At 38.4% G+C, this 1153433-nt stretch overlaps 1 protein-coding gene, 1 long non-coding RNA gene and 3 pseudogenes across 9 annotated transcripts; 4 read left to right on the plus strand and 1 right to left on the minus strand.

Annotated features, from left to right (window-relative positions):
• Window positions 1-32231: 32231 nt before the first annotated feature.
• LOC121136958 lies at window positions 32232-32762 on the minus strand. The gene is made up of 2 exons (XR_005874150.1): window positions 32674-32762; window positions 32232-32550 (listed from the first exon to the last, which is right to left on the minus strand). It is a non-coding gene; the product is annotated as an uncharacterized LOC121136958 (long non-coding RNA).
• A 346-nt stretch (window positions 32763-33108) lies between these two features.
• On the plus strand, window positions 33109-33670 carry LOC110340170 (annotated as a pseudogene).
• A 5671-nt stretch (window positions 33671-39341) lies between these two features.
• Grm7 (glutamate metabotropic receptor 7) lies at window positions 39342-925344 on the plus strand. Of its 8 annotated transcripts, none has more exons than XR_001196215.3 (12): window positions 39344-40202; window positions 353175-353391; window positions 501888-502029; window positions 509053-509207; window positions 611867-612007; window positions 640971-641171; window positions 652225-652364; window positions 753678-754613; window positions 860488-860734; window positions 865420-865511; window positions 871079-871197; window positions 874483-874663. XR_001196215.3 is itself a non-coding variant. In XM_005066169.4 (11 exons), the coding sequence occupies exons 1-10, from the start codon at window positions 39684-39686 to the stop codon at window positions 865488-865490; spliced, it is 2769 nt and encodes a 922-aa protein (XP_005066226.1). In that variant the 5' UTR covers window positions 39344-39683; the 3' UTR covers window positions 865491-865511; window positions 924141-924261. The 8 variants fall into 8 exon arrangements, 4 of the variants coding, with proteins under 4 accessions (XP_005066226.1, XP_040594506.1, XP_005066227.1 ...); XR_005874149.1 differs by lacking the exon at window positions 39344-40202 and adding an exon at window positions 43129-43229; XR_005874148.1 differs by lacking the exon at window positions 753678-754613 and having other exon boundaries at window positions 39342-40202.
• On the plus strand, window positions 138349-138448 carry LOC121137390 (annotated as a pseudogene).
• A 68931-nt stretch (window positions 925345-994275) lies between the features above and the next one.
• Window positions 994276-995576, plus strand: LOC101832856 (annotated as a pseudogene).
• Window positions 995577-1153433: the final 157857 nt, after the last annotated feature.

Raw genomic sequence — 1153433 nt, forward strand, 5'->3', positions numbered from 1 at the left:
TCTTTTTAAGTGAAGTGACAAATCACATAGATTGTGAAGCAATCAAAAGTTATATTTTTCTTCCCATCTTTTTTATCTTTATTCCTTTATGTAGTTCAATAGGACTCTCCCCAATTTGCCTTTATTAATATTTTGAGAGCAATAAACAATTTTCATAGAAACTGCTCTTTTGCATGCTCATAGTCCATTAAATTGTATAAATAATGAAATAAGTAATAAAAAGTATACTTGTAACAAAGAAAATTCAGGCAGAGGCACAGATGATTCTCAGTGAACATATAGCTTGCTTGGTGATGGGGAAAATTAAGAATAGTGGATCCTAATCAAGTAGCCATAAGAAGTCCTTAGGAAATGGATAGAACTTGAAGACTTTGTGATAGAAACTGAGTTTCTGAGTTAATTTGAAATGTTGATAGGATAGAGTCCATGGGGGGGGAGTCAAATAAACATTGCACCATATTTAAATATTTTCTATGATTATTATGTATCAGGCATATTTTACATGCTTTATCATTCTTTTAGTTTAGCATAGTTCAAAGGCCTTCCAAGTTATCAGGTCAAATGCTCTACTACTCATGAGCAATTACAAGCTTAAGAAGGACTACTCCCTGAGTACAATAAGGGCTTAAAGAGATGATAGTGAATGCAATGCTTACTTATAGTTCTTTATATTAAGTTTCATGAGGAAAAATTAAAGGTATAAGGCTTCAACTATTAGAAAAATCCCTTTCCTCATATTTATTCATATCAACTTGTGTTTCAAATTTTTATTATATAATTTAGATTGAAATTATTGGAAAACTGTTTCTTCATCACTGGTTATTGATATAAAAGTTGATAGTTACCTATTTCCTTTGTTATGTTCTTCAATGTAATGTAAGAATATTGATGGAAAATCTACCTGGGCCTCATAAAACTTCTGGTTTACAGATGTGTCTCTAAGATGCTGTGATGATCCATGGCAGGATAGAGCCCAGGGATTTTTTTTCAAGTTAACTCTTGAATCCCAGGCTGATGGCAGGGAATCCAGCATGGGGCTGATCAAGACCCCCTGAATGAGGGTGTCAGTGAGGAGGCATAGGCAATCCATGGGGCCTTTGGTAGTTGACCAGTATTTATTCCTGGCATACAAATTGACATTGGGTGCCCATCCCACGATGAGAGATGCACTCTCACCCTGGACTCTTGGGGGGAGGCTCTAGGCCCTGTCCTGGATGAAATGACAGACTATGGACAACCCCATGGAAGAACTCACCCTCCCTGGGGAAAGGAGGAGGTATTGGGTGGGTGGTGGGAGTGGGTGGGAGGAGGGGAGGGAAAGGGAGAGGGATATGAGATTGACATGTGAAAGAACCTTGTTTCTAGTTTGAATTTAAATTTAAAAATAAAAATTTTAATAAAAAAAGAAATAGCTGAACCTAGCACAAGCTCTGAAGGAGAAAGCAAAGTAACGGAAAATGGGGTAGGAAGAGACATGAGGCAAAACTGATGAACTGGGGGAACTTAGCAAAGCCTGTTCATTCAGGGTCCCTCCATCTTTGGAGATAAAGATGAACCAGTTTCCTGGGTATAGGGAGGCCAAGTTTATCAGGAGGGTTTCTGACCTTCAGGGAAGTATCCCACAATTCTTCCTTCATGTGCAATTCATCAAAGTCCCATATTCAGTTCATACCAAAACACCAGATTTGGAGCTAGTACAATTCTAAACCCTGGCACCCCATCTCCATTTGAAATTATCTCCAAGAGATTCCCTGGCTGAGAATTTGAAATGCAAGATTCTCCTATATCCCAGTGGGCTGTCCTCAGTTTGGGGAACAGGTCAATCCACTTAGAGAGTTTTGCCTTATATCTATAGATGGTAGTGTGGATGCAAGTGTGCCTCTGCCAAAAGTAGGACTATATATAGTTTTAAAAAATGATGCAGTTAAGGGAAACTTCCATGAAGACAAGAAAAGCCATAAGCTAAGGGTTAGGGCCAGCTGTTGACTTTGTTTTTGATTCCTCAAAAGAGTCGGAAAGGCCTACAGATGTTGAGCCTGACAGATGTCCAGATGAGGGTGTGAAAACAGTGGGAACTGGCAGCAACTTGCCAGTTCTAAGACTGAATGCTCTAGTGATGGCTCTGTGGCAGATATTTCACATAGCAAATGAACCAGTGCTCAGTTGCAGCTTACAATTTTATCTCATCATATACTGTTTTATTATCATCTTCTTTCCTTTCTGTTTTCTTTCTCTTTCCCATTTTATCTTCCTAGTTCTCATAAAGTTGCCCAAGCTGATGGTGAACTTAGAATCTTTCTATCTCAGTGGCTCAGTCTGAGATAACAGACTCACCACACCTGTTTAGATAATTTCATAAAGGATCTGGACCATTAGTTTTTACCTCCAGTGGTAGCAAATTATATGGATGGAAGGATTATGTAAAAATATTCTCAGATTCTGACTGAAATAATTGATTAGGCTTCTATACAGTTTCTACAGGTAGCTTAAGGAACTTCAAATTTTTGAACACCTAGAACAAACTCAAATAACCCACAGGATATGTTAGGGATATCTCCAGAAACATATCTGCCTTTCTCCAAAAATCATCCCATTTCTTCTAAAAATAGACAAGATATAAATGATTTGTCTGTAAGAGAAATCTACCCTAAACTGACTTGGATATCACCTAAACATTTGCATACGTGTGTTAAGATCAGTAATTTATTATAGCCCCATCCTTTAGTTTGCTTACTAGAACCTGTTTTTATTCTTTTAGAATTTCACAGAAGATATAATGTTCATTCACAAATCCACCCCTACTCCCTCACTTCCAGTTTCATCCATGCCTCCCATCACTTTCCCTCTATATTTCATATGTTCCTTTATTAAATGGGATGGGAAGGATAGCCAGTTTTCTTCTGAAATGTGGTTTCTGATAGGCTGTTCCTGATCCAGCAGATGGCCCTACACCCATACACATAAATGCAATACTAAATGGACTCAGTAGGTTCATAAAAGATTTCACTGGATATTTTCATAAGAAGCTTTATTCTTGACTTGAAAGAGATTTTCAAGGCTATGAAGGTGACACAGGAATATAAAATTAGATTCCTGTACCTTCAATAAACTTGGGTCAATGCCTATCTCTTCAGAGTGTGAAGCATATCCTAAGATTAGTGGGCTGGTTTGAAAGTGACTTACTCACCTTAAGGCTGGCAAATGAATAGATCATTTAACAGGCTAATCTAGAACATGTCATAGGTACTGGGGATATCAACTTACTCTCACTTACATGAAGTTGCCTGTCAGTATCTGATTCTATACAATCAATTATCAAATGTTAAGATAACCAACATTACTAATTCTGTGTTTTACAAGGAGAGCAGAATCTTGCTGAATTTTCCAAAAAGAAAAAAAAAACCCACTAAATTGCAATGAAAGCAACAGCTTCAGAAACATAGGAGAATCAAGTAGTAAGAAAGGATAAAGGTTTTATTTCTATTTACAAGATATAATTTACAAAAGAGCTGTGAGCTATAAATAACTTGAGGCAAAAGATTTCAAGGACGCCTGGATTCTATAAAGCAAACATTGAAGAACAAATCAAGTTTTTGTTTTGACTTATTTTTTATTGAAAATTGTATTAATCTCCATATTACTGTAACCAAATACCTAACAAGTTGTAACTTTAGAGAGGAATATTCTTTAAAATTATTTTATTTTTAATTATGTATGTGTATATAGGTGCATAAGTATGTGTACATCAGTGCAGGTGCCCATGGAGACCAGAAGGGGCATCAGACTTCCCTAGGTCAAGGCAGTAGCTGTGAGCTGTCCCATTTGAGTGCTCCAAACCAAATTCAGGGCCTCTGTAGAAGCAGAACACACTGTTAACTCTCTAACACTTGACCAAAAATATTTTCAACCAAAGATCCCTAATTCATTCCTCCAACAGGTGATTTTAAATGCATGCAGAATAAAACCAATGTGAAACTCTATCCAAATAACAGAGAATTAAAATGATCCTAGTTGAAGATTTGATGAAAATTCCTGCATTCATATATTACAACATATTTGCTCTGATTACTAAGCTTATGATAGATTATATGGACAATGGGTAGAAAGGCCAATTTCTAGGAACTTATGATACTTTCTGAAATGCACTTAGCTAGCACATATCCTTAAATAGTCACTTGAAAGCTAATTATCAATGCTTAATTTATGCAGTTTGTATGTGGCTTGCATATGAAACCATCTAATTAGTTTAAGATCTCTCCTTCTACATGGTGAGGAAACAATTCTTTTGTGTTTTTCAAAGAACACTCTGAACATACTCAGTGTGAGTTTGAAGTCAGAAAGACTATTTACAATTGACTTTAGGAAGCTTTTAAAAGTACTAAAACATTTGAATACTTGGTTAATTAGGATGGTAACTTAGTGTTAATGAGTTGTCATCATTTAACCAAAGTGATAGTGAATTGTTTTTATTGTAAATACAAAAGTGGCATAATTTTACAAAACAAAAACCATGTAGTTCTTTTACTATTCAGAAGATTGGTAGCTTCCTTAAGTTATCAATAACTTGATAAAGATAACCTGAAGAACAAGTTTGGATAAAACTCAGGATCGTAGTTTCTTAGGTAAATTATTTAACAGGTAAATCAAGCATTTCTAAAAGTACAACAACTCGGGGTCTTTTAAGAGAGAAAGAAAATTAAGATCTAGTTTTGCATGGACACACTATTGACCTTAGAGCTCATTTCAAACCTTAAAATCAATCTATTTAAATTCAGCCCCCTAACAGCATGGGATATGATCATTTCTCTATAAGCCATTTATATCTTTGCATTCAGGACTTGTTTTTATTCTCAATTTGGAACAACCAGGATTCACTTTCCTTCCCGCCTCTCTCTTTCTGTCTCTTTTCCCTCACTATCTCTCTCCCCATCTTTCTGTCTCCCTCTCTCTCCCTCATTTTTGTCATTTCCTTTAATTTTTGTCTTAATCAAAATCAATAAATAGACAGACAGATAGATAAATGCAACAATCACCTAAGACACAAGCAATCATCCTTCACATCTTATTTATGAGCTATTTGGAGGCAGGAAGATCAAGAGTTCAAGGGCAGCCTCTGCAATATAGTTAGATGAAGCCTTCCTGGGCTGTATCAACAACAATAACAATAAAATAATGAAATTAAAAGAAAACACTGTAAAAAGAACTCACCAAAACAACAGCAAAAAACAAAACAAAACAAAACAAAACACATGAGCCTGGATCCTTGTGTATTCAGTATACATGTTATTTCCTATGAATTAGTGGTTTTATTTCATGCAGTGGTAATAATTTTTAGTCATTATTCAATTTTTGTAGAGGAAAAATATAAACCAGACAAACATGAAATTGTATGTCACTAACATTCTGTTGCAGACTAGCAAATTTTATGTATATGTATATCCTGTGTTTTGCCACAGGCTTATGCTTCCTCATAGTTTAGTTTCTCATGTTTGTTAACAACCATACATAATTTAGTTCCTCTATACTGTGAAAAGCAAGAAGTTAAACCATCTAAACTTAAACTTGGTGATTAATATTTTAGTAGTTTGTTTTAGAAGTAACCCAGAAATTCAATTAATTTATAGTGTGAAGGTGGGTTTAAAGGAGTCCACAAGAATCAGATAAATGGTTAACATATATTTATTAGGGGAGCACTTACCTAATTATAGTAAATAACTACTGAGGTATTCCTGCTCCTGAAGATGCAGGCTCTGCCTTTCCAGATGTGAGACCACAGCCCAAAAGAGCAAGTCTGCCCCTCCTCTTTCTTTTAAAGGGTCACATTAGCACAACTGAAGCCATGCACCTAAGATGTGGTGACTATCACAAATCCACTGGTGGAAGATGATGCCACTACACTAGTGCTTAATTTAGTTCATTACAACTTCAATTTTTCCTTCATTTTTGTTTTATATGTATGTATTCATTGCTCATGTAGGTCATAAGGGGGAATTACATACCTTGAATTAGAGTTACAAATTGTGAGCTGCCATGGGAATACTGGACTCAAACCATGGTCCTTTAGACCATGCTCTCTTAAAAAATGAGTCATCTCTCCATCCCCAATATAAGTTGAAAAGACCAAGCTAATGAATAGGCTTGGAAATTTTGTTGATGTTCATTTATGCTAGCACCAATTAAACTAGCCATTGCCTGGGCTTCTTTCTATTTTTAATTTTTTAGCCTCACTAATAAACTCATGAAAAATAAAATATATATGTCCATAACATACTCAATACTGATGAACAGTACATATTTTCACTTAATTAAGCTAATATTATGGAATGAACTTATTACATAGGTAACAAAGTCACATAGACTCAAAATTCATTTGCTGTTGATCCTATATTTCTGAGATAGTTACAAATATTTCGGTTATATGTGTTTATTTAAACTTAGCCAACTTAAAAATTAATTTAGTTGTACAATCCAGATATAGTATATGTTTTGTATACATAAGAAACATAAACATAAAGACAGATGTATAGATCTTATATAATATTTGCACTAAATCCTAGCTATGAGCTAAACATGAATATACATATATGAAAGAGTTGCTACTTAATATATTAATCCTAATTTTGTCTTATATTTTGGTACATAGGACAAATTAAAAATACCTTCTCAACTGTGAGCACAAATTTTATTTTAGACTTTTAAAATGTATTCATGTGTATGTGTTTGTATAGGTAGTCTACCTGGAAATTTTAATTTAAAAATTATGTTGGGCATGTATGAAATGCCACATAGTCCAGAAAATGGCATGAGATCCTCTTAGCTCAAGTTACAGGAGGTTGTGAGTTGAATGTCAGTTGGTGTTGGGTACTGAACTCAAATCCGCAAGAAGAGAAAATGTTCTTAATAGCTGAGATCACCAGTCCCCACTCTTTCTTTTTGAGATATTGTTTTTCCGTTGATATAGTAATATGTGGATGTCCACTAAATTTCCCTAAGAATTATTCCAAGCAAGAGTGCAAGAAAATATCATGTGTTCCCAAAGATCCTCCTTCATCTCCCCTTTGAATTACTAGAGTTATCTCTTTGGATATTTGTATTTCAGAGAAAGGATAACATTTCAAACTCCAGAGAAGAAAATGTGTGGTTTTCCTCTAAGGAGGGACTTCATAACATATCTGCATATTAAAGGAAATCTGAGATGATAATTTATTACCTTTTCTTTTCTTTGAAAAGTGTATTATTTTTAAGTTCAATGAATATTTGTAATATACTTTACATGGGAAGTCCATGAGATAAAGGGGATGGATTACAGCATAGTGTATAGTATAGAATATAAGTGGTCTTACCTTGTATTTGCCCTAAAAAAATTGAGATACAAAGATGTTGAATTTGGGGTCTGCCTGGTAAATGTAATGAGAATGCATCTCAAATAACTAGTAGGATATGCAGGTGTTATTCAAGTTCTCTGGACTTTGTCAATGCTACTTTCTGGCCATCAGTATTTATATGAGTCTGAAGGAAAGACTTTATTAGTGTTTGTTCTCAATTTGATCTTGTAACTCGTCAAGATAATTGTTTCTGGTTTTCCTCATACCAGCTAAGAATTCTACAATCTCATCCCTATCTTCTTTGAATATGATCTTGCCATAGGTACCAATAAGGCATTCCTCTTAGGTGAAATCTCAAGCACAAACAACAGCAACAAAGACATTTGAAGTATAAAATTGCAAAATTTCACAGGCATGCATGTTCTCCTTGTGACCCAAATCTAGAAACAACAACTTTTAGAGCTTAGCTGGAGACACAACACCCCCCCAAAAAGGAGATAAAGAAAAACAACATCATTGTGACCAGGAGCCAATGCTCAACAACAAAAGACTTATGCAGAACATCATGACTTGACAATAAGCAATAGTATTTCAGATGTTGGGCTATAACTCACATTTCTATGCATTCCTCTGCACATCTAGAGGTTTCAACCCACTGTGGGCCTACACATATGTGCACAGACACCCAGAATTTTCCTGGTAGCAGAAGGCAAACATTTTATAAAGGCAAGAATACAGGACACACAATTAGACAAATAGGAAAGCAATTGCTGTCACTCAGGGAGACAGAATCGATAACTCATGAGTATTCAGAATGAAATTCAAGAGAGACAGAGTCCAAAGAATTAATTCTGAAAACATTTTTTCCCTTCAGTGTGTCTAAATTTGGAAAAAGAGTCTTTCCCAAACCTATTGAGTCTGAATCTGTAGGGAGATATAGGACACTGAGTTTGGTAGGGAGTTGCCTTTTTGCTTGGCTTTCTCACAAGTCACATCTGGCATCTGGAACTTCAGGGAAGAACAACCTGAGTTCCCTCCTAGCAAATGGATCTTGCCCTTATCACCAAACTAGCAGGAAGGTGAAGTGCCACCTGATTTGTACCCTATTAGACGTGACCTGTAAAAACAACAAATTAAAAAAAAAAAAGAAAGTTTAAGCAAGCTATGTGAGCCTTCAGAAGGAATGAAGACACAAAGAAGTTGGCAAATCTGAGTGGTTTGTGTTTGTTGATTTGTGGTGATTGTTTTGTAGTGTGTGTGTGCGTGTGTGTGTGTGTCCATGTATGCATATGTACCTAATTGTGGACATCTAGAGATGAGGACTTCAGTTGTCCTCTCCCATTATCCACATTATCACCATGAGACTGGACTTCCTGCTAAATCAGAAGCTTTCATTCAGCAAGGCTAGCAGAACAGCCAAATTCCAGGACTTGCCTATCTCTGCCACCAACTCCCATGACAATGGAGTTACAAGCATGCCTGACCATACCATGCTTCTTCAGGGTGCTAGGGATTCAACTGAGGTATTTATGTTGCAGAGTAATTGCTCCTACCTACTGAGCCATCTCCCTAGCTTGTAAATCTGAGTACTTTTATACAAGCTTAAATAACAAGCAGAAAGCCATGAGAGTGCAGTAGGATAAAGGGATAAAAGGCAAGATTAGCAAGCTAAGGGAAACTTATCAAGAAACCTAAGCAGAACAGTAGCTGAGCAAGCTAGAGGGAGCCAGCCAGTGAGCATGTTCCTCCATGGACTCTGCTTCACTTCTTGCTTCCAACTTTTTGCCTTGCATTCTTGTCTTTCTCTCCTTTCAGCGATGAACCTGGAGGAGTAAGATAATTCATGCCGAGTTGAACTGCTTTTGCTCAGTGTTTTGTCACAGTAACAGAAAGCAAACTAAGAAACTCCATGTATCAGACAATCACTTTTAGGAAGGATTGCATATGCCACTTTTTTTCATAATTTGACAGTAGAAAAATCCTATTGTCACCACCTAAAAATGCCACCTCTGTTAAATAGGGATAATGTTTGAGGTGGTAAGATGTAAAGTGAATCTTGATTACCCTCTGTGATTATCTCGGAAATACTCCTGTTTTGATGGTATCTAGGACCATTCAGTTATTTCATGAAGTTGAACTTAGTGTTTTCTTGCTGTCAAATTTTTGAGAGAAAGAAAAAAAAGACAGACTTGAGCTTAGAGTTTCAGAGACTCTAAGCGGAGCTTTCTGAATGCAATAGTTTCTTAGTCGTTGGTGAGACAGACCATCATAGCAGAAACATTCTGTCAAAGCAAACCCTCTTATATCCCACAGCCATGAATAAGAAGAGACAAGAAGGGATCAGTGATTCAATAAATCCTTCAGAACCACACTCCTGTGACCTTATCCCTGCCCTTCATTTCTGCCTTCTTTGTCTAATACTTCTCTGTACTTATCATCAAATTTTAGTTAGACGATTGGTGAATAAGACTACTCATGGTCTATTCAGTTCCCCAACCCAAGTCCAGTTTGAATATACTTGTAGCAAGCAAAATTTCAAAATATTAGCCTTTGGGGGAACACTGCATATGGAAAGCAGAACAAATTCAAACTTTACTAAAGAACAAAATATTATTAAACTGGACCTTGGATAGGTAGAGTATGTCTTGCTCACCAAATACTAAAGCTTCGTAGAAAGCACAGGTTACTGAATTAAGCAATTCATGAAATGAATTGAGAAGAATGGCCTCTGGTGCCACTCTGGGGCAAGGAAACAAATTCATCAGTAGAATGCCTGTTTGCCTGATTTTCTTCCATCAAGTTGTTTGTTCATATTTCTTTTTTCATTTTTGTCTTCATTGTTGGATTAAAAGAATACATTAAAAGAATGATATTGGTAAATACCTTATATGTAATAAATAGAAAATAAGTTTCTAAAGGATGAAATGAGACCTTTTTGAAGTCCTGACTTTAATAAAAATGCAATAGGAATCAGAACCAGGGTTTCTCCAGTTTCCATCTGTCAAATGTCTAGGAACCCAGATTCCAATGACATAGCAGGGCATAAGGCCTTGACAAAACAGGACAATAAATGAGTTATGAAGAGGAAGAAAGGCATTGCTGGCACTTCTCTATTGCATCTGTCTTCATTCAGTCCTTTCCTTAACCTGTTTGAGTTTACTGTGAATTGCAAAGTTAGTGATAACAATCTCTAACAGCATTATACAAATTTGGGAACTGAATATGCTTTGTGTATATAGTCCCATGGATGGGAAGGGTATATTTTAATTCTCTCTGGCTTCAACCTACAGTGTGTCAGAAGAGATTTCCCACTTTGGACAGTAACAATTATTCCAAAGTAAGCCAAATATCCACTGGAGAGCAATTTTGGCCCTAGTGATGAAAAAAAGGTTTAGATAAAATAGATTCACATCTAAAGTAACATTACCATATTTTGATTTCTTGTGTCCTGACATTTTTGTTACATTTTAAACAATAGAATGCATTTAGAAATTCTGAGGAAAATTCTAGGAGCTATAAGACATGTTGCAATAATGAGAATTGATAAATTTTACCATCACCATGGTCTACTATAGAACTGATAGTTCTATCTAGGCACAAGAGACAGATATACAAGTCTTTTACTGCCATGCATTTGTGAGGCCGGAGAGAAGTTATCAAAGAACTGTGTTATACTGAATTAAAATATTAAGCATTTCTGTTGACTATCACACCAAAAGAGGTGCAGCCAAATCACAGGAAGCCTATTTTATCTCTTTGTAATAAGCTGTGGCTCTTATACTTTTATCTCAGTCTGTATTCTGCAGGAGAAAGTGGAAATGCCATGGAGAATGGGTTGTTTGACAGAGTCACTTACAGCATGCTATGCAAATTCTGTCATGCATATGTCACTTTACTACACACATCCTAAGCAATCTATGCATGAGCTTCGTGTACTGCAAATAAAAGGAAGGTGTTTGTGCTTGGTTTTTACTTTACATTGAGTCAGCACCTGCTATTTACAATACAGCATAGCTCCTCCATCCCCATACGCTTTTGATTAGTGCATAAAGCCTTGTAGCTGATGATGTCCTGAAACATGACTCCATTTATTCAATCCAATTATTTTTATGGTTCCTTTTGAAAATATTGTTTTGTAGAATTAGCAAAGAGAATTCTATTATGTTTAGATATTTTCCCGTTAAAGATACTTCAGAGCAGCTCTTAATGCATGCGTCTTTCTTGTTTAGCAGTACTGAGAAATGAGTCACAGCAGATCAAAAAGTCAAAGATCCTTAAAGACATGTTCTTATAGCTTTTGTTACATAAATGTTCTGGTATTGCACAGGCTAGCTTCTATGTGATAGAAGATGACCCTGAACATCTGATCATTCTGACTTTAATTCCCAGATTCTGGAATTATATGCATGCCCTAACACCCTATTTTTTGTGGTGGTAGGTATCAAAATCAGGGATTGATGCATGCCAGTCAAATACTCTCCCAGTTGTGCTATAACCCTAGTCCCTCATAACTTCTTTTTAAAAAACTAAGTTATATTTCTATGGGTCCACACAATTAGGTGGACCTTGCTATGAGGGTGAGGTGATGTTGGATCCCTTCAAGCTGGAGTCACAGGCAATTGTGAGCTGTCTGATATAAGTACCAAAAACAAACTTTGGTTTATAAGAGAACAGTGAGTACTGCTAACCACCAATTCATCACTCCAGCCTCCATTCATGGCTTGTCTAAGCTCCTAGAACTAACATCTGTAGAAACCTGTTTATTTTCCTATAGTGTCCATCAACATAAGTCAGCAAAAATAATTTGTTGCTTAATGTTGCTTAATTTTATTTCTGTAATTTATAGTTGAAGGAGATCTACAGATTATAGACAGTGTTTGTCTTTTTGAAAGTTGTCATAGAATAATATGTAGATATTTTACAATACCAACAGTTAAAATAAGGAATAGAAAATCCTTGGAACTTCAGTGAAGAAATGATACACACACAGAGAATATATGTGTAATCGTGTACACATTTTTCTCATGGGTGAGAAATGCATCAGAGAAAAGTAATCTGAGTAGAAATAATGAAAAATTATAACAGAGAAGGAGAATAACTGTAAACAAACCAAGAGCTTTGCCTTCCTACATTTTGCAGATCCTAATGATTGGTTACATGGCTCAACCTAACCGTGTAAAAGCTATGTGATTTGTTTTCAGTACATGGTTAGATATCATCCACTCAGAATGAGGAAAACTAAATTGATACAAAGATAATTTTTTTCAATTAAGACATCCCATCTAGTTTAGGAAGGGGCTAAATGGTAAAGAAGTAACACACTGTATGAGAACTATTGAAATGGAGATGGCATGATGTTGGTCATACTTTGTGCTGATGCATAGCTGATGTCACCTGTCCAAATTCATGAAACATGTAAGATGACTTTGAATATCAGATGATCTTTATCCTTTGGGGGTTAAAATCAAACATAGAAACAAACAGTCAAGCTAACGTGTTTGTTTAAGTAATTAAAACAATCAAACAAAAACCAGGATGGCAAAATGGTTCACTTGGTAAGGGCATCTACGGTCTAATTTGATGTCCTGAGATCAAAACCCAGGAAGCACATAGTGAAAGGGAGGAGTTGACACCCACAATTCCACCTATGACTGTCTGCACATCAAACAACACTTATTACCTGCACACAAACATGCACATGCATGTGCACAGAGAAGTCTGGGTGAGAGGGAGGGGGGTGGACAGATAGGGAGAGAAAGACTGACAGAAACAGACAAAGACTGACACAGACAGAGGCTCTTACCTGGGCCTCAGACCAAAATGGATGATCCTGTCTCCAGGAATCCTCAGAGTGCAATGAATACTGCACTGTTCTCCATCAAGCCTGAGACTGCAATCCTCTGAGTTCCTGACTCCCCCTGCCTTATATCCCTCACTCTGCCCAGCCATATGTCTCCTGTCTCCACTTTCCTAGTGCTGGGATTAAAGGCAGGGTATCACAAGTATGAGATCTCCCTTGTGTAAGGTATTCTCTTTTAGACTGGCCCAATTTCATGTATCTTGTTGTGGCTTTGAACTAACAGAGGTCCATTTGCCTATGCCTCTCGAGTCCTGGTATTAAAGGTGTATACAACCACAGCCTGGCTTCTATGGCTAGTTTGTATGACTGCTGGGATTAAATATGTGTATCACCAGTTCCAGTGCCTGGGGATTGCCTGGGGAGTGCCACAGAGATTCCCATCCCCATGGGAGCCAAGCACCCCAGATCCCAGGTCTTCTCTCCCACCAAAAGGACCAGGGGATGAGTGGAACCAGAGGGACCAGTGGGACCAGTGGAACCAGTGCTTGGGGACTGCCACAGAGCCTCCAATCCCAGAAGGATTCAGGCAACCCAGATCACAGGTCTTCTCTTTCACCAATGAGACCAGGTGACCAGGTGTCAGACTACCCACGACAGATTCCTGAGCTTCTTCTCCACCCACAGGACCAGGACTAGAACAAGGAAGAGAAGAACTACCAGATTATTCGACTTGCCATGAAAAGACCAAATCTAAGAATAACAGGTATAGAAGAAGAAGAAAACCACCTCAAAGGCCAGAAAACATATTCAACAAAATTATAGAAGAAAACTTTCCCAACCTAAAGGAAAACATGCCAATGAAGGTAAAAGAAGCTTACAGAACACCAAAAGTCCCCTTGCCACATAATAATCAAGACCCAAACTTTCAGAATAAAGAAAGAATATTAAGAGCAGCTAAGGAAAAAGGCCAAGTAACATATAAAGGCAAACCTATCAGAATTACACCTGACTTCTCCATGGAAACTCTGAAAGCCAGAAGGGCCTGGATAGATATGCTATCAACATTAAGAGACCACAGATGCCAGCCCAGACTACTATACCCAGCAAAGCTCTCAATCACTATAGATGGAGAAAACAAGATATTCCATTAAAAACTAGATTCAAGCAATACATATCCACTAACCCAGCCCTACATAAAGTTCTGGAAGGAAAACTCCAACCCAAGGAAGTTAACTGCAACTAGAAAAACATAGGCATTAGATAATCCCACTTTACCATCAGCCAAAAGAACAAAGGGGTGGAATTCCACACATAATTCCACAAAAAACAACCATTCCAAATCAAAGAAGTATGAGCAATAAATGGTCATTAATATCCCTCAATATTAATGGCCTTAACTCACCCACAAAAAGACACAGGCTAACAGAATGGATTCGAAGACAGAACCTATCCTTCTGCTACATACCAGAAACACACCTCACACTCAAAGACAGACATTACCACAGAGTTAAAAGTTGGGAAAAGATTTTCCTATCAAATGGACCCAAGAAACAATCGGGGTTAGCAATCCTAATATCTAACAAATTAGAATTTAAAATAAAATCAATCAAAAGAGATGAAGGAGGTCATTACTTACTCATCACAGGAGAAAGCCACCAAGATGAAGTTTCAATTCTGAACATCTATGCCCCAAATACAAAGGCATCCACGTTCATAAAAGAAACATTACTAAAACTCAAATTACACATAAAGCCCCACACACTTATAGTGGGAGACTTCAGCACCCCACTCTCACCACTAGACAGGAATACCAGACAGAAACTTAACAAAGAAGCAAAGGGTCTAATAGAAGTTATGACCCAATTGGGATTAACAGACATCTATAGAACATTCCATCCACATAAAAAGAATATGCCTTCTTCTCACCACCACATGGAACCTTCTCAAAAATCGACCACATACTTGGCAACATATCAAACCTCAGGAGGTACAAAAAATTGGAATAACTTCATTCATCTTATCAGACCACCATGCATTAAAATTAGAATGCAACAACAGCACAAATTGCAGAAACCCTACAAACTCATGGAAATTGAATAATGCACAATTGCACCATTCCTGGGTCAAAGAAGAAATGAAAAAAAGAAATTAAAGACTTCCTAGAATTCAATGAGAATGAAGACACAGCATGCCCAAACCTATGGGACATTTTGAAAGCAGTGCTTTGAGGGAAGACCTGGAATTGACATGTGAAGCAACCTTGTTTCTAATTTAAACTTATATTTAAAAATAAAAAAAAGATGTGTATCACCATTGCCTGGCTCTATGGCTGTGGTTTGCTTTGCATTTTGATCCCTGCTGGCTTTATTACATCAAAAACAATAGATCGCCACAAAGGTTAATGTGTTTCCTTCTTTTTGTCCATATATTACAATTCCAGCTCTAATTTTGACTGCTCATAATAAACAGTCTTAGTTGTCCTGGAACTCACTTCTGAGGCCAACCTGCCACTGTCCCTGTTTCTACCTTTTCCTCTACCTGTGAAGGGCTTAAAATAAAGGCATGTACTACCATGTCTGTCCCTTGACAGAGTGACTAATTACATCCCCTTTCATTTCAAAAATATCTTGATTTAGACAATGAATTATATGAATATATTGCCTCCAACACATTAGACACACATACATATACTCATGTATTGTATGCCTTTTTAAATTTATGAGTCATTTTAAACACACATGTTAATGGAATTCTGTGTGATATTCTGCATGTCTGTATTTATTTTACCTGTATTTGTGTGTGCCTTAGTGTGTGTTTGTGTGTGTGTGTGTGTGTGTATGTGTGTGTGTGTGTGTGTGTGTAAATATATGCAGTTCCAGTGAAGGTTAAAAGAGGGCTTTGGTTCATGCAGAACTGGCTGTTGTGAGGTGTTCCATTGATGTGGGGAACCCTACCCAGGTATTGTCCAAAGCAGTAAATACTCTTAATCACTGAGCCACCCAGCCATCAACAAGTATGCAATTTTATACATGTTTATACTGCACATTCATTATATCTGATCATCCTTCTCACACCCTCATCTCCCATTGTAATGGGTACTGCCTTTGTGACATCTCTCTTTCAGCTTCTACTCAGGGTATTGGATATGCTTTTCCTTTTTGTACCTTTCTTTTTTGACATAATATCCTACATGCCTATCCTTTCCTTCTGTACCTTATATTATTCCAGAACTCTTTATACTTATATATCACTTTCCTGAGTATGTATACTGCATTTTCTTCATGTGCCAGTGTGGTGATGAGCATCTACGCTGACTCTTAGCAACTGTGAGGCATACCAGAATAAGCACAGCTGTATAGGGGCTTTACTTTGTACACTCTTCATTTCCTTTGAAAATGAAGCCCTGACTCAGACAGCTGGATCATGTTGTAATTCTATTTTCAGTTCTTAGGAGAAGGTTCACACAGTTCTCGGCAGTGTCTAGACTTATTTATATTCCCACAAATTGCAGTGTGAATGTTCTGTTGTTGCCATTGTTATTGTTTATCCATTTATAAATTCTAACCTGGGTATTTGTGTTTTAGTCTGTTTGCTTTTGGTTTATGTTTGTTTCTTTTCTTTTAATAATAACCATTCTAAGTATGATGAGATATTCACCATTTTAGTTTTGATTTTTATTTCACTGGTAAATAATGGAATTGAGGAAAATATTTTATATATATATATATATATATATATATATATATTTACTGGTCACTTATATCAGTTTTCTTAAGGTAGTTTTTGCAAGTGAACTTTTCTGTCCCACCAGCCAGTTCCCAAATTACAACACTGAGATTTAGTGTTAATTATAAATACTCAGCCAATAAGTTAGGCTTATTACTAACTAACGGTTACATTTTAAATTAACCCACATTTCTTAGGTACACTCTGCCACACAGCTTGGTATATGTTATCAGGATGGTTCATCTCTTTCTGCATCTCGTTGTGATTCTTTGACTCCATCCACCCTTCTTCCCAGCATTCTCTCTGCCCCCAAAATACTGCCTAGCTATTGGCCAGTAAATTATATATTAACAATGAGAACAAGACATATCTACAGTGTTCAGAAAGATTATTCTACACCATTTCCTCCTGTTTTCTAATTAAAAAGGAAGATTTTAACTTTAACACAGTAAAACTACATTTAACAAAAACAATTATCAAGCAAAAAATACATTTGCAGTACCCATTCCATTTATATTTGGCAAATTTAGAGAAAATATTGTATTATCTATATTATCTTTGAGAGTCTGAGGTTTTATACCTAATTTACCTTTTATCATAAGTAAGAAAAACTTTAAATCTAGTTATTTATTCTATAACTCCAGCAAAGAACTAATGTTAAAATCATCTGGCTGCCTGGAAAGTTGCCCAAAGTTTTTCTATAACACTGAGGCATCCATCTTTGGCCTATAGAACTAGTATATATGATAGACATTTCTGTAAAGCATGAATTTTGAATGACTGTCCTGCCTTGACTTGGCAAAGTTTAGCAGAAAGTTTTTTCTGTGCCCTGCTTGTCCAATTTGGACAGCATACTGTCAATAGTTGAGACAGGGGCAGGTTCTTGCCCAGTGGCAAATATTTGACCACAAAGAAAGTGAATTCCATATGGAGTTTCTTTGATGCCTATCATCTTCTCTGATGTAGGTTGGTGCTTCCAAGAGAAGACAAGTCTCATTGTCATAAAAGCCTTATATTAATAAAACATCTTAAATGACATATTCTGTTGATTTCTGAAGTATCTGAAGAAAACCTGTATGTTTGAAATATATCTCTGTTGGATGTTGAAAACATACTTTATATGAATACAAGTTTGATTGTAATAGATGGCTAACTGCTAACCTGCATTTTTATTATAAATGACATTTTTAAATGAGCAGAATAAGCACAGTACCCCAAACAATAGTAGAACATAGAGTATAACAAAATTAACTTTAAACTTATATCAATAAACCAAAATCCATACCAATATAAAATATTTTGAGATTAATAGTTGTTTTTGAAATAACGTAGATCCAGTAATCTATCCTTTTATTTAATCATTTTTATATCATATCCCTCTTTTTTCCTTTAGAAAGAGATCTTTGAATTTAACTCATTTGTTTAGCTTTTTTCTGACTATGACCAATAAGAACTTATAATCAATCTCCCTAAACAATGACAAACATCCATAATCCATTTAATAACCAAAACCCACCCATACCCCATCTCTTGGTAATGTGGGAATCATTCTCTACACTACATTCTGTTGTTTATGGATGCTGGTATCTTTGGAGGAACCATGAGAATACCAGGATAATGGTCATGTTCTGCTCCATTGGGTATGTGTGTGGTTTTTAGAAACTTTTTAAAACTTTCTCATTTCTTAGTTTTCATATAGTTGCCTCACCTTGGACACCATATATAGGTGGACTTTTCTATCCCACAGGCCAATTTCCAAAGAAACACACTGAGACTTACTAACTATAAATATTCAAACAATAGCTCAGACTTGTTACTTGCTAGCTCTTACATTTTAACTTAACACATATTTCTTATCTATTGTCTGCCAAATAAGTGGCTCTTTTCTCATATGGCAAGTTCATCTCTTTCTCTCTGTATCCCCTTACAATTCCTTGATTCCATCCTTCTTATTCCAAGCTTGAGCTCCAAAAATACTGCCTGGCTATTGGTTAGTCAGTTCTGTATTAGCAATGAGAGCAATACATATTGAAAAGGTTATTCCACCACAATTTTTAGTCAGATCTATGTACCCATCTTTCAAATGTTTGCATTTTTGTATGACTAGATTTTGAGTTCTTTATACTCCCAAATATTAACCCTCTGCCAGATGAATTCCTTGACATACCAGAGTTCTTGTGTTTTACATAGTCCCGTTTGTTAAATTTTGTGTCTGTAGCTGAGATTTTGGGGATTCTATCAAGAAAAATCATTATATATACCAACATGTTGGCATATTTTCCCATTTCTAGTAGTCTGAGGTTTTAAAGTGACTTATCCATTTCAAGTTGAAGTCAAGAGTAAGATCAGCTGAAGTTTTAGTCTTCATGTGGCTATCCAGTTCCTCCTGTACCCTTTCTGAAAGCAGCTGACTTTTCTGCAGTGGGCATTCTTGGCTCCTTTGCTGAGAATCAATTGGTTGTAGAAGCATGGGTTTACTTTAGGTACTCTATTCTGTTTTATTTAACAATTTTTTGGATTTTGATGCCAAAAACTATGCTGGTTTTATTACTACATCTCTGTATTATGTCTTAACATGAGGCATCATGATGCCTCCAGCTTTGCTTTTTGTGATTCCTGGTGAATAATAGGACTGTGTATCCTAGTTCTTTAAGAACAATCATTGGTATTTTGATAACAATTGAATTGTATGGAATCCTTAGGGTAGCAAAACTTCTTTAACAGTATTGTTTCCTATGAACTTGCGATACCTTTCCCTGTTACAGGGTCTTTTTCATAAAATCTTTAATAATAGTTTTGTAACATACTTATGAGATCATCTAGTTCTATACTTAAGTTGATTAATATTTGTCAGTTCTAACAGGCATTTGGTGATGTTTTTAGACTTTGTATGTACACAATCATGCCATCTACAAACAGAAAATTTAACTTCTTTACCTGTTTGTGTGCCTTTCATTTCTTCTTATTATCTAATTCTACCATGATACTGAATAATTGTGGAGATAATGGACAAATTACTGTCCTGATTTTAGAGGAAATGCTTCAAACAATCACTTATCAATTCATCTACACACACACACACACACACGTATGTATGTATGTATGTATGTAAAATCAAAGTATTATAAACAACATCTTCAGTTAAGGAAAAAGAGCTTTCAGTGTACAGAAAATACATGGAATACTGCAGCATTCTAATGCCCCCATATTCACCTTTCCCTGCCATTTTCAACATGAATTACCTTATCATAGTCAATGAAATACAGCCAATGCATTAGCACTAAAGGAAGTACATATTAAACATTTAAATACTATTTTAATTGATGTCCTTCTAACAAAGGAGTCCATGTAGAATGGCACATTATTTTTAGTTATCCTGACTATGTAGTTTCTCTTGGGATGGTATTTTAACAGATTTTGTTGTTGCTGTTGTTGTTGTTTTGGAGACATGGACAACTTTGAAAAGTACTGAATTGGTATTTCATGAAATGTCCTTTAATTGGATTTTTCTTAGTTAAAATGAGGTTATGAGCCTTTGTAAGGATATCCATAGTAATAAAGTAATATTTTTATAGAGTTTTCACTATGTAGCTCAGGAGCACTTTTGCAGGTCAGAGGACAACTTTCAGGAGTCTGTTCTCTCATTCTATTATGTGAGTTCTGGGGATCAAATTCATGTTGTCAGATTGGCCAAAAGTACCTTTACCTTCTGATCCATCTTGACAGACTGAAGCAATAAAATCATGTGGTTTTTTATATTCAAATTTTTATAAAGGCTATTTTTCATGTGTGTTTCAGCCCACATATTGTGTGCACATGCTTGCACAGGTTCAGACACATGTATATTCAGGTGGATATGCATGTTTATATGCACCTCTACATATATTTGTATAGATTATATTTGATAGCAATAATCTGTCACAGAAACTGGAGCTCACTGATTCAACAGGGCTGGCTGGCAGCCCCAAGTATCCTTCACATTCTATATTGAAGTTACATGTTCATACATCATACTTGGATTTTTACAAGGGTTTGGAAAATCTGAGCAGGTATTCATGCCTGCACAACAAGTTTTTTTATTGATTAAGCCTTGGCCTCAACCTGGAAGATCTGCTCATTTTGTTTAGATTCACTGACGTTTATAACATGATGTTATGATACAAACCTCCCAACATTTTCTCTGTATTGAGTTTTATAAATTAGTATTTTATCAATGGTGTCAGTTACAATGTTAGTCACGATCTATTTTATTGGAAAACATTGTATTTTAAAAGAAGCAAAGCATATCTAAGAATAAGATTTCTTGAGGAGACACGACACAACTTTTTACCTTATTAGTGATTATAAGAATCATGGCATGCAATTAAGACTCAGAAAGCTATGTTAAGAATCAAAGGTATAATATACTCTAGATGACAGAGTGTTTTGTTTTGCATTGTTTTGTTTTAAGTTGAGGGGCTGGAGATGGTTTATCCAATACTTGCTGTTCTTGCAGAAGATGTAATTCAGTTCCCACCAATCACAATGGAAGTTCACATCCATGTATAGCTCCATCACTATGAGATCCACTTCCTGCCTCAGTGGGCATCCACAATCATGTGACAATACATACCTTTAGAATCACACATCAATGAAAATTTAAAAAATCTTTAAAAAGGAGTTGACTCATTTATTTAGATTTCATTTTTTAATTTTTATTATGCTTTACTTTTGAGGTAAAATTTAATTATATAAAAGTGCATTCATTGCAGGCAAATGAATGGAACTAGAAAAAACCATCCTGAATGAGGGAACCCAGACCCAGAAAGACATACACAGTAGGTACTCACTCATAATTGAATGATAGATATAAAGCAAAGGATAACTATCCTATAGTCTCTGACCCCAGAGAAGCTAAGTAACAAGGAGAACCGTAGGAGACGCATACATGGATCCCCCTGGGAAAGGGAAATAGACAAGACTGCCTGAGAAAATTAGGAGTGTACTGTGGGAGAGAAAGACAGAAGGGGAGGAGAGAAGGGGAAATAGAAGAACATGTGGGAACTGGATGGTGGAGATGGGGGAAGGACAAAGAGAGAGAGAGAGCAAGTAAAGGGACATCTTAATTGAGGGAGTCATTATGGGTCACTAAGGAAATTCCAGGGAATCCACAATGATGACCCCAACTAAGACCCTAAGCATTATTGGAGAGGATTCCTGAGCTCGCCTTCCCCTGTAATCACATTAATGACTCCCTGAATTATTATCATAGAACTTTCATATAGCAACTGATGGAGGCAGATGCAGAGACCCACAGCTAAGCACTGGGCAGAGCTCCCAGAGTGCAGTGGAAGTGATGGAGGAGCAATAATATGAACAAAGGGGTCAAGACCATTTTGGGGATACCTACAGAGACAGCTGAGCTGAGCTAGTAGGAACTCATTGACTCCAGACTGACAACTGGGGAATCTGCATGGAATTCTGAATGTGGGTGACACTTGTGTTGATTGGGCAGCCGGTGAGGCCACTGGTAATGGGACTGGTATTCATACCTAGTGCTTCACCTGGTTTTGTGGAATTCATTCTCTTTGGAGGGATACCTTGCTCAGCTTAAATATATGGGGAAGGGACTTGGTGCTGCCTCAAAAAGATGTGCCAGACTTTGTTGACTCCCCATGGGAAGCCTTAACCTCTCTGAGGAGTGTATGGGGTAAGATGAGGGGAAGGTAGGGAGAATGGAAGGAGAGGAGAGGGTGAACTGGGATTGGTATGTAAAATGGGAAAGGATTGTTTTAAAATAAAAAATCATGTCAAAAATATATAAATGATCAGATAATCTCTGGGGTAAATGCATTTAGTTTAAGTACATAGATTGATGTTTTCATAAGCATATAAACTAAATATTAACCCTCACATATTAACAACTACCACAGTCAAGACATTGCATCTGCATCACCATGAAAATGTATCATTAACCCCTATTTTCTGGGTCCATTACCTATATTCAGACCTCGGTTGATCAGCTTTCTCTGTGTGTTAATTTACTGGAATGTCAAGTAGAAGATATTTGTGATACTTGGCTATATCCCTGTCTACTTCCATGTAGATTAGTGGTTTTGAGATTTTCTGTGCCAGTGTCTGGTGTAGTTGTTACCTTCTGATTGAAAACTTCCCTCTAAGAAGGAAGAGGAAGGCTTACCAGCTGTATGAAACTCACAAGACTCAGGAGTTCATGAAGCTTAGAAGGCTCATTTGGCCTTTCCTATTGGTTACAGAAAATTACTGAGGAGAGTATCCTGGTCTGTGATTTTACTTCCTACAAATTATGAAAGGAACTACAGCAACACCAAGTTTGTGAGTAGTCACTCATGACAGGATAGACTTTTATGTCATACAGCTGACTTTCAGTCACCCGTGCTCCTGTAGGTAACCCAGTAAACATTGATTCATCAGGCTGGATGTTGGGGGAGCTGTTTCTTCATTTTGTGGTTGCTCCCTCCATCTGAAATGAATTCATCCGGATTCCTCAGAGTTGGAGACGTGGACCATTAGAGCACTGACTGCTCTTACACAGGACTTAAATTCAGATCTCAGACGCCACATGGTGACTCACAATTGCTTGTAAATTAAGTCCCAGGAAGATCCAGTGCCTTCTGCTAAACTCTGAGGGCACACACATACATGTATGTATGCATGCATATATACAAACATTATATACATATAAACACAATTAGATATCATTATGCTAAAAGAGAAATAGATTAACCATGAAAATTTAACACTACAGCTTTTACTGATTTTCTTTTTTAAACCCCCACCCCCCACTTCTTCCCAGATACGTATTCCCTTCCCTACCCTCTCTACATTCTATGTTCAGTTTCTTCTTTTTCACCCACATTGAGTTCAAATTTTGCTTCCCATAAATTCTTGGATATATGACCTTATCCACTAGAGAGTGATGGTTGACATAGGGACTACAGTATTAATGAAAACTTATTGTCACTATTTCAACAATATCAATTTTCAATAGATCCTCAAGGGTGGAACTTTATTTCACTTCCCTGCTCTACCTTGGGATTTGGCCTGACTTGAACTTGAATAGGTCTTTGCTGTGCTGTCATATTTCTGTGAGTTTATACATGCCTCTGCCTTGTTTTATCAAGGAGGAATTGTTTCTTTGTAGTCATTCATCACCTCTGATTCTTACATTCTTTCTGACCCCACTTCCATGATGATTGCTGAGCCTGGGGAGTGTGATCTACCTGACTCCTTTTATTGCTGAGCATTTTGTAGTCTCATATTTTGCACATTGACTAGTTGTGGGTATCTGTATTTGATTGCTTGATTGTATGGCTAGCTCAATCTGTTTATGCTATAGAAATGCATTGACCGAATGTTATTGACAGATACCTGTTGAATTGCATGGCAGGTAACTCAATACATCTAAAATAAATTGATAGAGATGTTTACAGTGGTCATACCACTTCATATTCTGTTGAGCAATTTGTTAAAGTATAAAAGTTTTGATTCTTGCAATCCTGGCTAACATTTACTGTGTTGAACAGTTTCAATTTTAATTATTCTAAAGGCTAGTGGTATTTCTTTGTGGATTGACTTCAGTTATTCATGGTAAAAACAATATTTAGCATCTTCTCACATACCTGCTTCATGTGTATATCTTCCTTGGTAGACATATACATACATGCATACATACATACATACATGTATACATTCTTACTCTTAATGTGTATGTATGTGTGAATTACAATGTGATTTATATACAAGATCATCAGATTGCATGTATTATTAATTTTTTTACATTCTGCTCTTGTCTATTTCATGTTTTGAAAAGGCTTGTGAAAAATTGATGCCTCCCCGTTAAATGTTTGATTATATCATCTGGATCTGGAATTTTCCCTCAGGGAAATATTTTTAAAACATATTATTTCATATATCTTATTTCAAACGTCTTTATTGAGATACATTTTAGTTATGAAAACCATCCATTTCAAGTGTACAATTTAATAATTTCTACTAACTTTACCAAGTTGTGTAGCCATTACCATAAATCAGTTTTAGAATGTTTCTGTACCTTTAATAAGATCTCTTGTGCCCTTTTCCAGTTAATTTCTATTCCCACCACCTGCCACAGGCAACATTTTGAAAGCTTATGGTCATAAAATAGACGTGAGAGGCATAAATCTTGCTCACACAAAGTTTTCCTTTTCTCTTTGAGTCAGTTTTGGTAAAGTGGGACTTACAATGAATCTGAACATTTCCTTCGGTTATGCTGTTTTAGAAATGAAATAATTCACATTTTATTTTAGTGTCTAAGGTCAAGACATGGTCTCTCCTTTTATACTGACAACCTATTGCCCCCCTCCCCTGTCTCTTGTTGCTGGTCATCTGTATAGTCACAGAGTCAATTTTACAGAAGAAATTCTGGCATTTCAGGTTATCTGTATTTTGTCTAATGTTCATTTCATTATGCTCTCTATTCTCATTTTACTTCCTTGGAGTTTCATCAATTTTAAATCTTTCTATGTTTTAATGTTCGTATGATTGGATTTAATTTTTTTCTGAGTTAGGGATGTAGCTGTCAATATATCCTAAATATCTATTAGTCATATCTACAAATATAGAAAACAAACATGCCTTTGTTTTCAGTATTACAAAATATTTCCTTCCTTGTATTTTTGCATGGCTCTTGGTTTGGGGGAAGGTTTTGCTGTTTCCTTTTTAAACATAGGTTAATTTTCTAGGTAACACTATTACTGATTTTACTTTAATTTCTTTCCTGTCAGAATGAGTTCCATACTTTAAAATGCATTAAGATAAGATGCAGAGAGTAATATGGTGGAAGGGGCTGTTATATTCCAATTAGTGTTCTATGAAACTTCAAGATTATTTCTCTCACATTGTATACCTGCTACTACATAGATACTTTGGACTAAGGATGCTGTATTGTATTTTCTGTTGTGTTTTTCATCTCTATACATTGAATTATTTGTTTTTATTTAAAAGTATTTTCAATTATCTCACCATACTTATCTTTTTCAAATTGTTGAACCTTTGAGGAAGTTGTTTATTACATTATTTATGATAGAGTCATATGTGTAGAAGTCAGAAGGCAACATGGAGGAGACAATTTTCTCCTTCTAGCATGTGAGCCTTTGGGGAGGAGAGGTGGAATCCAGGTCCAGTTGCTTGCAGGCAAGCACTTTTAACAACTGAGTAACCTCACTATCCAATAAAATGTGCAATGTTTCAAAATAAGTTTTGTATTAGTTCCCTATTGCTATGTTTAAAACACAAAATATTTAATGACGCAAATCAACAAAAATTTACCTCGCTGTTCTGTATGTCAAGTATGGTGTATTCAGGTCCACAGATTCCCTTCTTTGTATAACAAGGCTTCAGGTATCAGCTAGCAACCTATTATCCAAAGGCTTTTGGGGAAGAAACCACTTCCAGAATTCTTTAGATTGTTAGTAGATGTTGGCTCCTTTAAAAGTTGGGACTACTGTACCTGCCTCCATTCTGGCCACCTTCCAAGGGACACAGAGTGCTCAGACTCACCCATAGGTCCTTGTATTCATCCCTTTCTCTTAAAATGAAATTATTACTTGGCTGAAACTCCTCTCATGCTTCCAATGTCTACATTTTTCTTTTGAAATCAAAGTATTTCCTTTTTAGGGTTTTATGTAGGTTCCATAAACTCAATGGATAATCTATCTTTGGGAGAACTGATTAATGTTTTCTTTAATCACATCTGCAAAAGACTTTTCACCATATACTTTCAATGATCATAGAGGAAAATTTTGTATTCTGTTTCACTTGCCATTTTATTGCACTTGTGAGCTAATTCCAAATTCATAATTCCATATTCTATTTTATTAACTAGGTGTTCTCTGCATTTTATAAATACCCTCATTATATTCATTGAATCCTTAATGGAATAAATCTCTCATTGTTAAGCAACTGCATTTTCTTGTCATCCACTAAAGAACATTGAATTTGTAGAGTGCTTGCTCAGAACAAGAGCCCTGTGGTTTATCCCCAACACTGTGAGAAACCAGGCATGGTAAACTACATAATGTTAGTACTCAGGAGATCGGAGACAGGGGTACCAGAAGGACAACAATGTCATCTTCAGTTATTCAGAGAGTTGAGGAGTTCCTGAGCCACATATAAGTTAAAAAGTAAAAGCAAGGACAAAACCATCTTGTTGAATTTCTTTTCTTGGCAATAGTGTTTAGCCCTACCAATAAATAATATTTTCTGGACTCTCCTCCAGATGTTATGAGTATTCATCAAGATCTCTTCTATCTGGAAAGTCAAATTTTGAATAATCCAAAGATCTGTGTGAGCTCTGCAGCCATTCCTTAAAGTTGGCTAACCCCACCCTGAGTTTCCAGCTACTCAACCTGTTTACACATATAGTGTTCAGCAGAAAGTCAGAGAAGTTCCATGAAATTTTTGGCAAATGTAGACAGAAAGAAACACAGAAAGAGAGAGAGAGAGAGAGAGAGAGAGAGAGAGAGAGAGAGAGAGGGTGGCTAAGTGGTGTGTGTGTGTGTGTGTGTGTGTGTGTGTGTGTGTGTGTGTGCCTGCGCATGCACGTGCCTGTTTTTCTTAGCCTCATTGCAGGCTGATCTCTGTCTTTTCAAATTAGTTCATCTACCGCACTCAGCATGGGACTGAAATGTGGGACCTGGCAGAAACTCATGCCATTCACAGGGCTCCCCTCACTTGTTCCTTCTCTTTGAACATTGAAATCCTGAGAAGTTCATTAGCAAATGTCTGAGAAGCTTCTTTTATTCTGATTTTCTGATTGGCAGCAAGTCATAGTGTAAGTTCATGACCAATTAGTCCATCATGGATGGAACAGATGTACTAAGTCAAGTGTAATTGGGTGAATTAAGGTCCAGTAAATATGCTTCCTGGTTTTTCTCCTAGTAATTAGACTACAGAGAAGAAATTCCACATTTCCACACCTAGATGAAGAGTTAAATTGGCCAAAGACCATTGAAAAGGGAGAATCAGATTCCTCTACAAATTAGTCCATGAATAGGTTATCCAATACCACTCTGGAAATTCACAATATGTATATATGGATATAAAATATAAAACAATAAATAAAGAAGAGATGATGAATTTGGGAGAGGGACATGTAAGGCATTAGAGGATGGAAGAATATATATAACAATAATAAGTAGGCTATCATAAATTTGAGATGGGGAGGAAAGGAATAAAGTTGGAAGGGAGAGGGATTGGTGAAGATGGTACAGATGAAATACTGGTTTGTGAAATTCCAACAATCACATAATCTTATTTTAAATAAAAAAGAAGAATGAATTAGAACTCAATTCTCTTAATTTATAGATATCTTTTGGGGGAAGAAGCTAGTGGGTTTGGTCTGAGTAACTTAAGAATGGAATCATAGAAATATATGACTAAGACTAATTCACTACTGCATTGGTATCAACTCTCCCTATCCAGATTCAGTGCAGACAGGAAGTTGAAGGCCAGAGACACAGAGCAGAGAAGCAAAGCTCTAAAAATTATTCAAAAAGAACTTAAGACGCATTGCTTCAACCTTAGAGTGTGGATGTTAATCAAAGGAATGGACATTGTCTTTTGATCTAGTAAGAAAACCACACCGAGAAGTGCCCAATGTTTTGAATATGCTAAAAGTAGGCATATGACATTGTGTTTGACTATATTAAAGGACACAAAGCTAATTCAGAAGGACAAATTTTAAAACTGTGAAGAGAGATTATTTGGAATTCAGATTATTGCTTTTTTGAGAACGTCATGCATGAGTACCATATTTGTATCATTTTAGCCACCCTTCATCCACTTCTTTTTTCTATGCTCCCCCACTCCTTCTAAAATTTACTTTATCTTCTTCTATAATTGTTATTGTTACACATGTATGTGTGTTTGTATGTGTACATATGTTTTTATATAGCCAACAAGCCCATTTTGTATTACTTGTGTTTAAGGCTGACCACCTAGGATTAGATGACATGTTAAGGGACTGATTAAACAGGACTTTAAAAAAAACTCGAGTAACATTAACTGAATCAATTCATAAACAAAAAAGAAAATATTCCTTTGATTTGCCGCTGTTAAATTTTTACAGTTGAATTTCACGCTTCATATAAGCAAATGTTGATCTTTGAATTTTCAAGGCTTTAGGAGTGGTTGATTGAAGTACATCATTAAATCACAACAGAGTCCGGTCACATTATAAGGGGCCTGATACGGACAAGCAGCTTGTTCTAGGCCAGAGGTGCCAGGTGCGTGTACCACCAGATGAAAACCGATAGGGCAGAGGCATACCGCCTTCCTCTCCTTCCTTTCTTCCTTCCTCCTTTTTCTTTATTTCTTTCTTCTTTCCTTTTCTTCCTTCCTTTCTTTTTTCCTTCCTTTTCTCTTTCTATCTTTCTTCCTTTCTCTTTCTTTCTATATTTCTCCCTTCTCTCTCTCTCCTTCCGCAATCTTTCTTGCTTGCTTGCTCCCATTTTTTCTTTTTTCTTCCTTTTTTCTTTCTTTTTCTTTCTATCTTCCTTCCTTCATCTTTCTGTCTTTCTTCTTTCCTTCCTTTCTTTCCTCCCTCCCCATTTCTCCTTCTCAATCTCTCTCTTTCCTTTTCTTTCTTGCTTCCTTCCTCTTGCTTCCTTCTTCCATTTCTGTATTCCTTTCTTGTCTTTCTTTCTTCATTCCTCCATTTTCTCTTCCATTCTTCTTTCTTTCTTTCTTCCTTTTTTGTCTTCCTGACTTCCTTTCTTCCCTCCCAATCTCTCTTTTCTTTCTTTCTTCGTTCCTTTTCTTTCTTTCTTCCTTCCTCTTTCTATCTTTCTTCCTTCCCTCTCTCTCTTCCAATCTTTCTTAATTTTCCTTCCTGCCACTTTCTTTGTTTCTTTCTTGCATGTCTGATTCCTTCCTCCCTTTTCTCTTTCTTTCTTCCTTCCTTTCCTCCTTTTTCTTTCTTTCTGCCTTCCTCCCTTTACTATTTCACTCGTTATTCCTTCCTTTTTCTCTTTCTTTCTACCTTCCTTCCTTCCTCTTTCCTTCTTCTTACCTTTCTTCACACCTCCCCTCCCTTACCCTCCCTCCAAATCTCTCTCTCTCTCTCTCTCTCTCTCTCTCTCTCTCTCTCTATATATATATATATATATATATATATATATATTTCTTCACAAGCTGTGTATCCCTGGCTGCTCTGGATCCCACTAAATAGCCAAGACTGCCTTGAATGCATCTTCTGTTTCTAAAATGCTGAGATTGAAGCTGAAGGTCACCATGATCAGACATATCCATGTAACTTTGAATAATTGGGACATATGATTCACCAGATGTGTGATTCATATGCATTTTCTAGGAGTAAAAGTTCTGGAAATACTCATTCCTATGGATCAGCATTTTGTTGGTCATGGAGGTATTTGTTTTATTCCTTGGTTGTTTTGAAACAATACCTCTCTGAGGCTCCAAATGACGCTGTAACAATAAACGGTACACTTACTGAAAGTAAAACTAAGTATTTATTGTAGAAATTACTCACAAGATACCAAACAAGTATCCCAGATGAGCCAAGTAGTTTTCTGCTGCCGAACCGGAAGCCGAAATCCGGGAAAAGAGACCAAGACTTCCTTTGTGCTGTCTTTTATGCCATCCCCGTAACGCCCCCTAGCCGTGCCCAAAAGTGGGCCTGGCTAGTGATGTAGTTCACCGCCTACGTACGTATATGTCTTTATGTCTGTCCATATACGTCTTTAGTCATGCCTAAAGTGGGTGTGGTTAGCGGTGTGGTAAACCGCTCTTTTATTACCTCATCTGTATGTGCCTCTAGTAAGTCACATGGTTAATGGCGGCATACAGGCTTCCTCCTACACCTCTCCATATATCTCTTCCTAGTTTAGAGCATTCTACGTGGAAAAGACTAGCCTCAAATTTACAGTGCTTCTTTTGGCTTTTCCCCAGACTATTGAGTAGGTATCCTGCCCGGGACATTCTGTTTATACATAGGAAACAACAGAGGGCCTGGTGATGCCTCTGTTTATAAAGTGTGTCACTGATGCAAGAAGACTTGAGTTCTGAACCCAATAACTCATATAACAGTCTAGGCATTGCAGTCAGGCATCTTAAATCCAACCAGTGTAAAGGTGGCAACAGGAGGATCCCTGGAGCTCAGTGGCCAGTTTATATAGTCAATTTGAAGTTCTGTAAGTACAGTGAGAGACCCTGTCTCAAAAAAAAGGAAATAAAGTGGACAATGATTGAGAAAGACACCTGGTGATGAAACCCTCTAGCCTCCTCATATACATCTACACACCCTCACATGTTTGCTGTACACACACACACACACACACACACACACACACACGATTTTGATAATTTAAAGCATGCCTACAAATACACATGGGTGTAATCTCTGCCTTTCTAACCCCAAGGGAACAAGTCAGTTCGAACAATGACTTGGGAAGGAGGCTTCCTGGCTTCAAGCAGGGTTCCAGCACTTGATTCAAGGAACATGAAGACTTCAAGCAGACTGCTTAAATGGCTCATTACTCCAAGCATGCAGGTCTCAAGAATAAATGGTCATGTAGTTTGATTCTTTCATTCCCTTCCCTCTCCTTTCTCTTCTCTTCCCTTCTACTTTTCTTCCTTTCCCTTCCTTCCTTTACCCTTCTATGTCCCCTTTCCTCCCTTCATCTCTAATTCTCTCCCTTCCTTTCCTTCTTTCTCCTCTCCATAATCTCCTCACCCATCTCTTTTCTACTTTCTTCTTCTTTGTCAAACAAGGTCTTTTTGTTTTATCCAACTGACTTTAAAGTAAAAACCCTCCTGCCTGTATGTCCGGGGTACCTGGGATCATAGGAATAGAGCACAATGCTGGCTTCTGGAATGGCTGTGACAATAAATCTCCCTGCACTATTTTTGAATTATTGATAGATTTATATTAAAAACATATCCTTCATCAGAGACACACACATGCACACACATGAAACATACATGTGCACACAAACCTATTCTATTAGTATATATGTTTCTATGGATGAGCATAATACATTGTATGCTTATGACTACTTAAAGACTTATTGCCTGGACTTGGTCCTTACTATTTTTTCATTTTATTTCCCCTAAAATGATCATTTGGTGCTTGCCATTATGTTCTCAAGGTCAGTAATCATATGGACAGCTAACATGAAGGCCACTGCCCCCTATTATCAAAAAGTTATAGATTCAATAATTCATTCTCACAGAAATCTAATAAGCAGTATCCTCTTATACATTTAATTATCCGCTTATCTTTAAGCTCTGTCAAAATTAACACCCTTGATTATGAGAGAACCAACTCAAACTAGCTTTTCAAAAAGATGGGACAGCCAAAGTGGTGAAGTGTGTCTGTAATTGTTGCACTTAGAAGACAGGAGGAGGATCAGAAGTTCCATGGCATTGTCACCAACATAGCAAGCTCAAGGCAGGTTTGAGATACATGGAGGTATACATCCAATAAATAAAACAACAAAACAGATGGATGTTGGTGAGTAGGAAGTTGGATCTCAGTGGTAAATGGAGCTGGAAGCATGGCTGGACTCAGCATCTCAGATGACCGTGCTGAGGTTCTGATCTTTGCTCCTTACCTTAATCTGCTTCCCTCTGTGGTTTCATTTCTTGTTCATACTGTAGAAATGGCAGCTCCTGGACTGCCTTTGGGTATAAATAGCAAAGAGACATGCTGTTTTGAGTTTCATTATGTCAAAATCCGAGTTTCTCTCTTGTCTCTATTGTATTTAAGGACAACAAAACATGACAGGGAAGGCTTAGCATTACCTGGAGAATCATGTTTATCACTGGTTTTCTCTAAATCCATCTCATGATCTCACCAAGAAGGCAGATGAAAGTCTTCTCTCTCTCTATTGAAAGAAGAACTGAATCAGATCATTGAGGTCTCCTTTGGTTCTGAAGTTAGATTCTGTTTGTGGTTTCAAAGCCTCTACACCCAGACTGGCCCATGAGATGTGAGAGTTTTAACTAGTGAGATCCATGAATTAAGCACATTGGATAAGAGAGTGTGCATGTGGGGCATCTTAAGGTCAGGCAGAAGGCACAAAAGCTGAATGGCATGTGCATAACTTGGAAGGCAACCCAAAGACACTTAGGAAATTAAACAACACCCATTATCCTATGTCCAGTCTATATCCTGGTCAATAAAAATAATGTTAATAGGAGTGTAACATGTTAAATATACATATCTTGCCTCCTGTGTGGTGGAATCCGGCAGCTCTTTTGCCAGAGTCCTCGAACTTGGTTTCTTTCCTCCCTTGCTGTAGTGCATCACCAGCGTGCACCATGTCAGACGCCACCGTGGACACCAGCTCTGAGATCACCACCAAGGACTTGAAGGAGAAAAAGCAAGTTGTGGAGGAGGCAAAGAACAGAAGAGACGCACCTGCCAAAGGGAATGCTCAAAATGAGGAAAATGAGAAGCAGGGGGCTGACAATGAGGTAGATGAAGAAGAGGAAGAATGTGTGGAGGAAGAGTTGGAGAAGGAATAAGGCGATGGTGAGGGAGGGGATGGAGATGAAGATGAGGAAGCTGAGGCTTCTACAGGCAAGCAGGTAGCTGAAGATGAAGAGGACAACGATGTTGACACCAAGAAGCAGAAGACGGATGAGGGTGACTAGACAACAGAAAGGAAAAGCTAAACTTAAGGCCACCGTGACCTACCCACCCTCCACTTCCTGTCTCAGAATTTAAACGTGGTCACCTTCGATTAGAGGAGCAGGCCCCGCTTGCCCATAGCGAGCCCACAACATGAATTTGCAGCAGGGGAGAAAAAAAGAACCCAAACTTCCAAGGCCCTGGTTTTTTTCTATAAAATACTTTAAAAGGAAAATTTGTTTGTATTTTTATTTACATTTTATATTTTTGTACATATTGCTAGGGGTTCAGCCATTTTTAATAACGGGTGACCAAGCCAACCTTCAGAGCATTCTATGTCCTACTTCTGACCTTACTTGTGGTGTGACCATGTTCATTATAATCTCAAAGGAGAAAAAAAATCCTTGTAAAAAAAAAAAACCAACACAACAAAAAACCAATCTTATTCCGAGCATTCCAGTAGCTTTTTTGTGTATGTACCTAGCTCTACTATAAGTGGTTGGTTTGTATGAGATAGTTAAAAAGGCCAAAGATAAAAGGTTTCTTTTTTTCCTTCCTTTTTTTTGTCTATGAAGTTGCTGTTTTATTTATTTTGGCCTGTTTGATGTATGTATGAAACAATGTCCAACAATAAACCGGAATTTTATTTTGCTGAGTTGTTTTATATATATATATATATATATATATATATATATATATATATATATATCTTGAGGATTAGGTTGACCTGTACTAGAAACACATGAATAACAAAAGCTCATGGTAATACTCATCCATAGAAAACATTCAACCTTAACACAAATATATTAATATAATATTTCGTTAATGTTAAAATAAATTTAATATATATATTTCTTTTTCATTTTGTGCATCTGAGTGTTTTACATGTTTGTAGGTATGTCCACCATGTGTCGGGCTCTAAGGAAGTCTAGACGAAGTAACTTGAATTTGTGGAACTGAAGTTACAGATATTTGAAAGTCACCCTGCTGGTGCTCAGAACCTACCACAGATCTCCTCAAAGAGCAGGAAGTATTTTTAAATACTGAGCTAAGCCATTCTTCTGTAGCAATGCATGTATAGGGTACACATACATACATAAAGGCAACATTCAAATTCATAAAATAATTTTTTTTATATCTAAAAACCTGGAGCTGAGTTAGAAATCAAAATTGAACAACAATAAAATTCAACAACACAAAATAGCATGGAATTTGTATTCAGTTAAATATTTTTTTGTGAGGCCATCAGTGAAGATGGATGCTTCAACAGAATCAAGCCTGCAGACATTTTTTTGTAACGTATCATCTCTGTGACCAAAACTAGATTCTCATTCTTTTGCTAAGCTTGTCCTTATAATGGTGGTTATCTCAGTTATACCTGAAATTTTCATATAGTGAGATTTTACTTTATATACTCAGTGAAAAATAGAGTGCCTAGTATGAAGGGTTGGACTGTCCACTGTGGCTAAGTATACAAAAATGAATGTGATGCTATGAGTTCTAAATGCATAGTGATTCTGTAGGCTCGGCATCACTAGTTTCTCAAATAACAAACTTCACTTTGTGTGTACTTCATGTGTGCTAATGTCTACCTACAAAATCAAGCTCAGTGTCTCTCAACTCCTTCATGCAGCCTATGGTAATAGACTCAGGTTATTGGTCTGAGAGTGAGGTCTTAACTCCAGAGAAACCAATCTAAGCTTTCATGAAAGTTGATCAGTTGCATTAAGGCTAAGTTAGGCTACCTCAGACTTCCATATTTTTCTATGCAAGAGTATTTCAAAGACATTTATTATTCATTATATTCCAAAAGCCATGAATACTTACTAAGAGCTGATCAGTTTATGTGTTTATATTTCTTCTCTATTTATTTTAGGTTCTAGTCACTGTCAGTAAAGACAGCATAGTAAGAGAACCAGTTTTGATTCACTCAACACATGAGCAAATCTTAGACATAGACACCATTGAAAACTTTGTCCTGGATGAAGAGATCACTAACACCCCAGTTCATATCCTTAACAGTCTTACAACTTGTCAGGGAAAATAACAAATATATGCAATGGTGGCTGCCAGATGTTTGGAGAGATTGACAGAGAGAAGAGGGATTTCTTAGGATTACTATTGTGATAAAGCATGATGATCAAAAGAAAGTTGGAGAAGAATGGTTTGGCTTACATACTTTGGCTTACACTTGTACATCATAGTCCATCACTTAAGAAAGTCAGTAACAAAACAGTGCAAAAATCTGGAGGTAGGAGCTAATTCATTGTACATGGAAGGGTGATGCTTACTGTGCTGCTTACTGCCTTGTTCCATGTGGCTTGCTCAGCTTACTTTCTTATAGAACCCAGGACCACCTGTCTGGGATAGACCCACTCACAGTAGGCTTGGCTCCCATACCAATCACTAATTAAGAAAATGCTTTCACTTGATCAGGTCAGCTGTTTCTGTGGGTTTCTCCAGCACAGGCTTGACCCATTTGCTTATCACTTCACACTCTCTACAACTTGATTCCAGGAGTACGACTCAGTGCTTAGCTGTGGGTGTCTGCTTCTGCTTCTGTCAGATACTAGAAGGCTCTAGAATGAACTCTAGTCATAAAGCTGTGGAACCAGCATTGGGCTAAACTAAGTTCTGTGAATGTGGGTGCCAGTTAGGAGGCCTAGGCAGTCTAATTGACCTCTGACAGTGGAGCCAATATTTATCTCTAGTGCACAATAGACTTTGGAAGCCCATTCCCCCCATGGAGGAATACTCTCTCAGTTCAGAAACACAGAGGAGGGCCTAGACCCTCCCCCAAATGATGTGACACATTTTGATGATGCTCCAAGGAAGGCCTCACCCTCCTTGGGGATTGGATGATGAGTGAACTAAATAAATAATTTTAATAAAAAGAAAAAGGAGAAAATGCTTTACAGGCCTGCCTACAGTCCAATCTTATGGAGGAAATTTCTCAGTTGAGATTCCCTTCTTTTCAGTAACTGTAACTTGTATCAAGTTGACATAAAACCAGTCAGCAAGAACACCAAATTAGGCAAACTTTAACAGATGGCTAAAATATATTCATTGTGCTATCATCGGATGTTATAGGAGGGTAGGAGAAAAGGACATGGATGAATACCTATACAGGTGAAGACTGGATGTAACTTGTTATTCATCTCTCTGATTGCTCTTTGATATCAATTTCCTAAAACATGGTATGAAATTAAAAGAAAAACAAGGAAGGATTCCATTTCTGCCAAAGACAGACCAGGATACTGGTGTTTAAAATTAGGGATTCTTGTCCTTGTATCCTCCTATAATATGCCTTTGATTTGTTTCACTTGCCTTTTCTTCTCTTCCAATTTAGAGGATTATTTCTTGACATTCAGTGGTTCGGTCTAGAGCATTACAACAGAAAAGTAACTACAGACTGTTGTAGATATCAAACATAGAAAGAAACTACCATTAAATGGAAAGTAACAGAAGCAATCCTTCAAGTGTTCTTGGGTCTGGAGCAATTGTGTACTTTAATAGAATGCCTTTCTTTCTATCTCTCATTATATGCTTTTCTCTATGTGTTTCTCTGTCTCTGTCTCTAACTTCTCTCTCCTTTCCTTCTTCCTCTCTCCCCATTCATGTCATTGCCATCCATATTCATTTTATCGATATGTATCCTCATTTCTCTTTCTCTACCACACACCTACCCCACCATACCATGTCATCATTGTTCTGTATCTCTTATTCCAGGATTCAAGAAAGTCCCTGTTCCATAGTGTAAAAAACAGGAGCTAGCCTCAAAGATACAGACTAGCAGCAAACAGCAGGAGCTTTCATGGAATAAAGCTATGTTTGGTGTGCATTTGTGTAGTAAGACATCAAGTCTGAGGGTGACTGATGTGCATATTGGATATAATTTGCATATGAATCACAGTACAGTTTTGGGGAAGATGACAATAAAATATCTTGTACTTACAAAATCAGAAGAGCATAATAGTTTTTCAGAAGAGAAATGTGAATTGTGTTGAGCAGAGGGCCCAGTTTTTACTAACACATAGAGATGTTTCTATGTCCAGTGATCTCTACTCCCAACCCCAACCTCATGTCCCCATCCTGGCTACCCCACCAGCATGAGTTCTGCAGGATTCTGGTTGATCTTTATTCCCTCAGTTGATCTTTGCAGTATAGCTAGAAGGACCAGACAACTAATAAGCTACACCTACATTATAGGAAGAAGGTTCAGTTCTCAAACCATAAGCATTGAAATGAGAGGAATAGATTCCAAAAGAAAGGACTGTCTCTATGTGAAGAAGAATAGATAGCAGAAGCACCTGACCTAACCAATAAAATCCTCATCATCAGTAAATATTGACGATGGGGTATAGAGATGTCTGTGCTGGTTTCCTAAGCATAAAGCAACAGAGACTGTTGGCCTAAAAAAGCACCGTAGCCAAAGGGACATGGCCTATTTTAACAAAGGATTTGAGTTAAAAGATAACTTGGAGAGCATCCAACTCAATCTCATCATTTTCCAGATGGGAAAACTAAAATTCAGGCAGAGGCACTAAAATGCCAAGGACACACACACACACACACACACACACACACACACACACACACACAGGTAGGTAGTTGCTGGTAGAGGCAATGTAACAGCATTGTATGTGATAGTTTTCCCATCGACAACACAAAATACAGTCTTGTTTTCACCTTTCTCTCTGCCCTCAAATCTGTATAATATAGCATTAATACACTCCAGCAAAAGTATCACCAATAGTTGAGTTAAGGTCCCAGAGAAATTTTAAATTTCTCTGTAACAAAGCTAATTCCACTTGTTGCTTTAATGGGCTAAGTTTCAGCGGGGTTACCTTACAGGAGGCACTGCAGTGGAACCTGCCTTAACATCCCGGCTTTGTTTCCCAAATTCCCTGCAGAGAAAGAGAAAATAACATCTCTTGTCTTCTAGGAGACTTCTGCAGTTCCCTTTTCTTCCTCCTACCCTCTCCTCTTTCCTGATATTTCCTAATCAGGGGAGAAAAAACTGTCACCAACCCAGAAGTGTCTCTGGAAATAGGTAGGAGGGAACCTTACAACTGTCAGCGCTAGGGAGGAAAGTGCTGGAGTTCTCGGGGTTGTTCTCTTGTTGCAAAGCAAAGAAATGGCACGGATTGAACCCGAGGTTTTTACTGCAGACCTGCTTAAGAAGGTAGTTAGTTTGGCCAGCATTGGTCCTTAGGAAGATCCAGGGTGCATCCCTTAGCTTTCATCCTGGTTTCGGCTTTTTTTCCAAGCTAGAGGGTGCCTGCTCCCGGAGAAGCTGCTGGTTAAGTCATGAATCAGGCTACTGAATGTCCTGTATTTTTCTTAGCATAAGCTAGCACAAGAGGGCCAGTCATGGAGACTGGGGTCCCCTCTCCACTCCCTTTCACTGGCTGCTCCACTTCTGGACTTCCTTTCTTACTGCTAGAGCTGAGATCAAAGTCTCAGACTGGTGGCTCCGGATCAGTCAGTTCCCACATCCCCACCTCATCCCAAGTGTACCTCTGCAGTTCCTAGAACGTGGGCGTGGGTGTTGGTAGACCAGAGGCTTCCACCCCAGAGTTGGGGACAAGACCTTAGCTTGCTATACTGTTATCCTGAAATCCATAGATTCCCTGGGGACCACGAAACTCCCCTGGAGAGGCAACCTCCTTGCTCCCGGGCCACCCACCCATTCCTCCTCCACCACCACCCCCCTTACCTCAGCACGCAGCCCCTCCCTGCGTGATGATGCAAACCGGTGGGGAGGGCGGGCGCTGGAAGGGTGGGGAGAGATGGATAGCAAGCAAGGGAGGGAGAGAGGGAGTGGGAGGAGGAGGAGGAGGAGGAGAGGGAGCCCAACGACCATTTAAAGCGATAGCAATCCCTGCCCTCTCCCCAGTGCTTGGCTGTTGGAGAGCGCGAGCCGCAAGCAGGGGAGCGCAACCTCGGTGCGCGGGCCAGCAGAGCCACAGCGCCAGGTACCCAAGGCTGGCTGGAGCCCTGGGACCCCCCCACCCTCTCCCGCTGCACCTCCTTCGGCTCCTCCACCCTCTGTGCCTACAGAAGTCCCCGGGCTTCCCCCAAAGGAGCTCACCTCGAGAAGCCCCGACCAGGGAGAGCCCACCAGCATTCCCTCAAGCGCCTCCGCCGCCACCGCAGCAGCATCCGGAGGAGCGGCATGGTCCAGCTGGGGAAGCTGCTCCGCGTCCTGACTTTGATGAAGTTCCCCTGCTGCGTGCTGGAGGTGCTCCTGTGCGTGCTGGCGGCGGCGGTGCGCGGTCAGGAGATGTACGCCCCGCACTCGATCCGGATCGAGGGGGACGTCACCCTTGGGGGGCTGTTCCCAGTGCACGCCAAGGGTCCCAGCGGAGTGCCCTGCGGTGACATCAAGAGGGAGAACGGGATCCACAGGCTGGAAGCTATGCTATATGCCCTAGATCAAATCAACAGCGATCCCAACCTGCTGCCCAACGTAACGTTAGGCGCGCGGATCCTGGACACTTGTTCCAGGGACACTTATGCGCTCGAACAGTCACTCACTTTCGTCCAGGCGCTCATCCAGAAGGACACCTCCGACGTGCGCTGCACCAATGGCGAGCCCCCGGTTTTCGTCAAGCCAGAGAAAGTAGTTGGAGTGATTGGGGCTTCGGGGAGCTCCGTCTCCATCATGGTAGCCAACATCTTGAGGCTTTTCCAGGTAGGGGGGGCGCTCCCTTTGGGGAGGAGCATTTTGTGGCTCCCTGCGCTCTAACCTTAAAAGCTGGTTTGGACTTCGTGGGTTGCAGGGGTCAGGCCAGCACTCCGGCATTTCTTCCCAGGAGATCCTGCCGAATCCCTCCCACCCCACCCAAGGAGGTATCTTCCTTGCTTAGTTTACTCCTCATTTATGTCTTCCCCTGTCCATGCTCCACTCCATCTGATCTGACTCCCCGGATTTATGGTCCCATTTACAAGAAGCAATCTTCGGAAAAACAAGGCGATGATTTAAATGGGTTTGCATTAGAGTGAAATATGGTCGGAAACAGGCTTGTAAACCTGCCTGGGCTCCTAGGGAGCAGGTTAGGCACACGGAATATGAAAAAAAAAATGAGAAGATGCTTTGAAAAATGGCATTTCTCAACTCCCCTGCTTCCCATGCCCGAGCCACTTAGGAAACCTCGACTCCACGGAAATATTCGCGAAGACCTCAAGAAGCCCCTTCTTCAACTGAGGGCTGGGGTTTACCCGCATGTGGATGTTAATTGCCCATCTGTTTGGGGTTGAATTTCTGACCTGTAGCCGGTCTTCATAAGAGGCAGGGGGTACCCGCCCCACTGGGGAGACCCCGCCTGCTGACGTGATCCCCGCAGAGTTGGTTTCCTCCTGGCAATTTTGTGCAACACCTAAATTGCATTTGCAGTCCGGCCAGTGGCAGGAGCTGGGCGATCAGCTAGCTTACTGCTGCCACTTCAGACCTCAGCTGGGGATGAGCTCATGCTAACTGCGAAATAAAATCGCTTTCACTGACTGCTCCCTCTGCTCCTAGTCTCCCTCCCTCACTAATACAGCCCCACACCCAAATCCCAGGCTCAGCTGGGAGACTGTGTCTGCTCGGCCCAGGAGCAGTGGGGTGTTCTGGAGTGGGGGGATGCAGGGCATGCAGTTCTTATGTCCTGGGTTCCAAACTGGCGGAAGGTGGATCCAGTACTGATGAGCAGTGGGTCCAAGGGCAGTGCTCTGCCTCTGGCCCTGCAGCCTCTGTTCCCTTGTCTCCTCTGCTGCACTAAGTAGAAATGAATGGCTTTGGGTGTTAGAAATTGAGTTTGGAGAACTCTGAATGCTTATTTGCTTGTTTCTTTCTGTTTACTTGTTTGGCTATCTTTTTTCTTTCTTTCTTTTCTATACCCCATCCCCATGGCCCCATCTCAGGCCGTTTCCTCCTTCCCAAGTTCTTGACTCAAATCAGTTCTGGTATGAGTCTCCTTAACCAGGACTCGCTGCCTGTTTGGTGATTGCCAAATCCAGTCAATCTCTTCCCTTAGATGTGCAAGATGATCCCTTCAGGACTGTGCTGCCCAGCCTAGAAAGTGACTCTTGCTCATGTGCTTCTTCTCCTAAGGGTGTGAGTTTTATAAGGGGCCTGCTGTTGACAGTCAGGCCAGCACAGAACTTGCCACATCTCCAGGAGTGGGAAGTTTGTGGTCAAGCAGTAGAGGTACTCAACTGAAGCCAGCAAATCCCCTCTGATCACTGGAACACCCTGATACCTCCTGAATGTGTCAGCATGGACACTTCTTGCTGCTTGCACTCCCTTAAAGTGATTGGAGGGTGGCCTTCACTCTAGGTTGCTTGCATTCTAAAAGGGCCCCAGGCTTTTGTCATGGAAACTCGAAAGAGTTACCTTCACCTCTGAGCTTGAAACTGGACAACTTGGGGGTGGGGATGCTGCAGCTACAGAAAAGGTGAAGAGAGGAGCAGAGACAATACTGAGAATCTCTAGTGTGTGGGGAGGGGCGGGAGGGTCCTCCCAAATCTTGAAGGAGGGCTGCTCATTCAAGATTTAGCATTTTAGTATAATTTCTTTGTTTTTCTCCTCAGTGGGAGCATGGGCATCATCCCAGTTGAGCCTTGTCTGCAGAGTGAAATACTCAAGTTAAGAAAGTCATTGCAGATGAAGCTAGGGACAGTGTGCAAAGGACTCCAGGGGGAGCTGATTTCTCTTCGGTAGCATTTAAAACTGAGGCAACTTCCAAAGAAACAAATGTCTGGTGTTCTATTCCCCTTCCCATTCTCTTAGCTGGAAAAGGATGGGACCCAATGCCAGTGTGAGCACTGTAGGTTGGGACTAAAACCATTCAGAGAAAACACTGTCATTTTCCTCTAATTTGCAAATTGCTGCTATTCATGCTGGATTGTAGAGCTGAGGCAAAAGAGGCCCTGATTCTCACCTGCAGTTGCTGCAAAGAGGCTGCTAGTGAGAGGGCTGCTCCAACTTGTGGCTTATGCTGCAAGCTGGGCATAGCAGTTAGTGTGTATGCTTCTTTAGCCATTCCCCATGTTGAAGTAAGTGTGTGTATGCACGAGCCCATGCATGCACATGTACAGATATGAATATATATCTTAATGTGCTTCTCTGTCTCTATTTCACGTAGATATCTTTTAGTGCCGTTTTTTTTTTGCATGTGATTTCAGAAGCCCGTAGCGTGCATGTTCCACCACTTTTCCAGCTTCTGTCAACCTCCAAAATGATTAAAGAGAAGAAAGATACAATAACAGTGGGCACCTTCAAATAGAGGAAGAGGGAAAAGTGAGGAGACAAATCTCCCCTAGGACCACAGGGTTGTGTTCAATTAAAATTGTCCTATATAAAATAAACTCTCTCTAAATGATTGAATTCTGAGCTTTACAGTGATTTGAGATTTCTTCTTTGCTCTGTTCCTCGTGGGTGGCAGTAGGGACCATGCCAAACTGATCACTTGAGATACGAATTTATAGTGAGATGAGCTTGTAGCCTGGGGGAGGAGATACTTACAGACTAAATGAGGGGATGCTGAGTGCTGGGGGCCAGGAGGAAGTAATGAGATAGTCAAAGATACAACAAATGCTGCTACTGCCAGAACATCCAGGGTGGAAACTGTAAAATGCAGACAAGACAAGGGATGACTACTCAGATGTAAATACTGTCTTTCACTGGGAATTCTCCTCTTACTGGTGTGCAAGGCCAGAGATAGGACTGGACAGTCAGGTCAGTCTTCTCTCTCTCTCTCTCTCTCTCTCTCTCTCTCTCTCTCTCTCTCTCTCTCTCTCTCTTCACCTCCCTCCCTTCTCCCCTTCTCCCTCTCTCTTATATCTTTCCTGAATAGGTTAGCAAATGACATGTCTGAGAACAAGAATTAGATCTAGTAGGTTTTTTCAAATCCAAGAGTTTGAGGCTAATGAAATTAGCTTGTGGCCAGTGCTCTGCCAAGTAGAATTAAATCACAGCAACTGACCTGTGATGCGTTTGCAGCCTCAAAGAAGCATTGGGGAGGAATTTCTGGAGATTTGTTCCTAAGCCTGGGCAGAATAATACTCTCTTAATGCTCGGAGAGATTAAAAATAAATTATTACTGACGAGGAGTAACATATTTTTAAAAACTAATCACAGGATAGGGATGGCTTAAGTGGGGAGGTTACATAATGTGGTGGCCGGAGGTTGAATCTTCCCTGAACAGTGTTTTACAGCCATATGTGAGAGACATAACAGCATAGAGGAAGATCATTGCTGATTAAGGCTCCTCTTTCACTGACTTAAATCCTGATTCTAAGGGAATACTATTTGTGTGTGTGTGAGTGCTTTGACATTATCTAGGCTGTAGGCACAGAATTTCATGGCATCTGTTCAGTGTGTGTGTGTGTATGTGTATAGTTTTTTTCCAGAAATAACTAGCTTGCAAAATTGTAACCTCATTGACTGTAATACAAATCTAAGCCTATAAACTTTGTACCATAAATGAAATTCATGTGCAAATTTGTCAATGGTTTTCTGCCATTCACAGGAATTGCATATGATATTTAGCCATTAGAACACTATTTTATATACTTAGATGCTTACCTTCTCTCTCTCTCTCTCAGATTAATTTATAGGGAGTGTATTACTATAGGTGGCAGGGGCTCCGATTTAAAGCAGCTCTAATCTGTTCTTTAAAATCACATAAATATAGGTAGCACTGCCATTTGGAATCATCTCTGAAAGTCTCTGCCTCCACATTTACTGTGTTTTAGGAAATTTACCTAACAGATGGTGAGTGGGAAATTTTTAAAGGGGCATTTTTAAAAGAGCAGAGAGGGAAGAAATGAAGACGTCCACATGCTATATTTGAAGATACCTTCATGTATATTTTATGCATATACAGTCCACTTAATTAGGATGTCTCTGGGGTTTTTCAATTAAAATAATTAAAGGGAAGATGACTTTTGGGTTAACTTCACAGACATTAGGGCTATAAGAAGTTAAAAGTTAGAAGTGTTCTGCATTCAACATATGTACAGGATATATATGATTTGAAAAGACATTAGGTGAATTACACCGTGTTTTCCAGTGCTATGAATGCCCTTCTTCTTACCCTAAATATGTCATTTAATTTGCATAGGCTTTGTTTTCTTCATCTGGATTGTATTTTTGAAATGTGATTTCTAGGAGATGGGAAGATGGCTCAGTGGGTAAAGTGATAACTGTGCAAAATTGAGGACCTGAGTTTGGATCCACAAAACATAAGTCAGGCATAATGGTGTGTCTCAGTGAACTCCACATTCAAGGAGAGACCCTGTCTGATAAAAATTAGATGTAGATGATTGAGTAAGACATTTAACTTCTACCTTTGGTCTCTACACATATATAATGTGTGCACACATACTCCCGCACACATGAACATGTGCACATTCATGTGCACGAAGCACATATACAGCACACTCAAGTTTATGGAAATTTCTATTCATCTTGTTTAGTTTATGTCAAACTAGCTTTTAGAAACACCCATGACATCATTTTTGCACTTCCACAACTTCATCAATACTAGTCTAGTTCATTGACCACATCTAGTACTTTCTTTATGTGCCTTCTTTCTGTTTACTTTTTCTTTAAATGAGACTGCTGTACAGTGGGTTATATCAAAGATCTTGTTAGGTAAAAAAGACCTTTTGTGTCAATTTACCAAAAATCATAAGGGCTTATAGCAGCAGTTACATCTTTGTCCAGTATCCTATCCTATCTTGCCTTACTGTAACTCTAAACATCTTTGTTTAGGAAGGTGTCAGATAATGACATCCTTGCAATGTCCAATATTAAGTCACAGGGCTTTGGTAAAATGAAGTAAACGACTAGTTTATTTGTGGGCAACTGGAGTTACACATATTAGAATCTTCCCCAAGAATTTTCTATCAGAAATTATGAGTTATCCTTGGTTGCTCAGGACTAAGGCATTGAGAGGTGGCATGCATAGGGTGATAGGGCATCAACACCAAAGACTTAACAGCCAGAAAGAAAAAAGCAAGGTGGGGGAGAAGACAGACAGTCTCAACTTGCTCACCTGGAGCTCCTAAAGTCAATGTTGTCTTCATCTAGATGTTTTCCTGAATTTCTAGAAAAAAAAATTTAAATAGGCTGGCAAGACAGCTCTGCTAGTAAGATCCTTCCCCTGCAAGCCTGGTGACCTGAGTTTTAATGCATGTAAAAGAGAAAGGGAACAACAACATCTATGAAGTTGTTCTCTGACCTCCACAAGGGCACTATGGTGCACAGACACACATACATCACACACACACACACACACACACACACACACAATTTTAAAAGCAATAGAAAAAGCACAATTATTACCCTTGAATTGAATTTGATTTTTGCTACCTATACTGGGAGACAGCAACTTTCCTGTAGTAACTGGCATTTATTATGCTAAAATTAGTATGAGATGTTTTCTTCATGCCCATCTTTGAGCTGTTCAAAAACACTGTATTTCTCCTCAGTCTTCTTAATGAGAGTGGTGGTTGCAGTTGTTTTTATTATTTGCAACTGCTTATTTACTGTCTATACACAGATGAGAAAGAAGGCATATACTTTGGATGCAAACTGTAGTCCGTAGGCCTCCTCTCTAGGAGCTGTGGAGCCTCACTCAGTTCCTTTCATTAAAGCAAATCTTTTGTTGATATCCCTAGGGCACAAAAGCATTTTCATTCCATAATGGAGTACAAAGTATATTAAACTCTCTGGTCCCTGTACAGTAAGCAACACGCCTGACTCCACTCTTCAGACCCTTTGACTTTAAATAGGTAATTAAGAATAGTTGCAAACTCATGCTGCCAGGACCTAAAATGCATACATGATCAGTATTTAGCAGGACAACAATTATGCAATGTAAAGTAAGACTAGTTAATAATGAATCTTTCGTGAACTGACAAAGCAACATAAATGTTTCTGTGTTTTAACAAATCATAGAAATTAGTCCTTCTAAAAGAAAATATTTATCTGAGAGAAGTACCATTGCATGGTTCTTAATATTATGAGATTTCCGTGTCTGAAATTTAACTTCTTTGCCACTATATTTACTATTAAAAGTTTCCTGAGTCAAGCTACTATATCACATCAAAAATTATGTCTGTGACTTTACAATGATATAGGTTATATAGCCCAGTTTGTGAGAAATTCTAATTTACTTTCAGCATTGGTAGTAAGGTAGTATTGTTTGAGTTCTTGGTATGAGTCACTGTGCCATGTACTTCCAAGAATGTCATCTCATTTGGTTGCCATAGTAGTTCTTCATGCCCATATTCTTATACTATTATGCATTTTTAAAAGGGATTCTTCCAGCCCAACGCCACTGGTAATAAATCACTCTTCATAGAGTTCAATTGTTATACAAATGCAAAAAAGCTTAAAATTAATTATGTACTTCCCTACTTTTAAACCACAATGGCTTAAAGATATACCAATGTCAATTGCTTACCTATAGCTGTGTATAGAAACACTAAACTCAATTGTAGAACAAGATTGTGTAAAACTCAAACAAATGCTTGTCTCCCAATGAAAGATGTCTCTTCTCCATTCTTTAACCAGTAGCTAGGCAGGTGGACACAAATACACAGTAACTGTCTCTTATTAAATAAATGAGAAAAGTTGTTTCCTCTTGTTTCAATTCTGTACCTGTCATTGTGGATTGTGATGGCACATACTAAGTTTTATTTCATTCACACCACTCTCTCATGACCTCAAGTGAGGAAATCCATCATTCAGATACATGTGCAAACTGAGAGGACTGTATTAATACAATTGCAGAAATCCAAGTTGATGGAGCACAGGAAGTACATTCTAATAAATGCAACACTAATGTTTGTGTGGGCTTTAGAAGGAAGGGTAGGAATTTCGAGTTTAATGGATTATTTTGCCTCTTGCTCAGAAAGTGCTGCAGCTTAATAGTTTTATAATTGGTCATTTGCAGAATTCTCCATCTCTGGGTGTTGTGCTTTCTTCATGGCGTAGCTGCTGCTGCTTGTTCTGGGTGCTGAAGGTATCAGTTAAGCCACATAGAAAGGCTCAGCCAAGCAGCAGTACTACTTAAAAGAGACTGTTTCTGTTTGCTAAAACAGAGATCAAGCATTTTTCTTGTGTTTTCAGCTGGACTTCTGTGAAGCCAACAGTTCAGGCTGACATCATAGCAATGGTCCTCATTAGAAATTATAAGGCCCTTCTTGTCTCTGCCTGTCCACATAAGAGTAGACAGTCAAGTTCAAGAATTAGATCTAAGGGAAAATGTTTATGTTCCCCCTTTTTTCTCCTGACTTCCTCAAACAGGAATCACTTTTATCATCAAATTATCTTTCAAATGAGCATAAGAAAAAACATTTCTGGGCCCACTAGATGGCTTACCAGGTATAGGAATTTTCCTCCAATCCTGATGACCTGAGAGATCCCTGAAACCCACATGGTAAAAGGACAGAAGCAATTCTAACAAGTTGTTCTTTGACCTCTACATAAATATCATGTCATGCACTCACCCACACACTTGCATATGTCTACACATTATATATATAATAATAAATAAATAGTTTTAAACTATCTGATGGAGTAATTGTGAGTATTTCATGAATAGGTATGTAAATCGTTTAGTACTGAGTTTAAAATGCCTTGTGTGCTCAGTGAATTTCCTTATTGTTGTCATATATGAAGTGTTGCTATTGCCAAATAATCACAATTGATATATTTGCTACAGAATAGCTATACTAACAATAATGTGTGCACTTTTCACTATTTTTCACTGGCATGTCTCTATATAACATTATTTATATTGTATTATGTACGGACACAGATATATATATATATATACTTGTATACTTAAATGTATATACATATACACTCACACATATGTATACATGCACACACACATATATATACATAAACATACACACACATATATAGAGAGATTTTAATAACTCATCTTGGGATTTTAATGATTGAATTCAATAAAAACAATTTGGTATATTGATTAAAATGAACTATGCATTCTATGAAATTTTAAAATTTCTTTCCTTTTCTCTCTATTTCAGTTAGTTTTATTTTGAAGACAGGATTTCTCTATGCTGTCATAGATGACTTGAAACTTACTATGAAAACCAGGCTGATCTCAATCTCTCAGTTGTCCTCCTGCCTCTACATCCAGAGTAGTGAAATTACGGACATGTGTACCTTCCCCATATAATTGTGTTGCTTTAGGATTATAAAAGAGTTAATAGTGGACATCATTTACCTCTAAGTTCAAATTCTATTACAATAGTTAAATGCTTTCAGTTTTATTTTTGCTTTGTCTACCTGTAATTTTATTCAGAAATATTTACTAAGACTCTTTAGTGTGCACACATAAAAAGTATAAGATCTCTTTCTTTCTCTAAAATTTCTCTGTCTCAGTGTACATCATCAGTATTCATAGAAAGAGGTGGTGTAAATGAATTCGATAACATGTTCGAAACCCAACAGTGTGCAAAAATAATGTAGAACATGCTAAATATGGTTTAGGCAATACTAGAGAAGGGATACAAAAGGAAGGTTCTAATTATAAAAATGATATTCAGGGTAGAATTGAAAGTTGATATTTGAGCAAACACTGGGAGTCATACATGAGCAGGCATACATCTTTCGAGGGACACTGCCACCCAGAATCTGGCATGACCCAGTGTTACAGCTGTTAAGGCAGAGGCATGGCACTGATATGTTGGGTGATAACATGGGGTGGGAGAAGCATAATCAAGATTATGGCCAAAGCTCTATGAACAAATTATCAAAGGCCTTGACGATTGTCATAGGCATTTTGGTTTTCCTCTAAACATACCGAGGCCATGGTGGGATTTAAACAGTGGTATGGGATAATCTGTGTTCTGCTTCAATAGGCTAACCATGTCTGTTGTGTTGAGAATGAGAGCAAACAGCAGAGTCAAGAACAGGTAAAACAAAAAAGAGTAAAAGGTGGTGTTGGGTTGGCAGTTTTACCCATTGTGCTACCAGGACAGGTTTCAAGAAGAGTCATTTTGAATCTTGATGTAAGATTTCCTATTGAGTATTATGTTGGGTATGAAGGCAAGAAAAGAAAAAGGGTTGAGCCCAAAATTTGAAACTCAGACATCTAGAAAAGCAGGATTATTGAGATGTAAAAACAAATTAGGTAAAATAAGAATCAGCTTTGAAAATAGAATATTTCAGGTGCTTGATCACCACATAGAGACATTGAATGCACAATTGGCTGTATAAGTCTGGAGTTCTGAAGTATTTGGATTACAGATGCAATTATATGAACTGGAGATACTACATGTAACTTCAGGGTTGAAGGTGTAGCTCAGTGTTCGAGCACTTACTTGCTTTTTATGTTGTATGATCCCCAGGATAGCAACAACAACAAAGATGTTAACACAGTAAAAGCATTTAGAAGACACATTTTGGTTTTCCATCTTTCTCGTTGTATTAGTTGCTTTTCTCGTTGGTGTGATAAGATACCCCGACAATGCAACTTAAAAGAGTAAGGGCTTATTTAGGCTCATACTTCATTATATCCTGATGAAAAGAGTTTGTGGCAGTTGTCCACATTGCATTTCAGTGACGATGAAATGAATGTTCATGTACTGCTAGCTTTCTCCTTTTCATTGGTTGAGGATCAAACACGAGGAACAGTAGTTATCACCCTCTTTTAGAAATGCTGTCAACCTCAGTTACCTAATCAAGATAAACCTTTATAGGTATTCTAAGAAGCTAAAAGAATCTCAGTAATCCCTTAGAGGTGTGCCTGCTGGTTGTCAGGTTGACAGTTCTCTGATAATGTAATTATAGCAATATTTTATAAGACATTGATTGTATTTGGGTGCCACTTTAATTCATAAGTATTTTGTATTCAAATATTTATCATTATTTCATACCTTATCAAATACATTTGAGAAATTGCCATTTCTGATATACATGTTGAAGTTAAAAGAAAATTACCCAGGTGTTCAAGGAAAACAAACAATGAACTTGTTCTAAAATATCCACATGATTATTTACTTTGAGCAGTTCTACCAGGAATTTCATATCTTTGCTTACCTTTTAAACTATTACATTAATTTTTATTTATGTTTTGGTGTAAGAGATGGAATCTAGGGTATTGTTCATGATACTCTACCCTTAAGTCACACCCATAGCTTTTCATTTGACTATCAAATTTTTTATTCATTTTTATTTTATATATTTTGTTGGTCTACATGCATGTAGATGTACCACACGTGTACCTGGTACACCTCAAGGCCAGAAGAGGACATTGGACTTATATTGATGGTTGTTAGCTACAACATGGGTGGTATGTACTGAACTCAGGCACTATGCAATAGGAGCCAGTGTTCTTAACTGATAAGTCATCTATCTCTCCAGCTGCCAAAGTCAACTTTTAATCTGAAAACATGGGATTAAATTTATCTCACTGTTTTTACACTTGCTTTAGATATTAGGTATTTGAATGCTACCAAATAATCTCTTTGGCTAAACCAAAATCATGTTTAGTTTTGCATTGAGCTACCATGTTTTGCTGTGAGCATGCATTGTACTCAAAATGCATGGCCATGCTGTCTCTACACATCTATAATTTTATTTTAACACTATCATTATGTAAGGTATATTTCTATTGTAATTATAATACATCTCATATCAACACATCCATTTTTAGTACTTATGAGGAGAGCAGCATGTAGTGAATTTTATCAAAATACAGCATCTGAGGAACAGAACAGAGGGTAATTTTATAATTCTCTATTCATCATAATTAAGTTGGATGAAGTTAGCATAATAGAATTAAGATAAAACATAAACCAACCACACAGTGAGACATCAAGGCTCCCTCTCACTCAACCCTTTCACATTTGAGATTATATATTTAACATATTTATGAATAAATCCTAAATCAGGACGGTAGATGAATGGCAGGACACAGAAAAGTTGATTTACAGAAATGAAATGCTGCTGTTTGATTTGTGATTTAGAGACTTTCTAGCTTAAATAACAACTGGAACCACTGTTTTCTGGAAGAGATATGCTTCAGTGCCAAATATGTTGTTTCATCAGCCTCCTGGGGCCACATGTTTACTGCCTCCATTTTGCTTGCTGATTCTTGATAACTGGTGAAGAAGTGTAACAGGACGGTGTCACAAAGCAAATAACTTGATTTGAAATGATCAGTATTCCCTCACCTGCCACCACTCTAGCCTTCTCCAAACACTTCCTGGCATTTGTTTGACACTGGAAGAAAATAATGGCTTCTGGTAAATTTGACTATTATTTCAATGAGAACGAATAGAGCATTGAGTTAAAGCTAGCTGGACATAATGGGACATGCTTACTGCCCCACCTCTGTGGAGCCTGGGATGGTGAGATGGTAAATTCATGGATCGCATGAACTACACAGTAAGACACTGTCTTAAAAGTGTTGTGGGTGTTTAACATAGTTGACCTCCCTCTTTTGTTAATCATGTGAGCTTGGTTACTCACCTTAATATCTAGGGTTCATGATTTCAATCATTAAGTAGTAATATTAGTCCTATTCTTAGAAGACTTAAGATGTATATATAATAATTCATGTAGGCACTTAGCTCGATGCCCATAGCACAAAATATGTCATTGATAGTGTTGGTCTTACTCTGGAATTTTGGGACCTTATTGCACTATCCCATAACTCATCCCTGCCATGTCTGTGTACTGGGGTTGGGATGCCATTTTCCTTGGTATCTGTTTTAAAGCATGACTCTGACAGTACCAGGCTGCTAGACACAGGGGTATATTCTATGAAAAGAATATGGATATAGAAGCAAAGTAGATTCAAAGAGATTCAATCATCACTCCTCTTCAAGTGAAAAAGGTGATAAAATAGGCAGGCCTCAGAATGAGAATAGAGCCAAGGGCAAAATGTTTGATATTATTCTTTAGTTACTGAGCAGCACTCAATGAGAAAGTTTGGGTGTATTTTTATTGTAATGGCAGCATAATCTTAGATGTTATAACTTCTATAAGCTTGGGTCTATATATAAAAGAAAATAACAAGATTAGAAGCTGTTACATACTGTTACTATGAAGAATAAACTGTACACATGACTTGGCATATAATAAACGCTAAATAAATGTTCCTAAGGTGACTCAATCCACCACTAGTGTCTTCACTAAGTAGGTGAACACATGTAAAATCCTTCCCTTCTAAAGTTGTACACAATCATTTGACAGATAGCCTAACTTTCTAAATATGCTAGAACTGAGACATCCATTACCTATGCCATGTTCAGAGCCAGAGCATGGGCTATACCAGTACAACCATCACTATGACTCTCACTGTCCTTACCCTCTTCTCACCATTCTCCTGATTACCCTTAGAGCTTCCTTTGTGTTAGAGGCCATCTTATCTCTCTGCTTCATATCAGTTTGTTCTCCTACTTGTATAGAGTAAATCATTATTTTATGCAGATAAAGACACTAAGGTATTAAGATAAGCAACATGAGTCATTGTAAGAGATGGAGCCAGGGTGTTGCAACTTCTGCCTCTATAACCTCAAGAGGCTGTCACTCTTGTTCTGCACCCTTCAAGAAGTGAGATTCTCATCCCCTCCTGTAGGGCCAGAGAAGATACTAGTCTCTGTGTCTTTCTTGTGCTATGCCAGCTTCAATACCAGGAGGTAAAGGGAATCACTTCCAAGACTGAAACGTTCCTATTCTCTTCATTCTTTCTTCTATCAAATAACCATTATTCTGCCTATGTCTTTAAAGTCCCTCATGTTTATTTGGCACTTAACCTTGATCTTTTAGAATTTTTACATTCCAGGCACTGACTCATCCACTCTATTTAAAGTTAATTTATCTGAGGTCAAGTGTGGAGTCTTTCTCTTCCTAAGTACAATCATCTCTGGTGGCATCTGACTCCATACATTTCATCTTGCAGGGCTTCTGCAAACATTTATTTCAGTTTTGTTGAACTGTGCTCTCCAAGGGCACATGGAAAGTTTGACACAAATCACTTTTGCTGAAAAGAAGCTTTCTAAATTAATTCATAGATTTACACAAAAACAGATCCATTAAAGAGTTCCTGATTCTCGGTGCATTGCTGTGTCCTTTTAGAGTGCATATAGATTGAGCATACCTAATTCAAATATCTGAAATCTAAAAATGTTCCAAAACATGAAACTTTTTAGTGTGCATGTGTGCTTGTGCATGCACAATGTGCATGTGTATGACTATGTGTATTAGTGTATAACATGACTTGCATGTACCATGATGCACATGTGTATGTATTGAGGCCAAACTTGGATGCCACTATTTACTACTACCTTTTTTCAACTACACTACACTAGCTGGATGGTAAGTTTCTAGGTATTCTCCTGGCTCACCTCCAATCTTGACATAGGAACTCTGGGACTGTAGAAGTGTACAGCTATGTCAGGCTTCCTCTTTGTTTCTGAAGGTTTGAATTCAGCACCCCAAGCCTGAACTGCAAGGGTTTTATTCACTTAGGTATCTCTCCAGCCTAAAACCCGAAACTTTGTGAGTGCCAATATCTTACCATGAGTGGAAAATTTTATCTGCTCTCATGTGACCAGTCATGGTCAGATTGTTAACACATTCAAAATACCTTGTAAAATCACCTTCAAGCTCTTCATAAGGTACACAAGAACCATAAGTGAATATGTAAACTTTAAAAAATCTGAAAAACCAATTGAAAATATGATTTGATTCTTAAGTGTTTTAGATGAGGGTTGTTTACCATGAACAACTTCTTGTTATATGGGAACCTACTACTGATAAACCTGAGTATTCTCTATCAATCCTGTGAGCAGTCACCTACTTGTAGCATAGCTCATTGACTAAATCATTGACTAATCAATTTGCAATGACATCATTTGATCATGACAGAGATAGAGAGTGTTTGGAAGGTGGAAGGTGCATATTAGAGATAAAAATTAATTTCTGGAAAAGTAGCATGATGAACTATGGTTGTTTCAAGTTTGTTCACCTTCTTTCCTTCGGTCAGCTTCTATTTATTCATTTAAAAATGGTAACTTTTTATATATGTTTACTTATTTTGTAGGTATGTCCATGTGTGATGTGTGATATGCATGTATATGTGTGTGTTGGCACTCATGTCACAGTACAAATGTGAAGGTCAAGGGAAACTTTTCAGGAATCATTTCTCTCCTTCTACCATACTGGTCCTGGGGATCAAAGTCAGACTATCAGACTTGGTGGCAAATTCCGTTACCCACCAAGCCATTTGAAAGTCCTACACAAACACACACAAACACACACATGCTTAGTTAGTTAGTAATTATTTATTCTAATGTGTGTGTCCATGTGCCTGTGGAGGTCAGGTGTTGGATGACCTGTTGTTGTACTAAGAGGACTTTATGAGTCATGTGATGTGTATGCTATTAGCTACAATCAGGGCTTCTGGAAGAGCAGCAAACATAGGTAAACTATGAGACATCTCCTTAGCCCGAGTTTATTTATTTTTGACGCATAATCTCAGTATATAAGCCTGAATGTCCTGGAACTTCTGGAAATTTTCCTGCTTCTAGTTTGCTTTCTAAGTGCTGCATCAGAGGTTTGTATTACCACACTAGACTCTCCCATTATTTTTCAAGGGCCGAGAGAAAAAGAGGTAGCAAGAGAAAGAGAGGATCAGTGAATGGAGAAATGTCATGAACACATGATGCAAGGAGGTCTTCTGGATTGGAATCAGTGCCCTAAGTATTTTGCTGTTTTGCCTATCTGTACAGAATTACTATCTGCTGCTGCCATGAGTACTTGCTAGATAGGTCTTTGACAGACTTCTGTGACTGGATTTTGTCACTTAATTCCATGACACATAATGAAAACTCTGCTAGTGTGATGTCTCAATCTGTGCATGTGGGACCAAGCCTCTCATGTTAATGAATGGTGGAGGTAAACTTTGAATTTAGGTCTCTGTGATTAACAAATCAGAAGTTCTTCCTGAATTAAAAATTGTATGATTCTATAAGAGTGGATTAAATATACCTGTTCTGCGGCTCTTCTAATAATTTAGTCTGATTGTAAGTTTGCAGGAGTTAAAAAGACTTCCATCCTAATGAGTATTATTGTCTTCAGGTACAGATAAGGTCTATTTTATAGCAGCACTTCATTCATTTAAGATTTCATTGACTTAAAATACACAAAGGCTCTCTGATGACAATTGGCATAGTCACCAGTCTGATTACAGGAGATGGCCAGTTCAAGCTGCATATCCACTATTGCTAGGTCTTTGGAACCTATTACTCATCCTGAATTGCCTTGACCAGCCTTAATACAATGGGAGGTGCTTAATACTACCACAACATGATACACCATGATTTGTTGAAATGCATGGGAGGTTTGCCCCTTTCTGAACAGAAGCAGAACAGGGGTGGATGAAGGGAGGCTGAGGAGATGTTGGGGGAAGCAATGGTAGGAAGGGGAGAAAGGAAACCATGATGAGGATGTAAAATAATTAAATTAATTAAATTTTTATTATTTATTTTTTTTATATAATTTTTTCTTTTTTATTTATTTTTCAGTTTAAATTTGGATTAGAAACAAGGTTGCTTCACAAGTCAGTTTTAAATTAAAAGCATTCTTATTTTACATATCAATCAAAGTTTCCTCTGCCTTCTCTCCTGCAATTCCACCAACCATCTCCTCATCTCACCTCCATCTACTCCTCAGAGAGGGTGAGGTCTACTATGGGGAATCATCAAAATCTATCACATCATTTGGGGAAGGACTGAGGTCCTCCTCCCCCAAACCTTGTTTGAGCGAGGTATCCCTCAGTATGGAATGGGATCCAAAATACCTGCTTATGCACTAGAGGATGAATAAAGAAAATGTGGTACATACACACAATGGAGTACTACAAAGCAGTAAAAAAATGAAGGACATCTTGAAATTCACAGACAAATTGATGGAACTAGAAGAAACCATCCTGAGTGAGGTAACCCAGACACAGAAAGACAAACATGGCATGTACTCACTCATAAGTGGATATTAGACATAGAGGAAAGCATAACTAGTCTGCAATTCACAACCCTAGAGAAGTCAGAAAACAAGGAGGACGCTAAGAGAGACATGCATGAACCCCAGAAAATGGGAAAGCTACAAGATCTCCCAAGTAAATTGAGAGCTTGGAGGTAGGGGAGAAGGAGGTAGGAAAGAAAGGAAGGGAGAAGGGGAGCAGGGAGGAGAGCATGGGAGAGCAGGAAGATCCAGTTGGGGGAAGTACAAAGAAGGAGTGTAAAGAAATTTTAAAAAATGTGCAAAGGCACACTAGTACACTAGAACAGGGTGGTGAACGACCATCTTCAACCTGATGATCCCTTACCAGTCAGGGGGTTCTTAGGCAGATTTATTTGTAATATGGGGGTAGGGCATGGTCCTGGGATCCTAGCTCCTTCTCATACTGATCCCACTAAGATGCATTCACAAGCACTGGACTCTACAGTCTCTCAAGAAACTTGGCAAATGAACATGTGTTGAGCCTGAGAAGTAGGTGTATTTCTGGGCTCATTGATCTTATATATGAAGGGACATCAAGCATCATATGTTTGCATCTACCTGACACTGCCCACTACTGTTTTTTTGTTTGTTTGTTTGTTTTTTGTTTTTTTTTTCTTTGGTTTTTTGAGACAGGGTATCTCTGTATTGTCTGGGAGTCTGTTCTGGAACTCACTTTGCAGACCAGGCTGGCCTCAAACTCACAGAGATCTGCCTGCCTCTGCCTCCTGGGTGCTGGGATTAAAGGCGTGTGCCACCAACGCCTGGCCCACTACTGTTTTTAACAGTTCACACAGTGCCTCCCATTTCTACTGTGGTTAAGCACGGATTAACGTTCTGGTGGTCTAGGAGTCCCTAGTAACTAGCTTATCGGAAAGAGCAGTGTTTTTTTATTCTTCAAATATGCTTCTTGAAAATCCTGAAAGATTGCCTTGATACTTCATTATTGAAAGAGTTGAAAACTATACTTTTTTCCAATTCATGGGAACAGTAGGCCACAGGACAATTTTTTTCCCAACGAAAACAAGAGTGTTGACATGAACACACTATTTCCAGTTAGAAATATTCTTTTGTCTTCTCCTAAGAAGCAGCAAATGTAACCATGAGTAGATACATACAGATGTATATATTTGGAGAAATACTTATATTTAATCCAGTACCCTGATTTTTTTCAAGTTTGTGGTTGTATTTAAAGGAAACATTTCTTCCAATTTCTACAACAGAATTTCATTTTTTAAGACCAATATTGAGTGTCCCAAGTATCTTCAACCTCTTTAATCTTTAATAGTTTCAGAAGGATATGATTACAAACTTACCCAAAACTCACTTGAAATTTTAATTATTTAAAATTATTTCATAGTTATTTACATTTGCCAATTTTGGAAGGTAAATATTTAATTGCATTTGTTTCTCTCTTTCTGACTGGAGATAGCAAACACTGACTGAGAAACAAACCATTAAAATTAAATATGCATTATTTGGAATGACCAAAACTTGATAAATGACAAAAATATTCGTATTATTAAACTTCCAAAGCTGCTTTTTCATTAACATAACATTTCTCTCCATGAAGTAATTCATCTTAAAGATCTTCTGAGTCTTTGGGAGAAGGTAGCTTAGTGAGATGTTGTTATTCTATGTCTGGGACTGTACTCTGCTAGTGATACTAGGTATGGATATAAAAAGTGACAGTAATTCCAATCACAGTGACAAATCCTCTCCGACAAGGAAGAAAACAGAACAGGAAATCATTTATTAGAAATGTCAGAGATGGGTCTGGGAAGATAAAGTGATTATCACACAATCATGGGGATGTGTGGGGAGATCCTCAGATCCCAAACAACCCCCCCCCCAAAAAACCTCATGCACAGTATTGCACATCTGAACTTCTGGTACTGGGGAAGAAGAGGCAGGCAGATTCAGGGAACTCATTGGCCATCCATCTACATTCAGTGAGAAATACTATCCCAAATTAACTTAGAGTAGCCAAGGGAGACATCTGGGGCCAAGCTCTGGCCTCTATACACGTAGCATGCATATGTACACACACACATGAACGCACACATACACATACACATACACATAACACATGCACATATAGAAAAGCAGTTACTTTTACTCTCAGAAATTCTGAGACTTTAATGTAATAAAAAAAATCACTTGACAAGCATGTCTTTTCAGCAAGTTCCACTACCTTTTCTCCACACAGTATGTTTGTTGATTATCTTGAGAAGAATCTCACATTTTTATCTGTTTATACTGGTTGTCTGATTTTAGACTGATTTCAATGCATGTAAGATTCTTGCTAAAAATGAGTATTGGGCTCTACCCCCAGAGGTGGGTGTCCACTAGGTTTGTATTTCTCAGTGGCATATACATGTTTTTGAACCAGTTATCACACTTTGAGAAATAGCAGTTGATAGAAAATTTCTTCAGTGGAAGATTAAGGGGCTTATAAATAAGGTGTTTACAAAGAACCTCGGGAAAATAAAGGACCTTTTTCCAAAATCATTTAAAAGACACAATAACAGTTACACCATATTATGCATTAAGATTATAATATTGTCATCCACAGTAATCCACTTAATGTTATAAATACTTTAGATAAGTGTTCTTTACTGTCCCTACCTGATGGAATGTCCAGAGTTGATCATTAATTTGCCTAAGACACACAACTTTAATTTCCCTAAGACATACAACTCAAGAAGTGGCAGATTAAGAATTCTGTGACGAGTGCTGTAATCCCAACACTAGGGAGGCAGAGGCAGATGTGTCTCTGTGATTTTAAGGCCAGCCTGGTCTACAGAGCAAGTTCCAGGACAGGCTCCAAAACAACACAGAGAAACCCCGTCTTGAAAAACCAAGAAGAAAAAAAAGAAAGAAAAGGAATTCTGATTGTCAAGTCCATGTTCAATATTATTTTTAGTTGATGAATAATAATTGCATTGCATTCATAGAGGATAAAGCACTAATATCAATGTGGATACTCAAAGCAGGCTAATTAGTGAATCTATGACCTCACTTCACCCTTTGTGGTGGTATTTTGAATTCAGTCTCTTAGTTGCTCCGAACCATTTTGCTTTATTTACTGTGTTTAACTATTCTCTGTATAGATCCAAATCTCCATTTGGGTTTCAGACCCCTAAATAAATTTGGACAATAAATGAACATAAAAGTATGAGTATTCAAAAAGATTTTATGAAGATAATTTTGGCTTCTAGAGGAATTAGCCTCCTCTCAAACTCAATCCAATCATTTCTGATTAAGGATTTAAAAAAGAATAGAAACCTGTGTTTCTGGTAGGTGGCATCTAGAGTTGCAACTCAGTTTCCATTTGTAGTGAGTTTGCCTTATACAGGAAGCAGAATACAAATGACTCTCATTACTTCCTTTTGTGATAAGTTTAAAGATAGTCTCTCTTGTATTAGTTCAGCTGCTGAAGGAACTGGATCCCTCTGTCCTATCTCCATCCTTCCTTGTGTGACTGCCACTGTACGGTCCCCATAACTCGAAGACAACTTGGAATCTCTGATCTGCCATGTTCATAACTGTTTCAGAAAGAAAAGAAAAAAATGATAGAATAAAAAGCAAGCAGTAAGTAAAGGAGTCCAAAATGATCATCATTTTCCCACTTCAGCCCAATTAGTCATAGTAAGGGTCTGGTTGTGTAGGACTTCAGAATATATGGGAGCTGCTAAATTTTGGGTGTGTGAGCAAGGGATATGTGAATTATATAAGACAGCTATATCATACTGTCTCCCCAAGATAGCTCCAAGTCACCCAAAGAAAATCACACTGAACTGTTTTAAATCATATATTTAACTGTAAAGAATGTAAATAGCCACTTATAAAGGATATAATCATATAATTATACAACTACCTAGGGAACCTCTTTCTTCTAAAAATCTCTTAGAAAAATGTCAAGGTTAAGGGCAGTTTGATCTTAATTTAGCAACTTGCAGTTGATTATCCTGGAACGACATCCGTTCTTTGCAGATGTTTTGTCAGGATTAATAAAGTTCTAGAAGAAGTTAACAAAAGATTGTTTTAGTATCACAAGTAAACCATATTAACCTTTTAAAAATAAAGTGCATTTGGAGTTCAAAAAACACAAAACTGTTATCATATTTTCCTTTTCCACATTTCCACAAATTTTATTCTCTAGAATACCTTCTTGAACAAATCTGTTTTCTTTCACCTGTCTCTTTCTGTTTGACTTCTTTATTAGTAAGAATTATTCAGGATTCCACCTCTCATTCCATTCTCTGCCAGAAGGTCTCTCTGGTTCTATAATACCTTGTCTTCCTCCTATTTTAACTCATTTCTTAAACTGGAGGAATCCACTGTGGACCCAGGCTTGCAACCCAGCACTTAGCAGAATTGTGACCCTAGCACTTCAGAGACTAACAAGCTCAAAAACCGAGCAGTTCTTCCTAAATAAATGAAAAAATAAATCATACTAAATAAATGTGATGCACTATTTAGAAGCTTAAGAATTTTCTTTAGAAGCTTAAGAATTTTCCTTTTGGGGGGGAAATGATGACAATAATCACCCTAAAATGCAAAGCAACCCATGAAATGGTTCATAAAATTAATATATATATATATATATAAAATCAGTTGAAGATAATTGTATTGATTTCATCTGGGCACATTTTCAAATAAACAAATTTAAGTTCTAAAGACTGTAATAAATAAGAACCAATATAATGATGACCCTTAAGTGTCAGTGGTATGACACATTAAGAGTTTATTGCTTTTTTACTAGTATTTAGTGTGAACTTGGTTGGTCAATTGTCTGCAGAGTGCCTAAGGTGTCTGGTGTCTTCATCAGAATAGAAAGAATCCCGGGCACATGAACTGTTAAGGCTGTTTGGGGTAGAGGAAGCAAATAATTAGTCACATGATAACAATTGAACACAAATGGAGATGTTCTACTTGATCCTGGAATTGTTTGTATAATGTGGAGGGACTTCTAATATGCTATACACCATTGGTCAACACTGTTACAGAGAGATGTAAGCCTCAGAGAGTGGAACAATTGTGTGTGCGCGTGTGTGGGTGTCTGCATGTGTCCATGTGTGCATGCACACTCGGGTGGGTTTTTGTGTGTTCATGCACACATGTGCTTGTGTGTATGTGTTCATAAGAAATACAGTATAACCTTATTCTTTCATGCTTCTATCTTACCAAAGGTCATTGATCCAACTGCTTGTTATTCCAGTCTTTCTGAGGACACAGTGACTACTGTTTTCCTTCACTTGCCATGGACCTATGTTAGGGTCACTGGGATGAAAGTTTCAAAGAAATTATCCAGAGTCTCTATCCATTTGGAGAAGGGTTCAGCATACGCAGGTACCAACTTGTTTGTGCTGTGCAATATTTACCAATTTGAAATAATAAATTTATGGGAAATACATTTTAAATAGTGCAAGAAAAGCACTAGTTTTTTCTTTGTACCAATAGCTGGAGTCAAGTTGCTAACACTTGGTAAATAATTTCACCAATAGCTTGAACCATAGTACACATTGTTTGGAGAATTATAGAAAAATTCTTGTTCAAAGTAATTATTTTTAAAATTGCAAAAGTAACAAACTCTTGGTTGGAAGTCTAAAAGTGATGATTTTATAAATAAAAGACAAAATAACAAAAATCCACTGTCAAAAAATGATCATTGTAAGACTGGACGTGGTGGTGCCCAGCACTGGAGAGGCAGAGGAATGCAGATGTCTGTGAGTTTGAATCCAGCCTAGTCCACAGAACTAGTTCAAGGACAGGCCCAAAAAAGTTACACAGAGAAATCCTGTCTCAAAAAACAAACAAACAAACAAAAGGATCATTATAGGTCTTCAGATTTCTAGCATACACAAATACAACACAAATATATGGTATCATTAATTGCATTAATAGTTAGGTCAAACTAATGAACTATTTGGTAGCTATTGTCACTAAATAATGTAGTATGAGTGGCCCTTCATGATACTTAGCAACTACCCCCTCAATCGCTTTGTAATTTAGTATTGTTCTCTTATTTGGATGACCATACTCCATTTCCACTGCTCAGTAGTTGGCTTGCCTCTTCATTGGCAACTACAGACAAAGGTATAACCTTTCTTGTTCATTTGCCCTTGAGCACCCATTCATTGTTTTATTCCTTTACAATAAATTTGTAATAATAGAATGACTCTTTTTCATGTTAGTAGATATTATGTGTTCCAGAAAGGTGACTCAGCCTTAACTTGTTCAATATCAGGTTTGGTGAATCATACTCTCGCCAATACTGCCATCTTCCATTCATTTCATTGATTTCATTCTGCTCCTTTGTTTGTTTGTTTGTTTTTCAAGACAGGGTTTCTCTGTATTGTGTTGGAACGTGCCCTGGAACTCGCTGTGTAGACCTGGGAACGTTCTTGAACTCACAGAGATCCACCTCTCTCTGCCTCCCAAGTGCTGGGATTAAAGGCATGCGCCACCAACACCAGGCTACTCTGATATTCTTAATTGTATTTCTTTGTATAATAAATATGACGGTGAGAAGAACATGGTGTCACAAGCTTGTAACACTAGCAGTTTGAAAGTGGAAGCAGGAGTGTTAGGTATTAAGGGCATCTTCCTTTATTGTATTGCAATTCTGAGACCTTGTCTTAAATTTTTTTGCTAGGCTGACTACATTTCCTATTTTGTTCATGGTTTTTTATGATTTAATGACGTTTATCCATGTTCTGTAATGGCTTACAACAACTTTTAATCTATTAGCATATTCATATTGTATGGTTTTGTTCATAATTGTTGTCTGTGTTCTCTAAATTTATTAATTATAATTTTATACTGTAGACTTATTTTTATATATTTCACCTCATTTCAAAGCATTAATGAACACAGATACGAAGAAAATTTATTATAATTTATTGCCTTTAGGGGAGCATACAAATTCAATTCTCTTATTTTGTGATGCTGAAGGACTATATCTACCCTTAAAGAAAGAACTAAATGTTTTTCTGTTAATTCTTTACATTCTAATCGAAGTTCCCTGGCCCTCCTCTCCTACTGCTCCCCCTACTACTCCCCTGCATCCCATCTACTCCTCAGAGAGGACAAGGCCTCCAATAGGAAGTCGACTAATTCTGTCCCACCATCTGGTTGAGGCAGGACCAAGGCACCTCTCCACTCCCCACACCCTTGTGTCTAGGCTTAGCAAGGTTTCTCTCCATATAGAATAGGCTCCACTAAGTCAGTTTGTGCATTAGTGTTTGATCTTGGACCCACTGCCAGGTACCTCATATATTGTCCTAATCATGCCATTGTGGCCTATACTAAGGGGGTCTAGTTTGGTCTTATACATGTTCCCCTTGTCCGCCCTGAGTCAGTGATATCTCATTAACTCGAGTCAGCTGATTCTGTTGGTTTCCCCATCATGGTCTTGACTCCTTTGTTCATATTATCACTCCACCCTCACTTCAATTGTACTCCATGAGCTGGATCAAATGGTTAGTTGCGAATTTCTTCATCTGTTTCTGGAAGAGGGTTCTGTCTTCTCTGGGGTTGTGGATTGTAGGCTGGATATCTTTTGCTTTCGGTCTAGTATCCACTTAATAGTGAGTATATACTATATTTGTCTTTCTGGTTTTGGGTTACTTCAATAGGGATGTTTTTTCTTTGTCTGTCCATTTGCCTGTGAATTTTAGGAAGTCATTGTTTCTTACCACATTTTCCTTATCCATTCTTCAATTGAGGGTCATCTAGGATATTATGAATAATGTTGCTATGTACATAGTTGATCAAATGTCTTTTTCTGTGAATGTGCCTCTTTTGGGTATATGCCCAACAGCAGTATTGCAATGTCTTGAGGTAGGCTCCCAATAGCAATGGAGGATTGTTCCCCTTTCTCCACATCCTCTTCTGCATAAACTGTCATCGATGTTTTTATCTTAGCCATTCTGATCAGTGTAAGATAGAATATTAAAATGGTTTGATTTACATTTCCCTGATGACAAAGGATGTTGAGCATTTCTTTAAATGTCTTTCTGCCATTTGAGATGGTTCTGTTGAGAATTCTCTGTTTAGATCTATACTGCATTTTTAAATTTGATTATTTGGTTGTTTGATGTATAGTTTCTTGAGTTTTTTGGAAATCAGCCCTCTGTCAGATGTGGGGTTGGTGACTAGCTTTTCCCATTCTGTAGGAGCCATTTTATCTTGTTGACTATTTTCTTTGCTTTACAGAAGCTTCTCAGTTTCAGGAGGTCCCATTTATTAATTGTTACTCACAGTTTCTGTGTTACTGGTGTTTTATTTAGGAAGTGGTCTCCTGTGCCTATGCATTAAAATGTATTTCCCAGTTTATATTCTATAAGGTAGTGTGGATGTATTTATATTGACGTCTTTGATTCATTTGGACTTGAGTTTTGTACATGACAATAGATATGGATCTATTTGCATTGTTCTACGGTTGACAGCACCATTTGTTGAATATGTTTTCTCTTTTCTTTTTTATATTTTTAGCTTCTTTGCCAAAAGTTAGGTGTCCATAGGTGTGTAGATTGATATTGGTGTCTTGGATTCTATTCTATTGGTTCACCTGTCTGTTTTTATGCCAATACCAAGCTGAAAGAATAAACTACATGTTTCTTAAAGGAAGATGTGGTAATCAAAATAAAGGAATTGACGCTAGGGAAATAGCCCAGTGATCAGTGATAGAATGTGCTTCTGAGTTTAATCCTTATCAGCACACATACACTGCACACCACACCATGCTATGCCATGCCATGCCTTGTTACATCATGCAACATCACACAACACTAGACTGCCTGTGCTTATCTTGTTTCTGAAAGTAAAAATTTAGGTTGCATATGAGCTCTCAGATTAGGACAACTCAATGTTAATATTAACAAGAGCAAACTAAGCCTAACAGCATGAAGCAAGTAGGAGAAGCAAAAGGAGCAAGGACTACCAACTCTCTATTTGTAATTGTGGTCTGGATGCAACCACTTGTTTTCAGGGAGGGTGAGTTGCTTGATAGGTCCATGAAGTTGGTTGTAGTCTTCTCGCCAGGAAAGGAGCAACTACGGTGTGCAGCACAGCTGCTTAGCCCATAGATAAGGAAGATGGGGCTCATCTGTGCCCTTCAAAGTCAGTGTGTGACAAAATGCCAATATATGTTGTACTGGTGACAATATCTACAGAGTAACATTTTGTCCTTTAAATGCCCCAACATGTTTCTGCAGTGTGCCATCCATTGGTAAATGGACAAGGTCATTTGACAGATCTATTTGGCACAGTGGATGAATCTGACACTCACATTTTGAAAAATTGAAATTGTGTCCATTTGTCAAGAACACTAGCTACATGTTCTGTTTTATCCCTCTGGATAGAAAGAGATGATAGTGCAGGTAGCAAGATGTTATCCCTTCTGACCACTGGAGGTATTTAATCACATAGCCAGCCCTGTGTCACCAGCAATATTAAAGCTTGTTGGCATGTTCAGGAAATCAAAGGCTCTATTTTTTCTATTTAGGCAATTAGATTACTATAAAAATTATAGCAATATGTTAGCTAATACATTCATTATGCAATATATAATATAGTTATCAATGAAATTAAAACTATATTGTATACAGTTGAGGCATGTCGAAGGATGTATGAGAATGAACTCTAGCAATACATTAGGTATTCATTGTTACTTCCATCGTTAGGTCCACATGTAATGAATTACTTTCCTTTGACTGGTCCACACTGCTGAGAATCAATGTGAAGATTCAATCACACCCAGAAAGTGAACAGCTTTGGATGCCCTCTCCAAATGAATGACATTTGCTATGTTCACATTATAGAGGAAGTGGATAGGGAGGATGTCCAACTCACTGAGATTATGGTTATAAGCTAAAATTCTTCACCACCTGTTACACTGATCCATAGCTACCGATGGGGGCATTAAGTTCTTGACAAGAAAAACCTCTCTCTCACACTCTCATAGAAGTAAATCCATCATATATATACACACACACACACACACACACACAAACGCACTCACACATACACACACAAACACACACATATATTATAAACAGATGCTACTTGAAATTACTGTAGAGAGCACAAGTGCTTAATGAAAAATAAATACCCTTGATTTGTTTATAGGACTATGGGAAACAAGAGTCCCTGGTCAAATCAAGATCATAAATTCTACCCTAATATTAAATATAAAGCACCTACATTATATTATACAATCAAAATGAGTTATGGTTATAATGAGTACTGCTGATTTAATGTTCCTAGCACAAAATATTTTCTAATAATGACACATCATCAATCATAATATATTCAGACATGAGGAATTTTTAAACTTTAATGAAACGGCACTGATAAATAAGAATTGCACATATTTATAACATGCAACATGGTGTGATATGTGTTATCAAACTATTAGCACAATTAAATTACTTAGCACATCCATCATCACTCATGGTTAACATTGTGCGTGTTTATATGCATGTGTGTTTTTGTGTAGTGAGGACACTTATGATCTACTTTTTTTTAACAGACTTCTAGTAAGCAATGCAGCACTACAGTCATGGTATGGTGTTTGTTACTTTGACACTACACAGTTAAGGGTAAGACATCAGTTATTTGGTAAGATAATCCTCACTTGCTTGAAACTGAAGGGATTTTGATTTATAGTGTAGGCTTTATATTTCTTAGGTTTTTTTCATGAAAGCAGTATTGCTATAGTCTGATAATGTGAAATATATGTTGAAGCAACAGATGCTCAGCTGAGATAATAAATATAGCAGCATCATATTAACATTTATCATCATTTTCTCTATGGATCTTTGCAGTCCTTCAAGTATTCACTGACAACAGTAATAATAGTGATAAACATGCCGGGCGGTGGTGGCGCATGCCTTTAATCCCAGCACTCGGGAGGCAGAGGCAGGCCTCTGTGATCGGTCCAGCCTGGCCTCGATCTCTGTGAGTTCGAGGCCAGGCTGGACCGACAGCTTCCAAAACAATACAGAGAAACCCTGTCTCGAAAAACAAAACAAAACAAAAAATAGTGATAAACACTTTCATGAACTCTTTGGTGTGTGCCAAGCACTTTACAAGAACTATCTCATTTAATCTGCACAACAATGTTAGTCTGTTGATATTATCAACCCCATTATTTTCTTTGGAGAAAACTGAATAGCTCTTTCGAGACACAAACTTAGTTGAGAATCACTGCAAACACATGTTTTAAAGTATACATGGTCTATAATACTACTTCTGAGCTTGTTTGTTATTCTTTTTAATGTCTGAGCATCTATTTGAAATTACATACTTGGGAAAGTTTTAGTTTTGTGAGTCTTCTCATTACAAAAGTTGAGGATGTCACATGTATCATTAAGATAGTCATTGACACCATTGACTCTGTTCACATGTGTTTCTCTTAGCCTTTGGGATAGGAATACAATAGATGAGATGACATGATTATGGGTGGACAGTGTTAGGAGTTCCCTGTGCATCAGCATTGCATTGATAAGTGGATCAACAATAGTATCCTTTTCTTCCTGGGTCAGTGGGGAAAACAAGGACATTACACTGTATTTTACTATGACTATATATTAAGAATGGACTTCCAGTTCTTCAATTTTTGCCTAGATAAATGAAGCTTAGATGATAACCTTGAAAATTTTTCCTTTTATCCTCCTAATAGCCATACCAGTTTCCTGTGTCTCCCAAACAAGAATGTTCTTTATCTACTCAGTGACCCATCTAAGCATCCAGGTGTAACATATTCCTATTCAGGGACAAATAGCAGGCAGATTACTCGAAAATTTAAAAGTAGGAAGAAGAAGAAAAAAGCTGAAGAAAGTTTTGTTTGTATTATATCACTACTCTCCAACTAGTACACTATTTCACACCCCACATCCTAAGCACCTCTTACACTTATATTGTCACAATAGCTGAGACAAACCTCACAGGCAACTCAGAAGTCAGCTGAACTGTGCCAACGGGATTCCTGGAACATGAAAGCCCTTACTCAATGTCTTTCTTATTTGACATTTTTTTCACATCCCTCCTCAGGGAACAGCTTTTTCTGAGTACAACAAGACTGTACTAAACCAAAATGTGGATGGACAAAAGTGAAAGATGTCAGAATTAGGCAGAAAGACAGCATAATAACTTGTAATTTCAGTTACCTAATGGCATTCAGAAAAAATGTGTAGCATAATTCTTGTAGAGAAAGGTGTACATGGCTCAGGGAATGTACTCCTGTGTCTTTCATCTGCTGTGATTGTAATAGTGGTAGTGATGATTGTTGTTATAATATTGGTGGTGTTATAGTGATATTGGTGGTTATGTTCCTGAAAATGATCAGTAAAAGTTATAGATTTTTCCTGGATGAAGGGTATATAGTTGTAATAACCATTTATTACTTCTAAAATTTGTGAAATGGCAAAAGTATTATTCCAGTTTCCTCAGTCTTAAAAAATACTAAGAAATTTACCTTAGATTGCAAATGGGTTCTGTACAACAAACACTGAACACCAGATCTATAAAATTCTATTGTACTATGCATAACAATTTAATCACAGAAAGAGCAACAGAACAAACCAAACCTTGAGACATTTAAACAGTGCACAGAGGTTATTGAAGTACAGTTGAATGGTACAAAACTAAAGTACCTTTCTAGTCAATGGAAACCCAAAGAGAAATATCTCTGAAATATACTGTCCTCTTGAGTTTCATTCTTGTTTCTTTGGTTGGTAGTAAGGACGACTACTGCATAGCTTACTAACTAGAATCTAATCAGATATTGAACTCATCTCTTGTGTAATGTTTGATCTCACTGAGGAAGTTGCCTTTGTTGTTTTCAAGAGGTATAAAGTGATTATGCAAAAATACCTACAATATTATATGTTTATAAGGGTTGGAAAAGCACGAAAAAAAGATAACATAAATTATACCCTCTACATAGGAACCCAGGGATCATTTTTCCAGCTTTTGTATTGATGAACTTATATTTACTAACTCACCATACTATACATTTAAAATACAGTAATTTCAATTGACAAAGAATTATATGCCAGGTCATTGTTTATACTATGTTTTTGAATAATTATAATAATAATAATAATAATTATAATAATAATTATAATAACAACTCAGACAATTAAAAAAACTCATCAGACTTTTTATTTCCAAACACTGAAGAAACTTTACCATGTTTTCTATGAATAGGAATAGGGGGATAGCCTTATATCACCCCCTAAGTTATTATGTTAAGATATCTCTCTCTCTTTGGGGACATATGAGTAACTTCTTATTTTTTTTAATAGCTTGTTTTACATGTCAATCCCACTTCCCTCTCTCTCCCCTCCTCCCACACTCCCCCACCATGCTCCCCATCCTCCCACCCTATTGCCAATTCCTTCCGCTTAGGGGATATCTAGAGTCTATCATTTCATTCAGGGTAGAGTCCAGGCACTTCTCGAATACTAACAGACATCGTGTGTCCATAACACAAAGAGGGTTGCTCTCTCTGCCTGGACTCTTAGGGAAGTGCATATGAGTAACTTCTATGAAGATACATGCCAATCTCTAGGGAATGCCTCCAAAGGAAAACCAATACACACACACACACACACACACACACACACACGCACACACACACACACACTTGGGCACACGTGCATGCATGCACATATGCAGGTGTCCACAGATGCCCATAAACATATATGACTGAATGATACGTATTTATAATCTATCTATGAGAGACAGGTTATCATGTTTTCCAATCTATATTCAAACTTAATGTATAGTTGAAGATTTACTTCAACTTTTGCTCTGCCTTTACCCATCTCCAGAATGTTACGATTACGGGCATATGCCCCTACACCCATTTGTTTATATTGTGCTGGTATCAAACCCAGGGTCTTAAACATGCTAGGCAATCAGTTAACCACTTGAGCATCACCACATTTCTGAAAGCACATATATTGTGACAATGAAAAAGATTTTTAAAATGTCAATAACTCTAAGGTCTGTGGTAGAAAATTATTTTAAGTACAAATTCAACTCCTCGGCAACTCCCAAATTTGGGTAAATTTTGCTAGTAGGGATTTATACTGGCTACTCTTATTTCATTTCTCTCTACATTTTTCTTTTTATCACACTAAGATCATTGTGTCCCATATTAAACACTCTAGGAAATGGATATAACATTAGATCTGAATCTCACACATAAATTTAGATACAATGAAATTCGCATCAGAAAAAACCCTGCAGTATTCTTATTTCATCAAATATACTGCAATAATGAATGCCAATCTTATTTCTAGCTAACAAAAAATAGTTCCTCGGTGACGTTATATTATGGTCCCAAACAAATTTCTATCATCTGCTCTGTGTACCCTACAAATGTTGGAGAGCAAGAAGCGGTGAACCAAACTTACCAATTGGGATTAAAGTTGTAATTTTTAGTGACCCACTTTTTAGTGAGCTTTCTAAAATAATTGGGCTCACTTAATTTTGCCACTAAATTCAAAATAGTGATTTAAAGTGTTTTATCAATTATTAAAATATTACTCTCCATATTTCCTACCACAATTTGTACAAATAAATAAATATGTATAACAAAAATGCACAAATAATATATTGTGTACTGTGTTTTTGTATGTATTAAAATGTTATACATTCAGGCTTATTTATGTGTTTATTGGATAAATATTTTTCCAGCTATTTTATGTGGCAATTGAAATATTGTATTAGCCATGGAATAGGTTCTTGCCTCTTTGAGCTGATTTTGTGAATGTGTGAAACACTAGATTATGAAAAGTCAAGATTCTATGGAACTTGATATATTCATCATAAGCAGAACTATGAATCTCTATGAAGATATGGTGAACATTTGAGGTTATTTGAATCCTCTTATTTATGGCTTATCTCCTAGGACTCATTTTGCAGAGGACACACATTGAGAGACAATAATATTACACAATGAGCAATAAGTAGTCTTCTGTTAATTAGCTATATAATTAGTATATATTATTAGTCTCAAAACTATAGAATAATCTAACTATGTAAATGAACTCTGGGATTTAAAGGAATCAGGTTAGTAAGGCTGAGACCATACAGCCAAAAAAACAAGGTAAGACTTTATAGTTTTCATTGGGTCCCAAAGACCACAGCCTTAGGCCTTTAAAAATGAAGTAATTCATTATAGTCAACTTAAATGGGTACATTAAAAATAAGGCATTCATTAATGTGGGAAAGTCTATCAAAATAACTGGATAAGTACTACAAGAATTAAGTTGTATGTAGATAATTATCTTCATCTAGTACCGTTATTATTATAACTATTTAATGAAATTTGACTTATATCAGTGCTTGAAGTATGTTTATGCATTAAAGTATATATCTTGATTGCAAAATAAATATGATATGTTACCCAGGTAACATTGCAGTGCCACCATCTCATAGCATCCCTTTGTAGCTCACCAAGTCATCCAAAGCGACAATTTAAAAATATTCGAAGCCTATAATATATGCAGCTATCAAGCTTATTTCATATTGATATAAATAATATTTTCATATGCTCAACCAAAGCTAAATTATAACAGGCAGCATAAGATTAATGTGTCATTTTTTTTCTTCAGGACATTGTTAAGGGACTGAGTTTGAAAACCATTCAGAAGGATGTCTACGGGAGCTGTGCTAAGCATCTAGAATGGCACTCCAATTTTATCTGGGTATTCTCACTCCTGATTTATGCATTTAGTTTCTTGGGAAAGGACGGAACGTTTCCTGGAAAGAAATCCACATGTTTCTCTGTTGGCTCTTTTTCTATGTGTAATGGGATTAAATAATTAAGTATTATCTTCACACAGAAAAGAGCTGTGGATTTTGCCTAAGGATTCTGAATATGAAACACTGGCTCTAAAGTGAGGTCAGACTCCTGGGTCAACTCTTTTTAGTTTTTTTCTTTGTTTCTTTGTTTCTTTGTTTTTCCAGACAGTGTTTCTCTGTATTGTTTTGGAGGCTGTCATGGAACTCTCTCTGTAGACCTCACTGGCCTCAAAATCACAGAGATCTGCCTGCCTCTGCCTCCCAAGTGCTGGGATTAAAGGCATGTGCCACCAATGTCTGACTGGGTCAACTTTTTAAAAACAATTTTTTTTTATGTCTTAAAACTAAATTTTCATATATGAGCACTGTCACTGTATGACTCGCACCCCTCCTTCAGGCCCTCTAGTCATCCCCATACCACATACAAAATTCCTAATCTTTTAATATTATCATTACATGTATATAAGTTGTTTACCTGTTTGCATGTACATATACATATGCATGTATATACATAAATATATATATATTGCTGAAACCACTCAGATTGACTTGTACATTCATGTCTATGGCTAACCAATTAGAAATAAACAACCTATGTCAGTGCTCATCGTGGGAAGAGACTGATTCTACCACTCTCAGCAGCCATTGACCATCTGTGGCATTTTCCAGGAACGGAAACATGTGAAATTTTCCCTGTCCATGGTGACATTTCAACAGGTGTTGTTATTATGTTCATCACGTTCAGTCTCACTTCTGTGAATATGTTTTACCTGAAACCAAATGGGCACTCACCATGTTTTCCAAAATATGCTATACATTGAGTTCTAACTGATAAACATAATCAAAGACAAGATATCTCCAGGACTGGTACTAGAACCAAATCCTTTAAGCATCCCTGATACTGAGTTAAGTATCTAGTACTTAGGGCATGCTTAATATTTCTGCTAAATTGTGTGCAGTATGATGAGCAAAGATTTATTTCCCATCATTGGCAAAAGCCAATACATCTATCTACACTGTCTTTCTATGCACATTGGATTCCAGGAAATTGCCATATTGCTCTCTACTTCTCCAAGTATGGTGCCCAGTCCAATGTATCAGTTTTACCTGGGAATTTGGAAGAAAAAAATTATTGCCCAGCAAGTTTGCTCACTGGGCTGTGGCACTTTCTGCCAAAACTCTCAACCTGAATTCAATCTATAGACCCAAGGGGTGGAAGAAGAGATCTGGTTTCTGCTAGTTTTCCTTTGAACTCCGTGTGTGTGTGTGTGTGTGTGTGTGTGTGTGTGTGTGTCTTTCAGTCTGTGGGTGAGTGCAATACATGCACACACATACACGCACAGAGAGAGAGAGAGAGAGAGAGAGAGAGAGAGAGAGAGAGAGAGAGAGAGAGAGGGTGGGGGAGAGTGAATACAAGTGAAAACATTTTTAAAATGAAAGTTTTTGGTCTTGTAATCTTACACCAATAAAGTCATATTATATACTCTGAGACTGAGGGGCAGTGTCTGTCTTTTGTTTGTTTCATCATCAAATTCAGGAATTCATTATTTGGACCTCAGGTTACACTTTGCAAAGACAAACTTGCCTCCTATAGTGTACTCAGCCACCATGGAGAGCTAGAATAAGTTACTTCTAACTCCTTACATTATTTATGCTCACCAACTCAACACATTCCTCACAAATGAGAAAGCTTTGCAAATATTCCGTAAATGCTATCCATTACCATCATCATCATTCTGAACTCAGTGATTCATTCTAAAGACACACTTCTAATAAATGTGTAATATGCATTGCTACACCAGCAATCTATAGAAACATTAATATATTTACTGGGTTGGTGGAACATCAGCAGAAAAGTCTGTGACACACTGAAATACATTTGAGTAGTGTGAAGAGAAATAAGAGCTGATATCGAATTTGTCTTAAGGAGAAAGAAGAAAGGTATTATAATTGGAAGGGGGAGCAGCAGATATCTGGCAACAACACAACTCGGGAAGAAGCAAAATGAGTTAAGTCCTGGTCCACTATTATTTATCATCCCTAACATCCAGTGGGTTTTCTCCAGTGGGCAACTCAAGCCAAAAGACAAGTATAGCTTTTGGAAGAAGACTTGGAAACTCCACAACACAGAGTTACCTGGAAATAGGTCATCAAAGGGCAAAGATGTCAGAAGTGAAACAGACTTAATATTTCAATACCATTGGAGTCCGTCCTTTAAATTCAGTTTCAACATTCTACCTACTTTACCAAAACCAGGATATGCAAGTAAAATTCATTTGAAGAGCAGAGAGATAAACAAAATAAAGACTAGATAACTTGATAATGTCTGGTGACACTGAATAGATGATTGGCTTCTGTTATCCTAGCAAACCCCAGATAGACCAATGTTTATGACAAATTTGGACTTCAGTTGAATTATTTGAACTTTCCAGACTTCATTATCCCTATCTGCAAAAATGTTGGAAAAGGCAGTTTCTTCAAAGGTTGCAGTAGAAGTGTAATGCAAACGGTGATAATAGTCCAGTGATGAGGCTTCAGGCAGTGACTGATGGTAAGAATTATAACCTCGCATCTTAAGCCATTGACATGTGCCTTATATGCTGTTACTGTTTTCTGTATCTTTCTTCATTTGACTCTATCTTCTTCTAAAAGAAGCACAAATAGATGGCCCAGTTGAGAAGGATTTATCAAAGGGAAAATACCACAAAATCAGTTTGTAGAGAATCTGTCACCTTTGTAGCACACTGGATCAGTGCAGGGTTTGGCACACAGTTGTTCATGATATTATTCTCTATTTTACAAGCTAGCCATAAAATCTTAAAAAGGAATCAGTTGTGGGTTTTGGAATTTGGGGATTGCATCTGGACACTAGGATTAGTGTTCTCTCTTTTGATAATTTGACAATCTCCAAAGGTCAAAGCAGTACCACAAAAGAGAAAAGAATTTCTGTGAAACTTGTGTGGGAAAACCATTTGGCTATGATTTGAGGAGACAACTCTGTTAGAAGCCACAGTATTCAAAAGCATTGATTATGAGTTCATGAAGCGTATTTACTGTGGTTGGGTTCCAGCAAAAGAAAACCACTGACTTCAGAAATGGCAATTGTGGGGTCTGCATAGATGGCTTGGCAGTTGAGTGCAGACTGCATTTGGAGTTCCCAGTATTCATGTTAGTTTAATTGCCTGTACCTCCAGCTCCAGTAGGATCCAAAGCCTCTAGTCCCTACTTGCACCATGCACAGACCCATGCATAAAATTAAAAATAAAATAAATCATTTTTATAAAATGGTAATTTATTTTAGATAAACTTACAAGTGATTAAAATTGAAGACAAATCAGGTATTTTTGATGTTCAGTAACAGAAAATGTTAAAAAAATAACTACAAGTTTATGTAACACACATCTAGTGGTGTGTGTGTGTGTATGTGTGTGTGTTCATTTTCATGACTGCTGATGTGTGGGCACCTCGTACACGTGTGAAAATCTGCAGAAAGCCTAGTGTGTTGGTTCTCCCATTCTACATTATCTGGGACAGGTTCTTTGGTGTTCACTGCTGTATATGACAGGTAGTTGGTCCCTCAGGGAACAAAGATTATCCTCTGTCTCCCATTTCTCTGATGGAACACTGGGATTGCAAACACATGCAACTTGGCGTAGTATAACATTGATTCTAGGGCAATGAACTCAGGTTCTCACCCTTGTGGGGCAAGGATTTTGCACTAGAACCATGTTTGCTTTGGGTGTGGATACAGTGTCTGAAATGGAAAGGAAATTTTACCTTAGGGCAGACAGTTAAGAAAAATTCTGCATGAGGCACAAACCAACTTAAAGTTTTTGACTGTCTAAATTATGATGGACCTACTTCAGATTAAATGCCAGGGAAAAAAACAAAACAATTAAGTGAAAAAGGATACTGAACTAACAGCTACTTTAAGAATCAAATACTAGATATAAAAAGAAATGAAGTAATTATTGGATAAGACACTGTGTAAATAAACAGTCAGGTATGTCACTTTGGAAAGGAATTTACTCTGAGGGTAAACATTTAAATGACAAAAAACTGTGGACCCTAAGAGAGAGTTTATCATTTGAAAAACAATTGGAAGGATAAGATATGGGGCTGATAAAGCTGTATCCAAAAGAGTGTTCCAGAAACATGACATCACTCTAAAGTGATGATTCTTAGTATTTAAACTGATTGGAAGCATGAAGGGAGCTGTTTTAAAAGCACAGGTATTAATTTAATCATTTAGTAAGGACTACTTTTCTGTTACATTAATTTTTGCACATAGACACATCACAATACTATAAATGAACAAAAACATATCACTCACTGCTATTTATGAGAGCAAAAAGAAATTCTTTGCTGTAAGTATTCAGGTTAATGATGAGCATAGAGTAATTTAGGAAGACAGCATCATTGAAAAACTCATGCCTACATTTTTTTCTACCTGCTACAGTTTTAATATGTGATGATATAAGAAAAGAAATAAGCTATTGATTTTTTCAAAGGTAATGTGTTGACCAAAAGAGAAGAGAACACTTGGGAGACCTGAAGTGTTCTTTTATGGATATATTTGAATGTCATTTCAAAAAATAAACACATTTCCCATAACAATACAGGGAGGTTAATGGAATAATGCAGGTGAAAGCTTTTTGGCTCAAAGGAGTTCCATCAGGGTAACGTATTATTGTTTAACACACCACGACCCAGACCTGTGATTGCCAGGGTGGTGGCTATTTTTACACAAGCCAATGCAGTATTCACAGAGTTCCTGGCATAGAACCCAGTCTCCAGCATTGTGTTTATGCCTTCATGATGCCTATTCTAGTCAAAGTGATTAATACCTGCTGTCCTGAACTAGAAAGCAACTTTCTTTTTCCTTCTTTTTCACTCCATAAACTAAACTTTATACTCCATGTTAAGCTTCCCTTTTAGATCTCTGAAATTAATAATCACAAATATCTACATGTGCTTTTGCCTACCTGTTAGATAAGGATATATGAGATAATTAACTATGAGCTAACAACAGATACCAATAGTTAATCTACAAACCTGTTTGCTTTTAAAATCACACAGATTACTCTGTGAAGATAGTAAGCTGGTAAAATGCTACCTGTCCAAGCATGTGGACATGAGTTTGATCCCTAAAACTCACCTAAAAAATCTCCAAGTGTAATGGAAAGACAGACACAGATGGAATCCTGAAGCTCAGTGAGTAGTTAACCTAACCTAACTGAGATCTCCATGCCAGTGAGACACCCTCTCTCAAAAGAATAATGTAGGCAGTCCCTGGAGAATGGCATTCAAGGTCAATCTCCATGCCCAACAGCCAGGTGCACTTCCAATCCTCAATGTACGAGTCCCCCCACACATACACACGTGCATCACATCACATAACATGTATTTGAGCACACATACATCACATCATGTAACATGCATTTGACAACTCCATCTGAGTAGCAAAATCATTAATGGCTAGAATGCAGTTGTTTAGAAATAAGTTTTATCCCTATCAGTTTAGTGATAATCAGATTAAAATAAGAAATTGCGGTGTTTTTTTTTTCACTTGTGAAGTATGTGGTGGAATCTTTTTGAGATTTTGGTAATCGCAAAAAATAAATGGGCATTTAACTTTGTATTGATGAGTATTGTTCTTGATTTCTTCTGCCAGGATTTAATCTTCAATGCCCCATTTGTCTTTTCATTTAGAAATAGTTTGTTTTTCTCAGGAATGCAATCCCACTGCAGACTCTTATACTTTGATTTGTCAAACACTCTTAGATTACTAGTGCTTGTTTTAATTTTCTACACGTATGAGAAGAACTTCTTGAACTCTTTATATTTTTAATTGAAGCAGAATTTATGGTAATTTCCCTGAGATTAGATTACAAAGAATGAATAACTTATATATATAATGAGAGGCTTTGTCACAAAATGAGTTAACATCCTATATGTATTTGAACTAGTTTATACATCTCAATTAAATGACATTTTCTTGACTTCCAGATTAATGAAAATCACAAAATGTATAATCAGTACACAACAGTGCCTGCATTCCTAAAGTCCAGAGAATTTGTTTTTAGTTTCCTGATGGAAGATATCAGTATTTAAAGATGTAATATTTTTTAATTCTTTGAGAAGTTTGTATGACCCATTTTTATCATAGTCACCCTCCATTGCAATTCTTAATTCCTCCCATATTCATCCCCAGCCACCTACCCTTTCTCAACTGCTTCTTACTTAATTTTTAATAACCTAACAACTTCAATCTATACAGTACATGCACTCATGGGTATAGGGGCATCCTCTCAATTTATGGTTAATTTATCAGGGCCCACTCCTTAAAGAAACTTTTTCTTCTCCAAGAATTCAACAACAGTCAGTAGTGCCTTAGTTAGAACTAGTGCTTGCAATACCCTCCTTGCTGCATGATAGAATGTTAAATTGCTTAATCCTGTGCAGGCCTGACACTGGAAACAATGGCTGCTGTGAGTTTATGGCTGAGCTTCATTGCCCTGTCATACCCAAGCTGTTCTTTTGTTTCCAAACTTTTGACTCTTAAAACTTTTCCGCCCTCTTTTCAACAGTGATCACTGAGAATATGGGAGTTATGAGAATGACACAGATTGCCCTATTTGTGATTGAGCATAAAACATTGACTTTAAATTTTTTTTCAATTTTATATTCTTATTTATTTTGTGTATTTTTGTATGGGCATGCATGTCCCACAGTGCATATGGATGGACGTCCATTTTCTCATTTAACCTTACGGGTTTCAGCGATGAGACTCAGGTAGTCAGGGTTGGTGGCAAGCACCTGTAGCCATGCAGTATTCTCACTAGCTCAGAAACTGTACATTGTTTTAATAAACGCTATCCAAAGAGAAAGTTATTAGCGTAAGCCCAATGTCTTTGTTAAACTATTTAGAGAGGAATTTTGAACTCCACAACCCAAATCTACAAGATTTTAGTGTTTTAATTTCATGAGTTTCCACTAGAGAGAGAATAATTTGAGATGCTGAATGTCTAAGTTACTTTAATTCAAAGTTTAGAAGTAAAATCTCACTACCTCAAATACTTGGCTAGTCATTTTGTTATCTTGTGGTTTGATACTGTGGTGTCCTTCCCATCGCGTACAAAATGATGAGACTCTCCATTTCCCAGTAAGAAATTAGACATATCTTCAATTTAAAAGAACTGAGATTGTCTACACTGATCTGGTGATTATCTAGTGGTTTGCAATCTCACCCATGTGGCTTCTACCTGTTTGCTACTGACCTTCAGTTTACTCAAGAGCTGCTAGAGGACAGTAGGATATACACTGTGTACTGAAGAATATGAAAGACACACATACACACACACAAACACACATCACACAATTTCTTTGAAATCGAGAATGTTGACACTTAAAACTTCTGTGAGCTTTTGAATGAAAATGAACTACTATTTTACTTGGCTACGTAACTAGCATTTCTGGAAAATATAAAATTAAAGCAGTTTAAAATCATATACTTAAAAGTGATATGGCATTACAGTGAAGTGAGTTTACTTTCTCCTGCAACTTTACTTTCTACTTCTTTTTTTTTCTTTTTTCACTTCTAATTACAGATCTTTGATTTTATTTGAGATCAGATTGTCAGAGGACTGTTCTTGCTGCCAATTACCATTTTTTATATTTGCAGATGTAAAGAGATTGGGCTGTTGAATCATTAATTCTAAAAAAGCTAATTTGTGCTTGCTTCTTTAGCAAGTGTGGCAACAAGCAAGACAATAGGTACAATAATTCTTCTCATTGTTTCTTCCGTACTTTTTTTAATCACCAAAGCATAAACTGGATATTGGTGAACATAGAGTCTGGGGCTATAACTTACTCGATAGAATGCTTGATTAGCATGCAAGAAGAGCTGGTTGTATCTCCTTAATGGCACAACAGCTTCACATAGTAGGACATGCTTGCAATCCTAGTATTTGAGAGACAGAGGCAGAATGATCAGTATTTCACCATGATTGTTACCTACATAAGGAGTTCAAGTACAAGTAAGGCCCAGAAAAGAGACTCTGTCCAAAAATAAAACAAACAAAAATGTTTTGTGAGCTTTTGGTGTCTTTATAAAAATAAAAACAAAGGACAAAGGGAAATTACGTTATCATCTGTGTCTCATATGGAAGCTACCATGCCATCCAGCTATCAATTTAAACATGACAGTGAGAAGGTAGCTTAGTGATAAAGAATGTTCCAGGTCTTGGGTTCCATTCCCATAACTATGGAAATATATGATATTAAATGAAAAATAATTCTAAAAATATATCCATAGTACATTAGAACACTAAATGGTTTCGTTAAAGAAAATGAGGAATAGTCTGATCTCAAATATAAAAAATGGTAATTTTCAGCAAGAACAGTCTTCTGACAATCTGATCTCAAAAAAATCAAAGATCTGTAGATAGAAGTGAAAAAGAAAGAAAAACAAAGAAGTAGAAGAAATCATTGAACCCAATCTCATAATGTTCATATGAAGAACTTGAAAATTATGAATGGTTGAATGGTCTGTAATTACTTTTACTTAATTCCAGAATGCTATTTCAGCTTAGTTTAAATATGATAAAGAGTGACATTACAGAAAGGATTAAGATTGAATAAGGACATTTTGGTTTTAGGGAAATTTGTAGGAAGAAAGATAACTTATTTTTATCATTTTCTGGTTGACAAGATTGATAAGACCATGTGTGCCATTCTAAACACATTTTTCATCAGTTATTTGAAAATATTGTAAATATATATATGTATATTGTGTTTTAATCATATTTATCCCTCATTTCTCCTTTTAGCTCCACTGGGATCTACTCTACCTACTTCCTCTTCACTCCCACACTCATGTCCTTTATTTTATGTATAACCCACTGACTCCAGTTTGTGGTGCTGCTATAGGCATGTGGGTGAGGCCACTGGTTAATGGATAAGCACCCAGGGACCATATTCCTAAAGAAAGTTGACTCCCTCTCCATGGACAGCATCAATTTCCACTACCATCAGCCTGGGTCTCAACCCAAGGTCTCATGAGTCCCATTTTTTTTTTTACTTTCCAATTTAAATTTAGATAAGAAACAAAGTTGCTTCACAAGTCAGTACGAGGTCCCTCTCCCTTTCCCTCCCCTCCTCCTGTGCCCTCCCCCTAACCCCCCCCCCGTTATCCCCTCATTCCCCCAGGGAGGATGAGGCCCTCCATGGGGGTGTCCATAGTCTGACATTTCATATAGGGCAGGGCCTAGACCCTTCCCCAAGAGTTCAGGGTGAGAATGCACCTCACATTGTTCTATGGGAGTCCAAAGTCTGTGTGTATACTTGGGATGGGTACTGATCTGCTGCCCAAGGCTCAATAGATTACCTAGGCCTCCTCACTGACACCCAGATTCAGGGGGTCTTGATCAGTCCCATGCTGGATTCCCAGGCTGATGCCTGGGATTCAAGAGTTAACCTTTGTCTGGTCAGCTGTTTCTGGGGATTAAACCAGCCCAGTCTTAATCCCTTTGATCATCAGTCCTCCCTCTCTGTTACTGGCTTTCTTGAGTTCAGCTCAGTACTTAACCGAGGGAGTCTGCCTCTTCTTCGATCAGCCACTAAACGAAGTTTCTGTTTCCCAGACTCTCTGGCAATATGATTGTAGGCTGGCACTCCCCAGATCTATGTCTTTTATGTTTGAATGTTGACTGGATTGATCTTGTGCAAGTTATGAGTTCAATGGTCCTGTTATAACCAGAAGATAATACTTTGCTCTTGTCTTCTCTGGACTCTGGATCTTACAACATTTTTGCACACTTCTGGGATATTCCCAGAGACTTGAGAGAGGGAGTGTTAGGTGATCTAGATGTCTTTTTTATGGTTGATCACTGCACAGAAAATTATTCTCTGCTCTCTGACTATTTGTGAGTTTTAGTATTACCCTCCATCCACCGAACAAAGAAATTTCCCTGTTGAGAGCTGAAGATTGCACTAATCTGTGTTAAAAAGAAGTGTGCGTTTATGTAGCAGTTTGGTACTGTGTTTGTACAGGAAAATACTAGTAGTAGGCTCACCTCTTGGTGCTTTGTGCTCCCCAAACATGGGTTCATGGCCAGATTTATACAAACAGATGTATTTCCTCATATGTAGTAGTTTTAGAATACAATCAGAAAATATTTGGTTGACCCCATAATATTCATGCCACTGTAGTACCCCGAGATATTTCTTACCATGGCAATTGTTACTGTGGATGTCAAGATTCACACCTAGGTAAGATTACTCATAATTATTCTCTCACAGCAGCCAAATAGCATCTTCCAGTACTTTGAAAGCTAGCCATCACTAAGAAAGTTTCGTGGTCAGGACTGGATAAATTTCTATATGTTCTATAAGTCAAGTGTGTGGCATCTTCAGCAATAGAATAAGATCAACCAATTCTTCAAAGTAAATGAAATACGGACAAAATACAGAAAACTACAATATTGCCCTTACTTTTAATATTCTCCAGGACAATCATTGTGAGAGACTTTGTCTTAAATGGAGCATTTTACAATTATGCAAAATTGATATGGTTTACTGTGATTTTTCCATATATGATTAAATCTGTTGAACATTAATTGATCATGTCAATACACATATAAATTACCACTACTACTCTTGGGCCTTTTTCTAGATAAAGTAATCCCTTTTACTTTTGAGTTGGTTTACTTATTTTTTTCTTTTCATTTCTGCATATGAGAAAGAACATGTGGTGCTTATATTCCTATGCTTATTTCTTGGTGTAGTTTTCTTTTTTAATTTTTTAAAATTTAAATTAAAAAGGATCTTATTTTACATATCAATCCCAGTTTCCTCTCCCTCCTATCCTCCCATGGCCCATCAACCCCCATCCCACCACATTCACTCTGTGGGGAGGGTGAGACCTCCCATGGGGGATCATCAAAATCTGTCACATACATCATTTGGCACAGCTTACACCCTCCCTCATGTGTCTAGGTTTGTGTATTTTCCTTATTCCCATCCATTTCACTGGAAATAAAAGGATTTCCATCTTATGGTTGAACAATGCTTATAGGTATTATATATTACATGCATGTAATTTTTGTCCATTTACCTAAATGTGGGTACATAGGCTAACTCCAAGTCTTGTATATCATTATTAATGCTGCAAGCAAAACTCAATATTTTCTTTTATATGAAGACTTAATTATTTCTTGATTTTAGCTAGAAATGGTATACCTAGATCAGAAGCCAGGTCTTTCTCTTATTATTATTATATTCTGTTTTTCAAAAATCTCGATAATGAGGCCTTCCATGGTGGATCTTCAAAGTCTGTCATATCATTTGGAGCAGGGCCTATACACTCCCCCAGGCGTCTAGGCTGAGGGAGTATCCCTCTATGTGGAGTGGGCTCTCAGAGTCCATATGTACACTAAGGATAAATACTGTTCTACTACTAGAGGTCCCATAGATTGCCAAGACCTCCAAACTGACAGCCACACTCATGAGGTGTGGGTCAGTTCTATGGTGGTTTCCCAGATATCAGTCTAAGGACCATGTGCTCCCTCTTATTCAGTTCATCTGTTTCTGTGGGTTTCTTCAGCCTGGACTTGAATACTTTGTTAATCACTCCTGCCTCTCTACAACTGGATTCTAGGATTTCAGCTTGTTGTTTAGTTGTGGGTGTCTGTTTAAGCTTCTGTCAGCTCAATAATGGCTAAATACTTGACATATTCATCAACCAGGTGTGACATCACAGGTGCCATTTCTTTTCTTCTACTTCCTAACCAGCATATTTCTTTCTTTATATATTTATAAAGATTTAAGATCATTGCCATTCTAACTCTAATAACATATCATCCTATTTTGGTTTGGTCTTGCATTTCTCTGACTGTAGTGATATCAAGCATATCTATGGAGAGAAGAGAGAGAGAGAGAGAGAGAGAGAGAGAGAGAGAGAGAGAGAGAGAGAGAGAGAGAGAGAGAGAACCAGAGAGAGAACCAGAGAGGGCTGAAGAGATAGCTCAGTTGCTTGAGTGTTGCCATGCAAACAGGAGGACCTGATTGCCTATATGTGGGTACTAATCCTAGGTCTGTGGAGGAAGAGACAGGGAGATCCCTTGTGTTCACTGGCCAGTGGGCCCACTGCTATGTGGCCTACTACTGTGTGGGCCATTGAGAGATCCTTTCTCAAATAACACAAGATGATGAAGAGAAGCACTAAAGTTTTCACCTGGCCTCCGTGTGTGCCTGCACTCTAGCACATCTGCACATATACAAACATGCACACACACTCTCAGAAGAGTGATTGAGGTTTCTGTTTTCTCTCTGCCCTAACACTGATTCACAGCGCAGTTTCCAAGGTGATTCAAGCTCTTTTTTTGAATTCAGCAAAGATAAATGAGGCTTTGTTCCCAAAAGAGCACTCAGCTTACGTGGGTCTTTCACAAGGTTATCTTCACCTTTGGTAGTGAAGAACATTGAGAAGAACACAGTGTAGTTAAATGACGTTCTTTTCCTTTTCACATTCTCAATGCACTGCAGCCCACAGCTTTCACCCATTTAATTCTCCAGCAGTTCTGAAAGGGAGCAGAGACGCAAATGTCCTATCTCTTATTTCACCAATGAGAAAAACGAGGTTCAAAGAGGTTAAATGGCTTATCCAAGGTAATCCTTTGAGTTGGTGCCAGCACCAGGAATAGCACATCTGTCTGTTCAGTCTCTCATGTTATTCTCTCTCCACTGTCATAGCCTGATGGATAAAATGCATTGTCCTTCTCTCTGGCAGAGAGTCCTTTATTGGGACATGAAGACAGTGTCAAGACTGCATAGATACAAAGAATGCTATCTAAGGGATGATCTCTTCTGTTGACTCTCTTCCATGAAATTTCATGGTTGGTCAAATGAGCAACTTGAGACACCTATTAAGATCATATTTCCATTAGCTCTAGCTTCTGCTGTATTTTGCAGTAATTAGAGATACATCTTGTGGTCTGACTGCTCATATGAGTGCCCCAGGAATCAGTGATACATTGCTGCTTGGGTAGGTCAAAATGCCTTTTGCCAGTTGTTTTTACCCCATTTCATAGGCATTTAGAATTCAGGATAAACACTATAAATTATAATTCAGTACCATTCATCATCTGTCTTGCACATATTTTCAGGAAAGCAAGTTGCCAAACTCATTAAATACTCTCATGATTCAAGTCTTATGACCTTACGTGGTAGCCCAGCACGTGGCTTACTAAGTATATTAAATCATCCTTCTTGTGGGCATAGGAGAACTTGACCTCTAACTTACCACACTGCTTTTCATGAAGTGGCAATGGAACACAGGGCCTATGGAAAATGTTAGAAGACATCAAGCTAATAGTTATTCAATGAGATACACATTTCTAGCTTCTGAGCTTGCCTCTTGAGGAAAAGTTACAATGTTAGGGGCTGGAGAGATGGATCAGTGGTTAAGAGCATTGACTGCTCTTATGGAGGTCCTGAGTTCAATTCCCAGCAACCTCACATGGTGGCTCACAACCATCTACGATGAGATCTGGTGTCTTCTTCTGTGTGCAAGCATACATGAAGAAGACTGTATACGCCGGGCAGTGGTGGCACATGCCTTTAATCCCAGCACTTGGGAGGCAGAGGTAGGCGGATCTCTGTGAGTTCGAGGCCGGGCTGAACCAATAGCCTCCGAAACAATACAGAAAAACCCTGTCTCATAAAAACCAAAAAAAAAAAAAGACTGTATACATAATAAATAAATAAAATCTTTTAAAAAACAATACTGATAATCAAACTCTAACACTTCATCAATATTATTTCTGCTCTCTGTTTCTCAAGCACACTATAAATCAAATCTGCCATTTGACTCTCTAATCATTCTGTGTCAATTACTATTCATGAATACCTCTAGTGTTCCTCTTTGCGGCTCTTCAGGACAAGTCTCCATTTTCTCTGCCTTTCTAGCCAATAGTTCATGAATAGTCCAAATTAAGGCCTCGGTTTGATGTAGAGATAGATTGCCAGCACCTTTCAGTATGTAAATAACATACACTTTCATTCAGGGTAAAGAGGAAAGGGCTTTGTCAGGGAAGTAAATTCCTGGTATATTTATAACTACTTTTCCTTCTCATGTTCATTACAGCAGTTACTAATATATCATAACACCAGCCCCTCTAGGAGTGAGCATGCTCTCAAGTGCTGACTTCACAGTAGAATCCATCTATTACTTTTCATTTGAACAAGAATATAAGAGGTATTATATCGCTTAGCATAAGATACTAGGAAAGATACAAATTTTCATGTGCTAGGAATGGAACCTAGGACTGTGCCTTTCAAGCTTTCTGTTACAGAACTACATACCAAGCACATAAATTTGTATGGGTACAATAGAAGAAGGAGCTTTCAGAAATTGATTTAATACAGACTTCAGGAAGGAAATGTACATGTAATTAAGTATGGAAATTTTCTCAGTCAATCACTTTTCCGCAAAAGTTACACTGAGTTTGATTTTAACTGTATAAGTGAACCTGCATAAGTTATGAGGCTTACCGACCACAGCCCTTGTACTAATAAAGTTGATCTTTATGGCCTTAACTTTCAGGCATTTGTCTGCATAGGTGAATAATGCCAGCTTCCTTACCAAGCAGTTGGAATGGAGAAAAAGAATACATAGAAAGGCATAAAGGGTAGTTTTAGGTTTCCATAGTCTCAAGAAGCAAGATGTGGATCTAGGGAGATAGTTGGCAGTAAAATGTTTGGCAAGCAACAGTGGAAATCTCAGTTTGATCTTCAGAACATACATGAGAAAGTCAGACATGATAGTGCACATTGCAATTCTAGCACCGGGGAGACAGATATAGATGAGCCAGTGGGACCCTATGTTGTCAGTCTCACCTGCCTGGTAAATTATAGGCCATTGGGTAACCATCTCAAAAACAAGTGGATGACCCTCCTGATGAATCATGCCTGAGGTGTATGTATACACACACACACACACACACACACACACAAACATTCAAATTGTAAATGTGTCTGATAAGCTGAACAAATGAACTAGAGATTATAGTATGGGTTATTATTGAATAGACTCTTCAGTAGTCTATAACTATGTCACTTTAGGAATTAATTCCTCATGGTGGAGAATAGGCATAGTAAGTGATTTTCAGCCCAAGTGATATAAATAAACATGTTGCACATGACAGAAGTCACTGTGGATCAGGAACTTCTTAGCAGATTATTGTCAATTAGTAGTTAATGAGTCCATGACTGTTCCTTCTTGGCATTCCTTTGTCTTAGACACATGACCTCCAAAATTATTACCCAATAGAATATGGTCAGTAGTGCATGTCACCCTAGCTAGGCTCCAAGAAATAGATTTACTTCCTTTTGACCTCTGTGAAGAAACATGACTTCTATCTCTGTGTCAGAGAGCCTGCATAAAAAGGTTGTTCTAGACTGGTTCCAAAGCTACACAAAGAATTCCTATATCAGAAAATTGAGAACAAACAAACAAACAAAAAGGTTGTTCTCTGAGTCCATGAATATGAAAATATAATGGGTCTGTGTGGCTAAGGCATTGCACTTGACTAATAAATGGCAGGATGTTGAGTGAAGAATGAAGCATATGGATTTCTTAGTCATTGAATATCACATTCTACTTTACTGAAATAAATTAAGACTTCCATTGGAAACAATCAATTTAGTTTGAGAAAGATGATGAGATGTATAGTCTTGCTATTTATTTATCAATTCAATGACTGTTTGCACTACCAGGCACTGAGGTTGCAAAGCCAATTTATTACTTTATGTCTTGGCCCACTACCATCTCTAGTGCTTTTAACCAAAAGGTGAGTAATAAATCTGTGTAGATACCAGCTCCCTCATGGGATCATCTTACAATGAAATGCAAAGTGCTGTACTTACTGCTCTCTTTCACAACTGACCCTTAAAATCTAACATTTGAAGATATATATTCACATTTCTCAGTCTGCTTAACATTAGGATTATACTCATCATAATTTCAGTCAAAGCACAAAATCAGAACCAAGTATGGCAGTTTACATCTATAATTCCAGAACTTGTGAGAATGAGGCAAATGAATCCCCCATGAGTTAAAGACTATCCTGGGCTACATGACAGGTTCCAGGATAGCTAGGCCTACAGAGTGAGACTCTCAGTCTGAAAAAAACTAAACTGAACCCACATAAGACAAAACTAAGTCTACAAGCAGATATTCTTGAATCTGCTTCTGTATAGGATAATTTGTGTGTTTGTTCATATTTGGGAATAATTGATACAGTCCTGTATTCAGTAACAATATAATATAAAAAAAATAACCCATAGAGAGTTTCGGTGGAGATTCTGTTCATTCACTCAATTGTCTTCACAAGGATGACCCCAACTAACAATCTAAGCAATAGTGGAGAGGCTACCTTAAATGTCCTTTCACTATAGTGAGATTCATGACTTTCTTATATGACATCCTAGAACCTTCATGTAGTAACTAATGGAAGCAGAAGCAGACAGCCACAGCTACACACTGAGCTGAACTCCTGGAATCCAGTTTCAGAAAGGGAGGAGTGATGAGCAAAGTGGTCAAGACCAGGCTGGAGAAATTCACAGAAACAGCTGACCTGAACAGAGGGAAGCTCATGTACCCCAGACTGACATCTTGGAAACCAGCATAGGAAAGAGCCAGGCCCCCTCAATGTGGGTGTCAGTTAGGAGGCCTGGGCAGTCTATGGTGTCTCTGGTAATGGAACAGTATTTATCCCTAGTGTACTAACGGACATTGGGAGCCCATTCCATACAGAGGGATAATCTATCAGCTTAGATATACAGGAGGAGGGTCTAGACCCTGCCTCAAATGATGTGACAGACTTTAATGATCCCCCATGAAAGGCTTCACCCTTTCTATGGAGTGGAAGGGGGATGGGATGGGGGATTTGTGGGGGACATGGGAGAGAGAAGGAACTGGGATTGATATATAAAATAAGATTGTTTCTAATTTAAATATAAAAGGGAGTAAAAAAGAACATTCACAGTTTTTCTAATTGTCATAATTTCTTGCATGTCTGTTATGGACTTGATAGACATATGCTCATGGATGTATATATTTAAAAGGTTGTTATGTCACTAAACCACAGAATCCAGACACTGAACCAAGTCTTCTATCTTGGTGTTTTATTTCCCAATAAATGAACTACTCACTACAGACAGATGTCCTGATAATCAATGAGTTATTTATTTTCAAAATCAGATGTAGGAAGGTATTATTTTTATGGCATTGAAAAGTTATGATTGAATTCTTGCTTTTTCCAACTAACTTGTTTTTAAATTTTCTATTTTTAAGATTGAAAAATGATTGGTAGTTCTATTTAGGTGAGGGCCAAAGTTTTTAAGATAGAGAAAACTGATACTCTTAAAAGGAGGTTTGTTTTATGCTTAGAGAAATGGATATGAAAATATGAATATGACGATCATATGCATAAAAATTTTCAAATGTATTCCTTCATGTTGGCTACATTCTTGTTCATCAAATTTAAGCAAAGCCATCAGATAATTTAGAGAATTTTGCATATTGATTAAACTGAGTTATTAAATAAATTTTAATTTTAAACCTTATTCTCCATTTCTAAATATGTTCTACAGAACACATTAGTTTCTTCATCATTCTAATTTGTCATCTGTCTAATTGTCTAATGTCATTTCCCTAATTAACATGGGTTAATACATAACTAATGTTTCCATGGGACATTAGTTGATATTCAGTGAGGGAAAAAATGAAAGAGGATTTCGTATTAAAATATATTCAAGCTATGGTGAATAGAATAGAATTAAATTTTTTAATATAAGACTTTAAGGGCACAGAAAGAAGAACGCTATGCCTTGTTGGTTTCTTCCTTAAGGAGGTTTTAGTTTGGATACATTTTCCTTCATTTGTAGAATATTTTGGAGGACTCATATTTCTAGTCCTTTCAGAAAATTGGGTTCTTCTCAGTTGTGCTACCACAGATTTAGCTGTTGGAGGGAGGCCCACCAACAAGCTCAACTGAATTCTGAATACTGAAGTCTACCCTTTATCTGTATGATGAGTTCATTTGCCTGTGAATATTCTAGAAACATTCAATAAAAACACTCATGCTGAGGACATAATTCAGTTGTTAGAGTTCTTGACTAGTAAATGCATAAAGCCCCAGATTCAGCACCTAGCACCATGGAAAGTAGGTTTGCTATTGCATGCCAGAAATCCCAGCACTTAGAGAATGGAGGTGGGTTGGTCAGAAGTCCAATACCACATTGAGCAGTCCATATTATGTTTGAAGTTTTCTTCTCTTGGGAAGTTTAAATACAGACTTATACAGCTGCAACTATTAAAACTTGACTCTTGAATATAAAAGTAATTGCTGAACTCAAGAAAACCTTATTACAGTAAAAGAACAGTTTGTTCCCAGAAAAAAACTTCCTAAAATTATAAATACTGACTAAGATTAACTTTTTAAGTAAGTTTAAATAACAATATAAATGTTTGTTAAGATCAGTCATTTTCAAATAAATGAAACTATCAAATTTTTCTCACATATAGAATTGGAGCTAAATTATAATTTTATACAGCGTTTACAGTGAGAAAAATTACCTAATCTTTGCTGATAATGCTAAGAAACCTGGATTATGCAACAGAATCCTGTTCTTCCTCAATTCTGAACAAAAAAAAATTCTGGTAAGACGTTCTGTTTATCAACTTCTGTAGTCCTTTCAACATTTAACACTCAAAGCTTTGAGCTCAATTCTGAAATATCTTTCACAAGCCCATGGTTTTACCACTCATGTATCAGTTACTAGGTCTTTTTAAGTGTGTGGAGCCTTTAGAAAAGGAGGCACGCTTAATGGAAATGTGCCTCCTGACATGGTCTTTTGAAGGTTATACCTGGCTCTGTTACCAACCAGTGTTTCGTCTTGTCTGATCCCACCATTCCCTCCCCCACAGTGATGAGTAGCATACTCAGAACCATGAGTTAAAGCAACCTTTTCCGTCTGGTATGCTATTCCTATCAGATATGTGGTTTGCAGTATATGGTGTATCTTTTACGTACTCTCACTTAGCAACTCTCCAAGGATGGGTGTTTTGGACAAACTGTTCATGAGGTGATGGACAATAAACATTTGAATGACAAGAAACCTGTGAAAGGAAAGTCCATATCAATGAGTTCCATAAGTGTCATGCCTCTACTCTTTGTTTCTGTTCTACTACTTAGTTATGTAGTTCCTTTTGTTCCATTTACATGTGGTATGTCTGTGCATGTTCATATGAGTGTTCTCGTTGACTTTTTCTGTTGTGATAAAAACCATGACCAAAAGTAATTTAGGGGAAAGGTTTTATATCATTTTCCAGGTTACAATCTGACTACAGTTACCTAGGCACTCCAGCACTAAGTATCAATCAATAAAATGCCTCATAGACATGACCACAGACTGATAGGATGGATAAAATTCCTCAGTTAAGGGTTCCTCTTCCAAGGTATGTCAAATTGACCACCAAGATTAGCCCTGGCATGAGGAGCTGTGTGTGTGTGTGTGTGTGTGTGTGTGTGTGTGTGTGTGTATAGGCAGGAGTTAATGTCAGATATCTTTCCCCACTATTCTCTACCTTGGATACTGAAGTAGGGTCTCAGTTGAATCCAGACAACACCTGTCAAATATTCAAGCTATCTAGTGTATCTTGGCATTCCCCCTGTTTCCACCTCCCAAATTCTGAGGTACATGTGCTCCACTATATTCTTCTGGAATTTATACAGGTATTTGGGATTTGAAGTCAAGCCTTCCTCTTTGAATAGCAAGTGCTTCACCCACTAAACCATCTCACTAAATATGAAGTCCATATTCTTTTCTGTTGGAATCCTGGCTATTTTTAGGCTTCCCCATTTTTCAGCTCAGCTTTGATGAACATTTTGATTCTTCCTTGGCTTGTGAAGTAGAATTTCTACTAAAAACATCAGATTGCTCTAAAATTTCAGTAGTCTTAGTCTTAACAGATACAGATGGTGCTGAGTGATGCATGATCTGCCACCTTGCCATACTGCTTATCAACTTCACTCAACAGAAATGTATACAACCAGGCAACATGGTAAAATTTCTGACTTTTCCCTGTAGTTTCCTTCTCAGCTGCGGCCTCATAAGCATGCTATTCTCCTGGAAAATAGCCTGCAAGATAAAACTCTAATTGATAAGACATTAAGTAATTTTCTCTTCATATACTATTCACTTCAAGCTGTCTTCTCTACTCATTTCCTTTATGTATCCCTTCATTAGGGACCTCCTCAATTATCTGTGGAAATAGTTATTTTTCTTCTCTTATGTTCCAGAGTATTCCCACTTCATCTTCAGAGTCCCTGCAAATGATTTGTAGACATAAATCATACTTGACTTATAAGAACTTTGAAAACCTCCCTTACTGGATTCACCAAGCCACTCAATCAATAAACTATTAATAGCCTTGTCCATTACTTCAAAGAAATTTCTGCTTTGCTCTGAATATAGTTGTTGATCACTAACAATGATAGTTGTACTGTTCTTGGTAATGCACTTACCATCTTTTATAACCGAGTATTAAGAAGATATTGAAACACTATATCACAATGTATTTATTTGAAAGTTTTGATATCCCTAAGACAATATCAGTTTATATAGCTGTACACTACACTATTTCAATGTTCTAATCTTGTGTTCTTCTATGATTAAATGCTCAATAAATTTGAATTTTACTTCTTAGAGAATAATGAAAGTCTCTGGTCCTCCTTTTCTCTATTCAGAACTGTTATAATCCTTTTGTTTGCCCAATATTATTTTATTGTAATGGCTGTGAGTGACAGGAGTACAGGAGATTAAAAGCAGTTTCTGTGTATTTCAAGAGTGAAACCAGTGTATACTATTGTATACTATATTGTTGTACACTATTTTTACTCAGAATCATGGATATAAATTACTGTGAGTGTATGGATGTGTGTGTTTGTGCATGTGCATATGCTTGCTCATGGATGTGTGGGCTCATGTGTGTGTATGCTGTGCTTCGGTTATATGCCGTATTATAACTAGGAACTTATGGGATAACTTTTCTTAGACTTCTACTCTGTTAATGCCCACAGTACTTTTAAAATATTATATATAAATACTAATTTTATAGAAGTACAATAATGCTTATTCTACTCTAGCCGTGATTGTTTATTTGTTTCAGTGTTAGCCAACAAATCAAAGTGCTATGGTTGTGAGTTGTTGCTCATAAATTCTCTGCAAATAATCTGTGAAATTTCTATGTATCACTTTACATTTTACCAGGTATCAAGGCAGTATAAGTGAATAAACGAGTATAGTGTCATCTTGCCTTGCCAGTGAACTTGTGGTGGTGGTCACACACTATGGGTGTGACCTGACTCCTTATAAGTTAGAGGAAGGGATGGTTTTCACTCTCTTTGGTTGCAGTGAGAGAATTCAGAAGGGCAGAGACTGCATCTTCTGGAGAAGAAAGACTGCAGTGGTTATTTACTCTTATCTATGTAAGTGCTTCATTAATATATACCTATTTATCATTTACCATGTGTCTGATGGACTCATTTAAAACCTGCCTTCAGATGAGCTTAACCTAAAGGTATTCATTTCAAAATTCAAGTATAAACTAATGATATGGAAGGAATGAATTTTCATAGCAAATGTGCATGATGCTTCCATTCCATCCTTTACTAAAGTAGATGTAGATGATCTCACCATTTTATTCTATCTAAAGCTCAACCAGTGAACTAATTCATCTAAATGTATCATTTATTTCAACCCAGTCCACTAGCTTTAGCCTGTATGTAGAAAGGTTCTGGGAAGAGATTCATAATAGATTATTTGGCCCAACATTGTTGTTTATATTACAATCAACGAAAATCATTACTTCAGTCACACATCTCTTTCTTCTTACCAAGTCCTTTATTGAACACTTCCTGGAGACTTTCTATATGTAGATACTAAAGATACAACTAGAAGCAATATAGACACAATCCATGTACTATTTGATAATCTTTGACTTTTGACCAGACTGAGGAATGAATGGTTAGACAAGTACTTTTATCATCAAATTAGTTATGACTCATTTTACAAAGTACATAAGATAAAGGGATTGGATATTAAATATTCACACAAAAGTGAAAGGTGTAGTTCACATTGACATTATGGGTGAATCTATTAATTGTCATTAGGTTTTCCTACATGTCATTTGAATTAAAGATGGATAAATGTGTTGGTCAAGCAGTGGTAGTAATAGAGGAAGTCATGGATACAAGCAATGAAAAGAGATTACTTTTGTCTTTTAAAGCTGATAAACAAAACCCCTGAGGCTGAAAGTTTTATCATTTTATTTAATGTTTATATACACATATAATGTATCAGGTTCAAATCTTCATTTTCAGTTCTCCATTATTCTTTTACCATCTTTCCTTCCCTTCTTCCATGCTTCTGTATTTTAGTTTTGCTTTGTTTTTTCCATTGAAGCCATTTAGTGCTACTTATTTATGGATGTGCTACCACCCACTAGAGCTTGGATAGCCACTCAGAGACCAAATACCTGAACAGAAAACTGACTCTCCACTCACCCCTTGCAGCCATTAATTACAAATAGCTCTTCAAATAGTGCTTTTTTTTGAGTGCTTGATTCTCTGCAAGACTTCTACATGTAAAACTTCCACTATGAATTCATGCATACAACTACGGTGTCATGCCTGGCACATACTACTTGACTCCAGACAGTTATTCACTCTGGATCTCACAGCCTTTCTGTTTTCTCCACTGGAGTAATTCTTGAGCCTTGGATGCAGGGGTTGTGAAAGAGATGTCCCATTTAGAGATGAGTACTACACAACCTGCCACTCTCTGCAAACTGAGCAGTTGTGAATCTCTGTATAAATTGCTATATATTGCAAAAAGAAACTCTTATGAAGAAATGTGAGAGCTGTGTTAATCTTTGTGGTATAAAGAAGGTAGTTTATCACTATAGCCACTAAGAAGATTATTACCATTACTCAGGCTGCATAATTTGTAAATAATAGAAATTCTGTTCTTATGGGTTTGAAGTCATGAAGCCTAAGGCAAAAATGCCAATAGACTGGATATTTAGGAAGAACTTTGCAATGTACATGTGTATGAAGGGCTTGGGGTCAAAGTCCCTACTGTAGCAGTGCTAATAAGCTAAACCCAGCCACCCATTCCAACATCAATTAAAGAGTCAAGTAGTGGGGTAAAAGAAAAAAATCTAGTCAGGATTTTGGAAAGAGGAACAAAACAAGGGTCCATTGAAAACAGCCCCCACCCCCCGAGTCTTCAAAAACTAACACAAGCTTTACATTTGCATAAAGGAAAAGTTCAGGATATGGGGGAAGAAGCATGTTAAATTAAGGAGACAATTATGAGTGTGGTCGTGCCCATTAATCTCAGTTCTGCCAGGTTATCTGATGTATTGTTAACCTGCTAATCCCTGTCACCACCCTAGCTGACTGACTAATATGGTCCCTTCAAGATTATCTGATATATTGTGTCACCTCTTCTTGTAGGCAATTGCTCCTATCATATGAGTGGTCTGTTCTACTTTTTCACAATTACTATGATGGAGTTTTCATTTTAAATTTTTTTGTCACAAAGCTGCTTAATGATCAGTATTGTGTTCCTGTAGTCCAAGGAGACCCAAAAAGAAAGCATGAGGAAATGACTTATGTATATTCCTTCAGCCTTGAAGGGGCATGAGGCAGATTAAAAAGCTCCTTGAGTAATCACCATTCTTGTGTAGCAACATTCTCAGATGGAGTGAACTGAACAACCAGACCCAAAAGAAAGTAGATGACAGACTTTAATACTGCTTTTACCCACCTTGTGATCCCAAGTGAGGAGTCAATGCTTTCCAGCCATCAAAGCTTCCATGTGTCTGTCCCTTTCCACATGGTGCCTCCTCCTGAGGGTAATTCCTACTGCTATTACATGAAGCATTAGATTTTAGCATACAAATACAGGGTATAATTAAAAACAGTATTTTATTAATTTTTTTCTTTTTAAATTCCTTGTATACCATGTGTCTATTTCTTTTCTTACAGAAATGTAAATATATGATATTATTTCTTCAAAATTTGAGTAGTCTCTGGTCCTGAATAGAATAGAATGCTGCAAGGTGAAACTATCAGAAATAGTCACTGTAAATAACTCTTATGATAGCCCAGAACTCCTATGAAGATAACTTCTTGGCACTGGTTACTAGAAAGAATTAAAGAACCTCCTAGGGATGATGGGAAACCCATTTGTACCAGTAACTGGTTTTATGACCTAGGCAAGTTGTCTAACCTTTCTTTGATATTGTCTGTCTACTGTCAGTAATGATTACACTAGGAAGTACTTTATAGAGTTCGTTGAAATTTTTATTGTAGCCTGGGGTATTAGTTGCTTTTTTTCATTTTTGTAACCAAATACCTGGCAGAAAAGCAAGTTAATGGGGGAGTTCTTATTTTGACTTATACCTTGAAGGAATATAGTCCACCATGGCAGAAAGGTGGTGGCTGCTATAGTGTGACTCAGCAGGTCACGCTACCTTCAAGCAAGGAAGCAGAGAGGTGACCAAAAATGGGGACAGACCATTCTACAACCAGGAATCCTCCTTATGTAGCAAGGAGCCACCTCCCAATGGTTCCACAAGTTTTCAAAATAGAACCACCTTCTGGGGACCAGGTGTTCAAGCACATGAGCCTGGAGAGGACATTTCACATTCAAATCATATTGCATATATTTAAACTCCATATACATATCAGACCTTCTACTTAAATCATATATTTTCCCATCATTACTGAATTAGTAGTAATGTGATAAAAATAAATGTAATTAACTAATGGTGAGTGCTAACAGATTTTTGTTCAAAGTAAATAAAACTACTAAAAAAGATCAGACAAGGATACAAAATGCATTGAAAGAGAGGAAAAAGATACCGTGGTACTGATTAAAAATATGTTTGATAAAATGACAACTAGGAAAACTGGAAATCAATGAACTTTTGTTAATTGCTAGTTTTTGGAAGGGAGAGATGGACATTTGTAATAATCATAAATGAAAGATTTTTTTAAAATAGTTCCCTTGGAACAAGGAGGCACACAAACAAATGTTCATAATGTTGTGCCTTGGGTTGAAGTATTTCTCAAATGTCCTTGAAAGTTCCCAAGGACAATCTTTCCTCAGGAAAGTATTTCTCCTGTGAGTAAATAATGTTCTTGCCTAGAAATGAAATGCAGGTAATGTATTACATTGCAAGCAAGCTGATAGCGAGGCTAAAAGAGGTTCAGGGAAAATGTCATATTGCAATCTTGAGCAGAATTCTCTGTTTCTGAATTGGCTTTCATATTCATTCAGAATAACCCAGAAAGGTGTTTTGATTGCTTGCTATTTATCCATTACTGAGATTTATTTGAAATTATTATCACACCAAGAATATCTTACCTTAAATTTTGTAAAGCTTAGCTGCTCAATTGACAAGCTAAAGTTTCTTTTACCAGAAAATGGTCCCTCTTAGACTAATGACATTTAAGATATTTACTGGCTTTGGAAGAGAGCTTTGTGTTTTTCCAAAGTTCTTTATATGCATCCCTATGAGTTAGCTACAGTAAGTTCTGTCACTGGTGTTTTTACAGGGGGATAAATGGAATCCAGTGTAGAGAGGCTAAGACAAAAAAAAAGTGACCACAATTTTGAGGCCAGCCAGGACCACATAGTGTGTTCAAGGTCAACCAGTGATAGGTACATAGAGAGGACCTGTTTTCTTTAAAGAAAAACTATTTGATCAAGGTCGTTCTGCCAGTGAGACATGGATTTCATCACAGAAATGACTCTATGTTCAGAAGGGAGTGTAGCCAAGAAAACTTAAATTTTAGTTCTTTTGTTCCTAGAATTGTTGCCTACCATTTTTAAGGTACAATAGAAAATGATGTTATAGATTTTCTAGTACCCCCTTCATGTCCCTTTTATATTGAAAAGAGCATTTTTATGTTGTACATATTCTATTTTTATAAAAAAACAACTGACTATAATGATGCTTTGTTACATGAGATTTAGAATTTTAATTCAATAACTTACTGCTTGCATAACCATATAGAATGATACATTTCAGAGCTTATATATTCTTTTACTGTCACTTTTGATACTGTCAAACATATTTACTGATGACAGATTTATTTATTTAAAACTACTGTTTTGGTTCTTAATGCATGTCAAATATTGTGCTAAAAGTTACTCCATTTTCTGAACAGGAAGAAAGTATTTTCAACTGAATAAGGAATACTTAGGTAAAACGAGCTGGCCAGAGAAGACATGAGTGTGTACAATGCATGTCTATGCAGGTCAGAGAAAAAATTGCAAAGTCTGTTCTCTCTCATTTTTTTTTATTCTGTGGGTTCTCAGGATCAAATTAAAGCTGTCAGGCTTGGTAACAAGTGACTTTACCCACTGAGCCACCTTGCTGGGTTGCCTTCAGTTAGTTGGCTTTACCTGCTGAACCATCTTGTCTGACTCATGAGGTATTCTTTAAAAGTAATTAATAATATAATTAATGTTTACCACCTCTACTCGCACCCATTATTTTATCACTCTTTAATTTTCTATCTGATTCTAGACATGGAACCATGATTTTATATGGTCATTATATGAGGCATCCATTACTCTTTCAATGGGTCTGAAGTTCTTGCCTTCTTCATCTAATGAAACTAAATGCTGGTTCTTCAGGAGTATTGGCATAAATGAGGACATCTTTTTTTATATTTTATTTTCCAATTTAAATTTAGATAAGAAACGAGGTTGCTTCACAAGTCAGTTCCAGGTCCCTCTCCCATTCCCTCCCCTCCTCCCGTGCCCTTCCCCCAACCCCCCCCCATTATCCCCTCATTTCAGCATGGGACTGATCAAGATCCCCTGAATCTGGGTGTCAGTGAGGAGGCCTAGGGAGTCTATTGAGCCTTGGGCAGCAGATCAGTACCCATCCCAAGTATACACACGGACTTTGGACTCCCACAGAACAATGTGAGGTGCACTCTCACCCTGAACTCTTGGGGAAGTGTCTAGGCCCTGTCCTATATGAAATGTCAGACTATGGACACCCCCATGGAGGGCCTCACCCTCCCTGGGGGAATGAGAGGACATCTTAAAAAGAAGTATATTTTTATTTTATGATTCAAACCACAAAAATAATACTTTGTTATTGGTCATCCTACTCATGAAGCCTCTAACCATCTATTTTAGCAGGTGCATTTAGAAGAGACAAAATGAAGAAATCACTAACATTTTATTTCATTTGTAAGATCGTAAGAGCCACTTCTCATTTGACTTATATTTATGTTAATCATAAATTTTAGGGCATATAATATAGATAAAAATAATTCCAGATCATTCAAAATTATTGTATTCTATATAGTTTATATTGAGATCTGGCAGGATGCTATAATATGATAAAAATGTATTTATTTCATTTGAGATGCCTAAACAGATGAGCTGTGTAGTTTGTTTTGTTTTGTTTTGGGTTTTTTGTTTTGTTTTGTCTCTTTTGTGGTTTTTTAAAGGACTTGAGTACATTCCAGGTATTGTGGCACATGTCTGTAATCTCAACACAGGGAGGCCTCATAGAAGGTCCTACTCTTGATTGTAAAACATATGAGATTCTTACTTTAGAAAAAAATGAAAGAAAATAGTGGAGTATAATACAGATTTTAAAGTCAACTAGGGCCAGGGAAAGGGCTGCTTAGAAGCTCTTCTTGCTTTCACTGGGCACCTGAAGTAGGTTATCAGCACCCATGTGAGACATATTACAATCTGCTATAACTCCAATCTAAGGGACCTTACCACCTCTTCTGGTCTTCATGGTTACTCCATACAGCACACACACACACACACACACACACACACACACACACACACAGAGAGAGAGAGAGAGGGGGGGAGAAAAGATCAGTTCTGACCATGTTGTATTTGACTCTGAAATAATTGATAAAACTTCTATCACTACTTAAAACAAAACTAAACAAAACAAAAAGATAAATGTGAGAATTTTCTTGTCTCATATGGACTTTTGAGAGAAGTAAGCTTTAATTAGAAGCAAAATAAAAACACATTTTATCAAAGCATAACATAATAAATTGGACAATTTTTTTCAAAATTTTACAGGGCACACAATTCTATTCAGTACCTCTTAAGCATTCGCTGGATCTCTTTCCTTTAGTCCCTCCTATATTGTCCACCTTGTTTCATTCATGAGGAACACTCCAAGTTTCCAAGCACTAGGATGGAAGCTGCTTCTCCCTTTGGAAATTTTGACCTGTTGATGTATTTCATGGGCTTTAGACATAAGAGGACTGTGTTTCTTAGATGTAATTTCTGTAATGTTACACATACCGTTTCATTTTCCTTGAGAAGATGCCGACATTTTCTCAGAATCATATATGACTAATCCTTTTATGATCATAACTTGAACCAGAAAGAAGATCATGATCTAAGATATATTCTGGAAACTTTAGAAAAGTCCAAAGAGGCAGATAATTTAAAAGTAATTACAAAGGTCTCTATCACATTGGCTTAGAAAAATTGGTCCCTTCATCACATGCAGCCTAAGTTGTGTCCTTTCTTTGGCTTATCTTTGTAATTTGTTCTATTTCCCAGTGGGAACAAAAGCTTTGGAGAGAAGCAACTTGTTTGGCTTGGGAGCATGCCCAGTGTGAAAAGTTTGCAGGCAGAATCAGAAAGAACAGCTGCAAGAGGGAAGCTGGAAGGAGATGACAGCTAATGATTCAGAAAGCGATTTGCATTCAAACCTTCTGCTGAAGCAGGATGAAGCCATGCCTGGGTGGTGGTTTGCCATCCACTGCCAGTATGGTTTCAACAAACTGAGCCCTTCAGTCAGTACCTTGGTCTCAAGAGTATGCATTGGTCAACAGCTCCTCCTTACCTGAAGTAGCACAACCATCTCTTTGGAATTTCAAAGATTTTTTTCCTATAAAATCATGTAAACCTATTACATCCCAAGGCTGAGAATCACATACCTTATATAAACTGATCCAGCATAGTCCAAGTGGAAACTCACAGCCATTTAATATTGTTTAATAGCTGGTGGAACACCAGACACCATATCCTGTGTTTACAAGTAGTTCTTTCTTTCTTTCTTTGTTTCTTTGTTTCTTTGTTTCTTTCTTTCTTGAGGTTTTCGAGACAAGGCTTCTCTGTATTGTTTTGGAGACTGTCCTGGAGCTCACTCTGTAGACCAGGCTGGTCTCAAACTTTATTTAATAGCAGACCTTGAAGTAGCTATTGAATTGTACTGATCAAGGATCTGTGTATAAGGAATGACAGCAGAAACCACTAAAGCTTCACATATTAATAGCAGCATGACCCTGTTTCATAATTTTAGAATTCTCCAAAAAGTCCTCTGTGTCTCTTCTCTCATACTTTCCTAAGAGAGCATTAATAGGTCTCAGAATGAACCCGAGATCACATGAGTTGGTTACTGGCTCACAGGCTCAGATGACCACAAGACACATTTACTAATTTTTAGTGCATTAATTACACTAGATGTCATTGCAGACATTGACCAATAACATTTGCGGTTCATCTAAGAATGGACAGGGTATTCATTACTTTTCTACTTAATGATAAAAAGCACGAACAAACAGGAAGAAAAGATTTATTCTAATTTACGGTTCCTGAGGCCATTATGGTAGAGAATGGCACAGAATCGAGGAGTGTGCAGGCAGCACTCTGATCTTTATTTCCTAGGCAAACAGGAAAGAAAGGAAGAGAACAGACAGTTGGGCAAGGTTATAAACACTCAAATATTGCCCCTAATCCAGTACTTCCCTCCAGCAAGGTTGCCCTAACAGTTTCATCATTCTTCAAGTGGAGCTACCTATAAGAGACCAAGTGTTTACATATATGAACCTACAGAAGCATTTCCATTCAAGCCCCAACAGACAACAGTGGAGTTAAATGCACTATTGCTTCCCAAACTTGTGTAAACAAGAATTAAACTCTTTCGTAGGTTTTGTTATTTCTAACTCTCTTTAATAGATATTCAATGGGAAAGGATGACACATCCAAATCATGTGATCTATACTTTCAACTTCTGTATCATAATGCTTGTATCTCCTTGGCTTCCATTTTGACCTTCTATCATTAAAGTCTAAAAAGGTGACCACAGTGCAGGGTAAAGATATACAATCATAAATATGTCTGAAATATACTTACACCTCTATTGCCTAATAAGGACTTCCAAGAAAGGCTTCTACATTTAGTGGGCATGTCTAACTGGTTATTTGGTTTATTTGATTAATACTAATGGGAATTCTATGTGTACCATGTCCCACTGAAACAATCTGTTTCTTTAAGACACATTTGTGCTTGGAGAATTCAATTATGAATCAAATAAGTTTCTGGCTTTCATAAACCAAATAGAAGTCTTTAGTTTGAAAATATAAGAAGTCTTAATTTTCCCTATAAGCAGTTGCTATTGTTGGACATAGGGAATATAAACCTATTCTTTCAAGAAAAGACACATTTTAGAAATTGTAACCTGCATGTTGCATTGAGCTTCATGTAAAGACTAGGGAAAATAATCTTCTAGAAAAATATATTCTAAATCAGTATTGAAGTACACAGCTTAATGTACAATAATTCATTTGAAGAGAGGCTCGGATTATAACTGTCCCTTAATGTTCTCTCAGGCAATGAAATCACTATTGGAAGATAATATGCTGACTGTCATTGTAATGTTCTAAGTCCAAACACCAAGGTATTAGTTTTGCTTAAATAGAAAAAAAGTGTTGAATAATTAAGTAAAGAGAATGTAGGAAGTCTGCATTCTAAACTTGTCCTGGCAAGATTATGGTTCTTAGACTATTACACAATCATTTGTTAACTTTATTTTTTATCAGTAAGGTTAGACAATGTATTAGATATTTCCTTGCAATTTAAGAAATGGAAAGTTCGCTTTGTTTCTGAGTTTGAAGAGATATCAGCCATCATAGCATGGAAGGCATAACTGCAGGAGCATAAGGCAAACAGCTTGCAATGTGTCCACAATCAGAAATCAGAGATAAAAGAATGTCAGTACATGGACCATTTTCTATTTGTATAAGTATTTATTTAGCCCTTGGGATGTCATCACACACTTTTGGGCTGGGTATTTCCTCTTCTGATGAACATTGCTAGGAACACCTTCGTAGGTATACCTAGAGGTATACCTCCTATGTAATTATAACTCCACTCAAGTTGTTAGTGAAGGTAAATGATCAATAAAAGACAGCATAGTTGTTTACAAAATACTTGATCTCTACTTTCGTAGGTCTTAAAGCATCTGAATTTTACTCTAGCAAGAAAAAGCTTTTGTTTGCTTTGAAAATGACCTTAGGGTTTGACAAACAGTAATCAAAAGTTTTCTCTTCTTTCCTTCATGCATGCTTTCTTTCTTTTTTAGAGGATTATTCAAAGAATCACCTGATTTAGAATTCATCCTCACTGTTAGTTTTGTCATTTGTTTAACCTTTACTCCTTTTATTATAGTTTATATTCATCCCCGACACCTGGACTTGCAGAGGCTGTACTTTTGGATAAACTCACCCCCACTTATTTTAGAGCCTTTGTTATGGGAGCCAGCTTGGTGAACTTTGTTCTGTCTATGAATTATTTATTTCATTGCATGTGTTTTTCCCAGAATTCATAGCATTTCCCTTTGTCATGTTGTTTCTTACCATTTATGGAACTGTAAATACAGCTGACTGAACATAGCCAGTGGCCAAACCCATTGTGGCTTTTGTGTGAAGTGCCTCAGCTTTCTGTTCACAGACTTCATCGTTTTCATTTGCATGTTTTTCTTTACCCAAAATAAAATGTCAGTGGTGTTATAAGATGAATGATACCAGAAATTTAACTACATTGCATTAAGAAGACAAGAGAAAATTCTTCTTTCTGCTTATTTGCCCCACTTGTGGTAAGGTACAGTTGCTTTATCTTTTTTTCTGAATGCCAGTCATCTTTCATGACATGGTAATATTGGTGTCTACTGAAAGTGCAATTAGAATGGAAATAATATAACATAAATTTCCTACATCTGCTACCATATTGGGTGAAATGATTAAAATGATTTGCATCACTTTGGAGGTTTGTTTTAACATGGTCTGTTTGAAAATGTTGACAACATATACAGGACTGTGTAAATTCTATGGCAGTACCTCAAAGATATGAATGCATAGTTCCAAGAGAGTCAGAAAGGAAGAACAGAGTCAACTTAGGATGTTTCTCAAAGGGATCATCTATGAATTTAGTGTTGTGAACTTTGGCTAACCATTGCAATCTCTTGGGAGAAATCTTTAAATTCTTAAAGCTCAGTTTACAACTTACATCCATTCAATACTAATTTCTGAGGAACTTGACCAGGAGCTAGGAATATTTAAGGCTCACAAGTGATTCCAAGTTGGAGTGAAGACTGAGAACAATGGGCAAGGAATCACAAGAGGGATGCTTCTGCAAAGCAATGCTGTCTCATCCATGGAAACTGGGGGAGAGTGCAGACAACAATTTTTTTATTTTCATTTTTGTTTTGGATGTTATTAAGTGGTCACTAATTATATATGTGAAAAAGAATTTTACAAGAGCAAAAGACACAATTAAAGAAAATGTATTAAGTCTACATCTCCAACATTCTACTTACAACAAGACATTTGTTGTATGGTGTGTGTTATTCAGCAGCAGGATCATTGAGATAAATTAGGGACAGCCACAATTTCAGGGATTCCTCATAAGACATTGGGGGAATCATTATTTTTAGATTCATTGACTTTGGTTCTTGATGCATGACAAGGGACCCCTAGTTATATAAAACACCAATGTCTATCAGTTCATTTGTCTTAGAAATAAGTAAAACAGTTTCTTTGATGAAGGAAGCCAAGACATAAGTAGAAAAGATGAGGTAAAGAAAGAGAAGCAAACATACTCTGTATAACTTAAGAGGGGTGGGCTAGGCCTGTGACTCTATCTACCCCATGGGAGGTGGCCATATGAGAATCAACAGCTGAAAGCCACTGGGATAAATGAGAGACCCTGACTCAAAACAAACAAAAAAAACAAGTTATCTCTGTTACTTTGGGTGAGGAAATACTCTTATAATAATTACGTTTGTATTTCCTCTTTCAAAATATATCCCATAAAATATCCTGGGAATTTTCTGACTCATCTTTCACAAATTTAGATTCCATTAATAAATTAATTTCAACTGGACTTCTGTTCTACCAGATGCCAGAAACTTAGCACTGTCTCTCAGAAAGCATTCTCTGGCTAAACGTATCAAAGAAACAATCAATCATATCTCAGTCTCCACTTCCTTCTCAAACTGGGAAACTGCTTTTTACTACAACCTAGAAGGTTGGACTGCCAAGTTATTTCTCAAAGGGAAACACGATCTTTGTTTCAGATATAGAAGTATTTTCAATCACCTCACCAGATGAAAAAAAAATTGCTACAGAAAACCAGATCATTTCTAATCTTGTCTCACTTTAACCAGTTCTAGTGACCTAACTGTACTACTTGATAAATGGATAGCTATAGCTACTACAAAGCACTTCCTTACAGCTGCCTCTCTTAATACTCTCACTCATTGGACTTATTTAGCTGGGGCATACTAAGTAGCATGCATAATGACAGCTACAACAGTTGTTTAGAGCATCGTCACACTTTAATGTCTTTTTCTCAGTGTTTCTTGCTTTGAATCACTCTATTCTTGAATCATATTCTCAACCTCTTTTTGCCCTTGCTTTTGTGGTCTAAAGTGGTTCCTAAAATGTGCACATGTTAGTATCTAATGCTCTGCTATATCACAGTCAAGATAAAAACAGCACCATACCTTCTCATATATACACGGAAAAAGGTATTTCTGTTAAGTATAATCTTCTGAGTAAAATCTGAGTGTTTATTGAAAACTTAAGAACAATATAACTCATCATAAAGAAAATAAAAGCATTCAAAATTATTCATTTCCTGCAAGAAATTTATTTTCTGAACTTTTAGATCCGTTTATCTTTATTCCTTTCTTATCCATGTATACTTATATATTTATTTGTATGAATATCAGAAAAATTATGCATGTACGTTTACCTAAATAAATATACAGTGTTTTAAACATCATTGTAAAAACTTATTAAAATGGATAGACATTATTTGCTGACTAGAATTTAAATTCTGTACCAGTGTTCACAAATATATGATTATTGGTAAAATGCAGAACAGATATTTCATTTCCTCAGGAAACTGAAGAGCATGAAGAAAACAGAATATTTTGTAAGCTTCTGTTTGAAAATAGGTAACATGATGACCCTGACTTAGCACTTGAATACCAAAATGATGAATGATATTTATATTTGTCTATACCAGGTAAGCATCCTCTCTCCAAAGTACCTGATTTTATTTTCTCATTGCTTATAGACATCCTGTAATAGTTGCTCTATGTTTTATGTTCCATGCACACCATCATTTTAATTGTTATACATTTATATGTAGTGGAGTTTCCAGACTCTTTTTATATGTACATTTTTGATATAGACCTTAATGTTGGTTACATGTTTTTCTTAGTATGACAGGGTTGCAACACATAGTTTTCCATGGCATATTCACTCAGACTTTAAAGATTACTTGTGAACAAATTCTAAACTGGATGGGGCATTTTAGGCTAAAGTAGACTCTCATATGTTATTTTAATAAGATTTATTTTATTATGTATTTATGTGCATAAAGGTGTGTCTGTGTATTTATATGTATTGAGGAGGTCAGAATAGGCATTAGATACAGTGAAGTTGCAAACAATTTTGGTGATCCATGATGTTTCGGTGAGCCAAAGTTAGGTTATCTGCAAGAGTTACAAGTGCACTAGACAGCTGAGCCATCTTTCCACCTAACAGAAATTTTCAAATTAAGAACGGTCTTTGATTGTTGCCATTTGGTCCTCCAAAACCAGCCTGCATTTTCTACCAACACTGTATTAAATAATATCTGACCACTGTGTATATGAAAATAAATTTTAAAAATGAGATTTTAAAGCTTCATGCTGTATTTCTTAAACACAGGTAATAAACATAAATAAATTTGTATAAATTTTAGTAAGACATCTCATAGTTGCTTACACAAAAATTTTACATATAGAAAAATTCGGGAAAGATATGTACTTTTAAGAAAATGAATATGAGTATTTTAATTTAAGTTTTCTTCACATTTTATGTATGCATTATATATGTATATATAGTATATAAGAATATGCATGTATATTTATTTTCTGTATACATACTGTTTAAAGATATCTAAGTATACTATTCAAATATAACTTTTAGTTATATTACATTTTTACTGAGACTTCTAAGATGCCAATATCTACATAGTCTAATAGTCCCTATTTGGCTAATTTTCAAGTTTTTTAATGTTCTGACATGCAAGATTATTTCTTAAATAATTCCCCATTTGGAGGAAAATCAGTTGTTTCAGTTTTTATTGAAAATTTTCTGATTAATCCCATAGACTCACTTGACCTTTTCTAGGTACATAGAACTAATTTCTAAACATGTTGTCAATAGTAGTCCAAAGGCCCAGCATGGCATCCCACCATAGAGAGTGGGCTCCAAAAAGCCAGTTCATGCACTAGGAACATATCCTGGTCCCACTGTCAATAGATGTCCAAACAGTGTCTCCTCCAGCTTAACATCTCCCCAGTCATTCATTCTTAGCCTAATGTTGGTGCCAACTATAGGTGTCTTCTTGTTGAGTGACCATTAATTCCAAACAAAAAGTAGTTGGTTACTCCCATGGTGTTTGTGCATGTCTTGCAATACCCGTAATTGTTATAGCTCTCAGGGTTCACATTAGGTATTACTAATGTTTATTTTTCTCTCCCACCTTCCAGCACTATGAAAGTGTCCAGCATATTCTTTATGTATCTTTCTGCTTCCCACTTTTTCTTCTTTGAAACTTTAGGCTCAAGTTAGGAATTAAGTGAACAATTGGTTAAAAAGTCCCTTGAATTTCCTTAAACATAATTGTTCAATGTTTATTCCATGAACCAGTACTGAAAATGCTGTTGCCATGGTTTGTTAGCACTTAGATAGAAGAGTCCCTATTTGCCCCAAGAAAGCATACATTTTCAGATTCCACAGGAACATTGAAAGATGTTTGGACAGTGAAGTTGCATTGATATTCCTTATATACATCAGAGAACATGAGAAAGAAAAATCTCTATGCATACTGAAAATGTGAAAATATTTATGAAAGTGATAAATAGTATTTATTATTAAGTATAATTGGAGGTTGCCATCACATCTTTTATTTTTCTGCAACTCAGAGTGCCACATACCATTCAAAATAAATGCTTATAATTAACAATATTAAGATGTGGAAAAACATTTCTCAACTTTTTCATCATAGCTCATATATTGATAGGCAAACAACTTGATAAAATCAATGGAAGCTTCGTTTAGTGTGTGAAAATCTCTTGCCCGATAATTCATCACTAAATGGCTTTTCCATGGATTGCAGGCATTGAAAGATATTAATTGTAGTTCTGTGCTTTATTTACTGTTAGAATTTTTCCATTGAACTGAAGCATGCTGTGCTAACAAGTAGTGGGTCTGTGAACATTTGTTTGTCTTTCACTGTGGTCATACCCAAACCACCATATTTGAACTGACTGATACAATGCCAGTTGTGTTATTTTAAGGTTGATTTTTCCTCTTCCCTATTTCCCTTTCTGGTTAGTTAGTTCATGCTTTTAACTTGGGATCCCTTAACAAATAACAGAGCTGTTTGTATCATTCAAAGCCTGTGCAGAAAGCTCAGAGAGAAAAGTGGGAGAAGACAGTGATAGCCATAAGACCATCAATCTGGTTAATCCAGCAATGTATTATTCTAGCATTGGTGAGTTTCCAATAAAAATCAAAGTGAAGACAACAGTTCAGGGAGAGGAATGAAAAGGGGGCCATTATAGATTTATAGTGTTTCTGGCTTGTGTGATAATTCATATTCACCTCTCGACATGCACAGAGCATCCATCCTCTTACTTACCCCATCATTAAGTCTACATATTTTCTTGACCACTTCTCTCATCTTACCAGCTGCTCCACTAAGAGATTTTTTTGAAATATATGCCAGAAAGAACTCTTAGAACACAAGTCTCAATATCTTCATAAGATAGATCATTCTGGGGGTGGAGAGATGGTTCAGTGGTTAAAAGCACTGACTGATAATCCAAAGGACACTGATTTGATTTCCACACCCACATGGTGGTTCGCAAATACCCATGACTGCAGTGCCAGGGAATATGATGATCTTTTGACAGCTGAGGGTATGTCACATGCATTTAAAATACATTAAATAACTTTTAAAATTGACTAAATGGATCAATTTTATAAGCCACAAAATTTAAAACAGTATAAATAAAATAAATGATAGGGTTGTGAGCTGAATTTGAGTATTTATTCAGTGGTACCCTGCTTAGGAATATTCAGCACCAGATTATGAACCACTACACGTGTTTCTTTTTTTCCTTTCTTTTCAAGAAAATCAGAATGCTTTTGACTCTACTCCTGCCTCAGATGAGAGTGCTGTCTGTTGATGATTAAGAACTAAAACTAAGAAAGAGGACACAAATGGAATGTTTTTATACATGGAACATTTGATTGTCTATAGACAGATGGGGGTTTGTGCTTCATAGTGTTTACAAATTGAGGGCATTTATCAGAAAAATTAACATTTGTTAGAATCAATGGCATGAAGATATATAGAAAAAGTGAGGTGCTAATTCCACGCTGCTCAAAGAATCTGAGAAGTTTAGGAACTCAGAGCCATATATGAGCAATCATGTCTTCTCAACATCAGATGAGAATATCTCTGTAGTTTACACTTATCACCCATTCCTAGACCTTATGATACAGTCATACACAAATATAATGTCTGAAGTCATCCTCTGATTTTTCCCATGCACGTGTAGCTGTGGGTAGAGATACAGGCAAACAAAGTACAGTGAACATGACCGAAAATCAAGAGTAAGGTATAATCTCAATTGTATTGTTTATTTAGTTATATGTATTAAAAGAGTTCTTTAATGTATCTAAAGTGTATTTGCTTTATCTATAAGAGATAAACAGGGTCAATCACTCCTGAGACATTGTACACATTAGAAATGATATGTTCAAAGATCCCAGAGGTGAACTAACATAAAAAGGTATGATAGCAATAGCTATTATCATCACCCATGGAAAAAAATCTATGCAATGTAGACTATCCTGAAGAGAACAATTTAGAGTTAGTTCTACTGGCTATGTTGTGATCCATGGTGAGGTTTAATATATCAGTTCACATCTAGGAAGATTCTCAGTGGGAAGTACAGGCAAAATGTTTCAAATATATGTCATTATAAGAATTGGGGCTTTGTTATTCTTTGATTATTTACTGTTTGATTTTTAAATCTTAATAATGTATTATATTACATTTATACCTAAGTATCAAACAAATTTTTCCAGTGCTAATGGAGGAAAAAAACATTTTGAACATGTTAATTTTGGTTTGCTAGTCTTCTGGAATCAGGCTATATATATGGTGATGCTGTCAGAACCAGTACCTGATCATTCTGAGTCATGCTTGTGTCAGATACAGGTACTAATTTCTAGTCACTATGTATACTTAAGATGTTTTGTATACACTTACTACTTGGTTATTTTTGTAACCTTTAGGATTAGTGTCAAGTGCCAACAACCATCAGTTGCTGTGATATTCCACAATTCCACCTATCAGCACCCTTATTAACAAACTTGTTTTAATATCTAATTCCAACCAAGTGTCAATAATGAGCTAGGCTTCATACCTATCTACACCAAAAGTCATTTAATCAATATCAGTTCAGTCTGTGCTGCCTCTTCTCTCTGTCTCTACAGATATAAATACATCATTCATTTGGTATGCCATATTGGATCCTTATATCAGGAAGGGAAAGGCAATAGAATCCAGAGGAACGCTTTTGGTTGATTTGTAAAGACTAATGGCTGCCAGAACCTGTGGTCAGACTTTCTTTTTGACTGCTAAACTTCAAATAATGACACTTAGACTTATTATTAATTATAAAACCGTGGACTTTAGCTCAGGCTTGTTCCAAACTAGCTCTTATAACTTAAAGTGACTAGTTTCTCTTAATCTACATTCTACCACATGGTTTTTAATGTCTCTCCCACTCTATATGTCTGACTTCTTCAGCTTCCTCAGTGTCTTGCTGGCATCTCCTACCACACCAGATTCTAACCCTGAGTCCCTCTCATGAATGTGGGCATCATATTGTTAAAATTATTTCCTGTTGTCTGCAGGATGATAGCATCTTTAGGAGACTCTGAGAAAATTAAGAGAATGGTCAAGTCCTGGAAGAGCTAGCTGTTGTCCAGTCTTGGCATGATGGAAAAGTGTAGAGCTTGTCTGAATTCCTGGCTGGGTAATCTGTGAGACTGCATTCTCTCAGTTAGACACTTTGAAGTTTTTCTGGAAGCATATTTTTCAGGAAACTGCAACAAAGGCATTTTTGAGAGGCTGAATAACATGGGCTACTTGACTACTTGTCTTCATTTTATCAGGTCCTTTTATTATGAAAACACAAACTTTTAAAGGTTACATACATACCTTCATTAACAAAAGTATAGAATGTGAGGTGTGCAGAAATCAGCTAAAGATGCTTTTCTGTTCTATGTTTGAGGAGGTAAAACCAACTTTATGAGTCCATTGGGACTTCATAACTAAACTGTAATATAAATTTCTACCATGTCATGGGATGGCATGTAATAATAAGTCATGAGGACTCTGTAATCAACAATATTTATCATGTCTATTTCAGCCTCAGAGCTTCCCCCATGTCAAGGGACAAGCATATATGTCTTCGTGTTTGTAGTCAAGATTTTCAAGATGCCTCTTTATAGCTGCCAGCTATATTAAACCAATCTCAGTGACACATCTTCACACTGTGTACAGATATCATACAGTAAGAACCACTACTGTTATAAGAAGTGCTGAGAAAAATTCTGAGGTTTTTTTTAACCCTTCCTAGAGAAGAAATTGTGACTGACTAGCAACATCTGCCTTGGGTGAAAGCAGAAAAAATTAGAGACAGGAGGACTAACACAGAGGGCAGAAAGGACTATACTTCTCAAACTCCTTTCACATCCTTGCTCTATATAATCTATCCAGAAACTGGGGTCTTGTTACCACATTTTCTCATGCCTCTATGCAGTTCATTTTCAGACTATCAAATGAGAGAGGCATACATTCTTCATTATGTATATTCCACTTTATGTTGTAGGCATGATATGAATTTACTCTGTGTGTGTGTGTGTGTGTGTGTGTGTAATTTTTTGAGGCAGAGTCTCATATATTCCAGGTTATGCCTACTGTAAAACAAAATAGGCTACATTTTGCTGACATGTCTTCCTAGAACTACTTGGTAAGAAATAAAGTCACCAATCGTAGGGGATCCACAGTGATAACCCCAACAAAGAATCTAGGCAGTGACCTTTAATGCCTTTCTCCAATAATAAGATTGATGACTACCTTGGTTAGCATTCCTAGAACCTTGACCCAGTAGCTGATCAAAACAGAAACAGGCACCCACAGCTAAACACTGAGTCATACTCCCGGAATCCAGCTTTGGAGAGGGAGGAGAGATGAACAAATGAACCAAGACAAACTGGAGATACCCGCAGAAACTGTTGACCTGACATAATGAAAGCACACAGACCCCATTTATAAAGCAGGGGAACCAGCATTGGATTGAACCATGTCCTCTGATTGTGAGTGTCAGCTAGGAGGACAAGGGAGTCTATGTAACCTCTCACAGTGAAGCCAGTGTTAATTCCTAGGTCACTTTGGGACTTTGGGAGCCTATTCCCTATGGAGGGATACTATTGCAGCCCAGATATGGAAAGGAGGGTTGGGCCCTCCCCCAAATGATGTGATGGACTTTGATGATCCCCCGTGAAGGATGTCATTATCCCTAGGGTGTGGGTGGATGGTGGCTTGGGGGGCTGGTGGGAAGCATGGGAGGATGGAAGGGCGAGGGAATGGGGCGATGGATATGTAAATAAGTATGTCTCTAAAATAAAAAATGAAAGAATGTCACTATCAGTGATTCTCAGACTTGGGCATGGTATTGTGCCAAGTGGTCTTCAGGGTTTATATCACCATTCCCTAACGATAAAGACAGAAGTTTTATTTATTTATTATTATTCCAGCATACATTGTAGGCAAAATCAACTTACAGTCTTATTTTTTTTCAGTCAAGTGACCAAACAAAAGGTAAGTAAGATCAGAATAAAATGTTAAATTAATATTGTGAACTTTGCATGTGTTCTTATGTTTAATGAACTATAAAAATAATGTACTGAATTAATATTAACATATTGCCTGTTTAATACTTATGATATGCAAAGAAAATCTTACTTTTTCACTTTATATTCTGGAAGTATGATGAAAAGCAAAAATTAATATGTGAAATTTATAAATCACATATAAAAGGTCCATTCTTACATTTTCATATACAGTGTTTGGGCCCTTTTTTGTGCATCGTCCCTTAGATCTAAGTTCATTCATCCTTTTTTTACTTGTTCTATGAAAACTTATCTAGGCCCTTTAAGATTTTCTTTGTCAAATGCTATTATATCAAGCTTGATCAAGACATGACAATAGAGACACATTGCAGTAGGACTGGAAGGTCAGTCTCTGCTTCTCTTTTCTGGTATGTTTTCTATGACTTATCCTGGTGTAGAACCTGGGTCTTCCTCAGTATTCAGTTCTGCAATGCAGTTAACTTTTAATTAGCTCTTGGAGCTTCCTCAATTTTCTACCCAATGATGCTCATCATATCCCTAGCATTTTCACCCTTGATGCAGAGGTAGGGTATCTTCATGAAGAAGCCACCTCATGAGTAGATTTCCCCTGAGGCATAGAAGAAGAATATTCCCTAAAAGTTCTACTTGCACCATCAAAATAGTTCTGTCGTCCAACAAGTTCCAGTCATATTGTCTCAATCCAGGTCTAGTTATTTCCAATCAGGTCTGGATTTACTCCCTAGCTTGAAGAAGACTGACCATTTCTTCTGTCTGTGCATCCATATTTTAGAGTCATATTTACTCATCATTATCCATTCCATTGTGGTTGTAGCTAACTGTTGTAATTAATATTCCCTGTAATTATATGGTCCATGCTCACAATGTCTGGACCAGAATGCTAATTTGTAAATCCTCTAGTCTAATGCTCAGGGCATGCTATTGTTTTAGTTTTTAAAAAATTAATGAACACCTCACCTTTAACGGCATTCTTTCAGCTTATACCCTGTTTTAATGTTAGCAAAATAGTTATCGTCCTAAAAGCTGATTCTTTTTGTCCTTTCTATCCTTTATTCCTAGATATATTTTCTCACTTTTTTCATCAAGCACATGTACCTATCCTCAGGTTGGTGAATATCCTTGAACTTAAGCTTTTGATTGCATCCGTAGCGAGTTCTCTACAATTCCTTCACTGCCATTCTAAACATTATTGTCAGAGACAAAGGAAGTTCAACAACATGTAAAGTGCTGGCACATTATTGAAAGGTGTGATTGAAACAGAAAAAGAAAGCATAAGACAGTATAGATCTGGGCGTTTTTTATCTCCTGTGAATATTTCCTAGCAAGAAAATGAAACTCTCCCAAGCACCACAAAAACTGACACCAGGTTTAAGATGGAGCCATTAAATATCAATTATCCTAAACCACTTCTGGCTGCTTCTTTGATTAAATGTTTTTCTTGTTTTTTACCTTTGGGGAATCCACCTCATCAGAAAAATGAAGAATGGGAAAGATTAAATGATTCAGAATCATTTTTTTTTGCAAAGAAATACTTTGGGAAAGAAGGCAAAATGTTAACCTGAACATCATCTTGCAAATTGGGTTTGGTTACTTTCATGTGTTTACACACAAGCTCCCTTGTTGACTCAGATGGAAGCTCTCACCTAATCTTCCAGTAGCATTAATTTTAAAATTAGTGTGTGGGGGGGCGTGTGAGTGTGTGCATGTGTGCCTGTGCTTGGTATGTGATGAGTGGGTACATACTAAGTTGCATATGTTACTGTAAGAGAACAACTTCTTCCCACTAGACATGACTTCTTGGACTCATATCCAAGCCTGCAGATTTGCATGACATGTGTGCCTTTATCAATTATGCCTTTTTTTCATGCCATAACCCACACCACTGTGGTATTTCCCTGGCACAACTTTATCCCAGGTATATATAACATTAGATTTCAATGTAAACAGAGCCATCTCTCAGTTCTATCTGAACCAACTAGGTTGTGATTTTGACTGACAACCAATGCAAATCCTCTGTGATCAGCTTGGACATGCAGGCAATCCTGTTCATGCTTCAGAGACCACCTCTAGAAGTGCTCATCTTCTTCCAAGTTTACTTATAAATGCTTCCTGAACACACTGGGAAAAGATCCCCCATTCAGTGAGCTCTTTGGCATTTTATCAGATCTGCTGTGTTAACCTGAAAATAAAGAGATGAGACATACATTATTCACTGTCCATCACAGGATAACCATAATGATAGGTAGGCATGTGGTATCCTTGTTGCTATTATCATGTCATTAGCATCACCAACAAGCTACTGTTACATATTGAGTGCCTGCTGTGCACACAGTGTGCCTCTTATTTGCTAATTTTCAAAACTGCTTAGGAATCAAGGGTCCTGTGAAAATTATATAACAAGTAACTTTTATACTACTACTACTACTAATAATAATAATAATAATAATAAATTTAAGTGGTGTGTGTGTGTGTGTGTGTGTGTGTGTGTGTGTGTTGCCCTGCTGCATCATATATCAAACATGTATGGAGGGCCGATGACAAGTTTCTGGGGTAGGTTTACTCTTTCTATCATGTAGGTCCTTAGGACTGAACTCAGATTATCAGACATGGCATCTCATTGGTCCCAACATTCATGTTTTATATATAACTACTGTGAGGGAGGAAATTTGACTGTAATCATAGTTACCTATGTGTTCAGCCAGTGCAAAAATTTAGAGACTTGACTCCAAAGATAGCAGCCTAAGCACCATGCAACCCTCAATTGTGTAGGATCTCAAAAAAATCTGGAAATGTTAAAGACAAACTTCTTCCATTTTCATTCAGCTTCCTTTGGCTTTTTATTTAAGTGGAGAAACAATTGTAGGGAACTCTTGTCAAAATAAATGATTACAGCTTGCCTTCGTAGATTCAGAAGAGGGATTGTTTGCATTTATTGTATGTTTTATAATGCTGTGTAGTCTAGAAGAGTTACAACCAGTATCTTTCTACTTGAAGAGGTGAAATCCACACCTGTAGTATTCTGCTATGTGCCTATCCAAAAGCAATGAGTAAAGAAAATGGTGCAGCGTTTCCACCTCATTTCTGTGTTCTCTGTCTTTTGTTTTCCAATAACCCTCGCATCTCTATTGAGACCAACAGTCCAGTAAAATGAGAGTGATGTGATTGCTTGACAAATATCTACTGAGAATCCATGACAAGCAAAGGGCTTAGTCACCAAGATGGGCTATGAGGGGATTAACAATAATCAGACAGATGAATAGAGACAGGCATTGTCACCATTGACAAAATCACTTCAGTCACAAGTCAAGGAAGAAGGAAAGGGAGAGAGGAGAGAGACATGCCAACAGATGCTGAAGATCCCCCAACCCCTGCACAGATGTCTTAAATGGACTTCTGCTCTTTAAAGATGAGCCGCCCCTGAGTAATTCTTTAATTTTTATAATTTACTTTTAGAGGGATGGAGGATGAGAGAAGACACTTGCCATCAGGTGTGTGTGTAGAAATCAGAGCTCAATTTTAAGGAGTAAGTCCTAAAAATACCAGTTGGATTCCAAGGATCAAATTTACATTATCAGCCTTGGTAGCAAGCACCCTTATCACACTGAGCCATTTCACTGGGCCCCTGAATAAATCTTTACTATAGAAGGTTTTCCCAGTTATTGCAAAACATTACAGAAAAGAAAGGGAGAGAGAAAGGGATGGTGGCGGAGGGGAGAGAAAGGAGGCATTGGTAGTCTGGAGGTAATATGAATTAAGAGTGGGTAGCAATCATAAAACTGTCTTACAAAGAGGAAACTTCAATTCTACCTCTCCCAAACCTGGGAGATTTGTTGATGTCTGGTCATAGAATAGATTTTCTATTAGGGTCCATGCTGTTTATTCATTAGTAAGAAGTATAGCATAAAATCACTGTAACTCAGGGTACCATCCCTCTTCAATTTTCCTTTAGATGTGTAGTTTGCATGCTGCTAGAATCCTGGGTATTTTCCAGTATTTTGGGGGCAAGTTGTATGGGGTCATAAAATCACAAGGCACCTAACAGCAATCAATGAATATTAAATTACAACTTTTTATTGAAATGAAAAAATTATAGTTCAGCTAAGAAAGCTAACAACCTGTGTGTACCTCACTTAAGAAACTGTAAAGAAGACAGAGTCAGAAACACCCACACTTCCCCAGACTATGTGATTCAGCTATCTTACTATCAATCAAAAACTGACTTTTCAAATAAACGATACATTAATTTGGCTTCATAGGATTACATGTGTGTGTTTGTGTGTGTGTGTGTGTGTGTACGTGTGCCCACATAGAAGTTGAAGAGGGAGTGGAGCAGGAAAAGGAGGAGAAGGAGGAAGAGGAATGAGGATAAATGAGCAAACAATAACAAAATTACAGTAAGTAAGGTATAATTGTCCAGAGTTACTATTATGGCTACTTAGGCTCAGAGCAATAGTTTGATGCCACAGTTATCAATCTTCAGATATCACAAGCCCTGTGAAAAAATGCACATTTTATAATAGTGAGATGTCTGAAATTAATTTCTGTCCTGCCTTACAAAGCCCATGGTAGGCAATTAATGCATAAAGCACCAGAGATCATTGCCCTCAGGGCTGCACCATCAGATGAAATTGCATATCTCACATCCCATCATTACCCTGGTATTTACTTTTTGTTTGTGTGGTCTAGGGAGAAAATAGTCTTAAATTGAATATTTACCTCATCAGCAGGCTCGGGTGTCTTCTAGTCTCTGCCCTCTTCTAATCTGGCACACAGTGCATAGATATCTATGAATATTAATATGTTGTTCATGTAACAGGCTACCATTGCTTTGTGGTTTTACTTCACAGAATGGATAGAAAATGATATTACTTATGTCACCCTGAGGTAAACTGGAGACCTGAATGGAGCTTGGTGACACCTGCATTATATATCTTTATAATAAACAAGTGAAATAAAAGCAGCATGTAAAATACTTCCAGACATTAAACACTTTTCCCCTATAACATTTTCAATACTCCCTTGAATTTTTCCAAATATGTTCCTGTTTCTATCAACATAGATTTGCCCATCAGATCCTGTGCTTGGCGTGAGCGCTACAATTCTGATCAATATGCATGATGGAAAGCTACCTTCCAATGTTTGGATAATCATATGCAGTACAAATTTTTACTCATTTTCACAAACATTTCAAAATCTTCAAGTTAATTTTTTCCCAAGGAATCTACATTTTCTCTTTTCACACATAATGTGGAGATATCTGATTGTTGGTCAAGTTCCTATTTTCTCAGTCATGTCACATAACAATGCTGCTTTGTTTCTGAGAAGGCAAGACCTATGTTATTCAGCTTGGACATCAGCTATTTGCACACATTATATCTCCATGAGGACAGATAAATGAGGCAGTCCCCCAGTGTCTCCAGGGACTGCTGTTCTTATACCTTGTAAGGATGTCCCCTCCATAATTTTCAACTGCAGTGCATACCAGCAATTTCTGTAGCTGCCAGTTGATAAGTGGTGATGCCCAGGTACTTGAATGTTGACCGACCTGTGGTAGACTCACAGATGTGAATGTTTCTCATTTCAGTGCCCATGTGTGCACTTCCATTACTCTCTGTCTTTCCTGGGTCATTTTCCTGTGTGACCCTGAAGAGGCTGATTATAGATGGATGTAAAGAGCTACAGTAATCTGATTAAGCTACTTTTTTTCTAGAATCCCAAGACAAGTTTACCAAGTGTGTCTCCAAGCTGCCTGGTTGGAACATTTTGCTTTAGGTTTTGACTCTACTATGTTCTGTGGCTGTGGATTCAACAAGCTCTACACGAATTATTTTCAAATAAAATTGCTTCTGTAATGAATGGACACAGGCTGATTTTTTTCCTAACATTATTTCCTAGCAAACAGAGTTCGCTAGCTCACCCTGTTATTATCTAGCTAAATTTTCAATTTCATAGAAGAACGCATTGAGATTCTTAACTGAAAACAAATTTAATTTTATTATGTGTTTTTTATTTATTTGTGATGTGTGCATGTGTGTACGCATGTGTGTGTGTGTGAGAGAGAGAGCATCTCTGTATATGCCTATATGAGCAACTACTGAACTACTTTTCAAGATCTGAAAACAAATTTATTATTTGTCTTTCATTCATGATCTTAGGCAGAAAGGAAATATGTTAAAGATGAAAAGAAAAATCCAGTTTAGTCTGTGTTTGACCTCAGTCTGAGAGGCTCATGTAAGGTGAAGAACACATGAGCACAGGTTTTCTTGCTGGATTCACACCATAATTATTTGACTACTTTTATTATTATGAGCTTATTTAGATACAGCCATATGTAAATAAGAGCACAGGATGATATTCCTGAGTAAAATGGAAATTGCTGTAGTCCTGATGTGAAATAATAGTTTTAATCTTTGTATACCTCAGCCCAGGTAGTCATTCACTATTCTTCACTCGGTTCACTCATTCCTACTGAGCTGACAGGGGATGAGTTGCTGTGGCCCTGGTGGGTGGTTTTGACCTAACACAGTGGACAAAATCAGTAAATGTATCATTTTCTTTATTTTGTAAGGTGTCTCTGTCCTCACATATGTTAACATCTAACAATCATGGATTGCACAACTATCTTTGTGATCACAGGGACAGAATCTGAGAAGAAAACAACTCTACCCAGGCTTGTCATATATTTGAATCTGCTTTTTCAACTCGCAAAGCATCTTAGTGATGGTGTGAATTTGGAAAGGCACAATCCACGTTTTATGAATTTTTTATTATTTATTTTTAAATTTAAATTTAGATTAGAAACAAGGTTGCTTCACAAGTCAGTTCCAGGTCCCTCTCCGTTTCCCTCCCCTCCTCCCATTCTCTCCCCCAACCGCCCCCAATATCTCCTCATTTCCCCAGGGAGGGTGAGGTCCTCCTTGGGGGTGTCCATAGTCTGTCATTTCATCCAGGGCAGGGCCCAGACCCTCCCCCAAGAATTCAGGGTGAGAGTGCATCTTACATTGTTGGATGGGAGTCCAAAGTCCATTTGTATACTCGGGATAAATACTGATGTACTGCCCAAGGCTCAACAGATTACCTAGGCCTCCTTGCTGACACCCCCATTCAAGGGGTCTTGATCAGTCCCATGCTGGATTCTCAGACATCAGCCTGGGATTCAAGTGGTAACACTTGTCAGGTCAGCTGTTTCTGGGGGTTAAACCAGCCCAGTTTTAATCCCTTTGGTCATCAGTCCTCCCTCTCTGTTCCTGGCTTTCTTGGGTTCAGCTCAGTGCTTAGCCGAGGGAGTCTGCCTCTTCTTCCATCAGCCACTGAATGAAGGTTCTGTTTCCCAGACTCTCTGGCCATGGGATTGTAGGCTGGCACTCCCCAGATCTATGTCTAAAATCCATGTATGAGAGAGTACATGCCATGTTTCTCTTTTTGTGACTGTGTTACCTCACTCAGGATGGTTTCTTCTAGTGTCATCCATGTTCCTGCAAATCTCAGGATTCCATTGTTTTTTCTGCTGAATAGTACTCCATTGTGTAAATGTACCACATTTTGTCTATCCACTCTTCAGTTGAGGGGCATCTAGGTTGCTTCCAAATTCTGGCCATTACAAATAATGCTGCTATGAACATAGTGGAACAGACATCCTTGTTGTATGAATGGGCATCTTTTGGATATATGCCTAAGAGTGGAGTTGCTGGGTCTTGTGGTAGGTTTATTCCCATTTTTCTGAGGAATCTCCATACTGATTTCCACAGTCGCTGAACAAGTTGGTACTCCCACCAGCAATAGAGGAGTGTTCCCCTTTTACCACATCCTCTCCAGCATAAATTGTTGTTGGTGTTTTTGATTTTAGCCATTCTGACAGGAGTGAGATAGTATCTCAGAGTTGTTTTGATTTGCATTTCCCAGATGGCTAAGGATTTTGAGCACTTCCTCAAGTGTCTCTTGGCCATTTTAGACTCCTCTATTGAAAATTCTCTATTTAGTTCTGCAGCCCACTTTTTAATTGGTTACTTCGGTGTTTTGGAGACTGGCTTCTTGAGTTCTTTGTAAATTTTGGAGATCAACCCTCTGTCAGATGTGGGTTTAGTGAATATTTTCTCCCATTCTGTGGGCTGCCTTTTTGTCTTGCTGACTGTGTCCTTTGCCTTACAAAAGCTTCTCAGTTTCAGGAGGTCTCATTTATTAATTATGGGTCTCACTGTCTGTGATACTGTTTTATGAATTTTTACTTACATTTTTTTCTTTTATTTGTTTTGAATGATGGAATACTTAGACTACAGGTCATCATACATCTAACATATACTTTTGCCTGTTTCTAATTTACTCTCCTTATTTTCTCCTTTCCAAGTGTGGCTTTCACTTCTGCAAAATAGCAATATAATCATAATCATTAAAAGAAATATTGTATGATCAGAATATATATACATATATATACACATGTGTGTACGTGCATGTATGTAGCTTTTTAAATACTTTGAGAATAAAATTGGTTGCATGTAATTTAAATACAAAATTCAAACTTTGACTTATGTAGTAATCTGCATAATTGATCCTGTTACCTTCATATCCAATATTCATGAAAGTTCTCACCTATTTTTCCATTAATGGAGATTAGTTCATAATTTATTTTTTCATATGTTTATTTATTGTGTGTGTATGCTGGGTATGCATGCAATGGTGTGCTAGTAGAGGTAAGGGGACTGCTTGTGAGCTACAGTTTCTCTCCTTCCACCGTGTAGTACCCACAAATTAACTCAGGTTGTCAGGCAGTTAAGTTCCTTTACTCAGAGAACAATATGGCACTGGTTCCTAAATTCTAAACTGTCAGAAAGAAGTAATAATGTATGTCATTTTAGGTATTTTTATCAAACAATTATTTTCATACTCATTTGTGTATTTATTCATGTATTTTACTATTTATTCCTTTGAAGTAATAAGTACTATTCTATTCCCTTATAAAGTTATACCACAATACATATATTATCTCTCTTACTAATGGCAATATGGGTGACTTTCAGTTATTTTAGCTATTACAGTGTCAGAGCTGCTACAAATGATGAGTTACAAGCCTTTGACTTCTTCATTCTTCTGAGGTAAATTGTGTGGCTTGCAGCACTCTCCAACAGCCTCCTTTATCTGGGGTCACCAACTTGGAAGACAGTGAAGAGCCTGGAAGTGAATTGCTCCTGGAGTCTGAGTCAGTCTCCCTCATGAACTCCAAAAATCTGACGAAACCATCACCTTAAATCCATATTGTACACACCAGCTACTTAATTGTTTACCTAAGCAGACTAGGTGTGTCTCTGTGTTTTGAGTAGTCAGTCATATGTTATGGACACACCTAACCTATTAGGAAAATGGCAGACTGATATCCACAGTTCCTCTACTATTTCTCAGCTTATCACATTGTGAGAATACGCCACTTACTCTGCATTCCCATCCCACTGAGCTGTCAGTCTTTCATGGTTTTATCCATTCTGAATGTGTATTACATAATTGTTCCAGGTGATTTGTATCTTAATTTCCCTGATGAATTATTTTGATTGTCTCCCTAGAAATTTTATTATCAAAATGCCTTCTGATTCTGTTTAGATCTTTGTTGGCTTTTTTCTCATTCCCTTATTGTTGAGTTTTGAGACTACTACATAAACGTTTTCAAAGACAAATCCTTAATCAGATATATGCTTTGCCTTTTTCTTTCAGGCTATATAGTTTATCTTTTTAGTAGAATCTTTCAAGAAGAATTATCTTTTTTCCTTTTCTTTTTAATTTTAATTAGAAACAAACTTGCTTCACATGTGAATCCCAGCTCCCTCTCTCTCTCCTCTCTCCTCCTCCCCTGCCACCCACCAACCTCCTAAACCCCCACCCAATCCCCACTCTGCTCCCCAAGGAGGGTGAGACCCTCCATGGGGGATCTCCAAAGTCTGTCATATCTTCCAGGGTAGGGCCTAGATCCTCCCCTATGTATCCATACTGAGAGAACATCGCTCCATGTGGAATGGGCTCCAAAATTCCATTTATATGCCTGGGACAAATACTGGTCTACTACTCAAGGTCCCATAAATTTCCAAGGCCTCCTCACTTACACCCAAATTTAAGAAGTCAGGATACATCCCATGCTGGCCTCTCAGGCATCAGCCTTAGGTCCTTCAGATACATGCCTTGTGTTTTTCTTTCAGAACATATAGTTTACCTCTTTAGCAGAATCTTTCTAAAAGAATTTTCAATATACATACACATATCTATATTCATATCCATATCTATCATATCTGTCTACCTATCTATCTATCTACCTATCTATCACCATTCTAGTTAGTCTTAATTTTTACTTTGCCATAGTGTAGATTTATTGAAAGGAGAAGCCTCACTTGAGTAATTACCTACATCAGATTTGTCTGTGAGCATGTCTATAAAGGATTGCCTTGACTATTAATTACAAAAGGAAATGTCCAACCGACTGTTAACAGCACCATTCCTTAGGAAAGTAGTACTGTGTATTTTACAAAAGCTAGATAAGAGTTAGCAAGAGAGCAAGTCAGCGAGCAGCATTAATTCGGTGTTCTAGCCTTTATATTCCTATCATGAATTCCTGTCCTGACTTATCTCAGTGATGGATTATAGCCTGATTATGTAAGACAAATCAACTCTTTTCTCTGTCTTTGGTCATGGTGTATTATCACAGAATCAGAAACAAACAAGAACATATATACATACGGTATGGGATCTAGGGTATCTTTAACTCTACCTAGGTCTCAAGATTTTCTCCTGTGCTTTGCCTTAGATGTTTCACAAAATGTACTATGGTCTATGCTTTGTTCATAGTGTGTTAAAGAATAAACATGCAATATTGTGTATATAAGGAAAGTTCATTTTCTAGCATTATTTGGGAAAGACTTTTATTCTTCATTGGTCCCCCCCACCCCATTAGGAATCTATAAGCGGCGTATATGCACATCAGTTTCGACTTTCTGCTGAGTGTACATATTACTTTAACTTTATGCTCATTCTATATTCTGTCAACTATTCAAATGAGTGTATAATCAGGCAACATAAATCCTCTAACTTTATTTTTAAGTTTTTTTTCAATTCTGAGTACTTTGAATATCTATGTGAATTTTAGAATAGCTGCTCAATTTTTCCTATGTTAACTGGCAACTTATATTTACGATTGCATTCAATCTATTGAGCAGTATGAGGAAACTTGGCTTCTCAATGGTACTTAGCTTATTGAATCCTAAAAATTATTTCTCTTTCTATTCGGGCTTTTTCAAAATTTTCAGTGTTGTTTATGGCATTTGTTGCTCAGATCATATATATCTTTTCATACTTTTGCCACCAAATAATTACTTTTTATTCTATAGGATATATTTTTGAAAATCTATTTTCAATTTTAATTGTTTCCGATATGTAGAAATATATTGATTCTGTATATTGATCTTGTATTTCTTAATCTTTATAAATGTGCTGTCTGTGTTATAAACATTTTCATAGATGCTATTGAATTGTGTGTGTGTGTGTGTGTGTGTGTGTGTGTGTGTGTGTGTGTGTGTGTGTGTTTATACTTATCTGTTGGATTTGTTGGGGGGCGTTACCACATCCATCTACAAATGAAGCCAGGTTTACACATTTGCTTGTAATTTAGATAATTTATTTATTCTCTTTGCTTCATAATGTTATATAGAATCCACAGTAAGATGTTGACTAGACAAACAAAGAGAACTTCATTGTCTTATTCTTGATTTTAGGAGATAAGTCTCATCTCCCCATTATGTTTTCTTTTGATTTTCATGTGTATAAGTGTTTGCTGCATATGTGTATGTGAAACACATGCATGCAGTGCCTTCATAGGCTGAAAGAAAATGACACATGCCCTGGAATGAGAGATGGGATGGTTATGGGCTGTCAAGTGGGTGCTAAGAACCAATACTGAATCCTGTGCACTCTGCAAGGGCAGCAAATGCTCTTAACTGCTGAGCCACCTCTTACATCCTTCAGCTTCTCGTTGTTAGGTACAATATGTCATCTAGTTTTCATAGTTTCTTTGTTAGATTCAGGAAGTTCCTTTCCTCTCCTATTTCCTCCATTATCAGGAATGGATGATGGCTTCCTTAACTAAAAATTTCTACATCAGTGGAGATGATTATATGATTTTTTCTTGTTTAGCCTGTTAATATGTCAAATTACACTGATTGCTTTTTGAATGGTAAATCAGCTTCACATTCTTAGGATAAATCAACTTGGTTCTGATATGAGATCCTTTTTGGTGCATCTTTGAATTTAGCTTCCTAAATTTTATTTAGAACTTTTTCATCTGTATTCATGGGAAGTATTAGATGATCAGTTCATTTTCTTAGAATGCTTTCCAAAAGAATTTTCATTCAAAGAATAAATTTAGTCAATTAGGAAAAAGAAACATTAAAAAATATAATCAGCGTAAGGTTAGCCTCATAGAATAAGGGTAAGAAGTATTCTCTCTTCCTAACTTGGGATGTTATTTAGTGGGTAGAATCTGCCAGGGAACACATTTGGATTTGAATATTTTGTCACTCGAGATGTTTGCTCACAAATATGATTAATTTTGTAGATACTGGTCTTTTCTGTTGTTTTTGCATCTAAAGTTTGCTCTGGTGACTTTTGTCTTTAGTGTATACCATCAATTTATCAATATGTTATTCTAGAAATATCTGTACATTAATTTATATCACCACTCATTTCTGACATTGTCATTATTATCTTCTTCCTTTTCTCGTCAATGTGCCTAAAAGGTTATTTGATTTTATTGAGTTTTCAGAGCACGGTTTTGCCTGATAGATTTTTCAGTTCATTGTTTTTAAAAAGATTTCTGTTATTTTCTATTTATTTATTTATGAATTTACTAATTTACATATAACTTTCTCTTCTTATTTTAGTTTCAGTATTAAGGACACTGAATTTTTAAAAATATTTTCTAGTATACACATTTTCAGTATAAATACACTCACTAAATTTTGTGTTAGTGGTATCTCACAAATGTCTGCTATATTTTCAGTAAAATTTAATAAAAACTGATGTCATGTCTCTCAGATTAAAATATTCTAGTTGATTTATAAATATTAAGATTTTTCCGGAGATGGTTTTCTCTTATTAATTTTTAATTTTCATAACTTTCATTGAAATTTTTGGAATCTTTCAAGGTTTGTTTGGGGCCATAGCTGTAAACTGTCTTTTTAAATATTCCAGATGTTCTTTCAGAACAGAAATATATGTATATGTTTTGCATTTCAGGGTGGAGGATTCTGTGAGGATGTAGCTGCTGCTTCTTATTTGAGACTCCACCAGATCCTCACTGGCTTTCTGTCTTCTTTTTCTACCAGTTGCTACACTATGCAATTTCAGCTGTGAATTTTCCACATTGGCATTATATTATTTTGTTGAGCTTTTCCCTTTACCATAAAATTACCTTCCTTACCCTTGGTGATATGGTATACTTTGAAGCTCACTTTTACCTGTTTATCAAAGAATCACTAAGCTTCCCTTTTTTTAATCAGTGATGATTGATACTGTCAGCTTTTTAAACTCTTGCTGGTTGTTTTCTACTTATTCAATTTGAATATTTTATTCTCCATTTTGTTATGTCCTTGAGCGTTTTCTGAGACACAAGGATGCTACCTAGAAACAGTTCCACTTTTCTGCTCATTTAATATTGGTTAGGAAGATCAGAGCCACAATTAAGGCTAATTATCCCCCACCAGTGAGGCAAGACCCCTCTGACTTGTTTCTCTAGAATTTGAAGAATGGTTAGCTGCTTTGGATTCTGAGTGTAAAATGAGTTCTCTGCTAGGCTTATGTGTACTGGCTCAGTTACACTGAAACATTTTTCACTAATTACTCTCTGACTTTTGAGTTTCTTTCCTAAGATACTTCATCAGAACTTTGCTAAATTCTTCAGGAAACTCCCTGACTAATGTCTGGAACCCTATCAGTGCATAGCTCTCTCCTTTCTGAGGTTGTGTTCTATGAATTCTAATGCCATTATCTCTTCTGATTCCTGGTGGTATCTTCTCATCTCGAGGAGTCTAATGGGTTCTTTCTTATTTTCCTTCCATACTCTTGGCCACAAATTTTGTCTATACTATAAGCTGAGGCAATCTCTCATTCACATATCTCAAGACAAATCTCACTTATAGTCACTAAATGGGTATAATATACTTCATATGTCTTTCTTTCCTTTCCCCTTCCCTTCTTCCTACCCTCCCCATCCTTCCCCCTGTCCCTTCTTCCTTTCCTCCCTTTCTCCTCGCACCCCATCTTTTCTTTCCATCTTTTCTCTGCCACTGCCTCTCTGTCTCTCTCTGTCTCACCTCCCAATTCCTGCCTCATGAGGAAGAAGGTAAATCCAGCCCCTTATTACATTTTAGCTAGACAGCTAAGCTAGAGAATGCATGAGAATGTAAAATTGAGATAATGACAGCATATGACTTTCCCTCTCTTATTGTTTTGTTATCACCATCCTCCTGGTTAAAATGAAGCTTCATGTGTCCCCAGTGGAATTTTCTAATGTAGTCCTGATGCAAAATTCCTACAACAATGGATAATTGACTGAGCAATGCAACATCTGCTCTTAATGAAATAAAGAAGAATCACAGTTCCACATGATATCCGTGAGTGTGATAGACACTGACAACACAGCAGTTCAAACATAATGGTTTACTGTGAAAAGGGTTCATTTCCTGTCCTGGGTCATGGTGTTGCTAATTTGCTAAGGCTTTAAGTCACTCAGAGAATAGGCTTCCTTCATTTCCTGAGTGGATTCTTTTCTATCTCTGTCTCTGTCTCTGTCTCTCTCTCTCTGTCTGTCTTCTCTGTCTGTCTCTCTATCTGTCTCTCTCTCTCTCTCTCACTGTCTCTGTCTATCTATCTATCTATCTATCTATCTATCTATCTATCTATCTATCTATCTGTGTGTGTGTGTGTGTGTTGGTTTTTGCTATTGTTGTTGTCCCTTATTTTAAATCTGAAAGACAGTGAAGCTGAATTACAGAAGTCATAGCATCCTTAATTACCTTAACCTGGAAGAAAAATTTATGATGTCAGGTCAGCTTCCATTGGCTAGCTCTAGATGCAGGACATTCTGGAAAATATAAGTTTGCAACTCATTCTCTAGCAGAGCTTTATACAAATTCTTTCTTCAATTGCTCACATAAACTTTTGGAATTTATTATGCTTCATTTTCCTCCTTCTTTCTACTCTGACCATGAGTATCCATCTAAATACTACTTCCCCACCTCCTCTTGTCTTTCCTCTCTTCCTCCTTTTTAATATTTTAATATATATGGATCCAAGTGCCTTCAGAGCCAAAGCGGCTATCAGATCTCTTGGTGCGATTACGGCAGTGGTGAGTGACCAAATGTGGATGCTGGGAATCATACTCCAGGGCTATGCAAAGGTAACCAGTGCTTGTTTTTGTTTGAGAATTTCACACATGCATATAATATGTTTTGACCAAATCTGCCTCCCTACTCCTAACTCTTTCATTTCTGCACATACTCCTCATTCTGAGTAATCTCTCCAGCTCTAGCTCCTGCTTCTCTTTTTTTCTTTTTCTTCTTTTTCCTTTTGTATCAAAAAACATAGCAATATAGATTTCTTGTTACAGCATATAACCCACATTTTTCAAAACCATGTAATAAACCCCTTCATGTTTTCTTAATAACCTTAAATTGATGGCATCGATAAAAAATGAAAAAGAAGAAAATATTCAATGTGGTTATACGGTCAAGATGTTGACCTTCCCTACCAGGGAAGTAGGAACTGCTGGAATTCATTGAAATTTGCATACTGCTCCCCTAATTGACAAAAATGATTAACTAAATAGGATGGTTATGAGGATTAAATGAGATAATATATGTGAGGTGCCAGGCATGGTCCTGAGCACATATTAAAAGCAAAGCAATTACTCTTAGAAGCTTTTGTAATTTTTGGTTCAAGACTGGGAAATGTAATCTTCTTTTGGGAAGATGGTTATAAACTTTTTTGAGGTTATAATTATTTCATTTTTCTCTTTCCTCCTTCTAAACGCTCCTGTGTACTTTCCTTGCAATCTTTCAAATTCATGACTTATTTTACTTTTAAATATATAGTATATATGTTTATAATATACACATATTACACACACATAAATATATACATATATATGTTATGTATTATGTTTTCAGGGATATATATATGTATCTCTAAGCCTTAGGTACAGTATTTGTGTTATAGATGTATCAGTTGAGACTGAGCCTCACAACTCTGTATTTTGATTGCAAGGCCAACTTTTAATAAGTCTTCACTGTGTGCACGCTGTCTGATTCCCTAAGGGAGTGGGTTTCTTCCTCACTTAACTTACAGCTATCAACTGACTCCACCTTAATGATTAGATCACCCAAGGAGAAGCAGTAAAATACACTACTAGGAAGCTTTGATTCTGATCCTGGAGTTCAAATCCTAGTTCCTTTACTTCCCATCAGTGTGGGCTAAGCAGCCTTTGTTTCCCATCTGCAGATAGGTTGGAAACTCATAAGAGAAACAGTGTCACACAGCAGGTTCTTGGAACAGATAAAATGATCATAATAGAGCATAGTAGGCAAAATATTGGAAACTGATGATATTTGCATATTATTTTTTTCGCCTCAGTGTTTGTTGTAGTGAGCCTATCATAAGATACATGAAAGTTGGTAGAACTTTGCTGAAACTTTGTTTATAGCACTTGTGACCTTAGATTAGTTTACCTTCCTTGACTGAAAATATGATTTCTACTTGGCCTACAATTGTTACTATTGAAATGTACTTTTATCAATTATAAATCATAGTACTATATATATTACATCAGTATTTAAGAACAGAATAGCATTCTCTGCTTGAATATAGCATACAGAGAAAATGTGTATTTTTGGATTTGTGCATACAGGGTTTAGCATGTCATTCATATATTTAATGATAAAAGAAAAGGATGTGTTGTTATTTGTGATCTTGTAATCCTAACACCAGCTCAACTTCAAGATCATCAATAAAGGAAAAATTCCATTATGAAATTCAGTACCCTATTAGAAGATATCCCATTTCAAAAGTTTAAAAAGGAAATAAAAGCTTGGAAATAGGTGAAAGACAAAGAACACCATGTCTCCAGCCATTCGAAAGGGAAAATGAATCCTGAAGGCAGAGACAGAAAATAAGTCTCATCTAATAGACTAGCCTTCAAACACTGTTGTACTAAGAATGATTCTAAGGCAAAGTCTGATAACTCAGATGGTGTTCTTGCAAAGGACCAGAATTCGGTTCCCAGCACTCAAACCAGGTGACTCCAATTGCCTGTAACTGGACTTCCTCTGGATCTGATACCCTTTTCTAGCCTGTTCAGGCACCTGAATCCATATCCATATAGCTGCACACAGAAACATGAGCATGTAATTAAAAATAAAATATCATTTTAAAAGAAATTTAATCTAAACAATATTGGTAGTAAGTATTATTGGAGACTGATAAAGAACAACTTAGTCATATTCCTGAAGTCTTCAATGGTTTCTCATACAATTTGCCTCAATGGTCAGTATCCATAAGACTCAGGACAAATTCAGGTAAGATTATTTTTTTAATTTTTGGATTTTTGTAGAAAAAGGAACCCTGAGAGCTTTCTAAAGTATCTCTATCACACACTTTATTGTGTCACCTATGAGGGTGCCTTTATCTCTCTTCTTTCACTTTCTCAGTCTCATATATCTTTCAAGGACTACCTCTAAGTCTATCTCTTCTGCTCTGCCCTGCTCACCTGATCTTTCTTTTGTGAACACCAAAAATTTCACTCATTCAATTACAAAATTATTTTCATGTTCTTTTGCTATGTTCCGGTATCACAGAGTCCAGGGAAACAGTTTGAAGAAAGAAACTGATTCTTGAGGGTAGGCACAGCTTATGTCTTAAATTTCATGATCATCATAAGTAAACACAAATTCAATTAAAGTAACACGCAGTGAAGGTTTGCAGGATTTTTCTGGGAATAACATCAAGTTCACACCTCACCGATTATCTAAAAATAGCCAGATAACTGTGATCTTTTTACTTGCCCATTAGAATTTATTTTTCACACTGTGATTCTTCAATGTCTTCAGAGAACTCTCTTTAGCCCCTTGGGTTACATTTTGCTATAAACACTAAACACGATCCTAAATATTTCCATAAAAGTTGATTCTTAGATTTATGTCACAAGTGTTTTCAATTTACTTAAAATTAATCTCTCCGATCTAGCCATTTCTCCCAGGATTCAGAATCTTCCACCTCAATCAAGGTATCTAACCTGCCAACTTGCAGAGGGCAGTGAGCTCAGAGTCTACCTCAGTCGATGGTAGCTGAAGCTCAGGATGATTTGGTACATTACTTTTTTGCAGAAGGAATCCTTCCCAAGGACTACATCTAATATGTACAAATACTTTCTCTACTCTTGAGCTTCCAACAATGGTACAGAAATCTAATTCTTGTTCTTTATTGTATCCAAGGCATAATACAGGCGTAGAATAATTTTTAACTTATATAACATCTCCGTTACTTCTCTCTCTCTCTCTCTCTCTCTCTCTCTCTCTCTCTCTCTCAGTGTGTGTGTGTGTGTGTGTGTGTGTGTGATTGCTTTTGAATGTGTACCAAACTAAAGCATCACCAGACACCTAACTCATTCACCATTTTGATTATCCTCTCATCTCTGGCTAACATTCCTTAGTACAGTAAAGAGACACATTTCCTAGTACTACTGCTAATCAATACCCAGCTGCTCTGTCCTCAAAGAAAGTGGCTTAACAATATGACAAATTCCCAGATATTTATTGACTGAGTGCAACTCTCAGTATCTCAGTCATTCATTTATTATACTAAATCTTAAGAAACACAGTCTCAAGAGGAAAAATAGCCCTGCCTCTTCAGGGCTGACAGTCCAGAGGCAAAGATGTACTTCATAAAACATAATTTTGTTCACTATATAAAAGTTAAGCAAGGATTCTATTGATATGACACAAAAAGGGACATGACCTCAATTGGTTTGGAAGGCGAGGTCAGGGCATAATGAAAAGACATTTTAACATAACTTTAAGTAAAACATACATGTTTTACATATTATGCAGAGACAGATATAAAAATGGTTTTGAGATACAGTCTTTCTCTGTTACCAGAAAGTCTGGGGACTCATTATTAAGTTCACTATGACTTCAAACCTTTCTCAATCAATGGCAAAAACAACTTCAGGAAGAAAAGTTTTTGTTTGGCCCAGAAATCCAGAGGGATAAGAAATTCATTGTGGTAGGGAAGGCATGGCAACACACGGGCATGGATTCAGGGCCAGGGAGTTTGCTAATCTTATTTTATCTTCACAATGGAAGCAGAGAGAGAAGAGGGTCAAGGCTTTCAAGTCTCAAAGCCCCTTTAATTATGTACTTTCTCCAGTAAGCTCTGTGTAACATGAGTTCTAATAGGTCTTAGAAATGAAAGCCAGGAATCAGATATAGGGGGTGAAGGTTGATACACTGGAGAAGAAAAACAGTCATCCACTAGAGCTCTTAGCTCTATGAAATCCTCAGACTGAAAAGAGACTGAGCTGCTGTCTCATCCCGCATATATTCCTCTCTCTGCCCAACCATCTCACTCCCTGTCTGTCTGTACAGACCTCCAGACCTCTATGTTTAGTTCCACTCTCTGATCTTCAGGCAAGCTTTATTTGTTAAAGTATAAACAAGCACAGCTCTGCCTCCCAAAGATTCCATAACCTCTTAAAACAGTGCCACGAACTGAGGATCAAATGCTCAAATATGTGAGCTGATAGAGACATTTCTCTTTCAAACTACAACAGTTGGTGAAGTACTGTTATGAAAGACTAAGGCATGAGTTTGAACCCTATTTTATGTCCAAATGTGGATCATCTCATGACTGTAGTCTTTGGGATGAAAAGTCAGAGATAGGAAGATTATTGAGGCTTTCTGATCAGTGAATCTAAACAAAATGGAGACCTTAATGTTCATTGAAATATGGAAATACCTGACTAAAGAAATAAGGTGGATCAACCGGTCTGTAGAGATGACTTTATGGTCAACAGAACTTGATTACAGAGGACTGGAATTCAGGTTTTTCCATCCTTGTCACACCTACCTGTTCCTGAGGGTTTGATGCCTTTCTCTGGCATTCATCAGCTCTCTGCATTCACAGGTATACACACATACACACACACACACACACACACACACACACACACTTTTAATTAATTATGTATGGGTGTTTTGTGTGCATGAATGTATATGTGACATGTGTGTACCTGGTTTCCTGGCTACGTAGAGAAGTTGTGTCAGATCCCTTGGAACTAAAATTCCAGATGGTTGTGAGTCACCGTGTAGGTGCTACGAATTGAAACCAAATCCTCTGGAAGAACATATAGTGCAAATAACTACAGACTCATCTCTCCATCTCCACATTAAAATAAAACATAAACAACAAAAATCTTTAAAGAAGTAAGATAGAGAGGAATTAACAACCACAGCCAGCATTGATCCACAAATACCAATATACATGAAATTTGAAATAAAAATAAAAATGAAGGAGAAAATAACTAGTGTCACTAAACACTAAGTATTACCAGTTCTGAAGTTTACCAGTGCCCCTGTGCCAAGCTTCATACTTCCTACATCTTACTTGTCTCATGTCAGTTTGTATTTCATTGATATTTATAAAAATACCATACTAGCGCTGTCTGTCCCTCTTAGCATCATGATTTTAAGGTCTACCTTGGGCCATGTATCAATGGTTTGCTTACTTTTAAATTAATGATTGGCCTATCGTTTATTTATTGATGAAAAGTATTATGTGATAAAGATTTTCCAATGTTTCACCTTCTCATGGACATTTGTTGGTTTCCAATTTATCTCTTGTAAACAAAGCAGCCGTGAACATCTGTGTACAAGTCTATGTAACTCTTACACTTACATTTCCTGTGGACTGAAAGTGTGAGGCCATGTTTTCTTGAAGAAGACATTTGGTCATTGAAAAAGTGGTGATGACAGTGATCTGGGCCTCATATGGCAGATGCCTGACACATACCTGAGAAGTGCTGCCGAGTTAAACTGAATTCATGAAAGATTTCCCAATAACCAATATGGATATCACCAATTTCATACTCCAAATTCCGTGGCCTTGCTCATAAAAGAGTCCCTCTGGCTTTCATTCAAAATCTATTTCATACTCTTCATAGTTATAGTAAATCTAGGAGCCAGGTTTCTTATATCAGAAAATATCAAAGGCATAAAATCAAATGGCTGAAAAGAATTAATGCAATTGGGCAAAAGCATACATCTCTGTAAAAAGTCTCCATAATTAAGTACATGGAATGAAAACCTGTACTGTGTGTACTGCAGGACCACTGGACACATGTGACTCTGGAGGCACGAGGCACCATTTTTTATTGTGGTTAAGGAAAATTGTTTTAAAGGTTTATTTTGTTCAATGTGGATGGGTGTTGACCACAGTGTACATGTAAAAATCAGAGGACAGCTTGGAGGACCCAGTAGCCTCCCGCTGCTACTAGGGCTCACAGGATTGAACTCATGCTGACAAGCTTGGTGGCAAGTACCTTTCCCTGCTGAGGCACCATGCCATCTACAATGCTGAGGAAAATTTTGATTGCACTAATTGCAATGCTGACCAGGTGAGGCTGAAGATAAAGACAGCTAGTTAGACTGTGTACTGTGCTCCAGAATCAATTCGAAACATTCTCTAGACGTTATCTCTAGGCTTTATCTCATTTAATATACATAGAGACTGTATGGGGTGGCTATTGGCACATTTGCTGGGGAAATGAACTGGCTTGGCCTTGGTTTCAGTAGTTTCTGCTCAAGTACCAAGCTTACCCAGTCTCAGGAACCAAGATAACCCTAAAGCATCTTATTTTTACTTGTGTAAGGAAATTCTCCAGTTTGAAAGAATTATATAAAAAACTATTTTCCTTCAAATTTGGCAGTTATAGGGATATAAAACACAGAGAATAGAAACAAAGGAAAAATTCATTCCCTGATTATGCCAAATAAATAAAATTTTCTTTCCACAGACTACACTAATCTCTTCAATATAATAGAGAGGTTATGGGAAGAGTCTAGCAAACTGCTTCCTGAGAAATGAAAAGAGTGCAATGCTAACATAGACAATGTATTGCACCCTATGGGCTCATTAAGGGGCCCAGTTATCATCTTTAATTACAAAGAACATATATCCCTCAAATGAGTCCATAGACTTATAAAATGGTAAATGCCAGAAGCGTAAATAGTCCACCACCAGATCCATTTACAACTCATTTCTCTTTATAACTACATATTATAGATCATCAGCCTGTGATCACAGATCCCATCAGCACTCATGGTCCTTATGTGGGATTGAAAATGCAGTGTCTCTACTGGGAGAGCACTTTTCCTTCCTGGTGGTGAGTAGTGGTCTGCTGCAATCCTAAACATACTTCTCTTGAAGAAGGCTATCCAGTGTTGCACTGAGCATACATGATTCCTAAACTCTGCTGAGGAGTGTTCTATGCTCAAAGTATACTCCATATATTTTGAAATGAGCTACATCAGTCTCTTCCTCTGTTCTCAAAGCCTCTTCATCTTTGTTGGCTTATAATATTCCTGCTATTTTCATATTTTTCACACCTGGACATTAGGGCACATGGAATTTTTTAAGTATTTTTAGTGATTTTTTCAATCATTTCTGCATGCTGGAGGCTGGAAGCATGTATATAATCCATGCTTTCCAAGGTGTGAGTCAGCATTCACCTCCCTTTCATTTCTAATCCACTTGTCATATTACTATGAATCTTAAAAGAAAAAAATATCTTTGAGTTATAAATACCAAATGCCCATCACTATAAGGTCTTTAAACACATGGTTAATCCTTAGGACAAAAGAAGTGAATTACCTATAAACTGATAGATTTTTACATTTCTTTTTAGGACTTCATTCTTTAGAAAAGCATGATCTACCTATTATAATATGTCCTGTCATTACAGATACACAGTATGTAATACTTTCTCTTTCCTCTCTCTTTTTATTCATAATGACCAAGTGTCTTGTGATGACTCAACTTCCTCAGTGTCTCCTGAAAAGCAGACAGAAAAATATCTGCCTTTGTCACTTTGCCTATCAGAGGCCAGAGATTAGTTAGCCACACCTTTTGTACTGATCACCACTTACAAGGCTGTTAACAGATGCTGACAAACTGTAAAGTCCTGCTTATTGTAGATGCTCCTTTTTCATTGTCCATTGTCTTTCACTTCTTTGGTACTTTCATTTGCTGCCCTAGGTCTGTCACAATTATAAACAAGGCTATTTAAGAATCAACATGGGGCAACTGGCCTGGATCCCTTTGTCAGCTTCTCCTTTTCTAAGTACATTTAATGTTCTTTCTAGTTCCAGTCAATCCAGTATTGGAACTTACTCTAACTTGTCATCCAGTAGGAATGCAGTTTCCCAGTTCCCAGGTCCTAATCTCATGCTGTGACAACCATCTAACACTCTTCCACATCACAACAACTGCACCATTGTTCCCAGTTCCCAGGTCCTAATCTCATGCTGTGACAACCATCTAACACTCTTCCACATCACAACAACTGCACCATTATCATTTCTCTCCATGTTCACTATAATTACGACTGTCCTCCTCTCACATCCTTGCTTACATCTTCAAGTATTTTCTCCTTTTCTCTCTATTCTACTTTGCAAACTAATTGAATCCTAACTTTTTCTCTTTAGGATTCTTGAGGCTAAGCAGTGGGACCCATATTGAGAAAAGTTCAGAGTGCTGAGTCAGCTCTCGCACTCCTGTCTCCTTGGGTGGCCACATTGCTGGAGGATATTACTCCATACCTTCTATCAATCATTCCTTCCCCCAGTCTTAAATATCCACCCTATCCTTCTTCCTCCCACCTCAACAAACCTGCAGCCAAACCATCCATAGCTGTACTGCAGTCCTCCAACTTTCCTCCCCTTGAAAACTGCACTAAGACAATCTCCTCTCTCCTGTATGTGCAATATATGAGTCTTTACCAGATTAACCTTACTGTAAACATGCTGTACTATGTCATCTTGTGTAAAAAGCAAGCTAACTGCAAAGTTCTTGCAGGTAGGATCCTGTCTCACTTCCCCCTTATAATAGAATTTTAATCCCCACTCTTTCCTTAGTGCACAACAATAGAATTTCTGTCTCCAAGTCTTATATCTTGCCAAATGTGAGGGCTAATTTTCATTTGTCACTTTACGCAGACTCTTAATGTCATTTGAAATAAACCTCCCCTGGTGTATATTTCACTGTATTAGAGAACTATTTGTCTAATCCTAGTTAAACTTTTTGGAGCACAAAACTTGCATAGTAATTTTCACTACATCTGCACAGCCTTGTACAACTCTGGTCTACAGTAGAAGCTGAACACATTTTCATTGAATAAATGAATAACAAAATGAAAAGTGCTCTCCCATTGAGTAAGGCTAGCTATAAAAATTACATCAATTGCTTCTCAGTCTTTGGGCTAAGGTCAAGTGCAGTATCTGTCAGTGTAATTTCTGATATGTCCTCCAATAAACTGTCTGGGGGACAAATGGAACTAACAGGAAGGGTTAAGAGGGAAAAGTTACAGTAAAGATGCTGGAAAGGAGAATATGCTTAAAATACAAATATATGCCTAGAAGAAAACCTTTTTAAATTTTATATCTAACAACTAAAACTTTAGAAATATTTAATTTAAGAAGTTGGAGAGCAGTGAACGTGAGAAAATGAAATCTGTGGGCAGTAGTATATTAAAATCAGTTAAAATGATAACAAAAACAGATGCACACAATGTAAAAGGAACAAAATATCTAGAAATGCAGAGATAAAGTCAGAGGAAGATGAATGATGTAAAATAGTCTGCAACAGTTCAAATGGACAAACTGATGTTGAAATGACAGTTATGGCATGACTCCTTCCCTTTTATAAAAATTAATGTCCATGATAAGGAGGTAAATATGACAAACCTCACCAACAGTTTCACAAGGATCCTATAAGAAATAGCAACAAAAGTGAGATTCAAAGCCAGCCATGAAAGTACAAGCCTATAATATTCATGGCTGGGAGACTGACAAAGAGGACCACTGGGAGTTCAAGACTAGACTAGACTTCATAGTAAGATCCTGGCTCAAAAAACATAATTAAGGTGAACCACCAGAACTAACTATGTTGCTGTTTTTTCATAACCACCATCCCTCCTTCAGCAGTACATACATTCCCAAAGCAAGGGAGGAGGGGATGACTCAGAATTTCAGCTGGAAGAATTACCTCCCTACAGGAAATAAAAAAGCATAGTGTTTCTTCCTTTAAAAAAGTAAATAAAAATAAAAAAGGAGTGAATGCTGTAATCATTTTACACTTGATGTCTGAGCAGTTTTCTTGTCTCCAGCTATTATCAATCATGATGGGATTGTGAGGAAGTGTACTTCAAGGTTAAATGCAGGGGACACTGTCTTCCTCTCTGGAAATCTGCCAAAACGTCCGGTGTGTGCTTCATCCCTCTGCAGGCATAATTGCTGCCTTTATAAATAAGATTAAAAAGAGCCTATATCTTCTATGGAAGTACTGCTTTTCTGTGGGGCTGTTTTTCAGGTGGCTAGTGTTCTGCAAAGTGGGCATAGCTGCTGCTTCAGCACAAATGCAAACCCCTGCAATTTTGCCAGGAGAAAGGTAAATTATTTGCCAAAATAGAACTGCATAGGGAACTCAGAAGTTGAAGGTGCCTCAAAGCTTTTATTGGCTCACACTGTAGCTTTCATTAGCTCACACATTGCCAAGAATACTGTACCTGTGTGACAAAACTACCAGAATCCAGATGTTCGTGAAGCTGTTTTCTGTGTGGGTGTGTGAGGCCAAGAAGAGTGTTTGTTTGCTAACGATATAAACTGACTGGAGAAGAAAAGCTGCAATCCCAATACTAAATAACATTCATTCCCAAATGCATGCACACACTAGTATGATTTGAAGGGCTCCACAAGAGTTCTTACTGAATTTAATGTTAACTGTGGGTTATTAAAAAAGTGATGCCTTAATCACTTGGACTAGGAATCTTTTTTAAGTTAGTTGAGATTAAATGGGGCCTGGAGGGAGTGATCTTGATCAAGTGAAATTGTCACATAGGAAAAATCCTACAGAACAAGAGGAATGGCTCAGTTCTTTCCCCATGTGATTCTCTGAGCTTCCCAGGCACACCAGGTGAGTCCCTGCTGGTAAGGGACCTGAATCTGTGCAATAAGTAGATTTTCCCCTTTCTGTTCACTCTTCTGAGTTTTGTAAGGGACATTATGGGTGCCTTGTTTAATGATGAGCACCTAACAGTGACTTGACTTTTGTAGTTTGATAAAAATAATAATCTCTTCATTAACTGCCATTTGTGCAAAATGAAACTTATTTGATCAAAGCTGAGGACAGCACTAGACTATGGGAATAAATATACACAATGCACAATTAGGGGCCAGTGTGACCATGTGTTCATTCTGCAAAACAGAAGTAATAGGTTCAGCCCTAGTGCTTACAGCAACCCTAGTCATTGGCCTTTAACCGGGTCTATAATACCTGACATGAACTCCCTCTTACATGGACCTCAGGTCCAACCAGAAATCAGTCAGCTATATAACTTTTATCCAACTATTGTACCAGTAACTAACTCTTGCTTGACAAGTTTGGATTTTAGTATATATGCTCCAAAACTAGAGAAGACTGCTTACCAAGCAACTTCCTATGCTCTAAAGGCTAGCCAGCAGTGAGAATGCATCTAGCTCAGTGTCAGAATGACTATTTTCTGTTCTGTAACCAAGGTGTGTGATTTCTTCATAGGTAGGTTTTTTTTTCCATATAGTTCTGATAGGAAATAAATGTCAGTGGTCATAACGTCTATAGCTTTGGAGGCCACTAGGGCCTTCCTGGCCAACATCTCCAAGAGCTCTATACCTTGAACTGGGATAGTTTTCTTATTAACTTATGATTCTGTCTTCAACTTTGTTCATTCATGCATGGTACCACCATCCAAAGTCATTTTACAATTATGATTTAACTGGCTTATAAAATAATGAGTTTCCACATGACATCTTCACACAGCCTTAGTTTAAGTTAGTCCTTCACATACCCATCTTCTCAACAAACACAGCCATTCCTATTTAAATCTTGTCAACCCCTAGTAGTCACTCTATTTTATATTACATGGGCTTTACCTTCCTCAGTCCTATTAAGCTCTCCTCTCTACTTTATACTGTCCATTTTATGCTTACAAATATAAACTTTCAAACTTGTGAACTGTACATATTTTTGTTTTATCTTCCATTAATTCACAATAATTGTACACATTTGTAGGTGTAACATATAATTTCAATACATAAATACTATGTGTAATGATCAAATCAAGTCAAGATAACCAATATTTCTAGGTAAATAAACACATTTCTTTATGCTCAGAACTTTGAAACTCTGTTCTTTTGTTTCTAAATTTTATGATTAATTGTTCTGGGTTGTGGATACCATTAGAACCCATTACTCCTGTCCAATTTCACTTAGGTAGCAGTTCTTCAGCCCCTTCTAACTTCCCTGCTGCCCCTCTTCCTAATCTCTACTCACTGACCAGTAACTATTAAAGTCATAAAAATTCAACTGAATCTGGTACAGTGTACTGAGAGGCAGAAATGCATTTTAGAGAAGTGAGATTTTGTACACCATTATAAGAACATACACGGAATATGAATATGGACAGATTCTGCCTATTTTTCCACATTGCAGTAATCCAGTCAGACATGGAACTGATATTTGTCGAGTATCTGTGTTGTTATGGGCCTTGTGCTAACAATCAGAAGAAAATAATGACCCTGCTGTAATTACATGTGCCCTAGTGTTTCATAGAGGAAGCCATTATTGTCCAAATGTGCATAGATATAAAAGCAAAATGTAAGGGCTTAGATTTATTGCTCTGATTTACAGGGATAGTTCCATGCTTAAGCAAGACTTTGTTGACAACATGTCGGTTTAACTGAAATCAAATGAATATGAGGAGAATTGGATTGGTAGAAAGCTGAAAAAGAATGTTCTCAGCATTGGTAATATACTGAAAAAGCTGCTTAATGGGTGGTAGGGTCCATGGCCCTTGCCATTTGAAAGAAGCACATTGAAAACCATCTCTGGAATAGCAAAGAAATATTCTGATTCAGAATAGTCTTTGTCTTTGTCTTCATGACTCTGACTATAGATCTCTCTCTCTCTCTCTCTCTCTCTCTCTCTCTCTCTCTCTCTCTCTCTCTCCTCTCATTCATTCTTGGAAATTTCAATTTGATTTCCTATTTACACCTGACATCCCAGGTAAGATTTCTCAAATTAAAATCTTTGATTACTCTTAATTTCTCTCAATCAATTTTCACACTGCAAAAAATGTGTTTTCTTTTCAGAGTTTTCTAGATGAGAAACATCATTGTGCACTTGTAAACTAGACTGTGCTTCCATGCATGGATCTCCTATCTATAGATGAACAGGTACATAGGGAAGGGAGACAGGCATCCAATCTCAAACTTTATAAGTAGCATCCATGTTCAGAAACATAGCCATGCCAATGAGATGTAGTCTTTTAACTATTCTCAGGACAACACCCTATAATTTCACTATGATGATCTGAACAATTTTCTGATCTGGAGTACAAATTCCTTTATAGGAATGTCCTACAGGCATAAATACCATCATTGAATATGTTCAGGACCCTTTTGAATTCTCTCCTAAATATCAGAAATAACTTATGATGACCCCACCAGTGCTGGCTAGATGCAGAAATTTTTTTGTACTCGTGAAATATGTTTTATGTGTTTTGATGAAAAGGTTTAATTTCCTTCTCTACCAGACCACATAATTAGAGTAGGCAGGAGGGGAAGGCATTGTGACAATATAATCTTCCCTCACATTTGATTGTTCTCTTTTGCATTTCAAAATCAAATAACCTTAAATAGGAAAACTAATGTGTAAGGATGCAAGAGTGGGTCAGTATCTCTGAGAGAGTGTAAACTGGAGATTCTCTGGTGCTCCAGCAGTTAAAAGAGGACTGTAATTTACATATGTTTTTCTTTCAAAGAGAACAAAGGCAGATTTTACTAACATGTAAACCTTCCAAATTCTTTATTAGTTTCAATTCTTTCAAGATTTTATAATCCCATTTCCCTCTACTCCAATTACCTTCCTGCAAAGACACTGTTAAAAAAAAACAGCTGAGCATGGTGGCTTAAGTTGATAACCCCAGCACTAGGGACTCTGAATGAGGATAACCAACCACAAGTTGGAAGCCAGGCTGGACTACATTGCTTCATAAATAAACATATAAATAAATGTCAAAGCCCACATGTGTATTCAAAATAGATGGCGAGATTCATACATGTATTATAAACTTTTTGATTTTGCTATAACAGAAAATAAGTTAAAGACAAGAGTGGTTTGAGGTAAGATGCTTAAATTTAAGTGTGGGTAACCTTAGCAATCACTAATCAGCAATAGCAGAGGGATTTTGTTTCTGTATTTGTTAATAAGATAAAGTAGATGGAAGTCAATATATGGTGATGACGGAGTGTGGAGACTTAGGTTATCTAAATTTGTTTTTGTTATTTATGATTTATGTGACCATTACACAAGAGACCCCAAGCATTTCCCCATTAAGTATGTTGCCCCTAAAGAAGGATAGCATCAATACCTTACTAAGTGTGAGACTTCAATTTGATTAAATGATACCTGGTGTGTAAATAAAGGTACCGCTTACCTTGTTGACTCATTCAGTATTAGTAATTGCCATAGATACTGCTGTATATTCCTATGGTACAAAAAACCCTCATCCTTGATTTCCTGTAATGAAGTGAATCTCTTGCCTGATGCAGATGTCTTCTCTTGTCATTCATGGATGGCAGAAAGGGGAAATGTACCACACATCATGTTAGCATGATCTCATCATTCAAAGAAAAGATGCAGTTTTGTGGTGGATTACTTTTTTAAATTTTATGTAACCACAAAGGATGGGCAATATTATATGTTGACATAAAATAAAAACTCATACCAGGTATATTTACAATGTGGAATTTCAGTACATTATTTCCAGAAAGATCAGGGGTCAAACAGCCATTGTCGACATATCCGTTTTGCTACTTCCTGTAGTGGTTCTCAAACCTGACTGAATGTTAGAAGCCATATAAGTAACCCATAGCAGATAATCTGGAGTGGGGAATAGAAAAAGACCTTAGGATTAGGTAAACATATTTGTTAATAAGCAAATGAAAAGACCTAAGCCTTCAGAGGTGAGGATTCAATAAAGATATGAAATACAGCTATTAATTTAATCTCTCTGGGAGTCACTGAGTTAATTTCCTAGGGTGACTGTTACAAAGCTCTACAAATGCATGACTAAGAACAAGAACAAATGCATCCTTTTATGTGCAGATATTGAAGGATCACTTGATGTTTGACAGCTCTGAGGAATATGCATGTCTCATGCTTCTCCTGACTTCTTTGAGACTCTGAAATCCTTTACTTTTAGATGGTTACCTTTTCTTCCCATGTCATCTATCCTATGGGTATACCTTGGCTGAAATTTTCTTCTTTATAAAAATGCCAGTCATACTGGGTTAGAATACAGCCTTCTGAGCTATTTTATTTTGATGTTTCTTTAAAAGATCCTATTTCCAGGTAAGATTATATTTTGATATATGGAATGGGTGAAGTAAAACTTCAAGTATCTTTTACCACTATTTTGCACATTTTAAATTAATTATTTTTATTTAAAACTTTTTATTTTTATTTTGATCATCTTATTTCCTTTCTCAAATCCTCCCAGTTCCTCTTCACCTTCTTAAATTCCCAATTTCATTTATCACTCTCTCAAAAAGATTAAAAATAATAATGAGTGAAAATCAAAATAGACAAACTTAAATAAACATACCAAAATAAAGAAAAAGGTCAACACACACACAACAAAACAAACAAACAAACAAACAAACAAAAACACGGAGTCAGTTTTATGTTGGCCAACTACTCCCAGACATGGGACTTGCCTTGGAGTATGCTTGATATCAATTTCAGGAACAATTTTCAGCCTATAATACAGTATATGACTGTAGAAAAGGAATAATAAAAGCTGTTTGACTATGCTCTTGATGGAATGAAGGCAGCTATGAATATAGAAGGTGTGTTGTGATAGCCTAAGATAGTTCGTTTAATATAAGCTGTATGTCTAGGTCATTTATTATGGTATATTGTACCCATTATTACAATTTACTTTGTTTTCCTTTCGTATCCCTAAGAGAATTAACTGGGGTTTTATACTCCTTTGGATCTTGTGAAGAGTTTTGTTTCACCTTCTACTTTGGAGAATCTGACTGAAGACAGTTCCTCTTCCTTAAGCTGTAAGATACTATAAAAATAATCCTAAAGCAAAAAACATGACTGAGTGGACTCATTCTACACATCGGCTAAAAAGCATGTGCTGTCAGGCAAGACAACACAGGATTGTCAAATTCTCCAATTCTTTTAGGGACACATTTAATTTTTACTTAAAATTTATTCAAAATTAAGTGCTAAACAAATTCCCATCTTTTCATCTCCAGAGTAGATGATGGCGCTTTGTAGAAAATTAATAATTTTTGAGTGTGGGTGTGTATGTACATATACATGTGTGCACCCATAGGTAAATTTGTTAACATAGCTCTATATTTGCTTTTCTTTTGTTTCTAGCATGTGTAGTTAGTTGACCTGAGGATAGTTAAGGATAGGTAATATGTATTAAATGTCATAAATATTTTCTACATTTTCCTGAGTAAAGTGGGTCATACGAATGTATTGCAGTTCTGGGAGATATATTTAGCTGCCTTATCTATTTTACTCTTCACAAAACAATAGCAGGTAGAGATCATTATCTCCATTAGAGAAATGAAGATACTATTTAGAGAGGTCAGTTCTACTTTCTAAGGTCCCACTGAGTGAATGTTTGATAAATATGTGGATACAGACTTGAAGCCAAGACTCCATGATTCTCAGTCCCATATTCTGTCCACTGTGTTTCCTTTGCTATTTAGGGTATCGGAAAGAGCTTGGAACTATGGGGAGCTGGAAGATGAGTGTTTTTAATTGGCATGAGTAGATATTGAATGAATGTGCCAGGTTGAAGTAACTGGATTAGCTCTTAACTTGTGCATAGAAGTCATCTTAACTACATCTTATGTCCTGAGGAAGTTAGGAATTCCACTCAAGACAGCTTGAGACCTTTGGTGATCATGAGTCATAGCTGTTTGCTTGGGGTTTCAATGGACCTCCAGCCTCAAATCAAATTGGTTCTTTGTATTTTCTGGGAGATTGCAGTATTGGGGGTGAGTGATGTTTTCACCTTTTGTTTCCTTCCTGCCACCTTGAGAATGTGTAAAACTGAAGTGCAGGTTTCCCAGTACAGGATTAGAAGCAATTTTCTCCTGCCTTAGGTGTGAAGAAACATAAGCATTTCCTTCATATGCAGCCCACTCCTGCCCCTTGAACAAAAGTTAACTTTCCCAAATGGTACATTAGATAGATGATAGATAGACAAATAGATATAAGATAGATAGATAGATAGATAGATAGATAGATAGATAGATAGAGATACTTTGAGGGGTGAGGTAAAGAGACAGAAAGAAGGGGAACGGAAGGAAAAAGAGACAAATGAACTTAGGTTCATCTGTCTCCTAGACTCTTGTGGCTCAGGACATCTTCCAGCTCAGAAAGTCAGCTTCCTTGATAAAGCCCAAGGCTTTCCCTTCTGTTCTATAGGATGGAACTCATGTCTGAGATACGGTGGTGTAATTAGGGGCTGCTAGTCCATCAAATCAGACCTCCCTAGGCCTCCCAGCTAAATCACTGTGTGCAAACTTACTATTTTATCTTCAAAGCTAATTACTGTGTTTAAAACAAACTTACATCAAAATAACAATAAAAGCCATTACTAACAGATTCTATTAGGATATGTTCTAAAAGCAAGCTACCTTACCAATCTTAAGCAACAGTAAATGAAATGTCAATGAGTAGGTCACTTTTTATACCATCATCATTATGTTTCTTATTACTTTGAAATAGATACTTGCTACCTTGCAGAAAAGTTGCAAGCATTGTCTATACCTCTTAATGATAGGAGGTAAGATCTGAGAAGTATAGCTTGTCCACTCTCTCACTGCATGAACAACATAGTGCACTTATGCAAATAAAGGTGGTTACAGTGTCACTTCATCATTTTATGGAGTAGACATTGTATCTTAGTAAGTGATTGGTCAAGGTGTCATTATAGCTACATGACTAGGTTAATACATTTTCTTCCTGGGTCATATGAGAGTGAGTTGACTACCTCATACTAGTCACACACTGTGGATATTTTAGAGGGAAAGTCTCACAAAAGAGGACAAGTCTCCTGTAAAACCTCAGTATAACCATCAGACCCAGCATGATATAGGGAGCTGCTAGCTCTCTGAACTTCATGCCCAATTCAAATGTAAGCAAATAGTTTCCATGGTGTTCTTTTCACTATAGGAATCCAGTTTATGGGTCTCTCTGGCTAACCAGTTGAGTTTAGTATAATATTGTGATAGCTAATCTTTGTCGTTTCAACATACCTTAGAGGAGAGGATCATTGCCTCCAGCATATTTGTGTGTGGGCATATCTGTGGAGACATTTTTCTTGAGTGCTAATTGATGTAGGAGGACCCAGCCCACTGCGGACAGTGCCATCACTGGTCTACTGAAAGAACAGCAAGCACTCTTCACTGGTGAGTCTTTTCTCCATCCCTTATACCTCATTTTTTGAATTGGAATGTTTCACTGAACCTGGCCAGCAAGTTGTAGGACTTCTGTTATCACCTTCCCAGGTCTTGTGTTATAGGCACAAGCCTGGCTTTTTACATGGATGCTGAGAATCCAATCTCTGGTTGTCTTTTTTATACAGCAATCATTTTTACCAATTGAGCCATCAAAGCCCCACACTGAGCTTTGTATAATGTGTTATCTCATTTAATTCCCACACAAACCAACAGGGAGGCATTACTGTTGCTATTTCTGTTTCACAGTTGAGATAGCTGCATGTCTATGTGCAATCATTTCACGGAAGCCTGTATCAATGTATTCTAAGGCATCAGTGAAAATTTTTGAAAAATATGTTTAGTGTATGAAGTGGTATTTCTCATTACAATGATGTCAGAACATGAAATACTATTCATTACCTTTTAACAAGCATGTGCCTGATATGACAGGGCAAGAAGAAATTCAGATTACACGGCCTACCCCTGTGGCTTTTCTCTGAATTTGGTTTTGAGCACATGGTCCCACACTCAAAACTCTACAACATTGGGATATACCATATTGAAAGATTTCTGATTTTCTACAACACAAAGTCTTTTGTTAGAAAGCAGAAGATGGGAGTCAGAAATAAGTAATTCTCTCTTGCTGGACTTCCTAGAAATGTTCTTTGATTTGTGTGTAGAGATGATGGTTCTTCTCTTCCCTTGCTTTCACCCCATGTCATTCCTTGTAGTCATTGATACAGGTTTGGATTCCCTTGGGAAGTAAAAGTGGAAATGAAGCTTATTATATAAAACATTGATTGGGAAAATGGCTACAAAAGCAAAAAGAGGTTGCAGGATGGTAGGATGACTAAGAAGTGACAGTGTTTGCCAGGATAACAAAGAAGTCTTGGGCAAAGGAGTCACTGTGTTACAGGGAGAAATGACGTGTTTTCTCTAACCACTGATCAGCAAAGCAAATTGGTCTCAACTGAAAAAGCTGAAGGGACCCCTTCTACAGAAATGTGTGAAGTCTTTAGCAAATCATGCTTCTCACAGCTGGGCCACAAGTCTCCTCTTAAAGGGGAATCCCAGAGGTAAATTAATGTGTCTGGCACAGAATGACATATGCATAAGATCTTTTGGAATTCAAATTATAATCAAACGATAGGAGTTTCTTTGTTTACTAGTTGAGAATCTTGAAATAATCTGAGCTTAATTTTCTCCTCTGTGAAAAGGGAATATAGTATGTATCAACCATACACGGGTAACACTGGAGACAGTAGAATGCTTTGAAGTTAATTATTTTATCTTCATCATTGTCATCATTGCCAAATAACATCCATTCATTTAAAAAAAGACAGATCTCATTGACACAGTGAGACCTGTATTGGATAGGAAGGTAGTTAAACAACCCATGAGGGTTATTGGGCAGGGAATGAGAAAGAAAGAACAACAGGTGTAAAGATTCTGAGTGGGCATTGCCTAAAATGTTCAAAGACCAGCAAAAAGTTGAAGGCTGGATTTAAATGAGTTCACCAGACCAAAGATAAAAAATAATTGGTGGAACAGAAACCTTCATCTTCAAAGAGTTACATGTGGTTAGACTGAACAAAAGGTGCGTGAAAGGAGACAGACACAAGGATAATGAAGGTGCAGACCATGTAGAACTTCACTTGCTATACTAAAGACATGTGTTTTGTTGATGGAAGGTAACGCCATTGCAGGAATCTGTAAATAGTTAGACATGATCTGATTGTCTTGTGAATTAAGAACAGATTGCATGAAGGTGCAGATCTGTCAAAGAACCCAATTACACAGATGTACAGTGATTCAGGAGGTACACACTGGTGGTTCAGACTAGGGAACATACTTTAAGTTTGAAACAAAATGACTGGATTATATGATTCATGTATGTTACAAGAATTTTGCAAGGAAGAGGATATGCATTATGGGGTAAGAAAGGACAAAGACAATTCCATGGCTTCTTCAGTTTGAACAACTTGAATGAGAGTTGTTGGGAGAGATAGAAGATGGTCTGAGGAGAAGCATGTTTCAGGAGTGGGATGTTGAGGGAAGAGTATGGGGAATCATCCAGATCTCAATTGCAAGAAATACATTGGAATAAGTCCATCTCTCTCTCTCTCTCTCTCTCTCTCTCTCTCTCTCTCTCTCTCTCTCTCTCTCTCTGTGTCTCTCTCTCTGTCTCTCTCTCACACACACACATATGTATATATATATGTGTGTGTATATAAACACATACATATATATTATAGTATATATAGTATAGTATACTATATATACATATATATATCAGATAATTGAACACAAAACATGGTGTGGTTTCACTTTAGAAACTGTCAGCATGAAGAAGAATATGACATGGCTGGAGCATTCAGTTGTTAAAATTTTTCAGGGAATGTGTCTGGAGTTCAAATTCATATGTGAGGATAGATCATAGGAATTAAGCATCAAGCTGCCCATAGAATGAGGTAGCATCAAGAAAGTATTCTGAGAAATTTTTTTCTTTGCGAGGAAAGAACAAAAGATAATGTGATGTCCTCGAATCGGGGTAGAGGGAATACTCTGAGGTGGCTACTTTTATGCGCTGGGAAGATCTTACCAGACAAGTAAAGATCTAAATTGAATTCCAAGACTCTGCATAAAGGTTGTGCATAGTTCTGTGTGCCTGTAATCTCAGCAAGGGTTAGTTGACAGAGAGACAGAACAGCTATCCTGGCTGACCTGGTGAAGTCCTAGGACAGGAGAGACTTTGTTGCAAACAAAAGATAGAATGTATATGAGAACTTAAATCCAAGGTTGTGTGCTAAACCACCACATATGTACCATGTACATGTACCAGAGGATGAGAGAGAGAGAGAGAGAGAGAGAGAGAGAGAGAGAGAGAGAGAGAGAGAGAGAGAGAGATTTCTTCCCTGTTAGTAAGACAAGGGTAAGTATTATCTGAGTGGATGGATCAAATTCTTCTGGATAGAGACAGAGGGAATAAGGTAATGGTGGTGGGAGATATAAACTGCATAGGATGTTCTTTGGTGTCACATTGGAAAATCTTTGAGTATGAGTATACACTGATGTGTTTCATGTAGTGGAGTCAGATGCCACAGTGAAGAAAAGAATGATGACAATTTTTTTAGAGAAATGGTCAAATAAGCACAAGCATAGGGCCCGCATTAGCGGCAAGGGATGTGTATTTCGAGGGTGTGTGGTTGCAATGTGGAAATTTGTGGATTAGCTCGTGGCTTTCTCTATCATCAGGAAATGTTCATTACAGAGAACTAGGTGGAAGAAAAAAATTGAAGTTTGAGGAACAAAGATAAATTATCAGATTAAAATCTACCAAAATCTCTCACATTCCCTGCAAGATCAAAAAGTGTGAGGTCATTTTCATGTTACTACAATACATACTACCTAGAGTAATTAGATGATAAGAGGGCTTATTTTGCATCATGCTTCCAGAGTATGCAGTTCATATTATATTGGCACTGCTGTTTTGTGCAAGTGGTAAAACAGCCATGATGACAGACATCATGGGTAAAACAGCTTACATCATAGTGGCTGGAAAACATGGGGTGGGGGGATACTAGTGTTCCACAATCCTCTTTGAGGGGACACTTTCAGGAACCCAAGGTACTCCCTCTATACAACACCTCTTTAAAGGTCCACTACTGTGGAAGAACTTCCCCCAATCAGACACACCTCCTGACAGCCCCATACCCTTCAAACAGTTCCACAAGCAGTCCTGAGGATCAAGTCACATGGACCTTGACTGACTTCTAGATGCAAACTACAAGATAAAGTAATTGCTTAGATTCCATTCCTTTCCAAAGGAAGGCTATAAGAGATTGCTTCAAGGGGAGTTTAATATGAGCTTCTCTTCTATTCTTCCCATATCCTCCCAGTATGAATTAGGGGAATTGCTCCCTCATCCAAGGTCTCTGATTGTTTGCATATGAACATGTGGGAATTAGTCAAGGATTTATGGATTGTATCTGGAATGTCCTTCAGCATTCTTCTTTTAAATGATGAGTCCCAAGCTTGTAGGACTGTTTAGAAGGCTGTCAGGAGTTGGGTCTGCCTGGGGGAAGTTCTTCCAAAGCAGTGTGCCTTTGACAAGTATGGTCTATCTCTCTGTGCTTTCTAGTTTACCATGTGAGGAATCTCTGAACCACAATCCCTTCATCCTGAATTCCATCCCACCCTTTCCACAACTATGAACTGAAATCTATCTGACACCATGAGTCAAATAAGGCCTTCTTTTCATATGTTGTTTCTGTTGGGTGTTTTATCACAGCAACAGATGATAACTAATGTAATGTTTATTTGTCCAAGATTCTCCTCATGACATTTCACACACACACATATATATATATACATATATATATATATACATGTATAATACTAAAACTGAAGTTTAAACAATGTTCTTTATTTTATATGTGTATATACATAAATGGACATATAGATGTATACAATAGTAAAAGTAGCAAGAGTATATATATATATGTATGTATGTGTATAGCAACAAGAATATATATGTATATATTATATATAATGTTCTCTGGTATTTACTTTTATAAAAATTCACTAGTTGTAATGCATTTTATTTTCATTTTCCTAGTTCTGTATATTTAACCTGTTTATTATCTGAGAGAGAGGGGAAGAGAGAGAGAGATTTAGGATATAGACCAAATTGGCCTAGAACTCATAGCAATCCCCCTGCTTCTGCCCCAGTGTATGAGGCTTATAAGCCTGTACCATCATGCCATGACATCTTTTCTTTTTAACTTATTTTAACGCTTGCTTATGTGGATGTTATCCAATACATGGAGCACTCACAGTTTGCAAAGACACTGTCACAAGTATCTCTCAATTCCTAATTGTGAGGCTTTAAGAACGCTTCAGGAACAGGGAGGATAAAATAACCTCATCACAGCAGGCACATGGTGACCATGTGATCAGAAACTAGAATGAAGTCAGGTGCTCATTTTACTTCAAAAATGACCTACTAGGGATGTTAAAAAGTGGGACGGTGTCTGCAACTTGAGTGTCTATTCTTGCAGAACATCAGAATTGCTGGTCATGGTCTGGTGTCTCCTTGAGTTGTCAACTTTGTTTCCTCTTCCTGTGTCTCGTCCTGGTCATTCCATTGGTCACTGGTTCCCTCCCTCTACTGTAGCTTCTGCACTTTACCTACTGAAGCATAACTGTGAACACCTTTCAGTCAGTCAGTGTTTATTGACCACGGGAAGAAGCACCTCATTTGCTACAAGTGGTAATGAAAAGAGGAATTTCTAAATAAATTCCTTTAGGGAAATTAAAATCCACTTCAAAGATTTCACTCAGTTTCTTACCAATAAACAAGAACTTATCACCCAGCTGAAACTTGTATTTCAGAAAAACCTGCCTAAGTGGGAAGTTATGCATCACAAGCTTCTAGTGACAATCCTTGTTTCTATTGTCTAATTAAAATTACTAATATTAACAAGCCTTTATTCTTCCTCATCATTTAACATGTATGTTTCCCCCAAGTAAAGATTAAGCCTTTTACATTTTTTTGCTTTCTGATGCCCAGTTCTGAAATTATTGCTAATAGTATTGGTTCCTCCTTTGGGCAGTAGGTTACAGGAAATAGTCTCATTCTCAATACCAATTCTCAATCTATGATTTCCTTTTTTTAATCAGAATTCTAACCTTCTTACTCTATAAGTATTCTGAAACAAAATCTATTTGTCCTACCACCACATCCTTAAGTAACATGAATTCTAGCACTGTTTAAAAGCATAGAAGAATTCCAATCTTAGGCCATCAATATCTGCTCATATTAATTCATATTTTCCCCTTTGGTTGTTTTCAAAAGTCTGCTTTACACCCTCTGAATGTAGTCAAGAGAGGCTAGACAAAGCCTAAAGATGTGGCATGAAATAATTAGAATTCAGGGTCCCAACTACAGTATTACTTCCAAGAATGACTCCAAAAATCTATTCAAGAAACATGATGCATATCTTCCTTCAGTTGTTGGCCATGCAGGATGGAATCAAAGTACAATTGTTGGCTAAATAGGAAAGCACACGAAATTGAGGAGCAGCTGCTACCACTTGTCTCTTTAGAATTACAAGCTTGCAAGGAAGGCTGGAAATGACTTTACCAGAAACAATAGCTCAGTTACAGCTTATTCTCACTCTCTGTCTTGTACTGAGATAGTGTGCTTATATGTGTAATGACTGACACTACACTGCTGTGTGAATTTTCTATCAGATAAATGATTGAAGTAAGTCCTGGAAGTACTCCTCCCACATGTTTATTCCATGTTTAGAATAAAAAAGTACAAAATAATTTAGAATAGATTGTGTCGTGAGTTGGAGAGCAGCTACAATATTAACTAAACATGGCATGAACAAGTAAGCCAACCATGCAACCAGAAATGTGACTTTTAATCAAGCCAAGCTTTCTTCCCTCAAAGGCAAAGGAATATACAGCATATATTTAGTAGATTTTTCAAAAATAGGTCAAAGGATAGAAAGAGGTACTAATAATAGTAAAGATATAAGTGTGACCAAGTACTAGACTTACACCCAACTTTGGTGATTCAAAGGAACAGTTTCTTAAAGATTTTTATGATTTATTTTTATTTTATGTATATTTTCAATATTTGTGTAAAAGACCATGTACACATACTGCCTGTGGCAGTCAGAAAGACGAATTAGGTCCTCTAGAATTGAAATTTCATTTAGTAGTGAACCACCAAGTGGATTCTGGGAATAGAACCTGAGACTTCTGTAAGAGAAGCAAGTGCTCTTTGCTGCTGAGCAGCCCCCAAGATGCTGCTTTGTTTTGTTTTGGGAGTCCCACTAGTCCTATAGGAGGATATTTGAGTCACTTCCAGAATATTTCTGAGAAATAAAAGGAAACACACTTTGAGAAAATTTTAAATGGAAATTAAATCTCTACCTTTACTCAATAGTAATAAGCTTAGTAGAATTTCTTTGACAGGCCCCAGGTGAGCAAGAATAATGTACTAAATGTCCTACCCCCAAGAGATGTCCATTTTCTAACACTTACACTATGTGATAATTCACTTATTTCTTACATCAATGAAAGGGGTTGTTCCAAACTTAATTATGGATCATCATGGGTTATCTGAGTAGATACAAAATCCAGTAAGTCTTCTATCAAGACTGACACTGATGGAGATACACAGAGAAAAGAAGCTCATGAGAAGACTGAGGCAGAGATGAAGTTACAGAAAGTCTAGGAACTCCTGAAGCCAGGTAAACCAATGAAAGTCAAGGAGGCAACTCCCAGAAACTTTCAGAGTTTAGAGCACTGTCATGATTTGAGGTCTCTAGTCTTCAGGACTGTGAGATAATGAATTTGGTGTGTGTATTTGTGTGTGTTTTAATGTCTGCTACAGTAAGAAATTAATACAATCCAGGCCTTGGTGCACACACCTTTAATCCCAGCACTCAGGAGGCAGAGGCAGACAGATCTCTCTGAGTTTTAGGTCAGCCTGGTCTACAGAGCAAGTTCCTGGGCAGGTTCCAAAGCAAAAGAGAGAAACCCTGTCTCAAAAACATAAAAGAAAAGAAAAAAGACATTAATGCAGTGGGACCATTGTGAATAACCTTTTTCAGTCCTTCCTACTCATTTGATCCCAAAATGGCTTTGAGCACTGATTGGGCACAGATCTTCTTTCTTTCTCTGGAATGATTTTCTATCAACAGAGAAGTTATTTAATCAAAAGAATTCCGGGTTAGACAAAATTATATTGCAAAATGAGAACCATTTCCCAGCTTTTCCCTATGTGGGGAAAGGGTAACTTATCTACATTGTTTCCATTGCAGAAACATATAGTAGCATGACAGGAAATTAAAAGACCTCTTAGAACATTTTCCCTTATTGAAAAATAACTGGCAAGACTTTGTTAATAAGTTGAAGCATTAACCCAGAGTTCATGTGTCTGTTATGAATTCACTTGACATTATTCTTCTAAACTGGAAAGGCAGGTTTCCAAGGACTCAGAAAGCTTCATTCATCCTTTATAGTAACAGAAGATGAAAATGAGGCCCCAGAGAGAAGACATATGAACATCGAATCATTCCTCTATAACCCTTCTTACTTTAGTAAGAAACATTTAGGAAAGTTCTCCATTTTTAGCATCACCACTCTGGCCAAGAACATCTGAGGAATAAAAGGTGGATCAAGTACTTCCCATATATACATGCAAAGAGGATTTTGTATATACGTGAATTTTCATGTTTCTGTTCTACAACAAAGACTAAGGAATAGGCTTGCTTGTCTTAGCTATAGAAGAAAAAAGGCTGAAGTAAACAAACATTCAAATTACCTGTAATTACCAAATACTTTTCTGTTTTCTCTTGAGATGTTGCATTCTGTTGATTTATATGCTCATACTCAGGATAAAAAATGAAGGCATGCAAAATCTGGAGAAGTTAAATATCATCACAAACCAATAAAAAGCCACAGGTATCCTTTACCATTTAAAAATGTTTGATATAAAAGCTTGCCAAATTAATTACTGAAGAGAGAGCAATGAAAGTGAGTGACAAATATGACAACTACTTAATAGAAGAGAAGTCAAGTAGGATTTTCCCATGCTGGGTGTGAATGAAACAGGACCTGTCTTTGTCCACAAAGGATAACTCCTAAGATATTTGTTCTAAGAAACTTTGAGGGGGGGGAACATTGGTCGGACATGCCTTTAATCCTAGCAATTGAGAGGCAGAGGTAGGTAGATCTCTGTGAATTCAAGACCAGACTAATCTACAAGAGGTAGCTGGTAGTTTCAGGACAACCTCTAAAGCCACAGAGAAACCCTGTCTCGAAAAACATAAAAAAAAAAAACAAAAGGAAAGAGAAAGAAAGACAGACAGAAACTTTCAGAGGTTGGATAGGAAGGAGAATCCCTCTCCTTCTGTTTTTAGAGACTTTTAAAGGTCATAAAAGAATAATTAATTGATATCTTAAACTGGATATCTACTGCATACCTGGTTATTAATTATTATACTTCTATACATAAGATTTCATAAAAGTACTTTTATTAACCTAAAACAGATTTTGAGAATTTAATTTGAGTACTATATTTACATATAGTAAATCATATTTTACATATAATAGATCATATTTTCCCCTGCTTCTCATCCCTTTAATTCCTTCTGTGCCACGCTCTTCTCTCTCTCAAATTCATGGGCTCCTGTTACTTAATTATTGGCACACACATATAATATAAATACAACCTGCTGAGATCATTTAGTATTGCCTGTGTGCATTTAGGGTTAATCTTTGTAGGACTGACTAACCAACCAGATCTCATCTCTGGAGATGACTGAGTCTCTTGTGTTTATCAATTAATTACATAGAGTTTTTTGTTTCAGAGTGAAGCCTTATGAAAATACTCTCATTCCTGTTGGCATGTCAATTGGTAGTGCTAGTTTTTAGGTCTTCTTAGGCAACCCCATTGTTGAAATTTCCTGGGTCAAACCTCCCTGTTATATACAGACGACACTATGTTGAAGCAGGTGGGCTGCCCTGTTATTCATAGATTATCATTGAGCCTTAAATGTAAAGGCTGCATTCTAGATACAGTTGGTATCTGGCTGTTGGTGCTGGCTACTCAGCAATCACTTGTTCTTTGTGTTTTGACTACTTGTGGCTTTCTGTCATTATCTTCATCTGTGGTTAAAAGGGAGAAAGAGAGAGAGAGAGAGAGAGAGAGAGAGAGAGAGAGAGAGAGAGAGAGAGAGAGAGAGAGCGCTTCCTCAATGAAGAGTGATAGCTTCTTTTGTCGGTGGGTATAAAAATAAGGACTTAGAATGAGGTTAGAAAATATACTAGTTTATTGAAGTGACAGTAGGAGGTGCTCTTTTAGGGTACATGGCCTTTCCTGTCATAGATAGTGGTTAGTCGGACAGTGTCACATGCAAACTCCCATTTACTAAGCTGGCTTAAAGTCCAATTAGATAGATGTTGGGTAGTTCTGGGATATAAATGTCACTGCTGTATCTATTGAGATATCTGGCCATTGTTGTTTGCAGGGATTACAGATGGGTAGGACTATTGATTGTTCCTTCCCCTTGGCAGCTTAAATAGTTCATTCTAGTACTACAAGAGATACTCCATAGGGAGAGAAAATCCAGATCAGTCCCAGCTAGATTCTCCCAAGTAACCTAAGGTTTAAGATGTGAAATTCCTGTTTTGCCAGTCCACTACAAACTTTAAACTTGATGTTGGATATTCCTATCTTCTGCCTGGACGATGAGTAAATAAATGCAGTTCCTCTACAAGCTAAGAAGGATAAAAGAACCTCATTTTTCACCAAAATCCTACTTAACTGTATTACATGTTTTCTAAAACTTTACCCTCAGATGATCCTTCAGTAGTTTTTCTTTTTGTTCACTTTAGTCTCCTCTATAGAAACGAATTTGCTAGAGTTCATAGGAGCCCTATCTAACAACCATGATTTTTTTTTTACCCAGTATTCTTCCTGTTAATCCCACAGAGGTAAGGAGAAAGACATCTATTCATATCATCATGCCATTAAGGCAAACAAGCAAGGTTGCTTTGTTGTTGTTGTTCTGTATATGCACATGGGCTGTTCAAGAGATCAGCATTGGACACGGAGAACAATAACAATTTTTATAGTTCAGGAGTAGGAGGTCCCCAACTGGTAGATTTGGCAGACAAATATGCTGGGTTACAAAGCAGATCATAAACATAACAAGTTGGTCATAACAACTTGCTGAAACAAAGACATGATTGCAAAGTGATCACAACAAGTCAATCATAAAATGTGATCATCCTAACAACCTTTTTAAGCAAAGGCATGGTGGTTGTATTCTGGAACAGGCATGCGGAACAATTGGTAGTTAAGGTCATAGGTGGAGCATAACCCAATCCTTGAAAAGCAGATTTAATCATAAGCAGGTATGAATATAGTTTGTTTTTACTACAAAATGGTTTTCAAGCATAAGATGGAGGCAGAGTAGACCTAGCTTCAGCCACCTAGAGGTAATGAATGATTTGAAGTACCACTACTTAAAAGTATCTCTTCTGTTTCTATCCTAATTTTATCCTGAAGGTCTTTGGGGGGATTCCTTAAATACTGATATTTACTCTAAGTATTTCTCAGTAGTTATTGAAAAACTGGTTTTATTGGCATATCAATTTGTAGTTAGTAGTAGGTCCTTGTGATTGAGAAAGCTAAATGTATGAGACCAGTGAATGGGGAAAGCAGTTGCTATTCTTAATGTTTTGCAAGTTTGCATCAATCATACAACAGAAAGAGAATGAAGGAGTTGGGAGTCTCCATTCACACAAGGCTTACTACTTCATCAAAGCAATTAGTGTATCTTTAATTGGTAATCCTTCAGGCTTACTTGTATCCCCCAACATACTGGAACGATAATCTCTTACAGTAACAATCTTTAAGTATGATTGCCTGATTTTTATTGCATGATTAATTACATCAATATTTACTGGACTAATGTGTAATTAATGATCCATAGACATCAAAATGTAACTATGATTAAAGTATACCATATCAATGTTAGAGAAATAAATTATTTCCTTCCATGAAAATGTTTTCCCACCTCACAACAAATTTAAAAGAATCTGCCATACTGTGTTGCATAGCTAGGGAAGACATTAGATATTTTAGTTACGCTGTGTGTTTCTATGCCTTTTGTGAAGCTGAATTGTCAGACCCCACATTTGGCTATATAATATAACCCAATGATATAAAGTCAATGTGCCAGGATATGAGGCATAGCAAAGCTATGGTATTAGACTATTAATATGTATTCCTGGAGTAAAGGAAAACCATTTCATATTGGGACTGAGTGGTGTGGCTGCCAAATTAGGGTGTTATTGGAAAGAGATATAATTTTCCCAATTGGTACTTATGTTTAGCCACTATGGATAATCAGTCCATCACATCCATTAACCTTTTTTTAGTCTCAGACAGAGCATGAAGTCATGAGTCCTGCTGTGGGCCAGGCATAAAATCCCAATTTTTTTTATTGTCATATTCTGTGTGTGATTATCAGACTATACCAGGATCATTTTGTTAATAGGGGTGCCCCATATATATCGTGTTATGATTGAAGAAATGCAGGGACCTCAGAGGGATGAACTGACTTGCCAAATAACACAGCTGATATGAGGCAGAACTTGAGTGTGAGTTTATATTTTTAGATAAAAAGCCAATTTCTTTTCCATTACTATATAGCAAGTAGCCTTCAGGAGAGACAGAAAGAATTCTAGTACTTGACACAACATGAACAATGGCTGGAAGAAAGCATCAGATTCTGTGGAACTTCAATTAAAGATGGTTGACAGCCACCAACTGGGTGCTCAGAACCATCCAATGCTTTTAACTACTGAATCGTTTCCCTAGTCCAAAGACTTTATTTCAGCTGCCATTCTCCCACCAGAGAATGGGATGCTTTAACTGATATTTCTTCATCCTCCATCTTCATAACTCCAGCTGTCAGCACGGCATCTGTCTTTTGTTACGTGATCTTAAATACTAATTGAAAGAAGGCAATATTGGTGCATTTTCCAAAATTTTATCCTGATTGTTTCACACACTAAGTTCTTACTGCTCATTAGTGGTCTGCCTCTTACTCTTTATTGATCCTTTTATTTTCTAGTTTTCTTCACTTCATTTTCCTTTCCTTTTTCCTCCGTCTCTGATTACCTTTTTTCCTTTTCTTGCCTCCATTTTGTCTTGCCAAGGAGTGTTTTTTGATTACATATTGCGTATCGGGGGCCACTGTATGTTCCAAGAGCAGTTATAAAAATGTGTCTTTCTTCATGAGAGCACTAATGACAAATAAACAGTAAATAAAATAGTTGTTAGTGCTGTGGAGATGATGCTGAAGCTTCAGAAAGCATCAGTATAACACTGAACGAGGAAGTGTGAAAAGACTTCTGTTTCTGTGGGAAGAGCCATGTGAGTTGAGATACACAGAAGGACACAAACTGGTTTCCCAGTGCAGAGAAGAGCAAGAGCAAAAGTCTAATCAAAAGCTAGGGCCATACAAGAGGGACAAGGAAGTGAGCTGAAGAGACTGAAGGTCAAGAAGTAGTCCCAACTTGGTCATATTAGTTTCTCAGAGGTTATTATTTTCAAAGAATAGTGTCAAACCAGCATACATGGTTTAAAAAGGACCAGGGGTTTGTATATGATGAGTAGAATATTAAGCCCTGAGAATTTTAGACATTATGGAGGTGGCTAGGGTTTTGACCTATGGAAACCTGACTGTGATCTGATGGAACAGTGAAACAGAGTTAAATATTGCCCTTTTCATATTGTGGCCATCTTTTTTCAAATTCTTTATTCTTTATTAAAAACAGTATAGCTCATGCAATATAATCTAATGATGCTTTTCCCTCCCCCAACTCCTCTGAGATCCTTCCCATCTCCCTTCCCATGCAAATCAATATCATTTCTGTCTCCCCTTAGAAATCAAACAGGTACCTAGAAAATAACAATAAGATAAAAAAAAATGAAGACAAGCTGGGGACAAAACAAACAGAAGAAAAAGAGCCAAAGCAAAAGCAGGAGAAACATATAGATGCAGAGTTACATGTTCGTACATATAGGAATGCCACAAACTACAAAACTAGAAGCCATGATATATATGCAACCTTAAACAATGATTGCAACTCTTTAGAGGGGAAATAGAATCTGCATTGCATCTTCGGAAGCTGAGTCCCTTCTCCACTTACAGCTTATCATGGTATGGCCTTTTAGAACCTAAATGCTGGATCTTTGTGGCCCAACGGGTACCAGACATACTTTTCAATGAGTTAATCAGTTATCTTTTCCAAATCACTGTATTTATCATATAAATGTTTGTATATATATATATATAATTTAAATTAGAAACAATTTTATTTTACATATCAATTCCAGTTCCATCTCCCTCCAATCCTCCCATACCCCCAATGACTTCCCCATCCTATCCTATTCCCCATCCACTCTCCAGGGAAGGTGAGACTTTCCATGAGGGATCAATAAAATCTTTCAAGTCATTTGGGACAGGGCCTAGGCCCTCCCCTGGGTATCGAGACTAAGAGAGTATACCTCCATGGGAAATGGACTTCCAAAGTTCGTTTGTGCACTAAGCATGCATCTTCGTTCCACTGCTAGAGGCCCCATAGACTGCCCAGTGCTGCTAAATGACACATTCACAGTGCCTGGTTTGGTCCTGTGTTGCTTCCCCAGCTGTCAGATTGGGTTCATGAGTTCCCACTTGCTCAGGTCAGATGTTTCTGTGAGTTTTCCCAGCTTGGTACTGACACCTTTGTTTGTCACTCTTCCCTCTCTGAAACTGAATTCAAGGAGTTTGTCTCAGTGCTTAGCTGTGGATCTCTGCTTCTGCTTTCATCAGCTACTGGATGAAGGTTTTAGGATGGCATTTATGGTAGTCATCATTCTTTATCTTGATACTGCATCTCATAGTGGCCTGTCTTGATGTTGTCTTTCTAATTACCAGTATTATACTTTGGGAAATCAGCAATTTTCATCTATATCCCAGGTACTTGCTGAGAAATATGCTTAGCATTTGTTTTCCCCTGTAATAAAATTTCATGTTATTTTATATCACTTTGTCAATTTCACTTGATATCAAAAATAGATACTAGGGTTGTAAAATTTATTTTTCACTTGCAAATGTCTCAAATACTAGCATTTGTGCTGTGTTAAAATTTTCATTTGGAATGTAAACTCCAAACTATCTATATTTTATATATTTATATCTGAATCATAACCCATCTTTTCCTCTTCATTCTTGCCACACGTCCAAAAGTAGATTTATTCATAGGTCATGAAAGGAAATGATCAAACGGCAGTGTGTCTCAAAGGATCAAGTTCATTCTTGAGATATTAATAGATTTGAAAACACACCAAGCTCCCAATTGCCTATCATTTTTCTCTTGATACAATCAATTGTATTGGATGAAATTTCTTAAACCCTTCAAGATGGAGATAGAGTATGAAGCTATATACCAAGAGAGAAAGGTGGGGAGAATTTACCAAGTTTCTCCAAGTCACTTGAGAAGTCTCTTTCATATCTTGAATTTAAAGTAATATTCTACTAGGAGATTTCATCTGAAGGTATTCTTGTATATACATAGAAGGCTGACAAATCATTACAAAGGAAACTAATTTCTTTCTACTGTTTGATATTTTGGCTAATGATTTTAAAAACCATATAAACTATGAAATCTGGAATTATTTAAGACTCTGAACCTATTAAAAATGAGCAATGCAGCCATTGTGGTGTGATAAGTTTTTAGGTCACATTACAAGGGTAAGTGCCAGTATTATAATCTTTACTCATGTTTTTAACTGCTAGGCTTTCAGCTACCACAGTAAGCAAAAATCTATTCTCATCCCAGACTTATTTTCTAGTCTCATATCTGAATTCCCTTTTCCAAATCTTACCCATGGTGATACAGTTTGTGAGTTACCTTAGTAAAAAAAATAAAACATTTGACTAAGCAAAGGGTATTATAAGGAAAAGTGATGCTTTCTAGAAAGAGTTGGCTGTAGGTATATAAAGGAAGCCAAATTCAAACCTTCAATTTGAAAAAGAATTGCATGACTTGAGCAATGTAATATAATTGGGTAGAAGATAGAGTGTCTTTACTGATTACTCATTTGTTACACAGTATCAGTATAACCTGGTCAGGATAGTGCTGAAGTTCCTTTTAGATCCATGAAGTGAAATGCAATGTCTAGTGAAGAAGAGAGAGAGTGATTTCTCGGTCTCTTACAGGTGTATCACTTCCTGGTATATTGGCTGAATTCTCAGAAATGAGGACAGCATTGCTCCTTTTCATCTGTGTCATGGCTTTCTCTTTTTCTCTCTTACTTTCAAGAGCACAGCATGTTACAGTGGCCTCTCCATTCCTTTCACAATTGCAGCTTGTCCTCTATGTGTGCAGGCTTATGTCTAAGGAGGCCGCTTACTATTTTGTACTGAATAGGAGCATCCTGTTAACTTACTTGATGCTAGAAATAGCCTATTTCCCCAACTACTTTGAAATTACAATGAAAATGAAGACAGGATTCTACATCAGAAAGTTCTTTCTCTGAAGAATGTTGATTCTTTTGCTGTCTTGTCTCCTCTATGGCTTCCCTAGTTCCCTAGTTTATTTAGCAAAAACTAACTAACTAAATAAATAAATAAATAAAATCCTTAGAAGTAGAAAAAGAAGCAAATCCAATTCAAAAATGTTACTTCATAAAGGGGTAATGAGAGAAAAGTTTGGTTGGTATTGGCTTTGTTTACACTTTTGATATTTGTTTTTTTAATATATTCAGCTTTTATTAATGTGTGTATGTACTAATAAGTACCTGGCTCGGTGTGTGTGTGTGTGTGTGTGTGCATACATATATGAGTGCCTGCATTGGCCAGAAGAGGGTGTGAGATCCCCTGGATCTGGCCTTTCAGATTGTTGTGAACTGCCAGCATGTGTCCTGGGAACTGGACTCTGATCTTTTCCAAAGCCAAGTATTAAACACTAACCAATCTCTCTCAAGTCCACTGTGTATTTTTCTTCTCCAGGGCCTCTAATTTTAGGTTATGAGACTGCTGTTGGGAAATACATAAATACAAAACATGAAAGGAATTTTAATTTATTTTCGGTAGTTAGACTCCAGATATACCAGCTTTTAAAGTTTCAAACATTCATGTTTTTCTAGAAATATCAATAAACACTTAGCTTTCACTATGTTCTTATTTAAAGTGATACTGCAGAGGTAGATAACAATGAGAAAACATGGAGGTAAAGCAGAGGGATTTTATTCACACGAGGCAAAAACAGAAACAAGGTGATGAGAGAATATGTATGCAGTCACCTCTTAGCAGGTGTGCGTCTTTCCAACATGAGCTTTTGTCCAGAAAATTATGCTTAGTATCCCTCCTTTGCTCGGTTATTGCGTTCTGTGCTCTTTGTCATGATTTCCTGCTGTTAAGTACACTGAAACTCACAAGTATTTATTGAGCCAGTCCATAATCCAAGTTGTATATTGACTCTCTGGAACCTCCAAAAGCAAATATTCATTCAGAGCTTACTCACAACCAAAAAGAGGAACAAACACACATATAAAAACTGGAATGTAATGCACGGTAGGACACAGTCACAAATGCAAGAGCAAATTGCCTTTGGGGAGTGCTAAGTGGATCCTGTTACCCCTTCATTTTGCAAGGTTGTCAGCAGGGGACAGAATCCAATTCAGATAGTTCTGGGATCCTTATTAAAGGGACTACTCACTGAGAGAGGAGATGGTTTCCGGGCAGCTCACTAGGGAGTGTGAAGGTGCAAAGAATAGCAACCATAGGAAGCTGTTAACCCATTAGCCTGAAAGGAACCAGCTGAAGGAAATAATGTTGCTGAAGCTCAAGGAGGGACGGAGACATAGCAGAATGTGCTGCAAGAGCTCTACCTAGGGAGGAAACAAGTCAAAGTCTGGAGGGAAAAACTCCTAGAACAAGGATGAGAAAGAATTTCCCCACCCCACCTCTTCCCCCACCTTTTGATCATCCACTGACTTGTACCATTGACAAAACCAAGCTTAAAGTTCATGGAAGCAGAAAGGCTGGATTGTGGAGTCACTGCATGCAATAGAGCCTTCTAGGACTCAGACTATGGAAGGCAAAGACCAAAGAGTAAGAATGGGGGTATAAGTAGTGACTGTTTATTTTGACACAAGAGGGAACAATTCACATACCAACAATAGCCTTGGGGCACAATATCAATGTTAATACCATGATAGCATCCCCAGGCATGTGAAGAGATTGGGGAAAATGGCAAAAACGGAAAATTAAAGACATTCAAGTCAACTTGATGATACCACATATGTCCAAGAAGTGATCTCAAGATGGGGGCAGCAGTAGATGAGATGTAAAAGGAAAGTAAGAATAAAGGCTGTTATCAATGTTATTTTTAACTACTTTATGTTCTGTGCATGAGAGCTGGCATGCATTTGCCACACGATGCATATAGAGGTCAGAGGGCAACCTCTAGTGTTGTTTGAGAAAATGTTCCTTGTTTAGTACTGATCACACCACACTAATGGCCTATAAGCTCCTGGGTTTCCACCTCTGTTCTCACTGTTCTTGGATTAAAAACACTTAACCATGACATGTAGCTTTTTACATGAATTCTGGGCTTTGAAAGTCATAAGCTCACACTTGCACAGCCAGTGCTTTACTCACTGAGATCCCTCCTCATCTTCAAATAAAGGCTTTTCATATGCATTGTTACCCGACATGGAAAAGGAAGTCTGCTATATGAGGAAGTGAGCGAGAAACAACGGAGCTAATACCAATTCTGTCTTCCGTCTAGTAGAGGACAGAGCACTGAACCATACTTCCAAGCTTGATGAAAGGAAAGCTCTTCCAAGCTCTTGGGAAAGGACTCACTTTCCAAGTGATCATGTTACCAAGAATAGAAAATAATAATGGATTTATTATTAATAATAATGGCAATTTGACAAATCACATCTCAGTAATGTGATTACATAAAGGGATCAATACAAGATGCAGGAAAGGTATATTTTGGGGTCAGAGAAGAAAGGGAGAAAATACTGGTCCATTAGACGCCAGGCAAAGAGGCATTTTCAAGGTAAAACATTTCTACAGAGAACCAGGGCTGAGAAAGACTATTGAGAGTGGACAATTACGCAAATTACTCTTCCTGGACTCTGACAGAGAAGGAGCAGTATGGAACAGACAATGTGCTGGGACTTGCCTGATCAACAAAGCTCTTTGCTGCCCAGTAGAGGAGTCTCAACTCTGTTACAAGGGAGAGAGGGAAAAAGCCTCTTCATTTCGGGTGTCCTGACTGATTCTGTGATAATGAAACCAGGCTTGAGTTGTCTTTAATAAAAGTTAATGACAATATACCAAAAGTCCACAGGAGGGAGACACAAGTTTCTAAAAGTGACCCAATGAATAATTAAATTGCCACAGTTCCTGATGCCTAAAGAGCAAAACTGCAGCTCTTAGTTTCTTTCAAGTATTATTTCTTTCAGATGAAAAATTTCAAAGACAGGTATGATGAATTTTGTTATTGTGGTTTTTTAAAATCTGCGGGTTTTATTTTGTGTTCATTGACCACTGATAAACATAAAATTGTTTTCACTATCATGTAACAATTATGATAAATGCTTCAAACTTTTCTATGAAGTTGTCTAAAGTCTCTTTTTCCCTCTTTGTCTCTCTCTAGATAAATTTGTCTTTATTTTTATGTGTATGAGTGTTCTTCTTGTGTGTTTACATCATGTACTTGCCTGGTACCCAAGAAGGCCAAAAGAGCACATAGGATCTCCTAGAAATGGAGATACAAATGATTAAACATGTTGGTGTCAGAAATTGAACCCGGATCCTCTGAAAGTGCAGCAAGTACTATGAATGATTGAATAACTATTCTAGTCTCTCTTCTTTTTTTTTGTATGCTTATGTAGGGCATGGGTGTACACTACCACTGTGTGTGTGTGTGTGTGTGTGTGTGTGTGTGTGTGTGTGTGTGTGTGTGTGTGTTCATATGCTAGACGACAACCTGTAGTATTGCTACTTAGGTACCACCCACTTTATTTTTTCAGGTCTTTCTCTGGTCTGAAATTTTCCAGGAAGGTTTGGCTGGTTGAGCAATGAACACTAGTGATGTATCTGCCTCTACCTCTGTAGTGCTGGGATTATAGTCAGGCTACCATGCCCAAATTTCTTCAGATGGGTCATAGAGATCCAAGTCAGTTATTCATGCTTTTAAGAAATGTGCTTGACTCACTGACCTGAGTCAGCTCACTGTCCTGTTTTGCTTGTTTTTGTGAGGAAATATTGTAGCGTGAATAATAGAAACCCAGAGACAGATATTGGGGTTCAAAGTCAAGATCAGAAAAACAAAGCAACCAATTATTAGAGAGTATTCTTACCTCTACCAAGGCTGGAGTGATTCTGTCCTCACCTTGACAAGAAACTGAATGCTAAATGAGACCCTGAGCTCCTATCTTATATGCCTCTCTATTACTGGGATTAAAAGGATTAAAGGCGTACACTACCACCATCTAGCCTTTTGGCTATCTAGTGTGGCTGCTGGAATTAAAGATGTGTGCCACTACTGACTAGTCTCTATGTCTGTGGCTAGCTTTGCATTCTGATCTTCAGGCAAGCTTTATTAGATCATAAACAATATTTCACCAACAAAACATCTCATACTATAGCTCAGGCTGGCTTGGAACTCACTTTGTTGTCAACACAAATCACTCACAAAATTTTCCTGTCTCGACTTCCCAACTGCTCCGATGACAGGAGTGAGTCACCATATTTGTAGGCAGAATTTTCTGTCCCTCCAGGCAGCTCCCAAATAACCAGATGGAGATCTCTTATTAATTACAAAAGATCAGCCAAAAGTTTGGGCTTTTTTTCTAACTTATATCTTAAATTAATTCATTTCTAATAGCTAACTTTCTGTCCAATAGCTTTATTGCCTTTCCTCTGAATTACCAATGCTGCCTCCTCTGAGTCTCCTCCCAACTCCACCCTTTTTCTTCCCAGTGTTCTCTCTGCCCTGAAAGTTCTGCGAGGCTATTGGCCATTCGGCTTTTCATTAAACCAATCCAAGTGACCCATATTCAAAGTACACACAGAAATTATTCCACAACACAACGCTCACTGTTTTTCTAAACTTTTTGATAGTGCTCTTCCAGGTTTATATTGCTGAGTTAACGTGTGCTTTGTATTTCAATGTTGAAAACTAGATTTGTTTCAGAATGCAGCACTGTTGTTTCTTGTTCACAATAAACTACACACTTCTACCATCCTGCATTTAAACACACACATGGTTTGCTTTCATAATGAAAGCTAAGTAGGAAGGATTAACGTAAAAATGTGTGTACGTCTCTCTAAACAGTTTTTTGCCCTAGTAGCAAGTCCTTCTTGTCAATCTGAGAGTGATAAGTCATTCATCCTAGATCCCTGAATGACACAGGGAACATCATATCCCAGTCAGAATGTCATAAGATATGAGTAATTAATAAACACCAAAAGTATAAGCAGAGTTTTCCAGACTTCATAGGTTCTATATAATAGTTCTTCAACTATTTTATGGAATTAGCTCTTCTAATACAAAAACCAGTTGTAGACAGAAAAATAAAAAATTTTCATGACTATGTTCTAGTAAAACCTTATTTATAAAAGTAGATGGCTGACTTATTAAACCCACGGACCTTGTTTATTGACACCTTCTATAAACCTCTGAGTTGCTGAAGATGTTATAGCAGCATAACCCAGATTATACTATGTGTTATTTCACATTGCAAAGGAGTTGTGTTTCAGAACTGAAGATGTGCAAAGATGATTGTTTGTTTCCATGTAATAATCTTGAATATAAGAGCACAAAATAAAAATTGGCTTGAGTTCAGAAGTTTAAGCTAACTGAGTCATACCAAGAATGAACAAAATAGGGTCACAAGAGCTACTTGATACTGGGGAGATGGCTCATTTGGTAAACTACTTGGCTGTACACACATAAGGACCTAAGCTAGACACCCAGAACCCACTATGAAAAATGTGCATCATAGCATATGTTTATAACCCCAGCACTGAGGAATCTAAGATGAGGCCTGAAACATACTAATTAGCCAGCTTTGCAGGACTCCAGGCAGAGGCCAATGAAAAGGACTGTCTCAAAAAACAAGATGGGTGGCATGTGAGTACTGACACCTGAGGTTGACACACCTCATACACATACACATGTACACATATGCTTCTGCCCACAGTGTTACACATATATATGGGCTTCTGCCAAAAACTACTTGGGGCAGTCACTTGAGTAAAAGTGGATCATATAGAAATTGAATGCAAAAAATAAAAATAAAAAGGAAAGGAATGGAATGGCTGCTCCTAGATATGGTGGAAGAGAAAGCTTATTGTAGATAAAAGGGATAGCATACTCAGAGGCAGAGACATCTGGGAGAGTCCCGAGTGGACATGACCAGCCTGAGTGGACATGACCAAACTGAGCTGGGTCATGTGGGGAGAGGAGGAGAAGAAGAAAGAGAGAAGAAAGGAGAAACAGGTATAGCAGCCAGGAAGCTGCAGGAAACCAAAACCTTTGGATTACACAGGGAAGAGCATCAGGGGGTAGAGCAGCCCAGTCAGTCCCCAGTCTGGAGAGTTCAGGGTGGGGATAGGGTATGCCAGGCAAACCCTGTAACAGGTAGAGAGTGAAGGATGCTAGGGGAACTGGAGGCCAGGTCAGCTTTGATATGTTGAATAGGCACGTCAGCCTTCTGTCCTGAATTTGAATCTTAACAGAAATATTCCTCAGTATTGAACACTCAAGAAAAAACCAAAACAACAACAAAAACAAATAAACAAAATGAAGCCTATAAGAAGTCTCTGAAAAGCTACAGTGAAAAATGATACCTAGAGAAGACATTATGTCTAAGCAAGGGAGAGCGGGAAGATGTTTCTTGACTTTTTTTGTCACTTGAATACTAACATCGTATTTAATTCTATAATTATTCATACAGGGATTTTTTTCACAGAGAAACTCTGTCTTGAAAAACCAAAATATAAAACAAAAAGGCAATAGTTAGACCAGAGATATTAGGAATTTTCTGTTCCTTGTGTTCTTTCTTGGCTGCGTAGATTTCCAAGCTCTGTGATATGCATCTGGCTGCCTGCTTGTTTCCATTTCTGCATGGATATTCTACTTCACGTAAATAGTTTAAAACAAGCACACACACACACACACACACACACACACACACACACACACACTTTAGAGGCTGAGATCAATTCCTGAAATGTTACATAATAACCTCACAGTATCTTGTAAAGTGTGATTGGTCCTTCAGTCAAAGGCAGCTTTCTATAGGACAGTCCAGAGCTCTTGTGGTTGATACATTGGAAATTTGTTGGGAAACATCTTTATTTTATAAAAATTTATATCTTTTAGGATACAACATCACAATGTGTAAATGCTGAGAAAATATCCTTCTTCTGCTCAGCACCAAGGAACACCCAGTCAAATACATTGCATTCCTGGGATTGTCTGTCACACAAGCCCAGAGCACCTCCCATCCCTGCAGCCTTTTTGCCTTCCTTATCCCCCTCTGTCATTCATGGAGCTGATTTCCTGCTTCATGCAAATGAAAACCTGAGCCAAGCATTTCTTTTGGGAACTGAGGAGGTCTTAGGCATCAGCATCAAAATCCCAGGCTTACAAATCCAGCAGCTCTCAGAAAAGCCAGGGAACTGGCAAGCACATACCAGTCTTCTGGTAGGAAAAAATATCCATCCAGTTCCCTGACCTACAAACAGACAGAATGCAGATGAAACGCTGAAGGATAGAAAGTCATTCAACCTGCAATGTAATAAAAAGCTGTTTAAAAATCCACATCTGATGTGTTAATGGTTTTAGAATCCAAGTTTTGTCTTTTTTTTTTTCATTCTGTATTGGGAAGTTAAAATTTAATATGGATCTACCTAATTTATTATTCCAAAACTGTTTTCTCTTATTTCATTGCCCCTTTTTGGTTAATTTTAAGACTAATTGTATTAACTGTTTTGGACAATTGTATTTTCTTGGTTGGTTGCCTCCATCGCGACTGTCACTCTGCTGGTAATGGTGGTTTAACTACTGTTTAATAGAAACCCCAGGTTAATATTGTAAAAGGGTATTTCAATATGGTATTGATAGTTAAAATAAAGAGTAGATGGCTTTCAAATTAAACTTCAGACCATATAATGTACTTCCAGTTCTGAATTTGTAGGATTCTTTACATACTATCTAACAATGGCAAGGACTTTGAACATTATAATTTTGGGGGGAGTGTTTCCATTTTATTGAACACTTATGAAGATAATTTTTGTCATCCATATAATGCAGTTCTGGGGGAGGGGAGGGGCACAGAACATCATAGACATGCAGTTATAAAACTGGATATTCACAACAGGTTCAACTAAGCAATTTTTCTCATGCAAAGGGGTTGTGGCTTATATATATATATATATGTATATATACTTATATACATATATATATACTTATATACATATATATTTATATGTATTATTTATGTTAGAAACAATCTTTCTTCACATGTCAATCCCAGCTCCCTTTCCCTCCCCTCCTCCCCTGCCCTTCCCACCAGGTCCCCCAGGCCCCACACAATCTCTAATCTCCAGGGAGGGTGAGGCCCTCCATGGTGGATCTCCAGTGACTGTCATTTCATCTAGGGCAGAACCAAGCCCTCCCCCAAGAGTCCAGACTGAGAGAGCCTCCCATATTGTCGCATGGGCACTCAAAGTCTATTTGTACACCAGGAATAAATACTACCCAAGGCCCTATAGATCACCTAGGCCTCCTCACTGACACCCACATTCAGGGGGTCTGGGTCAGTCTCATGCTTTCCACACAGCCATCAATCTGGGGTTCAAGAGCTCTCCATTGTTCACGTCAGCTGTTTCTGGGGGTTAAACCAGCCCAGTCTTGACCCCTATGCTCATCAGTCCTTCCTCTCTGTTGCTGGGTTCCTTGAGTGCAGCTCAGTGTTTAGCTGTGGGTGTCTGCCTCTGCTTTCATCAGTCATTGGTTGAAGGTTCTGTTTCTCAGATTCTCTGGCAGTGGGATTGTATGCTGGCACTCCCCAGATTCATGTCTAAAGTCCATAAATGAGTGGGTACATACCATGTTTCTCATTTTGTGAGTGGGTTACCTCACTCAGGATGCTTTTTTCTAGTGCCATCCATTTGCTTGCAAATTTCAAGATTCCAGTTTTTTTTCTGCTGAATAGTGCTCCATTGTGTAAATGTACCACATTTTCTCTATCCACTCTTCAGTTTAGGGGCATCTAGGTTGCTTCCAGGTTCTGGCTATCACAAATAGTGCTGCTATAAACATAGTGGAACAGACATCCTTGTTGTATGAATATGCATCTTTTGGGTATATGCCTAGGAGTGGAATTGCTGGGCTTTTTGGTAGACTAATTCCTATTTTCCTGAGGAATCTCCATGCTGATTTCCAAAGTGGCTGTACAAGTTTGCACTCCCACCAGCAGTGGAAGAGTGTTTCCCTTTCTCCACATCCTTTCCAGCATAAGCTGTCATTGGTGTTTTTTATTTTAGCCATTGTGACAGGAATAAATGAAATCTCAGAGTTGTTTAGATTTGCATTTCCCTAATGGCTAAGGATAGTGAGCACTTTCTCAAGTGCCTCTCACCCATTTTAGACTCCTCTATTGAGAATTCTCTATTTAGTTCTGTACTCCACTTTTTAATTGGATCCTTTGGTATTTTGGAGACTTGCTTCTTGAGTTCTTTGTAAATTTTGGAGATCAGCCCTCTGTCAGATGTGGGGTTAGTGACTCTTTTCCCAATCTGTGAGTTGCCTTTTTACCTTGCTGACTCTGTCCTTTGCCTTATAGAAGCTTCTCAGTTTCAGGAGGTCCCATTTTGTTAATTGTCCATCTTAATGTCTGTGCTACTGGAGTTATGTTCAGAAAACAGTCTCTTGTACCAATTTGTTCAAGGATACCTCACACTTTCTCTTTTAACAGATACAGGGTGACTGGATTTATGTTGAGGTCTTTGATCCATTTGGATTTAAGTTTTGTGCCTGGTGATGGACTTGGATCTATCTGCAGTCTTCTACATGTCAGCCTCCAGTTACGCCCACACCATTTGTTGAAGATGTTTTCTTTTTTCCATTGTATAATTTTAGCTTTTTTGTCAAAGATCAGGTGTTCATATGTGTATGGGTTAATGTTGGGGTGTTCCATTTGATTTTATTGGTCTATCTGTCTATTTTTGTGACAATATCAAGCTGTTTTCAAGACTATAGTTCTGTAATACAGCTTGAAGTCAGGGATGATGATGCTTCTAGATGTTGCCTTGTTGAACAGGCTTGTTTTAGCTATCCTGGGTCTTTTATTTTTCATATAAAATTGAGATTTGTTCTTTCAATGTCTGTGAAATATTATGCTGGGATTTTAATGGAGATAGCATTGAATCTGTATATTGCTTTCAGTAAGATTGCTATTTATACTAAGTTCATCCTACCTATCCAAGAGCATGGGAGTTCTTTCCATTTTCTGGTATCTTCTTTAATTTCTTTCTTTAAAGACTCAAAGTTCTTGCAATACATGTCTTTCACTTGTTTGGTTAGTGTTACCCCAAGGTAGTGTATATTGTTTGTTGCTATTGTAAAGGGCGATGTTTCTCAAAATCCACATATAGTAATAGCACAGAATTAGAGAGTTTTCAATAAGATCTTTCTCTTAGTAGGGTCCATCAGAGGTAAGCTGAAGTTTTATTTCTACATTTGTTTTGTGATGCGGTTGCGTTAATAACCATGAGCTTTAGTTTTCATGTCTGTATAATGGGGAGGGAAAAATGTGATCTCATACAGCCATTGTTTTAAAAAGGATAAGAGGCAATTACTATCCAGCACTTGTGTCGCATCTGCTGCGCGGCCTGTGTCCGAGAACGTGCGGAGGGTGTCGGGGATTGACAACACAGAGACTCGTTCAACGATGTAAAGAAAACTTTAAACAGGCTCCAAAAAGGTTCAAGAAAACTTCCTAAGAAAGGCTCCCACCAGAGAAGCTTCTGCTCTCTCCTCTCCCCCTGGCTGGTTCTGCTCTGACCCCAGAAACTGATCTGGGCGTGGCAGAAGAGGTGGTTAGTCTTTGGACAAGGTCGAGGTCAGGGTGGTTTCTGTGGGCAGGCCTTTTCCAGGAACTTAATGCCCCCAGGCATTGTATTGTTTTTTAGTAAACATTGTCTTACAGCTGCCTACTCCCAGGCAGAAGGGGAAGTGGGTCTCTGCTCAAGGTCTGGTGTTCCCACAATTCACCCCTTTTTATTTTTAAATGAGACACTCCTGGCTTAGGTCAAGTAGGGTCACCCTCCCTTTCCCGTCCTTGGGGGACCTTGAACCATTGTCTTAGGCGGGAGGGGTCTTCCCCACAGGTTGCCCGTCGTCGGAGACACCCCAACCTTAAATCATCTGTAACCAACCTTCATGGCTATCGGGATTGCCATGGGCTAAGCTAAGCAATACTTGGTTACGGATCTCTTGCCTCTGGAACAAGGCACGTTTGAGCTTGGCATAAAGCCAGAATGCCTGCCGCCACTGCCACCATTTCCAGGACCCCCATTGACATAGCACCTCTCCATCACCGTACCCATCACCAGATCTGGGCCATAACATTCTACTAGCCTTCGTCTGTTAAAAGGGTAACCCACACATGATTTACATTCTGTTACAAGAGTAACCCGCATGTGATTTACATTTACAATTTGATAAAGTTACAATTGTTCCAAGATCTGCTCAGGAAAGCATTTAGAAAGTGCACTTGCACAGATACATTAGGTACAATCATTGATGCTACACATGTAGCATTATGAAAAATATGAACAATAGGCTTGTTGCACTATCCACAGAGCACCAATTTGTTCCTGTGGTGATGCAGTTTGTTGATTTAACGTCAGCTGATTATGCGACTTGAGTCAAAGTCTCCTTTTTGTCGCATTAGGACAAGTTGCATCTCTCTAGAAAAATACACTGGCCTAGTCGTGATTCCAGAAACAGGAACCATCAAGTCTGATATTTCAAGTGACCATGTCCTGTTCAATTACTTAAAAGAGGCTTTTGCCCCTCATCACAGTCCATACCATGTCCAAATGTTTTAAATGGGTCCTTTTTCTCTGTTGGCTTCACGATGAAAACTCATCGGTCCGGAAGGTTGATGCAGCAGGTCTGTTGAGAAACTGGAAATCTCGAACTGACTGTTTTCTTTCTTTCTTGGGCTCTAGATTCGATGACATCAAGGGTCAGGAACACTGATTTAGGAGATCTCACTCAAACTAGCTTAGGTAGGCTCCCATGGTCTCAGGTGCAGTTTTTCTCTGCTCCATGCTGAAGCTTTTATTCTTTTCCTACAAGAAAACACAAACATGCCCTCGACTCCAAATTAGGGTCTTCTCCACTGTTTAGTGCATGGATGTCTTCATTTGACCTGAGCAATGGTTGCTCAAGTTCCATCATGCCAGAATCTGTCTGAAGCTCACTGGCATTCACATTATAAAATTTTTAAATGAGGAGTGTATTATTTGATGAGTCATATGGGGACTGGGGACATTATTCCCCCTCTTTTATTTTCTAAAAAAAATTTTTTTTGAACTGTTGAAGCTGGACCATAATAGTAGAAGGATTTGTCTACCCTCCTTGGTTGACTATCTAGGTAAATTGGGGTCACTACTTAGATTATTTGTAGATGCCCATTAAAAAGGACATATCCATTAAATATTTCCCAAAAACTTCTGAAAATCACTCAAAGATTGTAAACTATACTGTGTCCAAATAACTTTTGAAAATTATTTGAAGTCTGTGATCAGTCTTTCCCAATCTAACCTGTAGAGCTCTCACTAGCTGACAAGGCCTCATTTGCATCTTAAATTTTTCTGTTAAAACATTAACAGACTGGCTGGATGTTCCTTTTGTCTATATTTAAAGCAATCTTGGTAGCTTCTGAACTATTTTTGAAGGGATTTAAGTATCCTTTTAATCATATAAACAGTTCACACTTACGCATTCACAATCACATTTCATACATACCGGTGTGGCCACACCATACATTCAGAACATACATGCATCTTTCAGTCATCCTTTTTCACTAGGTCATGATTAGTCTGTTGCAATGAAGCTTCCTTAATTGAAATCTATGTAAAAGAACAACTCCAGCCAATCCTTGAACTAAAAGGGTTAAAAAGTCCTGTATGTTCTTTATCATTCCTCCATTTGAGCTACAGTCATGGGGTACAGCCGTACCTACTCCTTGTAACTGTAGATGCAAGGTGGAGAGGCCAAGCTTTTGGCCAAAAGTTTTTAGAGATGACTCACAAAATAGAACTTAAATGTAAACAAAAATTTCCATTCTATATACCTTTGTCTTTTTCTTTTTCTTTACTTAATACCAGTACCTCTTTACTGTTAAAAATTTTTTTTCACCCATTTTTTTTAAGTCAGGGTTTCTCTGTATTGTTTGAGGCTGTCAGTCCAGCCTGGCCTCGAACTCACAGAGATACGCCTGCCTCTGCCTCTCAAGTGCTGGGATTAAAGGCGTGTGCCACCACCGCCCATCTTGTTACCAATTTTTTTTTCTCTGTATTATTTGGAGGCTGTCTTGGAACTTGCTCTGTAACCCAGGCTGGCCTTGAACTCAAGAGATCTGCCTGCCTGTGTTTCCCGAGTACTGGGATTAAAGGCGTGTGCTGCCAACGCCCGGCTATTCACCCATTTTCAATCCAACTTTCAACCCAGGATGTTCCCTCATAAAGGCGTATTGGGATTAAAGGCTTATGCCACTGGGATTAAAGGCGTATGCCGCTGGCAATCTCTTGGGTTTCCCTACTTCTTGACCCTGGTATGAGGTTTAGGAGGGGGAAACTCAGAATGTCTAGTTTCTGACTTTTTAATCTCATTGGCGGCAGCCGCTCCCAATGTATTATTGGTGTTATAAAATTTGATGAACAGGGAGCTGGAATGACTAACTGGCATCAACATGGGGGGGAATCCTCACCAACACCCATATTTCCCTTACCTGAGTGTTCAACAATGGTTGGATCATCTTTATCATGGTGAGCATTCCTAGTATCCGGAGTAGTATTGGGGTCGACATGCCTGATGCACCGTTCGGGGACCAAAATAGGCTTCTCACTTCCTGGAGGGAAAACACAAACAGCCCCTCGGACCCTAGCTAATAGGGGGGTGGGTGGCTGCCATTTTCCTGTAATTAAGTCCTTCCATCTGACCTATCCCAAGGACTGGGAGGGTTTGTTCCAATGTCTCTCCATAGCAGACAAATTATTATGGTCTATGGTCAAAAAATTTAAAATGTAAAGTATGGTGGATAACTGAATATTGGGGGAGGTAACATACTCCCCCTTTTTTATTTTCTTAAAATACTGTTTGAGAGTGGCATGTGTGCGCTCCACAATAGCCTGTCCCGTGGGGTTGTGAGGAATACCAAAAGAATGGACAATGTGATGTTCCCTGCAAAAGGCAGCAAAGTAATTGCTGGCATAGGCAGGGCCATTGTCCGTTTTTAGGGCATCAGGAACGCCCATGTAGGCAAAGGCCTGCAGGCAATGAGAAATAACATCTTTAATTTTCTCTCCTGAGTGGAGAGAGGCAAAAATCAGTTGCGAATACGTATCCACTGAGACATGCATATATTTTAATTTCCCTGCCTGCGGCAGGTGAGTGACATCCATTTGCCAGAGATGGTTGGCCCTGAGTCCCCGGGGATTTACCCCCTCATTGGGAAAATTATGATAAGGGGCACAATCAGGGCACTGAGAGGTAATCTGTGTCGCTATGAATAAGGGGCACCCAGTGTGAAATTTAATCGAGCGGGCATTTAGATGATACCGCTCATGGAGCTGGTGGGCAAGCTGCTCCTGAGTAAATAAGACCCTAGGGCGGGTCAAGGAGTCAGCAATTTGATTGCCCTGGGCAAGGGGTCCTGGAAGGTTAGTATGTGCACGAATAAATCCCACATAAGCAGGGTGGATGCGCTGCCAAATAAGATGTTGGAGCTGAACTAATAAGGAACGAACCTGGGAGGTTGGAAGAACATATGGAGAAGTTTCTAAAGGTCTAACAATGTTGGCAACATAAACACTATCAGTATATAAATTAAAGGGCTCTCCCTCAAACATTTGGAAAGCCATCAAGCAAGCAAACAACTCGGCGGCTTGTGCTGACATCTGCCCTATGGGTACCCTCTTCTGCACCTGAGAAGAAACCACCACCGCGAAACCCTTGGAGGAGCCGTCTGTAAAGACTGAGCGAGCTCCAACTAGAGGGATCTCCTTTAAAATCTTGGGAAAGATCACAGGGTGTTGTTTGAATAAAGACATCAAGGGGCTGTTGGGATATTGGTTATCAAACTGAGCGCCTGTAGATGTAATAAACAGGGTCCACCCATCATGGAAGATCTGTAGATGTTCTACCTCCTCCTTACCATAAGGAAGGATAATTTTATCAGGACTCTTTCCAAAGGTTTGAATGCTAAACTTGTGCGCCTTCCACAACAATTGTAAAATGAGATCATAGTAAGGGATCACTACCTTCTTAGGGGAGGCTGACAAATGTATCCAATAAATAGGACCAGTCTGCCAAAACACGGCAGTGGGCGAAAAGCTAGATGACAGTACAACCAGAACAAGGGGCTGCCCATAATCTATACGCCAAAGGTGGGCTTGCTCTATACTTCTTAACAACAATTGTAGGGCTTCCCTGGCCTCTGGGGTAATCTGTCTAGGGGAAGTTGGAGCAGGATCCCCAGGAAGAATATCATAAAGCGCTTTAAGAGCCCCTGTTTTAATAGAAAGAGAAGGACTAAACCATTGCACCTCTCCCAAAAATCTCTGCTAATCATGAAGTGTTTTTAAATTTGAACAATCGATCTGGAGTCTTTGTGGCCGGAGGCCAGTTTGTTGAATTTGATGACCCAAATAAGTATAAGGGGGTCTCTTTTGGATCTTTTCAGGAGCCAAAATAAATCCTCGGGCCTCCAGAAGCTCCTGTATCTCTGCAAAGGCTATGTTACATTGTCGTTCTTCGGCTGCGGCCAAAAGAATATCATCCATGTAGTGGATAATGTAAAGGTCAGGGAACTTACGTCTGAGGGGATCTAAACAGGCAGATACATAAATCTGGCATATAGTTGGACTATTAGCCATCCCTTGGGGGAGCACCACCCATTGCAAGCGAAGGGCAGGCTCCCTAAAGTTAATCGCAGGAAGGCTAAACGCAAACCGAGGACTATCTTGAGAATGCAAGGGAATAGAAAAGAAGCAATCCTTGAAGTCAATGACAATCAAATGCCAGTCTTTAGGAATGGCCACAGACACGGGCAAGCCAGGCTGCAGAGCCCCCATAGGCTGCATGGTCGCATTCACAGCCCTCAAGTCTTGTAGTAACCTCCATTTCCCTGAAGATTTTTTTATTACAAATATAGGGGTATTCCAAGGGGACATGGAAGGAACCAAATGACCTGCCTCCAATTGTTCTTGAACTAGCTGGTGAGCCGCCTTTAGTTTCTCCGCTGGTAAGGGCCACTGTTCCACCCATACCGGATCATCTGATAGCCATGTGATGGGTATGGGGGCTGGCGGCGCAACAGTGACCCTCATCAAAAATGGCCAAAACCCTTCCTATCCCCTGGGGCCCTGTTCTCCAAAGGGAGGGATGACACAGGGCAAACCTCTCCCTGTTCTAGTTTACCTAGTTCCCTCCCCGGGCTCCAGCCCCTCCCTTGCGTCATCTGGGGGCCCCTGCTTTTGGACTTGGGTGCCTGGGTGGTGAGGACCACTCCCATTTCTTGCATGAGGTCCCGTCCCCAGAGGTTAATAGGGAGGCCAGGCAAAACATATGGCTGGAAAAGCCCTGTGTGGCTCTCAGAGTCTTGCCACTTTAGGATTCTGAGGCTTTTTTGGGGCACAGCCTGTCCTATTCCCTGGAGGGTCACTGTCCCTTCCTCTTTCGGCCAAGCGGGGGGCCAGAATTTATCTGAGAGGACAGAGAAATCTTCCCCAGAATCTAAGACGCCCCTAAAGAACTTGCCTTCTATCTTTAATGTAAGCTGGGGCGGTTCTCCATAGTGGCTACCCAAAATGCTGCTGGGCCGGTACTTCCAAAACCTTGGTTGCCCCTTTTCTCTTTAATTTTTCTAGCCTCACAAGGAGCTGTAGGGAGAAGGAGTAACTGAGCAATCCATTCTCCTGCAGGGATGGCAACAACCCCACTGCCCACTGATGTCATTATTTTAATCTCCCCCTCACTATCCTGGTCTATAACACCAGGGTGTACCTGGATGCCTCGAAGAATAGTACTGGACCGTCCCAAGAGTAGTCCGACCGTGCCTGGGGGCAATGGCCCATGCACCCCAGTAGGGAGGGCCTGGATCCACATTTCCCGTGTTAGGATTGCCCGGGCAGAGGGAGCGAGGTCCAATCCTGCACTCCCCGAGGTGGCTCTAAGGAGGTCTGAGATATGAAGGGGTTGCTCTGGGGAGAAAATGAATCCTGCCACTGCCCGGAGCAGGGGTCATTGCCCCGTACACATTGGTTTTGGGGCCCTGGGGCGGGGCCCTCCTCCCGTTTCCCTGATTATTATTAGCAGGAAGGAAATTTCCCTCCCGGTCAGTTTTAGAGTAATAGTCTTTGGCCCAATGATATCCCCTTCGGCAACGGGAGCATAAACCAGGTCGCTTGAGACCCGTAGTACTATTTTGAGGGCACTCTCTACGGAAGTGTCCCTCCCTACCGCAGCTGAAACATGTTTTTCTCCCTCCCAGAGTAGGTCTTTCTTTCCCCACATGGGGCCGAATGGCAGCAGCTAACACTTGGCCCTGGATGAAGTTCCCATCAATGTCCCTACAAATCCGAATATAGTCATTTAGACTTTTATTGCGATAGGGGCGAAGGGCTTCCTTACAATACTTATTTGCATTTTCAAATGCCATCTGCTTGATGACCAGCATCGCAGGCCCAATGCCCCCAAATATTCTTTCTGCTACCTGACTGAGACGGTCTACGAAGTCTTGAAAAGGTTCAGAGGGTCCTTGAAGGACTTTGGACAGATGATCCCCTCCTTCCTTGGAAGGCAATGCTTTCCAAGCCCCTTGGGCCACTGCTGCCACTTGGGCATAGACTGCACTGTCATATTGCATTTGTTGCTGAATAGTGTCGTATTGACCACTCCCGGTAAGCATCTCCACATTTCTCTGGGGCTGTCCGGCCTGTGCATTTCTTTGGGCTGTCTGGCTGCATCTTTCCTGAAACTCACCTCTCCAAATCAAATAATCTCCCCCTGATAAAGTCGCTCGGCAAAGCTGCTGCCAATCACTAGGTGTCAAGTTAAGAGACGCAAAAGATTCCATTAAGGAAAGTGTAAAGGGAGCCTGTGCTCCATAATTTAAAGTTGCCTCTTTAAGTTGTCTTATATCCTTAAAATTTAAAGGGTTATGATGCCGAATGACCTGTCCAGAATTGTTCTGGTCTGGAACTTCCATTACTGGGGCCACCACCGGGCAGCATTGGACCCCTCCTCTGGGTCTTCCCTCCAGGTCCGAGAAGGACTGAGTTATCTCATAGGAGGAGTCCCTTTTTTTCAGAGTATGGGGAAGGGTTTCTCTCCCTGTCCTGTCTTTCCTTAAATCGAATCTTTTTTGGTTCTTTTTTAAGGGCCGCGATCTCAGCAAGTAACCGTTCCTTTTCAGACTGTGACAAGTCTGAGTCTGAGCTACTTCCATTTTCTAGGTCTGATAGAGAAGGATATAACCGATTCTGACCGGAGTTCTTCTGTTTGGGTCGCGCCCGGAGATCTCTACCCGTTTTTTTTTTGTTGTTACTAAGAGACTCCCCTTCATCCTCACTAACAATGGAGCTTCTAGTTTCAGTCAGGGTCCCTTCAGATGATTCATCATCACTCTCTGCCCCTGAACTCAAGGAGGCTTGAGTCTCTTTTGTGTCCTGAACTACCTGGCGGTGACGAACCTTATCTGTCAAAAGTGCTCCCCTCACTAATCTCCATAAGGAGAATGTCGTAGGGGGTAAGGACTCAGATTCCTCTTTTCATAAAAGTCTATGAAGATCACGGCGAACCTCCTCCCAATCTGGAATATTTAAGTTTCCTCCAGTAATGAACCATGGACTGGCTCGTTCGATCGATTTTAGAAAGCCTTCTAGGGTTTTAGACTTGACTGCAGTCCCATGTTCTTTAAGTAACTTTTTTAGTTGATACTGCAATGATTCTAGCTTCCCGGAACTATTCCCCATATTTTCTTAACCCCGTCCACTTACCTCGCTTTCACGATCTCGGTAGGACCTCCAATTGTCGCGTCTGCTGCGCGGCCTGTGTCCGAGAACCTGCGGAGGGTGTCGGGGATTGACAACACAGAGACTCGTTCAACGATGTAAAGAAAACTTTAAACAGGCTCCAAAAAGGTTCAAGAAAACTTCCTAAGAAAGGCTCCCACCAGAGAAGCTTCTGCTCTCTCCTCTCCCCTGACTGGTTCTGCTCTGACCCCAGAAACTGATCTGGGCGTGGCAGAAGAGGTGGTTAGTCTTTGGACAAGGTCGAGGTCAGGGTGGTTTCTGTGGGCAGGCCTTTTCCAGGAACTTAATGCCTCCAGGCATTGTATTGTTTTTAGTAAACATTGTCTTACAGCTGCCTACTCCCAGGCAGAAGGGGAAGTGGGTCTCTGCTCAAGGTCTGGTGTTCCCACACACTTGCTATTCTCTTTCAAAAGTCTTATCTCATTTCAGTTTTACAAATGGCTCCCATTCCATTTCTTCATGGAATCCTTGTTCTCTTTTGAAGCATCTGAACTTGGCCTCCTTTGTCTATCTTTCTCTTAATAGTCTGTTCTTCCCACATTCAAACCAGAAGAGCTGATTGAGTTCTGCTTACAGCCAGCATTCTAGAACTTCTCTAGCCTAAGATCAAGCTTTTCCATCTTCTTGTCATAAAATAGTTCCACGGGCTGATGAAACATCTCAAGTTTATTGTAGCAACATCTCTCAATTTTCTGCACTGGTTATCTTTCCCACTGTGGTGGCAAAACACCTACAAAGTAACTTAAGTAAGACATAGTTGATTTGGGCTCACAGTTTGAAGATACTGTCCATCATGATGGGGAAGTCATGTTGGTAAAAACCTGAGGTGTCAGATGATATATGTCTGTAGTTGTTAGCAGGCATGAAAGCTGGAGCTCTACTCACTTTCTCTTTTTCATTCAATATGGGTGTCCATTCCATGAAGACATTCAGGATTGGTCTTCTCCCCGCAATTAAATATCTGTGAAAATGCCATCTTAGGCAGTTCCAGAAGTGTGTCTCCTATGTCACTCTAAATTTTATCAAGTTTACAATCAAATTTGACCATCACAATCTGTGACCTGTGACACTGACAAGGATTATTCAGATGATGTGATGGCCAATGTTGGTTGTCAACCGAATACAACCTGGCATGTGGGAGCATCAGCTGAAGAATGCCACTTGATTGGTCTGTGGGTATGTCTTTGAGACATTTTCTTAATAGCTAATTGGTATAGGAGGTCCCAGGCCACTCCAGAAAGTAGCATCCCTGGGTGGGCCTGAACATTATAAAGCAGGTAACTGAATGTGAGGCTGAAGGCAAGTTAATAATCAGCACTCTTCAGTGGTTTCTGCTTTGCATTCCTCTATCTTGGCTTCTCTTGATAATAGATTTAACTTGTAATATGAAGTAAACCCTTTCCTCCTCAAATTGCTTTAGATTTTGGTGTTTTTCACAGCAACAAAAATCAAGCCAGAACAGACTGCTTACAACAGTAGAGAAGAAGGGAATATATGAATGAAGAAAAACAGAATATTCTTCAGTGATGTTGCCAACCAAGAGGTCTCTTAGGGAATTCATGATCTTGGCTGAAAAATCATACTTAAAAAATCAGTACTCTAGCCCTCTGGAATGGCTCAAAAGGTTAAGAAGGAAAAAAAATTGGGAGTTTAAAATCAGGATAACCCTTTTTAAAGGAGACAGCTGTGCCTGCATGAACATAATATAGTTAGGAAGTACAGCATCCAGGGTAAACTCACCTATATGAATTTTACAGACAACTATGAAATTGTGAATTTATCTGTAGATCTGTTACTATCAACTGCAAAATACACCTATTTGTAAATTGGCGAATAGGGGCTTCCTGTTTTTCAGCTTTTTAAATATAATATGATTAAGTTTAAATTAAGTTGAAAAAAGTAAGTTACACATAAATTGAGTTACTGGAGTGGTTTCACTTTTAAAAACTGAATTAAGGGTTTTGAAATTAATTTAGTTTTGAACAGAATGTGCTCAGTGGAAGTTTTGTGTATTAATTTGCCTGTGCACTAACTCTTTGGAACAAAAAGAACAAAGCAGTTTCAAGTTTATTTTCCATATTTACAGCCCTGCATCAAACTTTTCTCGGCAATAAACATGAATTATACACCACTTGCAGGTGGGAGACCCATCTGTGCATGCCTTTTCTCCTGAAAACAACTCATATGCTCATGGAAACTTCCTGCAACAGTATTACATCCCCTTCCTTCAGCTAATTATATAGTAGAAATGTTTAATTCATTTTCATCTTTAATTATATACTTATGATTAATGGTGGAAGCACTCCTAACTTATAGTCTCAAAATTCTATTTTTATTAGTGAGAAACATTCCAGACAATTTGGAAGACTCTTTATAGATATATTGTTTTACTTTAAAAATATCCAAAAGTAGTAAAAAGTCAATTCTCTTTTAGATTGAGTCATTAATAATTTGGAACGAGGCTAATACCTTAAAGCTGCAATGCTTACAGAACCCAAGCTTAGAATCCAACAGGTCTGACTCAGTTCTAATCTCACTCTGTGCTTTCCAGAGCTGTGTCTGGAGAAATGTTCACAGACTTTATCACGTTCAGATTCTTAATCTGAAGAACTAGGTTAACCATGAATTCACTCTGATAATTAAATTAGAAATGGTTGCCTAGCAGAAAGTGTTGCTCATTATAGCGAGGTTTTTTATAGTATGCTCCATTTAACAGATTATATGAATTCAAAATTATGTATTACTGGTGGAGAATCACTAATATACACTAATATGTACATATATAATATACGTGCTTAATTTTCTGTTTTGAATTCAGGACAGGAGAGATGGTGTAGTGGGTAAGAGCACTTGCTGCTCTTCCAGAGGACAGGAATTCAGTTTCCAGTAGATACACTGAGTAAATTAAAACTGCCTGTAAGTCTAGCTCCAGGAAATCTAATGCCACCTTCTGACCTATATGAGTACCTCTCACAGGTACACACACACACACACATATGCACAAACACACACACACACACACACATACACACACTAAAATAATATATAAATAAAAATAAATATTTTAAATCTCTAAATGAAAGGATATAATGTCCTCAGAACTTTGTTACCTAGTCCTTGGGGGATTTTGGAGAGTCAAAGTCGATAACAGAGTTATTAAATCATAATGATTTGTAGTGAACACATGCAACACACCACTGTGATGTAGTAATTTAAAATTTGGGGTAATAGTGTTAAGAAGATCTTGCCAAGCAAAACCTTTCAATGTTGATGTTGGACAACTGAGACATCTGCTCACTCCAAGACCAATAATGAAAACTGACTTTCCTGAACCTTTTTATTGTTTGTCATTATGTTTTGCCTTGGTTGTAGTTCAGATTTTTCTTTTGACTGCCAGCTCACAAATAGCAACATGGAGATTCATTATTAATTATGAAAGCTTAGCTTTACTTTAGGCTTGTCCCACCAGTTCTTAAAACTTAAATATTTTTAATCTATATTCTGTTTCATGGCTCGTTACCTCATCTCTCCATTCTTTCCATACTGCTTCCTCCACATCTGGCTGGTGACTGCCTTCCTCCCAGAGACCACTCTTTGCCCAAACTTCTGCCTATAACTCCTGCCCAGCTATTTGCTGTTCAACTTTTTATTATAACAATTACAGCAATTGACTTTCACACACTGTACAAATATCCCAGAACATTTAGTTTCCTGTTGCTGTGATACCATACTTAGACAAAAAAATCCCAAAAATGAATGGTTGGCTTTAGTTCACAATTCAAGTTATGGTCTATCATGGTAGGGAAGTAAAAGCAACAAGAGCTGTGGCTCACATTACTTCCCAATCAGAAGAGTAAGGGAGCTTGCTCTCTTAGTTTTATAGTTCAGGATCCTCTGTTTAGAGAATATACGGCCCCAAAATAAAAACTTAGATGGGTCTCTGTGTATTAATTAAAGTCATCAAGATAGTTTGTCACAGGCATCCCCAGAAGCCTATCTCCTTGGTAATTCTGTGTTCAGTCAAGTTAGTGATAATTACTGAGTTTCACATGGCTCAATCTAAAATTCGTACTTTGAGCTATGTGCAGTTATTGCTAATATAACAATAGTCAAGGCACAGTAGTATTATAATAGTGACATAATCAATTGATGCTACTGTCTATTATTATGTAACAAGTTCTCCTTATACCTTAAATGTAGTAGTTTCAAGCAATAATACATATACTATTCTATGCCTTTTATGTGTCAGCGATAATTGGATGAGTTGGACTCCCTCAGAATGGCTGATGGGGTTTGAACCAAGATGCCAGCTCTAGCTGAAGCCATCTGAACTGTCAGTGGGAACTGAAAGTCCACTTCCTAGATTGTAATATCATCTATTCTACAACGTAGCAAGGATTGCAAGAAGAGTTCCCTTTCCTTAAGTCTCTCTTTAAGGCTACATGAATTTTTTTCTGTGAGACAATCTCAGATCTCATACTCTATGTCCTATTTTGGGTTATTATTGCTATGATGGAACAGCAAGGGCATGATGAGAAACAACTTGGAGAGGAAGTGGTTTATTTGTTTATACTTCCATATTTTAGTTCATCACTGAAGGAAGTCAGTACAGAAACTCAAGCAGAATAGGAACTCAAAGGCAGGACCTGATATAGAGGCCATGGAATGGTGCTGCTTATGGCTTACTCTTCATGGCTTTCTCACACTACTTTCTTATGAAAATGTGGTTAATTGCTTCAACTTGTTTCTAACTAGCCCTTATAAATTAAATTAACCCATTTCTATTAGTTATGCGCTGCCATTTGGCTCATAGCTTGTTATCTCATCGTCTACATGTTGTGTTTCCTCCCTCCACATCTCGCTGGCAACTCTGCCTTCTTCTTCCCAGCATTCTCTCTGTCCTGAAAATTCTGACCATCTATTAGCCATTTAGAATTTATTACAGCAATCACAGTGACATATCTTTACCCAGTGTAAAGGAATATTCCACAACATTTCCCCCTTTTTGTGTAAATGAAAATGAAATGTTTAGCTCTAACATAGAAAAACTATATGCAATAAGAACAATTATCAAGTAAAAATTGTGTTCTTATGTCCAAAACATTTGTATTTGTCAAATTCAAAGATACTATTGTATTATTAATCCTGTCTTGGTGAGTCCAAAGTTCTGAATCTAATTTACTTTCTATCATAGCTAAAGAAATTTATCAAAATAATTGTCTATTCTACAACTTAACCAATGATATCAGAAAGATGTAGTATTACCTGAGTAATCGGGATACTTTCAATCCTATAGAAATGACTGACATCTGGCTGCATGGACAGTCACCCAAGGTTCTTCTGAAATATTGGGGCATCCAATCTTGAACTTAGAATCCTAGAATATCTGGAAGACACTTTTATGAAACAGAAGCTATGAAGGACTCTCCTGCCTAGTCTTAGCAAAGTTCAACAGTTGCTTTCCTTTGTGTCTTGATGAATGTCTGGCAGACTTTTAGATGATGCAGGGATTTTTAAGAACTGTCCTACCTTATCTTGGAAAAATTCAGCAGTGTTTTCCTTTGTGTCCTGCTTGTCCACTTTGTGTAGCATGCTGTAAGCAGTCAAAGGAGCTGTTTCTTGCTCAAAAGGCTAGTTTTGTCACAATGAAAGCAAACCCCATGTGTAGGGTCTTAAATGCCCATTATCCTTTTATGAAGTATATTGCTGCTGCCAGGAGCAAACATGTCTCACTCTTATGAAAAGTCTCAGATTATTAAAGATTTTAAATCATATTCTGTAGGTCTTTGAAGTTTTTGAAAATCATTTATCTATTTAAATATATGTTTAATTTTGAAAACATATCTAACTTGACTATAAGTGTATTTATTATAGATGACTAAGTATTAACCTGGATTTTTTATTATCCTAAATAGTTTGTAATAACAATTTTAAGGACTAGAAATTTACTTTACAGTGTTAAATGAACTGCATAGTACAATACCTTAAATAAGAGTACAAACATTAGTACAGTATGTACAGTATGTTTTAATAAAAATAGCCTTACATTTGTATCAGTCTACAAAAATACATACCAGTGTAAAATATCTGAGTCTAGTGTTTGATCAAAAGTAAACTCAACAATCTACCCTTTCATCTTATCATTTTATACCATATCTTCCCTTTTTCTTCTTAGAAAGAGATTCCTGATTCTAATTTCCTTTGTTCATTTTTTTTCTGACTGTGACCAATAACAATTTGTGACCAACCCCCCTAAACAATGACAAACATGCATAGTCCACCAAATGACCAAAAACCTCCTACCCCACCTCTTGGGAATATGGGTGTTGTGTTCTCTAGATGTCTTCCTATTGTCCGGAGGCACTAACATCTTTAGGGGACTCTGAGAAAATTAGGATAATGGTAAAGTCCTGGCTAAAACAGTCTATAAGGTTGGGCCATCTCAGCAAGAATTCTTGAAGCTGTTCTGGATAAAAGAACTCTGAGAAAACAACAACAGTGTCACTCTGAGAGGCTTGATCACCTAGGCCACATGTTTTCATCGGTGTACAGTCCCCTTGCTCTGAAAACACACAAAAATTCAAAGGTAAAATGCATATCTGTATTACTACAAGTATGGACTGTACATTGTACATAAACCAGCCAATGATGATTTTTTTTTGTTTGAGTAGGTAAAATATGCGTTACCTGTCTTGTAGTTTTTCTAGGTTTATTTTTTATTTCTTTATTTCTATTGTCAGGATTTTAAAGGGGTCTTCCTGGATGAAATCTTATCTCTATCAACTCCCCAATTTAACATATTTATTGAGTTCCTTTTTTTTGGCTATATGAGACAAGATTTTTCTATGTAACAACTTTGACTGTCCTGGAACTCACTTTGTACACCAGGCTGGCCTCGAATTCACAGAGATCTACCAGGCTCTGCATCCCAAGTGCTGGGATTGAAGGCATATGTCACCACTGTCCAGTGAGTTCCATTTCAATGTTAAGGCATTCTCAAAGTTTCTAAGATGACTTATTTCAGAAATCCCTATCATAGCCCCATGTCTCCCAGCAGCTGTCAATTGTTTATAAGTGATCCAAAATTTCAAAGATAACACAGTAACTTATAGGATCCAGACTCCCTGTGCACTTGCCATCTCTATATGGTTTATTCTTTTTTATTATTATGACTATACTCCTCCTTTGAAGACTTTCTATTATTTATTCTCATGACTATCTATATGCTTTTTATTTTTTTCTTAAGCTTATGTACATTGTTAATCACACTGCAACCTGTTTTGAAGGTTTTGTTTTTATTTTCCCTCTGAACCTGCTTTACTGAATATCTGTAATACTTTCTGTCTGCATGAGCAAAACTTAAACTATCATGTAGCTGTGCAGCTTAGCGCACAGCATGCTGGCAGCTCAAGCACACAGGCAGTGGCCAGAGACATATATCTATACTGCAGCCTGCATGAAAGACTGCAGGATTAGAATGCCACATTTGACTCTTTGTGTGTGTGTGTTCTTGAAACCTTTTTATCTGATTTTTTAGGTCTTATGTCGAAATACACGCCCCCACATTGGATGCCATTTGTAGGGAATCTTCCTCTGTCCCACCATTCAGCTCCCAAATCAATGACACTGAGGCTTCTTATTTATTATGAAAGAGTGGCTGATAGTTTAAGATTGTTTATAACTAGTTCTTACAACTTAAATTAACCTATTTCTATTAATTTATGTGTTGCCATGTGTAGGGAGAGAATTTAGGTGACTGTGCCGCTGACCATGCACAAGGCACACTTGATGAGGGTATAGGTAACTATTGTGGAAAGCACTTACAAGAGAAGCTGGCGACCAAGGTGAATCAGCAGCTTTCAAACGAGAGCATGCATGTCTTCTGCACTGCCTACATCTGTACGTACTTCTAACCACACGCAAATTTGGCGTGGTTAGCTGCACAGTCACCTAAATTCTATCCCTACAGCCATGTGATTCATGGCTTGTTACCACATTTCCTACATGTCATGGTTCCTTTACATCTGGCTGGAGATTCTGCCCTCTTCCCAGAGTTCTCTATGTCACAAAAATCCTGCTGAGTTATTGGCCATTTGATTTTTTATTAAACCAATCGTAGTGTCATATCTTCACACAGTATAAAGGAATATTCCACAACATATATCACTGTAGTAAAGTTAAGGTAGAAACTTCAAACAACTAATCTTATGAAACAGTAGAGAGAAATGAATGGACACATGCTTGCACTACTTGCTTGCTTGTGCTCAGCGTGACTTTTCCATTCTTATGCAGTTCAAGACCCCATTTGCCTAGGGAATTAGGGCCACCCACAGTGAGCTGGCTTTTCCTACATCAGTTAACATAATCCTTACCCAATAGGCCCATAGAGTAATCCACTATAGATAATCATTCATTAAGACTCTTCCAATGTGATCTGAGTGTGTCAAATTGATAGTTAAAGATAACCATTGTAGTAAATGTGAAAAATTATGAAATATGAGTTATTTACCCATTTTAGAGCCTGGGAACCATAGGAAAAATAAATATTATATACACATGACATTAAAATTAACTAATTATTTGGAAACATACAATTGACATTTAGTGAAACTGTCACCGTTATCATTTTTGTCTCTGTAAAACTGTTTAGAAATATAGACTCCAAGTATTAGGACATAGGACATATATGAAATATTAACTTGGATCAAACTCCAAAATGTTTTAGTACATTGTTAATGAGAAATCTGTGCTTTCTTTTGAAAACAAAAACACACACTTTAAATAAAATTTTTGTTTGAAATTGTTACATAAAATTCTTGATCAAGACTTAACTTGACTGTCTCTTCAAAGTCTTGATAAATATCTTCAACAAAAACTTCATTCATGCAGCTAGATATTATAATAATGAAAATACTTTATAACCACTTAAAATTTATATTGGATTGTTTAAAACTCTAATGGATCTTTATTTTTAATGTATTGTGAAAATGTGAATGGATTTAAAATCCAATCCATCTTTTCTTCAATGACTGTTTCAAAATAATGATGAAACTCTAATTTCAAAATGAATTCTATTGTTAGATTAGAGACCCCAATTTTGCTCCAAAATACCTTATCCGAAAAATGCCTCTGAAATGCATATCAGACAATGGACAGACAGATCCATGTATGAGGAGGTTAAGATTTTAGACTACTGATCGCAATCAGTCCTTTGCATGTCCAATTAGTACCAACTGCACAGGTTCTTTTATACATGGAACTTTAGATTTGAAACAAACTTTGTGAGAAGCTACCTGAAGGCCTGCATTGATCAGTAGCCTCTTGAGATACATGGGAACTCACTTTATTCTGCCTTGTTAGCACATCTATGCAGAGCAACAGACACTGAACATTAGTCATCATCTTTTACTGCTGGGGAAGACCCTACTCTTACTTGATAGTCCTTTTCAAGCATGAGGCCTCAGTATGCCCACATCTGGAAGCCACCATGATCAAGAAGAATTGGTTGTCACCTCTTCGTCTCATCACTTCATTTGAACTTGAGCTCTCATAAACCTGTAGGTCAGGCATAACCTGTACAACAAAGAAGTTCCTGTTGCTGGGTAATGCAGTCATGGTGAAGTCATAACAGGAGGTTTGGTCCACACAAACCTCCTTTGATGCTATATATATATATATATATATATATATATATATATGAAAGTATAACAATTCAAGTATGTACTTGGTGGTGGTACTTAATATCTAATAATGTTAATAAATGACTAGATGGCTGGTTTACTTATTTATTATGCTGTACATTTTACCATAAGTTTAAAGTGCACTCATTTGTGCAAGAAAATAATATCATAAAACAGTATCTGTGATACTCCTGTAGCAATGCCATGCACATCATTTATTAAGTCTATGGATTTTGCAGAGGGCCCGTATGGCCATGGACCTACACCATCTGGCTTCCTGTAAGTATACCCTATGATGTTCACACAATGGTGAAATTGCCTAGTGATGCAGTAGTAAAACAAATGCTCATCCTCAGCTGAGGAATGATTACTTATTTTGTGTATGACACAAAAACTTCATGCTGGTATCTTTATTCTTATGAAAATACTTCCAGGTTTTAAAATTTCAGTGATACCTGCCAGTGTTTTATGCATGAATTTATGTTGAGTTGTGATGTGTGCTGTTTAGTGGAGCTCAGCAAATATCTTAGGATGTACTTCAGGAGAATGTTTCACTCATTTTTCTAAGTTGATTTGGTATGAAATGTGACTGTGAAGATTTCTTTGACTGATTTCAAGGTGTTGCTGATCTGCTACGTTGGAATCTTGCAGTAGGCCCTGTCAACATTAAATTTAAGTTTAAAAGCCCAGAACTCCTTCAGATATGAGAAAATCCAGAAACACTGAAAATCATGCCAGCTAACTGACAAGCACTTGGTATTTCTATTTGTTTTTCTACTTATAGGAAGCCCCCAGACTAATTTTCTGTATTCCCCCCACATTTAGCATGGTAGGGTTTTACTTTCCTTCTGGCTCTAATGTAGTACTCTGTGTTGAGCCTCATTGCTGCTGAGCCAAGCAACATGGTCAGTAAAGAGGAACTGCTTCATGTAGCTACTCATGCAAGGAAGAGAAGAGTCAATCCCATTTAGGCAACAAGATCAAGTTTTGAAAAATGCAATATTCCTCTAAGGAGAGAAAAAAAGTTGTAGTCAGAATGAGTACGTGTGTATGTATGAATGAATATATACTAATATATATTAATACATACATACAAAACATGCACCATTCATCCTCTTGTCCAAATCTATTATATATACTAATATGAATTTCAAATCCCCAGGGTTTAGGATTTATATTATATTTGAAAGAGTCTCCCAGAATGTAATGGTAATATATAACATGTCTTTCTCATTCTTTTAAAGCATATTTATTTATTTATTTTATATGCTTGGGTGTGAGTATCTGTGTGTGTCAGTATATGTATATAGGTGCAGATCATGTATACATGAGCTTACAGAGAAGAAAAGATGTTCATATATTCCGTAACTGGACTTATAGATCATTGTAATCTACCTGATGTGGGTGCTAGGGGGAAATCCATGTTCTCTACAAGTAGCAATTGCTTTTAACTACTGAGCCATACTTTCATTTCCATTTTTATCATTTCTATATGAAATACTTGGTAGGAAGCTCTTCAGCTCATTAATGCCTAGTTGACTCAGTACACACCCTGAGCTTCCAAGTTCCAGCTAGAGCACAAGAAACTTTGTAGAGTACATGTCTCTTTGACTGATTTTATTAAACTTACCAAATGTTTCTCAGTGGGAATGCCCATAGGATCAATTACAGCTAACATTTATTGATGCATTAACATGCTTCCTTTTGTTAGATCAAGAAGATTGTTTATCTAATTGTATTTCTCTTTTGTCATCCTGGCTTTAAGCAAGCATGAAAGAAAAGTCTTTGTTTTATCATACAAATATTAATCCTTGTGGTTTTTATGTCCTTTCTCTCTTTTTTGTGTATTTGTTGTTGAATGTATACTTTTATAATAGTAGTATAAGTTACACTAAATAATACTGGGAGAAGTAAGAAAATGTTTGTTAACCTTCATGTTAGGAAAAATAACTCCTAGAAATAGGACACAGTTGCATAAAATCATGTTTGTGTACATTATAGATTTGTAGAACATGTAAACATGTCTTACATATGGCAGGTATATATATGCACATTCCATTCATAAGCCTGCAGTGTTTCTAATAAATTAAGTTTCAAAACTTTTTGAGTACCTACTATGATTACGATTTGAAAAACAAGTGAGACAAAACTATAAATGGCGTTTCTTTGGAAGAACTAAAAATTAATGATGAGAAGACATATTTAAGTGACTACAGTACAGAACATCTTAGGGAGCACAGATAAAACTGTCTGAAAGACAATTTGAAGGAATTAATTTAGCAATTATTCTGGATAATGACAGATATTGGCACTGGTTCCACACAGTTATACTTTGCTACATCTCAAACTTAATGTTTTAAATATTCAGTGAAGGTATAGCTAAAGAAAACCTGAGTCAGTTAACTTGCTTTTAACTTTTGACTCTGCCATCTGTACTCTGTTGGATGCCCCTCAAAAGTTCCTTTGACCCTTTGACCTCCATCAATAAATGGAGATGATGGATCCCAACACAGCTTCTAGGGTGACTGTCATTGGAAGAGTTTCTATAGAAGAGTAACTGATATTGTTTTTCTGAAAAGTTTTCTATAGTCATATCCTCTCCTTAACAGATTTTACTTCCCCAAAATAGAAATTGTAAGTGTTACCTAAGAAATCACAATCATGCATATCACTATAAGCAATTGTCTCTTGGTACCTGAAGTAGTTCAAAAAATTATCTCATGTTTGCTTTTTACACATACATATGCTTATAATTTGTCTCATGATCTAAGATGGAAAGTTTGGAATTATCATTTCCTGTCTGTGCTTACAATGTCCAGGAAATCCTGAATCATATTTTTGTCTTACTATGAATTTGGATGGTAGTACTGAGAGTTAATTATCTGATGTACCCAAAATGTTCACAATCATATAAAGACTCTTTCTCAAGGAAGAAAACATTTAACATGTGACATACAGCAGTCACAATTAGCTTCAAAAAAAGCCAAACTGAATTGATAGTGTAATATTGAGTGACCTTGATATAGAGAAACAAGCCACCAATGGATGTTTGGCTCAATTGTCCCTAAAGAACTATGAACACAGGCATGTTTGTAACATTCTTTATGAGTCTTGCTAGTCACACTACATTTATAGGAAATCGAGGCTTTTTCTATGCTTCAAGACCTAGGATTTTATGAAGAGATGCAAGATGGTACATAGTCTTCTGAATCTGTACTTTCCCAGACCAAGCTTATGATGGCTAGACTCTTTCATTTTGATAAGGTACTATTCTGACCCAAAAGTTGTTATAGATTTCATTGGCTTTTGAGCAGTTACACCATAACCCAGCATGTCAGAAGAATTTGTCTTCTTAATTGTTTCATAACTCTGTGAAACTGGCCTACTTATATCCTTGTTGAAGATTCAATTTTCATCCAGTGTGTGGGGTGCAGTCCATAAGGAAATCACTGGATATTCAAACCAAACACACATGACTGTTTGGAAAACTCTGATGACAGCTCTCTCCATTCATCATGGGAGGCATTAGATCTGTATTGCATTACTTTGTCAAATGTATTTACATTTAATTAAGACAACTCTGTTCAACCAGGAAAAGTTGCTGTGAAACTAGGTTGTTTGGAGATTTGCCATCCTCCAATATACACACAGAGAAGGAAAGCAAATTAAAATACCATCTCATGGAAGGAAAATTGTATGCAGAAAGACAAAGGAGAACACCTCAGCTAATCCGTGAAGATTTCATATCTCCTTTTAATTACAATTTCATAGCTCCAATTTTCTGTGAAGTGTTCTGTTGTGTTCATCTCATTTTAGACCTAGAAGTGGCCTTCAGAGCTGTTGTGAGCTTATTCTCCAGCTTCCCATCATTTAAAAACATTTCATCAAAATTTTCACTGTTTCCTCCTTCATTTTTCACGTTTCTTCCTTGGAATCAGAGCCATATGGCTGGACTCAAGTTCTGCCTGTTTTGCAAATTGGTAATATGAGTTTATCCCAAACACCTAACAACTCTTAGCCTCACTGCTCCCACTGTCTTATCTGGAAAAACGTGCAAGGTGAGAATATTGACTGTTTCATAAATTTATGAGAGGACTGGATGAAATTAAGAATAAAAAGACACTTTCTACAAAGTTGTATATCTTTACTATGAGGAGCTGCTATCTCCCAGAAAAAATTTCCCAACTGTTAATTTTTGCTTTCATGGAGACATTTGTCTTTTAGAATGAAAATTAATTCTGTATCGCAAGAATTTTGAGTCTTTAAAGAAAGAAATTAAAGAAGTCATCAGAAAATGGAGAGATCACCCATGCTCTTGGATAGGTAGGAACAACACTGTAAAAATGGTATTCTTGCCAAAAGTAATCTACAGATTCAATGCAATCCCTATTGAAATCCCAGCACAATTCTTCGCAGACCTTGAAAGAACAATTCTCAACATTATATGGAAAGACAAAAGACCTAGGATAGCCAAAACAACCCTGTTCAATATGGCAACGTCTGGAGACATCACCATTACTGACTTCAAGCTCTATTATAGAGCTATAGTCCTGAAAACAGCTTGGTATTGGCACAAAAATAGACAGGTAGACCAATGGAATCAAACATAAAACCCTGATATTAACCCACACACATATGAAAACTTGGTTTTTGACAAAGAAGCTAAAATTATACAATGGAAAAAGAAGGCATTTTCAACAAATGGTTTCTGGCATAAACTGGATGCTGACATGTAGGAGACTGCAGATTGATCTGTGTCTATCACCATGCACAAAACTCCAACTGGATTAAAGACCTCAACATAAATCCAGTCACCCTGAACCTGTTAGAAGAGAAATTGGGAGGTACCCTTGAATGAATTGGTACAGTAGACTGCTTCCAGAACATAACACCAGTATCACAGACACTGAAATCTGCTGAATTAATTAATTATTGGGGCCATCTGAAGCTGAGAAGCTTCTGCAAAGCAAAGGACACAGTCAACAAGTCAAAAAGGCAGGCCACAGAATGGGAAAAGATACTCATTAACCCCACATCTGACACAGGTCTGATCTCCAAAATCTACAATGAATTCAAGAAGCAAGACCCCAAAGCACCAAAGGATCCAATTAAAAAGTGGTCTACAGAACTAAATAGAGAAATCTCAATAGAGGTATCTAAAATGGCTGAGAGACACTTAAGAAAGTGATCAACATCCCTAGAAATCAGGCAAATGTAAATCAAAACAACTCTGACATACCATCTTACTCCTGTCAGAATGGATAAAATCAGAAACACCAATGATAGTTTATGCTGGAGAGGATGTGGAGAAAGGGGACCACTCCTCCACTGCTGGTGGGAGTGCCACCTTGAACAGCCACTTTGGAAATCAGTATGGAGATTCCTCAGGAAAATGGGAATCAGTCTACCACAAGACCCAGTAATTCCACTCTTAGGCATATACCCCAAGATGCACATTTATAGAACAAGGACGTCTGTTCCACTATGTTTATAGCAGCATTAGTTGTAATAACCAGAACCTGGAAGAGTGGATAGAGGAAATGTGATACATTTACACAATGGAGTACTATTCAGTGGGAAAAAAACAATGGAATCTTGAAATTTGCAGGCAAATGGATGGCACTAGAAGAAACCAACCTGAGTGAGGTTACCCAGTGACAAAAAGTCAAACATGGTATGTACTCACTCATATATGGATATTACACATGAATCAGGGGAATGCCAGTCTACAATCCCACTGCCAGAGAGGCAGGGAAACAGAAAGGACCCTAAGAGAGATATACATGGTACCCCTTATAAGATAGAATGAGGCAAGACCTCCTGAGCAGATTGGGAACACGGGGTGATGGAAGGGGAAGGGAGCCAGGAATTCTGTCTTATAATTTTAAGACAAATCCCTAACATTCTACCCTCAGATCTAAATCTGGTACCCAATCTCCTCCTATATTAATATACATAGAACCACGTATTTGTCATTTTTTTAGCATATACTGAATATGTATGGTAAATAATGAGCTATTTAGTAAAGTTTACAATGGTGCAAGGACTACAGATGAGAAATGATAACACTGGGTTTGTTAGAAGTTACCCTAGGTCACCTAGGTTTCAGAAGCAGAGAACAGGTCTATTTTGAGTTCCCTATGTCTTATTCTATATATATGCAATCTGCTTCAGTTCTTAGAAAGGATTGTCACTTTTAGGATAAGGCCTGTAGAGTGATCTAAAGAAAGAGTTCTTAAAAGAAGGTCTCCAGAAGACCTTTGGATTAGTTTGGGATATCTGAGGGATCCCTATAATTAAACAAACTGAATTTGAGTAGTTGAATCACTTTAGAGAGTCTAACGCTAGAAACGTTGAACTTTAAAAATAAATTAAGTAAAAAAGTATCAAAAAACCTACTTTGAAAACATCCAGATATTTTGTACTTTATCAAGCACAGCCTTTGCCCAAATTCAGTATTGACACCTGAAAACGCAGACATGTGTTACAGAAGATATTGTTATGTAAGAAAGACTTTACTCATGACTGTAGTGATAGATGTAGTGACCCTAGTATTAGGATTTGCAGTATCAGTAGGAAAGATGTAGTCAACTCCTGTTACAAGGAGAAGTAGGGGTTTTATAACCTAGGATCAGGTGTTAATCAACCTGTAGAAACTCAGTAAAAGGAAACACCATGCATAAGAGGAGATGGACTAGTTCAACAGGCCTGAGGACTACCATTGAAGGTTGGCCCAGACAGATCAGACATAACTAGGAATGAGATGATGAAGAGTCTGATAGCATACCAAGGTGTTCACATTTTGGTGAGGAGGCTTCTTGCTACATGATGTAGCAAAATTAGTGATTATGTTGAACAAAGAAAACAGCCTCAAAGGGAGGTTCTAGTTGGGAGAAAGTTCACAGAAGCCATAGTGCAGTTCGGTAAGAGATGTTTGACACTTGGAGAATGGAGTGTAGTAGTGGTATCAACATCTGATCTTTGCAAAGAACTTTCTGAGCAAACATGGATAGTTTGAGATCAGGTCACTGTTTGGAAGTGAACACACACATATGCATAAACCCATCCACAAACATGTGTATACCATTTTTTCCCCTATGACATTAGAAAGTCAGGAAATGATAACTGGTACAGTCAATGGAAGAAGAGTCACCCAATTCCTCATGCCCCATTTTCACTGAGATATGACTCTGTGCTCTGCTGAGATCCCTAGTCCTTGACTGGAAAAGCTATTAAAGGTTTTAAATACTGGGGAATTTTTGTGTAATTTAGTTTAACTGATCCATATATATGACACAAATACATATAAGTTTCTAATAGCAATAATAATGACAATAAAATAAAAGACATTTAAAATGAGAATATATTTGAAAGTCTCTAAATAAAAGAATATCCACAAAGAAAAGGAAATAACTAGGCTTGGGAGCTGGCTGCCTCTCTATAATTCTCGGGCAATTCTTGAGTTCTATACTGAGAACATAAGTAAAACAATCTAGTCATGGGGCTGGTGAGATGGTTTAACAAGTGTAGCCACTTGCCAACAACTCTAAGAATCTGAGTTCTAGCCTCAGGACCCACATGTAAGAGAATACTACCACTAGTCTGACCTCACATGCAAGCTATAACCAATTTCTCTCTCTCTCTCTCTCTCTCTCTCTCTCTCTCTCTCTCTCTCTCTCTCTCTCTCTCTCTCTCTCTCTCTCTCTGTCTCTTACTCCATTATAAAACAAAACAAAAACAAACAAATGCAAAACAACAACATAAACCACACATGATGGATCACACTTTTAATCGCAGGCCCAGGGACAGTGAATATTAAAAGTTTCTGCAATTTACTCTCAGCCAGCCCAACCTAGTTGGCAAATTAAAGCCAGTGCCAAACACTGCCATCAGAAAGATGGAGATAGAGATGATACATAGACAGACAGACAGATGATGCTGGCCAGTTAGCTAGCTAGACAGATGAATGTAAATAGACAGACAGATTAGATACATAGATAGATACATAGATAGACACACAGATAGATGATAGATAGAAATATGAAGAATGACACCCTAGATTTTCCCTGTCTTTCACATGTACATGCAAACACAAACATACAGCCACATGCATATCCATGAATGTGCATACATATGCACACATACTCAAAAATGGAAATAACCTTTATTAGCATTGATTAATGCATATATTTGATGTTTTAGAGTCATGCGTATTTTTAAACCATTTATCAAGCTGATCTGCTTATGTCTAACTAAGTAATGGTCTGAACTATTTGTGCCTTTAATAGAACTGGACCACCAAAAGGTGAATTTTTTCTTTCCTCCTTTCTTTTTTCTTCTTGTGATTTTAGTCTTTGTATGCATTTTTAAACCAAAGCTTAAAGCAGAGTATAGCCAGAGTAATTATCTTCTATTTTTCATTTACATAGCTATCACTCAATGCCAGTGGCTTTAGCAATGCAGGATCTGTTTTATCTAAAATAGAATCCATTTAATAACACCAAGAACTTATTCCTATAATTGACTAACAATTGAAAGCAAACCTAGTAACAGAGAAAGACAGAGTTACCTAGACCGAGAGAGCCCTGTGTGCTAATGGGGTATGGGGGGATTTCTGTTCTTGAGTTCTGAGGGATTAAAAAGTCATTTTAGGATGTTAAGTGAATTTGTAATGGAAGCAGTAGAGAAAGTATCATTTTATAGTTGAGCTTCCACAAAAGCTCTAGGAAATGGCAAATCAGCCTTTTGGGTGCAAGGGCTCATTTTTATTCTGTCCATTGTCTTGTAAATGAAGGCTCTTAGAAGAGAGCTTTCCTCTAAAATAAAGCTGTGAATTAACCTAGGGAAGAGGTTAAACTGCTGAATCAGATCCCCTTGTCTCCGGCTTCTGTTTCTGGGGCTTCATTTCTTTGCTAGAGTCCTTGAGAAGCTGGGTTTCTGGAGATTTGACAAAAAATTATTTCCCCAGAAATCACCTGCACTTAGTAGTGCTCAGGAAGTAATTTTATCAAGGAAGCCCGAGGAACATGGTCCTCTGAAACAAGGTTCTTTTAGTGATGAAACCCTGAGTTCCACACTCAGAACCCATATTAAATAGCCTAGCATAGAGGTTCTTGTTTGTAATCCCAGTGCAGTCCAGTTTCACACAAGCAGATCTCTGGTGCTTACTGGATGAGGCCCAGGCCAGACTGAGAGAGACAATGGTACAGAAAATAAAAAATAAAAACAATGGATAGCACAATGGAATTTTTAAGGAAAATTTGAAAACTTAGAAATTTTCTCTATGGGGATGGTTGAGCTAGTGACTGAGTTTCTGTCACTGTATTAATTAAATAATAAGTGATGGGGACTAGAGAGGTGACTCAAGTTTAAGAGTGCTTACTGCTCTTCAAGAGGACCCAGGTTCAGTTCCCAGCACCCATATAAAGCAGTTTACAACCCCTGTAACTCTAGTTCCAGGGGAGCTGACACTCTCTGGCCTTTCCATGTACCTACACACATGTGGTACATATAAGTTACACAAAGACAGACAAACATATGCTAGAATTTTTACCACATAAAATGAAAACTATTTAGTAAAACTCTGTATCTCCAGTATTCACAACACCTTACCCCAAATGTCACTTTGGCATGTTAAGTATTTGAAGGAATCTGAAAAAATGGAGACATATAGACCTTGTGAAATTTTCCTTCTCTTTTTCCCTCAAGTAGGCCCTAAAGCCTGAGTTATGTTTCTGAGCTCTGAAGTAGACCACAAAAGGTCTTCCTGAGAGGTGGCCACTTAAGTCCAGAGTTAAGAAGCCTCCTTCTTACCTCTGATGGTGCAGAGACAACCTGAGTAGACATGCTGTGTCCCCTGGTGTATTAGCCTTACATAGTACCATTTCGGCATTATAGTTCTGCGTTCGCAATAACTATTCATCATATCTACTGTTAACCAAAATGTTGGTGGTGGGCATGGAGCTGGAAGAGATGGCTTAGTGATTAAGAGTTCTTACTCTTCGTATAGATTATCTGAGTTCTTTTCCCACAACCCATGTTAGGGAAATTCATGACAACCTGTTTTTCTAGATCCAGAGGGGAGCAAGACCTCCAAGGATTCCTGAATTCATTTGCACATTCACACATTGACACGCGCACGTGTGTGCGCATACACACACCCTTAAAATAGTAAAACTAAATCTAAAAGAAAGAGAAACAAAACAAAAACACTCAAAATATCCCATGTCACTGTTTTCTTTACTTCCCTGTGAAGATCCTATGCAGTGTTCAGTTTACAGTCATTAGGCTGTGTGCTATTTTCCTGTCTCTCTACCTTCTATTTTGTGGACCTCCATCAGGAGCCTAGAAGGGCGAATTCCTTTCAATCTTCTTCCATTAAAAATCGCGTCAATTCATGGTGTTTCTTGGCTTTTTCTTTTCTCTGCATTCATTATCATTAAGCAGACTCCAGACATTATTTTGTGAATACCTAAAATTTTAGTACATTCCTATGGATTTTGAGGGCTTTAAAAAACATTCCAAATATTCATAGTTCCTAAAAAAATCAAGTGTATCATCAATCCTCACATTTTCATTGTTTTGCATGAATATATTTTCCCCCATTTTTTCACTCCTTTTATGAATTTGCTTCTATTGAGCGTCAAATAAAAGCACTACATAGTGGTGATTTCTGTCTTATGTATCTTTTTCTAAATCTATTCATACAGCCCTTTTATCTCACTGACTTCATTTTTTTAGATTAATCTGCTCAACACCATTATTTTATCTGTATGTTTAACCAAAATTTGGATATATTTGGAAATATATCTGACATACTTGTCTCTCCCTTGAAACTTCAGTACATTAGAACTAGATGAAGAGGCTTAATCTATACTGGTCAGGCAATTTGGGGTTTTGTTTATTTCCCTATGAGGAGTACATGTATTTTGCTAAAAAAATATATGTACAACTACCTATAATTTTGTGTTTCCCTATGCATACATAAAATGTATGGATGCATCTGTTACTGATGTTGCATCAATCAATACCATTGTTTAAATTTATTATTTTACTGCAGAAATAAAAAAGTCTCTTGATAATTCTATCATATTTTGATTCAACTCTGTCTTGAGCTTCCCTGCTTACAGTTAACTGGAAAAGTCTGTAAGTAATATTTGGCTCCTTGTGATTAAATCAGTAAAATTAGCATATGTTTAATAGTAACTAAGACTTCACTTTATTTACTGTGTTCTATTTTTTGTTCATTTAACAGTTAGTTGTTAAACACTAACTTCTCTCTTTGCCCTAATAGTGATTTCTTTATGGATAGTTTGTGCCATGCTTAGTCATTATATTGGCAACATCTAACAGCAGCACTTGAGAGTTTGCAGATTCTCAGCAGATCCTGGGTGGATATTAGAGTGGAGAGGTAATTTGACGCATAAATGGATTAATGCATGCTTTGCCAGGTACTAAACTTTCGGTCTATCAGAGCACACAGATAAGTAAATGATGCATTAATTATTTTGCATATCAAATTACTTGCTTACAGGAAGGATTTGTTATCCATTTCTCTAGGAGAGGGGTTTAGGTTAAACTGAACAAGGATACTCCAGTAGAGATGGTATTGTAGATGTACTGTTTGGCTGTACTGCTTTGCAGTCTTGGCTGCAGCAAGAAATATTTCTAATATGACTCCCCTGAATGGTAGGTTACTGTTGATGAAAGTTTCTGTCCTGCCTGGTCCCACAGCTGTTTAGTTCCAAATAAACACACAGAGGCTTATATTAATTATAAACTGTTTGACAGGTAGCTCAAGCTTCTTATTGGCTAGCTCTCTCTTTACTGTTAACCCATTTTTATTGATCTGTGTATATCCACATCTTCTTGGGTAACTGATGATGCTCATGCCTCTTACTTCCTTGGCAGCTACATGGCATCTCCTGACTCCACCTACTACCTTTCTCTATCCCTATTTGGATTTCCCACCTGGCTGAATCCTGCCTGTTCATTAAATGAAAAAGTTTTATTCATCAACCAATACAAAAAACATATATTCACAACATACAGAAGGTCGTATCCCCTCAGTTGATAAGAAGTCTCATTTCTCTGTAACTGTTGGGAGGAAGCCACATTCCTTGATGATACATGTGACCCTCCAGAAGGCTGCTTGAGTGTCTTTCTAAGATGGTGGCTCACTTCTGAGAAGTGTGGTTCACAAAAGAGCAAGCAGAGCAGAGTGTTTTTCATGATCTGATCTCAGAAATCTTGCATTGGTCTTCTGTCTTATGTTCTCATGAAAGAACAATTGCTAGCCTCAGCTCATATTCCATGGGAGGGCAACTGTATTATACTTTTGAAGGAGATGCTAAGAGATTTTTGGTAATATTTTTAATCACTATGAATAGTTGTTACTATTGAGTACAAAGTTCTCTTCACCAAAGGCAAGATGGAGAGAAGCCCAAAGTGATGTAACAGTACATGGAATACTGCTGCATCACAATGGGAAGTTAATGGATGATTTGAAATATGGATTAAAATCCCAGTTAGATATGCTGCTACCTACAGTGGCCTTAGGTAAGCTAGTTTCCCTTTCAGTTACACTCTGACACTTGGAAAACTAGGAGAGGGCACTTCTCCATGAAGAAGATCACAATAGAATAAAGTCACTTATGTAAAGTGCCTACTATGGCAGCAGTACTCTATGTGCTGTCCATGAGGTGCTTATTTCAGTCCTCATGGCAGCTTGTTGGTATTATCTTAGAGCTACAGAAATGGAAACCTGAGGAGACCTAATAATTTTTCAAGGCCACTCACTGGTAAGGTAGAACCCACTCAGGCAATTTCCATTGTCATGTGTTCTATTGTCTTGCAACTTCTGTTGCTAACATCTTTAATGCCTGTGAAGCAGTAGCATTAATCTCACCTGGAAGCCTGCAGGGAAAGCAGAATCCTGGACCATATTTCAGACTAGATGTGTGAGGATATGTGTGGGGAGATACATGTGTGCATCCAGGTGTACACTTGCAGAGATTGGAGAAGGCCTTGAGGGTCTTCCTATATCACATATTGTCTAATTACTTTAATGTAGGTTCTCATTGAACTGAGGAACATGTTTTGGTCTGGGCTGGCATGGGAAGTGCACTGTTAAGTTCCAACTGTTCCTGTTATCCAATGCTGGAAGCACCCGTAGCTTTGTCCAACTTTATATAAGGTTGCTTTCATGGGGTTGTATCATTATGGGGACAAGTGAAGTACTTTTACCCACTGAAAGGTTCCCAACCCCTGAACATATGTATTTTGGCAGGGGCCCCAGGTAGCTCATAGATAGTTTAAATTGGAGAATCACTTCTGCAGGAAGTATGCTCTAAATGTTTCTAGTCATAAAGTTATTCTAAATTTTGCACATGTAATCATCAGATTACAGCTATATACATAGAAGTAGAATTCTGACCTAATTTATACAGTATTGGTGCTTCGTCAACTTACCTCTTTCAGCCAAATTGAATACTATTCAGATTTTTGTTTTCTGGTTTTTCGAGACAGGGTGTCTCCGTGGCTTTGGAACCTGTCCTGGAACTAGCTCTTGTAGAACAGGCTGGTCTCAAACTCACAGAGATACACCTGCCTCTGCCTCCCGAGTGCTGGGATTAAAGTCGTGCACCACCATTTTTAAAAGAAGAACTATATTGTGTGTGTGTTTATGTATGTGTGTGTGTGTGTGTGTGTGTGTGTGTGTGTGTGTGTGTGTAAATGTGAATCTGGTACCTATGTGTTGATACCTGTGTAGGCTACAAAAAGTGTCAGAACCCATAATCGAGTTACAGGGGGTTCGTTATAGGCCTATAACTTGGATTCTGTGAAATGAACTTCAGTCCTCTGAACAAACAGTAAGTGCTCTTAGTCTCAGAATCATCTGTTTCCCTAAGGGAATGCTTTTCATTGGGCTAGAAGTAATTATTATAGTGCATAGCTAATCAAGCTGCACCCCAAAGAAAGAGAAAGCTATCTTTACATCTACGAAGAGATGTAAAGTCTATAGTTGAGGCCCACCAAATATCAACAAGCCATGATCAAGGCAAAGATGTGAGTTTTGGAAATCCTTGCTGACTGGTCCTGAATGAGCTGAGAAAATATTACAGTATTTGATGCTCAGAAATAATAGTGTAGAAGTGACTATCAGTTTTTCATAGACATATATGTAGTTATGAGTTGTGATCATTATTTTCAACCTCTTGTGAATGACAATCACCCGCTATGTTTTTCTATAATATTCTGTCCTGTTCCCTAAAGATACCAATTCATTTTGCTGTGCAGTCCTATCATCAAATGCTTTTAAAAGCCCCCAAGTAATCTCAATCTGCAGTCATATTTGAGGACTACTGATTGGGAGAATTACTGTGAGTTATGATTTAACTTTATGCTTATTGTTTTCTTAGTTAACTTATTGAGCATAATGAAGACTTAATAAACAATAAGCTACCACACTTATCTGTTCTAATGTGTTTACTGCTTAAGATATTGATTCTGCCAGAGGAGGTGGCACAAGTCTTTGAATTCATGAGGTAGAGGCAGGGAGAATCTCTCTGAGTTCAAGGCCAGTCTGGTCTACAAAGTGGGTTCCAGGACACCAAGGGATGTTACACACAGAAACTTTGTCTTGAAAAACCAAAGAGGGGGGCATATTTCACATAAGGTTTCAATATTGGCATACACTCAATGCACCCTATGGGATATATATATATATATGTATATATATGCATATATATATATGTACCTAGCATTATAGTTTCCCACAGAGTAGATTAATTATCCTGAAAATCATCTCTGCCCCACCTACTCATACCTTCCTCTCTGCCAAACCTTAACAAGCACTCCTTCTTTGACTGTCTCCATATTTTACCTTTCTCAGAATGTTATAGGGTTAGAATTATAGTATACAGCCTTTCAAATTACCTTCTGTCTCTTAGCAGTATAAATATTGGTGACATTGATTCATATACTATGGTATAATGAGGGAGTGACGTGCATTATGAATTTTTATAAGAACAACAGGTACTTTTGCCAGGTGTTGGTGGCGCACGCCTTTAATCCCAGCACTCGGGAGGCAGAGGCAGGCGGATCTCTGTGAGTTCGAGGCTAGCCTGGTCTACAGAGGGAGTTCCAAGACAGCCTCCAAAACAATACAGAGAAACACTGTCTCGAAAAATCAAAAAAAAAAAAAAAGAACAACAGGTACTTTTGATGAAAGGGATGCTATGGAACTTCTGTGTTATGTAACACAGTTTGGAAAGAGATGCAGATTATCATTGTTGAGGAAAGTGTGTTCTGTGCCCTGGAAACACTAGTCTCAGTATGGAAACCCCAGGCCCTGCTCAGCTGCAGGGCATGAGAGCTAATACCTTCACATGACCTCCCGTGATTCATAGGCATGGTAAAGTGTCAGAAACACAGCACTGACTGATTTTCTGCATCAAATCATTCATTTAGGAATCTCTGATGATCATTATAAGATGGTAACATAGGCATCTAAAAATCAAATCTATATATTTTAAATAAAAGAAATACATTTCTGAAAAATAAAATATGACTTAGATATTCAGTCATATGCATCAAAAAAGAATGTTTTATTATAACATTGAACTTCATTACCTAACTGTAGATTACTCTAGTTGATCCCATACCTGCTGACATCAGATTTCATAAAATCTGGAGTCTGAGTTTCATAAAAACTGCCCAAATAATTAGCATACCCAACAATTTTTAAGAACCACGATTTTAAGAAATTTCATAAAGCTTCCACTAAAGACTTTGTCTCTACCTTCCCCTTCCCTTTTTCCTTAACTCCCTCCTCTTCTTCCTTTCCCCTCTTCTCTTTTTGCCTTGATGTAGGGTCTCACTATGTAGCAAAGGCTGATAAATTCTGATGAATTAACTAATTGTGTCTAGCTGGGAAATAAAAGAGCAAACCCTGAGTGCATTTCAATTACATAGTTTTTCCTATATGTTTGCTCTTTTCCATAATTGGTAAATGTCTTAATTACTTTTCAGTTACTGTAATAAAATGCACAGACACAAACAACTTAAGAAAGGAAGGCTTTACTTGGTGGGCAGTTTGGGGGTAGAGTTTGTTGCAGCAGGAAAGGCAGGGCAGCAAGTCCATGAAGCAGCCAGTCAGACTGCAATTATAAACAAGATGAAGAGATAAATGTTTAGGCTCAGCTGGCTTTTGTTTTGATATTCAGTCCAGGAGCTCAGACATGGTATAATGCCACCTATAGTCAAGGCAGGTCTTCCACTTCAATTAACCTGATCTAGATAATCCCTGGCAGGCATGCCCAGAGGCTTGACTGCTAAGTGACTCTAAATCCCATCAAATTGACAAGATTAACTATCACAGTAAATATTCCTTGAATGTCTGCCATATACCATAGATTTTTTTTCCTATGCCTTTACAGTGGTTTTCATTCAGCATGCTAGTGTTGCTTGGTATGTTACTGCTCTTCAAGAGATTTTTCATGCAGAAATAAATATCACAAAACATTACCCATATAGACTGCCATATATGGCATGATATCAGGGGAATTAGAAAAGGGTTGCATACTTAAAATAAGCACTACAACATGATATTGATCAGTCATTCCAACTCAGAAAGTCCCAGCCTTCCAACTTTTACTGAACCAGGAAAGATTAACTGACTAGTGAGAGGAAGTATGTACCTTGGGAATCTAGGTGCTTAAGAACAGTGTTTTAACTTTACTTAAAATGAAATTCAGGTTGAAATACTTGAACACAGACTATGAATAAATTTATCTCTGTATCTATGCTGTTATGCATGTGACATAAATATATTTGGGGAATATAACCTTTCACCTTTTTATCAGTGCTTGAGATCAACCTGGAGCCCCATGCATAGTAGGGAGATACTCTCACATAAAGCCATGATTCTTTCACAGTTCTTAAGATAGTTGATAGTAGAAGTAGTCTATGAAAGCAAAAATGCCTGGAGTCCATGGAAGTCACCACATAACTATGGCAGAAGAAATGGCTGTCCCTATTTTTGCCTGGGTGGGTTTCTCCTTCTTGGCCAATAAACTTTCCTTTGAAGACTGAATGTTAATTTCCTACGAATGCTGTCACAAAGTACAAAATCAAGGAACCCCAAATGTTAATCCCTCTTGAAAGAGACCCAGCATCTTGTGGCAGAAGGAAGTTCTTTGTGTTCCCTGAGTTAAAAACTGCATGTCTTTGGAGTCTGTCACTGCCATCACAGATCTCTTTGTTTTTTCCTAGTTGTCTTCTCAGAAGGACCAGTCATGTTGAACTAGGCTCCATTCTAAAACTTGCATCTCAGCTTAGTTTCTTTGACAACAACCTTAGTTCTCAATAAAGTCACATTCACAGTCCTGAGGTTTAGTAACTAAACTTATCTTTTGAAGGGGACTCATACAACCCATATTAGAGTGTTTGTATGTGGTTTCAGGAGAGTGGCCAACTGTAATGTGGTGGTATGACAGCATCACTCCTGAGCAGCAGTCACTGAATGATGCTAACATTCATTGTTGATGGAGGACTATATTATAACCCTTAGGCAATCTATTGGGCATTCTAACCATGAAGACACAGAGCCAGAAGGTATTCCCACTCATTTATGAAGTGACATTTCAAGTGACTGTAATAGCTTCTACCCAACATCTTTTCAAGTTTGGAGAAATCATACTTCATCTTTATTTATAACAGGGGTGGTCCCTCCTCAAATCCTCTTTTTGTCTTATTTACAGCAGATTTATTTAACTCCAAGCCTGAATGAAAAAAATGAGTTTTCTCTCATCTAGGTCAGGGAAGGCTTAATGCTTAAACCTTCCTCAGGAGGGAGGGATTCACTCCCTGTTCTCTGCTAAGTAAGGAAACAAAGGAAACTAAAACATTCAGTCAAATCTACTCTGTTTTCATGGCAATTCAAACTGATCATGTATATTGTTCCTGTGAACATTAGGTTTGTGTCACAGAGAAAAGTTAATTTTTGACAAGGTTAATGTCACGATGGTAATCATATAGATGTAATACAGTTCCTCATGGTGTGGTGACCCCCCAGCCACAAAATTATTTTATTACTACTTCATAACAGTAACTTTGCTACTGTTATGCATCATAATGTAAATATCTGATATACAGGATACCTGGTATATTGCCCCTGTGAAAGGGTCATTTGATCGCCAAAGGGGTTGCAACCTACCTGTTGAGAACTGCTGATGTAGGTGGAAGTGATGGACTAGGGCCCTCAAGGAGAAAGGATTGCTGGGAATAATAGATTAATAGTTTACATAGAATATCTAAACAAAAACCTTAGCATTGCTAGAGGTTCAGAGGATGAAAACCCATGCATAACATTGCCTAAAAATGTCTGTTATGACCATGGGTCACATAGAGGAAGGTAGGAGTATATTGTAAGTTATTGGTGACATTATAGGGAGTTACAGGACTCATTCCTTAGCACTAGCTCTGCTGTGGAAAACTCACTGTATTCAATTGACACTTTAGTACAGAGACTTTGGAAGAGGAAGAGTGTAGTGTATTAGTCAATTATGACTGTTGCAACAAATGTGCTATCTCACATTTCTTGAGATCACAAATGGAAATGTATGCCATTGGCTAAGTCAAAACAAAATCTGTATGTAGATTCTAGGGGTGACTAGTATCTTGCCTTTCCACCATTTAAAGACTGTTTTCATCCATGTTGAAAGGCAGGAATGGATGGTTTCCTCCTCACATTCTGTCTGTCTGTCTCTATTTTACCTCCCATCTCTATTTAAAGAGGTCTTTATGATTGCATTGGTCCCATGTGGATCACCAGGATAATGCTCCTATCTCAAAGTGACTTCATTAGCAGTCATAATTTTACATATGACTTTAATTCTTTCTTGCCAAATGGGCAACAAGTTCATTCATTCCAGGAACTATGATGTGGACATTTTCTGCATGCCCTATGAAAATAGTGAAAAGCAGCTTGAGGTCAATACACCTCTGCTATGAGACGAACTCAGGGCACTTAATTTTAGGGCTTTAAAGGAGCCTGAGTGGATGATTGAAGATGTGCTTTGTTTATGTATTGCTGAGGGCATATCTGGAAAAGTATTCTGAACAAAGAACATCAACTATTCTCCAGGACTCTTCTCCATCACTTCTGTAATGTCTGGGCCACCAGATCCATAAGTCACACACAGGACCATGTGCATATGTTTCCTGAACAGACTCTATTGTAATCTTATAACATATCTTTTATCTCATTTTCTCCTTTATATTTTCTATTGGGGGTCTTCCAAAATGCATGACTTACTATGCCTGAATTTTTATTCTAACATTAACTTCATATAGTCTCAGAAATTCTTCATTACTGATTCAATGGCATCTTCAATATTTTTACTTGAAAAGCAAACTCTACTAAACCAGCCATTTAGTTACAGGTAGTAGGACTCTCTAGAATTTAGAGTGTAATGCATTGATGTATTTATATACTTCCTAGCTCATAATCCCAATCTTGTATACCCTTACATGGTTAAAAGAATGCAGCCAGATGAGTACCTGTGACCATTTACCATCCCCACTATGTTCCCTGAAAATGACTAAACAACAGCTTCTTAAAGTTGATCACCTACTTTATACCCTAATCAGAAGGGGATGGTGGGAGAAAACATCCTGCCAGTCATATATCAAAGATCATGATGACACTTGACACAACCCAGTGATCTCAGGACTATGACTCATGCAGCATTTGTCTATGACAAGCTGAATAGCTTTGTAAGTGGTTGCTGAAGTCATTAACTCCTAGTACAACCTGTATTTTTCCTGCCACCCTGTGTCCAGTGGGTATAGTAGTAACACTCTAGGCTGTTAGGAGCTCTTCCTGCTGTGTGTGTAGCTGTAGCCTTGACTTTCAATAAAACGTGCCCACATCCTGAGTAACATGTTTCCTTCCGGTGCCTGGCTTTTATTATGTCTTCTAAATGCATCTGGGAAAAAAGGGGTTTGTAATGGTTAATATTCAAGAGTTATTTTCTTTTTAATGATAGAAGATGTTGTCATCACTCCATTATTTCAAAACCCCCATCTCTCAGGTTTTCCATTGAATTTAGAGAAATTGCATATTCATTTCAATCTCCTCCCTCACTCTGACCCACTTCCAGGTATTAATTATGCATCAGCTATTACCTATTTGCTTCAACTCTCAGGCATTTCCATCTTCAGACTTTTTTCTTAGTTGACTGTTTTCCATCTAGACTCCTATATGCCTGGTGGTTACTTCCACTACTTTGTTCTTTAAATTTACTGAAGCAACCCAGGACATTTACTATGTTTTTATCACCTAAATCATAATTTGTTTTCTGCTTGTTTAAAGCTATCCTTTTTAGCAATTTAGATAACGTACACCTCTTCCAGTGGAATGTAAACTTCAGGAAACTGGAGATCCTCTATGTCCTTTCTCCCCTTTCCTGCTGTTTTCTCTGAGCCCAGTGAAGAGCAGAAAATATATGGGTGAGTGACCACTCTTGAATCAGCTCAGTGACATTTGTCTCCGCCTGACTCCTGGCTTAGAACATCTTAAGATATGAACCGGCTCTGCTGCTTCCAAGTAAGTGTGTTGTAAGAGCACCTTTTACCTTACCTTTAAAAAATAAAACACTACCAATAAGTAGCACTGGTCCCTTTACAGACATTTAGTAGAAAATCAATAATCATTGACTTTCTTTAGTGGTTTCCATTTGCTGAAAAAGAAACTTCTTTGCAGAGAGACAGTGGCTTCACTTACTTGTGAGTATAAGGGTAAGTATTAAGAATACAATCAGAGATTATATTTGTCTAGAAAAGTGACAGTAGTAATTTTCCTCCAGGTTCCATGTTCTAACAAGCCACATGCCAGGTATGAACTCCCTCCAATTAGTAGTTGTTGTTTGGCAGGAGTCAAAATGTAAGTATTCTTTGGGGATATCTTGCCATTTTGCTCATTGTGGTTATTATTAGGTACTGCAGCTGGATAGGACTCTTAATGACCTGAAAGCTAGTCCACAGGGAGGAGGCTTCTAGGTCAGATACAATTTGATTCCTCAAAATCTTGTGTCCAAAGTATGTGGTGTCTTTAACAATACAGTCCTACCTTTTTGGGTAGGTATTTTTGGAGGAAACCAATGGTAATAGAAGTAACCTATATGCTTTGGAGATCTCTTGGTTTTCCCTGAAAATTTCATTATGGATGGCACTGGGAATTTGTAAAGATCAAATATCTTCTTAAATTATATATATATACACACACATATATATGTAGGCTTATTATATTTTTTTTTAAATTTATTTTTCAGTTTAAATTTAGGTAAGAAACAAGGTTGCTTCACAAGTCAGTTCAGGTCCCTCTCCCTTTCCCTCCCCTCCTCCCATTCCCTCCCTCCAACCCCCCCCCCATTATCCCCTCATTTCCCCAGGGAGGGTGAGGCCCTCCATGGGGGTGTCCATAGTCTGTCATTTCATACAGGGCAGGGCCTAGACCCTCCCCCAAGATTTCAGGGTAGAGTGCATCTCACATTGTTGGATGGGAGTCCAAAGTCCATGTGTATACTCAGGATGAGTACTGATCTACTGCCCTAGGCTCAATAGATTACCTAGGACTCCTCACTGACACCCACATTAAGGGGGTCTTGATCAGTCCCATGCTGGATTCCCAGGCTGATGCCTGAGATTCAAGAGTTAACCTTTGTTAGGTCAGCTGTTTCTGGGGGTTAAACCAGCCCAGTCTTAATCCCTTTGGTCATCAGTCCTCCCTCTCTGTTACTGGCTTTCTTGAGTTCAGCTCAGTACTTAACCGAGGGAGTCTGCCTCTTCTTCGATCAGCCACTGAATGAAGTTTCTGTTTCCCAGACTCTCTGGCCATGGGATTGTAGGCTGGCACTCCCCAGATCTATGTCTAAAATCCATATATGAGAGAGTACATGCCATGTTTCTCTTTTTGTGACTGGGTTACCTCACTCAGGATGGTTTCTTCTAGTGTCATCCAATTGCCTGCAAATCTCAGTATTACATTGTTTTTTTCTGCTGAATAGTACTCCATTGTGTAAATGTACCACATTTTCTCTATCCACTCGTCGGTTGAGGTACATCTAGGTTGCTTTCAAGTTCTGGCTAATACAAATAAGGCTGCTATGAACATAGTGGAACAGACATCTTTGTTGTATGAATGGGTATCTTTGGATATATGCCTAAGAGAGGAGTTGCTGGATCTTGTGGTAGGTTTATTCCCATTTTTCTGAGGAATCTCCATACTGATTTCCAAAGTGGCTGAACCAGTTGGCACTCCCACCAGCAATGGAGGAGTGTCCCCCTTTCACCACATCCTCTCCAGCATAAATTGTTGTTGGTGTTTTTGATTTTAGCTATTCTGACAGGAGTGAGATAGTATCTCAGAGTTGTTTTGATTTGCATTTACCGGATGGCTAAGGATGTTGAGCACTTTCTCAAGTGCCTCTCAGCCATTTTAGACTCCTCTATTGAAAATTCTCTATTTAGTTCTGCAGCCCACTTTTTAATTGGGTCCTTTGATGTTTTGGAGACTTGCTTCTTGAGTTATTTGTAATTTTGGAGATCAACCCTCTGTCAGATGTGGGATTAGTGAATATTTTTTTCCCATTCTCTGGGCTGCCTTTTTGTCTTGCTGACTGTGTCCTTTGCCTTACAGAAGCTTCTCAGTTTCAGGAGGTCCCATTTATTAATTGTTGATCTCACTGTCTGTGCTACTGGTGTTATGTTCAGGAAGCTGTCTCCTGTACCAATTCGTTCAAGGATACCACCCACTTTCTCTTCTAAGTGGTTCAGTGTGGCTGGATTTATGTTGAGGTCTTTGATCCATTTGGACTTAAGTTTTGTGCATGGCGATAAACATGGATCGATCTGCATTCTTCTACATGCCAGCCTCCAGTTATGCCAGCACCATTTGTTGAAGATGCTTTCTTTATTCCATTGTATATTTTTAGCTTCTTTGTCAAAGATCAGATGTTCATATGTGTGTGGGTTAATATCCGAGTTTTCAATTCGATTCCATTGGTCTACCTGTCTATTTTTGTGCCAATACCAAGCTGTTTTTAGGACTATAGCTCTATAATAGAGCTTGAGGTCAGGGATGGTGATGCCTCTGGACGTTGCCTTGTTGAACAGGGTTGTTTTGGCTATCCTGGGTCTTTTGTTTTTCCATATAAAATTGATTATTGTTCTTTCAAGGTCTGTGAAGAATTGTGCTGGGATTTTAATTGGGATTGCATTGAATCTGTAGATTGCTTTTGGCAGGATTGCCATTTTTACTACATTGATCCTACCTATCCAAGAGCATGGGAGGTCTTACCATTTCCTGAGGGCTTCTTTAATTTCTTTCTTTAAAGATTCAAAGTTCTTGTGATACAGGTCTTTCACTTCTTTGGTTAGCATTACCCCAAGGTATTTTATGTTGTTTGTGGCAATTGTAAAGGGTGTTTCTCTGATTTCTTTTTCAGCCCTTTTATCATCTGTATATAGTAGGGCTACTGATTTCCTTGAATTAATCTTGCAGCCTGCCACTTTGCTGAAGGTGCTAATCAGCTGTAAGAGTTCCCTGGTAGAGTTCTTTGGGTCATTGATGTAAACTATCATATAATCTGCAAACAGTGAAAGTTTGAACTCTTCCTTCCCAATTTGTATCCCCTTTATCCCCCTTTGTTGTCATATGGCAATGGCTAGAACTTCAAGTACCATGTTGAAAAGGTATGGAGAGAGTGGACAGCCTTGTTTTGTTCCTGATTTTAGAGGAATTGCATTGAGTTTCTGTCCAATTAGTTTGATGTTGGCTGTTGGTTTACTGTATATAGCTTTTATTATGTTTAAGTATGTCCCTGTTATCCCAGATCTCTCCAAGACCTTTATCATGAAGGGTTGGATTTTGTCAAAGGCTTTTTCAGCATCTAGTGAGATGATCATGTGATTTTTGTTTTTCAGCTTGTTTATATGGTGGATTATGTTGATGGATTTTCATATGTTGAACCATCCCTGTATCCCTGGGATGAAACCTACTTGATTGTGGTGAATGATTGTTTTGATGTGTTCTTGGATCCGATTTGCCAGTGGCTTATTATATTTTTAAATGAAGTTATGCCACTCAATGTGTGACAATAAAATTTACTCTCTTTGTGTGTGTGTGTGTGCATGTGTGTGCACATGCGTGTGTAATGCATCTTTGTATATATTTACCTTTATATAGGTTCCAGGAATGTCAGCCAGGCTGCCAGTCTTGTGCCCATACTTCAGGTGCTTTACTCAATGATCCATCTCTCAGGGCCCATGAGATTTGTGAAGTTCATTGTGTTATAGTTATAACAACACAATTCTTAAAATAGTACATTTAGTACAATAATACTGAACAATATTTATGGTCACAAGTTGATCTTCTTATCTAAAAGCCATTGCTGTTTATGAAGGGCAGGAGCCAGGACTTGCCTCCTGTTCACAGTAGTCTGAGCAAATGAATCCTGGAAATCACTGGCTTTAGGAGATTGAATGTATTCAGGGTCCACGTATCTTAATGAAAATTAATGATAATGATTTGAGATTTAATGAATTCCTTACAGTATTTCTGAAACCTAATAGAAAATGATATAGTATAATTTGAAATCAATTTAAATTATCCAAATGAATAATTAATATGCCTGATGTAAAATTGTCTAGCATCTATTATTTAGAAGCAAGTGGTTCAAAGTCAGGTGTGCCTAATGCTTTAACTCTGGGACAGTACCTGCCTCACTGGACTGTGTGTGGACTGTTCATGACACAAGGACAAAAGAACAACAACGACATGACCCTGTGTTGTCCTTACCAAAAAAAGAATTATAAAATCATCTAGTTAAAATTTGTTCAGGGCACATTCATAAATATAACCTCATTATTCTTTTATAAAAGTTTATGAGAGTTGTAGCACCAAGTCATAATGGAAACATCTAAAAAACAGCCCCTAATCCTAAGGGTCAGGAAACATTTTGGAAGAGGGAGTGGAAAGATTGTGAGAAGCAGATGTAAGGGAGTTTTCTGTGAGATTGCATCTCCTGTAAATCTCAGAAACTTCACCCATAAATTTTCACCAATGTGACTGTCTAAACTTGAGATGAACAATAATGACAAAGAATAACCAAGTCAAAGTGGATGAGGAATGTCCAAGACATATCGGCCCTACACTTGAACTACAAGCAACTAAAGAATTCTGAGAGTGGAAGAAATAGTTGTCCTTAGAGAAGAGTGTGCCAGCTGGATATCCATTACCAAATGGTCAGTCCTGAAACATGCATAAAGACTAACATTATACAGACTGACCAGTCTGTATTTACTTATTTAGGAATATAAATGTTCATATATATGCTTTTATGTGTGCAACAATTAATGTAAAAGGAGGCCATGAATTTGAAAGAGAGCAAGGAGGGTGTGTGTGTGTGTGTGTGTGTGTGTGTGTATGTGTGTGTGTGTGTGTGTGTATTTGAAGAAAGGAGAGGGAAAAAGTAAATAATGTAACTATAAAATTAAATATAAAAAAGGCAAAAGTAATTTTTGTATATTTTTGTTTTACCTGTGTGTATGGTTATGTACTACATTTATAATGTGCCTGTAGGGGTAGAAGAAGGTGACAGATCACCTGGAAATAGAGTTATAGAAGTGTCAGTTACCTTGTAGATATTGAGAATAAAATCTGGTACTTCTAAAAGAACAACCTGTGCTCTTAACTGCTAAGCCATTTCTCCAGGCCACTAATTTTATTTTAAATTTCTATATTTTTATGTTTGTGCTTTTTTTGAGAATTCAATATAATTTGACAATATACTTTCCCCTCTTCCAACTCCTTCCAGATCCTCTCACCTCCCTGCCCACCCATTTTTTTGTTCTTCTTTCATTGAACAACAACAAAAAAAAATCAAACCACAAAACAGTACAATACAAAACAAACAAATAAAAACAAGGACAAAACCAAGGCAAAACAACCCAAAAAATTGAGTCTTGCTTGTATTGGCCAACTACTACAGAGCATGAGGCCTGCCCTAAAATGTGGTCACTGGAAAAGCCTGGTTTTCCCTTTATTAACAGCTGTCAACTGCAAATAGCTTCTTGACTAGAAGTGGGACTTTGGGCCCACTTCCCTTCCTCTAGGTTGAGATTTTGACTGGCTTGAACCTGTGCAGATCTTTTCTGTGTGTTGCTATAGTCTCTAGGAGTTCAATCAATCCTGTTGTGTCTAGAAAATGTCAGTCCCTTGAAGGCATCCACCACCTCTGGTACTTATATATTTGTCCACCTCTGGCTCATTATTCTTTTATTTTTCCTCGATATTTGTTTTTGTTTAAATTAGAAACATGCATGCTTCACATGTCAATCCCAGCTCCCTCCACCAGCCCCACCAGCACCCCACCCAATCCCCACATCATTTCCCAGTGAGTGTGAGGTCCTCTTTAGGGGGATCACCAGATTCTGTCATTTCCACAAGGGCAGGACCTAGGCCCTTCCCCATGTGTCCAGGCTAAGAGAGCATCCCTCCACGTGGAATGGGCTCCCAAAGTTTATTGGTACACCATGGTAAACACTGATCTACTACACAAGGCCCCAGAGTTTTCTAAGACCTCCTCACTGACACTACATTCATGGAGTCTGGATCAGTCCCCTGTTGGCCTCTCAGCCATCAGTCTAGGTTCAAGAGCTCCCCCTTGTCCCATCAGCTGTCATTGTGGGTTTTACCAGCACAATCTTGACCCCTTTGCTCATCACTCCTCCATCTCAGTCACTGGGTTCCAGGCGTTCAGGTCAGTGTTTAGCTGTGGGTATCTGTCTCTGCTTCCATCAGTCACTTGATGAAGGTTCATTGTTCTTAAGATAAAAAGAGTTGCGAAATAGATATACATCTGTCCTGTTCTCAGAGATGTGAAAGCTTCAGGATCTACTATGTACATGTGATTACATTGACTCTCTTCTTGACGTGGCTAGCCCCTCCTTTCTTTTTATGCATTCATTTTTTTCCTTTTTACCTTCCATAAACTTGCTAATTTCTCTCACACCTAACACAGCTTACCAATGCTTCTTATGTTCTCCCTAGAATGCATTTTTTTTCCTTAACTTCATTTGGATGTTTCTTTCTTATCCTCACAGTGATCATACTTAAATCCTGTTGCAATCTTCACTCCAAATAGCTTTTGAATAATGTTTCCCTAAAGACTCTGGGTTATAGCTCTTTTCCTTTATTAGCATTGCATTTGCTAATACCTGGTGTTAATTAAACTTTAATGTTCTAACAGCAAGGTGTTGCTGTAATTTATAAGTAACAAAAATATATAATTACATGTTACTCATTTTTGTGTCCCTTGTGTGCCTTATGTCCTGCCTCCACTTTGTTTACTAATTTATTCCTAGTGTGTAGCTCAGAGCTTAGCTTAACAATATGTCTTCCAAATATATTATGAAGATAACCAAATCAATCAAACAGAGATAGGATTTAGAGACCTAGCCAAAGAAACTCAACTAAGAATTAACACTCTTCTGACCTATGTCCTACCCATTAACCTACCATTGATCTCAGAAGTTCAGCGAAGTAGTAATCAACATTTCTGCGTCTCAGGGAAAGATCTACAGATGAATATTACATGCAAAGTGCTTGATTTCCTAAAATATGTAGAGGGCATCTCCCATAGATGTCAGCAGCAATAGGAGTTAATTCAGCAAGTCAGCTTGTGGAACAATATGCTCTTATACTTTGAGTGATGACTTTGCTATAGAAAATGTATGCATGCTTTTTGCTGGAGAAGAATATGTAATTTAAACTTCACTCACTAATGCATAGCAGATTAGGTAGCCCTGGAAAAGTATGGCTTTAAGCCCAGACTGCCCTGAGTTGCTCTAGAATGTACGCTGAGAGTTATTTGGCAAAGCATGAGAATAGTTGCAGACTATGTCTTCCTATTTCATGAGGCTATGTGAAGATTAAAGGAGACAATAGATTGAAAGTCTTAAGGGATATAGATTCTAATATTTGTTGGAAGTGTTGATTCTAAGTTTTGCCCTTGAAGGAATGAAAGAAATTCCCCTTCCACCCACTGGAGATTTTCTGCTTTAAATGGTTCAAGATCAGTAAGGAGGGTGGGAGACAGATTCCTGGGGTGGGGGGAAAAGGCAGGATTCCAGCTTGGGGCAAATCTCAGGAGTTTGATTATTCAGGAGGCTGCTGTTATTAGGACTTATGCTCCCCAGTTTCTATGGCGGGGTGGGGAGAATGGGCAATGGAGACACTTTACACACGAGTAGTGGCAAATTTTAAGGAAATTCAATGGGTTAACAGAAAACACAATGAGAAGGTAGTCAAACCACCATAAACACACCATGTTATAAAGTAAATAAGGTTGGTTTTAGTTCTTACTTGGATGGGAAATCATACAGTAGCAGAAGACAAAGGTGGACTTCAGAACAAAAATAATGTGTCATTGATTCCTGTGGAATTGAGATAGAGGACAATGATATATGCCAAGTCTGTCCAGGTGTGTTTATGGTCTTTTGTCTTTTGCTGTGATATGTGTTTCTTCAATGAAAGCTCAGTTTCCTCCTACTTGACTGGTTCACACCTTAAGCACTTAATGGAATTTTAGAGAAATGCCTCTCACTGCCTTAGAAGAAGGAGAAATAAGCAAAGGTCAAACGGAGTCTGAACACGCTTTGAAGGACTTTTAATTTTCCTTGGTCAAATTACTCAGAATATGAGGAGGGCAGATTTAAGGAAAGCCTGGGAGAAACTTGCAATAAACACAAATTAGAAAGACACACCTCCCTCCACATCTGATGACACATATTTTTACATCTCAGCTTAGAGCTAGGGAGATGGCTCTGTATGTAAAGTTTGCCTCACTGATTATAGACCTGAGTTTGGATTCCCAGTACCCAAGCAAAACGTATGAGTCTGAAACCTCGGTGTAGATCCAAGGAACTCACTGACTATCTAGCCTAGCTGAGTGGATAAGGTTCCTATTCAGGAAAAGAGTCTTAAAAAATAATGTGGAGGGTGCCTGAGGAAATCCCTTGATGCAGGCCTATCTCTGGCAAGGACATGTGGGTTTACTTACATGCATACAGCCTCATGCATTACACACACCCACACATACACACACACACACACACACACACACACACACACACTCAATTCACACAGACACGTACTGGGAGAGGCATAGACTGACAAATTTTAGAATGGAGTATAGCTCAGATAGAATACTAGCTTAAGCATGCATGAAGCGCTGGTACTGTTTTGTAGCATATCATAAAATAGGCCTGTAATTCCAGAACTCAGAGGCAGAGGTACAGGCAGGAGGATTGGAAGTGTTAGGTCATCATTGTCTCTATGTCAAGTTCCAGGCAAAACTGGCCTTCACATACCCTGCCTTAAAGTAAAAATTATCAGTAAATTCCCTATGTCCTGCTTTTATTTTCAAATAAAAGAGTTATAATTTTAAATTACTTGCTCAGAACTATTATTACATGAGCTGCTAGTGTTAAGTGATTTGTCAAACTATATCTATGATGATAAAATACTCTGAAGCAGTCTATCATATTCAGGTTCCACAATACCAGGGTCATCTCTGAACATCTTCCTATTCTACTTTCATTCATGACTCAGCATACTAGGAACTTAACATCCAGGAAGCAGCATGTTCAGAAAACCAAAATGGGTAAGGGTAAAACTGGGATTATTTCATTCTGTTTAAATCATAGCATGAGTAAATTACTTTGACATGTTAAAATGGATCATTAAGAATTTGAAAACCAAATATTCCTGGTTTTGTGTTATTTATGGCTAAATAAAAAAACAATTGGTGTGTGTGCCCTCAGTTTGGGGAGAGTCTTAGTCTCTTAGCAAAAGGCTTTCTTTGAACTTCAAACTCAAATATTCATTCATTTGAATATTCAGCCTTCCAGAACAGCTGGGAATACAGCTTAAAAGCAGCAACACTTGTGAAAGTGTAGATATTAACCTGAAGCTTCTTTCATGCTAAACACCTATACCTGGGGGCTTGTTTTTTCCTTTCCATCTAGATTCTTTCTAAAAGTAGCCTTATATGAAATATTTCTGAAGTCACTCTTAAATCTGCAGGTGTTCTTCTCTTGTCATGTCACCCTTATATTTGTATTCATTTCCTCATATTTTAAATTTCTTATATTTACAAGAGACCAACCATCACACATATCCCAGTGTCTGGTATGGTGACACTTTCTTTGTGCTTTAACAAATAAAGCTTGGGTGAAGTTCAAAGTACAGAGGCAGCCACACTAGTTAGCCATAGAGACTAGGCAGTGGCGGTGGCACATACCTTTAATCCCAGCATTAGAGAGACGGAGGAAGAATCTGCACTACACAAGATTGAACCAGTCTTAAAGAGGAACAGCACTCACACCTTCGATTCCAGCATTAATCCCAACACTAGGGAGCTTGAGACAGGAGTGATATGGCTAAACGGAAAAAGGAATATAAGGCAGGAGGAGACGGGAACTCGAAGCAATCAGACTGAGGATTTGTAGAGACAGAATCGCCTGTCAGTCTGAGGAGTCAGGAGGTAAAAGTCTCTCTAGTGGCTGGCTGCTCTGCTTCTCTGGTCCTTAAGATTTCACCTCCTAATATCTGATTCTGGGTTTTTATTATAAAGACTAATTAGGATTGTGCTTCAGTCTGGAGTTTAGCCCAGCAACCCTGGTATTCTTAGAAACCTTTCTATGGCAAAGTGGGATAGTGGAGGTCCTCAGAGGTAAGTGATTCTACAAGATGAAGTGATGACATGAGCTAAATACTACTTATCCATGAATTTGTCATGTTTCTAAGATTTCAACTTTCTAGAAATTGCCTTGCATCATAGCAATGAGTAATTGTCCATAAGTTAGGAACTTTCATGTGCATTGTGGATTTGATTATCCAAGCCTCGTTCTCTCTTTTGCTCCACAGTCATACAATAAAGTAAAGGGATGTGTCAAGGGTAGATAAAGGGGAAAGATTGTCCTCTAAGTGAAACTGCAGCATGTTCCTCCAATGATCACATTTCGTCGTTGAGCATTTGTTTCTAAATTGGTCTCATTATCCAAATCATCTGGGAGCCATTTTAAGGGGAGGGAAATAAAAAGATTTTCTGACCCCAGTTTAATAGGTTTCTGGTGGAGAGTAGAAATTTGTGTTTATCACTGCTTCCCCAGGTGATTCTGAAGATTAACCAACTTTGAAAAGACTAGTTTCAAACTGCTGAAGAATTTGACCTTCAGTTGAATTACCACAACAGAACCACCACAACGGAATTGTTTGGGTCTTTTAAATGATGCTTTTCTTCTAGATGTGGAATTTTCAGAGGATAGTGGTGATGCCTCCCTGTGACTCTATAGAGATGGTAGACATGTAAAATAAGCATATGCCAAGGATTGGAGAAAGTGGAGGAAAGTCTGAGAACCACTTTTTTCAGTGTCTTGAATAACATGCCCAGTCATTTGGCACCCAGCACACACAAAATGAAGTTTAATATGGAGCTGATGTTTCCTTTCTGCCAATGTGTGTTGAGCGAGTATTATACACTGAACATTTACTAGGCCTTGTTGCTAAAGTCATGGCATGTGTCACTCATTCTATTTTGTTCTTCACAAGAAATGTTGGTAACTTTATCACTACTCAACAAGTAAGAAAATGGGCTGAGAGAAATGATTTAACTTGTGTAAGGTCAGGGAGCATGGGCAGAACACATCTTGAACCTTAACCTAGGCTTCCCAGACTCCAATTATTCTTTTATAAGCTGTGTTTTAGCCGCTGTCACATTATAACTTATAAATGTGGTGACAAATATTCCTGAAATGGGAGATAAGATGAGGCTGATCCTGGAATCTTGGTCAGTGGTTTGGAGTAGTCTTGAAGAGAAGGGAAAGTAGCAACAGAAATAGGAACTATGTTAGGTTGCAATTAAAATGCAATTTCTACAGCTACAGCTATAAATATTTATGGGAGTGGAGTGATACAGTGGCTTTGTGGGCCGAGGATATGTCTTATGCACCTTGATTACTATGATTGGTATTTTGAAAGTAAGGGGAGATCTAGGATATTAATCTTCAGGGAATGATTATAAAATACAGGTGATCATAGAATCTCTACCTTTTACATCATTAATATCAGCTGAGAGAGGGAAGGCAGTGGAGTGCCATTCAATTTTAACTAAGTGAAGAACTAATTGAATATAAAGTGGACGTTTTATATCCAAGGTCTATATGCTTTAATTTCACTGAATGAATGGAAAGGATTCCCAATTTTACAAGGAGATAGTACAAGTATTTAATTTCTTTCTTAGTGCTCCACAATTTTGTGATGTTAATCACCTCTCCTTTGAATTTTTAGGAAAGTTGACATCACTTATTATTACACTAAATAGCAATAACGGACTCAGCCCCAAAGTGTGAATAACATACAGACTAAACATGAGCACTTCCATGTTTCAAATGGATCTGACCATAATCATTCTTGAAATTTACTCAATGAAGAGCACAGACCAGAAATTCTGCTTATTTGAGGAGTGGACCTCCTTGGGTCTCTGATTTTCCATTCATGAAGCTATTTCATACTGTGCCCCTTTAATAACTTGAGTGGAGTTGGCATGGAAGCAGAGGTAATCAGTAGCCAAGTATCTTACAGGATTAAGATATATATCAATATTTGTAGTATTGATAAACCAAATACGTAGCTGCATTATTTGTCTCAGGTAAATGTCTAGAGATATTTAAGTATAAATATTAAATGATGTGTAATATATTAAATATTAGTAGATATATTCATGTTTTCCTGTGTGTATGTGGATGCAGAGAGCTATTTTCAACCTCAGGAATCATTCTTCAGTTGCAGTTTTATTTTTTGAGATTGTTTCTGTCACTGGTTTAGGGCTGGCTGATTTGATGAAACTGGCTGGATAGGAAATCCTAAAGACTCACTACCTGTACCTCCCCAGCACTGGGGTTATGAGTGTGTGCCATCATTTTGACTTCCTCACAAGTGTTTTGGAGACCAAAGTCTGGTATTCATTCTTGTGTAGCAAGCATTGTATGAATCGGGCCATCTTCCCCACTGTAGCTACATGTGTTCTTATAAATAATACACTTTTTAATAAGCAGCTGACTGGATGTTTATCGGTTTTCTTTTATTTCCATTGGAAGAAAAGGAGATAGAAAAATCAGGATGCTAAACTACATGTTTATCGGTTTTCTTTTATTTCCATTGGAAGAAAAGGAGATAGAAAAATCAGGATGCTAAACTACATGTTTATCGGTTTTCTTTTATTTCCATTGGAAGAAAAGGAGATAGAAAAATCAGGATGCTAGACTACATTGGTTTAGAACCTAGCTGTGTTACCTATGAGAAGTGTATAGATGGACAAATTAATCTGCTGGGGCCTCCACATCATCAACGCAGAAGTCCTGCTACTACATACTGGAATTCTCAGACATAGTGAGTTCATGTACTTAAAGAATTTTAAATGGTGCCTGAAACTTGGTGCGTGGCCATGCTCAGTTGGCATCACCTGATACTTTTCCCCTGTCTTAGAACTGAGGTACTTCTCTACAGAAACATGAAATAGATCTCCCTCCACATCTTTGAGGACATAGAAAGAACATTAAATAAACCACCTCTGGATGAGAGAAAAAAAAACTCACACACCAGGAAGTTGCTCAATGCCTGTAAGAATAGGGAAGATACATTTGGTAAAAATTGTTTCAATTTTCCAGAAGTAGAATCTGTTACTGGAGCAACAGCCACATATCTGATTTTAATGTGCTATAAAATAAAGGGGAGCGTCATCATAGAAACCACAAAGGGGAGATTGTACTCAGAGTAGGAAGCAGATTTTCAAGTCTCTAGCTATTAAATAATAAACCAGGACCTCATAAGCATGGAAATGCATTCAAAGCATCAAGTACTCCAGTTCAGCTACACTAATTTAGATGAAGTCTAATTGCTTTCCATATTAAAGAGGTAGCCACTTTCCATTCTGCTAGTGAATGATAATAAATAACATCACTTCAGTCACTAAATTGGAATGCAGAATAATAAAAGTTTACACTCATAGAAGACCCCCTGATGACTAATGGTGCATTGTCCTTAGAAACTGCAGCATCTTAGCTCTATCCTCATGGGATGCTAGGACCTGAATAAGGTAATAGAGGATATTCATTTTTTTAATCATAAACTCTCGGATTGTACTTTAGAACCATCTTGTTTCATCTGGCTTCCACTGTTTAGCTGTCTGAGCAAGAAAGCTCAAAGGTCTTCATTAACACAAAATCTCACTGACCAGCCTTCTTGCAAATCTGGATGTTTCTTCTACAACCCCTAATCCCTCCTTACCTGGGAATCATCAGCAGGTTTCCCACATCTGTGTCTCTTTCCCTTGGCAAAACTCTCCAACAGATTTTCACCACTAGGTGAGAGCCAGAAAAAACAGAACTCAATTACTTTGCTGCTGGAAAAAAATAACTACTGGGTCAAGACTCATGAATAGTTGGGGAGGGGCTTTACAGGTTGAGGGGCTTCTAAAGTAGGTGTGTTGTCTTAAGATCACTCCATGACCCCAGTGGGTAGTACCTAAATGATCCCATTACTGTAACTACCTTTCATAGGTTTGCATTGGCTACTGTTTTTCTGTTCTAAGCATTTTTCTAATTCTTTCAATAGTAAGAACAACAAGAAAAAAGATAATTGTCAAATTGTTTTAATATTTAAAAACTAAACTGTGGCTTAGAAAAATTTAGAATTTACTTAAAAGGCATTTTATGTGATTCATCAAAAGAAGTTTATCTTGACTTCTGGTATGGAGGCTAAAAGTCTAAGCTCAGACAGCCTGAGCTATTTGGCATCTGGTAAGAGTCTTTTCTCTGTGTCATACCATGGGGATGGCATGGGGAAAACACAAGAGAGTTAAACAGAAAATTTAGAATGTTCACTGTGACCTAGTTTTATTTTTTTGATTATTTATTATATGCATCTGAGTGTGTACTTGATTGTATGTATGTGGGTCACATGCATGTAGGTATCACATGCATGTAGGCCAGAAGAGGACATTGCATCCTGAATGAAACTAGTGTTACAGGTTGTTCTGAAACAAAACCTGGGACCTCTGCAAGAGAAGCAAGTGCTTTTTGTCTCTGAACATGTCTTCAGCACCCGAGCCTGGCTTTGTAGCACTGTGCTCTAGTACTCAGCTAATTAATTAATTAACTAGTTGGTAATTAATCTGTTCCACAGAGACAGTACAGAAATAGTCATTTCATTATTTTTCTGTAGTGACTTTCTTCTGTGCACTACCCCTTCAAGTGTTCACCAAGTCACTGACCTTACATTGGGGAGCAAGCTGCCAGCACACAAACTTTTGTAGAATATATCACACCCAAATAAAAGCAGACCCCTGAACCCTGTTGTTATTACTAATCCCAACACCTGTATTAACCTTGATGAGAGTGGAGTTTCCAACATGGATGACAGCATAGGCCAATAATCTATTCTTCTTCTCTTGGGAGTTGGAAATGTAACATCTCAGGCTAATGCTAGGGCTGAGGCTTGATGATAAGACACAGGCACACGTGAGTTCCTGGCCTAGTTGTCCAAAGCATCAAGTCACAAGGAGAAGTAAATCAGATGAAATTCCCAAGGTTGCATCCTGGACCCACTGAGTAAGGGAATATCATTGGCCCAAGGACTTGTAGCTCACTAAATTCTCCAGGTCTCCCTGATAGATTTGAAGTTTAAGGACCTCTTACTCATGTAGTGCCTCAGTTTTTATCTGAAAGGATTGACAAATGGATACGCAAACCCAGGCTCACTCACTGGGTTTAAAAAAAACTGTGACAAGGGAGTTGTCAGAAAGAACTTGAAGAAAAACGACTTCTTTATTCCTGTCACATTGTAGCACGAGGCATGCAATGCTAACCATATATGAAAGCAAATGACATGGAAGAAATTGGCTTAGTGTTAAATGGAAATGTAAAGGTTTTCCTTTTTATGTTCTGTGACAGGTATTATATGGATTAAGAAATTCTATTTATATCTTTATTTCTGTAATGAAGAGCACTGAGGTACAAAGTGGCTTTCTCTTCCTGAGCATTTGTGACAGCCTATTCCCTTATGAGGGCAACTGCATTTCATTTGCTAACAAATTACTAGTGGCGGTCTTCTGCTTGTGACAATGACAATACAGAAATCACAGATTGTGTAGGTCATGTTGGACCTACCCTAATAAGAAGAAATGGGAGACACAGGATTCCCAACTAGGAAGGGCCATTCACTCCAAAGGTGACAGTCCAGAAGGAATGTTTTCCTTGCAATTGTCTGGCATCAGAACAAGAAATTAACATTTGAAAATCCTAGACAAGGCAGATTCTAGTCTGTTTTGCTGGCTCTGATCTTAGTTTCTAATGTGTCTTCTGTAGCTGTAATGCCCATAAAGGTACAGCTTCAAGATTTGGGAAATTTTATGAGTGGGAGTGAATATCAGGTTCCATAGAGATGTCTACAATATTGACATTATGTGTGTGTGGTTTATATGTGTTCATGTCATGTATACCTATGAGTGTGTATGTATTCATGTAATGTGTACCTATGCAAATGTGTGAACCTGCATGGAGGATGAAGATCCTTGTTGAATATTTTGTTGCATCACTCTTCAACTCATGTGTAGAAATCAGGACTCTCACTGAGTTTGGAGTTTGTTAATTGACTAGACTGGATGGACAGTAAGAATCAGGGATCCATCTGCCTCTGCTCATCTCCCACCAGACTGGGGGTGCAGAGGTGCACTGCTACACTGACCTTTCACTTGGGTTCCAGGAATCAACTCAGATATTTGCACTAGAGCAGCAAACACTTTATGTCTATGACCTTTAAAGTTATGATTTTCAGTGAACTGCATAACCCAGCATACAATAAATGTTCTATAAGTATTTGCTAATGGATGGGTGATGTTTCTCTCATTAGTTAGGAATTTTCCCCCATTGCCCCATGTTTTTCTCACTAGTCTAATAGATCTCTTCCAGAGCCATAGTCCAAACATGGCAGTTTATAAAACTCATTTAGCTGAATTTTGATGGGTCTTCAAAAGTTTGCCTTGGAAGGAAACTTAAAAACATTCTAGTCTTAACCCTTCTCCTACACATGCAAATGACTCTTGAGTGACTAATGAGCTTGGGTACTTCATGTAACAGAAAATGAGATCTCTCACAGTGGGTGTGCTTCTTGATTTCTGTATCTATATAATCATTTTTGGCAAAACAAATTTTTCCTTTCTTATTCAAATTAGAAACAATTTTGTTTTACATGTCAGTCTCAGTTCCCTCTTTCTCCCCTGTGCCCCACCGGCTCCCTATCCTATCCCCTTTTTGCTCCAAGGGAGGGTGAGGCCTTCCATGGGGGATCTTCAAAGTCTGTCATATAATTTTTTATTTAAAATTTTCTCATAGTAGTTCCAGTTACCCTCCCTCCCCTTCTTCCATCCCCCTTCCCCATCCCACTCCAATGGGGAGTCAACAAAGTCTGGTATACAACTTAGGCAGGACCAAGTCCCTCCCACTTATAACAAGGCTGAGCAAGGTATCCCATTATAGGAAATGGGTTACAAAAAGCCCATTCATGTACACAGAATAAGTCCAGGAACTACTGCCTGACAGAGACCCCCCAACAGATCAAGAAACAAAACTGTACCCACAATTACAGTGCTTAGTTTGGTCCCATGCATGATCTCCAGCTGTCAGTCTAGAGTCACTGAGCTGCCATTAGCTCTGGTCAGCTGTATCTGGTTTTCCCAATCAAGATCTTGATCCCCCTCTTGGTCATATGATCCCTCCTCCCTCTCTTCAACTAAGCTTCAGGAGCACAGCCCAGTGTTTGTGGATTATTGTATCTGCTTCCATCAGTTGGTGGATGTAGGTTCTATGATAACAATTAGGGTAATCACTAATCTGATTATAAGAGAAGGACAGTTTAGGCACCCTCTCCACTGTTTCTAGGAGTCTTATGTGGGGTCATCCTTGTAGATTCCTGGGGATTTCCCTAGCATCTGGTTTCTCCCTAACAAAACAATGGCTTCCTCTATCAAGACAACTTTTTCATTCATCCCACTCTCCATCCCTCTCCCAACTCAGCCATCACCATTTCTCATGTTCCCATCCCATATCTCCTCCCTTTTACTGCCCTTCTCAGGAAATCTTGACTATTTCCCTTTTCTGGGACCTTCCATTTGTGTCCATTTTAGGGTCATTCTTTTTATCTAGCTTCTCTAGGGTTGTGAATTGTAGCCTAGTTATCCTTTGTTTTATGTCTAATATCAACTTATGAGTGAGTACATACCCTGTTTGTCTTTCTGGCTCTGGGTTACCTCACTCAGAATGTTTTTTTTTCCCCTAGTTCAATTCACTTGTCTGTGTATTTCATGATAGCATTTTTTTTTACCACTGACTAATACTCTACAATGCAAATGTACCACATTTTCTTTACTCATTCTTCAGTTGAGGAACATCCAGGTTGTTTCCACATTCTGTCTATTACAAATAGTGCTGCTTTGAACATAGTTGAGCAAATGTTTTTTAGACATCTGAGTTTCTTCTGTTGAGAATTCTAATTAGCTCTGTACCATATTTTTAATTGGATGATTAGCTATTTTGACATCTAGTTTCTTGAGTTCTTTATATGTTTTGGAGATGAGCCCTGTGTCAATGTGGGGTAGGTAAAGATTTTTCCCCATTCTGTAGGTTGCCGTTTTGTTTTATTGACAGTGTCCTTTGCCTTACATAAGCTTTTCAGTTTCAGGAGTCCTACTTATTAATTGTTGCTCTCTGTCTGAGATACTATTGTTATGTAAAAGAAGTGGTCTTCTGTGTCATATGTTCATGGCTACTTCCCACTTTTTCTTCTATCAGGTTCAGTGTAACCAGATTTATGTTTAAGTCTTTTATCAGTTTGAATTTGAATTCTGTGCATGGGGATAGATATGGATCTTTTTGCATTCTTCTGCATGTTGATATCCAGTTATGCCAGTATTATTTGCTGAAGATACTTTCTTTCTTTCCATTGTAGAATTTTTGGATTCTTTGTCAAAAATCAGGTGTTCCTAGGTGTGTGCACTAATATATTGGGTCTTCATTTTGATTCCATTGATCTGCATGTCTGTTTTTATGCCAATACCAAGACTTTTTTTTATTATAGCTCTATATTAGAGTTTGAAGTCAGGGATGGTGATACCTCTGGAAGTTCCTTTGTTGTACAGGATTTTTTTTGGCTATTCTGGTTTTTTTTTCCATATAAAGTTGAGTATTTTTCTTTCAAGTTCTGTGAATAATTGTGTTGTGATTTTGGTGAGATTTGCATTGAATCTGTAGATTGTTTTTGGTAAGATTGCCATTTTTACTATGTTGATTCTCCCTATTCAAGACCATGGGAGGTTTTTCCATTTTCTGATATCTTATTTAATTTCTTTCTTTAAAGACTTAAAGTTCTTGTCATACAAGTCTTTCACTTGTTTGGTTAGAGTTACCCCAAGATATTTTATTTTATTTGTGGCTACTTTAAAGGGTGATGTTTCTCTGATTTCTTTCTCAGCCCAGTTACCATTTGTATATAGGAAAGTTACTGATATTTTTCTTTGAGTTAATCTTGTATCTTGCCACATTACTAAAGGTATTTAGGAACTGAAGGAGTTCTCTGGCAGAGTTTTAGGAGTCATTTATGTTTACTCTTTGAAATAGCAAAAATTTGAGTTCTTTCTTTCCAATTTGTATCTCCTTGATCTCCTTTTGTTGTCTCATTGCTCTAGCTAGAACTTCCAATAATATATTGAAAAGAAATGGAAAGAGTGGACAGTCTTGTCATGTTCCTGTTTTTAGTGGTATCACTAAATGGAGTTTCTTTCCATTTAGTTTGATGTTGGCTGTTGGCTTCCTGTATTTAGTCTTTATTATGTTTTTGTATGTTCCTTGTATCCCTGGTCTCTCCAAGATCTTTGTCATGAAGGGGTGTTGGGTTTTGTGGAAGGCATTTTTAACGTCTAGTCTAATGAGATGACCATGTGTTTTTTTATTCTTTCAGTTTATTTACTTTTTAAATTTAAATTAGAAACAAGCATGTTTTGCATGTCAATCCCAGTTCCCTCTCCCTCTCCTCCTACCCTGCCTCTCATCGACTATCTATCCCATCACCTATCTGCTCTCCAGGGAGGGTAAGGCCTTCTATGGAGGATCTTCTAAGTCTGTCTTATCATTGGTCAGTTTATTAATATAGTGGATTACATTGACTGATTTTCGTTTTTGAACCATCCGTGTATCTCTGGGAAGAAGCCTACTTAATCATGGAGGATAAATTTTTTCATGTTCTTGGATTTGGTTTGCCAGTATTTTATTGAATGTTTTTGCATCAATATTCATGAGAGAGATTGGCCTGACATTCTCTATCTTAGTTTTATCTTTGTGTGGCTTGGGTATCAGGTTAACTGTTGCCTCATAAAAAGAGTTTGCCATGTTCCTTTTGTTTCTATTGAGTGGAACAATTTGAGGAGTATTGGTATTAGTTCCTCTTAGAAATTCTGGTAGAATTCTGTGCTGAAACCATCTGGCTCTTGTATGTTTTGGTTGGGAGAAATAGGTTGGGACCTATTTCCTTAGGGGTTATAGGTCTATTTAAATTGTTTATCTAGTCTTAATTTAATTTTGGTATGTGGTACTTATCCAGAAAATTGTCCATTTCTTTTACATTTTCTGCTTATGTGGAGTACAGGTTTTCAAAGTATGACTTAATGATTCTCTGGATTTCCTCATCATCCATTGTTAAATCCCCCTTTATATTTCTGATTTTTATTAATTTGGATCTTTTTATCTGCCTTTTGGTAGTTTGGATAGGACTTGTCTCTCTTGTTGACTTTCTCAAAAAAGCAAGTCTTTGTTTGACTTTCTTTGTGTTGTTCCCTTTGTTTCTATTTTATTGACTGCAGCCCTCAATTTCATTATTTCCTGGTATCTGCTCCTCCTGGGTGAGTTTGCTTCTTTTTGTTCTAGAGTTTTCAGGTGTGGTGTTAAGTCACTGGTGTGAGCTTTTTCCATGTTCTTTATTATGCATTTAGTGCTATGAACTTTCCCCTTTAATAGTGTCCCATAAGCTTGGGAATATTGTGCTTTCACTTTCATGGAATTCTAGGAAGTCTTTAAGTTCTGTCTTTATATCTTCTTCGATACAGTGATAATTCAGTTGAGCACTGTTCAATTTACATGAGTCTGTGGGCTTTCTGCAATTAGTGCTGTTGTTGAATTCTAATGTTAAGCCATGGTGATCTGACACGTTAAAGGGGATTACTAGTGTTTCTGTGTCTGTTGAGATTTACTTTCTTACTGAGTATGTGGAAAGTTTTAGAGAATGTTCCATGAGCTGCTGAGAAGGTACATTCTTTTGTGTTTGCTGTAATGTTCAATAGATAACTGCTAAGTACATTTGAGTCATAACATCTGTTAGTTCCCTTATTTCTCTGTTAAGTTTCTGTCTGGCTGACCTGTCCATTGGTGAGAGTGGGGTGGTGAAGTCTCCCACTATTAGCACATAGTGTTTGGTATGTGATTTAAACTTTAGTAATATTTATTTTACAAATGTGGGTACCTTTGATTTTGGGACATAGATGTTCAGAATTGGGACTTCATAGTGATGGATTTTTCCTGTGATGAATATTTAATATCCTTCTCCATCTCTTTTGATTAATTTTAGTTTGAAGCATGTTTGGTTAGATATTAGCATAGCTACACCAGTTTGTTTCTTAAGTCAATTTGATTGGAAAATCTTTTACCAATCCTTTATTTTGAGGTAATGTCTATCTTTGAGGTAGATGTGTTTCTTGTATGCAGCAGAAGAATGGGTCCTGTTTCCATACCCATTCTTTTAGCCTGTATCTTTTTAGGGGTGAATTGAGTCTCTTGATATTAAGAGATATTAATGACCAGAGATTGTTAATTCCTGTTAGTTTTGGTTTCATTCTCTTAGATGGTAGTGTTTGTGTGTTTTCCTTTTTTTAGGTTTGACTGATGTGATATTTTCTATTGGCTGTATTTTCCTGGGTGCAACTAACTTCCTTGGATTGGAGTTTTCTTTCTAGTACTTTCTGTAGGGATGCATTTGTACCATGGGTATTGTTTTCTCCATCTATGGTGATTGAAATCTTAGCTGGGTATAGTAGCCTGGGCTGGCATCTGTGGTCTCTTAGTGTCTGCAGAACCTCTATATAGAACCTCTGGTTTTCAGAGTTTCCACTCAGAAGTCAGGTGTAATTCTGAAAGGTCTACCTTTATATGTTACTTGGCCTTTTCTTTTAAAGCTCTTAATATTCCTTTTCATGATGCATGTTTAGTGTTTTGATTATTATATGATGACGGAACTCTTTGGTCCAGTCCATTCTGTGTTCTGTAAGATTCTTGTACCATTACAGCCTGGGAAAGTTTTAGTCTATGATCTTATTGAATATAATTTCTGTGCCTTTGAGCTGGTATTCTTTTCTTTCTTTGATCCCTATTATTCTTATGTTTGGTCTTTTCAGGGTGTCCCAGATTTCCTGGATGCTTTGTGTTAGGAATTTGCTGAATTTAACATTTTCTTTGATGGATGAATCTATTTCTTCTATTGTGTCTTCAGTGTCTGAGATTCTGTCTTCCATCTCTTGCATTCTGTTAAGATTGCATCTGTAGTTCTTGTTCATTTACTGAGATTTTCCATTTCCAGAATTTCCTCAGTTTGTGTTTTCTTTATTGCCTCTGTTTGAACTGTTTCCTTCAATTATTTGACTGTTTTTTCTTGGTTTTCTTTAAGGAATTTATTTATTTCTTCCAATTTTTGTTTGTCTTTTCCTCTATTAAGGGAATTTATTACTTCCTCTTTAAGGGCTTCTATCATCTTCATAAACCTTTTAAAGTTATTTTCTTCTGCTTCATGTGTGCTGGGATGTTCAGGTCTTGCTGTTGTAGAACCACTAGTTTATAGTGATACCATATTGGTTTTTATGTTGGTGAATGTATCCTTACACTGCCTTCTACCTGTCTTTCCTTCATTATTGCAGGTGGGGTCTGTGCCCCCTGTGGTCACTCTTCCTCCAGGTGTAGGCAGGGTCTGTTGCTCTGGTGGCCACTTGTGTGGTAAAGGATGTTGGTGGTAGACAGAGAGGATGCTGCTGCCTGGGTGCTGGAGGTGCCGCATGTGGTCTGTAGTGCAAGATGTGTCCCAGGGGCTAGGGCCAAGAAAGCAGGCCTGTCCAGCCAGTAGCTTAGATACTCAACTCTTCTTCCAGGTGTGTGTGTGAGTATGGGGGGGGGGCGGTGAGGCTCTGGTGGTTGCTGATTGGTCAGAGGATGGTGGGGGTGGGCAGGGAGGATGCTTTTACCTGGGCCTCTCTATACAATGTTTACCTGGTTTCCTGTTTATCTTGTGTAGAGTCCTGAGCATGAATCTGATTCATCATTACTTAAAAGGAGCCTCTTGTGAATTCCATAGCTCTCATCTGACAATATGCTAGAAATGCAGAAACTTAAGCACCACTGGACTAGGAATATGTTCTTTAGAAGGATTCTTCAAGCCGAAATCTCCTGGATATTGCCCATCAGAAAGTTTAAAACAACTTTGTCCAGTTTTCATAGAAGCAAACACACTTAAAGTTTGAGTGTACACATACCACACTCACAGTAACGATAATCCCACTATTATCCAGAGATTCCTTGTCACTCTATATAATTTTTTGTCCTCAGCTCCTGCTCTTTCCACACCATCAAGTAGTTCATTGTTAAATAATTAATTTTAAATTTCATTCCAACCATAGTTCTTCCATCCTGCCTTCCACCCATCCTCCCATACCTCACCTCCCTTCCAGCCCACTCCTTATCCACTCCTCCCAATGGGTAAGGGCTCCCATGAGGAGTATACAAATTCTGGCACAGTTTGGGTCACAACCAAGCTCCTACCCACTGCATTATGGCTGAGCATGGCATCCCAACATAGGGAATGGTCTCCAACAAGCTAGGTCATGCACGAGATATAGATCTTGGTCCTACTGCTAAGGGTTCCTCAGATAGTCCACGCTTCACAACTGTCTCCCACATATGGAAGTCTAGTTTGGCCCCATGGAGGCTCCACTGTTGTTGATCTAGTGTGCATAAGTTTCCACATGCTTGGTTCAGCTGTCTATATAGATTTCTCTATCACAATCTTGATCTCTCTTGCCCAGATATTCCCTTCTCCCTCAGTTCTTGGCTGCAGGCTTTACCACACATTCAGGATCTGAGGGTTTAAAATTCTGTAAACTCTTTAACTGGGACAAATAAGGAGACCTTTTTGACTCATTCTTATCTTTCAGAGTAGAAAGTGCTTCATTGCTTATGGTGCAGAATTGAAAGGATATTCTATATGATTTTTTAACTTTTGAATAATTTCACAGGAAAAAAAAGTCACATCTTAGCTCATCTTGGGCAAGAACAGAGATCACATACAAATGAAACAGCGTACTTTCTTTCTCTGTTTCTCCAGATCACCCTGAACATCATTAGATTGAGCATTCACAGATAAGGCCAATGATACTCTCCCGTCATGACCCTCATGCTATTTCACATCCATTCCCCCCTGCCTCCCTTCCTCCCTCCTTCCCTCCTTTCATCCCTCCCTCCATCCCTCCCTCCCCCTTCCTTCCCTCCCTGCTTCCCTCTTTCCTCTTTTCTTTCTCTCTACATGGTGTCTGTGTATGTGTGTGTCTGTGTGTGTGTGTATTTAAAATCCTAACATGTGACCTCATATTTGATTTTCCTATAATCTTTTCTCCTCAGCCTCACTGGAACCAGAGTTACAATTCTTCACCTGACCATCTCCTTCAGTGTTCAGTCTCATCATTCAGACATCTCAGTGCTGTCTTATTTACTTCAGTTCGTTATTCTAAGTGCTCAATACAATTTTGGAAAATATACTGTCACAATATTGTCAGAATGACTGACATCAATATCATCACAAAACACAAGATGCCAAGTTATAACATCAGCAAGTCACAGATAAAAATATTGACTGGGATAGTTCAGGGAACATTCTGCTGGGACCTTAGTTCAGACTGGCATTGATTCAGTAATCAATACTTTACATCTACTCAGTTAACCAATCACATACTTGCTAATGTATGGCTATTCAATTTATATTTTCAAATATCTTAATCAGGTATCTGCCATGATCAGAAACCTGAAATATATTTAGAAATATTCCATGTTTTTAATCCATATAAACATGGACAAAACAAAATTAAAATGAAAGTTCTCTTCTAGTAAGAAGACAAAGGTGATCTTTCTTATTTTAATGTTTCTGCACTGGGATATTCCTCATGACAAAATATATACTTTATTGAGAAAACAAATTTTAAATTATTTCTCTAATTTTGGCATTCCATAATTCACCAGAAGTATCATTCTTTGAAATTAATTCAGGAGAAAGTTCACAGTGACTTTTTATTAGCCAATCCTGACTAATTCCCTATTATCTACTTTCAATTTAAAGGGCTTACAGCCTATCCCTTTAATCATCCAATTCAGAATCTTTGCTGCAGTGCATCTGTTTCTACTTTTCAAATGTGGGAGGGTGTTGATCTCATATCTCAATTTAATGTAATTTTTCAAGTTTTCCTGAGCCTGAGAACTTTCACATTTGAGTTCTCAAGGCAAACTTAATCTGGCACAAGTACTTATAATCCCCAATATTCTATCATCTTTCCATTCAATTCTCAATTATATTTATTTTTGGTTGAAGTTTTTAACACACCACAGGTTGCAGATTGTTTTAGAAAGTGCTGTTTGTTGACAGGCACTCTTGAGGTGGAATCAACTGAGGAGTTCTCTTCTTACTTTGTTAATATTGACTGTCGAATAATGGCAGAATGGCCCATTTGTCCTTTCTTTATTTTATTATAGAAATTCATCTCTTTACAGATGAAGTTTCTTGAGAGCTGTGATCACTAACTGTGAATGTTGGTTGATATGGGAAAAAGCAGCTGCTTTTGATCTGTGGTTGGCATTGCTCATGACCATTAAATATTTAAAGTTTGCTTTCATAAATTGATTTATGTCAGTGCTGTTGATACTTCCTTTGATGAACTACAAAATCTCTATGGCACAGTACCAAAATGCATATAGACCAATCAAATGCTTCATTGTAATTTTCTACATATAGGACAATCTTAGGGTATCTCTTTCTGAATATTATACATTTCCGTATGTGAAAATCAGAGTCTTATTCACATAACCTGGTTCACAGCTGTCATTCTAGTCATCAGAAAGTTGAACATGGACATGAGTTTGAGATCTGCCTGGCCTACATAATGAATTCTAAGCCATCCTGGGCTACAGATGATACTCTGTCTCAGGAAACAACATCAAGAGCAACAACAACACACACACACAAAAATAAATAAATGAAATTAATTAAACACAAAAAGTCTTCCATCCTGAGTGGAAGAAAGCATGGCATTCCTTTCAAAGACAGAGAGACTCAAGGGCAGCTTGCCACATTCACTCAGGGTTAGGGAGTGTTTTTAGATGGCTCTTAGTGCTTTATACTTATTCTTGCACTTTCTCTGAATTTCTAACATGAAGCAATGGTTATTTTCTCACTGCTCTGAGAAAAGTCTTGATAGAAGCAGCTGAAAGGAAGAAAGGTTTATTTCAGTTTAGAGTTTCTACAGCCAGGAAGGCATGGCAGACTGCCAGGCTTCTCATATTTTAGTGGCTCAAGTAACAGAAGACATGGGTCCAAATGAGAGCTGATGTAAGCTTCAAGGTACATTCCCAGCCATCTACTTTTGGTAACTAGGCCACATGGCACAAATGTTCTACAATCACCCAGCCATTCACTATCAGCAGCTAATAATTGCCAATAGCTTCTCCACTAGGGTGAAATTAATGCCCATCTCCTCTTGCCATGCTGAGATTTGTTCTGGCCAGGGTATGTAGAGTCTCCGTGCATACTGTCTCAACTACTGTTATCTCATTTGTACAACAGCCCTGATGTGTCCATAAGACACCTTTTCATTGTTCTCATCCACTGTACCAGCATTTTTATCCTTTTCCACACCTGCTTCCTCAATGATCCCTGAGACTTGGGAGACAGAGCGCAGTATGTATACTTCATTTAGGTTGGTCATTACATAGCCTCTTATATTCTGTGTCTTAGTCAGTGTGGGTCTCTTATATTAATCCCATCTTCTATTACAAATAGAAGCTTCTTTGATGAGTACTAAGAGATGCATTAATCAATGATTATAATAATAAGTGATTAGGAGTTTATTTAATACTATATTCATTTAATAGAATAATAATATTGGATTCTTTCCTGGAATTGTGAAGTGTTTGGTCATAAGTTCTTAGCCTTAATAATGGTGTCAGTTATGGGGATGGTGAAAAGTGGAGGATGCACCAAGCAAAGTGAAGTGTCTGTGTTTCTAAGGTTCTAGGATGGAGGGATGGAAGCATGGCTAATTCAAAAAGATGGTGTATCACCGCTTTAGCTAATTACAAGAAGAGGGCATTACTCTAAATAGAGATTGTATTATCCTAAGGAGTTTTGACTTTGTTGTGCAAGTAAAAGACAACCATTTAAAAAGTTTTCATACTATCTATATTTGACATTGGAAAATACTGCTCCTGCAGCTAGTGTGGTGGTGAATGGAAACAGATGAGAATTGGATGAGGCTGGACACATTCTTGTTTGTGGATGATTCACTCTTCTAATGTATAGTATCTGCTACAGATGTGATGAGATGGCTCCATTCATAGCCCTGGGGTATTCTATAGACTCTACATGACTGACCTTTTGTGAGCTAGAAAACATCTACTTTTAGTTAAAATTAAGACTGAAGCTAATATAAAGTATAATATATAACTAATTATAAGACAATTCCACTTACATCTGAAGTAGTCCAGCTTGAATCTCAAAGTCAAAGCTTGATAGCATAGAAAGAAAATTTATCCAACAGTGTCATTAAGGGATAAGGATTTTTTCTATCCATCCATCCATCCATCCATCCATGCATCTATCTATCTACATATCTATCATATTTCTATCTATCTATCTGTCTGTCTGTCTGTCTGTCTATCTATCATCATATACCTGATTTATCTATCTCATTGGTTTGTAAAAAATTGGTCTTACTATGCAATTAAGGCTTGCCTGGAACTAAAGCTTGCTTTCATGTGTGTGTGTGTGTGTGTGTGTGTGTGTGTGTGTGTGTGTGTGTGTGTGTGTGTGTGTGTGCTGGAGGGGGTGTTAGGCATGCCATGGAGAATGTGGAGCAATTAGAGGACAACTTGTTGCAGTCATTTGTGAGAATTACAGTTGAATTCAGATCCTCAAGCTTGGAAAGGTGCACTTTTACTCTTTGTCATCCCTACAGTCCTTTTCTAATGTAAACTGAGGAAAATGAGAACTCTAAAGAACTACTTCTCTTAGTTACTTTGTCACAGGACAAAATCCCTGACAGGAAAAATATAAAGAAGTGGTTTTCCTAACATTTAGCCTAGAGACTGTAGTTACTAGTGTCCAAAAACCCATGAATTTAGAATAGGTTCCTCCTTGAGGCATCAGGAGAATAGTTTGGCTAGTCACATTATTGAGGTGGTCAGGGAGCAGAATAGGCTAGACTGGGACCCAAGGTAACCTATAACCTGGAAGGACTCACCCTTAGCATTTATGACATTTGTTCTTGTATCCTAATGTTCTACATCCCCTCAAATAGCACTTTTAGCTGTGGATCTCGAGCCTGTTTAGGACATTTCCCATTTCCCATACTGACAGACGTATCAGTTCATGACTTACTATGAATACTGCTAAAAACTTATGAGACAAGTTAAACCACAACTGTGCACACACAGAGAGGAAGCTACAAAAGCCTGTTTGCACAGACCATTCCAGTGTTTTTTATAGTGGAGATTTTGTATGACCATCACCATATAATGTGGTCCTTAGTCCATTCTTGGGAATGTATGTACAAGGAGAATCACCAAAGTCTTAGTGTGGTCAGATGATTCACCTTATAAATAAATGCTTTATTCTTTTCCCCTGGTGCTTTATCAACACCAGAAATCAGATTTAAACTTGTTTTCTAGCTTGTTAAATCTGCCACATTATATAAATTCACTGGCATATATACAAAATGACCAAAACTTATTTTTCTCATATTTGAATTCATTAATATATTTGTTTTAGTATGTTTAATATATACCTGCTTGCACATGCTCGCGCACACACACACACACACACACACACACACATATTTGCTTAGAAATTGCACATCACTTTAAGGTTAAGAATCAGAGATTTTTTGCAGTAAATTACAAAATTAAGAGCTGTATCTTCTCCTTTATTATTGAAGATTATTCATGAAAACACCCTCAATTTACCCCTCATTCTTACCAAGGCAGTTTGACATTGACATATATGTGAAAATAGTGGTTTATCTGACTTCAAGGGTAGATTGTGTCCAGTTGTGCTGATGTGTTTTTTCTACATTGAAATATTTTCACTTTGGAGGAGGAAGATGTAGAAGGGTCAGGAAACTAATCAAAAAGCCCAGAAAATGACAGGATTCACACACCCCCTTTCTCCATGGAGAAAGCCACACAAAACAAGAGAAGAATAAAATGTCTCACTCAGAATGACAGGACAGCATCATTCCTCACAGGATGTTGGGCACATTATTGTAAGGAAGAATGCCAGTCCCTATGCCCTTTTGTTTTTCTCCCTCCTTCTTGGATAGTATTTCTTTAGTCTGAAGAGACTCTAGGGTAGAACATCTTTCAGTCATTGTGTCCTGACAACTTTTTTCTATTTAATGGAAACCATTGGTGAACATATTCAGTAAAGGTTGATTGACGTCATTTAACTATCAACTGTCTTCGAGACTCAGAAAACCAAGATAATTCTTTCCCTACCTCAATGTCTGTAAATGTAAAACATTTTAGTTTCAATTTTCAGAGATCTAACAAAGTCAACAATTTAAAATTTCTTTTGCATTCAAAGTTCTCTTTTTAATTATTTTATCTTTTTAAATTTAAATTAGAAACAAGCTTGCCTCACATGTCAACCCCAGCTCCCTCAGCTACCCTCATCTCCCATCTCCCACCAAGCCCCCAACCCCTTACCCAATTCCCATTCTGCCCCCCAGGGAGGGTGAGTCCCTCCATAGGGGATATTCAAAGTCTGTCATGTCATCCGGGTCAGGGTCTGGGCCCTTGCCAAGGTGTCCAGGCTGAGAATCCCTCAGTGTAGAATGGACTCCCAAAGTCCATTTGTATGCCAGAAATAAATACTAATCTACTACCCAATATCCCATAGATTGCCAAGGCATCCTCACTGACACCCAAATTTAGGGGGTCTGGATCAGTGCTGGCCTCTCAATGATCAGTCTGGGGTCCATGAGCTCCCCCTTGTTTAGATCACCAGTTTCTATGGGTTTCACCAGCCTGGTCTTGACCTCTTTGCTCATCACTCCTCTCTCTCTGCAATTTGGTTCCAGGAGTTCAGTTTAGTGTTCAGCTGTGTGTGTCTGTCTCTGCTTCCATCAGCCACTGGATGAAGGCTCTAGGATGGCATATAAGGTAGTCATCAATCTCATTGTCCAGGAAGGGCATTTAAGGTAACCTCTTCACTATTGCTTAGTTTGCCAGTTGATGTTATCATTGTATATCTCTGGAAATCTCACTAGTGCCAGATCTTTCATCAAACATATAATGACTCCCTTTATTATGATATCTCTCATGCTGCTCTCCTCAAGTTCTTATATTCTGTGTTAGATTACTGATTTCAATCAGGGCAATAGTTTTAGAAGGTCCTAATGTAGACAAGGAGGACAGTAAGGTGATGGAGAGAGATGATTCTATTGTTAGGAGCACCGGCTGCTCTTGTAGAGGACTTCGGTTTGGTTCCCAATAAACATATAGCTTACTGTCATCAGTAACTCTAATTCCATGGATTCTAATACCTACTTATCTCCATGGGCACTAGACATGCTTGTGGCACACATATCTATAGCAGACAAACACTCATACATACTAAAATTAAAAAAAATTAAAAATCCAAGAAAACTATGACAAAAATGAACATTACAAACTAGATGGGGAGAAACCCACAAAGCCTTAACCCTATGCAAAAATTATAGGCAAGTGAAGAAAACTTGGATCCAGAAAGGTGACCTTCCTCAGAAACACACCAACTCGTCATCCAGTCCCAAACAGTCAACTGTGAAAACACTTATTTATATAGGTAGCATTATAAGGACTGAACAGATTATATTCAGGAAAATAATCATATACATTGTGTATTGTAAAAACAGTGACAAAAGAGGCTTTGAATTTGAAGGAGACTAGAGAGGGGTGTATGCAAGTGTTTGCAGAGGGAAAAGGGAAGGAAGAAATGCTATAATTAAATTATAATAATCAAAAATTAAAAAGATATGTTGACCTGCTGGAGTAACATATAAAGTCTGCACCAATGGGTAATTTTATTTAATAATTTAGAAACAACATGAAACTATTTTAACTTACTCATTTAGCTGTGAAATGCATTCATATGAATCCTTCTATGAGGTGATAGTTGTCTTCATATTCACAGAAGTAGCATGTTCTTTTGTAAATTTCACTGCAACAAAAATTGGAATACTCACCTAACAACAATAAATCATATTAGGTAAGGTCACCTGATGGCTATAGAATTTTTTGTCTTGCATTTTACTCCAGGTGTCAAATTTCAAATCCCAAACAACAGAGAAGTAATATTTGATACTTGAACCAAAGAGTTTTATGTATGAGTGGTTATTTTTCTTTGAACATGCTATGATGGTCTTGAATTTTTAATTCAAGGGTATAGTTTTGTATAGAAATCATTTCTAGTGAGAAAGTTTTATCCATGCTGCCCAACGTTGAGCTTCATGGTGGTACTTAAATACTACCATACAGTCCTTTATCCATTCCTCCCTTTAAAAATGTTCCAGATTCAAGCATTTCATGTGTGAGTAAGTATACATGTATTTATGCATGTCTGTGGAGGTCAGAAGTCAGCCTCCAGTATTGCTCCTCAGATTATTTCACCTTGATCTTTGCGAAAGGGACACACTGAGTAGTTTAGAGTGCCTGACCAGTGAGTCCTAGGGATTCACCTGACTGCAATTATGAATGTGTTTACTAAGCCAAGAATTGATATGTGATTTCTAGGGATGAAGCTCAGGTGTTCATACTTGCACTGTAATGACTGAGCCCAAAATGCAAACATTTAAGAACAATTACTTTATTTTTAATTTGTGTGTGTGTGTGTTTGTGTGTGACTTGATTGAGTTTGTTCTCTCCTTTCTCCATATGTGATCTAGGGTGAACTCTTTACAGTTCAGCTCCAATAGCCTTTTTTTACTGAGTCATCTCACTGACTCGAGAACAATTAACTTTAGAGCGTTGAATTTTCCTATTTTATTTGTATAGTTGGGCCCCAATTTACATACAAATTCAACAATTTATTCAACAGCCCTACATTTTGGAATATCTGATTCATCACTACAATTAGGAGGTACAACTTTTCTGTCATTCCTCAAACTTATTTGTCGTGTGCCCCTATCTTATGTTTTTCCTATACACACAAAATGACCACAACTGGTCAGCTTGCCGATGTTGTTTGGATTTCTATTCTTTCAGAAATGGAGTCAAAGAGTGATTTTCAATAGTCCATTTTCTGGTTAAGATATCCATCCATGTTTCATCACACTTTTTGTTATTGATGATGCAATGTTTCATAGTGTTGCTGTGCTTGGATCCATCATAATTTGTGTATATCCCTAGCTGGCAGACATTTGGGTTCCTTCCAATTCAGGGATTAGAAACCATTTGTGAACTCGGTGGACAGGTCTTACATCCTCTTGGATTTATATTAGAGTATATTTAACCTCATGAAAAATCATTACTGTATTGTTGAAAGTACTTACATAGATGTATATGTCAATCAACATTGTGTAAGAGTGCCTGTTGGCCATAAAACTCACTGACATAGTTTTTTGTCTTCCTTTTAGTCTTCCTAGTTGATATTGATTGGTAGTTTACTGTAGTTTAAATTTGAATTTTGTTATAATGTTGGCAAGAAGCTCATGCACTTACTACTCATATATCCTTTGTAGCCAAACATCTCTTCAGGTCCCCAAGCAATTAGTTTAATGTGATTTAATAAATATACTTTTAAAATCATTGATAGGGCTGAAGAGATGGCTCAATACTCAAGACCATCTGCTACTTTTACAGAGGACCTAGGTTCAGTTCCCAACATCCACATGGAGGCTTCAATGGATTAAGTTCAGTTTCAGAAAATTCAATAACCTGTTCTAGTCTCTGTAGACACTGCACACACGTAGAGCACATAAAAACACAGCCATCCTAGAGGGAAAAAAAACAAACAGTGGCAAAGTCCATTTTATCTTTGTTTCCCTGTTTTTGCCTGTTGAAATGGTTTTCCTTTCTGACCTAACTCAGTATCCCCATGTTTTCTCTAGATGTTTTATAGTTTTATCTCTTAAGTCTAAGATCCATGTTAAATCAGTTTCCTCTCATGATGCATAGAGAAGACCAAACTTAATTTAAAAAGTGGTATGTTTTCTCTTGTTTTTGTTTGGCTTACTTTGCTTTGATACAGGGCCTCACTATGTAGAAAAGAATGACCTTGAACTCATAGACATTATCTGCCTCTGGCTCCCGAGTAGAGAGATTAATGGTGTGTGCTACTATGCCCAGCTAATTTTCTTTCCGGATGATACTTGGTTGTTTCAGCAACATTTGTGGTTTCACATGTTGTCAATAGCCAAAAAGCAGTTCAAGAAATATGCTGAAGGCCAGCTGGCTTTCCTGAAGTAATTGTTTTTCGATTGTATTCAGCCTGGTATACCAGCCCGAGGATAGGAGCTACCCACATTGAAGGTTTTCCTTCATTCTGCTGTTAAAACTATCTGGAGTCTCTTATACAGACATGCTCAGAGACGTACCTCCTAGGGCGTTCCAAATCCAGGAAAGCTGGCAATCAAAACTGACCATCTCATGATTTCAGTACACTTAATTTTCAATAATATATGTTACTATCTGTTCACTTTCATTAATCATCTTACAGCTTTTAATTTTATCTCATCTCTTTTCATCTCACTCACAGTTTTTCTAAACAGAATCTATTTAATCTTATATATTTTAAATTTTCCTTTATCTGTGCCTGAACTTTGTCTTCTTGCATACATGGAGAATGTTTGTAAGAGCATAGAACCATCATTTCTGGGACTGATTCTTCTGCTCTTCCCTTCATTTCCTAATTATGAATTATGCAAATTGATTGTTTCTCTTTGCTACTATTCTGAGTATTGAACAGATTGTGATTTGAAGATTTGGAGTTTTCCTTGTTGGTGAGTAGATTAATTGTATTCTTTGTGTTAACTATAATATTATATTCTGGTATTAACATTTGCATATTAGGTCATATTTGTTGTAGCCATTAGCCTAGGTCTGATTAGGCTGTCCTGCTGAGGCAGTATATTGCTGGTGGTTCTTTCCCATGCCCTGTACATCAGGGACACAGAGCATCCTCAGTTCTGCTGTGAGCTTTAGACAGCTCTCATCTGCTTGTTGCTTATGACACTTTTCACCAATTTGTTAATTTTCACACATATACTTTTAGATCATGGCTTGGTCAAAGCTTCAAGCTGACTTCATTATCTCTCTCTCTCTCTTTTTCTCTCTATCTCTTTCTCTCTGTGTGTGTGTGTCTATATAAATTTGTTCATCTGTGTGTCTGTCCCTCCAATCTTTCTTCACTGCAGTGACTTTTCTCTTCTCATACTTACAATTCTGTGAATCTTGGCCTTCCCTAATTATAAACTCTGAAGTTTTGTTTCAGTTAAATTCTTTTTTCTGCTTTCTTTTTTCATCAGTATATATTTTTATTTAAATTAGAAACAGGAACGCTTCACATGTCAATCCCAGATCCCTCTTGCACCCCTCCTCCCTTGTCCCTCCACAAGCACCCTTCCTGCCCCCCACCCAGTCCCCATATCATTCCCCAGGGAGGGTGAGGCCCTCCTTGGGGGGATCTCCAGAGTCTGTCATTTCATCCAGGGCAGGACCTAGGCCCTTCCCCATGTGTCCAGGCTGAGAGAGCATCCCTCTATGTGGAATGGGCTCCAAAGTTCATTCATATGCCACGGTAAACACTGATCTATTGCCCAAGGCCCCAGAGATTTCTGAGGCCTCCTCACTGACACTACATTCATGGAGTCTGGATCAGTCCCCTGTTGGCCTCTCAGCCATCAGTCTGGGGTTCAAGAGCTCCCCCTTGTCTGGTCAGCTATCTTTGTGGGTTTCATCAGCACGGTCTTGACTCCTTTGCTCATCACTCCTCAATCTCTGTTGTTCCAGGAGCTCAGTTCAGTGTTTAGCTGTGGGTATCTGTCTCTGCTTCCTTCAGTCACTGGGTGAAGGTTCTAGGATGGCATATAATGTAGTCATCAACCTTATTATCATCAAGGAGGGGCTGTTAATGTAGTCTCTCCACTAGTGCTTAGTTTGCCAGTTGGAGATTTCACTAGTGTCAGCTCTCTCCTCAAGCCTATAATGATTCCATCTATTATGGTATCTCTCATCCTGCTCTCCTCTATTCTTACCTCAAATTAACCTTCCTGCTCCCCCATGCCTTCTTCTCCCCTCCTCTTATCCCCCTCTCTTTTTCCTGGCTCCCTCTCCCCTCCGCCCAATGTTCCCAATCTGCTCAGGAGATCTTGCCTCATTCCACTTCTCTGGGGTATCATACATCTCTCTTGGGAACCTCCATGTTTCCCAGACTTACTGGCATTGGGATTGTAGGCTGACAATCCCCCTGATCCATATCTAAAATCCATATAAGTGGGTACATACCATGTTTGTATTTTTGTGACTGGGTTACCTCACTCAGGATGGTTTCTTCTAGTGCCATCCATTTGTCTGCAAATTTCAAGATTCCATTGTTTTTTTCCCCTGAGTAGTACCACATTTTCTCTATCCACTCTTCAGCTGTGGGACATCTAGGTTGCTTCCAGGTTCTGGCTATTACATATAATGCTGCTATGAACATAGTGGAACAGACATCATTGTTGTGTAAATGGGCATCTTTTGGATATATGCCTAAGAGAGGAATTGCTGGATATTGTGGTAGACTGATTCCCATTTTCCTGAGGAATCTCCATACTGTTTCAGTTAATTCTTAAGTTCTGTTCATGTTCCTCTTCACTAGACCATGTTCTATAAATTGCCTTCAGTCAGTAAGGAAACATAATCACAAGATTCACTGAATTTGTTTTTGTATCATTGCGCTATCAATCTGATTTCTTTTATTCCCATTATGATGCCAAAGTAAATGTTAATTTATTGGAGGAAAGAAAACACAATTTCTTCAGCTATCTTCAGCTATCATAACCATGTAGCTGAGAAAAATTCCTACAGCAAAAGACTGATCAGAAAGAAACAGACTTGTATATCAGTCCATGTCCTAAGCATCATGTAACAGAAAAGGAACTCCAAGAGGTGACTGGGGAGGTCTTTATTTAAAATTTTTATTGTAGTAAAAAGTTGTAGAGAACTGACAGAACAAGAGAAAAGAGATTCATGGGTACAAATACTGAGAAATGATCTTAAAGCAAAATTTATCAGGGGCCCAGAGTCTACTCACAAATCCCTGTAACGTTTCCAGCTTTTATCTGGTGAATGAACATTGTAAAGACAATTTAGAACAAGAAAAAGAGACTTTTGGGCTTTGTGAATCTCTATCCTAATTTTAGGCAAATAGAGAAAGGTAAGAACTCTGCCTTTTAATTCCTTTTTATGTTGTTTTCTTGTGAATAATCATTTGTACTTTGGATGAACTATTTTGACATCCTTCAAAAGAAATTATACTTTTTATTATCTATCTATCTACCTATCATCTATTATTTATCTGCCTACTTTAGACCAAATACAAATATATTGCTTTTGGGTCATGTTTCTTAAGGTTCTACTTCATACATTTTGTCACCTCTTCCTTCCTGAAACCGAGGAAAACTCTTATTTTTCATGATTAATTTTTCAGGTTTATTTTATTGTCAGTCAGTATATAACCTTAAGATTTCAGCATGCTACATGAGAAGAAGCTGATGTCACATCCTATTTTCATTGAGCTGACTTCTGAGTGTGGCACTATGTTGTTGTCCTCCCCTTTTGGACATTGAAGTCAAGAACTAGACTATTTATTAGGGTAGGAGATACAGCATGGTGCTGAGCAGCAATTGTTCTTGTAGAGAACCTAATAATGATTCCCATCACACACAATGGGCAGTTCATATGGGCCCTTAACTCAAGCTTCAAGGAGATCCAATGTTTCTGTTGGTCTCTGAGAGCATCTATATACATGATGTACACACACACATACACACACACACACACTTACATAGACAAATGAATATACACACGTATACATAAGCACACATATACACATAAACATACATACATAAATATGCATACACACATATGCACACATAAATGTATACGCACGCATAAATACTCACATACATACAAATACATACACATACATACACAAGCACACACACACATGAACACACACATACACATACTAAGATTATTGTAATATATTTGGTATGCCTATGAACAGAAACACTCCCTCTAGCAGCTGACCAAGAGCTTCAATGGGCTTTGATAATCACATCCATTGTGCTACCCTTGGAATAAGTCACATCCAGTAATTCAGCTGAGTTGCAGCTCAATGGTACATTAGAATCTGTAGTGTGTATTAAACTTTTTCTTAGGTCTACTTACCACCTCATTTCTCTATATGGAGTCTTTACCCAAAATTTCTGTGTGAGTGTCATAGCGCTAAATTTATCAGGTATACATCAAAATTTGTTTAAATCCTTATTTGTATTTTCACATACTAATATAATAAAGACTGAAAACTATCATGATATTTTGATTTGAAAATATTACATCATTTGCTTATACCAGAACCTGCACTGAACACATATATTACATTACTTACCCAAACCGAGAGTTTTGTTTGACCATAGAATTCATGTATGCCCTTCTTAGATATATTAGAAATGCTTCCTTTTCCCAATTTAATCTTCTCAGTTATTTCTCAGTACAATTAAACAGTCTAATTTAAATTTTCTAGGGAACATCTATTTATGTGGAAAGAATTAATGAAAAAATGAAGAGGAATTCAATTAGGTTCATGTCAAGACTATTCGATGTGAAAACCTGGGTTAGTTTAACATTGCCGGGATGCATACTTAGAAATTTGTTGGAATCAGTAGATTAGAGTGATTTCCAATTAACACATGAGTTTTTCTATGCAAATAGAGGTTCCTAAGCTTTAATGGTGTTCTATGAAAAGTCTATTTAATCACAATACCTGTGAGCGTATCTCCTATAATCTATCCACCTCTGCATTTGTGCTTATGTTTCATTTTGTGAAAGAGCACCCTTTTCAAAGTGAGGTCAATGGTTATTCCCAGATCTAGGATTATAGGTGCATGCCACCACGCCTGCCTTTTTGTGGGGGTGCACAGTATGTACTAAAGTTTTCATACTTGCAGGACCAGCTTTTTGCCATTTGAGTAATTTTCCCAGCACCTAGTAAGTGACTTTTAGTTCTGTGACTTTTGATTAGTCTTTGATCAGTTTTCCTGCTCTGACTTAATTAAATATACCAGAGATATTTTGATTGTTTCATTTGTTTTAGAGTGAGTTAACCTTTGTATCCACAGTCCATGCTATCTTCTTTTAATCTACATCTTTTCATAGAAGTGCAGAAATAGATATTTGGAGCCTTTGTACCATGGCTGATTATTCTTGATTTTATTTCTCTCAGTTAAGTTTAATTTAGAGAACCAATTCTTCAAGGTTTCATAAATTCTCTCTGGAAAATCTCAAACTGTCTATCTGTAGATTTATATTATAAGCATTTCAAAATTTGGATTATTTGAAAGAAGATGCACTAGTTTTCTAGTCTGTGCTAATTGGTTACATTGAACTGACTGGTATTAGATGCTTAGATTTGGAGAGTATTTAGTTTTATGTATGAGGCATGCAATATTAACACGAGATGCTTCAAGATTCCATGGTATTTTTTGATAACATGTAAAATTGTCATTTGTTTAGTTGGATCATATCTTTATATTTTTGTATTATTATATTCAGATAGTTTTTTAGGGTCTGGAGAGTTGGCTCAGTGGTTAAGAGCTCTGACTGTTCTTCCAGAGGATTGGTTCTAGCCCTAGTACTCACATGGCATCTCACAACTGTCTATAATCCAATTTTCAGTTGATCTGCCACCTTCTTCTGGCCACCATGAGCACCAGATATGCACATTATACACAGACATAAATACAGGCCAAACATCAATACACAAAACATTAATAAGTAATAAATAATAGTGAATCCACAGAAAGAGAAGCTAAAATTTACTTTATATTTTTGCAAAGGTTTATTTTCATTTAATATGTATGAGTGTTTCTCTCCATGTATATATGTGTAACATGTAGTGTTCTCAAGCACTAAGTTGTCTCTCCAACCCCTATATTTTTGTTTTTAAATATTATAAGCTTTCTTTCTATAACAGCGAACCATATCTGAAGAGACCTGTGTTGACTTCTGCCTCTTCTAACTCACCCTCTTTTTAGTTTTCAATATATAATTCAGAAGCTTTTGCTAATTGGAAAAGTTTCTGCAAAAACTCCACTCAGTCCCTTCAGTGTGAAATCTGAGAAGACTAAAATCTTTACTCATTCTTGTTTGTTTGTTGATCATGCAAGTACTAAATCATATACAGAAGATGTTACATATTGCAAGCAGTAACTAAAATCTACTCCAAACAGTTTCTTTTCTATCTATATAGTCTACCGGTTTATGGTCCCTCACTAAATCAATGTGTTAAAATCCTAATCCAATCCCTAAGGTAATAAAAGTAATGAGAAGGGAAACCTTTGTAAAATATAGTATACATAAAGGTGGTACCCTTAGGAACAGAAATTATATTATTTAAAACAGACAAAAGAGTTTATTTTTGCTCTTTTTATTTTTTAGATGGTACTGAGTTTAAAACCTTGGGTCTCTTGTACATAAGGCAAGTGCCTTACTGATGAGCTAATCTCTCAGGACCAAGCTAATCCCTTCTATCCTGTGAGGACTCAACAATGAGGTGCCACTGAAAATTGCCATTATGAGCCACCAAATGTGCTAGTACTGTGGTCTTGGATATCCCCATTTCAACATCTAGGGCAGATATATTTCTACATACATATATATATATATATATATATATGTAGATATATAAACTACATACTCTTCGGTATTTTATTATTGCAGCCTGAAGGGATAAAACAATAATTAGAAAAATAATAGTGTGCTCATTTTCTAGAGGATGTATAGTACCTCTCCATATATATATATATTCTGTCAATGACTGAGAGTTAAGGTAATGTTGCGAGGGGAGGTGAAATTCTAAGCAGACATTCCCTCATGGGTACCTTCCTCTTGGAATTTTCTTTTTGTCTTTTAGTCGTTTTATATATTGACCAGGGTTTTTGTTCTCATTTTACGAGTGTCTTTTTCATTTTATCCAAAAATTTTATATAAAAAGCCCAGCATCTACCATGCCTCAAGATCCCTTTGATTTGAAGCAAAACATTGGAGATGATTTCCTGATGTAGTATGACTGCATTATTCCATAGTAAGATTATTTATTTAGTGTTTGCTGACTTCTTAGAAGCAGAAAGGCTGCCACTGCTGGGATAAGATGCTGACAAAGATGTTTCTTTCCTAATTGTCCATGACCTCCTTTCTCCCTTCATTGAGTAGGAATATGTGTCTCAGATGTCAACTTTACATACTAGAAGGGATTTCTTGGCAGCTATGTGTGAAGAAGAAATACATGTTGTGAACTACTACTAAAAAAAAAAGTAAAATTATGGTATATTATGCCACTCTAGTTTGGGTGTTCTTTTTTTTTCCTTTTATCATTTTTTCTTTTAATTTTAAATAGCTTGTTTTACATGTCAATCCCAGTTCCCTCTCCCTCCCCTCCTCCCGCACTCCCCCCGCCTGCCTCCCACCCTATTGCCAAATCCTTCCACATAGGGGATATCTAGAGTCTGTCATTTCACTCTTGGTAGGGTGCAGGCACTCCCCTAAGAGTCCAGGCTGAGAGAGCATCCCTCTTTGTGCTATAGGCACACGATGACTGTTTGTATTCCAGGGATAGACACTAATCCACAGCTCAGGGCCCCATAGGTTACCCAGGCCTTCTCGCTGACACTCACATTTGGGGAGTCCAGATCAGTCCCATGCTGGCCTCCCCGCTGTCAGTCTGGGGTCCAAGAGCTCTCCCCTGTTCAGATCAGCTGTCTCTGCTGGTTTTGCCAGCTCATTCTTTGCCAATTTGCTCATCACTCCTCTCTCTGTCACTGGGTTCCTTGGGTTCAGTTCAGTGCTTAATTGTGTGTTTGCCTCTGCTTCCATTAATCATTGGATGAAGGCTCTCGGATGGTTATAGACATCAAGTTCATTATCAGGAATGGGCATTCGAGGTGGTCTCTCCACTATTGCTTAGCTTGCCAATTGGTGTTAACCCTTTAGATCACTTGAGGTTACTCTGGTGCCTGATCTGTCTTCTAACCTATGATTCCCTCTTCCCCCTATTCTACCCCCACCCACTCAACTTCCTGTTCCCCCATGACCTACTCTCTCTTCCTCTTCTCACCCTCTCTTCTTCCCAGCTCCCACTCCCCCCCCACCCCTCGCCGTGTTCCTCATCCATTCAGAGGATCTTGTCTCAATCCTCTTCTCTTGGGTACTATGCATATATGTATATCTTTTAGGTTCTTTCCTGTTTCCCAGACTCTCTATCAGTGAAAGTGCAGACTGGCACTATCCTGATCCATGTCTAAAATCCATATATGAGTGAGTACATACCATGTTTGTCTTTTTGCGACTGGGTTACCTCATCTTGAAATTCGCAGGTAAATGGATAGCATTGGGTGTTCTTTTGATAGGCTGACATAAATCAGTTTTGGATTAATCATATCTAATAAAAATAAAAAGCTTATTTTGTTTTTTTACCATGTGGATGTATTCCTGTTCCTATAAATGAATAATAAGCTCATGTTGAAGTAACTAGGAACATTTTTAAAATACGAAAAGATAAAGGCAGTATTTTGGAAGCATATGTGAGTATTTATGCGATATATCACTGTTCATATTTCAAGCAATTTTTCCATCTCATAGGAGATTCCTCAGTCCCTTTGATAGTACCTATTGCAATACTGGGTGACTGATTTATATGATACATCACCCTTGAATCCATAAGTGTCTCCCCAAGTGCATGCAATTTAATGCCATTTTAATTTTATTTAGAACTCATTGTCAGGTTAGTACAGGCATTTTATGATGTTCTTTCATAAAGGTGTTAAGAGGGACAAGTGGTCAGATTCCTTCATGAATAACACCCTACATGTTAGGATTTGGGGAAGGAATATAAGTACTAGCAAGGTGCTGCATGAAGTCCAGCATAATATGCAACCATTCCTTTTTTGTTTTCTGGTTCTTAGACCATTACAGAGTAACTCATAGCTATAAATGTAACTAATAATTAATATATATCAATATTAATAAGTAATGATATAATGACTAATAATAGCTAAAGCAGTAAATCGCATTATTTAAAACTCTCCTGTGTCACAAGATATATAATTTTCAGACTTGAATTGGTCTTTGTAGGAAACATTTGAAGTAATACGCTGTCACTGCTCTTGCATGCTAAAAAGTAAAAACGAGTTATTGCTTGTACCTCCAGGTCAAGCTGGCCTTTAAATTTGCATATGGCTGTGATTTTATTCAACACATAATTGTACCTCACAGTTGAGACTTGAGAGTTGTGATAGAGAAGAAGGAAATACTGATAACTTGGCCTTCCTTAATTGAAATAATCAGCAAAAATATTAAAACATAAAATTAATCATTAATGCAGAACACTTGACCATATATGATGATTCAGCTTGCACATTTTTAATTTTACAATCGTGCAGAAACCATTATTTAGTTTCATTTGTGTGTGTGCATGTGTGTGTGTATGTGTGTATGTATTCATGTGCATGTGCATATACATGTGCTCAGAATTGAAATTAGAATCACGTATGTTTTAGTCATGCTCACTATCACTGACCTGTACACCTGGCACTTATTTTTGAATCTTCATTTTTTCCTATTGGGTGGTCAATATGCTATAAGGCACTCTCTAGTAATGATGGCAAGAAGTACCGATTACCTCCTTTATGTTGACTTCTTGACCATTAGGATAATTAATCAATTCTCTTTAGTTTATTGTTTTCTTAAACTATTATGTCTGTAATGTAAGGTTATTATATACCTTATGCAATTTCACATTCATTTTTTGATGGGATGTGAACTGAAGACACTGACAGATCTGTAGTGATATACTGTCTGTGTATCACAAAAGATGAACAAGAATTAACATGAAAGAACATTTCAGCCATTATACATAACATGTACAACCATCTAGTGTTTAGCTAGCAAAATAAACTTCATTATAGATTTCCAAAGCAAGGCAGATTGTGGAGTTTAAATAACTTGTATCTGTTCCAAGGATATGAAGGAGCTATTGTGCCATTTAAAATAATGTGGCTGATGACTGAACTTGCTTGAACCCTTCTGCAAATAAAGGAAGAAACAGAAATCCAATCTACAAGATGAGTTTTGTTCTAAGAGGAATTAGAATAAATGAAGAGATATAATACCAGCTATATATACAACATTAAGAAAATATAAGTAATATAAGAAACAAAATATTGTCCTTCTTTTTAAAGGCCTTAAGTTTTATGTGTTGACTCAGGGACTTTGACAAAACACCATCCAGAAATAATACCAAAGAGTATAATCTGTTAGAGTGTAACATGTATTCTTTCCTGACAGCTGCCTGGGTCCTGCCTCTTTCTCAGCCCCCAAATAACACGCAAGACACTATATTAATTTTGAAGCTGTTGGCCATTTGCTATGAGTTCTTAATGGCTAGCTTTGACTTAATTATTAACCCATAATTGCTAATACATATTTTTATAAGATCTTATCTTACCAAAGATGCAGCTTTATGCATCCTTTCTTCCCGGGATCACATGGTGACTCTCTCCTCTTGACTACATTTCCCAGAATCCTCCTCAATTCATAGTCCCACCTATCTTGCTTCCTTATTGGACAACAGTTCTTTATTTATCAATCAATAGGACAACATATGCACAGAAAGACTTCCCCCATCAATAGAGACAATCAGCAATTCAGAGTTAATATTGACTTCTATCTTCTCTTTCTTCTCCTGCATAAATTATTAAAGATTAAGTGATGCAAAAATGAAATAACCCATGCAAATATTATTAATTGACAGCCATCATAAAACTGCTTCAACATTATAGTGATTTGAGACATTGATAATGAATAAATGATTGAATTTCACAAAGAATTTGCTAGCTGTTTCTTCACAGCAAATTAATTCTATGAGGAACTATGTTACTAGACAATTGCACCAAATCTTCTAATTGAAATGAGTAGTAATGGTACACAGGTGTTATAGAGCACCATTGAAGATAGTAGATTAGTTTCCTGAGTATGAAGCTATACCCATGATAGCTCAACAGTATGGCTTCTGTGTCCTTTCTAGGAGACATCATCTCAGAACAGAATACCTGGTCCTTTGGCTACAAACCCCCTCTCTCTTTTTTCCTCTCTCTCAATGGTCCCTTAGGTGAAGGGGTTGTATTGTGTATGTATCAGTTGGAACTGGGTTCCCTATAATACACTGATCTTTGTATTATAACTGGCTATGGTTTTCTATAATGATATACATTTCTTGTAAAAAAAGGTTCTTTGGTGAAGTATGAGATATACATTTTTCTATGAGTATAATGATAAAGTTTAGAATGCATTTAGGAATTATGATGGTCTGTTAAAATGGTAGTATTAGATTCCCTTCTAATAGCCATGTACTCATTACCCAAGGTTGTTGTCTAGGTTTCTATTATCAGGAATGATTCCCCTCCTATTTAATAGGTCTTGTATCCAAATAGACAGCTTTTGCTACCAACATGAGTACCACAGTTGCACCATTAAGTATATCTTGCTAGGTTTGTCATTGCTATAGCTAATAGGCATCAAGCTGAATAGAACTCTTGCTTACTTCTCTCTATTGGCAGCTTGTGTATTATTTTCTGGCACTATGAAAGTGATGCCATTGGAAGAGGCCTTTCAGGTAAGATATAACTTTAGTCTTCTGAGTCCTGTGTCTGAAGTGTGCAGTGTGTCAGCAATAAGAATTTACATTCATCCTTGGACAGGCAACCAATAGGCATCAATAGCCTATATTGTTTTGGGAGTCCATTGGACTACCCTGCACAACAACCTTAAATGATTATTTCTTATGCCTGGTACTGATGTTTTCTTAGATGCTTCTGATGCAGATAATCTCTAAAGCATAAGTATGGATCATATGACCAAGATGTCTTTAACCAAGAGCAATTTGTCTAAGTGAGAAAGCATCACTAATTCTAGGTCACTAGGCACAATTAAAATGTGTCATTAGGCTCTGCTGAATCCAAGATTAGTTATGTTAGACCCATCCGCATTAATTCATGTTGACTTGTCCACATCTTGAACTTAGAAAATGCTGTTCCATGATAAGTGTGCTTGTTTGATTGGTGGCCATGTTACAACATGAGCCTGAAGAGTTAGTGAGTAGATGAAGTAGGTTGATTAGAGACAGAACAGAAGATAAACAGGAATAGCTGAAGCAGGAAAAAAGCTGCCATTTAAGATAGACTAGGTTTCTCAGTTGCTGACAGTACTTAATTTCTTTGTACAAGGCTCATGATTTTATTCCAAATTCAATGAAAACCTTTTTCCTTATAATCCTCTTTTGATTTGAAATGAGTAGGGCAGGTTTATATTTCTAGAAACAAAAGGATCTTAGCTAAAGCACATATGCAGAAATAAAGGTAGATGGTATGTAGGAGTAATTTCTGTTCTGGCATACCCCATGTCAGTTCCTGTTCCATTTGACAGCTTAATAGCCAAAAGGTAGCAGCGCAAGGAAAAACGTAAATGCTCCCTGCCCCATCTAGACTGTAGTTTTTCAGTCTATTGCAATGTTTCCACATGTGTTAAGGCTGTACAAGCTTCCATAATAGATAATTCTAGAAATCTCTGGTTTAAGAGATTGAAATTTAATTCTGGTTCACATAGAACAATGCATTGTAAACATGCAAAGTGGCAACCTCTGTTCCACACAGTCATTCAGTAAACAAAGCTTTTAGAGGATCCACCATTTGTAAGTCATAACTCTGAATGTTGGCAGGCAGCCATTGGAAAGAGAAAGAACAGAAGAGGACCACAAGTGTTAGAACTGAGAAAATCATGTATTACTAGAGTCGGAAAAAAATCTTCTGGCCAAACTACAGTTGTAAGTATATACATTGGTCATAAATTTCATTGGAACACAACCAAGTTATGTGCCTTGTATGATGGAGAAGTCAAATAATGAACAAGAAGCCCATGTGTACCCTGCTGCTCTCAACTTGTAGTATTATATTATCTCAAAGTACCCTCTCTGTTAAGCTGAAATATAATATTGAACATATAAATAGGTTCTGTGTATATTATCTTCTAATAAAAGCATATTCAGCCTATACCCCAGCCAACTATTCAGCACAATTGCTCTCCTAAGATGTAGTTACTACAAAAAACATAGGTACTCATTTCACCTTACTCATGGTATAGAAAGTCACTGCAAGGGTCTGTACGACTAATCATCTCAGACAAAGCATTTGTATGGAGTTTGAAAACACATGGACATTTTTAAAAGTACTTAGAGGTAACTATTGTTAAAGATAAATATATAGTGTGCCACCTTCTATGGCCCCAGTAGAACAGTTAAGCAGAGGTTTAAGAAAAATAAGATAGCTGCATAGAGGTGAGGTATACCCTAGTAGAACAGGTTTCCTCTATGAGAGCTACTTGGAAATAAGGCAATGATGTCACCACAATGTGGAAGTCATATTCATTCATGATATTTTTCCTCAGTCCATTAACGTCCTATGCCATAAAGGCACAGTTAAACACAAAATACCCTTACTTCACAGCTGGTAATAGCAGTTTTTTCTACTGTCCCAGATATTCACACTTGTATTGCCTATCACCTTCTCTAAGAACCGGTTTTGATCATAAACATTGTCTCAGCTATGCTCTGTGCAACACTACCTACTGTGGTGTATTTATGTTGGAAATACATCTTCTCTCTTCAGCCAAAATAATATTAGGATTGCTTTCTCTAGTGAGTGAGACAAAGAATAGCAGTTGTACAGATTTTAGATGTTTTGCCCTCAATCCTATTTTTCTCATAAACCTTATTATTTTTATTGATGTTGCAGAATCCGTAGTTCTCAGCACTGCATATATTTCATTACAGCTGCTAGACTTCTCTTTTCAGTTTCAAATGTCAAAAACCCAATCTAAGCTACCTCAGAGAAAATGAAAATATATTAAATCATACACCTAGAAGGCCCAAGGTTTTCACTGACTTTAGGCATTGCTATAGCCGCGACTGAAAAATGACTTTTAGGTAGCTATCTTTTTCTATATCATTTAGTGTTATTTTTATCAATTAGCTTTATTTATGTTAAATATATAGTTTCTATACAAGGTGCATATGTAACTGGTCATTATCAAACTAAAGCGTGTTCTCATGGTGTTCCAATATACATTAGCCCAAAATACATGGTAGAAAACGATGGCATGGTCAGAAAAATGATTGTATGTCTACTTAAAATTTAAAACAATTTTAAGACTATAATTTAATTACATTTCTTCTTTCCCATTCCTTCCTCTTAACTCTCCCATATAATCTTCCCTAATCTCCTTCAACTTCATGACCTCTTTTCAAACTGATTGTTACTGCATGCATATATGTATATGTGATACATATTTTGAAAGTGATATATATATATATGTATATGCATACATATTTCTAAATATAACCTATTTAGTCCATACACTGGTGTGTGTGTGTGTGTGTGTGTGTGTGTGTGTGTGTGTGTGTGTGTGTATTTTCAGGGTTAAACATTTGGTACTAGACAACCAATTTCTGTGCTCTTCCCGGGAGAAGGACACTATCTCTTCTACTCCCAGATTTTTCTCAGTTGCTTATAGTTCTTTGTGTAGAGTTGATGCCCTGTGGGCTTTCCTCCACCCAGTTTGGCATGTTCATTGATAGAATCCTTTCTCAACAAATCTTTGGGCAGTCATATGGGTAAGACTTTATTGGGTAGAACATTTAATATCAAAAGTATTTGCAAGTTTCAGGCAGTGGGGGAGAATTCCATCCTAGCAGAGAGGTGATTCTTAGAATTCCCAAGGTTGATAATTAAGTGGAAGGACTAGTTATGACAGCTAGTGAATGAGTCTTCTCAGCTATAAGAGCAGACTGGAGACCTGGAGCTACACTTCTAAGAATGAAAACAGACTGCATTCCAGGTAAGACAGAAGTGAGGAAACGAATCTTCCACTTTTCTCCCCCTCCCCGTCATGGCTTCTCTTCTTCTTTTTATTCTGATCATCAATGGTCTCTTTTCACTAGTAACTTTTCTATTTTTTGTGACGAAAATAACCATCTAAGTCAAATTAGTGGAGGAAATGTTCATTTAACTTATAACTTAAGGCAACAGAGTCATTATACTATTGGGAAGTGCATGGAAGCATATATGGCTTCCAGCTCTGGCTACAAGAGCTTGCTTACATTTTGACAGAACAGTAAATAGAGAGAAGAAAATACTGGTACATATTTAACACTCTTCTTTTGAGTTCACACTCAGTCCCAGATTCCAGCCCATAGGATGGTTACTGCTTGCACTCAGCGTAAATCTTACCCTCTTAAATAACTCTCTATGTATAAGTTCTCAACTGTAGACCCCAATGTGTCCCTAGATATTTATTAATCCAATTGACTTGACATTTGGGATTTACCACCATGCTCCTATAGTTCAAAAATAGCTATATCTAAGCTCTAGCAGCTGGTATACTCCATGGGGGGTGGAGGAGCCTTCATCTTTACAGGTAGGTAAGAACAAAGCATGTAAAAGAGAAAGGAGAAAAACAAAGTTCTATATGTCCATTTCAGTAAATACATTGAGTTTCTCCAGGGGTCTTCTGGAAGTTTTAGAGAAAGTCATTACTGATCAAGCTTATATCATATGTGTCCACCTGATAGCCAAATACAATCAGTGTTCTACCTTTCTGTCAATATGGATGATAGTAGAATAATTAGCACCATAGTCAAGAGATAACAGATGAGGGAGAAATTTTCAGGCAAGACTTTTGTAGATATAGATATATAACATTGGCATGATTAAAACCAATACCATGTGGCATATCTGGTTCTAAGACATAAAATTTCATTTGCTGGTGACATAGTTATATATTTTCCACATATGCTTTCCACTGGCACCAAACAAATGATTCACCTCCCACAGGAAAAGAAGAAGGAATACTGAGAATGAAATAGTACATGATTATCACAGTATGTTTCCTAAGGCAAAAGAGCCAAGTATTTGCTTATAGAATACATGCAAGATGGAGGAAGAGAAGACATCTAGCCTACTCCCTCACAAACACATTCTGAAAGCCTATAACCAAATCTAGAAAGAACAGGTGGTCAGTGTATGTTTCATAAAATTATCAAAAAAGAATGTCTATATTAAATGTTATGTAGATTTCCCACAGGTAGGTGATAAAAATGGAAAATAACCTACCTGCAAGGGTATAATATAAAGGCCATCTTCCACATGCTTAATGCTTTCACCTCATGGGAGGCTTGCATTAACTCTAAATAAAAGCTAAGGAGGTAAATAATATGCTGCTAGTAAATATAATTTGATTGGATGATTCTTGCTTCAGAAAAATGTATCAGTATTGACAGATGGATGCTCTACCAAGAGGACAACATGACACATTGTTTCTCATGGAAGATCATTGCATTTTGTTTGAAGGAAATTGTCAGCCATATGACAAGGAGTTGTTTTTGAAAAGTCATCCTGGGGATATACCGAATGACAAGCTGATTTCTTCCCCTATTCCCATTCCTTCATTTGTTCCCACAAGAATTTATACTTGAAGTCAGTTGCTCATAATTTTTGTTTGTTTGTCTGTCTAGCTTTATAGGAACAGGAGTTTCAATAGTGAAGTATGGGAAAACAGAGCAAATGTAGTACTTGAATATTATACCAATATATCACATACCTGTAATATATCACACACACACACACACACACACACATATATATATATATATATATATATATATATATAGAGAGAGAGAGAGAGAGAGAGAGAGAGAGAGAGAGAGAAGGATAGACAAAGATATACAGAGAAAGAATTCTCTTTCATTTTTTTGAGTGAACAGAAATGACTTGGCAGGTCTGACTCAACACAGTGCTGCCTCTTCTTTGCTTTGAATTTGATTATGCATAGATTTTCTTGTAACTACATTTACTTTGATTATATTTCTACCATCAAACAGGCTTGGAAAGAGTTAATAGGGTGAAATAATTAGCTTATATCTGACAGTGTTAGAATAACTTTGTCCTTCCTATCAAAACATTCTCTAGCCTCAGGGAGGAGCTACTCACCTTGGAATAGTATTATTTCCATTATTGTAAAGATAAAACTCCTGTAGCTTTTTGCTATGGTTGGTATGTTAGGCTCTGTGCTCAAAGCCTATTTTTGTATCAAAGGAGCACAGAATATGTCACCATGTCATGGTATCATACAAAATACCTATATATATGCTTTTATAGTATATGAGTCACTGCTTGGTTAGTCAGGGTTTAATTTTTGGCCAAAGACAACTGTACATCCAATATATCCCAAAGAAACCAAAAAGTTAGACATCCTTTTATTACAAGGAGAGTGGGTAACTACCAAGGAATAAGGCCTATCTTCAGTGGGTTAGGTCTCAAAGAGTAGACTAGTTCCCATGACAGCTATGCACAATCAAAAGGTGACCCTGGGGCCTTCTGGTTTCTTGCTTCTCTTCCAAATACACACTTCTTGTTCTCGATAATTCTTCTACTATAAGACCCCTTTGCCATGGTGTGACAACCATATGACCTTACCAAAGGCCAAAGACATAGGGATGGCTATTTTCATGTTCTCAACCTCCAAAATTGTCAACCAAATACAGTTGTCTTCCTTTACAAAAATGTTCTACCTCATCATTTTGTTTAGGAACACAGAACAAGATCTGAAACACCATCCCAGATCTTGAAGAAACACCTCTGCATTTTTCTAAACATTCTCAGAATATTTGTATACACATAACTACAGAATAGACTAACATCTGCTGTTCCACACACTTAGGATAGAGAGAAGTGTCTTAAAAGAACCAGAGTATGAGAATTCACTGAGCCTAAGTTCCTTACAGTGAGTTTGGCATATAAAATAGTTTCTAATTAGCAGTCACAAAAAACTCTCAATGTTGACAGCTATTGTATTAGGTATTTTTGTTATCAGTCTGTTAATAAAATTGGGCATATGACAATCTATGGGGCCCTGGGCAGTAGATCAGTATTTATCCCTGGCATACAAATGAACTTTATGTGTCCATACCACAAAGTGGGAGGCTCTCTCAGCCTGGACTCTTAGGGGTGGGCCTAGGCCCTGCCCTGAATGAAATGACAGACTCTGGATATTCCCTATGGCGAAGGGAGTAGGGGATAGGGTGGGAGACTGTGGGGGGATGTGTGAGGAGGGGAGGAAGATGTAGCTGGGATTGACATCTGAAGCAAGCTTGTTTCTAATTAAAAATATAATAAATAATAATAAAAAATAAACTGAGCAAGTGAGGAAGAGCAAAAACATTGGGTACTATGATAAGCTGATTGACAAAGTCTTGTAATAGTATAGAAATGAATCTCATTGGAATCTATCACTGCAATAGTAATATTATCATTAATATATAGTACTATTTTCTATGCCTTATATTTGCCTTTTCTTTTAGTTTTGAGATTATAATGTAATTATGCCATTTCTTCCTTCTATTTGTATAATGACAAATATTTAGAGTAGGTAAGGATCATTCTGTTTTACTAAAGTAGTGATAGTTTTCTTCTCCAACATCCATGATTTTGCTTCAATAGTTCTATGTAATGGACAAATAAGTTTTCTGTAATTCTTAATCTCAAAAACTGTCTCCCGAACTTTGAGTAAAATGTTCAATTCAGTTCCATTGTTACCATGGCAAATGCAAAGAAGGGAAGAAATCTGACTTTTCATTGATGGATTCATATTATGTCTTAGTATTGGTCTCCTTGGTGCTCCTGCATCACTCCAGTTCTACTGAGGAGAATATTAAATCTACAGCATCTTAAGCAAGTGACCATGGTGTAGGTATATTAATCTGACTACTTAAGCTATTTTACTTACCCAACACAGCAGAGTAGGAAACGACACTTTTCCTACAGACACTTTCTGAACTGTCTTGAGTCCTCAAATAACTTGGGTAAATTATGGTCATTGTGATGCTTAGTTTGACACACTATCATCAGAATGTTCATTTAATTTCTGGATTAACTTTATCTAAATTCCTTATTTCAAATTACTAAAGTTGTGAAAATGTCTCTCAATTCTTTATATCTGTGAAAGTTACTTCATGCTCGCCTTAGTTGTTTCACTGTTGCCGTGAGCCATCTACAATGAGAGCAGTCAAAGTTTCAGTCATAATACTGAGCAGTCCTTAAGATGCATGATGTCCTGTCACTGCTATAGATGATCTAAGTAAAGGACATATTTTAAACAGAGACTTGGGAGGAATCCCAAGAAAATTATAAAGGAAATTTATTTTTACATTTTGTGTAGGGGCATTTTGACCTATATGTATATATTTGAACCATATATGGGTAAGTGCCTAAAGGGGCAAAAGCGGGAATTTGATTCCCTGGAACTGGAGTTACTGATGCATGTGAGGGTGCTAGGAACTGATCCTAGGTCCTGTGCAAGGACAGGCAATGCAATTAACCACTGAGCCACCTCTCTATCCCTCTAATAATCACTTCTATGGCATTTGACTTAGCAAGAATGAGACATTTTTTATATCAGTTGTTACCCAAAACATTTCTTAATTTTATACATTTCATTATTTTCCTATGACAATTATTCATGTCATAGTTATATTTTCATGCCAATAGCATTATGTGGATAATCAGTGTGGTAAGGGTTCATTTCTGAATGATTTAGTGCCAAAATATTTAAATGTACTCAAAATATGAAGAAAAACAGTTTGAATATCTTACTCATTTTATTTGAAAATAATTAAACTGTGTGTGACATCTGTTACCTTGTCAAAATGTGTGTTTCTTATTCAGAATAGTGGCTCATAAAATCCATGTGATCCTTGAAGCTGTAACCATCTCTGTCTAATTAATTCCCTTGCTTCAGAAAGGTAGCTTAGACACTTAGCATTGCAAGCTAAGTGCAATGTGGACAGTTTAATTTTCATTCTAAGACAAACAGCCATAATCTGGCCTAATAACTGATTATCAAAGTACAGTTCAATAATAATTTGATTTCCATTTAGAAAATTCAACATAGAACTACAACATTGTCGTTATTTACAAAAATAAAAATGTTTGAGTAACATGTTAGATTTAGTTCTTCTACCATTGTGAGAACTGCTGTAGATAGATTCTATCATCATATAACCAAATGGTGAACTGTAGTTTGTCTATGCTACAATGTCCAGTTTGGAATGTGCTGGAAGTTTACCTTATTAAGTATGTGTAGAAAATAATTTATCTAGGACACAAGCAGTTCTTCTAGTTAAAGTGGAGATGAGCCATGTATCATTTACTTACCTTCGTGGATGAAAACATGAGAAATAGATAATCCATATTATTTTAAAGTAGAACCATCCAATTGCTGTGAGGAGGATGGAAAGAAATATTATAGAGGTCAGTAAAGGGAATGTTATTGGATAATGTAGCAGTTTCAAAGAAAAAAATCACTGGATCATCAGTCCTCAACTGGAAAGTTATTAGAAATAGATACAGGTACATAAGATTGTATGTGTGTACATATATTTCAATATACAATAGATAAAGACATTTTTATTTTATTAGTGATGTTAAGACCAACAAATACTTGATTGTTTCTTATAAATTTCGATGTCTATTTAACATTTGGCATGTGTTTTCTTACTCATAACAGTTTGCAAAATAATACTGTTGGGTGGTGCTATTGTGATTCTAACAATTTAGTCAGGGAAAATAAGGCTTAGACTTATAAGCACTTACTTGAGTTAGCACTAGCGATGCTCTCCATAAAGCCTAGACTCCAACTCAGTGATCTCCATGAGCCTGGGTGTGGAGTTGACTTATAAGATACTTATAAGAGATAGCAATGAGATTTATAAAGAAAAGATTTATTTGCTTTTATGTGCATGAGGGCTTGGCCTGTATATATGCATGTTAACAGTATGTGTTCCTGATATCTTCAGCAGTCAGAAGAGGGCATTGGATCCCTGGGCACTGGAGTTAATAGATGTTTGTGATCTGGCATGTGGGTTCTTGGAAGAATACGCAGGTCTTCTGGTGAAGCATTGAGTTCTGTGAAGTACCTAACCTTAATTCCCCTTCAGTAGGTTTTTGTCTTTAAGGGCTCTGCTGTTAGATACTGCTCTCAAAGACCTTTTCTGGTCTCAGGTGCTTTTCTCACAATGGGGAGCATGGGACTTTTAATAGTGTGTGTGTTTCTCTTATTAGGATACATACTCAAAACTTTAGCACACACCATCAAACTTCCATAAGACTTTCAAAGGAACAGTTACTTCTGTTTGAGCTAATAGTGGTATTTTGAGTGGTTTTTGTTTACTACCTATAGCATTTTTTTCAATAATATGTCATGATGTTTTAGTGCCCAATGACAGGTAGAAAAACATAAAAATAAACAAAAAAACCCCGAACTTATTTTTTCTTCAGGCAGCTGGTTCCGTTAGCTTCTACTACTTTCACAGTAGGTTAAATATCTTCTCCAGGGGTATGGTTGCCAAATTTGCAAGCAAGAACATAGTAGTTAGTATCTCCTTCTGTGCTCTCAGTACATGGTAGATTTTCCATCAATGCTAACTCAACATGTTACTTGAAGAATAAAAGCTCAGAGCTACAAAACAACCCTGTCACCACTTCTCACTCCACTAAATATTTAAGTCCCAGGAAAGAGATTCAAGTGGAAATTAATTTTTCTCTTCTTTTTATAAGGATCAGTCATTTTTTGTACCTCACTTCCATGAATAAAGAGGCAAATTCAATAGAAACATCCTATGTCATGAAATTTGTGCATAAAAGAGATTTCAGAGGACATCTTGCCTTGGAGTCTCCACAAAGTCAGAAGTTTTCTGTAGTAGCTCATAGTGAACAGGAATCTTTCGGGTGATGATTCTAGATCTAAAAGAGAAGAGGGGCTCTGGGGTTCAACACCCAGGACTCCCTACCAAGCAGATTATGAAGCAGCTCGGAAGCAACAGTAAAGGTTGCCTTCAAATAGAGCTCCTTACTGTGTCTACTTGGTTTCTCCTTGTAGATGTGTCTGTTTCCTTTCCTCACTGGCCTCCTTCAGCTCCACAAGGTCGAGGTACTTCTTCCTCTTTGTTGTTTGTGAGGAAGAGTCTCAATATACACACCAGCAAGACCTTTACTTGTGGACATCCTCTCACATATGCCCAAACTTGTTTCTAAGTGTTGGACCTCATGGAATGTCCTAAAGGGAATCTTTATTGGAGTATTTTGGTCCAAATGCTACCTACTGTTTGAGTAACCCTCTGTCCCTCAAGCTTACACAGAAGGCAGACTTTCCTCATATTACTTCCAAATTTTTCTTTCTTTTCATGCTGAAATCTTAATGAAAGTTATATTTTCTAGGTTTTTAAGGAAAAGTGTGAGGAAATTATTAAATTAGTATTTTGTTAAGGCACAATTTAGGCATATAAAATATTTGATTTAGCTTGGGAATTACAAATATAGCTTGTGTACTTAATAATTATTGGGAGCATCAATGTTGGGATGCATTTTTGGTACACATTGCCATTCTCAAGCATTTGAAAATGCCAGTTTAAATAGAATATTCTAAAAGCAAATACCAATAGAAGAGCTCTTCTTTTCTATACCCAATTAAATGTCTTGAATAAGCCATTGGCAAGTGAATCCCACTATCTTGAAAATTGTTGAGCCTAGCCTTTAGCATAGCAGCTGAGTCAAGCATCTTACCTGGCTCATAGGAACTAACAGAATCTGAACCAGCAATCAGGAAGCCTGCATGGGACCAGTGTAGAATATGTATGTATGTATGTATGTATGTATGTATGTATGTATGTATGCATACATGCATATGTATATATACACATACACTGTGTGTGTTTGTGTGTGTGTGTGTGTGTGTGTGTGTGTGAGTTGTTCAGTTTGGTCTACTTGTGGGACTCCTAACAATAGGAATAGGGGCTGTCCCTCATGCTTTGGCTAGCTTTTGGGAACCTATTCTTCATACTATGTTGCCTTGCCAAGTCTTCATACAATGGCAGATGCTTAGTCTTTTTACAACTTGATGTGCCATGCTTTGTTTATATCCAAGGAAGGCTGGAACCATTTTGAATAGAAACCAAGGAGGAGTGGATTGAAGTGGGGTAGTGGTAGGGTGGGCAGGGTGTTTAGGGAATGGGAGGAGAGGAAGGAGGTGAAACTGCAGTCAGGATGTAATATAAATAAATTATTTTAATTCAAAAAGAAAATTACTCATACGCATAAAATAAAATAAACAAATCTTAAAAAAATATACATTCCAGGCAATGTCAGGTAAGTATAACATAGTAAAGTGAAAAATAACTTTGCTTTGACCTAGTAGATTTTAAACATCCATTTCTCAGTGCTCTGCATGGCCTTTAGACTTAGGATGATTAATATGATATAGCGCAATAACCAAGAGCAGAGAACAGTCAAATTTTTGATTAGGACCAGGCAATAGAAAGTTTGGTCTTTCTGGGCCATACTGGATGGATGCAGCCTACACAACAGGTAAAATGTCAGGCTATTGTGCACACTACCTATGGACACCACTGAGATGCCTGATGATAATAGACAGCAATTGAACCTACTATTTAACATTGTTGAGTTGCCTGATTAATTGAAATGATGCACCTAAATGAAATTAAATACTTCCACATCTTTCCTATTTTAAATATATGCATATGATGTATATTATATGTATCTGTGGGTGTTTTATTGGTGTGACAGTTTATATGTATGTGCACATGTATTTAGAGGCCAAAGGACAACATGGTTGTCATTCCTCAGGAATGCTGTTTACCTTACTTTGTGTGTGTGTGTGAGCATACTTTCCTTTATTATGGTACACACTTGTGATTTGCATATGGAAGCTAAACGTTGACACTCAGTGTCTTCCTTGATCAATCTTCCCTTATATATTGAAAGACTCATTTGAAGAAGAGTTTGTATGTTCCGCTAGTCTAGCCAATGAAATTTCCCCCAGAATCCCACTGTGACCACCGAGCACTAGGATTACAGGCAGGTTGCCACACTGCCTGGCATTTTGCATGGGTGATGGGAATCCAAACCCAGGTCTCAATACTCACAGAGCAAGTGCTTTACTCCCTTTGCTATCTTTGCAGCCCCTGACTATGTTATTTTGAGAAAATGTCCCTCATTGGCTTGGAGCTTCTTAATTATGCTAGACTAGCTGGCCAGAAAGCCCTCAGGTCTGCCTACTGCTGCCTCCACAGCTCAAGGATCTGCCACTAAACTCTATTTTTCTTTTATTGCTAATATTTATTATTTTATATGTAGGTGTGTGTACTGAAGTTTGTGTATGGTGTGCCATGTGTGGGGGTGCTCCAGAAGAGGGAATCTGGTCCTCCAGAAATTAATTTGTGTGCTATTGCCACCCTCCTTGTGTGGATGAGGGGATCTGAATGTGGCCACTGAGGAAGAGCAGCAAGCACTTTTCTGTTTAACCAACGAGTCATCTTTCTAGTCTCGTGAAACTAGAAACAAATGTCTACTGCCATATGCAGCTTTTTAAAAAAAATTAGTGTGCTGAGATCCAAACTTAGGTCCTCACCCTTGAACAGTGAACATATTATGCACTAAGCTATCTCCATGGCTTCCTGGATTTTACTTTCAGTGTGGGTCTTGGGAGATTGAACCCACTTCCTCATGCTTTCAAGGCAACCACTTAATTAACAGAGTTACTCCTGCCTTTCAGTTATTTCTATTATATTTTGCCCACTCATGTTCAGAATCAAGTAGAAGTTAGGAAGGTATTATGTACAATTAGCCTGTAATAGTAAATAAGTATCCTTATGAGGGGTTAGTAGAGATAGAATTCTGGAATAACCACAAAGCATTTAGCATATAAGCCACTGCTATACTGTAATTAATTAATTAGTACATGGATTTTATGTGATCAAGTAAAAGAGAAATTTGTCTCACTTCCTGTTAGCATTATATTCACCACCTTGGGATTTGACAAAGTTGCATTGATTTGCTGTGATAAGTAGAATTAAGAAATGCCATTGGGATGAAGGTAATTGCTTTCTTTTTAAAAGAAAGAGGTTTAAAGATGTAATAACCTATTTAATGTTCTTTTTAAAACAGACCAATAGTACCAGGATATCATAAGTTTAAATACATATAAATGCTACATTCTATTCATATGTTTCATAATCTATAATATAATCAATGATGTTGCTTGATAACTTGCTTGATTGTGCTAAAACAATGACCTATACCCTTTGTTAAGAGTGCTAGTCACAATTTGAGCATGTCTTTCTCTCAAGAAGTGCTTGTAACTTAAAGAATTCAACAGAGTAAGGTCACTGCTAACGAGAGTGTAAAGAAACATCATCTGAGAGAATTACTTCACCTTCTGTGACTGTTTTGTCAGCCGTTAAGTGAGAATAATGTCTGCTCTTCTGCAGGTACTGTGAGGACAGATGATAAAGGTCACCATGCTCTTTGAAAGAGTGATTCCATTCAAACTCTGCTACCTTATTCACCCTTTTGAGAGGTTCCAATGACAATTACAAGTAAAAGGGAGGACCGATATAAGTGATTGTGGATTTCAAACAGTTTACATCATTCATATTTTCTCTGGAAAGTAACGATTAATTGGAGAACATTCTCCAACCATAACTAGACAATCTCCCATTATGACTTCATTTGCTTTAATCAATGATGTAATGTAACACTGAGGAAAAGACTGGAAGTTCGCAAGAATAGGGCTTACCTGGTGCAAAGAAATTTCACAGCAACTCTAATCTGCCCTTATTAACTGATTACAGTATGTTTATTTTTGTTCTTTTCAATGCATTCCACAAATTCCTTCAAATTATCCCCATGCACCCATAAAGAACAGTATTTTTGAGGTCACTGTGCATATTTTAAGGCACTAATCTCAGTGAGTTACTCAGAACTTCTGAAACAAGTATTTTTCATTCCATAAAATGTTTTTTCTTAATATTGTAATTCCACAATTTCATTTTCCCACAGCTTAACTTGTCTTTTTAATATTCAAGTCATAAAATCAGGGCCTAGTGATATGGCTCTGTAATTAAGAGTGTTTACTAATGTTTCAGAGAACCTGAAATTGGTTCACAGTACAGCTTCCTACAATTATAGCTCAAAGGAATTTGATGCCCTCTTCTGGCCTCCATAGATACCTACACACTTGTTGACACACAACCGCATACAGATACACATAATTAAAAATAAAAACAAATCCTTACACATCATGAAGTTATTGATCACCTGTGATTTTATCAGTATAAAAAAAGCACATTTCCTAATAAGGTTTTAATTTGGAGCTTCAGAATAATTACTTAGGATTCTCTCTTGGATCATTTTAGAAAACAGTACATAGATCAGGTTTAAAGTAAATTATTTTCTTGAGCACAGTATCCTTATAAACTATAGTCTCCTGGGACAGTAACATCTACCTTAGTTTTACCTTGTAATTGTGTGTGTGTGTGTGTGTGTGTGTGTGTGTGTGTGTGTGTTTGTGTGGTGTATATTACCTTCTGTGGTTATAATACTGTGATTATTATACAAATATTATAATATGCATGTACATGTATATAAAATATATTATTTTTCTTCTAACATTCTGTACAGAGAATTCATTTCTCTTAATTATCCTTCTATTCCATATACTTAGACAAAGGATTGTATTTAATTAACTTGAAATATTTCCAAAAATGAATTTATTTAGTTTAATTCAGTCACTGACTAAGAAGTGAAAGGAATCTAGTCTTAAATACCAAGTAACAAGTCCTCATTTTAGACTTGTAAGCATCTATTTGTATTTGTGTTAGTTAGCATGGTTGTGTGCTTTCTCTGCCTCTTGCCATCCTAGTACATTTGTAAAATTGGCTGCAGTGCTGACTCTCTATATTGGCATAAATAATGTCCTCGTGTTATGTAAATATTATTTATATGTAGATGTCTTGTACCATTTTTTATGCTAAGACACAAATGTTCACTCCTTTAGGACTGTAATCACTTACTTCCCCACTGATAGACTTAACAATTTAAAAATACCAACTCTGTTGGAATTATGTTTCCACATCCTGGAATCCAGTGGGCCAATTTTAGGCTCTTGCAGTTACTTAGATTTTCATTGAAGGAACCAGACAAGAAGCAAGTAAAATTATCAATTAGAAACAAGTCTTTGCAAGCATAAAAGGGAATAAAATTCTGTGTTATAACGTGGCTCTTGAGTGTGAAGAGAGAACACATTATGTCAAAGTGATACAGGTGAAATTTCTAGCAACCTGAGACATGGAGGAGGGACAAAATATGGATTTATTGAAGCATTTTATAGGGTACTTGGGGAAAATATTCTAAAGATAGATAGATAACAGGTGAAATTGATTTTTTTGGTCCTTTAAATCATTGAAGAGACATAAGTTGCTCTCTGAGTAAGATAGCAAAAATGACTAGGAACAGTTTACATGGAGAAATCATGTCATTTAATTTGGGATTCAAGCAAATCATTTTGGTTGTGCCCTGGAGAACAATGATTCAAAGGGACCAAGCAGAGAGAAGCCCACAACTAACTAAGGAAAGCAGTAATGATGGCTCACCATGGACCAGTGGTCCCTGAGAGTAGTCCCTAGACTAGCTATGTCAACATTACCTGGGCCTTCTTCTAGCTTTTTGTACTGAATATTGGAGTGAGAGACAAGGCACAGAAGCCCAACTTAAAACTAGCTTTCATTGAAATGCCACCATTTAGATCCACCATGGAGGGCCTCACTCTCTCTGGGGATCAGAGTGGAGATTGAGTGGACTGGGGGGCCTGGTGGGGAGGGAGAGAGAGGGAGCTGGGATTGACATGTGAAACAAGCTTGCTTCTAACTTAAATTAAAAAATAAATAATTAAAAAAGAAGAGGAAAAAAAAGAAATGCCAGAATTCTACATAATTTTGTAGCAACCACTACAAGACCATCTCAAATTGCAGTGTAGTAAGAAATGAGCATCTTATTCCCATGTATTAAAGTCAGAGGTAAGTGCATTAGCAGCTGTTTATATGAGCCAAGTATGATGAGAGCACAGGTGTGAAGAACCTTCTATTGTTTGTTTGTCATTGATAAATTAAAAAGTTTAATCCAGTTACTGTGTGCTGAGATTTCTTGGAGGACCTGTTAGCACAGGGATCATTGGAATTCTAAGTGTGTTCATTTACGTGTGTTTTAAATAGAGTGAGTGGTCAGTTGAATTGCATGCTGAAACCTTGTGTCTCTCTGTAATACATCTCTTTAAATTCTTGTATCTACACTGATATACTGCCCTACTGGATTTCTCTGCCCACAAAATGAAATTAGAAGATGATCTATAGAGAATAAGGAACTAACCAGAGCAGCATTTTTAAAATTAGCTCAAGAAGACAAGTGAATCTCTCACATTTTCCCAAGACAAATTCCTTCAGCCTGTCATGTGCTGTGGATCACCTAATAGAATATCTTAAATGACTAAGTACATTTTAATGAGCCTAGAAATTAAAATCATTCCCTTATTACTTCGAAAGACAAAGATGTCACAAGCATCTCATATCCTTAGGTAGTATTCTATGTCTGAGTTAATAGCTCACTGAGGGCCTGGGTTTTTTTTAGAAGAGCAGAGATGACATTTTATTGGAGAATAATCCAGAAACAGTAAGAGTTTTTCTCACATCAACCCTGTCAAAATTTTCTCTACCTAATTCACACCAATTAATTTAATTTTGATATACCCAGGCTCAAAATTATATTGGCTGCTGATATCTCACCCCTTTTTATATAATTCAGATACCTGTATCATATACTGTTGTGTTTATTTTCTCCTTTGTTTGAAATACAGCAGGTATTTCTATTTAAAGCATCAAAATTTACTTGCCAATCTATACATAAAGGAGATAAGTAGTCTTATTTTAAATTGTTACTTAGTGAAGAGTAGATGTTTGATTTGCTCCTCGGTATGTTTAAAAGATATGTCAGGAGTGTTCAACATTTTGCCAATGTCAAATGAGGTTCATGCTAAAGGAGTGCACAGCTGAGTTACTCAGAAAACCCCCATAATGTTTTAAGTAAGTTTGTGCCTTTGCATAGAGCTGCATTCACAGCTGTCCTAGAGTGCATGAGGTTCTTGTGCTGCAGGCTAGGTTTGTCGGTAACAGCTTCAAACATTACAAACCTGTAAGAGTTGGAAAGCATATTTAGTGAAAAGTTAATTATTCTAGTGTGTTGGGAATTAATCAAAATCCTGAAGATTTATGGAAGTGTTTTCCCAACCTAAGGAGTTGGGATATTAGGAGCTGAACTAAGTGTCTTTGGGCTGCTAAGACCAAATAAATACCTAACAATAACTTAAAGGAAGGAGTTCCTTGGTTTTTTTTTATTCTTAGTTTGGCAGGGTTTGGTTCATGTTCATTTACCTGTGTGTTTCTGAGCCTGCAGAACATATTGAGGATGTATGTGGAGGAGACTTCTCTTTACCTCACAGTGAACAATCAGCATTATAAGTAGAGTACAGGAAGACACTCCAGGCAAGGCATAAGCAACAAAGACTTGCTTCACCTAACTAGGCTCACTTCCAAACATTTATCCATCTTAGAATGCCATTGTATTATGGATCTGTTCAGAGATTGACCTATCCATTATGCCTGTCCTCAGGAACTATTTTTTTTAAAATACCCACATATGCACTCAGAGCTCTGGTTTACTAACCCATGAAGCATTTCATAGTCCAGTTATGCCGATAATGAAAACTGACCATTTCAGAGACATACTTCATTTTAAGACATGAATGAAGACACTTCATTTAGACAAGGAAAAAACTCAATCCCAGAACATGTATTTTAGTTGTCTGAAGTCATAAGGGCTATTTAAATCCAATAGAAATGCCATCATACTTTAAATATAAACATTTATGAGTCAGGAATGAACAATGAAAAATGGCTGTGTAACTAATAAAACACATGGTTAAAAGCAAAATTATGGAAAGCATTGAGCTTCCCTGAGGCAGCTTTGAGTCTGAAAGTAGAGGCCAGTTCACATTAGCATAAGAATAGTTTCAAATTTAAACAGAAATATACACAAGTGTGGTTTGGTTAATGGTCTGTTTCCAGTGTCTATTTGGTAATCTGTACTATGAAACTATGAAGGGGGAAGGTGTGGTCTGTAATAGACAAAAAGCTTTGGAGTGGGTGTCTATTGTTTTACACAGAGCCTAATACCAAGGTAACAGGCAAGCTTTTTTCTTTTTTTGTTGCTTTGTTTTTTCCTCTTATTTTATATTTAAATTAGAAAAAGCTTGTTTTACATGTCAATCCCAGTTCCCTCTCCCTTCCCTCCTCCTCTGTCCCCCACCAACTTCCTATTCCATCCCCTTTCTACTCCCCAGGGAGAGTGGGGCCTTCCATGGGGGAATCTTCAAAGTTGGTCATGCCATTTGGAGCAGGACCCAGACCATCCCCCGTATGTCTAGCCTGAGAGAGTATCCCTCTATGTGGAGTGTGACCTTGGACTGTAAACTATGGTACCTTAAGTCTTGTAATAGAAATGGAGAAGATGATGTTGAAGGTATGAGTTTATCTTTAAAAACTGATCTTTTGAGTATTGAACATGGAAGTTATTCATGTATAAATCATGAATTTATATCCCACATAGAATTAATATATATGTATACTCATATGTTCCTATTATATATTTTTTCAGATATATATTTTAAATGCTAAACCTTAACTACAAATCAATTGGAATGTATTTCAAATGGATGAATTTCAGTTGGCCCAATACTTAAGAGCTCTTATTTCTCTTGTAGACAGCCTTGGTTTGAAGCTCACACCACTCACATGATGCTTACTCAGTGCAAATGAATATGTATATAAATGTGATAGGCAGTTTTTTGTTACTCTAACAAAATGCCCTGGATAATTATTTTATAAAGCTACAAGGTGAAACTTCAACTCATAGCTTTAGAGCATAGGGACTGTGGTTAGGCAGCGTACCATGGTGTGAGTGCACAGGAGAACAAAGCTCAATTCCTGATGAGCCAAGGTGAAAAAGCAACAAACAGGAAGAGTTCAAGGTCTTTATTCTCGTATTCAAGTCTATACTAACAGTGAATGGTGACTCCAACCCTTAATGCTCTATTAGGTCTTAAAAGTACCATCTTTCGTGATCGAAGCTTTCACAGGAGAAGAGAGAGAGAGAGAGAGAGAGAGAGAGAGAGAGAGAGAGAGAGAGAGAGAGAGAAAGAGAGAGAGAATATTATCTCAGGCCACCAGTCAAGCTTAAGCTTGAAAGTGCATGAATAGGAAGGAGCATGGCTAACTTGCAGGAATACATGGGCCACAGGGTTTCTAGATGGCCAAAGAGAGGACTCCAAAAAGGAAAGAAAATGTAAATGTTGCAAATAAAATGTTTCACATGCTTAGTCAAATTGTTCTAGTACAGATATTGTTGGCTTGAAGTTGTAGATGGTGTTGGCTAACTGCTATCTCATTTGTGTTCATTTTCAACTGGAGTCTCTGAAATCATGTAGCTGTAAGACTTTAGCATTCATCCATGAGCTGAAAGAAATAAAAGGATCATTTTATTTTGACCTTCTTTAATGGAAACTAGGAAGAGAAATGATCAAGAGTGAAGCACTCAGGATAGGATATTAGCCTCACTCCAGATCACTCTGTGGTCTTGGCAGAGGTCAGATGCAAAAGTCATTGCTTCTATGTCTGGTGGTGATCATAATTTCAGTTTGTGTACATGTTATAATGGAAATTCCTGCCAATAGTCATTAAAGACACAATACAGACATATGTCCTGGATGTACTTATGGAGACTACATAAGAAAGACATTATAGGAGGTCAAAATGAATTTTTAGGCAGGCAGATCTTTGCGAATTCGAGATGGACCTGGTCTACAAGCGCCAGTTGCAGGGCAGCCTCCAAAGCCACAGAGAAACCCTGTCTTGAAAAACAAACTTACAAAAAAAAAAGAAAAGGTTTTTCTTAGGCTTAGGAATAGACTCAGAAGGTCATACTTACATGTTTTGTTATTTTTTTAATTTATATGTATCAGAAATTGTCACGTCTGCTGCTACGCGGCTTGTGTCTGAGAACGTGCGGAGGGTGTCGGGGATTGACAACACAGAGACTCGTTCAATGATATAAAGAAAATTTTAAAAAGGCTCCAAAAAGGTTCAAGAAAACCTCCTAAGAAAAGCTCCCACCAGAGAAGCTTCTGCTCTCTCCTCTCCCCTGGCTGGTTCTGCTCTGACACCAGAGGTGGATGTGTGTGCGTTTTTGAAGGTACGGTTAGTCTTTAGACAAGGTCGAGGTCAGGGCGGTTTCCATGGGAAGGCCTTTTCCAGGAACTTATTGTATCGTTTTTAGTAAACATGTTTTTACTAAACATTGTCTACAGCTGCCTACTCCCAGGCAGAAGGGGAAGTGGGCCTCTGCTCAAGGTCTGGTGTTCCCACAATTCACCCCTTTTTATTTTCAAATGAGGCACTCCTGGCTTAGGTCAAGTAGGGTCACCCTCCCTTTCCCATCTTTGGGGGACCTTGAACCCCTGACTTAGGTGGGAGGGGTCTTCCCCACAGGTTGTCCGTCATCGGAGACACCCCCAATCTTAAATCATCTGTAACCAACCTTCATGGCTATCGGGATTGCCATGGGCTAAGCTAAGCAATACTTGGTTACGGATCTCTTGCCTCTGGAACAAGGCACGTTTGAGCTCGGCATAAAGCCAGAATGCCTACTGCCACTGCCACCATTTCCAGGACCCCCATCGACATAGCGCCTCTCCATCACCATACCCATCACCAGATCTGGGCCATAACATTCTACCAGCCTTCATCTGTTACAAGGGTAACATGCACGTGATTTTCATTTACAATTTGATAAAGTTTCCAATCGTTTCAAGATCTGCTCAGGAAAGCATTTAGAAAGTGCACTTGCACAGATACATTAGGTACAATCATTGATGTTACACATGTAGCATTATGAAAAATATGAACAATAGTTGTCGCATTAGGACAAGTTGCATTTCTCCAGAAAAATACACTGGCCTAGTCGTGATTCTAGAAACAGGAACCATCAAGTCTGATATTTCAAGTGACCATGTCCTGTTCAAATACTGAAAAGAGGATTTTGTCACTCATCATAGTCCATACCAATGTCCAAATGCTTTAAATGGGTCCTTTTTTCTCTGTTGGCTTCATGATGAAAACTCATGGGTCCGGAAGGTTGATGCAGCAGGTGTGTTGAGAAACACACCTACAGTCATGGGGTACAGATTTCCAAATCTCGAACTGACTGTTTTCTTTCTTTCTTGGGCTCTAAATTCGATGACATCAAGAGTCAGGAACACTGATTTAGAAGATCTCACTCAACTGGCTTAGGTAGGCTCCCATGGTCTCAGGTCCAGTTTTTCTCTGCTCCATGCATCTCACTAAATGGTCTGACAGCTGCCAAAGCTTTATTCTTTTCCTGCAAGAAAACACAAACATGCCCTCGACCCCAAATTAGGGTCTTCTCCACTGTCTAGTGCATGGATGTCTCCATTTGACCTGAGCAATGGTTGCTCAAGTTCCATCATGCCAGAATCTATCTGAAGCTCACTGGCACTCACATTATAAAATTTTTAAATGAGGAGTGTATTATTTGATGAGTCATGTGGGGACTGGGGGCATTATTTTCCCTTTTTTATTTTCTAAAAAAATTTTTTTGAACTGTTGAAGCTGGACCATAACAGTAGAAGGATTTGTCTACCCTCCTTGGTTAATTATCTAGGTAAATTGGGATTACTACATAGATTATTTGTAGATGCCCATTAAAAAGAACATATCCATTAACTATTTCCCAAAAACTTCTGAAAATCACTCAAAGATTGTAAACTATAATGTGTCCAAATAACTTTTGAAAATTATTTGAAGTCTGTGAGCAGTCTTTCCCAATTTAACCTGTAGAGCTCTCATTAGCTGACAAGGCCTCATTTGTATCTTAAAATTTTCTGTTAAAACATTAACAGACTGGCTGGATGTTCCTTTTGGCTATATATAAAGCAATCTAGGTAGCTTCTGAACTATTTTTGAAGGGATTTAAGTATCCTTTTAATCATATAAGCAGTTCACACTCATGCATTCACAATCACATTTCATACATACCGGTGTGGCCACACCATACATTCAGAACATACATGCATCTTTCAGTCATCCTTTTTCCCTAGGTCATGATTAGTCTGTTGTAATGAAGCTTCCTTTATTGAAATCTATGTAAAAGAACAACTCCAGCCAATCCTTGAACTAAAAGGGTTAAAAGTCCTGAATGTTCTTTATCATTCCTCCATTTGAGCTACAGTCATGGGGTACAGCCGTACCTACTCCTTGTAATTCTGTAGATGTAAGGTAGAGAGGCCAGGCTTTTGGCCAAAAGTTTTTAGAGATGACTCACAAAATAGAACTTAAATGTAAACAAAATTTTCCATTCCATATACATTTTTCTTTTTCTTTTTCTTTACTTAATACCAGTACCTCTTTACTGTTACCAATTTTTTTGAGTCAGGGTTTCTCTGTATTGTTTGAGGCTGTCCTGGAACTTGTATAAAGGTGTGTTGGGATTAAAGGCGTATGCCGCTGGCAATCTCTTGGGTTCCCCTACTTCCTGACCCTGGTATCAGGCTTAGGAGAGGGAAACTCAGAATGTCTAGTTTCTGACTTTTTAATCTCATTGGCAGCAGCCGCTTCCAATGTATTATTGGTGTTATAAAAATTGATGAACAGGGAGCTGGAATGACTAACTGGCATCAACATGGGGGGGAATCCTCACCAACGCCCATTTCCCTTACCTGAGTGTTCAACAATGGTTGGATCATCTTTATCACGGTGAGCATTCCTAGTATCCGGAGTAGTATTGGGGTCGACATGCCTGATGCACCATTCGGGGACCCAAATGGGCTTCTCACTTCCTGGAGGGAAAACACAAACAGCCCCTCGGACCCTAGCTAGTAGGGGAGTGGGTGGCTGCCATTTTCCTGTGATCAAATCCTTCCATCTGACCCATCCCAAGGACTGGGAGGGTTTGTTCCAATGTCTCTCCATAGCAGACGAATTATTACGGTCTATGGTCAAAAAATTTTAAATGTAAAGTATGGTGGATAACTGAATATTGGGGGAGGTAACATACTCCCCCTTTTTTATTTTCTTAAAATACTGTTTGAGAGTGGCATGTGTGCGCTCCACAATAGCCTGTCCTGTGGGGTTGTGAGGAATACCAAAAGAATGGACAATGTGATGTTCCCTGCAAAAGGCAGCAAAGCGATTGCTGGCATAGGCAGGGCCATTGTCTGTTTTTAGGGCATCGGGTACGCCCATGTAGGCAAAGGCCTGCAGGCAATGAGAAATAACATCTTTAATCTTCTCTCCTGAGTGGAGAGAGGCAAAAATCAGTTTAGAATACGTATCCACCCAGACATGCATGTATTTTAATTTCCCTGCCTGCGGCAGGTGAGTGACATCCATTTGCCAGAGATGGTTGGCCCTGAGGCCCCGGGGATTTACCCCCTCATTGGGAGAAGTATGATAAGGGGCACAATCAGGGCACTGAGAGGTAATCTGTGTAGCTATGGATAAGGGGCAGCCAGTGTGAAATTTAATGGAGCGGGCATTTAGATGATACCGCTCATGGAGCTGGTGGGCCAGCTGCTCCTGAGTAAATAAGACCCTAGGGCGGGTCAAGGAGTCAGCAATTTCATTGCCCTGGGCAAGGGGTCCTGGAAGGTTAGTATGTGTATGAATAAATCCCACATAAGCAGGGTGGATGCGCTGCCAAATAAGATGTTGGAGCTGAACTAATAAGGAACGAACCTGGGAGGTTGGAAGAACATATGGAGAAGTTTCTAAAGGTCTAACAATGTTGGCAACATAAACACTATCAGTATATAAATTAAAGGGCTCTCCCTCAAACATTTGGAAAGCCATCAAGCAAGCAAACAACTCGGCAACTTGTGCTGACATCTGCCCTATGGGTACCCTCTTCCGCACCTGAGAAGAAACCACCACCGTGAAACCCTTGGAGGAGCCGTCTGTGAAGACTGAGCGAGCTCCAACTAGAGGGTTCTCCTTTAAAATCTTGGGAAAGATCACAGGGTCTTGTTTAAAAAAAGACATCAAGGGGCTATTGGGATAATTGTTATCAAACTGGGTGCCTGTAGATGTAATAAACAGGGTCCACCCATCATGGAAGATCTGTAGATGTTCCACCTCCTCCTTACCATAAGGAAGGATAATTTTATCAGGACTCCTTCCAAAGGTTTGAATGCTAAACTTGTGCACCTTCCACAACAATTGTAAAATGAGATCATAGTAAGGGGTCACTACCTTCTTAGGGGAGGCTGACAAATGTATCCAATAAATAGGACCAGTCTGCCAAAACACGGCAGTGGGTGAAAAGCTAGATGAAAGTACAACCAGAACAAGGGGCTGCCCATAATCTATATGCCGAAGGTGGGCTTGCTCTATACTTCTTAACAACAATTGTAGGGCTTCCCTGGCCTTTGGGGTAATCTGTCTAGGGGAAGTTGGAGCAGGGTCCCCAGGAAGAATATCATAAAGCGCATTAAGAGCCCCAGTTTTAATAGAAAGAGAAGGGAGAAACCATTGCACCTCTCCCAAAAATCTCTGCCAATCATGAAGTGTTTTTAAATTTGAACAATCGATTTGGAGTCTTTGTGGCCGGAGGCCAGTTTGTTGAATTTGATGACCCAAATAAGTATAAGGGGGTCCCTTTTGGATCTTTTCAGGAGCCAAAATAAATCCGAGGGCCTCCAGAAGTTCCTGTAGCTCTGCAAAGGCTATTTAACATTGTCTTTCTTCGGCCGCAGCCAAAAGAATATCATCCATGTAGTGGATAATGTAGAGATCAGGGAACTTATGTCTGACGGGATCTAAACAGGCAGCTACATAAATCTGGCATATAGTTGGACTATTAGCCATCCCTTGGGGGAGCACCACCCATTGGAAGCGAAGGGCAGGCTCCCTAAAGTTAATCGAAGGAAGGCTAAACGCAAACCGAGGACTATCTTGAGAATGCAAGGGAATAGAAAAGAAGCAATCCTTTAAATCAATGACAATCAAATGCCAGTCTCTAGGAATGGCCACAGGCACGGGCAAGCCAGGCTGCAGAGCCCCCATAGGCTGCATGATCGCATTCACGGCCCTCAAGTCTTGTAGTAACCTCCATTTCCCTGAAGATTTCTTTATTACAAATATAGGGGTATTCCAAGGGGACGTGGAAGGAACCAAATGACCTGCCTCCAATTGTTCTTGAACTAGCTGGTGAGCCGCCCTTAGTTTCTCCGCTGGTAAGGGCCACTGTTCCACCCTTACCAGATCATCTGATAGCCATGTGATGTGTATGGGGGCTGGCGGCGCAACAGTGACCCTCATTAAAAATGGCCAAAACCCTTCCTATCCCCTGGGGCCCTGGTCTCCAAAGGGAGGGATGCCACAGGGCAAACCTCTCCCTGTTCTAGTTTACCTAGTTCCCTCCCCGGGCTCCAGCCCCTCCCTTGCATCATCTGGGGGCCCCTGCTTTTGGACTTGGGTGCCTGAGTGGTGAGGACCACTCCCATTTCTTGCATGAGGTCCCGTCCCCAAAGGTTAATAGGGAGGCCAGGCAAAACATATGGCTGGAAAAGCCCTGTGTGGCCCTCAGAGTCTTGCCACTTTAGGATTCTGAGGCTTTTTGGGGGCACAGCCTGTCCTATTCCCTGGAGGGTCACTGTCCCTTCCTCTTTCGGCCAGGCGGGGGGGCCAGAATTTATCTTAGAGGACAGAAAAATCTGCCCCAGAATCTAAGATGCCCCTAAAGGACTTGCCTTCTATCTTTAATGTAAGATGGGGGCGGTTCTCCATAGTGGCTACCCAAAATGCTGCTGGGCCGGTACTTCCAAAACCTTGGTTGCCCCTTTTCTCTTTAATCTTTCTAGCCTCACAAGGAGCTGTAGGGAGGAGGAGTATCTGAGCAATCCGTTCTCCTGCAGGGATGGCAACAACCCCACTGCCCACTGATGTCATTATTTTAATCTCCCCCTCACTATCCTGGTCTATAACACCGGGGTGTTCCTGGATGCCTCGAAGAATAGTACTGGACCGTCCCAAGAGTAGTCCGACCGTGCCTGGGGGCAATGGCCCATGCACCCCAGTAGGGAGGGCCTGGATCCCCATTTCCGGTGTTAGGATTGCCCGGGCAGAGGGAGCGAGGTCTAATCCTGCACTCCCTGAGGTGGCTCTAAGGAGGTCTGAGATATGAAGGGTTTGCTCTGGGGGAGAAAATGAGTCCTGCCACTGCCCAGAGCAGGGGTCATTGCCCTGTACACATTGGTTTTGGGGCCCTGGAGCGGGGCCCTCCTCCTGTTTCCCTGATTATTATTAGCAGAAAGGAAATTTCCCTCCCTGTCAGTTTTAGAGTAGCAGTTATTGGCCCAATGATATCCCCTTCGACAACGGGGGCATAAACCAGGTCTCTTGAGACCCGTGGTACTATTTTGAGGGCACTTTCTATGGAAGTGTCCCTCCCTACCGCAGCTGAAACATGTTTTTCTCCCTCCCAGAGTAGGTCTTTCTTTCCCCACTTGGGGCCGAATAGCAGCAGCTAACACTTGGCCCTGGATGAAGTTCCCATCAATGTCCCTACAGATCCGGATATAGTCATTTAGACTTTTATTGCGATAGGGGCGAAGGGCTTCCTTACAATACTTATTTGCATTTTCAAATGCCATCTGCTTGATGACTGGCATCGCAGGCCCAATGCCCCCAAATATTCTTTCTGCTACCTGACTGAGACGGTCTACAAAGTCTTGAAAAGTTTCAGAGGGTCCTTGAAGGACTTTGGACAGATGATTTCCTCCTTCCTTGGAAGGCAATGCTTTCCAAGCCCCTTGGGCCGCTGCTGCCACTTGGGCATAGACTGCGATGTCATATTGCATTTGTTGCTGAATGGTGGCATATTGACCACTCCCGGTAAGCATCTCCACATTTCTCTGGGGCTGTCTGGCCTGTGCATTTCTTTGGGCTGTCTGGCTGCATCTTTCCTGAAACTCACCTCTCCAAATCAAATAATCTCCCCCCAACAGAGCTGCTCTGCAAAGCTGCTGCCAATCGCCAGGTGTCAAATTAAGAGATGCGAAAGATTCCACTAAGGAAAGTGTAAAGGGAGCCTGTGCTCCATAATTTAAAGTTGCCTCTTTAAGTTGTTTTATATCCTTAAAATTTAAAGGGTTATGACACCGAATGACCTGTCCAGAATTGTTCGGATCTGGAACTTCCATTACTGGGGCCACCACTGGGCAGCATTGGACCCCTCCTCTGGGTCTTCCCTCCAGGTCCGAGAAGGACTGGGTTATCTCATAGGAGGAGTCCCTTTTTTCAGAGTATGGGGAAGGGTTTCTCTCCCTGTCCTGTCTTTCCTTAATTCGAATTAAGATTCGAAGATCTTAATCTTCGAAGGATAGAGAAGGATATAACCGATTCTGACCGGAGTCCTTCTTTTTGGGTCGCGCCTGGAGATCTCTACCCGTTTTTTTTTGTTGTTACTAAGAGACTCCTCCTCATCCTCACTAACAATGGAGCCTCTAGTTTCAGTCACGGTCTCTTCATCATCACTCCCTGCCCCTGAACTCAAGGAGGCTTGAGTCTCAGTCTCTTGTAACTCTTAAAAAGCCTCTTTTGTGTCCTGAACTACCTGGCGGTGACGAACCTTGTCTGTCAAAAGTGCTCCCCTCACTAATCTCCATAAGGAGAATGTCATAGGGGGCAAGGACTCAGATCCCTCTTTTCGTAAAAGTCTATGAAGATCACGGCGAACCTCCTCCCAATCTGGAATATTTAAGCTTCCCCTAGTAATGAACCATGGACTGGCTCGTTCGATGGATTTTAGAAAGCCTTCTAGGGTTTTAGACTTGACTGCAGTCCCATGTTCTTTAAGTAACTTTTTTAGTTGATACTGTAATGATTCTAGCTTCCTGGAACTATTCCCCATAGTTTCTTAACCCCGTCCACTTACCTCGCTTTCACGATCTTGGTGGGACCTCCAATTGTCACGTCTGCTGCTACACGGCCTGTGTCTGAGAACGTGCGGAGGGTGTCGGGGATTGACAACACAGAGACTCGTTCAATGATATAAAGAAAACTTTAAACAGGCTCCAAAAAGGTTCAAGAAAACCTCCTAAGAAAAGCTCCCACCAGAGAAGCTTCTGCTCTCTCCTCTCCCCTGGCTGGTTCTGCTCTGACACCAGAAGTGGATGTGTGTGGGTTTTTGAAGGTACGGTTAGTCTTTAGACAAGGTCGAGGTCAGGGCGGTTTCCATGGGAAGGCCTTTTCCAGGAACTTATTGTATCGTTTTTAGTAAACATGTTTTTACTAAACATTGTCTACAGCTGCCTACTCCCAGGCAGAAGGGGAAGTGGGCCTCTGCTCAAGGTCTGGTGTTCCCACAAGAAATAGCTAAAGAACAGAAGTCTGTAAATCTTAGAGGAATGGGTGAGCAAGAGAAAGCTAGAACAGAACATAGGGAAGGTAGATTATAATGATATAATTATAATTTAACTAAAAATAACCCAAATACCTGATTGGTAAGTGTGATAGTTAGAAGGAAAATGTGTCCATTAGACTCATACACATGAATAACTGATCCTCAATTATTGGGACTCTTTAGAAAAGACTGTGAGGTGCAGCCTTCTTGGAGGCAGTATGTCCCTAGAGGAGGGCTTTAGGATAAAAAACCTGATAAAAACACTGAAGGAATAGAAAGGCAGAGTTTTGTCTTTAGTCTCTCATAATTTTGTTCACAGAAGAGAACGTTGGAAACACAGTAATATGTCCATTCTACTCTGGTTTCTAAATATCTGAGTATGGAAATGACAGAAGAGAGCTCTCACTCATCCTAAAATTCCCAGGGCAGTGGTCCTTTTGATTATAAGGATCTGTAGTGTTAGGCTTATTAAAGTAATTTTTTGTCTTTAATGTAGAAATGAGAGTTTGTCTATACATTTGCAGATGGTGATAATAAAATGATTCTGTAAGTGCAAAATGGTTGTACTAACACTGATATGAAAGGACTCTATCTGTGGTTTAGCAATGACTAATACATGTAAAAGCAAGCATTGCTTAATCAAGAAACAATGGAATACATAAAGTAGTTTTATAGCTACATGGGTCCGTATCTTCCCCTATTTATAACTGTACACTTGAGTGAAATAGTCATAGTTTTGATTTTTACTTATTCTAAAGATAAATGACCCTTAGTTATCAGCCAATCTGGACCCCTGAGTACAGATTATTTAGCAGTGAGCCTGTGGATGAGCACTAAAAAGAATTTTGTTTCCCAGTGCCCCAGGTTTCAGCACACTTTCTCCACTACTAGGACATAGTCTGTCTGTGCTTCTACATTTATGGTGGTGTGTGCTGAAAGGGAAACTTACTAAATGTTGACAAATTTGGAAAATACATGGAATTATTTGCCAGGAACAATTAGCTCAAATACACCTTGAATTGGAAGCTAAGAGAACCTTCAAGTCATAGAATCTGCTGAAAGACATTAAAATATACTAGGATATTAAGAATTTGACAACTGAATGGAATTTTAATATGACATATGACATAAATGGTATATTATGGCTCATTATATGGTTCAGCATACTAAGGCACTTGCTGTCAACCCTGATGACTTCAGTTTGATAACCTGACCTTACCTGATAGAAACAGAAAAGCCTCTTCCTCAAATTGTCCTCTGACCTCTACACATGTGCCTTGGTATTCTCTTTTGCATGTGTGCATGAATAAACACACACACACACACACACACGTATGCACACAGAGTAAATAAATTTAATGCAAATCACAAATTGAAATGATACATGAACACATTAACAACAAATCAAGAACTACCTAGAATAACCCTTCTACCACTGATGACTATGATGTGATCACAGGGGCCAGCAATGGTGTAAATGACTCACCTCAGAAAACAGTTAGTTAGAATTTCTCCATTGAAAAGTCAGTCAGTTCCTGTTGGTCAATTTTATTGTTCATTCTTTGTGCCTACAAAAATTGTCCAAAGCCACAGGGTAGTTCGTACTGTTGCTGACTGCATAACTGTACCAGCAGAACCACTAGAGACCGTCAAATCTCCTGGCTTAGGTAACAATACCCCCATCACCCACCAGCATATCTGTCTTTTGGATTCCAAGATGTTAGGCATTAGAGACTTTTTTTACTTAATTTTTAAATTAAAAACAATCTTGTTTTACATACCAATTCCAGTTCCCCCTTCCTCCTGTCCTGCCATTCCCCTCATCCACTCCTCAGGGAGGGTGAGGCCTCCATGGGGGGATCATCAAAGTCTGTCACATCATTTGGTGTAAGATCTAGGCACTCCCCTGTGTATCTAGGCTGAAAGAGTATCCCTCCATTCGGAATGGGCCCCCAAAGCCCATTCCTGCACTAGGAATAAATACTGGTTCCACTGTCAGAGGTTCCATAGACTGCCCAAGCCCCTCAACTGACACCCACATTTAGCGTCCTGTGGACACTGTTTCTTCTGGTGACTGGTAGAACATGAGGTACAGGTCTGGAAAAAATTTAACTGACATTATAGATGGCTTATACTCACTAGTTTGCAAGTATGCTTCAGTGCCTGCACAGAGTTATCCTTTTAAAAGTCAAGCCCCTTCAGTTTCCAGTTTAGTTAACTTAGGAGACAAAGGCTAACTTTTCACAACCAAAGACAAATTACAGTTATGAAAACTGTTTGTGTACTTTCCACAACTTTTGGTTTACCCCCTCAGGTTTCTGATGCTTTTGGTAAAAAGCCCATCTTTGGGGAAATTACAATTTCATTTGGTAGAGTGATTTTATTTCAACCAGTATGCAAGCAGTTCTTCACAAAATCCAATTGTACCATGGATAGCATAAAATCTATGGGAGAGAAAATAAGATAAATATATATTATAAATAAAACATCAAGTCATAAAATCAATGAAGAAGGTATAAAAGCATAGACTTACAGTATTATGCAGTTTTCATGCATTGGCTGCAGGCGATTTGTAATGGATTGTTTTCTATCTCTACTTTCTTTGCCTTAATTTTCCAAACATGCAGTGAAGAGATATTCTCTCTCATCTAACTGTGTTCATTCAACCAGGATGCTGACTGTTATCAGTGAGGCATCTGGAAGGAATTCTCTCTCGCTATCTATCTATCTAACTATCTATCTATCTATCTATCTATCTATCTATCTATCTATCATCTATCTACCTATCTAAATATATATATATATATATATATATATATACATATATAGTAATTTTGGGGAACTCATGCACAAGAATATTAAAGTTGAAAGTAATGATTGTTGCTATGAGCATTGGGTGGCATGTCTAGGAAGGAAGGAGTCATTATGTGCAGTCTTGTACAGGTTATTCCTAGCTACAATTTTGAAGATGTTCTGTTTGTATTAGAAACATACCAGTGCTTTATGAGCTGCCATTTGGGAAATGGATGCTTTTCTGGGAGTTTTATACGTTTGCTCTGACTAGACTAACAATAGTCAGAGCTAATCTCTCAAATATTGAATTAAAGTCAGTTCATTTTCTGCAAAAGGTATGTGATGAATTGGATCTGAGTGATGAGTTAAGCATTTTTACTGTAGTTTTTGGCCTATTTACATGGATGATCAGCAGCTATAGTAGAATGAGTAGAATAATGTGATTTGAGGATGGAGTTGTCTGGAAATATTCGCCTGCTAGGAAGTTATGAATGGAGTCTTGGCATAAACTGGGGTTTATGTATGAATAAGGTTAAATTCCTAGAACATAGTATTCATTCAAAACACAAGAGCAGTCCCAACATTAGTGCTACTAGAGGCCTCCAGTCTTCCTATACTAAAGGTTTTGACCAATGTACTCATGGATGATGACTCTTAATTCTTTAATATTGACTAAGTTTTCATATTGTACTAATTCAAAACAATTTCATTAGTGTGGCATGGAGAGTTGGTATTTTTTCTCTTCAACGGTAAGGGAGAAAGGGATGTGATTTCATCAGCTTGTAGGCAGATAAGCCGTATTTCTTCCATTTTGATTTTCTCCAAGAAATTCAAACTAGAGTACTGGAATTAAAGAGAGAAGAAACTCTGGGAATTAGAAAATGATCCTCTGTCTCTGTGGGCTATTAAGGAAAACATTGTCAGCAATGAGACTTTGATATATTGAAGTAGTTGAGCTTAGGTTCTTAGAACAATGTCTTAGGCTATTAAGGGATCCGATCCTACACCACAGCATTTTCAAACAATTGCTTAAGAAAACTCTGTGAAGGCTCAGAAATAGAATAGATGAGAAACACTGGCTAAATACTGAAACTCTGACTTGAAATGGACAACATAGTGAGTTTATCTGTGGTCTGTTGCCCCAAGGCATTGAATACATACAGAGTACCTGGAGTGGCCTGTTGGCCTCAATGTATACACTGTGCATGCTTCCTAATTCAGAGCCTTCCCTGAAATTTGAGTTGTGTAAAATTTAAAATATGTAAAAATGTTGAAACCGCAGACAAACAGTTGAAGAAATGATTTTTATGCCTAGCAATGGTGTACCTCAAACACTTCGGATACTGTGGCCTTAACTCTTTAACTGTTCATATGAAGACCTATTCTTGAGATTTAAAAATTCTTCATATTTCCCAGATAAATGTGAATCATTAAAGAGGATACCAAAAGCTTAAGACAACATTTTTGCTATTTGTCATAAGGTCTTTGTGGTTTTAGTCCAACACATCACATAAAATGACTTATGACTTGTTTATACTACTGCATTCTGAACACTCCCCTCTGCTGCAGGCATCATGAAATGACCTTTTTGGCAGCATCTGCTCCCTTTTGAATTTGTGTGTCTTTCCCAAGTGCCATTATCTCATTAAATCATTTATGTACAGGAAGAGAAAGGCTGCAGTGAATACCAAAACCTCACAATTTGTTTTTGATATGCTCTACCTTTTCTGACAAATGCATTTAGAGTAAAACCTATATAAATATCTTAATTAAGGCCAGACATTTAAAGTTAGGGATGAGTGTTTTGACAGGATGGCATAGATGGAGTTTAAAAACTCAGACTAATTTTAAAGCTTTCAATGACACCAACCTGATTTCTGACACTTTGAACTTCCTATGAAGTTATTGCTTTACTGTAGTGTAGAAAAGCCGTTTCTGACACCTGTTGTCATTGTCAAATTCTTGTGGGTCACATGGCATCAATTTGCTGATTACTATGACCTCAATACTTTATGTGTAAAATAGAGGATGCATTGAGTGTTTATTCTATAGATTTCCTTTAATCTGAAAAAAAATGATTAGATGGACTATGAAATTGGAATCAAGTCACAGCCTAGGAATTAACTTCACCTGTGACTCATTAGCTACATTTAGGACAAAATTCCCAATAGACATAGTGGCTTATTTGACCATATGTGTGGCACAATTAATGTTCTACCTACAAAATTCATAGCAGACGTTTTAGTTATGACTTCTTAGTTTAATCCTGGACTCATTATTTGTTTAATTTGTGATATCAGGCAATTAATGTTTCTGTAGTTTAGATTTATCTATAAAATGAATTTATTGGAAAGCTTAATGAGATAATCAATGTTAAATGTCAAACCCTGTTTGTCAGTGAGCTTTCCCAAATAGGGCTTCTTATTTATTTTTTGTTGCTGTTTTCAGTTTTAACAATCATTGAATGTGAGTCTTTATGAGATGATCAGTCCCTTGAGATCTACAAGGCTCATAAAATGGTTTCCCTGTCACAACTCTTAACATTTGTGAGACATAGCAAAAGCAATAGGTACAAGAATCCCCAGGAATGTTTGAGGTTAACCACAGAAGTGGACCTTCTACTTCTGTCTCCTAACACTAGGAATTTAATAAATAAGTGTCTCATTTATAACTGATTTAAAAGGAATATACAGAACATGCCCAGTCACTTTGTACCACGTAGAGCCCTCAGATATTTAGATAATTTAAATATTCAGGATGAATTTAGTAATTGACTTTCCAGTTTCCTGTTAGGATCAATTGAGAATCTGTTTGGTAGTGACTTTCCAAAATCATAGTCACAGGAAATGATAGAGAAGCTTTGATGGCATGGGAGTATATTTATGCAGATATTTGTGTTGTGACCATGTGTGTGCATGCAGGTGCTTACATGTATGTATGCATATACATGTGTATTTATTGAAGAACAAAGTCTATTACAATTTGGTAAAATTGTGTTTTTTTAAGATTAAGATTTTGAAATACAGAAAGATTCATGATGAGTTTTAAGAAACCCATGCTGAATACCTGTCAACAATATAGTGTTACCTGGGATTATCACATTTCAAGTACCATGAGTAACAAAAACTAACCAACGAGCACAATATCAATATATAATAGTCAGGACAGTCTATTTACAGGATGAAATCATATGTAGATTTTTTTCTGTATGTACACTAATTGGATGATTTAAATCAACATTTCACCTTATTATTAATCTTAACTGTTATTTACTTAATTATTTATTTTTAAAGCTGATTTTGAATGGGTAATATGGAATTATTGAAGTAATTAGAGTGAATATATATTAATTAATATCTAGGTAATAGGGTTCTATAACATTACGATGCTAGGGTTTCAGCAGCAAATATTTTATTTTGCTTCCAAAAACCTAGCAGTCTAGTAAAAATACACACTTAAGCTAATATATCAAATGGCAGGAATATGCATCCTATTACATAAATCCACAAATGGTAAAATTGCAGAGAAAACAACTAACCATGCTGTGCGAATCCCTATTGATACATCTATAGTATACCTAAGCCTCAGGAAACATCACAAGCAGAAGCAGATGGATTATAAAAGTCCGAAGAACCCTGTCTCAAAAAACCAAAATAAATAAATAAATAAAAGTCAGAACAACTACTGTAGTATAGTATCATATATATATATATATATATATATATATATATATATATATATGGAAAACTGCACCCATAAAATCTGAACAACATGGTACCTTAAACAAGACCTGGATAATGACTAAATAAGTTGATAAACCAATGAGAATGGAGAAATCTCACTTGTCCCCACCACTAGATGAAAAGCTATAGATAACAAATGATTGCTGAAGGATGGAGAATCAGTCTTCCCCTGCACTGAGCCCCTGATAGATTACGTACCCCAAGTGGTCAGCTCTAAATACATATACATGCAAACAACACAAGATAGACTCAGTAAATGCACTACTGTACTTTAATTGGGCAAAACCAGAAAGATAAGTAGTAATGTAACAAGGGTAAGCACATGTCTTTTGTCTCTTCTATGTGATATACGCTTATCCCCCATCCCTAAATAAACCTCTACATGGGCTATTATTTGTCCCCAAATGCAATGAAAAGTTAAATTACGTAGTATTTGTATGTAATATAGCTATTGCCATAGGTTGTGGAGGTTATATTTTCTTTCTGCTACCTCTGAGTGATATAATTTGAAACAAAATAATTGAACATGATGAGCTTTCATTTCCTAATTTGCAGAAGGGGAATAATAAAAATGTTCACTAATTATAATTTTGGAGAAAAATGGTCAATGCATTTAAGTCACTTAGCACAGTCATAGAAGGTAAGTGTTAAAAATGGCAAGATTTTCATTTTTCAGGGAGGCTTCATCAGCACAGTGGAGTACTTAGTAAACAGGAGGCATTCATTAATGTTTGATGAGTTAGCGTTGCAAAATGGGACTTCCTCTGACTATCAAGAGGGTTTGTTCTTTTAGTGCCAAGAGTCTGGTAACCAATACCTATACCCATTTATGTTAGTTTGTGCCATGCCAAGTATGTATTCATGGTCTCCAGGTTAGATATGGGGAAATGTTTTGTTCTGTAGTGTGGATTTACATAAATGTGCAACCTAATAAATTCACAGAGCACACTTGCTGAAAGTAATCAGAGGAGTTCTCACTTTTAACATACTTTAGGAAATTGGCCATTCTTTCCTAAGCTTCTCAAAAGTAGGCAAATTGCTTTAATCATTTGACAGCTGGAGAAAGGGGAGCAATGAGTCCCTAGATCCCCCCACACACATAATATTAAGTGACTTGACTTCTTCTCTAAACTCATTAACTTATTAATGCTTACTGCTTTATTTTCAAAGCGTTTTCTATTTGAATGTCTCTAAAATAAAGATATCCTCTTGAGTGTAGGGAGGGGTGTATGGGCATGGGTATGGGTGTGGGTATGAATACGGCATGCGAGTCTATGTGTCCTCAGAGGCCAGAAGATGGTGTTGGATGCCCTGTAGATAAATTTACATGTAGTTGTGAGCCACCATACTTAGGTGCTAGGAACCAAATTCAGATTTTCTAAGAGAACATCAAATATTCTTAACTTCTGTACCATTTCTCCATGCCCCTCCTGACACCACTTCTGACACCAGGAGGCCAATGTAATATGGAATATAATATATTTATTTACATGCAAGTTGAAAGGATGGAAAACGTGGCAGGCATCCAGGGGAGAAGAGAGCTTTGTTTTCTCTTTTACATTCTTTTATCCTCACCTGTGCTAAATTTCCCTATTCCTGCCTTTATGGTCATGAAGAGTTTTGTGGGCTCACCCCTACACCCTCCTTGGAAAGTCTTTGTGAACAATTAAAGGACTAACTTAATTTGCTTTTCCTTCTGTTACTTTCAATATTTATTTTCTACAAATGGACCAGTTGACACAGACATTATACATGTTTGGGGACCTCCCACTCTGGGGAATGAGGTAAATACATTTATCTTCTGATTACTTAAACATATGCTGATGTTTTCTGCCTTATTAGAAATATACATTGTAATATTTCATAATTATTTGGAATATAGTATTCTATATTATGAAAACAATATATAGGAGTAAAAATATAAAATGTCATTATAGAATATGGCTAACCCTTGGGTTGAGAAGATATGTCTTTTCTCCCATATATATCTGTGGGGGCACAACCAAGATACTTGCAAGCTACAGACAAGATGCCCTAATTTTTTTTTAAATTTTATTTTCCAGTTAATTTGAGGTAAGAAACAAGGTTGCTTCACAAGTCAGTTCCAGGTCCCTCTCCCATTCCCTCCCTTCCTCCCGTGCCCTCCCCCAACCACCCCCCCGTTATCCCCTCATTTCCCCAGTGAGGGTGAGGCCCTCCATGGGGGTGTGCATAGTCTGTCATTTCATATAGGGCAGGGCCTAGACCCTTCCCCAAGAGTTCAGAGTGAGAGTGCACCTCACATTGTTCTATGGGAGTCCAAAGTCCGTGTGTATACTTGGGATGGGTACTGATCTGCTGCCCAAGGCTCAATAGATTCCCTAGGCCTCTTCACTGACACCCATCTTCAGGGGGTCTTGATCAGTCCCATGCTGGATTCCCAGGCTGATGCCTGGAATTCAAGAGTTAACCTTTGTCTGGTCAGCTGTTTCTGGGGGTTAAACCAGCCCAGTCTTAATCCCTTTGATCATCAGTCCTCCCTCTCTGTTACTGGCTTTCTTGAGTTCAGCTCAGTACTTAACCAAGGGAGTCTGCCTCTTCTTCGATCAGCCACTAAATAAAGTTTCTGTTTCCCAGACTCTCTGGCCATAGGATTGTAGGCTGGCACTCCCCAGATCTATGTCTAAAATCCATATATGAGAGAGTACATGCCATGTTTCTCTTTTTGTGACTGGGTTACCTCACTCAGGATGGTTTCTTCTAGTGTCATCCATTTGCCTGCGAATCTCATGATTCCATTATTTTTTTCTGCTGAGTAGTACTCCATTGTGTAGATGTACCACATTTTCTCTATCCACTCTTCAGGTGAGGGACATCTAGGTTGCTTCCAAATTCTGGCCTAATTTAACACATCAGCCATACTTTAATGCTTCCTAGACCACTTGTGCTTACGACAAACTGACTCGGTTTAGAGGTTCCCATAATCCTATTAGGTTCAGCAATTCTCTTGAGTAATGTGCATAATTCAAGAAAGTCCTGTACTTGGACTCTAGTGTCAACAGTATGGAGCCCAAAAAAAGTTTATTTATCATCTCCCCCACTTAGACTGGCAGTCAAGCAGCAAACTGAATGTGTGTGGAGATACCAGACACTCTGAAAGCTGCCCACAACTGTTTTCAAAGCCATTAATGTCAACCCAGAATTATGGAATACTTGATGGCAATGAGTTGTACCTATCAGGCCCATTGCTTCCACATCATGTCCTGGGTGTAGTCTCAGGAGACCCACAAGCAAAGTCTATTGCATTGTCTTCTCCTGTGAAGTAGTGTCTACATGTCTCTCCTCTGAATACTTGGAGAAATTATCAAACTCATTCACTAACCCCTAATGAGCACTAGTTTGGACAACATTCTAAGATAGAAAAGCATTAGTTTAGTGTTCTAAAATACTAACATTGTCGCTATAATAAGGAAGCTGTCATTCACTTTATGAAAGTTAACACTTGATCACAGTACTCATTCCTCATAGATCCTTGTTAATTTGGTCTCCACAGTCTTGGCTGTACTGAAAACGTCTCAGTGATGTTATCACAACTTCTCAGTTGGAAAATTCTATGGCCACATCTCACACATTAAAATCCATCCTCTTTTGCCTCATTTGACAAAAGTACCACTCACTTAGTCTGGAGAACTTCTCTTAAGATATTGACCAACATAATTTGAGTGTGCAGAAACCATTTGGGAGCCATCCCACCAAAAGGATGGGTGGTCATCTCAACTGCTATATATCTTGATGGTGAACATTAAAATGGTGATGGGACACAAGTCTGTGTTAAACCTGAGTTAAATAGAGTCTGTGTTGTCAGTAGCTGTTTTTTTTTTTCAGAAAAGGAAACAGTTCACCCAGAATGAATTTAAACATTTCTACAGTTCTCTTAATCTAATAACTACTGTTTTCTTGGGATTCAATTTTGTGTGTCATGAATGGTGAAATGAAGTATCAAAAACTGTAATCTATGAAACTTTGAATCTTTTGGTGTTTGAATTAACAATTTCAATTTATGCACCCAGATACTTGGTAGATTCTTTACTTGTTAAACTCTTCTTAATTAAGGTGGAAGTGGTAGCTCACTGGTAACCATAGCAGTCAGGAGTTTGATTCAATAGGATTACCACACTTTCAAGGAGTACCTTGGCTACTGAATGAGACTGAGTCTACCTCAATTGAACAAACAAACATACTTATATTTGCATCTAAATATAGTAACATGGAAACATGATCAGGGCAAGCTTTAAAACCTGATTTATTTACTTGAAATGACATAATATTCTCATAAGTTGTCTAGTTATTTCTAGGGTCACTTTTTATCATGAAACAAAGAATGCTGCTGCTGCCTGGAAATACCCATTGTGATGGTTAATAATAATCATCAACTTGGAAAATCAAGAATCACTTGGGAGACAACCTGCTGGAGGGCAATGCCTGTGGGGATTATTTTGATTGCATTAAGTGAATTGTGAAGATTTATCTTGTCAGTCAATGGGACTCATCCCTAGAGAGTGGATGCTGGTCTGTACAAAGTAAAAAGTGCCAGATGAAAGCTTCTTGACTGTGACAACCATCTGAGCCCTGCTGCCTTGACTTCCTTCCCATGATGAACTGTACCTTAAATACAAACCAGAATAAACCCTTTCTTCCTTAAGTTGATCCCATGAGGTTGTTTTTATCACATTAGGAAAAGAAACTAAGACACCCACCAGTACTGAAATTTAAAATTAGCTCTGATGTTTTACTTTTTTTCTTACCTGTGGGTTAATTGCACCATGTGCTTGTCACATATATTTATACAGCCTACCAAACAGCCAGGAATGTTGCTGAAACAACTTCAAGGTGAAAGTATCCTTCCTTGGTTTTTGCTTTAGTCTCTGGTAAGACTATAATTATAACTTGAGGGAAAAAGCTGTTGGGGAATATTTTTAGGTGTCATTCATTTAAAAAAAAGACATCTAAGATGGGTACTAACCATATGATGCCATTTGTTTGTGGAACAAGGGGGTGTCTCAATCTGTTGTGGCTACTTAGAGTGTTGAATTTTGCTTAGTACACATTTCCTAATGCAAGATAAGATGAGACCTGGTGTGCATATATATGAGATAAACCATGTCTTATTTCTTCCATTGAGAAACAGTGTACATGGACAGCTATATTTAAATAAATGACACATATGATCTCTAGTGGTCAGAATCTTTCTTTATTCTAGACCTAGCCATAAACCTTTAACATTACATTTGGAGTAAACTTTAATTGCTTTAGGCTAAGGTTCTTTTCTTTTTCTTAACATTAAGACCTTGATCTCATTTGTGCTTCGACTTGTTTAATGATTAATTTTTCCCTTATAGTGGTAACTCAGTGTTGTGGTTTGAGTAAGTGATGTGTCCAACAGGTTTATATATCCTATACCTTGAAATACTGTAAATTTTAGTAAGGGCAGCTTGTTTGAATGTGGTAAGTCAGTGAATACACATACCCTTGACAGAATGTCTTGCATTTAGCTTTTTCAGATCTCTCTGTTTCCTGGTTACCACAAGATAAGCAGTTCTTCCATACCATAATACCCTTATGGCTTGATGTTCTGCTTCACCACAGCCAAAACAACAATGCCAGATCCCCATGTACTGAAAACATGAGCCTAGATAAAACGTCCCTTGTGTGACTTATCATTGTCAGATATGTTATTTTGAAAAAATATTTAACATGTTTAGTGACTCAATGGATGTGCTAAGTGTAGACTGCATTAGTCTGATAGATATTAAAATTCTTAATTGCATTTCTGTCTGTAATTGCATATGTATACCTATGTATGTATGACCATATAGGTATTTACATATGTCTCTCTGTGTAAGAAATACATTATTATGGTCTGTTTTCATTATGAGATATGCTTGTAATTCATCATAATTAAAGACAAGTGGAGGTGTGAGGTCTGAGGTATGTGTCCCTCTATCAACTGCAGAGCAGCAACTGACCTTGGTTTCTCAGAACTCTTAGAACTGGAAAGTTATTGAAGTTGGCTAAGAGACTGAGAACATGATCAGGGAGCAGTTTCAAGTCTCAAATTATTCATTCAGTAAGGCTTAGGGACCTAAAACAATAAGACTGATAATTTGGAAGGGCACAGGTACTGGCTTATGGAAGATGATGTCAGGGACTTACAGAAATCAGGAGACTTTAAAAACTGCTTTCTTGAGTCAAGTTAGCACACTGGCCATTAAAGCCTTTTGTCTATTCTGGCATCCCTTTGTGTAGAGTTGTATCTTACAAACTGATTTGTTGCCTGACATTAGTCTCTTCAACATTTGTTTGAATATAGTCTTGAGACACATCTGTATATTCTTTACCTGAACCACAGAAGGTGATAGGCACATACTCACCTCTTAAATCTTTAATATAGAGATGAAAATGCTAATGGAGCATGTGGCCAGAATTAGAGTTCAGACTCCATGAACTTTAGGATTTTTGCATCATTCTCATTTCTTTGAGGTGGCTGTGGAAGTAGGAGCTGGGTAAAACAGCCTGCATTTCATAGACAGTGTGCATGTTTTGTTGAAAAAGCTCTAGCTCTGTAAGTTGAGTTCAGCACACCCTCAAACTGTGTTAATTGGCACCCCTGCAGGGTTTCAAAAGCTTGATACTGCTTCCCAAGGGACCCACTGCCTTTTTCCTCCACAGAAGGCAAAGTGTATAAAAGGAAGATGTTGTAATGAGACAATAAAAACTAGGTAGTTTTTCATAGTCAGAAATACCAAGTGATAGTAAAAAATTCATGTCAGACTTTAACCTTCAGTAGTGTAGCATGGAGTGTGGGGAAAAGAATAGGGGCACAGAATTAAATGACATTGAAAATTCTAGAATTCTTGGAAATGTGATTTTTCTAAATAAAGAAAAATCTACTTGTGGTAAAATTCTTAGGTCTTAAATGAACAACTGTATGAGTTTTGATAGTGACTGACTCTCATATAGCCAGTATGTGTATCAGTAGACAGAAACTTTCTATCAACACAGTTTCTTTCTGTTTTGTCTGTCAAGCCACCCTTGTACCAAGGCTGATCACTGGATTTTCATTACAATAGATTGAGCTGGACTCCTCTTGAAATTTTAATAAAGAAAGAATATTAGTCACCTTTCTAATTTCTGCAACAAAAGTAATTTACAAAAGCAAGTTAATGAAAGAGGGAAGGGTTTATTTAGCCTCACAGCTCCAATGGTTGCCATCCATCAGATGAGGGAAGTCAGGCAGCAGGAGGCATCTATGCACAGTAAACAGAGAATGATGGATGCTGGATGCATGCACTCTGCATGATTTCTCTCTTTTTTTTTCACTTCAGAACACTAGCTCATGGAATGGTACCACCCATAGTTATAATGTGTCCTCACACTTCAATTAATTTAACCTAGAAGCCCTCACAGACACACCTACACATTTGTCTCCATGGTGATTATAAATCTTGTCAAGTTGGAAACCAAGATCTACCTTCATAGGGAGTAATACATTATAAGCTTTCATGTCTGAGTTTTTCTGCTTATTTTATGCTTTTGAGATTCATCTCTATAGTTTCATGATTAGCAGCTTATTCTTTCCCATTGCTGAGTGTCATTATGTCTTATAATATACCCCAATTTGTTTATACCCATTCCTCAATGATGGACATGCATGAAATTTTCAGGTTTTGTTCCTTGTGAATAAATGCATTTCAATTTCAAACATATTTTTACAAGTCATTTGGTAAACATATTTTCTCTTCTTCGTCTTCTTCTTCTTCTTCTTCTTCTTCTTCTTCTTCTTCTTCTTCTTCTTCTTCTTCTTCTTCTTCTTCTTCTTCTTCTTCTTCTTCTTCTTCTTCCTCTTGTCTTCTTCCTCCTCCTCCCCCTCCTTCTTATCTTCCTCCCCTTACTCTCTTACTCTTTCTCTTTTCTGTTTCATTTTCTTATTTTCTTCTCTCGCTCTGTGTGTGTGCGTGCGTGCTTGTGTGTGTGTGTGTGTGTATGCATGCGTGTGTGTGTGTAATATGCACATTTGTATAAGCACATTTGTGTATACAGCTATGCATCAATATATAGAGTCTAGAGGAGGATATTGAGTGATTTTTATCATTCTACATCATATTTATTTCTTAAAGATACTGTCTCTCACTAAATGTTAAGCTGGCCAGTGAGATCCTGGGATTTTCCTGTCTCTACATTACTGTTGGATACTGGTGTTATAAGATACACATGATTGGGCCTGGTTTTTTATCTGGGTCATTGGAATTCAAACTCAGATTCTTAAACTTGCACAGCAAGCATTCTTACATAAAAATATATCTTCTCAAGCCTAGCATATGTTTTGTTTTTCCTTGGCAATAACTTAGGAATAGAATTGCTGGGACTCAGAGCAGCTTTATTCTGTACTCTATTAAAATCTTCTGAACTGTTACTATCAATAGTCATATCATACCCTGAAAGAATTCCAGGGAGTTCTTTCTCATAGCTGCTTCAGCTTTTGGCATTGTCAGCCTTTTTAATTTTTATCTTTTTCATGGCTGTACATTTTTATCTCCTTTGAATTTAACCTGAAAATTTGAATATATCATATTAATATATATTGTTGACACTTTGTTTGAGTTGTGGATGTGTTTCCATTTTCTCTACATGTCTTTAAATTTTATGGACAGATCTTACTTGAGATCAAATTATGTCTTTGTATTGTTCTTAGTTCATTTGAGGTTATATTTGGTTTCCATTTTTGTGACAAAGTCTCTCATTTTTATTAAGATAGTCCATCAGAGATTTTAATTTTTTACTACATTTCTGTCATGTCTTCTACTATTCAAGAAAGTATTCTTTAGATTGATTTGAAGTTTCTTGGCTGAACTACTTTCAAGACTTTTTGTTTTATCATCCATCGTAAATTTATTGATCTTTCTAAGGATAGCCATCTGTATGTCAATTCATTACAGTTAATTCAGAGATGATGTGGTAGATCGTATGAGAACTTTAAAGAATAGAGTAAGTTCATTTAAATCAGCTCTATCCTACAAAATAATGTTGCCAACTATTTTTATTCATATGATACATTTCATAATATCCTGATATTATTTACCTAGTATCCTGTTATATTTTCCTGTAATGAACAAAATTCATTTAACATTTTACTTTATGATCCTTTAAACATATAGGGAACTCTGTTGTCAGACAACTATTCTGGGCTTAATTTTTCTGATAATTTAGTAATTGTGTACTTGTTTTGCATGTTATTTGTATTGATTTCCTCCAGTAACCTATGTCTAGAATTCTGGGTAACAATTCTTCCTATAAGAACTGCAACACTGTGTACCCATCAGGTGATGATGGCCATTTGTGGTTGATGAGAAATCTGTGTACCTAAATGCAGCATTTATTAGTTTATATGGTGCTAATTTTCTCTGGCTTTCTCATAGATTTGTGGGGTTTCTCAGGTTTTGTTAAGTTTAGGATATACTAGGTGTGCTTTCATTTTTATATAACCTTCTTAGTGTTTTGTGAGCTTCATGAGTCTGTAGGTGTAGTTGGTTTTTGATGAAGTGAGGATGATATATCTAACGTTTCTTCATGTCTTTTGTGTGTGTGTGTGTTTGTGTTTGACAGAGAGAGAGAGAGAGAGAGAGAGAGAGAGAGAGAGAGAGAGAGAGAGAGAGAGAGAGAGAGAGTGACAGAGACAGAGAATTCTGTTTATTCTGTTTATTTTACTCTGGAGATTCCAGTAAGAGATATACTTGATTGACTGTCATGAAGGTCACTAAAGCTTTGCTTATTTTCTTTTCTACCATTTGGTCTCTTCTTTGTAAAAGCAAAATCTTTTCATCATCTTCCCTTGGTTCAATGACTCATTCTTTGACAGTCTTTATAGTTGTGTTAATCTATTTCAAAATTTTTGTCTATTAAAACAACCATTTCATTGCTGTTGAATTTCTCTGTCATTCATATTTGCTTTTCTTTGCTCTTTTGAAGTTCTCCATGTCTTCTCTTATGTAACCATGTTTCTTTTGAGTCTTAATTCTCTCATACCACATGCTTCACAGACTTTTCTCATTAATTCTAGTGGCTGTGATATTCAGAGACAGTCTATTTCCATTTTCCTTTTCTTGACCACTGATGCTGATTCATACTCATGTTTATTTGTGTATTTATTTTCCTTTTTAAATTTTGTGTTCAAAATTAATAATGTTGTTGTTCAGGAACTCTGAAATCCACTTTATTTTTGAAAAGACTGTTCATTTTTTCAATATACTCCATAAAACTATAGCTCATTAGCTTGAAATAGGAGGACAGTTTTGGAATTGAGTCTAAGTATGATCATTTGTTTGTCACTATGATATACCATTAAGTATTTGCAAAGATTTGTAATCTGATGTGATTCAAATTTTGAATTCTCTCTTTTTGACAGTATATGAAAATTTTATCCTTGTTTAGCATTTTTCTGATTTCTAGATATTGCCTCTTCTAGACCAATGAACTTTTCCCCATGCAAAATTGTCTCAAGAGTCAGCATGGGTTTAATGCCAAAATGATATTACTCAGGCTTGTGATTCCAATGACGATACATTGCATCTCACTAGTGTGATCTTTCCAGACATTTGAGTCTCAGCAGTGTCTCTTTATATAGTTTTCCTTTGTTTTATACTTTATTTTATAATAGATATAATATATTAGCATTTAATTACAGTGTTGTCTTCTGCTGATCCTCAGTCTTTGCATGTTTTCCTGTTTCATTTATTTATCTATTTATGTATTTATTTATGTGATAGGAGACTGCCATTATAATTAGAATCTGGGATGGATACAGGACCCCCTCAAAGTAAGGATGTTCTCTTCATGACTTCAGGCTCCAGAGTCATTATGTTATTGGTATTTGTTGTTACATGATTTTGAATATTAGCACTGCATGAGCCCTTTCCTTTGTATTGTTTTTCAAATTATTTTATCACTTTGCTATGGACTATCTTGTCTGTCTTGTGTGGCCTCTATCATAGCAATATGATATAATCTTATCTGACAGTGTAAAAGTGTTTGAAGATGTAGTCTTTAGGGAACAATTATTCTTAAATTAAATTCATGAGGATGGAATTAATTCTTCATGAGAAGAGATATATGAAAAATTCCCTGTCTTCTCCTTCCCTCTTCCCTGAGTCTCCTATGTAGGGACACATTTGGGAGGTAGTCTACAACAAGAATGGAAGAAGGAGATCCCTACCTAGAACCTGAAAAGGCAAACAACAATGACAAAAAACCCACAATACCCAGAGTAAACAAATCCACCACACAGAGAAAAGAAAAAAGCAAGAAAGACACTATTATCTGATGTTACAGTATTGAAAATTTTAAAAAGTATAGTCCTGGACATGATAACAATCTGAAAGGAAGCAGAAGTGAACTCCCAAAGCTGCAGCCAATGATTTTATTTTACAGAGGTAATAAGAATTCACAGTATGGAAAGGATAGCCTTCAAAGAAGGAAGCTGTTAATATTAACTATAAACATGCAGAAAAATGAAACTAGACATCCCCATGGCCCACCAGTTAGGAAGATTAAAACAAAATGCAACAAATACTTGAAAAAGAGCTACAAAATCAACAAAAGTAAGCCTATGTTTGAATTCATCAAGACTTTAGAGTGGGCATGCATTGTTAGATGATATCCAAAGCACAGAAAATAAAGCAAATAAATAAATAGACAAACAAATGATAATGTATTATTTATAAAGACTTCTGTATAAGAAAGGTCTTGGCAACAAATTGAAAGGACAACTTACAGGGTGATGTAAAATACTTGTTACCAGCTCCATCCACAAGAAGTTTACAATTCAGAGCATACAAGGGATTATGACAATTCAATTAAAAGTAGCAAACAATCAAAGGAAAAAACCAAGCCAGCAATCTTGTTAGAAAGGGGCAATAACTCTAAATGGAAGAAGACACAGACATGGCCATCAGGTATGCACAAAAATGTTGAACACAAGTCATCTCCAGGCAAATAAATGTCTTCTATTCACTAACAACATTGACACACGTTGCTTTGTTTTTCAAACAATCCAATTTGAAATCATGTGTGTATTTACTGTTACATTTTTATTATCCAAGTTGTAAAAGAGTTCCACATCAAAATTTATGAAGTTCAAGCATTTGGGAGATAGAGGCAAGCAGTTATCTATGAGTTTTATATGAGCCTATTCTACAGTGTGAGTCCTAGAACATCCAGGGCTATACCAAGAAACACTGTATCAAACAAACAAATAAGATCAAAGAAACAAAAAATGAAGTCCTCAAAAACTCTGTTTGAAAAATATATTTTAACTTTTTATTATACCTCCAAATAATTCCAATTCGATCTGCTTTTCTATTTACCCTGTTGTCTAACTAATATTTATAGAGTGCAAATCATTTAAGTGGCTAAAATATGTCATTTTATATCTCTACTATAAATATAAATAAAAATTTCTTTAAAAGTTAAATTGGAGGTCTAGCATATTTAATGAGGCACTTTTTTATTTTCTAGAATTTGATGGGACAATTCTGCTTTTGTATTGATCCTAATTATATTCCAGTTCTTTTTTCATCAAATGCCTTGGTTTCCAAACTTCTTGGACATCACTATATGAGCCAGCTACCACAAAAAGTGAATGATAATTTTTGGGACAACAAAGCTGTGAATGAATGGGGTGCCTATGCACTAGGAAAATGGGGCAGCAATCAGCACATGAATAAGGACCACAGCTGAGCTGGAACAAATACGGAAGATCCAGCTGAAGTAAGACTACAATTGGACTGATTTGGCATTAGGTCCATTTTTGTAATGGCATTTGGATCATATTTTGTTTCTTCTGGTAACCCGCTTCCACCTGCACCTGCCATCCCTGTGGCAGACTCCTGACAAACTCTTTGTGAGATGAACGTGTCATAGTGATCTGAGTGAAAGCAAGCAGATGTCTTCTACAAGGCATGAGACTTTGTGGCTGCCAACGGAGGGAACAACCTACCTGTTGTTGCATCCCCAAGATAACACCCAGCAAATGAGAAGAGAAAACTAAGTCATTCTAGGATAAATTGGATTTGAATGTAACTCAAGAGCAGGTGGGATTCTAGTGATATCATGATGAACGAAGCAAACCACTGTGAAGGAACTGAGTTAAAGAATTTAATACACATAAGCTCCTTGTGTCTGTGATGCGAGGACTGAGACAAGATCACCACTTTTGAATTTGGCAAAAAAGGGCAGACTCACACCACAGAACATTTGTTTCTTCTCTACAGCTAGTTATTGATGAGCACACATGAGAACAGAGATGCTCTTGGGTAGTGAGCAAACAGGAGAGGACAAAATGTGACAAAATATTTCCAATTTATTCCTGGAGAACACAGTGGGTAGTCATTCTACAGAAATGACTAGGAAACTTTTCTGAGGTAAGCCTGCTCCATCTTCTAAGATGGACTTTTCAAGACAACCAACAAGAAGTTTACTTTGTGCTTTTCTCATATTTGGAGTAATACTCCAAAAAATGTGCTCCAAATAGGGTATTAACACCACCAGAGTCCAAGCCAGGTAAAACCAGCAATGTTCACAAGAAAATATTATGTAATACTCTGCAATCAATGTTCCGGAAGACCCTGTGGCTTAAAACAAGATGCCCAAACATGAGCTGTTTGTGGAGTTTTGTTCATGAAGTATTTTCAAGGGTCTAGCCTGGTGGGATGGTTCACTGGGTAAAGGCATTTTCTTCCAAGCTTGAGGAACTGAATTCAATCCCTAGAACCCACATGTTAGAGGAGCGAACTGACTCTTAAAAATTGTCCCCTTACCACATACACACACACATGCATATACCCAAATAAAATATAGTAACTTTTAATTATTATAAAGGAAATTAACATTCATTTAATAAATCTTAGGGAAGAGCAGGCTAGCACATTTGCTATTCTGTACAAATGTCTGACAAATGAAAACTGAGAGATAAAAGAAATCATATTTCTCACCCAGGAGCAAATTGCTCGTTTGCTAGGCTCACTCCAGTTTTGATACTCTCTTAAATAAGATTTCAGATAACTGTAATAAAAGATGAGGAAGGAGATAGGTCTGGTGTTTTGTGTCTGTGATATTGGTGAGTGACAACAAGGTGGGGGGAGGGCATGGAAGCTTGAGTGTTTGTGAAAAAGGAAATAAGAGTGTGTATGGTACAGCCCCTGTCTAATAAGGATCCATGATAGCAAGCTATAGCAGTGCTTGACTGACTCATTTGTAATCAGAAATGATGTTTGTGCTACAATCAGAGTTAGGTAAACTTTATCAGTAACTTTTGCTTCAGAGTGCTCATCACACCCAGGATTCTTCCTATTTCAGAGTCAAAACTACAATGGAAGGGAACTGTGTTAGAGTCTGATCAAATGAAAAAGTGTTTAGATGGCTATGGACAATATTGGAATCTGGAAATGTATACAGAAAGATTTTTAGAGAATTATAAGCCTTTGTCACTTTGTATTGGCTCTGATGATATATGTCTAGAGTTATTTCTCATGGCTGTAGCAAAATACCTAAGACAGAATGATGCATAGAAAATGGACTTTGTTTAGCTCTTTTGAAAATGTATATATGGAACTGGCAGGTACTTGTGTCTAATAAGGGCCTCATATATGGTTGTAGCATGGTAAGAGAGTGCAAGTGAGCCAGGAGAATTTACTTTTTGTAACAAGTCACTACTCCTATGGTGAGAACCTATTAATTCATGGACCCATTTATCTGGGCACGAGTTCTCTAAGCTCTTCATGAAGACAAAGACCTTACAATCCAGTTGCCACTTAAAAATTCCATTTGTCTGCACATATCAATACCCCATCATGGAAATTAACCTCTAACCTGAGTTTTGAAGTTTGGGTGGATACCCTCAAGCCTTAGCAAGACCATTTGCTTCTGGTAAGATTTATAGCACCTTGGACTCTGTTGGGGAAGTCCTGTGCATTTGTCAATAAAACACTGTCTGGCCAACAGGGAATCTAGATAGCAGGGACTAGGAGTACAGAAGGACTCTGGGTAGGAGAAACACTGGAGGGCATGATGTAACCTCCAAGGGGTAGGAAGCCCGGAACTATTCTCTGGTAAGAGAAATACTTAGATTAACATTTATGGGGTAATTAATTAAGTCAGAGCTAGCCAGTAAGCAACAAGCAAGGCCAACAGCTTCATAATGAATATAGCCTCCTGTGTGTTTATTTGGGACTGATGCGGTGCTAGTACCAGGCTGGCAGGAAGGCTCCTCTCAAGGAAAAAGCTTCTCTTTATAGGACTCAACTATTTCTAATACATTTTTCTTTGTTTCTTGTCCTGTTGAAATACCTGTTTGCTTGCCATTCTACATTTTTCCAGAGACCTCTCCTCATGACCAAAATGATTGGCACAGTCATTCCCCATTCATTGTGCCATCTCTTTTGACTTCTTTGACAATACCAAAATGGAGGCTGCAGGGTTCTGATATACTCCTGGAAGCTAAGTAGCCTCCTGATTCAATCCTTGTGTTCATAAGCAAAAGCTTCATATGTGAAGGCACAACCAAGGTCATTTCAACAGAATGAGACTGCAGTCACCTTAGACACCTGTTTTCAGTCCAGTCAAAGTTCCTCAGGGTCCTTGAGGCTGTTAAGATTCTATATGTTAGGACTCACACTAAGATTTACTTCACAGAAACTATGCCCTTGGAAACTCCTGATACATTTTCCTCTAGAACCATGTCCAGTTTTTCTTGTTTTCATTTTGAAATTTCTCTCAGAGACCAGTAAATAAGAAAGGGCTAATCAAACAGCAAACTTGGCACATGTCTATGATAATATCTGATCAGGAGTCATTGTGTTGGAATGTGGACCACTCTTCCTGACTTTGCCTTTTGCTGAGGAACAGTGCAACTAGAATCTAATTAGAAGGATAACTCAGCACGAACTTAAAGAAGGGAACACACCAAAATTCAATTAATGAGACAAATCCCCCAAAACAGGAGGTGAAAATTATTCTTTGCTTTAGCTTTGTTTAGCTTACACTTCGTTATTTGTGGCACAAAGATGAATATGTTTATCCCAAGTTCAATGCCAAGCTTAAGAAAGGCATTACACCCTCCTACCACTCTACAGAGCCACTGTCTATAATTAGGATTATGTTCTTTCTCAACTTCTCTGATACCTAGCAAGCTTGCTAGTTATTTTTCTCTGAGTGATAGGAGAACCATAGAGGAAAATATCAATGTCAGTAAACTACTGCTTAGGAACCATTCAAGTTGGACTCTTGAAATTTCATTTGCTAATGAAGTTATATTGTTACATAAAAATGATAGGAAGTGATCTATCCTTTAACTACCCTCACTAGTTAAAGGAAACTTTTATCTATGTGTTTATTTTTGTCATAGTTTTAAATTGCATGCAGATGGTGCCAACTTGGAGACAGGCAGTATCATGACAAGAAATTATAGCAATTTTCTCAATCCTGCTCACTGTTGCACAGAACTTGTCTATAATTCCTTTAGAAACATAACCTTCTCATCTAGAATTTATTCTATTCTTAATGTATTTTATCTTGCACTTCTAAATTAAGTCTGTTTATCTGTCCTTGAATTATATGATCAAACATCAAAGCTAAGCATTTTTACCTGTCGATGTATTTCTGTATCTCTAACTGTAAATAAAAATATTTTCAAAAAATATTGTGTAGGATATGAAGATTTTCTCCATCAGAAGCTATTTTATGAATTAATTTTTATGTAAATTAAAAACAATCTTTTTTTACATGCCAATCCCAGTTCCCTCTCCACCCTGTCCTCCCATTCATTCCACCAACCCCTCATCCCACTGCCCATCCACCCTGAGGGTGAGGCCTCCCAAGCAGGATCACCAAAATCTGTCCCATCATTTGAGGCAGGGCATAGGTGCTCCCCTGTGTATCTAGGCTGAGAGAATATCCCAAATGTGCTCCCAAAATCCATTTGTGCACTAGTGATAAACACTGGTTCTACTGCCAGAAGCCTCATAGACTGCCCAAGGCCCGCAGCTGACACCCATGTTCCTGGTTCAGTCTTATGCTGGTTCCTCAGCGGCCAATCTGAGGTCCTTGAGCTCCCACTTGCTCAGGTCAGCTGTTTCCGTGGGTTTCCCCAGTATGCTCATCACTCCTCCCTCTCTACAACTGGATTCCAGGAGTTTGGCCCAGTGTAGAAGCTAAATCTCATTATTTATTTTAAGCACTGAAGCCCTAAAACTTCATTCTATTGATTAGAAAAATCATCAATAGGCAACTCATTTAACATATGCCGAAATCTACAGTTTTTGATTACTGTTAAAAGTTTTAAAATATTATAATGCCAACTAGTTAACTAATATCTTACTTATGCATATTGATATTTCATTCATTATAGGATTTTATTATGCAAAATAGCATACTGGTTTACATAAGTAAATAAGAACTATGCCAGAAGTCTCATAAAACGTACTTAACATTATCTTAATAATCTTAGGTTATACAATATAGTCAAGTTTTTGCTAGAAAGGCCCTTCCATAGCAACAAACATTTTGACATAATTTCCTTTCAAAAATATTAGTAGATTCCCCTAAAAATATCACATATTTAGTTAGTAATGTCAGAGTAAATGAAGCATATAGAAACATTTGATGAACAGTTTTGAAGAGGCAAATCTACACAAGTGTAAGCCCAAGTGTAAGCACAAGTGAAGCTATCTGTCCAGTGGACTATGATAGCTGCAGTCCTGGAAAGAGATTTCCTTGGTATAACGCCTGGGGTTGCTATTGCAATGCAAACACTGAACCAGGAGAAGCAGAGAGGGAAACCTAGAGAGGTAAAAGACAGTGGGTTGACTCCAAGAAACTATTATTTTTTAAGTCAGAGAAACATGAGATCAATCACAGGCATGGATTTTACATTGAGAGTCATGGATTGGGTGTTTGGGGCATATGATGGAAGGTGACTTAAGCAGAAGTGCTAGAATACACATGATCAAATATTGGACTATGCTAAGGATTAGCTAGAGAGACAGTTTGGGGCAGAGTCCCACATGGACTGAAATACCTTTGAATTTTTTACTTTGAGGTATTTGCTTATAAAGATCATTGAAAAATAGGCAAGACTTAAGGCCACAACTGCTGGCCATACATGACATTTTGAGGACTACAGAAGTAACTAAAGGGGGAGTTTCATATAGAGAAGCATTTTGTGAGACAAAAATCAGCAATGTGTGGTATTAAACAAAAGATAGGTAGGGAGATGTGGAAAGGAGTTAAAAGCCCACTTTCAATATGAGTGGGGCTCTGCTTCTAACTGATCGATTAGGAGGAACAGAGACTCAGTAACTAACTCTATCCCTGACTGATACACAGAATGACTGGACAAATTATTGTTGAATGGTTTTCATTTAATTTCAATTATATTTTCCTTCAGAACAATTAATGGAATTTTGTTGTGTTTTTAACAGAATAGAGCATGTTTGGTAACACACAGTTTTACTCATGGCTACATAATTGTCTTTAATTAGGGCAAAGTATACAACAATAAATTTATTTGCATACAGCTCATATTATATCTTCCAAAGTGAGCATAACTATGTTACTATTTCTTGACCCAAGATACAGAATGTAACACCTACCATATCGTGGTTCATTCTATAGTTAAGTCAAAGAACAACTTTCTGTAAAAATGATATTCCCCAGGATTCCGAGCATATTTTGGCAAGAACTAAAAACTGATGAAACTGAAATATAAGTTGGCAGCAGCACAAAGGCAAGAGATTTATTGACACTGTTAATACAGCATGTGGCAAAGATCATATCTCAAAAAAGCAAGTGTCATGCAGTTATCGTATGAAGGAAAAGCAGAGTAGAACCAACTTGCCATTTTTTATGAAAGAGGGTTTGTTTCTTATTAATAATTTTAAAGCAGAGATTCTAGCTGTCACTATTTAAAATTTTTATCACCATTTCCACCCATTTTACTGAGGTAAATGCCAAGTTATAGCCACAATCAACTGGTGATTGACAGCCCTTGCTCTGTACAGTCTTTGCCCCTGCACTTATGCATTTGTTCTTGGCCATGATGGCCATCACCTTAGTTCTGTGTATGGTTAATGTGACACATACTGCTATCACATGCTATGCAGTGCCAACAAAAGCAAGAAGCATTGTCCCCTCCCTCTCAGTGGAAAAGATATTTCAAAGTTATATTTGTTAGCTGTGACTAGTTCCATGAACTGCAAAGCTATTGGTAAGATGACAAACAATAGGGATACTGAAACTTGCTAACTTTGAATAGAAGTACCTTCACTCCTAGAGGCCTTCGACTTTATATGACAAGAAAGAATATTAACTTCATTCGGATAAGAGGAATATAAATATAAGAAGTTGAAAAATTAGCTTAAATGAACATTCTACAGACAATAATGAAACACAGAGAGCAAAATTTTTTAGGGAGAGAATTGCAGGGAAGACATGAATGCAAAATCTGATTAAATTTTAGGAATTGTATTTCTTTTTCCTCTATTGTTTAATTTAAATTAGAAATCAATCTTGTTTTACATGTCAGTCCCAGTACCCTCTCCCTCCCCTCCTTCCCTACCCCCCACTAACCTCCTAGCCCATCCCTTCTGCTCCCCAGGGAGAATGAGGCCTTCCAAGGGAGATCTTCAATGTCTGTCATATCCTTTAGAGCAGAGCCTAGGCCCTCTCCCATGTTTCTAGGCTGAGAGAGTATCCATTCATATGCTAGGGATAAATACTGATCTATTACCAGAGGCCCCTTAGATTGCCCAGACCTCCAAGCTGACACCCACGTTCAGGGGATCTGGATCAGTCCTATGCTGGTTTCCCAGCTATCAGTCTGGTGTCCATGTGATCCCCTCTTGTTCAGGTCAGCTGTTTCTGTATGTTTCACCAGCCTGGTCTGGACCCCTTGGCTTATCACTCTTCCCTCTCTGCAACTGGATTCCAGGAGTTCAGTTCAGTGTTTAGCAATGGGAGTCTGCCTCTGCTTCCATCATCTACTGGATGAAGGCTCTAGGATGGCATATAAGGTAGTTCCTTCAATACTGGGGAAGGACATTTAAGGTAGCCTCTCCACTATTGCTTAGATTGTTAGTTGGGGTCATCCTTGTAGATCCCTGAACATTTCCCTAGTGCCAGATTTCTCTTTAAACCCATAATGGCTCTTTCTACTATGGTATCTCCTTTCTTGCTCTCCTCTATTCTTCCCCAACTCAACCTTCCTGTTCCCACATGTCCTCCCATGCTTTCCTCTTCTCCCGTTCATTTTCTCCTAACTCCCACTCCACTCCCCCTTCCTCACAATTTGCTCAGAAGATTTTGTCCTTTTCCCCTACTCCAGGGGAACATGTATGTCTCTTTTAGGATCCTCCTTGTTTCCTACCTTCTTCAGCAGTATGGATTGTAGGCTGGTAATTCTTTGCTCTATGTCTAAAATCCATACATGAGTGAGTACATACCATGTTTCTCTTTTTGTGACTGGGTTACCTCACTCAGGGTGGTTTCTTCTAGTTCCATTCATTTGCCTAGGAATTTCAAGATTCCATTTTTTCCCCGATGTATAGTACACCATTGTGTAAATGTATCAGTTTCTCTATCATTCGTCAGCTGAGGGTCAGTTGCTCCTAGGTACCGGCTATTAAAAATAATACTACTATGAACATAGTGGAATAGGCATTGTGTTTCTTTAAACTTTTACTCATACATTCTAAGAGTGTTATTGGAATATTTCTTTCAGTAAATATGAAAACAATCCAAGTTAAAATGATAACTGGTTGTCATAGCTTCATTACAATGTCTTTTATTTCTAAGCCCAGACTTGAAATCTTCAGTAGTATTATAACAATATTGAGCAGAAGAGATTGCTTTTATACTTATTGTCCCTACACATACAGTGTTCTTTACCACAGTTTCTCATGCCAAAGACATACATTTCTCACAATGGGTAAAACTGCATAGTCAGGTTACTTGAAGTCTATTTTAGCATTATTTCTCAGGATTGCACAGCCTTTGAATCTAGGTAACTTCATATTTATGATATTTTCAGATCATTATGTTATTGTTGTATTTGATTATATGGGAATAGTAGTACATATTATAGTATATTGTGTCAGAAATAATGAAGCTAAATATCCTATGGCTACAGTCTCAAGTAATGATGTGCCACTGGAATTATAGGCTGTCTTTCCACCATGTGTTAGTCTGTGAAAAATATGGGTTGGTTGTAGGCCAACGTGAGTGTGGACAATCAGAACTGGGTTCACTGTCAGAGTACTGTGCGCACATAACTGCTGAGCTCTAGCACCTATAAATTAAAATATCATAGTTTTGTATAGTAAATCATCTCATAAAATCCTCAGAGACATAGTTGGGTTTCAAATGCATGTCTCGTTTCCTGAGCAACATATTGCCATTTAGGTAAGATCGTAGGTCGCAAAATTATCTTTTTTTTTTGAAACTCATGGCAAATGTAAATATCCAGCTTAATGAAAAGAAAATTTTGAAAGATTTCAGGAGTTCATTGACATCCTGTTTGGATTCCGTAGAATGGGTGTGAATAAGATACCCTAAGTGGAGCTGACCCTCTGCAGGTTGACCCTTTGATATCCCCAGTCACCAGTGAGATGACCAAAGTGATGCTAGTCAGTCAGAAAAAATTCTATGTCTTCACACACTTCAAAGCTGATTTGTTAATGGAGATGAGTAAGTACACAGTACATAACCTATACCTGCATGTAGCTGTGGTTTATATGTTTGTATCTAGTGATCCTTCTAAAATTAGGAGTTGCGCTGTAAAACCCATGAGAACAAAGCCTATAGATGCATTTACTAAGGATTTGATGTTCACATTTAGAAAACAGTCTCTGGGGCTGAATGGATTGAGTATTTGCAGAGAATCTACAGAGCCTATAAGCAGCCCCAAGTTTTATTACAAGCAGAATGAGAGAAGAAGATAGACAACAGAGAGATGTAGAGTACAGGATACTCCCACAAAGATATTTCTCCTTATCTCTAACGTCATAAGCTGATCAAACTAATTAATGGAATGACTTAATATAAACATAAATTATAAGATCTATTGTTAGAAACACACTGCTTCACCTGGATCCATTTGAATCTACATAGCTTTTATATTTCCTGGCAATATTTAAACCATTCATTTTGCAAGTATGGGGTGTACCACTAATTAATACCAATTTTGATATTGGTAAAAATGGTTGCAAAACGGTAAGTCTGCTGTTAAAGTAATAATCAGGCCTGAGCAAAATTCTGCACTTCAGGGTTGTTTTTATTCATTGCTGTTCCATTCAAATGTGATGCTTGTCATCATATGCCCTTGTTTTATTCTTTCTTATCACTAGTGTGCTGTCAGCCTTAGTTTATACATAAGTAGCTGTATTGAGAATCAGATAGTGAGAATCCCCTATTTGGTGTGTGAAGAATAGAGGTGACTTGCATTCATCATATTTATTATTTTGTGATTTGTTCTTATCACTCCATCTTCCAGACATACATGCATAGAGAAACTATCCCATTTGTGTAAGATCTCATACATAGCTTACTGCCTCCTGATGTTTCATATCTTACCTATCAGTCTACAGAGCAGGAATCACAGCCACAATATTATATTTTAGAATATAGATTAGTCAAATAGTGGTTGGTGGGTAGCTGCTACCTCTTGCTAGATTTCTGTAAGCAATGTGGTGTTTGTTACGATTTCCACATCATTATCAGTAGCTTTATAACTAGTAGTAACATATTTACCAAAGTCATATAGGTAAAAAGTAAAATAACAGAATCCTAACAACCATATCAGCATCTACAAATTCTTTAGTGCTGAAGACCTACTTTCTCTCCAAGGCTCCTCTACTCAAAGAACTTCTGCCCTTGTACCTGTAGTGAACTTGCATATGAATGCTAGAAATTTTACAAGAGTATTTTATTTCTATGACATATGAACACAATCATGTTCATATGCTAGAAGAATGGCTAATTCTTAAAAAAATAGTCTTTTCTGGGGACTGATACTGACACTAATGGAACAAGTAATTGAAAAAGTATCTCTCGACATCATCTGAAGAAATGATGCCCATTTTGGTGACTCATGAAAAGAACCCAAATAAAAGTGTAAAATGTTTTATTCAGATTAATTTCTGATGATTCTGAAAATGAAAGGTAGACTTAAAGGTATCATGGATTAATAAAAGTGTATGAATCTAAGGAATGAAGTGAATCTTTACCCTCCTATACCAGCTTAGCTCTCACAAATTAATAATTGGCCATTGTTTTTTATTTAGACACAAATAGAAGTCTATAAACTATTTTTTAAAAACCTCTTGTTTTAAAAGTCTCATCATGTATCCCCTAGCATGTTGGTTGGTCACGTGTGTCTCTCTCCCCAACAATGGAATTACACATGTGTACATGCACCTAGCTTTTTTATGTGTCCTATGGGGGTCAAACTTGGGTCTCCTGGTCGATTCTTCCAGGAGATTATTATGTAAGGTTTTTGGCAATAAGTCTGCTGTAGTAGTGGCTATTCTGGATTCATGACCAGGAAGTTCCAGGGAAGAATTCTTATTGCATTGTGTTAAGGGACTCCAAAACAATCCTAGATAAACAAGCAACATTGTCAAAAGTAGCTTCTCCCTCTTAATACCAGAAGGTATTTCCTTGGTGTTTACATGGGCAATTAGGTGACTGGCTACTTCTCTTCATGAGTTACCAGCTTTAATACAAGCTGAGAACCAGGAATGGCAAAAGTATTTGAGATATAGCCAACATGAATGGAAACAGTGACTGAGAGACTATCATGGCTACCTGAGTTGTATGTGACAGCTGGATGTGTCAAAACCCCTTTTTTTTCCTGACTATGCTGATGAGGAAACCGAGGTTCAGTATGAGTGATGTTGAAAATAGAAAAGCCTACAGGCATAATACTTGAGAAAAAATTCTAATCCATACCTCTTACCTGCTATATTTTTTATGCCCCTATTTTTAAGGTGCACTGCCATTGTATTCTTAAAGAAGCAATATTGATATTTATATTCCTATTACAAAAAGAGAGTAGCTTTGGGAGTAAATAGAAAAGAAATTACTTGGACCAATGCCAAGGAAGAATAATTCCCTCAGTTATTGTACATTGTAAATTTTGGTCATTGGAGATGACATCTAAGCCTTCTTATTCAGAGGATTCTCTATTTTATTTCTTACTTTGCAAAAAAAGGCAGCACTTATTTTATTGTGAAATAACTTTCCCACCAAAATGTAATATTACAATATTTGTAGCTTTTGATAATGGAATCAGTTACAACTGAAGCTCTCTCGCTTACTGTCAAATTTTGGTTGCTATGATAACAGATCATGTCTTCTATCAATCAATATTTGGATAATGAATGCACAAACTAATTAGGGTTTTAATACAAATTTCATTAAAAAAACACAGCTTGGACTAAGGCAATTCAGGAGTTTGCTGCTATGGTGAACCTCATGGCAGAAACATAAACAGACTGGAGAACATGGAACTGACCACTGATAGTACCACCTGCAGGGGAATGTGCCTAGCTCAGGAGCAACAGAAAATAGGAAATTTTGTCCTTTCAGGGTTGAGGAGAAAGGCAGTGTGGAGGGAAGAGAACTAAAGTACTCAGCTTGCTGCTAAGTTGGGCAAGACCATTGTAGGTTCCAACATACTGGTACTCATAGCATGTGAAGGTGAGAGCACTTCCTCAGCTTCCTTTCCCTTTGATTTCATAGAAGTACCTGAGAATAGGAAACAACAATACAGGTTTTGCCTCTATAAACCCTTGGGCTCCATAAAGCTCTCAAGACTTTGACCTTCTGTACCTTCTGTGCAATAACCCACTCATAACCTTGATGCTGTGGGGAACTCAAGAAAACTTCCCTTCTTTTCAACAATTGCTTCAGCTGGAAAATGACTTTTGATTCCCTCATTGGGTGGGTTAACCTGTCCTATAACCTTGTCATCCTCTGAGGTATTAGAAGACTTAAAAGTGAGCAGAGCACTTTTCACCACATACCCATAGGGACACTTACTCCATCAGTTCTTCAATCACCCCTATAACAAAGACAAAACAATGTTACAGATCAGTTAAAACCTCTAGTTTAGAAATAAGAATTTTGTAGCCCAACTGTGTATGAAGCTGAGTATATTCTTAGTGTGGGCTTCAGGGATGCCTTTGTTCAAGGCATCCTTAGTTAATGGCTACTATGGTTATTAAATCATTGAGCAGTGTTTCTCAAATATCAGGTCCATTCCATTGAAGTCCTTGGATATAAATCTTTTGCTTTATTTTCCTACACTAAACTAAAGCTTCAGATTTCCCCTTTTGTTTTATTTGTCTTTTATCTAAAGACATGAAAGATAGTTTTAATTTCATTTTGAGTCACATCTTAAGGTGGAGAGTGTTGTAAAAGTCATTTATGAGCATAATAGACAAAACCTCATTCTTACCATTAGGATTATAAAGTTATAAAGAAAAAGTAAGTCAGTGTGCAGTGTGTAAGGAGATGTCACAGTCATTCAGGCACCTGGTGAAAAAGCTCATAGACCCAAGTTTGACCCCCATAGGACACATAAAAAAGCTAGGTGCATATACACATGTGTTATTCCATTGTTGGGGAGAGACACACACATGACCAACCAACATGGCCTACTCCAAGAGCTCTGGGCCAATAAGAGAGCTTATCTCATAAAATAGGGTGGGTGGTTTCTGAGGAACAGTAAGTAAGGTTTTCCTCTGGCTTCTATCCATATACTGAAGTATGTAATCACATGAAGACATAGCACTCACATATACTGTATACATATAAAATTGATAACAGCATGTGAAAGCAAAATTATCCAGAAAAATGTATAAAGAATGCTATTATAATATCCAACTATTTGAGATTAGTAAGGAAATTTAATCTGGTGTATTCTTTAGCTCCCTCCCCACAAAATATTACATCAAAAAGAAGTTTATTATGATATAGCATAAAATAGCATTATATGTAACTAACTTGGGTAATGGACTAATTATATACTTCTAATTTCTGAAAACCTGGAGAGATTCATTGTAAAATCACCCCTCTCCATAAATTTTCCAGAGATAGTTTTTTTCTTTTCATGCCTCAAAATATGAATAATAAAAATGTAAAGGAGTTTATTTTCTTAAAGTTGGAAAACCACGGATATCTCTTTCTCCTCAAGTCTCTTCTCATTACTATATCATTCTAGTTAAAATTACTTTATATAAATGGAAAATGTGGTGCCTTCCCTTTGCTTGACTAAAAACAACTAGTCTCCATTTCTATTTTTTACATAGACATGAAGTCTAGCAACAGTTTCCAAAGGTAATGCCATTTTAAAGAATCAGCTACTTTCTTAGACTTTCTAATGCTGTGAAGAAACATCATGACGACAGAAACATTTAATTGGAGTGGCTTCCTTTCAGTTTCAGAGGTTTAATTCATTATCATTCTAGTGGGACATGGCAGCATGCAGGCAGACATGGAACTGGATAAGGAGCTTAGAGTGGAAAAGGGGCTACATCTCAATCCACAGGCAACAAAGAATTGAAACAATAGGCATATCTTTAGCAGCGGAGATCTTAAGGTCTTCCTCCAACAAGGCAACACCTACTGTAGCAAAGCCATACCTCTTAATAGTGCCACTCCCAATGAGCTTATCAGGGCCAATTACACTCAAACTACCACAGCTACATTTGCCCCTTTTTCTTTACTTTTATACCTTGTAATCTGAATTTAGAAATTGTACAACCAGTCCCATGATTCTGGAATGCCAAGGTCATTCTACCTTTTGAATAATATCCACTTTGTCCTTACATTTGTCCAGTATTGCTCTTGTGTGTTATAGATACACATTTTCATGAGGTAGGATTTGGTTCACAATTGATTTTACTGCCCTTGAGTTTTTAAAAAAATAACTCTTGAGGAGAAAATTACTTGGTGATCTTGTTGATGCTTTATTGAAGCTGTGTATTTGCTAGGGTTCTTTAAATGGTCTTTGCCTGATGGTTGCAGTCCACATCATGAGATTTCATATAATTACACTGGTAATCCATTTCATTTACCTTGGAAAGCCTTCTATGATAGTGATACCTGGATGTAAAACAGTGAAGTTAGTACATAGTCCAGATATAAAATGAGAATGGATTACTTAAATACTTTCTAAAATCTGGTAATCAGAAGCTGGCTACTTGCTGTAGTTATCATTCATGCCTTATCAAATCCAGTGCATTAAAGGATTAACCTAATTTTTTCTCTGAGCTTCCTCTCTGTCCTGGTAAGGATGTGGAGTTGGATACCTCATCAATGCTAAGTTTTCCTACTTTTTAATGATTTACTTTTAAAAATTTTACATGTATGGCTGTATTGCCTAAATATATGTATATGTACCCATGCATGTGATGCTCTCAAAAGCCAGAAGAAGGCGTAGGATCTCCCTGAACCTGGAGGTATAGGTAGTTGTAAGCCACCATGTGGGTGCTGAGATTGAAACCCAGTCTTCTGCAAGAGCAGCAGTGTTCCTGACTACTGAGCAGGAATCCAACTCTAGTTTCCTTATTTTGTATATGAACTCACATTAATCATATTCAAACTCTAGTAAAATCAGGTCAGTTCCTTAGGAGACCACAGAAGGGTACTTTCCAAGGTGATAGGTGCTTCAGATTGCCATAACTCATTCCCTCCTGTAGTCAATCTGTGTTTACATGGGCTTTATGTGCTTTAATTTAATATGACTTCTTCTTGTAAGGATTTGTAGAGATGATAATCTTTCCTTAAATTAGTATGATGACAACTTTTCTCTCCCATAGTCTCAAAACTGCCACTCAAGAGATCAATTGATAAAATAAATATATAAGGTCCCTGATAATATTAAAAACAACCTGACAGCCTAAGAGGTACTGAGTCTCCGAGAGAAAAAGTTACTATTAGTGGAATAAAAAGTTGGTTCACATGGAAATTGAAGTGTGTGTATCAGATATCCCACAACAAAATGACAGCTCTATGACTAAAATATGAAAAATCTGAGGTTTTGTATAGGACTAAAATCCCTTATATACAAAACATCAACTTGAACCACTTACATAAAAATCTAATTTGCATATTATTTTAGGAAGTTAAAAGACTAAAAGATATAGGGTGCCCATTTTCTGTAAAAAATATAACACTATCAATTTTAGGCTTTCCTAGAAAATTAAGCACTGCAATGTTCTTGCAGAGGTAGTGAGTAGCCTGAGGTAACACTTTCTATCTGGAAATTAATAGTGTTGTGAACATCATGAGATCTATGTAATAATTAAATCATTGAATATCTGAAATGAGATTACACCAAGGTTCTCCTGCATACATTTTCATATATTTTAAAAATATATGTTCCACATTAAATTGCAATGATTTTGAACATGTGTGGACAAAAGACTATTTTGCATTTCGAAAATGCAGCCAAAATCCCAAATCATAACCTCCTTGTCAGAAGTATTGAATATGCAACCATACAATAGTATTAATATCTGCATGTATGTGGCTAGTCATGTCAGAAAAAAATTGTGAACTTAATCTCCAAGAAAGTAGTATTTATTTACTGGAGCTGTTCAAATTGAAAAACCAAACCAAAACAAAACAAACTAGCAAAGGGAAATCTTTTTTTTTTCAGAATAAAGAGTTTATTTTGGCTGATGGTTCCAGAGGGTTAGGGTTCATGAGGAAAGAGAAGAGGCATGGTGGCTGGAACAGGAAACAGAGACCTCACACATTCAAGCCACAAGCACAAGGCAGACAGACATCAAACTGCAAATGGTATGAGCCCACTCCCAGTAATATACTTCCTTCAACAAGAGCACAGAGCACATGTCTCAAACCTCCCCAAACAGTGCTATCAACTAGGGACAAAATGTTCAAATTGTCAAGACTATGGGGGGGCATTTCTCATTTAAACCAACACAACTTACTAACAGGAGACACAATAATTTTGCTCTTTCAGGTTTTGAAAGAATGGCCACTATCACCACCAACCAGGCTTAGGGTTTTGACTTGGAGTTGCAGTGAGATGGTACAATGGTCCAAGGAAGCTATTTCTAGAAATAGTAGCATGATGCCCCATGATGTCAGCAGGTTGCAGCTTCAGCCCAGGGCCTTGGGCTTTGCAAAGGCAAAGTCAAGGGCTGAGGTAAACAATACTGACTTGCCCTGCATGAAGTTTTTGTACTGGAAGATAAGTCAGATAGGAGAGCAAGGAGCAAAGGGGATTAATGACTGTTCTTCCTGCAACTCAAGGGAGACAGTCCAGCTTCTATCCATTCCTAAATGAGACTTCTCTGGGCCCAGCATCAAAAATGGCTAAATCAAATGGATTATAGACCATATCACAAAGGGAAATCTTAAATTGTCACCAAGTCATGTCAGTGTCACAGTTCACATACTTTCCACTTGGCTTCCATTAGCATCCTGAATTACCCAAATGACAAGAGGCTCATTACATGTCATTAGTGTGACTTTGACCCACTTCTTCTCTTCCAAACTGATAGATTAAGCCCTTTGGCCCTCACAGTGCCTCAAACCCTACCAGGATTACTCATATATGAAAATGTAAATAAATATTGAGTTGAACTGTAGGTGAAAGGACCATTCTGTTACTGTTAATAGCAGTTGCTAGGACGTGGTTCAAGAACTTAGTGTCCTCCCAAAGATTTTTACATTTTAAAAAAAGTGACTGACTGTGGGTGTCAGCTGCCCTATTAGAAAGCAGGACAATTTACACTTGCTGGAATTTTATAATCTGCTATTTTTCATCTATCTTTTCATTTTTAAAGAATTGCATTTATGATGCTATTTTATATGCCATATGGCATGGATAATGAATTATATATAAAAGCATCTGTGCAGTCTCTCTGAATTACCTCTTCTGAACCCAAACCCAGGCCAATGTATTTAATTACCAAAGTCAAATCTAGATTCAGTTACCTAAATACCCTGACATTTAGATTCAAACAGGTTTAGCTCTCCCATTCCCAGCCCACCCCTGCCAAATCTAGCTTGCTGAATTAGCTCATATTCAAAGAGTGACTGAATACATATTACTAATCTGTGGACATGAAGACCCTTGCAAGTGCCATAATGCAAAGATCAGTGTAAAAGATGATCTTATGGTCAACTTTATTGAATTTAAAGACATATTTATTTTATGGGTATGAATATTTGCCTAAGGGTTTTTATAAGCACCATGTGTATGTAGTGCCTGTCGTGGCCAGAAAAGGGCATCAGATCTGTTGGAGCTAAGTTCATTAAAAGAGCAACTAGTGGTCTTAATCACTGAGTCATATCTCCAGCTTCAACTTGATTGGGAACACACTTTAGAGTGTATCTAGGAATGTGTTTCCAGGAAATTTAACTGAGGGAAGAACAGCCTTCATGTACATGGCACCATCCATTGATTTGGGATTCAGAGTTGAAAACAAAGAAAAAGGGCAGCCGGACACCACCTATCATCTCTCTCTAATTCCTGACTGCAGACACAATGTAAACAGCGGCCTTAATTGCTTCGCTGATATGATGGACGGTGCTCTGAAACTGTGAGCTGGAAGAGACTATTTTTTCTTAAGTGGCCTTTGTCTGGTATTCTGCCACAATTCCTAGAAAATTAATACAGTCTGTGGGCAACTTAAGGTAAAATTAAACATAGCAGCAATGCCTAGAGACCAAACCCTAGGCTTGAAAAAAAAACTGGTTCGCAGGTGACAGGAGGCACCCTTAGCAGGAAAAGCACTGTGCAGTGTCCCATTTTCACACGTATCTGCATCTCTTCAGTTCCTTCTCTGTGTTCACTATAGTTTATCCATATCATATTCCTTTGCTCTGACTTAGGAAGGAAAATAATGAAGAAGGTATGAACAAAAATTTAAAAACTAGTAAGATAAAATGTGATGAAAAGTATATATAATAAATATGAGCTTTTCATAGCACAGATGAAAAACAAACCCTTAATTCTGAGAGATAAAACAACTAAAATTATGTAAGTGGTAATCAATCAAGAATTTGGTTTTGAACACATGGGCTTACACAGGATTGTTCTCATTGTCTCCATTTATATACACAATAAGTAGAAGCAATGTGGTTATCCATCAAAAAGGAAATGGATAATCAATTTGCCATATATTCATATAGTGGAATAATACACAACAATGTAAAGAAAGAACATGGATGAATCTTACTAATGCAATCCTGAGTGAAGGAAGACATGGAGAGTTCCTACTGTCAAATTTTATTTACATGAAGCTATTAAATGCAATTCTAATATATAATAATCCAGACAGGTGACTTTGTGACTGGAGTGTCTGGGATGAAATTAGACTGACTGATAAACTCAAGGAAAAATTCATGTATAAAAAAATCCTTTGTGTTAACTACAGTGACATGTGTGATTACCAGCAAAATAGTCAAAATACACTAATAATTATATACTTAGAGTGCACATTAGGCTGCCATAAATCACACTTTAACTTATTTCTTTAAGTAGAGTCCCCAGGAAGTCAGAAGAGGGTGTCAGATCCCCAGAAACTGGGGTTACAGATGGTTGTATGCTGCTATTTGGGTTCTGGGTATCAAATCCAGGTTTTCTGGGAGAGCAACTCTTCACTGCTGAGCCATCTCTTATGCAATGCTTACTATTACTAATTTTTAATGAGGGGCTAGAGAAGCAATTCAGTGGTAGATTGCTTCTCTAGAATGCTTGCAGACATGGGATCAATCCTTAGAAACTCAAAAGAAAACATAGTTTAAATCAGGGTTTATCTGTTTTTTATTTTTAATTAATAACTACCATTATTATTATTGCCAAAATTATTATTTGTGAGTGTGTGTGTGTGTGTGTGTGTGTGTGTGTAAATGCACCTCAGGCTTTTTGGAGTAGGGTTTCTCCTTCTATGTTTACATTGATTGTGGAAATAGAATTCAGGTCTTCAGTATTATACAACCAACAATTTATCCACTGGGCCACCTCCCTACCCCTTATTTATTTTTAATAAGATTATCTCTTCAAGCTTCAGAAACTATAATTTTTAGGTTTTACATATGCATGCTTGTTGGTAAAGTGTTTTCTGTGAAAGCATGCACATTTGAGTTGTATCCTTGTAGTCCACCTAGTAAAACCTGGGTCCATTGTACAGTTCTGCTATCACACACTATGGAACATCGACAGATAGAGCTCTAGGGTGTATTTCCCATCCACAGTAGCTGAATCAGAGCTTCAGATTCACTGAAAGACTGTGAGTTCCATAATTAGTTACCCAATATCAAGTGATCAGCTCTGAAATGATACAAATGCAAGCAGCACTAAATGCACTCTGAAAGTTATATTTATGTAATTGTGTATATATAGTATATATTTAGTGGTTAAGTTAATATGCTCAGTGGTTAAGAACACTGGCTGTTCTTACAGAAGATTTAGGTTTGATTCACAGCATTCACATGGCAACTCACAACCACATTAGACACCTGACTTAGGGATTTGGTGCCTTCTTCTAGTCTTTTCTGGAACTGAACACATGTGTGTTGTATACACAAATGTGTGTGTGTGTGTGTGTGTGTGTGTGTGTGTAGCAGTAAAAACTGAAAAAAATGGAGGCAGAGGCAGGTGGATCTCTATGAGTTTGAAGCCAGCCTGGTCTGCTGAGTTCCTGGAAGGCTCCAAATCAATACAGAGAAACCCTGCCTCGAAACAAAAACAAAGAACTGAAAAAAAGGAAGTCAGAGGGCGTAGGAGGGGTGGGGACATTGGAGAATTTGGAGGGAGGAAAGGGAAAGAAAAACAATGTACTTACATTTTAATCTGAAAAAAAATTAAAATTTAAAAAGCAGGATAGATAGAGATTGCGGATGATTCCCAAAGTTGACTTTTTGCCTTCACACACATGTTCAGCCCTGTCAACACATAAAAGAGGAACACATACACTAAATATTTTAAGCCATCCATCATATGTTGCTAACAAACAGCACATTTTTGCAGAAAATAAAGTATGCTATTAAATGTAGTTGGCTTGCCTTTATAGTAATTCCCTAACTCTTATTCTACTGTCAAAGTCCTTATTAGAAAAAGATATTTTGGTGCTAGCATCATTCTAATTTGTGGAAAACAGAATGAGAACATTTTCTGCATCTAGCATATATTATTTAGGAGACATCTGTCAAGGCAGGTACCTGCCAATTCGATATGAATTGTTTTCTAAAGGTGATACTTGTTTTTCAGTCCAGAATAAACCAGACAGGAGAACTGCTAACAAGTCCTTTGCAAACACTCCTGTGTTTAACCTTGAATGTGATCAGGAGGAGAGCCTCGGATCCATGGAAAATTTTACTTGCCTAGGAATTTGGGGAAAGTCTCATTTTCTGTTAGGATGCAGTAGAAAATCAGTGAAACTAGTAAACTGGAGGGACGGTCAGTGGAAACGTCTCTGAACTTGGTAAATGAACAATTTATAAATAGGCAGAAATGATTTCTCTGTTTTACACTCCTTTTCCCTCCCTCTGCCTATATTTAAATTCATTCAGTCCATCATCAGGAGAACCTTTGCCAAGACTGGTGAGGATGAAATATTCGATGTTAGGTGACAGCCAAATAAGTGTTGCTGTTGTGTGTTCACCTTTCAGAGGTGAGGTATGTACTGAAGGAAACTGTGAAAAATCATCTCTGTGACATTCTGATGAGACTCAGTGGCCCAGTTATATATACAACCAGGATTCCTTTTTTTCTTTCCTATCTCCACTCAATGATCATCCTTTGTTGCCTCTGCTACTCAATTCAACTGGGGCTCCTCGGGCAACCTCTGTCTTTAGACTTGGTGGTCAACACCTCTTAAATCTCAGTGCTACTGAAAGAATGGTATATTTTCCTTGTGATGTTGACACTCTACCCCACTGAAAACCTCTGTCTTGACTCTTGTCTGCTGATATGTAGGTTAGTCATCATTTCCTGCAGACTGATTGCCTGCTCTGCCTCCCACCTGGAGTTTTTAATCCCCTTGGTGCTCAGTCCTACTTTACATATAATCTGACCCTTTCTTAATGCATCACATCCTGGAATTTTTATTTTGTGAGATGTGATGTATGTGATTATCTCTCTTTTTCTAAGTGCACACATGCACATGTCATGTGTGTGTATGGTGTGTGTGTGTTTGTGTGAGTGTGTGTGTGTATGTGTACACCTGTGGACAGAAGTTGTCAGATACCTTGGAGATAGAGTTACAGTGCGTGAAGGTTTTTGTGAACAGCTAATGTGGATTTTGGGAATGTGGAACTGAACTAAGGTCCTCTGGCAGAGAAGGAAGCTCTCTAAACCACTCAGCTATGTCTCCAGCCTTGCATCCCAAGCTTATTCTCCTTAGCATCCTGTTCCACCAATGTCTTAACTTGTTTCATTAACCAGTTTCTAGTTTGGTGTTCTTTCTACTCTCTCTCCTCACACTGTTCATGCCCTGGTGTAATATAGTGGCCATCTATGATGGAGCTGTCATAAATACAATTACTTTTGTGGTTGTTCAAGGCAAAAACAAAGTGCTAAATGAGAAACTACAGCTTTTACCAACAACAACATTCCCTAATTCTAGCACTAGTTTTGCTGAGGAAGTGTTCCAGTCTGAGGAACTGAATTGAAACTGAAGCCAAGAATCATTAGATTCAGAGAGGCAAAAAAGAACTACAGAAGAACTGAGAGATGAAAAAAGAACTTCAGATAACACAGAACTTAGAGAATAAAGTCAAGAATAGAGTAGGAGGGCGCTCTGAACCAAAACATTTGGACTAGGAAGACAGGTGATTTTATAAAATCTCCTGCTGTCTGTGAGAACCTGAGTTCCTAGCACTAGCTCCCAAATGAAAGTAACCACCGTTGTTTCTCACTTCCATAACCCTAGTGTTAGGAGCAGAGAGTCATGTCTAATTTTGACCATCACACACACATGTACACAGCTCTACACATACATGCACTACAGACATAATCTCACACACAAATTTAAACCTTGGTTATCTATCAACACCTGTGATTAAGGCTTTCTAATAATTGACTAACAAAAAATACTTACATGTTGGTCAGGATGGATACAAAAAAATTTAGCCCTTTTTATTTTCTCACATTTTAACAAGTAAACATTTCTTTTTTTTTCCATTTCCTTTTTTTTTTTCGTTAGTTTTTTTTTTAAATTTTAAATAGCTTGTTTTACATGTCAATCCCAGTTCCCTCTCCCTCCCCTCCTCCCGCACTCCCCTTCCACCCTCCCTCCCACCCTATTGCCACATACTTCCACATAGGGGATGTCTAGAGTCTATCATTTTACTCTTGGTAGGGTCAAGGCACTCCCCTAAGAGTCCAGGCTGAGAGAGCATCTCTCTTTGTGCTATAGGCACATGAAGACAGATTGTATACCAGGAATAGACACTGATCCACAGCTCAGAGCCCCATAGGTTGTCCAGGCCTTCTCACTGACACTCACATTTGGGGGTCCAGATCAGTCCCATTCTGGCCTCCCCACTGTCGGTCTGGGGTCCAAGAGCACTCCCCTGTTCAGATCAGCTGTCTCTGCTGGTTTTGCCAGCCCATTCTTTGCCAATTTGCTCATCATTCCTCTCTCTCTGTCACTGGGTTCCTTGGGTTCAGTTCAGTGCTTAGATGTGTGTTTGCCTCTGCTTCCATCAGTCCCAGGATGAAGGCTCCTGGATAGTTATAGACATCAAGTTCATTATCAGGAATGGGCATTCGAGGTGGTCCTTCCACTATTGCTTAGCTTGCCAATTGATGTTATACCTTTAGATCACTCGAGGTCACTCTGGTGCCTGATCTGTCTTCGATCCTATGATTCCCTCTTCCCCCTATTCTACCCCCACCCCCTCAACTTCCTGTTCCCCCATGACCAACTCCCTTCCTCTTTACCCCCTCTATTCTTCCCAGGTCCCACTACCCCCTCGCCCTGTTCCCCATCCATTCAGAGGATCTTGTCTCCATCCTCTTCTCTTGGGTACTATGTATATATGCATATCTTTTAGGTTCTTTCCTGTTTCCCAGACTCTCTATCTGTGGAAGTGCAGACTGGCACTATCCTGATCCATATCTAAAATCCATATATGAGTGAGTACATACCATGTTTGTCTTTTTGCGACTGGGTTACCTCACTCAGGATGGTTTCTTCCAGTGCTATCCATTTCCCTGCGAATTTCAAGATTCCATTGTTTTTTTCTGCTGAGTAATACTCCATTGTGTAAATGTACCACATTTTCTCTATCCACTCTTCAGTTGAGGGGCATCTAGGTTGCTTCCAGGTTCTGGCTATTACAAACAATGCTGCTATGAACATAGTGGAGCAGATGCCCTTGTTGTATGAACCTGCCTCATTTGGATAAATGCCTAAGAGTGGAATTGCTGGGTCTAGTGGTAGATTAATTCCCATTTTCCTGAGGAATCTCCATACTGATTTCCAAAGAGGCTGTATGAGTTGGCATTCCCACCAGCAGTGGAGGAGTGTTCCTCTCTCTCCACATCCCCTCCAGCATAAATTGTCTTCGGTGTTTTTGATTCTAGCCATTCTGACAGGAGTAAGATGGTATCTCAGAGTTGTTTTGATTTGCATTTCCCTGATGGCTAAGGATGTTGAGCACTTTCTTAAGTGTCTCTTGGCCATTTTAGCCTCCTCTACTGAGAATTCTCTATTTAGCTCTGTACCCCACCTTTCAAGTGGATCCTTTGGTGTTTTGGAGACTTGTTTCTTGAGTTCTTTGTAAATTTTGGAGATTAGCCCTCTGTCAGATGTAGGGTTAGTGAATATCTTTTCCCATTCTGTGGCCTGCCTTTTTGTCTTTTTGATTGTGTCCTTTGCCTTACAGAAGCTTTTTAGTTTCAGAAGGTCCCATTTGTTAATTGTTGATCTCAGTGCCTGTGCCACTGGTGTTATGTTTAGGAAGTGGTCTCCTGTACCAACTCGTTGAAGAGTATCTCCCACTTTCTCTTCTAAAAGTTTCAGTGTGGCTGGATGTATGTTGAGATCTTTGATCCATTTGGACTTAAGTTTTGTACAAGGCAATAAACATGGATCTATCTGCAGTCTTCTGCATACCACTACCCAGTTATGCCAGCACCATTTGTTGAAGATGCTTTCTTTTTTCCACTGTACAGTTTTAGCTTCTTTGTCAAAAATCAGGTGTTCATAGGTGTGTGGGTTAAAATTAGGGCTTTCGATTCGGTTCCATTGGTCTACCTTAAACATTTCTTTAATAATGGACAAGATCTCAGCTACTGGTTAATAAATCCACTTATATGTGAGCTCTTTCCTCTAAAAATGAACAACTTTCTGTGAAGATAAAGAAAATGGATGAAAAAGAAAAATCATGATATTTTCAAGAAATAGTGAAATATATATTGCATGTAAATTCTGTATAAGGATTTTTATATGTATTTGCCAATCAGACTGAAATAATAGTGCCTTTTGCATCTGATTCACAAATATGCTAGTCTAAGTTGAATACTTTTCAGCTTTATCATTTTCATTTTTTTTTGCTTCATTGTGCTTCTCTTTCTACACTTGGTGTAGTACACACATACAATAAAGATTGCCTGTGGTGGGAAAATTAATCTGAAATTTAAAAATATCCTCTTAGGTAACAGATTTTAGAGCTTTACTCCAAATGACTAAAGATAAGAAGGTTATAATATGTTTTTGATCCACCCTATGCTAAACTCTCAAGCCAGGCTGGCCTTTATAAATATTCCTATCACAAGCTGCCTATTTGCTTATTTTCTGCCTTTTGAACACCTATTCTCATTTAGTACTGAGAATCCTGCTGAGCTACTTTTTGATTTGCTGACATTGCTGCTTTAGTTGGGCTTTGGAAGGATATTCTGCAAAATGGCTATTTAGGTACCATATCACTCTACACCTGTATTAGAGGCTTGTTGGCCATGACGATATTTACAAGGCTCACATTTTCTGCTACCATGGTCACTGTCATCTTAGCAATTGTATTCTTCTCAGGGCAGTGAACCAGCTAACTGCAGCATCTCCTCGGTATCTATTTTGAGAGTGAATCATTTGTGATGGTTGAAATGGGATTTATCTATAAAAGCGAACAACTGAATTGTCACCTTTCCCTTGGGTGTTTTTCTAATTATAATTTGTTCTGTGCAGTGTCAGGAAATGGTAGAATAAAAAAATCAGACTCTCATGTGTCTCTGTGAAACAAGCGGGCTCTGCGCATCCTGGAAACTTAGGAAAATGGGCCTAGGAATAGCTCAAAACAACCAACCAGTCCCTTGGGAAGATGTGACATTTGAACCCATGAGGTTGAGACTGCCCTTAGCCTTACCTGAATTTGAGTAATGATGAGTCCAGTGATTTCTATTCCAACATAGGTGGGTGCTCCAATACTTTCAAATTTGAAAGGGGCTCTCTAAAGATGTTTTCCAATACCATGACCACAAAAATCCCACTATGAGTATCAATAGGAGTGAGACACAGCGTACTGAGACAGAGTAAATTGGAAACTAGGCACCACTGATCACAGAAAACTCTGGGGTTTGTTGGCTTTGAATAGAGAGTGGTCAGGTAAAAGGAAGAATGCTGATCCTTTTGACATGCCTAGACATTGCCATGCCATCTCGTTTGTTCTTTCATATACACCCATTCACTGGAGCTTAGGCTAGGAGAGAAGGAGATAGACTGATTATGTTAGCAATAACTTCATACGGAATTTACACTATCCATGATTGACACAGGCATGACTATGTCAGGAAACTATTTGGGATATCCTTATTTCTGACTTCTCTTTCTGTTTCTTCCTTTCTACACTTCTTTGTTTTCTTTCTCCACTGTTAATATTGTCAGTTTCTACTGTAGCCCAGTCTCTGTCACTACTCTCACTCACTCCTCCACACACACATATATTTTCCTCATGGCAAGTAAGCTAAATTTGTTAAGAAATGCATTTGGGTGAGGTCTAAACTTATCTGTTGATATAAGCATAAACATTAAGAGTGTCATTGGTCATTGTGCTCTTTTGGAAAAAATGGTGGTTTCAGGTTCTCCTCCAATATACATTATTTACTAGCCTTGGGTCATTGGCTAGGTACCTGATATAAGGCATGATTTTCCTGATATTGATTGGGTTTAAATTCAAGTAAAGAGCTGCTGGTTACTGCCGATGTATGCATGACACTATTTGGTTGTTACTATGCATCATGACTATACATCATGACTATAATGTCATGATGGCCATTGTTGTGGCTGATCAGCAACATAGCTGGGTAGGACTGTCCTGCTTCCCTCTTTTGGAAGACTGCATGGCAACTTCTAGTACCATGAAAGCTAGTCCTCAGGTAGGAGGTTTTTAAGGCAGTTCTAATTCAGGGCCGTCTGGATTCTCTAAAATGTTTGCTTTATAGCACCTAGTAGGGTTGTTCTGAGTTTCAGGTCTAAAGTCTACATCTTCCATGTAGGCCTTGGGTAGCAAACTTGCAGTGCTGTGGATGTTAGTAGCTCTGATGTGGACATTGGAAGTTGGTAGCCATTCTTTGGTAGCTGTTATCAATCTGCCTTCCTTGTGGATTTGAACATCAGAATTGCACAGCAGTGTTGTAGCTCATGATCACAAAGACCTGGCAGATCTCTGAAAATCTTCTAGCAATGAGAGCTTGCAATTTTTCTTTGCTGACTCTTCACACATGTTAAATTCTAGGTGGATTATTTGTATAACAGTATTATACTCCCCCAAATCAATTCATGTGTGTGTATGTGTGAACTCTTAGTATGCCTATGTATTCAGGTTTCCTTGTGTGCACATAGACACATGAATTTATGTATATGTAGATTCAAAGTTGTTGGATCCAGAGAACTGGAATTACAGGCACTTGAAAGCTGCCATGTGGCATAGGCAGATTTTGTGGGGGGGCCACAGCTCACAAAAAAATGACAGGGAGACTAATTATCAAAGTTTGGACTATACCTTAGGCTTGTCCCACTAGCTCTTATAACTTAAATTAACCCATTTCATCTACTTGTTGCCACATGGTTCATGGCTTTTACCTTCCCTCCAGAATGTCCTGAGTCTGACTGGTAACTTCTCCTTTCTTCTTCCCAGAACTCTGCATCTCCAGGAGTCCCACTTAACCTCTTTTTTCCTAGCTAATAGCCATTCAGCTCTTTATTAAGCCAATCACAGGGACACATTTTCACACTGTATAATGGAATATTTTACAACAATGTGGGAGCTGGGAACTAAACATAGGTACCCTGAAAGTGCATCAAGTGCTCATAACCAATAATTCTTCTCCAAACCTTAATTATGACTTTAATTCCTCAAAATGATATAGATTAAATTATCTATGGTTTCAACAAATAGAAGAACAGCACAGAAGAAAAAAAAACCATGAAATTCAGTAACATCTTAAAATGTAGCTTGAAGTGTCTCTTCCATCCACCAGTTCCCAAATAACCACTCAGAGGCTTATATTAATTACAAATACTTGGCTTATGGCTCAGGCTATTGCTAATTAACTCATCCAGCTTAGATGTTTACCTATTTATATTAATCTGTATATCATCATGTGACCACAGCTTACAGGTGATATTGGGACCTCTTTCCCAATTGGAGGCTGTGTGGCATCTCCCAGACTCCATCCTTCTATAGCTGTATTTCCCACCTAGTTATATTTTGCCCTACCATAAGCCAGAGCAAGCTTTGTTTATCAATCAATAAAAGCAACACATATTTGCAGCATACAGAATGGCATCCCACGTCATTAAGTTTTCTTTAAATTTAGAAGTAAACAGCTTTTGCATTTTTTATTTATTCACTTACTTGACAGGATCTTGTAATGCAGATTGAAATGGCCTTATGTTCACCATTCCTGCAGTTCTGCCTCCTGTGTGGTTGGTTTTTAGGTGTGGAACATGATGACCAGCTCCATGGATGCATCTTAAATTTACTCAGTACTTAATCATTTAAAAGAGTCTTTAGCACAAGGTTGAATTATGGTGAACAATTGCAGATACTGACAGAAAAGAGCTTGGCACAATAAAGGTCATGTCACTATGTCCAGGACTTTCATTCCCAGAATTTGCTAATGGAACTAATACCATTATTCAGAATCAGCCTCCAGTTGTAACAAGGGGAGAATTGGCTGCTAGCTTTGACTTTTTGCCTTCTGTGTAGTTATTTTGAAGGTTGGCTTAGCCAGTCTCAAACATCAACTTTATTGACTTGAGAGTTCCCAGCCTGGAGCAACATTCATCCATTTCTAACCCACCTTCAGTATCTGTGACAAAATATAGCTACTTTGTTTGTAAGTGTTTTTTATCTTTCTTTTCTTTCTTTACTTTTAAAATGTATTCATTGAAATTTTCTTATACTTATATAAAATGAAATATGATTCTATCTACCTACCCTATTTCTTCCTTCCATATTCCCCAAAATGCCCCTACCCAATATATCCCACTCTAAAATTCATGTTCTCTTTTCATTATTGTTGTTGTTAGAACCCAATAAGCCCAATTAGTACTGTCCATGTGTGCACAGGAGTGAGCTATCTTTTTCTTCCTGTTAATTCTTTATTGGATATTTTCAATTCCTGAGAGGTTAACAAAATGCTTGACCAAAAATTAGACCTTCAAAAAATGACTCTTTGCAACTAGGTATGCATCAAGAGGCTACACTGGAGAACGACACATAAGTAAAAGTATTGTGTGGGAAACAGAACAGTGTCTGAAAATGACAGCTCTACAGGGGTGCACTTGTTTCTTTCCCACATCTCCAGTCTCTGCCAGGACATCCATAGTCATTGGTGCTTCAGCAGAAGTCCAGGACTTTGAAGGATACTGATGGTAAAATAGATGTGCCAGGATAACAGAGCAGATATATAAAATGTGGGTTCTTGAGAGTCATGGTTGCCATGCCAGCTATGAATTGCTAGCTTATCAAGCAGACTGCTGATCTTTGAGATTTTTCTATTTCTTTAACACTGCTTAAATATACTGAAAGAGACATTAAAGTGGTGGAAACTAAAACATGAGTGGGATAATAGCTTATGTGGTTTGGGAAGTGAAGTGTAAATGTTATAAAAAATGGGAGCTAACTGGTTCTTGAGTTTAGATAAATTGTTTTTCCTCTCTAAGCATCCATTGCTTCTACAAAGGTAAAGATCTGAATCCATTAGCAGGAGGATCCCATCCTTGATCTTTTAGCATTCCAGATGCAACCTTAGGTCTGAATGACAAGGTCAGAAAGAAGGCAGAGCACCCAAGTCCAGCTAAGACTGCCCTTTAATAAAAACCTGTGCCTCACAGAGGTTTTCATCTCTTTTCCAAACTTGTTACAAACACAACCAACTGAGCTGCCATGAACAAGACTCCCTGTCTCCCTCACTCTCTAAGGGGAAGCAGTCAAGCAGAAATGCAATTACATGTTAAAAAAAGTAGCAATCATACTAAAGTAATTGGAAGATGATATTGTGGCAGGAGATAAGATACCAAAACTTGAGACTGCAAGATCTGAGGAAAGAGTGTTGAAATGAGAGAATCTAGAACAAATCAACAATTCTGAAAAGGAGAACCTACTGGGATAATACAGCTTGAAAATTTACAATGGAGTTTTGTGCTCTTCTACCCCCCTCTCACTCTCTCTCCATCCCTTTTTATGATTTCTCTCTTCTTTTGTCTATCTCTCTATCTCTATCACTGTTTCTCTGTCTCTGTCTCTGTCCCTCTCTCTCACACACAAACACACACTAATATGATCAGAATCTATCAGCTAATATTGTGTATTTCTTTGGCTAAGATTTTGCTTTGCCAAAAGTTTTACCATTTGTATCCTGTTCCCTTTATTCCCTTTCTGTGCTTATCTTCTCACCCAGGAGCTAAGAAGGAAAGCAAAGAGAAAAAATAGCTGAACACCTGCTAAACTTTGTTGTATTCACTAGTACTAGTGATCTGCAGGTGACAAGGATCTTTTCATCAAAGAGAGCCAATCCTCTTGTCAGAAGCATCTGGGAGTGGTCTACTTCATACCTGCAAGGAAACAATGAGAACCTTTTGTTGCAGACCTTGATGGAATAACCAGTGATTCTCTCTCTAATTGAATCCTTGCTGAGTGATGCCTGTAGCTAATGAAGGTTATTCTTGGGGAGTTATTAACCAGAAGTATTGGGATTTACAAGCTTCTTGAGTGTAAGTTAGTGTATATTAGATAGACTATGCTTGTTTATTAGGAAGAGAGTTTATTATAACATAAGAATCCAAATGAATTTTGATGATAATGTTATTCATTTTATTGTGTTGTCACATATTCTCCTCTGTATGATCATCAAGTGGAATCATAGATTCTACTTTCAACCCAAACAAGTTGGCCCAGGTCTTCTTTGCTCTCCACATTCATCTTCCCCCTTTCTCTTCACTGAGAAGCACATTTGCCCATGGCTAGGAGAAATTTACCTTCTTTCTCAAGCTCAGCTTGAGGAAAACCATCTCTGATATCTTTTACAAACTCTCAGCCTTCAATCATTATTCCAGTCTCTGTGACTCTTTGTATGCTGTTTAGGACAGTACTTCCCACTGAAGGATTTCTGAAGAGCAGTGGCCATAAAATTAACATAACATACTGTGGGAAGAAGAGACCTGGTCAAATATTACCTTGAATGATAAGTTTTCTATCCCACATACAGCACAGGGCAGCAGGATCACGTGCTCTCCCAGAACTACTGACACATCCTTTAAGTCCTAGGGGCCCATGGACTTGTCTAGATCCCATCGTTAGTGTGCTTTTGTGTTTAATATTTAAAAGTTAAAACAAACTTGGCTACCACACTGATATTATAGTACATTATGGGAAATAAATGACAGGGTGTTATTTCTCATAAAGTCTTATGACTTACCCTTTCTGCATTAACAGACAAGACCTGTTTTTTGCCTACATTATGCGCCTTTCAAAGTGAAAAGAAAAACAAAAAGTAATTTGTTTTTATGAGATAGGAATTAGTGAGTAAGTAACTCTAACAAGTAAAACTTTTTCTTTTTCTGATAATATAAGGGTCAATGCATTCTTGCCATTCCCTTCTAGAACACTGCTTATTTTTTTAAATGAATTGACTTGGCCATGGTTCTTCCTGACCTCAAATTGGTTTCTAATACATTATAATGTTAAATCTCAAACTAGGAACAACAACAAAAAAGCTAAGGCACCTATTTAACATATCAAAGTTGGGCCTGGCTGTTATAGGGCATAACTGCCATACCCTTCCATCTACCCTCAAATTCCCAGACTAATGGCTGGTCTGTACTTCGCACAAAGAATATTCCCTATATAATCCAGACATTTTGGTACCTGCACTTTTGTACCTATGTACCTATGTACCTAGCTGCTATGCCTCATTCCCCTCTTTCCCTTATCCCTCTGCCCCACCTCCCCACATGGCCCAGCTCAGTTTGGTCAATTCCAATATGGACTCTCCCAGATGTCCCTGCTTTTGACTATGCTCTCCCTTTTATCTATAATGAATTTTCTTCTCCACAGTACCTATGCTTTCCTTTCCTTTTATTTTTTATTTTTTCATTTATATAGGAAGATTATATGGCAACCATAACGAATCAAGATTATTTTTCCCTTTCAACTAGATCAAACTTACAAAGTTGCTGGTCGATTTCAGAATATCATCTGGGTTTAATTCCATTCTCTTCAATATATCTTCTCAGTCAGACAGTGGTGGTACACGCCTTTAATCCCAGAACTTGGGAGGCAAAAGCAGGCAGATCTCTGTGAGTTCGAGACCAGTCTGAATCTACAAGAGCTAGTTCCAGGACAGCCTCCAAAGCCACAGAGTAAAACCTGTCTCGAACCCCTCCCCAAAACAAAACAAAACAAAATGAAATATCATCTCTTCATTTTTAAATATTCCTCGATGTTTACCTATTAGCGACTAATGATTTCAGTGAGTTGCTGTGGTCCCTTCCTCTAGGGACCAGATGAAAAAAGTGAGGTGAGAAATACATGTAGCTGATAGTTGAAAGTAATCACAGTAGAACACAAAATGTAGAAAATTCACTACAAGGCGTTAAAAATGACTTATTTTTCATTTATACTTTGTGACTTTGGTGTCATGGTTGAAATTGTGTGATTGTCTTGACTTATAATCTTCAGCCTTGTGATGACCAAATGACATGGCATTATGTTGCTCACCCATTCCCTCTCACCCTCTACCCATAATGGAGCATTTTTGCATTTTCCTGTGATTGCCTCCAACTCCCTGATGTATGCAAATCAAACTAGGGCGTGGTGTACAAACCCTTTATTACTGACCAACATCCTCAGTCCCTAGACACATATGAATTATGACAACTGGTGAACATGTTGCTGGCATCTAGAAGATACAGGTTAAGTGATACCCTACTTTATAATGGGGAGCTCCTCTGTTCCCCACACATGAAAGTGGAACTGACATTCAGAAATCTTAATTATTTGACATTGGCATTGCTAGTGGCAGTCTCAAAATTCAACCTTCAGCGTCTATGACACCAAATTCCTTCTGATGGGACTTTAGTTTTGAAACTTGAATGAGATCTGTATAGGCAAAGTTAATAACAGTATAGAGCACAAAAATAAACCCTTGGTTTAAGTTGGTTTTCTTTCTGTTTATTATGGTTGTCTAAGGACAAGTCCCATCCCACACAATGAGAAAAACTGTTGTCAAAGCTGTAATGTTCTGCCCTTTCATTCCACATCTCCAGAATATTCATAGCATTGGTAGCACCACATTAGGAGAGAAAAGGTCCTCAAGGAGCTTATACTAAATGATGTGTGAGTTATGGGCACACTGTGTAGTAGAAGTACTTTAAGAGCCCATTTCACACCACATAGACAGCCCCTACAGATAAGGAACTATAGAGCCTAGCTCAGTGAGTAACACAGTGGGGTGTATGAGTAGGGGATGTGTAATTTCCACTTTGTAGCTTTTATCCTGGCATGAATATTGGGGTCATTTGGTTGACCTCTTCCATGGGTAGGAATTTGGTCCTGGGTAGCATGGTTAGCTTGATGGCACCATAGCTGCAATTGTTTTTTTAAAATATGTGTTCATACCAATGAATCTTAGATATTTCATTATTTCTTAATTTTGTAATAAAATTATGTTATACAGCAAGTTCTGAGGCTTGTTTTGTTTACTTATTTTAAATTTGTGTGTGTGTGTGTCTGTGTGTGTCTCTGTGTGTTTGTGCCTGTGATATCTGTCTATTTGTCTCTGCCTGTACATATATGCCATATGTGCCCAGTGCCTTCTGAAGACAGAGAACAGTTCCAGATGCTCTGAAGTCAGAATTACACATGATTGTAAGACACCAAACATGAGTGCTAGAAACCTAAGTTGGGTCTTTTACAAAAGTTGGAAGCATCTGAACAGCTGAGCTGTCTGTTCAGTTCCAGATCTTGATGCTATTTTATCTCTGGCCTTGTGTCTCACATTCCTCAGCTCTGAGTGGCCACCTACATTTGTCTCCCTTACTCTGGCAAAAATCCTTCTATTGACACTTCATCACTCACCATAGCCTTGCTCCAATCCTGCTTGGTCATTTCAGGAAAAAAAACATAACTTGTATTTGTTTAAGTATTAAAATTATACAGTCCCCCCCCCAGCTATCTTGTTCACAAGGTTCATATTAAGCTAGATGATTCCCCCTGCTTTGTAAGCTCACCTGAATCACCTATGTCAACAATAGAATTCTGGATATCTGAATATGTCTAGAAATGGGGACGTATCTGGGTAGGGAGTGGGAGATGGTCCTCAATGAAAATTAGAGAGCTATCAATGAAAATAAATGGGGGGGCAAAGAGTGAGTATTTTACTAATGCTTTAACTCAATAAAGTTGCTGAAAAAATTTATGAACACACATACACACTTGTGTGTATACACACATAGCCTAAAGAACTTAGAAAAATTATAGAAGCATCAATTACCATATTTCTCAACATGTTCTGTGGAACAACAGGATATGTAGCATTCCCCATACCCAACAAAACTTCTTGGGCCTCAAGAGAATGAATACCAGTTAAGCAAATATTGGAGATTATTAATGATTTATAATTGAAACAGTAAACATTGCATGGAAGAGGAGTCAGAGAAACTGGCAGTGATCTCTATCATGAGTGAAGTTGTGTAAAATTAAAGAGTTAAAACTAAGTGTGAATTTAATCATCTTTCAGTACTTGGACATCAGTATTGCTAAGACTCAAGAATCGTTGCCTGGCTGTCCTAATAGGAGAAGAGATGGTATCTGTAGAGTATATAATTATAAATTGAAAGGAGTGATGCTTCAAGGAATAAGCCTGAAAGGATTATTCAACAGTTTTCCCTTTTGGGGGGATCCATATCAATAAAGCTTAATAAGAAATAAGAGCAAAATTACTGCTGACTGGGAACTTGATAATGCCCCACTGGGAGTTCATTAATATCTCTACAGGTACACTGGAACATTATCTTAATTGCACATGATACTTTTAAAAATTGCCTTTTTACACCATTTGTGGAAATTGCCCTCTGGAACAAGTATTCTTACATTTTGTATTGCCTTCCCTGGCTATGTAGAGTCTCCAGGAACAAAGAGACTTCATTCAAATTCCCAGAAATATGATGTTCCCGAGATGGTTGACCTTGTTAAGGGTACTGTCCATATTATGTTAAGAGGAAGGATAGAGTATTAGAGAATGTAAGTGAATGTACAGGAACAAAAATCCCAAACTGTCTCCCTCCCTTGTATTTTGAATAAGTGCAACTGTACTTTTCCTGATATAAATACTTCCAAATATGTTTTGATGAGAATTAAGTTTATCTTGGAGTCATGGTGCCCATTTAGATTTTCAAAACATGTGTATTAATATAAGCAGAAGGGCATCTGGACATGTCTTAAGCTACTTTAGCAGATATTGACAATAAGATAATGATTGTAGGGAGATGTTACCAAGCCAAGATCAGTTTGACTAGCTGTTGATTATATAGGAATTTTGGGATAGAATTAAATTTGAAAGGACTCAATCTTACCCACACTTAGAAAATTGAAGTATATCATATACCCATTATACTTGATTTTGTGTATTTTATGTATGAGAGTTATTTTCTTTAGATTGCTTAATGTATTCCATCTTTAATTCCTTCTCTTTTAAGTTTAGAGGAACAATGCTGACAACAAGTAAAAGCTAGTACTGAGAACCCAGGATCTCAAATACCATTTTTTTTCTGTTTGTGTCTGATGACTTGATTCTTAGGTGTAAAGGAAAATTCATGACAGGACCAACCTATTTATAAAACAAACCCAATTAAACACTAGACTACGTGGAGATGGGGGAGCCTGCAGACACCATAACACCTGCTCCCCATAAATAGGACAAAAATCTAAGAAGGAAACCAGAGGGAGGAGGCTGATATACGCCTCAATCTATATCTTTGTTCTTTAAACCATTAGCATCCCAGTTTTCTTGTTTTATATTCTAATGAGAAAGAAAGAAACCACAATAAAAATCTCTATGAAGAAGAGAGAGAAAAATTGTTTTTCTTAGTGCCTATCACTGGACATCACTTGCCTGTCCTTCAGGGAGTAGTAATTCCTGGTGCTTTGCAGCCCTGTGACCAGAGGAACCATGTGCGTGAGGGACATGCCAACATATAGTGTGCTCACAGCATTATCCTATCCATTTATTTTCTGTCTAATTCATTCATGAAAGATTGATCCTGTTCCAATTCTCTCTCAGTAGAATGCGGTCCAGTGATGAAGGGGTGATACATAAGGACCTTGCCCTCCAGGAGGTTAAGTACTCTGAAGGAAGGAGAATAATAAACAGACTATAATGAACATAATTGTTTAATTAGAATTGTGAAGCTTGATGCCACAAAACAAAACAGTTCCAGCAAGGAAAAAAATCATCTCTTAACTTTCCAATAAACCATTATTTTCCAGAGCAAATAATAGAACTGGGGCAAGAATTTAAAGCATGTCCTAGTGGTGATATGTGACATTAACTGTGGTTACTTTATCTATTTATTATTATTCAATATCTAAAATCACTCAAAATCTGTAATCACTTTTATTTGTGAGCTATGAATACTGGTGTTTTGAAAGTGTTCCCTAATATGTGCATGATGTGAGTTATTTAAATATTCAGATTTAGAACTAGAGAATTGGCTCTATATATAAGTGCTTCTTGCACTTCTTGTAGAAGACAGAGCTTTGTTTCCCAGACTCCACACAGTGCCTGACAACTCTCCATGAGTCCAAATCCTGAGTTTCAGGGGATCTGATACCCCTTGTGAGCACCAGGCACACACATAATGCATGCGTGTATACACACACACACACACACATACACACACACACACACACACACGGCTCATACACTTGAAAGAAATAAATCTAAAACAATTTTAAAAGCAACATTAAAAATAAATAACCAATTTAATTTTAAAGTTGATTTCTGCTGCCTTTTTTTCCCCTTTCAAGTGGGATTTGTTGAACCATAAACATGTCTTCTATTTGGTTTTATCTTAAGTGTAAGGTATGGATTTGAGAAGTGTTATACCTGATGAATTGAGGAATGCGCCTTTTTCCTGCTGGTTTTTTTGCCTGTTTATTTTCATATTGTTTAGAAATTATCACAAAAGTTCATTTAAACATAAATTTCATTTTGAAATATGAGACAAGTTATTCTCAAAATTTAATTTCATCATCAGTGTCAACTGACTTGGGTCTTGGAAGATATCATTGAAGTTATAACAGAATATTATTTTATTGTTATTTTTATGAAGATGGTCAGGAGATAAGGAGACCATTCAGTGGTTTGGAAATACCTCCTCTAGGGATAGAACTTATTCGTCTTTCACTCAGCTGTGAAAGGAGAAAAGGCCCAGGGGACCATGGGTGTGAGTTTGGGCTGCACAGAGCTTAACTGTGGTTGTCTGTTAAGAAGAGCCAAAGGTATTGCTCTACACCAACTTCTTAGAGGCAACATGAATGCCAAGAAAAGTTAGGAAGGTAGTTCTTGTCATTCACATGTTGAAAGTCTGTTTAGTTGATTATACTTTGTATACTAAGAAATTATTTCATACTTAATGCTTTCAGATTTTCATATGTGATTTTATCATGCCTCCAATTCTTCCCATGTCTACCCCTTCACTTACTGACCCTATTTTGGAGGGTTGTTTTGTTTGTGTGACCCTTCAAGACCAATTTATGCTGCTCAGACTCACTTTGATGTGTGATCTTCCAATGGAGCATGGATGACCTACCAGGAACTATACAAACTTGGAGAAAAGTGTCTCTTCCTTTCCTAGTACCTAGTAGTTGCCAATACCTCCACAGCTAGTGATATAACATAATTCCCATCTTCCCTCTCCAAGCTTGGATTTGGTTTGGCATAGGCATACAATGTGCATTCTGTCAGTACATATGTGCATCTGCCTTTCTGTGTTCAGAGATAATGTCTTCTTGTAATCATCTACATGCTCAGGCTTGTGCATTCTCTCTGGCAATAAGTACTGAGACTAAGGAGGGTGTATATTTGCAGTATATAAGGCAGTATATTAAGGGTCCAGAAGATCTTTGTTCCCCTCTGTGAAAAACTATTCAGTTATACTTTCAATAACTGTTAGACTAACTGTATTTTGCAACATAGTATGGATTAATATGAGAAGGCAAGCAACATGAGTCTGCTTCAAGGTTCATATAAATTAAGAATTAGACCTAAGATCTAGGGGGTTAAGCAAAATTCTTTGTAAAGTCCTGAGGCACATGTGAAATGCATAGGCTCATATGGAAACAAATATACACCCTCTTTCCTAAATGAGCTAATGATCAGTTTATCAAACTGAGAAGTAATACTTCCAGTGACCTGGAGATATCCCAGTAGAGAAGATGGAGCTTCTTTCAAAGCTAATTTACATTGCATGTAAACATGTGCAACTTTTATATAAGCATAGTGGATTTTATAAACCATCAGAGGGGTTAACTTTACACCCATATTGGGAGCTCACAACAGTTAGAACTCCTGAGAATATAATGTGTATAGCCTCTATAGGTCCTTGCATTCATGTTTAAATACTCCCACGCATATTCATACTCATACTCATAATTCAAATAAAACTAAAACCTGTAGAAGCTGCACAGTAATATACACTTATAATAAATCACAATAATATATTTTTATGCAAATGATTCACTGATTAATACTTATACATTCCCTGTTTATATTAAGTAAAGATACACACAGTTATTTTATTGTAGAAGACATGAAGGGTGTGTGGAGACATTATTTTATTCAGGCAAAGAGAACTGAGTAATTAAAAATGTTATATCAGAAAGTAGCTATTATGAATACATAGTCTTGTTCACCAACATGACACAGAATGAGGCATATATATATATATATATATATATATATATATATATAATTTGAAAGACCTGTCACCTTGTCTTGCACATAGCTTCCTTTCCTGTAAAGATAAAATATTAATATGCACATAACTATGATGAGACTGTAAATGTACATTTATAACATTTAGTGGCCAGGCATTTATGAAAATGGGAATCAATGGATGAATTTGTTAAATTTTGTGTACTCTCTTTCACCATACGTACTTAACTACTATAATTTACTATCACTTTCAATATGTTCTGTAGTTTGTTTTGGTCTTGTGGTATGTGTATGTGAGCATATATGTGTCAGGGGATGGGGAGTTTTACCGAAGTAGATTTTAACCTGTGGTGTCTGAGAAAATGTTGATTTTAACACAGATCCCCACTAGAAAATAGATTTCTCCAGAGGAAAGAGCTTCAGTCTGAAAGCATGAATCAATACATAGTTATTTATAATGAAGCTATAGAATAGATGTGTATATAAGTTCATGTGAAGAAATAACATGAGATTCTCAAACAACAGAAACTCTGATCCCTTGACACATTAGCAATTTTAGAGAAGTCTTTTGACTTTGGCCTTAACAAAGACATGTTACTGTTTTAGATGTTGCACTCAAAGCTCAGAATACAAAAGCAAAAGTATGCAAATGCACTTCCTGGAAACTGAAATGCTTCTAAAACAAAGCAACAAGGTATGGAGAAAACCTAAGAGGAAGTGTTTAGAGAAAATGGCCAGGCATCTACAAGGATGACCTCAACTAACAATCTAAGCAATAGTGGAGAGGTTACTTTAAATGCCTATCTCCGATAATGAGATTGATGACTACCTTATATGCCATCCAAGAGCCTTCCTCCAGTACCTGATGGAAGCAGAAACAGACAACCACAGCTAAACACTAAGCCGAACTACTGCAATACTGTTGCAGAGAGGGAGGAGTGATGACCAAAGGGGTTAAGACCAGGCTAGAAAAACCCACAGAAATAGCTGACTTGAACAAGGGGGAAGCTAATGAACCCCAGACTGATATCTGGGAAACCAGCATAGGACTGACCCAGACCCCCTGAATGTGGGTGTCAGTAAGGCGGTCTGGGCAATCAATGGGGCCTCTGGTAGTGGATCAGTATTTATCCCCAGTATACGAATGGACTTTGGGAGCCCATTCCACATACTCTGTCAGTCTAGACAAACGGGGGAGGGCCTAGGCCCTGCTATAATATGACAGACTTTGAAGATCCAGCATGGAAGAACTCACCCTCCCTGGGGAGCAGAAAGGGGATGGGACAGGGGATTGGTGGGGAGAAGGGTAGGAGGGGAGGGAAAGGGAACTGGGATTGACGTGTAAAACAAGCTTGTTTCTAATTTAAATAAAAAATTAAAATAAAAACTTTGAAAAGAGTAAAGAAAAGCAAGGTAGAACACAGGTTTCTTCTTTCATCTTTAAAAATAAATTTTTTTAGGCTGCCACCTGATGATAGTGCCTACATTTATGATTGGCATTCTCACTTCAAATAACCTGATCAAGAAAATCTCCCTAGAGTGTCCAATGACTTGACTGTTGATTTTAAAACTGGCCAGTTTGTCAGCCAAGATTTACCACAACAATTTCCTGTATTAATATTATAAGGTAAGCTTTCATACAACTTAGTAGTGGTAGTGACAGACACTGGATAAGGTTCTATTGACTGTTGTCAAATAAAGTGATAGATTTATATATGAGGAATAGACTGTAGGTTAGGTGACTTAGAAATTCTTCATCAATGTTGAAAGTCTCTTTCTAATGCATAAGGAACATAATGAGTTTTAGATAATAAACTTTGGTCTTCATTAATGATCACTACTGAGGAATGAGAAAAGAAATATCAGTTTGTCTTATATTTGTCTTATATCACTATATCTTTATTTTTCTAAAACTTTTAGATTATATGTTAAGAAAACAAAATAGGAGCACAGATATATGATTCAGCAATTAGGAGCACATACTGTTCTTTTTTTCATTATATTTTATTACATTTTAAAGAAAAAAGTTTGCTTCACATGTCAATCCTAGTTCCCTCTCCCTCCCCTCCTTCCACACCCCCCACCCCCCCATCCTCCCATCCTATCTCTACTCCCTTCCAAATAGGGCATATCCAGAGCCTGTCATTTCATTCAGGGCAGGGTCGAGGTTCTTCCCCAAGAGTGCAGGCTGAGAGAGCATCCCTCTTTGTGGTATGGACACACAAATTCCATTTGTATACCAGGGATAAATACTTATCTACTGCCCAGGGCCCCATAGGTTGCCCAGGCCTCTTCACTGACACCCACATTCATGGGGTCTGGATCAGTCCCATGCTGGCCTCCCAGCTGTCAGTCTGGAGTCCAAGAGCTCCCCCCTTGTTCAGATCAGTTGTCTCTGCTGGTTTCTTTCTTTACCCCTTTGCTCATCACTCCTCCCTCTCTGTCACTGGCTTCCAGGGGTTCAGTTCAGTGTTTAGCTGTGGGTGTTCGCCTCTGCTTCCATCAGTCACTGGATGAAGGTTCTAGGATGGCATATAAGGTAGTCAACAAACTCATTATCAGGGATGGGCATTTAAGGTAGTCTCTCCACTATTACTTAGTTTCCCCATACTGTTCTTTCAAAAGATCAGAGCTCAGTTTCTCGGAATCCCTGTAAAGTAGCTCACAACCACCTGTAACTTAAGCTCCAGGGCATCTAATGCCCTCTCCAAGACTTTTTGGACACCTTACCACTTACGTGCTCATATCCACACACAGTCAAACACATTTGTACATCCTCCAAAATAGGATTTAAAAATAAAGAAATTATTATTTTATGACTTGCTTACTTGGAAATCCAAGGAAAATAAATTGAAAGCTATTCAAACGAATAATAGTTTTAACAAGGATCCAAGTTATATTATTAATAAGCAAAATTAATGTACTTGTGTGTATAAGCAAGAAAGATGAGAATACCAATTTTTCCTCATACATAATGCAATGAAAACAAAATTATTTTCAAAGAAAGCTAATAAGCAATGTAAAAGCCTACATAGAGACAATTATTTGATTATACTAGGAATAAATATTGGAAATAAATGAAAGATAATTTTGCAATATAATATTTTTATTAATTCTTTGAGAAGTTACATGTGCATACATTGTTTTAAATCATATACAATATGCATTCTTCCTCCTAACTCCTCTCACTTCCATCCTCCATAGGCCTACCCCACCTTAATTTTATATTTTCTTTTTTAGGCTACCAACTCCAGTATTTGTTTACCATTACTTAAGATTGTTTTACTGTATAAATAGAGCTTGACTAAGTTACTAGAAGCAATACCATTAAAGATAACTAATTTTCCCTCCCTCAAAAGCTATCAGTTGTGAGTAATTCATCAGCTCTTGTAAGTCCCTCCCCACTAAATATTGGAATGTTACTTGCTTGATTTTACTCAGGGTCTTGTGCAGACAACCAAAGCTTTAAGAATTCATCAGTACAGGGATTCTCTTATATACAGAAAGAACTGTTTCAGCTTGTTCATCCCTGACCATTACATTTTATAATCTCATCTTTCCTCTCCCTCCTTTACAATGGGACCTGAGCCTTAGCAAGAGGGATGTAATATTTGTAAGAAGTCTCCCTTTATGTCTGAGAATTTGATGGAACTTATTTTTTGCACTTTGACCATCTGTGAATTTTTGCCTGAACTACCATCTCCTGCATGAAGAAACTTTTCTGGTAAGAACTGAGATCACCAAGAATCTCTGGGTGGAAATACATGAACTTAGAGGGCACTTTGATACTATGCTTCGTTAGAAAAATAATGGAGCCTGTGAACTCACCAATATGACTTTGTGGCCAGATGTACAAGGCACAGGTTTTCACATAGAGTAAATGCTTACCCCTATTAAAATCTATGCCACTATTACACCCTTGGGCACATCTTGCCACAATGGCCCTTTTTGTAGGTCACAGTTCACAGCTAGGTAAGACTGTTTGATGACTTTTTTCCTCCTCAGAACCTGACTAGTACCTTCTTGCATTCTGAAAGTTAGGCAGCAGAGAAGAAACATCAGCATCAACACTTTATTTTTTCTTGTCCTATGAAAAAAGCGAGTAGTATCTCCAATACCAGAGTTTTACCATTAAGTTCGTGTGAACCACTAAAGCAAGGGCAATAAACTGTATTTTTTAGAGGATTTCAGGGCATGGCTGACAAAAAAGTCATGTAATATCTTAGTGTATTTTCTATTGCCATGACCAAAACAAACAAACAAAACAAAAAGTTATGATGAAGGCAACTTATAGAAGAAGTGTTTTCATTAGCAGCTTACAGTTTCAGAGGAGTACATGACCATCACAGTAGGCAGCATGGAAGGAGGCAGGCTGGCACAGCACAGTAACAGTAGCTGAGAGCTCATATCTGACCCACAAGCAAGAGGCAGAGAAAGAGAGCTAACTGGAAATGGCACGGGTTTTTGAAACCTCAAAGCCAATTCATCCCTAATGACATATCTCCCCCAACAAGGCAACACCTCCTAATTATTTTCAAACAGTTCTACCAATTGGGGAGCAACTATTCAAAAAAATGAGCCTGAGAAGACCTTTTTCATTAAAACCACCAAAAGGAAGTACCCCATACCTGACACTCAACCTTTTACTTTTAAACCAATAGTTTCTGGGAGGAACATTATATCATGTGTATGCTATCTATGATTAAACTATTTCACACAAATAATATGTGCTGGCCCAAGATTTGAAAGCTAAAAGCATGATTTAGAAGTTATATTTGAAATATCAAAGGATTAATTCAGGATTTACTATTTGTAGGTCAGTGAGATGGCTCTGAATGGCACTTCACACTCAAGCTGCTGACCTGAATTCAATCCCTGAAATCCATGTAAAGGTGGAAGAAGAAAATTCCACACAGTTGTCTTCTGGTCTCCAAATGTGGACTCTGGCCTGTGTGCCCACCACTACTCCCCAACACAAATGAATTAAAATGAAGGCCTTTTCATATAATAAGAAATAATAGTCTTCTCTGGAAGCAAAGCATGATAAATTATGCAGTGGTTCTCAATCTTTGTCATGCTATGACTCTTTAATACAGTTTCTCATGTTGCGATGATCCCCAATTGTTGTGGGAAGTCCTTCTAGGTATATGTCAATAAAGCACTGTTGGCCAATAGGGAAGCAAGATAGGTGGGACTAGAAATCTAGGAGGATTCTGGGATATGTAGTGAAGAGTGTGATTGTCATGTGATCTCCCAGGAGCAATGGGCAACTAAGGAGTGCGTTCTCAAAAGGATAAGTCCTTACAAACATATATTACTAATTATGAGTGAATAATCAAGTCAGAGCTAGCCTTTAAGAAACCAAGCAAATGGCCAACAGATTAATAATTAATATAGTGTCTTGTGTGTTATTTAGGGGCTGAAACTGGGGCATGACCTAGGCAGGAATCCCACGACACCCAGTTATAAAATTACTTTCATTTCTACTTCACACTTTTATCACAGGTGTGTATTCAAATTCAAAGACAAAGTTACTAAAGAGATTTAACAAAACATTACTTGAGATTCAGGGATTAAAATTATCTTGTGTTTTTAGTTGTCATTCTCTGCACTTTTCAGAAATATTATATCATTAATTTTCTAAAACAGAGCAGAAACTCTTCCCAAATTTCATTTGGTATAAGTAGGTTACAGTTACTTCTAATCCTATTTTATACTTATTATTAACAAAACCATTCTGTGATGAGAAAATTTTCATCAGGAGAAAAGAAGAATAGAGTAAGATACATTTCAACTCTGTGAAGAAATATTAGAAATGTTCTCAAAAGAATAACTAAATAAACTTGAAAATCTGCTTGATAGCAAGAAGCTGAAAACAAGGACTATCATACTGTATAAATTGGCACCATCATGTATCACAGGTTATAGAAATTCCTCCATTCTTTCTTCTCTAATACTAGAAGGATTGTTTCTATGCAGTGCATTTTGATCTCAGAAGTTAAACCCATTTGATCTTTGATTCTTTATTCTAGGATGATTACATGCCAGGTGTTGGCATAAGTAAAATATTGAAGAGGAGGTGTCCATGGTACTGAATAGAAATTTGGGTCTTAAACCAGGGGCTGCTTATTATGTATCCTGGAAGAGATAGACCTCAGATAGCAATAATCATCAAAGGATAGGTGAGAATGGGGAAAGGAATCTAGTTTTCCAAGATTTTCATAGCTGTAATTGGTGCAAAGTTTAGAAAAATGCTTTTACATTGTGGTTTCCTATAATTCTGATGTTTCTCCTCAGCAATGCAAATGAAACTCTGAGAAGTAGACTGGATACATCTTTGTTATCACACTTTCATAGGTGGGAAGAGATTTGGGTAGGGACAATATCTGTCCATCATCATGAGTCGTTTACATTTCATCAAATGAAAATTAATGACAGTGTCTTGACATGCCTTGCATCGTGTCTTTTTATTTCTTGTAAGGAAATTCCTATAAAGTCCCACTCCTCCTTCCCCATGTTTCTCTTTAAAGCTTTATTAATGAAGATTTTCTTTCCCTAAGAATTAAATCCTTCAAAGTGTAAACACATACATAGCCCAGACTGGTAAGGTGTTTGTAGGAGCTTCACCAAGTTGTTTAAACAAATTTTTTGAACAGTCGTCTAAGTATGAGCTGCAAATTGACTTTCTGTGTTAATGCTCTGAACAGAAATTCACTTAGACTCTAATAAACCCGTGACTTTCCTTTTTATGTTTATTATTACATATTTTAGTAATTTTTTAAATTAACATAATTAAGAGTTCAGTTGTTTGCATAGCCCATTTTGAGGCTTGAGTGAGGATATTAATTTTAAAGCTCTGTGTTCTGAGGTCATGGTTGAACTCTACAGCTCAGAGACTATTCCCTTCTTAAAATGAGCTAATAAAAATATAGTACCATGTAGTATAATCTAGTATATGATAATGTAGGACACTAAAAAATAATTCATGGTGACTAGATGATGGATTCCCTTTGAAACTCATAGAAAATGATGTGTATGTAATAAAATTTCAGAATATAAGAAATGTTGTTTCTAAAGAAGTTGTTATTGTAATAATTGTAAAACTGTTATCTTGCTTCAGAACACAGAGAAGAAAGCTAACCTGTGCTGTAGAGAATTTTGGAAATTGTATTAGTTATTTTTCTGTTGTTTTGATAGTGTACCCTGGTAGAAAACAACTTTGGAGAGTAAGGGTTTATTTGGGACTGGAGTTATGGAGGGGAGTATTATGGGAAGGCCAAGGGGCCATCCAGGGACCCAGGCAGTCAGGAATGGGAGAAAATAGGAAGTAGGGCCAGGTTATAAGACTTCAAAAATCACTTCCAGTGATGTACTTCCTCCCTCAAGGATCAATGTCCTAAATGGCCCAGAACCTTCCCAAACAGTGGCACCATCTGGAGAGCAAGTGAATTTTGCTTTGGCTTATTTGTGGCAAAACAGATGAATTATTTGATCAGTTTAAGAAAAGAACAAAATATATTTAGATAGCTGAGAAAATATGATAAAGGGATAATTTTCATACAAACTATTGTTAGTTTACTATTCTTGTACATAATGATGTGCACTGCTAATTGTAGGTTACAACCCTATAGAAGTCAAAGAGAGAAAAAGTGGGCACATTGGAAGTGGGGTGGAGTACATTGCAGAGGTAATTAACATGGGGGCCCTGATGTCATGTCCCAGGCCATGTTTGTCATCAATAGGGTCTTTGTAACTTTCCTTAGGGTATTTGAGACTGTGTGTGTGTGTGTGTGTGTATTTATGTATTCGTATGCATATATACTAGTCACACATATAGTTAACAAAATATAACATATATTTTAGTTTGTTGCTAACTCATAACTGTAATTTTGCTGCTATTATAAATTGCAATGTGAATATCTGATAGGGAGGATATGTGATATGACTCCCAAAGGATTCTCAAGCCACAAGTTGAGAACTGCTGTACTAGCATGAAGTGCTTGCACCAGGGAGCTCCCTTATCCAGGCTGGGGACACTACTAAGAAATACTGTAATGTTTTTGTGGAATGAGTTATCACATAGAACTCACTGGATGTGTTCTTACAGGTCCTGAAGACTTTGTGTTAATGCCTCATGATGTTTATTGGCTACACTGATTTCTAAGTATAAGGCATTTGGGCTGCTATTACTTTTGTACCTGTTATAATACTTGGTGATATGAAGCCTCTGTTTTTAACCATCAACAATGGTTACCAGAGTGTTCCCCTGCTATCCTAACTCTCCTTTACTAAGGAGAGAAAGTAGAACAAGAAAACACAAAAGAAAATGCCCTTTACTTCTAAGAATGGTCTGGATACATCTAGGTGGTGTGGAGTTGTAGAATGGTAACTGGGCAGAATACTCATCCAGTAGAGTCTTCCAGCTTTGACTTTTGAGTGGCTTGTCCTAAGCGTGCAAGAGTATGTCCCACACTCATGGTGTCTTCTCACTTGGTATTTTCTTGTCATTTCAGATACCTCAGATTAGTTATGCGTCCACAGCTCCTGAGCTCAGTGATGATCGGCGCTATGACTTCTTCTCTCGAGTGGTTCCACCTGATTCCTTTCAAGCTCAGGCCATGGTAGACATTGTAAAGGCCTTGGGCTGGAATTATGTGTCTACTCTTGCATCTGAAGGAAGCTATGGAGAGAAAGGTGTGGAATCCTTCACACAGATTTCCAAAGAGGCAGGTAGGAAGTGATTGTATTGTCAAACTTACCATCTTCAAACATCTGTGTCTTACAGAGTTTTCCTGGGTTATTCTTAAATAAACAGTACATATAGTCACCACCATGTCTCTCATCTTATATTCGCTGAGTCCTGTGACTTCATCTTTGAGGTCTTAATCTCCAGCATGTTGTAACTTTTGAGGGGATTTTGAAAGGTATGAAACTGCAGTCTCTTGATACCAACAGGCAATGTGAACAGAACAAACACCGCAATGGGTACCTAATTTCTGCCTAAGAAATGTGGAGGAGAAATGCAATAAGTTTATAGATAGTGAGACATTTTTGTATATAATGAACATTGGAATTCATTTATCATTCTTTTAATGAACCCCCCAATTTGATGGCTTTCCTTGTAGCTGAGGCTATCCTTGAACTCACTCGAGCTAAGACTGAACTTCTGATATCCCTGTGTCTGTCTTCCAAGTGCTAGAATTATAGTTAATAACACCCTGCTGGGTCCTATGAAGTTATACTAAGATAAAAAAATCAGCTATGTTTACAAGAATTTTATTCAATCAAAATGGTAACTGACTGGTGTAGTCAGCTGACAGGGAATGGGCAGAAGGTCTGTTTAATGAGGAAAGGTGTCATTCATCTTGATAACAGAGACATGAACAACACCCTTCACTACAGTCAAACTTTGTGGATGTGGCTGATAACCCTGCACATGAGTGTGGAGAGAAGTTTCTCTGAGAATCTCGTATTTTTAACTCATAGCATGACCAGTTGTTATAATTTTAAGTGTCACTGGCTATCTGCGTCCATCTTACTTTCTGACTTCTGACTGAGCTGCTCCTGTTTCTAAGTATCTCTAGCTGACTCTTATAAATCTTGGACAATAGTCATCTGAAATGTCATCTCTCAGTTCATACAGATATGCAAACCTTTCCCTGTTGTTTGGCTTTGCCTGGTGTTTCTAGGTCGTCATCCTACAGCTTTAGTCATATCCCCAAGACACTTACTGGAGAACATGTGTTGCTCATTCCCTGCTGTTACTCTAACTGCTGTGGTCCTAAGGGGAAAATGTCTACTGTAATTCAGTTAGAAACCTTCCGACCTGGCAGAAAAATTTAACTCTGTCCTTATGGAAGGCTGTGATATGTAGAATTCATTAGAAGTAGATTGCATAAGTCCTCAAAGAGATACCAAATCATTGTAATGACTATTTTTATCCCCTTCTCTGTCTCTTCCAATCTTGCTTTGATAAAAATAAGATTGACATAGAGAAATGTCTAAAATATCTGGGTGGAAATAAGTAAGTTAGGCATGTAAAATTGCATGTAAAATAATAGCTCATAAATAAAGCCCAGCCACCATCTGAAATATTTACTTGCTAAAAAATGGTCCCAATTTTAACATTGAACTTTTTATTGGATAAAGCAGAGAAAGTGCTCATCATTCTTCCACAAAGTCTCAGTGTTTGTATGGTCACTAACATGTTGAATATTCAGTTAAAAAGAAAAATCTGCTCTTCTTGCATTGGAATCAAGATAAATGCTTATTACATAACATTATAAGAGACTGTGTTTCGACAGGTCTCAGGGAGACAATTATATGGTTGATATTCCTGTTGTCATTGGTTGGAAGCATAAGTAAAATATGATATTAGAGTTTCTTATATAATGCAAAAAGGAATGACTTTTAATACTGCATGCATGTTCCAGAGTATGCATTTAGCTAACAATATCTTGAGATGATCAGCTCAAAAACAAGACTGTAACAGGTACAGTGATGCCAACTAAAATATTTAAACCTGAGAACATGTTTCTGTGGGACAAGAGTCAAAATCTAGTCATTTGCTGCTGCAGACACAGAGGAAAACATGGGTGATTTGGGTGAAATGTAACGATTAGTACTACGTAATGTGTTCAGAGTATGGTTATAAGCCATCTGTGCTATAGCACAGGTGTAATTAGTAACAGTAAATTCAATAAGTCCTTCGTAGATACCCTTGTTTGATAAATAAGGAGAGGAAAAGGTTAGTCTGAAGAAAAATTTATAGTTTAAATGGTATGGACTAAGTTCATCCACTCAGACTTAGAGGAAAGGTGAGGTTAAAATTAAATTTAGTTGTTATGGGGATACTTTATTTCTTCATTTGCTTGTGGATGGCTGCAAGCTTGTATGTATATTTGCATATGTAAGCACCCACATGTGGGTGTAACTCTGTCTTTCCTTTTCACTGTGTGTGTGTGTGTGTGTGTGTGTGTGTGTGTGTGTGTGTGGTGTGTGTGTGCGTGTGCTTGGGTGCGTGCATGAGCACACACTACACTCAAACTTGGCATCAGCCAACTTTCATGATCACTCTGTACTTTATCAAAGAAAGAAGAAATATCTTTTGGTGAACCCAGAGCTCAGATTCCCTGAGAGTCTTGTTAGTAAGCTAGCCTTGAAGTTTTCTGTCTTATGACTGATGTCATTACATGCAGCTGCCACTCCTCCCCATTTTATACATGAATCTAGGACGTTCACATTCCTCACACTCCAGTGCTTTACCCATTGATTCATACTCCCTGTCCTTTCATTTCTGTGGACTTCTGAGAATGTGTCTTCCTACTCACAATGTGATATCGGTATTTAAGGGCACATAGTTGTATTATGTGTTACAGCTTCTAAATTAGGCCACTTTATCTAGTATCCAGTCAAAGAAACAGTGACACATTCTAGCTTTGAATATATTAATTATATTCAGAATTCTTGAAAGCGTACTTATTAGAGAATTGGGGGAATTGTGTACCATCAAATACCACTTAATTTTTCATCTACTGACTCTAGAACATGATTTGTAAAAAGGCCCAAGGCGTATATGTATACAAGTGAAGTGTTATGTCACAGAAATAAGGAATCCACTTACAAGGTGTCAGTAAGTGCTGTATTTGAGCGATGGACTCTCTTTCCTCAGCATGATAAACAACTGATACATGATTTACCACTTCAGTCCTCAGCTTCTACACAGAAAGAATGATATTTATGAAGGGTGCTTCATTGTGGTGATGTAACCAATGAGATGCTGTTTCTGGGAGCAGGTAATACTTAGTGGTGCACTACTGTAAGTCTCTACAAATATTTATTTTTTTAATTCAGAAAGTTTGAAAATGACTGGAATAGATAGTCTGTTTTCAGTCATAATTGCAAATTATCTTTGTATCAGAATTACTTCTCTTAATAGGCTTTTACCTTATAAGGATGAGGAAAAGAAATGAGCTAGAACCACACACACACACACACACACACACACACACACACACACACACACACGCACACACAAAAGGATAGGATATATGTAGATGTACAGGCTTCAGTCTGGTAGAATTCATTTTAGAATGCTAAGATACCCTTAATTCTAAGGCAGAGACTATTCTAGGATGAAAGCATGTTTCCAGCGCTCATAGTGGCAAAGCAGGGTTGAGATCTTCAGTAATATTGCTTGATAAATGAAGATATTTTCATTGGACGGTAAAATCCACAGTTAATTTATATGTGTATGGGGAGTTTGGCAGCATGTATGCATACACAACATACAAGTCTTGTTCCCTAGGAGGCTTAGACAGGATATCAGAACGCCTGAGACTAGAGTTACAGAGATATAAGCTGCTTTGCGGGTGGTGGGAATCAAACATGAGTCCTTTGGAAGCCCAGCCATTGTTCTTCACCAACAAGGACCCTTCACATCTTTTCTTCTAAATTGTTAAAGTAAAGGCCTGCAAACTTTTTCTTTAGATTGGTTCTGGGAGACTTACACAGGTGTAGATACTATATCATGTTAAGACTGAAAAAAAAACTAACATGATTTTCCCCAGTGATGACATTCTCATAAAATAGTCACATTTCCATAAATGACCCTGTAATGCTTATTCATGTAGGGTCAACAAAAGCTGGTTTTTGCCTAATATTGCAAGAAACAAGATAAAATCCACTTCAATTATAAAAACAAACAAACAAAAATATCCGGGTCAATGTGATAACTTAAATGGTCTAAATTTCAGCTAAAGGCTCTATTTCCTAAATATAAGCAAAGGTTAATGTTTATGATCGCATGCATCACTAGTCATCCCCAGATCATTTGGAGCACATTTGATTTGAGGACTGTAAAATAATTGATTACATCAAACACTGATAGCTGTGTAGAGTGTTTCTAGGATAATTCAAAGATAATTTCTTCATGATATCATTATCATTAACATTTTAATGACAGTGCTGAACTACTAGTCAACTTTTTAAAACCTAAAAAAATGTTTGAACTACACTTTTGGTATTTCATGGTATTTACTGGAAACTGTTGCTTCATTTAGTACCACAAGTTAGTTATTTCCAACAGACGTTAGATATTTTTATGTGGAAAGGAGAAATTTCATGTGGCCTGAGAACTAAAGCAAGAACTATAGGCAACTGATGACTGTTGAAAGAGGGGGAATTAATTTTCCCAATGAGGTGGCTCCTAACTGTCATTCAGAACCAAGTGTTCAGCACTGACATCCAAGTTACATATAAGTAACACTAAGCAGACTCAGCCAGTTACGGTCATATCTTTATACATTCTGTATGTACATATGAAACATAATTATCAATGAAAAAGAGGCAATGAAGTTGAGAGGGAGGAAGTAGAAAATACGGGATAGCTTGGAGGGATGTAAGCACAGTTTAATAAAAATGAAAGTGTAAAATCAAAGTATCATTATTTAGATAAATTATCAATCTTCTTTAAAGTTATCAGTTTAACTTATGAATATTCTCTGTGATATTCTTTTTGGTGTCATGAATTTTGTGAATTTGGTGCCAAGGATTGCATGTAGCTTCTATTCAGTCTTCAGGGATTTAGACCTTGAGAATGTGGATTGCTCATTATGGATTTTTATACAGTTAATTAGGTCTCTGTGTAGTGGGTGATACATTTATATCTGTGTGTATTCCTATAGAGCCATTCACTTTTTTTTGAGACAGGTAATTTCACTAGCAATTGAAAGTGTCCCTGATCAGAGGGACATACTAATCAGTGGGTCCCTGTGATCCTTGTGTGCCCAACTCCCCAGTGCTAGGTTTACAAACACCTTCCGATGTTTATTTTTTAATTAGATGCTAAGCAAACAAGTAACGCAGGTTCTCATGCTTGCACAACAATCACTTTACCCACAGAGCTTTTTCTCCCTTACCCTCAGTACTGGAATTTACAGCACTGAAAACCTGTTGCTGTCCTGGCTGAAAAACTCAGTCTCATTGCCTATGTTTCTAATCATCATGGCTAAGTTAAGCCTGTGCTCATATCATCTCACTGAAGTCCTAGTCTGCAGAAGTCATACAACCAGTATTCAATAAGAAGAAGTGAGGGGAAAATAGCAGTTCCTCTTCTTGCTTTTCAGGGAGAAACAGAAAATTATATTTTTCTTTTAGGTACCCTCATATTTATACCTAGATTTGTTTGCTCTATCTTGTTATGGGTTCCCTCTTGACATTCACATGGAAAATCAAGTGTTATGTAGTAAAACATGTTACACAAGTCAGGACTGTGAGTCCTTAAGTCTTGAATATCTAATATCTATGTTTTATACTTTAGATAGAATCTCCTATATAGCCCTAGATGGTCTTGAACACCTTATATAGAAAAGGCTGGTCTCCTGGGTGTTAGAATTAAATGTTTATACTTCAGGGCCTATTAAATCTTAACAGCCTGCTTTGTTCTCTTACTTAGACTACTTCATACAATTAGCTAACTTTCACCTCAGAACAAGTTCAAGGTAAAGACTTGTAAATAGATTAAAAGTTTGAAACCTTACAACAACTATGTATAAGGTCAGAGTCACAAATGTCCAACCAAGGTTACTAAGCATGCCTAATCTTCACTTGCCAATCTATTAACAATAGATCTGTGTTTAAAGTTGTCACTGGGCACTGTGCCCTCCCTTGTCTGGTTGCAGTTTTGTTCCTATAGCCTTGGGACTTTATGCTGCCATGGCATGGCTATACATCTGCCTTTGTCAGTTAGCTTAGAAATATGCTCCTATGCAATGAAAAACTACCTCTGTAATTCTTATCCTTTGATTCAAAGCTCTGGGGACTGAGTGATTTGGAAAGAGGAGACTAGAGAGGTAATGGCTGGAGAGAGAAGCTGACAGAAATTAGAAGAAGTGTAAAAGGATGAGAAAAACAAGGAAGTAGGAAAAAGGTGAAGAGAAGAAAAATAAACATGGAGAAGTTAGAAGCAGGACAGGATCATTAGCGTAGCAACAAAACAACAAAGAGCACATGAATAGAAAGAATGAGATGTGAGAAGATTTCTCTTCTACAGCCCTCAAACTTAAATCCTATGGTTATTGTGGTATCTGTTTGTGAATCCTGAGTGAAAGCTATCAAGGCATGATCTTGAGAGTTTTTGATATTATACCAGAATACTTGGCCTAATATCTACATATAGTATAGGGCCACTAAATGCCTCACAAGGTAGGTACTCTGTGTAAATATTGAAAAGGTGCTAGCCTTTTTACATACACCATTATAGAAAAGAAACAATAACAACAAATTATTTCAAGATGGTATATTGAGATACAATCATCCTTATTTTTATGTTTTTGCAGGGAATTTTAACTTAGATCCTCAGGTTTGTACACCATACATTCTTTACCTACCTGCTGAGCTATCTACTCTGTCCAAGAATCCTGTTGTATACAGCAATGTATGCATTTGTCTGTATAATAACACACAACATTCCAGTATATTTGTGTATGCTAATAACAAAAGACTGTATGCAGAACTTTCAAGAGGGAGTTTGCCTGTTTATCACAGTAAAACAACCAATACTAAATGTTCATAGTCCTAGATTCACAGGTATAATTTGCTAACCAAGTATAACTGCTATAAATGAATCAAGCCCATTTTCTTGACACCAGCACTGACCACAGCAGCAGTATCCATTTATACCAGTAGATGTACCTTTTGCTACAGTTTCTCAATCTCTGGATCCCTATGTCCAACAGAGCCTACAGTAGCATCAAGCCAGCCTGGTGAGGGCTCTGATTCTGGCAGACTTACTTCTCTCCCTGTCTACCAACACTCTGATTTCAATTCTCTAGTCTCCCCAGTGACTCAAAGAATTGTCCAACATCATTTAAATAATGTCTCTTCTTAATTTAGGCATGTTCATATTTTGTTTGTCTCCAACCTTCATTAACACAGGTAATGAAGAGCTACTTCTCATCTGGGTTTCTTAACATCCCATGTGTACATCTGTGACAGAATTGCTTACCTTTCTTCATTTCCGTTTCCCTAGCTTTCCTCTCATTAGAGACAAGTTTATAGAGGATAGCATATTGTGTCTGACTTGTAATATTGTTTATTCAGAACAGTGCCCGGTAGAAGACAGGATCTTTAAATTTTTTATTATTTTATTTATTTGCTGGCTGAGGAGGGGGCAGAGGACAATTTTCAACAGTCAGTTCTCTCCTTTCACCATGGGTTCTAGGGACCCAATCAACTGGCCAGGTTACATGGTAAGTACTTTTATCCACTGAAGAATATTTTGGGACTCAGACCATTTTTTAACATTAGCAATATCATTATGAACACAAGGTTGTAATTGATGAAGTGCAACTATTTCTAATTCTGATTTTCTAAAGTGACAATTACTTTCTTATGATAAACTGACTTCCTAAGAAATCCTGGAACAGGAAGCTAAACCATGAGTATTATGATCACACAGAATATATGTGAAAAACTTTATTGTAGTAAGCACTGTTTATGAATTATATTCATGACAAAAGATTATTGGCCTTAAAAATTATGAAGAAGGAAATAAATTAACATAAATTGAGAGATGTTTCAACACAGGTCTCTGGGAGAAGGTAGATACTTGCCTAACCCCAAAATGAAAAGAGAAATTGAACAGACAATGTGGAGGAGGACATTCTAGGAAGAGGGAAGTGTGATTGAACCCCAAACTATATGGGCAGTGTTTGAAGTGCTCAGTGTTATAGGAGAAAAACCATTTTGTTGAAAACAGAAAGACTCCCTGATGGATGCAATTCAAGGTCTCTCCCATGCAGCATGTTTACCATTTCTCAATATGAGCTTCAGGTTCTGACACTAACTCCAAAGGCCAGTACTGTGAATCAGCATCCAGCTCCTCTGAATTGTGAAGTCATCAGTATCTATTGAGAAAACTCATGTCTCTTCACTCGGAAAATTCCTAGATATGAACCATTCATAATTGCTAAGGATGAGTTCCTCCAAGCAGCCAGACTGTCGCTGTTGGCACAGGGTGTAGAAATAGATGACAGACTGCTACTGTGATGTGGAAGAAACAGACAGTGGGCACACATATATCTCAGCAACACTTTCTCCCTTTCCACCCAAATTCACAGCACTTGAAAGCTATAAGGTGGGATGGGAGACTGAAAAGATCTAATGGTAATGGGAAGTCCTTCTTTGCTACCTGCTTGTCTCTGATAACCTACTGATGTGTGAACTCAGAAAGGAAAGAATGGGAGATTTTATATTGAGTGAAAAACATAGAGGGGAATAAGAATTCTTGGTTTTAAATAAAGGAATAGATCCTCAAATACAGATAATTCTGTTGAGTAGTAGAATTTGTTAGTTGAGGAGGGAAGAAAGAATTCTGTGCTAACTTCCTGAGAAAGTGACAACACTTTTGTTGTAAATTCAAAATGAATAAATTTAGAATAAGGTGTTCTCTTTTCTTTCTATCTAATGAGGCTGCGTGCAATCTTAAATATCTTCAAATCCCTATTTTCAATATTTACAAAAAATTCATTGTGAGAGTCACAGTTCAAATTTCTGAAGGCTTGACCGAATAGATGCTAGCAAGAGATACATTTCAACAAGTGTATTGGGATACCAATTTCCTTATGGACTAGAGAGAAGCACATAGAACAACTTGTACTGATGACCAAATTTTGCAGCTAAAAGCTTCTGAGTTGTAAGAATTACTTAAATGTCTAGTACCATTAGAGAAGTACAGGGCAAGTGAAATGTCCTCCACTTTGCCTTGGATGTTAGAATCTCATCGGGAAAATGAATTAGCTATAATGGCATGTACCAACATAAGGGTTAAGGGAGAGTAGAGCATAGCCAGGGAAGACAGATTTCACTTAAGTTAGGTGCTCTGATCAAACTTGATGGTCAGAGGCTGTGACAGACTGTTATTTTGGTTTCTGCTTTTAGAAGCTTCCCAGAATGCTATTCAACTGCAGTAGGCAAGCATGATGGTGGAAGTCTGAACTGTACCTCACAGAAAATGCAGTAGTCATTTAAACACATACAAGAAAACAGTCAGTGTAATTAGTCAACTGGCCAGTTTTTTCATTTAGACAACCCAGTACAAGAATCATTGAACAACATTTGAATGCTTACCATATATCTGCTTACTGGCTTCATTGCCTTTTTAATTTATTGTGCATTTTGAACAGCTTAATGCATGTAAATGCAGACTTTTTTGACAAGGAGATCTGTTTTTTTATAATTTGGCTAATGGATACCTTATGGTAATCTTTGAGTAGATTATGGGGAAATTCCACGAAGCCACATATGGGCTGTACTAACACTTTCAAGCAAGTATAGTGCAGACAAGGTACCAATAAAGACAGTAGCTCTCCTGAACACACAGCCTAGTGGCTTAATTTGAAAGATTCTGTCTTCCATGCTCTATTGTTGCTAATTCACTTTGTTTGTTCTCTTTGAGTGAATTAAATATCTCACACTTAATTTCAATCACCATTAGATAGTACTTTACCATTACAATAGTACTCTAGAGTTAGCATTAGTTGAATCACAGCTTCCATATATCCTTTGGGACAGCATTACAGTCTTTGCTCCATGATATTAAGATTGTTCCATGTCACTGAAAAATTAGAATATACATTACAAAAAACAATTTACATGTAAGAGAAAACACTGAAGTCATCTTCATCATCTTAGAACTCTTGTGGTAAAAAGAGCAATACATTAGACTCAAGTACAAGAGAAGAATTATTAAAGCATTATTCCCATAAAGAGTCAGTGATCAGTTTAGACATAACCAAGATTTGCAAATACAGGCTAGGGTGGAGTTCACTTCTTAAGTACTTTGTCAGGATGTGTGAAACCCTGGATTCCATTCCAGCATTGCAAAATAGCAGCATGCACATACAGTGGGTATATATATTTTTATCTCACACATATCACATGTTACTTTTGTAACAGTTGATACAGTTTCTTCTGATAGCAGAAACTATGGCAAATATCTAATAACTGCATATGTATAGCTTTTAAACATATATAAGTATGCATATATGAGCATGTATCTGCATGATAAACATGTAATATACACATACACATATATATGTTTACACACAATGTCTAAATGCTAGTGCATACAGACATTATTGATGCTTTTGACCATTTCCTTTTAGAAGCAGATACAAACATTTAGTTCCATATGAAGATCTTGAATAATATTTTTACATGTCTATACATGATAATGGAATTTATATGCATTCTTTCCCCCACATTTTGGTATAGCATGAATTATTATTGGTCTTAATCATAAAAACTTGGAATCAGATATTAGGGGGTAAAAACTGAAAGATCAGAGAAATAAAGCAGCCAGCCACTAGAGCTCTTACCTTTACAAAATCCTCAGATTGAAAAAACGAGCTGCCCTTGGACCCCAGATCTATAGCTGGGAGACCAGCATGGGACTGATCCAGACCCCCTGAGTGTAAGAGTCAGTGAGGAGGCCTGGGCAACCTATGGGGCCCTGGGCAGTAGATCAGTATTTATCCTTAGCATACAAATGGGCTTTGTGTGTCCATAACACAAAGAGGGATGGTCTCTCAGTCTGGGGGAGGGTCTGGACCCTGCTCTGAGCGAAATGACAGACTCTGGATATCACCTATGTGGAAGGAGGTGGGGATATGGTGGGAGGTTAGGAGGGAAGGGAGATGTAGGAGGAGGGGAGGGAGAGGGAACTGGGATTGAGATGTGAATCAAGCTCTTTTCTAAAAAAAGTAATAAAAATAATGAAAGAAAAAAAGAAGAAATGCAAAAAAATGAAAAAAGAATGATTGAAGTCATAAGGTTTATTTATAGAAAAAAAGTAAGAAAAACCGAGCTCCTGTCTCTTTCCAATTTATATTCCTCTATCAACCCAGCTATATCACTTTCTGTTTGTCTCTGACCTCCATACCTTTATGATTAATTAGTGGCGAACTATGCTCTCTGATCTTTAGGTAAACTTTATTAGAGAAAAAAGCAAATTCACCACATTCCCCATTTTTGTCTTGGCAAAGTTCAACACTGTCCTGCTTGTCAAATTTGGACAGCCTACTGTCAGCCATTGAGGCACTTTCTTGCCCAGTGACTAACTTTTGCCACAAAGAAAGTAAACTCCATGTGGTATTCCTTCCATGCCTATCCCCTTCTCTGAAGTAAACAGATATTGCAAGGAGCAGACATGTCACATTGTCAATAAAGGAGAAAAGAACCTATGTTATTAAAACATTTTAAATTCTATATTCTGCAGATCTCTGAAGTGTTTGAAAACAACCTGTCTATCTAAATAGATCTCTGATTACCTTGAAAAATTACCTAAGATGACTACAAGTTTGATGGTAATAGGTAACTAATTGTAGTGTGCATTTCCTTATTTTACTAAATAATTGGTAATAGTAAGTTTCAGGAGCTAAAATTTGCATTAATGTGTTAACTGGTCAATTAACTCCTTTTCTTGGAAATCTTTTTTCTGGATGATCTATCCTTTTTCTTCATATGCCCTAATTGTCCAGTAGTATTCAGATTCCTTAGTTAGATGCCTTCATTTTCCTGTAAACACAAAAACAAAGCACTTCCCCAACCCTAATTTTGGGCAAGTTCCCCTTTGATAAGTTATACCTGATCCAGTGAAGAGCATTTGTTGGTTTTATGTGTTAGTTTAGATTCCATAGCCATGCTGTTTGATGAAATATGATCTCTTCTAACTAAGAGGTTGCTCTTCTTCAAATCTAATCTTTATCAATTTTAATTTATATTCAAACATCCAGAGCAGTATGTTTTCTTACAAGAGAAATTAGGTTCTTTAATTAATCTGGGAAGGAGTTTCCTCCACGGTGACCAGAAACAACGGAACCAGATTTGACAAGGGTGCTTGTGAGAAGCCCTTCAAGGCATTTTCCAATGACAAGGGGCTACCTTGACTGTCCCTTGTTGATCTATATTCATTAGCCCAATGCCTGCCATTTCCATACCTTCTGCATAATCCAGAAGGGAAGATCATTCTGCTTGGATTATACTTAGAAAAAACATTGTTTCTAGGAATGACCTGTTTACAATCCCTTTTTAGGTGACCTTGTTTGCCACAATTGAAACACTTGATATTTTCATTTTTCTTCTAACCTGTGGAAATCACCTGTCCTATCCAAGCATCATCATGGTCATGAGACTCAATATTGATTGTATCTCAGACCCATTTTTCCAAGGGGGCTAATCTTGCCTTTAGTGGTCTGATTACCACCTTTTCATTGGGCATTAGCATTTCCAAAACCCAGAGATTCAATCATTATTTGTCTAAATCCTGGATTTGGTATCATTCTATTTATTGCTGAAGTCAATCTTTGCAAGAAATCCATGAAGGTTTCTTTTGGGCCCAGTGTAACTTTATATATAATGACTCAACATCCTTTCCTAATTTTTCAATTCTGCCCTAAACATTCAAAGTTTCTGTTTTGCATGAAGTCCGTGTATGGTCATCGTATAGAGTTGCCTTTGTAGAAAAGCATACCCCCCCTTCCAAGAAGTTGTTTTGGGGGATTTCCATATCTCTAGTCCTATTTCCTTGTTCAATGGTCTTAGTTTCATTTTTTATACCGGGTCCTCCATTGTAATTGAGGACCAGACTCCAAGACAACTATAACCAAGTCTCTCCAGTATTGAGGAATAAGTCTATTACAACTAGAAAATGATTCTAAACTCTGCTTCACAAAAGGTGAATGCATGCCATACAAGACTAGCACCTCTTTGAATCTCCTTAAATCTAACATTTCTATAGGAATCCATTATACTTTTGGAAACTTTAGGGATATCTATCATTTGGCAGCTTTTCTTGTAAGGTGACTAGATAAATTAAAGTTTATAGTTTGAATACCTTAAGCTGTTCTTCTCTATCCTTATAATGCAATGCTGCGATTGGTTCTCCTTTAAGTTCCTTTTCCCTTCAAAGAAACCTTTCTCTTCCTACAATCAGAGTCTGTGGGAGCCATAGTCCTAACCTTACACTTTCCCATTCCCACTGTCCCTCCTACCATGTTGGAATTTTGACTGGGTTAATCTACACTTAACCACATTTGCATTAAGTTGATCTGTTCAGTAACCATGTCCTGTTCAGAAGACTGCATGTGACAGCTCTCTTCTCCCATCCACCCCACCTGATCTGAATTTCTTTTCTTCCTTTCTTCCTTGAAGTTGCTGTGCTTTGGATGGTAAGAGATGTTGTACAACTGAGCACAAAATGTTATTTATATTCATGGTATTTTAATAAACAGGAATACAATATTATTATCTTATTTTTAAGTTTGTATGTGACTGAAGTAAATATTAAGATTCTATTCCCAAAATGTGTGTGTGTGTGTGTGTGTGTGTGTGTGTGTATGTGTGTATCTGGAGGTTGAACTCATTTCCTTGTGTATGCTAGGCAGTTAGTATACCTCTAAGATGTACACTAACTTTTGAAATATTTCTATTTCCAAATTAAATCTGTTGTTGAGAAAGTGAACAGAAGATGCTGGTGGCAGGCTGTTATTTGTGATAAAACACTATAGTTAAATTGTATTATAAGATATGAACATGAGTGGAAGAACCCTTGGCAGAGTATAACTAGGAAATGAGGCCCTGTAATAAATATAGTTGCCAATTTTCTTTAGATTTCACTATTTTCCGAACTGCACTCTTCATGTTGTTTAAAAAATAATATCCATTTCCATATACAGTAAAGGTAATATATATATTGAGCTTATTTTCTCTGTACAAATTCACTCAACCTCAGGTTACTGCATTCACGTTAGATAAATGGTTGTGGGCAGCAACTGGATCAATAGTCAGGATGTTTCTACTGAACTGTCTGAGGCCAAGTTTGACTATCTTGACTGGTGATTATTATTTGCTACTTGGCTGGTGTCCACTCCCTTTAAATAGAAAACTCATTCCCATATCTATTATATGAAAACATAAAAACTTCTTTACAGATCAGTGTGTGCAAAGAAACAGCTTCAACCTTGAAGCTGGCCACCTAAGTAGAACATGCACAAGCCAGTTTATAGGAAAATAATAACTATACACATTTCCGTGATGCCCTCATCTGGCTCTAGAAGGGCAAACAGCTACCATACATTATGGCAGTATAATTGTTAAGTTGCTTCTATTTAATTTATTATATTTTGCTTGTGTATATATTTCATGTACATTCATATGTGTGAGTGCAGGCATGTGTGTGGAAATCAAAAGATAACATCCAAAGTCAATGCTTGCTTTCCATGTTGCCTGAGACTGGTTCTCTGTGTTGTTCACAGCTATGTGTGTCAGGGTAGTTGACCTATAGGCTTCTAGAATTTCTACAGGCTTTGCCTCCCTTATCCCTCTAAGATCCACCATGACCATAGAATGCAAACTTCTATGCTTGGCTTTACCTGTTAGGAATTCAAATACACATCTTCATACTTACACATTAAGTGCTTTACCCATTGAGCAATCTCCACAACCCCAGATGATACTTTTCTTCTGTTTTATTTCTAAATTTTATTTGTAGTAAGTCTTCCTTCAACCCCATCTCTCTTCCAAATTCATCTTCTCTTTTTCTTTGTATCTATCAGCAACCCACTGATTCCAATTAGAGCTTTCCATATTCACATGGGTGTGTTGCCAACCATGCAGTATAAATTAGCAGCCTCCAAGCCCTAAAAAAGAGTGGTTTTGCTTCCCTCGGCAGGTATCCACTGCAGTAACTCCCCTGATTGGGATGGAGTCACAAGGACCCTACTCATATCCATGCTGCAACTTTCTTTATATTCAGAAGTTTTTCTAAATTAAAAACAAGACCACAGAAGACCACAGTAACACCATTACAACATATATGTGGAAATATCCACAACATGCTGAGAAATGGGAAAAATCCCACCCTGCTTTATTATCAACTCACTGAGGAGGAATGTTCTAGCAAAGGGTTTCTATATAGCTGTGTGATATTTCTGTCATGAGTCAATGCCCACAGGGAATAATGTGTAAGTACCAAGTAAGGACATTGTTGTTTCCACTATAGAGAAAAATGGAGAATGAAGGAATAGTTTTGGAGCTGTGCAAGACAGTAAATAGAGAGTCTCATTGATGAATTAGGTAAATTGTTCAAAAATATTTTAATATTACAAATAATGTAAACAATCTGTACAAATTTCACATTCTTTACCAAAAAATATATTGTAAAAAAGAACGAAATTCATGGGAAAATTATGAGAGAATTCACAGAATTAGGAGAAGACTTAGGGTCCTAGGTTGCTGAGGTGGCTAGAGACCACTTTAGTGAAGCCAGGGCCACATTGGGGACAAGTTGCATACAGCTCTATCCAGTGCTTCACTTATCTACTCTAAGCTCAACTTCTGCTGAGAAAGCATGCTGATGATGCTAGCCATCAATTTTGTGGTTTCACCTTGGCCAATGGAGTTTGAGACAATTGATTGGCCATTTTAAAAGGTACATGTTTGAAGTAATGAGCAATCCAAGACTAGTCTTGGATCTTTATTAGCAAAGACAAATGACAGGAAGGAAAGGATGAATATGTGAAACAAAATGTGATTGATCTTTCTCTGCCACTGTAATGTATACAAAAAGCAAACGACTGGATTATGAAGGAAAAATATTCTATGTGATGAGAAATGTTTAAGAATAAAAGTTGTTAGCTAGGCGTTGGGGTGCACACCTTTAATCCCAGCACTCGGGAGGCAGTGGTAGGTGGATCTCTGTGAGTTCAAGGCCAGTCTGGTCTACAGAGCGAGTTTCAGGTCAACCTCCAAAACAATACAGAGAAATCCTGTCTCAAAAAACCAAAATAATAATAATAATAAAAATAATAATCATAATAATAAAAGTTGTTTCTCCCTTTCTTTTCCTTTAAGCAATGGCCAAAAGGAATCATTTCAACTTAAATATTTATAGAAGGTTACTCAAACTACCAGTTTTCTAAGCAGACAGGAAATGTGTTTTTCCCAGCTTTACAGCAATGACTACATTCATGAAGAGCCTCATTTCAATTAAGTGATTCCGTTAGTTCTATCATATCACATGACTTCAGGAGTGAGAATGAAGTATGAGGATGATTTGTCAAAAATTCTACAGTATACAAATTAATATGTGATAATCTATTGTGATAATCAAGAAACACATTTTTAGATGATAGGAGTACTTTTAATTTTTTAACTTCAACAGGTTGAACAGGTAACTTTTTTCAACCTGAGGACATTAAGTTTGAGGTTAGCTTGCATTCCATATTTCAAGGCCATTTGGGAAAGCTTAATGAAATACTACTTCAGACTAAAAATGTCTGACCACGTAGCATACTGGTAAAGTATTTTCTTAGTTTCAATGCCTTGAACATAAATAAAAAATAAACGTTCATACATAAGTAGTTCATAAACTTAACTGTCATTTTTTGAACACTGCCATGGACACCTCATGTTGTGTTGAGATTCATAAACTGTTGCATCTGGTTGAATATATGGTTATAAATTATTAATGATTTTGTAAAGCTTGCCTTAGTATTCAGAAAGTAAAGATAGCCTCAATCTGTAAAGATCAGGCAGTGGTGGTACTCACCATTAATCCCAGAATTCAGGGAGGCAGATGGATCTCTGTTAGTTCAAGGCCACCATGGCCTACACAAAGGTGAAGAGTAACAGAGCTCATGTCTTTGGTTCCAGCACCTAGAGTCACACGCCATTAATCCCAGCATTAGGGAGGTATAAGAAAAACAGCAAGGACTCAGAGCTGGCATTCAGTATCAGGCATTTATTCTCCACCCATATTGAGGGTATGAAGACACTGAGTCTCAGGATTTTCTAACCACACTGAGGAGAGCCTAGAAGTCTAGGATTTCAGTCTGAGGTTTGATGGAGCCAGGATCACCTTTCAGCCTGAACTAGAGTTAAGAGTTAGTGTACCAATGCTTTGCTTTGCTGATTTTCAGTTTAAAGCTTGAACCCCAGTATCAGTCTCTGGGTCTTTTATTTGCTGTGTTACAGGAAAACACATATTTCCTATGTTCTTAAGGTTGTTTTAGCTACAAAGTTATGATAGATAAGAAAATTTATACAATTTTAACCCTAGATTTAAGATTGTAGTATTAGTGATTTTCTTGTCGTTGGTGCTTGTTAAAGCAAGACCTAATGTAATTATGTTATTATGTTGTTTAAAATGAATCTTAAATTAACTCAGCTCATAGCTTAGAGAGTTTGTTTTATATTTTAATGCACAGAGCAAGCTTTCATAGATTCTTTTAAAACATGAGTGTGAGAAAGATAAAGATTAGAATAGAAAGGCAACTTGATAAGTGCTTTGAACCATAAAATTAGGAAGAAGTTGGTTCTGTTGAGTTGGGAGATCAAAAGTGAATATTTTGTTCTTGATTCTAAGGATTATAGGTTAACCTAAGAAACAAGAAAACTCTAAGCTTCTTATGAAATATATTGTGCCAGCAATATGATATTCTTTGAGATCTCTTTGCTTTTAACTTTTGTACTGCTTAAGCTATAAAAATTTAAAGTAAATACGACAAGCAAGACTCTAACTTCATTTTCTTTACTTTTTCTTACTTCATAAATGTGTCACTTTATTAAGAGAACACAAGATAGGCATTTACCTCAAACATCCGTGAAAACAAAGCACACAGACATGCTCATACAATATTTTTTGTTTAAAACTTATTTTCAGCGTCAGTGTAAAATAAAAGTTTGCACAGATGAATTGATGTAGATTTACAAGTGGTGATGAAGGAAGACTTGGTCACCGAACGGTGCCTTATTGATGCTAACCGGTGGTGCCAGCCTCCCTAGACACATGAAACTAACCGGGACTGTATTTCTGATTTTCCTCAACAAGGATATTGTCAGGAGAAACCTCAGCTGTATAAAGATGGTTTGGAATAGACTGTTTCCCACAGCATAATTCAAAAGGGTGCATACATATATGCCAGTATCACCACCAGTCACCTCAAGAAGTAGATCTACTTATAAAACAAATGAAATGAACTTCCAAGTGCTGCTCAGTTTATAGTCAAGTGGGCAGAGGGAGTAACCACTGTAAAAGACATATTTCATGGAGCTTAACAGAACCTCAATATAATATTGTCTCTTGTCCAAAGAAAGAGACAACTTAAAACCTCTTTCCAAATATTGAGTAAAACTGTGAGGTTCACTGTGTGGATGCCTAGCTTAATTTTCTTATTCTCCCCTCCACTAGTAAATAGGATTAGACTGGAAGGAAAATTGATCAAGCTTCATTTTAGTTTTCTAGAATCCAGGAATTGTTACCAGGAGATGAGCAAATATTTAATGCTCATTAATCAGTTTCCCCACTGTCCTTCTAATTCCTCTGACTTCCAAAACCAAGAATCAGCAGACAATACGTTCATTACTCTGTCCTAAGAGTTAAGATGGTAATTGAGGACCAGATGTAGCTAAGTTGAAATCTAAGCTCAGTGCATATAAAAATATGTAAATCTTTGCATGTCTGAAATATATCCAGATGCCATTACTGAACCAGCAGCTGGGTGTAAAAAATAAAATGTAAGAAGCATCTTCTCTCTGCAATGGAGATCATAATTTGAGATCTGTCAGTGTGTCAGTGCTATGTAATTCTAGAGATAGTATGCAATCACTCCAGCCTGTAGGATGCTTAGGAATGTAGTCAACAAAAATATTTGAACATCTAGAATTATTGACAGATACAGAAACATGAGCTAAGATGTGCACAACTACATATTATTCTTAGGAATCAGAAATTATGAGCTGAAGTTCAAACATTAGCAGGTATGAAAATGAATCATACTATTTTGTGGTCTGGAAGTCATCAGTGACTTTCAAAGAGACCCTAGAGTAAAAAGATGCAGAAGAAGATAGAGTAGGTTTATTTAAAATAATATGTGTAAAAAGTAAATGAATAGGCAATACACTAAGGGGAGGTCCTACTAGAGATGAGAGAAGTGGTATCCTCAGAGGTTTTGTATTAGTTGTGGTGATTAAGTTGGGGATTATATAATGCTTCCCTTTTTACATTTTTCCAAATGGAAAATTATTTTCTTTTAAAATGTAAAACTATGTATATACTTGTGTCCTCATACACATGAGTATGGTGCCTACAGAGGGCAATAGAGTATATCAGAGCTCCTAGAGCTGGATGTTGTGAGCCACGAGGTATGCATGGTGGGAACTATGCCCAGGCCCTCTACAAGAAGATTATTTGCTTTTATCCACTGAACCATCCACCCAGCCTTCCTCCCCCACTCTGTTAATTATTCTTATTCACTTTTCCATATTGTTTCCCTTTCTCATTTTTATTCTTCCTCTAAATGATTGCTATTCTGTATCATTCTGGGAAAAGACAGAAACATGTAAATACTTGAAGAGAGAGGAAAGAAGTGAGGGTATGAGTCGCTTGATGATGTGGGAGAGGGGTTCATCCCAAGGATGCAGGGATGGTTCAACATATGAAAATCCATCAACGTAATCCACCATATAAACAAGCTGAAAAACAAAAATCACATGATCATCTCACTAGATGCTGAAAAAGCCTTTGACAAAATCCAACACCCCTTCATGATAAAGGTCTTGGAGAGATCTGGGATAACAGGGATACTTAAACATAATAAAAAGTATATACAGTAAACCAACAGCCAACATCAAACTAAATGGACAGAAACTCAACGCAATTCCTCTAAAATCAGGAACAAAACAAGGCTGTCCACTCTCTCCATACCTTTTCAACATGGTACTTGAAGTTCTAGCCATTGCCATATGACAACAAAGGGGGATCAAGGGGATACAAATTGGGAAGGAAGAGGTCAAACTTTCACTGTTTGCAGATGATAGGATAGTTTACATCAATGACCCAAAGAACTCTACCAGGGAACTCTTACAGTTGATTAACACCTTCAGCAAAGTGGCAGGCTACAAGATCAACTCAAGAAAATCAGTAGCCCTACTATATACAGATGATACAAGGGCTGAGAAAGAAATCAGAGAAACATCACCCTTTACAATTGCCACAAACAACATAATGTACATTGGGGTACCGCTAACCAAACAAGTAAAAGACCTGTATCACAAGAACTTTGAATCTTAAAAGAAAGAAATTAAAGAAGCCCTCAGAAAATGGAAAGATCTCCCATGCTCTTGGATAGGTAGGATCAATGTAGTAAAAATGGTAATCCTGCCAAAAGCAATCTACAGATTCAATGCAATCCCCATTAAAATCCCAGCACAATTCTTCACAGACATTGAAAGAACAATAATCAATTTTGTATGGAAAAACAAAAGACCCAGGATAGCCCAAACAATCCTGTTGAACAAGGCAATGTCCGGAGGCATCACCATCCCTGACTTCAAGCTCTAGTATAGAGTTATAGTCCTGAAAACAGTTTGGTATTGGCACAAAAATAGACAGGTAGACCAATGGAATCGAATTGAAAACCCTGATATTAACCCACACACGTATGAACATCTGATCTTTCACAAAGAATGTAAAATATACAATGGAATAAGAAAGCATCTTCAACAAATGGTGCTGGCATAACTGGAGGCTGGCATGTAGAAGAATGCGGATCAATCCATATTTATCGCCATGCACAAAACTTAACTCCAAATGGATCAAAGACCTCAACATAAATCCAGCCACACTGAACCCCTTAGAAAAGAAAGTGGGTGGTACCCTTGAACCAATTGGTACAGGAGACAGCTTCCTGAACATCACACCACCAGCACAGACAGTGAGATCAACAATTAATAAATGGGACCTCCTGAAACTGAGAAGCTTCTGTAAGGCAAAGGACACAGTCAGCAAGACAAAAAGGCAGCCCACAGAATGGGAAAAATATTCACTAAACCCACATCTGACAGAGAGTTGATCTTCAAAATTTACAAAGAACTCAAGAAGCAAGTCTCCAAAACACCAAAGGGTCCAATTAAAAAGTGGGCTGCAGAACTAATTAGAGAATTTTCAATAGAGGAGTCTACAATAGCTGAGAGACACTTGAGAAAGTGCTCAACATCTTTAGCCATCCGGGAAATGCAAATTAAAACAACTCTGAGACACCATCTCACTCCTGTCAGAATGGCTAAAATCAAAAACACCAATGACAATTTATGCTGAAGAGGATGTGGTGAAAGGGGAGCACTCCTCCATTGCTGATGGGAGTGCCAACTTGTTCAGCCACTTTGCAAATCAGTATGGAGATTCCTCAGAAAAATGCGAATAAACCTACCACAAGACCCAGCAATTCCACTCTTTGGTATATATCCAAAATATGCACATTCATACAATAAGGATGTCTGTTCCACTATGTTCATAGCAGCATTATTTGTAATAGGCAGAACTTGGAAGCAACCTAGATGCCCCTCAACTGAAGAGTGGATATAGAAAGTGTGGTATATTTATAAAATGGAGTACTATTCAGCAGAAAAAAAAACAATGGAATCCTGAGATTTGTAGGTAAATGGATGACACTAGAAGAAACCATCCTGAGTGAGGTAACACAGTCACAAAAAGAGAAACATGGCATGTACTCTCTCATATATGGATTTTAGACATAGATCTGGGGAGTGCCAACCTACAATACCATGGCCAGAGAGTCTGAGAAACAGAAACTTCATTCAGTGGCTGATGGAAGAAGAGGCAGACTCCCTCGGTTAAGCACTGAGCTGAACTCAAGAAAGCCAGTGACAGAGAGGGAGGACTGATGATCAAAGGGATTAAGACTGGGCTGGTTTATCCCCCAGAAACAGCTGACCTGGCAAAGGTTAACTCTTGAATCCCAGGCAGCAGCCTGGGAATCCAGCATGAGACTGATCAAGACCCCCCTGAATGTGGGTGTCAATGAGGAGACCTAGGAAATCTATTGAGCCTTGGGCAGTAGATCAGTACTCATCCCGAGTATACACATGGATTTTGGACTCCCATCCAACAATGTGAGATGCACTCTCACCCTGAACTCTTGGGGGAGGGTCTAGGCCCTTCCCTGGATGAAATGCCAGACTATGGACACCCTCATGGAGGGCCTCACCCTCCCTGGGGAAATTAGGGGATAATTGGGGGGGGGGGTTGGTGGGAGGGCACGGGAGGAGGGGAGGGAAAGGGAGAGGGACCTGGAACTGACTTGTGAAGCAACCTTGTTTCTAATCTAAATTTAAACTTAAAAATAAAAAAAAGAAGTGAGAGTATGAGTCTCTTGATGATGTGGGAGAGGGGAGCTGTTCTGTGCAGAAGAAGCAGTAATGTTCAAGGATCTGAATGCCAGAATGTCTTCAGGCCTTACAAGAAAGTACCTTATTGTATAAGAAAATGTACCTGAAATCCTTGTGTCTTGAACAAAAAGTTTAGGATGCTTTTTAGAATAATTGAAATAAATTTTCTAAGGTACAAAGCTACCTTTGGTTCTAGTGCTTAGGTCATCTTGGACTGACCATATCACAACTTCCATATAACTCCTCATTTTAATTTTATTGACAGTATTATCTCACAACAATTCATTTCTTTACTTCAGTGCTGACCAAATCAGCTTAATATCAAAAATTGCTTCTGAGACCTGTATAATAAAGGGGCAATCAATATCAAGTCTTCTCAAGTATGCATCTCTGACAAGTCATGATACACATCCTAAGCCATCTATCCCATAGGACATCTCTTTTCGGGCTAGTACCATTATTTACTCTGCGTCTGAGTTTCATCATTCTAAGTCCAATTGTTTTGCCAGGTCATCTCCTCTCCTCCTCATTCTACTAGTGTTGCCATTGCAGTCAGGCAAAAGTTATTGTCTACAAGCAACAAAAACTAAATAAATATGGTGAAATGTGTCACAATTAACAAGAGTGACATAGCTGAAAAGAATCAGAAAGTTTTAGCAAGAGTAATCCTCTTCCTCCTAGATTTGCATAGAATGTATTAACTCAATCATGCTAAAGCCTTGTTAAGCCTGTGAAGATTCAATGTAAGAAAGAGGAACCAAAATGTAGTTTATAAATACAATAGCGCATTTTTTCAGCTCTAAATACTGAAGTTACATTATTTGCAAGGAAATAATTTTGGCTGCTGATAACCATGATAAGTGAATTAGGTCACTTTGGGGACGATCAATAGAGCATGCTTGCTCTATTTGTGATTCCTAGATGTTGTAGATACATAAAATCTGTTCTGTACAAGTAACATGAAAATAGAAAGAAATGTATGTGGTGCATGAATAAGAATAATGGAATGGAGAGGTTGAAACTAGAGAGAGGGTGGGCATAAGAATGAATATAATCAAGTTTGTATTTGCTTATAGAAGGCATATTTCTGGCTCCCTGGAGGTCAAATAACTTGTAGGAGGTCAAACATTAAACTATAAATATAGTGTGCAAAGGCATGCTTTTATCATATTTCTCATTTTCTTACTATAGGGCTATAAATAAAAACATTTATTTTGAAATATATTTTAGTTGGATCAGAATGTATTTAATTCTGTTTAAAATTATTTGTTTTGTGCCTGAAGAGATGGCTTAGGGATTAAGAGTATATGCTGCTCTTTCAGAGGGCCTAAGTTCACACCCCAACACATGCATTGGATTTCTCATAATTACCTATTACTCTAGAGAAGCCAATACCATCTTCTGGCTTCTGTGTACCCATCTAGTACACACACACACACACACACACACACACACATACACACACACACACAAACAAACACATAAACTCATACACACATGCACATGCACACACATGCACACACACACATGTACACACACACATACACACATACACACACACACTTCTCATGAAAAAGTAAGTCTGCATTTTTGCCTACAATAGTGTTCTCTAGAGAAAGTAGAGGAGAAAAAATGTCTTCCAATAACAGCAAAGTTACTAAATATATCAAGTAGGCACAGTGCAATATAACTAACAAGCATGTGTTCTATACAACTTGTCAAAATACAAGGGCTTCAGTACAGAGATATCAGAAAAATACTAGTTTTTATAAGTACCATTAGGAAATTTTACTTAAAGACATTTACCAATTTATTGACATCTTGTACTAATAAATTCTTTGTAGAGCACTATCTAAGTAACTAAAATTTCAGCTGTACCATCTGGCTTTAAAATTTATATTCTACCATGAATAACTGTATTATATATTTGTTATTGTCTATTAATTTTCATTCATTATTGCTTTTATCTGAGTATTTACAAATCAAAATTTGTTTAAAAAGTAATGTCAGATTCTTCAGCATTATGAAATATCTCCTTAATTGATGTTTAGTATCAAAGAACAGAACCATACTCATTAACACATTTTTTATTTATTTTTTCAAAATATGACATATTGAAAGTTCATTGATTCTTCTTAAGGTTTCCTGTGGTAAGATATTGTTTTTGGTCTAATAATGCTTGCCTGGAGATCAGAATGAAAAGCTACCTACAGCCGTAGAGACCAGGCAGTGATGGTACACACCTTTAATCCCAGCAGCCATACTGGTTAGCCATGGAAGCTGGGCAATGGTGGTGCATGCCTTTAATACCAGCACTAGACAGGTATATAAGACAAGAGCAGAGTCTCAGACTGAGCAATTAGTCTCCAGACATGTTGAGACAATTAGTCTCCAGACAAGTTGAGGATAAGATCTTCAGCCCTGGTAGAGGTAAGGGCTCTCTGGTAGTTGGGCTGCTTTACTTTTCTGATCTTCAGCTTGAACCCCAATATCTGTCTCTGGAATTATATTATTCATGCTATAGTCACCATTGCTAAACCTAGGGAAGTGGGAAGAGACTTATGTAACTTTATAATTAGTGGGATCTTCATGCTCAGGGCAAAGAAGTTAATTGAGTGTTCCAGAACACTTGACTTTCTTTTATGTAGACAAGCCATAGCTGAAGTTTAAAGGCGGTACAGGTTTCTGGAATATGTAAGACTGACACCTGTACACTTTTGCCCTAATCTCATGCTTATACCATTTTCATAGTTCTGGGATGGAAGAATTCCAGGGCAAATTTAGGTAGAAGCTATCTTTAGTGCTTTGGATAATGAATTATGATGTATTTCATAAACCACAGAATTCCTTCTTTACAGTTAGTATATGAGTGAATAATTAAAAAATGAGCAGTAGATGTTCTTTGTGATATGCCAAATTGATTGAACTTTTCTTGTCCCCTTTTGCCATCACCTTCCCCCACATTGGGAGGTTGTGTGGGTCTCATATTAACTCACTTTCATTCCAGGACAGCTTGAAGTATCAGTGACAAACCTGGGACTCAAGCCCAGAAATTTGGATTCTCACTTTGCTATTCCTAACCTCTGTACTATGTTAGCTCAAATCCCTGCCTTATCTAAGCCAATTCCAGGACAGCTGCTCATTAACAAACAGATGTCACTTGATGACAGTGATATCCATCAGAAAAAACGATTCCACTTGAATCAGTCCCTGGGAAGTACATAAGTCAAAACTATTAAATATTGTCCCAGAATTTCTGTTTGTTGATTTATTAATAATAAAAGTCCATATTGCCCTGGCACTTATCTGATTTTAGAAAATGAATAAAATTTGAACTATTTGGGTTGGACTGAAATGTCTTGTAAATCAGGATACCTTTGTACATTTCAGTTATTATGAAATGAGGCAAGCTCTACCTAGTTGAATGGGATGCAACCTCATTATATCTTGAATGAAGGGTTAAGCGATAGAATGGTTTTTTAATATCACATACAGCTTGGCTACTTGTAGTTTAATACTCACTATTAGTTTATAGTGGAATGTTAAGAAACTGATTTAGTTTCCAGTCAATCAAATATTTTCTCCTTGATTCTCTAAGCAAAACAACTCTAGCAACTCCTCTTTTTTATTATTGCTACACAAGAAACACAATTTCTGATAAATGTAATTTGCTTTGGCCTCACTAGCTAAACATTTGATTTTAAAACTGATCAATTACTCTGTTCCCATGACAAGTTATTCTAATCATCAGCATGCTGTGAAGGTAACTGGTTTTTTCTAGTCATGCGACCCACATTATTTTTCAAACTTCCTCACTTATATATGCCTTTTTACAATGATGTTATGATTAGTTAAGAGTCATTTTGTAAGAAATTATTATTGCTAGGTGCCTTAGTCACTTTCCTATTGCTGAGAAATCACAACCATGGCAACTTAAAAAGGAAGAGTTTATTCGGGGCTTATGTACAGTTCCAAAGGTGAGCCCATGACCATCATGGGAGGGGATACAGCAGGAGATAAGCACATATGATGTTGGAGCAGTAGCATTAAATTTGCATTTGAAGCACAAGCAGCCAGCAGAGAAAAACAATTGGAAATGCCTCTGGTTTTTGAAATCTCAAAGCCCACCCCTAAGTGACACACCTCATGCTACAAGGGCACACCTTCTAATCATTCCCAAACCATTCCATCAACTGATCACCAAGCAGTCAAATATATGAGTCTACAGAGGCCATTCTCATTCAAACTACCATTTACAGGAAGCAATGAATTCATTGAAAAGGGATTGGTGTGGGTCAAGAAAGGCAGAGATCAAAAGTGATTTGGAGAAGAAATTAAACCAAGCTATAATGACGTATTGAAGATTCTGTGATGAAACCTATTACTTTGTATGCTAACACCCAACGCCACAAAAAAAGTAAAGATAAGACAAGAATGAACATCTGCAAAACTGGTGTTATTGAGTAGATTGTATAAATGATGTGTCTTGATTTTGGATTTTCTAGTCTCTAAGACTGGAAAAAATGGTATTGGTGGGTCAAACCACCTTTTGTGGTGGTCCCTTATAAATATCTCTAGATACTTGAGAGACTTTAAGACATTTTCTGGAAGTGGAATAATTACTGGGGCTGGAGAAATGGCTCAGTATTTAAAAGCACTCTTGCACAGGACTTGGGTTCATTTCCCAGCACCCACATGGTGACTAACAATGGTTTATAACTCCAAATACAGGGATTTAATGCTCTCTTTTGGCATTTGAGGACACTAGCAATCACATGTTACACATCCATACTGGAGCCAAAACATTTGTATGCAAAAAGATTTTTGATGTCTTTTATATTTTTAAATTTAAATTAGAAAACAATGTCAATCCCAGGTCCCTCTCCCTCTCCCTCCCCTTTTCCCACGCTCTCCCATCAACTCCCCCATCCCCTCCAAATCCCTACTCCTTTTCCTAGGGAGAGTGAGGTCCTCCATGGGGTGTCCATAGTCTGTCATGTCATCCAGGGCAGGGCCTAGGCTCTCCCCGAAGAGTCCAGGCTGAGAAAGCATCTCTCACTGTGGGATGGGCACCCAAAGTCCATTTGTATGCCAGGGATAAATACTGATCTACTACCCAAGGCCCCGTAGATTGCCTAGGCCTCCTCACTGACAGCCACATTCAGAGGGTCTAGATTAGTCCCATGCTGGATTCTCAGCCATCACTCTGGGGTTCAAGAACTCCTCCTTGTTTAGGTCAGCTGTTTCTGTGGGTTAAAAAAGCCCAGTCTTCACCCCTATACTCATCAGTCCTCCCTCTCTGTCACTGGGTTCCTTGAGTTTAGCTCAGTGTTTAGCCATGGGTGCCTGCCTCTGCTTCCATCAGTCATTGGTTGAAGGTTCTGTTTCCCAGACTCTCTGGCCATGGGATTGTAGGCTGGCACTCCCCTGATCCATGTCTAAAATCCATATATGAGTGAGTACATATCATGTTTGTCTTTTTGTGACTGGGTTACCTCACTCAGGATGGTTTCTTCTAGTGCCATCCATTTGCCTGCAAATTTCAAGGTTCCATTGTTTTTTTCTCCACTAAAAACCCAGCACAATTATTCACAGACCTTGAAGGAACAATAATCAATTTTATATGGAAAAACAAAAGACCCAGCATAGCCAAAACAACCCTATTCAGCAAAAAGTTTTATTTTATAAAGATAAAATCTTTAGAAACTGTCAGGTTGAGTCCTTCATTTACATGATAATCAGTATGGACTTTCTGGAAGGAGGGACATTGTTGCCTTAGGTTGTCAATGGAATAGATGCCTATTCCATGCCCCCTTAATATCCTTGCATTTATAGCCACTTTTTTTATAAATACCTACCATAGTACTCAGTTTCTTGTCAATATCAAGTTAAAGTCTCACTGTTGTTTTGGTGATCGTTACATGATTTCTATGGATGAAGTTATTCACTCCTCCTGTGAATTGAAATCTGTCCCTCCCAAATCCAGTGGAAAATTTTTACCCCTCTGTTATGGGAAAAGATTATGTCTAGAGGACATTATGAGGGTGGGACTTTCATAATGGCATTAGCTTTTAGTAATAGACTAGAATTAACTCTGTCTTTTCCATAGGAAAATCAGGCTTAAGGAAGCCATCCGACAAACATGAAGATAGGCCTCAGCAAATCTTAAGTATGCTGGCACCTCAGTTTTGGATTTTCCAGTCTCCAGAATGGAAAGAAATAAGCAATTTTTGCTTCTGCCACTTAATGCATAGGTGTTTGTTATGGAAGCCCAAGTTAAGCAATAATGTTATTTAAGCATATTCCTTTAAACATGATGCAAATATCTCATGCAGTGAGTACACAGTTTAACTTGAAGAAGAGACTAAATTCAAACATGAGAATATAGAGTACTCTTTCCCAAACTCTTCATGATGGGATTCCCACCCTGTGGGTACATCTTTACTTTGTACACCTGTACATACATTGCTCATATGTGTGTGTGTTTTCTAAATGTATATATATGTATACATATATATGCATAGAATTTATAAGTTCATCATAAAACCAATGTCTAACTAATGCCCTGCATTTTTAACCTATGTGTAGGACACATTCCACACACTAATTATTTGAGATTAGCCATCTGACTTCTCCAATGTCTGTAATCGTTCTTTTTCCTGTAGCTGTAACCAAACATCCAACAACAGTAGGAAGGGTATGTTTATTTCTGATCACAGAAGATAACATCCATGTAGGTGGAGAAAGCAAGGCAGTGGGACTTTAGGGAGATGGTGACATTGTATCTGTAGTCAGGAAAGGAAGAGAGGAATGCTGGTGCTCAGTTTTTATTAACTTTATTCAGTCTGGAAGTGCATGAAATGATGTGATCTATATAGCAAGTGAATCCACCTACCTCAATTTATCCAATCCAGAAAATATCTCATAAATAAACCCTGTTTTGTTATGTTCTAGGTGATTCTAGATCCATTCATGTTGTCTTTATTAACCATGGCAATATCTTTACCTGGGGTTTGTATCTTTACCTGGGGTTTGATTCAACCAAATCTCTCCTTCCTACAAGAGTCTTTTCTGACTCATTATCTCATTCTGGGCATGAAATTAAAACAATATTAGAAGTTTTCCCTGGCTTCCCTCCTCTAATTCAGAGGATATATTTTGCTTGTACATCTTTTATCCCTCTATTAATAATGGCTACTTATACATCCATTGAAGGCAATGGCTCCTCCATGCTGTGAGGAGCTATGTAGCAGAATGGTTCTCTCCATCATCAGCTCAGTGGCCCAATCATAGAGTTGCCTTGTAGGAACATTAGCCACATTAATCCTTCCCTTACCAAACCAGGTGAAGAACACATGTGATGCTTCTAAAGTGGGTGATTGGTGAAAATAAGGAGATCGTGCCTTTGAGGGAGAAAACTGTGGTGGGGTTGTATTAGTAAGTGATAAAGGTAGAAAGATTTCCACATATAACTCTAAGCTAGTTTCGTCACATATATTCCTTAGGGAGAGGACTTAACATGAATCAACTTATGACATCAATTTGGTGTATACAATTCTTGAGTGTTTGGTGAGGTCAGAAAAATAGTTACATGAATATATTTGCCAATAATTAAGAAATTGTATCCACCATACCTGAGCACTGATATTCTAAATCAATAAGGTGCAGTTGCTCCTCTAGGGGCATGAAACACTGATAAGAAGAAAATGATTGTTAATATCAAACTTTAATAAGAACTTTAATCCACCTTAGAATCACGTAGAGAAATTGTTCAGACACAGGATCATGTTTCATCACTAAATGTAAGGCATAGTAGTTCTGACCAAGAGCCTGAATGTGTGTTCTGTTATGGGATTTTCTCACGTGGTTCCCACAACTGCCTTGCCCCAAATAAACACAGATTTTAGACTCACAAAGATAGGATAGATGATAAAATATTTTCTTTAAATCTTGCTAAATGTTAATGGACTAAATATTGTAACTATAGTTCTTGCTTAATAAATGTTTGTTATATATAATTTTACTATTTAAAGTTAAAACCTTTCTTTTATTTAAACAGAAAAGAGGAGATGATGGGAAATGTCCTTCTGTATATATGTTTGTCTTATTGGATGATGAATAAAGCACTGTGTGGCCAGTGGCCAGATGGGATCCTGCTGGGCTATAAAACCCATGCTTATATTGCTCTAGATTCATTTTATAGTGATAGAAGTCCTGAAGATCACACTGTTGGATTTACTACATAGACACCTGTGTGAGGGTGTTACAGTGTCACTTGTGTGACTACTTTTGTTTTTCATTGGGGAAATCATGGAATATTTTCCTGGGATCATACACCAAACCCTACCATTCAACTGTCATGATGACTATATGGCTATAAAAACTGAAACATACAATAATTGCCACTCTTTCATGGTTAATGGGGACTGAAACATGGTGCAGACTTTGTTGTAATTGTGCCCACATTGATGTGACTTTTTGAAATCATCATGGGACCTGAATGTCAAGTTGTTTTCCCTGACTCTTAGACTTTATGTAGAACCTTATTTATCATGTTGTTGAGTTTTGAAGAAAGTTAACATTATAAGGAGACAGGTGGGCAGGGTTCTTGCTTTCACTTTAAGTGTAAAGAAAGGAGGGGAAGTGATTCAGATGGACTTTGAAACATATTGGTACACAGTGTGTGTATAAAAATGACTTGGCATGAAGAAGAGCAGGTCTACTGTAGGGAAATTTTATAAATATCATCTGGTTATAATTGGATGTAAGGTATGAAGGTGAACTATCAGACTGGGAGAAGAAGTAAGACCAGATTAAGATGCAAGAGGAAAGCTGGTGTGGCTTCTTGTGACCCTACCTGAGAGTCATATTCTAGCACCATTTGGTCTCTTGTTTTCTCCCAATCCTTTACCTCTAGAAAGTCCATATAGTTTTCAAAGCATCTTATTCAGAGATATGTGCTTTGTCTCTGAAGAATATCATTTTATAACTTTTACTGACCTCATTTCTCCCTCTCTTCTTTCCCTGGTTCTTCATTCTACTAACTTGCAGTCTTCTTTTGAGTTCTTGCCTGAAGCCCCTTACTGCCATCATAAAATGCTTTAGACTTGGGGGCTTAGATAAGGAAAATAGATTATGTCCTAGTACTACAGACAGGATGTCTGAAATCTTCATTTTCAGGTTCAGTACCTTCTGAGGACTGACTGAGGAATCTCTTCAGGTCTCCCTCCATGTTTTGCAGAAGACCAACTTGCCTGCATATCATCTTACGTCTTTGTGTACTTTTCCCACTTTTTAATAGATTCCAGCCATACTCAATTGACTATACCTCAATGAGTTAATTGTGGATTATTAGGATTCATTAATTGTACAACATACTTGATTTCACTATGGCATTTTATGCATGTGTATATTAGATTTTGATCATCTACTTTCTATATTTACTCTACTTTGTTCCTTTTCTTTATATTATTGTTACATGATAAATACTTATAAATATATATATACAAGCTACTTATTCCATTTATATATAACAAATACATAAATGTATAAATCATATGTTTATGAAGACATACACACAAGCACACACACACACATACACCACATGCTTTTAGAGCTGACCACCTGGTATTATGAAAACCATTTAGAGGATAATCCCTGGGGAAGATTGATTTTTCAATCTTTAAGCAGTCACTTGCCTTTAGCTCTTCATTTAAAGGTGGGACCCTATGAGATTTTGCCCATCCTTGTTGACATGTCAACTGTTATTGTAATACTCAGTTCTTGTTTAGGGTATCATAATGTTTTATTTTAATTGGTATAGTAGATTCCTTTTCCTATATAGAAGACTCAGTCTTTGAGCAGAGGTTCTGGTCATTGGTCTCTTATAATCTTCTGCCCCACTTCCAAGGTGTTCTCAGATTCTTAGGTGATGAGCTTGCATTGTAGTTGGGCTGGGAATCCAATGCTAATAACACATTTTAGGAAAATTAGGTCATATTCTAATGTACACTGTGGTCAAGATATAACATATTTATTTAAAGACACAGTTCATTATAGAGAACTGATTTCATGAAGCTATATATTTCTACTTGAGAATATATTAGTGTTATAACTTCTCTGTTATTTATGTAGATTTTCAATTATTTGTCTTCCTTATGACATTGTACTCAAAGCCAGCTATTTAGAAGTACCGATGTTCAGTAACCACTAGAATTACAACCTGTATGGTAGACTAAGTTCTTGGTGCTATGAGACACCCTGACATGACCTGATGTGAATTGTGATTCATAAAACTGGAACAGCACATTTTACTAAACACGAGGAAGGAGGAAATGCTGTTGAGGCAGGGTTATGTGCAGTCAAGCAAGCTTCACAGTTTAAAGCATTCTTTCCACAGCCTCCCTGGGGAAAATAATGCATTAGCAATTGAATGAAAACAGCTTGCTGAGTCCTGGTGCACTGACTCCCCATGTGAAGGAGCCAATCTCCTCCAGTACTTTTAAACCACCAACTTCTGTGTCTTGCAGTACTTCTGAAAGAAAAAGACTTCTATGTTGGTATTAGAAGCTGTCAGTGTGTTCAGTTTCTGCATACATTCTTTCAGCATAGGACATCCAAAATAATATATCAGTAACATGAGTTATTAAATACTCAATGGATTTGCAGAGGGGTCACAGGTAATGCCCCCTGGGCTTTTAAATGGCAGTCCTCTGCTTTTTTATTTTTCAATAACAAATTGAAGAGCTAAATGGGAGGGGGTAGCAACATGATCCTCATCTTTCCTAGCTTTTAAAGATTAGATATAGTCCTCCCAAATGAAAAGTGTTGAACAAGATGATTCCTTAAAACTCTTTATCTATATCCTGATCTTACCATCTTATCTTGTTTTTTGAGAGGTAGGATAGTCTGTTCTCAGGAGGAGATTTCAAACAATGACCACATCTGCTATGGTCACAGACCCCATGACTTACATTAAAGTTGAAAGGTATCTTCATACATTGCATGATAAAACATTACAAGTTTCTTCCAAATGGCATCACTGAGCACTATGCCAATGGCTATAAACTTCCTTTAGAGAGTTTATTATTGATTCAGAGTCTCATGTAGCCCATACTAGCCTTGAACTTGCTGATTTATCAGGATGGCCTTCAGCTACTGGCCTTCCTGCCTTTCCCTCCTGAGTGCAGAATTTACTGTATCTATAATGTGGTACTATGATTTCATATATATTAGGAAAGTACTGTTTTAACTGAGCCTTTCTCCAAGCTCTTTAAGTCAAATTTCTACTTTTATATTCTGATAAGGCCCATAAATATTGGATGTTTGTTAGTAGACAATAAATGCTTGGAGTTCTAGTACAAAACTGGTACTTACTTTGAAGGAGGGCATAGACTAATAAATTATAACTATGTATGTATTTATATCAAGAATTATTAACAGGAACACAATTGCTAAGAGAAGATGAAACTACACAGAGATAGGCTGTAGCAACAGTAACAAATAACATTAACATATGCATATATATTTGTGTGCATGAATATAATATACATGTATAAGGTTATATTAATATATTTTAATAGTATCGAGGTTAGACACATGTTAATTTTCCTTTATTCTACTGAGGATATTGAGACTCAGGATACTGTCTCAGGTTGCAGAACTGGGAAGTGATAGAGCCAGTGTTTAAATCCTGGAATTTCATTTTTCTTACTCAGTATGTCCTTTTAATGTATGACCATATCCTCTAAAAATGGAATCACATAGAATCAGAGAATCACCAATTCTCACACTCTGTGACTTGCAGTCTTCTTGGACTGAACCATTTTCTACTTCTGATGTTAACATCTTTTTTTTTTTCTTCTTTGTTTTTTTAATTTTATTTTCTAGTTTAAATTTAGATAAGAAACAAGGTTGCTTCACAAGTCAGTTCCAGGTCCCTCTCCCATTCCCTCCCCTCCTCCCGTGCCCTCCCCCCAACCCCCCCATTATCCATCCCCCTCATTGCCCCAGGGAGGGTGAGGCCCTCCATGGGGGTGTCCATAGTCTGTCATTTCATATAGGGCAGGGCCTAGACCCTTCCCCAAGAGTTCAGGGTGAGAGTGCACCTCACATTGTTCTATGGGAGTCCAAAGTCCGGGTGTATACTTGGGATGGGTACTGATCTGCTGCCCAAGGCTCAATAGATTACCTAGGCCTCCTCACTGACACCCAGATTCAGGGGGTCTTGATCAGTCCCATGCTGGATTCCCAGGCTGATGCCTGGGATTCAAGAGTTAACCTTTGTCTGGTCAGCTGTTTCTGGGGGTTAAACCTGCCCAGTCTTAATCCCTTTGATCATCAGTCCTCCCTCTCTGTTACTGGCTTTCTTGAGTTCAGCTCAGTACTTAACCAAGGGAGTCTGCCTCTTCTTCGATCAGCCGCTAAATGAAGTTTCTGTTTCCCAGACTCTCTGGCCATAGGATTGTAGGCTGGCACTCCCCAGATCTATGTCTAAAATCCATATATGAGAGAGTACATGCCATGTTTCTCTTTCTGTGACTGGGTTACCTCACTCAGGATGGTTTCTTCTAGTGTCATCCATTTGCCTGCGAATCTCAAGATTCCATTCTTGATTCAGATCAATTTCATATTTCACCTGAACCACAAGGTGTTGTGTTTCATCCTGTTCTCTCCATGCCGTCTTCTACCTCTATTGACCATGTTATATGGTACTCATGACCACATAAAATGAATTTCTTGGACAGACTCAATCCTATCCACCCTTCAAAGTTTAGTCATGGGAAGGTACAGTGTTCACACCTGAATAGATTTATTTGGGTACAAAATAGGTGAGAAAGGAACATCTCAAAACAATTTTGGAAAAATTTTGAAAAAATCAGGTATAACTAAGGAGCTAAATGTTATATACTTATTCTTTACTGAAAAAAAAACCCTGAAAATTGTTAAGAATAACAATGAAATCACAGTGATTTAGTAAGCATTATTTGACAATAATGTAGCAAAAAATCGGTGGTACAGAGTCTGAGGTACTTTTCATCTTTAGTTTCTGATTGACCTCAGACCTCAGAAGTTGTATTTCATTTTAGTTTTATTTAAAGCAACACTTTTCACAACAAACATCCTCAAATATTGTGACTCAATAAAAGAAAAAATTATTTCTGTCTGGTGTCTATTATTGGAGTCCTTTGTAAATCATCTTTAGACTTGTTTTCACAAGGACCTGAAAATTTCCTAAATCCTTCCCTAGGCTTCTTCAGTTTCCATTTTCTTTCACTTCTCAATATCTGAAGGTCAGAATCCAACCAATTCTTCAGGTATTTGGAATTAGTATAGGAAGATAATGACTATGTAAGATAAACTTCCTGAATTCTGATCTCAGCTGTATTTTCTTTTGGCATTCCAGTAGAATTGATAACTTCATTTGCGTTTCTGTAGAATTAAACATTTTTGTTGCTAAAATATACCCCCTAAATTGCATGGACTTTAGAATTACTTGAAGTTGACATATCAAATTATGTCAAATACAAGAAACATGTTTTTATTCTGTGGAACAGTGATGCTTCTGGTTTTCTATAATGACAGATAACATTTTCTCTTTAAGCTATATGCTGGCATTCTCTTTTCTGCACATTAGTCATCTTTTACTCTCCCTCCCATTTTTTGATGGGAAGAGCAGTGTTGTACTTGTGCTTGGTACCTTAATCATCTTTTATGGAGTACCTTACTAATCTGTTATTCATATCTGGTTGAATAAACAAATGAAGAAAGAAATTAATTAAAAGAGGGATGGGGAAGAAAGCTTGGAAGGGAGGAGGAAATAATGTTTTTGTTTTTGAATCTTGAAAATCATGACATAATGTGTATTTTATACTGGTACTTATTAAACCACTTGTCTTAATGTATGCTCTTAGGACTCATGAGTGTCACTTTCTTATCATTACCTATAATTGGCTCTTACTTAATGAAGAGCTCCAGTTTGATTAAATCCCATCAAAGAGGAAAATACTTTAAGCAGACATTTTCATTTCAGGGGTGATATTCTTAGTTCACTGGAAAATGCGCCTCTTACATGTTACACAAAGTACCTGAGTTATTTTGACTGTGAAAACAGCTTTGTTTGCTCATTTTGTTCTTGCCTTTGCTCATTTGGTTGATTAATTGTCTTCTTGGTTAGCAAATGATTCTTTAATGGAATTAATATTTTGATTAAGCATATCTGTCAATGAATGTGTATGTAACAATTCTTAAAGAATCTTTTCTGTCTACTCTATCAAGGCCAAACTCCTACCATCTAGACTGACCTCATTTATATATTAACTGCAATCGTTCTAAAGGTAAAGCATGTAATACTTTACATAGGGTGAGACAACAATTAACTGAAACATCGTCGGTCTTCAGTGGCTTTTTTCTGCTATTTTCTCCATATTTCATTGCACTCATTTTGTTTGACATTACATTATATTAGCAGATATTGACTCCACATTAAACTTCTTATTTGATATGAACCAAAGTCATAGGTCAAAAGACCAAGCGATTCTCTCTATAGTCAATATAATTTGGATCATAAAACCAGGTGCACTTTTGTTAAGCACATGGAAACACATAGCTCCTTATGAAACTTGTATGATTAGCACACTGAACATTTTAGACTTTTCACACAGAATTGGAGTTAATGGGAAAGTTCCTGGGTGCTGGACACACTGAGTCACCCTGCCTCAATATAATTTTTCTGCCTCAATATTTTACTTAAAGAGAAAAGTAATTGTGAAAAGTAGAGAAAGTGGACCACATTGGAAATGTGGCCACAAGGGAAACTGTAAGATATAGGGGTCAAGTGACATATATGGGATGTTGCTGTGAGTCTTATATATAAATAGTGGAAGAAATGGTCTAAGGAGTAATATGTGTGCATAGGTAATTAGTCCTTCTTTCAAAATAAAAAGCAATTCTTACTTCAATAAGACTAAGAGATAGTTTGTTTGGTGTCCATATATGAGTGGCCATGACCTAGGAACATGTGTTCAGATTACCTCAAATACCATGTTCTAATGTAAAAATTGTTTAGTGAGCATATTGTATAATTACTAAAAAAATAAAGTCATAAAAAAGTATTTCTAAAATGTATTGATGGAAACATTGGATGGGTGGGTTACAATAAAGAAGGGAAAAGTCAGCTATTTGTTTTTGATACTATTGATACTATTTTATGATATTTCTTACTTTGGGTATTTGTAGAAGTTATTGATCTTTGAACATTAATATATTCCTAAAGGATTTACACAATAGTCAAAAGGATGTCAAGTCAACAACAGGGCTAAAAAATGAATAGCTTTCAAGTCTCATTATAATTGGCATTCCAAGCCTCTATAATCCTTAAGGTATAATCTATCAATCAACTATGTAGAATCTTGAATAAGGGTGTAACTGTTTCTCTGGAAACTTCAACTCACAGTTCCTCCTCATGTTTGTGCATGCAGAAGACAAGTAGAATTTTGTGTCACTATCATGCCAAAGAGATTCATTCCTAGGATTTGATTTTTACAAGATTGAGTATGCAGAGAACAATTTTCAAGGGAGAGAAAAGGATGATAAAGCATTCAAGGGATAAATTCCCCAACTGTATCAACTTTCCTACTCATTGAAATCTGAGAATAATTTTATTCTTCCCTCTGTATCTGATATAACATTTATATGTGACATGGAAGTGGCACATTACATCAACAACAGCACAGTATGATCTAAAAAGAAAAAAAATTCCCAGATGAAGTACCATAACCAGTCAAACCATAATTCTTATCCAAAATGAAAACAAATTTGCCTTTGTGTTCATGATTATTTCTATTTTGTGAAAGAAATCTTTGGTATATTGAAATATTTCATCCTCATGTATTGATTCCGCCAGCTCTTACCTCATATGGAGTGACTATTTTTGATTTTAGAAAGCATTAGTGTTCAATATATAAATGTTTGCAAAATTTATTACTAATATTGTATTTGTACTATTAATTTTATATTTCATCAGGTTTCAGTTTGTTGAAATAACTGGATAGTCATATTATAGAAGAAATCACATAATGATATAGTGACACTCTGAAGTTCTGTCTATCAAAAGTGCCATTTCTGCATATTCCAAATATTTAACAGGAACAGAACCATGAGGCTGGAGCAGTGAAATATCAGATTTCCAGAGATTCTTTTGTTGTTTGTTAGGTTTTTTGTTTGTTTGATCTTTTCTTTGAGGAGTCAGAGCCCAATCTCAATTTGTATTTCATAATCAGAAATGTGAGTGGTATGACAGTATAAGCATTATATAATATTATCCATATTCTTCTCATCAGCAGAGTATAAATATTATTTGGTATGCTTTAATCCTTGCTGATTGAACTCTAGGACATACAAAGACTAGTTTAATTGGGAGATTTAAGCTCATAAGGTGTAATCACCACGAATGTCGTTGTCATATGAAACTGATTGCTTTATATGGATCAGATATGAAAGTCAATGAAGTCACTGAAAGTAGGAAGATGTCATTATGTCCGGGGTTTTCAGGAGCTTTGAATTGCTTGATTCTGAACATTTTAATATCAGTAACAATATGGTAATACAGCTGGTTGACCCAGTTAGTAGTCTTCTTTTTGTATAAGCAGAAAAAATTCTACTGTTTTCTACTCTGAATAGTAGATTTAAAACAAAACTACAGGCTCTACTTGCCACTACATCAGATGATGCAACTTCACTTCCAAGCACATCTCATAGCTCACAACTGCCTTTAACTTCAGCTTCAGATAATCCAACTCATCATTGTAAACTCCTAGGACAACTTCATTCACCTGTTCATACCCCTACAGAGACAAACCTGTACAAATAATTAAAAATTAAATTAAAATTGTGATAAATGGGAAATAAAATATTTACCTTAACACGGAATTACTTTTTAGTAATTTAAAATACATATTTGCCAATTTATCAGTCATATTTATGATATGAATTTTATCAGATAGTGTGAGAACTATTTTATGAGGATAGTGAAAAGTTTAAATCTGTAAAAAAAAAAAGAAGACTTAAGGTAGGAATCCTGGGAAAGCAAGAAGTCTTCAAAGAAACATGATCAGTAAGAAGACATAACAGCATCAGCCCCATTTTGTAGTGTTATTAAAATCAATGTTATCATTATTTTTATCATGTAGGAAAATTTACCAAAGAAAATCCCAAATACTTTAGACAATGTACAAATACGCCTAGCTATGCAATAATTTAATAATATCAAAGATAGCAGCGATTTTGTTGAAGGTGTTTATAAAGGTTAGGAGACCTGTTCCAACCCCTACCCAGGTTGAAATGCTTCTCATGAGCAAAAGAAGGGGTAAGCGATTTCTATAGTAAATTCACACAAAATATGGGGGGCATGCTCTTTGTTTCCTGTGTTCTTTTGTTCTGTATCTACTCTAATAACCTTTCCTACTTCTAACTTCTCCATACTTCTTTCAGGTTCTTCTTCTATTCTAAAAACTCTTCTCTTTCAGGAGCCTTGAAGTGATAAATTAATTTTTCCCATTGGTCAAAAGCATATTCCTAGAGGCAGTGATAAAGAGCTGAGCCATTTACCATGGCAACACAAGTGTCCAAGGCCATAGATGCAAAACTTTTGCCAGACAGGGAGGGCACAGTGCCCAGTGACAATTTTGTTGGTAGACAGGCAAGTGAAGAATGGACATACTTTTCTTATTAGCCTTGGTAGACATCTGTGACTCTGACCAAAAAGTTATCTCTCAAAATTTCACAACATAGAAGATGATAAGGAATATCTCACAGAGTCACTCCCATCCATACTTAAGCCATTCTTGTATTTGGTTTCTTTTCTATTCATTTTCTAGAACTTCATTTCCAGGGAGCTTACATGTGAAATACCACCTGGTTCTGAAGCTTTAGTTACCACAATAATGTCTTCTAATCATGTTTAATGTTTATTTTTAGTAGAGATGGTTCACAAATTCATTGTCTATTTTTAGAAGATCCCCAGTAACCATTTCATAAGGAGATTATGGGTGTTTTCTAAAAAGGAGACAATGTTAAATTTATAACACTTCATCCTGTGACTGATGGAAGCAGAGGCAAACACACAATTAATCACTGAACTGAACCCAAGGAACCCAGTGACAGAGAGAGAGGAGTGATGAGCAAATCGGCAAAGAATGGGCTGGCAAAACCAGCAGAGACAGCTGATCTGAACAGGGGAGAGCTCTTGGATCCCAGACTGACAGTGAGGAGGCAAGTATGGGACTGATCTGGACCCCCCCAAATGTGAGTGTCAGCGAGAAGGCCTGGGCAACCTATGGGGCCCTGAGCTGTGGATCAGTGTCTATCCCTGATATACAAACAGTCTTCGTGTGCCTATAGCACAAAGAGGGATGCTCTCTCAGCCTGGACTCTTAGGGGAGTGCCTGGACCCTACCCAGAGTAAAATGACAGACTCTGATATCCCCTATGTGGAAGGATTTGGCAATAGGGTGGGAGGGTGAGGGGAAAGGGGAGTGGGGGAGGAGGGGAAGGAGAGGGAACTGGGATTGACATGTAAAACAAGCTATTTAAAATTAAAAAAATTGAAAAAAAAAGAGTGCTTTGAACTAGTGAAGCCAAATGGTTTTGTCAGTTTTGACACTTTTTAATAATTATTTGTCAGTCTACTTGTTTAATGTGTGGGAACTTGTTCTAGTTACAAGTTGTGTAGTTGTTTTAGTTATGAGTTGACTGTATTGCTGTAACCTATACACACATCTTGTAGTTTCTTTTGCTCTTGGTTTTGAAGATTTATCAGTCATTTTTATGTGCATATGTCTGAGTGTATTGTATTACAGTACATGGGTGCAGGTATCCCCAAAGGCCAAAGAAGACACTAGATTCCCTGGCATTGGCGTGATAAGTGATCTCCAGCAGCCTGATACAACTCCTGGAACTCAATTCTGGTCCCCTGCAAGTTCAGCAAGCTCTCCTAAGAACTGAGCCATCTCTCCAGCCCTATAAGTTGCTTTCTTTCTGCATAGGCCAGTTTAGTACCTGGGGAACTGGAATATACCTATATCCAGGGAAGAAGTGTGCTCTGTTGGTATTACTGGTTATGACATAATAAAGACAGCAGAATGCTAAGGAGTAGGGGTGACATGAATGATACTCAATTTAACTCTAATTAAGAAATTTCCCACAAAAATAAACATTTTAGAAATCTTGGAGATTAAATTCCTTCCCATATTTTCTCTCTCCATTAAAACCGCAACAATCCTTAAGTTCTGAATAGAAAAAATTTAAATTTGTTAACATGCAATTATTTAGCCTAGGAACCCATACCCTTTTTCAGTTTTAATTGTTATCTAATAATGCTGGAATATATTTTTCGAAAACTGTCATAAAACTAATAGTCTAGAATTTTTTTCTTTATTGTTCTTTTGTTTTTTTTAGATATTTTTAAATTTAAATTTAAATTACAAACAAGGTTGCTTCACATGTTGATTCCAGGTCCCTCTCAGTTTCCCTCTCCCCCACCCATGCCTTCCCACCAACCCCCCCCAATATCCCCTCATTTCCCCAGGGAGGGTGAGGCCCTCCACGAGGGTGTCCATAGTCTGTCATTTCATCCAGAACAGGGCCTGGACCCTCCCCCAAGTGTTTAGGGTGAGAGTGCATCTCTTATTGTTGGATGGAAGTCCAAAGTCCATTTGTATACCCGGGATATATACTGATCTACTACCCATGGCTCAATAGAATACCTAGGCCTCCTCACTGATACCCATATTCATGGGGTCTTGATCAGTCCCATGCTGGATTCCCAGGCATCAGTGTGGGATTCAAGAGCTAACCCTTGTCAGGTCAGCTGTTTCTGGGTGTGAAACGAACCCAGTCTTAAAGCCTTTGCTCATCAGTCCTCCCTCTCTGTCACTGGAATTCTTGAGTTCAGCTCAGTGCTTAGCCATGGGAGTCAGCCTCTTCTTTCATCACCCACTGAATTAAGGTTCTGTTTCCCAGACTCTCTGGCCATGGAATTGTAGGCTTGTACTCCCCAGATCTATATCTAAAATCCTTATGTGAGAGAGTACATGCCATGTTTCTCTTTATGTGACTGGGTTACCTCGCCTAGGATGGTTTCTTCTAGTGCCATCAATTTGCCTGCAAATTTCAGGATTCCATTGTTTTTTACTGATGAATAATACTCAACTGTGTAAATTTACCACATTTCTCTATCCACTGTTCGGGTTAAGGGGCATCTAGGTTGCTTCCAAATTCTGGCTATTACAAATAATGCTGCTATGAACATAGTGGAACAGGCATCCTTGTTGTATGAATGGGCATCTTTTGGATATATGCATAAGAGTGGAGTTGCTGGGTCTTGTGGTAGGTTTATTCCCATTTTTCTGAGGAATCTCCATACTGATTTCCAAAGTGGCTGAACAAGTTGGCATTCCCACCAGCAATGGAGGAGTGTTCCCTACACCACATCATCTCCAACATAAATTGTCTTCGATGTTTATGATTTTAGCCATTCTAATAGGAGTGAGATGGTATCTCAGAGTTGTTTTGATTTGCATTTTCTGGATGGCTAAGGATGTTGAGAACTTTCTCAAGTGCCTCACAGCCATTTTAGATTCCTCTACTGAAAATTCTCTACTAAGTTCTACAGCCCACTTTTTAATTGGATCCTTTGGTGTTTTGGAGACTTGCTTCTTGAGTTCTTTGTAAATTTTGGAGACCAGCCCTCTGTCATATGTGGGGTTAGTGAATATTTTTTCCCATTCTGTGGGCTGCCTTTTTGTCTTGCTGACTGTGTCCTTTGCCTTCCAGAAGCTTCTCAGTTACAGGAGGTCCAACTTATTAATTGTTGATCTCACTGTCTGTGCTACTGGTGTTATGTTCAGGAAGCAGTCTTGTATACCAATTAGTTCAAGGGTACCTCCCACTTTCTTTTTTAAAAGGTTCAGTGTGGCTGGATTTATGATGAGGTGTTTGATCCATTTGGACTTAAGTTTTGTGCATGGTAATAGACATGGATAGATCTGCATTCTTCTACATGCCAGGCTCCAGATATTCCAGCACCATTTGTTGAAGATTCTTTCTTTTTTCCATTGTATATTTTTAGTTTCTTTGTCAAAGATCATATGTTTATATATGTGTTAGTTAATATCAGGGTTTTCAATTTGATTCCATTGGTCTACCTGTCTATTTTCGTGCCAGTACAAGCTGTTTTCAGGACTATATAGCTCTATAATAGAGCTTGAAGTCAGGGATGGTGATGCCTCCAGACGTTGGGAAAGCTTTCTTCTATGATTTTGCTGAATATGTTTTCTGCTCCTTTTGAGTTGGTTTTCTTCACCTTCTTCTATACCTATTATTCTTAGGTTTGGTCTTTTCATGGTGCCCTATATTTCCTGGATGTTTTGTGTTAAGGATTTAGTGGACTTAAGATTTTCTTTGGTTGATGAATCCATTTCTCCTAGTGTGTCTTCAACACTTGAGATTCTCTCTTCCATCTCTTGTATTCTGTTGGTAATGCTTGTATCGGTAGTGCCTGACTGTTTGCCCAGCTTTTTTATTTCCAGCCTTTCTTCAGATTGTGTTTTTATTTATTGTCTCTATTTCAGTTTTCAACCCTTGCACTGTGTGAATTGTTTCTTGCAATTTTTGGTTTATCTTTTTGTCCATTTGTTGCATTTTATGAATTTTTTGGTTTGTTCTTTCTTCCATTTCTTGTATTTTTTTGGTTTGCTTTTTCTTCCATTTCTTTAAGGGATTTTTCTATGTCCTCTTTTAGCCACTCTATCATTTTCATGAAGGTGTGTTTAACGTCATTCTCTTCTCCTTCATTTGCATTGGAATGTTGAAATCTTGCTGGTGTGGAGTCTCTAGAATCTGGTGGTGTCATATTTGTTTTTCTGTTGCTGATTTTGTTTTTTATTGTCTCTTTCCCATCTCTTCTTCTACTTGGTGCAGAAAGAGCCCCTTACTGGTCTGGTGGTTAGGGAACCAAAATTCCCTTTAGTGGGTGCTAGCAAATCCAATAATCTGGTAGTTCTTCTATTCTTCATCCTCGTTCTGTTCCTGTGGGTGGAGAAGAAGACCAGGAATCTGAGGTGCTTAGCCTCCCACCTGGTCTCCTGGTCCCTTTGCTGGAAGAGAAGAATTGGGATCTGGGGTCCTCCCGCCAGGATGGGAAGCTCTGTGGCTGTTCCCAGTCACTGGAAGGCATGCCCAGGATGTAAGTCGGGTCCTTGCTTACCTGGATCTGCTGGTTTCCTGGTCTCATTTGTGGAGAAGACCTGGAATCTGGGGTGCTTGGCTCCTGCCAGGATTGGAAGCTCTGTTCAGTTCCTAGGCAATCCCTAGGGACTGGAATGCAGGCCAGGATTCAAGACCTGTTTTACCTTGTCCTGCCAAACCAGCTGGTCCCCTGGTCTCCTTATTGGAAGAGAAGACCTGTGATCTGGCATGTTTGGCTCCTGCAGGAATGAGAAGCTCTGCGGCCTTCCCCAGACATGCCAGGATGCGGGGGGTGGGGTAGCTTAGATTTTTTTTTTTTTTTGGTTTTTACGAGACAGGGTTTCTCTGTATTGTTTTGGAGGCTGTTGGTCCAGCCTCGCCTTGAACTCACAGGGATCCGCCCGCCTCTGCCTCCTGAGTGCTGGGATTAAAGGCATGCGCCACCACCACCCGGCTAGAATTTTTAAACAGTAAATAACTTTTCAAGTATTTTCATTCAAACTCTGATGATAATAAGTCATTCTGTAGTCTAGCAAGCAACAAATTCCTTTGCAAATATAAGCAATCATTTTTTTGTTAATTTGAGTTAGTACCATAGCAAAATTGATGTTGAATAGCTTCTTCAGAATCTGTAAGGACAGTGGTAGGATTTATAGATGGCCTGGAATGCATGCTATCCTGATGTGTGGCAGCTTATACTTACATCTTCTGTTTTCGTAGCAATAGGACACACCCTACTTATTCATCTGTGACCTGTAATTGACTGGCTGCAAAAGATTATAGACAACAATAACTCTGTAGAAACAATGGGCTAACATCTTCCAGAGATTACCATCCAGTTCACTCTACAGGTTACGCCTGCTCTGCAGGTAGCATTTGCTCCCTTTACAGCTTAAATTGGAAAAGGTGATTTCAAGTCCAAGCTGTTTTGATTCCAGAGTTAAAAGTAATTTTCTGACATGCCCCATCTTAAGCCAAGGATGTAACAAGTATTTCTGTGAAGCGACAATATAATTTTCAGAAAATTCATAACTATCTATTTCTCTTTAGAATCTAAGTCATTATAGCATTTGAAATGAATTCTGTATTTAAAATGCAGAAAATAAAATTTCCATTTGGTATTTATATCCATACATCATCTTTACAATGCTTGGTCATTTGTCTATTTCATATATTACAATATTTTTTTTAAATTCTTTCTAGAAGTCTACAGCTAAGCATTGGTTTACCTGTTGCAATTATTTTTTTGCTAATGAATGTTTTGGTCACACTTTTACTATCATTGAGCTTTAACTATTAAGCTACTGTTTTCTATACTGTGTTCTCACTTCATTACATTTCTTTTCAATAAATTTGCTTTTTCTAGAGTCAAAAACATTTTGAGATGTAGGATCTCTTTTTGCTACCCAGGCTACATTCAAATAGTTATAGTCCTCCTGCCTACTTTTTAAGCTCTTAGCAATACTTAAGATTTTAAGACACAGAAGAGGAATAAGAAAAGAGATACCTTGATAGAGGGAGCCATTGTGTGGTTAATGAGAACCCTGGCAATAGGAAATTCCCAGGAATCCACAAGGATGGTCCCAGCTAAGAATTTAAGGATACCTTAACTGCCCTTCCACTATACTCAAATTGATGACTACCTTAATTGCCACCATAGAGCCTTCATCTAGTAAGGATATAAGCCGATGAAGAAATCCACAACTAAGCACTGGGTTGAACTACAGGAGTTCAGTTGTAGAGAAGTTGGAGTCATAATATGATGCAAAGGAGTCAGTTCCATGTTGGGGACACCCACATACATCCCAAGCCAACCTGCCTTGGATGGCATCACCAACAAAAACAGACTAGACCCTCCTATATCAACTAGTAATTAAAAAAATAATAAACCATCATCCCCACAGGCTAAACAGATGGAGGGAATTCCTGAGCTGATGGTCCATCCTTCCAGGTGTATCAAGTTGACAACAAAGATTAGCCACTCCAGCAAGCAAAAGTCTGTGTTTCATAGTTCTGCTATATCATTGCTGAGACAGGGAATATCTTTTCTCCTGACTCTTAAAATAATATTTTCAAGATGGTATTGAAATGGTATTAAATAATGTAAAACTTAAGTTGCAGTATTTTATCTTGATACATATAAGTGCATAAAAACATTTAAGAATAATGTTGAATACTTTCACTGTTTAAGTTCAGGGTTGATGGATACTAAAAGCAAAAAGTGGTGAGGTGTTGTCCTATTTTAACCATTCTCTGTGTTGGATATTGTTCCATATTCATTTGTCTTTCTTCTTACACACTTTAGGCATTGCCATTCATTGGGTTGTTTAAGTAATAAAAAGTATTTTTTTCTTAGAATTTCCTGATAATGCGAAAATATAATGATTTAAATGAAAGAGAATGGTAATATATTTTAACCTTGAGGTAGCCTTAAGCCCTCTGTTCTTTAATGTGCTAGTACAGCAGCAGTTTGTAACATCAACTGCCCTGTAATTAGTTACTTTGAAGAATTTGCAACTTTTTCTCCCTCTAGTAATTCTTTTGAAGATTTTAAAATCTTCATTGTTTAAACAGAAATCTTTGGATAAGACTGATTTCTTTTTTTAATTTTTTGCATTTATATGTTTTTACCTTTTGTTCTCTGTTTCTAAATGAAGAAAGAACTCGGGGGGGGGGCGGGTAGGGAGAAATAAGTTAACAATTGCATACATCTAGCAATTCATACCTCTTACCTTGGTGAACATTCTAAGATGTAGAATTCTGAAATGGTACTGGGTCCTACAAAGTGAATTTGTATGATAATTTTTCTAGCTAATTAGTAAGTAGGAATGATTCAATTTGTATTTAAGAATCTCTTCTGAGGAATAAAACACTTCCCTAATCTCCCCAGAAACGGGGGAGAGGGTAAGAATATTACCCTTTGGAAAACCATACAAGTGATAATTTCTACTAATCCTGAACATCACAGGGGAGATAGACCATTTTATGAATCTATGGACAAGTTGATGTAGCAAATTTTGTTGTGTCACTATATGCATTGGATCTTAGATGTAGGGTAAAAGGGAGATGCTAGAAAGGTCAACACAGTGTTTTAGATCTTTCATGGGGAGCGCAGACAGGATAGATGAGGCAGATGACTGAGTCAGTCTGGTCACTAAAATGAATTGCTAACCTGTTATAGTCTGGAAAAGTCTCTCTTGGAGGCTGCTGAGAGCTTGCATCCCAAGCCATGGTGCTACAGAGAAATGTGGGACTTTTTGTAGAAAAGGCCTTGTAGACTGAGAAATCACATCATTGTCAATTAGCCTTTGAAGGTCATTGTGGGACTTCAGAACCTCATTGTTTTGCTTCTTTATCTTCTGGATCCCATGAAATGAGATGATAGTTCCACCCTATTCTCCTGCTTGGTGTACTTCCTAAGCATAGAACTAAGGGAATGGTATCAACCAATGATGGACCATGCCCTTTCAAACTGTGAGAGAAAGCGTTTGCTCTTTTTATGTTGGCCTACTTCAAGTAGTTGGTATAGTATCTAAAAGCTGGCCTCTACAAGTCACATTAAACATACAGAATTATGGCTTGTTCCATGAGATTTGGTTTCTCTCATTCTAGGCTGTTTCACCACACACAAGTATTCCCATACATACTTAATATAGATTTGTAGACACATGTCAACATCATGGCTGTTGGCATCAAAGATTCCAAGTTGGGAAATATTCATAATTAAGGCATAAGTATTCTCTATTCTAGTTTTATACAAAACAACATCCTTTGTGACTTAATACTTAGAGTCTTGTATGTAATGGAAATAGGAAAACAGATGGTACATGGGAGATACTTACAATCTGTAAAAATTAATTTCTACTTTAAAATGTTTATAAATGTACTTCTAAGAGAAAATGCCACTTAAAATTGGTTGACACCATTTTCTTAGGGTCTATGTTTAGGAAGTACACCATGCTTTGGAATAATTATTTTTATGGCATGAGAAGGCAACCAAAGACAAAAGCAAGAATTCAGAGATGGGAAAGAGCAAAAAAAGAAGAAAGTGTAGTGTAGTATATACAGTACTTTTATAAAAGAAAATGGAGCCCATGTTTAAGGAAATGACAGCTCTAAAAATGTAAAATTTGTCAGTGTGTTAGATCTCCATCTTTTACTGGATAATTGGTCCGATTTTGGACCTCTGTTTTGTAATAGAGCTTCTTGTATAGTATACTTTAATTAAATTTGTTTAACAATTGTTAAAATTGAATCAGTTTCTCTAGATGTCGTAGCATGTGTCTTTAATCACTACCATTCTGGAAGCAAGGTTAGACGGATCTCTGTGAGTTCCAGGCCAGTCACGGTTATATGGTGAGGGCCTGTCTCAAAAAACCCTGAATTTGTTTTTCTGATTTCTAAATAAAAGCATACATGTGTATGTGTGCAAACATATATATGCATATATATGTAAATTCTATGGGTAAGAGTGTTTTACCTACATGTAAATATGTGTACCATATGTGTGTCTGTTAAACTAGGAGGTCAGAAGAGGCCACTGGATTTTCAGGAACTGGTTACAGATGGTTACTATACACAATTTGGGTGCTGAGCTTTTCCCCTGTCCTATTAAGAAATATTTATGTATTCAAATACTTTTTATTTTAGAATCTCCATTATGGTATATTTCTCTTATATTACATGTGTGATTGCCTGATGCTGCCTTGGTATCTCTCTTCTTCATCTCTTCTCATCTTTTTGTAGGTTTCTCAGTATTCTGACTCTCTGCACACCAGGCAGATAACCATACTGACAATAATCAAAAGAATAACAGAGCTATGAAAATCTAACTTTTATTGAACAATTTTTTTGTATCGGTTACATGATGAATATTGTTACACATTGACAAATAATCTTTAAAAATCTTATTTATTCCACACATGTACACAATACATTATGGTTATATGCATCCCCCATTTCCTACTCTAACTTTCCTACGACTATGCCAACAAGCCCACGTCCAAGTTTATGTCTTCCTATATGTCTCACCTGTCACTGAGTTCTACTAGTAATAACCATATGAGCACTTATTGATGCAAGGGCAACCTATTAGGAGTCACAGTGCCAATGGAAACAGGCTATCTTTCCTGACACTGTCATTGAAAACCAATAGCTGGTCCTCAGCTAGTGGTAAGACCCCATGGGCCTCTCCTCCATCTGTGCATTCATAGGTAGTATTTCCAGAATTTTATAGGTAAGGAATAGAAGCAGAAGTCAAAATGACCTGGCAAGCATAAAAGTTCAGTAAGATGTATAGATGAGTTTTAAGCTGTGTTTCCTATGCAAGCAGGTACCACTAGCTTAATTTCTATGCAGTGTCACACGAGGAACAAGAAGGAAGTTTATCTTTTGGAGCATGATCTTCACCTCTCCTGAAATAGACCTCTTTGCCTTCAGAGTGGGTTTGAAGGAACTAGAGCTGTTTCCTGGTGTCACTGCCAAGAGGAATTCAGAAAGAACACTCTCTGGCCTTGGTTGTAGCATTTATTCTGGCCAGAACTCACGACTATAATCTATTTACAGAACCCAAAGAAGAACCTAAAATACTCTCCAACCAAGCCAACAGAATCTTTATGGCATTGTAATTAGACTTCTAAGGTTACTTAGCAGCTAATCAGAGATAGTAAGCCTGTTTAAAAGCTGGGTTTAAAAATGCAATCTTAGCATTCTATTATTGAAGTAATTTTTGAAATGTTGTTCTTAGAACAACAGTATATCTCTGAGATTCTTTACAGATGCCGGTCCTCTGTCTTCATGTGTCACCTGCTAAGTCAGGAACATGTAATGGCATCAGAAACCACTTTGAATGACCACCCTACACTCTGCCTGCCACCAGAGAGATCCAGGTACATGTAAAGTACACAAAGAAATGGGTATTGATATTTATATGTCCACCTAGGCATATGTATGTTATTGAGAGGAAGATCTTAAATCCTTACCTGAAAATTAAGCAAATTGTACTCATTAGGCTAATGTTGGTTATATACACTCCAACCCATCTTTGACTACCGAAGTCATTTAACTGATCTACATTTAACCAATAATACCTTCTTTTGTGAACCAAAAAGTGAAGGTCTTTAAACATTCATAGTGGCATGTGAGTTTCTCCTTCTGTGAGTTGAAAAAGAAGTCTTTAGTAAGGGCACTTCTCAGTTAACAAGATCTTTTTAAGGCAAATCGTGTGTGTGTGTGTGAGTGTTTGTTTGTCTGTTTGTGTGTCTGTGCCTATGTATAATACAAAATACATATGGAGGAAATGAGGTCCATATTCACCTATCACCTAGTCTGAGACAATATCTCCTACTGTTCACTACTTTGTATGCCAAACTATCAGGAATCTAGAATTATACTGTCTCCACCTTCAATCTTATAGAAGTACTGACATGCCAAATAGATAATTATCATCTTGTCTAGTTTTATAAGGAACTGGCAAGTCTGAACTCAAGGCCTCTAATCCATCTCAACAGGCTTGAGAAAAATCTCTTATTTTTCATTTATTTTTATTATTTTTAAAACATGTGTATATATTTTACCAGAAGAGGGCATTCGATTTCCTGGGACAGCAGTTACAGGCAATTGTTAGCTACCTGAAGTGAGTGCTGTTAACCAAACTTGGAGTCCTAGAAAATAGCAGCAAGTGCTCTAACACTGAGCCATCTCTTCATTCACCCTGAGATGAATCTTAAAAATTTAGTACCTCTTCCAACATTCCTCTATACAACAACATTTTAGAGACTCTATGCAGCAAACTCCATAGTCATTCAGATTTCATGTTGTAATTTGCTTTTAATCTTTTATACTACTCTGTACCAATAAAAACAATGAACTGAACCCTTGGTAGATACAGTTACTTTTTTCTTTTTGCCCTTTATGATATTGGAGGACAGGCCATACTTTAAAGTTTTTTTTCTCTAGAGTTGATTTAAAAGTTGCCATAATGAATATTTCATTTTCCCTTGTGTAATAATCTAGATACTGCATCCTGTTTAGAGTTAGTGCCAGGAAAAAATTGCCTGTACTGATTACCTTGGTGTCAATCTTGTTTGTTTACTAAAACCAGGAAGGTCAGGAATAGTTATAGATAAAAATAAACATCTCATCAGAGACTCAACGTTTTCTAGTAAACTAATTCCTTTTCATGTATCCGAGGGTAATATCGGCCTATCTCTTTGTAAACCCAACTTTCAATCTGTTACATATCCATGCTGACTACTGTGTACTTCAGTGACTTCATTTGACACTGTGATCATCTTCCTTAGCTCATTTGAAACAAGATTCCCTCTTCTGTAATATTTTATAATCTTATTCCTATTTTTCTTGAAATTGAAAACTTCAGGTTAACAATTGACATGATCTAAATTCTACATCATCATCACATAAATGCATTTATAAAATATAAGTCCAGAAGAGAACACATTCTGCATTCATACACACACACATTAAAACACAAACACACTTTTCTCTAGATAATAACAAATTGTACCTTCACAACTAACAAAAACAAATATCATACAGTTGATCTACTTCAGGAACTTCCTCAAAAATATGCTCAGAATTTTATTCTCATGATGATTCAAAATTCTATCAACTTTACCAATCCTTGTCAACCACCACAAGTGATGTATACAGTGTGGAAACAACAGGTAGAAGAGTCATAATGTCCTGAATGGCATGAATGTGACAATAGGGAGGTTCCTCAGAATAATATGATCACCAGCATGTGGAGTATTTATTTGAGAATTTTCCACAGCCATGATAAAAGATGGAAATCTAAATTTTGTATAAGGGATAACTAATGCTTGCTCAAATAGGCTCTTTATCTCTGTACTCTGATTCCCATTAGAACTATGCATTTACACTGGCTGTTTGTCTTCCTGGAATTCATAAGCTTATTGAAAGCAGGATTATAGTATATACATTGTTTGAGTCTTAATAGATAGAAATTAATAAGGCTAGATACTGAAGAATCTCAATAAGTACAAAGAATGAAAATAAAGAGATCTTCTGGATCACAGACCAAAGATGATGCTAGAAAGGTTAAATTATTGAGATTTTGTAGAGGATGTAAAATGGGCATTGGTTGATTTTTCTTGACCTTAGTGTTACACTTTGGTGGAAAGGCTGCATAGAACAGGGAAAGGAAGAAGAATGTGGAATTGGCACGGGCTGACTTCTCATGACCTTAGTGCTACACTAGGGTAGAACGGCTGTACATAACATGCAAGGATGCAGAATGGGCAGGTATTGATTTCTCTTGACCTTAGTGTTAAAATTGGGCAGAAGGGTTGTACAGAACAGGGACAATGTGAGAGAAGAGAGTAGGAAAAGGAGTACAGATGACCAGAACCATAAGTAGAGGGTATTTATACTAGGTAAATTAGAAAGTACAGATACCATGAGCTTTATGAGTAGGTAAGTTGATAGGAGAAGTCTTTTTGTGTACATGTTTGTCTGATTGGTATAAATAAAGAACTGTTGGCCAGTAGGGAAGCAAGATAGGTGGAACTAGGAGTCGAGAAGGATTCTGGGAAACTGAGGCACAGTCAGTCATGATGTAGGATGCAGGAGAAGTAAGCGATACGGACCTTTTCTCCGGTAAGAGAAGACCACGTGGAAATATTCAGATTAGCAGTTATGGGTTAATAATTAAGTCAGAGACAGCCAATAAGAAACCAAGCAAGCAGCCAAAGCTTTATAGTTAATATAGCCTCCTGTGTGTTATTTGGGGGCTAAAGTGGCTTTGGGACCCAGGCAGGAATCCCACAACAAATGATGGTGGCTGTTGGAAATACTACACATTACAGTAAGTGGTAGATGGTGATATATAATTCAAAGTCTACTCTAACAAAAGTCTAGGTCAAGAATTGACAAAATATGGATTGAGGAGTTGACCCAGTTGGTAAAATGCCTGCTATGTGAGAACATGTACCTGAGTTTAGAATCCTAGCTCTCTTTTAAAAGTGAGGTGTGTGGCCTGGAGATAGGCAGATTCTAAGCTTTATTGTAAGTAATTTTAGCAGAATTGGCTAGTTTCATGTTCAGTCAGAAATTCTTTCCTGTTAAAAAAGTTTGTTAGGACCATGAGATAGATCAATGGCCAAAGGTGCCACCAAACCTGCTGGCCTGAGCTCAAACCCTAGGATCCCGATGGGGAAAGGAAAGAATTGATTTCTGCAAATTTTTCTCTGGCCTTGCTTGTGAGTTACAGAAAGTAATTATCCACTCAACCATGTCACAGTAAATAAGTAAATAAGTGGGATTGAGATAGGAGAAGGAAGACAACATACAGTTCTGGCCTGCACTGTTGCATGCACGAACAAGCATATCCACACACACATGCAAACAGACACATACACATGAAATAAAACACACAATACATGTCTGTTATAAATAACCACACACTATGGTCTTTAGGTCAAATACAACTCATGACCTACTTTTCTATGACACTTGAGTAAATATTAGTCTTAAAAATGTTAAAGGTTTACTCAATTGAAGTGGAAAGTATACAAAAGATGTCTGGCCCTCAGAGCAAAAAATATTCACTCATTAGCTGTCCATTTACAAAGAAAAGTCAATTCCTAGTCACTTCATGTGGAAGAGGTGGGGGATGATGGGTAAGGAGAGCAGAATAAGGACTTACTTGAATGTAGAAAGGAAAAGCAGGGAACAAGGATCTCTCTCAGTTTTGGCGGCCAGCACAGACTTTATGTGGTTTCATGTGTTTTTCCTGGAGGAGTTTTCTTCCTCCTGGGGATATCAGGACTCAGTCTCCTTTCCTCCTGTGGCCCTGACACTCAGCAGTAGTAGCTCATCATTGCTGCAACCAGCAGTGACCCACCTGCTGCTTAACAGCCTTGGCTTTGATGTGCTGCATATCACAACACAGCTTGCTGTTTGTACTTGATGGTCATTTGCTCCTAATCTGGAAACAAGGGCATCAGGAAGCTGTATTTCTTGGCTGAGTGCTCCCTTCCTAGGAAGCAACTTCCAAACCAGCCATTTCTGGTCCAAGAATGCTGCCTGTGTGTCCTGATTCCAACAGAAGCATAGAAGTACTCTGTGATTGCTTCCCACAGCAGCAAAATGGAAGCCATAATAAATACCTCCTGGAACTGTATTTGTTTACATGCATATATCTTAATATATGACTTTATGCATACTACATATACCTACATGAGCACTTATATGTATTATAGGCTCATAAACATATTCCACAAAGGATTTTTAACATAAATATATTAATCTTTCTATATGGTTTTTGGTCAATGTTATTTATGTTGGTTGTGTTCCTCTATCTTCTCTCTTTTTTCTTCCATTTTTTTCTTCCTCTGCTCTTCTTTTTCTTTTTGTTTTGAGACAGCTATATAGATCAGGCTGACTTGCTGATTGGGAAGTCATTATGTAGCCCAAACTGACATCAAACTTTCAGCATACCTCCTGCCTCTGCTTCCCAAGTATTAGTAACAAGTAACAGTTTTGCTCTGTGTGTGTGTGTGTGTGTGTGTGTGTGTGTGTGTGTGTGACCATGTCTTCACATGCATTTGGAAGCAAGGATTTATATTGGTGTTCTCTACATCTTATTTTGAATGACAGGTTTTCTCACTGAACCTGAAATTCACTGATCACCTAGGCTATCTGGTCATTAAGCTCTAGGAATCTATCTGACTGTTTCCATTCCTCTTCACTCTTGTGCTTGAGTTTTATATGGAATTATGAGGATCTGGACTTAAATCCTCATTCTTGTAAGGATGATGCTTTTGCAGCTGAGTCATCTCTTCCTGTCAGGTCCTCTCTACTTTCTCAATGATCTTGTTTAGAATGTCCAGTTTTAGAATCAACAGTGAGTACAATGAAGCACTAGTCTGGCATACATTTCATATTGGTAAGGCCTCTTATTCCTTGACAAACTTAAAGCCATTCAGCAGTTATTTTCAGCATGCCTTGTTTCTTCTCGTGCTGGGCCAAAATATATTGTCTTAGTCAAAAATAAAAGGATTCAGAAACAGATATCAAAACAGATGTGGTTGATTTTAGAGGCTTTGACCTCCTGGGTTTGTTTCTTATTTTTAAAGCGAGGGAGACTGTGAGGTCTCTTGTTTGACCCAGTTTGGAAATGAGTTCAGACAGTTGTCCGTGCCTTCCCCCGCACGTCCATAACAACTTTATCCTGTGGTCTGTGGACAAATACTCAACTAACAAGGTGCTTTGATTGTGCAAGTTCAGATTTCTGGTTTGGGACACAGCTCTAGGGACCATTATTTTCAAGTTGTTTGCCATTTTGTAACTGCCCTTCCTGTTAGTCACTTATGGCTATTTTTGTTTGTTTGGGTTTTTCCCTATGGTCCCCAATCAGACAGCAGGCAGTGTGGATGGAACCTCAATTATCACATGACACTCAGTTGATACATTCCCAAGGGGACAGGTGCCATTGCCAATTCCTCCTGCCAGGGACAAGATACTGTATAAAGTGAGAAACTGCTTTCTTGTGATTCTGAAACCTTACTTTCACTAGTCAAAACTGGCTTGAACCTGATCTCATTTTCTGTAGAATAGCAACTTAGATTAATCCCCTCTAGCCTATATTCCATCATGGTATATATCCACGATACTCCCTTTATGTTTCACAGTGTGTTTACTAGCTGCATAGTACATATTTATCTTTGGAAGGAGTTGTGAAAAAATATCAGTTAAGTTTTTGTTTTTCTTTTCCTGATTTGTCATGTCTTTGCTATCTATGTGGTTCATTTTAAACTCAGCAAGTTAAACTTGAGAAATAAATGCCATTAGCTACTGAGACATCTTACTGGCCAGAGTCATATACAATGCTGGCCACGGCCAAACAAAAGCCATTGGCGAAGAATTGTGCTCTAGGTCACAAAGATGTTTTTCCTGAATGCTAGGGACATTTGGATTGTGGTAGTATGTGGAGATGTCTGGAAACATTTATGCATTTATAAATGTCACATGGAGAAGTATCTATTTGGTATTTGGTGAGGATGGTCCATGAAAGTTGGTAAACATCCTACAAGCTGTACAAAACAGTCTCCTTCCTAGTTTTTGGTCCCAAGATAAATACATATGATGGTTGAAACACCCTGCTACAGAGTAGTATTCAAAAGTTATATGGTACCCACCAAGGAGTTATTCTTACAGTCATGCTTATTTATACTGCATGATCATCTTGTCACATTAGGATCATGCTATATATTCAATTTGTAAAGTCATCTGGGATCCTCATTATGAAAGTGTCCTGAGAAGTTGTTAGGGGGTATATCGTCATTTTGTTCGAAATGTTGGAAAATACCATCCTAGACCAGGACTTCTCTGATTGTAATGTACATAAGTAATTAGAAAATCTTGATTAAATGTAGAATCTTTCATTTGGAACAGGGTGAAAACCAGAGTTGCGATTCTTAACAGGCTCCCAGGTATGGTCTGAACTGTGTTATTTAACCTGTGTTTGATGTAGCAAGGTTCTGGAACAATGGCAATGTTGCTCAAACTTGGGCACACATAATAATCTCCAACAAGACCCAGACTGCTGGAACTCCTATTGATGTCATTTTTTTCTAGTCTATGATGAGGTGTGGGAGTTTGTATTTCCTGCAGATTCCCAGAAGATACAAATGGCAATTAGTAGTGGGAAGATCATCGTGAAAACAGCAGTTCTAGATTGCTAGTCCTTATATTCCAGTGTCATAAAAACTGAGCCCAGACCTCTGCAAAGCTCTATGTAACTCTACCACATTCTTTCTTCAGATTGGGTGGGAAGCCTAATAATCTGTATTTCGTCGAAGTATCCCTCCTAGGGTGATCCATGTGGTAATGATCTAGGGTGATATTCATAAAATACTGTTCAAGGAGAAGGTGTGATAAGAACTTCATGGAGAAGAAGAATGTGTTTTAGTTAATCACAATAAGTTACATAGTTGATTATATTATCATTATATGCATCTAATTATTCTCCGCTAATTCTGAATTTCACATAGCATGCAGATAACAGAGGGAGAATTTTGTCCTGTTCAAAGTTAACAATAGGTTAAAACTAGGACCAGAAATATTGCAGGGAAAGGTGGTATTGTTTTTCCCTTGGTCAGTCATCCAGATCTTTCTGAAACTGTGTAATCACATTCTCTGTTGGAGATACAAGTTGAATGTTATTGCTGACTTAGAGACAAGACATTATAGTAATAGCCACAGCTTCAGATTCTTGAATTGTTGGGATACAGCAAGCATTGTGTAAATATATTACCAATGCAATTTTCTGTAAGACAGCAATGCACCCATCCCTTCAGAAACAGATAGTATTTATTTTCCTCAGTGTATCATGAGAACATTATGCGCATGAGCTCAATATATTTCCTCAAGATCATGTAGGTAGCTAATATCATGGCAAGATTTTTTATGCCATCTGGCTAGTACACATCTGTTTTCTCAGGAATAGGAAGCAGGCATTTAAATGTGCCTTGATGGGGCTGGAGAGATGTCTTCAAAGATAAGAGTGCAAGACCATCTTGCAGATAACCCAGCTTCAGTACACAAAACTCATATTAGGCAGCTCACAACTCCCTGGAGCCCCACTTCCAGAGGCTTACACCCTCATCTGGTCTCTAAGGGCACCTGTGTGTGCATGTTGTCCATAATCATGCAGATATACACACATATATTCCAATAATATTTTAAATCAATTAGAAATATACTTTGTGACTTGTTAGTTGAAGCTGTCGTTCAAATATAAAGTTATGCATATTTAAGAACTAAATGAAATGTTTGGGAGTAAGATTTGTTTTCTTGATAAGAGGGCCTATCAGAGACTGCTTTTAGTATTTCTTTTATTAATTTTATAATCAGTTCTTTTTAATTTTGTAGAATTTCAGAATGTTCTTTGGACCCTTCTCAGAGAATGTGGGACGCTTGTTACTCTATAATTTCTAGTAGCTAGAAAAGCCTACAGTCATGTTAAGTGACTCTAGATACACATATAGAATATTTTTTCCTCCTGTCTTCTGTCATCTTCTCTCACTAAATGCTGCAGTCAGGAAAATTTTCATATAACTTTTGGATATTCTAATCTTCAATTTCCTACACCATAGTCAAAGCACAAAATATTTTAAAGCAACACCTGACAGGGAAAGTTTCTTTTGTGGTTTTGAGAAATAACATTCCTTATTTTACTTTATCAAAGATATAATTACATATCTTGAGATCAGCATCTAAACCTTCTAAAGCAGTACAGAAAACTACCTTGCCACCTGTGTAGGAAGTTAAGCTTTGGAATTAATTGCCACTTTCATAATCTGGACTTGAGCCATGGTTGCTTAGAGGCCCACTGTCAATAGAGAGCTGATTCAGACTGACATCTTTCACAATGTATTTGATTTGGGTTGATATCCTGTTTGCCTCCTTCCCTCCTTTTCTCTCTTCAGTCAGTCTTTCTTCTCTCTTTGTTCCTTTCTTTTCTGCTTTGTTCCTGTTTGTTAAGACATACCTCATTGTATTACCAAAGGCGGTGCTGAAACCAAATGCTCAGCTTGCAGTTAAACTTCTATTACTAATATTCTTAATATATTGGATATCCTATACTATGCCTAATTCTAACTTGGGTGCATAACACATTATCTTGTCAATGTGAGTTTATTTTCTGAATGGTACATCCATCCAAATCAAGCATAAAAATAATGGATGGATTAAGCAATATAATTCTGTGTTAAGAGCAAACATTGTGAGGGAGAAATAGTTTTTACCATCTAGAGGAGGTTAAAATAATTTTTATAAGAGGAGACTATTCCAAAGTACTTCAGGGTTTAAACAAAATAAAAGATAATTTAAGCTCAACTAATCAGCTAACAAAGATGTGGCTTCAACTTTTGAGCAAGATCAGGTATGGACAGATGTCAGCCAGGTGACCAGACCTCAAGCTTTGTGACACTTGGTCTCACTGTAACCATGTGACATCTTGATGCTTGGACAGGAAGAAAAGGACTGTGATAAGTCTAGGCTTGATAAAAGTTCACAGCAGAAGGGATTCTCCTCTCCAGTGTCTCTTTATTATGAGCAAAGTTATCTTTTTAAGCCACAGCCAAATGCTTGCTACTTGCTTGTATTAGGTTCCCTGCTAATTGTTTAACCAACTCCTTCATTCAAGAAAGTTTTATGGAACCAGTAGGCTAACCCCAGCATGCCCCAGGCCATCGTTGACAAATGGGAGGAAGAAGATCTTGTCCAATCAGGTCTACAGGTTAAGTCAACACTTGCCAGGGCATCAAGGCTATCTCATTGGAAAGTATAAGAACCATTCAGGGAACAGCAGAAATAGGTAATCAAGCTGAATCTTAACTACAGAGACAAGAAAAAAGGGCTTGGCAGAGAATTAGAAATATTCTATATAATCTCTGTTGGATCCATATTTTCCCCTTCAGGATTGCCAGACACAGCATTGTTTCTTAACAGAAAGGAAAAACACTCGAGCCAGGGTTGCATTTCTTATAGAGAGAGCCTTGTAAACACATGACATGCATTTGTGATCCCCAAAATTAAAAATATCGTTATAAGAGGAAAAATATGTTCTTGGTTAATATGTTGTGGGTTTCTGAGCTGTTTTTCATTTGTAAATAAGTAATTAAGTGAAAACCAAAAAGGCTTGATCTCAGATAAGTAAATAATTAATAGCCATCTTACTTTATGTGTGATTTACTTAAGTATCAATTCTAAAAATAAGTACAGAAGAGGGCAGAGTCTATTAGAGTGACTGCTAACAAACACAGTGAAGATGAAAACATGAATGTTTAGACAGATGGTGATGTCAGTTTCCCTTTGGTCACTTATAGTTCAATATCAATGTTCCCAATGATAACTTAAGAAGTCCCATCTCATTCTTATCAATTGCATGAATTAGTCTTGGATTTGAGAACCTTTCTAAATGCAACAATTACAAATAACAACAAAGATCTGGAGTGTCATGGGTTATAATTGGTGCCTTGAATCTAATGTCCATTGCCTTGTACATTTTATGTTTTGAATTCATAACCTGGGACAGAACTTTAGGTGGAATTGCATTTCAACTTCTAAGATGTAATTCTTGTGGCAACAGTCAAGAGAAAGTCAGTCTTCAACAGTACCCTTGGTTCAGTGATTGTCTGATTCATGCAGACTCATTTTTGGAGTGTGGTGGTCAAGCTGTGTCATTTGCATTTAATGAACTTACAATGTGTTTTCTTTGGAAATTTTCCTCCAGCATTAAAATTTACTAACTTCATTCATTCTCTGAGATATTCCTTTGAAGAATTTCTCACCATTGAGAAATGTAGCATGTGTTCAGAATTATATCTGGTTCATTGTGAATACATTGACACATTGGAAGAACAGTAAATCCAGTACACCAATTAATATAAGGTCATGAAACAATTTTCATTATGACTTTAGAAGAGGAGTGTGTATCAAAACTCTTTTAGGTTTAATGACATTGAGGGCAGACTTACTCTTCACAGACATTTTAGTTTTCATTTTTATTAAACAGATAATAATGTGAAATCCCTATGTGTCAGTGAATTGTTTCAGAAAGTGTCTCAGGTACTTCAGTGTGTTAGAAAGTATTTTGTTTTCTTATGATATTATATAAGTTTCCTGGTTACAACTCCTTTTTCAATAGAGTCTTAAAGAAGAAGAGGAACTCCTAACACAGGCCGTATTGACATGCTTGCTGACAAAAGATGAGGATGTACTTGGTTCTGTGATAATTCATCATCCCTTTCTCTGTCCACATCCTTGTATGCCAGATAGTTCATTAGAAGTTGGATGGAGAAACTAAGATATAAAGAAATGTAAATAGGTTAATTTTGAACACCTGTGTATTAACATATTTATGTTTCATTACCTTTTGGTAATGTTTAGAGGGTGACTGGAAGGAAGATTCAGTGCTTAATAGTGTTTACTGCTCTTTGAGAGAACGGCAGTTCTATTCTCAGCACCCCTATTCAACAACGGACAGCAATTGTAGCTTCAGCTTCAAGGGATATGATACCATCTAGTAGCCCCCATGGATACACACATATAGGTGTACACACAAATAAACACTCATATACATAAATAAAATAAATTATTTAACTATTCAGAGACAGATGAAATCACTGTTCTCAGATGAAGTAAATATGATCCCTAATCTGTGGTTTATCAGTTCCCCATTTATTAGTAACTAATTATGAATTAAACAAGTTTTTAAAAAGCATATTTTGTCAGAATTATCACTAGTTTGCTTATTGGTGTTACTAGAGTGATAGACTTATATGATTAAAACTTCAAGTCTTTAAAAAAACAAATTGAAATACCTGTCAGAAGATGGAAAGATCTTCCATGCTCATGCATCAATAGGATAAGAAATCTGGCCATCTTACCAAGAGCATTCAACAAATTCAAGGCAAACCCCATCAAAATGTAAACACAATTCTTTGCAGACCTGAAAAGACAATTGTCAACTTCATATGGAAAAACAATACTCCCAGGATATCTAAAACAATCCTTAACAAAAAAAGAACTGTAGAAGTAATGCCATCTCTGATTATATTAATAGAAGTATTAATAAAATCAGAGCTATATTAATAAAAATCACATGGGATTGCCATAAAAATACATATGTTGATCAATGGAATTTAACTGAATACCCACACATAAAACAAAACATATATAGATACCTGTTTTTTTGATAAAAAAAGCCAGAAATATACACCAGAAAGAACAGCATTTTCAACAAGTGGCACTATTAAACTGGATGTCTGCATGTAGAAGAATGCAAATAGATGCATATTTATTGCCCTGCATAGCATTCAAGTTCAAGTGGATCACAGACCTCATCCTAAAACCAGATTCATTGAACCTGTTATGAAAAAAACATGAGGAATAGCCTTGAAAACATTGGCATAGGAGATTTTCTGTGCCAATTTTCTGTGACTTCCTGAATAGAACACTGATAGCTCAGATCACAATTAATAAATGGTACCAAATGAAACCAAAAAGCTCCTGTAAGACAAAAGACAGTGTCAACAGAAGAAAGCACAAGCCTACAAAATGAGAAAATATTATTACCAATTCCACATCTGATAGATGACTAATATCCAAAGTATATAAAGAATTCAAGAAACTAGATATGAAAAAAAATAATTCAACCAATTTAAAAATTGGATATGTATCTAAGCAGAGAATTATCTTTTTTTCCTTTTTTAATTTAAATTAGAAACAAGCTTCTTTTACATGTCAATCCCAGTTCCCTCTCCCTCCCCTCCTACTCTGCCCCTCACTGGCCCTCTAACTCATCCTCTTTCTGCTCCCCAAGGAGCATCAAACGCAGATCCTATATGGGTCTACAGTAGGTCATCTGCATATATATTATAGCTCTTACCTTCATTATTTTATGGGACCCTGACTATGAGAACAAGTATGTCTCTGATTCTTTTCGTTGCTATTGAGACTGTTTTCCTCTTGTTGCAATGTTGTGTCCAACTTTAATAAGAAAATTTTTACTTCATTATATTTCATTTTGATATGGTTGGTTGTTATCTCTTAGAAGCACGTTCATTTCAAATGAGAGACATAAAGGGACTGAATCTTGAGGGGAGAGAAAATAGGGAGGAACTAGGAGGGCTGGAGGGCGTGGAAACTATAATCAGTATATACTGTGTGAGAAAAGAATCTACTTTCAATAATGAAAGAAAGAAATACAAAAAAGAAAACTTTTTCTAGGAAGGAAAACAAATTCTATTCAATAATTCTCAAATGCAATAATATAAAGGCCCTGGACTCACAACATCAACTTCCTTTGTTCTCTGGGACACATGATAGTGCCAACAATGAAAACATGAAAAAATAACCTTGCTGTTCCTGGAGTGCAAGACAGAAAAGGCTATCTTTATATCTGCTGAGCCTTTGTGAGGACAGCAGTAGGGAAGAAAGCATCCGAGAAAATTCTGAGGTGTTGGTAGCTCTCAGGACCCCCTTATGACAATGAAATTATAAATGTTTTAAAGCACAAGGTGATGTGAAGGAAAAGGAAAGATATCCCTTTTGTCTTTCACATGCTCTCATGGATCCTTGCTGCTCAGACACAAGCTTTAAGTTAAGGATGCTTCAGTGGAAGAGAAATTGGAAAAGGTATTCATTTAAAATCAGGGAAATGATACACATATGTGTAATGAAGAGGGCATGTTAGGTTTTAGGTCATAGCTAATTATAACATGTTTACAAAGAAGATAAGAAAGCTAGCATGAGGAATTAAATGAAACAAAAAAAGACAAGGAAATTCAGGAAAATCTTTTTTTCCTAGGGAGATTTCTTATTAATCATTATTATCATCATCATTATTATTCATTTGGGATGAAAGACATATGAGATTCTGAGAGCCTACTTGTAACAGCAGTGAAAATTACAAAAGTGATTCTTGACTTTAAGTGTTGGAAACACATGGGGTATTTGAGAATGTTTAGCTGTCTGAGATTGATTTCTGGAATTTATGAACTAACTGATCTAGAGCAGTCTGTGTGTTTTTACTTTTTCACATTTTTCAAATGATTTTTATATATAGCCAACCTGTCCTCTGTAGCACAGATTTCATCGAGGCCTGTTCTCTCATTCCGCCTACCTTTCCTTTCTATCTGCAGTTTTGGTTTTTACTTGCTGCCTCTTACCCTATCTCTTCCTATAGTTAATGTCTCAGTTGCAACAGAAACCTCAATCAGCTCATACCTTAAGATGTTGTGTGATTTTTGCTTGATATTCAATGTGGTAAAACTCAGAAGAGTAGGGATCTCAAATGGAATTCCACACAATAGTGTCTTCTCAAGATAAGGTAATGGGATGTAGTAAAGGATTATTTTTTCTCTGACTCACCTTAGCCTCTGAGAAATAGTATGTAGGAAGTTAAACTCTATAACAGGGATGTGACAGTTTATTTTCACTGTCAACTTGACAGGGTTCAGAATAAGCATAGAAACAAACAGCAGGGTTATCAATGAAGGAATTTCTAGTTTGGGTGATCAGAGGAAGGAAAACCAACTTTAAATGTGGTTACATCATCCAGGGACCAGACTACATGGCTGAATAAAATAGAGAAAGCAGGTTAGCACCAGCATTCATTATTCTGATTGTGGATGAATGCATTATAACTAGCTGCATCAAGGCTCCTACCATGATGGGACACCATGGTGGGATGCATCTCTAAACTGTGAGATGAAAACAGTTCTGTCCCTAAATTTCTTTTTGTCAGGTATTTTGCCCAAACAACACAATAAACAACTGCATGGAAAGAGTAGACGTGCAGGAAATATTTAAATAGTTGGAGATACAAAGAGCCAAAATACTAAAATATGACGCTGCCTTTCTAAATCATATGGGTTTTGCTCCAGGTACTAAAAAGTGAATTGAAGATGATCCATGCTGTGTATAATATGTATCTCGAGTTAGGGGCTTGAAAGAAGAACATAGTTATTCAAAGTGGTTTCTTTATAAAAGAAATGTTAGAAGCACAAAGGGGAAACATTATTAAGTAGGTCACTGAAATTTGCTGGGCCTTCTATATTTAGTACAGCTGCCTTAAAAGCAAATATGACAAGGTGAAATAAGAAGTCAGTTACAAAAAGGCATTGGTGTTCTTGATATCAGCTTATTCATTCATGAACATTCCTAATAACTGGGGTTGGGTATAAAGGTCTCAGCCCCTATCTGACATATCTTCAGAGGGTGCATTCAGGCATGCATGTATGCTTTCAAATTATTCTTTTGAATGGAGATAATTCTGAAACAGGGAAAAATACATCAAGCTCCAAAATTTGCTAGGTCAGCATAGTCCTTGGTAGTTACTAGTGATTAGAACACACAAACTGTGAGCTCAGAACATTGATATTGAGGCATGATGGAATAGGTTGGTATTCATTATAGCACGACATAATATGTGCTGAGGTTTTGGTCCATATTTTAAGGCACTTTGAGAGGTAGTGGGAATTATGAAGCTGCTGCTATCTTCCACAGATGGGTTCACAGCTGGATAGCTTATTAGGAAATGGGATCTTGTTGGAAGAATCAAGACTTTGAGAATATATCTTAATAAGTATGTCTGATACCAGGATGCCATGAGGTTAACAACTTTGCTCTGCATGTTTTCTGCACCATGTGTCATGCCACATAACAGGCCTATAAGCAATAGAGTCATATTGCCATGCTATTATCTTTGAAATGTGACCCAATGTTGAATGGGGAGATGTTGAAACCTGTATTGCCCTTCTTCTCAGGTATCTTATGGCATCAGCTAAATTGCTTGGCTTCCATGATTTACTTTTCTCATCTACTGGAGAAACATACCTGGGGGACCTTCTGTATGCCAAGTGATAGAACAGAAGGTAAAGGCAGAAAGGGAGAGACCAAAAGGAAGCTCACACATGAATCATCCTTTTACCATAAATTCTGTCATTGTGTTATTGTGAATCTCTCATGGATTCTAAACACAAGAAATGAGTAAGGATACATCTGATGCTTTAAAAATGAATTTATAAAACTCTGGTATCACTAGTCACTGTCAGGCTGTCTTTTATAAGACCTAGGCATGTGGGTAGAGTAAAGGTGGTAGACATTCAACCTCTATGTGGATGGAGTTTCTCCAGAAGAGAATGATAGATACAAGATCAAGTGATTTGAGGGTTATAAAAAGGAATGTCTGAGTGTATGGTCTCCACATTCAGGATCATTGTTCAGATAATTTGTCAGAGATGAGTAGAGGAAAACACTTGAAGATCAAGCTACATATGAATGATGATGGGTAAGAAAAGAAGAACACACAGAGGAAGATCAATCATGGGTACACTCTACTCTATTTGAGCAAAAATAGCTAATTGTCAAACATTGATGAAAAGCAATGAATGGGTGTCACAGTTCATAAATCTGAAACTAGCTTAAAGAGGCACTGTAGCAGTTGTAGTTAATGGGGAAAGGTAAAAAGAAGAAATAACTAAGGAACTGTGTATTGACCAGGTAGCCACATGGAAGCCAGAGTACAGATTTAAGATTAAAGAGGAAGGAGAACTGGATTGGGGTCTCAGTGTTTATGAGCATGTACTGCCTTTGTAGAAGACATGAGTTTGGTTCCCATTACCTGTATCAGACACCTCACGATGGCTTGTGACTACAACTCAAGGGAATTGGAATCTGACCTCCATGGACACTGTATTCACATACACAAGTCAATGTACACACACACACACACACACACACACACACACACACACACACAAGTAACCATAAACATCTTTTTTATTTCAAAGATTAAAGAGGAGACTAAGTTATAGGGTACATAAAGCTGAGGTAGGAAGATCCATTGAATCCAAGAATCTGGGACCTGTCCAGACACCACAGTCAGGGGCTATTTGAAAATTAAGAAAAATTAACATAAATTGCTGAACAAGACAGAGGTACATGAGATGAGCTATGTAGAAGTTCAGAAAAGTCTGTCTAGCAGGTATGAGTTTCAGATGGTAATGTATGCATTTGTTTATTGCATGAGAATAGAGGGGCATTGCTTCAAATGAAAGGATAGATGGGAATCTATCATTGCAAATACCGGAGGAAAACGAGTAGAAAGGGAATGATGCAGATGAGATAGATAAGTCTAGTGTAGTAAGATATTACTATTCTAGAATAATGGATGTGTGTGTGTGTGTGTGTGTGTTTCTCTGCAGACACCAGAAACAGCCGTGTATTATCTTCATAAATACTATCCACCTTTTTTGATTTAGTCTTTCACTAGCTAGAACACACTTATTAGGCATGATTGATCTCCCAGCAAATCCCAGAGATTCTCATGTCTTACGCTCCCTTGCACTTAGAACAAATGTGCACTGGATTTTCATCTGGGTAGTAGGGTTGATGTAAGGTTCACATGTTTACAAGTATGTTATAAACTAAGCTATTTCTTTAGCTCCAGAATGGATATTTTAAACATGTTTGGGAGTACTGAAGAACATTGCTTTTCCATTCACCCAGAAGCCTGCACTTAAGCCATTCACAATCAGATCACATACTTTACCTTCAACTTTTGTCATGTAATTTAAGGTAATTAATTGGTGCTAGCTTGAATGCTGAGTCAAAGAGTCCTAGCTAAGGCGCCTCATATAGAGCCCTTGCTGACAGAATGACGATGTATTATGAGTTTGAAAGAATGGAGAAATTACTTGGTTCCCATATGTTAGATGCCATGGCTCCACAGCCATTAGAGATAGACTCTCAAAGGCTTGTCTAACTGCTTTCTTAGTAAAGCTTTGTGCTACATTTGTCATTCAGAAAAGGCTTGAGGTATCTTTGAGACATTTGTTAATTTTAAAGTAGAGCCACAATATTATTTTTAACATGATAAACTCTACAAAGTAGAGGGATATGAAAGTCCAAGACCAGGTATTCCTCAAATAATGTGTAAGACTCCAGTCAAGAACAGAAATGCCATCAGCAGCACAGATGGGCTTTAATGGAAGTTTAGTTCTAACTGAAGACCCTTGTTAGTCCACAAATGAAGGCAGTGTTCAAAAATGTCCATTAAAAAGAAATAGCTAAGTATTCTTAATCTCCATGCTGAACTTCATGGCAATAGTCACTGTTAGAAGCTTTCTATGTCTTCTCCTTGCAGATCCCAAGCCTGTAATTGGGCAAACAACAATGCAGTCATGGAGACAGTCATCCATGTGTGCAAATCAGCTTTATAAGGGATTAATGTTCTGTTTTGTGTTGCAAGGCACACATATAATATTACTTTCCATTATTTTAAGCTGACAGAATCTTTGATGGAAGGTTGGCTCAATGAATAATTCACACTATGGGTCTTTCCCAGGATTATGAAAATTCCTTATTAAATGAAGCAGTCTCTACCCCTGTTGATACTCTGTCGTGGACACTAATATTATTTACTAGTTTGATTACCAAAAGGAAAGGAAACTCTATAAATGAATAATGAGCCATTCAAGTACTTATCGGAGTTTTTAACCCTGACAAAATTAAACAATTTCACCTAGTGATGTTCAGCAGACAACTATCTTTTATTTTATTTTTCCGGGGGTTAAATCACTTATGTGTGATTTAACCAAGTCTTCAAAACGCCAAACAAAGAAAGACAAATTCTTTGTGACCTTTGTTGTTTTGCTGCAAGGTATACAGTGATAGACATTCAGAATTAGCCACCAACTTACAATATCTGTGGACAGTTATCAGAATTTCAAATCAGATTCTTTCCAATTAAGGCCACCAACTCTCTACCTATAATAAGTATACTGTATAGTTCTGATGCAGAACAGATGAGAACCAAATATCAAGGAATCTGAATTTGATATTTACTTATCCAGGGTTCCTGAGTAAGAATGTCATTGTCTAGAAGGCTCCAAGACTAGAGCTGTGCTCTGCATCTTAACAGCTACAAAGCAAAGGCACTACTAATTATGTATTTTCAGAATGGATATATTTGGGAGATTGAAATTTATATGCTTACTTTTAAAAAGAATTCCCGTGTTCAAAATTAGCTTTATCTATTCTCAGAAAGAAAGAAAAAAATTAGGACTCCAAAGGAAAATTCTTCCTTGTAGATGCCAACAAGAATACCTATAAAAGGCAAGTATAAGAAGAACTTCATTTTTCACTTCAGACATCTCATCAGATTTAATAGCACATATTCTTAATGAGGAATAAAAGGGAGCCAGCTCCTTCCTGACCCCACTACTCTACATGACACCACTAATGGTATGTACTATATTTAAAACTTCACACCTTTGTTGTCTCTTATTTCACAACCTGTGGTCTTTTCAACTTTGTGACCATGTGTGTGGGGGCTATGCTGTGTGGGGAGCGTGGTGGGGTGGGTGCTTATATGTTCAATGCCCTCTAGCTCAGTACTTTAAAAGCTTTAATTTTATTAATATGCATGTGTGTATGGCACATATGTATAAAGAGGCTAGAAGAGGGTGTCATGCTTGTAACTGTAGTTATATGCAATGGGTAAGCCCTCATAATGTGGGTGCTGGGAACCAAACTTGGATCCCCTACAAGAATAGCAAGTGCCGTTACCACTGTGCCGTCTCTTCAGACTGCTCAGCATTTAAACCACCATTAGATAATTTGTTACAGACTTCCTAGAACTAACTATCAGTAGTCTTGGTTTGGCCAGGAACAAAACTCTAAAATCTCCAGTGCAGCAGTCAGTTTCACACACTACATGTAGAATCAATCCACTCCTTCTAAGAGAGGCATAGTTTTCCAAGCGTTTATATGTTTTCATTGTTCTCCTGGCTCTTCATCAATGTGTTCTGTCTTGGTACTAAAATTTAGACCCCCTTTTCTATATCTTTTGTTTCTTTTCTGATTAATGGTACAGAAAGTGATATATCTGGGTAGTGTCTCATAGTCATGATTTCCATTTATATTTCTTTTCACTTTCTTTCTTTATTCCCTCTTATTCCTTGCCTCCCTACTTCCTTCCTTCACCCTCTCCCTTTACTTCTTCCATGTAATCACAACTCCCTTTCTTCCTCTCTCTTCTTTCTGTCACTTTCACACTTTCTGTAGTCATTCATCTTTTATTCACCCACCTGTCCATTTACTAAATATTTAGTAAATAGTGTTCTGAGTGAACCATTTTATAATTTTGAATGACAATGGAAAACAAAACCAAAATAGAAACAGCCCTGCCTCTTTGGAACTACAGAGATGAGCACTGGTGGAATGATCACAAAATATATAATTTCAAACTTTGGTGAACATTGAGAAAGAAATGCACGGAGTACTTTGGAATGCTGACCTTATGATGAGAAAAAAAGATGAATGAAAGAGTATAGGGAAAGTTAGTGTTTAACAAAAGACAGAGAAACCTAAATTGATAGTGCTGAGAGGATTGAAAGTAAACCTTTCTAAACTTCTCAGTTATGGTTTTATTTACTCATTTGTCCATCCAGCAACCAATCACCACCTGAATAGTTATGTCATGTCAGGCAGTATACTAAAATGAGTTGCTTCAGCGGTAAGTATATACCCCAATGCTCACAGTGAGTAATGCCCTGACAGGTGCTCTAGTATGTAGGTGTAGCCTGCACAGCCATACTTACTTTTCTCTGATATTCATTTGATAGAGAATTCATCTCTGCCCTACATTAACTCTCACCAAGAAATACTTTGAGTTTTCCAGCCATACTTAATTTGATGACACAAATACAAATATTTTCTTCAGTGAAGCCAATCAGTCTATAATACATGTTAACTCATCCTGTGCTTTTTGTATAACCAACTTTATTTCCTTGCCTTGATAACTCTGAGTGATTGACTAAGTGAAAATAGCAAGAGATGTGGTGGTTGAATTTTTACTTTAACTCTCACCCATTCCTAGACATTGACAGTGAAGTCTTAACTGAATATCTCTGCTTTTGTTTTTTGCCATTTCTGAAACTGGGAAAAGAAATAATCTTGCCAAATAATTGGCAATATTAACCACTGTTATAAACTGTGTCTTGTATATAGCATGTATTCAGTTAAAAGTGAGAGGGCTGTCAGAGGCACTCTAGTATCTGTGACTGCTATTGGAACTTAGTGTTGGTATTACAAAAATAATCATTTTGAGGCTTTAACCACCCTGATTAAATTCCACTCCATTTTCTCCCAAGCATGCATGGAGCACCAAGTTAAATACTAGCTAGTTCTTTCCCCTCAAGATAGTACACAATCCTTCAGATCAATGATCAGCAGACTAGGGACAACATTTTCAGAAGACAACAAAGTAGATATTGTTCTATTCATCCAGATAGAGAATTGAATTTGAACAGTTCTACCCCAAATTCCTCTAATGTTAAGGCACTAGTGATATTCATACTGTTCTTCTTTTCCAGATTCTCAGAGAGTCCCTGCCAGATGCATTGCTAGCTCATTGCAACTTCAGAAGTAGAAAGGCTGTGGGAGTTCATACACTTTAATTCTTTAATGTTGTAAACACAATAAAAAGTGAAACCAAACTGTGGTTATAGATGTAATCATTATACAAATACAGTTACAATTATTGATGTAGGATGCCAAAATGGGTCCTCTTAGAACCAGACTTTGAGAGAAATGAATACTCAGAACATATTGTGGGGCAAACTCTGAGAATGTGCACAATGGAGTAGAGATTCCCAGAGGAGACAGCAAGGGATTGTGCTTCCATATATTTACAACAGGGACCTTGAATTATCCCACATCAGATTCTGTGTTGAACTGACCCTGTAGAGTTGCATAGACAACTTGAAGTATAAAGACAAGTCACAGTGATTTAATTGGCACTAGGAAAGATGCAAAGACCATAGGAAAAGGTGATCTTAGGGGACAATTAGGAACCAGTACCCACAGAAACTAGAGTAATTTAGATCTTGTTGTCCAAGTTGATCTTTGCAGTTCACTTCCGTAGTCATCACCTCAAAGAAGAACGATTCCATTAAAATTATGGCTTTCAGTAAAGAGTGGAAAGAATCTTCTCCATAGTATTAGATGCCACTTAATCCCCTTATTCCAAATAAAAAGGACTGTTAGGAGAATGTGCATTCCTCTTAAAACCCTCATTCATTAGTAATATTAGTGTTGGATGTTCATGATTTCATTAGAAGTAATTAACAAAGGAAGAGGGAAGAAAGACCAATGAACTAGGGATGCATGGGGCCAGGACTTCATAATCATCTTCCTTGGACTTGGGAAGTTACTCTTGAAGCACACAATAAATGTACAGGTCACTAATATCTGCCAACAGAAGATTAAAATAGAGTCATTCAAGTTATGTTCTTATAATTGAACTAAAACTCTTTAAAACTCGGATTTTGATTTCTACACATGCTAACTGAGTCTCTTGTTTATGATCTCATAACAGTCATGGTGTATAAGACTTGTCAATAAATAAAACAAGACTTTTGATTATCAGTCCTTACCTGGTGGAAAGTGTTCCTTTGTTGTCCTCTTTTCTTGTCCCCTGTATCGAATGTCTCTAGATGATGAAATTTTGAAGCTGTTTCTCTATATCTGCAGGGCCTTAATCTATCCTTGCCTCTCTGAATGTACATGGAATGAAAACAGTAACAGGTTTCTATACGTAAGGAGACAAGTATATGCATTTCACTAGTCACACATCTTAGCTTTTTTTTTTTTTTTGGTTTTTCAAGACAGGTCTTCTCTGTATAGCTTTGGAGCCTATCCTGGAGCATTTAATATTTGAACAAATGTTTCATACTTAGCCATATTTCATAAATTTCATAAATCCCCCTGAGCTGAGTCATAAAGAAATGCTACCAGGTCTGAAACACTCATGCAGAAGAAAACATGTTTGGCTAGCACTGGAAGAATCAATACTGTGTTGAATTTTCCCCACTCAATTACATGTCATAGATATTCCAATACCCTCCAAACTGCTCAAGGAGAATTTTAGAGTTCATAACAATTGTTTCTTTATTTACTCTAGGATTATTATGAGAGTGGGCCTCAGAAAGACTTAAGGGCTTACTTTACAAATGATCAATGCAATTCAGCCTCTTTTAAGGTGACAGCAGTAATTTTTTAAAGTATTATAAAATAAGGTGTTTATTGCACAATTTTTAAAATTTCCTGCAAAACTAAGTAAATGGCTTAAAAATAACAAAAGAGTAATACATTGCTAAAAAATCTAACCATATATGTTTAAAATTTCTCCAGAAAATTAACTCATGAAAGCCTGATTTAGAAAATTTGAGACAAGTCCCAGAAATACAGCTATGGATGCCACAAATTTGCTAAATACAGTGTGAAGAGTGGATATCTCCATATTCTATTTTAATTGCATATTTTTATCTCCCTATTCTAAGTTAACTTTCTGTCTTGATTTTGATTTACTTCTTGATTTGGGGAAATCCTATAGCTTACCTTGGCTGTGTTTGCTTATATGTCAAACGTGATATTGAAAATAATTTTCTTTCGATCTCAGCTGAGACACTTGTGTGTATTAAAAAGGAACAATGCACCAAATGACTTCTGATGTCTCATGACTAGACAGTTACCCAGTAAGTAATAACTTAAAAAACAGACATTATATCTTCCTGTTAGTAGTGTCTCACTTTTGGAAAATTGGACAAAACTTGAATTTCCAATCAAGAGAATGCTTAATGTCTTTTGGGGATTCCCCATACAGCTGTCTCTCTTTGGAAAAGTCTTGCTGGCAAAGATAGCTCATGCCAGAATACACGGAGTAGGAATTGTCAAATATTCATCATTTGAGTAAGGAGATGTTATTCTCTTGGTCTCTATGGGAAGGCTTTGACATTTTTAGATTCTTTTTTTAAACAAAATGAAGCAAATTTATTTCCCAACCCTGATCCTATTTTTACTTTTGAAATGCCTTTGGAAGTCATCTCCTTCTGGTGTGCCCATCTCTTTACTAGGAATGTGAGGGACTGAACAGGTGGCTTCATGACTGTGGTTTCTGAATTTAGTGGTAGATAGGAAAGCTTAAAAATGTGAATTTTCCATGGAAAAGATGTTTTTACATGATTTCCGTATGTGGCCATGGATTCAGATCCATAACCAATAACCACCTTCTACCAGTAATTGATATAAAGCACATATGTGGACAGGTTTATTTGTGTACACCTTGGAATAGAGATATAAATATCCTTAAAATCAGCTAAATTCCTATTCAAGTCCTATATAGGCAGCCACAATGTTAAGATTTCATGGGGCAGCAACCCTGCCAGGTCTAGAAGATACTACATGGCAACAGGTGTTACAGTCTTCTGCTTGTCATAATCTTCCTGTCCCCTCTTATACCATAACTATAGGGACTGTGATGTAAATATACCAGTTAAGATTGAGCATCCCATATTCACTTATTCTTTACATTACCAGTTTTGTAAAAGAGATATTTTCCATAAATCATATAGGAATGATCTCTACTGATGCTATCTGACCATTTGCAGGTTATAAAGACATTACTATGCCACTTGCCCAATAATGTTATAACTGTGGTCACACCAGTTGCCATCATGATGTGTATGGGAGAAATCTCAAAAGGCACTATCACTAAATGGCTGATGAACTGAGAATTCGTCTTCTCTGGGTTTGGGCCTCCTAACAGAATTTCCTGATTCCAAGTTATGATACCTAAACACATGTTCATAGAAACAGTACTAAATGATCTTAGCTGATTGTGTGTGTGTGTGTGTGTGTGTGTGTGTGAAAGAGAGAGAGAGAGAGACAGAGAGACAGAGAGAGAGAGAGAGAGAGAAATCATAAACTTGAGAGGGAGTGGAGTGGAGGAATATAGGAAGAGCTGTAGAAGGCAGAGTGTGGTGGTGGCACACGCCTTAAATCCCAGTACTCAGGAGGCAGAGGCAGGCAGATCTCCATGAGTTTGACCAACTTGATCCACAGAGTGAGTTTCAGTCAGGCCAAGCTACACTGTTTCAAAAAACCAAAAATAAATAAATAAATAAATATCAGAGAACTGGTGGAAATGATGTAAATATAGTTTTCACATATGAAGTTGTCAAGATACATAAGTAAAATAGACAAAGTAGAGCATATCAAGACTGATAATGGGATGTTTAATACTCTTTTGCCATGGAGTGAAGAATTGAGAGCACCACAGAGGACTTAAGATTGCCTCACACATTTTTGTGATCACATTCTTAAACATGGAGCACACCCTTCCTAATACTTTTCTGCAAATACCTGAAATAAGTTGTCTAATACTAGTTATCTATTGTTACAAGCATTTCTAGTGCTCAAATTTCCTATGCATATAGGGCCTTTTTAGAATTTGAACTTTATCGTGTGATTTCTTTTCATTTTTGTTGGTGTTTCTGTTATTAGGAACACAGGCGACTAGAAGTGCTATTTCTTATTGGTGCTGGATATTCCTATGTTAGAATGTTTGTGTATCAGCGGCCTTCCACTATAGATATGAGGTGGCCAGGATTTCCAATGTATGACCTGCTCTCTGATAATTAGTTTAATCACATTAGCTAGTTTTCATATTCTAAGGAAACAGTTCCCTTTCCTGTGGTTAGCCAGCCTACCAATGAGAGTCATTTCCTCAGATTAACTGTTGCAGAGACTGAAAGAGGGAGAAATGACAAAACTCCATTTCTTAAGGAAAGGAGCAAATCTAAATTTGAATGTAAGACTAAGATATCCATATTGAAAGAAAAGAGATGGGACAATGCAGAATTAGAAATGGCCGCTAGAGAATTTTCTGATACTATTCAGACAAATTATAATTTCATGGGCAGTGTTGTGCTTACGAGAGTGTGTGCACTCTGGCCTAATATTCAGTCCCCTGGCAGGACACAAAGTGGTTTGTCTCTCTCAGTGACTTCCTGCCTGTCTTCCCCAACTTTATCAACTGAAATCCATATTCTATTCTGGTTCAGATTCTACCACCAGACTGTCAGAGAACTGATTATTATCCAAACCTCAGTTTGCAGAAAATAAATCACCAAGGCTGCAGTGCCTTTTATTTCAATAAATTTTTATTACAAAAATAAAATTTTCAAAGAAGGGAATTGACCATAGTCCTTAGTCTACATTTTACTGTTTTTATGCACATATATGCTCATTACAGGTAACATGTGTACATTATGGACTCCTTCAAATTTCCTCAGAAAGATTCACGTAAGATAAAATATTTTATAATAAAATATTGTTTCACAATTATAATAATAATTGTACTTTAGATATGCTAAAATACCAAACTCAAATATATGTAAAAAGATGATGATAACAGGCTGCACGAGGTGGCACATGCCTTTAATCCCAGCACTCAGGAGGCAGAGGCAGGAGAATCAATGAAGTTCAATGAGAGCCTGGTCTACAGAGGGAGTTCCAGTACAGCCTGGATTTAAAGATATTTATCACATAATTTTGTTTTTCCATGAAAAAATTCACTGACTTAACATTAATGTACTAACTTCTATGTGATATTACATATTTACATCTAGCTTTGAGAATTTATTTTAATTTCCATTTTATGTATGTGCCCATATTTTATTAAATTCTTTTTTAAAATACAATGTTGCTTATCTCACTTTACACACACACACACGCACACACACATCATGTATGCATTGTAAATTTGGATCTGACAATAGGTAAAATTTTAGGGAAAAGATGAATTCTCCAGTAAAAATATATTATTTCAGTTATTTCAGTTACTTTGATGTAGTCATATATCAATTTTAAGACATTTTCCAGATCACTGGAAAAGCTGAGCATATTTTCAGATGTTTACTGGGCATTTGAAATTGTTTCTGTCCTAAAATTATACTCACACAGTCTATTTTTAAATTAATTGTTACATTTATTCATAACTTTGTAATAATATAAATTTTTGTAGGTTAGTTGAATGGAAAACCTTATTTTTCATAACTACCTTTGACCTATGGATATTGTACTTGTTACTTTGATCACTAAAAGAAAATAATGGTGTTTTTCTATTGATTATGTTGTATTTGATCATTAGTGGCATGAGTTATATCTTGTTTTAATCGTTAAGCATATGTATAAGGTCACACTGCTTTTTCTTGTTCCTTGTAAAGTCTTTAATTTTCCTGAAGTAAAATATTCCATACAGTGTGAAGGTAAATTTTTTCTTCATACTAGCTACTAAATGACTTACATTAGTTATCAGATTTTTCTATATCTAGATAATTAACATAGTATTCTGCAGTTTCACTTTGATTTCTTTTGTCATCATTCATACATATATCTATTCATTATTTATCAAACACTGTACCTTGGAGAGATTTTTTTCCAATTAGAATATATAGAACCAATAAGATGGCAATGTCAACTAAATAATGTTTTGTTTTGTGTATTTAAGGTTGCTAAGGTCTTTTTGTGTGAAGCTAAAAAGCATTTAGTGAATAGAAAAGTCATTGTCTCCATATATAAAATGATGTGTAACAGGTACAAGGAAATTATTATGAATGAGTACTTTTTAAAAGCCTCTACAACTTTGTATGGTGGTGAATTCCTTTGATTGTATTATCCAGAATGCTAAGGTAGAAAGATTGTAAGCTTGAGGCCACCTTGTGATACACAGGGACTTGCTGTCACAAAGCAAAACAAAACAGGTATTTCCTCCCTTCCTGTTAAACTCATGAAAGAGATTTGTTTTTTTTAATTTTGTTGGTTGGGGGAGGTCACTAGGGTAAGGAGGTGGGCAGACAAGGATACACCAGGAAGTGAGTGTGATTGGGGTGCATGAGGTGAAATCCCCAAAGAATCAATAAAAATTTATTTTAAAAAATATCTATATCATATATATATATATGTATATATATTCATTTAACAGCAACAATGAAAAATAGTCTATGAATTTGAAAGCAAGCAAGGACAAATGGGAGGGAAATTATATAATCTTTTTTAATTTAAGTTTTTTATGTGCATTGTTGTTTTTCAATGGGTGTTGGGTTTACTGGAACTAGAATTATAGACAGTTGTGAGATGCCATGTGAGTGCTGAGAATTGAACCCAAGTTCTTTTGAAGAGCAGATGGAACTCTTAACATTGAGCCATCTCTACAGCCCATATTGTAATCTTAAAAATAAATAAAAATTTTAAGAAACCCAATATTATAATGTGTAACATAATTTCTTAAATATATTAAGAAGACATTGGAAGTAATTTGTCTTTATAATTACAACTTGTTGATGCCCCATCACATTATTTCAGGGGAGACTCAGAATCTTTGAAATTCAAACTCTGCTCTGCCATTGGAACTGGGTTCAAGCTCATGTGCTGATCCATTTCTAGTCACCATTTCTTTGCTTACTACGATGTTAACCAGATCTTCTATGTGCATCTTAGAAAGTTTATACTATGCCTTTTGAGACCTTCATTCCAAATTCTGCTTTATAAGGACCTTCTCTGATTGAGTAGACCTTTCCTATATGTCTATAATATAGTGGGTCCTGAAATACAAAAGGATGCAAATTTCAGAGCAAAAGATGTTTCCTTCATTTGCTTTTTCCTCTGTTATTGAAAATTAATTTTTTCATGTAACATATCCTGATTACAGTTTTTCATCCCTCTACTACTTTCAGTCCCTTCCCACTTCTCTTTCCATTTGGATCCACTCCCTTTCCATCTCTCAATAGAAAGCAAAAAGGCTTCAAATAGGTAACAATAAAATAAAATATAGTATGATAAAACAAAAACTAACACTTTGGAATTAGTCAAAACAAACAAAAGTCATAAGGAAAACAGCCTGAGAAAAAGCAAAAAAAAAGATATAGATTCAGAGACTCATATTTGTGCACTTAGGAATCTCATACTAAATTTTTAAAATTTGTCTTTTAATTTAAAATTTTAAGTTATCACAAAATATATGTGTGATGTATGCAAATGTATGTGCCCGAACACTCACCTGTGTTTATCAACATGCAGCCAGAGGTCAATGTTCAGTGTCTTTATTGCTCTACACTTATCTTTTGAGACAAGGTCTCTCATCAAACCTGGAGCCCACCTTTTCAGGCAGACTAGCTGGACAGTAATCCCTTGGGATTTGTCTCTCTTTGCCCAATATACCCTAAGATAGGATGCATGCCATTGCATCCAATTTTTACAGGGGAGATGGAGGCTTGAATTCACGTCAAACACTACTGACTGAACTATTCCCCAATCACCCTGACTACATTATTTTATTACTGTGTAACAAGTCTCCACTCACTCAACAACTGAAAACTACAGGTTTTATCTTATCATAATATAATAGTTTAGAATTCCATATCATCATATACATTCAAACCTCTTACAATATGAAATCTCATACCACATTCATTTTTCTTTAGTGTAGAAGTCATATTTAATGTCATATTAACTGTCTTACACTATGTGTAATTTGGTGGTGTCACATATTGGCATATGTATTTTCATCATGTAGGTTTGACAGGGAAAATTCAAGCTTTTTCAATATTCAGGTTGCTTTCAGATTTTCTTTCCTTGTGTCTATGAGAGTGTGTCTTTCTGTTGCCTATTGATAAAAAGAATTCTAGGCCCTAGAAGTACCCAGGGTTCTTCATCACTGTTGATTCTTTAAGATTCAACAGAAGTCTCTCTTGTTTCAGCCTACTCAGATGAAGTTATTTGTATTAAAACATAAACCTAGAAATGACATTTGATGGATCTTGCTGTACCTGTTCACCTAGAAAGAATTCACAAGATTTATCTGCACAGGAAGTGAAGGGGGTTATGCAATTGTGGTACTTACCAAATAAATATCCAGTGTATCCAGCACAGTGGATAATAAGAATTTCTACTTGAAGTTGTGTAAAACCAAAGAAGTGTTCTCCTCTATTCTTCATTATGTTCAATTGCTTCCCCCATTTATCTACTTTATTATTCTGAAAGTTATCATGCTGTGCTGTACTCCATAGTGTGCTCTTAGGGGATTTGCATGACAATAAAATTCTATTTTGAGGACTTTTATTATTTTTATTGAAAACATTTGCTTCAAGATCAAGCTGCAGAAAGCCTAAGAAGGGCATTGCTCTAATTTGGTCCCATAAATAAACTTCAGTTTCTATTAAGTGTATTTGAAGGTCATTATGAAGGATGTTCTGATTTCATTGACTTGATATGATCAAAGCATAGAAGAAAACAGCTTTCAACCGAATGTCTGCTTATGAATTTATTTAAATTAAATTATTCAAATACTAATTAGAATACTTCTGGCAATATTCACTTTCCTCAACTGTACAAGTCTTACTTTAATACCATAATAATTATGCTTTATACTAGATGTTATTTCCTTTGTGTCACTTTTGGCATAGTAATTTCATTGTGTGTTGCAATTCATGGGAAATTACAAGGGGTCTGTGGCTCAGCCACTGAGAAAATGAAAATCAATACATTTGTTTTAGAATGCTTTGAGCTCTCTATCATTGTTATTGGAATTATAACAAATAGTAATGTTCCTCTCTGGAGCAGACTCTTCTCTGTCACCAAGGCTTTATTCAAGTTCATTTATCATGTTATTCCATAGATAGACAGGCTGAGTTCATAGAAAACTAGAATTTTAACTGATATTAATTTCCTTTAATATGACTTTGCATAAAAATTCTCTCCCTCTCCTGTAAGTTTTCATCTAAAACGTAACAACACTAGCTGTTAATTTATTGTGAGAAAGTAAGAAATATATAATACTAGCATAGAAAATACCTACAAAACTCCAAATACTATAATTATTTTTGGCTTTGTTGCAATCATTTTAAAGACCACTGAGAGGCTGTATTAACAGCAGGTATTGAGTAGCACCAAAAGCAAATTTTGAGTGGCATCTCTACTGCTGGCTATAAGGCATAAGGCCTTGGTGGTTGCAAAAACAGGAATCTAACTGAGAGAAATGGCAAGAAGGGAGAGGAGAGAGAAGTAAGACTGAGGGGGGGGGATATGAGCAACATAATTATCTGGATGATTCCAAAATCTAGGAAAGACTCAAGTCTAAATTGTTGACACACTTGGATGTTGTTAAGAATAATCAGCCAATGGATTCTGATGGAACACACTTGAGACAAAAATAATAATGATAATGGGAGAGAAGATAGAGAAATGGCTCTCCCTCAGCTCTGTTCACACTACCAATAGTTACTGGTTTTTTTCTGGTAAACGTAAGTTCATAGTATTCTGTGTTTATGCACATTGTGGATCAGTAATCTCTCATCTCCCACTTGAAATCTTCAGTAGGAAAGAAATTAACTTCTCAAATTGATTTAATTGCAAAAAAGCAATATTCAATATCATTCTAGAAGAGAAACCAACAAAATGTCATGGTTAAGAGTTGGAAAGAGTTGAAACTAACAAAGAATGGCACTGTGATGCTTGCTCTTGGGAGGTTTGCTTGTTTGTTTGTGTTGTTTTTTTCTTCCCACTGCCTAACACCTCCAAGACAGAATCCACCCAGAAAGGAAAAGACTTATTTTGACTCATTGTTTCAGTACAGGGCTGGATGCATTGCTTTAGGACTGATGGTAAGGTAGGATCATAACATCAGAAGGGCATGGTGCCAGAAAGCATGAAAGCTATGACAGGGAGAGCACACACTTGCAGTCTTAGGACAATATCTACCTTCAAAGGCAAGCCATTGGTGATCTATTTCTTCTGATTAGGTGCTACCTCTTACAGATTGCTTTATTTTTAATTGTGTTTCTGTGTATGTGCATATTAGATACAAATTTCCTTGAATTTGAATGATCAACAACTTTACAGGTCTCTTCATCAGTGCTCAGCTCTGAGTGAGGATTCATTTTTTTATATTAAATGAAAGGCATCTGATGGAAGTTTGATTCTTTCCTTGCCTTTGTCTAACATTCCTCTGAATTCCTCTGAAGTTAACGAAAACCATGCTGAAGCAAAGGAGACTTAGATATGGGCAAGTGGCTTAAAGAAGGAGTTTATTTGTATAAGAATGTTTTTTTTTCTGAGTAGCATTTGCGAAGTGACAATGATCTGGAAAGACTTAAAATCTGATGTAATCTGATGTGTTGAGGTTTTTTTTTTTGCAGACAGCATTAAGCATGCCTCAGGGAAGAAATAATGGAGCGAACAAGGGTTGCAAATGTGGGAGTAATTTTGAGAAGCAGCTACTGCATTAAAAGCCTTTCAGCATATTTATGAATCTGGGGGAGGGGACAGAATAGAAACATAGCCTGTTACCATCTCAATTGGACTGAGACAAATAGCATTCACACCCACCCATCCATTCCCCTTACTCAAAGGAACAATGGAAAGCTACCCATACAATGTGCTTAGAATGGAACAGTGTGTGTGCATGTGTGTGTGTGTGTGTGTGTGTGTGTGTGTGTGTGTATTGGTATGGAGAAATAAGAGACATTTGTAGAAAGGGAGAATTCTGTTTCACTTAGCTCTCAAAAAAGTTTATCTGTCATTCATACACTTCTGAAGTTTCTAGGAGTAAACTCTGAACACTAAAGTAGGCCTTTACTGAAATGGAGTTTGAAAAGGAGATTCCTGAACTGCAGAGGTTTATTGTTACCCATCTGACAAACATTATTTGAATAAAAATACCCCAAAATCAAACAATGTGTTTGACCATGAGATAATGTTTTTATCTTAGTTTGTTTCTTTTGCTTTAAGAGAATATCCTGATTAGTGGTGATTTATAAATAAGGGAAGTTTCTGTAGGCTTTGGCACTATACACTATTAAGTCCAAGATTGACGAGGAATGTATCATGAGGGTCCACTGGAACGGGCAAGCAGGTTGTTCCAAGGACTAAATATATGGGATAGATTTGCTTTAAAACCACCCTGCTCTCATGGTAAGATAGCAAGTCCCTACAGAATGAGAAGTTACACCAAGGAATCAACCCCCTTCCATAAGTAAAGCATCCATCTTTCCAAGGAAATCTCTTACCATCATCCTAAAGAGAAATTTCAACTTGGGCTTCAAAGGAGAAAATCATGAGCTATTTCAACATTTTAAATAAGATGAACATACGTTTCTGGCATGAACTAATCTCATTCTCAAATATTTCTATCTGAAATCATTTGCAAAACATCTAATCCATATGTAGTGTGTTTGCATACATGTACATATATATACTTTTTTGTTCACACATTCATGAGTGTATGTGTGTGCATATATCCACAAACAAAACTGCTGTCTTATGGGTCACCTTGAAAGCTAAGTGATTGGGCTGCTGTGATGCTCATCATTAAAGCAGCTTGTCAACATATGCAAGCCCCTGGGTTCTATCATTAGCACTGCAGGAGAACAAAACTGAGGTGGTCTGTGAGCTCTATTTTTATAAAAGCAAACCATAACAACAGTCACAAGGAACATGATAGCAGCCAAAATACACTAACTTACTATGTGGAAGGCACCAACTGAAAACCTTTACCACATTGAGTCATTTAAGCTTACATCATCTTCCTTTACTGTTTTTTTATTTTTTTATTTTTTACTGTTGAGGCTACTAGATAGTAATTGTTGAAGTCCCCAAATTGGGAGGAGAATCAGGCAGATATAATCAAGAGAGTCTGGTCTGGATCTCCCCTTTAATGCCAACCCTCCAGTAGGTCATTATTTCAGCATCATTTGTCAACATTTGCTTCCTGATGGGCTTGGTATCAATGATGCCTGTGTTATAAAAACCACTTACCCTGTCTGTATGGGGTTACTGGACCATACACTGAGCAGATTTTAATAGTGTTCAGATAAGTGCAATGTTAGAATTAGTGATTGACTATAGGAAAAATGTTTTTCAAATGCTGTTTTACAATGCAGCTACAGCTGAGTTTTCTTTGGTACAGGAGTTTTGACAAACAATGGAAAAGAGAATAACGTAGAGGCCCATGTATACACTTCCAGTGACACTGTCCTCCTATGTAACTTGGGTATCTTTCTCATGTGGGTAGACTGATGTGAAAAATTTTTTAATGCACTGATTATATATATATATATATATATATATATATATATATATAGTCAAACTCACAGGGTTGCCTCTGGATTGAATAAAGATGTAGATGAAATTTGCCAGATTGAAGTAATAATTTTAAGGATAGGAAATATAATATGGTGAAAGCATTAGGAGACACTTTGAGCATTTTCTCATCTTTCCCCTGCCTCATAAAATATACCTTTATTTTCCAGGCTAAGTGAGGAAAATCTAGATTGGAATTGTGACACATGGTATCAGACAGTGGAAGGATACATTTTACAAGTGCGAAAAATATTTACTCAGGTCAACTGTTTGTCAACAGTGTCAGTCAATCAGCCTCTTCTTTGAACTTCTAATCTTTCCTGCAAGGTAGAGGACAAGGTATACAGCTTACAGTGAATGGCTGTTCAATGTTTTGAGGACACTGAAACATTCAAAATACTGTGTGGTGCTACTAGAGGTGGCTTTGACTAATAAACTCACGGGCTGCAATAGCTGCGTTGACCACCAGATGATGGTTACACACCCAGTTAGGAAGACAGTTCTTCTAACTTGGGCTCTGCTGAGAGGGACCCAATGTATTTAAAAATATCCTTTTTCCTGTCTATTCCAAATACTTCATCCTACAGATCCTGAGATGCTCCCAAAAGAAGGGTACTTACTGACTATAAACAGGAATGCCTAGCTGAATCCCTTTGGAATACAGATTATATTTTACTTTTAAAATCACAAGACTAACATTCGGGTTGAATAAATTAAAAACTATTACCAAATTTAGTTTTGGACTATTATCTGAAAAGATTTTTTTTTAAATTTCAAAACTGATTATATATTCTTAAAATAGAGAGCAGAATATATATGTGTCCTAGTTTAGAATTCTGAGAAACTTTATAATTGAAGTAACAACATATTTTGAAGAGAGAAAGCCCAATTTACTTAATCTTCTTATTTCAGCTTTCCAAGATAAGGTTTGTGAGAAGGCTAAAAACTCTCCTTGAACAGTGGGTAGTTCCACTGAATGGGCATTAGGATTAATTATGATTATTTTAATGATTAAATATGACTGGCTAATCCTCTGGTAGACAATAAGAAGAAATAGTGATGTAATTGTATAAAAGTGGAGATATTGCTATAAAAAGGTCTTTGAGTCTTATAGTTACGGGTATATTTAGAGATAGTATCAGATTGTATCAGCTATTATAACATCAAGGTTTCATGAACTCCATATCTTTTTCAGTCTGGGCAGTGAAAACTGCTGTCTGTTTTAGCTGTTTTGACAGACCACAAGTCCTTTTTGTAATTATACTCACTGTGAGTAATATTGCAATGGGTGATTACATACCCATTACAAGTAATATATCAATGGGCAGTTTCATTGAAATTTTATTTACATCAAACAAGCTGGTGCCTGGTAAATGACTATGGAACCCTGCTCTAGAGTCTGTCTTCCTTGATTTTTATGGTGTGATTCTCACTTTGAAGCAGAGCTTGGATCTTCCTCAGATTAGCATATTTATCTCTAGAGTTTTCTTTCTTCCTTCTGCCTGCAGATCTGATATGCCTCTCCCAACTGTCCTCTAATTATCCCAGCTGTCTCTGGAACATCTCTTCAGGGGGTAGGCTCCAGAGAAGGGGAAGACATTTTTCAATTTGGGGAAATTCTGGAATAGTCTCAAAATACATTGCTTGTTTAACTGGTTTTCCAAAAACTGATGAGGGGGCAAGAAGATTGGGTGTTTAGGTTTCATGTGCCTCTTAGCTTCTTGGTTCTTGAGAACTTCATGAAGAAGTTCGTGGTTCCTGAAGTTTCAGACTTCAGTGCACACATCGGTTCTGTCCTTCACTAGGAATCTGAGCATCTTACACTCACCAAGTAATCTGACTGTATGTTTTGGCCATGTTTTCAATTTCTTTCATTTGCAAGCATCCCACTGGATTTTTAAAACATATTGCTTGTCATTTATTTTATCTTTTAATTCTCCATATCCTAGTATAGACAATGTCCGACACTATCAAGTAGTCACTCTTCCCAGTGGATTCCCATCAAACACACATTAATAAGGTACAGCAGCAGCCTTTTAGCTGCTTTCTCCTTACTGAACCCCCACCAGTTTCTGTAATCTCTCTCTCTCTCTCTTTCTCTGTCTCTCTCTGTGCACGTGTGTTCGTGTATGCGTGTGCGTGTGTGTGTGCGTGTATGTGTGTGTGTGTGTGTGTGTGTGTTACTACTAGCAAATCTCAGTAGTGAGGACTTGAAATACATGTGCTTTGGCAGTGAGGCCTCTATAAAGAAAGAGGGTAAACATCTGAAAGTAGGAGTTTGCTGGAGAGGGATTAGAGTCGAAGCAGCATCACCTTTTCCATACCTCCTGGTTATGTTGAGATGTAGCAGAAACCCATGAGTTTGGGGCAGAAGACATACATCCCTGGGCAGGAAGAAGCTAAGTGAAAGATGAAGGAATGTGAAGATTGCACAGTATGCTATGCCCATCCATCTAGATGCGGAGTGACCTTGAAACTCCAAGGAGAACAAGGCTATCCAATAAAGTACAGTTGCTCTTTCTATCTAGATAATTATGGTCATGTACCCAGGGAAATCCTATGTGAACAGAGCTTGCATTATCTTAAAAATGTAGATATATGAATGTTTCTTTTTCCTTTTTTAAAATCTAAATTCTTCCTGTTTAAAAATGCACCAGATAAACAAGTCTGTTGGGAGTAATTAATTCAGTCTACTAAGATATAGCTTGTGGCCTCTAAACTAGGATATAAATAAATAGTGGTTTATCTAGCCAATCTGGCTTGTCAGAATTTTATGTCTCACTGATACCTCAATCTTGAATTACCTGTCAGTGATCTAAGTCTCTCTCTCTCTCTCTCTCTCTCTCTCTCTCTCTCTCTCTCTCTCTCTCTCTCTCTCTCTCTCTCTCTCTCTCTCCCTCTGTCTCTCTCTCTCTTCCTTTCCCTCTCTCTCTGTCTCTGTCTCTGTCTCTGTGTGTGTGTGTGTGTGTGTGTGTGTGTGTGTCTGTTGTACGTGTAGTGGACAGAACAACTGAATAACTTATGAGAGTTGGTTTTGTAATTCTAACTTGTATATTCTTGTGAGGCAGTTTATCAACTCACTCATTTTTCCCTAGTTTTTAAAAGGAAGATTTAATTTTTCTCCTGATTATTTATTCATTTCTTCACTCTCTCTCATGAAGGCTACATGGTTCGAATCCCAGTGCCTGGTTTATAAATTAGCCACCAGTATAGTATTGAATTAATTAAATATAGCTTTATATTTCCAAAGTTTACTTTAAAATTAAACACCATGTTAAGTTTGAGATTGTTTAACACACAATGTATTACATGTTCTCCTTTTTTATATAATGTTTGATTTTCATTCCTTTATTAGTTGTGTATAATGGTGTCTACATGGACTATTACAAGAAAAATCATTATTTCTGTCATCATCATCATAATCATCATCATCAATGTTTCTCTTGCTCATCATCATAGCTAATGCTCAACTGGGTTCATATGCTACTTGAGAATTTTGTACATCTGCATTTAATATTTACCATTGCCACATCTCACTATTTATAGAGAAACTTTCAGGTTTAAATTGGGAATTATTTTACAGTGTGATATAACAAACTATGACAATGTCAGAGGTGGATGATAGCTTAGCTGGTTAAGTGCTTGCATAGGTTGCACTTGCCTTGAGTTCCATCCTCAGCACCACTTGGACCAGGAGTAGTGATGGACTCCTGCATTCAGATGATAGATGGAGGGTTAGAAGTTTTCAAGCATCTTTAGCTATACAATGAGCTGAAGCCAGATTGGAACACCCGAGACCCTCTTTTAAAAAAGTAGTTTCATAAACATTCACCTTAGTTTAGATAGGCAAAATCCAACTGAAACAAGAGTATTTACTATGTATTAAATATATTCATTCAAACATTGCCAGTTACACCCCCTTTCTAAATGCTGACTACTATGCTAATTACCAGGATCTACACCTTGCATAAGCTAGTGAGTTGTGAAGTGGACACAAGAGATTGACAGCAGATTTCTAAAATGACTCCAGTCTTCTACACTATGAATTTATAAAATGGCTCCATTTTCCATCAGCATTAAAAATCTGGGACTACTAGGTACTCTAGTTTGCAAACCAAGGCATGAGAGTTTTGGAGCAGCTTTCCAGGGCATTACTCCATGTTTCTATGCATAGGTGTGTATGTTGGTTGGTTGAATACTACAGGTTCGGCCAACCTTTAGCAAGTTTCACAGCAATTCAAGCATTCAGGGACCTATATATACCAGATCCTCCTATGTCCCATGGTAAAATTCCTGCATTTTACTCAGGGCTTGAATGAGAATGGTACCATAGGCTCATATATTTGAATAATTGGTGGGCCATTGGTTAAGGAGTTTGGGAAAGATTAGGAGGTATGACTTTGTTATGAGGAGTGTCACTAGGGATGGGCTGAGAGGTTTCAAAGTCACATATAATTTCCAGCTAACTATCTCTGCCTTATGCCTATGGATCAAGATGTAAGCTCTCAGCTAATGCTCCAGCACCATGGCTACCTACATCCTGCCATGCTCCCTGCCATAATGGTTATAGATGCTAAACTTCTCTAACTGTAAGCCCAAAATTAAATGATTTCTTTTATAAGTTACCTTGGTTATTGTGTCTTATCACAACAATTGAAAAATAATTAAGAGGTCGAAATTTTGTAGTTGTTTTGACAAAACAGAGTGGAAAGATTTCCTTTCTTACTCACTAAGAAGTCATTGGTTCTGACAACCAATTCATTAATATATGACCCTTCTTATCTGCCAAAACTTCTTTTTTTTAATTATTATTTATTACATTTTTTAAAATTTCAAATAAGCTTGCTTCACAAGTCAATCCCAGCTCCCTCTCCCTTCCCTTCTCCCATACCCCCTATCCAGCCCCCACCCAGCCTCCCACACTATCCCCACTCCCTTCCCATTGAGGATATCCAGAGTCTGTCATTTTGTTTATGGCAGAGCCTAGGCCTTCCCCCAAGAGTCCAGGTTAAGAGAGCATCCCTCTTTGTGACATGGACACACAAAGTCCATTTGTATGCCAGTGATAAATACTGAGCTACTCCCCAGGGCCCCATGGATTGTCCAGGCCTCTTCACTGACACCTACATTTAGGGGTCTGGATCAGTCTCATGCTGGTCTACCAGCTGTCAGTTTGGAATACAAGAGCACCCCCTTGTTCAGGTCAGCTGTCTCTGTGGGTTTCACAAGCCCATTCTTTACCCCAGTGCTCAACAGTCTCTCTTCTCTGTCACTGGGTTCCAGGGGTTCAGTTCAGTGTTTAGCTGTGGGTGTTTTCCTCTGCTTCCATCAGTCACTGCATGAAGGTTCTAGGATGGCATATAAGATAGTTGGCAAACTCATTATCTGCAATAGTTTGCTTAGTTTGCCAGTTGGTGTCATCCTTGTATATCACTAGAGATCTCACTAGTGCCAGATCTCTCCTCAAATCTATAATAACTCCCTCTATTATGGTATTACTCATCATTTTCTTCCCTATTCTTCCCCCAACTTAACCTTCTTGCTCCCCCATGACTTCCTCAATCCTCCTCTTCTCCCCCTCTCTTTTTTCCCAACTCCCACTCCCCTCCCCACCTCCTGCTCCCCATCTTCTCAGGAGATCTTGCCTCATTCCCCTTCTCTGGGTTACCATGCATACCTGTCTTAGGTTCTTTCCTGCTTCCCAGACTATCTGGCAGTGGGATGGTAGGCTCTACTAAAACTTCTTGTTCGAATCCCTGTGACATATATCATAGCACTTGGGCAAGAGTCAACAAAAATGTCAATTTATATAATGGCTGCCTTACTTGCTAGAGCTAAATGGTCCAGAGAAATTGTGCATGTCCTTTGTTTTCCAGGGAAAACATAGATGGAATCTGTGATTGGTAGCTCTAATTGTCAACTTGATGCAACGTAGACTCATCTGAGAAAAGTGGCTTAGCGAGAGATTGTTTAGATCTAGTTGACCTGTGAGTATGACTATGAGGGACTGTTTTGATTGCTTTAATTTATCTCATGGGACTGGGGAGATGGCTCAGTGATTAAGAGCATTGACTGCTCTTCCAGCACCCACATGGCAGCCCACATCTGTCTGTAACTCCAGTTCCAGGGGATCCAACACCCTCACACAAACATACATTCAGGCAAAACACCACTTCACAAGAAATTCAAAGAAAAAGATTTATTAAAAATTATGTGAGAAAACCTTTCAATTGTAGCCATGCATGCTTTCATTCACTCTCTGCTCTCGTTAGTGAATATTGCTCATTACCTCATATTTCTGATTTGACCTCCTTGCAGCAGTAAACTGTAACCTAGAATTGTGACCTAAAATAACCTTTTATGCCTTATGCCCCAAGTTTCTTTCTTTTTTCCTTTTTTTCTTTTTTTTGGTGAGGATATTTTATCACAGCAACAAACAACAAACTAGAACAAAACTAGAACAGAACTTTTTATGGGATATAAACCTTAAATTAGACCATGGTTAAGTATAGTTTGGAAATGAAATAAAACAAAACTATTTAATCAGTATGCAATCATATTTACCATGGTTATTCTCATCATTAAAATAAAGAACTTTGCTCAGTCTTGTATAAGTTCTATTATAATGCAATGTTTTCACAATGGGGGCTTGCCTCATTTCACCTCAGCTGTCATTACAGATTACATATGACAGTTAAATATCTATTAGATCTCTGCATTACTTACATTGAGCAAGAACACTTGACTGTACTCTGTTGACTAGTTCATACAGACCTAATTCCCTCTGATGACTTAGGTTGGTATTGGATATTGCCTATTTGAGCCTCGTGGGCCTGCATTAAATACAAATGCAGCCAAGAAATTCCCTGGTAGAACTTGCTATGTAAACAATACCAAAACTGATCTGTAGATTTAATGCAGCTCTTAAACTCCAAGCAGGATTTCATTGGTTAAATGTTGTAAAGCTGATTCTAAAGTTTATATGGAAACATGCATGATTTAGACAGCTGCCTTGACCCATGGGACAATCATCTAGGGGCTGGGGACATCTAGGAGAGAGATGAAGAACAAGAGAAACAAGGAACAGATGGTAAGACAAGGTTCTGGTTAAGCTCACAAACTTTACTCTTTCCAAGGGGATTTTAAAGAGCCATTGGGGTAAGAGAGGAGGGGAATGAACTGGGGTGGTGACCACAGCTGCAAAGAAGCTGGCCAGGAAGAAGGTCAGTGGGAGGGGTAGAGCCTCCTGTGTAGCCTGGTAACCTAATAGCAGGTTCTGACTTTATCTTTCTCAATCTATCCTTTATTGCTAAAGCCTATCTCCTGACAGATTTGGTGGGTTTCTGTTAAGCTAATATTTAACTGACAGATAAGCCACAGGCCTGTTACTGGAATTTGCTTTATGTCAGAAGAGGTGGCAGGATGGTCTGGAGTCATGTCCTCTCTATGAAGACAACATGCTGCCAGTGCTGGGTTATGGCGGATGACCCTGACAGACAGCCATTAATTATCTCAGTCTCAAAAAAGATCAGGGGTATTGGATTTACAATGAGAGATTTTTAATACTTATAAAACCAGAATAATTCAGAATATCACATTAGAATAGAAATAAAAAATGATAAATTTAAAACAGTACAGAAACCAGAAATGGACCCATAAATTTTCTACAAAAGTATCTAGATGGTTTAATAGGGTTGAAAAATCTCTTATGTAATATTTCTTGAAAGATCGAATGTCTATATTTATATAATAATTTTATCTTTATATCTCAACATAAGTGACCAGAATCAAAAATATAAATTTTAAAGGAATTATGCTTTTGGCAAATAGATGAGACTGTCTTTTCAAGCCCTTGATGTAAATGAAGTCTCTAAGAACATAACCAGCCCACTGTGTGCTATGTAGCATTTTTACAAGATTAGGGATCTTATGTACAAAATGGTTAGCATTGCATTCCTTGGAGCACTAGCACATTTTATGGTCTAGGATTTTGTAGGATTACTCTGTTATGTTTAGATACTTAGGATATTGCTCAACAGCATTATTTCTCAGAAGACTCCACAGTCTTTTGACAATATATGTCTGTAGTAATGCAAACAGTATTCTGGCTTTATTTCAGAAACATCCCAAGTAAATAAGCTTCCACAAGATAAGGAGAGAAACAGTTTTATTTCAGGGGCATTTTGGGCAGTCAAAACTAATAAACCTGAACAATGTTTGTATGGGTTGAGTTAATGATAGAATAGACCTTTTTTTTAGCACGGTGGACATGTTTCTAGCCTTGCACACATGTGGTAAAACCCACTGAATCTCACTAGAAATCTGTTTAGTTAATGGCATTTAAATTATTCTTCAAATTATCAAAAAAGAAAAGAAAAAGATATTTACCTCTGTGAGGTGTTTAATTTTCAATTATATTTTGTTTGTTTGTTTTATTTTTACTTTTTTGGTGGGATGCGAGTGCTTTGCTGCACATAATGAATATCAGATACCAGCTTGCAATAGTCAGTTATTTGCTTCCACCATGTGGGTTCTGGGAATTGAACTCAGGTTGTCAGGCTTGGTGATAAGCTCCTTTAGTATCTGAATCATCTTTCCAGCTGAAATAATATTTGGCCTAATAAAGTGGGTTTTAGTTCTGGCTCCATGTTAATAATATTAGCTTTAAATCTTTCTCTGACAATTTCTATGGAGGCGTTTGTTCAGTTTCTGTTGATGTTTTGCTATAGACTTAGCTGTTGCATCTGAATCTACTTCTGTTCCTCTAACTAAGTCTCTATTTTGCTATTTGCCAATAAAGACTCAGGAGTCAGATGTCGGTGTGAAACCCTGATAGCTCAGAGAAGTGTAGGAGAAATGAGCTAACCTTTCTTCTTTAGCCAGAGCCCTAGCAAGAAAGTGTCTCTCCAGCTGTCTCAAACCAAAAAGACAGGGAACCTCCAAGTCTCTCATTACTTCATTTTGTGCATCTCTCTATCCATCTTCATGGTTTCTCCATTCTCTATCTGGCTAGTTCTTAGCAACTAATTGCAGGCTCCACCCCCAATCTAAGGTTGATTTTATAACACCATTTTGGGGTTCATAGTACAATCAATTATCAATGTGTAAGACACTTTGAAAAAGACTGTATAAATAGCTATTATTGTTTCTGTTTCTACATTGACTTTTGTCATCAGTTGTTAAATTAAGATTGGTAAGTTTATTAAAGCAAGCGTACTGAGAATGTAGGGGGAAATGGGTATATTATACTACCTGAGAGTTGGATGTAAATGTTTTTTAGTAAATAATATCAAGTCTAATACTTCCTTTTTGGTTATGAAATTCAGAAAACTTAATTCATTCTAAGTTTCCCAGAGAGTGACACCTGGTCAATGCCAAGTATGCCCTCTAATTTGAGAGCTTTGACTGTGTCTACTTCAACTTCTTTCATTCATATTTCATGCTGTTATTCTGTGCTTAATGAAAGTCTCAGAAGTGTAGTCTTTAATCTTTATTTTTTAAGATATTTTTTAGTTTTAAATTTAAATTTAAATAAAAATTAGGTTGCTTCACATGTCAATTCCAGGTCCCTCTCCATTTCCCTCCCCTCCTCCTGTGCCCTCCCACCAAACCCCCAATATCCCCTCATTTCCCCAGGGAGGGTGAGGCCATCCACGAAGGTGTCCATAGTCTGTCATTTCATCCAGGACAGGGCCTGCACCCTAACCCAAGAGTTCAGGGTGAGAATGCATCTCTCATTGTTGAATGGGAGTCCAAAGTCCATTTGTATACCCAGGATAAATACTGATCTACTGCCCTGCCCAAGGAACAATATATTACCTAGGCCTCCTCATTGACACCGACATTCAGGGAGTCTTAATCAGTCCCATCCTGGATTCCCAGGCATCAGCCTGGGATTCAGGAGCTAACCCTTGTCAGGTCAGCTGTTTCTGGGGGTTAAACCAGCCCAGTCTTAATCCCTTTGGTCATCAGTCCTCCCTCTGTGTTACTGGCTTTCTTGAGTTCAGCTCAGTGCTTAGACGTGGGAGTCTGCCTCTTCTTCCAACAGCCACTAAGTGAAGGTTCTGTTTCCCAGACTCTCTGTCCATGGTATTGTAGGTTGGCACTCCCCAGATCTATGTCTAAAATCCATATATGAGAGAGTCCATGCCATGTTTCTCTTTTTGTGACTGGGTTACCTCGCTCAGGATGGTTTCTTCTAGTATCCATTTGCCTGCAAATTTCAGGATTACATTGCTATTTTCTGCTGAATAGTACTCCATTGTGTAAATGTAGCACATTTTCTCTATCCACTCTTTGGTTGAGGGGCATCTAGGTTGCTTCCAAGTTCTAGTTATTACAAATAATGCTGCTATGAACATAGTGGAACAAACGTCCTTGTTGTATGAGCGGGCACCTTTTGGATATATGCCTAACAGTGAAGTTGCTGGATCTTGTAGTTTTATTCCAGTTTTTTCTGAGGAATCTCCATACTGATTTCCAAAGTGAGTGTACAAGTTGGCACAGCCACCAGCAATGGAGGAGTGTTCCCCTTTCACCACAAACTCTCCAGCATAAATCGTTGGTGTTTTTGATTTTAGCCATTCTGAGTGAAATGGTATCTCATAGTTGTTTTCATTTACATTACCCACATGGCTAAGAATGTTGAGCACTTTCTCAAGTGCCTCTCAGCCATTTTAGACTCCTCTATTGAAAATTCTCTATTTAGTTCTATAGCCCTCTTTTTAATTGGATCCTTTGGTGTTTTGGAGACTTGCTTCTTGAGTTCTTTGTAATTTTTGGAGATCAGCCCTCTGTCAGATGTGGGGTTAGTGAACATATTTTCCCATTCTGTGGGCTGCCTTTTTGTCTTGCTGACTGTGTCCTTTGCCTTACAGAAGCTTCTCAGTTTCAGGAGGTCCCACTTATTAATTGTTGATCTCACTGTCTGTGCTACTGGTGTTATGTTCAGGAAGCAGTCTCTGTTAATTTAGTTTGATGTTGGCTGTCGGTTTGTTGTATATAGCTTTTATTTTGATTAGGTATGTTCCTGTTATCCCAGATCTCTCCAAGACCTTTATCATGAAGGGGTGTTGGATTTTGTCAAAGGCTTTTTCACCATCTAGTGATCATGTGATTTTTGTTTTTCAGCTTGTTTATATGGTGGATTACATTGATGGATTTTCATATGTTGAGCCATCCCTGCATCCCTGGGATGAAACTTACTTGATCTTGGTGAATGATTGTTTTGATGTGTTCCTGGATCCAATTTGCCAGTATTTTATTGAGTATTTTTGCATTAATGTTTATGAGGGATATTGGTCTGAAGTTCTTTCTTAGTTGTGTCTTTGTGTGGCTTGGGGATTAATGTTATTGAAGCCTCGTAGAAAGAGTTTGACCAAGACCCTTCTGTTTCTATTGCGTGGAATAATTTGAGAAGAATTGGTATAAGCTGTTCTTTGAATTTCTGGTAGAATTCTGCAATGAGGCCATCTGGACCTGTGCTTTTTTTGGTTGGGAGACTTTTGATGACTGCTTCTATTTCCATAGGGGTTATAGGTCTATTTAAATTGCTTTTCTGTTCTTGATTTAATTTTGGCAAGGGTTAGCTATCCAGGAATTTGTCCATTTCCTTTAAATTTGCGAATTTTGTGGAGTACACATTTTCAAAGTATGGCCTGATGATTCTCTGAATTTCCTCAGAGTCCGTTGTTATGTCCCCCTTTTGATTTCTGATTTTATTAATTTGAATGTTCACACTGTGCTGTTCAGTAAGTTTGGACAAGGGTTTGTCTATCTTGTTGATTTTCTCAAAGAACCAACTCTTAGTTGCATTGATTCTTTGTATTGTTTTCCTTGTTTCTAATTTATTGACTTTAGCCCTCAATTTGATTATTTCCTGGCGTCTACTCCTCCTGGGTGAGTTTGATTCTTTGTGTTCTAGAGCTTTCACCTATGCTGTTAATTCTCTAGTATAACTATTCTCTAGTTTCTTCATGTGGGCACTTAGTGCTATGAATTTCCCCGTAGCACTGCTTTCAAAGTGTCCCATAGGTTTGGGTATGTTATGTCTTAATTCTTGTTGAATTCAAGGAAGTCTTTAATTTCTTTGTTTATTTCTTCTTTGACCCAGGAATGGTGCAGTTGTGTATTATTCAATTTCCATGAGGTTGCAGGGTTTCTGCAATTTGTGTTGTTGTTGAATTCTAATTTTAAAGCATGGTGGTCTGATAAGATGCATGGAGTTTTTCCAATTTTTTGTAGCTGCTGAGGTTTGATATGTTACCAAGTATGAGGTCGATTTTTGAGAAGGTTCCATGTTGTGGTGAGAAGAAGGTATATTCTTTTTTATGTGGATGAAATGTTCTATAGATGTCTCTAAATCCCAGTTGGATCATTACTTCTATCAGACCTTTGCCTTTTAGTTGAGTTTCTGTCTGGTATTCCTTTCTAGTCGTGAGAGTGGTGTGTTGAAATCTCCTACTATAAGTGTGTGGGGCTTTATATGTGATTTAAGTTTTAGAAATGTTTCTTTTACGAACGTGGATGCCTTTGTTTTTGGGGCATAGATATTCAGGATATAAACTTCATCTTGGTGGATTTTGCCTGTGATGATTATGTAATGACCTCCTTTATCTCTTTTGATTGATTTTATTTTAAAGTCTATTTTTTTAGATATTAGGATTGCTACACCTGCTCATTTCTTGGGTCCATTTGATTGGAATATCTTTTCCTAACATTTAATTCTCAGGCAATGTCTGTCTTTGAGGGTGAGGTATGTTTCTTGTATGCAGCAGAAGGATGGTTTCTGTCTTCGAATCCATTCTGCTAGCCTGTGTCTTTTTATGGGTAAGTTAAGGCCATTAATGTTGAGGGATATTAATGGCCATTGATTTCTCATTCTTCTTTGAATTGGAATGGTCGTTGTTGATGGAATTATGTGTGGAATTTCACCCCTTTGGTCTTTTGGCTATTGATAGCATGGGATTCTCTAATGCCTATCTTTTGTGGTTTTAGTTAACTTCATTGTGTTGGAGTTGTCCTTCCAGAAATTTCTGTAGGGCTGGGTTAGTGGATACGTATTGCTTGAATCTCATTTTGTCATGGAATATCTTGTTTTCTCCATCTATAGTGATTGAGAGCTTTGCCAGGTATAGTAGTCTGGGTTGGCATCCATGGTCTCCATGGTCTCTTAGTGTTGGTAGAATATCTATCCAGGGCTTTCTGGCTTTCAGAGTTTCCATGGAGAAGTCAGGTGTAATTCTGATAGGTTTGCCTTTATATGTTAATTGGCTTTTACTTTAACTGCTCTTAATATATGTTCTTTATTCTGTATATTTTGGGTTTTGATTATTATGTGGCGAGGGGACTTTTTCGTGATCTACTCTACTTGGTGTTCTGTAAGCTTCTTTTACCTTTATTGGCATGTCTTTCTTAAGGTTGGGAAATTTTACTTCTATGATTTTATTGAATATGTTTTCTGCCCCTTTGAGGTGATTTTCTTCACATTCTTCTATACCTGTTATTCTTAGGTTTGGTCTTTTCATGGTTTCCCATATTTCCTGGATGTTTTGTGTTAAGGATGTTGGACTTAAGATTTTCTTTGGTTGATGAATCCATTTCTCTTAGTGTATCTTCAACACCTGAGATTCTCTCTTCCATCCCTTGTATTCTGTTGACAATTCTTGTATCGTTAGTACCTGACCATTTGCCCAGCTTTACTATTTCCAGCCTTTCTTTAGATTGTGTTTTTTTATAGTCTCTTTTTAGTTTTCAACCCTTGTACTGTTTGAATTGTTTCTTACAATTTTTGATTTATCTTTTTGTCAATTTTTATATTTTATGAATTTTTTGTTTGCTCTTTCTTCCATATCTTACTTTTTTGTTTGCTTTTTCTTCCATTTCTTGCATTGTTTAGTTTGCTTTTTCTTCCAGTTCTTGTATTTTTGTTTTTTTCTTCCATTTCTTCAATTTTTTGTTTTGTTTTTTCTTACATTTCCTGCATTTTTGTCTGTTTTTTTCTTCCATTTCTTTCATTTTTTGCTTTGTTTTTCTCCCATTTCCTTCATTTTTTGGTTTGTTTTGTCATCCATTTCTTTGAGAGGTTTTCCTATATCCTCTTTTAGGGCCTCTATCATTTTCATGAAGGTGTTTTTAATGTCATTCTCTTCTGCTTCAATTGCATTGAAATGTTGCAGTCTTGTGGGTGTGGAGTCTCTAGAATCTGGTGGTGTCATATTTGTTTTTCTGTTGCTGAGTGTGTTTTTGTATTGTCTCTTTCCCATCGCTTCTTCTAGTGATTGCAGAAAGAGCCCCTTACTAGTCTGGTGTTTAGGGGACCAAAGTTCCCTTTCAGTGGGTGCTAGTAATTACAGTAATCTGGTAGTTCTTCTATCCCTAGTCATCATTGTGGTCCCATGGGTGGAGAAGAAAACCAGGAATCTGGTGTGCTTAGCCTCCCACCTGGTCCCCTGTTCCCTTTGCTGGAAGAGAAAACTTGGGATCTGGAGTGCTCCTGTGAGGATGGGAAGCTCTGTGGCTGTTGCCAGTCACTGGCAGGCAAGCCTGGGATGCAGGGCCTTGCTTACCTAGATCTGCTGGTTTCCTGGTCTGGTTTGTGGAAGAGATGACCTAGAATGTGGGGTGCTTGGCTCCTGCTGGGATTGGAAGCTCTGTGCAATTCCCAGGCAATCCCCAGGCACTGGAATGCAGGCCCTGATGCACGTCCTGTTTTACCTGGTCTGGCTGGACCAGCTGGTTCCCTGGTCAACTTGTTTGAAGAGTAGAACTGGGATCTGGCATGTTTGGCTACTGCCGGGATCAGAAGCTATATGGCCTTCTCCCATCACTGGAAGGCACTCCAGGATGTGGGGTCTTTAGTCTTTATTATTGAACATTTAGTGAGATATTCTGCAATGGTTGGAGTGAACAGATGTTAGTGAAATCACATATTTAGAGCAAGATATTGCTGAATAATATCAGCTGTAATGAAAGCATAAATGAAAAAAAATACAATGAACTATCTGTGTATGTGACAAGAAACTACAAAAACCTCATATTTTGCCCTGCTTGGAATTTATTTCTAGAGGATTACAGCATGACTAGAAGCAGAGTTTTTCTTTTCCATATAGGTAGGAAGCATATAGAAATTTGTTTAAAACAGTATTTTATGACTGTTAGCTTGGTGTTTTTGAGACTGCTAACAGTGGAAGAAGGTGTATGTCTGACTCTTTTGTATGCTCTTGAGACTTTTCCTCCTATTTGTTTGCTTTGTCCAGCCTTGATACTAGGGCTTTTTCTGTGTCTTATTGTATCTTGTTTTGTCCTGTTTGGCTGTCTTCTTGGAGGCTAGCTCTTTTCTAAAGAGAAAACATAATGAGGGGGAAGAGTGATCTGGAGGAGAGGGAGGTGGAAGCATCTAGGAGGAGTTAGGGAACAAAAACTGTGGTTGGGATTTATTGTATGAGAGAAGATTCTATTTTCAATAAAAAATCCTTAAAGTTTTTAATGGTTACTAAACAGAAAAACAATTGCATCAATAAGTAGGCATTCATATAAAAATATAAACTTTTACATTTGTTCATTTTAAAAGACAAACCAGTAAGAATTTCTGAAGCTCTTATGTGTATGTTCTTAAAGTTGGGAATAATCCGAGTTCGTTGATGAATACATTATGTAAGGCACTCAGTTATAAGTGACCAAAATCAAACAGAGTAGTAGCCTGTAGAAAGATAGAGTGATGGTTAGAGTGACTAGCACTGAAATCATGAGTGAAAGGCAGAAGTTGACAGAGTAAGCTTCCCAGAGGATATGCAGAGAGAATGGAGGGAACACTCATGCTGGTTTTGAAGGGGCTATTGAAAGTGTGAATAATCAGGAGGCCATTCAATACTTCCAATGAAACAAAAATTAAAATCAAATAAAAAACCACATAAAGCACAGCAACAAATATGAAAACACAGGAGTGTTTTATTGACTGAGAACAGTATAGTAGGCTGCTAGTCAAGATAATTATTCTCTCAAATGACTGGCCTTAAATTACTCATTACTTATTTTCTGAGTTTCAGTATCACTGTGACATTATCTTTTTATAGTGATAGCATGAGGGTACAATGAAAATCACATAAAAATACAAGAAAAGATTTTAAATGCCACTCAAATCCCATATGCCAGTCATTTCAATCAGGGATGCTATCATTATAATAAAGTTGATAGCAGATAATTGCATTCATGGCCTGTATTGGGCCATTATGATCATTGCATTTTTATTGTGTACTTGTTAGAGAAAGCTTTTAGGCCACTGAGTATCTGGTTCAGATGGTGACCTTGAAAAAAACTAAAAGTATGTTAGCCACTGTCTGATTCACTTTAAGCACATTGAATTCACTCAGTGAATTTAGTCTAACCCTGTGATTATTCCTAGACATACAATGGCTTTCCCCAAATCCCATGCTCACCAGGACTTAATGTGTTTACATAGGTTGCAGCTATTAAAATATTATGTCTAACCTACTGCAGAGAGCCTATTATCAATTATAATTATTCTACTGTTGTTCCTTGAAGAACAACACCAAAATGATGAATCAATTCTGTTTACAAGGCTTTTTGTTTGAATTATTAGAAGTGATATTTAGTTAGAGAATGAGGACATAGGAAATCTACTTTCTACTCCTTCCTCAGTCTCTCCAACCAATAAATAAATGAGTAAATAAAGAAATGCCTTTTGTACACCATTTCAGACTAGATCAGTGAGTGAAAGGCAGCAATTGTTAGACCTTTCTTTCAAGGTCTCTCAAGAACTGTTTTCACAATTCTTGCTTCATTTTCAGTCTAAAATAGATAGTCATTGGATCAAATCTGAGGTATTTCATTATACTTTGTGGAATGATTGATTGAGTCAGAATTCTAAAACTGGGCTTGGTCAGCATTTACAAAATCCAACAGGTGATGACTCGTAAGAATGATTTAAAAGTGATACAAAGGGCTTAGAAGTGGCTCTGAGGTTAAGAGTGTCCACTGCTCCTGCAGAGAAACTCAGTTCAGTTCCTACCATCCATACCAGGTGGCTCACAGTCACACAGACACGTAACTAAAGCAAGCAAACAAACAAAAAAGCAAAAACCACAAAAACGATGCAATGAGAGTTAGTGTTGCCAAGTGTGAAAACCAAGGGTTTGCATGTTGTAAACACCTAGATGGTTTCATTGCCTTGTTTCTGTCTTAGAAAATTACTTATTACTGGAAATATGAGGTTCAATGACACAGTCCTCTCTAGGGCACAAAGAGTCTATGTTAGTAGTAAGAATATCTTCATGCGTTTGTGACCTGTACAAAGTCACAGGTTATATCTAGCTGAAACAGCCTGTGCTTGACTATTTGATCTTCTGTTACCACAGAAGAAATATATTCGTTATTTCAAAGGTCACCCATTTTCACTTTGTGCTGGAATTCACAAATTGTATACAAAATATGATGAGAATGTGTGTTTTTCTTGGATATTGTTCCAGAAAGGCAGAGAGCTTTACCTACCATGTTTAATAAAATAGATGCTTACATATTAAACTACCAGCCACTCTTGCTAACGCGAATCCAGATTCAGGCACTAGAATAGCCATCCTCCCTCTATCTTTCTCCATCCCCCCTCATTGTATGTGTGTGTGTGTGTGCATGTGTGTGTGTGTGTGTAAAATCATTCCTTGTCTGTATTCTATTACTCTAGCAGAATACTCCAGACTGTGAAATTTACAAAGAACAGAAGTTTATGTGGCTCTCAGTTATAGGGCCCACAAGGAGGTTACCAGCACCTGCTTAGTATCTAATAACCAACTTTCTGCTGTCTTACTCAGAAACAGCATCCTGTGCAGAGGCAGAAAAAGCAAGTTACCTCAGCTCTTTTCTTCTTTTTATACAGACATCAATTCCATCTTGAGGATCCCACCCTCAGGACCTCATCCAACCCCAATTACCTTCTTAATGTGTGGCCTACACTTACAATTAATATATTCATTCCACAATTAAATTTCAAACACAGAAACTTTGGTGGGGATACATTTAAACCATTTTGGGGAAGATAGTAAATATTTTGGGAGTGTGTTAACCATGAGTCACCCATCACTGAAACTCAAAAGTCGATGTACCAACCAGGAAAAGAATGAGCATAGTTTTGACTCAGTTTCACTTTCTTAGTAGGCTAGGTTAATTTCTGTAGTTGTCCCATCTTTGCTTCAGTCACACTTGTCAGATCATTCCTGAGTTTATTATTTATTCTCACACTTTGTATAAGTAGCTTAACCTTTCCGTAAATCCATATTTTTGCTTTTGATATATTTTATATATTTTCCATGCAAAAGAACACTTTATTCTCAGAGTGGTTTTGAGAATTACCCAAGATAATGCTTAAAGGACACAAGCCACTCAACATATGCCCTTGAAAAGCTGCCTCTATTATTGCCTGTTCATTTCTGTGAACTATTTGACTTTCAAAGCTGGATGAGTACTGTAGATGATAAACTCATGTAAAATCGTTGTATAAAACCTTGGATAAATCAGTCTTGAGGGAAGAGTAAGTAACCTGATAAATACACCAAACAACTGACTTTTCTTCACTTGCCTTTAAAAACATGTTTAAGTGGTAATGGATTTGGTCTCTCCCAAAGACCTGCATAGAGTGGAATTCCTCAATGGAAGAGCAGAGAATTGCATATCAGATTGTTCATATTTGAACTGCAGTTTCTAATGTGTGAAGTGAAGGTTGTACTGTGTCATTGTCCAAAATCCTTTTGAATTGGAGGGCCTGAGTAATGTACTACTGACTGCTTGCATCCTGTAAGTATACTCTGTTTACTCTCCATTTCTGCTCTCCTGATTGTGATGCTCATTTGAGTATCAGAAGGACTGCTGTTTCTCTGGATCCTTCCCATGTAGAATCAACATGCTGCCTTAATCAGGCAATCTGCTTGTGACAGGAAGATGACAGATGACAAAGACTTGCCTGGAGACGTTCCCTGTTTAATAATATGCTTTAAGAAATCTATTTACTTGTTTCTAAGTTTTTCAGATGAAAGTTAAACCCCAAATGCCCACAGAACGATCCTGCTTATTCATGTTCTGTAAGTCATACAAAGGCTTGTTAGATAGGTGGTAGAGAGAAGCTAGTAGAGAGACGTTGCTAACAGTAACAGAATATTTTTTTCCTCAAAGACAATCTTCATGAGAAGTGTTAGATTTCCTATGTCCTTGGGGATTGTTTGAATTCTACCATGCATACCAGTAGATAATAAAAGGCACTGGTTTTACTATATTGCCCTGGCCCCTGGGTGATCTTGTTTTTCCAGTTTAGGGATATCCATACAATATGGTTTTTTCTGAACAAAGCTACACCAGCCATGTTATAAAGCTGCAATTCACACCAGGCTACTCCTGCTTTTCAGCTGCTCCATCAACACATGGAGAAAGCACACACCTCCAACTGGGCACTCTTTAGATGAATATTCTGCTTTCTGACCCACATCAGTTCTCTCATCTTCTTACCCCTCCTTTCATGAAGATGATGCAGCAGTCATCCGACTTGTATACTTGGGTATTTACCCTCCTTGGATTAGCCTTTCCTCATAACCTCACATGCTTGTTTCCTACTTATCCATCAGCACTCAACCCACCTTTCTCATAAGACTTACATATCCAGGAAGTCTTCTTTTTTTCTTCATGACTTCATAGTTTCCCTTGTTAGAAGGAACAGGGTATTTTATTTTCTCTCTCTCTCTTTTTAATTTAAATTAGAAAGAAGCTTGCTTCACATGTCAACCCCAGCTCCCTCTCTCTCCCCGCCTCTCCAGCCACCAACAATCACCCCAAAGCCCCCCCCCACCCAATCCTCACTCCACTCCCTAGGGATCGTGATGCCCTCCACGGGGATCTCCAAAATCTGTCACATCATCTGGGGCAGGGCCTAGTCCTCCACTCGACAATGTGTCTAGGCATCCTTTCATATAGAATGGGTTCCCAAAGTCCATTTGTATGCCAGGGATAAAAACTGATCTACTATCTGAGGTCCCATAGATTGCCAAGGCTTCCTCACTGACAACAGGGTGTTTTCTTTTTTATCTTAATATCTATATCCCCACACATGAGGTGATAAATGAATAAAGAAGATGAAGACCTCCTTTTGTAGCTTGTTGAAAGGAACACTTATAAAATAGAATACCCTGCCTATTGTATAATTGAAGTAGAAGAAAAGTTGGGCATTGATCAGACTACCCATGTGTTTTTGTGGTGGTATCCTCTGGCCAGTAACTCAGGGATATTTTATGGTAAAATAATAACACTGATTTGATTTAAAAACTGTTCCAGCTCTGAAACTGTAGACAACCCAATAATACACAATACCAACATGTACATACTCAACACGCAAAATACAGAAGGGTGCATAAAACACCAAGGTAATAGGACTTACTATTTCCTGGTGGAAATTCTAGTAAATGCAGACGTGAAAATGCGTATGGTATGGTGATGCTTGTTGCAGATTTTATCACAGAGTAAATGTCGTTACATTTCTGATTAGTAACTTCAGGATAAGACAGAGCATGAGAGTCTTCAGGGATAATGGATAAGTCTTGAGTCAGTAGCTGGTTTGCAAAGGGTGGACTTGAAAGAATGAAGAAGAGAACACTCCTTCAGGTGGGGAGAAACTGCTTCAGCAGAGACTCAGAAGAAGGAACATGTAGATGTTTTCTGGGAATGTCTTTCCTCTGTTCATTCTCTAAATTTAAGGTTCTTACTATAGAACAAGATTAGGGAACCCATAGTCCCCCTTAAAGTTTTCCTTTTGTGAATCCTAGGAAGGAAGCCTTTCAAGTAAGGGCAAGTCAGAAGAGAGAATCTATAGCAATTATATTTTTCAGGGAGGACATTTGCTAAAGGCCATATTCCTAGAAGGTAGGCTCTCCATTATGCTTTTGCCAACATAAATCATTGATATCACTCAACAGCATCCATAAAGATAATCCATGGGGTCTATTTTCACCACTCATTTTGATAAAAAGCAAAGTAATAATTTCAGAAGCAGAGCTCATCTTTATGAATGCTTACACCAAATAACATTAGGCACCAGTACCTCACGGAAATGACAGTCTGCAGAGACTGGTTAGCCTCGAACTTAGCTTCCCTTTTCTGTTTCCCACAAGGACAAAGACTAAGAACGGATATAAAGGCTCACATCTACCACATAGTCATGTGTTTAGGTCCAATCTACCAGGAATAGTAACCTAGCAATAGCAAGCAAAGTTTATCTATAATTTATGATCAATGAAGATAATTGCTGAGTGTAATTGTGAATATGGATCAGGTCATCACAGCCCTGTTGCTGAGATAGTGTTGTGTGGACCAGATCTTCAGCATGTCCTCCATGGGTGCACAATTTCCCACCATTCTTTTTTCAAAGGGAATTAGCTTTTTGAGTGATTACTATTTTGAATGGATAAGATTGTAAAATTTTTATATGTCCCCCCCCCTCTTTTTCTAATTGAGTGATCAGCCTTAAGAAAGTTCAGAGGAGCAGTTTTTTCATCTCCACTCTTTCTTCTCATGTAGAAGTTCAGAGTGATGGAATACTCTTCACTGTATATTCTGCCAGGCACTTTCATCTTATCTTTATTCCAAGCCTTTAAAGTGAGCAACTGGGGATGGATTGATAACTGAGCTGTGAAGAACACTTCCTGTTCTTGGAGAGCACTGGAGTTTTGTTCCCAGTACACACACTGAATGACTCAAAACCACCTATACCACAAGCTCCAGAGAGCTCTGAGAGCTCAACACACACACACACACACACACACACACACACACACACACACACACACACAGAGAGAGAGAGAGAGAGAGAGAGAGAGAGAGAGAGAGAGAGGGAGAGACAGAGACAGAGATAGAGAGACAGAGACAGAGACAGAGACACAGATTCACAGAGAGAGAGCTTTTAGAAATGAATGGCTATTTGTATCACACATTTTGTTTTTCAGCTGTACTACAGTGTTTCTTTAGTAGCTTTCTTTTTCCTTGAAGCTTAAGCCTTATTTAATTAATATTTTTATTTATTCTTCAAGAATTCCAAGCAATCATGCACTGTATTTGCACAATTCCCTTTCCTCTTCTCCAAGATCCCCACCCAACATCTCTTTCCTTCCTTCTTCAGGCCCTTCTATATTTAATAACCCATTGAGTCCTCTTAGGGATGCCCATATATGCATAGATGCTGGGCCAGAAACAAACTTAAATTTAGGGTAAGGAGATCATGGAATGCTGGTCAGATTAAGAGATTAATCTTTATACTAAAATTCTAAAGCCATTATCTTCTGAGTAATTGGAAGGAAACACATATTGTAAGCTGAATACATTATTGCCACCCTAAAAACAAAGAGCCTGAAAGAAAACAGCAAGAGGTAATTAAGAAAAAGAAGGATGTGTGCCTGCAGACCTGCTGAAGAGTACAAAGGAAGGAGAGAGAATGTGGCTACCCAATCAGAGCATGGGAAACTCTGGGGCCTTAAGACCTTGCTGCAATCCCAGCTGAAACTCGATGTGTGAGTACTGTAGGTTATTCCAAGTGTATACACTGGCCTAGGCCTGCTGGTGGTCTGAGCCAGATGGAGTGATTACAGTACAAATGAGCTGCTTGTAGTCACAGCCTCTTAGGTATTCATTTCAAATCTCTTGTTTTGTCTTATTAGAGCTGTCTTTTACTGTCTAGTAGAAAGCACACAAGATGGCCTTGATGTTCTCTGATCTGGGCTATGCCAACACACTCATTTTTATATTTTCCAGCCATGCCTCTGCTGAGAAGGAGCAAGTCCCTTGAAAGCATTATATCCTTAATCTGCTTACATGACCAGAAAGTACAGACAGAGTTCCAGGGAGAGAATCCAGCCATCAGATGTCATTTTGGTCAAAGGGGAGAATGGTAATTGCTGGGCTCCTGACTCCAGGGAAGCTTATGAGTCTTGGTGTATTTCTACAACAAGGAATCAGTAAAATGGTTGATAGAAATAAGAGAAAGGTCTGCAAGGTGGCACAATTGGGAAATTGCTTGGTGCATAAACCAGAGTACTTAAGCTCTGTCCTTAGCCCCCACATAAAAGCCAGATTTGGTAGCTTGTCTTTACAACTCTTATGGTAAGGAGTACAGACAAGCAGATTCAGGAGGCTTGTCAACCAACTAGTATAGCAGAAATGTTGGTCTTAAAGTTAAATGAGAAAGAATATTTGAAAAACGTGATCTAGAGGAGTACTTGGTTAAGGCCATGTATGTCAATCTCAACCATGCCAATATCTACAAGTGCAAACAAACATACATATAACACACACTCACAAAAACATACTCCTCTTCACCACTGTCAAATGACCAAATGAATTTATAATAGACACGATACTGCAATATGATTAAGAAAAACATAGGAGTTCATTTATCAAGGAAAAACACAATCTAAAAGACAAATTGAAGAAGGAACTATTAAAATTCACTTTTTTCTGGATAGAAATGGAAGGAGTCAGAAGGGAAAGGTATTAGTTTGCAGAAGAAAGCCTTCTGTTTGAGTACAACACAATGGACAATCACCTAAGTGACTACAAAAAAATTACAAGAGCTGGTCCTGAGAAATAAAACCAAGTCAGAGAATGATGCATTTGCTGGTATAGGTAAAGGCTTTCTGCAATGGAGCCTGAGTGACATGAGAGAGGATTGTTTGTGTATGACTGGGGCTGTACCCACAAATTATACTCAGCAAGCAAATATCTGTGAGTTATCAAAGCTTAAGCACTGTTATTGCTCACCCTGTACAGCTTCACCTAGGGAGAACTAAGTGCCTGCTCTCTTTATGTTAACTGAACAAAATGTATGAAATTTTATTTTCAACTCAGCAGAAGCTTTCAGCTCATAATTTTGTATATACATTAAATATAACTTCCCCAAACAGATTTATTCTAGTGATAATTCACACAGAAACTGGGCATTGAATAATTCACAAAGTCATAGTTTTAAAAACTGTGGGCAATTCCTATTTTTAAAGAGGCTTCTGGCTTTCTTCCAAGTGTTGTAATATAAGTTTGATTCTAAATTTAACCACGGCTAACATATTTTATATACACTGCACTGGAACTGTAACCTCACTTTGAGTGGAAACACTTAACGTGTCCTTTTTTGGTTGGTAATAGCAATAGGTGATTTCTCATAAGGAATGTTGATACTTTCTGCTCTATGAGGACAACGTTGTTTCAAAGAATTAGATCCTCAATAATACTGTGCATTTGGGATTTGAAATTAGCTGTCTTTTGCAAATAAGTTCTGAAGGGTTTGGAGAGATGGCTCAGTGGTTACGAACACTTGCTGTTCTTTCAGTGTACCAATGTTCATTACCTAACATCCATGTGAGGCCGCTCAAATCCACCTATAACTACAGTTCTGGGGTATCTGATGCCTCTGATCTCTATGGGTACACATACTCACACACAGATACAATTAGATACACAGAATTCAGCACAAGAAACCTTTTAAAATATTTTGAGCCAAAACAAAGGAGAACTTGGAATGTGATTTCCAGTAGAGTATTTCAAATAAATTGGTTGATTGATTGCAAGGACTCAAACATACAATTATGCATTTCTGAGTCTGTGGATTATTTGTTACACCCCATCCCCAAAAGAAAACTCACAGTAAAGTTAAATGTCCTATAGTATTGTTTTAGGAGGGAGGAAACAATCCGAATTTTGTACCATCTTTAGCAGGTGATCAGAGTTAGATGATTGAATTGAAGGGTTTTATAAGAAGAGGAAGAATGGGTTGAAGATAGAGCTCTATGGTAGATTGCTTGGATAATGAGGTAGTTAGCACTGATAGTCAATTTGGTATGAACCAGAATCTCGGAAGAGACAACCCCTTGGCATATCTGTGACTTATAGCAGGCTACGTGAAAGAGGAAGAAATATCCTAATGCTGGGATATTAGACTGGATACAAAGGAGAATGCTAGATGAGGACCACCATTCACTACTCGGTGATTACTGACTAGGGTTGCAGCATGACCTATTACGTTAAGGTCCTCCAGGCATAACTTTAAGTTCAGACTTTAAGCTGCAGTGAAACTTTCTTCCTTTAAGTTTCTTGTCAGTTATTTTGTTGCACCAAGGAATAGAACCTATAGACCTAACATGTATAAATCATAACAACAAAAAGAGGCAGAAGTATGAGAGAACACAGCATAAACATGGTTCTTCCTGTCACCCACTATGTGATGATGACTTACACAACCTTGGGATTCTGCCATGAACAAAGGCATCACCACATCCTTGATCCTGGACTTCAGGGATCTCTGAGACAACATGAAATTTTTCTTTCTGACTTATACAACTTTGGTTTTATGCTATTTAACAACAGAAAATGTGTGAGTCACATACAGAAGTGTTAGAGATTTGGGCAGCTGACTAGTCCTTGGTTGGTGGGAACAGAAACCAGGGAGACATGTACTGTGAAGCTCTAGTCTCATAACAGCCCTTGAGAGAAAAGTTTCTAAGCTCCACTAATGAAACACAACTGTTGTAACCACAGGTTATCTTGAAACTGGTTATTATTTTTCCTGGAGTGACTCTGAAAATCACTGGGGAGTTAGGGGCTTAGAGTTGTATTTATGTGGTAGCTTACGTGGGTAGACACTGGCAAAGGAAGAAAATGGGTCTGGCTGCTCCTTGTAACCACACTGGAGACCCCATGTGCCCCATCCCCATCTCAAAATCACCTTTACCACCCTTAATTTGAGTGAAAGCTGAGTTAAAACATATATTTCAAAATTAAAATAAAATAAAAATTTTACATCAGGCAGGTGTGAAATCAGAATATTACGATTTTTCAATTAATTAATATTGAAGAGCTGGGGAGATGTATTCAGTGGAGATTCCAAAGAGTCTATTCTAATAGTTCAGGATATTATAAATTAACTTTCTGTAACAAAATTGGCTTGTGGAAAGTAGCACAACAACCTTCCACAGGGAAAAATTGATTCATGTGTCTTTAGACAAGAATCATTTTCCCTTCCTGTCATTCATACAGAACTTAGGGAATTTTGAAATATCATAAAGCTAATGAAAGGGAAGATTCAGAAAACCTGGAAGTGTGTTCTCTAATTCATGAAGTTTTTGAAGGAAATGGAGTTTTCAATCACTGTTGCATGCTGGACTTTGTAACTCATTTTCTACCTAAATAAATATAAAACAGAACAGAAAAACCTTGTACTCTGAACAGGTTTAAGCAAGAAAGCTGGAATTTCCCTCCTTTGTCACCATCAGATGAGTACCACACCATAACTCACTCTGTCTGATTTCTCAAACCAGACAGGATTCAACTAATCCCTCTTACAAAGACCGAGAGCAGTATAGCAGAACCTGCACCCACCCCCTACACCACCACACACATACCAGAGATCAGCTTAATTGTTCTGTGTTTACTTCCTGCATCTTATTTCCATATAGCTCCCAGATGATTCTAAAGCACAGCCCTGGCTGAGTGTTATTGTTCTAAAGAGCCAGCATGTACTCCTTGCCAACCCCTGATTCTGCAAGGGTTGCAAAAGCAGAAGCCCTTGGGGTTCAAGGCAGGTGATGTAAATGCCTGAAGAGCCTGCTCCTCTACACAGGCAGATTGAAGTCGACTTTTCTGCTGGCTCAGGCAGATAGGTTGAGGAGCAAATCTGGTCTCTGAGTTGCTATTTGCCTACTCTTAATTTTAAAGACTGGATGATTATTACTTCTTGATCTTATCTACATCACTCTCTTCTTGGGCATCTGAAGTTCTCGATGCCTTTTCTACTGTGGGTTTGATTGTCATATTGATTAGTCAGAAAATCTGACCAACTTTCCATCCTAGCTAATCCTCATTACATCCTATTCTTTTATATGATTAATTCTTAATTTCTACCCTACATTAGGGTCACATGCATCCCTGAGGGTGTATTCCCAAGCCCCACTCCAAAATTTCTGTCACTGGATGTCAGATGAAGGTACAGCATTGACTTTATTTTAAAACATGGACTGTCTATGTAGCCCAGGTTAGATTTGAACTTAGGATCCATCTGACTCTGCCTCCGAAGTCCAGCGTTCCAGATTCCTTGCAACCATATCTGTTGATATGATTGATATTTCCAGGAAATTCCTGTGTGATAATTACACTGCTCTTCCTGGGAAACCACAATTTGAGAACAATTGCTTTATGAGAATGTCTCCTTAGTCTTCTTAAGGATTTTCATAGCACTGAAGCACTCTGGGCATGTTTCAAAATGGTGACTTTCCATTTAAGTTTTGGATGGTTTGAGCAACTGAAGAAACGTTCACCAGCATCTAGTGCATTGAAACTTCACTAAGGATGGGAAGTCTGAGCTTGGCTCACCACAGTATCATTAGCATGCTGTATCAGTGACAGACATGTTTTGATTACTGGGTGAGCTTTCTCACTAAACACCATTTTAAAATGCATTGTTTCCAGCACCTTCATATTTTCTTTGAAAGAAAATTCCCCACTATTCAGTTGGTGCCTAGCCATCGGGGCATCTCCCTGGCAGTGCCTCAGTTTGGACTAAGAAGGGTGCTCACAAGTAGTGAGATAGTTCAGTTGAAGAAAGGTGTGTGTTACCAAGGCCAACAAGCTCAATCCCCAGGATACACATGCTAGAATGAAAGAAAGGACATGTGCGATAAAAAGGTAGTGCCCTCTTCCCATCGCATATTCTTTATTCTCAAAGTGAGTATCGTGTTGCACTGGCGAGAAAGGCAAAACAACAAGTTTTACTCCACATTCTACGAATTGTAGCTTGCTTTTTAATTTCTATGCAAATTAAAGTCCAAGTAGAACTACTATCTCTACAGACCCAAATATGTCTTCTCTCTGCCCCATCTCCCTGCTGAATAGAAAACAAACCAAAGCCCCTAGGAGAGTTGCTTCTGATTACTGTTTTCTCCAGGCCTTCTAGGATGAATGACTCTGTTAAACATGTTCACACACCTGAATTCTGCTCTTGACAGCTGCTAACTGCTTAGAAGGTGTTAACGGGGTCTTGCTCATTTCCTTCTGAAAGAATTAAAGAAAACATTACCTTATACATTTTGACACTGGCAGGGAGAAGGAATACCTACCTATCCAGGCACCTTGATTCATACATTTGTTTTCTCAAAAAAGTAAATTTCTGTGCAGTTAAGGAACAGTTATTATTGTTTGCTTGCAGCCTCAATGTATTTCCCAGTCTTGAGTTGTTGTAATGGAGTGCAGTCTTTTCCCTGACATTCTAGACACTTCCATCTACTTGCCTGATCTTTCCAACTGTTGACACCTCTGCATTTGGCATCCACACTGCCATATGGTGATAGGTCACACAGAGGGTTGAGGGAATGAAAGGAAGCTCCAGCTGTTTAGTTTTCAGAGATTATCGCTCAGTCCATTGTAAGTCATTTCCATGATGCAGTAGTTTGAGAGTCCTCACAGTTCCTTGAAAGACTAGTGAACTTATTATTTCCCCAAGATAGATGAGGGTAGAATTACTTGAAGTGGGTTACCTATCTGAGGTGAGTAGAAGCTTGTTTGTGTCTCCAAGGACAAGGTAACATACCCTTCTGCAACCCACTGCTACATTTCCTCTCTCTGATTATATTCTTAGATTTATTTCCTTTTTACAGTAACTTACAAAATACATCATTAGACTCCTATCTGCTGTATGATTCAGGACAAAGACCACATACTGGATCTAGGGTATCTAATACCCAACCCACTGTTGCTTTGTGGGTTGCTGTTGCCTTTTTTTTCATCAGAAGAAGATCTTAATTTATGCTTACTATGAGCCCAAACAGAGAAGGAGGCACAACTTAGGACTGGTCAACAGCAATTGTGTTAAATGATAGTTTACAAATTACTAACACTCTAAGTTAGAGAAATCCTTCTCATCTAACTAATAATAATTTCAGTCATCTACTATCACAGCAGTTTTTGATTCATTACACTGCTGAGTAGAAGTTTGATACATTTCTGATATTTCTCCCTACTTCTATTCATAGACATGAGCCCAGTCCTGAGTTAAAAATATGCCCCACCAAAGTGTCTGATCTGCTATAAGAGCTGATTGTACATTTCCACGTAATAGTCACCTAGAGTCCGGTGTTTATGAAAGTGCTTGTAGAAATATATATTCTATATTTTTGAACCAAGGTATAATGGTACTCACCCATCATTATAGAGATCATTTAACTGCACTAAAATAATCTTCTTTATCCTGACTGTTTAATTCTTCCTTCTCCCCCAAGCCTAGCAACTATTGGAATTTTGGTTGTATTTGTAGATGTTTTTCATCCCCCAAACAACATATCATTAGTATGTACCTTTTCCAGATCAACTTCTTGGAGTTCATATAGCATGCACAAGAGGTGTATTTTTAGTGTGTTGTGTTTTGTCTTTTGGATTCACCATGGTTACTTTTCTGTTCTCTCACTGTAAGTACTCTCTGTTGCTTGCAAGTTTGGGGCAATTATGTATAAAACTACTATAAATATCCTCATACAGGCTTTTATGCAGAAATTAGTTTTTATTAATTTGAGTAAATAAAACAAGTGCACAGACTAGATTTTATAGTAAAAGACTTTTTAATTTTATGAGAAAGTGATGATTGTGTACATCCTTCCAATTGGAAAGAAACGAGAGAGGTTTTCATTTGCTAGTGTGTTTTATTTTTCATGTAGAAAGTGTTGAACCTGGAGTCTCATGAACAGGGGAAAAGTTCTCCAAAATTTAACTATAAACACAACCCTTACTTTTATTTTTAATTTTGCTACTGGAGCTCACTAAGTTGACCAGGAAAGACTTGAACATGTGATCATGTTGATTCAGTCACCCATGGAGTTGGTGGCTGGCACCACCATCAAGGCCCAGGCAGCCTGGATGAGGTTCATTGATGCTCCACAATTTAGGCATTACTTAAGGTTGACCCTGTTGTGTATTGTAACCACTTTAGCAGTTCCAAGATTCCAAGACATTGCTGTTACTTTCTTATCATCTTTGTGTGACCCACTAAATTCAATGGGAGCTAATTATGTCAAGTTGGGTAGTAGGTTATTGAGAGGAACATGTGTTACTTTTCAGTGGCTATATCATCTCCTCCCTCAGCATATATTAACTCTCAATAGTCCCTGAAGTTGGGGTGGGATTTTGTGAGAACCCCCTCCTATTCTGAGGAAATGCTCACTTGCCCAGTTTTTGGCAGACCTAGTGCTATCTGACTAACCATTAGCTGCAGGGAGTTCCTTGTGTGTATTCATTGTATACAGTTGTAAGTTCATAAAGATATATCCATCCAAGTTTTATAGCCATATTCACACCCCATTATCTCTCCCACCTTTTTTCTGTTATTCACATTTATTCTCTAGACTGTTTCACATCTACTTTAATGATTGTTTATATAAATGTGTTCTATTCACCTATTAATCTGTAAACCCAGGAAACACAGATGCGAACCCAGGATATTTGCCTTTTTGACTCTGACCTTTCAATCAATATGATCTTGAGTTATATACATGTCCTTGCAAATAGGATATTTTCATTATTTATGGCTTTATAAAACTATTTCAGATATATACTATATTTATTCATTTATCCATTGATGAACACCTAGGCTGATTCTAGAGCTTGACTATTGTGACTAATGCAGCCAAGTACATGCCTGTATATATATCTCTGCCGACTTCAGTTAGAATATTTGGAGTACATATTCAGCAGTAGTATAGATCAATCATTTGATTGTCATATTTATGTCTTTTAAAGATCTTTCACACTGAATTTCATGGTAGTTTTGACTAATATATTTCTGTCAGAGGAGTGTAAGAACTCTTTTCCTAAAATCAACTCTAGTATTTGTTATTACTTGTTTAACAATACCATTATGATGACTAAACTGGAATAGAATCTTTTTTTAATGTAGTTTTGCCTTGTTGCTCAGTAGGATCTTAAACTTCTGGGATTAAGTTATCCGATTTATTCTCTCGAATGCAGGAATCACAGGTACCTAATATTGTGCCATCATAGGAAATTAAATTGATTGCCTTAGCATACCTACTCAAGTTCTCTATTTCTTGGGAGAATTTTGGCACCTGGTGTAATTAAATGAATTGGTCTATTTTGTAGTCCAAGTGTTGTGTATAGTTTTTTTAATTTTGATATGCACATGACCTGTAATGGTGTCTCATTGCATTTCTGATCTTTTTGTTTTGTTTCCTGCGTGTTTTCATTTTTGTCTTAGTTAAACCTGCATAGGAGTCACTCTTCTTGCCCCTCTCCCTCATTTTTTTTTCATGATATATTTGGATGTAGAAACATGTTGATTGGGTACAACGTCATATTAGTTATTGCCATTATACATGAGGAGCAGGGGTGTTTGTATGTGTGTGTGTGTAAGTTCAATTGTGTCTCAATTTACAGTTAGGAACGTTTAAAAAGTTGTCTGCTTTGAACTTGAACCAACAAAAGATTATCTTAGCACTGGTGATAAATCCAGTCAAAGAAAGCTTGCTGCCAATCACCTAAACCAATAATTTAACACAGCCACTGTTTAAATTATTTATACATAAAAGAGCTTGAAGACCCATGCAATTCATAATTAATACCTTACTATACATTATCCTGTAGTTCAGCCTCAACCTTAGATTGTGTCTTTTAAACATTTGGGCCTTGACTCTGGCTTCTAAATTGTTACAGGGCATGGGCCCAAAATCTATCTAAGAAAATAAGCAATGTGTGAGGTGAAATAAGGTTGGCATGCTTTAATTTTCCAAGTAACGCTTATTTTGAACTTTAATTTTTATGACATATCCTTATGATTTCATACAAAACTGTTATCTCCTAATCATTAAGTTTGATCAAACTTCCCATTTCAAAACAATGAGTAATAGTCTAGATTCTGTTGTTCAAAATCTTAGACTACTTGTGGGTATAAGAGGAAATGTCTGTATTTTAAATATTTTGATTGCTTTGTCTGAATTCCAGTAGGATTTTTACTAAAACATGAAAAATGCTAAATATGTTGAACAAAACACAAAATAAGCAGACCAGTTCAGTATACACATATGTTAAATTTTTCATAACAATCAGCTAAGAGACATAGTTGTAGGTTGTATTTGCTATATCTTGAGTCTCCCTTTTTAAGTTATGCTTTAAGGAAAATGGGCAATAATTGATAATACTTCCAAGATATGAAGATTTTAAATCAATATGTTATTGTTGAGGACACTATTTGTCCTTTAACAACATGAACTATTATTAAATACCATATACTTATATTGTCGATAATGATATAATTACTTCATGGGAGGTTTGTTTACTACCATAAGAAGAATATCTTGAGCTGTGATAAATGCTATAAAACTATAATTAAGATATATTCAAAACGAAAGAATACATTTAATAAAAGGCACATTAAAACAACTTCTCAAGTCAGAACTTTAATTTATTAAACATGAGTAATATGCCTTAGCTTTTTTCATTTTTTTATTTTTAAATTTAAATTAGAAACAAGGTTGCTTCACATAACAATCCGAGATCCCTCTCCCTCTCCCTCCCCTCCTCCCATACCCTCCCACCAAACTACCCTCCATCCTCCCCCAATCCCATTTCTTTTCCCCCAGAGGGTGAGGCCCTCCATGGGGTATATCCATAGTCTGTCATTTCATCCAGGGCAGGGACTAGTCCCTCCCACAAGAATCCAAGCTAAGAGAGCATCTCTCATTGTGGGATGGGCACCCAAAGTCCATTTGTATGCCTCACATAAATACTGATCTACTACCCAAGGCTCCATAGATTGCCTAGGCCTCCTCACTGACACCCACATTCAGGGGGTCTGGATCAGTCCCATGCTGGATTCCCAGCCATCAATAAGGGGTTCAAGAGCTCCCCCTTGTTCAGGTCAGCTGTTTCTGTGCATTAAACAAGCCCAGTCTTGACTTTTATTTTATCCTTCAGTTTAGTTCTATAATTGATGAACTAATATAAAAATATGTATGTCCTATGCATTAACTTGTTTTAACAAGTAAATGGGCACATAAAGGAATATGTACTTTAATACTTTAAAATCTCTCTCTCTCCCTCTCTCTCTCTCTCTCTCTCTTTCTCTCTCTCTCTCTCTCTCTCTCTCAATTTTTGACAAAGGAGTTCTCTGTGTAATAGCCCTAGCTGTCCTAGAACTAGCTCTGTCGGCCAGGCTAACCTCAAACTCACAGAGATTCACCTGTCTCTGACTTGACTCCTGATTGCTGGGATTAAAGGTGTGCACCACCACTTCCCAGCCAACTTTTTAATTTTTAAGCCGGGTGGTGTTGGGGCACGCCTTTAATCCCAGCACTCGGGAGGCAGAGACAGGCGGATCTCTGTGAGTATGAGGCTAGGCTGGACCAACAGCCTCTGAAACAATACAGAGAAACCCTGTCTCGTAAAACCAAAAAAAAAAATGTATGACTTCTGCAATTTCAATGAGAAAATTTCCACATGAATGAGATACTGTATAATAACTAATTTTCAGTTGCATAACATCCTGCATTTTGAGAAGTGATATCATTTATCACTGTTTTATTTTTCTTACTAATTTTAAGACCATCCCATTTTCTTTATTTTGTTGCTGAGAAATAATATTATCATCTTCAAAGTTTACATGTCAGAAATATGCAATAAAGTTACCCACAAAGTACAAAACAAATTCTCTTTATGTTTTCATTGATTCTTGATTTTTTTTATTGGATCACATTCATAGCTCTCCTCAACCACATGCAGCCCAGATGGTGCAGGTTGGACACTTTTTTGCCTAATTCATATGTTGAGTTGACAAATGTTTATTGACTGTGTATTTACACTAGTCATTAGATAGTGTTTGGGACATAATCAAGCATATGATGACATTATGGTGTCTCTCATTCCCCTTACATTGAAAAACAAGGAGATGAGACAGTTCATGAATTACAAATTTATGTGGACTGGGATAAATTACAGGGCTGAATCTAAAGACACATTGGAAGAAAAGACTTGGATTGCAGGTAATTCTAAGCTCTTCCTTTAATGGATTTCACAAAACTGAGTAGCAAGAACTCGAAAAAGAAATACAAAAACAATAATAACAACAACAACAACAAAACCCAAAACAGTGACTGATAGGAAACAGCCATCATTTGACCATTTGCTGGCCTGATGATTATAAATTTCAGTAAAATCTTACTGCTTTTATCTCATGAGAAAGGCAGTAGCAGATCCAGTAGAGATTTTTTTGTAGTTTCTCTTCTACCATGAAAACAATCATTTCCAGTTTGGTATGAATATTAAGTAGACCCCAGGGAATGCTTTAACTTTCCAAGGTAAATGAAAAAAAATTGTTGCCGATTTACTCACAACTGGGTTATCAGGAAGGTGTTGAAGGTTACCAAATACTGTAATGATTTGTCAAAGAAAAACAAAATCTATTCCCTAGAGGCCTAAGATCTCATCAAACAGCCATTATTTTAAATAAGAAAGGTATGAACACACCTTGATAAAATTTCTTTGTGTTGAAATGAGATAATCTTAATTTCACTGCACATCCCATAGTTCCTCTAACTTCACCCCCAGTTCTAGAGAAAAGTGCTGGTAATAGTCTCGGTTGGAGATTGGCACCTCCCCTTCTTCTCTGCACAGATTATATATGAAGTGAACATCTAACTGAGCATTCTGGAGCAAGGGTGAGCATCTGAGGCAGTCAGCTTCTGTTGGGAGGGTGTTGGCCTCTGACAGAAAAGAGGAAATGGAAGGACAAATCAATCAGGAGACTGAAGTAGCAAATGAAATTCTTTGCACATAAAGAACACAAAAGATGGTGGAAGCCAACCAAAGTAAGAGAGCAAGCGACCCTTCAATAAACGATAAGCCAAGCTCCAGCATGGCCCTTTGCAATTTCACAGATACAAATCTGTGAGACCCAGGCAGCTTTACCTATGTCATTAGTGCTTTATAAGGAGTCTGTGGTTATTTGAGAGTGATGAGCACATGTGCAACCATGTGTGTGTGTGTGTGTGAGAGAGAGAGAGAGAGTGAGAGAGAGAGAGAGAGAGAGAGAGAGAGAGAGAGAGAGAGAGAGAGAGAGAGAGAGAGAGAGAGGGGCGTAAGGGAGGGAGGGAAGGGGAGAGAGAGAGAGAGTAAGTCAGGATGGGGACACATAACACAGCTTACAGTCCAAAGGTATTCTGAAGCACTGGTTCAGTTGTCGTTCAGTTAAGGTCTTTCCTATGGGATCCAGCTATTCCAAGCAAGTAATCATGTTGTGTTCTCTCTTGATTCTGAAAGCAAGAGCTGATGCCATTTTCTGTAAAAACCTAACTGAAGATGTTGTCTGGATGGGAAGAGAAATAGCAAGAAACCACAAGGGATCTGTGGTTTTGTGTCTAGTCTACATTCTGGTTAGAAAGGGCACATGTATGTCTGCAGGCCAGAAGAGGCACCAAATTTTATTATAGATGATTGTGAGCCACTATGTGGTTTCTGGGAATTGAACTCAGGACCTCTGGAATATCAGCCAGTGCTCTTAACTGCTGAGCCATCTCTCCAGTTCTAGAAAACTCTAAATGACTTTTGTGAACAAATCCTGTTTGTAACATTTAAAAAAAAAGGGAGCACAGGTTTGCCTTGTCAAAATGCAAGTTAATGATTTTAATGGGAAATACACCAAAATTCAGCATTTTAAATTTTCAGTAATTTTATAAGAAATAGGCTGTACCTCTATTCTTGTGAGTTATTAACATTAGTCTATTAACATTAGAGAAGCTCAGAGACGTCATATGGACCCAGTATCCCAGGATCAGATGACATTATAGCTAAATTCCAGTGTGAGTGCCCACCATCATATCATGACTTCTGTTGATAGCTGTTGTACCCTTCCCCTTAGATGTGAGTTTTTTCATTTTTAAAGTAGAGTTTTCTCCTTTTGGATATGAATTTTTCATATGAGTATTGTAATCCCTGGAACCAGGGTCCACATTCATGCTTTGCCTTACCTGTCTATCAAGTAGGTATATGATAAGAAAAAGAAAACAAAATCACATAGCAAGTATGAACATTCTGGACTGCACATCTGCAAAACTAATACCTAATAATCTTTCCAGAGCCATAAATACCACAAATCATATGTAGTGTGCTTGATAGACAGTCCAGAAGTACTTGGCAAGTATTTCAAGCTAAGAAAATTGTAGCATAAATGTTTATAAATATAAAATTAAGTGACTTTCTCATGGCATTTTGTACAAATGATCAATCATGTTTCAACAAAGGATTCTGAGGCCTAAGTAATCTGTACATTGGAACTAGACCACAGTGTCAGCAGTTAATGACATGCTAATGATGTTATAGGTAATTTGTATCTATCTCTACCCTAGGTAAGTTTCTTTGTTGCTGTCATAAATCACTGAGCAAAACCAAATTGCAGAAGAAATGGGTTTTTTTTGAGTTACATTTCCAGGTCAGACTCCATCACAGGATAGAAATCTCAATCAGAAAATAGTAAGCAAGAACTAAAGCAGAGACCATGGAGAAATACTAGCTACAGGCTTATTCTCTATGGCTCAGTTCGGTCAGCTTGATTTCTTCCACAATCCAGGAATGTCTGCCTAGAGGTAGCACATCACCCAGTGGATGTCACAGTCTCACATGAATCCCTAATCAAGGATGACTGGCTTGTGTCACATTGATACAAAGCATAATATAACCTGCATCAAACTTTTGTACAGGCCAAGAAATTAAAAGAGGTCTAGCAGCATACTGTCCTGGGGGATAATGCAGGCGTGTGAGAAAGCATTTATTTCTGTGGTCAGAATTTCAGGTTAGAAGAATATAAACTTTGCTACAGATTTTAATTTGACAAATTTCAGATACCAAATTTTCTTTGAAGAAAAAAATAAGAAGTATCTACATTTTGTCTTACACTCCTTTCTCACGTATTTCCCTTCTTTCTTCCTTCTGCCCCTCCTCCCTCTTTCTTTCCTTAATTTTCCATATCCTTCCTTTCCTTCCTCCCTTCCTTCCTTCCTTCCTTCCTTTCTTTCTTTCTTTCTTTCTTTCTTTCTTTCTTTCTTCCTTTCTTTCTTTCTTTCTTATTTTCTTTCTTTCTTTCCTGACCGAGGTAGAAAGGATGGTTCTCTTTGCTACTTTCCAATATATACGAACACTTTCCTTTCCTAGGCAGGTAGCATATAAGATAATTAATGAGGCTTTCGGTTTCTCTGCACTTAGGTGTTCTTAAAAGAAATCTGAACTGCTGGAAATAACATTGACTTTAAAATAGTGTCTGAAAAGGAGAACACAGCAGAACTATCCAGATTCCACTGTTTAAATTTAGTATTGTAGTCTATGCAAATTGAATTTTTTACAACTGATATAACATGTGTTTTATGGGACATTGTGAGGAATATTTCATAAGCTTCTTCTGTGCCCTATGTCTCTCCTGTCTCACTGCATGATTTGTACCCACATTGCTACAAGTGTGGATCCTCAATGAATTGGAACCCTTACTCCTATACTTTTCTTTGAAAAATTGATTCCTTTATTTTTGTGTGCATCTTGTTTTGCTTTGTTTTCAAAATAGACTTTTGTCTACCTAGACTAGCCTCATTTGAACTCACTATGTAATGTAAGATGACAATGAGCTCCTGATCCTACTGTACCAAACTTCCCATTGCAGGTATTCTAAGAGGTACTTCCATTACCTGTTTATACAGTGCTATAGATCAAGCCCTGACCTTCGTGACTCCTATACATCTACCAACTGAACCATATCCCCAGCCTTCCTTTGAAATTTTTCTGTGCCACAAACACTGAACAATTAGGTGGTACTTGGAGATTTACATTTACAATCATTTATTTAGAGTCAAATGTTTTCATCACTTTACAGGACTGTCCTTCCTAAAGTGTTTTCCAACAAGAAAAAGGATGAATTTTTATGTATTCTTTAAAGTTCATTCTACTGACAATAACCATGAGTATCTATCAGTCATATTACATGAGCCCTTGTTAAAAGCAGCCTGCTAGGTCTGATCTACTGTGTCTGAGTTTCTACTTTGGAAACATACCCAGCCATCCAGGAGCACAGTACACTTTAACAAAATGTTAAAGCATTGGTTCCACATTTTTTCCAGCATGCAAGAGTTACCTCTATAAACCAAAATGAGGAACTAGATCAACATTTCTTAAATGAAAGTATTATATGAAAATCACGTACGATTTCCCTATTTGTGGATGCACTGTAAATTTAGGGGCGTAAAATAATAAAGACACATCATCCTACAGTCCTAAATGTGTCAAGGTGTTGCTGGAATGGGATTGCACTTATGTATCTTCAAACAAAGCTTGGTAAAATACCATATTTTCTATGGTTTCTTTCCTAGATTTACAATGCCTTGCCTTGACCATGAATCGATGAGATAATCCAGAATACTTGTCTCAGGTCAAGATCATTTGACTGGCAGCCTCTATTCCTCTTTCTGTGGGAGGTATTTAGATACTCTAAGATCTAATGCTAATAAATATTAAGAAACATGGGTTGGACATAATTAAGAATATAGCCAGGATGTGGCTCATATCTGTAAATTGAGTACTTGAGGGATTGTTTAAAGTTTAGGGCAAATATGGGCAACAGAGACCCTACCTTCAAAACACAAAACAACAAAAGTAATGTCTTTCCAACAGGGCTTCTCAAACACTCATTAAAGTAATATTGTGAAACGTGAAGACTGAAAGTCACTAGTGGACTTGCCCTAGTGTACCTGACAGCATTATCTTTGCTTTACCATCTCTAAGAAGTATGGAATGGTGAAATTTGCATTAATCCTTTCTATTCCTTTTGAAGTTTAGCCAATTCATCATGGTGCAGGTCTCCAATGTTTAGTTCAAAGATCTTATCATTTATCCTGAATTTAATGCAGGTTTGGGTTGTATTCTAAATCTGATTGGTTTAGGGTTCAATTGGTTTAGAAAAATCCACTTATCTCACTATTATTGGTTTTTAATTACATGGTGTTGGTTTACATCTCTCTAAATATTATTGTCCAAATGCTAAGTTGTGTGTGATGGTTGAGAGTATGGATCCTAGAGTCAAACTCACTGCCTTGGGATGTCAATACCAATGACCTCATATCAATGTGGCCAAAAGAAAGGTGTTTGTCTTCATTATACTGCGGGTAACAGTTATGTGAAGCGAAGACAAAGGTGGTTTAAATATCATATTTTTAAAGTGTGAATGTGAACTAAATTCGGTAGTGAATGTAATTAAATGGTCACAAAACTGATAAACTAAGCCTTCAGTAAAAGTGTTGACAGTAAAAGTGGTTTATTGTTGTTGACATTATTTGAAAATGATTGTAAAGCCAGGCACATCTCTAATTCCAGGAATGAGGAAGCTGAAGCACAAGACATGTAAGTTAGAGAGTGAATCTTGACTCAAAAATGATCAACAACAACACGCACATGAATATTGAAATATTAACCAACACAGTTGTCAGAGATGGCTAAGAAGTTAGGAGCACCTGTAGAGGACCACAGTTCAGTTCCCAGCACCCACATTGGTGACTTAGAAGAACCGAGCCCCCTTCTTGCTTTCATGAGCACCTGCACACATGCGTGCGCACGCATGCGCACGCACACACACACACACACACACACACACACACACACACACCCTGGGGTGTGCATTTGTTTGGACAAAAAGAAGAGATTTTAAAGACTGCATAGATGATATTATGTGACACAAATATTTTTACAGGACTATCATTTCAGAAAAATAACTAGACAAATATAGCCTGAGAAAAATCACTAACAGTCTGTTTAAATCTCTGCAGGTGGATTTCACAGGAAGTGAAACATTCCACAAATTATCATTAACACATGTAAAAATGCTTCAACAGTTTCTTTTAGAGAAAATAAATTGGAGATCCTGACCCAACACTTTAGTTTGAAATTCTAAGAAATCCAATATTATATAAATGCTGATTGAACAATATATTAATCAAAACAATTTGGAAGATGATTATGTTTTAATTACAAATGCTCTCTATACCTTTGTAAAGTGATAGTTCAAATATATTGGAACATCAGTGTCATTATCTTTTCAAAGATGGGAAAACATCACTGGGATCCTTAATGTGTCCCCAGTGGAGTCTAATAACTCAATTACATTGTGGTAGAAAAATGAGTGTTGAGGGGAAATGAGAAAACACACTGATTTCCACAGGTTTAATTAGCTAGGTTGAAATCACAATACTCCTAATCAGAGCTACATGTGGTTATGAGATGCTGATTACCAAAGTACTAGAGTGCTGAGCTTCTAAGCTGAGGTATGTGTGATATGTTGTATATGTGTACATACAGATGGACCTGTGAGCTTTCCCTTAGAGCTGTTTATCCTGACAGGGAGCAGAGCTACCAGCCAAATGGAGCAATCAATTTTAATTAATAGAGTAACATCTATTATTTGCATTCAGTGAAGAGGTTTAGTTTGGCAAATTGTACATCATCAGATACTTTTATTTTTATTTTTGCAGGTATTTGTACCTGAGTGGAGAGTATTAGAACCACAGGAATTGGACATAGATGCAAGTCACATGATATTAGTGCTCACATTCGAACTCAGGTCATCTGCAGGAGCAACAACTGTTTTTGACTGCTAAGGCATCTCTTAAGCAGACCCTTTTATCTTCTTATTGCTGTCCAGATTTTATCAACTCTCAGTAGAGCACTGGATGTGCAATAAAGTCTAACTTTTCTCTCCCTAAGAGCCCCTCATAGGCTATATTCTCATAATATCCTCTTTCTTTGGAGGGACTAATACAGTTTCTTGTGTAACTCTGGCTCATCTTAATTGTCTTAAACCACTTTCTACTCTCCTTATGTTCACTTCTTCCAATTTTTTATTGTTTTTCGAGACAGGGTTTTGCTGTATTGTTTTGGAGGCTGTCCTGGAACTCACTCTGTAGACCAGGCTGGCCTCAAGTCACAGAGATCCTCCTGTCTCTTCCTCCTGAGTGCTGGGATTAAAGGCATAAGCCACCGTCGTCCAGTTTATATTTTGTACCTATACAAATACTGTACTATCATGGATGACTTCCAATAAAAAACATAATTTCATTGGGGTTAGAAGTAAGACTTATGATTGATTTGAATTTGAAGCCTATGTTGTTTTGAACACTTCCATGAACTTCTATAACTGACCCTGAATCAGTCAAATTCCAGTTTCACAATTTACTCTTCAGTTCAATTCCATGTTTTTATGATGAATACATAAAGAAAATATGACATTTATATTCACTATGGAATTTCAGTTCTCTGTAATGAAAAATTAAATTGTGTCATTTGCAGGAATATGGATGCAGTTGGGGATTATCATATGAAAATAAAGAGATATAGAAATACAGATGCTGAATATTTTCTCTCATTTGCGAATCAAGTGTGTGTGTGTGTGTGTGTGTGTACATAAAAACACACAGAGACATGTGCATGATGTGGAAGTTAGTTGTATGAGTGAGAAGGGAAAGTTTCTAGTGGGAATGAGAAAGAAAGACAAAAAGAAAGCTATGGGGAGAGTAATGTGTCCTCCAGAAATGCATTACTATGTACAATAAATGCCAGTTTAAAAACAATCACCTCAATTTAAGTAAGGAAAGCACCCAAAACAGAAGTATAAACAAGTGATACAAATTTGGCTCTTGCTTGTGTCTTGCTAAACTGCATCAATGATTTCAGCCATTGTTTAGAAATTGGCAGATGGGCTAGTAGGCTTGATCCTGCATGATAGAATTTCCAAATTGTTTATCTCAGTGAAATTTCTGTTTGGAAATAACTATTTGCTTGTGTGTTGTCAAGGGCACTTGGATACTCTAGAGTTACAAGAGGCTGAGTAGCTGTGACACACACTCTGTGCCCATAAAGTCTAAACATTGACTATTTGGCTCTTCACAGGAAGACAAATAAACAAAGAAAAACCCAAGTTTCTTGACTCCTAACATAGATGAACAGAAGATTTTTGGAAGAATATTATTTTCTCTGTCTGTTTGATATTGCCATCATGTGACTAAGATCATAAATAAGGCTTTTAAAATTCTGTAACATCAGATGCCGTTCCCTGCCTGTCTACTCCCACTAGCCCTACCTCTGAATGCCCCGGATTAACCTACATTATTGATTTCTTGTCTACTAAATAAAGATCCTATGTGAAGATGGACCTAGTACACTGTTTCTAAGAAAAGAGGGAGTATCCCTAGAACAAAAACTGTAGGGTACCACATGCATGGACATACAGCTGGGCTACATTTAAAATCCAGTGTTAGAGGTGTGCATGCTAGGGCTTTCTCAGAGTGCACTTGCCTCTACTTTCCAAATACAACTATAGCTTTTTGATAGGCTTGTGATATCCATGTCCTATGGGTAAGGGAGCTCTGACTTTGGCCCCATTTTCTACTATGTTCTTACCAGAATTTTCTGCTTTCTATTTTTCTTGAAGTCCCAACCAAAGTCAACTTGGTTTCAGTTTTGCTGTAGATTTTGGAGTTGAACCTAAGGACAATAGGAGAATGCAGCAAATGAATGTAGATGTGAACAATCATGTAGATTTCTTATATATGCCAAAATGTAGCAACATGGATATTAAGGATTTCTGGTGAAAAGTATACTATAGCTTCTTGTTTTCAAAGGAAATTTTTCTGAGCTAGCTCAGAATGCTCATAATTTATAAAGTCTGTGTTTGGTTTAACCTAAACTAAAATTCATATTTGGTGGTACAAGGTTATGTGCTTTTTGTTTTTTTCCCAGTATTTTGCAGTCAATAGTCTAATTAAGTAGGTAGTAGTTTTGCTCTTTGCTGGCCAATTGACTCTTGTAGTTTTTAACTTCTAACATTCACATGGTAGCAAGTGTGTGATATCTATCCATCTTCCTTCTCTCTCACCTGTTCATTCCTCTGATACTGTAAATTCCGTTCATTAGCCAGTAGATCTGTAAAGGCTTCAAAAGTATTGACTTCATTTTTATGCATTTACTGGTCTTACAGAACCTTTGAAAATAAAAGGCAGAGGAGGACAGAATATCCTGCTGACTGTCATTTAAAAATTGTGTAAGTTAAACTATATTGCTTCAACAATGGTCCATGCTTCGATTCAGTTACTCATTTGAGGATCTATTTCTATGCATGTCTCTCCTGCCTTCTTTTTAAGATTGCTGTTAGCAGTTGATAAAGTTTGCCTTGAGGTCATCAAAGATAAGATTATTCCTCCTAAGAATACACACATGTGATTCATTTCTGCTATAAAAACCTGAGAAACAAGAACATGTCACAAAATGACTGTATTTGTAAGTTCTATGTGGAAATTTTTAATTTAATTTAATTCAATACTAACAGCACATTCTATTTTTTCCTTTTTGAGACCCGATTATACTACATAATCAAGACTCGCCTTCAGGTTGCTATGTAACAGAGCATGCGTGTTCAAGCTGCCCCTGAATTCTCAGACTTTCTGATTCAGTTTCTCCAATTTCGAGACTCTAGTACTGCACATCCATGGCCAGTTTGAGCTATCACCTTTTGAAGCAGAGACTTTTAAGCTGAATCTAATTCCTCATTCCTGGACACAGCTTGGTTTTGCATTGCAACAGTGTGGTAGATCTGGTTGAAGTTTGTGAGCTATGCCTGTTTTTTTTTAATTCAATATTTTTACTAAGACAGAACCTTCTTTGCAAAGTAGCAGGTTACTTCAGGAAATCTGTCGAACTCTCCAGTATAACCTATCTACCTAAGTACTGAATCCCTAAGTTGGCTGACTTTTATAGAAATTCTCCAAAGAAAACCACAAGACAAATAAGATATCTCTAAGAGCAGATCCATAAACCAAGAGATGGTGAAAACTACCTGAAACTGTTTTCCTTTTTAGTAATTAATTTTATGCACATATTTTATATCCCCACTGCAGTTTATCTTCCCTCTTTTCATCCTCTTCTCTCCCTCACCTCCTATCTTTTCTCTCCCAATCATTCCTCCTCTGTATCTGTTCATAAAGGGGCAGGCTTCCCATGGGTATCATCAAATCATGGCATATCAAGTTGAGGTAGAATTAAAGCCCTTTCGTGTATCAAGGCTGGCCAAGGTAATCCAGTATGAGGAATAGGTTCCCAAAAGCCAGTCAAAACTGATACTCCAAGTTCCTGCTGCTAGGATTCCCACAAGTAGATTAAGTTACGCAACAATCACACATATATAACCAGTCTAGGTCAGTCTGATGCAGACTCCCTGAGTGTCTGTTCAGAATTTGTCAGATTCTATGAGTGTTTCTGTGGATTTATTTGTGATGCTCTTGACCTCCCCGAGGCTCCTATAATCCTTTACTCTTTTCCATAGGATTCCCCAAGCTTGGTTCAATGCTTAGCTGTGGGTCTCTGCATCTGTTTTCATCAGGTACTGCATGAAGACTCTCTGATGAAAATTGCAGTAGTCACCAATCTATGAGTATAGTAGAATATGATTAGGCATCATTACTTTGACTTTTTTTTCTCCAGTTGTGTTTGGTTATATCCTAGATCTCTGGAATATCTCTCCTCTGGGTCCTGGTACTTGAGGAAGGGTGGGCTCACTCTCATGTTATGTGTCTAAGGAGTCATTGGTTGGCCACTCCAAAATATCCTAGCCACCCTTAAACACCACACCATACCCCACCCCCACTGGAACATCCCATAGCACAGACTGTAGGATTATGTGACAGGGCAAGTGTACCAATTTCTCCACTGGAAGTCTGACCCAGTCACAGGAAATGGCCAGGTCAGGTTACACATCTGCCACTGCACCGAAATGCCTGAAATGTCTTTTCTAATGCTCTTGAAAGACTCGGTGAACTCAGCCTTATTCTTTCAGCATTTCAGTGGATCTTTTGCAACTCAGTGTATTCATGACACGTCTCCTTGCTATGACTAAACCTAAAACAAGAAATAAAACTCAAGAGTAGGGTAAATTTCTTCTGACTGCAGTTTTAGGGAAGTTATGGCAGCAGGAGCATGAGTCACCTGTTTGCATTGCATCAGTTGCTGGGAATCAGAGAGACATGTATATGGGTACATAGATGGCTTCCTACTTTCTATTCAATCCTTGAGCTTAGCCAGAGGAATGGTACCACCACAATTATAGTAGCCTTCCTACCTCAATTAGCCAAATTAGAAACTATCTCATGGATGTGTCAAGAGGTTTGTTTTCAAGATCATTCTATATTTCATCAAGTTGGCCATTAAATTTACCCATCACTCTTAGGAAGCATTTATGCAAAAATCATGATTTTGGGTCGAGAGAGGATGAGTATGATGCTAACTGGCCTCCTTTGTGCTTAGAGAAGCATGAACTGGCAGAGTTTAAATAATGTATGCATTCGCTGGATAGAAAATCAGTTTCTCTAAGCTCTGTGAAAATGGGGAATATGATACATTTCTAAAGCCATTGGAGGCAGGATTCATTTGTTTCTACTTCTTGGTTTGAGAATTTCACACCAATAAAGTGTGATATTTCTTTAACAATGATAAATGTTCAAATCCTCTGAAGATAGCTCTTTTTGATATGTGTAGTCTGTTAACTTTTAATTGTAGCAATAGTTTTCTGCAGTATGAATAGATCACAGCAGAAACAATATGTAGAAAAGAGTAACAGCAAAAGGCTCAGAAAAGATAGAATCTTTAAGGATCAATTTAATTTATCTTGAAGCATGCAGAGATCACTAGTTCAATGACAATTATTCACATTGTCCTCCTAATTTATATATTGAACAAACATAACCATACTCATACTGCTAGTATAACTGCATGAAACTTTATACTTTGCATATTTTTCTATAAAATTAAATGCAGATGATCAGACATCTTTGCAGCAATATACAACAAACTTAAACCTGTGAGTATAAATTGCTTCTCATTTGCTATTGAAATGATGACAATCCTTCTATTTCCCTTCTAGTAATAAATGCAAAGGAAAATGTTTGAGAGCTTGACAAAATATGCCTGCCTCAGAATAACTATAGATAAATGAATTGTTATGAAAGAGTTATGAAAAAGGTTCCATACTCAGAAAAATTTCATAGCATAGAAGACCATATAGGAATTCTAAGTATTGCACTCATTTTATTGTATAGATGAGTATAAGGATGAGGACAAGTTATGATAGAGGAAAAAGATGTGCAGAAGATAAAGGAAATCTCACTAGAGCTGCCAAGTCAGTATCTTTTGTCTGAAGATGAAAATTTCTCAGTTTTGTATTTGAACTGCCTCTGGCTATGGAGGATTGATCAAATCTGTTTCATTTCTAAGGTCCAATCACACCATCTTCAAGGAAGATGAGTGTCTGAACTGCTGCCCAGTGCTTGATGTACATGGCAGTGTTTAACAAAAAATACAGACAGGACTGAAGAGTTAATTCAGTGGTAGAAGGTATGATCAGTATGCTTGTGGGCCTGGTTTCAACACCCATAGCATAAAAACAAACAATAGGAACTTAAAAAATGGGGTGAAAAAACTTCAGACTCAATGAAAATTTGTTATAGAAGAGGGTGAACACAGTGAGAGAACCAATGAGAAATGATCAGAATGCAGAGTTCATTAATTTTCCCATAACCTTGAGGGAGGTTAAGAAATATTGGAACGACATCTCATCTTCAGCTGAGTACCCACAGCCCCTCACTCTTTGCACTTTGAAAAGTAATATGTTTCTGAATTAACATCATGGTAATAATAATCTTCTCAGACGAAGACTGGGAGCTGCACAAATCAATGGATATAAAAATAAATATTCAGAAGACAATTTGAAAACATGGCCATTTAGAAATGCTTCTTCTGTAGGGTCTATGACAATACTAAATACTAGAATAAATATACATAAATAAAATGGTACACACATGTACACACACACACACACAAGGAAAAGTGAGAACTGACTTAATAGAAACAGTAGTTGGAAATGCCAGGCAATCATTATGAAGTCTGCACTTCATAAATTTATCCCTTTCTTATTGTCCTGGGACACATAGACATATTCCCAGAGGAGCTTCTAGGAGACAAATACCAATTAGTTTTGATCCAGTCACAGGAAAGACCAGTGACAGTGAAAACTCATCCAATTTCTTATTTCTTGTTCTAGGAAAGGAACAGCTTGCCTTCCCAAGGCTTCCTGAATGGGAACACATTCTTCATTAACCTACTCACGACCTGTCAGGATACCAGATGTTCAAGAGAACAAGATGTTTTGTGCTGGGACTGCAGTTGTAAACTAGCTCATAGCAATTATATAGGCCATCACTATCTTGAAAGAAAATATTTAAAAAGGAGAGTTTCCATGTTAGTACATATCCCTGTGTAAGTGAGGGAAGAGTCTGTCTTTCATGTTGGTTGCTACATACCCAACAACACCATTTGCTGAAACTTAGTTGTTTAGCCAATATGTTTTGAATGAATAAATGAATCAATAGGTAAAATTCAAAACCAACAAAAGGAGTGATTTCCAGCCCCACATTACAAACCATAGGAGAAAGCTGTAAAATTTCTGAGATGAATGACTAAAAGAAAGCTACCTGATCCCAACATGGGTGGCCACTCAGGAAAGGTGCCTCTCTGTTGGGGCACCCTACAAAGCCTGCAATCACCTCTGTTTCCCAGAGTTTACTGTCAATGCTTCAAAACTCCACATCCCAAAGTTTGCTTCAGATGCTCATCAGGCCAAATGGTGACACTGGCCTTCTTTAGCATCTTTGATGATGACTTAGTTACCAATGGCTTTTGGTTGACAGATGTGGTGGACTCAATTGTTACTAACATGCGAGAACAGTATTTTGAATGTGGTGTGTGTTTTCCTGACAGAGCACCAAATGGGAGATTATCATAGATTTGTCACACAGCTTCACACAGTTTATCCCTTATTATACAAGCTTAGTACTGCTAGTCTTTATTTGGCTTCACTGTCATCAAACCTAACCTCCCATGTTGTGTGGAATGTTTTCTAGGCTCTGGTAATGAGAAGATTTTTGGTGAATTCACCTGTTACTGTTTTATTTTTTATTTTCTATCTGAAATCGACAATGGGAAACTGGTATCACTAAGACTTTTCAGGTTCACATGTAAGAACAATCAGCAATGCAGTCAGATATCCCCAGAAATGTGTTTCAATTATTATTTATTTTTAAAATTAAATTTGAATTAGAAATAAGGATGCTTCACATGTCAATTCCAGGTCCCTCTCCGTTTCCCTCCCCTCCTCCCATGCACTCTACCTAACCTCCCCAATATCCCCTCATTTCCCCAGGGAGGGTGAGGACCTCCATGGAGGTGTCCACAGTCTGTCATTTCATCCAGGGCAGGGCCGAGACCCTCCCATAAGAGTTCAGGGTGAGAGTGCATCTCACATTGTTGGATGGGAGTCCAAAGTCCATTTGTATACCAGGGATAAATACTGATCTACTGCCCAAGGCTCAATAGAATACCTAGGGCTCCTCACTGACACCCACATTCAGGGGGTCTTGATCAGTCCCATGCTGGATTCCCAGGCATGAAGTTAACCCTTGTCAGGTCAGTGTTTCTGGGGGTTAAACCAAACCAGTCTTAATCCCTTTGGTCATCAGTCCTCCCTCTCTGTCACTGGCTTTCTTGAGTTCAGCGCAGTGCTTAGCCGTGGGAATCTGCCTCTTCTTTCATCAGCCACTGAATGAAGGTTCTGTTTCCCAGACTCTCTGGCCATGAGATTGTAGGCTGGTACTCCCCAGATCTATGTCTAAAATGCATATATGAGAGAGTACATGCCATGTTTCTCTTTTTGTGACTGGGTTACCTCGCTCAGGATGGTTTCTTCTATTGCCATCCATTTTCCTAAAAATCTGAGGATTCCATTGTTTTTTTCTGCTAAATAGTACTCCATTGTGTAAATGTATCCACTCTTTGGTTGAGGGGCTTCCAAGTTCTGGCTATTACAAATAATGCTGCTATGAACATAGTGGAACAGACATCCTTGTTGTATGAATGGGCATTTTTTGGATATATGCCTAAGAGTGGAGTTGCTGGGTCTTGTGGTAGGTTTATTCCCATTTCTCTGAGGAATCTCCATACTGCTTTCCAAAGTGACTGAACCAGTTGGCACTCCTACCAGCAATGGAGGAGTGTTCTCCTTTCACCACATCATCTCCAGCATAAATTGTCATTGGTGTTTTTGGTTTTAACCATTCTGAGTGAGATGGTATCTGAGAGTTGTTTTGATTTGCATTTCCCGGATGGCTAAGGATGTTGAGCACTTTCTCAAGTGCCTCTCAGCCATTTTAGATTCCTCTGTTGAAAATTCTCTATTTAGTTTTGCAGCCCACTTTTTAATTGGATCCTTTGGTGTTTTGGAGATCTCTTCTTGAGTTCTTTGTAAAATTTGGAGATCAGCCCTCTGTCAGATGTGGGGTTAGTGAATATTTTTCCCATTCTCTGGGCTGCCTTTTTGTCTTGCTGACTGTGTTCTTTGCCTTACAGAAGCTTCTAAGTTTCAGGAGGTCCCATTTATTAACTGTTGATCTCACTGTCTGTGCTACTGGTGTTATGTTTAGGAAGCTGCCTCCTGTACCAATTCGTTGAAGGGCACCACCTACTTTCTCTTCTAAGAGGTTCAGTGTGGCTGGATTTATGTTGAGGTCTTTGATTCATTTGGACTTAAGTTTTGTGCATGGCGATAGACATGGATCAATCTGCATTCTTCTACATGCCAGCCTCCAGTCATGCCAGCACCATTTGTTGAAGATGCTTTCTTTTGTCCATTTTATATTTTTAGCTTCTTTGTCAAAGATCAGATGTTCATACATGTGTGGGTTAATATCAGGGTTTTCAATTCTATTCCATTAGTCTATCTGTCTATTTTTGTGCCAATACCAAGCTGTTTTCAGGACTATAGCTCTATAATAGAGCTTGAGGTCAGGGATGGGGATGCCTCCGGACGTTGCCTTGTTGAACAGGGTTGTTTTGGCTATCCTGGGTCTTTTGTTTGTCCATGCAAAACTGATTATTGTTCTTTCCAAGTCTGTGAAGAATTGTGCCAGTATTTTAATGGGGATTGCATTGAATCTGTAGATTGCTTTTGGCAGGATTGCCATTTTTGCTACATTGATCCTACCTATCCAAGAGCACGGGAGATCTTTCCATTGTCTGAGGGCTTCTTTAATTTCTTTCTTTAAATATTCAAAGTTCTTGCGATACAGGACTTTCACTTGTTTGGTTAGTGTTACTCCAAGGTATATTATGTTGTTTGTTTCAATTGTAAAGGGTGATGTTTCTCTGATTTCTTTCTCAGCCCTTTTATCATCTGTATAGAGTAGGGCTACTGATTTTCTTGAGTTGATCTTGTGGCCTGCCACTTTGCTGAAGGTGTGAGTCAGCTGTAAATGTTCCCTGGTAGAGTTCGTTTGGTCATTGATGTAAACTATCATATCATCTGCAAACAGTGAAAGTCTCACCTCTTCCTTTCCAATTTGTATCCCCTTTATCTCCTTTTGATGTCATATGGCTCTGGCTAGAACTTCAAGTACAATATTGAAAAGGTATGGAGAGAGTGGACAGCCTTGTCTTGTTCCTGATTTTAGAGGAATTTTGTTGAGTTTCTGTCCATTTAGTTTGATGTTGGCTGTTGGTTTGTTTTATATAGCTTTTATTATGTTTAGGTATGTTCCTGTTATCCCATATCTCCCCAAGACTTTATTATGAAGGGGTGTTGGATTTTGTCAAAGGCTTTTTCATCATAATGTGAGATGATCATGTGATATTTGTTTTCCAGCTTATTTATATGGTGGATTGCATTGATGGATTTTCATATGTTGAACCATCCCTGCATCCCTGGGATGAAACCTACTTGATCTTGGAGAATGATTGTTTTGATGTGTTCCTGGATCCAATTTGCCAGTATTTTATTGAGTATTTTTGCATCAATGTTCATGAGGGATGTTGGTCTGAATTTCTCTTTCTTAGTTGTATCTTTGTGTGGCTTGGGGATCAAGGTTATTGAAGCTTCGTAGAAATAGTTTGGCAAAGACCCTTCTGCTGCTATTGCATGGAATACTTTGAGAAGAATTGGTGTAAGCTGTTCTTTGAATTTCTGGTAGAACTCTGCACTGAGGCCATCTGGACCTAGGCTTTTTTTGGTTGGGAGACTTTTGATGACTGCTTCTATTTCCATAGCGGTTATAGGTCTATTTAAATTGCTTATCTCTTCTTGATTTATTTTTGGCAAGTGATGGCTATCCAGGAAGTCATCCATTTCCTTTAAATTTCGAATTTTGTGGAGTACAGGTTTTCAAAGTATGACCTGATGATTCTCTGGATTTCCTCAGAGTCCCTTGTTATGTCCCCCTTTTCATTTCTGATTTTGTTAATTTGCATGTTTATGTGCTTCTGTTTGGTAAGTTTGGACAAAGGTTTTTCTATCTTGTTGATTTTCTCAAAGAACCAACTCTTCGTTGCATTGATTCTTTGTATTGTTTTCCTAGTTTCTACTTTATTGATTTCAGCCCTCAATTTGATTATTTCCTGGCGTCTACTCCTCCTAGGGGAGTTTGCTTCTTTCTGTTCTAGAGCTTTCAGCTAGTATAACTATTCTCCAGTTTCTTCATGTGGGCACTTAGTGCTCTGAACTTCCCCTGTAGCACTGCTTTCAAAGTGTCCCATAGGTTTGGGTATGTTGTGTCTTCATTCTCATTGAATTGTAGGAAGTCTTTAATTTCTTTTTTATTTCTTCTTTGACCCAGGAATGATGCAGTTGTGAACTATTCAATTTCCATGAGTTTGTAGGGTTTCTGTAATTTGTGTTGTTGTTGAATTCTAATTTTAAAGCATGGTGGTCTGATAAGATGCATGGAGTAATTCCAATTTTTTTGTAGCTGCTGAGGTTTGATATGTTGCCAAGTATGTGGTCGATTTTTGAGAAGGTTCCATGTGGTGGGGAGAAGGTATATACTTTTTATGTGGATGAAATGTTCTATAGATGTCTGTTAATCCCAGTTGGGTCATTACCTCTATCAGACCCTTTGCTTCTTTGTTGTGTTTCTGTCTGGTATTCCTGTCTAGTGGAGAGAGTGGCGTGTTGAAATCTCCCACTATAAGTTTGTGGGGCTTTATATGTGATTTAAGTTTTAGTAATGTTTCTTTTACAAATATATATGCCTTTTATATTTGGAGCATAGATGTTCAGGATAGATACTTCATCTTGGTGGCTTTTGCCTGTGATGAGTATGTAATGACCTCCTTCATGTCTTTTGATTGATTTTATTTTAAAGTCTAATTTGTTAGATATTAGGATTGCTACCTCTGCTTGTTTATTGGGTCCATTTGATTGGGAAATTTTTCCCACCCTTTAACTCTCAGGCAATATCTGTCTTTGAGGGTGAGGTGTATTTCTTGTATGTAGCAGAAAGATGGGTTCTGTCTTCCAATCCATTCTGCTAGCCGGTGTCTTTTTATGGGTGAGTTAAGGCCATTAATGTTGAGGGATATTAATGACCATTGATTGTTCATTCTTGTTTGATTTGGAATGGCTGTTGTTGATGGAATTATGTGTGGAATTTCACCCCTTTGTTCTTTTGGCTGTTGGTAGAGTGGGATTCTCTAATGCATATGCTTTTCTGGTTGTAGTTAACTTCCTTGGGTTAGAGTTTTCCTTTCAAAACTTCCTGTGGGACTGGGTTAGTGGGTACGTATTGCTTGAATCTCGTTTTTCATGGAATATCTTGTTTTCTCCATCTATAGTGATTGAGAGCTTTGCCAGGTATAGTAGTCTGGGCTGGCATCCACGGTCTCTTAGTGTTGATAGAATATCTATCCAGGACCTTCTGGCTTTCAGAGTTTCCATGGAGAAGTCAGGTGTAATTCTCATAGGTTTGCCTTTATATGTTGCTTGGCTTTTTTCCTTAGCTGTTCCTAATATTCTTTCTTTATTCTGTATATTTGCTGTCTTGATGATTATTAGGCGAGGGGACTTCTTTTTGTGATCCACTCTATTTTATATTTTGTAAGCTTCTTGTAAATTCATTGGCATGTCTTTCTTAAGGTTGGGAAATTTTTCTTCTATGATTTTATTGAATATGTTTTCTGCCCCTTTGAGGTGGTTTTCTTCACCTTCTTCTATACCTATTATTCTTAGGTTTGGTCTGTTCATGGTGTCCCATATTTCCTGGATGTTTTGTGTTAAGGATTTGTTGGACTTAATATTTTCTTTGGCTGATGAATCCATTTCTCCTAGTGTATCTTCAACACCTGAGATTCTCTCTTCCATCTCTTGTATTCTGTTGATAATCCTTATATCACTAGTACCTGACTGTTTGTCCAGCTTTTCTATTTCCAGCCTTTCTTCAGATTGTTTTTTTTTTATTGTCTGTTTTTCAGTTTTCAACCCTTGTACTGTTTGCAGTGTTTCTTGCAATTTTCAATTTATCTTTTCGTCCATTTGTTGCATTTTATAAATTTTGTGTTTTGTTCTTTCTTCCATTTCTTGCATTTTTGGTTTGTTTTTTCTTCCATTTCTTGCATTTTTTGGTTTGCTTTTTCTTCCATTTGTTTCATTTTTTGTTTTGCTTTTTCTTCCAGTTCTTGTATTTTTTGGTTTGTTTTTTTCTTCCATTTCTTGCATTTTTTGGTTTCTTTTTTCCTCCATTTCCTGCCTTTTTGCTTTGTTTTTTTTTCTTCCATTTCTTGCATTTTTGGTTTGTTTTTTCTTCTATTTCTTGCATTTTTTGGTTTCCTTTTCCTCCATTTCTTTGAGGGATTTTCCTATATCCTATTTTAGGGCCTCTATCATTTTCATGAAGGTGGTTTTTAGGTCATTCTCTTCTGCTTCATGTGCTTTGGAATGTTGGGGTCTTGCTGGTGTGGAGTCTCTAGAATTTGGTGGTGTCATATTTGTTTTACTGTTGCTGAGTGTGTTTTTGTATTTTCTCTTTCCCATCTCTTCTTCTAGTGATTGCAGAAAGATCACCTTACTGGTCTGGTGGCTAGGGGACCAGAGTTCCCTTTCGGTGGGTGCTAGCAAGTCCAATAATCTGGTACTTCTTCTATTCCTCTCCCTCGTTCTGGTCCCGTGGGTGGAGAAGAAGACCAACAATCTGGGGTGCTTAGCCTCCCACCTGGTCCCCTGGTCCCTTTGCTTGATCTGCTGTTTTCCTGGTCTAATTAGTGGAAGAGAAGACCTGAAATCTAGGGTGCTTGGCTCCCACCGGGATTTGAAGCTCTGTGCAGTTTCCAGGCAATCCCTAGGCACTGGAACGCAGGTCCAGATGCAGGGCCTGTTTTACCTGGTCTCGCTGGAACAGCTCAGTTGCCAGTTTTTATCTCCGAACACTGTTTCTAGTTCCTGAATGTCCTTTTCTCCTGCTACTACCTAATGATCTTATTCCCAAACTCATGAAGGTTACTTTGTTTTCATTTCTTCTAGTCTTCATTGCAGTACACGAATCCCCAAGTGTCTCTTTTTCTTTATGATCTACTTAAAATTTTTCAGTTAAGGAGGATTTTCTGTCCTTTTATATTCAGGTAAGAATTCATTGAAGTCAAAGATCATGTCTGATAATAGATATTCATTTATTTATTTATTTATTAAGCACAGAAAACTGAGTAGGGACAGCTTACACAAGAATCTGCCCCATCAGCTCTCATATCAAGAAATGTGTAGCACCTGACCCTATCTCTTTGTCTAAGCTGTCACATATCAGGATCTCAGATTCTCTTGACTTTTTCTGGTTTACCAATGTTATGAAAATTGGGTTGACATTCATTCTTTCATTAGTGGCTTGATGATGCCAAGAGCATAGTAACGGCTCCATGAATCAACATGTAGCCATAAATGGAGGAAAAGGCCCTGACAGTATCTCTCTCCATACCTCTCCCACTTCAAAAACAAATCCCCAAAAAACCTTCTCTCTTCCACCCCTACCGCGAAGTGTTACCTCCAAATTTGTCCTTCAAGTGACCTGTAGTCATTACTACTCAGAATGAGACTGGAAGATAAACCCAGCTGGTATATTTGCTTGGGCAAACCTCACCACTCTAAGCAAAAACATGAATCTATTGGCAAAGCTTTAAGGAAATGGCAGCTGGTAACCTTCTCCATAATGAACTTGGGTCTTTTCCCCCAAGTTCTTCCTGTCCAGTTTTAAACTATCACCTTCAGATGATCTCTTCCATGCAGGCTTTGATTTCTCTAACTAGATGTCATGTCCACTTTTAAAAGTTGCAGGACTTTTCTGATGAAACAGGAAGAAATACCTATATATCTAGTTGTGACAGCGATGTCAAACCAAATAAATGATTATACCCAAGCTGAGCTAGTGAGTCAATGAGTTTATTGAGGGGTTACCTATAGAAACATGGATGCCTCAAATAAAACTCTCCCCAGATGGGTGACAGTTCAGAAAAAGTGAATCTCTGGAGCTCTCTCCACAACTTGCAAGCACTGCAATTGATCTGAGAGCATCCTTGTCCTAGAAAATTACATAACTTCCCTTTTGTAACTTCAGGGAGGGCCATGGTGAATCATCTAAGTTTCATGATATTCTGAGATTTGTATGTTTCCTTCAGTTTCAGAGTTGCATAAGCTCCACATACTTCCTGAGTCTTCAGGAATCTCCTTCCAATGACTGAATATTTAAATCATGAGAAAGTAAATACATCATGCCCTTATATTCAATTATCTTCTTTTCCATGTGTGATATGCCATATGTGAGGGTAAGACTATATTTAGTCATTAAACATGAATCGTTGAAAGATGAAATTCCTAATACTAGCCGGCAATCTAAAGAGGCACTTCTCTTGAAAACACCTCTGCCTCGTGGGCTATTAAATATATTAATAAACAAAAGGCATATAGAATAGCATCTCATTTGGAAAATTATTACCCAGTCTCTGTACTCAAATCAATGATGATCTTCATTAGCCTTGATCTGAGTCCCTGCTTAATCAGATGAACCTTTTTCTAACATATTTTGTTTCTTGTGAAAAATCCTACAAGTCCTTTGCTACATCATCTCAGTGTTTGCTAAATTGAATTGGTATGGCTAAGTAACAGACCTTATGACTAGTAAAGGCTCTTCCTAGACAGAGCTGCTGACTGTAAATTGTTTTCCTCTTCTGTGTTTAGATGGAAGAGAATCTATAATCAGTTAGGAGAGCAGCAGAGTTTATTGGAAGAAGTCTGTGCTCTGATTCCTCATGTCTCTTGCTGTTAAAGATTGCTCCCTCCAAGAGAATGAGAAAACCTACCAGCTTTCAGCTCCAAATGAAGAGGAGATTGATTTCTAAGACTGAGATATTCCTTATTATCTCGGTCGTTCATCTCCTCAAGCCACTGGGAACTGCCCTCTCAGTCAAAGCTGAGGAGGCAAGAATGGAGTTGTCCTGTCAGTGACATGACTGTTTTTTAATTGTTTTCTTTTAGATTTTATTTATTTTAATTTTACACATATGAGTATTTTTCTTGAATGTGTGTCTGTGTACCACATGTGTCGAGTGCCTGTGACAACCAGAAGAAAGAAGCAGAGAGCCCGAGACTTGGTTATAGACATTTGGGGTCATCATATTGATGCTAGGAATTGAATCCAGGTCCTCAGGAAGAGCAGCCAAAGTCTGAACCATCTATCCAGTCCTGGTGATGTGACTTTTCATTTTAATTTTTATAATGATACCACCCAGGTCCATTTTTTTGGAAACTCCCTCCCACAGCATCGGGAACTCACTGGGAAATTGCAAAGTTCATTAGTAAAAAACTTGGCCAGATAAAGAAAATATTTTTCAAAAGTAAGATTATTGGTATCAGTATTTAGGCATTTTACTGAGCTGCCCTTGGAGTTCTCACAAGATACACTCTCAGCTGCTGCCACTATGAGTACCACCTGTGCCTATTCAATATGTTCCTGTCAAAAGAGCCCTATCCACCTCCCATCCATCTCTCATTCTCTCTCCCCTTTCTGTCTGTCTGTCTGTCTGTCTGTCTGTCTGTCTGTCTCCCTCTTTCTGCCTCTCTTTCCTCTTTCCTGCGGCTCCTGTCCCTGAAGGCCAGTCTCCCCCCTCCTCTTTCCTTCTTTTTCATTCCTTTTTAATTAAAAAAATTCTCAGCTTGAAATCTATTTCATGGCATCTTTCTCTCTCAAGCTGCTTTTATAAGTTACAAGAGTTGGGGCTAGAGATTGGGCAAAGCTGCTACCAGCACTCTATGCTCTTTAAACTTTTATTGTTCTCAGTTTTTAATATGCATGGGTGTTTTTCCCATAAGCATGTCTGTGCACCAAGTGCATTAAATGCCCATGAAGGCCAGAAGAGGGTGTCAAATCCTCTAGAACTGGTGTTACAGACAATTGTTAGCTACTATTGAGTGGTGGGAACTGCAACCAGGTACACTGTAATGTCAACATGTGTAGCTCTTGTAGTAGACCCATGTTGTTTCCAGAACCCAAATAAGACAGTTTGCAACCACCTGTAACTCAAGATCAAAAATATCAAATGGCCCTCTTCTGACGTCCATGACACCTACGTACACATACAAACACTATGAACACGATCACGTATATAAAATAAAAATATTAATTTTTGAAAGTTAGATTCTTAAGCTCCAGCTGTTGAACAACTATTTCTTCAACTATAGCTTGCATCTGTGCAGTAGTAACATTACATACAGCAGACAAGATGAGCCCCATGGGGGAGGCATAGCTGGAAGAATAACCAAAAATGTGGGGAAACTGCATTCAGTGGGACACCAGTGTGGAGGTGATAGTATGTACTGAGTCATCGATAAGGAGAAATAGTCCAGCTAATAACTGAACATCAAGAGCGTATTGTGGGTGGGCATTCCAGATCCTGTCTCTGTTGGTAGACCCCCAGGACACAGATTTTCCCCCCTCATGTTGGCATATCTCCGACATAGCACATTTCATCTGAGTGCTTTGGGTTGAAGACATCTCCCTACAGCCTAAGTGAGTTTTTAAGCCTTTTCCTGTGAATCTGATGCAAATGAGGTGATTTTTCTTCCAGCAGGCACAAAGGATGCCTTCCTAGAGCAGATGAAAACAGCATGCTCACCTCTCTTCCTTCATGTTCCAATCTTCTTTCTTTGTTCAAGTTTTGCTTTATGTACTTGCTCATTGCCATTACCATGATAATTGGCCATTTTTTTCTGTTCTGTTAAGGTATTTGATTTGGCTCACCTGTGGGCAGTTCTCAGTTAAAATGGAGTGAGCTTCTCCATGCTTGAGTCATGAAAACCTACTTATCAATTGCCCCAGTGTGTACTTGATGAGCAGCAATTGAGCATGTGGCCCTCCCCTCTGCTAATCACATACCCAAATGAAGTTTGCTCTCATTTGCTTAATCATTCAGCTGTAATTGAATCTTGATGGGAAGCCAGCTTTCCATTCAAATGCTTCCCCTTCTCCTACAGAGAAGGTGGCAAAGTAGCCCAGCAGCCCCAGGGCATTTACAGACCATTTCATTCCCTGTCTCTGCTTAATGCCTGCCAGACACAGAGGAATTACAGCATTGAGATAGTGCTGACCATGACCCAGAGACCTTTGTTTTTTCTCTGCAACATTGTGTAATTTGTAACAAAACATAATGATCCATCCCTTCCTTCTCTCTACACCGTCATCCTTGGCATTTCCTTGGGCTAGAATAACAGTACACTGCATCACTGCCACCTCCCAGAGCCAGATATAACTCAGGTGGGAGTGCACAAATGGTTATTTCTCATTATCTACTTCTATGTTGCCTGCAGCAAGTTCACTCAGTGTAGTTTCCAGAGGAGCAGCATGAGGATCATCAGAGACCTGAATGCTGTGACATTGGGCAGGAGGTTCCAGTGTAACACATTTGGATAGACACATACATACAAGCCATAGCACCCACATTCAAAGGTGTATACCCACCTCCTCAAAGGAAGAGCATCAAAGATGATGAAGGACTACGCAACATCGCCAAGGTAGTTAATATGAATTTGGGGGGTAGATGCTTTTTGGTAGCATAAACATTAAATTTATCATAAAGTTTCCTATGCATACTCTAGCACTCATCAATATTACCCAAAGGTAACAGTCACTCTTGCAGTGTTCCATTAATGGCGTTCTCTTTTCTGTGTTCCCTCTGTTCTTTCTGTTTGGGATTGTTCTGTAAGGAAGTTTCATTCATTTTTGTGTATTCATTTACTCATTCTGGCACATGAAAGTGTGGGCATTTGTTTCACTGAATGATATTATTATTTGTTTTGTTCTTCCTAGTGATTTCACTTTGCTCTTGGGAAGCTTATCCATGTTGACTCCCCTTGTTATTTTATGTCTACTTAGCACTTTTGCTAATTCATATTTTTTTACACTTCTTGCTTCTTTACATTGAATGGTAATCCAGGCTAAAATTTTGTTTCTTGCTGTGTAGTCAATAGAGTTATCCATTTTCAAAGGGAGACACTGTTTACTCTGTTGAAAGGCTTCTCCAAACAAAAAAAACTGGATACTAAGTATATTGTTGTGACATATGATTGCATTTAGATCCTCTATGGCGCACTTGCATGTGTGTGTATATACACTAACGTGAATGCAGTTTACTCTTCCCGCCTCTCTCTGGGTCTATCTCTCTCTGTGTCTCTGTCTCTGTCTCTGTCTCTGTCTCTCTCTCTCTCTCTCTCCAAAATGAAATTCTTTTTAGGTCACAGATTACAATTTGACATAACAGGTATCATGCCACATTACACCTTTGCTTATGTGAAGTTATTCTACACAGAAGAATAAAGAAGTGTATAAAAATTAATGAATGAACATGCTATATGAATATCATACAGACACAGGAGTCAACATAGATGAGCTATCCACAAACAAAGTGAAATCATTGAGAAGAGCACAATGAATAACTCTATCCTAGGGAGCAACTAGTTACCTGACTTCCGTTATTTAGAGCATCTTATTTGTTCAAGCCAAATGTAGAAATAGCTTCAGATTGAAAAACTGTGTCACAAGGAAGTTTACAAATCATAATATCAATTTCCATGCAAATCTTAGTCACGGGATTCATAATTAAAACACTGCTATTCCAAGTTGACATAGGTCATCACCTTTCCACACGTCCTCGGGTTCTTTTCACAATCATAATACAATGAGGTCAAATTGTCACAGTTGGGTATGAGGTTGTATGCATTAAATATGTTACCATGGCGCATATATGTATGTATGCATGTGTGTGTCTTTCTCACCCTATGCCCACAATGCCATATTCCATGCCATAAGAACTGTCACTATGTTACCACATGCCTGTCACCATGCAGTTCTATTGTGTGGCGCTGTTTCTGTGAACCTCTCCTACTCAGACAACCCCTGTATTACACTGCCCCCCTTCTTCATTTCCACTTTCCATGTTTTCACATTGTTATATCTATAGTAGGACACTGAGTCTTTAGAGTTCATTTTCTTACATATAGTTCAATGTATCTCAGCTTCATTCCTCTTGCATATAGAAATGGTTCCTGTACCTGCTAAGAAGCATTCTGACTTGTATATTAGCTACAGTTTGGTAGTCACTTATGTGTCAAAACTGATGTACTTTCATTGGTAAGGATCACAAATAAAGTTATATGTGATCATCCACATGTCTGTTAAAATAAAGTTTCAGTTCACTTCTGTAAAAGCTTAGGGTGGACCTGCTTCTTCAGATGGTAACTTGTTGAAGGGGTTTCTGTCTCATCTGGTCCCACAGCTGTTTAGCCCCAAATGAACACACAGAGGCTTATATCATTTATAAACTGTTTGGCCGATAGCTCAGGCTTCTTATTGGCTATCTATCTCTTTATTATTAACCCATTTCTATTAATTTGTCTATCTCCATGTGGTGTTTGCTTACCAGAGAATGCCTGGCATCCTATCTTCCTGGTAACTACATGGCATCTCTCTAGTGACTGCTTCCCTACTTTACCTCTTCCCAGAATTCTCCTAGTCTTGTAGCCCTGCCTCTACTTCCTGTCTGATTACTAGCAAAACAGAATTTATTCATCAACCAATAAGAGAAACATATATGCACAGTATACAGACGTACCTCACCCATCAGTAACTGTGCTAAACCTACAGCATGTCAAGTCACCTTCTGAAGACTGTGCCATGGCTCAGGGTATTGGACTAGTAATGATCAGACATCTTTGCATTCTGAATGATTTCCAGCTTTTGGTGTTGGTAGGATGTTGTTGTTATTAAACAGCTCTCATGGCTGTGTGTTGGTATCTGGTACTACTTTACCACTTCTCTCATGTCTGCTGTTACCTATCTTTTCAGGTACCTATTCTAAATGCTTCTAAGTGAGAATTTGGATTCTTTTGTCCAACTTTTCTTCTATGTCTGTTAGTATATTGCTTACTTTATACATTATTATTAATAGAAGGGCATTATCAGATGTGTGACTTCATCCTAGTCTCTGGCTTTTGTTATGGTTCTTATCACTGATTTTCACATAACAAATGTTCTGAGTTTTCACAAAATCCAATTTACCAATTCTTTCTCCTTTGTACATTCTGGATCTTTTCTTTTCTTTTTTATATCTAAAAACTGAAAAACTGACCATTAAACTGAAAGTCAAACAGTGCTCACTCATTTTTAAGAAGTTTTCTGGCACTGGTTATATATTCTGGTCCACATTCCACGTAGAGTAAAATTTTATGAAGAGTATTAGATAGCTGTTGACATGTGTTCTATGTATGCATAGCCATTTTTTGCTCCAATTGTTGAAGACTGACCTTTCTTCTTTGATGCCCCTTTGCATCTTTGCATATATATGTAGCTCTTCAGTCACATATTTATCATTTTTATAAGGTCCTTCTTGTCTTAATACTGTAACTTCATATTAAGTCTTAAATTTGGACAACATGTGTATTTAATTTTCTCTTCTTAGAATTGTTTTGCCTATTCTATTGAGTTTACCTTTCTGTATAAATGCAGAATGAGAGGTTGATTGACATTTTATTTCACCTGTAGATGAAAATATAGAGAACTTATCCAAATTTTAAAATCCATTACATTTTCCCATTATAGTTTTTGATATAAGTCCTGAACATATTTCATGGTGTCAGTGTTATATTTGTGTGGTCTTATTAATGTCAGTGTTCATAATCTAATAATAATGTATTTCTTGCTGCTATGTATATACTTGATTGATTTTATAAATGGAGTTTGCACCTTTAGCTTGTTTCAGCTACTTAATAGTTTTGGTGATGTATAGTCATTATTGGGGGGCTTGGTTGTTCTGTATATGCCATCATATCATGCAAACAAACAACTTTACTTTTTCTTGCACATTTTTCTTTATTTGACCTTCTGTCCAATTCCCCTTCTCCAAAGTATCATACGTATCTGTCCTAGGGTCCTCCCTGTTTTCCAGACTCTCTGCCTGTGGGATTCCTGGCTAGGAATCCCCTGCTCCATGTCTAAAATCCATATACGAGAGAGTACTTACCATGTTTGTCTTTTTGTGACTGGGTTACCTCACTCAGAATGGTTTCTTCTAGTGACAGTGAATTTCAAGGTTCCATTGTTTTTTGTTTTTATTGTTTTTGCTGAGTAGTACTCCATTATGTAAATGTACCACATTTTCTCTATCCACTCTTCAGTTGAGTAGCATCTAGGTTGCTTCCAGGTTCTGGCTATAGGTCTATTAATGTTTTAAATTCTATTTTTCTTCTTTGAAAATTTCATACATGTATACAATGTATTTCTGTTATATCTACTCCCCAGTACTTGTCTCCCTCCATCTTCCTCTTCATTTCTACCTCTTAATCTGTTAATGATTTAATGTTTTGTTACAGACAGGTTTCAAGAGTGGTTTCCTCAAAAATATTTGGATACTTCCTATTTTTTAAACTGTGGCAGTTTACACTTGTATTATGTGTATATCTTTTAGACTAGACTCCACAAAGAATTTTACATATATTTAAGAAACCAATGTGAAATATAGAATCTGCAGATACAATATTTTAAAAAATCTTGATTACTGTGACTCTTTGGGAGCAGAGTTTGCCCATGTTTTCATCTAACTACTATTTCAGCTAGTATCTGTTAATTTCTGTACTGTAGTTTTATTTTAAGTCTTCTCAAAGTATTAATTTCTTTGGACACTTTCTATTTGACCCAAGGGTAAATTCAATGTGTTTCTGTTAAACTTTTAAATATTTGGATCTTCCTATTATTTTGTTATTGATTTCTACTGTAAGATCTGAGATTATACTTTGTATGATTTCTGAGATCTTTCATTTCCTTTTACTTTAAGGCCAGGATATTGTTCCTCTTAAAGAACCTTTCACTTGCACTTGAAAGGAATGTGTACTCTTGTTGTAAATATGGTTCCAGAAATTTCAGTGAGGGTGATTCTTCTAGTTATAACATTGTAGGCTATCTGTACATTGAAGAGTATCACAGGTATTTTCTGGAAGGCTAACATTGGAAAGCTGGTTTGCATAGCGCTAATACCAACTGAGATTTAAAGTATAAATTTGGGATCAGGTTTTATGCTTTTCTGTGTTTGTGGAAGCCTACTTATACCCACACATACCCATGAACCAGTTTTAAGAAAGTTCATTTTTCATGTCTCCCTGGTGCATGGCAGGAGAAGCAAGGTATTTTTCTCATTTCCACTTAAGTGTTCTAACCCTGGGATGGTCTTCATAATTTTTCTCTACAAATATACTCTATATCTTTCATCTTAACTGGCCTGTTTGAATGTGCATCTTGTAAAATACAAAAGTGATGACTGAACAAGATCTGGAATAAGATGAAGTTCATCAATTGTTCAGTAAACTGTCCCTGCCCCCATTTCTCCTCAAGGCATTCATTAAAGTTGACTGGTATCATGAAGACTCTGAGAATCATGGAGTCAGAAACCTTTTTAGTTGTCCTGTCCTCCAGCAAAAACAGAGAACACTGGTTACTAATATACTGCATGATTTCTCAAAAGATAACATGGAATAATTGAACCAAATTGAACCAAAGCTATGTTTGTAATAGCTGGTGGGTATTCTTGTTGATTACTTTGCTTTTCATTTTATTTCTTTGGAGCTGATCTTTAAAATCTAAGTGTCATGTGTCCTTTGCTATCTCCATTGGGACTTTGTTGACACTCTGCTTTCTTTTCTTGAACAGGTGGGCTCTGCATTGCCCAGTCCGTGAGAATCCCCCAAGAGCGCAAAGACAGGACCATTGACTTTGATAGAATTATCAAACAGCTCTTGGACACCCCCAACTCCAGGGCCGTCGTGATTTTTGCCAACGATGAGGATATAAAGTAAGGATGACTGGTGAACCTCGTTCCTATGCATGTCACAACTTTAGGAGACAGAAGTATGAGGATGCTGGCAAGGAGAGGAGAAAGAAAAGTCAGATCAGAGCTGTAATTATAAGGTGGTAAATTCTTTCATACTTGCTGTCCCCATACAGTTTGTCAGTCACAGAAGCAGTAGCACCTTGCTATCCTGTAGTTTCATTGCTACTAAAAACAAAGTGTATTGAATTATTGGTAGAAGGAAAAAGTACTAAACCTTTGAAAAGGTTTATTCTGAAACACTGATCTAAGTATTGCACGCTTTTATCTCAAGACTTGTTTGTTAGTGTAAAAGACAAAAGGATTATAATTCTGACTTTAGTGCTAAACCCAGAAACAACTGTTGACCATCAATATTCTATACCCACTTAATATTTACTCCTTTCTGCATTGATTGCCTGCACTCCCAACTTGTCATTCAGCCCCCCCCCCACCTTGACCTACCTCCTTGCATTTGTAGCTGTACCATGCAGAGCTACCTTTGGAAACTCCTCTAGAATGTAATTGCCCTCTGCTCGCTTTTTTCTTTTTTAAAATAAATAGCAATTTGTACTTGGATTAAAAGTCTAAATCTTTTTCTAACATTGTCCAAACCTCCAACTAAAATGTCTTGCACCCTGTATCTGAGCTAATACATTCTCCATTCTCCCTTGTGGGTAGCAGGGCTCCTGTTTTTTCAGTCTCTGATGTGTTATACTGGAAACATTCTGTACCATGCTCCTGATCCATTTTGAAGTACCCTTTAGGTGTCCTGCATGTTTCTGCTCTTGACCTAGCATGCTGCAGCATTTCATAACAGAGGGCCTTGCTTATCAGTGCTTTGTGGATCTGTGAAGTTTTTTAATCAATATGTATAATTTTATTTTACCTATGTACTACAGTTTACCTAGCTTCTCCCTTGTGGGTTGACAATTAAATTTTTATACAGAATTTCACAGTTATAATAAAATAATACAATAGCAAACTTCTTGTACAGAATATGTGTATTGAATTATAAATATGGAAATACATACTATATAGTATACTATGCAATATCTAGCTACATCAGATCAACATATTCACAATGAACATAGAATTTTACATGTCCTCTTTTGACATTCATTCATAGATTCATTAGTTTGTATGTTCTAAGCGTGTTTAAATTCTAAGATTTTATAAGGTAGATTCTAGGAAGATTTGTCCTTTCCTTAAAAGGGCCATCAATACACTCATTTAGAATTGTGATAGTTTATACTTCCCTGGTGTGGCAGAGTTGTATTTTAAATATCACCTTACATTTTAAAATTCTGTGTCATTCAATTTGAAGGTGAATTCTTTTTACTCAGTAAAATTGAAGAGTTCTGACCATGATAATTTCTTCCTTGGAATTTTCCAAGGTCATTTTCAGAAGCCTTCCTTACTTCTCCCTGTTCCATTTGTCCTCCCCCAAAGCCCTGAATCTCTCTAGCATCTCTTGACCACAAATGACGGCACATGACCATTACATGGAAAATGGAATTTGAGAATGTTTTCACTACATACATCATCACTCTCTCTCCTTGAAAAGGTATCTTCCTTTAGCTCCCATTTTTATTTTTTGCTTCTCATTTATCCCATCAGTGAAATGAAAGTCTTCTAAAGCTGTCCTGTGAGAGGACTTCCTAGTCTAACTTCTATCTAAACACTCGATGTTGTATACCATGCTGGCCAGGAGGCTATTTCTATTCCATTCTTCCTATATCTTTTCATTGTTTCTGGTGCATTTCAAGAAATATTTCTGGGAACAGAGTGTTTCTGGAAAATTCTTCTTATAATACTTTGATTTTTTAACTTATACCAGTGGCATAATCTGTAACTGCCCTTGCTGTTGTTGTTGAGTAGTTCACATAAGTGTGTTGCCCATTGTCTCTAGACATCCTTGGCCCAGATGACTTTTGAGTGGTATTTTCATCCTTATTACCTGTCCTGATACTAAGAAAATGTGTCGTGCTCAACAAATGCCATTGAATGAATGGAATTCTGAGTCTAACAATCAAATGTTCCCCAACAAAGATTATGGTTGAAATCTTTGTTAATTTGCTTTTTCTTCTTCCCCCACTTTCTCTCCCATCTTCTCCAACTCCAGGGTTTTAGTTTATAACCCAAGTTAGCCTCTAACTCATGATCCTCCTGCCTCTTTCTCTAATTGCTAAGACTGTAGGTATAGGGCTAAAATAGTGTTAAACCTTCTTTCAAGTTTTATAATTTTAGTCCTTACATTCAGCACATATGTAGTTGTCAACTTAAGTGTTTTGATCCAGACCTAGCAGCATGCTCTGGGTGCTTCTTCCACATGTCTTTTGCTCATGGCAGTGTTTCACTGAACTCTCTTTGTCTATTTCAAGTTCTCTTTCATATATGCCCTTCTCTGGGACAATGTTTTGGATAATGATTAAATGCATGATTTCTCTCCTAGGACAATGCTGTTTGCATCACTCTTGGGTTGTCTTATTCCTCTTTGTGTTTTAGTTACTTGTGAGGTTGTGTTTTCTTCATATTGGTCTTAAGTTTCCAGTTTCCCCCTGATGTTGTTATTAGTCTTGTCAACCACTTTATAAATCTTTTTTGCCTATTTTATGCAATTGCTAATATGTGATACATCAGAAATGTATGTCTATATTGAGTTTTAAAATGACAATTTTGTGATTAAAATTATAATACTTTTGTCCTGTAGTGTGTAGCTTATATTTTGAATAGACAGTGTACATAATCCCCTCATAAAGTATGCATATTTATTATAATGTAGCTACTTTCAGTATTGAATATTATTCTGTTACAATACATGTGTTAGCATCTTTGTTTCTGAGCTCAGTGATAAAAAGTCTTCTGCATATGTTTCTTTGAGAATGTGATCCTAAAGGCAGAGTCATCTAAAGATTGCGAATCCCCAGAATGTTAATTTTTTTCAAAACTTTACATTGGAGATGAAAAATTTGACATTTCCTGCAACATTAGCTTCAGATACTTTGAGAACACGAATAAGATGGCATTGATATCTCAATTTTGAAGGGATGCTAAATTCTGAATCAGTCATAGGTATTGATAATTTGGATAAAGAAGAATAAAATCTGTCTTCAAAATAAAATTTTACACATAAAAGCAAAATGTGCCCATTGTAAATCTCTTAGGAAATAAACAACTTTTTTTAAAATAAAAGAATAGTGTAAATTTATTTTTCACCCAATTTAGTGGAAAAACTAAAAGTCAAAGTAAATGGTTATAAGTGATAATTAAAACTATTTTTTAAAAAGACCTGTAGCTTCTGAACTCAGAGACAGACTCTAGTTAAACACAGTTTAATATTTGCAAGGAACTTGTACATACAGTCCAGATTTCTCCTGAAGTATGGAGATTACACAGAGTCTATCTAGATGGATCAATTGTGACTCACAGTAGAGGTTAGTCACTGTCCAAACTTTGAGTAAGTGCTAATTTATTTATATATATCTGGTATTGCCCTGTTTTCTTGGTTTCTTTCCCACATCTGACAGATATCAATAATCTCTCCAAAAAATTTAGCAATGAGTTATCATCACTATCTTCCTGTGATCTCATATAAATGTGTATTTGAACCATACGTGTATGTTCACATACACAAATACATACATAAACATATGTATTTATTGGTCAGTTCTCATCATACAGGGATTAAAAATCATATTTAAAAAGTTATTGCTTTTGTGTTTTAAACTAAAGTCTTTGACACAAGCAAGCATTTTTTATTCACAGTCCCATTATTTTCTTTTAAGAAATGTGTATACACATATGTAATTGTTTTTAACAATATTTATTGTGTGTGTGCACATGCATAATACAGTCACGAGGACAAAGAACAGCCTCTGCTGGGGTCTGGCCTTCCATCTTGTGGACATCAAGAATTGAACTCAGGTACTCAGGTTTAATGCCAAGTACTTTTGTCCATTGAGACATCTCACCAGTCCTGTGTATTTAATTACAAACGACAAAAACAGTCTAATGCAAAAGGATTCTTCCTATCCTGCCACCCATAATCTCTATCTCTTTTCTCTTGGGCAGCAATTTCAACTCTTTAAACTATTCTAATTTTATCTGCATAATGAACAGAAAGGAAGCTTAAAATTACTGATTTCCTGCACTGTCCACTCATTTACATCTCAGATGATTTAAAGGTATATAAATCACTTCAAAGATCCCAACATCTTCATTCTATCTTTCTAGTGTATTAAAATTAGTGTTTATAGTATTAGTACTATTCAAATGCCAAACTCTCTGGAATCGAAAAAATTCCTTCCTTTGGTGCTGTGATGTATTTTTGTTTTACCTAAAGTTAATATGATAATGTTTTATTTAGTTGTTTTGATTAAATAGTTTTAATATTTTCCTATTTTGGTTGAAATTACAGATACATCCATTTTATTCCAGATTCATAAGTCAATATTGCAATTCTTAGAGGTTTTTGGACACACCCTTCTGAGAACTCCATAACTCATTCATAATTAGGAACCAGTAACTAAGTTGTTAGCATTTGCCCGCCCTGATTTCTCTCTTCTCTCCTGATTTCTTCTTCTCAAAAGATTTTTATTCTGATTTCCCTCCTTCACATTGCTGGAGCACATTCTTGAATAACTTCTTTTAAAAGGATAAACTGAGGGAAAACTATTTCAGGGATGGAGAGATGGCTCAGCTTTTCAGGGCACTTATTGTTCTTGCAGAGGAACAAGTGTGCACATCACACAGCTCACAACTGCCTGTAACTGCAGTTGCAGGAGATCTGACACATTCTTCTGGTCTCTAAAGGCATCTGCATGCATGGGGTGCACTTAAACTAAAAGGATATATCATTTTTATTAAAAACATTTTTGCGTATTCTGATTCCCATAATTAATAGCTGGCAGGTTGACACTATTTACTCATACTATTTAAACAATATTTGCCCTCCAAATGGTTTAGTAAACAGTGATGGTTACTTATAAGTTGGAAAATTCTTAATTTGTATCATATGTGACAGTGTAACTTTACCATGTCAAGAGAATCACAAGAACCATTGGGCACATGTGAAAATTCTCTTTGCATTGGCTTTCACTATGAGTTAAATAGTTTAATTCTGAATTAAAAGATTTTTTTCAGACTTCTCATTATTGTATTATTATTTTCATCATTGTCTCCTTTGTCTTTTAAGAGTTAAACTGATTTCTCTTTTTTTTTTAGTTCGTCTCAGCTTTATAGGATATTTTCAGTATTTCCAAAGTTAGTACTTTTATAATGTTTTGTTCCTCTATTTTTACAAAAGTTTACTTTTTTAATTCACAAATTCATTCTCTCAGCTTATCAGTTGATTGGGAAATAATTAACAAACTATAAAATGATCTCTAGAAATGTCTTATGAACAATAGTTAAAAGCTACTGTTTAAAATAATCTTATTTTTTGCTACACATTTGTTCAGGAAATATTGACTGCATGTAGACTTATACTTACCTTAGAATTCTTATTTTTGACATTTAGTTTACTTTTCCTAGCTTTTTCTCAAAAGTAACTGTGATTTTTCATTTCAATATATAAGTTCTTATTTATATTTTTAGTTTTTAGTTTTTCTCATATGTTGTTGTTGTCCTTATATACCTTAATTAAATCAACTTACTATTTTGTATTTTCTCCTGTTTCATTTCTCCCCTACTTTACACTGGTGTCCTTTTCATTGTTATTTTTTTCTCTTTTTTTCATTGGGGTCTTGTGTACCTGTGGAGACTTGAGATAGGAACTTACCAGCTATAGACATGAACTTATCCAATGAAGGAGTCTCAGAGGTATAGAATTGGCTACTGCATTAACTGATTCCTTCCTGGAATATTTGTACATTTTTTTGGAAAGGGTAGATAAAAATCCAGAATAATTTTTCCTTCTAATATGACATTTTTAAAGTAGATGTTTAGCCCCTTTACGTACTCTTGCCTTTCAGTACTTAATACACAGGTATATATTCAGTCATTGCTACTTCTTTGCTTGCTTCACACAACAATCTCTCCTTTGCCTTTTGTTGCTTGGATGTTCACACTTTTAGAGAACAATTTCTTATGATTTTATTAGAAAATTTCTAGTACATTTTTTGGTCTAGGAGAGAGAAAATGTTATCCCAGTTTTTAAGTGTCTCACATGTTGTCTTAAAATACATCCTTATTGATTTACTTCTGAACCTATGTGGAACCTGAACTTTGAAAGTCCTGACTGATGAGAATTTGAGTGTGGGGGATTGTTTTTGTGGGTATACCTGTATGTGTATTTGTGTATATGTATGCAGGTGTGTATATGTAAGTGGATATATGTGTGCATGTGCACATCTCTCAATTTTCACCTCTTTCCCAAATCCTAATCTGATAACTTTCTCATTAGTATCATTTTTCCTTTGCATACTTTTTCTCTTGTTGCTTTTGACATTTGCAAACTATATTCATCTATAAACATTGGAAATGAACATTCATGTTGACAGTAGAATTATGTTTATTTTAATAAATTGTTGGAGAACTATCATCTCTTTTGACATAGTACTTTTTAGAAATGAGGTTTATTACTATCTCACTGCTCTACCTGAATTCCAGTGTCACAAAATGAAGTAAAACAAGATATTATTTGGACATTTTGAGAAAGGCATTTAGAATATTTTTCTAAGTTGTTCTTTCACAATTTCTAATAATTGTGAATAAGCATCTCTAGTTTATTACATGTGTCTTTCTTTTCAAATTTTTTATTTAATTTAAATTAGAAGCAAGTTTATTCTTTGATTTCTAACATCTTTCACTTGTTTTACTCAAAGAGCATTGACATTTTTGCTGGTTTATGAATTTCTTTACAAATGTAGTATACAGTTCCTTATATCCTTTGCTATTGATTGCTTACGTTTTGAGACTGCAGAGCTTCCTTTGGTTCTATTTGAGTTTGAAGATGCTAATGTTCAACTTTTACACCTATATGCTCTTTTGTGTTCCTTTCCATAGGCAGATCCTAGCAGCAGCCAAAAGAGCTGACCAAGTGGGCCATTTTCTCTGGGTGGGGTCAGACAGCTGGGGATCCAAAATCAACCCACTTCATCAGCATGAAGATATTGCAGAAGGAGCCATCACCATCCAGCCTAAGAGAGCAACCGTGGAAGGTATGTGCTTTGTCAGCTGTGGAATGTGTGAAGAGGGGAATAACATGCTGTTTGACGACCCAAACTGAGGTCTTTTGAGAGTTTCATCTTTTTACAGGATTCATAGAGTGTGTTTCCCAGAGTGGAGCAATGGGTTGCAAATAAAGCTGTACACCTGGTCTGTTCCCTTTGTTGACAACCGTCTTTTGTAGAGATTATATTATTTCATGGTAATGTTGCAATTAGCATAGATTCTTTTCTCACTCTGAAGAGCTTTCTGAGAAGAGATCATCACCATCACTAAGAATTGAAACAATAACACATCCGAGTGTGTGTACAGCAACACTGCATTTTTAGAAAGAACATTTTCCCTTTGTAATTTACCATTTGCTTCTAGCATGACAACCATAGGGACAGCATGCCTGTTACATCTTGCGATTCCTCCAGAGGCTGTGAGTATAGGGAAGTGACCCTTGTAGATACCAGCGTTGCCTCCCTTTCTCGGTATTCCCTTGCTTTCCTACATTTCTGCCACTTCCCTTTTTAATTTTTCCTTCTTTGCTATTAAAAAGACATTTGAGGGCATTAATAGGAAATGATATTACTTGGTGTTAGCATCATGTAACTGAAATATATTGGCAACACTTAATTTTTTTAATGTGCAAAGAAAGGTTCAGTCTAAATGGAAACACCTCTCTTCTGATAGCCTGCTGTCTATGTCCTTTTTTGGTGAATCTTGCTTCCTTCCAAAGATTTCCTCAAGTATTCTTTTCACATCACACTGAACCCCATACTCTTACTCAATGGAACTAATATTTGCCCTTCTTTCTATTTTTTCTCAGTTCCAATATAAGTAATTATTGTCTCCAGAAGTCTACAGCATCTGTGTAGATTTTCTGAAACAAATCACGTTGTGCCTCGATCTGTCAATGGTCTTTTTCTATATTATATTGAGGAGATAAAAATCCCATGGGTCGCCTCTGAGTTTCCCTTGGGAGGCTTTGAATTAATTTATTCCCCTAATACATGCCCAGAGCTGATCTTACAAAACAGGCCACTGAATTTACATATGTGCCACAATAATAGAATGTTTAACTATCTCTATTCCCTTTCACTCATAAATGTGTACATTTGTTCTGTGATAAAAGTCAAATAAACAGAAGATGGGGGAAATTTCATATCCTGTCTCTCAAAGGCCCAGACTTGGGTGAAATAGTCAGAAAGAAGCTTAAGAGTGCAGATGATGGAAACTGCTCTGGGCTCTGAGGCAGCAAGTAAAGCAGGTTGAGTGGATATTATCCTGGAGTTATGATGCAGTACTTCAGAGGACTTTTTATATGAGGTAATGCAACTCGGCGGAGAGTGAGGAGTAAGAGATGCGGACTGGAGAAAAAAGGGGACAGATGCAGTGAGGCAGCTGCCTAATGACTATTGAAGCAATTCTACTCTCTCAACTTATTGAACTCATCACATTCTGCTCAACATTTTCCTGATACAAGATACCTGGAAGATTCTCTGCTCCCCTCGAGTCTATTCATGATCACATTATTTGTTAACCAGCTTTTACTTACCCAAAGGCATTTCCTTGAATATTAATTTGGCATAGAAGCTATATGTGCCTGTTACTTCTTCACTTTAAGAAAAACCTGAGGTAACATATAGAGAGTAGGTTTATTACTTTTCATGGGAGTAGAGGTTTCATTCAGGGTTTGCTTCTTCTCTTTGTTTGAGGTCTGGAATGAGAATACTATGGTGGAAGTATGTGGCAAAGAACACTTGCTTGTAGGCAAATGAAAGATAGGGGTGCCTGGTGTTCTAAATTTCTCTTAATGGGCGCACTTAGGGTGACCTTAAAGTCTCCTACTAGGGGTTACTTAGTACACTTTTTATTTTGCCTTTTTTGCCACTTTTCAAGAGCATTGCCACTGATGACTTCAGTTTACTATCTAGACCTCTGTGGGCTTATTTGTTTGAAAAAAATGCTCACCCAAGGGTATATCTGAATACTTAGGCCCAAGTTAGGGTAAGATTTGAGGTTTCAAAAAGCTCAGACCTGCTGTGCCTGCTGCGCAGCCTGGTACCAAGAATCTGTGGAGGGTGTCAGGATTGATGACACAGAGACCAGTCGGTGGTAAAAGAAGGCTTTTTATTCTTACCCCAGCTGGCTATACACTCTGGCACCATAGGCAGGGGTGGGGGATCAGGACGAGGCAGAGGCGGTTAGTCATTGGAAAGATCAAGGTAGGGTGTTCCCGAGGGTGAGCCCTTATCAGGAACTTATTGTTCCAGTAAACATTTCTTACGGCACCAGATTGTTTTTAGTAAACATGTTTTTAGTTAACATGTCTTCTCTGTGATCGGTTACAGCTGCCTGCTCCCATGATGATCAGGAAGTGGGCCTCTGGCCAAGGTCTCTTGTTCCCACAATTCCCCCTTATTAATTTTCAAATGAGGCACTCCTGTCTTAGGTCAAGTAGGGTCACCCTCCCTTATCCATCTTTGTGGGACCTGGCGACCCTGTCTTATGCTGGAGGTCTCTTCCCACAGGTTGCCCATCATCAGAGAACCTCATCCTTGAATCATGTATAGCCAGACTTCATGGCTACCGGGATTGCCATAGGCTAAGATGAGCAATACTTGGTGATGGATCTGTTGCCTATGGAACAAGGCACATTTGAACTAGGCATAAAGCCAGAATGCCTACTGCCACTGCCACCACTCCCAGGACCCCCATTGACATAGCACCTCCCATTCACTGTATCCATCCCACGATCTGGGCCATAGCATTCTACCAGCCTTCCTCTGTTACAAGGGTAATCCTCGTATGATTTACAGTTACAGTTTGATGGGCCAAATCTGTGATATAGTTTACAAAAATATCATTCCAAGATCCAATCAGGAAAGCATTTAGAAGGTGCACTTGCACAGATACATTAGATATACTCATTGAAGTTACGCATGTAGCATGATAAAAATGTGAACAAGAGGCTTGTTGCACTATCCACAGAGCATCAATTTGTTCCTGTAGTGATGCAGTTTGTTGATTTAACGTCAGCAACCCCAACTGAAAATGTGAATTGAGCACATTCTGGATGGACAGCGCTTTGCTAACTCTAACAGCAAGGCTGTTAAAGGTCTCTTCTTTGGCGGAAGATTGGGCAATTCCAATTTTGGCCACGGCAGCCACAGATATGGTGATGGCTGCGACAACAGCAGCAGTGATGCCAAAGTCTCTTTTTTGTTGCATAAGGACAAGTTGCATTTCTCCAGAAAAATACACTGGCATAGGCAGGATTCCAGAAACAGGAACCACCAAGGCTGGTATTTCAAGTGGCTGTGTCCTTTTCAAATACTGAAAAGGGGCTTTTGCCACTCATCATCGTCCATACCAGTGTCCAGTTATTTTAAATGGGTCATTTTTTCTCCAAAGGGAAAAACTGGCAAAATGAATTCTGTTTTTTCAAGGTGTGTCAAGGGCAAACTGCTAACATTCCAGTTCTTTATTGGCTTTGGGGATGAAAACTCATGGGTCCGGGAGGTTGATCCAGCAGGCCTGTTGAGAAACTGGAAATCTCGAACTGACTGACTGTTTCCTTTTTTTCTCAGACTGTAGATTTGATGACATCAAGGGTCAGGAATGCTGATTTAGGAGATCTCACTCGAACTGGCTTGGGCAGGCTCCCATGGTCTCAGGTCCAGTTTTACTCTGCTCCATGAATTTCACCAAATATTCTGCCAGCTGCCAAGCTTTATTCTTTTTCTGCAAGAAAACACAAACATGCCCTCAACCCCAAATTAGGGCAGAATCGGGTCTTCTCCACTGTCTAGTGCATGGATGTCTCCATTTGACCTGAGCAAAAGTCGCTCAAGTTCCATCATGCCAGAATCTGTCTGTAGCAGGTTGCTCACTGGCATCCACATTTTAAAAATTTTAAAATGAGGAGTGCATTATATAATGAATCATGTGGGGGCCTGGGGACATTACTCCCCTTTTTTATTTTATTTTATTTTATTTTTGTTTTTCGAGACAGGGTTTCTCTGTGGCTTTGGAGGCTGTCCTGGAACTAGCTCTTGTAGACCAGGCTGGCCTCAAACTCACAGGAATCCACCTGCCTCTGCCTCCCAAGTGCTGGGATTAAAGGCGTGCGCCACCAACGCCTGGCTCCCTTTTTTATTTTTTAAAATTTTGTTTGAACTGTTTGCTAACATCTGTTGATGCTGGACTATAACAGTAGAAGGATTTGTCTACCCTCCTTAGTTAACTATCTAGGTGAATTGTAATCACTATCTAAATTACTAGTAGATGCCTTTTAAAAAAGGATATAACCGTTAAGTATTTCCCAAAGCATTCTGAAAATCACTTAAAGATTGTAAACAATACTATGTCCCAAACAACTTTTGATAATTATTTGAAGTTTTTGAGTACTCTTTCTAATCCAATCTGCTGTTTACTAACTGTTACCAATTTTCAATTTACCCATTTTCAATCCATCCTCCAATTGAGGATGATCCCTCAGGAAAAAGCCTTAAGATTTACTCAATCCACCATCCAGCTGAGGGTGACTTCTCAGGTTCCCCTTTCTTTCCCAACCTTGGTGTTGGGCAAAGGCCTGGAGATTTAACCTGGTACTCTTAACTTGGTACCCCTTTGCAATACACCCTCGTAGCCTTACTTGCTGGCCAGCCTTTGAGGGCGATCTCTCAGTTCCCCTTTGCTTTCCTGACCTCAGTAGATCAGGTGAAAGGCTGGAGATTTTTTATTTTATTTTACTTTTTTGTTTGTTTATTTGTTTTTCGAGAAAGGGTTTCTCTGTATTGTTTTGGAGGCTGTCCTGGAACTCGCTCTGTAGACCAGGATGGCCTTGAACTTACAGAGATCCACCTACCTCTGCCTCCAGAGTGCTGGGATTAAAGGTGTATGCCACCAACGCCCGGCCCTCTGAAGATCACGGCAAATCTCCTCCCAATCTGGGACACTTAAGCCTCCCCCATTAATGACCCATGTACTCACTTGTTCTATCCATTTTAGAAAACCTTCCAAGGTTTTAGCCTTGACTGTAGTCCCCCGTTCTTCAAGTAACTTTTTTACTTGATACCGTAATTCAAGCTTCCCAAGACCATTCCCCATTGTTTGTTTTCTCATTTTCCCCAATCTGTCCCTGGCCAGCAAAAGGGATGATCCAGTCCACTTACTTCGCTTTCACATCTCGGTGGGACCTCCAATTGCCATGCCCGTGCAGCCTGTGACTGAGGATCTCTGTAGAGGGTGTCAGGATTGATGACACAAAGACCAGTTGGTAGTGAAAGAAGGCTTCTTCTTATTCTTACCCCAGCTGGTTATACATTCTGACACCAGAGGCAGGGGTAGGGGGTCAGGAAGATGCAGTTAGTCGTTGGAAAGATCAAGGTCAGGGTGTTCCCATGGGTGAGCCCTTATCAGGAACTTATTGCTTCAGTAAACATTTCTTATGGCACTGGATTGTTTTTAGTAAACATGTCTTCTCCGTGGTCAGTTACAGCTGTCTGCTCCCAGGCCGATGGGGAAGTGGGCCTCTGGCTAAGGTCTCTTGTTCCCACACAGACCTTTCCCAGTTATCTCTCTGCTTCGCACTTGTGAATCAAGATTTAAGTTTCCAGAGATGGCTCCAGCATCATGGCTGCCTGCCTGCCTAGTGCCATGATTCCCACCATGGTGGTCATAGACTCACTTTCTGAAACTGTAAGCCCAAATAAACTCCTTTCTTTCTGTTAGTTTCCTTGGTCATGGTACTTTAGCTTGGCAATAGAAACGTGGCAAAGATAGGGGAACACTGAAGACACAAACTGTAGCACTGTCTTTTGTTGTTGTCACACCTGATAAAGTCTGAGTTGTCTTGCTCTGATGGTTGACCTTGACCTTCAGTTTGCATGGGTATGGAATAACAGTAGAAATGCATCTCTGTGTATGTCTGTGAGGGATTTTTATAAGTTGTTTAAAAAAGTAGGAAGGGTCATGCTGAATGTGTGTAGCTCCATCCACTCTATAGTTTGGGGTCGCACAGTGTATAGAAAGGGGAAAGCAAGCTTAGCAACAGCATTTGTCTTCCATTGCTTCCTAAATGTGGATGTGTTATAACCATGTTTCTACTACTATACTTCCCCACTATACAGTGAAATTCAGTCCTTCACATGGTGAGGAAAACTTGCATGCACACCATCTCCAGTAACTCACACTTGTCTCCAAGTGATAGTATCTGATTGTTATCTTGTATGCAGCTCTTTACTGGAAATGGTAGAATTTAATAAAGTTTTAAATTATTATCTGCCTTTGTGTATTAAGACTCACAGGCCATGTAAGGGTCTGATATAAGATATGGCTGAAAGGAAAACTGGGAATATATCATAAAATGTCCTGTCTGGGAAGGAGATTCCACTAGATGTTCAAAATGAAACTGGCATCAGAGAATGGAGTCAGTTGCAAGGAGGATGGGCTAGAATGCCCACCCATTGACTTTGTGGATCTATGAATGAGTTGTAGAGTCTGGGTTAATAAGAGATTCTAGGGCCTCAATTGTGTCTTCTCTTCCTAAGCCCTAGATGTCACATAGATATGATGTCTATATTTCATGGCTACTATCCCTATGGGCATTATGTTTTAGTAAATTACTAATTATTTGTGGGGTTTATAAATATTTGAAAGGAGGATGTTATTATATATATATACAAATTTATTATATCAGACCAAAAACAGCCTTATGAGTTTCTTAAAAGCAAAAGGAAAACAACAAATAAAACCTTATAGGCACTGGGAAGATTGCTCAATGGATAAAATACTTGCTGCACAAGTGTGATGACCAGAGATTTGATCCCTAGAACCCCCATAAAAGGCAGACTCTCATGACTATCTCCAGAAATCGCAGAACTTAGGAAGCAGCAGTGCAAGGTGCTTGAGATTCAATGGGAGATCCTGACTCAATAATAAAAATGGAGAGCAAGACAGAAACATGCCTGACATCATTTTCAGGACTCTACACATATTTACACATGCATAAGTACCCCACACAGCAACCCCGTAAACATTCACATTGACTGCACATACACATAAAAAAAGATGTCCCAAACAATAAAACAGAGAATAAATGTTGCTAAATACGACATTCCAACATGATAGAACAGTGGTAGTTTCTAAAAATCTCTATGCCTCCCTCCAAAAAAAAAGTGAAGATTTTCACAGTGCCATGAGAAAAACACCACAGCTATATAGGGATACTGTCATTGTGCATTATCACAAAAAAAAACCCTGCTTTATTTCCACAGCAGATGGAACAATAATATTGAGGGTATACATTCAAAATGCCATTGCTAAGAAAGTGTGGAGGAATGAGTTCACTCACATGCTGAACTTGAACAAAGTTATGAAGGATCTAAACTCAAAAGACAATTTGAACACATTTTAGAAGGACAAATACGGATTCCATTCTCCAGCATCATATTTGTGTTTGTTTTGTCCCTCTCACCAGCCCCATGCTTGGTAAATTCCTCCTATCAGATTATATTGAGAGAGAATATTTTGCAAACATTCATAGTAACATTGACTGAAATATATGTTAAATTTTAAAGAAGTGAGTTGATTAGTCATGTGTTTAGCTTTTAGGTTGATATTTTCAGTATGTTTTGCCAACATCTGAACATTAGGTTGACATTGGTGTGTGTGTGTGTGTGTGTGTGTGTGTGTGTGTGTGTGTGTGTGTGTATGAACATGTGTAGGGCATTCATCTGTGTGTGAATGTCTTCTTCGATCACTTATCTACCTTATTTCTTGAGATGAAGTCTCTTTCTAAAGCTGAAGTTCTTGGTTTCAACTGAGCTGATTAACCAGAGAATTCTAGGGATCATTTTACCTCTTCCAGGAAGTGCTGGTATTGCAAGCACATGCCTCCCTTACTTTTGGCTTTCACTTGGGTATTGGAGATCTGATCTCAGGTCCTTGTGCTTCTATGGCAAATGATTTACCCACTTCGAGGAACCATCTCCCCAGATATTCATAATGTACGCATCAATATAAAATCCTATTTTAGTTCAACATGACTTCCTCTGTGACATCAGCTTTTGAACCACTATTGTCCCTCTGTATTATTCATTCTCCATTTACAGAGAAGGAGACCTTGTTTTTCCTTATAGGTAAGCATGCCATTTTTCTTCATTTCAATTTAATGGTGACAGAATCTGAGCCGCAGAAGGATCAACTATGGCTGGGCTGCCTGCCCAGCATTCCTGACAAATCTAGAGAATTTCACCAATATTTGGCAATAGTCCTCTAGCTTTAGAGCCAAGCTATTTCTATAACTTTCAGCTTCTCTATGTATTCAGAAGAGCCAACATATGCCTTAATTTTGCTTACATGTATGTGGCTCTATTAACTAAGATATACAGCCATCCTCCCTGCCCCAGTTATGTCTTCCATGGAAAGTATGTTCACACTACCTTCAGCTCTTCACCTCCAAAATTCCCTGTTGTTACAGTACAGGCTGGCCTGGGCATCCTGGTGCCAGTCACCCTGGCCAGCAGGGCACAATGGGTTTGAGCCCATGGGAACCCTGAATGAATGAGACAAGAGATACAAGCGAGACAGACCTTCTGATCAAGCTGCCGTTTAATGAAAGTTCTGTACAGGCTTAAATAGGGGAATGTGGCATTGGCCATGGGGCAGAGGTTGTTAGAAGGGTGATGCTGGGAAGTGGGGCAGGGGGCTGTTAGGGGCAGGGAGCATTTGATATGTGAGAGAGCAGGAGATCTCACCAGCTAGTGTAGGTGTTAGGGAGGCATTGTTAAGCCATGGGTTATCTTTATGGTGCTGGGCTATTTGTGGGAAGGTGCCTGAGTTTTGGGAAATGCCAGTGACCTGGTCGCGAAAATGATTGACAAAATGAATCAGTGTCATTTTGCTTCTAACATTTTGCTTCTTGTACTCCTAAATAGTGAGTACAAGAAGGTCTTACTTCAAAACAACTTCATTAGCTCCTACAAATGGTGATGTTTTTCTCAGTGAGATTTACATCTGAGATATGTGAAAGAAAAGATAATAGACAAAAAGACAGACAGGCAGGCAGGCAGGCAGGCAGGCAGAGAGACCGACAGATAAATATCCAAGCAAATCCACCCACTTTTTGAGCCCAATATGGAAAAATCAGCCTTTGGGGAAAATGCATCTCATGATTTTAAATCAAGGTTAAATGCATTTTTGCTTTTCATAAAATCAAAGCTATGACAATATAAACAAAATTGTCTTGACTCTTGCCTTCTGTTTTGTTATGATGACTCCATCCATCTTTAATTGCCTGGGACTTTGCTCAATGAGGAAATATATAGCAAGCATCAACAAACATAAACATATTGATCTGACCACAGTCCACAGTGCTTGTTTTTTTTAATTTCTTTGAGAATTTCATGCAATATTGTTTGATCATATTTGCCTGCATTCTCCCTAATTCTTCCAGATTCACTTTACTTTCCTACTAACTGGATCACCCCCACCCCTCATTTAGTCCTGCATATACACTTGGATATGTGGATTTCCACTAGGGTTTCCATACTCCCAACAGCTATCACTTGCCAATAACTGCTTGACTACTGGTTAGTATTTGTGCTTAACTCTCCTGTCCTTGTTAGGATTTGGTCTGCCCTGAGATCTTGTCATGCTTACAACCCTTGTGAGGATATATGTGCAACACAGCTGTTCTTTTGTATGCAGCAGACACTATCCTCTTTGTAATCATCTCTGGCTTTTATACTCTTTTGTCCCTGGTATGCAATGATCCCTGCTGTTTTCTATCAATGTGTTTGGTTATTGACCTAACCTCATTAAATAGGAGAACAAGGAAATTCTGTAAGTTCATTTACACAGCCACCTTCTCTCCATTAAAATTTTATGTAAACACTGATGTTACAGGCTCAAAAAGTATATAAACTAGGAACACAAATATTGAGATATAGAATGCAACAAGTCAGATACAACACACATCTAATATGATGATCACAGATGAAAGAGGGGAATAAATATGAGTAAATATTTTAGCAGGAAAACTAGTTCAATGTTATTCCTTAAAGATGAGGATATTTGTTCAGGTATTTCTAGAGAAAGAGCACCAAGGGAAGGAGTAACTATCATAAAGGAAAGTTATTATTTTATCTTAAATGATAATTTTGGATTGGTTCAGCAATGATCAAGTACATGCAGACAGAATGAGAGTTCAATAGCAGCTCAGTCTTTGAGGCTGAATGCCTTAGTAGTCCCATTTCTATGCAGAAGCCCTAGAAGATTCCTGGAGAGCCACTAGTTTTCATTTTGCCTTGGAAAAACTAAAAGCTAAACTCTGATGGCAGTGAACTGTGGCAATAGCATCAGACACAGCAGAAAAGAGAAGATACATTCACCAGTGAGGGAGATATGTAGACCTAACAGGACAAAATAAACAACTGTCACATTGGACCTCTTCTTATCTGGGCTGAAGCAAAAAGGTGCAACCTGTTCTGCAGGATCGTCTTCACCTCAGTTAATCCTTCCAGAAAATGCTTTTACAACCCCATCTGGCACCATCTTTCTCAGCTGATTGCAGATTCAGTCAAATTGAGAAACAAGATTCATCATCACAGACTATCATGTGAATCAAAGATTGTGGTGCTGCTTTATGTGGAAAATTACACAAGCTTGCACAAGAAGTAGCAATGCTATTCTCTATAACATTAAGATGATTTTATATCTGAAGGCATAACAGTGTGTACAGACATTGCAAATGCCTAAGCAAAAGTATACAATTGTATTCATTTACTAGCAGGATTTCTACTTACTCATTATTTGAAATGCATATTATAAATTATAATATATATGTATAACATATAAATATATATATATGTGTGTGTATGTGTGTGTGTGTTGGGAAAGAGATAAAAAGCCCCAATATTGCTGTAGATAGACAGAAGCTTTTATCTAAGCAAAAGAAGGAAAAGGAAAAATAAATCACAGGGATAGCAGAGTTCTAGTAATATAGGTAATACATTAAATGGAAAAAATGAGAATATGCATCTTGGTTTTGTTTGAATAGAGGTTAGGTACAAAAACTGACAAAATTACAGAAGTTTCAAAAGTAAGAAATTGGGTGGAGGAACATGAAACTGAAAATCTGAAACTGATTCTAGTGCTAGGGTGGTTCAGGCAGTAGGACATCTAATTTGAATCCAGACAGATTTGAATAGTAAAACAGTCTCCATCAAAACAGTAACAATAACAAAAACCTGAGGCTAAAAGGAAGAAATATCCAAATTAAAAAAAGGTGTCCTGGAAACAAAAGCATATGTACACATTGAAATTCCTTGGCTTTACAGTCCCTCATCCCCAGTACAAATATCACCTAAACCATCCTCAAGTCTCCTGCTCAAGGCATAGTTGTGTGATCTCTATTTGATAACGCAATGGACTTTTAAGTAGATATTTCATTAATTCTTTATATATTCTGCACAATGTATTTTGAACATACTCATTTTCAGCTCTTTGCCTTAACTCCTCATGCATCCTCTCCATCTCCCCACTGTCCCAACTATATGTCTTCTTATAAAAGCTAAGTTTAATAATCCATTGACTCCAATTGGTTTGGACCACATATTCATGGATATAGGGCCATCCTCTGGAGTATGATAGACTTCTCAGGACCTATACCCTTAGAGAAAACTAACTCCCTCTCCGCAAAGCCAACCTCTGCTCCTCATGTATTGATAGAGCCCATGAACTATTTCCCACTCCATTCTCAAATGTTGACTGACTTGGTTTTGTGTATACAAACACAGCTGCTGTGATGTCATGAGTTCAGTGTTATTGAAATATCCAGAAGACACTGCTTCACTCTAGTCCTCCCTGATGTCTTGTTTGTTACAGTTTTTCTGCTCCTCTGTTTTGATGATCCCTGAGCCTTGGGGAGAGGTTGATATAGATGCTCTTTTAGTAGCTGATAATTCCTCTGACACTTAGGCTCTGCACATTGACTCTTGTGAGTGACTTCACCACCATTTATCACACCGAGAAACTTTGCTGGCGAGATCTGGAAGTCTTACTAATCCAATCATAGAGAGATCAAAGGACAATATGAGACCATATCCAATTATATAAGTAACAGTAGTGTCATTTAGGAGAGTATTGGCTGGTTCGTGTGTGAACAAATGAAAGTATAGACTACATCCCTCCCTTTTTTAGCACTGTGCCCATCCAAGAGCTTGTAATCTTCCCTGTAAGCAACCAAGAGGTTTGGGGATGCATATCAGTGAGTAAATTGCTTTCTTACCATAATTAACCAGACCTGGTGACTCATACCTGAAGCTTCAGAACATGAGAAATAGATAGTAGACTCAAGAGTTTAAGCTACACAGAGAGTTCAAAGCAAGCTTGAGGTATATGAGACCCCACCTCACATTTCAAAAACATAAATAAAAAGAGAATTATTCTTTTGAATTCAGACTGAACAAAAAGATATGAATACTAAAGTCTGTTAAAGCTAAATAAAAATATAAAAGTAAAGCAAATATGAGAATTTAAAGGAGCATTAAGTTGTCCAAGTGGATGGCAGGGAGAAAAGCCATTATATAAACTCTGGGAGGTTGAAAGGGCTTCTTTAATGTTCTTTAACACAAATTGATTGCTTCTTAATCTCTCCTCATTTGGAAAAGAGAGGACACAATCTTTATAAATTAAGAAATGGGTGTTTTTCAGGCTCACAGTGTTAATGATATTAGGTGTGTTAGCTAGGTTAATTGGAATGTTAAAGTTAAAGTGAACCTTCCTGTAACTCTAAAGGCACTGTTGAAGAGTTTCCAAGGCCCAACTGTACTGTGCTATTTATTACGTGATATAGAACATTATTTTGCTTTGAGTGTGTACCTTAAGTATCCTTTTCAAAATTCTGGGAATATAAGAAAACGCTATTGTATCCTGGCTCCCATGTGATCCTTTTCAAAGCCATGACATTAATCTACAGCAGAGCCAGGACTTTCTGAGATATATGACTTGACTTTCTCTTAAGGAGATCAGACTGTCTGTGGTACAGCAAAAGGGGCTGAGGATTGACTAGCAGCTTAAATGAATGTACTTAGCTTCCACTTGCCTGAAGCTACTACTTCATCTTACACAAAAGCCAAAGATTCATTAATTTGACATGGCTAAACAAACACTGATGTCATCCACATTTGATTCAATGTTGTGTAGATATGTGCTTTGATTAAAGATGCCATGATTCAATTTTTTGCATTATATTTTATTTATTTATCGTGTGTGCATTGTGTGTGTATGAGAAAGAGAGGGAGAGAGAGAGAGAGGGAGAGAGAGAGAGAGAGAGAGAGAGAGAGAGAGAGAGAGAGAGAGAGAGAGAGAGAGAGAGAGAGAGAGAGAGAGAGAGAGAGAGAGAGAGAGATATGCATTGCTACAGATCAGATGTGATGGCCAGAGTGGGTTGGGTCATTCTCTCTTTATAACATGCAGGGCTTAAGGATAGAACTCAGGTAGTCAGATCATGTTTTATATCCTGTTGACTTTGGTTACTACTGAGTTTTTTGTTTGTTTGTCTTTGTTTGCTTGTTTGATTTTATTTTTGGTTTGGTTTGGTATTTTGATACAGGGTTTCTCTGTGTAACAATCCTAGCCGTCCTAACCTGGAACTTGTTTGTAGACCATGCTGGCCTTGAACTCACTGAGATCAACTTGCCTCTCCCTCCCAAGTGCTGGGATTAATGGCAAGCACCACTACCACCCTGCACTACCAAGTTTTTTAAAACCAGAATTATAATTTGAATAGATGAGGCTGTGGACATCTTAAATATGATACCCAATAAATTTTAACATCTGTATATATTAATGTAGCTGGTGCTTAAACTCAGATAATATATTTGTATCACACCACATTTAAACTTTTACTCTGTCTCCTGGTATCAATCCTACCATGTTTAAGAAGATTAATACTATATCCCTTTCTAAACTTTCATTTTTGTTTTGTTTTGTTTCTTGAGTCAGAGTTATGCTATGTATCTCAGACTAGCTCAGAATGCACTATATACGTAGCACAGGCTGATCTCAAACTCATATGTACCTCCTGCTTACCCTTTTTGTGCTGAAATCCCAAGCATATACCGGTGTGCCACGCTATGTGGAAGTATACCTTTATCTTACACTACCTGAGTCTTGACTTCGCTGATTTTTTTTTCATATTTTTTATTTAACTTTTTACACATGTCACTCTCAGTTCCCTCTTCTTCCCCTCCTCCCCCAACCCCCAATCCTCCCCACTCCTTACCCCCACTCCATCCCCCCCTCTGCTCCCTGGGGTGGGGGTCAAGGGCTTCCATGAGGGATTTTCAGAGTCTGTCGCATCATCCTGGGAAGGGCCTAGGTTCTCTCCCATGTGTCCAGGCTGAGAGAGCATCCCTCCACGTGATATGGGTTCCCAGAGTACATCTGTATGCCTGGAATAAATACTGCTCTACTATCCAAGGTCCCGCAGATTGCCAAGGCCTCCTCTCTGTCACTCAGGTTCAGTGGGAGGGATGTCTGGATCAGTCCCATGCTGGCCCCTCAGTCATCAGTCTGGTGTCCATGTGTTCCCCCCTTTTTAGGTCAGCTGCCTCTGTGGGTTTTGCCCCTCTGCTCTTGATTCCTTTGGTCATCACTCCTCATTACAACTGGGTTCCAGGAGTTCAATTCGGTTCACAGCTGTGGGTGTCTGCTTCTGCTTCCATCAGCCACTGGATGAGAGTTCTAGGATGGCATATAAGGTAGTCATCATTCTCATTATCATGGAAGGGCATTTAAGGTAGCCTTAATGCCAGTTGGTATCATTCTTGTAGATCTGTCAAGATCTCACTAGTGCCAGATCTCCAACTTATAATGGCTCCCTCTTTTCTTGTATCTCCCATCCTTTGCTCCTCGATTCTTACCCTGGCTCAACCTTATTCTTAACCTGCTCTCCCATCTCCTCCTCTCCCCTCCTCTTTTCTCCCTCTCTTTCTCTCATCTCCTTCTGCCCCCCAATAAAATTATGAGATCTCATCCCATAAGTCTTTTCCAGGTTACCATGAATTTCTCTCTTAGGGTCCTCCCTGCACCCCAGACTCTCTGGCAGTAGGATTGTTGGCTGGCAATGCCCTGCTCCATGACGTGAGTAAGTACATACCATGTTTCTGTTTTTGTTATTGGGTTACCTCACTCAGGATGGCTTCTTCTAGTGCCATCCATTTGCCTGCAAATTTCAAGATTCTGGTTTTTTATTCTACTGAGTAGTACTCCATTGTGTAAATGTACCAGATTTTCTTTATCCACTCTTCAGCAGAGGGTCATCTAGGTTCTTTGTAGGTTCTGGCTATTACAAATAATGCTGCTATGAACATAGTTGAGCAGATGTCCTTATTGTATGAGGATACATCTTTGGGTATATGCCTATGAGGCTAATTGCTGGATCTTGTAGCAGACTGATTTCTATTTTGCTGAGGAATCTCCATACTGATCTCCAAAGTGGCTGCGCAAGTTGGCATTCCCACCAGCAGTGGAGGAGTGTACCCCTTTCTCCACATCCTCTCCAGCATAAAATGTCATTAGCCTTTATGATTTTAGCCATTCTGACAGGAGTGAGATGGTATCTCAGTTAGAAACAATCATTTTACATATAAATCCCACCATTCCCTCTCCCTCCTATCCTCCCATGCCCCCTACCAACCTCTCCAACCCACACCCCCAAGGACGGTGAGGCCTTCCATGGGGATCACCGAAGTCTGTCAAATCATTTTGGGGAGGGTCCAGACCCTCCTCCATGTATCTGTGCTGAAATAGTATCCCACCATAGGGAATTGGCTCCCAAAGTCCAAATGGACTTTGAACTAGGGATTAAAACTGGTTCCACTATTAGAGGTCCCATAGTACCGTGAATGCACCTGATCTCATTGTTGCTGATCTTAAATGCCACAGAATCATGTTATATGCAATTATGTATGTCTTTGAAAGGAAAAAAGAGATTTCTTTTATTTAGTCTGATATTCAGGAACTGAATTCTCATTCTTGTGTTTTAGAGTAATTTATTCCATTGGGCAACATTCTACAATGCATTTATCATTTGACAAATCATAATTTGTTAGCTTGTGAATAGTCTGCAAATATTCTTCCTGATACATCCCATTCTAAATCAAAAGATAATATCAATGCATAAATATCTCAGTTATTTTGTAGTACTCTTGTGGGGTAAAAGTGGGTTTTACTGGGTAAATTGACAGCCTCCAACATTTTCCAGTAAATGTACCATTTGACAAATTGTAAACAAGTGCTTCTCTCCATCTTCTTGATAAAGGCCTCTCTGTAGGCTTTTAGTACAAATATGAAGGAAAATGGTAGGAACAGATGGAAGGAAAACAAAAATTCATAGTATGTAGAAAGGTGGAGCTAAAGAAGGAAATCAAGAAAAGCATGAGTTAAGATAAGAGTCAACACACAATTTAGAGTCCAGAGGTATCACACTGACTCAGCAGTTAAGAGCTCTTACTGCTCTTGCAGATGACTAAGGTTCAATCCCTAGCACTCCCATGTGTCTCTCAATTGACTGTAACTCCAGTTCAAGGCTATCCAATACCCTTTTGTGGCTCCATGGGTATCAGGCTGACACATGTTAAGCATATATACATGAATGTAAACATTCAGATATATAATATTTTTAAATGTTCAAAAAATTAACCTAATGGTACTACTAAGGACATTCACATCTAGATGAGGCCTCTGTTTATAATTCTACACATAAACTTGATAGTCTCTTATTTATTATATACTCATAACAATATGCATTCATTGGAATGTTAAGTTACTGTTACTTGATGATTTTAATAGATTTCAAGGTCATCATGTGACCAATCCTCCCAAATAATTAATCACATAATTTTACTCCTCAGGAAACAGATAATCCCTTAATTATTCATAATCTATATTCTTATACAACAAATCAGAGCAGAACAAATTCCCCATTATCTATTTCAAGGTTTGGTTTCACACTTCTGAGCTTCCAGAATTTACATTTTTAAATCAAATCCGAGTTTGCCAAAAGCCCAACACATTCATACTGACATTTGGAGAAATAATCTATTCAAATTTTAGGAAACTTACTTTTTAAAGTTAAACTGCAAATTTCTGTCTAGTTTATAGACCTAAACTTGACAAACATGGGAAAATCCTATAAAAGCTTGGAACTCACTTTGGGTTACATGGGTGTTCCCTGAGATGCTCTTGCTCTACACTGATTAATACAGGTATCAGCATCAGCCCCAAAGGTGCTGCTGTCTTGTTCTGTGACTCAGTTACATCCAGAACCTATATGGTAGTGTTAACATGAATGATTTCTAATGAATTGTTACATGACTTCAGGAAAATCCTAGACATATTCAGAAATAGTCAATAGTAAAAGGACAGGACTCCTTGGAGCAGCTGTGTTAATTTTTCTTACAGGGACTTTGTGCAATGTTTTCTTTCTTTCCTCACCAACAGAGGGATTAGAAAATTGCTGTTTCCAGTGGGACATGCGGTAGGGAGCATCTATGAAACACATGACAAAAATTGTATAGTACATATCCAAAGCAGAAAGTATTTTGATCAAGTTCATAGATTAAAGGAGTAAATGTTTGGGTTAGATTACTTGCTGAAATTTACATTGGATAGTTATCTGCTGAAACCAGGATTCATCACAGAATCTAGCTAGTTCTTAACACTGTTTTAATTACTACTACCTACAGTCTAGTTAGAGCAGAGGAGATTTAGTCTGTGAAATTCATCTTTAAAAAACACAAAAAACAAAATCAATAAATCAATACAGCTTGTTGAGGTGACTGGTTGTCAAACAGGTACCCTTTGCAGTGGTCTCCATTTCTCATGGAGTCCTTCACAAGCAGAATCTAAATCATGTTTTTCCATGGGTGACTTTTTTGTGTTTTTTATTTTTATCTTTTTAAAATTTAAATTAGAAACAAGTTTGCTTCACATGTCTGTCAATCCCAGCTCCCTCTCCCTCCTGTCCTTCCTGTACCCCCAGCCCCCCCCAACCCCCAGGTTTCTAGGCTGAGCGAGCATCCTTTATTGTGGATTGGGCACCCAAAGTCCATTTGTGTGCCAGGGATAAATTCTGATCTACTACCTAAAGCCCCATAGACTGCCTAGGTTTCCTCACTTACACCCACATTCGGGGGTCTGGATCAGTTCCATACTGGATTCCCAGCCATCAGTCTGGGTACTAAGATCTCCCACTTGTTCAGGTCAGCTGTTTCTCTGGGGTTCACCAGCTCAGACTTGACCCCATTCTTATCACTACTCCATATCTGTCACTGGGTTCTAGCAGTTCAGTTCAGTGTTTAGCTGTGGGTGTCTTCCTCACTTCCATCTGTCACTGGATAGAGGTTCTAGGATGGCATATAAGGTAGTCGTCAAACTCATTATCAGGGAGGGGGCACTTAAGTTAGTCTCTTTACTATTGCTTAGTTTCACAGTTGGTGTCATTTTATGAAGGGAAAGACCATAGGAACAAAATGAATGAACAGAGGAGAACATTTGAAGATGGTCCATGAGCATAGCATCTCTTGTTGCTCCTGTTGGACTACAGCTTTGGAAATTGGTGGGGGCAGGAGTCACTTCAGAGACTAGTATCTACAAAACCAGGAGGAATGGACTTAAGTATAAAGATGGGCTGCAAATAATGTCTGAGCCAGATAATGGTCCAGGAAAAAGACAGAGGGGAGTGCTGAGTCATGAGTAACTATGCTTTTGTCTGAGTGGAGATGCATAGTGGTCACTTTCTTTTTTCTTTGCCTTGAGGAATGCTTCTCCACAGACTCCAGGCTATCATACCCTCAAAAACACTGATAAATTATAAGAATCTTAAAACTTTTCCCCTTTTCTACTGTGTGGTACACTCTGCCATGCAAAGACATCTACAGAATTTAGTCACTAATTGGCCAGTGTGTCTCATTAACATGTCATCAGGGAACTATAATATGGCTCATTCAGGTAAAGAAAAGTGTGATGCAAGCCTGGTGATTGCAGTTTGAGCCCTAAAGCCATGTAAAGGTGGAAGGAGATAACTGACTCTACAAAGATGCCTTCTAACTGCCACATACCAGGGACAGAGCTAATGTATAGTGGTAGAGTAGTACCTGATATGTGGAAGCAAACTTCTTCTATAATGTTTTCTTTCTGATATTTTAGGGTACAAACCTACTTTGCCATATTAAATTATCTATATACCATGTATGCCAAGAGATTATAATCTACACTATAGAAGATGTCCCACTAGGGGTCAAGACATAGAATTTGAGCTTCAATTTGGTTGAATTCACAGCTACCCAGTAGCGTGTATGAATAAGCTGATTTTATAGGGACCAAGCAAGCAAAATAAACATGTGTTTATGATGGTATACTACTTTTGCTTCAGTCTCCAAAGGTAGCATTATGGCCTACCTGTGCTATTTCTTTCAATCCTTAGTTCCCAGGGGTTGGAGGCTGTGTGATTTGTTTGTTTGTGAAAATGCCTTGTTAATAAAGAAACACATGTCTAAGTTCTTGAGTGAGAAACACCAGCAAGATTCATACCTGAGTGTGCATTCCATCACAGTCACTCATGACTACCTGAAATATTGACTACAAAACTAAAGTCAAATTTCCTCAGTAAATTGGCCACCTCCCCTAAGTAAGAAGACTCCCCAGTTCTTGAAAGTGTGAAAATAAACACCTGAAATTAATTCAGTGACATGCACAGTAGCTAAAGGTCACAGCATCTGGTGAACAATAGTAAACCATGGAGAAAACCATAAACACGCTCTTGAGAGGAAAACAACAGCCTCCTTGTCATACATATAGGAGGACGCTTACTCAGAAGCTCAGTGATGATACTGAATGGGAATTGCATTTCTGAATGGGAATTGCATTTCTGCCACCTTTGAATTAAACTCATTTCGAGAGGTTACCAGATATCTCTGAAACAGGTATCTTGATGTTCTCTTAAACCATATATGGTGCCGTATAATTGTAAGGGATTGTAGTATTTTCCCTTAAAATGGCATCAAAATTAAAGACATTGCCAAGCAATTTATTTGTGTCTAAAAGCCATAATGTTAGTTATATTGTCAAGAGGGAAAAGAACATGACAGAGTAAAGAAAAGAGACTGGGACTGTAGCTATGTGATGGAGAACTTGCTTTAATGCATAAAGGGCTGTGTCCATCCCTGGGGCCAAATATCAAGGAAGAAATCACTAGCAATTGGAAAGATCAGATCTGATGTCTAGGATGTGATGGATTACCTGTGGTTTGAGAGAAACAAGTAAAAGTGAGTAGAAATCTGGCAATGGGGTTATAGGGGATAGTTACCAGAAGGGCAGATTGAGAAATAAAGAAAAGTAAAGTGGAAAAATTGCATTTCTCTTAACATCTCAATTTCACCCATCTTTGTCAACATGAGTCTTGCTATGAGGCAAGGAGGAGACACCATGGATCCCCTTCCTTGGGATATTCCTTTATACTCCCATAGAACAACTGATAAATAATAGTGTTCTGCTGTATTTCCTTACAGTGCAAGGGACAGAACTCAGGCACTGTGTATGCTAGAAAGAGCTCTGTTTCAGAACTGTATCCACAATGCTTTGGAGCAGACCCTGCTGCTCACCAGTGCTCTTCTAGCCTAAAGTGAGTCCTGGAAACTACTACACACTGAGATGGTTTTCTCCAAGAAGCTTTGCTGAAGTCATACTGGCTTCAACTGTGCCAGCAAGATGGGACATGAAAAATACTGTTACGAACTTTTCTTTCATGCTTAGAAAAATAATATACAATTTGTAGTTTTCAGTTTACTATCAACAATATGCATTTACCCCATAAATAGTGTAGAAAAATACATAGTACATGTGAGTACTTAATTTTCAATTTGAAAGTTATAGTCCCCATCATTATCAAAGCAAAAATTTATCTCTGTAGCCACCTACCTAGAGACCCAGGCATACACAATCTAGTTCTTTCAACAGGTCCGGATCTCCCTGTGTGACTGTATATCCTTTCAAGACCCTCTGCTGCTGTTCTTATCTGACTGGCTTTCTACATTTGCACATGTACTGCAGTAACCATCAGCATTTGAAACACACTTTGGACATACAGTATTAAAAACTTCGCAATTATTTTGGTTGTTATAAAGAGGAACAGCATTTTCTTTTCAATTCTATATGCATGTCCTTGTGAACATTTAACTAAGTCACTTCATGGTGTCATGAATGGTGTCATCAATGCATAGGATTTTTTTTCTGCATTGCCCCTACATGTTTTATTGCCACTTTGTTCTAAAATCTTTCTCCACTGGAATGGTTGTTGGACTTCATGATTTCTTCCATAACTTTTTGCACTATACACTTCAGTAAAGCTTATTTAATATCAAATTCTTCTGCACTGATGGCTGACACCACAATTGTCCATATTAAACAGAGATAACATAATGCTTGAAGGTTCATTTCGGCTTCTAGTTCTGAATTGCAATTCATCCTAACAAAGAAGCCACAGTGACAGGAGCTTAGGAAATTGATCATATCGCTCCTGTACTCATAAATAAAGAGCATTAGACACATGAATGTTAGTTCTCAGTTCACATTCTCCACTCCTTCCCACTTCAGAATTCCCTGTCTAAAGAATGGTGCTACCCATAGTGATCAGATCTTTACATTACAACTATGGTGAATCAAGTTAATCCCCCATAGATAGACCAAAGCCAAACCTGATCTAGACTTTTCCTCACTGAGATTTCCTTCCCATGTGATTCTACACCATGTGAAATTTACGAGAAAATCAAGCTAACTCAGGCAGGAAGCCAGGAATTCACAGAATATATGATACATATTTACATTGTCTGCAATAAATTTATAGAATCAAACTGTGAGTTTGTAACAAATCCATCAGCAACACAGACATAAAACCAAAACTTAAACTTACCTAACTGTAAAAGCAGTGATTTGATGAGTATCTTCTTTCAAGTGGACATTCTACTCTACAGCATGAAAGTTCAATTAAGAAATTTATGAAATATAAGTGATATTTATTGGTCCCTCTAGAACATATTGGAAACACCTAGTAAAACTCATTGACAGTGATTAACTAAACTATAGTCACAAAGTATCTGCCTATAAAAAGGTGTGCATTGACCTACAGGATGAGGTATTAGGGAAATTTATCTAACTTATTGTCACAACTTCTGATGCTATGTCAACTGGTAAATAAATTTTGACACTGTGTAAACTATAATAACATTCTAACTCCAGAGTCCTTGAAGAATGATGTTGTAAAAGGAACTGAAAAATTGTGAGCTCCAAAATCATCCATAACCTCTGAGGTCTCAATTATGTCTAAGTGTCTCTGCTATTTAGAGATGGCCAAGTGACTGATATTTGGCTCCCATGAGGGGAGAAACAACATAAAATTCCAACATCTTGGTAGATTAAATGCCTTATGAATATGTACAATGTCTACGCTGAACTTTGTCTGAGTCAATAGCCATCTACATGTAAAGCATTCTCTCCTCCCCACCTCAATCTACTCCTCCTTTATTTCTGTTCAGAAATAGGTAGGTCTCCCCTGTTTATCAGCAAAGAATGGCAAATTACCATAAGTGTAGGCTACATTTTTTAGAATACTTATAATGAAAAAGTTTCACTCTTCTCAATGAGAGAGTTCATTAGTAATTCATTCTACTTTACAGTATAAGCGTTACTCTATAGCAAAAGAAGCTGACTAGCCCCACCCCCTTCCCACCACATCTGCATTGATGTGTGTTATTTATAATTCTAGGAAGAGACTTTGCTGTTGAAGATTCAGGAGAGTATACTTGGGGTGAGTGTAATGCGCTATTGATGCTTTGTGGGGCCCTTAGCCTTTTTTTGCAGGTATTCTTCCTTCCCAACATAAGTTAAAGCTCTGTGAGCCTGAGATTTGATAAAGAACATAAAATAAAAGCAGAATGCAAGCTCCCTCATATTTATCACCTGCCCTGCATTAGGGATGTTACTCTGTGACATTGGTGTTAATCATAGCCTGCTTTCTGCCATGAAAGACATCATCAAAGTATTTGAATCAAGGCTGCACAGTCACTGGAGGAACATTCCAGTGATAAATTCTTCCCTCGACTTTGTTACTGTGCTGCCACTTCCAGCAGGAAAGAGAAGGTCCCCAAGGGGCTCATTGAAAGAAAGGCAGCTAGATGGGAAAGTGCTTCACCCTTCACTCACCATGTAGAATCTCTTCACCCATGACTCAACTTCAGTTTGCCACCCATTCACATTGGGTCTTGGAGAAGCTGCTTAACCTATGAAAGGAATACTGTTCTGCCACTCATTGAGAGCTGCAGCCGGATTTATTCTTTCCAAATGTGCCTCACTCCTCTGTGTGTATGTGTGTGTGTGTGTGTGTTGTCCTTGTACCACTTCGATGAGCCAAAAGACTAAGAACTTTTTGCATAAAGCAGACAAAGTGATTAGACCATTATTTCTGAAATGCTGGTAATTATATTATCAATGAAGTGATTTTTAGGGACACATTAATATTTTTAATGTAAGGCATGATCTTGGGCATGTAACCATAGTTGCATTGAATTAGTAATGTGATATCCATGCAGTGACCCGAAGACAGCATTTCATAGCATTTCTCCCTACCCTCCATTTAAAAAAATATATATTAAGTTGGGAGAGAGAGATTTAGTGAGACATAGGGAAAGTTAAAGTGAAATGGAAGATAGATATATTTTATTGTATACCTGTATGAATTTTTCAAGAATAAAGAAATAAAATAGATTCTGCATCTTACACATTTATAAAATGTAAACATATTTAGAACATTCTATTTGTCATATCATAGATACTTGGAAGTATATGTATTTATATATATTGTTTTAACATGTAATTATATCTCTATAAATATGTGTATGTGTGGATGTATAAACATTGAAAAATTTATTATCCTTTAAAGTACACTTATTTGAAGAATGCTTATTTAAGGAGAATTGTCTTAATTTTCTAGTTGTTTAGAAAATAAATTTAGGAAAATTTTGAAGATTAACATGAATGTCTAGTGTTGTTTTCAACCTCAACAGTACCATGTGATGACCTGTGAGAATTTTTCATACATGGAGAGAGACAATTACATAATACAAAAACTGAGATAGAACACATCGTCTGAACTCAAAGTTTTCATCAAAATACACTTCACTGTCTTTTACCAATCTTATATCCTATTCCTGGCATTTGAAAAACATCAGTCTTGTGAGAAGAGATAGATTGATGATGATGTATATTTTCAAGAACTGAACAGTGGTCTTAGAAATAGCTTCCCATAAAAACTTCTAGTCACGAGTTCTTGCCCCATTTGAAGATAGCACATATTTGGATCCTGGTGAACTTTTCAAGCTGAGCTTTGTCCTCATCTCCTTGACATTTGCTGTCAGACCCTGGGTAACAGCCAGATGGGCATACTTTCCTGTTGTCCAGGACTCAGTGCACATTTTCACATGTGGACCTGGAGGCCAGATGGTCCTCCTACCTGGAATCTTCTTTCCTTCTGTAAATAGTATTCCATCATTCCTGGTTTAATTATAGAGATTTCCATGGCACATCTGCAGAAGCTCCTATCCCCTGCCCCTTTAGAAAGGGTCATTATGTATTATTTTCATCATGCTGATTTTGTTTACAGAATTTTCTTTCTCTGAAAATGACCTTGACTATTTACTTTTTGAGTCCCTACAAACTCAAGGATGAGGTAAATTTGTATTATTACTTCCCTGAAAATGACCTTGAGTATTTACTTTTAGAGTCCCTACAAACTCAAGGATCATTTAAATTTATATTCTCACTTTACTAAGCTTTTTGAAATTAGCCTGACATGTATTAGATATTCTGTAACTATTTTTAAATGAATGCATGCAAAGCCACCATGATGTCCCATGTGCAAGCTACAGGAGCATTCTGAAATGGAGTGGGCATGTTTCTAGGTCAATCAGAAAAAAATTAATGGGAAGGTATGTGAAAAAGAAAAGGGATTTCCTCTATGGAAGAAGAAATTATTCAAATGATTTAAAATTCAAGTTTCCAAACAAGTTATAAATATTAAGAAAGTACAGCTGAAACAGCACTTAAGTGATATACCATCCTTTATGTTGATGTGTTAAGGGATAAAATCCCCAACTCTGAAAGTGGCATATCTTTCTCTCCATGTTCTCAAAGAACTAGTGTCTGTGAGATAGTAGTACAGTTTCAACAGCAAGAACACAGAAATTCTGAGGCTGGAATTCTCAGTATGTTAGAGGCTCTGAAGAAGATGATGTTACAGTGTTCTATCCTTCACACACCAGCACATCTCACAATTGTAATATATTATGTGCAGTTTCATCTCACTTGCCTCTGTTTCTCCCTGTACATAAAGAGCATAGTAGAGCTCTCAAAAGGTTCCACTAGCTCAAATCCAATAGTTAGAGAAAGTCAAGTAATTAAATGTCAAAAAATACTTTTAAAGATTTCCTTGGATTTAATATCTAACAAACAGATTAGGCTGAAGCAATCCAATTGGGTATATCTGAAAACGCTATTAAAATTCAATCTGAGAGATAATAGTACCTCATACTACTATGATCATAGAGGCAATGGTGGAGCACAGTCAAGTGCAGGCATATTTTAAAGGTGTATTTGCCATGGTTTGAATGAGAAATTTAACCCCCCATAGGCTCATGTACAATTGGTACCCTATTGTTTTAACTATTTAAGAAGATTATGGAATCCTTAGTAGATGCAGCATTGCTGGAGGAAGTTTATCATTGGACATGGGCTTTGAGAATGTATAATCTCATTCCATTCCCAGAGTGCTGTCTCTGTATCTTTAGTCTAACTGAGGGGTGAGATTTCACGTTACTGCTACAACTACCTACTGACATACCTCCCCTGCCGGTATGGGCTCTCAGTCTGGAACCATAAACTCCCCAAAACATTTTTTTTCCTAAAGTTGCTTCTGGTCATGTTAGTTTATCAAAGCAACAAAACATAATTGATGCAGAAGTTGGTAGATATTTTCCTATGTCTAGAAAGATACTACACCATTGTAGTGGTAAGTAAAATAACAGTGGTTTTACTGCTGAAAATATTTGGTGATAATTTTGGAGGTTACCCAGAGCCTTATGAATTAACTCTTACCTAGTACCTTCCTATTTATTGTCTAATATGCTCATTATTTTTGTGTAGAGAAATGAGTTAGTGATATGTAGAACCATGGCAATATATCTTATATGGTTGAAAACTGACACTTTCTAATCTTGTATTGTCTTTTGGGATAGAAGGACAGAAGGTATGTTCTTAAACAACTTATTTAAAATGAGTAATAAACTATCTTTACTGTATCCACACAGCAGCTGTAAGCTTTGAAGGATTGGTGACTTTAGTTTATTATCTTCTAGATGGTAGAGTAATTGAGGATAGAACCACAACCACCAAATCTTAGGAGATCTTTTCCTTCCTTTTAGACACATTTGTCTCAAGCATATCTCCACAAATGGTAAGAAGTCAGGCAGGAGGTCAGAGAGTCTGAACATCATGTCATGGCTATGTGAATAGCATTTTGTCACTGCCTGAAATTGCTACCAGGGTTGAAACTGGCAGAATCTCTGTAGTTGGTGTCTTGATTCTAGAAATCAAAGCAGGTGACTGTTTCCGGGAGAAACCTATAAAACAGGAATTTACTGGTATTGAAACAAACACACTCCTTACACTTAATTTTATTATTCTAGAAATAATTTAGGTGAAAAACTGGCCCTGAACCATTTGAATGTTGCATTTTGTGTAATTCCACAGAGGCTCCTCTGCAGGCAAGAAAAAAGTCTACTTGGCCTCAGCACCATTCAGTTCATCCTTTTATCCTCATCTCTTTGAGGTTACCTCCACACCCTGGATACACAATATAACAGTTTTTTTATAAGAAATACTCAAGCTACAGTGAATTGAATTGAAGAGCCATCTAATAATACAAATTGGGTTATAAGAGTCATATCCCAAGTGTAAGTTAGTCAGGGATGTGGGTTACATATTTGGAGTCTCTCTTAAGAAATCCTTTCAGTCATTATGAATTGGCAAAGTGGCATTTGACAGCCTGCTTGGTTGGCATGTACACTTGTAAGAGACTGGAACACAGTCAAAAAGACAAAAGCGCAAAATCCTAGGCAGTAGCAGGTGCCATCTCCTTGGTTCTGTTTCCAGCTGGCCAGCTTTCCCCTTCTTAACAGACCTGCACCTATGTGAAAATTCATGATTGGTATGATACTTGGCCAGAGGGCTTGCACATTCAGCTAAAATGGGCAGTACACTGAAATATAACATCTTGTAGGGTTTTCCCAATCTTCAACACCACTCTTAAGATTTTCTTCAGGATTTTTTAAGAGTCTCTTCTTTCCGTGTGTTCTTAGCATAGGATTGGAGCATATATAAGCAAAGATACTGGGTAGACAGCATGCTTAAAGTATGGGGCATGTTCTCTGTTTTGAGGGAAATAATCCCAAAACAAAATAATCCCAGGTCTTTTTTTATAAACTGGAGAGGCAATCATCCCATAAGAATGTGAGGAGTGAATTAAAGAAAATTTTTATTTCTTTCTGGATACATGGAGGACAGAGATATTGAACTGTTTATTCCTCTTCATCTTCTTCATCTTCTTCTTTTTTTTTTTTGGTTTTTCGAGACAGAGTTTCTTTGTATTGTTTTGGAGGCTGTCCTGGAACTAACGCTGTAGACCAGGCTGGCCTCGAACTCACAGAGATCCACCTGCATCTGCCTCCCGAGTGCTGGGATTAAAGGCGTGTGCCACCAACGCCCAGCGAACTGTTTATTCTTGAGGAAGTATAAAGTCATATTTAATCAGTCACCTCAGCGAATACATCCTACAAAATATGAATGGGCTTCAGTACAGCAGCCTAGTCATAGTACTGGGAACCCACAGTTACCAAAGGATCCACTTTAACATAAAAATCTGAACCAAAAATCTGCATCATTGCAAAGTTTAAATGTATCTTTTCCTAACAATAATTTAAAATATTAAAAGATAGGTCACAGGGATGCTCTCTCAGCCTGAACTATTGAGGAAGGGCCTAGGCCCAGCCCTGAACAAAATGACACACTCTGGTGATCCCTCAGGGAGGGGCTTCACCCTCCTGGGGGAATTGAGTGAGGATTGGGTGGGGGGCTGCTGGGCCTTGTGGGGGGATGCGGGGAGAGGAGGGAGGGGGAGCTGGGATTGACATGTGAAGCAAGCTTGTTTCTAACTAAAATAAAAAGATTTTTAAAAACTACAGAAAAAGATAGGTCACATGATTCTTTTTTCATATAACACTGAAAAGTTTAGGATAGTCTCAGTGTTGAATATCTGTTCATATTCTAAATTTACTAAGGTCATTCTTCATATTTGTATAGAATAAGAAAGTCTTTCTGTATAGCAGTGATGTCACATTAATTTGGGTTATATTTTGTAGTGTCCCAATCCAGTCAACCCCTAAATATGCCATTTTTTAAAAGTAAATATTAGTCATTTTGTTCCCATTTATTTATTCCTGGTTAGAAGGATATCCTCATAGGTTAGGCCATTGACCTTCTCCATGATACTTCAATTAGTGTAACCGTTAGAATATTAGTCTCAAGTTTATAATAATCATGGATGCTGATTTCCTCCAGAGAAGCCACCATGATGATTCTGGGAACTGACCTTAGTCTTCTGCAAAAGCTTCAAGATACTAAGCTGTCATTCAATTCTATATTTCATAAACTTGCTGAAAACAGAGGCCCTCCTATTCAAGCTTGGCCACTCTGAAATAAAAGTGTGTTTGCTGAAACTCCTTCAAATTCATCTGCTAAATGTTATTAAATTTCATCTCCAGAATTCCCAGTTGAGTATTACTGGGGACAAAGGTAGTTGTACTTTTAAAATATTCTCTTCTGGGCCATGCCTTCCCTTTGAAAACCACTGCAGTGAATTTAGCAGGACTACAGCTGAGATCATGGATCTCTGAAACATAGTATCTGCTTAAATGCCAGCTTTGCCACCCATGATGTGGAAGATTGGAACAAGACTTTGGGCCACTTCCCTGGTATACAAAACCTTCCATTCTCAAAATACAGATTTGTAAACCTTGTTCTTGGGATCTTTGTAAGGTCTAAGTGATTTTTTATTTTATATTTTATATTATTGATTCATTTTTGCTATTGTCACAGTGCAGAATTCTCTAAATAGGAGTTTCTTCAAAGTTCAGTGTATTGGATTTCAATGTCTAGATATGGTAATATACAGTAATGTATATGCCATGTGACTCTGCCCTTCAGCAGAACAATAAAAGGCAGAGGAGGTTACAGCAGTTTGATACTTCTCTAGGAAGCTTTTGCTGTTGTTATTGAAATATTTTTTACAGCTGAACACCAGTAAGAATCATGTCAGGTATTTCTAATATGAAATTGGTGCTCAAAAGAGACTATTGCTTAGTTATTGATGCTTGGCAGGAGAAGCAAACCTCATCACAAAGAGGAAAGTCAGATTGCTGAGCTTTCTGTAGCACTACTCCTGAGAAATGATTCCTCTTCAAAGTACTAGAAAATTCAGGAAATCATTGTGTTTTCACTAGACTGGTTGGCTTTCTGATTGCTGTTTCTCCAAATGTGTGGTACCTGTCGCCTGAAATTTTTTTCTCTGTATATTGTTCCTTAGTGAGTCCAAGTTTTTGCATTGAGTGTTTTGCTCTTTCTGAGCCGTTCACCAGGCAGACAGAGAAATATGTGTTGGAATGTTGGTACTCAGTGTGATAAAAGACTTCTCTTTTGATCTGATCCTAAAGTCAGTACTCTTTAACATCAATAAACAGTGTGATTATGTGTATAAGCAGATATGCTTAATCTGATTGCATTTGTTTCCTGTTACCATAACAAAAGTCTTTAACACAAGCTTATTAAACAAAAAGATTTATCTGGGCTCATAGTTCTAAATGTTCAAGTTAAAATCTAACTATTGTACTGTTTGATTCTCTGTAAGCTAAGAGCATGGTTCAAAGAAATTGGTCAGGGAAACAGAGAGAGGAATTCTGGGTTGCCACAAACCCTTTCAAAATCATGGTTTCAAAGAGCTAGGACCTCTTCCTGGTTCCACCATATAGCAGTTCTACCACCTCTTAATCCCATCATCCTGAGGACCAAGTTTGCATATGTTCCTTTGGGACATGCTTACCAAAACCACGGAAGTTGTACTCTTGCTCTATCATGATATTGAAACAGAAATGTATATTGTAACAGAGTCATGAAAAATCTATAATATGTAGAAGGAAACCTAAGTGCATACACAGATATATTTGACTCTTGTTGTGGTGGTGACACTTTGCCTTAGATGCTAAATGATCAGGGAAGCTCTCTGTCACTGTGCTAAATCCTTGCTCTTTGAATTTTCCACTGCAGAAACACTGGTGTGTTGGGGCTGGGAAGATGGCTCAGATGTTCTCTTTCTCTTCTGGAGAACCTGAGTTCAGTTAGTACCCAGTAGTCATGTCCAGTGGCTCACAATTCAGTAAACCTTTGGATTTAAGGTATCCAAGACCTTCTTCTGGCCTCTGACAGTATCGTTAAACAGGTGCCAAACACACAATGTCACACACACATACTAATGAACAAAAATTAAACTGAAAGTAAAATTAATTCTAGTATTAACTTGACATCAGCTCATATCATAGATTCACCTATAAAGTAATAATAATTTCCATACAGACTTTGTCCCATATCTTAATATTATTCTGACTCTGTCATGACTGTTGCCTATTTTAGGTACTTTGTCCACCATCATGAGTACTTAGTCAATGTCAGCTATCTAATGATAACATATGTGACTAGTCACAATATTGGTAGAGATTAATTCTACTTACACGGCCTTTTTGTTTTCCACTACTGCAGCCCTTAAATAAATGCAGCGCTGAAACAGGATGTATTTACACAAAGCCTCAAAAATGAAACATATATTTTTTTTTGGTTTTTCGAGGCACAGCTTCTCTGTGGCTTTGGAGGCTGTCCTGGAACTAGTTCTTGTAGACCAGACTGGTCTCGAACACACAGAGATCCGTCTGCCTCTGCCTCTCGAGTGCACCACCAGCACTTGGCTATGAAACATATTTTTAAACCTAAAATTAAGAAAATTTAACTCAGATATACTACCACTTAGCATTCACTGAAGGACTCAAAGTCCACATCCCACTGAGACACTTGTATATTAATGCTTATTACAGAAAATTTACAATAACCATGGTACAGATCTTCTTAGGGTCCAGTGACAGATGTCTGAATTTAAAAAATGTGTATGTATGTGTTTGTTTGTATGTGTGTATAGTGATTATATAATAGAAATATATCATCATACATAATTATATTATCATTATATGTATGGTTAATAAATTTTTATTCTGCTACAAATAAATTTGCCATTTGATGATAATGGACACAACTGGAGATTATCATGGTAAGCAACTTCAGTCAGAAAACGAATGAAAAATAGCATCTAGGTCCTCTCACCTAGGGATCCTAGGTTATACAAAGATATATAAAACCATGGATACACACATCATGAGAGTAATGTGCAGGTGCTTAGAATAGGGGAACAAAGGGAAATAATAAGAGGAAAGGAGGCAGAGAGAGGCCATGAAAGAAGATATGGGAGAGAAACATGGTCAAAACCTACAAACACGTGTACTTACAGGATAATACCTTGTGGCATTATCTGTAACACACTAGAATAATTGCATACTAGTGTTTTTAAAACAATATTGGGATACCGCTGCAATGACACAGTTGTGGGTTTTAAACAGAATATACCCGATAAGCATTATTATTACAAAGAAGAAATTAGATATTAATAACCCCTGTTTCTCTCCCACAATCCGAGAACAAATTTTTCAAAGCTACAAATGAATAGCTAGACTCTAACAGAGCCATGTATGAGCCTGTCACTTCATTTAATTAGCCTCTGATGACCCGAGTTGAGGGAAACAATGCTTGTAAAGTGAACTTATAAAGTCATCTGTGTAGCCAGATGATTTCAGCATTAGGCAGGCATCACATTTTGGCAACTAGCTTCTGTATAGGGGAGTATATGTTGTGTCAGTTTCAGTGAGCCCTCAGCAACTCTTATCCACAGCTTGATTTCCCAAATGCTGAATTTTGTGAATGTTAGAAGTCATCTGAGGATAACTGAAGATGCATTCATTCTGTCACAGAACGTGGCTCTTATCTCATCCCCTTACCTCTTCCTCTTAAGCTAAGGATTGAAATTCTGAAGGCCAGTTCTTTGCCTGAAGGTCACTTCTTGAATTTCTCTACTGAAGAACTTTCTTGTGAAAATAACTACAATACAGGGAGACATTAATAGGACCTTTATTCCCTGAAATAGCTGTGTAGCAAGGCATGGTTGTTGGGGAAAAGAAGAAAAGCATGTTTTTATTAATTTTTCCAGTGGAGGTAGGTAATCATGACTCTTATGCCCTTCAGAATTCCTATCTCTGTACTGATTTTTAATTTCTAATTTAATTTATTAGTGTTTTGCCTGCATGCCGACAGATTGACTATGGAGGAAAAAACACTATTAAAAGTCACAGAGTACTCACTCTCCTAGATAAAATCTCCCTGAGGAACTGTGAGTATTTTAAATGTTCCCAAGTGTTCAATCAGGGATTCTTAAGACATTTGCATGCCTGGTACCTATGTAGGCCAGAAAAGAAGACTGGATATCCTAAAAGTGTTGTGAGCTACCATTTGGTTTCTGGGAAGCAAACCTACACCCTCTGAAAAGACAGACATTGCTCTTAACCCCTGAGTCTTCTCTCCATTTCTGTATTTAATTAAGTAGCAGAAATAGCATCTAAAACCAACTATGTTGTTAGTAAACTCAGAGCACAGACTATATTTCCTTCTTATAAAAATCTGGTCCAATTATTTTTGCTTTCATATCTTAATGGTATGTATGCAGTATATCTATTCCTATGCTGTTTTGTAAGCTGAGAATGTGGTGGATATCTTTTTTTTAAATTTTTTTTTAAATTTAAATTAGAAACAAGTTTGCTTCACATGTCAATCCCATCTCCCTCTCCCTCCCCTCATCCCCCACTGCTTTCAACCCTCCCCCAACCTGCCACCCAGTCCCCACTCCACTGTACAGGGAGGGTGAGGCCTTCATGGGGGATCTCCAAAGTCTGTCATGTCATACTGGGCAGGGTCTAGGCTTTTGCCCATCTATCCAGGTTGAGACAGCATCCCTCCATATGGAAGGGATGGGCTCCCAAAGTCCATCTGGATGCCAGGAATGAATGCTGATCTATTGCCGAAGAGGCCCCAAAGAATGCCTAGGTCGCCTCATTGACACCCACATTCAGGGGTTCTGGATCAGTTCCATGCTGCCCTCTCAACTATCAGTCTGGGGTCCATGAGCTCCCCCTTGGTTTTTTATTTGTTTGTTTGTTTGTTTTATGAGACAGGGTTTCTCTGTACTGTTTTGGAGGCTGTCGGTCCAGCCCGGCCTCAAACTCACAGAGATCTGCTTGCCTCTGCCCTCCGAGTGCTGGGAGAGCTACCCCTTGTTAAGGTCAGCTGTTTCTGTGGGTTTCACATGCCAAGTCTGAACTCCTTTGCTCATCACTGCCCCCATTCTGCAATTGGTTTCCAGGAGTTCAATTCAGTGTTTAACTGTGGGTATCTGCCTCTGCTTCCTTCAGCCACTGGATGAAGGCTCTAGGATGGCATACAAGGAAGTTTTCAATCACATTATTGGGGAAGAGCACTTAAGGTAGCCTCTCCATTATTGTTAGATTGCCAGTTGGTGTCATCCTTGTAGGTCTTTGGACGTTTCACTAGTGCCAGATCTCCTTCAAACCTATAATGGCTCCTTCTATTATGGTATCTTTCATTCTGCTCTCCTCTATTCTTCCCCCTGAGGAGTACTGGAATTAGATCTTTAAATTTCTGGTAGAATTCTGTATTGAAGCCATCTGATCCTTAGCTTTTTTTGGTTGGGAGACTTTTGATTACTGCTTCTATTTCATTAGGGGTTATAGATCTTTTTAGATTGCTTATCTGCTCTTGATTTAATTTTGGCACGTGATATCTATCCAGAAAATTGTGCATGTCCTTTAAATTTTCAAAGTATGACGTGAAGATTCTCTGGATTTCCTCAGTGTCTGTTATGTACCCCTTTTCTTTCCTGATTTTGTTAATTTGCATGTTCTCTCTCTACCTTTTGGTTAGTTTGGATAGAGGTTTGTCTATGTTGTTGATTTTCTCAAAGAACGAACTCTTTTTTACATTTATTCTTTGTATCGTTTTCCTTGTTTGGACTTTATTGATTTTAGCCATCGGTTTGATTATTTCCTGGCATCTACTCCTCCTGGGTGAGTTTGCTTCTTTTTGCTCTAGAGATTTCAGTTGTTCTGTTAATTCTCTAGTGTGGCTGTTCTCCAGTTTCTTCATATGAGCACTACTTCCTCTTACTACTTCTTTCAAGGTGTCCCATAAGTTTGGGTATGTTGTATCTTTATTCTCATTGAATTCTAGGAAGTCTTTAATTTCTTTCTTTTTGTCTTCCTTGACGCAGGAATGGTGCAATTGCACATTATTCAATTTCCACGAGTTTGTAGGGTTTATGTGATTTGTGTTGTTGTTGCATTCTAACTTTAAAGCATGGTAGTTTGATAAGGTACCGGGGGTTATTCCATTTTTTGTACCCCAGAGGTTTGCTGTGTTGCCAAGTATGTGGTTGATTTTAGAGAAGTTCCCATGTGGTGCTGAGAAGAAGGTATATTCTTTTGTGTTTGGATGGAATGTTCTATAGATATGTTAAACCCAATTGGGTTATAATTTCTGTTAGTTCCTTTGTTTCTTTGTTAAGTTTCTGTCTGGTGGTCCTGTCTAGTGGTGACAGTGGGGTGTTGAAGTTTTCCACTATAACTTTTTGAGGTCTTATATGTGATTTGAGTTTTAGTAATGTTTCTTTTACGCACATGGGTGCCTTTGTATTTGGATCACAGATGTTCAAAATTGAGACTTCATCCTGATGGAGTTTTCCTGTGATGAATATGAAATGACCTAACACAGTTACACCAGCTTGTTTCTTGGATCCATTGGATTTGAAAATCTTATCCCAGCCCTTTACTCTGAGGTAATGTCTGTCTTTGAAGTCGAGATATGTTTCTTGTATGCAGCAGAAAGATGGATTCTGTCTTCATACCCATTCAGTTAGCCTGTGTCTTTTTATAGGTAAATTAAGACCATTAATATTGAGAGAGATTAAGGATCATTGAGTGCTAATTCTTGTTTGTTTTTGATTTGATATTGGCAATGTTATTGTTTGTGGATTTACACCACTTTTTTTTGGCTTTTGGTAAAGTTGGATTATCTCCTGCCTATGTTTTTGTGAGTGTCGTTATCTTCCTTAGATTGAAGTTTTCCTTCCAGTTCTTTCTGTAGGACTCACTTAGTGGCTATATATTGTTTAAAAATGGTTTTGTTGTCGAATATCTTGTTTTATTCATCTATAGTGATTGAAATCTTTGCTGGGTAGAGTAGTTTGGACTGGCATCCTTGGTCTCTTAATGTTGGTAGAATATATATCCAGGACCCTCTGGCTTTCAGTTTCCATGGAGAAGTCAGGTGTGATTCTGATAGGTTTGCCTTTATATGTTACTTGGCCTTTTCCCTTTTTGCTCTTAATATTCTTTATTCTGTATGTCTAGGTTTTTATTATTATATGGAAAGGGGACTTCCTTTGTGGTCCACTCTATTTGGTGTTCTGTAGGCTTCTTGTATTTTCATTGACATGTCTTTCTTTATGTTGGGCAAGTTTTCTTCTATGCCTTTGTTGAATATGTTTTCTGCACCGTTGAGCTGGGTTTCTTCACCTTCTTTTGTACCTATTATTCTTAGATTTGACCTTTTCGTGGTATACCTTATCCTAGATATTTTGTGTAAGGGTTTTGTTGGACTTAAGATTTTCTTTGGTCGATGAATCTATTTCTCCTAGTGAATCTTCAATGCCTGACATTCTCTCTTCTAAATCCTGTATTCTGTTAACCAACTTTACGCACCTTTTCTAATTTCAGCATTCCTTCAGACTGTGTTTTATTTTTATTGTCTCTATTTAAGCTTTAAAAACCTTGCACTGTTTGAATTGTTTCATGTAATGTTTGGTTTGTCTTTACTTCCATTTCTTTGAAGGATTTTCTCATTTCTTTTAGGGTCTCTATCATCTTCATGAAGTTATTTTTAAGGTTGTTTTCATCTGTTTCATCTGTGTTGTGATGCTTAGATCTTTTTGGTGTACAGTCCCTAGACTATGGTGGCATTATATTGGTTTTTCTGTCATTGAATTTGTTCTTAAATTATAGTCTTATCATCCCTTCTCTCAGTGGTACAGGTGGAGTCTCTTCCTTTCCTGGTGGGTACATGCCCAAGGTTCTCTTCTGGTGGGTGCAAGCAGGTCCAATTCACTGACAGGTCTCATGGTGGGTGCAGATGGGTCTGAGGTATTCCCTCTCCCAGTAGCTGGGAGCTCTGACCTCTACACTCTGCCTTTTTCCAGGAGTGTGAGTGGCAGTAGACTGGCTCTCTCAGCAAGCTCCTCAGGGGTGAGTTGAGCTTCCTACAGTCCTCAGTCCTGGAGATCCCAGAGAGGGTGAGTGTAAGGAAGTCAGGACCAGGAAGGGGGCCCAGAACTCACCATTGCCCTGAGTGGGGGTTAGGAGTAGGCTGATTCTCTCAGCAGGCTCCTGGATGCTTGGTCCTCTGGGGGTGAGTCTATCTTGCTCTGCTCTCTGAACTCTTGGGTAGATATCTTATACCGAGAAAGAACCTGAGCATAGAAGAATAGATCTTGGACCATCAAGAGAGTCCTTTCATCTAGCTGAGTACATTTGGCATAGTTTATATAAGGTGAGACCTCTTTTTTGAACCTGTATGTCCTGAAAAGAAACTAGAAGCTGACAGGATCCTCTGACAGACCAACTATAGAGAAGAAGCACTATTACAAATCAACAGAGCGCCTACCTGGAGAAGATACCCTTGAGGAACTTGGAGGGTTTTATGTGCACCAAAGTTTTCAATCAATTCGAGGCACTTAGTGAAATGAAGACTATATCACTGCAGTTCAAGTGTGTTTAGAGAAAAGGATGCAGTATGATTTAAATGGAGTGTTGTGGCTGTTGAGCTATCATAACACATTTGAAAATGTTTCAAGCATGCTTCTTAAGACCCTTACAGCTTGGGATTCCAGGTCTAGACTTCCAATACACTCTATTTTCTTGCAAAAGTAGATTCTTGGGCAATACTGTGTACCATAGCTGAATCCAAGATGATGTATTTAATAAACTTTACTGGGGTCTCTTGGGATATTTGCAGGTGTTGGAAATTTGGCAGTCAGCCTGACTAGGATTATATTCAGACAAAATTAAACTTGGAATAGCCGTATCTATCACATGGCATGTCTTAATGTTACTACCTTGAAGTTTTTCAATGCTGATATGTCAACCATATTGGTTTTATTATTTTTGTTGTCACTGTCATAATTAGAATTTTGTTCTTTCCAAATGTCTCAGAAGCCCAATTTGCTAAGACTTCTTTATATCTACATTAGATTCAAGGCAACCAAACATGGATTAGAAATACGGTGGTCAGTTCTGTATGTCCCATCTTCAGCACACACAGTAGGTAGCATAGTTTTCATAATATGTCTTAGACATTGCCTTCAGGACTTCTTTCCTCTCCTTCTCCTGTGTCTCATATCATGTCTTAAAATTGAGCGTTACAGTTGGGTCAAAGCAAAGCTCAGGCTGCTTATTTCCTATGATTGCTTGCTTATAATTCTTATAATAACAGAAAGTGTTGTTGTACAAAGGAGATACTAGATTCTAATGAGTCAAATTCTCCCTTGGTCACCCCAATGGTTAATTTTGTATATCATAATTAAGTTCTATGACACTATTTAAGAACTTGGTTTTAGGTCAAGAAGACGGTGATCAGGTAAACTCCCTTACTACTGAGCCCGATGACCGGAGTTTAATCCTGAAACCCATATTATAGAAAGGGAACTGACTCCAACAAGTTTTTCTTTTACCTCCACATGAATGCTGTGGAAGGTATAAACACACACGCACACATACACACACACACACACACACACAGGTGCAAAATCAATCAATGAATGTTATGTATTAATAGGTCTAGATCTTAGTGAATCCTAATATAAATCACTCTATGCAGTTATGCAATAACTTTATTTCCTTCTGCACTACCCCAACAGCCCTGGGATCCTCAGTCCCACATAATGATTAACACATTCTTTTTCTTTTCTTTCTCTCCCCCCTTTTCTTTCCAGACAGGGTTTCTCTGTATTATTTTGGAGCCTGTCCTGAAACTTGCTCTGTAGACCAGGCTGACTTCAAACTCACAGAGATTTGCCTGTCTTCCTCTGCCTTCCAAGGGCTGGATTTAAAGGTGTGAACCACCAGTACCTGGCAACTAACCCATTCTTTAAACCCATACTTATCCATTGTTTTCATTACTTAATCCTTATTCTAACAACAACTCCTATTTCTATAAAATCCTCATTCAATTCTCATAGAATGGCAGAACATCCCTTATACATTTATTTAGGGTGATTCTAGATGCAGTGACAAATATGCCACAGAATGTATAAAATTACAATATAGTAGATATAGTACACTTTATGGTCAGAGGTTCTATTTGTCTACCCTGGATTAAGGATTATAGACTTTTCCATATGATTTGGCTATCACTCAAATAGCAGTCCTCTGACCAGAAGTATCAGTTTGGAAACTTGGTAAATGTGTTAACAGGACTTCATCCCCGATGTACTGATGAGAGATGATAGTAGTTCAGAAATCTATGTGCCGCTAACTTGTTGATTCTGATCCCCAGTAGAGTCATTTTCCTGTCCTATAACAGCCCTCTGCATTCAGGCTGTGGAAATTAAAAAGGGATTCCTGCAAGTTGAATATGGATTTTAAAGACTGTCAGAAAAATATTGTCCCCACTTCCATCTGTCTTCACAGAAGTGTATGTGACTTATGGTCTCATCGGTCCTTTCAATGTTTATGAGACAATTTGAGCCCTTTCTTTTAATAAACTGTCTTCCACCACAGTCGTTAATATTCTTTAGATGCAGAATGTATTCTGACAAGCTCATGCAGTCCATTTTGTGCTTCTGTCACTTTGTTACTTGGACTGAACATTATTATTGCTCTCTCTTTCTTACTATAGTTTGATTTCCTTCTTCATGTTACTTGGTTGTAACTTGACATAAATTTCTTTCTCTATTCATTAAGGGACCAGCCATTATAAACTTGGAATTTCAGGTTGCTATAACATGTCAGCTAATTTACATCAGCATAATGTGGCCCAGAGGATGGATATATCATGCAGAATTCAAAACCTAAAGGTGAGCAATTCCTCAAGCACAATGTAAAGAGTTCACATTTGGAGTTTGTCTTCTCAACATGTGTTCTGCACCAATATTCAAATATTCATTATTGCTCACGTCTCAAAAGTGGTCCATGGAGAAGACTGTTTCTTTTTAACTCATAATGGTTAAGTGAATGACACAGGGCAACACTACTTTGTTTAGCAAGTGTGCAGTGGCAAAGAGTGCTACTGCTCTCAGAGAGGGCCTGAGCTTTATCCCCAACACCCATGTCTAGGGACTCACAACTGCCTGTATCTCAAGCACAAGTAACATGATGCTTTATTCTGACCTCTGTGGGCACTATACTCACATACACACACCTGAATGATGAAACAAATTTTAAACATAATTATCTTGTCTCTCGCACCACTTTTTTGAATTATCTCATCATTTAGTACAGTAAAATTTCTTTAGTCCAACTGTTCTATTGAAAATACAGTGTTTACTCACTCTGTGAATAAGAGTGTTCAGAACTGTTGACCTTTGTATGAGTTTCTCATTACAAAGAAAATGCTGCTGTGAATTGTTTTAAGGTTTGCCTATATCCTTTATGTATGCAAACTGCTTTCCCTAGTGTTATCATGTTCTGTGTTATTTCCCCAAATGATTTATATGAAGCTATTTTTGAGTTACCAAATGCAATGCATAGCTAAATGCTATGTTCTTTTAGCTCTGATTTCTTTTAAATAGAATTTGTAATAAAGCAAACTTCAATGTTCTCCCTTTTTTCAAAAAACTAAGTCAGAAAGCCCCAGTTACTTCATGATACTATGTGAATTAAATCTTAAGAAATCTCATTTTGTTAAGAGGCATTTTAGCACCAGGCAAAATAGAGCCACATGATAAAATTTGAGAGTCAAGTAATATCTGTATGAGTTTGGAATAATGTCCTTTCATTAAAGATAAATGGATAAATTTATTATTTTAGAATTTGTTTCATTAGCATACAGTATAGAAAGCAATAGGTTACACAGATGTATGTACATGATATTTTAGATTAATTTATTTATGTGTATCAGTGTTTTATTTGCATGCATTTGTGCATTCCATTTGCATACTTGGTACTGCTGAAAGTCAAAAGAGGGCTTCTAACTTGTGTCAATGAACAAAATGTATCAAACATCTATTCTATCTAAACCTAAACTTATCTGAAATAAACACCCAAATCTGAACACCTCCTTCCAATCCCAACTGTAAAATAATTGAAAACTAACACTAACAGGTGTAAACTATCCTATAATATCAATAGTAGGGAGAGGGGGTGTGGAATTCTGAAAACTACTTCCTGCTGAGATGGGATGATGATAATCTCATGGGGACCTGTGAGAAGAAAAATGTTAGTATAACAAAATCTCAGTAGATCAGACAGTCTCTGTATGGCAGGAGATGCTTGACTGAAGTTCCTGACTGGGGTTCTAGTGTTGATTGAAGCTCTCATCTGAAGCTCTGGCCAGATTGGAGAAGATGCTCTGTTTCAGTTTCTTGGTCCAGAGTTGTGTAGAGTGATGTAGTTTCAAGCCAGTTTCAGGATAATGCTTGTCAGGTGGAGTCAATGATGTGGGGCAGTTCAGATGCCTCCAGTCGAATCAGGTGAGGTCAAGGAAGTGGATCCTCATTCTCTTTCTGAAGCAGTTGAAGATTGCTGTCAGGAAATCTCTTGTTCCTGGGAAAACTCAAACATTAATGTTAACAAAGAAATATTTTAACTTTCATATGTATGCATACAGAAGAGGTGACAATAGGGAAGATGGAAAACCTGGAGGAAATTAGACTGTTCAGAAAAAAATCCACAGATAACAGTCCCTCATTTTATTTCTTCTGTCTTATATCAATGGCTCTTTGATATAATACAGAAATTCTGAATCGTATTTAAATAATATGCTTGAGTTTAGAGTAGGAGAGCCAATCCAACTCCAAAGCCAGCTTCAGTTAAATGAATGGGGACTGAGGTATGTGAAGAAATAAATATAAAAGGGTACTATGAAAAAACAATATAGAGAGATTTAGACTTTGATACCACACAGTGAATTACTGTTTGTTTGATGGTCCTCAGGGTAGCTATTCATTCTTCTACAGGAATCCATATGTCCAGTATCTTTGCTGAGTTTACCTGTGAATACAAAAAACAAAACACTTCTCTTTCCTTATAGGAGGTCACTTTACCCATGGTGGAATATGAATTTGTAGATGGGCTGTTATCCTCCTCCTCCTGAGATGTTTTCTGTTCTAATCGAATTTTAATTAATTTTGATGGAACCCAAACCTTTTCTTCTCCTGTGGAAACAAAAGCATAACCCCTTCCCCAACGTAACACATATCCTGGTTTCCAGACTGAGGTCATAACATCCTTAAAATACACCGGTTGGTTCACTTCAGAAGTCTTCTCTGTGGTCCAGTGTCTTTCTGCTGCAGTTTGTCCTTTTTCATCAGCATTAAGAAAATTCAACGTTAGTAAAGCATTGTGTAACCTGTGTTTTGGTGTCTTTGTTTTCCCTGGCTGTTTATGAAGCATCTCTTTTAAGGTTTGGTTAGATCTTTCAATTAGTGCTTGTCCTGTGGGATTGTAAGGTATACCAGTTACATGTCTTATATTATAATATTTGAAGAATTGTTCCAATTTACTGGAGACATATGCTGGAGCATTGTCAGTTTTTATTGTTTTAGGTATACCCATAACAGCCATTACCTCTAAGAGGTGTATAATAACAGAATCAGCTTTTTCAGAGCTGAGGGCAGTAGCCCATTGGAAGCCTGAGAACGTGTCTATAGTATGGTGTACATATTTCAAACTGCCAAATTCTGGGAAGTGAAATACATCCATTTGCAAAAGTTCATTTCTGTGAATACCTTTAGGATTACAACCTGCTGGTAATGGAGTTTGATTGTACAATGAGCAACTGGGACAATTTCTTACTATTTCTTTGGCTTGTTGCCATGTGATAGAAAAATCCTTCTTTAAACCTTTGCTGTTAACATGGTGTTTCTTATGAAATTCTGAAGCTTCCAACACATTACCTACTAATAAACGATCAATTTCATCACTGCCTTGTGCCAGAGGACCTGGCAGACCTGTATGGGATCTGATGTGTGTTATATATATAGGATGAGTCCTGTTTCTGATGATTTCCTGCAATTGTAAAAACAATGAGGTTAATTCTGTATTATCAGGAAAAAATTCTGCAGTCTCAATGTGCAAGACAACTCTTTTTGCATAATGAGAATCCGTGACTATATTGAGAGGCTCTGTAAAGTCTTTAAGTACAATGAGAATGGCATATAACTCTGCCTTTTGTACGGAGTTGTAAGGGCTTTGAACTACTTTACTTATATTTCCTGATTTATACCCTGCCTTATCTGATTTGTTTGCATCCGTGTAGAAGGTAGGAACTCCAGAAATAGGTGTTTGCCTCACGATACGTGGAAGAATCCAAATTGTTTTCTTTATGAATTTGATTCTCTCTGTTTTGGGATAGTTATTACTAATACTTCCCAAAAAGTCACTGCAAGCTATTTGCCAATACTCATTATCCTTCCATAAGGAGGAAATTTCCTCATTCATTAAAGGTACAATAATTTCAGCTGGGTCTCTCCCAGTCAGTTGACGAAGTCTTCATTTACCTTTTAATATCAAATCAGAGATCTTTTCTATATATGTTTTCAATTTTTTATTCTGTTTATGTGGCAGAAATACCCATTCTAGAATGATGTCTTCCCTCTGCATTAATATTCCTGAGGGGTATTCTCTAGATGGTAAAATAACCAGAATACAGTCCAGATTTGGATCCACATAGTCCACATGTGCTTCTAATATTCTCTTTTCTACCCATTCTAATTCTTTTTCAGCCTCAGCTGATAGTACTCGTGGGCTGTTTAGGTCTTTATCTCCTTTTAAAGCCATTTTCAGGTGTTTGAAATCATGCCCTTCTAGACCAATAATCATCTGTAATTGAGAGATTTCTCCTAATAGTTTTTGAAGATCATTAAGAGTCTGGTAACAATCTCTTCTGATCTGTACTTTCTGTGGTCTAATTTTCTGAGCATCTATTTTATAACCTAAATAGTTAATAGAATCTCCTCTTTGTATTTTTTCTGGGGCAATTTGAAATCCCCAGCAAGGCAAAATTTCCTTTACTGCCTCAAACATCTTTTCCAAAGTATCCTTACTTGAATCAGACAATAATATGTCATCCATATAATGATATATTAACGAATGTGGAAATTTTTTACGAATTATTTCTAGAGGTTTATTCACAAAATATTGACACAAAGTTGGACTGTTTAACATACCTTGAGGTAGTACCTTCCACTGGAATCTCTGTACTGGATGGGAATTATTATAGGTAGGTACCGTGAAGGCGAACTTTTCTCTGTCATTTTCTTGTAACGGTATGGTGAAGAAATAATATTTTAAGTCTATAACTATAATTGGCCAATCCTTAGGAATTAGAGAAGGTAATGGCATCCCAGGTTGTAGAGACCCCATAGGCTGAATTACCTTGTTGATGGCTCTAAGATCAGTAACCATTCTCCACTTACCAGACTTCTACTTGACAACAAAAACAGGCGAATTCCATGCACTGGTTGATTCCTCAATGTGTCCAGCATCTAGCTGTTCCTGAACTAACTTCTCCAAAGCCTGTAACTTCTCAGATGTCATAGGCCATTGACCCACCCAGACGGGTTCATCTGTCAGCCATTTTAATGGTAGAGCTTTTGGTTGCTCTGTAGGTTTGGCACTAGCATCTTGCTTCTGTACAGCGTGTACATTTGACATCTGTTTTCTGTACTGCCTTACTATATTCTTTCTACCACTAAGAGCTTGTCTATAATTCCTAGCTGATACAGGAAGAATGTTAATCTGCGTATTCCATTGCTTGAGTAGATCACGACCCCAGAGGTTTATAGCAATATCTGCAACATATGGCTTTAACCTTCCTCTCTGTCCTTCTGGCCCAATAAAGCCAATCCATCTAACACTCTGTTTAACTTCAGATAGGGTTCCAATCCCTAAGAATTGAACATTAACCTCTTTTAAAGCCCAGGTGGTTGGCCAGGACTGCTGATTAATGATAGTGACATCACTTCCGGTGTCCAGTAATCACCCCATTATTTACCTTAACTGATAGCTTGGGTCTATGATATTGTATAGAAGTTTGCCAAAACATATGTTTTGTATCTCCTCCTGATGTAATTGATTCATCCTCTGGATCTACTGTATTATCCAGTGCCATATCATTTACAATGGGCAGTGGATCTTCTAATTGTCCTGGGAGAGGCTGTCCTCCACTGTCACTGGGAATGACTGGATAATCTTCCTTTTTGGGGCTCCATTGAGCCCCGGAACCCCGTTTCCCGGCTTTAAAGATCTACCTTGTCTGTCTATTGTGGAAAAGCATTCATCAGTCCAATGGTGCCCCTTCCCACACCTCCTGCATAGACCAGGAGGATTAGGCCTTCTGTTTGATGCATTCCTGGTAAAAGCATTATTTCTAGGAATGCGTTGTCTACAGTTCCTACTAAGATGTCCTATTCTACCACAGTTAAAGCATGTTGCATCTTTATGCCTATTAAAATTCTTTGAGATTGCCTTCCCTACCCAGGCCTCTATATCATCACTTGTAGGGTATTTGGCATCCTGGTGCCTCCTCAAGCCTGTAGAAATAGCTTCACCTACCCAAGCTCCTGTATCCTGACTTTTACATTCCAGATTCGCTGTATGTAGTACCCATTCCTCCAATGGCGCTGATCTTATTTTTAATGGCCAAATTACCTGCCTGCATTGAGGATTCGCGTTCTCATACACCAAAGATTCTATAAGGAGACACCTGGATTCTGGATTCGCTACCTGTACTTCTACTGCTCTGGATAATCTCTCTAAAAATTCAGTGAACCTTTCCCTTGGGCCCTGTAATACCTTGGTGTAGGGTTGCATCATCTCTCCTGTTTCACAAACCTTATCCGCTGTACGGCACAAAGACAACATGTGCTCGTCATATGCAGATTGAACCTGCGTGTCAGCATAAGGACCCTCCCCAAGAATCTTGTCTTGGGGTACTTCATGACCGTTCTGTAATTCCTGAATCTCTATAGCTTTTGCTTCTTGCCTCCATAAAGCTCTCCATTGAATTTGACAAGAATTTTTGAGCACTGCAGAGGCTAATTGGGCCCAGTCTTTTGGGGTTACTTTATTTACAGTAGCCCATGAGGTTAGGAGCTCTCTGACAAAGGGAGAATGAAGACCATACAAGACAATGGCCTCCTTAATATTCTTTAGCTCCTTCATCTGTATAGGTTCCCATTGATAAACAATGGGACCATTTGATTGTTTTGTCGTTGCTGGTTTTTCTGTTACAGATATTGGAAAAACCACAGGGGACCGCATAGCAACCTTAGGGAAATCATTCCAGCATTTGAGAAGCTTTGGGAAACTCCTGTCCTGACCTGTTGTCTGTATTTCTGATTCTGAAGTATCAGATTGAGCGTCTTCTAAATCCTGCAGTCTATTCATCATTGTTTCTCTGAGCTCTTGAAGTTCTTGGGACAAATAATTTTCTAAGGATGTCATGGAATCTTTCATTTTTTTACATTCATCATTTACATGTGATTCCAAATTTCTAATATTCTCATCCTTAGAAAGTACCTCAATAGCATGTAAACTGCCTTCCACAAATGATATTCTATCAGTTAGTTTATCATTGCTCTCCGACATGGAACGATTCTTTTCTGTTAGCATTTCAATTTTATGTTCCAGTCTTTGTAATTTCCTAGTGAAATCATCAAACATGGAACCGTGTCTTTCGTTAAATGTTTCAACATTATGTTCCAATTTTTCAATTCTATCTGTGGAACACATTTTTCCTGATAGTAATTCAATTTTGTGTTCCGTCTCTTTAAACCTGTTCGTCAGACCTACATTATCATTTTTAATATCCTGAATATTTTCTACCAACCCTTTCTTACTCTCCTGCAATGAATTTTGCATTTCCTGAATCCTTGTATTAAGATTTCAAAACTATCCTGCGATGACCGTATGACCTGTATAAATTTAGTCCTATTTTTGAGCCATTTCATTAACAAAATTATATTGATTATTAAGCTAATAATCACCATCGTGGGTAGGAAGTACCTTTCAGGTAGGTCCTCAACACTTTCTAAAATCCCCTCCATACAAAAACCAAGAAAATTCTTAACATCCTGCATCATAATGTTAGCTGTTGACATTGTATAAAGCAGTTACGTTCGTTACCAGTGGAGTAATTCAGGCCAAAATCAACAGGCTGCCAGCAAAAGAGCACGTGGCCGAAAGTCAGCAGGCCGCCAGTAAAACAGCACGTGGCCGCGAGATAAATCTTGGAATACCTCCTAACCTTACCAGCAGGTAGAAGGTGCTGGTTCCTGGCGGCAGGAATCGTGTCTTGCTGAGTGAAGTGGTGAGGAACTTAGTGAAAGGAGAGTCCACATGTGCCTGGTCGGGCCGAGAGAAGCCGCTTTTCTGGGTGCCTGGATCCGGATTCCAATCCCGCTCCTGACACCAAATTGTAGGCTTCAATGGACGCTGTAACGATACGCAACACACAATTACTGAAAGTAAAGCTAAGTATTAAATGTAGAAATTACTCACAAGATATCAAACCCAGAGGAGCCAAGCAGTTTTCAGCTGCCAAACCGGAAGCCAAACTCCAGGAAAAGAGACAGAGACTTCCTGTGTGCTGTCTTTTATACCTTTCCCGGTAACGCCCCTTAGCCATGCCCAAAAGTGGGCCTGGCTAGTGACGTAGTTCCGCCTACATACGTATACGTCTTTACGTCCAGCCATATACGTCTTTAGTCCTGCCTAAAGTGGGTGTGGTTAGCGGTGTGGTAAACTGCCCTTTTATTACCTCATCTGTATGTGCCTCTAATAAGTCACATGTTTAATGGCAGCATCAGACTTCCTCCTATACTTGGGCCCTGTAATACCTTGGTATAGGGTTGCATTATCTCTCCTGTTTCACAAACCTTATCCAAGGCATTTAAGGCAGCTGTACAGCACAAAGACAACATGTGCACGTCATATGCAGATTGAACTTGCGTATCAGCATAAGGACCCTCCACAAGAATCCTATCTTGGGGTACTTCATGACCGTTCTTTAATTCCTGAATCTCTAAGGCTTTAGCTTCTTGCCTCCATAAAGCTCTCCATTGAATTTGACAAGAATTTTCGAGCGATGAGGAGGCTAATTGGGCCCAGTCTTTTGGGGTTACTTTATTTACAGTGGCCCATGACATTAGGAGCTCTGGGACAAAGGGAGAATGAAGACCATATGAAACAATGGTGTCCTTGATTCCCTTTAGATGCTTCATCTGTATAGGTTCCCATTGATAAACAATGGGACCATTTGATTGTTTTTTTGTTGCTGGTTTTTCTGTTACAGATAATGGGAAAACCATAGGTGAATGCATAGCAACCTTAGGGAGATCTTTCCGGCATTTGAGAGGTGTTGGTAAACTCCTGTCCTGACCTGTTGCCTGTATGTCTGATTCTGAAGTATCAGATTGAATGTCGTCTAAATCCTGCAGTCTATTCATCATTGTGTCTCTGAGCTCTTGAAGTTCTTGGGACAAATAATTTTCTAAGGATGTCATGGAATCTTTCATTTTTTTTACATTCATCATTTACATGTGATTCCAAATATTTATTCTCATCCTTAGAAAGTACCTCAATGGCATGTAAACTGCCTTCCACAAGTGATATTCTATCAGTTAGTTTGTCATTGCTCTCAGACATGGAACAATTCTTTTCTGTTAGCATTTCAATCTTATGTTCCAGTCTTTGTAGTTTGCTAGTGAAATCATCGAACATGGAACAGTTTTGTTGGTTAAATGTTTCAACTTTATGTTCCACCTTTTCAATTCTACCTGTTGAACACATTTTTCCTGAAAGTAATTCAATTTTGTGTTCTGTCTCTTTAAACCTGTTTGTCAGACCTACATTATCATTTTTAATATCCTGAATATTTTCTACCAACTCTTTCTTACTATCCTGAAAGGAATTTTGCATTTCCTGAATTCTTTGTATTAGGATTTCAAAACTATCCTGCGATGACCGTATGACCTGTATAAGTTTCGTCCTATTTTTGAGCCTTTTCTTTAGCAAAATTATATTGATTATGAAACTAATAATCACCATCATGAGTAGGAAGTACCTTTCAGGTAGGTCCTCAACCCTTTCTAAAATCCCCTCCATACAAAAACCAAGAAAATTCTTAACATCCTGCATCATAATGTTAGCTGTTGACATTGTATAAAGCAGTTAAATTTGTTACCGGTGGAGTAATTCAGGCCGAAATAAACAGGCTTCCTGCAAAAGAGCACATGGCCCGAAGTCAGCAGGTCACCAGTAAAACAGCACGTGGCTGCAAGGGAAATCCCGGAATACCACCTAACCTTACCGGCAGGTAGAAGGCGCTGGTTCCTGGTGGCAGGAATCGTGCTTTGCCCAGCGAAATGGTGAGGAACTTAGCTAAAGGAGAGTCCATGTGTGCCTGGTCGGGCCGAGGAGCAGCCGCTTTTCTGGGCACCTGGATCCGGATCTCACTTCTGACACCAAACTGATGCTGTAACAATAAATGGCACACTTACTGAAAGTAAAACTAAGTATTTATTATAGAAATTACTCACAAGATACCAAGCAAGTAACCCAGATGAGCCCAGAAGTTTTCCGCTGCTGAACTGGAAGCCGAAATCCGGGAAAACAGACCAAGACTTCCTGTGTGCTGTCTTTTATGCCTTCCCCTGTAAACCCCCCTAGGCATGCCCAAAAGTGGGCCTGGCTAGTGACATGGTTCACCGCCTACGTACGTATACATCTTTACGTCTGTCCATATACGTCTTTAGTCATGCCTAAAGTGGGTGTGGTTAGCAGTGTGGTAAACCACTCTTTTATTACCTCATCTGTATGTGCCTCTCGTAAGTCACATGGTTAATGGTGGCATACAGGCTTCCTCCTACAATTAGAGTCATCATAACAGACTCACATGCAATAAATCCAGACAACCTCTCTGAGTCAACTCCCTAATTTCTGAGCAGTTGCAAAAGAGAAGTCTTTTTCTTATTGATAGAGATAGCCCTATAAAACTAAATTACTAAGAAGTCTAGGAGAATTAATGAAATTTGTGTTATATCTTATATTTCTAAGTGCATGAAAGTTTTATATTAACATTTTGTTTTGAACAATCAGAAATATCAGGGAGAGAGATATGTTGTCAGGGAGGGTGAAGCAATGAGTAGCAGCACTGATGGGAGACCGCGGTAGCATGAGCTTCAGGTGAGAAGGCAGGGGTGGGGGTGGGACATGAGCACAGATAAGCTCTTTTGGCACTCTCCAGTTTGAAGTGACATCAAAAGCATTATAAATCATAAAATATACTTTTCTGTCTGGCATATAACCCTTGCCAATAAAAAGCTTGTAATTCTTTCTTGGAGATATGAAGTTAGTATATTTTTGTAGCCCTAGTCAGTTAGAGAATCTTCATGGTGTATCTGAGCAAAGGCCAAAAGAAAACTAAGATTAGGAATTTGTGCAGAGAGTTAATCATTGTCTTATGTTATCATCCAAACCTAGCAAGCAGACAGAAATTAGGTTGCTTCCTTGATTCAACAGATTAGACTACTTGTATATGTCCTTGGGCTGTTTTTTTCTGGGAATAGTTTATCTCAAAGACCATTAGTATGGCAATGGTCAGATCTAAAGCTACTTTGAAGTTTTATGTCAGCTATCTTGGCAGTTGGGGAAATACAGCTGTTTTCTTAATGTCAGGATAAGTGGTAGCCAAAACAGCTCTTAAGGGGTACTTATAACCCCTTATTTCAATAGTCTCTCTTGGTATTCATTTTTATTCATTATAACTATATATTATAGAGCTAACATCATTAGCATCAACTAGGCAATATAGCTTAAGGAAGAGCCACCTTCTTAATCCACAGATAGAAATGCCCATTAGATAGGGATGTATTCCTGAGATAAATTCACTAGATTACTGGCAGTGAGGAATCTCCCTATATCCCCTCACACCATGCCAGATATCAGAGAGAGGTTGCATTAGCAAACATGTAAATGGACAGAAAAAGCAGAAGACATTGCCGAGTTTTTAGTCTCCATCTTTCTTAAATGAGATTCTGTCAAGAGAATTTCTTCCTGTTGGGTTGACAACTTGAATATTAATTGTCATTTCCTCTTTTAAATGATAATGGCCTCTGGAAATTGGGAAGGAATTGAGTGGATGAGAGGGAATAGGAGAGTTGAACACAGTAAAGATGTAGCAAAACTTTGTTTCCCTCATGAACATCGATACAAAAACAGTCAATAAAATACTAGAAAACCGGATTCAAGAACACAACAGAAAAATAATCCACCATGATCAAGTAGACTTCATTCCAGGAATGCACGGATGGTTCACCATTAGAAAATCTATCAATGTAATCCACCATATAAACAAACTGTGAAAGATAAACAGCATGATCATATCACTAGATGCTGAAAAAGCCTTTGACAAAATCCAGCACCCTTTCATGATAAAGTTACTAGAGAGATCAGGGATAACAGGAACATACCTCAACATAATAAAAGCTGTAGGCTTTAACGGACGCTGTAACAATACGCGGCACACAATTACTGACAGTAAAGCTAAGTATTTAATGTAGAAATTTACTCACAAGATACCAAACCCAGAGGAGCCGTTTTCAGCTAGCTGCCGGACTGGAAGCCGAACTCCAGGAAAAGAGAGCGAGACTTCCTGTGCGCTGTCTTTTATGCCTTCCCCCGTAACGCCCCTAGCCATGCCCAAAAGTGGGCTTGGCTAGTGACGTAGTTCCGCCTACGTACGTATACGTCTTTACGTCCAGCCATATACGTCTTTAGTCCTGCCTAAAGTGGGTGTGGTTAGCGGTGTGGTAAACCGCCCTTTTATTACCTCATCTGTATGCGCCTCTAGTAAGTCACATGTTTAATGGCGGCATAGACTTAGTAAGTCACATGTTTAATGGCGGCATCAGACTTCCTCCTACAAAAAGCAATATACAGTAAACCAACAGCCAACATCAAACTAAATGGAGAGAAACTCAACACAATTCCTCTAAAATTAGGAACAAGACAAGGCTGTCCACTCTCTCCAATCTCTTCAATATTGTACTTGAAGTTCTAGCTACAACAGTAAGACAACAAAAGGAGATCAAGGGGATACAAATAGGAAAAGAAGAAGTCAAGCTTTCACTATTTGCAGATGATATGATAGTTTACATAAATGACCAGAAAAAATCTGCAAGGGAACTCCTAGAGCTGATAAACACCTTCAACAAAGTGGCAGGATACAAGGTTAACTCAAAAAAATTAGTGGCCCTATTATATACAGATGATGAAGTGGCTGAGAAAGAAATCATAGAAACATCACCCTTTACAATAGCCATAAACAGCATCAAATATCTGGGGATAATGTTAACCAAGGAAGTGAAAGACCTGTATATCAAGAACTTTGATTTGAGTCTTTAAAGAAAGAAATCAAAGTATATACCAGAAAATGAAAAGATCTCCCATGCTTTTGGATTGGTAGTATCAACATAATAAAAATGGCAATCTTTCCAAAAGCAGTCTACAGATTCAATGAAATCCCTGTCAAAATTCCGGCCCAATTCTTCACAGACCTTGAAAGAATAATAACCAACTTTATATGGAAAAAACTTTGTGATGGGGCAGTGAAAATTTGTTAAGAGAATGTAGTTCCTTGTTAAGGAATTATTTGTTAGCATCCAGGTATACTTGGCCCACCCCTGGAGACTAGGAAGACTGCATCACCCCTGTAGGCAAGGTCTCAGCACACAGGCCGTACCCTGGCCTGCTGTGTGATCTCTGTTCATATGTGCTATGACCCTAACACTGCCTGCTCACCCTCTTCTTCTTCCTCTTCTCCTGTACCTTTCACTTTCTACCCCTCTCTCACTAGCTCTCTGCCACTGTGCATCTCTCTCTCTCTTTTTACCCTCTCTTCCCATGATGCTACCCTGAATTCCTTTCTCTCTCCCCCCCTTTCTTTTCCCTTCCCCAAATAAAACTCCCATGTAGCTCTGTCTGCATGGTGTGTCTGTCACTCCCCACCATGGGGCCTCTTGGCTTCCACCTACCAAGGTCCCTATCACACCATATCATAACACTATTGTGATGGGATAACAGAACATTTTGATTGGATACTGGATCTCTGTTATAGGGAAAAGGACACTGGTCAATTATTATGAAACTGTGGAACAGTGTGTTAACAAAGTGAGTCATTGAGATGGGGCAGTGAATCAATAGATAGACAGTGGCCACTTGTAATGAGACAATGTACTATTAGGAAGGACAGTGAGTCACTGTGATAGGAGAGTGAAACATTATGATAGGATGAGGCAGTGGATTTTTGTGATATGATAGTAGATCTTTGTGAGAGGAAATAAGTCAGTTTATCACTTTGAAATTACGGTGGATCATAGTACTAGGACAATCATGGTCATGACACATTGGATCAATATAATGGAATCATTTTGTGGCTCAGGGGACTGTTGTGATGGACAGTAGACCACTGTTGTGGGACAGTTTAACATGATGAGAGGAAATAGAGGAATATACCTTTGTGTTGTGACAGTGGAATATAGAGATAAGACAGTAAAGTATTGTGATGGCATAGTGGGACAATGTAGAACCACAAACCATTGCAATAGGAGATATGAGATTATAACATTATTAAGGTAAGGTAGACCATCATGATAAGACTGAGGAGCATTATTTTACATACCAATCCTAGTTCCCACTCCTTCCCTTCCTCCTGATCTCTACCTTCCCTCCACCTAACCCCATCCACTTCTGAGATAGTGTAAAGCTTCCCAAGGGGAGTCAACAAAGTCTGGCACATGTCCTTGAGACAGAACCATGACTCTCCATCCTATATCTAGCAGCTTCTCAGTTTCAATATGTCCCATTTATTAATTGTTGTTCCCAGTGTCTGTGCTACTGGCAGTATATTTAGGAAGTGTTCTTCTGTGACCATGCATTCATGACTGCTTTCCAGTGGACTTTTGTGATGAGGAATAGGACAAAGAATAATTATGTTGCAGTGGAATGTTACAGTATAGCATTGGGATGTGATAGTGAATCACCATAGAGGAACAGCGCAACATTGTGGTAGGCAACAGAACATTTGACAGTTTTTATATTGAATGTTGTCATAAGACAGTGGCTCTTTGGGATGGCAAAATTAACCATTGATATGAAACAGTGGATTACTGATATGGGACATTTTATGTTTGTTACAGGTGAAAGGAAAATGGACATTGTGATGAATTTGTGAATCTTTTTCATGGGACCTTGAACCATTGTAATGGAACATTGGATAATTATAAAGGGACAGTGAATAATTATGACTAGACAGTGAACATTACAGTGGGATTTAAATCATAAATGAATCAGTTTAATTGGACACTGGATCATTGTGATCTGGGATAATGGAATATTGCTTGGTGACAGTGGACCAGTGTCATAGAGAATGACTGTGGACCATAATTTAGAGACAGTGGATATGATAGGATAGTAGACTATTATTATGGTTAAAGATTTATTGTATAGGACTGTGGACCATTGTGATGGGAGAGTGAATATTGTGCTAGGAGAGTAGATTAATTACATGAGACAGTGGTCCATTGTGATGGGATTGTGATCCACTGTGGTGAAATAGTGAACCATTGTGATGAGAGAATATGTCATTTTGATGGAACAGTGAATCATTGTCATGGGAGACTGAACTTTTGTCTTATGACAGTAGATAATCTGAAGATGGAATAAGACAGTGGAACACCTTGATGTAAAGGTCAAATTTTAGGATGACACAGTAAATCATTGTGATTGTATAACAAAACATTATTATGGGAAAGGAAATGGACACTAGAGAATTAAGAAGAGAAAGTGTTGCAATGAGATGTCACAGCAAGTCATTATGGCAATGCATTATTAAGTTAGGGCAATTGAATACTGATATAATTGATAAGACTTAGGACTATTCTGAAAAGACACTGGATCACTGCAATGGGAAAGCATATCATTGTGATAGGACAGTCATTTGTTGAGAGAGAACAGTGGGATGATGTAATCAGACAATGGATCTTTATAATGAGACAATGGAAGACTGTGATGAGCAAGAGGACATGTGATGAAACACCTGAACGTTGTGAGAGAGAATAAGAGAATGCATCACTGCGACATGACAGAGACACATTTTGAAGGGCACCAGCCCATTTTGATTGTATAGTGAGCAGAACATTGTTAATTATAGTATAGGACTATTGTAATTGAACAGTGTCCCATTATGATATGGTTTAGAGCAATGACCATTATGAGAGACAGCTGATCTTTATAATTGACCAATGAGTAGTTGTAATATAAGAGTTTTAATGAGGGTGAAGTAGGTAATTATGATAGAAAATTGTACAATACACCATTGTTCTGTGACAGTAGACAATTGTGATGGAACAGTGGACCATTGTGATATGATAATGAACTATTCTGATAGTGCAGTGAATCATTGTCATGGAACAGTGGATTATTTTGGTGGTTCAGTGAAGAACTGTGATGGGACAGTGAACAATAGTGACTGAACATTGTATTATTGTGATAAGAATGTAGAACTTTGTGATGGGGTTTTGAGCCATTGTGGTATAACAGTGGCATATTTTGGTGGAATATTTTGATAGTACAGTGAATAAGTACAAATTCATTGATGATTCAGGTGAAAGTAGGTCATTGTGATAATACAGTTAATCATTGGGATTGGATAACAGACCACTGCAATGGGATAATAGATCATTAAAATAGAACAGTGAGTCATTGTGGTGGAAAAGTGAATCATTTGAAGGAACAGTAGAAAATCATGATATGACAATAGATAATAATGATGGGACAGTGAATTATTATGATAGGACAGCAGACCATTTTGATGGAACTTTGAACTACTGTGATGGAAAAGTGGATTATTGTGATGAGATTTTGAACCACTGTGATGAGACAGTGGAACATTTTGATGGAATAAAGGGCCATTGTTATATGAATTGAATCATTTTGACATGGCAGTAGATAATTGTGATAAGTGAAATCACATTGTGTGATTATTATGAGACTCTGAAGCATTGATAAAAGGAATAGGAAAATGGACCACTATACTGAGGCAGTACAGCAGAGAAATGGGACAATGAGCCTTTATTCTGGTACAATGAATAATTGTGAGGTCAGTGGAACATTGTGTTAGAACAGTGGGTCATGATGATAAAACAGTGGATCACTGTAATTTGATAGCAGAAAAATATGATGTGACAGTTTTCAATTATCAAGAAACTATTTGGACATTATGATCAGTGTGGACCACTGTGAAGAGTCTGTGGATCTTTTTGGTTGGACTTTGAATAATTTAACAAGGAGTGGAAGTTTTGATGGTATCATGAATCATTGTAATGTGACAGTAAATATCATGATGTGACAGTGGGTCATTGTGAGGGAAAAGTGGAATATTGTGAAGGGAAGGTAGAACATTGTAACAAGACAGCATAGCAACATAATGACTTAGTCGATCCTTGTAGAAGGCTTATGGAATTGGACTGCTCTGATGTAACAGTGTATAATTTAAGTGCTACAGTAATCAATTATGATGGAACAGTGAACATTATGATGGTAAAGTAGACAGTTGTGCTGGGATAGTGGAACATTGTTTAGGGACAGTGGGCCATTGTGATAGGAAATAAGACACTAGTTCATAATTAAAGGAAAGTGTAGCATTGTCATGTGAAAGTAGGCAATTGTTATCAGATAGTGGATTGTTGTGTTGGTATTGTGGAATTATGTGATATGACAATAGACAGCTTTGAGAGAGAATATAGTAGGACACTGATATTACAGTGAAATATATTATGATGGGACAGTAAACAATAGTGATGGGATAGTAGAAAATTGTTATGGGACAGTGTACCATTGCAGAAAAGAATGGATATTAGAGAATTAGTAAGAGAAAGTAATGAGATATTACAATAAGTCACTGTTATGTGAGACAGTTGAACATTGCTGTAGGTTATAAGAATTAGAATATGGCGATGAGGCAGTAGATCTGTGAATGGAACACTGAAATCTTGTGATTAAAAAGTAAATCATTATGATTGAACAATTAGCCATTGTGAAAGGAGATAGATTAGTAGAGCTTTGCTCTGAGATAGTAAATCATTGTGATGATGGCTGGACCATAATGATGGGAGGGTGAAATATAGTGTTAGGAAAGTGAATCATTATGAAGGGACATATGGCTGTTGTGATGAGAGAGTGGATCATTGTGATGAGGTTGAGAACTATTGTGACTGCAAGACAAATCATTGTAATAGTGAATCTCTTATGTGACTGTGAACAATTGTGATGAGCTGACAATTGTTATATGGAATAGAACTTTAAACAATTGCACAAAGATAGTGAAATAATATGATAGGACATTGATGAAACAGTGAAATAAATTGATGGGGAAATTAATTATTCTGATGTGATAGTCAACCAATATGATAGGGAACAGAAGCATGAATCGCCTTGATGGGACAGTGGATTTTAATTATTGGACAACAGATCATTGTGAGGAGATATTGTACAACTGACTACTGACATGAGGAAAGGAAAAATAGTAATGGAACAGGGAATTGTTATTAAGGGACAGTGATTGGACTATAGAGAATTATCTTTGGACAGTGGACTAGAGTGATGGAATAGTTGGACTTTGTGAGGGGAAAAGGTAGTGGACTACTCTGATGTGACAGTGAAATATTGTGGTGGGATAATGAACCATTGTAATGGAATAGTGGAACATAGTTATATAGCAGTGGTCCAGTGTGATAGAAAACAGGACAGTGGAGTACTACATTGTGATGGGGCAGTCAAAACTTGTACTAAAGAATAAGTGTGTGGATCATTAAGGGAAAGAGGAGTTCTAGGACAGAAAAGAGGTTCATTGATCATTGTCATAGGACAGTGGATCCTTGTGAAGATATACTACAACATTGTTCAGGGATAGTGAAATGTTGTGATAGGGGATAAGACTGGTGCATAATTAAAGAGATATGGAACATTGTAATGGGGAAGCAGAACATTGTTATAGGACAGTGGATTATTGTGATGGTATTGTGAACAATTTGGTTAGGAAAAATCATTGCAATGGGGAGTAGATAATGTGGATGAGACAGTGGATCATTGTGATAAGACTGTGGGCCATTTAGATGGTACAGTGAACCACAGTGAAGAGAAAGTAAATTATTGTGATAGGGCAGTGGAGTTTTGTGATAGGAAAATGACCAGTTGTGAGAGGGGATAGGACACTGGAACACTTTGGCTTTACTGTAGAATTTTACAATGGGATATCAAACCATTGTGATGGGATAGTGGAACTTTTTTATAGGACAGTAGACCAATGTTAAAGGGAATGGACATTAGAGAATTATTAAGGAAAAGTTGTGCAATGAAATGTTGCAATGGAATACTGTTATATGAGCATGGACAATTAAGGTGGCACCTATGAATATTTTTTATTTGCAATAAGGCTTCAGAAAACAGTGATGAGGCAGCAGGACTTGGAGTGAAATTAGAGATATATTGTGATGGGAAAGTGAATCATTTTGAAATGACTGGGCCAATGTGATATTGGATAAGACATTGGATTATTGTGATAGGACAGTGGAACATTGTAATGGTGCTTCATTATGATGGTATTGAATCATTGTGGTGGAACAGTTAATCATTGCGATAGGAAAGTGGACCATTATGGTGTTTCTATGGACCATTTTAATAAAAAATAGGACGAAACACTATTTTGGTATTGCAGTAAACAATGTGAAGCAGTTTTATGTGAGAGTAGACCATTGTGATAGGGGCATAGGACATTTGACCATTGTGATAATACAGTGGATCAATGGAATTGTAGACTGCATCATTGTGAAGAAACAGTAGATCATTTCAATAGGGAATAGAACAGTGATGCACTGTGATCAGAGAGGAGGATATAGTTATAGGAGAGTGAAACTTTGTTATCTTACAGTAATTCACTATAGTGGGACAGAGAATATTGTAATTGGAGAGTGAGCCATAGTAGTGGGACTATAAGCCACTGTTGAGGGAAGTCAATGCAATATAGAATATAATATTTTATTTACCAGAATGAGAACTTACACACAAAGTCTGGGAAGTCAGAAGCCTGGCAGGCTTCCAGAGGAAGAGTGGAGAAGAAGAGGGATTAGTTTCTCTTTCACTTCCTTTTATCTTCACCTGTCCTAAATTTCCTTATCCCCGTCCTTAGGGTGTATAGCTTTGTGGGGCTTACCCCTACAATTCCCCTTTTAGTCTAAATAGAAGATTTAAATTTGATACGAACTCAAACATATACAACATATATATCTAAAGTGTGATAGGTAAGTTATTATCTACTTATATCCTAAGCTAAACATATCTATCCCATCTAAATTCTAAACTTATCTGAAAGGGATGCCCAAGTCTGAACACTTCCTTCTTATCCCAATCCTAAAATAATTGAAAACTAACACTAACAGGTGTAAACTATCCTCTAATACCAATAGTAGGGAGAGGGGAAATGGAATTCTCAAATTACTTCCTGCTGAAATGGGATTATGACAATCTCGTGGAGACCTGTGAGAAGAAAATGTTAGTGTAACAAGAGTCTTAAGTAAGTAAATTATTCTCTGTTTGGCAGGAGATTCTTGATTGAAGTTCTTAATTGGAGTTCTAATTTTGATTGAAGCTCTTATCTGAAGCTCTGGTCAGATTGTCATTTAACAGTGGATGATTGCGATAGAACAGTGAATCATTGCTATGAGACAGTAGCTTATTTTTATGGACAGTTGACCATTGTAACATGAGATAATACAATGGATCATTATGATGAGAAAGTGGATTGTTTTTGTTGGTTTTTTGAGCCATTGTGATAGGATAGTGGAATATTGCATTGCAATTGGTCAGTGGATCATCATGGTGGCACAGTAAAGGGATTGTGATAAGGATAGGAGATTGATCATTATCTTGTGATAGTGGAGAAGAGTGACAGGCCAATGAATCATATTGATGGAACAGTAGACAATTTTATAGGACAGTAGATAATTTGTAAAAGGGAATAAATAATACAGTAAACCACTGTAATTAAAATAGGGAATATAATGATGGAAGAATGAATCATATTAAAAGAGTAGATGAAGAGCAGATAATAAAGAAAAGACAGTAAACCACTGTAATAGGATAGTGGAACACTGTGATATGAGAGTTGGTAATTTTTAAAGAGAATAGGAGAGGGGGGCATTATTAAAGGAAAACAGAGCATTGTAGTGGTACAGTGTACAACTGTGATAACATGGTTAAAATTGTAGTGAGAAAATAGGCAGTTTTGAAAGGACAGTACACAATGGTACAGTGTATCAATATTAAAGGAATAAGAGATTGAACCTTGGTGATGCGAAATTAGATCATTGTATTTGGAGAGTGCACCCTTGTAATGGGATAGTGGTTTGCTGTGATAGAAAAATAAATTATTGGGGGAAAGAGTATGCCATTGTTATGTAATAGTAGGCAGTTGTGACTGGAGAGTGGATCACTTTGATGGAAAATTTGCTGATTGCAATTGTACAAAGAATCATGATGATGGGGCAGTAGACAACTGTGATAGGAGAGTGGATCATCTTGATGGGTCAGTGGGTCATTGTAATAGCACAGTGGGCCATTGTGATGGGACAGCAGAACATTTTAAAAGAGAATTAGACAGTAGACCTTTGTGATGTGAAAGTGAGAAACTACTGACAGGACAGTGAACCTTTGTTATGTGACCATGGACAGTTGAAATGGAACTGAGAAGAATTGTGATTTGACAGTGCATCATTTTTCATGAGAGAGTAAATCATTGTGATAAGTTTTAGGATAATAGAACATTCTGATGGGACATCTGATTATTGCGATGGAATAGTGAAACAGTTTGATGGGACAGTGGACAATTGTGATAAGGTATAGGATATTGGACTACTATCTCTTTATAGTGGAGTGTTGTAATTATGCGTGGAGCATTGTTACAGGATAGTGAATCATTGTGATGAAAGAGTGTATAATTTTGATGGAGTATAAAACATTGGTCCACTATTATAGCAGTGTGGGACATCATGATCTCTGGAGCGTTGTGATGGAACAGTGAGAAACTGTTGTGAAACAGTGGGTCACTGGAATGGAATACTTAATCATTAACAGGGTCAGACAGTGAACAATTTTGATAGGATACTGAAACATTTTGATGAAGCAGTGGGTCATTGTAATTGAACTGTGTACCATTGTTATTGGAGAATAAATATTATGACTGGAAAATGGTCTATTGTGATGTGACCATGGATGATAGAGATAAAACAATGGATCATCATTCTGAGATAGTAAATCATAGTGAAGGAATAGTAAAACATTTTGATGAAACAGGGGAATATTGTTATGGAGCAATTCATCGTTATGGTGAGATATGAGACCATTGTCCCTGGAAAGTAAATCATTTCAAAGGAACAGTGGACCACTGTGATGGAACAATGGACCACCATGATTGAGATTAGATAATTTTAATTAGTGACTGTGACATTCTTATTGCACAGTAGTCATCGTGGTGTGACCGTGAACCATTGTGATGGGAAAGTGGTTATGAAACCATTATGATGGTACAATGAAATTATGTGAATGTATGAATCAGTGTTGTGAAATAGAAGTAATTTGTGATAGGACAGTGGATAACTGTGAAAGAAGAGTAAACCATTGTGAAAGGATAGTGATACCTTGTGATTTAGAATAGGACAGTAGATCACTGTGAAGTGACAGTAGAATGTTGTTATTGTAGAGTGAATCATTGTTAAAAGACTGTGGACCATTTAGATAAGGTTCTTGAATATTGTGGTGGGTCAGTGGACCATGTGATAGGGAATAAAATACCCATCTATCAATATGGATCAGTAGAGCATTGGGGTGGGAGAGTGAGTCATTGTGATGTAATGATGGATCATCATATGAGACAGTAGATCTTTGTTAGAGGACAGAGTACAGTGGAACACTGACATGGGACAGGGAACATGTAATGAACAGTCAAGCTTTGTTATGAAATTTTGGTCATTTTGATGGGACAGTGAAAACTGTGATAGAAAAATGGACAATGTCCAATCACAAATTTCCACAATCCCATTATAATAAATCTCTGCCCATTCATAGTGTGCCACATTTTCATAAAAATGGTACACTGTCCACTATAACAATCTAAGATCCAGTAATAATGATCTATTGTTTCACACCAATCATCACTGTCTAAGACGAATTGTATGTTTTCCCATCAAAATTATCCATTGTATAATCAAAATAGCTCACTGTTACATGACAATCATCTATTGTTTCATGATAATGAGTGAGTAACTGTGGACAAACAATGGACCATTGTGAATAATAGGAGATGCTTGTAATGAGGCAGAAGAGCATTATTATTGGGCAGTGAAACACTGTGATGGAAAAGTAGATCATTTTCACAAGGCAGTGCACTGTTGTAATAAGAGACAGAACATTGGGTGATTTTTCTGGCACAAGTGAAGTTTTAGATGGAATACATGAATGTGATGAGACAGAAGAACACAGTGACAGGTCAATAAAATAATGTTATGAGAAGTAGATAATTGTGATGGGACAATAGATTATTATGATTGCACAGTGAACACTGTGATATGACAGTGGATTATTCTAATGGATCAATGAGCCATTGTGATGAGACAATGAAACATTGCTTGGATATTGAATAATTTTGAAGGAACAGATGAGTATTATGATTAAACAGTGGGCCATTTGATAGGGGAAAAGGACAATTGTCAAGTATGGGACAGTGAAGCATTATGATAGGAAACTGAATCATTATAAAGAGTAAGCAAACCATTGTGAAAATGTGGTAAACCTACTGATGCAGGATAGGACAGTGGACCGTTGTTAAAAGACAATAAAACATTTATCATAGGAGATAGGAAAAATGACAAGTTGTGATGCAAGAATAGCCTATTTTAATGGGACAGTGAATCATTTTTAATGAACAGTAAGGCATTGTGATGGACAAGTTGTTCATTGTGATGGGAGAGTACATAACTATAATGGGATAGTAAACAATTTTGATTAGACAGCAAACAACAGTCATGAGAGAGCAGATAATTTGAAGGGAGAGTGGACTGTGATAAGAGGAAATAGTAGAATTAGCCACATGTCACAGGACTCTGAATCATTGTTAAGCACTTTGATAGGTGAAACACTGTGATAGTGGATGGGACAATGGTCAGTTATGGTATGGTATGCAATTTTAATGGTAAAATGTTATTATTGTGATAGGAAATTGAAATATTGAGACAGGGCAGAGAACCAACAGCCCTAATAACGGCTATGACAGTGGGCCATTGTTAAAAGACAGCGTGTTGTGATATGAGATAGGACCATAGCTATTTGTGATGGGAGGTGTCCCATTGTGATAGCAAAGTGCCTTATTGTGGTGAAACATCAGAAAAAAGTCAGTACAGTGGAAGATATTTATAGGGCTGTGAATCATTGTGAGAAAATAGTCAATCATTGTGAGGTGACCATTCAAATAATAAAGTGGATCATTGTATTGGACAGTAGACCATTGTGTCAAAACAATGGTACAATGTTATAGAATAGTGTATCACTGTGATGGATATTATTGTGGGAGTGAAACATTTTGATAGTGCCATGAATCATTATCAGAAAGTGGACCATTGCAATAAGACAGTGCATCATTGCATTAGGGCAGGGAACTAGTTTGAGATGAGCTGAAGAGTGGGCTACTGCAATGTAGCAGTGAAAAACTGTGATGGAATCATGAATATGTGTCATATAATCATGGACCATTGTGATGGCACAGTTGATCATTGTTATAGGGAATATGACTTCATACTGTTATGATGAAACAGTTGATCTTTGACATGGGAAAGTAAAATATTATTATGGGAAAGTTAATCAAATGACTATTGTGATAGGGAATAGGATAATGTACCACAGAGATTTGGCAGTATACTACTCTGTGAATCATTGTAATTGGATATCATATAATCATTACAGAACAGAGAATCAGTGTCATGGGATTGTGATTGTGGGACATTGAAGATGACAGTAGATGATTGTGATTTATGGGTCATTGTAAAGGGAGAGTAAACCATTGTTTTGGAACAGTTAACCATTTTAATGGGACTGTCCACCACTGAAATGGAATTAAGACAGTGGATAATTATTATAGGGCTATGGATAATTGCAATGGGAGAGTGAATCATTGTCATGGGACTTGTGATTCATTGTTATGGGACATTGGACCATTTGTTATGGGACAACAGACTATTTTAATTTGATTGTGAGTCATCAGTTTGATGGGATGGGGGCTCTTCATGATGAAACTGCAGACCATTGTGATTATACATTAGTCATTGTGGGTGAATAGCAGACCATTGTGACAGGACAGTGTACACTGTGATGGGAGGTGGGATAATTATGATGGAAGTGTGATTTAAAAATGAATCACTGTGAAAGATGAACGGAACACTCATAGAATAATGAATCACTGTGATTGGACAGTGGGTATTTGTGATAGTACCATAGATGATTTTATTGGACAGTGAACTACTGTGATTAGAGAATGAGTCATTGATGTGGAACAGGTCATCATCATAGTGGACAGTGCATCACTCTGATGGGAAACTGCCCCACTCTGAATCTACTGTCAACAATTCTTGTGGAACAGTGAATCACCGTAATGAAACAATGAGACATTATATTGAGATACTGGAACACTGTGAGGGGGGACTGTATCATACTGTGGGACAATGGATCACTTTCATCAGACAGAGAAGACTTTTGATAGATTAGTTGAGCAACTGGAAAGGAAATAGGACAGTGGTTAATTGTGATGTGTCAATAGAACACTGATGAAAGAGCCAACCTTTATTTTCTTAACTTGGAACACTGTGATAGAAAATGGATTTGTTGCAGTGGACAGGAATGTGGATCATTGTGATTAAACAGTAGGACATCATTCAGATGAGAAACAGAATTATGCATTTTTTCTTCCTATTTTTTACTTAAGTTAAAAACAAGTTTGCTTCACATGTCAATCACAGCTCCTTCTCCCTCCTTTCCTCCCCATGCTCCTAGGAGAGTACCCATTCCCTCACCTAATCTCTACTCCGGTCCTCAGGAGAGTGAGGCCCTCCATAGAGAATCTCCAGAGTCTGTCATTTCATCCAGGGCAGGGCCTAGGCCCTCCCACAAGAGTCCAGGCTGAGACAGCATCCCTCATTGTGGGATGGGCAGCCAAAGTCCATTTGTATGCCATGAATAAATACTACTCAAGGACCCATAGATTACCTAGGCCTCAAAACTGACACCCACATTCAGTTCTGGATCAGTCCCATGCTGTCCACACAGCCATCATTCAGGGTCCAAGAGCTCCCCCTTGTTCAGGTTAACTGTTTCTGTGTGTTAAACCAACCCAGTCTTAACCCCTTTGCTCATCAGTTCTCCCTTTCTGTCACTGGATTCCAGAAGTTTAGCTCAGTGTGGGTGTCTGCCTCTGCTTCTATCAGTTACTGGATGAAGGCTCTGTTTCCCCGACTCCCTGGCAATGGGATTACATGCTGGCACTCCACTGATTCATCTCTAAAATCCATAAATAAGTGAGTACATACCATGTTTGTCTTTTTGTGACTGGATTACCTCACTTAGGATGGTTTCCTCTAGTGCAATCTATTTGCCTGTAAATTTCAAGACACCATTGTTTTTTCTGCTGAACAGTATTCCTTTGTGTAAATGTACCACATTTTTTTTCTATCTACTTCTCAGTTGAGGGGCATCTGGGGGCTTCTAGGTTGTGGCTATTACAAATAATGCTGCTATTAACATAGTGGAACAGACGTCCTTGTTGTAGAATGTGCATCTTAAGGGTATATGCCTAAGAAGGGAATTGCTGGGTCTTGTGTTAGACTGATTCCCATTTTTCTGAGGAATCTCCATACTGATTTCCAAAGTGACTGTACAAGTTTGTATTCCCACCAGCAATGGATGAGTGTTCCCCTTTCTCCACATCCTCTCCAGCATAAACTGTAATTTGTGATTTTTTTGTTTTGTTTTGTTTTTATTTAGCCATTCTGACAGGAATAAGAAGGAATCATGAAGTTGTTTTGATTTGCATTTCCCAGATGGCTAGGGATGTGAAACACTTTCTTAAGTGTCTCTTAGCCATTTAAAATTCCTCTACTGAGAATTTTCTATTTAGTTCTGTACCCCACTTTTTAATTGGATCCTTTGGTGTTTTGGAGACTTGTTTATTTGGTTCTTTGTAAATTTTGAAGATCAGCCCTCTGTCAGATGTGGGGTTAGTGAATATCTTTCCCCAATATGTTGGTTGCCTTTTTGTCTTGTTGACTGTGTCCTTTGCCTTACAGAAGCTTTTCAGGTTCAGCAGGTTGCATTTATTAATTGTTGACCTCAGTGTCTGTGTTACTGGAGTTATGTTCAGGAAGCAATCTCATGTACCAATTAGTTCAAGGGTATATCCCACTTTCTCTTCTAAGAGGTTCAGTGTGGCTGGATTCATGTTGAGATCTTTATCCAATTCAACTTAAGTTTTTTGTGTGGGGATAGACATGGATCTATCTATATGCAGTCTTCTACATGTCATCCTCCAGTTATGCCAGCACCATTTGTTGAAGACACTTTCTTTTTTCCATTGTATAATTTTAACTTCTTTGCCAAAGATCAGGTGTTCATATGTGTATGGGTTAATGTTGGGGAGTTCAATTAAATTCCATTTGTCTATTTTTGTACCAATACCAAGCTCTTTTCAGGATTGTAGCTCTGAAATACAGATTGGAATCAGGGATGGTGATGCCTCCGGATGTGGCCCTGTTGAACAGAGTTGTTTTGGCTATTCTAGGCCTTTTGCTTTTCTATATAAAGTTGATCATTGTTCTTTCAGTGACTGTGAAGATTTGTGCTGGGACTTTAATGGGGATTGTGCTAAATCTGTATATTACTTTCAGTTAGATTGCCATTTTTACTATGTTGACCATACCTTTCCACGAGCATTGTAGATTGTTTCATTTTCTTGTGTCTTCTTTAATTTCTTTCTTTAAAGACTCAAAGTTCTTGTGATACAACACTTTCACTTGTTTGGTTAGTGTTACTCCAAGATATTTTATGTTGTTTGTGGCTATTGTAAAACATGATGTTTCTCTGATTTCTTTCTCATCCATTTTGTCATCTGTATATAATAGGGCTACTGATTTTCTTGAGTTGATCTTGTATTCTTGTATCTTGCCACTTTGCTATTTATCAGCTGTAGGAACTCCCTGGTAGAGTTTTTTTAGTCACTTATGCAAACTATCCTATCATTTGCAAATAGTGAAAGTTTGAACTCTGCTTTTTCAATTTGTATCCCCTTGTTCTCCGTTCATTGTCTTACTGCTCTAGCTAGAACTTCAAGGACAATATTGAAATGGTATGGAGAGATTGGACACCCTTGTCTTGTTCCTGATTTTAGAGGAATTGTGTTGAGTTTCTGTCCATTTAGTTTGATGTTGGCTGTTGGTCTGCTGTATATAACTTTCATTATGTTTAATTAAGTTCCAGTTATTCCGGATCTCTCCAAGATCTTTATCATGAAAAGGTGTTAGATTTTGTCAAAGGTTTCTTCACCATCTAGTGAGATGATCATGTGATTTTTGTTTCTCAACTTGCTTATATGGATTTTCTTATGTTGAACCATCCCTGCATCCCTGGAAATAAGCCTACTTAATCACAGTGGATGAGTTTTCTGATGTGTTCTTGGATTCTATTTACCAGTATTTTATTGAATATTCTTGTGTCAGTGTTCATGAGGGATAAGAAGCCGAATTATTCTTTTGGGACAGAAGAGCATTGTGATGATATCTTTTTTGTTCTCTAACAAATAAAGCTTGCCTGAACATCAGAGGGTGGATCTAGCTGCTAGTTAATCAGAGAGGTCTAGAAGTCTGTATATACAGACACGAAGTTATATGGCTGGGGAAAGAGAGGAATAAAAGTTTGGCAGAGACAGGCTGAGGACTTGGAAAGCTAAGAAGTGGCTGTGGCTTGCTCCTTTGTCTCTTTGATCTTTTAGCATTTATTCCTATTATTAGGACCAACTAGAATTTGTGTATCAGACCATCTGAAATAGGGCAGGATGCCTGATCAGACAGAGGATAATTGTAATTGGAAAATCTATTATTGTATAAGGCTAGTGTACAATTTTGATGGGACTATGACAATTGTTATTGTAGTAAGAACAATGATCACTGAATGGTACAGTATATCATTATTATTAGAAAGTGTATAACTGTGATGGAGCAGTGGACATATATGATCATATAGTGGACCGCTGTGATGGAACAGTAGACCACTTTGGTGAGACTGTGGACCACTGAGAATGAATCATGAATATTTTTGAATTGACTGTAGAACATTGGGATGGAACAGTGGACTATTTTTCTGGAAAAACAATCATTTAATTGGGAGAGTTGATAATTGGGATGGGGCAGTAGATCATTTTGATCTGAAAATAGCCCATTATTGTGTAAATAGCACCATCATGGTGGGATTAAGGGCCAGTCTGTAGAGACAGTGGTTCATTGTAATGGAACATTGTGCCATTTTGATGTGACAGTAGACCATTGTAATGGAAGAACTATCATTTTGTTAAGAGAGCATATAAGTGTGATGGGACAGCAGAGTATTATGGTCTAATAGTGGATCATGTTGAAACAAAGAAGAATAGAAGACCATTGTAATGTGACCTCTGACTATTGTTATAGGGGATAGAACTTTTGACCTTAGTGGTGAGACAGTGTATTTTTGTTGTGTAATATTGACATATTGTGATTGGAGAGTGAGTCATTGTGCCTGCAAAGTAGACCGTTGTGACATGTAGACAGTCCATTGTAATGAGAGAGTGAACTGCTATTTTAGGGCACAGAATATTAGACCATTATTGAGGAACAACAAAACATTGTAATGGGACAGTAGACAATTGTGATAGTGCTGTGAATCATTGTGATGGGACATTGAATCATTGTGAGGAAAGTATAGCATTGTGATGTTCCTGTTTAAAATTGTAATAGGCCTGGTGGTGGTGGCACATGCCTTTAATCCCAGCACTTATGAGGCAGAAGCAGGCGAATCTCTGTGAGTTTGAGGCCAGTCTGGTCTACAGAATGTGTTTCAGGACAGGATTCAAAGCTACACAAAGAAACGCTGTCTGGAAAAAACAAAAATAAATAGCAATTGGAAAGCTGATTCTTTTGATGAGACAATGGTTCATTGTGATTGGACAGTGAATCACAGCGATGGAACTGTGGATCTTTTCGATGAAAGAGTATGTCATTTTGATACTATAGTGGGTCACTGTGATGTGACAGTGGAGATCTGTGAGAAGGATAAGACAGTTGGACACTGTGATATGACATTGGACCACAGTGTTGTGATAGTGAAACATTTTGATGGAACAGTGAATTATAATTATGTCACCATGGACCATTTAGATGTCACAGGTGAACACTGTTACATGGGATATTATATATCCTTGTGAGGAAATATTGGATCTTTAAGAACAATAGTTAAGAGGGAAGTAGCTGTCCCTCTGGCATCATCAGGTAAGCAGGCCAGCTTCCCGGCCTGTGTTCCAGAGCCTGCAGATCGCCTGGGAACTGCACAGAGCTCCCAATCCCGACGGGAGCCAAGCACCCCAGACTCCAGATCTTCTCTCCCACCAACGATTCCAGGAAAGGAGAGGAGGCTGGGAGTACAGGGAAGTAGCTGTCCCTCTGGCATCATCAGGTAAACAGGCCAGCTTCCCGGCCTGTGTTCCAGAGCCTGCAGATCGCCTGGGAACTGCACAGAGCTCCCAATCCCGGCGGGAGCCAAGCACCCCAGACTCCAGATCTTCTCTCCCACCAAAGAGACCAGGAAACTACAGGAGCCAGGGAGACCAGGGGAGTAGCAGTTCCGGATCAGGTACAACAGGACCCAGCATAGGGTCCAGGGGACCAGGTAGGAGGCTAAGTGCCCCAGATTCCTGTTCTTCTTCTCTACCCACGGACCAGCATTTGGACAAGGCATAGAAGAACCACCAGATTACTGGACTTACTAGCACCCACCAAAAGGGAACTCTGGTCCCCAGACCAGGAAGGGGCTCTTTCTGCACCCACTAGAAGAAGAGATGGGAAAGAGACAATACAAAAACACAGTCAGCAACAGAAAAACAAATATGACACCGCCAGATTCTAGAGACTCCACACCAGCAAGACCCCAATATTCCAACGCGAAGGAAGCAGAAGAGAACGACCTTAAAAGCACTTTCATGAAAATGATAGAGGCCCTAAAAGAGGATATTGGAAAATCCCTCAAAGAAATGGAAGAAAAAAAAACCAAAAAATGCAAGAAATGGAAGAAAAAACAAACCAAAAAATGCAAGAATTGGAAGAAAAAACAAACCAAAAAAGGCACAAAATGGAAGAAGAAATGAAGCAAAAAATGCAAGAAATGGAAGAAAAAGCAAAGCAAAAATGCAAGAATTAGAAGAAGAAACATACCAAATAAGGCAGGAAATGGAAGAAGAAACAAAGCAAAAAATGCAAGAAATGGTAGAAAAAAACAAAGCAAAAAATGAAAAAAATGGAGGAAGAAACAAACCAAAAAAGGCAGGAAATGGAAGAAGAAACAAAGCACAAAATCCAAGAAATGGAACAAAAAGCAAACCAAAAAATGCAAGAAATGGAAGAAAGAACAAACCAAAAAATTCATAAAAGGCAACAAACGGACGAACAGATAAACAGAAAATTGCAAGAAGCAATGCAAACGCTGCAAGGGTTGAAAACTGAAATAGAGTCACTAAAAAAACACAATCTGAAGAAAGGCAGAAAATAGAAAAGCTGGACAAACAGTCAGGCACTACCAATACAAGCATTACCAACAGAATAGAAGAGATGGAAGAGAGAATCTCAAGTGTTGAAGATACATTAGGAGAAATGGATTTATCAACCAAAGAAAACCTTAAATCCAACAAATCCTTAACACAAAACATCCAGGAATTATGGGACACCATGAAAAGACCAAACCTAAGAATAATAGGTATAGAAGAAGGAGAAGAAATCCACCTCAAAGGGTCAGAAGGCATATTCAACAAAATCATAGAAGAACACTTTCCCAACCTTAAGAAAGACATGCCAATGAAGGTACAAGAAGCCTACAGAACACCAAATAGAGTGGACCACAAAAAAAAATCCCCTCGCCACATAATAATCAAGACCCCAAACATACAGAATAAAGAAAGAATATTAAGAGCAGCTAAGGAAAAAGGTCAAGTAACATATAAAGGCAGACCTATCAGAATTACACCTGATTTCTCCATGGAAACCCTGAAAGCCAGAAGGTCCTGGATAGATATTCTACCTACACTAAGAGACCATGGATGCCAGCCCAGACTACTATACCCGGCAAAGCTCTCAATCACTATAGACGGAGAAAACAAGATATTCCATGACAAAACTAGATTCAACCAATATGTGTCCACTAACCCAGCCCTACAGAAAATTTTGGAAGGAAAACTCCAACCCAAGGAAGCTAACTACAACCAGAAAAACATAAGCATTAGAGAATCCCTCTCTACCAACAGCCAAAAGAACAAAGGGGTGAAATTCCACCCATAATTCCACCAACAACAACCATCGCAAATCGAAGAAGGATGAGCAATCAATGGTCATTAATATCCCTCAATATTAACGGCCTTAACTCACCCATAAAAAGACACAGACTAGCAGAATGGATTCGAAGACAGAACCCTTCCTTCTGCTGCATACAAGAAACACACCTCACCCTCAAAGACAGACATTACTTGAGAGTTAAAGGTTGGGAAAAAATTTTTCAATCAAATGGACCCAAGAAACAAGCAGGGGTAGCAATCCTAATATCTAACAAACTAGACTTTAAAATAAAATCAATCAAAAGAGATGAAGGAGGTCATTACATACTCATCACAGGTGAAACCCACCAAGATGAAGTGTCTATCCTGAACATCTATGCCCCCAATACAAAGGCATCCACATTCGTTAAAGAAACATTATTAGAACTTAAATCTCATCTAAAGCCCCACACAGTTATAGTGGGAGATTTCAACACACCACTCTCACCACTAGACAAGAATACCAGACAGAAACTCAACAAAGAAGCAAAGGGTCTAATAGAAGTAATGACCCAACTGGGATTAACAGATATCTATAGAACATTTCATCCACATAAAAAAGAATATACCTTCTTCTCACCACCACATGGAACCTTCTCAAAAATCGACCACATACTTGGCAACATATCAAACCTCAGCAGCTACAAAAAAATTGGAATAACTCCATGCATCTTATCAGACCACCATGCCTTAAAATTAGAATTCAACAACAACACAAATTGCAGAAAACCTACAAACTCATGGAAATTGAATAATGCTCAACTGCACCATCCCTGGGTCAAAGAGGAAATAGAAAAAGAAATTAAAGACTTCCTCGAATTCAATGAGAATGAAGACACAACATACCCAAACCTATGGGACACTTTGAAAGCAGTGCTACGGGGAAGTTCATAGCACTAAGTGCTCACATGAAGAAACAGGAAAACAGTTATACCAGAGAATTAACATCACAGCTAAAAGCTCTAGAACACAAAGAAGCAAACTCCCCCAGGAGGAGTAGACGCCAGGAAATAATCAAATTGAGGGCTGAAATCAACAAAGTAGAAACCAGGAAAACAATACAAAGAATCAATGCAACGAAGAGTTGGTTCTTTGAGAAAATCAACAAGATAGACAAACCTTTGTCCAAACTTACCAAACAGCAGAGAGTGAACACGCAAATTAACAAAATCAGAAATGAAAAGGGGGACATAACAACAGACTCTGAGGAAATCCAGAGAATCATTAGGTCATACTTTGAAAACCTGTACTCCACAAAATTCGAAAATTTAAAGGAAATGGATGACTTCCTGGACAGCTATCATTTGCCAAAACTAAATCAAGAACAGATAAGCAATTTAAATAGACCTATAACCCCTATGGAAATAGAAGCTGTCATCAAAAGTCTCCCAACCAAAAAAAGTCCAGGTCCAGATGGCCTCAGTGCAGAATTCTACCACAAATTCAAAGAACAGCTTATACCAATTCTTCTCAAAGTGTTCCACACAATAGAAGCAGAAGGGTCTTTCCCAAACTCTTTCTATGAGGCTTCAATAACCTTGATCCCCAAGCCACACAAAGATACAACCAAGAAAGAGAACTTCAGACCAATATCCCTCATGAACATTGACGCAAAAATACTCAATAAAATACTGGCAAATCGGATCCAAGAACACATCAAAACAATCATTCACCACGATCAAGTAGGTTTCATCCCAGGGATGCAGGGATGGTTCAACATACGAAAATCCATCAACGTAATCCACCATATAAACAAGCTGAAAAACAAAAATCACATGATCATCTCACTAGATGCTGAAAAAGCCATTGACAAAATCCAACACCCTTTCATGATAAAGGTCTTGGAGAGATCTGGGATAACAGGGACATACTTAAACATAATAAAAGCCATATACAGTAAACCAACAGCCAAAATCAAACTAAATGGACAGAAACTCAACGCAATTCCTCTAAAATCAGGAACAAAACAAGGCTGTCCACTCTCTCCATACCTTTTCAACATGGTACTTGAAGTTCTAGCTATAGCCATACGACAACAAAGGGGTATCAAGGGGATACAAATTGGGAAGGAAGAGGTCAAACTTTCACTGTTTGCAGACAATATGATAGTTTACATCAGTGACCCAAAGAACTCTACCAGGGAACTCTTACAGCTGATTAACACCTTCAGCAAAGTGGCAGGTTACAAGATCAACTCAAGAAAGTCAGTAGCCCTACTATATACAGATGATAAAAGGGCTGAAAGAGAAATCAGAGAAACATCACCCTTTACAATTGCCTCAAACAACATAAAATACCTTGGGGTAACGCTAACCAAACAAGTGAAAGACCTGTATCGTAAGAACTTTGAATCTTTAAAGAAAGAAATTAAAGAAGCCCTCAGAAAATGGAAAGATCTCCCATGCTCTTGGATAGGTAGGATCAATGTAGTAAAAATGGCAATCCTGCCAAAAGCAATCTACAGATTCAATGCTATCCCCATTAAAATCCCAGCACAATTCTTCACAGACCTTGAAAGAACAATAATCAATTTTGTATGGAAAAACAAAAGACCCAGGATAGCCAAAACAACCCTGTTCAACAAGGCAACGTCCGGAGGCATCACTATCCCTGACCTCAAGCTCTATTATAGAGCTATAGTCCTGAAAACAGCTTGGTATTGGCACAAAAATAGACAGGCAGACCAATGGAATCGAATTGAAAATCCGGGTATTAACCCACACACGTACGAACATCTGATCTTTGACAAAGAAGCTACAAATACACAATGGAATAAAGAAAGCATCTTCAACAAATGGTGCTGGCATAATTGGAGACTGGCATGTAGAAGAATGCGGATCGATCCATGTTTATCGCCATGCACAAAACTTAAGTCCAAATGGATCAAAGACCTCAACATAAATCCAGCCACACTGAACCTCTTAGAAGAGAAAGTGGGTGGTACCCTTGAACGAATTGGTACAGGAGACAGCTTCCTGAACATAACACCAGTAGCACAGACAGTGAGATCAACAATTAATAAATGGGACCTACTGAAACTGAGAAGCTTCTGTAAGGCAAAGGACACAGTCAGCAAGACAAAAAGGCAGCCCACAGAATGGGAAAAATATTCACTAATCCCACATCTGACAGAGGGTTGGTCTCCAAAATTTACAAAGAACTCAAGAAGCAAGTCTCCAAAACAGCAAAGGACCCAATTAAGAAGTGGGCTGCAGAACTAAATAGAGAGTTTTCAATAGAGGAGTCTAAAATGGCTGAGAGGCACTTGAGAAAGTGCTCAACATCCTTAGCCATCCAGGAAATGCAAATCAAAGCAACTCTGAGATACCATCTCACTCCTGTCAGAATGGCTAAAATCAAAAACACCAATGACAATTTATGCTGGAGAGGATGCGGTGAAAGGGGACACTCCTCCATTGCTGGTGGGAGTGCCAACTGGTTCAGCCACTTTGGAAAGCAGTATGGAGATTCCTCAGAAAAATGGGAATAAACCTACCACAAGACCCAGCAACTGCACTCTTAGGCATATATCCAAAAGATGCCCATTCATATAACAAAGATGTCTGTTCCACTATGTTCATAGCAGCTTTATTTGTAATAGCCAGAACTTGGAAGCAACCTAGATGTCCCTCACCCGAAGAATGGATAGAGAAAATGTGGTACATCTACACAATGGAGTACTATTCAGCAGAAAAAAATAATGGAATCATGAGATTCGCAGGCAAATGGATGACACTAGAAGAAACCATCCTGAGTGAGGTAACCCAGTCACAAAAAGAGAAACATGGCATGTACTCTCTCATATATGGATTTTAGACATAGATCTGGGGAGTGCCAGCCTACAATCCTATTGCCAGAGAGTCTGGGAAACAGAAACTTCATTTACTAGCTGGTTAAGTACTGAGCTGAACTCAAGAAAGCCAGTATCAGAGAGGGAGGACTGATGATCAAAGGGATTAAGACTGGGCTGGTTGAACCCCCAGAAACAGCTGACCAGACAAAGGTTAACTCTTGAATCCCAGGCATCAGCCTGGGAATCCAGCATGGGACTGATCAAGACCCCCTGAATCTGGGTGTCAGTGAGGAGGCCTAGGTAATCTATTGAGCCTTGGACAGCAGATCAGTACCCATCCCAACTATACACATGGTCTCTGGACTCCCATAGAACAATGTGAGGTGCACTCTCACCCTGAACTCTTGGGGAAGGGTCTAGGCCCTGCCCTATATGAAATGACAGACTATGGACACCCCCATGGAGGGCCTCACCCTCCCTGGGGGAATGAGGGGATAACGGGGGGGGGGATGGGGGGAGGGCACGGGAGGAGGGGAGGGAAAGGGAGAGGGACCTCGTACTGACTTGTGAAGCAACCTTGTTTCTTATCTAAATTTAAAATGGAAAATAAAAAAAATATTAATAAAAAAAAGACAAAAAAAACAAAACAAAACTTTCTCTTCCAGAATAATAATAAAAAAAGAACAATAGTTAAACATTTTAATAGAAAAGTGAACCATTGTGATAAACAGTTGACCATGGTGATATGTATTGGACAGTAAACAACTATAATTGGGAAAATGGTTCAATGTAATGGAACAGTGGGCCAATTTTATGGATATTGGACCATTGTGGAGGGACAGTGGACTATTGTGGCAGAAAAGAAACCACTGTGATATGACTGTGGGCTATTTGAAAGAGACAGTAGATTGTTGTTATGAAGCAGTAGACCATTTTGATGAGAGAGTTGACCATTGTGATAGAAGAGTATAATCTTGTAATGGGAGGTAGTATCAGTGTGATGAGGTAGTGAAGTATTTTGACCACTGTAATATGACATAAGAAAATTGAGAGAAATAAGAGTGAATCTTTGGCCTGTCTCTGATGACCTAATTCTGTTAATCCTCATGTCCTTAAGTTCCCAAATAAACCCACCAACTCAAGGGAATGAGTTATGTTGTGGACATTTCAAATTCAAATACTAAAAAAGGCACCATGCTCATAGATTTTTTCTCTTTGTGTCTGTCTTTCTGATTCTATTTGCATCCACTTCTGTCCTTATGCACATGAAAAAATGCTAGATCTGGGGTTTGGACTTAGGCTTGCTGGAATTGACTCATGGGTTTGAACTCTTTCTTGAATTCAGTGTTTTGCAAGAACAGTCATAAGTAGTGTAGCCAGAAGAGAGTGTGGAAGTTAGACAGGACCCTCAGCAACATGGAAGAAAGCTCCTGCTTACCAGACAAGGAAGAGTGGTTTTAGACAGTAGATAGTATTTATGTTGCAATTTGTTCATTTCAATTGTCAGCACTTCCATCAAGATAAGATGTACGTATGAGTTTGCTCAAACTAGATGCTGTACCTTCCCATCACAAGAAAATAGACCTTAAACTACCAAATAATACAATGAAAAATGGAGTGCAGATCTAAACAGAGAATTCTCAACAGAACAATCACAAATGGTGGAAAGACACTTAAGGAAAAGGTCAGCATCCTTCATCATCACGGAAATACAAATAAAAAGCACTGTGAGATTCCATCTTACATGGATCAGAATGGCTAAGATAAAAAATGTGAATGACAGGTTATGCTGGAGAGGATGTAGAGAAAGGGGAACACTCCTCCATTGATGGTTGGAGTGCAAACTTTTATAGATGCTGGGGAAAACAGTGTGGCAATTTCTCAGAAAATCATGGATCAGCCTACATCAAGACCTTGCAATACCACTTTGGGCATATACCCAAAGGAGGCACATTCTCACCACAAGGACATTTGTTTAGCTATTTTCATAGCAACATTATTCATAATAGCCAGATCTTGGAAGCAACCTAGATGCCCCTCAAATGAAGAATGGATGGTAGATTTACACAATGGATTACTACTCATTGATAAGAAACAATGGCATCCTAAAATTTGCAGGAAAATGGACAGAATAACAACAAAAAAAAAAAAACATCCTGAGTGAGGTATCTCAAAACCAAAAGACAAATATCGTATATACTCACTAATAAGTGGATACCAAACATAAAGCAAAAGATAACAGCCTATAATCCATAGCCCTAGAGAAGCTGCAACAGTTTTCCAGAAACGGAACTATGTTTATGCAGAAATCCTCAACTAATCAATGCATCAAGCTCCTGGAGTACAATGAAAGTGAGGGAGGAGCTATAATATGAACAAAGGAGTCAAGACCATGATGGGAAAGCCCATAGAATCAACTGACCAGGCTTGTGAGAGAACACTGAATCTAGTCTGAGAAAGGGGACCTGAATAAGACTAGACTAGACTCCCTTAATAGGTGACAATGGTGTGATTGCAACAATATATGAGGCCACTGGTAGTGTGTCCAAGATCCAACTCTAATGTACAAACTGACTTAGTGGAGCCCATTCTACATTGAGAGATACCTTGCTCAGTCTAGACACAACAGTACGGTGAGTGAGAAGGTGTCTTAGTACTGCCTCCATGAGATGATGGGACAGAGTTATTAGATTTCCTTGTATAGGCCTTACCCTCTCCAAGGAGCAGATGGGAGGTGGGGAGGGGTGGGACAAAGGGAAGAAAGAACAGAGGAGGAACTGGAATAGAAACATAAAAAAAATTAAGAAAATTTCTCCCCCCCAAAGCACATATCCAATAATGCTCAACAAACAATGAAAAATTGAATTGTCCTTCCTGTAGCAAATGTTTTGTTTGTTTTGAATTTTGTTTTTTCAAGACAGTATTACTTTGTGTAGCCTTGGCTGTCCTGGAACTATCTCTGTAGACTAGACTGGTCTTGAACTCACACATATCTGCCTGCCTCTGCCTCCTGAGTGCTGGGATTAAAAACATGCACTACTACTGCCCAGCTGCAAACTCTTACCTATGAGGCAAATTGGTCTTTAGAACCAGTGTTAGGGAAAATGACCTGCATGTATGATATACTCTCTCAATTAATCATAGGGCCATGAGCACCCAGAACACTTTGTAGCCTTTAGAAACATTGCCTGTGATTATGATTTGTAGTCTTCAGTATTTCAAGACATATCAGCATTCTTGTTAATAACAGGAGTATTTGGCATAAATATGCTTTTATCCAGCAGGTGTCTAGAAGTCTTCACATTGCTAGGAAACAAGTAAAAGATTGCTGCTTCTCATCTTTGCAAATTACTACGAGACCTTAATCATTTTATTTAATGTTGAGTTATACCTTACCTTGGTAAATTTGACCAGCGTTGAATGTGTTATGAGAATGAATGTTTTAAAGTAAGAGGAGGCAAAAAGAAAATCAGACATCAGAAATCCAAACACTTTCATAAAAAAATAAAGAGACCTTGGCACTAGAGAGATAACTTGGTTAAGAGCACTCACCGCACTTTAAAGGGACTCGGTAATTCCTGCTCAGAACCACACGGTGTCTTACAACTTACTGTTACCCCACTTTCAGAGGATCCAATGCCTCTTCTGTCTGTGACATGCTTCTACTTCATGTGGTACATGCACATACATTCAGGCATGCATACATGAAATAACATAAAATTTAAAAACTTGTCTGAAGATTGATTAGGTAAAATTTCCTCTTTTCACTTAAAGTATATTTTCTTGGAGAAAGCAAATTCTTATCTAATTTAGTACTAAACTAACATAATTCAAGGTAGAATGAGTGTGAAATTGAATTATGATAATAGAATATTTGAAGTCTGTCTGAAACTTAGAATTATGTCTCAGCCTTTGTAGAACTTCACAGGAACTCAAGGCATCTACCCCTCTTTTAGGGACACTCTCCATCAAATTTCACAGCTCAAAGGAAATATATGACTATTTGCTTAATAATGTAATTGTTTGTACCATTGATTATCATTGATACCCAGTTTTCTAAATCCTGTTTGCCTATCTTCTCTATCAGAAGCTCAAGTGGTCATTAATTTTTCAGAGTTGCTTACCTCAGTCTAAGTTTACTGGTGATAATATCATGAATGACTTTGGCCTTGGCTAATTTCCACTTTTATTTCTGCATATATGAGTGTGTTAAGAAATCAGGTAACATGTATGCTTCCAGTGAAGCTTTGATCCCTTGCATGTTTCCTGTTCCATAGACTTTTTCTGTTAGGCTTCAGGAGTTAACCCCCAATTTCCATTTAACAACATTAATAAACAGAACAGCAAGAACTCAGAACTTTATAAAGAAATACACAGCATCTTTTTAAAATCTATTCTCGATTTCATCATTCATTCTCCTTGATTTAAGGTAGAAAATAAGATAGAACCTAAATACTTACGTTTTTTTAATCTTAATGGGTTTATAACAGGCAGTAATGTATAAAGAAAAGCATAATGAAAATGTGACTGAGTCTTGTTTTTGGGTTTGCATCCTTTAAATTTCAGCTCTAAGTTTTCACTTTCATTATCTGTGAACTAGGGCACAGATCTTTGAGATGATGAAGTAGTTGGAAGTAGTGGTACATATTCCTAATACAAAAATTCAAAACATAGATGCAGGGAGGCAGATACAACTTCCAGGCCTTCCAAGAATACATAAAAATTTCCAGGCTAGACAGAACTACATAATGTGACACTATCTCAAAAAGAGTGAGTATACAAATAAAAACACTAAATATCAATGAATAACCTTTTAAATGAAAATCAGTGATCTACCTATGTGCTGTGGGATAAAGATAGTCAGTCATATGTGGTTATAGACCTTTGGTGATGGAGATTTCTCTAGAAACTGTAAAGATGTTAGTGGTACAAAATACTCCTTTCCCTTTTTCAAGCTTACTGTGTTTAACTTTATGATTATCTTACATGAAACACTATTCTCTGTGTGTGTGTGTGTGGTTGGAAAGGGAAATACTGAAATTTTCTGGTCCTGATAGTTTCCCCTATCAACTAGAAGTCCATGTCATGGAGGATAAGTGGGATGGCCACAGTGGTGCTGACAACACTGAGTTGCGTCTGAGATTCCATCTGAACTTTGTCTTAAGATATATAAATTATTCATCTTATTTCAGTTCTTAGAATGTACCATGTCTCTTTCTTAAAATGCTACTGGGATCAAGTGAGGGTATGCCCATGCATAACACTCGAGGCAATGTCTGGCATCCACAGATTACTTGTGGGGTAGCAATTATGAGAATTCATGTGGCCATGTAGGCATGTGGAATAGAAAGAGGAAATTATGGCAGTTTTGTGGTAGAGGACAAAAGCTGATATTTGACAAGCAAGTAGTAAAGTGGCAGCATTGAGAAAACATGAGAGTAACTGCAGATGTTGGAATCCCTGCCATGTTTACATGATTGAAGGCAACCTGATATCTCCTGCAAGAGTGGAACCAGGTCTTTTGATGAAAGTTGTTCAAACTAAAAACTGAGGAGGTCAAATATAAATACTTACATAACACAAAATTATGTAAGAAGGTTTAAAAACACTGAGTACCAGTTGTACTAATAGAATTGAGTGCTTCCCTTTGAAACTGTCAAAGTCATGACTGTTGCCACTTAAATAACTAAATAGTGCTCATATTCCTTTACCTTATATGTCACTGATCCCACCATTTGTCTGTGTAGGCTGCACTAGTCACTTTTAATAATACATGCATAACTATCAGATTCATTTCCTAGAACGTTGTCACCTCTCTGTGGCTCCTTTTCCTACCTTTATCTCAGTCCCTGTGGTGGAGATACCGTTAATGTTCATCTCAATTTGATGCAAAAACACAGTATTTAAAGATAGAGCCTCATGGAGACTGGATTGGGAAGTTTTTCACAGCCCTGACAGAGCTACTGGGCCATTGAGAGCTACTAATGAAAGAACCCTTGTTTAGTCCTAAAACATGAGCAATTGCAGAACTTAGAGTTGGCCATCATGTTGTTTCCATAGAGAATGAAAAGGCAGAGACAGAAAATAAGGATTAATCTTTTGTTGCCTTTTGTGACTAGAATACAAACACTAAAGTAGGATAATGTTACACATGAGCCTACACCAACTAAAAAAAGAATTCCATTTGCTTAAGTAAAACTGAGCTGGATTTTGCTTCCATGACAGGGAATTCTAAAGGATTTCAGCAGTGTTAGTACCTAAGGGTTCCTGGGTTCCTCTGCACCCAGATGCTGCCAAAAGAAGACCTCTCTTCCTGCACATTTTGATATAAAATGCTACACCAGTATTCACATCATGCTTGAACCAAATTTGTAACATATGGGACATTGCACATTTCATAGAAATGTGAAGACACATATTTGGGTAACGTTTTATTAACCAATATTAAATAAACAGTGCTGAAACAAATTTACTAATGTTGTTGATAACATGGGGTTATATGGGATCCTTTACCCAGCCAATATGAATTGCTGAGTATAAGAGGGTAGGTTCTCCCAATGCTGGCATTCTTAGGCTCTTGAGCACCTAGTGCTTGGTGGTTAGACTGGAAGATGCAGAGTCTCAATCAAAACCTGAGCATTATGTCATGTTGCACAATGTTTTGGATGCGAAAAACTGACGTCTCATAATGCTCAGGTTGGAGGCATACTTTGTTAGCTACCGGTAGCCCTGTGTTGTCATTCTGAGCTTTCAACAGCAGGAAGTAGAGGCAACAGGCAGTTCCTATTCATGTTTACCCCCTAAAAAGGCCCAGAGTCCTAGGATCTTCAGCTCCAGAGTGACAAACATTGTAACTTTGGGGCAGCTAGTAACAGTTACCAGTTTCCCTTCTCTAGCTCTTATATCCCGTCTAATTTTCTTCAGTCTTGGCTCTTCTTCCTACATTTTGTTTCTTTGCTCCTGATGCCCCCCAATCTTTCTGTTTCCTCTCATGTAAGCCCCTACCTCCTTGTTGAAATTCGTTAGCTGTCCCCAGACTGCTATTGCCATTATCACCACTGACATTACTGTTCTAACATACAACAGAGACTAAAAGAAGAAAAGAAAAACCATTTCCCTGAGCATAATACTGTAACATCAGGAGGCAGCAAAGGAGAAGGTCTCCTATCTTGGTTGAAAAGTGATTGACAAGTCTGCTCCTATAGACAAAGGTGTTGCAAGTTATCTGCACTAATCACACCCACACAGTGTGAAAGGATTCTTGCAGATGGAAGTTTCTTTCCCACCAGGTCCTGCAGCTGTTCTGTCCTGAATAAAAACACAGAGGCTTTTATTAATTATAAACTGTTCGACTTATTGCTCTATGTTATTACTAACAAACTCTTAAATTTAAATTAACCCATATTTAGCTGCATAGCTTGGTATCTGTTCTCAGTAAGGCATTCTCATCTTGCCTCCTTTGCATCTTGCTGGTAACTGCATCTCTGCCTTTCCTTTTCCCAGAATTCTCCTAGTCTGGTAGTCCCGCCTATACTTCCTGCCTGGCTACTGGCAAATCTGCATCCTATTAAACCAGTATGAATGACAAATCTTTTCAGTGAACAAAAACATTATTCCCCATTATATTCATGCATGAAAATTACTGTGTTTGCACCATTCATTACACAGTCCTTCATGCAAATAAGAACTACAGTGTAACTAATCACAAGACTTCCACTTGGACATAAGGAGAGGATTTTCACTCTAGCCTAAGTAAAAATGGCTGCAGCACTGCAGGATTATATTGAGTTCACCAAGGATTATTTCACTTACAAGGCTGAAATCTGGAGTGGCCTGGATGAGAAGATGTCTTCCACATGAAGCAGTGGTCCTCTAACAAGGACACTGCATTCTCTTCAGTGTGAATGAATGTTAAGTGTCCTCAATAGCCAGGCTCTCATGATGGCCATGTATGAAGGGGCTACTTAGCTGACAGCTTCTTAGTCATGACTATCAAATGGCAACCTCCAGACAATTTTAATCATTTCTAGTAATCATTGCCAGCACATCAACGGTGAAGACTTAGCAGCAGATCATCAGAAAACTGACAATTCTAATCATGCCTGACAGGGATAAATAATACTTAGCAATGCTTTGTGCTTAATTCCATTACCTATATAACAGAGAATGTTGGATACCTAAGATAAGCTCCATATTGTCAATTTTTCTATTTAATGAAAATGTATACATACTCAAAAGTAAGGGGAATCGTCAGTTTCCCTGTAAATATTGCATCATTCCAACAATTGTCAGTGTTTTGTTAAATGGAACTGACTTGTATTTTGTAGTTTAGTCACTTAATGGCTCATGTATAATTTCCCTCCCCTCCACCAGTGTTGCCCAGTGTCCCTCTAAGAAACAGAAGATTATTTTGTCTGGTTGCAATAATGTTACAGTATCTGACAGATATACTCTCTGGTCTCTTATCAGGCTTCTCTGATTGCCAAAAATCAAATAAAATCAAAACGAACAAAATTTTGCAATGTTCGTTTTAATGAACCATGTTGAGCTGATATTGATATATCATGTAGATATCTTCTGGGCATTTTAAGTTCTTTAACTTTGGAGCCAGATGTATTGTTTAGCAATGAAAAGCATCCACTGGATTTGCAGAATACTATGTTTTGTTCCCAGCACCTACATTTGGCAGATCACAATTGTATTCCATCTCCAGTGGATCACATACCCTCTCTAAGCACTTTCTCTCATGTGTACATACACATGCTTGCACATAATTAAATTATTCAATTCTTAAATTATGTGCATACATATATGTATTTGTATATACACCTAGGGGTGTCTAGGAAGGTCAGGACAGATATCAAACCCTGGAGCTGGAGGTAGAGTCAGTTGTAAGCAGCAATTGGGTCTTGGCAACCATACTTCAATCTTTTGCTAAAGCAACAAATATTCTTAATTGCTGCACCATCTTGCTAGTCTCACATTAAATTCTTTCAGATTTTTTGTTAGTGGTTAGGAATGCAACTTACACAGGGCATAAAATAATGTATCAAACATGATGTAATGATTTCAACCCTGTTTAAGATCGGAGTTTCCAGTCATCTTCCTAAGAACTGTAAAACTCAATACCTTAAACCTACCATACTCATAAAAAAAACTTTTCTTTCCCTAAACATTCTTTAGTAAAACTTTTTATATACCACAAATAATGTGAGAATATACATACACACACACACACACTCACCCACCCATATATTTTCAGTGTGAAGTTGAGCAAATGTTTTATACATCTGAGAACCATTCAAGAATGCTAATTCATAAGGGAGGATGTACTCCTAGTGGGGATTTACTTTAAAAGTAGACCAATTTGCCAGGCGGTGGTGGCACACGCCTTTAATCCCAGCACTCGGGAGGCAGAGGCAGGCGGATCTCTGTGAGTTTGAGGCTGGGCTGGACCGATAGCCTCCAAAACAATACAGAGAAACCCTGTCTCATAAAAACCAAAAAAAAAAAAAGTAGACCAATTTAGGCAGCATTTCCCATGTATCCCTTTTGCACCTAGGAATATGAGGTTGTTTTTAGTCCTTGTTGGTCACCACAAATCCAAGTGGGCACTTTCTTGGTTATGTGTTTAGTTGCATCAGGATCATGATATACAGAGAATGGAGCATCATTTCTTCCTTGCTTGCCTCTATGTAAATCCTCAGTTCCTGCTGCCTTCCTCCCTATCTTCCACGGCTTCTTAATCTACAAACCTCCCTGCCCTTTTTCTTTTTCCATTAACAGGTTACACTGTAAAAAGACAGCTTGTATTAGCTCCCCACTCACATAGCTTTAACTGATATACAAATTCAACAATATGCATGTCACCAGAATAACCCCATGGTGAAGGTGGAAGTTGTTTGAAATGGAGGAGATTTGTACTCACTTGCGTTGCAGTATATTTTTTTCTAGTTCAGGAGAAGCAAATAATTGTACAGAGCATTCGAGAATGTTCCTGTCATTGATACAAGAAATAACTTGGATGTCCTAGTTCAGACATGGTCTTCAACAGTTTTTACATTATTGTGAAGTATTTGTGTTACTAATGCTATGAGTTTCATATGAAAAAAGGAGGAGGAATTTGTACTCTGCTTGTATCATTTTGTTCACAATATGTCATATTCTGTGAGGGTATTTGTAACAGACAGACATTATCTAATGTTGGCATAATGTGTTTCCTACTGGAGTTGAAGGAGTACTGCCTCAACAAGGTCCTATGAACATGTCCCCACTCATGGACTTTTTCCTCTTGCTTCTTACAGTGCACCTATTTACAAACACTACTTTACAAGTTGATGAATCATTTAGCTTCCATATATCATGCCAAAATTAGTTTAGATATGGTGAATGGTGCTAATCCAGGAAGCTTATTTGGGGAAATAAACTCTTGCTATACCTGTTCAACATTTTATATATTAAGTTCTTTATGGTACCAAAGTTGAAAAGACCCATTGCACAGTTATGGCTTACATAGAATCATCACAGAGGCAGAGAATTTCATGCTCCCTCATTGTAGCTGCTCATTCTGACGAACTTCTGGGTGCATTATTCCTTCCAAGTATACAGCCCTAAGGGAAGTTAGTGATTTTCTATCTTGAAATCCAAAATTTTCTAAGAAGAAATGCTGTGTATTTTGAGGTCACAAGACAAGGTGAATTAAAATGGAAGTTATAGTAGAAGTGGAAGTCTTTCTGTGATAGAGGAAGTCAAAAGTAAAAGGTGATGTCATTTATCATTTTTCCACTCTTAGTTTGGTTCAATGAACTACTGAGACCCAATTTTATTTGTTCCCACCCAGATTTCTATATTTCATCTCTCTACTTCCCTAGCTTCATCCTTTTATTTATGAGACTTCTTATGTTTATTTTTTAAATTAAAAATGTATGTTTCAACATTTGGTTTGTAACTTTGTTTATTTTAGGAATTTATGGACTCATTGAGGATGTGTGAGGTCATTTATTTCAGGATACATAGACTTCCTGGACTACAAAAACTAAACCTCCAAGTATTTTGCCTCATATGTATTCCTTTTATTCTAGGATTTTGATATATTGGTTATGTCAGAATCTCACTAATTTCAAAGTTTGTGAGTTAAGATTCAGTGTCATACAGAAAGAAAACCAAGATCCATTTTTAAGCACCATCTTATGGATTCCTCTATATTAATTGTCATCTTTGTGTCTCACTGCTCTACCAATTTCTTTAAAGTCTCTTCTCTTTATGGTCTTTTTACAGCTGTAGTTTGACTCTACTTAAGGATCCATAGTACTTTTACTCATTCTAGCAGCAGTAGGTGATTGGTGTGTCAATTAGATGCTTTTTAAAACCAAACTGTGTTAGATATTCTCAATGAGTTTTCTGTTTCTACAGGTCTGTGCTGAATATAAAAACAAGGGAAGCTTGTTTGTTCATTTCAAACCTCTTTGCCTCTTGTTGCTTTTACTTGTCATGTTCTAAGGATGATTCAACTGTATGGCACCAGGCTGCAGTGGTATGGAGATTTGTTCAATTTTGTTAAGCTTTTCTTGCAATTGTCCTACAATAATTAAATACTATTACAAGCAACAAAACTATCCTATGACTCATTAGGAAGAATATAAATGCCATAAGGCAGAAAATTTTCTTTTTTTTCATCAAATTTGAACTTACTTCAACAATGGAAAATACTCAATGGAAGCTTAAAAATTAAAAACAGAAAAAAGGAAATGAAAATAGAAGGGGAGAGATGCAGAGGTGGCTCGGTAGTATAGCCTGTGCCTTGTATGCATGAAGCCTTAGGTTTTATCCCCAGGAATACAAACACACTTACACAAACATATTCATATATATATATATCCACACATGTAGAAATTGAAAACTAAAATTAAATCTCTCTCTCTCTCTCTCTCTCTCTCTCTCTCTCTGTGTGTATGTGTGTGTGTGTGTGTGTATGTGTGTGTGTGTGTGTGTGTGTGTGTGTGTGTGTGTGTAGCAGCAGACTATATAAGCCTAAAGTATCATTGATGGAAGTTTTGATGGGTCTGTCTTTTTAATTCTCTTGAAGAAACACACTTTGGAGATGGTTAGACTGTGAATCTCAAAGTGTGGGCCTGGCTTCTGGTGCCCTGCTTGGAGTCTTCTGAGGCCTGGGGACTGCTCACAGGGGGAACCAGTCCCAGTGGACCAGCCCATCTAGAGTCTTTTGAAGTTGCAGTGCTAGTCCCATGTCTACCCACAGGAGGAGGTGAGGTTAGGCCTCTTTTCAGCCTGCCTTCCAGTGCCTTACTCGGAGCATCCTGGAAAGATTTGCCACTCATACATCAATGGTAAAGACTTATCAGCAGCTCATCACAAACCTGACAATTCTAATCATGCTTGACAGGGATTAATAATATTTAGCAATGCTTGGTGCTTAGTTCCGTTCCCTATATATCAGAGAATGTTGGATACCTAAGATCTGTTCCATATTGGCGATTTTTATATTTAATGAAAATGTATACATACTTTACTCCATCTTCCTGACTCTTCATATTTTTGGTGGTTTCTGATATCTTTTTCCTAATAAGCATGCTCATAGAGTGAATGATCTGGTCATGCATTGTATGCCATTCAAAATTATCGTCCCCTTTTTTTCTGTCCTTCTTGAGCTTCAGTTCAGCTCCCATTTTAAGATATTTTATTGTTCCTCCAATTTTAAGTATATTACTTTTCAAAGAAATATAGAGTCAATGTATGATTTTAACTGCTCTGTTTCACATCTGAGTTCCATGTAGCAAATAAGATGGTGGTTTGCTCTGATATTAAATTTACAGTTTAAAAATGTTTGAAATTATCATTTCTTTTTGTTGTGTTTAATATTGAGTTCTGTCCCAGAGAGTGAATTTCTCATCATTAAGTGCCGAAGTGAGGCCCAAGATTCCATGGTTCCATTTGAATTATGATTCTTATCCTTTGGAAGATCCTTTTTATTTAAAATTGTGACATAGTTGCCTCTGATATCTAACAAGCCTGGATTTTTGTATAAATGAATAATTTATCAATAATTACCCTTTAGATTTTATCATAATTAGATTTTTAGTTGAATATATACTCTATTTTTAAGTTGAAATGAAATAAATCTGCAAGCATACAAATTAAAAATGTCAAAATAAGGGAGGGTAAATTTCCTTTAAATTACTTGGAATTTTTATGAATTATTACTTAATTATTTTTGTAATTTTGCTATGTATCTTGGGCTGACCTTGAACTCTGTAAACATGCTGGGTTACACTCCTAAGAGCTAGGATTACATATGTATGTCACCTTATAAGGATTTTATTTTCAATGTGTATCCTAAAATATTTACTAGCCATGAAAAAGAACTGTTAAATCTTCACTGATTACCTACTCACAAATCAGCAAATTTTCATCTCTTGAATTTTGAATTAAAATGCATTGAGGACATCTTATTTTTCTGTTCTTCATATTTTTCATTATTACTGTTGATTGCATGGATGAATACTATGTTTATCTCCATTTCCACCCTTTCCTCTTCTTCTTCCAACTCATCCCTGCTCTGTACTCTCAAATTCATAATCTTTTATTTTTAAATTATATTTGTTACATATGTATGTACACATCCTCATATAATACATAAATTACAAACTACTGAATCCATTTAGTGTTGCTTGTGTGCTTATGTGTCTGGATTGATCACTTGTGGTTCTATAACCAAATAGGAGGCTCATTCCTGTGGAAGACTGATTCTCCTGCTCTCAACAGCTATTAATTGCCTATAGCTCTTCATCTATGTGTGGAACCTTGTGAAATTTATCTCATCTACATTGATACGTCAACTGATGTTACCATTGTGAAGGTTTTGTTAAGCAGCCGTATTGTTGAGGTTCCATGTGTGTAGCTTCCCTGATGTATCTAGAAGACACAATCTCACAACAGAACCTTAGGTCCTGTGGATCTTACATTCTTTCCAACCTATCTTCCATAGAATATGTCCATAGCTTAGTTCTCTTGCTTCCCTTGTATTTATTATGTCTTTTCATGATGAAAATATCATTTGTCTAGGATGAACAAAAGTCTTCATTTCACTTGTAAACAATGGAGAATCTAAGAAGAATTCAACAAGTTCCTAAACTAGTGAAAGATACAAAGAGAAAACTAAATCTTATCCCCCAGGGAAGCCAATGCTAATGAAATTTTGGTGACTCTTTCTCTGGACAACTTAGTACTGATACACAGCTCCCAAAAACCCATGTCTCCCAATTAATGTTTTACATTAATTTTTCACTGTGATTAAAAGAAAATTGTGCAATTCCATGAAGCAAATACCATTCATTTACCTAAAGCAATCACAAAGATTTGTCTTATTTAAACAGTGATTCTCTCATTTGATACCAATCAGTTTTGTGTCTCACAAGACACTTAGTAATGTTTGTAAATTTTCTGATTGTCACACCTTGTGATAGTACTACTGGCATATCACAGGCAGAGTCTTGGAATACCACAAACCACAGGCATTATGTGGTAACTTCATGAAAATTGTTGGGGTTGAATGACTCTAATTTAAAAAGATTGAAAAAACTCAGCTCAGACAACCAACACGGCATTGGCCCAAGTTATAGGCATTCCCCACCTTATAATTTAAGGAAAATTTGGAGAAGTGAAAGATTGAATAACTGTATAATCACTATCGTTAAGTTTTATCAAGGTTATATTTTGATACTAAATACATTCTAAGAATTTTTAAATGATAGGTTTAATGCATACATATTAATTTTAAGTGCATGATCTACTTTTTTATTGCTTTCACAGAATACCTGATATAATCAATTTCATGAATTAAAGACTTATTTTCAGATCATTGTTTCAAACGGCTTTCTGTTTATCCTGGTGAGGCACACAGGGGTTAGCATCTTTATCTGGGGCTGTGGGAATAAAGCAGTGTCTTGTTCACATGAAAATAGGCAGGATTCAGAAAGAGCAGACCAAAACCAGAATCAATTATAATCTTTAAAGATTCCCCCAAGTTATTTACCTCTATCAGGTAGACCTCAATGACTCTACAACCTTCTAAAATAGTACCACTCTGTAAAGATCAAGTATTCAAGCTCATCATCAGCCTGTTGGGGCCATTTCACAGTCAAATCATAACAAACCATCTGCAGAAATTTATAAATCACTTAGTGTTTGTGTCTCAGAATGTCCAGCTCATTAGTATTTACTGAGTGGCTGCTATGTGCTAAAAATATTCTTAGAAGTTGTGAGTGAGCAACAGTTCCATCTACTGAAATTAAACTTTTAAAGTAAACCGTGAACATCACATGGAGTAGTGGGGATGGGTTGAGACAGGGTTTCCCTCTGTAATAACACTAGCTGTCCTGGAACTTGCTTTGTAGACCAGGCTAGCTTCAAACTAACAGAGATCCACTTTCTCTGCCTTCCAAATGCTGGGATTATAGGTGTGTGCCACCAATACCCAGATTTTAGCTCATTGCATCTATGTGCTTCCAGATACTAGAAGGTATCCCTAATACATGATAAATACCTGTGATGGGAAATTTGCATACAAAATGTGACAACCTGCAGCTAGATCATTTTCTCAAGGAGTCTTCCCATTGAATGGGGACTTGAAAATGCAGTGGCTGGGATGATATCCAAACTGGCTCTGTTGTTTAGGAGGATTATTGGAAAAAGAAAAATGAAAGAATATTTACTTTAAAAATTAGTTTTTAAGAAATTGCTGTATCATTTAAACCTGGGAGCTGACGTGACTACTCAATGTCCTTGAGGCTGAACATAGGTATTACTAAGTCATGGTATTCTGTAATCTTGTCTTTGACACACCACTTTTTCATGTATTCATTTTGTTTCCCATTGCTGTGATAAAATGCCATGACAAAAACACTTAGGGCAGAAAGTATTTATTTTACCTCAGAATTTCGCATTATAGTCCATCATACTGGGCAACTCAGAGCAGTAAAAATTTGAGGCAACTGGTCACATTACATCTGTTTTCAGAAGAGAACAATAGAAATATTTATGCCTGGGTGGTAGTGGCACATGCCTTTAAATCCAGTACTCGGGAGGCAGAGGCAGGCAGATCTGAGTTTGAGGCCGGGCTGGACCGATAGCCTCCAAAACAATACAGAGAAACCCTGTCTCATAAAAACCAAAAAAAAATTTATGCCAGTGCTCATCTCTCTGTTTTCATTTCATTCAGTAAGGGCCTACCCAGTAAAATAATGTCACCTACATTCACGTCAATTCATGCAATCAAGATACTACTCTGTAGTGTTAACCATAGACCAACCTAGTCTAGAATACTCCTCAAAACTCTCTTTGAAAATGAGTATGTATTGTGTCAAATTGACAATTCAAACTATCTTTCACACTACTTCTCTTGCATTTAGTCCTCTGCCTTCCACTTAGAAATCCTACATTGACATACTGTGTTCACCACAGTTCTTCCCATCAACACATTATGTCCATTTTGAATATATTTCTCTTGAAGGTTTCATCTTTTTCCTTAGTGCCAAGTATGACAGACATTTTTTTCTGGTCTCTGAAACTACAGCATCACACTAAGAGCATTTTCCATTGTTGTTCAAACATCACCTCAAGATCAAGGATTCAAAATCATCTCACTATCTATTTTTAATAACTCATCTAAGCTCTTCTTGAATCAACATCTAAATCCCCCAAACTGTACATTGAACAACTGGCTTTTAACATATATTCCCTTTCAAGTCCTCATCTTCATTTTGTTCCTGTGAAACTTTCTGTAACTTAACTTGCTTCAGTTGTAGCTTCATCAGCTATTGCTGAGTACCATGAGATCCATCTTTGTAAGCATCAGATTGTGATAAAATCTAAACTCCTGTCCTGGATATATGACCTGTGCTATATGTGTCTCCTTTAACTTACCTATAATATTTAGAATTATGATTAGTATCCATTTTACAGCTATTAGAACATTTAAATCGATTTTGATAGACAAATAGGTTAACATAGAAATAATAAGCTTCAGTAGATATTAAATTTTTATTTTATTAAAACTTTCAATAATTGTTTATCTATAGTACATTGCATATGAAAAATTATGACGTGTGGGGTTTAAAGTAAGCAGACTAGACTGAAAACATCTTGTATGTAATTTCTTTTTTTAAAGATTTGTTTTATTTTTATGAGTGTCTCTCTGTGGGATAGTGTGTGTGCAGATGCTGATATCTGCAGAGTTCAGGGCATGGGATCTCCTGGAGCTGGAATTTCAGTTCTTGAGAACAACCAGATGTGAGTGCTCTGGTATATGGAAGCTCAGTATATGGTTTTAACTGCTGGCCATATTTTCCATGTGATAAACTTGGGGGAAAATATGTTTTATGATACAGTCATAATACACTGATTTAAGACTAGGCATGGTGATTTCACACTACTGTAAATGTTATACAAAACAATAAAATTATGTGGTTATTTTTCTATAACCACATTACTCAACAAATATGAAATATCCACCCCCAGTGCTACAGGTGTGTTCTTCCCCAGTACTGCTATGTCTATTCTTTTATGAGTTGTCATGTGCTCATTCCCAAATAGCAATAATAATGATAACCAAATAGTATGTAGTTAATAGAATTATAATACTGTATTTTATACTTTTAGTTCAGTGTACTCATTAAAAAAACTTTCAGTAAACATTAGTCAGATGTCCATTACTGTGGTTATTTGTATTTGCTTACCTACCAAATACTGAAAGAATATCCAGGACAGGGGATCTATATTCTGCGTTCAGATTCTAACACAATGCCTCTTGATTTAATTAATCTCTGCTATAATTAATTACTCTACAAAACTATTTTCTGATGATATCCAAGACATCCTTGAAATTCATGTGACAAAGAAAGCCACCCGTGTTGAGAGAAATGGAAATGCATTTCCTCTGGTAATATCACTGAGCTGGGTAGTAATCCCAGGCACAGCCTGTGCCTGTGACTGTCATTAAACTCTTGTCTGGCACTCTACGTGCTCCACAGAGGGAAAGACCATTATCAGTAGGATGGGAGTCCAAACAAAAATGCCCACATTTTGTTGTGAAAAATGTTATATCTGAGGCAAGACCTCATTATTTAATGTTACTATATTGTTTGGACACCATGGATACAACATTACTCACTGAAATATAGAAGGCAAATTATTTCTACCAGCACTATTCCTTGTTGAAGGAAAAGCTGGAATAGCTAACTCTGAAATAAGGGTCTGTACACTGAGTTTGATCAGTCTCAACACCAAATAATGAGTAGAATTTCTCCTTATTCAACAGCATATCTTAAAGTCATTGCTCTCCAACACATATTGATCCATCTTGATGAGATTGAGAAATATTTGAATATAAGTACCAACACATGTATAGAATTTAGGAACCTCTCACCCACCTATTAATATTGTCTGTGTCTCACTTCCTGGCAGTCTCTTTGAGAGCAAGTTCTGTATCTGATCCTACATCAAATTTAACTGCAGCTGTGCAATAGCAAATACAGACATGCAATGGGATGTTCCAAAGACAAAGTAGAATGGTGGATGTACTCTAAGAACAAAGAGATATCTTGAGAGCAATGTATACAGCATGATCTTGGAAATGGACCACCATCCTGAGCTGCAAGATCCTTTGCGCCCTACCTACATCACTATTCTCTTTTGGTATTCAATTGATCTATTAACACCTAAAGTAAATGTCTTCTTCCAAGAACATGTGGCTGTCATTTGCATTTCTTGAATTTACAATTCCATTTACAAAAGCAAACAAAAAAACTAAGCAATGTTAGTTGATCTGAACCTCCTTACTAATGATTTCAACTTGCTTACAAGTAGTTTTGACTGGGAGAAGATGATCACCTCTATGTAAGTCATTATATTGCAGTCTTTCAAAACTGTGCACAAGTATATAGAAAAAATGATGATTAAATAGAATTTGTGTAAAAGTGTTAATGTCATAAGTTCAGCACAGTTCACCTTTTACAAAACCCAGAGCAATGTCCCCTTTTCTAAAATGTATTAATATTTCAGGTTGGAGGGGATGAAATTATATGATTTTCCTTCTCAAACTTATGATCCATTAAGTGAAAACATTAATTCACAAAAATGAGCACCCACCGCTTGATTTTACATTTCTATAATGTATTTTCATCAAGTCAAAACATACACTGAGAAATAACATTCAAACTTGAAGGACTTAGGAGCTGCTACTACATCAGTATTAAAATGTTGGTGAAATTGACATGGGGTTTGAAGTGATACTTTAGATATAAATTAAATATCATTCCTTTATTTTCAGAAACATTTTTACTTTTAAATCATTTATTTATTATTTGAAAATGTCATGCACATATATAATACATCCTGATGATATCTAACCCCCCATTTCAGTTCTGGCAATCTCTCTTCCAATTTTATGTCATCTAAAAACAAACAATACAAAAACAACAAAAAGAAAACAAGTGTCATTTAAGCCCATTTGGCTATTGATGTCAGGTCATCCATTAAGCATCAGTAACTTTCCAGTAGTCACACTTATAAGGAAAAGTAACTCTCCTTCCAGCAAACCATCAACTATCAGGTGCTCCCCAACCAGAGGAAAGTTTTCAGGAATCCCTCTTTCTTCTCTGATGGAAATTTTAATTGGCTTGAACTTGTGAAAATCCTATGCAAGAAAGCTATGTATGACTTTCTTAGCCATAGACTTTGAACACACATACAATATCACATTTGAATTTTTCTCTATGGGACAGGTCTCAAATCCTATCAAAAGAACAGTTTGTTATTCCCATATATACTCTTGCAGGTATTGTACCAGTGGGTACATCATGAATCAAGTAATGAGTAAGACAGGCAGTTTCTTTTATCCAAGCAACACTCAAGCATCAAGAATAATATCCCCCAGAGAGACAGTTTCCTGGTCAGTTCAAGTTGATTTCTTTGTGTTGTGTAAAGTAAGTGTTTGACTTTCCGCAACAGAGTCCCATCATCTAGTTATACTGGGTCACTAAGAGCAATGATAATAGGCTATATTGCTATGGATAACTCTGGAAGCTCCTTGACCAAAAATTCTTCTCTTGAATGCTCATACATTTATGACCAGTGTTTCTGTGGGGGTTTGGTTTTCCTTCAAGTATCCCCTTTGTAGGCATGCACATGCCAAGTCCTTCTTTCAAAATGTTATTGCTTATTAGCCAGTTTTCCTCCCTGAAATTTTAGGCATTGGAAGAATCTGTGATCAGAAAGAAAATGAAATATGATTTTGGATAAAACCCCTTGGGTTGTTATAGATGTTTGATTATGTAAGTTTAGATGTTCAGCTTATAAAAAACTTCTGGCTGCTGAGACATTTTTAGAGAAGAGTACAAAATGAAGATGGTAACCAGGCAACATGGTTCTTGTACTGTTATTAAAAATAAAATGTGTAGCTCTACCATGTAGAATAATTATCTGGCCTTTGATGTGTTGTTTTTCTCTTGGGAAAATAGGTGGATCCTATATGCTCAACTGATCAATAATTTTCCATTTAAAATTCATTATCTTGTTATATTACATTTGCTAGAGAATTTACAGAGATAAACCAGTCATGATAATTTGGTATTATTCTTAAAAATGTGTTCAAAGATTTAGCATAAAGTTATATAAATCTTCACACAATCTACCATACAAACAAAATTCCATGACATCTTCCTTGAACAAACATGAACATTTTCCAAATACCAATATATTCCATATTAAAATTTTGATGAATTTTTATACCATAAATAACATTTTTGAAAAACTTTGTCAAAAATCAAAAAGAAGCCTGTGTTTGAATTTTAGGAAGTAAAATTCTCATGTGTTTGAACTACCAGAAGGTGTTCAGATTTAGTTGATGTGGTTTAGAGTCAAAGAATAGATGAATTCTTTTTACAAATGTCATATTATACCAGCATGTGTACAGGGAATTGAACTCCTGCTGTTCTAGACAAATACATGGGGCACATACCTTGTGTAGATGAGCCCTCAAAAGAAGGACTCTAGACAAGTTGCTCTTTGTAGGTTGTTGGAAGTCTGTCCTTAAAGAGGCATCCAGAGATATCAGATCTTGGTAAACATGGCTCTAAATATCCAAACACCACACTGTGGAAGGCAGATATTGTTTCAGAGGTACCTTGTGAGGCTCCATATATAGTTGTTGATAATAAATATTACCTAGCTCATTTTTTGAGCAAGGCTCCAGTATGGAAACTTACAGTCAGAAGTTTTTGTTTCTGAATATTGAACAAATAGTAGCAGCTAACATAGGGTGCTCAAATTTTAGAGACAAAAGAGAAAAACACTGACAGAAACCTGATTCATTTTAAATTGTCTGTGTATGTGTGTGTGTGTGTGTGTGTGTGTGTGTGTGTGTGTTGGGGTATCTTTGTGGGTATGTGCACATGAGCACAAGAGTCAGTGGAGGAAAGACTTCTCTTCAGATACCCCAGAGTCCCAGTTTTTAGGCAGTTATGTCTCACCCACTCTGAGTACATACTAGGGCAGTATGCTCTTAACCACGGAATCATCTCTCCAGCCCCCAAATCTTGATTCTGTAAGGCTTCTTTTTGATTTTTATGTATAAATAAAAAGGAGTTTATTTTAGTCTTCTTGTCAAGCTTTTCATTGCCAGGAATGCTGAAACATCCACCACTCTTGTAATTTTTTATAAGAAAGTGTAGCTTTGAGTTGCAGGTGTACCACCAAAAAACTGTCCTACTGTCCTACAAGGAATCATCCTGATTGTCCAGCAGTCACAACCATAAATTATTCTGAGCTCTTTTGAGTCCTATATAGAATAAATTAATTTATAATATAAATAAGAATAATTCAGAACTACTAATGAATAAACAATATTTGAAGAATGCACTACTGTTCCTATATTTCTGAAAGGCAGTCATGACAACCTATAACACTTATATCATGAAGATAGGGAACAGACTACACTAGGTAAAAATATCATGGTATTTACCTTATGACTTTTCAAGAGTTGATAACAGACTAAATTTCAGGAGAACAGAGGAAACTGTGATTAAAAATATATATCCACCAAAGCATTTAAACTGAAGCTATGGGCATAGTAAGTTATCTTAAGTGTTTCACTATTAACTTTTATATTTAAGTATAATATTTGTAAAGAGTAAGTTTGTCATAACAATTTCTTGGGAACATACATTCTTACTAAGAATATCTCATTCCTTTTTGTATTAAATTTAGTTCCCTACTGACTTAAACTGCAAAGGAGATAGACACCACAGTGGTAACACTGACTTTCAGGATTTATTATTCATGTCTGCTATGCTAGTGGAAAGCAGTTACATGAATATGCTTAGTATGCACAGTTCATATATAGTAATGAATAATTAATAGAATATATCTGTGATATGTTTTCACAGAAACCAAAATTACCTTTCTTAGAGAGTGGACACTCTACAAAGTTTTAATACTTTCAGAAGGCTGAATATCATATGGAATCTGCAGGTAATGTTGTAAAAAATATACCCATTCACACCTTTCTCCTCTCTTCTTGTGTGTGATTGTCTCCTATAAGGAATCAACAAATATATAAGCAAAGACTAAGGAAATGAAATTGTATCATTTGTGACAACATGAATTGGAGTTCATTGTGTTAGTTGAAAGAAGTCAAGCAGTAATTTCAGTCTTGCATGTATTATTCAGAAGTTACTATTTTGCTAATTGGAACTAGAATGATGATCACTTCAGCAGACACTAGGAATGGGGCACATTTTTAGAATAATGTTGCATAGCTTACTCTCGCTGCCTCATCCATAAACATTTCCCTTGGGTTGTTGTTCTTTGTGGAATAATTTCCAATGCAATAGATCTTGTTTGCTCAAAAATCATGACTGCTTACCATCAATCTCATCAGAAGATATAGTCAAAGAATTTCTAGCTACATCTCTGTCTAACTTTATTCCATGAGTTATGTGTCTTTATCTTAATTTTCTTTAGTTAAACTTTACAGAAATGCGAATTAGAAAAGCATATTTTAGTTGGGTGCAGACTTTGACCGTTAGGCTGAAAGTCAAAGTAAGAATATGCAGGTATAGGTGGAACCAAGAAGGGAGGCATGTCAATAAAACTCTACATCATCCCTGAGTGATGGATGCAGGAAACTCCCATTCCACCAGTTCTTACAACCATGTGATTGACAGCCATCCTCCCAATACAGCTTCCAAATCACTGACTCTTCTTCACAGTTGTCTACCTGAGGCTTCCCAACATATCTTGTGGATTAGATGATGAGTAATTCTTGAGATAGGATGAGATTACAAGTTGCTGATTGTTAAATGATTTTAAAAAGGTCTTTGTTTCCTGACAGTTGTGAAAGGCTACCTTATTCCTTGTTCCTTCTGTCGTGTTTCAGAGGTGTGGTTTTATTTCTTCTGTGACAGGTCCTCCCTGCTTTTCTCCTAGGGAATTTAGAGTTGCTTTATCATAGCATTTCCAGTATAGTTAGCTCTCCTCTTCTTTCTTTCTGTCCCTCCACCATCAAGATATCATACACACTTCCTCTCTTTTTCTGAGAACATTAGTACCCTTGTACATTTTCTCATATAACTATAAAGTAACTGATATTTGTGTTTGTTTGTATAGCTACTACAACTATGAGTATATAAATATGGATGACTTTTCTGTTTTAATATAGCTTGATGCTTTCCTAATATCCTTACATTTTTATTGGTTTAGTCAAATATTTTAAAAACATCCAACTTTATTTTTCTATTTGCAATGGAGCTTAAACACAGCTACAGTCTCAGCATAAGTGCACTGAAGTAAAAGAGATGCACCTTCCAATGGAAGAATGCCCCATATCCATCCTATAAATACAAGATGCCAGCATGATCTTCTGATTTTCAGAGGATCTGGGTTTCATTGTGGAACCAACATAACAGTTTAGATATTACGGACTTTGATAAGCAGGGTATTCTTTCAACACTAGCATAGGCTTCTTGAGCTGGAAGCAGGAGAGTAAGAGGAACTAAGAACCCTTGTACTCTTAGTTCTGGTGCTGTTTGCCACATAGGTGCATTCCAGGAATTGAAAACCTAGCACTCTTGGCTGTTGTATATTTCAGGTGTATTCACGTAAAGCCTTTTTCTGACCTGTGACCTGCAAATGACCCCCTGATAGTATTCCTCATATTCCCCTCTAGTGAGTCCTTCCTTTGCCCTTCAACTAGAAGGTCCAATTCCTGATAATTGTCCCTCCAGGTGGAATCTGAGGATCATCTTCATCTCCTCATTTCAAAGAGGATGGAACCAGATTATAACAGTTTGTCATGCCTGTTAAAGCTCTGTTCCTTCTCCTTGTTTAGAATTAGCATCCCAAATGATGACAGTTCTGCTGAACATGTACCGGTGGGACACTGGTTCATCCCAGCATAGAAAGAAACTTAACAATTGATATTCATCTGCCCAACCAAAGGAACAAATTCACACAAAGAATTCCATCTGCTTCATGTAAAATAATGACAGTTTTCCTTTAACAAAACTTTGATTATGTTTCCTTTGAATCAAAACTGTGGGAAGTGGTGCCTTGGGTTATATTTTAAAACTCAGGAAATACTCTTAATTGTACTGATATATGTTCAGATCATGTTTCTTCTGAAATTTAATAGAAATGGTGAGAAGTCTCATTTCACACACAAGCGGGGGGATGGTGGTAGGTGGTGATGGAAGTAAAATGGTTATTAGTTATTCTGATGTCTGATTCTATCCCTAAGTCTCTGCCCTACCTGGGTCACCAAATATCTTATATTAAGTATCCTGATTCTAATGGAAGATAGGTAGAATCTTTAGGCTTCTGACACTGTAATGATAGACTATGGTTAGGGATTTCAAAGAGTAGGCAGAGGGGAGGTGTTGTCTCACCTCCCTGTCAGAAACACCTTATAGGTTAGTAAAGAGCATTACAAAGTGCATCAAGTGTACTCTCAGGCACTATAAATATCTGGTTGTAAAAAGAAGATTTCCAAACATGTGGTTAGTTTTCTTCTTTCTTGGATGGAAATGAATAGAGTGACCTAATAAGAATCCATTTGTTTTCTCTCATGAGCTGATAAAGGGTGGAACTGGGTTGTCAGGTCCTGATTAAGACAAGAAAAAGCAAGGCATCAAGAAAAGCATCTGTGGATGGCACTGTGTTATCTATGTAACTGCCTTTTGGGTTTCTAGGAAAAGACCTGTGTTCTGAACCTGGGTTACCTCATCATGTCCGATCAAAAAATCATGTAATAAGTTGATAGATTTATCCATTTTATCACATGACCACATACATAATAGTTTACCTTCTACTTGTTGAACAATCAGATTACCCTGCAGTACTAATTCTTTCATTGTGGGACATCTTCTAGGAAAGAGGGAAAATGGCATGGTGTGTGGAACACAGCAAACTCCATATGACTTTTCTGGATCTCTATTGGGCATGGAAATTTCCAGAAGATGAAAGAGAAAATGGAAATTCAGTTTCCCTTCTTACTCAGTTAATCTTTTCTTCATTTCCCTGATCAGCTGTCCAAATTATTATGACACCAAAATATAAGGCTATTTTGTAGCATATGTGACAGATAATGATGTTTCAAACCAGGCACCCTGATATCAAATTCTTCTCAATCATCAATTCTCACTTTAAAGTATGACTCCAAATATTACCCACTGTTAGTGTTAATGTAACACCTAAAGAGAATATGTATATAAATTTTTGTCTGCTTTTGTCACTGTAAACATTGACACAATTTTTATGGCATATGGAAAATTTGGGTACTCTAAGTATATGTTAGTAGTTCTACCTTCTCTTATGATTCTTGTCCTTCAGCTTTCTATATTTCTGTATTCTTCTTACTACCACTAATGGCACTGTGAAAAGTGACAGAAGACATTGTAAAGAGCAATAGAAGGGAGGGGATGGTATCAGCTTCATTTCTGGAAATAGAAAAATGAATATAAGCAATTCAAAGTGTGGATGTTACATGTTTCTATGGTGACATTAGTGGACCTGGCATTCAAGACTAGCTCAGGTGATAGTCTGAGTCTAATCTTTGCTTCTTTTACACGTTGATTCTCTTAAGGCCTCTTAGCTTCACTGTAATGTTTAAGGTTACCCATTCCAGAAACAGCAGCTAGAGAATTGTACAGCATTTGGGCTCTTGAGTCTCTGCTAATGTGAATGTGTCATGAATAACATCAAAGTGACAGGTTTATTTACCCATGGCCTCTCTAAAACATCTTACTTCTCTTTTGACTAGGAAGCCAATTCCATAATGGGACAACACCAAAATAAAAAAGCCTTGAAGTGATACTCACTGACCAGTATAGCTGCAATAGCTGAGAATGTAGACTAGACCATAATGGAGAGATGGCTCAGAGGTTAAGAGCACTGACTGCTCTTCCAGAGGTTCTGAGTTCAATTCCCAGCACCCACACGGTGGCTCATAATGGTTGACTTTAGACATGTCATGATTATTTTCTAATCTTTTGTTTTCTCATGTACCAAGTGAGAATAATGGTAATAATTACTGCACAGCCAGCTCTACAGTAAGAACTGAAACTATCAGTTACTACCTGAAGATGACAAAGTTAATGTATTTATATCAGTAAATTCCCCTAATGCCACAACAAAATACCTGACCGAAGCAACTTAAAGAAGATCAGGAATCTCACAGCTGGAGGGGAGAGCCCATTATGACATGAAAATTATGGAAGCAGGTATTTCCGGAGAATGCTGGTCACACTCCATCCACAGAAACAAAGAGCAATGAGTGCTAGTGTTGAGGTTGCTCCTTTCTTCTTATTCTGTTCAGAAGCCCAGTCCATGGAATGCTCCTTCCCACAGTTAAGGTGGATCTTCCTACTTAAACTAATATAATAGAAATAATCACCATTTCCCAGAGACTTGTCACCTAGATGAGTCAAGACCCTCAAGTTGACAGTATTATTCATCACTATCATCAGCTTTGAAGACATTTATCCCTGGTTTATTTCACTAGAAATGCAAAACCATTTATTTACTTATAATCCCTAAGGTTTATCACAGTGAAAAATAAAAAAATAGTGTTTGTTGACCATACATCTCCCTTATTAATTGAATTGGAGCCTTTACTATAGTTTAGCCTGTGTGTGTGTGTGTGTGTGTGTGTGTGACAGAGAGAGAGAGAGAGAGAGAGAGAGAGAGAGAGAAGAGAGAGAGACAGAGAGAGAAAGAGAGAGAATTTGATATTCATTCATGTATTCTATTAATGGACACAAATAAATAAATCTTCTAGTCTACAACCTATTACTGATCCTTTTTCCCCCCTGTTATTTATTCTCCATATGGTAGCAGTAGTCTCTGTGAGATCTGACCTTCTCATTTAACTCTGTTTAGGGTTTGATGCTTACTTCACATCCCGCACACTTGAGAACAACAGGAGAAATGTATGGTTTGCTGAATACTGGGAAGAAAACTTCAACTGCAAGTTGACAATTAGTGGGTCCAAAAAAGAAGACACGGATCGCAAATGCACAGGTAATTTCATTCCCATTGTCCTCCTCCTGTGACTTTACGTGGCCAGCATTGAGGTGTCTGTATAGATGACAGAAGGAAGCCTGGCTGGAGATAAATTGAAAAAGTAAATTGAATTTTACTAGATTGTTCAGAAAATAGAACAGGAGCATAACTCTTGCAGGTCAAGGGAAATAGAGACAAGAATCTATTCTTTTCTGCCTCTCCATCTCATTGTAATTGGCATTTCTGCTGATCTTAGGATCTTGTTGCTTTAAACACTCCTGTTAATAAATATTAGCTCATAGTCTACCCAAGAGAATGAAGTCATTTTCACAAAAACAAAAGCCTGTAAGATATCCAGAACCAGGAGCAGTGACAACTGTTACTATCCATACTATCTGATCCAGTTTACAGAATGCTTGAGATTATAATAATAAGCATTCTTAATGATTTTACTAATATGTAAGTGAGTCTTTTGCTATTTAATGTATGCTTAAAATATTCACTGCTTCTCATACAAATCATTTGTATATGTGTTTGTAAGTAGATAAAGAGGAAAGTAGACATTAGTTTATTTAGCTATTTATAGTCATCTATTAAGTAATCTTTTTTTTGCTAAGCACTATCCTAAGCACCAGTGGTCTTATGGTAAGACAAGCAGCCTGGGCCTCTGCTTTCATTAGACATAGAATTTACTATTGGAGTAGGAGAAAGGCATTTGCAATGCTTCAGTGAAATTTTCACATAAACTAGAAGGTTTGAGCTTGTCTTACAAGAATATATAACAAAGGAATTTCAGTGTGTTGAAGGCAAGAGCTTTCTTCCAAAGTCTTCCTTGATGGAATAGTGCTTCATCAGCATCTGTAAATGGATCAGACAACAGCCAATTCATAAAGGAGAAAACTGTGTGAAAAGTCACTGATAAAGAATAGCATGACACAATTCTGTGGCAAGAGGATTATTAAAACTCTAAAGATTCAATGAATACCTCCCAAAATGGTGAATGAGCTTCATTCACTTTGGGGGAGAATATGAGTAACCAAGGGAGAATGAAAGTAGTAAGGCAGTAGCAGCCAAAGAAGAGCAAATACTCTTTTGTTTGATAGAATTTGATATTGATTTATATCTAATCTTGTATTTGATCTTTACTTTGAGTGCTGAATAACTATTAATGCTAAATAGAACCTAAATGTACTCTCTAGTATCCCTCAACATTTGTAATAGCTACTTTCAGGTATTCCGACACCCTACAGTGTTTACTCAGTATGTCCTGTCTTGCTTAAGGCAGAGGGAATGATAAGGCACTGAAGTCCTTGTCATACATGCATAAGGTCCAAAGTTCAATTTCTCAAACTCATATTAGAGAAAAAGCAAAAGTATGGTGATATGCATTTGAATCCCAGCACTCAAGGCAGAGGTAGAATTCTGAGCTTAATGACCAGCCATCGTAATATAAGGGTTGAGCCCTGGGCCAGTGAGAATCTCTATCTCAAAGTTTAAGGACTGTGACTAAGGGAGAATGAAATCCAAGGTTATCCTCTGGTCTTTACATATACACATACATATGAGTACATGCACACACACACACACACCACACAGAAACGCACACACACACTATATCTAACTCAATCTCTTTATCTCGCTATGTAAAGTCACCTGAGATACAAATCTTACTTAGTTTATCTTTGCAATCTAACTCTTTTTATTTTAATTATCTGAATGTTATAGATTGAGCCCCTCATTTAGTAATTTTTAATTAGGTAGAATATATATGGTACATAATACTTAAGATATCATGAAGGATTTGAGAATACGCAGAGCCTACTTTTCTCAAGAACGTTTCTATTAAAAAGAATATGTATGGTAGAGAAACCATAATAAAAATATTGCTGCAGAATCAATAGGACACATATATTGGAGGTATCATGGCTAACTAGAATGTCAGTGTAACCACATTCTCTGTTCAAAGAACAATATATAGCAGTGTTCTCAGAAACATGGCCATTCTATTGTTGAGGAGAAAGTGAATAAAATTGATTCAATGTTGACTAAACATAGGTGACACAAAGCTTTCAAGTGGAAACTGAAAAAATTAGGTTGACATCTGGATAATTTGTCTGTAAGACAGGGAACACTCAAGTGTGCGGCAGTATGCAGATTATGGATGACAGTTTGCAGAGTGTTTCTGACATCCAATGTTCTGTAGAATGGCTGGAGGTGGAATGAATTGTCAAAGTGGAACTTAGGCTTGTTCCTATCTGAGGCCAAAATTTGTCTTTTTGCATGCTCTAACCAAGAATGTTCTATGAATAACCACAACTCAGTGCTGAGTAAAGAGTAAGTTTCTAAAGAGCAAATATGGCCAATCCAAAACCAGAAATGGAAAAAGCATATTGTGCCTTTTTGTCATACTCTTCCCAGGGTCAAATTTACTAAATTACTGATGATCCAAATTATTCTTTTATTCTCTCTTCATACATTCTTTTTTATTAGGCAATGATTTCTCTAGGGAAAAACTAATTACATATTAGTTATAAAATTAAAATATACATAAAATCAGAATTATGAATAAAATTGCGTTTATGATAATGGCTTACTCAGTAGGGGCTGAGTAATCTTACAGTGACCATATGCACTCTGCAAACATTCAGAATCTGGTAGCTGCATATTAGGTGCCTCAGTAGTTCCAATCTGAGGGCTTGGAAGAACTGGAAAAGTCCCAGAGAGTTTCTGGTCTTCAGTTCATGAGGAAGTTCAAGCATACTGGAAGGTAATCTCTGTCAAGGATGGCAGTCATGGCAGCAGCAGCAGCAGCAGCCACACCATAGATGCAGTCACTCAGAAAGAAGCAAAGACAGGCAGCACTGCTTATTCCTTTCACCTCTTTCTATCTAGTCAACTCCTTGAAATGTGCCTAAAACTGTAATGTCTTCCCCATCAGAAAAGTCCTGGAAGTCACCCTCACAGACATATCAGAATCTACCTTGCATGCTGACAATGAAGTTGAATCATCATGTCTTTCTTTAAACCACCCCTGTTGGTAAAACATGGTCTAATAAGTGGGAGCAAATACTGTTACTCTTGTTTTTAGTCTTCAAGCTTGTGGATATAAATGCCCAAAATACAAAGGGTGCCGTGAGTAGTTTTTGTTTTTATTTGTTTTTCCTCCCAGCTCTTTCCTTTTCCAAGCCTGTTGCTTTGGTAGGATTTCCTAAACATTCTTTAAAATATCTTAACAGTTAGATACACCTCAATCTTGGAAATAGAAAGTGGTAGGAAAAGTTATGCTGATTGATAGTCTAGAGGAAAAGAGGAAGTGATGGCAATAAGTTATAGGCAAGTCCTTGAAACCTTGATAAGCCAACTTAATTAAGGACCATGGAAAGCAGCAGGAAGCATTTGTGGGCTTTGGGAAGGATAACCGCTTGATATCTCCATTTTGTAACAGTAAAGAAAATGAATGTGTCAGAAAGAAGCAGCTACATGAGGAGACCATGGAGTTATCAATTTGACATGGTAAACCAACAGTGTAGAGACAGTGTGTATTTTTGCATGAGGACAGGAAAAAATATCAAAACCAGCCTCCTTCATCCCTTCCTGTGTTTGTACACTGATAAAAAATTGAGTCTTTTAAAATTATGAAAGTGAACATGCTTAAAAACTCTTTCTTTTCTTTTGTTCTGTGTAGCCTCTTAAACTGTAAGAAGTTCTATTTCTATATTAATTCAGGGCAGACCAACATGGAGTCCGCCATCTCATGAATTTTGGTAATGAAGAGTGAGACCTGTAGCATTTAAAGAAAGCAGATTGCTTTTCTAATTCTGCAATGAAAGCTTTGGATCACATACAAGAAAAAGGGCTTTAAAAGGAAAAATAATGGTTGAAGAAATTTGAGAAATAGAGAATAATCTTTGCTCCTGTAGAATTTTGGGGGATTCTAGGGTATAGACAACCTTAAAGCAAATATTTTGGAAAATATCTGGCCACCTGTCCCATAAGTTACTTGCATTCATTTGACATATCTATAAGGCAAACTAATATGGAAATATTAAGCTACACAAAATAGGGATGTCCTATGATCTTTTATTGAAGGATTAATCTCTTACATGAGAAGTCAAGAAAGCCAAGAACCAGAGAGGGAGGACTGATGAGCATAGGGGTCAAGACTGGGCTTGTTTAACCCACAACAACAGCTGACCTGAACAAGGGGGAGCTCTTGTACATGATACAGATGGCTGGGAATCCAGTATGGGACTGATCCAGACCCTCTGAATGTGTGGATGTCAGTGAGGAGACCTTAGCAATCTATGGGGCCTTGGGTGGTAGATCAGTATTTATCCCTGGCATACAAATGGACTTTGGGTGCCCATCCCATAATGAGAGATGCTCTCTCATCCTGGACTCTTGGGGGAAGGGCCTAGGCCCTGCCCTGGATGAAATGACAGACTCTAGAGATCCCCCTTTGAGGGCCTTACCCTCCCTGGGTAAAGGAGTGGGTATTGTGGGAGGGGGAATGGGGATTGGTGGGAGGGTGTGGGAGGAGGGGAGGCAGAGTGTGAGGGAGCTGGGATTGACATGTGAAGCAACCTTGTTTCTAATTTAATTTAAAAATAAAAAAAAGAAAATTTTTAAAAAGTAAGTCAACAAGCAAAGGTATGCATGGTGCTCTCCAGGACACAACAGGAACCCAAAGAGCAAGCTTCTCCTCCCCCTAGCTCTTTTATCCCCCATATGTTGTATGTACCTGTGGCCACTCCTAAATGGGCTTGGTTAGTGCTATGGGTACATAAGATCTCTCCCTACAGCAAGCAATACTTCTTCTTTGATCCACATCTTTAAATTACTCCAAAGCTCTTGAATATGCAATCTTGATATTCCTAGCTCCAAAAGTTTATCATCTTTCTCCTACTATCACTTGTAATTATTTTCTCTGTTACAAGCTAAACATTGGTAGGAAGTAAACTTTTACATGATTCTTTTTGGCTGATGTCCGAGAAGTGAATGTGTGTAAAATGGTGCAGGATTTTGTAAAACATAGAGGTCCCATATGATAGTAGTCACTGTAATTTATGATATTTTATACTAGGGATACATTATCCCTTGGAGACAGTGTTAGAGCCACAAATTAGGAAATCAAACCTACTAGATAGTTCAATAAAGATCGTTGTCCTTTATCAGCAGAAAGAGCATATGAATTTTGTTTACTAGTTGTACATGTGGCTCATGATCTAAATCCAGCAACTATACATGTTTCCTCCTAAGACTTGGCACAGTACTATTAGCATCATAGTCCAAGTCTGTCCAAGTCTGGTCATTCTGAGGGTGATGGTTCTTTGGAAAGCCTAAGAAGAGAAGAAAAATGAAATGATGTCCCAGGAAACAAATAAGGGCAATCTCCAATTAAGGGAATGGTTGTACCCATATAGTTAATAATTTTATAATCAGTGAAGTTAGAGTCTGCCATTAAGGCCTTACCATGAGTGTACCTATGAAAGTATGGACAATATTACTTAACTTTTCAAAGCCATTATTCATGCTTAATATGAGGAAGGAAGAAAAGCTTCTGAAGCTGCTATGGGGATTAAATTACATAATTCAAGTGTTAAATGTGAAGTGACATTAGCACATGGTCCCAATTCAGTATGGCTAACAATTACTCACCATTCTGACTAAATACAATTGCCTGTGAGGAATTCATGGTTATCTTACTTATGTGAATTCTGAAGAAGAGAAGGTCATATATAAAAGTTCAACAGGAAAATAAAACCAGAAATTTGACTAAATACAAGGGTATAGACAGGAGCATTTCAGGGGCACACAGTCCATGATGCTGTACTGACATGCTAAAATGTTTACAGACAGGCATGAAGCCATGCTAAACTCTGAGTGGAATAGAAACTCATTGTCAAAGAAGTGCAGCATCACAGCAGAGTGTGGATCCAAGTATTATCTGGCACTGAACTAACTAAATACCTCATTTCCCAGATTTTCCCCCATTTTAAGCGAGAAGTGGTGTAATTTCAAGGTCTCCCTCAAATATGTCCTTCCCATTCAGTACAAGGTTCTAGGAATCTGAATGTGTTTACCTGTGGCAGCCATAAAAGCATATATATCTGTTGAGTCTTAGGGATCACACAGAACATTTGTCTAACTAACATTACTGTTCTGACAGGTGGCACTTGTACACATTGATTCATCAGAGTTATCTCCTCACTGAAAGGAACTCAGCATTAAGGAATCCATCACCCTGTGAAGGGTCAATTTGACTGTTAGAAATTTATTTTCATTTGGATATGGCAAAGGATGCGTGGAAAGAACTTACTGCCACCCCCTGTAGTAACTCATTGTCTCTTTTTTTGTGTGTTTTCTAGTCACACAATAAAAATTTCATATTGACTTGTCTCTTAAACAAGTATCCACTATGCAAATATAACAAAAGTTGAAGAGTACACATCATTGAATGCCTACTTTTTCGGTTTATTTATTTTTCAAATCATCTAACTGTGTGATTCTGGTTGGCCTACTATTCTCATTGTAGTGCAAGATGTAGGCAATTCTGCCTTAGCCTTCTTTGTTCTTGGGTTATAGGGGTGATCACTACATTTGCATTTGAATTTTCACATGGTATAGTCAGAATCCTTAAGTTGTGTTCTTCTCAAAACTAATGGTTTAAGAAAAGTCTCTTTCCTTTAAAGAGCTATTAATAAATGAGATTAATGAATAAGTCCTACAAACCCTGTCATTTCTAAGATCTCATTCTTGATGTAACTGAATCACTATCTGTAGACTTTGTTAACAAAACTTTTAGGATAATGAATGACATTTAAGTAAACTAAGTGTGCTGAGAACATATATACAGAAAAAATTTGTGACTGAACTACTTAGTTTTCTCTGTCATTTTTCCCTTCAGTCTGAGTTGACCTTTAGTTACTATATAGATGTTCCATGGTGGCACCTAAACTATATAATATGATAAAAAGTCCTTATCAAAATATACATAGATAAATAACATCTAACTCTTTAAAATTTCAAGAAGACTTTTTGAAGCTCTTTTGACAAGACACAATAGAAGTATATTTTACTCTTCCTTATTGTTTTCAGTAGACTTTTGATACAGATAAACTGTGAGCTACTCTTTATGCTCATATATGTACATATTTCATGTTAATGGTTTCCTTCATAGTTTTTAAACACTTGACTCATCTGTCAGTTTTGTTTAAAGTCTGTTGCTGGCACTTGAATCTTCTACCTACCTACCTTCTACTTTTGAGAAAACTGGAAACATGTCAGATTATTATAATTTTTTGCAATTTACTTATTTAATGACAAGTATTAAGAACTAAATATCTTTGGAATATCACATAAATATTAAGACATACAGCTTTAAACTTGGTGTAGCATTTACAGCAATTGCTTGGATGACTGCCTGTGTGGTTTTGACAGATGAGGTGGAAGTTATCTTATGATTCCATTACTCTCCAAATGTAAATGAGATGAATGGGACATAGGAAATCCCCACTGGTCTTAGAAAACCTCTAAATCCATTTGAAAACATGGAATACTACATGGAATACTGAGTAAGTCTTCTGTATGTACATAAAAGATGAGTAAGAGACCTAGACTTTGGATTCCCATGTATAATAAATAGTAATAATCATAATTTAATTCTGCATTTATTCATGTGTTGGAGTGGAGTAAAAAATGTGCATGCAATGCATGCTTCTGGAAATGGTAGGCCAGTGTTTGGTATCTTCCTCAAAGACACTCCTAATTTTTTGAGACAAGATCATACACTGATTGGCTTCACTGACTGGAGTGAACACAGAAGATTCATGTGTCTCTACCACCCAAGTGCTTGTGTGACAGGCCTCTGTGTGACCACACCCAGCTACATTTTTTCACCTAAATGTTGGGGCTCTGAACTCACGTCCTTATGTTTGCAGCAGGCACTCCCCACTGAGTTACCTATATAGCCTATGTCCTGCCAAATTTGCACCTTTAATTTTCATTCATTTATATATTAAAGTATATTTCCTTGTATTATTTCAGAGACAATAGAGTTTTTAAGGAGTTTATGAACTAAAAGTTAATTAACCTTTTCTTGTGATAACATATTGCCAGCTGTGACCATGGTCAAGTAGTCCATGAATGGATCAGAGAGAAGAGGAGCTGGAATAAAAGCAGTCATTCATGAGTCGTTACTGATCATCACTGAGCAACAGTGACCAATCTCTATCAATATGATTATGAATGCATGAAATACAACTTTGGATTCCTTTTCTTAAATTAATTTCATTTCTCGCATGTCAGTTTCAATGTTCCATAGGAAAAAAATAGATTCTCTTTACATTCTCTCTTTCCTCTGAAGACTGGAATCTTCCTATGACTGCTTTCTATCTACAAACTGGACTCTAAATCTATATTATCTGTTTCTGCCCTTGGTAATGAAAACATGAGAGTTGAATTCCTGGTATGAGTACTGGGTTCTATCATACTAGGCCCCAGTCTGGTTTTGAACATTTTAGAAACCTTCACATGACTATTTTTGGGAAGTTGAAGACTTGAAACTCTTTCAAGAGCATATGCCCACTCTTAAGTTTCATGCATGTCCTCAATCATTCATTTCCAATTTCCAGTAGCAAACATCTTTGCAGAGGTTGGAAAAGGAGATAACTAGAGTTCAGTTGGGTCTGCATAAGTCTTTGATATATGGTTTGCTTCCTGAAACTTTAGTACATTCAACTTTGAAGTACAGAGCCTAAAGTGTATCAGAATGACCTTTAAAACATCTTTTTTTATTTTTATATCTCTTCTTCTTTTGTGCTCTATTATATCCAACCTTTCCAAAAGAGTTGAGCTGAGAATCTAGTATATAAAAAATGAAAAGAAGAACAAAAATCTCATGCACAAATATAACACATTATTGTATTAAAATATGACCACATGACAACAACCAAAGTAGGACTGAGTTAGGAAAGAGTAGAGTAGCCCATTATCTTCAATAAACAACCGAATAACTACTCTAAACTTAGATAATAATTTTTCAGATGCTCAGTGTGGGGCTAGCTATCTTTGGCCTTATGCAATAGACAGTTATAAGTATTTTCTCACAGAGTAAATGAACTCTGCCTTCTTCAACCAGCACTATACAACCTGAAAAGTGGTTATTGTTAAGTACCATTTTGATTCATGTTACTGTCTACAAATTCCTCTGGCCACATTTTACTTTGAAGTATCCAGAGGTATGATATTTAATGCTATGGATAAACCAAGCAGTATAGAGACCCTGTGTTAAAACTATAAAAGCATCCGAGCAAAACTGCTTTCGCTGATGGTAGGAACCATAATTACTTGAGATGTGGTTTTTTTTCTCATGAACTCTGTCATGCAGTGGCTGTAAATGTAGGAATTATGACTCTTCCTTATTTGGAAAGTCTGTTAGGCCAGGGTGTTAATGAAAAGGAATTCTTGATCTAGGGGAACTAGTGCCCATGAATCTCCTCCCAAGAGTCTGTAAACAAAGTGCCTCTTACGTGCAACCTAAGTGTTATGAATTGGACACTTTGAGTCATTTTAGTAGGAATATGAAAGGGCTGTTGAATGAGTTACCAAGTGTCATTAAGCTAGTTGAAATGGAATATAGCCTTCTTCCGGAAGAGCATATGGTAATAGAGGTTGTCATCTACCTACTTCCTGTCCTCAGGGAGAAATATGGCCACTAAAAGCATTTTAAGATTTAACAGTGTACGCAACATCATATTCATTTTATAGAGAATAAAGCTGGGCTCACAAGATATATATAAATATCAACCTCATATAAAACCCCAGATACAAACTTTTTAGTGCTACTTTTAACATTGTCAGCCTCTTTGTAGGAGCCAAGGATCCATGGAGGCAGGCAGATACTCAGAGGGCTTTGGATCTCCTAATCTTCAGAGGTTACTCATAGGAGGAGTACTTGTGAGGTATTACTTACAGGGCCATTGGTCACTCAAATGCAACTGCATTGCTGGGCAGTGATGGTACAAGCCTTTAGTCCAAGCTCTCAGGAGGTAGGGCCAGGTGGATCTCTATGGTTTTGAGGCCAGCCTGGTATATAGCACTAGAGCCAGGAGAGGCTCTAGAGCTACACAGAGAAACACTGTCTCAAAAAACAAAACAACAGAAAAAAATTAAGTACATCACTGAAAGTCCACCTTAGTAGTGGAAAGGACTCAGGAAACATTGATCCCAGAAACTCTCTTTAGGACAAAAGGTCAGAAAGTTTCTCCATACTGCTAATTTAACCTTAGCAAGGGAGGAGCCTTCTGAAGCTAGTCAATTTCAGATACTTCCTCAGAGCTGTGTTAATTACATGATTCCTAAGAAGCCTACCATCAGAACTTTCTCCTTCTTGGATTCAAGATCTCAATTTAGAGGAAATTTCTAAACAACAATAAGTTCCTAGGTTAAAGAAACCAGTCACTTACATCTCTTGATTGTCCTCAGTTTTGTTCATATCTTCAGTCCCAGGTCACTACATGGTTTAAAGAAGCAATTAGTAAATTATTGTAAAAGAGCTTATGTTCCATGTTGAAAAGCAAATCTGCTGGACATGAAATACTTCAATGCAATGAATCAGATGGGAAGAGAAAAATGGAAAGAAATAAAGTGGCACTGTATTTTACAAGTCTTCATTTAACTTCAGTTTCTGAAAGGAGTTCAGATCTAAAGTCTCACAGTGTTTGTCTATCTCTCAATGAATAATGAGAAAATATGACCAAAGGTGGGTAAATGGCTGTCCTTGAAACACATGTATCACCTCTCTGATGGATAGATTTCAAATGCCATCAATTCCAGTAATATGTTCCACAGCTGCTCTCCTCTTGGCAAAGCCCACAGTGTGGTTTGCCTTTTTAACTTCTAATTTTAATACCAGTGTTTATGTGTGTATTTTTATACTTAGGTACAGACTAAATATGGTTCTCCCATGGTGTAACTGAAGCTTTTGATCCTTGCTTGTCATGCACATAATTCTTTGGAAAACTTACAGTGTCAACACTAGCAAGGACCAAAGTTCTGGGAATCCCATGGTAGCCTAATTGAAGTTATAATAAAAACGTATACACTTTAATTTTTAAAAAAATTGATAGTATGAATACCACAATGTGGCTTTGAATTTGCTAAGTAACCCAGGCTGCACTCAAACTTGCAATCATTTTCCTTTCCAAGAATTGTCATTACAGGCATGGGTCATCAATCCTGTTCTGTGTACCCTTAAATAGCTTTTCATGAAACCTTGCATATCATAAACCATCTACTTTTTGTCCTTCCATATCATAAACACTCTACCTGTTGTTAGTTTACTTGAGTGCTGCATAAAGTCCTACGCTTTGATTTTTGATGACTTATGGACTCTCTACCTTGATACCTGTGAGCTTATATAAAACAGATTGAAAAATAACCTAAGAGCTCATCCCTCTTCTTTCCACGGGACAGTTCCATTGTACTCATTTTTAGAAGCTATGAAATTAAGTAAAGAATGAGAATTTTGAAGCTCAGTCATTTCAGAGCATGTTTGGTTCCTGCCTCAGATCAGCCTTGAAGTCTGAAGCAAGTGGCTTTGCATCTCTGTGACTGTCTGTTCATTGGTAAAATGCTCTGATACTGCTAATTGTCTGACAGGTTTCATTTTGATTTGTACTTTGAGGGGAAACTCTGAGTGAGGTATATTGTATGAAGTGCTGAATGCAATGCAAAGACACAGGAAGCTTTAATAAGTGTTAGCAAAATGTGCATTATCCATTTGTAACATTACCAATTCAAGGAAGATAAACAGTTTTGGGACAATTGAAATATATCACCACGTTTGTTTTCAGAAACATTGAACTAATATATTCAGCCCCTGGCATAGCAACTGAAATATTACCTCTGATATGATTTGTGTTTCTTGGAAAACTTGCAAGATTGAATTTTTTGCCTTATGTTTGGGTAGTGATTTATCTTTCATGAGATGCACTTTAGAGTCTTTAAATTGTTTTAATATCCCTCGCGTCACTTGATCAGCCCTACAACTCAGCAGAGTTAGCAAGGCTGGCAATATTTACAGTCTACTAAAGAGACAGAAAAGCAAAGTTCTTACTGTTTTATTAAGTGTCTCCCATCAAAGTTGTAGGTATCTGGCAGAGCCAGGACTTGAACCAAAATGTTGTTTCCCTCTTGTAAACAGCAATTCAAGGAGCTAGCATCTCCCTGGCTTGAAATCGTCCTCGTTATATTTTTAAAACAAAGCATACATTGGTGCCTAACATTTCCCTATAGTAATTCAAGCACTTAGGGATATAAAATCCAAACATCTTATAAGTTGTTTAATTTTACTCATTCCAAGCTCTTAAAATAAGCTATATAGTTTAGCTATCTACTTAAAAGATTTATTAAGTAACAAAAGTTGGGCAGAGTTTTTGATTTGGTGCTATAAATATTGTTTAATGTTTATAGGCAATGTAGTTATAAATAAGCAATGTAATTTCTGAACATCATTAAGACAGTAACCTGTCCCATGATTAGTCCACCTCCCCTCCTCCTGGCAAAAAAAAACATGATAAGATGCATCATAGGCAAAACTATTATATCCAGTATAGTTGGCTTAGCATACCTGGGAAAAATGTCTATAACATTATTCACTGAAAGTATAAATTAAGATCTGTGTAATTTTACTACATATGGATAACATGAAGAGGATCAATAATTCAAAATGCATAAATAAAACCAGGAATTTTGCTCCTGGGTATTAGAATGAAAAAATAAATGTGTATGCATGATTGCCCTGTTCATCAATGAAGGAGATGAAAGCAGAAGATCAAGGGCATTGTCCATTATGTATAATATTCTGTGGGGCAGCTCAGAAATGAGATCTCAGCATGCTCTATATTAGGATACTCACTACAGTTTAAGACATGGATTCTTTTACTTCTCCTTGTTTTGCAAGCAAATCATTAAATATCTTTATAATCAAAGAAAGTTGTTTGCAGTAGAGAATTTGCCATTGACTGAGTTTATTCACATATTATATTACTATGTTCCTTCAGCAGAACAGTAGAGAAAAAGGCTGAGAGCCTTTAGAACGCTGGAACTGAGAATGAGTCTTAAGTGGGAAGACATTTATGTTTAGAATTATGATGACATACTTAAATTGTCAGAGGCCTCATAGTGTGTGTGTGTGTGTGTGTGTGTTTCTGTCTGTGTTTGTGTGTTACAGAATCTTGACTTTATAAAGATCTAGGTAAACTATCATTTGTACTTAACAAACAGTCCAAATAGAGATAAGTAGAACTTCTGGCCTTGGGCAAAGTACATTAATGAAAAGATCTCACTCATCAAGGGTTGGTACACTTCTATATTTCTTTCTTTATCTGAAATTGTCTAGTCACCTGAATTGAGCTCTCCATCTCAATTATCCATTGTCCAGAGAGAAGGATCATAAGCTTTCTTTTCTGTCATGTTGCATGTGATCTTTGTTGATCAATCCCCACAATTCCTCAAAGGATTCACTCATCCTCTCATATTTCATTGAGCTATACCTGGAATGTCTGTTTTATATCATATGATCCCTGTCCCTGTGATTGCACTCAATACCCAGTCTTATCTTAGATAACTTCAGTATAACATGTATGTACTTTTCCTTGTTTTTTAGTGATGTTAGCCATTAGAACAGTTCCAAGATCTAAAGTGGAGCTGATGCATAGCTTTTGATTCTATTTGTTTTTAAAGCAAGCACTCATCAAACAGGTGATAAACATATCCTTTCTAACATATCCTTTCTCTGCCTATGCCATCTTTGTGTATCTGGAGAGTAAAACATGTCTATGAGATGAAAGCACTCCATAAAGCAGTTGCCATACATCCAGGAAGTGCGTTTAGACTATAGTAGTTCAGTGTCCCTGCCCACAGGAATAGCATCAGCTGCATGCAAATCCTCAATAACAGACCTGGAAAGTAGAAACACACATCCCTGTTTATAAGTCTTATCATACAGGTAGAAGCTGAGAGGCCATAGAAATCACAGTGTGGTTGCATCTGTGCCTCTTGTCTAGTTGAATGTCTCACACGTCCAGTTGTCCCTTAAATTTAAATACCTTCATCTGCTCTGCCAACAGACTATTCAGTCACACTCTTTGCTCTCCTATCGTTTTGTTCTCACTGTCTTCTCTCTCCTGCAGCATTTCTTTAACCTTCTGCTTCTCATTTTCTTACTTCTCCTGCTATTATTTATCCCTTCATGATCATTTTATTTTCAATTCACATGAAATCTTTCTAACAAACACAATAGAATCATAGACCGAATCACAGTGTCTATTTCCATTGGCTAATCTCAACAGCTGTCCTTCTGTGTCCAATTTATTTCCAGATATATTAGTCATGCTTGTATTACCAACCTGCAGTGAGTGGAAAGCAAGCCAATACATGTGATTTTGCTTTTAAATTACTTAGTAGTTTATCTTTAAGGTAGATATTCCATTAAAAATGTTCATTACTTGAGACCAAGGAGCTGGTTCAACAGTTGTGTGCACTTGCTCCCAAATCATGAGGACTGGCCATAAGGAACTATTAGATCTTCCTTGAAAATGCCTGTAACACCATCTCCAAAGGAAGACAAGGACAGGAGAACTTTTGAAGCTTCTGGACTTCTAGAATAACTGAGATGTGAGCCCTGAACTCATAAACAGCGCCTCAGAGGAACAGGTTGAGAGTAATAAAATTTTTACTCTGTGCATATCTTCACACAGACTCTTACACAGATGCACAGAACCACACACAAAGATTAAGAAACTGAATCTCTCTTTTTTCCACCCTCAATTTCTTTTCTTCCTTGTGTCCCTTCCTTTAAAAACTTATCACCCCCACCTACTCCTTTCTTCCTGTTTCCTCTTAATTTTTTGCTACCCTTTTGCTTTTCTCCACCTCTCTCATTTCCTCTCTGCTAAATCATTCCTCCCCTTGCACCTTCTTTACTTTCTCCTTCTTTCTCAGATTGTTTGCCTGGCTCTATGCTGCATTTACAATTATATCACACAAGAAAACTGATAAAACAAGTATTTAATTTTGTGCATTATGATCAGAAGTGACAGTAATCCTATTTGGGAAGGAAAATATTCTAGATTAAAAAAAAACAAAGTAGCATTTTTTCTTTCCAATCTGAAAAAAATAACTAAGCTTTAGTTTTACAGGCATAAGTACATGTACAGATAATACGATTTCCAAAATTAAGAACACTCCCTGATGTTTCCAATAGGGTCTTACTACATAGGACATGCTGATCTTGAAATCAAGGTCCTTCTGCATTCACCTTTCCAGTGCTGGGATTATAGGCATGCACTATTGTACCATGATCCTCAGAACACATTCCTTTATTCTGTTTTTAATTCAGTATCTCACCAGTAATTCTAGATATGTGTGAAGATAAGACTCAAGCATAGAAACAAAAACTGGGTTTAATAAGGCAGAGGAGGCATTTCCATGAAGACTTGAAACAGAAAGTGAGATGGTTTGGCTACACAGCTTGTTCATCTTCCTTGGGTTCTCTGCTTATATGTAGTATCCTGGCCACTGCTGTTGCTTTAGAACATTACAGTGATGCCCTTTCAGCTGACAGCAACTTGTAGTTACCGGAATTGGAGGATGAGTTCATAAGACCTCTTTCCTCCTTTTCTGCTTTGCTTTTTCTACTAGTAATCAGTGTGCTACTCTGGGTGATAAATTCTATACCCACAGGAAGATCAGGTATGGACACAGTGTTGGTTTTCAAAACCATTCATTTCATCCTACAGGAAATGCAAATGAACCATTCAAAAAGATCAGAAAATGAAAATGAAAATCGTAGCTAGGTACTGGTGATAATAGTTTAGGCAGAAGAGTGTTTGCCAACTAGTCAGGAAGCACTAAGTTTGCTCTAGAACATCACGCAAACCAGGTGTGGTATATAACTGTAATCCAAACATGAAATAGATGTCAAGTGGGTTAAAAACTAAATGTTATCCTTCCCTGCACAGACTCTTCAAGGCTATTCTGTGGTAGAGACTATGTTTCAAAACCCATAAATATATATCATGGCTAAGATAAAATTTGGAGATGAATTGTTACTCAGAACTTAATTAGAACTTGAAAAGAATAAGAAGGAAAAGCCATCCTTTCACTGTACATCAAGTACAGCAAAATAACAATAAGGCAGGAAATGGGCATCAAGAGAGAAAATTATCATGAGGGTCCTTTGAAGGTTAAATATCAAGCCCTCTCCAAACAGCCTAGCCCATAGATCGTCAGCAACATACAGTGTCTGTGATGCATTAACTTACTGTGAACTCATCAGTATTTCACCACCTCACTCATCCACTTCATCTCTTACTCATCCTCACCCACAAATAGAGATACAGCAATGCAGTCTACCTTAGGGACTCAACCAAGTCTTCTTTACACTCCTTATTTTATATGTGTATATATATATTTGATCTCATGAGGAAAAAATGTACAACTCAGTGGTTATTTTCTTATTGTTTATTTTTAAATTTTGGAAAGCATTGCAACAGGCTCTTCACGAGTCCTACTGGATTGCTGTGGTAACATTATGATCTAATGAAGCTTGCCTGGAGATCAGAATGCAAAACTAACCACATCCATAGAGACCAGGCAATGGTGACATACATCTTTAATCCCAGAACCCAGGAGACAGAGACAGATGTATCTTTGTGAGTTCAAGTCCTCTAAAAGAGAAACAAAGCACATGCCTTTAATTGCAGCACTAGACCGTATATAAGGAGCTCAGAGCAGTCTCAGAGAGCACTCTGGTTTTTGGTGGATAGCAATGCAGTCTAGATAATCTGAGGATATGCAATCAGAGGATACAGCCTAAGCATTGATAGGGGTGAGAACTCTCTAGTGGCGGGTCGCTTTGCTTCTCTGGTCCTTAGCTTTAACCCCAATATCTGGCTCTGGGTTTATTTAATTCATGCTACAGATTGCCAAAGGTTTTTCTACCCGTACAACATCTCTCAGTTCTCTAGGATCCAATCCATCTTCCTCCTTTTTGTTCCTGAATCTCCCTTAACTAGAATCTAGCACTTTTGCTATGAAAAGAATATACACTAACTCTGTTTTTAAATTCCCTGTTACGTTTTCCCTTAATTAGAGTATTTTTTGTTTTCAGTAGATCCAAGCATTTGTATTTAGAATAATTAAGTACCAATGCCATAAATAACTTTAATATCAATACATTTGTAAGCCTTTATGTTCAATATTACTTTATGCTCAAAATGTACACAACACAAAATTTAAAGATACTTACAGGCTTGGGAAGATGACAAGATGGGTAAAGGATTTGCTATGAAAGCAGGAAAAACTGAGTTTGGATCTGCAGAACCCACATAAACCAGACCTGTATCTTACATCTGTAATCCCACCATTACTAACGTCAGATGGCAGGTAGAGCCAGGAGAATCCCTGGAAGATTTTTGGCCAGAGATCTTGGTATATACAGCAATGAATAAATATATTAGGCAAGAACAATCATCCAAAGTTGTTCACTGATAAACACATGTGTTGTATCATGCTGCATGCACAGGAACATAAACACAGAGCTTTTAAAAAGTGATACCTTCTGTAAGGCAAAGGACACAGTCAAAAAGACAAAAAGGCAGGCCACAGAATGGGAAAAGATATTCACTAACCCTACATCTGACAGAGGGCTAATCTCCAAAATTTACAAAGAACTCAAGAAACAAGTCTCCAAAACACCAAAGGATCCAATTAAAAGGTGTGGCACAGAGCTAAATAGAGAATTCTCAGTAGAGGAGGCTAAAATGGCTAAAAGACACTTAAGAAAGTGCTCAACATCCTTAGCCATCAGGGAAATGCAAATAAAAACAACTCTGAGATACCATCTTACTCCTGTCAGAATGGCTAAAATCAAAAACACCAAAGACAATTTATGCTGGAGAGGATGTGGAGAGAGAGGAACACTCCTCCACTGCTGGTGGGAGTGCCGACTCATACAGCCTCTTTGGAAATCAGTATGGAGATTCCTCAGGAAAATGGGAATTAATATACCACTAGACCCAGCAATTCCAGTCTTAGGCATATATCCAAATGAGGCAAGTTCATACAACAAGGGCATCTGCTCCACTATGTTCATAGCAGCATTATTTGTAATAGCCAGAACCTGGAAGCAACCTAGATGCCCCTCAACTGAAGAGTGGATAGAGAAAATGTGGTACATTTACACAATGGAGTATTACTCAGCAGAAAAAAAACAATGGAATCTTGAAATTCGCAGGGAAATGGATAGCACTGGAAGAAACCATCCTGAGTGAGGTAACCCAGTCGCAAAAAGACAAATATGGTATGTACTCACTCATATATGGATTTTAGACATGGATCAGGATAGTGCCAGTCTGCACTTCCACTGATAGAGAGTCTGGGAAACAGGAAAGAACCTAAAAGATATGCATGTATGCATAGTACCCAAGAGAAGAGGATGGAGACAAGATCCCCTGAATGGATGGGGAACACGGTGAGGGGTGGGGGGAGTGGGACCTGGGAAGAAGAGAGGGGTGAAGAGGAAGAGAGTTGGTCATGGGGGAACAGGAAGTTGAGTGGGTGGGGGTAGAATAGGGGGAAGAGGGAATCATAGGATCGAATACAGATCAGGCACCAGAGCGACCTCGAGTGATCTAAAGGGATAACACCAATTGGCAAGCTAAGCAATAGTGGAGGGACCACCTCGAATGCCCATCCCTGATAATGAACTTGATGTCTATAACCATCTGGAAGCCTTCATCCTGTGACTGATGGAAGCAGAGGCAAACACACAATTAATCACTGAACTGAACCCAAGGAACCCAGTGACAGAGAGAGAGGAGTGATGAGCAAATTGGCAAAGAATGGGCTGGCAAAACCAGCAGAGACAGCTGATCTGAACAGGGGAGAGCTCTTGGACCCCAGACCGACAGTGGGGAGGCCAGCATGGGACTGATCTGGACCCCCCCAAATGTGAGTGTCAGTGAGAAGGCCTGGGCAACCTATGGGGCCCTGAGCTGTGGATCAGTGTCTATCCCTGGTATACAAACAGTCTTCGTGTGCCTATAGAACAAAGAGGGATGCTCTCTCAGCCTGGACTCTTAGGGAAGTGCCTGGACCCTACCCAGAGTAAAATGACAGACTCTAGATATCCCCTATGTGGAAGGATTTGGCAATAGGGTGGGAGGGAGGGGGGGGAAGGGGAGTGCGGGAGGAGGGGAGGGAGAGGGAACTGGGATTGACATGTAAAACAAGCTATTTAAAATTAAAATAAAAAATGATAATAAAAAAAAAGTGATACCAAAAAAAAATCTTGGTTTCAGAGAGTTGTTTGCAGAGCAAATAATGTCAGCTAACATTTGAAAGCAAAATAAAACTCACAGTTGTTGATTCTTTTAGAAGCATATAGTGAGCTATCACATTTATCAGTCATTGGTATCTACTGAGCCTTTCTGAGACCTCTGTGCTCTAGGGAGAAGACAAATGTCTTTGATTGGTTCCCAGGCCCATTCCTATCTCTTCCTGTTATATTCTCATTCAAAAATCATTACCTATGCTAACAATATCAGTTCTACTTTTTTCAGTTTTCCACATTCATTTTGCCTAATAATTGAATATGCATCTTCACAAAGCCCTGTCATCTTAAAAAGGAATGCATTTCAGAGGGCAGGCTAAGCAAGTCCTTCAAAGTAAAGGCTCCATGGGAAAGTAATCATTAAACATTCTGACAGTGACAATCATGTGTCAATTATTCTTGTGTAGGACAGCTAATTATTATTGAACAGGAAATGAAGAGTGTGCATTTGATCAAAGTATAATATATGAAATTCTTAAATAATAAAATACTATCTTTTAAAAAGAGTGTGCATTTGGAAGATAAATACTGACCTCTAGAAAAGTAATAAACAGAAAATCAGGATATGGAGGAAGGTTAGCTTCTTTGTAGACCAAACACCCAGAATAAAATTCAACCAAATTCTCACTTTATCTCAAACTCAGAGATTTCCTTGCGAGCACAGTGGTAAGAGTGAAGTAAAAAAACCTTAAGGATAGGGTATAAGAACATCTCATTTAAACAATAAGGTGGGAAAAAATTAAGTGTTCAGTGAGAATTAATTGGAAAGGCTTTTTATAATTCTGTTGCAAGCTATGCTGCTGACGATATTTAACAGTGCCTTGCAAAATGAGTTTTATGTATGTAATGCTAGTCCTTTGTAGCATTGTAAATTGATGTGTAAATAAAAGCAGCAGTTGAGAAAACCTAGAGACACTGGATATCAAACTTTATAAGGCGTTTAAACCATTAACACATTGAATGGAAAACAATGTAGTCTTGACTAACTCATAGCTCTGATGTACCTTTGTATATTTGTCCTGTATTCTGTTGCCATGGATATAATACATTATTTCCTCAGGACTACAAAATGACTACAGTAATTTTAGTGGTGTGGGGGGAAGTGGGATCTGTGATACAACAGATGAATCTCTTCATAAAATCATTCAATACTTCCAGAATTTTGTAAGCAAATTTTTTCATCTCATTGGTTACACCTACAACCCACGCCTCTTTCTACATTAATCCCTAGGAAAACAATAAGTCACTCTTTGGGGGCAAGGGAGAGAATACATGAATAAACGTGTTCTTTCCTTCAGATAGCATACCTAAGACAGACAAAAAATAAAACAAACAAACAAAAAACTATCACCAACATTAGGCTTTGTGGACTTATTTACAGGATATTGGATAAAGGGTTACTTAGAGGCACATTAATGACCCAGCAATATCCATAGCGCTTTCTGCATCCACCTGCATAATTCTTAGGGAGCTCAGATGCTCAGAAAGTCCCCTTTTATAACCTTGGGGGTTGACCTTGTGACTGATTTACATTTTTCAAGCTTCTCTAAGCCTGTGAGTTCTGTTTACTGTTATAATTTTCTGAGTTTTAAGGAGTATCCCTCTGAGAAGGGGTGGAAACCATTACCTAAGAGAAAGCATCTTCCCTGAATGTTATGGAGGGATTCAGCATTCCTCACTCTCAGTCATTGCCATCAATACTGGAGCATAATCAGATATCAAGCTGAAAAATAACCATGAGTTAAAGTAATGCTTCATGAAAAGCCAAAACTTCAAAGTTAGCAAATATTCACAGCTGCCTGCTGTGAAATGCCCCTGCCTCAGTAGACTTACATTTCAATGATGTAGTGCCCAGTTTGTGATGCTGTTTTTGTATAATTTTGGAGACTTTGAAAGATGGGGCCTAGCTGGAAGATGAAGGTTGCCATGTAAGGTTCTTGGGAGTATGTTATGTCTGGTCACTTCCTGTCACTTTCTTCATCATTCTGATGGGACTAGTTCTCCGCCACAGGCATCATAGGCCATGATATATTGTTCAAGTACATGGGGTCAAACAGACTGGAGTCTCTAACACTGAGCCAACATACGTCTTTTCTCCCTTAAACTGTCTTCTTCAAGCTGTTTTGTCATAGTGATATAATCAGTTACCACAGTAGGAAAATAGTATCTGCCTGATATTTGTGGTTGTTGGTAAATAACCTCCCCACATCTGGTTCCCTATAATGAGGCTACATATTTCAGGTTCTGTGAGTTTGACAAATTTAATACTGAAGCTATCCCAGAGCCTCTAATATGTTAATTTACCTGGTTACTCTTCAAGAAAGACATAAAGCTCGAAGTATTCTCCAGCAATAAAATATTTCATTACCGAAAACAGTCCTATTATTTTCCAAACTGTTCATTCTGGGATAAATGTCCATATTAAAGCTTGCTAGAAACTGTTCTCCTGTATTATTGGACTGAAGTCATTTCATAGTGTGAGTTTATAGTGGTCATAATACCTCCAATATTGCCTTTTTTGAGTACTATAAAAACAGGAAAATTTTGCAAAGTATCATGTTAGAAAATTAATGTTAAAAATGAATAGGCATATAAAATAAGGAAGATGGTATAATAAACATGTCCTTACAGCATTCAAGTGATGCTATGATATAATTGCTGGACTTGCACTAAAGTTCTTTTAACTTTAATTCCTGTTTAAAATTGTGTAATAAAAAGTTGGAATCCAATGAAATAGGTGAAATATTAATTTCATGTGCATTGATAAAAGCCAATGAGAAGGTGTACAGAAAGTAAAAGCAGTATACAAAGCAGCAAAACCAACTGCTGTCATAAGACCGAACCTAAGGAACATGTAACAGGTATCTCAGAGGAACTAGATCAGTAGCTTAGTAGTTAAAACCACTGGCTGTTCTTCCAGAACATCCAGGTTCAATTTACAACACCCACATGGAAGTTCACAAATGCCAATAACATCATTCCCAGGGTTCTGATGCACACTTTTGGGTTCACTGGGCACCAGGCATGCATGTAGTGCACATACTTGCAGGCAAAACACTCACATAAAACAATTAAAAAAACTTTTATGAGAAAAAATTGTAAATAATGTTCAAATAACCAAAAGATGCTCAAATTAATCAAATGGTACTTTGTGTGTCTCATTTTTAGTAAAGTTTCTGTATAAGGTAAAACTATTTTAAACAACACAAAATGATTAAATTTAGACACTGGTTGCTTGAGCTGTTATTTTATTTCTTTGGAGATAGGTCATTGGTAATAAAATTTATTTCAGAAATTAAAAATAACCAGGAATATCAGATTCAGGATCACAACCTGATATGCTATTGTTTGGGGACAGAGTTGGGAAGATTGCCCCAAGTTCAAGGCCAGCCTGTTCCTAGCAAGTTCCCCACCAGCCAAAGGCCAGGGACTTTCTTAGCAAGCTAACTGAAGATACTATCGAGCCTTAATAACTTAAACTTCACTGTTAGTATGTGAAAAACTTATTAAATAAGCAGATTTTAAATTGGGCCTAGATACAGTTACATGTGAAATTAGGGTGTATATTCAAAAAATACTCAAACTGGAGAACAGGGCTATGATACGTTACAAAACAATATCCAATGATATTATAACTATACCCCAAGAGACACTATGACTTATATTCATTCTTCACAATGTTTTCCAGAATTGATCTTGTGTACAGATCAATTGCTTACACCTGAAATACAAAAATTACATAAATAATGCTCAGCATGGTGGCACAAGCCTGCCTTGTCAGCCTTTGGGATGTAGAGGCAGGAAGATTAGAGTTCCAGGCATGCCTGGGTTGTGTAGTGACAAATTTACAATGCAATCATAATTAATTTGAATTTATTTATTTACTTAATTAGGCAGTGCTACAAAGAAATATGGATAATCTTGGACTAAGATTAATTTTTGAAAGCTACATTATTTTTTTAGTATGAGAATTGTGGCAATGCCTTTAATTTCAGCACTCAGGAGGCAGAGGCGAAAAAAAGCAACTAACTATTTTCATGTATATGAATGCACGCCTCCACGTATGTCTGAGCATTGCATGGGTGCCTGGCACCCATGGGGTAGAGAACGAGGTATCAGATGCTGTGGAACTGCAGTTACAGATGTTTGTGAGCCTCCATGGAAATTGAACCCAAGTGCTGTGCAAGAAGAGCAAGTGCTTCTAATCAGAGTCATCTTTCCAGCCCAGATGTCTGTTTCTTCAAACATGATTCATCAATCAGAAGTAATAAATGGAAAAAATGAATAAATTTTTATCTGGAAAAGATTCTTCAAAGAAAAATGCAAAACTGGGAAATGTTTGCAATGTATTCCTTACCTTTATAATTAATAGTTTTTAAAAATACAAGAGGAAATGGGGGGTTTTGTTTTGTTTCGTTTTGTTTTTACAAATTGGCTAGACTTTTTTTAAAAAAATGGCATTCTTTCTCATACAAAGATGATAGGATTTCCATATGAGGAAAATGGAAGTAATGGGCTGGGGAGATTACTCATGATTTAAAGTGTTGCTGTGCAAACTTGGAGACCTGAGTTTAAATCCCTGGAACTCAGGTAAAAATATAAGTATGGCCATGCACATACCTGATAGCTTTGAGGGGCAGAGACAAAAGATTTGCTAGGGCTTGCTAGTTTCCAATATAACTTCAAGTAAAGCGGAAGACACTTTCTCAAGGGAATATGGCAGAAAATATTAGAGCAAGATTCCATACGCCTTCCTTTGGTCTCTGTTGTGCAGCTACCCAGATCTGTGTTTATAGGGCACAAATACACACACAAAAAAGATTAAGAGGTAGTGGAATCTGCCCTGTATCTGACAAATTCATATTGAAATTTTGCAGTGTCTTCTGTTGGCATGGTGGTGATGAAACAAAAATTTTCCTGTCTTGTGACTGGTACATCAAAATTGTGCAGCCCCTTTAATGGGCATTTTACTGGTATAGATCAGCCCTTGAGATGAAGGTTGTGGTTTGAAAGAAAATGGCCACCAAAGGGAGTGGCACTTTAGGAGGTGTGGCTTTGTTGGAGTGGATGTAACCTTGTAGGAGGAAGTGTGTCACTGAGGAGGTGGACTTTGAGGTCTCATATATGCTCAAACTACACACACCCATACAGATCACTTCCTGTTGCCGGCAATATGTAGGACTCCCAGCTACCTCTTCAGTAACATATCTGCCTGTGCACCACTGTGTTCCACCATTATGATAAAAAAGTAAACCTCAATTAAATATTTACCTTATAAAAACTGCTGTGATCTTGGTGTCTTTTCATAACAATAGACACCCTAAGAAATTCAGATAGTCCCATGTTTCAGAGTCTATCCCTAAAACAAACGTAGGTCAAAAAGAGTGCACACACACACACACGAGGCTCATCATTATATCACATGTTGAAAAGTATTTGCTAGGCATGTTTTATAGCATTATGAGGACATTAGATACTTATTATACAATGAGATAAATTAATAATCATTGCATTGCACTGTCATTAAGAACCAGGAATTTCCTTGAAAGGGAAATTAGAGAAAATAGTCAAAGTTAAGTAAAACTCTTGGGTTCACCTTTGAAATAGCAATGATTTTTTAATGATTTTATCTTAAAGTGAAACAAACCCAAAACCCTACTCTACATAAAGTCTACAGCTCCAGTAACAAGCAGTAAAATGTTTTATCAACACATGAATAAAGCTTCCTAATGTAATAAACTATCTACCACATGAGATGTCAATGTGTATTCTTAAAAGAAAAATGCAAATTTAGATAAATATGATAAACTCAGCATCTCTTTCATGGAAATTATATTTTACATTATAATATTAAATGTTCTCTCTGGGCATAATGATTCACAGCCCTAATCCCAGCACTTGGAAGGTTGAAGCAGTAGGATTACCAGGGTTCAAGACGACCATAGCCTACAAGGATAGGTCTAGGGTAACTGGGGAATACATAATGAGAATCTAGGTTTAAAAATATGATACACAAAGAAGTCAATTAAACGCTCCAAGAAAATCTCTCAGTAACGAACCCTAAACTTTTCTTAGCACAGCACATATCTTGAGACCGCTGTGTGTTTTCAGGAAGAATATTAGAGATTATGGAATTTATATTGCTTCATTATGGCACAAATATAACCTAAAAATAACAGGAAATGTTCATGTTGAATAAGATGAAGTCCTGATATTATGTATTTAGTGAATTTATAGTTTACCATTTGAGGACCAGTGAAATATCTCAGTGGGCAAAGGTATGTGCTTCACATTCTAATGACCTGAGTTTGATATCTATGTCCTACCATGGAAAGAACCTTAACTCTCCACAGAGAAGTATAAACACACACACACATGCACACACACACACACACACACACACACACACACACACATTTGAGTATACACAGACACATGCAAGTAAATATTATTTTGAAAGAAGTAAAATCCATTTGTTTTATGATTTGTTCATCCATACCTTTTCTTTAAGAAAGGGTCTTATCTGTGCCAGGTTGGCCTTAAAATCTTGAACTTCTCACCTTGACCTCCCAAGTGCTGAGATGATAGGCACCTGCCAATTACACCTGGCATGATACATAATATAACACACAGGTCTTTGAGCATCTGCTAAATATTCAGTGCTTTGTTTTTTGTCATGGAGACAGATGGAATATAAATTGTCATGGAGACCTTTGAGCGAAGCTTTATAATATTCTGACTATTGATATAATAGAATATTGTAATGTTTTTTGAAACTAACAAGCAAGGTATAGGAAGGGGAAATTAAACATGAGGGGTAAAAGCCAGACAAAGGACTTCCTATCAAAGGATGGCAGAGTATATGAGCAAGCCAGGTGAATTAACAATGGTCACACATGTGTAGAAGACATGGAGGTTATTGTTAATCTGTTTCTCCTTTTAAATAAAGTCTCAGGAGCATGGTCACCTTACCGTGAGCTAAACAAGGGCAATACCAATAGACAGGCAAGAGTGGACAGGGAAAGTTCATGAGACCTCAATACACAAAGAACTACAGGCAACTACACAATTCTGAGAGCAGGAAATATAGTCTTTTCCAGGGAAATGAGTAGCAATTGGCTATATAATACCAAATGGTCATCCCTAAAAATATATACAAGTAACATTATATTAACTGACTAAACTACATTTAGGAATATATATGTATATGCATATATGCATATGACAACAGTTAATGAAAAAGGAGGCCATGAATTGGAAATAGAGCAAGGAGAGTATATGGGAGAGCTTAGAAAGAGGGAAGAGAAGGGGGAAATATTAAAATTATATTATAATCTCCAAAATAAAAGAAATTTAAAAAGAATACTCTTTTTTATTATTTATTTTATTTTCCAGTTTAAATTTAGATAAGAAACAAGGTTGCTTCACAAGTCAGTTCCAGGTCCCTCTCCCTTTCCCTCCCCTCCTCCCGTGCCCTCCCCCCAACCCCCCCCCCGTTATCCCCACATTCCCCAGGGAGGGTGAGGCCCTCCATGGGGGTGTCCATAGTCTGTCATTTCATATAGGGCAGGGCCTAGACCCTTCCCCAAGAGTTCAGGGTGAGAGTGCACCTCACATTGTTCTATGGGAGTCCAAAGTCCGTGTGTATACTTGGGATGGGTACTGATCTGCTGCCCAAGGCTCTATAGATTACCTAGGCCTCCTCACTGACACCCAGATTCAGGGGGTCTTGATCAGTCCCATGCTGGATTCCCAGGCTGATGCCTGGGATTCAAGAGTTAACCTTTGTCTGGTCAGCTGTTTCTGGGGGTTAAACCAGCCCAGTCTTAATCCCTTTGATCATCAGTCTTCCTTCTCTGTTACTGGCTTTCTTGAGTTCAGCTCAGTACTTAACCCAGGGAGTCTGCCTCTTCTTCGATCAGCCACTAAATGAAGTTTCTGTTTCCCAGACTCTCTGGCCATAGGATTGTAGGCTGGCCCTCCCCAGATCTATGTCTAAAATCCATATATGAGAGAGTACATGCCATGTTTCTCTTTTTGTAACTGGGTTATCTCACTCAGGATGGTTTCTTTAAAGTACACACACACACACACACATACCTATATCACAAATAATAAAAATCCAGATATACGTATTGGTGTTAAAGCTGAAGATAGAGAAGCAAAGCAGCCTGTCAGTACCTCTTACCTTTATTAAGGCTGAAATGGGAATCCATCTTTCCTGTGACTGGAAACTGAATCTCACATGAGACCCTTTGTTTCTTCCTTGTATACCTTTCTAGTGTTGGGATTAAAGGCATGAGCTCTGTTACTTTTTTAGATTTATTGACTCTCCTGTAGCCCTGGGTGGCCTTGAACTCACAGAGATTCACCTGCCTCTGTCTCCTGAGTCATGAGATTAAAGGTGTGTGACACCACTTTAGTTAGCTTCTGTGGCTAACTAGTGTGGCTGGCTTTGCAGTCTTTGGTGGCTTTACTAGATCATAAACAATATATCATCACACACATCAAATAGGCAAACAAATCTGGGGACAAGATAGAGAAAGGTCAATATGGTAATAACATGGTCTATGGTATGACAAACTGAGCTGCTACCATTGCTTTCCCACTAATAGAATGAGGAAATAGAATATGTAACTCACCAAATGATAATGGAAGTTAGAGAAGTGTAAAGATAAAAGGTGTTTTCAATGTGCATGGAAGCAGAGTACTTGTCAGCTGTCACCATGATTGTGCAGATTGGGCCAAGAACAACTACCTATTATGAACAGGGGAAAAGCGTTACATAAAATTCTGTGATTGGTAGAGGGCTGGTAAGAGATTATGAGTGAGTCTTGATTGTGGTTGTGAGCTCTGCCATTTGCAGAGACAAACATGGAGAATGATCCATTAAATGAATACTTCTAGTCTCACATTCTGATAAAAGATCAAGAAATGCTAAAACACAAATATTGGTAGTGTGTCCAAAATGTTGTGGATTATCTGAGGTAGAATTGGTAAGACTGTGACATATATTACATTTGTCTGTGAGAGACAGTGGAAGAAAAATTATAAAAAATTTAAGACCAGATTTTCTGCTCTGAGTATCCAAATCTCCAGTAATGATCACAGTGAATACAGGAGCACACCAGGAATGCAGGTATGGGAAGGATAATGAGTTCAGGCTTGCAGGTCTGTTCCTGTCTGTCATGATACTATTGTTCCTTCCAGAGAAAACAACCTTTAAAGACTTTGATATAGATTCCTCACCTCCCTCTAAACTAAAATAGAATATGTGAAACACTTTGTGTGGTAGGAACACATTACTCCAGGTTCCATGTTAGCTCATGACTAAAGACATCATAGTGTTCCTTTGAAGTCATTCTGTGCTATATCTCATAAATCCAAACAGTCAATGTGATGGTCTCTAAAGGACAAGTCCACAAATTAGAAAAAATAGGGTATGATGACCACAGGTGACTCTGTGGCTTGTACTGTTAGACTTCCCAAATATTTAATATCTTCATGCATGATCAAAAGTAGTTGGAAATGTGCACTCCCACTCAACTCGGATCTCTCTGTGTTTCTTGTTTTCATGTGCAGGACAGGAGCGAATTGGAAAAGACTCCAATTATGAGCAGGAGGGTAAAGTTCAGTTTGTGATTGATGCTGTCTATGCCATGGCACATGCCCTTCATCACATGAATAAGGATCTGTGTGCTGATTATCGTGGAGTATGCCCAGAGATGGAGCAAGCAGGGGGAAAGAAGTTGTTGAAGTATATCCGCAATGTTAATTTCAATGGTGAGTCTGTAAATGTCTGTACTGAAGGGATTGTTAAGCAAATATCATCTCCATTTCATAAGTTACAGAAATTACATGCCATTGACTCAGGTAAAATCAAAACCATGCTAATTATATACTTTCAAGTGATCAAGCCAGTGTGGGAATGGGTGAAGAAATGAAACTTAGAAAAGAGAATGAATGACTACATACTAGTGGGCTATGGTATGTTCTTTTATTTTGACATCCAGGTCTTCTACATGAAGCCATTTTTTTAGTGAATATAGGTAAGGGAGAGAGGAAAGAAAGGAAGAAGAAGATGTAGGAGATGCATGGTTGTGAGATCATAAGGGATGGTTGAAAATTGTTATACAAACTACATCTCAGGTTATGAGCCTACCCCTCAAACTAATATATCCTCCTATAATAAGCTACCCAAAACAGACTAGTAAACATAAGTGAACGAAATGAATTAATAGTGCAGACATGACAGGCAATACTTTCCCTATAGTCTGAGTCTTATGATGTCTTGATGCTTTGCATAACAAAACTTAAGGAATTCAATTAAAACTCAAAGTGTGAGTGATATAACATTCAATATATCTTGTAATAAAAAAATCTACCTGTATCACAAATTACAACCCTAGCAACAATAAACATGTTAATGAGGAAAACATGAAGTAAACTTGGGGAAACAATTCCTGACTATTAAAGACTAGAGAAAAATCACCAAGTTCAGGCAACTCACATATCTAGTGTCTTAATTAGGCTTTCTGTTGCTGTGATAAAGAGCCATGACCAAAATCAATTGGCAGAGGAAAGGGTTTATTTAGAGTCTCTTTCGCAGAACAATCCCTAATAGATGGAAGTGAAGGCAGGAACCTGGAAGCAGACTATTTAGGAACCTAATTACTGACTTGTTCCCCATGGCTTGCTCAGCGAAGGAACGCCTGCCCTTGGGTGGCACCACCCCACCTGTGCAAGGTCTTCTCTATCCATCATCAATCATGAAAATGCCCTCTAGGATTGCCTACAGGCAATCTGATGGAGGAACTTTCTCATTAGAAGTTCCTTTTTGCAGATAACTTTATTTGTGTCAAGTTGACAAAAACAAACAAATGTTAACAATAAACCAGAACAGCTAGTAAATATGAGTTTGGTAGCATTCACAATTCTGATACTAGCTTTGGCAAGAAATACAACTGAGAAAATAATAAATGTATTGCATATATTGAACAATATGTCAGGCCAGTAAATTAGTAGAAATTGTATATAATCAAAATTGCAGATATCAACAAAAATTTGTGTATATTCATATAGATATTAAGCATGATTGCACTTTTCCCAAGACTTTGGTAAGAAGTTCCATATACCGCTAGGAGCTTTTCTTTAGACCAATTGAGTACAACTCAATAATTCTGGCTTTCACATTGAAGAAAACATTGTTTCAGGTATTGATATTAGTGTCTGGAAAGTATGACCTCAGTCCCTCCAAGCAGGTAACCTTTTAGGAATGAGTGGGGTGGGAGCAATTTTTTTCCCTCTTGGTCACCTTTTCCTGCATCGCAAATACATGCAGAGGCCTGACTGCAAATGCATTCTAGTTGTCTCTATGCTGACTAATTGGGCTAATGGAAATATTTCCTAATGTAACTTTAAACAATTTTGGATATAAAAGTCTGAAATAATCACTGTATAATTAGCTAATTTAATCAGGAATATGCCTATAGCTAAACTTACTGATCTCTAGGAAATAAATGGAAATCAGGTGTATATTATAAAAACAGAACATCTCAAATATTTTTCTTTCCTCTCTGGATGAGTGATACCCATGTTCATTTTATTTGAATCTGTTTGTCACTAGTTTGAAAGGAGGCTATAGAATTTCTAAAGCATAACTTGAATTTGAGTTCAGAGTGGGTTTCTCAACATATTTGTACTATAAACAACAAACTTTAAATTACTGTGCTGGAAGAAAAGCAAAATGTTAGATGCTAACCATAAAGGTTAAAAGGTCCGGCCACATTTAAAACTGAAGTTTCCATGACAGTCAACATCAGTTTTTATACATAAAACTCCAATTGCCTTTGCTGATGCAATGGATCAAGAAACTGCTACTTCTACTCACCTGGCAAAGGTGAAGAATCCATGTTCTCCTTGGCGCCAGTAGTACGGTTTAGAATGGGCTGTTGAGCAGAAATATCAACAGAACATGAATCAGTACAGAAATTCAGATTCTGCATGACAGGAATAGAAACAAGAAGAGAAAATTTTTTGGTAAATGTTTGATGCAGAAAATAATTTGATATCTGGGTATCAGGATCCTCAGTTCTGGATGAAAAGCAGTTTCTGTCACACAATGGCATCACTACAGACTTCAGACTTGGCAAACTCCTCTCCACCTCTTGTCTGTTATTTCACAGACCCTCTAGTGTTTGGTCTCTATATGTATCTCTTTCTCAATCACTCTTTCTTTGTCTATCTACCTACCCCTGTCTCTCTTTCTCTCTGTTTTCCTCCCTCTCTATGTACCTCCCCCCACTCTATCTCTCTCTCTCTCATACCCCACTTCAATTCTCACTCTAGGCAGAGTTGATAAGAAACCACAGTGTATTGTGGCCTTGAAAGCATCCCACACATATACCAATGCCTTGTAGGTGTGACAAGTTTAAGATAACCTTAAGTCATAACCACTTTAATCTTGGTCTTTTTGCTTTGTAACTCCTAGTAAGTAGACAAAGCCAAGCTAGATCACATGGTTTGGAGGCCCACAAAAACAAAATGCTCTGTAAGAGAAACTTCTTTTCTCCTAGTGGAACGAAATGCTCTTTCCCTTCAAGACCTTCATCATGTTGTCTACATTATAAAGATCTGTCTCCTGATACTCCTATTATCCTACTATATATAACCCTATGCACAGCTGCCCATGGCTATGAGCTGGTGAATTTCCCATTAGAGTTCTTGTGGGGCCTGGAGGCATACCTCAGCAGGTAAGAGTCCACATTTCTTCAGAGGACCCTAGTTTGGTTCCCAACACAAGGGTTGGGTGGCTCCCAATTTCTTATAACTGTAGTTTAATGGCTTCTGCAAGAACCCACACTCACATACGTAAACATCCTCTCTCTCCTTTCCTCCCATTTTTCTCCCTTCATCTTGATCTATCTGTATGTCAAACATACAATTTAAAAATAAAATATATAATCCCATATTTCTTGTGAATGTTGTGAAGGGTAATTCTGCCTCAGTTCTTTCTGTGGTCCTGCTTTCATGGTTTATAACACTGCCCATCTTGACTGGTAGCTCTAGTTCTTTTATTTAGTGTTCCTGCATTCTGGCCCTCACACCTTACAGGATCTCTGCCAGCAATTACTGCCTCTTTGATATCTTCTTTCCTTTTCTATGGAATTTTGTTTTTCTCTTCTCAAAGTCCATTGAACACACTGCCTATTTTCCCTTTTAATGAGTCCAGGAATAGGTACTGTAAAAGGGGAGAGCAAAAATGAAAAAAAAAAGCCACCCTGGGAATAATAAGCCCATTTCATTAAAGAACGGATTCAGAAGGTCAAAGCTACACAATACACTATTAGAATCATCATTTAGATAAAGTGTTCATTTCCTATACTATAATTATTAACATGAACTTTAATAGGAATGGAAAAGCCATGACAAGAATCATTTTCCCTCATGTAGATTTTGAGAAGTGAAAAATATAAGGCCATGTGTCCTGTTCTGATGAAGCTTAAGCCATTGGCCATGAGATGACTTGGAGCTCTGAGCTTCAGACATTCTTTATCTCTCTGATCACAAAGCCTGAAAGGCTCCAGCCATGCAATTTAATGAATAGAAAATGCAGTAGTAGAGTAAAGCACAATATGAGTCCAAGCATCCCAAGTGAGAGAAAAGACTGCGCATCTGAATAGCAATGTCTTATTGCTCAGTGACAGGGTTAACATTTCTCCCTAATGACATGCAACATCACATTTCATCTATTGTCCTTACATACCTGGAATATTTTCTAAAAAGCAGGACACCATTGTTGAAAATTCTCTGTCATGTCATTTCTTTCTTTTTTTAAAGAAATTATTTTTTTATTTAGGTTAGAAATAATCTTGTTTCACATGTCAATCCCAGCTCCCTCGCCCTCCCCTCCTCAACTTCCCTCCCCACCAGGTCCCTCATTCCCCCACCTAATCTCCACTCCGATCCCCAGGGAGGGTGAGGCCCTCAATGGTGGATCTCCAGTGACTCTCATTTCATCCAGGGCAGGGCCTAGGCCCTCCCTCAAGACTCCTGGCTGAGAGAGCCTCCCATACTGTGACATGGGCACTCGAAGTCTATATGTATGCCAGGGATAAATACTACCCAAGGCCCCATAGATTACATAGGCCTCCTCACTGACACCCACATTCAGGGTGTCTGGGTCAGTCCTATGCTTTCCACACAGCCATCAATCTGGGTTTCAAGAGCTCCCCCTTGTTCAGGTCAACTGTTGCTGTGGGTTAAACCAGCCGAGTCTTAACTCCTTCACTCGTGAGTTCTCTTTTTCTGACACTGGATTCCAGGAGTTCAGTTCAGTGTTTGTCTGTGGGTATCTGCCTCTGCTTTCATCAATCGCTGGATGAAGTTTGTTTCCTAGACACTCTGGCAGTGGGATTGCATGCTGGCACTCCCCTGATTCATGTCTAAAATCCATAAATAAGTGAGTACATACCATGTTTGTCTTTTTGTAACTGGGTTACCTCACTCGGGATGGTTTCTTCTAGTGCCATCCATTTGCCTGCAAATTTCTAGATTCAATTGTTTTTTTTTTCTGCTGAATAGTACTCCATTGTGTAAATGTATCACATTTTTTTCTATCTACTCTTCAGTTGTGGGGCATCTAGGTTGCTTCCAGGTTCTGGCTATTACAAATAAAGCTGCTATGAACATAGTGGAACAGATGTCCTTGTTGTATGAATGTGCATCTTTTGGATATATGCCTAAGTATGGAATTTCTGGGTCTTGTGGTAGATTGATTCCCATTTTCCTGAGGAATCTCCATACTGATTTCCAAATTGGCTGTACGAGTTTGCATTCCCACCAGCAGTAGAGGAGTGTTTCCCTTTCTCCCCATCCTCTCCAGCATAAACTGTCATTGGAGTTTTTGATTTTAGTCATTCCAACAGGAGTGAGATAGTATTTCAGAATTGTTTTGATTTACATTTCCCAGATGGCTAGGTATGTTGAGCACTTTCTCAAGTGTCTCTCAGCCATTTTAGACTCCTCTACTGAGAATTCTCTATTAAGTTCTGTACCCCATTTTTTGATTGGATCCTTTGGTGTTTTAGAGACTTGCATCTTGAGTTCTTTGTAAATTTTGGGGTTCGTTAGTACTTGGATGGGACATTTGTCATTGCTTACTGCTGTTTGTTTCCCTCTCACTGTGGGAAGCTTTGTGTAACCCAGAAGGATATTATGTAACAACAATAAAATGGGGACAAGGCTATGAATTGGGATAGAGAGAGACAGGGAGAGAGAGAACAATTTGGGGTGCATAGGAGAAGCAAATTGGAGGAAAGGGGAAATGATATGTTTATATCATAATTTGAAAGAATATTTTTAAAAAGAATTGTGATGAAGTGTTTTATATAATCTCCAGTGATTTTTTGTCTTGACAAAGCATAGAAGCAGAAAATTGAAATGCTTCCTTTGGCCACAAACAATTCTTGCTGGGGTCCAACATCTCCCCCTTGTTCAGGTCAGCTGTCTCTGCTGGTTTCACCAGCCAGTTCTATGACCATTTGCTCATCACTCCTCTCTGTCACTAGGTCCTAGGGGTTCAGTTCAGTGTTTAGCTGTGGGTGTTTGCCTCTGCTTCCATCAGTCACTGGATGAAGGTTCTAGGATGGTATATTAGGTAGTCATTAAGTTCATTATCAGAAATGGGCATATAAGTTAGTCTTTCCACTATTGCTTAGCTTGCCAGTGGGTGTCCTCCTTGTAGATCACTAGAGGTCTCACTGGTGCCCGATCTCTCTTCAAACCTATGACACCCTCTATAATGGTATTTCTCATCCTATTCTCCCCCTGTTTTTCCCCCAACTCAACCTTCCTGCTGCCCCATGATAAACTTTCTCCTCCTCTTCTCCCCCTCTCTTCTTCCCAGCTCCCACTCCTCCCCACCCCCGCCATACTCCCAATCTGTTCAGGAGATCTTGCCTCATTCCTCATCTATGAGCTACCATGCATATCTCTCTTAGGCTATTTCCTGTTTCCCAGACTATCTGTCAGGAGAATTGCAGACTGACACTCCCCTGATCCATGTCTAAAATCCATATATGAGTGAATACATACCATGTTTGTCTTTTTGTGACTGAGTTACCTGACTCAGGATGGTTTCTTCTAGTGCCATCTATTTGCCTGCAAATTTCAAGATTCCATTTTATTTCTGCTGAATAGTACTCCATTGTGTAAATGTACCCCACATTTTCTCTTCAGTTGAGGGGCATCGAGGTTGCTCCAAGTACTGGCTATTACAAGTAATGCTATTATGAACAGATGTCCTTGTTGTATGAATTTGCATCTTTTGGATATATGCCTAAAAGTGGAATTGCTGGGTCTTGTGGTAGACTGATTCCCATTTTCCTGAGGAATCTTCATATTGATTTCCAAAGTGGCTGTCCAAGTTGGCACTCCCAACAGCAGCGGAGGAGTATTCTTCTCTCTCCACATCCTCTCTAGCATAAATTTTCACTAGTGTTTTTGATTTTAGCCATTCTGACAGGGTGAGATGTTTTCTCGGAGTTGTTTTGATTTGCATTTCCCTGATGACTAAGGATGTTGAGCACTTTCTCAAATGTCTCTCGGCCATTTTAGACTCCAATATTTAGAATCCTCTATTTAGTACCAAGTCATTGAAGAGTAACTCCCACTTTCTCTTCTAAGAATTTCATTGTGGCTGGATTAATGTTGAGGTCTTTGATCCATTTGGACTTAACTTGTGCAAGGTGATAGACATGGATCTATCTGCAGTCTTCTGCATGCCAATATCCAGCTATGCCAGCACCATTTGTTGAAGGTGTTTTCCTTTTTCCATTGTATAATTTTAGCATCTTTGTCAAAAATCAAGTGTTCATAGGTGTGTGTGTTAAAATCAGGGTTTTCAATTTGATTCCATAGTTCTACCTGTCTATTTTGTGCCAATACCAAGCTGTTTTCAGAACTATATCTCTGTAATAGAGCTTGAAGTCAGGGATGGTGATACCTCCTGAAGTTCCTTCATTGTATAGGGTTGTTTTGGCTATCCTGGGTCTTTTGTTTTTCCATATAAAGTTGATTATTGTTCTTTCAAGGTCTGTGAAGAATTGTGCTGGTATTTTGATAGGGATTGCACTGAATCTGTAGGTTGCTTTTGGAAAGATTGCCATTTTTATTATGTTGATCGTACCAATCTAAGAGCATGGTGGATCTTTCCATTTTCTGGTATCCTCTTTTTGATTTCGTTCTTTAGAGACTCAAAGTTCTTGATATACAGATCTTTCACTTCTTTGGCTAATGTTATACCCAGATATTTGATGCAGTTTATGACTATTATAAAAGGTGGTGTTTCTCTGACTTCTTTTTCAGCCACTTTATCGTCTGTATATAATAGGGGTACTGATTTTTTTTAGTTAACCTTGTATTCTTCCACTTTGGTAAAGGTGTTTATCAGCTCTAGGAATTCCCTTTCAGAGTTTTTTGGAGTCACTTATGTAAACTATCATATCATCTTCAAATAGTGAAAGCTTGACTTCTTCTTTTCCTATTTGCGTCCCCTTGATTTCCTTCTTTAGGTTAGATAAGTTTTCTCTGATTTTCTTGAGTATTCTTTCTGTACCTTTGAGCTGTATTTCTTCACCTTCTTCTATACCTATTATTGTCAGGTTTGACTTCTTCACAGTGCCCCATATTCTTGGATATTTTGTGTTAGGTATGTATTGGATTGAGATTCTTTAGTTGATTACCATATATCCTCTAATGAGCCTTCAACACCTGAGATTCACTTCCATCTCTTGTAGTCTATTGGTGATACTTACATCTGTAGTTCCTGCGTTTACTCAGCTTTTCTATTTCCAGCATCCCCTCATTCTGTGTTTTCTTTATTGTTTCTATTTCAGCTTTCAATCCTTCAACTCTTTGAGTTGTTTTCTTCATTTTTTTTTGGTTGGTTTTTTTCTTGGTCCTCTTTGGATTCTTTAAGAGATTTGTTTATGTCTTGAATTTTTTGGTTTGTCTTTTCCTCCATTTCATGTATTTTTTGTTTTTTCTTCTATTTCTTTAAGGGATTTCATTGTTTTCTCTTTGAGGGTCTCTATCATCTTCATAAAATAATTTTTAAGGTTTGTCTCTTCTGCTTCATCTATGTTGTGCTTTTCAGGTCTTGTTGGCATTAGATTCTGGTGGAGTCATGTCGGTCTTTCTATTGCTGAGTGAGTTCTTATTCTGTATTCTTCCCATCTCTTCTTCCAGTGGGTGCAGGTGGGGTCTTTCTGTCTCCACTGGTCTCCTTCTTTCTTGAAGCTGGATGCAAGGGGGGTGGTCTGGAAGTGCTCATGTCTTTCCTGTGTGGGCCAGTCCTCTCGATGCCAGAAGCAGGCCCCTGGAAGTTTGAGGGAGTGGGTGGTGGGCAGGGGAGGGAGTTCCAGGAAGACCCAAGGTCACCTGGAGCTGAAGCTGGGTGTACTGGGGGTGGGGTCTGGAAGGACTGACATCTTTCCTGTGGAGGCAGTTCCTCTCAATGCCAGGAGCAGGCCCGTGGAAGATTTAGGAAGTGGGTGATGGTCAGGGGAGGTATGCCAGGAAGACCCAAGCTCACCTGAAGCTGGGCACACCAGAGAATTGGGTCTGGAAGGACTGACATCTTTACTCAAGTCATGCAGATACTGAGAGTTCAACCTGTAATATAAATATATCCCAAAGATAAAAAAAAAAGAAAATGTTTACTAGGTTTTATTTTGTCTTAATTATCTGTGCTATCTGGTGGTTTTATCTGAGTCACTCACAAGAAACCTTTCCTACCTGAATGTAAGCAATTTCTTAACTGTAAGATGAGGAAGTTTGGTGCTCTGTGTCCTCCAGCTGTGTTTTGAATTCGTACCTAATCACCCTGCCTCATACCTCTAAATGTAACCACAAGCTAATGTCTTAAACAATGCACATGTGGCTTGCTTTGACTTTCTGTTGCCCAAGTGATGATCACCATGTCCACAAAACAGTTCAGAGGAAGAAAATATTTGTTTCAGGTTAATAGGTCACAGAAATCACAGAAGGACTCCTGAGTGAGAGATCAAGACAGGAATCTTGAGGCAGGAATGAAGCAGAGGCTACCACTTAGGAATACTGCTTAAAGGCTTGCTTTCTGGCTCACATTCAGCTATCTTTTTTATAGGGCCTAGATACCCCTGTCTAGTGATGGTACCTCCTATATTAATTAGTCATCAATAAAATGACCCAGGACATGCTCATAGGCCAATCTGATGAAATACACTCTCAGTCGAGGTTCCCTCTTCCCAGGTGTTTGAAGGTTAAGCCATTACAACATGAACTACCTCATAGGTCTGTAATATGGAAGACCACCATTGATTTCCCTGGACCCCTATAATGGTGAAGGCAAGTCTAGAGTCTTTCTGAGTACTGAAGAAAAATCCATTCCCTTCCATTTCATAGATTTTAGAACTCATTTCAGTTATAATGAATGTCTTCAATCACTCATGCTTTTTTCATAAGACACACATACACACACACACATACACTACCTTTGGCTCCATTTGTATCTACTTTAGGTAGCTTTATGTAAGGAAATTGGGCCACCTTATATTATACAGGAGATTCTCATGTTATGGTCCTGAAATCTGTCACATCGTAAAGAGCATTACAGAACAGACATATTGGAACCATTATTAACCTCACCACAAGCTCTGATTTTCTTTTCTGATATTCATTTCTATCAAAAAATGTGTAACTAGTAACTACAGTAAGGTATCGCCATAGGTGTTTGTTTGTTCTAGCTATGATGTTGTATCATATGGATCATATAATCTAATATGGAGTCTCTCTGAATGTGGGTTTGTTCTTAGTGTTTAGTGTTCTTTGTCTAATCGGGTATACTCTATCACTCATGGCCTTATCTCTCACAATTTCTTGAGAAATGGTTTCTTATTGAACCTGGAGTTAGGCTGACAGCCAACAAGTCTCGTTGATCCTTCTGTCTCTGTCTCCAACATCACTTTTGTTACAGACACCAGACAATGCCACACTATTACAAGCTCACTTGTATATGTGTATAAAAATATAAATGTGAAACAGCTGTCTAACTGAACAAATTAATATTTCAGTTCTTATACTATAGAAGGAGAGGTACAGAGAATTTTAACTCATGTTCTCAGGTTTGCTCCCACTTGCTGAAGCATCTAACTTTTCATCAAAAGTGTGCATTTTAACAAGACCTAACTAAATTATGGCTTGAAAAAGAAAGTAATGTCTATGTAATGTCTTCAAGGCACACTGCTGGGCATTTATTTCCTACATGCACTCTATAAATTAGAAATAATCAACACAAGAAATATTTTAAATTCAATCAGGGCAGAAACACACATTTAAGCGAATTATTTTGGTTATTTGTAATGATGTATCAATTTTAACAATTACTATTTTTGAACTTATTCTTTATTAACTACAATTTAGTGTTAAGTGCAAACCAAAATAGCCATTGCCATCATGAACACTGCAATCACAGCTAGCAACAGCATTTTGTTAAAACACATTTTTGTCTCTGAAAATTAATTCATAGATCATTTTTTTGCTTAGAAGGAAAAAGTTTTAGAAGAAAATATTCAGAAAGACCAAGAATAGCACCATTTAAAGGAACAGACAGGCTGTCTTCCAACATGTCTTCCAACATTCTGTTACCATGGTGAAGAAACTACAGAGATGACCTGCCATGAGCTGAAGAGGACATTAGAGGTCATCTTACTAGCTATAGGGTTAGCTCCTAACTTTATCACTCAGAAGGTGGAAGGAATCTTGCTTCATTCTGGTTTTTTCTTGTCCCCTTCAGGTAGTGCTGGTACCCCAGTGATGTTTAACAAAAATGGGGATGCTCCTGGGCGGTATGATATCTTCCAATACCAGACAACAAACACCACCAACCCTGGTTATCGTCTCATTGGACAGTGGACAGATGAACTTCAACTCAATGTGAGTTCTGATTGTTCCTCTCTTTTCCTGGTATGACAATAATTGGGGTATTAATTTTGTTAAGTAGATGTTTGTTTCCTGTTTATGTGTTTATGCACATATAAAGGGAACTTTGCAATTTGTTCCAGGCTTCATGATAACCCATCCATGAATTGTATAATAATGATGGTAATGATGACAAGAATTGTGTGCATTGAGTTTGGCTGAGGGGAGGCATGTATGTGGAGGTCAGATGACAACCTGAAGGAGTCAACTCTCTCTATTTACCATGTGAGATGCTGAGGTCAAACTCAAGCCTTAAAGATTGTTAGCAAATGCCTTCCTTATACCTGCTGAAATAGCTCGAGGACCTGGTATTGAGTTTATATACTAGTCTTTAATTCTGGGAAACCCTTCTTTGAATCTGACTCATATTTCTAATGAGTTTTATTTTAAAAACTTATTTGTGTAAGAGACTGATACCTCTCCCTTTCTCTTTTTGACAGCAATAAAAATTTTGAATGATTTTTCTGTCATTCTGTTTTAAGACTCTGTTTTCTGAATTACTACCCTATAACAATACCTCTGTGCAACTTCTCTTTCTAAAGAGTATGAACGTAACTGAGCAGCTACTTGTTAGCCAATGTCCCTCTTAAAAACAGAGCACATTCTCTCTTACTCCATCTTTATTTCCTCTTTCGTCCTTGACTGGATTGGCTGAGACACATGCCAGGTTGGGGAATGGTAGACTGTGAGAAGGACCATCTCTTTTACTTAGTCTCTGACTCAGATACTGAATTTATCTAGAAATAGCTTTGGAGGCATCCACAGGATTATATTTGACTGAATACATATGTGTCTTTTAGTCCAGTCATAGTGGCATATAAGGTTGATCATCATAGAAACCATTACAGATAATCCATTAAAAGGGGGTATCTCATTAAAAGGGGGTAAAGTATGCCTGTGACCTTCCCCAGTTTGTACCTCAGGGGCACTGTAACAATTTATGAAATAGAGGCTGACATTCCTAAGATGTACCTCTTTTTTGGTGTCATGAGAAGCACAAATGTGATCATCCAGGAAGAGAAGTCAAGTTAAATCTGAAGTGTGTAGGAAACTCATAGTCAGAAATAAAAATAATAGATAACTGGAGGTGAAAGTCTAGAGTATGACAGTAGGATTTAGGAATTAGTGAAAGTACTGCTGACCAGTTATCATGCTCACAAATTTCCCTGTGCCAACTTCATTGACACTTGGCTCTTCCCTATCCAAAATGATTGTGATCTGGTATCTAAAAGTAATGGAGTCAGTTAGCATACACCAACCATGGCTAAGGGCAAGAGTCAAGGAAGCAGCTGATATTATGCCAAATCCAAGACATACCAAACTTATATTCAAAAAATAAAACAAAAAATAAACGGAAAAGGTCTCTCAGAAGGTAAATCTAGGATGTAGTGATAAAAAACTAGAATCAAGTTTGTGTTTCCAGAATTTTGGAAATTATGATCAGAGGCCATACAGTCTGAGGAGAAGAAGAAGAAGAAGAAGAAGAAGAAGAAGAAGAAGAAGAAGAAGAAGAAGAAGAAGAAGAAGAAGAAGAAGAAGAAGAAAAGCAAAGCAGCAGTATGGCCTGCCTAACTGTTCTTCTTTGGTATCCCTGTGGTACAAATGCAATCATCCAAGATTGAAGGCATATAATCAAGACTTGTAGCACTTTGGCTTATGCAGAAATTATGACTATACCTCAGAGAGGAAATTAAATTTGTTATTAGGGTTTCTCAATATATACTTCAGTACCAATGCTAAGTTTCTAGAAGTTATGACTTTTCCATATCCATAAGAATTCAAAGGATTACCAACCTACAATCCACACTGCCAGAGAAGCTAGGAAACAAGGAGGACCCTAAGAGAAACAGACAGACATGCATGGTCCCCCAGAGAAGGAGAAAGGGCAAGATCTCCTGAGCTAATTGGAAGCATGAAAGGAGGAGAGAGGGAGTTAGAAGAAAGAAAAGAGGAGGAGAAGAAGAGGAAGGGAGAGGAAGACAGAAGACAGAAGAAAAGAGGAGAGCAAGAAAAGAGATACCATAATAGAGGGACCCATTATAGGCTTGAAGAGAAATCCAGCACTAGGGAAATATCCAGATATCTACAAGGATGACCTCAACTAACAATCTAAGCAATAGTGGAGATGCTACCTTAAATGCCCTTCCCCTATAATGAGATTGATTACTACCTTAAATGCCATCCTAGAGCCTTTAACCAGTAGCTGATGGAAGCAGAAGCAGACACCCACAGCTAATCACTGTGCTGAAATCCTGGAATCCAATTGGAGAGAGGGAGAAGAGGTGAGCAAAGGGGTCAACACCAGGCTGGAGAAACCCACAGAAACAGCTGACCTGAACAAGTGGTTGCTCATGGACCCCAGACTGAGAGCTGGGAAACCAGTATAAGGCTGTTCCAGACCCCCTGAAAAAGGATTCAGTTTGGAAGTCTGGTTGATCTGTGGGGCCTCTGGTAATGGATCAGTATTTATCCCTAGTACACGAATGGACTTTGGGAGACCATTCCACATAGAGGGATACTCTCTCAGCCCAGACACATGGTGGAGGGTCTAGGCCCTGCTACAAATGATGACAGACTTTGAAGATCCCCCATGGAAGGCCTCACCCTCCCTAGGGAGAAAAAATGGGATGTCATAGAGGGTCGGTGGCGGGCATGGAAGGAGGGAAGGAAGAGGGAACTTGAATTGACATGTTAAAGAAGCTTGTTTCTAATTTATATTTAAAAAGGGGGGGAAAAGAAGTCTTGCCTGGCCCTTACCTACTAGAGTATAATCTGGGAGTCCTTAAGCACACTCATTTTGTTTTGTTTAAAATCATCCTTCATAAGAACTGTATGAATTTGAGCATTGAGCAAGTTGTTATCATTTTGATTCTTAGATATCCTTCCTGTGATAAGTACCATGAGAGGTACACAGTGACGATAAACAAAGGCAATCCCATATCTCCCACAACTGACAACTTAGTATACAGCTATAAGGTGCATGACTGAACAAACATGCATGCAAAAATTACAAAGTGTGATTAAGAAGTGATGAGAAACAGGACAGTGGAAATGAGAAGGGGGGATCTAAGGGATGGAAATCCACTGATATAAGTCAAAAGACTTAGCCAGAAATAGTAAATGAGGAAGATGACATAAGAGGTATGGGACTAACATGCAGTCATATTAATACAGTTTCTTGCACACAATGGGAAAACCACTTAATTTCATTTCTCAGATAATTTAAAATCTACTTAAAGTCAAGGAAAGGTGTGACTACATAGATACAAAATAAAAATATTCTTCAGTTTATTTTAAAAATCTAAGAATAAACATCACTTTGAGTCACATGCAAGATATCTCAGTGGGTAAAAGTGCTACTTGTATAAATACGTGATCGTGAGTTCAGTCCCTAGCACCTACATTTAAAAAATGGATGTGGAGACATGCACTGTAATCTCAGTGTTAGAAGAGTAGAGACAGGCATCTCCAGGACTCACTGGCCAGACAGACTAGTATATTTGACGAACCTAGGTTCTAGTGAGAGACACTGTCTCAAAGAGCAAGTTAGATATCTCCTGAACAAAGAATGCTAGAGTGTTTTTGCCTATCCTCTGTCTCTGTCTCTCTCTTTATCACCCTCCCTCCCTCTTCATTGCTGGGCAGATAATGAACTGAAGGTGGCAAGAGTGGGAGCAGAAAGACCAAGTAAAAGACTTTTGCATTTATCAGAGCAGAATGGGGGGAGATAGTTAAGCACCCTCAAACATCACTATTCATCCGAGCCATCTGTAGGCTCATAAACTCTATGAAGTGGGGCCCAAGCCCTGAGTTTGAATCATTAGGTCTAAAGATTAGGTGGAACCAAATGTTTGCCTTTCTAAGAAGTTCCCAGGGAGGGCTGATGATCCTTTGAGAATTCTTGCCTGAAAACACTATTTGACCATGGAAATTAAGCAAAGTAAGTGGTAGACATATATTATGTGAAATTCTTTGTAACTTCTGGCAGTTCTCTGAACGAGATGCGATGCTAAGAGTGGGAGGGATGGAATCTAGAATATCAATTATTTGGAATTTTGAAATATGTGGGACTTCCTAGATCTGGAAGAGTGAGATGGGCATAGAGGAGTGTATGGATGTACAGCCACACAAAATGTATCTACTACTGAATCTATAAATGGCTTGAAACGCCATTAAGAAAGAAATGGAGAACAAGGAAGACCCCTCCAGTCTTGAAATTCTCCTTGAAAATGATACCATTGTTTTCTATGATTCCATGCAGAACAAAGTTTAAAATAGTATATCCAGTATTCCTAGAGATTGAGTGAACCACAAGCTTGGCATTTTTGTTTTATTTCTGGGAAGACAATCAGAGATCTCTGACCTGGCATTGGATGTGTATTTCTTTGTTACATTTTGTAACACTAGTGGTAGTGTATTACGGTAAGAGATCTGGCCATCCAAATCTCACACGGATGTCTTAGCTTACTCTTGTGTTGCATGGGATGTATAATGGATGACTAAGGCACAAACAAGGCAATTTTGATGGGAATGATCGATGGCAAACTCAAATGCCATGGCCACTGAATTAACTGGTCTGGGTAGGAGGTCACTGTGTGGAAACTTTTCATTGTTGAAGTAAATATAACCATTTAAAACAGGCAATAAAAATTAAAAGTAATTCTACTACCTACACTAAACCTCACCCTATACACATGGAGATTCAGAACCATGGTCCAGGTGTCCCCTTTGGTGACTGGTCTCTTGTGTAACACCACTGTGTCCATGTTGTCCCTTTTGTGGTACCTGTATTCTCTTATTTCATCTTTAACAGCTAGAGTAGAATTTGAGCAAACACTGCAGTTGGTTCGCTTTCTTCTTTTCGGTGGAACAAAACAAAGCATTTGAAGTAACGGTTCTGCTTCTCATTTACAAAGACTCAAGGGTGCTTTTTCAATCCCCAGCTACATCTTTTCTAACAAATGAAATTTTTAAGAGTGCTTCCTCTGAGGTCAGTAATTGTAAATTAGTTTCTGAGCCAATGTAGTTTTCACTTTTCAGCATCCCAGTGCTACAGACCAGGCTGCCTAGCTTTCCAGGATGTGCTCTTCCTGATTGTGGCTGCTTATTGGTGCACTGTCTGTTACAGAGCATCTCATGTGCCCTTTCTACCAGCATTGCAGCTGCATAGACTCTACTCTCCTGGAGTTTAATAAGCTGACTATGTGGCATGATGCTACAGGATTTCTGCATGAGAACAACAACAAAATTCCACAGAGGTGAAACAGGAACAAAGTAGTCATTTACTCTGCTAGTTGAAAATACCTACAAAAGTAAACTTGACTCAATTACTTATGCTTTTATTGTACTGTCAAGAGGGGAAATAAGGGAGAAGTTCTGGTCCGAAAATGACAACCCATGAGAATGCTAGGAGAAGCAGGGGTGGGTAGGTCTCTGTGTTCTGAGAGCCCAAACTCCAATGAGGAGTTTATAATATGCATAATGTATTTTAGGACACATAACTATTGGCATAAGGAAACCCATCAAAATGTTTTATTTGATCAGTACCTTGAAGCATTAGTAGTATTTTCCTTGAAAGAGATGAGGAAAAAAATCCTTGAGAATGAATAATGTGGTTTTGTTTCAGAATTTAAGTAAATGTCAAGAAAAAGAAAGAAGGGGAATATGTACGCTTAAACCTTTTCTATGCCTATATTTAAAACACTATTACATATTTTGTATAGAAACAAAGTACTCATCCCGAGTATACACCCGGACTTTTGGACTCCCATCCAACAATGTGAGGTGCACTCTCACCCTGAACTCTTGGGGAAGGGTCTAGGCCCTGCCCTGTATGAAATGACAGACTATGGACACCCCCACGGAGGGCCTCACCCTCCCTGGGGAAATGAGGGGATAATGGGGGTTGGGGGGAGGGCATGGGAGTAGGGGAGGGAAAAGGAGAGGGACCTGGAACTGACTTGTGAGGCAACCTTGTTTCTTATCTAAATTTAAACTGAAAAATAAATTTTAAAAAAATAAAAAATAAAAAAAATTGTTTCTAGTAATATCAAAAAAAGTGATTTTCTTTTAAAAGTGTCATCTTTTTTATTGGTATTTTTTGAGACAGGGTTTCTCTGTAGTGCTTTGCAGCCTGCCCTGGAACTCACTGTGTAGACCAGGCTGGCCTTGAACTCACAGAGATCTGCCTGCCTCTGCCTCCTGAGTGCTGGGATTAAAGGCGTATGCCACTACCACCTGACTAAAAGTGTCATCTTTAATTTTCTGGAATTAGTAGAAAATTCAGATATGCCCAAACTGTTAATCATGGAAATAGCTGAAATTCAAATAAAAGAGCATTAAAGTTTTGTTGTTGTTTTGTTAAGATTTATTATTTTTATTTTGTATATGCATGTGTGTGAGAACTTGTACCACAAGGAAGAAATGAGGGTCAGATCCCCTGGAACTGGAGGCAGAGGCCATAATGGAATCAATACATAGCATTTTAGAAGAGCTATGCATTCTCCTAAGCACTAAGCCGTCTCTCCAGCTGCCTTTGGTGCTAGGCTTAATGAGAAAACTACCAGAGGCTTGATTCTCTTAGTGAGAAGTCTAAGGGAATCTTGCTAAGGAATATACAAATGATTCAAGGAATCATGAAGTTACCTGTTCTTTGCTACAACAGAGTAACTTGTGGAAATCCTAAGGATTATGAGGGTTTTCAGCTCTTTCTATGCATTGTATTGAACTTACAATTCATGCTTGGATATTCAAAACCCCAAGAATTTAATCCAGGTTGAGAACATACTTTATGGGTGTTAATATGTTACACATTTTGATTTTTTTAGTGAATGTATAAGTCCACTGAGAATGTAGATAGGATGTTTTTCAGCACCCATGTCTCCTGTGTTAGCCTTTGTTTCTCTTTAAAAATGGTTTCCAAATCCCAAGACAGCAACAGATTCAGTGTAAGTTAGACAGTGTGGCCATGGTGATACTGAGGAATGTTTAGCCAAGGCTGTATACAGATAAACTGCTCCATGGCTACCACCCTGTCTGAATAGTCAACATGTTATACCCATGTATAACAAAGGAACACACCTATGGGAGCTCAGGGAGCTTGTGTTTGATACTACAGGGTATAATTTCCAGGGAAAAGAAGGCAAACCTCAAAAAGAGAAACTAGATTCATGTCACACTTTTTGAGCCTTAGGCAACCCTTCACTGGAAGCTGTTTGAATGATTTCTGGAGCCTTCTGTTAGCATCACATAGGAAGAAGAATTGAAGTATGACAGGATTCACCTACAATCTTACTGATTATTGTAATAAACAAAGAAACATTAATCAGAGTGTGGTGAGGAACACTTGTAGCCCCAATACTTGTAGATAAAAGGAGGGTAGTTGGGAATTCAAGGCCAGCCTGAGATACCTTGGCAGACCCAGGGAGGTGGTGCCATTAGTCGAGGTGCATGTTTTCACCCTGTGGAGATAATTGGGGGACAGCTGATGATATGAGTTCAGTCACTAGACCCTGCAAAGCAGTAGGAAAGAACTAACTCCTGAGTGTTGTCCTCTGTTCTCCACAATCACTTTCTTGGCACAGGTCGCATGCATTAGATTAATTAATTAACTTATTAAATTTTACATTAGTGGGCTAGATATAGTTTAATGGTAGAATGCTTGAGTAGTATACTCATGGCCCCAGGGTTCATCGCTAGCACTAAAGAAAAAGAAAAAAGAAACTAGGTCTAGGCATAGTTAAGCTGACAATTAGAAAGAAAAATAAAAGTTGAACTCATTTTCTTGGGCAAAGGTTTTCATAGCACTAATTAAAAATTAATACCTAACATTTTAATTTTGTTAAATACTAAATCTTTCACATTCATTAGAATTTTCATTATTGCAGACATTTGAGAAAGTAAGAATAGTTGATTTCCAAAATTAGCATTTATTAAAATTGGGCATCTAGAATCAATACTTCTACTACTAATCTAAGACTACTAATCACTCTACTGTTTGATAATTACAACAGTAAAATATTTATTAGAATTCTATTCACCATCAAATTCATAATCTACTTGATTAACATAGGGCAATAGCCATACTTATGACAATATCGGCAGAAAGAAAAGTATGTCCATTGTCAAATATAGTACTTCATGAGTAGAGAGATAGCTGAGCAGTTAAGAGCATTTGCTCACTTGCAGAGGACCTAAGTTAAGTTCCCAGCACTCAGGTCAGGGAGCTCACAACTGCTAATAAGTCTAGCTCTGGAGGATCCATTGTCTTCTTCTGGTCTCCATAGCCACTGTGCTAGGGTGTAAATAGTCATAGAAAAAAATCTAGCACTTCTTCAGTTTGAATACTTATTTAATGAACTCAGCTTGTTGCTTGTCATGATTAATAGTTCTTTTCTTTGAACTTACCATGTTATTTGTGAATAATTAGATCTGAAGTCTTCGGAGGAAAGGAGGTTGATTTAGCACATAGGGTCCCGACCCTCCTCTAGGAGCTCTCTAGGCTTCTTTGGATCTCAGAAACATGTTGGCTTGCTCTATAAAAGACAAGTAAGAAAGAACAGAAGTAAATAGAGAATAAAATGGTTGGGGCTTTGTTCTCATTGATTTGTACTTCTGGAAACTTTCTGATGGCTGTTTGGGAACATGGGGTGGGATTATTGCTCTTGGAGCATCAGCTCAAGTACAGAAGACATCGGGTGCTTCTTCTTTCAGTAGAGTACAATAATAAGGAAAGGATGGAGCACTGTTGTATCTGCTGTTTCCCCGTCTCCCCTATGTTTATAGGACAAATGAAGCTAGAAAGAATTTAGGGCTACAATGATCTGGTCTATAATCACGACGCTGGCCAGTTGTGAGCTCCCTGAACATCCACAAAGAGGCATTCTCTGAACGTATGTCATTTAACTCACCACCAGAGTGGCAGGAGATACTTCTATTTGTCAGGATGTCTAATTTGAAATAGTACAAAAAACATTTACACATCCCTGTGTTACCTGTTTGCATTTGTCAGCTAACCATATGTGAGAACCCAAGCTGAACATAGCAAGCATGTTTAGACATTAATGACTTAGTGTTCTATTGAAAATCAAATGTATATATTCTTGGCTTCTCTGAAAGATCATCTCTGGAAATAATATGCCTTATTTCTGCACAGCAAACTCTGAGCTGGCTAGGTCAAAAATACAGCATTTTCTTTAGACAGGTTTGAATTCTCTTATTACCACAGACCCTATTGATCCCTTCAACCTTTTACCCAGCTGAGTCTACTTACCTCCACAGAGTCCCCAAAGTCTCACACAAGCATACAGTTTCATTCACACAAAGTAGAGTGTAAGTCCAAGCTGACTTCTAGTAACTTGGCATAAGCATATGCTTTACATTTTATTTATAGCCTCAGAAAATTGGTTTTCAGAAAATCAACAATAATATATCAATAGAGTTAATGGCGTAAAGCACCCTTAAGTGGGTAATAACACTTTTTATAGAAGGTCAATAGCTGAAGTATTTAAGAGAATGATACCTTCACAGAAGACATTAGTTTTGTTTGTGAACATCTTTGTGCCTATTACAAAACATGTTGGAAAGGAAAGAGACAGCTTTTCCCTTGATTTGTTAGTATCTCTTCTTGTAATCAATGGTGTATGGCTGGGCTCTTTCTGTGTGTGCATAGAAGATTAATAGTATTTATAATTATAAATATGGCTCCATAAACATGTGCATTACAGAACACTGAACCCCCATAAATTCTTGTTTGCATGGTAGGCATTCAAGCAAATCACTTCATATTTATTAATATACTCTGGCTTGGCAGGGAAATTGTTGCATTTCATTACTATTTGCATTTTAGGCTCAGGCAAAGTATATATGGAAAAAGGAAGTAAAATGGATAGGTGTAGAGAGCTCAGATATTCTATCAGGAACTCATCCTAGTTATTGCCAATCTAAAACTGTGAAATGAAATAATACAAATCTATGTGCCCTCTCTCTGACTCCTTTGCCCCAAGAAAACTAGAACTTGTAGAATGAGCTTATTATTTTTATATTGAAATATAGGAATTATATCCAAAGTATTTGAAAATAACTAGGAGATAAATATAAATTGGCATACCTACAGAAAGCCCCAGCTGAGTCCCAGTCTTTATCCAAGCTTTTACCACTAAGTACTTAAGGAAAATGATGAGAAACATCCTTTGTAAATAATGTTTTCATCATTGTAGCCAAATACCCAAGGTAATCAGTTTATGAAATGGGTGGTTTACTTGGCACATAGTTTGTGGTTTTTAACCTATATTCCATAACTCTTTTCCTTTGAGGACATAGGACTGAACTCCCAGCATCATATTCAGGTCTTTCCACAATGACCCAGAACCCCTTATCATGACACATATCTTAATTCTGTTGAGCACAACTTAGTTATCTGGTGCTGGTTCAAACTTCTAGATTCTGACACTAGGTGGTTTATTTTAGACGTATTTAAGTACAGGGTAAATTTTGAAAAAAAGCTGGTAGCAATTTTCTCAATTCCATATTCACAATGAAGTACAAGGCACCATTATAACAAACTATTTTACAAAGTACCTTTAACCCCCACATTGAAGATGAATTCTTGAGGACCTGGTGTGGTCTCAGTCCCATAGATGGCATAGAGGTCACTAGGCTATTTCACATTACATGTGAAATCTACTCTAAGAATGGTGTCTTAATTATGGTTTCTATTGCTACTATGAAATACCAAGACCAAAATCACGTTGGTGAGGAAAGGTGTATTTAACTTACACTTCCATAACCCTGTAGTCCATCATTGAAGGTAGCCAGGACAGCAGAAAAATGGACGAGAGGATCTGATGCAGACGTCATGGAGAGGTGATGCTAACTGGCTTGCTTCCATGGCTTTGCTCAGTCTGCTTTCTTTCTTTTTGTTTGTTTTTATTTTAAAACAGTGTTTTCTCATTTTACATACAAATTCCAATTCCTACTCTGTCCCCTCTTCTTGCTCTCCCTACTTTCCTCCCATTCTATCCCCATCCACTCTTCAGAGAGAGTAAGTCTCCCATTGGGGTGTCAACAAAGTCTGGCACATCACTTTGAGGCAGGACCAAGGCCCTTTCTCCTAGGTGGAGCAAGGCTTTCTTATAGAACCCAGCACCACTATCCCTGGGATAGCACCACCCACCATGGGCTTGGCCTTCTCCCATCCATCACTAATTAAGATCTTATGGAAGCATTATCTCAGTTTAGGTTCCCTCTTTTCAGAGGAATCTAGCTTGTGTCAAGATGACATAAAGCTAGTCAGGACTGATGGGTTCTATTGACTGAGAAGAAATGCTTAAGATGAAGGTCTAGGGAGGAAAAATTTGTGACAAATATTATAGCCTTGGAGATTTGTGCCTGGCATAGCCTTCTAGATAGCACAGACAACCAGGCTATTAACAACACCAATTCCTATCCATCTGTGTAGCAAACATATCCATACAACGCATCTGTTGAAAAAACAAGCATGCTTAACCTTCCTGGTTTCTCTAGCATTATCTGTGAGCAAGAGGATCTTATGCCCACTGTATGACCCTACCTACTTAAGTTTTTTAAATAAAGTCAAATAATCTAAAGGTCTAAGATGGCCACTTTGCAAGTGAGTTAAGAATACCTTCACACGCTAAGAACATACGAGATTTTTGTTTATATTTCTTACATTGGTTTATTGTGTCTACAATGAAACAACAAACAAAATATTTAAGCTACACAACCCTGTTTTAAAATACCACAAATTCTGGAGCTCAGAAGATATATTACTACTTAAGATCATTTGATGCTCTTCCAGAGGACCAAGATTTTGTTCTCAGACTCCACACTGAGGTTCATACTGTCCATACCTCCATTTACTGTGTATTTGCTGTCTTCTGGCCTCTATGGAATCTGGCAAGTGTGTGGTATACAGACATACATGCAGGCAAAACATTCCTACACATAGAATAAAAATAAATCAATCTTAAAATGCCACAGATTCACTACCTTTAATTTCCAGAAGTCAATAACCTACCAACATTCACACTAGACTAAAATCCTCACGTCATCAAGGTATCATTCTTTTCTCAAAGCTCTTAGGAGATTCCATTCAGATTCTGAACTTGACTGAAATAATTCAGTTCCTTATAGTTCTGGCTCTGATGTTCTTGATTCTCTGCTGGCAGTTATATCTATATCATAGAAGCAGCACTAGCACTTTGGTTTATGACTCTAGCCTCTAACCTCAAAGCCAGAAAGGACAGGTCTAGTATTCTGGTCTTCTTGACAACACATTTTATGTTTTAAAAATGTATGTTTCAAGTATGTATATTGTGTCTTTGTGTCTGTTGAGCTGTGTATGTACAGTGTTCCTGGTGGTCAGAAGAAGGCATTGGAACCCCAGAAGCTGAATTATAGGTGGTTGTAAGCTGTCTGATAAGGGTGTTGAGAGTGGAACTTGGGTCCTCTGCAAGGATAGTACATTATTAAACATTTGTCCATCTTGCCGAGCCCTATTGTCATTTTTCTTTAACTCATCTACTATCTCACACTTATATTTTGAAAGGTCTATGTTACTGAACTGTGTGACTGAGGTTTATCTTTTTAATTTTAAGGTCTCTAAATTCATTTCACTTACAAAGTCTCTCTTTCCATGTAATATGTTATGTTTGAAAGTTTCAGAAATGATAAAGTGGATGTCTTTGTGGAAGATTGGGAGACATGGACTATTTTGCCTCTAGTCATTCCTTACTATATAAAATGGCCTTACTTTTCTATGGAAGTTTAGCATACCATATTGAATTTCCATTATTGAGTTATTATTGTGGATGTGGATATAGAAGTTATGAAATTTTGTGTGAACATGAGTGGTGCCAAAGTGAGATATTTACAAACTTGATCCCCTTGATTTTAGGGGACATGTCCAGGAGTTTAGATTAACATGACCAGAAGTTAATGAGGGAACTCACTGCAGAAAACGTAGTTGAGCTCCAGGAGAGAGTTCTGGTCATCTCTATCTGTTCTCATCCTCCCTATCTGGGATATAACATAATCTCCCAACTGAGTGGAGCTCCCAGAGAAATAATATGTGAAATCATAAAGTATGATCAAAGTAGAGAAGGGACACAAATCTGTGGGTATAAAAATAAGAATTGACACCACAGTTCATTACTGTGATCATTTAACATTAAGGCCTATGACCTCAAGGATATGACCAAGAGGTTATCCATGCTCCAACAGAGGGTCAAACACTCATGCACATGCAGTCAACTCTAAGTGGATTCGTTGACTTAAAAATTATAACAGAGCACATAAAGTTGGAAGAGAAGAAGGGTAGCATAGGGGAAAGACAGAAATGGAAAGAAATATTAAACTTGATCAAAATTTATTGTATGCAAGTATGAAATTCTTGAATAATAAAAATGGAAGCAACTGATGCTCTTCGCTGTTCTTTCATGCCACCTTTTTCTGATTCCATGAGCTCCTCTTATACACAGTGTGATAATCTTGTGGCTATATTCAACTATATTTCCCAATCCACTTCACCCAGTTCATGTTTCTGATGGCATTTGAGATCCCAGATACCTAAGTAATTTTCTTCCATTGTATTCAAATTAAAAGAAGAAAAAGTAATTTAGAAAATGATGGCCAAGTCCTTAAAATACTAAACATAGCTACCATGGGAATCCCAACTCCTTGTACCCTAGGTAAGTGGAAAACTAAAATTTCTGTTGGGGGGTTGAATTCTAATAATTATATCCCTTTTGAAGTCCCCCAAACAGCCAGGTTGATAAAGCAGAGGCATTTTCATTGTTCATTTCTCAGTGCATTAAGACAAATTACCACCTTGTAAGAGTCTTGACAACATCTCAGGATAGGGAGGACAGAGCCACTTGTTTTTCTGACTTAGGTTACAAATGAAGTGCTGTCCATTGGTGCAGGTGTCTTGATCACAAATAGAGAAAGTGTGTTACATTTTAACCTTAGCTTTGAGTATATGAGCATAACAAAAAATGCTTTTGAAATAAGTCTTTGCAAAGGTAATTTTCTGAGTAGAGGATTTTGCCTATTTCAATAATTAGTTGTCCTTAAAAAGTATTTATTCTGGAGTCAGTGAGCTCCCACTTGTTTGGGTCACCTGTTTCTGTGGGTTTCCCCAACATGGTCTTGACCTCTTTGCTCATATTATCACTCCTCCCTCTTTAGAACTGGACTCCAGGAGTTTGGCCCAGTGCTTAGCTACTGATCTCTGTGTTGGCCTTCATCAGTTACTGGATGAAGGGGCTATGAGATTGTTTTTAAAAAATAGAAAAAGAAGTCTTCAGAAACAAGATATTTACTTTTTAAAAACTAGTTATTTTTAGCTGGGCATTGGTGGAACATGCCTTTAATCTCAGCACTTGGGAGGCAGAGACAGGCACATCTCTGTGAGTTAAGTCCAGCCTGGTCTACAGAGAGAGTTCCAGGACAGGCTCCAAAACAAGACAGATAAACCCTGTCTTGAAAAATCAAAAAAAATCACTATAACAAATGTTCAAATCATTTGTAGTTTTATTTTGCCTGGGGGAAATAACTTGTAATGGTCAAGTCACAGTATTGACAGTCTGAATTTCTTTGACTGTTGTAAGTAGGCTAGTTATTCTGGGGAGGATGACTTTATCAGAATCTTCTAGTATAGTCTAGGCATATCTGGTGCTACAGAGTAAACCTTAATAGAGACCTATAGAAAAACTTTAGAATTTTATACTAGTTTCTTTTCATGTTCTTGACCACATACCTGTACTCAGGAAGTAGAACAAACAGATATCTTAGAGTTTGAGTCCAGCCTGGTCTACAAAGCATGCTCCATGACACCTAGGAATCTTACACAGAGAAATCTTATCTTGAAAAACATATGTGCATATATATATATATATATATATATATATATATATATATATATATATATAGAGAGAGAGAGAGAGAGAGAGAGAGAGAGAGAGAGAGTTAACTTTGACTCATGTCTCGGGAAATTTGTTCTGTCAAGATAGGGATGGCATGGCAGAAGGCAAGGCAAGGCCCACAATGCCTGAATCCTATGGCAGCTGCAACCTATAAAGAATTAACCAAGAAGCAGAAAAAGCCTCAAGCAGAACCAAAGAGAAATCATAACTCTCAAGGCCACAGTTAGTCACCTACATCAGTCAGCAAGAGCTCAGTTCCCAAAAGTTCTGTAATACATACAATAACACCTTCATCTGAGAACTAATTGTTCAAATGCATGGGCCTGTTAGGGGACATTTCACATTAGAATCATGATAAGCTACTGGGTACCACCACATCTGGCCATATATGGGGATAATGTTTACTAAACATCACAGGACTTAATAACATTCCATTCGCTTTTCTGTTTCAAAGTCTGAATGGAGCAACTCCAGGGCTAGGGATGAACATAATCTATTCCTAACACTTAAGTAATCTAGAACCGATGCTACCAGAGCCTTCCTCTGTTTAAGTCACTGGATTAATGTCCCCAATGTGGCTATAGTCTGAGTTTATTTTTCCAGGAATTCTTGCTGGAAACCCCATCCCTACTCTATACCTTCATATAAGGATATAAGTCCAGTGTTTTTATGTATCTGATACCTACAAGTAGCATCTAAAATGAAATGAGAGATGTAACCCGTCCCCCACTCATAGAAAGGGCTGTCCTTGAAGCAAAATTGCTGCCCCTTCATGAATCCGGCTATGCTGTTTATGAAAAAAAGTATTGCAGCTGGGCTTGTAGAGTACTAATATTCCCTCAGAAGGAGGGGTAGGGAGGGTTGTGGTATCCACACCCAAATGTACAATTTACCTCCCAACCGATAGTATATAATTTTCCCTAATTGCATGTCTTCAGGGAGAAGATAAAATTATACATTCTGGAAAGGATGTGGGAATGGGGATTCTTTCACATGAATTGGGGAATTATGATCTAGACTGGGTCTGGCAGATCCTCTAGTATGGCTGCATTAACGTTACCTAAACTGATCTACAGGTACACCAAATAAATCTGTTTATTCCCTTAGAGAGAACTTTGTCGTAATTGTTCCTCAATTTATCCATGGGACCTTGGAGGAGGAGTTGATGCTATTAAAACTTCTTCAGGGAGAGAAATTTGGTAACACTCACCCAACCCCAAATCCAAACATCTGAATGTCAATCTCCTAGTTGTGCACATTCATAATTCTATTTTTCCTTCATTGAAATGAGTGATGGCCCATGATGATTTCACAGCTGTATAGTAGATTTCCTATTGTTAAGCTGGGAAGCAGGCTAAGTGAGGTTTAATGCTAAACCTCACATGTTCCCTTTAGAATGATTGTGCAGTCCAAAATGAAAGCTCCATTCTGTCTGTTCTGGAAAGACTTCAGGGGAGGGTATTGGGAGCATCTTCCATCTATACGCATTGTGTTTTAAAAATACTTGGTTGCACAGCTGCCTGACCAACCTCACATGCATTGTACATGACTTCTTCAACTAGCACTCTCCTATTTACACATGGTGAGCACTCTCAGTCACTCTCAACAGACTTCCCAACAAAGAAGTAGCAAGGTCAGAACAGGGAAGCAAAAGGGATGCAATGGGGGAAATTATGAAGTCTAAATTTCTCATTGGTAGCAAATGTCCTCTTGATTTAGTGTGTAACGGTTCTGTGATGGAGCCTTCGAGGTGACTGAATGAGAGAGGGGGACCTCTGCCTTAGTTGAGAATGTAATGCCTTCAACTGGAAATCATGCCTTCCACATAAGTTTTAACATATTGATGCATACATATTAGCGCCTCTTAAAATGATCTGAATCATTTCTTCTTCTGTAATAAGCTAGCATCGAAGTTGGTGAATAGTTAGTTATGTGATTTGTGTGTGTATTTCTAGGTAGTTAATTTTTTTCCCATTAACGGTATAGATCACCTTAGCTGTAAATGCTGGTTGTTTAGGATTCAATCAACAGTACCAGAATAGGGTGTCAGCAGTATGACAGAAGGGGCAGGACAAACAGCTCCTTCTCTCTCATCACTGTTACTGTTACACAAATGAGGACCATTGTCACTTGAGTCAGCAATGATGACAGCAGATTTGAGCATGAGGCTAAACTGACTTGCTTTGTAGTCATTACCTGACAGCTCTGTAGCTAAACGATTGACGATTTCACTGCCGCCTCACAGCTTTTTCAATGTCTAGTGTCTTATTAGACTCTAGAGTGTCGGGTATCATTTTGATAACTTGTGTAGTCAACATTCAGGGACTAACATTGAAAAACTGTCTTTTACCGACCTCTTCTTTGTATATAAATTTGTTTTTAAAAATATCAGAAGCTACAGTACTCAGTGGTATCATTTTGCAAGAGAAAATTACCATTGATCATTCTGGTCAAATCTGCTTCTCCCCACTCACTTATCCCTTCTAAAAGATAGAGAGAAACTCAGAAGAGCCAAGTTAACAGGTATGTGCTAGTATTCATATGCAGTGAACACAGGGCCATCTTTGACTATAGAGTGAAGCAATTTGGTTCAGCATGAACCCTGAAATTTGCTGCTTACTGAATCTGTCTCTTGCACTATCCTTCACTGCCTCAGTCTACATATCTGTGTAATGGGACTAATAATGTTCCCCAACCAATCATCACCTAAACTCTACTCAAGACATTAGCTGGTGTGATTGACAGATCTGATTGTTGTTGCTATTTTTCTTTGTGTGTATTTATATGTGCATGTGCAAGCCTGCATGTCGTGCATATGGATATGTTTGGTGTGTGTGTGTGTGTGTGCCTGTATACACATGCACATATATGTAAAGTCCAGAAGTCAATCTTCCTTGTGTTCATCGGTCACTATCTATCTTCTGAGTCAGAGTTTCACAGAACCAGTTGCTCTAGAAATCTGCTAAGGTAGCTGATTGGAGAGCCACTGGAATCTGCTTGTCTCTGCCTCTCTAGTGCTGGGATTATAAGCATGTCTGCCTTTTTAACATTGATTTTGCTGATTGAATTCAGGTCCTCAGACTTGTCCATCAACTACATTACTGACAACACCATTTCCTGAGAGTTGTTGCTGTTTTCTGAGACATAAATGGATGATGCTATTCCCTGTGCCATCCTGCCATATGGTTGTAGACAGCAGTCCCCACTTCCTGCCTTCCCCTCTTCCCTCACTACCTGTTTCCCTCTCCACATCTGTTTTCTGTCTCACAGGCCTTCTCAAGTGTCCCATCTGTGGCCTTCTCTCTGACCCATTGTATCCTACTGTGCACACTCACATCCTGAACACCTCCCTCCTTCCTTGACCTCCCTGATAGAAGCCTCCCCTTTCTGTGTTGACATTGCTTCTTTAAGTATTCCCAGGGATTTCCCCCACTGCACTGGACCTGTAAGGATCTATTACAGTGTCAGGCACCATATGACTACTTGAGAATGAAGTAGAGTGGGGGTGAAAACTCAAATCCCTCCTCTGGAACCAATTTTACTTTCAGAGAGAACATCCCAATTTGAATTGGAGATGACATAACACCACTAGCTTACATTTAAAGGGTGCTCTCAAAACAACAAGATGTCTGGGTGCCTTTAACACAACAATTTGATGAACCTCAGAGTTCCATGCTATCCTGGACAGTAGCAATAGAATGCAGGAAGTGTTCTTCAGACAGAGACAGACAAGGCACCATCTAGTCTGCGGCCCTTGTCCATTCTGTGTATTCCTGAAACTTCTCCATTTGACTCTGGTGCCAGACGGCTTCTAAGATGTATACACAGTGATTAACTACTTTCCAAAACCATTATTTTCAACAAACCAGACACAGGTATGTAGCTTGAGGAAACATATTTCATTATCTGTGTTAGGTAACGTCATGAGGAAAGAATTCTCTGCCAGCTGGATGACTTTAGGATGTTCACATGACACATTTTCATTCTTTCTGAAATATATGTCTATGTTGTTTTAGACCTTTTGTTTGTTTGCTTCTCTCTCTTCTGTGACCCAGCCAAAGAGAAATACCTATTCCTTTATAAGATTTAAGGCTATTGCTGGACTCCCAGGGGAGGGTCTAGGCCCTGCCCTGGATATAATGACTGACTATGCACACCCACATGGAGGGTCTCACCCTCCCTGGGGAAATGAGGGAATATTGGAGGGGTTGATGGGAGGGAGTGGAAGGAGGGGAGGGAAAGGGACAGGGACCTGGAATTGTTATGTGAAGCAACCTTGTTTCTAATTTAAATCTAAAAATAAAAATAAAAGATTTAAGGCTGTTGAAGCTTAATTTGAATGAATATCCCATCTTCTAGCTTTTTTTCACGAGATTGCTATTTCCCCACCTCACTCCCACAAAACCTAAATCTTCCAATGAAAAGTGATATGAAAATGTTTTACCTTCTTTGTCAAAGATCAGATGTTCCTACGTGTGTGGGTTAATACCCGGGTTTTCAATTCGATTCCATTGGTCTACCTGTCTATTTTTGTGCCAATACCAAGCTGTTTTCAGGACTATATGCAATCCTATGGCCAGAGAGTCTGGGAAACAGAAACTTCATTTAGTGGCTGATCGAAGAAGAGGCAGACTCCCTTGGTTAAGTACTGAGCTGAACTCAAGAAAGCCAGTAACAGAGAGGGAGGACTGATGATCAAAGGGATTAAGACTGGGCTGGTTTAACCCCCCAGAAACAGCTGACCAGACAAAGGTTAACTCTTGAATCCCAGGCATCAACCTGGGAATCCAGCATGGGACTGATCAAGACCCCCTGAATCTGGATGTCAGTGAGGAGGCCTAGGTAATCTATTGAGCCTTGGGCAGCAGATCAGTACCCATCCCAAGTATACACACGGACTTTGGTCTCCCATAGAACAATGTGAGGTGCACTCTCACCCTGAACTCTTGGGGAAGGGTCTAGGCCCTGCCCTATATGAAATGACAGACTATGGACACCCCCATGGAGGGCCTCACCCTCCCTGGGGGAATGAGGGGATAAGGGGGGGTGTTGGGGGGGAGGGCACGGGAGGAGGGAAGGGAAAGGGAGAGGGACCTGGAACTGACTTGTGAAGCAACCTTGTTTCTTATCTAAATTTAAACTGGAAAATAAAAGAAAAAAATGTTTTACCACACATTAGTTTCTACTGTAGTTTATAAAACTGGCATTGGTGACTAATGGTAAATACCAAAGCCTTTGACTTGGTTCCATGCAACTTCCCTTTCCCACATGTCAGAAAAGATGATGTGCCTGGTATGAAAAACTACCAACCACAAAGTCCATGCTGAAGCAAATGAGAACTTTACCCCCTCTGCTTGCTTATCTGCTGTGCTTACACATCCCTGATGGACATGTTCCTTTCTTAGGTTCACCGAATATCATACTGACAGCGTTTTGAGTAAACATGAAATTGTAGCCTTAGTATTTGCCATGCTATCTAGGAAGAAATCTGGGAGGCCACTGACTTGTCGAAAGACCATATTTTCCTGCCCCTCTTTGGTTGATGCCTTCCCTGCTGGGTCTGCTCTCTCAACTCTGGAACAGTGGGAAAGATACTGACTGGGTAATTGCTCATAGCATTAAAGTTTTATGTTGGTCAATGTATCAAGGAGACATGTGTTTTTCAGCTGAGAGATGAATGGGAAGTTTTGAGAATGAGGGGTAGGGAATAAAGCAAAGGGTCCAGTCTTGCTGGTGATCATGTTTTTGCCAATAGGATTTGGTTCCAAACATTAATTATTGGGAAGCTCTGGGGACAATTAAGAAATAGTCATCAGCTCTAGCTGGAGGAGGAACCTGAAAGTCACTTATTGACCTTAACCATAGATGGGATGGACCCTGAGCCAGCTGCAAACATTTCAGGGAAGCCTGTGCTGGGTACAGGTTTCAGAACCACGATGGTCGCAGACTAACAGAAAGGATTTGCTATCTTAATATTCAGGATATCACTAGTAAGCAAGTTGGGTTATCTTAACTCAGACTAACTTCTCCAGTCATTTAGGAACGTATATATTTTTTCTGGTCTGGTTATGTGATTGCCCAGCCTCATTCCTCTATAAAGCCTTCCTCTCCATCATGGATTTATGGTGCAGATCAGCAGTTAACACACAGCTTCCAGAAAACTTTTCTGGACATGAATGAATCTTTACATAAAGAGAGGTTATCAACACTGCCCTTACCCACATTTCCCCAAAAAAGCAGAATATAAGATCTGTATCTGGGAGATAATCCCAGAAAACACTTAAGAAGAAGCCCAGTGAAGCCAGAAAAGGAAAGAGATCCCTACAGAGTGCCAAGCTGCACACTCAGAAATGTGTCCTGTGTCCCACAGGAGACTCAGAGTGTTTATTTCAGCCTAAATATTGTAGGAAAGAAGCTAGTGGAACTGCCCCAGAGCTCCATTGTTTGGTGTTCTGAGCCTTAAGCCCTGGTGACAATCTCCACAGCACTCATGTCAACACGACCCCAAAACACCCTGGGGAAGAATCACTGCCATGTAGCAGTTGTTGCTGAGTATCTTCCCAGCAAGGGGATGCATAGCAGGTGAAAGCTGAAGTGGGCCACCCAGACATGAGTGGGTCACACATATGCTCCTAACCCCCAAAATGTCTCTATCCTGGAGAGTCTACTTTATTCATTCAGAAGAGTGTGTCCCAACTCTAGCTCACGGGCAATAATGATACAATAATGATAAGTAATGACAGTTAACTTTCAACCACTCGTTTTAAGCCTGTCAATACCAGGCAATGTGCTAGTTTGCATAGCCCTCATCACTTACTCACTGGGTAGATGTTATCACTCATTTTTCAGACTGGGAACTCAGTCCCCAATGTCTGTCTTGGTGAAGTCTTTCAGACAATAAGTTAGATTGAAGAATGAGTCCAATAGTCTGCCTCCAGATTCTGCCTTCCTAACAACTCCATATAGTCCCTGGGAATATCCCTGTGAGCAAAAGAGGAAAATATAGGCTAGAAAGATGCTTATGCCTCCATAAAAGTTAACTAAGTCTAACCTTTATTTTTACTTTACCACTCAGGTAACTTATGCAATGCCAGAAAGAGTCCTAACCTAACAAACAGCTTGACATTTTTCTTCATTAAGGCCCTGCCCATTCATTTGCAGTGCACAATGGAGCCCTTGCCCATGCATTTTCTGTGCACAATGGAGCCCCAGCTTGTCAGACACAGATATAATCATCAGTCAAGTGAGGTGACTGAAGGTCTCCCGTGTGCAAGAGCTTTGTTCTCAGAGCTGCTTGTAGTCTCAAAGAGAGTAGGACAGACAGCCGCATCCATCACAGAGTCTAACTAGGCAGTATAGATGCTCACAATTACCCACCTAAGTGGCAGAAACAAAAACTAAGCATGCACATGTTTGCCAGGCCCTGCAAAGTAGCAAAGCTGGTTTCTTCCCCCTCCTGACTGCACATTTTTCTCATACTCACTGATGAAAATGCAGATTTAGTCCAACATCTTAGGAGCAAGAAAGTCACAAGGAGGGTGAGAGTAGAAGTTAATGTGAGCCCTATACCAACAAGCCTTACACAGCTAGAATAAAGCTGTTGTGCCTTTGTTTTATCATGCTACGGTAAAATATCCTGGCAAAAGCTACTTAAGGGAGAAACGGCTTATCTGGCTGATGGTTTCAGGTAAAAGTCCAACACAATGGGGAAGTCACAGAGGCAGGAACTCAAGAGAACTAGTCACATTACTCCCACCACTAAGAGCAGAGATCATTGCATGAATGTGTGCATATTATTGTGCAGCTTGCTTTCTCCTTTATCCAGTCCAGGACACCAGTCCTTTAAATAATGCTGTCCGTTGTGGGTCAGTCTTTTCACATCAATTAACATAATAAAAATAATGCCTTCCTGACATTCTCAGAGGCTCTCCTTCACCACAAACTTACCTATAGGCTAAACTGGTATATAAATTTTGTCAGTAGAGGCTCCCTTTTCCCATATGACACCAGCCTCTGTCAAGTTGACAAGAACTAAGGAGTCCAAGCAAGAAGAATAAGTTGCCTCAGAAAAAAATTACTCTAGTTTGGAAATTTGGAACAGTTTCAGTGTAATAGAGGAACTTTACAAATGCCTTGCAAGCATTGCTGTTGCAATGCTTGAACCTTGCAAGACTGATGATAATGGTGATGAGAGCTTGGAAAGTTTTTCTGTTTGTTTCCATGTCCTTATCAGAATAAGGACTTAGTTGCTACATTTCATACTCTCATCTCTACTGCCTACAGTTTTTCTATACTCTGGAACCCACTCTATTAGAGAGATTTTGTGTTTCTTTCTAGAAGAAAGCACTATGTGGCAGGTACACAATAGAGTTGATTACAGTGGGTATAAAATAATACTTCTTCAGATACATGATGACTGTGACAGATAACACTTAGCCCAATACAACAGATCAATGAAGGCTACACTCATAAATTCTGTGAGTGGTACTTCCAACATTTACCCTGTTCACGCTAATTTAGCAACTCCATGAAGGAAGCATACAAGTCATACTATCTCTTTGTAGAGCATCTGTCTCCATGAATATGTGTGTGTATATAATCTTATTTAAATGAGGTCTCTAATAACAAGTACATATCAGCACATCCCACACATACACATAGTAAAGATTCTATATTCTGTTCTTCATTTGTTTGAATGGTGTTGGTTGAACATTAACTATTAAATGTTTTCCATGTCCTCCTTTCTCCTAATCTCTCCCTTCACCACTGCTACCACCTGTCAAGAGACACATAATCTCACACTATATATGCACAACAACTTGTATTATGCATGTTGTTTTACTTTCATTTTACAAGTTCAAGTTGGAGAAGGAATTCAAAGTATAGACTAGTATTTGCAGCTCATAGGAATCACATGATAATCAGCACTTAGATCTCATTACCCTGAAATATAAGGCTGAGGCAACCACAGCCTCTATCCAGAAGACTGTCCATAACAGGCACTGTATCTTGCTGTGTGGTTCTAATCATTTGCACAGATACTTTAAGTAGAAATCATAGATGTTTGGGAGCACCAGCCAGAAATATGTACATATATAATATTACCTTAGTTCATTATATTTCAATTACTATTCTGCTATATATTGTGAATACATGCTCTACATACAGTCATTTATTAGGGCCACATAGATGTTGTGTACTTAAACTTTGCTACAAGATTATTACAGGGGCCTGGAGAGATGTCTTGAATATTACTAATGATTATGAAGAAGATCCAGTTTTAGTATCCACCATCAACATATTTAACTTCCAACCATTTGTAACTATAGAAGAGATTTGATGGGCTCCTTTAGCCCTAAGAGGCAACAGACACACATATAGTACACATAAATACACACTAGCATGCAGAAGAAACACTCACATGAAATGAAAACAAATAAATATTTAAATTTATTACAGAGATGTACCTGAACCAATACAGTGTAGAATCAAATATTTTTATTAACAGGAGAAAACACTTACACTCAAACTGGGAGAGCAGAAGCATGGCAGGCTTCCAAGAGAGAGCACTTTTCCTTTTCCTTTCCTTAAATATCCCTTTGTCCATGCCCCTTTGGGCATGGAGAGTATTGTGGGCTCACCCCTACACAGAGAGGTTCCAGATGTAACAGCTGAAGTTTTACAGAAAATGTGCAAGCTTCATGGCTAAAATATAAGGTGTTAATAGGAGCACATTATGAATAATATACAACATAAATGACTTAGAGATAATAATTGTGTTACATATTTTACTACATATTTATTGGAGGAAAATATGTATTTTCACCAATACTATTATTGGGGAAATTTTTGAAATATATTCTAATCCCAAATTTTAAGTAATTACATACTTTTGACCAAATATCAATTGGAAAACAAGAAGCCAAAAACACATAACTAATAAATATGGTTGTCGATCTACATAGTATTTGAACATCATGTATAAATTTAGTCCTATCACTCAGGAGGCAGAGGCAGGTGGATCTCTGAGATGGAGGCCAGCCTAGTCTACAGAGTGATTTCTGGAACTGCCAGAGCTGTTTCACAGAGAAATCCTGTCTCAAAAAAACCCAAAGAATAAATAAGTATACTGTAATAAAAACCCATAACATTCATTCCTTTTATGTCTTTGGCAAGCCTCTATCCAAATATTTTCAACATTGGGATCATGTTATTATCTTATAATTTACTGTCACTTAAAAATTAAAAACATAATCTTTCAGACAAGGTATAAGCTATAGGTAAGAGCATATACAACATAGCAACACAACTATTCATTTAACTAATGGAACCTGGAAGCTTCTCGTGTTTATACCTCCCCTGGGACATGCAGTAGGTACAACAGTATATAAAGTTCAGTTCACATATTCAGCACATCATATAGGCTAAATAGAAAATGACCTACCACAGAAACAGTTGGATTTCTGTAAGCCTGATACTCTAAAACTGAATTTAGTTTTAATAGAACATATTTGTATTTATTGTCTTTGGACAAAAACCCACAATGTCTGCTATAATACAATGCAGTTTATATGTTACTTTTCTGTTGCATGTGATAAAATAACATGACAGAGGCAACTTAAGGAAGAGTTTACTTATACTTATGGTTCCAGAGGAATAAGAATCCATCCATCATTGTGATGATATGGGGTAGTAATTATAGGAGTGAATAGTGGAGGCCAGAGCAAGAAGCTGAGAGTTCATATCTTTAAACACAAGTGTAAAGCAGTCAGGGTGAACTAGAAATGGTTAAGGCTGTAAACTCAAGGCTGACATCTAATAACAAGACTATACATCTTAAAACTACCCAAACAGTGTCATCACCTGATGATCAAGTGTTCAAAGAACAGAGCCTGCTGTAGGTATTTCCTCACTCAAAGGGCCATGATCAGATTTTAAGAAATAGTTTTACCTATGCATATACTTAACTGTCTTCTTAATCTTGAAAGAAAAAAGCCCATTTTTCTTAATCACCACAATACACATATTGTTACATATTGTCTTCATGTGAGTCATATGAGGATTAGACAGGTATTTCAGAAATCATATGTTAAATATTTCTAGACCCACAATTCTTTCCTTAGAGTTTAAGGAAAAGATATAACCTTAAAAAAATTGAAACCATAATGGTATATCTTGAGATTGACATTACCCCTGGAACTTGCTAGGTAAGTATTCTATTGTGTGAGAATCAAGATTCACTAGACTTAGTACTGGTTAAGTGAAGTTCATTAGGGGAGAATGTACTTACACAAGAGGTGGGTGTTCGCTGCAGATTCCAGCTCCAGGGATTCACCCAGTCTGTTATCTGTGACCCGATGGAAGCAAGAGCAAGTCACCTGCCCTGACCCCAGACCTAAAACTAACCCTGTCAGGTACTCACCTGTGACAAACCCAAGCATGGGCAGCACAACAGGTACAGGCAGGATGGATATCTCACAACAGTATTCCACCAGTGAGCTATACTCCCAGCCCTTAAATGGTGTATCATTTTATATTTATTATTTTATTTTACTGTAATAGTGTGTGTGCATATACAACTGTGCATGAGTATATGAGCCTGATATGACAAAATTCATGTAGAGGTCAGAGGGCAACTTTAAGGGGTCTATTCTCTCTTTCTATCTTTATGTGGACTCAGGGATCAAACCTAGGCAACTGGGTTTAAGCATCAAGCCCATTTACAAGCTGGACCATTTTGTAGGCTCTGAAATAGCTTTTCTTCATTTTTATCTTTCTTTATTTTATTATAATGTTATTGATTTTTATTACTTTTTTAGAAAAAAAGCTTGCTTCACATGTCAATCCCAGCTCCCTCTCCCTCCCCTCCTCCTGCACCCAGTCTCCCACCCTATCCCCACTCCCTTCCCCATAGGGCATATCCAGAGTCTGTCGTTTTGTTTTTAGGGCAGGGACTAGGTCCTCCCCCAAGAGTCCAGGCTGAGAGAGCATTCCTCTTTGTGGTATGGACACACAAAATCCATTTATATGCTACGGATAAATTCTGATCTACTGCCCAGGGCCCCATAGATTGTCCAGGCCTCTTCACTGAAACCCACATTCAGGGGGGTCTGTATCAGTCCCATGCTGGGGTCCAAGAGCTCACCCTTGTTCAGGTCATCTGTTTCTGTTGGTTTCACCAGCCCATTCTTTATTCTTTGCTCATCACTCCTTCCTGTCTGTCACTGGGTTCTAGGGGTTCAGTTTAGTGTTTAGCTGTGGGTGTTTGCCTCTGCTTCCATCAGTCACTGGATGAAGGTTCTAGGATGACATATAAGGTAGTCATCAAATTCACTATCAGAGATAGGCATTTAAGGTAGTTTCTCCAATATTGCTTAGTTTAGCAGTTGGTGTCATCCTTGTAGATCTCTAGAGATCTCACTGGTGCCAGATCTCTCCTCAAACCTATAATGACTCCCTCTATTCTGGTATTTCTCATCCTGTTCTCCCCTATTCTTCCCCCAATTTAACCTTTTTGCTCCCACATGACCTCCTCTCTCCTCCTCTTCTCCCTCTCTCTTTTTTCCAGCTCCCACCACCCCTCCCCCCTGCTCCCAATCTGCTCAGGAGATCTTGTCTCATTCCCTATCTCTGGGGTACCATGCATATCTCTCTAATGTTCTTGCTCTTTCCCAGACTCTCTAGCAGTGGGATTGTAGGTTGCCACTCCCCTGATTCATTACTAAAATCCATATATGAGGGAGTCTTTTTGTGACTGGGTTACCTCACTCAGACTGGTTTCTTTTAGTGCTGTCAATTTGCCTGCAAATTTCAAGATTCCATTGTTTTTTTTCCACTGAATAGTACTCTGTTGTGTAAATGTACCACATTTTCTTTATCCACTCTTCAGTTGAGGGGCATCTAGGTTGCTTCTATATTCTGGCTATTATAAATAATGCTGCTATGAACACAGTGGAATGTACACACGTCCTTGGATATATGCTTAAGAGTGGAATTGCTGTGTCTTGTGGTAAACTGATTCCCATTTTCCTGAGGAATCTCCATAGTGATTGCTAAAGTGGCTGTAGGAGTTGGCACTCCCACCAGCAGTGGAGGAGTGTTTCCCTCTCTCTATATCCTCTCCAACTTAAATTGTCACTGGTGTTTTTGGTTTTAGCTATTCTGACAGGAGTGAGATGGTATCTCATAGTTGTTTTGATTTGCATCTCCTTAATGGATAAAGATGTTGAGCACTTTCTTAAGTGTCTCTCAACCATTTTAGACTCCTCTATTGAGAATTCTCATTTAGTTCTGTAGCCCACTTTTTAGTTGGATTCTCTGGTGTTTTGAAGACTTGCTTCTTGAGTTCTTTGTAAATTTTGGAGATTGGCCCTCTGTCAGATATGGGGTTAGTGAATATCTTTTCCCATTCTGTGGGCTGCCTTTTTGTCTTGTTAACTGTGTCATTTGCCTTACAGAAGCTTCTTTGTTTCAGGAGGTCCCATTTGTTAATTATTGATCTCACTGTCTGTGCTACTACTGGTGTTATGTTCAAGAAGAGCTCTTTTGTTTCAATTCATTCAAGAGTACCTCCCACTTTCTCTTCCAAGAGGTTCAGTGTGGCTGGATTTATGTTGAGGTCTTTGATCCAATTGGGCTTTTTACTCTCTCCATTTTCAATTTGTTTTTGTACAGTCCTGAAGACAATGATTTGATAGGTTATCTAAGAAAAAGATGAACTTTTTCCTTTAACATTTAGAAATTGTCTGTATTGTAATTTGCAAATGGCATTTGTTGGTTCCCTATGACTTTGACTTGGCATCCCAGGATGGGTGGCATAGGAATTACTTGCCTGTGATTGACAGTGGGAGGGAGCTAGCCTCCTTTAATTCTACATTTCTGTGAACTGAATCTATGAAGCCTGTTCCTAGTCACTAGGAGAAGTGATGAATATCAGGGCTGGGGTTAGACACCTACTCCTTTAATAATAGGTATTTGATCTTGAGTTAATCATCTTTCTCTTTTAGTTTCTTTATTTGAAAAGTAAAGAGGATAGTAAAGACTAGGTGAAACACAACATAGAAAACCTTGGTGGTATTTAGAACATGCTAAGAACATCACAAATTCCTGATAGTAAGCACCTTTTCACAGAGATTTCTAGAAACGTCTATTGAGTAATCTTGGGAAGAATCAAACAATAATTCCTAAGATGATTTGTAGTGTGGTTTGGATTACGTTGGCTGCTTTTCCAACACAGAACTATCTTTGCATACCTGGTGTCAGTTTTTCTGTGTTGTTGGATTTTGTTTGTTACTCCTCATGAAGGGATTTGTATTTAAATTATTGATAAATGTGTGCCCATTGAATTTTGGAACTGGGCAACAGTGGTTTCCTAAAATGAGTTAGTATTCTTCCTTTTCTAACAGAGATTGAATACAATTACTATTAATCCTTACTTAATGTTTGATGAAATTCTTCCATGAAGCCATGACAGTCTGAAGCTTTTTTAAAATTTATTTTATTTTATTTTATTTTTTATTTTATTTTCCAGTTTAAATTTAGATAAGAAACAAGGTTGCTTCACAAGTCAGTTCCAGGTCCCTCTCCCTTTCCCTCCCCTCCTCCCGTGCCCTCCCCCAACCCCCCCGTTATCCCTCATTCCCCCAGGGAGGGTGAGGCCCTCCATGGGGGTGTCCATATTCTGTCATTTCATATAGGGCAGGGCCTAGACCCTTCCCCAAGAGTTCAGGGTGAGAGTGCACCTCACATTGTTCTATGGGAGTCCAAAGTCCGTGTGTATACTTGGGATGGGTACTGATCTGCTGCCCAAGGCTCAATAGATTACCTAGGCCTCCTCACTGACACCCAGATTCAGGGGGTCTTGATCAGTCCCATGCTGGATTCCCAGGCTGATGCCTGAGAGTCTGAAGCTTTTTAAAATTATAGATTGATATTATGGTTATGAAACTACTCAATTTGCCTTCTTCATCTTGAATGAGTTCAGATGGGATATGATTTTTAAAAAGTTACTTAATTCATGATTATGAAGTGGTTGGTCATATACATTTATATTTTTAATGATGGATGGATCTGTAGTATTTATATTAAGAGCTTACTTAAACTGGGTGTTGGTGGCCCACGCCTTTAATCCCAGCACTCGGGAGGCAGAGGCAGGTGGATCTTTGTGAGTTCGAGACCAGCCTGGTCTACTGAGCTAGTTACAGGACAGCCTCCAAAACAATACAGAGAAACCCTGCCTCGAAAAACCAAAAAATTAAAAATTAAAAATAAAAGAATTTACTTAATTTCTGGTGCTTTTAATTTGTGTTGTCTCTATCACCAGTTTTTATAGAAGCTAGTTGCTACCTTTTCATTAATTCCTACCCCTGATATTTCCTACTTCTTTTTGCTTTGAGTAAGTTAATCTCTTATTTTTTCCCTTGTTTCTTATAAACTTGGGTTATGCTTTGGAAAACTGTCCTCATATTTTTAATACATGCATGTATTTTATTTTCTGTATTTGAGTGTCTTGCCTCTATCAATGTATTTGTGCCATGTGAGTGAATTGCCTACAGAGATCAGGAAAGGGGATCAAATCCCCTGGAACTGAATTTACAGATACTTGTGAACCACATCATGTGTGCTGTGAATCAAACCCAAGTCCTCTGCAGGACTGGCCAGTGCTATTAACTACTGAAGCATCTCTCTCACCTCCATGGCTTTGTAGTTATATGGAGGTGTTCATTTCTACATTTCCCAGTCACTTCTGATTTAGTTGCTTCCTATAATTTAAATGCATTTGTTTGCTTTCATGTTGTGTGTGTGTGTGTGTGTGTGTGTGTGTGTGTGTGCATACATGTGTGTGGTGTGCATGTGTGGTGCATAGGTTTGCATGCACAAGGGTCAAGGCAGACCATATAATTTTCTCTATCACTCTCTACCTTGTTGCCTGGAAACAGAGGCTCTTACTGAATTGGGATCTTCCCATTTTGTCAAGGCTTGTTGGCCAGTGAAATCTTAGGATGTACCCGTATTTCCTCTTCCAATGCTGGTGTTATAGTGATATGAAGCTGTACTTGGAATTTGACATGGGTGCTGGGGATTAGAACTCACATCCTAAAGAAGCAGAGCAGGCACTCTTATGTGGTGATCCCTGTCCCTACATTAACTCTAATGATTTTTTTTACATTTTCTTAGATATTCATTTTAGATTATCAATTATTTAGAAATGTGTTGTTTTCACATACTTTTCTGTTTTCTTTCTGTCATTTATTTCCTGTTTACAGTATTGTTCTTGTTCACAGTACCTATTATTTACAGTACATTAAATTTGTCAGATTTTGCTTATAGCTGAGCCAATGTTCTATCTTAAATATACTTTTCCTGTTTGGAAAATATTTGTATTTCTAATTTTTTTAGAGTAACACATACATGCACATCACACGCATATACACACACATTTTTATTACAACATTTTAAAAATAATTTTGATTCAAAAGTCCACTTTATCATACTTTAAAATATAGTCAATTTCCACTTTTGAAGAATGCTTGCCTTATATGTCTCTCCCTGTCCTTTTTCTTTGAGGTATTTATGAAGTATACTTTGAAGTAAAGTGTTTATTCAAATTGTGTCATTGGGTCATATTAACTGTAATCCACTCTGGCTATTGTTCTTTTGATTCATATGTTTTGAATATCTTCATTCATGGTAATTGAAAGTCAGTGCTACATCCTCTTATTTTCTTATTTTATTTTCTCTGATATTTGGTCTTCTGATTCTTATAATGTTTCCTTTTGGGAGTATGTAAACAGATTCTAGAGTTCTGCCTTGACGTGCTTATGTTATTTGAAGGAATCTGTGTATTTTAGAAGTGTCTGTTCTCAGTATTACAGTACATGAACCTACCTTAAAACACTCTACTTGATTCAATGTTTTCCTCTTTAAGTGAAACATAGAAACCTCAATTCTGTTTGAAACATCTTACCTTTACCATTTTTACTGTTGTCATTCATTATCGTAGCTAAAAAACAGTACAACAATTTTAGTGTCAATTCCAGCATGTGATTTATGAAACTTCCAAGGAAAATGTTAGACTGAGTGGTTTATTCCTATGAGGCAGTTTTATAAGACCTGTAATTCTCCAAAATTGGCAATTATCGTCTGTAAGCACCTGGAACCTGAAGCTGTCCTTCTGGCTTTCATTATTTCAATGAGGAATCTACTATAGGAAACACATCATTTGTCTCTGGGAGTTTCCAAGATGACTTTCTTTGTTTTGTTTTGTTTTGTTTTGTATTTGTTTATTTTTACTTTTCAAAAATTTGACCATGATGTTCATTTCTTTGGGTTGGTCCTTCAGGGAGTTTGTAAATCTTCTCAAGTGTATAGGCTGTGTCTTTCTCCAAGTTTTGAAAGAAGTCAGGCATTATTTCTTCAAATACTCTTCAGCCTTATCCTCTTTCTGTTTTCCTTCTGGGAGTCTATTATACATACATCCCTTGTTATCACCATACAGGTAATTTTCTTCGTTTTGTCCAGACAACTTCCTACTTTTTGTTCAAATTAGGTGAATCCTATTCACGATTCCTCAAGTTTCCTCATCACACCCTCTATTATGTTCATAATCCTCTTGAGCCCATCCAGTTTAATTTCCATTTTGTTCTTTTTATAACTTATTTTCCTTCATAAAAATTTTAAAAATATTTTTCATTTGTTTCAAGAGAACCAATAGTTGATGACTGATGCATTAACCATGACTGATTTACATGTTTGTCAAATGAATCCCAAATCTGATTCAGAGTTGACATCATTGTCTTTCATCACTTTCAGTTTTGTTTCCTTTGATTTTTCATTAACTTGTTGATTGTATTTGTTTATCTGTTTGTTTGAGAAAAGTCTTAATTACATAGCCCAGGTTAGTCTAGGACTCACGCTGTAGACTAAGATGGCCTTAAACTCACAGGGATCTCCCTGTCTCTGTCTCCTGGGTGCTGTAATGTTTGCTTTGATTCTTGGTGTGATGTATGAATGTTTACTCTAGAAATATTTTCCCATATTACAGTCTTACATCTCAACAAGATATGGTTACTCTATTCAAGTATGACAAGTATGGTGGTTTAAAAGAAAAATGTGCCCCAAAGGCAAATGTACTTAAATGCTTTGTGCCCAGTTGTTATTGATTTGGGGAAGTTATGGAACTTTTAAGATGTGGGGTCTTGCTGTAGGAAGTATATCACTGAGAGCAAGCTTTGAGAGTATATGGCTTCACTCCATTTCTATTTCATTTTCTCTCCCTTCCTCTCTGGTATGGGGACACCTGGTTTCCCATACCAGACTCCCATGTGTCTTGGTGAAGAATTTCTCTATGGATTCCTTATGTTTGTCCCTCAATTTAACTTTTTCTCAGTTGATAAGGAAGAAAATTAGAAAGTCTAGGGGGCTACAGACACAGTGAGGACACTTGAGCCAGCATGTTTGCTGTTGCTGAGTCTCTCATTTACTTACCTCAGTGTCTCTCTCGCGGTGTGAAGGGGCTCAGCTGTGGGAACAAAGACACTTGTTACAGATGAGTCTCATAGAACGCTGGCCTCCCCTCCTATCTCTGAATATCCATATGGTAAGGGGATGCTTCTCATACCTAGTAGACTATGCTGCAGCAATTTTCAGTTTACAAATCAGGTCTGAATTTCCAGCTCATGTGATTTTTCTTACATGCCCTTTTAAAGATGTAATGGAGACTTGAGTGTTTCCTGTGTTCAGGGACAATAGTTACTTTTCTAGACTCTTAACTAGGTATCTTATGGTAAGCAATTTAAGGGTGGAATCACTTGTTTGGGCTCATGGTTTGAGTGTGTGTTCATTTTGATAGAGGAGGCACAGCAGCAATAGTACTGAAGCAATGGTGTTAAGAACCTGAGGGTACTTTCTCACAAAGGAACAGAACAAGGAAAAAGCTGGTGCTCAGCCAGCTTTCTTTTTCCTCGCATATTCACTCTAAGACCTCATGTAATGGGATAGTCCTATTCATGCTCAGAACATGCCCTCTATGCTTAATTAATTAATTCTTTCTCAGAAGACCCTAACAGATTGGGTATGCCTTATTAATGTTGTCAGTGACTTTTAATGCAGTCAGGTTGACAATGAAAACTTACATCATTTGAGGCAGGACCTTGTTGACTCCTCATGGGAGGCCTTACCTTTTATGAGGAATGAATGGGGGTAGTTTTTTGGGGGAGGTGGTAAGGAGAGAGGAAGGAGGGGAGGGAAAGAGAACTGTGCTTGGTATGTAAATGAATAACAAAAATAAGATAAAATCTATATAAAATAAAATCTACATCATAAAAGGTATCACTCATTGCATCATTGAAGTTGATTAAAACCTCAGTCCTGATGTCTAATAATACAGGTTTGAACCAGTCCTTGAACCCTGTGTTTTAATCCTGTCTCTACTACTCTTTAGCTATGGGTTAGACTAGTATTTGATTTCTCCTGGCCTGTTTCTTTGTATTAATATTACACATACAAATATCCACATCATATGATTATTTTAGGAACTGAAGAGAACAAATACAAACTTATAAAATGAGGTATGGTTTCAAAAGACAATACTTTAAAAATGAATGTGTGAAATTGTTTTACATAATTAAGTATCTCCTGGCAATGAGCTGTGAAGCCTTCTTTGCCTTCTATAAATTGGGCAGTATTTAAAAGTCAGTTATGACTAAAAGCTGACACTCATCTTGAATATTAGCATCATCCTTATTCACTGTTGTTCTTAAGAAGCAGTATCATTGTTCCTTATTATGGTCAATAGCTGTTTACTACATTTGTTATCATGGCATTATGGGCTTTGAGGTCAGACTGCCTTGGTTCAAACCCTGACTGCTATTTCAAAGGTACTTGAACTTAAGGTGACATCATGAGAACTTAATGAGTCAATGAATGAAGTAAGTACTTTTATGATGTGTGTGCCTTTCACCACATAAAACTTCTGTTTTTACAAAGGTGTGAATGTGGAAGTTATTTGAGATAGAATCAATTTTAGTAGCTTTCTCCTTTTATAACTAGTCATAAAAACATTTTCTTCCAATAAGTATTCAAAAGAAATCCCAACAGATGAAATAATTGTTAATGAATGGCATAAACCCACATACCAATAGAATCCAAAGACCCACCCTTTTTGTCTACAGTAGGTCTATCCTTCCACTGGCATGACTCCCTTATCATTTAGATAGAATTGTTGCAATCTGCTTAGTTACTGATGATGCTTAATCATGAGCAAAGAGCTACAGAAACTAACAATGGACTTCATCTAATGTTTAGTCAGGCTCTGCTTGAAAGTTATTGCCCAGACACTGCTATGTCGTTGCAGTCACATGTTGGTTAGTCCTCAGAGGTCTTGGACGCTTCATTGATCCATGTCTGGTCCAAGACTAGAAAAATCTGTAGTGTCCCAAGCATCAGTAACTTTTCATGGAGTACAGCTGTATCACTTTTCTACACTGTGACCTCAGAAGCACTGAAATTCAGACACAGCATGTGACCTTTCTTAATGACAGTGTCCTCTCTAAAATGAGTAGAAGGTACAAGATTTTCTGTCCCAGATTCCTCAAAAACCCATAGAATTTTCTCTCTCCAAAGACCCTTCTATTTTCAAGTGAGACATCATAGACACTGGCTGTGATGCTCAACAAATTTGTAGTCCTTTAAGGAACCACCAAATCCTAGTGAAACAAATCTACTCATGATGTATAATGATGGCAACAGTGCGGGTCTTACAAAAAGCTCATGTGTTAGACAAAAAAATCTCTAGTGGATGCTGCTTTTGGTAATGTTATCTATTAATTATCATTAAACCCTTAGAAGTAGGTTTGTATTTTTATTCAAGGGGATAGTCATAGAGACTGGGTGTGGCTAATGATGCAGAGGATAAGACCAGAGTTACACATCAATACTCACATGTTGTCCAGTTCTAAGCTCATGATTCTGAGCTGACAAGGCTATGATTCAGGCATAGCCCAGAATGCTACTTTTTTTTGGTTTTTTTTCGAGACAGAGTTTCTCTGTATTGTTTTAGAGGCTGTCCTGGAACTCACTCTGTAGATCAGGCTGGCCTGGAACTCACAGAGATCTTCCTGCCTCTGCCTCCCGAGTGCTGGGATTAAAGGCATGTGCCACCAACGCCCGGCCCCAGAATGCTACTTCTAATGTGAATCCCAGACTCCACTCTTTCTGGATTCTCTGTCACATAGCATGTACCCATCTCACATCGAAAATCCATTATTCCTAATGAGCCTTCTGCAAACCAGTCTTGACAAACCAGGTTGAGGTATCACCTGCAATTCACTGTGAAGCTTGTATGAGTTCTTGTCCCTTTGACTCCAAGACTCCTTTCAAATGACCATAAATTAGATATCACATCAAAACAGAGTATTCCTATCCAATCTATCACTGGATTGAGAAGAAGCTCATTTATCATTCAAAACATATTGAAGGTGTCATTCCCTTTAAGGTGGGTAAGAAGATAAAGTTGGCATTTGCTTCTCATTGTTAATTGAGGAACCTCTTGATGCGTTTATTTGGAATCTCAAATACAGACAATTTTCTTCACCTGGGTCTTCACACAAAAGATCTTGAGGGAGAATTGAAGCTGGCTTTTCCAATTATCCACACTCCTAAAAGTTTCTCTATCTATTGGCCTGAAATAAATGTCTCATGTTACTCAATGATATTGATTAAGGGTTTTGTTTGTTTTTTTTCCATTTGTTTTCAAATTTGTGAAAAATTTGGATACAAACTGTTATATATCAGATTCTTACACCCAATCCCCAACCCCTTGAGTAAGCATGCTCTCTTTCTTCGCTGGCTTGTGTTGGTCCAGAGGATTGGTTTGAACAATGGAATTCTTAGTCAATATACAGCCAGACTGCAGCATAAGTGTAGGTTTACATACTTGCATTCACAATGAGACAGACCAGGAAAATGAGAAATATGGAGAGATTTTTGTCAGACCACCAGCTTACAGTTCTGTCCCACTTCTGTGTTCATGAAACATGTACCAGAGGCATTAATGACTAATGTCGCTTGTTCTATACAATTTAGCTGTCCTTTTCATTGTGCTGACAGTCATTTTCCATAGGTTTGCTATCTGAAGAACCAGTAGTTCAGACAGTTATTGAAAATATCTTAGTCCTTCTTTGGTACTTTGTTCGAAAGCATGGCTTTTGATGAATTATTTTAACTATCCTACCAAGAGTTGCCTAGGAAAGAGCACAGGGGAAACTCACGCAACTTTTTTTTTCATCAAATTCCCACATCCTGAAAAATTCTAAAATTCATTAATGAAAAAGTTATCAAAAACCATGCAGAGGTCAGACAAAAGTCATCCTTCATATCCCTTTATGACGCCTCTCACCTAGGCAATTAGTGATATGAGGACCAGTCCAGGTCATGGCACTTTCTTAGACAGTAAGGACCTCTTGTCCAAGGATATAGAAAAACAGCTTACCTAATATAGAATATGTAAACATGTCAATTTTTCTACTTCCAAAACAAGTCCAAGCAATTTGCATTACTGCTATTTGTCACATCTTCATTATTCTTTTGTGTGTGCGTGCGTGCGTGTGTGTGTGTGTGTGTGTGTGTGTGTGTGTGTGTGTGTTATGTGTGCCAGGGATTGTATGTGTTTAATCATCTGTGATGAAAATATTTTAATGAGCCATGGCAGAGTGGATACCACTTAGTTGTATATTGCATGTACCCTCCCTATAGGGTGCTAGTGTGGTATACTAAAGATTAGTTGTTGTTAGAAGATTAGTCGTTGTTGAAATTTTGGCATGCTTGTCATTGTTTTCTAAAATCTCCAAAGTCAATTGCTAATTAGAAGAGCTTGTAACTTTAGGTACTTAGCTGATGAATTCAATTGAACTATCAGCCTTTTCAGACTAGCCTAGAAATACAAAGAATCTCCAATCTAATTGCTTTAATTAATGAATGCGGAGATAAAGCAACCCACAGAGAGAACTGCTACAATCTCTCAAGTGTTAGTGCTACCCTTGTGAGCAGACTAACAACAAGCATTTCTCTGTGGATGAGCACTTAGAGTATTAGTTGATGCACTGTGGGTTATGGACCACATGCTTGATGTGTAGGAACGTGAACTGCGACTGATATATGTCCCCAACTCAGAAAGGCTTCTAAATTGTTTGGGAAACAGGGTTCAAAGTCATGAAAGAAGTTGAGAACCCAATATACATATATACATATATATACATATATATATATTCCATGAAATTTTTGTTCTGTGATATTTTGTGGGTAGGATTGGGTCATGGAGACCATACATATGGGTGGCTGAGAAGACAGGTAAAAGATACTAGGCCTATCTAAAATGTAAAATACTTTTCTTTTCTTTTTTTTTGGTTTTTACGAGACAGGGTTTCTCTGTATTGTTTTGGAGGCTATCAGTCCAGGCCAGCCTCAAACTCACAGAGATCCACCTGCCTCTGCCTCTCGAGTGCTGGGATTACAGGCGTGCGCCACCACCGCCCAGCGTAAAATACTTTTCTTAAAGCTAACAAATTCCTTCATACCACTTTGTTATTTATTCTTCCCTCCATATTTGTTAGATAAATAGGTGAATGAATAGACAGAAGGATGAATGGACAGATAGATGAATGAGTTTAATATCCAGGACTGTCTACAAGGCCTCACACTTGCTTAGCAGCTTTCTCACCACAGGAATACCCTAAATGCCTTCTGTGTGGAACATCTTGCCCTATCTCTTAACACAGGTGCCTCCTTCCCTTCAGTTAATTCTGCATTATTGTAGTATAATTACCTCCTGTTGTCATGTCTAGATCACAGTATTCAAAGGGACCCACCAGTCTTCCAGTACCTACCATCTTCCAAGAAATAGTCTTTAAAATAATATTTATTTTGGCTGTGTTTATGTCAGTATACCACATACATACTTATTGCCTGTGGAGTCCAGAAGAAATCACCTCATTTCTGGGAACTGGACTCATGGATGCTTGCAAGCCTCCATATTTTTTCTGGGAAACAAACTGGATCCTCTGCAAGAGGAACAAGTGTTCCTAACCACTGAACCAACCCTTCAGCACCATGTATGTGTCCATTCATGGTTATCTTTTACAAGATGTGAGCTAGGAACAGAAACTCTGTCTTTGTCCCTTAGTGACCCATAGCCTTCCACAAGACAGTTGGTATCTTAGCACAATCTTTCTCAGGTACAAAGAATTGTAAATAACAAAAATGAGTCTAGATAGCTTTAGCAGAGAGAAAATGAATGAAGTTTTCTCTTGGTAAGCTGTAAAACCCAACTGAGATCAAGGGAGAAAACAGTCCAAAGAGCTTGACAGCAAACACCTCAACAATGGGCTCCTAGCAGCCAGTGTCTGGGGAAGATACTGCTGCTGATACAAGTAAATGTTAAACATCTGTCTTGGACATTTACAAAATTATTTCCATATAGAGAGGGATAAGCAGAAGGAACCAAATTATGTCCCAAGGGAGAAAACCTACAACGTTCTTTGTTTTTCAGGGTAAATACTTGTAGAAAATCACTTGCTCTGAGACAAAGTTTGGATAGATTAAAGAGATTCTCGTGGCTCTGATAAGGTGTGCGAGCTAATTGAGGCCAATTAACTTAGCAGCAGATAAAGGCTGAGGCTAAATCCAACCCTGATGCACAACCCTATTTAAGAACTGGCTGGGTTGCAATGACTTTAGACATTCAAGACCTAGGGAGAATATATGAGGTAATTAATTCATAGTGAATTACTGAGAAAACAAAGATTGTGTTTACATTGCAGCTGTTTTCATGTTTCAGATAAATTTAGTGTCCGTTCTCTTTGTAAAAATTCGCTCTGTCAGCTGTAGTATTCAATTATATTTCAAAGTTGAATTCTTACTATCCCATAATCTAGGTGAAGAAATGTACTATGTCCAATCAGCCTTTATGCCCTTAGTATTCATTTTCATTCTTGTGATACCCCAACCTAAGTTGCTTTTCTCATGTGAAGATTAAAACAAAAGAAATGTTTTTGAAACACTGTGTTAAAAGTCCTAATCAGACAATTTGTCATTTTCAATTTGGGTAGATTCCACAAATAGAGCTGGTGAGGACTGTCACTTCAGTGACCCTATCAACCAGAGGGTGTTTGCTAGCTTTGGGTGATAAAATGGCCTGGGATATAGAAATCAGTGCTGGTGCAATGGCACCTGCCACCTAGCATGATGACCCGATTCAGCCCCCAGGACCTTTATGATGGAAGAAGAGAACATACAAAAGTTGTCTTTGGGCCTCTCTGGGTACACTGAGACACATGTGCACCCACATAAATATCCATTCAAACTAAATGCACACATGTAGTGAATTTTTTTCAGAAAGAAGTAGAAAGCAGATTTGTAAATAGAATTGAATATTAAAATAGTTTGTGGTAAATATAAGAGCCAGGAAACATATATGTGTGTGTATGTATCAATGTATGTTTGTAGCCGTGTTTCTTTAACTATTGCTTAGTCAGGAGTCAAGCCTTCAAATCAACCTCCTGGGGGATATTTTAGATTCCTGCCATAACATTTGCAAGAGAATTATGAAGAAAGAGAATAAGATATTTAGAGTTTATAAAAATTCTTGGGAAGACTGGAGCACTGGTGTAATAAACTCAGCTCAAAGTGTTATTCATTGCTTCCCTGTATAAATCTCACTTTTTCCGTGAGTACCACAACTTGTCTTCAGGTGAGTACATTAGGTATCTCTGTCTACATAGCTGTGACAGGACTAAATGAGGCCGAACTTCAGGGCTCTATGTCCATTCATATTGTTGAGATCCAATCTACACTCCGGTAAGCGCTGGACTTTGGCAACCACTCCCCAGGGAATAGGACTGCCCATCCATCCAAGTTAAGAAAGCTGGAAAATGACAGTCTTCAGGTCAACCTAGGAGCAATCTTTCTTTAGTAGCACTTAAGAAAGGCTTAGTGGAGAACACAGCCCAAATCCATTTCTTCCAAGGACAGGATAAGTGAGACCAGGTTGATGTTCTTAGCTTGGAAGATTTTCTGCAGTATTAAGAAAGAGCTCTGAAGAATTGTCTGTGGATTAAAGTAAAAGAACATCAGAAAAGTTGACAGGAAATCACCAGTGAGGACTTTGGTAGCTAATACCCTGATTTTTCTTGCTTAATTGTGAGTTTTCTTGAAAAAACTAATGGCTGACATAGATACTATTCATATAGGATTCTGTTCACTCTTAACACAAATAAGTTACATAATTTGTGATATTTAATATTCTATTTAAGCAAGCAGAAAAAGTAAAATTCAAAGGCCTTGAAATAAAGCTCTTTTCTTTTTGGTGGTGCTGGGAGTTGAAACCAGGTCTTTGCTTCATACTAGGAAAGCACTTTACTTCTGAGTTATATCCCTAACCCCTTTGCTTACACTTCATTTTGAGATGGGGACTCACTCAGTTGTTCAGGCTGGTCTTAAATCACTCTTTCATGTGACATGCCCTTGTGATCCAAGCATGATTAAGGGAAGAAATCTGTGGGGTTGGTGAACCAGGCAGCAAATTTCCTTTAGGTATGAGTAAAATCATTGCCATTTAATGTCCTTCTTCTTTCACGTCATATAATAGAACTGAACTCCAATTATGTGAGGCAAAATAGAAGTGATTAGGAAAAAAATGGGTTAGCTGAAGCGTAGGAAGTCCAGAGACTGGGACAAACTTGTCTTATTTGGGGAAGTCAACATGCTGAAAATGGATCCAACAGCTGAGTAAAAACAAAACAAAACAAAAGGGATGAAAATATGTCATAACTTATAAAGATCACACACACACTCACACACACACACACACACACACACACACACACACACACTCAAATCCCTGTGGCTGATTGCATATGCTGGTAAAGTTTTTTATGGCTGTGTTTGAACTGCTACAGTATAGAAGGATAATAACACTGAGACTGTATCACCAGAAAATCCTGTCCTTTAGAGTAAAGTTCACCCATGGCTTAAGTTACCTCACAGAAACAGGCTAACACCAAGACCTCAGAGATTTGAAAATAAAAATAATATTGGTAATCTATGTAGGAAAGAGGAAGTTACTATATTTTAGCATGTTACCTTTTAGAAAAATCTGTGATTATATTGGTAATCTATGTAGGAAAGAGGAAGTTACCATATTTTAACATGTTACATTTTAGAAGATTCTGTGATTGACCCTCATATCTATTTGGCTTAATATTTTATTTCACTTTATTGTGCATTGTCAACATTTTTATATGAGTTTGTTTGTGTGTTTATACTTGTGTGTATGTGCTTCTTTGTGTATGTTTGTATGTCTGCGTGTGTTTGTGTATGCATGTGGTATGTGGGGGGGTTGTGTACATGCCAGTGTGTGTGTGCCTGTGTGTACGTGTTTGTGTGTACAAGCACACATGTGCTACAATGAGCCCATTAAGGTGGGGGGACTACTAGAGGATGTCAGTACTCTCCACCATAATGGTCCCTGGGAATGAACTCACTCATCAGAATTGGCAAGCACAACCCTTTACACAGTGAGCAACCTCACCAACCCTGGCTTAGTTTTTATAATCCACAGAAAGAGACCCTGAGTGGTCTGGCTTAGGTTTCTATCCTAAACCTTGACGGTGAGATTCTGGGTAGAAAGAAACTTGATTTATGTCCCCATCATGTAGAAAGTTAGCAATAGGAACAGATGCCTACTACTCTGATCAGGGATGCCAAAATAATATCAGAGTGAAGGACTCACTTCTTCCAAAATCAACAAAAGTCTGTTTGCCACCTGGTCATGGTCAGATGCTTGCTGATCAGTGGTTGGAACACACCTGATATGGTGACCCTGTGTAATTAAGATTGAGTGGATTCATACTTAAAGATTGTGTCCACATTCATCAAAATGACACCTCGCATCTCCCCACAGTGTTGAGACCATTGTGATCATACCCAGACCTGAGCGATCTCAGGCCATGGTGACAGAGTATCATAAATATTTCATGGAGTGGTGTTATAAGGTCTGTTATGGCTTTGTAAGTAATATGTTAATTAAGCTAAATTGGAGAGACCTGGGTGAGTTTGAAAATGTCTGTGACTGTGTAAAGAGGTCAAAAGACACAGAAAGGTAACAAAGGATTCCTTCCATTACATTTGCAGAGTATATCTGACTTTCACTTCAAGGTGATATTGTCTGAAATTATACATATGAGTGTGTTTGTAGGAGTGATTATTCACTGTGTATGGAAAGGCCTAGGATGGAAAGATTGTCAGAATGAGGGCTAATGTTCCTCTGTAATAAATATGATTAATGCAAAGCCTATTCACAATGGTTCCAGTGTATATGTATGTGTGTGCATGCATGCACTTGTAGATGTAATCTTCCCACTCTTGCCATGTATGCAGATTTTGATGATGATAACGATGATGATGATGATGATGACAATGACAATAATACAATAGCTGTTTTCCAATTTTTAGTCTTTTGAGGAAAGAGAAAAACATTAGGAATCATTTGTTGGGCTGGAGAGATGGATCAGTAGTTAAAAGTACTTGCTGCTCTTGCAGAAAACACAGATTAATTTCCCAACAGCACCAACGAACTACACACAAATGCCTGGAACTCCAGCTCCGGAGGTCAGAGATGCTGATGCTCCCTTCTGGTTTTTGAAGGCACCTACACACATTATAATGCACATAATACAGAGAGAGAGAGAGAGAGAGAGAGAGAGAGAGAGAGAGAGAGAGAGAGAGAGAGAGAGAGAGAGAGAGAGGGAGAAAAATGGGAAAATGTCATTTCAGTATAGTTGTGAATATGTAGAGATCTCATTTTTCTTTTTGTTTCTGATTTTCTTTTGTTTTTTTCCAGTTCAAGAGAAACCTTGGGGAGTTTGAAATTCATGCATAAGTTCGTGAGTTATGTTTCTCTAAATCTAGAATACGAATACAGTTATTTGTGAAAAATCCCCAAAATTTATACTTAGAGTAACCTTTTAACCAATTAGGAGCCAATTGGGAAGGGTCCCAAAAGCTGTTGATTTGAAAAGGAGAAGTTAGAAATGAGCTGCACATTCCTAGGAATGGCAAAGAGGAGATGAGGAGGAGAAGCATGTGTCATGTGACAGGGCCAGTCTGGATTCTGCTGATATCCTTCTCCTTCACAGATATTCAATGCCATCTTTAAAACATTCATCGATGTGGTGAGGACTGGAATGCTAATTGAGTGTTTTTAGTGTAATAGAAAATCAATTTTAATTGTCCCAAATGGAACTATTGTTTACAGTTACAGATGGCTGCCAGGCTGGACCTGGAAAAAATAAATGAGTCTTGGGAGCAGGGAATTGCTTTCTATTCCTGGGAGTATTGCAAGGAAGGCTTTGGAGAATTCAGCCTAAGAAGGTTGTAAGGCAGAAAACTGATTGCCTATAAAGGTTTTAAAATGGTGTTTTCCTCTAGGACTCTGCTGTAACTGGTATCATCAATTTCAACCTTGTCAACCCTCATTCTAGTGTTTCCATAGTAGGGTGGGTTCCCAGAGTAACTGTTGCCAGCAGGATTTAAAATCACCTGTGACTGTGTTTTACTGGTGCTACCTAATTTCTTGCTGCATATTCTTTTTCTTCCTTGGACATTTCTTACAAAGAAAGCCTTCTTGTTATTATTTTACTTTTCCTATTTGTAGAGATTTGGATGTTATGTTTATGCTTAATTATCCTAAAATCCCCTCCTGAGCAATATTGCATTTTAGAAAAGTCAAGCCATGCCCTTCACTACTGACTGTGTACCTTGAATGAGTGACTTAATTTATTTCCTTAGTTGTAATAGCAGGGTTATCAACAGATGCTAGTGATAAGTCTACTATTAATGAGTTCATTGAAACCAAGTTTCTATCAGAAGCTCTTCTGTGGAACTCACATTAAAGATGTCAACAAGTAATGCTCTCCTTTATTCTCTTTTTACTTCCTTCAATGACTAGTTGAAACATATCATATACAAGAGTATGTAATTCCTCAAGTGAAACATGTCAAGGAGGAACAAAATTAAGAACCGGGGAATGCAGGCTCACTCTACATAACTGTCAGTATTAATTGTCTTAAGATGGTCCTGATGAGGACTCCTTGCACTTGCCAGATATCAGAGCCAGAATGCCAATGTCTGTTTCTTTTCTCAGCCTCCTAATTCGTCCTAATACAAATTCTGTTTTTAGGAGTTTGAAATAAGGAAAGCAGTCAGTCCCGAATGTGTTAGTCTGTGATAGATAGATGTGAACCCTGAAACTCCTGTCCAGTGGTCAAACATTCACTCATTTTATAGTCAAAATACACTGGGTTAGGTGTTCATTAGCCAGCTCCAGTGGCACTCCTAATTGTGTATGATACAGAAATAGTCACTTTTACATGTTCTTTGATACTCTTGGGCCTGACTCTATGATATTCCTCTAAAAACTGCCAGCTATTTCTTTTGATGGATTGATAATAAATCCCATTATATTGATAATCAAGCAACCATCATACACAAATACAATGTTAAAGGAAAATGGAAAAATGCAAAGTATATTGTATATTATCTCTTGTGTATTATCTCTTAAACCAGACCTTTAGACTGTAAGAAAGTTAGGATTTTGAGCTATTTAATTCTTGGTGTAATGTGTTTGGTGAACAGAGGAATTATCATGACATTGTAAAATGTTTAACTTTTCATTATTCTTGGCTTTTATCCATTGCGTATCAGTAGCACCTTTCAGTTGTAATAATCAAAACTGTCACCAGACATTGTCACTTATTCCCTAGAGAACAGAAATTATCCCACTGGGCACCAATTTTCTTCTTCTGTTCTGTAATTTTAAGGCATTAAATGGAAAATAAAGCTAACATCAGTTGAAATGATTGAAAAAGTTAGTTTGGGCTCATTGTCTCATAGCCAAACAGTCCATAGTCACTTTGTCCTGTCATCTGTGGTCAGTGATGGCATAGTTTATTATAGTGGGATATAGATTTGGGGAGGCAGCTTCATATAGTGCCCAGGAAGCAAAGATGGAGGAGGGGACTGGGGTTTCAATATCCCCAATGACCTAACTTTCTTCCATTACATGCCATCTACTAGAAGTGTCCCCTGCCCCCAACTCCTGCTTACCTAGTAGTGCCTCATGGTAAAGACAAAAGTTATCACCTGGGGGCCTTTGGGGGAGATACTTGGTTAAACAATTATAGAGGAACTAAGAAATCAAGTTTCCAGTGTTTAATTAAGCCAACACAGAGAGACTATCCCTTCAAATTCACTCAACTTTACAAAGAAAATTATAGAGCTCTCAGGTACTGTGGAGCTGGGCTAGTCTCTCACTCTGAGGACTCCCTGACTTTATTATATATTAAATTTTACTTAACCAGAATCATATAGCTCTTACCACATCAAACAGGGAACAATGCCTTTCAGACAGTTGATGTAGAATTTAGATGGCGAGTTCATCAGTCCAACAAGAAACAGGACTATCAAAAGTACTGTCACTCAAATTGATATGAATGGCACTTTTGATTCCTGGCTCAACTGTGAGAGAAGGAAGATTAGACATTCATAGTAAGCATATAGTGAGAACTAGGAATTTACAACCTGTACTGTTTGCAATGAGTAAGTTGCCAATCGCTGCAGGAAGCTAACTGGTGCTGGTCCTACAGAAGAAACTTCCTTCCATATTCATGGCAGGTACAGTTGGGAAGACCTTACCAGTCCTCTCCCTCACAGAGTGACTTTATTTCTGCTCCCAACCTCCCTCCAGTACACTTCATCCTGTTATATATTCATTTCACATAGTGTGTCTTTCACACTTTCTCTTTTGATATTCTGGGCAGGAGGTATGATATGGTGGACACTCAGGTAATCAGGACTGCGTAAGTGCCAAGTGCCCCAATTATTTTCTTATCAATGAAATGGACATGGAATGGTTATGTCCATTGGAATTCCTCTTTTCCATTTCATATATAGAAGTTGGCTCATCTTTGCTTTATGTTCTGTAGTTAATCAACATTTGAAAATATGAAGGAAATGTGTTATTTGCATAAATAAATAGTAGAAGTTACAGTAAAAACAGCTATTGTTTTCCAAACAAACTCATTATGTTTTAAAGCTTGTATGAGATGGACAATGGGATTTTCCAGAGACTATCCCAGATATTTATAATTTTTGGGCTAGGTCAGACATTAATCTATGCCCAAGCTTTAGCTGAAGTGGCAACCTCAAAGACAAAATACTGACATGTCAGAAGTAGGGTCCAAAGTTTTGGGCAAAGTTCTTAAAGTTGTTCATGATCTCCTACATTGAGCCTCAAGAAAGTAGAGCTGGAATGTGATCTGCTTTTCAGCAAAGCCTGCAGTATTTCACTAGATAGAAAGGCTTTGATGATACTTATTAAACCCCAGAAATTCTAGTCAGGCTAAGGTACATTCTGCAAAGGCTGGCTTTAGAGGCAGCTGCAAGGTAAAATCCTCTAAGGGTCCCCAAGCAAAGTACACCAGAAAGTATTAGAGCATCTAAAGAGATGCTCACTTAGAGATCATTAGAGCAATCACTTCGTAGAGTGCTCGCCTAGGGTGAGCAAAGCACTGGTTAGATACACAGCACTTCACAGTATTCAGCTGTGGTGCTGTGAGACTGTAATGCCAGCGCTTGAAAAGTAGAGGCAGAAGGATCAGAAGTTTAAGGCAGTCCTCAGCTCTACAGTGAATTTGAGGCCAGCCTAGGCTACATAAGATCCTGCCTCCAGAGAAACAGTGTATCAGAGAAGCAGGTTTCTCATCTTCTGTGTGGCATGGCCAAGGTGCTCTTGTCACCCCACTTCATTCAGGATGACAAGCTTTGAATGGATGATAATTAGGTGTCCTTTCCTCTCTTCCAGGGAAAAGATCAAAGTTCCTTTGCTGTGACTTCACACCACTCTGTCAATCAACCATTTACTCATGCATATTAAAATGCTGAGAAAAATAACTTCCCCACTGGCTGGCTTTTTAAATTGTCAAAATTATACAGCTACGGCTGCCAGCCCTGGTTTCCTGCAGTTTATGTTTTGGCTAAAAGCCGATCAAACTCTGGGGAACCAGGTGAATTTAAATCATGGCTGCCCAAAGAGAAATTTGGAAAATGGTTATCAGGAAATAGGAAATCAGTTCATATCAAACCTCTACATATAGGTTAATAAAATAAGCCCTTGATTTTCTTTCATAAAAAAATTAGTCATCTGATTAATGTTATGGCTTAGATGACTATTTTTACATTAGTCATTTATGGAAAAAGAATGTCTTAAAAGATCTCATTCATAATTCTCCCTCACATAATAATTTTGAGTACTTTTCCACCCATTAACCTATTTAATTAAATTCTCACAATAACTATACTAAAGGTGCACATTTAACCCACTTTTCCATTCAAGGAAACTGAGTGGCAAAAGGTGGATGTACTGGAACAGATAAACACAATTGAAGAACTAACAACTGACATAATTATCTTTTAATTCAACAAGGATACTCCTAAGTTGAGCTCAAAAGCTTTTGCTTCTAAATGTCTATGTCATCTACATACACAACACAGTCTCTGTCTAGAACATTTGCTGACACTTAGGACTTTCTCTGCCTTCCTGTTCAATTCAGATAACAGAACCATTGATTTGAAATTAGCTGGACAAGAAAAACCAAAAAAGAAAAATGGGGATCAAAATGGTTCTAGGTAGGAAATTGGGGGAGATCCCAGTGGGGAAAGCAAAAATAAAGACCTGAGTTTAAATTCCCAGAACCTAGATAAAAGGAGTAAAAGGAGGTTGTGTAACATATGCTTCAACCCTAGTGCTCTCAGAGGAAGATGGGAGACATTAACAGGAAGATCTACTGAAGCTAAAAGGTCTTTTAGATCCTGTGTCAATCCATGTGGAGAGATAACAAACGCCTGACTTTATCCTCTGACCTCCACATGCATACACCATGGTATGACAGCACAGGTACTCACACAGGAATGTGTGCATACACACACACAATATACACAAAAATTAAAATAAATAAAATATAATTATTAATAAAATAATGTCATAGGTATAAACACATTGCCAGTGGAGGATCACTTTCTTTATCCTGGAATGAATGTACTGTTTTGGGTGAGGAACGTTAGGCACAAGAGATCCACCTGTCACCCCACTCCTGGTAGCGGTTACCTTTATCAGAAGACAAAACTGCTCTGACTTGGGTACAGCACAAGAAAAGTTTCTGTTTATCATGAAGGAAGGAAGGACTTAGTGGATATTATTAATTTCTGTCCATCATGGTACCAGGTGACAACCTGCAAAGGCTAAACTGCAGAAACATCTGAAGCCTGATTTACTTGCTGAATGGCAGTAGATTCTGGTATTTGGATACTCGGCTCCACCTTAGTGAGCCCATCTGTGTTGTTGTGGCTTACTAAAGGCAAAGATGACAAAAACAAGAGAGACAGGTGGAAGCTATAGCACCAAGAGCCAGCTTTGGAAGACAATATAACATGCTCCTTACCATAGTATGTTCACTGAAACAAACCTGACTCCCAAACCAGACCAACAAAGTGATAGTATGAATGTCAACTCTGAAAGGAAAGGACCATTTTTCACATTAAAAGGAAAACATATGGGAAAGGACCATACTTGGGGCATAGTTGTACACCAGAATAGAGAACAGGGACTTGTAATGACATGGATGAAAGTGTGGGAGAGGGAGGAGGCTCTGATTCTCAGATCTGATCACCTTTCTGCTGAGAAAACTCAAAGTTTAAGATACGCCTGGAAAAACCCTTGATTACCCAAAGAGACAAAACACATTTTCAAAAGTACACTTTAAAGGAGAATGAACAGACTGTGCTCACTTAGGGCCAGAAGGAAGTATGACCCTCAGTTTCCAACATTTTCCTATCCTTCCAAAATCTAATCAATACCCACCCACAAGCCACCTTACAACTTTGTTCTCAGAGGAAAATCATTCAGCTCCTTCGTAAGCTCCATTTGTTTAGCAATATTAAAAGAGGAATGGGAAGGTCTATAACCACCTTAAGGGGTACAACTTACCTCTCTCAAAATCCTATTTTCATGCATTACAGAGTAGCGATGGAGTATAACAGAGAAGTCCATGCCTGTGGCTGAGTCTGTCCCATTCTTTGCCTGAACACCTGTCTTTCTCTAATCCCTGTGCTTGATGTAATGGTAAAAATGGCTTTTACTAATTGTCCATCCTCACTGCACATTGACTCATCCTGTAAGTCTCTTCTGAATGGAAGCCATGGAGTGCCAGGTTTTCCTGAAAGGTGGTCCCTAAATGTAAGGAACTTTTCAGATGGCTGCAGGGTTTAGAGTGGTGGACTTGTCACCATCTTAGTAGCACCTTGATGATTTGTTTATCTGTAGTTTGTTTGTTTGTTTGTTTTTGAAACCCAAAGGAAAGGCAGAAAGCAAAGAAGCATATGGCAAGCTTCTGCTATAGTCATATGTTTATGAACCACTTGTAGCTAGCCAAGGATGCAAGTGTGGCGTAGTAATGCTCCATTACCTTTATTTTGATTCTAATTTCTAGTCTTTCTTATCTTCTCTACATTATATAAGTACCCTCCCCCTCTTTGATTTATTTTTAAATGTTTTTGAACATGTGTGAATGTTTTGCCTGAATTTATGTAAGGCACAGGTATGTCTGGTAACTAAGGAGGGCAAATGGGGGGATGTAAATATCTTAGAGCTGGAGTTATGCATAGTTGTTTCCTATAGTTCTTAATTTAGGGGTGGGGCACTGAGGGATTTCCCCCATCTGCAATAGCATGTTAATTGGTGGTGTCAAATTTTAAGTCTTGTTTAGCAACCATACTTTTGAGGTTTCATGGATATAGCTTCCCTGCCCTAACTGTAAGAGCCAGAAAACCAGGAACTTTGGGGTGAAATTGTTTGTATCTTCTATATAGGGTATCATAGCAGAGATGTTTCAGTGCTTTAAAATGATTGCTACTCTTCCAGAGGACCCAAGAATGCATCCTAGAGCCAACATAAAGTGGCTCACTGTGATCTGTAAATTCAGCCAGCTCCAAGGAATGTAACACATTCTAGCCTTTATTACAATGCACACATCTCTAGCATGCACACTATAAAAGCACACTTGGCACATAAAATATGTAGAAGTAAATAGAATCTTAGTAGTTGAAAACCATACCGTACCTTCTAGTAGAATCAGAGTAAAGTGGGCAGAGATTTCTGCTTCCTATTGTTTTCTAATTTGTCAGTGGCTCATGTGGTCCCCAGCATAAGTAAATGAATTACACTGTCATCTGAATCCTTAGTCTTGTTCTATCACCTGAATGATGTGATACTCTATTAAAATTCTTCCCATGTAGTGATGATATCTTCAAGAGAACCTTAGGAGGATGAGTAGATTAGAGCAGTAGAGTCTCATAACTTGGATTAGTATCTACAAAAGAGCCCTGATCAAGTTACCACAAGGATAAATGAAGGGACAGATTGTTCATATCATATATACACCAACTCACCCTGGTCCAACTGCCTTTTCTCTCAAGCCCAATTCAGAGGTTCATGTACCCATTTTGATCCATCATGGACCATGACCTCTGGAGTGTTTTCCTAGCAGGAAAAACACTGGAAGAGGGTGATCCTGCTGATTCTTTCTGATCATAATAAGAAAACTGGACTTTGTGCTCTGAAACTCTGAAGATTGAGATGTATGTAACTCTTCATTATCTCTTCCCTAAGCACAGTTGTTTTCACCTTCAAACCAAATTGATGTTTGTAATGATGGTGGTAGTGACAACAAGGTTTGGAAACACTAGAAAATTGGTGAAAATGGCAGTCACATCTCTTCATTCTTCTGTTCCATTTTCCAGTTCTTTCAGGAACCTCAGATATCTCTGACTTGTGCTCTTATGTGTGTCGCTTTGATACTTCTGGTCCATCTAGCTTCCTTGTAGGGCTATAGTCCTGCCTTCTTCCCCATGTTCAGAAGTCATTCTACTGTAGCCTTTTTCATGTGGCCTTTTCCATACTCATATGTAATCAATATTCAGAGTCATGTATGATACTGTACCATTTCTTTCTAGATAGAAAATCTCATTCTAAACATTCAAAGTTCTACTTATAGTTAATACCACTTCCCAAGACTTACATAACCTTCTGCTTGTCTTATTTTGTTGACAAAATCTTGAGTTCAACTCACAGTTCACAAGTAAGAGGTGAACTGCTTTGAAAACCTAGGGATATATGCCTTCTTTAAATGTGCGTTGAAATCCTGAACCTGGATGTATTGACTTTTAATGCTTAGCATCTTAGTAAGGAAAGTAGGATCAGATGAGGTCATAGCAGTGGGGGGGGGCATTTGTGCCCTTACAAGAGGTACTAGAAAGCTGCTCTGTTTCATGACTTCCTTTCTTCTAGCTGTTCCTCTGTGTGGTGGTTTGAATGAGAATAACCTCCATACTTGAATACTTGATCCCCAGTTGGTAGAACTTTTTAGGGAAGATTAGGAGGTGTAGTCTTATTGGATAAAGTGTGTCACTGGGATGGGATTTGATATCTCAAATGCCCATGCCAAGATTCCCACTTACTTCTCTATCTATCTCTCTGCTGGGTGCTTGTAGATCAAAAGTGCTCAGCTACATGTCTAGTCTACTACCAAACTTTCCAGATATGGTGATCATAGACTTACCCTCTCAATCTCTAAGGACTCCCCAAATTTGGTGCTTTCTTTTTATATTGCCTTTGTCATAGTGTCTATCTTCAATAATATAACAATAACTAAGATAATCTGTTTCTCTCTTTCGTATCGGTCATATGGGAATATAGAGTGAGAAGGTAAGTTAGGCATCTACAAACAAGAAATTAAGGAACTCATGAGAAACTGAAATAGCCAGAGCACCTTAATCTTTGATGTCTCAATATTCACAGCTAGGGAAAGTAAATAATTGCTGTTAAAGTTAACCAATATATAACCATTTGTTATGGTCTTCTATACTGATTATTATACCATTTCCCACGTTTCATTTCATTTACTTTCCCCTCTCCTCTATCATGTGTTATTTCCATATTCCCCATAACTCCAGAGCAAGTTATTTGCTCCAGTTCAGTCCTTTGAGGCCTTCAGCAAAGAGGTTGATGAAAGAAGGGAAAAAGCAGTCAACACATTCTAGAAGTTTTCTTCCAAAGTGAAATCATTCAACTTTCTTTTTCTCCAAATTCCTAATTAAATTTAAAACCCAGATTTTCTGTTGTCCAAAACAAATTGAGTCTGTGCAACTGGAGAAGTGTTTGCTGGTAATAGACACTTACAGTACTTATGTGGCTGGTCTTAGGTCAACTTGACACATATGTGAGTTGTGAGAAAAGTGGGAACCTTATCTCAGAAGATGTTTCCATAAAATCCAGCTGAAAGACATTTTCCTAATAGATGAATGATGGAGAAGGGCCCAGTCCATGGTGGGTGGTTTGATCTCTGGGCTAGGGGGCCTGGATTCTATACAAAGACATACTGAGCAAGTCAAGGGAAGCAAACCAGTAAGCAGCACCCCTCCATGGTCTCTGTATCAGCTCTTGCCTCGAGATTTGAGTTCCTGTCCCAACTCCCTTTTATAATGAAAAAAATATGGAAGTGTAAGTCAAATAAGTCCCTTCTTCCCTAACTTGCTTGTTAGTCATTAAGTTTCATTGCAGCAATAGAAAATCGAACTAAGATATTGTTGTTCTGTTTGGACTTTACAGTGAATTTGTAGGGAGGCTTTCTCATTTTGAGAAATAGCAGAAGCTAATGGTACTTAAATAATGAATTGTCACTTTACAGTGTGCCTCATTAAAGCAGATGGGGTGAGCAAATATTGACAAGCTATAAAAGGTATATCTCCAAGGCTTTAAAGAAGGAAAGGCCACCCAAGATCTCAAAGAGGGACTATATTATTATATCTGCAGATCCTGCATTTATGACTGCTACAATTGCTATCACAATGGTAGATGGGTAGCTGGAGTTATTTGGGTTGAAGTTCTTAGGGGAAACGTTTTTTCTTGGCCAGATATAAGGAATTCCAGAAAATAGAACTTTGAGAAAAATAATTTCTAAAATTATGTCTAAAGTTCTAGTCTGTTCCGGCAAGAACCCCTCATCTTTCTTCTCATTTTCAGATGTCACACACACTTTGAGGAGGATGGATCAAGCTCAAAGGGGGTCCTAAATGAACTACATGATGTTCCAAGTCACTGCTTAATGACTCTCAAAGGCAGTATATTAATCAGTGTGGTTGGAATTCTGTGGTGTTGGTATTGAAAAAAACACCTGGCACAGAAGCTTGAGGAGCAGAGTTAAGATCCCCAACACTCACTTAAATGCTGAGATGGGATGACTTTCAGACTGTAATCCCAACATGTGGGAGGTGGAAGCAAGGAATTCCAGGAACAAGCTGGCTAGCTAGACTAGGTGAATCAATGTGCTCTAGGTTAAAGTAAGAGAGCCTGACTCAATAAATGAACAGAGTAAATTGAAGAATCACCTGACATCACACATGGCCTCTGGGTACACACCAAGCTCAGCAGCCCCAAGTTAACTATGTATGTTCAAGTATATCCATCCATGTATATCATGATAATAAAATAAAGGAAATCTGAATGTTTGGAACTTGATTCTGTAAAATTGAACTTCCAGGAGATTCCTTGAAATATTCTTTTGTAGCAAAATTATGCCTTTCATTCTTGGTATTCCATGTATCATGTAGACATTCCTGTAGACATATTCCAGTATGTGTATAATAGCAGTCACAAGATAATTATTAAAATAAAAAAATATATCTCCAGCATGAGATCTAGTTACTAAACTCAACAACATTTTCATTTGACATTTTCTGAAAAGATGTTTGAGACAGCATGTGTGACTCCACTTTCTGTGACTCTCTTTTATAATTTTTTATAATGATGGTCTGAGTTGTTTTTATACTGATGTACTGGCGACCTGATGAAAATGAGAACAGAGCCTTTCCATGCATAGCTCCAAAGGTCACTGCCTTATTATGAGCCACATGTGAGTACTCGTTGTCCACTCGCTGTGGCCGGGGACCACTAGTTACCTTGGCTGATTTGACAGTGGTTTATGTATCTGTCATCTGATGGAGTGGAGGGAGGCTGAAATTGACAGCTCCTTCCAGGGATTGTAGGCCACAATCTTTCCATATGATTAGTTCCTTAGACAAGAGTTGACTCAATCTCAGACATGGTTAAAATCATGTTGCATACGTATTGCCAATTTTCCTTGCTTTGTGACATTTTTGCATATTCTCCTTGGTGCCCTGTAACTTCATTTATGCCCAACTGTCCATGTCAAGATGGGGTCCTTTAAAAACCTTTGCTTGTCGCTCAAACTTGACCCAGAGTATTCCTGCCTCTCCATCCTCAGTGTCCAACCATATCCCACCACATCTCTGTTGCCCAGGCTTGTACTCAGGATATCTTGGTCTGGTGCAGTGAGAAAAATTATAGCTATTTTCAAAGTCCAGAGGTAGGAAACAGTTCAACCACTGTCTTAAAAGCAAGCAGGTACATGCTAATTCCTTAATGACTACTCTGTCATTGATTCATCTCTTGTTCATGGTCCCAAGGAGTAGGGAAGGCTCTCCAGCAAGACTTACAAGAGGTTTGGTGGTTGTCTGGAGTAATCCCAGTCAGTCCTGAAGGAAAAGCAAACTTCCCTGGTTTCCTGAGTGTTTGCTTAGTGATCGACTGTCATCTTCCACTCTGCCTTCTTGAAATCAATATCCAACCTAATGAAGTGAAAATGAAATCAATATTTAATTCCCACAGGTAAGAGAGCCTGACATGGTGTATGCTCATCTGCCAGCTCCCCCTACTTCCACAGAGTAATAAGAACTGTGTTGTCTCCCCTCTCAGCCAAGACTTTAACCTGCAGTGCTTTACCGTGTTCCTACTACCGTGTTCCTACTGCCATGTTCCTACTACCATGCTAGGTATTAGGTTGCAGATTTTTAACACACCTCCCCCAAATCCATCATGATTCATTGAGTATTAGATGTGGTAAAGTACTACCATTACATCTCACAGAAGCGTTTTAAATATATGTTTAAAAGTACAGATGAGGAAACAGTGGCACAGAGAATTTAAAACAAATAGGTTTTTATAGGATCCATATGTGAACTCAGGTCACCAGTCTTAGCTTCAAGTGCCTTTACACACTGAACTTTCAGGACAACTCTGCAGCTTGGATTTTTTAACCAGTATATTTCAGCATCTCCCATTTGACAGGTTGGAAGATAACACTTAGAAAAAAACATTCCTAAGGTAGCATACAGGCTGTAAATGAATTCAAGTGTTTCATTTTACCTTTGAGAGTTCAAAAACTGGGTTATATTTTAATTTTATCATTAGTTCCATTTATGAAGGATCTTGTAAAGATTTCTGGTAGTTGTGCAGGATACATTTTTTTATCATTTTTTATTTTAATTTTAAATAGCTTGTTTTACATGTCAATCCCAGTTCCCTCTCCCTCCCATCCTCCCACACTCCCCTTCCCCCCCTCCCTCCCACCCTATTGCCAAATCCTTCCACATAGGGGATATCTAGAGTCTGTCATTTTACTCTGGGTAGGGTCCAGGCACTCCCCTAAGAGTCCAGGCTGAGAGAGCATCTCTCTTTGTGCTATAGGCACATGAAGACAGTTTGTATACCAGGGATAGACACTGATCCACAGCTCAGGGCCCCATAGGTTGTCCAGGCCTTCTCACTGACACTCACATTTGGGGGGGTCCAGATCAGTCCCATGCTGGCCTCCCCACTGTCGGTCTGGGGTCCAAGAGCACTCCCCTGTTTAGATCAGCTGTCTCTGCTGGTTTTGCCAGCCCATTCTTTGCCAATTTGCTCATCGCTCCTCTCTCTCTGTCACTGGGTTCCTTGGGTTCAGTTCAGTGATTAATTGTGTGTTTGCCTCTGCTTCCATCAGTCACAGGATGAAGGCTCCCGGATGGTTATAGACATCAAGTTCATTATCAGGAATGGGCATTCGAGGTGGTCCCTCCACTATTGCTTAGCTGGCCAATTGGTGTTATACCTTTAGATCACTGGAGGTCACTCTGGTGCCTGATCTGTCTTCGATCCTATGATTCCCTCTTCCACATTTTTATGAGAGAAAGTATACTGCTTTTGGCAGATTTTCAGAAAGAAAAAAAATTAGGGTCAGACCTGTGATCGAGGTCAGCAAGAAGTACAACTTGAATAGGGTCATAACCAAGCACATATTGGTTTTCTTAAGAGTCTCAGGTGATTTCACTTCAGGTTATAGCTCCTGGTACAGAGACTGAGCTCTGGTAGATACTCCTACATCCATGTTCATGGAGACAACACTAACTGAACTCAGGGGATTATTTAGAGAGGCAAGTTGGAGATAAAGGCTGGGAGAGATAGGCAGTGACATGGGAAACAAAGACTGGATACCAAGAAATGTTGTACACTTATGTAAGGTTGTCAAAGAATAGATTTATTTTTATTTAAAGATGAAAACTGTATTTGAAAGAAACATACCCAGTTGTAGAATCTATGCTTCAAATGAATTTTGGTTTTCCATCTTCTTTTATATGCTATTCCTGTGGCAAATACAAACAGTGTTGTCTGTGTTGCTAATGTGCTTTGGAATACGGAACTTTATCTGGGGTGCACTGTAACTTTTATGGTTCCAAGGCATTGAGTAGTTACACATATAAGGCTGGAATATCCAAAAAGTACTCTCCAGGCCTGTCAAGATGGGCCAGCAAATAAAAGTACTCACTGGCCAGTCTGATGGCTTGAATTCAATCCTTAAGCCGCATTGTAGATGATAAACAGCCAGTTGACCTCTAATCTTCAGTGGCACTTGCAAGGCTGCACATACCACACACACACACACACACACACACACACACACACACACTAATAAGAAATACAATTTTTAAATCTTTAAGATAAAATATTTTCATTTTACAGATGAAATTCATGGTCCAACAACCCACATTTATAGTTGGTATAACAAAACAAAACTATAAGCGTTTGGCAGTTTTTAAAATGTTAGTGAAACTGTGTTACAATCAGTAAATATCACATCATGCCCACTTGTCTGATTTAGGGTTGGCATACCAATACCCTGCTCCACAGTAACCAGATACTGCTTACCAGGAAGAGCCTGTGAGTGAATGCAATTTCTTGGAATCTTCGTTATTATTCTACTATTGTGCTGAAACACTATGACCAAAAGCAGTTTGGGGAGAAAAGTGTTTATTTGGCTTATGTTCCACATCCCTCTTCATCAGTAAAGGAAATCACCACAGGAACCTGGAGGCAGGAGATGATTCAAAGGCAATGAAAGTGTGCTCCTTACTGGCTTGCTCCTCACAGCTAGCTCAGCTTGATTTCTTATAGTACTCAGGACCACCAGCTCATGAATGGCATCACTTACCATTGAATGGGCCTTTCCCATCTATCACTATTTAAGAAAATACCATAACTGCCTGACTATACTTTCTCAACTGAGGTTCCCTCCCATCAGATGACTAGAGCTTTGATCAAGCTGACACAAACCTAGTCAGAAAATCTGGGTTTTTTTTGCGAATCAGAGGGCACAGTGTAAGGGCTGCTTCTGGTTTATTCTGTATCATGGATCATTTTGGCTTTTGTTCTTTTTGTAACAAAATCAAATGAATAAATGCCAGATAAAGCTGGTTACTAAGCAGGTCATCAGAACAGGGACTTGGCAGGGAGGGTGTGATTTTCTGCTTGGCTGCAGTTAGTGAAAGAAAATGTGCATTTTGACTGCACTGTGCATTTCCAGTTGTAAGGAAAGCTCTCTGAGGCCTCCACCCTCAAATTAACTGCCCTTTTGTCAAAGGATGCAAAATGTGGTTCCCCTTCGTGAACCTCCAAAATTAACTTTCAGATGATTGATTCTTAGAGATGAGATAAGGGACTCTAAACACACAGAGGCCATGGCTGCCTGGTGAGGTGAGTTATTATTATAGGGCTAGCAGAAGAGAACTGAGGGGCACAATCCCTGGGCAAGTTCAACAGCTTTCCATCAAGCCCTTACCTTCCTCTATATTCCTTTTATCTATGGCAGGACTCCCTGTTAAGCGATGGTAAACCTCCCTAGAAGTTGCTAACTGTATGTGTAATTCTGTGAAGACCCAGCATCTATCTTTCACCTCGGAACCCAGACATTCTTCTCTGTGTCTACCTTGGGTGCTCCCTGCTTTCTTTATTTATATATAAATTTATTTAAATTAGAAACCATCTTATTTTATCTATCAATCCCAGTTCCCTTTCCCTTCCATCCTCCCATGTTCCCCATAGATGCCCCCATCCAATCTCCCATCCACTCTCCAGAGAGGGTGAGGCCTTCCATGAGGGATCATCAAAACTTGTCAAGTCATTTGGGGCTGGGCTTAGGCCTTCCTTTGTGTATCTAGGCTAAGAGAGTAAACCTCCATGGGAAATGAGCTCCCGTAGTTTGTTCACGCACTAGGGATACATCCTGTTCCACTGCCAGAGGCTCCATATACTGCCCAGTGCTCCTAGTTGATACCACATGGGGGGCTAGGGGCTGGTTTGGTCCTATGTTGGTTCCCCAGCTGTCAGAATGGAGTCCATGTGTTCCTACTTTCTTACCTCAGCCATTTCTATGGGTTTTCCCAGTGTGGTCTTGACCCCTTTGTTGTTCACTCCTCCCTCTCTGAAGCTGGATTCCAGGAATTTGGCTCAGTCCTTAGCTGTGGATCTCTGCTTCTGCTTCCATCAGTTACTGGATGAAGTCTCTAGGAAGGTATTTAAGGTAGTCATCATTCTCATTTTAGGGAAGGGCATTTAAGGTAGTCTCTCCACTACTGCTTAGGTTCCTACTTGGGGTCAGGCTCCCTGCTTTCTTTAAAACTAGCCTTTAATCAGTCAGATTGTCCTGTATTGGCAGGATAATCTGGATAAGGAAGGCAGGGCTAAAAAGTTTAGACACCAGGGTTCTTTTAGTCTTAAAAAGTTCCTTGGAATTGGAAATGACACTGGTGATAGATTGAATTTCAAAGATAGCCTGTCTTCCAGAGGCATTGAAGTATCTGCGTCATTGTGCATACTGTGTTCTCAGCAAGACAATGATAACCACCAAGTCAGAAATCATGTTTATTTCTATTACATTTGATTCTTTTAAAGATCAAAATAGGGTTTCATATTTGTAAAGCAGAAGAAAGGTCTATGATGATCAGAAAAGTTAAGAAGTGTTGGCAAGGATGTTGAAAAAACTGGAACACCATGCAGTCAATGTGGACAATGTCACCAAGAGAAGATATATTAGAACAAGGATTTGGTCTAGAGATATGGATCAGAAGGTAAAAATGATTGATGACAAGACTGATAACCTGAGTTTAATCCCTGGAACATACATGGTAGAAGCAGTGAAGTAACCCCTGTAAGTTGTACTCTTGTTTTTTATGTACATCATGGAACATGCACATATAACAAATAAATAAATAGATATAATATTTTTAAATACCATGAGAACCTGGCTACAAAAGGCACTAGAAATGGAATACCAGAAGACTGACTAAGAAATTCTGTTTACTCCTAAATGTCTCCTGGATAGGACAGAAAATCTTATATCCATGTAAAAGTTGTATGTGAATGTTCTTATCAGAATTATTCATAATTTCTAAAACTGGAAATAGCCTAACTAGCCATCAGTTGTTGAGTAGATAAAAATTGTTCTGCATCTATGTGATAGACTATTATTTGACAATAACAGAGCAATGAAGTAATGATTCATGCTAATGAAAGCATGGTACTTGGAAACATGAATCAGAATGAAAGTAGCTACAGACAAGAACATTAATTTATATAATAGTATTCATGTAAAGTGTGCGGGATGTATAAACACACAGAGACAAAAGGGGGTGGAATTGTTGCCTAGATTAAGATAAAAGAACAGTGAAGAGTGATTGCTACTGGAAATGAAATTATCTTTGAGATGATGGAATGTTCTGAAATTAGTGGAGAGGCTACATTCTAACTGTCTTTCCACACCTGGTATATAAATTCTCTGATAGACCAGAGTCCTGACACTTGTCTTCACCATTGTAGCACAGTATAGTAAGTGTCCTAACTGTTTATCAGAATGGAAAGCATAAGGGAATGTTCATGGTTGTTACCCTTTGACACACACATCTTGACCACAGACTCAGTTTTACATACTGTCTCAGCACAGAGCAATTAATGGGAGGTGACTGGATACTTCCACTACTTCCTGTGTGATGTTTGGTAAGGAGATTGACTCCAAAGTTCTGTTATTCTATGTATCAAGCAGGGCTGACCACAGTGCTTACTAACTAGTCAAAATCGAGCGAATGGAATAACAGGAATTTGGGTGGTGATAGAAGCATCAATGGAGTTTAGAAAAGCAACAGAAGGCAAAGGTGTAAATTCTGTCAAGGAAGCTCATACATGACCCAAGATGTCTATACCATTCTCACACCTGAAGAACAGCAGCATGTTAAGGCTGGTGTGTGTGTGTGTGTGTGTGTGTGTGTGTGTGTGTGTGTGTGTCTGTATGTGTGTGCACATACACACTTTGAGGTTAAATAATTGCCTTCAAAGCAAACATGGCACCAGGCTTCAATCCTTAGAACCTGTCCATCACAGATAATAGTTCAGATTCTTAATGAAAGGGCACAGCAGTCTGAGAATTAGGAAAGATACCCACTTCTGATTCAATAATGGAAATTCTAGCAAGAGACTGAGGCAATATTAGGCAGAGCTTAAGATGAGAGTTGAATTCTATAGATGCACCTTCAGAAAGCAGTAAATCAACTCAAAATACTGTAGTCATGGTGAGTATTTGCCACAAGGGACAAGAGACAAATGCAGGTCTGGGGACACTCTAGAGTTAGCTTTAAATGAAAGTCATGGATTCTTCCCCAGGCTTACACTGACCCAGTAAAGACTGAGTCTCTGGATATACTGTTTACAGAGAGAAAAGCTAGATTCCCTATTGCACCAGGCCTTTCACTATGTAAGAATTGCATAACTGTATTAATAGCAGAAGCTCTGATAGAAGCCAGAAGGAATAATTCATTGCCAGGTGTGGAGAGCAGAGAGGTGAGAAATAGAACCCCAATTTTTAACAGTATGCCTACCCTGGGGCTGAATCATGGAGAAATACCTTTGGCTCAGGGGATCTATCCCACCCTTTACAAGATAAAAGCTTATGGAGTTTTACCCATCTAATCTCCTTCCCCTCCCCAGTAAATGTTCTAGTGCTCAGGCAATTCCTTATAATAACATTCTAAGATGACATCTATACCTGTGCCTGCTAAGGCCACTCAGTCACCTGTCCTCACAGCCCTCTATCTTTCTTGTTCTAATGGTAATTATTTAATGCTGTCCTATATTACACCCTTCTTTCCCAATATTTTATTTCTTTTATGATTGTCCCTTACAGATTTTTTTGGCATTTTCCCCTAACTGTAATATCAGACCTATTGAAAATGCATGACTCACAGGAAATTTATAGACAAGCAGTACACCTACTCTAGTTTAGTATAGAATCCTCAGAATGCATCACATAAGAACTATATAATCATATTTGATGGGTGACCTGGAGAGTTAGTCAAAGGATGGATGAGGATGGCAGAATAATAGAAAGGTGATTAATCTTACATCTATTTACAGCAAGAGGATAAGTGATCCTCCCACTTCTGGAAAGCTGTCTAAAACTGCCAGTACCAAATAATTCCACAAAAATAATTTCATCAAAACCATTTCAGGTATTAATTTTCATTGTTGGATCTGTATCTTGGCTGTTTGTACATGGAGGGCTAATGCCAATAACCTATTGTTGTGTTGTTACCTATTATGTCTGTATCTATTTAATGACAGAATTCAAGAAAGGAAGATGTAGGCCTTGATTCATCCCTGAGTGGTGCATTTCCAAGAATTTAGAGATCTTAACTGTGCTCATATGTACTATGTCTCCTTGAAGCATCTTTTGCTACATGGAGGGCCTCAGCAGATGGAAAAGCAGCCTTGCCTATCAGAGTAGCAGCTTACTCAATTCTACTTCCTAAGGGAAAGTCTTCAGAATGAAAATTTTCCAATTCCTCACAAAGAGCATGCTACCCTGTGAGTTTATGTTCAACAGCAAAGCCATGCAAACAGAATCTGTGATGCTAAAATGGCAAGTAGATAGAGGGCATGGCAAGAGAATCATTATTGGGAACCAGAACCAGGAGACTAGAAAAGTTCTAGAAAACTCTAGAGTCATCTCTAAGTACAAATAAGTTATGTATAACAAGCTGTGTCTTTATAATTTTTGTATTTGCCTAGATATGTGTTCCAGTTCATTTAAATGAGGCCAGACTAATGAGGCCAGAGCCTGAGATCTGAAGTCCCTAAGGATCAAAGGCCTAGGCAGGTCACTGTTATTTTTAGAATTGCTGTTTGCTGCTTAGTGGGTCGTATTTATATTTCTATTCATTTATACTTATACGAGATAACAAAGACTAAAGTAAAAGAAACCATGAATTTGCAAGGGAGTGGGTAGCAAAGGAACATGTGAGGGCTATATGAGGGAGGAGAGGGACAGGGAAATGATATCATTACATTTAATTAAGTAAAAGATAATAGCAGCATCTATATAAGTTTTGTTATAAAGATTTTTTAAAATAAGGTAGCAAGAGAGTGAGGCATAATTGCTAGTCTTTTAATCTTAGCACTCAGGAGGAAAAAGCAGGCAGAGCTTTTTGATTTCAAGGCTAGTCTGATCTACATAGTGAGATCCAAGCCAGCCAGGGTAGCATATTGAGACACTGACTAAAGAACAGATACAAGATAGACAATAAAAATTAAAAACTAAAGATGGCTGGGGTTTGGAATTAAAACTGCAGCTCTGAAAGCTCCCCCAAAAGTAAGCATAGTCATGATCACTCTGTCATTTAAATATTAGAGTAACAGGAAGAAGTAGAAAAAGGAGATTTCCTCAGTGTGGTCACACTGGGAAGAGGTTCATGTGAAGAAACCCACTGAAATCAAGTCTATATTGACATGAAGCTTATGGTTTTTTTCTTTTGCTCCTATAAAAACACATTTTTATATAATATAATTAAAGTTTTCCCTCCCTCTACTTTCCCTGGTTCCCCCCCCAAACACACACACACACACTCACACACACACACACAATTTGAATCTATATCCTTACTGCCTTTAATTAGAAAACAAAGTCTTCTAAGAGATAATAATAAAACATAATAAGCTAAAACAAACCAAACACATTGAAATAGGACAAAAAACAAGCATAAAGAAAAAAGTGATTTCTATGTTTTTGTTTTATTGTTTGTTTTACTTTTTGTTGGTCTACCACCCAGATCCAAAATAAATATGTGGAAACTTAATCTTACTTATGAATTCTCAGCAGCTGCTGTGTCCTAAGGACTCCCTCAGGAGAGGGGAGTGAGAAGATGCCATCAACTGCATAGATAACTGGTAGTCAGGTAAGAGACAAAGAGCAGACTAGTTGATTCAGCAATGAGGAAAGCCTTATATACCCCCTTCCCAGCTCCAGACTGCATTCTGATCAATTGACATCTCATGGTCACCTCTCAATAGCTAGGTGAGATCAGGATCTCTGACAGCACCTGTTGCTAGGCTCTCAGGCAGACTCCAAGTTGGCTTATTACTCTGCTTTATGGGCCTTATTTTCCTACATATCCAGCACTTTTTATTTGTTATACTGTTGCTCAGAGGAGCCAGAATTCTTTGCTCAGGCATTATTGACACCACCACAGGAAAGCTCAGTGACTGGACTGTGCCCATCTTAGGTTAACCTGATGAACAAGCTCTTACCTACCATTGTCTACAAGACCTTGAAGAGCATCCATTCCTGGAGAGCTGCCAGGGTGGGTTGACTAGGCAGCAGCCTTTTGAATTGCAGATAACCAGGCATGTATAACCTACTGCAGAGGATTTAAGGATGCCTAAGAGCCATTAACACCTGAAGAGTCTCAACAATTGCTACCTGATGCTGTCAAATATCCCATCCTAGGTTATTCATTCCTTGGCAGAAGCAGGCTGATCCATGACCAGGCACACATCTCTTATTGGAAGTGTAGGGATCCCTGCTAAGATCTTGGTTTTTAGCAAGTGATTTTCAATAGTTCCTGTGTACCCTGCATCCATTTTCTAGAGCAAGATAGAGTCTTCCAAGAGGGACTGGGTATTCTTTAAGGAAAAGGGAAGACAAGTTTATCTGGCTAGAGGCAGAAGGATTGATCAAACTTAGAGGTGACTTTGCCCAGATCAGAATGTGCTTGATGTATCCACAATAGGGTCTGACATTACCATAATGTCCAGAGGATCATTGCCAACAAGGCCTTCTGAGGGTCATGACATTGCAGGCTAGAGGTAGTTAGAATGGCCAAAATCTTTTGTAGTAGATCTCTAGCCTTATGAGTAACCCTAGTCTTGATGGATAGGCAGGTGGGATCCTCCAACATTGAAAAGAGGTATCTCATCTCTTGATCAGGGATGGGCAGAAGAGTTTAAGCCAATTAACCATGCCACATAGTTGTAATCTGAAAGTGAGTACTATTCCCTCTTTTCCAATTTAAAGGAAGAGGGTGATCCTGCTTAGCAGTGGAAAAGCCTAACAAGGTAAAGGGGCATACCATTTGAACCTTATCTAGTACCATCATCAGATGTAATGATGCAAGACCTTTTAACACTATTTTGGCAGTCTTTTGCAGCTAGACTGCATGTGCCAGAAGATCATCCATGTAATGAATTAAGAGACATCCTCTGAAACATTCACCAAGATCTGTAAAACATAAAACAGGCAGAATGTGAGGCAATTCTTCATTCTCTGGGGTAAAATAGTACATTGATATCTCTTAGATGGCTTATGCATTTAGGTTCCCATACTATAAAGGCAAAATGGTCTTGATCTTGTGTTACCAGGGGAATTTGAAAAAAAGAAATGTTCCTATGGACACCCCCATGGAGGGCCTCACCCTCCCTGGGGAAATGAGGGGATAATGGGGGAGTTGGGGGAAGGGTACGGGAGGAGGGGAGGAGGGGAGGGAAAGGGAGAGGGACCTGGAACTTACTTGTGACCCAACCATGTTTCTAATCTAAATTTAAACTTAAAAGTAAAAAAAATTAATAATAAAAAATAAAAAATAAAAAAGAGAAAAAAAAGAAAAAAGAAATGTTCAATTTCTAAAACTAAAATATAATAAGATGGAGGAATAGCACTATGGTGGGGGAGGCCTGGTTTCCTGCACTGCGTTTTCTTCTATTTGATCATTAATTACATGAAGATCCTATAGGAGAAGGTCATGACCTCATCACCTAGAAATAACAAATATGGGATTATTATGTTTACTTGTGGCTAGTTCTATGTGCCCCATCTTCAGCTGTTCTGCAACTAATTCAATTATGATTTGCAGTATGGGTTCAATTATTGGCCAATGTTCCACCCAGACATCCTGATTCAAGAGCCAGATTGAATGGGCCTAGGAGGCTCTACCATGCCAGATTCTTGAGAGACACTGGCCCTTAGAATTGGGGGTGTGACTCATACATAATACAGAGATTTGCCAAACGTATATTTTCATGGACCTGAATGTCACCAAAGAAAACTCTGTCATCAGTAGTTAAGACAGCACCCATATCCTTTAGGATGTCTCTGCCCCAGAGGTTTCTCAGTACTGTAGAAACAATAGGGTGAATATCTCCCATGTTGCCATCAAGACCTTTCCAATGGACCTGATGAGTGGTAAGTTTTGAATTTTGTTGGCTTCCTACTCCACTGATGGGAGGTCCAGGAGGTCCAGGTCTAAATTTCCAATGTGAGAAGCAGAGCACCTTTGTTCCTCTTAATATGGTAATGTCTGTCAAGCCATCTTGTTGACTTCTCCATCAAGATATATGGATAGCATTGGGGAGCACAGAAAAACAGGCAGTGTCTAATACATTTTTGAATTACCAGAGTCTCTTCTTAGTGGCGGGGCTAAGGAGGGCTTGGCCAGAGTTTAAAGGAGCAGGTACTTTGGCAAGCTCTGATCTGCAATCCTTTGCCCAATGAAATACCTTATTACATCTGGGATACTGGGTCCTAGGCATTGCCGGGGGACAGTCACATTGCAGATGGCCTGGTTTGCCACATCCCCAGCATAATTTATTTGGGTGCCCTTGGATGTGCTGTCTGTCCACAAGGAGAACATCCAGGGAAATGGTGAGGGCAGCAATGGTACTGTTACTGGGGTCAAGATCTCTCGTGACCAGTACCCACTTGTGAATGTCCTCATTGTGGACCACTGTGACCACATTGCATCTTGGGTCATTGAGCCCTTCCCAAACCAATTGTTTGATTAACATTTCCTTAGTGGGGCCTGGATCTACTCTCCTTTCCAATGCATCATTGACACATGTGAGAAAATCAGTAAAAAGTTCCCCTGGATGTTGAATAAAATTGTGGAGGTAAGGTGAAGGGTCTCATGGGTACATGCCTTAAGAGCTGTGAAGATCAGGTCAGAAAACTGTTGATAGTAGGCTTGATGACCAGTCTGTGTCTGATGGACAGGATGAACAAAGTTACCTTGTCCAGTGAGCATATCAAGGGTTAATGCTTGAGCTGCCTGATCATCATAAGCCAAATTCAAACTAAGAAAGACAGCCAGCTCCAGCACAGCTTTGTGTAGACTGTACCAGTAAAAGTAAGTCTGTAGTTGCCTTGCTCATTGAGTGAGGACCTATTTGAAGTAAAGTGAATCTTGGCCCAACTCATTAGCTGCCTTCCGGATAAGGGAGAGTTAAGCTATGTAGATGGGAATCCAGGGCTGGTTAATGACATTTTGTCCCAGGTTGACCAGGAAAGCTTCCACCAGCCTTTGAGGCCTAAGATGGAAGGGGGGCGGGTTTCAAACAGCTGTGGACATTGTGAAACTTTACTCCAAGGGTGCCATGGCAGAGGTGTAGCCTCCTGATGCAGGAATGGAGCTGAGGGGAAGTGGCATGTGCTGTCTTAACTGTCTGCTTCCTCCTCATCAGATGGAATGGGTGGAGGTGAAGGAGAGGCTACCCATTTTGTAAAGGGTGATAGCAGGTGATCAATAGTCAACAGGGGTGGACAATTGTACCGGACCTTTATGGTTTATGCTTAGCGGGGGACTTCCTCTGTTTTTAGGCCACATCCATTTACTGAAAGCTCCATTTGGTGACAAGACCTGAGCAGTTGGGACTCTGTCTCCCTTGTTATTTGCAATTTCATTTAGATCTTCTTCATATTTGTATATATTTTAGGAAGGTTCTACTATATTAGGTTTCCACACTATTCCTAGAATGACCCATAATTTTATCTATCTCTCCCTGTCTTCCCCACTTTGACTCCTCTTCCCTCCTCCACTTTGCTTGATCCTCCTCTCATTCTAGTCCTCCTCTTTTCCTCCATCCATAACTATTCTATTGTATTTCCCTTTCCTAAGTAGATCTGTATATCCCATGAGTTCTTTAATCTATACCTAACTTCTGTGGTTCTATGGATTGTAGCTTGGTTGTTATTGATTTAACAGGATAGAACTAGAAAAAAAATTATCCTTGAGTGAAGTATGAACGACCCAGAAAGACCAATATGGTATGTATTTGCTTATATGTGGATATTAGCTGTTAAGTCAATTATTAGCAAAGAACAATCTGTTGTTTATATTTTAAGAGGAAAGAAAGATTGTGCCGGGATGTAGGAAGTGTACATAACCACAAAGTCCTGGTAAAGACATGTTCCTGTCTATCATTGTCTCAGCTCCAGTTCTGCAAGGTGGACCTTTCAGTGCATTCAGGGATTTACCGAGTTCTCAAGGCATGATCATTTCTATGTCATGATGCACCCTCACATCACAAACAATTGCCCTAATCTAGGTCCCAGATGATTCTCTTGTGAAAGTCTGCTGATCTTGGGATGCAAGGTAACTAAAGGCATAGGACAATAACTATTTCTTTGTCTTCAGCCTAAAAGAGGGATAAAATTGGTGAGATGCACATTGTCTTAAGTTCTAAACATGCTCATTTGCAGAAGTCAAAGGTCATGCAAGATATAGGTATGAAAAATGATACACATCACCAGGCTTTCTCATGCTTCCATCACCCTCATGCTTGCCAGCAAAATTGCCTGTTGTATTAATTCGTAAAAAGCTCAGCAACTTGATTATTACTGTTAATTAAGTTTTATGGAAACCATATGAAAATTACTCATCACATTTAACTTATATGTAATCAGAGTTTTGATTCAGAAATATTCTGAAATAATATCAGAGCTTTCCCCCAGTCTTTCCCATTTTATCTTGAGGTTTTCTCAACACATAGGAAAAGAGAAAAAATGGAAACATCTTGACTCTCCTGGGCACTACCCCTTATCTTCTTGACCTAACACTTAGGTGAATTTGCTTCATGAGAGTTCATACCTCAGATCACAGTCTAAGATTTTGATTATAGAAGACTTTACTATGGCATAGGAGTAGGGGCAACTGAAGGAACTTGGGAAGCAAAGCAATAATCGTGGCATCAGAAAGATGTCCCAGATTAATGCTCCTGAGTAGAACACTTTCTGTTGGACTATTCAGACCTTCAAATCCATTCTTCTCAGACATCCCTAAAAAATGAGTCTAGGTAGAATTGGAAGGGATACCCTTTCAAGATGGCTGTGTCCCTCAGGGAAGCAGGTGAAATATAAAGCTTTCCTGAAACCAAGGACTTACGTGCAGATGTGAATATTTCTCAACGATTTCTGAATTTGTAGATTAGCCCTAAACTTGAATTAGTAATATTTTCTACTGAATGGATGCCAAGGAGGAAAACGTAGTTATTTTTCTTTTCTTGCAGGCAGACTGAGCTTTCATGGTATAATTTTCCTTTGAGGACTGTGTATCCTTGATACAACGAGAGCATTTGTTTTGGTTCCTGCTTTAATAAATTGTAGTTCTGCTTTAATGAACAAAACTAAATAATTTGTAATTGACACATTAATTGTTTGCATGTAAATGCCTGTGTTCAAGTAACTTAATAAACCATTGAAAAACATCCTCTTTTGCCATGCAGTTACCCTCTATTTAGTATACAACTCTGCTCAGGAATGGAGTCAGAAATGGGGTGTTTTGTTTGCAGCAAAAGACCCTCTCTGAGAATATGAATTAGACCTTTCATAACATATCATGTCTATGTCAAGAAAGGAGGGCATAATGAAATTTCACTTAAAGGAAGTGTTAGTGAATGAACCTGTCTTATACTAGCTTCCTTAAGAGCCCTTAATGAAGGTAGTAGAGCCTAGCAAAGCCCCCTGTACTGGGGTAATTTTGATGGCTAAGAAACTATTTTCTAAATTTCTATGAACTTGAGAATAATTTGGCCACTTCTAGGAAGTCTAAGTGCCCAAGTTCTGTGTCCTCTCAGTGAAATCAGAAAGAGGCATGGGAACCAGGCACCCATAATTTTCAAAGAACCCCAGATAATCTAACTGCAATATGTTATGAATGTTGTTTCAAAGATGAAACAATGTCCTAGAACATTATCCTCTTATCCATTCTTCCTTTCTAAAATAAAAAACCCAGATATGATAGAAAAATAAACAATGCCATAAACTTTCCTCTAACCACACACTATTGTAGGATGTGCCATTCCTTTTGGCTTTTTAAAAAATCACTTTTATATTCTAAGATTAATATTTTATCATTTATGAAATATCATGTAGTGCCATGATATCAGGATGAGTGAGTTAGTGAATATAGCTCAATAGTAGGTTGCCTACTTAGCATACATGACACTGTGAATCACATCCTAAGGACCAGGAAAAAGGAAGCAAAGGAAAACATGAAAATATAAAACTAAAAGAAGAAAAACGGTTAAATTATCTACCTCTGTGTATTGGTAAATTTACTGTTATGACAAAAATACCATGAACAAAGACAGCTTATATAAGGGAGTGTTCATTTGAGCTTACAATTCCAGAAGAAGAGTCCATAATGGCAGGGAAGACATGGCAATGGGAAGCTGGATCATTCCATATACATGCCAGAAGCAGATGTCAGGCTTTGAACTCTCAAATTCCACAGAGGTATTTCTTCAGCAAGATTGCCTCTTCTAAAGGTCCCATAACCCCCCAAACACCACCAACCAAGAGCTATGATAAACATTTTTCATACATGCTACCACCTTGTTTAACATTTCATTTTATTGAAAACATTCAAGACTTTTTCCTTAAAGAGTGACTATTGGGAAAATGGGAAATAGGCAGAGAAATGATGGTATCAGGGGAGCAGATAGGAATGTGCCACAGTGAAAAGTGCTATTCTGTATAATTAATATGCACTAATAAAAATATTTTTCCACTTTAAAAACATATAGTATATTTTCCTTCTCTCATCACCTGATGTGCATAACACTCAAGAACTTTTGACTTCTGTCCAACTGAGACACAATACTCAGTTATCTGCAATTTTCCCATCCATCTATTCTGTTCTCACACCAATTTCTATAACCAATGCTTACTTTAGGGTCTGTGATATCAGCTGTTTCAGGACTGTGAAGGCAGGCCACCTATATCTTCCTCTTAACTACTTGAAAGAACAAGGAGAGAATCATTTACATTGTCTAACTTCAAAATGTTACTGGAAATTTTGGGACTCCCACTAGAGTTATTACATGTTACCAGGAGAATTAAGTTCTCTCTTTGGGACTCTTACTCTCATAAAAGAATTTAAGAATGGATTCCAATAAAAGTTCTAGGACAATTTCTTTAGAGTGTAAAAGAAAAACACAGGGCAGGCAAGTTGTAAACCTTGGCAGCTTCTTAAGAGAGGACAATTGAAGAGAAGATAAACAACCTTATCTTTTGAGTCAAGCCAGCCACTCAGTATGAAGGGGGAAGTATTAGAGAAAGTGTAGGAAAGCCCAAAGTACCAGAGAAAGCTTAGGCTCTGGCCAGAATCCAAATACAAAGGGATTGGAGAGGAGAAAAGGGGAAAGTTATACCTTTCTGCATCAGGACATAGGAAAATGGGCATACCATATAGAACCTCTTGGAAGTTTGTAGGTACTTTGCTTGGATGGAAATTCTGAGAAGTAAAAGTAAATCATCTTCCTAAAGAGATAATTATTTCATTTATCCTTTTATCACAGCTTAAGGTTGAAGAGTGTTTGCCTAATCAGGTGGTTAACCTGTCCAATGTGATTAACTCTTAGAGAGAGAAGAGACAAAGGCATGTTGTTCTCTGGATGCCGAGTCTCTTCTATAACAGAAGTACAATACAAAATCAGCATGGCAATGGACTTAACATACGCTGACCACCGTGCTGTGAAACAGCATGTGTATCTCAGGTGTTAAAACAGCATTGACTTGGGAGTAAAAGAACTGTTTGGCTAGCTGGGGACCATTTTCCTCAGAGCTGCTTCAGAAAAGAAGAGGGAGGTTTGGATTCTGGAAGTGTAGAAAAGGCAGACTAGAAATAAGGGATGGAACAGAGGCTGACACAGACCTTTCTTGGACCCAGCATAGTGAGAGCCAGCATAGGACATTTCCCCAGTGAACTAAACACTTCTGAGTGAAAACCCAAATGTATTTTGTGAAATAGCTCTAACCAGAATTGTTCCCTGTATGAGGGAAAGCTGTGTTTTCTAGGGAGAGCTGGAAGCAGGAGCCATTGTCGCTGTATGGATGATAGTGTTTTGTTTCCTATTACAATTTGGCCACTTGGGATTGCCCCATATTTCTCAGGTGCTATATAAATAATCCCTGAAAATCCTTAGATAGCAGTACAATTTGAAAGTCCAAAACAAGGTTAAGGCTGCTGTTCTCCACAGTGCCCTCTTTCTGGAACCCTGAGCCTCCTAGTCCTCTTGTGTGATAGGAACTCATGTTTGAAGCTTTGTAAAGTTGCAGTGAACGTTATACAAAGTGATGACAGAAAGCCTAGGTTATGGTGTCTGCATCTGTGTAGGGAAGGGTAGAGCATGATGACTGCTGTGAACAACTTCCCCCAGCTAAGTCAAATACAAATTTTGTAAATGGAAGAGTTAGACTTTGCTACCTTGGCTGTTGTGAGGAAAGACACTGGCAGATGACAACCTGGAAGATTTTCCCACAAGTTCTTTGGAAACCAAGTGGGAAGGAGAATGTCCTTCAATATGTTACCCAAAGTAGGCCAAATGCTGAGACAGGAAATCCAGTCATTAGCCAAAACCCATGCTCTGCTTTCTAGTGGCAAAATCAATTCTGTTTTCACAAGTGACAAAGATGTCAGAAGATTTTGAAATTGCCTAGTGTTACTCAGGACAATGGAACTCTCAGTCATCAAGACTGGTCTTTTGGGTGGAAATAGTTATTGATCATGAATTTTGAGATTTTTGTGTCTTTAAATTTCATTTGTAGCTACAAGGTATAATGGTATTCTGAACAATCAAATGAACAGAAAATTGTGAAATGATTGGTATTATGCTAGTACTGTTACCTACACTTTAGGGATGTGCCTTTTGGGAGATGGCTTAGTGGGTGCTAGCTGCAAAGGCATGGCAACCTGGGTTCAATCCCCAACCCCCATTAAAGAGAGAACCAACTCCATAAATTTATTCCCCGACCTTCACATAGCTGCCTTGTCTATACATGTGCTGCCCTCCTCCTACATACATTATATATACAATAATGATAAACAAAATTAAATTAAAAAGATAGTCTAGCAGTTCCTGTTTACATGTCAAAGTAAGCACAGTTACAGTATTTTCATGCCTTGCTTTTATGAAAAAAATGTAGCTGAGGGCTGAAAAAATGGGCCGGTGTTTAAGGGGTATGTATTCTTTTGCAAAGACCTGAATCTGTTTCCCAAACCCCCACATCATGTAGCAGGCAGCTGCTTGTAACTCAGCTCCAAAGGAATTCAATGCTTCCAGTCTCCCTGGGAACTCACACAGACATATCTACACACATATACACATAATTTAAAGATAAAGTTAAATATGCTTTTTAGGTATAATTGAATTCATCAGCATTCTATATATTACTTTTTATTCTTATCTTGGTGGGAGATTTTATCTTTTCACTATAATAAGCACACAGTTTAGAAAAAAGTGTTCAATTTTATGGCTGGTGTCTAAATTGTATAGGGCATTGCTTAGTTGTCAGACAGCTGTGGTCTATTCATCCTTTTGTGGTTGCACAGTGCCGAGCTGAATGACTTCTAATAAGAAAGCAAGGTGAAAAATATTTGCACCATTGTAGACCACCAATCTGAATATGCTTTTTGATTTTTATGGATATGATAGGTGAAGGTGGGGTCTCTTGGACTCTAATCAACATTTCTTGCATTCTGAAAGGTATCAGCCATGTTTGTGGATTAGCACTCATTTTAATTTCTGCTTTTTGTTGTTAGTGGCTTGGTTGGTGTTCTTTTTTTATTTTATATGTATGTGTGACACATGTGTGTATGAATAAGGTGGTTTTCCTGTGTGTAGCTATGCAAGTATGCATGTGCACACACATGGGTACAAAGTCTGTATGGAGAGCAGAGGATGATTCAGGAACAGTCCTCAATCGCTTTTCTACATTGTTCACAGAGGCAGTCTCTCAATCAAACCCAGAGCTCACTGATATAGCTAGTGTCACTGGCCAGCTTGCTCTGGGGATCCTGTATCTCTACATTGCAAGGCTGGAATAACAATATGGCTGCCATTCCTATCAAGCATTTCCTTGGGTTTCCATAGATCCAGTCTCTTCTGGTCTTCATGTTTGTGTGGCAATCACTTTAACCAATGATCTGCCTTCTCAAACAATTTGTAATTTTTTTCTTTTATTTATTTTACAAAGGACTTGTTCACTCCAGTCTTTTGCGTATTTTCAAATAAGAACTTCTTATGCCTTTTATCACCTGAAAACCCTATGCAACTTATTTTCTGCTGTGTTCATACTGTGCTAGATATTCAGATATCTAAGGTAATGTGGTTTGTGGTACCAACAGACAAGGAAGATCCATCCTTAAAATACTTATAAAATAAACACAAAACTGCAGACCACCTTTTGAAGAAGAGGATAGGAATATTCCTGAAGCTTGCTGGCTGCCATCCTATCTTCATGTTCAGTGAGAAATCTTGTCTTTAGGAAGTAAGACGGAGAGTGATAAAGCAGGGCACCAGATATCCTCCACTGGCCTCTCCACTCACACTCATGGTTGAATGTATCCATATGCACAAATATATACAGCACACACACACACACACACACACACGCATATGTATACATGCACACATACACAAAGATGTTTTGTAACAGAAAAATAAATGTAATACTATGTAAGGTGCATGTGACAATGACTGTATCTGAAGCACTGTGATTTCACATTTACTGAGAGCTAGAATCCTCAGATCGTCTTCACTGTCACCTTGTTACGTAGGTGGGGTTTGATAAGGATATAAACCTGAATGATCTTGATATCAGCTAGCATCTGGGCTTGGTGTGTCCTATTAGACATTATAGGTTCCTCTGTCACTGACAAAGAAGTGGACCATGGCTGCTTGGATAGTATAGGGGTAGAGATAGCTTGTCAAGGAAATGAAAGACATGTATCAGCAGATTGGTGAGTGGAGAAATACAAATGCTTTGGAAGCAGTGACTTCACTATAAGATAGCACATGCTAACAATGGGGAACTGGACCAGAGCAGGAACAACATGTAACAGTTCAATGGACTTCTGAAAAAGAAATGGAGCCTTTCCGTTGCTTTTAAAACCAGTATGATACCAGTATATCCATTTATATATTTACTTACATTGTGGGAGGCATATGTGAAAGTCAGAGGACAACTTTTGAGAGTCTGATCTCTTTCCATCATGTGGGTCACTGGGTTCAAACTCAGGTCACTGGGCTTGGCAGGGAGCTCTTTAACTTTATTGAAAGTATTTTGACCCAGTTGTTTATTAAGGATGTCTCTTGGCATGTTCTATCTGTTAAATATAGTTCTATACTAGGGATGGAACAGAGTCAGAGGAGTACCTGCTGAGATTTCAGTTCTCATGTCCCAGAACAAAGAATTAGACCAAGAACACTTGGGTTGTGATAGAAATAGCAACAGTTCATTATAGAATTCAAAGATACTTCCAATAACACAAGTGAACTGGTGAGCCAGGGCAGGTACAAAAATCAAAAGCTCTATTCCAGATGAGTTCTAATCCTTCATATGGCATTACGTAGCAGCTGCCTATTCTGAGAGATGGCTCTGAGTGTTAAATGAAGTTAATGTGGGGAAAGGTTTCTTTCTTAGATAAATGGTTTCTCTTTCTCACCTCTATTGTCCTGACATAGCTCTTTTGCCATAATAATAATAATATCTAATAATTAACAATAAACTATTATTATAATTTTCATTAATTTGTTATTCTTCAGTAATTTCATAGATAATGCAAGGCATTTTGATCATTTTCTTCCTGCTCTTTCATCTTCCAACACCTCATGAATACCCAACACATCTTCTTCCCAACTTCATATCATCCTACATTTTATAAAAACTCCACTGAGTCTATAGTGCTAGCTGTAAGCACATGGGGGCAGAGCCATCCACAGAAGCACTAGTACTCTCCCTTCTCTAGTAGCTTTCAACTGCTAGTGGCTTCTCAGGTAAGGTTTATAAAGAATTTCAGGTATGCATAACTCATTAGCATCTTAAATCTCCACCCAGAGGTATGTTGATATGTTAATGACATGTAGGTCTCCTTTGTAAACTCTAAGAGTGTCTCTGAACCTTCCATGGTGCCTAGTTTTTGTAAGCTTCTCAGTAGATTTTCCAGCACGCTTCTGCCAACTCTTATTTTAGAAGGTTTTCACTTCTTGTATCATCTTGGGGAATCAATACAACTTCTGAGAAAGGAGACTGAGTTCTCAGGATGATTTCAGGAACTCAGAGGAAACAAAAGACTCCTAGGGATACCTGGTTCTTATGTCTCAATGTTAGAACCTACCTCTGATTCAGGATTTCCTTCTGTATGATTTGAATATATCTTTTTTCTTATTGGTTGATGAATAAAACTGTTTCAGCCAATGGACAGGGACAGGCAGAATGTAGGCAAGCAGGAAGTATAGGTGGGGCTACAGACTAGAAAAATCCTGGGAAGAGGAATACGAGAGAGAGAGAGAGAGAGAGAGAGAGAGAGAGAGAGAGAGAGAGAGAGAGAGAGAGATGCCATATAGCTGCTGAAGAAGAAAGAGACCCTTGCATCACTAGTAAGCAAGACCACACAGAGATACATAATAGAAGTGGGCTAATAATTAAGAGAGAGCTAGTCAATAAGAAGCCTGAGCCATTGGTCAAACAGTTTGTAATTAATATAAGTGTCATGTGTTTATTTTGGACCAAACAGCAGCAGGACTAGGTTAGAAAGAATCCTCTATCTAGGTACCTCCACCCCTATCCACAGCTACAATAATGATATACAAGGTGGTATGTTGCCAAATCTAATTGGCTGTGGTAGAGAATGTTTGTTATCCAAGCACTAGGGAGGCTAACAATTGTAGTGGAGCCATCTCTTCCTGGTGTTACCTGAAGTTTGGGAAAATCCTGACAGAGTCACCATATGTTATTGGGGAAATTTAGGTCCCCACATGGGGTTCTAAGTAACATTAATAAAAGAATCTAAGAACAGACTCAAAAGAAAACATGGACAATTGTGCAATTCTGTTTGAGCTTAAAAGAAAACTGAAAGCATGCAAGCAACAAATCTTGGCAGCTGCTTGCAGGAGGGAGATAGAGAAGAGAACAAGAAAACGCCATGCCTTTGAGTTAGGCATGGAAATCAACCAAGTGACAGATGAGGAGTCACATTATAGGAAGGGGGCATATAGAAAGAGAATATGGTGTCTTAGGAAAGAAATAGAAAGAAGAAAAGCTTTTCTGGTGAATTCAAAAAATTAGGCAGACTTACAAAGATGCATGTATGTTATTGCACTAAGATATAGAGTTCTGGAAAGGAAAGGTCTATTACCTCGTTAATGAAAGAATTGTTCCTTCTATCTCTTCAGCATGACTTAAGGTGGATCTGCCTTCATGAGTTGAGCAGTGGTCTCTTAGCCAGGTGGTTGACTGTCTCAACTGGAACAATTCTTTTTTATTCTTTTTGAAGCCAAGTTGGGGTTTATTAAGTAAAGAATTTAACACAGCTTTCAGCATGAGGCATTAATAGAAAGAGTTTTTGGGAAGAGAATAGACATATCTGAGAGCATGGGTGTAGTTTCCAGGGAAGCATTTTGCTTCCATAATATAACTGTTGTACTACAGGAATTTGAAAACTTTTAATATTTTATTCCCCAGTATGATCCTAAGAAGTTCCCCAGTCTTCTTCCCTTCTCAATATATGAAATTATGAGATGATTCTTAATTGTCATTCACAGAAATAAAACCTGATAAGAAAAAAAAAGAATATGACCCACAAGGGTGGTACAAATGATTTAAGACATCTTTTAGTATAAATGGAATCCAACTGGAATAATTCTGAATGTAGGAAATAATGATATGTCTCTACTTAGAACTAGTTCATTCTTTACTATAACTCTGGTGAGGCATGACCACTAACCATCAAAGTCAAGAGTCTCTGTGAATCTACAAACTACTTGGGCCATGAAATAAACAAAACAGTACATCAGTGTCTATGTTAGTATGTCAAGGGCTATGTCTCTATTCAGGACAATGAAGTTGCTCATATTTCCTCTTAATAGGAGGTGGAGGACCACCAGACCCTGACCTGAGGTTGCAGTATCTGTCTATCTGTCTGTCTGTCCATTTATTCTGCTGCATATAATTCTGTTCACCTTACATATGGTCTAGACAAGTGGTTCTCCTGCTTCCTAATGCTGCAACCCTTTGATATAGTTGCTTACATTGAAGTGACACCCAACTATAAAAATTATTTTTGTTGCTATCTTATAACTATAATTCTGCTAATGTTATGAATCAAAATATAAATATTTAATATGCTGAATATCTAATATATTACCCCTGTAAAACAGTTATTGCGACCCCTGTAAAAGGGTCATTGGACCCCCAAAGGTGTCATGACTCAAAAGTTGTAAGCAATGGTATAGAGAGTACTAGGAAAGATGGAGATAGAAAGTTGACTCTAAGATTGAGACATTTCAGTGACTCAGCTTTTTGTGAGTCATCACCAGTTCTGTGAATGATATTTTTCTGGTGTAAGCTGCCTTTGAATCATCCTTGTTCTTATAAGCCAATTTTCTCAAACTCATGGGTACAAACTGGACTTGAATGGAACCCTTTCTGACTTCTTTCAGTATTTTTCTGTTACTGGTGGATCACATGTTTCCAGGGTTGTGAAATTTTATTTAAATGAATAAAATAAAGGGTCACACAGATTTACGAAGTATCAAGGTAACTTTATTTAAAACACAGTGAAATTACAGGTCAAAAGAGTCAAGAGTGACAGCAAGCCGCATGAGTGACAGTACGCAAGGGTGTTAATTATCACGTGGAGCTTAGTTTTGTGGGGGTTCAAGGGAAGCAACAATTTGGTTGCTAGTGGGCATAATGTGGGTAATTTTGTTTTAATTGACAGGTCTTTACTCACAGTACAAGTCTCCTCCTTGGTGCATTTGATCATATGCATGGCCAGTTATACATAGACATATTAAGTAAGGAGATGTCCCTAGAACTTGTCTTAGACACACAGTTTGTTTTGTTGTAAATGCATCCAAAATCAGTCTGTGCCGGATTACCTGCCCTATCCTTGAAGCCTAGGCATAACTTGCGTATACCTGAACAAATTCTGAGTCTGATATTTGTTAGTGGTGGAGACACTAATTCCAAGTTTTACGGAATATAAATACGAAGCATGGTATTTGTGGGTAATCTTGGTTGCAAATAGGATGCTAGCTATGTCATTCAAAGAGGGTTGTTCACACACTTCAAATTTTGAAAAATTGCTAAGCAATTCCTTATGTTTTTCCTGCTTCATCTCTACCTTGGGTGAATAAATGTTTTTTTTTTACATTTTTCCAGAAACCTTACACAGCACCAAGGTAGGAAGATAGCAAATTCAAATTTGGCCAGCCTTTGCTATATAGTGAAAGCCTGCTGCCTGTGTGTGTGTGTGTGTGTGTGTGTGTGTGTGTGTGTGTGTGTGGTGTATGTGTGTGTGTGTGGGCACGCGCCTGCATGCATGCATGTGTGTATGTGTGTGAGAGAGAAAGACAGACAGACAGACAGACAGTCAGACAGAGACAGAGACAGGGATAGACAGAGACAGAGGCAGAGGCAGAGAGTTAAGGAGAGAGAGGATAAGCCTACCCCTGGTATCATAATTAGCTCTTATGCTCTAATATCATAAAAGCACCTCTCTTGTAAAGAGTATTTATCATCTCGGACCCTGAGAATGCATTGATGGAACTTCTGGTTTGAGTGAACTATTCACAAAGCAGGTCTGTCTTTTCAGGGAAGATTCCTTTTGTGCCTTTGTGTCCCCAGTCACCACACTGCATGCTCCCTAGCATCCTAACATCTAGTGACCACTGTTATCCACTATGCCCTAGCCATGGAAGTAGATCGAACAGATTCAGCCACTGCTGCCAGCAAGCTTACAACTGAGCAAAACTGTGTTAAATGCTTAAAATATATAAGAAATACAACAAAAGCTGGTGAACTGAGGAGCATAACTAAATACTAGACTTTGAATCTTGAAATTCTTCTAAAAGTGTGTCCCCAGAGCAGTGCTTTTAGTAGATGACATAATGTTCAAGTTGTGGGACCTCCTGGAAAAGGAGGCAAGCATCTTTAAGCCACCAGGAACATGATTTGATGATTGTGGAATCTTCGTGGCTCCCTCTTTCTTCTTTTTTCTCTTTTTTATTATTCTTTTTTTTTTCATTTATTTTACATACCAACCACAGATTTCCCTTTCTCCTCTCTTCCCATTCCCTTCCCCACATCCTGTCTACTCCCCCAAACCCATCTACTACTCCTCCTTCAAAAATGTGCAGGCCTCTCATGGGAGTCAACAAATCAGGTCATATCAAGTTGAGGCAGGATCAATTTTCTCCACCATTTCAAGACTGGGTAAGACATCCCAGTAAACAGACCAAGCTACACAACTGTCACCCACACACAGTGGCCCTAGGCTAGTTCCATGCTCCATAGCTCTCAGTCCACTGTCTCTGAGCTTCCACTAGCTCATGTAAGCTCCTCCTTTTTCTTTTGTTTCCTAACTTGTGATATAAACTTTGCTCTTTCAATTGGTCTCTGCCACTGCACCCTCATCAAACTCACAATTGATCTACTGGGTCTCATACACCAAAATAGCTAAATCCATGAGATAAATCTTTTTTCCTTTAATTCTTCCCTGTATTTTATTATAGCTTTGTAAATTTGTGCCCACAAATTTTCAAAACTTTTTTCTTGTACATTCAGCAGTCATTTTGAGGGTAAGAACAGGTTGGAGGGTAAAAGACACTGCGTTGTATTCTGTCTTGGGGAGCACAGCTCTAGCCTCTTTCTGGTAACCGTAGCTACCAGCTTGCTAGCTTTTCTCATTCTTACTCAACAGGAGGATGTTAAAAATGTTGAAATGATGATGATGGCTGTCTCTTACCATGGTCTGGTTTAGCAGACCACAGAAAGGACAGTGATATGGGGCCGGATAGGAAAGTCACATCTCAGGAAATTATTTATTAGAGGAGCACAGATGCTAGGGTGCTACAGCCTGGGTCCCCTTCTGAGTCTGCAATTTGTCAATTTGGAGCTTTGGCTTCTGTCCCCATCCCCAATATGCTTTAATCTTTCTAAAATGTAAGTGAGAATAACAGAGTAACTGCAAGATGTCACACAAGCTAGCCAATGTCCTCCATTAACAGTCCTCAATGTGTCACCTGCTGGTTTCATCTCAAGTACACCATTACTGTGGAGTCTTCACTGTGCTTCTCATTCATAATAGAGACACAGAGGAATCAAACTTCTAAGCCAGCAGGACAGAAAACACAGCAGGAAACACTCTGCCCAGCTATCTTCTTCATGTGTCCCTCCCATTTCTCTGTGCATTTCCATCTGGCCTCTTGTTACCCATGTACAGGTAGCTTATAATCCCTTCCTTGCCCTTCCCTTTGGTTATCAGGCCCATGTGGATGCCTGACCAAGATTCAGGTTAGGGAAGAAGTGTAGTTTTTATTCTCCCTCAAATTTTGCAAATATCAGTTATTACTTTCCCCCTTGTGAAATGATATGCTCAACTAGCTTTTCTCTAATGGTTTCTTTCAGTCCTAGAAATCAATCTCCCTCTTAGCCAAAAATTAAGAAGTTATTATAGCTTCTTGGTGTTGAGATCTGGTTTTGACAGTAGTATCTTGACTTGGCAAATATTTTCATTCCCAGGCACTTGTACTCAAAGCAGAAGCAGAAAGGTAAAATTATGAAGTAAAATCATGACTCACAACAATGAAGTGATAAACAGCAAGGCAAAGCTCTACTCTCTTTCTCTAGTGTACGCAGCAGCCCTAGCTTATACTCTCCCGTCAACCTTCTGAGAAGACACCCATTTGAAGGTTAGATGCACTGTTAATAATAGTAAAATTTATTGTCAGTTGAAGTGTTTAAAGTAGAACCAGTTGAGATGACTAGTATAGATTAGCTATTGCCTCAGTTCATTTGGCTCTTTTAACCAAATAGTAGTAGTCAGTAGCTGACTAAAAATAGAAATAGACATCCCAGGAGGAGAAATACCAAGACTTCCAAGGTTGAGATGCTGGAAGATTCAGTGTGGTGCAGGCCTGCTTCCTGAGTCACCATGATACCTTCTGGCTGTACCTTATCATGTTGATGAAGGTGAAGCTCATTGTGCCTACTCATCCCATTTATTCAACATTAATGCCCAACTTTCAATGTCAGTACATTGGTGACATTGTAACCTTGTGAATATTGCTGCAAAAAATGCAATTTTCACCTCAAAGGGGGGAGATTGTTGGTTCTGAATTCACACATAGTGGTCATGTCCCAGGAATGTAGATTTAGGCCACTGCAGATTCCATGCTCCTAATTGGTACAGTTTGCTGAACTGAAAGATAGTCATAAATTAAGTCATTTTTCAGACATATTGGTGGCAATGCTAAAAAGGCAGCCTAAAGTAAAGCTGGGAAATATCTGATATAAGGCTCAGATGCTATCTGTTAAGATTCTGAGGCTTTTGGATAAGGAGAGGGGTGTCTGTTAGTGCTTTACAAAGGATTAAACTAATTGTCACAAAGATGTTGTGTCAGGTACAGAAGAGGGAAATAAATGGCTACTGAGAGGACTAAGGATGGTCAAAGATAAATTGGCTCTGGACTTTCAGCATTCCACAATCTTCACCATCATTAAAGTTGTAATTAGTTGCTCAGCCTTGTAGAAGATGGAGCAGAAGTTGTAGTTGCTGGAAACTTTTGTTCACTGGGGATACATAAACATTCAGACCATCTGCTTTATTTATTTTTTTTCTCTGTCAGAGGCACTAGAAGCATCATCTGCTCAAAGATTCATTGTCTTACTGTCACAGTCAATATGTATGGTAAAGTGCCTGGTTCATGGTAAGCTCTGAGTTTCTGCTACCTCTGCTTATAAGTAGCCACCATATTGTGATTTATCTGATGCATAGTTATTGGTCATTTGTCTTATGCCAGACATCTTTCTATAAGGTGAAGGAAGACTCAACCAGTGCAAACCATCATCTCTGCCCTCACTGAATTTAGCATGCAGCAGTGGAAACAGATACAACTGGCACTAGACCTGTGATAAAAAATGAGCTGTGGATGCTCATATGAGGGAAGTGTACCTAATTAGGAAGTGAGGATTGCCTTCCTTTCAGAAGTTGCCCTGGACATGACAGAAGTTTCTACCAAAGGAATCAGAAAAGGATGGCAGACCTTTGACATGGGTCAGTCTTTGAAGGAAACTAAGAAGTGTACCTAGGCAGACAAGGTTGAGGACTTAAGTTCAATCCCCAGAATGTATATAATAAAGCTAAATATGGGGGCAAATACTTATAATCCCAGTACTTGAGGAGATGAGTATAGAAAAAAATCCCTGTAATTCACTGGTCAACAAGTCAATTTACTTGGGGAGTTTCTGGTTCAGGAAGAGATCCCAAATAAAAATCAATACAAAACAAGATGGAGAGGGATAAAACATACATGAAATTAATCTCTTGTGACTACATGCACATATAGACATGAATTCAAATACACCCAAAATTATATATTACATTCTACACACACACATACACATGCACACATGCAGCATGCACATACATACAATTTAAAAGAAAATACTCTAATAATGGGCATGAAAGAAGAGACTCTGGAACTATTACAGGTCAATTATGCTATGGGACAAACCTGAAAGACCCAAATGTGTAGCTCAGAAAAAAAGGGGGAGGGGGAAAAATCAAAATGAAGATGACATTAATGATGATGATGGTGATGAAGGTGATGAAAAGGTAGTGATGATGATGGGAGTGATTATATTAGTCACTTTTTTTTTTGGTTTTACGAGACAGGGTTTCTCTGTATTGTTTTGGAGGCTGGCCAAAACAGCCTCGAACTCACAAAGATCCGCCTGCCTCTGCCTCCCGAGTGCTGGGATTAAAGGCGTGCGCCACCACCGCCTGGCCATATTAGTCACTTTTTGATGTTGTGACAAAACACAATCAAAAGCAGCTTATAAAAGCAGTTTATTTTTGCTTGTGGTTCCACTAGGAGATTCTACCAAAGCAGAAAGGGGTACCATAGTGACAGAAATAGGAAGGTGTCTAATTACACTTATCCTATACAGAGAGTAGAATAAAAGAGGAGGGGGAGATCAGAAAGTAGGCAGAGCCCAACCCATGATGTACTTCCTCCATCAAAGCTGAATCACTTAAAGAGTCCACAACCAACTCAGATAGTGCCAATGACTATATATCAAGTGCACAAATGCATGTAACTATGGGAATATTTCTCATTCAGACTACTGCAGTGATGATGATGATGATGATAATAGAAGTGGTGATGACAATATCTTTAGTAGATAAATAATGCTCCATGTGATAACCAGGAAGTTTACCTATCTGACCAAAGCCCACACTCATTTCATCCTGTTTTCATGTACTCACTAATAGAATTAGTAGATCCACTTTTTGAATGGATCACAATGCCTAAATGTTATTGACATAGCGTAAGCATTACACTATTATCACTTCCAAGCTCTGGATTAAGAAACTAATTACAAGGCTTTAATAGTTAATTCCTACCTGTCAAGTCTTATGAATATCATAGAGTTATCTCTTAGGCTGAGTAATTTTTGAACTGTTGACATGGCAACTGTTTTGTAAAAGCAATGTGTAAGGTTGCTGTCAATCTTAAAAGCAGTTCTCAAGAATCATGCTCAAATATGGCCATTGATAGCAGGAAAATTCCCTATTAAAAGCATGCCCAGAAAAGGGGTTGATTTTCTTGAGAAAAGATGTCAATTTACTCCAATAGAATTTCTGCAGTACTGATTTTGTTTAATCAAATATAACAAAATAATTGAGTGCTGAACAAATGACTTATTATAGAAATGTGCAGGTTGGCAAGGAAGATTGGAGCGTGCCTTTCAGTAATGCATATGTATTAGCGGTTACTTTTTTCATTTAAATGGGCAATTACCAAGGGCCTGGTACTAAGGGCATTGGTAGGATGTGTTATCCCTTACCCAGCTGCTTGGTTTCTCATGCAAGATAAAGGCAGGTGTTTTCAAGTGTGAACATTCAGAAGATTGAAGGGAAAGAAATTCTTACTTCCTATTATTACCTGTCATGTCTGGGAAAGGATACAAACCAAGTCATATTATCTGCAGTTATTTATACAAACATTTTATATTTTAGCAATCTGTAACATCTCTAGAAGCCTTGTTAAAAATATATAACAGGGTCTTGGAAGGTCACTCAGAAGATTAAGTACCTGAAGTGTAATCATGAGGACATGAACATCCATGAAAAAAAGTCAGGCAGAGTGGAATAGACCTGTAACCCCAAAACTGTCGAGAGCAGACAGATGGATCTCGAGGGGCTTTCTGGCCAACCAATCTTACATAAACATTGAATTCTCATTCAAATAGGTACTCTGCCTCAAAAAATATGGTGGGTAGAGGTAGAGAAAGCCTCTCAACATCTACTTCTAGCCTCAATGCTTGCATACATACATATGCACATTATACACATCACTCATACTGTGCATAACACACATGTGCTCAGTTTTAGAAGATATATAATATAGCTCAATATATTTCTCATCTCTGTGTGCACATGCAAATCATATGGAAAGTGTTCCAAATTCTGATGGCTAGAAGGCCTCTAAACAGACCTACATATGAATGTTTCAGAATCTTCATCATGTCCCTCCTAATGTTAACAGAAGTGACTACTACAAGCAACCACTTTTGTCCAGTGTTCTCCTTCCAATCCTCTGGCAAGCTGACTGAACACGTAGGAGTCCACTGTTAAATGTGATCTGCATAACCTAGTGTCTATGTCTGGAAAAATGGTTACACCACCCTGCCATAGACTTGTTAACACACAGCAGAAATTTATTGATTTGGTTCTCTGGAGGACAAATGTTCAAGATGCAGAAGTCTTTGGGGACTGTTTGGGGATTCACTTGGGAGCATGCAGATGGCCAACTTCTTGTTCTGTCCTCCTGTGGCCTCCCCTCTATGCAACTTTAATCTTTGGTCTAATCCTCATCTTATAACCATTTATCTTGTTGAAGTAGAGACCCGTATGTGTGGCCTCATTTAATATCATGTAGCAGGTAACATGTGTGTTTTGTGAATTTGCTTGTGTGTACACCTGTACTTGTGGATACAATCTTCTCACTCTTCCAACATATGTCACTGTGCAAAGATCAATGTTAGGTGCCTTCCTCACTTGCTGTCCATTTTTTGAGATAAGGTCTCTCACTGAATCCTGATTTCACCATTTTATTTATTTGTTTGTTTGCTGGGTTTTTTTTTGAGACAGGGTTTCTCTGTGTAGTTTTGGCTGTCTTGGAACTCACTCTGTATATTAGGCTCACAGAGATCCACCTACCTCTGCCTCTCCAGTGCTAGGATTAAAGGAGTGTGCCACCACCACCTGATGAGTTTAACATCTTAGAAGACTGGCTGTCTATTGAGCCCTCAGAATTGGTCCCCACTGTCTCTGTGACCCTTGATTCCATGAGTCATTGTACAACAGAGGCCAGGTGAGGACTATTGTGCAAAACCAGTCCCACAAGGCATTCCTCTACACACTGTAGAGAAGTGACACTCTAACATACTAAGCCTTGCAGGCCTTGGAGTCTTTACATGGGTCCTATCACTTCACATGCTTATGTCAATAGCTTTCATGTCACAGCTCACAAATTATACCTTCTGCCTCTTTTGTCTCCTGCATAAAGCAACTGCCTACAAGCTATTATATCAACATTTCTTTCCTAATTAACACTTGTTACAGTTCATACTTTATTAATATGCTATATGGTAATATCCATTTATATGAAGTTTGCTTTCTCTAGCTTTACTTATCTAAGGCCAATCCCACTGAGAAAATACTATAATTACTATATGTAAATTATTAATATAAAATACTTGGAGATGAAAATGGAAGGGTCAGAAGTTCAAGTTCATGTTCAACTACATAGCAGGCTTGAGACCATCCTAGACAACAAACAGCTGGTCTCAAGACAAAGAAAATGAAAGAAGGAAAATGAAATATAAAACCTAACACTAGTTTTGACCCTTTAAAATGAGGGAGACTATATCTGCACAGTTTGTATTAGAGTATGTTATAGTTGTATTTTACCTGTTTTTAAAATTTGAGATACAGCCTCATTATTTGAGATCATGCTGGTCTTGTACTCATGGAAATAATCCTTCCTTTGCCTCCCATGAGTTATAGAACCAAAAACGTGTTCCACTATTTATTATGATTTTTAATCTCTTAATACGTAAATGAAATTTATAATATATATACACATATACCTTAACATATTATAGTTTTTTACTGCTCTGATCAAATACCCTGATAAGATCAACTAGAGGAAAAAGGATTTATTTAGACTCACAGTTCTAAGATAGTAGCCCATTATTGTGGGGAAGTCACTGCAGCAGGAACTTGGCACAAGTGGTCACATTGTAAGCCTAGTCAAAAAGCAGAGAGGAAATAATTAATATGTGCACACTTATACTCAGCTCATTTCCTTTCCTCTTATAAACTTCAGTGTTGCCTATCCAGGGAATGATGCCACCCACAATGGGGAAGTCTTCCTATCTCAATCAGTATAATCAAGACAATCCCCACAGACATGCTCACATACTGACCTGATTTAGAGAATACTTTATTATGATGCTGAATATTAATCAACACATTAATTTGTAAATTAAAATAACCAAAATGTGTGTGAATGTAGGATTAGTGATATCTGTAGTTGCAGGCATACCCTGATGATAAGGGTCGGAACCCCTGTACTGCTGCTGCTTGGCTGCCTCTTCTCATCTATATTCCTGTAGTTTAGGCTTCATATATAATTTGTTCACCAACTGTATGGAATTGAATATTACATGTCACATCCACTGGCTGATGATAGTTGTAGAGTAAAGAACGAATATATTGCTTCTCATGATCCATTGTACACTTGCACCTAGGACTTCAGCATCTCCATCCCTTTCTTCCTCCTTCCCTACCTCCTTTCCTTCTTTCCACCCTACCTATCTACCATCCCTGTAGCCAAAGCGCATCTGAATTTCCTATTGACCTTTTACTTCATCTACATCCCTAAATTCAATGTCTATGATTTTTTTCTTCCTTATGTTATCTCTTGGTTTTTTTTCCTGGTCTTATCTTACAGAATGGTTAATATCATTCCCACAGATTGTGTCCCACTATTGTAGAAAAGGAGGCTATGGAACAAGAGAGACATTATTTTAATTGTGCACATTTGTGTGTATATTTGGGTATATGTACTTGTAAATGCAGGTGCCCTTAGAGTCCAAAAGATTGCATTGGATCCCCTGAAGTTACATACAGAACACTGTGAACTGACGGATGCTGGAGCTGGAAACTGAACTCAGAATCTCTGCAAGAGCAGTCTTGCTCTTAACCCCTGAGCCATCTCTGAAGATCCCACATATGTAAAGTAGAATTAAATTCTGTAAGACTTGTATTCAAATTTCTACCAATACACTAAGCTCTACTGAGGAAACATGTTCCTCAGGTCTGTATTCTCATTGTTTCATATAGTACATGAAGAAGGAAATCTTTTTGAATACCTATGAATTATGAGACAGTTGAAATATAATAGTAGAAGAATCATATAAAGGCCACTCATATTACTTCAAAAGCTATAGCATGGAAGATCCTTCTAGGACATCACAGTCCTGTATCCTTTTATGAATATTCCTTCATGCTAAAGCAGTTTTCATAAGAGATATGCATATGCATTCTTTTCGTCTTCCAGCACACCTGGACTGATAAGGTGAGTCAAACATTTTGTTTTTCACTTTCTAAACTTGTCATAACACAAAATGCACAGTAAGTGATTTAAAGGTTACTGTCCCCTTACCTTGGAGGAATAATATATTTGTAAGATATCAGACTCTCTTTCTAAAATATTTTAGTGTTTTGTATACACAGGTACAAATGAACATCAACAGCATAAATACATTTATCTTTATAGCATTCTGAAAAACTTCATATGGTCTGGAGCAGCATCTTGGCACAGTGTGCAACTGCTTGTTTACATGATAGCAAAGATTCATGAGCACCTCTCATCCAGATATATCATTTCTATGTTCTTTGGAATTAGCAACTGGGCCTGGAGTTCTAGCTCTTTAAGCTGTTCTATGAGAAAAGTAGTTACAGAGCTCATTTTATTATTAACTACTGGATTACATGTGCTTCAGAAATAATCTTATTTTGCATATGGTCAGTTTGTGGTAGAGAACTAGCTTTTTATTATAGGGCACTTTTTTGGTACATTGAGCTCTGTCTAGCTAATCTGGGGGGGGAGGGTTGAGAGGCATTCCACATGTTCTTCAAATGAATGTATGGAAATAACAGTTACAATAAGCTAAAATGATAAACCACAGCTTATTATAATGGGACAAAAAGGAAGAAATAGATAAATTCCTCACCTTAATCGATTATTGCCATTTTAAAATACGTTCACACATACAATCATGTGTTTCTTATAACTCCATCTCGCTGGTGAGGAAATTAGCCTCATAGACTTTCATTGATTCCCCAAGAATGACTCAGCTAGTCCTGGGAGACAACACTTCTGTGCACAAAATGTGAAGATCTGAAGTGATGGTAGCATATAGTCACAGCCTTGAGTGAGCCATCTATTGCTATTGCAATGTCACTGGAGGGGGAGAAAGTGTCATAGGATGCTGAGACAATATGTGACAGGTGAGAAAGCAGTGGTTTGTCCTGTCCAAAATGAATAAGAAAGAACTGGAGCAAATCAAGGAGGAACAGTCTTTCCTTAATCTAAACTATCTCTAAGTTTTTAATAAAATAACATGCACCAAGAATCCTTTGACATGTCTGTATGGGAGTGGTGGTAGTGGTGGTGGTGGTGGTGGTGGTTTAGGTGGTGAGTTGTGTGTATGTGTGTGTGTGTGTGTGTGTGTGTGTGTGTGTGTGTGTGAGTTTGCATATGTACATGCTAGTACACATATATAGAGAGGTCAATGTCAGGTGTCCTCCTATATTGCTTTTTACCTTATCTTTTGAGATGAGAACACTCAGTGAGATTAGAGTTCACTGAGAATGACCATAGGGTTCACAGATGCAGCTAGGTTAACTTGCCAGCAAGTTTCATGGACCTGTTTGCCTCTGCTTCCCGAGTGATGAGTTGAAGATGCACTTTCAGGACCAGCTTTGTGTGTGGGCACAGGCATTGAATAAAAATCCTCAAGCTTTCAAACACCTGACTAGCTGAGCCATCTCTAAGCCTCCTAAAGTGGTTCTTTATTCTATGTTCCTGAGCTTTTGCTGAGGACTAGAGTTCATCACAGTGACATAAGTGAATCATCTCTAATAGTTGCTACAAAACATTGTCAGTCCTACACTGTCTATCCTTTAACTTCAAAAGACGGAACATAGAAGTTCAGAATCTGAGAAACCTAGGAAGGAGAATGAAACAAAGAGGAAATGCAAAACAAAAGGCCTTCTTGTCTCTGATGGGAGAAACCTACTGATCAGCATTCTTCTTCCCTAACCTGGCAGAGGAGGTGCCTCATCCCAGGTGAGTGTGTGAAAAGCAATTTGCAAGTTGTCTTCAGCAGGAAAACATTAAAGAAGTGCTTGAGATGCATAGAAAAGATTTAGTGTTAGAGATACAAGGGCTGACTTCTGTTGTTCTTGCTTGCATAGTTTGTCATATTTAAAGCAGCTCAGACTCAGAAGGCTCAACACAAGGAAGAATGTTCAAGGGCATAAAAGAAGGTATTTTTTTTCTCCTGAGGATTTATGCCTTTCTATATTAATCCTGAAAATTCTCTCTTGTGATAGAATCTGCCCCAGGTTTCATATCACATTTTATGTTTTGTAGAGGATTAGAAAAAATAGATATTGGTGGTAGTTTTTTTTAAAGATGTAAGTAGAGGGAGAAAAAAGAGTAATGGCATAGATAAAATAATCGGAGATTTCAAATAGGGAAGAATCCATTTCTGGCTTGGCAGCATCAAGGAAATTATGGGACCTTTAGAGTATTACAGAGGAATTAGGGGAAACAACTCTTATTGTCAAAAGGAAGCCCTGGCAAGCTCAGCCATTGGGTGGAAGATGGCATGGAGAGCAGTTGGCTTGGGGTTAGGGAACTTGACTACTGGGCAGTACAGAAAGCTAACTGACAGTGCCTCTAGCAGAGAGCTTGAAACACATAAGATTTTAATTGGAATCCACACTTACCTTTTTCTGCTGCTATTCCTGGAAACTGATTCAAGGGAAAGGCCAGTTCAGATACCCTCTCAACTATTGCTAGGAGTCTTAGCTGGGGTCATTCTTGTATATCATTTCAAAGTGTTAAATTGTGAGGTTCAAAAAATGGAAGTCACTTCAATTTAGTGACTATGCTAAGATTTGAAGACATCCATCTCATCGCAACTTCCATGTTGTAAGTTCCTTTGGGTACACAGAGTCAGATTGGAAGGCATATAGAGAAAGGGTGATAGCCACAAAGTGTTTAAATATGTACAGTTTGAACTAATTTGACTTGTAATGCTGGTGCCATTTGGCTGGAAAAAATGAACTCAAAGAAAAGGTGTGGGTATTAGAAAAGCTAGTTACATGGAGTGATGTAATCACCACAAGATGTTCTTATATAAATAACTAAGTAGTTACTGTGTCTTAGACATAATGCTACTTCTACATACATGTCATCTTGCTTAGCTTTCAAAACATGTAACTCAGGAAATACAGACTCCATGTAATCTGCTTGTCTTTGACCAGACTGTCTGGAGGTGAAGGGGACAGTGCTTGGCTCTAGAGTGTGATTTCCCAGCTCACAAACTTTCTATTTTGAGCTGTAGCTAAATTTACCAGGGGAGAAAGGTAGTCAGGAGGGGTGGTAGTCATCTCTCCCTGAAAGTATGTTCTGTCCTTGGCTGTGGCTTGCACATGCCTCATGTTCTTCCTTCTCTACATTGTGCTAATTGTGTTCACTTATCCTCTACCTAGCAATTGGGTGCTTCACATTTAATTCCCTTTCTTTCCACAAGAAAATGTCAAGGGCATTTCAACTGCAAATGTTCACTCTATAGATAGACATGCATTGGATGCAAAGAAAACAGATGGGTCTTGAAAAAGCACTTGTGGATCTTTTGCTATCTTATAGAAGTATTTTTCATTTCATTTTTTCCTAACTGATACATAAAAATGAAGGAAATGTATACATTTATGAAATAAATTCCATTTTGATAGAGATACTGTATGAAATTTAAATCAAATTATATGTACTTATCTCCTTTAACATTTATTAGTTTAATGTCACAAAGGTATTTTGTTTGTTTTTAAATGAGGTTCAGAGAGAGTAAATAACTTGTTGGTTATAGCCATACTGGGACTTGAACTCATGTCCTTTTGATTTCACCATATATTTTCATGGGTGCAGTCTGAAATATTCTGACAGACCTGGAGATATTCAGATATAAGATAATATTTTCTCCCAACCTTGATGGCAAAAAAAAGAAGATAATATTTTCTCCCAGCTTTTGACAGATATGTCATTGTTAGCTATTATCAATGTACTGTACAAAAGAGTCTATCAGAGCTTCATGCTCACTGTTCAACAGTGCCATACCTCTCTACCTCCTATTCCTCCCAGGCTCTACTTACTACTGTTCTACTGCAGACATCTAGTTTTGATTACAGAAAACTTGCTGATAAATATTACTTCATTGACCCCTCCCTCCCAGATGCTGAGATTATAAAGTGAAGGGAGGCGTGATCTCATGAAACTTACACATTAGCCGAAGAGATCAAGTTTAATCAAGTGACCGTTTTCAGTAATGATATTTTTTGTTAAGTGCTGTGAAGGATCTTTAAGGGTTTATAAAGGGGAGACCTCATCCAGTGGGTTTAATGGCCACTGAACAGTGACCTGGTGATCCCAAGAGGTGTAGGACATTGTGTGTCTATATATAAGACAATATGGGCAGGAAACTTGGTAGAATGGGGATAAAGGAGGGAGGGTGAAGCCACCTTATGGAAGTCCTGACAAATTATGCATGGCCATCCAGGAGTCTTAAGAGCCTGAAGGGATTAAAAGCTGGATGCCCTGATCAAGGAAAAATCTCACTGCTGTGTGTGTGTAGAGGGATTAAGAAATGGCCAGTGGGAATGTACAACAGTTCTCACCAAAGATATAAGGGTAAAGGTGAGAAAAACTGATTTCATTGTCAAAAGCTAGGGCAGGTTTCTGTTGTTGTTATTTATTTTCTTTTGTAAAAAGGTGTGGCCCTTATTTAGAATGGGTCTTCTGTCCAACAACAAAATCCCTCACCGTCATAAGATTTAGCAAATTTTAGATATGGTCATGTTGACAAATTTAGACATCACAGCCACCATTAGAGGGCAGAAAGTGGGCTAGGGAGAGTCTAGAAGAGTCTTTTCAGAGAAATCCTCAAAACAATCCCCAAACTAAGTGGAGCCCAAATCCAGAAATATTCCCAATTGTGGAGATCTGCAACTGCAATGGTTACCACTTTTGAACAGCCAGGTAAACATTTTGGGGGACTGAGAGATTATATTTAACGAGGCCAGAAGTAGACTAGAAGAGTTACTGTCTTTGTATTTAAATGTATTATTTTTGTTGTTGTGGCTGTTATTATTGTGTGCCTGTGTATGCATGTGTGTGTGCATGCATGCATATATGACATGGCACATACGTGGCTTTCAGAAGTTTCTCTCCTACCATGTTGGAATTGGAGATCAAACTCAGACTCTCAGTCTAGGCAGCAAGCTCATTTCCTGTTGAGCTATAGCACTGGTCCATTAAGCTCACTAATTAGCATAGATTTCTTCATAATAACCTAGTTCGTTATAAAGCTTAGCTCAGAGATCAGTTTGTTAGTTGCCTACTGAAATGATCCTAACCATGAGTTCAAACACCTAGAGACTGGGAAAGTCTGTTTTAGTCTTCAGAAGGCTTTGAAGCATTGGGGTGACTCTGGTAAATTCAATCTACAAGCAGAGTTGGAACACTGGTGTAAATTTAGAGTTGACTTGGTGTTAGTATTGCAAGGGCTTGCAGAAGGGAGAAGTTCTGAGTCCATTCTTGTAGGATCTGCTGCATGTGAAGGGAAAATTCCTGATGATACAATGCACAAGACTTGCTTCTTGGAGCACATTAAGAAAGGATGATTGCTGTAATTACAGGTTGTGAAGAAGTTGAATCTGCATTAATGAGTGTTTTTATTATAATGTAGAGGCTTTGAAATTCTCTCCTAGTCTCATTTAGCTGCCAAATGTTTAAAAATAGGGCCCAAGGTTCAGAACATATTGAGGTACTTCAGAATCTGTGGAGGCTTGAATGAGGAATGTCACTCATAGTCTCTTGCATTTGAACACTTGGTCCCTAGTTTACTGCATTGGTTTTGGAGGTCTAGTTGGTGCAGCCCTGCTAGAGGAAGAATGTCACTGAAGAAAGACTTGACGTTAAAATACTGCTACTGGCTCCTTGTGCTTTCCCTGCTTGTGATTGGAGTTGAGGATGTGAGTTGTCAGCTTCTTGCTCCAGCCACTGTGTTAACTGCTAGTTGTCATGCATTCCTGCCATTATGGACTCATCTCTCTGGGAGTGCAAGACCAAGTAATCCCTTCCTTCTGTAAGTTGCCTTTATCGTGGTTTATTATCATAGCAACACAAAAGTAACTAACACAGAAGTCTCATGAAACTCTTAATGCTCCCACCTTCCCCAGTTCTAATCAAAAGTCAAACTGGCTCTTTCCTTCTATAGACAACTATACTTTCCTGTGCATTGATTTTTAAACACCCCCCATAAAATAGACTAATTGTACTTTAATGAACAAATGACATTTTAATTACAAAGCTTTTGTTGATTACCTCATTCCATTAAAGTTCTAATAAGTCAGAATAATATTGCAAGGGATTTAACATTTATGGCTGCAACCAGCTTGGTTGATGGAGTAAGCGCTGGAAATATGTAAATGGAATTTCAGCAGGAAGAGCATGACAAAATTTCCCTTTTGATAGAAAGTATTTGTGTGAGAAAAGGTATAAATGACTTACAGATGAAAATGGATACATCAAAGAATGTTTTTTAAAAAGTCCTTTCTCTGTTTGATTTTGTCATTTGGCAGCACCTAATTTAGCTTTTAAAATTCTAGTGGCTCTATGATCTACATATTCCTTAAGGAGAAACTCTTTTCTAGGATTAGAACACAGTTTTATCCCAAGTACTTCAGGTACAGAATGTGGAGCCAGTGGGCATTAGTAAGTCAGAAGTACTGGGCAAGCCTGCTTTTCTAAATCTAGTATTTTGCTGTTCATTTCTCTAAAAATGCTCAGACAAGTGTTTTCCATCATGTGAGCGTATCCATTTCTCTTTTCTTCTGGAGTTCCCAATTATTTGGGTAAACATTGGTTTCCTTTTTGACGTACCTAATAGTGCTGAAGGGTCAGCAGGTACTAAACTCCAAAGTCAGAAACAGTTACTTCTTTGAATGTTGGATCATAGTTAGTAAACTGCCCTTGAAGAGATTGTTGTTGTTTCATGTTCAAAGTTTCAGGGAAGAATATAGGTAGATTTGGGTGACGTAATTTGCCATCCATACTTAGTCCTTTACATCTGCCTGACTCTGATGAAACTCATCATCCCACTGCCTTTGAAAACTTTCAGTTTTGGGGTTCAAGATGCTGAGCTTAGTTGTCCTTTTGGAGAAGATATTTATCAGAAAAGTCATTAATACCATAAACATAACTGACAAAAGATAAGCCCACATGGCAGTATGAGGGATTCTCTCACATGTCTCAGAGGAAGTAAGGAGAACTTGTGGCACATGACATGAGTAGCCCGAAGTACTTACTGTCACTGAATTAACTGTGAGGGTGAAATGGAAAAAATGTAGAAAAATGGCATACCTTAATTGTGGAATGTAAATTTCTATAGCTTTACAAACTGTTGAAATTAACAATCTTTGCAAAATGGCATGGCCATCAATAATATCCTTCATTGTATGTCAGATCCTGAGTATATGAGCTACCTTTTGTGTATCTTCTTTTCATGGTCTCAAAGTGACCATGATGTTTCCAAGCACCATGGGGGCACATGTCACATCTCAGTGGCTATAGCTTTGTTCTTACTTCAAGACCCACATTACAGATTCTTTCCTTATCAATTAATCCAGCCAGCATACAATCTGTGCACCCTGGCTTGTGTTCATTATTGGCACCAGAGGCAAAGTTCTTTTTTTCTTGCCTAGAATGAAGATCTCAACAGCTCTTCCCCATGAGCCAGCTTCTGTGTAGATGATGTATCAAATGGTCACAACCTTTAGTTGTCCAGGAGGACAACTAAATTTAAGCCTATATGTTCTAAGTAAGATGTTGTACATCCCTGTCTTTTACCCAATCTTTTCATATATAAAATTTGGCTTCCCATCCAACTGAAAAACTCTTATTACAGAGTTGAAAGGAAACTGAAACTCACCAACTTACTGCCATTTTGCAAACAAGATTGGTGTCATACTTGATTTTTTTGATAACTATAAATGATAATGATGTTTCTTTTTTTCTTTGTCTTTCAAAAATTTCCATTAATTTTACATACCAAACATAGTTTCCCCTCCCTTCCTTCCTCCTGCTCTCCACACCTTCCCCCCACCCACTTCCACTCCTCAGAAAGGACAAAGCCTCCCTTGGAGAGTGAACAAATCCTGGCATCTCAAATTGAGGCAGGACAAAGACCCTCCCCATGTGTCAAAGCCAAACAAAGCATCTCACCATGAAATGGGCTCCAAAAAGCTATCTCATGTACCAGGAATAGATCCTGGTCCCACTGCAAAGGGCCCCACAAAGAGACAAAGCAATACAACTGTCACCCACATTCAAAGGGCCTAGTTTAGTCCCACGCAGGCTCCCAAGCTCTTGGGCCAGATTCCATGAGTTCCCAGGAGCTTGGGTCTTCCATCCCTATGGGTTTCCCTGTCACTATCCTGATCCCCACTGCTCATTCAATCCCTCTTCCCTCTCTTCAACTGAACTTCAGGAGATCATCCCACTGTGTGGATGTGAATCTCTGCATCTGCTTCCATCAATTATTGAATGGAGGTCCTATGATGACAATTAGGGAAGTCACAGATCAGATTACAGGAGAAGGCAAGTTCAGGTACCCTCTGGGGTCATGCTTGTAGATTCCTGGGAATTTCTCTAGCACCACCTCTCTCTAATCGTTACCCATGGGCATTAGTAGCCACGATTTATTGTTAGAAGATACACTGTTTTATCTGTATAGATGGTAGTAGGCACAGCCAACCATGTGCATCTCATTTCCTAGAAAACTAGGGCGCTTGCTACTGTCAGAGGATAATATTTTCAACTATGTTATTTAGTAACTTAGGGAGTAAATTTAGGCTTCTGTTCATTTGAAGCAAGAGGTGACTTTGTTGCTCTAATATATATAATTAAAGAGTTGAAATTGACTTTAAATGAAAATTGAAAACAAATTAAGCAATCACTCAATGTAATGCCTATGGTTATAGCCCTTATGTATATTTAGATACACTGAGAAAAAATAAAACAAAATGCCTGCATTTCTGAGCGTTTTATTTTATTCCAAGTAGAAAACACAGTGTGGTGACAATGTTTAGAATCAGTGTAAAATATTCCATGTAATGATCACTTGCTTTGATGTTCATACATGCAATACACTAATGCCCATCGATTAAATGTAATGGTATCTGTTAATGTTGAAGTCAGACAATCACAAATTCAGCTCATGGAATTCACTTACTGGTTTTATTCATTAATCTTCTCTAGTGACCATGACTAGACTACTTTTATTTGACATTGGACAGCATTTGTGTTAATAATAGAAAAAATTTTAAGTGTGCCTACTTCTTATAACCTGACACTTGTAAAGTTATTGCCTATCATTTTCTGTCTTATTACAATTTTTATTTCCTTAATTTTATGACTTTGGGATGGCAGCCAATAGCCTACTGCCTCAAAAAGATATTGTTTCAAATGAACTTATTATGGCTTATATTTAGTTAGATTTATTAGTGCTGACTTGGGTTTTGTGCTCCAGCAAACAAATTCATATGAAAGTACTCAAAACATTCTTGGAGCTCTGGTACAAGTTGAAACCTAGCTGCTTGCTAAGGACGTTTTGATGTTTCACAGATTAAGCCACACATGTTTGTTTGTTGAATTAGGTCTTGTAGTAGGACTGTTCTTTGGGGCACCAGCTCACAAATAATAACATGCAGATTTATTATTAATTATGAAAGCCTGACCTTAGCTTAGGCTTGTCCCACTACCTCTTAAAACTTAAGTGAACCCATTTATAGTAATCTACATTCTGTCATCCCTAGCCTCTTCTTTCCTCTCTGTGTCTCACTGGTGAATGTCACCATTCTTTGTCTAACAATTCTCTCTGGCCAAAGTCCCCCCATACCTCCTGCCTAGGTGTTCAGTTTTTTACTACACCAATGTCAGCAATACATCTTTACACAGTGTGAAAATATTCCACAACAGGGTCTTTTGGTTCAAAGTGTGAATGTTACTCAGATACAAACATTGATGGCAGCCTTTGCTGCATTCCACATTAACAGCATCAAAATTCCAATGACTGATGAAGTTTATTTCATTCTTCTCTTACCTCCCAAATATAGATTCTAAAAATGTTTTGAAGTTTCTAATATCTTTCCAATCTATCTTTGGTTCAATTATATTAAAATTCCAATTAGGTCAATATGAAAAATTCAGTTAGACAAAATCAGCCATATCTCTTTGATGGGATTTATTTGTAAAATAATTAACTGATTGTTTATCTTTTTAAGTCTGTTTCTACTGAAAATATGTAGTTAGTGCATCTTGTATTCAGGCTCTAATTATAGGCAACAGAAGTACAAATCCTTCTGATGTACCATGGATGAGGTACCAGGGGTGAATACATTGTCTCACACCATGACATAGTCTAAGCAAAAACTACTTATAGACACTACTCTATACAAGAGCTCAGAGAGCCCCCTCTGTTCTCATCTCTCTCTGTCTGTTGACCTCTTTTCTAGCACATTTATTCCTGCAGCCACAAGCACTGTCCAACAAGGACAAAAATTTTTATTTCCTGTAATCTCAAGAAATGAAATGAAACTAAATTATCTGATAGGGACACAGGGATTTCATGGATTGGAGTTTGAAACTTGACACTTGTTGACAAGGGTTGTGCCTAAGCAGTCCTGAGCAGTGTCACTTGGGATCTTCTTGTTAAGGATATTCATTCTCAGGCCCTGTTCCAGACTCTATGAATGAGAAAAATCTGGGACTAGATCTCATCAAGACTCATAGAATTCCCTCCAAGTAACCCACTACACATGTTCAAGTTAGAGAAGAACTATGGTGTGTTATCAAGCCAGGCCTAAATCATGTACACACCTCTCAGCTTCTGTGTGCAAATTACATTCCCACAGGGTAGAAAAGGGATGTGAGGAGCCCATAGCAAGAAAGAAAGATATATGGAGTGCTGGCCATGAGGGAAAATGGCAGTGCCAGTAACATTCAGTTTAGCAGCAAAGTCCTCCTTTGTGTGCAACAGCATTGTTTCCCAGAACATCACTAACTGTGGTGACTTCCCCAGAAAGCCAATATTCCAACACAACCAATACACTTTCCACTCTCTGTTGTGCCACAGAGACTCGGTTTCAATTTTGTCTTTAGAGAGATGCTTGGCAACCCTTTCAATGTTTCCAGACCACAATCCTAACATTTCCTTACTCAATACTTTTTGCATGCTGTGATGTGGTCCATGAAGCCTAAAATAATGAACACTATTGCTGTTCTCTGGTAAGAAACAAGGTGCATCTGTCTGTTCCAGCAGCTCTCAATGACTGGGGCCATTATCTGAGGGATTTTGACAGGCTCTATAAAATCCTGCAAGGGAGTAGTAAGCACTGGCACATTATCTAAAAGTATACTAAGCCTCTGTGTGTGTGTGTGTGTGTGTGTGTGTGTGCGTGCATGCGTGTGTGTGTGCATGTGTGTGTGTGTGTGCGTGTGTGTGTGTGTGTGTGTGTACACCTATTTTGGGGTGTTACTGTTTGTTTTGTGTGCCTCTCCCCAAACTTGAGACTTTTGTGCTGATCCTCCTGGAGGAGTGTAGCACAAGTTCTAATTGACCTTAAAAATAAAAACCAAGAGTCAGATATTAGGGGGAGAAGGCAGAAAGATCTGAAAAGCAGAGCAGCCAGTCACTAGAGTTCCATCTCTATGAAATCCTCAAACTGAAAAGAGATTGAGTTCTTGTGTCCTCCCAATTTACCATCTCCTCTCTCTGCCCAGCCATACCACTACAGGGGAGGCAGTTGATCACATGTCCATGTATTTCTGTTTAGCTGATCTGGAGAGTTCCCTGTGCTACTGCTAGCTGCAGTAATGTTGGTATTGTTTGTCGTTGATGCTTTCTATGATTCTTATCTTTTGAATGACAAGCCTGCTTTTTCTCATTTCTTATGCTATATACAGATAGAGGACATGCAATGGGGCAAAGGAGTCCGGGAGATACCATCCTCTGTATGCACATTGCCCTGCAAACCTGGGCAGAGGAAGAAGACACAGAAGGGGACCCCTTGCTGCTGGACCTGTGAGCCCTGTGATGGATACCAATATCAGTTTGACGAGATGACATGTCAGCACTGTCCCTATGACCAGAGGCCCAATGAGAATCGAACTGGCTGTCAGAACATCCCCATCATCAAACTGGAGTGGCACTCTCCCTGGGCTGTCATTCCTGTCTTCCTAGCAATGTTGGGAATCATTGCCACCATCTTTGTCATGGCCACTTTCATCCGCTACAATGACACACCTATTGTCAGGGCTTCTGGGCGAGAACTCAGCTACGTTTTATTGACTGGCATCTTTCTCTGCTACATCATAACCTTCTTAATGATTGCCAAACCAGATGTGGCAGTGTGTTCTTTCCGGCGTGTCTTCTTGGGCTTGGGCATGTGCATTAGTTATGCAGCCCTTTTAACAAAAACCAACCGGATTTATCGCATCTTTGAGCAGGGCAAGAAATCAGTGACAGCTCCCAGACTCATAAGCCCAACATCACAACTGGCAATCACTTCAAGCTTAATATCAGTGCAGCTTCTAGGTGTCTTCATTTGGTTTGGGGTTGACCCGCCCAACATCATCATAGACTATGATGAGCATAAGACAATGAACCCAGAGCAAGCCAGGGGAGTTCTCAAATGTGACATCACAGACCTTCAAATCATTTGCTCTTTGGGATATAGCATTCTTCTCATGGTCACATGTACTGTGTATGCCATCAAGACTCGGGGTGTCCCAGAGAATTTTAATGAAGCCAAGCCCATTGGATTCACTATGTACACAACGTGTATCGTATGGCTTGCCTTCATCCCAATATTTTTTGGCACTGCACAGTCGGCAGAAAAGGTAAGTGAAAATATCTCACCGTGCATTTCAGAAATGTCTGCTTCTGTGAAGATTGAAACAAAATTGACTGTGTCTTCCAAAGAGATTTATATATACAGAATAGAAGGTTTAAAATTATAAACCGTTGGACCAATAGCTTGATAGTGCAGGAGTTTAAAATTTTCAGTAGGATATTCCCCTTTGAAACTACTAAAAAACAATGACATGTGACCTTTTCAAGTAAATATATTTACATAAAATTAGTATAATTAGGTATTATCCAGGAGAAGATGATCTAGTCTAACTAAATAAAGACTTCCTCCCCACTCACCTGCCACTCTTGTTCTTACATGAATGTTCCTTTAGTATATTATTTGGCCACAGTACCTATCTTCCAGGTTGGCTATTAATTCATGGTGTTCATTTGTCATTATTAGCATCACTACAGATCAGCAGTTCTCAACCTGTAGGTCGGGACTACTTTGCGGGTCAAAAACCCTTTCATAGTGGTTGCCTAAGAAAATCAGAATACAGAGATATTTATATTAAAATATAACAGTTGAAAAATTACAGTTATAAAGTAGTAACAAAAATTTTACAGGTTGGGGTGACCAAAACATGAGGAATCATATTAAAGGGTTGCAGCATTTGGAAGGAATGTTGAAAAGCACTGCTATAGATATTCTGTCTTTTTAGTAGCTCATCTAGGCTGTTGCTGTAGATATAGTGCACAAACTAAATGGTGCATTAGAGTTGCCCAGTTGCACACCCATCAAATATAACCAGATAGGCTGATAGATAAGGATATCAATTATTCTGTATAATTTTCCTGACAGTGTAGTATACCTTAATCTCAACAAGCAATAATAATGGGATCTAGAGTTTACAAAGTGAAACAGGAAAGAAGAGAGAAGAGACAGAGAGATCAGACTATCAATGTTTGTGGTTGGTGCAAGATACAGTTAGTATACTTGTCCTTGCATGTACTAATAAATTAATGAGTCTATAAATTATAAATTAGGTGACCCTCATATGCTGTTTTTAATGTGGTTAATGTGTATTTAGCTATATGTGTGATTTGCATACTAAGTATGTAACCCTAAAGTATTGATCCTAGACATGACTCATAAAGGAGAGAACCTTATTAGAAATTAAATGCATTGAGTGCATAGAACATCAGGGTCCGTTGTATTGCAATTTAAACTGAACAATATGCTAATGATTTTTATTGTTTTTTTACTTGTGTGTGTGTGGATACATACACATGTTCATGCAATAACATGCATGTGATAGTCAGAGGATAACTTGTAGGGGTTGGTCCTTTCCTCCTACCATGCAGACATCAGGGGCGGACTCTAGGTCATCAGTATTTGCGGCAAGCTCCTTTACTTGATGATCTATCTTTTAGTGCTTGAACAAAGCTGTTAAGTGTTTAGAGCCTTAGACAGGGAAATCAGGATCAAGTTGGAATACATAAAAACTTATACAATCAATACTTCCAAAAATTGGTTTAGTAATTCATTAATATCTCTTTTTCCTATGTGTACTTTATCCAAGATTCATGGCATTTAGCTAGTTTTCCTGCTGAAATGATGTCCGTAACCTAAACTGTGTGATTCCAGAACTATAAGCTTGCCTTTTAAAAATAGTTATCTCATGAAACAAAGCAGAATTCTCAAGCTAAGGACACTGAATATCTCTAGACTATGCGGTTCATTGTAAAATATCTTAGAGATAATTCTTCCAAAATATATAGTCATTGAACACTGGCTGCTTACAATAGTTTTTTCAGATTCATAAATTGTCTGTGAAACCAACTTGAATTTCATTTTATTTCCTCACCCTATCCCTGGGCCAAGGGAATAGTAAAATATAAATTAGGGTTCTGAAATGCAATAGAGATAAAAAAATTGTAAATATATGTTGGTAGGTTGGTTACTAATATATTTTTGTTTGGAGAGGACAATGATTGTCATCAAACTGCTAAAACATAATTCTTTTGCTGTTAAAAAATGTCATGTGCAGAAGGTTAAAGGGATTAATTATATTCTTTTACTTATTCTCAATGATGTAAAAGTGTCTCAGTAATATCAGAAGTATATCTCATTGCATCCTATGTGCTTTTTCTTTGTCATATAAAATATAAGAATGACGGCATAGCGTTTGAACTATAGATTTCTGTAACGTTGCTTTCAGTAATGCTATTTCTGTGTTATTTTATCCTTCATTTTTAGCCATTTCTATTTATGACAGTGGGGCTTTTAGAGATAAGATCACATGTGTGATTCTTTACAAACCTGGAACTGATTCTAGTTTCTGTTGATGACATTTTGCCAGTAGAACCAGACCAGTTGGCGAAATTAAACTATCTAGACAATATCATTTCTAATCACTCAGTTTTACAAAACTTACTTCTCTTTGTATATTCTTCATGGCTTATAATGTTTTACATGGCTCATTGGCATAAATAAAAGTGCTGAACTAGGAGAAATGGATTTCTAGATGAAAATGCACACATCTTAATGACAGGCATATGGCTAGAGAAACATGAGTGATCAATTAAGAAAATCACTCTGTGTATATGCAACCATAGCATATAAATTATGCAAAGAGGCAAGTTGCCAAATGAAACAAAGACATCACAGCAAAATGCATGTTGTCTTATTTTTTTGCTAAGTTGGCAACCTTACAAAGTCACAGACATTTTGTTTTGTTCTGATTTAATAGTTTAAGTACCCAAAGTAGAATTCTATTGTCTCAGAAAAAATCAACAGTAAATTCTGTAATAACTGTTTACTGTGCTGCAGAATTGAAACCCACTTTGATTCTTCTAAGGATAGCTCTGTGAAATTTCTCACTGGTTGATTTCATTAGTAAGAACACAAAGACCAAACAATGTTTTTATTTTCAGTGTAAAACGTCATCCCAGTGAAATTTATTTTTGTTTTAGGAACAATGAAACGATCACTGTTACCTCGATTGATCATTGCTACCCTATGACTTGCTAGAATTTGAATCCTTAAATTTTATCAGAGATGGCATGGTAAACTTTAGCCACACTAAAATAGATTTTAGAACTTGGAAATTATCTATATGCATGACCATGAAAAGATGGGGCATGAGGAGGTGTGGGAGGGAGAACTGTGGTTGGAATGCAAAATGAAATTAAAAAAAACTTAAAAAAGAGTCCACATAATAGTATGAAAAGTGAAATAATACTATGGTAGAGAATAGTTAGTCTTGTGTATTATGTTGTTATTATGTAATTGTATCTTGGCACTGTCTGCTCAAAGACTAGATTGTTCTCTATGAAAAACAATGATTTGGTCAGTGGGTATAGTGTTAGAGGGAGTGGTCTGCGCAAAAGTTGATGCTGCCAAAATTTCAGGGACAATATAACTAACTGATCCATTTTTCTCAAGCTTTGTAAGCACTTGTTATCTGAAGAAGTTTCTAGATAAGTTTATACTATATAACCAATCAATAAAACTGGTACATATAGGACCCAGTCTCACAAAATCATGCCCCCTGATAACATTATAGTCATAGTTTGAGAAAGCGAACTGTGTTGTTTGCAGCACAGTGGGAGAAAACATGTGTCATTGCTGTAAGCATCAGGCTGAATCACTGGTGTAAGCATCAGGCTGAATCACTGGAATTAAGTGGTGTTTGTCTGTACATTGTTCTTTCATGTGAGCGGTGACATAGGCTTTGTCAAGCTGGATTGTACATAAGGAAGCAGGACTTGGCAGATGGGTAGGGGACTGGAGGTCTCAGAGGCAGAGGACTGTGCGTACTGTGGGGTTGTTTCTCCAGGAATATGGTGAGAAGAGGAGGACTAGTTGAAGCAATTGAGGGCAGGAGGGCGTTCATTGCTGCAAGTGGAGCTGGTTTCAAAGAAGGAAAGTTATGTTCAACATCAGGTCTGCTCGCAGGGCATGTTTCTGCACGTATCAGAACAGAATCAGGCTGTGTCTCAAATCTTCAATGAGAGAATTCCTTTTTTCTAACAGATAAGGACCCATTCTACTGCATTATAGATGATGGCCATTGATAGCAAGCATATGAACCAGTGCTGGGACCAGACATGATAGTAGGATAGGGAGATAGGAACTTTTCCTGGGAAATTGAATATTGTCCTCCACATATGAAGCTAGCTCCAAAAACGTGATCACAAAGAGAACCCTGCCCCTACTGGGATTAGAAATGCTATGACATGATAATTCCACTCCCAAATCTCAGAGTTTATCTGAAGAAGTATCCTCCAGCTGTTGTCACTAGACCAAACTCACTGGATTGAACTGGAGTTGTTGTTTTGTTGGTTTTTTCCAGTTCTTGTGTGTGTGTGTGTGTGTGTGTGTGTGTGTGTGTGTGTGTGTGTGTGTGTGGTTTTCCTAGTTTGTTATCAGTTTCTGTGATAAACACCATGGCCAAAAGCAACTGGGAGCTGCAAAGATATTGATTTACTTTATGCCTCTGTCGTGGTCTATCAATTATTGGGACAAGCAAACCTGAAGCAGAAACTGAGGAAGAAACCATGGAGGAAAGCTGTTTACTGGGTTGATTCTCATGATTCTCAGGTTGCTTTCTACAATGTCACCTTCCCAGGAGTGGTAACCCACCACAGTGGACTGGGTCCACCCATATCAATAATTAATCAAGAGAAGGACCCACAGACTTGCCAACAGACCAGTCTGATGGCAGCAGTTCCATAGTTGAGGTTCCTTCTTCCTAACTGACTTTAATTGTGTAAACAAAAACTCACCAACAAAGAGGGCTTGGATTGTTTTGTTGTTGTTTTGTTGGCTTTTTTAGTTGTTTGTTTGTTTATCTTGAAAGAATGGAGATTTCACTCTCCAATCCAGACTATTCTGTAATTCACTGTGTAGGCTAGACTGGCCTGAACAGTCCATCACAGTTTCCCTCTGCCTCCAAAGTGCCCAGGACTATAGATAGAAGCACCACATCCAGCTGGTTTCCTACAGCTTTAAAGAAATGCTGTGGTGGGGAAATACTAGCAAAGACAAGCACACTTTCAAATTTGTTTAAAATACATTCTTTCCTCCCACATAGGCCATGCTACTATGCTTCTTATGCTTAGAACCATGGTAGAGAGTTAAGAAAACATTGTTCCCATATGCGTTCCAGAAGCCCTAATTAAAAGGGGCTTTGAATAAATACTCAGTCATGTAGAACATGCCACAAACATAATCCCCAAGATGCAAAGCAGGCACAGGGACAAGTCACTTGCTCATCATGGCAAGTATGACAAATAAAGTGGAATACACAGGCAGAAAACGGGAAAATACAGCAAGGCATTTGAAATGGCCTAGCAGACAGAGTTTACAGCAGGTGATACAAGGAGAAAGGGGGTCATTGCATTAAGAGTAGGCTTAACTCTTGCAAAAAAGAGACTGTAATAATAAAAAATAAATTAACGTCATTTTGCAAGCAAAATTTGAAACAATGTGTACCATGACAAGTCCCTCCAACATTGAGAGTTGCCAAGAATCATATTTACTCAATGTCATGGGCCCTGGGAGCTGAAATCGCCACCAGGAATACATCTTCAGCAGAGTGAATCCCCAGCGGGTGCATTAAGCTGCAAGGAGTCATCTACCTCATGCAGTCTCTGCTCTCCAGCTCTGTCGTGCCAGGCTACAGAGAGAAGGCAGTGGTGCAGGAAAAGCACTAGCGCCATATGCAAGCCTCTGTCTACCTCCTCTGGGGCGATGCAGATCTCACAAAAATGTGTACACAGAGAACCATGGGCATTTAAAATTGGAAGTGTCTCACCTGCCCACTGAAGATGAACAATGAGCAGTGTTGAGAAGAAGATAGCAATAATAAGAACACTGTGAAATAGTTACTGTAAGAAAGGGAGTGATGATGGCACTCGAAGAAAACCAGAAGGGCCAGAAAAGATAGAGTGGGTTCGAATCTGCTTTGAACTTCTGAATGTAGAAGGAAAATGTTGGCAGGCTCTGCGTTATCTTGCATTTTATGTACTGTTGCTTTGTTATTTAAATATACACATGCTTTTTTTAAAAAAAATTTCAGTTGTTAATCTTATTTTTTTATTTATTGGCTTTGCTTTTCTGTTTGTTTTGTTTTGTTTTTTTGAGACAGGGTTTCTCTGTGTTGCTCAGGCTGGCTGGCCTTGAACTCACAGAGATCTGCCTCCTGAGTGCTAGGATTAAAGGTGTGAGCCAGCACACCTGGCTCAGCTGTTAAATTTTGTAAACAGCATTTCCAATATTCAGTGTCTATGTAAATAAGAACGAGGTAAGGAAAGAACTCCTATCAGTTGTCTTCATCTTTCCAGTTTCTCCACATACATAGTCATGCACATACACAAATATAAAGTCTTCATTTTCTCACCTAGAATGTTCAGAAGGAACCTTCAACTTGAATCCAAAGTCAGAGGAGGCAAGCACTGAGATGTGCAGATTTTGCCAAGGCTATGTGTGCATCATGCTGTGTCATTATTCATGCTGTTTATTGAGGTCCCGCTTCTGCCCTTTGGTTTTGTCTGTTCATATTTATGTCTGAGGCCTGTGAAAATGCCACTGTTGTGTTGCCTGCTGTGATGGTGGCAAGCACTGAGTTCCTCTCTAAGTTGCCCTCTGAAACTGATTGTTCTCAGATTCAGGAGTATCTGGCTAAGGGTAATGCCATCCCATCCTCTCTGCTAGGACTGACCAGCCCTTTTGAGGGGAGTCTCTTAGAATAAATGGAGTCTTCACCATCTTGATCCCTTGATGGGTTAGGTAGAATGAGGAGGAGGTGGACCCTCAGCAGAGCAGAACTGGTAAAGAGATTGGTAATAACCACTCTCAAAGGCTCAAAAGAGAAAACCTTACTGTACAGGAAGACTCAACGATAGAACTCCATTTTGCTCACTGTCTACTCTAGATTGCAGCTCTTCTTGGAGACCAACCCCCATGTTCCATAAACCCCTAAGGTTTCTTCCTTCTTATGGACTTGACCATCAGGAGACCTAGGTACCAGGATGTAGGGACCATCTTATAAGTAGAATCAGGATAATCAGAAAGGGTTTTGTGCTTTGAATTTTCTTAGAGCAACAGAGACCACTTCTGATTTTCAAAAAGAGTACAGGAAACCACCATAGAGCAGGATCTGATGAGATGCAGTCAATGTATTGGCCAAATCTAGATTTGGGGTCCTGAAGTCCCAAAACAAATAGTAACAATTTTATCCCAATAATAATTTTTTCATCTCCTAGTTGCCCTGTTTTTCTGTGTTCCTGGAAGCTGGTTTGTTGGCTACTTCTTGCTACCCACCATCCCATGGTGCCCTGAACCACATCAGAGGTGTCATTTAACCCCTCTGACCATCAATTCTTTCATTTTCACAGTCGAACTACCTATCCTTCAGGAGAAAAAAATGTATCTTTAGGCGATTTAAGCTCTCAGGTTGTACATGAACTTTTTATGTGTAATGGCTCCATACCAGAAAAAAATAAACAAAATGCTTATCTGTGGATAGACAGACAAGAAATCCTAGTACAAATATAAATTACTATTCTGTAATAATGAGTTAATCTATATTGACATAATCAATAACATAAGTATATCTCAGGGTAATTATAGTGAAATTTCAAGTGTATGCTTATTCACATATTTCTAAAATTCAAATTCAAATATATACAGTTAATTTCATATCAGTTAGATCCACACAGAGCAGTTGCAAAATTTTATTGCATAGGAAATCTTTTGATTTCCCCTTCCCTTTTCCTCCTTTTTCCTGGAGCCTAATTATTAAGAGTCCTTATACTCATTGGTCTGTTTGTACAGTACTAAGACAAGAAATTGTCCCTGAAATAAAATAAAAAATATCTCAGTGAGGTTGTAGAACTCCCTGCCCCATATATACTCTAGTACATACTCATTGTTGAGTAAAGGAGAACCCAACTCTTCTACAATTGGTTTTCCTTTGCGAATAAATAAATAAATTTGTTTAGGTATTTACAGGTGCATCACCAGAAGGCAAAAATGGAAAGGAGCTGGAAAAAATAACTAGAGGATGGAAGAGGGGATGCTGGAATCATAGAGAATGAACAGGTTCAATTAAGGAGTCAGACCTTGATTTTTAGGCAAGAGGGAAAGTGCCAGTTTACAGTGTGGCATTGGTGTAGTTTTGCCTTAGACTAACCACTCATTGCTTTGTAAGTATGAGCTCTATAGCAGTTAACATGTGCAGGTTGAGTCTAAGGACACATGGCTACCAGTCTTGAGTTCAATGTCTTTCTGCATGCTCATTCAGATTTGAAGACTCATGTCTGTGTACAACCTGAGGAAGACTGAGAACAAACTCTTGAGGAGCTCTGGTAGAAGCTGCAACCCCTTGTCTTCCCTTTCATTAAAGAGGTCGGTAAACTGCTAGTGCCACAGAATGTTGGAAGAAATCTGCTTTGGCCATATAATGTTTGGTCATAAAGCAGCAATAAGGGAATTGCTTCAAATTTTTATTCCGTTAGTATATATGAGGGTATTAGAAATGCAAGGAAACAGAAATAGGTAGAGCAGCATAAAGGGCCACATTCCATCACCACACAAGTGCTTCTTTCCTTGAGGATCTCAGATGTCTCTATAGCTAGTGTGTCATTAGTGACAGCATAATGATAGACAGTTGAATGATTTAAATTGTGAGTCACACATGCTATCTAACACTGCAGCTCGCCAATCCTCATTTTCAACTCTGCTGTGCAATCCTTTAGTGATTTACACCAGGCAAGAGGCTGATATGTCTTCCAGAGAGGCCTGATTTATATTTGAGTCCCTTTATCACACGTGGGAGATCCTGGCTGACAGGCCCAAAGCCCTAGATCAGTTTGTAATGATTAGATTTTAGCATCCAAGACCAGGTATTTAGGCTGGCTTAAACTGCCTTGGATTCTGTCAGTGCCATTGTATTTCTCTGGTCTTGTTCCCAACAACCTGTTACAATGACTAGGTTACTAGGACCTCATAGCCAAATGGCCTTGTCAGAGAAGCCAGGGTAGCTGTCAGGTACTGAACCAAAGGCTGCATGAATGAGGTTCTTGGCTTTAAACTTGCTAGTATGCCATCATTTCTTTGTCTGATGACCCCCACAGACTTTCATGAGACATTGAAATAATAGGAAATTGTGTTTTGCAGGTATTTAATTGGAAAGCAAAGAATCAAGTGGAATTTTATAAATTATTGTAGTGAAATCCATGTAAATTTTTAACTTTCCTTTACAATGTTACCTGGGTTACGGGGCAAGCAATACATACATATTTTTAAGTCCTTACTAACTTTGGTGTCCTCTCTGAACTGAAGCATTAACTAAGTACAGCAGAGTAGAGAATAGAAGCACAATTTTCAGATCTCCCAATGGTGCAAATACAATACAAAGAGCCCATACACAGCAGGCAAGCGTGTGTGTGTGTGTGTGTGTGTGTGTGTGTGTGTGTGTGTGTGTGTGTATGAGGGGTGTGTTACAATGCCCATATACAAATTGATTTTTCTCATCTTTTCATAGGATTAAGGTTAAGGTGATGGCTAGTCTCTGTGAAGTAGCTGAGACTACGATTAGCATTTTTTATTGTGATTCAGTTTTTCACTGCAGCGGGTAGGAAAGGAAAATTTAAAGGAAGGAAGAGTGGACTCTTTGGCATCTCATGCCCCCCAATGGAAGCAGTGGAATCAATCAGTGGTCTTCCTGGGTTGAAATGGAAAATTGTCCCTCTCAGGTATCTGTGGGTTCCCATTCAACTTCACATTCTGCTTGGCTGGCTGATAATCAACAGGAAATGCTTTCATCCAGGTCTGAAAAGAACCTGGTTAGTAAATGCTCCCAAACAGCTGCTGTGAAAAGTCTTTGTTCCCTATAACAACACTGCTTTTCCCTCCAGTCACTGCCACTTTGCAGCTATGTAATCCTTGAGACCATTTTTAAATAGCCACCTTCCTTTCAGAATGGTTGCTCTTATTTAACAATCTCAATTTAAGTGTCTGTTCTGTTCCCCAAGACCCCAGCAGCAGGTGGTCACATCAGGCTCTTTGGAAAGGGCTTTCCAGTAGGTTCTGTTGACAGTATTATAGCCTCTCTGCCACACCATCGTCAGAACTGCATGTGAACTCTGCCTTGGTACTTAGGAGGCTTCAGTCAGGATCACAAACTGAAGCCAGTGGTTCTGTCCTAGTGGCGGCTGGTTTATGTGAATGAGCTACATTGGGACTTAGCCCTGTACATGTGTGTTGGTGTGGGTTCACTGTGTGCCATTTTCAAAGACAGGATTCCTGCTGAGAGTCAAATCATGGATGAGACATAGCACATGACCTGAAAAGCTGGAAGTAGAGGTAAAGCAGTTCTATGACAAAAATAGTTTGCTAATCTTGCCTTGTATGGCCTGTTGTTGTCCCATCTTTTGAGTCTCCATTTCCTACTCTGCTATTTTTGCTGATTCCCTTCTGTCTTGTTAGAATTGGGGGAGCGAGTTCATAGGCAAGGGGCAGAGATGCAGATAGAGATAAGTGGTTGAATGGTCCTCTAGAAGAGAGGTCAGTGCCCTAGCAAGCAGTATATGATAGGTCTGAGGTAAAAGGCTTATTCTTTTTTTTTTTATCATTTTTTATTTTAATTTTAAATAGCTTGTTTTACATGTCAATCCCAGTTCCCTCTCCCTCCCCTCCTCCTGCACTCCCCTTCCCCCCCCACCCTCCCACCCTATTGCCAAATCCTTCCACATAGGGAATATCTAGAGTCTGTCATTTTACTCTGGGTAGGGTCCAGGCACTCCCCTAAGAGTCCAGGCTGAGAGAGCATCCCTCTTTGTGCTATAGGCACACGAAGACTGTTTGTATACCAGGGATAGACACTGATCCACAGCTCAGGCCCCATAGGTTGCCCAGGCCTTCTCGCTGGCACTCACATTTGGGGGGGTCCAGATCAGTCCCATGCTGGCCTCCCCACTGTCAGTCTGGGGTCCAAGAGCTCTCCCCTGTTCAGATCAGCTGTCTGTGCTGGTTTTGCCAGCCCATTCTTTGCCAATTTGCTCATCACTCCTCTCTCTCTGTCACTGGGTTCCTTGGGTTCAGTTCAGTGATTAATTATGTGTTTGCCTCTGCTTCCATCAGTCACAGGATGAAGGCTCCCGGATGGTTATAGACATCATGTTCATTATCAGGAATGGGCATTCGAGGTGGTCTCTCCACTATTGCTTAGCTTGCCAATTGGTGTTATCCCTTTAGATCACTCGAGGTCGCTCTGATGCCTGATCTGTATTCGATCCTATCCAGACAAAGCAAGGTGTCCCCTCTTAGAGGCTTCCAAGAGAAGTGGGGGATATTGCATTGTAAGGGATCAGGCTTACTTAATATGACTTTTATGCTCTGTTACTATAGGAGGCAAGCAGTACACACATGACTTAGGCTTCCCAACAGTAGTCACTTTTTTTTTTATAGGCCTGATTCATGTGTACCCCATAGAACATGATAGTGGTCTGACAGTTTTCTGGACCGTCTGGGGCTCACAGTCCTCTCTGCTTAGGATTATTTACTTAGAGAACATGGATTTTCTCACATTTTCTGTTATTTTTGCCTCTGAGTATACAGTGGCTATTTCCATGTTTCTCCCTTATACAAGATATAGCTTCAGTCAAGAATGTTGTCACTCATGCCATGTCCCTGTGATCATTTAGACCTATCTTCAGGTTCATATGTAGGAGGTCTTTGAGCTTTATATCACTCAAAGCTACAGTGATCCTTCTCCACTTATATTTGATTTTTCCCAGCTACCCATCAGTAACGGATGCCGCTTATTGCTTTGTTGTCTTAAAAACAAACAAACTTTGCATATGTTCAGTTCCCTGTGTTATTGAGGTTTAGCCTATGACCCAAGATAGCTCTGCCATGTCCTCAATAAGCCAAATAAAAGAGTCAAATTAATATCAGAAATCATAACAATGAGATTTATTCAGTGTGGCTACATCAAGAAAAGGAACAAAGCAATACCTTTCCCAAGTCTATCTTTTTTTATATATAAATTAGAAATAAGCTTGCTTCACATGTCAATCCAAGCTCCCTCTCACTGCATTCTTCCCCTGTCCTGCACCAACCCCCTATCCCATTCCCTTTCTGCTCCCCAGGGAAGGTGAGGAGTTCCATAGGGAATCTTCAAAGTCTAACATATCATTTGGAGCAGGGCCTAGACCCTGTCCCAAGTGTCTAGGCTGAGAAAGTATCCCTCTATGTGGAATGGGCTCCCAATGTACATTCATATATTAGGGATAAATACTGATTCACTACCAGAGGCCCCACAGATTGCCCAGGTCTCCTAACTAACACCCACATTCAGGAGGTCTGGGTCAATCCTATTCAGATTTCCCAGCTATCAGTCTGGGGTCCATGAGCTTCCCCCTTGTTGAGGAAAGCTATTTCTGTGGGTTTCTCCAGCCTTGTCTTGACCCCTTTGCTCATCACTCCTCCTTCTCTCCAACTGGATTCCAGGAATTTGGCTCAATGATTAGCTGTTTGTGTCTGCTTCTGCCTTCATCAGCTACTGGATGAAGGCTCTAGAATGGCACATAAGGTAGTCATCAATCTCATTATTGGGGAAGGGCATTTACGATAGCCTCTCGCCTATTGCTTAGATTGTTAGTTGGGGTCATCATTGTAGATCTCTAGACATTTCCCTGGTGCCAGATGTCTTTTTTAAACCTATAATGGCTCCCTCTTTTATGGTGTGTCTTTTCTTGCTCTCCTCTATTCTTATATGGACTCAACCTCCCTGCTCCTTCATGTCCTCCACTCCCCTCCTCTTCTCCCCTTCTCTTTTTTCCTAACTCCCTCTCTCCTCCTTCCATGCTTCCAATTATCTTAGGAGGTCTTTGCCCTTTTCCCTTCACTGGGGGACCATGTCTGTCTCTCTTAGGGTCCTCTATGTTTCCTAGCTTCTCTGGTGATGTGGATTATAGGCTGGTAATCCTTTGGTCTATGTCTAAAATCCATATATGAGTGAGTACATACCATGTTTGCCTTTCTGTGACTGGGTTACCTCACTCAGGATGGTTTCTTCCAGTTCTATTCATTTGCCTGTGAATTTCAAAATTCCATTGTTTTTTTCCACTGAGTAGTACTTCATTGTGTAAATGTACCACATTTTCTTTATCCATCCTTCAGTTGAGGGGCATCTAGATTGTTTCCAGGTTCTGGCTTTTACAAATATTGCTGCTATGAGCATAGTTGAACAGATGCCCTTATTGTATGAATGTGAATCTTTTGGGTATATGCCTAAGAGTGGAATTGCTGGATCTTGTGGTAGATTGATTCCCATTTTCCTGAGGATTTATCATACTGATTTCCAAAGTGGCTGTACAAGATTGCACTCCCACCAGATGTGGAGGATGTTCCCCTTTCTCTACATCTTCTCCAGCACAAACTGTCATTGGTATTTTTTATTTTAGCCATGGTGGTAGCATAACTGGATGCTGGCACGTAGAAGACTGCAGATAGATCCATATCTATCACCATGAACAATACTTATGTCCAAATGGATCACAGACCTCAATATAAATCCAGCCAAACTGAAACTCTTAGAAGAGAAAGTAGGAAGTACCCTCAAACAATTTGGTACAGGAGACTGCTTCCTGAACATAATGCACAGACACTGAGATCGACAATTAATTAATGGGACCTCCTGAAACTGAGAAGCTTCTGTAAGGCCAAGGACACAGTCAACAAGATAAAAAGGCAGCCCACAGAATGGGAAAAGATATTCACTGACCCCACATCTGATAGAGGGCTGATTTCCAAAATATACAAAGAACTCAAGGAGCTAGTCACCAAATACCAAATAATCCAACTAAAAGGTGGGATACATAACGGGGGAAGTCCTTCTGTGTATATATTTGTCTTATTGGTTGATAAATAAAGCACTGTTGGTCGATATGGAAGCAAGATAGGTGGGACTAGGAGTGGTGGAGGATTCTGGGAAATGGAGGCACAGTCAGTCACCATGTAGGATGCCAGAGGAGTAAGAGGTTCAGACCCTTTCTCTGGTAAGAGAAGGCCATGTGGAAAAACTCAGATTAGCAGTTACAGGTTAATAATTAAGTCAGAGCTAGCCAACAAAACACCATACCAAAAGGCCAACAGCTTCATAATTAATACAGCGTCCTACGTGTTCATTTGGGACTGAAATGGCTCTGGGACCAGGCTGGTGCGAAGAATCATGTTACAGGTACCCAACTAAATGGAAAATTCTCAACAGAGGTATATAAGAAGACTAAAAGATGCTTCAGAAAGTGCTCAGCATTCTTAACCATCAGGGAAATGCAAATCAAAACAACTCTGAGATCCCATCTTGCTCCTATCAGCATGACTAAAATCCAAGTGTATCTTTGGGGTCCTGAAGTAATATTAAAGTTTAAATAGAAAGCCAACGGTATGTGTGTCTAAGAAGCCCCAGTCAAGATGTGGTCCCAGTCACCATTGACCTATCATTGTCTGGGCTTCAGTCTCCCCTGTAAAATATTCTGACATGTCACTAGATAGTGGTGAAATCTCTTTCTGGGAGACAGGTTTTCCTTTTTCTTCTAGCAAGAGATTCCTGGAGAAATTCCTCTGTCTTGGGGGTCCATTGTTTCCATAGTGTTCTCATGAGATTCAGAGATACCACATGTCTATAAAATAGTAATTCTCAACCTTCTTAATGCTGCGACCCCTTAATATAATTCCACAAAGTTACTTCATTGCTGCTTCATAGCTGTAATTTGACTACTTTTATGAATTATAAGTATCCGATATGCAGGGTACCTTATATGTGACCCCTGGAAGAGGCTGTGACCCAGAGACTAAGAACCACTTCTTTAGGACATCTTCACTTCTGTTGGGCTTGATACAAGAGTACCATGAGCATGGGACTTGGCCTGTCTGCATCTCTGCTTTCATAGGTTTCCACAGAGTAGTTAACACATAGCCCCCTCAGCTCACCTGAGTGGATTTCCTGAATCTAGTTTGGAGCAGGACCTAATGTCTGCCATCAAAGAATGGTTTAAAAGAAGAGATAGAGATGAACTAGTCTCTTTAAAAGCTGCTGCCACAAAAGTACAGGAGCATAGGTTTAGAGCAAGCCATGAGATCAAGACATGAGTGGCTTCTGGGAATTTGAACTGATGTCCTCACTCTTTTGCAGCAAGTACTTTATCCACTAAGTCTTGTCCCCTGCCCCAATTTGCTGTTTAGGAAGTTTCCAGTTTTATTTGTTCTTTCATGAATCTGACACTTCAAGTCAGCTACACACCAGGTAGTTTTCTGGGTGCAGGAGATAGTACAGGTAATTAAAGCCCTTCCTCTCATGGGTTCTGAATTTTATACAGTAGGAAGACAATGGGCAGAAGAACACTGTACATTCTGGGAAGAAATAGGCAAAGGAAAGGAACACCTGGGGGAGATTATATATGGACTCCTATTGAAGCTGAGTGCAGTCAGGGAAGGCTGGGGAGGGGGCAGCCTTCAAGAAGAACCTTGCATGAGATAAGACTGCAAAGGTAATGGAGGAAAAGGGGATGAGGAGAGCTGTGACTGGGTTGCATGGTGGAGGGAGAAAATTATAAAGCAACGAACCAGGGCTTTGCTCCTGCAGAGAATGGGGTCTGCTCATAAAGAGAATGAGGGCTGTTCCTGCAGAAAAAGGGGTCTGATGCTGCAAAGAGAGAATGGGGGCCATCCCTGCAAAGAGTGCTGGGCTGCTCCTGCAGAGAATGAAGGCTGTTCCTGCAGAGGATGGGGAAGAACTTCTGCAAAGCTTCAGACTTCATTCTCAGCAAGACGGCCAGGGGTGGGGGAGGAGGCTGCCGAGTCCCATTTATGTTAGAAAACGACCCTTTCAGTGGCTTATAAGGAGCAGACCCCACAGGGCAAGAGGAGGGTCAGAGGGGCCAAATAAAAGTTTTCTAGTCACCTGCGTGTTTGATAGGGTTTCTGAAATTACTTCCTTGATACATCCCCAGAAGGAATGAATGAACAGGTGAAAGTGATTTATCCACAGAATGAAGCATCTAGCCCTCCTAACTTTCATACTGTTGGAGAGGTTATTTTATCAAGTCAATTATGTAGGCAAGGCTCTCTCCCATCCAGGAAGGAGGCAAATCTTATGAGCAATGTCCTAGGGCTACCAACTCCAATTCTTTGCTCCTTTCTCTGAGGAGAGGTGGCTATTTCAAGCCTCCTGTCGGCTGCCCGGTAGCTATCTGAGATATCTTCCTGGATACCCCAAAGCCTCTAGGCTACTGCTTTCTTCCTCCTTCAGCAAATTTTAGAGTGCTCCTTGATGTGCCCAGCTGTTATGAATACTAACCGAAGTGAGGGGCCATGCTAGCTGTGCCTTGTGTAATGTCAAGGCCTACTAGCCATACAGAGTGTGGTCAAGCTATTCTGTGAAGTTCTGCAGTCTGCACAGTTGGACCCTGTGCTAGGCACTAGGAAGAGAGGTGATCAAGATGTGATATTTGTAGCTTCATGGGTGTTTGCCTGATTACCCTTGCCTTGACTTCCTAATGCACTTATTTGTTTATCAACATCCTTTATGTAAATACAAAAGTAGCCAAGTAGCAGCAGACTGCCTTGCCAAAAGTGCAAAATGTGTCCACCTGTTTCATGGAGCAGCCTCCAGCAGTCTGTGTTCTGGAAATCTATTAGATGTGTTTGAGATCAAAGCAGGTAACAGGAAAGCTGCAGTCAGGACTGATTTGAGATTCTAGCTGCATCCCAGAGCACCATCTGGGCCTCCTCAGAAGCATCTGCTGCCCTTCTCCATTCTCAAAGCTCTCTCACAGAGAGTGAAACCAGATATAAGGTTGAGGAAGAACCAGCAGATGGCCAGGTTAAAAGTGTCAAGTCACCATCCTTGTAGGATACAGGGTAGAGCTACCTTTGCTCACACCTTCTTCTCTCTCTCTCTCTCTCTCTCTCTCTCTCTCTCTCTCTCTCTCTCTCTCTCTCTCTCTCTCTCTCTCTCTCTCTCTCTCTCTCTCTCTCTCTCTCTCTCTCTCTGTATGTAATATCTTCCAAATTTTCTCATCCTATGCCCTTTAGATCTATGACTTTTGTCAGAAACTAGTCTACCTCCATTCATGCTGTCAGACAATACGTATTTACAAACCCATATACAGATCTGTCCAGGTCTTCAGAACAATGAACAAATTTATGAAGACTAAGATTTTCAAGACATTTAGATTTTGGTGACAACAAGCAATAAAAATTCTTCCAGATCATGCCATCTCCTCCAGGACCTTGGTCTGAACTCCCTTCAACCCTTGGGATATTCACTGAAAGAATTCAGGGGAGATGCACAGATCAGAGATTTTTTTCAGGTACTTAGAGTTTATTACAGAGTAAACGAGTTAGGCTGGTCAGGGGAAAACAGACCACTGTAGCAGGACACTCTCACAGCTTAATACTGGGCAGCTGCTAGAGAGACCAGCATTCCCACCAGATGCTTAGGTCGGTTTTTCCAGTTTCTAAAGTCTATAGAACTAACAGCTTCTAGAGAACTGACTACAGGAAGTCAGTTTCTTGCCAGTATGATTTGTAGTCCCATTTAGATTAACTCTTAAGCCAGGAGGGCAGGGTCTTTGTGTAGCCCACCACTGTCACAGCTCTAGTGTCTCCTGTAGGATCAGGCATATTATGAATTTTTGTTGAGGTGACAAATTCTTCCTCTTCCAGATAAAGTCCTCCTCCATGGCCTTCAGACTTAGATTTTCTAGCAGGAGATTCCTGGGATGATTCCAATTCCTTGTGGTCTGTACTTTAAATAATCCAAAAAAGAAATGGACATAAGCTATAGTAGAGTCTATCCAATCTCTCCAGGCAGGCTGGTTACAAGATGCCAAATGCATATCTACTTTATGGAATTAAAGAGTTGAGAAATAAAACTTTCTATTCTTACGATAATTCTGTCCTGGTGCAAGGCATAGGTATTAACAAAATTAGAAAAGCAAACCAACCAACCAAACAAACAAACAAAAAAAACACAGCCTGAACAAACCAGGTTTTCTGTCTGTGTGTGTGTGTCTTTGTTTAAAGAAAAAGCATTTTTATTAATTCTTTTAGAATTTTACAATGTGTTTTCATTGTATTTATTCCCTAGTCATCCTTCTACCCCTGTCAAATTTACCTCTACTTCCCAATACCAACTTTCTCTCCAAACAAACAAACAAACAGACACCAAGTTCAGTTTGTGCTGCCTACATGTATTCCTGGGTTTGGGACTATGATGGTGGGTCTATCCAGGGTCACACCCTTAAAGAAAATGACTCTCTCCTTGAGAATCCATCAACTATTCAGAGCTCCTCATTAAGGAGTTGGGGTAAGCTGTGAGTCCTTCCCTGCTCTTTGCTAGGATATTGGCTGATCTGTTCTTGTGTGAATCTTGTCCAGGCAACCACATTTGGGTGTTCACATGTGCAGTGGTCTGCCGTGTCCAAATGACACCGTTTTAGTCCAACCCTCCCAAGCCTCTGGCTCTTACAGTCTTTCCACCTCCTCTTCTACCATTGTCCCTGAGCTTTGGCGGAGGGGTATGATACATGCAGATGGCCCATTTGTTGTTGAGCACTTCAGTGACATTTATTCCCTGCATTTTGAACAGTTGAGGATTTCTATGGTGATCTCTGTCTATGGCACTTAGACACTTCTATGATGCTGGTTGGGAGCTGCAATAACCGAATAGCAGAAAGATGAATTTAGAGGGTGGTTTGACTCCCTAGCTCTACTATTCTCACTCCGAGTGAAGCTCCTGTACAGGTTTTAAGGGAAGCCTTTCTTTCCTTTTAATATACCCCATATATTCTACCATTTTCTATCTAATGTTGTTCCTTATTCCTCTAGGCCTAATCATAGCCTCTGGGCAATTTCTCTTCATAAACCTCATTTGTCAAGGGCTTTCTGCATCAGCTTCCTTTTCTGTACTGACTTTGGGTACTGTTATTATTATAGTTAACACAAGTATCTCCATGCCCACTCTTACTCTCCGGACTCCAGTCCTGCAAGGTGGTCTGATAGAATATTAGAACTGTGTGAAATGTCCCTCAGAGCTGGCACCAGGCTCCCAACCTTGTCATTCTCTCAGAATGAGATTTTGGGGAAGAATTCCAACTTCTTAGAGTTCATTGTTTCAAGAATCTGATGGCCAAAGGGAGGGGCATGATGTATCTATCGAACCTGCATCCCTGATAGGAGAGTTACACAATTAAATGATGGCAGACCTTTGCATCACCAGCAGAGTGGACTTGGAAGGAAGCTTGACTTCACACATGCCGTTGGGATGACTTTGTTTTATGTAATGCTTTCTGGAAGGTCACTGGAACATTCTAGGAAGGACAGTATCAGGATTTCATCTTTATTCCTACATTCATTTCTACCATGAGAATTGATTCTAGTTTCTCGTTTTTGTGCTCTTGAAGGGGAAGGATTCACATGGGGGCACTAGCAGAGTTAGTGACCAAAGTTTATCTTTCACAATAAAGAAAATGAAAATACACCCTGTAGAGTGAGAGTAAAACAAAGTGAATGGATACTGCAAAGTCTGCTTCTAAAATCTAATATCTTGCCTACTCCTAAAATGATCCATGCATTCTCTTTCCTGGAATAGATACAATTTCTTTAGAAGTTGTCCTTAAAGTCAGACTGTTACAATCAGATGTCTTGCATTGCATGTTGGGATGTTGTATAAATGTTTAATTACCCCATGATGACAAGGTAACTTGGGGAGATGTCCAGGATACCTTGTACATGCTGCTATGGAAGTGGCTTTGTGGGAAATTGGCAGAACATGCCAAGATGGGATTGGTTGTTGTGTCCAGAGCCCTGTTTATTCTCCGCTCTGGTTGGCGTTATTATACCATACTGAAAACCCTCTTATTTATCTTCCCCACTGTTGACCACCCAACATTTTAACCCTAACATTAATTTTAACCCTAACTGAAGGAGGGATATGAGTCAAAGACCTGTCCCTGCAGTTTGGTAACAGATGATGGGCTAGAGAAATAATGGTGACCAAAAGTTATCTTGTATTTTGTCTTCCCTCTTCTGTCTCTGTCTCTGACTCTGTCTGTCTCCTTTTTTCCCATCTCCGTTTCTGTCTATGTATGTCTCTATCTCTGAGTATGGGATGTCTTTCTTTTTTCTTCCCTCTTTTCTTTATTTTCTTTTCCATTCATCTTTCCTTCATTCCCCATTACACTTCCCTCCCCATCTATCTGTCTTTCTTTTTTTCCCTTTCTTCCTCACTTCCTCCCTCCTCTTACCCCACTCTTGGTCTTTCCATATTTGCACATTTTTGGTAAATTATCTAGCATCCATTGGTACCTGAAGCTAGAATATTGGTCTTATTACAAACATGTAAAGAAAGACTTAACAGAATTTGGTGACTGAATCTATACAGTTTAGGAACAAACAAATAAAAAACAAGAAGATGACTCCTTAGCTAGAGGTGTGTGTAGCTAAGGGAGAGGATTCATACACAGAGAAGTAATTCTGAGTATGATAAATTTAAATATCTATGAAATATGCTGAAGTTGTCAACTAGGAATTGGCTATACTGTACTGGATTTCTGGAGAGATGCATGCAGTTGTCAGATTAAAGGTGATGTGTTAAACCTTGAAGCTAAATGAGAATCCTTAAGCTATGACTGTAGATAGCAGAGTCAGAGAAATAAATACTCCAGTATTTATAACAGCGAGGAAAAGAGAGGAGGTCATAGAGGAGTCCATGACAATATTAAAATAGGAAGAAGAAATGGAAGAGAACGGCTAGCCAGGCTCCCTGGAAAGAAAGGCTCTTGGAAAAGAAGGGCATTATCCCTTGTTTCTCAGATGCTACTGAGAGGTAGAAGAAAATATGAGTCAGTGACCACTGGATGCCTGGGAAGGGTTTAAGGATTTGTGGGTTTAAGCTCTCAGGGTGGATGCAAGAGAGAATGGGAAGCAGGAGAGCAACACTGGTGAGCACAGGGAAAGTATATAACACGTTATTCTGATTCTGTAAAATCCAGGCACAGCTTTTAAGAGCCTTGTTACAGAGGATGATCACCTCAAATGAACAGGCCCTATGTTTGCAAGGGTAAGACGATGATCTTGAAAAAAGAGACATGTTTGATATTGCAGTACTATTCCCACTGCTTGTATCTTTTTAAAATAATAGTCTTGATGCTGAGATAAGAAATGTTACCTGTAGACTAAATATATTTATGAATTGCTCCCCAGTACAGTGTTCAGATATAGGAAAACAGGGAAGTGATAGGATCATGATGGTTTTGAACATTTTATTGGATTAATCCTTTGATTGCTTTATAGTTTGGTAAGGGGTTAGAAATTATAAAGTAGGACCTAAATGGAGGAAGTGAGTTTCTAGGGGACCAACTGTGTTCTATCTTCTCCCAACTCTCTCTGTCTCTTTCTATCTCTGTCTAAGCGTATGTCTGTGTGTGTTTATGTGTGTCTATGTGTGCACCTTTTTTTCTTTTTGTATGTGTGTGTATCAGTGTGTATGTGTGTCTGTGTCTGTCTATGTCTGTGTGTGTGTCTGTGTATGTGTATCTGTGTGTGTCTGAGTGTGTATCTGTGTGTGTTTGTGTTTGGGCCTGTGTGTTGTTTGTGTTTTCTCGCTACAGTAAGGCAAACATCCTTCTCTGTCACCTGTTCCTGATGTCTTAATGTCCCTCCTTCACAAAGGTATATGGCAGCAGATCCAGCCTACTGTAACCTGAAACCTCTAAAATCATGAGTCAACATAAACCTTTCTGCTCTTACATGGATTTATTTGGGTATTTAATCAGAGTGGTTGAAAGCTAACAAGAAGAAACCACTTCAAAGTACAAACCTACAAACCGCATTCCTAGTTTTTAGGCTTTAGGAAGATAGACCTCAGGGCAGATTTGTCTCGATGCTTCTGACAAACACTATCCTATAGGCAGAAGGTTTATCTGCTATGTGTCAAAAGCTTCCATCTCAATAGTAAAATCACTCACTGATTTGGGGGAATTAAAACTGGACCAGTGGAGCTAGAGAGATAGCTCAGTGGGTAGTGTTTCCTGTGTAAGCATGAAACCTGACTTCTATCCCCCAAATCCAAGATTTTTGTTTTGTTTTGTTTTGCCTTGTTTTTCTTTAAAGTTGAGTGTGGTGAGGTATGCTCCTAATCACTCTGTTGGGGAGACAGAAACAGGCATATCCCTAGGGGATGTTTGGTCAGCCAGCCTAGGCTATTTTTTAAATTCCAAACTAATGAGAGATCCTATTTGCATGGGTGCAGAGTCTTTGATGGGCATAGGAAGGCTGCCGGGACAGTTTTTGAATAATGGAGTGTATTAGTTGCTTTTCTCATTCCTGTGACAAAATACCTGACCAAAAAAAAAAAATCTTAAAGAAGAAAGGCTCTATTGGGCTCACATTTTGAGGGTATAGTCCATCATGTTGTGGAAGGCAGCAGGAGTGTCAGACAGACTATCACAATGTTGCATCTGGTTCTGTGCTTGCTTTCTCTTTCTATACAGCCAGGAATCTAACTTTTAGTTATGTACTTTTGGAGTGAATCTTCCCACCCAAACTAACCTAATCCAGAAAACCCCAGAGGTTTGCTCCTGAGTGTGCTCCTAAGCTGCTGAGAGATATTCCATCATAAAGAAAGAAGTGATATTTCCAGGACAGGAATCCATTTTCACAGCTAAACTGCCTGAAAGACACACGATGGTCCCATGATTTCTATAATGCTTCTTATTGTTTTTTTTTCTAGTGGATACTTAAAAATCAATTTATTTTCATTGTGGTTTGTACCAGGGGTATAGTATTTGTTAGGATGGAAAAGCAATTTTAATTTAGTAGGAAATGGATTTTCTTTATTATGGAGAAATTTAGAATAAAAGAGAGGCAAACCAAATAAAATTCTCATTCTCTATCCCAGGGGGTGAAGTGGGAGATGGGATTGGCAGAAGTACAAGCTTAGATTTTGGTAATTCTCTGTGAATGTCTCCATAGAGATTGTCCTTTTCAATGAAAGATCTTGGTAAAGTAGTAGGAATGACCTAGTTACTCCTCTCCTGTTGAACTGGTCTTCTGAAACCCCAAAGTGTAGTGAAACAGAGACAAAGACCAGGGATCTGGTAAACTCTACCACTGTACCTATGTGCCCCTGAGTTCAACTCCTTCCTCCCAGAGCATCTGTATCTCTGTTCATAAAGTGGATCCTCACATTGCCTATGGTGTTTGGTTTGGTTAAAAAGTTTAACTGTGTGTGCTGGCTGGATTGTTGAAGAGGGAACTTCAATTGAGAAAATGCTTCTATCAGACTGGCCCATGGTATTTCCTTGATTGGTATTTGATGTAGGAGTGTCTAGCCCACTGTAGTCAATGTACTGGTGGGCATTGTCATAAACAGAAAAAAATAAATCTAGAAAATTTTGGGAGTGGGTGTTGATTTTTTTCAAGACAGTGTTTCCTGTAGTGCTGGTTATCATGGAACTCATTCTGTAGACCAGGATATTCTCAAACTCAGACATCTGACTGCCTCTGACTTCCAACTGCTAGAGTTAAAAGCATGTATCACCATGCCCAGTTTTACAAAATAAAAATAAAAATAAAAGGTGTTTTTGTTTGTTTCTGCAAACTTTAAGAATTTCTCCATTAGACCTGACATGAGAACAGTTTATCTGACTGAACTAGCCAAGTTTCTTAGGACGCTTCAGACACTGAATAAGTATGTTCCAAATGAAAAAAAAAATGCATGAAAAGTCAAAGACAAGGTGATTCTTTATTCAGAAGTGTCATTCTTTGATATAGGTTATTTGGGTTCATCACTTGGAAAAAGAGACAGAATTCCTTGTGTAAGATTGTGGGCTGCAAAAGACAAAAGATTGACTCAAGGTGACTTTAAGACCATGGTATCTGTGCTGTCATGTGTATGAAGCTAAGAGATGACCAGCATTGTACACTGTTTTAGGGGTCTGAACACTGTGAGCTAGCCAGAGCAAGTACTTTCTGAGAAGTCTACAACTGGCCATAGTAGCAGGCTCATAGCAGGCCACACACAGCTACTTGAGCCATGGTTTCCTTGCTCTCCCATAGGAATCATAAATAAACAGCCCCTACATCCAGAAGTACTGTCTTTCTTTCAGCCCATAAACCAAACTAGAGTGCACAAGTACTTTTCCAGGGGATGATGGAGGCTGCTAGGCCATTGCCAGGTGTTAAGTAGGTGAAGCCCCTCAGTGTTCATCTCTGGAGCTCAGGAAAAAATATCAAGAGCTAGAAAGGCTGTGAGAAAAGAAGAGATAATTTTTAGGCTAGCTAGAAGCAAAGTAAAAACTAGTGCCTTTTCAGGAAGGGTCTTTGGAGGACACATATTTGGCAAGGAAAGAAAAAGAAATAGCATGTTGAATATCTCCTCTGGGGAGAAAAGATAGCATTGTGAGTAGCCTTGCTTTTGTTGCTTTTAAAAGAGTATATTCAAGAAGAAACATGAATTAAGAGCTTCCGAGTCTATTCCCTTACTTCTGTCAGTAATAATAGCAGTGGTAATAAAATCATGACCCCTCACCTGACCTGACTCAGCTGACATCACGAATCAGGCTTTGCCCCACTGCAAAACAAAGCATATGGAATGAACCCTGAAATTAAATGCTGTTCTTATCTGTTTTGTCCTGTTTTATTCTTCATGTTAATGTATTATCTGTCATTCCGATTGTCATCAGCAAAGGATATGAAAGAGAACTACAAGCTAGGGTGTGTTTCTCTGTGTAATCACTTACAGTTTTACAAGTACAACTGAAAAGAAAGATGCTGGCTCACAGGGGTTCACTTCTCTCCAGCATGGTCCCTTGTGTTCCTGCTTCTGCATCAGGGACCACTCCTGAATAATTAGCCTTCGGTTGATTTCCTGAAAAATATAGGTCTTGGAATAGAAATCTCTGTGAAGATATGATTGTAGCTAATTTGCCTGCTACTGTTCATAATAACGAAAGTCATTTCAGAAGAAATTACTTTTTATAACTTTGAATCCTCCAAGGTAGGCTGGTCGCCACTGTGGAATTCTTTGAAGCTTCTTGGTTCTTGGCTTTGATATTTCATACATAAAATCAACTGCTCTATCCTCACCACTGATATTACTGCAGGAGGCTTGAAGTGGGTTGGGGTAAGTTAATAATGTTTTTAAAGTCAGTAGTTTATCTTGCAAGCAAAGAATCCAAAGTTAAGTGGTGAATTTCATGAATCTATCAGATTGGAGAAACAGGATAAATAACTCTGGCCATCTGATATTCTGCAAATCTTTCAGATGGCTCTCCCCACAAAATAGATTCTCTCTATATATACTAATCATCAATACTGGATTCCTGTTCACATGCACACCTTTCAATAAGGTATATCTCTTTTCAATTGATACAACAGAGCTTAGATATGTTTTCCTCCTAAAGACCTGGACACACATGGAAAACCTCATTTTACAAAACCAAAATCAATGCACTTGTCAAATCAACCAATAATCCACAGACCAGAGGCTGTCTTTTGGTATAAAGATTATCACTTGTCTGTGTGATGTGTCAGCTACTGGAACTCACAGTGGTTATTGTATATCAGTGTTTCCAGTACCCAGATTTCTATGACTTTATGATATATGTCACATAGTTCAGAGCAGATGACAATAATCATCAGGTATCCTAACAGACAAGCTTCTAGCTTTTGTTACTTCACAGAGTGTATAAAAATCAAGAAATTAAATTACCAGAATAGTCAGTATGAGTGTATGTCCCCTATGTACCTCTACAGCAGTACCTCTTTCAAATGTACCTTGACCTCTGTGCCTATTTAATTAATTATTTGTTTGCAGCCTTTAGACTACAAGGTCTAAAGGGCCAGGGTTTTGTCTGTTCCTCTCCCACTGTTGTACTTCACAGGCTTCATTCAATTAGAGTTGGAAATCATAGAACCTTTAAAACTCTAGTTTGAGGTTTCTTGATTCATTTTATATTATGAAATATAAGTCTCTTTTGCAAGTTAGGTTTTGAAACAGTATAGACACACCTTCATAATTTTATTACATCACACATTAATGGCGACAGCATAAAGTTGTCTCCAAAAGGGAAAAAAGTTATCTTTAAAAGAATAATCCAAAGCACATATTTATGATATATAGAAGACAGAAAATGTGCAGTGAATACACAGACACAGAATGGACTTTTGGCCTGGGTTGGGTCAGAAAAAATGAATTGGATTTCATGGAATTTTTATTTGCATCTGTTTTTCTCTAGACAAGAATTGTTTAATATTACTATGAGTTAGGTTCAAATTACAGAACTGTATAACAGCCCAAGGAATTTAAAAGACAAATTCGGTAATTTAGAAGGAACTGGCCCAATAGGTGACTTTCCCCAGGTCATAGTAGAAATTATTTTGCTTACTTTCAAATTTTCCAACTGTTTTCATTCCTTCCTTTGTTCCTTTCTTCCTTCCTTCCTCCCTCCCTCCCTTCCTTCCTTCTTTCCTTCCTCTACCTCACTCTCTCTTTCTTTATTTCTTTCATATAAACTACAACAAGAAGGTATCTCAAGAAAAGATTGTTTGGAATCATGTAGTGAGACTGGTCTCATCAGCCACAGCCTTGTTATTTACATATGCACATGCAGCAGGCGTTAATCTAATATGCAGAGTTGATTGAGTTTGCTTTGCTACCAGTTTTCTCAAGAAACCTCAAACTAGAGTTTTAAAGGTTCTATGATTTCCTATCCTACCGAATTTCTTCTATTATCTGTAAATTTGGATAAATTTTCCTCTTCTCAGCATTCCCAGATGACTCCCTTATTCTTGGCTACTAGGAATCAATACTGCTCACCTACAGTGCTGTGGCCTCATAAAGCAAGTGAAAGAACAGGGTTTTATTTAACTTGATTTTTAATTTTCAAAGCCAGACAGAAGTCAAATTTCCCTCGTGAAATGTGACTTACTACATCTAATTAAATCAACATAATATGCAGGCAAGCCTTTGGTTGTATAACCAACATCTTCTGTTGTATTCCAGCAAACAATACAACAGACTGTCAACATCAATGACTGTGCATAGTGATACCTTCCTACAAAAGATAGGGATCAAGCAGACTTTCTGAATTGGTGGTAGAAGGGTAGGTAAAAATTTAAAATCAGATATGTTTTATCTCAGCTTGCACATCAGGTCCCATCAAATGTTTATAAGCTCCCAAGAGCTTAGGAGGACATAAAATGTATTCCATGTCTATTGTGAAATTAAGACATAATGCAAAAATACCCTCCATTTTTATGTAGCTCTAGGCAGTTAATTTTTTGATTATCATTTCATGAAGCTACCTCGTTGGTACTTGGTTAGTTTGGTTTCTGTTGTGATTTAGAGTTCTGGAAACCAGTGATATAATCAGAAGTTTGTCTAATCCTTCTATCTAAGCCTTACTCAGTTCCCTCTGGTCTCTGGGAGGAATGAAACAGATGGCAGACCCTTCATGGGAGAATCAACCTCAATACTAATACTAATACTAACACTAATACTAATGCTATAAAAAACAGAGATGGCAAATAAGCTGTAGCCAAATTATTATTGGCAAGTTGCAAGTGTCAATTGTCTGATGGGTACTAACATCAAGTATAATACAACTGACATGGACACTCAGTCATGTTTGTGATATACAAAATTAGGTAATACAACTAATTAGACATGTCTTGGGGCTAGGGAATTGGCTCAGCAGATAGGCACATGCATAGCTCTTCTAGAGGACCCCAGTTTAGTTCTCAACAGCTCACAACTGACACAATTGCAGATCCAAGGAATCCAACACCCTCTTCAGGTCTCCATGGGTATTGCACTCATCTACACAGACCCATACTTAGAAACACATATATAAAGATAATAAAATATACAAAAGGAAATCTTTCAAATATGTATTAAGCAATATATCCTTAAGAATATGAGTAAAGCAATCTATTTTTCAAAGGAGATAACAGATGCTACATACAGTTATAGAAAATGAGCAAAAGCTTTATAGAGAAAGGTGTATTTAATTTATAACACCCTAGGTTGTAATATAAATAGTTCATCAAAAACACTGTAAAAACTTAGATAAAAATGGTCAAGTAACTCTGGAATTGGAAACCAATAGATCTGTTTTTATAATATTTCAACAATAACTTTTACATTATAACACTGTATATCTCCTACTGAAATATACTAGCCATGAAAGTACTGGATTTAAATTAAATTGAGGTAGTAGTTATGTATGCATTTTAGACAGAAAGAAACTATGATTGGTAACATTATGTCAAATATCAGCAGGTTTGTCATATACAAGGTTAATTAGCAATGTTTTTGGATTTTTTTATTTAAATTAGAAAGAAGGTTGCTTCACATGTCAATCCCATCTCCCTCTCCCTCCCCTCCTCTCATGCCTTCCCACCAACCCCCTCAGCCCCCCATCCAATCCCCACTTTGTTCCACAGGGAGGGTGAGGCCCTCCATGGGAGATATCCAGAGTTTGTCATTTTATACAGGGCAGGGCCTAGACCCTCCCCCAAGAGTCCAGGCTGAGAAAGCATCTCTCATTATGTGATGGGCACCCAAAGTCCATTTGTATGCCAGGGATAAATACTGATATACTACCCAAGACCCTATAGATTGCCTAGGCCTCTTCACTGACACCCACATTCAGGGGGTCCAGATCAGTCCCATACTGGCCTCCCAGCCATCAGTCTGGTGTCCAAGATCTCCCCCTTGTTCAGGTCAGCTATATCTGTGGAATAAACAAGCCCAGTCTTGACCCTTATGTTTATCAGTTCTCCCTCTCTGTCACTGGGTTCCAGGAGTTCAGTTCAGTGTTTACCTGTGGGTGTCTGACTCTGTTTCCATCAGTCATTGTTTGAAGGCTCTAAGATGGCATATAAGGAAGTAGTCAAACTCATTATCAGGGAAGGGCATTTAAGGTAGTGTCTCCACTACTATTTAGTTTGCCATTTGGTGTCATCTTGTAGATCTCTGGAAATCTCACTAATGTCAGATGTGTCCTCAAACTTGTAATGACTCCCTCTATTATGGTATCTCTTGTCCTGCTCTCCTCTATTCTTCCCCTGACTCAACCTTCGTGCTCCCCCATGTCCTCCTCCTCCTCCTGTTCTCATCAACTCTTCCCCCGTCCCTCTCCCCACCCCTCATACTCCCAATCTGCTCAGGTGATCTTGCCTCTTTCCCCTTCTCTGGGGTACCATACATATCACTCTTTGGGTCCTACCTGATTCCCAGACTTTCTGGCAGTGGGATTGTAGGCTGGCACTCCCCTGATCCATGTCTAAAATCAATATATGAGTGAGTACATATCATCTTTATCTCTTTGTGACTGGGTTACCTCACTCAGGATGGTTTCTTCTAGTGCCGTCATCCATTTGCCTGCAAATTTCAAGATCCTATTGTTTTGTTTTTTCCACTGAAGAGTACTCCATTGTGTATATGTACTACATTTTCTCTATCGACTCTTCAGTTGTGGGGCATCTAGGTTGCTTCCAAGGTTCCGGCTATTACAAATACTGCTGCTATGAATACAGTGGAACAGATGTCCTTGTTGTATGAGTGTACAACTTTTGAGTATATGCCTAAGTGTGAAATTGCTGGGTCTTGTGGTAGACTGATTCCCATTTTCCTGAGGAATCTCCATACTGATCTCCAAAATGGCTGTAGGAGTTGGTACTCTCACCAGCAGTGGAGGAGTGCTCCCCTTTCTCTCCAGCATAAACTGTCATTGGTGTTTTTGATTTTAGCCATTCTGACAGGAGTAAGGTGGTATCTCAGAGTTGCTTTGATTTGCATTTCCCTGATGATTAGGGATATTGAGCATTTTCTTAAGTGTCTCTCAGTCATTTTAGACTCCTCTATTGAGAATTCTCTATTTAGTTCTGTAGCCCACTTTTTAATTGGATTCTTTGGTATTTTGGAGACTTGCTTCTTGCGCTCTTTGTCAATTTTGGAGATCAGACCTCTGTTAGATGTGGAGTTAGTGAATATCTTTTCCCATTCTGTGGGCTGCCTTTTTGTCTTGTTGACTGTGTCCTTTAATTAGCAAATATTTTGACTTCTTCTGCTTCAAGTCTGTCACAACTGTGAAATCTGCTATTGTAGAGCCAAAACAATCATCGACAATATGTAGACAAATGGGCTTGCTTGCCTACCAATAAAACTTTATTCATATGTACATACAATAGGTCTCTTACAGCTACAATATACTGCTAGTTCTATTATTAAAGCATAGCTGCATTCTCACAAATACAAACTTGCATAGTGACAAAATGTGAGGAGCTTCCCCAGGAGCCTACAGCTTCTTAGAGCATGATTGTGGGGATACATGAGATTGGAAGCTGCTAGAGATGTTTTAGAAATCAATTCTCTTCTGTGAAACAGAAATGAAAGCCATCAACTGCATCTACAGTCTAAGCAAAGAACTGTTGGAACTACTGGATACAATGAGTAAGACTGTCATTGAGAGAGGAGAAGCACATACAACTAAATATACAGTACAATTGTCAGCAACCTCCATGAGTTCAGCTCCAGGCAGCAATAGTGAGCTTAAAATGAGGGAACCCACTTTCCAAACCCCTCCTGGGGTACAGAAATGTACTCAGGTGACACAAGGAAAGAATCCAGTTGCAATGATACTTCTGCAATTCACTTCAGGGCAACAGTCAGATGCATCCCAGCCTTTCAACACTGTATCTGACTTGACCTGTTTCATGATGTTAAGATGACCATAGCTCAATTGAGTTTTAACTTTGCTTTTTGAGTTGTTGTTTCCCTTTGGGGGAAGGAGGATGGTCACTTAGAATTCATGATTGAGCCTGTGACTGACTGGTAGCCAACATTTTATGCTTGGGGAAAAAATAAATCATGACAAACTGCCTTGGATTTAAAATTACTTGTATTTGAAGTTTAAAACAGTGACGGTTTGGAATTCTTATCCTGAAGAATCATTTGTTTAATAAAATTCAAAGTCATTCAGGAAATGCACTTAAAATGCACTTGGGAAAAAATACATAATGAAAATGTTCTGCAATGTTATTTGGACCCCCAACAAGAGCTGGCATGACAGGCTATTTCTAAGCATTTTGCAGAGATTGCTGGCACCCTAGTTCATTCTGGCTATGGCAGCAGCATTATTAAGTTCCAGATGAAACAGAAGAAACAAAGATTTATCTCTGTACTGTTATAACTTCCTGCTGTATTAATTCCTTTATCAATGGTTAAAATGTGGTTATAACCATGAAATCACTATTTAGAATTAAATGACCTTTATATGTGAAAGGAATCTTTAGTTCTTAATAGATAACTGGTCTAATAAAAAAAATCAGAAACAACAGCAACAAAAAGAAATCCAAAGTGGGCAATTGAAAAGATGACAACAAGGAGTAGATACGTGCATAGCAACAAAAAGCTGGTTTGGATTTGGATTCTTATATTCATGATTCATGTCATTACATCTGGTCTGTTTCATTGATTCTGTTGAATCTCCAATTTAGATTTCCCTAGCATCCAGATAATTCCCCCAAGCCATGTATTTTCTGAGGTGGAAGATCTATGTTTTCCCATCCCCCTACTCTACTGTATGTTTATATGGAAGATGACAACCCACAGTTTAGAGTTCCCTAAACACTGTGTCATGGATAGTTCCCAACTTGACCAAAGATATAGTCATCACAGAAGAGAAAATCCCAACTGAGAAAATGCCTTCATCTTAATAGCCTGTAGGGAAATCTGTGGGGCATTGTTTTGATTAATGATTGGCATGCCAAGGCCTGCCTATAGATGGTACTACCCCTAGGCAGGTGGTTCTGGGTTATATTAGGTTTTAATTACTGGCCAACAAGCTTCAAGGATCTTTCTATCCCATATAGTGTTTCTGTCACTGTGATGAAAGGTACTTAGGAGACAAGGGTTTTTTTTAGTCCAGAATTTCATACTTTAGTCCATCATTTTGAGGAAGTCAAGGATGTAGGGAATGGAAGCAGCTACTCACATTCACAATCAGTAGCAAACAGAAAGGAACGTATACATGCCTCTAGTGCTGAGCTTGAATTCTCCACGAGAGAGAGAGAGAGAGAGAGAGAGAGAGAGAGGAGAGGAAAGAGAAAAAAGAGAGAGAGAGAAAGAGAGAGAGAGAGAGAGAGATACATGCATGTGAATGCAGATGGCTGCATAGACCAGAAGCATAGGATCTCCCTTGGGCTGCAGCAACAAACAGTTGTTAACCACCCAACAAGAGTGCTAGGAATTAAACTTGGTCCTCAGTAAGAGCTGATGTCTTACTCAGTGTTCTTTTGCTGTGAAGAGACATCTTGACCATGACAACGCTTATAAAAGTAAGCATTTAGTTGAGACTTGCTTACAGTTTCAGAGGCTTAGTTCATTGTCATCATGATGAGGAAGCATGGCAAAAATGATACTGGAGAAGTTCAGAGTTTCACACTCAGATCCATAGGCAGCAAGAAGAGAGATTCTGTGGACTTGTAATGAGCTTTCTGAAACCTCAGAGTCCACCCCACAGTGACACATTTCCTCCAAATGACCACATCCCACATCTCCTAATTCTTTCAAATAGTGCCACTCCCTGGTGGCCAAGTATTCAAATCTATGAGCCTATGGTTGTGGTGAGAATTCTCATCCAAACCACCATGGTCTTCACCAGTGAGCCATTTCTCCAGTCCTATTTTCTCAATTCCACATTTTGCACCACCAAAACCCAAAGAATGATGCCTTCCACAATGGGCTGAGACTTTGCATATTGTTTCCTGAAGTCAAGACAGTCCCCAGAGACATTCCCACAGACCAACCTGAGCTAGATGATTCCTCACTGACACTCTCTTCTAGAATGACTCTAAATTATGTTGAGTTGATCTTTGAAAGTAAGAATCATACCCCACCTCCCCAGTTATGGGATTGCAAGTATAAGCTACTATGGTTGGCACTTCACGAGAGTGTTGAAAATAAAACTCAGATCCTCAAGCATTTTGTGCAATCTTATCTTCCTCAGAGTTTCTTAAACTTTATGCAAATGTGAGTCTGGTGAGCTTCTGTCTCTGTGTTTTCAGTGGAGAGTAAAAGAGATTTTAGTTTCTAGATTATTATGAGAGATTGGATGATATAATCTACTTTATTTCATTGATAGGAATCCTGGAAAATCATAAGTACCTGTAGTGATGACTTAAAACTATTGCCTTAGCAGAAGAAATAGACTTCCATCACGTCCTTCCTCCCAAATTTCCATCACTTCACTACTCTTCCTGTCTCTACTGCTGCCATCCAGTACAGATGTTTTCCTTCCTCAGTGTCATGCCCAATTTGGTGCCGCTCCTCTATCATTTCTCCTCCACAAAAGGTAATAATTTAAAAAAATATATAAATGAGAGCTTTAGCCAGTTATAACTTGTCAGTAATTTCCACTGCACCACTTTCTCAGTCTTGATAGTCTAACACTAAAATTCTATAAGACTCCATGTTATACATTTCCTTATCCCTTTTCAATTTAGCTCATCCTGTAGTTCATTAACCTCCTACTCCTCATCCCCCCAACTTGTCCTCATATTCTTGGAACACTTGTGCTCATCTTCTGTAGCTCACTCTAACAATCCTCAGCACAATGAAGTTTCTCCTACATTATCTTTCCTTGTGTCTGGAACACTAAGGCCATGTCCTCAGACATGGTCACCACGGTAGGAACTGCACAAAAGTATCAACTCTCAGACCCTATTCAGAACCACTGAGTCAGACTTCATTTATAAGCAAGACCTCTTGGTGTTCTGTACTTGTTCATTATAGATAATGCACAAATCTATCATGCAAGAAGAATTTTTGTGACCTACTTACATCAGTTTTTAAATATGACAGTACAAAATCACAATTACAAAAAGAAACAAAAAATCAAAAGAAAACATAAGACAACTGTGGATATATTAGCAAATATCCACAATTATTCTGAAGAAAATTATAGAAAGTACTTTGCTCTGAACGCCAAGAGCCCAGAATTTCAATCTTAAATTTTCTTACTTTCAATGTCTTTAACTGACATTGTTGAGTCTTTGACTTGTCTTCAGTGCTCCAATAAGAGCTTTGTTCCAACCCTTTTAAAAGTCTTGAGTAATAATTCTGTATTCGGTGTATTAACAGCATAGCATGGTTAAATGAGTTGAGAAAAGTCTAGGAATTAGGAGGGGCAGGGGTACATACCAAAGTTACAAAATTAGTTCATAAATTTGGGATACTATGCCCCTAGTCATATTTACTTAATTCCACTGTACTTACTTTTAACATGTGTAAGATGGGTGTGACAACCATAGTTACAACCTCATCAACTTTGCTTTTGGAATTCCATTGAAATAGTGTTATGAATCTTTTAAACCCACAGGAAAGTAAGTGCTACATATGCCAGCCCCTGGGTTGCAATGTGCAGATGTCAGTCCATGCCTCTGAGGAGAAAGCCAAAGAAATGAGAATGTGTCTGGATATAAAGTCACAGCTAAGTTCAAGAGGATCATGAAAATCTTAAGCTCTAACTCAGAGAGGAAATGGGATATATTTAACTGGGAGATGATAAGAAGGATAAAGAGACATAATAGGTGTCTTAAAATATACAATAGACTGCTGTGAGGTAGTGACTCAGAAGGAATTCTCCAGGTGACATCAAAGGGAAAACTTAGGAGAAAAAGAAAAGGAGATTTTAGATAGGCAACTAATAAAGACTTGGCAACTGGTCAGTGAGATCTGGTAATGTCCAGAAAGACTTAGGTTTGGAGGAGAGAGATTAATTTATTTGTGTACCAAGGCAGGATCCTTAAGAAATTTTTTGTGAAAGTACATCAGTTTGAATTCTCTTGAGAAGTTCAGCTAGATATTCATTGCTTATCTTTAAGAAAGCAGGGATTCATTTCTTTCAAATATGTAAAGTAGCTTGAACTAATTTCTCTTTCAGAGTAAATTAATGAGCTTCTTTAATGAACAGATAATATGAATATATAATTATCAGCCACATGGATGTGTAATTAGTGCTTCTCAGCCTTTAAAAGAGTATACTTATGTGATGTTAAAACCTTAAATACAATCTCCCAATATATCTACTCATCACATCTGAATGAGAAGCACATTTATGAGTCAAGCTGAATTCTACTGCTCATTTTACTTAGAATAAACTTATACTTGGAGTCAATAGCTATGGAATCTGAGGTTTTACCTAGACAGTAAATAAGGATAGAAAGTGGAAATGTCCTGTTTATTTTAGCAATAGAAGACAGGCTTCCAGTGTTGTTCTCAAAATGCTAGATGGGATTTGTTTGTATATTCAAAACCCCAACCACAATGTACAGATGTCATGCATATTTCAACAATATTCAATTATAGCTGACAAAACATTTATAAAGGCAGATAGAGTTCAGTCCAGATGGTGGTTGGGCTTGAAATAAAACACACTGAAGATATAGCATCATTTATCCCTGATACTCAGGGCATAAACATAAGGAACCACTTCTCCTAGGTCAATGAAATAGAGGCAGAAATGTCTGCACCATCCCAGGGTACAGGCAGGCTGTTTCTCTTCTAGAGGTGCTTTAACAAAGAATGGTAGACAGCTTTTGGCATTCTGCAAAATATGTGACCCATGATTAAGAATGTCAGAGAGATGAAAGCTCTGTGTGCCCTTTGTGGCTCTATCCTGATTAAAGTAAACTGATAGCAATTTTAAAAATTATTTTGGAGGATAAAGTTATTGAGTTTCTGACATCAAGATCTCATGTTTAGTATTTTATATTGATTTATATTCTTTATCACCTAAGTTTTAGTATAGGGAAGTTTTGGAAAATACTTTTGTTACAGACATTGATAATACTACTTTTAAAAAAAACCCTAGTAAAATTAGCCGGTTGTAGGGAGCTGTGGATGTAGATCAGCTCATAGTACTTACTTAGCATGAAATGAGACTTGGGTTTGATTCTCAGTACCTCCTAAATTTCAGCATACTTACAGTCCCAAAAATCATGAGTAGATGCAGGAAGATCAGAAGTTCAAGGTCATCTTTGGCTACACAGTGGCTACAAGGCTAGCTTACAGTACATGAAAACATATTCCAAGAAGAAAAAAATATTATAAGTAGTTGAAATCTAGATATAATTACACACGCTTATCATAACTCCAGCATTCTGATGGCAGGGTGATTATCACAAACTAAGGACAGCCTAGGTTACATACTGAGAAACTATCTCAAAAGAACAAAACAGATAAATTAGCTAGTTAACTAATTGGGTAGATGATAGAATATAGATAGATCAATAGATAAATAGATAGATGAATAGATGATAGATAAATAGATAGACAGATAAATATAGATAGGTAGATACAGATAGGTGATAGTCAGGTATAAGCCTGACCCATGTGAGACTCACAGAGGTTTAATTGATTTTCTTAAAGTTGAAACACAGCTTCCAAGATTAATGGCTTCAGGGGGCAGGTATGGCTCAGAGAGTAAGGGTGCTGTGAGAAAGCATCTGCGTAAAATGTTTGTACATGGCCATGAATGCTTGTAACACCAGTGTTGTGAGAAAGAGACAGGTAGGTCCCTCAGGAGCTCACTGGCCAGTCACACTAGCCAAAATGACGATCCTCTGCTTTAGAGAGTAACCCTGCGTCAAAAAGTAAGGTGGAGAGCAGTACAGTGAGACACCTAATCTGTCTTCTGCATAACCGTATACAGGTTTTCTCCTACATGTGTATACTGAGAAAAATATGCAGGATACTGTAATTAATTGAGATAACTTCTTTAAGCATACAAGGACCATCATTTCTAAACTAATATATGGATTTATTGTAATACAGATAAGAACTATAGTGGAATTAAATCAACATATCCTAAAATTAACTGGAAGAAGAAAATGAAAAATAAAGTCATGTCCAAAATAGGGTGTTAGTGGCTTGCCAGATTATATGGTAATTCACAGTAGAGCCAACAGAATTAAAATGTGTTGGTACTGTTGTAAGGATGAGTAAGTAGTTCAATAGAAAAGAAGAAAATCAAATGAAACAGATTCGTGAATATGGAAATTTGGTTAATGATTCAAGTGTCACATCAAATCATACAGTGAAGGCATTTTGCTCCATGTATCACATTGGGAGAGAAACAGGTATTGATTTTGGAAAATAAGAGGCTCTTAATCCTTACTTTACACCTAGCATGAAAAGAAAATTCTATATAGGTGAAAAAACAAACTGCAATTAATGAAATTAAAACTGTACACCAGTGAGATCTCTACCAATCTACAAGGATGATACCAACTGGCAAACTAAGCAATGGTGGAAACACTACATTAAATGGCTTTCCCTGATAATGAGTTTGATGAGTAACCTATATGCCATCCTAGAACCTTCATCCAGTGACTGATGGAAGCAGAGGCAAACACCCCCAGGTAAAGACTGAACTGAACCCCTGGAACCCATTGACAGAGAGGGAGGAGTGATGAGCAAAGGGGTAAATAATGGGCTAGTAAAACCAACAGAAACAGCTGACCTGAACATGGGGGAGCTCTTGGACCCCCGACTAACAGTTGGGAGGTCAGCATGGGACTGATCTAGACCCCCTGAATGTGGGCATCAGTGAAGAAGCCTGGACAATCTATGGGACCCTGCGCAGTAGATCAGTATTTATCTCTGGCATACAAATGGACTTTGTGTGCCCATACCACAAAGAGGAAGGCTCTTTCAGCCTGGACTCTTGGGGGAGGGCCTAGGACCTGCCCTGAATGAAATGACAGACTCTGGATATCCCCTATGGGGAAGGGAGTAGAGATAGGGTGGGAGGTGAGGGAGTTGGTGGTGGGTGTGGGAGGAGGAAAAGGAGAGGGAGCTGGGATTGACATGTGAAGCAAGCTTGTTTCTAATTTTTAAAAATGTAATAAATAATAATAAAAAATATTTGTTTAAAAATAAAAAACTATACATGTATTATAAATATGAAAAGTACTGAAACAAAAAACTTTATAAGAAAGACAATAACCTAGGATCCATGAAACAGGATTTTAAGAGTGAATAAAAATAGTGTTAGCAAACAAAAGGAACAGGACAACGAATTCTTTCAAGGATTCACAAACTACACAGAGGTGGAGAGCATGGATGGAACTGAATCTCCCTAGAAGTAGCTGGCAGGGCTGAGAAAGCTTGGCTGAACAAAACGACAGTGAATATAATAAGGATTTAATTTCATGTTAGAGATGGGGAAGGCTTTGGAAGGAATTTGGAGAAGTCTGAAAAATCATTCGAAATATTGACTTTTATTAAAAAAGGATATGGGCTTCAGCAAATCAAAATCATTTCAACCAAGCCTTAATTACTCCTGGGTATTTCAGGATGCAGCCCTAGATGATACAATTAACAATGCTGGATGTAGACTCCTGTACCCAGATGTAAACCAAGGCCCCAGACAAATCTATTAGACCCCTCTTTTGCCTTAGGATTCTTGGAGTGTGGGTGTTGAGGAACATCTATAGCATAGAAGTGCTGAAGATAAGAATAGATTACACTTACCTCCATGGCAAGCATACTACACATGCTTAATAACTGCTGACTGATATAATTATTGCTTTCATTTCTTTCATCTTCCTTAGAGCTAAGATTCCAAATTCATGTATACATGAAGAAGCGAGGGGGTAATAATTTTAAGCAAATCACTTTGTGTTTTCTGTGCTGTTTCTTTATTGAAAAAATGCAAAAATAATGGTCAGCAGGGCTGACATGAGCATTCAGTGTGTTCTGATTTGAAAAGCATTTTAACTTTGGACATGTGTGTGGCACATAGTAAATTCTGGTAAGTGTTCACTAAGAGGAAAATACTGGGTCTAGTCAGCCAAGTCAATCTAGCAAGCATACCTATGAGTCTAATTGCCAAAAAGAACTGTTAGGAAATGTGATCACTCCTGACATGGCCAGAGAATTGTTAAGAAAGTGTAAATTATTTTCCCTCAAGTTAGTGGTCGTTTGCTTCTGGAGTCACTTGAATAAACACACTCAAGTATCATGAACTGATAAAGTGAAGGTTAAACTGATTGTTGATGAACATACTTTCAAAAAGTCTATTTGGGGGTGTTGGGGGAGGGCACTGGAGGAGGGGAGGGAAAGGGAGAGAGACCTGGAACTGACTTGTGAAGCAACCTTGTTTCTTATCTAAATTTAAACTGAAAAATAAATAAATAAAAAGAAAAAAAAGTCTATTTCTGGGGTTGGGGATTTAGCTCAGTGATAGGGTGCTTGCTTAGCAAGTGCAAGTCCCTGGGTTCAGTCCTCAGCCATGGGGGGAAAAAGTCTAGTTGTTGTTGTTGAAGGTGGTGGTGGTGGTGGTGGTGGTGGTGGTGGTGGTGGTGGTGGTGTGTGTGTGTGTGTGTGTGTGTGTGTGTGTGTGTGTGTGTGTTTATCAAATATTTTCTTCAGTTTCTCTGTAATCTCGTTTTTGTGACAAGATTTCTCATTGAAACTGGAGTTTGCCTACTTATCTAGACTTGCTACCATTAAGCTCCAAGAATCTACCTGCCTTTACTTCCCTTTATTTAGCCTAGAGTTAGAGGCACTTGTGTACCAGTCAAGTTTTCTTTAACTGGAATATAGGGCTTCTGAACTCAGGACCACAAGGTTGTTCAACAGGCACCTACCAATGTAGTCATTTCCCCAACTGCCTTATTTAGTTTATGGGACAAAACTTTACTGTATATCTCTGACTGAACTGCTTTGTTAACCAGGCTAGCCTCAAACTCTCAGGGATCCTCTTTAACTGCAGGCATTACAGATGTGTTCCTGCATGCCCAGCCTTAAATGTCTATTCTATTACTTATAATCCCTTGCATGTCGAGCCAGCTCTTTTTTGGGAGCTGTCAAGTAACCATTCATACTCAGGAAATACTCCTCAAAGGGTGTTCCTTGCAGTGGTCTTGCGATACTACTAGCTGCTCCTGGCAATGATGCTAAGAATCCACTGGATATCTACATTTCTTGACCTCAGACACTAAACTGTTCTCAGGAAATGCTCACTTTTTATCCAAATGAGAGAATTCAAAGCTCCAGAGAGGACTGTTCTCTAAATATTCCCAGACGGCCAGAGATCCAAAACCAGATTTATTTTTAGATAATGTGCATCTTTCCTGAATGCAGTTGTGTAGGTGGTGTTTCCTAAACCACAGTGCTAGAGAGGACAATGACACATAGAACAAGGACAGAACCAAAGGAAGCCTGGGATGTTCAGGAAATGAGATGCGCCTGACTTATTTTAGTCGGCCCACTTTGCAAATATGTGTCACAGAATGCTGTAGTACTTAATGAAGGCAATTAAATGTAATTTGAAGACAAGCTTTTTCTCTCCAGTGGTGACATGGCCTCTGCTAACAATTTAGGTTATCAACATAATGTGAAGTCTAAATTGGCACCAACTGATGAAACAGAGGAACTAGAATATTACTCAAATATCAGCTGTCAATCAAAGTCTAAATGCGATAGTGTGGGTGGGGCTCTGGCTCAGCAGTGTGCACTCTTAGGGTAGGAGAACGGACCAGATTATAGATATATGTTAACCTTTTCATGGGAATAGCTGGTGGGTGTCAGGAGGCTGAGCCACACTAAACATGCAAGACCTACTTACTAAATAGGATGACTCCCCAAAGTTTAATTTGGGAACCTAATATAAAATTTGGAAGTGACTTCAAATAGAAAGGAGGTTTTTTTGTTTTGTTTTGTTTTGTTTTTCTGCAAAGGATATTGTTACCTGTTGTACTTTATCCTGTGGTCACTGATAAAGAGCAGTAAACATGGAGGTATTTGGAGATATGATTTCAAAGAAGCAAATCCTATCAAAAACTATGAACCTAGAGAGTTCTGAATTTATCACAGAGAGCTTGCTCAAGGTAAATGGATCAAAACCAACTTTTCATGAAATAATCCCTGCTGGGGAGATGTAGTATATTCTCTTGTCAGGACCAACAGCCTGCAAATAATAACATGGAATCTTATTAATTATGAAAGCTTGGCCATTAACTTAGGCTTGTCCCACTAACTCATAACTTAAATTAACTCATATTTTTATTAATCTACATGTGGCATGTGACTTTTACTTCTCTCCCATTTTGTGCATCCTACTTATTCCCAGTATTAGTTATATTTCCTGTGTGCCTAGATTCATCCTTCTGACTTCCTTTCCCTCTGTCCAGAAGTCCTGGTTCTATCTAGCTATTGGCTATTTACTCTCTATTAAACCAATCAGAAGGTATCATGGCAAAATCACATCTTAGTGTAAACAACTATTTTACAACATTTCCCTCTTTTTGTCTAATTAAATAGAAAGGTTTAACTCTAAGAATGAAACTACATACAAGAAAAATTATCAGGTGTTGTCTAAAGTGAAGGTTTTAACTTCAACATAGTAAAACTATATACAGTAAGGACAATTATCGTGTACCAGTTACATTCCCAATGTCCATTTGTATTTGGCAAATTCAGAAAAAGTACTGTATTATCTATCCTATCTTAGTGAGTCCAAAGTTTTATAAATAAAATATTTTATCATGTATTACCATCATAAAATATATTTGTAAGCATAGAAGCATGTTTCTAAACAACTTACGCTTTTGTTACTCAAACTTATAAACTTTATGTCACTAATGTAATTTTTAAAAATTTGGTAACAAAGAAAATGGTATAATTATCTAGTCTTCAGCCTCCATCAGTGACCTAAGAAGGATACAGTATTACCAATATTAAATGAGTAAACAGGAAGTGCAGAGCAAAACCACAAAACTATAGAAATGACAGAAACAGCTGGCTGCCTGGATAATCACCCAAGTTACATCTATAATGTTGAGGCATCCATCTTAAGCCCATAGGCCTAGAATATCTCACAGACATTTCTGTGAAGCAGGAATTTTTGAAGGACATTCTTACCTTGTCTTGGAAAAGTTCAGCAGTCAACTTCTTTTCTGTCAGTCTTGTCCAATTTGGACAGCATGGGGTCAGCAGTTGAGGCAAGGAAAGTTTCTTGCCCAGTGGCTACTTTGATACAATGAAAACAAACTTTACATGGAGGTTCTTCAATTCCCATCATCCTTTTGGGAAGTGCATAGGTGTGGCTCCAAATGGCGCTGTAACGATAAGAAACACACTTACTGAAAGTAAAACTAAGTATTTATTGTAGAAATTACAAGATACCAAACAAGTAACCCAGATGAGCCAAGTAGTTTTCTGCTGCCGAACCGGAAGCCAAACTCCGGGAAAAAAGACCAAGACTTCCTGTGTGCTGTCTTTTATGCCTTCCCCCCAGGCCAAAAGTGGGCCTGGCTAGTGACGTAGTTTACCGCCTATGTACGTATGCGTCTTTACGCCCGTCCTTATACGTCTTTAGTCATGCCTAAAGCGGGTGTGGTTAGCGGTGTGGTAAACCACTCTTACCTCATCTGTATGTGCCTCTAGTAAGTCACATGGTTAATGGCGGCATACAGGCTTACTCCTACACATAGGTGCTACCAGAAGCAGACATATTTTACTTTCATGGAAAGCCTTATGTTCTTAAAATATCTTAAATGTCATGTTTTATGAATCTCAGAAATATCTGAAGATCATCTACCTAAATATATATACTTGACCTTGAAAACATACCTAACATGACTATAAGTTTGATTGTTATAGATGACTAATAACCTTCATTATATAATTATTTTGATTAGTTTTCATTTCTACATTACATTTTAAAATAGGCTACATAGGTACAATACCTTAAACAAGAGTAAAACTATATATACACAGTATATCAACAATAACCTTAGCCGGGCATTGGTAGCACATGCCTTTAATCCCAGCACTCGAGAGGCAGAGGCAGGTGGATCTCTGTGAGTTTGAGGTCAGCCTGATCTACAGAATCAGATCCAGGACAGGCTCTAAAATAATACAGAGAAACCCTGTCTCAAAAAAACAAAACAAAACAAACAAACAAAAAAACAACTTAAATTTGTGTCAATATACAAAATCCAGAGCAATATGAAATATACAACACTAGTAGTTGCTTTTTTAAGTGTAAAAGTAAATCCTATCATTTGTATATTCCCATTTTTCTTTTCAGAACATGATCCCTGAATCTAATATCCTTTGTTCAGGTTTCTTCCTGACCATGACCAACAACAACTTGCAATCACCCCCTAAACAATAATAAATATCATAGTCCACCGAATGTCCAAAACCCACACACCCACCTCTTGGGAATATGGGCATCTTGTTCTCTAAACTTTTCTGTTCTCTGAGTTTGACAGCAGCTCTAGGTAACCCTGAGAAAATTGGGATAGTGGTCAAGTCCTGGAAGACGTAGCTGTATTATTTTTCATGTAGTCTGTGTATTGGGAAACTGTAGAACTTATCTGAATTCTTATCTGAAGAACATGTCTAAAGCTGAAGTAGTCTGGGAGGTTGGACCATCTCAGCTAACAGCTATGAAGTTGTGGATGCAGAATATTGAAGAAACTGTAACAGAGGCTTTCTGGGAGCCTGGATCACCTGGTCCATTTTTTTCTGAAAACACCTAAACTTAATGGTAATATGTATTTGCATTAACACTGTATAGAATATGTGGTGTGTATAAGTCGGCTAAAGATGAATTTTTTTGGTCTATGTTGGAGCAGGTAAAAGGCATCTGTCAAATAAGTCCATTTGGACTTCATAATCAAACTATAATATAAATCTCTATCCAGACCACAGGAAAGGATGACATGTAATAATAAGTCATCAGGATACTGCAGCCAACAAGACTTATCATATTTCATCCAGTCTTAGAGCTGTTACCATGTTCAGGAATCAGCTTACACATCACCTGTCTCATAGATTTTCTTATATTTATTTCTTTATTTCTGTAGCCAAGATTTTTAAGAGCTCTCCCCAGGTCAAATCTAATTTTAACTAATTTTGAAGAGGGCCCTAAAACTTTTTGTTTCCTATGGAAACAAAAGCCTAACTTCTCATCCAAAAGAACACATTTTCTGACTTGCACTTTAAAGTTAAGATATCCTTAAAATATATAAGCTGTTTTAATTTAGCAGTCCCTTTCAACATTCAAAGTCTCTCAGCAGCAGATGTTCTTTGTTCCTTAGAATTAAAAAAAAAGGTCAAAGTCACCAAAGTACCATACAAGATCTAGATGCCCTGTGTATTTCCCATCTTCATGTGGTTTTCTTTTCTACATTACTCTCTCTTTAAAGAATTTATTATTTTTGACTATTTATTTTCTTCTATGACTGTCTGTATCCAGTTTTTCCTGTATCTGTTTAAGGATTTTCTCAGTCTGGGCTGTTTTACTGCTCACCTGCAACCTTTTCTGATTGCATGAGGCAAGTCTTAAACCCAACACACAGCTCCACACACATGGTGTTGGCTAACTCAAGCCCCCAGGCAGTGGCTAGGAGCTATGATTCTGTATGCTACAACCTTCCTGAGAGACTGTAGGACTAGGAAGGCATGTCTGACAATATGTTTGCGTGTTTGTAGTCTTTTAAAAAGCTTTCTTGGTCCTATGTGGAAATGTGTGCCCCCACATTGTGCACCATATGTAGTAAGCTTTCTCATTGGGACTAACAACCTGCAAATAATGACATGGACATTTATTAATTGTGAAAGTTAGCCATTAGAATAGGCTTGTTTCACTGGCTCTTATAACTTCAAATAACCCATATTTTTACTAATTCACATTTTACCATGTGGATTTCACCTCTCTCCAATTCTATGTGTCCAGCTTTTCCAAGTATCAATATCATCTCATGTGTGCCTAGATTTATTTGTTTGAATTATTCTCTCTATGTCTGGAAGTTCTGCCTATTCTCCTCCTACCTAGCTATTGGTCATTTAGCTATTCATTAAATCAATCAGAAGGCACCCTTGGCAAAGACACATCTTTACAGTGCAAACAAATATTCTACAACATGGAGGAAATAGCCACATAGTCCAAGAACTCACACTTCTCAAATTTTCTAGTTTGATGAAAAGTTCCACAATACTTGGAACCTTAGAGTCCATGTTCAATGAATGGACATGGTCAGTAAATCTATCCTTAGTTGTTCATGATGAGTGAGATAACTACTGGCAGCATATTTCAGTGGTCCAAATCTGTTAATATTAAAATTTCTTTGTTTTGTTTTAAAGATTCTGTCTGTCAATGAGTGATAGACTACAGTGTCCTAATGATCCTTTAATACTTCTTTAGCATGTCCTTACCCTTCATTGGCTGACCTCTGTGTAGAGGCGAGGATTCATCATTGGAATGAATTTAACATTTGCACAACTTGAGGCAGATTTCTACCAAATAGACAACATGGTTTATCAGAACTGAAACTTAATAATGAGACATTCACTCACTTAACTAGTCAATAAAATGAAATGGTGTATTTGTATTTGCCAAATGTAGTACAATCAGTTTGAAGAAGGAGAGTCATGTTTTAGGATTTCAGATAGAATTTGTAACTCATTGATAGAGTTCTGACCTGGCATATGCAAAGCTCTGAGTTTGATACCCTAGGGGGAAAATGAGCATCTTAAGAAAGCATTATGTATTAGAACCATGATTTACTTCACATACAGAAATTTATAAACTGAGGACAATGTCAACCTTTTCAATATATCCTCAATGTACCACATATAGTGTCAGAGCACTGCCTAGTCCAATGTTCTACATGTGGTACACGTGACTATACATATATGGCCTTATTTTCAAAATGACTTTTATATGCTAGTAGAAAAATGCTTCATATTACATTTTTCTTCATCTTTATATCCAGTTATGGAGTACAGAAATGGCTTTAAAATGACCCAAATTGTAAACTACCATTTAGCACCTCTCTGTTTGGGAGGACTAGACTCCATCTTCTTGCATATTATTCGACAGCAGCTTGGTGCAGAATTTCAATTGCTTATCTCTAGTTTCCTTCCTGATGGTGGAGCAGACCCTGACGGGGAAGTTATTGAAAATAATATTCTCAGACACTTATGGGAAAAAACTCTTTCTTTGAGAAAGGGGAGGTGGGTTAAAATGGTAACAACACTGAATGGATATGTCATGCAGATTTTTATTTATTTTTTACTCTTTTCCATTTTAAAAACTGTAGGAGAAAAAGATGCTTTGCCAGTTCACAGTGAAGCCATATCTGCCTTTATGAACTGTAATATCTCCCTAATTGAACATAAATATGAGTAATATGGGAATGATTGGAAAGAGGCAAGTGTCAGTGCAGCAGTAAACACCACATGATGACATAATCTAAAATGAAGAGACACACATTACATTTCAAAGTGATTAAATCCCAACTTAGCAATAACAGTATATGTATGCCTTGGAGAGCTGAGAATTGGATGAGCTGAAAAAGATGTTCTTGTTCCTAGAATTATGATGGAGCCAATGGTTTCCATGACTACTACTTTCTCTAATTGTGATACATTAGTAGCAATAAGAATTGGATGGCTCAAGTCATTTAGTTAATTAAACACAAACTTGGACTTGGCCAAGAGAATTATGGGTGAAATTAACATCTGTTGGAATGCACCTGTGATGTGAGAATTGCATGAGACCGATCATCTGGTGGGGTGTAGGGGGGGCAAAGCCAATGTTATTGTACTCTAGCTTACATCTTTCTTACATGTCTCTTGTTACAGGACCGTATTATGATTTCTTTTTTGCAATGTATTCTCAAGTGAAAAGCAATAGCATTGATCAAAGTGTTTTGTTTGGCTGTTCACACTATGAAAGGAAAAAATGTGAAATTTCATACAGAAGAGAGTAGTGGCTTACAGCAATTACAGAAAGTGACAAAACTGCAGTCTTCCTTTACACACTGAGATTTTGAATCTAAAATAAGGATAGCTTAATGCAAGCCTAACTGTGGCAGTCAGGCAGGTTTTGCTAAGACTAAAGTCAAGGTAGGCTTGTCACCAAGAAGAAGAGAGACATAAGAGACTGAACTCAAGTCACTGAGATGAAGTGATTAAACTCTGCACATGAGTCTAGGCAGATGAAGGTACAAACCTATCTATATCAAACTTACTAGGCATAAGTCAGAATACACAGTCCTATGGTAGTCACTGGTTTGGATAGGCAACATGGTCCAGGTTTCTGATACGGGAACTGGAGTTTCCAGGAAAGATTTTACTTGGGATTAATCCACAATCACCCACTCATAGTCATTTCTGACTTGAGAACTGTAGATAAGAGCTCTATTAACAGCAGGGTTGAGCTTGTTTAGCCATTCCATAATGCTAATTTAGTGTCTCCCCTTTGGGAAGCACAGGGGGAAAGAGTTGAGCAGAAATCCAGTGTTGAACTCCCTTTCATAAATGATATCCCATTCCCTTTTAAAATGTTCAGCTTGCCTTGTTCTGAACAAATTGGTTCAATACTCAAACATCCTCAACTATTCTCTAGATGTGTTCAGGGTAAGAAAGAGACAGCAATGAGTGAAACAGACAATTTTTCTCCTTTCTAAAGTGCTCTAGCTAGGTAAGAGAAGCCACTATTCTTTATGTAACACTGGAAAGCTGTAACACTTGGAAGAGCCATGAAGGGCAGGGATATGATGCCCTGGGGCATGGAATAAGGTCTAATTGACCTAGTTTTAAGCAGAGATAGAACTGTAAGAAGACTGAACCAGCATTCAGTAAAAGAGGCACAGTCATGATGTGGTTATGAGACTTGGCTAAGAACTTCCAGTAATGATACAGTACCTTGGTAATGGAACTTTAAGAACACGAGGAAGCCAGTGAGAACTTTGAAAAAGAATACACAGGGCATTGAGCAAGGAAAACTGACACTCCAAAGGGCATACCAAAGCAAGTGTCAGTGCCTTCTGGTGGCCCAGAAAATAAGGTAACAGTTGCAAATCAAATCCAATATAGGAGCTATCCAGGAAAAGCTACATAGAAATAGAGTTGATAGTTTATCCTATTAAGTTTCATTCCATGGATATCTATATCAGAATTAAAGGTAAGAATTTGTCTGTGTCTCCAGCATAGATCAAGTGGTGTGTCAGATTGAAAGGGAAAGGTATGTGGAACTAAGGAGAAACTGGGACTGTATGTTCTCAGGTGTGATTTCTCCTGCCAACCTCATTACGTTTGCATTGATGAGTTAGAAGAAGGAGCCCAGAATTCACATAGATCTAACTTTCTGCTCCAATCAAGCAAACAACAACAAAAAGAAATATAATCATTGTATATGATTACAATGCTTTCTTAGAATGTTTTCACCAGTTAAAATAAATAGTAACAAAATCAAGTGAAGATGAATAGCAGAGAATTGAAATTCATTACATGCATACACTGAAGGAGTAAGCCAGAGTTCATTGCCCATTGTCTTGACTCATGATGTCAATAAACTTTTTTTTTTGGTTTTACGAGAAAAGGTTTCTCTGTGTTGTTTTGGAGGCTGTCGGTCCAGCCTGGCCTCGAACTCACAGAGATTTGCCTACCTGAGTGCTGGGATTAAAGGCGTGCGCCACCATCGCCCGGCAGAGGTCAATAAACTTTTTTAGAATATTCAACATCATGGCTGACTTCCATCGTGATACAGCCCCTATACCCAGTGCTTGTCTTAGAAGAGTCACTAGGCATAGAATGGCATGGGAGCTTACTCCATTGGCATTGGCAAAAAATTTAAACATTAAGAGCTTGTCTGATTGAGGTGGCTCTTAATTGAAAAAGTTCAACAAGATGGTAAAAGTTTGACAGTGAAAAGGGGTACCCAAATCACCTGCAAGAATTCTCTTTGAAATTTCCAAATGGACTGTATCCAGTGAGGGCAGAACCAGAGTTAGCCACTGTTCTGTATAAGATATCATGGTGACACAGTCCCACCTCACATATACCACAATAAAGGAGCATTTTGGGCCTAGTTTATCAGTTTAGGGTAAGGATTGTGATGCAAGCCACTAAAATCCTTACACACAATCTCTAGAAAGTATAAATAAGAATTTCTACTTGATGATGTTATTTTTAGAAAGAATCTAACCAAAAATAATCAGTAACCTTACAAGTGATATCAGATGAGCAGAAGGTAAGCTGAACACAGTTGCTGTGATAAGAAAGAAGGAAGGAAGGAAAAGAAGGAAGGAAGGATAGAAAGAAGGAAGGAAGCGAGGGAGGGAGGGAGGAAGCAGAGTGGGGCTGTTGTTATTAGGGTGGGTAGAAGAAGCATCTTGGAGAGGAATGTATCCTAGCATGGAGGGGAACCATCTAGGAATAGTGAAAAGGGAATCTCTACATTTCCAGAAATGTTAAAAATACTGCTTATTTATATTTGGCCTTGGATAAGGTATGTTGTTGCACATGATGGCACATACCCATGTATTTATAACATATGGACTTCTGGAAATTTCTGTTGTGTACAGAATGAATGGTTGAAATGTCCTAGAACAGTCCATGGGCACAACTGATTTAGTTGTTGAATTTGTTTTTACAACTGATAAATCTGTGATTTCTGAGTTGTTGTGGAGGTTTAAATAAGTCAAAATGTGAAATATTGGAGGGGACAAGTGTACATTAATCTTGGGTGTGTCATTGCACGTGAGTTTAGTGGTGATCCTCTGACAACTGCACTTGGTACTTTTCAAAGTTAACACTTTGGTGGATAGTTTTAGGTGAATTTGAGAAAGAAAGAGAGACAAGACTTTGTTGTTGTCAACAGTGGGCAATAAGAATAAACTTCTCTTAGGGAAGTTCTAGGTATTGTTTTTGAGAATAAGATCAGCTGTGAGATGGTGCATTGGGAATGCATACAATGTCTTTTTAAAGAAATAATATCTACTACAGGAAGCAAAAATGTAAAGAGAGAAGGAACAATGAAATTCTAGTACAAAGGAAGCAATTGATACAAGGGTTAGGTATGAAAAACGTAGATGGAAAAACTGAAATTCAGGAGTGATTTACAAAGGACAGATCAATATATTGAGATAAAGAAGCAAGGGCAGAAAAACTTTCTGCTATGACTTCTATTTAAGGTGTTCCAGATTCAGGCTATAGACATGGTGGTATATCCACAGAGAAGCTTGGGCTAAAGAGAGCAACCAACTCATGCAAAACTGAAACAAGATGGTTTTGTTCAAGGCATCATCAAAGAAAGAAAAAAGAAGAGAGGGTAAGAAAAGATGTGCGGATAAATGGCAATAAAGAGGGACCAAAAAAAGAAAAGGCATCCAGATACTATGTGTAGAGCTTGAAAAATATCAGAAAGACTTTTACTAGGAGGAAGAGGAACTGTGTGGAGACAAAAATAATTCTAAGAGTTATTTAAAAGAGGTGTTAAAAGTATCAGGCCTTGCAGTGGTGGCATACGCCTTTAGTCCCAGCACTTGGGAGGCAGAGGCAGGCAGGTCTCTGTGAGTTTGAGACCAGTCTGGTCTACCAGAGCTAGTTCCAGGGCAGCCTCCAAAGCCACAGAGAAACCCTGTCTCATAAAACCAAACAAAAAAATTCTCAGGAGCTAATTTTTTAGGTCGAGAATCTTCTGTCCTATGGCCTCTCCAGCTCTTGCTCACAGGACCTTATTTTGACAACATTATCCATGAATGGGTACTTGGTGAGAGCTAGTCATTGAATTTACTAGGAAATAGTTCTGTAAGTGGAGGGGGTACCTTCTCTAGTATAAAATATCTAGAAGGCAGCTAGAGTTCTCCCTTCCTTTCATACTTGAATATTGGAAGCTTTGAAACCACCTTGTGGATGTACTTTATAGGAGAAAAATATAAGTTCTCTAGTATAGGAATACAAAGACTCTGAGTATTAAATTATGAAAACAAAAGGTATTTATCATCTCATAGCTGAAAGCTAGAAAAAAGACCCTATTACATTCTGGTTAGTGTTTCCTGTGGCCATCTTTAGCATCTTCCTTCCTATTAATGCAGTGGTACCTCTGTATGTGTGTGTCCAAATGTTCCATTATAAAGATGCCACTCATATTGGATTGATAAGGGATCCTCCCTAATGTTTACACTTAGGAGTAGGATCACAGTACGTGGAATTTTTAAAGATAAGCTTACTTACTCCGAAAGAAAAATTTATCCATGCAGATACCTAATATAAATCCATGCTGTCTTACTTAGGGTTTCTGTTGCTGTGAAGAGACATCATGGTCACAGCAACTCTTATAAAGGAAGCATTCCATTGAGGCTAACTTATAGTTTCAGGGTTTAGTCCATTATTGTCAAGGTGGTTATAGTGGCATGCAGGCAGACATGTTGCTGGAGAAGGGGTTGAGAGTTCTACATCTTTTTCCTCAGGCAGCAAAAGGAGTCTTTGTGTTATCCTTGGTATAGCTTGAGCATAGGAGACCTCAAAGCCCACCCCAACAATGACACATTTCCTCCAAAAAGGAGACACCTACTCCAACAAAACCTCACCTGATAACACTGTCACACCCTATGAGAGTCATTTTCTTTCAAACCACCACACATGCCAAGATCTAGTATTAGCCCAAATCCAAAAGCTCTCTGGGAGCTCTGAGTAATGATCATTGTCACTTTTGGCTCTGATGTTTGAATAAAAAAGTATTGCTGCTCTGAAATACCACCTTAGCTATTACCTGACTACAGATCTTTGAATCAGCCTTTGACCCTTAGGATCTTCACCTGTTTTTAAAATCGATCCTTCTATGTCAGGGAACTTGTGGCTTCACTCCAACAATACATAGAGCTTTTTTTGTAATCACAGAGAATTTATAAACACAATTCCCAAAGAAACAGTTCATTTAAGTTTCCTTCTTATTGATCTGCACCTGGTTGGGATCAGTCTCAGGCTTTAAGTGCTAGAAGTAGTGCAGTCATGTTTCCTGAGTGCAAATTAACACTCCAGCTCTCTGTGGATGGGGGACAGAGATCATGGCCCCTGTTCCCAATGTTCTTGTTAGCTTACTGAAGTTAGATATCTTGGGAGATAATGATTCCCCATTGGAAGAGCAATATTTCATATTCATAAAGACAAGGAGAAAGTTCCCTCTGTAGGTACAGAAGGGTCAGTATGAGAGACATTGTCTCGGCATGAAAGCCAGACACCTTCCATTAGCCTGAAAGGAGCTCTCTGGAATATATTGAACATGCATTTCAAGCATGAATTTCCTAGTGTATCCAGAGACCAATAGAAATGCATTTTCTCACAGATGTGGAGGCTACAGATTGGATATAAAGTTGGCCAGTGTTTTCTGTGGCCTCTGTCCACCCATAGTCTTCCTGAGTGTACAGTGTATCTGAAATTTCTTTTCTTAGATGGTGGACAGGAGGAGTCATATTGGTTGACAGAATCATATATCAGGGATTCTACTTTGAATTAACTGTCTTCTTATGGTTCTTTCTTGAAGTACAGTCACATCCCAGTGACATATTAGGGATTAGAACCTCAAGGACAATTTGAGGAATCAACCACTTAAATTAAGAGATTACAACTTTGATTGTATTGTAAATATCACCTAATGGTATAGCTTACTTTTTCTGGAAACCAGTTGTGTGTACCACAGCTCATAGAGGACATGTATAAGTACAGTATATCTTACAATTTGACAAGATGACTGCACTAAAAACTTGCCATTTGTTTATCATCTCTACACTTCCAGTACCAGATACATGTCAGTGACAGTAAACTAGAATGTAACTATTTCAATATATTATGATAAAAGGAGTGGTAGGCTAGCAAAGCGGTTCCTATACAGCAACACCAACGACCTTGTTGGCTTTAGCTCCTTTAGTTTGTAAAACCTGTGTTAGGCCAGAAGTCATTGAGAACATTGTCAGTTCAGTTATTCAACATTTCAGTGGGAGAGGATGGGGAGACAGAAGAATGGAAAGCCCCAAGAACCCTAGTATGTTTCCAGGACTTGATCCAGGTATCATGATATCACAGTCTGTTCAGCTCCAGTAACCCAACATAATGTGCACTCATGTTGGGAAGCAGCCACTTAACTGTTTATCAGTATGCCTCTCTCAGATCACTAGCCCTGATTGAAGGTTGTTGTTTAGTCTTAATCACAACTTAAATGTGATCTTGTTGAGAAAAGTGTGAATATATTGTATATTACCACCAACTCTACCTTGAAACTATGAGATCATCTAAGGTAAGATGATTCCATTCTTTTACAAAATATTACTTATTTAGCCTCTATTAAGGAAAGAGATCACTTGAAAACTGGTACTTAAAATATATTGTGGTTGAGCTAGCTGCTGTCTGTCATCATTTGAAATTTTAGTATCATTTACAGAACTATATGAGCAATGCAGGTATGTGTTAGTCAGCTCAGACCAATAAAATAAAATACCCCTGACTTGGTGGTTTAAACAGCAAACCTTTTCTTACAGTATTAAGACCCAGTTGTTTCCAGGGCCATATTCTGAACCTAGCTTATAAAGAACATACTGTTCATTGTATCTTCATGAGGTCATGAGAAAGAGACAGAGACAGAGACAGAGATACAGAGAGAGACAGAAACAGAGAGAGAGGGAGACAGAAACAGAGAGGGAAAAAAGAGATAGAGATTAGGATGGGCACCTTCCCTATTATTTCTTACAGTCTTAACTATTTTTGGCAAGGTCTGGTTGCCAAGTAAATTTAGAGTTTTGATAGGTGTATTTGGGAATAAGACACAGCTCAATCCATAACAAGTTGGTATAGAACTTGAAGTCTCACATTCATCTCAGTATTTTATGGATCAGAGCTTTTTATATAGGTTCTAATGATGCCGAAAAGCCAGCACAATTCTGAAAAGATCCAACTAAATTTCCTAACTCTATGCCAAAGACACAATGGCTAGTTTAAATTCCAGCCTCCCACCTCCATCCCTTTGATTTTCCTAGTGCATTTAAAAAGATATTTGAAACTCAGAAAATTAGCACCTTCAGTTTATTCCCAGAACAGATAACTAATAAGTAGGGAAAATTCAAAACTTTCAGCTGGCTCAGTTTCGTGTTTTGTAACACATACTACTTTGGCTTTGGAGGAGGTTAATTTGAATTAATCATTAGGCTCTTACGAAGTTAGAGATGAAGTGGTGTTTGAAGAAAGTTGCATTGTTAGAACAATCTGACACAAAAATTTAGCCTAATCTTTTTTTTTCAACGAGGATGATTTTCAACTTCAAGTTTAAATAACTTGTTAGGAAAGAGACTCAAGAAGGGAAACCTTCATAGGAAAAGAAATGACAGGGTGAGAAAATGAGTTTTTTTTCATCTGTTTTTAAAGCTTTCCTCAATACACTATTCTCTGTGTTCTTTCAAGTTTGCACAAATTCACATCTCAGTGTGGTGGCATAGTTAAGTGTTAGTGGCAACCTGCATCTCTGCTGAGCTCACCTATCACACTGCCTGGCATACTTGTTCTTCAGTAGGCAGATGAAATGGATGGAACTTTTCACATCTTCGCTGACTATTTGTTGAAGGGAAATAACTTGGACTTGAGAAGAAAGGTTTGCTTGTCTGAGATGGGTCATTACCAGTTGGTTCATCCTCACTTAAATGTCACATGATCATTGAGGGCACTACATATTATCCCAGGAGGAAAGAAGTGACAATTTGCCATATCTGAAGAGGTATGGAGATTTGCACAGAAACTGTTGACTCTCAGGCCGTAGCTGAAATTCAATATTATATGGCATTCAACATATGTTGAATAGCTTTCATTTATGTTTGTAGATCTGGCAGCAACAGATAGTCAATCCATTAGGTAGAGAGTCAATTTTCTTTTTCAGAATACCAAATAGAATCACTCCTGCAAACCCCTTGGATGATATAAAAAGATGAATTATTGTGAATCCATCATTTCAGGCTCCTTTGAACCTCTTCTGTTTCAGAGTAGACAGCTTTCCAAATATACTGACTGCTGGGTCATTTGCCTCATTAGCTGTGGGGATCAGAAATCAGGGGATGCAAAACCACTTCCATTTATAGAACAAGGTCCCAGAATACTTGTGGAAAAGTAGCCAGTTGAGATCTTTTGTACTTTGTTTCTTATGTCTTCTCATAAGTTTACTTATTTTCTGGGGGAAGCTTCTGGTTTGTGTAAATCTTTGACATTGCACAAGGCATGGTTTCTGACACCAAAGCATTTAATGCCTCCCATGAAAGTAACCTGCAATGGGGACCATTGTGGGACTCAATCCAAAAGTAGCTACATAAAGACCACCCTGATGGAGTAAGCCTCATGAGAAAATCTGAGATCTATATAGAACAAGTTAGGAGTGGAATGAACCTTCACCAAGTTTCAGTGTTTGCTCAACCTTGACACTACTGACGTTTCACATGAAACCATGGAGAAGGGTATAGAATGAGAAGTGTCCTGTCACTTGTAGGCTGTTTAGAAGCATTCCTGGCCCCCATCCACCAGAAGTTACCAACAAGCACTCTTTCTTACATGTGACAACCAAAACTGTCTCAGGAGTTCATCAAATTCCCTAGTAGTGGAGATACTAATAAGCTAGGCTAAAATAATAAGGGAAAATGGCAGTTATATATCAGAGAGAAAATGTGTGTGTGTGTGTGTGTGTGTGTGTGTGTGTGTCACAATGAAGATCACAAAAGAGAGGAATGTGGCATTGTGAATATCAAATTAACAGTCCTTAAAGAGACTACCTCTAATAGGCTATAACTGAATGCAGAAGTACTGCAGACAGAGTAAAGAACAATGTGCTGGTCCTGCAGGGAGACAGTGCTCTATTTACTCCATGTAATAAAGTGGACCTGTGCAAGGAAGAGTAACACCCAAGAGCTTTATCCAATGGGTGAAGGTGGGGAAGTAATGAATTAACTAGACCCAAGATAAATGATAAATGGATGTTTGTTTGTTTGTTTTTTGGTTTTTCGAGACAGGGTTTCTCTGTGGCTTTGGAGGCTGTCCTGGAACTCGCTTGGTAGTCCAGGCTGGTCTCGAACTCACAGAGATCCGCCTGCCTCTGCCTCCCGAGTGCTGGGATTAAAGGCATGCGCCACCAACACCCAGCTGGGGAAAAACTTACACAAATATTAATAAAGAACCACCATAGTGTTCCTGCTCCAGAAGATACAGTGTCTGCCCTTCTGATGCATTCCACAACCCATGAGAGAGAGAGAGACATAGGAAGAGAGAGAGGAGATATACATATATATATTTAGAGAGAGAGAGAGAGAGAGAGCATCTCCCCAAGCTTCTCCACCTTCCTGTCACATACACAAGCCACAACCAAGGGGGTGTGGCCACTAACACAAATTCACTGCAAGGTGAGAAGTTCCTACAAATGGGGACATAGACAGTGTGATAAGTGTATGGATTATATTGTAGGTATGGTCAGAAGGTTTTGTAGAAAGCAAGGGATAGGTTATAACTTTACTCCAATTTTAAGATCAAGGAAAATTTACCTCTGTAATGTAGAGGATTCAATGGTAGGGTCAGAATGTTTTAGAGGTGGGCATTTTAATTGTTCTCAGTCTGTGATGTAGAAGCAAATGTGTGTGTGCATTTGACTCATGGCAGGAAGTTGTAGAACAGAGACTCTCAGTGTTCCTAATACTTTAATATAGTTCTCATGTTGTGGTGACTGCCAACCATAAAATTATATATTTGTTGCTACTTCATAACTGTAATGTTCCTACTGTTAGTAATTGTAATGTAAATGTCTGATATGTTGGCTATCTGATATGTGGCCCCCAAAGGGGTCACAACAACAAGTTGAAAACCCCTGTTGTAGAGTGTGCAAAACAAAGAGTGAAAGGAGAGGATATTTTTCAAGAATCCTATAAGAATGGGAAATTGGTTTCTAGCAAATCCAACAGAGTATACAATCTTTACTATATTTCTGCTGCTATTACAAAAGAACTAAGCAATGCATTTTAGCTCCTAGTGAGGGTTTCTTTAGGTATATTACAATATGGCATATTTACAGGCCAGCAGGATTCATAGGTTGGATGATCTTGCTATAAGAACTTGCCCCCATGAGAACTTATCAAGGTTTTGAAATGCATGAATTCCTTTAGAAAGTGTATCTTCTCATGACTCAAACACAAGTCCTCAGGTACGCAAGCATGCTAGGGACATCCTAGTCACTAACCAATAAAGTCAAGATTAACACTTCTTTGCATCCTTTGGCGAACCTGTAAAATGGAGATCCAATGGAAACCTATTAATCAAGATAAGAGAGTAAGAGAAATAGTAGGTATGAACTTTTTAAATGACGAGTTGTTCATACAATCATATAAGTTTCTTTTTTTTACTTAAATAGCTTTATTCATCAACCAATAAGAGCAACACATATTCAAAACATACAGAAGAGCATTCCACATCACTAATGAGTTATATAAGCTCTAGAGACATATGTAAGACCATATAAGTTTCATATACACACATAAGTATCATGTGTTCCTCTTAACTATTTCTCCAAACCAACAACTCCTCACGGATTTTACTTTTTACTTATTTTAACTTGTTTAGTGTTCAAAGTTACAGAACTAGCAAGTATTAGGCAGGATTTGCAATTAGGAATGTTTGTTCCAAATGTTGTCCTACCCATTGAAAAATACCACAGGAGACAGAAAAGCAACTGGGTCTTAGGAAGACCCATGAGGATAGTGAACATAGCAATTTGTGGTCAACAAACTTTGAAGCTCAAGATGAGGGAAGAATGACCCTGGAATGACTGAAGCCCCAAACATGGAAGTCCCCTTAATTATCCACTGCTCCATGCAGCTTTTGAAAACCAGACCAAACACACCTTTATTTGATTGCTATACACAGTAATCTATGAGCGGATACCAATACAAATCTCCATAATGACAGCTGATGGTACCTAAGATGACACCCCACTGTACTTATCCAGTGATTTAGCAACAAGATCCTTTCAAGAAGACCCTTTCTTCTTAATTATTATAACTTTTTCTAAAAATCTTTTTCTTCAGTTTAATTACATCCCAATTAATAGAGCTTTCTTAACTTTCAGCATTCTATTGTGTGACCATGAAGCATAGATGTAACAAGAGACATTGCCAGTATCTTGAGACAAAATACACCAATTAATCTTGTGTGTTATGGTTTCTTTTGTCCATGAAAGTGCTATTTTCAATTTAGTATTCTACAAGCATTCTAGATCTTATTACCACAGAATAGAAATCATATCTGTAGAAATACTGACACTACACTCTTAGTTAACACATGGAGTTGTACCCTAATGTACACTGCATGTTTCTCTTCTTTCTAGGCATGAAGCAGAGGTTTTCAACTCAGAGCCATGCAAATGTGGTTACCTCATCCCAGGTCAATTGTCAATAATACTCAGCTGGTCTCCACAACCAAGTGGTCATGGCCAAGCTATGTTTTCACTTATAATCTTATTCTTTCTTAGGTCAAAAAGGAATATCTTTCTTAAAGACCAGCAAAATTGTTGGGCATTGGTGGTACATGCCTTTAATCCCAGCACTCAGGAGGCAGAGGCAGGTGGATCTCTGTAAGTTCGAGGCCAGCCTGGTCTACAGAGTGAGTTCCAAGGCAGCCTCCAAAACAATACAGAGAAACCCTGACTCAAAAAAAAAATGACCAGCAAAATCATTGATAGACTAAATCATCCTTAAATACTATCAATTATCAGTAAGATTTGGAATAGCTGAGACTCATTATATCCACAAGAATAAATTACCTTGAATTACAGAAGCATTCAAAGAAGAAGGTGATCAGACAGTCCCTGGGAAACCTATGATGACAATATGGTAGGTAGGCAATAATAATCAACATGTGTTCAGAATACCACTACAAAAAATGGTAGCCAAAGCCTTGTGTAGGTTGTAGATTTCATGAGTTTTGTTAGGAGAACTGAGACCCCTGTAAAATTGTTCAAATAATCACATGTGACTATCACGTGAGACTATATACCTACAGAGAATTTCTTAGTGTAAAAGAAAACATCAGGAAACAGATACACAAAGCAAGCAACTGGCCATCAGTAGACACCTTTGGAAAATACCAGATAGTAGACTACATGGATGAAACTAGATAAAATCTGTCTCATGAATAAAGGAACAGGGACTAACAGCCAGCAGAACTTGAGTAACATTAATGACTATGGCAGTTTCATCAAGAACTTTAAGGCATAGAGCTGTCGCAAAAGCCTAGGTCTTTAATAAAATGGCATTTTTAATTAACTTCATGAGACGACACTGTCACTAGTGTTTAAGATAAAATCCATTATTTCTCCACTGTAGGCTACACAGAGTTCCACTGTCTTTTCATGTAGCATTTTCAGATGATAAACACCAGTCTTACTGGAGTGGCTCTCACTGATCTGAGGGCCAAAATCCTCTCTCTGGTACACATCATCTTGGACCAACCCCATGTCTATGCAACTCTTTATAAGTAAATTTTTTCTCAATATATGTTTTTATTTAATTAGAAACATGAATACTTCACATGTCAATCCAAGCTCCCTCTACAACCCCTCCTCCCTTGTCCCTCCACCCTCCCTCCCAGCCCCTCACCCAATCCCCACATCATTCCCCAGAGAGGGTGAGGCCCTCCTTGGGGGGATCTTCAAAGTCTGTCATTTCATCCAAGGAAGGACCTACGCCCTTCCCCATGTGTCCAGGCTGAGAGAGCATCCCTCTATTTATAATGGGCTCCCAAAGATCATTCATAAACCATGGTAAACACTGATCTACTACCCAAGGCCCCAGTGATTTCTGTGGCCTCCTCACTGGCACTACATTCATAGAGTCTGGATTAGTACCCTGTTGGCCTCTCAGCGATCAGTCTGGAATCCAAGAGCTCTCTCTTATCCGGTCAGCTGTCTTTGTGTATTTCACCATCATGGTGTTGACCCCTTTGCTCATCACACTGATCAGTTCAGTATTTAGCTGTGGGCATCTGTCTCTGCTTCCATCAGTCCCTGGATGAAGGTTCTAGGATGGCATATAGGGTAGTCATCAACCCTATCATCAAGGAGGGGATATAAATGTAGTCTCTCCACTATTGCTTAGTTTGCCAGTGGTGTTATCCTTGTAGTTCTCTGGAGATCCCACTAGTGTCAGCTCTCTCCTCAAGCCCATAATGACTCAATCTATTATGGTATCTCTCATCCTGCTCTCCTCTATTCTTACCTCGACTCAACCTTCCTGCTCCCCCATGCCTTCTTCTCCCCTCCTCTTATCCCGCCCTCTTTTTCTTGGTCCCCTCTCCCCTCCCCTGATGTTCCCAATCTGCTCAGGAGATTTTGCCCCATTCTACTTCTCTGGGATATCATGCATCTCTCTTGGGAATCTCCTTGTTTCCCACTGACACTGGGATTGTAGGCTGACACTCCCCTGATCCATATCTAAAATCCATATATGAGTGAGTACATACCATGTTTGTATTTTTGTGTCCGGGTTACCTCACTCAGGATGGTTTCCTCTAGTGCCATATAATTGCCTGCAAATTTCAAGATTCCATTGGTTTTTTTTTCTGCTGAGTAGTACTCCATTGTGTAAATGTACCACATTTTCTCTATCCACTCTTCAGTTGTGGGGCATCTAGGTTGCTTCCAGGATCTAGCTATTACATATAATGCTCTATGAACATAATGGAACGGACATCTTTGTTGTGTGAATGAGCATCTTTTGGGTATATGCCTAAGAGTGGAATTGCTGGGTCTTGTGGTAGACTGAGTCCCATTTTCCTGAGGAATCTCCATACTGATTTCCATAGTGGCTGTATGAGTTGGCACTCCCTCCAGCAGTGGAAGAGTGTTACCCTTTCTCCACATCCTCTCCAGCACAACTGTCATTGGTGTTTTTGATTTTAGCCATTCTGACAGGAGTAAGGTGGTATCTCAGAGTTGCTTTGATTTGCATTTCCCTGATGGCTAGGGATGTTGAGCATTTTCTTAAGTGTCTCTCAGCCATTTTATTCTCCTCTATGGAGAATTCTCTATTTAGTTCAGTCCCCCACTTTTTAATTGGATCCTTTGGTGTTTTGGAGACTTGCTTATTGAGTTCTTTGTAAATTTTGGAGATCAGTCCTCTATCAGATGTGGGGCTATCGAATATCTTTTCCCAATCTGTGGGGTTTCTCAGTTTGTTTATATGGTGGATTACATTAATGGATTTTCATATGTTGAACCATCCTTGAATCCCTGGAATGAAGCCTACTTGATCATGGTGGATAAGGTTTCTGATGTGTTCTTAGATTCGATTTGCCAGTATTTTATTGAGTATTTTTGTATCAAATAGCACATTTTAAAGCAAGGAATTTTTAAAAATAGTTTTATGGCAACCATATCAACAGGATCTTTAAGTCTTGATGAACCCCTAAATTTTACATGTATCATATCTTACCAGGCTAAATTACCATTTATCCTTCAAGGTCTAACTTGAACTTCAATTTCTTTTTAGCATCTTTCCATATTATAGGCTACAGCTTTTCCTCCTTATGGCAAGATTAAGGAAGCATACCGACAACTATTCTTGTGTTTCTTCCTTGCTGGGATTTAGTTATCCCATTTATTTCCTTAACATATAATAGTACCTAGGTACACACTCATTGTTCACTCTGAAATCTGTGAGTATACCTGGTTGGTCACAAGTTATATAAACTCCAGGGGTAGAGTAATAAGTGGAGTTTTGATTATCTACATTAAGATAACTACAATTGCAATGATGCAGTTTATTAGCTATCCTCATCAAGAGTTTTAATTTTATGGTGACAAATGTCCATATCTTTGAAGAATCCCCTAGTCACGGGTACCCCCATTAACTATAAAATGTGCCTGTAGTTGCAAAGAGAACCTAGACTATTTCTATTCAAAGGAGACAAAGGTATTCAGCTAGGTGCTTACCCAAACTATTAGCTGACCTGGAGCCCTGGACAACATGATAAACCCACCTCATTTCCAGAGTTTTCACACTGGCTATCAGTTTATGAACCCATAAGCACTCTACCTACTAAAATCATGTTTACAGATAATTCTTTCCAAAAGCCCTTCCCTTTGCATATGGAAATACCACCTAACTTTGTGTTCATGTCATGACAGTATTCCAGATGAACTGAGCCACTCCAAGCTCTGAATCACTTTTTTAGCACAAAAGACATCAGTAGAGTATTTAGTAAATATGCATAAGAATGGGAGTAACAATGAAGATGAATCTTCCTCTAAATATGAAAACTCCAAACCCTAGAATAAATGGGTTAGAAGAAACTTGATGAGAATATCTTCTTTTGAAAAAGAGTCAATCATATGACGTCAGCTACTCAAAGAACACATGAATGTTATTTCTTGTGTGGTTTCCTCTAAGAACATTAATTCTAAGATACTGGACACTACCCTTTATTAAAAAATCAGTCATACACAAATGCCCTGTCAAATTCCAAAGGAAACTAATGGGAAAACATCCTTCCTATCATGGATTTTCAGGAACCTCTCCTCATGCAGGCAAATGGCAGCATGCCTGCATAAAACATGTCTAGGACTCTTTTGGGATGGACTCATCTAACTAGGGACATTCTCTAGGCAGAACAACCAGTGTGACGACAGGGTTCATTAACCTCGACAACCAGTTATTTTTAACAGTTTCTCTGCCACTGGGGCATGTGAGTCTGATACAGAAGTGACATCCATTGTCATTGCAAGATCAGCAGTTCACTCAAAAAGTACAAAGTGACAGGCTGTGTTTCTGAGTATCCTGTCCTCTGGGTACCCCATGGGAACATTCTTCAGTCATGGGCATCAGTCACAGAACCTGATCTGACAATTCTAATGCGGACCTCATCAGACACAGAAAACAGTGCTTTCCCTATGCAGAGACCACAGTGTTCAAGTATTGGGTTTCCCCTTGAGCCAAGTTTGATAAACCTCCTTTGGCATACTGGGAATGAATATAAAAGTCAAGAAAAGTAAAAATTCCTCTCAAAGGGTATTCTGTCAGGAATACAACAATTATTCCCTCTTTTGTCAATAGCTTCCACAGAAATTCATACTACAGGGATAAAGGATAATCCAGTACCAAAATGACAAATTAATCCTCACAAAGATTAATGTGCTTCTGAAATTATTTGCAAATGCATATCATGATGAATGAAGTGGAAACTATAAAATACAGAGACTGTGCCATTAGGAAATGGAGTAGGGGGATTCTAAATTTTATACAATGTGGACTTTTTAAAGCAATCTGATACCATCTGATTTAGCCCTCTCTCAAAATAGGTCTCCAAGGTAGATAGAGAGCATTACCATTTGGTTATGACAAGGAAAAGCTTGCATTGTTAAAGATTATCTAAGACCCAGTTGAAGAAAATGAAAGTGGCATAATATCATAGGACTCCATATTCCTGTTGTCACCTAGAACTCATCCTAATTACAGTGGAGCTTACTGCTAAAATCAGTCTTGTTCTTACTGAGAAAACACTTAATCTAGTGTTATATATCTTATTTTTTTCTCAATCTGTCATTACTATAGTCTTTGGGACTGTTTATGAAATCAAGATGCAGAGTCATTTCCAGGTTAACTCTTTGAAGAAAGGTTTCACACTTTGCTTAAGTATCAAAGTTGAGTCATCCTCTTGCCATGTCAAAAAGAAGGCACTGTTGATGGGGATATGATGCATTCCCGAAATACATTTTATCCTTTTGTTCAGTCAAAGATTAGAAGTCAAAATAAACCAAAGGAAAGAGGGGTCAGAATTAGGCAAGTTACCCCCAGTGTCCCTCCTTTAATCTTATCAGCTATGCTGAATGCTGGCATTATATCTGAGATGCCCTTACTAGCTTGCACTGATCTCTCTTATTTTGAATATCTAACACCCTCCACATGAGCCCTTCTCTCTGTTTCCTAACTCTTTACCAATTACCAACCACACTTAAAACCTTTGACATCTCTGTCTTCTTTGCCTCTCTCATGTAGGCAAGTAAAATACACTTCTGAAGCAGTGTTTATTGACCTCATTCCTTCACTCTGGCTTTCACTCTCACTCAGTAGGTACAGCAATTTTTCTGGTTTAGAAACTTCAACCACCTCCTTATTCATTTGTGCTAATCTCCCTTGCTCCTAAGCTCATCTTGGGGGCAAAAGTGAGCAAATAATCAATCCTATTCTTGAACAAAATGCATCTTTGCTAGAAATGGCCACAATGAATTCTCTTTTTGCCCAGTTAGATATAAAGGCTCACCACTGATAGGGTGATTTAAGCATAAGCCCATAAACTACCTTTAATCTCTCCTATTAATGTGCTCTATGTATTTATTTCCCTGTTACTGTGTACCACAAGTTCTCTAACCCTTCAGCAACAACCCTTATAATCCAAAGTGATGGTATCCCTTAAGACCATGGAGGTTGAATTTTGATAATTCCATGTACCTGAAGGTACAGAATTTCATCACCTGGAAAGTTCTCATGCTGGTCTTTTACCCTATACTACTTTCAGACAGATCTGACTCTCACTTAATCATCATGGGCTATGTCTGCCTTCCTTGAACAAAAGGTAAGTGATCGCAACGTAAACTTTATAACTTATAACTAAGTATTTTTGTTGCTTGGTTCTAGAACCCATCACACCATTACTTACATATGTCTAAGATATATCATTGTATACCTTACAAAGAACTATTGCCTTGCTTCATCAACTTTTGTTCTACCATCAACAAATATCCAGATATAGGCAGAGTCTTCAACCAGGTGATTGTCCTGTCTTCCACAATTTGCCACATATGTTTGATATTTTTATTACCAAATGTATTGCTTTGATGAATATGAGACAGTAGCCACCAGATGATTTCACCTGAAAGAATCAATGTATTGTGGGTAGTATGCTTATCCTAAACCATGGTACCAGGAGAGGTATTTTGTGGATATGAATTTAGGGGGGCATAATGAAAGGAGGAAAGCAGGGTACTGTCTGAGTACCTCATTATATTATGTGAAGATTGACAGCAAAGCCCGGGTGGCTTGTGCAATGAAATCCTGCCGATATGACCATGTGTCTGGAACAGAATGTCATGCCCTCTGTTCTGTGGACTTTATGGCCACAAATTTTAAACTAAAATGTTAAAAACTCTACTTGTTCTTGAATAATAATGCACTGTAATGAAAGTGGAAGAATTCAAAGTCTGAACGCCAGTCAAGCATATTCTCAGAAATATAATATATTCAGTGTGCCCTTTTAGTTTATCTTTAAGGAAACTCAATGAGACTTTGACAACTATTTGTAGCAACAGCTAGAATCTGGTATTTTAAACTTACTAAGCATTAGAAATATAAGCCAGTCTAATGTGGATGGAAACTGAGAAAATTACAAAAATAGATTGATGAGGCTGTCTGTAGTAACATCATGTATTTTACAGAAGAAGGTACATTACTATGTTTCCAAGCTGAAATTAGGGCAGGTCTATAGGTGCAGTGTAGAGATCCCTATGTTTCAGACAAGTAATGGCAATGATGACCCCACATCTGTTTCTTACCATTCATTTGCTCATCCACTGGCCATTCAGGAGAGCAGCTGATTACTAACCAACAGCTCAAGAAGAAAGTTTTAGAGATGATTAGGATGACAGGAAGTTTCCATTGAATCTGTCTGTTGGTAATTGTCAACAGAGTGGTCCACACTGAATGAATTACTGTGTTTACTGTTAACCAATTAACTCAGTAAAAGGCTAGGCTTCTAATAATAACTGAAAATGAAGGAACAAGTTTAGTTCCTCACTACCCACCTCAATACTCTTTGAGACCATAATATTTTTACCCCTGTGGTCTTAACTTTCTAACTCTGAAGTATTACACTAATGCATTCTGGGACAGGGCACAAGACTAATTATCGTTTGGAATTTATACAAGAACTATAGAAAAACAAATTTGAGAATATTTTACTAAAATTTTAAGCATGTTCTAGGTTGAGCTCAAATTAAAAGGTAAAGAAAGAAGTAAATGATAAGGTCATGAGATTGTTTTAAGCAATTATAACTGAATATTATCTGATTTTGCTACATGGAAGTATATCTAAGACCGTGTTTATCAACGTTGGCTTCACAATGGGATCACATGAGAGAATGTTGAAGATGCTGATGGCCATGTAGAACACCTGGCTAATTGTAGCAGAATATCTGGGGGAGGAAAAGAGAGTGGAGCACCAGTTGTTAAGAACACCTCCAGTGATTCCTATGTGCACCTAATGCTGAAAATGATTGCTCTCATCAGTAAAGAAAAGTAAAATGAGCCAGGTGTTGGTGGCGCACGCTTTTAATCCCAGCACTTGGGAGGCAGAGGCAGGCGGATCTCTGTGTGTTCGAGGCCAGCCTGGTCCACAGAGCAAGTTCCAGGACAGCGTCCAAAGCCACAGAGAAACCCTGTCTCGAAAAACCAAAACCAAAACAAAACAAAAAAAAAAGAAAAGTAAAATAAAATAATAGGAATGACAGATCCTATTGATTATATACAGATCTGCATTTCTCAATCAGTATAACAAATAAGAACAACGGAAAATCTTGATAATACATATAAATAGAATTTTCATACATAAGCAATCTTACAAGTTCATAAAATATTTTTAGCATTGCCCTTTTGATTTTTTATAAATCCTGACATTCTCTAATTATGCTTACTTTGATATCAAAAGTTATATTAAAAACCACCAGTATTTTTTGAAATATTCAGTGTGGAAGTATCTTGTAACACCCTGTATTTCCTGTTGTCTAGCTTTACTGTAATATAGAGATGCTTGTAACACCAATCTAAAAACCAAAACAAGACCCATATCAGCAGCTTACAACTGCCTATAACTGGGGAATTGTCAATAATGCTCCTAATCCAAGGTTGTTGTCTTTTCTTGAATACTCTTGAATGCACTTGAACATATATAAGTACGACTCTGTAATAGAGTTGAATGCCAATATGTACCTAATACGGCCTTATTCATGTTCACTAAGTACTCTACTACTAACTTCTATGTACACTTCTTATTTTTAACACAAAAATCTAGCTAAGCTTCCTATGCTGGTTTGAAAATTTTGATCTTTCTGTCCCACCCCCTAAATGGTTGCAGTGACTGAGAGAGTGTTTTCTGCAATATAGTGTGCCACCACATCCACCCCTTAAGACCAAATTTGGAGAACAAGCACAAGCAATCAAGTTTAAACACTTTACTGAGTGTTCAAACTTGTATCACTGTGCTACTCTAAGGTAGAGACAAGGCATAAGACTTTGGTTCCCATATGTTCATAAACACAGACAAATATTTCAGCTGTTCTCAATTTCAAATAGACCAACTGGCTGAAAACATCTGATGTTTCAGTCATTGTCCACTTTCATGTGTGTTGTCCAGACAATTAAATCCTTATTATGTGTTTGGAAAATAAGAGATTAAACCAAGCAAATCTTAATTCCTAATGGTCGCCATGAATGACACAGAATTAAAGGACTCTGTCAACTGGGTGAGCTTGGTTTAAACTCTGAGTAAGACTATGCTCATGAACTTAAGCTAAGTACTGAATAGGTGGCTCAGTGGTTAAAGCCACATATTGATCAGACAGTGGACACATGTTCAGATCCCAGAACCCAAGTCAGGTGGCTAACAATTTCCTGTAACTCTGGCTCCAGGGATTGTAGCCCACTCTTCTGGTCTCTGTGAGCACAGAGATAATGCACACAAATGCAAGCACACACACACACACACACACACACAGATGCATGTAATTAACAATAGAAACAATGTCATAAAAAAGAATATAAATATTGACACATGTTTAACACAGTACTTGCACTTAGTAGTTGAAAATCTCTACGGACTGCTACCTAACTGACATGTAGATCCTCACAGTCCAGTATAAAACATTCAGTGGATGTTTGAAGAATGAATTAAGGCATGTAGAGGAATACAGCAAAAACAAATATGCTCAACGATAGGGGATGTTCTTCTGTATATATATTTCTTTTATTGGTTGATGAATAAAATACTAATTGGCCAATAATGAGTAGAGGCAGAAAGATAGATGGGGCTAAGGTACAAGGAGAATTCTTGCAAAGGTAGACAGAGAATGATGAGAAAGAGATGACATGTAGCCACCAAAGCAGAGGTCTGGACAATTCTCTGGTAAGATAAGACTACATGGAAACAAATAGATTAATAGAAATGGGTTAATAATTAAGACAGAGCTAGACAATAAGAAGCCCTAGCTATCAACCAACAGTTTAATAATTAATACAGCAACTTCATGTTTATTTGGGGCAACATGGTAGCAGGGCCTGGTGGGACAAGAAAACCTCTGCAACAGCTCAAACCATTTTATACATGGTTAATGAATCTAAATACCCCTAACATTGCATCATGTGTGTACAAACAACCCACAATTTGGTGAAATATACAAATATTCAATGATTCAGCCCAAAAAAAGGGCAGAATTATATATAGTCAATGATCAAGAAAACTCCTAAGAACCATATTCTTTACATGTTATCAAAAACTAAGTATTCAGTCCCATGACATCCTGCATATTTAAAATTGGTATGGTACTTCAGAATGTGCATCAAATCGTTCTGCTTGACAATCACTACCATACAGACAGAGGCAAAAACAGCCTTGGTTTCAAGGCTCTGGTCTCCATTTCTATGTCCATCATTTGTTACCCCATTTTAAGCTCTTTTCTCAGCTTTCCATAGAGCTGGTTAGAAGCTCTATTGTGCACAGAGAGCAAGCAGGGAGCATTAGAGGTAGTCATGGACAATAGGGCATTGGAGCTTGCTGGAAAACTTATGTCATCACACCCTACTTTAAAATGGTCTACCACAGGTTCCTCTAGACATCAAGTTCCCAGGCCCTCATATTATTTTTAAGAAGTTGGAAATTTAGTTTTACTTAAAAATCAAGGCATTTATATTGTAGTAATTCATTTTCAATTTTTTAAAATATGACATGAATATTACTCTATAGTTCAGAAGTTGTCTACTGGCTACTACGCTATGGACTCTTATCTTAATGCCTCACTTCTTTTTCCTATTTAACTGTCAAATGAGTCTAATCACATGCAGGATTTTATGCCAAGGGTCAGAAATAATGTAAATGAAAAGCACTTTACAAATCACAATGCATCAAAGTAAGGGGTCATTAGTATCACCATCATCATTATAATCACGGTAGCACAGCTCCAAAGTGTTTTCCCTGATGAGGAAGAGAGAAGGAAAGATCATTTCTTTTTAAAATCCATGTGCTCGCTGACTCTTGAGGCCGTTTGCACTTTACCATCTTTCTTCCAGCCGAGAAGTGAATGAATGATGAGCCATGGGGCCAGACTATTCCAAATTACATGTGAATCAGTGATGCCCTTTGCCAAAGAGTTCTCATCTAGAGTGAAGTATGCATGAGTCCCAAAACACAGGCAGAATGCAACAACAAAAATGTAGATGAAGCTGGAGACATTCATGCACTTGTTTCTATGACTACAGCCAGATTTTTCTGATGATGTTATTTTCAGGAATAACTTGAAGCGCTCACATCCACCCCCTCAGTTGCCTCCTGGTCACCATTTGATGTGTACTGTGTCAGAGAGTAGCAGGATTTTTCTTTTTTCCATTCTGTCAAGTAATCTAAATAATTCAACTCCCTTCCGGACAAGTTCCTCGAATGGTAAAAGATGCAGAAACCAAAGAAAGATTCCTTATGCTGACATCTTCATTCATTACCATAGCATGGTGGTTAATATTCCTTGCCAACTCAACAGGCACTACAGTCACCTAAGAGATCAGCCTCAATACATGTGTGTGATGGATTCTTTACAAAGAGTTGACGGTGCTGTCCCACACTTATGTGTGTGATCATGAACTGACTATGGAGGGGAAAGTAGTTGGAGTACCATCATTGATTTCTTTTTGCTTCCTGAGTACGGGTTCAATGTGATCAGTTGCTTTACTTCTGACATCATAGCTTGCCCACTGTGATGGACTGTACCTTTTAACCGTGAGCCAAAACAAACTTTTCCTTCCTTAAATTGCTTTGTCAGGCATTCTGTCATAGCAGGTAGACAAATAATTAATGCATGAGTCATCTCGCAATATAATTTATGAAAGGGTAGTGCTGGGAACACCACCTGGGTAAGAAGGGATGTATGGATCACAATCTTAATAATTAACCATGCTGATTTTCAATTTCTGGGGACTTGATTATTCGTATTTATTTTTTTTCTTTAACGTTGTGTATATGAATGTTTTTTCTACGTGCAATTATGTGTACCACATGTGTGTCTAGTACCCACTGAAGTTAGAAGAGAGCATTGGATCTCCTAGAACTGGAATTATAGATTGTTGTAAGCCATCATACGGTTGGTGGGAAACAAACTTGGGTCCTTTGTAAGATCATTAAATGTTCTTAAACTCTGAGCCATCTCTCCTGTCTAACTATCTGCACTTTTACATCTAATTTCTTTAGGTTATGTGCATGAAAGGTGGAGTAGCCAAAGTCTCATATCTTCCACTACAAACAGTAATCAGGGAGTGAAATGAGAGTGGTGTATGACTTTTGAAACTTCCAAGCTAACTCAAGTGACATAGTTTCTTCAGTCAAGCCATACATCCTAAGCCTCCCTAAACATCCACATCTAGTGGGAAATGTATAGGATGGGGGGAGTAGTGCAGGAACTGATGGCATTACCACTGCATGGTATGGTTAAGGTTTTTATTGTAGAAATGAGTCTAAGCAGAGAGAAAAAGAAGTAGACTGAATTTGACCAGCAAATCAGCCATGGCTAGTATGAGTGAAGCATGAGAGCATAATGGAGATAGACAGATATAGAGAATAGAACATAGCAAGAGAGAATAAGAGAGAGCAAGTGACAGTAAGGTGTGTGTGTGTGTGTGTGTGTGTGTGTGTGTGTGTGTGTGTGTGTGTGTGTAACTGCCTGAGTACAGAGGGATAGCAAGACATGATAGATAATAGATGGATGGTAGATAGATAGATAGATAGATAGATAGATAGATAGATAGATAGATAGATAGATAGAGAATAACCGTATTAAAGAAGGATGAACATGAATAGATTCAGGGACAGCTGGTGAGCCCATGTACTGGAAAGAGAATAGAGAAGGAGGTGAGAAGGGCTAGGATGCAAGTGAGGACTTTGAAACGTATAAACATGTACTTGTGATACAGAGGGAACATGGAGGTCAGCAGGGGCTTTGATATGCTGATACACTCCACAGGTGGCCTTAAGTCCCTTCAGCTAGAGATAAGGGAAATGACTCCTTTAGGTAATTGGAAGCCAGTTCCCTAAGTTCCTGAGGAGTATTGGCTTCTTTTAATCAAGGGTGAGCTCATTTCTGGATATATCAACTGTCTTTTGGAGTTTGAGGTATTGGAGTTCCCCCGTTGACCTGATATGAATCAAGTATTCATGCATCTGAATCTATTTTACACAACCTCATTTGAACATCACACTAGAAAGCTGTTTCAAGGACTTTTAACACTATAGTCGATCTACCTTTTTTTTTATAAATTAACTTCTTTATATCTTTCTTGTAAGGTCTAGAGGGTAGCTTCCTAGTTGTTTCTAACTGAACTGTGAACCAGTTAACGGTTAGTCTGATTTCCCACTTAAAAGACACAGAAGGCAACATACAGCTCCCATTAGGAATACCTTTATGTAGATGCCTTGTTCTAATTCCAAATACACCCTGGAAATGGTGGATTAAGACAGAACTAACATTATAGTTTTAATTTAATTTATTACTCTCTCTACCCATTTTCTCCTAAGTGTGTCTTGTATATAATTCAATAGGAATAATATTCAGACCCTGCCTCATAATATGTCAATGTATTGTGTCCCATAATATTGCAATCCTTCCCAAAGCAAGAACAATTGATCAGAGACCATGGAAAGCATACTCTTTTAAAAAAAAATGAATTCTTCACTGCCAAGCCCTGGAAAAATAAAATTAAAATTCCTAAACCTGTGTCATCTATCTTCCTAGATCTACGAAACTCAATTGACAATCCAGTCATATCATGAGACAAGCAGGTATCATGAGACAGGAAATCTTAACTTGGCTCTCAGAAAAGGGTGGTGGAGGAAGGAAGCAGCATGGTGCTTGGAGCTGCTGTCACAGAGAATTGGAAACAAGCCCTTGTGGACCTGGTTATAGCTGAGCTATCAGCCTTTGCATTTAGCCTCTGCAGGTGGTAATCTCCCTCAATCTGACTCCAATTTTGTTTTCTGTGTCCAAAGTCTCCTGCTATTTAGATGTACATAGAGACAGAATTTAATACAATTAGTCTTTGCACACATAAATTATTTTATTGTATCTTAGCCTGGGGTTCATTTGAGTGGTTGTTTTAAATCAGGTCTTTCTTCCAAACCCTCATAGAAACATTCAAAAATCTACTTGAATATTCCAGTTCTTTGTTTCTCTTACCTTACTGACTTCTAACTTTGACCTTAATGCAAAATGTCTTATGCTAAGTCCATACATCACAGCCATCACTGGCTGCTTTCTTCCTTTTTTCACAGTCAATTTTTTAAGATATCACAATGCAGTTAATTCTGTCAGATCCAATATCCTACCTCTTGATGGACACTATTAGTGTCTGGAGTACATATGACTCCAGAGACAAGCTTGTAATGTTTTGTCTACAGCCTTTGTCAAGTTTGCCGTGATCAATAAAGCCCTTGGTACATATCCATGTACTTCATATTTTCAAGATGAGGAAGGATGTGTATACATGTGAGCATTTAATAGAACCAGCAGGAGAAACTTAGAATCTTTGCTGCTAGTGAAAGATGTGAGGCACAACTCTGTTTTGATCACAGAAGGAAGCAATTATCAGCTGAACTCCTTAATAAATTGAGATGGAAGATATTTGAAGTGTATATTCTGAAGGTAGTTTCAAAAGACGGAGTCAAGAAAAGGGTCTGGATCCCATGGTGTGTGCTCTGGAGGTGACTGCAGTTACAGTATAAAAGTGCTATCTATTTGTACTCTCTATGTATGTTAATGTTCCTTTAGCATTTGGGTCCTGCTGACCCATAGTTAGTATACAATGGGAGCTTTCCTATATGAATATTTGGTGGCATTCTACACAAAGCAAAGACAATAAGGTGTGGTACACATCCTGTTAGAATTAGCCTGGAACTCTATCATGTTTTTCCTTTCATGACCATGTCAAGGTTCATGGCCTCACTGTGACTTTGTACTTCATGACGTTTTTGCTGATTCATCCTTGGTCTTTTAATGGATGTGGGAGCCTTTATATTTTCTACCTGGTTCTCAGAAAGCAGCCTTCTTTTGCACATTAGTTAATCTTGACCAAAGATATAGCACACCCAACAGAGACTTCTCTGCAAACTAATCAACTGATGGAGAAGGAATTGTTGGAGAAACTATGAGACAGATGGTGTATTAGGAAAGATAAAGTAAGGAGACTGGGACCCTCCTGTGCAGAAGTAGTGTAACCAGACTAGGGAATCTAGAACTTGGTGCAAATTCAGTGAGAATATGGTGCAGGCTTTTCAGCAGAGGGATCCATCATTTTAAATTCAAAAGCATACTCAACACTCTCTTTGGATTGTATAGCAGGAAAAGAAAGTGGATATCTGTTAGAGAGCATACATGTAGTAAACAAAGATGGCAGTTGACAGAGATAGAGTAAGGAGACAGACCTGAGAGATGGAAAATAGAAATCCACCAGTATAATTTTGCTTACATCATTTTCCATACAAAGTTATTTTTACAACTGGCTTAAAAATAGGGGGGGGATGAAGTGTGTGTGTGGGGAGGGGGTGTTCCTGTAACCAGGAGAGATGTTTGCAGCTAATGTGAATTCTTTAATAATTGCTAATTTCATAGTTGTGATCATAGATTGATATTTTTATAATTACAGCATACCATTATTGAGTCTTCAAATGGAAAATTTGAGGACTTAATTATAGGGTGAATTGTTTGTTTTTACATCCTTTCCTATATTATTTGGAGTTGAAGACTCCCATCTAGATATCCAGCTTTTTTAAAAAAGACTTCATGATATTAACTGAGGTGCACATTTCTCAAGCAGTTGGTTCAGATATATCCCCAGAAATGAATTTCTGCTATGACAAGCTTCAGCTTTGTGGTGTGGAATAGAAGTGTGACTTCTCTGAACAGCCCTTTTTAACTGTCTCTTCATGTTAGCAGTATGAGGTATATATCTGACCTGTTGCCAAAGGGTTACTTTGGATGCAGTGTACGGCACATCCATCCTGGAGCCAGCTGTTTCTGCCTCTACTGTGAATATGGTATATTATCTCAGGTCAAATGGTAATTTCTAAGGAATTCCTGCTGGTAAGGACTTTTCACCTTGAAGATGGAAATGTACTGTTATTTGGTAGGGCTATATAGTATTAATTCAGTTTCTGATATGTAATCATTATATAAAACCAATGCCCTTGAAGTCTGGTGTTCACTTCTATGGGCAAGAAGAAATTATTTGCTGGGAACACAATGAGAAGATTCAAAATCCTTAATAATAATGTACTAAAAATCTGACACTAAACAGTGTGAGAAGGCCCCTAAAACAGAACAGTAAAGGCACTCCTGAAAATCCATGAGGACAATTGCTGATCCTATCCCCAGGCACAAGCAGTGTGTAATTTCCCTTCTTTAAAGGAAAGTGGGGATCGGGGGACAAGGGTTAAGATGTCAGTACGGTGATGGTTCAACACACAAAACTTAAATGGCACACAAAGTCTTTTTAAAAGTCACTACTTCTGAGAAATGACAGCATACCTCTGTTCAGGTACCACAAAGTTTTCTTTCTCTGTTCCGGAGTTTCACTTTAGCATCTATAGACGAGAAACCTAGCCATGCCCTTACACTGGGGCCAAAATAGAATAAAATAAAGTCCCAGCTTAAACATGTGGTAGGAAAGAGAGTTTAACTTTGGGTCCTTTTTAAATAAAATAAAAGTCAGGCTTCTTCCATTTCAAAATGCATCATGCAGGCATCACCTTTCAATAATCATATGAGCTGTCTATGAACTGCCTATCTGTTTGTTTGCAGGAGCAGCCTCTCTGCTATTGCAGAGATGTGAGGATGCGGTGGTTATTTATAGGCTCCTTAATACCTGTTTTGGCAGGACCTGAAGCATGAGTTTCTAGAACTCCGGAACTGGCCAGACTCCTGATCTGTAAACCAGGAGGCTGGTGGCAAAGGAAGGAGGTTGAGAGTGATTTACATCTCATTAGACCTCTGTAGGAAAGAAATCTCAGACCTGGCTCTGTGAGGATTGCTGGGCTATGCTGTTTGCAAAGAACATTTCAGCTGGATTTCAGTACAGGGGCCAAAGACAGGCTCACCTCCAAAGTGCTGAGATAATGAATACCTGGGACCTTGGAGGTTTAAGACAATACAGTCCCATCCATCATTCCATAGCAGAAAGAGCAATGCAGAGGCAGGAGTGTCACAGGGCAGCAAGGATGGACTGGATGTAACACCAAGCTTAAAAGGAGAAACAGTACTTTAGCAGGGACAATAGGGAGGAAGGGCGTCCTGGAATCCTTCCCTTGCTTCAGTCAATGATGCCTGCAGTGTGCACAGGTCAACAGCTTCTCAGAACCTACAGGCCCTATCAAGACTCATTTCAGCCATTCCTTGTCACATTGCAATTGCACAAGGTTTTAACTGATCATTTTAACCAGCCTTTAGTGGCGAAAAGACAGAATATAATTTCTTTCAGAGCCCTGCACTTAACTGATTGAGAGAAGGGTTTGGAAGGGAGCTCCAGTCAGTGAATACAAATGACTTCCTCTGAAGACCTGGGGAACAGTTTTCTTAGAATCACCACACAGCCCCAGCACACTGATACATAATTGAGACTGGAGGGGGAAAACAGTAGTGAGTAAATACCTGACAAGAAGAAACATTAAGAGCGTGGTTTATCTTGCATCATGGATTGGGAAGATAGTCCATAATATCAGGGATGGCTCTCTGGTTCTGGGATTACATTCTGCTTATTGAATCACAGCAGTCACAATGCAGAGAGAGAATATACACAGAGTAAGTACAGATTGTACTCGCAAGGTCCACCTATCAGACACCTAATTCCTTCAGCTGCGTCCCAGTTCCTAAACTGTCAACAACCTCCCCAGACAGTGCCTCCATCTAGCTACTGAGTATTCAAACACATGGTTCTTGGGCAGACATTTCACTTTCAAGAAGTGACAATTGTCTAAAATCTGTCTTGCATTTTAAGGCTCACTGGCAGGGAAATGATGTCACAAAGAATAGCGTTGATAGGAGTCCACTGACTGGATACTGTATGTCATATTAATGAAAAAAAACTTGTCCATTCAACTTCACAGTCAATTATAAAATTATGGGGAAAGTCAAGTCATTTGGAATTAATGACTCCTTGAAACCATCTGTACTAATATGTTTACATCCTGGATGGTACCATACTATACTCACAATAGATAAGGGAGCTCTTCACTTATCAAGCATGCTCTTGATTTGGGGCCTCTGGAAGACTATCTTGTTACACACTATGCTAATGCTCCATATTCACACCTTCCATTGCCAAGATTCCCCTATTCAATAGCCACCAAACTCCACTGAACAGTGGAAAACACTCCAGTTTGCTACTGTGTCTACTTACTCCTTTGTAAATCCCCTGGCATTTAGCACTGCAGCACATTGTGTATTTATATAAAACACACACACTTTTAAAATGTGTGTGAATCTGTGTGTGTGTGTGTGTGTGTGTGTGTGTGTGTGTGATATGTGCATATTAATGTGGAGGCAAATGCATGTACTCTGGCCAGGTGTGGAGGTTAAAAGGCAATCTTGAGTGATCATCTTTGTTTCCCACCTTATTTGAGACAGGGTTCTTTTGCTCACCACTGAGTATGTCAAGGTTCTAGTCCACAAGTTTCTGGGGCTTCTCCTGCCTCTGCTTCTCGTGTCACTATAAGATCCCTGGGATTTGATTGTGTGCTGTTGTGTCTAGCCTCATGTAGGTTCAGGTATTTGAATAAAAGTCCTCATTCTTGGGCAGCAAGCACATTACTTACTGATTATTTCTCCAGCCTCATATACACTTTTGATTTCCATTTGTCATCACACTTTATGTTACATAGTTTTAGATATCTCCATAGCAGACACTTAATAAGTAAAAGCACACCTAATTATTATAATTGTTATTTATTTTGGTTTGGTTTGGTGTTTTAAAGGAAGGTACTCTGCTAATCTACAAAATAGGTAATTCTGACTTTGAGGTCTAGGTAAAATTTTTTCAATTATAAAATGGTACAGTATCAAATATATTTTTAAAATACCAAGAATAACAGTTCTGAGTGCATCCTGGCATCCTTAATAAAAGTTTTAATAGTCAATTATACTCTTACCTCAGGCTATCCTAAAGTCCTGTTCCCAGAACCAGTGTAGTCCTTCAAGTTGCCCCACAGACAAAAGATGGAAACCATTTAACATGTCTATTTTACATGGCTGCCTAATCTCATCAAACTGAAGGTTCTGAGTCCAGGAGCTAAAATTTCTGAGGCAGCAAGATGCCTACTATGATCAGTGTTGAAAGTTAAGTGTATGGTACAAATACATGGTTACATTTAAAGGAAGATAAGACCAAATCAAACATGCAGAGACCCAGGCTTTCAGAGTTTGTGGTCCCCTTTATTTTGTGTCGGCAGGGTAGATATAGGCAGAAACAGGTAAACTGTTTCCCCTAAAAGATGAAGCTATGGGGACTGGGAAGATGGCTCAGTAGGAAAGTGTTTGTCATAAAGCATGAGGACCTGCATTCAGCCCATCACTACCCATGTATAAAGAAAGACAAGCAGGGTGGTATGTACCTGTTCCCTAACATGGGAACGGATAGGAAGTTCCCTGGGACTTGCTGACCAGACAATACCATCTAATCAATGAGTAACAGGTTAACTGATAACTCCTGCCTCAGATAAATAAATAGGTAAATAATAATAAATAAGATGAAACAGTGATTGAGGAAGACAAAACACGTTGACCTTTGACCTCCACATATGCATTAACACATGCATACACACAGATGAATACACAAGTACCCATAAAAAAATGAGGCTAGTATTCTCTGATCAGGGCTGCTTCTAGCTCTGCTGGTTTCATACTTTCCCATATCCTTAAAACATCATGATGTACATGACTTCTGTCTTCTTCCTTATCTCCCAGAAAACTCAGAATCTGAGCCCAAGGCTCAGTTTATGGTCATCATTCCTTAGCTTGCTCTTTGAAGCATGTTCAACTTCTACCAGATTCCTTTTTTTCTGTCCTCTTTCTCTCAGCTCTAGTTTAATGGTAAGCCTCTTAAAGGACCTTCGAAAAAGACCTTTGTGTAAGTGTAGAGGATACATAAATAAGCTACAGGTAATTGAGACTGTGAAAATGTCATAGAGCTTGACCTTCACCATGTTCCTTTCCACGGAGGACTTGTCTACTCAACAGAGTGACAACAAGGCACTGTGTACACAACCTCATCTATCACTCCCACATCTGCTAGGTGACATCTTTAGCCCTTTGCTACCTCTGTAATTAAAGCATCAGGAACTCCAGTCTCAGTTTCTACCTTACTGTGTCTTTTCTTTATGAACAAATGGCCCCAGGAACTTCTTTAAAATTAATAAGGTATCCAATGGAGGGAAGCAGGAGCTGTCTCTCCTTGATTAGTTACTAATGCTGTGCTGTTTCAGAGAATCCCTCTATTTCTTGTTTGTGTTTGTTTCCAGTTCAATAAAGAGGCAAGCAGTCCTGGGATTGAAGATTGAATCTCAGTTCCTACTTCTCTCTCTCTCTCTCTCTCTCTCTCTCTCTCTCTCTCTCTCTCTCTCTCTCTCTCTCTCTCTCTCTCTCTCTCTCTCGCTGTGTGTGTGTGTGTGTGTGTGTGTATGTGTGTGTAAGTGTTCCTTGTTGGAGCATGCCCGTGTGTACACATGTGTACAGAAATCAGAGGAGAACCTCAGATATCTTCCTCAGTCACTCTCCATCTTCCTTTTTGAGGCTGCTCCTACCTATAGCTCACTGATTCAGCTAAGCTCACTAGTTAACAAATCCCAAAGAACCTCTGGCTCTGGCTCCTCCCACTGGCAGGATTACATGTGCAGACTGCCCCACCTGGCTTTTACATTGTTTCCCACTCCTGGGTTAGGATATGGGGGTGGACATAGAGAGACTGAGACAAAGAGAATGTACTTGTATATAGGTTCACTTGTACATGTGTGTAATAGTGTGGAGGTTGCCATCCCTCAGAAGCCATTCACTGAGCTTGTACAGAAAGAGATAGATGCTCTCCCTGGGATCCAGAGCTTGCTGATTAAGCTGGACTGAATTCCAGAGATCTTTGGTCTCTGCCAAGCCATCCTGGGATTGAATCTCAGTTCCTCTCTCTCTCTCTCTCTCTCTCTCTCTCTCTCTCTCTCTCTCTCTCTCTCTCTCTCTCTCTCAATCTCTCTCTAGTTCCTATTACCAATGATCAAGCAATGTCCAAATATATTAAATGGAAAATTCCTTAAATACGTGTTACATAAGTTTTAAGTTGCCTGTATTCTGGCCAGAACTATGAATTGTTATAGTATTCCACTTGGTCTTCCTGGGATGTGTATTATTCCCTTGACCAGTTTTCACTCTCATATATTACTTGTGTACCAGTCAGTTCATAGGTGTCTCATTGATCAAATGAGCTGTGTTCTCAGAGTCACCTTTATGATACTCAGTAAGAGTTCCAAATATGAAAGCAGTGATGCTAGGCATTTTATTACATTGCATGGGTGTAGCCATTCTGCTTTCCTATTAGTTACTGCCATCAGCTTCTTGATATGGCTGGCTTGTAAATTAAATATGATCATGGACGTATAAATATCATGAATAAGAATAGTGCCCATACAGAGAATTTGGTTCTGTGGTTTCTGGCATGCAGCAGCATGGGGGTCTTGGAGGTGTTGCTTGCAACATGTCCTCTGTGCATAGGTTGGAATTAATACATCATTCAAAGTGCTAGCTTGTAAAGTCAGTGCTGATACAGGGTCACTTTGCACTACAATGAATTTATGTACAAAACTGAAAAATAACCCTACAAATGTCCCACATGTTTTGCAGTTTGACTAGTCATGACACTGCAACTTAGTAATGGAAACTTATCTGGCCCTTTTCTTTGGCATTTCCTCTTACCACCAAGTAACTGGAAGTCAGCTAAGGTACCCAAGGCCACTCCTAACCACTGTGTCACTTGTCCCTATAGCTCTGTGAATGAACAAAGGAGAGTGCCCCTCATCCTAAATCTGATTGCAGCCTTTCAACCTTATAGACAGTCAAAAACAAAACAAAACAACCCCCCCTTTCCTGACTCTTGCTTTCTTGACAAAGGCCTAAATGAGGATTACAGTTAAATGTGAGACAGAACTGGAAATTTTTAAAGAAAATCCCATCTATCTCTCCAGTTTCTCTACTGAGTCACTCCTGTTCTTTGCTAAATGTTGCTTTCCAGAACCTACAAATGAATTTCTCAAACCGAGGTCTATATCATCATTAGCTCTGTGAATTGATTGTCTGTAAGGTTGAAGTGTTGCAATCAGATTTACGTTAGGCTTGGCTGTGGCCACTCTCCTGTGGTCTACTGGATCAATTCACAGAGGTATAGGATGAAGCCCTGGCCAGATAAAGAATGCCCCTTTTCTAACAACTGAAGGCCTGGCCCCTCTGCAGACGGAATTGGTTCTTCCCTTTTCTGTTTCTAATCTGTTCCAAACAGCATGAACAAAAGAGCAGGCTAAATGGTTAAAGGAAAGAGGAAGATGTGTCTAGAAAATGATGTTTCCTTTGAGTCATCCACCACTGCTCACTCTCAGTCTCTCCACCCCCTCTGTCTCATAGATCCTTGAGCCTTGAGGGGAGGGATCTGATGAAGACATTTTATTTAGGACTGAGTGCTTCAAAGTCTCTCATTCTGAGTATTGTTTAGTTGTGGGTCTCTGTGTTAATTGCCATCTACTGTAAGATGCTTTTCTGAAGCCAGTTGAGTCGAGCAATGTATTTTATTAGGAGTCATTTTACTGCTATATTCATTTAGCAGGATAGTAGTATTAGGCTTTTCTCTAGGTCCATACCCTGTCTAATTTTAGGTTCTTGGTCATTTGAGCAATATTAGGTATAGGTTCTATCTCATGGAGTAGTCCCATCAAAATGTGATTGGTTATTCCCCCAAAAAATTTTTTTGGTTTTTCGAGACAGGGTTTCTCTGTGGCTTTGGAGGCTGTCCTGGAACTCGCTCTGTAGACCAGGCTGGCCTCGAACTCACAGAGATCCGCCTGCCTCTGCCTCCTGAGTGCTTGGATTAAAGTCGTGCGCCACCAACACCCGGCTAAAACTTTTGTACCAATATTGTACCAGTGTGCATACCTTGCAGGCAGATCTTTAGTGTAGCTCACAGAGTTCATAGCTTGGTCCGACAGATGATTACTTTTCTCTTTAAGTAGTATAGATAATATCTTCCAACACTATGAATGCTAGTCAGTGGAGGTAAAGCGTCTAGCGGAAGGCCAGCTGAATTTTTCTGTGTTCAATGACTTAAGTTTGTGGTATTTTCAACAATGGAATTTTACTGTCAGACTGTGAAGAGTAGCCAACAACATTGGTAATAGTCTATAATGTTTTTCTTGGGGGGCGCAGGAAGTATCTGTAAAACCCATTCTTGGAAGAGATTTTATTTGTATCATATGGTGTCTAGCTGGAGTATTGTCTCCTACATTACATGGTAACTCCATTTAAACTCACATATGTTTTAGGAAGCTTCTACAGCATCATCTTTCCATGTGACTTTCCAAAAGACTTAGCTTATTTATACATCTGCATAGCCTCTCTGCTATCTTGATCTCTCCATTTAATATTCCTCTTCTATTCTTCTCTTTGTACCTTTACAACATGATATTCTACCTCTCTTCCTTGGAAGATTCCTCCCTTCTTTCTCTGAAAAACTAACATATTTTAAATGAAATTATGTAGATTACCAAAAATACAAAATTCCAGTCTCACTTCAGACCATCAAAATACAAATGAGACTAGATATGAACTTCCATTTTTGTTTTACGTGACTTGAGTAACCTCTATGCATGCTAGACTGAAGGACCTCATTGGTAGATCAAGCATTTTTGTGTTACAGGTAAGGAAAGACACATCCATCATCCAGCATTACATATCCCTGATAGCCAGATGTTCTTTTTGCTCCAGATTAAACTCAAGTGTGATTAAACTGTTTTTGTTATCACTCTGTAGCTCAAATGTCAATAGCACCACACACTGATTTTATGTAAACTCAATCACCATACAGTATTGCCCTCCAGGTAAACATTTCCAGGCTGAGGTTCAACTCTAAACCCAACATAAGATGAGTTATTACCATCTTCTATTTTGGATAGATGAACAGAGAACTTATGGGTGGTTATAGTTATGGAATAAGTGCCACGAATACCAATTAAAAAGACATCTGGTTTGCACTGGGAACACCTTTATTCTAATTTTCAAATATTCAAGATATCTCTCTTTGATGGGGACTCTATGTGAATCCATTATACTGACTGTCCTTGAAATGGCTTCTTGTTTTGAGAAAGTACTCTCAAGTTTCAGGGATGCTACTGGAAAGGGATATACTCATTGGATGGGAATCTAAGTGTGAGACTTCTCTTCTTATATTAATCCAGTGTAGGATTGTTATGAAAGATATTTGTTAGAGCTTCATAGTAAGAATGAGTTCACAAATGAACCTCCATTTTTCACAAAGCATCACATAACTTCTAACTATAGAACCAAATTCTCACTTTGAATAAAATGTTTCTCCCTACCTATCCTGGATATGCAGGAACATTCAAAAATACATGCATTTACTATTATAATATTTTATGTATGAATGTGTGCTTGGAGGCTCTGCCCTCTGTGTGATAACCTCTGAGTCATCGCCTGATGTTTTCTTCCACCTTTGTTTGAATTAGGGTCTCTCACTGAAATTGGAGCCCTCTTAGTCATCTAAATTGACTAGCAAGCACCAGGAATTCTGCCATGGCTGCCTTATTAATGATGAGATTACAAGCATGTGCCATCATATCTTGGCACTTACATGTGTTCTCCATATTCTAATCAGGGTCTCATGATTGCACAGCAAACACTTCATTTACTGAGTTCTCTGTCCAGCCTCATTTACATATTTTATTAATTAAATGTGCATAAGATTGGTCTGGGCTTTACCATTAACATGTTATAAGATCATGTAAGCATATTTATTTTACAAAAAGAACCAGGACTTGCCAATCACCAGTATGAAGATGACAACCTTATTTTAATTCATTTAAAGATAGAATACATTTAAATTGTCTCACTTTGAGATTGATATGATATGAGAGATTATTTACTGAGTCTAGTACATGAATACTTACTCTTACTTTAGATACTGTTTTAATCTTGTCAATAAATTAAAATCATTGTTTTAGAATATATTCTGAGTTTATAGTACATGCAATCCAATATACATTTGCTAGCATATTTTCTAGAAAAGTATGGTGGCAGAAAGAGAAAGAGAAAGTCATGTTTTATGAACCTTCTGGCAGGGAGGTTAAACACCAGCTCTGTGAACATTGGCATTCATTTATGTCTGAGTCAAGGCACTTGATGGCTCCATCTAGAAGTATAAATTACCATCTACTCCACGAGTGTCTATTGAAATGTGAAGTATTAAAGAGGGGGCTATAGAAGTTGTTCTAGAAAAACAAATGAGGTAATTGCAGCCTTTTGATGGTGCCTTAAATGTACATTGGTATGCCTATCTACCAAAAAAATGGCATTGCCAAAAAAAGTCCCTAATTTCCTAGATTTGAACTATGATGTGAGTTTGCACTGACTATTGCCACTTGGGTGTTCAAAATATAGTATTTGCTTCAAGTGAAATACAAAGACATTTGAAATCAGAGGGGAAATTAAGGCATGGAAATTATGAATTCACCAGACCCAGTATAAACGACAAATGGTGTTTTATTAGTGTTGGACTTACACAGGCAATAATAAGTAACTGTGGGGCATCCCTGCTCAAAGGATGCAGACACTGCCTCTCCCATGATGCTCTCATTAACCCAAGCAGTTCTTGCCCCCCCCCCCCCACCCATTTAACTGGTCACATTCATACTTGTAACATGCCCCAAAGGTGTGGCCACTGTTACAGGTTTTCAGGCAAGATATCGCTACAGGAAAATCTGCTGTGTTTCTTTTATACAAACTGATATTAATCAGACTATGAACTTTACGTAGAAAAGTGACAACTACTTCCATGCTTGATCAGACATGAATTATAATGTGAGTGGTTCACAGGTCAAAACCCTTCTATAGAGCAGTGACATTCAAGAGTTCCCACCTTCTGATATACCCTACTGTGCCAAATGAAAATAAAACGGAAGTGACAGAACAATTGTAACTACAGGAAAATAAGACACTATTCAAGAAATGCTTATTATTTGGGTCTTGATGTCATGATGGTAGAACCCCTTGTGTGAAACTAGAAGAAATGATAGGACCCCAATAGAAATCCAATGTTAGACATCTGAATGGGATTCATCTTTGATGAGTTTGTGTTACAGCTTACTCAGACAAATTCAATGAAAAACGAAAGCCAGGGCATGGTTTTTGGAAGAGAAGTTTTGTGTGGTCTTCATGACCATTGAGGTCGAGATACGCTCTAGTCAGAGAGGCTTTAAGGAGAAGAGTGAAAGGGGCAATAGACCCCAAGTGATAGTAATGTGACAGGAGGAATATTGGGGACAGGTAGGAATAAGCAGAGGACTGGTTAAAGGTAAGGAAGAGAGAAGGGTAGGGAAAGAATGTTAACATAAACCTAAACCTAAAATGTCATAAGGAAACCTTCATCTTACTAATAAATAAATAAATACTGTTCATATAATAGTAAAGAAAAAAGACAAAAGAAAACATAAGAATCTCCTTGCGTTTTAATAAAAATAACCACTTTTCTTTAGTCAGTCAACTATAAACTTACAAAATGTTCACTAACTTGCTATTGACCTTAACATAAGCAACTTGACTTTCAGAGTGAACTATGTCCCCTTTAGAGAGGCTTCCCTTGCAGTGTAATTGTGGCTGGGAGGAAAGACCAGTCATGAGCTAGCCAATTATAACGAAGACAGCAGAGAGAACAACTTATTCTGTCTGTGAAGCAGGTGAAGTTGGAATTTAGTCTCTGTGGGATAATCCAGACTCACCAAGGTAGGAACCCTGCTCTCAATACAAGGACTAGGCTGGCCACTGGAAGGAACTCTCTTCAACTGAGTTAAACTTGGAGAAAATGTTCTAGGTTATGTCTATAATCATGCTGATCCACAACCTGTAGAACAGTGACCTAGCTTGAGTAAACTGGGGAAATGAACATAATGATGTGCCCATATAATTCCCAACTTCATCTGCTTTCCAAAGCATTGCTTCCAGCTGAAAGAAGAGGAGTCTAAGTGATTATATAGCTATATAAAAACATTGTAAAACTTGGGTGGGGCCTAGAAGGATGGATTAGTGGTTGAGACCATTCACTGTTATTGCCGAGGACCCAATTTGGTTCCCAGAACCTACATGGCAGCCAACAAGCATCTGTAGCTCCAGTTCCAGGGAATATCAATATTTTCTAACCTTCCTGAATCTCCAGTACTCACATGGTACACATTCATATAGGCAAACACTCATCCACATAATAATAAATAATTTATTTAATACTTAGTAGAGTGTATGATGTACTAAGCCTCAAGAAATGTCAGAATCTTAATTACATTTGATACCTTTCTAATTAGATTAGAAAACCTAAGTGAGTTTGTGACATTCATGCAGAAAGAGGACATCACTCAGTGGTAGAGAACTTGCCTAGTATTGTGAGGTCCTGAGCTTTATCCCAAGCACCAAAACAAAATAAAATAAACAAAAATTTCAAAATCTACCAACCGTAAAGGAAAGAAACCTCCCAGCTAATCCTCACATCATAGTTTTTGAGTGGACAGTATTCTAAAAACTTGAGAAAGGAGATAGGTGTGTAAAACTTGACCAGTTCTATTTGGAAAAAATGAAGATTAATTCCATAACTATCACTTTTTGCCTACAAAAAAGTTGCTAACAATTTCTCTTCACTTCAGCTCATCTTGCCAACTTGGTCAATGTGAGACATTTAATGAAAGCTAACTCCAGTAAGAATTCTTAGCAACAGGGTATGTGACCCACAGTCAATTTTCAGAGAGTCTGAGATGATATACAGCAAGTAATCTGTGACATATGTAGGGAATGCTACATAGCTGCTTCCTCAGGAAAGCTTTTTTTTTAGATTAAATGGTCTTCATTTTCTTTTTTATTTATTTTTTATTTTAAATAGCTTGTTTTACATGTCAATCCCAGTTCCCTCTCCCTCCCCTCCTCCCGCACCCCCCACCATCCCCCCATCCCCCCATCCTCCCACCCTATTGCCAATTCCTTCCGCATAGGGGATATCTAGAGTCTATCATTTCACTCAGGGTAGGGTCCAGGCACTTCCCTTAGAGTCCAGGCAGAGAGAGCAACCCTCTTTGTGTAATGCCCATTCCTGATAGTGAACTTGATGTCTATAACCATCCTGGAGCCTTCATCCAGTGACTGATGGAAGCAGAGGCAAACACCCACAGTTAAATACTGAACAGAACCCAAGGAACCCAGCGACAGAGAGAGAGGAGCGAAGAGCAAATTGGCAAAGAATGGGCTGGCAAAACCAGCAGAGACAGCTGATCCAAACTGGGGAGAGCTCTTGGACCCCAGACTGACAGCTGGGAGGCCAGCATGGGACCGATCCAGACCCCCTGAATGTGAGAGTCAATGAGAAGGCCTGGGCTACCTATGGGGTCCTGAGCAGTGGATCAGTGTTTATCCCTCGAATCCTAACAGACATCATGTGTCCATAACATTTTCTTTTTTTATTACACTTTTTATTATATATTTAAATTAAGAACAAGTTTGCTTCCCATGTTAGTTTCAGCTCCCTCTCCCTCCCCTCCACACCTACTCCCCTCCAACCCCCGCAGCCAACCACCCAGTCCTCACTCCATTCCCTAAGGAGGATAAGGACATCCTTGGGTGATCTCTTGTGTCTGTCTTTTCATACCTGGAAGGGCCCAGGCCCTCCCCAAAGTGTCCAGATTGAGAAAGCATCCCTCATTGTGGAATGGATCCCCAGAGTCCATTTGTGTGCCAGGGACAAATACTGATCTACTATTCAAAAACCCCATAGATTGCTGAGCCTCCTAATTGACACCCACATTCAGGAGGTCTGGATCAGTCCCATGCTGGCCTCTCAGCCATCTTTCTAGGGTCCAAGATCTCCCCCTTGTTCAGGTCATCTGGTTGTTTGGGTTCCAATAGTCTAGTCTTGACCCCTTTGCTTATCACTCCTCCCTTCCTGTCACTGGGTTCCAGGAGTTCAGTTCAGTGTTAAGCTGTGGGTGTCTGCCTCTGCTTCCTTCTGTCACTGGATGGAGGTTTTAGGATGGTATGTAAGACAGTCATCAAAATCATTATTAAGGAGGGGCATTTAATGTAGTCTCTCCACTACTGCTTAGTTTGACTGTTAGTGTCATCCTTGTAGATCTCTGGAGATCTCACTAGTGCCAGATATCCCCTCAAACCTAGAATGGCTCCCTCTATTATGGTACCTACTTTCCTGCTCTCATCTATTCTTCTCCCAACACAACCTTCCTGCTCCCTCATGTCCTCCTCTCCCTTCCTCTTCTCTCCCTTTATTTTCCTGACTCCATTTCCCCTACCCCACCCTGTGCTCCCCCAATCTGCTCAGGAAATCTTGCTTCATTCCACATTCTCTGGGGTACCATATATGCCTCTCTTAGAGTTCTTCCTGTTTCCCTGCCTCACTGGCTTTGGGATTGTAGACTGGCATTACCCTGATCTATGTCTAAAATCCATATACGAGTGAGTACATATCATGTTTGTCTTTTTGTGACCAGGTTACCTCACTCAAGATGGTTTCTTCTAGAGCAGTCCATTTGCCTGCAAATTTCAAGATTCCATTGTTTTTTTCCGCTGAGTAGTACTCCACTGTGTAAATGTACAACATTTTCTCTCTTCAGTTGTGGGTTATCTAGGTTGCTTCTGGGACCTAGCTATTACAAATAATTATATTACCTGTTTCCCATCACTTCTTACAGTGGGTGTAGAAAGAGCCTCTTCCTCTCCTGGTTGGTAGGTGACCAGGGTTCAATTTTGGTGGGTGCAAGCAAATCCAATACTCTCTGGCCTCTGTTCTCTGCTCTCTGTCCTCTGTCCTCTGTCCTGAGTGCCAGCAGAAGTGGACCTGCTCTCTCTGCAGGCTCCTGGTCGCTTGATTGTCTCTCCGGGGCGAGTGGACCTGGCTGTGCTCCCCAGGTCAGGAGCTCCCAGAGTGGGCGAGCAGGAGAAATTCCTGTCTAAGATGGGGACCCAGACCTCACCTTTGCCATCTGCCCTGAATGTGGGCAGAAGTGGACCAGCTCTCTCTGTAGTCTCCTGGTTGCTTGGTCCTTGGTAGTCTCTCTGGGGCCAGTCGACCTGGATTTGCCTTCTGCCCTGAGTTTGAGCAGAAGTGGACCAGCTCTAGCTGGAGGCTACTGGTCGCTTGGTCATCTCTCCAGGGCGAGTCCACCTGACTGCGCTCCCCAGGTCAGGGGACCCGAGAGGGAGGAAGGCTTTTTTTGCCAAGAAAAGTCAATAAATATCAATAAACAGCATAGTTGTCTGTAGTGTGGTCCACGAAATAGAAAATGTCACATGAAATCATTCTGCAGTCGCTAGATTGTATTTCACCTGTACTCAATTTTAAGTCTGACCTCCTCCAACAGTACCCTATTTCTTCTGTGTTTACATGCATTTCTGCTTTCACTGGAATGGTACCCAGTTGAATAAGCACGAGCATTTTTACAAGGTTAACATTAACACTGACAGGAGCACAATGTTGAAGGTATTTGCTAACTCTTTTTCAGATAAGGTCTTGCTATGTAGTCCAGGATAACTTTGAACACCTAATCTCTCACATCTGTCATGCTAGTTTATGGATATGTACCACTATTCATAGCATTTCTTTGCATGTTTATCAAATACATTTTAAGTTTTATGAATGGCAAAAGTAATCCTGATTTTTTCAACCATAACTGAATATTCTCATTTCTGCTCATATTTTTTGTCTCCCTATCTTCAACATCTGCTCTCCTTTAAGCTGCAATTTGTTGATTTCTGGAAGCTTCTTGAATGGTCAAAAATGAGTATTTCTACTTCCTTATTACTTAAGGGACATCATTTTACACACATACACACACATACACACACACACACACACACACACACACACACACAAAACCACCTATAATGATGCTTCATACAATGAGAGGTGAAGAACAGGAGGCCAGAGATGGTCTCTAGATAGAAGCAAGCAGCACAATGCCCATTTAATACATTTTAACTATAGTAATAAATTATTTTAAAATAATCATGCAGGTCCTCACACACTATACACACACACACACACACACAGAGAGAGAGAGAGAAAGAGAGACAGAGACAGAGACAGAGAGAGACAGAGAGACAGAGACAGAGACACAGAGAGACAGCACATACTAATTCTCCTTACAGAGTATATATTCCATGCTGTCTGAAAGGAAAATGGTCACCTACTGGAAGTCCTGTCTGCGCCCAATTAGTGCACACCTTTATGTAAGTGACCTACCTGCTTTTGTTTAATGTTGATTGAAGGCACTGTTGTATTATGGTGTATAAGCCAATAAAATGAATTAATAGTTGGTTCCATGGTAATCTGACATCACAGAGACAAGGACAGAATGTGCATTGATAATATCATGAGAAGGACCAACAGAGGGTGAGTGAGGATATCTCTCTTCCTACCTTGATCTCCTAGGAGTCTGTCACAGGTGTCCTCAGAGGAACAATCATTCACACATTGCTAATAGTGCAATGATTGTGTTTTAGGTACCAGGGCAAGGTGACAATTTTTTTTCTGGTGGGAATAAAGCAAAGGGAAGTAATTATATCTACTTTCTAAATTGCAGAGAAAATAAAAATTAAATATATCAGTAATGTAAAATTTTAAAAGAACATTAAATGAAAACTTTGCCATTACATTTTGAAAAGTTTTGTATCAATGTATTACCCCTAGATTATTCCCATAGTAAAAGATAAACTGTAGCTTTATTGTGACCTCCTTAAGCAGATGATCAAACTGGGCCTTGCCAAGCAGTATTTCAACCTGCCACTGTTTCTTTCTAGAGTTGGTAGGCTTTGATGCCTATATGTACAACCCAGGAAATGCTCCTGACAAATACATATGACCTGAGTTTAACTAGGGGCCAATTAACAAATATAGAAGGTGATACACTTGCTACAATCCTGTAGTCTTCCAAAGAGCAGTATCTTAATATAGACATACTTATGACAAAACACAAAATACCACCAAGAAAAAATAACATTGACAGTTTCAGAGAACTAATAAGATTTGACAGTCTATAACAGAGTAGGGTAGCTAGATTCTGAAAAGGAATTATACATTTTATTTTTACAAGTACTAAAAAAAGGAAAGGGACCTTCCTAGCAAAATAAATAAAACTTGTTCATAGAGACTGAAATATTAATAACCCTGATTGTATGGTCACATGTTTTATACAGCTATTGAATACCTGAGTAGGCTTCCATAACCATGTATAATTACTGTGAGTCAGTTTTAACTATCATTGTAAAAACTAGACTCAGGCAGCTGGAGGGATTGTTAAGCAGTCAGAGCTCTTGCTGTTCTTCCAGTAGACCAGGGATTTGTTCTCAGTACCTGAGGATGTCACAAGTGCAAGTTGGTGAGAGGTAAAGCTTGATCCCATAGAGAATTATGAGGAAGAGAAGTAAGTTCTTGTGGGAGAATGAGTCTTATCTGAAGTAGGCTGCCTGTACTCAGCACCTGCTCTCAGGGAGCATTGCTCATTTTCAAGTTGGTCTTAGAGTTAAGTACAGGAAAGGGAGTGATAAAATACATTTAGGGAGCTCCTATTTTGACCCAAACTCCAATATCCATTAGGGTTCTCATTGATACTCTGAGTTAGGTTGAGTTTGCACAGAGGATAAATGAGGGAGATTGATTGGCAGCAACTCCAGCATCCTGCCAGTGAGAAGAAATGAAGGAAGCAGGACTAGAAGGGAGGAAGGGGAAACTGGGCAAGAATGTAGCCTCAATATAGCTTTAACACCCCTCAGGGAGATCTGAAGCTGAACTATAGAGCTATCTTCTCCTAGGGCAAAATGCAGGCTGGATGTTCCAACATCTCCAATGCCTGCAATCTGACTCAGGTTAGAAGACCTTAGGTGAGATGAGTGTATTCAGAAAAAGCAGCTCCCAAGGAGGGCTGCTGGCTACCAACCCCACTAGCATCTGTAGAAATCCTCTGTGCTCAGTCCTGAAGGTATCCAGTTCAGATTACAAAGCCCTTTGCTTCTACTATTGTGTCATAGATAATGTTAGTAATTTTATAGCAGCCAGTCATGCATAATTGTTTGTAATGCTTATTCAATAACTATCTTTTGTTTTTAAACAAAATATAAACTTTGTTAATATATTAATTATTTCAAATTTTCTTCAAAACGTAATTTAACATTGTGTAGTTCACAGCATTGAGTTTGGAAGTTATCAAAAACAGAATAAATGTTAGCTTGAGAAAACAAGTATTGGAAGCTCAAAGACTAGGCTAAGATAGTTCACTGGCATGTAAAAGTTCATGAATTACCTTTCCGAATCCTCACAACTACTGAGTAATAGAGCAGAAGCTCTAGCTACAGGCTTGCAAACTTCACAATGTACTCATATCCTATTATGAGTAAGTAATGAGCATAAACACTAAATCTCACTCAGCAAGCATTTAGGTATCTGTTTGCTTGCCACAAGAATAAGCAAAGTTTGTCTCTAAACACCTCTTGCAGGCAAAGCTTGTTCCACAGCTTAACATTTGAACATAAATATGGGATGCTTTGTTATTATATTCCCTGTAGCTAGGCATCCAAAATCACATCCCCACACATATTGTCCTATGATCAGTGCTTTAGAATATGGGATGCTTCTATCCTATATCATCTTATGCTCCTCATAGAGGTAAGTGTCTCCCTCTCCTGCTCACATTGTCCCTTCGTCTCCTTTGCTGGTGTGTTCTTTGAAGCTGAAACCACATCAAAGCCTGCCGCTCTTATTGCTATGGGGAAATAAACTCATCTTCTGATCCTTGTGGCTCATTTTCCCTGGAAGGCAAACTTTCCATCCTCATCCTTTGCAAGTGGTCCTCATGACACAGACACATTATGTATGACTGCAAAGAATCAGATCTTGGGGCTCAAGAGATGGCTCAGCTATTAACAGCACTCACTGTTCTTGTAGAAGACAAACATTCAGTTTTAGCACTCATGTTGGTCAGCTCACAACCACTTCAAACTTCATCTTAGGGTATCCAGTGCCAGGGAGCACACACAGACATGTGCTCCCAATTGCTTATAGTCATACATTCATATAAATAATAATAATAATAATAATAATAATATAATGATGACGACAATGATGTTCAAAAGAATAGCCCTTTCCTACCACAGGACTAGGGATCCTTTCAATATTTACCTAGGCATTATTACAGGCAATCTGTCTCTATTTCCAAATTTTCAAATGTTGCATATGTTTGTTGCATTTTATATATTAGTTGAATAAATGTTTGCTCATATTTTTACTGGAAAAATAAGAATTTATATATAGCCTACACAAAATATACACATTGCAAAGAATAAGAATTTTCTGTCATCTCTTCAATAAATACATATGAGTTGTTTGTTTTTCTAAGCACTGGCAGCTATAGTGTTGGAGAATGAAAAGTTAAACAGATCTACAACCTACTCCTTTGTTAAATCAAGTTTTTAGTTGGAAGTGAACATCAGTAGTAGAAGAATCTTTGAATCAAGAGATGTCAACTTTCATCTTAGTTTTGCTTCCAAATATTACCTATGTGTCAGAGATAGATTTACAATTATTATACCCAAGGGACATTCAATTTAGGAAAAACTACTGCAAATACATTTCCATAATAGAAAGAATCAATTTCATTCACTGTGGTACTTTTAAATGTCTCCTTCCTTGCTGTATTTTTTTCTTTAGTTGAGATATTTACAGAGTTATTCCAAAACTATCTCTGAAGGTTTCCTCAATAATAGCTCTACCCCTAGCTCATGAAGCTGGAATTGTAGTGGAAAGATAAAAGAGATAATTGAATACATAAACACAATGACAATTGCTGGTTGTATTATATCCTATGAATAAAGAGAATATGTTGCTTGAAGCAATCAGAAGAAAAAAAGGTGGTAAAGAGGCCCTGGAAAGTTGATAAGATAAAGTGAGTACACAGATATTGAACCCTCCCCATAAAAAAGTTAGTGTAAAAGCACAGTAGTTGACTTGCTAACAAACAGTGACTCCTCACTTGAGCTTACAAGGAAACTACAAACAAGTTGCAATCAATCTGTAAATATCCTCAACTTTCAGTAATCTTGGCTTCCAGGAATTGTGAGATTGCTCTTTGTGACAATGGACAGAAACTACAACCAAGAATGGCTGAAAGACAGAACAGCCCTCCAATGAAAGCAAGGAACTAGGAAGGGAAGTATATGACTCATTCAAGGGACTTGAAGAAAGGGAGAAAATGAAGAAAAGGAACTAAGAGAATTACCTAAATGTGGTTAAGGATTTTTGTCTATATCTGATACCTGATGGAAACTGAGCAACTAGAACAGAAGAGGCATCATGGTTGTCACTCCTGAGGTTTCTAAAATGAACAAGACTTTGGGAAGGTTCTGCCTCCAAGATCCTTCAAGAAGTCTATGAGGGGCCTACAGAGGTGGCTCAGTGGGTATTATGCTTGATGCATAATCCTGAGGACTATACTTTACATCACAGTATCCCTGTGATAAGCAGCTCACCCAGTTCATATCTATAGGTCATAATTCAAATTTCAAATGGAACTGAGACAAGCTACTCACTCAAACTGGTTGGCTCACTGTATAGTTGAGAAAACACAAGCCATAGGTTCCAGGATAATCTTCAAAAGGAAAAGGCCAACAGCAATAGAGGAGCACAATGGACATGCTCTTCTGTCCTTTGCACATACATTGCACAAACATACACAAATATATTCTCACATACACTTATGCAAATCAATAGATGTCTTAGTTAATGATTCTATTGCTGTTACAAAATAACATGACCAAACACAACTTGAGAAAGAAAGGTTTTACTTCATCTTACAGATTAGAATCCACCATAAAGTGGAGTCAGGCCTGAAACTCAACTCAGAAATCTAGCAGCAGGAACTAATACAGGGAGCATACAAGAATACTGCTTACTGATTTACTTCTCATGGCTTACTAAACTTACTTTCATAGACACCTCAGGACAACCTCTCCAGGGGTGGCACCACTCACAATGAGCTGGGATCTCCCACATCAATCATTTATCAAGGAAACATCCCAAACTTCCTACAGACTTGCCTACAATCATATAGGCAGTTTCACAATTAAAGTTTCCTGGCTTGCATTAAGTTAACATACAAATGAACCTAATCACTACAATAAATATGTAAAGAAATAGGTTTTTTAAAGGAGTCTACAAAACTAACTAGTAGGAAGATTCAGGAGTTGACAATAGAGACCAGATCTCAGTCCAACAAATTGAGTCTTAAGAAAATGGTGGCCTTTTAAGATTGTATAATTTAGGAAGCAGCATGGATCATGGTTATTAACGTGGCCTCACATGCATGTACAGGTCTCTAGTCTGTGTTGTCCCAGAGGCCAGGTTGATGTCCTTTGTCTGTACTGCTACCAGAGACCATGCTGATGTCCATGGCATGTGCTGATGTTGGAGGCCAGGTGGATGCCCGTGGTCCTTGTTGTCACCAGAAACCATGTGGTAGTTCATGGTTCATGCTCCCTCTGACTGTAAAGGTCAAGGAAGCTACTCTTGCAGTATGGTTGACTGAAACCTCAAAATTTAGAAGGGATATATATAAGGATTCTGTAATAGTCCCTACTCCCCCCAAAAGTACCAGCTTAGTCAGAAAGTCATCTAATAGAACTCCTAAAAATTGTGGTAAGGATGCTGAAGTGTAGCTCTCCGCAATTGATACTTCTTGTGAGGGAGCAGATCTGGAGAAGGACTCAGTTTTCTTTCAGGGCTGGCCACTGGGAGTTTGATCTTGCTCCACTGAGTATTTGGGCCACACAAATTGGAATTTTTCTTCTTCTTCGCTTTTTTTAGGTGCAGAGGTCACTGATAGGGGAAGTCCTTCTGTGTATATGTTGTTCTATTGGTTGATAAATAAAGCACTGTTGACCAATAGGGAAACAAGATAGGTGGGACTAGGTGTTGAGGATGATTCCGGGAAATGTAGTTAAGAGTGGAGGGTCGCCATGTGATCCGGGAAGAGAGGATGCATGAGGCTGCATCCTCGGTAAGGTAAGACCTTATAAATCTATATTAGTAATTATGGGTTAATAATTAAGTCAGAGCTAGCCATTAATAAACCAGAACAAACAGCCAAGAGCTTCATAATTAATATAATGTCCTGAATGTTTATTTGAGAACGACATAGCTCTGGGACCAGGCTGGCGGGAAAGAATGCACATTACAAGTCTCAACTGGTGGGGGAGGGGGCAGGCCTGGGAAGAGTGGGAAGTGAATATGATCAGACTACATGATGTGAAATTCCCCCCAAAATCAACAACAACAACAACAACAACAAAAAAAAACATGATTGCATGGTCGATCAATTTGAATACAAAGGAAAAGGGAAATGAGTCTTGGTAAAGCAAGATCGGGTCCATGAAGAACTCACCCCTCCTCTTTGGCTGGCCAGACCCTCTCACTCTACCTTTGGGTGACATGGGTAACTGACTCCTGTCATAACTTCCAGTGTCCACAGGTTCATTTAGAGACACCTCCTATATGACTCCTTATTTGGAATTCCACAGACAGCTTCTTTGGGGGCCTAAACTACTTCATAGCTGCAGACTATGAACAGTACCCGTATTCACTGGTCACAGAGAAGTACATGCAGCATAGAAGTTGAAGGGCAAAAAGGATGAGGAAGATGCACAAAAGGAATGCAGAAAACAAATGATGGACATGATTAATGAGGTGGCAAAAGAAAGCTAGGGTGACCAATGACCAAAACTTCCCAAGTTCTACTGAAAGCCATTGCCACTGGCTTTGAAGACAGAGATAAGAGCACACATCCCTTCTGTGAGAAACCTCACACTGACTTCATGCATTGATGCTCCTGAGTTTAGTTGTGTAAGCACTGTATAATTCCAGTTTTAAACACATGAAATATGCATGAGCAATGCTAGGAGAACTTGGTCTTTAACCCTTTCCCTGAAGTCTGTATTTTCATCTGATGCTTGTTTTGTTTTATGTTCCTTAGAACTCTAATGATGACTTTGAGCGCAGTCAGCTCAGCCACCTTTGCACTTACGAAAATGGAGCAGTTCCCTATGTCTTTAGAAAGTGAATATACCAAGCTTAGATTTTGTGTTTTCACAACCCAGTGGTTGACTTGCACAGTAACACAGAATATCTTTGTATCACCCCCAAGGCATTTCCCAGTCAGAAGAAAACAGATTTTTTGCATCATAAGGCAGAATGGGATGTAGCCTCATGCAAAAAAGGCTGTTAGGTTCCTTCAGGATGAATGTGGCTGGAGATTGAAAGGGAGCTGATGAAGTCTGACAGAGGTGTGTCTCTCCAGGCTTATCGTGGGGGAAGTGCTTTGCCCTTTGTATGTTAAATCACTGCCAGGCAGAGACCTAACATTGTTTGTGTTCTCAAACCAACAGGAAGGGTAAATAACCATTTTGGTAGTACAATACAGCAGTATTCAGTACATAAAAGAAAGACACTGCTATTTCACATTAGAAGTTGGACATATTTTAAAAATCAAAATGGAGAATTAGTACTCTGATAAGGGAGAGAAATTCTGTGTACATGAGTGTAAGCCTAGGAGTATGCCTGACTATATGTTTCTCTGCCTGTGTATGTGTACGCTCAAGTGTGTTAAAAGAGTACTTACAAGTATGTATGCATAAGGGTATACATGTGCTTATATGTTCATGTATGTATATACATTTGTGTGTTTGTTTGCATATATGTACGTGTGTACATGGTTCTGTATATTCAAATGTTTGTATGGGTGTGTGTATGGGTATATGTGTGTACACGTGTTTATGTGTATTTAAATGTTTATGTAAATAAGTGTATGTGCATGCATATTTGCATGTATGCAAATGTGTCTTTATGTGTATCCATGTATTTGGTGTATGTGAAAGTGTATGTTTGTGCTTTTGAATATGTGTGTCTATGTGCATATTTGTATGTAGATTAGTGTTTGTGCATTTATGTTTGTTTGTGTGCATGTGTATGAAGGTATGTACATATGTATCAATATGAGTAAGTATATGTTTATAATTTTCAATAATGTTTGCCTATTCATGTGTTCATGTGCTTATATATGTGCGTACCTGGGTAAAGGCATGCATGTGTATGTGAGTATATGCATTCATGTGGGTACATTTCTTTGGGCATCTATGTAACTCTGTATTAAAATGAGTGTATGGTTATGTGTATGTTTGGGCATGGGTGTGTGAGTACAAGATTATTTATACATGAACTTGCCTGAATGTCTTCATGGGTGGACATGTGCATTCACAGTGTATATTATATACATGTCTGTGTGCACATATCAGTGTATGTACATGTAGTGCCTGTGTGTACACGTTAACTGTTCATGTTTGTAGGTAAGTATGTACAGAAGAATGTATGCACATACATATGTGTGTTTCTATGTATGTGCATGCAGGATGGGCTTGTCCATGTACATTATATTCAGAAGTAGCTTTTCTAGGAGTTGGCCTAAAGTCAGTCTTAGAGTCAAGGGCAACAGGGAACTTTCCCAAGGATGTAGTTAGTCAACTGTAAGAAAGAAATATCTGGTTTTGCTTTGTGGGAGAAGAGCCAGAATTGGGCTTCTGGCCAGGAGAGGAAATCACAAGTAGATATGTAATTCTAACATGAGCAAAGCCATTGGTCTCCTGCTTCAGTAATTTACTTGCATTTGCCTGGAGCACCTTCCATATAGGTAAAGGGATTTTGTGTGGACTAAGCATCATGTCTGCTCTGAGATAACAATCGGAAAAGCAGAACACATGTGTAGCCAGGACTTGCCCCACGATCAATCCAAGGCCCTACCTAGGCCTATCCCAAACTTCCTACAGTATCTCTATTTTGAGCAAAGTAGAAAGTTAGAGGATCTCTGTGAGTTCGAGGCCAGGCTGGACCGACAGCCTCCAAAACAATACAGAGAAACCCTGTCTCGTAAAACCAAAAAAAAAAAAAAAAAACAAAAACAAAAAAACAAAAAAAAAGGAAGCTAGCAGGAATTTAAAGGGGAAAAGAACATATTGTAGGTTATAAGGTCATCTTGTCTACAAATGCAACTTACGTTCTCGAGGTATCTGTCTCTTGCCAGCCACTGTGTGATCCTATTCATGCAATTTCCTTCATTCTTCTCAACTGTGGAGAACGGTTCCCATAGGATATCAGAAGGAGACAGAGTTTACATCAGACCCTCTAGCAGCATTCATGGATGAAATCTTTACTTTCTCATTTTCTAGACTTGAAGCAGCTTTCCCATATTCATCCTCAACAGTTAAAGACCAAGAGCTACAGTCAACTTTAACAACAAATATCTTCTCTTCTTTAAAGAAACCAAATCCCACGGCATTAATAACAGCACTTGGGAGGCAAAGACAGGTGGATCTCTGAGTTCCAGGCAAACTTAACCTACAGAGTGAGTTCCAGGACAATCAGGACTGTTACACAGAGAAACCCTGACTCTAAAAACCAGAAATCATAAACAAAACAAAACAAGCAAGGAAATGAAAAATACTAAGAGGTGAAATACCTCACCCACATTTTTAAAAAAGTCTTTCCCTCATTATATTCTAAAGCCTTTAATAATAGGCCATTATTTCAACATAAGGAAGGCCTTCAGTGAGTCAAACTTTGGGATCTAACTGGGAACAGTTTGTCCCCTTCCCAGCTATGTGGCATTGTTTGTTTCTGAATGATATGACCACTTTAAACTGACATCAGGGGTACAAGTATTAAATATTGAAAAAAAACTGCATTGACTGCCAACAACTTTTATTTCAATTTAGCCCCATGAATATTTCAAATATTGGCCAGGTAATGGTGCACCCTCTTCACAGGGACAGCATCAAGCAGCATTTTTATTCCTATTACAGTAGCTCTCCACCAGGAGAAGCATGTGAAGCTTCTCCAGCCACCTGAAGACTCCCATAAAACTCCTTCATCCCACTTCTCAGCCGACACCGGGGAGCAGACAAAATTGCACAAAATAGTCAACAACAGATGAAATAGGGATTTGAGTAATTTCCAAACAAACTAGAATAAAATTTAATACAGTCCTCTCAAAACAAGCTGTTATTCATTGGATTCTCTATACAAGACAGTCATTTCAAGCTATATTAGGAATGGATGAAAAAAAAAAAGCAGAACAGAAAGCAGGTTGTTTGACGCATTACCCAATAAGTGAGACTATGATACTAGCATTCTGATCAAGTGTTCAATTCCTGCTTGGCCCTATTCTCTATCTTTTCCATGGCTGCATCATTTGAGCCTAGCAACAGCGTATGACACAGCAATCACAACCTTCACATTAGTAATGAGAGGACTGATAAACACTCATAATAGAAAATATGGACAAGGAATGGCAGGAACACTGCTGGACACTGAAGAAGTTTATCACACTGAATTCTTGGTTCAAAGTCTGAAGTTTTCAGTTACTCAGAATTTAATTAGTTCATACTCAGTGAAGGGCATTTTGCTGACTATCCAGTAAGCTCTGCCTAAAAATGTCATATGTGTTTTTTAAGGAATCATCATTGGTGGCAATTGTGTACCTTGTGAGCCACAGGAGCACGCATGTGTGTGTGTGTGAGAGAGAGAGAGGGGGTGAGAACTAAATTACCTTATAAATGCATAGATACTGAATTTAGCTCAGGAAATGCCTGATAAATGCATAAACAGTCCAATCAATGTGATGCTTTATCTTATTTAAAATAAAATTTTTCTCATGGAAATGCATATCAGGAGGCCAGTGTTTGTAGTTGGCATTGAGGATGTGGAAGATAGTCGCTATAGATGTCTGAAGCAGGCACCTGTGTGCATTTTGTGTGTAGTCCCCTACAACTTAGCTCAGCTAGGTGGAGTTTTGTAATAAGCCTTCTCATCAAACTTAATTATGGCCTTAGCTTAGGTTTCCCCAACTAGCTCTTATAACTTAAATTAACCTGTTTTTATTAATTTGCTTCTGCCACATGACTTGGTTACATCTCTCTGCTGTATGTCTGACTTGTTTCATGTCTTGCTAGTATCTCCTTTCTTCTTCTCAGAGTTCTCTCTCTGCCCAGAAGTTTGTCTATACTCCCCTGCCTAATTAATGGCCATTCAGCGTTCTACTACACCAATCACAGCAACACACCTTCACACAGGATACAAATATTCCACAATGGGACTCATATGTCCCACAGGTATTTCCCGTGTAATAACCCCCACATGTGCAAAAATCTTGTAAAGCATAAGGTGTTTCTAATGTCTCCATTACTCTGTGAAAAAATTTACATTTTCTTTTCTCTTCTTCTTTTAGTGTTTTAATTATTATCTGGAAATGTTCTTTCTTTTTATTGAGCATTTCTTCCATTTAAATAATGGATTTTGCTGGAATTAATCTTTATTTCCTCCCCTCCAATTCCTGTCTCTCTATTTTATGTGTTATGTTTTTAAGTTCATGGAGCCCATTTAGTATTGGGGTAGCTATAGGGTTATCTACTGGAGTGAATAGGCTCTCAGAGGCTATATCTCTGAAGAAAACTGACTTTCTCCCATCAGCCATCAACTTCCAGTAGCTCCTCAGTGAGGGATGAGATGTCATGACTGTCTCCCCTCATCCATACTGGTGCAGATAATGTGCATGAAGTCATAGCACCTGGACATTCACATATGCAAACTGCCTTGAATTTGCATGATCAACCCAAACATTAGCGAACACTCACTGCACTATTTTAGATAGAACAAGGAGATTATTACTGAATATTAAAAAATAAAGGCAGTTGACTGTGGAGATGGAAAAGGTTGTATGTATAAGGGACACCGCTGAACATCAGATGTAAGCAAGGTCCCAAAAGCAGGGCAGGAAAGCAGAGGACATTTCAAGTGGAAGTAAGCAGAGACCAATGCACAATGGGAAAAGGGATATAGTGAGACTTTATGTTATGGTGTCACTGAATATTTATTTGCTTACTTATTTATTTATACACTCTGTTTAACTGACAAATAAAACTATACATATTTGTTGTCTACAACAGATGTTATGAAATATCTGAATTATGGAATTACTAAATAAAACTATTAAATTACATGACTTACACATATATTTTTGTGGTAAGGAAACTGAAATGTCCTGTCTTAGCAATTGGTAAGTATAGAATATACAGTTATTAGCTACAGTCACTGTGTCATAACAGAATTCTGCTTTGCTTCTGCTATTATAATCCAGCTCCTGATAGCAGAGCATGTATCTGTAAACATGTACACATACATACTTTGTATGTATATCTATGAAACACAGCATCTGAGCCACAGCAGGCACACAGCAGTGGCTCAGTGAGATGCTTTTGTTGATGTGGCATTGACAAAGATGCCTCACACATAGTGGATTTAAAAATCTTATAACAGAGGATGCATAGCATATAGTTAGGATGTGTGTCCTATGTCAGTGGTTTGGCATCAGTTAATTGCTTCAAACTCTTTTCTAATGAAATGCTATTAATGAAGACTCACACGCATCAATACGTTGCAGTTTGTTTTATAATTCTTGTTGAAGAAAATAGACTCTCCAAATCAGAAATTTGTTTTTTCCCTGGCTCTGGTCTCTCCTCCTTCTCTAAATGCTGCATTTACTCTATTCTTTAATGTCTTTGAGGCATATTAAGAATACCATAACTCCCAGAGCTGCAAGACTATTACCCTTGCAGCTATTCACAGCTTGCTTTGAAACATCCCAAGCTTGTCTTTAACCAAACTGACTCTAATACATTTAACAAAGCAGCTGGCAGCTTTCTCATGTTGCAGAGATCTTTCTTCCAAACCACAACATTCTCTCCTGGGGGGTGGAAATGAAGCTCTAAGATTCAGGAAGCTACAGGATCTGAAGAGGCCCAGGAAGATCATAAAGTTACAAGATTCATAAGGGCTGTTCCCAAGGCTATAGAAGGATCAGGCAATTGCTGGTGATGAGGATGCTCCCTTAGGTGGAACTGCTAGAAAGACAGGTTCTGGAGTCATTATTCATGCTGGAGAGCTTTTCAGAGATGTTCCTATAAGTAGCTCCAATAAACTTTCTAAATTACCAAGGTAGACTTGGGTGGAATCTTTTTCTCTGAACTGTCCTTGGTGTCTCATCTGGATTGAATAAATGTTTTTTTTTCACATTTTCCCTTGCAGGGAGGGAAGCTCAATAGCTCATGAGTACAGGAAGTATTTTGTGCCTAGCTAACATTTCAATTCTATGACAATTTTCTTCCTTTCCTGGAGAAATGCAAAGCTTTGATTAAAATGACATTTCAATGTGATCAGTGGGAGATATTAAACTTCTGTTAAAAGACAGATTGAAGACTGAAGTTTTTCAAATTCTTAGCATATCAAAGACAAGAAGTCAAACAATAGTCCTATCTGTTCTGGAATAGTGAAGGCATCATATGATATGCCCCCACAACTTATCGTAACTAATAGAACTAGGAGAGAAGGTAGACCCAGCTGAGCTTTGCCGGCACTGTGTTATCTCAAAATGTGCGCATTGTAGTCACACCTGTTTTCTGCTCTATTTCCATCTGCTTAGTCAGGAATAGCATGGAACCTTGTAGATAATTCAAAACTAAACATCACACATATCCTTAAGTTTAAAATACCTGAAAGTGGCTGAAGAAGAAATGTTTTCATAAGATCCCTTCCACCACAAGTTAATGTGGCAGAAGGTAAGGAGTAGCAGAGATTCCATGGGTTTGATGCTTGCTAGGATCCAAGTGAATTCTTCTCTCCTCATTCATTAGTTTGATCCCCACCCAATGAGGTAGCAGCTGCTATTGTATTCATTTTAGAGTTGAAAAAATATCAAAACCAAGAGAATCCATATAACAGTGGGTGTTGTTATGTATGACTCTTTAAGACAACTGTTATAAATAATTTACACAGATACTGAGATACTGGATCGCTTTGCTTGGCATTTGTACCTAAGTTGGAATGTAAATAAAGTAACTTCTAATCCAGGAACTGAAGCTGGATTCTGGAAATTTATTTAGACTGATGATGCATACATAAAAATGGAAATTCTAAGGCTGTTTATGCTCTCCCGAAAGACCCAAGCCACTTTGGTCAAGGAGAGGGATGGTCTTTTCTTTACTAGCAAGAATCTCAGTTAGCCATTGTAGGATTAGAATGAAGGCAGGAGCAGTCCTAGAAGAGGTTGGGCTATGTGTACATGGACACTTACTCTCTAATGAAAAGGATTAACAATTGTTACTAATTCATTTATTTGGCTAAGTTAATTAGCTAGCTATAAGAAAATGGTATTAACTACCTTAGGTTAACAAGGGTAATGAATTACATGAAAAGCATATTGTTAACTGAAGCCTGACATTATGTCAAAAGTATTGCAAGTTACATTGCTAAAAGCAAGTAATAAATATGACATCAAAATGAAAACTTGAGGTTTAAAGCAAACCATTCATGCTAGGATGTCAACAACTTGACTCATTTCCTGAAATTTCATGAGTTTGATCTTTATAGGCTTGTATATGTAGAATAGGTATAGCCTGAACTTTTTCATCTATGTGCCTCAATACTTTCTATTTAACCCTTCCTTTTTTTTAAAGACAAAAATCCAGGGCTTTGAGCATATTAAGCAAGATAGAAAGGTCCAATGGATTTTTTTTACCAGAAATATCAAATTTTTGGTTAGATTTGATGGAAATATTTATATTTTTAAAGAATGGATATGTGATCATTGAGATATAGATAAAAAAGTGTTTTAAAGCAAGTGATTCTATACATAATATATTTATGTAGTATTCTACATTTGTCTTTTAGATAGAGAATAATGCCTCCAGAAAGGGTCCAACATCATGCTACCTATAGTAGAGATGGGATAGTCTAAAATCAAAGAATTAAGAATATAATTACAGACGGGAGTTGGTGGAGTACGCCTTTAATCCCAGCACACAGAAGGCAGAGGCAGGAGGATCTCTGTGAATTTGAGGCCAGCCTAGTCTACAGAGTGAGTTCCAGGACAGCCTCCAAAACAATACAGAGAAACCCTGTCTCAAAAAACCAAATATATATATATATATATATATATATATATATATATAATTACAACTTGGAGTCTGTACAGGAAATTCTCCTTGGAGAATATATAAATAAAGGGATGATGGGTGAGAAAATTCCAGGGAAAATGTTTTAAGAAGCAAAGGAGAAAGAGGCTAGGTTAAATACACTTAAATACAAAGAGCTTGGAAGATCTGAAAGACAGTCCACAAGGGTTAATAGTCAGAAAGGGGCAATTCAGAGAGTTGGATAATAGTAGGAAATTCATCTGAAAAAGTAGTCAGGTACAGCCCATATAGAATCATAAAGAAGCCTAATGGACTCTAGCAAGAAGATAGGAGTTGTGAACTACCATAGACCAATACATTGTCAAGGACCTAGGAGTTGCACTGATCCAAAAGGCAAGGGTTACCAATTGTCTGTTCTAATCTAGCCTTTATAACACATGTATAAGTCAGATATATATGATTTCAAAGGAGCTCTAGGTCATAGGAAGACATATCATAATCATAGACACATGGTATTTGTGGACCTGACCTTACAGACTGCATTAAATCACATGTCCTGTGACCTTAACATATTCACCAAGATTATGGCTGTACACATTGGACAGGAAATGATTTCTTAATATTGTTGAATACACAGAAAACTCAAAGCTCTGGTAATGAGGGTGTGGTTACCAATCAAACGATAAATCACATAATGGCAGAATAAGGTATTATCATCTAATTAGCATTTGCCAAATCAAAAGTCATAACCAGATGCTAGAGCCCTGAGTTTTATGTTTTATAAAACACATATAAGCCAAAATGTCTTACTTATCAGTGAAACTGGAGCACTCTTCTGTAGATTTGGTGAAGGTACACTGTGTTACAAAAATAATACAAAAAAAGCATTTAGGAATAGAAAGAATTTCAAATATTATCTTATAATCTCTGCATAGAAAATCATACAATAAACATTTAGGGATTTAAATTAATAAGCAACTTTTACTCAAGATTACAGATTACTGTGATATACTACAATTCATGTTTTCATATCTGTCATTGTCTCTAAAAGTAATTTAAATCTGATAAAAAGTCTACCCTGACCATCAGGCTAGAAGATCTCTCTATGCATAAGGATTTTCCCAACATTAACTAAAATAGGCTTAAGCTCTGAAACAGATACATAGCCAAGTTGTCTTCCGTTTTAGCAGAAGGTCATTGGGATTGCTGTTTTCTCCTAGCCATAGTCATTTGTGATGCCACTTTAAGTATTCATGCACCCTCTGCGGTCATTTGTAATAGTTCCTTGTGTGTTGTGTCTCCTAGCTCTACATACAAACTACCACACTTACAATCTCCATGAACCTAAGTGCGTCAGTGGCGCTGGGAATGCTATATATGCCGAAAGTGTACATCATCATTTTCCACCCTGAACTCAATGTCCAGAAAAGGAAGCGAAGCTTCAAGGCCGTAGTCACAGCAGCCACCATGTCATCAAGGCTATCACACAAACCCAGTGACAGGCCCAACGGTGAGGCAAAGACAGAACTCTGTGAAAATGTAGACCCAAACAGTAAGTAACTCTTTTCATATTTCCATCCTGCATGAGAAAATTCCAGAAAATATGATGTGTGTTGCTGTTATCTGGAGGAAGCTTACCTTGTGGATGGTTAGTCCTGATGAATGATAACTTTTACTCTTCTGCTTTTAACTAATTCTTGCTACCATTTTCATGGTAGAAAGCTTTACAGAGTTCTGAAGACACCACTTATTCTCTTGTCTCTTTGTCCTTTGCTCCATAAACATCCAGTGGGAATAAACATATCTGTCAGGGCTCTTTGATCAGGCCTTTCCCACTAGGGGAGTGACCTCCTCTTAGGAGGAGTTTCCTTCTGGGAAAACAACTTCCTGTTAGAAAAGTATCTATATCCAGTAAACTGCAGCCTTAAAAGTAAAATTAAACATTTGAAGAACATTAGAATAATGTTTTCCTTCCACAGGGATGTGAATGTGGAGAAATTGTTTCAAAGCAAGTCTTTTAGAAACAGAATCATAAAATAATGGATAAAGCTGTACAACTATCATTTAAGCATACAGAGCCATAGATGGCCATGCTAAAGGCAGTATATACTTGGGGGAAAGTATCTCCTAAAACATTGAAGAAGGAAGTCATTTTGTGAAGGACAAAACTGACAGGTGTAATTCAGAAGTGTTAGTCTCAATACACTATGTCTTATACCCAACAGACAGGTGGTTAGCATTGCTTATAGTCATAATTATATTCATACTGATAAGTTTTCCTGTATAGCTCAATTTCTATAGCTATTTAAAATAGACTTCTACCAAATTTCCATTTTATGGAGACTTTATCCATTCTTTATTCTAATAACAATTTTAATCATATATGTATATCCATATGTACCAAAGCACACAAATTTAAAAAATATTTTTCTCCAAGTCAGTGAGCAGGAAAGTTGAAAGTCTCTTATCTATATTTGTATTTTAAAAATGAACAAATATGAACTTATAAATTCAGACAATTAATTCTATAAGGATTGATATGAACAAAAAAAGTTCGCTATAAGTCAAAAGTTAATAATCTCTCCACATTCACATCCCTGTGGAAGGAAGACATGCTTCGTATCAATCCTTGCTGAGTGTTTGAATAGTTTCTAAAATGTAAACACTAACATTAATACTAACACTGCATCAGGCACTTTTAATATGTATCTCTTGGAAACTTTATATGGAAGATCTTGCATTCATTCTGCATAGCAACTCAATAGAGAAGATTCTCTTATGCTCGATTTACTGATGAAGCCTCACTAATGAGGCTTCTGTAACATGGTCAATGTAACATGGTCATTCACCTATTTAGCATCCAAGGTTTAATTAATCCAGGTCTTACTCTTAAACCCATGCTTGTCCCTCTTTACTACTGTGTGTCCTGAAACATAACTAGCAGGACAAATTTCCAATGCATAAGTTACTCTGTTGGCTCTCTTACTTGGTAATATAGCTTTAATAATAATAATAATAATAATAATAAATAATATGATTTGTGATGGTGGTGGTAGTGGTACTAGTCATACTGCTGGTTGTAGTGTTGCTGGTGTTGGTAGTAAAGTTGTTTTGAGGGGAAATGTCTTTGCTGAAACATGTTGTACTGTGAAATATGTGTTTGCTTATTGTGTTGTTTATAGACAGTAATAATTTAGAGAAGTCTGCCCAGGTACAGACCTTATCATACTAACTCCAAAATTCAAATACTGTAGTGTCAATAGGAATCAATGCAATAACCTCACTGTGAACTCATTGGACATCCATCCTTAAATTTTTTTTTACTGTGTGGTTGTTCTGGAATCTATAGTCATAACCAATACTACAGGAAAGAAAGAAAGAAAGATGAAGAGAATAGTAGAATTACATACAGTGTTTCCCTCTAAACCAGTCTGAAAGATCTTTAAAATTCTTCTGGCATTATGTATCCATTACCCTAAAGCACCACAAACAATAGCTAGAAACTGACTGAACCACATGAAGAGATTCATGCATCTCCAAACATTGGGGTTTCTGATGGCCCAGCTCTTGCAGAGCATTGAAAGCCTTTCCATTTCTCCAAAGCCTTCCAACAGCACTGTCAGCAGGCAACAGTGTGTTCTGAATGCATGTTTTCTAATACAGCCAGCATAAACCCCAGTGTCTTTCAAGCACCTGAAAATGAAGTGTTTCAAATGAAAGAATGAACCTTGTTTTTATTTGACTTTGTTTTAAATAAGTAGCCAGCTGTAGCTGTAAGTACTGCACTGGACATCACAGATATGGAAATATGGGTGTATTAAAGGCAAGTGTTTAATCTTGGATGTCCAATCTGAGTCCATAGTGGAGACTGACTCCATCGTAATTAGCTTTTGTGCTTATCGGAAAGAAACATAGCTTAGAGGAATGAAATAATTTGAGATGAAAACTACATCATTGGAAATGTTGCCCAAACAAGCTTCTAATGTAGAAAAGGAGATATCAAATTGAATTGTATTTGAATCTGTCACCTGAAAGTTACAATTATGCATAATTTGTATTAAGACTAGTAGTGAAAGTTTAAGTCAATAAAAACAGACAAGAATGTTCTTGTTCTATGAAATGTCATATTACATTATATTGAAAACCAAGAATGGCTCAAACCATCTCCAAAATCTAAATTTTGGCAATAGAAACACAGGAAATATTTGCTCAATTTAAGATATCTGGTAAAAATTATAAATAATATATGCACTTGAAACTATGCATCTCTCCAATGGGAAATTCTTTTTTAAAGTAGTGGAAGATATGTAAGAAGATAAGCCAGTTCATAGCATGAACTTCAAAGTAATTAATGGACCAGAAATGCTGTCCAACTAATCTTTGCTCTGAACACGTAGTGTGAATGTATCTCAGTCCTTGGTGTTTTCATCTTGAACGGCTCCGCTCCATCACTGCAGCTTGCCATCTGGTGCATGACCGCTTCCACTCATTCACCTCTACACTGCACACATCTACATGAAAATGAGCTTGCTTCTTGGCCTAAAATGTGAGACATAAAACTGCCCTCTGCACTGCATTACTGTTCAAGGATCAAAATTTTCCCTCTCAAGTTGCTCCTTCAGTTAAAATCTTGATTGTTTTAAAGAAAACCTTTTTTGTTGTTGTTGTTGGGCTAATGAGACAACCTTGCCACAGTGTTAATGCTAGTGTGCACTGTGCATATATTCCATGGTTAAGCTCCGGCCAGTGTTTGCCAGGGTCTATGGTCAGATTGAAAACTAGCAAGCCCAGAGGGCATTAGGATGAAGCTCCAAGACTTTTAGTTATACAAAGGTGATTTCTACTATAGGGGTTCAGAAAAGTCAAATCTCATTTGAATACTTGCGTCCAAGATGCTGCTCTTCAGAATTTCATCAAATTCTGGTCCTCTCACCTACCTCCTAAATATGCCCTCACTCCCTGTACTGCTGAATGTCAACTTGCATGTGTATGTTCATGGTAAACTATAAGATACCAAATGAATAGGAAGTTGTGGTCATGCATAGGCTGTGGCTTATGACTATTTTTATGGTCCTTTTAAAGCAAGATGTATTTTATTAATTGGTGGATAGCATGACTTGGTTATGATGGGTGAATATGATCTGGTGACTTCCTCATCTGGAATAGGCACACTCTTATCTCATGCTTCCCTTGTGCAAGGATTTCATTGCACAATGATGAGAGGCTATAAACTACCCTGGTTTTAAGATACCATCTTTTTTTTAAGTTGATGTCCCCCAGGGTGAGAAATAGCTCATGTCAAAATACCTGGGTGAATGTAGAGTGTAATCTGGAAAATCAATAGAAGGTAATGTTGGCCAGCAGGTGATCAGCTAAGAGCACAACCCACTTATTGGATATGGGAATGTTTTACTGATAAAGAGAGAAGCTAGATATGTGCTCTATAACAGATGGGATTATGCCCATGGACTTAGAATGTGGGGAAGACCATATTAGAATAACAACAATGTATATCTCAGATATAAAGTATAAAATAATTTCAATGTAAGTGTAGTCATATGTTTCTTTTATTTTTTATTACTATTAGGCATTGACTATAAGGAACACAAGAAAATTCTCATCTCAAAGAAAGAAATCACATAAAATAGAAATATCAATAGGAGGAAATATTTGATTAATAATAGAAATTCTAGGCTTCTGGAAAATAGATGTGGGCAACAAATTGTACACAAGTAATAATGCATAGAAAGTTCTGGAACACATTACCATGCTATGCTGATTTGTTAATGTTTCTTGTTTTGTTTTGCTTCTTCATCTGTTTGGATCTCTAACATTTTCAACATGGCGCTATTCGTATCCATCCTTCTGGACTAACCAGGCAAAGCTGGTCAGCAAGAATGAACTAGGCTGAGGTAAAAGGGATGGCAACAGGTAGGAGAGAGCCAGATAGATCAGCTATTTGGGGGCTGGTTCCCTCAGCTGCACCAACTCAAGCAAGGACAACCTAGCTTCCTTCAGTTCTCTAGTGACACCAGCACTCCCATGTTCAGAGGTACCTGAATTGTGGTAAACTGGTCTACCCAAGCATACTGTATCCACTGAAATAGTGGACATAATGTCTGTGGGTTTCTATTATAGCCTCTTCTTCAACAACAACAAAAATTAACTGATTATAATAAAAAGAATATTGTCTGCGCATTTATTTTATACATTCCTATATATTTACTTTTCCTGTAGACTGTATACCACCAGTAAGAAAGAGTGTACAAAAGTCCGTAACTTGGTACACTATCCCACCAACAGTATAGCTTTTGACTGCTTTCTGAAAGGTAAGAAAACAATCTCCTTTTCTTTTATTTGTGTGTTATTGTCTACACTAAGAATAGAAATGTTTTCATGAACACTGTGCATGACACTATGAAAATCTATCTGACTGAAGAAATGGGTTTTGAAATGTATCTATTTGATGAGCTTACTGGCAGCTCCAGTTACATATCTGGTGTATTTGCAGCAGAACATGGTTATAGGTGTGGCAACTTAGAAAGCGGGTGCTGTTTATTTTGATAGAGACTCTACTTTAAAACACTTGATGGTAAAATTATTTTAAAATGTGTGTTTTTACATTTGACAGTAGAGATCATGATATGAAAAAGGGGGCATGTTTTATCAGTCAAGTACAAATATCTACATGAGTAATAATGCCTTTGTACATCAAAATAAATGTACACATTCCCAGGAATGTATCTGATCAAAAATATGAGTGGCTGGTCCTAATATTATCTTGGATTATTCTTTTCCTTTTTTCTTTTCTTTCTGTTTTTAAACAACTAACTACAGGAAAGTTTTATAGCTGGAATTGATGATTTGCCAGACATGCTTCTTTCTCTAAGAAATAAAATTAACTTCAGTGCTCTCTGAAAATAGGAAATGGTAAAAGAAAGATGACAAGGTCTAAAGAAATTTCAAAGTTATACAGATTGATTACAAATTAATATCATGGTATTCAATACAATTGGTTATATGACCTGATCAGCTGGTCATATGAATGAACTATCTTGAGGGTACCAATTGACTTACCACTCGTGCTCATATATTACTTTGTTATCCCATTAGTGAATATATGCTCTAAAAGACTATTCTTAAATAATCTGTTTCTGGATCTCAACCTAAGCAATATGGAATCACAGAGGAAAACAACTCTTGCTTTCAAAAGTCTTTAGATGGATTCAGCAACTTCCACATGGTAGAAAAATAAACAGTGGAGGGCATGGAGAATGGTGTGAAAAGGCTGGAGAGATGAGCAAATAAGATTCTGCAATGCTCGGGTAGAAGACTTGAATTCAAACCCAGACTGGAAGGCTCAAAACCACCACCAACTTCACCCCAGGAGTCTGATGCCCTCTTCCAGTCTCCATGGGCATCAGCACTTGCATGCCAATGAACACACACACACACACACACACACACACACACACACACACTTGAAAAATAAAATAAAAATTTTAAGTTAGGTGGTAAATTTGAATAAATGGCTCCCTTCTGATCGTCTCTAAACATACTCTCATTTTAAAAAAAAGCTAGAGAGTCTATTTCTAGAGATCTATAAAAGTGAAGTCTTTTCATGGAGACTAAGATGATGTTTAGCAATGTACACTAGCCTTTCTGTTTGTGTATCTCTGACATGGGACTTCTGTCAAATCACTGTCCTGGAACCTACAATATGTTTTTTGGAATGATATTCTGCATACAAATAATATCTTGGCCTTTCAAAAAATCACTTAGTACAGGACACAATTATTTTCAAAGAGTAATTACATTTTCTGTTGATTTTAGAACGATGTAACATCTCAGTCTTTAATTTCAGATGTATTCTTTCCATAGTTATTTCCTTTTCCTTGTATCAACATGATGTGTCCTAGATTTTAAATAGGGCACTCTTCCCTACAGTGAATATGTAACCATATCCCAGTGAGATTTCAAGTCTCCACAGTGCCAGTGCTTGTCAAAACACTGCAGCTCGTCATTTAACAGTTCTTTTACAGAAGACTTCCTGAAAATAAATGAGAAAGAATTATCCCCAGGAAGAAAAAGACAGACTAAATATCCATCTATTAAAAATTCTCTTTAGCTCCATTCTCAGTTGGTGTCTTTTGGTTTAAAAGAAGTAATAGAAAACTATGTGAAATTGACCTTTCAGTTAAAAAGTATTGCTAGAGATCAACATGTTGGCTCAGCAGGCAAGGGAACTTGTTGCCAAGCTTGATGACCTGACTTAAACCCTGGGATCTACATGGTGGGAGAGCAGACTCCTTGGGGTTGTTCTCTGACCTAAACACACACACACACACACACACACACACACACACACACACACACACACACACACACACACACACACACACAGAGTAATACAAATTTAAAAATAAATACTGCTAGGAAATAGTACTTAGAAACAAAATCAACCTTTTTCCTGGGATTATTTTACTTCACATATTTTGTTGCTGAGATTCTGAGAGAGTGAACAGAGAAATTATATCACAGGATAAGGAATTTGAACTGGTTTTTTTCTATTCTCAGTGCCATATCATAGTGCATTCACTCACTCCTTACTATTTTTCCCTACATTTTTAAATTTTATGATGATCTTATGATTGCAAGTAATATTTGCACTTGACTTTCTTCCCTGACCAGTTTAAGGGTAGCTTCTCAAAGGAAGGATGCATTTTATATTTGGATTCTTTTAAAACAATTTTGGGAGTGGAGGATGGCCCATGTTATGTGATTTCAAAGAGTAGACACCAACTGTTCACCTTAACAATAAGAAATACTTATATTGGAGGCCAACTAAAGAAATAGTTCAGGGTCCCATGTTTTAATCGGTTCTTTGTGAAAGTATTCAGGGAGATGAAATGGTAAAAACTACAGGTATTTGAGTGAATGTTATGCTAATTTGCTATTAAAACTTCACTACAGCCACTGTGTCCCAACAAAGACACATCATGTACAGCAAGTGTGGCATTTGCATGTAAGAGATGGAAGGATTCAAATTTAAAGTCAGACAAAACAAAGTGTAACATGGCTAGAAAATATGTTTGATGTCAGGTTGAAAAGTACCCTCTCTAACAGGTACCTACGCCTGACATCAGAAACGCATCATTGTTTCATCTTTTCATTTATGTGTTTATTAATTTTATAACTGTACAAAGTGTTATCAGTTTAGCAACACTTATTTTGGCATCTAATTAAGGAAGGAAGAAGGCTTGAGAGGGGGTTGCTGACTGATCATTACTATACTCAGACCAGAAAGTAGGTTGTTTTCATAGAGTAGTTGTATACTGGAGGTTGGTGGGGTGATTATAAAACATTCGGTTCAGTACATCCTTGCATAGACAGACATAATTTTTGTATTTTTGCATAGTTTTGTTCTTCTGAACAAGTATTCAGATTTTAATATTATTGAGAGCTCAACTTACAGGATTGCATTTTTTAAAGTTAGTAAGGTCTAAGAAGATGACCTAGTAGACTAAGTGCTTGCTGTCCAAGCATAAAATTTGGATCCCTAGCACCTAAACAATTCCTGATAATGTGACATTTCACCTATAGTCAACTGTTGGAGGGGGAAAAAGGTGCTCCCCAAAGGAACCTGACAAGCTAGAGTAGCCAAATTGGCAAGGATTGTGTGTACCAAGCAAAACCTCCTTAATAAATAAAGAGAAGAACCACTGAGGAACACACTTGATTTCAATCTCTGCCCTCAAAATATAGTGTGCACACATGTATACTCAACCTTTATGCTTGAAGATGTACACACATGCAAACACATGGACACCAGGCATACACACGCATGCCCCAAATAAACAAATCTTAGGAATCATTTGATTCTTCCCATTAACATAATGGGATTATTTATCACTTGAACCTTTGTAGAACTTTGTCAAACATGGTTTTACATACTATTGTGATTCCTCCTCTTTAGCATTCAGTGTGGTGCCCCTGTGTGAACAAGAGACCACTTCAATTTTAAATCCACTTTGAAAAACTCTCTAAATATAGTACAGCAAAGGATATAAGGCTACCCCACCTTTGACACACAATCACCTCAGAAATAAATACAGCAATAAATCTCATCAGGACTGATCTCTAAGTACATGTTCATAAACCAATTAATACCTGTCACAGAGCTATGCAGCTCACATCCCACTTAAAGAAGGGGATGAAAGCACACACAGTCAGTAGTTTCACTGGCACAGAAGAGTTATACACTCCATGCCCTTAAGTCATAGAAACTGCATCACAAGATACATTTAACCACTGCCTGGTTTGGTCGGTCTCATCAAGATTTATGAACCATGGGGATTCTGTTAAGGGGGAACAGTAAAATGAATGTCTCAGAAGCTTTGCCCCTGAGGTGCCAGCCCTGAGGTGACATAAATGGGAGAGAGAAATGGGCAAGTTCCTCAGGGATCTCAGACATGATGGTGGATACTAAGGTAAGCAATTTTGATTCTAGATGATGGGATGGGGACTTTCAATAGAAATACATCAGTTGTCCAGGCATTTAAGGAAGACACCATTTTGCAAAGGGGTCCAGGCAGCCATACAGGGAAAATCACTTAAAGCAGGGAGGCCTATACACAAAGAATCTGGCTCATAAAAATAATGCAGCATGTTTAAGGATGAGAAATGGTTCTGCAAAACTGCTGTATCAGATTTAGGGAACATATTATCTTAGGTCATGCCACCCAGGAAATGGAAATGTCCTGACCATGAGGGGCTGAAGTTTCCTTTATCTCTGTGCCTTTGGTATAGTGACCTGGTGAGTCCCAGGACCTCAGCCTTACCTGGTAGGTATACAGTTAATAGTGAATGAGAATTATGAATAAGAAAATACTCAGTGTATAAGTAACAGGTGGAATTGTGTCCTTCAATACAAAGTCCTCAAGGTCATAGAGGCTAAAGAGGTGACTTTTATGCTGATTTCAGGTTTCAAAATTGTGGTTTTATGAGAAAATCATAAAATTGATATCAGTAACACACCTGCATTTAATCTCTCTTTTGATGCATATAACCAACACACAAAATCAACAAAGAAAGCTTATGCCTGTTTATTTCCTATATGGATTACCAATTTCTACATCATTTATCATTCCAATCATACATGAACTTGGCAATTTATGTTGGAAAAGGGTTGGGGATGGAGAAATGGCCCAGTAGTTAACAACAATTACTGAACAGGCAGGCAGAGGAACCAGGTTCAGTTCCCAGATCCACGTGTCAGCTCATAATCATCTATAACTTCAGTTCTAGAGCATCCAATACCCTTTTCTAGATAACATGGGCTATTACATACATATGGTACACACAGACTCAATCAAGCTCACACACATGAACTTTAAATAGTTAGAATCTATTTTTAAAGATGGCTTGTGGATTTCTGATCACTTGAGTAGTTTCCCTCAGTCCAGCTATTTAGGACAAGTTTTGTATTTTAGAGTCAAATGTTACTTTAATTTAAAAAGAACAATGTGTGTCCTTAGCCAAGGTAAGTTCATCACCAAAATTCTCCTCCACCTAACTGCTGTAAGGGAGATTCATCTCAATATTCAACTGACGTCTATTCTGGGTTCTAACTACTGAAGATGTACCTCAACTTTGCAGAGTCTCTCTCTCTCTCTCTCTCTCTCTCTCTCTCTCTCTCTCTCTCTCTCTCTCTCTCTCTCTCTCTCTCTCTCTCTCCTCAACATCGAAGCTTGGACACATTTTAAATTATTGTCTCTTGGAGTGAAAGGTAATCATCATTTCCTCTATTATCTACATGAATGTTCTCATAATTTATTTGGCCTTTTCAAGTTGAGCATTGGTTTTGAATTCCTTTTTTCTATCTGTCCTTTCTCAGAGTAACCTCTAAGGTCTCAACTTGTACATGGAGGGTGTTAGAGAAATCTCTCATGGGTGTTCTTCTTAGCTGACCCAAAACGCTTAGATGATTTTAATGTGAATAGCTTCTTCACATCGGTAAGTGTTGTGCATGACCTTGGCTGTTTTGTAATTTTCTCTAACCAAGAATAAGGAAAGCTAAACTTGGAAAGTGACCCTAGTGGTGGTAGTTGAGTGTCACATATGTGGTTTGCTTTGTACATTTCTGTGACTATGGATAAGTGCCATTTTATATAATCCTCAGTTTCCCACAGAAACAAACTCTTTTAATGGGATACTATGGCAATAGTTTGGGATCTGTGTAGTAGGCCCTTCCTATGTAAGGGTGGGTCTTATGTGAGGGCATGAAAGTGACATCCTTAGTCATCTCTAATTTCCTTTACTTCCTCCTCCCCCTTCCCTTCACTCCCCTTTCCCATTCCTTGTCTTTCTTCGTTCCCTTTCATTTTTCTTTTTTCTTTCTTCTTCCTTGGATTTTATCCCCCTCCATTTTTAAGGCATGGTTACATATTTTGTTTAATTCTCTCTCTCTCTCTCTCTCTCTCTCTCTCTCTGTGTGTGTGTGTGTGTGAGTGTGTGTGTGTGTGTGTGTGTGTATACATGGAAGCCAGAGATAGCCAATGAGTATTATTTTCACTTGGATTTTACCTTACTCTTTGAGACAGTAGTTCATAATGAAACTGGAGCTCATCAATTCAGTTAGTCACATTCCATGTCCCAGAAATCCTCCTGTCTCCATTCCTCCAATTCTGGGGTTACAACCATTTGCCACTGCTTTCACATGGGTTCCAAGGAATAGATTTAGGTCTTTATGTTTATGCAGAAAGCACTTTATCAACTGAGCTATCTCTCTAGCCTCTTGTTTTTTGTTTGATCTACCACAAGCCATCACACTTGGATGGATGGCATGTCGATTACCAATGAAATCGGCCAATCTTGTCTCTAGGTACACCAGGTTTTTTTTTTTCCAGGATGAGTCACTTTGGTCTTCTGATGGGTCATTAATAGTCTTCTGCCTTGGTGAGGTCAACAGAGAAAAAGCTATCAGTGCACTAATACTATAGGATACATAGACACACATTACCTGATATATGTACCATTCCATATGATTAACTGGCAATTCCAGGTCTGTTGGCAAGCAAATGGACATTTTAAGTAGAAATCACAGTTCTAATTTCTGTCCTGAGAGACAGAATAATAACAGAGCAGAATGAGAAAGCTTTCATCTTTGCTACTGAAAACACATTTGTTCTCCTTGTATGCCAATATATAATAAAATTGGTTAACAAAACCAGAATTTTTCACTGATATTTTAAAATTGAATATTATCAACCTTATATCCAATATAGAATTTCCCAGGAGCAAAGATTCATTCATCTTTATCTACAAAGTTCTAACATGGTTAAATAATGGAAGTTGTAATGTTGGTTATGATTATGAGAACAATCCCTGCCTAACATTCTTACGGCTGAAGTTTGCAAATCATCGAACCAGACTCTAAGGCAGATCTTCCTGTTACTATCGACATACAAGAAACTAAAGCCTAGAACTGAATGGTACCTTCTCCAGCAAGACACCAATGACTGAGTGACATGGGAGATATCAACCTTGGGACTCAAGGACAGAGGATTTTCTGATGACCTTTTCTATGACTTAAAAAAAACCTTACAGACTTTTTTATGTTTCATCCATCTTATCATCATTTCTTGATCTTATTAGTTTATTCTAAAAGGCTTAGACTTTCCAGGACCTCAAGACAGGAATCATCATCCAACAATGAGACCACAGAGGAATGACACTAGCTCTTTTCCTTCCCTCCCTCCATCTTTCTCTTACTTACCTTGCCTTTGCTTTCTTCTCTTCCCTTTCTTCTCATCTTTATTTTCCTCTTCCTTCCTTTTCTTCCTACCCTTTCCTTATTTTCCTTCCCTTCTCATTCTTTCCTGCCTCCCCCTTCCTTCTTCTTTCCCCCTTTCTTTCCTGAATGAAAAAACCACATGCCATAACTTTTCTTTCTCCGTAGTACTTATAGTGGCCTGAATAATTAAGCACAGTAATTCCAGAATAGAGGAAAGTAACCTCCCAGATTCTGGAGCAGTTCATTCATTGTAACTCATTAGAATCCATCAAGGAGCATATAGGCAGGTCTGCTGGTCCTCTGGAGATGATGATAGACTCCTTTAAGTTAAGTTTTCCAGTCCTCACATACATATGCTTAATTTATGGTAGACCCCCACCTAAGTGTCAAATGGTCACATCTGGCGTGGGAACACAAGAAGAGTTGATTAAACTCAGAAATGGATTTTGCTGGTCTTAGTGAATAGCACTAGGGACTTCCTTTAAACAGAAAAGTAAAATTCCTCCCACAGTTTCAGCATCTGTACTTCTATGTGTTTTGTATAATAGCAAATGCCAATACACACACACACACACACACACACACACACACACACACACACACACACCCTGGTTTTCTTTGTAGCTGAAAACTGGATTAAACTGGACTCCTAGGGTTAGCATGGAAAGCTACTCTATTTTCCTTCTAGGAACTTAATCCCTTTTCCTTTTTCATTTTTATTTTTTTGGTCAAGTTTCCAAACTTCTTATACATTTTAATTTCCTATGGTTGTTAAAGCTCTGAGTAACCCTGAGCTGCCCTGAACTGTTGATTCTCTTCAGGTAACAGGCAACTACAAATGACCACTTGCACTGGCACACAGTCAAGCCAATGGCCAAGGCAAGTGTCAGCCTACATCCTATGTGTTCCCAGCAAGTCTTTTTTTCCAGCCCACTAACTAATTTCATGAATGAAAGAGACTGTCACAGTTTGTATGTGCTTGGGCATAAGTGACCTAGCAGTTTTCTCTCAAAATTCCAAAAGCGTTCGAAAAATAACAGTCTGAAGTCTTGAGACCATGATTCTGTCTTTGGAGCTTTACTCAAGAATGACATGATTGCCCCTAATTGAGGGCATATACATATAACAGAGATTCATTGTTACCCATTGACATGTATCACAGAGAGAAAGTCAGTCTCTTGCAGTGCACTTGCTTCTCATTATATTCTGTGATAGGTCATCAAGGAGAATAACTTCAATAGGGATTCATACCCCACTCTCATTTACAGGAAAAAATAATAGACCAGTGTGTCTATTATTATCATTTATGCCAGGTAGGCAATGTGACTCATTATCAAAGACCATCTCTCTGTACAGCTATGATCACTGTATAGTACATTATTTCATATGGTAGTTATAGGGACTAAGTAATGATAAAGTACTGCAAACAGACTAGCTACATGATGTGAATTGTTAGTTTTATTCTGTCACCTTAAATTAACTGGAATCTTTTGTTTCTCTTCTAGGAAAGAATTTTGAAGACTGCAACTTTCTCTTTCCCTTCTTGGCTAATTTGTCTGCATTTTCTTTCTGTAACATTCCCAATAAGTTTGAGTCAAATAATGCTCCTGCAAATGATTTTTTCCAGAAAAAAACCTGTGAGAGTTTTAGATTGAGATATCAATAAATCTCCTGACCTGTCTTCAACCTATTTAGTATTGATTTATTCGAGAGCAATGGTGCCTTAAAGCCAAAGCTTCAATGAGCTATCAATGAGCTGTCTGGGAAATCACATTTAAACACACTCAGTCCTCATTACATTTCATAACACAGCCCATATTTCCTGGCTTTAGGCACAAATTCACTCAGATTGAGACCGTGGCAGTGACATTTACATTAAATTAGCGATACCTGTTTGGACTTCAGCTGTTTAAGGAATTATGAAAGATCAATTGTAAAAACCCTAAGAAGGGCAGAAGACTGGCTATGAAGAAAGCTTCTAAAAGAACTCTTGGTTTAAATCAAATAATCTGTTCCCATAATCTTGTACTTACTGGAACACTGAAGGGATTGGAGAAGCTGTTTTGTTAATTGTGATGTCTGTCTAGGTTAAAAGAAACCTTGTCACCCCTGAATTCTTTGTTCTAATCAGCACATGGCATTCAACAGTGATGTGAAACTATTAACAGAAACAGCCAAAGAATCTCCAGGACATCAAAAGAATACAACACAGAACAGTTTGGGGGTTATTGCACAAGTAGCATCTACCATATCCCTGGAAGTCACACTGGCTCTCTATTGGCACCATGAGAAACTATGTCAAGACCCTTTCTCATGGCTCTCCAGACAGCTGCTGCTTTAAACAAAAAACCTAACCTGAAGCTGCTTTCTGAGTCTGTGACTGGAGAGGAAAACACCATTGTTTAAGTCCTAGTCTCCATAACAACATCCAACAGGATGCTATGTCATTGTGTCTTTTCTTCTACCCTAAGTGGGCCAGAGTGACTTCAGCAGGAAAAGTGAACTGGTGGGTCTTCAGGAGATCAATTAAAGGCACCCAAGAGATAACTCCATGTATCAAAGTCCTGATGCTTTCAAAGAGATTCCATGTTTCAAAATTTTCACAGAGGCTTCACACTCTACAGTCTGTAGTGACCAGACATTTTACTGCATGAACCTTCATCCTGAGGAGAACACTGTCTAGTCTAACTGTGGATGTCAGTGTCAGTCCTGATGACTACTGAATCCACAGTCACCATGCATCCTGAGTTAGCTGTGAATGTGGCTCAACACATATGGAGATGACAAGATTTCATGATGTCAAAAGACTAGATATCCCTACTCAAGATAGTGGTCTGAGCATATTACTTAGTCATTGTATGTCAATTTTCTCATCTTTCAAATGGACTGGACAGGATACTACTAGGAATCCTAGGGGTTTTGGATGAGATTAACTGTATCTACTGTATTAAGTGCTGAACACAATATAACATAGCATGTCAAATAATTTGCTATGAAATCCTTTTCTTTTTAGTATTTTTATTGAAAATAGGTTCCAGCCACAATTTCTTCCCCTCCCTCCACTCATCTCAGCTCCCCTCTACCTCCCCTCTCCCCTGGATCCACTCCCACCTTCATCTCCCTTCAGAAAAGAGCAGGCCTCCAAGAGAAAACAACTAAACACATCAAAACAAAATACAATAAGACAAAGCAAAAGACTCACATCAAGGCTGGACAAGGCAACCCAACAGGAGGGAAAGAGATCCAAGATCAGTCAAGTGAGTTAAATACTCTCTCTCACAGTTAAGATTTCCCAAAACTACCAAGCTAACAGTGATAATAAATATGCAGAAGACCTCCCTGTGTTTGCCACTTCAGTCTCTGTGAGTTCATATGCAACATACATATGTGATTCAGTGTTGCATATTCTCCTGGTGTCCTTCATCAACTCTGACTCCTATAATCTTTCTGCCCCCCCTTCCAATGGATATTCTGAGCTCCAAGTGGAATGATCCAGTGGAAACCTCCACTTTAGACTCCCTCTTTGAATAAGGTTTGGATGTGGATCTCTGCCTGAGGAAGCTTCGGTGATGACAAATGTGTGTTCAAGCTAGATTCTCAAGGCTCAGAACAGGCTTACATCTAGTTGTGAAGTGTTTCTATACCTCTTTCCCTGTGACTGGTCATCTTAGGGATTCTGATGTTGGCTTTTGGAGGCTTGGGCTTTACTTTCCAAAGCCAACAACTTTGTCTTAGTGTACTGTGCATAGATAGCCTTAGGAATCAACGTCTGATAGGTGCTTGGTTACTTGTTTTTGTGATCTTTCAGACAAAACACACACACACACACACAGAGTCTTATCAATAAAACAGTATCAGTGGGATTAGGGTGGGGATAGCTCAATGGGTAAAATCACTTTTTGAGAGTTTGGATCCCTAGAACCCATGTAAAAGTCAGAAATAGATCATAAGCATTTATAATTCTAGATCCCCTACACAGAGAGTGGAGACAGAGATAGGAGACTCCTTGGAAACTTGAGGTTGTTCACACCTGAAAACAACAGAGACGCTATCTAAAAAAGTACGGGAGGCAAGAACTAAAACCCAAGTTGTCCTCTGAGCTCCATACATGCAGTGTGGTAATTGAGCAATCATGTTCATACATGAAGGCATACATACACACATCTGTATGCAATTTTGAAAATCAAAATTTGTGTATCAGTATCCTGGAAGAAGAAAATAAAATGCAAAGCCCACTATGTTTTTGTCATAACAACTTGCCCTCATGTTATATTCATGTCTTTGTTTTCTTAATTACTTACTTATAAGCATCATTTCATAAGAGCATCAGGCTGGAGGATCTGGCATTATCCCCATGTACAAAAGTACAACTTAAGTTCATTGAGATTAAGAAACCAACCAGAAATTAGAGACATAAGGAGTTTCAAACTCATTCTCACCTCATTATACCTCAGCATATCCTCATTAAAGAATTGCAAGATCTTTGAACTGACAAATTAATTCTAAGCCAAAGAGAGCATAGCAACAACAAATCCTTCATTATTGAGGACTCAGTTTCAGGGTGCAGGATGGAAAAGGTCTTTTCTTCTACACACAGAGGAATTGACAGTAAGTAGTCTCTTATGGCAACTTATCTAGAGGAATGGTAACAGCTCAAGCCAGGATGGAGACTAGAGCTGGAAGACTACAGAAAGTGGATTGAGTTGTTAAACCTATGTTGCATTCCATGCGTTACAATTTTTCAAGGCCAGAAGGCTGGCATAGCCAAAGATGCCATCTAGCCTAACCTAGCCTAGCACTCAGACTTTCTCTTTCAGTGGAGCTATTTAATAGATTCTGCCCTATGTAACATGTGTAAGAAAGGAAATACCTCACTTAAAAATAGACTTCATAATTTCAAACAATACCTTTGTGTGCCACATTAAAGAGATGTTTTGTCTACTAGTCTTCTTAGAAAAGGAGAAAAGTCACATGCATTCCAACTGAAACAACATAATTCAGGCAGTGTTAGGGACTCTGTATATAAGACTGAGGTGGAACAACTTTTTAACCAGATACTGGGATACACTAAGTTATGAGAAGAGGGGAGAAAGGATATGCTAGTTATGTTATAAAGATAGAAGTGCATGGAAGAGGGTGTTACAGCTGGGAGATAATCTCAGTGATGTCAGAGCAGCCATTCTTGAAAGCGGGAAGGGCATAGGGAATGCTTAACTTAAACAGCATGCATTGTACCAAGCACTTAATTTATTCATTCATTTGTATAAGAAATAACCTTGGCGGGCTCAGAGATGGCTCAGAGGTTAAGACCACCGATTGCTTTTCCAGGGGTCCTGAGTTCAATTCCCAGCAACCACATGATGGCTCACAACCATCCACAATTCAATCTGATGCCCTCTTCTGGCATGTAGGCAGAACACTGTATGTGTAATAAATAAATCTTAAACAAACAAACAAAAAAGAAATAACCTTGGCTTATAAGGCAGGTAAGAAAAGCAAAGCATGGATATTTTAACTAGGTTTCCAAAGAGCCTTAAGCAGAGCATTTTAGAGATATGCCCTGCCCTCTAGGACCATAGGCCAAGTTTCTAACCAACAGACTTGTTTCCAGCAGAAGATAGAAGTGTGTCTCCAGGCAAACTCATGTTTCAATATAGCTGGACATAGTATTTCTCAACCCTAGTACTACTGCCATTTAAGACTTGGCTATACTTTGTCAAGAGCCATCCTGTACATTGTAGGATGTTCAGCTGTATTGCATCATTGGCATCTGCTACCTAGCTGCCTACATCTTCTTTATCCTGCAGTTGTGGGCATTTACACATACACACACACACACACTTCTAAAAAACAGCCAATGTTTTCTTGACTTTTTTCAATCATTTTATTCAGTTAGGAGACATATAGTTAACATGTTTTAATGCTAGAAAGAGGAAGAAAACGCAACAATGAATATTTTTCAATTCTCCTATGAAGGCTGTGGGGTTTTATCTTGACATACAAGTATGCTCTTCAGAGTTTAAAAACTAAAATATAGTGAAAAAATTACAAAAACAAGCAGGATGTTCTGAGCAGCTACACACAGAGATACACAAATACATACACAGACATATAAATACACACACGTACTCACACACACACACAAGCTCTTACCTTAAGTACTACGTTTTATTATTCTTAGAGTCAAGGTAGCAAATGATAATTGCAGGGACTGGAGAGAAATTGGTATTTATAGGGCTCATTATTCTTGCAGAGGACCTGAATTCTGTCCCCAGCATCCACATCCTTCAGCGCATAACTGTCTGTAAGTCAAGCATCAGGAGCTCCAATGTCTTCTTCTGGCCCTGCCAAAACCTGTGCATAGCACACACACACACACACACACACACACACACACACACACACACACACGCATGTGCACGTGAATAAAAAATAAAATAAATCTTCAATAAGAATAACAACAAAAAAGAAATACAATGCAAGACAACAATCATTTTGGTCAGCAGAGCTCAGGAAGAAGCCATGCACTCCAAACACACAATTTGATTTTTATCAAAGAAACTTTCTGGAGCTAGAAACAAGCTCCTCCTGCCCTGTGCCTACACTTAAAGATAAATCAAAGCGAGGGTGTGAATTTTTAGGATTGTTTTCTTGTTAATAGGGGAAAGTTCCGTTCACGTCACACATACTCTTCAATAGACATTACTTTGCTTAAACAGACATTGCTTTCCTAAACTCAAAATAGAATTTTGAATTTTTAATCCATAAAGATTCTACAGCTAAAGTTGATGTTACTAGGAAATGCAGATTAGGTGGTGATTTGACAATGAACAAACCACACAGTTCAATCTGTTCTTTGAAAGTCAACCGTCTCTTCTTCCACTGTCTATTTTACCTAGCAGTGATTTCTCTAAGATGTCACTGGAAACATTAGGAAGGTTCTGTTAAAAGCTCTCTCCACAAGCTACCTTGAACACTTAGGATCAGGTAAAATTCTATGTTTCTAGCTGACTTTATCATTGCAAAAATGGATTTATCTTAAATAAGAACCTACTATTTATTTCTTTTAAATCAGAAAACTGGATGAGTGCAGAAGATATAATCTATCCCTCTTTGACTAGCCGGCCAGCTCAAAATGCATGGCTTTGGATTGAGACATGGCATTGCTCTAGGACAAACATCTCCTCGGTGTATCTGCCTCTTCTACCAAAAAAGGGTATACTATGTCAATGGATTCTTTTAAGACTGGATGAACTAAAAACAGATATGGTTTCAGGATGTGATTAGATGCACGGCCAACTTCCAATTGTTAGTGTTCCTTTCCTACTGCTATTAAAGAGAAACACTCATTCTTTGGGGAAGTTGTGCCTACCTGGGAACATATTCCAGCCTCCCCTGCTATTTGAATAAAGAAATAACATTTTGTTTTGCTTTGTTTGTTTACAAAGTTACACCTATCCACCCCTAGTTATTTGGTAAACATGCTTCAAATCCAGGAAGAAACCTCTCCACAATCATCCCACTCTGGCATTGGTGACAGATGGATTATTGGAGGCAAGAGCAGAAGGAACTAAACAAAAACTGTCCTCTTTGGAGCATCAATATGCTCCCAGTGTACTCTGTAATGGGAGACACCTACAAAACCTGTCTCATTTAAAAAGCAGATCTTCAAGCAGAAAGACTCTACATTAAGCTTTCAGCTAAGGAGCTAGAATCTTAAGCAGCTGGGGGATTTGTTTCAGGCTTTACAGATGTTAGTTGAAGAATACCAAGCTTTTACATTCTTCATAAATAGTAAATAGATTTAGTCATAAATTTCCTGTAATGTGTGCTTTGTTCTTTTCATTTGGAGGCAAATTGCAATTTCTGATTAAACATGATAAATCATTATACATCAACGATTGTACAAGGATGACAGCCACCAAGAAATGCCATTTCTGTGCTGTTGAAAAGCATTTCAAAGACATCAAATCCCACACAGCTGCCATGTATTGTCAGCAAGAGAAGACACTGAGCAGTCTTGTGGCATTCTAAGGACAACCTACAGCTGGCATGCAAGTGAATAGTAAAGAAGAAACTCAAGAGACAGGATTAGATATCAGTTCAGATCTCAGAGATGACTCCTGTTAAGAAACGGCAGGGAAAAGTAAAACTTTACTCTCCAGCTGTAGCTGAACTGAACAGGTACAGAAAATGCAAGAAACAAAGTATACATGAAGCTTTATTTACCCTTTTCTCCAAGGGTAAAGATGGCAAAATTGTGCCAGGTATGTTGGCATATACCTTTAATCTCAGTACTCTGGAGGTAGAAATTGAGGCAAATGGATCTCTATAAGCTTGAGCTGGTCTACATAGTGAGTTCCAGACCAACCAGACTACAAATACCCTGCCTCAAACTGAACAAACAAGCCAAAAATATTATGAAGTTGTTAATATTTGGGAACTACTGACATCAGGTGCAGAGTTACAACTAACAACATGATGTGATTTGGATCAGTCAACAATGACAGGTTTTTTTTGCACAACTATAGAAAGGATATGCTACCTCTCATTTCTCAAAAGGTATTTTTTCCCAGCACTTAAGCTTCTCCTTGACCATAAGAGGACCAGATATGGAAGTTCAGGAAGCAGACATTTGTGTTTGCCTTTAGTTCATACCGTCATCTGGCCTCAGCCAAACTTGAAAGAGTAAATAAAACTGGAAATAGGACCTCACCCTGATTTATCACTTGTTTCAAAAATATTACATGGTCAACTTATAAGGATTTCAAACAATATGCTAATCACTAGAATTATCTGAAAACAAAACTGTTGAATAGAATTTTGTATGATTTGTGTATGGAAGGCCTGTCAGTCATTCGCCATGTTTAATAAGATTTTTGTAGACACTAATGAGAATTGATATTCACTCCCCAATCAGCTGTTATATCTTCAGCATCAAATACAATCCTTGGTAAAATATAAATGGAGCACCTATCTTTTGAACTAGTATGTAAAATACAGGGTAGCCACCATAAGTATATTTTTCTACTAAGATGAATTGGGCCAAATGTGTTCTGCAGAAAAAAAGAATGCATTTTTCTTTTTCTTTCTTTTTTTCTTGTTCAACTTAAAGCCACAGTCTCTCCATAAAATGAGAAAATAAAGCTTCAGCAAAAATGCAAAGTGACTGCAGCTCAGTAAATTCTATACTCTTCCGCTACTCAAGTCCCAGACCTTGGCAATCAATGAATAATTTAAGGCATTGCTTCTCAAATTTTAATGTTCACACCAGAATCCAAAGATCTTGTTAAAAGGCATGGATACTACGATGCTGAGTTTCTGTATGTCTAACCAAATAGTGAGTGCTGCCCATAAATGCAAATCCTTTGAAGGAAAATTTAGACTCTTCCCAACATTTACATGCATGCTGACAGTAAAACCTAAACTGCACAGGAGATGTGAGCCTGCTAGATTTAAGCTCCTTAACCTTACACAGTCATAGTAAAATTACCTTAAACACTGAATCTGAGAAACCCTTGCAATTCAATTGGCTTTTGTTATCTGAAAGTGTCTCTGTCACCCAGCAGAGAACCTTCCTATGTGGCAGGATGTAATCCCACACTAAGGTATTTTAGATTATTCTTTTAAATATACAATGGCTTAAAACACCCAGGGTAACAAAAGCATAAATAAAATGTGCAAAATGTGTGTGTACTGTCTTCTTTACTGATCTTAATTACAGACTACAGAATTTCATCTAGTTACTTGCAGCAAGATAGGTCTTGAATAATTAGGAAGGGATACAACTTATCACTGGAAGAAACTCAGAGTACTCAGAGTACAAAAAACACTCTTGTTTTTCAAATGTCATGATGATATATCGTGTGTGTGTGTGTGTGTTACTGATAAAATATCCCATACAAAATTAACCTGATGGAAGGATATAGTGGCAACCTACTCATGGGATTGAATGGTGATTCTCAGCACTCAACGCTGTAAGCACATACCATTTATGTACATCAATGCCTAATTCAACCCTTAGGAGTCAAGGAACTAAGTAGGATGATACACTGGTAGATGGAATATAGCTACTATCAGGCAGGGATAAGACCCCTGCTCAAATACAGATTCTCACCTACAAACCTAGACCAGTATCATTATCAGTAATGGGGAATTTAATAAAAATAAAGATTATTGGGTCCCACTCTCAGTTTTTTTCAAAGGATAGGAACTCCTCAATCTATACTTAAACAAGTTTTCCAGGGGTACCTGACACATGCTTTGGAAGTGTGGTTTCTTAAGAATGAGGAGGACCCTACTCCTGAATGTGGTTGACTTGTAGACTGAGACATTTCTATTCAATGTCCTACAACTTGGGCTGTGACACTAATTACAGAGATGATTCTATTATGTCTGATCATGAATGGGAGAGGTCCTTTCATTAAGGATTTGATTGCATTTCTACCACCCTCCAAAGTGTGATTTTCAGTGATATATCTGAACTTCTGAAGAGACACAGAACCTAGTATCACCAAGTGCAGTATTTCTCATTTCAGATAATTACTAGATACAAGCTCTATCTCCAGTGTTGAACTAAGCTGACTAGTTCATACTTAACAACGACTCATCCTCATGTGACCACCTAAAGAAACTGAGGTTTTGGAATTTGCTGAAGTCACATGACACAACTTTGTATTAATTTATGACAAGTTCTGTGTCTTTCAGGTATAGAGATAATTTGCTTTCAGCAATGATGATATTTGGGTCTATCTATGTTACCTTTCAGAAAAGAAAAAAAAGTGGAAATTATAGCTATGACTTTCAAGGTCAAAAACTGCATGCAAGAGAATGAATATTTTTATCCAAATTCATGATGTATTACTTTCTAAAATTTTAATGAAATTCAGCCTTGCATCTTTGAACAGATAATGTCAATCTTATAGATGAAGTGGTTATTAACAATCACTGAGTAAGACTTTTCTGGTGATTACATCTTCTAATCTTGGTAAATGAAAAAAAACTCAGTATGTTTAAATAATGAAAAGTTTAGCAATGTTTCTTTACAGTAAAGTAGAAATATGTAAAAGTTGAATTTGAGTCGAAAGCATATAATACTCTCTCTCTTATTAGAAATTACAATATAACATAATCTTGTGATAATGTGGATGTATTTTTGAAACACCACATATGTTGGTCCTCTCAAGTGTATTAAATGATGATGTTTTAATTTTTGAGTGCATATGTACAATTAGAGCAATTACCATGTGAGCAGCCAGATTGCCACAAAGGGATCCATTAGTCACAAAGGAGAAGAAAGATCCCATCTATATGAGCATACATTTATAGGGTATCTATTGTTCACCATAGACTTGCCAAAATGCCCATTAAGCCAACTGTTTCCTATAAAAATATCTTGTATTATATAAAAAACTACATGAGTGAATTCTGGTTGGCACAACATGGACCTCTTGTCCTCCAGAGATGGTGTAGCAGAACACCTCCTTTGTGATGCTGCACACTAGAGTGGTAACAGCTGGATTAATTCATTGTTCCCTTCACCTACAGAAATCTTGAGACAAGTCCTCTGATTATATAGACATTTAAGGAGCAACAATTGGCCCCTTCTTCTACCCCAAGCAATTGACCTACAGGCTACCTATGACTAGCAAGGATATCTCAGACCCAAAGTAACTGATGAAATGTCAAAAGAGGTGAATATCTTACAATGTTTGCATAACTGTAGACCAGGATGGCAAAAGCATGACCAACTTGAATACTAAAGACTCTACCATGAATGCATGTGATGGTGACAGTGGCTGTGTTTCTCTTCAAGCAGTTCCATCTAACTGATAATGAATTCCAAACAGCATCTTACCCCACAGTCATTATCTGAACAAAGTCTATTCTGATGCCCAGTCAACCCAAAAATGGCTTGATGTTCCCATAAAAAAGTACAGACTCCTGGATCTACCCATTTCCAAAAAGTTCATGTTAAAAGGAGGCAAAAATAGCTAAATGACCAGTGTGAAAGTGCAAATGAGAGGGGACTTTATGAATAAGAAATGCAGAGAAACATGAAGCTTAGCAATGGAAGACAAAGCAACTTTTAGGAGAAAGGATAGGATGAGTATGAAAAACAGAATAACAACCAGAATGAATAGAGGCAAAGAAAGAGACAGAATGTTTGGTTCAAGATAGAGTGTTATCAGTAAGTGTTCGTTGAGTTAAACAGACTTTTCATGAAATTAGAAAATAGTTTCTGCCTTTTCTTTAAGAGTACCAGGAAATGAGATGAGTTTAAGTATAAGTGGTTAAGAAATGAACAGTGAGCCTGGCGTTGGTGGTACACACTTTTAATCCCAGCACTCGGGAGGCAGAGACATGCGGATCTCTGTGAGTTCGAGGCCAGCCTGGTCTACAGAGCAAGTTCCAGGACAGTCTCCAAAACAATACAGATCTGAAAAAACAACAACAAAAAAGAAATAAACAGTGTTGTGACATGGATTATATTTTACAATGCCATCTGACTTTTTTAAAGAAAGAGATATATGTGTATGTGGGGGTGGTATGTGCACTTTTGTGTGCAGTACTCATTGATGCCAAAAGATGGCACTAGATCACTTGGACCTAGAGTTACTGATGTCAGTGCTGAGAACTACGCCTGAGTTCGCTACCAGAACAATACTTGCTCTTCACAACACTGAGCCATTTTTCCCCAGCCTCAATGCAAATTTTTTAAAGAAATAATAGCAGCAATTATGGAAAGCATAATCTGTATGTATCCAGAAGAGAGTCTGGAGAGAGTTTACTAGTTAAAATGATAATACTGACTTTCATTACAGAGGTGATGGTAGAGAGAGAGAAAAAAATGAAAAGCAGCAAAGAACATTCCAGCAGTAAAAGAAACTACTTGGTGATGAATATTCAACTAATGAGAACCCCTAATGACAGGGTGCACATATCTTAATTTAAATACTTGGATTGGTTTCTATAGATCCAGAGAGAAACAGCCAAATAGATTCATGGAATCCTTACAGAACAGCAATATCTGAATTCTGTTGATTGTTTTCCTTATTCATCTGTGCTATGTAATAGTGGGGAGTTTTTCCAATACACAAGTCATAAGTATTTTGAGATACTTAAAAATATCTGTGAATATTATGTAAATTACTCCATGAAAAAATTCAAAAGGAAGGTGTGAGATGAATTCCTGTTAGTCACAATGCTTAGAAGCAACATTACCCAAAATCTAATACCAATTGCAATCAGAAGGGTTCCCCAAACCATCCTCTATTGTTCAAGGTTTATTTACACTGTTCCACTAAACCCAGTGGCAGCTTTTATACTCACAATACAGCTCACCACTGTGCAAGGATACATATTAAAATTAACCAAGGAAAGTGAGGAGGACAGTACCCAATTTAAATACCTGATACAGACTTCTCACAGTGGAATCTTATCTTTATCCTGCCTTGACAACACAATGTCTGTAACCGAGGAGGGTCACTGAACCTTAGTACTCAGAAAATTCATTGGTTCCTCATTGCATCTCGTTGCCTGACTGGCTGTGCAACCATGGGACTGATATAAGTCTACTGGCTGGTTAATATTGTGGGACCCAAGACCCAAGTATTACCCTAAAGCACACTATGGTCTGTAGTGTATCACCAACCACCATTCCAGTGGACATTCTTCCTCTTTTGCTTGACAAAGGCAAACATCACCATGCAAGAGCAAGAGAACTCTTAATGTGTTTAGCAGACCAGTGACTTCAACTATGAATGACTGATGTGACTAACATTAGAAGAAAAGGTTAAAGTAATATGATATTAAGCTAGTATTTTGGATAAGACTTTAGAAATAATCTTTCTTCTTTTCTTCCTTCATTCCTTCCTTTGTTCCTTCCTTCTTTTTGTCATTTCTTTCATTTAATTGAAGCTCTATGTGTATCTCTTACTGGCATGGCCTGGAAATCATTATGTTTCCCAGATTGGCCTTGAATTCATAAAGATCTGCCTACCACTTCCTCTTTCGTGTTGGGATCCAAGGCTTGTAAAACCACAATTGGTAATTTTTCTTTTCTTTTTTTAAAGTGTGTTTTTTTATTTAAATTAGAAACATGCGTGCTTCAAATATCAATCCCAGCTCCCCCTTCTGCCTTCACCAGTCCCAACCCCACTCCCTCATCTCCAGCCCAATCCCCACATCAATTCCCAGGGAGGGTGAGGCCTTCCTTGGGGGGATCTCCAGAGTCTGTAATTTCATCCAGGGCAGGACCTAGGCCCTTCCCCATTTGTCCAGCCTGAGATAGCATCCCTCCATGTGGAATGGGCTCCCAAAGTTCATTTGTATGCCATGGTGAACACTAGTATACTACCCAAGACCCCAGAGATTTCTGAGGCCTCCTCACTGACACTACATATATGGAGTCTGGATCAGTCCCCTGTTGGCCTGTTAGTCATCAGTCTGAGGTTCAAGAGCTCCCCCTTGTCCAGTCAGCTGTCTTTGTGGGTTTCACAAGCACAGTCTTGACCACTTTGCTCATCACTCCTCCATCTGCCACTGGGTTCCAGGGGTCAGTTCAGTGTTTAGCTGTGAGTATCTATCTCTGCTTCCATCAGTCACAGATGAAGGTTCTAAGATGTCACATAAGGTAGTCATCAACCTTATCATCAGGTAGGGGCTATTAATGTAGTCTCTCTGCTATTACCTAGTTTTCCAGTTGGTGTTATCGTTGTACATCTCTGGAAATCTCCCTAGTGTCAGCTCTCTCCTCAAAGCTATAATGACTCTAACTATTATGGTATTTCTCATTCTGGTCTCTATTCTTACCCCCACTCAACTTTCCTGCTCCCCCATGTCTTTTTCTACCCTCCTATTATCCGCCTCTCTTTTTCCTGGTCCCCCCTCTTCTCCCTCCATGTTCCCAATCTGCCTAGAAGATCTTGCCTCTTTCCATTTCTCTGGGGTATAATGCATAGCTCTTGGGAACCTCCCTGTTTCCCAGACTCACTGGCCCTGGGATTGTTGGCTGACACTCCCCTGATCCATGTCTAAAATCCATATATGAGTGAATACATACGATGTTTGTGTTTTTCTGACTGGGTTACCTCACTCAGGATGGTTTCCTCTAGTGCCATCCATTCGCCTGCAAATTTCAAGATACCATTGTTTTTCTCCACTGAATAGTACTCCATTGTATAAATGTACCCCATTTTCTCTATCCACCCTTCAGCACCTAGGTTGCTTCCAGGATCTAGCTATTACAAATGGTGCTGCTATGAACATAATGGAACAGACATCCTTGTTGTATGAATGTGCATCTTTTGGGTATATGCCTGAGTGGAATTGTTGGGTCATGTGGTAGACTGATTCCCATTTTCCTGAGGAATCTCCATACTGATTTCCAAAGTGGCTGTACAAGTTTGCGCTCCCACCAGCAATGGATGAGGGTTCCCCTTTCTCCACATCCTCTCCAGCATAAGCTGTCATTGGCATTTTTGATTTTAGACATTCTGACAGGAGTAAGATGTATCTCAGAGTTGTTTTGATTTGCATTTCCCTAATGGCTAAAAATGACATTTTCTCAAGTATCTCTCAGCCATTTTAGTCTCCTCTATTGAGAAATCTCTATTTAGTTCATTCCCCCACTTTTTTTTCATGTCCAGCATGCAGTTTTATTTCTTCTGCTTATGAATGTAGTCCCTTTCCATGTATGCTATTTCTCCAGAAAGATATGATCAGATAGTCACAACAGCAGTATCCAGAGAAAATTCAATCTTTGTGTCAGTCAGTGTCATACTTAGAATATCTCTCCTTTGATCTAGAAGAAAAAAATCCCTGCTACCAAAATTAATTTCTTATTATTGAAAAATATGCTATAGTAGGTAACTATTATTATGTGATCACTGTTCCACAATATTTTATATTGTCTCCTCTGATGACAAGGCTTTGTACAGCCTTGGAATCATGCTGTTGATGCATGTGCCTTAAGTTCTCAGGGTAAGGTCAACAGGAATACACGGCATTGAATTATAAGGTGCGTTCTGCACTTTCAGTTTAAATGTGCCATATCAAAATCCATCTTTCGTGTTTACAGTGGTGTCAATAGTCAAAACATTATAGACCCTTTACAACACGAATGCCAATAATATGGGTAACATATCAATCCCTTTATTCTTTTTTTTCTTTTATTTTCCAGTTTAAATTTAGATAAGAAACAAGGTTGCTTCACAAGTCAGTTCCAGGTCCCTCTCCCATTCCCTCCCCTCTTCCCGTGCCCTCCCCCCAACCCACCCCCGTTATCCCCTCATTCCCCCAGGGAGGGTGAGGCCCTCCATGGCATTCCCCCACTTTTTAATTGGGTCTTTTGGTGTTTTGGAGAATAGCTTCTTGAGTTCTTCGTAAATTTTGGAGATCAGTGAATATCTTTTCCAAATCTGTGGGGTTTTTTGTCCTCCTGACTGTGTCCTTTGACTCACAGAAGCTACGAAGTCTCAGGAAGTCCCATTTATTAATTCTCGATCTCAGTCTTATGTTCAGGAAGCGGTTTCCTATACCAATTCGTTCAAGGGTACCTCCCACTTTCTCTTCTAATGGGATCAGTGTGGCTGGATTTACGTTGAGGTCTTTGATCCATTTAGACTTAAGTTTTGTGCATTACAATAGACATGGATCTATCTGTAGTCTTCTACGTGCCAATATCCAGTTATGCCAGCACCATTTGTTGAAGATGCTGTCTTTTTTCCATTGTGTAATTTTAGCTTCTTTGTCGAAAATCAGCTGTTCATAGGTTTGTGGATTAATCTCAGAGAGTTTAATTCGACTCCACTGGTCTACCTGTCTATTTTTGTGCCAATACCAATCTGTTTTCAGGACTACAGCTCCTTAATAGTCCTTGAAGTCAGGAATGGTGATGCATCCAGATGTTGCTTTGTTGAGCAGGGTTGTCTTGGCTATCCTGGATTTTTTTCCCATATAAAGGTGAGAATTGTTCTTTCAAGGTCTATGAAGAATTGTGTTGGGAATTTAATGGGGATTGTATTGAGTTTGTAGATTGCTTTTGGCAGGATTGCCAATTTTATTACATTGATCCTACCTATCCAAGAGCATGGGAGATCTTTCTATTTTCTTGTGTCTTCTTTAATTTCTTTCTTTAAAGACTCAAAGTTCTTGTGATGCAGGTCTTTCAGTTGTTTGGTTAGTGTTATCCCAAGGTATTTTATCTTGTGTGTGGCAATTGTAAAGGGTGATGTTTCTCTGATTTCTTTATCAGCCCTCTTATCATCTGTATAGAGTAGGACTACTGATTTTCTTGAGTCGATCTTGTATCCTGTCACTTTGCTGAAGGTGTTAATCAGCTGTAAGAGTTCCCTGGTAGAGTTCTTTGGGTCACTTATTTAAACTATCATATCATCTGCAAATAGTGAAAGTTTGACCTCTTTCTTTCCAATTTGTATCCCCTTGATATCCTTTTGTTGCCTTATTGCTCTAACTAGTACTTCCAGTTCAATATTGAAGAGGTATGGGGAGAATGGACAACCTTGTCTTGTTCCTGATTTTAGTGGAATCATCTTGATTTTCTGTCCATTTAGTTAGATGTTGGCTGTTGGTTTGCTGTATATAGATTTTATCATGTTTAGATATGTTCCTTTTATCCCGGATCTCTCCAAGTCCTTTACCATGAAGGGGTGTTGGATTTTGTCAAAGGCTTTTTCAGCAAATAGTGATATGATCATGTGATTTTTGTTCCTCAACTTGCTTATATGGTGGATTACATTTTTAGATATTCATATGTTGAAACATCCCTGGGTCCCTGGAATTAATCCTACTTGATCATGGTAGATGAGTTTTCTGATGTGTTCTTGCATCCGATTTGCCAGTATTTTATTGAGTATTTTTGCATCAATGTTCATGAGGTAAATTGGTCTGAAGTTCTCTTTCTTATTTGTGTCTTTGTGTGGCTTGGGTATCAATGTCATGGAAGCCTCGTAAAAAGAGTTTGGCAAAGACCTTTCTGCTTCTATTGTATGGAATACTTTGGGGAGAATTGGTATAAGCTGTTCTTTGAATTTCTGGTAAAATACTGCAATGACGCCATCTGGCCCTGGGGTTTTTTATTGGGAGACTTTTGATGACTGCTTATATTTCCTTTGCTGTTATAGGTCTATTTAAATTTCTTATCTGTTCTTGATTTAATTTTGGCAGGTGATCCCTATCCAGGAAGTCGTCCATTTCCTTTAAATTTTCGAATTTTGTGGAGTACAGGTTTTCAAAGTATGACCTGATAATTCTCTTGATTTCTTCAGTGTCCATTGTTATGTCCCCCTTTTCATTTCTGATTTTGTTAATTTGCGTGTTCACATTCTGCCATTTGGTGAGTTTGGATAAAGGTTTATCTATCTTGTTGATTTTCTCAAAGAACCAACTCTTTGTTACATTGATTCTTTATATTGTTTTCCTAATTCTGCTTTATTGATTTCAGCCCTCAATTTGATTATTTCCCGGTGTCTACTCCTCCTGGGGGAGTTTGCTTCTTTGTGTTCTAGAGCTTTCAGCTGTGCTGTTAATTCTCTAGTATAACTGTTCTCCAGTTTCTTCATGTGGGCACTTAGTGCTATGAACTTCCCCCATAGCACTGCTTTCAAAATGTCCCATAAGTTTGTATATGGTGTGTCTTCATTCTCATTGAATTCTAGGAAGTCTTTAATTTCTTTTTTTATTTCTTCTTTGACCCAGGCATGGTGCAATAAAGCATTATTCAATTTCCATTAGTTTGTAGGGTTCCTGCATTTTCTGTTTTTGTTGTTGTTGAACTCTAACTTTAAAGCATGGTGGTCTGATAAGATAAATTGAGTTATTCCAACTTTTTTTGTACCAAGTATGTGGTCAATTTTTGATAAGGTCCCATGTGGTGCTGAGAAGAAGGCATTTTTTTTGTGTTTGGATGGAATGTTCTATAGATTTCTATCAAACCCAAGTGGGTCATAACCTCTTTTAGTTCCTTTGTTTCTTTGTCAAGTTTCTGTGTTGTAGTTCGGTCTTCTGGTGACAGTGGCATGTTGAAGTCTCCCACTATTAGTGTGTGAGGTTTTATGTGTGGCCTGAGTTTTAGTAATGTTTCTTTTATGAAACATGTGGATGCCTTTGTGTTTGGGGCATAGATGTTCAGAAGTGAGACTTCATCTTGGTGGATTTTTCCTGTGATGGATATGAAATGTCCTCCTTCATCTCTTTTGATTGATTTCAGTTTAAAGTCTAATTTGTTAGATATTAGGATTGCTTCCCCTGCTTGTTTCTTGGGGCCATTTGATTGGAAAATCTTTTCCCAACCCTTAACTCTGAGGTAATATCTGTCTTTGAGGCTAAGGTGTGTTTCCTGAATGCATCAGAAGGATGGGTTCTGTCTTGGAATCCATTCTGTCAGCCTGTGCCTTTTTATGGGCAAATTAAGACCATTAGTATTGAGGGATATTCATGACCTTTGATGGCTCCTTCTCATTTGTTTTGGAGTGGTTGTTCTTGGTGGAATTGTATGTGGATTTCCACCCCTTTTATCTTTTGGGTATTGGTAAAGTGGAATTATCTATTTCCTATGTTTTTCTGGTTGTAGTTAATTTCTTTGGCCTGGAGTTTTCCCTCCAGAACTTTCTGTTTGCCTGGGTTAGTGGATAAGTATTGTTTAAATCTGACTTTGTCATGGAACATCTTGTTTTCTCCATCTATAGTGACTGAAAGCTTTGCTGGGTATAGAAGTCTGGGCTGGCATCCATGGTCTCTTAGTGTTGATAGAATATCTATCCAGGACCTTCTGGCTTTCAGAGTTTCCATGGAGAAGTCAGGTGTAATTCTTATAGGTTTGCCTTTATATGTTATTTGGGCTTTTTCCTTAGCTGCTCTAAATATTCTTTCTTTATTTTGTATGCTTGGGGTCTTGATTATTATGTGACAAGGGGACTTTGTTTTTGTGATCCACTCTATTTGGTGTTCTGTAAGCTTCTTTTACCTTTATTAGCATGTCTTTCTTTACATTGGGAAAGTTTTCTTCTATGATTTAGTTGAATATGTTTTTTGTGCCTTTGAGTTGTGTTTCTTCACCTTCTTCTATACCTATTATTCTTAGGTTTGGTCTTTTCTCGGTATCCCATATTTCCTGGTTATTTTGTGTTAGGGATTTGTTGGACTTCAGATTTTCTTTGGTCAATGAATCTATTTCTCCTAGTGTGTCTTTAACTCCTGAGATTCTCTCTTCCATCTCTTGTATTCTGTTGGTTATGCTTGCATCTGTAGTACCTGGTGGTTTCCGCAGTTTTTCAATTTCCAGCATTCCTTCAGACTGTGGTTTTTGTTGTCTCCATGCCAGCTTTCAATCCTTGCATTGTTTGAATTTCTTCCTGTAATTTTTCCTTCATGTTTTCCTCCCTTTCTTCCATTTGTTGGAAATTTTGGTTTGCTTTTTCTTCTATTTCTTGTATTTTTTGGTTTGTTTTTTCTTCAATTTATTTAATGGATTTTCTTACATCCTCTTTGAGGGCCTTTATCATTTCCATTAAGGTGTTTTTAAGGTCATTACCTTCTGCTTTTTCCTCATTGGGGTGTTCAAGTCTTACAGGTGTAGAATCTCTAGACTCTGCTGGTGTCATATTTGTTTTTCTGTTGCTGAGTGTGTTCTTATATTGCCTTTTCCCTGGCTCTTCTTCCAGTGGGTATAGAAAGAATCTCTTCTTCTTCTGGTGGGTAGGCGACCAGGGTTCCCTTTCGGTTGGTGCAAGCAAATTCAATACTCTGCTCTCTGTTCTCTACCCAGAGTGTGCATGGAAGAGGAATGGCTCTCTCTCAGGCTCCAGGTCACTTGACCGTCCGTCGGGGGGCAGGGGAAGTCGACCTGGCTGCAGTCCCCAAGCCAGGAGATTTGAGAGAGGGCAAGCATGCTTACTTCTGCCTTCTGCCCTAGGTTTAGGGGGAAATGGAGCAGCTCTCTCTGTAGGCTCCTGATTGCTTGGTAGTTCATCCATGGGCGGTGGGGTGAGTCTACCTGGCTTCAGTCCCCAAGATCCAAGAGAGCTAATTTTTATTTTATTGAGCATCTTAAATGAAAACCTTGCCCCAACCTAGTTTCTATATCTCTGAAATAGAAAATTAAGAATTCTCTACTCTGTTTCCCTGTCTCTTTCAAAAGCATTACATCTCATAGCCTACTTGAGGGACAAGATGTTCTTTTGAAAAGATCAGTCCCCGTAGCTCCCTCAAAAAGAGAGAGAAAAAAAGAGTGAATGTGGTTTACATTCCAACATACTAGCTTTTGTCTGAATTTGGAAAGTTTAGAGTTCTTTGGTTTAGTCTTTCTTGACCACTGAACCTGTTAGTGGGGATGAGCCCAAGGTCTTCACCTCAGGTGTGAGGAAAAGACATGGAGGGATTTGGTGACAGGATGAGGATGGGCTCCCATTCCATATGACTGCTTCATATGTTTGACAATTAGTTGAAATTGGGTGTTTTATATGAAGACTGATGCTTGCTTTAACACTCATAGTGAATTCACCTAGTAACTGAGTGTGTGTGTGTGTGTGTGTGTGTGTGTGTGTGTGTGTGTAGTAACTGAAGTCAACCATTTTAAAAGAAAGTGAAAGTGTTATTTTCAAATCACCAGTAGATGTTAAGCTTCTAAGAAATTTCCAAGATCACTCAAGACAGATGGCTCCAAAGCATGTCAGGAAGTTATTAAATATTTAAACTGTGAAAGCCCAGGTTTCTTTGTGTGTACATGTCTGCATGCAAATGTAAGTGAATGTGATTTTCTACATGTATGCATTTACATGTCTGAAGTATGTGTGTGTGTGTGTGTGTGTGTACATGCACATATGCACCTCTGTGTGGTTGTGAAGACAAGAGTATGACTTTGGGTGTTGTTTCTCAAAAGTAATCCCATTTTTATAATTGCTTTAGGGATTTGGAACAGAATTTATCCATGAACCAGGAAGGCTAGGCTGGCAGGACAGGAAGTCTCCGCTGATCTCAGCCTCCCCAGTGCTGGGATTACAGACATACAACACAACAGGCATTTTAGGTGGCCCCTAGAAACTGTATTAAGTTCCACATGCTAGTATAGTAAGCACTTTACCAAGCAACCTCTCTGTCCAGTCCCAAGTCACCTTCACGTTTCCTAATTCTATGCCTGTGTTCCATCCCAGTCACAGCCATGGCCATAGGCTCCTTTGGTGTTTGCTTGAAATTTTACTTTCTTCTGGCAGAGTAGGTCTCTATAGCCCCGCAACAGAACAGATCATGGGAAAGGCTTCAATTCTCCTTATTTCCCATGCTCTATAAAGCAAGTGCTTTATGGACTTCAAGCCCAGAAAATTGAATCTTGAGGTACTTATAAAACTATAGCTTTCATGGAGCATTCATTCCAGTTAATTTTATAGGAGAGGCAAGTCTATCTAACGACACTTTATTTGCCTCACCATAGCTCTGACTTTATTTTGAACTTTCCCTTTTCAATCCTGAGAATATTTATCTAGATTTTTGATTCTTTGGAGGGGTGTTATTTTTCTTGAAATTTATTTTATATTCAAATGCATACTAATGTGAATATGCAAGCAACAGATCTCACACTGTTTAATACTAACATAGATAATACAGTGGAGAACATTCATGCAGACAATTAGCAAATACGGAAACAAGTCTAAAACCAGCAGAGTGTCTGGCTGTATAAGAAGCAGAGTTTTCTATGAGGCAGGGGAAAGAAATAGCTAATTCCTTCCTGGTGAAGCAAGGATAGACTTCTGAGGAGGGGTGGCATTTTTGTCAGAGCATCAGGTGGTGCCTAGAAACTAGCAAGGGGGAAAGATATGGTATGCTGAATGGAAGAAAGGAAAAGAAGCTAAAGAACAAACATTTGACTTCACAGGTCAACAGGGGCAAGTTGATAAGAGAGTTTTGGAAAGCTAGCTCCAAAGGAAATTACTGGAAGAAAAGATAAATACATTTATTTGGAAGGGAGAATTTGTATAAGGGAGGTGGTATCATTCAGTATGAAATCATTACAATCCAATCTCCTGTGGTCATATTATACATGTTCCCACCTCATTCCGCCATCTCATGTAGAACAAAGTAATTGCTGAAGGGAGGTATAGGTTAGCTTGGAGGGTATTATTTCCCATGAAAAGATACATTAAATATGCTTTGTATAAAATATATAACCATACAAAATATAATTTTAATTATGTATGCATATGCATTTTGGTCTAAAAAATGGCAAAAGTCATTATTAAGGGAACACAGGAATAAGGAGCTGTAGGTAGTAGGATCACCTCTTTTCTCTGAGTTCAAGAACCCACCCGTTATCTGGTCTGTCTTTGAGGTTCAGACTATAATTCATTGAGTTAGACCAAATAACTCAGTGAACTTGTGCTCTTGGAAAGCACATCTAACTAAAGAAAAAAATAGGAGACACTGACTGAGATATGCTTTGAGGAAGCATATATGGGAGAGGAATTCTCTTCATGATGTCTGACATTCATTGAGGACATGAAATACCCATCAGACTTTCAAGTTCTTCCCTTGACTTCTCATATCTTAATCTCCATATAACCCAAGTTCCTTCCTTCCCAACGACCTGCATGGCTTCTAGAACAGAGACAGCTAAAAGATGACCCTGTGATTTCAGTGCTAACCTACTGTTTAACATTAATAGTTTACCCTTATACACATGTATTTATTTTATATACTATATAAAAGTACAATGCTATAAAATGATTCTCTTTCAGTATAAGAAATGTTACTTTCTTTGTAACTCGGTTTTGCATTTTTTAAGACTTTCAGCAAGTCTCAGAAAGTCCATTAAAAATCTACAACATTGTCAGGACAAAAGAATGTATGATGTTTCAGGTCCAAAGCTATTTTCATGTATTTTAAAAAGCATCTCTCATACTTGAAGACCCCACAGGCCCCATTTTTGCTCTAGAAAAAGATTTTGCACAAAGTGCAAACCTGTCACTCACAAAGCCAGTCACCGCTGGAGATTACCAGTCATTTTCATTACAGTAATTTCAGCTTGCCTCCTTCTGCTGTGTCACTCACATTCTTGGGATCCTGCCAGATAGTAAATCGGGACATGAAGGAGTAAATCAGGACAGCAAACAAAGCTCCAGAATCACAATGCAGATTTGAGGCATAACTGAGTTGGCAGGCCTGTCAACTTCCACCTAAGTGATCCTTAGGTGGGGGAGAGGCTGGATCTGTATCCTGTAGAGGTGAGCCACATGGACTGGGGGAGAGGGATTCTCCTCACTTGGCTCTGGTTCCTCTCCCATAATGTGAATGTGTTTCCTCAGACACAACAGCACAGGCAACATAACTCTCCAAAGGTTTGCTCTCCTTCCTGGCCATCCCCCAGTAATCTATCAATGTCCCATATCTGATCAACTGTATTTCTTTTCCCCAGAATAGCAATTATAATTTGGGTCAGGAACCTTTGCCTGTATTGTCCCTCTCCTTGGAGTCATCAGTTCAAAACATTTCTCTCAACTGCCTAAAACTGGAATGTCTCATCTTTGTACTCCACAGCCTGGTGCCTGCCTGTCTCCACCCTATGTTCAATGTGTAGTACCACAAACCACCTGCAACTATGGAAAATAGAAAATCCTTACACAAGGATGACAGTAAGGCTGTGCCTCCTCTGAGACCACTGAGAAGGATCCTAACCCCAATGCTTTGTTGATCCACTCACAGCTCTCGAGTGATTCTTGGCTTTCACCTGCATCCTTCCACTCTTTGTCTCTCTCTCCCTGTGCGTGTCCATGTCCACATTTTCCTATTCTATAACAGTCAATAGCTTGGGACCACCTGATCAAGGATAGACTGACTCATCTTGACTTGGTTTTGTCGACAAATGCCTTGTTTCTGAATAGGGTCATTTTCGTAAATCGGGATGGGTGGGATTGCAGTTTGTTATTTGGTGAAACATAAATGAACCCAGCATGTACTTCTGAAAGGAGCCAATGCAGTGTTAAGACTTCAGAATTCTATGGAGACACAGATGTGATTTCTAGTTCTGCCTATATTTTCTTTTAGAGCCTCAATCCATTTCTTGATCTCAAATGCTTTTTTTTTCATGTACTCTAGAGGAGAGGTCATATTTAGCTCATGCATTAGTACCAAATAAAAGTCTTACAATAATGTGTATTAAGGGAACAAAAGCTATTAAAATTGTTAAATATGGGTATTGAGATGGAATTTGATCTCAGGGTGTGTCTGAGAGATTTTGTTAATTAGGGTAGGAAAACTCATCCTAAATGTAAGTGGTGTCATTCCATGGACCAGGTTCCTACATGGAAAAACAAGGAGAAAGTGATTTGAGAAAAAACGTGGAATCTATCTGTCTGCTACCATTGGTACAAAGGAGTGCCTTTGGGTGATATTTCCTTAGCAATGGTTTGAATCTCCCTTGAGCCACTGGCTCACATACTACCTGACCTAGGGGAAAAGCTGGCATTTCATAAAGGCCATCTCAATAAAATGAAGGACATTTCTAAACCCATCTTTTACTCATTGTCGTTCCCAGAGTCAATATAAGAGCGCCTCTTCTGTCAGTCTTTATATTGTAGTCAATCCCAGCTACCCATTCATTTCCATTAGTTTGAGTCCCACTCCAGTGGAATATGCATTGCCAATGTTACCTACTGAAAAAAGAGAATAGAAAAACAAAATGCTGCACCAGGTCTGATCTGTGCCAACTTGAACACTTGGAATTATCCTTAATGCTTTATTAAACAAATTAGACTGTAGAAGAAGATATTTGCCCAGCCTTTCATGGCACATGTGCAATGAGGAGAAAACTCAAAGCTTCCATTTCTGTGTTTCCAGCCAATGACTGAAATCCAACTTGGGTTTATTCCACCTATCTATATTTTTCTTATATAAGTAATTTCCAGGCCAAAAAGGATGGAAATATTCTGTAGTGTGTTAATAAGGCTAAGAGTGACACATAGAACTTCAAAGTAATGTAAACTTATAAAAATGTCCCTACCACATTAATGTTTGCAGTGTCTGGTCCTAGGATTGGTAGCATCCGTGTTGTCAGGATCTTGTTAGAACTGTGTGAACTTGGGCTCTTTCTCAGATCAACTGAGTGAAAACTCTAGACTAGCAAGCTTCCCAGGAGACTTATATGTGTCTTCTATGGCAAGTGCCCTTTAGTAAAAGTCTGCTGACTCACTTTTACTGTAAACTCAGCTAACTGGTTGTACAAACCAATAACCCAGGAATAAAACAGCCTCTTTGGAGATATTCCTCTAACCAATAAGTGTTTGGGCTGTCACAAGCTAAATCCATTATGTCTAAGTCTGAAGACATACCACCACAGCTCACTGGGCTACTTCTGAAATTTAGGGGAGCTCAGTTACTACCTGTGAGGGTCCACAGGTAGAGAATATCCAATCATTACTTTACTAAGTGCAGTGGAAAAGAATAACCCCACAGCTGACAGCTTCCCTACCCAGCCAGATCTATGACTGAACCTAGGGTATGTTTTGCATCATCTCTAACATAATAGAACCCCTGTTCCAGTTGGTTGGAAAAATCAGTTGATCAAAATTTGTTTAAGACAATGGAATTAAGGTCTGATGTTTCTTCTCCAATATGCCACATTATTCTTTCTTTAAGACCTATCTGTATCCAGTTATGCCAGCACCTATCTTATCTGTATCCAGTTATGCCAGCACCATTTGTTGAAGATGTTTTCTTTTCCCCATAATTTTGGCATGTAGAAGACTCCAGATAGATCTGTGTCTATTGCTATGCATAAAACTTAAGTCCAAATGGATCAAAGACCTCAACATAAATCCAGCCACACTGAACCTCTTAGAAGAGAAATTGGGAGGTACTCTTAAACAACTTGATACAGGAGACTACTTCCTGAACATAACACCAGTAGCACAGACACTGTGATTGAAAATAAACAAATGGGACCTCTTGGAACTAAGAAGCTTCTGAAAGGCAAAGGGCACAGTCAACAAGACAAAAAGGCAGCCCACAGCATGGGAAAAGATATTCACTAACCCCACATCTGACAGAGGGTTGATCTCCAAAATTTACAAAGAACTCAAGAAGCAAGTCTCCAAAACACCAAAAGATCCAATTAAAAAGTGGGCTACAGAACTAAATAGAGAATTCTTAATAGAGGAGTCTAAAATGGCTGAGAGACCCTTGAGAAATTGCATTAAGGAAATGAAAATCAAAACAACTCTGATATACCATCTCACTCCTATCAAAATGGCTAAAATCAAAAACACTAATGACAATTTATGCTGGAGAGGATGTGGAGAGAGGGGAACACTCTTCCACTGATGATGGAAGTGCCAACTCATATGCCCACTTTGTAAATCAGTATGGAGATTCCTCAGGAAAATGGGAATCAGTCCACCACAAGACCTAGCAATTCCACTCTTAAGCATGTATCCAAAAGATACACATTCATACAACTAGGATGTCTGTTCCACTATGTTCATAGCAGCATCATTTGTAATAGCCAGTACCTGGAAGCAACCTAGATGCCCTTCAACTGAAGAGTGGATAGAGAATATGTGGTACATTTACACAATGGAATATTATTCAGCGGGAAAAAAACAATGGTATCTTGCAGGCAAATGGACAGCACTAGAAGAAACCATCCTGAGTAAGGTAACCCAGTCACAAAAAGAAAAACATGGTATGTACTCACATATATATGGATTTTAGACATGGATCAGGGGCGTGCCAGCCTACAATCCCACTGCCAGAGAGTCTGGGAAACAGGAAAGAACCTAAGAGAGAACCTTCATCCAGTGACTGATGGAAGCAGAGGCAAACACCCAAAGTTAAACACTTAAATGAACCCCTGGACCCTAGTAACAGAGAGGAAGGAGTGATGAGCAAAGGGGTAAGGAATGGGCTGGTGAAAACAACAGAAAGAGCTGACCTGAAAAAAAGCTAGCTCTTGGACCCCAGACTGACCCCTGGGAGGCCAGCATGGGACTGACCCAAAGACCCTGAATGTGGGTGTCAGTGAAGAGGCTTGAACAATCTGTGAGACACTAGGCAGTAGATAAGTATTTATCCCTGGCATACAAATAGATTTTGTGTGTCCATACCACAAAGAAGGATGCTCTCTCAGCCTGGACTCTTGGTGGAGGGTCTAGGCCCTGCCCTGAACAAAATGAAAGACTGTGGATATCACCCATGGGGAAGGGAGTGGGGTTAGGGTGGCAGGCTGTGTGGGCTGTTGGGTGGGTGCGGGAGAAGGGGAGGGAGAGGGAGCTGGGTTTGACATGTGAAGCAAGCTTATTTCTAATTTTAAAAAATGTAGTACATAATAATAAAAAAGAAATTACATAAAAAGGCTTGTCTGTAGATAATACACATTGATATTTGAGCCCATATTCTCAGACTTTTCTTTTCCTGCCTGTTGATTCTTGGTCCTTACTGGTTCTGAGTGCTTAGTGGCTCCTGGTCTTACTGTAGACACTGACCCTGCTTTCTGCTTGGCCTGTCCTACAGTTTCTATTCTGTATTTTTTCTTATCTATTTATCCAGTGCTTTTGTGTAAGTGGAAAATTTATATCTTTAAACAAAGTTCCTTGCAAGCTAAAGGAAATAATACTTTTGTTGGGGTAGTGATTCATTCAGTAACCAATGTAACAAAATATGTGACATTTATTTGAAATCTATGTATGTTAAATGTACTAAGTTTTCTGTGTACTAAGCAAGCACCTTGCAACTGAATGATATCATGACTTCTTTTTACTGCTTTTATTTTGAGACACCTCCCAGAATTAGATATGGCAATATTGACTGAATGCAATAGAGAGAAGAAAAGGCAACACATAAATACTTATCAGGATCTCGTATAATGATATCAGGAGCTGACCACATGTTTACCCAATTCAAGCTTCAGGTTCTTACTAAGTATTTTAATCAGTCATGAGATCTACTCCATAGGTATGTTCTACTGTTATCCTTAGTTAATACCTAAGTTACGTAAGGAACAGTTAAACAGCCCAAATATGGTGGCCACAGATAAAGTGGCAGAGCAACATCTGCCCTCAAGTCTTACTTATTATCTCACCATGCATGTGCAGTTTGCAGAGAGATAAGCATGACCTGAATACAATATGACCATCAGTTGGACCTGACAAGGTACCCAAGAGTAGCATAAATTTATTATTAATCAAAGCAACAGGGTATCTCTCACCAACTGATAGATATAAATTGAGTTTGACCCATACAGAGTTTTCATCCTATCAAATCCAGCACTGCAGACATCACCTGTCCCTGATCCAGGTTGTACCCCATCTTTCTCCCTCTCATTTCTGACAAGCATTCTTCCTTCTAAGAAGCTTATTACTTATCTTCAATGAAAGGATGTATCAGATAACTAATATCTAACAGAGTGGTCTGAATACATATGCTTCAGAGAACAGTTAGATCATGTTTTACAGATTCAGAGACACATGGGGTGAGTATATCCATGTTCCGTTGCACCCTGCTCATGATACTCAAGCAGTCTCCTTCTTACCATGCATTTGAAAATACTGATACATTTGCCTGGCATTTCTCCACACTCCTTCTTTAAGTACCTAAGTACCAGTATACACTGGCTAACTCACTTCCATATCTTTCTTCCTACAGAAAAAAATAAGACATTTCAGAATATAGATTCAAGTCTACAAACTGAACATCATCCAATACCATTCCTAGCAAAAGTGATATCAGTTTTTAGTCGTGTACATGCCAATATTTTAAAGCCCAAGGCATTTATTAAGCTAGGAAAGCATCTTCAGGATTTTATGAAACAGAACATATGGGATGTACAGAAAAGTGATTGCCCATGTTTGCTCATAAGATATCACAAGGGATGCTGACCCAGAATGAAATACTCAGTTCTACTCCAACCTGAATACTTAATACAGTTCATCGGACATCATAGTCCCGTGGCTCAAATGATTTGATAGTTTATTTCATTTTCATGGTTAGCTCTGTTACAGAAATTGACATTTGAACTGTTTTTACAGGATATCAAAACAGCCATCTGAAAAGTAAGAGGAATGGTTCGAATGGATTTCAGTAACACTCTGATTATGTGGTGAGGTAGGCAAGTTGGGAGCTCAAGATTTATTGAATTATCTAGTTATCTCATGGAGTCCTTTGTTTCAGCCTTTGTGCTTCAAACCATAGTTTAAGAATTGTTCAATTTAATTTCATTTTGTTCAAATGGGAATTCTGAAATTAACTCAGGTTCACTTATTTGACCATGAGTCCTGGTAGTTCAAAGACTACAACCAAAATGGAGCACTTACTAAGAATTGTCTTTTTATTTTTTTATTTTTTAAAAAATAGATTCATCCATCCCTTCAACCTTTCCAAAATATGTGGGTTTCACCAATTTTCTCCTTGTACAAAAATACATGAATTACTGACAGATCATTTGAGTTTTCATTTAGAAAACACCAAAATATGGATAGAAAACATTTCCAGAAAGTTCATGTTTATAAAATGATATTAAGATGGATTTTTCTTTGCTGGTAAACACAAGTACAAGCTTGCAGTTTCAGAAAGATGGAACAGAGATGACTGCAAAGTTCTGTGGATGTTGACAAAAATGATCTTAGAGCTGCTGGCACATTTTATTCCACTTTATAGACCAAAAAAGTCCACTGTAAGCTATGGTTTATAAATTATAGGATACTTCAATCCATTGTGTCAAAGCTGGTCATCAGAGAAGTAATGGGTATAGAGATCATAAGCAGAAATGAAAATGGAAACATGTATTTAAACAAAAGATGATCAAAGATAATCAAGGTACCTCCCATCAACAGCACCTTATATATTTTTTCTGGACATCTTTTGGAAACCTGCAGCTAGCAAGAGGTAAGGGGCAGTGCCTACCAGCCATAAGAAGGGTAGTCTGGTATTAGAGAGAAACCAGAGCTATGAAAATTACAGGACAGTAACATCCACCTAGAATGCTTAATGTGGACAGGATTCTGATCCCCGTGATTTAAAATCATTACTACTTTGCCTGTTACCCTTCACTCTGGTGCCGGGGGCTTGCTGGAGCTTATCAACCCATAATACCTTATATGTGATCAGCCCTCACTCGCCTACTCGAATCTCCTTCATCCAGTTTCTGAGATAAAGCTAAAAAACATGGCCAGTATTTCCTTCCAGAAAAGAGCTTGAAAATGGTTTAGACACAGTCAAGTTACCTGACTCTAAGGACTCTATACCATGGAGAGCTCGACATAACCTCCATGGGCCTGTTTTCCACATATGAAAATGGGACAAGAAAGGCAGCTTCTCAGATAGTTTGCAGGCTGATCTTAATACCACTTGATAAAATTAAACATTTCTAATATTAACTAAAATTTCTTTAATCATTTGTTCCAATTATCTCAACCTTTATTTCCAAAAGGCCTATAAAGATTCACCAGTCACTCCGTAATTCAATCCTCTGTGCATTTTCTTCTTTCAGTCAATAAAGAATCTTATGACTATCTGATTGATCATAAGTAACAAGGGTGGGCATAACATGGGAGAAGCCTGGGAAGAAGAAACTAAAAAGAATACATAATAACTATACAGGCCATAGGACAGGTCAGCTCTGAAAACTCAGTGTTAATGAACTTCAGACACCATGTAAAGAACACCGTTAATTAGGACACCAGGGAATTAGAAATTGATACAGTTTCACTGAAGGCAAATTATAGCTAGGGTGTAAATTGATAGAAAAAAATATGAGCCTGAACTTTTACAGCAGGGGACTACGCCTGTTTAAAGGGGAAGCTTGAACAATGACTGTTGACTAAGGCCAGAGTCTAGACTACCTACTTAGATGGTGAATTGCAGGCTTGTCTCTATATCTGCTCCAGAGAATATTTTCATATGCAGAATCAAGAAGGACTGACTTATCACAGGTCACTGTCTTTATAGCAGCAGGAATTTCTGTAATGGTCTTGATGGTTTCCATCACAGCAGGCACATGTATGCTTTAGGTCTTGCTCCTGGTGTGAATGTGCTTGAGCATTCTAGCATTATTCATGGACTTTAAACTCAGAGCATTACATGACTTGTGCTGAGGATTTGGTAACTACATAGAAACCTTGTACTGTGTAGTTGTTGTGATGAAAGTGGTTATGAATTTTTTGATGGTTTGGAGTACAGTAATTAACTGAAGATAAGGTAATTGCTTGGACAGAATAGGGAGAAGTTTCTCTTTCCCTCCCTCCCTCCATCTGTCTCTACCTCCCTCCCTCCCTTGTCTCTGTGTGTGTCTGTCTGTCTCTGTCTCTGTCTCTGTCTCTCTCTGTCTTTGTCTTTCTCTGTGTGTGTGTGTGTGTGTGTATGTGTGTGTGTGTGTGTAGGCTAGAGTTCAATGTTGAGTGCCTTCTTTCTTCACTCTCCAAATTGTTTCTTATTTGTTTATTTATTTGAGATGTAGTTTCTCACTGAACATAAACTTTACCAATTCAGCTAAACTAGCAAGTTTCAAGGAGCCTTTGTTTCTACCTTCCCAGCATTGGATGCTGTATTCAATCAGATTTTTTATATGTGGGCACTAGGGATTTGAACACAGATCTTGGCACTTGCGCAGCATGCATTTTGCCTAACATGTCCATCTCTCCAGTTCCAAAGTGTTGTTCTCTTCAGCAACGTAACAATACAGAATGTTTAGGTCAGTCATCACTAATGAGAATTTTCTATGTCACTATCTTTAAAATAATAGAAATTTCCCTCACCGTAAAATCTTTGGACAAATGATACCATCTAGAGTGAATGACTCCTCTTATTCTCTGAAGTGATATGAAAAATTCATCTACATACATACTTGTGTTTTCTTTCTAAGAATTCACATATTAGTTACTACATCTCACTCCTGAAAAGCTCCTAGCAAAAAAGCCTATCCTCAAGATGAAGTTCAGAATCTAGACTATTCTGGATCTGAGTAGAAAAATTGGAAATTTGATATTGAAATTATGTCCTCTAAAAGAAGGCCATGCTGCAAAGCAGGCACTATCAGCTGAGGTTCAGTTTATTTTAAAATTCTGAATTTTATTGTCTTATAAACTGCTTTGATTTGAATGATGATAATGATGAGGTGGAGCCCTGAAGGAGATGAAGATAGTAGGGATGGTGATGGCATAAGCTAACAGTAACTTACCAGGTGTTTACCTCTGTGCCAAAGAGTTCATATACATCCTCACATTGAATTCTCCCAATATCACAGGTGTGAATATACTGGTTTTGTAGACAATCAAATGCAAGAAAATACAGTGACACAGACAGTAGGAAAGTGTGGGGGTTACATCCAGGCATTTTAATATGAATGACCTCAGTATCTGTGACTATGCATCACTGTGTCCTTTAGTAGAACATAAAGGGTGAAATATAGACAATATTTAACCTATATCCCCAACTGCAGCCTTTTCTTTGAATGTTAAGAATTGTTTGTGTTACATTGATTAGTCACCATCTGCCAGTCCAAATACATAGTGTGACTTTTTCAAAAGTCTCAGGTTCCCTTGAGGAGAAGGAAGAGGAGGTTCAACAGTGGAGGAGGGTCTGCTAGAATTTGCTATCTGCAGCATCCTTGTCTATAAGGTATTGCTAGAGGGATTTAAATATCCATGCTTGATACTTCTGAGCACTTGCAGGGATTCATTGCTTCCTGAAATCAGTAGAACATTCAAAGGAGTTGGAGAGATTGAATTTTAGTCAGAAAGCAGAGGGAAAAGAACTAGCTGATCAAGATGAAACATAACAAGCCACAGAGATAGTAATGGGAGTTGGAAAATTATTCCTGTATGAGAAATATCTTGATCCCAGGGGTGCTTCTCTCCTCTTCTAGTTCTCTTTTATTTTGTCAGAACAACAATATTGAAAAGGTAATGAAATCTGAAACAGCACAGGAAACACAGTCCCTTTCCCCATTCTAATGTTTAGATCTTTGCATGTAAAAAGAAAAGAAAGAGCTAATTTTAAGGAGAGGTTTCTCAGTAGTTAAGAACAATTGCTGTTCTTATAGAGGTCCCAGCTTTGGTTCCCAGCACCCACATGGTAGCTTACTACTGTCCATGACTCCAGTTCGAGAGTATTCAATAAGCTTTTCTGGCCTTGGCAGGCACTAGGCATGCACACAGTTCACTTACATACATGCAGGCAAACCACTTATACACATAGAAATAAATTTATTCTGTTTTTAAAGAGGGAGCTAATACTAATCTCTAGTGCAAAGGTGGTTGGAAAAATGAAAAGAAATGCACACAAAGGGTTTGGGGCAATCTAGCACATTTTAAGTGCTTAGCAAGCACTATACAGAAAACACAAGTGTCTCATGTGCCATCTATCATTCATGCTAAACTTCTCAACAGGACTCATGCCCACTCTTCCCAAATTCCCCAAAATCTAAGCCAGAAAGACATGATTTGCTAGAGTTACAACATCGATTACATTCGTGAAGATTAACCCAGCACAGATTTTTGGATGAGTTGTGTAAATTGCACTTCAATGTTGTGATGCAACTGTTTGGAGTACTGGGTTCATAAGTCTCCTAAAATTTATAAAATTCTAGGTGATGACTGCTAAGTCTACTTGATAACCAGTCTGACTCCTGTGTACCCTTGTGCTTACATACACAGTGTACATGGTCATCTTTAGTCACAATGTTTTTAATTAAACCAGACAAGTAGTTTTCAGTCTTTGCTTTCTGACTGTAGATACAATCAATTCTCAACTGTAAAACTGAGTAGTAGATTAAACAGGAGACTATACATTTCAATTAACCAACTGACATTCTTCTCGCATCAATCAGTAGATGACTGGTATATTAAAAGAAAATAAAGAAATAAATATGTAAATAAATTCACATTTATAGTCTCATGCAAATTAATGTACAATATCAGAAAACCACAGTGATGATATTTAGAATCAATGATTGCCATCCCCACTGCTCAGCCAAGGTGACACGGAATGCCTATAAGACAATTGGCAGTCATTGATTATATGAATATGCCATCCTGACTGTCATATCGCCATAATAGCCACTGTCAAGGCCCTACTTCCCTCTCTGGAGCAAGTTGACTATCAAAATCTCCAAGCACAAGATTTTAGTATCACACTTCCTCAAGGATGGAAGGGGATTAATGACAGCAGAGGTGTCAAGGGACGAAAATACAGGGGCAATGATTTGATGGTGTCTTTTTTGGTGAATGACAAGCCTGTTTCCATGTCTCTTTAAGTACCTTTCTGGCCTCTTTACTGTGTTCAAAAGGCAAATAATGCTTTGTTTTGTTTTTAGGAGGTTTGGCAAGCTTTAGAATGACACCTTTCTGTACAGGAAATATATGCAAATGTCACATTTCCATATCCATGTCTGTGTATCTGTGTTTATGTGTGTTTGTGTGTGTGTGTGTGTGTGTGTGTGTGTAAGAGAGAGAGAAAGAGTGCAAATCTATGCAGAGAAAAGATTAATCATAGATTAAATAACCTTAGTGCTATCAATTTTATTAGGTCCTATTCGAATTGCCTTACACATATTTTTATATTCATACTTTTAGCAACTTTGAAGTTTAGTGCATGAAGGAACCCACTGACAGGATTTAAGCTCATTCATCTGGGATGTCCTTATTGTGTTTCTATTTCTCCATCAATCCCAGATTTCTGTTTTCCACAGTGGTGATTAATGATCACTCTGGAGTGCTAATTCCCCAACTCTTCCACAAGAACTATCCCAATTTAGCCCATCCTCCTGAATTACATAGATCAGGCTGTCTTGAGATGGCAGCTTCATTTTTTTTCATTTTAAGCTAACCTATGAAACAATAGATTTCATATGACATTTTCATACAGCTTTTGTGCTTACTCACCCTTCTTCTTCTGCTGCCCATGTTCTGCTGCTACCTTTCTTGCTGACCACCTTTCTCCTCAAAAATCTCCCCTTCTTCCACCATGTCAGATTTTCCACTAGCACTTTTTGTTGCTGTGATAAAATACCATGACTAAAGGCACCATTGAGATGAAAGTTTATTTGTGCTTACAGTTCCAGAGGGAGAGTCCATATGATGATGGAGGCATGGTGACAGGAAGCTGGACTAAAATGTTATCTGATCACATCTTCAACCACACAGAGAAAGCAGAGTGCAAAATGTACATGAGATGAGGGTATAAACTCTCAAAGCCCTCACCCAGTGATGTGCTTACTCCAGAAAGGCTGCATATCTTAAAGATTCTATAACCTCCTCAAAGAGCATGACCAAATAGCACAACCAAATGGTGAAAAAGCACTCAAATACCCAAGCCTATCAGAGGCATTTCTCATTCAAAACATTACCGACACAGTCACTAGCATCTCGTTTTTTTCTGCTGTACCTTAAACACACATACACACACACACACACACACACACACACACACACACACACACTTTAAATCTAGACTCTGTTATGGAAGAAAACATGTAACATTTGCATTCCTGAGCCTACGTTAGGTTGTTTAATAGTCACTATACATTATCCTGAAAATGACATTTTATTTCATTTTTCATGATAGTTAAAATTCCATTCTTCATAATGACCATGATTTCTATCTTTTCATGTGATGGTTATCTCAGCTGATTCAATTTCCTGGCTATTGTGAGTAGTGCAGCAATTAACGTGGATGTGCAAGGATGTTTTTGATGTGTTGACTTTGAGCCTTTTCAGTATATGCCCAAGAGTGGTATATCTGGGTCATATCATAGTTCTATATTTAGGTTTTTGAGAAATCTCTCAATGCAAAGTATTATGAGAGAAATCTAGGATAAGTTCCAAGAAAATGTGTAATGGATAGATTTTACCATGGATATGGAAGTCTGAGAGATTTTATTTTTAAACATAAAACAATTTGAACATTGAAAAAAGTAAAAAGAACAGCCTATAATTCACCAGAAAGATTTAACGCTTGTTAAAATTTTACAGCATTTATTTTACCCTGTTCCAAAGTGTTTTTGTCTGGAACCATTTGAAAGATAACTATAGATAATATGATACTTAACCTGAAAATATTTTATCTTAGTACAAAATATACTCTTTTGAAAATAAGCATAATCCTCTTATCACATCCAACCCAAACAACATTAATTCTTTATATCATTTAACATCTAATTAATGGAGTTTATTATAATTTCAGTATCAAGTATCCATCCTAAAAGGCTGCTGTGTTGTAGACCTATTTGTGACAATTAGTGGCACTACTGAGAGGTGTTTGGATCACGAGGTTTCTAATCCCATCTGTTAGTTGTGTTCATCACTAAACAGGCTATTTGGAGAAAGGGCTTAGTTGGAGGAAGAAGGTACTCAAAGTATATGCCTTGAGCCTTGCCCTTTCCTTTACTTCTTACTGACTGTAATACAGTCAGCAACTGTACTCCTCCACATGCTCTGTACTTCATCATGATCCAGAACTGTGGATGGACATCTCTGCAATGGAGTTCCTAAACAAAGATTTCTCCTTTAAGCAACTTATACCAGGTATTTTGCCACAGGGAAAAAAATTACCACAGTATCACACCTTAAGGTTTCCTTCCTTCTATCGATAGACCACCCCTCTGGCTCATCAACTACTCTCTTCGGATGCATTGCCTTTCATTGAACTAGTAGCTCATTTCCAGGAGACCTTTGCTGAATTATGAAGAATAGCAGACTTTTGTTATAATCTCTCAAGTTGTATGAAAAGTGGTTTAACCCAAGTGAAGGGGGAGAATAAACAATAGGGACAGATCCATTAGATACCAGCACAGAGAATATGCAGCATAGTAAATGAAGACTGTAAGTAGAAATTTAATATTCATACTGAAATAAACAACCTTGGCAGCTTAGAAACAGCCTTAAACTCCTTGAGCCTCTTACATTCATCAAGGAGTTATGTCAATCAGCCTACTTGGAATTTATAAACTGCTTCAAGGCAATAAGCTGATCATGTGCATGTGAAAAGAAGACTGAGATCATTTTAAAGAAAAGGCTGACTGTGGGAACCACAGATCCATTGTGGGCATAGAAGGTGTGTTGCCCTACCTAGCCACTGAACCACAGTTAAAGAACCAAGCATTCTCATATTAAGAATCATGCCTTTGAGAAGGCACTGTGAACAGACATATTACTGTCAGTTAAGCCCAAGCCTTGGTGTATTCAGTTATACAACCAGTTCTCCTTGTGTGAGGTGCCTTCTGTATTCACAACTCATGTGATGTCTTCTCTCCCTTACAAATATGATTCTCTCCAAACTCTGGCCCAGAATGATGATAGGTTATTGATCCATCCTTTTTTTGAATACAGGATATTTTCTTCCTACTTCCCTCATCTATTACTTTTATTTCTTTATGATCTCTTTGTGTTAAAAATGATGAACTTGACAGGGCAGTAGTAGCATTCCCATGTCATAATCCCAGCAATTGGGAGGCAGAGGCAGGCAGATCTCTGTGAGTTTGAGGCCAGTCTAGTCTACAGAAAAGGTTACACAGAGAATCCTGTCTTGAAAAAACAAACAAAACAAGGCCCCAGAATTTTGTATTGTTGAGGGGAAAGAAAACATGAATTGAAATAAAAGTAGATTAGAATTCTCCAAAGAACATTCAACATGTAATAAATTATGATAGGTAAGGAGCTTGAGGGTGTTTGTGAGTCAACAAACAATAATTTATAGAGCAGCCAGAAAAGAAACAACCAAGGAGGTAACATTCTAGTGAAGCCTGGGGCTATAACTTAAACTCAGGCATAGATAGTCTGTACAGACTCTGACATGCCCTGGATCACATCCTGAGCTGTATAAAAGGAAACAAAAGTGAAGTTTGGTAAGAAACACCTTGAGGAGTATCAGTAGGAAAAACATTCTAGAACACTTGCAAGTTATAATCATAATATCTATGCACTTAAAGATTTTCCTCTCTCATGCATATAACACTGGTTTTACAGAGAATAAACTTTATTCTCTCTTTGGGTAGAATTTAACAGAATTCTGGCCCTGATTCTTCCTTTTGTTACTAAGTTTTATGTGTTTTTGTATAGCCTTCTTTATAAATCAAATCCAAAGTCCTCAGATATACACATGTACATGTACAGACCATTTGTAACTAAAGTTCTAGGGCATCCAATGCCCTTTTCTGACCTCTACAGGTACTAGGTCTGCAAATGACATATATACATACATGCAGGTAAAGTACTTAAATAATAAAAGTTACTAAAATATGTAAATATTGCCTGACAATTTAATTACATTAAAGCACAGTAGCATTATAGAAACATTTAGTTTAAAAAGGCATAAAATGACAGAAATTCAGGTACACTGATTGTCTGGTATAAAAATCCCTTTTGTTTTGTTTACTAGGAAAAGTTTAAAATCTATGAATACACTCGAATGTACTGGAATGGAATGAGGAGTATCTACAAATCCTTTTACAGAATTACTAGTCACTAGTATCTGGCCACACACAATTTCTCTCAATATATATTTCCATTGTTTGAATCTCAAACATCTTCCAAAGTCCTAGGTGTTAAAGGGTTGTTTCTCATTCTGTGTCACTATTGGAAGAAATAGGCCACTGGCAAGATATCTTTAAACGTGGCTATCAGGATGCCAGTTGCTTTTTCTTTGTGTAGCCTCTTTGCCTTCAGTGAGCAGCTTCATCTCACCCCACACTGACAACCCTGTTCTGTCATGCCACAGCTCCAAAACCAACAGAGATTACTGCCTGTGAATTGAGAGTCAAATTTAACCTTTCTTCCTTGTGTTCCTTGGTTATTTTGTTACATAAACTGGAAGGCTGACTAACAATCTCCATGAATTGTGCCTAAGCAAATCTCAACCATGACCTAACAACCTTTGTCCACAAATATTTCCATGCGCATTTCAACTCTATCTTATAAAAACTTCGGTACTATTTCATACTCCAAACACACACAGATATATTTAATATGGAATTGACTCCCTGTCTTCCATGAGGTAATCAATGATTGTGCACTTCAGTTAGTGTTTCTGTCACTGTGAACACCTTTAATCTTTAATCTTGTGAGGTTTGGTTGTTTTATAAAGTTGATATGTTTTTAGAGTCTACCACTTTTCCTGTTGTTCATGATAATTTATTTCCTTCCAGACTATTCCAGGTAATTTTAGTTATAAAGAACTTTTGCAATTTATTCAATTTTATTTGTGTGTGTGTGTGTGTGTGTGTGTGTGTGTGTGTGTGTGTGAATATATGAGTACTGTAGTCTATGGAAGTCAAAAGAAAGGGATTGATGTCCTGGAACTGGAATGATAAACAGTTGTAAGCTGCAATGTGAGTGCTAGGAATTGAACCCTAGTTTTCTGAGAGAGCAGTAACTTCTCCTAACCACTAAGCCATCACCCCACATTTGTGTTAACTACACATTTTAAGTCTATTTTCCATGTTTTTCTACAGACAACTATTTTTTGTTAGAATTTAACATTCTTCATTAAAAGAAATATGAGAATTCATTTAACACTCCTCAAAGGTTAAAGGTTTAGAATTAAATTATTATTTACTCATTGCCATGAATCTCTTTTATATATCTTTGTATTCTAGCCTTTTTAATGTGTACAATTTTCCAAATATATCATGACTTCCTACTACTCTATCACAGATTTGCAGTTTTAGATAAGACATATGCTTTGCTCCTTCCTAGAATTTTCTTCATTTACTGTGTATTCTCTTGACATTCTTGCCTTCCAGTTGTATGCGGTTGTATGCCTATGTGCAGCCTGTAAGGCAAGCATCCCTACAGTGTCTCTCTCAACATCACCAAACCTATCCTTCTCTCTGAACCTTAATGTCTCCCTAACTTGCGTGGCAGCTCAGCTTCTCTAGCCCCTTAAGCCGCTTCTATCACAGTGCTTTTGATTACATGACATAGCACACAAGATTTCAAGTTTTTCAATTCACCTACCCATGAAAGTAGATTGGAGTGCTGAAATTAGTACTTAGGAGCTTGGGAGATCTTTCACAGATACTATTTGGCACTTAGTTCAATGGTAGGAAGGCATCAGTATACCTATACATACATGCATACACACATACAAACACACACACACATACACACACACACAGGTATCAAAAACATTGAATCCTATGGAGTTGTAGTTAAAGGGAGTTGTGAAGCTACCTGTGTAGGTGCTAGGAACAAAATATGTGTTCTCTGTGAAAGCAGAAAATGCACATAACTCTTGAGAAATCTCTCCATCCATATAATAAATATTTTATAGCACAAATAGAAAATGAACTGAAAGGTCTATTTTACTTAATCCAATTTTTCCACTAAAATTATTGACTTAGTGTATGCTAAGTGATGGTGGCAACTTTATGGACTACAATTACTATGAAAAGGAAACTGCTCCACCTACTACCTGGTTTTGCTTGTTTGCTTTTGAATGATCTATCTTCCTTGTTAGAATTTATCAGAAGGGTCTATGCCTGTACTGTACCATGATTTGAGTCCTGTGCCTAATATTATATTTGACACAAAATAGTTGCTCAATAAATAGCCACTAAATTGCAGTGAGGCCGAAAGTTGTTCCTAGATTGAGATGATTATTTTCTACCTTTGTGTCACTATTTCATAGCAAAACTCTGGACAATGGCTGGATAAATATATAGAGGAATTAATGAAGTGACTATGAATCCCCTGGTCTCAAATGCCAAGAAACAGTGTTGAACAGCAGATGTCATGTGGCAGACATGTTTTTCTGCTGTCATCTCAGCCTTACCATGACTCCCTTATTTGTAACATCAGCTTTCAGACAGGCTTTAGAGCACAGGCTTAGTCTTTGATGTATTATTGTACTATATCCATAACACATTCCTGAACATTCGCATCTATAATATATTGAAATTGCAAAAAAGCACAAAAGTTTTTCAATACCAAGGCAAAGTGCATAATAAGAAAAGAAGCCATTTCTTTGATGTAGTAATTTAGAGAATCTGTTCCCATATATATCCTCAAAGTACTCAAGTTGTAACTTAGCCAAGCTTCATGATATTCAAGTCAGAAACTATCTACTAGCTTGAGATGCATCTTCTAAGAACCTTGCAAACTTTTCTTGATGCTTTACATCTTCAAGTACAAATTGGGTTTCTTTAAGGAAGCACTAAAATATCCATTTACCCTTTTCATGGTGGAATTGACAATTGATTTCTCAGTTTTCTTCAGGTTATTGTGACCCAGGTTGGATGCTCAAAGAGTATCAAAGAGTATTGTGGTTTCAAAGTTACAAATGACTAGGGAAAGATCCAGCCATTAAAATCACTTACTGCTCTGGACAAGGAGTTCAGTTTGGTTCTTAGCATCCACGTCAGCAGCTTGCAAGCATTTACAACTCCAGTTCTAGAGAATCTAATGACTCCTCCATCCTTGACTGAATGTGATGCACATACACACATACAGGCAAATGCTCACACATAAAATAAAATAATCTTAAAATGTTACAAGATCTTCTTTAAAATTGGTGAATACACTTAAAATGCAAGGCTATCCCCGCTAAGATTTTTCTAGAGCTCCCAGAGAAGAGAGAGCCACAGACACACATTGCACAATTCATAAGCATGAAAAAATAACAGTTCTGCTATGGGGACAAGCATGAGAAATTGGTGTTTAACTTTAGTCTTACAAATAATGTGGAATATTAGAAAGGTGGACCCTGAGAGCATTTAGGAACTCGAACACTTTGGCCAATACTTCAGCCAATGCAGGTAGGTTGAGCCCACCTGTAGCTGGTCAATCATGTTGAAACTAAACTAGAACCAAGGCAGCATGACAGTTGACCTACTGAGAAAAAAAGCACAGAATAATGGGGGAGTTTCTCATGTGAGACTCTGGACACTATATGTCCCTTGGGGCCACTGAGTGAAACTTCACATTGAAGGTTTTTGAGGAATCTTTCCATGAAGAAGTAAAACAAATAACACCAAAAGTGGAGATATTTTATATGCTCTTATTCCTAGTATCTGAAATTTAGTAGGACAACAAATAAGGAAAATGGAAAGTGGTTTATCTGACCCCACCCTCCTTTCCATACTCAAATTCATACTTGCTGACCACCCTCCACAATCCTCTTGTTTTGGGAACAGATTATCCTTATCACTAGGAAGCCATTGAGGGTCCAAGGCAGCTCATCCTCACCTAAGATACCAACTATCCTTCACACACTGTCTCAAGCAGACTTAATAACTATTTCCAGCATACTAACATTCAAGTCCCATCAGAACTGAGTTTTTCTCTGGTCAGTGTCACTCACAAAGATGTAAGAAGCACATGGTGCATTTTCTCAAAGTGTTTTTAGGCCGTTGCTTTGTTCTCTTGCTTGTTTCCCCAATATTCATTCTACTGCTGTCTGCAAATATAATCAGCTGATGCCAGAAATTTTTATTCTGTTGTCCATTGACCTACCCTCTATTGTGAAGCTTATCTATGACTTATATAATTTTCCTACCACATTAGATGGAAAAACAAAACTGTTTCTTGGTGAGTGACATACATCAACCCTTACCTGAATACACAACAAATAACAAGTGAACTGATGGCTTGCAGATCCCTAGGCTGATCTGTATAGTCAATCAGCATACATGAGGACTGACTTTTAGTAGTTGTCAAACACTATTTTCTTGGATAATTAGATAAACATAAACCCAGACATTTTAGTTTTTGCAACTGGATTAGAATAAATGGTGATGGGACTATATATAGCCTTATTTTTTTAATTGATTATAATCTCATCCTAGCATCAAGAAGTTCATGTAGGACCAGTAAGATGGCTCAGTGAGTAAAAGCACTTACTGCCAAGAATAAACATTGGAGTTTAAGTCTTGGTAGAAAGAGCAACAGTCTCCCACATACTTTTCTCTAATGTCCAAAAGTAGGCTATGCCATCTACACACATAGTCACACAGACACATACACACACACACACAGACACACAGACATACATATATAAATACATACACACACTCAGACATACAGACACACAGAAACACAGACACATACATACAGAAACATACACACACACGCACACACAAGCAATACATAAATTAAATATTTTAGAAGATAGAAATCCAGTTAAACTACCTAAGAACGAGTAGTTTACCTTCACAATTGGGTTGTCATAACTATGAATGGCTCATATGTCACTCAGCATATTCTTCATTCTTGCTCAGATTTGCATCCTTTGGTATGAATCAGGGGTTAATACAATCAATTAAAAATTTAGGGGAAATTGATATACAATGGATTAATTAGCTCTTAATGAATGATATACAGGAAGCTGATTAGCTTTTAGTTAGATCTGGAATAATACTTACCAGTTTAGGGCATCATCTCCATATATTTATGGCATTAAAAAGTGTTTTATTATGACTATAAAACATGTACTGAAAAGTGAAATAAGGTTAATGCCTAAAATAGAGCCTAATACATGATATATTTGGTACGTATTTCTGTTGACTAGCTAAGTGAAAAATAAACTTTTACATAAAATGTCAAAATCTGGCTCCTCTTCTGAAAATGGAGAAATCTGTCTGCAGAGATGACAACCTAAGGTGCCTAAGCTCCTGCCTTTTCCCATTCAGTTGGTTGAAACCAAAATCTTACACTCAGTCCACGTTGCTGTTTTATAGTATATGTGGGATTAATTATTATGTTAAAGTGCTGGAAAACCCTTCGTGAATGTGGGAAACACCCTCAGTCAAGTCTAGAAGGGAAGTTGCTGAATCACTGGCATACATACTCAGATTGTTACAGCATTTCCCATGTGTTATATTTCTGAGGCAACTTAAAGAATTGGGAGGCGTAAAGAGATTAATCTGATTCCAGCAGACAGATGCTGTATGTCAGACTGCAAGGGACAGACACAGCAGGAGAGGGGTGCCTGCCAAGGGAAAGGGATACTTGGGGTTTATATAGGAAGTTTAAGAGAAGAGAAAATTAGTGCAACTGTTGGGATGAGGTGCAAGCCTATAGCTTCTTCCAATGGGAGACTGAATTTGGCCCTGGCAGTGATGGAGAAAGGGCTGGAGTTTCAATATAGGGCCAAGGTAGAGTCTGGCCTGGTATGTTTAAGTTTTCATATAACACTATAGTTTTTCCCAGAAGATTATGCTAATTTAAAACCCTACCACTGTGCTAAGAGTTTGTTCCTTACTTACTCCCTCACTGATATTTGATATTAATTTAATTTCTTTTGCCATTATTTAAGGACAAAATGTTATCTAATTTTTTGAGCTTATATTTATGTAATGGTTCAGATTTACTTATTTATTTATTTGCTTCTTGTATTTTTTATCCACATTTTTTTGCTCTTTGTATTTTTCATTTATAAATTACCTTATTGTAATTTTAATTTGTTTTCTACAAGTTACATTGTCTTTGAATCATTTATTTACAAAACTAAAATTTAGGAATTATCAATCTGGGTTTTGTTTTAGACAAATGTATAATAAATATATTTTCTTGGCTTATACTTAGCATGACTTTTTTAAATGATATGGTATTTCATAAGCTATTTACTTCAGCTTTGTTTTTTTAAAATCAGAAAATAGATTCTATGGATAGAACAAAAGTTACAGAAATTTTGCTGTCTAGTACTCACAAATGCAAAGCCAATGCAAATCAATCTCAAAAACATGTTATATGATAAACCGGTTGTGAGGGCTAGAGAGTTGACTCAACTCATTGGTTAAGTGTATACAGGGTTCTTGCAGAGGATTTGAGTTCATTTCCCAGCACCTGGTCAGCTCACAACTGCCATAGCTTTAGCTCTAGGTGGATCTGGCCCCCTCTTCTGTCCTTCATGGGCACTTCACAAATGTACACATAGTAACCACACATACACATCATTTTTTTAAATTAAAGATTGCAATTTAATATGCATGGCATAACACCATTCCGTGTATTTAAAACACAGGAAACAATACCATCTATAGTGTATTAGTAACTACGCATATGGGAGTGGCATGGTCATACTAATTTCAGGACGGTAGCTATGGGAGGTAAGGGGAAGAGAAGAATTGCCAGTGGTGGTGAGACCGGTGAGACGGGGTGAATGGATGTTCGTCTTCCGTCTGTGGATAGGATGCCATGGCTCTTGTGTGTGTTATATTTAGGGATCTGATACAAGTTTTGTTTACTTTTTACAGTATTTGCAATACTTCGTAAGTACACTTCTACATATATACATTGAAAAAGACATATTGAAAAACATAATAAAACATAAAATGTGTTACTTATAAAATTAGAGCACCTAAAAATGGCCTAAGGGGAAGAGTCCTGCTTTGTTTTCATTTACTGGTTTTTAAATTTTTTTTCTATTATGGTATTTATAAGAGTCTTCTCTTTTTCATGTTTTGTTTTTATATTGTTTTATAGTTTCTTTAATCTAGTTTACAAAATATTAAAATTTTTGTGAGGCAAAAGTTCGGACAGTGGACCGTGGGATGGATGACATGAGGGTAAAGGTGCTTGCAGCCAAGCCTGAGCTAGCTTCATCCCTGGGTCCCATATGGTGCAAAGAGAAAATCATCTCCCTCCAGCTGTCCTCTGACCTCCACAAGAATGCCATGAATCCCTACTCACATAAATGAATGTAATGAAAAAGCAAGTCCTGAAGAAAATTGTCTTTAAATTGAAATGAAATTAGCCCACTAAGGTTAATGCCAAGTCAAGAGTAAGTTTTAGCAAATTGAGTTGGGTGTCTAATCTTTCTTAAATTGAAAACGTGCATTAATAATGTATTTTAGAAGTCAATGCCCTTGATGCTTTCTCACTGAAAACTTCAGCTCTTTGAAATATCTGGATTTGAGAACTTCTGACAAAGCTATCTCTAAAAATTGTAAAAGGAACAATACAATTTATTCCTGCTATTTCTAGGGCTGGGCAGATGGCTCAATGAGTAAAAACACTCACTGCTCTTGGAGAGGACCCAGCTTCAGTTCCCAAAACGTACATTGTGTCTCATAACCACTTACATTCAAGTTCCAGAGGCGCTAACACCCTCTGCTGACCTCCTTAGTCATCAGCGACCCATATAATACATGTATATACATGCAGGCAAAATACTCACAAAGAAATCCTTTTTTAAATTTTATTCTATTCCAATTCTTTAAAACAAACAAGCAAGAAAAAGCAAAAGACATCTAGCTTCAAAGGGAAAAATCCCTAGCCTTTTCAAAATAAAAAGCAGATCTCTTTAGCAACCCTTTTTCTGGACAACTATTTTCAGAAAGGCAATTCTCTTTCCTGGACCATAAACTACATTGCTATTCAAATAAATAGAATTATCAGCCCTGTAGGCACTTCTTTTATTTACTCATGAGACTGGAATGGTTTAAAAATAAACACTATACTACATTGGACTTTGCTGTGATAAAGGACAGAAATTGCCGTTCTAGGGGCTGCATAAACTTCATTATAACCTTACTGCAACTCTCCAAAGCAATTCCTTTAAAAAAAGCAGATTTTGAGGCTTATCCTTTCTAGAGAAATTTGTTACCTAAAAATACATTCATATGTTATATTCCCCAGTGAGAGACTGGGATAATTCTGACATCCATGCTATCAACAGTCCACAGGATCCGAATTACTGTCCTCATTTTACAAGTCTCTAAAATGTTTAAATTTAAGGCAGAGGGCTAGGCTTATCTCATGTAAGCGATGGAACAAAATCAGAACCTAGGCAGGTAGAGTTCCATGCATCAGGGTCTTCTCAAGGTTCTGGAATGCAGGTCCCTCTGAGCCCTATGTCCCTTTCATCTATAATGGGGAATCCAAATTACATCTCTAGCTTTCTGAAAACACAGTGACAGAGAGAAAGGAGTGATGAGCAAATTGGCAAAGAATGGGCTGGCAAAACCAGCAGAGACAGCTGATCTGAACAGGGGAGAGCTCTTGGACCCCAGACTGACAGTGGGGAGGCCAGCATGGGACTGATCTGGACCCCCCCGAATGTGAGTGTCAGCAAGAAGGCCTGGGCAACCTATGGGGCCCTGAGCTGTGAATCAGTGTCTATCCCTGGTATACAAACAGTCTTCGTGTGCCTATAGCACAAAGAGGGATGCTCTCTCAGCCTGGACTCTTAGGGGAGTGCCTGGACCCTACCCAGAGTAAAATGACAGGCTCTAGATATCCCCTATGTGGAAGGATTTGGCAATAGGGTGGGAGGGTGGGGGGGGGGAAGGGGAGTGCGGGAGGAGGGGAGGGAGAGGGAACTGGGATTGACATGTAAAACAAGCTATTTAAAATTAAAATAAAAAATGATAAACAAAAAGAAGATAATACCCAGGCATCAGTGGGTCCTACCATATTCTGCAAAGCATATACATTCCTAATTTTCATTTGTTCCATTGTTTTGTTGTTGGTGCTTTGTTGATATTAACTCAGGGTCTCTCCTGGCCTGAGCTGGTCTCAAACTTGCTGTGGAACTGAGAATATTATTGAATTCCCAATACTTAGGTTTCACCTATCTGAATATAGTTGTCCAGAAAAAGGGTTGCTAAGAAATCTGCTTGTTATTTTAAAAAGGCTAGGGATTTTTCCCTTTGAAGCTAAATGTCCTTTGCTTTTTCCTGCTTGTTTGTTTTAAAGAATTGGAATAGAATAAAGTTTTAAAAAGGATTTCTTTGTGAGTATTTTGCCTGCATGTATATACATGTATTATATGGGTCCCTGATGCCTAAGGAGGTCAGCAGAGGGTGTTAGTGCCTCTGTAACTAGCATGTAAATGGCTATGAAACACGATGTAGGTTTTGGGAAGTGCTGGGATGACAGACATGTAACACTCTGACTTGTTTATGCTGTACTTCAGGTGGAACTCAAGGCTTTGTGCAAGCTAACCAAGTACTCTATCAATTGAGTTATATTTCTAGCCCAATTTTTCTATTTTCTTTTATTTTTATACTTACTTTTGTGTTCATGCTTATGTGTGGGCCCAAGGCACATGTATGGGGGGTCACAGGACAATTTGTCAGAGTCAGTCCTCTCTTGATTCAGTTTGGGGGAAGCTTAATGGCAAGCATCTTTCCCTGCTGAATAATCTCACAGCCTCCAATCTTATTCTTTAAACAGAAGCTAGATTTTGATCTTAACTTACTCCAAACTAGTGTTCACGACATCACAGGAACAATATTTTTCTAAGCTACTAGTCTTTCTGTAAAAAATTCTTTACTTACTGTTATTATATGGTAACCTATTTGAGGAAATTTAATTATTCCTTTTCCAATAGAAAATACTGCTTACACAGAATCCAGTCTTAATTAACCACACAATAGTTGTGTCTCAGATATTTAGGTCAGCTCAGGCTGCTGGGGGTTTCAAATGTTTTCTTTCACTTTGGTCTAGAGGATAATTAGCTCCTTGGCATTTGACAAGGCACACTGTCACAATGACTTGTCTATACCAGCTGAGGTTGACTGGCAATGACATTGTAAATAAGGTTTGTAGCAGGAAGCATCTTTAGAAAGATTCCCTCACTGGGGGGGAGGGGCTGGAGATGTGGCTTAGTTAGTAGAGCGCTTGCTCACCATGATCCAAGTCCTGGATTTGATTCTCCGGCTTGCATTAATGAATATGGTGATACATATCTTTAATCTCAGCACCTGGCCACCGAAGGCAAAGTGATCAGAAATTCAAGGTCATCTTTGGCCACACAGAGAGTTTAGGGGTTGCCTCGAATACAATAGCCCCTGTCTAAAAACAAAAAGAAATCTAAGAAGTAAGTTATTTTTCTTCCTTTTATCCCAAATAAGAAAGTTGCTGAAGGCAATTGATGCTGTAAGATCCATGGGAATGTTCTGGGGAGCTTGGGATATAGTGAGGCAAAGTCCACTTGTTCATTAAATGGCAATGTATCATGATTAGAGTTTTCAAGAGACTTTTACTTTCATATAGTTCTATTTCCTTTTAATTTTACCTATAGAACATAAAATGCTATAAAATAGAAATGAGTCTTCCAATCAGAAATGTTCAGAGGGTCTGTCTGATTTTCTCCATGAGACTAAAGGTTTTAGATTGTGAGAAATATCTTGAAAAATGATGTTTGTATATGTATTTAGAATTTAGCAAATCCAAAAGCCAGTTCTGAGCTCTTATCACACTAATGCAGCTACTTTAGACCTCAAAATTCACACAAGTCCCTGCTTAAGAGTATTGGGAAAATTATTGCTACTGTGCTCTGTACAGTGAACAGCTCTATTGGGAATCTTAAAAAGAATAAACAAATAAGGAATTGCCAATTATATATGACAGAGAGTCTATGCCTAATAGAAACTGATACAACATGACTAAGACTGAATGAGCCAAGAACCCATACTTCAAAGACATGGTGTTACATAAAACTGAGAACCAGAACCTAAAACAGGTATAATACATGACCTTGGGGTTTATTTCCACCATGAACACGGGGAAAGAACTACATTTTAGTTCAGTATGTAGCCCTGTGGCTGCCTTGGGAAAATCAATGTATTTATTTAATACATAAGTAAAGGAAAGAGTCCCAGGTCAGTGAATGAAAGATAAGTTGTTCCGCATCCAAGGAAACAAATGTAGAGTGTGAGTGTTCAGACATCCAAAACTTTCTAGGTGTGCTTTTAACCTGAATGGAAATTGTCATGAAGATGATTTTCACATTGCTGATGAGACTGGGAAAGAGATCTGTAGTCACTTGATACTGTGAATGCTAACTGGTGGATGCTCTCTGCTAGCCAACTTAAATGAATTCCAATGACCCAGGACAGTCCTTTCCCGATAGTAGGTTTTCTTCGTGAAAAGAATCAGGAGATGATCACATGCTGAAAATCTCTGCAGCACCAGATGACCTTTGAAGGTTAGGGTTGGCTAATTAGGAAGCGTGGCAACCAGTGATAAATCCAATGAACTTTTAGGTTCAAAAGAGTGAGGTTGGAGGTTGTCAAAGAAATGAATCCAGGTGAGTTGTATATCACTGGCAGGCCAATCTTAGTGGGGAAAAAAAGCTTATAGGTAAATGCAAAATGCCAAAGTATGTGTGTATTCTTCAGATGTCTCATTCCATCTTTACTTGGTACCAGATATCATCCAAGCCGTACCTTTGAACGCAGGGTTATTGCACAATTGATGTTTCCCCCTTTCTTTCCCTCCAGGCCCCGCTGCAAAAAAGAAGTATGTCAGTTATAATAACCTGGTTATCTAACCTGTTCCATCCCATGGAACCACGGAGGAGGAAGACCTTCAGTTACTCCGTCACCCAATCTGGCATAGGACTCTTTTGGTCCTGCCCGCTTCCTATCTCTGGAGGAGCTTCCACAGCTGGGAGACCAATGTCAGAGGATCCACACATCCTAAACAGCTGCTTTATGAGACACCTTTATTTTATCTTGGCTTAAGAAGTCATTGGCATCAGCACTGCCATCTCGGCTGCAATTCTGGACTCCCTAAGCAAAGGGAGAGTTGAGACTCAAGTCCCACCCGGCTCTTCTGGATGAACCATTGAGAGCCTCAGGACTGTTTTTGGGGCTGATTTGTCTTTCTACGTATGTACTTCCAGGCTGCAAGGTTTTGAAATTTTCTGTACAGTTTGTGAGGAACTTTGCACTTTGCCACCCAATGTTGTATCTCGGCTCACTGTTTGTTTTTGAATGCCCTGTTTTCTTAGAACCTTATCCTCTCAGATGTTGGGAATCTTTGAGAAAAATTTAAACAGCTTAATTTAAAGAAAACATATCGTGGCAGATGTAAGAGAACACAAATCTGCATACATATCTGTAAATGACTGTATGGTTATGATTCTAGTACCACAGAAAATCCTGTTATTTTTTTTAAAGATACACACAAATCGATATTTAAAGACCAAAAACTGTGCTGAGAAGATATGCCCCACCTATCTTTGGTACACAGTAGGTGATGTGATGTCAAGGAAAAGCATTGGCTAAATGGAATACAGGTCTTGATCTTTGGAATGCATGCCAGTGACGTATTTTAGAGTACACGTTTATAATTTGTGTTCAATATTTGTATTTGTGTTCTCTTTTGTTATTTTACTTAGGGTATATGGATATTTTTGCAATAATTTTAATGATTATTAAGCTATTTGAAGGAAACAATATGGATTTTTCATGTCTTGAGGTTTTGTTCATGCCCCCATGACTGACCAGCGTGATAAGGACTTTAAAAAAGAAGCATGTACGTTTTTTACTGTTTGTAATAAGTACTTTCGTTAATCTTGCTGCTTATGTGTCAATTTAGTGGACAAAAAAATTCCTTGCTGAAAGAATTCCCTTTCCATTCTCTTCCAGTTCTGTGGTATTGTCTAAGAATGTATCAATAAAATACTTTGGTTAACTTTTCTATTTTCTGTAGTAAGAACTTCAGTTACCCACCCCCCACACACTTGTTTACAGTTTATTTGAAACCCTAAGCTACAGAACACTAGTGACAGCTCAAGTCCTAAGTTTCCAAGGGCATTGTTTCTGGAATGCACAACAAAACCTACAGGCTCTCCTGGAAAAGGGAGAATCACAGAAATAAAGCATTTTCTCTATTGTAGGCTTCAACGGATGCTGTAACGATACACGACACACAATTACTGAAAGTAAAGCTAAGTATTTAATGTAGAAATACTCACAAGATACCAAACAAGTAACCCAGACGATACAAGCCGTTTCCTCTGCCGAGCCGGAAGCCGAACTCCAGGAAAAGAGAGCGAGACTTCCTGTGCGCTGTCTTTTATGCCTTCCCCCGTAACGCCCCCTAGCCATGCCCAAAAGTGGGCCTGGCTAGTGACATAGTTCTGCCTACGTACGTATACGTCTTTACGTCCAGCCGTATACGTCTTTAGTCCTGCCTAAAGTGGGTGTGGTTAGCTGTGTGGTAAACCGCCCTTTTATTACCTCATCTGTATGCGACTCTAATAAGTCACATGTCTAATGGCGGCATCAGACTTCCTCCTACACTCTATATAACTCAAACTCATTCCTTACAGAGGACCCTGCTTCAATTCCCAGCACACACCTGGCAACTCACAACTGTCTGTAACTCCATTTCTAGGAGACCTGACACCCTCATACATGCAGGCAAAACACCAATGCACATAAAATAAAAATAAATAAAAAATTCTCATATGTGCCACGCAGTGGTGGTGCACTTGGAAGGCAAGGCAGAAGGATCTCTGTGAGTTCAAGGCCAGCCTGACATACAAAGTGAGTTCCAGGACAGCCATGGCTGTTACACAAATAAACCCTATCCCGAAAAACTAAAATCAAACAAAACAAAAATTCTCATAAGTTAACTCAGCAAGTTGTCTATCAAAAACTAATAACAATATAAGAAAAAGAAATATTTGCTTACAGACAAGCGCTCTATATAAAATTCATTAAAAAGATGAACATTTCTACAAAATGAAACTGAAAGAACAGGGCATAAGAGAATATAACTGGGACAAAGGATATGTTTTTGAAAACAAATATGGTGGTGAAGTTTGTTGAAGCAAGATTAAGACTAAGGATTTCATAGTCTCTAGAGAGAAAAAAGAAAACACCCTTAAGGACCTATTCACAGCAGCATGCATGCCAGGAACATACCATGTTCTCCTTGTGCAGAGTGACATTGGCACTTAGCACTCCAAGTAGGTCCCCAAATCCAATGTGTATTCAAATGGCCCCTGGCTGGGGAAGGGGGAACTAGCTCAGATTATAAAGTGTAGGGGGTTATTTCTTTCCTGCCAGCCAGTCTCCAAATAACCAACATGGAGATTTAATATTAATTATAAATGCTTGGGCAACAGCTCAGGCTTTTACATTTAAATTAACTATTACATTTAAATTAACCTGAATTTTTTTTTGCTTTGCCACATGTGTTGCTACCTTTTCTCGGTATAGCATGTCCATCTTATTTCTTCGTCTGTTCAATACTCCTCTGACTCCTCCCTTCTTCTTCTTCCCAGCATTCTTATAGTCTGGCTTTCCAGCCTAATCTCTCCCACCCAGCCATAGTCCAGTCGGCTCTTTATTAACCAATTAGAGCATTATGTATTTACAGTATACAAAGATTGTTCTATAGCAATGAAGTGCTTGCCACACAAGCATGAAGACCCAAGTTTGATTTCCAGAACCCATGTTAATAAAAAGCCAGACTCAGTGGTGTGTATTTAAAATCCCAGCAGTAGAGAGGTGGAGACTATCATATCCCTCAATCCTCCCTAGAAGCCAACAAAACCTCCAAACCAACAGACTCTGCCTCAGAAAACAGAAATAATACTCCAGTTGACCATACACCTGGTGCCCCCCAGGGGTGGGCACACATATATACACAAAACATGTTGGATGGATGGATGAATAGTTTAGATAGATGGTAGATAATAGATGACAGATAGATAGATAGATAAAATGGTAGATTAAATAAATATTCCATGGTGAATGTAGTTGTCACTCATTTCTACAATGCAAGATAAAACTCTCATATTCTTCCTACCTTTGGTCTCTGCTGAGGTTTTCCTGTAGTCCCTTGCAAGTGATGCTTTTGCAGAGATTCCAAAATTTCATTTTAGTATCAGACTGCAGAAAATGAATTGCCTTTTCCATTTTCTCCTAGTCCTTCAACATTCTCAAACTGATAGACTATGGAGAAATTGCAAATTGCAAATCAAAACAGAAACACATTTGGACTACTACCACTAGCACCAACATCAGTGTGGCTACATCTTCTTTTAAAAACAAATTTAATATCACAGTACCTTCACCTCCCTGATGGGGAAACATAACTTATAAAATGACATGTGAACTGATGATGCTGTCATGTCAAAATGATCAGATGACCATGTTATAAAATCACTTTCACTAAGAAATTATACAAAAGCTTTTCTCAATTATCCAAATGTTCAACAAGGAATGCAGAGGAGTCAGTAAATGCGTATGGCATTTAGAGCAGGACAGGGCTCCTTCTGAAATCACCAGCTTCTCTATGCATTCATCCTCACAATACAACTGAGCTAATACTGATCGCTAATGAAGAAGGGAGGGGTATAGTTCAATATGCAAGGAATCATTAAATATATCACATAGTTTATATAATGTAATATACATTAAAATGTACATCTATATAAATTTGTTTAGCCCTTAAATTCACTTCTAATATCTTACACTACTTCCATCTCCCACTAAATACCTTGGGATTTAAGTTTGTCTATAGCTAAAGGACAAGCATATCAGAAAATACTATCAACACCAAGTCTATAACTTGGATCTGGAGGGACCCCCTCAAGGGTTCCTCGAATGTTGAATGCTTGGCCTGAGATTAACACTTTTTGAAACTGGTAGAAACTATGAAAAGTGATACCTAGTAAGATCCCCAGGGGTGTTACCTAGCACAATAGTCCCCAACATTACCTATTCCTCTTCAGTTATTTGTCAGTCATTGTCATGTCTGGCCTTTGCTGGTACTGTTTGAAAAGACAGTCTTTAGCCATCATCCCAGGGAATCAATTTACTTGTTTTATTTTCTTTATGACACTTAAGATGATTATCTGATTTTCTAGATTTGTTTTACTGCTTTTGTTAGTCTCCCTTTAGCATTCTGTTTCAGAAGGTCAGATATTTTTGGTTTTGCTCATGTTATTTTCCTAACCCTTAGACTAATGTTTGACAGGTAGTAGATTGTCCTAAAGATATTTGTGTCTGAGCCAGAGAAAGAAAACATGGATAAATGAAGTGCAAGGCTGAAGGCCACAGAAAAGGCTGTGCTGACAGGGGTCATCAGCTCCACAAGAGGCATCAGGGCTAGCACTCAAAGGCTGAACTAGGCTGTGGTAATGATGGTGAAAACAAGAGGGATGTGTAAACATTCCACCCAGCAGCATCATTAGCAGGGTGGCAAGCTAGTTCCCTGAGATGGATGTCTTTTGATCAGAAGATGAATCCACCTTTTGAGTAAATAAATTGGGAAAATACAAAGAGGTAAATATCCAAAATTAGATTGCTTTCATTAGAAGAAAAGGACTCGCACCTGCAATCCCACCCAGTAGGTGTCACAAGGCAAAAGCAGGAGAACTATCATGAGCTCAAAACCAGGCTGGGATACAGAGTGAGAACCTGACTCAGGCAAACAAATAAGAAGAATGGATTAGGATACAAAGAAGAGAGGGAGGGGTTGGAGTAGGAAGGCACTAGACTCCTTATTAGAATTCTGTCGGGGTTAGAGCTCAGAGCTCTGCTTCTTGCCAGTGTCAAAGGACAGAATTACAATTTCAAATCTTAATTGGCTTTCTTTTTAAGTCTCAGATTGGGCAACTCTTCACTCCATAAGATGGATTATGTCTTCCAGTGAGCCAGGCAAATGAGATTGGCTTCATAGACAGAAAAAGGCAATGGAAAGCAGATGGGTCAACTCAAAGTGACTTTCCTCATAAGTGGGAACAGGCAGGTTGAACAATCACCAAATAGCTGATTGGTCAATTTCAGTTGCCTTTTCCTTAGTTGGACTGAAGTCTGAGCTTCATTCCTGTGCCAGTGTACAGTAGCCAGCTGGGCAATGTTGCCATTTTACCTCTCTGATCCTGATAAACAGCCTAGTCTTGGCTCAATGACAGGGAACTTCAGCAGGAGTGGTTCCATTTTGATTTTCATTCTGGTGTTTTGAGGCTCAGTGCTAGAGCTCAATCCAAAACAGTGACTTCCTGTAATTTTTATTTAACACCAGCTATGAAATCTCAGACAATCCATATAGCCTGGGACCTTCTGACTCTTCATCTTTGTAATGGATATGGGATATGCATGCAAATCTCTGTCATTCATCAGGGAGACACTATCAATTGGTTCCAGAACATTAGTTCATTCTCAGAGTGTGCCAACCAAGAACGAACACCATCATCAGAAGCAGCATTGGATGTGGTAAGCAGGGTCCAACTTGGGTAAGAATAATCATTCCATTGCTGTCACCACAGCAGATACAGCCTGAGGTATCCAGCAGCACTTTTGGCAGCCACTTTCTACAAACAAAAGCAATTCGATTCCAGTGAAAATCCCAGAGCCCCTAAGCCAACTGCCTCTGCTGTGATTTCCCTTCTCATATTTCCTCTATAATTTATCCTCTTGAAATTTTTTGTTTTATTATGTTGTCTTCAGTGTTCTGCTAACTCATAATACCTAAATATATTCTCCACCCATCCAATTTCTGTCTTGTGGATAAAAATGTTTTGCCAAGGCACTGACAACATTCTGACTGAAGGTGAGTGTGGCTCTGGAGCATTCTACAGAGACCTGGAGCTTTGGTACCTTCATCAGCATCAGATGGATAATAGATTTCTGGTCATTTCATCAATTAGAATACACAAAGCACTACAGAGACAATTGCTGTGAATTTTTCTTCCTCATATGTAACAATAATAAACATGTCAATACATGGACATTTCTCATGCCTCACAAGATTTTAGATACATGGCTTCTGCCTTTGGTGACCATGAACTTTCAGTACCTGTGTCTCAAACCAATATGTATCTTCTCCTGTTTATAAGAGTTGGAGAGAGAATGAATAGTGATGGTGGAAGCAGCATACAAAGTTTACCTTCCTTCCTCTCATGTATGCTAAACTTAATATGCCTAGGGGTGACTCAGAGTGTTACTGAGCATGTAGATTTGGAGGTATCATGAGGACTCTGAATTTCACACTCTGAAAGAACAACCTGAGAAGTATTGTATCCCAGCCCCTGACCTGGAATTCAGTTCTCATGAGCTCTGATTGCACATTAGATTCTCCAAAGGACTTTCAGACATATTCATAACTGGACCTTACACAAAAGAATCCAGATCATCACGGCCCGGGATAAAACTTTGTGCCTCATCCTTCCTGAGCTTTCTAGGAGACCAAACCAAGTAGATCAAGTACTGATAATCCTATCTGTTTCACAGGCATTAGAGCTCCTTAAAGAGTTTGGAAAAATATATTGCTGGACATGCTGGCTAATGCCTATAGTCCCATCACTTGGGGTATAGAGACAGGAAGACTGTGCCAAGTTGAAGGTCAGTCTGTTCTACCAAGTGACTAGCAGGATATCCAGATGTATAGGGAGACTTTGTCTCAACAAATCAAAGCCAAGTCAAAGAAAATGAGCAATCAAATAAGAAACCACATTACTATGCACAACCTTTAGAGTTTAATTTCTTAGGTCTGGGGTGAGGTTCCTGAAGTGCACTTCAAAGCACTTCCCAGGCATGAGACACTGATGCTCTGTGGCTCCTAACTTGGTCATTTCTTATCCACCTACAGTTTTCTTCCAGTATCAGCTTCACACATAATAAAATAACAAAGATAATCCAGGGAAAAACAAAACACAAAAACATTTTTGTTGTTGTTGTTGGGGCTAGTACATTGTGCACCCATTCTGGACATTTCACATCCTGACTGCTTTTGTGAGTCCCTGTCACTGTCACTGCTCTGTGACTGTGCTTGTCCCCATCACCTTTTAGCTTGCAGGATGTTGAGAAGACATGATAAATTTGATGTGTTTCCTCCGTCACTTCTCTGTTTGCTCTTCTTCCTTCCTTCCTTGAGGTCATGGATAGAGAGATGGAATTCTCTTTGGTACTAAGCACCTTCTCTTGCTCTAGAGGGCACTATCTTCCTGCCTGTATTCTGTAGGAGGTATATTACCATACACGGGATAGGGATGTCATATGTTATTTTATTAAGGAGGAATCACTTACATGAGAAACGGATAACCCAAGGTCAGCAATCCGACCATCTCTGCTGCTCTTCAAGATCCAACTGGAACCCCAAGAGGGAGAGAGCTGCCTCTCCTCAGATCCTTATCCCACACTCAAGGTATGTACCTGTGGTCAGTGCCACAGGTGCCTAGTAAGATCTCTCCCTACAATTCCACTTTTAGTCTAAAGGAAAGTTTCAGACTGTATATAAAACCGAATACAAAGATGGCAAATTTCAAGTATACGCTAGGAAAAGAAGTATGAACACACTCCCTCAAGATCTAAAGCCAGTAAACAACAAGAGCAAATAGCAAAAACTACATACCCAGTCCTAGGGCAAAGGCATCACAGAGATTACTATAGGTCTGTACTAAGCTGGAAAGTTTAAGTCTAGTACCTAATATTTCTATCTAGGGAGAGAGACCAATAATTGTAACAGCCTAATCTTCAACCTCATCAAAGACCTGAGAAGGAAGATAACAATACTAGGGTAGGCAGGAAGCACAGGTGAGAAACTTCAAAAGGTGCAGTGAATACAGAGACAGCAGGCTGCCTGTACAGCCACCCAAAGTCTCACAGCAGCATAGGGGCAACCAGCTTTGGCTCAGGCCTAGAGTAATCTCTGTGATGCATCCGGTGTATGGTAACCTTCCTCTTACAGTGTTCTTTGGCTCATCACTATAGTTACATATGTCATCTCCAGGCCTACTCTGCTTGCTTGGCTATATCCACATTGCCAAGTAAGCAGAGTAGGAGTCCAGGGTACAGTGGTTTCCACCTCCAAGATCCCTTTTCACTAGATCCACTTTGCTGGTCCAAACTAGGTTCAAGAAAAGAATCCTTAGTTTTATTTTTTCTGTCAGATGCTGAGATAGACAATGCTAGGACTTTAATCCACATGTGTTTTAAATACTTACAGTACACTTGGCAGTTGGGAGTCCCTGTCCCCAAAGACCTGCATCCTACAGAAGAGGTTGCTCATTAGATGTTACACTTTTCCCAGAGATAATTCTTCAAGGAACATAAAATGATTCCCTGCAGATCCCAGGCTTGCTGCATTTCTTCTGTTCCCCCAAAGACTCCTTTCACTTCTACTTAGAAAACATAGACATGCCTATGTATTGTTTACCAGTTACTTGACTGCCCTGTAGGCTCTGAGAGGGCCTGGAGATTCAGGTGGGCACAGATCCAGCTGTCAACACACCTGGTTTTATAGCTGAGAGATAGCTTTGCCTCATAACAGCAGGAAGCTACTCACTATGAAAAAAAAAAAAAGAGGTTGTTTTCCCAGGGAAGAATCACTCTTTGAGTCACACAGTTGGTTGGTGGCATCCACTGTTAGATATTCTTATTATTCTAGCCTTCTCTTTTAACAAACAAGAGAGTTTCTGGGAGAGGCTACATGCAATCATGTGCTGGACAGGTACAGAGTCCATATTAGCAATACTGTCCTACCAGAGGACACTGAATGCTAAGAGGAGCGGCCAGGCAGACTGCACCAGGTGGGCCGTCAGGGATGTCTTTTTGTTTCCACAGACACACTGTAAATTAAGATGAAAGAGATCAATTATAAAGGAACTAGCTATGCACACGGCATTACGTTGCCCTAAACGTAAGTATCGTTTAAACCTGGAATCATCCTCTCCCTCTTTATGTGTGTGTTTGGGGTGGCGGGGTGGATGTGTATACAATATATGTGGGCTGATGTTGTCTATTCCTTAAAGACTAGAGGGAAAGACAAAAAGCCAGGTAATTCCCTAATGTCATAACCAATAAATGGCAGATGTGGAATTTGAATCCCTACCCCACTCACTGTGGATCCTTTACCTTTGATAGATAAATTATATGGTCTAGAAAATAATTTATTTTGCTCCTCTTTTTTGGTAACTTTTGCTATGCATTGAACACAGGGTCAAATGCATGCTATAAACACATGTTCTAATACTAAGTCCCAGAAGACCACTCATTTCTCCAAATACCACCATAACCACCATACAGGAAGTAAATCCTTAACAGGAATAAAACACAATGTTTTTAAAAATGTATATATACAGACAGTACATAATAATTACACAAAGGCAGACTGTTAAATAGTACTGAAAGTGACTCAGAAGGAAGGAAGAAAGGCTGACAGTCATTTTCAAAATTATCTCAACTGCATAAATACACATACATATGTGAAGAAAGATCCTGGAGAGGAATATATAAAACGAGCTGTATAATCATGAATAATTATTTACCCCTCCCTTTTCTTCCTTATTTCCATTCCCTTTGTAATGTGGATGTACTACACTTATTCCCATGGGAAAGCAGTTTTTAAACTACCATGTGGAGTAAAGAGCATAGATTGCTTGCTTCATGGTGAAAAGCAACAACTATTCTAGACTTTGTAGCTACAGTAGAAAGGCCCTGCGAGGGGGTCTCCAAACTACCCAGGCATAGTCTCCATTCCACACCCACTAAAGATGAAATCCCAAGGAAGAGCATGTTATTTAGAGAAACACAGGCATCAGCGACTGAGCATTGAATAAGACACTGGTTATTAGAAATCACAGCCACTCCCACCAAACATGGATCCAGCTCTTCATATATCTCCAACACATACTGTTAGGCAGAAAAAACAACATGCCAAAATGACCACAATGAGGTCCCAGAAGTGTAGTTAGCAATTTTTAGGGGGATTAGTTGTGATTCATTCCTAATATTTTATATTTTAGAAAACACAAACATATCAATATATATAGTTATATGTGTCTGTTTGTGTGTATGTATTCATGCACACATGTATCATCTATCTATCTACCATCAGCCTATCTATTTATCTATCATCTATCTTTGGCAGATGAATATAGACAGGTGTATATGCTATAAATAATTATATTCCTCTTCAGTCCATATTTTTAAAAACCCTCTAATGAGATAGTGTAAAAGGGTACAGCATATCTGAAGGGATTAAGATTAAATGTAACCATGAGAGCAGAATCTTTGTGAATGAAGACTGTCATATCCTAAAGAAACACCAAAGCACCAAAGTACAATGAGACATAACCAGTCTAGCTAGGAGATAACCCTCACCTATTTCTGGCAAACATGCACCCAGATCTCAGATTGCCAACCTTCTAAACTATGGGGACTATATTTGCTTTGTTTATAAACTACTCATGGCACATTTTAATAGCATCCTGAGCTTCTCTCTCTCTCTCTCTCCCTCCCAGTCTCTCTCTCTCTCTCTCTCTCTCTCTCTCTCTCTCTCTCTCTCTCTCTCTCTCTCTCTCTCTCTCTCTGTGTGTGTGTGTGTGTGTGTGTGTGTGTGTGCTGATGCTGATATATGTGCATATCTGAAAATAAAACATTAGGAACACTCAGAAAACTCTATCCACTCTATCACCTAATCCCACAAAATTCCACAGGCTACAAGATGAACAAAATTGAGATGGTTAGTTTCACCTGTCAACTTTCTTGGAGGCATTTCCAGAGAGGAATGATGGAGGTATGAAGATACTTCCTCAATGAAGGTGGTGCCATCTCATGCGCCTGGGTCTAAGGCTAAAGAAAAAAAAAAGAAAAATGACCAGCTCAGAACTGGTGTTCAATTTTTCCTGTTTTTCTGGTTATGAATGTTAACAGGTAGCTGGCTACCATCAACCAGAACTGACATCACCACCAGGGCTCTGCCTCACCTTGATGTGCTCTGTTCCCTGAACCCAAATCAATCGTCCTTCCCTGCAGTTACTTCTTATACAGTATTTTGGTCATGGTCACAAGAAAAATTATGAATGCATAAACAAATAGAAAAAGAACAGACACTTCAGTAAGAAGGGAATCATATACTAATGAGCATGTGAAGAAATGTATGAAAGTGATGCAAACAACTCATTAATAATCAGAAAAGAGTAAATTGCAACCACAGTCAGCATCTCCTCTCATCTCATTCAACTGGAAATATTGAAAACAAATGTGAATAAAATACATATTAGACACTTTTGATCTGAGAACTTATTTATTAAACAATTCTGAAAAGAATTTCCACTTCAATAACCTGAATATTTGAATACAACCCCAATGGGGCACTTTTTCCTAAGTATTCCAGGAATGGTGCATTAAGGGTGTCTGTAGCAATATTATGTTCCCATTGAGAAAAGTAAATGGAAGTATCCCAAGGTTCACTGATAAATAAACCTCACTGCAGTTAGCCAATGGAGAATTATATAATCGCAAAAGTGAAGAAATCATTAGAACAAAATCCAGTAATAACTGGGTCATAAAAATAAATTTCAAAGTATACAATATTCAAAGCATAGAACATTTTCTCTGAGGAGAAACAAATGTGATATGGAAGAAGCTCATGGATACTTATTGTGAATTATATTGAATTTTGATATTTCTGTGGTTCTGTAGTGATGTCTCACTTCATTACTAAAATAAGGACAAAGAAAGATATACATGAACCTGTAGTGATAATGCTTGGTTTAGAAGAGATTATGACTATCTCAAGAGACTTTGAGGCTGAGAACAAAATAACCATAGCTGAGATTACATGTTGCTACTTGTTATTTATTATCCATCTGCGTTATATTGTCAGTGTGCTTCTTGACATTGTTATAAGTGGCATCAGAGATAAGAAACTTGTTATATCCACCATCCATCATCAATGTCTTATTTAATGCATCCTTTTTGAATAGTAGGTCCATTAAAAATGGACAGAGGGGGAAACTGAAAACCAACAGAGGTTAATTAAACCAACACTTTCACCCTCTCCACTAGAGGTAAAATGAAATGTGGAATCTGGGTCTTGAAAATCAAAATGAGCCCCATTTATAGGCACTATGGGGAAGGATGGAAAAGAGTATGTCTTTGTCAAAGAGAAGCAAAGCGGCCAAGACATTATAGACAGACCATGTTAATCCATTTTCCTGTTCCATTTATTTCCAATCTAATGTTCAAGAAGCCATTGTAAGTGAAAGCAACAACTTCTCTAAATGGAAGAAAGAAAGCTATTGCCCTTTAAAACCCTCAGTCCTTCACTTCTTAGCTTAATGTTCAGCTATGCATCACTTAGAAACACAGATGCTTACAACTGGTGATATCCAAGAGATGAAAACCAGACATTCTAGCTACTGTGTGTATTTCAGAATCACAGAAGGAATCACAGATCACTCTTCTCTACTGATCTCTAGAAAAGTGACCAACATCTTAATTTTGCCAGGGATTCTCCTCAGTTAAGCAGTGAATTACATCTTCTAATGAAATTGCCCAATCCTAGGCAAAATGAAATTGAGAAATTGTGGTGATGTGTTATTTATGTTTTATTAAAGTTTGCATAAAGATTCAGAAAGCAAAGTCTGCCACAAGCCATAGAAACCAGGCACACCTTTAATCCCATCAGCCAGAAGCTAGGAGATGGTGGCACACACCTTTAATCCTAGGATTTAGGATTGAGTGGTAGATGTGTCTCTCTGAGTTCAAGGCCACACAGGGATACATGAGATTGAATCATATGCCTTTAATCCCTGCACTAGATGGGTATAAAAGATAGAAGCAGGGTCTGTGACAAATGTATTTCTGGCTATTTATAAACAGATGTATTAACCCCTCTTTGTTACTTGGTTTTGTGCCTTTTCTCAGAACCTGATTAAGTAGAACCAGGGTAGAACTCCAGGAAAGGAATTTCTATTTCCTTCAAGTTCTTGCTACTGAATCTACTCAGCATATATCAAACTTCCAGAATATTTCTATGGAAGTAAAGAGTCATATGGCTGAGGAGACTGTTCAGTAGATGGAACACTTCATAAAGAACAGAATTATGATCCACATAACCCAAGTAAAGGCTGGGCAGAAGTGGTGGCCATTGGTCAGACAAGTGGCCTTTGAACAATCATGGTAACCACTGGAAATCCTAAAACTCAAGATGTAGGCACAGGAAATTCCTCTAACAAACTTCTTAGCTACTCTGGCTAGACTGGAAAGATGGAGACTCAACACAAGAGCTTTATTCAAATAACAACATGGTGACTCATCAAGGAACACAGCTGGCATCAACTTTGGATCTCCACATGTATGTACTCATGTACATATATGCAACTACATATGTACCCCATATATAAAATGATGTATACACAATGCACACACTCATATGTAACACATATACATACCACACACACACACACGCACACACATATATATATATATATATGTATATATATATATATAACCAATGGTATCCTTCTTCATCTGAGAATTATTTTCATATGATTGGCAGCACAGGGCACTCATCTGTATCCCAGTAACGGGGAGACTAGGGCAAGAAAATTTCAAATTTGAGACTATCTTGAACTGTAGAATGAATACTTATCCAAAAATATAATTTCTATAGTAGAGGATACTAGAAAATGGTGATGAATGACTATACTAAAGCTTTAATTGTTTATTACATTATGTGTTTATACTATTTGAAAATGCACACCTACTTGAACATTTATTGCATTTCCCCAGCAGCCTCAAACACTTCATCTTTACCTTATCTCTAGACTGAATAAATGTCATGCCAAGGTCAAATGATAGAGCACAGTGTGATTTTTTTTCACACACTGACAAAATCCCCTGACATATCTCTCAGAATTCAGTCTTCTCTATGTATAATGTATGCATGTGTGTCCATGTGAATGTGAATTTGCCTGTGTGTGAGCATGTGGAGGTCCCTTGCCTTACTTCTCTTATTGTCTACCTTAGTTTTATGACAGGGTCTCTAACTGAGCCTAGAGCTAGCCACCTTGGTCAAATAGGCTGGATAGTGAGCTTCAGGGATTTACCCTTCACTGATATTTTGTGCTGGTGTTCCAGATGTGTACCATGCCTGGCTTCTTCGTGCACAGTGGTTAAAGATCTGGTCATTGCTCCTCAAGCTTACACAGCAGTACTCTACTGGAACATTCCCCATCCCCTTCAGCCCAACAGACAAGTGACATGTGATGTTTTATGCCTGATGTACAGATGAATGAAAAACTCTTTGACCATTGTGATACATTTTCTAGTATTTCAGTATGGACAAATATAAGATATAAAGGGAGATGACAGAGATTAGGAGTTATGTCACAGAGTAACACTACTCCAATACATTAGAGTTATGTCTCATGGCAACATACATGAGAGCAATATCTTTAAAATCAAGTATCAATACTCAACAAACAATAATATGTAAATTCATTTTATAATGAACAGCAAAAAACATTTCATTTTTTGTTAGTAAGAAAACTGTTTGTAGATGATATCAAAGAGCTAGGTAAATTTATTTGTATTTTACACCTTTCAATACACACACACATACACACTCATTTTTACACATTCTTCATCTCCATGTTCATGGAATGGTTACTGACTTCAAACATCAAACCCATATCCCAAGTTATAGTAAGGAAAAAAGCTATAGAAATCAACCAGATGTACATTCAGATGAGAAATCATTCTTTCAATGTGATCAATTCTTTTTGCTTCTGAGTATGTCACTGTCTCCTTCTGAAATGTTGCTGCTTCTGAGAATTAAAAACACAGAAGAGGGTGACTGGAATTGTGTCTCTCCAAGTATACTCAGGGAAATGTCACACATGTCTACCTACTTCTAGCAACTTCTTTCATCAGGGAACTAATAACTATGTAATAGCATCTCAAGTCACTGACACTAATAAGGCATACCTAGGATATCTCCAAAGAGCTATGTAAGTTTTGAAATTCTATAGTATTGAAACTTAGGAGAGACAGAGAGAGAAAGAGAAAAAATTCTGAGGGAAAGGAATATTCTAGAGTTCTGGAGAGTGCAGAGTGTGGGCAGGGCTGGAAGGTTGTGTTCTGATTGCTGTCTTTGGAAGCCTACTTGAGTAGACATTCATTGACCCCCAGATCATTTAACTAAAACTTACCACTGGAAAACAGCAGGCTGGTGAGGACCATGCCAACATATTCTGCACAGGTCATTAGGCACTTTCAGAAGCCTATTCACTCTCTTAGTAGCAGCTACTGTCTCACATTTTTGCTTTATGCTGGATTGTATTTTAAGGGAAATTGCCTCTCTAGTCTCTCCTTCTAGTGCACAGGGAATCACAATGACACTGGGTTCCATGCTGCTAGTTCTGTGCCAGCGTGTCTTGGAACAGATCTAAGATTTTGACTCAATCTGCTCCTCCCTACTTTAATCCACTCTCATCTTTCTTGCTAAAATTAAAATATGATGAACTCCATCTACAGCACAGGCAACACCAATCAACAAAACAAAAACAACCTATTTGCATCTTCACCTAAATGCATCCATCTTTGCATAGACTGAAGACATATTTCCTTTACCAATGGGTGTTCTCCACACTCATTTGTTAATCGCCTAAGGAGACCGTCTTAGTTAAGGGTTTTATTGCTACAAAGAGACACCATGACCACATCAACTCTTACAAAGAAACATTTAATTTGGGTGGCTTGATTACAATTTCAGAGGTTCAGTCCATTATTGTCATGACTGGGAGCATGGTGGCATGAAGGCAGCAGTAGTACTGTAGCAGCTGAGAAACCTACATCTTGTAGGCAACAGGAAGTTGACTGACTGTCACACTATGTGAAGCTTGTGGAGAGACCTCAAAGCCTGCCCCCACAGTGACATACTTCCTCCAATAAGGCCATCCCTCCTAATAGTACTACTCCCTTTGAGGGTCATTTTCTTACAAACCACCAAAGAGACTTTCTTATGGTCCCTCAAAATCAACATCAAAAGACAGTTGATCATCTCTGCAGCAATTGCCACTGCTAAAGTATTATAAAATCATGAAGGCATTAATTAGTATGTTTCTGTGTATCAATCACCAAGTCTATACTCAGGCTGATGTCTGCACACTCTCAGCTCTCCGTACTCCAAAGCTGCATGCTCCATTCTGAGAGCAACATACCCACACAGTGTGACATGGGCTGTGTAATAGATGCATAAATTAGAGTAAAACACAGCAGGATTAACCCACTGGGTGCTGAATACTGAATACAGAGCTGAAAGATGGCTTTTCCAAATGAAGATTTCAGATACAATTTATTCTCTAGGATTTGAAAGTGCACAGAAAAAACACAGACAAAGAAATGCCATGAATAATAAGAGTACTGGTGTATGGCACAGTGAGCAATGGCTCAGTGATTAAGAGCATGTCCTAGTTAAAGAGGACCAAGTTGGGTTCCTAGAATGCTCAAGAACCCAAATTCAGTTCACAGTATTCACTCTCATGGCTTACCAGTAGCTCCAGCACAAGGGAGTCTGATGGTCTCTGCTAGCCTCTACAGGTACCCACACACCTTTTACATAAACCCACACATGTATACTTACATGTACATCAATAAGTTTTTAATATTATAACAATATTTTGGGTTGCAGGATGGCACGATGGTAGTGTTTGCCTCTCATGTGGGAGGCATTAATGGATTCTCAGGCTAAAATACATAAATTTTTATTTTTTTAATTATTTTATGTGTATGGATGTTCTGCCTGTATACATGTCTGCCACATGTATGCCTGGTGCCTACGAGAGCCCAGAAAATGGCATTGGATTCCCTGAACCTGGAGTTACAGACCGTTGTGAGTGACTATGTAGGTGCTGGAAAAAAAAAACCTGGGTCTTCTGAAAGAGCAACCAGTGATATTAACTACTGAGTCATTTCTCCAGCCCCACCACTAAATATTTTTTAAAAATGATATCCACTAAAAAGAAAGCATGGGAAAATACGGGTAAGTCAATCAGTGAAATGGTTGGCTTAAATCTAAGTAAATCAATAGTTTTTATGTATATAAATATCCAAAACATGCTAACTAAATAACAAAAACTAGTTATTTCTTACAAATGAAAACAAATTTAATCACCAATATCCAAGAATTATTTATCAAAGACAGAATACAAGTTATATGTAAAAGGATGCATTAGTGAACTGAATGATGCCCCAATGATATCAATCCCCAACCCTGACTTCTATAAGTATCAAATTGTTTCATCCTTTAAAGAGAGTGGCTGATGGATCCTTACTGGACAAGAACAGATGAGGAGAAAACAATGTAACCTGAAAACAAGTCAAGGAAGGCTAATGGTGGCAAGAAGCTCAAGTCTAAGTCCCTAGGAATGGACTCTCCCATCTCTTGCATCCTAGTTAATGAAGAGTAAAGAACCAAGGTCTCAGTTCCAGTGGTGTCTCTGGAGAGCACACCTAAGATGCCTGGCTGCTTACTGGGCAGCTACTGGCAATTCAGAGTCTCTTTAAACAAAAGGATAAGAATTGTGAGCATAAAATTTATGAAGCCTATAAAGTTGGTGCTGAGGGAGTGGCTGCTTTCTCCGAAGTTCCTTAGCTTAAGAGGAAGGAACTATTCCTGTGCTTGGTCTAGAATCACTCTTGCATCCAGGCAGGTAAATTTGTAAGCACCTTATCACTAGGATTAAATCCCTTCCTCTAGAGACATGTCTATACCAAAGTCAAATGTGTACACCCTTAAATTGCCAATTTCTGTTTACTCTAGGAGCCCAAATACTAACTACAGGTGTTCCTTGACTTATAATGGGAACACAATCCAATAAAATACACAACAAGTTGAAAACACCTCAAACTGTAAATGCAGTTGATACATCTAATTCACCAAACAGCTTGAACAGCTCAGAGTATTCTTTAGGGTCTCAGCTGGCCTGTGAGACAGATCAAAGACTGACTGAGTACTGTGGTTTTTTGCCCTGGTCATCAGGGTCAGAGAGCATCCTACTAGTCCAGGAATCAACTTAAAGTTACAGTACAGTTAAACTTGAATCACAGTATAATTTTCATGGAAGGATTATCATTTTGTAATCCCCAAATTTAAAAACCATAAACTGAGTCATCTGTATTCAAGACCCATCTGTGTCTGCCTGTGCATTGCTTACTGAAGCCCCCAGGCACCTTTCCGTTCTCTATGTTGAGTCACCTCATTATTCTTCTAATCGAAAGTGCTATGACACCTTCCCTGGGGACCTGTGTTAGAAAGGAGCTGAAGATGCTGCATTTTAAAGATGGGAGGAAGGTGTTCTCGTACAGAAATCCTGCTGTTTCTTCTCTATTACCTAGTTTATTATTCCCACACTAGGGAACTCTTTAGACAATGGTGCCAGCTCTCCTGGTAATTTCTGTGAATGTGGATCACTAAAATGTCATAGGAGAAACAGTATCTCAGACCATAAGAGATCTTAGGTACTGTTATCTTGATGCAATACTCCACTTAGAAAGGAGGAAGGAAGAATAAACACACAATCTACAGTAAGCAATGCCCAGTGTCTCACACAACACTGGTTCCTTCCATGGAAACATCAGGAACCACTAAGCTTATGTGCCAGATAATGTGCTTTATGTCAAGACATTCTGTAGTGTGTTGCTATGCTACACCAATGAAGACCATGTGCAAATCTAGTTCTGCCATATATTATTTCAGGCACATGGGGAGGTTCAACAAACATCTGCTGGTAGAAAAATACAAGCCAACAAGACAGTGCTCCCCTGAGTCTCTTTATATTCTACACCAAGCAATTATTGGCCACATGTTATATCACTAATTTCAAAAAATAGCCTGCCAGAACCCATGACCATTTTGAAGACTTACCAGGACCCACCCACAAAAGGGACCAGGAAGCACTGCTACTAATTCTAGACAGGTGGTGGTGACACAGGCAATGGGCAGCAAGCATGCCCTAGCCAGGCTTGGGGTCTACTAATGCTTGGCTTTCACTGTCACAGGTTAAGTGGCACCAGAGATTCTAAAAGGACAAACCTTCAGAAGCTCTTTCCTAGGGAATGGTGAACAATATCACAAAAGATGAGGTCTGGCTTCTAAAAAGACACCCAACATATTCTGGGACCACTTTATTTGTCTACAGGCAGAAGAGCAGACTTCTAAAAATTGATCATCAGGAAAACCCTGCTTCCTTCCTCAATATGGATCAAGTGAGACCATACCCTCTGATGGTATGAGTGAAACACTGTGTTCCACCCCTAATATCACAAAAGGAAAGGAAGGGGAGAGGCAGGAGAGAGAGAGAGAGAGAGAGAGAGAGAGAGAGAGAGAGAGAGAGAGAGAGAGAGAGAGAGAGAGAGAGAGAGAGAGGGACAGAGAGACACAGAGACACAGACACAGAGAGGGACAGGAGACAGAGACAGAGAGTCAGAGTTCCTGTTCCTACAGTTCCCAAAGTTCCCACAGTTCCCAAATGGATGCTGTACAGCTGCCTGGAACTCCTGCCTCTTGGCAAATCAGTAGGTCAGACCTAAGGGTGAAGCATCTCATAAACTCTAGCCAGGAATCCCTTGGCCTGTGAGGACAATGTAGGCATGATTCTTCCTGACATGTTCTCTTTTCCTAGGAGGGTTTCTGGGGATTTTTCACGTAGTATATTTTTTTCAGGATTTTGAACTTGTTAGGTGTGTCTATGAATGTTTTGAACAGTTTGAAGAATCAATAGAAGGTGACAGTTCAAGAAGGGTGGAGGATAAGGAGGGGGAGCAGCAGGACTCTGGCTGGGATATTGTGGAAGTTGGAAACAAAAGGTGTGAAGGAATTTGGTACATGTGGTAAATGAGTGGAAAATAAGAGGAAATTCTCAGATACAGAATAGTGAACAGTTGCTTTCCTTCATGATGGTTTTCTTTCATTTTTACAAAAGGATTTTTCACTTTGTCATCCCAATGGAGTTCCTCCTGTTCTGGCCTCTGTAGAGTTACAGTATGATAATTTATAATCCAAATCAAATCAATTAAATTAATCTGAAATAACCTTTTGGTATCTGGATCCTGTTTCTTTGACTATGTCATTATCTTAAATATAGTCCCATATGTACTTGTAGTTTATAGAATTCTCTCATTTAGAGTGTCTGAACTTCAATTTCATGCTGTGGCAGAAACATGATATTCACATGTTTGTCTCATTTTTTTCATTTTGTTTTGATTTTGTTGTTGATACAGGCTTGCCTAGAAGTTTCTGTGCAATGCAGGCATGACTGGAACTAAGGATCCTCCTGTCTCAGTTTCCTAAGTGCTGGAATTACAGGGAGCAGCAGCAAGCCAAGCTTGTGTTTTTCTTTACTGGCTTACATACAGAACTTCCAGAGAATACAGGATAAGTGGACCTACAGTACAGAGTGATGGTGAAAAGACAAGACAGTTTCCTTCCCCCTTTCCATTTTAAGGACATCCAGAAGGCTCCATGCCCAAAACTGTTTGTTCACTGACCAACGCCCTTGTCTGAAACTCTGACTATCTAGAAAAATATTATTTTAGATTAATATTTCACATCCTAAAATAATCTTCTTGGAGAAATAGGCATTTCCTGGAGTTTTCTGTGCAAAAGACAACCTATGTATATTATATCAGTTCCTTGCCATCCCAGGTTTTCAGGGGGAATTGCATTATAACATAATAGGATTTGAACTGCATCTCAAAAGAAAATTAAAAATGTTATAGTACTAATTCAGAATGGAACAATATTTAAAAACAAGGTCATTGCAAATTTACTTATCTAGCATGATATCATTCATACATAAGGAGTTTTATTTATCTATAAAGAAGAATGAAAGTGTATTTTTCCTGGAAAATGGTTTCAACTTGAGATCATTGTATGAAATAAAATAAGGGACTCTTAGAAAACCATAGATGGCAGGTTTTCTTTCATTTGTAGTTCCTAGATTTTATATAAATAATAAGACCATAACTACACACATACACACACATCTCTGTATGGAAGAAAAGAGTGTGAGATAATTTGGAGAAAGGAGAGGTAACAGGGAGGGAATAGGAAGGAATTATGGTTCAAGCCAAGAACATGATACACTTTAAAGAAACAGTATTTATAAAATGCATCATTATACACAATAAATACACACCAGTAATTTTTTGCAGAAAAATGAAGGGAGTCATGAACACAGACACAGGAAGAAGTTGAGCAGGATGGCATCAAACATGTATGATAGTCAAGGATATCAAAGGTTATCTACAGAGACCCTGTGTTGAGAGAATGGTTGTAGTTGTGTGTGGGGAGAGTGTTACTCTCTCACTCTTTCATGGGGAGTATGACCTGTCAGATATCCTGAGCTTGAATTTCTGGTCTCTAGAATTACATGATAATTCATTTCTATTATTTAGGCTACTCAGTTTATGGTATTGGGTAACAGGGCTTTGACAAACTCAGGTAGAGCTGTTTGGTCATCCTTGCTTTACCCTGATATGGACAAACTGTGCCTATTACATCAAACGTGATCACCCTCCAGTTTCCTTAGCTGAAAGATGCAGATGTGTGTGTTACTGAGGGGACTTTTCAAACATGGCTGTCATCCTCTCCCTCTCAGATTCATTGCATTTGATTGAATACGAATTTTATAAATAACAATCTTTGCCAGAATATATTACAATTAGGGACTGAGGAGATGGCTCAGTTGGTGAGCTGCTTGCTGTGCAAGTATAAAAACCTGGTTCTGAGTTCTAAAACCCAGAGGAAAAACATGAAGTATATCATGGCACACAGATATAACTTCAATGCTCAGGAGGTGGAGGGAAGCAAGCAGATCTCTGAGGCTCACTGGCCAGCCAGCCTAGCCTATTGGGGGAAGGTTCAACCGGTTCAAGAACATATTTCAAGATAAAACAAAGGTTACTTGTTCCTGACAAAATCTTCTGAAGTTGTCATCTAGCCCCTGCATGCATGTAAACTTTCAAGCATAAGCAGTTATGCACTCTCAAGGAACATGTATAAATCTGCATGCACACACATACACATATCACACCAACGTCTTCATACTATTTCTTCCTGCTTATGAATTAAACAGCAAAGAAATTGGTTAAACATCATACCCAGGGATGTGGCATAGTTGGTTTTGAAATTAGGCCTGCTCAACTCCAAAGATATAATGAATTTTTTTAATAGGGACAGACAGAACTTGTAACTTCTGAATGGGTTCTGAGAAGCAGGATGAGTCAGAAGAATTAAAGGGAGAAAGATCTTTACCACGACTGGTGAGTTTAGCATGTTTTGGGCAGTTGAGAATCAGGACCTGCTTGCTTCATCTGGCAGTGTGCCTTGTCTACCATTCTCTGGGGCCACCCCTGGAGTTGATGTTAACATCCACTGCCTTCTCCAAGAGCCTTTGTTTCACCTTTCTGATGTGCCCATGTTGCCTGCAAGCATTGAAATGAGCCAAAGTTGCCCAGTTCCTGGGGCAGCCCAGCAGGCTGCCTTCTTTCACAGTGCCTTAGGCAGTATGAGAAGAGACATCTGTAAAGAAGGAAACCTGTGACCCAGCCACACTTTCCTGATCTGAGTTCACCTTCACTTCATACACAAACTGTCCTGGTTCTCGATCCTCAGAGAATGCCTGCAACACTTATGCAATGGATGAGTTCTCTGGGGAGGGCCCAGCTTGGGGACTACTACCTCTCTGATTCTAGTTTCACTGTATTCATTTTGAAGCAGGGAATGATAAAAAGACCAAACATAAGAAAATAAGACTTTGCAACCATAAATACTCCAGAACTCTTGTCTGGTCCACACCTTATCTTTGACACATTTTCTCAGAAGGAAGTGATTGTTCACACATGGTCTCAGAAGATTTGTCATTAACAAGCTGTGAGCTGTGTGAATCTAAAGTGACTCACTAGTCAGTGATAGAGGAGATCTAGGAATGGAGTCTTGCCTCTCCCTCGGGGCATCCTCATCCTCTCACACTGGAGGACTCTACATAAAAAGGAGCAAACATATGAAAAAAAAAAAAAAGAAAGAGAAAATGACATAGACATCCCTGAGTCTAGATTCAGGTTTATGGACTTCTGGTTACTCCTTTCATAATCCCAGAATAACCAGTGAGGTTTTGTGTTTACGTGGAGAAGGTTTTATTCCTTCGGGTACATTCACTACAAAGGGATGCACACAGACATTTAAAAATTGAATATTTTAATCTCTCCCCTTTGAGAGATAATTGGCAGTGAATGCAACTTCTGGGAGAATTTGCAAATACTGCCTCCCCTTGATCTGAGGCTATCCACAGATTGGGAAATCAGTTATGCAACATTCTTTAGCACACCTCAAGTGGGATGAAGTGATGGTTGGGTGTTCTGCAGATGGTGGAATTCCATGACCATCTAATTAGCTGACAGATAATGACTAAAATAAAAATGATAACTTTACAAAAAACCCTAAAAATTATTTTATCATGTTAAAGCAAAGAAAAGAAACACAATGCCCTGGTTTCAAAGTTGCCTAGCAGGAGAGGTGGTTTAGAATTACAATGAGAATACATTTTCTCCGCAAGACCCAAGAATATTTTCTTTTCTGACTCAACATGAGATTGCTGACTGATATCTTCAGGCAAAATTTACTCCCTTGTCTACTTTTGTTCTTTTCCCTTTATCCTGCTGCCCCCTGACACTTCTATTTTCTTTATGAAGAAGGCCCCAGGTCATATCCAAGGTTTTCCTAAAGAGACCTAGCAGGACTCGGCTTGGATGGTGTGAGTACCACTCACTTCTGGTCAAGTTGTCCCCATGATCCATGGTTTCTCATGCAGTGTGCAAAACTAGAGCTGACATCTTGATATATGGGGACAACAAGAAACCTGATGTGTATGACAGTCTTTGCTGGAAGGAGATGACAGGAGATGGGTCATTAAATACTAGAGCCATGGGGCCTAGCAGGCAAAGAAGGCAGGGGGCATCTCTGAACTTCAGATTTTCTCAGCACAGCAAGAGTGAACAGGAGGCTCTTCAGGGGGCTGCCAGATGACCAGTGAATAATATAACAACCACATGATCATTGACAACACAAACAAATGAGTGTCAAAATCCTAGGCACCTACATCTATAGCACCCAATTTGCCCCTTATATTTATAAACTCAGATAAGCACCTTACTTCAGTCTGTCTCAGTTTCCCCATCTACCATGGGCAGGACTCCCATTGCCATATGCAGAGATCATAGGATTGAATGGTATATTGCAGATGGAAGGACAGATAGCTCAGTCAATGCATTCCATAGTGACTTGTAGGTTGTGTCCTCTGTCATTCACTCAGGACTCACTCAGGATTGCGTGACACACCATTGAATTACTCTCTGATAGAAATCCACCTTGTGTGTGAGTGAGGACAAAGGCATTTTCAGTGTCTTGCAGAATTTGGGTTAATAGTAAAGGGGGAGGTGAGAGAAAGACAAGTGGAAAAATGAAGATTTAAGAGGTTACTGACAAGGAACATTCCAAAATACATGTTTTAAGTGCTTAATGAATTAACTGAGCCAGAATCATACTAAATACCTGGCATACCAGACAAGTCTGCCATCATTTCTGTCCCAGAACATGTACAGCCTAAAAGTAGAGACAATTGCACCCATAGTGATGACACAATATAACAAGACAGAAAGCATAGCCAGGAATTTGGGAAACACAAAGGAGAAGCAACTGGTCTTTTTTGGATATAGTAGAATATGCAGAGAAGAAGTAGTATTTTTTTGTGGAACTTAGAGGACAGCAGAGAGAGGAAAAGGCTTGCTGTGTAGGCAGGATAATTCTCAGTGCTGTGTACCCATGCACAAATTTAATTAATGCCACAGGTCATCAAATAGATTGTCCTAGGCTATTTGTCAGGGCTCAACTCAATTGCCTTAAGAATTGTTCTCTCTGATATGACTCAAAGAGATATGGGGGGAGGGATCCCAAGAATGAGAGAAATTTAGGTTGCCTTTGCTAGCAAGGCTACCTGAAAGGCATGAGAAGGACCTGAGGCTTCAAGACTGACAACCATTAAGGATTCAGAGGTCTGTGTTCTATGGTTGCAAACAATTGGACTTGCAAAAATTTGAAAGGTCTTAAAAGAGATTAATTTTCAGAAACTTCTGAAAAAGGAATAATGTCTCCACAGACCCCAGTTTTGGACTAAACAGAAGACCCAGTGTAATACAATATACTGAGGTACATGACTGAACAAAGAACCTGAGTTTCTTAAATGTAGTTTTGAGCACCAAGTATATTGTTATAACAGCAGTGTGAAATACAACACATGTTTTCAAAACTTTCCTTTTACTCCAAAAGAGAGAGGAAATTCAGAGAGACAAAAAAGTGTGGTGCAACTCTGTGAATATCTCTTACTAGCCCAAGCTAAGCCTTTTGGGTGTTTTGAAATGTGCTGATCTATAACCAGAAAATAGATGTGATCTCACCCAAGACTTGTCAAAGACTTCTGCTTTCCTCACATAGATGTGCTACACCATTTCCTGAAACTATCACCCAGCTACTCTGTATATCATTTAGAAATGATCTCCCCTCTGAGGTTCAAACACTAATATATCCAAATTCACCTTGTTCTCTGCCCCTGGGTCTCTTAGAACTCTTCAAGTATAGCATATCACAAAGCATGATTAGCAATCTGCGTACACATGTGAGTGGCCTTCTTCCAGTAATCATGGTCCTTCAAGGGATGGTCCCACAATATCCAAACTGCAACTGCAGCATCATTCCTGGCATCTTTCTTGGTTCACACACATAATTCTTGACTTTATTTTCTATGGAACATGCTACCATAAGCCATCTTCAAGCCTTCTTTGAAAATAAGCCACAAAAAAATCAAGAAATAAAAAATCACATAGCATGGAGGTTAATGAATAAATTAAAGGCCATGAATTATTTTTGTAATGTTTTCTACTCTAAAAAGTAGAAAAATGACTCAAAGCATCTTATGAAGATCATGAACACCATCACCTCAACCTTCAAGTTCACCATATAATATATATTTGTTTTTCTGAAATGGGGTTTAGACATGGCTATCCTGGAATTCACTCTGTAGACCACGATGGTCTTGAGCTCACAGAGTTCCAAGTACCTCTGCCCCCCAAGTGTTCGTATTAAAGGCATGCATCACCAGTGCCCAGCTAAGTTCACTTCTTCAGATGCATGCATGTGCCAAACCTCTGTAAGGGTTCTTAACATTTGGGGAATTCACTGAAACTCATAGGGACAGTAAGCTTTGATTCCACTGTCATTCATGGATATAATACCTTTTTAATTAAAATTAATGAAACTCACAGGTAAGAAGCATGTGATAGAAAATGCCACTTTTAATCTTTCATCTTCTCTAATGAGCCAAGAAGAAGTTAAGAAGTTATTCCTGTGCTGTTTAATACAGTCACCAAATTAAAATGAGGTGATTGAAAAAAACACTTCACCTTTATAATAATGTAAGTACTCTCCATATCACTAACAAGACCCAACTTTAAGCATCATCCAGACGCGGCTGATAACTTATCCATCCTTTTAAACTCATAATTACCAAACTCGGGCCTGTTGACAGCCTTGCAGAAAACCTTGTAGATACCAGTACATATTTGGTACCATAACAAGGCACACTTCGTCCATCATTTCTCACACTTCTTTGCTTTGTACATGCTACTCAATTCCAGAAGTTATACTTTGTGAGACATTAAGTATAGGAAGATACACTGATAGAAATAGTTCATAAAGCCAATCCTTAGGAAAAGATTGTGACCAGATAACCAAAAGAACAGCTGGAGAATGCTGCCTGTACTTCATGAGATACAGTTTATGAGGCCTTAAAGGATTGTAGCAGATGGGTGAACCAGCACTGGGTTCTCTTTTTGAGAATCTTATGTACACTCTGCTATATCAAAATTGTGTTTCAGTTATCAGTGAACCACAAGTATGAGTGATTAGATAAACATTTCCTAGGGTTAACAATTTTCAATGGCCTCAGAATGTTGTCACCCTCATGGCATCAAATACACACTAGATATGTGCAGGGTACAATATCTCATGAACAATGAATGGCCATATTATCAGTTTGTGCATTTACTCTTGATAATAGTTTGACTGTGAAATGTCCCCCACAGGCACATGTGTTTATACAGTTGGTCCTATGATGGTGGCACTGTTTAGAGAATTTGTGAAATTTTTTGTGGGGTTGTAGTTGGAGACAAAGGACAGTAAAAGTGTCATTGCAAACCTAACCCCTATGCTGCATAGGTGACTACTGAGCTATGAGCAAGCCTAATCATCCTAACACAAACAAGGCTTCTCCCATCACATAATTGTTATTCTATGACCTCCCCAGAAGGAAACTTAGCTAATATAAATTATTCTCACCCTAAATTGCTTCTGTCATGTTCTGCCCCAGTGATAAGAAAAGCAACTAATAGACTATTTGACATTTGTTAGGATATCCTCCTATTACAAAAGCTTACCATAAAGCAGTAGGCACATTACACTTGCAGCAAACTCCTGTGTCTTCTATTCACCTTATTTTGAGTTACTTATTTTACATCCCAACTACAGGTTCCTCTCCTATTTCTCCTCCTATACCCCCTTCCAACTCCACTCTGCCCACTTGCCCCATCTACTGCACCTCTATTTCTATTCAGAAAAGGGCGGGCCCTCTATGGATATCAACACAATATGGCATATCAAGTTATAGTAAGACTAAACACCTCACCTTACATTAAGACTGGACAAGGCAACTCATTATGAGGTATAGGTTCTGAAAAGCCAGTAACAGAGTCAGACACAGCCCAGACTCCTACAGAAAAATAAGCTATACAACTGTCACAAATAAGCAGAGGGCCTAGGTCAGTCCTATGCAGTCTCCCTTGTTGGAAGTTCAGTCTTTGAGAGTTCCTATGATGCCAGATTTAATGATTCTGTGGATTTTCATGTGAAGTCCAGACCCCTCTAGCTCCTACAATTCTTCCTCTCTCCCTTCAGCAAGATTCCCAGAGTTCTGCCTAATGTTTGACTGTGGGTCTCTTCATCTGTTTCTATCAGTTGCTGGATAAAGCCAGGCCTCTCTGATGACTATTGGTCTAGGCACCAATCTATGAGTATAGCAGAATATTGTTAGGCATCATTACACTGTTTTTTTTTCTACTCCAGTCATGTTTGGTTGTATCCTAGGTCTCTGAGGCATCCGACCTCTGGGTTCTGGCACTCCAGGGTTCACTCTCTAAGCATGTGCCTCAGGCTGGACCAATAATTGGTTGACCACTCCCACAATCTCTGAACCATCCTTACCCTAGCACATCCCATAGACAGAAAAGACTGTAGGTTAAAAGTTATGTGGCTGGGTTGGTGTCCCAATTCTTCCACTGGAAATCTTGCCTGGTCACAAATGACCTGTTCCAGTTACATATCTGCAGGAGTCTTAGCTAGGGTCATCATTGTAGATTCAGGGGAGTTTCCCTTGTACCAGGTTTCTACTTGACCCCCAAAATGCTGCCGTTTTTCAGTTCTTTTTCAGTACTCTCCCTTCCAACCCCACCTTAAACTGATGCCTCATGTTGCAGTCCCCTCCCATTCCTAGTCCACCCATGAAATCTCTTCAATTTCCCCTTCACAGAGTGATCAAAGTGTCCCCCTTGGACCTTCCTTGTTGTCTAGCCTCCCTTAGTCTGGATTGTAGCATAGTTACCTTTACTTTACAGCTAATATCCACTGATAAGTGAATACATACCATATTTGTCTTTCTGAGTCTCAGTTACCTCCATCAGGAAGATGTTTTTCTAGTTCCATCCCTTTGCCTTTGAATTTCATGTCATTGGTTTTTTTTTTGTTTCTTTTCCATTTTTTTATGTTTTGATTTCATTTTACATTCTAACCACAGTTCTCCCTCCCTCCCCACTTCCCTCCATGCCACCCATTCCTTTACCCTCCCACACCTCCCTGCTATTCCAGCCCCAGTTCATTCCTCCTCATGGGTAAGGACTCCTATGAGGAGTCAACCTAGTCTGGTACACTAAGTTGGGACAGGGCCTGGCCCCTCTCCCATGCATTAAGACTGAGCATGGCATCCTACCTTAGGGAATGGGATCCAACAAGCTAGCTCTTGGGCTGGGTTTTTATCATAGTGCTACTGACAAGGGCCCCTCTGATAGTCCAAGCTTCACAGCTGTCTCCCATATAAGGATGGAGGGCCTAGTTCAGACCCTCTAGAGTCCCCACAATTGTAGGTCTAGAGACCATGAGTTTCCACAAGCTTAATTCAGCTGTCTCTGTAGATTTCTTCATGATGATCTTGACCTCTCCTGCTCACATGTTCCCTCCTCCTTCTCTTCAGCTGGATTCCCAGAGCTCGACCTGTTTCTTGGTTGTGGATCGCTGCAATCTGGTTCCATCACTGTTTTTAAGAGCTGAGGAATACTCTATTGGATAGATTCACCACATTTTCTTTAACCGTTCTTTAGTTGAGGGATTTCTAAGTTATTTTCAGGTTCTGACTATTACAAATAAAGAACCTTTGAAAATAGTTGAGCAAGTGTCTTTGTGTTATAATTGAATACCTTTTGGGTATATGCCCAAGAATAGTATAGCTAGGTTTTGAGTTAGAATGATTTCCATTTTCTGAGAAATCACCATATTGATTTCCAAAATGGACTATAAAATTTTCACTGTGACATTTTATCTTAACTACTCTGATAGGCATAAGATGGAATCTCATAGTCATTTTGATTAGCATTTCACTGATGGCTAAGTATGTTGAATATTTCTTTTTAAGTGTTTCTTGACCATTTGAGATTCTTCTTCTGGGAATTCTCATTTAGATCTCTATGCCATTTTTTAAAAAATTGGATGAATTGGAGTTTTAATGTCAAATTTCTTGAGTTCTTTATGTATTTTGGAAATCATCCCTCTGTCAGATGTGGGGCTGGTGAAGATCTTTACCTGTGCTGTAGGCTGCCACTTTGTCCTATTGATGGTGTCCTTTTCCTTACAAAAGCTTTTGAGTTTCATGAGGTCCCATTTATTAATTATTGATCTTAGTGTCTATGCTGTTGGTGTTCTGTTGGGGAAGTGCTATTCTGTGCTAGTGCTTTCAAGGTTCAGTGTAACTGGATCTATGTTAAGATCGTGTATCCACTTGGACTTGAGTTTTGTGCTGGGTGATAGATATTAAACTATTTGCATCATTTTACAGTCTGACATCTGGTTATGCCATCACCACTTGTTAAAGGTGCTTTCTTTTTACCATTGCATAATTTTGATTTGTCTAAAATCAGGTATCCATAGGTTTGTGGATTTATATCTCTGTCTTTTATTTGATTCCATTGATCCATGTTACTGTTTTTTCTTACTATAACTCTATAATATATCTTGATATCTGAGATAGTGATACCTCTAGAAGTTCTTTTATTGTGCAGATTATTTTAGTTATCCTGGTGGGGTTTTTTTTTGGTTGTTGTTTGTTTGTTGGTTTTTCTATATGAAGTTGACTATCATTGTTTCAAGTTCTGTAAAGAATTGTGTAGGGATATTAATGTGAATTGTGCTGAATATGTAGGTTGCTTTTGGTAAGATGGCTATTTTTACAATGTTAATCTTATCAATCCATGAACATGGAAGATATTTCCATCTTCCAATTCTTTTTCTTCAAAGATTTAAAGTTCTAATCATACAGGTCTTTCACTTGTTTGGTCAGAGTTATTCCAAGATATTTTTATAATATTTGTGACTATTGTAAAGGGTGTTATTTCCATGATTTCTTTCTCAGCCCATTTATTTTATACAGAAGTGTTACTGATTTTTTGTGTTAATCTTCTATCCAGCCACTTGACTAAAAGTGTTTATCAGCTATAGAGGTTCCCTGATAGATTTTTTGGGGTCAGTTATGTATACTATCATATCATCTGCAACTAAAGATACTTAAGTACTTTGACTTCTCCCTTTCCAATTTATATGCCCTTGATTTCCATGAACTCTTAGAGTCTGCAATACATCTGCCCAGGTCCTTCTGGTTTTAGAGTCTCATCTGAGAAATTGGGTATAATTCCTATAGGTCTACCTTTGTATGTTACTTGGGTCTCTTGCAGATTTTAATGTTCTTTTTTTTTGTTGTTCTGTATAATTAGTGTTTTGATTATTATGTGACATGGGAACTTTTTTTTCTGATCCAGTCTACTTGGTGTTCTATAAGATTCTTGTACCTGTATAGGCATGTCCTTTATTAGGTTAGGGAAATTTTATTCTATGACTTTGCTAAATATATTCTCTGGATTTTTCAGATGGGATCCTTCTATTCATATTATTCGTAAGTGTGGTATTTTCATGATACTGCAGTTTCCTGGATTTTTTGTTTTATTTTAAGAGATTTTTAGCTCCAACATTTTCCATGACCAATGAATCTATTTCTTCCATTGTATCTTCAATGCCTGAGATTCTCTCTGATGTCTCTTTAATTCTGTGGTTGATACTTGCATCTGTGTTTCCTGTTCACTTAGCCAGATTTTCTATTTCTAGAATTCCGTCGGTTTGTATTTTCTTTATTGCTTCTACTTCAATTTTCATGTAGTGGGTAGTTTCCTTCACCTGTTATTTTTTGTTTTTGTTGTGTTGTTTTGTTTGTTTGTTTTATTGATTTTCTTGGCATTCTTTAAGAGATTTGTTGATTTCCTCAAATGTTTTGGTTGTCTTCTCCTTGATTTCTTTAAGGGTGTTTTTCATTTCCTCTTTAAGGACCTCTATAACCAACATAAAGTTAATTTTAATATCATTTTCTTGTGCTTCTACTGTGTTGGAATATACAGGGCTTTCTGTAATGAGATGCCTGGACTCTGGTGGTGACATGTTGCCATAGCTGCTGTTTGTTCTCTTACACTTGCATTTAGACATCTTGATTTAGAGTGATTATAGGTCTAGGTGCTAATTTCTGAATTTGTCTTTGTTTGAAAGAGGTGTTTTCTTTCTAAGTTTTTGTTTTCTTTCTTGTCTTCTGGATCCCTTGGCCTATGATTGACTTCTGATTGCCTGAACAAAGGAGTACCAGCCTAAAATCCACACTGCCAGAGAAGGTAGGAAATACAGAGGACCCTAAGAGAGACACACATACATGGTCCCCTGGAGAAGGGAACAGGGACAAGATATCCTGAGCATGGGGGTATGGGAGGAGTAGTTAGTAGAAAGAGGAGAGAAGAGGAGGGATGAGGAAGACAGGAGAGAGCAGGAAGATTGAGTCAAGGGAAGAATAGAGGAGAACAAGAAAAGAGACACCCTAATAGAGGGAGCCATTGTAGGTTTAAAGAGAAATTTGGCACTAGGGAAATGTCCAGATATCTAGAAGGTTAACCCCAACTAATAATCTAAGCAATAGTTGAGAAGCTACCTTAAATACCATTCTCTGATAATGAGATTGATGACTACCTTATGTGCCATCCTAGAGCCTTCATTCAGTAGCTGATGGAAGCAGAAGCAAACACCCACAGCTAATCACTGAGCTGAACTCTGGAATCCAGTTGCAGAAAGCAAGGAGTGGGGAGCAAAGGGGTCAAGACCTGGCTGGAGAAACCCACAGAAACAGCTTACCTGAACAAGGGGTTTCTCATTGACCCCAGACTAATAGCTGGGAAACCAGCATAGGACTGTTCCAGATCCCCTGAATGAGGATGTCAGCTTGGAGTTCTGGTTAATCTATGGGGGCCCTGGTAGTGGATCAGTATTTATCCCTAGTACATGAATGGACTTTGGGAGCCTACTCCACATAGATGGAAACCCTCTCAGCCTAGACACATGAGGGAGGGTCTAGGCCCTACTCCAAATGATATGACAGACTTTGAAGATCCCTCATGGAAGGCCTCACCCTCCCTGTGGAGCAGAAAGGGGATGGGGATAGAGGGTTGGTGGGGTGTAGGAGAGAAGGAGAGGGAGAGGGAAAGGAAACTGGGATTGACATGTAAAAGAAGCTTGTTTCTAATTTTAAAAAATGAAAAAAAAAGTTTACTAATTGTAGAGAGTGGAGGAGTTTATCAGAGATCTTTGAAGGAATGTGGTAGAACTTGGCCCAAAGAAATCTTCAAGATGCTTCCTAAAACTTAGTTCTGTAACTTCATATCTATGTTATTAGATTGAAATACCAAATGCAAGGTAAATATATTACCAGTTTGAAGTGGTGTCGCTTTTTAAAAACCTGCTGGTTGTTCCTCCATCCTTTACCTTAGAAAGAAAATTATGAAGACAAACAGAAAGTAACATAAAAACACTGGGCTTTTCTCAGACTCGTGCTATGGTTTCAATGCTCCCCACAAATTAATGTGTTAGAATTTTAGCAAATAAGAGCATTGGGATGGGACTGAGTTGAAAGGCCTCTGCCTTCACAAATGGGTTCATCCATTCAAAGGGTTCATGAATAGTGAGCCTTGAAAACATGGCTTTGTTTTGAAATCCCCTTGTGGTATATTTATTCCTTCTCAATATGATGCCTTATGTCATGCTATGTTATAGCATACAGCTCTCTCTGGTAGTTATACCATATCCATGGAATTCTATACCTCAGATCTATGAGATAAATAAACTTCTACCTCAAATAACTTATGCAGTCAATAATTCACTCAGTTTTAGCAATAGAAAATATATTAAAACAGCAGGAAGTATAGTTTAGTGTCTTACTTCCTCCCAACTACAGAGAACAGAAAAAAATGTTACAGGTAAAGAGCCAGGCTATAGACAAGGAAGCATTTGCAAAGATACTTTATATTGAGTGTTTCTGAAGTTTATCTCTTTCTCAAAACTAGGGATCATTTGAACATCTGGGTACCATCAATTCAAGTTTCTGGATTTCCTTTCAACATTGTCTTCCTAGTTACCTTATCTTTTTATGAAATTTCCCCATCTACTTCAATTCTCTAGATTTTAGTCATTCTCCTAAGATATGGGACTAGCTCTTAGATATCTTCTTTCATTGAGCACATCTTAGTTTCCTTTTCCTTAGAGGTAGACACTCAGAAACCAACATAGCTAGTCATTTATTTGTACAGAGACATTGGATGAAATGCAAGCAGTATATGAACAAGCTAGACAGAGGATGGTTAACACACTACTAACAATGGTACGTTGCACTCTGTTGAAGCATTATTTCACAGGGAATTCTGAGAACCAGAACCATGCTTCAAACTTCTCCCACCAGAGAGTCAAAGAAGACTCTGCACTTTTTTGTCTGAGGCCAGCCACAGAAGGTGCTGCTTTTTCTAGTATTGGCAGGAATTGGCTCATCCATTAGGAGTCCTCATTTGAAGAAAGTGACAGTAGCCAAAACTGATGAGGAACTCCTGAAATGAGTTGCAGAAACTACTTAAAGCACACAATGAGTTTTTTGCCACCTTCAGGGCAGTCCTTCTTAGCTAATTTATAAAGGTAAAAATGAACTAGAGCATCCCTACTACAACAGATAACTCCCTGGTCTGTGATACATGCACTAACAAGCTCATAGTGATGAACTGTTGTACCAACAGTATAGAATTTGATGGTGATAACATAATTGTGGGTTATCAAATTAAAGAACAAAGAAACTGCAAGAAATGGCTCCAAAGACTGATCTGTCCCTCCAAAGCCACCTCAGTGTTAAATACCCTTCATGATACCCACTCACTGTAGTATACTAAATCACTATTTTGTGCATTTGCAGTTCAGACATTTGGACATTTTTTGTTGTATGTATACAGGATCAGAGATTTCAGACTCATAGGACAAAAAGTAGCAATAATCAAGAATGCATATAGAAACCAACATGATTGTCCACTCACTAGTCTCAGGCAGGCTCTTTCTGACACCATCTCAGAGAGCTGAGATGTTGCCTTCTCCATATCACCCTAAGGAGTCTTATCTTCCTCAACTTCCCTCAGGATGGAGACGCCTCAAGCAGCCGTCTTGTTTTTTTTTTTTTTTTTCATCACATCTTCCCACATTTATTTTTTTTTAATCATTTTTTATTTTAATTTTAAATAGCTTGTTTCACATGTCAATCCCAGTTCCCTCTCCCTCCCCTCCTCCCGCACTCCCCTTCCACCCTCCCTCCCACCCTATTGCCAAATCCCTCCACATAGGGGATGTCTAGAGTCTATCATTTCACTCTTGGTAGGGTCAAGGCACTCCCCTAAGAGTCCAGGCTGAGAGAGCATCTCTCTTTGTGCCATAGGCACATGAAGACAGATTGTATACCAGGGATAGACACTGATCCACAGCTTAGAGCCCCATAGGTTGCCCAGGCCTTCTCACTGACACTCACATTTGGGGGGTCCAGATCAGTCCCATTCTGGCCTCCCCACTGTCGGTCTGGGGTCCAAGAGCACTCCCCTGTTCAGATCAGCCGTCTCTGCTGGTTTTGCCAGCCCATTCCTTGCCAATTTGCTCATCACTCCTCTCTCTCTGTCACTGGGTTCCTTGGGTTCAGTTCAGTGCTTAGTTGTGTGTTTGCCTCTGCTTCCATCAGTCCCAGGATGAAGGCTCCCGGATAGTTATAGACATCAAGTTCATTATCAGGAATGGGCATTCGAGGTGGTCCTTCCACTATTGCTTAGCTTGCCAATTGATGTTATACCTTTAGATCACTCGAGGTCACTCTGGTGCCTGATCTGTCTTCGATCCTATGATTCCCTCTTCCCCCTATTTTACCCCCACCCCCTCAACTTCCTGTTCCCCCATGACCAACTCCCTTCCTCTTTACCCCCTCTACTCTTCCCAGGTCCCACTACCCCCCCCTCGCCCTGTTCCCCATCCATTCAGAGGATCTTGTCTCCATCCTCTTCTCTTGGGTACTATGCATATATGCATATCTTTTAGGTTCTTTCCTGTTTCCCAGACTCTCTATCTGTGGAAGTGCAGACTGGCACTATCCTGATCCATATTTAAAATCCATATATGAGTGAGTACATACCATGTTTGTCTTTTTGCGACTGGGTTACCTCACTCAGGATGGTTTCTTCCAGTGCTATCCATTTCCCTGCGAATTTCAAGATTCCATTGTTTTTTTCTGCTGAGTAATACTCCATTGTGTAAATGTACCACATTTTCTCTATCCACTCTTCAGTTGAGGGGCATCTAGGTTGCTTCCAGGTTCTGGCTATTACAAACAATGCTGCTATGAACATAGTGGAGCAGATGCCCTTGTTGTATGAACCTGCCTCATTTGGATAAATGCCTAAGAGTGGAATTGCTGGGTCTAGTGGTAGATTAATTCCCATTTTCCTGAGGAATCTCCATACTGATTTCCAAAGAGGCTGTATGAGTCGGCATTCCCACCAGCAATGGAGGAGTGATCCTCTCTCTCCACATCCTCTCCAGCATAAATTGTCTTCGGTGTTTTTGATTCTAGCCATTCTGACAGGAGTAAGATGGTATCTCAGAGTTGTTTTGATTTGCATTTCCCTGATGGCTAAGGATGTTGAGCACTTTCTTAAGTGTCTCTTGGCCATTTTAGCCTCCTCTACTGAGAATTCTCTATTTAGCTCTGTACCCCACCTTTCAAGTGGATCCTTTGGTGTTTTGGAGACTTGTTTCTTGAGTTCTTTGTAAATTTTGGAGATTAGCCCTCTGTCAGATGTAGGGTTAGTGAATATCTTTTCCCATTCTGTGGCCTGCCTTTTTGTCTTTTTGATTGTGTCCTTTGCCTTACAAAAGCTTTTTAGTTTCAGAAGGTCCCATTTGTTAATTGTTGATCTCAGTGCCTGTGCCACTGGTGTTATGTTTAGGAAGTGGTCTCCTGTACCAACTCGTTGAAGAGTATCTCCCACTTTCTCTTCTAAAAGTTTCAGTGTGGCTGGATGTATGTTGAGATCTTTGATCCATTTGGACTTAAGTTTTGTACAAGGCGATAAACATGGATCTATCTGCAGTCTTCTGCATACCATTACCCAGTTATGCCAGCACCATTTGTTGAAGATGCTTTCTTTTTTCCACTGTACAGTTTTAGCTTCTTTGTCAAAAATCAGGTGTTCATAGGTGTGTGGGTTAAAATTAGGGCTTTCGATTCGGTTCCATTGGTCTACCTGCCTATTTTTGTGCCATTACCAAGCTGTTTTCAGGACTATAGCTCTATAATAGAGCTTGAAATCAGGTATGGTGATGCCTCCTGAAGTTCCTTTATTATATAGGGATGTTTTGGCTATCCTGGGCCTTTTGTTTTTCCATATAAAGTTGATTAATGATCTTTCCAGGTCCTTGAAGAATTGTGATGGAATTTTGATAGGGATTGCATTGAATCTATAGACTGCTTTTGGCAAGATTGCCATTTTTATTATGTTGATCCTACCAATCCAAGAGCATGGGAGATCGTCTTGTTTTAATAACTTACCTCCTCACTTAGGATGTTTAGCACATATTTCCATGGGCTTTGTAGTTGCCATCCCATAGCAATACCTGAGTCATCTACCTGGAGTCTATGCAGTGTGGTTGCATTTGCCCTACAAGTAAAGAAGCAGCACCAGGAAACTGAGCCTTGTGCTTTTCCTCAGCCACATGACATATTCAGCCAACAAACAACCAAACCCCTCTGAAAATGACCAGCATGTCTGCTCACTGATACAACCTGAATCAATAGGCTCTTACAGGAGTACACTCTGATTTGTGTTGTATTTCTGTAGAAAACAAAATGTCAAAATTAAAGCCTCAGCTGAATTGCCGCTAATTATATTGTGGGAAAAAGAAAGCTATGGCATGCCAGTATCCATGATCAGGGGAAATAGCAGCATCTACATGAACCTGCATCTCAATCAGTTCTTTCAATGTCAACATGTGGGTGGAAGTGACACACAAAAGCATAAATCAAGAAGAAGACACATGAAGTTGAACCCCCAACACACACACACACACACACACACACACACACACACATTGTGAGTTTCTGCTTTCTCTATTTTCCTTTGTCATAGCAAGTATTGAGTCACTCTGGAGAACAATTATGATGGGACTTATATTTGTCCTTGGCTCTCCACCAAGGAAAAAGTTCACAGCAGAAACAGCCTAGTCTACAATCACCCCCAGCATGGATGGACCAACGACAAGAATTGCTGTGGTATTTTCTACACATTATAATGTCCCCAGAACCTTTCCCAACTCTGATTTTCTACTTATTTTCCTATGTAGGTTCCTAGCAGTCCTAATAAAAAATCAGTAGCTAGAAAGATAAGAGAGACAGCAAGAAAATAAAATGAATTTTGCTAGTATTTGCTTTCCTAGTGTGAGCCTTCATCAGACATTGTTGATAGGACAACAGTAGAAGTATATTGTTTACTCCTGGACTACTCAGGATGTGACAGAGAGAGTGAGGATGGGGAAAACTGTCAATGGATACACAGGTATTTCCATAGCAATACCTGTACCTACACCACATGGTTTTTATTCTCAAACTTTGAAAGTGGGTAATAGGAACCCAACTTCTCAGAAAAAAGAAAGACATTAAGAAGAAAACTTTCTAGAAAATAGAGATTAAGTCATTGTAATATGTATTCTTGTTTTATTTGTTTTTCCTTTTTTAACTTTTTATTTAGAAACAATCATTCTACATATCAATCACCCCATTCCCTCTACTTCACATCCTCTCATGCCTCTTCCAACCCCACCCAACCCACATCTCACCTACTCCCCAAGGACAGTGAGGTCTTCTATGGGGAAATCATCAAAGTCTGTCACATCATTTGAGGGAGGCCCTAGGCCCTCCTCTGAGTATCTCAGCTGAAATAGTATGCATCCATAAGGAATGGGCTCCCAAAGTCATTTGTGTAATAGGGATAAATACTAGTTCAACTGTTAGAGATTCCATAGAATGCCCAGGGCTCCTAACTGGTACCCACATTCAGAGGGTTTGGTTTAGTCCAATACAAGTTCCCCAGCTGTCTGGCTGGGGGCCATGAGTCACCACTTGGTGGTCAACTGTTTCTGTAGGTTTCTACAGCATGGTCTTGACTCCTTTGCTCATCCCTCCCCCAACTCTACAAATGGAGTCCAGTAGTACAGCTCCGTGCTTAGCTGTGGGTCTCTGCTTCTGTTTCTATCAGCTATTGGATAAAGACTCTAGGATGGCAATTAAGGTAGTCATCAATGTCATTATAGGGGAAAGGCATCAAAGGCAGCCTTTCTACTACTGCCTAGATTCTTAACTGGGGTCATCTTTGTGATCTCTGAACATTTCCCTAGTGCTAGAGTTCTCTTTAAACATATAATGGCTCCCCCTATTAAGGTATCTCTTTTCTTGCTCTCCTCTATTCCTCCCCTATTTCAGTCTTCCTGATCTCTCTTGTTCTCACTCTCCCTCTAGCTATTCCCTCCCTTTTTTCCTAACTCCATCTCCTCTCCCCCGTTTTCCCAATTTGCTCAGGAGTTCTTGTCACATTACGCTTCTTCAGGAGACCATGGATTTCTATCTTAGGGTGTTCCCTATTTCCTAGATTCTCCATTGGTTTGGATTTGAGACAGGTAGTACTTCGCTCTATGTCTAATACCCATATATGAATGAGTACACAACATGTTTATCTTTTTGTGACTGGGTTACCTAACTCAAAATGGTTTCTGCTAATTCCATCCATTTGCCTGCAAATTTCAAGATTCTGTTTTTTGTTGTTGTTGTTGTTGTTTTAGTAATTGTCCATTTTGTTAATGCACCATATTTTCTCCATCCATTCTTGAGTCGAGGGGCATCTAGGTTGCTTCCAGGTTCTGGCTATTACAAACACTGCTGCTATGAACATAGTTGAACATATGTACTTGTATGAATGTGCATTCTTTGGGTATATGCCCAAGCATGGAATTGCTGGATCTTGAGGTAGACTGAGTCCCCTTTTCCAGAGGATCTGCCATACAGATTTCCAAAGTGGCTCTACCAGTTTGCACTCCCACCAGCAGTGAAGAAATGTTCCCCTTTCTCCACATCCTCTCCAAAATAAACTGTCATTGGTGTTTTTGGTTTTAACCACTCTGATAGGAGTGAGATGATATCACAAAGTTGTTTTGATTTGCATTTACCTGATAGTAAGGGAAGTTGAACACTTTCTTAAGTGTCTTTCAGCCATTTTATATTCCTCTATTGAGAATTCTCAATTTAGTTCTATACTCACTTTTTAATTAGATAATTTGGTGTTTTGGTTACTAGCTTCTTGATTTTTGTATATTTTGGAAATCAGCTGTCTGTCAGATGTAGGGTTGGTGAATATCTTTTCCTATCCTGTGTGCTGCCATTTTTTTGTTGACTATGTCCTTTGCCTTACAAAAGCTTCTCAGCTGCAGGAGGTTCCACTTATTAATTGTCAATCTCAGTGTCTGTGCTACTGGTGTTATGTTCAGGAAGCTGTCTCCTGTACCAATTCATTTGAAAATACCACCTGCCTTCTCTTCTAAGACATTCAGTGTGGGTGGATTTAGATTGTGGTCTTTGATCCATTTGGACTTAAGATTTGTGCATGGAAATATATATGTATTTATCTACAGTCTTCTACATGCCAGAAACCAATTATGCCAGCACCATTTGTTGAAGATGCTGTCTTTTTTCCATTGCATGGGAGATCTTTCAATTTTCTGGTATCTTCTTTAATTTCTTTCTTTAAGACTCAAAGTTCATGCTATACAGGTTTTTTACTGATTTGGTTAGTGTTAGCCCAAGATATTTTATGTAGTTTTTTAGTTATTATAAAAGACGATCACGCCGGGTAGTGGTGGCACAGGCCTTTAATCCCAGCACTTGGGAGGCAGAGGCAGGCGAATCTCTGTGACCAACAGCCTCCAAAACAATACAGAGAAACCCTGTCTCATAAAACCAAAAAAAAATGATGTTTCTTGGATTTCTTTCTCAGTCCATTTATCCTCTGTACAGAGTAGGACTACTGATTTTTTTAGTTAATCTTGTATCCTGCCACTTTGTTGAGGGTGTTTATCAGCTGTTAGAGTTCCCCCTTGATCTACTTTTGTTGTCTTATTGCACTAGCTAGAACTTCAAGTACAGTATTGAAGAGATATGTAAAGAGTGAACATCCTTGTCTTGTTCCTGATTTTAGAGTAATTGCATTGAGCTTCTCTCCATTTAGTTTGATATTAGCTGTTGGTTTACTGTATATGGTTTTTATTATGCTTATCTGTGTTCCTGCTATCCATGATCTCTCTAAGACCTTTATAATGAAGGCGTGTTGGATTTTGTCAAAGGCTTTTTCAGCATCTAATGAGATGATCATGTGATTTTTTTTCCTTTTCAGTTTGTTTAAATGATGGATTACATTGATGGATTTTCATATGTTGAACCATCCCTGCTTGCCTGTGATGAAGCCTATTAGATCATGATGGTTGATTTCTATGATGTGTTCTTGGATTCGATTTGCCAGTATTTTGTTGAATATTTTGCATCAATGATCATGAGGGATATTGGTTTGTAGTTCTCTTTCTTAGTTGTATCTTTGTGTGGTTTGGGTACCAAGGTTATTGTAGCCTCATAAAAAGAGTTTGGCAAAGACCCTTCTGCTTCTATTGCATGGAACAATTTGAGGAATTTTAGTATATTTCTTCTTTGAGTATCTGGTTGAATTCTGCACTGAATCCATCTGGGTCAGTGCTTTTTTTTTTGGTTGGGAGGCTTTTTATGACTTTTTCTATTTCATTATGGGTTATAGGTCTGTTTAAGTTGTGTCTCATGGTGGATGTAGGCGGTTCTAAGACACTCTGTCTCCTGGTGGGTAGAGGTGTGACTAGCACAGTGATGTCAGCAGACTCTGGATTGCTTGGAAAGCCAGGCACGATTCGACCTGTCATCAGTCCCCAGGCCTGGAGATCCCAAAGAGGGAAAGACAGGGGCCCTACCTCACCTCCCCCCTGAGTGGGGCAGGACTAGCACAGCTGTGTCAGCAGACTCTGGATTGGTTGGACACCCAGCGGTGAGTTTAGTTGCAAGCAATCCCCAGGCCAGAGATCCCAAAGAGGGCAAGTGGAAGTCGGCAACTCTTATAAGGAAAATACTTTATTGAGATGGTGGCTTATAGTTTCAGAGGTTTAGTCCATTATAATCATTGCGAGAAGCATGGCAGCATGCAGAAAAACCTTGTCCTGGGAGAGCAGTTGAGAGTCCTATATCTTGCAGACAACAAGAAATGGACGAAGACAATGGGTTGTCTCAAAGCTCTCCTCCACACTGACACACTAACTAAGCCATACCAATTTCAACAAAGCCAGACCTCCTAATAATGTAACTCCCTATGAGATTAGGGGTGTCAATTACAATCAAACTACCACATTCCATTCCACATACGCTTATAATAATATCATAATGCAAAATTCATTTAGTTCAACTTCAAAAGTCCCCATAGTCTATCTGAATCTCAGGAATATTTTAATAAAGTTCAAAGTCTCTTCTGAGATTCATGCAGTCTTTTAATTGTAATTACCTGTAAAAAACATAATATAAAATCAAGATCACATACTTCCAATTTATAATGCACAGGATAGACATTACCATTCTAAAACATAGGGAACGGGGTAAAAACCAGAAATACTAGACTAAAGCAAGATAAAACACCAGTTGGGCAAACTCCAAACATTGCATCTCCATGTCTGATGTCAAAATTCTCTTCAGATCTCCACTCTATTCAGTTTTGTTAACTGTAACACACTTCTTTCTTTTGGTCTTGTTCTACTCCATGTTTTAAGCTCTCCTTGGTAATTATCCCACATGACTCTGGCATCTCTAACATCTTAGGTTCTGCAAGGCAATTGAGGCTTCAACTTCCCAGCTTCATGCAATAGCCTCTCTACTGGGCCTCCTATTACACACACCCCTAAAACATGCCTGGCCCCAGCAGCCTTCTTTAGGTGCATAGTCAAAGTCCATTATCTGTTTCTTCTATACTTAACCTTAAAGCTAGAAACACGTGGCTGAAACTGCCAAGTTTTGTTGCTTATTGGGGTTGGAACATGGCTCCCTCATTCAATTAATTACATCATCTTCACCAACTTTCTGTTCTTCACTGTCTTAGGTTGGTTGCCTGAAGCTTGCTCTGTAGACAAGACTGGCCTTCAACTCAGAAATCTGCCAGCCTCTGACATCCTAGTGCTGGAATTGAAGGTGTGTGCCACTACACTGGGCTCTAACCTTTCCTTGAGTTCCTTTCCACAAGTTAAAAACTTAACTGGGTGGTATCTTGCCCTGAGGTTACCATCATCTTTTTTCCATTTCTTAATCCATTAATCTCCTTGAGCATAGATTTAGCTCCCTTACACTTCCTGGTATTCTTTTCCTCTGCAAAATTTACATTTTTGTAATTTATCCTGCTCAACTTGTTCCTTATCATTATAAATCTTCATTAGAGTTATTAGTAATAATCACAGGACAGAGTCTATACTAGTCTGTTTGGAGATTTCTTCTGCCCAGGGAATTAATCCAAAACTCCTCACTTTAGCCCCAGGCAGACTCTTTGGACAAGAGCATAAAAGCAGCCACTTTCTTCACAAAATAACAAAATTCCAGTCTCTATGCTCATATTAACATTCTTCTCCTCTGAAACATCTTGATCCCCACAGTTCATCAAATGACATTTAGCACCAGTCTTCCATGCTCCTACTAGTATGGCCCATTAAGCAGTGCTTAAAGCATTTCACTACCCAAGTCCATAGTACTCAAAAGAAACACATGAACAGGCCTATCACAGCAACATCCGAGTACCTAGTTTGGGTTTCCATTACTGTGAAAAGACACCATGACTATGGCAACTCTTGTAATGAAAACATTTTACTGAGGCGGTGGCTTATAGTTTCAGAGGTTCAGTCCATTATAATTATTGCGAGAAGTGCGGCAACATTCAGGCAGACATGGTGCTGGAGGAACAATTGAGAGTCCTACATCTTGCAGGCAACAAGAAATGGACTGAGAACAGGAAACCTTAAAGCCCACCTCTCCATAGTGACATACTTCCTCCAAAAAGGCCTTACTGCTTCAACAAAGTCACAACTCCTAATAGTGCCACTGCCGATGTGATTATAGAGGCCAATTATATCCACCCGACTGCAATATCATAGAGATATGTATGCCGGGACAGATAGCACTCTCCCCTGAGGAATAAGAAAAAATTTCTGAAAGAGAAAAGATGGGTTAGAAGACATCATGTTGGGAAGCACTGAATTAGGGAAAAACTGGGACACATTTTCAGAGACAAGTGGCAGCTCTTCTTCATTGTCACTTTGCCTGCATTTGGAAGCATCAAGGAGCACATCAATAAGCATGTCTATGAGGATGTTTCCAGAAACATTAACTGAGGATGGGAGATCAACCCTGAATGCGAGTGGCATCATCCCACAGGCTGACATCCAGGAAAAAAGAAGATGCAAGAGAGAAAAATATAAGCATCTCTTTCTGCCCCCGATTATTGATGCAACTCAAGCACTTGCCACAGGATCTGCTTGCCACATTTTTCCGAGCATTCATAGATTATACTCTCAAACTGTGATTCAGATAAATCATTTCTCAGCAGGGATATGGTGGCACATACCTTTAATCTCAACATTTGGGGGGGGCAGAAGCAGTTGGATCTCTGAGTTTGAGGTCAGCCTGGTCTACAAAGCAAGTTTCAGGACAATGAGGACTAATACACAGAGGAAGTCTTTCTTGAAAAGTCAAAAAAAACTTTTTTTTAAAGAAAACTGTTTTGTTAAGGTACACACACACACAGAGAAAGAGAGAGAGAGAGAGAGAATGGCTTATGTATGTGTTTGCAAATGTGCATGCCTATGCATTCACACTGTGAGTGTCTTGATCTATCATTCTTTACCTTACTCCATTTAGACAAGGTATCTCTAACTCACTGAACTTGCAGCCATCAAGTCTAGCAACACCCTCACCACATCTCCATTCTCTACAGGGCTGGAGTTACAGGTGTTCACCGCCAGCCCCAAATTCTTAAGTGGGTGCTGAGGATTTTCACTTTGGTGCTACAGTTTGTGTAGCAAGTACTCTTACCCACTAAGCTGTCTCCTCAGGCTCTTTGTCAGGTACTTTTTTGTTACAGATGAGAGAAGTAATACAAAAGATTATAGTGTATGTACAGCCAAGAAATTGTGGGAAGACATAAGTAGATAGTATATTCCAAAGACAAAGAAAATTTTGATGATATTATATTGTACACAGCAGGTGGGGAAATAAGATGGAGCTAGGCAGTGCATGGGCATATGTGCATAGCTGAAAAAAGTGAGAGGTTTTGCATTCTGTGGTGAGCAATTGCTCGCAGGAGTATGACAAGACAAAGCGGGTCATCAGGGTACCCTGTTGCTTACACAGGACTAATGTGGTAGAATCATCCAAAAGAGGAAGAAATTATCAACTGTCACTGAATGAAGGAATGGCAGCCTCCTGAATTGGAAATTAACATCCACATGAAGTTATCAGTGAGCATCTGTTACGTGCTGGGCTTTGGAGGAAGTATAGCAATACTTCACTCCTGATGTTGTGATCTCAGAACCCCCTAAAGAGATTTTAGCACATGTAGATGGTAGAGGTTCAGTTTTTAAAAATCCTCTGCTCCTAGGAAAAGAACATCTTACCAGAAATGATAGAGATGCAAGATTAGGGATATCAGAGGTTGTGTTTGCTATTTTAGATCTGTAGGCATCATTTCCAACAAGGTCTCCTGATCAAATGACAAAGACTGGGTGAAATCACACTTACTTGGACCATTTATGAAATGATCTGCTTAAATTAATGAAAACATTGGATTTTAAAGATGATGTAACCCTCCAGGAACTGAGAATTGGGAAATGACGATGGAGAAAGTGCCAGAGGCAGGAATGAACATTAGGTTTATTGATTGTTGTGATACATGTGGCCTCCGAACACACTACCTCAAAAGAGTCAACACTGGTTGAGTAGTCCATACTTGAAATGTTTTGGAGCAGAAATGATTCAGAATTTTGGGGATGTTTTCTAATTTTGACGTATTTGCATATTCATGAGATATCCTAGGAATGGAACCCAAGCCTAAACTCAAAATTCATTCTTCTTATAATATATCTCATTCATGTAGCCTGAAGATATTTGGCACAAAACTTTTAATAATTATGTGCAGTAAATAAAAGTTTAGGATTTGGGGAAATTTTAGAACTTTAGTTATGAGGTTAGGGATATTCAACCTGAGTTTCAAACTATGAGTCTACTCAGACTCGAGTTGGTGATTGCCGCATCTGCTGCGCAACCTGTTTCCGAGAACGTGCGGAGAGTGTCGGGGATTGACAACACAGAGACTCGTTCAGTGATGTAAAGAAAACTTTAAGCAGGCCCCAAAAAGGCTCAAGAAAATTTCCCAAGAAAGGCTCCCTCCAGAGAAGCTTCTGCTCTCTCCTCTCCCCTGGTTGGTTCTCTCTGACACCAAAAACTGATCTGGGTGTGTCAGAAAAGGTGGTTAGTCTTTGGACAAGGTCAAGGTCAGGGTGGTTCCTGTAGGCAAGCCCTTTCCAGGAACTTATTGCCCCGGGGCATTGTATTGTTTTTAGTAAACATGTTTTTAGTAAACATTGTCTTACAGCTGCCTACTCCCAGGCCGATGGGGAAGTGGGTCTCTGCTCAAGGTCTGGTGTCCCCACAGGTGATTAACTTATTTCACTAACATACATGGTACCCTGATGAGGAAGGTTGGAAGAATGGGTTCAACTGGATTGTGCTCCCTTTCAAAGTATTGTTAAGGGATCTCTTCAGAGGCTTTTTGAAATTTCAGTATTATAATATCTCAACATGAAATCTGTAGTTTCCCAATGGGCAGGTCCCAAGTTACCATACCACCATACCACCCCCACACCAAATATTGTTAACCAAAGATGTCACAGAGAAGCCCAGACTCAAGGTGTGGCTGGAGGGAAACATGGCAAGGTAGAAATTCATTTTACATGTAGGAGGGGAAGAAAAATGGTAACAGCTATTTTAGATACATTATTTCATATTGGGGACAATGGCAAAGATATTGTGCTGGGACAGGGTTCGGTATGACAAACTATTTCAATAAAATACCACACCATAAGCATATTAAACAACCCATAAAGCCAATAATGTAAAATTACTATGTTTAGCTCAAAGGAGAAACAAAGTCAGACTAACAGGCTCCCTTTCACCAATGAACTTCAGTTTGCTTTTCTAGAGGCTTCCATGGCTGAACATTTGAATCTCATTTGTTTGGTGAGTTTCCGACTTATAAAAGTACTATACTTATAGAAGAAGATCCCAAGGACATCGGCCAGAGCACACTGTACAAATTATGTTAATCAATCCTTTTGCAGTTGAAACCTATTTGAACCATGCTTTTAGTAGATGTGAGCCCAGAGCTTATAAAATTAGACCATGACCAAGTAGACTTAGAAGCTAGTTAAAGATTTTGTTTAATTAAAAGATCTTAAAATTGATTTCTACAAAATGTTAATTAGATGTAAGCAGTGAGATTTTGTCAAGTATCTAAAAATATTTTTTCCTTCTTGGCGGGGTAAAACTCCCTTTTAGAATGATATTTTAAGTGTATATGCATTTAAAAATGCCTGTTCTTCTGAATTAGAACAGAAAATTCGACTGGAGCAGATGCTCCAGATCTCACAAGTTAACATTTGAGGAGTCCACATTGTTTTTATTAAATTAATTAATTAATTTTCTCCATCCTGGTCATAGATTCCCCTTTTCTTCCTTCTCCCCCACTCCCTTCCACACAACCAAAGCTACCCACACCAACATCCACCCCTTCTCTTTTCTCTTCAGGAAAGGGAAGGCCTCCCATGTACATCAGCCAACCATGGAATACCAAGCTGCAGTAAGACTAGGTACCCCCTATCCTATTAAGACCAGATGAGGTAACCCAGGAGGAGGGAAGCCCTCAGCACATATTTTACAGTTGTGTAGCCTGATCTTCCTGAGGGACTCCTAACAGTGGGAGCAGGGGCTGTTTCTGACTCTGTCATTGTTGGGGATCTTCTAAATGTTAAAATCAGGACAGTATGTTAGCACAGCACTGTGAAAAGAGGATGACATTGGACTAGAGGCTTCAGACTCTCTGGGAGCCACTGAGTATTTTCTCCTTTAAAAAATAATTTATGTAATTTGGTGTGCATTGGTGCGAGGGTGTCAGATCCTCTGGAACTGAGTTACAGACAACTGTGAGCTGCCATGTGGGTGCTGGGAATTTAACTGGGACCCTCTGGAAGGGCAGCCAGTGTTCTTAACCACTGGTATTCTAAGGCAGGATTGGGTAGCCTGTGGGTCTAGACAGCCTAGGTCTGACCTATCTTGGCTTCAATTGTCTCATTTATAACAATCCTTTAACAATTCAGTCTGTATCATGTGGGTTTTGTGACTGTCCAGTAGGTAGGGAATATGCCATATTTTGAACCAGAACTGTCCTCCACAGGCTTGGGTAGTTGAATTCGTGGTCCCCAGTTGGTGACACTGTTTTGAAACGTCATGGAACATTTGGATGTATGACCTTGATGGAAGGAGTACTTCACTGGGGGCAATTTTCTCTAGCCCAAACCCACTTCCAGTTCACTTTCTGCTTTTTGCCTAGAGTTGGAGATTTGGTCTCTCAGTTTCCCACTGACATGCCACCCTTGCCACTTTGGACTCTCCCTCTTGAACAATGGGCCTAACTAAGCTTTCTTCCTTAAGTTGCCTCTTCTTATAATAGTTTCTCATAGCAACAGAAAAGTAGATGATAAAGATTAGGATGTGTTCAAGTATGCATTCTCTTAGAGGATAAACAGCAAAACTAATTGTTGCCATTAAAGTTGATAAAAATTGACTTTATAATTTTGTCTTATTTTTCCAGGAATAAGACTAAAAATCAATATCAATACTGTAAATATGGATATAATGTTTCCCATCTACCCAGTCTGGAATGCAGGGGACTTTCCGTATTCTATACTATATTGGTAAGTTTTCATCGATGTTTGACGTCACTCAGATGGCTCTGGAAATGAGGCTTCTCCCCACAAATTTTAGACCCAAGGATGTTTCTGTCCAGTGTCCTTTAACCTCCCCTGTCCTGGGTCAGGCTGACCCCAGTGTAATGAGGAGAGGGGAAATATTAAGCAGCTAAGACTAATAAAACAATTGCTCACCATATACTTAATAAATTCACTCATTCAAAACTGAAGGTATGGCTATATGTCATTCTCTGGACCATATAGAATACTTACATATATTATATGAAATAACCACCTAATAGCTCTACAACATAGGTTCTGTCATTACCCAGTGGAGCACAGAAATGGTAAGTCACTTGTATGAGGTCACACAGCAGCTAACAGAAGAGCTCTTATGCTCATTCTGAAAAGCATTTTCCAAGTACAAGGTTCTCATTCACTCTACTAAGTACTGCTGGAATAATAAAGATTGGGATAAAAACACAAAGAAATGAGGTATTTCAAAGAAGGGTACTGTTAGTCATCAGGAAACAACTGAATAAGCCTCCAGGGTTCATTATTCTTCATAGATTAAGTCACACTGTGGATTCCCACACCCATGCATAGGCATCAAATGGTGAATGTTTTAGACAGGGGTACAGACAAGAGATTTTCTGGAATACATAACACCCCATGTAGAATGAGTTATCTTGTATATGTGTACACAACTTCCAAGACTTTTGAGAAACCTACAACACAGAAAATCCTTGGGAGTAAAACAAAATCTGCTGTGATCCAGTTGAAATATTAGGCATGCATGTTTTTATTATCTTCCAGGTTTCATACATCTGGAGCATCTTATTTGAATTGTCCATGCTGACATTTCCCAGCAACTCAGTACAGATAGAAGACTAATAAAACCTTCCTATTAGAGTATATTATAGATCCTCTGAGAGTACATTTAACATAAGCCCTAGGAAAATGGAATTAGGAGCAAAATCTGCAAGGGATGCCTATACAAAATGTATTCATTGATTGAATAAATATTTACTGTGTCTGTTATCAGCCAAACACCGCTGTTGGCAATGAAGAACCATCAGTAAACAAGCCAGAGAAAGACTCTATCCTCAATGCATGTGCATTCCCAGGAAGAAAGCCAGCTGAAAACAAACCTTCTCAGCAACTGCAGACACATGGTGATGCAATGCAGTGTGATCCTTTTGAGCCCTTACACAGTTATGCTGAACAAAGCAAGGCATGCTCTATCATACTGGCTTAAAGTAATAACCATGAGGCTGCAAAGGTGCATCTGTGGGGAAGAGCATACAATGAAGAGGACCAGAATTTGGCTCCCACACCCATGTCAGGTGCCTCATAACTGCATGGAATTCCAGCAACAGAGGATCTAACATCCTCTGCTAGATTCCATGGGAATCCATATGCATGCACATACAGACACATAAATGAAAATAAACTTCTGAGTAAACTGGAGATGAGAGGCTGGTAAGGGAGAGGGGAGGAGGGATGAGAACATGAGGGAATGGGACAGTCAAGGGGGGATGGATGCAGGGGAAGAGCAACAAAAGTGATATTTAATAGAAAAAACCACTATGGCTTATGGATAAACCTGGTGCTAGGGTAATTCCCCAAGAATCTACAATGATGGCCCCAGATATGACTCCTAGCAACAGTGGAGAAGGTACCCAAACTAGCCTTACCCTGTAAATCTCTTTGGTGAATACCCCAACTATCGTCATAGTGCCTTCATCCAGTAATTGATGGAACCAGACACAGAGATTAACAACCAAGAACCAGGTCTAGCACTAGGAAGTCAAAGAGATGGGAGCATGGGATATATGAGCAAGGGAGATCAAGATCATGATGGAAAAATCTCACAGACAGGTAAGCCAAGTTCATGAAAACTCATGAACACTAGACTGACAGCAGTAGAGACTCCAGGGGACTGGACTAAGCCCTCCATAAGTGGGAGACAGTTGGAAAGCTTGGACTATCTGAGGGGCCCCTGGCAGTAGGACCATGATACAAACCTGGTACATGAGCTAGTTTGTTGAAGTCCATTCGCTATGGTGGGATGCCATGCTCAGACTTAATGCATGGGAGTGGGGCTTGGCCCTGCCCCAAGCTATTGTGTCAGACTTTGTTTACTCCTCATGAGAGCCCTTACCCATGAGGAAGAGTGGACTGAGGGTGGGCTGGGGGGAGATGAAGGGGGATAAGAGTAGAGGTAGGAGGGACATATGTAGTTGGAATGTAAAATGACATTTAAAATAATAAATTATAAAAAAAAATAAATAACAAAAATCTTAAACATAATGACTAAGTGAATGGTTCTGCTGGTTTGAAACAGACGTGAGAAACCATGGCTAGGCCCACTCTGAGTTTCCAACTAGGTGAGAGATTAGCTAATATTGGAGGATGGTCTCATTGCACTGCCATCTGAGATGAAATGACTGGACACTAGCCATTTATCATCTTACATGGCAACCTGGAATTGTTTACATGGGAGAATGCATGGGTCCATGAGAACAATAGACATACACAAGGTTTCTTCTGGCCTGTAGCTAGTAGAGCCTTGATTTGCTTGCTTACACTTGGATAAAGCAACTCAACATGCTAGCCCAAAGTCAAGTGAAAAGAATGCAAGAAGCAACAAAGCCTTTCATTAAAGGCACAAGTACAGGAAAGAAGAGGGACATGATTGTGAGAAATTTATTACACAATAAAACAGACCTTTCCAGGGAAGGCCTGGTTAAGCTGAGACTTGAATAGTGAGAACAGAAAAATAGGCTGTATTGTGAATAGCCAAGTGACAGTATAAGATTGCACTTGTACTTGATCACATGAAATACATGCTCATGTGCACATGCACATGCATGCACACACACATACACACACACACACACACATACAAGAGTGCATATGCATATGCTTTCAATGTTTAACACACATGAATGGAGCACTCATCTGTCAGCTGAATAGTCCTGGCTGTTTGCCTCTTTTCTCTACTTTCTTTTGGCACAGAAACAATCATCTCACAACCTCGTCTTCATGAGAACTACACAAACAGCTTCATGGCTCTGTGTGTGTGTTTGTGTTTGTGTGTGTGTGTGCGTGTGTGTAATAAAGGGTCTCATGTATTTCAGGCTTCTCTTAAACTTACTATGTAGGTGAGGATGATCCTGAGTTCCTTATTCTTCTGCCTCTACCACCCAAGTACCAGGGTTGTAAGTCTATGCAACCATCCTCCGATCCTACCATTTTTAAAATATAGATCTCTGAGCTTCTGAAATAAAAATGATATTATAAAACATCTGGCAGGACTGTGACAAGAATCTGAAATGTACTGCTAGCTCTTAGTCTAATGCATTGAGAAATTTTATTTTCATCATTTTTGGCCATGAGACACCCTGCCAACTGCAAAAGGAAACTGAAGAGTGTGTCTCATTCATATACCTAGCCTACCTGTGTCTTTGTTGTAATGACAGTCAAGTGAATTGGGGCTGACTGATGAGGAAAATAGAAGTCAGTGGTAGGGCTCAGAAATGAAAGCCTCTAGATGAAAAGGTGCAAATCCCAGGTTGCCTACTCATAGAAGAAATGGTTAATTCTGTCTGTCATCAGAGGGACCATAACCCAGGGACACAAGACTTCAAACAGGAAGTCCTTGCTAAAGTTATTCTTCGCAGGATTTCCCCACACTGGCTATACACTGGGACCACCTTTTTAAAGAGAGTCACATTTCCATGATAGGCCACAAGGACTGACACAAAGACTAACCCACAGTGTTAAGTATCACACCAGAATTTATAAAAGCAGCACAAACTCCATGCTTATGTGGGTTATTTGGGATTATTAGCATCTTGGACAAACATTTAGTTACTAAGGAGAGTCTAGAACTTGGGCCCCAAATTCCATTTGGGTGATCAATACTTTCATTACCTTCCACCAGTCAAGGCTCAGGTGCCACACAAACACACACACACACACACACACACACACACCCCGCCAGTATGAATAAAATCCACTTAGCTAGTCATATAATGATTTCATTAACATAACAATTGGCCTAACACATGATTTGCTTTTTAAAGTAAATATACTACCACAGTGTGATTATACCATAGGGACCAGTTCTCATTACATTTTAAAATGCCACTTTGCTTAAGAGAAGAAAAAAAGTCACTGTATTATAGTTCAGTACATTATTACAATATGATATGATCCATGCAATTATCCACTTTCATCAGGGACACCAAGAAGTATACAGGGAACAGTCTGTATACAGTGGTGACAGTCTTTCACTGTAATCATGTCACCATAGTATGTATGCATGAGTGATTTGGGAATAGATCTGTATTTGAATCAACTTTGTCATTAGAAAAATGGCAGAGTTATGTCAACACTGCAGGAAGAGGCCAGCAATAACTTGAGTGGGAATGAGTTTTTTCCACTAAGGACCAGTGGTAATGGTGGTTTACTCTGTAAGCCAGATGGTCTCTGCTGGAGCAACTCACCCTCACCATGATACCACAGAAACAGCCATAATCAATGCTACAACATGGAGCACAGCTAGCTATGGCCCTGTCATATTTCATTTGCCAAGGTGGGACACTGGCCATTGTACTAGGCCCTGACTTCAAGAATATGTGTTAAGTGCTTACCATCACATAGAGTCTAGATCCTAATCAAACTAAACTCTCAATGAATGGTAATTACTCCTGATGTGTGGCTCATGGGGATAAGGATAGAATGGTCATTACAATCACCATCAACACCATCATAGCCAGCAATCAGTAGGTGTGGAATGCTGTTCTACTTCTGATCCCAACTTTTAGTCAAGTTATTTCTTCCTCTGGATGTTGCTAATATGGATGGTATGAGCAAAGTACCCTCAGCATTCATACTTAAGCCATTTTGTGTGTGTGTGTGTGTGTGTGTGTGTGTGTGTATAAATGAAGCCTGGGGAGAGTTTAGTTTCTGCACAAGCATCAGGACCTGAGTTTCATGGAGTTTCATCTCTAGTGCCTGTGTAAAGAAGGACTGAGCACATACATACAGTCTCAGCACTGGGGATGTGGGTTAGGAGGATCTTTCTTGCTTTCACTGGCAAGGCAGCAGAGACTATTTGACAAGTTCCAGGCCAGCTAGAAACCTTGCCTCTGACAGTGTCAGTGATTAAAAGCATTGGCCACTTTTCCAGATGATCCTGTTCAATTTCCATATATATCATGTTCCTCACAGAGTAACTCCAGCCCCAGGGATCCAACACTCACTTCCAGCAGGCATCCTCAGGTCCTAGGCACACAAGAGGTGCACACTCACACATATGGAAGCAGAAAGAGTATGCATATAAGATAAGTAAGAATCAATGATTTTTAAAAATAAATATGGTTAACATTTTAGAACATAGCATGAGGTTGTTCTCTGGCTTCCACATACAGACACACATGTGCACATGTATACATACATACACATACACCCATACACACACATTTATACACATACACACACAAGTATGTATACATGCACACACACACACACACACACACACACAGAGGGAGAGAAAGAGAGAGCAAATAAATAAGTAATCATAAGAAACATTCAGCAAAATCTGTAGCATTTTCCCTTTCTGAGTGTGTTTTTCTTCTTGCTGAAAACAGTAGCAAAGATCTGCAGAGTGAAGGAAATGTTCTTCACAGGGAGGACAAATGACTTTCTCCTTGGAGAAAAAGCCCCTGCCAAAATATTTCCAGGAACAAATCCCCTCAGCCCTCTAAAGTTATTTGGCGTTTAACTGCAGCTGTCACAATGGATAGAATCCAAGAAGCTGTAGGATGTGATTTTTATCATGGATTTTAACATGGACATTAAAATTTGGTAAAGACAAAAGAGTCTTCTCCAGACGAACAAAGAGGTATACACAAAGACAATTTAAAAGACATCCCTCCCACACACGCTCACAAGTTCAGACAGCTAACATCTCTGGTACTATAATAAAGATAATTTCAGTTTTATTTTTTCATAGCATAAGCATTGTATGTCTTTAACTAAAGTATAGAAAAAATGATACCATTTATGAAATGGTGTGTCTCAAAGTCCATGGCTCAGAAGCAGATTAAAATGGGAATTTTCTAGCTATGTGGAATCTCAGGTCCTTCGCACACAGCTACAGCATTAGGAAATGGGTGAGATGAGTGGTGAACTGGGTAGTAACATGCTCTCCAATAATCCTGACATTTACTGGTTTGGCAGAGACTGGCTTATGTGTCAGAAATAAGGCTGGCTATGACCCATAAGCATTAAAGCAAATCTTTTCTTGACAGGAACCTTTCAATTTTCTTGGTCATGCTTTCTCCCTTTTCTGTGTACTTATAAGCAAGACTTTATCTTGGATATAAGACTTCCTCTTCCATTGAACATGATCTTTCAAAGTCTCTCAGTCAAAACCCCCAACTGTTCTGGAACCTTATGTGTGGCAGAGCCATTCATCTTTTAGGAACTTGCACTTCAGTAAAGAGCTTCAAAGGCACAAGGTGGCTGTAGTAGATCCCTCTCAATACAGACATCTCAACTTCCTGTCTACTAATCAGTGCTTGCTGGTGGCTAAAAGCTGTCAGGATCCAAGAGTTCCTCACTCAACATTCCTGCTTCTTCATCAGCACTATACAGTATCCTTATACAATAAAGCTTGTGTTTGCCCTTGCATAAAGCTGCAAGAGTGAGTTACCACTCTAAAAACACACAGTGATGGACAAAGGTGCCGTCGTTGCATGGAAGAACATGAACAATGATGGCTATCTCTAAGCTTTGCAACCAGGCCAGGCTATAGTGCCACAGCCAAATATGGACCAAAACAAACTCCAGCACTACAATGCCAGGGATGGAGGCCAGCAGTAATCTAAGCAGGAGGGTGGGATGGAGGCCAGAGCAGATGATAGGAAAACTGAGTCCAGAAAACGCATTGTGGAAATGGCTCCAGGTGGAGAGGCTTGCACAGCCTTCTGCTAGCCAACAGCAGGAGTAAGTGCTTTTACCAAGTTTTTATCATGTAAAGAAACTAAGAAGTAGCTGTGGTAAGGCCATTTGTTACCAGGCTTATCATGTTGCTTCCAGTTGAATAACCACTGCAAATTGACTCAGTCAAGAAATGAGCTTGTTGTTCATGTAAATGCACTCCAAGTAAGCTGGGAAGTTTCAGGCTTGGGAATCAAGGATCTCAGACTTTCTGACATGCTTTCCACATCATCCTCTGCCTTTCCCTGTCTGAGCTCTCAGGACCTCTGCTTGGCTGACGTTAACCCTTTAGCATAGATCTACAATGAAAGAAAATCAAAATGTATTTCTACAATTTCCCCAAAATTGGAACTTCACAAAAGGCAAGAACAAAGACTAAGTTAGAAGCAATGAAAAGGCATAAGGTTCATTCTCATCCAAATAGGGGAAAGACAGTGTGCAAGGATGGACAGAAGGATATGTGGTTATCAGTGTAGAAATATTTGGGAAGGTTAATGAAGACTCTTCAAGCCAAATACTGGTGTAAAAATAGAGAAACTAGGGTATAGCTAGCAACCATTTTCCAGACAGCCAGAGAGAAGCAGTGTAGAACTCATGCAGTCTCTGTTCCATCTATTCAACTATTGCTGGAGTACATAGGAAGTCATATACAAGAAAGATTACAATGGTTATTTACCAAATCAGAGAATCTGATAAGTAGCTTCTAAGCCCCTAAACAGCAATCACAAGCAATGAGTAATAAGACTTAGCAGAAATCCTGTAAACAAGCCCTTGACCTTTCTACCTCTCTTCATGGCCCCTTTGCCCTCATTTTTATCTGCTAACAATCTCCAGCACTAATAACAACCTCTGTTATATTGGCATCAGTGTCTGACATTTGGGAAGTCTAAAAGCCTAATAACAAAGGATTGCTTCTGAGTCCCACTGCAGTTCATGATGTCCTAGACCCCAGATGTTGAAACGGTGGGTTAGAATGTCACCTGGCATGTCACAGAATAATGAAGTCACTAAAAAGATGGCAACAGTAAAAGGTCTCAGAGCAAGCAACAGTCAAAAATCAATTCAAAGTGAAACATGTTCTTATCTTAGAATGCTTAAAGTAGTGATTTCACTGAAGCCTTGGATCTGAGGACACAGCACGTGTACTTCAGACCATGTACACCAAGACACTGCATGACGCCAACAACTCTTCCTGAAACTTTGGCTCAAATTTGAGGGCACTGTATGTTTTGATTATACTACTTTTTATCATACATACATTTTTTGCTCTTGTGGAATGTATAATTGTGGGAAAAGAAAGTCTTTGAGTTTTCTACTGCCATTGCTCAGCATGTGAAAATCAAATCAGATTATCTCTGAATTCTTTTGTGTGAGAATATTGGATTCAAAACTTGTTCTTTGAATCAGTGAGTTAAATTACATGAAAAATGGCTTAGTGAATTTTGGCTTGGGGTTATAACAGAATTTCCAATGATTTCTGAAAAGGCCTTAAACATACTTCTGCCATTTTAGACTACTTATTTAAGCAAAGCAGAAACCTTGGCACTGACAATTATAAAATCAAAATATTGACCAATTCTGAAAAATTTTAAAGATGCTTTACAACCCACAGTGCCCAGCATCCAACCGAGATTTAATTATTACATGTAAACAAGCTTATCTATCTCAATAGTTGGCAAATTCACTTTTATCGGCAATAAGTGATAAAATTACCTGTATACCAAAGAATTGCTTTAAAACAAATTCTCTTTTGGTTTATTATTGTAAGTGTTTCATTTATTTACTTGGTTTTTATTCCTATATATTCACAGCCATGGGGGGGAATCTCTGAAGCAAATGAATTTGCAAGTGAAAGCAGCTTAAGAAGACTTGGTTTATATAAACACCAAAGAGCACCAAATACATAGTATCTTCTGAGCTCTTCTTGCCCTTGGCTCCAGCCTTTTGATGTCCTCTGACAACCTTACCATGCTTGCTGCCTCCATCTGCTGTGTACAATGGGTTCTTCCATCTGTTTACTCCCATCAACTCCAGTTCAACACTCTCCAAACCAAACACTCTATCTTGTGCCCATGTCTACTTCCCCTGCTAGTTTGCTTTTTTGTTATCTCTCTATTATTGAGCTTCTTTACTACATTTCCCAGAATCCTCCTCGACTCCTAATCCCACCTATTTTGCTTCCCTATTGTCCAACAGTGCTTTATTCATCAACCAAATAAGACAGACATATACACAGAAGATTCCCCATCATCTCTTCTTTTATGTCTAAATAAAAACAAGGGTTTTAATTTTTTTAATCTTTTTTTTATTCTTTTTTTTTTAATTTAGATAAGAAACAAGGTTGCTTCACAAGTCAGTTCCAGGTCCCTCTCCCTTTCCCTCCCCTCCTCCCGTGCCCTCCCCCCATCCCCCCCCAGTTATCCCCTCGTTCCCCCAGGGAGGGTGAGGCCCTCCATGGGGGTGTCCATAGTCTGTCATTTCATATAGGGCAGGGCCTAGACCCTTCCCCAAGAGTTCAGGGTGAGAGTGCACCTCACATTGTTCTATGGGAGTCCAAAGTCCGGGTGTATACTTGGGATGGGTACTGATCTGCTGCCCAAGGCTCAATAGATTACCTAGGCCTCCTCACTGACACCCAGATTCAGGGGGTCTTGATCAGTCCCATGCTGGATTCCCAGGCTGATGCCTGGGATTCAAGAGTTAACCTTTGTCTGGTCAGCTGTTTCTGGGGGTTAAACCAGCCCAGTCTCAATCCCTTTGATCATCAGTCCTCCCTCTCTGATACTGGCTTTCTTGAGTCCAGCTCAGTACTCAACCAGCCACCAAATGTAGTTTCTGTTTCCCAGACTGTCTGGCCATAGGATTGTAGGCTGGCACTCCCCAGATCTATGTCTAAAATCCATATATGAGAGAGTACATGCCATGTTTCTCTTTTTGTGACTGGGTTACCTCACTCAGGATGGTTTCTTCTAGTGTCATCCATTTGCCTGCGAATCTCATGATTCCATTATTTTTTCTGCTGAATAGTACTCCATTGTGTAGATGTACCACATTTTCTCTATCCACTCTTCGGGTGAGGGACACCTAGGTTGCTTCCAAGTTCTGGCTATTACAAATAAAGCTGCTATGAACATAGTGGAACAGACATCTTTGTTGTATGAATGGGCATCTTTTGGGTATATGCCTAAGAGTGGAGTTGCTGGGTCTTGTGGTAGGTTTATTCCCATTTTTCTGAGGAATCTCCATACTGCTTTCCAAAGTGGCTGAACCAGTTGGCACTCCCACCAGCAATGGAGGAGTGTCCCCCTTTCACCACATCCTCTCCAGCATAAATTGTCATTGGTGTTTTTGATTTTAGCCATTCTGACAGGAGTGAGATGGTATCTCAGAGTTGTTTTGATTTGCATTTCCCGGATGGCTAAGGATGTTGAGCACTTTCTCAAGTGCCTCTCAGCCATTTTAGACTCCTCTATTGAAAACTCTCTATTTAGTTCTGCAGCCCACTTCTTAATTGGGTCCTTTGCTGTTTGGAGACTTGCTTCTTGAGTTCTTTGTAAATTTTGGAGATCAACCCTCTGTCAGATGTGGGATTAGTGAATATTTTTTCCCATTCTGTGGGCTGCCTTTTTGTCTTGCTGACTGTGTCCTTTGCCTTACAGAAGCTTCTCAGTTTCAGTAGGTCCCATTTATTAATTGTTGATCTCACTGTCTGTGCTACTGGTGTTATGTTCAGGAAGCTGTCTCCTGTACCAATTCGTTCAAGGGTACCACCCACTTTCTCTTCTATGAGGTTCAGTGTGGCTGGATTTATGTTGAGGTCTTTGATCCATTTGGACTTAAGTTTTGTGCATGGTGATAAACATGGATCGATCCGCATTCTTCTACATGCCAGTCTCCAATTATGCCAGCACCATTTGTTGAAGATGCTTTCTTTATTCCATTGTATATTTTTAGCTTCTTTGTCAAAGATCAGATGTTCGTACTTGTGTGGGTTAATACCCGGATTTTCAATTCGATTCCATTGGTCTACCTGTCTATTTTTGTGCCAATACCAAGCTGTTTTCAGGACTATAGCTCTATAATAGAGCTTGAGGTCAAGGATGGTGATGCCTCCGGACGTTGCCTTGTTGAACAGGGTTGTTTTGGCTATCCTGGGTCTTTTGTTTTTCCATACAAAATTGATTATTGTTCTTTCAAGGTCTGTGAAGAATTGTGCTGGGATTTTAATGGGGATAGCATTGAATCTGTAGATTGCTTTTGGCAGGATTGCCATTTTTACTACATTGATCCTACCTATCCAAGAGCATGGGAGATCTTTCCATTTTCTGAGGGCTTCTTTAATTTCTTTCTTTAGAGATTCAAAGTTCTTACGATACAGGTCTTTCACTTGTTTGGTTAGCGTTACCCCAAGGTATTTTATGTTGTTTGTGGCAATTGTAAAGGGTGATGTTTCTCTGATTTCTCTTTCAGCCCTTTTATCATCTGTATATAATAGGGCTACTGACTTTCTTGAGTTGATCTTGTAGCCTGCCACTTTGCTGAAGGTGTTAATCAGCTGTAAGAGTTCCCTTGTAGAGTTCTTTGGGTCATTGATGTAAACTATCATATCGTCTGCAAACAGTGAAAGTTTGACCTCTTCCTTCCCAATTTGTATCCCCTTGATCCCCCTTTGTTGTCGTATGGCAATAGCTAGAACTTCAAGTACCATGTTGAAAAGGTATGGAGAGAGTGGACAGCCTTGTTTTGTTCCTGATTTTAGAGGAATTGCGTTGAGTTTCTGTCCATTTAGTTTGATGTTGGCTGTTGGTTTACTGTATATGGCTTTTATTATGTTTAAGTATGTCCCTGTTATCCCAGATCTCTCCAAGACTTTTATCATGAAGGGGTGTTGGATTTTGTCAATGGCTTTTTCAGCATCTAGTGAGATGATCATGTGATTTTTGTTTTTCAGCTTGTTTATATGGTGGATTACGTTGATGGATTTTCGTATGTTGAACCATCCCTGCATCCCTGGGATGAAACCTACTTGATCGTGGTGAATGATTGTTTTGATGTGTTCTTGGATCCGATTTGCCAGTATTTTATTGAGTATTTTTGCATCAATGTTCATGAGGGATATTGGTCTGAAGTTCTCTTTCTTAGTTGTATCTTTGTGTGGCTTGGGGATCAAGGTTATTGAAGCCTCATAGAAAGAGTTTGGCAAAGACCCTTCTGCTTCTATTGTGTGGAACACTTTGAGAAGAATTGGTATAAGCTGTTCTTTGAATTTGTGGTAGAATTCTGCACTGAGGCCATCTGGACCTGGACTTTTTTTGGTTGGGAGACTTTTGATGACAGCTTCTATTTCCATAGGGGTTATAGGTCTATTTAAATTGCTTATCTCTTCTTGATTTAGTTTCGGCAAATGATAGCTGTCCAGGAAGTCATCCATTTCCTTTAAATTTTCGAATTTTGTGGAGTACAGGTTTTCAAAGTATGACCTAATGATTCTCTGGATTTCCTCAGAGTCTGTTGTTATGTCCCCCTTTTCATTTCTGATTTTGTTAATTTGCATGTTCACTCTCTGCTGTCAACAAGATAGACAAACCTTTGTCCAAACTTACCAAAGGGTTTTAATTTTAACACAGTAAAATATATAACAAAATAGTTATCAAGTAACAACTATAGTTACAATATTTAGTTCATTAACATTTGACAAAATTTATAGAATATATTCTATCATCTATCCTATCATTGTGAGTCCAAAGTCTTATATGTAAATTATCTTTAACCCTAACTAAGGAAAACTATAATCATAACTATCTGTCTTTAACTCCATCAAAGACTACAGAAGGATAATATATAAACTCTAGGACAGAGACATCTCGCTGCCTAGACAGTCACCCAAAGTTCCTCTCTAATGTTGGGGCATCCATCTTCAGCCCACAGGCCATAATGTGTGTGGCAGACTTCTCAGCAAAGCGGGATATTTTAAACTATCCCCCTGCATTGGCAGTTTGTCAGTCATTTTTCTCTGTGTCTTGCAGAATGTCTGGCAGACTCTTCCATGAAGCAGGAACTCTTCAGGACTGTCCATCTTGTTTTTCAAGTTCAGCAATCACTTTCTTGTGGGTCCTACATGTCCAGTTTATCAAACAGTCAAGGCAAGAGCAATTTCTTGCCCAAATGACTAATTTTGCCATGTTGAAGGCAAACTCCGTATTGAGTTTCTTCAATGTCCATCCTCCTTTCTGACATAATTGGTGTGGCAGGAGCAGCTGTGTCTCTTATCATAAAAAACCCTAAACCATTTTAAATGCTATATTCTGAAGGTCTTTGAAAGGTTTGAAGAATATCTCAAGTATATCTCTGTGTATCTAGAAAACTTAACTAAACTAACTATAAGTTTTGACTATTATAGGTGACTATATACAATCTGTATTTAATTATGCATTACATTTTAAAACATATATAAACAAAATACCTAAACAAGATGAGAAATATACATATAACAAAATTGACCTTAAATTTGGATCAACAAATGAAAACCCATTCCAATACAAAGTATTCATTTCTATATCCTATCCCCTTTTTTCCTTTAAAAAGAGATTGCCTATGATCATTACAGTTTCTAACCAACCCCATTTAAATGAAAACAAATATTTAGAAATAATATGTGGGAATGTAGGCATCGTTCTCTCCAAACTGCTTCCTGCTGTTTGGGGGTGCTGTGTTGGGAATCCTAAGAAGACCCAGAAATCCTGGCTGTAGTGGTCTGTAACTACATAATCTCAACTGTTTTGGATGCTGGATCACTTTGGCCACTACTTCAGGGGCTCTTGCTTGATCAAACCACATTAGTCTGGAAGGAATCCACAGCTTTTCACTTTCTGTGGAAACACAAGTAAAATCTCTTTTCCAAAGTAACATATCCTTAAGCTTAAATTTTGAAGTCAAAACCTTTTTAAAATATATAAAATGGATTAATCCAGCAGCATTTCTTTTAGAAGTTGTTATTTTCTCAGCAGTCAAACAATTCAAAGACAATAAAATAGCATACAGTTTCAAGACTCTCTGTGTATTTTCCATCTTTATGTGGCTTATTTATTTATTATTATTACACTATTTTTTTACCTTTATTTTTTCATTTTTTGGGACAGGGTTTCTCTGTGTAGCTTTGGCTGCCCTTGAACTCACTCCATAAACCAGGCTGGCCTTGAAATCATGCGGATTTGCATGTGCCACCACACCCAGCTACTATATTTCTTTTTTTTTAACTATTTTATCCTGTTTCATTTTCTCCCCCAAGCCTACATATACTTTTAAACATGCTATAAACCTTTAGAGGTTTTTCTTTATCTAAATCTGTCTTTACTGTAAATTTTTACCTTTTTCTGGCCACGTGGTCTTTTATCTGATAAACAACATTACTAAAATTAAAGCAGTGGCTGTTTTAGCCACCATCTTTCTAAAATGTCAGGGGCATGTTTACTGCCAGAAAAGAGAGCTGTGATCACTTCCTTGGACTATACTGCCATCAGGCAGCATGCTGCTGCTTGGAGATATGGTCAATGACATTGCCAGCTGCTAATACACATCATTCAATTGTTAGCAGGGCCCCTTAAAAGATTTTTGCTGATTATTCCAAGTCAGGTAGGCTCCCCTAAAGAAGCCACAGGAGTCTCTGCTTGTCACTAGTAAAACAGAGTCCACCTGAGAAAATGTTGTTACCAAGAAGCTGTGCTTATCTCTGTTCTTTTGTTTCTAAAGTCCCTTTTTATGCTTTTGTCAAGTTTTAAGTGGAAATTCTTGCCCCACGTTGAGGATGCTATTTTGTCTCTTACTAGAGGAAAGGTCCAGGCCCCTTACTCAATTTAGGTCTACATCGCATCTGTTCAGTGTCTACACAGAGAAGGAAGAGAGACAATAGCAACTTCTTGCTTGTCCCTGCTAATATACTGATTCTACCCTGCTATGTCACTTCCTGCCTGGATCACATGGCGACTTCTCTTTACTACATTTCCCAAAATCCTCCTTGACTCCTAGTCCCACCTATCTTGCTTCCCTATTGGCCAACAGTGCTTTATTCATCAACCAATAAGATAAACATATAAACAGAAGATTTCCCCATCGCACACATAAACAACAGAAACAGCTGACCTGAACAAGGGGGAGTTCATGGACCCTCAACTGATAACTGGGAAACCAGCATAGGACTGACTCAGACCCCCCTGAATGTGGGTGTCAGTTAGGAGCCCTGAGCAATCTATGAGGCCTGTGGTAGTAGATCAGTATTTATCCCTAGTGTACAAGTGGACTTGGGGAGTCCATTCCACATAGAGGGATACTCTCTCAGCCAAAACACATGGGGGAGAGCTTAGTCCCTGCTCCAAATGATGTGACAGACTTTGAAGATCCATCATGGAAGACCTCACCCTCCCTGGAGAGCAGAAAGGAGATAACACTGGCCATTCTACAAAGGCCTATTAATGGGTTCAAACTTAAATAATTGAGGAGACCTTGAACTGTTGTGGGTCCAGAGACTAATTACAAACTGTCTTAGCATTGGACAGCTGTTACCCAACTCTGAATGAGGCTGAATATCCTTGTGACTATTAAGTAAGCCTTCTGGAATGCACACAGACCCCTAGTTTCCACTAACAGGAAAGCTTAGAATGGCATCACATAGCATCTGAAGACCATGCAGAGTTTTCCCATTTTAATATAATTATACCTTCCTGATGTTTCCATCAATTTAATTTTGTTGGTTTATGATTTTTTTCTTTGTTATGTTTCTATAGAAACTAAATGATACTATTACTGTTGGGAGCAATCATTGTTATTTAGAACCTCGTGTAAATATTTTCAGTCTTTTTAAGAATAGTCTGTCCCCTCCCCAGCTTCCTAATGAATAGAACCTGGTCTCATAGGAATAGCTGATAGCAATCTACAGTTAGGTTACTCAACCATCCTTCTTGCAATTAGGCTACTTAGCACTAACACCTCTTCACTCGTGATGCTCAGCCTTAGTGGCTGTCAGCCAACACCCCTCAGTATGTGACCAAAAACGCACTCCTTGGTATGTTATCAAGAACACTCCTTGGCCCTAAATCCCCACCTTAACTACTATATAACATGCCTAAGAAAAATAAAAAGACACAGCTTGATCGGAAAGTCTGTCTTGCTGTCAGTCTCTCTGATGTTTCTTGTCTCATTCATTCGAGGTTCCAGTGGTCTCAGCTTCATTGTGTCCTGCTGACCAGGGCATATCACCATGTTGGAAGATGAAATTTAGGGGTAACCCAAATCTATGTGGCAAGGACATGGTCGCTCATATTGAGCTATTGAGCTCTCGAATAAACAATCTCTTACCCTCTTTGAGGTGAGAGTTTTGTGATTTGTTGTTATTGCTGTTTTATATCCACCAGCATAAGTATCGTGTATCCATTTTTATGCAGTTTTACTTAAATCGATTACTAGGTCTTACTGTCTCTAAAACGTAAAAGTCCACACATCCATGCCCCATTCTCTGGTCACTGCTCCTACCACTTCAGGTATTTCCACTGCCAAACTCCCCATAACCTCTTTACTCTGGATCTTTGGTTCTGTTTCTTACCATACTCCATCTCATTAGAAAATAAAATTATGATCAAATCACACTAGTTAAGCTTTAAGGTGATTTCATACCACACTTCCCCAGGGGCTGCCAATTTGTTATCAATAGTAGGGTGACTTTGAGGCATTAAAAGTGTGACACCCAGTTGTACTCCATCACAAATGACTACAAACTTCCAGGGAAGGCACTCAGGTGGGGGGACATCTTTTTAAGCAGTTGTTCAAAGGTCTCCAATCTTGTATGTTCTAGCATTCTACCTGTGATGTCTTTTGAATAAGTAACTGCATCACAGATCAGACCCTACACCACAGCAGTCTTTCCACATTAATGACTGTCAAGGACTAGGAGATGGTACTTGTGTACAACAAGAGATCACCCCATTGCACTTCTCACAGGTACTGCAGGAGACTGGGGAGTTCCCCACTGGAGGAGAGAGACTGGTCTAAGGATTCCAAGGCCATTTTCAGCACTGACTTGCTGCTACTTCTAGTCTCTAAGATTCATTCCCAATGACATAGTCTCATAGCTCTCTCATAAACAAACACAACAAAACAAAGCCAAAAAACACCTCCACTTATCATTATCATTCTTTGCCCAGTCACTATCTGTCCTGAATAACCGAACAAACACAGCATCCCATATAACTACAAGTGTGTCTGCCATGTAAGGCATACTTTTTTTCAGGAAGCACTCACTAAATAGTAGGTGCTATCTTAGAGAACGCAATTCCCAAAGGATTTGCACTAGTCTCATTTTTTCCAATTTACCCAGCCTCAAATATCCAGCAGAAAAGCCATGATGGAGAGCAGTGTTCCCTGAGCAAGTCTCCCATGTTCTGGCTTGGTTTTTGTTGTCGTTGTTTATTTTGTTTTGTTTTTTTGTTAGTGATTGTCCTATCAACCTGAAAAAGCGTCTGGCTTCAGAATTTTGCACCACCTGCTCATATTTCTGTCAGTGCATTGCCGACACTTCCTTTGCACATATGTGTCACAGGAATTGTGTATCTTTATCAATGCATGTGTATGCACAGCTATGTAACTCCTCAATAGAGCTTTATGAGACTAAAGGTTCTATAGTACAAAAGTGTAAGGAATATTTTGTCATAATTATTCCAGCAAGGACTCTCTATTTCCTAAACCTTCCACTCCACACGGATTAGCCAAACATTTCATATTGGGAAGTCAAGTTCCCACCAATTTGATGAGACACAGATGCCTCTATGATCCATGTCAGGAGTAAGGGACAAAGGCCATCTGGGTCAAGTGTGTTTGCTAACACAGTTTGGTTTTGATGTCCTGCCTCTTTTGTCAGAAAAAAAAAATTACCTTGCCATGTGCTTCTGCTTTAGCTTCCTGCAACACTGAAATTATTGTTGTGTCTAACAACATTGTTTCTAAGGAGAAAGGGGGTGGAGGGAGCTCATGAGTGCCTGGGGTGTATGTGGAGGTCAGAGAACCCCTTCCTGGCATCTGTTCTCTACCTTGCCTTCCTCCCAAAGAGCTCAGGTTGCCAGGCTTGAGCTGCAAGTACAAAGAGCAGCTGAGACATGTCCCTAGCCCTGCTTTCCTTTTCAATAGATTACTTCTCAAGCTTGTTAAAATGCTCGTCTGCAGTTTATATTCTCCACTGCATAAATTAAATTTCCCTGCACTCGCCAAGCTCATACCCCTTCCTTTCTCTCTGCAGTTCAGGGGCTGAAAGGATAGAGAGCTTCAAGCAGACCTTGCATTAAGGCAGATTTAAGGCTCCTCTTGACATGCAAATGGAGAAGGAGGGGTCTGCACAAATTAGACTGCCAGCCCTTCAGCGGAGGAGCTAGTTTTAACTTGGACTCCAACCTGTAAGGGGGGATCTGTCTGCTGCCTGTTTCCATGAGCTCATGGCTGATTCCTGGTGTTCAAAGGTTATATGTAGATGGGAGAAAGAAGTGAATGATTGTAAAGAGAAAATATATATGGTCGGTTTGCAATACCAAAGGTGTCTTAGATAGACTTAGTTTACTGGATTGTAAATAAGCAGGAAGCACTAGGTCCCTGCCCTAGGATCTGGCACCTGCTACCTGTTGTTTATCTTAACATTGAAAAATCACAGTCTGTTATGTGACCATCTATCCTGGAGGAGGAGGGAGTCTCAAGCCCCAGAGTGTACCTAAAAAGACTCAGACCTTGGAGGGGAGAATTAATGCTAAGTGTAAACTGAAGGAATTGCATGGAGTTTGGGGTGGGACTACGATAGATGACATGGAAGACTGCCTTCTCCAGTAGCAGTACTCAGCCAATGAGACACAGGAGTTAGGATTTGCCTCAGGACTATGAATAGCAGTGTGTGTGTGTGTGTGTGTGTGTGTGTGTGTGTGTGTGTGTATGTGTGTGTTTACTCCCACAGTTCGTCAATCATCTTGCCTTTGTTTGGGATAGTACAGTTCGTCAATCATCTTGCCTTTGTTTGGGATAGTGTTTCTCTTCTATAGGGATGAAAAGCATTTTCCTTAGTTTCAATTCTCGGAGTACCTCCAATTTGTCCTTGCAGAGTAAGGGGTTTATTTCTTACAGTGTTGAAATGCAGTGGTCATCCATTATCCCCTAGGCATCAGGTTAGAACAGTGGATCCAAGCGGCATGCCCACAGTGTCTTATTCAGCAGGTGCAGGCCAGGCTCTGAGAGCTTATAGCACCACATTCCTATACAAGGCTAATGAGACTGGTCCACAGAATGCACAGTGAGAGGCCCTGGTCTAGTGTAATTCTCAGTGTTCTCACATGGTGTTGAGTTTAAACTGAGTCTCTTGAAGTCTATGTCTTGTTTAGTAAAGGTATATTATGATTTTAAATGAAGAACTTTCTCATTATAATTTGTTTTTCAACTTGTTTCTTTGAGTAAAACAAGGAAAAGAGCTATCAACATTGGGTTTTCCCTTTCACAAGGCACTAGGGTCATGAGAGCAACATCATCATGCTATTCAGAGCACAATTGGACCAACACAGTCAAGTGTAGGAAGTCTTTGTTTACTGTTGCCTGTTTTCTCTCTGTTTGTTTGTGAGATAGGATGTCACTATGTAGGCCAAGGTGACTTTAAATTCTTGTTCCTTCTGCCTTTGCCTCCTGAGTACTAGGATTACAGGAGTGTACCACAGTATCTGTCTGTGTCATTCCACCTTTTTTTCCCCCCTTTTCTTAATTTCTTGAGGGGTAGGGCTGTACTCTAGTGGGTGAATGCCTGGTTAGTTTTTATTGTCAACTTGACCCAATCTGGGAAGAAAAAAATGCCTTGATCAGATAAGCTTTTCTGTGAAGGAATGTCTGTGAAGCACTGCCTGTGAAGGAATGTCTGTGAGGCTTTGCCTGTGAAGGAATGTCTGTGAAGCAGTGCCTGTGAGGGGATATCTGTGAGGGGATGAGGGGATGCCTGTGAGGGGATGTCTGTGAGGGGATGTCTGTGAGGCATTTCCCAGATTGTCAGATTATGTAGGAGTGCCCAGCCTATTGTGGTGGTACAATTTCTATACAAGTGGGCTGCAATTGCATAAGAATATGAGCCAAATAGCAAACCAGTGAACAGCATTCTTCTGTGATCCCTATCTTGAGCTCCTATTCTCATTTCCCTCAGGGTAAACTGAAACAAACACTTTCCTCCCCTAAGTTTCTTTGTCTTAAGTGTTCCTATCACAGAGAACAAAGGAAATTAGGGCAGTACAGGAAGACTTCTTGGTCTTTGCTTCTAGGAACCCTGGAAAGATCTCAAAGAGCCAAGAAAATTCACCTCTAGTTGATGATGTAAGAGAAGTAATCATTTTGAAATCAATAACAATGGCTTTCTTTTCAGTAAAGAGGGATGGAATGAGTGACCTTTTGTCTAAGGGGATTTTTCTTACTCTACCCAAGACTCAGCCATCTTAACTGAAGGGATAACACAGGTCCAATGGGAAGGAAAGGAAATAGAGCAGGTCTAGTGAAAGAAGTGGGGAGAATCTAAGTGTGAAGACTATAGATTTCTGGTTTAGATTAAAATATCTTTCATGCATTTGAACAATATACTCATAGCTGGTGGGAGGGAGCTCACTGTTTTGGTGGTCCAGCCCTGTGTTCAAAAACATCTATACTACTTCCTGTTCCTTCAAGGTGTGAACAAGTCAAGAAGTCAGCTCCCATCAACACAAAGCAAGACACAATGTTTTGCTGCCCTTGACATGGACTATATTTTCTAAAAGTACTGTGGGAACTCGAGAAGGGGGCAATAAAATGGTGCATGGGGCTGAGTGAGGAGGTACAGCCATTCGCCAAGACTTTGATCTGATTTCGGAAGATATGACATGCACACTGTTGCCCTCTGAACAGTTTCCTGGTACCTCTTTTTTGGCTAAAGACAATGTCTCATTTTCTTGGGGTTCCTCAAATGAAGATGAATTGGATGACTCCTTGTTGGAGGTTTTTTATTTTTATTTTTAAATTTAAATTAGAAACAAGGTTACTTCACATGTCAATCCTGGCTCCCTCTCCCTCTCCCTTCCCTCCTCCCACACCCTCGCACCAACCCCTCATTCCTTGTTGGAGTTTTCTGATGGAGAAGAAGATGATTGCCATTTCAGCTTCACAGAGGAAGAGATGGAGATGCTCTTGAAGGATGATGATGTTGGGCATGATGAGTATGGAGAGAGAAACTGTCAAATTCTATCTGGTACTCTTCACAAATATTCTTTGTACAGCTTCGCACCAGCAGCTGAGACTCCTGGCTTCTTCAAACTACCTCAGCTAAGTAAATCAGTTGGTCATGGATCAACTCTAGTAAATCATGAAACAGACACTTTGTACTTGAAAAGAATCTTATAAAAGTAACTGTTATTGGCACCATTTAATCCAACAGTTTGTGATCCTGTGCTTGATAAGGACAAGATTGATTCCTCCAAAGATACACGAAACCCTGCTTCCCTTGGGGAATGGAATAGAGAAGCTGATCTTCATCCTAATGAGAGTAAACATTGCACTGAATCTGAAGGGTCAGTACAAATAACTCTGCTTGGGATGGGCTCCTGCTTTCTTCGTCTTTAAATAATAACATTGAACAAACTGCCTCTGATAAAAATATACATGAAACCCCTGTGTTCTCTCAGATCTCTAACTATTCAAAAGTACCTAACAGGGGATCCTCCTGAAAAAATAGTGGTTCACATAAATCAAGTTGTGAAGTGAGAATTCCAGTTGTGTTCAGTTATTTCATCAAACAAGTATTCTGGTAAGGTGAAAGGTGAGAGAGGACTAGGCAAAGTCATTCCTGTTCTACAAACCAAAACCGGGTTGTTCTCACAATCAGATGTAGAAAAACAGAAGGATGTTCATCTCAGTAAGGTTATGACTCATATAGAAGACCCAGGGGACTCTAACCAAGGTGCCTTGGGAGAACTAGATGCCGTGATGGATCAAGTTCATATATAGAACCCAGACTGGCAGCATGCTTCAGATCTTACTACATGAAATTATGCCCGGTTCTGACAGAGACCTCTACAAAATACAGTCTGAGTTAGTGGGTTGACGGAAGCAGGTAGAGCCACAATCATTTCCAGCATCTCCCAGACTTCTACAGTCAATATGTTTTGTCTCATCTGCAGTGACAATCCCTATCCAGGGTCCGGTCATAGCAGCATCTTGTTTTCCTCTACTATTTTCGTTTGTATATTTTGTGTTTTATTTTTCACAAGATTTTTATTTAAAGAATTTGTCACCTTTTGGAAATGCCCATTATTGTCTGTCTATACATGTCTATACAGCAATATTAAGTAGTATTTTCCCTCCCTCCCTCCCTCCCTCCCTCCCTCCCTCCCTCCCTCCCTCCCTCCCTCCCTCCCTCCCTCCCTCCCTTCCTTCCTTCTTTCCTCTCTCCCTTCTCTCCTCATCCCTCCCTCCCTCCCTTACTTCCTTTTTTCTTTTTAATTTAAAATGAAGGTAGCTCCCCTTTGAAGGCCTGCTGTAAGTCAGCACTTCCTGTCTTATGTAAATACCAGCTCAAAGTACAGGTGGTAATCTACTTGTAGTACCCCAAGGAAATCATCTTCCATCTACTGTAAGGAAGGGATTGTTCTGCAGGCTACAATCCAGTGTTACTGTTGATGACTCGTTCATGGATAGAAGTCACTTTTAACAACTCTTCTTTTTAAATTTAAATCTCTTGAGTACTTGTCAGTATTTTAAGGTTGGCAATTTGGGAAATTTAAAATAAGATGGAGTAGGAGAAAAGTCCTGTTGAAAGGATAGGTTAAAAATGTAAATCCTCTCCTTTCTGTGCCTACTAGCTACCTTTTCTAAAACTGTTTTCATTCTCTGTTAACTATATCTTGCTCACAGTGTTTGTAAACTTCAAACATCTTAGCTGATAGAAGAGAGCTGACTAACCCTTGTTGAATATTCCATGGTTTTGTGACTGGTTGGTTTCTCTGTCCCTTCAAGTATTTCCCCATTCCCAGTGACCATAAACTCCTGGAGTTTTTGCAGGAGATGTTCTTATGTCCTGTTAGATATAGACACACCTTTCAGAATGCCATCTGCTTACTGAAGAACTTCCAACAGAATCTTGCCTTGGTGATGGGTCACTGCCATTGAGATGTCTGGGAATCTTCAGTTTCATGTGTAAAACACTGAAATTATGTGTTGGTGTTATTCTAGGAGTCTCCTTCCTGTTGAAGCCTTTCGAGAGGCACTGTTTTCTTCTCTAGTTGACTACAGGTACCTTTACACCCTGTATGTGAACTTTTGGTTCAACTCCATCATTTCTCATTAGTGCTCAAGAACATCTAGGGAAATTAGGATTGAGCCTGTACATCACAAATTACCTGCTCCCAAGTAGGGCTTGGTGTTCTAACCAAAGCTCATAGGGTTTGTGTGTCTGTCTTAATGGATGTCTTACGGGCAGCCCTAGACATCATTAGGAGTTCATACTGCTATCATTCATTCTGTGAATGTTATTCATAGTTGTGTAGCCTCTGTCTGGTTTTCTTTCATATGTCCTATTATTTATGTGGATAACCCATCCTAAAAACTCAATAACCCATCCTTCTCCACTGTAGAAAAATGGTTCTTTTTTTTTTTTTTTTTTTTTGGAGAGGAAGGGTTTCAAGATAGTGTTTCTCTGTGTAGTCCTGGCTGTCCTAGAACTTGCTTCATAGACCAGGCTGGCCCCACTCAGAGATCTGCCTGCCTCTGCCTCTCAAGTGCTGGGATTAAAGGCATTCCTCACTACCATTTGGCTAAAAAAGTGACTTTGATTTAGGAAAATCTTGATTTTTCCCCCCTAAGCCTAAAGTGGGTTTGAATAAATATTCCTAAATGTTTATTGATTTATCTAGTCAAGGGTTTTCTTTCTTTCCTCCCTCCCTCCCTCTTTACCTTCCCCTCTCTCTTTTTAAGACATGGCTTCCTGTATAGCCTAGGTTAGGCTTCAATGCATTATTTACCCCAAGATGGTTTTGAACTTCTAATCTTCCTGCCCCATCTCTCAAGTGTGTATTACAGGTGTGTATCACTATGCCCAGCAAGAATCCCCCCCCCTCCAAGACAGGTTTCTCTGTGTAGTCCTAGCTGTCCTAGTACTCACTCTGTAAACCAGGCTGACCTCTAACTCAGAGATCCACCTGCTTCTGCCTCGAGTACTGGGATCAAAATTGTGTACCACTGTTGGGGTACCCTGAATTGACGAAGCTGTATTCGTCACCCCAAGAATCAAGAGTCCACGCGCCAATTGATGCAACACGCAAGAGGCTTTAATTAGGCATCTGCAGATGGGCCTCTCGGTCAGCTTTTAGACTGATTGGCCCCAAGGTTCAATTACAATCAGCCTTTAAAGACAAAACCCACAAGCTTTTGGGAGGGGTCCCTATCTCGTGACGGGGGAAGGGGGTACGTGACTCCTGTCCCGGGGAAGTAGATGTCCTTCACATCAAACCTTGGCATGAGTTAATTTATCTTTCCCTAAGTAAATAGTGTTATCTCCTTGTTTCCCACTAGTCTTATTTGCCCTGGTCAGTTCTTCACAGGTGGCAGCCCATAATTGGCTTTTTGTGGATTTACAGCCCTTCTGCAATTAAGGTCTCTAACCCATACATTCCATTCTGTGGTATGGCTGGTTCCTGGGATGGGGTCCTTTGTTCACTTCCCAAGTTCTCTAGTGGGGTGCCCTCCCTGTTTAAGCTTATATTTTATTTCTATAAATTCGGGGTCTTATACCACCAATGCCCAGCTTTTGACTTTTTTTTCCAGCAAGATTTTCTATTCCTTTGGCTTAGATCCTGTGATTAGACCGTCCAAGGCAGTGAATCATCTAGTCTCTTCTCTCAGTTGGCATAATTATCATTTACTTCACTGGTCACTTGTCCAAGATGCTGTAAGTTAGCCTGATGGGATGAGATATGCCAAATAATCTACCTTGGGACCCAAACAAAGTTAAAATTTAGTCTAGCAGGAGCAGTTAGCATACTGGCTGAGTAGTTCCAGTTCCCCAAAGATAACACAGGGAGTGAAGGACATCATTTGCTTAGGCAAAAATTGGAGATGCTGGTACTAGGGGGGGTTGAAGACTGAATGTTTAAAGAGAATATTGCCTTTGCCAAATCAGATGAGTGACAGGTTAACTAGAAAATCTGACAATCACATTTTCTCTAGCTCAGATAATTCTGTTTTTCCAAAGCGTTAGCAGCCTAATTAAATCTGTTGAACTGGGGGAGGAGAGCCCTGTTCTCTGGTGGTTAACATGGTATTCTTTAAGGAGAAAAACAAAGCCAAAGAAAACTCATTTATCTGGCATGCTAGCCATAAAGATGGTAATGGGCAGAATCCAGAGTTTTAATCTCTTCAGAGCTGCATATCTCTTAGCTTATATTTGGTACTGGCTTCTAAGTCTTGTATTGCAGATTAAATTCTTGTTGTATTTTTAAATTTGAGTGAGGGTTATGTGCATTTAACTGTACTTAGAGTTTACTGTCCATGATGACGTTTTTACCACAGGGGCCTTGACAAAGAAAAGTAAAAATTTACCGTGTAAATAGTTTATTTGTAAGTAAGGAGCCTGAGATAACCAATAGTTTTACATCTAGTGGGCTCTGATTTACTTGCATTGCTGTCAGGATCAATTATGAAAGTTGAGTTTGGTGCCTCTTTTTTTTTTTAAATCATGTTTTCCCTCTTGTAGCAGTTGTGTTTAGTGTCATTAAAAAGAAACAAAAGTGCTTGTCAGTGAAAAAAAAAGTATTTCTGTCAAGCATCTAATCTCATTGATAACAAAAATAACTAACACATATAGTACTGAAGAATTATGTGTGAAGGTATAGCCTGGTGCCACTGGGCGACTACAGGACAGGTTAATTGGGTCAAAAACCAGCCCCTTCTCATAAATGACACAGAGGAGCTACAGCAGAGTGACTTTATAATGCGGTTGAAAGAGCTACAGAAAGCAGGTTATCCCTGGGATGGAAAACTTGAGGGAACAGAACACCAAGGCTAACAGTTAAATCAGAATACCTCATCAAGAACCCGAGGACTATACATGCCTAGGAAAACACAGACACAGGAGAACACCCATTTATAGAGACAGAAAACCTCTCACTAATGGCCTGTGTTCATCTGTGTTCCCAGAACTCAGTAAATATAGTGTGTTAAGAGAAGCTTTTTCTTTGAGAGAAGCCTTTCCGCCCGCCTGGTTCCAGATCCACATCAGTCCCAAATAAACACACAGGAGGCTATATTAATTATGAAGCTGTTGGCCTTGCTTGTTTCTTACTAGCTAGCTCTGACTTAAGTAATTACCCCATAATTGTTAATCTAAGTATGTTTCTTAACGGAGAATAGTTCCAGGCTTCCTACCCCCATGGCGTTACATGTTGACTCTCTGTGTTTCTCCTTCCCAGAATCCTCCTGGACTCCTAGCCCCACCTATTTAGATTCCTATTGGCCAGCAGTAATTTATTGACATATACACAGGACTTCCCCAACAATAGTGCATTGGACTTTCAGCAGAAAATTACAAAGCATGAAAAAGGCAAAAGAGAAACACACTCTTACGAGACAAAGACAATACTAATATCATACTAGATGTAACTCTCATGTGGATTTCAGAACATAGGGTTTATTTTTTATCATTATGAATAATATATGGCATGTTATGAATGCTTTTTCTGCATATACAAATGAGACCATGCCTTTTTTATCCCATATTCTAACAATGTGACGTATTACCTCAACTGTTCTTCAAAAGACAAATTAACATCTGATTTGTGAGAGTTTTTTCATGCTAACTAATCTCTTTTTATATCGATAGACTTGATTTGCTTGTTTAATAAAGTATTCTTGTTGTATCTATGTTCCCTTGGAATATGAATCAATAGTTTTGACTTGTCATTTGACATTCTGGGGAATGATCCCTGGGTCTTGCACATGCTAGGCAAGTACTCTGCCACTAAGCTAAAACTCAACACTTTCTCTCTTGTAAGATGGTTGGATATTTCCAATATTGTCATAAAAATGAGTTGAGTGGTATCCTCCTATTTTGTTTATTTCTAAATCATCTGAGAGTGAATGGTATTATTTCTTTCAAAATGTTTGATAGGACCCACCAGAGAAAAACATTTGGACCTAGATTTTTTTCCATGAGAAGATTCCATGTAAATATAAATAGACTTTCTATCCACTCACCCCAAGACTTATTTGTTCATATGTCTCTTTGTACAAATTTGCCTATTTTGTCTAAACCACTTCGTCACTGTTCTGCTTTTATAACATTTCTTTGTTAGAAGTAATGTCTATCTGGGCGGTGGTGGCGCACGCCTTTAATCCCAGCAATTGGGAGGCAGGGGCAGGTGGATCTCTGTGAGTTTAAGTCCAGCCTTGTCTACAAGCGCTAGTTCCAGGATAGCCACCAAAGCCACAGAGAAACCCTGTCTCGAAAAACAAAAAACAAAACAAAACAAAAATGAAGTAATATCTCCAGTTCTGCAACTAGTGCTCTGGTTTGCATCATTTCTTCCTTAAAAGGGAAAACAAACAAACAAGCAACATTTAACTTTATTATTTTATGTGTCTGGGTGTTTGCTTACATCTATTTCCGTGTACATGTATGTGCCTCGTACTCAGGAAGTCATCAGAGTCCCAGAAATTGGAGTGACAGATGGTTGTAATCCAACATGCAAGTGCTGAGATTTAAACCTGGGTCCTCTGGAAGAGCATTCAGTGCTCTTAAATTCTGAGCCACTATTTTCTCTTCCCTCCTCAAAAGGAAAGACACTGTAAAGGTTGAAATCCTTTCTGTGGAAGAAAAATTATGATACCAAAATAACCCAATGGAGAATAAATGTAGATAGGCATACAGATACAAGAGATACTAGAGGTCAAGAGCAGCAGGTGATAATAAAGCACCTGGGAAGAATCAAAGACACTTTCCAAGTTCATACAGAATGCATGCTCTGACTGTGATACCATTCCATTCACCTTTGGACATTATAAAAGAAAAGCTGCTTAGAGATTGATAGTTCATTTCCACTCAAGATGCAATAATCCTGTCAGACAAAGGTAACAAATTGACACATTTCTTCAAAGAAGAAAAGTTAATGCTAAACAGCATGACAGTTGATCCTGGAGAGCATCCTGAAAGAAGTAGCAGATTTATGGATCACATGCAGGTAGGCCTTTGGGGGCTCCCAGAAGCCTTTCTCTGTTCCCATGACTAATAGTCATATTGTGAGAATTTTCACTAGGCCTAAATTGAATGACTTAAGCCATTCCATGGAAGGTCCCACGCATAGTACAAGGATACCTGAGACTAAGCCATGTTCAGAAGATTACCAATGAGAATATTAGTCTTTGTTTTCCAAATGCTTTCATTCCTGGAGGAATTCTTCTCATTCTCACTTAGCTAGGGAGAGTGGCTCTTTGATGGAAGGCTAGGGAGTCAAAACTATACCCCCACATTGTAGCCTATAGAAGCCCAAGGAGTTGTTTGCAGAGACCTCTACTCAAGGGAAGCTGGGATTCTTGGCAGAAAAGAATGTCAGTGGCAGTCATTGTATAAGCAGAGTTAGAATTAAGAAGAGGTGCTGAATGTGTGTGTGGGGTGTTCTGCTTCTACAGGAGGAGCTGTCAACAGTTGATGGCTAGTCGAAGACAGTGTCATTCTTCCTTGGGGCTGTGGCTACCAGTAGATTGTTTATGCCTCTGTGGATGGCCACACATGCATGCTTATGTGGGTCATCACTGACTGGAATCAGTGTGTTATTAATAACAATATTATTGAAAGGACATGAAGTGATCCAATACACTAGAAAAAGATGAAGGTCCTTTACCAGGAGAAAAACCTAATACTGTGATGGCGATGGCCTACTAACCAGCATGTGACCCCCTAGTACAAGCTTGTGTGTCAAAGGACCAACAGGCAGAGAACTCCTGATTATCCCTGGGGCTTTGGCTCAGCTCAATCCCTGTGTTGAAACAGTATACTCAAACTGTCATCCATCTGACCACCCCCGTTTTCTTTCTTTTTTGTTGTTTGTTTGTTTTTGAATTATAGTTCATCCCATCTGGACCTGATGCTTTCCTTGGCTTATACAGCTTCCAAGGTCCCACACCTCATTCCTGCAGCTCAGCTCTGTACCTGCAGCCTGACTCTGCAGTGACAGCAGGAGCATCAGGAGAAGCAGACAGTGGCACCTCCAATAGAACTCCACACAGGATTCACTATCTTATTCCCACACAGAGACAGCTTTGCTGCTTCTGAGGCCTTGGTGAAACTGGCTCTTCTGAGATCTATTTAACATCTTGTGGCTCTTCCATAACTTCTGCATGCACACACACACGTCTAATATGAGAATTAGTATCAGTAATTAAGATCAGAAAAGAGACTTATGTTTGCCTCTGCCAGCATTATCAAAGATATTGGCAAACAATGACCAATGAGACTCCCATCCTTTGTGAATTTATTCAACACAGTGTGGTGTTATGGAAAAATACAAACATGTTTCTGACACAGTAATATCAACATCTACAGTGTGGGTTTTATTTCTCCTTCTCTTCCTGCATTCCAGACCAACTCTTGTGATTCCCAATATGGCATGGTGTCTTCTTCCTCTGGGGAGCTGAGTGTGACAAACTATCTTTAAAAAGGAAATGGCTCCTAATCTTGCTGGTCTTGTTAATATAAGTAAGACATACTTGTATTCAATCAATAAGCCATGCCTCCAACATTGTGGAAATCAGATAGGGATCTGAGGCTTGGAGACACATGACTGCACATGTTTAGTGCAAGACCATCAGTTCCTTTGTCAGAAGTAGCACCAGATTGCTTCCTGGAGCTTTAAGCCCAATGATTCTCTCAACAGTGGAATGATAATGACCTTGGGAAAAGTGTTGAGGACTCAATTATTTCTATCAGTTTCCAGAGTTTAAGTGTTAAGAGGTTGACTAGAGAAAAGTTATCCTTTTGCTGCATTTATAAGATATAGTCGCATTCTCCTCTTGGGGTTGAGACTGGACAAGATAAAGAAGCAGGAGACAATTTTCCAACGTTACTTATCACCTGCCTTAAGGAAGTGTTAGGTGCCATACAAGTGCACAAAGATATGTGTGTTCTGGAGTGGGGGAAGGGGTGAAATGTACCTTAAGTACTACATGTGATTTCTTCCTATCTATTTATCAATATCCTCAAGATTACACGTACAGTCAAGTACACATCCTATATGTCTCTCACAGAAGTATTAAAAGTATTTATGAGGGATGTGGTACTGATATGGATGTAGAATGTCACCTCAGTGAACAATAGTGTTGATTCTACTGATCTAGCTAACTAGGTGTCTTAGTTAGCATTTTATTGCTGTGAAGAGACACCATGATCACAGTATCTCTTACAAAGGAAAAAAATTAATTGGGACTGGATCACAGTTACAAATGTTTAGTCCATTATCACCATGGTGGCACATGGTTGTATGCAGGCAGACGTGGTGTTAGAATAGGAGCTGTGTTCTACATCTTGATCCGCAGGCAGCAGAAAGAGGCTGTTTCACACTGGGTATAGCTAGAGCATACAAGACCTCAAAAACTGCCTCTGCAATGACCTACTTCCTCCAACAAAGCTACACCTAATCCAACAATGCCACAACTCTTAATAGTGCCAGTCCTCGTGGCATGATCATTGAAACACATCAGTCTGTGGGGGGCATACTTATTCAAATACCAAACTAGGTATACTGTTCTACTCTCACAGATCTGCCTGCTTCTTTCCTGAATCTGTAAGTGCAATCAAGGAAGATGACCTTCCCCAGTAGAGGAGGACCAGGCCTTGGGTATATATTTAGCTGCATTCCCTTCTGAGAACCTCCAAACAATATTCAAGGATACACATGAAATGTTCTTAAAAACTGCACTACTTATTTATTCCACATAAGGTCCAGTATTTGTTGATTAAGAAACTGTGATTAAGATGATTGTTGCAGGAAGAAAACTGCTGAGAATATAATTTTGAAGATTAGTTATTACAGAAAAAAAGAATAATTTAGTCTGAGAACCAAATCCAAGTTTGATTCCCAGCACCTATGTAGGGTAATTTAGGGTCTCCTGTTGTTACAATTCCAGTGGATCTGATATTTCTGGGCATGGTGGGCATCTGTACTCATGTGCGCATACATACACATACACACATATATACACACTCATATATACACACACATACACATACCCTCTTAGTGAAAATTTAATAAACAAACATAAAACAATCAAATGTGATTTTGACTAACCTATGTAATTTTCAAAAGACTAAAAAATCTAAGTTTTAAGCAAATCAGACTCTGTTAAGCTTGTCCCTCCCTATGGGTAGGAAATTGGAAGAGATACTACAGCTACAATGGGAAATTCAGGCTCCTGCTAGTTTAAGTGTAGCTCCAGATATAAAGAAGTCAAACAAAATCAACGCCATAGTCAATGGACAGCAATAATACATCAGTGGGGCCATGATGCACCAAAGTGGGTTTCTCTAAGTGACAGGAGGAATAAAGGGATCTCAGAGCTGAGGACATTTCAAGGGAAAATGTAGATTAAAAAAGGCTGGCAAACTTTTCTCTCTGTCCATTCCAGCTGAAAATGGAGACCATAGAACTGCTAGGGAAAGATAACAATGTCAAAAAATACTGGCAGGCAAAGACACTAGCTGTGAAACAGTCCTATTAGCACAGCACAGAAATGGCTGTACAAATGCACAAAGAACCTTGTTCATTTGCAGTGCAGCTACATCAAAATATTGCACTATTCCAAGTACTCACAAGCAGATAAAAGGATAAATAAAACCACAATGGGGAATTGCTATAGACATCAGCAAGGCATTGCCAAGCAAGAAAGCAAATTATACAAGAGTGCACATAGTTATATAGTATAACACCATTTATGTGAACTAAAAATATCTTCAGACATTACTACAGATTATGAAGTCTAAGAAGTACACTGGAACAAGATACAACACAAACAAGATCGGTGGTCAGTTCGGAGAGAGGTCAGAGGAAATTAGGATTGATTGTACAATTAGAACTTATTTTCTTCTTTAAAAGTATTTCTTTTATTTTTTGAAACTATAATACAATTACATTATTTGTTTCTCCTTCTGAACACTCCCACATACCTCTTCCTGATCCCTTTCAAATTCATAGCCTCACTTGTCATTATTTGTCAATACAAACTATATGGCGTTGGTATTGGATAACCAATTGGTGTACTCTTCCTCAAGAAAGACTGTTTCTCTCTCACTCTTAGCTTTTCTTGGTTGTCTGTAGTTCTTTGTGTAGGGTTGAAGCCTCCTGGGCTCTCCCTTGTCTGTGTTAGCATGTCTATTGTTATTGTCCATGTTCAGCTCATGCTTAGGCAGCCACACTGGAGAAACGTTATGGCTATAGCTTCTGACATTCCTGGGAGACACAATCTCATAGCTAACTCCTTGTTCCCCTAGGTCTTAAAATCTTTCCATCCTCTCCTCTGCAGTGATCCCTGAGGCTTAGGTGTTGGGGTTACATTGTAGATATATCCACTTGGACTGGTGCTACAACTCTGCATTTTGATTTGCTGTGGGGTTGTTTTGTTTGTTTGTTTGTTGTTTTGGCATCTATAGTTTTGTTGTTTTTGTAATGGTCTCCAACTATTGCACGAAAAATTTCCATGATGTGGGGTAAGGATTAAACTTATCTGCTAGTATAAGAACAAATATTTAAAGTGTAGTTAGGGATTACACAGACTTAGTAAAAAAGTAAAATATTTTCTGTAATAGTCTTCTAATTTAGGAGCATATATTTTCATATTTAAAAATATAAAAAGAATTTTTATGCAGATGTATGTATTTTCAAAACTTGCAGCATGGGGCTGGAGAGAGATCTTATGTGTTAAGGACACTAGCTGTTTTTGTAGAGAATCCAGGTTCAATTCTCTCATCATCCAGCTGGTGGCTTGCAAGCATCAGTATCTCCAGTTACCGAGAATCTGATGTCTTCTTCTGGGTCTCCTCAGTCACCAAGCATGCTTACAGACACACACTCAGCAAAACATCCGTATGCATAAAAGATAATCATAAATTAAAAGCCTAGTGGTGACAGTGATAACTATAACCAAGGTAGATTCCCAAATAGAAGCATGAATGCCAACATCCACTTGCTATTGTTCTGATTTCTTCTCCATCACTTAAAGCTGTACTCTTTCTTACTTCAAAAATGTGATTAAATTAAAAAATGGCACCCACAAGCCTAGCCCAAGGTATAAGGGAGACAATTAGAATGGCACATCAAGGAAAGAGGCCTATCAAATGGGGTCAGAAGGCAAACGGGTGCTCTGTACAAAAGCCTTTGAAATCATGGTCAAGAAGTCCAAACTCTCATTGTGTCCCCCACTGGAAGCACTGCTCCATTCTGAGCTGGGGAATCAACCTGGCTCAAATGGATGCATCCGTGTCTATTCTTTTCCACATGCCTGCAAGGGTGTCTTATCTCTATCAACTCTGATTTGACAATAGTTCCCAGAGGTTTCAGATGCCATACAGAAACTTAAAAGGCACACTTTCCTCTCTCCAGAGGGGGTTACTGTATAAGGAGGATTTAGACTTCCAAGGCTTTCAGAAACACATTAGAAACTGTCTCCCTCATATTTGTCACCTTTCCTGCCCAGTGTGCATTCCCCACAAAGGCACTTGAGGACAATAGTACTTTTTTCAATGGTAAGTGTAGTGCTTGCGTCCATCAGTAGGAAAAGGCGGCGCTATTGTGTTTTTTTTCATCTCCTCGGCCTCAAAGGTTCCGCTTTACAAAGTAGAAGGGAATTATAAGCCCTGTGGAGAAAGGAACAAAACAAATACAAGTAAGATGGCTGTAAAAAAGCCACTGAGAATTCATGCTGAAAACCTAGAATATTGCTAAGTTAGTAAACTCCAGGCAGTGGTGAGCTAGGAGGAGGAAGATGCAATTCGATTTCTAGAATTCAGCCTGTATGTATGATTCAGTCCCATAGTTCATGATGAATGTCTAAAGGAAGGTGTTGTGTCAGCTCATCAGAATCAGGAAGAAGACCTTCCAAGCTCTGGAAAGCTGAGGCTACCAAGGTTGACAAGTTCACTCAGGGGGTAATACAAACAGTAGGCAAGTGCTGAGGAGGAAGGAGGCTGAGCTGTCTAGAGGAGGCTCTCTTACCTGCCAACCTGCCTGAGGAGACAGACCTCCAGAGCTGCCTGGAAGAGGCTGTCAAACCTGTTGAGCTGCCTGCAAGTCACACAGAGATCGCAATGATTTTGACTTCTATGAGTCACAACTTAGGTTACAGTGGACTTTTCCTTGATGCAGCTGCCACAAAGTCACTCATGTTCCTGTAAGAAAATCCTCACACATATTCCTATAGGGAACCCTAAATGAAACCAGTAAGTTTCCCAAGTTGGACTTTGATAGAATCATCACTTTGGTCTGTCCGTGGTGGTGACCTATTCAGGGATGAGTAGACATTTGCATCTCTTCATCCCAGGAATGCTGTCACACCACACACATGAACATAATGAAAAGTATCCTGAAAGGGGCCTGACAGAAGGAGCAAGGAGAATATACTCAAAGTAGGAGGTATTTGAATGAAAGTATCCTTAGGAAACTAGTGAAATGTGCAATGAACATGATGAAAGCTATTCACAGCTCTTGAGAAGGCTCTCCTGATACAGGAGCTTGCTACCAAGGAACTACCGACACAGGACTTCCACCCAAGACCCTACATGTTCTCGGGAGAGAATTGATTCCCCCAGCTGTTCTCTGACCTCCACACATGTGCCGTGGGACACACACACACACACACACACACACACACACACACACACACACACACACACACACACACACACACAGAGTAGATGTTAAAATTACTCACAAAAATAGAAGGGTTTATGTTTTAATACAACTAAATCAAGGAAAAAAGGGGCCTTCAAAACAGCTATCTACCTGGCTTTCAGACCTATGTTCCCTTTTTGATGCCATACTTTTCCTTTGTATTTTCCAAAAATTTGTTCAAAACAGCCAAAGAAACCAGATCAAGAGAAACAGCTGAGAGAAAACAAGCTTAACTAATAGATTATAAAAGCAAGGGATAGCAGTCAGACAGTGAAGGGCATGGCCACAAAGAAGGACATGGCCACACAGGCAAGAAATCATGCACTGCCTGACAATGCATTAGACGGTTTCTTTCTGCATGTCTAGTAGCTATACATGTGTGCCTGTAGGTGTAGGTGTCCCTTATGTGCCTGTGCCTATGAGTGAGTGTGTGTACAACTGTGTGTATGAGTGTAAGTGTGGAACAAGCATCTGATGGACTGACCTATTTCTCGAGACCTGGGTGGGATTTTCAAACTAATGGATATTGGTCTTCATGCCTTCATTATTCTGTCACATGGTGGTTTCTATAAGCATACAGCTGAACAGTGATGAGCCAAGTCCTCACGCCCAAGAAAGTAGCATACTAATGAGAACAACAGAAAGATACACATGCACTATGATGTACCTGTTTTGGAAGTAAGGGGAAAATAGCATGAGCAATATGTATCTTGCCTCAAGTCCATAGTTAAGACCAGACATTTTCAATGAGCACTTTTGGACTCACAGTTCAACCTGCCTGTTGATTCCACCCAAGAATTCTAATCATCTCAGCCATGGAGAGAAGACCATCCTACCCCACCCTGGAGACATATCACAACATTCTTTTCTGTTTCTTTTGTTGAGACTTCCCACCCAGAGTGGCCCTGGCTGATAAAGAAGAAAATTACATTGCTGTAGGTGGCAGGCAGCATGCATAATTTCCTTGTTTATTCATTTATCTGGAAAAACCCCATGCTTATCACATCATTCTCAATCTGATTAAATGCCATGCAGAGCTGGAACTGACAAGCAACACCTTAACACAACTTTTACCAAGTACAATACCAAGTTTACACAGCACATCACAGCATATGGGCCCCTGCTATCCAAACCACAGAAACTTTTGTCGCTCATGTAAGTAATTTATGATAGGACTACTTGAAGTTTCATGGAAACAGTCTTTCTTCCTTCTTTGCCTAAAGTCTGGAAATGTTCACTATTTTTCCAAGGTTCAGCTGCCTCTCCACTTCCTAGCCTTTCCTATCTCACTTTTCTTGGCTCCCACTGCCAGTTTATTGTGTGGGCTGCTGTCAATCAGAGCATCAAGACCTTGCTAGTGTCTCCCAGTGACCTGGCATCTACCATTCCATGCAAATCTAGCATGATCACTGGTGTCATTTTCAATGCCTGCACTAAAGTAATTATTATTTCACACCTTGAATTTAACAGGAATTCACAGTAGTTAGAGGACTGCAGTCCAGGAAGAAGTTACTGGCATAGGCACTGGTTAGCATGGTTACAATAGACTGAATGGTATCTGAAATGGGAACTTCATTCCTAAAGATTCATTTTCCTTCAACAGGAGATATGTAACAGAAATTACATTCACATGAACAGATGTTCCAAGTTAACTTAAATATGTTTCTCATAGAATTATGACAAAACTGAAGCTTCACAGCACATAGGAAGTGTCCAGATCCATAATGGTCTCAGACACACACTTAATACATTATTATTATTATAGAGTTCTGTTGGTCTTCCAGATAGGCATCAGCTATGAAGCTAAGTTAGAATTAAAAATTCTCATTGAGTGCTATCTGCAATCTTCTCTGCTTGCCTTAGCCCTACTCCCAGGCCACATTCCAAAATTCCTTGTTCCTCAAACATGCCAGCTTCCTTGGGAACCTGCTGAATGCTGTTTCTTTGATTTGGGACACTGCTTTTAGATCATTTTGGACATCAGTTTCCATCTTCTAAATCTTCTTGTTCCTTAGAGTAATCTCCTGTGACTACCCTGTCCTTCTGCCTTGTGTTAGCCATTACATCCCTCCTTTATCATATTAAAATCCTTTCATGGCTTCTGTTGTTCACCTGATTATCTGCTTTGAGTTTGTTTACTTCCGCTCTGGAAGACTCCCAAGGACCATATTTATGTCTGCTCTGTAGTACTCACATATACTCTGTCTTACACACAATGGGCACTCATTATATATATTTTATTTAGATGGATCGATAGATGAAAGAATATAAAATTAGAGCTAGATGCTAAAGTCTGAAATGAAAGGGAACCTGGGCAGGTAATGGGTAATTGGGATGCTGTTTTGATCGGCACACATGTTCAGAATTAAACATCATGGGTCTTCCATCATGAAACATCCTCTGCTGTTGCCCATATACAATAACATACTCTTCTGGCAAAGAAAACAGCACATGTGTTTTATGCCTCAAAGATTCCAACTGACAAAACAAATAAAAGAGTTCTATGAACTAAGAAAACAGTGCTTTCCTTTCACCATAATGATGACTTCTGGGGACTTACATCCCTATAGGTGGCTTCTGTGGGGATTCTGGAAGGCACCTCCCTCTAGTCTTCGCTATGTGGCTCCAACTCTCCGCTCATGCTCTTTAGCCTGAAGCAAACACAGCTACAACCTCTTGGTCTCTTCTTACAACTTCAGCACACAGTAGGCACCCTTCATTCCTAGGGCAGTGGGTTTCTAGAGCTCTAGTTAAACACATGAGTAATATAGCAATAAAGGCCTGTGTTGTCAACATAGCTCTGGCTTTTCTGGCTGCAGCCAGTTCTGCTACTCTGAGATGAGGGTTCAGTGGCTGGTTCCACTTCTTGACCTTTGCTGAACAGCATCCCATGAGAGCATGCCATAAAACTTGCAAAGCCACACACAGACTTCAAAGAATTCATGCACAAATGGTTAAATGCTTTGGGCCTTAGATTTCTTGAAAGACATTGATCCATGGGCATGCTCCCCATTCTGGTGAGGGTAGCTTTCTTGTTTGTTTGCTTCTTTATTGTCGAAACAGGGACTCACTGTGTAGTCCTGGCTGGACACAAACTAACCATGTAGGCCAGTCTTACCTGGAAATCACAGAGATCTGCTTGTCTCTGCCTGCCAAGTGCCAGCGTTAAGAGGATGGCTTTCTTTTTACTCAGCCATATTAGCTCAAATATAAGGCTCTGAAACACTTCTACTGTCATGTTCACAGTGGTTTTCTTCCCAGCTATCTTGTTGTCTTTTAGACTTATCTAGTAGATGAAGCAAGGTTTCATTAACATTAATCTGTGAGTAGGCTTAATAATACCCATTTCACAGAATTGCTTTGATGATCTTATAGCAAAGAAGTCCTCCCTTGGGGCTCACAACCAAGACCTGAAATTGTCATCTTGGCAGTTTTTCAGTTTGTATTACAGCAATCATTTAAGACTTAAAGACACCTATAGACATTCCACAAACCTCTTCAGACATGGGGATAGGCAGAAAGAGAAAAGCCACTAAAGTCTTGATATCCAGATGACCTTGCAAGTAGAAGTGCAGGTGATATCTTTAGAAGTGGCCTTTGGAGAACAAGCTATAGTAAAAGCAATAGGCCAACTTTTACATGAATGTGTTCACTTACTACTTAAAACATCTTCATGAAGTTGTGATTATCCCTGCTCCTCCCATGTAACTAAGAAGTGTAAACAAATATAGACATTATAACTGCAAAGTCCCAGTTCATAAACACTACATAACATTTCCTCACGAACAGCTACATGCCCTAGGTATCATGATGGGCCTTCGTTACTCACCTGACTGAGGTCACTTAGGAGAAGAAGCTACTGATGTATCTAACCAGGTTGAGGTCATGGCCAGAAACATGTATTTCAAAGTGTTTCAGAAGTGGTGAGATGACACAGAAGGTGGAGAAATTGCTGTGCATGCCTGATGACTTACCCAGAATTCATTTGAAAGTAGGAGAGAATTCATTCCACAAAGTTGTCCTCCAACCTCCACATGTGCCCAGTGGCATGTGTGTAGCTATGGATTCCCACAAATCTCAATCTCTCTCTCTCTCTCTCTCTCTCTCTCTCTCTCTCTCTCTCTCTCTCTCTCACTCTCACTCACTCTCTCTCTCTCTCTCTCACACACACACACACATACATATATATACATTAATAATAAAAAAGTGCTTTATAAATCAACAAGTTTCTTACAAGTAGTGTCAATGTGATGATGTGGAAATATCCCAAAGAAAAACTGGGTATCTCCAGTGGAATTCTATGCACTGTGTAGAATATAGTTTATTCAGGTGCCTGCTTTTGGCATTTTGAAGTCGTTAAGAAATGTTAGAAATGTAAGTTATAGATAATTAGTAATGACATAAAGCAAATGAGTAGTGAAGCTAAAACTGACTTTGATTCCCATCACATGAGAAAAGCCATCATGGTATCTCTTTGCACATTTCCTCCAACTCACCTATGTGCTCCGTCAATTTGTTGTTCTTAGAGTTCTCGCCTGCAGGTGACTTAATATTTGGGTGGTATACTCATAAATAAGCCTTCGGTGCATGCTCATTTTTTACATGGAAGACAGGAGTGATTTTTAAGCCCCAGTGTGTGAAAGTCACACCTTCATGTCGCTTAGAATAAACATGCTTATTTTTGACTTACCTATTTTGTCCAAACATGAGGCCCCAGAAACTCTGAATTCCTTTTACATTAAGTTACTTTTATGTTTGTGGATGCAAATCAACATAGTGACATTGTGACATACTCTGGGTGTAGGTGACAGGCACTATGCAATAGCATCCAATCACTGCAGGTTAGGTTTTAAAAAAAGATAGGTCAACTGCTGCGACTAAGAAATTTCTGTGAGAATGTAGAAACATATCAAGTGCAAACATTCACTGTCCTGCAAATCTGAACAAACAGACCTCGGTGTAACTGTCAAGACCAATGCCACAAATAGTTTTTCAGAGCTGGCATCTTAGTGAATCTGGACTGACTTGCTGTAAAGGAAAATAATAAAATGAAGAAAACAAAGACTAAACTGAGCCCTGCACCCTGGATGGCCAGATGAGACATTGAAAACAAACTCTTTAATAAAACCTAGCTGAAAACAGAAAAATAAGGGACATGAATAGGCTGAGCCCCTGCTGTCAAAAAAGACTTGATAAACCCAGGGAGGAAAGGGCAAAATTCTCAAAAGATGCTCTACAAAAAATCAACTTGACATTGAAAGTCACTGTGGTAATAACCTAGCTCAGCAAGAAGGGACAAAAGGCCATGAGAAGATGTACTCTGTTGAAAAGAAAAGAAAGAAATAACCCAAAGGAACTGTTATGCCATGAACTTTGACTTGTGGGGAACAGTCAAACCCAATGTGGGAAAGCATTCAAAGAGGTACCAGATCATTTCTTTTATTCTTTTTAAATAGGAGACTTTATAATGGTACAAAAATTAAGCATATGATCAAATAGATATACATGGTGAAGTTTTGGTAAGATAATTAGCATGATAATGGCTACATGGTTAATTAAAAAGGTAAGAAGAAATAGTTTCATGTAATTATCCTCAGCCTTGGCTGTACAATGGGACTACTGGGTACCATCAGATATTTCAGACTCTGAATTTTACATGCAGACATTCTAATGTAGTGAACTTGCTGCACACGTGATATTGGGTCTTCTTAAAATATCCCTATGTAATTCTATGCTGCACCTAACATGGAAAGCTAAAAATGAAAGGAAACATTGATTGCCAGACTCCAGAATTATCAGTTTCCCATGAGGGCTTGTTCAAAAGGAGATGCTCCGAGTATTTGATTGTTTATGTTTATGATGGGACCTAAGAACTAGAATTCTTAAAGTGATCATCCAGGCTTCTCTTGCAAATAACCCTTTTCATTTTCAAACTAGTGGGTTGAAGAGATACAGTAGCCACAAACTATATGATACTGACTCCATACACACACACACACACACACACACACACACACACACACACACACACACACAATTTTAGACAGGGTCTTGGGTAGCAGAGCTTGATCTTGATTCCCTTCATACCTGAGGGTGAATCTGAACTTGTGATCCCCTCACTTCCATCTCCCAATGGTAGGATTACAAACTTAGACATTACACTATCACACTCAGGACAATGAAATGCTGGCTATCAAGCTCAGGGCTTCATACATGCTACACAAGAACACAATCAATGGAGCTACCTCCATAGATCCACCACATCTTGATTTTACAGGAAATCATATTAGCTTTTAGGAAAATATAAAAACAAGTTAGGAAGTAAATATTAAAGCTTTTGAAATGTTTTTCAGACATTTGAAAAAAACCAACAGTATCTGGCCACAGAGAAGTCTTTCATTCTTATACCATTTGAGTGTTGAAATAGATAACATGAGTTTCCCATATTTCTTGGTATTCTGTGAGACTCAGCTGGAGCAATAATACATTGTAGTATTATTTAATCTTCTTATTTGATAGGGAATATGTGCCTCATACTCATCTCGCAGCACCAAATTTCTTAAGTTTTATACTGTCAAGTATACCTTTTTAATCACAAAACCCTTCCATTAATAAACAATAACTATTAAGACATGTTCTTGAATATCACCTACAAAAATCCCCTGAACAGAAGAGGAATTGAGTTTTTTAATGAAATGCATAAAATTATTGACATCAAAATTCACAATTTATGTACAAAACAGACCGGCTCTTATTAAAATAGACAGAACATTAAATTGAGTTTTCTTGTAAAACCTGAAACTGCATATAAAATTTTTAATTTTGTATCATTAATGGCAGTAAAAAGCTGCCTGCACTTTCATAAATCCTGAAGGATGTCAGTAACTTGAGCTGTCGTCCTTCAAGCAATAGACCAAAAATGAATCCTCCCAAATGTGACCAAGAAAAGTTGTGCTTTGTTTTATTGCTTGAGGTCCCCCAAACCATCCAAGATTGAAGTCAACTCTGCATATTTTGTCTATCTCTGTCAAGTCCCATCAATTTTTCTTTCAACTCCTATTCTTGTCCTTCCACCTCATCCCAACATTTATTAGCTTTCCAAAAAATTCTCTCCTCTTCATGGGCCTGTTTCCAATCTTCTGTATAATCTCCAGTCAATCTATTTCCCACTGCTAGAATGAGTCTTCTAAAGAAGGGGTTAGCAAACCATTTTATAGGCCAAAGCCAGCTTTCTGTCTTCATAGTACTTTTTAAAATTTTAATTTGTGTGTGAGCATGTGATGTCTATGTGTGTACAAGTGTGTGTGTGTGTATGTGTGTTTGAGAGGGATCATATTCACATGTTCATAGACAGATAGATAAGTTGTGTATATACAAATGGATATGTGTGAGCATGCATGTAGATGTATTTGTGTATGCACATGGTATATTTGTGGATTGATTATGTTTTTGTGTGTGCAAGTGGAGATGTTTTTGTGTGTGTGTGTGTACATGAAGAATGTTGTGTTTGCATGTGGCTATATCTGTGCATAAGGAGAGATGATTGTGTAAGCATGAAATATCTGTATGTGTGGATAGGGCAATGCTTGTGCGTAAACAAATAGATATGTTTGTGTATACCTGTGGAGATGTTTATGTGTGGGCACATGGAAATCCATGTGAGCATGTGGAGATGTTTCTGTGTGTGTGTGTGTGTGTGTGTGTGTGTGTGTGTGTGTGTGTGTGCACGCATGTGCACACAGGTGGAGGTAACAGGGCAACATCTGATGTCTTCCTATAACATTGTCCACCATAATTTGCTGGGCATGCTCTCTCACTGAACCTTGATCCCACCAGTTTGGTTGGACTAGCTGGGCAGTAAGCTTTATTGTTTCTGTCTCTGGCTCCCCAGTGTTCACTGACAGACCAAAATTTTGACTCGGGTTCTAGGGTTTAAAATTTGGTTTTCCTTTTTACAGCCAGCACTTTACTGGATGAACCACTACCTCAGCCCTAATTATTATTTTCAGAATTATAGTGGAATATAAGCATATCTATTTAATTACTGTCCAGTTCTGCTTTCAGGCTAGAAGGGTAGCATTCAGTGATAGCAACAGACTTGATGATCATACACACTCCCCAAATATTTACTATATGTTTTTAGTGAAATATTTTCTAATCTCCTGCCTTTCAAAGTGTAATCCATGGATCATAAACATCAATACCACCTGAAAATTATCCTAGGCCTGAAAAGTCTGATTTCATTTTAAGGAAATTACTAGTAGAGCCACACAATGTTACATTAAAAAGCACAAGAAATTGTTAAGTACTTATGTGATGCTATGAATCACCTGCTCAACACCTTCCTGAGAATTAACATGGTCTGCATATGTGTGACACTTCGTTTAAACTTTTAGTGAGCCGCAGAGGATCCTTGCCTAACAGTCACACTTCACTGGTAGCTGTGCACAAGACTCCAAACATCTCCATTTAAACTAGCAACAGAAAATTTTCTCAGAAGCCCAAGGGGGTGACAGCATGGATTTCTTGGGATGAAATGAATTGAATAAGAATACAGAGATGCTTACAACATTTTAAACAGTACTTCTACCCTCGATGAATCAGAGTAAAAGACTGAGTGAGTACAGTTAAACTTAATGCTGTAAAGGAATATCTTAAGTAAGGGGGATGTATGTGATCCCATTGCATCATTTCTTCATGAAGAAATCCTGGCACCTCACCTAGACAGAGGGTAATGTAACCAGCCATGAAGGTATTTGAACATACACTGCAGAGAAAATCAAACCTCACCTGTCAGATGCCTGACCCGAGAAGCACTTTACAGAATTTTCTAAAACTGCCTTTGTCTTTATACATTGATTTAGCAACAGTGTCTACAGTAGTGGAATACCTTCTCAGGGACACATTGTCACTACCGATGTTCTCTAATAGCTAAGTTATGGGGAATGAGACAACTCATGCATTTAGTTATTAGGCATGATGACATATTTTGCCCAAAGTGTGACAACCAAGTGACTGAGGTCAGATTGCAACAGTGTCCTGGAGCCCAGCAGACGTGGCTGTATCATACCACCAGGATGTTACTACATGCTTCCTTTCAGAAAGACAGAATCCTGACTTGACTTTTTAAAACAAATATAAAATGAAGACATGTTCAAGATTTCACTTAATCCATTATTCATGCAGCGATTGGTGAAATATTCAAAGTTCAAAAGAAAAGTCAAAGCAGAATCCGTCTACAGGGACTCTAGAAATGTTGAGATGAATTTAAAAATAGATATGGGAGGATAGGAGGTTGGAGAGATGACTCCATGGTTGAGAGCAGTGACTGCTCTTCCAGAGAACATGGGATAGATTCCTAGCATCCAAATGGTGGCTCACAACCTTCTATATCCCCAGTTTCAGGGAATCCAACACCACCATCTGGCCTCTGTGGGCATGACATGTAAATGGTGCATAGACATACATGCAAGCAAAATACCTATAGACATAAAAAATAACAAAAAGAAATACATGTATGATGGGTAGAGAGGACCATCCTTCATTGGACTGAATGTTTGTATGCAGAAAATACATTTCCATCACTGCTTTTTATATATGAGATAGGTGTGGCAGCTCCACAGGAAAGGAATCAGAACATGGAAAGCTATACACTTAAGTTTCTGTTACAGTCCAGCATACATTTCTTTCACTAGGAAGACATCAGGAAGTTCATCTGGGACACATTGTTCCCAAACTATACAGACCCCTATGCTCTCCTCACTCAGCATAGAAATTCTTAACCTGGTAGTTGCCCTCTTAGTTGTGTGTAAAATTTTCCAACAACTGACCACAGACAAATTGAACTCGTAAGGGAAAATATTGACTGGAATGAACCATGCACTATGCTTCAGTACCACAACCTCTGTTGCTATAAAAATTATACAGATTAGGGATAATACAGGGAGAAAAACCATGGAATAACATCCAGTAAATTATCAAAGAACGATGTTACTTGTCTGTGGACAAAAAACAACTAGGAAAAGCTTCTTGCTAGAATGCACCAAACATGTTTACCTCTAAGACCCTGGTATCCCTATTGACTGACATGATCAATAGTGTGAGGGAAGACGAAGACCTAAGTTGAAGGCATAACATAACACAGCTGTCTGCAACATCCCTGAGGAACTGATGGCAGGCATCCCTGCCAGGCCCTCTTTATCTTCTCTAGCTTCATTATCCAAATCCCAAGATGCCAGATCTCCTTCAAGAAAACAGCACAATGCATGTTTCCTACATAAATTTGCAATCATCTCTAGATTACTTTGCATACTTAACACAACCTGTCTATGATAGAGATAGTACTTATGCAATTTGTTTAGAGTGAAACATTTTTAAAACTTTGCATGTAACTAACACAGACACAGAGATATATAATTTTTCAGAATATACTGAGCCCAATGACTTATGGACAGAAATGGTGACCCCAAAGCAGTCTTTAATTTCTCTAGTATTTTCCATAAGCCCAAGTCTTATCTTCATACCTGGCTCTGGTAACAAGTCTCATGTCTATGTTTCCTGCCATATAGTGTACCCACACTTCAACATTCAACATTGATTCCCTTCCTTAGGTTAGAGTTCTCCTGAAAATAAAATGAGTTCTCCAGTTAGGAAAGTTCTGGGTCCATGCTAAAGTCCTAGCTGACATCATGCTGAGTTAAGCACAGTCCACCCACCTAATACTCCACTCTCTTATAGCAAAAATCCATATCACACACATTCTAGGGTCCCCTTAAGCAAGTAATCATTGTTTCCTCCATCCATGTCCATCATGTGTAGTTACTTCTATCAAGCACTATAGGCACCTACTAGAAACTCCTTTCTGCCACTCTTAGTGGAGCCTGGATAGCATGATTCCCCAAGTTTACCTCCTTCTCATTCCACCCTTGCCTTAATCTAATGTGCACACAATTTCAAGGTCTTTTGTGGATGTTAAAATTACCCCTTGAGAAGTTCATGCAGCATGAAGAATAGCTATTTTAGGGGAGGAAAAATATCATTATCCAAGTTCATGGCTGAGATTCTAGATAACCAAGATGGAGTAAGAAAAAAAATATATGTTTATGGTGGCTTATGAAAATGAAGACCCAAAGAAATAGGAAAAGGGAGTATTTTTATATTGGGTGACTTGCTTAGAGTGTAGCTAGTCAGGGAGACACCTGGTAGAATGACTTCTAGAACCACAATCCCTATTCTCATCACTTAAGTGTACGTGAAGTGATAAAAAACTTGAGACCAAAAGGATAGAGATGATAATCCACGGGTCTAAAATTCTGTATCACACTGCATCTACCCACTATCTGTGTGATTGTGTGTGTGTGTGTGTGTGCATGCACATGTATACATGTATGAGTATGCGGAACCTGCATGAACAGTATGTGTGGAGGTCAAAGGATAACTTTGGTATCAGTGCTTAGGTTCTTTAGATCTTTTGGTTGAGACACAGTGACTCATTACCTGGAACTTCACCATGTAGGCCAGGCAAGTTGGATTGGAAGTGTCCAGAAATCCTTCTAGCTCTGCCCCTGTAACATCATACTTAGCCTTTTGAATTTTATTTTGTTGTTTTTACAATTAAAATATATTTACATCACTTCTCTCATTTTCTGCATTTCTTCCTATCCCTTTACATGTTTCCCACCTCGATCCCTTTCAAACAGATGTACTCATTGATGTTGTTACATACATACTCATGCATCATTGCATATATTGATACAACCTACCAAGTCTGTTTTTATTGTTTGTGTGTATATGATTTCAAGTTTTACCACTTTGCGCTGGCTAACTAATTATGGAGCTCACCCCTTGTGAGGCTAATTTTCCCTCTCTCAGCAGTCAGCTGTTCAGGAATGGGCACTCATAAGATTTTCCCCTTCCAAGTTGGCATGCATATTGAAATTGTCATTGTCCCAGTCTTGTTAGCCATCTATATTGTGTAGTATCATGGGTAAAGTTTCCTCGTCATTCATAGAAGACATAATCTCACAATAGATTTCCTAGTCCTCTAAGTCTTACAATCTTTCTGACATTCTTCTGTTACATTCTTGAGACTCATGAACAGGAATTGTGTTGTATATGTATGTAACCATTGGGTGTTGGCTCTCCACAATCTCTTGAGCTCTGCACTATGACCTATCATGGTGTTTCTGAATTGGTCTGTGTTTTGTGTAATGAGGTGTTTCTTTGATGGATGTGAGAACAATGCCCAGTTTTAAAATTGGCCTTAAGTCCAATTAGGCAACTGTTGGTTACCACTAGGATATGAATGCCAATGTTGTACCTTTAGTGATATGTTGCCATGCTGATGACTGTTACAATTCATTGGTATCACAACTGGAAAGGACTACTAATAGCTTCTCTCCATTGTCAGTCTACATAGTACTTTCTTGTGCTATGAAAAGCAGACTAGAGGAAGCCTTTCATGTCAGATCCATCTTTGATCTTCTGATTCCTGTGTCAAAGATGTGTAATGTCTTTAGCAAAAGGGACAGACTCTCCTGGGTTTGTGCAAAGCATGTCACATCAAGTCGAGGCAGGACAGAGTTTCTCCCCATAAGTCGAGACAGTGTCAGGTAATCCAGCATGGGAAACAGGTTACCAAAAGCCAGGTAAGCACCAGAGAGAGGTACTGGTCTCACTGTTAGAAGCCTTACTAAGACACAAAGCTGCACAACTGTCACACACGTATAGAGGGCTTAGGTCTATCCCATACAGGCTCCCTGACTGTTGTTCCAGTGTCCATGAATACCCAAGAGCTCAGCTCAGCTGTCTCTTTGGGTTCCCCCATCATTACTTCCCCTGGCTTGTACAATCCCTCCTCCTACAGTGCTTCTCTGTGGATCTCTGTCTCTGCTTCCATCAGTTACTGGAAAGAGTATCTCTGATAGCAATTAGAGAAGTCACCAATCTGCTATTAATAGCCAAAACTTGGTGTTTCTCTTTCTCACTGCCTCTGCTAAGAGACAGGCACAGCATTTCAGCTATGGCATCCAGTGATCTGGGGAACAAAAAATGTACATATTACTCATTTATTTATTCACAAAGTGATTGTTGTATTTGACAGCAACATAAAATCTATTAGGACCATTCTATAGGAATTTTCTTGAAATACTCACAACTGGTATTGTTTTTCTCTGTGACCATGTGTAATAAGCATAAACTGTCAATAATTAATTACAAGAGAAAGAGATCCAATAGCATTTTGCATCCATTTTATGGTGGTGATTCCCGTTTATTAACATGGTGTTTGCCCTAGAAACAGTAATAAGAAATGTATTCAACCTCCACATTTGTAATTGATTCCATTACAAGGCTGCACTGCTGTAAAGCATCAGAAAGTCACTTGCTAAGAAGTCTGAGTCTCTGGTCATAATTAAATGCATATACATTCTAACAACAGTTTTTATTAAGCATTGATTCAGTACAAAGTACCAAGTGGGGCAAAGGTGACTCATTTATCTAAATATGTGAGGAGTGTCCTCTGTCAAGCTGAGTACAGTCACGGGACATGGAGAGGTTCCTAAGTAATTTGATTGTTTGCTACTGTGCAGCCATGCCCTCCAGATTGAAATAATTTCATCCTGGAAGAAAACTAACTACAATTAAAGAAATAGACAATTCACAAGTCTCAGGATGTTCCTGATCCGAACAAGATTCCTAAGACCTCTCCTTCCCCACATTATAAAAGCACTAAGACTTGCTATGGAGAGAGGAGACTCTGACATAGCCAGATGCCTGCAAGCAGTTGTAGAGAACTCTAGTAATCCAAGTTTCATAAGTTGTCACTGCCCTTCAGGTTAGGATGGGCTTTTCAGTGATGCAGCTTCTGTTGAGTCATCCATGCTCCTGGAAGTAACCCTCATCCACAGCCCTGCACATCATCCAAATAAACTCATTGGTTTGTCAGTGCAATCATCACCTGGGTCTGCTGTCACTTCCCCATCTGAGGTGAGTAGACATTTGTTTGCATCTTCCCTAGGAAAAGCCACACAACACTACCCTATGTCCCTAGTTCCTAGGGGGCAACTTAAAATCTCCAGAATTTTTCAAGGCATAGGTATATCTTTGTTACTAATGGCAATTTCCTTACAGTGGGTCTCTCTCCGCTTTAACAAGGTGACTAGTGGTGTATCCCTAGAGAAATTAAGTTAGTGGCTCAGGACAGAGATGGATAGATAATTAGAGATTTGGGCCATGTGATACCAGCCAACCTCTGGGGAGAAGAAAAGGACTAGAAATGGAGCTCAATTTCATGGCTGATGATTTAATCCATGATGCCTACATAATGAACTCACAACAAAAATCTGTGGGTCTGGAAGCATAGAAGACCTTGCATGCTTTGCTCTATACTGCCTAGAACATCAAAGTGACAGGAGGGTAGAGCATATCTGTGGATATAGGGCCAAGATCCTACTGGGCCCTCACCTCCACTTCTGCCTACTGTCATTTGCATCTTTGTCCTGAAGCAAAACAGAAAGTAAATTGCTTTTCTGAGTTTTGTAGGGAAGGCAGAAACCTGAGGGAGAGCAGACTCCCTCAACATTGGAGTCAGCTGACCAAAAGTGAGAGGGTCCAGGGGACCCCCAGTTTTATAGCTAGAATCTGAAATAAGGGGAGCTTCTGAGAATGGGCCTTCATTTGAAGCACAACTGAGGGTAGTGTCAGAAGTCATTAAAGAAAAAGGAAGATGAAGATAAAGGAAAGCAGAAGTTGTCATTTCGGGGGGGTTGGAGAAATGGCCCAGTGGTTAAGAGAACCCAAGTTTGGATCCTAGTACCCACATCCCGTGTTTCATCATGGTCCATAATTCCAGCTCCTGGGAGACCTAATGCTCTCTTCTAGCATCCAGACATTGCACTCAAATTCATACAGCCCCCTCCCCAACATACACACATATACACATAGCTAATATTTTTAAATAAAAAGAAGTCATTGGAGAAAAGAACAGAAATAGGTCCTAGGATTTTTTAATGCAATCATCATGAATGAGGAGTTAATAAAGCATTAATAAAAATAATAATGAGTGCTGGAGAGATGATTCAATGGTTAGGAGAACTGTTAACTCTTCCATAATGTTCTATTCCCAACACCCACACAAATGCTCACACGATCTATAACTCCAGTTCCTGGCAATCTGACACTCTTTTCACAAGTGATGCACAGGCATATATACAGGCAGTTACCCTTATACATAAAATGAGATAAAAATACATCATTTTTTAAAAAAAGAGTTGATGAGACCATTACGGAAGAAGTACTGTGAGGGAGGGGAAGTCTAGACTCAAAAGAGGAAAGTTGTCAGTGAGATAGTTCATTCTGGCTTACAGATCATGGGATTTAGAGTCAGTAGGGAAATGACCATTTGTACATGTATGTGAGGGATTTTCCAAATTAGGTTAGTAGAAGTCAGAAGACCCCCCCAAATTGTGGGCCTCACTATCCCATAGGCTTGGATTTTGGATTTCATAAAAAAATAAAATAAAATAAAAAGGGAGCTGAGTCCAAGCTTTCATCATTATCTGCTTCCTAATTGCAATGTGACCAGCTGCCTCATGCTCTTGCTGCCACACCCCCAGAACTCTGAGAAAGAATGCTTCTTAACCAATAACTATAAAGTACACTCTCCTCTCTTTTCCTTTGCTCGAGTAGCATCTTTTTCTCCCAGTAAAATAATGGGCAGGCAGATTGATGGGTCTAAATCAGGGCAAATATGAAGTCATTAAGGAATGGCAGATGATACAAGAATATGACGGACTGTCTAGAAACCATCCTCTCAATCATTTCAGCAATGCACTCTAGGATTTTCAAACTTCACCATACACAGAATCAATGAGAGCAAAAGAGGATTTTGTTAAAATGCAGATTCCTTGCAGGAGGTCTGAGATTTTGCATCTGTAACAAGCAGGGGACACTGATCAATGCCCCCTCCCACCTGGAGAGCTGGTGGGGGATGTTCACTGTCACTCACAAACCTACACAGAAAGAAAAAGGAAAGATGAGCCATGGACGCAAAGTGAAGATGCTATTTCCAATTTAATGGTAACAACATGTTAGGAAAATTAATGAGAATCTGATTATAGTGTTAGCTCAACCTCAACATAAAACTATCTGTAACAAGTTGGGCTTGACGACAATGGACTGTAACCTAAATACATGGAAGGCTGAGGTACCAGGTTCACAGGTTCAAGACTCACTTAGGAAAATTAATAAGACTATCTCAAAACGCACATTAAAAAGTGGGGTGCTGGAGAAGTGACTCAGAAGTTAAGAGTGAGTGCTCTTAACTCACTACTTGCTGCTCCAGCAAGTATCAGGGTTCCATTTGTAGTACCCACATAGTGGCTCATAACTACTGTTTCAGTGGATCCTTTGACTTATTATGTCTTCTTCAGGCACTAGGCACACACATGCTGCATGTATGTACATACAGGCACTCACATATATAAAAAATAAATTCTTTAACAGGATTGAGGGTAGAGCTCAGGGGTATAGCACTTGACTCAAATGTAAACAGCACCAATGTGCATTTAATAGTTAACAGCATTATAAACTTGATTCTTACATATTTTTATTAGTTTGCTTATTTTGAGACAACCAGTCTTGAACTCACTGTAGTCTAGAATGGCCTTGCAAATTGATCTTCTTGCCTCTGCCTCCTAAGTGCTGTAATATAGACATAAGATATGATTATCATCTCACTGTCATGGAATTTAATCCATTGCTTCATGCACATCAGGCAGGTGTCTACATTTCCAGCCCTGAAGTTACCACATACTGAATGTGCATGACGCTCTATGGAAAGGCTGCCACAATGTTCGCTGTGGCTGTTTGTGTGTCTCTAGCTGGCAGTGGCTATAGAGCTATGACCCTTTACATTCACAAAAACCAAAGATATTGGTTGTCTTTGCTAAAGCAATTCAATTTGCCAGTTGTTTTCTGCCTTATAAGCAACCTCTGAAACTATGTGACAAGTCTACTTCTTTTCCTGTGTCTTTGGTAAATTGTTGATTAACCCACTTTTCCTCTGTCTAACCTAGAAGAGCACCTGTTATTTAAAGGAACTCTGGAATTGCACAGGGATCCACATAGAACTCTTCTCTAAGCAAAGCAGCCTGGATGTAAGAAATGGACTCTATTTTTCTCCCTATGAATAAGTTTTTTAGGTTGTCAGCCTACAAGTCAGCAGGTGATCATTCAGCTGCTGGGCTGCCCAGGTAATGCTATTAGCATCTTTTATCCAAGTCCTGCAAGTACATTAGGAGAAAAAGAATGCTCTGCTAAGCCCTGTTTACCAGCGAACTGATAAGACAGCCACCAGCTATGTGCTCACTCCAACCCTCAGGGCCCTGACTGTGGACTGGTAGTGAGAAGTTCTCGCTTTGGGCACCTTTCCCCATTGCTCTGTTTTCTTGAAGCCATTGCATTTACTCCCTAAAATTGATTTTTCTAAGTCATACAAAGCAATGGTGCAGGGAAAAAATATCTTGGCAAGGGGAGAGAAAAGAAACTCTGACGGTCACTAAAATACAGACTATACAGATACAGATAGTCATAGTTGGAAATGGATATAGCTTCACATACTAGGGAAATGTCCAGAAATCCACAAGGATGACCCTAACTGAGAACCTAAGCAATAGTAGAGAGGCTACCTTAAACGACCTTCTCCTATAATGAGATTGTTGGCTACCTTAAATGCCATCCTACAGCTTTTATCCAGTAGCTGATGGAAGCAGAAGCAGAGACCCACAGCTAAGCACTGAGCTGAACTCCAGGAATCTAGAGTGGGAGGAGTGATGATCAAAGGGGTCAACACCATGCTAGGGAAATCCACAGAAACCAATGACCTGAGCAAGTAGACCTCAGCCAGACAGCTGGGGAACCAGCCTAAGACCAAATCAGGCCCCCTGAACATGCTTGTCAGTTAAGAGGCCTGTGCAGTCTATGTCGCCTCTGGCAGTGGAACCAGTATTTATCCCTAGTGCACAAATGTATTTTGGGAGCCCATTCCACAATGGAGAGATATTCTCTCAGCCTAGATACCCGGGGGAGGTCCTAGGCCCTGCCCCAAATGATGTAACAGACTTTGATGATTCCCCCATGGAAGGCTTCACTACCCTTGAGGAGTGGATGGGGGTGAAATGGGGATGGTGGTTGGGGGACATGGGAGGATGGGAGGGAGAGGGAACTGGGATTGATTCGTAAAATAAGGTTGCTTCTAATTGAAATAAATAAGGAATTATCCATCACACCATCAAGAGAAAGCAGTGCTGCAATTCATACTCAATAGACAGTATATATGGGACAGAAAGAAAAATTTTAACATTTGTTTATTTCTTTGTTTATTGCTAAATTCTCCACAGAAATTAAATTGGGTATAAAAAAATCTCTGGGCTGGAAGATAGCTCAGTGTCAATGAAGTGCTTGCCACACAAGCAGGAGGACCAAAGTTCAATTCCCAACACCCACATCAAAATGCAAGGCAAGGTGGAAGGCATTTGTAACCCCAACACTGGGGAGGCAGACAGGATGATCCCTGGGACTCACCGTCCTGATAACCTAGCCAAAGTTCCACCCAGGTTCTAGTAAGCAGATACTATCACGCAACACACACACACACACACACACACACACACACACACACACACACACACACACACACATATAGGACAGCAGCCATCGAGGAAGACACCTGACATTTATCATTTATATTTGGCCTCTACTCCTATGTTAAATACTCTATAAGACTGACTGATTCAAATGGTACAACTGATACAACCATGGAGAGGTGAAATGTTGCAGGTCCACAACCATATTATATTTGTCTATCTTTAGTCTCCTTAAAAGCCACTCATTCCCCACCTCTCTGTCTGACTCATCATCCCCCTGACTAAAACCATTGTAGGGGTATTAACTTGACAGACCATTACACACACCAGTCCATAGCAGAGATTTCCCCTGCATGATGTTTCCACCAGTGTATTCTAAAAGTGCCTTGAAGTATTATTGATAAAATCTTCTGGAAACCGCTTCTACATTGATGAATGCTATTGGGGCCACCTGGATTTTTGTTCCTGGGTCGCAGCTTCTCTTATTTGGTTCAAAAGTAATGTACTCTGGTTACTATTACCCTTGAGATAAGACCCAAGTGTTATGTAGACAACTTGGCTAAGAGCACAGAAAACCACAGGTCACAGGCTAAAGGGAACCTTACTCTCCTAGGTTACCTGGGAGCTAAGATGTGTGCTATGACTATGAACATGTATCATGGCAATTTTAACATTCGCACTTGATCTGTCTCTATTCAAAAGGAATTTTATCTTTATCTAAGCAATCTTCATGAACCATGTTGTTAACTGTGCTGAAATTCTTGATTAGCAACTAGAGAGAGAGTTCAATCAGATTTCAGCACAAAGGGCTCCTCTCGATTCCCATGTATTCCTGTCTTTCTATCCCCATTCACAGAATCACACCTAAGAAACACTGGGCATACCCTGAACCCAGATCAACCCGACTCGAGATTTTCCATGCTTGTAATGAACAGAATGCCTCCCCTTCCAGTTCTGAAGACTCCTAATCATTTAAAATCAGCTTTTCCATGTAAGCTAAAACCTCATGCTGGCATTTCCAATTCTCTTCTTTTCTTTTCCTTTCAGTTAGTTTAACTTTAAATTCAACTTGGAACTGAGATACATTCCCAGTGATGACACACTAGGACAGAGAAAAAGAGGTTCACTTTTGTTTCTGGTCTGCAGGAGCCTGATTCTGTCCTGTGGGGTTTCAGGTGATTGGTAACTTGAGGTTGGAGAGCAGGGTTGATGCACTTTAGTCCCAGTGTAGCATTCAGAACCAAAGGCAGGTTTATCTGTGGGTTCCTGTCTTAAAAAAAGAAGGAGACAGAAAGGAAGTAAGGAAGAAGGGAAGGAGAGAAGAATGTAGAGATGAAGAGAAGGAAAAAAGGAAGGATGGAAAGAAGTGTGAGGCTCATAAGAAATACTTTACCAAAGGCAGAAAATGTTCCCACAGACCCTCTCTCACATCTTACATATGCCCCAAGGGTTAGTCTTTTGTATCTGTCATGTTTCACTTAGCGTGAAGAACCCATCTTATCCTTGTCCACACTTCTTTCTTTCTTCCTCCTCTTAATCGTCCTCCTCCTCATGCTCCCCTGAGTCTGCTGGAGAATTGAGCCCTCATACAATAGGCAGTGAAGGAATCTTTCCCTTCCCCAGAAATTTGAGGAGATAAGGCATGTTCATAGTGACATGGTCATAGATTGCAAAAACCTAGTCATCCAAGGTCACCACCTCAAGTAGAGGAAGCTGTCACATTTTGCCTCTAGTCCCTTTGTAATTGTCTTCTCACTGACCAAAGTGCGCTCAGGCCAACAACGACCATTTATCAGAAGCTCGTGTTTGTCTTCAACTGCTAGGCCTCTTACTGACTGTTCCAAAGTAACCAAGGTGATGTTTATCAAAGGTGATCTTGTGATGATAGATGTCAGCAGGAGGACCCCAGCTTCCTGGCTGTTTCTGCTATTAATGGTTATGGCACATAGAACCCTGGTGCCTCAGGGTCTTCCTCAGTGTTAATAAACACAACATGAACTATTAAAAAAAAGGACAATTAAAAAATTACAAATATACTCTGATCTTGCCTGACTGGTATTATAACTTTTATTTGTAGACAGCTAAAAATGTATAAGCAGGCTACTAGGACCAAGAAGATCTTTTTCTTCTTTAAGAATGTACATATAATTACAACGTGAAGCAACATCTTTTTTTAAATTAAATTTTTTATTTTACATACCAACCATAGTTTCCCCTCCCTCCCTCCCTCCCTCGTTTCTACCCCCTCCATCACTCCTCAGAAAGGGTAAGGTCTCCCATGGGAGTCAACAAAGCATGGCATATGGCATATCAAATTGAGGCAGGACCAAGCTCCTCACTGCTGCATCAAGGCTGAGCTAGGCATCCACCATAGGAAACATGTTCCAGAAAGCCAGGTCGTGCACCAGAGACATCCTGGACCCACTGTGGGGGCACCCCACAAAAGACCAAGCTACACAACTGTCACCCACATGTAGAGGGCGTAGGTCAATTCCAAGCAGGCTCCCTAGCTGTGGGTCTAGATTCTGTGAACTCTTAGGAGTTCAGGTCAGCTGTCTCTGTGGGTTTCCAGGTCATGATCTTAGCCTCCCTCCTTGTTCATATATATCCTCCTTTCCCTCCCTTATTCCCTCCCTTTCTCCCTGCCTCCCTCATTCCTTCTCTCCCTTCCTTCCTCCTTCCTTCCCATCTCTCTCTCTCTCTCTCTCTCTCTCTCTCTCTCTCATTGGACTTCCACAGCTCAGCCCACCCAGTGATTGGCTTTGGACCTCTGCATGTAGTGAAAAAACTTCAGTCATACCAGCCTATGCACATTCTCTTCTGCAGCAGAGTTCACATACAGGACCACCACAACAGGACAAGTGTGGAGTCATCCTGTTTAACTCTTCTGTCATTGTGCCCACTTGCCCTGGTCTATTGTTTAAACCCAGGAAATTCCTAATGAGAGAAGAGATATCAAACACGTTAACTACCAAGGGTAAACTTGCCATCTGAACTCCTTAACAGAGTCTGAACTCTGATATTTATCTCCTTTGCAAAGTGTCTAGCGAGTTTTTAAGATTTATATTCCAGCTCTTCAGAATCTCTTTTGTGTGGAATGTTCACCCTGACCTGTTCCCAAAACTGTGAATGTAAAGTTAGGAATCTCAGTGAACCTGCTAATTATAAATTAATCACAGTTAAAGACAGTACACTTTCTGTCCCATTATGCCTACAGAGGACCTCGATTCCCAAGTGTATCTTCTAAGATTCAATATGCTTCATGCTCCAATCAATCTCCCCATCTTAAAATGACAGAGTAGCAATATATAATAAGAAGGAAAGAGAGATACTAACTACCCATCCAGTCCAGTCCATTTCCCATATAAGTTGCTAAGCTAAACTTGGGTTTGTTTCAATTTGTATAGTGTAGCAATGTATTGGTTGTAGGCACTGTAGTTGCATTATGGATAACAAGACCTTCCCAATGAGGCAGCTCAAGTGGATACCAACCTGCCCTCTCTTTAGCTCCTTGTCCATGGGCAAGTTTGTGGTCAGCTCTGTGCCGGAATTACAGATTTCAAGGGGGCTGATGGCAATTCTCAAAGGTTTATGTGAAGATTGGATAAGTCATTTTTTTTGGAGACAGGGTTTCTCTGTGTAGCTTTGTAGACCAGGCTGGTCTTGAACTCAGAGATTGCATGCAACTGCATCCTGAGTACTGGGATTAAAGGTTTGCACCAACAACTCCAGGTTCAAGTCATTATATTTTTTGTTAAATTTAATATTCTGAGACTATACTATTATTGATACCAATAGTGACTGTGGGAAAGCACCTTAATAGCATACTGATTAGAGAGATTAAATGTGGAATGTAAAAGCATACATTTTGGAACCATTAGGGAAAGCAGAATCCACTTCCCAACTTCCTAAGACCAAGATGAAAAACGAACTACCAGAACAGCTTGGAGGAATATAGGGTAGGGATGTACACCTCTAATACTTCTAAAGAATGAGTTCAAGCTCAGCATGAGCTACATAGCAAGGTCTTGTGTGAAAAATAAATAAAATGAAATAGCCACAAAAAATTCACTGTCATAATGATATTGAGTAACTGATCTATCTTCTAGCCATCTGGCTCTCACCAGAAAGTGTCAAGATTATGCGCTGTATTAAACATCATAAAGAACAAAATGTGTTGACCACCATTCACCAGTGCTGTCCATTCATGAACACACAGTGCATGTTATGATATGGAATGACTAGTCCCTAGCCTCTCATCTTGTCATAGCACATGGTGTTAGGAGGGATTTTTTAAATCTCTATAAAACCAGCAAGCTCAATTACCCGAATCCAATAAAGACCATATGACAGTGCTTGACATGTAACTGTTTCCTAACAAATGGGAGTTGTTTTCCATGGTAATTCCATGATCAGAGGAGTCTCTTGTACAAAGGTGTGTTCTTCCTCTTCCTATTCTTTCTAGCGAGCTACCCAATAAGGAGAAATGCTATGATAATTAATTATTATTATACCCTTCAAACATAGGAACAACATCTTCACTTCCACCTCAGCCCTCAACAGACTTGTACTACTAATGAGCACTGTGGATTCTGGCCTTGAACTCAATACATACCTTTGGAGCAGAGGGAGGTGATGCTGCCTTAAGCATCTCCAACAGAGTAACAAATACCTGCTGAGCATTCCTGACTGGTGAGTGTGTGGTACCCCATCCATTTCTCCCAGCACTAAGATAACAGGTTGCACTGTGACATGTGATGTAATCCTGTATGTTCCATATTTAAAAGCTGTCAATTAACTCGTTTGATCTTCAGTATCTCCTTTAACATGACCACACAGTAAAAGATTAGAGCAGGGATGTCTTAGTTTGACACTTCTAGGAAGTAACGGAAAAGAAAAAACCTGGGTACATAATTGATAAATATTGAAAGTAGTCCTTTGGCTACAGATCAAACAACCCACCAAAAATTAAGGGGGGTCCTACTAGAGCTAAACTGTGTGAATTAAAATTCCTGCAAAGAAGTTGTGTGTGCAATGACTAATTTGACCATACATAAATTGATATAGAGAGGATTGCATGATGCAGGTCCAGATCCAAGTCTACTTTATCTTGGTCTAGTTTTCTCTTCCTGAATGACCCTTCCTGGACCACCTCTATGTCAGAAATAACATCCTGTCATTAATAGCTAAAAACATTTTGGAACCTATTAATTTAACAAGACACTAGCTTCCACCAATCCCAAAACTAAGACTGTCATCAGACACAGTCAGAGACCTAGAAGAGAGATTCTCCCATCTTGCTATAACCCATCCTCTGACATTTATATCAATGAATTTTTAAATGCCTTGATTTATAAATCTTTTCATTGTGTTACTACTAAATTCCACGGAAAATGTTTCCATGTTAGGACATTATATTTAGGGAAACCAAAATATGGGTTCCTGAGACATGGTTACTCAGAGTTGCTCCAGAATCAACCTTGTCTTTTGGTCCTTTGAGGTGAAACCTCTTTCTTTTGATGATAACACTAATCCAGTACACGTGGGGGTCTGTGGTGACAGACCAAATTACTATTATTTTTATTTGAGGAATGACTGTAAGGGTGAAGGCTTTTATGGCTGAGGTCTGTAGACCCAGCTGCACTAGGACTTTTTAAGTCCTAGCAAATATACAGCAGACAGGCCACACTTATGCAGGACATGGATGGGGGTGGGAAACAAAATGATGGTATCATAGAGACTCAAATGCCTGGTGTTTTCTCTGGAAGTTGAAATTATGGGGATGTTCCCATCAATATGAATGGGGATACATTAACCAATACATAAAGTAATGCTGGATACTTTTTGTGGATAGCTTTATCAGTTCTCATATTTGGTGCTGTTTTTAGAGGAGAAACCTGAGTTTCACGAAGTCCAAGAACACAGAACAAATAGATCAGTGGTTTTCATCCTGTGACTTGAGATCCTTTTGGGGTTCAAATGACTCCTTACAGGGTCACCTAAGAACTTCAGAAAACTCAAATATTTATAGTATGATTCCTAACAGTAGCAAAATTATAGTTATGAAGTAGCAAGGAAAATAATTGTATGGTTGGGGGTAACCACAACATGAGAAACTGTGTTGAAGGGTCACAACATTGGGAAGGTTGAAAAATCACTGAAACAGATGTATAAATCCAGTGTTAATACCAACCAAAGAGTATGAACATGCACTGTGGTTGTATCAGTGGGTTTTAATTTTTATTACTTCATTACTTTTTTTATATGTGTGCATTCATGTGTCAATGGTGTATGTGTAGGTCAGAGGACAACCTATGAAATTAGTCCTTGTCTTTTTCCATATGGGTCCTGGATATGGTGCTCAAGTCATCAGATTTGGTGGCAAAGCAGGGCATAATGACTCACACCTTTAATCCAAGCACTTGGAAGAGACAGGCAGATATCTATGAATTTGAGGTCAATCTGGTCTACAAAGCAAGTTCCAGGTCCACCAGGACTACATAGAGAAACTCTGTCTTAAAAGAAAAGGGGTGGGCAGACAGAGACAGAGACAGACAGAGAGAGACAGAGAGAGAGATGTGGTGGCAAGTGTCATTACCTGCTCAGCCATCTCACTCGCCTGGTTTTACATTCAAAACTAGGTTAAAATTAATCAGGTTCTTGCAGATTTATCAGAGGCTTTGTAATATTTTCTTTTCCTGAGTTAATTTGTTTTCCTAGGGGAACTTCTTGGAATTAACATGAACTACAGCCTGAGAACTCACTGAACTAGATAAGTGCCAAGAGGAAGCAGTTGTTCTGACTACACAGAGAAATTATAGCAGTGGAATGAAGGCCAGTGTCACTTAGACATCTTCCCAACAACAAGAAGTGTGATCTTATCTTTACAACAAGGTGTTCTTTTGTGGTTCTTTTCTCTAACACTCAGCATTAAGCATATTCATTTGCTTTTTAAACTCCTTACATTTCAAAATATTCCACATGATAGCCACAGGGATGTGTATTTCAAAGACTTTTATTTTCTAGTTTTCTTTTTAATGTTTTAATTTAAATAGATTAATAGAATTATATCACTTCCCCACTCCACTCTAGTCTCTGTCAGTTAACTTCCCTTGAAACCTTGCCATTCCCCCTACTCTCAAGATACTAACCTCCTTTTCTTTGATTATATTAGTTACATGCACAAGCAAGTGTGTGTGTGTGTGTGTGTGTGTGTGTGTATGTACTTGCTGAATGCATTTTTGTGTATATGGTTCCAAAGCTGATCACTTAGTATTGTGCAACCAATAAAGAGAGACTTAATTCTAGATAGTCCCATGTCCCAACACATGGCAGCAACAAGTATGAAAAGATAAGAGAAATCAATCAGAGTCATGGGAGAACACCACAGCCATTTCAGGGAGCAAGCTGCCAATGTCTAATACTATTATACCAACTGGTAGATACTTTACAGGAGTTCTTACAAATGTGTACAGGGAAATTTAAGCTTACAAATATATCAGTATAATCGTTATGTGATGTTGGAAACAGTGAAAAAAAAGCTGAAATGTTGTAACTGCCCACGATCAGCAAAGAAAAATCTTACAGGTGTATTAAAAATTTCATCTTATCTACCGACCATTTACTAAGGTGTCATCATCTGCATAAACCAATCACAGAAAATAACAACAAAATGAAAAGAAACCTGAACATGCCATTGTACCTTTATTTAATTCTTTTACTTTTTAGACTATCTCATGTAGCTCAGGCTGGCCTCAAACATTCTAGGTATCCAAAGATGAACTTGGCCTTCTGATCATCCCTCCTACCAAATGCCCTGGCTCTGCGATTATATACATGATCCTTTGTGCCTAATTTATGTGATGCTGATGATAGAGCCCAAGGTTCCATGCATGCTATATAAGTTCTCTTCCTATTGGCCAATTCCACTTACTTTTATTATACTTTTTAGTTATCCAAAATAATATTTTATATTATACTTGATCTGATTCCAGTACTCCTTATGTAATATAAAATATACAAAGGTTATGTAATTTCCATATAGTTGAAGGTCAAAAGCCTTAAATAGGTTCTATGTGTTGAAGGAAGGGTGATGGAAAAATGTAAACAATAAACTTTAGCCCTTTCAGTGAAATTCTCCTTCTTAATGCAAAAATACTCCAATGAAAATATAATAAGCTAGTTATGCAAAGACTAGAGAGATACCCCAGAGAATAGGATTAATGACTGCTCTTTAATGCAAAAATACTCCAATGAAAATATAATAAGCTAGTTATGCAAAGACTAGAGAGATACCCCAGAGAATAGGATTAATGACTGCTCTTACAAAGTTTGATTCCCAGCACCAACATGGCAGTTCATAACTGTTTTTACATACAACCCTGTGGGTAAAACACCCTCTTCTGGACTCTAAGGGCAACTGTATATACACAGTGTACAGATTACATACATACAGACAAAACACCCATAAGCATAAAAGTAAATACATTTAAATAGTTATACAACTGTGTATGATTAATAGTGCCTCTGCTGCATGCTTTTGTAAGTTACAACCAATATTTTTCAAGATAAATTCAAAATTTCTGGAACAAGTTCTACTAAGAGAAACAATGTTTTATGAAACAAATTAAATTAAAAGTATAAAAACTAAAAATCTCAACTCTTACTCTGGCATATTGGTTTTTTCTTTGATTTGGCATAGTTTTTATGTCATAGTTTTCAATAATTAAAAGGGTACAGTGTCATATGAACTGCTATAATAAAATGCTGCACACTGGGAGCTTCAGAAACTATAAATGTATTTGTCACAGAATCTGGAGTGTTCAAGATTCCACTGCTGACAGATTTTTGACTTACTTACTCATAGTTTCACCTGGTAAGAGGGAGAATATGTTACCAAACCATCACTGATAAGAGAGCTGCTCTGGCTAGTGCTATGCCAACTTGACACAAACTAAAGTCATTTGAGAGGAGGCTGCCTCTATGAGAAAATGCCCACATAAGGTCAGGCTTTAAGCAAGCCTTTGGGCATTGCTTTTGAATTAGTAATTGATGTGGGAGGGTACCCCATTGTGGGTGGTTCCATCCCTAGGACAGTGGTCCTAAGGATTCTATAAGAAATCAGGAAGCTGGGAATAAATCCACCTCAAGATCCAGTTATATTACTCTTGGGAATATAACAAAAAACTCTATATCCTACTACAGAAACACTTGCTAATCCTTGTTTATTGCTTCTGAATTTATAGTAGCCAGAAACTTGAAACAACCTGGATGTCCACTAACAGATGAATGGATAAAAAATGCGGTACATTTGACATAATAGAATATTATTCAGCTATTTATAAAAACAAAAACATAAAATTCACAGGTAAATGGATGGAGTTAGAAAAAAACCACTGTAGGTGAGGTAAACACAGACTTAAAAAGACAAATATGGTGATTCTCTTACTTGTGGATGTCTGTTTTTAAGCCTTCAATAGCTCTCTGTTATCTGAATAACTACAAAGGTTATATATACAGTAAGGAACTAGGAGGTGGGAAGGATCTCCCCAGGACACAGAAATAGAATATAAAATAAATAAATGAATGAATAAATAAATAAAGCAGACTGACCATGTATGTCGTGAAGAGCAAGTCAGTAAGCAGCATTACTCCATGGCCTCTGAATTAGCTCCTGGCTCCAGGTTCATGTGCTGCTTGAGTTTTTGCCCTCATTTTTTACTATGAACTCTTAAATGGAAATATGAGAAATAAACACTTCTTTCAGAAATTGCTTTTGATCATGGTGTCTGGAGGGTACAGTCCTTCTATAAATCTCCTTCCAGAGGCATCCCCCTTCCCAGTATCACACTGGTGATTAGTGTTCATTATATAGATCAAGACCAGGGACTGGAGAGTTGGGTCAATCATTAACTATGAGTACTGGTCTCATATAGTATCAGGGGGTGAAGTCCCAGCACCCACAATGGAGTGCTCACAGGCCCTTCTAATGCCAGTTCCAGAGGATCTACTACTGTATGTTGGCCTCTGCATACATGAGGAACACGTAAAAACAAACAAGTACATACCTGTAAATAGAACATAAAAATAAAATTTAAAAAGATGAATTGAGACCACAGCAGATATAAAGACATGTTGCACTAGGCAATGACAATATGTAAGAAATATGTAACTTGGAAGTGTGATATTTCTAGTACTTTAAATAACTATTAATTTCAAGGAAGTATTACTAAAATTTTCCAATGTCATATTTTATTTTCATTTTTTAAAGATTAATTTTAATTTTTACTTATGTATATACTTGTGTCTCTATATCAGTATATGATTGTGCATATGGTTGCCCTGGAGGGGAGAAGAGGAAGTTGACTCCCTTGGGACTGAAGTTAAAAGAGGTTATAAGCTTCCCAGTGTAGATGCTAGGAACTGAATGTGGGTCCCCTGCCAGGGCAGCAAATGCTGTTAACCAATGAGCCATCTTTACATTCCCACAATGTCATAATTTTTGTTGACACAGTAAATAGCTTAAATACTATTAACTTAATAACTTTCCTTATAATGGCTGTTATTCTTTTTAGATGTGTATATATATATATATATATGTATATATATATATATATATCTGTGAGTATGGCATATGTGTATGTAGTATATACACATATACACAAGTGCATATACATCCATGCAAGGGTGGAGGCTGGAATAGGACAACAGGTGTCCTGTGCCATTACTTTCCATCTTATTCTTTGGGATAGGCCCTCTCATTGAACTTGGAGCTAGGTAGGTGATCGAGATAGTGTTGGGATTACAGTCAAGCATACCCATGACCAGGTTGCTTTTTATCTTTAACATGGTTGTTGTGTTTTGAACTCAGGTTTCTGTGCTTGGACAGCAAGCACTCTTACCCCCTGAGCCATCTCTTCAGTTCCATTTTCTTCTTGCTGCCTCACAGCTTGCAAACATCAATATGCATGCCCTGCACAATAAGTTACATCAATAATTTATTTTTTCAATCAATGCTATGATTTTGTAGCTTTGCAGAGATGATCACATTTTTATAACCTGTTGGCTTTGTGTCTTACTCTCACTGCAGCAATTCCTCATTTATTGGCTTTGAATGGAAGTTGTAGCCCAGGATACATCATGGCTAGCTTTAAAAACAAAAGATCAATAAAAGCTCAGCTGTCAGCACCATTGTTAAACCTGTCCCTTATCCATCAGCCTGCAGTCTACAGCAGCCGGCTATGTAATTACAGTTCTTCATAGCTCTACAAACTTTCCTTGACATCAACATGATTATTTCCAAGGAAGCTATAACTTTAAGCAATTCCCAGAACTTCAAACTGCAGGAATCAGCACCTTGGATTCAAGATTTGAAGTGTCAGCAAATCATCAAAAAAAGACAGAAAGAAAAAAAAGAACAAGATATTTCCAGATCAGTTGGCTTACAAGGAAAGAGAAAAGTCATGAAGTTCTCCAAAAAAATTTCTAGACCTGTGTAGGTTGTTAGACTCATCAGAAAAAGCATTTTTTTAAAAACAAACCTCTTCAATAAATTTTTAGACATCTCACAGAAATGAAAGTAAAAAGTGCATCCTTTGAAAAGAATGAGCAAATCAAAAGGATAAAAGAATGAAGAAAATGTTGGGTTTAATAAGTGTTAAAGTGACGTGTTCCAGTGAGAAGATTGTTTCTGATGAATTACAATACCATGTAACTTTCTGGAAAGACCTTCCAAGCTAAGCTAGCATTCCCTTGATCCCAAGTACAGCCATCATAATCTTTCTTGATGTGATAATATGAGAGCATCATATAAATCATTGGTTTTGAAACTTTCCTCAGAGGAATGAACCAAAGGCTGAGGATGTAGCTCAATTCATGAAGTGCTAGCCTACAAAAATGACTTGGGCTCCATCCTTGTCCAAACCAGGCATGGAAGCATTTGTTTGTAATCTCAGGAGACAGAAACAGTATAATCTGAAGGTCAAGGTTATCTACCACTCTATACAGCCCATTTTGGTCAGTCTGGAATATATGAGATCCTGCATTAAAAGGAGAGAGAGAGGGGAAGAGAAGAAAACCAATAAAGTTAAAATATGACTAAGCATAGTGGGGTGGAGGAAGGCACAGGTGCAAAAAATAACAACTGGAAAAGAAACTACAATAATAGTAATGATAAATGTGGCCTGTACTTACTTATGCCTCCAGCTTAGAAGACACCACCTAGTGCTAAAACACTTTAAAAAATATGTGAAGATACCATGGGGAGATGAACACAGACAATAAGCACTGAGGTGTGAGGACTAGAGGGAGGGAAGCATGAGAGGATTTTCTTGGGGAAGCTTCTCGCTTAATATAATCTGCCAATTCAAAATGTATTGCTTTTTTATGCTTTTAAATAGTGGTTATCTATAAGCCAATACCAAAAATAGCAGATTCCTTAAGGGATGCAGATAAAGATAGCAGACATCAAAAGTGGACTTAAAACATTAGTTAAATCTGAAAATTAGAGAATCTCAACAGGAATTGAGAGGCCACTAACAGCATGAGTCTTATCCTATCCTATCCCCTTCCTGCTCCCTAGTGAGGGTGAGTCCTTTCATGCGGGAACCTCAAAGTCTGTCATATCATTTGGAGCAGGGTCTAAGCCCTCTCCCATGTGACTAGGCTGAGAGAGTATCCTTCTATGTGAAATGGGCTCCCAAAGTCAATTCATATACTAGGGATAAATACTGATACTACCAGAGGCCCCATAGACTGCCCAGGCCTCCTAAATGACACCCACGATTAAGGGGACTGGGTTGGTCCTATGCTGGTTTTCCAGCTATTAGCCTGGAGTCCATGAGCTTCCCCTTGTTCAGGACAGCTATTTCTGTGAGTTTCTCCTGGCTGGTCTTGACCCCTTTGTTCATCACTCATCCCTCTCTGCAACTGGATTCCAGGAGTATGGCTCAGTGTTTAGCGGTGGGTGTCTGCTTCTGCTTACATTAGCAACTAGATGAAGGCTCTACGATGGCATATAAGGTAGTCATCAATATCATTATTGGGGAATGATGTTTAGCCTCTCCAGTATTGCTTACATTGTTAGTTGGGGTCATCCTTGTAGATCTTTTGTCATTTCCCTAGTGCTCATCACTCCTCCATCTCTGTCACTGGGTTACAGGGGTTCAGTTCAGTGTTTAGCTGTGGGTATCTCTCTCTGCTTCCATCAGTCACAGGATGAAGGTTCTAGGGTGGCATATAAGGTAGTCATCAACCTTATTATCAGGGAAGGGCTATTAATGCAGTCTCTCCACTATTGCTTAGTTTGCCAGTTGGTGTTATCCTTGTACATCTCTGGAAATCTCACTAGTGTCAGCTCTCTCCTCAAACCTATAATAACTCCATCTATTATGGTATCTCTCATCGTTATCTCCTTTATTGTTACCTCAACTCAACCTTCCTGCTTCCCCCATGTCTTCTTCTCCACTCCTCTTCTCCCTCCCCTCTTTTTCCTGGTTCCCTCTCCCCTCTCCCCAAGTTCCCACTCTGGTCAGGAGATCTTGCCTCATTTCACTTCTCTGGGGTATCATGCATATCTTTTTGGGAACCCCTGTGTCCCACACTAACTGGCACTGGGATTGTAGGCTGACACTCCCCTGATCTGTGACTAAAATCCATATATGAGTGAGTACATACCATGGTTGTCTTTTTGTGACTGGGTTACCTCACACAGGATAATTTCTTCTAGTGCTATCCATTTGCCTGCAAATTTCAAGATTCCATTGTTTTTTTTAACCACTGAGTAGTACTCCATTGTATAAATGTACCACATTTTCTCTATCAACTCTTTAGTTGTGGGGCATCTATGTTGCTTCCAGGATCTAGCTATTACAAATAATGCTGCTATGAACATAGTGGAACAGACATCCATGTTGTATGAATGGGCATCTTTTGGGTGTATGCCTAAGAGTGTAATTGCTGGGTCTTGTAGTAGACTGATTCCCATTTTCCTGAAGAATCTCCATACAGATTTCCAAAGTAGCTGTACAAGTTTTCACTCCCACCAGCAATGGACGAGTGTTCCCCTTACTCCACATCCTCTCTAGAATAAGCTGTCATTGGTGTTTTTGATTTTAGCTATGCTGACAGAAATAAGATGATATCTCAGAGTTGTTTAGATTTGCATTTCCCACATGGCTAAGGATGTTGAGCACTTTCAAGTGCCTCTCATCCATTTTAGACTCCTCTATTGAAAATTCTCTATTTAGTTCTATAGCCCACTTTTTAATTGGATCGTTTGGTGTTTTGGAGACATGCTTCTTGAGTTCTTTGTAAATTTTGGAGATTAGCCCTCTGTCATATGTGGGGTTAGTGAATATCTTTTTCCATTCTGTGGGCTGCCTTTTTGTCTTGCTGACTGTGTCCTTTGCCTTACAGAAGCTTCTCAGTTTCAGGAGGTCCAGTTTATTAATTGTTGATTTCACTGTCTGTGCTACTGGTGTTATGTTCAGGAAGCTATCTCCTGTACCAATTCGTTCAAGGGTACCACTCACTTTCTCTTCTAAGTGGTTCAGTGTGGCTGGATTTATGTTGAGGTCTTTGATTCATTTGGACTTAAGTTTTGTGCATGGAGATAGACATGGATAGATCCACATTCTTCTACATGCCAGCACCATTTGTTGAAGATGCTTCCTTTTTTCCATTGTATATTTTTCGCTTCTTTGTCAAAGATCAGATGTTCATACATGTGTGGGTTAATATCAGGGTTTTCAATTTGATTCCATAGATCTCCCTGCCTATTTTTGTGCCAACACCAAGCTGTTTTCAGGACTAAAGCTCTATAATAGAGCTTGAAGTCAGGGAAGGTGGCTCCGTGGAGCAATGGATAGTGCATTGGACTTCTAGAGGTATTCTGCCCCATTGAGATGGGTTTCTTCACCTTCTTCTATACCTATTATTTTTAGATTTTGTCTTTTCACGCTGTCCCATATTTCCTGGATATTTTGTGTTGGGGATTTGTTGGACTTAAGATTTTCTTTGGTCGATGAATCTCTTCCTCTTAGTGTGTCTTCAACTCCTGAGATTCTCTCTTCTGTCTCTTGTATTCTGTTGGTTATTCTGTAGTACCTGACCATTTCCCCAGTTTTTCTATTTCCAGAACTCCTTCAGACTGTGTTTTTTTATTGTCTCAATGTCAGCTTTCAACCCTTGCACTGTTCATATTGTTTCTTGTATTTTTTGCTTCATGTTTTCCTCTGTTTCTTGCATTTGTTGGATTTTTTTTAGTTTGTTTCTTCTTCCATGTCTTTAAGGGATTTTCTTATATCCTCTTTGAGGGCCTCTATCATTTTCATAAAAGTGTTTTTAAGGTCATTCCCTTCTGCTTCTTCTGTATTAGGGTGTTCAGGTCTTGCTGGTTGTAGGATCTCTAGACTCTGGTGATGTTATATTTGTTTTTCTGTTGCTGAGTGTGTTCTTAAATTGCCTCTTTCCCATCACTTCTTTCAGGGGCATAGAAAGAGCCTCTTCCTCTCCTGGTGGGTATGCGACCAGGGTTCCCCTTCGGTGGGTGCAAGCAAATCCAATACTCTCTGGCCCCTGCTCTCTGTCCTCTGCCCTGAGTGTGGGCAGCAGTAGACTGGCTCTCTCTGCAGGCTCCTGGTCACTTTGTTGTCTGTCCATGGGTGAGTGGACCTGGCTGTGGTCCCCAGGCTAGGAAATCCCAGAGAAGATGAGCAGGAGGAATTCAGGTCTAAGATGGGGACCCGGAGCTCACCTCTGCCCTCTGCCCTGAGTGTGGGTGGTAGTCAGCCTTTGCCTTTTTATAGGCGAGTTAAGACCATTAATACTGAGGGAGATTAAAGACCAATGAGTGTTAATTCTTTTTTGTTTTGAATTGGTGGTAGTGGTTGTGGTTGTGGCATTGTGTGTGGTTTTACCCTAATTTTTCTTTTGGCTTTGGGTAAAGTGGGATTATCTATTGTCTATGTTTTTGTGAGTATAGTTAACTTCCTTAGGTTGGAGTTTTCCTTCCAGTACTTTCTGTAGAGATGGATTAGTGGATATGTATTGTTTAAATCTGTTTTTTGTCATGGATTATCTTGTTTTCTCCTTGTATAGTGATTGAAAGCTTTGCTATGTATAGTAGTCTGGGCTGTCATCTGTAGTCCCTTAGTGTTTGTAGAATGTTTATCTAGGACCTTCTTACTTTCATAGTTTCCATGGAGAAGTTATGTGTAATTCTGATAGGTTTGCCTTTATATGTTACTTGGCCTTTTTCCTTTGCTGCTCTTAATATTCTTTCTTTATTGTGTATGTTTGGTGTTTTGATTAGCATGTGCCAAGGGGACTTTTTTTGTGGTCCACCCTATTTGGTGTTCTGTAAGCTTTTTGTACTTTCATTGGCATGTCTTTCTTTAGGTTGGGAAAGTTTTCTTCTATAATAATTTGAATATGTATTCTGCACCTTTGGGTTGGGTTTCTTTGATGGGGGAAGTCTCCTTTACATATGTTTCTCTTATTGTTTGATGAATAAAACACTGTTGCCCAATAGGGCAGCAAGATAGGCAGGACTAGGTGATAAGGAAGATTCTGGGAAATGTATTATGTTGTCACTATGTGATCCGGGGAGGAAAGGACACTTGAGTCTGGTGTTCTCAGTAAGATAAGACCTTGTAGAAATGCATACGTTAGTAGTTATGGGAAATACTTAAGACAGAGCTAGCCAATAAGAAGCCCTAGACAATGGCCAACAGCATAGTAACTAATAGAGTTTCTGTATGCTATTTGGGGTTGATGTAGCACTGGGATCTGGATGGCTGGAAGAGTTATTGTAACATTTCTTCATATTCTTCTATAGCTATTATTCTTAGGTTTGGCCTTTTCACAGAGTCCCATATTTCCTGGATATTTCATGTTAGGAATTTGTTGGACTTAAGATTTTTTTTTGGTCAATGAATCTCTTTCCTCTAGTGTATCTCCAACAGCTGAGATTCTCTCTTCCATCTTTTTTATTCTGTTGGTTATGCTTGTATCTGTAGTTCCTGACTATTTACCCAGATTTTCGAATTTCAGCATTCTTTGAGACTGTGCTTTTTTTTAATTGTCTTTATTTCAGCTTTAAAACCTTGCACTGTTTGAACTGTTTCTTACAATATTTGGTTTGTTTTTTCCTCCATTTCTTGAAGATTTCTGTTTTCTTTTCTTCCATTTCTTTAAAGTATTTTTTCATTTCCTCTTTTAGAGTCTCTATCATCTTCATCAAGTTGTTTTTAAGGTCATTCTCTTCTGCTTCATCTGTTTCCAGATGTTCAGGTCTTGCTGGTATAGAGTCTCTAGACTCTGGTGGCATCATATTAGCTTTTCTGTTGTTGAATGTGTTCTTAAATTGTCATCTTCCTATCTCTTCTTCCATTGGGTGCAAGTGGGGTCTCTGCCTCTCCTGGTGGGTATGGGTCCAAGGTTCTCTTCCAGTAGGTGCAAGCAGGTCCAATACTCTGATGGGTCTCACAATGAGTGCATGTTGGGCATAAGAAAGGCTTGGATGTGAGGCCCAGTGTAACCTCCTGAGCTTGGCTAGAGTTTAGCAACCTGTCTCTAACCTGTAGCCTCCACATGGGGGTGACTTAGCTAGATCTGATACAAGATTGCCACCTGCCTAGCTACCTGCTTGCTTTGTGGAATACTATTGGCCCTTAACTCCTCATATCACATTACCCTATCCTAAGATTCCCATCCCCTACCTCAGTCCTACATAAGTTCCTGTGTGTTGGAATAAATCAAGATCCTGCTTTGACAGACTCCCAACTCAGTGTGTGTTTTTCCAGGTAATTAATGGGGGGAGGGTCTGAGTCTTGGACACTCACCATCCCACTCAGCCCCCAGGAAGAGGCCTGCTGGACTGGGTCTTCCCCTGCTCTACCTGCAGGGAGGACCCTGCAGGTGCAGGCAGGTCTGAGACACTCCCTCTCCCCTTGGGTAGAGGTGGAACTAGCACTACATTGGAAGCAGACTCTGGATGATGGCTTGGTTCGCTGGGGTGAGTTGACCTGCCTACAGTCCCCATGCCAGGAGATCCCAAAGACGGCAAGAAAAAGTCAGGCTTGATTCAGGGGTCCACTTTCACCTCTCCCCTGAGTGGGGATGTGACTAGCACTGTGATGTCAGCAGACTTTGGATGGTTTAGTCTGCCTGGGGCAAGTCAACCTGCCCACAGTCCCCAGACTAGGAGATCCCAAAGAGGGCAAGTGAAAGTTTGGCCTGAGACAGGGGCCTGAAACACATTTCTAATAATTTCATCCATATGGCATACTAAAGGGCTATGTCCTTAGACTGAATACTATATGTAAAATTTAATTTTATATAAGCTAAAACAAAAAAAACATGAACATGATTAAGCAGCTATAAAGTAAATAAAAACTTTTCATACATTTCAGAAAACATAACTATCAAGGATTTGATAACTGTGATTCAAGAAGGAATGAAGATGTAAGAAGTTCCAGGAAAGAGTTGTCATCTATAAGGAGCCCCAAGTGTAAATCATAGAATTGAAAAACAGTGTCTGTAATACACGTAATAAGGCTGAAGAAAATATGTTCAAATTTGGGAACCAGTGATCAGAAAATATTAAGGTGAAAATAATATGGTTCTTAGGATTAAAAAATAATAAATTATATAAGATTCAACAGAAAGGGAGGGAGAAATATTTTATTAGAGCTTATCCCATCTCTGAAGATAGAGAATGTGGTGTAGTAAAACTAGGAGATAAAGTGACAGTTATTTTTTTACTTAACAGAAGACAGACATCAAGACACACATACAAAATCACTATCAGAAGAACAGAAAGATTGCAAGTCAAAGGTTGGGGCGGGTAATGACAAATAGTATCTTCTGGACAAATGACTCCTGTACTCATGAACTTACAATAACAACTGGGTTGCCTGCATAAGACCAGCACATGATCATGATAGTCAACATTTGTGCATGGAGTAGGAACAAGCTTACAATCCTCCACCCCTATGTGAGGAATTATTAGCAGTTGAAGTCTGTTGTATAGGGAGAGTTCAATCAGCCATGATCAAGCGGTTGGTCCCACATAGATGAGCAACTGTTTTGTAGCATTTTCCTCCATACTGAAATAATCTATCTCCCAGGGAAACTCCCTAAGACAAAAGACTAGAAACTCAAAGTATCTTCAGGAAGTTTCTGAAACTGAGCAGATTCACTAGGTTCCTTCCTCCAAGACTAGGTGTTAAAGATGGCTGAGCCACACTCTTAGAAAAGGCAAACTGAAAGGAAGACTTGTCACACAATAGCAACACATACTGGATTTAGAGGTCTATTTCAAAAAATTTCAAAAGGGGTCATGAAGTTGGGAGGCTGATAGGGAGGGTGCTTCTAGGAGTGACAGTGTAAATACAATCAAAGTATGTACATGTGAAATTATCAAAGACTTGTTTAACATTTCAGTTAAAAGACAATAGGGGGAGATGGGGAGATGGCTCACCCATCTAATACACTTATATAATCAGCAGTCATGAAGACAGGAATTTGGATTGCCATGACGTTCATGCAAATTCTAGGAGGGTATGGTGAACTGCCTGTAATTACATCCTGAGAAGCAGAAACATAACCCCTGAGTAAACTGGCTAGCTGGACTTCCTTTACTGTGAGCTCTGGCCTTGAGTCAATAAATAAAGTAGAGATGAGTCAGGGATGTTCCAACATTAGTTAGAGACCACCAAATATACATGTGCAACTACAAACATGCAAACTGGAATATAAGCACATTGATATGATATACATACATACACATGAAAATAAGAAAATATATGAAAAACATATTGCCTGGTTGGATAGCAATAATTAAATAATTATACTGGTCATTATGCTTTGAAGCTAAGCACATTATATGCAGAATGATATGGAAAACTGAAAAAGTATGATAAGATGTTAGACAAAGCTAACTACTGCGAACCACACCCCTAAACTCATACATTGAAACCCAGCACCCACTTTGTGAAGCCTTTTGCTTAAATTACATTCAAGAATTTCCCAGTTTTCATAGTTTTTGGATTTTAGATTTTCAGATTAGGAATGTTAAGTAAGTAAAAAGTAAATATTTCATAATAAAACAAATTTAAAAACAAAACATGTAAGCTGTGTAGGTATAGTGTACATGCCTTTAATCACAGCATTATGGAGGCAGAGGCAGGTAAATCCCTGTGACTTGAGGGCCAACTTATTCTACATAGAGAGTTATAAGCTAATTAGAGTTAAACCATGAGAGCATCTCAAAACAATAAAAACAGAAATCACCCCATACACACACACACAAATCTGAAACCCTTCTAGTTTCAAGCCCTTCAGAAACAGTAAACATAGATCTTATATGAAAGTCATACATTTTAGGAGAGTAATAAGTTACTTTAGTAAAGAAAGATAATATGTAATATTGACAGATTTAATCCAGCAGCAATAGGAATCCACTCCTGTTTAAATGCAGTAATAGCATAAACTCAAATGTTGAATGGCTTCAGGATGACTTCCTGAAGAATGATTACTGGTGGAAGGAGAACACTGCACAGTGTAGATATTAGATTTCTTGGGAAGGGTATCAATAAATATCACTAGTAAGAAGCAGGCAAACACCACTGATTCCAGAAGTAATTCTCTAAGGACATGACTCTTATCATATCATTGAGTCAAGTTACGACAAAACATTAGACAAGCTTAAAATGTAAAATGTTCTATTACATAAAGTAGAATATTTAGTCTTCCAAAATGGCAGCCACAGGCTGAATGGGGAGTTGGTTCACTGGGTAAAGTTCTGGTCCAGCAAGTGTGCAGACCTTAGTTGGGATTCCCCCATCAAAGCTGGGCCCCATAGTGTGCACCTGTAACTGAGTTTTCCCTATAGTAACATGGGAGGTGGAGACAAATGAATTCCCAGAAGATTGCAAGCCATCTAGTCTGGTATATGCAACAACAAACAAGAGAATCTGTCTCAAGCAAGGTAGAAAGCAAGGACCAACATCCAAAGTTGCCATCTGACTTCCCCAAGCACATACCTTCAATCACACATATATACATTCTCTTCCATACACTATACACACACACACAAAATAAGATGTTACACACACACACGCACGCACACACACACCAATAAATACTATGGAAACATTCCACTCTAGAAGAGATGTAGGAAAGGAATCAAATGAATGACTAATTTTAGATAGGAGCAAAGTACCTGACTGGTTGAATCATAAAATTATAATCTTTCATTATATTAATGTATTCTGTCAAATTCACTGAAGTTGTATTTGCACTTGAACTGCAGAGGACAGTGTTCCAGTGCTTAAGAAATGTAATTATTTAAGGGTGAGCTCCACAATATATAGGAAATCCTTGCCATTGATCAGAAGGCGATATTGTGTAACCTGGGCAAAAGGAGGAAGACAGAGAGGGAAGCAGGAGATGATGAACTCATGAACCACTGAGTGAGTCACATAGGATAAAGGGTTGAGAGTGACTAAGTCAGGGAAAGAGTACAACAGATGTTCCTGACAGTTGTTAAAATTACTCAAGAAGTTTGAATTCATTCCCAGTTAAACTTAAAAATTTTTATTTTTTAGATGATAATCTTGTGTATGTCAACATGTTTACGCTACAAATATAACTTCTGGGAACAACTGCAGTTTATAAGGTTGCTTAAAATAAGGATCTATAAATGAATTACAGAAATACAAAGCTCGCTCTTAATACAAAATGCCCTTCATCAAATAAGTAGTAACAAACTTAAATTGTATAGCCTTTATATAGAAAAGCAATCTAAAACAACTCCTCAAAAAATAGGAAAAAAATTTATAGCTCAATAAATGGAAGGATACATCATACAGCTTTCTTGTTTAAAGAAGTCAAATCATAAATTTAACTCAAGTGTGTGGTGTGTGGTTTGTTTAGTTTTTGCTGCAATTACAACATAATTTTTGAATATTTGAGTTTGCCTACACAAACTGGAAAAGGTGATTCCAGTATAAAGTCAAAACCTTGAAGAGAACTCAAAAATTTAAGAATATAGTTGCTGGATATATGTTGATGACCGGACACATACGACTTCAGTTACTGAGGGGCTGTAGCATAGGTATAAATACCAGAATCCAGAACTGAATTCATACATAGCTAGACAACCTTTTCATGGCAGAAGCAACACAATTGTATGCAGGAATGACAGAGGTAGTATAAGTGTGAAAAAGTCAACTGAATATTTTGTAGAAGTTTAAAAAACCTTGATTTTAGTACCCTGTCTTCTGTATAGAAAAAAAGTAACTTAATATGAACTAAAATACATTACTTTCTTTTATTTCTTTGTTTGACTCAGAGTTTGTTACATATCCCATGCTGCTGGCCCTCAAATGATTTTCATTTCCACTGATTTTTTTCAAAAGAAGATCACATGTAGCCCAGATAGGGTCACAGGTTGGCCTCAAAATGACTAGGTAGCCAAGACCAGCCTTGTGGTTACCTTGGACACAGAAATCAACAGTGATAACAATGTAAAAGATAACACATTTTTATTAAACAAAAGAACTTAGTTTATTGAAAGCTCTATCAAGAAAACATAAAGTCAAAATAAGGGAAAAGATACTTGTAATAGGTATAATCAACAAGTATCTAGTGTACAAACTGTACCTAAAATTTTATGGGTGATAAGGGACAGATCAAATCTAGTGTGATAATGGACAAAGCATTTCACAGAAGTAGATATTTAAACAGCAAATTCACACCTGAAATCCCAAGCTTATCAGGTCCTAAAGAAATAACAGTGAAATGAGAGGTACCACAACCTGCTCAGCTAGAATGACTGAGAGCAGATCAAACAAACAGGCAGTAGGCAGCAACTGGAGGCCACACAATGCAGATGGGAGAGGAAATATGTGCAGTCACTGGAGAGCAATTTTGTATTGTCTCCTAAAGATAAATTCGGGCTTATTTGGTATGTATCAAGAAACTCAAGAATTTCATGAGATCTCTAATTCTACACATTAATACATATATTGGGTCTCAGAGATGACTCAGCAAGTAGTTGAGTGCCTGCTGTGTAAGTAGTTACACCTATGTAAAAGCCAGGTACAGTGGTATGTGTCTATGGCCCCTAATTTTGACTTGTCATGACAGGCAGATTCAAAGGCAAGCTCTCCTAGTAAGAAAGCAAGATTTGGACTCTATGAGAGATGCTGTCTCAAAATGTAAGTTACAGGAATATTGTCAGTATTAACATTTGGCCACCACAGATGCATACAGCAAGCATACACAAAGACAGGGAAACAACAAGTATTAGGTATTTGCATTGCTTTTGTGATAAACTGCCCAACAAAAGCAATTTAGAGGTTCCTGTCACCTTTCCCTTCTCTGGGGGACCATGTATTCTTCTCTTGAGGTCCTCCTTGTTTCCTAGCTCCTCTGGTGGTGTGGACTGTAGGCTGGAAATCCTTTGCTGTATGTCCAAAAATCATATATGAGTGAGTACATGCCATGTCTGTCTTTTTGTGACTGGGTTACTTTGCTCAGGATGGTTTCTTCTAGTTCCATCCATTTGCCTGAGAATTTCAAGGTTTCATTGTTTTTTTTCCTACAGAGTAGTACTCCATTGTGTAAATGTACCACATTTTCTCTATCATTCTTCAGCTGAAGGGCATCTAGGTTGCTTCCAGGTTCTGACTACTGCAAACAATGGCACTGTTTGCTATTATCAAAAACAAAGTGACTTATGAATCACACTATAATTTATGATACATTCATTTAAAATGCACATATCAATAAGCACATATTTAAAAGCAACATGTTTATATCTCATGTATGATGCTGGTGAAAGAAACCAGATGTAACAAATTGCATAATGTAGGGTTTAGATTCATTAAAATGCTAGGACTAATCTATCATATTTGAAGCAGTTCATGGGTTGTTCATAGAAAACAGGAGCCTGGTAAAAATGAGAGGGTAAATGTACAATTTGATTGCTGGGATAGTCTCTTTATCAGACCACATCACATCACATGAATATGTATTGTATATTATAACTCCTTGGGATGCATACTCATGAGTTTTGCATATTTCTATTACAAAACTCTCTCTATCACCCACCAAGCATTGTGATGTGACCATAAACACCACAGACCAAGCTTCACTGTATCAACAGTCCCCCACCCCCAGATCTCCAGGGTATATGAAAGCAGACACTTCTTTCTCATTAATGGATGTAGTTATTGTAGGTTGGCTTCTGATTTGACACATGTACAAAAGAGCTGTGACAGGCTAACAGAATGGCTCTTCCTTATCACCCAGAGTTGGCATACAACACCTCTTGATCAACTTGTACTGGTCACAACAGCTCATAAGGACAAACATGACATCAAATAACTAGAATACACAAAAAATTGATGCCAGAACTTATGGTTCATAAGAAGCCCCATCAGTTGGCCTTGCTACATCAGAGCTTCTCCTTCTGTCCTCAGTGTTTCCTTGGCTGATACATCAAATAACTCATGGTCCTTTATATTCACCCTATACACAATCTTCACTTCCTTTCCTTTGCCTTAGAAGACCCTTCTACTCCACCATTTCTATACATGGCTAACTGCTACTCAGAGCTCCTTTAGATGATGTTTAAATCATTCAAACCATCACATTCCAATTACTTGAGTCTCCATGTGACACCACTTGTTCCATCAATGGAGATACAATCCACAGACAACAGGTGCTTCCTCTCTCTTGAAATGTGAAACTTGCTTTGAGAATCTCAGTACAAATTAGAGTTTTATGCCCACTCCTCCATGCAATACAGTAATTATCCCCACTATTGTACATGTAAGTAGCCATGGTATCTGTTTACAAGTGGTCATGACCACTGTACTATGGGAAATTTAATGTAAAGATGGTGTTTACTACATTGTTTCTCTAGTACACAGTATACACTAACTAGTCACTAAATACTGCATGCTCCAAGTTATAATGACTTATGGCAAAGCCTGCCACATATAAAGGGTACAGTAACTATTGTCACCCAAATGCTGTAATTTATGCTTCCTATTTTATTAATGTCCTTTTTTCCTAAAACATTATTATTTAAAGGCCATGCTTTTTGTCTTTTAAATTGGTTTTAGGTCTAGCATGCACAGCAATCATAAACAGTGTAAATATTTACTATGAATAAAGGAAGAGAAAAAGTTGAATTATTGAAGCATACATTGTAGTTGCCCAGATGTGGAAACAGTGAGCTGAGATGTCTTCTATTATCTGTCCATTATTCTCACTCCCTCACCTGTCTCCCAACACAAAAAAAAAGCTGCCAAGAAAAATTACTCACATGGGGATATTTGAAGTCAGTAATGTATCAAGTCTAGATGTGCTAACTCATAGGGGATTAAATTGATAGCAAGTGACCACTATAAATATATCCCCTGCCTCTTTTGAACACCGGGAGTCATTTATGCAGTCCAATGCATCTTCTGGATTCACCACTTGAGATGATAAGGGATTTTTCATCACTACCTTTACTATACAGTATGAATTTCCGAGGCATTTTGATAAAAATGAATGGGGTAGTAAAATGCTCTGGCAGGTGATACCTGTTGCTTACATCTGACAAGGCTACATTTTCATCACTTTTATCTCAATTGCTTCAAGGAATGGTTGTGAGTCACTTCCCTCCTCCTACTGATGTGAACATTTTATCTCCATTGGTCCCTGCTTAGTTACTTAAACTATGTCTAGATCAGTAGCTTTGCTGCTTTCTAACTTCCATCCATCTTGCAGAGGGTAGGTGTCAACTAATTACCTTGATCTCTAAAGACATTTTAAAGCCAAATTACCAACAATGACACCAGCACTAACAACTAACAACACATGCTTCTACATACTCTGTACTGTATGTTTTTACATACTACATACTGTACCAAGTGCATGGCAAAGACAGAGACCTTTGTCTTATTAGCTATCAACCTATGGAATAAAGACTCCTAGAATTCCTAGTTTCAGTTAAAAACAACTGAACATGGAGACACTAAGACTTTGACTGAGATTCATCCAGCTAATAAAGAAAACCCAAAGACTAGAGTTTGGTTCTGAAGTTGAATTTTTCTGCTGCTCAACACACATATGAGACCTGCATCTGAGTCTCTGAGTACATGACCTTTGGGACTTACTTTAGTAAATTAGTAGCACCAATGTCTAATGGAACTTCTGCACATAAGTTTGAGAATAGAACCTGGAGTAGCTGTGGCTGTATGCAGCACTGCATTCAGGCCCCTCATCAATGAGAATTTTTTGTCTTATAAATCTTACAGGGATCTGTAAGTATGTATGCAAATTAATGACAACTTCTTACCCTAAACAGTCTTTGCAAACAATATTTTTGTGTTTGTGTTTAAGACTTCTCCCATTAAACTGATTTTTATTAGGGTCTCTGGTGACCCTGGGTAGAGTGCCTTGTTTGCACATCCTGTAGCCTCCCTGAAACCCAGAGACAATCAGACGCACCAGGGAGTCAAATCAAGCAAGATCTCGTTTATTGTTTATCAGCAAAGTCCCCTTAAAGTAAAAAACCACAGGGTGGGGAAAAGTATTACCTAGTAATTTTAAAGTTGTTCCTATTGTGTATCTAGTGTCCTATACCTTCTTGGGCATGGTATGCTAGTGTGATGACCTCATTTGATGTGATTTTGAGCAGCCAAGATTTTCTTAGTAAACATTTGAAGCCTTGTCTCCATAGCTTCCTCCCAGTGCCATTTTGTAATGGTGCCGGTTAGAGATGGGCCAGCTGTTAAGGACATTCACTGTTTTTGAGGAGGACCCAGGTTTCATTCCCAGAAGCTGCATCAGGTATCTGACAGATGTCTATATACCGTCCCAGAGGATCTGATGCCTTCTGCTGGTTTCCATGGACGCCAGCATGCATGTGATAAAGGAGCCTATATGCCAGAAAAACATTCATGCACATAGCATAAGTAGATTAATTTTAAAGTATAAAATACTAATGTTCTATTTTTTCATAATCATGTTTTTCTACTTCTGATTATGAGGCCAAAATTTGGAAAGTAACTGGAAGATGGCAACCTGCAACTGTGATGCCATCATGGGTGAACTGAGACAAGGGTATTGCAAATTCTAGGCTAGGTTTGGCCACACAGGAAAACCTTGTCTGGAGAGGGGCCGACAGAGAAGGTATGGATATAAGAGAAAGGAAGGAAGAGGAAGAATTTATTGTAGAGGGATAAAGGATGATATTTTTCTTTTTTATCTTTCTACTTCTATCCTCACTCCTTCACCCTCCCTCTCTGTCTTTGCCCTTCCTCCTCTCTCCCCTTTATTAAACAAAACACTATTTTTATTTCTAAATGAAGGCCATTCAGCTGTCCTTATTAACACACTATGCACATTCTCTCATCAGTAACATACTAGACACATTGTGGTCATAGATGCTACTTTATATGAGGTCATTCCAAGACAAGTGGAAGGGAAGGATAAAGTTTTAGAAGTACAGATTCATGCAATCTAACAGACACTGAGAAATCATGAAGCACATTTTTCAGAATGTCTGAGGAGCTGACAGAAGCTCTCCCATTTTGCTGAAGCTCCCTAGCTGCCCTCCGTTCCCTTTCAAAATTGTTGCTAGGAGGAGCAGCAATGTCAAGGAATCTATCTGTCTATGGCAACCTCATCTTCTCATCCAGGATGTATTAGTCTGTGGCATGGCAACTTCTATGCTGTCAAAAAATATGACATTCAGCTAACATTAAGGAAAATTGCTACTTTCTAAAACATAGATTCTCACCTCCCAGTTCATGAATATTTTTTTCAAAGGGTCTCTAATCTCAAGATATCAAATATAGAATTCTATGTAAGAGAAAATGCAAATTTTCATTTGAGGGAAGACAGTATCTATGATTTTTAGTTGATTCTCCAAGGTGTCTGTGATAAAAAAAAAGAGATCTGTGATTTTTAGCTGGTTCTCCAAGGTGTCTGTTATGAAAAATGAGATCATAAACCACTGACCTTAAAGAAAAAGATTTTATAAACATAGTGAGAAACAAAGTCAATTAAATTTCTCACAAATCATCTTCAGTTTTTCTCCCATGTTCAAGACACTTAACACACACATAGGAAGAGAAAGTGGCATTCTCTTTTTCTGCATTCTCTAATGACTTGGTTTCAGTTTTGTTTCTTTTAACACAGGGTCTTAATCTGTAATCCAGACTGGCCTCTAACCTACAGCAATCCTCCTGCCTCAGCCTCCAAAGTCAGTTTTAGAGATGTGAGGAACCTTACCAGTTGAAAATAGCTCTTTTTATTTACTCCTGTAATCAATCTCTTAATCACAAACCAAAATTGGATCACTTACCACACCATTTAAGAATGGTTCCAACCATGCCACTCTGAATGTGCCCCATTTCATCTATATTGGAAGCTAAGCATGATCAGGCCCAGTTAACAGCTAGATGGGAGAAAGTACTACAAAGGACACATGTGGTGATTGTTCCTTGTCATTTACATGTCATTCACATACTGCAACAGTAAATAAAAAAAGTATTAACAGGAGCAGGAGACAATACTTCCTGAGCACTTTATGATACCCACAGAAAACTGTATCTTCACATTAGTCTTTCTGCACCATGTAGGATTAGCTGCACCTCCATTTAACAATGAGAAGCCTGGGTCTGCAGTGAGAAATTCAACCTTTTCTCTGAGATATGGGGTTCATGAGTTGCAGACAATGGTATTCTATTTAATGTGTGTCTGGGTGGAAAGCTCCACTGTCTGTGAGCTATGTTTGAAAATGTTTGAATTCTTAAAAAAAAAAAAGACAGGAGAGTGGTACTGAAGAGATGGCTCAGAAGTTAAGAGCACTTGCTGTACTTGCAGAGAAATTACTTGGCTTACCAGAACCCACATCAGGCTCCTCACAAGCATCTGCAACTCCATCTCTGGCACCTTCTTCTGGCCTTTTCAGGCACCTGCACTCACATGTACATGCACACACGGACATAGATGCACAGATTAAAACAAAATAAAATTATTTTTAAATGTCTTAAAAGAGATCAGGTAAGAGAACAAAAGTTGTTACTTTTAATTGACTGAATGAGTGAACTAAACCATCAATTTAAAGAACATAAGGAAAGACTGGTATCCCCCACTACTACTCTCAAAGGATCAAAACTAATTGAAATTCCAGGCAACAACATCATGAAAATAAAACAATTGCATCATTTACAATTACACAGCCATATCAAACATGCAGAGAAACCACTCATATGTAAAAATTCAAATTAAAACTTTAGAAGTCACACATAATTATTATTATAACCAAAACAAACAAAAAATTTTTTTAAAAAGCTACAGGACAAAGACTACAGACAAGCTAAATCCTTGTTTGGCCAGAGCTACACAGCAGCAGGTTGAAACAGCAAAATAAAGCAGACCCAGATAAAATCACAGGAGACAAATCACGTGCTCTAAACCAATCTGAAAGCAGATAAGAAAGGACACTTGTCAAGAAAAATATATTCAACACAACTGAAGCACAAAGGAAAAGAAAATTCCAGCAGTTCTTTATCTGTTCCAAAAATTGAGCAAATAATTAAACATTTTCGCTTTTCCTTCCTTCCTTCTTCCCTCCCTTCTTCTTTCTTTCTCTCTACCTTCCTGGATTTCTCTCTCTTTCCTATCCCCCTGTCTCTGTCTCTCTGTTTCTATCTTTGTCTCTCTCCTTCTCCTTACCACACACAGGCAAAAAAAAATCAACATACCAGTATGTTACATGTACTTTTTTCAGAAAAAAAAGATTATGCAATGATTTTTGAATCATGGGTAAGCTGACTCTGAGTTCTTCTCTCTCTCTCTCTCTCTCTCTCTCTCTCTCTCTCTCTCTCTCTCTCTCTCTCTCTCTCTCTTTGGTTTTTCGAGACAGGGTTTCTCTGTATTGTTTTGGAGGCTGTCCTAAAACTAGCTCTGTAGACCAGGCTGGCCTCGAATTCACAGAGATCCACCTGCCTGTCTCCCGAGTGCTGGGATTAAAGGCATGCACCACCAAAGCCTGGCTTGACTCTGAGTTCTTAATAGCAGGAGAGCTTCCTCTTCCTCCCACAAGCTACAACACTCAGGAGAGCAGGGCCTATACCTTCCCTGGGCAGCACAATAGAGCCAACCCCATTGGTGGATGTGTGAGTGAGCCAGCTCTAAGTTGTGAACTTTTGAGAGCTGTTTGCAGTATTCCTCTGTCATGTGGTGGCATGGGCAGAGGAAGAGATGCCCTCCCCCACTCTACCCCATACCCGACCATCAATGTCTAAGGCAGGTAGGAGAACTGGCCCCAAGCTTCTAAGAGCAGGAGACCTATCTCTGTGCCTCATTAGCTACAGCACTTGGGAGAGTGGCCCCTATGCAATGCCTGGACAACATAATAGAGCTGACCCTGAAGGTGCAGGTGTGAGAGAACTGGTCTGAGGATGTGAAAGTTGGAGAACTGACCCCACCCCTTGCTCATTGTTGCAAGGTGTGAACTAGTCAAGAAATGCAGTAGAGCTCACCCTGGTGGTGAGGACAAGGGAGAGCTGGTGGACTGACCAACCTGCAACTACCCAGGCCCAGAACCAGGGCTATGAGTTAGCCTATCCTGCAGACCCAAAGGTGAAGGATCTCCATGACAAAGGGCAACTACAGGATAACCAGTGAATGTGCAGCATTGATCTTTTAGCAGAAACTAGAGTTTCTGAAACATACCAATGACTTTTTGCAATGAATACTTGCAAGCAAAGATGTATGGATAAAAGGGTTTACTGTGTGACTCATTGGGCCATACTACAGCTTCCATGACTAGATTGATTTTTCTTTTCATTTTTTCCTCTTAAATTTTATTTTATTTGCAGGGGTGGGGGTTGCAAGGGCAGAGGGCAGTTACTAAAGGAAGAGAAATCAATGGGATGGAGATGCATGAGGTGAAAGACAAAGAATAAATAAAAAGAAAGTTAGAAGAAGAAAAAATCTATAAAATTCAGTATAAGATCATGAACAAAAGGAAAAACAAAAAACAGAAAATTTTAATCTACTTTATTGGCAGCAAAGTTTAAACTTTATTTAATTGTCTGAAATCTAACTATTACTTGTTACAAGATACATCCCAATGAAGGAAAAATATGGTCCTGATTACCCTATATCAGTCAAGTTGCCCCATCCACAACTGCAAATAGAAAATGCATAAAATTCAGAGTAATCCCCCGGTTCTTAAGGTGAGTGAGGGCCCTGCTCTGAGCCCCAACAACATCCCCCAGCTCCTTCTCCCTGGGCACTTTCTGAGCTTCAACTCCCTATATCCCCCGGCTCCTTCTCCTTTCTGTGCCTAGAGAGGACATGGCTCTCCTGGAAGGATCACTTGAGTCTGCCCAGACCTGTGTCTTTCAGTGAGTGGGGCCCTGCTCTGAGCCACAACTCCCTACATCCCCTGGCTTTGTCTCCCTGGACACTTTCTGTGTCTAGAGAGGACCTGCCCCACCAGGAAGGATCACCCTGAGTCTGGCCACACCTTAGTCTTCAGTGCCCTCCATTCTCTGCCCTGTGCTTGAGCCCCTGCCCTGTGCTTGAGTCTTTAGTCCCCTCTGGTCTCCGCCCTGTACTTGATAGTGTCCCAGACCCACCTGCACCCATTGAAGTATTGGACCTGCTTGAACGCACTGGAAAGGATCGTTAGACCCAAACTAACCAAGAGAGGAGGAGACCCTACTAGTTCCCACTGAAAGAAAGGATGGGAAGAAGGCAATATAAAAACAACAGAGAAACCAGTATGACACCACCAGAGTCTAGAAACTCTATACCAGCAAGACCTGGAAATACCAACACAGATGAAACAGAAAAGAACAACCTTCAAAACAACCTCCTGAAAGTGATAGAGGCTCTCAAAGAGGATATGAGAAAATCCGTTAAAGAAATGGAAGAAAACACAAACCAAAAAATTCGAGAAATCAACAAATCTCTTAAAGAAAGCAAGAAAAGCCAAGAAAAAAAACAATCAAACAAATGAAGGAAACAATTCAAACAGTTCAATACCTAAAAACTGAAATGGAGACAATAAGAAAATCACAAACTGAGGTAATGCTGGAAATCAAAAGGCTGAAAAAACAATCAGGAACTACAGATGCAAGCATAACAGAATATGAGAGATGGAAGACAAAATCTCGTGCACTGAAGATAAACTAGAGGAAATAGATTCATCGACAAAAGAAAGTCTTAAATCCAACAAATCCTTAACACAAAGTATCCAGAAAATATGGGATACCATGAAAAGACCAAATCTAAAAATAATAGGTATAGAAGAAGGCTAAGAAGCCCAGCTCAATGGTGCAGAAAACATATTCAACAAAATCATAGAAGAAAATCTTCCCAACCTGAAAATGGAAATGGCTATGAAACTACAAGAAGCTTACCAAACATCAAATAAACTGGACCAAAAAAAAGTCCCCTCACCACATAATAATCAAAACACCAAACATAGAGAATAAAGAACGAATATTAAAAACAGCCAAGTAAAAAGGCCAAGTAACATATAAAGGCAAACCTATCAGAATTATACATGACTTCTCCATGGAATCTATGAAAGCCACAAGGTCCTGGATAGATGCTCTACAAACACTAATAGACCACAGATACCAGCCCAGACTACTATTCCCAGCAAAACTTTCAATCACTATAGATGGAGAAAACAAGGTATTCCATGACAAAACCAGATTTATGCAATACATATCCACAAATCCAGCCCTACAGAAAGTTCTAGAAGGAAAACTCTGACCCAAGGAAGTTAACTACACTCAAAATAACAAGGACAATAGATAATCTAAGTATACCAGAAATCAGAAATAGGAGAAAAACTCACACATGAAACCACCACCAAAAACGGATCCAAAGCAAACAAGAATCAACAGTCAATGGTCATTAATTTCCCTGAATATCAATGGTCTTAACTCACCTATAAAAAGACACAGGCTAACAGAATGGATAGGAAGACAGTGTCCATCCTTCTGCTGCATACAAGAAACACACCTCAATTTCAAAGACAGAAGCTACCTCAAGGTTAAGGGTTGGGAAAAGACTTTCCAATCAAATAGATGTAAGAAACAAGCAGGTGTAGCTATCCTAATATCTAAAGTAGTCTTTAAACTAAAATTAATCAATGGAGATGAAGAAGGTCATTTCATATTCATCATAGGAAGAAGTCTCAATTCTGAACATATATGCCCCAAATATAAAAGACTCACATTCATGAAAGAAACATTACTACAACTCAAATCACGCATTAAACCCCACACACTTACAGTGGGAGACTTCAACACCCCACTCTCACCACTGGACAGGTCCACCAGACAGAAACTTAAAAAAAGAAACAATGGAACTACAGAAGTTATTAAGTTATTACCCAATTGACTTTAACCGAAATCTATGGAACATTTTCACCCAAACAAAAAAACAAAACATAACTTCTTCTCCCATCTCCTTCTGCCCTCCCCTTTCTCCCAATCCAATTAGATCACATCCCCTAACCCTTCTCTGGGTTAACATGCATATTTCTGCTAGGGTTCCCCTGTACCCCAGACTATCTGATGGTGGGATTGTGGGCTGGCAATGACTTGCTCCACGTCTAAAATCTATATATGAGTGAGTACATACCATGCTTGTCTTTTTGTGACTGGGTTACCTGACTCAGGATGGTTCCTTCTAGTGCCATCCATTTGCCTGCAAATTTCAAGATTCCATTTTTTTTCTGCTGAGTAGTATTTCATTGTGTAAATGTACCACATTTTCTATCTACTCTTCAGCTGAGGGGCATCTAGGTTCTTTCCAGGGAGAAAAGAGGAGGGGAGAGGAGGACATGGGAGAGCAGGAAGGTTGAGCCAGGGTAAGAATAGAGGAGAAAAGGATGGGAGACACCATAAAAGAGGGAGCCAGTATAAGTTGGATGAGAGATCTAACACTAGTGAGATCTTCACAGATCTACAAGAATGACACCAACCGGCATTAAGGCTACCTTAAATGCCCTACCATGATAATGAGAATGATGACTACCTTATATGCCATCCTAGAACTCCAGTAGCTGATGGAGATAGAGGCAGACACCCATATCTGTGAACCAAATTGAACTCCTGGAACCCAGTTGCAAAGCAGAGTGATGACGAAAGGAATCAAGATTGGACTGGCAAAACCCACAGAGGCAGCTGACATAAACAAGGGGGAACCACAGACTGATGACTGGGGGGTCAGCATGGGACTGATCCAGACATTCCTCCCACCAAACCTGGGTGACAGAGAGAAGGCCTTGGCAATCTGTGGGACCTTAGAGAGTAGAGCAGTATTTATTCCTTGCATACAGAGGGATTCTGGGAACTCATACCATGTGGAGGGATGCTCTCTCAGCCTAGACATATGGAGAAGAACCTAGGCCCTTTCTGGGATGATGTGAAAGACCCTGAAAATCCCTCATGGAAGCCCTGCCCTCCCTGGGGAGTGGAGGGGGTATGGAGTGGGGGTGAGGTTTGGGAAGATTGGGTGGTGGGGGAGGAGGGGAGGGAGAGGAAACTAAAAGTGACATGCATTAAATAAAAGAATATGGATAAAGAAAGAAAAAATCAGAGTAAGTGCTTAACAGTATTTGTAGCAGCTTAGTGCTTCTATAACATCCATATGAAAGATTTTATAATAAAGATCCTTAATTGATTGGAAACCAAAAGCCAATAAATGGCCCATAACTGTTTACTTAAATATTGACCTAGAGAACAAGCTTGAATTTTTAAGGCAATTATGAATAATTACTGAAAAATTTGCTTCCCAGATACATAAAAAGAGATGGAACATTGTAAATCTAAATGTGGCAAACTGGCTGTTGCTTAGCTTTGAATAACCCGGTCATGTTGGAGCCGGATTCAGAAGTCAGAGTGGACTGCCAGTGAACCTCCATGATGTTTCTTGGCCAGGAATGGACTTTTGCCATCCATGTCTAATGACACTAAAATATGAACATGGAGGCACTGACCCCTAAAACCCACTGTGAAAGAGTTAGAGCCCATGCATTCACCACTCCCTGGACCTGCACCATCTGTCATGCAGCTCCTGGGAAATAAGAGCATATTCACAGTTACATGGAGGGCTGAAGCTAGAAGGGAATCTCTCAGCCATAAAGCTTCATCCTGTTACATTTAGAGCAGAGAGACCAGTTCTGCAAGGCTGAACAACTCACTCCAGTGTTTTACAAGTGGTCCATGACCTGGCGAGGCTAGGAACTAGGGTTTCTGAGACCTAGGAAGCTGTGTCTTGGAGCTTGATGGCATCTGTGGTCAACTTAAGGATGAACGCTAGTGGTCACTGTACACACACACACTCAGATACTTTCTTTTTATCTCCTAACTCTTCTCTGCTGGAGCAGTCACAACATAGAATTTCCTCCTACAAATTACTTTCCTCTTACAAATGCAGAAAGAGGACATGCTGTTAGGACACAGATCACCCTATAAAGTAACTTCAGAAATCATAGCAGTGTAAGAATGGAAACGACCATGTTTTAGTCATCATGAGAGAGTGACAGTATTTGATAGATGAGAGTTTAGGTTGAACAGCAAGCTACTAAAAAAGGGATTTCTGAACATTTGGATGACTGTTGCATGACAATATCTACTCCTCCCTGATAGAGAATGGGTGACATAGCAATGTATGGATGCCACTAAAGTCCAATTTAGTGAACCGATGGGTTTTACTGGGACTATTTACAGGAATGTGGGTGAGGGGTTACTTAAGGAGTGGAAAGGACTCAAAACAGCTACATTACCAAAGTCTACCCAAGCCCAATTGATGGCTCATGAAAGATTCTATCTGGGATGCACCACATAGCAAGCAGGCTACCTGACAGGTGGGAAAGTGTCTTTGCAGGTTCGTTGGTCTCCGCTTCTTCTAGGAAGCTCAGCTTCTCTGAGAACTGGTTTATTTAGTTTCTGCCATGTAGATTCTAGAGATAGAACTAAGCTGTCAACTTGGCCACAAGAACCTTTATCAATTGAACTATCTGCGGGCTTGTCTTCTGCACTGTGTGGTGCTCATTTTAATGCTTCTGAAAACACAAATTGAGTAGTAATACTCATTAGCATAATGAAAATAAATGAAAAACAAACAAACTCATCATAAAGAATAAACAAGAATAAAGGAAAATGGGATTGTAATAACACACAGTGAAATCTATACAAGAGCTAATGGCCAGGGATAGAACGAATGACATGGTAAGCATAGAGATGCCCAAGAAAGTCCTGCTTCAAATGTTAATACTATTTGGATGGTCTTGAATGTATCACTTCCCATTTATATGTTATTATTTTCCTGATTGTGACTAAATAAAGCTCCCCGCATCCCTGTTTTGTTATTTATACAGTTCTGATTCTGAGTCCAACATTCTGACTTACCCTATGACTAATGAACCAATTAAAAATCTGTAATACTCAGGATTTCATATAAATCTGATTTAATATAAATCAAAAGCATATGTAAGTGGACTGGAAGAGCAGCTGTGATGTTGTGGTCAAAGACACAACTTCATAATTGCCAGGGATTTAACAGCAATCCTTAATTCTCTGTATGTGAGTAACACATGTGTATGCCTTGTACACAGGTGCCCATGAAGTCTAAAAGAGGGTGGTCTAAGCCCCTGGAGCTGAGGTTATAGTTGCCTGTGAACCATCTGACATGGATACTGGGAACTGAATTTGTATTCTTGGAACGAGCATTACAAACTCTTAACCAATGTGCTACCTTGCCAGCCTCAGCACCTCTATTTGAGACAACTAGTTCCATTATCTTGTCAGATTTGGAATTCTTTGTAGAAATTAGTGTGGCTTTGAATTGAAAGTTATCCTCTGACCTCTTGTCCCCAAACTCAGCTCAAAGAATGGCTTTATTCTTTGTATGTACTTATTTTTGGCAGCGGTGGGTATTGAATCCAAAGCCCATGTATGCTACACAGAGGATCTTCCTCTGAGCTATACCCACCATAGCTGAATCCATTCAGTGGCCACCTTATCCAAGCACAGAGAGCCTAAAAGTGAGGTGGGGAGTGATTGTGGAAGGGGATCATTATTTAGCTCTGCTTACAAGAGCCTCTGCATGTTAGTTCTACACCTTGAGCAGACAAGACTATCTAGATCAGGAATAGATTGCGTCTGTTGTCTATTAGTATGTATACAAGCAAACACACACACACATGTCTAATGAGTTTACAAGCAGCAGTTGAAAGTCTAGGAAACATTGTAGATGATGCATGTTGTATGAGGTTGAATGAGAAGGACTCTCACACCCAGTGAGAGGAAACAACTCCCTGAGTGATCCCTCCATTTCCTACATCAGTTTATTAGGGTTTATTCCTTCATGGACCACATCTATTAAGCAAAACTATTGACTCAATATGTTTCTGTAAATTGCCTTACTACTGTAATTTTCACAAATGGGTACTTTATAGCATTGCTGTGAATGGAAAATCAACATCAATGGTCAAACCTAGGTAACTAGAAAATCAAATGGAAAATGAGCCAAGTTGGCCAATTAGAGTTGAACTACCTCTGCCTACTCTAGCATTAGTGATCAAAGCCAAATCTGCTGGATAAGAATTTGACAGGGTAAAGATACTGAAGATCCAGCAGCTCTAATCACAGACTTTCCATGGAAGCAATTAGGGACACTGTGAGATAATTTAAGATAACATCGCAGTGTGCTTTCCGTGTTCTGTGCATCCAGTTCCAGAGAAAGACTTAGTTGTGGGCCAGTGAAATGTCTCAGAAGTTAAATGTATTTGTGGACAAGCTTAGCAATCTGAGTTCAAACCTCATGACCCACTTGATGGAAGGGAGAATTGATTGGCTTGGTTATACTCTGACTTCCACACAGGCACCTTGCTGTATGGACACATACACAAATGAATTACACAAAGAAAAGTGCAGTGGTATATTTTCTAACTCACAAATACATGTATGAAGAATGAAGGACTACATATATAAAACAATTTCATCATACCCTTAGGTAAGTTCCTTCTCAATGCCACATCCTGTATAAAAGTAAAAGGATTGCAAGCCAACTCCAATCTTTGGCATCTCTTCTTTAAGGCATTTCTTTGTTTTCCCCCTTTATAAAGTTAAGTACTTGTGCCTGAGACATGGCTGGATAAGTAAAGTCAGTTATCAACAAGTCTAACAACCTGAGCCAAGTCCCTACAACCCACCATAGTAAGTTGTCCTCTGATTTCTTTCTGAATAACCAAACAAATGAACAGAATTTAATATGTATGTATGTATGTATGTATGTATGTATGTATAAATACACACACACAAATGTGGCATATATGCAAAATGGCATGGTTGATGTTAGTATATTTAAATAGCAATATTTAACAAATGCTAGTTTTCTAAAATGCAAGATGAACTCTTCCCTCATGTCTGTATCTGTGTGTTCATGTATGTGAATGTGTGTTGACTAGATATTAAAACAAGGGGTTCAACTCTCTCCCACTGACCTACAACCCCAGCCACAACCCCCACACTTTACCAGGTGATGTCATACATACAAACCCATGGCTTCCTCCTGCTGGCTTGTTCCTTAATCCATGACAGCAGTAAGGCCTGGTTTGTGTGTGTGTGACCATTTCATTTGTCTTTGTAGACATCTATACCATAGCTTATCTTATTGCTATCATATTTTATTCTGTATTTAAAACATGCATATACTTTGTGATTACAAAGGGAATTCTGTTTATTACACAAAGTACAAGGAAAATAAAAGTACAGAAAAATTGCAAGTATTTATAATCTCTTAGAACAACAAAAATCATGACTCTCAGCTTGCTGGTTTTTTCTTATACTTTTTAAAAGTTAAGTTTGTTCCTTGAAAATTTTATATATGTATACAATTTATTTTGATTCCTCTCTCTACTGTTTCTCATGTCCCTCCCACCCCCATCAAGCCCTCTTCCACCAATATGCCCTCCCTATCTACCACTTTCACAGATTTCTCAACTTCTGCTCTTATTGTGTGTCCCTGTAGTTTAACCAGGGATATTTGTACAACACTGGATCTAAAATGTCCATTGGAGCTTGTGGGTCACCAGTGAGTACACAGATAAAGACAATGAATTTAACAATGGTAAATCGTAAGGTCCAAGCCCATCCTCCATCCTTGCCTGGCTGTTTGATTAGTCTCCTGGTATTGGAGAAAATTCATGGTGTCAGATGGATCTAGCTCCTCTCAGTGACCAAGTACACATAACTGTGAACCTGATACTCCCCTCCCCAACCTCAGTGGTCACTGTTGCTGAGTCAGGAACCAGAGTGATCACTGGGCTGTGATTTTTCTGACACACGAGAAAGCAACAGAGAAAGAGCCTGTATTTCCTGGAAAGAAAACTGACAGCACATTCTGGCCTCAGGGCCCACCAGGCTTCTTTTGACAAAATAGTCATGGCAGATGTCTGAATGGAGTCATGCCACCAATTCCAGGCAGGAAGGAGCACCTACCTCCTACTCAGTTACATGGGCCTCCTTAGCTACCCACAGTTCAACTTGTGTCAAAAAGGTATTATTTCTCCTGGGATTATCCACAGATGTTTCTTTCCTCTTCCAGAAAAGGTTTCCACAATCAGGCATTCAAAGGCTCTGGGCATCTTCTCTGCAGGTAGAGACTCATATAGATGAGAGCAATTCATGATTCTCCATCCAGTGGTGCTGGATTAAAGGATTGCAATGTTCTCAACATGTCTAGGGGGAACTAAGCTCAATGTTGGTTAGTCTCGACTATCAACTAGATTGAACTGAGAAGAACCCAGGATGTTCAGAAAGCAGGCTTCATGGAATGCCTGTGAAGCATTTCCAGAGACACTATACAAGGAAGAAGGTCTGCCTGAATGGAGACTGCAGGATACCATAGGCTGGGTACCTATACAAGGGTAGAATCAAGAAGGCCATTGATGCACTCACAACTGCTTTCTGACTGCCCTGAGGTGAGCTTCTCTGCCCTACTATACACAACACATAGTGCTCTGTCTCACTAGAGATTCAGAAACTAGAACACCAGAAAGTTTGATTGTCTAAAATTATGACCCCAAATAAATATCCATTTTTAAGCAGTTTATGTCAGGTGTTCTGTCACAGCAATGAAAACCTCACTTGCATAAATTCTGAATGTAAAGACTGGGAAGGATTGATCCTATGGTAAAGGTCTACTCTAAAGCACTTATGTTATTCCTCAGGAGTATATAGTGGGATGACATTTTGCCATCGCAGTCTTTGGTAAAACACACACACACACACACACACACACACACACCAATATTTCTGTCCATACTTTTCCTTGGCTGTTTAATGAGTTTATCTGAAGAGTTCAAGCCTTACATATTTCATTTATAAAGTGGGTGTTTTGGGGCATTTGCCTCACACAGAGCTTTTGTGAAGATTACCAAAACAAGCTAATCCAAGCAGAGTCTAGTGCTTCAGGTTGGTATGGCATTAGGTACAGGCAGTATTGTGGTGACCATCTCAACTGCAGAGTGGACAACCTCAGCATCCAGGAGATTCATTAGTTTGTTCTAGACATACTTCATGCCCTCGGCCAATCTTATGTTCACAAAACAGCTGTTTCCCTGCTCCCCAGTGACCCACTTCCCCTATGCATCTCAGGTATGTTCTTTGGAAGCTGGTGCTGTCATACCCCGTTCTTAGTTTCCTCCACATAAATCTTGGCATTAAAGACTATATATTGTGATGAAAATTTATCCCACTGCCCTCAATGTGACATAACCTTGAGTCATTTGAGAAGGGAGAACCTCAACTGAAGAACTAGTCCCATCAGATTGGCCAGTGAAAATGAATGAATAAAATGGGAATCCTGAAGCCATTGAGGTCAGCAACATCTGTAGGCATGTGGGCTCTGGCTGTATAATGAGGTTAACTCAGCATGAACAGGGAAGCAATCTAGTAAGCAGCATTCATCCATCAGTCCTGACTCTGCTCCAGTTTAGTTCCTACGTTGGATTCCCTCAGTGGTAGAGCATAACCTTCATCCCAAAAGCCTAATTAATTCTTTTCTCCCCCTTTTGCTTTTGGTCATGGTGTTTATCACAGCAAAAGAAAGCAAGCTAGAACACACACCAAGTGAATGCAACAGCACTCCACCAAGGAAAAGCATATTGTTTCAGTTTGTCAAAATTTGCTTTTTGCTTTGATTACTCAACATTAATCAAATCATCTGCCTCCATGATCTCTACAATATTGGTTGCTATGCTGCCCACCTCCTCCTGGCATAGGCAAGTGTTAGACAGATGGAATTCTATGGGGCATCTCTACAGAGACAACTCTCCCAAATTGAAGCCTTCCTACCTTCCTTCACAAATGAGCAAACAGGTCCATTTGTTCACAGGTTAGATAGTAATGTAATACTACATGTCTGCCGAGTCAGTGAAAGAGGCATAAAGTTTGTGTGGTATTTTATGACTAATGAGCCTCTTCCCATTAAGATTTTTGCAAAGAATCTTTTTAAATTAAATGAGCAAAAGCACCAGTAAGTAACCCTTTATTGGGAATAAAACGTACTAGAGAGGTTTGGGGAGTTGTTTCATTTAGTAAAATGTTTGCCATGAACAATGAGGTCCTGAGTTTGGGTCCCCAACATCCACAGAAAAGCCAGTCCTGGTGTCAGCCCTTCTAATCCTTTCACCAGGGAAGCTGAGACAGAAGATTGCTGGGGCTTGCTGGCTAGACAATCTAGATGAATCATTAAGTTTCAGGTTTTGGAAGAGACTGTATCAAAAATAGGGTGGAGAGTGATGGTAAAAGACACTGGATATTGGCTTCTGGATTACATGCACACAAATACATTTACATATTACCTGTGCATGCGAGCATATAAATATAGAACTGTACATACATATCATATAAACACACAAGCAGGTGAAGTACTCTGGGTGTGTGGAAATCTTAATTTCTACCGGATTTTAGGGCAGATATAAATGATTATCTCTCTGCTCTCAGAAGCTAGGATGAAAATTCAGTTGGAATAATGATACTTTTCTGGCTTTTTTATAGCTTTGAACAAATTGAGATAACAGACCTTTAAAATAACCAGAGAGAACAAAGAGTTCCTACAAAGGGATGCTGTCCTTCTATGCCCTGCTGTCCATGGGTCTCATCCCAGAATTCTGTAGCACTGGGTGGGCTAGCATTAGACCCTGGCAAAGTGACTAGATATTCTCTGTCCTGACAATTATGTTTTTGATGAAGTGTACAAGAAAGATGCTTCAGGAGAAAATGAATAGCAGCATGCAGACATTTCTATCATAACACCTGTATCTTATACTGAAGAATGGCAGAGCCAAGTGTTCCCTTTGTCTTCCAACTCAGCTTGTAGAAAGGCATCCTAGAGGGCTGCAGAGATGGCTCAGTGGTTAAAAGCATTTGGTCCCTTTGTGGGAACTGTTCAAAACCCAGCATCCGCATAGTCTCTTACAACTCTATAACTCTAGTTTCAGAGGACTCAATGCTCTCTTCTGACCTCTACCGATACCAGGCATGCATGAGGTGTGCACATATATATGCATATAGGCAAAATACCCATAATAAATGATTATTTAAAAAATAGGAAGGCAGCCTGCAGAAAGACGCTAATATCCCTGCTGTGTAGCACAGGCACAGTCCCTGCTGTCAGTGTGCCCCTGCTATTGACACTGTGATGTCACAGAAAGAGCTATGTGGTCCCAAGATTGTTCACAAACTACAGATCTAATTCAAAAGTCATTGATTAAATATAGCAGTGAATAACTAAAATAGGCATGAATACATTTTCTTAAAGTACAAATTAGTATTTTTCTTAAGTTGAAAAGTTACTATAAATTACTTATTTTACTATATGCTTTTTGAAATTGTCTACATTTGTTTCTTTATATTGATGATGATGATAAAGAATCTCACTATACAGTTAGAATGGCTGGTTTGGAACTCACTATGTAGATCAAGGTGATCTCAAATTCAAAGAGGTACACCTGCCTCTGCCTCTGCCTCTGCCTCTGCCTCTGCCTCTGCCTCTGCCTCTGCCTCTGCCTCTGCCTCTGCCTCTGCCTCTGCCTCTGCCTCTGCCTCTGCCTCCTGAGTGCTGGGATTAAAGACATGTGCCAACACACACTAAATTTTTATTGCTATTGTGTGTGTGTGAGTGATTGTATGTATACATGAATATGTAATCATGTGGACATCAGAAGACAGCTTTCAGAGGTTGATTCTCTTCTTCCACCATGTGGTTTTTCAAGACAAAACTCGGGTCATCAGGCTTGGCAAAAAGAAGTTCTATCCACTGAACCATCTTTCTGTCCCTTTATCATTATTTTTGCTTCTCATGTAACAGCAATTCATATCGTGACTGGTTCACACAATGCCACTCACAGACCAGGGTTAGTAGGGACATGGATACTCTTCTATGTGTTTGTGGTGCCAGTTACATGAACAACACTTAGAGTGAATCTCATGGAGCCCAGAACAGTTACTGTTGTTGTCACAGAGATGTATTACCACCTGATGTACCAGGGCACATCTCCCACTGGATGGTACACATAATCTCAGAAAATTGGAATGCATTATTGCTTCCTCCATGATCAAAATGTGTGTTCATAACACAGTAAAATTAACAGAACATACATTTTCTGTAGCCTGACAACTGCGAAATTACACTAAAAATTAAATGAAGAATTTATCTTATGATTTGGGGAGGAAACAGGAACTTACTCTCTTTTCAGCTGGGAAGTTGGAGAGGTAAGATGTGGCTATGGCTTGCTCCTTCATCTCTCTCATTTTTCAGCTTTTACCCTTATATCTGACTCTGGGCTTTTATTATTTATACCAATTAGAGCTCCAGTTCCACTTAATTGTTTTGTATTGTTTTTAAATTAGTTTCAAGTATGTGTCACATTTGTTAACATCAACAATGCTACTGGAATGAGAACTGTGATGGGAAACTATGCTATGCCTTGGAGCAGTCAGAGGGGTCCACATAGAAATGAGATGTCTGTGATGAAGGAATCATCACCACCTCCACTTCTCAGTCCAGCCTGAACAGGCTGAAGAAATCAGCAGCCCATTTAGCAGAGACGGTATAGCCATTTCCTCCACTGAACAGGCATCTTTCTGGATTATTCTTCTAAGCTTCTCTCTGGTTACATCACAGTATACATTCACTGCTTCCTAAGCAACCCCTATTTTTTTCACAACACTGTACTTGGGACAGTATTTCTGGATGCCTTAATGTCTCCTATAATGCAGTGAGATTTTGGGCTCAAATCCCACTTTGCATTTTGCAATTTAGTAGCTCAGGTCACATCAGCTCCATTCACATAACAGAAAGGCACAGTCAACATGGCATGTCAGGGTTGCTGAACAATTAATGATTAATAAAAGTGATACATTTCCCAGGGACATCAAACTCTGGGTATCTGCTGGTGTTTAGAGAGTGTTAGTACAGTATCACAAGAACTGAGTCTCAATCTTTCAGACTAACCATGAGTCAATGATGACACAGGCACAACATACTTCCATAGGCCACATTATAGATATACCACAGCCAAAGTTAAATGTCAAAATCCTTCTCCTCCAAAGTGGTGGCTGGCAATTACAGAATACAGCTACTAGCTGCCTCACATTCTTGTTACCATTCATTCCCTACACTAATGGACTGTATCCCCCTAAATAATAAACTAGAACACACTATTCATTCATTAAGTTGCTTTTCACAGGCATTTTGTCAGAGCCATGAGACAATTACTAAAGATGATAAAGCTGAAGACTAAATAGACAAATTTTGAACTCCATTGAACCAATTATCCCTATGTGATACTATTAGCAAATGTAAGCTTCATTGTTCTCTCTCCCTCCCTCCCAGTCTCTCTCTCTCTCTCTCTCTCTCTCTCTCTCTCTCTCTCTCTCTCTCTCTCTCTCTCTCTCTGTCTCTGTCTCTCTCTCTCTCTCTCTCTGTGTGTGTGTGTCTGTCTCTCTCTGTCTTTCTCTCTCTGTCTCTCTGTCTCTGTGTGTGTGTATGTGTGTGTGTGTGTGTGTGTGTGTGTGTGTGTGTGTGTGTATGTGTGTGTAGGCATCAGTGGTGGCCAGAAGAGGGCATTGGTTTTCTAAGAGCTGTGTTATAGATGGTTGTGAACTGCTGTACGTAGGTACTGTGAACTAAATTTGGGTCCTCTGTAAGAACGATAAGCACTCTTGGCTTATGAGTTCTTAATGACTAGCTCATCTCTCCAGCCACAGCTTCACTTCTCTTATATAGGTATTTTCAATGAGGGCATTGAAACACAAGGTATTTCAGGGAAGAATGTACTACACCCAATAAATATTAGTTGCTAAGATTATTATGATTATCATGATTATTGATTGTTATGGAACCAGTGATGGAAAGAGACATTGGAGACTCTGGCCAGTGCAACCCAGATGTACTTTAATCAGTTGTGATTGACACATGATTCAAAGTAGAACATTCAACAAATGTCAAATCAATGTTTAAATAAAATTCATAGTATTTTAATGAGTTCTAAGTTAGGTTTGATACCCCACAGTGAGATAGGCAACAATACATAAATGTATACACCAGGGCCATGCTTGAGTGATTGTATAACATTTGGCAAGGTAGTTGAATCTCTGATGTGACACTTTCTCACTATGTGACACTCAAAATGTTCCTGGGAGGTCTGTGCACACTGTGAAAACAGTGGTTGGCACTGAACTGACACATTGTGGGATTCTCAGTCAAGGCTCATTTCTTTTCTTCCCTGTTTCTTTCTCAGGAAATAAAGAGTGTCTAACAATCCGTGAGCTCTGTGAGCTTTCCACACACCTCTGCTTTACCTTATTTCTCCTTAATTCCTCATTTAAACTCAGTTTGTTTTTCAGGACAATGAGTGAGCATGGGACACAATTATGTTCATGATTATTAATGACAAAGATCGCATTGTGGAAGATGGATGCTACCAATAACAGAGAATTGGAAAGGCCACAGGCTGAGCTAGTTTAGAGGGAAACCATGATGAATGTGATCTCAGACAGGAGAGCTTTATACAAAGCTCCTCTGAGGCAGGTAAGTGGAAACACAGCCAGAGAGCTTAAGAGAAAGAAGAGTAAAGGTGCAGATTGGTGGGGTTGGTGATGCATGCTTGGAATCCCAGCACTCAAGAGGACAAGGCAAGAGGAGTGCTATAGTTTGAAGCCAGACTGGGCTACAAAGTAAAACCTAGTCTCTAAATACTAAACAACTTAAAGAATTAAATTAAATAGTAAATAAGAATGAAGATGTGTAAGGACTTTTGGTAAACAAGGCAATGCCAAAAGAGAAGAAGGAGCAGGGAAATGGGGAGCCACAGTCAACTGCTAAGGGGTACAGATGGAGCTTCTGGGGTGGACCCACCACAGACAAAAAAGGTACAGAGGGGAAATAGACATGCAGGTGAAACTGAGTCATTGGGTGGAAGAGCATTGCTTTAGAAGTCTGCACTTTTAAGAATGTCTCTACAGATACACACCTGTGAGTCTAATTTTAAATGTATTCCAGCACTGGGGAGATGGCCCAGTGGTAAGAGTGCTTGCTCTAGAAGCCTGAGGATCTGAGTTTGAATACCCAGAAACCATAAAACCCCAAAGCCAGGTATGTGCCTATAGTCCTTGCATTGGGGCTCAGGGACAAGGGGACCCTGAGAGCTTGATGGTCAGACAGCCAAGCCAAAATGGCTAGCTTATGGTCCAGGGAGAGATCATGCCCCAAAGCAGTCATGTGGAGAGCTATAAATGAAAACATCTAACATGTTACTCTGGCCTCCACAAGGGAGTTCTCAGATGTTTAGGCAAGAGTTGGCAAGACATTTCTGTTAGGGGCCTAATACTTAGGGTCTTCAAGCTATATGGTTTCTGTCAGAGAAATTCAGTTCTCCCATTGCATCTTAGAATAAAATATTTTATACTAGGTAAGTGAATGATTTTACTAGGGTGCACTAAGTTTAAGAAAAGAAAGCTAACTGGCTTTGACTCCGAGGTTGTAGTTTGCAGACAGCTGATGTCAGTGAGCAGGAGAGTATTGAAATGAGTCCCATGATGTCATGACTCTGTTCTGTTCGCCTCTATGCTCATAACAATCTAATAAGGTATCCATGACAACTGGCTCTGTGCTTTTCAACTAGAGTTTAGTAACTACAAAAAGTCATTTAAACTGTAGTGTAAAGGACTGTCAAATAGTCCTTTTGAATCAAAAGGCACACATGAGTGTCACTAGGCCTGAAGTTCAAGCAAACAGACTAAAGACAAGTTCCAAGTGTGTGATCATCTACAAGCTTACCACTCTTCATTTTAAGTTGATTGACATTGAACTCTCAGCTTGTAAACCATCTAAGGTCAATATGCCAGGCCTTTACCAGTTGGAGGCAGAGTCCTTTGTTTGCTGCCTGGCAGATGAGTGGGCTACTGGACCTGAGAAATCATAATTATGTTATCCTGCTTCCCAGGTTTTGGTCACCTGAAAAGAACATTCGTCTCCACCATTGTGCAATTTACCTGGTAAGTTCTTATCAGTAGCTGACAGAAGGTGTGAGTCTATGGCCTGAATCTGATGGAGATGCCACTTCACTCTTCTGCCAAGCCCAGATGACTGGAAAAATGATTGTTTCCAGGATGTACTTTTCAGCGAGATCTGGACCTTTGTCATCTTTAGATATCACAGCCTGGCACCTAAAATTGAGCATCAGTAAAAAACAAAACCAGTTCTGTGGCTCCCACATTCTCTTCCTCTGGATTCACCCAACTTCCCCTAAGTTCTGTTGTCAATTTTGTTTTCAACTCAGGTTTCGCCAGTCAAAGTTACAAGAGATACTCTTAACTTTCTTGGAAAACCACTGTCTGACACCAGCATCCAACCACTCACCCCACACAGTGTCCCAAAATATCAACAGAATTAGTTTCTTTTAGCTTAGAGTATTTTTTCACAATGAGAGAAGTTTTGTTGATGAATAGATGGGAAAGTGAATCAATGGATGAATACATACACATATAGAACAGAGAGAATGGAAGAATAAGATGACCATCCATCCTATCTATTCCCTGACTTTTTTCTGACCTTTAAAGATATCCATGTAAAAGGTCAACAAGATGGGACAGAAAGTCAAGATGCTTGCTGTCAAGTCTAATGACATGAGTGTGATTCCTGGCACTCACATGATACAATGAGAAAACTTGACTTCAAAAGTGTGCTGTGGTATGTGCATACCCATACTCATACACATATACACATATTCACACTAATTAAAGGATGAATGAATGAATGAATAATTAATGTTAAAGTATCCCAGTAGAGACAGTTGTGGTAGTACATGTATGTCTCTAATCCCTGAAATTAAGATGGTAAAACAGGAGGGTCAAGAGCTCAAAGTCAATCTCTGACACATTTCTCTGATAATATGTATCTCTGATAATAAGAACCTGACCCAAATGAAAAAATAAGTAAGTAGATAAGACATGGCATTAGTCAAAGCAGCTTCTGAGTAACACATCCCTACTTGATTCTAGAGGGACACACTTTAAAATTTTTCCAGTGCTTTGGAAAATACAAAATCCTTTTTTTCTGCGTGAGCCACAGCTGAAATGAACCTACTAATATCTCCAACAGAACCTTTATGTATTAGTTACTGTGACACAACACCTGATTAAAGCAACTTAAGTTACAAAGAATTATCTTGGCTCACAGCTTGAGGGAACATGGTCTATTATGTTAGTGAAAGCCTATAAGCAAGAGGAAGAGGAGAGGAAAGAAGGAAGGAAGCAAGAAGGAAGGAAGGAAGGAAGGAAGGAAGGAATGGCAGAATGGTAAAGAAAATGGGAGAGATTAAAGGAGAGAAAGAAAGAGGGAGGGGGGAAAGAGGAAGAGAAGGAAGGAAAGTATAGAGGAACAAGGGAAGGAAGGGATGCAGGAAAGGAAGGTTTGGTGCACAGTAAATTATCTCAAAGCAGCCAGTCATTGTCACCCATAGTATGTACCCTGAAGGTGTGATTGAAGTGAAGTCCATTTCTTTACTTTCAGGGTCAATGTATTGGGTCCAGCTGTTCCCCATGCCCAGCCTAGATTCTGTGAATCTGTGACCAAGCTAAAACTAAAAAAGTTACATTTTATTATTAACAACACCACTATTAAAGAGGTAAGACTGGGCCTAAGATGTGTTAACATCTATGGCACAGGATATCTAGAAAGCAATATTTCAATAGATGACCTCTAGCAACCATGGTCAATCACAGGCTGACTTGCACAGGCAAATGAGACAATAGTGGTTAAGTGCTATGTGTCTGGTGTTCTGTATGATACTATAGCTTTGAGGAGAGCAAAGAGTCATTTCTGAGTACCTGAAATAGCATTAGGTAGATGAGAGGAAGGTGGACTATGTCATTTTCCTGCTTAGAATTCCTTACAAATTAGACGTAATAGGGGAAGTCAAAAACATATAAGTGGAATCCTAGTTTAATACGGGCAGCTTTAAATTTAACTTGTGTTTCACATATTAATTATCTTTGAAAGTATCTTTCATCCATTGTTTAGACAACTCGTTGTCGTCCCATTCCTCAAGAATGGGTTGGTTTCTTTTTCTCTTACATTAATGTCAGTGTTTGTTTTGTTTTCCTATTAGTATGATTTAACATAAATTAATTCAGCCTGAGAATTTCCAAGAAGAGCAACCAGAAAACTGATTGACAAATCAGCAATTAGTACAGACCTCTTCCCTACACTATAGCCTACCTGAAGTAAGAAATCAGATACTGGTCATATGACAGCCTACTAAAAGGGATACTCACTGTTGCTCAGCAAAGAGATGCAGCGACTGCTCTCAGAATGTTGCTATAATTTCAACTTGAGTGTTTCAAAAAAAGTCTTGAATACCAGCATTTTCAGAATGCGTTTAGCTGTTATTAACACTTATTTTTAAATACAGAATTTCTGATGACTCATCATTAAAGATTTTAAATTTTCTCCCAAAGAACCAGTTCAGCTCAGTTCTTATTACAATTCCTTTTACATAAGATTTAAAAAATTACATTTTGTGCTATATTCTTTTGCATATGTGTTCATGTGCATGTTTGTGGAGTGGTACATGCCAATGCACATGTGTAGGTACCAGAGGACAGCTTACAGGAATCAGTTCTCTTTATATGATGTGCATCATGGGGAACAAACTCATTCTTGGCATTGGGTCCCTTTACCTGTTGAACCATCTCACAACCATGTCAAAATTATTCATTACATTGGTATCAGCACTTTGTAACCCATCTTTTTCCAGTGTGTCAGCACTCTGCAGTTTTATGAGCTTGATGTCATACCATTACACATCCCTTTAAAAAAGGGTTTATATATGCCATCCTGATCCTAGCACCTGAGGAAATGCCTGGAATTTACAAGATAATTTACAGATACAATGGACAAGTATGGAAGAATGACTGACATTTTATAACCATCATAACTGAGGAGATACAAATACCAGATACTGTATGCATGTTTGTTAATGTTTATGTGGGTGTGTGTGCTTGTGTGTGCATGCCTGTGCATGTGTCTCCATGTGAGTAAAAGGCATGATTGCTGGGTGGCAACTCTAAATAGCTCTCTTACCCCAGTACTACTTATAGATTTGTAATGGGCATGGTGATACATACATATATGTAATGGTTATGGTGAATTTTTGCCCCAGGGTAGCATAATATATTCTGTTTCCTGTTTTCCACCCCTTTTCCCAGTGAGGAGAGAGCACATTTATAGTTTTAATTCAATTTAACTCCTCTACCATGAAAATGAGCACAATCATGTTGTTGATGTGATTATCCATGGAGGACAGTGAGAAGATAGAGATTAAAGAGTACAAAGTTAGTGATATGTAGGGTAAATAAACCTACAGCACACTGTGTGGGAATTGTACTTAATATATTATGTAGAATAGATCCTAGGTCCTCCCCCTACCACATAAAAATATAAACATTGTAATATGATAAATATGTTAATTTGCTTAACTGTAGTAATCACATCAAACATATATACAGCAAAACATTGTGTCAGATGCCATAAGTGTATATAACAAAACAGTTGCAATTAATTTTTATTACTTTATTTATATAACCATATTAAAATTTTAATATACTGTATATTCTAAATGATAAAAATCCTAACTAAAAATGAACCAGAAGCTAATTTCACCAAGTATGTGCTTAGCAATGGTGGCTTCTCAGAGTATAACCAGAAAAAAACCCTAAATCTATCTATCACTACCATTGAGCAGGATGTGTGTTTAGATGAGCTTGCAACAAACAAATAAGTGCTGACAAAAGAAGGGGCTTATCAAGGTAAAATACTGCATGTGAGGACTTACAAGAGAGTCAGGAATGATGTAAGTAACAGGGGAAGAAATTGAGAGTCAACAGTGAAGACAGAAAAATCTATATGCAGCTCATGTCTTCCTGATGGTTCTCAGCCAAGGTTTTCTACAGCTTCTCTTTGAGGAGGACCTTGTAAATGCATTATTTATTGACAGAATAAATAATTTTAATTTCATAACAGATGACACAGATGACTCAATAGTGAGTGATCAGCACTGAGGTCAAGTTCATTTGTTAGATTTGAAAAGCCTCAGGGTTTTTAAAAGACTTCACCAAGCCATAGATTCAGAGGATTCATTGGGCTGGTTTTATGAGAAACTACATTCTTGGGCCTATGGAGAAAATTATCCATGCCCCTCATTAAAGGGTGCTTTGACGTGCACTTAAAGGCAAAGGGCTCGCCTCTGAAGTGTGAATGGAGAGTGAATAGTTGTTTTAAATATGCAGGATACTAAGTGCTCATTAAGAGTCAACCAACTGATTCATTTTGAAACTAGCTCAGGTAAAACTGGAAATACTCACACAGTATATATGGGTGAAATTATATATATATATATATATACATATATATATGTATATATACACAAGCATATATATGTTTGTATGTACATATATTTATATGCTTGAATGTACATACATGCATATGTATATGTATTCATGTATGTATTTTGACATATTTCCTTCTATTTCATTTACAAGAGCAGAAAAGACCTGAGAACTTCATGAGTGCAAAATTGCCCACTGTCGGCAATCATCTATAAAACCAAACTGGTGTGAAAAATCAAAAAGACATCTCAGATTGCCAAGAATTTAATTTAAAATATAGGTTGAAGAACTATGACGGAAAGGAGGATGCCCTTGCCCTCTCAGGTGGAATATCATGGTATTAATCTTTCTGTCACAAAACACTTATGAAAGTCCTAGCTTTGTCACCTATGAAAGATGCAGGAAGAAGGGGTATAATAATACCCTCTACTTCCCAAAAAAGTGTTCCCTTTTTGTCTGGCAAATGGCACTCAAGCATTCTGCAGGATTAGATGGTGCAAAAGAGGGACAGGGCCTTTGCTATCTTCAGTCACATTGGTCTACTGTCATTCCTGAGCAACACTTCTGTATCAGTTTAGTTTCTATTGCTACAATCAAAACAATTATCAAAAGCAACTTAGGGAAGAGAGGGCTTATTTGACTTACACATCCAGAGAAATGATCTAGTAGGAAAGGCTTGACAAGAACTCAAGGCAGGAACTGAAACAGAAACCACCAAGTAACATTGCTTTTACAGACTTGCTTCTCATGGCTTGCTCGGCCTGCTTTGTTATACTACCCATGACCACTTGACCACAGATGGAACTACTCACAGAGTGCTGGGTATACCCCTCCCCCATTGTTAATCAAGCAAATGGCCCAAAGCCTTGCCTACAGGCCAGTCTGATGGAGGCATTTTCTCAGTTGAGGGTCCTTCTTCTCAGATAACTCTAGTTTGTGTTAAAATGACAAGTCAACCAGCACACCTTCTTTAATATAGTAAGAACACCTGTATCATTCATGCTCATCACCACAACTCTTCATGTGCTGAAGAAGCTAAAACAGAGTATAGCTGATGGATTGGATTTAAGCAACAGAAAAGTCCTTCACGTTCTATATGCTGAAAGTCCAAGGATTAAATTTTGGCAGGATTGATTTCTTGTGAGACCTTTCTTTCCATCTGGCAGATATCTGCCTTCTCTAATGTCCTCACGCTATAAATTTTCCTATGTGCACATGCTCCTGGTTATTCAAGCCATAACTCTTCCTGTTTTAATAAGGACATCAGCACTACTGGATAAGGACCCTACTCCTATGCCCTTATTTAACCCTAGCTAGCCTCTGATAAGTGTCACCAGGCTTCAACCAATCAGCTCAAAAGAAATTCAATCTGTGAACACTAATCAATCCAAAACTACTAACACCAAGAGACCATGCAGAGGTAACCTTTCTGCTCTGCTGTTACTATTTATTATGCTTTTCTAAAAGTCCTTCCAGAAGTGACTTGCAAAGTTCCTAATAAGAAATACAGCTTGGGTTCTGATGCATCAGGTAGTGGAGACCCTAGGGTGGTGGTAAGCCACAGGGACAGGCAGGAACTATGGGAAGCCACTTGGGACCCACGATGACAGGAAAGAAATAGCTTTGTTTACTGAAACATGCAGCACTTCCTCAAGGGCAGGGGACTTCACACAAAGTGTTCAAAAGGGAAGAACTCTGTGCTGTCCTTGTCTATTTTCAAGGGAAAATCCATCTTGCTGTGGGATAAATCTTCTGTACACTGTGTGAATATATCTCTATCTATGATTAGTTTAATAAACAAGCTGATTGGCCAATAGCTGAACAGGATGAAATCAGGTTGGAAAGCCAAACTGAGAATGATGAGATGAAGGAAGGCAGAGTCAAATGAGACACCAGCCACCAAGGAAGCAGGATGTGTAGAAAATGAAATAATAAGTCATGGGCCACTTGGCAAAGCATAGATAACAAATATGGGTTAATTTAAATGAAAGAGTTAAATAACAGGCCTGAGCTTTTGGCCAAGCATTTATAAGTAATCTTAAGTCTTTCTGTTGGTTATTTGGGAACAGGTGGTTGAGACAAGAGAACCCCACCTATATCCTTCCCCTATTCTTTTCTGTTTTCACTTTAAAGCATCATTTAACTTTTAAAATGCTCAAATTCTGATCCTGGAGAATGGAAGCCAATCCCACATGTATATAAACATTCAAATATATACATGTATATTACATTAGTGTATATACATATGCATTTCACTGCAGAGTTCTTGCACACACTCTCATTCAGACACTTTTCTGATATGATTTAAATGCAATAGAAGAGAAGAAAACTCTATAAATAACCTTGAAAGAGAAAATAGCAGATCTAACCCTAGTGAAATGGATGCAGGAGAGTTGACTCTGGTGTTGTAGGCTGGCCCTGCCCATCACCAGCCCTGGGAGAGCTGGACCTGGTGGTTTGAGAGTGGAAAAGCTGGATAGATGGCAAAGGTGAGGGATACCTAGCCCAGCCCCCTCATGTATATGGGTGGGAGAGAGGAAGCATCCTAATAAAGACCTGGGTTTACTGACCCAGCTACCACCCAAGCCCACATCCAGAGCTTTGAGGTGGCCCACTTCAATATCTACCCCATCTGTGAGCCACTGAAACATGTGAAGGGAGTGGTCCTGTTGACCAAACCACAGGATTGCCATGACTCAGGACAATAGCAGGATATGAATGAGTAGTCTCAGTGAAGGTTCAGTATTGATGGTGCAGCAGAAGTCACAGGCCTTCTACCAGAGCAAAGACTCATTGCAATGAACATTTTCAAGCAAATCTGTTTGGACAAAAGGATATAATGTGTGACAAACTGTTACTCCCAATGCCACTATGACTAATGAATATATGATGGAGAGGCAGGAAAGATGAGACAATGAAATGATTTTTTTAAATTTTTATTTCTAAAATTTATTTTGGTGGAAAGGCTATAAGGTTAGAGGGTTGATATGGAAGAATTGGGAAATGAATGGGATTGGGTATATGATATGAAATTCCCAAAGAACCAATAAAATATTTAAAAATTGAGACAATATTGATAGAAAATATCGACTTAGCCTGAAAGCATTTTAAAAACATGGCTTTAACATGTAGGTGCTTTTTTTCATATTATGACTTGTCTTAGAAAGATTTACCTAGCTACCTAGCAGAACAGTACAGCCAAAGACTACCTCTGAGTTTGGGAGCTCATTTTGTTGACAAAGTGTGTGTTAGTCAGAAACATATGGTTCTCATACTCTTTTCTAATATGTGGACATTAATTCACTCTATTTGGCAACCCCATAGGCACCACCTGTGGGAAACTTCAAGGGTAAAATTAGGAGATAATAAAGCCCAGATCCTGATAACTTGTTCTTGGGGGTCCCAAACTGATAATTTTCTGTGGAGGCACGGATAGCGATTCACGCGACTAGGTTCAAATATAGGTTAAATATAATTTATTTTCGAGGATAAGTCACTTACACAAGAAACAGATGGACATCACAGGTTCCTGCTCTAAGGATCTGCACAGTCTGCTCCCTGTGACCCGACCAGATGTAAGAGCAAGGCGCCTGCCTCTACCCCAGACCTAAAACTCACTGACCATCAAGTTCACACCTGTGACCACACCCAAATGGGCATGGTCAGTGCTGAAGGTATGGGCAAGGTGGATCTCTCACTACAATTATCCTTTCACAAAACACCTGCAAATGATTCATTACGGTAACCAGTAAGTAACTCAGAAATGAGCCCTGGCATGGTGTTAATTAGGAATTGTACACAGAGGACTTCTTGATAAAGGGCAAGAACTAGATTTGGTCTCACCAGAACTTACATAAAAACCCAGGTGCTCATAGGGGCCACCTGTAATTTTAATACTCAGGAGGCAGAAATATGAGTTGACTATTCCAACTAGTCAACTAGTTGGAATAGTCAACTCAGAAAGATCCTAAATAAATTAGAGAGGAATTGAGGAAAGTACCCAACATCTTCTCCAGCTATGCACAGGTATATACATATGTGTGCATCAATACCCCAACATACATACGTACCAATATGAAGGCATAGGACACACATACATACACAAAAATAATAAACTGCCTTGGGGATGCCACCATCAGAGGTTAATGTCTCTGTGTTCTTGGAGGCCCGAGTAAGCACTCTGAGAACTTCAAGGTGGCCAGGCAGAATTCCTGAATGTAAACACCATTTTCCTAGTCATTCCTCACCAAGGAATAACTTGACAAACAGGCTGAAAGAACATACTCCTTTAAGGCATGCAAATGAAGATTCCCCACACATGCCACATATACCTTATTATACTTTGTTCTTATTCATCTACCCTGTCCTCACCATCATATTCCCTCCCAAATTCTTGGTTCCATCTCTACTTCCATGTCAGAGTTTCAACTTTTTCCTGAAATGTAGGTGGGAACTGATTTACAAAGCCATAAAGTATCCCTACCCTCAAAGACTAGTTCCAACCAGGAAAGAAAAGAATGTGGGTTATGAACTTAAGTGAAGTACTAATAAACCTTTTCCCCCTCTTCTCTGCTTCCTCTTCATTTCCCCTCCCACCTCTTCCACTCCCCCTCCTCCTCTTCTTCTCCTTATTCCTCTGCTTCCTTCTCTGCCCTCTTCTTTACACACATGCACACACACACACACACACAGAGGTAGGGGGTTAGTGGTCAATATTTTCTGATGTCTGTCTGAAAAGGAATGGAATGTGACTTGTGCTTCCCAAACTTGAGGCCTAGGCAAATCTGTCTTCATGCTGCCTTTACTTTTACCTAATATTACTTTTCCTATCAACTTGTCTTATTTAAACATTTTCTTTCAAAAAGTAGCCCCCCATAGCTCCTGAAAACAAAGGAAATGCTATATCTCTCCCCTAACTGAAAATAAATCTAGTGGAATCAAAGCCATATTATTAAATCTTCCAAAACTGAACCAAGTCAATCACCTCTGTGTTATACAAACTTGAGCAAATACTCATAGAAATAGAACATGAGATATGCAACCAAGACCATCTCCTTCCAAATTACTGAAAGATATTAAAAACAATGCCCCCCACTTTATAGACAAGCCTTCTGAATCCAACACAGGGATTGTTAAAAACCCCACATTTGGGGACAATTCAGTGTGACAGAACAAATAGGAGAGCATACAGGATCTTTACTCCAGCTCCCCAGTTCTAATTCATAGCTCTGTGATTCTTTTTTCATGACCTCCATTTACCCATGTGGAAAATAAAGTGTGTGGCCTTATTGGGCTGCTTCCCATGAAGCACAGGTAAAATCTTTCTTATTCCACATTCCAGCTCTCCACGGTAGACTAAATCTGTTGAAATATAGTTCAAGGGACGTATCAGTTCCCATATGGTTAAATCAGAGCTTCAGTAGGGACAGAGGCTGGTTCACTCCCACATCTTATTTCAACTGCCCTTCCATCTCAGTTCTATGAAAAGTCAGGGGCCAACTCCAGAGCAGACACGACAGCAAGGACTCTGTCAGTTCAACACCCATGTTTAACCCTTCCAGGGAAATTGACTTATCTTGTAAGACACAGGGATGATTTGCAGAGAGATTTTCAAGTTTAAAACCCTAAACATAGCTCCCAAGAACTATGTCCCTTTGACTTTAGATTCCATCTTTACCAAATAATAAATGGTGTTCATTGAGATTGGTGTCATAAGGGCTGGTATTTTAATTAAAAATGCTCTTTTCAGTCAATTTAACATACAATTTCTCCTTGACCACAAACATCAGTGCAAGCCAGAGGTTCCAAGTCAATCTGGCAGGATTCTCAAAGATGTAGATGTTAAGGGGAATGCTTGCCAGAGAGGCAATGTTGTAAGGAAAATGCTGTAATAATCCACAACATGGGTGCAGACCTCCTGGTCTTCTCACATAAGAGACCAACTGGGAACCGTAGTCAGGTGCTGCTATCTTCATGTATGTGAAGGGCGGGTCTCTGCTTCCATTCTGAGAAAGTTGTTTACAGGCTTTGGGGAATGAAAGTAGCAGAATGGTGAACTCAGTCTAAAAATAACAGGACATGGTTGATTCATTTTTAAAAAGCAAATCAAAAAGAGAAACCCAGGATAGCTGGACTTCCTCAAACGCCAGTGGGAAATAAGCTCTTGCACCCTGAACGCAGGACAGACTAATTGCCAACAGCATTTACATTCCTGAAATACATTTCTATATGCCCCGTCCAAAATGTTCTGTGAATAAAAACAGAGGAGCTAGCTACTCCGAGAAGTCAAGGACATTTCTAGATGAGGAAAGGCAAATCTTTAGTGAGCAGAATACTGTTCTTATCAGCCTATGTTTTCCTTCCCCTTGAGAGACTTGCCACCCCACACTTCCTTCAGTACAATGCCCCCTTTCACACCTTCTGCAATCACCGTGTTTCCTCATTGACCAACAGAATACACATGGGACCTAAACAGCCAGTGATTCAAGTGGTATATAGTGTTTTTATATTTAATGTTTTAAACAGATATATATGTACTTGATAAAAGTCTCTACTAGGGATTGTACACTATAAGAAAGTGAATACAAAACTGTGAGGATCCATTATATTACTCTGGGACAAAGATATGTACCAAGTATGGTTTTAACAGAGAAGTCAGCCACAAAGAACTGTAAACCCTACATTTTAGAAAACACACATTCTGAGGTATGGTGATCAGGGTGGGCTATCTCTGGTAACAGTGATTAAACCAACCATTTGGCTCACGATCAGTTAATAAGCACTTCCCTGGGATTGAAACACAGATAAACAAGTTTCCATTTCCACAGGGCTCCTGAGTATTTGTAAAGAAATGTTGACAATCTAGTTCAGTAAATAGAATTTACCTCTTCACTTGATTTAGCATTTGTGGGCTTTCTTCTGTACAGACACAAATGAGTAAATCTTTGGAAAGGACTTGGTGTTAAGATGGATTCTGTCACGTCTGCTGCGCGGCCTGTGTCCGAGAACGTGCGGAGGGTGTCAGGGATTGACAACACAGAGACTCGTTCAATGATATAAAGAAAACTTTAAACAGGCTCCAAAAAGGTTCAAGAAAACCTCCTAGAAAAAGCTCCCACCAGAGAAGCTTCTGCTCTCTCCTCTACCCTGGCTGGTTCTGCTCTGACCCCAGAGGTGGATGTGTGTGGGTTTTTGAAGGTGCAGTTAGTCTTTGGACAAGGTCGAGGTCAGGGCGGTTTCCGTGGGAAGGCCTTTTCCAGGAACATATTGTATCGTTTTTAGTAAACATGTTTTTACTAAAAAAAAAAAAAAGAAATATTGTCCTTATCAAAAAGCCAAATAATATAAACCAAAACAGACTGCGGACAGTAGAGGCATGTGAGCTACACGGACTAATGGAGGTATCCAAGTCTTAGAGATCTCAAATCCTTGTTCCAATCCGCAAAACTAGTTTTGCGATCTTCCTCCACCAAGAAACATCTTAACCACAGAACTTAATCAATTTTCTCACTGTGTTTTGCATTTTTGCATCTGAGAGCAGAGAACATTTGAAATACACGTTAGCTCCTGGAGAGGCTCAATACTTGTCAGAATGTGAACTCTGCCCCTCACACAAGGTTGTCCATGAACTCATCTCTTGGAAATCAGGCCCACTCTATATCAATCATGCATGGAGCTCCTGGTCTTTCCCCGAGATACCTTCTGTGGCTTCTCAGAATCATTTCACCCTATATGCTATTTTGTAATCACTTGAGGCAATTACTCCTAGACAACAGCACTAACATGGGAGGGAATTTTTTTTGTTTAACTGCTGCTCAACCCTGACACCTGGGGTTCAATTTAGTAAAATTCCAATAGGCCCTGGGAGCCTTCTCTGCACCTGGCACCTGCACATGCTCCATCCCCTGCTCATTCCCATTCCAGCAGGTGTGGCCTGATTTTGACATGGATGCAATTACTTATATGTGGCCATCATCGGACTGTGTTCATTGCACATGCCTAATATAGCTTCCTGGAAGAAACACACAAGTAGTTGCTGGATGAATGGATGACCAATGCCTCAAGGTAAAAACTGACATAACTGGAACTAAATAGAATTAAGCTCCTTTTCAAAATTCAACAACACTGAGACTTTTTCTTTCTCTCTTTATTTATTATTTCTTTCTTTTTCTTTGTTTTTCATCAGTTTTCTGTATGTGAGAGCTAACCAGCCTGAGCCATTCACATTTAAATTAACCCATTTCTGTTAATCTGTGTATAACCACGTAGTCCATGGCTTATCAGTGATGCCGGGACATTTTTTTCCCCTTGTCAGCTGGATGACAGCTCTGTGACTCCACCCTTCTCCATGTATCTCTGCTTGGATTACCTGCCTGGCTCTACTCTGCCTGGTTATTGACCAAATCAGCTTCTTTATTAACCAATGGCAATAAAACATAATCACAGCATACAGAAAGACATCCTGCATCTCCCTGTATTAAAATTTTAAAAATATAAAGAAATAGAGGCTATTATTTGTAGAAACTCAACATTCCCAAACACTTTCAAGACACAGACTTCACCTCACTACCGAGAGTTTAGCTGTCAGTCATCATAATCTGTATTGAATTAAGAGATGGTAAAGTTAGAGTTCGGGCAGCTGTGCTGCCCCACACCCATTCAACACAAGTGAATAGGGACTGTGTTAATGAGATGCTGGGTTCTATGTTTTCCAAATAAGTATTCCAGAAAGAGACTCACAACCAATGGATAAGCACAATAAAAATGTGCTGCTGGTGATGGTGGTGATGGTGATGATAGAGGTGTATGTAAACAGACGGATATATAGATAAAGATGATGTATAGATACACACAGTGGGACAGTACTAAGCCATAAAATTAAATCCTATAATTTTCAACCACAATTATAACTAGGATATGTTATTATATGTCTATTAGCAAAGCACAGAAAGGCAACCCAAAACATTATTGCTCATACGTGGGAACAAAGACATGTTTATTTTTGTAGAAATAGAGGATAGACTAGGAGTTGTTAGAAACTGGAAGGGTGGGGAAGAGGTGAAGATAGAGAGATTGACTATTGTTTACAAAATGCAGGAGGCCAAGAGGTGTGGCATTCTCTAGCACAGTGTGATGATGGTAGTTATGAAGTTACTGTATACTTAAGACTGGTGACATATTGAAATCAGTAGTAAAACACATGCTTGACATTCTCAAAAACCCCTCCAAATGCATTGTATTTATAGAAATAGTTAAAGGATTTTTGAATTTTCATGACATAAAGAGATGATAATGACTTAAGGGTCTGGATACTCTACTTTCTTTCATCTAATAATTGCACCCTGTATATACCCACATCCTTTACTCCAAAAGTAAATACAGTTTTATAAATTGAAAATAGAAATACATATAAATTAATATAGCCTCTACTTACAGAAGACTCAAGTAAGCAATTTTATCAAAAGTAAAATGTGAAAGACTGAGGGATCATGAAAGAAAGGAAGGACTGTGGGAAGGTAGACAGTATGGAGACAGACACACTTATAAAATATGGTATTAAAATACTTTTCTCATGGGATGTATTTTTCCTATCCTTTCCAAATTATTTACAGACCATGCCTTCTTGTATATTTACTTTGGAAGAGAAGACTTCAAAATGGACATTAGTGAGGCAATAAACAGATGGAGAGAGGAACCCTGAAGGGAGCAAGATGGATAGATGGAGACTGTCAGCACTGGGCTTGAGAGCTGGGAAGCATTCATCTCACTTCCAGGAACCAGGCAAATGCATATTTATACATTCCCTGAGCATTCTCCATTATTTAAATTTGCCTAATTTGGGGCTTCCTTTTACCTCTGAACATATGCTATTTATCTCTAGACCTTGAAGGCAGCCCTTTGTTTAGGAATTAAAGTCTAAATAGCAGTCTCTGCATTGGTTCACATAAAAACCAGGCAGTTAGTTGCTTAATTTAGGTTTATGCTTCAGTGACTTTCAAATACATCTCTCTTGTTTCTAATGACTTAATTTCAGTGGGTCTTTTCTTTTGATTTCGTATCTTTGTATATCTTAATTGTCCCAGTGTTAGACCCTGGTTTAATGTTCACCTGAGATGCAGAAGTACACTTGGGAGGAGGGTCCTGTCAAAGAAGTGACAGCTATTTAGCTATTAGGAAGTTAGTTCCAAAACTTCAAGAATGCTGTAGCAATGCAGGTGGTATGGCATCTCTTCAGTACTTATGTGAGGATTTGCATAAACAGTGAGCCCATTCCTATTCCTTTCAATCAGTTTAGAGAGCTAAATGGATAACTGTAGTTAGAGAATGTTAGAAACCATATCTATTAGGTTATGAATATTGCTCTGTGGTTAGAGGTGCTTGTCTCTAAGCCCAAGAAGCAAAGTCAGACTCCAAGAGACCTGATTCTGACAAGTTGTTCTCTGACCTCCACATGTGGGCCATGTTAGATATATTACACCACATACACACATACACATACAACCCATACCACACACATACACACCACACCACACATATACACACACCCCACATACCTACACACACCCCACACCATACTATACACACATACACACATTCACTCCATACACACACACACACACACACACACACACACACACACACACACACACACGCATGCATGCACAGTAAACAAAAACAAAAATTTTAAAAAGAATCCACCTGGACAGACATTATCTTTCCTTCTTTTATAATTACCTTAAACAGCAGAGAAGAGGGAAGAAGTCACTTGACTATACCTACAACACAAGCAGGGGACATATTCTTATCTCTCTGTCTGAATGCATACAAGAACAAACACTCATTTTCGCCACTGCTCTATCCCTATGAAGTCCCCCATAGCTGTGTGCAGGAAAATGAGGCACCTGAAGACCCTATCCTGACTTACATCCTGTGATAGTTGTTTTTTATTGCCAACTTGAAGGATTTTAGCGTCACCATCTGTGGGCATGTCTGTGGTAGATTATCTATATTAGGTTAATGGAAGAGAAAAAATATGCTTGGTATGGGAAGCACGCTTCCTTGGACTGGGATCCTGAAATGAATGAAAAGGAGAAAGCAAGGCAAATACCAAGCATTCATGACCTTTAGCTTCCTGACTATGAATGCAATGTGGCCAACTGCCTCCTCCTCCTCCCCCTATACCTTTCCGATCACAATACCCTTGAACTCCCAGACAAAGTAAACCCTTCCTTCTTTAAGGTGCTCTTACCAGGTGTACTGTCATAGCAACAAGAAGCTAACTGACACACTTCCCTTTATAAACCTTAACAACCTAGCATCATTAAGTGAATGAAAGAATATACGTTTCAATAAAATTAAATGTTGCTTAAATATGTTTGCCCTTCATAGAAGCACATGAGGCCATTAAAGTTAGGATAAGTGAGGCAGAGTATTGGTAAACAGTGAGATCAACATGGGAGATTTTATTTGTTTTGGTTTAGATACAAAGGGATACACTAGGGCAATGGATCATGAGAAAAACGGAAGGTGAAGTAAAAGCTTTGTTTACTGTGGTCAATTTGTGACTGTTGTGCTATACACTATTAAAAATAGATTTCAATATGGTGGCTGTTTCTGCAGTCCCAGTCATTCAGCAGCCTAAAGCAAGAGGATCATGTCAAGATCAGTCTGAGCTGATACTAATAATATTTAACACTAGAGGATACAGATCAACTCCAATATTTATCCCAGTTGATTGGCATCGGGGTAGAGTTATTAAAGCCACACACTTTTTCATAAACAGTACAAAACTAAGTTTGTTTAGAGGGTGTTGAGAAATTGCTGGAAACTCTGTCATAATTTGAAGCTAAAATTAATTTAACTTTTTTATGAAACTCAAGTCAACAACTGAAATGGCCATTTAAAAGAATAAAATATTCTAACACAGGCCAATTCTAAGAGATACCAACCTTCTACATGCTGAGGAAGGTCACGAGGAAGATTTGCATGTACCAAGAAAACACTCTCACAACCGACTCTTGGTGTTTCAGTTAGGGTTGCCTGGTGTTGTGTGGTATGACAGTGCATGCAGTGTATTTAGAACCATAGCCAAGGCTGCAGTGACGCAAAGCATTGTTGCAACACAGGTGGAGGCAAACAAAAATATCTGAGACTGGGCTCCAAAGAAATGATCACGACTGGAACAAACTGGAAGATGGATAATAAGCAAACAAGAAGAAGATAGGTTAAGGTGATCCCACTGTAGCCACAGCAAAAGACTGAAAGAGCCAGAAGGAGTCTGGTGTGTACAGTGAGTCAAAACTACAGTCCTCCTCGTGTTTCAAAAGACAGGCCCATGAAACCATTAGGAGTCACTGAGTCTGCCTGGCCTTTCCATCCCTGCAAACATTATCAGTCTGTGGAAGGAAGTGTGCAAAGTGAAAAACATGCTCATTTATGTATCTCTGACTGTTCTGAAACTTGCAATGGAGACTAGACTGGCCTAGAACTCACAGAGATCTACCTGCCTCTTTTTCCCAAGTACTGGGATGAAAGTCTGTGCCACTACACTCAATATTAATTAATTTATTTAATGTGCTTGTGCCTAAGGAGGTCAGAAGGGTATCAGTTCCCCTGGACTTGGAGTTACAGGTTGTTATAAGCTACATAGAGAGATCCTGTCTCAAAAAAGGAAAAGAGAAAAGATGACCCTTTATGATCTTAAAACCAGCTCTTGGAAGGTGGAGCTAGGTGAGTCTGTATGAGTTCAATGCCAGTCTGGGATATATGGTATACACAGAGAGACTCTACCTCAAAAACAGGGGCTAAAAGATGTCTTGCCATTTAGAAGGCTTTATTCTCTTGCAAAAGACACAAGTTTGATTCCCAGAATCCACATTAGCTAAACAATCATCTGAAACTCACACTCAAGGAGACTTGATACTCTATTCTGGCCTACATAGGTACTTGCAAACTGATGTGCATGTGCTCATGCATGCACACATACACACACACACACACACACACACACACACACACATCACTAGACAAAAAATCTAGTAGAGGGGAGAGGGCCAGGCCACCAAAATTAAATGTTGAAAAAATAAAAAAAGATACAAGCACATTAATCCTAAACTATAACTGGAGTCAAGGCAACTCATCACTTTTCATAGATCAGTTAAAGAGAAGTAGATTTAAATGTGGGTATCCACATATTTACTCTTCATCCTTTACTTCTCTACACAAAGAAGTCTGGCCCAAGGTCATCATTGTATCTAAGAACAAGAAGTACACATTCTGGCCAGAACTCTGTGCAAAGCATTTTTCAGTTTAAAAAAAAAGCAGCATTTCCTAGGGAAATTGTTGATTTTAGGATGGACAGACTGACATGGAGAAAGAATAAGATGTTCTACAATGTTACAATGGTAGAAGGAAGTGAAGTGTTCAAGAAATGAAGGGGCCGTCAAACTGAACAGTGGTACTCTGCAACCAAATGATATGCTGAGTTTCAGCATCAAGAATGGTAATGGCTTATCTGAAAAGCAAACAGAAATCCTCAAGACCAAGAACACAAGAAACACACAAATAAACAAAAACCCAAAACACTTCCCAGTTGGGTATAACCAAGTGGAGAAGTAATTTCTATCAATAGAAGAAATTATGCCAACCTTAGAGAAAAGCTGATGCACAGCAGGCTATGTACTGGCTGGATGTGTTCTCACACAGATTCATCAGAGAATGCTCAAGAGAAAAATCACCTTACTGTAAAGAAGTCTTGAAAGTCTCACTTTAGACAATCATGGGAAATGTCACTTGGAGTGGTCACAGTGAAGCTATATGACAACAGCTAAGAGTAATACATTAAAAAAGTTCCCCTTATCTATAAGACACTTATACCAAATATACATAGCCTTAATGAAATCAAGAAAAAAATTTTAAAGTCAGCCAAAATTAATATCCCAAGCTTCCCAGACCCTTTTAAAAATACTTTAACATTTTAAAGTATGTGTATTTCTGTCTGTCTGTCTTTCTCTGTGTGTGTGTGTGACAGAAAGAGAGAAAGAGAGAGAGAGAGAGAGAGAGAGAGAGAGAGAGAGAGAGAGAGAGAGAGAGAGAGAGCATGCATACATGCACACATAAGAACAGGTAACCAGGTAACCACAGTAGACAGGAAGGGGTATCAGATCAACCCGGTCTAGAATTATTGGTGGTTTTGAACAACTTGATGTAAGCTTTAGTGGCTTAACTCCTTCCTCAGAAAGAGCAGTATGTGCCCTTAGCTACTGAGCCATCTCCCCAGCACCTCCTCCAGTCTCTGAAAACCATCAAAGAAAGGCTGCAGAGCCTGTACATTGAAGAAGACTTGGAGGATTGGTAACTAGGTTACATGTGATTGACTCTATGTTGGGTCCCTTGGCTACCAAAGACATTGTTAGGATATCCAATAATGAAATGGGATCTGAGGACATGATGCTACTGAGGTAGCCACATTGATTTCCTTTTGTGGCTGGTTATCTATTACTGGTCTATAAACAGGAAGAATTGTCCAAGAATAATCTTCTTGGGAGTTGTCAGTAATCTGCAGCACTTCATGCTACACATGTAGTTTATTCTCAGCTAGTTCTAGAGAAGAGGAATTGTCTGTTTTCAATTTTTGTATTGGAATCTTTTCAAAAGAATAAAGAAGATATGCAAATCCTATCACTCTCACTACAGTAAACCACACAGAACCTTAAAAAGAAACAACAGTGTCACTGCAACATTAGCATAGATGGGTATTTAAGACCAAGGTGCTTATTATATTGATGCATGAAGGAGTGAGGAAAGAGAACAAGAACAGGCTGCTACAGAATTCTCCTCACAGACACCAACATATTCTGAGCTGGAGTTATACTGAGAACACAAATTCTTTTAGTTCTGTGCATAACCTTAAACTTAACGAAGCGGGGGATGTTCAGTGGAGATGGCAGTTCCTAGTCTGTGTGTGATATGATGGAGAGAACATCTTTCAACTGCCTTGCATTTGTTTATACAGGAGAAGGAAGGTATCCATGGCAACCCAAGGAAAGGGCAGATGAGCTTTGGTTATATGTTATCTGTTGAAGGATCTAGTCATCACAAGTATCTTAGAAAATTATTCAGAGACACCATGGTAATTTTCACTTGTGATAATTCCTTCCTTGGGAAGACTTAAATGATGTCTGCTCCCTTCTCATACAGTCCCAGAAAAAAAAAACCAAAGTGCATTTCCACCACATTTCATCCTGAGAATTCATGGGTTTGTTGGATTATTGGAAGGGAAAAAAAAAAGGTTTCTGTGTATGACCCCAGAGCAACCACATGAAAAGTCTTCACTCAGCATGGGTGACTGCTTCTCCATGACCACCTTCCTCTAAGATCATAAGGCCACATGCAATTAAGACAGAATTGTATATAAATGGCTGAAAGTACACTCAGTTGAGGATCCAATGGCCCTCTGCATTGTGGAAATATTAAGCTACATGAAGTAGGGATGTACTATGACATTTTATTGAGGGAGAAGTCACTTACATGAGAAGTCAAGAAAGCCTAGAACCATAGGTCTTCACACTGCTCTATGGTAAGCAACAGGAACCCAGAGAGACCATCAGCTTCGTCCCCACTCTTATTCCCCCCTACATTCTACATACCTGTGACCATATCCAAACAGGCATGGTCAGCACTAGGAGAACATAAGATCTCTCCCTACACCTCTGCACACCCACTTTAGAAGATAGTGCCTACAGTTCATAGGCCTGATTTTGCCACATTCTCTTAAATTTGACACAGCTGATCTCATGAAGATGGCATCCTTTTGACTCTGAGAATAGCACATTACAAGGTCAGTTAATTAGGAAGTGTACGTCAGGAAGCATGGAACAATGACAATCACACAGCCAATTGGTATTGGTGCTGTCCAGTAAGTGTTGTCCCTTCTGAGGTATGTCTACACAGAATCCAATAATAATAGAGATGTTTCAATTCATTACCAATATCCAAAAAAAAGGTAATTTCTTTCATGTTCAGGAAGGACTACTATGGGAATATAAGTCACCACACTTCTCATGAACAATCAGAAAATAATTCTTTCCTAATAAATAACAGCAAAGGTAAAACAAAATTTATGGGTATAAAATGCTTATATATGACCAGACAATTTTGGTAAATAATATTCCTTAATACTTTTTTTATCATTTTTTATTTTAATTTTAAATAGCTTGTTTTACATGTCAATCCCAGTTCCCTCTCCCTCCCCTCCTCCCGCACTCCCCTTCCCCCCCTCCCTCCCACCCTATTGCCAAATCCTTCCACATAGGGGATATCTAGAGTCTGTCATTTTACTCTTGGTAGGGTCAAGGCACTCCCCTAAGAGTCCAGGCTGAGAGAGCATCTCTCTTTGTGCTATAGGCACATGAAGACAGTTTGTATACCAGGGATAGACACTGATCCACAGCTCAGGGCCCCATAGGTTGCCCAGGCCTTCTCACTGACACTCACATTTGGGGGGTCCAGATCAGTCCCATGCTGGCCTCCCCACTGTCGGTCTGGGGTCCAAGAGCACTCCCCTGTTCAGATCAGCTGTCTCTGCTGGTTTTGCCAGCCCATTCTTTGCCAATTTGCTCATCACTCCTCTCTCTCTGTCACTGGGTTCCTTGGGTTCAGTTCAGTGCTTAGTTGTGTGTTTGCCTCTGCTTCCATCAGTCACAGGATGAAGGCTCCCGGATGGTTATAGACATCAAGTTCATTATCAGGAATGGGCATTCGAGGTGGTCCCTCCACTATTGCTTAGCTTGCCAATTGATGTTATACCTTTAGATCACTCGAGGTCACTCTGGTGCCTGATCTGTCTTCGATCCTATGATTCTCTCTTCCCCCTATTCTACCCCTACCCCCTCAACTTCCTGTTCCCCCATGACCAACTCCCTTCCTCTTTACCCCTCTATTCTTCCCAGGTCCCACTCCCCCCACCCCTCGCCGTGTTCCCCATCAGAGGATCTTGTCTCCATCCTCTTCTCTTGGGTACTATGCATATATGCATATCTTTTAGGTTCTTTCCTGTTTCCCAGACTCTCTATCTGTGGAAGTGCAGACTGGCACTATCCTGATCCATATCTAGAATCCATATATGAGTGAGTACATACCATGTTTGTCTTTTTGTGACTGGGTTACCTCACTCAGGATGGTTTCTTCCAGTGCTATCCATTTCCCTGCGAATTTCAAGATTCCATTGTTTTTTTCTGCTGAGTAATACTCCATTGTGTAAATGTACCACATTTTCTCTATCCACTCTTCAGTTGAGGGGCATCTAGGTTGCTTCCAGGTTCTGGCTATTACAAACAATGCTGCTATGAACATAGTGGAGCAGATGCCCTTGTTGTATGAACCTGCCTCATTTGGATAAATGCCTAAGAGTGGAATTGCTGGGTCTAGTGGTAGATTAATTCCCATTTTCATGAGGAATCTCCATACTGATTTCAAAAGAGGCTGTATGAGTCGGCATTCCCACCAGCAGTGGAGGAGTGTTCCTCTCTCTCCACATCCTCTCCAGCATAAATGTTCTTCGGTGTTTTTGATTCTAGCCATTCTGACAGGAGTAAGATGGTATCTCAGAGTTGTTTTGATTTGCATTTCCCTGATGGCTAAGGATGTTGAGCACTTTCTTAAGTGTCTCTTGGCCATTTTAGCCTCCTCTACTGAGAATTCTCTATTTAGCTCTGTACCCCACTTTTCAAGTGGATCCTTTGGTGTTTTGGAGACTTGTTTCTTGAGTTCTTTGTAAATTTTGGAGATTAGCCCTCTGTCAGATGTAGGGTTAGTGAATATCTTTTCCCATTCTGTGGCCTGCCTTTTTGTCTTTTTGACTGTGTCCTTTGCCTTACAGAAGCTTTTTAGTTTCAGAAGGTCCCATTTGTTAATTGTCGATCTCAGTGCCTGTGCCACTGGTGTTATGTTTAGGAAGTGGTCTCCTGTACCAACTCGTTGAAGAGTATCTCCCACTTTCTCTTCTAAAAGTTTCAGTGTGGCTGGATGTATGTTGAGATCTTTGATCCATTTGGACTTAAGTTTTGTACAAGGCAATAAACATGGATCTATCTGCAGTCTTCTGCATACCAGTACCCAGTTATGCCAGCACCATTTGTTGAAGATGCTTTCTTTTTCCACTGTACAGTTTTAGCTTCTTTGTCAAAAATCAGGTGTTCATAGGTGTGTGGGTTAAAATTAGGGCTTTCGATTCGGTTCCATTGGTCTACCTGCCTATTTTTGTGCCAATACCAAGCTGTTTTCAGGACTATAGATCTATAATAGAGCTTGAAGTCAGGTATGGTGATGCCTCCTGAAGTTCCTTTATTGTATAGGGATGTTTTGGCTATCCTGGGCCTTTTGTTTTTCCATATAAAGTTGATTAATGTTCTTTCCAGGTCCTTGAAGAATTGTGATGGAATTTTGATAGGGATTGCATTGAATCTATAGACTGCTTTTGGCAAGATTGCCATTTTTATTATGTTGATCCTACCAATCCAAGAGCATGGGAGATCTTTCCATTTTCTGGTATCTTCTTTGATTTCTTTCTTCAAAGACACAAAGTTCTTGATATACAGGTCTTTCACTTCCTTGGTTAACATTATCCCCAGATATTTGATGCTGTTTTTGGCTATTGTAAAAGGTGATGTTTCTCTGATTTCTTTCTCAGTCACTTCATCATCTGTATATACTAGGGCCACTGATTTTTTTGAGTTTACCTTGTATCCTGCCACATTGCTGAAGGTGTTTATCAGCTCTAGGAGTGACCTTGCGGAGTTTTTGGATCACTTATGTAAACTATCATATCATCTGCAAATAATGAAAGTTTGACTTCTTCTTTACCTATTTGTATCCCCTTTATCTCCTTTTGTTGTCTTATTGCTGTAGCTAGAACTTCAAGTACAATATTGAAGAGATATGGAGAGAGTGGACAGCCTTGTCTTGTTCCTGATTTTAGAGGAATTGCTTTGAGTTTCTCTCCATTTAGTTTGATGTTAGCTGTTGGTTTACTGTATATTGCTTTTATTATATTCAGGTACGTTCCTGTTATCCCTGATCTCTCTAGGACCTTTATCATGAAGGGGTGCTGGATTTTGTCAAAGGCTTTTTCAGCATCTAGTGAGATGATCATGTGGTTTTTCTTTCGCAGATTGTTAATATGGTGGATTACATTGATAGATTTTCTAATGTTGAACCATCCCTGCATTCCTGGAATGAAGCCTACTTGATCATGGTGGATGATTTTTCTGATGTGTTCTTGAATCCGATTTGCAAGTATTTTATTGAGTATTTTTGCATCAATGTTCATGAGGGAAATTGGTCTATAGTTCTCTTTCTTAGTTGTGTCTTTGTGTGGCTTGGGTATCAAGGTAATTGTAGCTTCGTAGAAAGAGTTTGGCAGTGAGCCTCCTGCTTCTATTGTGTGGAATACTTTGACGAGTATTGGAATGAGCTCTTCTTTGAATTTCTGGTAGAATTCTGCACTGAAGCCATCTGGGCCTGGGCTTTTTTTGTTTGGGAGACTTTTGATGACTGCTTCTATTTCATTAGGGGTTATAGGTCTGTTTAGATTATTTATCTGTTCTTGATTTAGTTTTGGCAAGTGATATCTATCCAGGAAATTGTCCATTTCCTTTAAATTTTCAAATTTTGTGGAGTACAGATTTTCAAAGTATGCCCTGATGATTCTCTTGATTTCCTCAGAGTCCGTTGTTATGTCCCCTTTTTCATCCCTGATTTTGCTAATTAGCATGTTCTCTCTCTGTCTTTTGGTTAGTTTGGACAGAGGTTTGTCTATTTTGTTGATTTTCTCAAAGAACCAACTCTTTGTTTCATTGATTCTTCTCAGTGTTTTCCTGGTTTCTACTTGATTGATTTCAGCCCTCAATTTGATTATTTCCTGGCGTCTGCTCCTCCTGGGGGAGTTTGCTTCTTTTTGTTCTAGAACATTCAGCTGTGCTATTAATTCTCTAGTATGACTGTTCTCCAGTTTTTTCATGTGGGCACTTAGTGCTATAAACTTTCCTCTCAGCACTGCTTTCAAAGTGTCCCATAAGTTTGTGTATGTTGTGTCTTCATTCTCATTGAAATCGAGGAAGTCTTTAATTTCTTTTTTTATTTGTTCCTTTACCCAGGGATGGTGCAATTGTGCATTGTTCAATCTCCATGAGTTTGTAGGGTTTCTGCGATTTGTGTTATTGTTGAATTCTAATGTTAATGCATGGTGGTCTGATAAGATGCAGGGAGTTATTTAATAATAAGAACTTGGAGAGCAAAGGCTTAGAGGGTAAAAGGGGACAGATTTCATGCAGTTGTACCTTCCTATGGACTTACACCCTGGGTATTGTCATTCTACATGACAGATAATGGTTTAGGAAAGTGGTCCCCATGTAAGAACTATTTTGAGGCAGTAGAACCTCTAAGAGGTGGGGCCTAATGGGAGTTCTCAGGTCTCTGGGAGTGTGTCCTTTAATAGCATAACATGAATCTAGCATCTTTACACCTCTTCTACTTCCTAATGCAATTTTTATAAGTACTTTTAGACATATTTATTTTCAACCTTTCAGATATCCAAAGAGAACCTTTTTTTCCTGTCTCAATTATATAGATGTGAACACTGAAGTTAGCAAAAAGATCAATTACAACAATTGGCCCTGGAATCTAGATCAGAGTAGTCAGTGCTGCTCTAATGGAAAATAGTGATTGAATTTATTGTTAAAGTAAGTCTTCTAGCAAAATTCTATCAGCCTCACAGGCAGGAAGAAAACTGCCTAGCTCTGAGAAAACAAACATGCATAGCCAATGACCAAGGTTTTGGGGTTTCTGTACTTCATCAGACCTGAGGTAGAACAGAAACCATGTGCCATAGATGCAGGAATAACCAAAAATCAGGTGGCAATGAACACCCAGCAGGATCTACTAGACTCTTAACTCTCCAAAGATTGTGTGTTTCTTAGATTCTTCCCATCCCCAAATCTCTCTTGAGCATGCTATCCAACAAGCCTTCTTACATAAAATCTTAAATGAAAGAAAGGCACTTCTGAATCCCACCCCCATCAGTGGCTCCTCCCTCTCCATCCTCTATTGAGAGGCAAGGAAAGCACTCTTTAGCCAAAGCCTGCTGCTTGAACAAGAAGAAGGCCACCTGCAGGCACACCAGGCAAATTTTCCATGACTGGCACACACCACGCAGCACAGGACCATCTGCTAAGATGGCTTCCAGCCTGCTGGGAAAATGAACTACTTCCCTCCAAGCAAAGAAGCCAGAAAATGAGCTTGCAGAGGCTTTGTTAAACTAAAACTAGTAACTTGCCTCCATAGCTTCTTACATAAGGGGTACTAAATTGTACTCTGCTACAATGATGTTCTGAATGTTACAATGCTCTGAACCTCAGTGATAAATGTTAGATTTGAAACTCAATAAGCCCACTTGACTTCTGCTTGCTAGCAAGTTGACATCACAGGGAGTTGAACACTATCTTTCCTTTACACCTGGTGCCTAGAGAATATCCAGTATATATTAGCTGCTTTGTAAACACATAACATAGTGTGAACACACACTACAAAAGATCTTCCATTATGAAAGGTCAGTTGATAGCCTGTTCCAAACTAAATACCCCAACATGGAGTGAGCAGAGGTCAGAAGAGGACACTGGATCCTGTAGAACTGGAATTATGTGGCTGCTGGGAATGGAAACCAGGTCCTCTTCAAGAGAAGACACAATGCTCTTAAACACTGAATCATTTTTCTAGTTCCTTTCTATATATTTTTAACAGATGAAAATAATGTTTAAATCATGTGTATGTACTCCTGTATGTGTGTGTGTTAACAAACACAGTACCCACAGGGGCTAGAAGAAGGCATTAGATTAGTTGGAACTGGATTTACCAATGATTACGGGCCATGGAATGTGGGTAGAAGAGAAATAGATGCTTGTAACAGCTGAACTATATCTCTAGACCAATTTTTCCATATTTGGAGAATCCTTCAACATTAGGAGGGAGATACAGGAGGCAGTCTTGAACAAGGTGGACGCAAGACTTAAAGTTGCCATCTGTGCACTCCTGAATAGGATGGTGGTGGTGCCTTAGAGGATCAGCATACTCACCCCCAGCAAGGAGAGTTTCAATGTGATGACATCATGAGGTGCAAACACCTAAGGAGGTGCCATGTGGATGTCAACCACAGCGGTGTTTCACATGGATGGATGGGTAAGCAGTTTCACCTGTACTTTCCTGTAAGTATATGGCTTGGTACAGGCATGTGAGCGATTGAGGAAGGGATGGTCCTCTATATCACAACCAGGTGGGTTGGGGTTTGATTGTGAAATGTTCTCCACAGGACACTTGGTTCCCAGATGGTAGCTCTGTTTTGGAAAACTGTATAAACTTAGGGTTCACTGAAAGTGGGATCTGTAGTTTTGTTGACTGGCCTCACTTCCCGTTTGCTCTCTTTTTCCTGACCAAACAGTCTTCCACTTCTGCCACTATGGCTTCCTGGGGCAAAGAAATGTATCCCATCTTCTCAAACTGTGAGCCAGAACAAAGCCTTCCTTAAATTGCATCTGGTCAGGCATTTTTATCACACAAGGTACAGGCCTGCTTCCCTCCTGTTCCTTGGTTCTGGCCTGCTTTGTAACATTTATTTTCTTACTGATCTCATGAATTGGCTAGTAGTATTCCAAAAAACAACTTCTGAAGTAACCCTCCAAAGTTGTTCATTCTCAAAGAAGAACAAATTTTGGTAGTATGCAACCTGGCCATTAGAGCCCCATTGTTTCTTGGGGGGGGGCAGTGTTTGTTTTGAAAGGAAGCACCAGACACCTGTAATCCTCATTGCATGGGAAAATACCAGGCAGCATGAGAGGATGTCAGCCATGATGGATGGCACTTCTCCACTTACATACAAATTCTAGATGTTATCCAGATAAATTATGTATTTTTTCTTTAAACAACTTTTAACTGAACAGTATGTTATTAGTGACTTCTGTTGCCGTGACAAAAAGCCTTGACCAAAAGTAACTTAAGTAAAGGGGATTTATTTGGTTTATGGTTCCAGAAGTATAAGGTTCTTAATGGAAAGACAAGCATACATGGATGGTATCAGAGGCATGGAGTTAGCTGATCCATCCACATGCAGAAACAAGAGGAGAGAGAGAGAGAGAATGTATAATAGCTTACTCCAGTGACACACTTCCTCCACCAAGGATGTACCTCCAAGGTAGGCCAGATATTCCAGCATTTCTCATTGAAAACACCAAACCTACTCTGGGCTAGAAGCTATGCTTCCTGCTAATGCCTGATATATGAAGTTTTAGGATTTACAGGCTTAAGATGTGAGTCTGAAAGTAACTGAGCTTGAATACTGAAATTAGCACTCGGAGCTGTGTGATCTTAGGCAACTCATTTAACCTTTTTGAGTCTGTTCCATTTTTCCAATGTTGTCCACCTTACTATCCCTGAAAATAAGCACTAAACATAAAATAATACAGAGAATTAGGACCTACTATATCAGGAATCAACATAGTGTTGAATGGGAATCTTATTACAAGCTTTTTAAAGGCAAAACAGCTATCTAGATTATACACATGCACACACACACACACACACACACACACACACACACACACCCCAAACTAAATGAAAAGGTGTGCAAAGAATTTCAAACAAGATCAGTTCTTCCAGACCCCAACCTCTGGAGTCTCCAGCTTCAGGTGAGCTTGGGTCCCCCTGGGACCATTCCCCATGCCCCACCCATCACTGAGCCCTTCAATCTTCTGGGGGCCCGCTCCTGGCACCCAGAGGACCTGCCCACACAGGAAAGACACCAGTCCTTCCAGACCCCAACCTGTGGTGTCCCCAGCTTCCGGTGAGCTCAGGTCTGGCTGGGACCAACCCACCACTGCCAATCACCGACTCCCTCTGTAAGCTTTTCGGGAGGATCGGGATGGAACAGGAGTGGGTCAGGTATTCTGGCACTCGGGAGTCACAGAATACTGAGAGGTACACAGCTCAGGTGGAAATGTATCCTGGAAATCGGGGCCATGAACCACCACAGGTTGTAGTAAACTTAACAGCTTGCAGCCTTGCCTCAGAGAAAGGCTTCCCCAGTGTATCAGCTCAAAGATGAAATGAGGAAATCCCTTAAAGAAATAAAAAAAATACATGAAATGGAGGAAATGGCAAACCAAAAAATTCAAGAAATAAACGAATCTCTCAAAGAATCTAAAGAACCTAAATAAAATATGCATGGTACCCCAGAGAAGAGGAATGAGGCAAGATTTCCTGAACAGATTGGGAACATGGCAAGAGGTGAGGGGAGGAGTGGGAGCTGGGAAGAAGAGAGGGGGAGAAGAGGAAGAGAGAGTAGGTCATGGAGGAACAGGAAGGTTGAGTGGGGGGTAGAATAGGGCGAGAACAGGATTAGAAATATAATAATAGAGGGAGTCATAGTTTAGAAGAGAGATCTGGTACCAGTGAACCCTCTAGTGATCTAAAGGGATGACACCAACTGACAAGTTAAATGCCCATTCCTGATAATGAACTTGACATCTACCCTATATGCCATCCTAGAACCTTCATCCAGTGACTGATGGAAGCAGAGGCAAACACCCACACTAAACTGAAGCCATGGAACCCAGTGACAGAGAGAGAGGAGCAATGAGCAAATTGGCAAAGAATGGGCTGGCGAAACCAGCAGAGACAGCTGACCTGAACAAGGGGGGAGGCCAGCATGGGACTGATCCATGCCCCCTGAGTGTGAGAGTCATTGAGGAGGCCTGGGCAACCTATGAGGCCCTAGGCAGTACATCATTGTTTATCCCTGGCATACAAATGGACTTCATGTGTCCGTAACACAAAGAGAGATGCTCTCTCAGCCTGGATTCTTAGGGGAGTACCTGGACCCTGCCCTGAGCAAAGTGACAGACTCTGGATATCCCCTATGTGGAAAGAAGTGGAGATAGGGTGGGAGGCTGGGGGGATTGTGGGGGTTTTGGGAGGAGGGGAGGGAGAGGGAACTGGGATTGACATGTGAAGCAAGCTATTTAAGATTAAAGTGCTAAAAAAAAAAGAAGAAAAAAAAAGAATTTCAAACAAGCACCATGGCACAAGACTATAATCTCACCTCTCAAGAGGCTGAGGCAGGAGGATAACAAATCTGGGTCAGTCTGAAACACACAGATAGTTTGAGAACAGCCTGGGGGTACATAGTACATATTGAAAGGCTATCTAAAAGAATACCCCAAAAAGTGGAGTTTTTCTAAAGAAAACAAACGAGCTATATCTTCAATATTCTATCAATGCTGGAGTCATCTAAGTAAACAGCCTGCTACAGAAACCAAACCCACATGGGATGGTTCTCCTCACAACTGTTTTAATGGACATCTCTATTTCTGTAAGTGAGTTAGGAACCAAGTTTAATCTTGGTTACCAAACAGTAAATTAAAAGCTGAAGTTTAAAATGCTGATTTGTACTTGAGTGGACTTTGAAGTTTGAGTATTTTCTCTCTGGATGGAGACTCCTGTCCCTGCATCTCACACTACTAAGCAGTGTGAGAGAATCTCAAAAGCAGCAGCTTGCTGTTTTCATCCCTTGAAGGGCTTCCCACTCTAGATTTAGGCAGCCAGCAGCTTGCATACCTCCATCACATTGATCTACCAGGGATACAATCTTCTCCAACAGCCCATGGATGGGCAAACCAAGCAGATGTTGAGTGGAAGACTGAGCTAAGCAGCTCTTCCATCTACTCTATGTCCATATACATCAGACAGCCTCAGACACACAAACACCTAGCTTATCTCTCCTCCCCCACCATGCCCACATCAACATCATAATGACTAAAGTGAACTCATATTAGCTGACTAGCTGACACCTCCATCTTCCACATGGAGATAAACTACAAGCAGCCAATGAGTTTCTGCAAAAAGACTCACTTCAAAAACAGGTTTGCTAAATGATAAACAACAGTTTAGAAGGGAGGACAGATGTGACCTACACCTGTTCACCATCTTGGTAAGGAAAGGCAACACTGACAAATACCACTTGCTGTTTTATGAGAAGAAAATGGCCAAAATATTGATAAAATAACTTTAAAACTGTAGGATAAAAGTAGTCATATTTTAGTTCTGAGACATCCTCCAAAAACACACACCTCAATAGTGTATTTCTTGTTTGCCAGACAACAACCTAAGTGACTTAAGAGGAGTTATTTTATTTATTCTTTGTTTCCCTTAAGTCTTATTAGTTTCCCTTTTTTTCAAGAGAGGAAGCAGGCTCAGATACCAGTTCTGTGGTATCCTTAAGATTGTCACATTTTTTTCACCAACATCACAGGTGAAATTTTTCTTTTCCTTTTCTTTTTTTAAATTATTATATAAAAAGATCTTGACAAATACTACAGATTCTTACTGTAAGTTAGTGATTCTCAATCTTTCTAACACTGGGACACTTTGATACAGTTCCTCTTCTTGTGGTGACCCCCTCACCAAAAAATTATTTCTTTGCTACTTGATAACTATAATTTTGCTACTGTTGTGAATCATAATATAAATATCTGGTATACAGGGTATCTGATATGTGATCCCCCAAAGGCTTGCAGCCCACAGGTTGAGAAGTACTGCTCTAAATCATAGAACAGTTACGTAAGAGCTCACACAGCCTAGAATTGAAAGCATTTGCTGCTCTTGCAGAGGACCCAGGTCCAACTCCCAGGATCCATGTATCTAAATCTCCAGTTCCAAGGGATTTGATGTCCTCTTCTAGCCTCTGCAGATCCTGCACACATGTTGTGCATAGACATACACATAAGCAAAACAACCATCCATCCACCAAATTGAAGAAAATAAAATTTTCAAACAGTTGAGTAATTTCTGAATGAAACCTTTACAAAATACAGCACAATACCCAGAAATTCTAATTTGGGGTTGAATCAGCTCCCTGGAAACAATATTTCAAAATTCTCTATTATGTAAAATTACTGCATATAACTACAAGTATCTAAAGGTTATTTACCACAACATACTATGATTAAATTGGTACTTCTGTTGCCTACCTCTTCTCTGTCAGGTTTTCATCCTACTGATGTCGCCCTCCCAATAACCAAAACATTTTCTTGGAGTCCCTAAAGATGGAGAGGAGATAGATAACTCATTAACAAATAATAGCCAGCACTAGGACTTTCCCTTCTAATTGTATTGTTGTTTCTGATTTTCTTGATAATTTGAGAGAATAGAGAAAAGGCTATGAGGTTTTTTTAAAACTTACACCACAAGGAATCATTTTTAAATGACAAATCAATTTTATGATGGAATTCACTCAAGTTCTAAAAGAGTAAACTTGGCTGATTTTAAAGTTCATGATCGTAATCAGGAAGATCAATTCTGTAAAACCAATATAAATGACTTTATTTGTACAGAAACTGCCTATTTAGCAAGCCTGGTGTGCTCTTGAAGCAGCTAAGAAAGTGGAAACAAAAACATGTGAGCCACAAGATTTAGGAAAATGACAAACACACAATGACTAACAGGGTTAGACAAAAGCTGCTACTGAGTCAAGGATGCTAACAGCATAAAAACACATGGGAACCAAGGATGGGCTTCTGAAGTGGACAGCCACCACCTCACTCCGTTGAGTCTTTTTCTGTATAGCAATATGACCCAAGTCACAGGTTCTTTCAAGTTCAAACAGGGATTATAGATTATTTCAGGCAAATTTTCCTCAGATTAGGAGATGATGGATGCTCTCAGACAGCCTTGGGAATCAGAAGGTAGGGTCCCATCTATACTTTGGAGATTTAGAGAGCCTTTTCATTTTCTCATCTGGGCAATCTGGTGATATGACTGTTATCATTGTTTAAAACAAAACCGAACTTCAGAATGGTTAAACCCCTTGACCAAGATCATTTATCTTTTGACAAATGAGGGTCAAAAAACAAAATCTCAGATTGCTATGAACAAGTTCAATACTCTTTAAGAGGAGGAGGGGAAAGCAAATACTCATAGACTCTCAATTTCAGCCATAATACGAAAACAAACAAACAATCAGATGCGAGTTTAAGCCTATGGCTGTTGAAGTCCTTTTCCCATGACTATGTGGACGAAAATTTGCATTTACATCACTGGGTGTCTCTGTGACATGATTGTCATCTATGTTCAGAGATAAGCAGAGAAGATAAATATGCTGGTGTTCAGTGTGCTGGAATTAGGACTTATGACTAGGAAATGGAGAGCTCATTCTTCACACTCCACATTTGCAGATTTATAAAACACAACCTCCCTCAAAACCAGAGCAGGAGCCTAACAACTTAAGCACTGGATGCTGAACCACAAAGTGGAAATGTCAGACATTGCCCCAATGTGTACTCTGTCTGACCGGATGAAAAGAGAAACCAGAAGTTCAGGAAAGCAATTGCTCAAAACCCACTAAGAATGATAAGGTCACAAGGAATCAGTCCCACTTTGGCTATTACTTCAGGTTTTCTTCCTCTGCTCTCAGGCTGTAGAGCAGGGGTTTTTGGATACTTCAGGACAACAGGTTCAGATAAATCAGATTTCAAGTTATGGTGTTCATTTGTGACCTTGAAGAGTCATTTTATAAGCTATTAATCATATTTCTTTATTTACAAAGTGAAAATTGAAGTAGTGCCTATGCAACAGTATGCTTAGAAACATTGAGTACAGAATCTGACCCAAAGACATGCAGTAAGTGTTAATGGTTTGTGTTCTGTTTTAGTATATCATAAACTGCAAGCAATCATTTGGGTGTAATTTTTTATTCAACCTGATATTCCTTACATGGTGATGGTACCTTGCAATATAAATCTATTCTTCTTTATATAGCCTAACAGCCTTCAGACAGTTGCAAAATAATCTATAAACCAATCTGTACTCATCTTTTCATATACAAGAAATGCAAACTGCTCACATAATCACTCCTAATATTTCTACATATGGCAGCCCAGCCCCAGATAGTAAACGTCTCTTTGCAGAAAGCTGCAGATTAGTCAAGAAGACAAATAGCCCTCCATGACAAAGACATTTATTTAAGACATAAGTGAAAGATGTGATGTAATAAAACATAGGCATTCCAGATTCATCCTCTCATTACCTCACACAGAGCATAGAAAAATCTCAGAACTTTCTGAGCAGTAGAAGAGTCCTTTATGACTTCTATGGAGCCTTTTTAGACACAGCTTGAATGAGATAGCTCATTACAAGAAGCCTAAAAGGGTACTAAGTGTGAGCTAGTCACTAAAGAAGACAAATCTATTCAGAGATCAGAGCTTTCAACCCTGCACTCATCAAGCCTCTGGAGACAGGAGTGGGACTGGAGATTGAGTTCCATTATACAGACATGATTTATGACATCACCCTGTCTATCACAAAACCTCAATCAACATTTCAACTACAAAGGTTTGGAGAGGTTCCAGGGTGGGAAACATGAATGTGGTGGGAGAGTGGGGTTTCAGAGTGAGTGGGAGCCTCAGGTCCTTTTCCCCATATCTTGCTTTTTACATCTCTGGTGCTTGTATTTTTCTGAATTAAATCCTTTCAAATAAAACTGTAACCATAGATGTAGCTCTTTTCTAGCTGCTGGGAAATGTTCCTGCAAATTGTCTGACCTGAAGGAAATTTCTAAATGAGCTGAGCAGAAGTGTGGATGGATGAATTAGTGGGCTGGCATTGGAAATAGGGGTTGGTTTGCCTTTGTACCTACGAGGTCTATCCTATATCAGGGTGTGTTAAAAAAGGGCTGGTTTGTAGAACACTATCTGATATCAGCTCAATGGAATGACACCAGAACCCTGGTGGCTTGAGGCCTCTCTTCATAAGCTGAAGAACTTATTTCTATACCTGAAATGCACTTTGGGGTTCTTTTACCTCTTCTTGTGGCTAGAAAAGCCAACTCTATGAGATCCTGAAGACTTCAGACAGCCATTAAAAACCTGTTAATTTCAATGAGAATTTTCAAAACTACCCTAGTAACTTGTGTGGAAATTCACTTGTTTGTCTTATTTCTGGCTTTGGAAATATTTTCTGATTGTAGGGAAAGTTGTGTGTGTTTCCAAGGAACAGAGCAAGAATGAGCTGAGCTTGATTCTGTGTAGCTTGAAGGCAGCATAGGGGTGGAGCAGGATTAGAGAGTTTCAGGAATGATTCTCTTTGGAGTTTCAGTAGTGTCACCAAGGTTATACAGAGAGGAAGATGTCCTTCATAGACAGGAAGGTGAATCGCATTTGAAAATGTGTTCCAGCAGTCATCTATGTAAGGCTTACTTGGCATGCTTTGTTTATGAAGATGGTTCAGGATGTCCCAGGCCTATGATTCAGAATATCTGAGCTTGGGACACTGGGATTAACATTCTTAACACCATGCAATATGCATCATATTGGTAATTGGTCATGTGCAGTTTGGGGTGCACTGAGAAGCTGTTTCTGAAAGTAGGGTTGGTCTCCTATATTACAGATCCAAGCACACTTGCCTCAAAGTATCTTTCAAGGCACTTTTTCTGTGTATGGGAAGCTTTCCTAACTACTCTATGATAGTGAGTGAAGAGAACAGCAAAATAGCCCAATTGTAAAAGGATCCTGTCCTTAAAATTCAACTAAATGGTAAACTATTTCAAACAAATGTTTCTGTTATCTATTCCATGATATAAAATGCCTAGATTGGGAAGAGATGCCAGAAGCCCAGTCATTGGACAGTCATCCATGAAGGGACAGCTCATTTGGAAAATACAGCTGACTGTCTCAACTTCCATAATTGGTTTCTACTTGCTGCTTCTAAGCATTTGATTTGATGATGTTACTTTCTCATTTGTTGTTTGTTCTTTCATTTGAAAGCCTCATCTGAGGTGGAATAGCTCTATCCAGAAAACTCTCTGTCATAAATCCCAGCTGTCTGCCTCAATGGGACATCCCCAGTCAATTACTATTAAATATTCTGAACATGTGATTTGATGATGTTTTGATTATTCATCTTATATGTGTGTCACTTGATACTTAGTATCTTACTTTGTCTTGATATATGCTAATAAATTCTCTCATTCAAAACTAAAAATATGGCGATTGCAACCATTCTCCATAAGTGATTATAATGCCCATGAAAAACTGGTACCCAGAGGTTGACTGTTTTGTTTTATGACAATATTTTCCAGCATGAATTCTACTACATCATTTAAGGGTGGACCAGATGATCAGCCTTTTGAAGACATTAAGAAAACCAGTAGCATATACTCCAGTGATGTCACATCTTCCTCAATATGGCTACAGAGATAAAAATCAATAATACTATGATGTGGCATAGCAGATAGTTTTCTTTGATGGTCCCTTATTGTATACCTTCATTTTATGACAGTTCCTTCTGTGAAAAATTTAACTACAATAGCATCATCTTCCCATCTAATTGGTTCACAAAGTTCTGACATCAGAAGCACATCTTCCTCCCTGCTACCTATCAACTTACTTACAGTCTTCTTTGGAGTAATCAATGCAGTAACTTCAGGTGAAGAACAAATACATTTACTAAGTGAGCACGATGATGCATTCTTGGAGTCATTACAGAACCACCCTTAGAGTAACAGGACTTCAAGTGTATCTGGTAGAGCTCCTAAATCTCAGAATTAGTACTGATCTCTCAACCCATTTCCCTTAGAGGAAACCAGTTCTCAAAATTTCACACTGTCAATTCTGCTTTTCTCTCCCTTTTGTTATTTTCTTCCCTCCTATGTAAAATTTGGATTTATGAGAGTTAACAAAGGTCACTGGCCTTTTAGTTTTTTTATCTTAATGGACCAATTTCATACACAGACCTGCTTACATTTTAAACACTATGAAATCTTACATGGTGAAATATTTTCATTTGGAAAATCTTTTCAAACTGAACAATGGGAAAACACAACATTACTTAATCATTTACAGGAAGTCCTTTCCCACTTTCCCCATTTAAGTGGCTGCTACGTGGAAGTGTTTGGACAATTAACTGCTTATCATGCACTGGATAATTTAAGGCAACTCCAACTTGGCTAAAACAAAGTACTAGGCTTACCAGTCATAGTTTCCTGGGCTAAGCAAATACCAAGATGAAAATGTCACTTCATTGTAGTAGCCTTAAAGGCGCTCAAAGAAGTAGCTCAGTAGTGACTGCTCTGGGGTATGTGGGACAGGGATGTCAATTATAGGGACCATAGATTTATCAGAGAGCATTTCACTATTCTTGACCTATAGCATTTTAAAATGAAACTGACCTGATTGGTAGTCTGGTATCTTGTGTAGAAGGAAAGGCTGCAGGTAAGAAACGTAATCCAGCAAGCACCCAGTCAAGGAGCAACTTTTTGGACTTCCTAAAATTAGGTTCTCTATCCTCATTGATCAAGGCAGTGGTTCTATAGGGATATCTGGATTAATATGAGGGGTGAGAGGTCAGTGTTGTGACCTCTAGCAGGCTAGACCTACTCTGCTTGAAGAAGAGCAGAAGATGAATTTCCTACCCAAAGAACCTTTGAAAATCAGTGGAACCACAGATCAAACCAGTACAGATCATACCCCTTATTGAGAAGCCACCAGCAGTTGATAGGTGCTGAAGGAAAAGACTCACTCTTTTTTTAAGGATGCAGTCAATCACAGGGTTCCCATGTGCCTATGGATGGCTTCACACCCATTCATATATGAACAACATTAACAGGATTTCATGGGTTATTAAAAATAAAAAAATGAATGAAAGAAGCTAGGAGTGGGAGAATGTTGGTGGCATATAGGAAAATTTGAAGAAGAAAATGAAGGAGAGATATGATCATATTTCATTGTATATGTGTATTAACTTCCTCAAAATAAAGAGAATTAAAATACTTTTCCTTAAGATCAATATGACTTTTGAATTTTATGTCTGTAAAATTGGCCAAATGATTAAGAATAATTATAGATTCATGGAAAAATAATTAAAATGACAAAGGAAACCAGTAATTCTGCCAAAGCTACTCACCAAAGACCAATTTATTCAAGATGGTGTCATATACAAGGATAACTCAAGAAATGTACACACAGACAAAAGACAACATAATGGTCTGAATTAAGAAGACTGCATGTCTCCCTAGAGCGCTGGTCTAATGTGCTCAAGGCCGTGTTCTAACCTTAATATTTAGAGTAAAGGGAAAAGGGACAGAGACTGAGGAGATAAGGGAATGGAGGGAAGAAAGAAGGAGGAAGGGAAGGAAAGAGGAAGGGAAAGAGACAGAGACCCTTCCAAGCTATATATTCCAATTATACTGAGTCAAGACCCCCCACACACACACAATCTAACCAGTTCCTCTACTACTCTCTTCTCCATTGTTTCTGTTCCCAAGAAATTCAGCTCTTGCTTTCTGGACCTGACTCCAGGGTGCAAAACCATTGTCACTGCTATGACAAGCTGTACTCTAATGATGAGGATAATTCATAACATGGAAAACTAACAGACCAACAGAGGGATGAGAAGGAGTTTGAGAGTTGTGAGAAGGAAGAGGTGGGACCTCATGAACAGAAGGCAATCTGGGGAGATCCTGGGAGGCAGATTCTGATATGCCATAGAGGCAGAAACCCCTAAGGAGTGATTTTGAGTCCACTCAGGGCTTAAGCTGATTCATCATTTAAACATGGGTTCACATGATAAGAAATATGTAGGTAAACAGTTAATTCACTGTATGTGCACAATGAGACAGCAACAATGTCACTACCCAGCTTCATTTTGGGGTCACTGGCCTACGTGGTTCACTGTTATCCCAAATACAGCATGTAACCATACTGAACTTTCCAGAAGCATAGAGTTGTAGGAGATACAGCTATTTACTATGTGACTGGATCCAGTCACTGGAAAATTACAGGTCAACATGTAGATTTACATTCGGTAGAAAATATATTCTCAGATATTAATGTGCTAATGTTTTATTGCCCTCTGGAACATTAACCAGCTTGGTATCTAACATATCAAGCTTAAGGTAACAGATTTTAGTGTCTATGAATTATATATCCCTCAAATGCTCTGGCAATCCATCAGTTTTACCAGCTCATTTACACCCTTATTAATCACACAAACTGACATTGGTTTCTATTAAATATGTACTAAGGTTATGATTTTAAATAGTAGAACATTTGGCTTTGACTGATGATGGGGAAGTCTTGTATAAATGTAAATAAAGCACTGTTGTCCAATAGGGAAGCAAGATAGGTGGGACTAGGAGTCTAGGAGGATTCTGGGAAATATAGTAAAGAGAAATCGCCATGTGATCCATGCAAGAAATAGTAAATGGCCAACAGATTCATAATTAATATAGCCTCCTGTGTGTTCATTTGGGACTGGCACGGCTCTGGAAGCAGGCTGGTGAGAAGACTACACATTACAGACTGAGCTAAAGAGGGAGCATTTTCTGCGGTGAGCACTGACATTCATCAATTTGCTTGTGCTTACCAATACCAAGATGTGAGTAACACAGAGATTAATGTCAGAATATGATTCCCAATTGTTTCTCTGTCTTATTTTTTAAGTCAAAAACATGTGCTAAGATAAGAGAAAACTTGTGGAGACAATACTTTTCCCACTTTATTAATAACTTTTATTTAAATTAGAAACAAACATATCGATTTCAGTTCCCTCCTACCCTCCCATCCTCCTCCATCCTCATCATCCCATCCCCCATCCACTCCCCAGGGAGAGTGAGACCTTCCAGGATTGATCATCAAAGTCTGTCAAGACATTTGGGGCAGGGCCTAGGCCCTCACCCATATACCTAGGTTAAGAGTATCCCTCCATGGGAAATGTGCACCTGAAGTTTGTTCCTGCACTAGGGTTAAATACTGGTTATTATGAACACCTGATTTTTGAGAAAGAAGCTAAAATTATACAATGGAAAAAATAAAGCATCTTCAACAAATAGTGCTAGCATAACTGGGTGCTGATATGTAGAGGACTGCAGATAGATCCATGTCTATTGCCATGAACAAAACTTAAGCCCAAATGGATCAAAGACCTCAACATAAACCCAGCCACACTGACCCTCTTAGAAGAGAAAGTGGGAGTTACCTTGAACGAATTGGTCCAGAAAACTATGTCCTGAACATAATGCCAGACACTGAAATAGAAAACTAATAAATGAAACCTCCTGAAACTGAGAAGCTTCTGTAAGGCAAAGGACACAGTCAATACAAAACGGCAGCCCACAGAATGAATAAAGATCTTCACCAACCCCACATCCAAAAGAGGGCTGATTTCCAAAATATACAAAGAACTCAAGAAGCTAGTCACCAAAACACTAAATAATCCAATTAAAAAGTGGGGTACAGAATTAATCAATGAATTCTCAATAGAGGAACCTAAAATGACTGAAAGACACTTAAGAAAGTGTTCAACATCCTTAGCCATTAGGGAAATGCAAGTCAAAACAACTCTGATATATCATGTTACACCTGTCAGAATGGCTAAAATTAAAAATACCAAGGACAGTTTATGCGGGAGAGGATGTAGAGAAAGGGGAACACTCCTCCATTGCTGGTGGGAGTGCTAACTTGTACAGCCACTTTGGAAATCAGTATGGCAGTTTCTCAGGAAATTGGGAATCAGTTTACTTCAAGATCCAGCAATTCTACTCATAGGCATATATACCCAAAGGATGCACATTCATAAAACAAAGATATCTTTTCAATTATGGTCAGAGCAGCATTATTTGTAATAGCCAGAATCAGGAAGCAACCTAGATGCCCTTCAACTGAAGAATGGATAGAAAAAAGGTGGTACATTTACATAATAGGGTACTACTCAGTGGAAAAAACAATTAAATCTTGAAATTTGCAGGCAAAAGGATGGAACTAGAAGAAACCATTCTGAGTGAGGTAACCCAGTCATAGAAAAACAAACATGGTATGTTATCTTCCCACTTTTACATGGGTTTCCAGAGAATCCAACCCACATCATGAGCCTTAGTTGGCAAGTACTTTTATGCATTTAGCCATCCTGCCAAACCCACCTTCATTTTTTTGGAGATAGATTTTCTCAATGACCTGGAGTTCACCATTTTAGCTGGGCTAGCTGATCATCGAAAGCCTCAACAAGCATTTATTTTTTTGGGTGCTGGGATTCAAATTCAGGTCCTCATTCTTGTGCATAAGCTCCTCAAGGACTAAGTCATTTCCTCAGACCCTGTCATTTGTTTTTGTATTAAACCTTTGATTTTCTTTTATGTTTTCCTTCTAGATATTAGCTATGCCCTTTTAAAAAACAATGCTCAACCTGGCTTAAAGCAGAGATGGCATGTGTATTCTCAGTCAATAGATGTTCTGCGTGAGTGGCATCTGAACTTGAATGGCAGCTGCACTGAAACATGTGCACAGAACTGGAGATAGGAGGTTACCCTTCCAATTCCTGCTTTCCCTACCATCCTAAGTGAAGTTCCATGCTGACGTGGAATTTCCTTTGTTTCCTCTTTTTATCCTTCTGTACCATGAAATATATGATTTACAGATGGTTTACCAGATTTTAGCAAACCTGTGGTCTATTTCAAGTTGTTTTTATTATAAAAGACAACTGTGTAGACCTCTTATTAGATGAAACTGGCCTAATGTTCCCCTCTTGCTGCACCAAGGAGAAAGCATCATATCCACAGGCTGAGCTGAGTTGTTCCACAAGCAAATGGGCACACTGTGCTCCATGATCACACCAAGGAGGATGCCAACCCAGTCAGAGCTTATTGTTTTCATTGGGAAAACAATGGTGAATCCCCAGCAAATGGAGTGGTTCAAGGTTCTCCACCTGTGTGCACATTGGCAAATGTTTTTATATTCCTATTTGAGAGAGAATTCTACCGCCATTTCTGATAGATTACAGTCAGGTGCCAAAAGCAGCAGGAGCATAGGATCTGGACTGAGTCTCCTGTCATTTGAAGTGTTTGTATCCATTGAATATGTGTTATGAACTTAATGCTGATTGGAGCTAGGAGGCAATTTTAAATGAAATGAATTTCACTGTGCTGTAGGGAAAGCTGTATGTAGGAAATAAATTATCTGGCAAATCGAACCTGTAACAGCTCTCAAATTCTGTTTCTGTGAAGATTTGGTTTCCTGATGCTCTGCTTTGTTTCCTTCCCCAAGCCCAAGGTCATCTTCCTAGGAGGGAAACTAGTGTGAAGATGGGGAGGGAACATGAGCGGTGTGTCAAGGCCCTCCCTGCTCCCTTCCTGCTCAGTGTGCCCAAGGCACTCACTGTTCTTGGCCTTCCCATCAACAAATACATAGCATATTAGAAGATGTGTGTATTAACACTTTGTGGGGTTCCTTTGGGCTTATGAGACACTGGTACTGAGTTTTTAATTAAATTAAGTTAAAGGAATTAAGAGTACATTCAATTGAGAAGGAACATGGATTCAAATTAAGTTAGTGGGGGAGGAATGAGTCCATTAAGGGGATAGAAATCCAGTCCCCACACTTCTCTAATAGGAAAGACCCAATGGATTTCAGTCCTAGACACAAATCCTTACCAACACCTGGAGTTTCTAAAGAAACATCTTCTCAGTGTCCTCAATCTTTTCCCCTCAAATTCTGTCTCCTCTCACAGAAGGCTGTGCCAGTCACACAGTGTTCCAGAAGGTGGTGTGTTATGCTTCCTTCTCCTCCACCAGCTCCTGTGAGGGTCGTGGACAGTACCCGGGATGCCATCAGGGTTGAGAGAAGAAAGATGGAGAGCTTTTGTAAAATCTGTAGTCAAGCAGGCAAATCTATTCCTAGGCTAGCGCTATTGAAAAGCCATTCTCTGGATATTTTCACCTTAGTGATTTGGGTTGGTGCTCCCTGAGAATGGGCTGATGCTGATAAAGAAGGAATACTTAAAGAGACTACTAGAAAGGGGGTTGTTTCAGGGTCAGGTAGAAACCTGGCTCAAGGGAATCTCTCAGGAATCTACAAGGATTTAGGGACTTCTCTGTCTAGAAACAGTTGAATTTCTCCAAAGGCTAGGGAAGTCATTAGCCTCATTCTCCTTGCCTGCCTTGCAAATATAAGTTTGTGCTCCAAGAAAAACTCATTTCTCTCTCCGGAGGGGAGGATGGACCACTCTTCCTAGCCATACCATGTGAACTCCAAATGTAACTATTTGATGATTTGTTCTGGTATTTCTCTATGTTGATGGGGACACAGGGAAGTGATGTGCCTATGCTCTGTGACTAATAAATAACTGATTGTCTAATCCAGGGACCTGTGTTCCCTGCCAAAAATATGTATGCAAGTGAAACAGATACATGTGTAAAGTGTCATAAAGATGACTTATGTAAACATGAAATGCAAAGGCGAAGCCATAAAGCAGAGAACTCAAAACTTCATAATTATACTCAAACCTCTTTGCTTACTATAGTCACCATGTCACAGATCGCTCACTACTCAGCTTGTGGACCTTCCCAGTCTGTGGCTGTCCATTGAGTAAGTACTACTGACCTATGCACCACCAGCCAGTTCTGGTTAGAACTTCAGCTGTCATCTATTTTTAGTTCCTTAACGGAAGAAAATGCAGGTGGAATTTGGAATGGTTCCAAGCATGTAAATAAGGGTCCAATGACTGTTAACTATTATTGCAGACCAATTCCACCCTCTCCTTCACCTGCCATTCATAATGAAGTCTCAAGTCTCATTAAGCTCATAATTTACTTTATTATATCTGTGCTTTCTCCTCCCTCTCTATTCCCACAGTCACGGCCACTCAGCTAAGGTGTTCTATCAGAATTCCAAAGATCAAAGACAGATCCCTCAATCTGAGCTGGAGTGATGTATTGAACAGTCAATAAGTTCACACACAGAAATAGGGTAAAGTTAGAAGCGTCCTGGGAAGTAAAATATTTTTTGTCTGGAGGGAAGTTAAAGCCTTACATGGCTAGAAGCCATTATTTGACTAAGTCACCAAGGCCTCTTGGAGCTATGAACACAAGCTTTAGACTAGCATTTGTTCCATTTCTGGAAACTTTGTTTCCTTCATTTGTAAGGGAATATACAAAAAAGAAGGTGAATATCATTTCATGGTAACAATCTGCCATGTCTACCCAGCCTGAAAACAGTGTAGAAAGTAAAACAGTGGGAAATAGAGAATATATCATGATAAGGCTGAGCTAAAATGACTGACCACCTTCCCGCTGCAATCAGTTCAGAGAACCTGCCCTGAATGGGTGCTTCTACCTGAATCACTCTGGACAGAACTACAATCACCTCTAGCAGCGTCACCACCAGTCAGTCTTGAGAGGATTACTGTAGAAAACTTCAGTTTGTAGAGCTTCTCAGCCACATCCTCAGTATCCTAGAATTTAAGCCTCATGACATACACATGGGAAATTGCAAACCATAGTCCTGTTCCTGTCTCCTTAGTTGGTTTCATTTACTAACACTGGCACTAGGCAGAGAAACCATGAAGCCTGTACAGAACTTTCTCAAAGGTGCCTATTTTATTACATAGTCATGATGTGGAGGTAAAAGGAGCCAGAGTGGCATGTAGAAAGAAATGTCTCATCATGAGATGATCAGGTTAAAGTATAAAGACAGAAAGCACAGTTGAGTATATATCCTAATGGGATTATAGGATTTAGGTGCAAAAGCAGAAACAACCTAGAGGAAAACCATGAAGGCTGGCAAATAATAACAAAGAACAACAACAACAAAAATAATACACATTATGTGTACAGATCATAGTTTAAGAAGGAAGGGATGCCCTCTTCATATACGAGACAGTGGTATAGCTTGATCTACTTGTGGGACTCCTGGAAATGGGAGCAGAGGCTGTCGCTGGTGCTTCGGCTGGCTCTTGGAAACTTATTCCTTCTGCTGGATTGCCTTGCTCAGGCTGAATATAGGGGAAAGTACTTGGTCTTATGGAAGCTTCATATGCCACGCTTTGCTGATGCCCAAGGGAAGCTTGACTCTTTCTTAACAAAATATGGAGAAAGCATGGATTGGCTGGAAGGGTGGAGGAGGGAGGAGGGAATAGGAAGGAAGAAGGGAGAAGGATATGGTCAGAATGTAAAATAAATAAATTAATTAAATAAAAAGGAAGGAAAGGATGCCTATGATGTTGCACATCAGGAGGTTAAAAACAATGAAGGTTGGAGGGAGGAATTTTGTGGAATTTAATTATTGGAAATGCATTAGGGATGTTTTGATGAGGTAGGAGGTATAAACAGAAAAGGGATAAGAAGTGAAAGTTGAAACAGGCATCTTAAGTATCTTAAGTATGAAATAGAACAATTTCAAGACATAGTGAGAAGGTAAACAAACAAAATCACCACCCAATGCAAACTTACATTGTGGGTGACATTATTCTTGCTACTCTAATCTCAGTTATTTCCCACAACTATATGCCACACCTTGCTGTCTATCACTGTAACTCTGAACCTTGCATATAGCAACCAATGACATAGCCAGAAGGCAAATACTCATGTAACTCAAGAGATACCTGTGGGTTGAAAGGAAGGGCAAATACAAAGAAAAGCATTTAGTGCATTGAATTGTATGTGATATCTATTTCTAGCAGGAAGGGATAGAATGAAGATCAGAAAGGGAAGGCGTCAGTCCTTTAACCAAACACCCAAACCGTGAGAACTATTTGTAGAAGATAAAACATCAGAATAACATCCTAGAGAAGGCTGAAAACACCAGCTGAAACAAAAAAACTAAAGGTAGAAAGAGACTGGAAACCAAAGCTGCCAGACTGTGCATTGAAGCCTCCATCATGCAGCATTTTTGGAAGATTAGCTGGCAAGCATTGCCTAGCAACCACCAAGTTGCCAGATCAAGTCAGCCACGTCAGTCCCTCCACTGCTGAGACCTGATACTGGTAGAATCACTACCTAATGTATAGTGCAGCTGAGAGCCAGATTAGTCCAAACATCCCCATTTCTTGAAGAATGGGGATTTTAGTAGCTTAAGCTAAAAGTAGGGAGAAATTGAAATCCCCCATGGGGGAGCTATTGATTCTTTTTTCACAGAGGTTACAAGAATGATGTTACTTTAACAAGGCCACATGTGACACAAACAAAACAGCCTGAATGCCTTTGCCTACATTTCCTTGGCTAATTGCTGCCTTTCCCTCTACACTAACAGTTATTACCCAAACCCATCTTTCCTACACCATCATCTCATAGACACCTTCTTATATGTAGCAATTTTTCATGTTGACATCTCCAGTTGTGTATCATCCCTTAACAAGCTCTCAAGCAGGACCCCAATAAAGCAAGCGCAGCTTCTAATTCCTCTGATCCCTGGTTATTTCAAAATACAAGATAGTTGGTATTCTATTGTTCCACACTTCCCACTCATATAGCCACAATGGTGCAAGTCCTGTTCTGTTTTGTTTTGTTAAGACATGCTGGTGAAGAAAAGATATGAGTGACTGGGGTCAGTGGGGAGAGGAAGAGGAACACAGATGTGGATGAAAGGACCTAGGAAGGGACAGGGGTTATATTTGTTACAAACTTGATCACTTAAATAAAACTCCATGAGCTTGTTATCTTACAATTCTGTAAGACCAAGGTCTCCAACAGGCTCAAACACCACATTAGTGGGGCTGGGCTGTTGCAGGGCTCCTTTTACATTACCTTAATTTCTTGGCTCCTGGGATAAAATCATAAATTCCATTCTTCATTTATTTCTTAAATTTCAATATTCCTTCTTGTCTTTTCTAAGGATCCCAGTGTATCTCCTGGGCCCAGCTGATAACAGGATATTCTCCTTATTTCAAGATCCTTAATAACCTTCAAGAGACCACTTGTCATGCAGAGTACATATTTACAGATACAAGGACACAATGTAAGCATCTTTGAAGAATCAATATTCTCTTGACCACCGAAAGACGTAGAGAAAGGATAGGAGGAAAGGAAATTTGATTATTATTGTCTCAACCTCAGGTCTTTCATTCCAGTTCATGAACAAAATCCCAGTCACCTCAAGAAATATTCCATTGGATCATGGTCTCTTTCTGTAGGTCTCAATTCCTCTCACTCTCTGCTAAATTGTTGTGAGTTTAAACTGAAGTTAATAAAACACTAAGATAAGTAATGATTTTCTTCATTGAACAATGCATTAATATTTAGAGGCTTAAAAGCAATATTCTATTTGGCAGACTACGTACTAAATGAGTAATTATCTTCTATCCAAAACCAAGACAAAGGTAATAATGGGCCATGTAGGAGTTGGTATAAGAAATGTGTCCTTCATGAGTTCATGTACTTGAAATTCTGGTCTGAAATTGGTAGTGCTGTTTGGAGAAGTTATGGGGACCTTTAGGAGGAAGTATGCCACTGCAGGAAGGCTTTGAGATTTTATAGCCACATTCCCACATCCTATTCTCTCTCTTTATTTCCTATGTGTGATAAAAAGTGATAAGCTAGCTAGCTATTCACAAAATCATGTTTACTTTGGCTTTTTCCAAGCCTTCCTCACCATGATGCACTCTACTACTCTGGAACAATAAGTCAAAATAAATCCTTTCTCCTTTAAGTTGTTTTTTTTTTCAATTATTTCATCAGAGCATCAGAAGAGTAACAATACAGCCACAATAACAGTAAGAGTTAAATGTTCCATATTTTCAAAGACAGATGATATCTACCTACTCTTTTCAATGGATTCAGCTAACTGCATTTCCAAGACTGACCTTCAAAATGACTAAGTAATTGCTCAAAAACATAAAAAAAACCTAATCCAGAAATGCCTAAATAAGTCATTACCAGTATAACACCAAAAATTCTTATTGCTTCCTCTTTTAATACCATTAATGGTTTGGACCATTGCCATAATATACAAAATAACCATCTAAAGCAAGATATATACAGAATTCCTAAGTATAGTTGATAAAAAATTACCACAAACTTCTCATAAAACAAGAGTGTCTCATTATTTCTACCATAAGTACTTAAGAAATGGTACCTGATAGTTCAGTCATTCCTATGAGTTGATCACAGGAGTTTCCAATTTAAGTCTATCTAATTAGCAGATAACTTTGCTGAACTGAAAGTAAAACTTTTATGTTAACATGATCTCAATATTTTAATCTGAGCCCAAGGTCTTCCTCACAGCCTCATTCAAGCTTATCAGTTAGTAACTTGTCTCATTCAGACAAAGGGACACAATTCTCTATTGCTTCACCAAACTCTGGACTCCGCGGCTGATGGAGAATTTCATTATGTCATCTGCAGTTCTTGACAAGTGGCGAGAGAGAAAGGACGATAGCACTTTAGGAAATAATTGAAATGAGAAATGTCACCTCGAGTTTAGTGTCACTGAGCTTCTCCTCAGCCTTAACTGGAAAGCAGACAGTGGAAGTAAAACAGCATTTACAAAGAAACACGGATCCTGTGCATGAACAAATCCTCTCATTAATATTTGATTTTTTTTGTTTCCGTATTGATTGCTATGACATGGCTGTCACCCAGCTTAGTCCACTGCTGCTATCCCAGGCAATTTCCTCATGGAATTGCTTTCCTGAAAGGACTGCATGTCAGCGCAGCCTTGCCACAATGCACATATATCAACAGCATTTGGTCGTGATTGCTCAATAATGAATTTACTATAGTTGACTGCCAGTAACATATGAGAAGTTCCTGTTTGCCACTCATGTTCTTGGAGGGCAACAACCCAGGTGGAACTGCCGTGACTAGATCATGTGTAGCACAGGCACCAGCTTACATGAACCAATGCAATAGACTACAATTGTGGCCTGGTGGATGAGATTTGGAGTCACGACCTCGTCTTGAAGGGAACCATTCTCTATTGATCATCTAATCAAATAATGAATTTATTACTTAAAACTTGTATTTTATAAAATGTGTTATAGTCACACTTGTAACAATGAGAAAATGTTATCTGTGACACTGAACAGATATGTCCATAAACTATTGCTACTCTATAAAAAGGTCAATTGTGCTCTGACTCATAGCAAGACACCAGACACTAAGAGCAAGAATGTGTTACACAGGACCTTTCTATTCAGTGCTCATACCTAAGTAGGATATATACATCACCCCAATTCCTCCAAAGCTCATGGAACCTCATGGAAGAAGGGATATAAGAGCTAGAGGATGGGAAGGAGTGTCATGAGATGCTGTATTCAGGACATGAAATAGCCACAACAGTCATGAACTTACTGCACCTGCAGTCATCTGAACAAGCTCAAAGCAGCAAAGTCAGTCAACTTTGTAATAGGTTTCACTAACTGAACTCCAAGTGTTATTAACAAGAAAGGAGATGAAATTGAGGGTGTGGTATTGGGTGTTCCTGGAGAGAGTGTGAAAGAGGAGTTGGAAGATCCAAGAAGGACTGGAAGGATGGAGTTTGGAGTGCCTGTGATCAAAGTACATTGTTTACACCTATGAAAAGATACTCTGTTTATCAAAATAACATGGTTTCTCTGGGGTAAGATTCCAGAGTGTACACTACTTTTTCAATCACAGCAGGTTTAAAGTATGATTTTGAAACACCAACTCTCCTCTTAGTAGGAGCCCCTACTCTTGTATCTAGGCACATATGTGATAACACCATCTAATGGAGAGTGACTGAAAAGGCACCATGTGTCTTCCAAAACTTGGTCTTGTGGTTACTATATTTGTTACTGAAACTTTCTCTTAAACCTGAAGTTACAAGTATAAAGTCCAGTTACTCATGTGTGACTGTATTAAAGGAATCTCAAGTCTGGGAAAACCACAGGCTTGCACTAAATTTAATAACCCAGCTGAGCTCAGGTGGGGACTCATCCAAACTCTTATGTGTGAATGACAAGTATTCTATGTGATTCTAGCTATAAGCCACTGAGTCTTCAGGGCTTCCAGCATTGAAGAGCAGAGATCAGCCTTCTCTTCTGCACTCTCTTGGATCTGAGGACATGCATACATTGTGAGCAAAATTATATGGCTTCTTTATACATCTAGGAATTAGCAGTTTATTTTTTAATATAATGAAAAACTGGAATTTTTTCTTCCCCACCAATTTTAAACTTCAGGTGAAAGGTGAAGAGGGGGTTTCTATCTCTAAGTTGTAGCATCCTTCCTTCTCTGTTGATACACCATGCTTATTTACTATCTCAAGGGGAAAACAGGTCTTTGAGTGGGGAGCAAGACAAGTAATGAAATGAAAGAACACAGTTTGCATTCAGAGAGAGAATTAGTTATGGGGGTTCAGAAGCAGTACCCAAAACAGAGGTATCTCAGGGCCAAGGTTTAAGGCACAGTATAAGATAATGTATAACTCTTATACAATCAGGAAAGTATACCTCTGGGAGTGTCTATGATACCATCAATTGGATCAGGTTAGCTCCCTTAAATGCTGCCATTTCTCAGTGTTGGAATTCCCGAGCTTTCTATTTCAAGCAATTGTAAAGTTCATTATATTAGAGTTTGTGTATGTTTTCCTTTTGTTTAAAGTGAGAGGGAAAATCTGGTGCAACTACTCCATCCTGCCTGGAGTACAGGTTTCCAGAATTACTTTAAATTTCCATTTCCGGCCGGGAGGTGGTGGTGCACGCCTTTAATCCCAGCACTCAGGAGGCAGAGGCAGGCGGATCTCTGTGAGTTCGAGGCCAGGCTGGACCGACAGCCTCCAAAACAATACAGAGAAACCCTATCTCGAAAAACCAAAAAATAAATTAAAAAATAAAAATAAATTTCCATTTCCTAGTTGTGCATTGCTTCTGGTTATCTTGACTTTAGAATGTATTTTGACCATTGTAATAGCTGTATTTTTCTTAAATACATGACTAAGTAAAAGCCATAGAGATAAACCAAGAATACTATCATTTATACCCAACACCCTAATGTCATTCCTTCAGATACCATTTGTAAATAAACCAGTGATTTATCCTTTCAGTATAATTCAGCACAGGTTCAAAAGGGGAACATTCATGAATGTAACACTGGGCTATCAACTTATCATGATTGAGAAATACCTAGGAAATTGGTAGAGCACATTTTGGAGACTGAAGGATGAAGGTGACATAGACAATTGGCATATGTAACAGAATATGAAGCAACAAAACCAGCCATGGATGTGGACAGCACAATCTAGAATGGGGACCTAGATAGATTAAGAGCAGCAGAAACAGCCCATCAGTCATGTCTGCCCCTAGTGGTCATAATGTGAGAACCTGTCACATTTTTCCAGTAGCCATAATTTTCTGCTTTTCCTTCAATGCAGAGCCATGAATCCAGCAATCTTGAACTGAAATTTGTGAAACTATGACCTAAAATGGAACTCTTCTCCATTATACTGCTTCCATGAAGTATTCATCAAAGTCACAGCAAAGGTAAGTAAAAGAATTCAAGGTAAAAACTCTACTGAGTATAAGTGACTTGATGCTTTTAACACCAGAGCTGTTTTTAAAGATAGAAGGAAAGATATAATGGAAATATAATGGAAAATATGCAATGACAGAAGCATTATAATAAGTACAGAAGAGAATAATTCACTGAAGGCTTAGAAGTTGGCAGAAACCATACCAGGAAGTCCCTGGTAGACTACAATAAGTAACAGTTACTTTTGTCAATTACTATGGAGTTTTAAGCATAGAAGTGACAGCATGGGTTTACTTTCTTAAAACTCTCCCTCTACAGCTGGAGAGATGACTCAGAGGTTAAGAGTATATACTGCTCTTACAGAGAACCTGAGTAGATCTCCCAGATAACTGGAGTTATCGGCAACCTTCCACCAGCTCTATCTCTTTAGTGAAAGAGATGGCGATAATAACTAGCTAACTGCAAAAAACAAAACAAAGCAATGTATTATGGCTTATAGCATGTCTTATTGGGCAAATGTGCTTGCTATTAAATCTGATGACCTCTGCTTGATCCCCAAAACCAACATAATAGAAGGAGAAAGCCAACTCACCTGAGATATCTTTTGACCTCCACAAGTATACCACAGTACGCATGTGCCTAACCACACAAACACTCATACATGCACACACAACAAAAATAACATACAATAAAATATTTTAAACTATGACTAAAAGTAAGAAAATATATTAAGAAGATAAAAGGCTAGAGTAAAAGTCCACCTAACAGATTATGATAATGCTGTCTTCCATATGTGATCAAAGATGAGACAAGAGAAAGGGATTCATATATCATTTTGCATTCCTAACGAGGTCTGTGTGATTAGTGGAGATACAGGAGCAAGGGTTTTTCTGATGCATATGGTGCAAACATGCAGTATTTTGAACTCACAAGAGAAAGAAGAATGTCAGAAGACTGGAAATAGAGAATTTGAAGAGCCTGATAAATTTTCAGGTACATCTGTCAATGAGGAAGTTGGGAATGTGTTGGGGCCGAGCCCCCACAGGGTCTCTGAGTTGTTTGTCAGCTGATAGCCACATGTGCATACTGTTTTCTAGTCCTGGCTTACTGCCCCCGCATTGCCCAACTGACATCAACATCTAGCACGAGGAAAACATGCTCTCTTCGACTTGGGGTTTTTCTACTGTGTTGTAAGACTATATATAAGACTGCTCCCTCCTACAAGAGAAAGACCTCTTAGCACTTGCAAAATAAAGACACTTCTTAGTACAAACAGCTGGACATCTGGTCTTTCTTTTCCTGATACCTCGGAGTTGCTTATGGCACAGGCGCCACAGGAATAATGGTCAGGGTCAGACTAGAGGAAGTGGGAACAGAAAGGAAATTGATAGACAATTATCAAAGCACTAGACAAAATATGCTAGAGGAACATGTGCATTCAGGGAATAAGAGGCATAAGATCAACTCAACTCCATAGAGTATAAGATATGCAAGCAACCTTAAGCCTGGCAGAGGTAACAAATATAGAGTAATAAATATCAAAACAATAAGATCAGTTAGGTGAGGGGAGAACACAGGAGCTATCGTGTTTTGGAAGTCAAGAGTCAAATATGTGTCAGACAGGAGAAATGTTAATAGTTTCTGAATCAGAACCTCCAAATAAGAAGGTGGAAAAGTAGAGAGAAAAGGCCAGTCAGTTCAGAAATACCAGAAGAAAAACCTGCCTAGTTTTTTCTGTGCTCCTATGAAGGTACGTGATATTCACTAAAATTGTGATGAATTTGAAAGAGCCTCTATATTACCTTCACTTGCTCTATTTATCTCTTGTAACTCCATTTTCAGGGAATGGTTGAGTTACCATGAAACACTAAGTAATACAAAAGCATCTTAAAACCTTGTTGTGTGCATGGGTGTTTTGTCTGCATTCACATGTGTGTATCACGTAGATTCAGTGCCCTCAGAGGCCAGCAAATGATGTCAGATCACCTGGAACTGGAGTTACAGGGGGTTGTGAGATACTATGTGGGTGCTGAAAATGGAAACCAGGTCCTCTGAGAGAGCAACCAGTGCTCCTAGCATATGAACCATCTATCCATCCTCAAGAAAGTATTTTAATATAATCCTGATTGATAACCACAGCCATGGATAAGTTTTTAAAAATGTAAAAGAAATTAACATATTTTGAGTATCAATAATATATTACAGAGCAAGTAGTGGATGTTTACCATAGATCAAGTGACTTAATTTTATAGAAACAGCACAAAGTGGGATTTTTCTAGTCTATACTCAATTTAAAGAAGCGAATTTCAGCAAGAATAACCAATCCTCTGTTTCTTATATCTAAAGTTAACTCCTTGTAGCCAAGTCTCAAACCAAAGCATACCTCAAAGCTCATCTTCACTCAAGACCAGGACTGCCACTCACAAATGCAGACAACATTTAACTCACATAAGGTGGTTTATTTCACCTTGGCAGATTCCATGTCACATGGGCAATGATTTCACTCCTGAACTTCCTCCCTAGCATTGCCTACCACTTCCAACCCTGAAGTGGCACAAAGGAATAGCACTTCCCATGTGACCATGAAAATCCCATCACATGTAACAGGAAACTCACAGTTGACTTGGCTTCCTGAAGAGTGTGCTGGTTGCATCATCACGAATATTTCCCCATAGGAAAATTAGTTTGAGCAATAGCATAAAAATCATAAAAGCAGTGGTTAAGTTTAGGAACAAGATCCTGATAAACAGAAAGAAAGCAAAAATCTTAGCACAAAAGGTCCTAAGAAATTAATAATCTTAGCTTAAAGAAATTTTTTTAGTTTTAACATAGATTTTATGTTAAACATATATTTAACATAGATCTTATACCAAAGAAAATATATTTTGTAAATAATGTTGAAATAGCATCAAAACAGAGTTGAGGAATTAGCATACAAGGGTTAGAAATACCATGCCTCTTGTTTAACAGCGATGGACACTACTAAGCACCAGAGAATTTTTTATCTAAGTTCAAATGGTAGGTCAGAAGACCAAAGAAATGGAAATAGGTGTCTCTCATCCTGTGATGGAGTTCTGTGTGTTAGGTGAAACCATGCAGGTACGCATCATTTGTAACTCAGGTATAACATAGACAGAATTAAGTAACATGAAAGTGGTCTCTTCTAGTTGTCTAGTAGCTTTCAATTTTATTTGTAACACTCTTCATTTTCATCACCATTATGCTTTAAAATAAATAGCAAACTCCTCATATTAAAAAATTCTAAAAGTGTTTTTAAATGAATGCCAGGCATGGTCTTACATGCATTTTAATCCCAGCACTTGGGAGGAAGACAGGCAGATCTCTGAATTCAAGGCCAGCCAAGTCTACATAATGAGATCCTCTCTCAGGAAAAAAAAAAGGAAAAAGTTCAAGGGAGACACTCATACAGAGGAAGAAGCTAACAGAATTTGCATTCAGGAAGGAACAACATCAAAAAAGGTCAAAGGCCAAGTGTGGTCAGATCTTGCTTATTCATATAAAGTCTGTCTGAAGGTCAGAGAATTAAGTTACCACTAGCTAACCATAAAAGTTTGGAGCATATGAACCATCATACAGGAAGTGAGATAGCTGGACAGAAGCAGGAAGAAACAGGAACTGGCTCTCTTGTCTGCTGAGATGCTATGGAGGTAAGGTGTGCAGTGGCTTGCTTCTTCTCTTTGATCTGTCAGAATTTCCCTCAATATCTGACTCCAGGTTTTTATTTCTTAGACCAATTAAGAACTCTATTTACAGTCAAGTGTGCATGTGAATAGATTCCTCCTTCTAAAGGAGTACCTGGAGTTTGAACTGCCTGGATTTATATTACATAGATGTGGGTATTTTGAAACTAACAAAAGGAGATACTTGGTGCTACAGACTATATATTATAATATAAACAAGTCATTGAAACTGGAAAGTCAAACGTGTTTAACCCTGTACAATGACCTTGATTTGAAACACTATTGAACTTGACTTAAAACACTTCTTCAGAAATCAAAACCAAAAACAGGATATGTGATAAATCCCCTTGGATGGGTGTAAATAATGATACAGTGTCAGTCTCCAGTGGAATAGCAAAAAGGTGAGTATCCTGTACCAAAGTCTCTGCTTCATGAATGAAGCCACTAGCTTTCATCTTGACTAACTCATTTTCACCTTATTTAAATTCTTAATCATAAATGGATTGTAAATAACAATACACACAAAGTTTTAGAAATGAATTGGATAGAAAATTAAATATTATTCAAACATTAAAGAGCTGTCAGTTTTTATTGTCAACTTGGCATGACCCTAGAGTCATCTAAAAGAGGTAATCTCAATTGAGGAATTTCTACCATCAGATTGGCCTGTGGACATGTCTGTTGGACATTTTCAATAGACTTGGACTAAATGAAAATTGTAGAACCTCACATCCTTTGTGAAACTCACAGTTCACCAAAACAGACTAACAAATTTTCACCAATTAGAAAGCATGAACTTGCATATTTGAGAAACATAAGAAGTTCTGGGGAGAAATCAATGAAAAACTCATAGCCTCAAAGATATAGTGAAAACATGGAATGTTAACAAAACAAGATCAAAAGCAAATAGAAATGAAAATAGACCACTTAAATAGTATGATAATTATGGTCAGAGGAATTCATTTAGGAAAAAAAAGAAATGAAGTTAGAATATAATAAAATAGGTAATCTATTGAGCCTTGGACAGTAGATCAGTACTCATCCTGAGTATACACACGGACTTTGGACTCCCATCCAACAATGTTAGATACACTCTCACCCTGAACTCTTGGGGGAGGGTCTAGGCCCAGCCCTGTATGAAATGACAGACTATGGACACCCCCATGGAGGGCCTCACCCTCCCTGGGGAAATGAGGGGATAATGGGGGGGCTGGGGGGAGGGCATGGGAGGAGGGGAGGGAAAGGGAGAAAGACCTGGAACTGACTTGTGAAGCAACCTTGTTTCTAATGTAAATTTAAACTTAAAAAAAGAATATAATAAAACACATCTAGAAATCTGATAGAAAAGATTCTCAAATTGTCAACTAGAAAAGAAATGTGTCTCCTGGGAACATCACACTAAAGAACAAAGATTTCATATTACCTGACCGCTTCAGATTTGACTAAAATTAGTAAGTAGGCAATTTGACATTATTGCTTTAGTCCAGGTTTATCCAGCATATGGTCCAGTGGCCGCATGCATCCCAAGGCAACTATAAACACTACCCAAACACACTGATAGACCACAGCATTGTATTGTAGTATCAAAAAATTAGACTCTCCTGTTTGACTCTTTGAGACTTCTCCTGCTTATCAAGAAACAACACCAATAAAAAACATCTAATAAGGAGACAATTTGAACAAAGTAAGTTTTGTTTCTATAAGATTTCTTTTATTTAAATTGTATGTATGCATATCTCTGTGTGTGTGAGAGAGATACACACATACACACACACACACACACACACAGAGAGAGAGAGAGAGAGAGAGAGAGAGAGAGAGAGAGAGAGAGAGAGAGAGAGAGAGAGAGAGCTATAAAACACCTGAAGTACTCGGGAGGCAGAGGCAGGCGGATCTCTGTGAGTTCGAGGCCAGGCTGGACCGACAGCCTCCAAAACAGAGAAACCCTGTCTCGTAAAACCAAAAAAAAAAAAAAAAAAACACCTGAAGTGGTGATGTGGGTCCTGGGAACCAAATGTAGGACTCTTACAAGAGCAATATGCACTCTTAACTTCTGGGCCATAGCTCTAGACCTTGTATAAGCTTCTTAAGAACTGCAAAACACACATTCTTCTAAAGTTCATCAATAGAATATTTGCTAGGATTGAGGCGATCATGCATAGGGAATAACTTAGTAGCCTGAAAATTCACTTGGTTGGATTATGTACACCCCTCACTACTATAGTACAACTAGAAGTCCAACTCCCTTACCTGCATGAATATACACACATGCAGTATACACACTGTTCTCCAAATACTGTATTTAGCAACCAATTGGCAACCCCAAGACTGCACCTCCATCAACCAACACCTATACTAACATTAAACTATGGAAATAACTAACTCCCTTCAGAAACCACTTACTAATGCTCCATTTCTGTTCAAACACATCCTGAAACACAACTTAAGAACTATGTGAAGTTTTGCTTACTATATTTTTCAAAATTAGGCATACAATTATTAAAAAATAAGTGCCTTATAAGAGAGACACAAGCATTAGAGAAATTGCTTAATCTATCAGTCAGAATAAAGAAAAACCAAAACTCCTTCCTCCTTCCCTTAAATGGGAGCCCCAAACTAAAGGGTTCCTTTAGTATCTTCAATTGTGTGGCTTCCTGCTCTCTTCCAGGTAGTTCTGATACTCGCCATCGCTTTGCTTTAAATAACGTTTCCTTGCTACCTTTGAAAATTTCTGTGGCTTTTATTTCTATTCCTTGAATGAGAAGCCAGGGAGATGAGAACATCTAACCTGAATGTGACCCCATGTAATAGTATTGACCAAGTAAACAAGTCCATGCAAACACTGAAAGGAAATCATTCAGTAAACTTTATTCTGACATAATTCAGTTCTTGATCAATAAGAAGACAGTGAAAATATTTTTTTATCTGAAAGTTGAGGGACATGTAAGTAATGAAGTGTCCCATTTAAAAACAAAATTTTCAGCTCTAAAGTGGATGTTGCATTTGAAGTTTGCTCTGCATAGAAAGGAAGGAGATATCACACTCTGGGAAGAAAACTGACCCTCAAGAACCTCACAGTTGGGCCAGACAGTGGGAGAGGATGGGGGTGCCAATGGGAAGTAGAGAGCTTGATATACATGAAGAAGTCAGTCATTCCACGCAGTGAAGAAGTGAACAGAATGAATTAGTAGACTCTTTGTAACCATGCGAAGCTTGGTACGAAGGTGTAGAAATAACTGGAAAAGAGAAGACACATAGACTTCAGGGCTTGGTGATTACTTGACCAGCAAACCTTTCTGCTAGGTAATGAGCTTTAGAAGATGACAAATAAAGAGATGACTTCAGTATGATTTTTAGGTTATTTGGGGTACAGCTTTATGGTCTATGACGAATGGAGTGATAAGGCAAAGCAAGAAGTATCCACATATTTATCTCTTCTCTTTCCAGAATGGTGGCTAGTAGGTTCTTTCTTTATTCGTCTCATTTTTAAACTCCATTACCATTAGCTCAATAGATTCAGGCCTTAAACATGAAAAGAAAATTTTATTTAGAGTATTAATAAAGCAGAAGTGATTGTGCCCTCCTCACCAAGTCCCCAGGCATCCTAATACATCCACTCAGAATCGGTACAGTCTCCCAGACAACAATTAGGAACCAGCTTTGAAGCAATTCTCATTAGAGATAATATAGCAAAGACTTAGTGACTGGGTTTATTTTTTAAGTTGATTAAAGTTATTCATTCAAAGCCACTTTTAAAAACTTATAAACAATGAAAGTAGCTGCCACAGTCAGACCTCTGCCCTCTAACTGCCCCCCAAAAACACTTTTTAAAAATATCAATAATTCTGAACTGCTTCTGGAAACAAAGCTACCAAGACAAAAAATAAGCAAATAGTAGGAATTTCATTTTATTTTGCCTATGTGCAAATATTCAGACCCAAGCAAGAATGCTACACAGAGAAAAAGCTATAATATAATGTTCTCAAGAATACACAGACTTGGACAAGCTAAATATCTTAATGGTGGCAAGGGACATCATATATTAAACCATTTGCTATTTTCACTCAATGCCCATCAGATGCTCCTGATGTTTGCTGGAAAAAAATACTCCATCAGCAAGGGTCATAACATCCTAGACTATTCCTTGATGTACCCAATCTAGCAGATTGCCATGCAATTCTTACAGTATAATGCAACTCTGCTGGTGAATAGAGATGTGCACCCTACAGGCAAGATGAGAAAGTCTGAGCATACTCTCTGCAGAAGCTCTCATATCAAATACACTCCCCCTTTCAAATCTAAAATTATGACTTTATATCTCCCAGAATCCAAATTGTCCATAGTGGAATAGTAATTTCTTATATCACCCCCCACCATCCCCCCCATCCTCCCACCCTATTGCCAATTACTTCCACATAGGGGATATCTAGAGTCTGTCTTTTCACTCAGGGTAGGGTCCAGGCACTCCCCCTAAGAGTCCAGGCTGAGAGAGCATCCCTCTTTGTGTTATGCAGACCGACAGCTGGGAGGCCAGCATGGGACTGATCCAGACCCCCTGAATGTGAGAGTCAGTGAAGAGGCCTGGGCAACCTATGGAGTCCTGAGCAGTGGATCAGTATTTATCCCTCGAATACTAACAGTAACTTCTTAAGAATTAGTAGGCTGTGCTGAATGGTTTGTATATGACCCATTATTTGTTTTTATAAATAAAATTTGACTGGAACACAGTCACACTCGTTATTTTCATATTACCTATAGCATCATTCTCTAAGTAGTTCCTACACAGATTACATGCCTGCAAAGTCCAAAATATTTATTAACTAGCTCTTTATGGAATGGATTTGTTGAACCCTGTTTGTGCTACCGAGCATACAGAAGCATGTAGAAGTTACCAACCAATAACTAAGGTTTGTCCTCAGCACAATGTTGCATTTTCTCTCCACCAGCCATTCTCAATGTAAAGTAAATACTTAAGATGTCATTCTTGTCTTTGTCCTGGTTTGTCTGATTTTGAGACAGGGCCTCACTCTCTGGCCTACTGACCTGGAATTGACTATGTAGCCCAAACTGGCAGCAAACTGGGGGAAATGCTCTTGTTTCAGTCTATCAAGTGCTGAGATGACAGGCTTAAGCTACCCTATGTACAATGCTTACAAGCTGCTATATTTGAAGGAGTCAGAAAGACTCTGATATACCATGAGCATCCCATCACATCCTTCTGAAACCAGGGATGAGTGTCATTAAAAGCTACACCACATTCTCCCTGTAAGTCCAGCTGTCAGCTCAGAATCCTTCCCCATCTGGTGCTCCAGGCAGCCAAGAATGCATTTAGGTACCCAGATGAGCTATTTCTGTGTCGTTGGTCTAGTTAATCTTCCAGTTAGTATTTTAAACCATTATTTTTTAAATGTCCACAGAAACCTGTCTTCCACTGAATTTCATCTATTGGGTCTATTTATGTCTTTAAAGCTGGCCTTAATATCTCTGTCTAACTCTTTTCTAAAATGATGTCTTAACAACATTAGAAATGTGTGTAAATTGAGGGAAAGGGTTTTAAGTCACTATAAAAACTGAAAGCTAGGGAGAGCAGATTGTCATGAAACCAGTGTTTTAAGAAGACAATTTTCCATTATGTTGCCTGAACAAGCTGATTGACTTTAACCAAGGAACAAACAAGACTGTGGTTACTGAGGCAGCACACCCTAGACGATCTGGCATCCTTTAGTGAAGTTCTCCAGCTAGTTAGCTGTCTATATTTCACCAGTCAGTTACTTCCCCAAAGTGCAGGCCTGCGGGGGATTGTACCTACACCCCCTTGCCAACTAAGCCAGTCTCCAGCACCAGCATTAGGGCACTTCATTCGTATGACAGGTGCACCCACACGTGTGTGATGGGGCCATTCTACTTCATGGTCCCTGCCTCTATTCTATGTGTTCTCCCCTGACTTTAGCAATCACAGTTATCTTTGTATATACCTCAGAGACTCATGAATTCTTTTATATTAAGCTCAGGAAGCCTAATCAGGATGTGGCAAAGATCAAAATGATCTAAGTGAAATTTTATAGATTTGCAACCCTTAAGGGGAGGAATCTTGGAATCTCTCAGTTTCAACAAGAAATGTGGAGGGAAATTTGGAAATCACCATCTTGTTGCTGTTATACCATCTGCATAGAATGACTATCCTGGATGACTAATCAGTTTTCAGTTTACCCTGGAGACTCTGCAAGTCCACAAAAGCCCTCCATCTGCATATTCTCATTCGAGCTTGGAAACAGAACACTTTTTTAAAAACCTATGAAATAACTGCCACAACAGCAACTCAAAGAGTTCAGTAGCACAGAAACTACCAGGTCACTCTCCACTATTTGTTTAATTCAGTGAAGCTGTGTTACTTTGCCTGCCTAAAACACCTGTTCATTCTAATAAAGAGCTGAATGGTCAAGAGCTAGACATGAGAAAGGATAGATGTGGATGGCATACAGAGAGAATAAATAGGAGAAGTGATGTAGGCTGCAAAGAACCAGGAGGGTCAAGAAAAGAAGAAGGAGAGGAGAATGCCAGGGGCCAGCCACACAACCAACCATGGAGTAAGAAGTAAAGAAAGGTATAGAATAGATAAAAGTAAAAGCCCAGAGGCAAAAGGTAGAAGGGATAATTTAAATTTAGAAAAGCTGGCTAGAAGTAACCCAAGCTAAGGCCCGGCATTAATTAGCAGGAATAGGTCTGCTTTAATTTTTTTTATTTGGGAACTGGGTGGCAGGCCTACAAAGAGTTAAAAAAACCTACAAGGGATTCTTTATATATTATTTTTTATTTAAAATTGTTTTTATACAATATGTTTGATCATGGTTTTAATCCTCCACCACCTCCTCCCAGATCCACCCAACTCTTGTATTGACCAAATTTTATGTTTCTCTCTCTCTCTCTCTCTCTCTCTCTCTCTCTCTCTCTCTCTCTCTCTCTCTCTCTCTCTCTCTCTCTCTCTCTCTCTCTCTCTCTCTCTCTAACAAAAACAAAGCAAAGAAAACCCACAAGGGAACTTAATAGTATTTTTGAATATCATTTTATTTAGGCATTCTTTTGTCTTTCTGGCCATTTACTCGTATACTATACTTTCCAATTTTGTCTTTTTATAGAGGGGTTTGTGTGTGTCTTGTGTTTTCTCTTCGTTATTTTTCTTGTTCCCATCTGGTTTATTTGCTTTTGGTTTCTTTTCTAAAGAGAAATGGTAAGAAAAACAGAAAGGAGTTAGGTGGATAGGGATATGGGGAGGAACAGAACCTGGGAGGACCTATGGGAAGGAAAATCATGATCAGAATATAGTGATTAAAAAACATATTCAATTGAAAAAATCACAAAAAATGAAAATCATACCAAAGAAGCAAAATACCAATAAGATGAAAAAAAAACAAAACAGAATGGAACAAAAATTCCACAAAACAACAAGAAAAAAATAAACAAAACATGAGTCCTGCCCTGGAGTGTGTCTGATACAGCCACTCCATATTAAGCAAAACTGATTTTTTTCTTTGTTGTTGGGTACCAAGAGGGTTGGGCCTCCATGTTCTTTATCTTCCTTCTGTGCTGGGACCCCATCTTCCTTGAACCTGTTTTGTGTGCAGGTTTTGTGCTTGCTGCCACAGTCTCTGTGAGTTCATATGTACACTAGCTCTGTTGTGTCTGAAAGGAGCTGTATCCCTGAAATCATCTATCATTGCCTTATAATTTGCACACCTCCTCTTCCTCATGAATCTCTGAGCCTTGCAGGGAAGGCTTTGATAAAGACATTTCTTTAAGTATTGGGTGCTCTAAAGTCTCTCATTTTCTGCACATTACCCCTCTAGGTGTCCCTATGTTGATTTCTGTATACTGCAAGCAAAAGATTCTCTGCAGATGGATCAGTGAGGCACAGATGTATGAGTATAGCAGAATGTAATTAGAAGTCATTTTTATTGCTCTATTCCTTTAGTAAAACAGTAGTATGAGGGTTTTTTTCTCCTGGGCCAAAGACCTATCTAGTTACAGGTTCTTGACCAGTTTAGCAGTAACAGATATGGGTCTCATCTCATGGAGTAGATCTTAAATCTAATTTTAAAAATATGGTTGGCTACTCCCATAACATTTGTGCCACTGCTATACCAGTATTACTTGCAGGCAAGTCCCTGCTGAAGTTTGCAGAGTTGTTAGCTAGGTGATATTTATGATAGCCTTTCTCTTCTGGTAGCATTCAGAGTATCTTCTATACCATGAATGATAGTAAGGGTGAAGTTTAGGAATCAGCTCAACTTGTCTATGTTTGACAACATAAGTAAATGTTGTCTTCAACAATATAGCCTTTCCATCAGGATGTATAGAACAACCAATACCTTTGAAAATAACATCTAGCATTGACCCCAGAAAATCCTGAGGTATCCCAAATGAACCACTGCAAAAGCATTAACCTAAGCCTAGCAGCAAATCACACAACCATGATGCTAAACACAGCCTTGTACTCAAATGTTCATTTAACCCTCCTAATCCTCATCTCCAGAGGAAAACTCTTGATGCTCAGAAAATCTTTGCATCTATTACATAGATTTTAAGGACAATGATTTGGCCTCATATCAGCATTTGATCAAACTAGTCCACAGTTTAACCATAGTCACAGAACTATAGGTGGTTATAGGAGACCCTGTAGTTACTTAACTAATTAAGCCGTAAATCACTGAAGAATGCCAATGCAATCAATAAACTGATTTCTATGTCTGGGTTGACCAGGAACCAGAAAAAAAGAAAAGAAACAAAGCAGAGGCAGACTATAAAATGCAAGGTCCATCTACATGCTCCAGGTAGAAAATACCCCTAAAAGTTCCACAACGTCCCAAAACAGCACCATAAATAGAGGACAAAGTGTTCCACCATGTGTGCCTGTGAAGGATATTTCACATTCAAATCACTACAAAAAGAAAGATCAAAATGATAAACAAAAGGCTGAGAGCAGGGGTCAGGACTTGTCTGGTATAGGTAAAGCCCTGGCACTGCTCCCTAGCTGTGCAAAAAAAATCACTTGTCACATTACATAAAAATGTAAACGGGTTGAGGTAGTAGGTATTCTATCAGTAGGCAATACAAGTAAGGGGTCCCTGAATCTGTACGCTTATCCCTCAAATCCATGATCCCTCTGACTTGCTGATGTCAAAGAAGGGAAGAAAAGCAACAACCCATTTGTGTCTCATCGATATTACATCTGGAATTGCACATGGGAAGATAAGAGAGTATGGATGTGGAAACAATTTATTGGAGAATCCAGTTTTGGATTTGCAGATCTTCTGGCCTCTGCATTTACAGTTCTTACTCCAAACTCTGAGAATGCTTCATATCAGCTAACCACCTGGGATTTTAAGACTCTGATGTCAAACTTAATGGTGGGGGACTTGTGAATTATAAATCCCAACAGAGGACTATTCTTCATCCCCCCATGGGTTTCTTTGCTGAAAATAAAAGGTGAATTCTGAACTACAGGTATAAGCAAGCATTTTCATTCCTACATGACTGCAAGTGTTTATTATCTGAGCACCTTCCATGGCACAGGCACTATATAAAGGAATGTCAAAGTCTGTATATGCTACGTCTCTCAACCTTTATTATAATTCTACAGATGAAGGACTACTCGCTTATATTGTTTCTGAGGGAATTAAATTATTGATAGCTAAAAGTTTGCCAAATTCAATCAGCTATACATGGCAAAATTAGCCTTTAAACTCCAAACCCAGTATTGTTAAGTATTGGGTGGACAGATACTGTATTCCCGGCACTAGTGATGCAGGCAAGCATATACTTTACTCCACTTGGTATGGGGAATCCATTTCCCTCTTCTAATAATGTACTGAAATTCTGATATTTGCCTAGGTATACTATTCTGCACAAACCTCTCTTAGTAATTTACCTAGCAACCTGTTAGCAATCCCCAAGGTGTAGAGCTACAAGCAACCCTATTCTAAGCAATGAAGTTTTCTTCTCCCCATAATGAGCATCAAACTTAGACAGGTTCCATTCCATCATGCTGTTTATATGCTGTGCAAGAATGTAAAGGCCTATCCATTCTGAAATGACTTGTGATACACACACACAAAAAGGGAAAAATGTGTACCAAAGTTAATTTTTAGGGAGAATATTATATTTACTATCTTACACATTATTAAGTATACATATATTAAAATTAGATGCATTAGAGGAAGGGACATGTTCAGTAGATAAGTGATTATATAAACTAATCTGTCAATCATATAGAGAAATAAGCCAACTACAACCCTTAATTATCAGCCCTTCCTTCCTGTAGAACCCACAAATAGAAACCCTAAACAATACACTGGAACCCTTTGAGTATCTTCACCCAAGTGACTCACTGGTCAAGTGTGCTATAATTTCACCCTGTTTGTCCTGTTGAGGTTTTTTTTTTGCTGTGAAGAGACACCATGACCATGGCAACTCTTACAAGGAAAATATTTAATTGCAGTATCTTGCTTACAGTTTCAGAGGTTCAGTCCATTATCTTCATGATGAGGAGCATGCAACATGTAGGCAGGCATGGTACTGAGGAGGTAGTTTACAGTCCTATATCTTGGAGGCAACAGGAAGTTGACTAAGACACTGGTCAGTATACTGAGCATAGGAAATCTCAAAGCCCACAACAGTGACACACTTCCTCTAACAAAGTCACACCCATTCCAGCAAAGCCACACCTCTTAATAGTGCCACTCCCTGTGAGATTATGGGGCAAATTATATTCTAAATACCACACTGTTCTATCCCTTTGTTTTGAATAATACTTCCTTCATGCTTTGGTATGTATAAGCTTTTATTTCATTTTTGAACAAGAAACCAAGAACCTGGAAATACCCAGGCAAGATCCTGGCCACTGATAACACCGAGTCTACAGAAAATAGTTGCATTTAGCTCTGTCTTAAGTCCAAAAGGAAGAATACAAATTCTTATGCAGGGTAGGAAATCCTTATAAAATTCACCAGTGTTTCTTACATTTCCAAACAGCCCACCTGGTTCTTCCTACTGAATTTGCACTGATTCACTTGCACAAATTGCTTTAAACTTGCAGGTGTAATGACATAAATAGCCATTTTTGTCCCTGTGGAAATAAATCTAAAGCTACTCATTCTTACTGCATAGAGTCTTTGTTGTGGGATATTTGTACACTGTGAAGATGTATTACTGTGACTGGTGTAATAAAACTTAGAACGGCCAATAGCTAGGCAAGAGAGAATAGGTGAAACTTCCAGGGAGAGACAGGAAGTAAGAGGGATGAATCTAGGTGCATAGGAGATAACACTGGGACTCAGAACAAGTCAAACGTATGGTACAGCGGAATCGTAACCAAGCCATATGATAGGAAGTAGATTAATAGAAACAAGTTAGTTAAGTCATAAGAGCTAGTTCTTTAAAAAGCCTAAAATAAGACCAAGCTTTCATACTTAATAATAAGTCTCCATGTCATTATTTGTGAGCTGGAGAACCCTGCAAAAAAATCATACTACAAGTCTTGGCTTACAATAGAAGCAAAGATAGGTAATGATATAAGAATTAAAGCCAGGTATGTCATGGTTACTGTTTCTATTGCTGTGTTGAAACACCATGACCAAAAATAAAGCTGCAGAAAAAGGGTTTATTTGGCTTACACTTCTAAATCACTGTTTATCATTAATGGAAGCCATCATGGCAGGAACTCAGCAGGCAGAAAGCTAGGAGCAGGAGCTGATGCAGAGGTCATGCAGGGGTGTTACTGGCTTGCTCATTACAGTTGCTCATGAACTCAGCAGGACAAGAAGCTGGGAATAGGACCTGAAGTAAAGGCCATGGAGGGGTGTTATTTACTGGCTTGGTCATCACCGTTGCTCAGCCTGCTTTCTTAGAGAACCCTGGACCATCAGACCAGTAATCGCACCACCCACAATGGTCTGGGCCCTCCCCCATCAATCATCAATTAACACAATGCCCTTCCTGTCAAATGACTTCAGCTTGTGTCAAAGCGACTTCAAACTATTGACTACATGGTATTAAGGATGGAGACTAGAGAGGTGGCTCAGCAGTTAAGAGCATATAACTGATCTTGTAGAGTTCCCAAGACTCACTTGAAGGGACTTGGGCTACCTGTAACTCCAGCTCCAGAGTATCTGACACTCCTGGGTGCATCTGTAATCGGGTATGCAGACCCACACATACACTCATGTACATACACACAACTAAAAGAAAACTAAATCTTTTATTTAAAAAGTAAAGACGCTTGTCAGTCACCAGGCTAACAAATGGACATACTATGAGAGTCATGCAACTAGGACCATTGTCTAATGTGTTGGATTGGTAAAGAAAGATTGATCCTTACCAGCATCACACCATAATAATCCCTCAGGCCAATAAAAGTTATTTGTCTGGATTTTATTGTCTTGAGAATGAAAAGGCAAAGGTTAAAAGCACAGTGTTAAAATTAGGATAAGTAACAACTGTCTTATGTGCCACAGAAGGCAGACTGACAAGCAGAATTCTGCCTTGGTGAACCAGCTAATTGAATATGAGTTAATTAATGCACAGGTGGGCCAGGCTAAAATTAGCATAAGGAAAACACCTTTTTTTTCAGTTTATATCATTTGCATACCTTTGTAATCAGTGTAATGACATATCGGTTAAGAGGCCTACCTGCTGTGCAGCAATCTTTAATCCTTGTTATATATTAATCATCTCTTAGTAATACAATAAAGCTGCTTTTCAAGGATGGCATTGACTGTAAATAAGAGCAATTACTGGCAATTCTTAATGGTTTTGCATGAAGGCTGGCATGGTCTGATGCATTAGCTCTATAAGCACTTGAAATCACTTGGTTTTCAATATCTTAAAAGGTTTTCTTTTTAAAATTACGTACAGATGCATGTATCTGTCCGTTTTTCCCCCCAACAATACAGGTGACTTCAGATGCCAGAAGAGGGCCCTGAGTCACTTGCAGCTATAGTTATAGCTGTTAGCTGCCTGATGAGAGTTCTGGGACCCAAACTTGGGCACTCTATAGGAGCAGTAACTTCTCTTAACTGTTTAGCCAACATCTCTATATGTCCTAATTTTATTTGTGTATTTATTTATTTGTTTAAGAGTTTTACTTCCCTTAAATGTGTTGTGAACATTTCGCAGGCCCTGTGCTTACAGTTCTTGGGATATTCCTAAAAGCAGAAGCAACAAAGAAGCAGACCCCGGGCAGCAGAACATCCCCCAGTTAGTGTATAAGTTTGAGGATGATGTTAATAGGCTGAAAGTGAGTAAGAAAATGATGCTGCTAATTTCCCCCCGGCATTTTTCAAATTTTTACCCATTACAGTGTGAAGCCTTTGAATAAAAAGGCTATTTTTGAAACAGAAAGTGTTGATCTGTGGCACATGAGAGGGAAATCAAAATATTTCCAGCAGTGAAAATGAGATAGGTGACAGGGAAGGAAAGTCACAGTTGCCTGGTGTCATCATGCACAATCCCCCAACTTCCATGAGCTGTCAGACCTTAGTGTCTTGAAAGTCCATGGTCAGGAGACCATACAGGGCAGGTATTGTCTCATCCTTGGTCACTGAAGGGTGAATCTGGGGCATTGGGATCAGATTCATTTCGGGAGGGGCTTTATTGCTAAATGGTGCTTTAGATGCTCAGTGTAACAGTGGGTGTTCCAACTTGACTTTTGTCAGTGGGATACTCAATGGTAGATGCTGACAGATAACCTCTGACTTTAGACACATTTGTCTCTCTCTTTCCTTTAGTCTGCCTCTCATTCCTTGAGGAATATTGGCAGGACAGAGTCCAAATTCTTCACCATAATATCTTAACCCTTTTTGCCTTGGTATCACAGTGAAATTAGATGAGATAAACAGGTTTGTTGTTGTTATTGTTGTTTTGGTTTTTTTTGTTTTTTCAAGACAGGGTTTCTGTGTAGCTTTGGAACCTTTCCTGGTACACATTCTGTAGATCAGACTGGCCTCAGAACTCATAGAGATTTGCTTGCCTCGGCCTTCCGAGTGCTGGGATTAAGATATGTACTACCACCACCCAGCAAAAATTAGATAAAATAAATACCTTTTAATGAGAAAATGATGTAACACAAAAAATAAAAGAGCCAGAGACAGATATTGGGGTTCAAACTTCAGGCTGAAGAACAGAAAAGCAAAGTAGCAGGCAGCAGCTCTTAACCACTACCTTAGGCTGAATGGGCTGTTCCTGCTACCTCTTGTCAATGTAGCTGGAGAATCCTGGGACTGAATGTCTTCTTACCCTCCATGTGGCTTGAGAATGAATGCCCGATACTGAGACCTTACTTCTGTCTTATATACCTCCCTAATTCTGGGATTAAGATGTGTGATCCCAGGTGCTGAGATAATCTTTGTGTGAACTATTTCTCTTTAGGACTGGATCAATCTTGAGTAGATCTGGGTGGCCTTGAACTCACAAAGATCTGTCTCCCTCTAAAACCCGAGTCCCAGGATTAAAGGTGTGTAGCACTACCTCCTAGCTTCTGGCTGCTGGGATTAAAGGTGTGTGTCTAACTTCTTTGGTTTGGTCTGACTTCTCTTTCTGAATCCTCAGGCAAGCTTTACTAATTCATAACTAACATATCACCATAAAATGGAACTAAACATAACTATTTTCTGACTATGAACAGTTGAATTTTATAGTTTTTGTAACTGTTGGAGTTTGTGTAACAAAACAATACATGAAGAGAAAAATCAACAGCATCTAATAAAGGTTACAAAACTGAAATTTTCAGTCTTTCATACTGGCAGCAAATGTGAGAGTTCCTGCCTTAGAGTTCTATAATTGATTAGATTGTGACTCCTAGAAATTCCAGAGAGGCTACACCCCTGGAATATCATCAACATGGCTACCTAGAGAAAATCAGAACCATAATGATTGCTCATAATCCATATTGTGCTAATATGGAAGAGGGAAAGCTGACAGGGCCTCCTGCACTTCCACTGATAGAGAGTCTGGGAAACAGGAAAGAACCTAAAAGATATGCATATATGCATAGTACCCAAGAGAAGAGCATTATGTCTTAATAATAAGGTTGGCAGGGAGGAAGGCAGATATTAGCAATTCAACCAGGTATTTCCTGTTCTTTTTTTTTTTATTTTTCAGTTTAAATTTACATAAGAAACAAGGTTGCTTCACAAGTCAGTTCCAGGGCCCTCTCCCTTTCCCTCCCCTCCTCCGTGCCCTCCCCCCAACCCCCTCCCCCATTGTCCCCTCATTTCCCCAGGGAGGGTGAGGCCCTCCATGGGGGTGACCATAATCTGTCATTTCATATAGGGCAGGGCCTAGACCCTTCCCCAAGAGTTCAAGGTGAGAGTGCACCTCACATTGTTGGATGGGAGTCCAAAGTCCGTGTGTATACTCAGCATGGGTACTGATCTGTTGCCCAAGGCTCAGTAGATTACCTAGGCCTCCTTACTGACACTCACATTCAGGGGGTCTTGATCAGTCCCATGCTGGATTCCCAGGCTGATTCCTGGGATTCAAGAGTTAACCTTTGTCAGGTCAGCTGTTTTTGGGGGTTAAACCAGCCCAGTCTTAATCCCTTTGGTCATCAGTCCTCCCTCTCTGTTACTGGCTTTCTTGAGTTCAGCTCAGTACTTAACCGACAGAGTCTGCCTCTTCTTCGATCAGCCACTAAATGAAGTTTCTGTTTCCCAGACTCTCTGGCCATGGGATTGTAGGCTGGCACTCCCCAGATCTATGTCTAAAATCCATATATGACAGAGTACATGCCATGTTTCTCTTTTTGTGACTGGGTTACCTCACTCAGGATGGTTTCTTCTAGTGTCATCCATTTGCCTGTGAATCTCAGGATTCCATTGTTTTTTTCTGCTGAATAGTACTCCATTGTGTAAATGTACCACATTTTCTCTATCCACTCTTCGGTTGAGGGACATCTATGTTGCTTCCAAGTTCTGGCTATTACAAATAATGCTGCTATGAACATAGTGGAATAGACATCTTTGTTGTATGAATGGGCATCATTTGGATTTGTGGAGTTGCTGGGTCTTGTGGTAGGTTTATTCCCATTTTTCTGAGGAATCTCCATACTGATTTCCAAAGTGGCTGAACCAGTTGGCACTCCCACCAGCAATGGAGGAGTGTCCCCCTTTTACCACATCCTCTCCAGCATAAATTGTTGTTGGTGTTTTGGATTTTAGCCATTCTGACAGGAGTGAGATGGAATCTCAAAGTTGTTTTGATTTGCATTTCCCAGATGGCTAAGGATGTTGAGCACTTTCTCAAGTACCTCTCAGCCATTTTAGACTCCTCTATTGAAAACTCTCTATTTAGTTCTGCAGCCCACTTTTTAATTGTGTCCTTTGATGTTTTGGAGACTTGCTTCTTGTGTTCTTTGTAAATTTTGGAGATCAACCCTCTGTCAGATGTGGGATTAGTGAATATTTTTTCCCATTCTGTGGGCTGCCTTTTGTCTTGCTGACTGTGTCCTTTGCCTTATAGAAGCTTCTCAGTTTCAGGAGGTCCCATTTATTAATTGTTGATCTCACTGTCTGTGCTACTGGTGTTATGTTCAGGAAGCTGTCTCCTGTACCAATTCATTCAAGGGTACCACCCACTTTCTCTTCTAAGAGGTTCAGTGTGGCTGGATTTATGTTGAGGTCTTTGATCCATTTGGACTTAAGTTTTGTGCATGGCGATAAACATGGATCGATCTGCAGTCTTCTACATACCAGCCTCCAGTTATGCCAGCACCATTTGTTGAAGATGTTTTCTTTATTCCATTGTATATTTTTAGCTTCTTTGTCAAAGATTAGATGTTCGTACATGTGTGGGTTAATATCCAGGTTTTCAATCGATTCCATTGGTCTACCTGTCTATTTTTGTGCCAATACCAAGCTGTTTTCAGGACTATAGCTCTATAATAGAGCTTGAGGTCAGGGATGGTGATGCCTCCGGATGTTGCCTTGTTGAACAGGGTTGTTTTGGCTATCCTGGGTCTTTTGTTTTTCCATACAAAATTGATTATTGTTCTTTCAAGGTCTGTGAAGAATTGTGCTGGGATTTTAATGGGGATTGCATTGAATCTGTAGATTGCTTTTGGCAGGATTGCCATTTTTACTACATTGATCCTACCTATCCAAGAGCATGGGAGATCTTTCCATTTTCTGAGGTCTTCTTTAATTTCTTTCTTTAAAGATTCAAAGTTCTTGCGATACAGGTCTTTCACTTGTTTGGTTAGCATGAAACTCTTCATGTCTTCCCATGTCTGAATGGTTGAGATGTAGTTGTAGGGACACCAATAATTCTAGGTAGCCACTCAGGCAGAAGTGATTGCAAAAGTATGCCCATTTATGCCTAAATTTTTTGGGGGGGGGCTGTGTTGGGCTGCTATTTGACCTTCTTAGGATTCAAACTCAGAGCTTCACACATGGGAGGCAAGTGTTCTACCACTGAGCTATGTCTCCAGCCCCCATCTTATTGTGGATGACTGACCCAGAAGAGGGAGATAAGAAAGGTAAGTGGAGTTTAGTGTAGAAAAGCATAATGCTTGATTAATAATGTTTGCCACTGGTGAGAGCATGCTGCACACTGCTACTGTGACAATCCAACTAAATGTTGCCCTTTAAATTTTGAATAGGAGGCACTTGCCACTAGGAAAGAATACAGCATTCTGCATAAGGACTGTCTTTTCCCACAGTGAGCTCCCACAATTCTTGGTAAAATGATGAAATGAAAAGAAATTAATTAAAATAAAATTACTGATGAATACAATACAGAGAAAAGGATAATTTTCCATGTGTATGACAAGGGTTCTCATTCTGGCCTGCAGGAGCAAACTTCTTGCAGTGTCAGAGAAAGGAGAGAGTTTTTTGATGTCCTTTCCCTTGCTAATAGGCCATGGATCCCATCACATGGGACTCTACATTCGTGACCAAATAAAAATCTCGTTATCTCTCAAGACCTCTACCTTCTAATATTGTCACCCTGAAGTTATGACTTCTAAAAACTATCCATAACAATAATATGAGTTTGAAGCAAGTTGTGTAAAGGCAGAATTAATGGGGCTTATCTAATTTCCTGGAATAGGAAGGGAATGAAAAGAGAAGCCTAACTTTGCATCTTGGATGGGTGGTTGATATTGCTATTTAGAAGAAAGAAAAACATGAAACAAAATGGAAAATAATGTAATGTATTCATTTCAATGACAATTGGTTAATTGGATCTTCTACACAAGGGGCATATTTTAAGTATATACATATGTGTGTAGCATATGCATGTAAATGTTTGTATAGGTACATGCGCCACTACATGAAAATATAGAAGCCAGAGACTAATGTCAGCTGTCTTTCTCTATCAGTCCCCATTTCATCTTTTGAGACAATGTTTCTCACTGATCCTGAAGCTCACTAATGGACTACATGACTGGATAGTGAGCCTCCAGAATCCTCCTGTTCTGTCTCCCAGTGGTGGGATTACAAATGTACACTGCCACATTTGGCCTTTCACATGGATACTGGGAATTTTAACATGGGTCCTCAGGCTGGCACAGGAAGTATTATATTGACTGAGTAATCTCCTCAGCCCAAATAGCTGTAATATAATTCTGTAATATAATTAGTGTATCCATCTCTGTTCCCATTCCCAACACAATGGATTTTATGTATGTGAGACTATAATATAAGATTTAAGCCTAGAGATATATATTTGGGTCAACAATGTTAATAGTTGATTTTACTGATTTGTTGCCAAATAAAGCACTCGGTTTTTCTCTACTCTGTGTCTCATTTTAACTTCATAGACAGGTCAGTGACATGGATGTTATTAGCCTTCTGTTACAGATGACTTCACAGAGGAACAGAACAATTATCTTTGGTTGACAACACTAATGTTCTCCAACATCTAGCTCTCTTCTAAATAAATACAAGGAGAAGCATCGCCTGATCTCTTGTAGTATATCTCTGTCACTTGCATGGGACAGTATAATGTAAATGTGAATGTGACTTGTAAGAACATTTTAAGAGCTTATGCTTGACTGTCAGTATATTATATTCCTCTAACATCATGACCAAGGAGGCTAGGTACATAAACTGTATAGTTATACACTGATACATTTTACAGGGACTTTCCATAATGGCAAAGATGACCTGATTCTCTCCCTATTGACTCAGACTGGACATAGAGCATCAACCAGAAATAGCATTATAGACTGGCTAGATGGCCAATGTGTAAAGCTTCTTACTATGAAACCCTGGGGACTTGAGTTAGATTCCCCAGGTTACACATAAAGGTAGAAGAACAGAGAACAGCTCCACAAAGTTTTCCTATGATCTCTACACACGCAGGATGGCTAATGTGTGTGCACTTAAATCATGCCTACAATAGTAGGTTTCTTAATGACATAACTTTTTAAAGGACGTTGAGACTTGGCATATTGCTTACTACAGCAAAATCATAGCTTACTGTAATGTATGCAAGTTAGTACATGGCTGAGTCAGTACTAAAAACCAGGTTCTTTAACCACAATGGTTATAAAAGACAACAATGCAGAAATGTGGCTGAACAGTATTGGTTCAGAGTACTGGGTCTGTAGAAGGAGGGGAGGCAACCTGTGAAACAGTTACATTCTATGCACTATGAACTCTCCTGTGGAAAAAAATGTCCTATTTCTTCTGCATATTCTCCTACAAACACTGGATTCCTTGCCTTGTACAACAAAAGCCCAGATAATGCTAGAAATTCAAGTGTTTCAAAGGAGACTGGGAAAGGGGGCATAGTTAGCTAACCATCAGGTCCAAGCCTACCAGAAAACCTAATCACCAAAGGAACATTGAGCCAAACACAATAAATCCACTCATTGTAATTGTGTAGTGAAAGATGAAAGTTTAAGGGGTCAATAGCTTTAGCTATTGAACATGGTATTCAAAATATCACTTTATCATTTGAAACTAAATGCTCACCCATGGAGGGATAATTTCCCTGTAATTTTCATTTATTATAGGATGTGTTTTATATCATATACTTTGAATTTAAATTAAAACTTAAAATGAGTGTTTTTTACCAAACTGACTTTCAGGGAATTGGCAAAAATGTCACTTCAGAATTAACTTTCAGAAAGTTGTCTATATTTTGCCCATCCCAAATGAAGTCCTATCCTTAGAAAATAAGACAAAACAAATAGAGCAACTCAATACATGTGCTGAGACAATAGGAAAAGCACCTTTCAGTTTAATTTGACTCTTGTCTTTCCTCTCCTTTTTCTCATAGTTGACTCTTAAGGGCTGTGAGGAAAATAAATCTTTCCCTGGCTAGCCACAAGGATGAGCATGAACCTTCTTGTCAACTAATCAATACACTTCCAATTTAATTCCCCCATTCATGATTCATTATGAGTAATGAAGTCTAAGCTCAAAATAGCTTAAGTAAGAGGATGTCTGCTCACTCACAAGCATTATGACAAACTTCCAATTTAGATATGGGAATTCAGCTGATGCTTTTGTTTTCTTTGTGAACTGTGTACCATAACTCTGGAGTTATCAGAAACCTAGCTCCTGCAGTTCTCGTGGGCCCTCTGTCCCACAGTCTATTTTGAAACTGGTGGAAATAGGTGTTAACAAGTCTGGTAAAGCAGTTTAGAGGAAAGTCTGCTGAATGAGTACCCTAGAATATTCATTTATTTGTAAAGTAGAAGGAAAACAAGACAACAAATATTTAAATATGAAAAGACAGATTCCTTTACAAAATAAGTTATAAGCAATAAGACATTATTTACCAAACAGAGAAGCAATGCTCATAGGAGCATTTTCTAGTCTCATCTTCCATATCAGCTTTCCCTTGACCTGGATATTGAGGTGATGTTGAACCCTACTCAAGTGTCTATCACTTCATGATAGACTATCTTTTATCTCATACGATCTGACGTTGGTTTCTGTGTGTGGTCATGTGTGTTTGTGCATGTGTACATGTGTGGGAACACATGAATGTATGTACTTGTGTGAGTAAAGGTCAAGGGATAATCACAGATATCACTAGTCAAATGTCATCCATCATATTTATTAAAATCCTCCCACTGGCCTCGGACTCACTGAGTAGTCTACCCTGGCTGCGCAGCCAGCCATGGGGATTTGCCTTTCTCCACCTCTCCTGCCCTGGAATTACAACTGAGCATCATCTCATGGTTTTCACCATGTGGGCTTATGAGAATCAAACTTAGATCCTCATGTTTTCAAAACAAGCACATTCCCAACCAACAGAGTGATCTCTTCAGCTCAATGTCTGAGCTTTGTCTGTTCACTCAAGTTCTTCGAGGAAGGACAGAATTTCCTCTTGTTGTGTTTTTGATAAAGAACTGTAAATATCAAGAGAGGGAGCCAAAAGACTACAAAGCAGGAGAAATACCAGGGAAGGCTTCCCAGAGGAAATGGCAGTATGGAGACATGGCCGAGAGTTAATTGTATATCAAACATCAGCAGACTGATCCAGACATAGAGGATAGTGTGTCCTGGGTTGAGTAGCAAGAAAGAAGAGTTCTGTTAAATATTTGAGTAAGTCTGGAACCAGCTTCAAATGTGAGAAGAAGATTAAGATCTAGGACTGGAGAAGAGCGAGGGATGTAGGATTCTGAAAATCACAAGCAGAGCTTCAGTCTTTATCCTGACACTGTTGAGATGATATGCAAGGATGATAATCGAGGAAGAAGCAACATTAGACAGTGCCTCCATCAGTCACTTTTTTCTTTTTCTGTGGCAAAATGACTCCCTGTGATGATTAATACCTTCAACTTGGTGAGATCTAGAAGTAACTAGGCAAACATCTCTGAGCATGTGTGTGAGGGCTTTTCTTGTTTGGGAGAACTGAAGTGAGAACTCCCATTGAGCACCAACAGGTATCTCTTTTTCCCAACTATGGCTAGTGAGGCCAGCTACCTCACATTCCTGTCACAACTGGCAGAACCCTCAAACTGTGAACTGTAACAACTTAAGGAAACAAACAAGCAAACAAAAAGTCACTTTTACTCTAGCAAAGGCAACTTACAGAAGGAAATGTTTATTTGGGCTCAGTGTCTGAGACGACAGTGCCTCATGGTAGGGAAGCCCCGGTGGCAGAAGGGAGCAGAGATTTTCAGTCAGAAATCAGAGAAGAATGAATGCTAGCCTCTTTCTACTGAGTCCTTAAGTCTGGGACCCACAGGCCATAGGATAGTGTCATCTCATCCATGTTCGGGATGCATTTCAAGCCCTCCTAAAGACAGTCTCAGAGATGCCCCCAGAGGAGTGTTCCCAGCCACTAAGGTTGAGAGTCAAGATTGATGATTGTGAATTTTGGAGATCATCCCTGTCACAGTGGGGACAATGGGTTAGAACAAGGTAAAACTGAGAGGTATCATTTATACACTTGGGCAGGCTAACCTAACTGTGGAATGCTAAAATCTGATTCAAATCATGTCTGAAAACATAATTCAAAGTTTCAATATATAATTACCCTATGTAACCTCAGGTGTTTACCATTTCTTCTTGTTCACATGTGTCACCAACTTGCTCAAGATGCCAAGCCTGAGAAGCTAAAACCATAACTGACCAAAGCCAATGGAGGCCATTTACTCACTCTCTTATGGTGGTGGTCCATATGTCTAGGACAGAAAAATGCTCTAGTTCTAAAAAGTGATGGAAGAATGGAATTGTTAGTGAGAAGAGAGAACTGTTCTGTTTCCCGGGGTAGCAGGGTGGAAATAGGTAAGGGCTATGGAATCATTCTGTTGTATACTGTAAAATTTTGTCACTCCAGTTGGTTTAATACAAAGCTGACTGGCTGGTAGCTTGGCAGGAAGCATATGTGGGACAATCAAGCTAAGGATTCTGGGATGAAAAACGGTAGAGTTAGAGGAGACACCAGCCAATGTAAATGAAGCAGTGTGTAGAGAAGGAGGTAACAAGCAATGAGTCATGTGGCAGAGGGTAGATAGGAAATCTGGGTTAATTCAAAGTGTAAGAGCAAGCTAGAAACAAGCCTGAGCTATCAGCTGAGCATTTAAAAATAATATTAAGTTTCTTAGAGATTATTTGTTAGTAGTTGCAGAACAGGAAAACTTTGCCTATAGGTAGGAATACCATCCTAGTTAATATTAACTGTCAACTTGACACACCTCAAAATCACCTGAGATGGGAATTTCATTTGAAGGATTACCCAGATCCGTTTGGCTGGTGAAAATGACTGTGGGTGATTGTCTCAACTGACAACTGATGTAGGAGGTCCCAGCCCTCTGTGGGTGTCACCATTCCCTGCTCCAGTGGTCCTAAGCTGTATAAGAGAACTAAGCATGTGTCTGGACCAGAAATGAGTATATGTTTTTGGTTTCTGCTTCAAGTACCTGCTATGACTACCCATAGTGAAGTAACCTGCTGACCCCTTTCATATCCTTAGTTGGTTAAACCACTTGTCCTGGTTTTCCAACTTTAAACACATCTTGCTCTGTAGAAGGACAGAAGCTGTATTTTAATATTGAAGGGAGCAAACATTTAATAAGGAAAAAGCTGTCAAGCTAAGCAAAGTTTAACTATGGCTGCTAATGGTACAAAGAAAAAGCTAGATCTGAACCTCTAAGAACACCATTACATTACATTGTCATCTGTATTACAAAGGCAAATTAAAGTGTCTGCTTGTGTAAGCCACTTTGTTCTTACAGTCAGATGCACTCTTTTTTTTTTAATTTTATTTTCCAGTTTAAATTTAGATAAGAAACGAGGTTGCTTCACAAGTCAGTTCCAGGTCCCTCTCCCATTCCCTCCCTTCCTCCCGTGCCCTCCCCCCAACCCCCCCCCGTTATCCCCTCATTTCCCCAGGGAGGGTGAGGCCCTCCATGGGGGTGTGCATAGTCTGTCATTTCATATAGGGCAGGGCCTAGACCCTTCCCCAAGAGTTCAGGGTGAGAGTGCACCTCACATTGTTCTATGGGAGTCCAAAGTCCGTGTGTATACTTGGGATGGGTACTGATCTGCTGCCCAAGGCTCAATAGATTCCCTAGGCCTCTTCACTGACACCCAGATTCAGGGGGTCTTGATCAGTCCCATGCTGGATTCCCAGGCTGATGCCTGGGATTCAAGAGTTAACCTTTGTCTGGTCAGCTGTTTCTGGGGGTTAAACCAGCCCAGTCTTAATCCCTTTGATCATCAGTCCTCCCTCTCTGTTACTGGCTTTCTTGAGTTCAGCTCAGTACTTAACCAGGGGAGTCTGCCTCTTCTTCGATAATTCACAAACTAATTCTCAATCAAGACAAATAATATACACTCAAAATGACTTAACCCTATCATTATGTTATGTACATCACCAGTAACATCAGCTGTGTCCCCAAGGTTCAAGTGCATTTGAGAAACACAGACACAGCCATGGGCACACACTACTGTTTTCAGATGATTTCACGCTAGGATTTTAGTCTATGATACTCTTTCTTTGCTGACTTTCAA

This window comes from Mesocricetus auratus, unplaced genomic scaffold (assembly GCF_017639785.1).
Source record: "Mesocricetus auratus isolate SY011 unplaced genomic scaffold, BCM_Maur_2.0 Super-Scaffold_100676, whole genome shotgun sequence".
NCBI lineage: Eukaryota > Metazoa > Chordata > Mammalia > Rodentia > Cricetidae > Mesocricetus > Mesocricetus auratus.

What these genes read in the sequence shown, in the direction of transcription:
- Grm7 (XM_005066169.4), top strand. Translation starts at nt 39,684, where the DNA reads ATGGTCCAGCTGGGGAAGCTGCTCCGCGTCCTGACTTTGATGAAGTTC. An exon ending in CACGGATCGCAAATGCACAG is followed by an intron (nt 612,008 to 640,970) that starts GTAATTTCATTC and finishes TTTCATGTGCAG; the next exon opens with GACAGGAGCGAATTGGAAAA. An exon ending in CAGATGAACTTCAACTCAAT is followed by an intron (nt 652,365 to 753,677) that starts GTGAGTTCTGAT and finishes TGCTATATACAG; the next exon opens with ATAGAGGACATGCAATGGGG.